Genomic DNA, 1,153,433 nt, shown 5'->3' with positions numbered 1-1,153,433 from the left:
AAGACCTAGTCCTCCGCCTCATTGCGACCGGAGACATCACATCCTTTGAAAAATCGAGAGGTCTGCGCAGATCAATGCTTACAAAGGAGACGATGCCTGACTTCTCTTGAAAATGGATAGGAGTCCCAGGATCTCTGTGGCACGTGGAAAGGGAAACTGGGTCTCCCTCCTCACGTGGAGACGCATCCCAATTGCCATGCCAAGACTCGAGGAGAATCCCGAGGTGTCCCTCGCACCTAGGCAGGAGTCCTGACGTCGCTGAACAAACACGTGTCTGGAAGGGCCCTCCCCATTGTAACTCGAGAATATACCCCAGGTTCCGGCCGCAACTTGAGAAAAACCATGAGACTTCCCCCTCGCCGCGACATGAGGCCCGATTCCCCTGCACTGCGTGCAGAGCAATTCCGTGTTCCACATCAAACGTGAAAGGAGACTTGATTTCCTTGATGGCACTCCAGAGAAAACGCAAAATCACTGTCTCAAGTCTAGAGGAATCCTGAGGTCACTGTAGCAACACGAAAGGGCTCCATGGACCCCAAATCAACTCGAGATGAGAGCTTAGTCCCTGGCTTCGACTCAAGAGGAATAGCAACTTTCCACAAGCACCTCAAGAGGAGGCTTCTCTCAGCTACAGGTATGTGAGAGGGACCCTGAGTTTGTGGCCTCAAGTGGAATGGACACCGAGATGCTCTGACTCGAAGTAAGGCCGGATATCCCTGCAGTGAATTGAATGCAGGCTCGTCTTGCATCTCCCAAGACGAAGGGTTGTCTGAATCCCCTGTGGAGCCCACAGAGAAAGACCTAGTCCTCCGCCTCAACGCGACCGGAGGCCTCACATCCTTTGAAAACTCGAGAGGTCCGCGGAGATCAATACTTCCGAAGGAGACGATGCCTGACTCCTCTTGAAAATGGATAGGAGTCCCAGGATCCCTGTGGCACGTGGAAAGGGACACTGGGTCTCCCGCCTCACATGGAGACGCGTCCCAATTGCCATGCCAAGACTTGAGGAGAATCCCGAGGTTTCCCTCGCACCTAGGCAGGAGTCCTGACGTCGCTGAACAAACACGTGTCTGGAAGGGCCCTCCCCGTCGTAACTCGAGAATATACCCCAGGTTCCGGCCGCAACTCGAGAAAAACCATGAGACTTCCCCCTCGCCGCGAGATGAGGCCCGATTCCTCTGGGCTGCGTGCAGAAGAATTCCGTGTTCCACATCAAACGTGATAGGAGCCTTGATTTCCTTGATGGCACTCCAGAGAAAACCCAAGATCACTGTCTCAAGTCTAGAGGGATCCTGAGGTCACTGTAGCAACACGAAAGGGCTCCGTGGACCCCAAATCAACTCGAGATGAGAGCTTAGTACCTGGCTTCGACTCAAGAGGAATACCAACTTTCCACAAGCACCTCAAGAGGAGGCTTCTCTCAGCTACAGGTATGTGAGAGGGACCCTGAGTTTGTGGCCTCAAGTGGAATGGACACCGAGATGCTCTGACTCGAAGTAAGGCCGGATATCCCTGCAGTGAATTGAATGCAGGTTCGTCTTGCATCTCCCAAGTCGAAGGGATGTCTGAATCCCCTGTGGAGACCACAGAGAAAGACCGAGTTCTCGGCCTCATCGCGACCAGAGGCCTCACATCCTTTGAAACTCGAGAGGTCCGCGGAGGTCAATGCTTCCAAAGGAGACGATGCCTGACTCCTCTTGAAAACGGATAGGAGTCCCAGGATCCCTTTGGCACGGTGAAAGGGACCCTGGGTCTCCCGCCTCACGTGGAGACGCGTCCCAATTGCCATGCCAAGACTCGAGGAGAATCCCGAGGTGTCCCTCGCACCTAGGCAGGAGTCCTGACGTCGCTGAACAAACACGTGTCTGGAAGGGCCCTCCCCGTGGAAACTCGAGAATATACCCCAGGTTCCAGCCGCAACTCGAGAAAAACCATGAGACTTCCCCCTCGCCGCGAGATGAGGCCCGATTCCCCTTGCACTGCGTGCAGGGCAATTCCGTGTTCCACATCAAACATGAAAGGAGACTTGATTTCCTTGATGGCACTCCAGAGAAAACCCAATATCACTGTCTCAAGTCTAGAGGGATGCTGAGGTCACTGTAACGACATAAAAGGGCTCCGTGGACCCCAAATCAACTCGAGATGAGAGCTTAGTTCCTGGCTTCGAATCAAGAGGAATACCAAATTTCCACAAGCACCTCAAGAGGAGGCTTCTCTCAGCTATATGTATGTGAGAGGGACCCTGAATTTGTGGCCTCACGTGGAATGGACACCGAGATGTTCTGACTCGAAGTAAGGCCAGATATCCCTTCAGTGAATTGAATGCATGCTCGTCCTAAATCTCCTAAGATGAAGGGATGTCTGAATCCCCTGTGGAGACCACAGAGAAAGAATTAGTTCTCCGCCTCTTCGCGACCGGAGGCCTCAATCCTTTGAAAACTCGAGAGGTCCGCGGAGATCAATACTTCCGAAGGAGACGATGCCTGACTCATCTTGAAAATGGATAGGAGTCCCAGGATCCCTGTGGCACGTGGAAAGGGACCCTGGGTCTCCCGCCTCACGTGGAGACGCGTCCCGATTGCCATGCCAAGACTCGAGGAGAATCCCGAGGTGTCCCTCGCACCTAGGCAGGAGTCCTGACGTCGTGGAACAAACACGTGTCTGGAAGGGCCCTCCCCGTCGTTACTCGAGAATATAACCCAGTTTGGGTCGCAACTCGAGAAAAACAATGAGACTTCCCCCTCGCCGCGAGATGAGGCCCGTGTCCCCTGCAATGCGTGCAGAGCAATTCCGTGTTCCACATCAAACGTGAAGGGAGCCTTGATTTCCTTGATGGAACTCCAGAGGAAACCCAGGATCACTGTCTCAAGTCTAGAGGGATCCTTAGGTCACTGGAGCAACACGAAAGGGCTCCGTGGAGCCCAAATCAACTCGAGATGAGAGCTTAGTCCCTGGATTCTAATCGAGAGGAATACCAACTTTCCACAAGCACCTCAAGAGGAGGCTTCTCTCAGCTAATGGTATGTGAGAGGGACCCTGAGTTTGTCACCTCAAGTGGAATGGACACCGAGATTCTCTGACTCAAAGTAAGGCCAGATATCCCTGCAGTGAATTGAATGCAGGCTCGTCTTGCATCTCCCAAGACGAAGGGATGTCTGAATCCCCTGTGGAGACCACAGAGAAAGACCTAGTCCTCCGCCTCATCGCGACCGAAGGCCTCACATCCTTTGAAAACTCGGGAGGTCCGCGGAGATCAATGCTTCCGAAGGAGACGATGAGTGACGCCTCTTGAAAATGGATAGGAGTCCCAGGATCCCTGTGGCACGTGGAAAGGGACCCTGGGTCTCTCGCCTCACGTGGAGACGCCTCCCAATTGCCATGCCAAGACTCGAGGAGAATCCCGAGGTGTCCCTCGCACCTAGGCAGGAGTCCTGACGTCGCTGAACAAACACGTGTCTGGAAGGGCCCTCCCCGTCGTAACTCGAGAATATACCCCAGGTTCCGGCCGCAACTCGAGAAAAACCATGAGACTTCCCCCTCGCAGCGAAATGAGGCCCGATTCCCCTGCAATGCGTGCAGAGCAATTCCGTGTTCCACATCAAACGAGAAAGGAGCCTTGATTTCCTTGATGGCACTCCAGAGAAAACCCAAGATCACTGTCTCAAGTCGAGAGGGATCCTGAGGTCACTGGAGCAACACGAAAAGGCTCCGTGGACCCCAAATCAACTCGAGATGAGAGATTAGTCCCTGGCTTCAACTCAAGAGGAATACGAACTTTCCACAAGCCCCTCAAGAGAAGGCTTGTCTCAGCTACAGGTATGTGAGAGGGACCCTGAGATTGTGGTCTCAAGTGGAATGGACACCGAGATGCTCTGACTCGAAGTAAGGCCGGATATTCCTGCAGTGAATTGAATGCAGGCTCATCTTGCATCTCCCAAGACGACGGGATGTCTGAATCCCCTGTGCAGAACACAGAGAAAGACCTAGTCCTCCGCCTCAACGCGACCGGAGGCCTCACATCCTTTGAAAACTCGAGAGGTCCGCGGAGATCAATGCTTCCAAAGGAGACGATGCCTGACTCCTCTTGAAAATGGATAGGAGTCCCAGGATCCCTGTGGCACGTGGAAAGGGACCCTGGGTCTCCCGCCTCACGTGGAGACGCCTCCCAATTGCCATGGCATGACTCGAGGAGAATCCCGAGGTGTCCCTCGCACCTAGGCAGGAGTCCTGACGTCGCTGAACAAACACGTGTCTGGAAGGGCCCTCCCCGTCGTAACTCGAGAATATACCCCAGGTTCCGGCCGCAACTCGAGAAAAACCATGAGACTTCCCCCTCGCCGCGAGATGAGGCCCGATTACCCTGGGCTGAGTGCAGAGGAATTCCGTGTTCCTCATCAAACGTGATAGGAGCCTTGATTTCCTTGATGGCACTCCAGAGAAAACCCAAGATCACTGTCTCAAGTCTAGAGGGATCCTGAGGTCACTGGAGCAACACGAAAGGGCTCCGTGGACCCCAAATCAATTCGAGATGAGAGCTTAGTACCTGGCTTCGACTCAAGAGGAAACCAACTTTCCACAAGCACCTCAAGAGGAGGCTTCTCTCAGCTACAGGTATGTGAGAGGGACCCTGAGTTTGTGGCCTCAAGTGAAATGGACACCGAGATGCTCTGACTCGAAGTAAGGCCGGATATCCCTGCAGTGAATTGAATGCAGGCTCCTCTTGCATCTCCCAAGACGAAGGGATGTCTGAATCCCCTGTGGAGACCACAGAGAAAGACCTAATTTTCCGCCTCATCGCGACCGGTGGCCTCACATCCTTTGAAAATTCGAGAGGTCCGCGGAGTTCAATGCTTCCAAAGGAGACGATGCCTGACTCCTCTTGAAAATGGATAGGAGTCCCAGGATCCCTGTGGCACGTGGAAAGGGACCCTGGTTCTCCCGCCTCACGTGGAGATGCGTCCAAATTGCCATGCCAAAACTCGAGGAGAATCCCGAGGTGTCCCTCGCACCTAGGCAGGAGTCCTCACGTCGCTGAACAAACACGTGTCTGGAAGGGCCCTCCCCGTCGTAACTCGAGAATATACCCCAGGTTCCGGCCGCAACTCGAGAAAAACCATGAGACTTCCCCCTCCCCGCGAGATGAGGCCCGATTCCCCTGCACTGAGTACAGACCAATTCCGTGTTCCACATCAAACGTGAAAGGAGCCTTGATTTCCTTAATGGCACTCCAGAGAAAACCCAAGATCACTGTGTCAAGTCTAGAGGGATCCTGAGGTCACTGGAACAAGACGAAAGGGCTCCGTGGACCCCAAATGAACTCGAGATAAGAGCTTAGTCCCTGGCTTCGACTCAAGAGGAATACAAACTTTCCACAAGCACCTCAAGAGGAGGCTTCTCTCAGCTACAGGTATGTGAGAGGGACCCTGAGTTTGTGGCCTCAAGTGGAATGGACACCGAGATGCTCTGACTCGAAGTCAGGCCGGATATCCCTGCAGTGAATTGAATGCAGGCTCGTCTTGCATCTCCCAAGACGAAGGGATGTCTGAATCCCCTGTGGAGACCACAGAGAAAAACCTAGTCCTCCGCCTCATCGCGACCGGAGGCCTCACATCCTCTGAAAACTCGAGAGGTCCGCGGAGATCAATGCTTCCAAAGGAGACGATGCCTGACTCCTCTTGAAAATGAATAGGAGTCCCAGGATAACTGTGGCACGTGGAAAGTGACCCTGGGTCACCCCCCTCACGTGGAGACGCGTCCCAATTGCCATGCCAAGACTCGAGGAGAATCCCGAGGTGTCCCTCGCACCTAGGCAGGAGTCCTGACGTCGCTGAACAAACACGTGTATGGAAGGGCCCTCCCCGTCGTAACTCGAGAATATACCCCAGGTTCCGGCCGCAACTCGAGAAAAACCATGAGACTTCCGCATCGCCGCGAGATGAGGCCCGATTCCCCTGCACTGCATGCAGAGCAATTCCGTTTCCACATCAAAAATGAAAGGAGCCTGATTTCCTTGATGACACTCCGGAGAAAACCCAAGATCACTGTCTCAAGTCTAGAGGGATCCTGAGGTCACTGGAACAACATGAAAGGGCTCCGTGGACCCCAAATCAACTCGAGATGAGAGCTTAGTCCCTGGCTTCAAATCGAGAGGAATACCAACTTTCGACAAGCACCTCAAGAGGAGGCTACTCTCAGCTAATGGTATGTGAGAGGGACCCTGAGTTAGTGGCCTCAAGTGGAATGGACACCGAGATGCTCTGACTCGAAGTAAGGCCAGATATCCCTGCAGTGAATTGAATGCAGGCTCGTCTTGCATCTCCCAAGACGAAGGGATGTCTGAATCCCCTGTGGAGACCACAGAGAAAGACCTAGTCCTCCGCCTCAACGCGACCGGAGGCCTCACATCCTTTGAAAACTCGAGAGGTCCGCGGAGATCAATGCTTCCAAAGGAGACGATGCCTGACGCCTCTTGAAAATGGATAGGAGTCCCAGGATCCCTGTGGCACGTGGAAAGGGACCCTGGGTCTCCCGCCTCACGTGGAGACGCGTCCCAATTGCCATGCCAAGACTCGAGGAGAATCCCGAGGTGTCCCTCGCACCTAGGCAGGAGTCCTGAGGTCGCTGAACAAACACGTGTCTGGAAGGGCCCTCCCCATCATAACTCGAGAATATACCCCAGGTTCCGGCCGCAACTCGAGAAAAACCATGAGACTTCCCCCTCGCCGCGAGATGAGGCCCGATTTCCCTGCACTGCGTGCAGAGCAATTCCGTGTTCCACATCAAACGTGAAAGGATCCTTGATTTCCTTGATGGCACTCCAGAGAAAACCCAAGATCACTGTCTCAAGTCTAGAGGGATCCTGAGGTCACTGGAGCAACACGAAAGGGCTCTGTGGACCCCAAATGAACTCGAGATAAGAGCTTAGTCCCTGGCTTCGACTCAAGAGGAATACAAACTTTCCACAAGCACCTCAAGAGGAGGCTTCTCTCAGCTACAGGTATGTGAGAGGAACCCTGAGTTTGTGGCCTCAAGTGGAATGGACACCGAGATGCTCTGACTCGAAGTCAGGCCGGATATCCCTGAAGTGAATTGAATGCAGGCTCGTCTTGCATCTCCCAAGACGAAGGGATGTCTGAATCCCCTGTGGAGACCACAGAGAAAAACCTAGTTCTCCGCCTCATCGCGACCGGAGGCCTCACATCCTCTGAAAACTCGAGAGGACCGCGGAGATCAATGCTTCCAAAGAGACGATGCCTGAATCCTCTTGAAAATGAATAGGGGTCCCAGGATCCCTGTGGCACGTGGAAAGGGACCCTGGGTCACCCCCCTCACGTGGAGACGCGTCGCAATTGCCATGCCAAGACTCGAGGAGAATCCCGAAGGGTCCCTCACACCTAGGCAGGAGTCCTGACGTCGCTGAACAAACACTTTTCTGGTAGGGCCCTACCCATCGTAACTCGAGAATATACCCCAGGTTCTGGCCGCAACCCGAGAAAAACCATGAGACTTCCCCCTCGCCGCGAGATGAGCCCCAATTCCCCTTCACTGCGTGCAGAGCAATTCCGTGTTTCACATCAAACGTGAAAGGAGCCTTGATTTCCTGATGGCACTGCAGAGAAAACCCTAGATCACTGTCTCAAGTCTAGAGGGATCCTGAGGTCACTGGAGCAACACGAAAGGGCTCCATGGACCCCAAATCAACTCGAGATGAGAGCTTAGTCCCTGGCTTCGACTCAAGAGGAACCCCAACTTTCCACAAGCACCTCAAGAGGAGGCTTCTCTCAGCTACAGGTATGTGAGAGGGACCGTGAGTTTGTGGCCTCAATTGGAATGGACACCGAGATGCTCTGACTCGAAGTCAGGCCGGATATCCCTGCAGTGAAGTGAATGCAGGCTCGTCTTGCATCTCCCAAGACGAAGGGATGTCTGAATCCCCTGTGGAGACCACGGAGAAAGACCTAGTCCTCCGCCTCATCGCGACCGGAGGCCTCACATGCTTTGAAAACTCGAGAGGTCCGCGGAGATCAATGCTTCCAAAGGAGACGATGCCTGACGCCTCTTGAAAATGGATAGGAGTCCCAGGATCCCTGTGGCACGTGGAAAGGGACCCTGGGTCTCCCGCCTCACGTGGAGACGCGTCCCAATTGCCATGCCAAGACTCGAGGAGAATCCCAAGGTGTCCGTCGCACCTAGGCAGGAGTCCTGACGTCGCTGAACAAACACGTGTATGGAAGGGCCCTCTCCGTCGTAACTCGAGAATATACCCCAGGTTCCGGCCGCAACTCGAGAAAAACTATGAGACTTCCCCCTCGCCGCGAGATGAGGCCCGATTCCCCTACACTGCGTGCAGAGCAATTCCGTGTTCCATATCAAACGTGAAAGGAGCCTTGATTTCCGTAATGGCACTCCAGAGAAAACCCAAGATCACTGTCTCAAGTCTAGAGGGATCCTGAGGTCACTGGAGCAACACGAAAGGGCTCCGTGGATCCCAAATCAACTCGAGATGAGAGCTTAGTCCCTGGCTTCGACTCAAGAGGAATACCAACTTTCCACAAGCACCTCAAGAGGAGGTTTCTCTCAGCTACAGGTATGTGAGAGGGACCCTGAGTTTGTGGCCTCAAGTGGAATGGACACCGATATGCTCTGGCTCGAAGTAAGGCCGGATATCCCTGAAGTGAATTGAATGCAGTCTCGACTTGCATCTCCCAAGAGGAAGGGTTGTCTGAATCCCCTGTGGAGACCACAGAGAAAGACCTAGTCCTCCGCCTCAGTGCGACCGGAGGCCTCACATCCTTTGAAAACTCGAGAGGTCCGCGGAGATCAATGCTTCCAAAGGAGACGATGCCTGACTCCTCTTGAAAATGGATAGGAGTCCCAGGATCCCTGTGGCACTTGGAAAGGGAACCTGGGTCTCCCGCCTCACGTGGAGACGCGTCCCAATTGCCATGCCAAGACTCGAGGAGAATCCCGAGGTGTCCCTCGCACCTAGGCAGGAGTCCAGATGTCGCTGAAAAAACACGTGTCTGGAAGGGCCCTCCCCGTCGGAACTCGAGAATATACCCCAGGTTCCGGGCGCAACTCGAGAAAAACCATGAGACTTCCCCCTCGCAGCTGGATGAGGCCCGATTCCCCTGCACTGCGTGCAGAGCAATTCCGTGATCCACATCAAACGTGAAAGGAGCCTTGAATTCCTTGATGGCACTCCAGAGAAAACCCAAGATCACTGTCTCAAGTCGAGAGGGATCCTGAGGTCACTGTAGCAACACGAAAGGGCTCCGTGGACCCCAAATCAACTCGAGATGGGAGCTTAGTCCCAGGCTTCGAGTCAAGAGGAATACCAAATTTCCACAAGCACCTCAAGAGGAAGCTTCTCTCAGCTACAGGTATGTGAGAGGGACCCTGAGTTTGTGGCCTCAAGTGGAATGGACACGGAGATACTCTGACTCGAAGTAAAGCCGGATATCCCTGCAGTGAAGTGAATGCAGGTTCGTCTTGCATCTCCCAAGACGAAGGGATGTCTGAATCCCCTGTTGAGACCACAGAGAAAGACCGAGTTTTCCGCCTCATCGCGACCGGAGGCCTCACATCCTTTGAAAACTCGAGAGGTCCGCGGAGATCAATGCTTCCAAAGGAGACGATGACTGACTCCTCTTGAAAATGGATAGGAGTCCCAGGATCCCTGTGGCCCGTGGAAAGGGACATTGGGTCTCCCGCCTCACGTGGAGACGCGTCCAAATTGCCATGCCAAGACTCGAGGAGAATCCCGAGGTGTCCCTCGCACCTAGGCAGGAGTCCTGACGTCGCTGAACAAACCTGTGTCTGGAAGGGCCCTCCCCGTCGTAACTCGAGAATATACCCTAGGTTCCGGCCGCAACTCGAGAAAAACCATGAGACTTCCCCCTCCCCGCGAGATGAGGCCCGATTCCCCTGCACTGCGTGCAGACCAATTCCGTGGTCCACATCAAAAGTGAAAGGAGCCTTGATTTCCTTAATGGCACTCCAGAGAAAACGCAAGATCACTGTTTCAAGTCTAGAGGAATCCTGAGGTCACTGTAGCAACACGAAAGGGCTCCATGGACCCCAAATCAACTCGAGATGAGAGCTTAGTCCCTGGCTTCGACTCAAGAGGAATACCAACTTTACACAAGCCCCTCAAGAGGAGGCTACTCTCAGCTAATGGTATGTGAGAGGGACCCTGAGTTTGTCGCCTCAAGTGGAATGGACACCGAGATGCTCTGACTCGAAGTAAGGCCAGATATCCCTGCAGTGATTTGAATGCAGGCTGGTCTTGCATCTCCCAAGACGAAGGGTTGTCTGAATCCCCTGTGGAGACCACAGAGAAAGACCTAGTCCTTCGCCTCATTGTGACCGGAGACATCACATCCTTTGAAAAATCGAGAGGTCTGCGCAGATCAATGCTTACAAAGGAGACGATGCCTGACTTCTCTTGAAAATGGATAGGAGTCCCAGGATCTCTGTGGCACGTGGAAAGGGAAACTGGGTCTCCCTCCTCACGTGGAGACGCATCCCAATTGCCATGCCAAGACTCGAGGAGAATCCCGAGGTGTACCTCGCACCTAGGCAGGAGTCCTGACGTCGCTGAACAAACACGTGTTTGGAAGGGCCCTCCCCATTGTAACTCGAGAATATACCCCAGGTTCCGGCCGCAACTCGAGAAAAACCATGAGACTTCCCCCTCGACGCGACATGAGGCCCGATTCCCCTGCACTGCGTGCAGAGCAATTCCGTGTTCCACATCAAACGTGAAAGGAGACTTGATTTCCTTGATGGCACTCCAGAGAAAACCCAAAATCACTGTCTCAAGTCCAGAGGAATCCTGAGGTCACTGGAGCAACACAAAATGGCTCCGTGGACCCCAAATCAACTCGAGATGAGATGTTAGTCCCTGGCTTCGACTCAAGAGGAATACCAACTTTCCACAAGCACCTCAAGAGGAGGCTTCTCTCAGCTACAGGTATGTGAGAGGGACCCTGAGTTTGTGGCCTCAAGTGGAATGGACACCGAGATGCTCTGACCCGAAGTAAGGCTGGATATCCCTGCAGTGAATTGAAAGCAGGCTCGTCTTGCATCTCCCAAGACGAAGGGATGTCTGAATCCCCTGTGGAGACCACAGAGAAAGACCTAGTCCTCCGCCTCATCGTGACCGGAGGCCTCACATCCGTTGAAAACTCGAGAGGTCTGCTGAGATCAATGCTTCCAAAGGAGACGATGTCTGACTCCTCTTGAAAATGGATAGGCGTCCCAGGATCACTGTGGCACGTGGAAAGGGACACTGGGTCTCACGCCTCACGTGGAGACTCGTCCCAATTGCCATGCCAAGACTCGAGGAGAATCCCTAGGTGTCCCTCACACCTAGGCAGGAGTCCTGACGTCCCTGAACAAACACGTGTCTGGAAGGGCCCTCCCCGTCGTAACTCGAGAATATACCCCAGGTTCCGGCCGCAACTCGAGAAAAACCATGAGACTTCCCCCTCGCCGCGAGATGAGGCCCGATTACCCTGGGCTGAGTGCAGAGGAATTCCGTGTTCCTCATCAAACGTGATAGGAGCCTTGATTTCCTTGATGGCACTCCAGAGAAAACCCAAGATCACTGTCTCAAGTCTAGAGGGATCCTGAGGTCACTGGAGCAACACGAAAGGGCTCCGTGGACCCCAAATCAATTCGAGATGAGAGCTTAGTACCTGGCTTCGACTCAAGAGGAAACCAACTTTCCACAAGCACCTCAAGAGGAGGCTTCTCTCAGCTACAGGTATGTGAGAGGGACCCTGAGTTTGTCACCTCAAGTGGAATGGACACCGAGATTCTCTGACTCAAAGTAAGGCCAGATATCCCTGCAGTGAATTGAATGCAGGCTCGTCTTGCATCTCCCAAGACGAAGGGATGTCTGAATCCCCTGTGGAGACCACAGAGAAAGACCTAGTCCTCCGCCTCATCGCGACCGAAGGCCTCACATCCTTTGAAAACTCGGGAGGTCCGCGGAGATCAATGCTTCCGAAGGAGACGATGAGTGACGCCTCTTGAAAATGGATAGGAGTCCCATGATCCCTGTGGCACGTGGAAAGGGACCCTGGGTCTCTCGCCTCACGTGGAGACGCCTCCCAATTGCCATGCCAAGACTTGAGGAGAATCCCGAGGTGTTCCTCGCACCTAGGCAGGAGTCCTGACGTCGCTGAACAAACACGTGTCTGGAAGGGCCCTCCCCGTCGTAACTCGAGAATATACCCCAGGTTCCGGCCGCAACTCGAGAAAAACCATGAGACTTCCCCCTCGCAGCGAAATGAGGCCCGATTCCCCTGCAATGCGTGCAGAGCAATTCCGTGTTCCACATCAAACGAGAAAGGAGCCTTGATTTCCTTGATGGCACTCCAGAGAAAACCCAAGATCACTGTCTCAAGTCGAGAGGGATCCTGAGGTCACTGGAGCAACACGAAAAGGCTCCGTGGACCCCAAATCAACTCGAGATGAGAGATTAGTCCCTGGCTTCAACTCAAGAGGAATACGAACTTTCCACAAGCCCCTCAAGAGAAGGCTTGTCTCAGCTACAGGTATGTGAGAGGGACCCTGAGATTGTGGTCTCAAGTGGAATGGACACCGTGATGCTCTGACTCGAAGTAAGGCCGGATATTCCTGCAGTGAATTGAATGCAGGCTCATCTTGCATCTCCCAAGACGACGGGATGTCTGAATCCCCTGTGCAGAACACAGAGAAAGACCTAGTCCTCCGCCTCAACGCGACCGGAGGCCTCACATCCTTTGAAAACTCGAGAGGTCCGCGGAGATCAATGCTTCCAAAGGAGACGATGCCTGACTCCTCTTGAAAATGGATAGGAGTCCCAGGATCCCTGTGGCACGTGGAAAGGGACCCTGGGTCTCCCGCCTCACGTGGAGACGCCTCCCAATTGCCATGGCATGACTCGAGGAGAATCCCGAGATGTCCCTCGCACCTAGGCAGGAGTCCTGACGTCGCTGAACAAACACGTGTCTGGAAGGGCCCTCCCCGTCGTAACTCGAGAATATACCCCAGGTTCCGGCCGCAACTCGAGAAAAACCATGAGACTTCCCCCTCGCCGCGAGATGAGGCCCGATTACCCTGGGCTGAGTGCAGAGGAATTCCGTGTTCCTCATCAAACGTGATAGGAGCCTTGATTTCCTTGATGGCACTCCAGAGAAAACCCAAGATCACTGTCTCAAGTCTAGAGGGATCCTGAGGTCACTGGAGCAACACGAAAGGGCTCCGTGGACCCCAAATCAATTCGAGATGAGAGCTTAGTACCTGGCTTCGACTCAAGAGGAAACCAACTTTCCACAAGCACCTCAAGAGGAGGCTTCTCTCAGCTACAGGTATGTGAGAGGGACCCTGAGTTTGTGGCCTCAAGTGAAATGGACACCGAGATGCTCTGACTCGAAGTAAGGCCGGATATCCCTGCAGTGAATTGAATGCAGGCTCCTCTTGCATCTCCCAAGACGAAGGGATGTCTGAATCCCCTGTGGAGACCACAGAGAAAGACCTAATTTTCCGCCTCATCGCGACCGGTGGCCTCACATCCTTTGAAAATTCGAGAGGTCCGCGGAGTTCAATGCTTCCAAAGGAGACGATGCCTGACTCCTCTTGCAAATGGATAGGAGTCCCAGGATCCCTGTGGCACGTGGAAAGGGACCCTGGTTCTCCCGCCTCACGTGGAGATGCGTCCAAATTGCCATGCCAAAACTCGAGGAGAATCCCGAGGTGTCCCTCGCACCTAGGCAGGAGTCCTCACGTCGCTGAACAAACACGTGTCTGGAAGGGCCCTCCCCGTCGTAACTCGAGAATATACCCCAGGTTCCGGCCGCAACTCGAGAAAAACCATGAGACTTCCCCCTCCCCGCGAGATGAGGCCCGATTCCCCTGCACTGAGTACAGACCAATTCCGTGTTCCACATCAAACGTGAAAGGAGCCTTGATTTCCTTAATGGCACTCCAGAGAAAACCCAAGATCACTGTCTCAAGTCTAGAGGGATCCTGAGGTCACTGGAACAAGACGAAAGGGCTCCGTGGACCCCAAATGAACTCGAGATAAGAGCTTAGTCCCTGGCTTCGACTCAAGAGGAATACAAACTTTCCACAAGCACCTCAAGAGGAGGCTTCTCTCAGCTACAGGTATGTGAGAGGGACCCTGAGTTTGTGGCCTCAAGTGGAATGGACACCGAGATGCTCTGACTCGAAGTCAGGCCGGATATCCCTGCAGTGAATTGAATGCAGGCTCGTCTTGCATCTCCCAAGACGAAGGGATGTCTGAATCCCCTGTGGAGACCACAGAGAAAAACCTAGTCCTCCGCCTCATCGCGACCGGAGGCCTCACATCCTCTGAAAACTCGAGAGGTCCGCGGAGATCAATGCTTCCAAAGGAGACGATGCCTGACTCCTCTTGAAAATGAATAGGAGTCCCAGGATAACTGTGGCACGTGGAAAGTGACCCTGGGTCACCACCCTCACGTGGAGACGCGTCCCAATTGCCATGCCAAGACTCGAGGAGAATCCCGAGGTGTCCCTCGCACCTAGGCAGGAGTCCTGACGTCGCTGAACAAACACGTGTATGGAAGGGCCCTCCCCGTCGTAACTCGAGAATATACCCCAGGTTCCGGCCGCAACTCGAGAAAAACCATGAGACTTCCCCATCGCCGCGAGATGAGGCCCGATTCCCCTGCCCTGCGTGCAGAGCAATTCCGTTTCCACATCAAAAATGAAAGGAGCCTGATTTCCTTGATGACACTCCAGAGAAAACCCAAGATCACTGTCTCAAGTCTAGAGGGATCCTGAGGTCACTGGAACAACATGAAAGGGCTCCGTGGACCCCAAATCAACTCGAGATGAGAGCTTAGTCCCTGGCTTCAAATCGAGAGGAATACCAACTTTCGACAAGCACCTCAAGAGGAGGCTACTCTCAGCTAATGGTATGTGAGAGGGACCCTGAGTTAGTGGCCTCAAGTGGAATGGACACCGAGATGCTCTGACTCGAAGTAAGGCCAGATATCCCTGCAGTGAATTGAATGCAGGCTCGTCTTGCATCTCCCAAGACGAAGGGATGTCTGAATCCCCTGTGGAGACCACAGAGAAAGACCTAGTCCTCCGCCTCAACGCGACCGGAGGCCTCACATCCTTTGAAAACTCGAGAGGTCCGCGGAGATCAATGCTTCCAAAGGAGACGATGCCTGACGCCTCTTGAAAATGGATAGGAGTCCCAGGATCCCTGTGGCACGTGGAAAGGGACCCTGGGTCTCCCGCCTCACGTGGAGACGCGTCCCAATTGCCATGCCAAGACTCGAGGAGAATCCCGAGGTGTCCCTCGCACCTAGGCAGGAGTCCTGAGGTCGCTGAACAAACACGTGTCTGGAAGGGCCCTCCCCATCATAACTCGAGAATATACCCCAGGTTCCGGCCGCAACTCGAGAAAAACCATGAGACTTCCCCCTCGCCGCGAGATGAGGCCCGATTTCCCTGCACTGCGTGCAGAGCAATTCCGTGTTCCACATCAAACGTGAAAGGATCCTTGATTTCCTTGATGGCACTCCAGAGAAAACCCAAGATCACTGTCTCAAGTCTAGAGGGATCCTGAGGTCACTGGAGCAACACGAAAGGGCTCTGTGGACCCCAAATGAACTCGAGATAAGAGCTTAGTCCCTGGCTTCGACTCAAGAGGAATACAAACTTTCCACAAGCACCTCAAGAGGAGGCTTCTCTCAGCTACATGTATGTGAGAGGAACCCTGAGTTTGTGGCCTCAAGTGGAATGGACACCGAGATGCTCTGACTCGAAGTCAGGCCGGATATCCCTGAAGTGAATTGAATGCAGGCTCGTCTTGCATCTCCCAAGACGAAGGGATGTCTGAATCCCCTGTGGAGACCACAGAGAAAAACCTAGTTCTCCGCCTCATCGCGACCGGAGGCCTCACATCCTCTGAAAACTCGAGAGGTCCGCGGAGATCAATGCTTCCAAAGGAGACGATGCCTGAATCCTCTTGAAAATGAATAGGGGTCCCAGGATCCCTGTGGCACGTGGAAAGGGACCCTGGGTCACCCCCCTCACGTGGAGACGCGTCCCAATTGCCATGCCAAGACTCGAGGAGAATCCCGAAGGGTCCCTCACACCTAGGCAGGAGTCCTGACGTCGCTGAACAAACACTTTTCTGGAAGGGCCCTACCCATCGTAACTCGAGAATATACCCCAGGTTCTGGCCGCAACCCGAGAAAAACCATGAGACTTCCCCCTCGCCGCGAGATGAGCCCCAATTCCCCTTCACTGCGTGCAGAGCAATTCCGTGTTCCACATCAAACGTGAAAGGAGCCTTGATTTCCTGATGGCACTGCAGAGAAAACCCTAGATCACTGTCTCAAGTCTAGAGGGATCCTGAGGTCACTGGAGCAACACGAAAGGGCTCCGTGGACCCCAAATCAACTCGAGATGAGAGCTTAGTCCCTGGCTTCGACTCAAGAGGAACCCCAACTTTCCACAAGCACCTCAAGAGGAGGCTTCTCTCAGCTACAGGTATGTGAGAGGGACCGTGAGTTTGTGGCCTCAAGTGGAATGGACACCGAGATGCTCTGACTCGAAGTCAGGCCGGATATCCCTGCAGTGAAGTGAATGCAGGCTCGTCTTGCATCTCCCAAGACGAAGGGATGTCTGAATCCCCTGTGGAGACCACGGAGAAAGACCTAGTCCTCCGCCTCATCGCGACCGGAGGCCTCACATGCTTTGAAAACTCGAGAGGTCCGCGGAGATCAATGCTTCCAAAGGAGACGATGCCTGACGCCTCTTGAAAATGGATAGGAGTCCCAGGATCCCTGTGGCACGTGGAAAGGGACCCTGGGTCTCCCGCCTCACGTGGAGACGCGTCCCAATTGCCATGCCAAGACTCGAGGAGAATCCCAAGGTGTCCGTCGCACCTAGGCAGGAGTCCTGACGTCGCTGAACAAACACGTGTATGGAAGGGCCCTCTCCGTCGTAACTCGAGAATATACCCCAGGTTCGGGCCGCAACTCGAGAAAAACTATGAGACTTCCCCCTCGCCGCGAGATGAGGCCCGATTCCCCTACACTGCGTGCAGAGCAATTCCGTGTTCCATATCAAACGTGAAAGGAGCCTTGATTTCCGTAATGGCACTCCAGAGAAAACCCAAGATCACTGTCTCAAGTCTAGAGGGATCCTGAGGTCACTGGAGCAACACGAAAGGGCTCCGTGGATCCCAAATCAACTCGAGATGAGAGCTTAGTCCCTGGCTTCGACTCAAGAGGAATACCAACTTTCCACAAGCACCTCAAGAGGAGGTTTCTCTCAGCTACAGGTATGTGAGAGGGACCCTGAGTTTGTGGCCTCAAGTGGAATGGACACCGATATGCTCTGGCTCGAAGTAAGGCCGGATATCCCTGAAGTGAATTGAATGCAGTCTCGACTTGCATCTCCCAAGAGGAAGGGTTGTCTGAATCCCCTGTGGAGACCACAGAGAAAGACCTAGTCCTCCGCCTCAGTGCGACCGGAGGCCTCACATCCTTTGAAAACTCGAGAGGTCCGCGGAGATCAATGCTTCCAAAGGAGACGATGCCTGACTCCTCTTGAAAATGGATAGGAGTCCCAGGATCCCTATGGCACTTGGAAAGGGAACCTGGGTCTCCCGCCTCACGTGGAGACGCGTCCCAATTGCCATGCCAAGACTCGAGGAGAATCCCGAGGTGTCCCTCGCACCTAGGCAGGAGTCCAGATGTCGCTGAAAAAACACGTGTCTGGAAGGGCCCTCCCCGTCGGAACTCGAGAATATACCCCAGGTTCCGGGCGCAACTCGAGAAAAACCATGAGACTTCCCCCTCGCAGCTGGATGAGGCCCGATTCCCCTGCACTGCGTGCAGAGCAATTCCGTGATCCACATCAAACGTGAAAGGAGCCTTGAATTCCTTGATGGCACTCCAGAGAAAACCCAAGATCACTGTCTCAAGTCGAGAGGGATCCTGAGGTCACTGTAGCAACACGAAAGGGCTCCGTGGACCCCAAATCAACTCGAGATGGGAGCTTAGTCCCAGGCTTCGAGTCAAGAGGAATACCAAATTTCCACAAGCACCTCAAGAGGAAGCTTCTCTCAGCTACAGGTATGTGAGAGGGACCCTGAGTTTGTGGCCTCAAGTGGAATGGACACGGAGATACTCTGACTCGAAGTAAAGCCGGATATCCCTGCAGTGAAGTGAATGCAGGCTCGTCTTGCATCTCCCAAGACGAAGGGATGTCTGAATCCCCTGTTGAGACCACAGAGAAAGACCGAGTTTTCCGCCTCATCGCGACCGGAGGCCTCACATCCTTTGAAAACTCGAGAGGTCCGCGGAGATCAATGCTTCCAAAGGAGACGATGACTGACTCCTCTTGAAAATGGATAGGAGTCCCAGGATCCCTGTGGCCCGTGGAAAGGGACATTGGGTCTCCCGCCTCACGTGGAGACGCGTCCAAATTGCCATGCCAAGACTCGAGGAGAATCCCGAGGTGTCCCTCGCACCTAGGCAGGAGTCCTGACGTCGCTGAACAAACCTGTGTCTGGAAGGGCCCTCCCCGTCGTAACTCGAGAATATACCCTAGGTTCCGGCCGCAACTCGAGAAAAACCATGAGACTTCCCCCTCCCCGCGAGATGAGGCCCGATTCCCCTGCACTGCGTGCAGACCAATTCCGTGGTCCACATCAAAAGTGAAAGGAGCCTTGATTTCCTTAATGGCACTCCAGAGAAAACGCAAGATCACTGTTTCAAGTCTAGAGGAATCCTGAGGTCACTGTAGCAACACGAAAGGGCTCCATGGACCCCAAATCAACTCGAGATGAGAGCTTAGTCCCTGGCTTCGACTCAAGAGGAATACCAACTTTACACAAGCCCCTCAAGAGGAGGCTACTCTCAGCTAATGGTATGTGAGAGGGACCCTGAGTTTGTCGCCTCAAGTGGAATGGACACCGAGATGCTCTGACTCGAAGTAAGGCCAGATATCCCTGCAGTGATTTGAATGCAGGCTGGTCTTGCATCTCCCAAGACGAAGGGTTGTCTGAATCCCCTGTGGAGACCACAGAGAAAGACCTAGTCCTTCGCCTCATTGTGACCGGAGACATCACATCCTTTGAAAAATCGAGAGGTCTGCGCAGATCAATGCTTACAAAGGAGACGATGCCTGACTTCTCTTGAAAATGGATAGGAGTCCCAGGATCTCTGTGGCACGTGGAAAGGGAAACTGGGTCTCCCTCCTCACGTGGAGACGCATCCCAATTGCCATGCCAAGACTCGAGGAGAATCCCGAGGTGTACCTCGCACCTAGGCAGGAGTCCTGACGTCGCTGAACAAACACGTGTCTGGAAGGGCCCTCCCCATTGTAACTCGAGAATATACCCCAGGTTCCGGCCGCAACTCGAGAAAAACCATGAGACTTCCCCCTCGACGCGACATGAGGCCCGATTCCCCTGCACTGCGTGCAGAGCAATTCCGTGTTCCACATCAAACGTGAAAGGAGACTTGATTTCCTTGATGGCACTCCAGAGAAAACCCAAAATCACTGTCTCAAGTCCAGAGGAATCCTGAGGTCACTGGAGCAACACAAAATGGCTCCGTGGACCCCAAATCAACTCGAGATGAGATGTTAGTCCCTGGCTTCGACTCAAGAGGAATACCAACTTTCCACAAGCACCTCAAGAGGAGGCTTCTCTCAGCTACAGGTATGTGAGAGGGACCCTGAGTTTGTGGCCTCAAGTGGAATGGACACCGAGATGCTCTGACCCGAAGTAAGGCTGGATATCCCTGCAGTGAATTGAAAGCAGGCTCGTCTTGCATCTCCCAAGACGAAGGGATGTCTGAATCCCCTGTGGAGACCACAGAGAAAGACCTAGTTTTCCGCTTCATTGAGACCGGAGACCTCACATCCTTTGAAAACTCGAGAGGATGAGGAGATCAAAGCTTCCAAAGGAGACGATGCCTGACTCCTCTTGAAAATGGATAGGATTCCCAGGATCCCTGTGGCACGTGGAAAGGGACCCTGGGTGTCCCGCCTCACGTGGAGACGCGTCCCAATTGCCATGCCAAGACTCGAGGAGAATCCCGAGGTGACCCTCGCACCTAGGCAGGAGTCCTGACATCGCTGAACAAACACGTGTCTGGAAGGGCCCTCCCCGTCGTAAGTCGAGAATATATCCCAGGTTCCGGCCGCAACTCGAGAAAAACCATGAAACTTCCCCCTCGCCGCGAGATGAGACCCGATTCCCCTGCACTGCGTGCAGAGCAATTCCGTGTTCCACATTAAACGTGAAAGGCGCCGTGATTTCCTTGATGGCACTCCAGAGAAAACCCAAGATCACTGTCTCAAGTCTAGCGGGATCATGAGGTCACTGGAGCAACACGAAAGTGCTCCGTGGACCCCAAATCAACTCGAGAAGAGAGCTTAGTCCCTGGCTTCGACTCAAGAGGAATACCAACTTTCCACAAGGACCTCAAGAGGAGGCTTCTCTCAGCTACAGGTATATTTGAGGGACCCTGAGTTTGTGGCCTCAAGTGGAATGGACACCGAGATGCTCTGACTCGAAGTAAGGCATGAGACGATGCCTGACTCCTCTTGAAAATGGATAGGAGTCCCAGGATCCCTGTGGCACGTGGAAAGGGACCCTGGGTCTCCCGCCTCACCTGGAGACGCCTCCCAATTGCCATGCCAAGACTCGAGGAGAATCCCGAGGTGTCCCTCGCACCTAGGCAGGAGTCCTGACGTCGCTGAACAAACATGTGTCTGGAAGGGCCCTCCCCGTCGTAACTCGAGAATATACCCCAGATTCCGGCCGCAGCTCGAGAAAAACTATGAGATTTCACCCTCGCCGCGAGATGAGGCTCGATTCCACTGCACTGCATGCAGAGCAATTCCGTGTTCCACATCAAACGTGAAAGGAGCCTTGATTTCCTTGATGGCACTCCAGAGAAAACCCAAGATCACTGTCTCAAGTCTAGAGGGATCCTGAGGTCACTGGAGCAACACGAAAGGGCTCCGTGGACCCCAAATCAACTCGAGATGAGAGCTTAGTCCCTGGCTTCGACTCAAGAGGAATACCAACTTTCCATAAGCACCTCAAGAGGAGGCTTCTCTCAGCTACAGGTATGTGAGAGGAACCCTGAGATTGTGGCCTCAAGTGGAATGGACTCCGAGATGCTCTGACTCGAAGTAAGGACGGATATCCCTGCAGTGAATTGAATGCAGGCTCGTCTTGCATCTCCCAAGACAAAGGGATGTCTGAATCCCCTGTGGAGACCACAGAGAAAGACCTCGTTCTCCGCCTCATCGAGACAGGAGGCCTCACATCCTTTGAAACCTCGAGAGGTCCGCGGAGATCAATGCTTCCAAAGGAGAAGATGCCTGACTCTTCTTGAAAATGGATAGGAGTCCCAGGATCCCTGTGGCACGTGGAAAGGGACCCTGGGTCTCCCGCGTCACGTGGAGACGCATCCCAATTGCCATGCCAAGACTCGAGGAGAATCCCGAGGTGTCCCTCGCACCTAGGCAGGAGTCCTGACGTCGCTGAACAAACACGTGTCTGGAAGGGCCCTCCCCGTCGTAACTCGAGAATATACCCCAGGTTCCGGCCACAACTTCAGAAAAACCATGAGATTTCCCCCTCGCCGCGAGTTGAGGCCCCATTCCCCTGCACTGCATGCAGAGCAATTCCGTGTTCCACATCAAACGTGAAAGGAGCCTTGATTTCCTTGATGGCACTCCAGAGAAAACCCAAGATCACTGTTTCAAGTCTAGAGGGATGCTGAGGTCACTGGAGCAACACCAAATTTCCCCTTGGACCCCAAATCAACTCGAGATGAGAGCTTAGTCCCTGGCTTTGACTCAAGAGGAATACCAACTTTCCATAAGCACCTCAAGACGAGGCTTCTCTCAGCTACAGGTATATTTGAGGGACCCTGAGTTTGTGGCCTCAAGTGGAATGGACACCGGGATGCTCTGACTCGAAGTAAGGCCGGATATCCCTGCAGTGAATTGAATGCAGGCTCGTCTTGCATCTCCCAAGACGAAGGGTTGTCTGAATCCCCTGTGTAGACCACAGAGAAAGACCTAGTCCTCCGCCTCAACGCGACCGGAGGCCTCACATCCTTTGAAAACTCGAGAGGTCCGCGGAGATCAATGCTTCCAAAGGAGACGAAGCCTGACTCCTCTTGAAAATGGATATGAGTCCCAGGATCCCTGTGGCACGTGGAAAGGGACCCTGGGTCTCCCGCCTCACGTGGAGACGCGTCCCAATTTCCATGCCAAAACTCGAGGAGAATCAAGAGGTGTCCCTCGCACCTAGGCAGGAGTCCAGACGTCGCTGAACAAACACGTGTCTGGAAGGGCCCTCCCCGTCGTAACTCGAGAATATACCCCAGGTTTTGGCCGCAACTCGAGAAAAACCATAAGATTTCCCCCTCGCCGCGAGATGAGGCCCGATTCCCTTGCACTGCGTGCAGAGCAATTCCTGAGCAGCGCAGACGGAGAGAGCAGCGCCAGCCCCTCCCCGCAGCGCCAGCCCGTCCCCGCAGCACAAGCCCCTCCCCCCGGAGCGACGTAACTAGCTACCTGAATAAGAGTCCACCTCCGCCCGCCTGTGTCAGGGCGGAAATGAGGCTCTGAAGAGACCGGCAAACAGAAGCCAAATAAACAAAGGGAACCGCTTCAGAAGGGACTGGTGCAACAGATTAAAATCCCTCTAGGAAACATTGACTACACCGGAGGAGCCTGTAGATATCGAGAAGCGTAAGCTGGAACGAGGAGCTATCTGAAACTGAGCCGAACCCACACTGACCGCAACAGCTCCAGAGAAACTCCTAGATATAATTTTACTTTTTTCTCTTTTTTTAATTTTTTTTTCTTTTTTTCTTTTTTCTTTTTTATTTTTTCTCTTTTATTTTCCTTTAAAATCCCCTATTACTCCCCCATTACTCCTTAACTTTCATTTCCATAGACTTTTACGATTTTTTAATTAGGGGGGAAAAAAAATTTTTTTTTTCCTTTTTTTTTTTCTTTTTTTTCTGTTTTTTTTCTTTTTCTTTCTTTTTTTTTCTTTTTTTCTTTCCTTTTTCTCTTCTATTTTCTATTTTTCTTTTTCTCTTATTTCTTTTAAATTCCTCTAGTACTCCTCTACTACTCCTTAATTTTCATTTTCAATGCACTATATCCTTACAAAAAAAAAAAAAAAAGAAGAGAAGCCCTATTTTTAAACTGAAGATTATTCTCTCCCAATCTTGACTCTCTGTTTTCTACCTCAGAACACCTCTATTTCCTCCTTTCCCCTTCTCTTCCCAATCCAATTCTGTGAATCTTTGTAGGTGACTGGGCTACGGAGAACACTCTGGGAACAGACAGCTGTGTAGATCTGTCTCTCTCCTCTTGAGTCCCCCTTTTTCTCCTCCTGTTCATCTCTATCTCCCTCCTCCCTCTCCTCTTCTTCATGTGACTCTGTGAACCTCTCTGGGTGTCCCTAACGGGGGAGAATCTTTTAGCCATTAACCTAGAAGTTTTCTTATCAGGGCTGCATAGTTGAAGAAGTCCTGAGACTACAGGAAGAATAAAACTGAAATCCAGAGGCAGGAGACTTAAGCCCAAAACCTGAGAACACCAGAAAACTCCTGACTACAAGGAACTTTAAGTGATAAGTGACTGTCCAAAAGCCTCCATACCTACACTGAAACCAACTACCACACAAGAGCCAATAAGTTTTAGAGCAAGACATACCACGCAAATTCTCCAGCAACGCAGGAACATAGCCCTGAACATCAACATACAGGCTGCCCAAGGTCACACCTAACACATAGACCCATCTCAAAACTCATTACTGGGCACTCCATTGCTTTCCAAAGAGAAGAAATCAAGTTCCACACACCAGAACACTGATGCAAGCTTCCCTAACCAGGAAACCTTGACAAGCCAATCGTCTAACCCCATCCACTGGGTTAATCCTCCACAACAAAAAGGAACCACAGACCTCCAGAATACAGAAAGCCCACTCCAGATACAGCAATCTAAACAAGATGAAAAGGCAAAGAAATACCCAACAGGTAAAGGAACATGAAAAATGCCCACCAAGTCAAACAAAAGAGGAGGAGATAGGGAATCTACCTGGAAAAGAATTTAGAATAATGATAATAAAAATGATCCAAAATCTTGAAAACAAAATGGAGTTACAGATAAATAGCCTGGAAACAAAGATTGAAAAGATTCAAGAACTGTTTAATAAAGACCTAGAAGAAATAAAAAAGAGTCAATTACAAATGAATAATGCAATGAATGAGATCAAAAACACTTTGGAGGGAACCAAGAGTAGAATAACGGAGGCAGAAGATAGGATAAGTGAGGTAGAAGATAAAATGGTGGAAATAAATGAAGCAGAGAGGAAAAAAGAAAAAAGGATCAAAAGAAATGAGGACAACCTCAGGGACCTCTGGGACACTGTGAAACGCCCCAACATTCGAATCATAGGAGTTCCAGAAGAAGAAGACAAAAAGAAGGGCCATGAGAAAATACTCGAGGAGATAATAGCTGAAAACTTCCCTAAAATGGGGAATGAAATAGCCACCCAAATCCAAGAAACCCAGAGAGTCCCAAACAGGATAAACCCAAGGCGAAACACCCCAAGACACATATTAATCAAATTAACAAAGATCAAACACAAAGAACAAATATTAAAAGCAGCAAGGGAAAAACAACAAATAACACACAAAGGGATTCCCATAAGGATAACAGCTGATCTATCAATAGAAACCCTCCAGGCCAGAAGGGAATGGCAGGACGTACTGAAAGTAATGAAAGAGAATAACCTACAACCTAGATTACTGTATCCAGCAAGGATCTCATTCAGATATGAAGGAGAATTCAAAAGCTTTACAGATAAGCAAAAGCTGAGAGAATTCAGCACCACCAAACCAGCTCTTCAACAAATGCTAAAGGATCTTCTCTAGACAGGAAATGCAGAAAGGTTTTATAAATGTGAACCCAAAACAACAAAGTAAATGGCAACGGGAACACACCTATCAATAATTACCCTAAATGTAAATGGGTTGAATGCCCCAACCAAAAGACAAAGATTGGCTGAATGGATACAAAAACAAGACCCCTATATATGCTGTCTACAAGAGACCCACCTCAAAACAAGAGACACATACAGACTAAAAGTGAAGGGCTGGAAAAAAATATTTCATGCAAACGGAGACCAAAAGAAAGCAGGAGTCGCAATACTCATATCAGATAAAATAGACTTTCAAATAAAGGAAGTGAAAAGAGACAAAGAAGGACACTACATAATGATCAAAGGATCAATCAAAAAAGAAGATATAACAATTATAAATATATATGCACCCAACATAGGAGCACCGCAATATGTACGGCAAACGCTAACAAGTATGAAAGAGGAAATTAATAGTAACACAATAATAGTGGGAGACTTTAATACCCCACTCACAACTATGGATAGATCAACTAAACAGAAAATTAACAAGGAAACACAAACCTTAAATGACACAATGGACCAGCTAGACCTAATTGATATCTATAGGACATTTCACCCCAAAACAATCAACTTCACCTTTTTCTCAAGTGCACACGGAACATTCTCCAGAATAGATCACATCCTGGGCCATAAATCTGGTCTTGGAAAATTCAAAAAAATTGAAATCATTCCAGTTATCTTTTCTGACCACAGTGCAGTAAGATTAGATCTCAATTACAGGGAAAAAATTGTTAAAACTTCAAACATATGGAGGCTAAATAACACGCTTCTGAATAACCAACAAATCATAGAAGAAATCAAAAAAGAAATAAAAATATGTATAGAAATGAATGAAAATGAAAACACAACCACCCAAAACCTATGGGACACTGTAAAAGCAGTGCTAAGGGGAAGGTTCATAGCATTACAGGCTTACATCAAGAAACAGGAAAAAAACCAATTAAATAACCTAACTCTACACCTAAAGCAATTAGAGAAGGAAGAAATGAAGAACCCCAGAGTTAGCAGAAGGAAAGGAATCTTAAAAATCAGGGCAGAAATAAATGCAAAAGAAACTAAAGAGACCATAGCAAAAATCAACAAAGCTAAAAGCTGGTTTTTTGAAAAAATAAACAAAATTGACAAACCATTAGCAAGACTCATTAAGAAACAAAGAGAGAAAAACCAAATTAACAAAATTAGAAATGAAAATGGAGAGATCACAACAGACAACACTGAAATACAAAGGATCATAAGAGACTACTACCAGCAGCTCTATGCCAATAAAATGGACAACTTGGATGAAATGGACAAATTCTTAGAAAAGTATAACTTTCCAAAACTGAACCAGGAAGAAATAGAAGATCTTAACAGACCCATCACAAGCAAGGAAATCGAAACTGTCATCAAAAATCTTCCAGCAAACAAAAGCCCAGGACCAGATGGCTTCACAGCTGAATTCTACCAAAAATTTAGAGAAGAGCTAACACCTATCTTACTCAAACTCTTCCAGAAAATTGCAGAAGAAGGTAAGCTTCCAAACTCATTCTATGAGGCCACCATCACCCTAATTCCAAAACCAGACAAAGATGCCACAAAAAAAGAAAACTACAGGCCAATATCACTGATGAACATAGATGCAAAAATCCTTAACAAAATTCTAGCAAACAGAATCCAACAACATATTAAAAAAATCATACACCATGACCAAGTGGGCTTTATCCCAGGAATGCAAGGATTCTTTAATATCCGCAAATCAATCAATGTAATACACCACATTAACAAATTGAAAGATAAAAACCATATGATTATCTCAATAGATGCAGAGAAAGCCTTTGACAAAATTCAACACTCATTTATGATTAAAACTCTCCAAAAAGCAGGAATAGAAGGAACATACCTCAACATAATAAAAGCTATATATGACAAACCCACAGCAAGCATCACCCTCAATGGTGAAATATTGAAGGCATTTCCCCTGAAATCAGGAACAAGACAAGGGTGCCCACTCTCACCACTACTATTCAACATAGTGTTGGAAGTGCTGGCCACAGCAATCAGAGCAGAAAAAGAAGTAAAAGGAATCCAGATAGGAAAAGAAGAAGTAAAACTCTCACTGTTTGCAGATGACATGATCCTCTACATAGAAAACCCTAAAGATTCTACCAGAAAATTACTAGAGCTAATCAATGAATATAGTAAAGTTGCAGGATATAAAATTAACACACAGAAATCCCTTGCATTCCTATATACTAACAATGAAAAAACAGACAGAGAAATTAAGGAAACAATACCATTCACCATTGCAACAAAAAGAATAAAATACTTAGGAGTATATCTACCTAAAGAAACAAAGGACCTATACATAGAAAACTATAAAACACTGATGAAAGAAATCAAAGAGGACACAAACAGATGGAGAAACATACCGTGTTCATGGATTGGAAGAATTAATATTGTCAAAATGGCTATTCTACCCAAAGCAGTCTATAGATTCAATGCAATCCCTATCAAGCTACCAACGGTATTTTTCACAGAACTAGACCAAAGAATTTCACAATTTGTATGGAAATACAAAAAACCTCGAATAGCCAAAGTAATCTTGAGAAAGAAGAATGGAACTGGAGGAATCAACCTGCCTGACTTCAGACTCTACTACAAAGCCACAGTCATCAAGACAGTATGGTACTGGCACAAAGACAGAAATATAGATCAATGGAACAGAATAGAAAGCCCAGAGATAAATCCACGAACCTATGGACACCTTATCTTTGACAAAGGAGGCAAGGATATACAATGGAAAAAAGACAACCTCTTTAACAAGTGGTGCTGGGAAAACTGGTCAACCACTTGTAAAAGAATGAAACTAGAACACTTTCTAACACCATACACAAAAATAAACTCAAAATGGATTAAAGATCTAAATGTAAGACCAGAAACTATAAAACTCCTAGAGGAGAACATAGGCAAAACACTCTCCGACATAAATCAAAGCAAGATCCTCTATGACCCACCTCCCAGAATATTGGAAATAAAAGCAAAACTAAACAAATGGGACCTAATGAAACTTAAAAGCTTTTGCACTACAAAGGAAACTATAAGTAAGATGAAAAGACAGCCCTCAGATTGGGAGAAAATAATAGCAAATGAAGAAACAGACAAAGGACTAATCTCAAAAATATACAAGCAACTCCTGCAGCTCAATTCCAGAAAAATAAATGACCCAATCAAAAAATGGGCCAAAGAACTAAACAGACATTTCTCCAAGGAAGACATACAGATGGCTAACAAACACATGAAAAGATGCTCAACATCACTCATTATTAGAGAAATGCAAATCAAAACCACAATGAGGTACCATTACACGCCAGTCAGGATGGCTGCTATCCAAAAGTCTACAAGCAATAAATGCTGGAGAGGGTGTGGAGAAAAGGGAACCCTCTTACACTGTTGGTGGGAATGCAAACTAGTACAGCCGCTATGGAAAACAGTGTGGAGATTTCTTAAAAAACTGGACATAGAACTGCCATATGACCCAGCAATCCCACTTCTGGGCATACACACTGAGGAAACCAGATCTGAAAGAGACACGTGCACCCCAATGTTCATTGCAGCACTGTTTATAATAGCCAGGACATGGAAGCAACCTAGATGCCCATTAGCAGAAGAATGGATAAGGAAGCTGTGGTACATATATACCATAGAATATTACTCAGCCATTAAAAAGAATTCATTTGAACCAGTCCTAATGAGATGGATGAAGCTGGAGCCCCTTATACAGAGTGAAGTAAGCCAGAAAGATAAAGAACATTACAGCATACTGACACATGTATATGGAATTTAGAAAGGTGATAACGATAACCCTATATGCAGAACAGAAAAAGAGACAAAGAAATACAGAACAGACTTTTGAACTTTGTGGGAGAATGTGAGGGTGGGATATTTCAAAAGAACAGCATGTATACTATCTATGGTGAAACAGATCACCAGCCCAGGTGGGATGCACGAGACAAGTGCTCCGGCCTGGTGCACTGGGAAGACCCAGAGGAATCGGATGGAGAGGGAGGTTGGAGGGGGGATTGGGATTGGGAATACATGTAAATCCATGGCTGATTCATATCAATGTATGACAAAACCCACTGGAAAAAAAAATAATAATAATAAAAATTAAAAAAAAAAAAAAACAAAAAAGAAAATGGATAGGAGTCCCAGGATCCCTGTGGCACGTGGAAAGGGACCCTGGGTCTCCTGCCTCACGTGGAGACGCGTCCCAATTGCCATGCCAAGACCCGAGGAGAATCCCGAGGTGTCCCTCGCACCTAGGCAGGAGTCCTGACGTCGCTGAACAAACACGTGTCAGGAAGGGCCCTCCCTGTCGTAACTCGAGAATATAAACCATGTTCCGGCCGCAGTTCGAGAAAAACCATGAGACTTCCCCTCGCCACGAGATGAGGCCCGATTCCCCTGCACTGCGTGCAGAGCAATTCCGTGTTCCACATCAAACGTGAAAGGAGCCTTGATTTCCTTGATGGCACTCCAGAGAAAACCCAAGATCACTGTCTCAAGTCTAGAGGGATCCTGAGGTCACTGGAGCAACACGAAAGGGCTCCGTGGACCCCAAATCAACTCGAGATGAGAGCTTAGTCCCTGGCTTCGACTCAAGAGGAATACCAACTTTCCACAAGCACCTCAAGAGGAGGCTTCTCTCAGATACAGGTATGTGAGAGGACCCTGAGTTTGTGGCCTGAAGTGGAATGGACACCGAGATGCTCTGACTCGAAGTAAGGCCGGATATCCCTGCAGTGAATTGAATGCAGGCTCCTCTTGCATCTCCCAAGACGAAGGGATGTCTGAATCCCCTGTGGAGACCACAGAGAAAGACCTAGTTCTCCGCCTCATCGAGACCGGAGGCCTCACATCCTTTGAAAACTCGAGAGGTCCGCGGAGATCAATGCTTCCAAAGGAGACGATGCCTGACTCCTCTTGAAAATGGATAGGAGTCCCAGGATCCCTGTGGCACATGGAAAGGGACCCTGGGTCTCCCGCCTCACGTGGAGATGCGTCCCAATTGCCATGCCAAGACTCGAGGAGAATCCCGAGGTGTCCCTCGCACCTAGGCAGGAGTCCTGACATCGCTGTACAAACACGTGTCTGGAAGGGCCCTCCCCGTCGTAACTCGAGAATATACCCCAGGTTCCGGCCGCAACTCGAGAAAAACCATGAGACTTCCCCCTCGCCGCGAGATGAAAACCGATTCCCCTGCACTGCGTGCAGAGCAATTCCGTGTTCCACATCAAACGGGAAAGGAGCCTTGATTTCCTTGATGGCACACCAGAGAAAACCCAAGATCACTGTCTCAAGTCTAGAGGGATCCTGAGGTCACTGGAGCAACACGAAAAGGCTCAGTGGACCCCAAATCAACTCGAGATGAGAGCTTAGTCCCTGGCTTCGACTCAAGAGGAATACCAACTTTCCACAAGCACCTCAAGAGGAGGCTTCTCTCAGCTACAGGTATGTGAGAGAGACCCTGAGTTTGTGGCCTCAAGTGGAATGGACACCGAGATACTCTGACTCGAAGTAAAGCCGGATATCCCTGCAGTGAATTGAATGCAGGCTCGTCTTGCATCTCCCAGGACGAAGGGTTGTCTGAATCCCCTGTGGAGACCACAGAGAAAGACCTAGTCCTCCACGTCAACGCGTCCGGAGGCCTCACATCCTTTGAAAATTCAAGAGGTCCGCGGAGATCAATGCTTTCAAAGGAGACGATGCCTGACTCCTCTTGAAAATGGATAGGAGTCCCAGGATCCCTGTGGCACGTGGAAAGGGACCCTGGGTCTCCCGCCTCACGTGGAGACTCGTCCCAATTGCCATGCCAAAACTTGAGAAGAATCCCGAGGTGTCCCTCGCACCTAGGCAGGAGTCCTGACGTCGCTGAACAAACACGTGTCTGGAAGGGCCCTCCCCGTCGTAACTCGAGAATATATCCCAGGTTCGGTACGCAACTAGAGAAAAACCATGAGACTTCGCCCTCGCCGCGAGATGAGACCCGATTCCCCTGCACTGCGTGCAGAGCATTTCCGTGTTCCACATCAAACGTGAAAGGAGCCTTGATTTCCTTGATGGCACTCCAGAGAAAACCCAAGATCACTGTCTCAATTCTAGAGGGATCCTAAGGTCACTGGAGCAACACGAAAGGGCTCCGTGGACCGCAAATCAACTCGAGATGAGAGCTTAGTGTCTGACTTCGACTCAAGAGGATTACCAACTTTCCACAAGCACCTCAAGAGGAGGCTTCTCTCAGCTACATGTATGTGAGAGGGACCCTGAGTTTGTGGCCTCAAGTGGACTGGACACCGAGATGCTCTGACTCCAAGTAAGGCCGGATATCCCTGCAGTGAATTGAATGCAGGCTCGTCTTGCGTCTCCCAAGATGAAGGGTTGTCTGAATCCCCTGTGGAGACCACAGAGAAAGACCTAGTTCTCCGCCTCTTCGCGACCGGAGGCCTCACATCCTTTGAAAACTCGAGAGGTCCGCGGAGATCAATGCTTCCAAAGGAGACGATGCCTGACTCCTCTTGAAAATGGATAGGAGTCCCAGGATCCCTGTGGCACGTGGAAAGGGACCCTGGGTCTCCCGCCTCACGTGGAGTCGCGTCTCAATTGCCATGCCAAGACTCGAGGAGAATCCCGAGGTGTCCCTCGCACCTAGGCCCGAGTCCTTGCGTCGCTGAACAAACACGTGTCTGGAAGGGCCCTCCCTGTCGTAACTCGAGAATATACCCCAGGGTCCGTCCGCAACTCGAGAAAAACCATGAGACATACCCCTCGCCCCGAGATGAGGCCCGATTCCGTGCACTGCGTGCAGAGCAATTCCGTGTTCCACATCAAATGTGAACGGAGCCTTGATTTCCTTGATGGCACTCCAGAGAAAACCCAAGATCACTGTCTCAAGTCTAGACGGATCCTGAGGTAACTGGAGCAATACGAAAATGCTCCGTGGACCCCAAATCAACTCGAGATGAGAGCTTAGTCCATGGCTTCGACTCAAGAGGAATACCAACTTTCCACAAGCACCTCAAGAGTAGGCTTCTCTCAGCTACAGTTATGTGAGAGGGACCCTGAGTTTGTGGCCTCAAGTGGAATGGACACCGAGATGCTCTGACTCGACGTAAGGCCGGATATCCCTGCAGTGAATTGAATGCAGGCTCGTCTTGCATCTCCCAAGACGAAGGGATGTCTGAATCCCCTGTGGAGACCAAAGAGAAAGACTAGTTCTCGGCCTCATCGCGGCTGGAGACCTCAAATCCTTTGAAAACTCGAGAGGTCCGCGGAGATCAATGCTTCCAAAGGAGACGATGCCTGACTCTTCTTGAAAAAGGATAGGAGTCCCAGGATCCCTTTGGCTCGTGGAAAGGGAAACTGGGTCTTCCACCACATGTGGAGACGCGTTCCAATTGCCATGCCAAGACTCGAGGAGAAACCCGAGGTGTCCCTCGCACCTAGGCTGGAGTCCTGACGTCGCTGAACAAACACGTGTCTGGAAGGACCCTCCCCGTCTTAACTCGAGAATATATCCAAGGTTCCGGCCGCAACTCGAGAAAAACCATGAGACTTCCCCCTCGACGCGAGATGAGGCCTGATTCCCCTGTACTGCATGCAGAGCAATTCCGTGTTCCACATCAAACGTGAAAGGAGCCTTGATTTCCTTGATGGCACTCCAGAGAAAACCCAAGATCACTGTCTCAAGTCTAGAGGGATCCTGAGGTCACTGGAGCAACACGAAAGGGCTCCGTGTAACCCAAATCAACTCGAGATGAGAGCTTAGTCCCTGGCTTCCACTCAAGCGGAATACCAACTTTCCACAAGCACCTCAAGAGGAGGCTTCTCTCAGCTACAGGTATGTGAGAGGGACCCTGAGTTTGTGGCCTCAAGTGGAATGGACACCGAGATGCTCTGACCCGAAGTAAGGCCGGATATCCCTGCAGCAAATTGAATGCAGGCTCGTCTTGCATCTCCCAAGACGAAGGGATGTCTGAATCCCCTGTGGAGACCACAAGAAAGACCTAGTTCTCGCCTCATCGCGTCCGGAGGCCTCACATCCTTTGAATACTCGAGAGGTCCGTGGAGATCAATGCTTCCAAAGGAGACGATGCCTGACTCCTCTTGCAAATGGATAGGAGTCCCAGGATCCCTGTGGCACGTGGAAAGGGACCCTGGGTCTCCCGCCTCACGTGGATACGCATCCCCATTGCCATGCCAAGACTCGAGGAGAATCCCGAGGTGTCCCTCGCACCTAGGCAGGAGTCCTGACGTCGCTGAACAAACACGTGTCTGGAAGGGCCCTCCCCGTCGTAACTCGAGAATATACCCCAGGATCCGGCCGCAACTCGAGAAAAACCATGAGACTTCCCCCTCGCGCGAGATGAGGCCCGATTCCCCTGCCCTGCGTGCAGAGCAATTCCGTATTCCACATCAAAAATGAAAGGAGCCTTGATTTCCTTGATGGCACTCCAGAGAAAACCCAAGATCACTGTTTCAAGTCTAGAGGGATCCTGAGGTCAATGGAGCAACACAAAAGGGCTCCGTGGACCCCAAATCAACTCGAGATGAGAGCTTAGTCCCTGGCTTCAAATCGAGAGGAATACCAACTTTCCACAAGCACCTAAAGAGGAGGCTTCTCTCAGCTAATGGTATGTGAGAGGGACCATGAGTTTGTCGCCTCAAGTGGAATGAACACCGAGATGCTCTGATTCAAAGTAAGGCCAGATATCACTACAGTGAATTGAATGCAGGCTCGTCTTGCATCTCCCAAGACGAAGGGATGTCTGAATCCCCTGTGGAGACCACAGAGAAAGACCTAGTCCTCCACCTCAACGTGAACGGAGGCCTCACATCCTTTGAAAACTCGAGAGGTCCGCAGAGATCAATGCTTCCAAAGGATACGAGGCCTGACGCCTCCTGAAAATGGATAGGAGTCCCAGGATCCCTGTGGCACGTGGAAAGGGACACTGGGTCTCCAGCCTCACGTGGAGACGCCTCCCAATTGCCATGCCAAGACGTGAGGAGAATCCCGAGGTGTCCCTCGCACCTAGGCAGGAGTCCTGACGTCGCTGAACAAACACGTGTCTTGAAGGGCCCTCCCCGTCGTAACTCGAGAATATACCCCAGGTTCGGGCCGCAACTCGAGAAAAACCATGAGACTTCCCCCTCGCCGCGAGATGAGGCCCGATTCCCCTGCAATGCGTGCAGAGCAATTCCGTGTTCCACATTAAACGTGATAGGAGCCTTGATTTCCTTGATGGCACTCCAGAGAAAACCCAAGATCACTGTCTCAAGTCTAGAGGGATCCTGAGGTCACTGGAGCAACACGAAAGGGCTCCGTGGACCCCAAATCAACTCGAGATGAGAGCTTAGTACCTGGCTTCGACTCAAGAGGAATACCAACTTTCCACAAGCACCTCAAGAGGAGGCTTCTCTCAGCTACAGGTATGTGAGAGGGACCCTGAGTTTGTGGCCTCAAGTGGAATGGACACCGAGATGCTCTGACTCGAAGTAAGGCCGGATATCCCTGCAGTGAATTGAATGCAGGCTCGTCTTGCATCTCCAAAAACGAAGGGATGTCTGAATCCCCTATGAGACCACAGAGAAAGACCTAATTTTCCGCCTCATCGCGACCGGTGGCCTCACATCCTTTGAAAATTCGAGAGGTCCGCAGAGATCAATGCTTCCAAAGGAGACGATGCCTGACGCCTCTTGAAAATGGATAGGAGTCCCAGGATCCCTGTGGCACGTGGAAAGGGACCCTGGGTCTCCCGCCTCACGTGGAGACGCGTCCCAATTGCCATGCCAAGACTCGAGGAGAATCCCGAGGTGTCCCTCGCACCTAGGCAGGAGTCCTGACGTCGCTGAACAAACACGTGTCTGGAAGGGACCTCCCCGTCGTAACTCGAGAATATACCCCAGGTTCCGGCCGCAACTCGAGAAAAACCATGAGACTTCCCCCTCGCCGCGAGATGAGGCCCGATTCCCCTGCACTGCGTGCAAGCAATTCCGTGTTCCACATCAAACGTGAAAGGAGCCTTGATTTCCTTGATGGCACTCCAGAGAAAACCCAAGATCACTGTCTCAAGTCTAGAGGGATCCTGAGGTCACTGGAGCAACACGAAAGGGCTCCGTGGACCCCAAATAAACTCGAGATGAGAGCTTAGTCCCTGGCTTCGACTCAAGAGGAATAGCAACTTTCCACAAGCACCTCAAGAGGAGGCTTCTCTTAGCTACAGGTATGTGAGAGGGACCCTGAGTTTGTGGCCTCAAGTGGAATGGACACCGAGATGCTCTGACTCGAAGTAAGGCCGGATATCCCTGCAGTGAATTGAATGCAGGCTCGCCTTTCATCTCCCAAGACCAAGGGTTGTCTGAATCCCCTGTGGAGACCACAGAGAAATACCTAGTCATCCACCTGAACGCTACCGGAGGCATCATATCCTTTGAAAACTCGAGAGGTCTGCAGACATCAATGCTTCCAAAGGAGACGATGCCTGACTCCTCTTGAAAATGGATAGGAGTCCCAGGATCCGTGTGGCACGTGGAAAGGGACACTGGGTCTCCCGCCTCACGTGGAGACGCGTCCCAATTGCCATGCCAAGACTCGAGGAGAATCCCGAGGTGTCCCTCGCACCTAGGCAGGTGTCCTGAGGTCGCTGAACAAACACGTGTCTGGAAGGACCCTCCCCGTCGTAACTCGAGAATATACCCCAGGTTCCGTCCGCAACTCAAGAAAAACCATGAGATTTCCCCCTCGCCATGAGTTGAGGCCCGATTCCCCTGCACTGCATGCAGAGCAATTCCGTGTTCCACATCAAACGTGAAAGGAGCCTTGATTTCCTTGATGGCACTCCAGAGAAAACCCAAGATCACTGTCTCAAGTCTAGAGGGATCCTGAGGTCACTGGAGCAACACGAAAGTGCTCCGTGAACCCCAAATCAATTCGAGATGAGAGCTTAGTCCCTGGCTTAGACTCAAGAGGAATACCAACTTTCCACAAGCACCTCAGGAGGAGGCTTCTCTCAACTACAGGTATGTGAGAGGGCCCCTGAGTTTGTGGCCTCAAGTGGAATGGACACCGAGATGCTCTGACTCAAAGTAAGGCCGGATATCCCAACAGTGAGTTGAATGCAGGCTCGTCTTGCATCTCCCAAGAAGAAGGGATGTCTGCATCCCCTGTGGAGATCACAGAGAAAGACCGAGTTCTCCGCCTCATCGCGACCGGAGGCCTCACATCCTTTGAAAACTCGAGAGGTCCGCGGAGATCAATGCTTCCAAAGGAGAAGATGCCTGACTCTTCTTGAAAATGGATAGGAGTCCCAGGATCCCTGTGGCACGTGGAAAGGGACCCTGGGTCTCCCGCCTCACGTGGAGACGCGTCCCAATTGCCATGCCAAGACTCGAGGAGAATCCCGAGGTGTCCCTCGCACCTAGGCAGGAGTCCTGACGTCGCTGAACAAACACGTGTCTGGAAGGGCCCTCCCCGTCTTAACTCGAGAATATACCCCAGGTTCCGGCCACAACTCGAGAAAAACCATGAGATATCCCCCTCGCCGCGAGTTCAGGCCCGATTCCCTGCACTGCATGCAGAGCAATTCCGTGTTCCACATCAAACGTGAAAGGAGCCTTGATTTCCTTGATGGCACTCCAGAGAAAACCCAAGATCACTGTCTCAAGTCTAGAGGGATCCTGAGGTCACTGGAGCAACACGAAAGGGCTCCGTGGACCCCAAATCAACTCGAGATGAGAGCTTAGTCCCTGGCTTCGACTCAAGAGGTATACCAACTTTCCACAAGCACCTCAAGAGGAGACTTCTCTCAGCTACAGGTATGTGAGAGGGACCCTGAGTTTGTGGCCTCAAGTGGAATGGACACCGAGATGCTCTGACTCGAAGTAAGGCCGGATATCCCTGCAGTTAAGTGAATGCAGGCTCGTCTTGCATCTCCCAAGATGAAGGGATGTCTGAATCCCCTGTGGAGGCCACAGAGAAAGACCTAGTCCTCCGCCTCATCGCGACCGGCGGCCTCACATCCTTTGAAAACTGAGAGGTCCGCGGAGATCAATGCTTCCAAAGGAGACGATGCCAGACTCCTCTTGAAAATGGATAGGAGTCCCAGGATCCCTGTGGCACGTGGAAAGGGACCCTGGGTCTCCCGGCTCACGTGGAGACGCGACCCAATTGCCATGCCAAGACTCGAGGAGAATCCCGAAGTGACCCTCGCACCTAGGCAGGAGTCCTGACGTCGTTGAACAAACACGGGTCTGGAAGGGCCCTCCCCATCGTAACTCGAGAATACACCCAAGGTTCCGGCAGCAACTCGAGAAAAACCATGAGACTTCCCCCTCCCCGCGAGATGAGGCCCGATTCCCCTGCACTGCGTGCAGACCTATTCCGTATTCCACATCAAAAGTGAAAGGAGCCTTGATTTCCTTCATGGCACTCCAGAGAAAACCCAAGATCACTGTTTCAAGTCTAGAGGGATCCTGAGGGCACTGTAGCAACACGAAAGGGCTCCGTGGACCCCAAATCAACTTGAGATGAGAGCTTAGTGTCTGACTTCGACTCAAGAGGAATACCAACTTTCCACAAGCACCTCAAGAGGAGGCTTCTCTCAGCTACAGGTATGTGAGACGGACCCTGAGTTTGTGGCCTCAAGTGGAATGGACACAGAGATGCTCTGACTCGAAGTAAGGCCGGATATCCCTGCAGTGAATTGAATGCAGGCTCGTCTTGCACCTCCCAAGACGAAGGGATGTCTGAATCCGCTGTGGAGACAACAGAGAAAGACCTAGTCCTCCGCCTCATCGCGACCGGAGGCCTCACATCCTTTGAAAACTCGAAAGGTCCGCGGAGATCAATGCTTCCAAAGGAGAGGATGCCTGACTCCTCTTGAAAATGGATAGGAGTCCCAGGATCCCTGTGGCACGTGGAAAGGGACCCTGGGTCTCCCGCCTCACGTGGATACGCGTCCCAATTGCCATGCCAAGACACGAGGAGAATCCCGAGGTGTCCCTCGCACCTAGGCAGGAGTCCTGACGTCGCTGAACAAACACGTGTCTGGAAGGGCCCTCCCCGTCGTAACTCGAGAATATACCCCAGGTTCCGGACGCAACTCGAGAAACCTCATGAGACTTCCCCCTCGCCGCTGGATGAGGCCCGATTCCCCTGCACTGCGTGCAGAGCAATTCCGTGTTCCACATCAAACGTGAAAGGAGCCTTGATTTCCTTGATGGCACTCCAGAGAAAACCCAAGATCACTGTCTCAAGTCTAGAGGGATCCTGAGGTCACTGGAGCAACACGAAAGGGCTCCGTGGACCCCAAATCAACTCGAGATGAGAGCTTAGTCCCTGGCTTTGACTCAAGAGGAATACCAACTTTCCACAAGCCCCTCAAGAGGAGGCTTCTCTCAGCTACAGGTATGTGAGAGGGACCCTGAGTTTGTGGCCTCAAGTGGAATGGACACCGAGATGCTCTGACTCGAAGTAAGGCCGGATATCCCTGCAGCGAATTGAATGCAGGCTCGTCTTGCATCTCCCAAGACGAAGGGATGTCTGAATCCCCTGCGGAGACCACAGAGAAAGACCTAGTCCTCTGCCTCATTGCGACCGGAGCCCTCACATCCTTTGAAAATTCGAGAGGTCCGCGGAGATCAATGCTTCCAAAGGAGACGATGCCTGACTCCTCTTGAAAATGGATAGGAGTCCCAGGATCCCTGTGGCACGTGGAAAGGGACCCTGGGTCTCCCGCCTCACGTGGAGACGCGTTCAAATTGCCATGCCAAGACTCGAGGAGAATCCCGAGGTGTCCCTCGCACCTAGGCAGGAGTCCTCACGTCGCTGAACAAACCTGTGTCTGGACAGGCCCTCCCCGTCGTAACTCGAGAATATACCCCAGGTTCCGGCCGCAACTCGAGAAAAACCATGAGACTTCCCCCTCGCCGCGAGATGAGGCCCGATTTCCCTGCAATGCGTGCAGAGCAATTCCGTGTTCCACATCAAACGTGAAAGGAGCCTTGATTTCCTTGATGGCACTCCAGAGAAAACCCAAGATCACTGTCTCAAGTCTAGAGGGATCCTGAGGTCACTGGAGCAACACGAAAGGGCTCCGTCGACCCCAAATCAAATGGAGATGAGAGATTAGTCCCTGGCTTCAACTCAAGAGGAATACGAACTTTCCACAAGCACCTCAAGAGGAGGCTTCTCTCAGCTACAAGTATGTGAGAGCGACCCTGAGTTTGTGGCCTCAAGTGGAATGGACACCGAGATGCTCTGACTCGAAGTAAGGCCGGATATCCCTGCAGTGAATTGAATGCAGGTTCGTCTTGCATCTCCCAAGACGAAGGGATGTCTGAATCACCTCTGGAGACCACAGAGAAAGACCTAGTCTTCCGCCTCATCGTGACCGGAGGCCTCACATCCTTTGAAAACTCGAGAGGTCTGCAGAGATCAATGCTTCCAAAGGAGACGATGCCTGACTCCTCTTGAAAATGGATAGGAGTCCCAGGATCTCTGTGGCACGTGGAAAGGGACACTGGGTCTCCCGCCTCACGTGGAGACGCGTCCCAATTGCCATGCCAAGACTTGAGGAGAATCCCGAGGTGTCCCTCGCACCTAGGCCGGAGTCCTGACGTCGCTGAACAAACAAGTGTCTGGAAGGGCCCTCCCCGTCGTAACTCGAGAATATACCGCAGGTTCCGGCCGCAACTCGAGAAAAACCATGAGACTTCCCCATCGCCTCGAGATGAGGCCCGATTCCCCTGCCCTACGTGCAGAGCAATTCCGTTTCCACATCAAAAATGAAAGGAGCCGTGATTTCCTTGATGACACTCCAGAGAAAACCCAAGAACACTGTCTCAAGTCTAGAGGGATCCTGAGGTCACTGGAGCAACACGAAAGGGCTCCGTGGACCCCAAATCAACTCGAGATGAGAGCTTATTCCCTGCCTTCAAATCGAGAGGAATACCAACTTTCCACAAGCACCTCAAGAGGAGGCTACTCTCAGCTAATGGTATGTGAGAGGGACCCTGAGTTTGTGGCCTCAAGTGGAATGGACAACGAGATGCTCTGACTCGAAGTAAGGCCAGATATCCCTGCAGTGAATTGAATGCAGGCTCGTCTTGCATCTCCCAAGACGAAGGGATGTCTGAATCCCCTGTGGAGACCACAGAGAAAGACCTAGTCCTCCGCCTCATCGCGACCGGAGGCCTCACATCGTTTGAAAACTCGAGAGGTCCGCGGAGATAAATGCTTCCAAAGGAGACGATGCCTGACGCCTCTTGAAAATGGATAGGAGTCCCAGGATCCCTGTGGCACGTGGAAAGGGACCCTGGGTCTCCCGCCGCACGTGGAGACGCGTCCCAATTGCCATGCCAAGACTCGAGGAGAATCCAGAGGTGTCCCTCGCACCTAGGCAGGAGTCCTGACGTCGCTGAACAAACACGTGTCTGGAAGGGCCCTCCCCGTCGTAACTCGAGAATATACCCCAGGTTCCGGCCGCAACTCGAGAAAAACCATGAGATTTCCCCCTCGCCGCGAGTTCAGGCCCGATTCCCTGCACTGCATGCAGAGCAATTCCGTGTTCCACATCAAACGTGAAAGGAGCCTTGATTTCCTTGATGGCACTCCAGAGAAAACCCAAGATCACTGTCTCAAGTCTAGAGGGATCCTGAGGTCACTGGAACAACAAGAAAGGGCTCCGTGGACCCCAAATCAACTCGAGATGAGAGCTTAGTCCCGGGCTTCGACTCAAGAGGTATACCAACTTTCCACAAGCACCTCAAGAGGAGGCTTCTCTCAGCTACAGGTATGTTAGAGGGACCCTGAGTTTGTGGCCTCAAGTGGAATGGACACCGAGATGCTCTGACTCGAAGTAAGGCCGGATATCCCTGCAGTGAATTGAATGCAGGCTCTTCTTCATCTCCCCAGACGAAGGGTTGTCTGAATCCCCTGTGGAGACCACAGAGAAAGACCTAATTCTCCGCCTCCTCGCGACCGCAGGCCTCACATCCTTTGAAAACTCGAGAGGTCCGCGGAGATCAATGCTTCCAAAGGAGACGATGCCTGACTCCTCTTGAAAATGGATAGGAGTCCCAGGATCCCTGTGGCATGTGGAAAGGGACCCTGGGTGTCCCGCCTCACGTGGAGACACGTCCCAATTGCCATGCCAAGACTCGAGGAGAATCCCGAGGTGTCCCTTGCACCTAGGCAGGAGTCCTGACGTCGCTGAACAAACACGTGTCTGGAAGGGCCCTCCCCGTCTTAACTCGAGAATATACCCCAGGTTCGGGCCGCAACTCGAGAAAAACCATGAGACTTCCCCCTCGCCCCGACATGAGGCCCGATTCCCCTGCACTGCGTGCAGAGCAATTCCGTGTTCCACATCAAACGTGAAAGGAGCCTTGATTTCCTTAATGGCACTCCAGAGAAAACCCAAGATCACTGTCTCAAGTCTAGAGGGATCCTGAGGTCACTGGAGAAACAGAAAGGGCTCCGTGGACCCCAAATCAACTCGAAATGAGAGCTTAGTCCCTGGCTTCGACTCAAGAGGAATACCAAGTTTCCAAAAGCACCTCAAGACGAGGCTTCTCTCAGCTACATGTATGTGAGAGGTACCCTGAGTTTGTGGCCTCAAGTGGAATGGACACCGAGATGCTCTGACTCGAAGTAAGGCCGGATATCCCTGCAGTGAATTGAATGCAAGCTTGTCTTGCATCTCCCAGAAGAAGGGATGTCTGAATCCCCTGTGGAGACCACAGAGAAAGACCTAGTCCTCCGCCTCATCGTGACCGGAGGCCTCACATCCTTTGAAAACTCGAGAGGTCTGCAGAGATCAATGCTTCCAAAGGAGACGATGCCTGACTCCTCTTGAAAATGGATAGGAGTCCCAGGATCACTGTGGCACGTGGAAAGGAACACTGGGTCTCCCGCCTCACGTGGAGACGCGTCCCAATTGCCATGCCAAGACTCGAGGAGAATCCCGAGGTGTCCCTCGCACCTAGGCCGGAGTCCTGACATCGCTGAACAAACACGTGTATGGAAGGGCCCTCCCCGTCGTAACTCGAGAATATACCCCAGGTTCGGGCCGCAACTCGAGAAAAACCATGAGACTTCCCCATCGCCGCGAGATGAGGCCCGATTCCCCTGCCCTGCGTGCAGAGCAATTCCGTTTCCACATCAAAAATGAAAGGAGCCTTGATTTCCTTGATGACACTCCAGAGAAAACCCAAGATCACTGTCTCAAGTCTAGAGGGATCCTGAGGTCACTGGAACAACACGAAATGGCTCCGTGGACCCCAAATCAACTCGAGATGAGAGCTTAGTCCCTGGCTTCAAATCGAGAGGAATACCAACTATCCACAAGCACCTCAAGAGGATGCTTCTCTCAGCTACAGGTATGTGAGAGGGCCCCTGAGTTTGTGACCTCAAGTGGAATGGACACCGAGATGCTCTGACTCAAAGTAAGGCCGGATATCCCTGCAGTGAATTGAATGCAGGCTCGTCTTACATCTCCCAAGACGAAGGGATGTCTGAATCCACTGTGGAGACCACAGAGAAAGACCTAATTCTCCGCCTCCTCGCGAGCGGAGGCCTCACATCCTTAGAAAACTCGAGAGGTCCGCGGAGATCAATGCTTCCAAAGGAGACGATGCCTGACTCCTCTTGAAAATGGATAGGAGTCCCAGGATCCCTGTGGCACGTGGAAAGGGACCCTGGGTCTCCCGCCTCACGTGGAGACGCGTCCCAATTGCCATGCCAAGACTCGAGGAGAATCCCGAGGTGTCTCTCGCACCTAGGCAGGAGTCCTCACGTCGCTGAACAAACACGTGTCTGGAAGGGCCCTCCCCGTCGTAACTCGAGAATATACCCCAGGTTCCGGCCGCAACTCGAGAAAAACCATGAGACTTCCCCCTCGCCGCGAGATGAGGCCTGATTCCCCTGCAATGCGTGCAGAGCAATTCCGTGTTCCACATCAAACGTGAAAGGAGCCTTGATTTCCTTGATGGCACTCCAGAGAAAACCCAAGTTCACTGTGTCAAGTCTAGAGGGATCCTGAGGTCACTGGAGCAACACGAAAAGGCTCCGTGGACCCCAAATAAACTCGAGATGAGAGCTTAGTCCCTGGCTTCGACTCAAGAGGAATACCAACTTTCCACAAGCACCTCAAGAGGAGGCTTCTCTCAGCTACAGGTATGTGAGAGGGACCCTGAGTTTGTGGCCTCAAGTGGAATGGACACCGAGATGCTCTGACTCGAAGTAAGGCCAGATATCCCTGCAGTGATTTGAATGCAGGCTGGTCTTGCATCTCCCAAGACGAAGGGTTGTCGGAATCCCCTGTGGAGACCACAGAGAAAGACCTAGTCCTCCACCTCAACGCAACCGGAGGCCTCATATCCTTTGAAAACTCGAGAGGACCTCGGAGATCAATACTTCCGAAGGAGATGATGCCTGACGCCTCTTGAAAATGGATAGGAATCCCAGGATCCCTGTGGCACGTGGAAAGGGACCCTGGGTCTCCCGCCTCACGTGGAGACGCATCCCCATTGCCATGCCAAGACTCGAAGAGAATCCCGAGGTGTCCTTCGCACCTAGGTAGGAGTCCTGACGTCGCTGAACAAACACGTGTCGGGAAGGGCCCTCCCCGTCGTAACTCGAGAATATACCCCAGGTTCTGGCCGCAACTCGAGAAAAACCATGAGACTTTCCCCTCGCCGCGAGATGAGGCCCGATTCCCCTGCACTGCGTGCAGAGCAATTCCGAGTTCCACATCAAACGTGAAAGGAGCCTTGATTTCCTTGATGGCATTCCAGAGAAAACCCAAGATCACTGTCTCAAGTCTAGAGGGATCCTGAGGTCACTGGAGCAACACGAAAGTTCTCCGTGGAGCCCAAATAAACTCGAGAAAAGAGCTTAGTCCCTGGCTTAGACTCAAGAGGAATACCAACTTTCCACAAGCACCTCAAGAGGAGGCTTCTCTCAGCTACAGGTATGTGAGAGGGACCCTGAGTTTGTGGCCTCAAGGGGAATGGACACCGAGATGCTCTGACTCGAAGTAAGGCATGAGACGATGACTGACTCCTCTTGAAAATGATAGGAGTCCCAGGATCCCTGTGGCACGTGGAAAGGGACCCTGGGTCTCCCGCCTCACGTGGAGACGCGTCCCAATTGCCATGCCAAGACTCGAGGAGAATCCCGAGTTGTCCCTCGCACCTAGGCAGGTGTCCTGACGTCGCTGAACAAACACGTGTCTGGAAGGGCCCTCCCCGTCGTAACTCGAGAATATACCCCAGGTTCCGGCCGCAACTCGAGAAAAACAATGAGACTTCCCCCTCGCCGCGAGATGAGGCCCGATTCCCCTGCACTGCGTGCAGAGCTATTCCTTGTTCCAAATTAAACGTGAAAGGAGCCGTGATTTCCTTGATGGCACTCCAGAGAAAACCCAAGATCACTGTCTCAAGTCTAGAGGGATCCTGAGGTCACTGGAGCAACACGAAAGGGCTCCGTGGACCCCAAATAAACTCGAGATGAGAGCTTAGTCCCTGGCTTCGACTCAAGAGGAATACCAACTTTTTACAAGCACCTCAAGAGGAGTCTTCTCTCAGCTACCGGTATGTGAGAGGGACCCTGAGTATCTGGCCTCAAGTGGAATGGACACCGAGATGCTCTGACTCGAAGTAAGGCCGTATACCCCTGCAGTGAATTGAATGCAGGCTCGTCTTGCATCTCCCAAGACAAAGGGCTGTCTGAATCCCCTGTGGAGACGACAGAGAAAGAATTAGGCCTCCGCCTTATCGGGACCGGCGGCCTCACATCCTTTGAAAACACGAGAGGTCTGCGGAGATCAATGCTTCCAAAGGAGACGATGCTTGGCTCTTCTTGCAAATGGATAGGAGTCCCAGGATCCCTGTGGCACGTGGAAAGGGACCCTGGGTCTGCCGCCTCACGTGGAGACGCGTCCCAATTGCCATGCCAAGACTCGAGGAGAATCCCGAGGTGTCCCTCGCACCTAGGCAGGAGTCCTGACGTAGCTGAACAAACACGTGTCTGGAAGGGCCCTCCCCGTCGTAACTCGAGAATATACCCCAGGTTCCGGCCGCAACTCAAGAAAAACCATGAGACTTCCCCCTCGCCGCGAGATGAGGCCCGATTCCGCCGCACTGCGTGCAGAGCAATTCCGTGTTCCACATCAAACGTGAAAGGAGCCTTGATTTCCTTGATGGCACTCCAGAGAAAACCCAAGATCACTGTCTCAAGTCTAGAGGGATCCTGAGGTCACTGGAGCAACACGAAAGGGCTCCGTGGACCACAAATCTACTCGAGATGAGAGCTTAGTCCCTGGCTTCGACTCAAGAGGAATAGCAACTTTCCACAAGCACCTCAAGAGGAGGCTTCTCTCAGCTACAGGTATGTGAGAGTTACCCTGAGTTTGTGGCCTCAAGTCGAATGGACACCGAGATGCTCTGACTCGAGGCAAGGCCGGATATCCCTGCAGTGAATTGAATGCAGGCTCGTCTTGCATCTCCCAAGACGAAGGGATGTCTGAATCCCCTGTGGAGACGACAGAGAAAGACCTAGTCCTCCGCCTCATTGCGACCGGAGACATCACATCCTTTGACAAATCGAGAGGTCTGCGCAGATCAATGCTTACAAAGGAGACGATGCCTGACTTCTCTTGAAAATGGATAGGAGTCCCAGGATCTCTGTGGCACGTGAAAGGGACCCTGGGTCTCCCTCCTCACGTGGAGACGCATCCCAATTGCAATGCCAAGACTCGAGGAGAATCTCGAGGTGTCCCTCGCACCTAGGCAGGAGTCCTGACGTCGCTGAACAAACACGTGTCTGGAAGGGCCCTCCCCATTGTAACTCGAGAATATACCCCAGGTTCCGGCCGCAACTCGAGAAAAACCATGAGACTTCCCCCTCGCCCCGACATGAGGCCCGATTCCCCTGCACTGCGTGCAGAGCAATTCCATGTTCCACATCAAACGTGAAAGGAGACTTGATTTCCTTGATGGCACTCCAGAGAAAACCCAAAATCACTGTCTCAAGTCTAGAGGAATCCTGAGGTCACTGGAGCAACACAAAATGGTTCCGTGGACCACAAATCAACTCGAGATGAGATGTTAGTCCCTGGCTTCGACTCAAGAGGAATACCAACTTTCCACAAGCACCTCAAGAGGAGGCTTCTCTCAGCTACAGGTATGTGAGAGGGACCCTGAGTTTGTGGCCTCAAGTGGAATGGACACCGAGATGCTCTGACCCGAAGTAAGGCCGGATATCCCTGCAGTGAATTGAAAGCAGGCTCGTCTTGCATCTCCCAAGACGAAGGGATGTCTGAATCCCCTGTGGAGACGACAGAGAAAGACCTAGTTTTCCGCTTCATTGAGACCGGAGACCTCACATCCTTTGAAAACTCGAGAGGTCTGAGGAGATCAATGCTTCCAAAGGAGACGATGCCTGACTCCTCCTGAAAATGGATAGGATTCCCAGGATCCCTGTGGCACGTGGAAAGGGACTCTGGGTCTCCCGCCTCACGTGGAGACGCGTCCCAATTGCCATGCAAAGACTCGAGGAGAATCCCGAGGTGTCCCTCGCACCTAGGCAGGAGTCCTGACATCGCTGAACAAACACGTGTCTGGAAGGGCCCTCCCCGTCGTAAGTCGAGAATATACCCCAGGTTCCGGCCGCAACTCGTGAAAAATCATGAAACTTCCCCCTCGCCGCGAGATGAGACCCGATTCCCCTGCACTGCGTGCAGAGCAATTCCGTGTTCCACATCAAACGTGAAAGGAGCCTTGATTTCCTTGATTGCACTCCAGAGAAAACCCAAGATCACTGTCTCAAGTCTAGAGGGATCCTGAGGTCACTGGAGCAACACGAAGTGCTCCGTGGACCCCAAATCAACTCGAGAAGAGAGCTTAGTCCCTGGCTTCGACTCAGGAGGAATACCAACTTTCCACAAGGACCTCAAGAGGAGGCTTCTCTCAGCTACAGGTATATTTGAGGGACCCTGAGTTTGTGGCCTCAAGTGGAATGGACACCGAGATGCTCTGACTCGAAGTAAGGCATGAGATGATGCCTGACTCCTCTTGAAAATGGATAGGAGTCCCAGGATCCCTGTGGCACGTGGAAAGGAACCCTGGGTCTCCCGCCTAACGTGGAGACGCCTCCCAATTGCCATGCCAAGACTCGAGGAGAATCCCGAGGTGTCCCTCGCACCTAGGCAGGAGTCCTGACGTCGCTGAACAAACATGTGTCTGGAAGGGCCCTCCCCGTCGTAACTCGAGAATATACCCCAGATTCTGGCCGCAGCTCGAGAAAAACTATGAGATTTCCCCCTCGCCGCGAGATGAGGCTCGATTCCACTGCACTGCATGCAGAGCAATTCCGTGTTGCACATCAAACGTGAAAGGAGCCTTGATTTCCTTGATGGCACTCCAGAGAAAACCCAAGATCACTGTCTCAAGTCTAGAGGGATCCTGAGGTCACTGGAGCAACACAAAAGTGCTCCGTGGACCCCAAATCAACTCGAGATGAGATGTTAGTCCCTGGCTTCGACTCAAGAGGAATACCAACTTTCCACAAGCACCTCAAGAGGAGGCTTCTCTCAGCTACAGGTATGTGAGAGGGACCCTGAGTTTGTGGCCTCAAGTGGAATGGACACCGAGATGCTCTGACCCGAAGTAAGGCCGGATATCCCTGCAGTGAATTGAAAGCAGGCTCGTCTTGCATCTCCCAAGACGAAGGGATGTCTGAATCCCCTGTGGAGACCACAGAGAAAGACCTAGTTTTCTGCTTCATTGAGACCGGAGACCTCACATCCTTTGAAAACTCGAGAGGTCTGAGGAGATCAATGCTTCCAAAGGAGACGATGCCTGACTCCTCCTGAAAATGGATAGGATTCCCAGGATCCCTGTGGCACGTGGAAAGGGACTCTGGGTCTCCCGCCTCACGTGGAGACGCGTCCCAATTGCCATGCCAAGACTCGAGGAGAATCCCGAGGTGTCCCTCGCACCTAGGCAGGAGTCCTGACATCGCTGAACAAACACGTGTCTGGAAGGGCCCTCCCCGTCGTAAGTCGAGAATATATCCCAGGTTCCGGCCGCAACTCGAGAAAAACCATGAAACTTCCCCCTCGCCGCGAGATGAGACCCGATTCCCCTGCACTGCGTGCAGAGCAATTCCGTGTTCCACATCAAACGTAAAAGGAGCCGTGATTTCCTTGATGGCACTCCAGAGAAAACCCAAGATCACTGTCTCAAGTCTAGAGGGATCCTGAGGTCACTGGAGCAACACAAAAGTGCTCCGTGGACCCCAAATCAACTCGAGAAGAGAGCTTAGTCCCTGGCTTCGACTCAAGAGGAATACCAACTTTCCACAAGGACCTCAAGAGGAGGCTTCTCTCAGCTACAGGTATATTTGAGGGACCCTGAGTTTGTGGCCTCAAGTGGAATGGACACCGAGATGCTCTGACTCGAAGTAAGGCATGAGACGATGCCTGACTCCTCTTGAAAATGGATAGGAGTCCCAGGATCCCTGTGGCACGTGGAAAGGGACCCTGGGTCTCCCGCCTCACGTGGAGACGCATACCAATTGCCATGCCAAGACTCGAGGAGAATCCCGAGGTGTCCCTCGCACCTAGGCAGGAGTCCTGACGTCGCTGAACAAACACGTGTCTGGAAGGGCCCTCCCCGTCGTAACTCGAGAATATACCCCAGGTTCCGGCCACAACTTGAGAAAAACCATGAGATTTCCCCCTCGCCGCGAGTTGAGGCCCGATTCCCCTGCACTGCATGCAGAGAAATTCCGTGTTCCACATCAAACGTGAAAGGAGCCTTCATTTCCTTGATGGCACTCCAGAGAAAACCCAAGATCACTGTCTCAAGTCTAGAGGGATCCTGAGGTCACTGGAGCAACATCAAATTTCCCCTTGGACCCCAAATCAACTCGAGATGAGAGCTTAGTCCCTGGCTTTGACTCAAGAGGAATACCAACTTTCCATAAGCACCTCAAGAGGAGGCTTCTCTCAGCTACAGGTATGTGAGATGGACCCTGAGTTTGTGGCCTCAAGTGGAATGGACACCGAGATGCTCTGACTCGAAATAATGCCGGATATCCCTGCAGTGAATTGAATGCAGGCTCGTCTTGTGTCTCCCAAGACGAAGGGATGTCTGAATCCCCTGTGGAGACCTCAGAAAAAGACCGACTTCTCCGCCTCATCGCGACCGGAGGCCTCACATCCTTTGAAAACTCGAGAGGTGCGCGGAGATCAGTGCTTCCAAAGGAGACGAGGCCTGACTCCTCTTGAAAATGGATAGGAGTCCCAGGATCCCTGTGGCACGTGGAAAGGGACCCTGGGTCTCCCGCCTCACATGGAGACGCGTCCAAATTACCATGCCAAGACTCGAGGAGAATCCCGAGGTGTCCCTCGCACCTAGGCAGGATTCCCGATGTTGCTGAACAAACACGTGTCTGGAAGGGCCCTCCCCGTCGTAACTCGAGAATATACCCCAGGTTCCGGCCGCAACTCGAGAAAAACCATGAGATTTCCCCCTCGCCGCGAGTTGAGGCCCGATTCCACTGCACTGAATGCAGAGCAATTCCGTGTTCCACATCAAACGTGAAAGGAGCCTTGATTTCCTTGATGGCACTCCAGAGAAAACCCAAGATCACTGTCTCAAGTCTAGAGGGATCCTGAAGTCACTGGACCAACAGGAAAGGGCTTCGTGGACCCAAAATCAACTCTAGATGAGAGCTTAGATCCTGGCTTAGACTCAAGAGGAATACCAACTTTCCACAAGGACCTCAAGAGGAGGCTTCTCTCAGCTACAGGTATATTTGAGGGACCCTGAGTTTGTGGCCTCAAGTGGAATGGACACCGAGATGCTCTGACTCGAAGTAAGGCCGGATATCCCTGCAGTGAATTGAATGCAGGCTCGTCTTGCATCTCCCAAGACGAAGGGTTGTCTGAATCCCCTGTGGAGACCACAGAGAAAGACCTAGTCCTCCGCCTCAACGCGACCGGAGGCCTCACATCCTTTGAAAACTCGAGAGGTCCGCGGAGATCAATGCTTCCAAAGGAGACGATGCCAGACTCCTCTTGAAAATGGATATGAGTCCCAGGATCCCTGTGGCACGTGGAAAGGGACCCTGGGTCTCCCGCCTCACGTGGAGACGCGTCCCAATTTCCATGCCAAAACTCGAGGAGAATCAAGAGGTGTCCCTCGCACCTAGGCAGGAGTCCAGACGTCGCTGAACAAACACGTGTCTGGAAGGGCCCTCCCCGTCGTAACTCGAGAATATACCCCAGGTTCCGGCCGCAACTCGAGAAAAACCATGAGATTTCCCCCTCGCCGCGAGATGAGGCCCGATTCCCTTGCACTGCATGCAGAGCAATTCCGTGTTCCACATCAAACGTGAAAGGAGCCTTGATTTCCTTGATGGCACTCCAGATAAAACCCAAGATCACTGTCTCAAGTCTAGGGGGATCCTGAGGTCACTGGAGCAACACGAAAGGGCTCCGTGGACCCCAAATCAACTCGACATGAGAGCTTAGACTCTGGCTTCGACTCAAGAGGAATACCAAATTTTCACAAGCACCTCAAGAGGAGTCTTCTCTCAGCTACAGGTAAGTGAGAGGAACCCTGAGTTTGTGGCCTCAAGTGGAATGGACACCGAGATGCTCTAACTTGAAGTAAGGCCGGATATCCCTGCAGTGAATTGAATGCAGGCTCGTCTTGCATCTCCCAAGACGAAGGGATGTCTGAATCCCCTGTGGAGACCACCGAGAAAGACCTAGTTCTCCGCCTCATCGCGACCGGAGGCCTCACATCCTTTGAAAACTCGAGAGGTCCGCGGAGATCAATGCTTCCAAAGGAGACGATGCCTGACTCCTCTTGAAAATGGATAGGAATCCCAGGATCCCTGTCGCATGTGGAAAGGGACCCTGGGTCTCCCGCCTCACGTGGAGACGCCTCCCAATTGCCATGCCAAGACTCGTTTAGAATCCCGAAGTGTCCCTCGCACCTAGGCAGGAGTCCTGACGTCGCTGTACAAACACGTGTCTGGAAGGGCCCTCCCCGTCGTAACTCGAGAATATACCCCAGGTTCCGGCCGCAACTCGAGAAAAACCATGAGAATTCCCCCTCACCGCGAGATGAGGCCCGATTCCCCTGCACTGCGTGCAGAGCAATTCCTGAGCAGCGCAGACGGAGAGAGCAGCGCCAGCCCCTCCCCGCAGCGCCAGCCCGTCCCCGCAGCACAAGCCCCTCCCCCCGGAGCGACGTAACTAGCTACCTGAATAAGAGTCCACCTCCGCCCGCCTGTGTCAGGGCGGAAATGAGGCTCTGAAGAGACCGGCAAACAGAAGCCAAATAAACAAAGGGAACCGCTTCAGAAGGGACTGGTGCAACAGATTAAAATCCCTCTAGGAAACATTGACTACACCGGAGGAGCCTGTAGATATCGAGAAGCGTAAGCTGGAACGAGGAGCTATCTGAAACTGAGCCGAACCCACACTGACCGCAACAACTCCAGAGAAACTCCTAGATATAATTTTACTTTTTTCTCTTTTTTTAATTTTTTTTTCTTTTTTTCTTTTTTCTTTTTTATTTTTTCTCTTTTATTTTCCTTTAAAATCCCCTATTACTCCCCCATTACTCCTTAACTTTCATTTCCATAGACTTTTACGATTTTTTAATTAGGGGGAAAAAAAAATTTTTTTTTTCCTTTTTTTTTTCTTTTTTTTCTTTTTTTTCTGTTTTTTTTCTTTTTCTTTCTTTTTTTTTCTTTTTTTCTTTCCTTTTTCTCTTCTATTTTCTATTTTTCTTTTTCTCTTATTTCTTTTAAATTCCTCTAGTACTCCTCTACTACTCCTTAATTTTCATTTTCAATGCACTATAACCTTACAAAAAAAAAAAAAGAAGAGAAGCCCTATTTTTAAACTGAAGATTATTCTCTCCCAATCTTGACTCTCTGTTTTCTACCTCAGAACACCTCTATTTCCTCCTTTCCCCTTCTCTTCCCAATCCAATTCTGTGAATCTTTGTAGGTGACTGGGCTACGGAGAACACTCTGGGAACAGACAGCTGTGTAGATCTGTCTCTCTCCTCTTGAGTCCCCCTTTTTCTCCTCCTGTTCATCTCTATCTCCCTCCTCCCTCTCCTCTTCTTCATGTGACTCTGTGAACCTCTCTGGGTGTCCCTAACGGGGGAGAATCTTTTAGCCATTAACCTAGAAGTTTTCTTATCAGGGCTGCATAGTTGGAGAAGTCCTGAGACTACAGAAAGAATAAAACTGAAATCCAGAGGCAGGAGACTTAAGCCCAAAACCTGAGAACACCAGAAAACTCCTGACTACAAGGAACTTTAAGTGATAAGTGACTGTCCAAAAGCCTCCATACCTACACTGAAACCAACTACCACACAAGAGCCAATAAGTTTTAGAGCAAGACATACCACGCAAATTCTCCAGCAACGCAGGAACATAGCCCTGAACATCAACATACAGGCTGCCCAAGGTCACACCTAACACATAGACCCATCTCAAAACTCATTACTGGGCACTCCATTGCTTTCCAAAGAGAAGAAATCAAGTTCCACACACCAGAACACTGATGCAAGCTTCCCTAACCAGGAAACCTTGACAAGCCAATCGTCTAACCCCATCCACTGGGTTAATCCTCCACAACAAAAAGGAACCACAGACCTCCAGAATACAGAAAGCCCACTCCAGATACAGCAATCTAAACAAGATGAAAAGGCAAAGAAATACCCAACAGGTAAAGGAACATGAAAAATGCCCACCAAGTCAAACAAAAGAGGAGGAGATAGGGAATCTACCTGAAAAAGAATTTAGAATAATGATAATAAAAATGATCCAAAATCTTGAAAACAAAATGGAGTTACAGATAAATAGCCTGGAAACAAAGATTGAAAAGATTCAAGAACTGTTTAATAAAGACCTAGAAGAAATAAAAAAGAGTCAATTACAAATGAATAATGCAATGAATGAGATCAAAAACACTTTGGAGGGAACCAAGAGTAGAATAACGGAGGCAGAAGATAGGATAAGTGAGGTAGAAGATAAAATGGTGGAAATAAATGAAGCAGAGAGGAAAAAAGAAAAAAGGATCAAAAGAAATGAGGACAACCTCAGGGACCTCTGGGACACTGTGAAACGCCCCAACATTCGAATCATAGGAGTTCCAGAAGAAGAAGACAAAAAGAAGGGCCATGAGAAAATACTCGAGGAGATAATAGCTGAAAACTTCCCTAAAATGGGGAATGAAATAGCCACCCAAATCCAAGAAACCCAGAGAGTCCCAAACAGGATAAACCCAAGGCGAAACACCCCAAGACACATATTAATCAAATTAACAAAGATCAAACACAAAGAACAAATATTAAAAGCAGCAAGGGAAAAACAACAAATAACACACAAAGGGATTCCCATAAGGATAACAGCTGATCTATCAATAGAAACCCTCCAGGCCAGAAGGGAATGGCAGGACGTACTGAAAGTAATGAAAGAGAATAACCTACAACCTAGATTACTGTATCCAGCAAGGATCTCATTCAGATATGAAGGAGAATTCAAAAGCTTTACAGATAAGCAAAAGCTGAGAGAATTCAGCACCACCAAACCAGCTCTTCAACAAATGCTAAAGGATCTTCTCTAGACAGGAAATGCAGAAAGGTTTTATAAATGTGAACCCAAAACAACAAAGTAAATGGCAACGGGAACACACCTATCAATAATTACCCTAAATGTAAATGGGTTGAATGCCCCAACCAAAAGACAAAGATTGGCTGAATGGATACAAAAACAAGACCCCTATATATGCTGTCTACAAGAGACCCACCTCAAAACAAGAGACACATACAGACTAAAAGTGAAGGGCTGGAAAAAAATATTTCATGCAAACGGAGACCAAAAGAAAGCAGGAGTCGCAATACTCATATCAGATAAAATAGACTTTCAAATAAAGGAAGTGAAAAGAGACAAAGAAGGACACTACATAATGATCAAAGGATCAATCAAAAAAGAAGATATAACAATTATAAATATATATGCACCCAACATAGGAGCACCGCAATATGTACGGCAAACGCTAACAAGTATGAAAGAGGAAATTAATAGTAACACAATAATAGTGGGAGACTTTAATACCCCACTCACAACTATGGATAGATCAACTAAACAGAAAATTAACAAGGAAACACAAACCTTAAATGACACAATGGACCAGCTAGACCTAATTGATATCTATAGGACATTTCACCCCAAAACAATCAACTTCACCTTTTTCTCAAGTGCACACGGAACATTCTCCAGAATAGATCACATCCTGGGCCATAAATCTGGTCTTGGAAAATTCAAAAAAATTGAAATCATTCCAGTTATCTTTTCTGACCACAGTGCAGTAAGATTAGATCTCAATTACAGGGAAAAAATTGTTAAAACTTCAAACATATGGAGGCTAAATAACATGCTTCTGAATAACCAACAAATCATAGAAGAAATCAAAAAAGAAATCAAAATATGTATAGAAATGAATGAAAATGAAAACACAACAACCCAAAACCTATGGGACACTGTAAAAGCAGTGCTAAGGGGAAGGTTCATAGCATTACAGGCTTACATCAAGAAACAGGAAAAAAACCAATTAAATAACCTAACTCTACACCTAAAGCAATTAGAGAAGGAAGAAATGAAGAACCCCAGAGTTAGCAGAAGGAAAGAAATCTTAAAAATCAGGGCAGAAATAAATGCAAAAGAAACTAAAGAGACCATAGCAAAAATCAACAAAGCTAAAAGCTGGTTTTTTGAAAAAATAAACAAAATTGACAAACCATTAGCAAGACTCATTAAGAAACAAAGAGAGAAAAACCAAATTAACAAAATTAGAAATGAAAATGGAGAGATCACAACAGACAACACTGAAATACAAAGGATCATAAGAGACTACTACCAGCAGCTCTATGCCAATAAAATGGACAACTTGGATGAAATGGACAAATTCTTAGAAAAGTATAACTTTCCAAAACTGAACCAGGAAGAAATAGAAGATCTTAACAGACCCATCACAAGCAAGGAAATCGAAACTGTCATCAAAAATCTTCCAGCAAACAAAAGCCCAGGACCAGATGGCTTCACAGCTGAATTCTACCAAAAATTTAGAGAAGAGCTAACACCTATCTTACTCAAACTCTTCCAGAAAATTGCAGAAGAAGGTAAGCTTCCAAACTCATTCTATGAGGCCACCATCACCCTAATTCCAAAACCAGACAAAGATGCCACAAAAAAAGAAAACTACAGGCCAATATCACTGATGAACATAGATGCAAAAATCCTTAACAAAATTCTAGCAAACAGAATCCAACAACATATTAAAAAAAATCATACACCATGACCAAGTGGGCTTTATCCCAGGAATGCAAGGATTCTTTAATATCCGCAAATCAATCAATGTAATACACCACATTAACAAATTGAAAGATAAAAACCATATGATTATCTCAATAGATGCAGAGAAAGCCTTTGACAAAATTCAACACTCATTTATGATTAAAACTCTCCAAAAAGCAGGAATAGAAGGAACATACCTCAACATAATAAAAGCTATATATGACAAACCCACAGCAAGCATCACCCTCAATGGTGAAATATTGAAGGCATTTCCCCTGAAATCAGGAACAAGACAAGGGTGCCCACTCTCACCACTACTATTCAACATAGTGTTGGAAGTGCTGGCCACAGCAATCAGAGCAGAAAAAGAAGTAAAAGGAATCCAGATAGGAAAAGAAGAAGTAAAACTCTCACTGTTTGCAGATGACATGATCCTCTACATAGAAAACCCTAAAGATTCTACCAGAAAATTACTAGAGCTAATCAATGAATATAGTAAAGTTGCAGGATATAAAATTAACACACAGAAATCCCTTGCATTCCTATATACTAACAATGAAAAAACAGACAGAGAAATTAAGGAAACAATACCATTCACCATTGCAACAAAAAGAATAAAATACTTAGGAGTATATCTACCTAAAGAAACAAAGGACCTATACATAGAAAACTATAAAACACTGATGAAAGAAATCAAAGAGGACACAAACAGATGGAGAAACATACCGTGTTCATGGATTGGAAGAATTAATATTGTCAAAATGGCTATTCTACCCAAAGCAGTCTATAGATTCAATGCAATCCCTATCAAGCTACCAACGGTATTTTTCACAGAACTAGACCAAAGAATTTCACAATTTGTATGGAAATACAAAAAACCTCGAATAGCCAAAGTAATCTTGAGAAAGAAGAATGGAACTGGAGGAATCAACCTGCCTGACTTCAGACTCTACTACAAAGCCACAGTCATCAAGACAGTATGGTACTGGCACAAAGACAGAAATATAGATCAATGGAACAGAATAGAAAGCCCAGAGATAAATCCACGAACCTATGGACACCTTATCTTTGACAAAGGAGGCAAGGATATACAATGGAAAAAAGACAACCTCTTTAACAAGTGGTGCTGGGAAAACTGGTCAACCACTTGTAAAAGAATGAAACTAGAACACTTTCTAACACCATACACAAAAATAAACTCAAAATGGATTAAAGATCTAAATGTAAGACCAAAAACTATAAAACTCCTAGAGGAGAACATAGGCAAAACACTCTCCGACATAAATCAAAGCAAGATCCTCTATGACCCACCTCCCAGAATATTGGAAATAAAAGCAAAACTAAACAAATGGGACCTAATGAAACTTAAAAGCTTTTGCACTACAAAGGAAACTATAAGTAAGATGAAAAGACAGCCCTCAGATTGGGAGAAAATAATAGCAAATGAAGAAACAGACAAAGGACTAATCTCAAAAATATACAAGCAACTCCTGCAGCTCAATTCCAGAAAAATAAATGACCCAATCAAAAAATGGGACAAAGAACTAAACAGACATTTCTCCAAGGAAGACATACAGATGGCTAACAAACACATGAAAAGATGCTCAACATCACTCATTATTAGAGAAATGCAAATCAAAACCACAATGAGGTACCATTACACGCCAGTCAGGATGGCTGCTATCCAAAAGTCTACAAGCAATAAATGCTGGAGAGGGTGTGGAGAAAAGGGAACCCTCTTACACTGTTGGTGGGAATGCAAACTAGTACAGCCGCTATGGAAAACAGTGTGGAGATTTCTTAAAAAACTGGACATAGAACTGCCATATGACCCAGCAATCCCACTTCTGGGCATACACACTGAGGAAACCAGATCTGAAAGAGACACGTGCACCCCAATGTTCATTGCAGCACTGTTTATAATAGCCAGGACATGGAAGCAACCTAGATGCCCATCAGCAGAAGAATGGATAAGGAAGCTGTGGTACATATATACCATGGAATATTACTCAGCCATTAAAAAGAATTCATTTGAACCAGTCCTAATGAGATGGATGAAGCTGGAGCCCCTTATACAGAGTGAAGTAAGCCAGAAAGATAAAGAACATTACAGCATACTGACACATGTATATGGAATTTAGAAAGGTGATAACGATAACCCTATATGCAGAACAGAAAAAGAGACAAAGAAATACAGAACAGACTTTTGAACTTTGTGGGAGAATGTGAGGGTGGGATATTTCAAAAGAACAGCATGTATACTATCTATGGTGAAACAGATCACCAGCCCAGGTGGGATGCACGAGACAAGTGCTCCGGCCTGGTGCACTGGGAAGACCCAGAGGAATCGGGTGGAGAGGGAGGTTGGAGGGGGGATCGGGATTGGGAATACATGTAAATCCATGGCTGATTCATATCAATGTATGACAAAACCCACTGGAAAAAAAAATAATAATAATAAAAATTAAAAAAAAAATAAAAAAATAAAAAAAGAAAATGGATAGGAGTCCCAGGATCCCAGTGGCACGTGGAAAGGGACCCTGGGTCTCCTGCCTCACGTGGAGACGCGTCCCAATTGCCATGCCAAGACCCGAGGAGAATCCCGAGGTGTCCCTCGCACCTAGGCAGGAGTCCTGACGTCGCTGAACAAACACGTGTCTGGAAGGGCCCTCCCCGTCGTAACTCGAGAATATAGCCCAGGTTCCGGCCGCAAATCGAGAAAAACCATGAGACTTCCCCCTCCCCGCGAGATGAGGCCCGATTCCCCTGCACTGCGTGCAGAGCAATTCCGTGTTCCACATCAAACGTGAAAGGAGCCTTGATTTCCTTGATGGCACTCCAGAGAAAACCCAAGATCACTGTCTCAAGTCTAGAGGGATCCTGAGGTCACTGGAGCAAAAGAAAAGGGCTCCGTGGACCCCAAATCAACTCGAGATGAGAGCTTAGTCCCTGGCTTCGACTCAAGAGGAATACCAACTTTCCACAAGCACCTCAAGAGGAGGCTTCTCTCAGCTACAGGTATGTGACAGGGACCCTGAGTTTGTGGCCTCAAGTGGAATGGACACCGAGATGCTCTGACTCGAAGTAAGGCCGGATATCCCTGCAGTGAATTGAATGCAGTCTCGACTTGCATCTCCCAAGACGAAGGGTTGTCTGAATTCCGTGTGGAGACCAGAGAGAAAGACATAGTCCTCCGCCTCAACGCGACACGAGGCCTCACATCCTTTGAAAACTCAAGAGGTCCGCGGAGATCAATGCTTCCAAAGGAGACGACGCCTGAATCCTCTTGAAAATGGATAGGAGTCCCAGGATCCCTGTCCCACGTGGAAAGGGACCCTAGGTCTCCCGCCTCACGTGGAGATGCGTCCCAATTGCCATGCCAAGACTCGAGGAGAATCCCGAGGTGTGCCTCGCACCTAGGCAGGAGTCCTGACGTCGCTGAACAAACACGTGTCTGGAAGGACCCTCCCCGTCGTAACTCGAGAATATAAATCATGTTCCAGCCGCAGCTCGAGAAAAACCATGAGACTTCCCCTCGCCGCGAGATGAGGCCCGATTCCCCTGCACTGCGTGCAGAGCAATTCCGTGTTCCACATCAAACGTGAAAGGAGCCTTGATTTCCTTGATTGCACTCCAGAGAAAACCCAAGATCACTGTCTCAAGTCTAGAGGGATCCTGAGGTCACTGGAGCAACACGAAAGGGCTCCGTGGACCCCAAATCAACTCGAGATGAGAGCTTAGTCCCTGGCTTCGACTCAAGAGGAATACCAACTTTCCACAAGCACCTCAAGGGGAGGCTTCTCTCAGATACAGGTATGTGAGAGGACCCTGAGTTTGTGGCCTGAAGTGGAATGGACACCGAGATGCTCTGACTCGAAGTAAGGCCGGATATCCCTGCAGTGAATTGAATGCAGGCTCCTCTTGCATCTCCCAAGACGAAGGGATGTCTGAATCCCCTGTGGAGACCACAGAGAAAGACCTAGTTCTCCGCCTCATCGAGACCGGAGGCCTCACATCCTTTGAAAACTCGAGAGGTCCGCGGAGATCAATGCTTCCAAAGGAGACGATGCCTGACTCCTCTTGAAAATGGATAGGAGTCCCAGGATCCCTGTGGCACATGGAAAGGGACCCTGGGTCTCCCGCCTCACGTGGAGACGCGTCCCAATTGCCATGCCAAGACTCGAGGAGAATACCGAGGTGTCCCTCGCACCTAGGCAGGAGTCCTGACGTCGCTGTACAAACACGTGTCTGGAAGGGCCCTCCCCGTCGTAACTCGAGAATATACCCCAGGTTCCGGCCGCAACTCGAGAAAAACCATGAGACTTCCCCCTCGCCGCGAGATGAAAACCGATTCCCCTGCACTGAGGGCAGACCAATTCCGTGTTCCACATCAAACGTGAAAGGAGCCTTGATTTCCTTGATGGCACTCCAGAGAAAACCCAAGATCACTGTCTCAAGTCTAGAGGGATCCTGAGGTCACTGGAGCAACAAGAAAAGGCTCAGTGGACCCCAAATCAACTCGAGATGAGAGCTTAGTCCCTGGCTTCGACTCAAGAGGAATACCAACTTTCCACAAGCCCCTCAAGAGGAGGCTTCTCTCAGCTACAGGTATGTGAGAGGGACCCTGAGATTGTGGCCTCAAGTGGAATGGACACCGAGATGCTCTGACTCGAAGTAAGGCCGGATATCCCTGCAGTGAATTGAATGCAGGCTCGTCTTGCATCTCCAAAAACGAAGGGATGTCTGAATACCCTGTGGAGACCACAGAGAAAGACCTAGTCCTCCGCCTCAACGCGACCGGAGGCCTCACATCCTTTGAAAACTCGAGAGGTCCGCGGAGATCAATACTTCCCAAGGAGACGATGCCTGACTCCTCTTGAAAATGGATAGGAGTCCCAGGATCCCTGTGGCACGTGGAAAGGGACCCTGGGTCTCCCGCCTCACGTGGAGACGCCTCCCAATTGCCATGCCAAGACTCGAGGAGAATACCGAGGTGTCCCTCGCACCTAGGCAGGAGTCCTGACGTCGCTGAACAAACACGTGTCTGGAAGGGCCCTCCCCATCGTAACTCGAGAATATACCCCAGGTTCGGGCCGCAACTCGAGAAAAACCATGAGATTTCCCCCTCGCTTCGAGTTGAGGCCCGATTCCCCTGCACTGCGTGCAGAGCAATTCCGTGTTCCACATCAAACGTGAAAGAAGCCTTGATTTCCTTGATGGCACTCCAGAGAAAACCCAAGATCACTGTCTCAAGTCTAGAGGGATCCTGAGGTCACTGGAGCAACACGAAAGGGTTCCGTGGACCCCAAATCATCTCGAGATGAGAGCTTAGTCCCTGGCTTCGACTCAAGATGAATACCAACTTTCCACAAGCACCTCAAGAGGAGGCTTCTCTCAGCTACAGGTATGTGAGGGGGACCCTGAGTTTCTGGCCTCAAGTGCAATGGACACCGAGATGCTCTGACTCGAAGTGAGGCCGGATATCCCTGCAGTGAATTGAATGCAGGCTCGTCTTGCATCTCCCAAGACCAAGGGATGTCTGAATCCCCTGTGGAGACCACAGAGAAAGACCTAGTCCTCCGCCTCATCGAGACCGGAGGCATCACATCCTTTGAAAATTCGAGAGGTCCGCGGAGATCAATGCTTCCAAAGGAGACGATGCATGACTCTTCTTGAAAATGGATAGGAGTCCCAGGATCCCTGCGGCACGTGGAAAGGGACCCTGGGTCTCCCACCTCACGTTTAGACACATCCCAATTGCCATTCCAAGACTCGAGGAGAATCCCGAGGTGTCCCTCGCACCTAGGCAGGAGTCCTGACGTCGCTGAACAAACACGTGTCTGGAAGGGCCCTCCCCGTCGTAACTCGAGAATATCCCCCAGGTTCCGGCCGCAACTCGAGAATAACCATGAGACTTCCCCCTCCCCGCGAGATGAGGCCCGATTCCCCTGCACTGTGTGCAGACCAATTCCGTGTTCCACATCAAACGTGAAAGGAGCCTTGATTTCCTTAATGGCACTCCATAGAAAACCCAAGATCACTGTCTCAAGTCTAGAGGGATCCTGAGGTCACTGTAGCAGCACGAAAGGGCTCTGTGGACCCCAAATCAACTCGAGATGAGAGCTTAGTCCCTGGCTTCGACTCAAGAGGAATACCAACTTTCCACAAGCACCTCAAGAGGAGGCTTCTCTCAGCTACAGGTATGTCAGAGGGACCCTGAGTTTGTGGCCTCAAGTGGAATGGACACCGAGATGCTCTGACTCGAAATAAGGCCGGATATCCCTGCAGTGAATTGAATGCAGGCTCGTCTTGCATCTCCCAAGACGAAGGGTTGTCTGAATCCCCTGTGGAGACCACAGAGAAAGACCTAGTCCTCCGCCTCAACGCGACCGGAGGCCTCGCATCCTTTGAAAACTCGAGAGGTCCGCGGAGATCAATACTTCCCAAGGAGACGATGCCTGACTCCTCTTGAAAATGGATAGGTGTCCCAGGATCCCTGTGGCACGTGGAAAGGGACCCTGGGTCTCCCGCCTCACGTGGAGACGCCTCCCAATTGCCATGCCAAGACTCGAGGAGAATCCCGAGGTGTCCCTCGCACCTAGGCAGGAGTCCTGACGTCGCTGAACAAACACGTGTCTGGAAGGGCCCTCCCCGTCGTAACTCGAGAATATACCCCAGGTTCGGGCCGCAACTCGAGAAAAACCATGAGATTTCCCCCTCGCCGCGAGATGAGGCCCGATTCCCCTGCACTTCATGCAGAGCAATTCGGTGTTCCTCATCAAACGTGAAAGGAGCCTTGATTTCCTTGATGGCACTCCAGAGAAAACCCAAGATCACTGTCTCAAGTCTAGAGGGATCCTGAGGTCACTGGAGCAACAAGAAAGTTCTCCGTGGACCCAAAATCAACTCAAGATGAGAGCTTAGTCCCTGGCTTTGACTCAAGAGGAATACCAACTTTCCACAAGCAGCTCAAGAGGAGGCTTCTCTCAGCTAGTGGTATGTGAGAGGGACCCTGAGTTTGTGGCCTCAAGTGGAATGGACACCGAGATGCTCTGACTCGAAGTAAGGCTGGATATCCCTGCAGTGAATTGAATGCAGGCTCGTCTTGCATCTCCCAAGACGAAGGGATGTCTGAATCCGCTGTGGAGATCACAGAGAAAGACCTAGTCCTCCGCCTCATCGCGACCGGAGGCCTCACGTCCTTTGAAAACACGAGACGTCCGCAGAGATCAATGCTTCCAAAGGAGACGATGCCTGACTCTTCTTGAAAAGGATAGGAGTCCCAGGATCCCTGTGGCACGTGGAAAGGGACCCTGGGTCTCCGGCCTCACGTGGATACGCATCCCCATTGCCATGCCAAGACTCGAGGAGAATCCCGAGGTGTCCCTCGCACCTAGGCAGGAGTCCTGACGTCGCTGAACAAACACGTGTCTGGAAGGGCCCTCCCCATCGTAACTCGAGAATATACCCCAGGTTCCGGCCGCAACTCGAGAAAAACCATGAGACTTCCTCATCGCCGCGAGATGAGGCCCGATTCCCCTTCCCTGCGTGCAGAGCAATTCCGTATTCCACATCAAAAATGAAAGGAGCCTTGATTTCCTTGATGGCACTCCAGAGAAAACCCAAGATCACTGTTTCAAGTCTAGAGGGATCCTGAGGTCAATGGAGCAACACAAAAGGGCTCCGTGGACCCCAAATCAACTCGAGATGAGAGCTTAGTCCCTGGCTTCAAATCGAGAAGAATACCAACTTTCCACAAGCACCTCAAGAGGAGGCTTCTCTCAGCTAATGGTATGTGAGAGGGACCCTGAGTTTGTCGCCTCAAGTGGAATGGACACCGAGATGCTCTGATTCAAAGTAAGGCAAGATATCCCTGCAGTGAATTGAATGCAGGCTCGTCTTGCATCTCCCAAGACGAAGGGATGTCTGAATCCCCTGTGGAGACCACAGAGAAAGACCTAGTCCTCCACCTCAACGTGAACGGAGGCCTCACATCCTTTGAAAACTCGAGAGGTCCGCAGAGATCAATGCTTCCAAAGGAGACGACGCCTGACGCCTCCTGAAAATGGATAGGAGTCCCAGGATCCCTGTGGAACGTGGAAAGGGACACTGGGTCTCCCGCCTCACGTGGAGACGCCTCCCAATTGCCATGCCAAGACTTGAGGAGAATCCCGAGGTGTCCCTCGCACCTAGGCAGGAGTCCTGACGTCGCTGAACAAACACGTGTCTTGAAGGGCCCTCCCCGTCGTAACTCGAGAATATACCCCAGGTTCGGGCCGCAACTCGAGAAAAACCATGAGACTTCCCCCTCGCCGCGAGATGAGGCCCGATTCCCCTGCAATGCGTGCAGAGCAATTCCGTGTTCCACATTAAACGTGATAGGAGCCTTGATTTCCTTGATGGCACTCCAGAGAAAACCCAAGATCACTGTCTCAAGTCTAGAGGGATCCTGAGGTCACTGGAGCAACACGAAAGGGCTCCGTGGACCGCAAATCAACTCGAGATGAGAGCTTAGTACCTGGCTTCGACTCAAGAGGAATACCAACTTTCCACAAGCACCTCAAGAGGAGGCTTCTCTCAGCTACAGGTATGTGAGAGGGACCCTGAGATTGTGGCCTCAAGTGGAATGGACACCGAGATGCTCTGACTCGAAGTAAGGCCGGATATCCCTGCAGTGAATTGAATGCAGGCTCGTCTTGCATCTCCAAAAACGAAGGGATGTCTGAATCCCCTGTGAGACCACAGAGAAAGACCTAATTTTCCGCCTCATCGCGACCGGTGGCCTCACATCCTTTGAAAATTCGAGAGGTCCGCGGAGATCAATGCTTCCAAAGGAGACGATGCCTGACTCCTCTTGAAAATGGATAGAAGTCCCAGGATCCCTGTGGCACGTGGAAACGGAACCTGGGTCTCCCGCCTCACGTGGAGACGCGTCCCCATTGCCATGCCAAGACTCGAGGAGAATCCCGAGGTGTCCCTCGCACCTAGGCAGGAGTCCTGACGTCGCTGAACAAACACGTGTCTGGAAGGGCCCTCCCCGTCGTAACTCGAGAATATACCCCAGATTCTGGCCGCAACTCGAGAAAAACCATGAGACTTCCCCTCGCCGCGAGATGAGGCCCGATTCCCCTGGGCTGCGTGCAGAGGAATTCCGTGTTCCACATCAAACGTGATAGGAGCCTTGATTTCCTTGATGGCACTCCAGAGAAAACCCAAGATCACTGTCTCAAGTCTAGAGGGATCCTGAGGTCACTGGAGCAACATGAAAGGGCTCCGTGGACCCCAAATCAACTCGAGATGAGAGCTTAGTACCTGGCTTCGACTCAAGAGGAATACCAACTTTCCACAAGCACCTCAAGAGGAGGCTTCTCTCAGCTACTGGTATGTGAGAGGGACCCTGAGTTTGTGGCCTCAAGTGGAATGGACACCGAGATGCTCTGACTCGAAGTAAGGCCGGATATCCCAGCAGTGAATTGAATGCAGGCTCGTCTTGCATCTCCAAAAACGAAGGGATGTCTGAATCCCCTGTGGAGACCACAGAGAAAGACCTAATTTTCCGCCTCATCGCCACCGGTGGCCTCACATCCTTTGAAAATTCGAGAGGTCCAAGGAGATCAATGCTTCCAAAGGAGACGATGCCGGACTCCTCTTGAAAATGGATAGAAGTCCCAGGATCCCTGTGGCACGTGGAAAGGGACACTGGTTCTCCCGCCTCACGTGGAGACGCGTCCAAATTGCCATGCCAAGACTCGAGGAGAATCCCGAGGTGTGCCTCGCACCTAGGCAGGAGTCCTCACGTCGCTGAACAAACCCGTGTCTGGAAGGGCCCTCCCCGTCGTAACTCGAGAATATACCCCAGGTTCCGGCCGCAACTCGAGAAAAACCATGAGACTTCCCCCTCCCCGCGAGATGAGGCCCGATTCCCCTGCACTGAGTGCAGACCAATTCCGCGTTCCACATCAAACGTGAAAGGAGCCTTGATTTCCTTAATGGCACTCCAGAGAAAACCCAAGATCACTATATCAAGTCTAGAGGGATCCTGAGGTCACTTTAGCAACACGAAAGGGCTCCGTGGACTCCAAATCAACTCGAGATGAGAGCTTAGTCCCTGGCTTAGACCCAAGAGGAATACCGCTTTCCACAAGCACCTCAAGAGGAGGCTTCTCTCAGCTACAGGTATGTGAGAGGGACCCTGAGTTTGTGGCCTCAAGTGGAATGGACACCGAGATGCTCTGACTCGAAGTAAGGCCGGATATCCCTGCAGTGAATTGAATGCAGGCTCGTCTTGCATCTCCCAAGACGAAGGGATGTCTGAATCCCCTGTGGAGACCACAGAGAAAGACCTAATTTTCCGCCTCATCGCGACCGGTGGCCTCACATCCTTTGAAAATTCGAGAGGTCCGCGGAGATCAATGCTTCCAAAGGAGACGATGCCTGACTCCTCTTGAAAATGGATAGGAGTCCCAGGATCCCTGTGGCACGTGGAAAGGGACCCTGGTTCTCCCGCCTCACGTGGAGATGCGTCCCAATTGCCATGCCAAGACTCGAGGAGAATCCCGAGGTGTCCCTCGCACCTAGGCAGGAGTCCTCACGTCGCTGAACAAACCCGTGTCTGGAAGGGCCCTCCCCGTCGTAACTCGAGAATATACCCCAGGTTCCGGCCGCAACTCGAGAAAAACCATGAGATTTCCCCCTCGCCACGAGTTCAGGCCCGATTCCCCTGCACTGCGTGCAGACCAATTCCGTGTTCCACATCAAACTTGAAAGGAGCCTTGGTTTCCTTGATGGCACTCCAGAGAAAACCCAAGATCACTGTCTCAAGTCTAGAGGGATCCTGAGGTCACTGGAGCAACACGAAAGGGCTCGGTATAACCCAAATCAACTCGAGATGAGAGCTTAGTCCCTGGCTTCAAATCAAGAGGAATACCAACTTTCCACAAGCACCTCAAGAGGAGGCTTCTCTCAGATACAGGTATGTGAGAGGGAACCTGAGTTTGTGGCCTCAAGTGCAATGGACACCGAGATGCTCTGACTCGAAGTAAGGCCGGATATCCCTGCAGTGAATTGAATGCAGGCTCGTCTTGCATCTCCCAAGACGAACGGTTGTCTGAATCCCCTGTGGAGACCACAGAGAAAGACCTAGTCCTCCGCCTCATCGTGACCGGAGGCCTCACATCCTTTGAAAACTCGAGAGGTCTGCAGAGATCAATGCTTCCAAATGAGACGATGCCTGACTCCTCTTGAAAATGGATAGGAGTCCCAGGATCCCTGTGGCACGTGGAAAGGGACCCTGGGTCTCACGCCTCACGTGGAGACGCGTCCCAATTGCCATGCCAAGACTCGAGGAGAATCCCGAGGTGTCCCTCGCACCTAGGCAGGAGTCCTGACATCGCTGAACAAACACGTGTCTGGAAGGGCCCTCCCCGTCGTAACTCGAGAATATACCCCAGGTTCCGGCCGCAACTAGAGAAAAACCATGAGACTTCCCCATCGCCGCGAGATGAGGCCCGATTCCCCTGCCCTGCGTGCAGAGCAATTCCGTATTCCACATCAAAAATGAAAGGAGCCTTGATTTCCTTGATGGCACTCCAGAGAAAACCCAAGATCACTGTCTCAAGTCTAGAGGGATCCTGAGGTCACTGGAGCAACACGAAAGGGCTCCGTGGAGCCCAAATCAACTCGAGATGAGAGCTTAGTCCCTGGCTTCAAATCGAGAGGAATACCAACTTTCCACAAGCACCTCAAGAGGAGGCTTCTCTCAGCTAATGGTATGTGAGAGGGACCCTGAGTTTGTCGCCTCAAGTGGAATGGACACGGAGATGCTCTGACTCAAAGTAAGGCCAGATATCCCTGCAGTGAATTGAATGCAGGCTCGTCTTGCATCTCCCAAGACGAACGGATGTCTGAATCCCCTGTGGAGACCACAGAGAAAGACCTAGTCCTCCGCTTCATCGCGACCGGAGGCCTCACATCCTTTGAAAACTCGAGAGGTCCGCAGAGATCAATGCTTACAAAGGAGACGACGCCTGACGCCTCTTGAAAATGGATAGGAGTCCCAGGATCCCTGTGGCACGTGGAAAGGGACCCTGGGTCTCCCGCCTCACGTGGAGACGCCTCCCAATTGCCATGCCAAGACTCGAGGAGAATCCCGAGGTGTCCCTCGCACCTAGGCAGGAGTCCTGACGTCGCTGAACAAACACGTGTCTGGAAGGGCCCTCCCCGTCGTAACTCGAGAATATACCCCAGGTTCCGGCCGCAACTCGAAGAAAACCATGAGACTTCCCCCTCGCCGCGAGATGAGGCCCGATTCCCCTGCAATGCGTGCAGAGCAATTCCGTGTTCCACATCAAACGTGAAAAGAGCCTTGATTTCCTTGATGGCACTCCAGAGAAAATCCAAGATCACTGTCTCAAGTCTAGAGGGATCCTGAGGTCACTGGAGCAACTCGAAAGGGCTCCGTGGACCCCAAATCAACTCTAGATGAGAGATTAGTCCCTGGCTTCAACTCAAGAGGAATACGAACTTTCCACAAGCACCTCAAGAGGAGGCTTCTCTCAGCTACAGGTATGTGAGAGGGACCCTGAGTTTGTGGCCTCAAGTGGAATGGACACCGAGATGCTCTGACTCGAAGTAAGGCCGGATATACCTGCAGTGAATTGAATGCAGGCTCGTCTTGCATCTCCAAAAACGAAGGGATGTCTGAATCCCCTGTGGAGACCACAGAGAAAGACCTAATTTTCCGCCTCATCGCGACCGGTGGCCTCACATCCTTTGAAAATTCGAGAGGTCCGCGGAGATCAATGCTTCCAAAGGAGACGATGCCTGACTCCTCTTGAAAATGGATAGAAGTCCCAGGATCCCTGTGGCACGTGGAAAGGGACACTGGTTCTCCCGGCTCACATGGAGACGCGTCTAAATTGCCATGCCAAGACTCGAGGAGAATCCCGAGGTGTCCCTCGCACCTAGGCAGGAGTCCTCACGTCGCTGAACAAACCCGTGTCTGGAAGGGCCCTCCCCGTCGTAACTCGAAAATATACCCCAGGTTCCGGCCGCAACTCGAGAAAAACCATGAGACTTCCCCCTCCCCGCGAGATGAGGCCCGATTCCCCTGCAATGAGTGCAGAGCAATTCCGTGTTCCACATCAAACGTGAAAGGAGCCTTGATTTCCTTAATGGCACTCCAGAGAAAACCCAAGATCACTATATCAATTCTAGAGGGATCCTGAGGTCACTGTAGCAAGACGAAAGGGCTCCGGGGACTCCAAATCAACTCGAGATGAGAGCTTAGTCCCTGGCTTAGACTCAAGAGGAATACCGCTTTCCACAAGCACCTCAAGAGGAGGCTTCTCTCAGCTACAGGTATGTCAGAGGGACCCTGAGTTTGTGGCCTCAAGTGGAATGGACACCGAGATGCTCTGACTCGAAGTAAGGCCGGATATCCCTGCAGTGAATTGAATGCAGGCTCGTCTTGCATCTCCCAAGACGAAGGGATGTCTGAATCCCCTGTGGAGACCACAGAGAAAGACCTAATTTTCCGCCTCATCGCGACCGGTGGCCTCACATCCTTTGAAAATTCGAGAGGTCCGCGGAGATCAATGCTTCCAAAGGAGACGATGCCTGACTCCTCTTGAAAATGGATAGGAGTCCCAGGATCCTTGTGGCACGTGGAAAGGGACACTGGTTCTCCCGCCTCACGTGGAGATGCTTCCCAATTGCCATGCCAAGACTCGAGGAGAATCCCGAGGTGTCCCTCGCACCTAGGCAGGAGTCCTCACGTCGCTGAACAAACCCGTGTCTGTAAGGGCCCTCCCCGTCGTAACTCGAGAATATACCCCAGGTTCCGGCCGCAACTCGAGAAAAACCATGAGATTTCCCCCTCGCCACGAGTTCAGGCCCGATTCCCCTGCACTGCGTGCAGACCAATTCCGTGTTCCACATCAAACTTGAAAGGAGCCTTGGTTTCCTTGATGGCACTCCAGAGAAAACCCAAGATCACTGTCTCAAGTCTAGAGGGATCCTGAGGTCACTGGAGCAACACGAAAGGGCTCCGTGGACCCCAAATCAACTCGAGATGAGAGCTTAGTCCCTGGCTTCAAATCGAGAGGAATACCAACTTTCCACAAGCACCTCAAGAGGAGGCTTCTCTCAGGTACAGGTAAGTGAGAGGAACCCTGAGTTTGTGGCCTCAAGTGGAATGGACACCGAGATGCTCTGACTCGAAGTAAGGCCGGATATCCCTGCAGTGAATTGAATGCAGGCTCATCTTGCATCTCCCAAGACGAAGGGATGTCTGAATCCCCTGTGCAGAACACAGAGAAAGACCTAGTCCTCCGCCTCAACGCGACCGGAGGCCTCACATCCTTTGAAAACTCGAGAGGGCCGCGGAGATCAATGCTTCCAAAGGAGACGATGGCTGACTCCTCTTGAAAATGGATTGGAGTCCCAGGATCCCTGTGGCACGTGGAAAGGGACCCTGGGTCTCCCGCCTCACGTGGAGACGTGTCCCAATTGCCATGGCAAGACTCGAGGAGAATCCCGAGGTGTCTCTCGCACCTAGGCAGGAGTCCTGACGTCGCTGAACAAACACGTGTCTGGAAGGGCCCTCCCCGTCGTAACTCGAGAATATACCCCAGGTTCCAGCCGCAACTCGAGAAAAACCATGAGACTTCCCCCTCGCCGCGAGATGAGGCCCGATTCCCCTGCACAGCGTGCAGAGCAATTCCATGTTCCACATCAAACGTGAAAGGAGCCTTGATTTCCTTGATGGCACTCCAGAGAAAACCCAAGATCACTGTCTCAAGTCTAGAGGGATCCTGAGGTCACTGGAGCAACACGAAAGGGCTCCGTGGACCCCAAATCAACTCGAGATGAGAGCTTAGTCCCTGGCTTAGACTCAAGAGGAATACCAACTTTCCACAAGCACCTCAAGAGGAGGCTTCTCTCAGCTAATGGTATGTGAGAGGGACCCTGAGTTTGTCGCCTCAATTGGAATGGACACGGAGATGCTCTGACTCAAAGTAAGGCCAGATATCCCTGCAGTGAATTGAATGCAGGCTCGTCTTGCATCTCCCAAGACGAACGGATGTCTGAATCCCCTGAGGAGACCACAGAGAAAGACCTAGTCCTCCGCCTCATCGCGACCGGAGGCCTCACATCCTTTGAAAACTCGAGAGGTCCGCAGAGATCAATGCTTACAAAGGAGACGACGCCTGACGCCTCTTGAAAATGGATAGGAGTCCCAGGATCCCTGTGGCACGTGGAAAGGGACCCTGGGTCTCCCGCCTCACGTGGAGACGCCTCCCAATTGCCATGCCAAGACTCGAGGAGAATCCCGAGGTGTCCCTCGCACCTAGGCAGGAGTCCTGACGTCGCTGAACAAACACGTGTCTGGAAGGGCCCTCCCCGTCGTAACTCGAGAATATACCCCAGGTTCCGGCCGCAACTCGAAGAAAACCATGAGACTTCCCCCTCGCCGCGAGATGAGGCCCGATTCCCCTGCAATGCGTGCAGAGCAATTCCGTGTTCAACATCAAACGTGAAAAGAGCCTTGATTTCCTTGATGGCCCTCCAGAGAAACCCAAGATCACTGTCTCAAGTCTAGAGGGATCCTGAGGTCACTGGAGCAACACGAAAGGGCTCCGTGGACCCCAAATCAACTCTAGATGAGAGATTAGTCCCTGGCTTCAACTCAAGAGGAATACGAACTTTCCACAAGCCCCTCAAGAGGAGGCTTCTCTCAGCTACAGGTATGTGAGAGGGACCCTGAGTTTGTGGCCTCAAGTGGAATGGACACCGAGATGCTCTGACTCGAAGTAAGGCCGGATATCCCTGCAGTGAATTGAATGCAGGCTCATCTTGCATCTCCAAAGACGAAGGGATGTCTGAATCCCCTGTGCAGAACACAGAGAAAGACCTAGTCCTCCGCCTCAACGCGACCGGAGGCCTCACATCCTTTGAAAACTCGAGAGGTCCGAGGAGATCAATGCTTCCAAAGGAGACGATGCCTGACTACTCTTGAAAATGGATAGGAGTCCCAGGATCCCTGTGGCACGTGGAAAGGGACTCTGGGTCTCCCGCCTCACGTGGAGTCGCGTCCCAATTGCCATTGCAAGACTCGAGCAGAATCCCGAGGTGTCTCTCGCACTTAGGCAGGAGTCCTGACGTTGCTGAACAAACACGTGTCTGGAAGGGCCCTCCCCGTCGTAACTCGAGAATATACCCCAGGTTCCAGCCGCAACTCGAGAAAAACCATGAGACTTCCCCCTCGCCGTGAGATGAGGCCCGATTCCCCTGCACTGCGTGCAGAGCAATTCCATGTTCCACATCAAACGTGAAAGGAGCCTGGATTTCCTTAATGGCACTCCAGAGAAAACCCAAGATCACTGTCTCAAGTCTAGAGGGATCCTTAGGTCACTGGAGCAACACGAAAGGGCTCCGTGGACCCCAAATCAACTCGAGATGAGAGCTTAGTCCCTGGCTTCAAATCGAGAGGAATACCAACTTTCCACAAGCACCTCAAGAGGAGGCTTATCTCAGCTAATGGTATGTGAGAGGGACCCTGAGTTTGTCGACTCAAGTGGAATGGACACCGAGATTCTCTGACTCAAAGTACGGCCAGATATCCCTGCAGTGAATTGAATGCAGGCTCGTCTTGCATCTCCCAAGACGAAGGGATGTCTGAATCCCCTGTGGAGACGACAGAGAAAGACCTAGTCCTCCGCCTCATCGCGACCGGAGGCCTCACATCCTTTGAAAACTCGAGAGGTCCGCGGATATCAATGCTTCCAAAGGAGACGACGCCTGACTCCTCTTGAAAATGGATAGGAGTCCCAGGATCCCTGTGGCACGTGGAAAGGGAGCCTGGGTCTCCCGCCTCACGTGGAGACGCCTCCCAATTGCCATGCCAAGACTCGAGGAGAATCCCGAGGTGTCCCTCGCACCTAGGCAGGAGTCCTGACGTCGCTGAACAAACACGTGTCTGGAAGGGCCCTCCCCGTCGTAACTCGAGAATATACCCCAGGTTCGGGCCGCAACTCGAGAAAAACCATGAGATTTCCCCCTTGCCGCGAGATGAGGCCCGATTCCCCTGCACTGCATGCAGAGCAATTCGGTGTTCCTCATCAAACGTGAAAGGAGCCTTGATTTCCTTGATGGCACTCCAGAGAAAACCCAAGATCACTGTCTCAAGTCTAGAGGGATCCTGAGGTCACTGGAGCAACAAGAAAGTTCTCCCTGGACCCAAAATCAACTCAAGATGAGAGCTGAGTCACTGGCTTCGACTCAAGAGGAATACCAACTTTCCACAAGCAGCTCAAGAGGAGGCTTCTCTCAGCTAGTGGTATGTGAGAGGGACCCTGTGTTTGTGGCCTCAAGTGGAATGGACACCGAGATGCTCTGACTCGAAGTAAGGCCGGATATCCCTGCAGTGAATTGAATGCAGGCTCATCTTGCATCTCCCATGACGAAGGGATGTCTGAATCCCCTGTGCAGAACACAGAGAAAGACCTAGTCCTCCGCCTCAATGCGACCGGAGGCCTCACATCCTTTGAAAACTCGAGAGGTCCGCGGAGATCAATGCTTCCAAAGGAGACGATGCCTGACTCCTCTTGAAAATGGATAGGAGTCCCAGGATCCCTGTGGCACGTGGAAAGGGACCCTGGGTCTCCCGCCTCACGTGGAGACGCGTCCCCATTGCCATGCCAAGACTCGAGGAGAATCCCGAGGTGTCCCTCGCACCTAGGCAGGAGTCCTGACGTCGCTGAACAAACACGTGTCTGGAAGGGCCCTCCCCATCGTAACTCGAGAATATACCCCAGGTTCCGGCCGCAACTCGAGAAAAACCATGAGACTTCCCCCTCGCCGCGAGATGAGGCCCGATTCCCCTGCACAGCGTGCAGAGCAATTCCATGTTCCACATCAAACGTGAAAGGAGCCTTGATTTCCTTGATGGCACTCCAGAGAAAACCCAAGATCACTGTCTCAAGTCTAGAGGGATCCTGAGGTCACTGGAGCAACACGAAAGGTCTCCGTGGACCCCAAATCAACTCGAGATGAGAGCTTAGTCCCTGGCTTAGACTCAAGAGGAATACCAACTTTCCACAAGCACCTCAAGAGGAGGCTTCTCTCAGCTACAGGTAAGTGAGAGGAACCCTGAGTTTGTGGCCTCAAGTGCAATGGACACCGAGATGCTCTGACTCGAAGTAAGGAAGGATATCCCTGCAGTGAATTGAATGCAGGCTCGTCTTGCATCTCCCAAGACGAAGGGATGTCTGAATCCCCTGTGGAGACCACAGAGAAAGACCTAGTCCTCCGCCTCATCGTGAACAGAGTCCTCACATCCTTTGAAAACTCGAGAGGTCTACAGAGATCAATGCTTCCAAATGAGACGATGCCTGACTCCTCTGGAAAATGGATAGGAGTCCCAGGATCACTGTGGCACGTGGAAAGGGACCGTGGGTCTCCCGCCTCACGTGGAGACGCGTCCCAATTGCCATGCCAAGACTTGAGGAGAATCCCGAGGTTTCCCTCGCACCTAGGTAGGAGTCCTGACGTCGCTGAACAAACACGTGTCTGGAAGGGCCCTCCCCGTCGTAACTCGAGAATATACCCCAGGTTCCGGCCGCAACTCGAGAAAAACCATGAGACTTCCCCCTCGCCGCGAGATGAGGCCCGATTCCCCTGCACTGCGTGCAGAGCAATTCCGTGTTCCACTTCAAACGTGAAAGGAACCTTGATTTCCTTGATGGCACTCCAGAGAAAACCCAAGATCACTGTCTCAAGTCTAGAGGGATCCTGAGGTCACTGTAGCAACACGAAAGGGCTCCGTGGACCCCAAATCAACTCGAGATGAGAGCTTAGTCCCTGGCTTCCACTCAAGAGGAATACCAACTTTCCACAAGCACCTCAAGAGGAGGCTTCTCTCAGCTACAGGTATGTCAGAGGGACCCTGAGTTTGTGGCCTCAAGTGGAATGGCCACCGAGATGCTCTAACTCGAAGTAAGGCCGGATATCCCTGCAGTGAATTGAATGCAGGCTCGTCTTGCATCTCCCAAGACGAAGGGTTGTCTGAATCCCCTGTGGAGCCCACAGAGAAAGACCTAGTCATCCGCCTCAACGCGACCGGAGGCCTCACATCCTTTGAAAACTCGAAAGGTCCGCGGAGATCAATACTTCCGAAGGAGACGATGCCTGACTCCTCTTGAAATTGATAGGAGTCCCAGGATCCCTGTGGCACGTGGAAAGGGACACTGGGTCTCCCGCCTCACGTGGAGACGCGTCCCAATTGCCATGCCAAGACTTGAGGAGAATCCCGAGGTGTCCCTCGCACCTAGGCAGGAGTCCTGACGTCGCTGAACAAACACGTGTCTGGAAGGGCCCTCCCCGTCGTAACTCGAGAATGTACCCCAGGTTCCGACCGCAACTCGAGAAAAACCATGAGACTTCCCCATCGCCGCGAGATGAGGCCCGATTCCCCTGCCCTGCGTGCAGAGCAATTCCGTATTCCACATCAAAAATAAAAGGAGCCTTGATTTCCTTGATGGCACTCCAGAGAAAACCCAAGATCACTGTCTCAAGTCTAGAGGGATCCTGAGGTCACTGGAGCAAAACGAAAGGGCTCCGTGGACCCCAAATCAACTCGAGATGAGAGCTTAATCCATGGCTTCAAATCGAGAGGAATACCAACTTTCCACAAGCACCTCAAGAGAAGGCTTCTCTCAGCTAATGGTATGTGAGAGGGACCCTGAGTTTGTCGCCTCAAGTGGAATGGACACCGAGATGCTTTGACTCAAAGTAAGGCCAGATATCCCTGCAGTGAATTGAATGCAGGCTCGTCTTGCATCTCCCAAGACGAAGGGATGTCTGAATCCCCTGTGGAGACCACAGAGAAAGACCTAATTTTCCGCCTCATCGCGACCGGTGGCTTCACATCCTTTGAAAATTCGCGAGGTCCGCGGAGATCAATGCTTCCAAAGGAGACGATGCCTGACTCCTCTTGAAAATGGATAGGAGTCCCAGGATCCCTGTGGCACGTGGAAAGGGACCCTGGTTCTCCCGCCTCACGTGGAGATGCGTCCAAATTGCCATGCCAAGACTCGTGGAGAATCCCGAGGTGATCCTCGCACCTAGGCAAGAGTCCTCACGTCGCTGAACAAACCCGTGTCTGGAAGGGCCCTCCCCGTCGTAACTCGAGAATATACCCCAGGTTCCGGCCGCAACTCGAGAAAAACCATGAGACTTCCCCCTCCCCGCGAGATGAGGCCCGATTCCCCTGCACTGAGTGCAGACCAATTCCGTGTTCCACATCAAACGTGAAAGGAGCCTTGATTTCCTTAATGGCACTCCAGAGAAAACCCAAGATCACTGTCTCAAGTCTAGAGGGATCCTGAGGTCACTGTAGCAACACGAAAGGGCTCCGTGGACCCCGAATCAATTCGAGATGAGAGCTTAGTCCCTGGCTTCGACTCAAGAGGAATACCAACTTTCCACAAGCACCTCAAGAGGAGGCTTCTCTCAGCTAATGGTATGTGAGAGGGACCCTGAGTTTGTGGCCTCAAGTGCAATGGACACCGAGATGCTCTGACTCGAAGTAAGGCTGGATATCCCTGCAGTGAATTGAATGCAGGCTCGTCTTGCATCTCCCAAGACGAAGGGATGTCTGAATCCCCTGTGGATACCACAGAGAAAGACCTAGTCCTCCGCCTCATCGTGACCGGAGGCCTCACATCCTTTGAAAACTCGAAAGGTCCTCGGAGATCAATACTTCCGAAGGAGACGATGCCTGACTCCTCTTGAAAATGGATAGGAGTCCCAGGATCCCTGTGGCACGTGGAAAGGGAACCTGGGTCTCCCGCCTCACGTGGAGACGCGTCCCAATTGCCATGCCAAGACTCGAGGAGAATCCCGAGGTGTCTCTCGCACCTAGGAGGAGTCCTCACGTCGCTGAACAAACACGTGTCTGGAAGGGCCCTCCCCGTCGTAACTCGAGAATATACCCCAGGTTCTGGCCGCAACCCGAGAAAAACCATGGACTTCCCCCTCGCCGCGAGATGAGCCCCAATTCCCCTTCACTGCGTGCAGAGTAATTCCGTGTTCCACATCAAACGTGAAAGGAGCCTTGATTTCCTGATGGCACTGCAGAGAAAACCCTAGATCACTGTCTCAAGTCTAGAGGGATCCTGAGGTCACTGGAGCAACACGAAAGGGCTCCGTGGAGCCCAAATCAACTCGAGATGAGAGCTTAGTCCCTGGCTTCAAATCGAGAGGAATACCAACTTTCCACAAGCACCTCAAGAGGAGGCTTCTCTCAGCTAATGGTATGTGAGAGGGACCCTGAGTTTGTCGCCTCAAGTGGAATGGACACGGAGATGCTCTGACTCAAAGTAAGGCCAGATATCCCTGCAGTGAATTGAATGCAGGTTCGTCTTGCATCTCCCAAGACGAACGGATGTCTGAATCCCCTGTGGAGACCACAGAGAAAGACCTAGTCCTCCGCCTCATCGCGACCGGAGGCCTCACATCCTTTGAAAACTCGAGAGGTCCGCAGAGATCAATGCTTACAAAGGAGACGACGCCTGACGCCTCTTGAAAATGGATAGGAGTCCCAGGATCCCTGTGGCACGTGGAAAGGGACCCTGGGTCTCCCGGCTCACGTGGAGACGCCTCCCAATTGCCATGCCAAGACTCGAGGAGAATCCCGAGTGTCCCTCGCACCTAGGCAGGAGTCCTGACGTCGCTGAACAAACAAGTGTCTGGAAGGGCCCTCCCCGTCGTAACTCGAGAATATACCCCAGGTTCCGGCCGCAACTCGAAGAAAACCATGAGACTTCCCCCTCGCCGCGAGATGAGGCCCGATTCCCCTGCAATGCGTGCAGAGCAATTCCGTGTTCCACATCAACCGTGAAAAGAGCCTTGATTTCCTTGATGGCACTCCAGAGAAAACCCAAGATCACTGTTTCAAGTCTAGAGGGATCCTGAGGTCACTGGAGCAACACGAAAGGGCTCCGTGGACCCCAAATCAACTCTAGATGAGAGATTAGTCCCTGGCTTCAACTCAAGAGGAATACGAACTTTCCACAAGCCCCTCCAGAGGAGGCTTCTCTCAGCTACAGGTATGTGAGAGGGACCCTGAGTTTGTGGCCTCAAGTGGAATGGACACCGAGATGCTCTGACTCGAAGTAAGGCCGGATATCCCTGCAGTGAATTGAATGCAGGCTCATCTTGCATCTCCCAAGACGAAGGGATGTCTGAATCCCCTGTGCAGAACACAGAGAAAGACCTAGTCCTCCGCCTCAACGCGACCGGAGCCCTCACATCCTTTGAAAACTCGAGAGGTCCGAGGAGATCAATGCTTCCAAAGGAGACGATGCCTGACTCCTCTTGAAAATGGATAGGAGTCCCAGGATCCCTGTGGCACGTGGAAAGGGACTCTGGGTCTCCCGGCTCACGTGGAGTCGCGTCCCAATTGCCATGGCAAGACTCGAGCAGAATCCCGAGGTGTCTCTCGCACCTAGGCAGGAGTCCTGAGGTCGCTGAACAAACACGTGTCTGGAAGGGTCCTCCCCGTCGTAACTCGAGAATATACCCCAGGTTCCAGCCGCAACTCGAGAAAAACCATGAGACTTCCCCCTCGCCGCGAGATGAGGCCCGATTCCCCTGCACTGCGTGCAGAGCAATTCCATGTTCCACATCAAACTTGAAAGGAGCCTGGATTTCCTTAATGGCACTCCAGAGAAAACCCAAGATCACTGTCTCAAGTCTAGAGGGATCCTTAGGTCACTGGAGCAACACGAAAGGGCTCCGTGGACCCCAAATCAACTCGAGATGAGAGCTTATACCCTGGCTTAGGCTCAAGAGGAATACCAACTATCCACAAGCACCTCAAGAGGAGGCTTATCTCAGCTAATGGTATGTGAGAGGGACCCTGAGTTTGTCGACTCAAGTGGAATGGACACCGAGATTCTCTGACTCAAAGTAAGGCCAGATATCCCTGTAGTGAATTGAATGCAGGCTCGTCTTGCATCTCCCAAGACGAAGGGATGTCTGAATCCCCTGTGGAGCCCACAGAGAAAGACCTAGTCCTCCGCCTCATATCGACCGGAGGCCTCACATCCTTTGAAAACTCGAGAGGTCCGCGGATATCAATGCTTCCAAAGGAGACGACGCCTGACGCCTCTTGAAAATGGATAGGAGTCCCAGGATCCCTGTGGCACGTGGAAAGGGACCCTGGGTCTCCCGCCTCACGTGGAGACGCCTCCCAATTGCCATGCCAAGACTTGAGGAGAATCCCGAGGTGTCCCTCGCACCTAGGCAGGAGTCCTGACGTCGCTGAACAAATACGTGTCTGGAAGGGCCCTCCCCGTCGTAACTCGAGAATATACCCCAGGTTCCGGCCGCAACTCGAGAAAAACCATGAGACTTCCCCCTCGCCGCGAGATGAGGCCCGATTCCCCTGGGATGCGTGCAGAGGAATTCCGTGTTGCACATCAAACGTGAAAGGAGCCTTGATTTCCTTGATGCCACTCCAGAGAAAACCCAAGATCACTGTCTCAAGTCTAGAGGGATCCTGAGGTCACTGGAGCAACACGAAAGGGCTCCGTGGACCCCAAATCAACTCGAGATGAGAGATTAGTCCCTGGCTTCAAATCGAGAGGAATACGAACTTTCCACAAGCCCCTCAAGAGGAGGCTTGTCTCAGCTTCAGGTATGTGAAAGGGACCCTGAGTTTGTGGCCTCAAGTGGAATGGACACCGAGATGCTCTGACTCGAAGTAAGGCCGGATATACCTGCAGTGAATTGAATGCAGGCTCATCTTCCATCTCCCAAGACGAAGGGATGTCTGAATCCCCTGTGGAGACCACAGAGAAAGACCTAATCCTCCGCCTCAATGCGACCGGAGGCCTCACATCCTTTGAAAACTCGAGAGGTCCGCGGAGATCAATGCTTCCAAAGGAGACGATGCCTGACTCCTCTTGAAAATGGATAGGAGTCCCAGGATCCCTGTGGCACGTGGAAAGGGACCCTGGGTCTCCCGCCTCACGTGGAGACGCGTCCCCATTGCCATGCCAAGACTCGAGGAGAATCCCGAGGTGTCCCTCGCACCTAGGCAGGAGTCCTGACGTCGTTGAACAAACACGTGTCTGGAAGGCCCTCCCCGTCGTAACTCGAGAATATACCCCAGGTTCCGGCCGCAACTTGAGAAAAACCATGAGACTTCCCCCTCGCCGCGAGATGAGGCCCGATTCCCCTGGGCTGCGTGCCGAGGAATTCCGTGTTCCACATCAAACGTGATAGGAGCCTTGATTTCCTTGATGGCACTCCAGAGAAAACCCAAGATCACTGTCTCAAGTCTAGAGGGATCCTGAGGTCACTGGAGCAATACGAAAGGGCTCCGTGGACCCCAAATCAACTCGAGATGAGAGCTTAGTCCCTGGCTTCGACTCAAGAGGAATACCAACTTTCCACAAGCACCTCAAGAGGAGGCTTCTCTCAGCTACAGGTATGTGAGAGGGACCCTGAGTTTGTGGCCTCAAGTGGAATGGACACCGAGATGCTCTGACTCGAAGTAAGGCCGGATATCCCTGCAGTGAATTGAATGCAGGCTCGTCTTGCATCTCCCAAGACGAAGGGATGTCTGAATCCCCTGTGGAGACCACAGAGAAAGACCTAATTTTCCGCCTCATCGCGACCAGTGGCCTCACATCCTTTGAAAATTCGAGAGGTCCGCGGAGATCAATGCTTCCAAAGGAGACGATGCCTGACTCCTCTTGAAAATGGATAGGAGTCCCAGGATCCCTGTGGCACGTGGAAAGGGACCCTGTTTCTCCCGCCTCACGTGGAGACGCGTCCAAATTGCCATGCCAAGACTCGAGGAGAATCCCGAGGTGTCCCTCGCACCTAGGCAGGAGTCCTGACGTCGCTGAACAAACACGTGTCTGGAAGGGCCCTCGCCGTCGTAACTCGAGAATATACCCCAGGTTCCGGCCGCAACTCGAGAAAAACCATTAGACTTCCCCCTCCCCGCGAGTTGAGGCCCGATTCCCCTGCACTGCATGCAGAGCAATTCCGTGTTCCACATCAAACGTGAAAGGAGTCTTGATTTCCTTGATGGCACTCCAGAGAAAACCCAAGATCACTGTCTCAAGTCTAGAGGGATCCTGAGGTCACTGGAGCAAAACGAAAGGGCTCCGTGGACCACAAATCAACTCTAGATGAGAGATTAGTCCCTGGCTTCAACTCAAGAGAAATACGAACTTTCCACAAGCCCCTCCAGAGGAGGCTTCTCTCAACTACAGGTATGTGAGAGGGACCCTGAGTTTGTGGCCTCAAGTGGAATGGACACCGAGATGCTCTGACTCGAAGTAAGGCCGGATATCCCTGCAGTGAATTGAATGCAGGCTCATCTTGCATCTCCCAAGACGAAGGGATGTCTGAATCCCCTGAGCAGAACACAGAGAAAGACCTAGTCCTCCGCCTCAACGCGACCGGAGGCCTCACATCCTTTGAAAACTCGAGAGGGCCGCGGAGATCAATGCTTCCAAAGGAGACGATGCCTGACTCCTCTTGAAAATGGATAGGAGTCCCAGGATCCCTGTGGCACGTGGAAAGGGACCCTGAGTCTCCCGCCTCACGTGGAGACGTGTCCCAATTGCCATGGCAAGACTCGAGGAGAATCCCGAGGTGTCTCTCGCACCTAGGCAGGAGTCCTGACGTCGCTGAACAAACACGTGTCTGGAAGGGCCCTCCCCGTCGTAACTCGAGAATATACCCCAGATTCAAGCCGCAACTCGAGAAAAACCATGAGACTTCCCCCTCGCCGCGAGATGAGGCCCGATTCCCCTGCACAGCGTGCAGAGCAATTCCATGTTCCACATCAAACGTGAAAGGAGCTTTGATTTCCTTGATGGCACTCCAGAGATAAACCAAGATCACTGTCTCAAGTCTAGAGGGATCCTGAGGTCACTGGAGCAACACAAAAGGGCTCCGTGGACCCCAAATCAACTCGAGATGAGAGCTTAGTCCCTGGCTTAGACTCAAGAGGAATACCAACTTTCCACAAGCACCTCAAGAGGAGGCTTCTCTCAGCTACAGGTAAGTGAGAGGAACCCTGAGTTTGTGGCCTCAAGTGCAATGGACACCGAGATGCTCTGACTCGAAGTAAGGAAGGATATCCCTGCAGTGAATTGAATGCAGGCTCGTCTTGCATCTCCCAAGACGAAGGGATGTCTGAATCCCCTGTGGAGACCACAGAGAAAGACCTAGTCCTCCGCCTCATCGTGAACAGAGTCCTCACATCCTTTGAAAACTCGAGAGGTCTACAGAGATCAATGCTTCCAAATGAGACGATGCCTGACTCCTCTGGAAAATGGATAGGAGTCCCAGGATCACTGTGGCACGTGGAAAGGGACCGTGGGTCTCCCGCCTCACGTGGAGACGCGTCCCAATTGCCATGCCAAGACTTGAGGAGAATCCCGAGGTTTCCCTCGCACCTAGGTAGGAGTCCTGACGTCGCTGAACAAACACGTGTCTGGAAGGGCCCTCCCCGTCGTAACTCGAGAATATACCCCAGGTTCCGGCCGCAACTCGAGAAAAACCATGGGACTTCCCCCTCGCCGCGAGATGAGGCCCGATTCCCCTGCACTGCGTGCAGAGCAATTCCGTGTTCCACATCAAACGTGAAAGGAACCTTGATTTCCTTGATGGCACTCCAGAGAAAACCCAAGATCACTGTCTCAAGTCTAGAGGGATCCTGAGGTCACTGTAGCAACACGAAAGGGCTCCGTGGACCCCGAATCAATTCGAGATGAGAGCTTAGTCCCTGGCTTCGACTCAAGAGGAATACCAACTTTCCACAAGCACCTCAAGAGGAGGCTTCTCTCAGCTAATGGTATGTGAGAGGGACCCTGAGTTTGTGGCCTCAAGTGCAATGGACACCGAGATGCTCTGACTCGAAGTAAGGCTGGATATCCCTGCAGTGAATTGAATGCAGGCTCGTCTTGCATCTCCCAAGACGAAGGGATGTCTGAATCCCCTGTGGATACCACAGAGAAAGACCTAGTCCTCCGCCTCATCGTGACCGGAGGCCTCACATCCTTTGAAAACTCGAAAGGTCCTCGGAGATCAATACTTCCGAAGGAGACGATGCCTGACTCCTCTTGAAAATGGATAGGAGTCCCAGGATCCCTGTGGCACGTGGAAAGGGAACCTGGGTCTCCCGCCTCACGTGGAGACGCGTCCCAATTGCCATGCCAAGACTCGAGGAGAATCCCGAGGTGTCTCTCGCACCTAGGAGGAGTCCTCACGTCGCTGAACAAACACGTGTCTGGAAGGGCCCTCCCCATCGTAACTCGAGAATATACCCCAGGTTCTGGCCGCAACCCGAGAAAAACCATGGACTTCCCCCTCGCCGCGAGATGAGTCCCAATTCCCCTTCACTGCGTGCAGAGCAATTCCGTGTTCCACATCAAACGTGAAAGGAGCCTTGATTTCCTGATGGCACTGCAGAGAAAACCCTAGATCACTGTCTCAAGTCTAGAGGGATCCTGAGGTCACTGGAGCAACACGAAAGGGCTCCGTGGACCCCAAATCAACTCGAGATGAGAGCTTAGTCCCAGGCTTCGACTCAAGAGGAACCCCAACTTTCCACAAGCACCTCAAGAGGAGGCTTCTCTCAGCTACCGGTATGTGAGAGGGACCGTGAGTATGTGGCCTCAAGTGGAATGGACACCGAGATGCTCTGACTCGAAGTCAGGCCGGATATCCCTGCAGTGAAGTGAATGCAGGCTCCTCTTGCATCTCCCAAGTTGAAGGGATGTCTGAATGCCCTGTGGAGACCATGGAGAAAGACCTATTCCTCCGCCTCATCGCGACCGGAGGCCTCACATGCTTTGAAAACTCGAGAGGTCCGCGGAGATCAATGCTTCCAAAGGAGACGATGCCTGACTCCTCTTGAAAATGGATAGGAGTCCCAGGATCCCTGTGGCACGTGGAAAGGGACCCTGGGTCTCCCGCCTCACGTGGAGACGCGTCCCCATTGCCATGTCAAGAATCGAGGAGAATCCCGAGGTTTCCGTCGCACCTAGGCAGGAGTCCTGACGTCGCTGAACAAACACGTGTATGGAAGGGCCCTCTCCGTCGTAACTCGAGAATATACCCCAGGTTCCGGCCGCAACTCGAGAAAAACCATGAGACTTCCCCCTCGCCGCGAGATGAGGCCTGATTCCCCTGCACTGCGTGCAGAGCAATTCCGTGTTCCATATCAAACGTGAAAGGAGCCTTGATTTCCGTGATGGCACTCCAGAGAAAACCCAAGATCACTGTCTCAAGTCTAGAGGGATCCTGAGGTCACTGGAGCAACACGAAAGTGCTCCGTGGACCCCAAATCAACTCGAGATGAGAGCTTAGACCCTGGCTTAGACTCAAGAGGAATACCAACTTTCCACAAGGACCTCAAGAGGAGGCTTCTCTCAGCTACAGGTATATTTGAGGGACCCTGAGTTTGTGGCCTCAAGTGGAATGGACACCGAGATGCTCTGACTCGAAGTAAGGCCTGATATCCCTGCAGAGAATTGAATGCAGGCTCGTCTTGCATCTCCCAAGACGAAGGGTTGCCTGAATCCCCTGTGGAGACCACAGAGAAAGACCTAGTCCTCCGCCTCAACGCGACCGGAGGCCTCACATCCTTTGAAAACTCGAGAGGTCCGCGGAGATCAATGCTTCCAAAGGAGACGATGCCTGACTCCTCTTGAAAATGAATAGGAGTCCCAGGATCCCTGTGGCACGTGGAAAGGGACCCTGGGCCTCCCGCCTCACGTGGAGATGCGTCCCAATTGCCATGCCAAGACTCGAGGAGAATCCCGAGGTGTCCCTCCCCCCTAGGCAGGAGTCCTGACGTCGCTGAACAAACACGTGTCTGGAAGGGCCCTCCCCGTCGTAACTCGAGAATATACCCCAGGTTCCGGCCGCAACTCGAGAAAAACCATGAGACTTCCCCCTCGCCGAGAGATGAGGCCAGATTCCCCTGCACTTCGTGCAGAGCAATTCCGTGTTCCACATCAAACGTGAAAGGAGCCTTGATTTCCTTGATGGCACTCCAGAGAAAACCCAAGATCACTGTCTCAAGTCTAGAGGGATCCTGAGGTCACTGGAGCAACACAAAATTTCCGCTTGGACCCCAAATGAACTCGAGATGAGAGCTTAGTCCCTGGCTTCGACTCAAGAGGAATACCAACTTTCCACAAGCACCTCAAGAGGAGGCTTCTCTCAGCTACAGGTATGTGAGAGGGACCCTGAGTTTGTGGCCTCAAGTGGAATGGACACCGAGATGCTCTGACTCGAAGTAAGGCCGGATATCCCTGCAGTGAATTGAATGCAGGCTCGTCTTGCATCTCCCAAGACGAAGGGATGTCTGAATCCCCTGTGGAGACCACAGAGAAAGACCTAATTTTCCGCCTCATCGCGACCGGGGGCCTCACATCCTTTGAAAATTCGAGAGGTCCGCGGAGATCAATGCTTCCAAAGGAGACGATGCCTGACTCCTCTTGAAAATGTATAGGAGTCCCAGGATCCCTGTGGCACGTGGAAAGGGACCCTGGTTCTCCCGCCTCACGTGGAGACGCGTCCAAATTGCCATGCCAAGACTCGAGGAGAATCTCGAGGTGTCCCTCGCACCTAGGCAGGAGTCCTCACGTCGCTGAACAAACACGTGTCTGGAAGGGCCCTCCCCGTCGTAACTCGAGAATATACCCCAGGTTCCGGCCGCAACTCGAGAAAAACCATGAGACTTCCCCCTCCCCGCGAGTTGAGGCCCGATTCCCCTGCACTGCATGCAGAGCAATTCCGTGTTCCACATCAAACGTGAAAGGAGCCTTGATTTCCTTGATGGCACTCCAGAGAAAACCCAAGATCACTGTCTCAAGTCTAGAGGGATCCTGAGGTCACTGGAGCAACACGAAAGGGCTCCGTGGACCCCAAATCAACTCTAGATGAGAGATTAGTCCCTGGCTTCAACTCAAGAGGAATACGAACTTTCCACAAGCCCCTCCAGAGGAGGCTTCTCTCAGCTACAGGTATGTGAGAGGGACCCTGAGTTTGTGGCCTCAAGTGGAATGGACACTGAGATGCTCTGACTCGAAGTAAGGCCGGATATCCCTGCAGTGAATTGAATGCAGGCTCATCTTGCATCTCCCAAGACGAAGGGATGTCTGAATCCCCTGTGCAGAACACAGAGAAAGACCTAGTCCTCCGCCTCAACGCGACCGGAGGCCTCACATCCTTTGAAAACTCGAGAGGGCCGCGGAGATCAATGCTTCCAAAGGAGACGATGCCTGACTCCTCTTGAAAATGGATAGGAGTCCCAGGATCCCTGTGGCACGTGGAAAGGGACCCTGGGTCTCCCGCCTCACGTGGAGACGTGTACCAATTGCCATGGCAAGACTCGAGGAGAATCCCGAGGTGTCTCTCGCACCTAAGCAGGAGTCCTGACGTTGCTGAACAAACACGTGTCTGGAAGGGCCCTCCCCGTCGTAACTCGAGAATATACCCCAGGTTCCAGCGGCAACTCGAGAAAAACCATGAGACTTCCCCCTCGCCGCGAGATGAGGCCCGATTCCCCTGCACAGCGTGCAGAGCAATTCCATGTTCCACATCAAACGTGAAAGGAGCCTTGATTTCCTTGATGGCACTCCAGAGAAAACCCAAGATCACTGTCTCAAGTCTAGAGGGATCCTGAGGTCACTGGAGCAACACGAAAGGGCTCCGTGGACCCCAAATCAACTCGAGATGAGAGCTTAGTCCCTGGCTTAGACTCAAGAGGAATACCAACTTTCCACAAGCACCTCAAGAGGAGGCTTCTCACAGCTACAGGTAAGTGAGAGGAACCCTGAGTTTGTGGCCTCAAGTGGAATGGACACCGAGATGCTCTGACTCGAAGTAAGGCCGGATATCCCTGCAGTGAATTGAATGCAGGCTCGTCTTGCATCTCCCAAGACGAAGGGATGTCTGAATCCCCTGTGGAGACCACAGAGAAAGACCTAGTCCTCCGCCTCATCGTGAACAGAGTCCTCACATCCTTTGAAAACTCGAGAGGTCTACAGAGATCAATGCTTCCAAATGAGACGATGCCTGACTCCTCTTGAAATTGATAGGAGTCCCAGGATCCCTGTGGCACGTGGAAAGGGACACTGGGTCTCCCGCCTCACGTGGAGACGCGTCCCAATTGCCATGCCAAGACTTGAGGAGAATCCCGAGGTGTCCCTCGCACCTAGGCAGGAGTCCTGACGTCGCTGAACAAACACGTGTCTGGAAGGGCCCTCCCCGTCGTAACTCGAGAATATACCCCAGGTTCCGGCCGCAACTCGAGAAAAACCATGAGACTTCCCCATCGCCGCGAGATGAGGCCCGATTCCCGAGCTCTACGTGCAGAGCAATTCCGTATTCCACATCAAAAATAAAAGGAGCCTTGATTTCCTTGATGGCACTCCAGAGAAAACCCAAGATCACTGTCTCTAGTCTAGAGGGATCCTGAGGTCACTGGAGCAACACGAAAGGGCTCCGTGGACCCCAAATCAACTCGAGATGAGAGCTTAATCCATGACTTCAAATCGAGAGGAATACCAACTTTCCACAAGCACCTCAAGAGAAGGCTTCTCTCAGCTAATGGTATGTGAGAGGGACCCTGAGTTTGTCGCCTCAAGTGGAATGGACACCGAGATGCTCTGACTCAAAGTAAGGCCAGATATCCCTGCAGTGAATTGAATGCAGGCTCGTCTTGCATCTCCCAAGACGAAGGGATGTCTGAATCCCCTGTGGAGACCACAGAGAAAGACCTAATTTTCTGCCTCATCGCGACCGGTGGGCTCACATCCTTTGAAAATTCGAGAGGTCCGCGGAGATCAATGCTTCCAAAGGAGACGATGCCTGACTCCTCTTGAAAATGGATAGGAGTCCCAGGATCCCTGTGGCATGTGGAAAGGGACCCTGGTTCTCCCGCCTCACGTGGAGATGCGTCCAAATTGCCATGCCAAGACTCGAGGAGAATCCCGAGGTGTTCCTCGCACCTAGGCAGGAGTCCTGACGTCGCTGAACAAACACGTGTCTGGAAGGGCCCTCCCCATCGTAACTCGAGAATATACCCCAGGTTCCGGCCGCAACTCGAGAAAAACCATGAGACTTCCCCATCGCCGCAAGATGAGGCCCGATTCCCCTGCACTGTGTGCAGAGCAATTCTGTATTCCACATCAAAAATGAAAGGAGCCTTGATTTCCTTGATGGCACTCCAGAGAAAACCCAAGATCACTGTTTCAAGTCTAGAGGGATCCTGAGGTCACTGGAGCAACACGAAAGGGCTCCGTGGACCCCAAATCAACTCGAGATGAGAGCTTAGTCCCTGGCTTCCACTCAAGAGGAATACCAACTTTCCACAAGCACCTCAAGAGGAGGCTTCTCTCAGCTACAGGTATGTGAGTGGGCCCCTGAGTTTGTGGCCTCAAGTGGAATAAACACCGAGATGCTCTGACTCGAAGTAAGGCCGGATATCCCTGCAGTGAATAGAATGCAGGCTCGTCTTGCATCTCCCAAGACGAACGGATGTCTGAATCCCCTGTGGAGACCACAGAGAAAGCCCGAGTTCTCCGCCTCATCGCGACCGGAGGCCTCACATCCTTTGAAAACTCGAGAGGTCCGCGGAGATCAATGCTTCCAAAGGAGACGATGCCTGACTCCTCTTGAAAATGGATAGGAGTCCCAGGATCCCTGTGGCACGTGGAAAGGGACCCTGGGTCTCCCGCCTAACGTGGAGACGCGTCCAAATTGCCATGCCAAGACTCGAGGAGAATCCCGAGGTGTCCCTCGCACCTAGGCAGGGGTCCTCATGTCGCTGAACAAACCTGTGTCTGGAAGGGCCCTCCCCGTCGTAACTCGAGAATATACCCCAGGTTCCGGCCGCAACTCGAGAAAAACCATGAGACTTCCCCCTCGCCACTGGATGAGGCCCGATTCCCCTGCACTGCGTGCAGACCAATTCCGTGTTCCACATCAAACGTGAAAGCAGACTTGATTTCCTTTATGGCACTCCAGAGAAAACCCAAGATCACTGTTTCATGTCTAGAGGGATCCTGAGGTCACTCTAGCAACAGGAAAGGGCTCCGTGGACCCCAAATCAACTCGAGATGAGAGCTTAGTCCCTGGCTTCGACTCAAGAGGAATACCAACTTTACACAAGCCCCTCAAGAGGAGGCTACTCTCAGCTAATGGTATGTGAGAGGGACCCTGAGTTTGTCGCCTCAAGTGGAATGGACACCGAGATGCTCTGACTCGAAGTAAGGCCAGATATCCCTGCAGTGATTTGAATGCAGGCTCGTCTTGCATCTCCCAAGACGAAGGGTTGTCTGAATCCCCTGTGGAGAACACAGAGAACGAACTAGTCCTCCACCTCAATGCAACCGGAGGCCTCATATCCTTTGAAAACTCGAGAGGACCGCGGAGATCAATACTTCCGAAGGAGACGATGCCTGACGCCTCTTGAAAATGGATAGGAGTCCCAGGATCCCTGTGGCACGTGGAAAGGGACCCTGGGTCTCCCGCCTCACGTGGAGACGCGTCCCAATTGCCATGCCAAGACTCGAGGAGAATCCCGAGGTGTCCCTCGAACCTAGGCAGGAGTCCTGACGTCGCTGAACAAACACGTGTCTGGAAGGGCCCTCCCCGTCGTAACTCGAGAATATACCCCAGGTTCCGGCCGCAACTCGAGAAAAACCATGAGACTTCCCCATCGCCGCGAGATGAGGCCCGATTCCCCTGCCCTGCGTGCAGAGCAATTCCGTATTCCACATCAAAAATGAAAGGAGCCTTGATTTCCTTGATGGCACTCCAGAGAAAACCCAAGATCACTGTCTCAAGTCTAGAGGGATCCTGAGGTCACTGGAGCAACACGAAAGGGCTCCGTGGACCCCAAATCAACTCGAGATGATATCTTAGTCCCTGGTTTCAAATCGAGAGGAATACCAACTTTCCACAAGCACCTCAAGAGGAGGCTACTCTCAGCTAATGGTATGTGAGAGGGACCCTGAGTTTGTCGCCTCTAGTGGAATGGACACCGAGATGCTCTAACTCGAAGTAAGGCCAGATATCCCTGCAGTGAATTGAATGCAGGCTCGTCTTGCATCTCGCAAGAAGAAGGGTTGTCTGAATCCCCTGTGGAGACCACAGAGAAAGACCTAGTCCTCCACCTCATCGAGACGGGAGGCATCACATCCTTGGAAAACTCGAGAGGTCTGCGGAGATCAATGCTTCCGAAGGAGACTATGCCTGACGCCTCTTGAAAATGGATAGGAGTCCCAGGATCCCTGTGGCACGTGGAAAGGGACACTGGGTCTCCCGCCTCACGTGGAGACGCCTCCCAATTGCCATGCCAAGACTTGAGGAGAATCCCGAGGTGTCCCTCGCACCTAGGCAGGAGTCCTGACGTCGCTGAACAAACACGTGTCTTGAAGGGCCCTCCCCGTCGTAACTCGAGAATATACCCCAGGTTCCGGCCGCAACTCGAGGAAAACCATGAGACTTCCCCCTCGCCGCGAGATGAGGCCCGATTCCCCTGAAATGCGTGCAGAGCAATTCCGTATTCCACATCAAAAATGAAAGGAGGCTTGATTTCCTTGATGGCACTCCAGAGAAAACCCAAGATCACTGTCTCAAGTCTAGAGGGATCCTGAGGTCACTGGAGCAACACGAAAGGGCTCCGTGGACCCCAAATCAACTCGAGATGAGAGCTTAGTACCTGGCTTCGACTCAAGAGGAATACCAACTTTCCACAAGCACCTCAAGAGGAGGCTTCTCTCAGCTACAGGTATGTGAGAGGGACCCTGAGTTTGTGGCCTCAAGTGGAATGGACACCGAGATGCTCTGACTCGAAGTAAGGCCGGATATCCCTGCAGCGAATTGAATGCAGGCTCGTCTTGCATCTCCCAAGATGAAGGGATGTCTGAATCCCCTGTGGAGACGACAGAGAAAGACCTAGTCCTCTGCCTCATCGCGACCGGAGGCCTCACATCCTTTGAAATCTCGAGAGGTATGCGGAGATCAATGCTTCCAAAGGAGACGATGCCTGACTCCTCTTGAAAATGGATAGGAGTCCCAGGATCCCTGTGGCACGTGGAAAGGGACCCTGGGTCTCCCGCCTCATGTGGAGACGCGTCCCAATTGCCATGCCAAGACTCGAGGAGAATCCTGAGGTGTCCCTCGCACCTAGGCAGGAGTCCTGACGTCGCTGAACAAACACGTGTCTGGAAGGGCCCTCCCCGTCGTAACTCGAGAATATACCCCAGGTTCCGGCCACAACTCGAGAAAAACCATGAGACTTCCCCATCGCCGCGAGATGAGGCCCGATTCCCCTGCCCTGCGTGCAGAGCAATTCCGTATTCCACATCAAAAATGAAAGGAGCCTTGATTTCCTTAATGGCACTCCAGAGAAAACCCAAGATCACTGTCTCAAGTCTAGAGGGATCCTGAGGTCACTGGAGCAACACGAAAGGGCTCCGTGGACCCCAAATCAACTCGAGATGAGAGCTTAGTCCCTGGCTTCAAATCGAGAGGAATACCAAATTTCCACAAGCACCTCAAGAGGAGGCTACTCTCACCTAATGGTATGTGAGAGGGACCCTGAGTTTGTCGCCTCAAGTGGAATGGACACCGAGAAGCCCTAACTCGAAGTAAGGCCAGATATCCCTGCAGTGATTTAAATGCAGGCTCGTCTTGCATCTCCCAAGACGAAGGGTTGTCTGAATCCCCTGTGGAGACCACAGAGAAAGACCTAGTCCTCCACCTCATCGAGACGGGAGGCATCACATCCTTTGAAAACTCGAGAGGTCTGCGGAGATCAATACTTCCGAAGGAGACGATGCCTGACGCCTCTTGAAAATGGATAGGAGTCCCAGAATCCCTGTGGCACGTGGAAAGGGACCCTGGTTCTCCCACCTCACGTGGAGAAGCGTCCTAATTGCCATGCCAAGACTCGAGGAGAATCCCGAGGTGTCCCTCACACCTAGGCAGGAGTCCTCACGTCGCTGAACAAACCCGTGTCTGGACAGGCCCTCCCCGTCGTAACTCGAGAATATACCCCAGGTTCCGGCCGCAACTCGAGAAAAACCATGAGACTTCCCACTCCCCGCGAGATGAGGCCCGATTCCCCTGCACTGAGTGCAGACCAATTCCGTGTTCCACATCAAACGTGAAAGGAGCCTTGATTTCCTTAATGGCACTCCAGAGAAAACCCAAGATCACTGTCTCAAGTCTAGAGGGATCCTGAGGTCACTCTAGCAACAGGAAAGGGCTCCGTGGACCCCAAATCAACTCGAGATGAGAGCTTAGTCCCTGGCTTCGACTCAAGAGGAATACCAACTTTACACAAGCCCCTCAAGAGGAGGCTACTCTCAGCTAATGGTATGTGAGAGGGACCCTGAGTTTGTCGCCTCAAGTGGAATGGACACCGAGATGCTCTGACTCGAAGTAAGGCTAGATATCCCTGCAGTGATTTGAATGCAGGCTCGTCTTGCATCTCCCAAGACGAAGGGTTGTCTGAATCCCCTGTGGAGAACACAGAGAACGAACTAGTCCTCCACCTCAATGCAACCGGAGGCCTCATATCCTTTGAAAACTCGAGAGGACCGCGGAGATCAATACTTCCGAAGGAGACGATGCCTGACGCCTCTTGAAAATGGATAGGAGTCCCAGGATCCCTGTGGCACGTGGAAAGGGACCCTGGGTCTCCCGCCTCACGTGGAGACGCGTCCCAATTGCCATGCCAAGACTCTAGGAGAATCCCGAGGTGTCCCTCGAACCTAGGCAGGAGTCCTGACGTCGCTGAACAAACACGTGTCTGGAAGGGCCCTCCCCGTCGTAACTCGAGAATATACCCCAGGTTCCGGCCGCAACTCGAGAAAAACCATGAGACTTCCCCATCGCCGCGAGATGAGGCCCGATTCCCCTGCCCTGCGTGCAGAGCAATTCCGTATTCCACATCAAAAATGAAAGGAGCCTTGATTTCCTTGATGGCACTCCAGAGAAAACCCAAGATCACTGTCTCAAGTCTAGAGGGATCCTGAGGTCACTGGAGCAACACGAAAGGGCTCCGTGGACCCCAAATCAACTCGAGATGATATCTTAGTCCCTGGCTTCAAATCGAGAGGAATACCAACTTTCCACAAGCACCTCAAGAGGAGGCTACTCTCAGCTAATGGTATGTGAGAGGGACCCTGAGTTTGTCGCCTCTAGTGGAATGGACACCGAGATGCTCTAACTCGAAGTAAGGCCAGATATCCCTGCAGTGAATTGAATGCAGGCTCGTCTTGCATCTCGCAAGAAGAAGGGTTGTCTGAATCCCCTGTGGAGACCACAGAGAAAGACCTAGTCCTCCACCTCATCGAGACGGGAGGCATCACATCCTTGGAAAACTCGAGAGGTCTGCGGAGATCAATACTTCCGAAGGAGACGATGCCTGACGCCTCTTGAAAATGGATAGGAGTCCCAGGATCCCTGTGGCACGTGGAAAGGGACACTGGGTCTCCCGCCTCACGTGGAGACGCCTCCCAATTGCCATGCCAAGACTTGAGGAGAATCCCGAGGTGTCCCTCGCACCTAGGCAGGAGTCCTGACGTCGCTGAACAAACACGTGTCTTGAAGGGCCCTCCCCGTCGTAACTCGAGAATATACCCCAGGTTCCGGCCGCAACTCGAGAAAAACCATGAGACTTCCCCCTCGCCGCGAGATGAGGCCCGATTCCCCTGAAATGCGTGCAGAGCAATTCCGTATTCCACATCAAAAATGAAAGGAGGCTTGATTTCCTTGATGGCACTCCAGAGAAAACCCAAGATCACTGTCTCAAGTCTAGAGGGATCCTGAGGTCACTGGAGCAACACGAAAGGGCTCCGTGGACCCCAAATCAACTCGAGATGAGAGCTTAGTACCTGGCTTCGACTCAAGAGGAATACCAACTTTCCACAAGCACCTCAAGAGGAGGCTTCTCTCAGCTACAGGTATGTGAGAGGGACCCTGAGTTTGTGGCCTCAAGTGGAATGGACACCGAGATGCTCTGACTCGAAGTAAGGCCGGATATCCCTGCAGCGAATTGAATGCAGGCTCGTCTTGCATCTCCCAAGATGAAGGGATGTCTGAATCCCCTGTGGAGACGACAGAGAAAGACCTAGTCCTCTGCCTCATCGCGACCGGAGGCCTCACATCCTTTGAAATCTCGAGAGGTATGCGGAGATCAATGCTTCCAAAGTAGACGATGCCTGACTCCTCTTGAAAATGGATAGGAGTCCCAGGATCCCTGTGGCACGTGGAAAGGGACCCTGGGTCTCCCGCCTCATGTGGAGACGCGTCCCAATTGCCATGCCAAGACTCGAGGAGAATCCTGAGGTGTCCCTCGCACCTAGGCAGGAGTCCTGACGTCGCTGAACAAACACGTGTCTGGAAGGGCCCTCCCCGTCGTAACTCGAGAATATACCCCAGGTTCCGGCCACAACTCGAGAAAAACCATGAGACTTCCCCATCGCCGCGAGATGAGGCCCGATTCCCCTGCCCTGCGTGCAGAGCAATTCCGTATTCCACATCAAAAATGAAAGGAGCCTTGATTTCCTTAATGGCACTCCAGAGAAAACCCAAGATCACTGTCTCAAGTCTAGAGGGATCCTGAGGTCACTGGAGCAACACGAAAGGGCTCCGTGGACCCCAAATCAACTCGAGATGAGAGCTTAGTCCCTGGCTTCAAATCGAGAGGAATACCAAATTTCCACAAGCACCTCAAGAGGAGGCTACTCTCACCTAATGGTATGTGAGAGGGACCCTGAGTTTTTCGCCTCAAGTGGAATGGACACCGAGATGCCCTAACTCGAAGTAAGGCCAGATATCCCTGCAGTGATTTGAATGCAGGCTCGTCTTGCATCTCCCAAGACGAAGGGTTGTCTGAATCCCCTGTGGAGACCACAGAGAAAGACCTAGTCCTCCACCTCATCGAGACGGGAGGCATCACATCCTTTGAAAACTCGAGAGGTCTGCGGAGATCAATACTTCCGAAGGAGACGATGCCTGACGCCTCTTGAAAATGGATAGGAGTCCCAGAATCCCTGTGGCACGTGGAAAGGGACCCTGGTTCTCCCACCTCACGTGGAGAAGCGTCCTAATTGCCATGCCAAGACTCGAGGAGAATCCCGAGGTGTCCCTCACACCTAGGCAGGAGTCCTCACGTCGCTGAACAAACCCGTGTCTGGACAGGCCCTCCCCGTCGTAACTCGAGAATATACCCCAGGTTCCGGCCGCAACTCGAGAAAAACCATGAGACTTCCCACTCCCCGCGAGATGAGGCCCGATTCCCCTGCACTGAGTGCAGACCAATTCCGTGTTCCACATCAAACGTGAAAGGAGCCTTGATTTCCTTAATGGCACTCCAGAGAAAACCCAAGATCACTGTCTCAAGTCTAGAGGGATCCTGAGGTCACTCTAGCAACAGGAAAGGGCTCCGTGGACCCCAAATCAACTCGAGATGAGAGCTTAGTCCCTGGCTTCGACTCAAGAGGAATACCAACTTTACACAAGCCCCTCAAGAGGAGGCTACTCTCAGCTAATGGTATGTGAGAGGGACCCTGAGTTTGTCGCCTCAAGTGGAATGAACACCGAGATGCTCTGACTCGAAGTAAGGCCAGATATCCCTGCAGTGATTTGAATGCAGGCTCGTCTTGCATCTCCCAAGACGAAGGGTTGTCTGAATCCCCTGTGGAGACCACAGAGAAAGACCTATTCCTCCACCTCAATGCAACCGGAGGCCTCATATCCTTTGAAAACTCGAGAGGACCGCGGAGATCAATACTTCCGAAGGAGACGATGCCTGACGCCTCTTGAAAATGGATAGGAGTCCCAGGATCCCTGTGGCACGTGGAAAGGGACCCTGGGTCTCCCGCCTCACGTGGAGACGCGTCCCAATTGCCATGCCAAGACTCGAGGAGAATCCCGAGGTGTCCCTCGAACCTAGGCAGGAGTCCTGACGTCGCTGAACAAACACGTGTCTGGAAGGGCCCTCCCCGTCGTAACTCGAGAATATACCCCAGGTTCGGGCCGTAACTCGAGAAAAACCATGAGACTTCCCCATCGCCGCGAGATGAGGCCCGATTCCCCTGCACTGAGTGCAGACCAATTCCGTGTTCCACATCAAACGTGAAAGGAGCCTTGATTTCCTTAATGGCACTCCAGAGAAAACCCAAGATCACTGTCTCAAGTCTAGAGGGATCCTGAGGTCACTGGAGCAACACGAAAGGGCTCCGTGGACCCCAAATCAACTCGAGATGAGAGCTTAGTCCCTGGCTTCGACTCAAGAGGAATACCAACTTTCCACAAGCACCTCAAGAGGAGGCTTCTCTCAGCTACAGGTATGTGAGAAGGACCCTGAGTTTGTGGCCTCAAGTTGAATGGACACCGAGATGCTCTGACTCGAAGTAAGGCCGGATATCCCTGCAGTGAATTGAATGCAGGCTCGTCTTGCATCTCCCAAGACGAAGGGATGTCTGAATCCCCTGTGGAGACCACAGAGAAAGACCTAGTCCTCCGCCTCATCGTGACCGGAGGCCTCACATCCTTTGAAAACTCGAGAGCTCTGCGGAGATCAATGCTTCCAAAGGAGACGATGCCTGACTCCTCTTGAAAATGGATAGGAGTCCCAGGATCCCTGTGGCACGTGGAAAGGGACACTGGGTCTCCCGCCTCACGTGGAGACGTGTCCTAATTGCCATGCCAAGACTCGAGGAGAATCCCGAGGTGTCCCTCGCACCTAGGCAGGAGTCCTGACGTCGCTGAACAAACACGTGTCTGGAAGGGCCCTCCCCGTCGTAACTCGAGAATATACCCCAGGTTCCGGCCGCAACTCGAGAAAAAGCATGAGATTTCCCACTCGCCGCCAGTTGAGGCCCGATTCCCCTGGACTGCGTGCAGAGCAATTCCGTGTTCCACATCAAACGTGAAAGGAGTCTTGATTTCCTTGATGGCACTCCAGAGAAAACCCAAGATCACTGTCTCAAGTTTGGAGGGATCCTGAGGTCACTGGAGCAACACGAAATTTCCCCTTGGACCCCAAATCAACTCGAGATGAGAGCTTAGTCCCTGGCTTCGACTCAAGAGGAATACCAACTTTCCATAAGCACCTCAAGAGGAGGCTACTCTCACCTAATGGTATGTGAGAGGGACCCTGAGTTTGTCGCCTCAAGTGGAATGGACACCGAGATGCCCTAACTCGACGTAAGGCCAGATATCCCTGCAGTGATTTGAATGCAGGCTCGTCTTGCATCTCCCAAGACGAAGGGTTGTCTGAATCCCCTGTGGAGACCACAGAGAAAGACCTAGTCCTCCACCTCATCGAGACGGGAGGCATCACATCCTTTGAAAACTCGAGAGGTCTGCGGAGATCAATACTTCCGAAGGAGACGATGCCTGACGCCTCTTGAAAATGGATAGGAGTCCCAGAATCCCTGTGGCACGTGGAAAGGGACCCTGGTTCTCCCACCTCACGTGGAGAAGCGTCCTAATTGCCATGCCAAGACTCGAGGAGAATCCCGAGGTGTCCCTCGCACCTAGGCAGGAGTCCTCACGTCGCTGAACAAACCCGTGTCTGGACAAGCCCTCCCCGTCGTAACTCGAGAATATACCCCAGGTTCCGGCCGCAACTCGAGAAAAACCATGAGACTTCCCACTCCCCGCGAGATGAGGCCCGATTCCCCTGCACTGAGTGCAGACCAATTCCGTGTTCCACATCAAACGTGAAAGGAGCCTTGATTTCCTTAATGGCACTCCAGAGAAAACCCAAGATCACTGTCTCAAGTCTAGAGGGATCCTGAGGTCACTGGAGCAACACGAAAGGGCTCCGTGGACCCCAAATCAACTCGAGATGAGAGCTTAGTCCCTGGCTTCGACTCAAGAGGAATACCAACTTTCCACAAGCACCTCAAGAGGAGGCTTCTCTCAGCTACAGGTATGTGAGAAGGACCCTGAGTTTGTGGCCTCAAGTTGAATGGACACCGAGATGCTCTGACTCGAAGTAAGGCCGGATATCCCTGCAGTGAATTGAATGCAGGCTCGTCTTGCATCTCCCAAGACGAAGGGATGTCTGAATCCCCTGTGGAGACCACAGAGAAAGACCTAGTCCTCCGCCTCATCGTGACCGGAGGCCTCACATCCTTTGAAAACTCGAGAGGTCTGCGGAGATCAATGCTTCCAAAGGAGACGATGCCTGACTCCTCTTGAAAATGGATAGGAGTCCCAGGATCCCTGTGGCACGTGGAAAGGGACACTGGGTCTCCCGCCTCACGTGGAGACGCGTCCTAATTGCCATGCCAAGACTCGAGGAGAATCCCGAGGTGTCCCTCGCACCTAGGCAGGAGTCCTGACGTCGCTGAACAAACACGTGTCTGGAAGGGCCCTCCCCGTCGTAACTCGAGAATATACCCCAGGTTCCGGCCGCAACTCGAGAAAAACCATGAGACTTCCCCATCGCCGCGAGATGAGGCCCGATTCCCTTGCCCTGCGTGCAGAGCAATTCCGTATTCCACATCAAAAATGAAAGGAGCCTTGATTTCCTTGATGGCACTCCAGAGAAAACCCAAGATCACTGTCTCAAGTCTAGAGGGATCCTGAGGTCACTGGAGCAACACGAAAGGGCTCCGTGGACCCCAAATCAACTCGAGATGAGAGCTTAGTCCCTGGATTCGACTCAAGAGGAATACCAACTTTCCACAAGCACCTCAAGAGGAGGCTTCTCTCAGCTACAGGTATGTCAGAGGGACCCTGAGTTTGTGGCCTCAAGTGGAATGGACACCGAGATGCTCTGACTCGAAGTAAGGCCGGATATCCCTGCAGTGAATTGAATGCAGGCTCGTCTTGCATCTCCCAAGACGAAGGGATGTCTGAATCCCCTGTGGAGACCACAGAGAAAGACCTAGTCCTCCGCCTCATCAAGACCGGAGGCCTCACATCCTTTGAAAACTCGAGAGGTCTGCGGAGATCAATGCTTTCAAAGGAGACGATGCCTGACTCTTCTTGAAAATGGATAGGAGTCCCAGGATCCCTGTGGTACGTGCAAAGGGAACCTGGTTCTCCCGCCTCAGGTGGAGACGCGTCTCAATTGCCATGCCAAGACTCGAGGAGAATCCCGAGGTGTCCCTCGCACCTAGGCAGGAGTCCTGACGTCGCTGAACAAACACGTGTCTGGAAGGGCCCTCCCCGTCGTAACTCGAGAATATACCCCAGGTTCCGGCCGCAACTCGAGAAAAACCATGAGATTTCCCACTCGCCGCCAGTTGAGGCCCGATTCCCCTGGACTGCGTGCAGAGCAATTCCGTGTTCCACATCAATCGTGAAAGGAGTCTTGATTTCCTTGATGGCACTCCAGAGAAAACCCAAGATCACTGTCTCAAGTTTGGAGGGATCCTGAGGTCACTGGAGCAACACGAAATTTCCCCTTGGACCCCAAATCAACTCGAGATGAGAGCTTAGTCCCTGGCTTCGACTCAAGAGGAATACCAACTTTCCATAAGCACCTCAAGAGGAGGCTTCTCTCAGCTACAGGTATGTGAGAGGGACCCTGAGTTTGTGGCCTCAAGTGGAATGGACACCGAGATGCTCTGACTCGAAGTAAGGCCGGATATCCCTGCAGTGAATTGAATGCAGGCTCGTCTTGCATCTCGCAAGACGAAGGGTTGTCTGAATCCCCTGTGGAGACCACAGAGAAAGACCTAGTCCTCCGCCTCATCGCGACCGGCGGCCTCACATCCTTTGAAAACTCGAGAGGTCTGCGGAGATCAATTCTTCCAAAGGAGAGGATGCCTGACTCCTCTTGAAAATGGATAGGAGTCCCAGGATCCCTGTGGCACGTGGAAAGGGACCCTGGGTCTCGCGCCTCACGTGGAGACGCGTCCCAATTGCCATGCCAAGACTCGAGAAGAATCCCGAGGTGTCCTTCGCACCTAGGCAGGAGTCCTGACGTCGCTGAACAAACACGTGTCTGAAAGGGCCCTCCCCGTCGTAACTCGAGAATATACCCCAGGTTCCGGCCGCAACTCGAGAAAAACCATGAGAATTCCCCCTCGCCGCGAGAATAGCCCCGATTCCTCTGCACTGCGTGCAGAGCAATTCCGTGTTTCACATCAAACGTGAAAGGAGCCTTGATTTCCTTAATGGAACTCCAGAGAAAACCCAAGATCACTTTCTCAAGTCTAGAGGGATCCTGAGGTCACTGGAGCAACACGAAAGGGCTCCGTGGACCCCAAATCAACTCGAGATGAGAGCTTAGTCCCTGGCTTCAAATCGAGAGGAATACCAACTTTCCACAAGCACCTCAAGAGGAGGCTACTCTCAGCTACATGTACGTGAGAGGGACCCTGAGTTTGTGGCCTCAAGTGGAATGGACACCAAGATTCTCTGACTCGAAGTAAGGCCAGATATCCCTGCAGCGAATTGAATGCAGGCTAGTCTTGCATCTCCTAAGACGAAGGGATGTCTGAATCCCCTGTGGAGACCACAGAGAAAGACCTAATTTTCCGCCTCATCGCGACCGGTGGCCTCACATCCTTTGAAAATTCGAGAGATCTGCGGAGATCAATGCTTCCAAAGGAAACGATGCCTGACTCCTCTTGAAAACGGATAGGAATCCCAGGATCCCTATGGCACGTGGAAAGGGACCCTGGGTCTCCCGCCTCACGTGGAGACACCTCCCAATTGCCATGCCAAGACTCGAGGAGAATCCCGAGGTGTCCCTCGCTCCTAGGCAGGAGTCCTGACGTCGCTGGACAAACACGTGTCTGGAAGGGCCCTCCCCGTCGTAACTCGGAAATAAACCCCAGGTTCCGGTCGCAACTCGAGAAAAACCATGAGACTTCCCCCTCGCCGCGACATGAGATCCGATTACCCTGCACTGCATGAAGAGCAATTCCGTGTTCCACATCAAACGTGAAAGGAGCCTTGATTTCCTTGATGGCACTCCAGAGAAAACCCAAGATCACTGTCTCAAGTCTAGAGGGATCCTGAGGTCACTGGACCAACAGGAAAGGGCTCCGTGGACCCCAAATCAACTCGAGATGAGCGCTTAGTCCCTGGCTTAGACTCAAGAGGAATACCAACTTTCCACAAGCACCTCAAGAGGAGGCTTCTCTCAGCTACAGGTATATTTGAGGGACCCCGAGTTTGTGGCCTCAAGTGGAATGGACACCGAGATGCTCTGACTCGAAGTAAGGCCGGATATCCCTGCAGTGAAATGAATGCAGGCTCGTCTTGCATCTCCCAAGACGAAGGGATGTCTGAATCCCCTGTGGAGACCACAGAGAAAGACCTAGTCCTCCGCCTCATCGCGACCGGAGGCCTCACATCCTTTGAAAACTCGAGAGGTCTGCAGAGATCAATGCTTCCAAAGGACGATGCCCGACTTCTCTTGAAAATGGATAGGAGTCCCAGGATCCCTGTGGCACGAGGAAAAGTACACTGGGTCTCCCGCCTCACGTGGAGACGCATCCCAATTGCCATGCCAAGACTCGAGGAGAATCCCGAGGTGTCCCTCGCACCTAGGCAGGAGTCTTGACGTCGCTGAACAAAGACGTGTCTGGAAGGGCCCTCCCCGTCATAACTCGAGAATATACCCCAGGTTCCGGCCGCAACTCGAGAAAAACCATGAGACTTCTCCCTCGCCGCGAGATGAGGCCCGATTCCCCTGCCCTGCGTGCAGAGCAATTCCGTATTCCACATCAAAAGTGAAAGGAGCCTTGATTTCCTTGATGGCACTCCAGAGAAAACCCAAGATCACTGTCTCTAGTCTAGAGGGATCCTGAGGTCACTGGAGCAACACGAAAGGGCTCCGTGGACCCCAAATCAACTCGAGATGAGAGCTTAGTCCCTGGCTTCGACTCAAGAGGAATACCAACTTTCCACAAGCACCTCAAGAGGAGGCTTCTCTCATTTACAGGTATGTGAGAGAGCCCCTGAGTTTGTGGCCTCAAGTGGAATGGACACCGAGATGCTCTGACTCGAAGTAAGGCCGGATATCCCTGCAGAGAATTGAATGCACGCTTGTCTTGCATCTCCCAAGAAGAAGGGATGCCTGAATCCCCTGTGGAGACCACAGAGAAAGACCTAATTCTCCGCCTCATCGCGAGCGGAGGCCTCACATCCTTTGAAAACTCGAGAGGTCCGCAGAGATCAATGCTTCCAAAGGAGACGATGCATGACTCCTCTTGAAAGTGGATAGGAGTCCCAGGATCCCTGAGGCACGTGGAAAGGGACCCTGGGTCTCCCGCCTCATGTGGAGACGCGTCCCAATTGCCATGCCAAGACTCGAGGAGAATCCCGAGGTGTCCCTCGCACCAAGGAAGGAGTCCTGACGTTGCTGAACAAACACGTGTCTGGAAGGGCCCTCCCCGTCGTAACTTGATAATATACCCCAGGTTACGGCCGCAACTCGAGAAAAACCATGCGAATTCCCCCTCGAAGCGAGATTAGGCCCGATTCCCCTGCACTGCGTGCAGAGCAATTCTGTGTTCCACATCAAACGTGAAAGGAGCCTTGATTTCCTTGATGGCACTCCAGAGAAAACCCAAAATCACTGTCGCAAGTCTAGAGGGATCCTGAGGTCACTGTAGCAACACAAAAGTGCTCCGAGGACCCCAAATCATCTCGAGATGAGAGCTTAGTCCCTGGCTTCGACTCAAGAGGAATACCAACTTTCCACAAGCACCTCAAGAGGAGGCTTCTCTCAGCTATAGATATGTGAGAGGGACCCTGAGTTTGTGGCCTCAAGTGAAATGGACACCGAGATGTTCTGACTCGTAATAAGGCCGGATATCCCTGCAGTGAATTGAATGCAGGCTCGTCGTTCATCTCCCAAGACGAAGGTATATCTGAATCCCCTGTGGAGACCACAGAGAAAGACCTAGTTCTCGCCACACAGCGACCGGAGGCCTCACATCCTTTGAAAATTCTAGAGTTCCGCGGAGATCAATGCTTCCAAAGGAGACGATGCCTGACTCCTCTTGAAAATGGATAGGAGTCCCAGGATCCCTGTGGCACGTGGAAAGGGACACTAGGTCTCCCGCCTCACGTGGAGACGCGTACCAATTGCCATGCGAAGACTCGGGGAGAATACCGAGGTGTCCATCGAACCTAGGCAGGAGTTCTGATGTCGCTGAACAGACATGTGTCTGGAGGGGCCCTCCTCATCGTAACTCGAGAATATACCCCAGGTTCCGGCCGCAACTCGAGAAAAAGCATGAGACTTCCCCCTCGCCGTGAGATGACGCCCGATTCCCCTGCACTGCGTGCAAAGCAATTCCGTGTTCCACATCAAACGTGAAAGGAGCCTTGATTTCCTTGATGGCACTCCAGCGAAAACCCAAGATCACTGTCTCAAGTCTAGAGGCATCCTGAGGTGACTGGAGCAACATGAAAGGGCTCTGTGGACCCAAAATCAACTCGAGATGAGAGCTTAGTCCCTGGCATCGACTCAAGAGGAATACCAACTTTCCACAAGCACCTCAAGAGGAGGCTTCTCTCAGCTATAGATATGTGAGAGGGACCCTGAGTTTGTGGCCTCAAGTGAAATGGACACCGAGATGTTCTGACTCGAAATAAGGCCGGATATCCCTGCAGTGAATTGAATGCAGGCTCGTCGTTCATCTCCCAAGAAGAAGGGATATCTGAATCCCCTGTGGAGACCGCAGAGAAAGACCTAGTTCTCGCCACACAGCGACCGGAGGCCTCACATCCTTTGAAAATTCTAGAGTACCGCGGAGATCAATGATTCCAAAGGAGACGATGCCTGACTCCTCTGGAAAATGGATAGGAGTCCCAGGATCCCTGTGGCACGTGGAAAGGGACCCTAGGTCTCCCGCCTCACGTGGAGACGCGTCCCAATTGCCATGCGAAGACTCGGGGAGAATACCGAGGTGTCCATCGAACGTAGGCAGTAGTTCTGATGTCGCTGAAGAGACATGTGTCTGGAGGGGCCCTCCCCATCGTAACTCGAGAATATACCCCAGGTTCCGGCCGCAACTCGAGAAAAAGCATGAGACTTCCCCCTCGCTGCGAGATGACGCCCGATTCCCCTGCACTGCGTGCAAAGCAATTCCGTGTTCCACATCAAACGTGAAAGGAGCCTTGATTTCCTTGATGGCACTCCAGCGAAAACCCAAGATCACTGTCTCAAGTCTAGAGGGATCCTGAGGTCACTGGAGCAACAAGAAAAGGCTCCGTGGACCCCAAATCAAGTCTAGATGATAGCTTAGTCCCTGGCTTCGACTCAAGAGGAATACCAACTTTCCACAAGCACCTCAAGAGGAGGCTTCTCTCAGCTACAGGTATGTGAGAGGGACCCTGAGTTTGTGGCCTCAATTGGAATGGACACCGAGATGCTCTGACTCGAAGTAAGGCTGGATATCCCTGCGGTGAATTGAATGCAGGCTCGTCTTGCATCTCCCAAGACGAAGGGATGTCTGAATCCCCTGTGGAGACCACAGAGAAAGACCTAGTCCTCCGCCTCAACGCGACCGGAGGCCTCACATCCTTTGAAAACTCGAGAGGTCCGCGGAGATCAATGCTTCCAAAGGAGACGATGCCTGACTACTCTTGAAAATGGATAGGCCTCCCAGGATCCCTGTGGCACGTGGAAAGGGACCCTGGGTCTCCCGCCTCACGTGGAGACGCGTCCCAATTGCCATGCCAAGACTCGAGGAGAATCCCGAGGTATCCCTCGCACCTAGGCAGAAGTCCTGAGGTCGCTGAACAAACACGTGTCTAGAAGGGCCCTCCCCGCCGTAACCTGAGAATATACCCCAGGTTCCGGCCGCCACTCGAGAAAAACCATGAGACTTCCCCCTCGACGCGAGATGAGGCCCAATTCCCATGCACTGCTTGCAGAGCAATTCCGTGTTCCACATCAAACGTGAAAGGAGCCTTGATTTCCTTGATGGCACTCCAGAGAAAACCCAAGATCACTGTCTCAAGTCTAGAGGGATCCTGAGGTCACTGGAGCAACATGAAAGGGCTCCGTGGACCCCAAATCAACTCGAGATGAGAGCTTCGTCCCTGGCTTAGACTCAAGAGGAATACCAACTTTCCACAAGCACCTCAAGAGGAGGCTTCTCTCAGCTACAGGTATGTGAGAGGGACCCTGAGTTTGTGGCCTCAAGTGCAATGGACTCCGAGATGCTCTGACTCGAAGTAAGGCCGGATATCCCTGCAGTGAATTGAATGCAGGCTCATCTTGCATCTCCCAAGACGAAGGGATGTCTGAATCCCCTGTGGAGACCACAGAGAAAGACGTAGTTCTCCGCCTCATTGCGACCGGAGGCCTCACATCCTTTGAAAACTCGAGAGGTCCGCGGAGATCAATGCTTCCAAAGGAGACGATGCCTGACTCCTCTTGAAAATGGATAGGAGTCCCAGGATCCCTGTGGCACGTGGAAAGGGTCCCTGGGTCTCCCGCCTCACGTGGAGAGGAGTCCCAATTGCCATGCCAAGACTCGAGGAGAATCCCGAGGTGTCCCTCGCACCTAGGCAGGAGTCCTGAGGTCGCTGAACAAACACGTATCTGGAAGGGCCCTCCCCGTCATAACTCGAGAATATACCGCAGGTTCCGGCCGCCACTCGAGAAAAACCATGAGACTTCTCCCTCGACGCGAGATGAGGCCCAATTCGCCTGCAATGCGTGCAGAGCAATTCCGTGTTCCACATCAAACGTGAAAGGAGCCTTGATTTCCTTGATGGCACTCCAGAGAAAACCCAAGATCACTGTCTCAACTCTGGAGGGATCCTGAGGTCACTGGAGCAACACGAAAGGGCTCCGTGGACCCCAAATCAATTCGAGATGAGAGCTTAGTCCCTGGCTTAGACTCAAGAGGAATACCAACTTTCCACAAGCACCTCAAGAGGAGGCTTCTCTCAGCTACAGGTATGTGAGAGGGACCCTGAGTTTGTGGCCTCAAGTGCAATGGACACCGAGATGCTCTGACTCGAAGTAAGGCCGGATATCCCTGCAGTGAATTGAATGCAGGCTCGTCTTGCATCTCCCAAGCTGAAGGGATGTCTGAATCCCCTGTGGAGACCACAGAGAAAGACCTAGTCCTCCGCCTCATCGCGACCGGAGACCTCCCATCCTTTGAAAACTCGAGAGGTCTGCATAGATCAATGCTTCCAAAGGAGACGATGCCTGACTCCTCTTGAAAATGGATAGGAGTCCCAGGATCACTGTGGCACGTGGAAAGGGACCCTGGGTCTCCCGCCTCACGTGGAGACGCATCCCAATTGCCATGCCAAGACTCGAGGAGAATCCCGGGTGTCCATCCCACCTAGGCAGGAGCCCTGACGTCGCTGAACAAACATGTGTCTGGAAGAGCCCTCCCCGTCGTAACTCGAGAATATACCCCAGGTTCCGGCCGCAACTCGAGATAAACCATGAGACTTACCCCTCGCCGCGAGATGAGGCCCAACTCCCCTGCACTGCGTGCAGAGCAATTCCGTGTTCCACATCAAACGTGAAAGGAGCCTTGATTTCCTTGATGGCACTCCAGAGAAAACCCAAGATCACTGTCTCAAGTCTAGAGGGATCCTGAGGTCACTGTAGCAACACAAAAGGGATCCGTGGACACCAAATCAACTCGAGATGAGAGCTTAGTTCCTGGCTTCGACTCAAGAGGAATACCAACTTTCCACAAGCACCTCAAGAGGAGGCTTCTCTCAGCTACAGGTATGTGAGAGGAACCCTGATTTTGTGGCCTCAAGTGGAATGGACACCAAGAATCTCTGAGTCGAAGTAAGGCCAGATATCCCTGCAGTGAATTGAATGGAGGCTTGTCTTGCATCTCCCAAAACCAAGGGATGTCTGATTCCCCTGTGGAGACCACAGAGAAAGACCTAGTTCTCTGCCTCATTGCGACCGGAGGCCTCACATCCTTTGAAAACTCGAGAGGTCCGCGGAGATCAATGCTTCCAAAGGAGACGATGCCTGACTCCTCTTGAAAATGGATAGGAGTTCCAGGATCCCTGTGGCACGTGGAAAGGGACCCTGGGTCTCCCGCCTCACGTGGAGACGCATCTCAATTGCCATGCCAAGACTCGAGGAGAATCCCGGGTGTCCATCCCACCTAGGCAGGAGCCCTGACGTCGCTGAACAAACACATGTCTGGAAGGGACCTCCCCGTCGTAACTCGAGAATATAACCCAGCTTCCGGCCGCAACTCGAGAAAAACCAGGAGACTTCCCCCTCGCTGCAACATGAGGCCCGATTCCCCTGCACTGCGTGCAGAGCAGTTCCGTGTTCCACATCAAACTTGAAAGGAGCCTTGATTTCCTTGATGGCACTCCAGAGAAAAGTCAAGATGACTGTCTCAAGTCTAGAGGGATCCTGAGATCACTGGAACAACACGAAAGGGCTCCGTAGACCCCAAATCAACTCGAGATGAGAGCTTAGTCCCTGGCTTCAACTCAAGAGGAATACCAACTTTCCACAAGCACCTCAAGAGGAGGCTTCTCTAACCTACAGGTATGTGAGAGGGACCCTGAGTTTGTGGCCTCAAGTGGAATGGACACCGAAATGCTCTGACTCGAAGTAAGGCCGGATATCCCTGCAGTGAATTGAATGCAGGCTCGTCTTGCATCTCCCAAGACGAAGGGATGTCTGAATCCCCTGTGGAGACCACAGAGAAAGTCCTAGTCCTCCGCCTCATCGCGAGAGAAGGCCTCACATCGTTTGAAAACTCGAGAGGTCTGCGGAGATCAATGCTTCCAAAGGAGACGATGCCTGACTCCTCTTGAAAATGGATAGGAGTCCCAGGATCCCTGTGGCACGTGGAAAGGGACCCTGCGTCTCATGCCTCACGTGGAGACGCGTCCCAATTGCCATGCCAAGACTCGAGGAGAATCCCGAGGTGTCCCTCGCACCTAGGCAGGAGTCCTGAGGTCGCTGAACAAACACGAGTCTGGAAGGGCCCTCCCCGTCGTAACTCGAGTATATACCCCAGGTTCCGGCCGCCACTCGAGAAAAACCATGAGACTTCCCCCTCGACGCGAGATGAGGCCCAATTCCCCTGCACTGCGTGCAGAGCAATTCCGTGTTCGACATCAAACGTGAAAGGAGCGTTGATTTCCTTGATGGCACTCCAGAGAAAACCCAAGATCACTGTCTCAACTCTAGAGGGATCCTGAGGTCACTGGAGCAACACGAAAGGGCTCCGTGGACCCCAAATCAATTCGAGATGAGAGCTTAGTCCCTGGCTTAGACTCAAGAGGAATACCAACTTTCCAAAAGCACCTCAAGAGTAGGCTTCTCTCAGCTACAGGTATGTGAGAGGGACCCTGAGTTTCTGGCCTCAAGTGCAATGGACACCGAGATGCTCTGACTCGAAGTAAGGCCGGATATCCCTGCAGTGAATTGAATGCAGGCTCGTCTTGCATCTCCCAAGATGAAGGGATGTCTGAATCCCCTGTGGAGACCACAGAGAAAGACCTAGTCCTCCGCCTCATCGCGACCGGAGACCTCCCATCCTTTGAAAACTCGAGAGGTCTGCAGAGATCAATGCTTCCAAAGGAGACGATGCCTGACTCCTCTTGAAAATGGATAGGAGTCCCAGGATCCCTGTGGCACGTGGAAAGGGACCCTGGGTCTCCTGCCTCACGTGGAGACGCATCCCAATTGCCATGCCAAGACTCGAGGAGAATCCCGAGGTGTCCGTCGCACCTCGCCAGGAGTCCTGACGTCACTGAACAAACACGTGTCTGGAAGGGCCCTCCCCGTTATAACTCGAGAATATACCCCAGGTTCCGGCCGCAACTCGAGAAAAATCATGAGACTTCCCCCACGCCGCGAGATGAGGCCCGATTCCCCTGCACTGCGTGCAGAGCAATTCCATGTTCCACATCAAACGTGAAAGGAGCCTTGATTTCCTTGATGGCACTGCAGAGAAAACCCAAAGTCACTGTCTCAAGTCTAGAGGGATCATGAGGTCACTGTAGCAGCACAAAAGGGCTCCTTGGACCCCAATTCAACTCGAGATGAGAGCTTAGTCCCTGGCTTCGACTCAAGTGTAACACCAACTTTCCACAAGCACCTCAAGAGGAGGCTTCTCTCAGCTACAGGTATGTGAGAGGGACCCTGAGTTTGTGGCCTCAAGTGGAATGGACACCGAGATGCTCTGACTCGAATTCAGGCCGGATATCCCTGCAGTGAAGTGAATGCAGGCTCGTCTTGCATCTCCCAAGACGAAGGGATGTCTGAATCCCCTGTGGAGACCACAGAGAAAGACCTAGTCCTCCGCCTCATCGCGACAGGAGGCCTCTCATCCTTTGAAAACTCGAGAGGTCCGCGGAGATCAATGCTTCCAAAGGAGACGATGCCTGACTCCTCTTGAAAATGGATAGGAGTCCCAGGATCCCTGTCCACGGGGAAGGGGACCCTGGGTCTCCCGCTTCACGTGGAGACGCGTCCCAATTGCCATGCCAAGACTCGAGGAGAATCCCGAGGTGTCCCTCGCACCTAGGCAGGAGTCCTGACGGCGCTGAACAAACACGTGTCTGGAAGGGCCCTCCCAGTCGTAACTCGAGAATATACCCCAGGTTCCGGCCGCAACTCGAGAAAAACCATGAGAATTCCCACTATCCACGAGATGAGGCCCGATTCCCCTGCACTGCGTGCAGAGCAACTCCGTGTTCCACATCAAACGTGAAAGGAGCCTTGATTTCCTTGATTTCACTCCAGACAAAACCCAAGATCACTGTCTCAAGTCTAGAGGGATCCTGAGGTCAGTGGAACAACACGAAAGGGCTCTGTGGACCCCAAATGAACTCGAGATGAGAGCTTAGTCCCTGGCTTCGACTCAAGAGGAATACCAACTTTCCACAAGCACCTCAAGAGGAGGCTTCTCTCAGCTACAGGTATGTGAGAGGGACCCTGAGTTTGTGGCCTCAAGTGGAATGGACACCGACATGCTCTGACTCGAAGTAAGGCCTGATATCCCTGCAGTGAATTGAATGCAGGCTCGTCTTGCATCTCCCAAGACGAAGGGATGTCTGAATCCCCTGTGGAGACCACAGAGAAAGAACTAGTTCTCCGCCTCATCGCGACCGGAGTCCTCACATCCTTTGAAAACTCGAGAGGTCCGCGGAGATCAATGCTTCCAAAGGAGACAATGCCTGACTACTCTTTAAAATGGATAGGAGTCCCAGGATCCCTGTGGCACGTGGAAAGGGACCCTGGGTCTCCCGCCTCACGTGGAGACGCGTCCCAATTGCCATGCCAAGACTCGAGGAGAATCCCGAAGTGTCCCTCGCACCTAGGCAGGAGTCCTGTCGTCGCTGAACAAACACGTGTCTGGAAGGGCCCTCCCCGTCGTAACTCGAGAATATACCCCAGGTTCCGGCCGCAACTCGAGAAAAACCATGAGAATTCTCCCTCGCCACGAGATGAGGCCCAATTCCCCTGCACTGCGTGCAGAGCAATTCCGTGTTCCACATCAAACGTGAAAGGAGCCTTGATTTCCTTGATGGCACTCCAGAGAAAACCCAAGATCACTGTCTCAAGTCTAGAGGGATCTGAGGTCACTGGAGCAACACGAAAGGGCTCCGTGGACCACAAATCAACTCGAGATGAGAGCTTAGTCCTTGGCTTCGACTCAAGAGGAATACCAACTTTCCACAAGCACCTCAAGAGGAGGCTTCTCTCAGTTACATGTATGTGAGAGGGACCCTGAGTTTGTCCCCTCAAGTGGAATGGACACCGAGATGCTCTGACTCGAAGTAAGGCCGGATATCCCAGCAGTGAATTGAATGCAGGCTCGTGTTTCATCTCTCAAGACGCAGGGATGTCTGAATCCCCTGTGGAGGCCACAGAGAAAGACCTAGTCCTCCGCCTCATCGCGACCAGAGGCCTCACATCCTTTGAAAACTCGAGAGGTCCGCGGAGATCAATGCTTCCAAAGGAGACGATGCCTGACTCCTCTTGAAAATGGATGGGAGTCCCAGGATCCCTGTGGCACGTGGAAAGGGACCCTGGGTCTTCCACTTCACGTGGAGACTCGTCCCAATTGCCATGCTAAGACTCGAGGAGAATCCCGAGGCGTCCCTCGCACCTAGTCAGGAGTCCTGACGTCGCTGAACAAACACGTGTCTGGAAGGTCCCTCCCCGTCTTAACTCGAGAATATACCCCAGGTTCCGGCCGCAACTCGAGAAAAACCATGAGACTTCCCCCTCGCCGCAAGATGAGGCCCGATTCCCCTGCACTGCGTGCAGAGCAATTCCATGTTCCACATCAAACGTGTAAGGAGCCTTGATTTCCTTGATGGCACTCCAGAGAAAACCCAAGATCACTGTCTCAAGTCTAGAGGGATCCTGAAGTCACTGGAGCAACACGAAAGGGCTCCGTGGACCCCAAATCAACTCTAGATGAGAGCTAAGTACCTGGCTTCGACTCAGGAGGAATACCAACTTTCCACAAGCATCTCAAGAGGAGGCTTCTCTCAGCTACAGGTTGTGAGAGGGACCCTGAGTTTGTGGCCTCAAGTGGAATGGACACCGAGATGCTCTGACTCGAAGTAAGGCCGGATATCCCTGCAGTGAATTGAATGCAGGCTCGTCTTGCATCTCCCAAGACGAAGGGATGTCTGAATCCCCTGTGGAGACCACAGAGAAAGAACTAGTTCTCCGCCTCATCGCGACCGGAGGCCTCACATCCTTTGAAAACTCGAAAGGTCCGCGGAGATCAATGCTTCCAAAGGAGACGATGCCTGACTCCTCTTGAAAATGGATAGGAGTCCCAGGATGCCTGTGGCACTTTGAAAGGGACCCTGGGTCTCCCACCTGACGTGGAGACGCGTCCCAATTGCAATGCCAAGACTCGAGGAGAATCCCGAGGTGTCCCTCGCACCTAGGCAAGAGTCCTGACGTCGCTGAACAAACACGTGTCTGGAAGGGCCCTCCCCGTCGTAACTCGAGAATATACCCCAGGTTCCGGCCGCAACTCGAGAAAAACCATGAGACTTCCCCCTCGCCGCGAGATGAGGCCCGATTCCCCTGCACTGCGTGCAGAGCAATTCCGTGTTCCACATCAAACGTGAAAGGAGCCTTGATTTCCTTGATGGCACTCCAGAGAAAATCCAAGTTCACTGTCTCAAGTCTAGAGGGATCCTGAGGTCACTGGAGCAACACGAAAGGGCTCCGTGGACGCCAAATCAACTCGAGATGAGAGCTTAGTCCCTGGCTTCGACTCAAGAGGAATACCAACTTTCCACAAGCACCTCAAGAGGAGGCTTCTCTCAGCTACAGGTATGTGAGAGGGCCCCTGAGTTTGTTGCCTCAAGTGGAATGGAGACCGAGATTCTGTGACTCGAAGTAAGGCCGGATATCCCTGCAGTGAATTGAATGCAGGCTCGTCTTGCATCTCCCAAGACGAAGGGATGTCTGAATCCCCTGTGGAGACCACAGAGAAAGACCGAGTTCTCCGCCTCGTCGCGAGCGGAGGCCTCACATCCTTTGAAAACTCGAGAGGTCCACGGAGATCAATGCTTCCAAAGGAGACGATGCCTGACTCCTCTTGTAAACGGATAGGAATCCCAGGATCCCTATGGCACGTGGAAAGGGACCCTGGGTCTCCCGCCTCACGTGGAGACACCTCCCAATTGCCATGCCAAGACTCGAGGAGAATCCCGAGGTGTCCCTCGCTCCTAGGCAGGAGTCCTGACGTCGCTGAACAAACACGTGTCTGGAAGGGCCCTCCCCGTCGTAACTCGGGAATATACCCCAGGTTCCGGTCGCAACTCGAGAAAAACCATGAGACTTCCCCCTTGCCGCGACATGAGGCCCGATTACCCTGCACTGCATGAAGAGCAATTCCGTGTTCCACATTAAACGTGAAAGGAGCCTTGATTTCCTTGATGACACTCCAGAGAAAACCCAAGATCACTGTCTCAAGTCTAGAGGGATCCTGAGGTCACTGGACCAACAGGAAAGGGCTCCGTGGACCCTAAATCAACTCGAGATGAGAGCTTAGTCCCTGGCTTAGACTCAAGAGGAATACCAACTTTCCACAAGCACCTCAAGAGGAGGCTTCTCTCAGCTACAGGTATATTTGAGGGACCCCGAGTTTGTGGCCTCAAGTGGAATGGACACCGAGATGCTCTGACTCGAAGTAAGGCCGGATATCCCTGCAGTGAAATGAATGCAGGCTCGTCTTGCATCTCCCAAGACGAAGGGATGTCTGAATCCCCTGTGGAGACCACAGAGAAAGACCTAGTCCTCCGCCTCATCGCGACCGGAGGCCTCACATCCTTTGAAAACTCGAGAGGTCTGCAGAGATCAATGCTTCCAAAGGACGATGCCCGACTCCTATTGAAAATGGATAGGAGTCCCAGGATCCCTGTGGCACGAGGAAAAGTACACTAGGTCTCCCGCCTCACGTGGAGACGCATCCCAATTGCCATGCCAAGACTCGAGGAGAATCCCGAGGTGTCCCTCGCACCTAGGCAGGAGTCTTGACGTCGCTGAACAAAGACGTGTCTGGAAGGGCCCTCCCCGTCATAACTCGAGAATATACCCCAGGTTCCGGCCGCAACTCGAGAAAAACCATGAGACTATTCCCTCGCCGCGAGATGAGGCCCGATTCCCCTGCCCTGCGTGCAGAGCAATTCCGTATTCCACATCAAAAGTGAAAGGAGCCTTGATTTCCTTGATGGCACTCCAGAGAAAACCCAAGATCACTGTCACTAGTCTAGAGGGATCCTGAGGTCACTGGAGCAACACGAAAGGGCTCCGTGGACCCCAAATCAACTCGAGATGAGAGCTTAGTCCCTGGCTTCGACTCAAGAGGAATACCAACTTTCCACAAGCACCTCAAGAGGAGGCTTCTCTCATTTACAAGTATGTGAGAGAGCCCCTGAGTTTGTGGCCTCAAGTGGAATGGACACCGAGATGCTCTGACTCGAATTCAGGCCGGATATCCCTGCAGTGAAGTGAATGCAGGCTCGTCTTGCATCTCCCAAGACGAAGGGATGTCTGAATCCCCTGTGGAGACCACAGAGAAAGACCTAGTCCTCCGCCTCATCGCGACAGGAGGCCTCTCATCCTTTGAAAACTCGAGAGGTCCGCGGAGATCAATGCTTCCAAAGGAGACGATGCCTGACTCCTCTTGAAAATGGATAGGAGTCCCAGGATCCCTGTCCACGGGGAAGGGGACCCTGGGTCTCCCGCTTCACGTGGAGACGCGTCCCAATTGCCATGCCAAGACTCGAGGAGAATCCCGAGGTGTCCCTCGCACCTAGGCAGGAGTCCTGACGGCGCTGAACAAACACGTGTCTGGAAGGGCCCTCCCAGTCGTAACTCGAGAATATACCCCAGGTTCCGGCCGCAACTCGAGAAAAACCATGAGAATTCCCACTATCCACGAGATGAGGCCCGATTCCCCTGCACTGCGTGCAGAGCAACTCCGTGTTCCACATCAAACGTGAAAGGAGCCTTGATTTCCTTGATTTCACTCCAGACAAAACCCAAGATCACTGTCTCAAGTCTAGAGGGATCCTGAGGTCAGTGGAACAACACGAAAGGGCTCTGTGGACCCCAAATGAACTCGAGATGAGAGCTTAGTCCCTGGCTTCGACTCAAGAGGAATACCAACTTTCCACAAGCACCTCAAGAGGAGGCTTCTCTCAGCTACAGGTATGTGAGAGGGACCCTGAGTTTGTGGCCTCAAGTGGAATGGACACCGACATGCTCTGACTCGAAGTAAGGCCTGATATCCCTGCAGTGAATTGAATGCAGGCTCGTCTTGCATCTCCCAAGACGAAGGGATGTCTGAATCCCCTGTGGAGACCACAGAGAAAGAACTAGTTCTCCGCCTCATCGCGACCGGAGTCCTCACATCCTTTGAAAACTCGAGAGGTCCGCGGAGATCAATGCTTCCAAAGGAGACAATGCCTGACTACTCTTTAAAATGGATAGGAGTCCCAGGATCCCTGTGGCACGTGGAAAGGGACCCTGGGTCTCCCGCCTCACGTGGAGACGCGTCCCAATTGCCATGCCAAGACTCGAGGAGAATCCCGAAGTGTCCCTCGCACCTAGGCAGGAGTCCTGTCGTCGCTGAACAAACACGTGTCTGGAAGGGCCCTCCCCGTCGTAACTCGAGAATATACCCCAGGTTCCGGCCGCAACTCGAGAAAAACCATGAGAATTCTCCCTCGCCACGAGATGAGGCCCAATTCCCCTGCACTGCGTGCAGAGCAATTCCGTGTTCCACATCAAACGTGAAAGGAGCCTTGATTTCCTTGATGGCACTCCAGAGAAAACCCAAGATCACTGTCTCAAGTCTAGAGGGATCTGAGGTCACTGGAGCAACACGAAAGGGCTCCGTGGACCACAAATCAACTCGAGATGAGAGCTTAGTCCTTGGCTTCGACTCAAGAGGAATACCAACTTTCCACAAGCACCTCAAGAGGAGGCTTCTCTCAGTTACATGTATGTGAGAGGGACCCTGAGTTTGTCCCCTCAAGTGGAATGGACACCGAGATGCTCTGACTCGAAGTAAGGCCGGATATCCCAGCAGTGAATTGAATGCAGGCTCGTGTTTCATCTCTCAAGACGCAGGGATGTCTGAATCCCCTGTGGAGGCCACAGAGAAAGACCTAGTCCTCCGCCTCATCGCGACCAGAGGCCTCACATCCTTTGAAAACTCGAGAGGTCCGCGGAGATCAATGCTTCCAAAGGAGACGATGCCTGACTCCTCTTGAAAATGGATGGGAGTCCCAGGATCCCTGTGGCACGTGGAAAGGGACCCTGGGTCTTCCACTTCACGTGGAGACTCGTCCCAATTGCCATGCTAAGACTCGAGGAGAATCCCGAGGCGTCCCTCGCACCTAGTCAGGAGTCCTGACGTCGCTGAACAAACACGTGTCTGGAAGGTCCCTCCCCGTCTTAACTCGAGAATATACCCCAGGTTCCGGCCGCAACTCGAGAAAAACCATGAGACTTCCCCCTCGCCGCAAGATGAGGCCCGATTCCCCTGCACTGCGTGCAGAGCAATTCCATGTTCCACATCAAACGTGTAAGGAGCCTTGATTTCCTTGATGGCACTCCAGAGAAAACCCAAGATCACTGTCTCAAGTCTAGAGGGATCCTGAAGTCACTGGAGCAACACGAAAGGGCTCCGTGGACCCCAAATCAACTCTAGATGAGAGCTAAGTACCTGGCTTCGACTCAGGAGGAATACCAACTTTCCACAAGCATCTCAAGAGGAGGCTTCTCTCAGCTACAGGTTGTGAGAGGGACCCTGAGTTTGTGGCCTCAAGTGGAATGGACACCGAGATGCTCTGACTCGAAGTAAGGCCGGATATCCCTGCAGTGAATTGAATGCAGGCTCGTCTTGCATCTCCCAAGACGAAGGGATGTCTGAATCCCCTGTGGAGACCACAGAGAAAGAACTAGTTCTCCGCCTCATCGCGACCGGAGGCCTCACATCCTTTGAAAACTCGAGAGGTCCGCGGAGATCAATGCTTCCAAAGGAGACGATGCCTGACTCCTCTTGAAAATGGATAGGAGTCCCAGGATGCCTGTGGCACTTTGAAAGGGACCCTGGGTCTCCCGCCTGACGTGGAGACGCGTCCCAATTGCAATGCCAAGACTCGAGGAGAATCCCGAGGTGTCCCTCGCACCTAGGCAAGAGTCCTGACGTCGCTGAACAAACACGTGTCTGGAAGGGCCCTCCCCGTCGTAACTCGAGAATATACCCCAGGTTCCGGCCGCAACTCGAGAAAAACCATGAGACTTCCCCCTCGCCGCGAGATGAGGCCCGATTCCCCTGCACTGCGTGCAGAGCAATTCCGTGTTCCACATCAAACGTGAAAGGAGCCTTGATTTCCTTGATGGCACTCCAGAGAAAATCCAAGTTCACTGTCTCAAGTCTAGAGGGATCCTGAGGTCACTGGAGCAACACGAAAGGGCTCCGTGGACGCCAAATCAACTCGAGATGAGAGCTTAGTCCCTGGCTTCGACTCAAGAGGAATACCAACTTTCCACAAGCACCTCAAGAGGAGGCTTCTCTCAGCTACAGGTATGTGAGAGGGCCCCTGAGTTTGTTGCCTCAAGTGGAATGGAGACCGAGATTCTGTGACTCGAAGTAAGGCCGGATATCCCTGCAGTGAATTGAATGCAGGCTCGTCTTGCATCTCCCAAGACGAAGGGATGTCTGAATCCCCTGTGGAGACCACAGAGAAAGACCGAGTTCTCCGCCTCGTCGCGAGCGGAGGCCTCACATCCTTTGAAAACTCGAGAGGTCCACGGAGATCAATGCTTCCAAAGGAGACGATGCCTGACTCCTCTTGTAAACGGATAGGAATCCCAGGATCCCTATGGCACGTGGAAAGGGACCCTGGGTCTCCCGCCTCACGTGGAGACACCTCCCAATTGCCATGCCAAGACTCGAGGAGAATCCCGAGGTGTCCCTCGCTCCTAGGCAGGAGTCCTGACGTCGCTGAACAAACACGTGTCTGGAAGGGCCCTCCCCGTCGTAACTCGGGAATATACCCCAGGTTCCGGTCGCAACTCGAGAAAAACCATGAGACTTCCCCCTTGCCGCGACATGAGGCCCGATTACCCTGCACTGCATGAAGAGCAATTCCGTGTTCCACATTAAACGTGAAAGGAGCCTTGATTTCCTTGATGACACTCCAGAGAAAACCCAAGATCACTGTCTCAAGTCTAGAGGGATCCTGAGGTCACTGGACCAACAGGAAAGGGCTCCGTGGACCCTAAATCAACTCGAGATGAGAGCTTAGTCCCTGGCTTAGACTCAAGAGGAATACCAACTTTCCACAAGCACCTCAAGAGGAGGCTTCTCTCAGCTACAGGTATATTTGAGGGACCCCGAGTTTGTGGCCTCAAGTGGAATGGACACCGAGATGCTCTGACTCGAAGTAAGGCCGGATATCCCTGCAGTGAAATGAATGCAGGCTCGTCTTGCATCTCCCAAGACGAAGGGATGTCTGAATCCCCTGTGGAGACCACAGAGAAAGACCTAGTCCTCCGCCTCATCGCGACCGGAGGCCTCACATCCTTTGAAAACTCGAGAGGTCTGCAGAGATCAATGCTTCCAAAGGACGATGCCCGACTCCTATTGAAAATGGATAGGAGTCCCAGGATCCCTGTGGCACGAGGAAAAGTACACTAGGTCTCCCGCCTCACGTGGAGACGCATCCCAATTGCCATGCCAAGACTCGAGGAGAATCCCGAGGTGTCCCTCGCACCTAGGCAGGAGTCTTGACGTCGCTGAACAAAGACGTGTCTGGAAGGGCCCTCCCCGTCATAACTCGAGAATATACCCCAGGTTCCGGCCGCAACTCGAGAAAAACCATGAGACTATTCCCTCGCCGCGAGATGAGGCCCGATTCCCCTGCCCTGCGTGCAGAGCAATTCCGTATTCCACATCAAAAGTGAAAGGAGCCTTGATTTCCTTGATGGCACTCCAGAGAAAACCCAAGATCACTGTCACTAGTCTAGAGGGATCCTGAGGTCACTGGAGCAACACGAAAGGGCTCCGTGGACCCCAAATCAACTCGAGATGAGAGCTTAGTCCCTGGCTTCGACTCAAGAGGAATACCAACTTTCCACAAGCACCTCAAGAGGAGGCTTCTCTCATTTACAAGTATGTGAGAGAGCCCCTGAGTTTGTGGCCTCAAGTGGAATGGACACCGAGATGCTCTGACTCGAAGTAAGGCCGGATATCCCTGCAGAGAATTGAATGCACGCTTGTCTTGCATCTCCCAAGAAGAATGGAAGCCTGAATCCCCTGTGGAGACCACAGAGAAAGACCTAATTCTCCGCCTCATCGCGAGCGGAGGCCTCACATCCTTTGAAAACTCGAGAGGTCCGCAGAGATCAATGCTTCCAAAGGAGACGATGCATGACTCCTCTTGAAAGTGGATAGGAGTCCCAGGATCCCTGAGGCACGTGGAAAGGGATCCTGGGTCTCCCGCCTCTCGTGGAAACGCGTCCCAATTGCCATGCCAAGACTCGAGGAGAATCCCCAGGTGTCCCTCGCACCTAGGCAGGAGTCCTGACGTCGCTGAACGAACACGTGTCTGGAAGGGACCTCCCCGTCGTAACTCGAGAATATACGCCAGGTTCCGGCCGCAACTCGAGAAAAACCATGAGACTTCCCCCTCGCCGAGAGATGAGGCCCGATTCCCCTGCCCTGCGTGCAGAGCAATTCCGTATTCCACATCAAAAGTGAAAGGAGCCTTGATTTCCTTGATGGCACTCCAGAGAAAACCCAAGATCACTGTCTCAAGTCTACAGGGATCCTAGGGTCACTGTAGCAACACGAACGGGCTCCGTGGACCCCAAATCAACTCGAGATGAGAGCTTAGTCCCTGGCTTCGACTCAAGAGGAATACCAACTTTCCACAAGCACCTCAAGGGGAGGCTTCTCTCAGCTACAGGTAAGTGAGAGGACCCTGAGTTTTTGGCCTCAAGTGGAATGGACACCGAGATGCTCTGACTCGAAGTAAGGCTGGATATCCCTGCAGTGAATTGAATGCAGGCTTGTCTTGCATCTCCCAAGAAGAAGGGATGTCTGAATCCCCTGTGGAGATGACAGAGAAAGACCGAGTTCTCCGCCTCATCACGACCGGAGGCCTCACATCCTTTGAAAACTCGAGAGGTCCGCGGAGATCAATGCTTCCAAAGGAGAAGATGCCTGACTCATCTTGAATATGGATAGGAGTCCCAGGATCCCTGTGGCACGTGGAAAGGGACCCCGGGTCTCCCGCCTCACGTGGAGACGCGTCCCAATTGCCATGCCAAGACTCGAGGAGAATCCCGAGGTGTCCCTCGCACCTAGGCAGGAGTCCTGACGTCGCTGAACAAACACGTGTCTGGAAGGGCCCTCCCCGTCGTAACTCGAGAATATACCCCAGGTTCGGGCCGCAACTCGAGAAAAACCATGAGATTTCCCCCTCGCCGCGAGATGAGGCCCGATTCCCCTGCACTGCATGCAGAGCAATTCCGTGTTCCACATCAAACGTGAAAGGAGCATTGATTTCCTTGATGGCACTCCAGAGAAAACCCAAGATCACTGTCTCAAGTCTAGAGGGATCCTGAGGTCACTGGACCAACAGGAAAGGGCTCCGTGGACCCCAAATCAACTCGAGATGAGCGCTTAGTCCCTGGCTTAGACTCAAGAGGAATACCAACTTTCCACAAGCACCTCAAGAGGAGGCTTCTCTCAGCTACAGGTATATTTGAGGGACCCCGAGTTTGTGGCCTCAAGTGGAATGGACACCGAGATGCTCTGACTCGAAGTAAGGCCGGATATCCCTGCAGTGAAATGAATGCAGGCTCGTCTTGCATCTCCCAAGACGAAGGGATGTCTGAATCCCCTGTGGAGACCACAGAGAAAGACCTAGTCCTCCGCCTCATCGCGACCGGAGGCCTCACATCCTTTGAAAATTCGAGAGGTATGCAGAGATCAATGTTTACAAAGGAGACGATGCCTGACTCCTCTTGAAAATGGAAAGGAGTCCCAGGATCCCTGTGGCACGTGGAAAGGGACCCTGGGTCTCCCGCCTCACGTGGAGACGCGTCCCAATTGCCATGCCAAGACTCGAGGAGAATCCCGAGGTGTCCCTCACACCTAGGCAAGAGTCCTGACGTCGCTGAACAAACACGTGTCTGGAAGGGCCCTCCCCGTCGTAACTCGAGAATATACCCCAGGTTCCGGCCGCAACTCGAGAAAAACCATGAGACTTCCCCCTCGCCGCGAGATGAGGCCCGATTCCCCTGCACTGCGTGCAGAGCAATTCCGTTTTCCACATCAAACGGGAAAGGAGCCTTGAGTTCCTTAATGGCACTCCAGAGAAACCCAAGTTCACTGTCTCAAGTCTAGAGGGATCCTGAGGTCACTGGAGCAACACGAAAGGGCTCCCTGGACGCCAAATCAACTCGAGATGAGAGCTTAGTCCCTGGCTTCGACTCAAGAGGAATACCAACTTTCCACAAGCACCTCAAGAGGAGGCTTCTCTCAATAACAGGTATGTGAGAGGGACCCTGAGTTTGTGGCCTCAAGTGGAATGGACACCGAGATGCTCTGACTCGAAGTAAGGCCCGATATCCCTGCAGTGAATTGAATGCAGGCTCGTCTTGCATCTCCCAAGACGAAGGAATGTCTGAATCCGCTGTGGAGACGACAGAGAAAGACCTAGTCCTCCGCCTCATCGCGACCGGAGGCCACACATCGTTTGAAAATTCGAGAGGTCTGCGGAGATCAATGCTTCCAAAGGAGACGATGCCTGACTCCACTTGAAAATGGATAGGAGTCCCAGGATCCCTGTGGCACGAGGAAAGGGACCCTGGGTCTCAAGCCTCACGTGGAGACGCGTCCCCAATGCCATGACAAGACTCGAGGAGAATCCCGAGGTGTCCCTCGCACCTATGCAGGAGTCCTGACATCGCTGAACAAACACGTGTCTGGAAGGGCCCTCCCCGTCGTAACTCGAGAATATACCCCTGGTTCCGGCCGCAACTCGAGAAAAACCATGAGACTTCCCCCTGGCCGCTGGATGAGGCCCGATTCCCCTGCACTGCGTGCAGAACTATTCCGTGTTCCACATCAAACGTGAAAGGAGCCTTGATTTCCTTGATTGCACTCCACAGAAAACCCAAGATCACTGTCTCAAGTCGAGAGGGATCCTGAGGTCACTGGAGCAACTCGAAAGGGCTCCGTGGACCCCAAATCAAGTCCAGATGAGAGCATAGTCCCTGGCTTCGATTCAAGAGGAATACCAACTTTCCACAAGCACCTCAAGAGGAGGCTTCTCTCAGCTACAGGTATGTGAGAGGGCCCCTGAGTTTGTGGCCTCAAGTGGAATGGACACCGAGATGCTCTGACTCGAAATAAGGCCGGATATCCCTGCAGTGAATTGAATGCAGGCTCGTCTTGCATCTCCCAAGACGAAGGCATGTCTGAATCCCCTGTGGAGATGACAGAGAAAGACCGAGTTCTCCACCTCATCGCAAGCGGAGGCCTCACATCCTTTGAAAACTCGAGAGGTCCGCGGAGATCAATGCTTCCAAAGGAGACGATGCCTGACTCCTCTTGAAAATGGATAGGAGTCCCAGGATCCCTGTGGCACGTGGAAAGGGACCCTGGGTCTCCCGCCTCTCGTGGATACGCGTCCCACTTGCCATGCCAAGACTCGAGGAGAATCCCGAGGTGTCCCTCGCACCTAGGCAGGAGTCCTGACGTCGCTGAAAAAACACGTGTCTGGAAGGGCCTTCCCAGTCGTAACTCGAGAATATACCCCAGGTTCGGGCCGCAACTCGAGAAAAACCATGAGACTTCCCCCTCGCCGCGAGATGAGGCCCGATTCCCCTGCACTGCGTGCAGACCAATTCCGTGTTCCACATCAAACCTGAAAGGAGCCTTGATTTCCTTGATGGCACTCCAGAGAAAACCCAAGATCACTGTCTCAAGTCTAGAGGGATCCTGAGGTCACTTGAACAACATGAAAGGGCTCCGTGGACCCCAAGTCACCTCGAGATGAGAGCTTAGTCCCTGGCTTCGACTCAAGAGGATTACCGACTTTCCACAAGCACCTCAAGAGGAGGCTTCTCTCAGCTACAGGTATGTGAGAGGGACCCTGAGTTTGTGGCCTCAAGTGCAATGGACACCTAGATGCTCTGACTGGAAGTAAGGCCGGATTTCCCAATAGTGAATTGAATGCAGGCTCGTCTTGCATCTCCCAAGATGAAGGGATGTCTGAATCCCCTGTGGAGACCACAGAGAAAGACCTAGTCCTCCGCCTCATCGCGACCGGAGGCCTCACATCCTTTGAAAACTCGAGAGGTCCACGGAGATCAATGCTTCCAAAGGAGACGATGCCTGACTCCTCTTGAAAATGGTTAGGAGTCGCAGGATCCCTGTCCACATGGACGGGGACTCTGGGTCTCCCGCTTCACGTGGAGACGCGTCCCAATTGCCATGCCAAGACTCGAGGAGAATCCCGAGGTGTCCCTCGCACCTAGGCAGGAGTCCTGACGTCGCTGAACAAACAAGTGTCTGGAAGGGCCCTCCCCGTCGTAACTCGAGAATATACCCCAGGTTCCGGCCGCAACTCGAGAAAAACCATGAGACTTCCCCCTCGCCGCGAGATGAGGCCCGATTCCAATGCACTGCGTGCAGAGCAATTCCGTGTTCCACATCAAACGTGAAAGGAGCCTTGATTTCCTTGATGCCACTCCAGAGAAAACCCAAAGTCACTGTCTCAAGTCTAGAGGGATCCTGAGGTCACTGGAGCAACAGGAAAGGGCTCCGTGGACCCCAAATCAACTCGAGATGAGAGTTTAGTCCCTGGCTTCAACTCAAGAGGAATACCAAGTTTCCACAAGCCCCTCAAGAGGAGGCTTCTCTCAGCTACAGGTATGGGAGAGGGACCCTGAGTTTGTGGCCTCAAGTGGAATGGACACCGAGATGCTCTGACTCGAAGTAAGGCCGGATATCCCTGCAGTGAATTGAATGCAGGCTCGTCTTGCATCTCCCAAGACGACGGGATGTCTGAATCCCCTGTGGAGACCACAGAGAAAGACCTAGTTCTCCGCCTCATCGCGACCGGAGGCCTCACATCCTTTGAAAACTCGAGAGGTCCGCGGAGATCAATGCTTCCAAAGGAGACGATGCCTGACTCCTCTTGAAAATGGATAGGAGTCCCAGGATCCCTGTGGCACGTTGAAAGGGACCCTGGGTCTCCCGCCTCACGTGGAGACGCGTCCCAATTGCCATGCCAAGACTCGTGGAGAATCCCGAGTTGTCCCTCTCACCTAGGCAGGAGTCCTGACGTTGCTGAACAAACACGTGTCTGGAAGGGCCCTCCCCGTCATAACACGAGAATATGCCCCAGGTTCCGGCCGCAACTCGAGAAAAACCATGAGACTTCCCCCTCGCCGCGAGATGAGGCCCGATTTCACTGCACTGCGTGCAGAGCAATTCCGTGTTCCACATCAAACGTGAAAGGAGCCTTGATTTCCTTGATGGCACTCCAGAGAAACCCAAGATGACTGTCTCAAGTCTAGAGGGATCCTGAGGTCACTGGAGCAACACGAAAGGGCTCCGTGTACCCCAAATCAACTCGAGATGAGAGCTTAGTCCCTGGCTTCGACTCAAGGGGAATAACAACTTTCCACAAACACCTCAAGGGGAGGCTTCTCTCAGCTACAGGTATGTGAGAGGGACCCTGAGTTTGTGGCCTCAAGTGGAATGGACACCGAGATGCTCTGACTCGAAGTAAGGCCGGATATCCCTGCAGTGAATTGAATGCAGGCTCGTCTTGCATCTCCCAAGACGAAGGGTTGTCTGAATCCCTTGTGGAGACCACAGAGAAAGACCTAGTCCTCCGCCTCAACGCGAACGGAGGCCTCACATCCTTTGAAAACTCGAGAGGTCCGCGGAGATCAATGCTTCCAAAGGAGACACTGCCTGACTCCTCTTGAAAATGGATAGGAGTCCCAGGATCCCTGTGGCACGTGGAAAGGGACGCTGGGTCTCCCGCCTCACGTGGAGACGCGTCCCAATTGCCATGCCAAGACTCGAGGAGAATCCCGAGGTGTCCCTCGCACCTAGGCATGAGTCCTGACGTCGCTGAACAAACACGTGTCTGGAAGGGCCCTCCCCGTCGTAACTCGAGAATATACCCCAGGATCCGGCTACAACTCGAGAAAAACCATGAGACTTCCCCCTCGCCGCTGGATGAGGCCCGATTCCCCTGCACTGCGTGCAGAACAATTCCATGTTCCACATCAAACGTGAAAGGAGCCTTGATTTCCTTGATGGCACTCCAGAGAAAACCCAAGATCACTGTCTCAAGTCTAGAGGGATCCTGAGGTCACTGGAGCAACACGAAAGGGCTCCGTGGACCCCAAATCAACTCGAGATGAGAGCTTAGTCCCTGGCTCCGACTCAAGAGGAATATCAACTTTCCACAAGCACCTCAAGAGGAGGCTTCTCTCAGCTACAGGTATGTGAGAGGGACCCTGAGTTTGTGGCCTCAAGTGGAATGGACACCGAGATGCTCTGACTCGAAGTAAGGCCGGATATCCCTGCAGTGAATTGAATGCAGGCTCGTCTTGCATCTCCCAAGACGAAGGGATGTCTGAATCCCCTGTGGAGACCACAGAGAAAGACCTAGTTCTCCGCCTCACCGCGACCGGAGGCCTCACATCCTTTGAAAACTCGAGAGGTCCGCGGAGATCAATGCTTCCAAAGGAGACGATGCCTGACTCCTCTTGAAAATGGTTAGGAGTCCCAGGATCCCTGTCCACATGGACGGGGACTCTGGGTCTCCCGCTTCACGTGGAGACGCGTCCCAATTGCCATGCAAAGACTCGAGGAAAATCCCGAGGTGTCCCTCGCACCTAGGCAGGAGTCCTGACGTCGCTGAACAAACACGTGTCTGGAAAGGCCCTCCCCGTCGTAACTCGAGAATATACCCCAGGTTCCGGCCGCAACTCGAGATAAACCATGAGACTTCCCCCTCGCCGCGAGATGAGGCCCGATTCCAATGCACTGCGTGCAGAGCAATTCCGTGTTCCACATCAAACGTGAAAGGAGCCTTGATTTCCTTGATGCCACTCCAGAGAAAACCCAAAGTCACTGTCTCAAGTCTAGAGGGATCCTGAGGTCACTGGAGCAACACGAAAGGGCTCCGTGGACCCCAAATCATCTCGAGATGAGAGCTTAGTCCCTCGCTTCGACTCAAGAGGAATACCAAGTTTCCACAAGCACCTCAAGAGGAGGCTTCTCTCAGCTACAGGTATGTGAGAGGGACCCTGAGTTTGTGGCCTCAAGTGGAAAGGACACCGAGATGCTCTGACTCGAAGTATGGCCGGATATCCCTGCAGTGAATTGAATGCAGGCTCGTCTTGCATCTCCCAAGACGAAGGGATGTCTGAATCCCCTGTGGAGACCACAGAGAAAGACCTAGTTCTCCGCCGCACCGCGACCGGAGGCCTCACATCATTTGAAAACTCGAGAGGTCCGCGGAAATCAATGCTTCCAAAGGAGACGATGCCTGACTCCTCTAGAAAATGGATAGGAGTCCCAGGATCCCTGTGGCACTTTGAAAGGGACCCTGGGTCTCCCGCCTCACGTGGAGACGCGTCCCAATTGCCATGCCAAGACTCGTGGAGAATCCCGAGGTGTCCCTCTCACCTAGGCAGGAGTCCTGACGTTGCTGAACAAACACGTGTCTGGAAGGGCCCTCCCCGTCGTAACACGAGAATATACCCCAGGTTCCGGCCGCAACTCGAGAAAAACCATGAGACTTCCCCCTCGCCGCGAGATGAGGCCCGATTTCCCTGCACTGCGTGCAGAGCAATTCCGTGTTCCACATCAAACGTGAAAGGAGCCTTGATTTCCTTGATGGCACTCCAGAGAAAACCCAAGATCACTGTCTCAAGTCTAGAGGGATCCTGAGGTCATTGGAGCAACTCGAAAGGGCTCCGTGGACCCCATATCAACTCGAGATGAGAGCTTAGTTCCTGGCTTCGACTCAAGAGGAATACCAACTTTCCACAAGCACCACAAGAAGAGGCTTCTCTCAGCTACAGGTATGTGAGAGGGACCCTGAGTTTGTGGCCTCAAATGGAATGGACACCGAGATGCTCTGACTCGAAGTAAGGCCGGATATCCCTGCAGTGAATTGAATGCAGGCTCGTCTTGCATCTCCCAAGACGAAGGATGTCTGAATCCCTGTGGAGACCTCAGAGAAAGACCTAGTTCTCCCCCTAATTGCGATCGGAGGCCTCACATCCTTTGAAAACTCGAGAGGTCCGCGGAGTTCAATGCTTCCAAAGGAGACGATGACTGACTCCTCTTGAAAATGGATAGGAGTCCCAGGATCCCTGTGGCACGAGGAAAGGGACGCTGGGTCTCCCGCCTCACGTGGAGAGGAGTCCCAATTGCCATGCCAAGACTCGAGGAGAATCCCGAGGTGTCCCTCACACCTAGGCAGGAGTCCTGACGTCGCTCAACAAACACGTGTCTGGAAGGGCCCTCCCCGTCGTAACTCGGGAATATAACCCAGTTTCCGGCCGCAATTCGAGAAAAACCATGAGACTTCCCCCTCGCCTCGAGATTTGGCCCGATTCCCCTGCACTGCGTGCAGAGCAATTCCGTGTTCCACATCAAACGTGAAAGGAGCCTTGATTTCCTTGATGACACTCCAGAGAAAACCCAAGATCACTGTCTCAAGACTAGAGGGATCCTGAGGTCACTGGAGCACACGAAAGGGCTCCGTGGACCCCAAATCAACTCGAGATGAGAGCTTAGTCCCTGGCTTAGACTCAAGAGTAATACCAACTTTCCACAAGAACCTCAAGAGGAGGCTTCTCTCAGCTACAGGTATGTGAGAGGGACCCTGAATTTGTGGCCTCAAGTGGAATGGACACCGAGATGCTCTGACTCGAAATAAGGCCGGATATTCCTGCAGTGAATTGAATGCAGGCTCGTCTTGCATCTCCCAAGATGAAGGGATGTCTGAATCCCCGGTGGAGACCACAGAGAAAGACCTAGTCCTCCGCCTCATCGCGACCGGAGGCCTCACATCCTTTTAAAACTCGAGAGGTCCGCGGAGATCAATGCTTCCAAAGGAGACGATGCCTGACTCCTCTTGAAAATGGATAGGAGTCCCAGGATCCCTGTGGCACGTGGAAAGGGACCCTGGGTCTCCTGCCTCACGTGGAGACGCGTCCCAATTGCCATGCCAAGACTCGAGGAGAATCCCGAGGTGTCCCTCGCACCTAGGCAGGAGTCCTGACGTCGCTGAACAAACACGTGTCTGGAAGGGCCCTCCCCGTCGTAACTCGAGAATATACCCCAGGTTCCGGCCGCAACTCGAGAAAAACCATGAGACTTCCCCCTCGTCGCGAGATGAGGCCCGATTCCCCTGCATTGCGTGCAGAGCAATTCCGTGTTCCACATCAAACGTGAAAGGAGCCTTGATTTCCTTGATGGCACTCCAGAGAAAACCCAAGATCACTGTCTCAAGTTTAGAGGGATCCTAAAGTCACTGGAGCAACACGAAAGGGCTCCGTGGACCCCAAATCAACTCGAGATGAGAGCTTATTCCCTGGCTTCGACTCAAAAGGAATGCCAACTTTCCACAAGCACCTCAAGAGGAGGCTTCTCTCAGCTTCAGGTATGTGAGAGGGACCCTGAGTTTGTGGCCTGAAGTGGAATGGACACCGAGATGCTCTGACTCGAAATAAGGCCGGGTATCCCTGCAGTGAATTGAATGCAGGCTCGTCTTGCATCTCCCAAGACGAAGGGATGTCTGAATCCCCTGTGGAGACGACAGAGAAAGACCTAGTCCTCCGTCTCACCGCTACCGGAGGCCTCACATCCTATGAAAACTCTAGAGGTCCGCGTGGATCAATGCTTCCAAATGAGACGATGCCTGAGTCCTCTTGAAAATGGATAGGAGTCCCAGGATCCCTGTGGCACGTGGAAAGGGACACTGGGTCTCCCGCCTTATGTGGAGACGCGTCCCAATTGCCATGCCAAGACTCGAGGAGAATCCCGAGGTGTTCCTCGCACCTAGGCAGGAGTCCTGACGTCGCTGAACAAACACGTGTCTGGAAGGGCCCTCCCCGTCGTAACTCGGGAATATAACCCAGTTTCCGGCCGCAATTCGAGAAAAACCATGAGACTTCCCCCTCGCCTCGAGATTTGGCCCGATTCCCCTGCACTGCGTGCAGAGCAATTCCGTGTTCCACATCAAACGTGAAAGGAGCCTTGATTTCCTTGATGACACTCCAGAGAAAACCCAAGATCACTGTCTCAAGACTAGAGGGATCCTGAGGTCACTGGAGCACACGAAAGGGCTCCGTGGACCCCAAATCAACTCGAGATGAGAGCTTAGTCCCTGGCTTAGACTCAAGAGTAATACCAACTTTCCACAAGAACCTCAAGAGGAGGCTTCTCTCAGCTACAGGTATGTGAGAGGGACTCTGAATTTGTGGCCTCAAGTGGAATGGACACCGAGATGCTCTGACTCGAAATAAGGCCGGATATTCCTGCAGTGAATTGAATGCAGGCTCGTCTTGCATCTCCCAAGATGAAGGGATGTCTGAATCCCCGGTGGAGACCACAGAGAAAGACCTAGTCCTCCGCCTCATCGCGACCGGAGGCCTCACATCCTTTTAAAACTCGAGAGGTCCGCGGAGATCAATGCTTCCAAAGGAGACGATGCCTGACTCCTCTTGAAAATGGATAGGAGTCCCAGGATCCCTGTGGCACGTGGAAAGGGACCCTGGGTCTCCTGCCTCACGTGGAGACGCGTCCCAATTGCCATGCCAAGACTCGAGGAGAATCCCGAGGTGTCCCTCGCACCTAGGCAGGAGTCCTGACGTCGCTCAACAAACACGTGTCTGGAAGGGCCCTCCCCGTCGTAACTCGAGAATATACCCCAGGTTCCGGCCGCAACTCGAGAAAAACCATGAGACTTCCCCCTCGTCGCGAGATGAGGCCCGATTCCCCTGCATTGCGTGCAGAGCAATTCCGTGTTCCACATCAAACGTGAAAGGAGCCTTGATTTCCTTTTTGGCACTCCAGAGAAAACCCAAGATCACTGTCTCAAGTTTAGAGGGATCCTAAAGTCACTGGAGCAACACGAAAGGGCTCCGTGGACCCCAAATCAACTCGAGATGAGAGCTTATTCCCTGGCTTCGACTCAAAAGGAATGCCAACTTTCCACAAGCACCTCAAGAGGAGGCTTCTCTCAGCTTCAGGTATGTGAGAGGGACCCTGAGTTTGTGGCCTGAAGTGGAATGGACACCGAGATGCTCTGACTCGAAATAAGGCCGGGTATCCCTGCAGTGAATTGAATGCAGGCTCGTCTTGCATCTCCCAAGACGAAGGGATGTCTGAATCCCCTGTGGAGACGACAGAGAAAGACCTAGTCCTCCGTCTCACCGCTACCGGAGGCCTCACATCCTATGAAAACTCTAGAGGTCCGCGTGGATCAATGCTTCCAAATGAGACGATGCCTGAGTCCTCTTGAAAATGGATAGGAGTCCCAGGATCCCTGTGGCACGTGGAAAGGGACACTGGGTCTCCCGCCTTATGTGGAGACGCGTCCCAATTGCCATGCCAAGACTCGAGGAGAATCCCGAGGTGTTCCTCGCACCTAGGCAGGAGTCCTGACGTCGCTGAACAAACACGTGTCTGGAAGGGCCCTCCCCGTCGTAACTCGAGAATATACCCCAGGTTCCGGCCGCAACTCGAGAGAAACCATGAGACTTCCCCTCGCCGCGAGATGAGGCCCGATTCCCCTGCCCTTCGTGCAGAGCAATTCCGTGTTCCACATCAAACGTGAAAGGAGCCTTGATTTCCTTGATGGCACTCCAGAGAAAACCCAAGATCACTCTCTCAAGTCTAGAGGGATCCTGAGGTCACTGGAGCAACACAAAAGGGCTCCGTGGACCCCAAATCAACTCGAGATGAGAGATTTGTCCCTGGCTTCGACTAAAGAGGAATACCAACTTTCCACAAGCACCCCAAGAGGAGGCTTCTCTCAGCTACAGGTATATGAGAGGGACCCTGAGTTTGTGGCCTCAAGTGGAATGGACACCGAGATGCTCTGACTCGAAGTAAGGCCGGATATCCCTGCAGTGAAATGAATGCAGGCTCGTCTTGCATCTCCCAAGACGAAGGGATGTCTGAATCCCCTGTGGAGACGACAGAGAAAGACCTAGTCCTCCGTCTCACCGCGAGCGGAGGCCTCACATCCTTTGAAAACTCGAGAGGTCCGCAGAGATCAATGCTTCCAAAGGAGACGATGCCTGACTCCTCTTGAAAATGGTTAGGAGTCCCAGGATCCCTGTCCACATGGACGGGGACTCTCGGTCTCCCGCTTCACTTGGAGACGCGTCCCAATTGCCATGCCAAGACTCGAGGAGAATCCCGAGGTGTCCCTCGCACCTAGGCAGGAGTCCTGACGTCGCTGAACAAACACGTGTCTGGAAGGGCCCTCCCCGTCGTAACTCGAGAATATACCCCAGGTTCCGGCCGCAACTCGAGAAAAACCATGAGATTTCCCCCTCGCCGCGAGATGAGGCCCGATTCCAATGCACTGCGTGCAGAGCAATTCCGTGTTCCACATCAAACGTGAAAGGAGCCTTGATTTCCTTGATGCCACTCCAGAGAAAACCCAAAGTCACTGTCTCAAGTCTAGAGGGATCCTGAGGTCACTGGAGCAACAGGAAAGGGCTCCGTGGACCCCAAATCAACTCGAGATGAGATCTTAGTACCTGGCTTCAACTCAAGAGGAATACCAAGTTTCCACAAGCACCTCAAGAGGAGGCTTCTCTCAGCTACAGGTATGGGAGAGGGACCCTGAGTTTGTGGCCTCAAGTGGAATGGACACCGAGATGCTCTGACTCGAAGTAAGGCCGGATATCCCTGCAGTGAATTGAATGCAGGCTCGTCTTGCATCTCCCAAGACGAAGGGATGTCTGAATCCCCTGTGGAGACCACAGAGAAAGACCTAGTTCTCCGCCTCACCACGACCGGAGGCCTCACATCCTTTGAAAACTCGAGAGGTCCGCGGATATCAATGCTTCCAAAGGAGACGATGCCTGACTCCTCTTGAAAATGGATAGGAGTCCCAGGATCCCTGTGGCACGTTGAAAGGGACCCTGGGTCTCCCGCCTCATGTGGAGACGCGTCCCAATTGCCATGCCAAGACTCGTGGAGAATCCCGAGGTGTCCCTCTCACCTAGGCAGGAGTCCTGACGTTGTTGAACAAACACGTGTGTGGAAGGACCCTCCCCGTTGTAACTCAAGAATATACCCCAGGTTCCGGCCGCAACTCGAGAAAAACCATGAGACTTCCCCCTCACCGCGAGATGAGGCCCGATTTCCCTGCACTGCGTGCAGAGCAATTCCGTGTTCCACATCAAACGTGAAAGGAGCCTTGATTTCCTTGATGGCACTCCAGAGAAAACCCAAGATCACTGTCTCAAGTCTAGAGGGATCCTGAGGTCACTGGACCAACAGGAAAGGGCTCCGTGGACCCCAAATCAACTCGAGATGAGAGCTTAGTCCATGGCTTAGACTCAAGAGGAATACCAACTTTCCACAAGCACCACAAGAAGAGGCTTCTCTCAGCTACAGGTATGTGAGAGGGACCCTGAGTTTGTGGCCTCAAATGGAATGGACACAGAGATGCTCTGACTCGAAGTAAGGCCGGATATCCCTGCAGTGAATTGAATGCAGGCTCCTCTTGCATCTCCCAAGACGAAGGATGTCTGAATCCCTGTGGAGACCTCAGAGAAAGACCTAGTTCTCCCCCTAATTGCGATCGGAGGCCTCACATCCTTTGAAAACTCGAGAGGTCCGCGGAGTTCAATGCTTCCAAAGGAGACGATGACTGACTCCTCTTGAAAATGGATAGGAGTCCCAGGATCCCTGTGGCACGAGGAAAGGGACCCTGGGTCTCCCGCCTCACGTGGAGAGGAGTCCCAATTGCCATGCCAAGACTCGAGGAGAATCCCGAGGTGTCCCTCGCACCTAGGCAGGAGTCCTGACGTTGCTGAACAAACACGTGTCTGGAAGGGCCCTCCCCGTCGTAACTCGGGAATATAACCCAGTTTCCGGCCGCAACTCGAGAAAAACCATGATACTTCCCCCTCGCCGCTGGATGAGGCCCGATTCCCGTGCACTGCGTGCAGCGCAATTCCGTGTTCCACATCAAACGTGAAAGGAGCCTTGATTTCCTTGATGGCACTCCAGAGAAAACCCAAGATCAGTGTCTCAAGTCTAGAGGGATCCTGAGGTCACTGGAGTAACACGAAAGGGCTCTGTGGACCCCAAATCAACTCGAGATGAGAGCTTAGTCCCTGGCTTCGACTCAAGAGGAATACCAAGTTTCCACAAGCACCTCAAGAGGAGGCTTCTCTCAGCTCCATTTATGTGAGAGGGACCCTGAGTTTGTGGCCTCAAGTGGAATGGACACCGAGATGCTCTGACTCGAAGTAAGGCCGGATATCCCTGCAGTGAATTGAATGCAGGCTCGTCTTCCATCTCCCAAGACGAAGGGATGTCTGAATCCCATGTGGAGACAACAGAGAAAGACCTAGTCTTCCGCCTCAACGCGACCGGAGGCCTCATATCCTTTGAAAACTCGAGAGGTCCGCGGAGATCAATGCTTCCAAAGGAGACGATGCCTGACTCCTCTTGAAAATGGATAGGAGTCCAAGGATCCCTGTGTCACGTGGAAAGTTACCCTGGGTCTCGCGCCTCACGTGGAGCCGAGTCCCAATTGCCATGCCAAGACTCGAGGAGAATCCCGAGGTGTCCCTCGCACCTAGGCAGGAGTCCTGACGTCGCTGAACAAACACGTGTCTGGAAGGGCCCTCCCAGTCGTAACTCGAGAATATACCCCAGGTTCCGGCCGGAACTCAAGAAAAACCATGAGACTTCCCCCTCGCCGCGAAATGATGGCCGATTCCCCTGCACTGCGTGCAGAGCAATTCCGTGTTCCACATCAAACGTGAAAGGAACCTTGATTTCCTTGATAGCACTCCATAGAAAAGCCAAGATCACTGTCTCAAGTCTAGAGGGATCCTGAGGTCACTGGAGCAACACGAAAGGGCTCCGTGGACCCCAAATCAACTCGAGGTGATAGCTTAGTCCCTGGCTTCGACTCAAGAGGAATACCAACTTTCCAAGAGCACCTCAAGAGGAGGCTTCTCTCAGCTACAGGTATGTGAGAGGGACCCTGAGTTTGTGGCCTCAAGTGGAATGGACACCGAGATGCTCTGACTGGAAGTAAGGCCGGATATCCCTGCAGTGCATTTAATGCAGGCTCGTCTTGCATCTCCCAAGACGAAGGGATGTCTGAATCACCAGTGGAGACCACAGAGAAAGACCTAGTTCTCCGCCTCATCTCGACCGGAGACCTCCCATACTTTGAAAACTCGAGAGGTCCGCGGAGATCAATGCTTCCAAAGGAGACGATGCCTGACTCCTCTTGAAAATGGATAGGAGTCCCAGGATCCCTGTGGCACGTGGAAAGGGACCCAGGGTCTCCCGCCTCACGTGGAGACGCGTCCAATGCCAGGCCAAGACTCGAGGAGAATCCCGAGGTGTCCCTCGCACCTAGGCAGGAGTCCTGACGTCGCTGAAAAAACACGTGTCTGGAAGGGCCCTCCCAGTCGTAACTCGAGAATATACCCCAGGTTCCGGCCGCAACTCTAGAAAAACCATGAGACTTCCCGCTCGCCGCGAGATGAGGCCCGTTTCCCCTGCACTGCGTGCAGAGCAATTCCGTGTTCCACATCAAACGTGAAAGGAGCCTTGATTTCCTTGATGGCACTCCAGAGAAAACCCAAGATCACTGTCTCAAGTCTAGAGGGATCCTGAGGTCACTGGAGCAACACGAAAGGGCTCCGTGGACCCCAAATCAACTCGAGATGAGAGCTTAGTCCCTGGCTTCGACTCAAGAGGAATACCAACTTTCCACAAGCACCTCAAGCGGAGGCTTCTCACAGCTACAGGTATGTGAGAGGGACCCTGAGTTTGTGGCCTCAAGTGGAATGGACACCGAGAGGCTCTGAATCGAAGTAAGGCCGGATATGCCTGCAGTGAATTGATTGCAGCCTCGTCTTGCATCTCCCAAGATGAAGGGATGTCTGAATACCCTGTGGAGACCACAGAGAAAGACCTAGTCCTCCGCCTCAACGCGACCGGAAACCTCACATCCTTTGAAAACTCGAGAGGTCCACGCAGATCAAAGCTTCCAAAAGAGACGATGCCTGACTCCTCTTAAAAATGGATAGTAGTCCCTGGATCCCTGTGGCACGTGGAAAGGGACACTGGGTCTCCCGCCTCACGTGGAGACGTGTCCCAATTGCCATGCCAATGCTCGAGGAGAATCCCGAGGTGTCAATCGCACCTAGGCAGGAGTCCTGACGTCGCTGAACAAACACGTGTCTGGAAGGGCCCTCCCCGTCGTAACTCGAGAATATACCCCAGGTTCCGGCCGCAACTCGAGAAAAACCATGAGACTTCCCCCTCGCCGCGAGATGAGGCCCGATTCCCCTGCACTGCGTGCAGAGCAATTCCATGTTCCACATCAAACGTGAAAGGAGCCTTGATTTCCTTGATGGCCCTCCAGAGAAAACCCAAGATCACTGTCTCAAGTCTAGAGGGATCCTGAGGTCACTGGAGCAACACGAAAGGGCTCTGGGGACCCCAAATCAACTCGAGATGAGAGCTTAGTCCCTGGCTTCGACTCAAGAGGAATACCAACTTTCCACAAACACCTCAAGAGGAGGTTTCTCTCAGCAACAGGTATGTGAGAGGGACCCTGAGTTTGTGGCCTCAAGTGGAATGGACACCGAGATGCTCTGACTCGAAGTAAGGCCGGATATCCCTGCAGTGAATTGAATGCAGGCTCGTCTTGCATCTCCCAAGACGAAGGGATGTCTGAATCCCCTGTGGAGACCACAGAGAAAGACCTAGTACTCCGCCTCAACGCGAACGGAGGCCTCACATCCTTTGAAAACTCGAGAGGTCCACGGAGATCAATGCTTCCAAAGGAGACGATGCCTGACTCCTCTTGAAAATGGATAGGAGTCCCAGGATCCCTGTGGCACGTGTAAAGGGACACTGGGTCTCCCGCCTCACGTGGAGACGCTTCCCAATTGCCATGCCAAGACTCGAGGAGAATCCCGAGGTGTCCCTCGCACCTAGGCAGGAGTCCTGACGTCGCTGAACAAACACGTGTCTGGAAGGGCCCTGCCCGTCGTAACTTGAGAATATACCACAGGTTCCGGCCGCAACTCGAGAAAAATCATGAGACTTCCCCCTCATCGCGAGATGAGGCCCGATTCCCCTGCACTGCGTGCAGAGCAATTCCGTGTTCCACATCAAACGTGAAAGAAGACTTGATTTCCTTGATGGCACCCAGAGAAAACCCAGGTTCACTGTCTCAAGTCTAGAGGGATCCTGAGGTCACTGGAGCAACACGAAAGGGCTCCGTGGAACCCAAATCAACTCGAGATGAGAGCTTAGTTCCTGGCTTTGACTCAAGAGGAATACCAACTTTTCACAAGCACCTCAAGAGGAGGCTGCTCTCAGCTACAGGTATGTGAGAGGGACCCTGAGTTTTTGGCCTCAAGTGGAATGGACACCGAGATGCTCTGACTTGAAGTAAGGCCGGATATCCCTGCAGTGAATTGAATGCAGGCTCGTCTTGCATCTCCCAAGACGAAGGGATGTCTGAATCCCCTGTGGAGACCACAGAGAAAGACCTAGTCGTCCGCCTCAACGCGACCGGAGGCTTCACATCCTTTGAAAACTCGAGAGGTCCGCTGAGATCAATGCTTCCAAAGGAGACGATGCCTGACTCCTCTTGAAAATGGATAGGAGTCCCAGGATCCCTGTGGCACGTGGAAAGGGACCCTGGGTCTCCCGCCTCACGGGGAGACGCGTCCCAATTGCCATGCCAAGACTCGAGGAGAATCCCGAGGTGTCCCTCGCACCTAGGCAGGAGTCCTGACGTCGCTGAACAAACACGTGTCTGGAAGGGCCCTCCCCGTCGTAACTCGAGAATATATCCCAGGTTCTGGCCGCAACTCGAGAAAAACCATGAGACTTCCCCCTCGCCGCGAGATGAGGCCCGATTCCCATGCACTGTCTGCAGAGCAATTCCGTGTTCCACATCAAACGTGAAAGGAGCCTTGATTTCCTTGATGGCCCTCCAGAGAAAACCCAAGATCACTGTCTCAAGTCTAGACGGATCCTGAGGTCACTGGAGCAAAACGAAAGGGCTCTGTGGACCAAAAATCAACTCGAGATGAGAGCTTAGTCCCTGGCTTCGTCTCAAGAGGAATACCAACTTTCCACAAGCACCTAAAGAGGAGGCTTCTCTCAGCTACAGGTATGTGAGAGGGACCCTGAGTTTGTGGCCTCAAGTGGAATGGACACAGAGATGCTCTGACTCGAAGTAAGGCTGGATATCCCTGCAGTGAATTGAATGCAGGCTCGTCTTTCATCTCCCAAGACGAAGGGATGTCTGAATACCCTGTGGAGACCACAGAGAAAGACCTAGTCCTCCGCCTCAATGCGACCGGAGGCGTCACATCCTTTGAAAATTCGAGAGGTCCGCGGAGATCAATGGTTCCAAAAGAGTCGATGCCTGACTCCTCTTGAAAATGGATAGGAGTCCCAGGATCACTGTGGCACGTGGAAAGGGACCCTGGGTCTCCCGCCTCACGTGGAGACACGTCCCAATTGCCATGCCAAGACTCGAGGAGAATCCCGAGGTGTCCCTCCCACCTAGGCAGGAGTCCTGATGTCGCTGAACAAACATGTGTCTGGAAGGTCCCTGCTCGTCATAACTCAAGAGTATAACACAGGTTCCAGGCGCGACTCGAGAAAAACCATGAGACTTCCCCCTCACCGCGAGATGAGGCCCGATTCCCCTGCACTGCGTGCAGAGCAATTCCGTGTTCCACATCAAACGTGAAAGGAGCCTTGATTTCCTTGATGGCACTCCAGAGAAAACCCAACATCACTGTCTCAAGTCTAGAGGGATCCTGAGGTAACTGGAGCAGCACGAAAGGGCTCCGTGGACCCCAAGGCAACTCGAGATGAGAGCTTAGCCCTTGGCTTCAACTCAAGAGGAACACCAACTTTCCACAAGCACCTCAAGAGGAGGCTTCTCTCAGCTACAGGTATGTGAGAGGGAACCTGAGTTTGTGGCCTCAAGTGGAATGGATACCGAGATGCTCTGACTTGAAGTAAGGCCGGATATCCCTGCAGTGAATTGAATGCAGGCTCGTCTTGCATCTCCCAAGAAGAAGGGATGTCTGAATCTCCTGTGGAGGCCACAGAGAAAGACCTAGTCCTCCGCCTCATTGCGACCGGGGGCCTCACATCCTTTGAAAACTCGAGAGGTCCGCGGAGATCAATACTTCCAAAGAAGACGATGCCTATCTCCTCTTGAATATGGATAGGAGTCCCAGGATCCCTGTGGCACGTCGAAAGGGACCCTGGGTCTCCCGCCTCACGTGGAGACACGTCTCAATTGCCATGCCAAGACTCGAGGAGATTCCCGAGGTGTCTCTCGCACCTAGGCTGGAGTCCTGACGTCGCTGAACAAACACGTGTCTTGAAGGGCCCTCCCCGTCGTAACACGAGAATATACCCCAGGTTCCGGCCGCAACTCGAGAAAAACCATGAGACTTCCTCCTCGCCGAGAGATGAGGCCCAATTCCCCTGCACTGCGTGCAGAGCAATTCCGTGTTCCACATCAAAAATGAAAGGAGCCTTGATTTCCTTGATGGCACTCCAGAGAAAACCCAAGATCACTGTTTCAAGTCTAGAGGCATCCTGAGGTCACTGTAGCAACACGAAAGGGCTCCGTGGACCCCAAATCAACTCGAGATGAGAGCTTAGTCCCTGGCTTCGACTCAAGAGGAATACCAACTTTCCACAAGCACCTCAAGAGTAGGCTTCTCTCAGCTACAGGTATGTGAGAGGGCCCCTGAGTTTGTGGCCTCAAGTGGAATGGACACCGAGATGCTCTGACTCGAAGTAAGGCCGGATATCCCTGCAGTGAATTGAATGCAGGCTCGTCTTGCATCTCCCAAGACGAATGGATGTCTGAATCCCCTGTGGAGACGACAGAGAATGACCGAGTTCTCCGCCTCATCGCGAGCGGAGGCCTCACATCCTTTGAAAACTCGAGAGGTCCGCGGAGAACAATGCTTCCAAAGGAGATGATGCCTGACTCCTCTTGAAAATGGATAGGAGTCCCAGGATCCCTGTGGCACGTGGAAAGGGACCCTGGGTCTCCCGCCTCACGTGGAGACGCGTCCCAATTGCCATGCCAAGACTCGAGGAGAATCCCGAGGTGTCCCTCGCACCTAGGCAGGAGTCCTGACGTCGCTGAACAAACACGTGTCTGGAAGGGCCCTCCCCGTCGTAACTCGAGAATATACCCCAGGTTCCGGCCGCAACTCGAGAAAAATAATGAGATTTCCCCCTCGCCGCGAGTTGAGGCCCGATTCCCCTGCACTGCATGCAGAGCAATTCCGTGTTCCACATCAAACGTGAAAGGAGCCTTGATTTCCTTGATGGCACTCCAGAGAAAACCCAAGATCACTGTCTCAAGTCTAGAGGGATCCTGAGGTCACTGGAGCAACACGAAAGGGCTCCGTGGACGACAAATCAACTCGAGATGAGAGCTTAGTCCCTGGCTTCGACTCAAGAGGAATACCAACTTTCCACAAGCACCTCAAGAGGAGGCTTCTCTCAGCTACAGGTTTGTGAGAGGGACCCTGAGTTTGTGGCCTCAAGTGCAATGGACACCGAGATGCTCTCACTCGATGTAAGGCCGGATATCCCTGCAGTGAATTGAATGCAGGCTCGTCTTGCATCTCCCAAGATGAAGGAATGTCTGAATCCCCTCTGGAGACCACAAAGAAAGACCTAATCCTCCGCCTCATTGTGACCGGAGGCCTCACATCCTTTGAAAACTCGAGAGCTCTGCAGAGATCAATGCTTCCAAAGGAGACCATGCCTGACTCATGTTGAAAATGGATAGGAGTCCCAGGATCACTGTGGCACGTGGAAAGGGACACTGGGTTTTCCGCCTCACGTGGAGACGCGTTCCAATTGCCATGGCAAGACTCGAGGAGAATCCCGAGGTGTCCCTCGCACCTAGGCAGGAGTCTTGACGTCGCTGAACAAACACGTGTCTGGGAGGGCCCTCCCCGTCGTAACTTGAGAATATACCCCAGGTTCCGGCCGCAACTCGAGAAAAACCATGAGACGTCCCCCTCGCCGCGAGATGAGGCCCGATTCACCTGCCCTGCGTGCAGAGTAATTCCGTATTCCACATCAAAAATGAAAGGAGCCTTGATTACCTTGATGGCACTCCAGAGAAAACCCAAGATCACTGTTTCAAGTCTAGAGGGATCCTGAGGTCACTGGAGCAACCCGAAAGGGCTCCGTGGACCCCAAATCAACTCGAGATGAGAGCTTAGTCCCTGGCTTCGACTCAAGAGGAATACCAACTTTCCACAAGTACCTCAAGAGGAGGCTTCTCTCAGCTACAGGTTTGTGAGAGGGACCTGAGTTTGTGGCCTCAAGTGCAATGGACACTGAGATGCTCTGACTCGAAGTAAGGCCGGATATCCCTGAAGCGAATTGAATGCAGGCTCGTCTTGCATCTCGCAAGACGATGGAATGTCTGAATCCCCTCTGGAGACCACAAAGAAAGACCTAATCCTCCGCCTCATCGTGACCAGAGGCCTCACATCCTTTGAAAACTCGAGAGGTCTGCAGAGATCAATGCTTCCAAAGGAGACCATGCCTGACTCATCTTGAAAATGGATAGGAGTCCCAGGATCACTGTGGCACGTGGAAAGGGACCCTGGGTCTCCCGCCTCACGTGGAGACGTGTCCCAATTGCCATGCCAAGACTCGAGGAGAATCCCGAGGTGTCCCTCACACCTAGGCAGGAGTCCTGACGTCGCTGAACAAACACGTGTCTGGAAGGGCCATCCCCGTCGTAACTTGAGAATATACCCCACGTTCCGGCCGCAACTCGAGAAAAACCATGAGACTTCCCACTCGCCGCGAGATGAGGCCCGATTCCCCTGCCCTGCGTGCAGAGCAATTCCGTATTCCACATCAAAAATGAAAGGAGCCTTGATTTCCTTGATGGCACTCCAGAGAAAACCCAAGATCACTATTTCAAGTCTAGAGGGATCCTGAGGTCACTGGAGCAACAAGAAAGGGCTGGGTAGACCCCAAATCAACTCGAGATGAGAGCTTAGTCACTGGCTTCGACTCAAGCGGAACACCAACTTTCAACAAGCACCTCAAGAGGAGTCTTCTCTCAGCTACATGTAGGTGAGAGGGACCCTGAGTTTGTGGCCTCAAATGGAATGGATACCGAGAAGCTCTGACGGGAAGTAAGGCCGGATATCCCTGCAGTGAATTGAATGCACGCTCGTCTTGCATCTCCCAAGACGAAGGGATGTCTGAATCCCCTGTGGAGACCACAGAGAAAGACCTAGTCCTCCGCCTCATCACGACCGGAGGCCGCACATCCTTTGAAAATTCGAGAGGTCCGCGGAGATCAATGCTTCCAAAGGAGACGATGCCTGACTCCTCTTGAAAATGGATAGGAGTCCCAAGATCACTGTGGCAGGTGGAAAGGGACCCTGGGTCTCCCGCCTCACGTGGAGACGCGTCCCCATTGCCATGCCAAGACTCGAGGAGAATCCCGAGGTGTCCCTCGCACCTAGGCAGGAGTCCTGACGTCGCTGAACAAACACGTGTCTGGAAGGGCCCTCCCCGTCCTAACTCGAGAATATACCCCAGGTTCCGGCCGCAACTCGAGAAAAACCATGAGACTTCCCCCTCGCCGCGAGATGAGGCCCGATTCCCCTGCACTGCGTGCAGAGCAATTCCGTGTTCCACATCAAACGTGAAAGGAGTCTTGATTTCCTTGATGGCACTCCAGAGAAAACCCAAGATCACTGTCTCAAGTCTGGAGCGATCCTGAGGTCACTGGAGCAACACGATAGGGCTCTTTGGACCCCAAATCAACTCGAGATGAGAGCTTAGTCCCTGGCTTCGAATCAAGAGGAATACCAACTTTCCACAAGCACCTCAAGAGGAGGCTTCTCTCAGCTACAGGAATGTGAGAGGGACCCTGAGTTTTTGGCCTCAAGTGGAATGGACACCGAGATGCTCTGACTCGAAGTAAGGCCGGATATCCCTGCAGTGAATTGAATGCAGGCTCGTCTTGCATCTCCATAGACGAAGGGATGTCTGAATCCTCTGTGGAGACCACAGAGAAAGACCTAGTTCTCCGCCTCATCGCGACCGGAGGCCTCACATCCTTTGAAAACTCGAGAGGTCCTCGGAGATCAATGCTTCCAAAGGAGACGATGCCTGACTCCTCTTGAAAATGGATAGGAGTCCCAGGATCCCTGTGGCACGTGGAAAGGGACCCTGGGTCTCCCGCCTCACGTGGAGACGCGTCCCAATTGCCATGCCAAGACTCGAGGAGAATCCCGAGGTGTCCCTCGCACCTAGGCAGGAGGGCTGACGTCGCTGAACAAACATGTGTCTGGAAGGGCCCTCCCCGTCGTAACTCGAGAATATAGCCCAGGTTCCAGCCGCAACTCGAGAAAAACCATGCGACTTCCTCCTCGCCGCGAAATGAGGCCCGATTCCCCTGCACTGCGTGAAGAGCTATTCCGTGTTCCACATCAAACATGAAAGGAGCCTTGATTTCCTTGATGGCACTCCAGAGAAAACCCAAGATCACTGTCTCAAGTCTAGAGGGATCCTGAGGTCACTGGAGCAACATGAAAGGGCTCCATGGACCCCAAATCAACCCGAGATGAGAGCTTAGTCCCTGGCTTCGACTCAATAGGAGTACCAACTTTCCACAAGCACCTCAAGAGGAGGCTTCTCTCAGCTACAGGTATGTGAGAGGGACCCTGAGTTTGTGGTCTCAAGTGGAATGGACACCGAGATGCTCTGACTCGAAGTAAGGCCGGATATCCCTGCAGTGAATTGAATGCAGGCTCGGCTTGCATCTCCTAAGACGAAGGGATGTCTGAATCCCTTGTGGAGACCACAGAGAAAGACATAGTCCTCCGCCTCATCGCGACCGGAGGCCTCAAATCCTTTGAAAACTCGAGAGGTCCGCAGAGATCAATGCTTCCAAAGGAGACGCTGCCTGACTCCTCTTGAAAATGGATAGGTGTCCCAGGATCCCTGTGGCACGTGGAAAGGGACCCTGGGTCTCCCGCCACACGTGGAGATGCGTCCCTATTGACATGCCAAGACTCGAGGAGAATCCCGAGGTGTCCCTCGCACCTAGGCAGGAGTCCTGACGTCGCTGAACAAACACGTGTCTGGAAGGGCCCTCCCCGTCGTAACTCGAGAATATACCCCAGGTTCCGGCCGCAACTCGAGAAAACCATAGACTTCCCCCTCGCCGCGAGATGAGGCCCGATTCCCCTGCACTGCGTGCAGAGCAATTCCGTGTTCCACATCAAACACGAAAGGAGCCTTGATTTCCTTGATGGCACTACAGAGAAAACCCAAGATGACAGTCTCAAGTCTAGAGGGATCCTGAGGTCAATGGAGCAACACGAAAGGGCTCCGTGGACCCCAAATCAACTCGAGATGAGAACTTAGTCCCTGGCTTCGACTCAAGAGGAATACCAACTTTCCACAAGTACCTCAAGAGGAGGCTTCTCTCAGCTACAGGAATGTGAGAGGGACCCTGAGTTTGTGGCCTCAAGTGGAATGGACACCGAGATGCTCTGACTCGAAGTAAGGCCGGATATCCCTGCAGTGAATTGAATGCAGGCTCGTTTTGCATCTCCCAAGACGAAGGGATGTCTGAATCCCCTGTGGAGACCACAGAGAAAGACCTAGTTCTCGGCCTCATCGCGACCGGAGGCCTCACATCCTTTGAAAACTCGAGAGGTCCTCGGAGATCAATGCTTCCAAAGGAGACGATGCCTGACTCCTCTTGAAAATGGATAGGAGTCCCAGGATCCCTGTGGCACGTGGAAAGGGACCCTGGGTCTCCCGCCTCACGTGGAGACGCTTCCCAATTGCCATGCCAAGACTCATGGAGAATCCCGAGGTGTCCCTCGCACCTAGGCAGGAGGGCTGACGTCGCTGAACAAACACGAGTCTGGAAGGGCCCTTCCCGTCATAACTCGAGAATATACCCCAGGTTCCGGCCGCAACTCGAGAAAAACCATGAGACTTCCGCCTCGCCTCGAGATGAGGCCCGATTCCCCTGCACTGCGTGCAGAGCAATTCCGTGTTCCACATCAAACATGAAAGGAGCCTTGATTTCCTTGATGGCACTCCAGAGAAAACCCAAGATCACTGTCTCAAGTCTAGAGGGATCCTCAGGTCACTGGAGCAACACGAAAGGGCTCCTTGGACCCCAAATCAACTCGAGATGAGAGCTTAGGCCCTGGCTTCGACTCAAGAGGAACACCAACTATCAACAAGCACCTCAAGAGGAGGCTTCTCTCAGCTACATGTAGGTGAGAGGGTCCCTGAGTTTGTGGCCTCAAGTGGAATGGATACCGAGAAGCTCTGACGGGAAGTAAGGCCGGATATCCCTGCAGTGAATTGAATGCATGCTCGTCTTGCATCTCCCAAGACGAAGGGATGTCTGAATCCCCTGTGGAGACCACAGAGAAAGACCTAGTCCTCCGCCTCATCACGACCGGAGGCCTCACATCCTTTGAAAATTCGAGAGGTCCACGGAGATCAATGCTTCCAAAGGAGACGATGCCTGACTCCTCTTGAAAATGGATAGGAGTCCCAAGATCACTGTGGCACGTGGAAAGGGACCCTGGGTCTCCCGCCTCACGTGGAGACGCGTCCCAATTGCCATGCCAAGACTCGAGGAGAATCCCGAGGTGTCCCTCGCACCTAGGCTGGAGTCCTGACGTTGCTGAACAAACACCTTTCTGGAATTTCCCTCCCCGTCGTAACTCGAGAATATACCCCAGGTTCCGGCGCAACTCTAGAAAAACCATGAGACTTCCCTCTCGCCGCGAGATGAGGCCCAATTCCCGTGCACTGCGTGCAGAGCAATTCCGTGTTCCACATCAAACGTGAAAGGAGCCTTGATTTCCTTGATGGCACTCCAGAGAAAACCCAAGATCACTGTCTCAAGTCTAGAGGGATCCTGAGGTAACTGGAGCAACACGAAAGGGCTCTGTGGACCCCAAATCAACTCGAGATGAGAGCTTAGTCCCTGGCTTCGAATCAAGAGGAATACCAACTTTCCACAAGCACCTGAAGAGGAGGCTTCTCTCAGCTACAGGAATGTGAGAGGGACCCTGAGTTTGTGGCCTCAAGTGGAATGGACACCGAGATGCTCTGACTCGAAGTAAGACCAGATATCCCTGCAGTGAATTGAATGTAGGCTCATCTTGCCTCTCCTAAGACGAAGGGATGTCTGAATCCCTTGTGGAGACCACAGAGAAAGACCTAGTCCTCCGCCTCATCGCGACCGGAGGCCTCACATCCTTTGAAAACTCGAGAGGACCGCTGAGATCAATGCTTCCAAAGGAGACGATGCCTGACTCCTCTTGAAAATGGATAGGAATCCCAGGATCCCTGTGGCACGTGGAAAGGGACCCTGGGTCTCCCGCCTCACGTGGAGACGCGTCCCAATTGCCATGCCAAGACTCGAGGAGAATCCCAAGGTGTCCCTCGCACCTAGGCAGGAGTCCTGACGTCGCTGAAAAAACACGTGTCTGGAAGGGCCCTCTTCGTCGTAACTCGAGAATATACCCCAGGTTCCGGCCGCAACTCGAGAAAAACCATGAGACTTCCTCCTCGCCGCGAAATGAGGCCCGATTCCCCTGCACTGCGTGAAGAGCTATTCCGTGTTCCACATCAAACATGAAAGGAGCCTTGATTTCCTTGATGGCACTCCAGAGAAAACCCAAGATCACTGTCTCAAGTCGAGAGGGATCCTGAGGTCACTGGAGCAACACGAAAGGGCTCCGTGGACCCCAAATCAACTCGAGATGAGAACTTAGTCCCTGGCTTCGACTCAAGAGGAATACCAACTTTCCACAAGCACCTAAAGAGAGGGCTTCTCTCTGGTACAGGAATGTGAGAGGGACCCTGAGTTTGTGGCCTCAAGTGGAATGGACACCGAGATGCTCTGACTCGAAGTACGGCCAGATATCCCTGCAGTGAATTGAATGCAGGCACGTCTTGAATCTCCCAAGATGAAGGGATGTCTGAATCCCCTGTGGACACGACAGAGAAAGACCTAGTCCTCCTCCTCATCGCGACCGGAGGCCTCACATCCTTGGAAAACTCGAGAGGTCCGTGGAGATCAATGCTTCCAAAGGAGACGATGCCTGACTCCTCTTGAAAATGGATAGGAGTCCCAGGATCCCTGAGGCAACTTCAAAGGGACACTGGGTCTCCCGTCTCAAGTGGAGATGAGTCCCAATTACCATGCCACGGCTCGAGGAGAATCCCGAGGTGTCCCTCGCACCTAGGCAGGAGTCCTGACATCGCTGAACAAACACGTGTCTGGAAGGGCCCTCCCCGTCGTAACTCGAGAATATACCCCAGGTTCCGGCCGCAACTCGAGAAAAAGCATGAGACTTCCCCCTCGCCGCGAGATGAGGCCCGATTCCCCTGTACTGCGTGCAGAGCAATTCCGTGTTCCACATCAAACGTGAAAGGAGCCTTGATTTCCTTGATGGCACTCCAGAGAAAACCCAAGATCACTGTCTCAAGTCTAGAGGGATCCTGAGGTCACTGGAGCAACACGAAAGGGCTCCGTGGACCCCAAATCAACTCGAGATGAGAACTTAGTCCCTGGCTGCGACTCAAGAGTAATACCAACTTTCCACAAGCACCTCAAGAGGAGGCTTCTCTCAGCTACAGGAATGTGAGAGGGACCCTGAGTTTGTGGCCTCAAGTGGAATGGACACCGAGATGCTCTGACTCGAAGTACGGCCAGATATCCCTGCAGTGAATTGAATGCAGGCTCATCTTGCCTCTCCTAAGACGAAGGGATGTCTGAATCCCTTGTTGAGACCACAGAGAAAGACCTAGTCCTCCGCCTCATCATAACCGGAGGCCTCACATCCTTTGAAAACTCGAGAGGTCCGCGGAGATCAATGCTTCCAAAGGAGACGATGCCTGACTCCTCTTGAAAATGGATAGGAGTCCCAGGATCCATGTGGCACGCGGAAAGGGACCCTGGGTCTCCCGCCTCACGTGGAGACGCATCTCAATTGCCATGCAAAGACTCGAGGAGAATCCCGAGGTGTCCCTCGCACCTAGGCAGGAGGGATGATTTCGCTGAACGAACACGTGTCTGGAAGGGCCGTCCCCGTCGTAACTCGAGAATATACCCCAAGTTCCGGCCGCAACTCGAGAAAAACCATGAGACTTCCCTCTCGCCGCGAGATGAGGCCCGATTCCCGTGCACTGCATGCAGAGCAATTCCGTGTTCCACATCAAACGTGAAAAGAGCCTTGATTTCCTTGATGGCACTCCAGAGAAAACCCAAGATCACTGTCTCAAGTCGAGAGGGATCCTGAGGTCACTGTAGCAACAGGAAAGGGCTCCGTGGACCCCAAATCAACTCGAGATGAGAGCTTAGTACCTGGCTTCGACTCAAGAGGAATACCAAGTTTCCACAAGCACCTCAAGAGGAGGCTTCTCTCAGCTACAGGTATGTGAGAGGGACCCTGAGTTTGTGGCCTCAAGTGGAATGGACACCGAGATGCTCTGACTCGATGTAAGGCCGGATATCCCTGCAGTGAATTGAATGCAGGCTCGTCTTGCATCTCCCAAGACGAAGGGATGTCTGAATACCCTGTGGAGAACACAGAGAAAGACCTAGTTCTCCGCTTCATCGCGACCGGAGGCCTCACATCCTTTGAAAACTCGAGAGGTCCGTGGAGATCAATGCTTCCAAAAGAGACGATGCCTGACTCCTCTTGAAAATGGATAGGAGTCCCAGGATCCCTGTGGCACGTGGAAAGGGACACTGGGTCTCCCGCCTCACGTGGAGACGCGTCCCAATTGCCATGCCAAACCTCGAGGAGAATCCCGAGGTGTCCCTCGCACCTAGGCAGGAGTCCTGACGTCGCTGAACAAACACGAGTATGGAAGGGCCCTCCCCGTCGTAACTCGAGAATATACCCCAGGTTCCGGCCGCAAGTCGAGAAAAACCATGAGACTTACCCCTTGCCGCGAGATGAGGCCCGATTCCCCTTCACTGCGTGTAGAGCAATTCCGTGTTCCACATCAAACGTGAAAGGAGCCTTGATTTCCTTGATGGCACTCCAGAGAATACCCAAGATCACTGTCCCAATTCTAAAGGGATCCTGAGGTCACTGGAGCAACACGAAAGGGCTCCGTGGACCCCAAATCAACTCGAGATGAGAACTTAGTCCCTGGCTTCGACTCAAGAGGAATACCAACTTTCCACAAGCACCTCAAGAGGAGGCTTCTCTCAGCTACAGTTATGAGATATGGACCCTGAGATTGTGGCCTCATGTGGAATGGACACCGAGATGCTCTGACTTGAAGTAAGGCTGGATATCCCTGCAGTGAATTGAATGCAGGCTCGTCTTGCATCTCCCCAGACGAAGGGATGTCTGAATCCCCTGTGGAGACCACAGAGAAAGACCTAGTTCTCTGCCTCATCGCGACAGGAGGCCTCATATCCTTTGAAAACTCCAGAGGTCTGCGGAGATCAATGCTTCCAAAGGAGACGATGCCTGACTCCTCTTGAAAATGGATAGGAGTCCCAGGATCCCTGTGGCACGTGAAAAGGGACCCTGGGTCTCCTGCCTCACGTGGAGACGCGTCCCAATTGCCATGCCAAGACTCGAGGAGAATCCCGAGGTGTCCCTCGCACTTAGGCAGGAGTCCTGATTTCGCTGAACAAACACGTGTCTGGAAGGGCGCCCCTCCACCCCCGTCGTAACTCGAGAATATACCTCAGGTTCCAGCCACAAGTGGAGAAAAACCATGAGACTTCCCCCTCGCCGCGAGATGAGGCCCGATTCCCCTGCACTGCATGCAGAGCAATTCCGTGTTCCACATCAAACGTGAAAGGAGCCTTTATTTCCTTGATGGGACTCCAGTGAAAACCCAAAGTCACTGTCTCAAGTCTAGAGGGATCCTGAGGTCAGTGGAACAACACGAAAGGGCTCCGTGGACCCCAAATCAACTCGAGATGAGAGCTTAGTCCCTGGCTTCGACTCAAGAGGAATACCAACTTTCCACAAGCACCTCAAGAGGAGGCTTCTCTCAGCTACAGGTATGTGAGAGGGACCCTGAGTTTGTGGCCTTAAGTGGAATGGAAAACGAGATGCTCTGACTCGAAGTAAGGCGGGATATCTTTGCAGTGAATTGAATGCAGGCTTGTATTGCATCTCCCAAGACGAAGGGATGTCTGAATCCCCAGTGGAGACCACAGAGAAAGACCTAGTCCTCCGCCTCAACGCGACAGGAGGCCTCACATCCTTTGAAAACTCGAGAGGTCCGCGGAGATCAATGCTTCCAAAGGAGACGATGCCTGACTCCTCTTGAAAATGGATAGGTGTCCCAGGATCCCTGTGGCACGTGGAAAGGGATGCTGGGTCTCCCGCCTCACGTGGAGACGCGTCCCAATTGCCATGCCAAGACTCGAGGAGAATCCCAAGGTGTCCTTCGCACCTAGGCAGGAGTCCTGACGTCGCTGAACAAACACGTGTCTGGAAGGGCCCTCCCCGTCGTAACTCGAGAATATACCCCAGGTTCCGGCCGCAACTCGAGAAAAACCATGAGACTTCCCCCTCGCCGCGAGATGAGGCCCGATTCCCCTGCACTGCGTGTAGAGCAATTCCGTGTTCCACATCAAACGTGAAAGGAGCCTTGATTTCCTTGATGGCACTCCAGAGAAAACCCAAGATCACTGTCTCAAGTCTAGAGGGATCCTGAGGTCACTGGAGCAACACGAAAGGGCTCCGTGGACCCCAAATCTACTCGAGATGAGAGCTCAGTCCCTGGCTTCGACTCAAGAGGAATACCAACTTTCCAAGAGCACCTCAAGAGGAGGCTTCTCTCAGCTACAGGTATGTGAGAGGGACCCTGAGATTGTGGCCTCAAGTGGAATGGACACTGAGATGCTCTGACTCGAAGTAAGGCCGGATATCCCTGCAGTGAATTGAATGAAGGCTCGTCTTGCATCTCCCAAGACGAAGGGATGTCTGAATCCCCGGTGGAGACCACAGAGAAAGACTTAGTCGTCCGCCTCGTCGCGAACGGAGGCCTCACATCCTTTGAAAACTCGACAGGTGTGCGGAGATCAATGCTTCCAAAGGAGACGATGCCTGACTCCTCTTGAAAATGGATAGGAGTCCCAGGATCCGTGTGGCACTTGGAAAGGGACCCTGGGTCTCCCGCCTCACGTGGAGACGCGTCACAATTGCCATGCCAAGACTCGAGGAGAATCCCGAGGTGTCCCTCGCACCTAGGCAGGAGTCCTGACGTCGCTGAACAAACACGTGTCTGGAAGGGCCCTCCCCGTCGTAACTCGAGAATATATCCCAGGTTCCGGCCGCAACTCGAGAAAAACCATGAGACTTCCCCCTCGCCGCGAGATGAGGCCCGATTCCAATGCACTGCGTGCAGATCAATTCCGTATTCCACATCAAACTTGAAAGGAGCCTTGATTTCCTTGATGGCACTCCAGAGAAAACCCAAGATCACTGTCTCAAGTCTAGAGGGATCCTGAGGTCACTGTAGCAACACGAAAGGGCTCTGTGGACCCCAAATCAACTCGAGATGAGAGCATAGTCCCTGGCTTCGACTCAAGAGGAATACCAACTTTCCACAAGCACCTCAAGAGGCGGCTTCTCTCAGCTACAGGTATGTGAGAAGAACCCTGAGTTTGTGGCCTCAAGTGTAATGGACATCGAGATGCTCTGACTCGAAGTAAGGCCGGATATCCCTGCAGCGAATTGAATGCAGGCTCGTCTTGCATCTCCCAAGACGAAGGGATGTCTGAATCCCCTGTGGAGACCACAGAGAAAGACCTAGTCCTCCGCCTCATCGTGATCGGAGGCCTCACATCCTTTGAAAACTCGAGAGGTCTGCAGAGATCAATGCTTCCAAAGGAGACGATGCCTGACTCCTCTTGAAAATGGATAGGAGTCCCAGGATCACTGTGGCACGTGGAAAGGGACCCTGGGTCTCCCGCCTCACGTGAAGACGCGTCCCAATTGCCATGCCAAGACTCGAGGAGAATCCCGAGGTGTCCCTCGCACCTAGGCAAAAGTCCTGACGTCGCTGAACAAACACGTGTCTCGAAGGGCCCTCCCCGTCGTAACTCGAGAATATACCCCAGGTTCCGGCCGCAACTTGAGAAAAACCGTGAGACATCCCTCTTGCCGCGAGATGAGGCCCGATTCCCCTGCCCTGCGTGCAGAGCAATTCCGTATTCCACATCAAAAATGAAAGGATACTTGATTTCCTTGATGGCACTCCAGAGAAAACCCAAGATCACTGTCTCAAGTCCAGAGGGATCCTGAGGTCAGTGGAGCTACACGAAAGGGCTCCGTGGACCCCAATCAACTCGAGATGAGAGCTTAGTCCCTGGCTTCGATTCAAGAGGAATACCAACTTTCCACAAGCACCTCAAGAGGAGGCTTCTCTCAGCTACAGGTATGTGAGAGGGACCCTGAGTTTGTGGCCGCAAGTGGAATGGACACCGAGATGCTCTGACTCGAAGTAAGGCCGGATATCCCTGCAGTGAATTGAATGCAAGCTCGTCTTGCATCTCCCAAGACGAAGGGATGTCTGAATCCCCTGTGGAGACCACAGAGAAAGAACTAGTTCTCCGCCTCAACTCGACCGGAGGCCTCACATCCTTTGAAAACTCGAGAGGTCCGCGGAGATCAATGCTTCCAAAGGAGACGATGCCTGACTCCTCTTGAAAATGGATAGGAGTCCCAGGATCCCTGTGGCACGTGGAAAGGAACCCTGGGTCTCCCGCCTCACGAGGAGACGCGTCCCAATTGCCATGCCAAGACTCGAGGAGAATCCCGAAGTGTCCCTCGCACGTAGGCAGGAGTCCTGACGTCGCTGAACAAACACGTGTCTGGAAGGTCCCTCCCGTCGTAACTCGAGAATATACCCCAGGTTCCGGCCGCATCTCGAGAAAAACCATGAGACTTCCCCTCGCCGCAACAGGAGGCCCGATTCCCCTGCACTGTGTGCAGAGCAATTCCATGTTCCCCATCAAACGTGAAAGGAGCCTTGATTTGCTGGATGGCACTCCAGAGAAAACCCAAGACCACTGTCTCAAGTCTAGAGGGATCCTGAGGTCACTTGACCAACAGGAAAGGGATTCGTGGACCCCAAATCAACTCGAGAAGAGAGCTTAGTCCCTGGCTTAAACTCAAGAGGAATACCAACTTTCCACAAGCACCTCAAGAGGAGGCTTCTCTCAGCTACAGGTATGTGAGACGGACCCTGACATTGTGGCCTCAAGTGGAATGGACACCGAGATGCTCTGACTCGAAGTAAGGCCGGATATCCCTGCAGTGAATTGAATGCAGGCTCGTCTTGCATCTCCCACGCGAAGGAATGTCTGAATCCAATGTGGAGACCACAGAGAAAGACCTAGTTCTCCACCTCATCGCGACCGGAGGCCTGACATCCTTTGAAAACTCGAGAGGTCCGCGGAGCTCAGTGCTTCCAAAGGAGACGATGCCTGACTCCTCTTGAAAATGGATAGGAGTCCCAGGATCCCTGTGGCACGTGTAAAGGGACACTGGGTCTCACGCGTCACATGGAGACGCATCCCAATTGCCATGCCAAGAATCGAGGAGAATCCCGAGGTGTGTCTCGCACCTAGGCAGGAGTCCTGACGTCGCAGAACAAACACGGGTGTGGAAGGGCCCTTCCCTTGGTAACTCGAGAATATACCCCAGGTTTCGGCCACAACTCGAGAAAAACCATGAGACTTCCCCCTCGCCCACGAGATGAGGGCCGATTCCCCTGCACTGCGTGCAGAGCAATTCCGTGTTCCACATCAAACGTGAAAGGAGCCTTGATTTCCTTGATGGCACTGCAGAGAAAACCCAAGATCACTGTCTCACGTCTAGAGGGATCCTGAGGTCACTGGAGCAACATGAAAGTGCTCTGTGGACCCCAAATCAAGTCGAGATGAGAGCTTAGTCCCTGGCTTCGACTCAATAGGAATACCAACTTTCCACAAGCACCTCAAGAGGAGGCTTCTCTCAGCTACAGGTATGTGAGAGGGACCCTGAGTTTGTGGCCTCAAGTGGAATGGATACCGAGATGCTCTGACTCGAAGTAAGACCGGATATCCCTGCAGTGAATTGAATGCAGTCTCGTCTTGCATCTCCCAAAACGAAGGGATGTCTGAATCCCCTGTGCAGACCACAGAGAAAGACCTAGTTCTCCGCCTCATCCCGACTGGAGGCCTCACAGCCTTTGAAAACTGGAGAGGTCCGCGGATATCAATGCTTCCAAAGGAGACGAAGCCTGACTCCTCTTGAAAATGGAAAGGAGTCCCAGGATCCCTGTGGCACGTGGAAAGGGGTCCTGGGTCTCCCGCCTCACGTGGAGACGCGGCCCAAATGCCATGCCAAGACTCGAGGAGAATCCCGATGTTTCCCTCGCACCTAGGCAGGAGTGCTGACGTCGCTGAAGAAACACGTGCCTGGAAGGGCCCTCCCCGTCGTAACTCGAGAATATACCCCAGGTTCCCTCCGCAACTCGAGAAAAACCATGAGACTTCCCCCTCGCCGCGAGATGAGGCCCGATTCCCCTGCACTGCGTGCAGAGCAATTCCGTATTCCACATCAAACGTGAAAGGAGCCTTGATTTCCTTAATGGAACTCCAGAGAAAACCCAAGATCACTGTCTCAAGTCTAGTGGGATCCTGAGGTCACCGTAGCAACACGAAAGGCCTCCGTGGAACCCAAATCAACTCGAGATGAGAGCTTAGTCCCTGGCTTCGACTCAAGAGGAATACCAACTTTCCACAAGCACCTCAAGAGGAGGCATCTCTCAGCTACCGGTATGTGAGAGGGCCCCTGAGTTTGTGGCCTCAAGTGGAATGGACACCGAGATGCTCTGACTCGAAGTAAGGCCAGATATCCCTGCAGTGAATTGAATGCAGGCTCGTCTTGCATCTCCCAAGAAGAAGGGATGTCTGAATCCCCTGTGGAGAACACAGAGAAAGACCTAGTTCTCCGCCTCATCGCGACCGGAGGCCTCACATACTTTGAAAATTCGACAGGTCCGCGGAGATCAATGCTTCCAAAGGAGACGATGCCTGACTCCTCGTGAAAATGGATACGAGTCCCAGGATCCCTTTGGCATGTGGAAAGGGACACTGGATCTCCCGTCTCACGTGGAGACGCGTCCCAATTGCCATGCCAAGACTCGAGGAGAATCCCGAGGTGTCCCTCGCACCTAGGCCCGAGTCCTGGCGTCGCTGAACAAACCCGTGTCTGGAAGGGCCCTCCCCTTCGTAATTCAAGAATATACCCCAGGTTCCGGCCACAACTCGAGAAAAACCATGAGACTTCCCCCTCGCCGCGAGATGAGGCCCGATTCCCCTGCACTGCGTGCAGAGCAATTCCGTGTTCCACATCAAACGTGAAAGGAGCCTTGTTTTCCTTGATGACACTCCAGAGAAAACCCAAGATCACTGTCTCTAGTCTAGAGGGATCCTGAGGTCACTGGAGCAACACGATAGGGTTCCGTGTACCCCAAATCAACTCGAGATGAGAACTTATTCCCTGGCTTCGACTCAAGAGGAATACCAAATTTCCACAAACACCTCAAGAGGAGGCTTCTCTCAGTTACAGGTATGTGAGAGGGACCCTGAGTTTGTGGCCTCAAGTGCAATGGACACCGAGATGCTGTGACTCGAAGTAAGGCCGGATATCCCTGCAGTGAATTGAATGCAGGCTCGTCTTGCATCTCCCAAGACGAAGGGATGTCTGAATGCCCTGTGGAGACCACAAGAAGACCTAGTTCTCGCCACATCGCGACCGGAGGCCTCACATCCTTTGAAAACTCGAGAGGTCCGCGGAGATCAATGCTTCCAAAGGAGACGATGCCTGACTCCTCTTGAAAACGGATAGGAGTCCCAGGATCCCTGGGGCACGTGGAAAGGGACCCTGGGTCTCCGGCCTCAGGTGGAGACGCGTCCCAATTGCCATGCCAATACTCGAGGAGAATCCTGAGGTGTCCCTCGCACGTAAGCAGGAGTGCTGACGTCGCTGAATAAACACGTGTCTAGAAGGGCCCTCCCCGTCGTAACTCGAGAATATATCCCAGGTTCCGGCCGTAACTCGAGAAAAACCATGAGACTTCCCCCTCGCCATGAGATGAAGCCCGATTCCCCTGCACTGCGTGCCGAGCAATTCCGGGTTCCACATCAAACGTGAAAGGAGCCTTGATTTCCTTGATGACACTCCAGAGAAAACCCAAGATCACTGTCTCAAGTCTAGAGGGATCCTGAGGTCACTGTAACAACACGAAAGGGCTCTGTGGACCCCAAATCAACTGGAGATGAGAGCTTAGTCCCTGGCTTCGACTCAAGACGAATAACAACTTTCCACAAGCACCTCAAGAGGAGGCTTCTCTCAGCTATAGGTATGTGAGAGGGACCCTGAGTTTGTGACCTCATGTGGAATGGACACCGAGATGCTCTGACTCGAATTAAGGCCGGATATCCCTGCAGTGAATTGAATGCAGGCTCGTCTTGCATCTCCCAAGACGAAGGGATGTCTGAATCCCCTGTAGAGATCACAGAGAAAGACCTAGTTCTCCGCTTCATCGCGACGGGAGTCCTCACATCCTTTGAAAATTCGAGAGGTCCGCGGAGATCAATGCTTCCAAAGGAGACGATGCCTGACTCCTCTTGAAAATGGATAGTAGTCCCAGGATCCCTGTAGCACGTGGAAAGGGACCCTGGGTCTCCTGCCTCACGTGGAGACGCGTCCCAATTGCCATGCCAACACTCGAGGATAATCCCGAGGTGTCCCTCGCACCTAGGCAGGAGTCTTGATGTCGCTGAACAAACACATGTCTGGAAGGGCCCTCCCCGTTGAAACTCGAGAATATACCCCAGGTTCCCGCCGCAACTCGAGAAAAACCATGAGACTTCCCCCTCGCCGCGAGATGAGGCCCGATTCCCCTGTACTGCGTGCAGAGCAATTCCGAGTTCCACATCAAAAGTGAAAGGAGCCTTGATTTCCTTGATGGCACTCCAGAGAAAACCCAAATTACTGTCTCAAGTCTAGAGGGATCCTGAGGTCACTGGAGGAACACGAAAGGGCTCCGTGGACCACAAATCAACCCGAGCTGAGAGCTTAGTCCCTGGCTTCGACTCAAGAGGAATACCAACTTTCCACAAGCACCTCAAGAGGAGGCTTCTCTCAGCTACAGGTATGTGAGAGGGACCCTGAGTTTGTGGCCTCAAGTGGAATGGACACCGAGATGCTCTGACTCGAAGTAAGGCCGGATATCCCTGCAGTGAATTGAATGTAGGCTTGTCTTGCATCTCCCAATACGGAGGGATGTCTGAATCCCCTGTGGAGACGACGGAGAAAGATCTAGTCCTCAGCCTCATCGCGACCGGAGGCCTCACATCCTTTGAAAACTCGAGAGGTCTGCGGAGATCAATGCTTCGAAAGGAGACGATGCCTGACTCCTCTTGAAAATGGATAGGAGTCCCAGGATCCTTGTGGCACATGGAAAGGGACACTGGGTCTCCCGCCTCACGTGGAGACACATCCCCATTGCCATGCCAAGACTCGAGGAGAATCCCGAGGTGTCCCTCGCACCTAGGCAGGAGTCCTGACGTCGCTGAACAAACACGTGTCTGGAAGTGCCCTGCCCGTCGTAACTCGAGAATATACCCCAGGTTCCGGGCGCAACTCGAGAAAAACCATGAGACTTCCCCCTCGCCGCGAGATGAGGCCCAATTCCCCTGCAATGCATGCAGAGCAATTCCGTGTTCCACATCAAACGTGACCGGAGCCTAGATTTCCTTGATGGCACTCCAGAGAAAACCCAAGATCACTGTCTCAAGTCTAGATGGATCCTGAGGTCACTGGAGCGACACGAAAGGGCTCCGTGGACCCCAAATCAAATCGTGATGAGAGCTTACTCCCTGGCTTCGACTCAAGAGGAATACCAACTTTCCACAAGCACCTCAAGAGGAGGATTCTCTCAGCTACAGGTATGTGAGAGGGACCCTGAGTTTATGGCCTCAAGTGGAATGGACACCGAGATGCTCTGACTCGAAGTTAGCCCGGATATCCCTGCAGTGAATTGAATGCAGGCTCGTCTTGCATCTCCCAAGATGAAGGGATGTCTGAATCCCCTGTGGAGACCACAGAGAAAGACTTAATTTTCCGCCTCATCGCGACCGGAGGCCTCACATCCTTTGAAAATTCAAGAGGTCCGTGGAGATCAGTGCTTCCAAAGGAGACGATGCCTGACTCCTATTGAAAATGGATAGGAGTCATAGGACCCTGTGGCACGTGGAAAGGGACCCTGGGTCTCCCGCCTCACGTGGAGACGCGTCTCCAATGCCATGCCAAGACTCCAGGAGAATCCCAAGGTGTCCCTCGCACCTAGGCAGGAGTCCTGACGTCGCTGAACAAACACGTGTCTGGAAGGGCCACCCCTCGGCTTAACTCGAGAATATACCCCAGGTTCCAGCCGCAACACGAGAAAAACCATGAGACTTCCCCTCGCCGCAACAGGAGGCCCGATTCCCCTGCACTGCGTGCAGAGCCATTCCGTGTTCCACATCAAACGTGAAAGGAGCCTTGATTTCCTTGATGGCACTGCAGAGAAAACCCAAGATCACTGTCTCAAGTCTAGAGGGATCCTGAGGTCACTGGAGCAACACGAAAGGGCTCCGTGGACCTCAAATCAACTCGAGATGAGAGCTAAATCCCTGGCTTCGCCTCAAGAGGAATACCAACTTTCCACAAGCACCTCAAGAGGAGGCTTCTCTCAGCTACAGGTATGTGAGAGGGACCCTGAGTTTGTGGCCTCAAGTGGAATGGACACCGAGATGCTCTGACTGGAAGTAAGGCCGGATATCCCTGCAGTGAATTGAATGCAGGCTCCTCTTGCATCTCGCAAGACGAAGGGATGTCTGAATCCCCTGTGGAGACCACAGAGAAAGACCGAGTTCTCGGCCTCATCGTGACCGGAAGCCTCACATCCTTTGAAAACTGGAGAGGTCTGCGGAGATCAATGCTTCCGAAGGAGACGATGCCTGCCTTCTCTTGAAAATGGATAGGAGTCCCAGGATGCCTGTGGTACTTGGAAAGGGACGCTGGGTCTCCCGCCTCACGTGGAGATGCGTCCCAATTGCCATGCCAAGATTCGATGAGAATCCCGAGGTGTCCCTCGCACCTAGGCAGAAGTCCTGACATCGCTGAAAAAACACGTGTCTGGAAGGGCCCTCTCTGTCGTAACTCGAGAATATACCCCAGGTTCCGGCCGCAACTCGAGAAAAACCATGAGACTTCCCCCTCGCCGCGAGATGAGGCCCGATTCCCCTGCACTGCGTGCAGAGCAATTCCGTGTTCCACATCAAACGTGAAAGGAGCCTTGATTTCCTTGATGGCACTCCAGAGAAAACCCAAGATCACTGCCTCAAGTCTAGAGGGATCCTGAGGACACTGGGGCAAAACAAGGGGGCTCAGTGAACCCCAAATCAACTCGAGATGAGAGCTTAGTCCCAGGCTTCGACTCAAGAGGAATACCAACTTTCCACAAGCACCTCAAGAGGAGGCTTCTCTCAGCTACAGGTATGTGAGAGGGACCCTGAGTTGTGGCCGCAAGTGGAATGGAAACCGAGATGCTCTGACTCGAAGTAAGGCCAGATATCCCTGCAGTGAATTGAATGCAGGCTCGACTTGCATCTCCCAAGACGAAGGGAGGTCTGAATCCCATGTGGAGACCACAGAGAAAGACCTAGTCCACAGCCTCATCGCGACCGGAGGCCTCACATCCTTTGAAAACTCGAGAGGTCTGCGGAGATCAATGCTTCCAAAGGAGACGAGGCCTGACTCTTCTTGAAAATGGATAGGAGTCCCAGGATCCCTGTGGCACGTGGAAAGGGACCCTGGGTCTCCCGCCTCACGTGGAGACGCGTCCCAATTGCCATGCCAAGACTCGAGGAGAATCCCGAGTTGTCCCTCGCACCTAGGCAGGAGTCCTGACTTCGCTGAACAAACACGTGTCTGGAAGGGCCCTCCCCGTCGTAACTCGAGAATATACCCCAGGTTCCGGCCGCAACTCGAGAAAAACCATGAGACTTCCCCCTCCCCGCGAGATGAGGCCCGATTCCCCTGCACTGCATGCAGAGCAATTCTGTGTTCCACGTCAAACGTGAAAGGAGCCTTGATTTCCTTGATGGCACTCCAGAGAAAACCCAAGATCACTGTCTCAAGTCTAGAGGGATCCTGACGTGACTGGAGCAACACGAAAGTGCTCCGAGTACCCCAAATCAACTCGAGATGAGAGCTTAGTCCCTGGCTTCAACTCAAGGGTAATACCAACTTTCCACAAGCCCCTCAAGAGGAGGCTTCTCTCAGCTACAGGTATGTGAGAGGGCCCCTGAGTTTGTGGCCTCAAGTGGAATGGACACCGAGATGCTCTGACTCGAAGTAAGGACAGACATCCCTGCAGTGAATTGAATGCAGGCTCGTCTTGCATCTCCCAAGATGAAGGGATGTCTGAATCCCCTGTGGAGACCACAGAGAAAGACCTAGTTCTCGCCACATCACGAACAGAGGCCTCACATCCTTTGAAAACTCGAGAGGTCCGCGGAGATCAATGCTTCCAAAGGAGACGTTGCTGACTCTCTTGAAATTGGATAGGAGTTCCAGGATCCCTTTGGCAATTGGAAAGGGATCCGTGGTCTCCTGCCTCACGTGGAGACGGGGCGCAATTGCCATGCCAGGAGTGAAGGAGAATCCCGAGGTGTACCTCGCACCTAGGCAAGAGTGCTGACGTGGCTGAACAAACACGTGTCTCGAAGGGCCCTCCCCGTCGTAACTCGAGAATATACCCCAGGTTCCGGCCGCAACTCGAAAAAAACCATGAGACTTCCCCCTCACCGTGAGATGAGGCCCGATTCCCCTGCACTGCGTGCAGAGCAATTCCGCATTCCACATCAAAGGTGAAAGGAGCCTTGATTTCCTTGATGGCTCTCCAGAGAAAACCCAAGATCACTGTCTCTAGTCTAGAGGGATCCTGAGGTCACTGGAGCAACACGAAAGAGTTCCTTGTACCCCAAATCAACTCGAGATGAGAACTTATTCCCTGGCTTCGACTCAAGAGGAATACCAAATTTCCACAAGCACCTCAAGAGGAGGCTACTCTCAGCTAAAGGTATGTGAGAGGGACCCTGAGTTTGTGGCCTCAAGTGGAATGGACACCGAGATGCTCTGACTCTAAGTAAGGACAGATATCCCTGCAGTGAATTGAATGCAGGCTCGTCTTGCATCTCCCAAGACGAAGGTATGTCTGAATCCCCTGTGGAGACCACAGAGAAAGACCTAGTTCTCCGCCTCATCGCGACCGGAGGCCTCACATCCTTTGAAAACTCGAGATGTCCGCGGAGATCAATGCTTCCAAAGGAGACGATGCCTGACTCCTCTTGAAAATGACGAGGAGTTCCAGGATCCCTGTGGAACTTGGAAAGGGACCCTGGGTCTCCCGCCTCACGTGGAGACGCGTCCCAATTGCCATGCCAAGACTCGAGGAGAATCCCGAGGTGTCCCTCTCACCTAGGCTGGAGTCCTGACTTCGCTGAACAAACATGTGTCTGGAAGGGCCCTCGCCGTCGTAACTCGAGAATATACCCCAGGTTCCGGCCGCAACTCGAGAAAAACCATGAGACTTCCCCCTCGCCGCAAGATGAGGCCCGATTCCCCTGCACTGCGTGCAGAGCAATTCCATGTTCCACATCAAACGTGTAAGGAGCCTTGATTTACTTGATGGCACTCCAGAGAAAACCCAAAGTCACTGTCTCAAGTCTAGAGGGATCCTGAGGTCATTGTAGCAACAAGAAAGGGCTACGTGGAACGCAAATCAACTCGAGATGAGAGCTTAGTCCCTGGCTTCGACTCAAGAGGAATACCAACTTTCCACAAGCACCTCAAGAGGAGGCATCTCTCAGCTACAGGTATGTGAGAGGGCCCCTGAGTCTGTGGCCTCAAGTGGAATGGACACCGAGATGCTCTGACTCGAACTAAGGCCGGATATCCCTGCAGTGAATTGAATGCAGGCTCGTCTTGCATCTCCCAACACGAAGGGTTGTCTGATTCCCCTGTGGAGACCACAGAGAAAGACCTAGTCCTCCACCTCAAAGCAACCGGAGGCCTCATATCCTTTGAAAACTCGAGAGGTCCGCGGATATCAATACTTCAAAAGGAGATGATGCCTGACTCCTCTTGAAAATGGATAGGAGTCCCAGGATCCCTGTGGCACGTGGAAAGGGACCCTGGGTCTCCTGCCTCACGTGGAGACGCGTCCCAATTGCCATGCCAAGACTCGAGGAGAATCCCGAGGTGTCCGTCGCACCTCGGCAGGAGTCCTGACGTCACTGAACAAACACGTGTCTGGAAGGGCCCTCCCCGTTATAACTCGAGAATATACCCCAGGTTCCGGCCTCAACTCGAGAAAAACAATGAGACTTCCCCCACGCCGCGAGATGAGGCCCGATTCCCCTGCACTGCGTGCAGAGCAATTCCATGTTCCACATCAAACGTGAAAGGAGCCTTGATTTCCTTGATGGCACTGCAGAGAAAACCCAAAGTCACTGTCTCAAGTCTAGAGGGATCCTGAGGTCACTGTAGCAGCACGAAAGGGCTCCGTGGACCCAAAATCAACTCGAGATGAGAGCTTAGTCCCTGGCTTCGACTCAAGTGGAACACCAACTTTCCAGAAGCACCTCAAGAGGAGGCTTCTCTCAGCTACAGGTATGTGAGAGGGACCCTGAGTTTGTGGCCTCAAGTGGAATGGACACCGAGATGCTCTGACTCGAAGTCAGGCCGGATATCCCTGCAGTGAAGTGAATGCAGGCTCGTCTTGCATCTCCCAAGACGAAGGGATGTCTGAATCCCCTGTGGAGACCACAGAGAAAGACCTAGTCCTCCGCCTCATCGCGACCGGAGGCCTCACATCCTTTGAAAACTCAAGAGGTCCGCGGAGATCAATGCTTCCAAAGGAGACGATGCCTGACTCCTCTTGAAAATGGATAGGAGTCCCAGCATCCCTGAGGCACGTGGAAAGGGACCCTGGGTCTCCTGCCTAACGTGGAGACGCGTCCCAATTGCCATGCCAAGACTCGAGGAGAATCCTGAGGTGTCCGTCGCACCTCGACAGGAGTCCTGACGTCGCTGAACCAACACGTGTCTGGAAGGGCCCTCCCTGTCATAACTCGAGAATATATCCCAAGTTCCGGCCGCAACTCGAGGAAAACCATGAGACTTCGCCCTCGCCGCCAGATGAGGACCGATTCCCTGCACTGCGTGCAGAGCAATTCCGTGTTCCACATCAAACGTGAAAGGAGCCTTGATTTCCTTGATGGCACTCCAGAGAAAACCCAAGATCACTGTCTCAAGTCTAGAGGGATCCTGAAGTCACTGGAGCAACACGAAAGGGCTCCGTGGACCCCAAATCAACTCTAGATGAGAGCTAAGTACCTGGCTTCGACTCAGGAGGAATACCAACTTTCCACAAGCACCTCAAGAGGAGGCTTCTCTCAGCTACAGGTTGTGAGAGGGACCCTGAGTTTGTGGCCTCAAGTTGAATGGACACCGAGATGCTCTGACTCGAAGTAAGGCCGGATATCCCTGCAGTGAATTGAATGCAGGCTCGTCTTGCATCTCCCAAGACGAAGGGATGTCTGAATCCCCTGTGGAGACCACAGAGAAAGAACTAGTTCTCCGCCTCATCGCGACCAGAGGCCTCACATCCGTTGAAAACTCGAGAGGTCCGCGGAGATCAATGCTTCCAAAGGAGACGATGCCTGACTCCTCTTGAAAATGGATAGGAGTCCCAGGATGCCTGTGGCACTTTGAAAGGGACCCTGGGTCTCCCGCCTGACGTGGAGACGCGTCCCAATTGCCATGCCAAGACTCGAGGAGAATCCCGAGGTGTCCCTCGCACCTAGGCAGGAGTCCTGACGTCGCTGAACAAACACGTGTCTGTAAGGGCCCTCCCCGTCGTAACTCGAGAATATACCCCAGGTTCCGGCCGCAACACGAGAAAAACCATGAGACTTCCCCCTCGCCGCGAGATGAGGCCCGATTCCCCTGCACTGCGTGCAGAGCAACTCCGTGTTCCACATCAAACGTGAAAGGAGCCTTGATTTCCTTAATGGCACTCCAGAGAAAACCCAAGTTCACTGTCTCAAGTCTAGAGGGATCCTGAGGTCACTGGAGCAACACGAAAGGGCTCCGTGGACGCCAAATCAACTCGAGATGAGAGCTTAGTCCCTGGCTTCGACTCAAGAGGAATACCAACTTTCCACAAGCACCTCAAGAGGAGGCTTCTCTCAGCTACAGGTATGTGAGAGGGCCCCTGAGTTTGTTGCCTCAAGTGGAATGGAGACCGAGATTCTGTGACTCGAAGTAAGGCCGGATATCCCTGCAGTGAATTGAATGCAGGCTCGTCTTGCATCTCCCAAGACGAAGGGATGTCTGAATCCCCTGTGGAGACCACAGAGAAAGACCGAGTTCTCCGCCTCGTCGCGAGCGGAGGCCTCACATCCTTTGAAAACTCGAGAGGTCCACGGAGATCAATGCTTCCAAAGGAGACGATGCCTGACTCCTCTTGAAAACGGATAGGAATCCCAGGATCCCTATGGCACGTGGAAAGGGACCCTGGGTCTCCCGCCTCACGTGGAGACACCTCCCAATTGCCATGCCAAGACTCGAGGAGAATCCCGAGGTGTCCCTCGCTCCTAGGCAGGAGTCCTGACGTCGCTGAACAAACACGTGTCTGGAAGGGCCCTCCCCGTCGTAACTCGGGAATATACCCCAGGTTCCGGTCGCAACTCGAGAAAAACCATGAGACTTCCCCCTCGCCGCGACATGAGATCCGATTACCCTGCACTGCATGAAGAGCAATTCCGTGTTCCACATCAAACGTGAAAGGAGCCTTGATTTCCTTGATGGCACTCCAGAGAAAACCCAAGATCACTGTCTCAAGTCTAGAGGGATCCTGAGGTCACTGGACCAACAGGAAAGGGCTCCGTGGACCCCAAATCAACTCGAGATGAGAGCTTAGTCCCTGGCTTCGACTCAAGAGGAATACCAACTTTCCACAAGCACCTCAAGAGGAGGCTTCTCTCAGCTACAGGTATTTGAGAGGGACCCTGAGTTTGTGGCCTCAAGTGGAATGGACACCGAGATGCTCTGACTCGAAGTAAGGCCGGATATCCCTGCAGTGAATTGAATGCAGGCTCTTCTTGCATCTCCCAAGACGAAGGGTTGTTTGAATCCCCTGTGGAGACCACAGAGAAAGACCTAGTCCTCCGCCTCATCGCGACCGGAGGCCTCACATCCTTTGAAAACTCGAGACGTCCGCGGAGATCAATGCTTCCAAAGGAGACGATACCTGACTCCTCTTGAAAATGGATAGGAGTCCCAGGATCCCTGTGGCACGTCGAAAGGGACCCTGGGTCTCCCGCCTCACGTGGAGACGCGTCCCAATTGCCATGCCAAGACTCGAGGAGAATCCGAGGTGTCCCTCGCACCTAGGCAGGAGTCCTGACGTCGCTGAACAAACACGTGTGTGGTAGGGCCCTCCCCGTCGTAACTCCACAATATACCACAGGTTCCGGCCGCAACTCGAGAAAAACCATGAGACTTCCCCCTCGCCACGAGATGAGGCCCGATTCCCCTTCACTGCCTGCAGAGCAATTCCGTGTTCCACATCAAACGTGAAAGGAGCCTTGATTTCCTAGATGGCACTCCAGAGAAAACCCAAGATCACTGTCTCAAGTCTAGAGGGATCCTGAGGTCACTGGAGCAACAGGAAAGGGCTCCGTGGACCCCAAATCAACTCGAGATGAGAGCTTAGTCCCTGGCTTCGACTCAAGAGGAATACCAACTTTCCACAAGCACATCAAGAGGAGGCTTCTCTCAGCTACAGGTATGTGAGAGGAACCCTGAGTGTGTGGCCTCAAGTGGAATGGACACCGAGATGCTCTGACTCGAAGTAAGGCCGGATATCCCTGCAGTGAATTGAATGCAGGCTCGTCTTGCATCTCCCAAGACGAAGGGATGTCTGAATCCCCTGTAGAGACCACAAGAAAGACCTAGTTCTCCGCCTCATCGCGTCCGGAGGCCACACATCCTTTGAAAACTCGAGAGGTCCGCGCAGATCAATGCTTCCAAAGGAGACGATGCCTGACTCCTCTTGAAAATGGATAGGAGTCCCAGGATCCCTGTGGCACGTGGAAAGGGACCTTGGGTCTCCCGCCTCACGTGGAGACGCATCCCAATTGCCATGCCAAGACTCGAGGAGAATCCCGAGGTGTCCGTCGCACCTAGGGAGGAGTGCTGTCGTCTCTGAACAAACACGTGTCTGGAAGGGCCCTCCCCATCGTAACTCGAGAATATAACCCAGGTTCCGGCCGCAATTCGAGAAAAACCATAAGACTTCCCCGTCGCCAGGAGATGAAGCCCGATTCACCGGCACTGCGTGCAGAGCAATTCCGTGTTCCACATCAAACGTGAAAGGAGCCTTGATTTCCTTGATGGCACTCCAGAGAAAACCCAAGATCACTGTCTCAAGTCTAGAGGGATCCTGAGGTCATTGGAGCATCACGAAAGGGATCCGTGGACCCCAAATCAACTCGAGATGAGAGCTTAGTCCCTGGCTTCGACTCAAGAGGAATACCAACTTTCCACAAGCACCTCAAGAGGAGGCTTCTCTCAGCTACAGGTATGTGAGAGGGACCCTGAGTATGTGGCCTCAAGTGGAATGGACACCGAGATGCTCTGACTCGAAGTAAGGCCGGATATCCCTGCAGTGAATTGAATGCAGGCTCGTCTTGCATCTCCCAAGACGAAGGGATGTCTGAATCCCCTGTGGAGACCACAGAGAAAGACCTAGTCCTCCGCCTCATCGCGACCGGAGGCCTCACATCCATTGAAAACTCGAGAGGTCCGCGGAGATCAAAGCTTCCAAAGGAGACGATGCCTGACTCCTCTTGAAAATGGATAGGAGTCCCAGGATCCCTGTGGCACGTCGAAAGCGACTCTGGGTCTCCCGCCTCAACTGGAGACGCGGCCCAATTGCCATGACAAGACTCGAGGAGAATCCGGAGGTGTCCCTCGCACCTAGGCCGGAGTCCTGGCGTCGCTGAACAAACACGTGTCTGGAAGGGCCCTCCCCGTCGTAACTCGACAATATACCACAGGTTCCGGCCGCAACTCGAGAAAAACCATGAGACTTCCCCCTCGCCGCGAGATGAGGCCCGATTCACCTGCACTGCGTGCAGAGCAATTCCGTGTTCCACATCAAACGTGACAGGAGCCTTGATTTCCCTGATGGCACTCCAGAGAAAACCCAAGATCACTGTCTCAAGTCTAGAGGGATCCTGAGATTACTGGAGCAACACGAAAGGGCTCCGTGGACCCCAAATCAACTCGAGATGAGAGCTTAGTCCCTGGCTTCGACTCAAGAGGAATACCAACTTTCCACAAGCACCTCAAGAGGAGGCTTCTCTCAGCTACAGGTATGTGAGAGGGACCCTGAGATTGTGGCCTCAAGTGGAATGGACACCGAGATGCTCTGACTCGAAGTAAGGCCGGATATCCCTGCAGCGAATTGAATGCAGGCTCATCTTGCATCTCCAAAGACGAAGGGTTGGCTGAATCCCCAATGGAGACCACAGAGAAAGACCTAGTCCTCTGCCTCAATGCGAACGGAGGACTCACATATTTTGAAAACTCGAGAGGTCCGCGGAGATCAATGCTTCCAAAGGAGACGATGCCTGACTCCTCTTGAAAATGGATAGGAGTCCCAGGATCCCTGTGGCACGTCGAAAGCGACCCTGGGTCTCCCGCCTCACGTGGAGACGCGTCCCAATTGCCATGCCAAGACTCGAGGAGAATCCCGAGGTGTCCCTCGCACCTAGGCAGGAGTCCTGACGTCGCTGAACAAACACTTGTATGGAAGGGCCCTCCCCGTCGTAACTCGTGAATATACCCCAGGTTCCGGCCGCAACTCGAGAAAAACCATGAGACTTCCCCCTCGCCGCGAGATGAGGCCCGATTCCCCTGCACTGCGTGCAGAGCAATTCCGTGTTCCACATTAAACGTGAAAGGAGCCTTGATTTCCTTGATGGCACTCTAGAGAAAAGCCAAGATCACTGTCTCATGTCTACAGGGATCCTGAGGTCACTGGAGCAACACAAAAGGGCTCTGTGGACCCCAAATCAACTCGAGATGAGAGCTTAGTCCCTGGCTTCGACTCAAGAGGAATACCAACTTTCCACAAGCACTTCAAGAGGAGGCTTCTCTCAGCTACAGGTATGTGAGAGGGACCCTGAGTGTGTGGCCTCAAGTGGAATGGACACCGAGATGCTCTGACTAGAAGTAAGGCCGGATATTCCTGCAGTGTATTGAATGCAGGCTCGTCTTGAATCTCCCAGGACGAAGGGATGTCTGAATCCCCTGTGGAGACCACAGAGAAAGACCTAGTCCTTCGCCTCATCGCGAAGGGAGGCCTCACATCCTTTGAAAACTCGAGAGGTCCGCGGAGATCAATGCTTCCAAAGGAGACGATGCCTGACTCCTCTTGAAAATGGATAGGAGTCCCCGCATCCCTGTGGCACGTGGAAAGGGACCCTGGGTCTCCCGCCTCACGGGGAGACACGTCCAATTGCCATGCCAAGACTCGAGGAGAATCCCGAGGTGTCCCTCGCACCTAGGCAGGAGTCCTGACGTCGCTGAACAAACACGTGTCTGTAAGGGCCCTCCCCGTCGTAACTCGAGAATCTATCACAGGTTCCGGCCGCAACTCGAGAAAAACAATGAGACTTCGCCCTCGCCGCGAGATGGGGCCAGATTCCCCTGCACTGCGTGCAGAGCAATTCCGTGTTCCACATCAAACGTGAAAGGAGCCTTGATTTCCTAGATGGCACTCCAGAGAAAACCCAAGATCACTGTCTCAAGTCTACAGGGATCCTGAGGTCACTGGAGCAACAGGAAAGGGCTCCGTGGACCCCAAATCAACTCGAGATGAGAGCTTAGTCCCTGGCTTCGACTCAAGAGGAATACCAACTTTCCACAAGCACATCAAGAGGAGGCTTCTCTCAGCTGCAGGTATGTGAGAGGAACCCTGAGTGTGTGGCCTCAAGTGGAATGGACACCGAGATGCTCTGACTCGAAGTAAGGCCGGATATCCCTGCAGTGAATTGAATGCAGGCTCGTCTTGCATCTCCCAAGACGAAGGGATGTCTGAATCCCCTGTAGAGACCACAAGAAAGACCTACTTCTCCGCCTCATCGCGTCCGGAGGCCACACATCCTTTGAAAACTCGAGAGGTCCGCGCAGATCAATGCTTCCAAAGGAGACGATGCCTGACTCCTCTTGAAAATGGATAGGAGTCCCAGGATCCCTGTGGCACGTGGAAAGGGACCTTGGGTCTCCCGCCTCACATGGAGACGCATCCCAATTGCCATGCCAAGACTCGAGGAGAATCCCGAGGTGTCCGTCGCACCTAGGGAGGAGTGCTGTCGTCGCTGAACAAACACGTGTCTGGAAGGGCCCTCCCCATCGTAACTCGAGAATATAACCCAGGTTCCGGCCGCAACTCGAGAAAAACCATAAGACTTCCCCGTCGCCAGGAGATGAAGCCCGATTCACCGGCACTGCGTGCAGAGCAATTCCGTGTTCCACATCAAACGTGAAAGGAGCCTTGATTTCCTTGATGGCACTCCAGAGAAAACCCAAGATCACTGTCTCAAGTCTAGAGGGATTCTGAGGTCATTGGAGCAACACGAAAGGGATCCGTGGACCCCAAATCAACTCGAGATGAGAGCTTAGTCCCTGGCTTCGACTCAAGAGGAATACCAACTTTCCACAAGCACCTCAAGAGGAGGCTTCTCTCAGCTACAGGTATGTGAGAGGGACCCTGAGTTTGTGGCCTCAAGTGGAATGGACACCGAGATGCTCTGACTCGAAGTAAGGCCGGATATCCCTGCAGTGAATTGAATGCAGGCTCGTCTTGCATCTCCCAAGACGAAGGGATGTCTGAATCCCCTGTGGAGACCACAGAGAAAGACCTAGTCCTCCGCCTCATCGCGACCGGAGGCCTCACATCCATTGAAAACTCGAGAGGTCCGCGGAGATCAAAGCTTCCAAAGGAGACGATGCCTGACTCCTCTTGAAAATGGATAGGAGTCCCAGGATCCCTGTGGCACGTCGAAAGCGACCCTGGGTCTCCCGCCTCAACTGGAGACGCGGCCCAATTGCCATGACAAGACTCGAGGAGAATCCGGAGGTGTCCCTCGCACCTAGGCAGGAGTCCTGGTGTCGCTGAACAAACACGTGTCTGGAAGGGCCCTCCCCGTCGTAACTCGACAATATACCACAGGTTCCGGCCGCAACTCGAGAAAAACCATGAGACTTCCCCCTCGCCACGAGATGAGGCCCGATTCACCTGCACTGCGTGCAGAGCAATTCCGTGTTCCACATCAAACGTGACAGGAGCCTTGATTTCCCTGATGGCACTCCAGAGAAAACCCAAGATCACTGTCTCAAGTCTAGAGGGATCCTGAGATTACTGGAGCAACACGAAAGGGCTCCGTGGACCCCAAATCAACTCGAGATTAGAGCTTAGTCCCTGGCTTCGACTCAAGAGGAATACCAACTTTCCACAAGCACCTCAAGAGGAGGCTTCTCTCAGCTACAGGTATGTGAGAGGGACCCTGAGATTGTGGCCTCAAGTGGAATGGACACCGAGATGCTCTGACTCGAAGTAAGGCCGGATATCCCTGCAGTGAATTGAATGCAGGCTCATCTTGCATCTCCAAAGACGAAGGGTTGTCTGAATCCCCAATGGAGACCACAGAGAAAGACCTAGTCCTCTGCCTCAATGCGAACGGAGGACTCACATATTTTGAAAACTCGAGAGGTCCGCGGAGATCAATGCTTCCAAAGGAGACGATGCCTGACTCCTCTTGAAAATGGATACGAGTCCCAGGATCCCTTTGGCATGTGGAAAGGGACACTGGATCTCCCGTCTCACGTGGAGACGCGTCCCAATTGCCATGCCAAGACTCGAGGAGAATCCCGAGGTGTCCCTCGCACCTAGGCCCGAGTCCTGGCGTCGCTGAACAAACCCGTGTCTGGAAGGGCCCTCCCCTTCGTAATTCAAGAATATACCCCAGGTTCCGGCCACAACTCGAGAAAAACCATGAGACTTCCCCCTCGCCGCGAGATGAGGCCCGATTCCCCTGCACTGCGTGCAGAGCAATTCCGTGTTCCACATCAAACGTGAAAGGAGCCTTGTTTTCCTTGATGACACTCCAGAGAAAACCCAAGATCACTGTCTCTAGTCTAGAGGGATCCTGAGGTCACTGGAGCAACACGATAGGGTTCCGTGTACCCCAAATCAACTCGAGATGAGAACTTATTCCCTGGCTTCGACTCAAGAGGAATACCAAATTTCCACAAACACCTCAAGAGGAGGCTTCTCTCAGTTACAGGTATGTGAGAGGGACCCTGAGTTTGTGGCCTCAAGTGGAATGGACACCGAGATGCTGTGACTCGAAGTAAGGCCGGATATCCCTGCAGTGAATTGAATGCAGGCTCGTCTTGCATCTCCCAAGACGAAGGGATGTCTGAATGCCCTGTGGAGACCACAAGAAGACCTAGTTCTCGCCACATCGCGACCGGAGGCCTCACATCCTTTGAAAACTCGAGAGGTCCGCGGAGATCAATGCTTCCAAAGGAGACGATGCCTGACTCCTCTTGAAAACGGATAGGAGTCCCAGGATCCCTGGGGCACGTGGAAAGGGACCCTGGGTCTCCGGCCTCAGGTGGAGACGCGTCCCAATTGCCATGCCAATACTCGAGGAGAATCCTGAGGTGTCCCTCGCACCTAAGCAGGAGTGCTGACGTCGCTGAATAAACACGTGTCTAGAAGGGCCCTCCCCGTCGTAACTCGAGAATATATCCCAGGTTCCGGCCGTAACTCGAGAAAAACCATGAGACTTCCCCCTCGCCATGAGATGAAGCCCGATTCCCCTGCACTGCGTGCCGAGCAATTCCGGGTTCCACATCAAACGTGAAAGGAGCCTTGATTTCCTTGATGACACTCCAGAGAAAACCCAAGATCACTGTCTCAAGTCTAGAGGGATCCTGAGGTCACTGTAACAACACGAAAGGGCTCTGTGGACCCCAAATCAACTGGAGATGAGAGCTTAGTCCCTGGCTTCGACTCAAGACGAATAACAACTTTCCACAAGCACCTCAAGAGGAGGCTTCTCTCAGCTACAGGTATGTGAGAGGGACCCTGAGTTTGTGACCTCATGTGGAATGGACACCGAGATGCTCTGACTCGAATTAAGGCCGGATATCCCTGCAGTGAATTGAATGCAGGCTCGTCTTGCATCTCCCAAGACGAAGGGATGTCTGAATCCCCTGTAGAGATCACAGAGAAAGACCTAGTTCTCCGCCTCATCGCGACGGGAGTCCTCACATCCTTTGAAAATTCGAGAGGTCCGCGGAGATCAATGCTTCCAAAGGAGACGATGCCTGACTCCTCTTGAAAATGGATAGTAGTCCCAGGATCCCTGTAGCACGTGGAAAGGGACCCTGGGTCTCCTGCCTCACGTGGAGACGCGTCCCAATTGCCATGCCAACACTCGAGGAGAATCCCGAGGTGTCCCTCGCACCTAGGCAGGAGTCTTGATGTCGCTGAACAAACACATGTCTGGAAGGGCCCTCCCCGTTGAAACTCGAGAATATACCCCAGGTTCCCGCCGCAACTCGAGAAAAACCATGAGACTTCCCCCTCGCCGCGAGATGAGGCCCGATTCCCCTGTACTGCGTGCAGAGCAATTCCGAGTTCCACATCAAAAGTGAAAGGAGCCTTGATTTCCTTGATGGCACTCCAGAGAAAACCCAAATTACTGTCTCAAGTCTAGAGGGATTCTGAGGTCACTGGAGGAACACGAAAGGGCTCCGTGGACCACAAATCAACCCGAGCTGAGAGCTTAGTCCCTGGCTTCGACTCAAGAGGTATACCAACTTTCCACAAGCACCTCAAGAGGAGACTTCTCTCAGCTACAGGTATGTGAGAGGGACCCTGAGTTTGTGGCCTCAAGTGGAATGGACACCGAGATGCTCTGACTCGAAGTAAGGCCGGATATCCCTGCAGTGAATTGAATGCAGGCTCGTCTTGCATCTCCCAAGACGAAGGGATGTCTGAATCCCCTGTAGAGACCACAAGAAAGACCTACTTCTCCGCCTCATCGCGTCCGGAGGCCACACATCCTTTGAAAACTCGAGAGGTCCGCGCAGATCAATGCTTCCAAAGGAGACGATGCCTGACTCCTCTTGAAAATGGATAGGAGTCCCAGGATCCCTGTGGCACGTGGAAAGGGACCTTGGGTCTCCCGCCTCACATGGAGACGCATCCCAATTGCCATGCCAAGACTCGAGGAGAATCCCGAGGTGTCCGTCGCACCTAGGGAGGAGTGCTGTCGTCGCTGAACAAACACGTGTCTGGAAGGGCCCTCCCCATCGTAACTCGAGAATATAACCCAGGTTCCGGCCGCAACTCGAGAAAAACCATAAGACTTCCCCGTCGCCAGGAGATGAAGCCCGATTCACCGGCACTGCGTGCAGAGCAATTCCGTGTTCCACATCAAACGTGAAAGGAGCCTTGATTTCCTTGATGGCACTCCAGAGAAAACCCAAGATCACTGTCTCAAGTCTAGAGGGATTCTGAGGTCATTGGAGCAACACGAAAGGGATCCGTGGACCCCAAATCAACTCGAGATGAGAGCTTAGTCCCTGGCTTCGACTCAAGAGGAATACCAACTTTCCACAAGCACCTCAAGAGGAGGCTTCTCTCAGCTACAGGTATGTGAGAGGGACCCTGAGTTTGTGGCCTCAAGTGGAATGGACACCGAGATGCTCTGACTCGAAGTAAGGCCGGATATCCCTGCAGTGAATTGAATGCAGGCTCGTCTTGCATCTCCCAAGACGAAGGGATGTCTGAATCCCCTGTGGAGACCACAGAGAAAGACCTAGTCCTCCGCCTCATCGCGACCGGAGGCCTCACATCCATTGAAAACTCGAGAGGTCCGCGGAGATCAAAGCTTCCAAAGGAGACGATGCCTGACTCCTCTTGAAAATGGATAGGAGTCCCAGGATCCCTGTGGCACGTCGAAAGCGACCCTGGGTCTCCCGCCTCAACTGGAGACGCGGCCCAATTGCCATGACAAGACTCGAGGAGAATCCGGAGGTGTCCCTCGCACCTAGGCAGGAGTCCTGGTGTCGCTGAACAAACACGTGTCTGGAAGGGCCCTCCCCGTCGTAACTCGACAATATACCACAGGTTCCGGCCGCAACTCGAGAAAAACCATGAGACTTCCCCCTCGCCACGAGATGAGGCCCGATTCACCTGCACTGCGTGCAGAGCAATTCCGTGTTCCACATCAAACGTGACAGGAGCCTTGATTTCCCTGATGGCACTCCAGAGAAAACCCAAGATCACTGTCTCAAGTCTAGAGGGATCCTGAGATTACTGGAGCAACACGAAAGGGCTCCGTGGACCCCAAATCAACTCGAGATTAGAGCTTAGTCCCTGGCTTCGACTCAAGAGGAATACCAACTTTCCACAAGCACCTCAAGAGGAGGCTTCTCTCAGCTACAGGTATGTGAGAGGGACCCTGAGATTGTGGCCTCAAGTGGAATGGACACCGAGATGCTCTGACTCGAAGTAAGGCCGGATATCCCTGCAGTGAATTGAATGCAGGCTCATCTTGCATCTCCAAAGACGAAGGGTTGTCTGAATCCCCAATGGAGACCACAGAGAAAGACCTAGTCCTCTGCCTCAATGCGAACGGAGGACTCACATATTTTGAAAACTCGAGAGGTCCGCGGAGATCAATGCTTCCAAAGGAGACGATGCCTGACTCCTCTTGAAAATGGATACGAGTCCCAGGATCCCTTTGGCATGTGGAAAGGGACACTGGATCTCCCGTCTCACGTGGAGACGCGTCCCAATTGCCATGCCAAGACTCGAGGAGAATCCCGAGGTGTCCCTCGCACCTAGGCCCGAGTCCTGGCGTCGCTGAACAAACCCGTGTCTGGAAGGGCCCTCCCCTTCGTAATTCAAGAATATACCCCAGGTTCCGGCCACAACTCGAGAAAAACCATGAGACTTCCCCCTCGCCGCGAGATGAGGCCCGATTCCCCTGCACTGCGTGCAGAGCAATTCCGTGTTCCACATCAAACGTGAAAGGAGCCTTGTTTTCCTTGATGACACTCCAGAGAAAACCCAAGATCACTGTCTCTAGTCTAGAGGGATCCTGAGGTCACTGGAGCAACACGATAGGGTTCCGTGTACCCCAAATCAACTCGAGATGAGAACTTATTCCCTGGCTTCGACTCAAGAGGAATACCAAATTTCCACAAACACCTCAAGAGGAGGCTTCTCTCAGTTACAGGTATGTGAGAGGGACCCTGAGTTTGTGGCCTCAAGTGGAATGGACACCGAGATGCTGTGACTCGAAGTAAGGCCGGATATCCCTGCAGTGAATTGAATGCAGGCTCGTCTTGCATCTCCCAAGACGAAGGGATGTCTGAATGCCCTGTGGAGACCACAAGAAGACCTAGTTCTCGCCACATCGCGACCGGAGGCCTCACATCCTTTGAAAACTCGAGAGGTCCGCGGAGATCAATGCTTCCAAAGGAGACGATGCCTGACTCCTCTTGAAAACGGATAGGAGTCCCAGGATCCCTGGGGCACGTGGAAAGGGACCCTGGGTCTCCGGCCTCAGGTGGAGACGCGTCCCAATTGCCATGCCAATACTCGAGGAGAATCCTGAGGTGTCCCTCGCACCTAAGCAGGAGTGCTGACGTCGCTGAATAAACACGTGTCTAGAAGGGCCCTCCCCGTCGTAACTCGAGAATATATCCCAGGTTCCGGCCGTAACTCGAGAAAAACCATGAGACTTCCCCCTCGCCATGAGATGAAGCCCGATTCCCCTGCACTGCGTGCCGAGCAATTCCGGGTTCCACATCAAACGTGAAAGGAGCCTTGATTTCCTTGATGACACTCCAGAGAAAACCCAAGATCACTGTCTCAAGTCTAGAGGGATCCTGAGGTCACTGTAACAACACGAAAGGGCTCTGTGGACCCCAAATCAACTGGAGATGAGAGCTTAGTCCCTGGCTTCGACTCAAGACGAATAACAACTTTCCACAAGCACCTCAAGAGGAGGCTTCTCTCAGCTACAGGTATGTGAGAGGGACCCTGAGTTTGTGACCTCATGTGGAATGGACACCGAGATGCTCTGACTCGAATTAAGGCCGGATATCCCTGCAGTGAATTGAATGCAGGCTCGTCTTGCATCTCCCAAGACGAAGGGATGTCTGAATCCCCTGTAGAGATCACAGAGAAAGACCTAGTTCTCCGCCTCATCGCGACGGGAGTCCTCACATCCTTTGAAAATTCGAGAGGTCCGCGGAGATCAATGCTTCCAAAGGAGACGATGCCTGACTCCTCTTGAAAATGGATAGTAGTCCCAGGATCCCTGTAGCACGTGGAAAGGGACCCTGGGTCTCCTGCCTCACGTGGAGACGCGTCCCAATTGCCATGCCAACACTCGAGGAGAATCCCGAGGTGTCCCTCGCACCTAGGCAGGAGTCTTGATGTCGCTGAACAAACACATGTCTGGAAGGGCCCTCCCCGTTGAAACTCGAGAATATACCCCAGGTTCCCGCCGCAACTCGAGAAAAACCATGAGACTTCCCCCTCGCCGCGAGATGAGGCCCGATTCCCCTGTACTGCGTGCAGAGCAATTCCGAGTTCCACATCAAAAGTGAAAGGAGCCTTGATTTCCTTGATGGCACTCCAGAGAAAACCCAAATTACTGTCTCAAGTCTAGAGGGATCCTGAGGTCACTGGAGGAACACGAAAGGGCTCCGTGGACCACAAATCAACCCGAGCTGAGAGCTTAGTCCCTGGCTTCGACTCAAGAGGAATACCAACTTTCCACAAGCACCTCAAGAGGAGGCTTCTCTCAGCTACAGGTATGTGACAGGGACCCTGAGTTTGTGGCCTCAAGTGGAATGGACACCGAGATGCTCTGACTCGAAGTAAGGCCGGATATCCCTGCAGTGAATTGAATGTAGGCTCGTCTTGCATCTCCCAATACGGAGGGATGTCTGAATCCCCTGTGGAGACGACGGAGAAAGATCTAGTCCTCAGCCTCATCGCGACCGGAGGCCTCACATCCTTTGAAAACTCGAGAGGTCTGCGGAGATCAATGCTTCCAAAGGAGACGATGCCTGACTCCTCTTGAAAATGGATAGGAGTCCCAGGATCCTTGTGGCACATGGAAAGGGACACTGGGTCTCCCGCCTCACGTGGAGACACATCCCCATTGCCATGCCAAGACTCGAGGAGAATCCCGAGGTGTCCCTCGCACCTAGGCAGGAGTCCTGACGTCGCTGAACAAACACGTGTCTGGAAGTGCCCTGCCCGTCGTAACTCGAGAATATACCCCAGGTTCCGGGCGCAACTCGAGAAAAACCATGAGACTTCCCCCTCGCCGCGAGATGAGGCCCAATTCCCCTGCAATGCATGCAGAGCAATTCCGTGTTCCACATCAAACGTGACCGGAGCCTAGATTTCCTTGATGGCACTCCAGAGAAAACCCAAGATCACTGTCTCAAGTCTAGATGGATCCTGAGGTCACTGGAGCGACACGAAAGGGCTCCGTGGACCCCAAATCAAATCGTGATGAGAGCTTAGTCCCTGGCTTCGACTCAAGAGGAATACCAACTTTCCACAAGCACCTCAAGAGGAGGATTCTCTCAGCTACAGGTATGTGAGAGGGACCCTGAGTTTATGGCCTCAAGTGGAATGGACACCGAGATGCTCTGACTCGAAGTTAGCCCAGATATCCCTGCAGTGAATTGAATGCAGGCTCGTCTTGCATCTCCCAAGATGAAGGGATGTCTGAATCCCCTGTGGAGACCACAGAGAAAGACTTAATTTTCCGCCTCATCGCGACCGGAGGCCTCACATCCTTTGAAAATTCAAGAGGTCCGTGGAGATCAGTGCTTCCAAAGGAGACGATGCCTGACTCCTATTGAAAATGGATAGGAGTCATAGGACCCTGTGGCACGTGGAAAGGGACCCTGGGTCTCCCGCCTCACGTGGAGACGCGTCTCCAATGCCATGCCAAGACTCCAGGAGAATCCCAAGGTGTCCCTCGCACCTAGGCAGGAGTCCTGACGTCGCTGAACAAACACGTGTCTGGAAGGGCCACCCCTCGGCTTAACTCGAGAATATACCCCAGGTTCCAGCCGCAACACGAGAAAAACCATGAGACTTCCCCTCGCCGCAACAGGAGGCCCGATTCCCCTGCACTGCGTGCAGAGCCATTCCGTGTTCCACATCAAACGTGAAAGGAGCCTTGATTTCCTTGATGGCACTGCAGAGAAAACCCAAGATCACTGTCTCAAGTCTAGAGGGATCCTGAGGTCACTGGAGCAACACGAAAGGGCTCCGTGGACCTCAAATCAACTCGAGATGAGAGCTAAATCCCTGGCTTCGCCTCAAGAGGAATACCAACTTTCCACAAGCACCTCAAGAGGAGGCTTCTCTCAGCTACAGGTATGTGAGAGGGACCCTGAGTTTGTGGCCTCAAGTGGAATGGACACCGAGATGCTCTGACTGGAAGTAAGGCCGGATATCCCTGCAGTGAATTGAATGCAGGCTCCTCTTGCATCTCGCAAGACGAAGGGATGTCTGAATCCCCTGTGGAGACCACAGAGAAAGACCGAGTTCTCGGCCTCATCGTGACCGGAAGCCTCACATCCTTTGAAAACTGGAGAGGTCTGCGGAGATCAATGCTTCCGAAGGAGACGATGCCTGCCTTCTCTTGAAAATGGATAGGAGTCCCAGGATGCCTGTGGTACTTGGAAAGGGACGGTGGGTCTCCCGCCTCACGTGGAGATGCGTCCCAATTGCCATGCCAAGATTCGATGAGAATCCCGAGGTGTCCCTCGCACCTAGGCAGAAGTCCTGACATCGCTGAAAAAACACGTGTCTGGAAGGGCCCTCTCTGTCGTAACTCGAGAATATACCCCAGGTTCCGGCCGCAACTCGAGAAAAACCATGAGACTTCCCCCTCGCCGCGAGATGAGGCCCGATTCCCCTGCACTGCGTGCAGAGCAATTCCGTGTTCCACATCAAACGTGAAAGGAGCCTTGATTTCCTTGATGGCACTCCAGAGAAAACCCAAGATCACTGCCTCAAGTCTAGAGGGATCCTGAGGACACTGGGGCAAAACAAGGGGGCTCAGTGAACCCCAAATCAACTCGAGATGAGAGCTTAGTCCCAGGCTTCGACTCAAGAGGAATACCAACTTTCCACAAGCACCTCAAGAGGAGGCTTCTCTCAGCTACAGGTATGTGAGAGGGACCCTGAGTTGTGGCCGCAAGTGGAATGGAAACCGAGATGCTCTGACTCGAAGTAAGGCCAGATATCCCTGCAGTGAATTGAATGCAGGCTCGTCTTGCATCTCCCAAGACGAAGGGAGGTCTGAATCCCATGTGGAGACCACAGAGAAAGACCTAGTCCACAGCCTCATCGCGACCGGAGGCCTCACATCCTTTGAAAACTCGAGAGGTCTGCGGAGATCAATGCTTCCAAAGGAGACGAGGCCTGACTCTTCTTGAAAATGGATAGGAGTCCCAGGATCCCTGTGGCACGTGGAAAGGGACCCTGGGTCTCCCGCCTCACGTGGAGACGCGTCCCAATTGCCATGCCAAGACTCGAGGAGAATCCCGAGTTGTCCCTCGCACCTAGGCAGGAGTCCTGACTTCGCTGAACAAACACGTGTCTGGAAGGGCCCTCCCCGTCGTAACTCGAGAATATACCCCAGGTTCCGGCCGCAACTCGAGAAAAACCATGAGACTTCCCCCTCCCCGCGAGATGAGGCCCGATTCCCCTGCACTGCATGCAGAGCAATTCTGTGTTCCACGTCAAACGTGAAAGGAGCCTTGATTTCCTTGATGGCACTCCAGAGAAAACCCAAGATCACTGTCTCAAGTCTAGAGGGATCCTGACGTGACTGGAGCAACACGAAAGTGCTCCGAGTACCCCAAATCAACTCGAGATGAGAGCTTAGTCCCTGGCTTCAACTCAAGGGGAATACCAACTTTCCACAAGCCCCTCAAGAGGAGGATTCTCTCAGCTACAGGTATGTGAGAGGGCCCCTGAGTTTGTGGCCTCAAGTGGAATGGACACCGAGATGCTCTGACTCGAAGTAAGGACAGACATCCCTGCAGTGAATTGAATGCAGGCTCGTCTTGCATCTCCCAAGATGAAGGGATGTCTGAATCCCCTGTGGAGACCACAGAGAAAGACCTAGTTCTCGCCACATCACGAACAGAGGCCTCACATCCTTTGAAAACTCGAGAGGTCCGCGGAGATCAATGCTTCCAAAGGAGACGTTGCTGACTCTCTTGAAATTGGATAGGAGTTCCAGGATCCCTTTGGCAATTGGAAAGGGATCCGTGGTCTCCTGCCTCACGTGGAGACGGGGCCCAATTGCCATGCCAGGAGTGAAGGAGAATCCCGAGGTGTACCTCGCACCTAGGCAAGAGTGCTGACGTGGCTGAACAAACACGTGTCTCGAAGGGCCCTCCCCGTCGTAACTCGAGAATATACCCCAGGTTCCGGCCGCAACTCGAAAAAAACCATGAGACTTCCCCCTCACCGTGAGATGAGGCCCGATTCCCCTGCACTGCGTGCAGAGCAATTCCGCATTCCACATCAAAGGTGAAAGGAGCCTTGATTTCCTTGATGGCTCTCCAGAGAAAACCCAAGATCACTGTCTCTAGTCTAGAGGGATCCTGAGGTCACTGGAGCAACACGAAAGAGTTCCGTGTACCCCAAATCAACTCGAGATGAGAACTTATTCCCTGGCTTCGACTCAAGAGGAATACCAAATTTCCACAAGCACCTCAAGAGGAGGCTACTCTCAGCTAAAGGTATGTGAGAGGGACCCTGAGTTTGTGGCCTCAAGTGGAATGGACACCGAGATGCTCTGACTCTAAGTAAGGACAGATATCCCTGCAGTGAATTGAATGCAGGCTCGTCTTGCATCTCCCAAGACGAAGGTATGTCTGAAGCCCCTGTGGAGACCACAGAGAAAGACCTAGTTCTCCGCCTCATCGCGACCGGAGGCCTCACATCCTTTGAAAACTCGAGATGTCCGCGGAGATCAATGCTTCCAAAGGAGACGATGCCTGACTCCTCTTGAAAATGACGAGGAGTTCCAGGATCCCTGTGGAACTTGGAAAGGGACCCTGGGTCTCCCGCCTCACGTGGAGACGCGTCCCAATTGCCATGCCAAGACTCGAGGAGAATCCCGAGGTGTCCCTCTCACCTAGGCTGGAGTCCTGACTTCGCTGAACAAACATGTGTCTGGAAGGGCCCTCGCCGTCGTAACTCGAGAATATACCCCAGGTTCCGGCCGCAACTCGAGAAAAACCATGAGACTTCCCCCTCGCCGCAAGATGAGGCCCGATTCCCCTGCACTGCGTGCAGAGCAATTCCATGTTCCACATCAAACGTGTAAGGAGCCTTGATTTACTTGATGGCACTCCAGAGAAAACCCAAAGTCACTGTCTCAAGTCTAGAGGGATCCTGAGGTCATTGTAGCAACAAGAAAGGGCTACGTGGAACGCAAATCAACTCGAGATGAGAGCTTAGTCCCTGGCTTCGACTCAAGAGGAATACCAACTTTCCACAAGCACCTCAAGAGGAGGCATCTCTCAGCTACAGGTATGTGAGAGGGCCCCTGAGTCTGTGGCCTCAAGTGGAATGGACACCGAGATGCTCTGACTCGAACTAAGGCCGGATATCCCTGCAGTGAATTGAATGCAGGCTCGTCTTGCATCTCCCAACACGAAGGGTTGTCTGATTCCCCTGTGGAGACCACAGAGAAAGACCTAGTCCTCCACCTCAAAGCAACCGGAGGCCTCATATCCTTTGAAAACTCGAGAGGTCCGCGGATATCAATACTTCAAAAGGAGATGATGCCTGACTCCTCTTGAAAATGGATAGGAGTCCCAGGATCCCTGTGGCACGTGGAAAGGGACCCTGGGTCTCCTGCCTCACGTGGAGACGCGTCCCAATTGCCATGCCAAGACTCGAGGAGAATCCCGAGGTGTCCGTCGCACCTCGGCAGGAGTCCTGACGTCACTGAACAAACACGTGTCTGGAAGGGCCCTCCCCGTTATAACTCGAGAATATACCCCAGGTTCCGGCCTCAACTCGAGAAAAACAATGAGACTTCCCCCACGCCGCGAGATGAGGCCCGATTCCCCTGCACTGCGTGCAGAGCAATTCCATGTTCCACATCAAACGTGAAAGGAGCCTTGATTTCCTTGATGGCACTGCAGAGAAAACCCAAAGTCACTGTCTCAAGTCTAGAGGGATCCTGAGGTCACTGTAGCAGCACGAAAGGGCTCCGTGGACCCAAAATCAACTCGAGATGAGAGCTTAGTCCCTGGCTTCGACTCAAGTGGAACACCAACTTTCCAGAAGCACCTCAAGAGGAGGCTTCTCTCAGCTACAGGTATGTGAGAGGGACCCTGAGTTTGTGGCCTCAAGTGGAATGGACACCGAGATGCTCTGACTCGAAGTCAGGCCGGATATCCCTGCAGTGAAGTGAATGCAGGCTCGTCTTGCATCTCCCAAGACGAAGGGATGTCTGAATCCCCTGTGGAGACCACAGAGAAAGACCTAGTCCTCCGCCTCATCGCGACCGGAGGCCTCACATCCTTTGAAAACTCAAGAGGTCCGCGGAGATCAATGCTTCCAAAGGAGACGATGCCTGACTCCTCTTGAAAATGGATAGGAGTCCCAGCATCCCTGAGGCACGAGGAAAGGGACCCTGGGTCTCCTGCCTAACGTGGAGACGCGTCCCAATTGCCATGCCAAGACTCGAGGAGAATCCTGAGGTGTCCGTCGCACCTCGGCAGGAGTCCTGACGTCGCTGAACCAACACGTGTCTGGAAGGGCCCTCCCTGTCATAACTCGAGAATATATCCCAAGTTCCGGCCGCAACTGGAGGAAAACCATGAGACTTCGCCCTCGCCGCCAGATGAGGACCGATTCCCTGCACTGCGTGCAGAGCAATTCCGTGTTCCACATCAAACGTGAAAGGAGCCTTGATTTCCTTGATGGCACTCCAGAGAAAACCCAAGATCACTGTCTCAAGTCTAGAGGGATCCTGAAGTCACTGGAGCAACACGAAAGGGCTCCGTGGATCCCAAATCAACTCTAGATGAGAGCTAAGTACCTGGCTTCGATTCAGGAGGAATACCAACTTTCCACAAGCACCTCAAGAGGAGGCTTCTCTCAGCTACAGGTTGTGAGAGGGACCCTGAGTTTGTGGCCTCAAGTGGAATGGACACCGAGATGCTCTGACTCGAAGTAAGGCCGGATATCCCTGCAGTGAATTGAATGCAGGCTCGTCTTGCATCTCCCAAGACGAAGGGATGTCTGAATCCCCTGTGGAGACCACAGAGAAAGAACTAGTTCTCCGCCTCATCGCGACCAGAGGCCTCACATCCGTTGAAAACTCGAGAGGTCCGCGGAGATCAATGCTTCCAAAGGAGACGATGCCTGACTCCTCTTGAAAATGGATAGGAGTCCCAGGATGCCTGTGGCACTTTGAAAGGGACCCTGGGTCTCCCGCCTGACGTGGAGACGCGTCCCAATTGCCATGCCAAGACTCGAGGAGAATCCCGAGGTGTCCCTCGCACCTAGGCAGGAGTCCTGACGTCGCTGAACAAACACGTGTCTGTAAGGGCCCTCCCCGTCGTAACTCGAGAATATACCCCAGGTTCCGGCCGCAACACGAGAAAAACCATGAGACTTCCCCCTCGGCGCGAGATGAGGCCCGATTCCCCTGCACTGCGTGCAGAGCAATTCCGTGTTCCACATCAAACGTGAAAGGAGCCTTGATTTCCTTAATGGCACTCCAGAGAAAACCCAAGTTCACTGTCTCAAGTCTAGAGGGATCCTGAGGTCACTGGAGCAACACGAAAGGGCTCCGTGGACGCCAAATCAACTCGAGATGAGAGCTTATTCCCTGGCTTCGACTCAAGAGGAATACCAACTTTCCACAAGCACCTCAAGAGGAGGCTTCTCTCAGCTACAGGTATGTGAGAGGGCCCCTGAGTTTGTTGCCTCAAGTGGAATGGAGACCGAGATTCTGTGACTCGAAGTAAGGCCGGATATCCCTGCAGTGAATTGAATGCAGGCTCGTCTTGCATCTCCCAAGACGAAGGGATGTCTGAATCCCCTGTGGAGACCACAGAGAAAGACCGAGTTCTCCGCCTCGTCGCGAGCGGAGGCCTCACATCCTTTGAAAACTCGAGAGGTCCACGGAGATCAATGCTTCCAAAGGAGACTATGCCTGACTCCTCTTGAAAACGGATAGGAATCCCAGGATCCCTATGGCACGTGGAAAGGGACCCTGGGTCTCCCGCCTCACGTGGAGACACCTCCCAATTGCCATGCCAAGACTCGAGGAGAATCCCGAGGTGTCCCTCGCTCCTAGGCAGGAGTCCTGACGTCGCTGAACAAACACGTGTCTGGAAGGGCCCTCCCCGTCGTAACTCGGGAATATACCCCAGGTTCCGGTCGCAACTCGAGAAAAACCATGAGACTTCCCCCTCGCCGCGACATGAGATCCGATTACCCTGCACTGCATGAAGAGCAATTCCGTGTTCCACATCAAACGTGAAAGGAGCCTTGATTTCCTTGATGGCACTCCAGAGAAAACCCAAGATCACTGTCTCAAGTCTAGAGGGATCCTGAGGTCACTGGACCAACAGGAAAGGGCTCCGTGGACCCCAAATCAACTCGAGATGAGAGCTTAGTCCCTGGCTTAGACTCAAGAGGAATACCAACTTTCCACAAGCACCTCAAGAGGAGGCTTCTCTCAGCTACAGGTATTTGAGAGGGACCCTGAGTTTGTGGCCTCAAGTGGAATGGACACCGAGATGCTCTGACTCGAAGTAAGGCCGGATATCCCTGCAGTGAATTGAATGCAGGCTCTTCTTGCATCTCCCAAGACGAAGGGTTGTTTGAATCCCCTGTGGAGACCACAGAGAAAGACCTAGTCCTCCGCCTCATCGCGACCGGAGGCCTCACATCCTTTGAAAACTCGAGACGTCCGCGGAGATCAATGCTTCCAAAGGAGACGATACCTGACTCCTCTTGAAAATGGATAGGAGTCCCAGGATCCCTGTGGCACGTCGAAAGGGACCCTTGGTCTCCCGCCTCACGTGGAGACGCGTCCCAATTGCCATGCCAAGACTCGAGGAGAATCCGAGGTGTCCCTCGCACCTAGGCAGGAGTCCTGACGTCGCTGAACAAACACGTGTCTGGTAGGGCCCTCCCCGTCGTAACTCCACAATATACCACAGGTTCCGGCCGCAACTCGAGAAAAACCATGAGACTTCCCCCTCGCCACGAGATGAGGCCCGATTCCCCTTCACTGCCTGCAGAGCAATTCCGTGTTCCACATCAAACGTGAAAGGAGCCTTGATTTCCTTGATGGCACTCCAGAGAAAACCCAAGATCACTGTCTCAAGTCTAGAGGGATCCTGAGGTCACTGGAGCAACAGGAAAGGGCTCCGTGGACCCCAAATCAACTCGAGATGAGAGCTTAGTCCCTGGCTTCGACTCAAGAGGAATACCAACTTTCCACAAGCACATCAAGAGGAGGCTTCTCTCAGCTACAGGTATGTGAGAGGAACCCTGAGTGTGTGGCCTCAAGTGGAATGGACACCGAGATGCTCTGACTCGAAGTAAGGCCGGATATCCCTGCAGTGAATTGAATGCAGGCTCGTCTTGCATCTCCCAAGACGAAGGGATGTCTGAATCCCCTGTAGAGACCACAAGAAAGACCTAGTTCTCCGCCTCATCGCGTCCGGAGGCCACACATCCTTTGAAAACTCGAGAGGTCCGCGCAGATCAATGCTTCCAAAGGAGACGATGCCTGACTCCTCTTGAAAATGGATAGGAGTCCCAGGATCCCTGTGGCACGTGGAAAGGGACCTTGGGTCTCCCGCCTCACGTGGAGACGCATCCCAATTGCCATGCCAAGACTCGAGGAGAATCCCGAGGTGTCCGTCGCACCTAGGGAGGAGTGCTGTCGTCTCTGAACAAACACGTGTCTGGAAGGGCCCTCCCCATCGTAACTCGAGAATATAACCCAGGTTCCGGCCGCAATTCGAGAAAAACCATAAGACTTCCCCGTCGCCAGGAGATGAAGCCCGATTCACCGGCACTGCGTGCAGAGCAATTCCGTGTTCCACATCAAACGTGAAAGGAGCCTTGATTTCCTTGATGGCACTCCAGAGAAAACCCAAGATCACTGTCTCAAGTCTAGAGGGATCCTGAGGTCATTGGAGCATCACGAAAGGGATCCGTGGACCCCAAATCAACTCGAGATGAGAGCTTAGTCCCTGGCTTCGACTCAAGAGGAATACCAACTTTCCACAAGCACCTCAAGAGGAGGCTTCTCTCAGCTACAGGTATGTGAGAGGGACCCTGAGTATGTGGCCTCAAGTGGAATGGACACCGAGATGCTCTGACTCGAAGTAAGGCCGGATATCCCTGCAGTGAATTGAATGCAGGCTCGTCTTGCATCTCCCAAGACGAAGGGATGTCTGAATCCCCTGTGGAGACCACAGAGAAAGACCTAGTCCTCCGCCTCATCGCGACCGGAGGCCTCACATCCATTGAAAACTCGAGAGGTCCGCGGAGATCAAAGCTTCCAAAGGAGACGATGCCTGACTCCTCTTGAAAATGGATAGGAGTCCCAGGATCCCTGTGGCACGTCGAAAGCGACACTGGGTCTCCCGCCTCAACTGGAGACGCGGCCCAATTGCCATGACAAGACTCGAGGAGAATCCGGAGGTGTCCCTCGCACCTAGGCAGGAGTCCTGGCGTCGCTGAACAAACACGTGTCTGGAAGGGCCCTCCCCGTCGTAACTCGACAATATACCACAGGTTCCGGCCGCAACTCGAGAAAAACCATGAGACTTCCCCCTCGCCGCGAGATGAGGCCCGATTCACCTGCACTGCGTGCAGAGCAATTCCGTGTTCCACATCAAACGTGACAGGAGCCTTGATTTCCCTGATGGCACTCCAGAGAAAACCCAAGATCACTGTCTCAAGTCTAGAGGGATCCTGAGATTACTGGAGCAACACGAAAGGGCTCCGTGGACCCCAAATCAACTCGAGATGAGAGCTTAGTCCCTGGCTTCGACTCAAGAGGAATACCAACTTTCCACAAGCACCTCAAGAGGAGGCTTCTCTCAGCTACAGGTATGTGAGAGGGACCCTGAGATTGTGGCCTCAAGTGGAATGGACACCGAGATGCTCTGACTCGAAGTAAGGCCGGATATCCCTGCAGCGAATTGAATGCAGGCTCATCTTGCATCTCCAAAGACGAAGGGTTGGCTGAATCCCCAATGGAGACCACAGAGAAAGACCTAGTCCTCTGCCTCAATGCGAACGGAGGACTCACATATTTTGAAAACTCGAGAGGTCCGCGGAGATCAATGCTTCCAAAGGAGACGATGCCTGACTCCTCTTGAAAATGGATAGGAGTCCCAGGATCCCTGTGGCACGTCGAAAGCGACCCTGGGTCTCCCGCCTCACGTGGAGACGCGTCCCAATTGCCATGCCAAGACTCGAGGAGAATCCCGAGGTGTCCCTCGCACCTAGGCAGGAGTCCTGACGTCGCTGAACACACACATGTATGGAAGGGCCCTCCCCGTCGTAACTCGTGAATATACCCCAGGTTCCGGCCGCAACTCGAGAAAAACCATGAGACTTCCCCCTCGCCGCGAGATGAGGCCCGATTCCCCTGCACTGCGTGCAGAGCAATTCCGTGTTCCACATTAAACGTGAAAGGAGCCTTGATTTCCTTGATGGCACTCTAGAGAAAAGCCAAGATCACTGTCTCATGTCTAGAGGGATCCTGAGGTCACTGGAGCAACACAAAAGGGCTCTGTGGACCCCAAATCAACTCGAGATGAGAGCTTAGTCCCTGGCTTCGACTCAAGAGGAATACCAACTTTCCACAAGCACTTCAAGAGGAGGCTTCTCTCAGCTACAGGTATGTGAGAGGGACCCTGAGTGTGTGGCCTCAAGTGGAATGGACACCGAGATGCTCTGACTAGAAGTAAGGCCGGATATTCCTGCAGTGTATTGAATGCAGGCTCGTCTTGAATCTCCCAGGACGAAGGGATGTCTGAATCCCCTGTGGAGACCACAGAGAAAGACCTAGTCCTTCGCCTCATCGCGAAGGGAGGCCTCACATCCTTTGAAAACTCGAGAGGTCCGCGGAGATCAATGCTTCCAAAGGAGACGATGCCTGACTCCTCTTGAAAATGGATAGGAGTCCCCGCATCCCTGTGGCACGTGGAAAGGAACCCTGGGTCTCCCGCCTCACGGGGAGACACGTCCAATTGCCATGCCAAGACTCGAGGAGAATCCCGAGGTGTCCCTCGCACCTAGGCAGGAGTCCTGACGTCGCTGAACAAACACGTGTCTGTAAGGGCCCTCCCCGTCGTAACTCGAGAATCTATCACAGGTTCCGGCCGCAACTCGAGAAAAACAATGAGACTTCGCCCTCGCCGCGAGATGGGGCCAGATTCCCCTGCACTGGGTGCAGAGCAATTCCGTGTTCCACATCAAACGTGAAAGGAGCCTTGATTTCCTAGATGGCACTCCAGAGAAAACCCAAGATCACTGTCTCAAGTCTAGAGGGATCCTGAGGTCACTGGAGCAACAGGAAAGGGCTCCGTGGACCCCAAATCAACTCGAGATGAGAGCTTAGTCCCTGGCTTCGACTCAAGAGGAATACCAACTTTCCACAAGCACATCAAGAGGAGGCTTCTCTCAGCTGCAGGTATGTGAGAGGAACCCTGAGTGTGTGGCCTCAAGTGGAATGGACACCGAGATGCTCTGACTCGAAGTAAGGCCGGATATCCCTGCAGTGAATTGAATGCAGGCTCGTCTTGCATCTCCCAAGACGAAGGGATGTCTGAATCCCCTGTAGAGACCACAAGAAAGACCTACTTCTCCGCCTCATCGCGTCCGGAGGCCACACATCCTTTGAAAACTCGAGAGGTCCGCGCAGATCAATGCTTCCAAAGGAGACGATGCCTGACTCCTCTTGAAAATGGATAGGAGTCCCAGGATCCCTGTGGCACGTGGAAAGGGACCTTGGGTCTCCCGCCTCACATGGAGACGCATCCCAATTGCCATGCCAAGACTCGAGGAGAATCCCGAGGTGTCCGTCGCACCTAGGGAGGAGTGCTGTCGTCGCTGAACAAACACGTGTCTGGAAGGGCCCTCCCCATCGTAACTCGAGAATATAACCCAGGTTCCGGCCGCAACTCGAGAAAAACCATAAGACTTCCCCGTCGCCAGGAGATGAAGCCCGATTCACCGGCACTGCGTGCAGAGCAATTCCGTGTTCCACATCAAACGTGAAAGGAGCCTTGATTTCCTTGATGGCACTCCAGAGAAAACCCAAGATCACTGTCTCAAGTCTAGAGGGATTCTGAGGTCATTGGAGCAACACGAAAGGGATCCGTGGACCCCAAATCAACTCGAGATGAGAGCTTAGTCCCTGGCTTCGACTCAAGAGGAATACCAACTTTCCACAAGCACCTCAAGAGGAGGCTTCTCTCAGCTACAGGTATGTGAGAGGGACCCTGAGTTTGTGGCCTCAAGTGGAATGGACACCGAGATGCTCTGACTCGAAGTAAGGCCGGATATCCCTGCAGTGAATTGAATGCAGGCTCGTCTTGCATCTCCCAAGACGAAGGGATGTCTGAATCCCCTGTGGAGACCACAGAGAAAGACCTAGTCCTCCGCCTCATCGCGACCGGAGGCCTCACATCCATTGAAAACTCGAGAGGTCCGCGGAGATCAAAGCTTCCAAAGGAGACGATGCCTGACTCCTCTTGAAAATGGATAGGAGTCCCAGGATCCCTGTGGCACGTCGAAAGCGACCCTGGGTCTCCCGCCTCAACTGGAGACGCGGCCCAATTGCCATGACAAGACTCGAGGAGAATCCGGAGGTGTCCCTCGCACCTAGGCAGGAGTCCTGACGTCGCTGAACAAACACGTGTCTGGAAAGGCCCTCCCCGTCGTAACTCGACAATATATCCCAGGTTCCGTCCGCAACTAGAGAAAAACCATGAGACTTCCCCTCGCCGCGAGATGAGGCCCGATTCCCCTGCACTGCGTGCAGAGCAATTCCGTGTTCCACATCAAACGTGAAAGGAGCCTTGATTTCCTTGATGGCACTCCAGAGAAAACCCAAGATCACTGTCTCAAGTCTAGAGGGATCCTGAGGTCACTGGAGCAACAGGAAAGGGCTCCGTGGACCGCAAATCAACTCGAGATGAGAGCTTAGTCCCTGGCTTCGACTCAAGAGCAATACCAACTTTCCACAAGCACCTCAAGAGGAGGCTTCTCTCAGCTACAGCTATGTGAGAGGGACCCTGAGTGTGTGGCCTCAAGTGGAATGGACACCGAGATGCTCTGACTCGAAGTAAGGCCGGATATCCCTGCAGTGAATTGAATGCAGGCTCGCCTTGCATCTCCCAAGACGACGGGTTGTCTGAATCCGCTGTGGAGACCACAAAGAGAGACCTAGTCCTGGGCCTCATCACGACCGGAGGCCTCACATCCTTTGAAAACTCGAGAGGTCCGCGGAGATCAATGCTTCCAAAGGAGACGATGCCTGACTCCTCTTGAAAATGGATAGGAGTCCCAGTATCCCTGTGGCACGTGGAAAGGGACTCTGGGTCTCCCGCCTCACGTGGATACGCATCCCAATTGCCACGCCAAGACTCGAGGAGAATCCCGAGGTGTCCCTCGCACCTAGGCAGGAGTCCTGACGTCGCTGAACAAACACGTGTCTGGAAGGGCCCTCCCCGTCGTAACTCGAGAATATACCCCAGGTTCCGGCCGCAACTCGAGAAAAACCATGAGACTTCCCCCTCGCCGCGAGATGAGGCCCGATTCCCCTGCACTGCGTTCAGAGCAATTCCGTGTTCCACATCAAACGTGAAAGGAGCCTTGATTTCCTTGATGGCACTCCAGAGAAAACCCAAGATCACTGTCTCAAGTCTAGAGGGATCCTGAGGTCACTGTAACAACACGAAAGGACTCCGTGGACCACAAATCAACTCGAGATGAGAGCTTAGTCCCTGGCTTCGACTCAGGAGGAATACCAACTTTCCACAAGCACCTGAAGAGGAGGCTTCTCACAGCTACAGGTATGTGAGAGGGACCTGAGTTTGTGGCCTCAACTGGAATGGACACCGAGATGCTCTGACTCGAAGTAAGGCCGGATATCCCTGCAGTGAATTGAATGCAGGCTTGTCTTGCATCTCCCAAGACGAAGGGTTGTTTGAATCCCCTGTGGGGACCACAGAGAAAGACCTAGTCCTCCGCCTCCTCGCGACAGGAGGCCTCATATCCTTTGAAAACTCGCGAGGTCCGCGGAGATCAATGCTTCCAAAGGAGACGATGCCTGACTCCTCTTGAAAATGGATAGGAGTCCCAGGATCCCTGTGGCACGTGGAAAGGGATCCTGGGTCTCCCGCCTCACGTGGATACGCGTCCCAATTGCCATGCCAAGACTCGAGGAGAATCCCGAGGTGTCCCTCGCACCTAGGCAGGAGTCCTGACGTCGCTGAACAAACACGTGTCTGGAAGGGCCCTCCCCGTCGTAACTCGACAATATATCCCAGGTTCCGGCCGCAACTAGAGAAAAACCATGAGACTTCCCCCTCGCCGCGAGATGAGGCCCGATTCCCCTGCACTGCGTGCAGAGCAATTCCGTGTTCCACATTAAACTTGAAAGGAGCCTTGATTTCCTTGATGGCACTCCAGAGAAAACCCAAGATCACTGTCTCAAGTCTAGAGGGATCCTGAGGTCACTGGAGCAACAGGAAAGGGCTCCGTGGACCGCAAATCAACTCGAGATGAGAGCTTAGTCCCTGGCTTCGACTCAAGAGCAATACCAACTTTCCACAAGCACCTCAAGAGGAGGCTTCTCTCAGCTACAGCTATGTGAGAGGGACCCTGAGTGTGTGGCCTCAAGTGGAATGGACACCGAGATGCTCTGACTCGAAGTAAGGCCGGATATCCCTGCAGTGAATTGAATGCAGGCTCGCCTTGCATCTCCCAAGACGAAGGGATGTCTGAATCAGCTGTGGAGACCACAAAGAGAGACCTAGTCCTGGGCCTCATCACGACCGGAGGCCTCACATCATTTGAAAACTCGATAGGTCCGCGGAGATCAATGCTTCCAAAGGAGACGATGCCTGACTCCTCTTGAAAATGGATAGGAGTCCCAGGATCCCTGTGGCACGTGGAAAGGGATCCTGGGTCTCCCGCCTCACTTGGATACGCGTCCCAATTGCCATGCCAAGACTCGAGGAGAATCCCGAGGTGTCCCTCGCACCTAATCAGGAGTCCTGACGTCGCTGAACAAACACGTGTCTGGAAGGGCCCTCCCCGTCGTAACTCGACAATATATCCCAGGTTCCGGCAGCAACTAGAGAAAAACCATGAGACTTCCCCCTCGCCGCGAGATGAGGCCCGATTCCCCTGCACTGCGTGCAGAGCAATTCCGTGTTCCACATCAAACGTGAAAGGAGCCTTGATTTCCTTGATGGCACTCCAGAGAAAACCCAAGATCACTGTCTCAAGTCTAGAGGGATCCTGAGGTCACTGGAGCAACAGGAAAGGGCTCCGTGGACCGCAAATCAACTCGAGATGAGAGCTTAGTCCCTGGCTTCGACTCAAGAGCAATACCAACTTTCCACAAGCACCTCAAGAGGAGGCTTCTCTCAGCTACAGCTATGTGAGAGGGACCCTGAGTGTGTGGCCTCAAGTGGAATGGACACCGAGATGCGCTGACTCGAAGTAAGGCAGGATATCCCTGCAGTGAATTGAATGCAGGCTCGCCTTGCATCTCCCAAGACGAAGGGATGTCTGAATCCGCTGTGGAGACCACAAAGAGAGACCTAGTCCTGGGCCTCATCACGACCGGAGGCCTCACATCCTTTGAAAACTCGAGAGGTCCGCGGAGATCAATGCTTCCAAAGGAGACGATGCCTGACTCCTCTTGAAAATGGATAGGAGTCCCAGTATCCCTGTGGCACGTGGAAAGGGACTCTGGGTCTCCCGCCTCACGTGGATACGCATCCCAATTGCCACGCCAAGACTCGAGGAGAATCCCGAGGTGTCCCTCGCACCTAGGCAGGAGTCCTGACGTCGCTGAACAAACACGTGTCTGGAAGGGCCCTCCCCGTCGTAACTCGAGAATATACCCCAGGTTCCGGACGCAACTCGAGAAAAACCATGAGACTTCCCCCTCGCCGCGAGATGAGGCCCGATTCCCCTGCACTGCGTGCAGAGCAATTCCGTGTTCCACTTCAAACGTGAAAGGAGCCTTGATTTCCTTGATGGCACTCCAGAGAAAACCCAAGATCACTGTCTCAAGTCTAGAGGGATCCTGAGGTCACTGGAGCAACACGAAGGTTCTCCGTGGACCCCAAATCAACTCGAGATGAGAGCTTAGTCCCTGGCTTCGACTCAAGAGGAATACCAACTTTCCACAAGCACCTCAAGAGGAGGCTTCTCTCAGCTACAGGTATGTGAGAGGGACCCTGAGTTTGGGGCCTCAAGTGGAATGGACACTGAGATGCTCTGACTCGAAGTAAGGCCGGATATCCCTGCAGTGAATTGAATGCAGGCTCATCTTGCATCTCCCAAGACGAAGGGATGTCTGAATCCGCTGTGGAGACCACAGAGAAAGACGTAGTCCTCCGCCTCATCACGACCGGAGGCCTCACATCCTTTGAAAACTCGCGAGGTCCGCGGAGATCAATGCTTCCAAAGGAGACGATGCCTGACTCCTCTTGAAAATGGATAGGAGTCCCAGGATCCCTGTGGCACGTGGAAAGGGATCCTGGGTCTCCCGCCTCACTTGGATACGCGTCCCAATTGCCATGCCAAGACTCGAGGAGAATCCCGAGGTGTCCCTCGCACCTAGGCAGGAGTCCTGACATCGCTGAAAAATCAGTATCTTTAAGTGCCCTCCCCGTCATAAATCGACAATATACCCGAGGTTCCGGCCGCAACTCGAGAAAATCCATAAGACTTCCCCCTCGCCAAGAGATGAGGCCCGATTCCCCTGCAATGTGTGCAGAGCAATTCCGTGTTCCACATCAAATGTGAAAGGAGCCTTGATTTCCTTGATGACACTCCAGAGGAAATCCAAAATCACTGCCTCAAGTCTAGAGGGATCCTGAGGTCACTGTAGCAACAAGAAAGGTCTACGTGGACCCCAAATCAACTCGAGATGAGAGCTTAGTCCCTGGCTTTGACTCAAGAGGAATACCAACATTCCACAAGCACCTCAAGAGGACGCTTCTCTCAGCTACAGGTATGTCAGAGGGACCCTTAGTTTGTGGCCTCAAGTAGAATGGACACCGAGATGCTCTGACTCGAAGTAAGGCTGGATAACCCTGCAGTGAATTGAATTCAGGTTCGTCTTGCATCTCCCAAGACGAAGGGATGTCTGAATCGCCTGTGGAGACCACAGTGAAAGACCTAGTTCTCCGCCTCATCGCGACCCGAGGCCTCACATGCTTTGAAAATTCGAGAGGTTCGTGGAGATCAATGTTTCCAAAGGAGACGATGCCTGACTCCTCTTGAAAATGGATAGGAGTCCCAGGATAGCTGTGGCACGTGGAAGGGGACTCTGGGTCTCCCGCCTCATGTGGAGACGCGTTCCAGTTGCCATGCCGAGACTCGAGGAGAATCCCGAGGTGTCCCTCGCACCTAGGCAGGAATCCTGACGTCGCTGAAGAAACACGTGTCTGGAAGGGCCCTCCCCGTCGTAATTCGAGAATACACCCCAGGTTCCGGCCGCAACTCGTGAAAAACCATGAGACTTCCCCCTCGCCGCGAGATGAGGCCCGATTCCCCTGCACTGCGTGCAGAGCAATTCTGTGTTCCACATCAAACGTGAAAGGAGCCTTGATTTCCTTGATGGCACTCCAGAGAAAACCCAAGATCACTGTCTCACGTCTAGAGGGATCCTGAGGTCACTGTAGCAACACGAAAGGGCTCCGTGTACCCCAAATCAACTCTAGATGAGAGCTTAGTCCCTGGCTTCGACTCAAGAGGAATACCAACTTTCCACAAGCACCTCAAGAGGAGACTTCTCTCAGCTACAGGTATGTGAGAGGGACCCTGAGTTTGTGGCCTCAAGTGGAATGGACACCGAGATGTTCTGACTCGAAGTAAGACCGGATTTCCCTGCAGTGAATTGAATGCAGGCTCGTCTTGCATCTCCCAAGACGAAGGGATGTCTGAATCCCCTGTGGAGACCACAGAGAAAGACCTAGTTCTCCGCCTCATCGCGAATGGAACATGACATCCTTTGAAAACTCGAGAGGTCCGCGGAGATCAATGCTTCCAAAGGAGACGATGCCTGAATCCTCTTGAAAATGGATAGGATTCCCAGGATCCCTGTGGCACGAGGAAAGGGACATTGGGTCTACCGACTCACGTGGAGACGTGTCCCAATTGCCATGCCAAGGCTCGAGGAGAATCCCGAGTTGTCCCTCGCACCTAGGCAGGTGTCCTGACATCGCTTAACAAACACGTGTCTGGAAGGGCCCTACCCGTCGATCTCGAGAATACACCCCAGGTTCCGGCCGCAACTCGAGAAAAAACATGAGACTTCCCCCTCACCGCGAGATGAGGCCCGATTCCCCTGCACTGCGTGCAGAGCAATTCCATGTTCCACATCAAACTTGAAAGGAGCCTTGATTTCCTTGATGGCACTCCAGAGAATACCCAAGATCACTGTCTCAAGTGTAGAGGGATCCTGAGGTCACTGTAGCAACACGAAAGGGCTGTGTGGACCCCAAATCAACTCGAGATGAGAGCTTATTTCCTGGATTATACTCAAGAGGAATACTAACTTTCCACAAGAACCTCAACAGGAGGCTTCTCTCAGCAGCAGGTATGTGAGAGGGACCCTGAGTTTGTGGCCTCAAGTGGAATGGACACCGAGATGCTCTGACTCGAAGTAAGGCCGGATATCCCTGCAGTGAATTGAATGCAGGCTCGTCTTGCATCGCCCCAGATGAAGGGATGTCTGAATCCCCTGTAGAGACCACAGAGAAAGACCTAGATCTCCGCCTCATCGCGACCGGAGGCCTCACATCCTTTGAAAACTCTAGAGGTCCGCGGAGATCAATGCTTCCCAAGGAGACGATGCCTGACTCCTCTTGAAAATGGATAGGAGTCCCTGGATCCCTGAGGCATGTGGAAAGGGACACTGGGTCTCCCGCCTCACGTGGAGACGCGTCCCAATTGCCATGCCATGACTCGAGGAGAATCCCGAGGTGTCCCTCGCACCTAGGCAGGAGTTCTGACGTCGCTGAACAAATACGTGTCTGGAAGTGCCCTCCCCATCTTAACTCGAGAATATACCCCTGGTTTCGGCAGCAACTCGAGAAAAACCATGAAACTTCCCTCTCGCCAGGAGATGAGGCCCGATTCCCCTGCACTGTGTGCAGAGCAATTCCGTGTTCCACATCAAACATGAAAGGAGCATTGATTTCCTTCATGCCTTGAAGAGAAAACCCAAGATCACTGTCTCAAGTCTAGAGGGATCCTGAGGTCACCGGAGCAACACGAAAGGGCTGCGTGGACCCCAAATCAACTCGAGATGAGAGCTTAGTCCCTGGCTTCGACTCAAGAGGAATACCAACTTTCCACAAGCACCTCAAGAGGAGGCTTCTCTCAGCAACAGGTATGTGAGAGGGACCCTGAGTTTGTGCCCTCAAGTGGAATGGACACCAAGATGTTCTGACTCGAAGTAAGGCCGGATATCCCTGCAGTGAAGTGAATGCAGGCTCGTCCTGCATCTCCCAAGAGGAAGGGATGTCTGAATCCCCTGTGGAGACCACAGAGAATGACCTAGTTCTCCGCCTCATCGCGACCGGAGGCCTCACATCCTTTGAAAACTCGAGAGGTCTGCGGAGATCAATGCTTCCAAAGGAGACGATGCCTGACTCCTCTTTAAAATGGATAGGAGTCCCAGGATCCCTGTGGCATGTGGAAAGGGACACTGGGTCTCCCGCCTCACGTGGAGACGCGTCCCAATTGCCATGCCCAGACTCGAGGAGCATCCAGAGGTGTCCCTCGCACCTAAGAAGGAGTCCTGACGTCGCTGGAAAATCAGTATCTTTAAGGGACCTCCCCGTCATAACTCGACAATATACCCGAGGTTCCGGCCGCAACTCGAGAAAATCCATGAGACTTCCCCGTAGCCGAAAGATGAGGCCCGATTCGCCTGCACTGCGCGCAGAGCAATTCCGTGTTCCACATGAAACGTGAAAGGAGCCTTGATTTCCTTGATGGCACTCCAGAGAACACCCAAGATCACTGTCTCAAGTCTAGACGGATCCTGAGGTCACTGTAGCAACAAGAAAGGGCTCCGTGGACCACAAATCAACTCGAGATGAGAGCTTAGTCCCTGGCTTCGACTCAAGAGGAATACCAACTTTCCACAAGCACCTCAAGAGGAGGCTTCTCTCAGCTACAGTATGTGATAGGGACCCTGAGTTTGTGGCCTCATGTGGAATGGACACAGAGATGCTCTGACTCGAAGTAAGGCCGGATATCCCTGCAGTGAATTGAATGCAGGCTCGTCTTGCATATCCCAAGCCGAAGGGATGTCTGAATCCCCTGTGGACACCACAGAGAAAGACCTAGCTCTCAATCTCATCGCGACCGGAGGCCTCACATCCTTTGAAAACTCGAGAGGTATGCGGAGATCAATGCTTCCAAAGGAGACGATGCCTGACTCCTCTTGAAAATGGATAGGAGTCCCAGGATCCCTGTGGCACGTGGAAAGGGACCCTGGGTCTCCCGTCTCACGTGGAGACGAGTCCCAATTGCCATGCCAAGACTCGAGGAGAATCCCGAGGTGTCCCTTGCACCTAGGCAGGAGTCCTGACGTCGCTGAACAAACACGTGTCTGGAAGGGCCCTCCGCGTCGTAACTCGAGAATATACCCCAGGTTCGGTCCGCAACCTTAGAAAAACCATGAGACTTCCCCCTCGCAGCGAGACGAGGCCCGATTCCCCTGCACTGCCTGCAGAGCAATTCCGTGTTCCACATCAAACGTGAAAGGAGCCTTGATTTCCTTCATGGCACTCCAGAGGAAACTCAACATCACTGTCTCAAGTCTAGAGGGATCCTCAGGTCACTGGAGCAACACGAAAGGGCTCCGTGGACCACAAATCAACTCGAGATGAGAGCTTAGTGTCTGGCTTCGACTCAAGAGGAATACCAATATTCCACAAGCACCTCAAGAGGAGGCTTCTCTCAGCTACAGGTATGTGAGAGGGACCCTGAGTTTGTGGCCTCAAGTGGAATGGACACCGAGATGCTCTGACTCAAAGTAAGGCCTGATATCCCTGCAGTGAATTGAATGCAGGCTCATCTTGCATCTCCCAAGACGAAGGGATGTCTGAATGCCCTGTGGTGACGACAGAGAAAGACCTAGTGCTCCGCCTCATCGCGACCGGAGGCCTCACATCCTTTGAAAACTCGAGAGTTCCGTGGAGATCAATGCTTCCAAAGGAGACGATGCCTGACTCCTCTTGAAAATGGATAGGAGTCCCAGGATCCCTGTGGCACGTGGAAAGGGACCCTGGGTCTCCCGTTTCACGTGGAGCCGCGTCCGAATTGCCATGCCAAGACTCGAGGAGAATCCCGAGGTGTCCCTCGCACCTAGGCAGGAGTCCTGACGTCGCTGAACAAACACGTGTCTGGAAGGGCCCTCCCCGTCGTAACTCGAGAATATACCCCAGGTTCCGGCCGCAACCCGAGAAAAACCATGAGACCTCGCCCTCGCCGGGAGATGAGGCCCGATTCCCCTTGCACTGCATGCAGAGAAATTTCGTGTTCCACATCAAGCGTGAATTGAGCCTTGATTTCCTTGATGGCACTCCAGAGAAAACCCAAGATCACTGTCTCAAGGCTAGAAGGATCCTGAGGTCACTGGAGCAACTCGAAAGGCCTCCGTGGACCCCAAATCAACTCGAGATGAGAGCTTAGTCCCTGCCTTTGACTCAAGAGGAATACCAACTTTCCACAACGACCTCAAGAGGAGGCTTCTCTCAGCTACAGGTATGTGAGAGGGACCCTGAGTTTGTGGCCTCAAGTGGAATGGACACCGAGATGCTCTGACTTGAAGTAAGGCCGGATATCCCTGCAGTGAATTGAATGCAGGCTCGTCTTGCATCTCGCAAGACGAATGGCTGTCTGAATCCCCTGTGGAGACCACAGAGAAAGACCTAGTTCTCCGACTATCGCGACGGGAGCCCTCACATCCCTTGAAAACTCGAGATGTCCGCGGAGATCAATGCTTCCAAAGGAGACGATGCCTGACTCCTAGTGAAAATGGATAGGAGTCCCAGGATCCCTGTGGCACGTGGAAAGGGACCCTGGGTCTCCCGCCTCACGTGGAGACGCGTCCCAATTGCCATGCCAAGACTCGAGGAGAATCCCGAGTTGTCCCTCGCATATGGGCAGAAGTCCTAACGTCGCTGAACAAACACGTGTCTGGAAGGGCCCTCCGCGTCGTAACTCGAGAATATACCCCAAGGTCCGGCCGCATCTCGAGACAAACCATGAGACTTCCCCCTCGCTGCGAGATGAGGCCCGATTCCCCTGCACTGCGTGCAGAGCAATTCCGTGTTCCACATCAAACGTGAAAGGAGCCTTGATTTTCTTGATGGCACTCCAGAGAAAACCCAAGATCCCTGTCTCAAGTCTAGAGGGGTCCCGAGGTCACTGGAGCAACACGAAAGGGCTCCGTGGACCGCAAATCAACTCGAGCTGTGAGCTTAGTCCCTGGCTTCGACTCAAGAGGTATACCAACTTTCCACAAGCACCTCAAGATGAGGCTTCTCTCAGCTACAGGTATGTGAGAGGGACCCTGAGTTTGTGGCCTCAAGTGGAATGGACACCGAGATGCTCTGACTCGAAGTAAGGCCGGATATCCCTGCAGTGAATTGAATGCAGGCTCGTCTTGCATCTCCCAAGACGAAGGGATGTCTGAATCCCCTGTGGAGACCACAGAGAAAGACCGAGTTCTCAGCCTCATCGGGACCCGAGGCCTCACATCCTTTCAAAACTCGAGAGGTCTGTGGAGATCAATGCTTCCAAAGTAGACGAAGCCTGACTCCTCTTGAAAATGGATAGGAGTCCCAGGATAGCTGTGGCACGTGGAAGGGGACTCTGGGTCTCCCGCCTCATGTGGAGACGCGTTCCAGTTTCCATGCCGAGACTCGAGGAGAATCCCGACGTGTCCCTCGCACCTAGGCAGGAATCCTGACGTCGCTGTAGAAACACGTGTCTGGAAGGGCCCTCCCCGTCGTAACTCGAGAATATACCCCAGGTTCTGGCCGCAACTCGAGAAAAACCATGAGACTTCCCCCTCGCCGCGAGATGAGGCCCGATTCCCCTGCACTGCGTGCAGAGCAATTCCGTGTTCCACATCAAAAGTGAAAGGAGCCTTGATTTCCTTGATGGCACTCCAGAGAAAACCCAAGATCACTGTCTCACGTCTAGAGGGATCCTGATGTCACTGTAGCAACACGAAAGGGCTCCATGGACCCCAAATCAACTCGAGATGAGAGCTTAGTCCCTGGCTTCGACTCAAGAGGAATACCAACTTTCCACAAGCACCTCAAGAGGAGGCTTCTCTCAGCTACAGGTATGTGAGAGGGACCCTGAGTTTGTGGCCTCAAGTGGAATGGACACCGAGATGTTCTGACTCGAAGTAAGACCGGATATCCCTGCAGTGAATTGAATGCAGGCTCGTCTTGCATCTCCCAAGACGAAGGGATGTCTGAATCCCCTGTGGAGACCACAGAGAAACACCTAGTTCTCCGCCTCATCGCGAATGGAACATGACATCCTTTGAAAACTCGAGAGGTCCGCGGAGATCAATGCTTCCAAAGGAGACGATGCCTCACTCCTCTTGAAAATGGATAGGATTCCCAGTATCCCTGTGGCACGTGGAAAGGGACATTGGGTCTACCGACTCACGTGGAGACGTGTCCCAATTGCCATGCCAAGGCTCGAGGAGAATCCCGAGTTGTCCCTCGCACCTAGGCAGGTGTCCTGACATCGCTGAACAAACACGTGTCTGGAAGGGCCCTACCCGTCGATCTCGAGAATACACCCCAGGTTCCGGCCGCAACTCGAGAAAAAACATGAGACTTCCCCCTCACCGCGAGATGAGGCCCGATTCCCCTGCACTGCATGCAGAGCAATTCGGTGTTCCACATCAAACGTGAAAGGAGCCTTGATTTCCTTGATGGCACTCCAGAGAAAACCCAAGATCACTGTGTCAAGTCTAGAGGGATCCTGAGGTCACTGGAGCAACACGAAGGTTCTCGTGGACCCCAAATCAACTCGAGATGAGAGCTTAGTCCCTGGCTTCGACTCAAGAGGAATACCAACTTTCCACAAGCACCTCAAGAGGAGGCTTCTCTCAGCTACAGGTATGTGAGAGGGACCCTGAGTGTGTGGCTTCAAGTGGAATGGACACCGAGATGCTCTGACTCGATATAAGGCCGGATATCCCTGCAGTGAATTGAATGCCGGCTCGTCTTGCATCTCCCAAGACGAAGGGATTACTGAATCCCGTGTGGAGACCACAGAGAAAGACCTAATTTTCCTCCTCATCGCGTCCGGAGGCCTCACATCCTTTGAAAATTCGAGAGGTCCGCGGAGATCAATGCTTCCAAAGGAGATGATGCCTGACTCCTCTTGAAAATGGATAGGAGTCCCAGGATATCGGTAGCACGTGGAAAAGGACCCTGGGTCTCCCGCCTCACGTGGAGACGCGTCCCAATTGCAAGGCAAAGACTCGGGGAGAATGCCGAGTTGTTCCTCACACCTAGGCAGGGGTCCTGACGTCGCTGAACAAACACGTGTCTGGAAGGGCCCTCCCCGTCGTAACTCGAGAATATACCCCAGGTTCCGGCCGCAACTCGAGAAAAAGCATGAGACTTCCACCTCGCCGCGACATGAGGCCCGATTCCCCTGCAATGCGTGCAGAGCAATTCCGTGTTCAACATCAAACGTGAAAGGAGCCTTGATTTCCTTGATGGCACTCCAGAGAAAACCCAAGATCACTGTCTCAAGTCTAGAGGGATCCTGAGGTCACTGCAGCAACAACAAAGGGCTCCGTGGACCCCAAATCAACTCGAGATGAGAGCTTAGTCCCTGGCTTCGACTCAAGAGGAATACCAACTTTCCACAAGCACCTCAAGAGGAGGCTTCTCTCAGCTACAGGTATGTGAGAGGGACCCTGAGTTTGTGGCCTCAAGTGGAATGGACACCGAGATGCTCTGACTTGAAGTAAGGCTGGATATCCCTGCAGTGAAATGAATGCAGGCTCGTCTTGCATCTCCCAAGACGAAGGGATGTCTGAATCCGCTGTGGAGACCACAGAGAAAGAACTAGTCCTCCGCCTCATCGCGACCGGAGGCCTCACATCCTTTGAAAACTCGAGAGGTCCGCGGAGATCAATGTTTCCAAAGGAGACGATGCCTGACTCCTCTTGAAAATGGATAGGAGTCCCAGGATCCCTGTGGCACGTGGAAAGGGACCCTGGGTCTCCCGCCTCACGTGGATACGCGTCCCAATTGCCATGCCAAGACTCGAGGAGAATCCCGAGGTGTCCCTCGCACCTAGGCAGGAGTCCTGACGTCGCTGAACAAACACGTGTCTGGAAGGGTCTTCCCCGTCGTAACTCGAGAATATACCCCAGGTACCGGACGCAACTCGAGAAAAACCATGAGACTTCCCCCTCGCCGCGAGATGAGGCCCGATTCCCCTGCACTGCGTGCAGAGCAATTCCGTGTTCCACATCAAACGTGAAAGGAGCCTTGATTTCCTTGATGGCACTCCAGAGAAAACCCAAGATCACTGTGTCAAGTCTAGAGGGATCCTGAGGTCACTTGAGCAACACCAAAGGGCTCCGTGGACCCCAAATCAACTCGTGATGAGAGCTTAGTCCCTGGCTTCGACTCAAGAGGAATACCAACTTTCCACAAGCACCTGAAAAGGAGGCTTCTCTCAGCTATAGGTATATGAGAGGAACCCTGAGTTTGTGGCCTCAAGTGGAATGGACACCGAGATGCTCTGACTCGAAGTAAGGCCGGATATCCCTGCAGTGAATTGAACGCAGGCTCGTCTTGCATGTCCCAAGACGAAGGGTTGTCTGAATCCCCTGTGGAGACCACAGAGAAAGACCTAGTCGTCCGCCTCGTCGCGAACGGAGGCCTCACATCCTTTGAAAATTCGAGAGGTCCGCGGAGATCAATGCTTCCAAAGGAGATGATGCCTGACTCCTCTTGAAAATGGATAGGAGTCCCAGGATCCCTGTGGCACGTGGAAAGGGACCCTGGGGCTCCCGCCTAACGTGGAGACGCGTCCCAATTGCCATGCCAAAACTCGAGGAGAATCCCGAGGTGTCCCTCGCACCTAGGCAGGAGTCCTGACGTCGCTGAACAAACACGTGTCTGGAAGGGCCCTCCCCGTCGTAACTCGAGAATATACCCCAGGTTCCGGCCGCAACTCGAGAAAAACCATGAGACTTCCCCCTCGCCGCGAGATGAGGCCCAATTCCCCTGCACTGCGTGCAGAGCAATTCCGTGTTCCACATCAAACATGATAGGAGCCTTGATTTCCTTGATGGCACTCCAGAGAAAACCCAAGATCACTGTGTCAAGTCTAGAGGGATCCTGAGGCCACTGGAGCAACACGAAAGGGCTCCGTGGACCCCAAATCAACTAGAGATGAGAGCTTAGTCCCTGGCTTCGACTCAAGAGGAATACCAGCTTTCCATTAGCACCTCAAGTGGAGGCTTCTCTCAGCTACAGGTATGTGAGAGGGACCCTGAGTTTCTGGCCTCAAATGGAATGGACACTGAGATGCTCTGACTCGAAGTAAGGCCGGATATCCCTGCAGTGAATTGAATGCAGGCTCGTCTTGCATCTCTCAAGACGAAGGGATGTCTGAATCCCCTGTGGAGACCACAGAGAAAGACCTAGTCCTCCGCCTCAACGCGACCGGAAGCCTCACATCCTTTGAAAACTCGAGAAGTCCACGGAGATCAATGCTTCCAAATGAGACGATGCCTGACTCCTCTTGAAAATGGATAGGAGTCCCAGGATCCCTGTGGCTCGTGGAAAGGGACCCTGGGTCTCCCGCCTCAGGTGGAGACGCGTCCCAATTGCCATGCCAAGACTCGAGGAGAATCCCGAGGTGTCCCTCGCACCTAGAGAGGAGTCCTGACGTCCCTGATCAAACACGTATCTGGAAGGGCCCTCCCCGTTGTAACTCGAGAATATACCCCAGGTTCCGGCCGCAACTCGAGAAAAACCATGAGACTTCCCCCTCGCCGCGAGTTGGGGCCCGATTCCCCTGCACTGCGTGCAGAGCAATTCCGTGTTCCACATCAAACGTGAAAGGAGCCTTGATTTCCTTGATGGCACTCCAGAAAAAACCCAAGATCACTGTCTCAAGTCTAGAGGGATCCTGAGGTACCTGGAGCAAAATGAAAATCCTCCGTTGACCCCAAATCACCTCGAGATGAGAGCTTATTCCCTGGCTTCGACTCAAGAGGAATACCAACTTTCCACAAGAACCTCAAGAGGAGGCTACTCTCAGCTACAGTATGTGATAGGGACCCTGAGTTTGTGGCCTCATGTGGAATGGACACCGAGATGCTCTGACTCGAAGTAAGGCCGGATATCCCTGCAGTGAATTGAATCCAGGCTCGTCTTGCATCTCCCAAGACGAAGGGATGTCTGAATCCGCTGTGGAGACCACAGAGAAAGAACTAGTCCTCCGCCTCATCGCGACCGGAGGCCTCACATCCTTTGAAAACTCGAGAGGTCCGCGGAGATCAATGTTTCCAAAGGAGACGATGCCTGACTCCTCTTGAAAATGGATAGGAGTCCCAGGATCCCTGTGGCACGTGGAAAGGGACCCTGGGTCTCCCGCCTCACGTGGATACGCGTCCCAATTGCCATGCCAAGACTCGAGGAGAATCCCGAGGTGTCCCTCGCACCTAGGCAGGAGTCCTGACGTCGCTGAACAAACACGTGTCTGGAAGGGTCTTCCCCGTCGTAACTCGAGAATATACCCCAGGTACCGGACGCAACTCGAGAAAAACCATGAGACTTCCCCCTCGCCGCGAGATGAGGCCCGATTCCCCTGCACTGCGTGCAGAGCAATTCCGTGTTCCACATCAAACGTGAAAGGAGCCTTGATTTCCTTGATGGCACTCCAGAGAAAACCCAAGATCACTGTGTCAAGTCTAGAGGGATCCTGAGGTCACTTGAGCAACACCAAAGGGCTCCGTGGACCCCAAATCAACTCGTGATGAGAGCTTAGTCCCTGGCTTCGACTCAAGAGGAATACCAACTTTCCACAAGCACCTGAAAAGGAGGCTTCTCTCAGCTATAGGTATATGAGAGGAACCCTGAGTTTGTGGCCTCAAGTGGAATGGACACCGAGATGCTCTGACTCGAAGTAAGGCCGGATATCCTGCAGTGAATTGAACGCAGGCTCGTCTTGCATGTCCCAAGACGAAGGGTTGTCTGAATCCCCTGTGGAGACCACAGAGAAAGACCTAGTCGTCCGCCTCGTCGCGAACGGAGGCCTCACATCCTTTGAAAATTCGAGAGGTCCGCGGAGATCAATGCTTCCAAAGGAGATGATGCCTGACTCCTCTTGAAAATGGATAGGAGTCCCAGGATCCCTGTGGCACGTGGAAAGGGACCCTGGGGCTCCCGCCTAACGTGGAGACGCGTCCCAATTGCCATGCCAAAACTCGAGGAGAATCCCGAGGTGTCCCTCGCACCTAGGCAGGAGTCCTGACGTCGCTGAACAAACACGTGTCTGGAAGGGCCCTCCCCGTCGTAACTCGAGAATATACCCCAGGTTCCGGCCGCAACTCGAGAAAAACCATGAGACTTCCCCCTCGCCGCGAGATGAGGCCCAATTCCCCTGCACTGCGTGCAGAGCAATTCCGTGTTCCACATCAAACATGATAGGAGCCTTGATTTCCTTGATGGCACTCCAGAGAAAACCCAAGATCACTGTGTCAAGTCTAGAGGGATCCTGAGGCCACTGGAGCAACACGAAAGGGCTCCGTGGACCCCAAATCAACTAGAGATGAGAGCTTAGTCCCTGGCTTCGACTCAAGAGGAATACCAGCTTTCCATAAGCACCTCAAGTGGAGGCTTCTCTCAGCTACAGGTATGTGAGAGGGACCCTGAGTTTCTGGCCTCAAATGGAATGGACACTGAGATGCTCTGACTCGAAGTAAGGCCGGATATCCCTGCAGTGAATTGAATGCAGGCTCGTCTTGCATCTCCCAAGACGAAGGGATGTCTGAATCCCCTGTGGAGACCACAGAGAAAGACCTAGTCCTCCGCCTCAACGCGACCGGAAGCCTCACATCCTTTGAAAACTCGAGAAGTCCACGGAGATCAATGCTTCCAAATGAGACGATGCCTGACTCCTCTTGAAAATGGATAGGAGTCCCAGGATCCCTGTGGCACGTGGAAAGGGACCCTGGGTCTCCCGCCTCAGGTGGAGACGCGTCCCAATTGCCATGCCAAGACTCGAGGAGAATCCCGAGGTGTCCCTCGCACCTAGAGAGGAGTCCTGACGTCCCTGATCAAACACGTATCTGGAAGGGCCCTCCCCGTTGTAACTCGAGAATATACCCCAGGTTCCGGCCGCAACTCGAGAAAAACCATGAGACTTCCCCCTCGCCGCGAGTTGGGGCCCGATTCCCCTGCACTGCGTGTAGAGCAATTCCGTGTTCCACATCAAACGTGAAAGGAGCCTTGATTTCCTTGATGGCACTCCAGAAAAAACCCAAGATCACTGTCTCAAGTCTAGAGGGATCCTGAGGTACCTGGAGCAAAATGAAAATCCTCCGTTGACCCCAAATCAACTCGAGATGAGAGCTTATTCCCTGGCTTCGACTCAAGAGGAATACCAACTTTCCACAAGAACCTCAAGAGGAGGCTACTCTCAGCTACAGTATGTGATAGGGACCCTGAGTTTGTGGCCTCATGTGGAATGGACACCGAGATGCTCTGACTCGAAGTAAGGCCGGATATCCCTGCAGTGAATTGAATCCAGGCTCGTCTTGCATCTCCCAAGCCGAAGGGATGTCTGAATCCCCTGTGGACACCACAGAGAAAGACCTTGCTCTCCACCTCATCGCGACCGGAGGCCTCACATCCTTTGAAAACTCGAGAGGTCCGCGGAGATCAATGCTTCCAAAGGAGACGATGCATGACTCCTCTTGAAAATGGATAGGAGTCCCAGGATCACTGTGGCACGTGGAAAGGGGCCCTGGGTCTCCCGCTTCACGTGGAGACGCGTCCCAATTGCCATGCCAAGACTCGAGGAGAATCCCGAGGTGTCCCTCGCACCTAGGCCCGAGTCCTGACTTCGCTGAACAAACTCGTGTCTGGAAGGGCCTTCGCCGTCGTAACTCGAGAATATACCCCAGGTTCCGGCCGCAACTCGAGAAAAACCATGACACTTCCCCCTCGCCGAGAGATGAGGCCCGATTCCCCTGCACTGCATGCAGAGCAATTCCGTGTTCCACATCAAACGGGAAAGGAGCCTTGATTTCCTTGATGGCACTCCAGAGAAAACCCAAGATCACTGTCTCAAGTCTAGAGGGATCCTGAGGTCACTATAGCAACACGAAACGGCTCCTGGACCCCAAATCAACTCGAGATGAGAGCTTAGTCCCTGGCTTCGACTCAAGAGGAATACCAACTTTCCACAACCACCTCAAGAGGAGGCTTCTCTCAGCTACAGGTATGTGAGAGGGACCCTGAGTTTGTGGCCTCAAGTGGAATGGACACCGAGATGCTCTGACTCGAAGTAAGGCTGGGTATTCCTGCAGTGAATTGAATTCAGGCTCGTCTTGCATCTTCCAAGACGAAGGCATGTCTGAATCCCCTGTGGAGACCGCAGAGAAAGACCTAGTTCACCACCTCATCGCGACGGCAGGCCACACATGCTTTGAAAACTCGAGAGGTCTGCGGAGATCAATGTTTCCAAAGGAGACGATGCCTGACTCCTCTTGAAAATGGATAGGAGTCCCAGGATCCCTGTGTCACGTGAAAAGGGACTCTTGGTCTTCCGCCTCACGTGGAGACGCGTCCCAATTGCCATGCCCAGACTCGAGGAGAATCCCGAGGTGTCCCTCGCACCTAAGCAGAAGTCCTGACGTCGCTGAACAAACACGTGTCTGGAAGGGCCCTCCCAGTCGTTACTCGAGAATATACCCCAAGTTGCGGCTGCAACTCAAGAAAAACCATGAGATTTCCCCCTCTCCGCGAGATGAGGCCCGATTCCCCTGCACTGCGTGCAGAGCAATTCCGTGTTCCACATCAAACGTGAAAGGAGCCTTGATTTCCTTGATGGCACTCCAGAGAAAACCCAAGATCACTGTCTCAAGTCTAGAGGGATGCTGAGGTCACTGGAGCAACTCGAAAGGGATCCGTGGACCCCAAATCAACTCGAGATGAGAGCTCAGTCCCTGGCTTCGACTCAAGAGGAATACCAACTTTCCAAGAGCAACTCAAGAGGAGGCTTCTCTCAGCTACAGGTATGTGAGAGGCACCCTGAGATTGTGGCCTCAAGTGGAATGGACACTGAGATGCTCTGACTCGAAGTAAGGCCGGATATCCCTGCAGTGAATTGAATGCAGGCTCGTCTTGCATCTCCCAAGACGAAAGGATGTCTGAATCCCCGGTGGAGACCACAGAGAAAGACCTAATTTTCCTCCTCATCGCGTCCGGAGGCCTCACATCCTTTGAAAACTCGAGAGGTCCGCGGAGATCAATGCTTCCAAAGGAGACGATGCCTGACTCCTCTTGAAAATGGATAGGAGTCCCAGGATCCCTGTGGCACGTGGAAAGGGACACTGGGTCTCCCGCCTCATGTGGAGACGCGTCCCCATTGCCATGCCAAGACTCGAGGAGAATCCCGAGGTATCCCTCCCACCTAGGCAGGAGTCCTGACGTCGCTAAACAAACACGTGTCTCGAAGGGCCCTCCCCGTCGTAACTCGAGAATATACCCCAGGTTCCGGCCGCAACTCGAGAAAAACCATGAGACTTCCCCCTCGCCGCGAGATGTGGCCCAATTCCCCTGCACTGCGTGCAGAGCAATTCCGTGTTCCACATCAAACCTGAAAGGAGCCTAGATTTCCTTGATGGCACTCCAGAGAAAACCCAAGATCACTGTCTCAAGTCTAGAGGGATCCTGAGGTCACTGGAGCAAAAGGAAAGGGCTCCGTGGACCCCAAATCAACTCGAGATGAGAGCTTAGTCCCTGGCTTCGACTCAAGAGGAATACCAACTTTCCACAAGCACCTCAAGAGGAGGCTTCTCTCAGCAACTGGTATGTGAGAGGGACCCTGAGTTTGGGGCCTCAAGTGGAATGGACACCGAGATGCTCTGACTCGAAGTAAGGCCGGACATACCTGTAGTGAATTGAATGCAGGCTCGTCTTGTATCTCCCAAGACGAAGGGATGTCTGAATCCGCTGTGGAGACCACAGAGAAAGACTTAGTCCTCCGCCTCATCGCGACCGGAGGCCTCACATCCTTTGAAAACTCGAGAGGTCCGCGGAGATCAATGCTTCCAAAGGAGACTATGCCTGACTCCTCTTGAAAATGGATAGGAGTCCCAGGATCCCTGTGGCACGTGGAAAGGGACCCGGGCTCTCCCGCCTCACCTGGAGACGCGTCCCAATTGCCATGCCAAGACTCGAGGAGCATCCCGAGGTGTCCCTCGCACCTAGGCAGGAGTCCTGACGTCGCTGAACAAACAGGTGTCTGGAAGGGCCCTCCCCGTCGTAACTCGAGAATATACCCCAGGTTCCGGCCGCAACTCGAGAAAAACCATGAGACTTCCCACTCCCCGCGAGATGAGGCCCGATTCCCCTGCACTGCGTGCAGAGCAATTCCGTGTTCCACATCAAACGTGAAAGGAGCCTTGATTTCCTTGATGGCACTCCAGAGAAAACCCAAAGTCACTGTCTCTAGTCTAGAGGGATCCTGAGGTCACTGGAGCAACACGAAAGGGCTCCGTGGACCCCAAATCAACTCAAGATGAGAGCTTAGTCCCTGGCTTCGACTCAAGAGGAATACCAACTTTCAACAAGCACCTCAAGAGGAGGCTTCTCTCAGCTACAGGTATATGAGAGGGACCCTGAGTTTGTGAATTCAAGTGGAATGGACACCGAGATGCTCTGACTCGAAATAAGGCCGGATATCCCTGCAGTGAATTGAATGCAGGCTCGTCTTGCATCTCCCAAGACGAAGGGATGTCTGAATCCCCTGTGGAGACCACAGAGAAAGACCTGGTCCTCCGCCCCATCGTGACCAGAGGCCTCACATCCTTTGAAAACTCGAGAGGTCCGCGGAGATCAATGCTTCCAAAGGAGACGATGCCTGACTCCTCTTGAAAATGGTTAGGAGTTCCAGGGTCCCTGTCCACATGGACGGGGACCCTGGGTCTCCCGCTTCACGTGGAGACGCGTCCCAATTGCCATGCCAAGACTCGAGGAGAATCCCGAGGTGTCCCTCGCACCTAGACAGGAGTCCTGACGTCGCTGAACAAAAACGTGTCTGGAAGGGCCCTCCCCCTCGTAACTCGAGAATATACCCCAGGTTCCGGACGCAACTCGAGAAAAACCATGAGACTTCCCCCTCGCCGCGAGATGAGACCCGATTCCCCTGCACTGCGTGCAGAGCAATTCCGTGTTCCACATCAAACGTGAAAGGAGCCTTGATTTCCTTGATGGCACTCCAGAGAAAACCCAAGATCACTGTCTCAAGTCTAGAGGGATCCTGAGGTCACTGTAGCAACACGAAAGCGCTCCGTGGAACCCAAATCAACTCGAGATTAGAGCTTAGTCCCTGGCTTCGACTCAAGAGGAATACCAACTTTCCACAAGCACCTCAAGAGTAGGCTTCTCTCAGCTACAGGTAGGTGAGAGGGACCCTTAGTTTGTGGCCTCAAGTGGAATGGACACCGAGATGCTCTGACTCGAAGTAAGGCCGGATATCCCTGCAGTGAATTGAATGCAGGCTCGTCTTGCATCTCCCAAGACGAAGGGATGTCTGAATCCCCTGTGGAGACCACAGAGAAAGACCTAGTCCTCCGCCTCATCGCGACCGGAGGCCTCACATCCTTTGAAAACTCGAGAGGTCCGCGGAGATCAATGCTTGCAAAGGAGACGATGCCTGACTCCTCTTGAAAATGGATAGGAGTCCCAGGATCCCTGTGGCACGTGGAAAGGGACCCTGGGTCTCCCGCCTCACGTGGAGACGCGTCCCAATTGCCATGCCAAGACTCGAGGAGAATCCCGAGGTGTCCCACGCACCTAGGCAGGAGTCCTGACGTCGCTGAAAAAACACGTGTCTGGAAGGGCCCTCCCCGTCGTAACTCGAGAATATACCCCAGGTTCCGGCCGCAACTCGAGAAAAACCATGAGACTTCCCCCTCGCCGCGACATAAGGCCCGATTCCCCTGCAATGCATGCAGAGCAATTCCGTGTTCCACATCAAACGTGAAAGGAGCCTTGATTTCCTTGATGGCACTCCAGGGAAAACCCAAGATCACTGTCTCAAGTCTAGAGGGATCCTGAGGTCACTGGAGCAAAACCAAAGGGCTCCGTGGACCCCAAATGAACTCGAGATTATAGCTCAGTCCCTGGCTTCGACTCAAGAGGAATACCAACTTTCCAAGAGCACCTCAAGAAGAGGCTTCTCTCAGCTACAGGTATGTGAGAGGGACCCTGAGATTGTGGCCTCAAGTGGAATGGACACTGAGATGCTCTAACTCGAAGTAAGGCCGGATATCCCTGCAGTGAATTGAATGCAGGCTCGTCTTGCATCTCCCAAGACGAAGGGATGTCTGAATCCCCGGTGGAGACCACAGAGAAAGACCTACTTGTCCGCCTCGTCGCGAACGGAGGCCTCACATCCTTTGAAAACTCGACAGGTCTGCGGAGATCAATGCTTCCAAAGGAGACGATGCCTGACTCCTCTTGAAAATGGATAGGAGTCCCAGGATCCCTGTGGCACGTGGAAAGGGACCCTGGGGCTCCCGCATAACGTGGAGACGCGTCCCAATTGCCATGCCAAAACTCGAGGAGAATCCCGAGGTTTCCCTCCCACCTAGGCACGAGTCCTGACGTCGCTGAACAAACACGTGTCTGGAAGGGCCCTCCCCGTCGTAACTCGAGAATATACCCCAGGTTCCGGCCGCAACTCGAGAAAAACCATGAGACATCCCCCTCGCAACGAGATGAGGCCCAATTCCCCTGCACTGCGTGCAGAGCAATTCCGTGTTCCACATCAAAATTGATAGGAGCCTTGATTTCCTTGATGGCACTCCAGAGAAAACCCAAGATCACTGTGTCAAGTCTAGCGGGATCCTGAGGCCACTGGAGCAACATGAAAGGGCTCCGTGGACCCCTAATCAACTCGAGATGAGAGCTTAGTCCCTGGTCGACTCAAGAGGAATACCAGCTTTCCATAAGCACCTCAAGAGGAGGCTTCTCTCAGCTACAGGTATGTGAGAGGGACCCTGAGTTTGTGGCCTCAAATGGAATGGACACCGAGATGCTCTGACTCGAAGTAAGGCCGGATATCCCTGCAGTGAATTGAATGCAGGCTCGTCTTGCATCTCCCAAGACGAAGGGATGTCTGAATCCCCTGTGGAGACCACAGAGAAAGACCTAGTCCTCCGCCTCAACGCGACGGGAAGCCTTACATCCTTTGAAAACTCGAGAAGTGCACGGAGATCAATGCTTCCAAAGGAGACGATGCCTGACTCCTCTTGAAAATGGATAGGAGTCCCAGGATCCCTGAGGCACGTGGAAAGGGACCCTGGGTATCCCGCCTCACGTGGAGACGCGTCCCAATTGCCATGCCAAGACTCGAGGAGAATCCCGAGGTGTCCCTCGCACCTAGGCAGGAATCCTGACGTCGCGGAAAAAACACGTGTCTGGAAGGGCCCTCCCCGTCGTAACTCGAGAATATACCCCAGGTTCCGGCCGCAACTCGAGAAAAACCATGAGACTTCCCCTCGCCGCGACATGAGGCCCGATTCCCCTGCAATGCGTGCAGAGTAATTCCGTGTTCCACATCAAACGTGAAAGGAGCCTTGATTTCCTTGATGGCACTCCAGAGAAAACCCAAGATCACTGTCTCAAGTCTAGAGGGATCCTGAGGTAACTGGAGCAACTCGAAAGGGCTCCGTGGACCCCAAATCAACTCGAGATGAGAGGTCAGTCCCTGGCTTCGACTCAAGAGGAATACCAACTTTCCAAGAGCACGTCAAGAGGAGGCTTCTCTCAGCTACAGGTATGTGAGAGGGACCCTGAGATTGTGGCCTCAAGTGGAATGGACACTGAGATGCTCTGACTCGAAGTAAGGCCGGATATCCCTGCAGTGAATTGAATGCAGGCTTGTCTTGCATCTCCCAAGACGAAGGGATGCCTGAATCCCCGGTGGAGACCACAGAGAAAGACCTAGTCCTCCGCCTCGTCGCGACCGGAGGCCTCACATCCTTTGAGAACTCGAGAGGTCCGCGGAGATCAATGCTTCCAAAGGAGACGATGCCTGACTCCTCTTGAAAATGGATAGGAGTCCCAGGATCCCTGTGACACGTGGAAAGGGACCCTGGGGCTCCCGCCTAACGTGGAGACGCGTCCCAATTGCCATGCCAAAACTCGAGGAGAATCCCGAGGTTTCCCTCCCACCTAGGCAGGAGTCCTGACTTTGCTGAACAAACATGTGTCTGGAAGGGCCCCCCCTCCGTCGTAACTCGAGAATATACCCCAGGTTCCGGCCGCAACTCGAGAAAAACCATGAGACTTCCCCCTCGCCGCGAGATGAGGCCCGATTCCGCTGCACTGCGTGCAGAGCTATTCCATGTTCCACATCAACCGTGAAAGGAGCCTTGATTTCCTTGATGGCACTCCAGAGAAAACCCAAGATCACTGTCTCAAGTCTAGAAAGATCCTGAGGTCACTGGAGCAACACGAAAGGGCTCCGTGGACCCGAAATCAACTCGAGATGAGAGCTTAGTCCCTGGCTTCGACTCAAGAGGAATACGAACTTTCCACAAGCACCTCAAGAGGAGGCTTCTCTCAGCTACAGCTATGTGAGTGGGACCCTGAGTTTGTGGCCTCAAGTGGACTGGACACCGAGATGCTCTGACTCGAAGTAAGCCCGGATATCCCTGCAGTGAATTGAATGCAGGCTCGTCTTGCATCTCCCAAGACGAAGGGATGTCTGAATCCCCTGTGGAGACCACAGAGAAAGACCTGGTTCTCCGCCTCATCGCGACCGGAGGCCTCATATTTTTTAAAACTCGATAGGTCCGCGGAGATCAATGCTTCCAAAGGAGACGATGCCTGACTTCTCTTGAAAATGGATAGGAGTCCCAGGATCCCTGTGGCACGTGGAAAGGTACCCTGGGTCTCCCGCCTCATGTGGAGACGCGTTCCAATTGCCATGCCGAGACTCGAGGAGAATCCCGAGGTGTCCCTCGCACCTAGGCAGGAGTCCTGACGTCGCTGAAGAAACACGTGTCTGGAAGGGCCCTCCCCGTCGTAACTCGAGAATATACCCCAGGTTCCGGCCGCAACTCGAGAAAAACCATGAGACTTCCCCCTCGCCGCGAGATGAGGCCCGATTTCCCAGCACTGCGTGCAGAGCAATTCCATGTTCCATATCAAACGTGAAAGGAGCCTTGATTTCCTTGATGGCACTCCAGAGAATACCCAAGATCACTGTCTCAAGTCTAGAGGGATCCTGAGGTCACTGTAGCAACACGAAAGGGCTGTGTGGAACCCAAATCAACTCGAGATGAGAGCTTATTTCCTGGATTATACTCAAGAGGAATACTAACTTTCCACAAGAACCTCAACAGGAGTCTTCTCTCAGCTACAGGTATGTGAGAGGGACCCTGAGTTTGTGGCCTCAAGTGGAATGGACACCGAGATGCTCTGACTCGAAGTAAGGCCGGATATCCCTGCAGTGAATTGAATGCAGGCTCGTTTTGCATCTCCCAGGACGAAGGGATGTCTCATCCCCTGTGGAGACCACAGAGAAAGACCTAGTTCTCTGCCTCATTGCGACTGGAGGCCTCACATCCTTTGAAAACTCTAGAGGTCCGCGGAGATCAATGTTTCCAAAGGAGACGATGACTGACTCCTCTTGAAAATGGATAGGAGTACCAGGATCCCTGTGGCACGTTGAAAGGGACACTGGGTTTCCCGCCTCACGTGGAGACGCGTCCCAATTGCCATGCCAAGACTCGAGGAGAATTCCGAGGTGTCCCTCGCACCTAGGTAGGAGTCCTGACGTCGCTGAACAAACACGTGTCTGGAAGGGCCCTCCCCTGGGTAACTCGAGAATATACCCCAGGTTCCGGCCGCAACTCGAGAAAAACCATGAGACTTCCCCCTCGCCGCGAAATGAGGCCCGATTCCCCTGCACTGCATGCAGAGCAATTCCGTGTTCCACATCAAACGTGAAAGCAGCCTTGTTTTCCTAGATGGCACTCCAGAGAAAACCTAAGATCACTATCTCAAGTCTAGAGGGATCCTGAGGTCACTGTAGCAAAACGAAAGGGCTGCGTGGACCACAAATCAACTCGAGATGAGAGCTTAGTCCCTGGCTTCGACTCAGGAGGAATACCAACTTTTCACAAGTTCCTCAAGAGGAGGCTTCTCTCAGCTACAGGTATGTGAGAGGGACCCTGAGTTTGTGGCCTCAAGTGGAATGGACACCGAGATGCACTGACTCGAAGTAAGGCCGGATATCCCTTCAGTGAATTGAATGCAGGCTCGTCTTGCATCTCCCAAGATGAAGGGATGTCTGAATCCCCTGTGGAGACCACAGAGAAAGACCTAGTTCTCCGCCTCATCGCGACCGGAGGCCTCACATCCATTAAAAACTTGAGAGGTCTGCGGGGATCAATGCTTCCATAGGAAACGATGCCTGACTCCTCTTGAAAATGGATAGGAGTCCCAGGATCCCTGTGGCACGTGGAAAGGGACCCTGGGCCTCCCGCCTCACGTGGAGACGCGTTCCACTTGCCATGCCAAGACTCGAGGAGAATCCCGAGGTGTCCCTCGCACCTAGGCAGTAGTCCTGACGTCGCTGAACAAACACGTGTCTGGAAGGGCCCTCGCCGTCGTTACTCGAGAATATACCCCAGGTTCCGGCCGCAAGTCGAGAAAAACCATGAGACATCCCCCTCGCCGCGAGATGAGGCCCGATTCCCCTGCACTGCGTGCAGAGCAATTCTGTCTTCCACATCAAACGTGAATGGAGCCTTGATTGCCTTGATGGCACTCCAGAGAAAACCCAAGATCACTGTCTCAAGTCTAGAGGGATCCTGAGGTCAATCGAGCAACACAATAGGGCTCCGTGGACCCAAAATCGACTCGAGTTGAGAGCTTAGTGTCTGGCTTCGACTCAAGAGGAATACCAACTTTCCACAAGCACCTCAAGAGGCGGTTTCTCTCAGCAACAGGTATGTGAGAGGGACCCTGAGTTTGTGGCCTCAAGTGGAATGGACACCGAGATGCTCTGACTCGAATTAAGGCCGGATATCCCTGCAGTGAATTGAATGCAGGCTCATCTTGCATCTCCCAAGAGGAAGGGATGTCTGAATCCCCTGTGGAGACCACAGAGAAAGACCTAGTTTCCGACTCATCGCTACCTGAGGCCTCACATCCTTTGAAAACTCGAGAGGTCCGCGGAGATCAACGCTTCCAAAGGAGACGATGCCTGACGCTTCTTGAAAATGGATAGGAGTCCCAGGATTCCTGTGGCACGTGGAAAGGGACCTTGGGTCTCCCGCCTCACGTGGAGACGTGTCCCAATTGCCATGCCAAGACTCGAGGAGAATCCCGAGGTGTCCCTCGCACCTAGAGAGGAGTCCTGACGTCCCTGAACAAACACGTATCTGGAAGGGCCCTCCCCGTTGTAACTCGAGAATATACCCCAGGTTCCGACCGCAACTCGAGAAAAACCATGAGACTTCCCCCTCGCCGCGAGTTGGGGCCCGATTCCCCTACACTGCGTGTAGAGCAATTCCGTGTTCCACATCAAACGTGAAAGGAGCCTTGATTTCCTTGATGGCACTCCAGAAAAAACCCAAGATCACTGTCTCAAGTCTAGAGGGATCCTGAGGTACCTGGAGCAAAATAAAAATCCTCCGTTGACCCCAAATCAACTCGAGATGAGAGCTTATTCCCTGGCTTCGACTCAAGAGGAATACCAACTTTCCACAAGAACCTCAAGAGGAGGCTACTCTCAGCTACAGTATGTGATAGGGACCCTGAGTTTGTGGCCTCATGTGGAATGGACACCGAGATGCTCTGACTCGAAGTAAGGCCGGATATCCCTGCAGTGAATTGAATGCAGGCTCGTCTTGCATCTCCCAAGCCGAAGGGATGTCTGAATCCCCTGTGGACACCACAGAGAAAGACCTAGCTCTCCACCTCATCGCGACCGGAGGCCTCACATCCTTTGAAAACTCGAGAGGTCTGCGGAGATCAATGCTTCCAAAGGAGACGATGCCTGACTCCTCTTGAAAATGGATAGGAGTCCCAGGATCCCTGTGGCACGTGGAAAGGGACCCTGGGTCTCCCGCCTCACGTGGAGACACGTCCCAATTGCCATGCCAAGACTCGAGGAGAATCCCGAGGTGTCCCTCGCACCTAGGCAGGAGTCCTGACGTCGCTGAACAAACACGTGTCTGGAAGGGCCCTCCCCTTAGTAACTCGAGAATATACCCCAGGTTCCGGCCGCAACTCGAGAAAAACCATGAGACTTCCCCCTCGCCGCGAGATGAGGCCCGATTCCCCTGCCCTGCGTGCAGAGCAATTCCGTGTTCTACATCAAACGTGAAAGGAGCCTTGATTTCCTTGATGGCACTCCAGAGAAAACCCAAGATCACTGTCTCAAGTCTAGAGGGATCCTGAGGTCACTGGAGCAACACGAAAGGGCTCTGTGGACCGCAAATCAACTCGAGATGAGAGCTTAGTCCCTGGCTCCGGCTCAAGAGGAATACCAACTTTCCACAAGCACCTCAAGAGGAGGCTTCTCTCAGCTACAGGTATGTGAGTGGGACCCTGAGTTTGTGGCCTCAAGTGGAATGGACACCGAGATGCTCTGACTTGAAGTAAGGCCGGATATCCCTGCAGTGAATTGAATGCAGGCTCGTCTTGCATCTCCCAAGGCGAAAGGATGTCTGAATACCCTGTGCAGACCACAGAGAAAGACCTAGTTCTCCGCCTCATCGCGACCGGAGGCCTCACATCCTTTGACAATTCGAGAGGTCTGCGGAGATCAATGCTTCCAAAGGAGACGATGCCTGACTCTTCTTGAAAATGGATAGGAGTCCCAGGATCCCTGTGGCACGTGGAAAGGGACCCTGGGTCTCCCGCCTCACGTGGAGACGCGTCCCAAATGCCATGCCAAGACTCGAGGAGAATCCCGAGGTGTCCCTCGCACCTAGGCAGGAGTCCTGACTTCGCTGAACAAACACGTGTCTGGAAGGGCCCTCTCCTTTGTAACTCGAGAATATACCCCAGGTTCCGGCCACAACTCGAGAAAAACCATGATACTTCCCCCTCGCCGCGAGATGAGGCCCGATTCCCCTGCACTGCGTGCAGAACAATTCCGAGTTCCACATCAAACGTGAAAGGAGCCTTGATTTCCTTGATGGCACTCCAGAGAAAACCCAAGATCACTGTTTCAAGTCTAGACGGATCCTGAGGTCACTGGAGCAACACGAAAGTGCTCCGTGGACCGCAAATCAACTCGAGATGAGAGCTTAGTCCCTGGCTTCGACTCAAGAGGAATACCAACTTTCCACAAGCACCTCAAGAGGAGGCTTCTCTCAGCTACAGGTATGTGAGAGGGACCCTGAGTTTGTGGCCTGAAGTGGAATGGACACCGAGATGCTCTGACTTGAAGTAAGGCCGGATATCCCTGCAGTGAATTGAATGCAGGCTCGTCTTGCATCTCCCAAGGCGAAAGGATGTCTGAATACCCGGTGCAGACCACAGAGAAAGACCTAGTTCTCCACCTAATCGCGACCGGAGGCCTCACATCCTTTGACAATTCGAGAGGTCCGCGGAGATCAATGCTTCCAAAGGAGACGATGACTGACTCCTCTTGAAAATGGATAGGAGTCTGAGGATCCCTGTGGCATGTGGAAAGGGACCCTGGGTCTCCCGCCTCACGTGGAGACGCGTCCCAATTGTCATGCCAAGACTCGAGGAGAATCACGAAGTGTCCCTCGCACCTAGGCACGAGTCCTGACGTCGCTGAACAAACACGTGTCTGGAAGGGCCCTCCCCGTCGTAAATCGAGATTATACCCCAGGTTCCTGCCGCAACTCGAGAAAAACCATGAGACTTCCCCCTCGCCGCGAGATGAGGCCCGATTCCCCTTGCACTGCATGCAGAGAAATTCCGTGTTCCACATCAAGAGTCAAAGGAGCCTTGATTTCCTTGATGGCACTCCAGAGAAAACCCAAGATCACTGTCTCAAGTCTAGAAGGATCCTGAGGTCACTGGAGCAACTCGAAAAGGCTCCGAGGACCCCAAATCAACTCGAGATGAGAGCTTAGTCCCTGGCTTCGACTCAAGAGGAATACCAACTTTCCCCAAGCACCTCAAGAGGAGGCTTCTCTCATCTACAGCTATGTGAGTGGGACCCTGAGTTTGTGGCCTCAAGTGGAATGGACACCGAGATGCTCTGACTGGAAGTAAGGCCGGATATCCCTGCAGTGAATTGAATGCAGGCTCGTCTTGCATCTCCCAAATCGAAGGGATGTCTGAATCCCCTGTGGAGACCACAGAGAAAGACCTGGTTCTCCGCCTCATCGCGACCGGAGGCCTCACATCCTTTGAAAACTCGAGACGTCCGCGGAGATCAATGCTTCCAAAGGAGACGATGCCTGACTTCTCTTGAAAATGGATAGGAGTCCCAGGATCCCTGTGGCACGTGGAAAGGGACCCTGGGTCTCCCGCCTCACGTGGAGAGGCATCCCAATTGCCATGCCAAGACTCGAGGAGAATCCCGAGGTGTCCCTTGCACCTAGGCAGGAGTCCTGACGTCGCTGAACAAACACGTGTCTGGAAGGGCCCTCTTCTTAGTAACTCGAGAATATACCCCAGGTTCCGGCCGCAACTCGAGAAAAACCATGAGACTTCCCCATCGCCGCGAGATGAGGCCCGATTCCCCTGCCCTGCATGCAGAGCAATTCCGTGTTCTACATCAAACGTGAAAGGAGCCTTGATTTCCTTGATGGCACTCCAGAGAAACCCCAAGATCACTGTCTCAAGTCTAGAGGGATCCTGAGGTCACTGGAGCAACAAGAAAGGGCTCCGTGGACCGCAAATCAACTCGAGATGAGAGCTTAGTCCCTGGTTTCAACTCAAGCGGAATACCAACTTTCCACAAGCACCTCAAGAGGAGGCTTCTCTCAGCTACAGGTATGTGAGAGGGACCCTTAGTTTGTGGCCTCAAGTGGAATGGACACCGAGATGCTCTGACTCGAAGTAAGGCTGGATATTCCTGCAGTGATCGAATGCAGGATCGTCTTGCATCTCCCAAGGAAAGGGATGTCTGAATCCCCTGTGGAGACCACAGAGAAAGACCTAGTTCTCCACCTCATCGCGACCGTAGGCCTCACATCCTATAAAAACTCGAGAGGTCTGCGGAGATCAATGCTTCCAAAGGAGACGATGCCTGACTCCTCTTGAAAATGGATAGGAGTCCCAGGATCCCTGGGGCACGTGGAAAGGGACCCTGGGGCTCCCGCATAACGTGGAGACGCGTCCCAATTGCCATGCCAAGACTCGAGGAGAATCCCGAGGTGTCCCTCGCACCTAGGCAGGAGTCCTGACGTGGCTGAACAAACACGTGTCTGGAAGGGCCCTCCCCGTCCTAACTCGAGAATATACCCCAGGTTCCGGCCGCCACTGGAGAAAAACCATGAGACTTCCCCCTCGACGCGAGATGAGGCCCAATTCCCCTGCACTGCGTGCAGAGCAATTCCGTGTTCCACATCAAACGTGAAAGGAGCCTTGATTTTCTTGATGGCACTCCAGAGAAAACCCAAGATCACTGTCTCAAGTCTAGAGGGATCCTGAGGTCACTGGAGCAACACGAAAGGGTTCCGTGGACCCCAAATCAACTCGAGATGAGAGCTTAGTCCCTGGCTTCGACTCAAGAGGAATACCAAGTTTCCACAAGCACCTCAAGAGGAGGTTTCTCTCAGCTACAGGTATGTGAGAGGGACCCTGAGTTTGTGGCCTCAAGTGGAATGGACACCAAGATGCTCTGACTCGAAGTACGGCCGGATATCCCTGCAGTGAATTGAATGCAGGCTCGTCTTGCATCTCCCAAGATGAAGGGATGTCTGAATCCCCTGTGGAGACCACAGAGAAAGACCTAATTCTCCGCCTCATCGTGAGCGGAGGCCTCACATCCTATGAAAACTCGAGAGGTCCGCGGAGATCAATGCTTCCAAAGGAGACGATGCCTGACTCCTCTTGAAAATGGATAGGAGTCCCAGGATCCCTGTGGCACGTGGAAAGGGACCCTGGGTCTCCCGCCTCACGTGGAGACGCGTCCCAATTGCAAGGCAAAGACTCGAGGAGAATGCCGAGGTGTCCCTCACACCTAGGCAGGGGTCCTGACGTCGCTGAACAAACACGTGTCTGGAAGGGCCCTCCCCGTCGTAACTCGAGAATATACCCCAGGTTCCGGCCGCAACTCGAGAAAAAGCATGAGACTTCCCCCTCGCCGCGAGATGAGGGCCGATTCCCCTGCACTGCGTGCAGAGCAATTCCGTGTTCCACATCAAACGTGAAAGGAGCCTTGATTTCCTGGATGGCACTTCAGAGAAAACCCAAGATCACTGTCTCAAGTCTAGAGGGATCCTGAGGTCACTGCAGCAACATGAAGGTTCTCCGTGGACCCCAAATCAACTCGAGATGAGAGCTTAGTCCCTGGCTTCGACTCAAGAGGAATACCAACTTTCCACAAGCACCTCAAGAGGAGGCTTCTCTCAGCTACAGGTTTGTGAGAGGGACCCTGAGTTTGGGGCCTCAAGTGGAATGGACACCGAGATGCTCTGACTCGAAGTAAGGCCGGATATCCCTGCAGTGAATTGAATGCAGGCTCGTCTTGCATCTCCCAAGACGAAGGGATGTCTGAATCCGCTGTGGAGACCACAGAGAAAGACCTAGACCTCGCCACATCGCGACCGGAGGCCTCACATCCTTTGAAAAATCGAGAGGTCCGCGGAGATCAATGCTTCCAAAGGAGACGATGCCTGACTCCTCTTGAAAATGGATAGGAGTCCCACTCCTGTGGCACGTGGAAAGGGACCCTGGGTCTCCCGCCTCACGTGGATACGCGTCCCAATTGCCATGCCAAGACTCGAGGAGAATCCCGAGGTGTCCCTCGCACCTAGGCAGGAGTCCTGACATCGCTGAACAAACACGTGTCTGGAAGGGCCTTCCCCGTCGTAACTCGAGAATATACTCCAGGTTCCGGCCGCAACTGGAGAAAAACCATGAGACCTCCCCCTCGCCGCGAGATGAGGCCCGATTCCATTGCACTGCGTGCAGAGCAATTCCGTGTTCCACATCAAACGTGAAAGGAGCCTTGGTTTCCTTGATGCCACTCCAGAGAAAACCCAAGATCACTGTCTCAAGTCTAGAGGGATCCTGAGGTCACTGGAGCAAAAGGAAAGGGCTCCGTGGACCCCAAATCAACTCGAGATGAGAGCTTAGTCCCTGGCTTCGACTCAAGAGGAATACCAACTTTCCACAAGCACCTCAAGAGGAGGCTTCTCTCAGCTACAGGTATGTGAGAGGGACCCTGAGTTTGTGGCCTCAAGTCGAATGGACACCGAGATGCTCTGACTCGACATAAGGCCGGATATCCTTGCAGTGAATTGAATGCAGGCTCGTCTTGCATCTCCCAAGACGAAGGGATGTCTGAATCCCCTGTGGAGACCACAGAGAAAGAACTAATCCTCCGCCTCATCGCGACCGGAGGCCTCACATCCTTTGAGAACTCGAGATTTCCGCGGAGATCAATGCTTCCAAAGGAGACGATGCCTGACTCCTCTTGAAAATGGATAGGAGTCCCAGGATCCCTGTGGCACGTGGAAAGGGACCCTGGGTCTCCCGCCTCACGTGGAGACGCGTCCCAATTGCCATGCCAAGACTCGAGGAGAATCCCGAGGTGTCCCTCGCACCTAGGCAGGAGTCCTGACGTCGCTGAAAAAACACGTGTCTGGAAGGGCCCTCCCCATCGTAACTCGAGAATATACCCCAGGTTCCGGCCGCAACTCGAGAAAAACCATGAGACTTCCCCCTCGCCGCGAGATGAGGCCCGATTCCCCTGCACTGCGTGCAGAGCAATTCCGAGTTCCACATTAAACGTGAAAGGAGCCTTGATTTCCTTGATGGCACTCCAGAGAAAACCCAAGATCACTGTCTCAAGTCTAGAGGGATCCTGAGGTCACTGGAGCAACACCAAAGGGCTCCGTGGACCCCAAATCAACTCGTGATGAGAGCTTAGTCCCTGGCTTCGACTCAAGGGGAATACCAACTTTCCACAAGCACCTCAAAAGGAGCCTTCTCTCAGCTACAGGTATGTGAGAGGGACCCTGAGTTTGTGGCCTCAAGTGGAATGGACACCGAGATGCTCTGACTCGAAGTAAGGCCGGATATCCCTGCAGTGAATTGAATGCAGGCTCGTCTTGCATCTCCCAAGACGAAGGGATGTCTGAATCCCCTGTGGAGACCACAGAGAAAGACCTAGTTCTCCGCCTCATCGCGACCGGAGGCCTCACATCCTTTGAAAACTCGAGAGGTCCGCGGAGATCAATGCTTCCAAAGGAGACGATGCCTGACTCCTCTTGAAAATGGATAGGAGTCCCAGGATCATTGTGGCATGTGGAAAGGGACACTGGGTCTCCCGCCTCACGTGGAGACGCGTGCCAATTGCCATGCCAAGACTCGAGGAGAATCCCGAGGTGTCCCTCGCACCTAGGCAGGAGTCCTGACATCGCTGAACAAACACGGGTCTGGAAGGGCCCTCCCCGTCGTAACTCGAGAATATACCCCAGGTTCCGGCCGCAACTCGAGAAAAACCATGAGACTTCCCCTCACCGCGAGATGAGGCCCGATTCCCCTGCACTGCGTGCAGAGCAATTCCGTGTTCCACATCAAACGTGAAAGGAGCCTTGATTTCCTTGATGGCACTCCAGAGAAAACCCAAGATCACTGTCTCAAGTCTAGAGGGATCCTGAGGTCACTGGAGCAACACGAAAGGGCTCCGTGGACCCCAAATCAACTCGAGATGAGAGCTTAGTCCCTGGCTTCGACTCAAGAGGAATACCAACTTTCCACAAGCACCTCAAGAGGAGGCTTCTCTCAGCTACAGGTATGTGAGAGGGACCCTGAGTTTCTGGCCTAAAGTGGAATGGACACCGAGATGCTCTGACTCGAAGGAAGGCCAGATATCCCTACAGTGAATTGAATGCAGGCTCGTCTTGCATCTCCCAAGACGAAGGGATGTCTGAATCCCCTGTGGAGACCACAGAGAAAGACCTAGTCCTCCGCCTCATCGCGACCGGAAGCCTCACAACCTTTGAAAATTCGAGAGGTCCACGGAGATCAATGCTTCCAAAGGAGACGATGCCTGACTCCTCTTGAAAATAGATAGGAGTCCCAGGATCCCTGTGGCACGTGGAAAGGGACCCTGGGTCTCCCGCCTCACGTGGAAACGCGTCCCAATTGCCATGCCAAGACTCGAGGAGAATCCCGAGTTGTCCCTCGCACCTAGGCAGGAGTCCTGACGTCGCTGAAAAAACACGTGTCTGGAAGGGCCCTCCCGGTCGTAACTCGAAAATATACCCCAGGTTCCGGCCGCAACTCGAGAAAAACCATGAGACTTCCCCCTCGCCGCGAGATGAGGCCTGATTCCCCTGCAATGCGAGCAGAGCAATTCCGTGTTCCACATCAAACGTGAAAGGAGCCTTGATTTCCTTTGTGGCACTCCAGAGAAAACCCAAGATCACTGTCTCAAGTCTAGAGGGATCCTGAGGTCACTGGAACAACTCGAAAGGGATCCGTGGACCACAAATCAACTGGAGATGAGAGCTCAGTCCCTGGCTTCGACTCAAGAGGAATACCAACTTTCCAAAGGCACCTCAAGAGGAGGCTTCTCTCAGCTACAGGTATGTGAGAGGCACCCTGAGATTGTGGCCTCAAGTGGAATCGACACTGAGATGCTCTGACTCGAAGTAAGGCCGGATATCCCTGCAGTGAATTGAATGCAGGCTCGTCTTGCATCTCCCAAGACGAAAGGATGTCTGAATCCCCGGTGGAGACCACAGAGAAAGACCTAATTTTCCTCCTCATCGCGACCGGAGGCCTCACATCCTTTGAAAACTCGAGAGGTCCGCGGAGATCAATGCTTCCAAAGGAGACGATGCCTGACTCCTCTTGAAAATGGATAGGAGTCCCAGGATCCCTGTGGCACGTGGAAAGGGACCCTGGGTCTCCCGCCTCACGTGGATACGCGTCCCAATTGCCATGCCAAGACTCGAGGAGAATCCCGCGGTGTCCCTCGCACCTAGGCAGGAGTCCTGACGTCGCTGAACAAACACGTGTCTCGAAGGGCCCTCCCCGTCGTAACTCGAGAATATACCCCAGGTTCCGGCCGCAACTCGAGAAAAACCATGAGACTTCCCCCTCGCCGCGAGATGAGGCCCGATTCCCCTGCACTGCGTGCAGAGCAATTCCGTGTTCCACATCAAACGTGAAAGGAGCCTTGATTTCCTTGATGGCACTCCAGAGAAAACCCAAGATCACTGTCTCAAGTCTAGAGGGATCCTGAGGTCACTGTAGCAACACGAAAGGGCTCCATGGACCCCAAATCAACTCGAGATGAGAGCTTAGTCCCTGGCTTCGACTCAAGAGGAATACCAACTTTCCACAAGCACCTCAAGAGGAGGCTTCTCTCAGCTACAGGTATGTGAGAGGGACCCTGAGTTTGTGGCCTCAAGTGGAATGGACACCGAGATGCTCTGACTCGAAATAAGGCCGGATATCCCTGCAGTGAATTGAATGCAGGCTCGTCTTGCATCTCCCAAGACGAAGGGATGTCTGAAACCCCTGTGGAGACCACTGAAAAAGACCTAGTCCTCCGCCTCATCGCGACCGGAGGCCTCACATTCTTTGAAAACTCGAGAGGTCCGCGGAGATCAATGCTTCCAAAGGAGACGATGCCTGACTCCTCTTGAAAATGGATAGGAGTACCAGGATCCCTGTGGCACGTGGAAAGGGACCCTGGGGCTCCCGCATAACGTGGAGACGCGTCCCAATTTCCATGCCAAAACTCGAGGAGAATCCCGAGGTTTCCCTCACACCTAGGCACGAGTCCTGACGTCGCTGAACAAACACGTGTCTGGAAGGGCCCTCCCCGTCGTAACTCGAGAATATACCCCAGGTTCCGGCCGCAACTCGATAAAAACCATGAGACTTCCCCCTCGCAACGAGATGAGGCCCAATTCCCCTGCACTGCGTGCAGAGCAATTCCGTGTTCCACATCAAACTTGATAGGAGCCTTGATTTCCTTGATGGCATTCCAGAGAAAACCCAAGATCACTGTGTCAAGTCTAGCGGGATCCTGAAGCCACTGGAGCAACATGAAAGGGCTCCGTGGACCCCAAATCAACTCGAGATGACAGCTTAGTCCCTGGTCGACACAAGAGGAATACCAGCTTTCCATAAGCACCTCAAGAGGAGGCTTCTCTCAGCTACAGGTATGTGAGAGGGACCCTGAGTTTGTGGCCTCAAATGGAATGGACACCGAGATGCTCTGACTCGAAGTAAGGCCGGATATCCCTGCAGTGAATTGAATGCAGGCTCGTCTTGCATCTCCCAAGACGAAGGGATGTCTGAATCCCCTGTGGGGACCACAGAGAAAGACCTAGTCCTCCGCCTCAACGCGACCGGAGGCCTCACATCCTTTGAAAACATGAGAGGTCCGCGAGATCAATGCTTCCAAAGGAGACGATGCCCGACTCCTCTTGAAAATAGATAGGAGTCCCAGGATACCTGTGGCACGTTGAAAGGGACACTGGGTCTCCCGCCTCACGTGGAGACGCGTCCCAATTGCCATGCCAAGACTCGAGGAGAATCCCGAGGTGTCCCTCGCACCTAGGCAGGAGTCCTGATGTCGCTGAACAAACACGTGTCTGGAAGGGCCCTCCCCGTCGTAACTCGAGAATATACCCCAGGTTCCGGCCAGAACTCGAGAAAAACCATGAGACTTCCCCCTCGCCGCGAGATGAGGTCCGATTCCCCTGCACTGCGTGCAGAGCAATTCCGTGTTCCACATTAAACGTGAAAGGAGCCTTGATTTCCTTGATGGCACTCCAGAGAAAACCCAAGATCACTGTCTCAAGTCTAGAGGGATCCTGAGGTCACTGGAGCAACACCAAAGGGCTCCGTGGACCCCAAGTCAACCCGTGATGAGAGCTTATTCCCTGGCTTCGACTCAAGAGGAATACCAACTTTCCACAAGCACCTCAATTGGAGCTTTCTCTCAGCTACAGGTATGTGAGAGGGACCCTGAGTTTGTGGCCTCAAGTGGAATGGACACCGAGATCCTCTGACTCGAAGTAAGGCCGGATATCCCTGTAGTGTATTGAATGCAGGCTCGTCTTGCATCTCCCAAGACGAAGGGATGTCTGAATCCAATGTGGAGACGACAGAGAAAGACCTAATTCTCCGCCTCATCACGACCAGAGGCCTCACATCCTTTGAAAACTCGAGAGGTCCGCGGAGATCAATGCTTCCAAAAGAGACGATGCCTGACTCCTCTTGAAAATGGATAGGATTCCCAGGATCCCTGTGGCACGTGGTAAGGGACCCTGGGTCTCCCGCCTCACGTGGAGACACGTCCCAATTGCAATGCCAAGATTCGAGGAGAATCCCGAGTTGTCCCTCGCACCTAGGCAGGAGTCCTGAGGTCGCTGAACAAACACGTGTCTCGAAGGGCCCTCCCCGTTGTAACTCGAGAATATACCCCAGGTTCCGGCCGCAACTCGAGAAAAACCATGAGACTTCCCCCTCGCCGCGAGATGAGGCCCGATTCCCCTGCACTGCGTGCAGAGCAATTCCGTGTTCCACATCAAACGTGAAAGGAGCCTTGATTTCCTTAATGGCACTCCAGAGAAAACCCAAGATCACTGTCTCAAGTCTAGAGGGATCCTGAGGTCACAGGAGCAACATGAAAGGGCTCCGTGGACCCCAAATCAACTCGAGATGAGAGCTTAGTCCCTGGTCGACACAAGAGGAATACCAGCTTTCCATAAGCACCTCAAGAGGAGGCTTCTCTCAGCTACAGGTATGTGAGAGGGACCCTGAGTTTGTGGCCTCAAATGGAATGGACACCGAGATGCTCTGACTCGAAGTAAGGCCGGATATCCCTGCAGTGAATTGAATGCAGGCTCGTCTTGCATCTCCCAAGACGAAGGGATGTCTGAATCCCCTGTGGAGACCACAGAGAAAGACCTAGTCCTCCGCCTCAACGCGACCGGAGGCCTCACATCCTTTGAAAACATGAGAGGTCCGCGAGATCAATGCTTCCAAAGGAGACGATGCCCGACTCCTCTTGAAAATAGATAGGAGTCCCAGGATACCTGTGGCACGTTGAAAGGGACACTGGGTCTCCCGCCTCACGTGGAGACGCGTCCCAATTGCCATGCCAAGACTCGAGGAGAATCCAGAGGTGTCCCTCGCACCTAGGCAGGAGTCCTGATGTCGCTGAACAAACACGTGTCTGGAAGGGCCCTCCCCGTCGTAACTCGAGAATATACCCCAGGTTCCGGCCAGAACTCGAGAAAAACCATGAGACTTCCCCCTCGCCGCGAGATGAGGTCCGATTCCCCTGCACTGCGTGCAGAGCAATTCCGTGTTCCACATTAAACGTGAAAGGAGCCTTGATTTCCTTGATGGCACTCCAGAGAAAACCCAAGATCACTGTCTCAAGTCTAGAGCGATCCTGAGGTCACTGGAGCAACACCAAAGGGCTCCGTGGACCCCAAGTCAACCCGTGATGAGAGCTTATTCCCTGGCTTCGACTCAAGAGGAATACCAACTTTCCACAAGCACCTCAATTGGAGCTTTCTCTCAGCTACAGGTATGTGAGAGGGACCCTGAGTTTGTGGCCTCAAGTGGAATGGACACCGAGATGCTCTGACTCGAAGTAAGGCCGGATATCCCTGTAGTGTATTGAATGCAGGCTCGTCTTGCATCTCCCAAGACGAAGGGATGTCTGAATCCAATGTGGAGACGACAGAGAAAGACCTAATTCTCCGCCTCATCACGACCAGAGGCCTCACATCCTTTGAAAACTCGAGAGGTCCGCGGAGATCAATGCTTCCAAAAGAGACGATGCCTGACTCCTCTTGAAAATGGATAGGATTCCCAGGATCCCTGTGGCACGTGGTAAGGGACCCTGGGTCTCCCGCCTCACGTGGAGACACGTCCCAATTGCAATGCCAAGATTCGAGGAGAATCCCGAGTTGTCCCTCGCACCTAGGCAGGAGTCCTGAGGTCGCTGAACAAACACGTGTCTCGAAGGGCCCTCCCCGTTGTAACTCGAGAATATACCCCAGGTTCCGGCCGCAACTCGAGAAAAACCATGAGACTTCCCCCTCGCCGCGAGATGAGGCCCGATTCCCCTGCACTGCGTGCAGAGCAATTCCGTGTTCCACATCAAACGTGAAAGGAGCCTTGATTTCCTTAATGGCACTCCAGAGAAAACCCAAGATCACTGTCTCAAGTCTAGAGGGATCCTGAGGTCACAGGAGCAACACGAAAGGGCTCCGTGGACCCCAAATCAACTCGAGATGAGAGCTTAGTCCCTGGCTTCAACTCAAGAGGAATACCAACTTTCCACAAGCACCTCAAGAGGAGGCTTCTCTCAGCTATAGGTATGTGAGAGGAACCCTGAGTTTGTGGCCTCAAGTGGAATGGACACCGAGATGCTCTGACTCGAAGTAAGGCCGGATATCCCTGCAGTGAATTGAATGCAGGCTCGTCTTGCATCTCCCAAGACGAAGGGATGTCTTAATCCCCTGTGGAGACCACAGAGAAAGTCCTAGTTCTCCGCCTCATCGCGACCGGAGGCCTCACATCCTTTGAAAACTCGAGAGGTCCGCGGAGATCAATGCTTCCAAAGGAGACGATGCCTGACTCCTCTTGAAAATGGATAGGAGTCCCAGGATCACTGTGGCACGTGGAAAGGGACCCTGGGTCTCCCGCCTCACGTGGAGACGCGTCCCAATTGCCAGGCCAAGACTCGAGGAGAATCCCGAGATGTCCCTAGCACCTAGGCAGGAGTCCTGACGTCGCTGGACAAACACGTGTATGTAAGGGCCCTCCCCGTCGTAACTCGAGAATATACCCCAGGTTCCGGCCGCAACTCGAGAAAAACCATGAGACTATCCCCTCGCCGCGATATGAGGCCCGATTCCCCTGCACTGCATGCAGAGCAATCCCGTGTTCCACATCAAACGTGAAAGGAGCCTTGATTTCCTTGATGGCACTCCAGAGAAAACCCAAGATCACTGTCTCAAGTCTAGAGGGATCCTGAGGTCACTGGAGCAACACGAAAGGGCTCCGTGACCCCAAATCAACTCGAGATGAGAGCTTAGTCCCTGGCTTCGACTCAAGAGGAATACCAACTTTCCACAAGCACCTCAAGAGGAGGCTTCTCTCAGCTACAGGTATGTGAGAGGGACCCTGAGTTTCTGGCCTCAAGTGGAATGGACACCGAGATGCTCTGACTCGAAGTAAGGCCGGATATCCCTGCAGTGAATTGAATGCAGGCTCGTCTTGCATCTCCCAGGACGAAGGGATGTCTGAAGCCCCTGTGGAGACCACAGAGAAAGACCTAGTCCTCCGCCTCATCACGACCGGAGGCCTCACATCCTTTGAAAACTCGAGAGGTCCGCGGAGATCAATGCTTCCAAAGGAGTCGATGCCTGACTCCTCTTGAAAATGGATAGGAGTCCCAGGATCCCTGTGGCACGTGGAAAGGGACCCGGGGTCTCCCGCCTCACCTGGAGACGCGTCCCAATTTCCATGCCAAGACTCGAGGAGCATCCCGAGGTGTCCCTCGCACCTAGGCAGGAGTCCTGACGTCGCTGAACAAACAGGTGTCTGGAAGGCCCCTCCCCGTCGTAACTCGAGAATATACCCCAGGTTCCGGCCGCAACTCGAGAAAAACCATGAGACTTCCCACTCCCCGCGAGATGAGGACCGATTCCCCTGCACTGCGTGCAGAGCAATTCCGTGTTCCACATCAAACGTGAAAGGAGCCTTGATTTCCTTGATGGCACTCCAGAGAAAACCCAAAGTCACTGTCTCAAGAATAGAGGGATCCTGAGGTCACTGGAGCAACACGAAAGGGCTCCGTGGACCCCAAATCAACTCGAGATGAGAGCTTAGTCCCTGGCTTCGACTCAAGAGGAATACCAACTTTCAACAAGCACCTCAAGAGGAGGCTTCTCTCAGCTACAGGTATATGAGAGGGACCCTGAGTTTGTGAATTCAAGTGGAATGGACACCGAGATGCTCTGACTCGAAATAAGGCCGGATATCCCTGCAGTGAATTGAATGCAGGCTCGTCTTGCATCTCCCAAGACGAAGGGATGTCTGAATCCCCTGTGGAGACCACAGAGAAAGACCTGGTCTTCCGCCTCATCGTGACCAGAGGCCTCACATCCTTTGAAAACTCGAGAGGTCCGCGGAGATCAATGCTTCCAAAGGAGACGATGCCTGACTCCTCTTGAAAATGGTTAGGAGTTCTAGGGTCCCTGTCCACATGGACGGGGACCCTGGGTCTCCCGCTTCACGTGGAGACGCGTCCCAATTGCCATGCCAAGACTCGAGGAGAATCCCGAGGTGTCCCTCGCACCTAGGCAGGAGTCCTGATGTCGCTGAACAAAAACGTGTCTGGAAGGGCCCTCCCCGTCGTAACTCGAGAATATACCCCAGGTTCCGGCCGCAACTCGAGAAAAAACATGAGACTTCCCCTCGCCGCGAGATGAGGCCCGATTCCCCTGCACTGCGTGCAGAGCATTTCCGTGTTGCACATCAAACGTGAAAGGAGCCTTGATTTCCTTGAAGCCACTCCAGAGAAAACCCAAAGTCACTGTCTCAAGTCTAGAGCGATCCTGAGGTCACTGGACCAACAAGAAAGGGCTCCGTGGACACCAAATCAACTCGAGATGAGAGCTTAGTCCCTGGCTTCGACTCAAGAGGAATACCAACTTTCCACAAGCACCTCAAGAGGAGGCTTCTCTCAGCTACAGGTATGTGAGAGGGACCCTGAGTTTCTGGCCTCAAGTGGAATGGACACCGAAATGCTCTGACTCGAAGTAAGGCCGGATATCCCTGCAGTGAATTGAATGCACGCTCGCCTTGCATCTCCCAAGACGAAGGGATGTCTGAATGCCTTGAGGAGATCACAGAGAAAGACCTAGTTCTCCACCTCATCGCGACCGGAAGCCTCACATCCTTTGAAAACTCGAGAGGTCCGCGGAGATCAATGCTTCCAAAGGAGACGATGCCTGACTCCGCTTGAAAATGGATAGGAGTCCCAGGATCCCTGTGGCACGTGGAAAGGGACCCTGGGTCTCCCGCCTCACGTGGAGACGCGTCCCAATTGCCATGCCAAGACTCGAGGAGAATCCCGAGTTGTCCCACGCACCTAGGCAGGTGTCCTGACGTCGCTGAACAAACACGTGTCTGGAAGGGCCCTCCCCGTCGTAACTCGAGAATATACCCCAGGTTCCGGCCGCAACTCGAGAAAAACCATGAGATTTCCCCTTCACCGCGAGATGAGGACCGATTACCCTGCACTGCGTGCAGAGCAATTCCGTGTTCCACATCAAACGTGAAAGGAGCCTTGATTTCCTTGATGGCACTCCAGAGAAAACCCAAGATCACTGTCTCAAGTCTAGAGGGATCCTGAGGTCACTGGAGCAACAGGAAAGGGCTCCGTGGACCCCAAATCAACTCGAGATGAGAGCTTAGTCCCTGGCTTCGACTCAAGAGGAATACCAACTTTCCACAAGCACCTCCAGAGGAGGCTTCTCTCAGCTACAGGTATGTGAGAGGGACCCTGAGTTTCTGGCCTCAAGTGGAATGGACACCGAGATGCTCTGACTCAAAGTAAGGCCGGATATCCCTGCAGTGAATTGAATGCAGGCTCGTCTTGCATCTCCCAGGACGAAGGGTTGTCTGAATCCCCTGTGGAGACCACAGAGAAAGACCTAGTCCTCCCCCTCAACGCGACCGGAAGCCTCACATCTTTTGAAAACTCGAGATGTCCACGGAGATCAATGCTTCCAAAGGAGACGATGCCTGACTCCTCTTGAAAATGGATAGGAGTCCCAGGATCCCTGTGGCACGTTGAAAGGGACCCTGGGTCTCCCGCCTCACGTGGAGACGCGTCCCAATTGCCATGCCAAGACTCGAGGAGAATCCCGAGTTGTCCCACGCACCTAGGCAGGAGTCCTGACGTCGCTGAAAAAACACGTGTCTGGAAGGGCCCTCCCCGTCGTAACTCGAGAATATACCCCAGGTTCCGGCCGCAACTCGAGAAAAACCATGAGACTTCCCCCTCGCCGCGACATGAGGCCCGATTCCCCTGCAATGCATGCAGAGCAATTCCGTGTTCCACATCAAACGTGAAAGGAGCCTTGATTTCCTTGATGGCACTCCAGAGAAAACCCAAGATCACTGTCTCAAGTCTAGAGGGATCCTGAGGTCACTGGAGCAACACCAAAGGGCTCCGTGGACCCCAAATCAACTCGAGATGAGAGCTCAGTCCCTGGGTTCGACTCAAGAGGAATACCAACTTTCCAAGAGCACCTCAAGAAGAGGCTTCTCTCAGCTACAGGTATGTGAGAGGGACCCTGAGATTGTGGCCTCAAGTGGAATGGACACTGAGATGCTCTAACTCGAAGTAAGGCCGGATATCCCTGCAGTGAATTGAATGCAGGCTCGTCTTGCATCTCCCAAGACGAAGGGATGTCTGATTCCCCGGTGGAGACCACAGAGAAAGACCTACTCGTCCGCCTCGTCGCGAACGGAGGCCTCACATCCTTTGAAAACTCGACAGGTCTGCGGAGATCAATGCTTCCAAAGGAGACGATGCCTGACTCCTCTTGAAAATGGATAGGAGTCCCAGGATCCCTGTGGCACGTGGAAAGGGACCCGGGGTCTCCCGCCTCACCTGGAGACGCGTCCCAATTGCCATGCCAAGACTCGAGGAGCATCCCGAGGTGTCCCTCGCACCTAGGCAGGAGTCCTGACGTCGCTGAACATACAGGTGTCTGGAAGGGCCCTCCCCGTCGTAACTCGAGAATATACCCCAGGTTCCGGCCGCAACTCGAGAAAAACCATGAGACTTCCCCCTCGCTGCGAGATGAGGCCCGATTCCCCTGCACTGCGTGCAGAGCAATTCCGTGTTCCACATCAAACGTGAAAGGAGCCTTGATTTCCTTGATGGCACTCCAGAGAAAACCCAAAGTCACTGTCTCAAGTCTAGAGGGATCCTGAGGTCACTGGAGCAACACGAAAGGGCTCCGTGGACCACAAATCAACTCGAGATGAGAGCTTAGTCCCTGGCTTCGACTCAAGAGGAATACCAACTTTCAACAAGCACCTCAAGAGGAGGCTTCTCTCAGCTACAGGTATATGAGAGGGACCCTGAGTTTGTGAATTCAAGTGGAATGGACACCGAGATGCTCTGACTCGAAGTAAGGCCGGATATCCCTGCAGTGAATTGAATGCAGGCTCGTCTTGCATCTCCCAAGACGAAGGGATGTCTGAATCCCCTGTGGAGACCACAGAGAAAGACCTGGTCCTCCGCCTCATCGTGACCAGAGGCCTCACATCCTTTGAAAACTCGAGAGGTCCGCGGAGATCAATGCTTCCAAAGGAGACGATGCCTGACTCCTCTTGAAAATGGTTAGGAGTTCTAGGGTCCCTGTCCACATGGACGGGGACCCTGGGGCTCCCGCCTAACGTGGAGACGCGTCCCAATTGCCATGCCAAAACTCGAGGAGAATCCCGAGGTTTCCCTCCCACCTAGGCAGGAGTCCTGACTTTGCTGAACAAACACGTGTCTGGAAGGGCCCTCCCCGTCGTAACTCGAAAATATACCCCAGGTTCCGGCCGCAACTCGAGAAAAACCATGAGATTTCCCCCTCGCCGCGAGTTGAGGCCCGATTACCCTGCAATGCATGCAGAGCAATTCCGTGTTCCACATCAAACGTGAAAGGAGCCTTGATTTCCTTGATGGCACTCCAGAGAAACCCCAAGATCACTGTCTCTAGTCTAGAGGGATCCTGAGGTCACTGGAGCAACACGAAAGTCCTCCGTGGACCCGAAATCAACTCGAGATGAGAGCTTAGTCCCTGGCTTAGACTCAAGAGGAATAGCAACTTTCCACAAGCACCTCAAGAGGAGGCTTCTCTCAGCTACAGGTATGTGAGAGGGACCCTGAGTTTGTGGCCTCAAGTGCAATGGACTCCGAAATGCTCTGACTCGATGTAAGGCCGGATATCCCTGCAGTGAATTGAATGCAGGCTCGTCTTGCATCTCCCAAGATGAAGGGATGTGGGAATCCCCTGTGGAGACCACAGAGAAAGACCTAGTCCTCCGCCTCATCGCGACAGGAGGCCTCACATCCTTTGAAAACTCGAGAGGTCTGCAGAGATCAATGCTTCCAAAGGAGACGATGCCTGACTCCTCTTGAAAATGGATAGGAGTCCCAGGATCCCTGTGGCACGTGGAACGGGAACCTGGGTCTCCCGCCTCACGTGGAGACGCGTCCCAATTGCCATGCCAAGACTCGAGGAGAATCCCGAGGTGTCCCTCGCACCTAGGCAGGAGTACTGACGTCGCTGAACAAACACGTGTCTGGAAGGGCCCTCCCCGTCGTAACTCGAGAATATACCCCAGGTTCCGGCCAGAACTCGAGAAAAACCATGAGACTTCCCCCTCGCCGCGAGATGAGGTCCGATTCCCCTGCACTGCGTGCAGAGCAATTCCGTGTTCCACATTAAACGTGAAAGGAGCCTTGATTTCCTTGATGGCACTCCAGAGAAAACCCAAGATCACTGTCTCAAGTCTAGAGGGATCCTGAGGTCACTGGAGCAACACCAAAGGGCTCCGTGGACCCCAAATCAACCCGTGATGAGAGCTTATTCCCTGGCTTCGACTCAAGAGGAATACCAACTTTCCACAAGCACCTCAATTGGAGCTTTCTCTCAGCTACAGGTATGTGAGAGGGACCCTGAGTTTGTGGCCTCAAGTGGAATGGACACCGAGATGCTCTGACTCGAAGTAAGGCCGGATATCCCTGTAGTGTATTGAATGCAGGCTCGTCTTGCATCTCCCAAGACGAAGGGATATCTGAATCCAATGTGGAGACGACAGAGAAAGACCTAATTCTCCGCCTCATAACGACCAGAGGCCTCACATCCTTTGAAAACTCGAGAGGTCCGCGGAGATCAATGCTTCCAAAGGAGACGATGCCTGACTCCTCTTGAAAATGGATAGGATTCCCAGGATCCCTGTGGCACGTGGAAAGGGACCCTGGGTCTCCCGCCTCACGTGGAGACACGTCCCAATTGCAATGCCAAGATTCGAGGAGAATCCCGAGTTGTCCCTCGCACCTAGGCAGGAGTCCTGAGGTCGCTGAACAAACACGTGTCTCGAAGGACCCTCCCCGTTGTAACTCTAGAATATACCCCAGGTTCCGCCCGCAACTCGAGAAAAACCATGAGACTTCCCCCTCGCCGCGAGATGAGGCCCGATTCCCCTGCACTGCGTGCAGAGCAATTCCGTGTTCCACATCAAACCTGAAAGGAGCCTTGATTTCCTTAATGGCACTCCAGAGAAAACCCAAGATCAGTGTCTCAAGTCTAGAGGGATCCTGAGGTCACAGGAGCAACACGAAAGGGCTCCGTGGACCCCAAATCAACTCGAGATGAGAGCTTAGTCCCTGGCTTCAACTCAAGAGGAATACCAACTTTCCACAAGCACCTCAAGAGGAGGCTTCTCTCAGCTATAGGTATGTGAGAGGAACCCTGAGTTTGTGGCCTCAAGTGGAATGGACACCGAGATGCTCTGACTCGAAGTAAGGCCGGATATCCCTGCAGTGAATTGAATGCAGGCTCGTCTTGCATCTCCCAAGACGAAGGGATGTCTTAATCCCCTGTGGAGACCAGAGAGAAAGTCCTAGTTCTCCGCCTCATCGCGACCGGAGGCCTCACATCCTTTGAATACTCGAGAGGTCCGCAGAGATCAATGCTTCCAAAGGAGACGAAGCCTGACTCCTCTTGAAAATGGATAGGAGTCCCAGGATCACTGTGGCACGTGGAAAGGGACCCTGGGTCTCCCGCCTCACGTGGAGACGCGTCCCAATTGCCATGCCAAGACTCGAGGAAAATCCCGAGGTGTCCCTCGCACCTAGGCAGGAGTCCTGACGTCGCTGAACAAACACGTGTATGTAAGGGCCCTCCCCGTCGTAACTCGAGAATATACCCCAGGTTCCGGCCGCACCTCGAGAAAAACCATGAGACTATCCCCTCGCCGCGATATGAGGCCCGATTCCCCTGCACTGCATGCAGAGCAATCCCGTGTTCCACATCAAACGTGAAAGGAGCCTTGATTTCCTTGATGGCACTCCAGAGAAAACCCAAGATCACTGTCTCAAGTCTAGAGGGATCCTGAAGTCACTGGAGCAACACGAAAGGGCTCCGTGACCCCAAATCAACTCGAGATGAAAGCTTAGTCCCTGGCTTCGACTCAAGAGGAATACCAACTTTCCACAAGCACCTCAAGAGGAGGCTTCTCTCAGCTACAGGTAGGTGAGAGGGACCCTTAGTTTGTGGCCTCAAATGGAATGGACACCGAGATGCTCTGACTCGAAGTAAGGCCGGATATCCCTGCAGTGAATTGAATGCAGGCTCGTCTTGCATCTCCCAAGACGAAGGGATGTCTGAATCCCCTGTGGAGACCATAGAGAAAGAACTAGTTCTCCGCCTCATGGCGACCGGAGGCCTCACATCCTTTGAAAACTCGAGAGGTCCGCGGATATGAATGCTTCCAAAGGAGACGATTCCTGACTCCTCTTGAAAATGGATAGGAGTCCCAGGATCCCTGTGGCACGTGGAAAGGGACCCTGGGTCTCCCGCCTCACGTGGAGATGCGTCCCAATTGCCATGCCAAGATTCGAGGAGAATCTCGAGGTGTCCCTCGCACCTAGGCAGGAGTCCTGACGTCGCTGAACAAACACGTGTCTGGAAGGGCCCCCCTCCGTCGTAACTCGAGAATATACCCCAGGTTCCGGCCGCCACTCGAGAAAAACCATGAGACTTCCCCCTCTCCGCGAGATGAGGCCCGATTCCCCTGCACTGCGTGCAGAGCAATTCCGTGTTCCCCATCAAACGTGAAAGGAGCCTTGATTTCCTTGATGGCACTCCAGAGAAAACCGAAGATCGCTGTCTCAAGTCTAGAGGGATCCTGAGGTCACTGTAGCAAAAAGAAAGTGCTCCGTGGACCCCAAATCAACTCGAGATGAGAGCTTAGCCCCTGGCTTCGAGTCAAGAGGAATACCAACTTTCCACAAGCACCTCAAGAGGAGGCTTCTCTCAGCTACAGGTATGTGAGAGGGACCCTGAGTTTGTGGCCTCAAGTGGAATGGACACCGAGAGGCTCTGACTCGAAGTAAGGCCGGATATCCCTGCAGTGAATGGAAAGAAGGCTCGTCTTGCATCTCCCAAGACGAAGGGATGTCTGAATCCCCTGTGGAGACCACAGAGAAAGACCTAGTCCTCCGCCTCATCGCGACCGGAGGCCTCACATCCTTTGAAAACTCGAGAGGTCCGCGGAGATCAATGCTTGCAAAGGAGACGATGCCTGACTCCTCTTGAAAATGGATAGGAGTCCCAGGATCCCTGTGGCACGTCGAAAGGGACCCTGGGTCTCCCGGCTCACGTGGAGACGCGTCCCAATTGCCATGCCAAGACTCGAGGAGAATCCCGAGGTGTCCCTCGCACCTAGGACGGAGTCCTGACGTCGATGAACAAACACGTGTCTGGAAGGGACCTCCCCGTCGTAACTCAAGAATATACCCCAGGTTCCGGTCGCAACTCGAGAAAAACCATGAGACTTCCCCTCGCCGCGAGATGAGGCCCGATTCCCCTGCACTGCATGCAGAGCATTTCCGTGTTGCACATCAAACGTGAAAGGAGCCTTGATTTCCTTGATGCCACTCCAGAGAAAACCCAAAGTCACTGTCTCAAGTCTAGAGCGATCCTGAGGTCACTGGAGCAACAAGAAAGGGCTCCGTGGACCCCAAATCAACTCGAGATGAGAGCTTAGTCCCTGGCTTCGACTCAAGAGGAATACCAACTTTCCACAAGCACCTCAAGAGGAGGCTTCTCTCAGCTACAGGTATGTGAGAGGGACCCTGAGTTTGTGGCCTCAAGTGGAATGGACACCGAAATGCTCTGACTCGAAGTAAGGCCGGATATCCCTGCAGTGAATTGAATGCAGGCTCGCCTTGCATCTCCCAAGACGAAGGGATGTCTGAATGCCTTGAGGAGATCACAGAGAAAGACCTAGTTCTCCACCTCAATGCAACCGGAAGCCTCACAATCTTTGAAAACTCGAGAGGTCCGCGGAGATCAATGCTTCCAAAGGAGACGATGCCTGACTCCTCTTGAAAATGGATAGGAGTCCCAGGATCCCTGTGGCACGTGGAAAGGGACCCTGGGTCTCCCGCCTCACGTGGAGACGTGTCCCAATTGCCATGCCAAGACCCGAGGAGAATCCCGAGGTGTCCCTCGCACCTAGACAGGTGTCCTGACGTCGCTGAAAAAACACGTGTCTGGAAGGGCCCTCCCTTTCGTAACTCGAGAATATACCCCAGGTTCCGGCCGCAACTCGAGAGAAACCATGAGACTTCCCCCTCGCCGCGAGATGAGGCCCGATTCCCCTGCACTGCGTGCAGAGCAATTCCGTGTTGCACATCAAACGTGAAAGGAGCCTTGATTTCCTTGATGCCACTCCAGAGAAAACCCAAGATCACTGTCTCAAGTCTAGAGGGATCCTGAGGTCACTGGAGCAACACGAAAGGGCTCCGTGGACCACAAATCAACTCGAGATGAGAGCTTAGTCCCTGGCTTTGACTCAAGAGGAATACCAACTTTCCACAAGCACCTCAAGAGGAGGCTTCTCTCAGCTACAGGTATGTGAGAGGGACCCTGAGGTTGTGGCCTCAAGTGGAATGCACACCGAGAGTCTCTGACTCGAAGTAAGGCCGGATATCCCTGCAGTGAATTGAAAGCAAACTCGTCTTGCATCTCCCAAGACGAAGGGATGTCTGAATCCCCTGTGCAGACCATAGAGAAAGAACTAGTTCTCCGCCTCATGGCGACCGGTGGCCTCACATCCTTTGAAAACTCGAGAGTTCCGCGGATATGAATGCTTCCAAAGGAGACGATTCCTGACTCCTCTTGAAAATGGATAGGAGTCCCAGGATCCCTGTGGCACGTGGAAAGGGACCCTCGGTCTCCCGCCTCACGTGGAGATGCGTCCCAATTGCCATGCCAAGATTCGTGGAGAATCTCGAGGTGTCCCTCGCACCTAGGCAGGAGTCCTGACGTCGCTGAACAAACACGTGTCTGGAAGGGCCCCCCTTCCGTCGTAACTCGAGAATATACCCCAGGTTCCGGCCGCCACTCGAGAAAAACCATGAGACTTCCCCCTCTCCGCGAGATGAGGCCCGATTCCCCTGCACTGCGTGCAGAGCAATTCCGTGTTCCCCATCAAACGTGAAAGGAGCCTTGATTTCCTTGATGGCACTCCAGAGAAAACCGAAGATCACTGTCTCAAGTCTAGAGGGATCCTGAGGTCACTGTAGCAAAAAGAAAGTGCTCCGTGGACCCCAAATCAACTCGAGATGAGAGCTTAGCCCCTGGCTTCGAGTCAAGAGGAATACCAACTTTCCACAAGCACCTCAAGAGGAGGCTTCTCTCAGCTACAGGTATGTGAGAGGGACCCTGAGTTTGTGGCCTCAAGTGGAATGGACACCGAGAGGCTCTGACTCGAAGTAAGGCCGGATATCCCTGCAGTGAATGGAAAGAAGGCTCGTCTTGCATCTCCCAAGACGAAGGGATGTCTGAATCCCCTGTGGAGACCACAGAGAAAGACCTAGTCCTCCGCCTCATCGCGACCGGAGGCCTCACATCCTTTGAAAATTCGAGAGGTCCGCGGAGATCAATGCTTGCAAAGGAGACGATGCCTGACTCCTCTTGAAAATGGATAGGAGTCCCAGGATCCCTGTGGCACGTGGAAAGGGACCCTAGGTCTCCTGCCTCACGTGGAGACGCGTCCCAATTGCCATGCCAAGACTCGAGGAGAATCCCGAGTTGTCCCTCGCACCTAGGCAGGAGTCCTGACGTCGCTGAACAAACACGTGTCTGTAAGGGCCCTCCCCGTCGTAACTCGAGAATATACCCCAGGTTCCGGGCGCAACTCGAGAAAAACCATGAGACTTCCCCCTCGCTGCGAGATGAGGCCCGATTTCCCTGCACTGCGTGGAGAGCAATTCCGTGTTCCACATCAAACGTGAAAGGAGCCTTGATTTCCTTGATGCCACTCCAGAGAAAACCCAAAGTCACTGTCTCAAGTCTAGAGGGATCCTGAGGTCACTGGAGCAACACGAAAGGGCTCCGTGGACCCCAAATCAACTCGAGATGAGAGCTTAGTCCCTGGCTTCGACTCAAGAGGAATACCAACTTTCCACAAGCACCTCAAGAGGAGGCTTCTCTCAGCAACAGATATGTGAGAGGGACCGTTAGTTTGTGGCCTCAAGTGGAATGGACACCGAGATGCTCTGACTCGAAATAAGGCCGGATATCCCTGCAGTGAATTAAATGCAGGCTCGTCTTGCATCTCCCAAGACAAAGGGATGTCTGAATCCCCTGTGGAGACCACAGAGAAAGACCTGGTCCTCCGCCTCATCGTGACCGGAGGCCTCACATCCTTTGAAAACTCGAGAGGTCCGCGGAGATCAATGCTTCCAAAGGAGACGATGCCTGACTCCTCTTGAAAATGGATAGGAGTCCCAGGATCCCTGTGGCACGTGGAAAGGGACCCTGGGTCTCCCGCCACACGTGCAGACGTGTCCCAATTGCCATGGCAAGACTCGAGAAGAATCCCGAGGTGTCCCTCGCACCTAGGCCGGAGTCCTGACGTCGCTGAACAAACACGTGTCTGGAAGGGCCCTCACCGTCGTAATTCAAGAATATACCCCAGGTTCCGGCCGCAACTCGAGAGAAACCATGAGACTTCCCCCTCGCCGCGAGATGAGGCCCGATTCCCCTGCACTGCGTGCAGAGCAATTCCGTGTTGCACATCAAACGTGAAAGGAGCCTTGATTTCCTTGATGCCACTCCAGAGAAAACCCAAGATCACTGTCTCAAGTCCAGAGGGATCCTGAGGTCACTGGAGCAACACGAAAGGGCTCCGTGGACCACAAATCAACTCGAGATGAGAGCTTAGTCCCTGGCTTCGACTCAAGAGGAATACCAACTTTCCACAAGCACCTCAAGAGGAGGCTTCTCTCAGCTACAGGTATGTGAGAGGGACCCTGATTTTGTGGCCTCAAGTGAAATGGACACCGAGATGCTCTGTCTCGAAGTAAGGCCGGATATCCCTGCAGTGAATTGAATGCAGGCACGTCTTACATCTCCCAAGACGAAGGGATGTCTGAATCCCCTGTGGAGACCACAGAGAAAGACCTAGTCCTCCGCCTCATCGCGACCGGTGGCCTCACATTCTTTGAAAACTCGAAAGGTCCGCGGAGATCAATGCTTCCAAAGGAGAAGATGCCTGACGCCTCTTGAAAATGGATAGGAGTCCCAGGATCCCTGTCCACGTGGAAAGGGACCCTGGGTCTCCCGCCTCACGTGGAGACGCGTCCCAATTTCCATGCCAAGACTCGAGGAGAATCCCGAGGTGACCCTCGCACCTAGGCAGGAGTCATGACGTCGCTGAACAAACACGTGTCTGGAAGGGCCCTCCCCGTCGTAACTCGAGAATATACCTCAGGTTCCCGCGGCAACTCGAGAAAAACCATGAGATTTCCCCTCGCCGCGAGATGGGGCCCGATTCACCTGCACTGCGTGCAGAGCAATTCCGTGTTCCACATCAAACGTGAAAGGAGCCTTGATTTCCTTGATGGCACTCCAGAGAAAACCCAAAGTCACTGTCTCAAGTCTAGAGGGATCCTGAGGCCACTGTAGCAGCATGAAAGGGCTCCGTGGACCCCAAATCAACTCGAGATGAGAGCTTAGTCCCTGGCTTCGACTCAAGAGGAATACCAACTTTCCACAAGCACCTCAAGAGGAGGCTTCTCTCAGCTACAGGTATGTGAGAGGGACCCTGAGTTTGTGGCCTCAAGTGGAATGGACACCAGGATGCTCTGACTCGAAGTAAGGCCGGATATCCCTGCAGTGAATTGAATGCAGGCTCGTCTTCCATCTCCCAAGACGAAGGGATGTCTGAATCCCCTGTGGAGACCACAGAGAAAGACCTAGTCCTCCGCCTCATCGCGACCGGTGGCCTCACATCCTTGGAAAACTCGAGAGGTCCGCGGAGATCAATGCTTCCAAAGGAGACGATGCCTGACTCCTCTTGAAAATGGATAGGAGTCCCAGGATCCCTGTGGCACGTGGAAAGGGACCCTGGGTCTCCCGCCTCACGTGGAGAGGCGTCCCAATTGCCATGCCAAGACTCGAGGAGAATCCCGAGGTGTCCCTCGCACCTAGGCAGGAGTCCTGACTTCGCTGAACAAACAAGTGTCTGGAAGGGACCTCCCCGTCGTAACTCGAGAATATACCCCAGGTTCCGGCCGCAACTCGAGAAAAACCATGAGACTTCCCCCTCGCCACGAGATGAGGCCCGATTCCCCTGCACTGCGTGCAGAGCAATTCCGTGTTCCACATCAAACGTGAAAGGAGCCTTGATTTCCTTGATGGCACTCCAGAGAAAACCCAAGATCACTGTCTCAAGTCTAGAGGGATCCTGAGGTCAGTGTAGCAAAACGAAAGGGCTCTGTGGAACCCAAATCAACTCGAGATGAGAGCTTAGTCCCTGGCTTCGAATCAAGAGGAATACCAACTTTCCACAAGCACCTCAAGAGGAGGCTTCTCTCAGCTACAGGTAGGTGAGAGGGACCCTGAGTTTGTGGCCTCAAGTGGAATGGACATCGAGATGCTCTGACTCGAAGTAAGGCCGGATATCCCTGCAGTGAAGTGAATGCAGGCTCGTCTTGCATCTCCCAAGACGAAGGGATGTCTGAATCCCCTGTGGAGACAACAGAGAAAGACCTAGTCCTCCGCCTCATCGCGACTGGAGGCCTCACATCCTTTGAAAACTCGAAAGGTCCGCGGAGATCAATGCTTCCAAAGGAGAAAATGCCTGATTCCTCTTGAAAATGAATAGGAGTCCCAGGATCCCTGTCTACGTGGAAAGGGACCCTGGGTCTCCCGCCTCACGTGCAGACGTGTCCCAATTTCCATGCCAAGACTCGAGGAGAATCCCGAGGTGTCCCTCGCACCTAGGCCGGAGTCCTGACGTCGCTGAACAAACACGTGTCTGGAAGGGCCCTCCCCGTTGTAATTCAAGAATATACCCCAGGTTCCGGCCGCAACTAGAGAAAAACGATGAGACTTCCCCCTCGCCGCGAGATGAGGCCCGATTCCCCTGCACTGCGTGCAGAGCAATTCCGTGTTGCACATCAAACGTGAAAGGAGCCTTGATTTCCTTGATGGCACTCCAGAGAAAACCCAAGATCACTGTCACAAAATTAGAGGGATCCTGAGGTCACTGGAACAACACGAAAGGGCTCCGTGGACCCCAAATCAACTCGAGATGAGAGCTTAGTCCCTGGCTTCAACTCAAGAGGAATACCAACTTTCCACAAGCACCTCAAGCGGAGGCTTCTCTCAGCTACAGGTATGTGAGAGGGACCCTGAGTTTGTGGCCTCAAGTGAAATGGACACCGAGATGCTCTGACTCGAAGTAAGGCCGGATATCCCTGCAGTGAACTGAATGCAGGCTCGTCTTGCATCTCCCAAGACGAAGTGATGTCTGAATCCCCTGTGGAGACCACAGAGAAAGACCTAGTCCTCCGCCTCAACGTGAACGGAGGCCTCACATCCTTTGAAAACTCGAGAGGTCCACTGAGATCAATGCTTCCAAAGGAGACGATGCCTGACTCCTCTTGAAAATGGATAGGAGTCCCAGGATCCCTGTGACACGTGGAAAGGGACCCTGGGTCTCCCGCCTCACGTGGATTCGCGTCCCAATTGCCATGCCAAGACTCGAGGAGAATCCCGAGGTGTCCCTCGCACCTAGGCAGGAGTCCTGACGTCGCTGAACAAACACGTGTATGGAAGGGCCCTCCCCGTCATAACTCGAGAATATACCCCAGGTTCCGGCCGCAACTCGAGAAAAACCATGAGACTTCCCCCTCGCTGCGAGATGAGGCCCGATTCCCCTGCACTGCGTGCAGAGCAGTTCTGTGTTCCACTTCAAACGTGAAAGGAGCCTTGATTTCCTTGATGGCACTCCAGAGAAAACCCAAGATCACTGTCTCAAGTCTAGAGGGATCCTGAGGTCACTGGAGCAACACGAAAGGGCTCCGTGGACCCCAAATCAACTCGAGATGAGAGCTTAGTCCCTGGCTTCGACTCAAGAGGAATACCAACTTTCCACAAGCACCTCAAGAGGAGGCTTCTCTCAGCTACAGGTATGTGAGAGGGACCCTGAGTTTGTGGCCTCAAGTGGAATGGACACCGAGATGCTCTGACTCGAAGTAATGCCGGATATCCCTGCAGTGAATTGAATGCAGGCTCGTCTTCCATCTCCCAAGACGAAGGGATATCTGAATCCCCTGTGGACACCACAGAGAAAGACCTAGTCCTCCGCCTCATCGCGACCGGAGGCCTCACATCCTTTGAAAACTGGAGAGGTCCGCGGAGATCAATGCTTCCAAAGGAGACGATGCCTGACTCCTCTTGAAAATGGATAGAGGTCCCAGGATCCCTGTGGCACGTGGAAAGGGACCCTGGGTCTCCCGCCTCACGTGGAGACGCCTCCCAATTGCCATGCCAAGACTCGAGGAGAATCCCGAGGTGTCCCTCGCACCTAGGCCGGAGTCCTGACGTCGCTGAACAAACACATGTCTGGAAGGGCCCTCCCCGTCGTAACTCGAGAATATACCCCAGGTTCCGGCCGCAACTCGAGAAAAACCATGAGACTATCCCCTCGCCGCGACATGAGGCCCGATTCCCCTGCACTGCATGCAGAGCAATTCCGTATTCCACATCAAACGTGAAAGGAGCCTTGATATCCTTGATGGCACTCCAGAGAAAACCCAAGATCACTGTCTCAAGTCTAGAGGCATCCTGAGGTCACTGGAGCAACACAAAAGGGCTCCATGGACCCGAAATCAACTCGAGAAGAGAGCTTAGTCCCTGGCTTCGACTCAAGAGGAATACCAACTTTCCACAAGCACCTCAAGAGGAGGCTTCTCTCAGCTACAGGTATGTGAGAGGGCCCCTGAGTTTGTGGCCTCAAGTGGAATGGACACCGAGAGGCTCTGACTCGACGGAAGGCCGGATATCCCTGCAGTGAATTGAATGCAGGCTCGTCTTGCATCTCCCAAGACGAAGGGATGTCTGAATCCCCTGTGGAGACCACAGAGAAAGACCTAGTCCTCCGCCTCATCGCGACCGGAGGCCTCACATGCTTTGAAAACTCGAGAGGTCTGCGGAGATCAATGCTTCCAAAGGAGACGATGCCTGACTCCTCTTGAAAATGGATAGGAGTCCCAGGATCCCTGTGGCACGTTGAAAGGGACCCTGGGTCTCCCGCCTCACGTGGAGACGCGTCCCAATTGCCATGCCAAGACTCGAGGAGAATCCCGAGGTGTCCCTCACACCTAGGCAGGAGTCCTGACGTCGATGAACAAACACGTGTCTGGAAGGGCCCTCCCCGTTGTAACTCGAGAATATATCCCAGGTTCCGGCCGCAACTCGAGAAAAACCATGAGACTTCCCCCTCGCCGCGAGATGAGGCCCGATTCCCCTGCACTGCGTGCAGAGCAATTCCGTGTTCCACATCAAGCCTGAAAGGAGCCTTGATTTCCTAGATGGCACCCCAGAGAAAACCCAAGATCACTGTCTCAAGTCTAGAGGGATCCTGAGGTCACCGTAACAACATAAAAGGGCTCCGTGGACCCCAAATCAACTGGAGATGAGAGTTTAGTCCCTGGATTCGACTCAAGAGGAATACCAGCTTTCAACAAGCACCTCAAGAGGAGGCTTCTATCAGTTATATGTATGTGAGAGGGACCCTGAGCTTGTGGCCTCAAGTGGAATGGACACCGAAATGCTGTCACTCGAAGTAAGGCCAGATATCCCTGCAGTGAAGTGAATGCAGGCTCGTCTTGCATCTCCCAAGGTGAAGGGATGTCTGAATCCCATGTGGAGACCACATGGAAAGACCTACTTCTCTGCCTCATCGCGACCGGAGGCCTCACATCCTTTGAAAACTCGAGAGGTCCGCGGAGATCAATGCTTGCAAAGGAGACGATGCCTGACTCCTCTTGAAAATGGATAGGAGTGCCAGGATCCCTGTGGCACGTGGAAAGGGACCCTGGGTCTCCCGCCACACGTGGAGACGCGTCCCAATTGCCATGTCAAGACTCGAGGAGAATCCCGAGGTGTCCCTCGCACCTAGGCAGGAGTCCTGACATCGCTGAACAAACACGTGTAAGGAAGGGCCCTCCCCGTCGTAACTTGAGAATATACCCCAGGTTCCGGCCGCAACTCGAGAAAAACCATGAGACTTCCCCCTCGCCGCGAGATGAGGCCCGATTCCCCTGCAGTGCGTGCAGAGCAATTCCGTGTTCCACATCAAACGTGAAAGGAGCCGTGATTTCCTTGATGGCACTCCAGAGAAAACCCAAGATCACTGTCTCAAGTCTAGAGGGATCCTGAGGTCACTGGAGCAACACGAAAGGGCTCCGTGGACCCCAAATCAACTCGAGATGAGAGCTTAGTCCCTGGCTTCGACTCAAGAGGAATACCAACTTTCCACAAGCACCTCAAGAGGAGGCTTCTCTCAGCTACAGGTATGTGAGAGGGACTCTGAGTTTGTGGCCTCAAGTGAAATGGACACTGAGATGCTCTGATTCGAAGTAAGGCCGGATATCCCTGCAGTGAACTGAATGCAGGCTCGTCTTGCATCTCCCAAGACGAAGGGATGTCTGAATCCTCTGTGGAGACCACAGAGAAAGACCTAGTCCTCCGCCTCAACGCGAACGGAGGCCTCACATCCTTTGAAAACTCGAGAGGTCCGCTGAGATCAATGCTTCCAAAGGAGACGATGCCTGACTCCTCTTGAAAATGGATAGGAGTCCCAGGATCCCTGTGGCACGTTGAAAGGGACCCTGGGTCTCCCGCCTCACGTGGAGACGCGTCCCAATTGCCATGCCAAGACTGGAGGAGAATCCCGAGGTGTCCCTCGCACCTAGGCAGGAGTCCTGACGTCGCTGAACAAACACGTGTAAGGAAGGGCCCTCCCCTTAGTAACTCGAGAATATACCCCAGGTTCCGGCCGCAACTCGAGAAAAACCATGAGACTTCCCCCTCGCCGCGAGATGAGGCCCGATTCCCCTGCAGTGCGTGCAGAGCAATTCCGTGTTCCACATCAAACGTGAAAGGAGCCGTGATTTCCTTGATGGCACTCCAGAGAAAACCCAAGATCACTGTCTCAAGTCTAGAGGGATCCTGAGGTCACTGGAGCAACACGAAAGGGCTCCGTGGACCCCAAATCAACTCGAGATGAGAGCTTAGTCCCTGGCTTCGACTCAAGAGGAATACCAACTTTCCACAAGCACCTCAAGAGGAGGCTTCTCTCAGCTACAGGTATGTGAGAGGGACCCTGACTTTGTGGCCTCAAGTGAAATGGACACCGAGATGCTCTGACTCGAAGTAAGGCCGGATATCCCTGCAGTGAATTGAATGCAGGCTCGTCTTGCATCTCCCAAGACGAAGGGATGACTGAATACCCTGTGGAGACTACAGAGAAACACCTAGTCCTCCGCCTCAACGCGAACGGAGTCCTCACATCCTTTGAAAACTCGAGAGGTCCGCTGAGATCAATGCTTCCAAAGGAGACGATGCCTGACTCCACTTGAAAATGGATACGAGTCCCAGAATCCCTGTGGCACGTGGAAAGGGACCCTGGGTCTCCCGCCTCACGTGGAGACGCGTCCCAATTGCCATGCCAAGACTCGAGGAGAATCCCGAGGTGTCCCTCGCACCTAGGCAGGAGTCTTGACGTCGCTGAACAAACACGTGTAAGGAAGGGCCCTCCCCGTCTTATCTCGAGAATATACCACAGGTTCCGGCCGCAACTCGAGAAAAACCATGAGACTATCCCCTCGCCGAGACATGAGGCCCGATTCCCCTGCACTGCATGCAGAGCAATTCCGTGTTCCACATCAAACGTGAAAGGAGCCTTGATTTCCTTGATGGCACTCCAGAGAAAACCCAAGATCACTGTCTCAAAATTACAGGGATCCTGAGGTCACTGGAGCTACAGGAAAGGGCTCCGTGGACCCCAAATCAACTCGAGATGAGAGCTTAGTCCCTGGCTTCGACTCAAGAGGAATACCAACTTTCCACAAGCACCTCAAGAGGAGGCTTCTCTCAGCTACAGGTATGTGAGAGGGACCCTGAGTTTGTGGCCTCAAGTGAAATGGACACTGAGATGCTCTGACTCGAAGTAAGGCCGGATATCCCTGCAGTGAACTGAATGCAGGCTCGTCTTGCATCTCCCAAGACGAAGGGATGTCTGAATCCCCTGTGGAGGACACAGAGAAAGATCTAGTCCTCCGCCTCATCGCGACCGGAGGCCTCACATCCTTTGAAAACTCGAGAGGTCCGCGGAGATCAATGCTTCCAAAGGAGACGATGCCTGACTGCTCTTTAAAATGGATAGGAGTCCCAGGATCCCTGTGGCACGTGGAAAGTGACCCTGGGTCTCCCGCCTCACGTGGAGACGCGTCCCAATTGCCATGCCAAGACTCGAGGAGAATCCCGAGGTGTCCCTCGCACCTAGGCAGGAGTCCTGACGTCGCTGAACAAACACGTGTCTGGAAGGGCCCTCCCCGTCGTAACTCGAGAATATACCCCAGGTTCCGGCCGCAACTCGAGAAAAACCATGAGACTTCCCCCTCGCCGCGACATGAGGCCCGATTCCCCTGCACTGCGTGCAGAGCAATTCCGTGTTCCACATCAAGCCTGAAAGGAGCCTTGATTTCCTGATGGCACTCCAGAGAAAACCCAAGATCACTGTCTCAAGTCTAGAGGGATCCTGAGGTCACCGTAACAACATAAAAGGGCTCCGTGGACCCCAAATCAACTGGAGATGAGAGTTTAGTCCCTGGATTCGACTCAAGAGGAATACCAGCTTTCAACAAGCACCTCAAGAGGAGGCTTCTATCAGTTATATGTATGTGAGAGGAACCCTGAGTTTGTGGCCTCAAGTGGAATGGACACCGAAATGCTGTCACTCGAAGTAAGGCCAGATATCCCTGCAGTGAAGTGAGTGCAGGCTCGTCTTGCATCTCCCAAGGTGAAGGGATGTCTGAATCCCATGTGGAGACCACATGGAAAGACCTACTTCTCCGCCTCATCGCGACCGGAGGCCTCACATCCTTTGAAAACTCGAGAGGTCCGCGGAGATCAATGCTTGCAAAGGAGACGATGCCTGACTCCTCTTGAAAATGGATAGGAGTGCCAGGATCCCTGTGGCACGTGGAAAGGGACCCTTGGTCTCCCGCCACACGTGGAGACGCGTCCCAATTGCCATGCCAAGACTCGAGGAGAATCCCGAGGTGTCCCTCGCACCTAGGCAGGAGTCCTGACATCGCTGAACAAACACGTGTAAGGAAGGGCCCTCCCCGTCGTAACTTGAGAATATACCCCAGGTTCCGGCCGCAACTCGAGAAAAACCATGAGACTTCGCCCTCGCCGCGAGATGAGGCCCGATTCCCCTGCAGTGCGTGCAGAGCAATTCCGTGTTCCACATCAAACGTGAAAGGAGCCGTGATTTCCTTGATGGCACTCCAGAGAAAACCCAAGATCACTGTCTCAAGTCTAGAGGGATCCTGAGGTCACTGGAGCAACACGAAAGGGCTCCGTGGACCCCAAATCATCTCGAGATGAGAGCTTAGTCCCTGGCTTCGACTCAAGAGGAATACCAACTTTCCACAAGCACCACAAGAGGAGGCTTCTCTCAGCTACAGGTATGTGAGAGGGACCCTGAGTTTGTGGCCTCAAGTGAAATGGACACTGAGATGCTCTGACTCGAAGTAAGGCCGGATATCCCTGCAGTGAACTGAATGCAGGCTCGTCTTGCATCTCCCAAGACGAAGGGATGTCTGAATCCTCTGTGGAGACCACAGAGAAAGACCTAGTCCTCCGCCTCAACGCGAACGGAGGCCTCACATCCTTTGAAAACTCGAGAGGTCCGCTGAGATCAATGCTTCCAAAGGAGACGATGCCTGACTCCTCTTGAAAATGGATAGGAGTCCCAGGATCCCTGAGGCACGTTGAAAGGGACCCTGGGTCTCCCGCCTCACGTGGAGACGCGTCCCAATTGACATGCCAAGACTGGAGGAGAATCCCGAGGTGTCCCTCGCACCTAGGCAGGAGTCCTGACGTCGCTGAACAAACACGTGTAAGGAAGGGCCCTCCCCTTAGTAACTCGAGAATATACCCCAGGTTCCGGCCGCAACTCGAGAAAAACCATGAGACTTCCCCCTCGCCGCGAGATGAGGCCCGATTCCCCTGCAGTGCGTGCAGAGCAATTCCGTGTTCCACATCAAACGTGAAAGGAGCCGTGATTTCCTTGATGGCACTCCAGAGAAAACCCAAGATCACTGTCTCAAGTCTAGAGGGATCCTGAGGTCACTGGAGCAACACGAAAGGGCTCCGTGGACCCCAAATCAACTCGAGATGAGAGCTTAGTCCCTGGCTTCGACTCAAGAGGAATACCAACTTTCCACAAGCACCTCAAGAGGAGGCTTCTCTCAGCTACAGGTATGTGAGAGGGACCCTGACTTTGTGGCCTCAAGTGAAATGGACACCGAGATGCTCTGACTCGAAGTAAGGCCGGATATCCCTGCAGTGAATTGAATGCAGGCTCGTCTTGCATCTCCCAAGACGAAGGGATGACTGAATACCCTGTGGAGACTACAGAGAAACACCTAGTCCTCCGCCTGAACGCGAACGGAGTCCTCACATCCTTTGAAAACTCGAGAGGTCCGCTGAGATCAATGCTTCCAAAGGAGACGATGCCTGACTCCACTTGAAAATGGATACGAGTCCCAGAATCCCTGTGGCACGTGGAAAGGGACCCTGGGTCTCCCGCCTCACGTGGAGACGCGTCCCAATTGCCATGCCAAGACTCGAGGAGAATCCCGAGGTGTCCCTCGCACCTAGGCAGGAGTCCTGACGTCGCTGAACAAACACGTGTAAGGAAGGGCCCTCCCCGTCTTATCTCGAGAATATACCACAGGTTCCGGCCGCAACTCGAGAAAAACCATGAGACTATCCCCTCGCCGAGACATGAGGCCCGATTCCCCTGCACTGCATGCAGAGCAATTCCGTGTTCCACATCAAACGTGAAAGGAGCCTTGATTTCCTTGATGGCACTCCAGAGAAAACCCAAGATCACTGTCTCAAAATTACAGGGATCCTGAGGTCACTGGAGCTACAGGAAAGGGCTCCGTGGACCCCAAATCAACTCGAGATGAGAGCTTAGTCCCTGGCTTCGACTCAAGAGGAATACCAGCTTTCCACAAGCACCTCAAGAGGAGGCTTCTCTCAGCTATATGTATGTGAGAGGGACCCTGAGTTTGTGGCCTCAAGTGCAATGGACACCGAAATGCTGTCACTCGAAGTAAGGCCAGATATCCCTGCAGTGAAGTGAATGCAGGCTCGTCTTGCATCTCCCAAGACGAAGGGATGTCTGAATCCGCTGAGGAGACGACAGAGAAAGACCTAGTCCTCCGCCTCATCACGACCGGAGGCCTCACATCCTTTGAAAATTCGAGAGGTCCGCGGAGATCAATGCTTCCAAAGGAGACGATGCCTGACTCCTCTTGAAAATGGATAGGAGTCCCAGGATCCCTGTGGCACGTGGAAAGGGACCCTGGGTCTCCCGCCTCACGTGGATACGCGTCCCAATTGCCATGCCAAGACTCGAGGAGAATCCCGAGGTGTCCCTCGCACCTAGGCAGGAGTCCTGACGTCGCTGAACAAACACGTGTCTGGAAGGGCCCTCCCTGTCGTAACTCGAGTATATACCCCAGGTTCGGGCCGCAACTCGAGAAAAACCATGAGATTTCCCCCTTGCCACGAGTTGAGGTCCGATTCCCCTGCACTGCATACAGAGCAATTCCGTGTTCCACATCAAACGTGAAAGGAGTCTTGATTTCCTTGATGGCACTCCAGAGAAAACCCAAGATCACTGTCTCAAGTCTAGAGGGATCCTGAGGTCACCGTAACAACATAAAAGGGCTCCGTGGACCCCAAATCAACTGGAGATGAGAGTTTAGTCCCTGGATTCGACTCAAGAGGAATACCAGCTTTCAACAAGCACCTCAAGAGGAGGCTTCTATCAGTTATATGTATGTGAGAGGAACCCTGAGTTTGTGGCCTCAAGTGGAATGGACACCGAAATGCTGTCACTCGAAGTAAGGCCAGATATCCCTGCAGTGAAGTGAGTGCAGGCTCGTCTTGCATCTCCCAAGGTGAAGGGATGTCTGAATCCCATGTGGAGACCACATGGAAAGACCTACTTCTCCGCCTCATCGCGACCGGAGGCCTCACATCCTTTGAAAACTCGAGAGGTCCGCGGAGATCAATGCTTGCAAAGGAGACGATGCCTGACTCCTCTTGAAAATGGATAGGAGTGCCAGGATCCCTGTGGCACGTGGAAAGGGACCCTGGGTCTCCCGCCACACGTGGAGACGCGTCCCAATTGCCATGCCAAGACTCGAGGAGAATCCCGAGGTGTCCCTCGCACCTAGGCAGGAGTCCTGACATCGCTGAACAAACACGTGTAAGGAAGGGCCCTCCCCGTCGTAACTTGAGAATATACCCCAGGTTCCGGCCGCAACTCGAGAAAAACCATGAGACTTCGCCCTCGCCGCGAGATGAGGCCCGATTCCCCTGCAGTGCGTGCAGAGCAATTCCGTGTTCCACATCAAACGTGAAAGGAGCCGTGATTTCCTTGATGGCACTCCAGAGAAAACCCAAGATCACTGTCTCAAGTCTAGAGGGATCCTGAGGTCACTGGAGCAACACGAAAGGGCTCCGTGGACCCCAAATCAACTCGAGATGAGAGCTTAGTCCCTGGCTTCGACTCAAGAGGAATACCAACTTTCCACAAGCACCACAAGAGGAGGCTTCTCTCAGCTACAGGTATGTGAGAGGGACCCTGAGTTTGTGGCCTCAAGTGAAATGGACACTGAGATGCTCTGACTCGAAGTAAGGCCGGATATCCCTGCAGTGAACTGAATGCAGGCTCGTCTTGCATCTCCCAAGACGAAGGGATGTCTGAATCCTCTGTGGAGACCACAGAGAAAGACCTAGTCCTCCGCCTCAACGCGAACGGAGGCCTCACATCCTTTGAAAACTCGAGAGGTCCGCTGAGATCAATGCTTCCAAAGGAGACGATGCCTGACTCCTCTTGAAAATGGATAGGAGTCCCAGGATCCCTGAGGCACGTTGAAAGGGACCCTGGGTCTCCCGCCTCACGTGGAGACGCGTCCCAATTGACATGCCAAGACTGGAGGAGAATCCCGAGGTGTCCCTCGCACCTAGGCAGGAGTCCTGACGTCTCTGAACAAACACGTGTAAGGAAGGGCCCTCCCCTTAGTAACTCGAGAATATACCCCAGGTTCCGGCCGCAACTCGAGAAAAACCATGAGACTTCCCCCTCGCCGCGAGATGAGGCCCGATTCCCCTACAGTGCGTGCAGAGCAATTCCGTGTTCCACATCAAACGTGAAAGGAGCCGTGATTTCCTTGATGGCACTCCAGAGAAAACCCAAGATCACTGTCTCAAGTCTAGAGGGATCCTGAGGTCACTGGAGCAACACGAAAGGGCTCCGTGGACCCCAAATCAACTCGAGATGAGAGCTTAGTCCCTGGCTTCGACTCAAGAGGAATACCAACTTTCCACAAGCACCTCAAGAGGAGGCTTCTCTCAGCTACAGGTATGTGAGAGGGACCCTGACTTTGTGGCCTCAAGTGAAATGGACACCGAGATGCTCTGACTCGAAGTAAGGCCGGATATCCCTGCAGTGAATTGAATGCAGGCTCGTCTTGCATCTCCCAAGACGAAGGGATGACTGAATACCCTGTGGAGACTACAGAGAAACACCTAGTCCTCCGCCTGAACGCGAACGGAGTCCTCACATCCTTTGAAAACTCGAGAGGTCCGCTGAGATCAATGCTTCCAAAGGAGACGATGCCTGACTCCACTTGAAAATGGATACGAGTCCCAGAATCCCTGTGGTACGTGGAAAGGGACCCTGGGTCTCCCGCCTCACGTGGAGACGCGTCCCAATTGCCATGCCAAGACTCGAGGAGAATCCCGAGGTGTCCCTCGCACCTAGGCAGGAGTCCTGACGTCGCTGAACAAACACGTGTAAGGAAGGGCCCTCCCCGTCTTATCTCGAGAATATACCACAGGTTCCGGCCGCAACTCGAGAAAAACCATGAGACTATCCCCTCGCCGAGACATGAAGCCCGATTCCCCTGCACTGCATGCAGAGCAATTCCGTGTTCCACATCAAACGTGAAAGGAGCCTTGATTTCCTTGATGGCACTCCAGAGAAAACCCAAGATCACTGTCTCAAAATTACAGGGATCCTGAGGTCACTGGAGCTACAGGAAAGGGCTCCGTGGACCCCAAATCAACTCGAGATGAGAGCTTAGTCCCTGGCTTCGACTCAAGAGGAATACCAGCTTTCCACAAGCACCTCAAGAGGAGGCTTCTCTCAGCTATATGTATGTGAGAGGGACCCTGAGTTTGTGGCCTCAAGTGCAATGGACACCGAAATGCTGTCACTCGAAGTAAGGCCAGATATCCCTGCAGTGAAGTGAATGCAGGCTCGTCTTGCATCTCCCAAGACGAAGGGATGTCTGAATCCGCTGAGGAGACGACAGAGAAAGACCTAGTCCTCCGCCTCATCACGACCGGAGGCCTCACATCCTTTGAAAATTCGAGAGGTCCGCGGAGATCAATGCTTCCAAAGGAGACGATGCCTGACTCCTCTTGAAAATGGATAGGAGTCCCAGGATCCCTGTGGCACGTGGAAAGGGACCCTGGGTCTCCCGCCTCACGTGGAGACGCGTCCCAATTGCCATGCCAAGACTCGAGGAGAATCCCGAGGTGTCCCTCGCACCTAGGCAGGAGTCCTGACGTCGCTGAACAAACACGTGTCTGGAAGGGCCCTCCCTGTCGTAACTCGAGTATATACCCCAGGTTCGGGCCGCAACTCGAGAAAAACCATGAGATTTCCCCCTTGCCACGAGTTGAGGTCCGATTCCCCTGCACTGCATACAGAGCAATTCCGTGTTCCACATCAAACGTGAAAGGAGTCTTGATTTCCTTGATGGCACTCCAGAGAAAACCCAAGATCACTGTCTCAAGTCTAGAGGGATCCTGAGGTCACCGTAACAACATAAAAGGGCTCCGTGGACCCCAAATCAACTGGAGATGAGAGTTTAGTCCCTGGATTCGACTCAAGAGGAATACCAGCTTTCAACAAGCACCTCAAGAGGAGGCTTCTATCAGTTATATGTATGTGAGAGGAACCCTGAGTTTGTGGCCTCAAGTGGAATGGACACCGAAATGCTGTCACTCGAAGTAAGGCCAGATATCCCTGCAGTGAAGTGAGTGCAGGCTCGTCTTGCATCTCCCAAGGTGAAGGGATGTCTGAATCCCATGTGGAGACCACATGGAAAGACCTACTTCTCCGCCTCATCGCGACCGGAGGCCTCACATCCTTTGAAAACTCGAGAGGTCCGCGGAGATCAATGCTTGCAAAGGAGACGATGCCTGACTCCTCTTGAAAATGGATAGGAGTGCCAGGATCCCTGTGGCACGTGGAAAGGGACCCTGGGTCTCCCGCCACACGTGGAGACGCGTCCCAATTGCCATGCCAAGACTCGAGGAGAATCCCGAGGTGTCCCTCGCACCTAGGCAGGAGTCCTGACATCGCTGAACAAACACGTGTAAGGAAGGGCCCTCCCCGTCGTAACTTGAGAATATACCCCAGGTTCCGGCCGCAACTCGAGAAAAACCATGAGACTTCGCCCTCGCCGCGAGATGAGGCCCGATTCCCCTGCACTGCGTGCAGAGCAATTCCGTGTTCCACATCAAACGTGAAAGGAGCCGTGATTTCCTTGATGGCACTCCAGAGAAAACCCAAGATCACTGTCTCAAGTCTAGAGGGATCCTGAGGTCACTGGAGCAACACGAAAGGGCTCCGTGGACCCCAAATCAACTCGAGATGAGAGCTTAGTCCCTGGCTTCGACTCAAGAGGAATACCAACTTTCCACAAGCACCACAAGAGGAGGCTTCTCTCAGCTACAGGTATGTGAGAGGGACCCTGAGTTTGTGGCCTCAAGTGAAATGGACACTGAGATGCTCTGACTCGAAGTAAGGCCGGATATCCCTGCAGTGAACTGAATGCAGGCTCGTCTTGCATCTCCCAAGACGAAGGGATGTCTGAATCCTCTGTGGAGACCACAGAGAAAGACCTAGTCCTCCGCCTCAACGCGAACGGAGGCCTCACATCCTTTGAAAACTCGAGAGGTCCGCTGAGATCAATGCTTCCAAAGGAGACGATGCCTGACTCCTCTTGAAAATGGATAGGAGTCCCAGGATCCCTGAGGCACGTTGAAAGGGACCCTGGGTCTCCCGCCTCACGTGGAGACGCGTCCCAATTGACATGCCAAGACTGGAGGAGAATCCCGAGGTGTCCCTCGCACCTAGGCAGGAGTCCTGACGTCGCTGAACAAACACGTGTAAGGAAGGGCCCTCCCCTTAGTAACTCGAGAATATACCCCAGGTTCCGGCCGCAACTCGAGAAAAACCATGAGACTTCCCCCTCGCCGCGAGATGAGGCCCGATTCCCCTACAGTGCGTGCAGAGCAATTCCGTGTTCCACATCAAACGTGAAAGGAGCCGTGATTTCCTTGATGGCACTCCAGAGAAAACCCAAGATCACTGTCTCAAGTCTAGAGGGATCCTGAGGTCACTGGAGCAACACGAAAGGGCTCCGTGGACCCCAAATCAACTCGAGATGAGAGCTTAGTCCCTGGCTTCGACTCAAGAGGAATACCAACTTTCCACAAGCACCTCAAGAGGAGGCTTCTCTCAGCTACAGGTATGTGAGAGGGACCCTGACTTTGTGGCCTCAAGTGAAATGGACACCGAGATGCTCTGACTCGAAGTAAGGCCGGATATCCCTGCAGTGAATTGAATGCAGGCTCGTCTTGCATCTCCCAAGACGAAGGGATGACTGAATACCCTGTGGAGACTACAGAGAAACACCTAGTCCTCCGCCTGAACGCGAACGGAGTCCTCACATCCTTTGAAAACTCGAGAGGTCCGCTGAGATCAATGCTTCCAAAGGAGACGATGCCTGACTCCACTTGAAAATGGATACGAGTCCCAGAATCCCTGTGGTACGTGGAAAGGGACCCTGGGTCTCCCGCCTCACGTGGAGACGCGTCCCAATTGCCATGCCAAGACTCGAGGAGAATCCCGAGGTGTCCCTCGCACCTAGGCAGGAGTCCTGACGTCGCTGAACAAACACGTGTAAGGAAGGGCCCTCCCCGTCTTATCTCGAGAATATACCACAGGTTCCGGCCGCAACTCGAGAAAAACCATGAGACTATCCCCTCGCCGAGACATGAGGCCCGATTCCCCTGCACTGCATGCAGAGCAATTCCGTGTTCCACATCAAACGTGAAAGGAGCCTTGATTTCCTTGATGGCACTCCAGAGAAAACCCAAGATCACTGTCTCAAAATTACAGGGATCCTGAGGTCACTGGAGCTACAGGAAAGGGCTCCGTGGACCCCAAATCAACTCGAGATGAGAGCTTAGTCCCTGGCTTCGACTCAAGAGGAATACCAGCTTTCCACAAGCACCTCAAGAGGAGGCTTCTCTCAGCTATATGTATGTGAGAGGGACCCTGAGTTTGTGGCCTCAAGTGCAATGGACACCGAAATGCTGTCACTCGAAGAAAGGCCAGATATCCCTGCAGTGAAGTGAATGCAGGCTCGTCTTGCATCTCCCAAGACGAAGGGATGTCTGAATCCGCTGAGGAGACGACAGAGAAAGACCTAGTCCTCCGCCTCATCACGACCGGAGGCCTCACATCCTTTGAAAATTCGAGAGGTCCGCGGAGATCAATGCTTCCAAAGGAGACGATGCCTGACTCCTCTTGAAAATGGATAGGAGTCCCAGGATCCCTGTGGCACGTGGAAAGGGACCCTGGGTCTCCCGCCTCACGTGGAGACGCGTCCCAATTGCCATGCCAAGACTCGAGGAGAATCCCGAGGTGTCCCTCGCACCTAGGCAGGAGTCCTGACGTCGCTGAACAAACACGTGTCTGGAAGGGCCCTCCCTGTCGTAACTCGAGTATATACCCCAGGTTCGGGCCGCAACTCGAGAAAAACCATGAGATTTCCCCCTTGCCACGAGTTGAGGTCCGATTCCCCTGCACTGCATACAGAGCAATTCCGTGTTCCACATCAAACGTGAAAGGAGTCTTGATTTCCTTGATGGCACTCCAGAGAAAACCCAAGATCACTGTCTCAAGTCTAGAGGGATCCTGAGGTCACTGGACCAACAGGAAAGGGCTCCGTGGACCCCAAATCAACTCGAGATGAGAGCTTAGTCCCTGGCTTCGACTCAAGGAGAATAACAACTTTCCACAAGCACGTCAAGAGGAGGCTTCTCTCAGCTACAGGTATGGGAGAGGGACCCTGAGATTGTGGCCTCAAGTGGAATGGACATCGAGATGCTCTGACTCGAAGTCAGGCTGGATATCCCTGCAGTGAATTGAATGCAGGCTCGTCTTGCATGTCCCAAGACGAAGGGATGTCTGAATCCGCTGTGGAGACCACAGAGAAAGACGTAGTCCTCCGCCTCATCACGACCGGAGGCCTCACATCCTTTGAAAACTCGAGAGGTCCGCGGAGATCAATGCTTCCCAAGGAGACGATGCCTGACTCCTCTTGAAAATGGATAGGAGTCCCAGGATCCCTGTGGCACGTGGAAAGGGATCCTGGGTCTCCCGCCTCACGTGGATACGCGTCCCAATTGCCATGCCAAGACTCGAGGAGAATCCCGAGGTGTCCCTCGCACCTAGGCAGGAGTCCTGACGTCGCTGAACAAACACGTGTCTGGAAGGGCCCTCCCCGTCGTAACTCGACAATATATCCCAGGTTCCGGCCGCAACTAGAGAAAAACCTTGAGACTTCCCCCTCGCCGCGAGATGAGGCCCGATTCCCCTGCACTGCGTGCAGCGCAATTCCGTGTTCCACATCAAACGACAAAAAAGCCTTGATTTCCTTGATGGCACTCCAGAGAAAACCCAAGATCACTGTCTCAAGTCTAGAGGGATCCTGAGGTTACTCTAGCAACACGAAAGGGCTCCGTGGACCCCAAATCAACTCGAGATGAGAGCTTAGTCCCCGGCTTCGACTCAAGAGGAATACCAACGTTCCACAAGCACCTCAAGAGGAGGCTTCTCTCAGCTACAGGGATGTGAGAGGGAACCTGAGTTTGTGGCCTCAAGTGAAATGGACACCGAGATGCTCTGACTCGAAGTAAGGCCGGATATCCCTGCAGTGAATTGAATGCCGGCTCGTCTTGCATCTCCCAAGACGAAGGGATGTCTGAATCCCCTGTGGAGACCACAGAGAAAGACCGAATTCTCCGCCTCCTCGCGACCGGAGGCCTAACATCCTTTGAAAACTCGAGAGGTCCGCGGAGATCAGTGCTTTCAAAGGAGACGATGCCTGACTCCTCTTGCAAATGGATAGGAGTCCCAGGATCCCTGTGGCACGTGGAAAGGGACCCTGGGTCTCCCGCCTCACGTGGAGACGCGTCCCAATGGCAATGCCAAGACTCGAGGAGAATCCCGAGGTGTCCCGGGCACCTACACAGGAGTCCTGACGTCGCTGAACAAACACGTGTCTGGAAGGGCCCTCCCCGTCGTAACTCGAGAATATACCCCAGGTTCCGGCCGCAACTTGAGAAAAACCATGAGACATCCCACTTGCTGTGAGGTGAGGCCCAATTCCCCTGCACTGCGTGCAGAGCAATTCCGTGTTCCACATCAAACGTGAAAGGAGCCTTGATTTCCTTGATGGCACTCCAGAGAAAACCCAAGATCACTGTCTCAAGTCTAGAGGGATCCTGAGGTCACTGAAGCAACAAGAAAGGGCTCCGTGGACCCCAAAACAACTCGAGATGAGAGCTTAGTCCCTGGCTTCGACTCAAGAGGAATACCAACTTTCCACAAGCACCTCAAGAGGAGGCTTCTCTCAGCTACAGGTATGTGAGAGGGACCCTGAGTTTGTGGCCTCATGTGGAATGGACACCGAGATGCTCTGACTCGAAGTAAGCCGGATATCCCTGCAGTGAATTGAATGCAGGCTCTTCTTGCATCTCCCAAGACGAACCGTTGTCTGAATCCCCTGTGGAGAGCACAGAGAAAGACCTAGTCCTCCGCCTCAACGCAACCGGAGGCCTCATATTCTTTGAAAAATCGAAAGGTCCGCGTAGATCAATACTTCCGAAGGAGACGATGCCTGACTCCTCTTGAAAATGGATAGGAGTCCCAGGATCCCTGTGGCACGTGGAAAGGGACACTGGGTCTCCCGCCTCACGTGGAGACGCGTCCCAATTGCCATGCCAAGCCTCGAGGAGAATCCCGAGTTGTCCCTCGCACCTAGGCAGGAGTCCTGACGTCCCTGAACAAATACGTGTCAGGAAGGGCCCTCCCCGTCGTAACTCGAGAATATACCCCAGGTTCCGGCCCAACTCGAGAAAAACCATGAGACTTCCCCCTCGCCGCGAGATGAGGCCTGATTCCCCTGCATTGCGTGCAGAGCAATTTAGTGTTCCACATCAAACGTGAAAGGAGCCTTGATTTCCTTGATGGCACTCCAGAGAAAACCCAAGTTCACTGTCTCAAGTCTAGAGGGATCCTGAGGTCACTGGAGCAACATGAAAGGGCTCTGTGGACCCCAAATCAACTCGAGATGAGATCTTAGTCCCTGGCTACGACTCAAGAGGAATACCAACTTTCCACAAGCACCTCAAGAGGAGGCTTCTCTCAGCTACAGGTATGTGAGAGGGACCCTGAGTTTGTGGCCTCAAGTGGAATGGACACCGAGATGCTCTGACTCGAAATAAGGCCAGATATCCCTGCAGTGAATTGAATGCAGGCTCGTCTTGCATCTCCCAAGACGAAGGGATGTCTGAATCCCCTGTGGAGACCACAGAGAAAGACCTAGTCCTCCGCCTCATCGCGACCGGAGGCCTCACATCCTTTGAAAACTCGAGAGGTCCGCGGAGATCAATGCTTCCAAAGGAGACGATGCCTGACTCCTCTTGAAAATGGATAGGAGTCCCAGGATCCCTGTGGCACGTGGAAAGGGACACTGGGTCTCCCGCCTCACGTGGATACGCGTCCCAATTGCCATGCCAAGACTCGAGGAGAATCCCGAGGTGTCCCTCGCACCTAGGCAGGAGTCTTGACGTCGCTGAACAAACACGTGTCTGGAAGGGATCTCCCCGTCGTAACTCGAGAATATACCACAGGTTCTGGCCGCAACTCGAGAAAAACCATGAGACTTCCCCCTCGCCGCGACATGAGACCCGATTCCCCTGCGCTGCGTGCAGAGCAATTCCGTGTTCCATTTCAAACGTGAATCGAGCCTTGATTTCCTTGATTGCACTCCAGAGAAAACCCAAGATCACTGTCTCAAGTCTAGAGGGATCCTGAGGTCACTGGAGCTACACGAAAGGGCTCCGTGGACCCCAAATCAACTCAGGATGAGAGCTTAGTCCCTGGCTTCGAATCAAGAGGAATACCAACTTTCCACAAGCACCTCAAGAGGAGGCTTCTCTCAGCTACAGGAATGTGAGAGGGACCCTGAGTTTGTGACCTCAATTGGAATGGACACCGAGATGCTCTGACTCGAAGTACGGCCAGATATCCCTGCAGTGAATGGAATGCAGGCTCGTCTTGCATCTCCTAAGACGAAGGGATGTCTGAATCCCTTGTGGAGACCACAGAGAAAGACCTAGTCCTCCGCCTCATCGCGACCGGAGGCCTCACATCCTTTGAAAACTCGAGAGGTCCGCAGAGATCAATGCTTCCAAAGGAGACGATGCCTGACTCCTCTTGAAAATGGATAGGTGTCCCAGGATCCCTGTGGCACGTGGAAAGGGATCCTGGGTCTCCCGCCTCACGTGGAGACGCGTCCCAATTGCCATGCCAAGACTCGAGGAGAATCCCGAGGTGTCCCTCGCACCTAGGCAGGAGTCCTGACGTCGCTGAACAAACACGTGTCTGGAAGGGCCCTCCCCGTCTTATCTCGAGAATATACCACAGGTTCCGGCCGCAACTCGAGAAAAACCATGAGACTTCCCCCTCGCCGCGAGATGAGGCCCGATTCCTCTGCACTGCGTGCAGAGCAATTCGGTGTTCCACATCAAACGTGAAAGGAGACTTGATTTCCTTGATGGCACTCCAGAGAAAACCCAAGATCACTGTCTCAAGTCTAGAGGGATCCTGAGGTCACTGGAGCAACACGAAAGGGCTCCGTGGACCACAAATCAACTCGAGATGAGAGCTTAGTCCCTAGCTTCGACTCAAGAGGAATACCAACTTTCCACAAGCACCTCAAGAGGAGGCTTCTCTCAGCTACAGGTATATGAGAGGGACCTGAGTTTGTGGCCTCAAGTGGAATGGACACCGAGATGCTCTGACTCGAAGTAAGGCCGGATATCCCTGCAGTGAATTGAATGCAGGCTCGTCTTGCATCTCCCAAGACGAAGGGATGACTGAATCCCCTGTGGAGACCACAGAGAAAGACCTAGTCCTCCGCCTTATCGCGACCGGAGGCCTAACATCCTTTGAAAACTCGAGAGGTCCATGGAGATCAATGCTTCCAAAGGAGACGATACCTGACTCCTCTTGAAAATGGATAGGAGTCCCAGGATCCCTGTGGCACGTGGAAAGGGACACTGGGTCTCCCGCCTCACGGGGAGACGCGTCCCAATTGCCATGCCAAGACTCGAGGAGAATCCCGAGGTGTCCCTCGCACCTAGGCAGCAGTCATGACTTCGCTGAACAAACACGTGTCTGGAAGGGCCCTCCCCGTCGTAACTCGAGAATATACCCCAGGTTCCGGCCGCAACTCGAGAAAAACCATGAGACTTCCCCCTCCCCGCGAGATGAGTCCCGATTCCCCTGCACTGCGTGCAGAGCAATTCCATGTTCCACATCAAACGTGAAAGGAGACTTGATTTCCTTGATGGCACTCCAGAGAAAACCCAAGATCACTGTCTCAAGTCTAGAGGGATCCTGAGGTCACTGGAGCAACACGAAAGGGCTCCGTGGACCCCAAATCAACTCGAGATGAGAGCTTAGTCCCTGGCTTCGACTCAAGAGGAATACCAACTTTCCACAAGCACCTCAAGAGGAGGCTTCTCTCAGCTGCAGGTATGTGAGAGGGACCCTGAGTTTGTGGCCTCAAGTGGAATGGACACCGAGATGCTCTGACTCGAAGTAAGGCCGGATATCCCTGCAGTGAATTGATTGCAGGCTCGTCTTGCATCTCCCAAGACGAAGGGATGTCTGAATCCCCTGTGGAGACCACAGAGAAATTCCTAGTTCTCCGACTCATCGCGACCGGAGGCCTCACATCCTTTGAAAACTCGAGAGCTCCGCGGATATCAATGCTTCCAAAGGAGACGATGCCTGACTCCTCTTGAAAATGGATAGGAGTCCCAGGATCACTGTGGCACGTGGAAAGGGACCCTGGGTCTCCCGCCTCACGTGGAGACGCGTCCCAATTGCCATGACAAGACTCGAGGAGAATCCCGAGGTGTCCCTCGCACCTAGGCAGGAGTCCTGACGTCGCTGAACAAACACGTGTCTGGAAGGGCCCTCCCCGTCGTAACTCGAGAATATACCCCAGGTTCCGGCCGCAACTCGAGAAAAACCATGAGACTTCCCCCTCGCCGCGAGATGAGGCCTGATTCTCCTGCACTGCGTGCAGAGCAATTTAGTGTTCCACATCAAACGTGAAAGGAGCCTTGATTTCCTTGATGGCACTCCAGAGAAAACCCAAGTTCACTGTCTCAAGTCTAGAGGGATCCTGAGGTCACTGGAGCAACATGAAAGGGCTCCGTGGACCCCAAATCAACTCGAGATGAGATCTTAGTCCCTGGCTACGACTCAAGAGGAATACCAACTTTCCACAAGCACCTCAAGAGGAGGCTTCTCTCAGCTACAGGTATGTGAGAGGGACCCTGAGTTTGTGGCCTCAAGTGGAATGGACACCGAGATGCTCTGACTCGAAGTAAGGCCGGATATCCCTGCAGTGAATTGAACACAGGCTCGTCTTGCATCTCCCAAGATGAAGGGATGTCTGAATCCCCTGTGGAGACCACAGAGAAAGACCTAGTCCTCCGCCTCATCGCGATCGGAGGCCTCACATCCTTTGAAAACTCGAGAGGTCCGCGGAGATCAATGCTTCCAAAGGAGACGATGCCTGACTCCTCTTGAAAATGGATAGGAGTCCCAGGATCCCTGTGGCACGTGGAAAGGGACCCTGGGTCTCCCACCTCACGTGGAGACGCGTCCCAATTGCCATGCCAAGACTCGAGGAGAATCCCGAGGTGTCCCTCGCACCTAGGCAGGAGTCCTGACGTCGCTGAACAAACACGTGTCTGGAAGGGCCTTCCCCGTCGTAACTCGAGAATATACCCCAGGTTCCGGCCGCAACTCGAGAAAACGCATGAGACTTCCCCCTCGCCGTGAGATGAGGCCCGATTCCCCTGCACTGCGTGCAGAGCAATTCCGTGTTCCACATCAAACGTGAAAGGAGCCTTGATTTCCTTGATGGCACTCCAGAGAAAACCCAAGATCACTGTGTCAAGTCTAGAGGGATCCTGAGGTCACTGGAGCAACACGAAAGGGCTCCGTGGACCCCAAATCAACTCGAGATGAGAGCTTAGTCCCTGGCTTCGTCTCAAGAGGAATACCAACTTTCCACAAGCACCTCAAGAGGAGGCTTCTCTCAGCTACAGGTTTGTGAGAGGGACCCTGAGTTTGTGGCCTCAAGTGGAATGGACACCGAGATGCTCTGACTCGAAGTAAGGCCGGATATCCCTGCAGTGAATTGAATGCAGGCTCGTCTTGCATCTCCCAAGACGAAGGGATGGCTGAATCCCCTGTGGAGACCACAGAGAAAGACCTAATTTTCCTCCTCATCTCGTCCGGAGCCTCACATCCTTTGAAAATTCGAGAGGTCCGCGGAGATCAATGCTTCCAAAGGAGGCGATGCCTGACTCCTCTTGAAAATGGATAGGAGTCCCAGGATATCGGTAGCACGTGGAAAGGGACCCTGGGTCTCCCGCCTCACGTGGAGACGCGTCCCAATTGCAAGGCAAAGACTCGAGGAGAATGCCGAGGTGTCACTCACACCTAGGCAGGTGTCCTGACGTCGCTGAACAAACACGTGTCTGGAAGGGCCCTCCCCATCGTAACTGGAGAATATACCCCAGGTTCCGGCAGCAACTCGAGAAAAACCATGAGTCTTCCACTCGCCGCGAGATGAGGCCCGATTCCCCTGCACTGCGTGCAGAGCAATTCCGTGTTCCACATCAAATGTGAAAGGAGCCTTGATTTCCTTGATGGCACTCCAGAGAAAACCCACGATCACTGTGTCAAGTCTAGAGGGATCCTGAGGTCACTGGAGCAACACGAAGGTTCTCGTGGACCCCAAATCAACTCGAGATGAGAGCTTAGTCCCTGGCTTCGACTCAAGAGGAATACCAACTTTCCACAAGGACCTAAAGAGGATGCTTCTCCCAGCTACAGGTATGTGAGAAGGACCCTGAGTTTGTGGCCTCAAGTGGAATGGACACCGAGATGCTCTGACTCGAAGTAAGGCCGGATATCCCTGTAGTGAATTGAATGCAGGCTCGTCTTGCATCTCCCAAGACGAAGGGATGTCTGAATCCACTGTGGAGACCACAGAGAAAGACCTAGTCCTCCGCCTCATCGCGACCGGAGGCCTCACATCCTTTCAAAATTCGAGAGGTCCGCGGAGATCAATGCTTGCAAAGGAGACGATGCCTGACTCCTCTTGAAAATGGATAGGAGTCCCAGGATCCCTGTGGCACGTGGAAAGGGACCCTGGGTCTCCCGCCTCACGTGGAGACGCGTCCCAATTGCCATGCCAAGACTCGAGGAGAATCCCGAAGTGTCCCTCGCACCTAGGCAGGAGTCCTGACGTCGCTGAACAAACACGTGTCTGGAAGGGCCTTCCCCGTCGTAACTCGAGAATATACCCCAGGTTCCGGCCGCAACTCGAGAAAAACCATGAGACTTCCCCCTCGCCGCGAGATGAGGCCCGATTCCCTTGCACTGCGTGCAGAGCAATTCCGTGTTCCACATCAAACGTGAAAGGAGCCTTGATTTCCTTGATGGCACTCCAGAGAAAACCCAAGATCACTGTGTCAAGTCTAGAGGGATCCTGAGGTCACTGGAGCAACACGAAAGGGCTCCGTGGACCCCAAATCAACTCGAGATGAGAGCTTAGTCCCTGGCTTCGACTCAAGAGGAATAACAACTTTCCACAAGCACCTCAAGAGGAGGCTTCTCTCAGCTACAGGTTTGTGAGAGGGACCCGGAGTTTGTGGCCTCAAGTCGAATGGACACCGAGATGCTCTGTCTCGAAATAAGGCCGGATATACCTGCAGTGAATTGAATGCAGGCTCGTCTTGCATCTCCCAAGACGAAGGGATGTCTGAATCCCCTGTGGAGACCACAGAGAAAGACCTAGTCCTCCGCCTCATCGCGACCGGAGGCCTCACATCCTTTGAAAACTCGAGAGGTCCGTGGAGATCAATGCTTCCAAAGGAGACGATGCCGGACTCCTCTTGAAAATGGATAGGAGTCCCAGGATCCCTGTGGCACGTGGAAAGGGACACTGGGTCTCCCGCCTCACGTGGAGACGCGTCCCAATTGCCATGCCAAGACTCGAGGAGAATCCCGAAGTGTCCCTCGCACCTAGGCAGGAGTCTTGACGTCGCTGAACAAACACGTGTCTGGAAGGGATCTCCCCGTCGTAACTCGAGAATATACCACAGGTTCTGGCCGCAACTCGAGAAAAACCATGAGACTTCCCCCTCGCCGCGACATGAGACCCGATTCCCCTGCACTGCGTGCAGAGCAATTCCGTGTTCCACATCAAAAGTGAAAGGAGCCTTGATTTCCTTGATGGCACTCCAGAGAAAACCCAAGAACACTGTCTCAAGTCTAGAGGGATCCTGAGGTCACTGGAGCACCACGAAAAGGCTCCGTGGACCCCAAATCAACTCGAGATGAGAGCTTAGTCCCTGGCTTCGACTCAAGAGGAATACCAACTTTCCACAAGCACCTCAAGACGAGGCTTCTCTCAGCTACAGGTATGTGAGAGGGACCCTGAGTGAGTGGGCGCAAGTGGAATGGACACCGAGATGCTCTGACTCTAAGTAAGGCCGGATATCCCTGCAGTGAATTGAATGCAGGCTCGTCTTGCATCTCCCAAGACGAAGGGATGTCTGAATCCCCTGTGGAGACCACAGAGAAAGACCTAATTTTCCTCCTCATCGCGTCCGGAGGCCTCACATCCTTTGAAAATTCGAGAGGTCCGCAGAGATCAATGCTTCCAAATGAGATGATGCCTGACTCCTCTTGAAAATGGATAGGAGTCCCAGGATATCGGTAGCACGTGGAAAGGGACCCTGGGTCTCCCGCCTCACGTGGAGACGCGTCCCAATTGCAAGGCAAAGACTCGAGGAGAATGCCGAGTTGTTCCTCACACCTAGGCATGGGTCCTGACGTCGCTGAACAAACACGTGTCTGGAAGGGCCCTCCCCGTCGTAACTCGAGAATATACCCCAGGTTCCGGCCGCAACTCGAGAAAAAGCATGAGACTTCCCCCTCGCCGCGAGATGAGGCCCGATTCCCCTGCACTGCATGCAGAGCATTTCCGTGTTCAACATCAAACGTGAAAGGAGCCTTGATTTCCTTGATGGCACTCCAGAGAAAACCCAAGATCACTGTCTCAAGTCTAGAGGGATCCTGAGGTCACTGCAGCAACAACAAAGGGCTCCGTGGACCCCAAATCAACTAGAGATGAGAGCTTAGTCCCTGGCTTCGACTCAAGAGGAATACCAACTTTCCACAAGCACCTCAAGAGGAGGCTTCTCTCAGCTACAGGTATGTGAGAGGGACCCTGAGTTTGGGGCCTCAAGTGGAATGGACACCGAGATGCTCTGACTCTAAGTAAGGCCGGATATCCCTGCAGTGAATTGAATGCAGGCTCGTCTTGCATCTCCCAAGACGAAGGGATGTCTGAATCCGCTGTGGAGACCACAGAGAAAGACCTAGTCCTCCGCCTCATCGCGACCGGAGGCCTCACATCCTTTGAAAACTCGAGAGGTCCGCGGAGATCAATGTTTCCAAAGGAGACGATGCCTGACTCCTCTTGAAAATGGATAGGAGTCCCAGGATCCCTGTGGCACGTGGAAAGGGACCCTGGGTCTCCCGCCTCACGTGGATACGCGTCCCAATTGCCATGCCAAGACTCGAGGAGAATCCCGAGGTGTCCCTCGCACCTAGGCAGGAGTCCTGACGTCGCTGAACAAACACGTGTCTGGAAGGGCCCTCCCCGTCGTAACTCGAGAATATACCCCAGGTTCCGGCCGCAACTCGAGAAAAACCATGAGACTTCCCCCTCGCCGCGAGATGAGGCCCGATTCCCCTGCACTGCGTGCAGAGCAATTCCGTGTTCCACATCAAACGTGAAAGGAGCCTTGATTTCCTTGATGGCACTCCAGAGAATACCCAAGATCACTGTGTCAAGACTAGAGGGATCCTGAGGTCACTTGAGCAACACCAAAGGGCTCCGTGGACCGCAAATCAACTCGTGATGAGAGCTTAGTCCCTGGCTTCGACTCAAGAGGAATACCAACTTTCGACAAGCACCTCAAGGGGAGCCTTCTCTCAGCTACAGGTATGTGAGAGGGACCTTGAGTTTGTGGCCTCAAGTGGAATGGACACCGAGATGCTCTGACTCGAAGTAAGGCCGGATATCCCTGCAGTGAATTGAATGCAGGCTCGTCTTGCATCTCCCAAGACGAAGGGATGTCTGAATCCGCTGTGGAGACGACAGAGAAAGACCTAATTCTCCGCCTCTTCGCGACCAGAGGCCTCACATCCTTTGAAAACTCGAGAGGTCCGCGGAGATCAATGCTTCCAAAGGAGACGATGCCTGACTCCTCTTGAAAATGGATAGGATTCCCAGGATCCCTGTGGCACGTGGAAAGGGACCCTGGGTCTCCCGCCTCACGTGGAGACGCGTCCCAATTGCAATGCCAATCTCGAGGAGAATCCCGAGGTGTCCCTCACACCTAGGCAGGAGTCCTGAGGTCGCTGAACAAACACGTGTCTCGAAGGGCCCTCCCCGTTTTAACTCGAGAATATACCCCAGGTTCCGGCCGCAACTCGAGAAAAACCATGAGACTTCCCCCTCGCCGCGAGATGAGGCCCGATTCCCCTGCACTGCGTGCAGAGCAATTCCGTGTTCCACATCAAACGTGAAAGGAGCCTTGATTTCCTTAATGGCACTCCAGAGAAAACCCAAGATCACTGTCTCAAGTCTAGAGGGATCCTGAGGTCAGAGGAGCAAAACGAAAGGGCTCCGTGGACCCCAAATCAACTCGAGATGAGAGCTTAGTCCCTGGCTTCGACTCAAGAGGAATACCAACTTTCCACAAGCACCTCAAGAGGAGGCTTCTGTCAGCTACAGGTATGTGAGAGGGACCCTGAGTTTGGGGCCTCAAGTGGAATGGACACCGAGATGCTCTGACTCGAAGTAAGGCCGGATATCCCTGCAGTGAATTGAATGCAGGCTCGTCTTGCATCTCCCAAGACGAAGGGATGACTGAATCCCCTGTGGAGACGACAGAGAAAGACCTAGTCCTTCGCCTCATCGAGACCGGAGGCATCACATCCTTTGAAAACTCGAGAGGTCTGCGGAGATCAATGCTTCCAAAGGAGACGATGCCTGACTCCTCTTGAAAATGGATAGGAGTCCCAGGATCCCTGTGGCACGTGGAAAGGGACCCTGGGAATCACGCCTCACGTGGAGACGCGTCCCAATTGCCATGCCAAAACTCGAGGAGAATGCCGAGGTGTCCCTCGCACCTAGGCAGGAGTCCTGACGTCGCTGAAAAAACACGTGTCTGGAAGGGCCCTCCCCGTCGTAACTCGAGAATATACCCCAGGTTCCGGCCGCAACTCGAGAAAAACCATGAGACTTCCCCTCGCCGCGAAATGAGGCCCGATTCCCCTGCAATGCGTGCTTAGTAATTCCGTGTTCCACATCAAACGTGAAAGGAGCCTTGATTTCCTTGATGGCACTCCAGAGAAACCCCAAGATCACTGTCTCAAGTCTAGAGGGATCCTGAGGTCACTGGAGCAACACGAAAGTGCTCCGTGGACCCGAAATCAACTCTAGATGAGAGCTTAGTCCCTGGCTTAGACTCAAGAGGAATAGCAACTTTCCACAAGCACCTCAAGAGGAGGATTCTCTCAGCTACAGGTATGTGAGATGGACCCTGAGTTTGTGGTCTCAAGTGCAATGGACTCCGAAATGCTCTGACTCGATGTAAGGCCGGATATCCCTGCAGTGAATTGAATGCAGGCTCGTCTTGCATCTCCCAAGATGAAGGGATGTCTGAATCCCCTGTGGAGACCACAGAGAAAGACCTAGTCCTCCGCCTCATCGCGACCGGAGGCCTCACATCCTTTGAAAACTCGAGAGGTGTGCAGAGATCAATGCTTCCAAAGGAGACGATGCCTGACTCCTCTTGAAAATGGATAGGAGTCCCAGGATCCCTGTGGCACGTGGAAAGGGAACCTGGGTCTCCCGCCTCACGTGGAGACGCGTCCCAATTGCCATGCCAAGACTCGAGGAGAATCCCGAGGTGTCCCTCGCACCTAGGCAGGAGTCCTGACGTCGCTGAACAAACAGGTGTCTGGAAGGGCCCTCCCCGTCGTAACTCGAGAATATACCCCAGGTTCCGGCCGCAACTCGAGAAAAACCATGAGACTTACCCATCGCCGCGAGATGTGGCCCGATTCTCCTGCCCTGCGTGCAGAGCAATTCCGTATTCCACATCAAAAATGAAAGGAGCCTTGATTTCCTTGATGGCACTCCAGAGAAAACCCAAGATCACTGTCTCAAGTCTAGAGGGATCCTGAGGTCACTGGAGCAACACGAAATGGCTCCGTGGACCCCAAATCAACTCGAGATGAGAGCTTAGCCCTTGGCTTCGACTCAAGAGGAATACCAACTTTCCACAAGCACCTCAAGAGGAGGTTTCTCTCAGCTACAGGTATGTGAGAGGGACCCTGAGTTTCTGGCCTCAAGTGGAATGGACACCGAGATGCTCTGACTCGAAGTAAGGCCGGATATCCCTGCAGTGAATTGAGTGCAGGCTCGTCTTGCATCTCCCAAGACGAAGGGATGTCTGAATCCCCTGTAGAGACCACAGAGAAAGACCTAGTCCTCCGCCTCAACGCGACCGGAGGCCTCACATCCTTTGAAAACATGAGAGGTCCGCGAGATCAATGCTTCCAAAGGAGACGATGCCTGTCTCCTCTTGAAAATAGATAGGAGTCCCAGGATCCCTGTGGCACGTTGAAAGGGACACTGGGTCTCCCGCCTCACGTGGAGACGCGTCCCAATTGCCATGCCAAGAGTCGAGGAGAATCCCGAGGTGTCCCTCGCACCTAGGCAGGAGTCCTGATGTCGCTGAACAAACACGTGTCTGGAAGGGCCCTCCCCGTCGTAACTCGAGAATATACCCCAGGTTCCAGGCCAGAATTCGAGAAAAACCATGAGACTTCCCCCTCGCCGCGAGATGAGGTCCGATTCCCCTGCACTGCGTGCAGAGGAATTCCGTGTTCGACATCAAACGGGAAAGGAGCCTTGATTTCCTTGATGGCACTCCAGAGAATACCCAAAGTCACTGTCACAAGTCTAGAGGGATCCTGAGGTCACTGGAGCAACACGAAGGGGCTCCGTGGACCCCAAATCAACTCGAGATGAGAGCTAAGTCCCTGGCTTCGACTCAAGAGGAATACCAACTTTCCACAAGCACATCAAGAGGAGGCTTCTCTCAGCTACAGGTAGGTGAGAGGGACCCTGAGTTTGTGGCCTCAAGTGGAATGGACACCGAGATGCTCTGACTCGAAGTAAGGTCGGATATCCCTGCAGTGATTGAATGAAGGCTCGTCTTGCATCTCCCAAGACGAAGGGATGTCTGAATCCCTGTGGAGACCACAGAGAAAATCCTAGTTCTCCGCCTCATCGCGACCGGAGGCCTCACATCCTTTGAAAACTCGAGAGGTCCGCGGAGATCAATGCTTGCAAAGGAGACGATGCCTGACTCCTCTTGAAAATGGATAGGAGCCCCAGAATCCCTGTGGCACGTGGAAAGGGACACTGGGTCTCCCGCCTCACGTGGAGACACGTCTCAATTGCCATGCCAAGACTCGAGGAGAATCCCGAGGTGTCCCTCGCACCTAGGCAGGAGTCCTGACGTCGATGAACAAACACGTGTCAGGAAGGGCCCTCCCTGTCATAACTCCAGAATATACCCCAGGTTCCGGCCGCAACTCGGGAAAAACCATGAGACTTCCCCCTCGCCGCGAGATGAGGCCCGATTCCCCTGCACTGCGTGCATAGCAATTCCGTGTTCCACATCAAACGTGAAAGGAGCCTTGATTTCCTTGATGGCACTCCAGAGAAAACCCAAGATCACTGTCTCAAGTCTAGAGGCATCCTGAGGTCACTGGAACAACACGAAAGGGCTCCGTGGACCCCAAATCAACTCGAGATGAGAGCTTAGTCCCTGGCTTCGACTCAAGAGGAATACCAACTTTCCACAATCACCTCAAGAGGAGGCTTCTCTCAGCTACAGGTATGTGAAAGGGCCCCTGAGTTTGTGGCCTCAAGTGGAATGGACACCGAGATGCTCTGACTCGAAGGAAGGCCGAATATCCCTGCAGTGAATTGAATGCAGGCTCGTCTTGCATCTCCCAAGACGAAGGGATGTCTGCATACCATGTGGAGACCACAGAGAAAGACCTAGTCCTCCGCCTCAACGCGAACGGAGGCCTCACATCCTTTAAAAACTCGAGAGGTCCGCTGAGATCAATGCTACCAAAGGAGACGATGCCTGACTCCACTTGAAAATGGATACGAGTCCCAGGGTCCCTGTGGCAAGTGGAAAGGGACCCTGGGTCTCCCGCCTCACGTGGAGACGCGTCCCAATTGCCATGCCAAGACTCGAGGAGAATCCCGAGGTGTCCCTCGCACCTAGGCAGGAGTCCTGACGTCGCTGAACAAACACGTGTCTGGAAGGGCCCTCCCCGTCGTAACTCGAGAATATACCCCCGGTTCCGGACGCAACTCGAGAAAAACCATGAGACTTCCCCCTCGCCGCGAGATGAGGCCCGATTCCCCTGCACTGCGTGCAGAGCAATTCCGTGTTCCACATCAAACGTGAAAGGAGCCTTGATTTCCTTGATGGCACTCCAGAGAAACCCCAAGATCACTGTCTCAAGTCTAGAGGGATCCTGAGGTCACTGGAGCAACACGAAAGTGCTCCGTGGACCCGAAATCAACTCTAGATGAGAGCTTAGTCCCTGGCTTAGACTCAAGAGGAATAGCAACTTTCCACAAGCACCTCAAGAGGAGGATTCTCTCAGCTACAGGTATGTGAGATGGACCCTGAGTTTGTGGTCTCAAGTGCAATGGACTCCGAAATGCTCTGACTCGATGTAAGGCCGGATATCCCTGCAGTGAATTGAATGCAGGCTCGTCTTGCATCTCCCAAGATGAAGGGATGTCTGAATCCCCTGTGGAGACCACAGAGAAAGACCTAGTCCTCCGCCTCATCGCGACCGGAGGCCTCACATCCTTTGAAAACTCGAGAGGTGTGCAGAGATCAATGCTTCCAAAGGAGACGATGCCTGACTCCTCTTGAAAATGGATAGGAGTCCCAGGATCCCTGTGGCACGTGGAAAGGGAACCTGGGTCTCCCGCCTCACGTGGAGACGCGTCCCAATTGCCATGCCAAGACTCGAGGAGAATCCCGAGGTGTCCCTCGCACCTAGGCAGGAGTCCTGACGTCGCTGAACAAACAGGTGTCTGGAAGGGCCCTCCCCGTCGTAACTCGAGAATATACCCCAGGTTCCGGCCGCAACTCGAGAAAAACCATGAGACTTACCCATCGCCGCGAGATGTGGCCCGATTCTCCTGCCCTGCGTGCAGAGCAATTCCGTATTCCACATCAAAAATGAAAGGAGCCTTGATTTCCTTGATGGCACTCCAGAGAAAACCCAAGATCACTGTCTCAAGTCTAGAGGGATCCTGAGGTCACTGGAGCAACACGAAATGGCTCCGTGGACCCCAAATCAACTCGAGATGAGAGCTTAGCCCTTGGCTTCGACTCAAGAGGAATACCAACTTTCCACAAGCACCTCAAGAGGAGGCTTCTCTCAGCTACAGGTATGTGAGAGGGACCCTGAGTTTCTGGCCTCAAGTGGAATGGACACCGAGATGCTCTGACTCGAAGTAAGGCCGGATATCCCTGCAGTGAATTGAGTGCAGGCTCGTCTTGCATCTCCCAAGACGAAGGGATGTCTGAATCCCCTGTGGAGACCACAGAGAAAGACCTAGTCCTCCGCCTCAACGCGACCGGAGGCCTCACATCCTTTGAAAACATGAGAGGTCCGCGAGATCAATGCTTCCAAAGGAGACGATGCCTGTCTCCTCTTGAAAATAGATAGGAGTCCCAGGATCCCTGTGGCACGTTGAAAGGGACACTGGGTCTCCCGCCTCACGTGGAGACGCGTCCCAATTGCCATGCCAAGAGTCGAGGAGAATCCCGAGGTGTCCCTCGCACCTAGGCAGGAGTCCTGATGTCGCTGAACAAACACGTGTCTGGAAGGGCCCTCCCCGTCGTAACTCGAGAATATACCCCAGGTTCCAGGCCAGAATTCGAGAAAAACCATGAGACTTCCCCCTCGCCGCGAGATGAGGTCCGATTCCCCTGCACTGCGTGCAGAGCAATTCCGTGTTCGACATCAAACAGGAAAGGAGCCTTGATTTCCTTGATGGCACTCCAGAGAATACCCAAAGTCACTGTCACAAGTCTAGAGGGATCCTGAGGTCACTGGAGCAACACGAAAGGGCTCCGTGGACCCCAAATCAACTCGAGATGAGAGCTTAGTCCCTGGCTTCGACTCAAGAGGAATACCAACTTTCCACAAGCACCTCAAGAGGAGGCTTCTCTCAGCTACAGGTAGGTGAGAGGGACCCTGAGTTTGTGGCCTCAAGTGGAATGGACACCGAGATGCTCTGACTCGAAGTAAGGTCGGATATCCCTGCAGTGATTGAATGAAGGCTCGTCTTGCATCTCCCAAGACGAAGGGATGTCTGAATCCCTGTGGAGACCACAGAGAAAATCCTAGTTCTCCGCCTCATCGCGACCGGAGGCCTCACATCCTTTGAAAACTCGAGAGGTCCGCGGAGATCAATGCTTGCAAAGGAGACGATGCCTGACTCCTCTTGAAAATGGATAGGAGCCCCAGAATCCCTGTGGCACGTGGAAAGGGACATTGGGTCTCCCGCCTCACGTGGAGACACGTCTCAATTGCCATGCCAAGACTCGAGGAGAATCCCGAGGTGTCCCTCGCACCTAGGCAGGAGTCCTGACATCGATGAACAAACACGTGTCAGGAAGGGCCCTCCCTGTCATAACTCCAGAATATACCCCAGGTTCCGGCCGCAACTCGGGAAAAACCATGAGACTTCCCCCTCGCCGCGAGATGAGGCCCGATTCCCCTGCACTGCGTGCATAGCAATTCCGTGTTCCACATCAAACATGAAAGGAGCCTTGATTTCCTTGATGGCACTCCAGAGAAAACCCAAGATCACTGTCTCAAGTCTAGAGGCATCCTGAGGTCACTGGAACAACACGAAAGGGCTCCGTGGACGCCAAATCAACTCGAGATGAGAGCTTAGTCCCTGGCTTCGACTCAAGAGGAATACCAACTTTACACAAGCACCTCAAGAGGAGGCTTCTCTCAGCTACAGGTATGTGAGAGGGCCCCTGAGTTTGTGGCCTCAAGTGGAATGGACACCGAGATGCTCTGACTCGAAGCAAGGCCGTATATCCCTGCAATGAATTGAATGCAGGCTCGTCTTGCATCTCCCAAGACGAAGGGATGTCTGAAGCCCCTGTGGAGACCACAGAGAAAGACCTAGTCCTCCGCCTCATCGCGACCGGGGGCCTCACATCCTTTGAAAACTCGAGAGGTCCGCTGAGATCAATGCTTCCAAAGGAGACGATGCCTGACTCCTCTTGAAAATGGATAGGAGTCCCAGGATCCCTGTGGCACGTGGAAAGGGACCCTGGGTCTCCCGCCTCACGTGGAGACGCGTCCCAATTGCCATGCCAAGACACGAGGAGCATCCCGAGGTGTCCCTCGCACCTAGGCAGGAGTCCTGACGTCGCTGAACAAACAGGTGTCTGTAAGGGCCCTCCCCGTCGTAACTCGAGAATATACCCCAGGTTCCGGCCGCATCTCGAGAAAAACCATGAGACTTCCCACTCCCCGCGAGATGAGGACCGATTCCCCTGCACTGCGTGCAGAGCAATTCCGTGTTCCACATCAAACGTGAAAGGAGCCTTGATTTCATTGATGGCACTCCAGAGAAAACCCAAAGTCACTGTCTCAAGTCTAGAGGGATCCTGAGGTCACTGGAGCAACACGAAAGGGCTCCGTGGACCCCAAATCAACTCGAGATGAGAGCTTAGTCCCTGGCTTCGAATCAAGAGGAATACCAACTTTCCAAGAGCACCTCAAGAGGAGGCTTCTCTCAGCTACAGGTATGTGAGAGGCACCCTGAGATTGTGGCCTCAAGTGGAATGGACACCGAGATGCTCTGACTCGAAATAAGGCCGGATATCCCTGCAGTGAATTGAATGCAGGCTCGTCTTGCATCTCCCAAGACGAAGGGATGTCTGAATCCCCTGTGGAGACCACAGAGAAAGACCTGGTCCTCCGCCTCATCGTGACCGGAGGCCTCACATCCTTTGAAAACTCGAGAGGTCCGCGGAGATCAATGCTTCCAAAGGAGACGATGCCTGACTCCTCTTGAAAATAGTTAGGAGTTCCAGGGTCCCTGTCCACATGGACGGGGACCCTGGGTCTCCCGCTTCACGTGGAGACGCGTCCCAATTGCCATGCCAAGACTCGAGGAGAATCCCGAGGTGTCCCTCGCACCTAGGCAGGAGTCCTGACGTCGCTGAACAAACACGTGTCTGGAAGGGCCCTCCCCGTCGTAACTCGAGAATATACCCCAGGTTCCGGACGCAACTCGAGAAAAACCATGAGACTTCCCCCTCGCCGCGAGATGAGGCCCGATTCCCCTGCACTGCGTGCAGAGCAATTCCGTGTTCCACATCAAACGTGAAAGGAGCCTTGATTTCCTTGATGGCACTCCAGAGAAAACCCAAGATCACTGTCTCAAGTCTAGAGGGATCCTGAGGTCACTGTAGCAACACGAAAGCGCTCCGTGGAACCCAAATCAACTCGAGATGAGAGCTTAGTCCCTGGCTTCGACTCAAGAGGAATACCAACTTTCCACAAGCACCTCAAGAGGAGGCTTCTCTCAGCTACAGGTAGGTGAGAGGGACCCTGAGTTTGTGGCCTCAAGTGGAATGGACACCGAGATGCTCTGACTCGAAGTAAGGCCGGATATCCCTGCAGTGAATTGAATGCAGGCTCGTCTTGCATCTCCCAAGACGAAGGGATGTCTGAATCCCCTGTGGAGACCACAGAGAAAGACCTAGTTATCTGCCTCATCGCGACCGGAGGCCTCACATTTTTTGAAAACTCGAGAGGTCCGCGGAGATCAATGCTTCCAAAGGAAACGATGCCTGACTCCTCTTGAAAATGGATAGGAGTCCCAGGATCCCTGTGGCACGTGGAAAGGGACCCTGGGTCTCCCGCCTCACGTGGAGACGCGTCCCAATTGCCATGCCAAGACTCGAGGAGAATCCCGAGGTGTCCCTCGCACCTAGGCAGGTGTCCTGACGTCGCTGAACAAACACGTGTCTGGAAGGGCCCTCCCCGTCGTAACTCGAGAATATACCCCAGGTTCCGGCCTCAACTCGAGAAAAACCATGAGACTTCCCCCTCGCCGTGAGATGAGGCCCGATTCCCCTGCACTGCGTGCAGAGCAATTCCGTGTTCCACATCAAACGTGAAAGGAGCCTTGATTTCCTTGATGGCACTCCAGAGAAAACCCAAGATCACTGTCTCAAGTCTAGAGGGATCCTGAGGTCACTGGAGCAACACGAAAGGGCTCACTGGACCCCATATCAACTCGAGATGAGAGCTTAGTCCCTGGCTTCGACTCAAGAGGAATACCAACTTTCCAAAAGCACCTCAAGAGGAGGCTTCTCTCAGCTACAGGTAGGTGAGAGGGACCCTGAGTTTGTGGCCTCAAATCGAATGGACACCGAGATGCTCTGACTCGAAGTAAGGCCGGATATCCCTGCAGTGAAGTGAATGCAGGCTCGTCTTGCATCTCCCAAGACGAAGGGATGTCTGAATCCCCTGTGGAGACCACAGAGAAAGACCTAGTCCTCCGCCTCATCGCGACCGGAGGCCTCACATCCTTTGAAAACTCGAGAGGTCCGCGGAGATCAATGCTTCCAAAGGAGACGATGCCTGACTCCTCTTGAAAATGGATAGGAGTCCCAGGATCCCTGTGGCACGTGGAAAGGGACCCTAGGTCTCCTGCCTCACGTGGAGACGCGTCCCAATTGCCATGCCAAGACTCGAGGAGAATCCCGAGGTGACCCTCGCACCTAGGAAGGAGTCCTGACGTCGCTGAACAAACACGTGTCTGGAAGGGCCCTCCCCATCGTAACTCGAGAATATACCCCAGGTTCCGGCCGCAACTCGAGAAAAACCATGAGACTTCCCCCTCGCTGCGAGATGAGGCCCGATTCCCCTGCACTGCGTGCAGAGCAATTCCGTGTTCCACATCAAACGTGAAAGGAGCCTTGATTTCCTTGATGCCACTCCAGAGAAAACCCAAAGTTACTGTCTCAAGTCTAGAGGGATCCTGAGGTCACTGTAGCAACATGAAAGGGCTCCGTGGACCCCAAATCAACTCGAGATGAGAGCTTAGTCCCTGGCTTCGACTCAAGAGGAATACCAACTTTCCACAAGCACCTCAAGAGGAGGCTTCTCTCAGCTACAGGTATATGAGAGGGACCCTGAGTTTGTGGCCTCAAGTGGAATGGACACCGAGATGCTCTGACTCGAAATAAGGCCGGATATCCCTGCAGTGAATTAAATGCAGGCTCGTCTTGCATCTCCCAAGACAAAGGGATGTCTGAATCCCCTGTGGAGACCACAGAGAAAGACCTGGTCCGCCGCCTCATCGTGACCGGAGGCCTCACATCCTTGGAAAACTCGAGAGGTCCGCGGAGATCAATGCTTCCAAAGGAGACGATGCCTGACTCCTCTTGAAAATGGATAGGAGTCCCAGGATCCCTGTGGCACGGGGAAAGGGAACCTGGGTCTCCTGCCTCACGTGGAGACGCGTCGCAATTGCCATACCAAGACTCGAGGAGAATCACGAGGTGTCCCTCGCACCTAGGCAGGAGTCCTGACTTCGCTGAACAAACACGTGTCTGGAAGGGCCCTCCCCGTCGTAACTCGAGAATATACCCCAAGTTCCGGCCGCAACTCGAGAAAAACCATGAGAATTCCCCCTCGCCGCGAGATGAGGCCCGATTCCCCTGCACTGCGTGCAGAGCAATTTCGTGTTCCACATCAAAGGTGAAAGGATCCTTGATTTCCTTGATGGCACTCCAGAGAAAACCCAAGATCACTGTCTCACGTCTAAAGGGATCCTGAGGTAACTGGAGCAACACGAAAGGGCTCCGTGGACCCCAAATCACCTCGAGATGAGAGCTTATTCCCTGGCTTCGACTCAAGAGGAATACCAACTTTCCACAAGCCCCTCAAGAGGAGGCTTCTCTCAGCTACAGGTATGTGAGAGGGACCCTGAGTTTGTGGCCTCAAGTGGAATGGACACCGAGATGCTCTGACTCGAAGTAAGGCCGGATAACCCTGCAGTGAATTGAATGCAGGCTCGTCTTGCATCTCCCAAGACAAAGGGATGTCTGAATCCCCTGTGGAGACCACAGAGAAAGACCTGGTCCTCCGCCTCATCGTGACCGGAGGCCTCACATCCTTTGAAAACTCGAGAGGTCCGCGGAGATCAATGCTTCCAAAGGAGACGATGCCTGACTCCTCTTGAAAATAGTTAGGAGTTCCAGGGTCCCTGTCCACATGGACGGGGACCCTGGGTCTCCCGCTTCACGTGGAGACGCGTCCCAATTGCCATGCCAAGACTCGAGGAGAATCCCGAGGTGTCCCTCGCACCTAGGCAGGAGTCCTGACGTCGCTGAACAAACACGTGTCTGGAAGGGCCCTCCCCGTCGTAACTCGAGAATATACCCCAGGTTCCGGACGCAACTCGAGAAAAACCATGAGACTTCCCCCTCGCCGCGAGATGAGGCCCGATTCCCCTGCACTGCGTGCAGAGCAATTCCGTGTTCCACATCAAACGTGAAAGGAGCCTTGATTTCCTTGATGGCACTCCAGAGAAAACCCAAGATCACTGTCTCAAGTCTAGAGGGATCCTGAGGTCACTGTAGCAACACGAAAGCGCTCCGTGGAACCCAAATCAACTCGAGATGAGAGCTTAGTCCCTGGCTTCGACTCAAGAGGAATACCAACTTTCCACAAGCACCTCAAGAGGAGGCTTCTCTCAGCTACAGGTAGGTGAGAGGGACCCTGAGTTTGTGGCCTCAAGTGGAATGGACACCGAGATGCTCTGACTCGAAGTAAGGCCGGATATCCCTGCAGTGAATTGAATGCAGGCTCGTCTTGCATCTCCCAAGACGAAGGGATGTCTGAATCCCCTGTGGAGACCACAGAGAAAGACCTAGTTATCTGCCTCAACGCGACCGGAGGCCTCACATTTTTTGAAAACTCGAGAGGTCCGCGGAGATCAATGCTTCCAAAGGAAACGATGCCTGACTCCTCTTGAAAATGGATAGGAGTCCCAGGATCCCTGTGGCACGTGGAAAGGGACCCTGGGTCTCCCGCCTCACGTGGAGACGCGTCCCAATGGCGATGCCAAGACTCGAGGAGAATCCCGAGGTGTCCCTCGCACCTAGGCAGGAGTCCTGACGTCGCTGAACAAACACGTGTCTGGAAGGGCCCTCCCCGTCGTAACTCGGGAATATACCCCAGGTTCCGGCCGCAACTCGAGAAAAACCATGAGACTTCCCCCTCGCCGCGAGATGAGCCCCGATTCCCCTGCACTGCGTGCAGAGCAATTCCATGTTCCACATCAAACGTGAAAGGAGCCTTGATTCCTTGATGGAACTCCAGAGAAAGGCCAAGATCACTGTCTCAAGTCTAGCGGGATCCTGAGGTCACTGGAGCAACACGAAAGGGCTCCGTGGACCCCAAATCAACTCGAGATTAGAGCTTAGTCCCTGGCTTGGACTCAAGAGGAATACGAACTTTCCACAAGCCCCTCAAGAGGAGGCTTCTCTCAGCTACAGGTATGTGAGAGGGATCCTGATTTTGTGGCCTCAAGTGGAATGGACACCGAGATGCTCTGACTCGAAGTAAGGCTGGATATCCCTGCAGTGAATTGAATGCAGGCTCGTCTTGCATCTCCCAAGACCAAGGGATGTCTGAATACCCTGTGGAGACGACAGAGAAAGACCTAGTCCTCCGCCTCATCGAGACCGGAGGCATCACATCCTTTGAAAACTCGAGAGGTCTGCGGAGATCAATGCTTCCAAAGGAGACGAGGCCTGACTCTTCTTGAAAATGGATAGGAGTCCCAGGATCCCTGTGGCACGTGGAAAGGGACCCTAGGTCTCCCACCTCACGTTTAGACGCATCCCAATTGCCATGCCAAGACTCGAGGAGAATCCCGAGGTGTCCCTCGCACGTAGGCAGGAGTCCAGACGTCGCTGAACAAACACGTGTCTGGAAGGGCCCTCCCGGTCGTAACTCGAGAATATCCCCCAGGTTCCGGCCACAACTCGAGAATAACCATGAGACTTCCCCCTCCCCACGAGATGAGGCCCGATTCCCCTGCACTGCGTGCAGACCAATTCCGTGTTCCACATCAAACGTGAAAGGAGCCTTGATTTCCTCAATGACACTCCACAGAAAACCCAAGATCACTGTCTCAAGCCTAGAGGGATCCTGAGGTCACTGTAGCAGCACGAAAGGGCTCCGTGGACCCCAAATCAACTCGAGATGAGAGCTTAGTCCCTGGCTTCGACTCAAGAGGAATACCAACTTTCCACAAGCACCTCAAGAGGAGGCTTCTCTCAGCTACTGGTATGTCAGAGGGACCCTGAGTTTGTGGCCTCAAGTGGAATGGACACCGAGATGCTCTGACTCGAAGTAAGGCCGGATATCCCTGCAGTGAATTGAATGCAGGCTCGTCTTGCATCTCCCAAGACGAAGGGTTGTCTGAATTCCCTGTGGAGACCACAGAGAAAGACCTAGTCCTCCGCCTCAACGCGACCGGAGGCCTCACATCCTTTGAAAACTCGAGAGGTCCGCGGAGATCAATACTTCCCAAGGAGATGATGCCTGACTCCTCTTGAAAATGGATAGGAGTCCCAGGATCCCTGTGGCACGTGGAAAGGGACCCTGGGTCTCCCGCCTCACGTGGAGACGCGTCCCAATTGCCATGCCAAGACTCGAGGAGAATCCCGAGGTGTCCCTCGCACCTAGGCAGGAGTCCTGACGTTGCTGAACAAACACGTGTCGGGAAGGGCCCTCCCCGTCGTAACTCGAGAATATACCCCAGGTTCCGGACGCAACTCGAGAAAAACCATGAGACTTCCCCCTCGCCGCGAGATGAGGCCCGATTCCCCTGCACTGCGTGCACAGCAATTCCGTGTTCCACATCAAACGTGAAAGGAGCTTGATTTCCTTGATGGCACTCCAGAGAAAACCCAAGATCACTGTCTCAAGTCTAGAGGGATCCTGAGGTCACTGGAGCAACACGAAAGGGCTCTGTGGACCCCAAATCAACTCGAGATGAGAGCTTAGTCCCTGGCTTCGACTCAAGAGGAATACCAACTTTCCAAAAGCACTTCAAGAGGAGGCTTCTCTCAGCTACAGGTATGTGAGAGGGCCCCTGAGTTTGTGGTCTCAAGTGGAATGGACACCGAGATGCTCTTACTCGAAGTAAGGCCGGATATCCCTGCAGTGAATTGAATGCAGGCTCGTCTTGCATCTCCCAAGACGAAGCGATGTCTGAATCCCCTTTTGAGACCACAGAGAAAGACCGAGTTGTCCGCCTCATCGCGACCGGAGGCCTCACATCCTTTGAAAACTCGAGAGGTCCACGGAGATCAATGCTTCCAAAGGAGACGATGCCTGACTCCTCTTGAAAATGGATAGGAGTCCCAGGATCCCTGTGGCACGTGGAAAGGGACCTTGGGTCTCCCGCCTCATGTGGAGACGCGTCCAAATTGCCATGCCAAGACTCGAGGAGAATCCCGAGGTGTCCCTCGCACCTAGGCAGGAGTCCTGACGTCGCTGAACAAACACGTGTCTGGAAGGGCCCTCCCCGTCGTTACTCGAGAATATACCCCAGATTCCGGCCGCAACTCGAGAAAAACCATGAGACTTCCCCCTCCCCGCGAGATGAGGCCCGATTCCCCTGCACTGCTTGCAGACCAATTCCGTGTTCCACATCAAACGTGAAAGGAGCCTTGATTTCCTTAATGGCACTCCAGAGAAAACCCAAGATCACTGTCTCAAGTCTAGAGGGATCCTGAGGTCACTGGAGCAGCACGAAAGGGTTCCGTGGACCCCAAATCAACTCGAGATGAGAGCTTAGTTCCTGGCTTCGACTCAAGAGGAATACCAACTTTCCACAAGCACCTCAAGAGGAGGCTTCTCTCAGCTACTGGTATGTGAGAGGGACCCTGAGTTTGTGGCCTCAAGTGGAATGGACACCGAGATGCTCTGACTCGAAGTAAGGCCGGATATCCTTGCAGTGAATTGAATGCAGGCTCGGCTTGCATCTCCCAAGACGAAGGGTTGTCTGAATCCCCTGTGGAGACCACAGAGAAAGACCTAGTTGTTCGCCTCATCGCGACCGGAGGCCTCACATCCTTTGAAAATTCGAGAGGTCCGCGGAGATCAATGCTTCCAAAGGAGAAGATGCCTGACTCCTCTTGAAAATGGATAGGAGTCCCAGGATCCCTGTGGCACGTGGAAAGGGACCCTGGGTCTCCCGCCTCACGTGGAGACGCGTCCCAATTGCCATGCCAAGACTCGAGGAGAATCCCGAGGTGTCCCTCGCACCTAGGAAGGAGTCCAGACGTCGCTGAACAAACACGTGTCTGGAAGGGCCCTCCCCGTCGTAACTCGAGAATATACCCCAGGTTCCGGCCGCAACTCGAGAAAAACCATGAGATTTCCCCCTCGCTGCGAGTTGAGGCCCGATTCCCCTGCACTGCGTGCAGAGCAATTCCGTGTTCCACATCAAACGTGAAAGGAGCCTTGATTTCCTTGATGGCACTCCAGAGAAAACCCAGGTTCACTGTCTGAAGTCTAGAGGGATCCTGAGGTCACTGGAGCAACACGAAAGGGCTCCGTGGAACCCAAATCAACTCGAGATGAGAGCTTAGTCCCTGGCTTCGACTCAAGAGGAATACCAACTTTCCACAAGCACCTCAAGAGGAGGCTTCTCTCAGCTACAGGTATGTGAGAGGGACCCTGAGTTTGTGGCCTCAAGTGGAATGGACATCGAGATGCTCTGACTCGAAGTAAGGCCGGATATCCCTGCAGTGAATTAAATGCAGGCTCGCCTTTCATCTCCCAAGACGAAGGGTTGTCTGAATCCCCTGTGGAGACCACAGAGAAAGACCTAGTACTCCGCCTCAACGCGAATGGAGGCCTCACATCCTTTGAAAACTCGCGAGGTCCACGGAGATCAATGCTTCCAAAGGAGACGATGCCTGACTCCTCTTGAAAATGGATAGGAGTCCCAGGATCCCTGTGGCACGTGGAAAGGGACCCTGGGTCTCCCGCCTCACGTGGAGCCGCGTCCCAATTGCCATGCCAAGACTCGAGGAGAATCCCGAGGTGTCCCTCGCACCTAGGCAGGAGTCCTGACGTCGCTGAATATACACGTGTCTGGAAGGGCCCTCCCCGTCGTAACTCGAGAATATACGCCAGGTTCCGGCCGCAACTCGAGAAAAACCATGAGACTTCCCCCTCGCCGCGAGATGAGGCCCGATTCCCCTGCACTGCGTGCAGAGCAATTCCGTGTTCCACATCAAACGTGAAAGGAGCCTTGATTTCCTTGATGGCACTCCAGAGAAAACGAAAGATCACTGTCTCAAGTCTAGAGGGATCCTGAGGTCATTGAAGCAACACGAAAGGGCTCCGTGGACCCCAAATCAACTCGAGATGAGAGCTTAGTCCCTGGCTTCGACTCAAGAGGAATACCAACTTTCCACAAGCACTTCAAGAGGAGGCTTCTCTCAGCTACAGGTATGTGAGAGGGACCCTGAGTTTGTGGCCTCAAGTGGAATGGACACCGAGATGCTCTGACTCGAAGTAAGGAAGGATATCCCTGCAGTGAATTGAATGCAGGCTCGTCTTGCATCTCCCAAGACGAACGGATGCCTGAATCCCCTGTGGGGACCACAGAGAAAAACCTAGTCTCTGCCTCATCACGACTGGAGGCCTCACATCCTTTGAAAACTCTAGAGGTCCGCGGAGATCAATACTTCCAAAGGAGACGATGCCTGACTCCGCTTGAAAATGGATAGGAGTCCCAGGATCCATGTGGCACGTGGAAAGGGACCCTGGGTCTCCCGCCTCACGTGGAGACGCGTCCCAATTGCCATGCCAAGACTCGAGGAGAATCCCGAGGTGTCCCTCACACCTAGGCAGGAGTCCTGACGTCGCTGAACAAACACGTGTCTGGAAGGGCCCTCCCCGTCGTAACTCGACAATATACCCCAGGTTCCGGCCGCAACTCGAGAAAAACTATGAGACTTCCCCCTCGCCGCGAGATGAGGCTCGATTTCCCTGCACTGCGTGCAGAGCAATTCCTTGTTCCTCATCAAGCCTGAAAGGAGCCTTGATTTCCTTGATGGCACTCCAGAGAAAACCCAAATTCACTGTCTCAAGTCTAGAGGGATCCTGAGGCCACTGTAGCAGCATGAAAGGGCTCCGTGGACCCCAAATCAACTAGAGATGAGAGCTTAGTCCCTGGCTTCGACTTAAGAGGAATACCAACTTTCCACAAGCACCGCAAGAGGAGGCTTCTCTCAGCTACAGGTATGTGACAGGGACCCTGATTTTGTGGCCTCAAGTGGAATGGACACCGAGATGCTCTGACTCGAAGTAACCCCGGATATCCCTGCCGTGAATTGAAGGCAGGCTCATCTTCCATCTCCCAAGACGAAGGGATGTCTGAATCCCCTGTCGAGGCCACAGAGAAAGACCTAGTCCTCCGCCTCATCGTGACCGGAGGCCTCACATCCTTTGAAAACTCGAGAGGTCCACGGAGATCAATACTTCCCAAGGAGACGATGCCTGACTCCTCTTGAAAATGGATAGGAGTCCCAGGATCACTGTGGCACGTGGAAAGGGACACTGGGTTTCCCGCCTCACGTGGAGACGCGTCCCAATTGCCATGCCAAGACTCGAGGACAATCACAAGGTGTTCCTCGCCCCTAGGCCGGAGTCCTGACGTCGCTGAACAAACACGTGTCTGGAAGGGCCCTCCCCGTCGGATCTCAGGAATATACCCCAGGTTCCGGGCGCTACTCGAGAAAAACCATGAGACGTCCGCCTCGCATCGAGATGAGGCCCGATTCCCCTGCACTGCGTGCAGAGCAATTCCGTGTTCCACATCAAACGTGAAAGGAGCCTTGATTTCCTTGATGGCACTCCAGATAAAACCCAAGATCACGGTCTCAAGTCTAGAGGGATGCTGAGGTCACTGTAGCAACAGGAAAGGGCTCAGTGGACCCCAAATCAACTCGAGATGAGAGCTTAGTCCCTGGCTTCGACTCAAGAGGAATACCAACTTTCCACCAGCACCTCAAGAGGAGGCTTCTCTCAGCTACTGGTATGTGAGAGGGACCCTGAATTTGTGGCCTCAAGTGAAATGGACACCGAGATGCTCTGACTCGAAATAAGGCCCGATATCCCTGCAGTGAATTGAATGCAGGCTCCTCTTGCATCTCCCAAGACGAAGGGATGTCTCAATCCCCTGTGGAGACCACAGAGAAAGACCTAATTTTCCGCCTCAACGCGACCGGAGGCCTCACATTCTATGAAAATTCGAGAGGTCCGCGGAGATCAATGCTTCCAAAGGAGACGATGCCTGACTCCTCTTGAAAATGGATAGGAGTCCCAGGATCCCTGTGGCACGTGGAACGGGACCCTGTGTCTCCCGCCTCACGTGGAGACGCGTCCCCATTGCCATGCCAAGACTCGAGGAGCATCCCGAGGTGTCCCTCGCACCTAGGCAGGTTTCCTGACGTCGCTGAACAAACACGTGTCTGGAAGGGCCCTCCCCGTCGTAACTCGAGAATATACCCCAGGTTCCGGCCGCACTCGAGAAAAACCATGAGACTTCCCCCTCGCCGCTGGATGAGGCAAGATTCCCCTGCACTGCGTGCAGAGCAATTCCGTGTTCCACATCAAACGTGAAAGGAGCCTTGATTTCCTTGATGGCACTCCAGAGAAAACCCAAGATCACTGTCTCAAGTCTAGAGGGATCCTGAGGTCACTGGAGCAACACGAAAGGGCTCTGTGGACCCCAAATCAACTCGAGATGAGAGCTTAGTCCCTGGCTTCGACTCAAGAGGAATACCAACTTTCCACAAGCACCTCAAGAGGAAGCTACTCGCAGCTAATGGTATGTGAGAGGGACCCTGAGTTTGTCGCCTCAAGTGGAATGGACACCGAGATGCTCTGACTCGAAGTAAGGCCAGATATCCCTGCAGTGATTTAAATGCAGGCTCGTCTTGCATCTAGCAAGACGAAGGGTTGTCTGAATCTCCTGTGGTAACCACAGAGAAAGACCTAGTCCTCCACCTCAACGCAACCGGAGGCCTCATATCCTTTGAAAACTCGAGTGGACCGCGGAGATCAATACTTCCGAAGGAGACGATGCCTGACGCCTCTTGAAAATGGATAGGAGTCCCAGGATCCCTGTGGTACGTGGAAAGGGACCCTGGGTCTCCCGCCTCCCGTGGAGACGCGTCCCCATTGCCATGCCAAGACTCGAGGAGAATCCCGAGGTGTCCCTCGCACCTAGGCAGGATTCCTGACATCGCTGAACAAACACGTGTCTGGAAGGGCCCTCCCCGTCGTAACTCGAGAATATACCCCAGGTTCCGGCCGCAACGCGAGAAAAACCATGAGACTTCCCCCTCGCCGCGAGATGAGGCCCGATTCCCCTGCACTGCGTGCAGAGCAATTCCGTGTTCCACATCAAACGTGAAAGGAGCCTTGATTTCCTTGATGGCACTCCAGAGAAAACCCAAGATCACTGTCTCAAGCCTAGAGGGATCCTGAGGTCACTGTAGCAACACGAAAAGTCTCCGTGGACCCCAAATCAACTCGAGATGAGAGCTTAGTCCCTGGCTTCGAATCAAGAGGTATACCAACTTTCCACAAGCACCTCAAGAGGAGGCTTCTCTCAGCTGCTGGTATGTCAGAGGGACCCTGAGTTTGTGGCCTCAAGTGGAATGGACACCGAGATGCTCTGACTCGAAGTAAGGCCGGATATCCCTGCAGTGAATTGAATGCAGGCTCGTCTTGCATCTCCCAAGACGAAGGGTTGTCTGAATCCCCTGTGGAGACCACAGAGAAAGACCTAGTCCTCCGCCTCATCTCGACCGGAGGCCTCACATCCTTTGAAAATTTGAGAAGTATGCGGAGATCAATGTTTCCAAAGGAGACGATGCCTGACTCCTCTTGAAAATGGATAGGAGTCCCAGGATCTCTGTGGCACGTGGAAAGGGACACTGGGTTTCCCGCCTCACGTGGAGACGCGTCCCAATTGCCATGCCAAGACTCGAGGACAATCACGAGGTGTCCCTCGCACCTAGGCAGGAGTCCTGACGTCGCTGAACAAACACGTGTCTCGAAGGGACCTCCCCGTCGTAACTCGAGAATATACCCCAGGTTCCGGCCGCAACTCGAGAAAAACCATGAGATTTCCCCCTCGCCGCAAGATGAGGCCCGATTCCCCCGCACTGCATGCAGAGCAATTCCGTGTTCCACATCAAACGTGAAAGGAGCCTTGATTTCCTTGATGGCACTGCAGAGAAAACCCAAGATCACTGTCTCAAGTCTAGAGGGATGCTGAGGTCACTGGACCAACAGGAAAGGGCTCCGTGGACCCCAAATCAACTCGAGATGAGAGCTTAGTCCCTGGCTTAGACTCAAGAGGAATACCAACTTTTCACAAGCAACTCAAGAGGAGGCTTCTCTCAGCTACAGGTATATTTGAGGGACCCCGAGTTTGTGGCCTCAAGTGGAATGGACACCGAGATACTCTGACTCGAAGTAAGGCCGGATATCCCTGCAGTGAATTGAATGCAGGCTCGTCTTGCATCTCCCAAGACGAAGGGATGTCTGAATCCGCTGTGGAGACCACAGAGAAAGACCTATCCTCCGCCTCATCGCGACCGTCGGACTCATATATTTTGAAAACTCGAGAGGTCTGCAGACATCAATGCTTCCAAAATAGACGATGCCCGACTCCTCTTGAAAATGGATAGGAGTCCCAGGATCCCTGTGGCACGTGGAAAAGGACACTGGGTCTCCCGCCTCACGTGGAGACGCATCCCAATTGCCATGCCAAGACTCGAGGAGTATCCCGAGTTGTCCCTCGCACCTAGGCAGGAGTCCTGACGTCGCTGAACAAACCCGTGTCTGGAAGGCCCCTCCCCGTCGTAACTCGAGAATATCCACTAGGTTCCGGCCACAACTCGAGAATAACCATGAGACTTCCCCCTCCCCGCGAGATGAGGCCCGATTCCCCTGCACTGCGTGCAGACCAATTCCGTGTTCCACATCAAACGTGAAAGGAGCCTTGATTTCCTTAATGGCACTCCAAAGAAAACCCAAGATCACTGTCTCAAGTCTAGAGGGATCCTGAGGTAACTGGAGCAAAACGAAAGGGCTCCGTGGACCCCAAATCAACTCGAGATGAGAGCTTAGTCCCTGGCTTAGACTCAAGAGGAATACCAACTTTCCACAAGCACCTCAAGAGGAGGCTTCTCTCAGCTACAGGTATGTGAGAGGGACCTTGAGTTTGTGGCCTCAAGTGCAATGGACACCGAGATGCTCTGACTCGAAGTAAGGCCGGATATCCCTGCAGTGAATTGAATGCAGGCTCGTCTTGCATCTCCCAAGACGAAGGGTTGTCTGAATCCCCTGTGGAGACCACAGAGAAAGACCTAGTCCTCCGCCTCATCTCGACCGGAGGCCTCACATCCTTTGAAAATTCGAGAAGTATGCGGAGATCAATGTTTCCAAAGGAGACGATGCCTGACTCTTCTTGAAAATGGATAGGAGTCCCAGGATCCCTGTGGCACGTGGAAAGGTACCTTGGGTCTCCCGCCTCACGTGGAGACGCCTCCCATTTGCCATGCCAAGACGCGAGGAGAATCCCGAGGTGTCCCTCGCACCTAGGCAGGAGTCCTGACGTCGCTGAACAAACACGTGTCTGGAAGGGCCCTCCCCGTCGTAACTCGAGAATATACCCCAGTTTCCGGCCGCAACTCGAGAAAGACCATGAGACTTCCCCCTCGCCGCGAGATGAGGCCCGATTCCCCTGCACTGCGTGCAGAGCAATTCCGAGTTCCACATCAGACGTGAAAGGAGCCTTGATTTCCTTGATGGCACTCCAGAGAAAACCCAAGATCACTGTCTCCATTCTAGAGGGATCCTGAGGTCACTGGAGCAACACGAAAGTTCTCCGTGGACCCAAAATCAACTCGAGATGAGAGCTTAGTCCCTGGCTTCGACTCAAGAGGAATACCAACTTTCCAGAAGCAGCTCAAGAGGAGGCTTCTCTCAGCTAGAGGTATGTGAGAGGGACCCTGAGTTTGTGGCCTCAAGTGGAATGGACACCGAGATGCTCTGACTCGAAGTAAGGCCGGGTATCCCTGCAGTGAATTGAATGCAGGCTCGTCTTGCATCTCACAAGACGAAGGGATGTCTGAATCCGCTGTGGAGACCACAGAGAAAGACCTAGTCCTACGCCTCATCGCGACCGGAGGCCTCACATCTTTGAAAACACGAGACGTCCGCGGAGATCAATGCTTCCAAAGGAGACGATGCCTGACTCCTCTTGAAAATGGATAGGAGTCCCAGGATCCCTGTGGCACGTGGAAAGGGACCCTGGGTCTCCCGCCTCACGTGGAGACGCGTCCAAATTGCCATGCCAAGACTCGGGGAGAATCCCGAGGTGTCCCTCGCACCTAGGCAGGAGTCCTCACGTCGCTGAACAAACCTGTATCTGGAAGTGCCCTCCCCGTCGTCACTCGAGAATATACCCCAGGTTCCGGCCGCAACTCGAGAAAAACCATGAGACTTCCCCCTCCCCGCAGGATGAGGCCGGATTCCCCTGCACTGCGTGCAGACCAATTCCGTCTTCAACATCAAATGTGAAAGGAGCCTTGATTTCCTTAATGGCACTCCAGAGAAAACCCAAGATCACTGTCTCAAGTCTAGAGGGATCCTGAGGTCACTGTAGCAACACGAAAAGTCTCCGTGGACCCCAAATCAACTCGAGATGAGAGCTTAGTCCCTGGCTTCGACTCAAGAGGAATACCAACTTTCCACAAGCACCTCAAGAGGAGGCTTCTCTCAGCTGCTGGTATGTCAGAGGGACCCTGAGTTTGTGGCCTCAAGTGGAATGGACACCGAGATGCTCTGACTCGAAGTAAGGCCGGATATCCCTGCAGTGAATTGAATGCAGGCTCGTCTTGCATCTCCCAAGACGAAGGGTTGTCTGAATCCCCTGTGGAGACCACAGAGAAAGACCTAGTCCTCCGCCTCAACGCGACCGGAGGCCTCACATCCTTTGAAAACTCGAGAGGTCCACGGAGATCAATACTTCCCAAGGAGACGATGCCTGACTCCTCTTGAAAATGGATAGGAGTCCCAGGATCACTGTGGCACGTGGAAAGGGACACTGGGTTTCCCGCCTCACGTGGAGACGCATCCCAATTGCCATGCCAAGACTCGAGGACAATCACGAGGTGTTCCTCGCCCCTAGGCCGGAGTCCTGACGTCGCTGAACAAACACGTGTCTGGAAGGGCCCTCCCCGTCGGATCTCAGGAATATACCCCAGGTTCCGGGCGCTACTCGAGAAAAACCATGAGACGTCCGCCTCGCATCGAGATGAGGCCCGATTCCCCTGCACTGCGTGCAGAGCAATTCCGTGTTCCACATCAAACGTGAAAGGAGCCTTGATTTCCTTGATGGCACTCCAGATAAAACCCAAGATCACGGTCTCAAGTCTAGAGGGATGCTGAGGTCACTGTAGCAACAGGAAAGGGCTCCGTGGACCCCAAATCAACTCGAGATGAGAGCTTAGTCCCTGGCTTCGACTCAAGAGGAATACTAACTTTCCACCAGCACCTCAAGAGGAGGCTTCTCTCAGCTACTGGTATGTGAGAGGGACCCTGAATTTGTGGCCTCAAGTGAAATGGACACCGAGATGCTCTGACTCGAAATAAGGCCGGATATCCCTGCAGTGAATTGAATGCAGGCTCCTCTTGCATCTCGCAAGACGAAGGGATGTCTCAATCCCCTGTGGAGACCACAGAGAAAGACCTAATTTTCCGCCTCAACGCGACCGGAGGCCTCACATTCTATGAAAATTCGAGAGGTCCGCGGAGATCAATGCTTCCAAAGGAGACGATGCCTGACTCCTCTTGAAAATGGATAGGAGTCCCAGGATCCCTGTGGCACGTGGAAAGGGACCCTGGGTCTCCCGCCTCACGTGGAGACGCGTCCCCATTGCCATGCCAAGACTCGAGGAGAATCCCGAGGTGTCCCTCGCACCTAGGCAGGATTCCTAACGTCGCTGAACAAACACGTGTCTGGAAGGGCCCTCCCCGTCGTAACTCGAGAATATACCCCAGGTTCCGGCCGCAACTCGAGAAAAACCATGAGACTTCCCCCTCGCCGCTGGATAAGGCCCGATTCCCCTGCACTGCGTGCAGAGCAATTCCGTGTTCCACATCAAACGTGAAATTAGCCTTGATTTCCTTGATGGCACTCCAGAGAAAACCCAAGATCACTGTCTCAAGTCTAGAGGGATCCTGAGATCACTGGAGCAACACGAAAGGGCTCCATGGACCCCAAATCAACTCGAGTTGAGAGCTTAGTCCCTGGCTTCGACTCAAGAGGAATACCAACTTTCCACAAGCACCTCAACAGGAGGCTACTCTCAGCTAATGGTATGTGAGAGGGAGCCTGAGTTTGTCGCCTCAAGTGGAATGGACACCGAGATGCTCTGACTCGACGTAAGGCCAGATATCCCTGCAGTGATTTGAATGCAGGCTCGTCTTGCATCTCCCAAGCGAAGGGTTGTCTGAATCCCCTGTGGAGACCACAGAGAAAGACCTAGTCCTCCAGCTCAACGCAACCGGAGGCCTCACATCCTTTGAAAACTCGAGAGGACCGCGGAGATCTATACTTCGGAAGGAGACGATGCCTGACGCCTCTTAAAAATGGATAGGAGTCCCAGGATCCCTGTGGCACGTGGAAAGGGACCCTGGGTCTCCCGCCTCATGTGTAGACGCGTCCCCATTGCCATGCCAAGACTCGAGGAGCATCCCGAGGTGTCCCTCGCACCTAGGCAGGTTTCCTGACGTCGCTGAACAAACACGTGTCTGGAAGGGCCCTCCCCGTCGTAACTCGAGAATATACCCCAGGTTCCGGCCGCACTCGAGAAAAACCATGAGACTTCCCCCTCGCCGCTGGATGAGGCCCGATTCCCCTGCACTGCGTGCAGAGCAATTCCGTGTTCCACATCAAACGTGAAAGGAGCCTTGATTTCCTTGATGGCACTCCAGAGAAAACCCAAGATCACTGTCTCAAGTCTAGAGGGATCCTGAGGTCACTGGAGCAAGACGAAAGGGCTCCGTGGACCCCAAATCAACTCGAGATGAGAGCTTAGTCCCTGGCTTCGACTCAAGAGGAATACCAACTTTCCACAAGCACCTCAAGAGGAGGCTTCTCGCAGCCACAGGTATGTGAGAGGGACCCTGAGTTTGTGGCCTCAAGTGGAATGGACACCGAGATGCTCTGACTCGAAGTAAGGCCGGATATCCCTGCAGTGAATTGAATGCAGGCTCGTCTTGCATCTCCCAAGACGAAGGGATGCCTGAATCCCCTGTGGAGACCACAGAGAAAAACCTAGTCCTCCACCTCAACGCGACCGGAGGCCTCACATCCTTTGAAAAATCGAGAGGTCCGCGGAGATCAATGCTTCGAAAGGAGACAATACCTGACTCCTCTTGAAAATGGATAGGAGTCCCAGGATCACTGTGGCACGTGGAAAGGGACCCTGGGTCTCCCGCCTCACGTGGAGACGCGTCCCAATTGCCATGCCAAGACTCGAGGAGAATCCCGAAGTGTCCCTCGCACCTAGGCAGGAGTCCTGACATCGCTGAACAAACACGTGTCTGGAAGGGCCCTCCCCGTCGTAACTCAAGAATATACCCCAGGTTCCGGCCGAAACTCGATAAAAACCATGAGACTTCACCCTCGCAGCGAGATGAGGCCCGATTCCCCTGCACTGCATGCAGAGCAATTCCGTGTTCCACGTCAAACGTGAAAGGAGCTTCGATTTCCGTGATGGCACTCCAGAGAAAACCCAAGATCACTGGCTCAAGTCTAGAGGGATCCTGAGGTCACTGGAGCAACACGAAAGGGCTCCGAGGACCCCAAATCAACTCGAGATGAGAGCTTAGTCCCTGGCTTCGACTCAAGAGGAATACCAACTTTCCACAAGCACCTCAAGAGGAGGCTTCTCTCAGCTACAGGTATGTTAGAGGGACCCTGAGTTTGTGGCCTCAAGTGGAATGGACACCGAGATTCTCTGACTTGAATAAGGCCGGATATCCCTGCAGTGAATTGAATGCAGGCTCGTCGTGCATCTCCCAAGACTAAGTAATCTCTGAATCCCCTGTAGAGGTGATAGAGAAAGACCTAGTCCTCCACCTCATCGCGACCGCAGGCCTCACATCCTTTGAAAACTCGAGCGGTCCGCGGAGATCAATGCTTTCACAGGAGACGATGCCTGACTCCTCTTGAAAATGGATAGGAGTCACAGCATCCCTGTGGCACGTGGAAAGGGACCCTGGGTCTCCCGCATCACGTGGAGACGCGTCCCAATTGCCATGCCAAGACTCGAGGAGAATCCCGAGGTGTCCCTAGCACCTAGGCAGGAGTCCTGACTTCGCTGAACAAACACGTGTCTGGAAGGGCCCTCCCCGTCGTAACTCGAGAATATAACCCAGGTTCCGGCCGCAACTCGAGAAAAACCATGAAAATTACCCCTCGACGCGAGATGAGGCCCGATTCCCATGCACTGCGTGCAGAGCAATTCCGTGTTCCACATCAAACGTGAAAGGAGCCTTGATTTCCTTGATGGCACGCCAGAGAAAACCCAAAATCACTGTCTAGAGTATAGAGGGATCCTGAGGTCACTGGAGCAACACGAAAGGGTTCCGTGGACCCCAAATCACCTCGAGATGAGAGCTTAGTCCCTGGCTTCGACTCAAGAGGAATACCAACTTTCCACAAGCAACTCAAGAGGAGGCTTCTCTCAGCTACAGGTATCTGAGAGGGACCCTGAGTTTGTGGCCTCAAGTGGAATTGACAGCGAGATGCTCTGACTCGAAGTAAGGCCGGATATCCCTGCAGTGAATTGAATGCAGGCTCATCTTGCATCTCCCAAGACGAAGGGATGTCTGAATCCCCTGTGGAGACCACAGAGAAAGACCTAGTCCTCCGCCTCAACGCGAACGGAGGCCTCACATCCTTTGAAAACTCGAGAGGTCCGCGGAGTTCAATGCTTCCAAAGGAGACGATGCCTGACTCCTCTTGAAAATGAATAGGAGTCCCAGAATCCCTGTGGCACGTGGAAAGCGACCCTGGATCTCCCGCCTCACATGGAGACGCGACCCAATTGCCATGCCAAGACTCGAGGAGAAGCCCGATGTGTCCCTCGCACCTAGGCAGGAGTCCTGACGTCGCTGAAAAAACACGTGTCTGGAAGGGCCCTCCGCGTCGTAACTCGAAAATATACCCCAGGTTCCGGCCGCAACTCGAGAAGAAACATGAGACTTCCCTCTTGCCACGAGGTGAGGCCCGATTCCCCTGCACTGCATGCAGAGCAATTCCGTGTTCCACATCACACGTGGAAGGAGCCTTGATTTCCTTGATGGCACTCCAGAGAAAACCCAAGATCACTGTCTCAAGTCTAGAGGGATCCTGAGGTCACTGGAGCAACACGAAAGGGCTCCGTGGACCCCAAATCAACTCGAGATGAGAGCTTAGTCCCTGGCTTCGACTCAAGAGGAATACCAACTTTCCACAAGCACCTGAAGAGGAGGCTTCTCGCAGCCACAGGTATGTGAGAGGGACCCTGAGTTTGTGGCCTCAAGTGGAATGGACACCGAGATGCTCTGACTCGAAGTAAGTCCGGATATCCCTGCATTGAATTGAATGCAGGCTAGTCTTGCATCTCCCAAGAGGAAGGGATGTCTGAATCCCCTGTGGAGACTAAAGAGAAAGACCTGGTCCTCCGCCTCAACGCGAACGGAGGCCTCACATCCTTTGAAAACTCGAGAGGTCCATGGAGATCAATGCTTCCAAAGGAGACGATGGCTGACTCCTCTTGAAAATGGATCGGAGTCCCAGAATCCCTATGGCACGTGGAAAGGGACCCTGGATCTCCCGCCTCAGGTGGAGACGAGTCCCAATTGCCATGCCAAGACTCGAGGAGAATCCCGAGGTGTCCCTCGCACCTAGGCAGGAGTCCTGACGTCGATGAACAAACATGTGTCTGGAAGGGCCCTCCCCGTCGTAACTCGAGAATATACCCCAGGTTCCGGCCGCAACTCGAGAAAATCCATGAGACTTCCCCCTTGCCACGAGGTGAGGCCCGATTCCCCTGCACTGCATGCAGAGCAATTCCGTGTTCCACATCAAACGTGAAAGGAGCTTCGATTTCCGTGATGGCACTCTAGAGAAAACCCAAGATCACTGTCTCAAGTCTAGAGGGATCCTGAGGTCTCTGGAGCAACACGAAAGGGCTCCGTGGACCCAAAATCAACTCGAGATGAGAGCTTAGTCCCTGGCTTCGACTCAAGAGGAATACCAACTTTCCACAAGCACCTCAAGAGGAGCTTCTCTCAGCTACAGGTATGTTAGAGGGACCCTGAGTTTGTGGCCTCAAGTGGAATGGACACCGAGATTCTCTGACTTGAAGTAAGGCCGGATATCCCTGCAGTGAATTGAATGCAGGCTCGTCGTGCATCTCCCAAGACTAAGGGATCTCTGAATCCCCTGTAGAGATGATAGAGAAAGACCTAGTCCTCCACCTCATCGCGACCGCCGGCCTCACATCCTTTGAAAACTCGAGAGGTCCGCGGAGACCAATGCTTTCACAGGAGACGATGCCTGACTCCTCTTGAAAATGGATAGGAGTCCCAGCATCCCTGTGGCACGTGGAAAGGGACCCTGGGTCTCCCGCATCACGTGGAGACGCGTCCCAATTGCCATGCCAAGACTCGAGGAGAATCCCGAGGTGTCCCTAGCACCTAGGCAGGAGTCCTGACGTCGCTGAACAAACACGTGTCTGGAAGGGCCCTCCCCGTCGTAACTCGAGAATATAACACAGGTTCCGGCCGCAACTCGAGAAAAACCATGAAAATTACCCCTCGACGCGAGATGAGGCCCGATTCCCATGCAGTGCGTGCAGAGCAATTCCGTGTTCCACATCAAACGTGAAAGGAGCCTTGATTTCCTTGATGGCACTCCAGAGAAAACCCAAAATCACTGTCTAGAGTATAGAGGGATCCTGAGGTCACTGGAGCAACACGAAAGGGCTCCGTGGACCCCAAATCACCTCGAGATGAGAGCTTAGTCCCTGGCTTCGACTCAAGAGGAATACCAACTTTCCACAAGCAACTCAAGAGGAGGCTTCTCTCAGCTACAGGTATATGAGAGGGACCCTGAGTTTGTGGCCTCAAGTTGAATGGACACCGAGATGCTCTGACTCGAAGTAAGGCCGGATATCCCTGCAGTGAATTGAATGCAGGCTCGTCTTGCATCTCCCAAGATGAAGGGATGTCTGAATCCCCTGCGGAGGCCACAGAGTAAGACCTAGTCCTCCGCCTCATCGCGACCGGAGGCCTCACATCCTTTGAAAACTGAGAGGTCCGCGGAGATCAATGCTTCCAAAGGAGACGATGCCTGACTCCTCTTGAAAATGGATAGGAGTCCCAGGATCCCTGTGTCACGTGGAAAGGGACCCTGGGTCTCCCGCCTCACGTGGAGACGCGTCCCAATTGCCATACGAAGACTCGAGGAGAATCCCGAGGTGACCCTCGCACCTAGGCAGGAGTCCTGACGTCGCTGAACAAACACGGGTCTGGAAGGGCCCTCCCCGTCGTAACTCGAGAATATACCCCAGGTTCGGGCCGCAACTCGAGAAAAACCATGAGATTTCCCCCTCGCTGCGAGTTGAGGCCCGATTCCCCTGCACTGCGTGCAGAGCAATTCCGTGTTCCACATCAAACGTGAAAGGAGCCTTGATTTCCTTGATGGCACTCCAGAGAAAACCCAAGATCACTGTCTCAAGTCTAGAGGGATCCTGAGGTCACTGGAGCAAAACGAAAGGGCTCCGTGGACCCCAAATCAACTCGAGATGAGAGCTTAGTCCCTGGCTTAGACTCAAGAGGAATACCAACTTTCCACAAGCACCTCAAGAGGAGGCTTCTCTCAGCTACAGGTATGTGAGAGGGACCTTGAGTTTGTGGCCTCAAGTGCAATGGACACCGAGATGCTCTGACTCGAAGTAAGGCCGGATATCCCTGCAGTGAATTGAATGCAGGCTCGTCTTGCATCTCCCAAGACGAAGGGATGTCTGAATCCGCTGTGGAGACCACAGAGAAAGACCTAGTCCTCCGCCTCATCTCGACCGGAGGCCTCACATCCTTTGAAAATTCGAGAGGTATGCGGAGATCAATGTTTCCAAACGAGACGATGCCTGACTCTTCTTGAAAATGGATAGGAGTCCCAGGATCCCTGTGGCACGTGGAAAGGGACCCTGGGTCTCCCGCCTCACGTGGAGACGCGTCCCAATTGCCATGCCAAGACTCGAGGAGAATCCCGAGGTGTCCCTCGCACCTAGGCAGGAGTCCTCACGTCGCTGAACAAACCTGTGTCTGGAAGTGCCCTCCCCGTCGTTACTCGAGAATATACCCCAGGTTCCGGCCGCAACTCGAGAAAAACCATGAGACTTCCCCCTCCCCGCAGGATGAGGCCGGATTCCCCTGCACTGCGTGCAGAGCAATTCCGTGTTCCACATCAAACGAGAAAGGAGCCTTGATTTCCTTGATGGCACTCCAGAGAAAACCCAAGATGACTGTCTCAAGTCTAGAGGGATCCTGAGGTCACTGGAGTAACACGAAAAGCCTCTGTGGAACCCAAATCAACTCGAGTTGAGAGCTTAGTCCCTGGCTTCGACTCAAGAGGAATACCAACTTTCCATAAGCACCTCAAGAGGAGGCTTCTCTCAGCAACAGGTATGTGAGAGGTACCCTGAGTTTGTGGCCTCAAGTGGAATGGACACCGAGATGCTCTGACTCGAAGTAAGGCTGGATATCCCTGCAGTGAATTGAATGCAGGCTCGTCTTGCATCTCCCAAGACGAAGGGATGTCTGAATCCCCTGTGGAGACCACAGAGAAAGACCTAGTCCTCCGCCTCAACTCGAACGGAGGCTTCACATCCTTTGAAAACTCGAGAGGTCCGCGGAGATCAATGCTTCCAAAGGAGACGATGCCTGACTCCTCTTGAAAATGGATAGGAGTCCCAGAATCCCTGAGGCACGTGGAAAGGGACCCTGGGTCTCGCGCCTCACGTGGAGACGCGTCCCAATTGCCATGCCAAGATTCGAGGAGATTCCCGAGGTGTCCCTCGCACCTAGGCAGGAGTCCTGACGTCGCTGAACAAACACGTGTATGGAAGCGCCCTCCCCGTCGTAACTCGAGAATATACCCCAGGTTCCGGCCCAACTCGAGAAAAATCATGAGACTTCCCCTCGCCGCGAGATGAGGCCGGATTCCCCTGCACTGCGTGCAGAGCAATTCCGTGTTCCACATCAAACGTGAAAGGAGCCTTGATTTCCTTGATGGCATTCCAGAGAAACCCAAGATCACTGTCATAAGTCTAGAGGGATCCTGAGGTCACTGGAGCAACACGAAAGGGCTCCGTGGACCCAAAATCAACTCGAGATCAGAGCTTAGTCCCTGGCTTCGACTCAAGAGGAATACCAACTTTCCACAAGCACCTCAAGAGGAGGCTTCTCTCAGCTACAGGTAAGTGAGAGGGACCCTGAGTTTGTGGCCTCAAGTGGAATGGACACCGAGATGCTCTGACTCGAAGTAAGTCCGGATATCCCTGCAGTGAATTGAATGCAGGCTCGTCTTGCATCTCCCATGACGAAGGGATGTCTGAATCCCCTGTGGAGACCAGAGAGAAAGACCTAGTCCTCCCCCTCAATGCGACCAGAGGCCTCACATCCTTTCAAAACTCCAGAGGTCCGCGGAGATCAATGCTTCCAAAGGAGTCGATGCCTGACTCCTCTTGAAAATGGATAGGAGTCCCAGGATCCCTGTGGCACGTGGAAAGGGACCCTGGGTCTCGCGTCTCACGTGGAGAGGCGTCCCAATTGCCATGCCAAGACTCCAGGAGAATCCCGAGGTTTCCCTCGCACCTAGGCAGGAGTCCTGACGTCGCTGAACAAACACGTGTCTGGAAGGGGCCTGCCCGTCATAACTCGAGAATATAACACAGGTTCCAGGCGCGACTCGAGAAAAACCATGAGAATTCCCCCGCGCCGTGAGATGAGGCCCGATTCCCCTGCACTGCGTGCAGAGCAATTCCGTGTTCCACATCAAACGTGAAAGGAGCCTTGATTTCCTTGATGGCACTCCAGAGAAAACCCAAGATCACTGTCTAGAGTCTAGAGGGATCCTGAGGTCACTGGAGCAACACGAAAGGGCTCCGTGGACCGCAAATCAACTCGAGATGAGAGCTTAGTCCCTGGCTTAGACTCAAGAGGAATACCAACTTTCCACAAGCACCTCAAGAGGAGGCTTCTCTCAGCTACAGGTATGTGAGAGGGACCCTGAGTTTGTGGCCTCAAGTGGAATGGACACCGAGATGCTCTGACTCGAAGTAAGGCCGGATATCCCTGCAGTGAATTGAATGCAGCCTCGTCTTGCATCTCGCAAGACGAAGGGATGTCTGAATCCCCTGTGGAGACCACAGAGAAAGACCTAGTCCTCCTCCTCATCGCGACAGGAGGCCTCACATCCTTTGAAAACTCGAGAGGTCCGCGGAGATCAATGCTTCCAAAGGAGATGATGCCTGACGCCTCTTGAAAATGAAAAGGAGTCCCAGGATCCCTGTGGCACGTGGAAAGGGACCCTGGGTCTCCCGCCTCACGTGGAGACGCATCCCCATTGCCATGCCAAGACTCGAGGAGAATCCCGAGGTGTGCCTCGCACCTAGGCAGGAGTCCTGACTTCGCTGAACAAACACGTGTCTGTAAGGGCCCTCCCCGTCGTAACTCGAGAATATACCCCAGGTTCCGGCCGCAACCTGAGAAAAACCATGAGACTTCCCCCTCGCCGCGAGATGAGGCCCGATTCCCGTGCAATGCGTGCAGTGCAATTCCGTGTTCCACATCAAACATGAAAGGAGCCTTGATTAAATTGATGGCACTCCAGAGAAAACCCAAGATCACTGTCTCAAGTCTAGAGGGATCCTGAGGTCACTGGAGCAACACAAAAGGGCTCCGTGGACCCCAAATCAACTCGAGATGAGAGATTCGTCCCTGGCTTCAACTCAAGAGGAATACGAACTTTCCACAAGCCCCTCAAGAGGAGGCTTCTCTCAGCTACAGGTATGTGAGAGGGACCCTGAGATTGTGGCCTCAAGTGGAATGGACACCGAGATGCTCTGACTCGAAGTAGGGCCGGACATCCCTGCAGTGAATTGAATGAAGGCTCATCTTGCATCTCCCAAGACGAAGGGATGTCTGAATCCACTGTGGAGACCACAGAGAAAGACCTAGTCCTCCGCCTCAATGCGACCGGAGGCCTCACATCCTTTGAAAACTCGAGAGGTCCGCGGAGATCAATGCTTCCAAAGGAGACGATGCCAGACTCCTCTTGAAAATGGATAGGAGTCCCAGGATCCCTGTGGCACGTGGAAAGGGACCCTGGGTCTCCCGCCTCACGTGGAGATGCGTCCAAATTGCCATGCCAAGACTCGAGGAGAATCCCGAGGTGTCCCTCGCACCTAGGCAGGAGTCCTCACGTCGCTGAACAAACACGTGTCTGGAAGGGACCTCCCCGTCGTAACTCGAGAATATACCCCAAGTTCCGGCCGCAACTCGAGAAAAACCATGAGACTTCCCCCTCCCCGCGAAATGAGGCCCGATTCCCCTGCACTGAGTGCAGACCAATTCCGTGTTTCACATCAAACGTGAAAGTAGCCTTGATTTCCTTAATGGCACTCCAGAGAAAACCCAAGATCACTGTCTCAAGTTTAGAGGGATCCTGAGGTCACTGGAGCAACACGAAAGGGCTCCGTGGACCCCAAATCAACTCGAGATGAGAGCTTAGTCCCTGGCTTCGACTCAAGAGGAATACCAACTTTCCACAAGCACCTCAAGAGGAGGCTTCTCTCAGCTACAGGTATGTCAGAGGGACCCTGAGTTTGTGGCCTCAAGTGGAATGGACACCGAGATGCTCTGACTCGAATTAAGGCCGGATATCCCTGCAGTGAATTGAATGCAGGCTCGTCTTGCATCTCCCAAGACAAAGGGTTGTGTGAATCCCCTGTGGAGCCCACAGAGAAAGACCTAGTCCTCCGCCTCAACGCGACCGGAGGCCTCACATCCTTTGAAAACTCGAGAGGTCCGCGGAGATCAATACTTCCGAAGGAGACGATGCCTGACTCCTCTTGAAAATGGATAGGAGTCCCAGGATCCCTGTGGCACGTGGAAAGGGACCCTGGGTCTCCCGCCTCACGTGGAGACGCGTCCCAATTGCCATGCCAAGACTCGAGGAGAATCCCGAGGTGTCCCTCGCACCTAGGCAGGAGTCCTGACGTCGCTGAACAAACACGTGTCTGGAAGGGCTCTCCCCGTCGTAACTCGAGAATATACCCCAGGTTCCGGCCGCAACTCGAGAAAAACCATGAGATTTCCCCCTCGCCGCGAGTTGAGGCCCGATTCCCCTGCACTGCGTGCAGAGCAATTCCGTGTTCCACTTCAAACGTGAAAGGAGCCTTGATTTCCTTGATGGCACTCCAGAGAAAACCCAAGATCACTGTCTCAAGTCTAGAGGGATGCTGAGGTCACTGGAGCAACACGAAAGGGCTCCGTGGACCCCAAATCAACTCGAGATGAGAGCTTAGTCCCTGGCTTAGACTCAAGAGGAATACCAACTTTCCACAAGCACCTCAAGACGAGGCTTCTCTCAGCTACAGGTAAGTGATAGGGACCCTGAGTTTGTGGCCTCAAGTGCAATGGACACCGAGATGCTCTGACTCGAAGTAAGGCCGGATATCCCTGCAGTGAATTGAATGCAGGCTCGTCTTGCATCTCCCCAGACGAAGGGATGTCTGAATCCCCTGTGGAGACCACAGAGAAAGACCTAGTCCTCCGCCTCATCGTGAACGGAGGCCTCACATCCTTTGAAAACTCGAGAGGTCTCAGAGATCAATGCTTCCAAAGGAGACGATGCCTGACTCCTCTGTAAAATGGATAGGAGTCCCAGGATCCCTGTGGCACGTGGAAAGGGACCGTGGGTCTCCCGCCTCACGTGGAGACGCGTCCCAATTGCCATGCCAAGACTTGAGGAGAATCCCGAGGTGTCCCTCGCACCTAGGCAGGAGTCCTGACGTCGCTGAACAAACACGTGCCTGGAAGGGCCCTCCCCGTCGTAACTCGAGAATATAAATCAGGTTCCGGCCGCAACTCGAGAAAAAATATGAGACTTCCCCCTCGCCGCGAGATGAGGCCCGATGCCCCTGAACTGCGTGCAGAGCAATTCCGTGTTCCACATCAAACGTGAAAGGAGCCTTGATTTCCTTGATGGCACTCCAGAGAAAACCCAAGATCACTGTCTCAAGTCTAGAGGGATCCTTAGGTCACTGGAGCAACACAAAAGTGCTCCGTGCACCCCAAATCAACTCGAGATGAGAGCTTAGTCCCTGGCTTCAAATCGAGAGGAATACCAACTTTCCACAAGCACCTCAAGAGGAGGCTTCTCTCAGCTAATGGTATGTGAGAGGGACCCTGAGTTTGTCACCTCAAGTGGAATGGACACCGAGATTCTCTGACTCAAAGTAAGGTCAGATATCCCTGCAGTGAATTGAATGCAGGCTCGTCTTGCATCTCCCAAGACGAAGGGATGTCTGAATCCCCTGTGGAGACCACAGAGAAAGACCTAGTCCTCCGCCTCATCGCGACCGAAGGCCTCACATCCTTTGAAAACTCGAGAGGTCCGCGGAGATCAATGCTTCCAAAGGAGACGACGCCTGACGCCTCTTGAAAATGGATAGGAGTCCCAGGATCACTGTGGCACTTGGAAAGGGACCCTGGGTCTCTCGCCTCACGTGGAGACGCCTCCCAATTGCCATGCCAAGACTTGAGGAGAATCCCGAGGTGTCCCTCGCACCTAGGCAGGAGTCCTGACGTCGCTGAACAAACACGTGTCTGGAAGGGCCCTCCCCGTCGTAACTCGAGAATATACCCCAGGTTCCGGCCGCAACTCGAGAAAAACCATGAGACTTCCCCCTCGCCGCGAGATGAGGCCCGATTCCCCTGCAATGCGTGCAGAGCAATTCCGTGTTCCACATCAAACGAGAAAGGAGCCTTGATTTCCTTGATGGCACTCCAGAGAAAACCCAAGATCACTGTCTCAAGTCTAGAGGGATCCTGAGGTCACTGGAGCAACACGAAAGGGCTCCGTGGACCCCAAATCAACTCGAGATGAGAGATTAGTCCCTGGCTTCAACTCAAGAAGAATACGAACTTTCCACAAGCACCTCAAGAGAAGGCTTCTCTCAGCTACAGGTATGTGAGAGGGACCCTGAGTTTGTGGCCTCAAGTGGAATGGACACCGAGATGCTCTGACTCGAAGTAAGGCCGGATATCCCTGCAGTGAATTGAATGCAGGCTCGTCTTGCATCTCCCAAGAAGAAGGGTTGTCTGAATCCCCTGTGGAGCCCACAGAGAAAGACCTAGTCCTCCGCCTCAACGCGACCGGAGGCCTCACATCCTTTGAAAACTCGAGAGGTCCGCGGAGATCAATGCTTCCGAAGGAGACGATGCCTGACTCCTCTTGAAAATGGATAGGAGTCCCAGGATCCCTGTGGCACGTGGAAAGGGACACTGGGTCTCCCGCCTCACGTGGAGACGCGTCCCAATTGCCATGCCAAGACTCGAGGAGAATCCCGAGGTGTCCCTCGCACCTAGGCAGGAGTCCTGACGTCGCTGAACAAACACGTGTCTGGAAGGGCCCTCCCCGTCGTAACTCGAGAATATACCCCAGGTTCCGGCCGCAACTCGAGAAAAACCATGAGACTACACTATCGCCGCGAGATGAGGCCCGATTCCCCTGCCCTGCGTGCAGAGCAATTCCGTATTCTACATCAAAAATAAAAGGAGCCTTGATTTCCTTGATGGCACTCCAGAGAAAACCCAAGATCACTGTCTCAAGTCTAGAGGGATCCTGAGGTCACTGGAGCAACACAAAAGGGCTCCGTGGACCCCAAATCAACTCGAGATGAGAGCTTAGTCCATGGCTTCAAATCGAGAGGAATACCAACTTTCCACAAGCACCTCAAGAGAAGGCTTCTCTCAGCTAATGGTATGTGAGAGGGACCCTGAGTTTGTGGCCTCAAGTGGAATGGACACCGAGATGCTCTGACTCAACGTAAGGCCAGATATCCCTGCAGTGAATTGAATGCAGGCTCGTCTTGCATCTCCCAAGACGAAGGGATGTCTGAATCCCCTGTGGAGACCACAGAGAAAGATATAATTTTCCGCCTCATCGCGACCGGTGGCCTCACATCCTTTGAAAATTCGAGAGGTCCGCGGAGATCAATGCTTCCAAAGGAGACGATGCCTGACTCCTCTTGAAAATGGATAGGAGTCCCAGGATCCCTGTGGCACGTGGAAAGGGACACTGGTTCTCCCGCCTCACGTGGAGATGCGTCCAAATTGCCATGCCAAGACTCGAGGAGAATCCCGAGGTGTCCCTCGCACCTAGGAAAGAGTCCTCACGTCGCTGAACAAACCCGTGTCTGGAAGGGCCCTCCCCGTCGTAACTCGAGAATATACCCCAGGTTCCGGCCGCAACTCGAGAAAAACCATGAGACTTCCCCCTCCCCGCGAGATGAGGCCCGATTCCCCTGCACTGCGTGCAGAGCAATTCCGTGTTCCACATCAAACGTGAAAGGAGCCTTGATTTCCTTAATGGCACTCCAGAGAAAACCCAAGATCACTGTCTCAAGTCTAGAGGGATCCTGAGGTCACTGTAGCAACACAAAAGGGCTCCGTGGACCCCAAATCAACTCGAGATGAGAGCTTAGTCCCTGGCTTCGACTCAAGAGGAATACCAACTTTCCACAAGCACCTCAAGAGGAGGCTTCTCTCAGCTACAGGTAAGTGAGAGGGACCCTGAGTTTGTGGCCTCAAGTGGAATGGACACCGAGATGCTCTGACTCGAAGTAAGGCAGGATATCACTGCAGTGGATTGAATGCAGGCTCGTCTTGCATCTCCCAAGACGAAGGGATGTCTGAATCCTCTGTGGAGACCACAGAGAAAGACGGAGTTCTCCGCCTCATCGCGACCGGAGGCCTCACATCCTTGGAAAACTTGAGCGGTCCGCGGAGATCAATGCTTCCAAAGGAGACGATGCCTGACTCCTCTTGAAAATGGATAGGAATCCCAGGATCACTGTGGCACGTGGAAAGGGACCCTGGGTCTCCCGCCTCACGTGGAGACGGGTCCAAATTGCCATGCCAAGACTCGAGGAGAATTCCGAGGTGTCCCTCGCACCTAGGCAGGAGTCCTGACGTCGCTGAACAAACACGTGTCTGGAAGGGCCCTCCCCGTCGTAACTCGAGAATATACCCCAGGTTCCGGCCGCAACTCGAGAAAAACCATGAGACTTCCCCCTCGCCGCAAGATGAGGCCCGATTCCCCTGCACTGCATGCAGAGCAATTCCGTGTTCCACATCAAACGTTAAAGGAGCCTTGATATCCTTGATGGCACTCCAGAGAAAACCCAAGATCACTGTCTCAAGTCTAGAGCGATCCTGAGGTCACTGGAGCAACACGAAAGGGCTCCGTGGACCCCAAATCAACTCGAGATGAGAGCTTAGTCCCTGGCTTCGACTCAAGAGGAATACCAACTTTCCACAAGCACCTCAAGAGGAGGCTTCTCTCAGCTACAGGTATGTGAGAGGGACCCTGAGTTTGTGGCCTCAAGTGGAATGGACACCGAGATGCTCTGACTCGAAGAAAGGCCGGATATCCCTGCAGTGAAGTGAATGCAGGCTCGTCTTGCATCTCCCAAGACGAAGGGATGTCTGAATCCCCTGTGGAGACCACAGAGAAAGACCTAATTATCCGCCTCATCGCGAGCGGAGGCTTCACATCCTTTGAAAACTCGAGAGGTCCGCGGAGATCAATGCTTCCAAAGGAGACGATGCATGACTCCTCTTGAAAATGGATAGGAGTCCCAGGATCCCTGTGGCACGTGGAAAGGGACCCTGGGTCTCCCGCCTCACGTGGAGACGCGTCCCAATTGCCATGCCAAGACTCGAGGAGAATCCCGATGTGTCCCTCGCACCTAGGCAGGAGTCCTGACGTCGCTGAACATACACGTGTCTGGAAGGGCCCTCCCCGTCGTAACTCGAGAATATACCCCAGGTTTCGGCCGCAACTTGAGAAAAACCATGAGACATCCCCCTTGCCGCGAGATGAGACCCGATTCCCCTCGACTGCGTGCAGAGCAATTCCGTGTTCCACATCAAACGTGAAAGGAGCCTTGATTTCCTTGATGACACTCCAGAGAAAACCCAAGATCACTGTCTCAAGTCTAGAGGGATCCTGAGGTCACTGGAGCAACACAAAAGGGCTCCGTGGACCCCAAATCAACTCGAGATGAGAGCTTAGTCCCTGGCTTCGACTCAAGAGGAATACCAACTGTCCACAAGCACCTCAAGAGGAGGCTTCTCTCAGCTACAGGTATGTGAGAGGGACCCTGAGTTTGTGGCCTCAAGTGGAATGGACACCGAGATGCTCTGACTCGAAGAAAGGCCGGATATCCCTGCAGTGAAGTGAATGCAGGCTCGTCTTGCATCTCCCAAGACGAAGGGATGTCTGAATCCCCTGTGGAGACCACAGAGAAAGACCTAATTATCCGCCTCATCGCGAGCGGAGGCTTCACATCCTTTGAAAACTCGAGAGGTCCGCGGAGATCAATGCTTCCAAAGGAGACGATGCATGACTCCTCTTGAAAATGGATAGGAGTCCCAGGATCCCTGTGGCACGTGGAAAGGGACCCTGGGTGTCCCGCCTCACGTGGAGACGCGTCCCAATTGCCATGGCAAGACTCGAGGAGAATCCCGAGGTGTCCCGCGCACCTAGGCAGGAGTCCTGACGTCGCTGAACAAACACGTGTCTGGAAGGGCCCTCCCCGTCGTAACTCGAGAATATACCCCAGGATCCGGCTGCAACTCGTGAAAAACCATGAGATTTCCCCCTCGCCGCGAGTTGAGGCCAGATTCCCCTGCACTGCATGCAGAGCAATTCCGTGTTCCACATCAAACGTGAAAGTAGCCTTGATTTCCTTGATGGCACTCCAGAAAAAACCCAAGATCACTGTCTCAAGTCTAGAGGGATCCTGAGGTCACTGGAGCAACACGAAAGGGCTCCGTGGACGCCAAATCAACTCGAGATGAGAGCTTAGTCCCTAGCTTCGACTCAAGAGGAATACCAACTTTCCACAAGCACCTCAAGAGGAGGCTTCTCTCAGCTACAGGTATGTGAGAGGGACCCTGAGTTTGTGGCCTCAAGTGGAATGGACACCGAGATGCTCTGACTCGAAGTAAGGCCGGATATCCCTGCAGTGAATTGAATGCAGGCTCGTCTTGCATCTCCCAAGACGAAGGGTTGTCTGAATCCGCTGTGGAGACCACAGAGAAAGACCTAGTTCTCCGCCACATCGAGACCGGAGGCCTCACATTCTTTGAAAACTCGAGAGGTCCGCGGAGATCAATGCTTCCAAAGGAGAAGATGCCTGACTCTTCTTGAAAATGGATAGGAGTCCCAGGATCCCTGTGGCACGTGGAAAGGGACCCTGGGTCTCCCGCCTCACGTGGAGACGCGTCCCAATTGCCATGCCAAGACTCGAGGAGAATCCCGAGGTGTCCCTCGCACCTAGGCAGGTGTCCTGAGGTCGCTGAACAAACACGTGTCTGGAAGGGCCCTCCCCGTCATAACTCGAGAATATACCCCAGGTTCCGGCCGCAACTCGAGAAAAACCATGAAACTTCCCCCTCGCCGCGAGATGAGGCCCGATTCCCCTGCACTGCGTGCAGAGCAATTCTGTTTTCCACATCAAACGTGAAAGGAGCCTTGATTTCCTTGATGGCACTCCAGAGAAAACCCAAGTTCACTGTCTCAAGTCTAGAGGGATCCTGAGGTCAGTGGAGCAACACGAAAGGGCTCCGTGGACCCCAAATCAACTCGAGACGAGAGCTTAGTCCCTGTTTCGACTCAAGAGGAATACCAACTTTCCACAAGCACCTCAAGAGGAGGCTTCTCTCAGCTACAGGTATGTGAGAGGGCCCCTGAGTTTGTGACCTCAAGTGGAATGGACACCGAGATGCTCTGACTCAAAGTAAGGCCGGATATCCCTGCAGTGAATTGAATGCAGGCTCGTCTTGCATCTCCCAAGACGAAGGGATGTCTGAATCCCCTGTGGAGACCACAGAGAAAGACCTAGTCCTCCGCCTCAACGCGACCGGAGTCCTCACATACTTTGAAAACTCGAGAGGTCCGCGGAGATCAATGCTTCCAAAGGAGACGATGCCTGACTCCTCTTGAAAATGGATAGGAGTCCCAGGATCACCGTGGCACGTGGAAAGGGACCCTGGGTCTCCCGCCTCACGTGGAGACGCGTCCCAAATGCCATGCCAAGACTCGAGGAGAATCCCGAGTTGTCCCTCGCACCTAGGCAGGAGTCCTGACGTCGCGGAACAAACACGTGTCTGGAAGGGCCCTCCCCGTGGTAACTCGAGAATATACCCCAGGTTCCGGCCGCAACTCGAGAAAAACCATGAGACTTCCCCCTCGCCGCGAGATGAGGCCCGATTCCCCTGCACTGCGTGCAGAGCAATTCCGTGTTCCACATCAAACGTGAAAGGAGCCTTGATTTCCTTGATGGCACTCCAGAGAAAACCCAAGATCACTGTCTCAAGTCTAGAGGGATCCTGAGGTCACTGGAGCAACACGAAAGGGCTCTGTGGACCCCAAATGAACTCGAGATAAGAGCTTAGTCCCTGGCTTCGACTTAAGAGGAATACAAACTTTCCACATGCACCTCAAGAGGAGGCTTCTCTCAGCTACAGGTATGTGAGAGGGACCCTGAGATTGTGGCCTCAAGTGGAATGGACACCGAGATGCTCTGACTCGAAGTCAGGCCGGATATCCCTGCAGTGAATTGAATGCAGGCTCGTCTTGCATCTCCCACGACGAAGGGATGTCTGAATCCCCTGTGGAGACCACAGAGAAAAACCTAGTTCTCCGCCTCATCGCGACCGGAGGCCTCACATCCTCTGAAAACTCGAGAGGTCCGCGGAGATCAATGCTTCCAAAGGAGACGATGCCTGACTCCTCTTGAAAATGGATAGGAGTCCCAGGATCCCTGTGGCACGTGGAAAGGCAACCTGGGTCACCCCCCTCATGTGGAGACGCGTCCCAATTGCCATGCCAAGACTCGAGGAGAATCCCGAAGGGTCCCTCACACCTAGGCAGGAGTCCTGACGTCTCTGAGCAAACACTTTTCTGGAAGGGCCCTCCCAATCGTAACTCGAGAATATACCCCAGGTTCTGGCCGCAACCCGAGAAAAACCATGAGAATTCCCCCTCGCCGCGAGATGAGCCCCAATTCCCCTTCACTGCGTGCAGAGCAATTCCGTGTTCCACATCAAACGTGAAAGGAGCCTTGATTTCCTGATGGCACTGCAGAGAAAACCCTAGATCACTGTCTCATGTCTAGAGGGATCCTGAGGTCACTGGAGCAACACGAAAGGGCTCCGTGGACCCGAAATCAACTCGAGATGAGAGCTTAGTCCCTGGCTTCGACTCAAGAGGAACCCCAACTTTCCACAAGCACCTCAAGAGGAGGCTTCTCTCAGCTACAGGTATGTGAGAGGGACCCTGAATTTGTGGCCTCAAGTGGAATGGACACCGAGATGCTCTGACTCGAAGTCAGGCCGGATATCCCTGCAGTGAAGTGAATGCAGGCTCGTCTTGCATCTCCGAAGACGAAGGGTTGTCTGAATGCCCTGTGGAGACCACGGAGAAAGACCTAGTCCTCCGCCTCATCGCGACCGGAGGCCTCACATGCTTTGAAAACTCGAGAGGTCCGCGGAGATCAATGCTTCCAAAGGAGAGGTTGCCTGAATCCTCTTGAAAATGGATAGGAGTCCCAGGATCACTGTGGCACGTGGAAAGGGACCTTGGGTCTCCCGCCTCACGTGTAGACGCGTCCCAATTGCCATGCCAAGACTCGAGGAGAATCCCGAGGTGTCCCTCGCACCTAGGCAGGAGTCCTGATGTCGCTGAAAAAACACGTGTCTGGAAGGGCCCTCCCCGTCGTAACTCGAGAATATACCCCAGGTTCCGGCCGCAATTCGAGAAAAACCATGAGACTTCCCCCTCGCCGCGAGATGAGGCCCGATTCCCCTGCACTGTGTGCAGAGCAATTCCGTGTTCCACATCAAACGTGAAAGGAGCCTTGAATTCCTTGATGGCACTCCAGAGAAAACCCAAGATCACTGTCTCAAGTCGAGAGGGATCCTGAGGTCACTGGAGCAACACGAAAGTGCTCCGTGGACCCCAAATCAACTCGAGATGAGAGCTTAGTCCCTGGCTTCGACTCAAGAGGAATACCAACTTTCCACAAGCACCTGAAGAGGAGGCTTCTCGCAGCCACAGGTATGTGAGAGGGACCCTGAGTTTGTGGCCTCAAGTTGAATCACACCGAGATGCTCTGACTCGAAGTAAGGCCGGATATCTCTGCAGTGAATTGAATGCAGGCTCGTCTTGCATCTCCCAAGACGAAGGGATGTCTGAATCCCCTGTGGAGACGACAGAGAAAGACCTAGTCCTCCGCCTCATCGAGACGGGAGGCATCACATCCTTTGAAAACTCGACAGGTCTGCGGAGATCAATGCTTCCAAAGGAGATGATGCCTGACTCTTCTTGAAAAGGATAGGAGTCCCAGGATCCCTGTGGCACGTGGAAAGGGACCCTGGGTCTCCCGCCTCACGTGGAGACGCGTCCAAATTGCCATGCCAAGGCTCGAGGAGAATCCCGAGGTGTCCCTCGCACCTAGGCAGGAGTCCTGACGTCGGTGAACAAACCTCTGTCTGGAAGGGCCCTCCCCGTCGTAACTCGAGAATATACCCTAGGTTCCGGCCGCAACTCGAGAAAAACCATGAGACTTCCCCCTCCCCGCGAGATGAGGCCCGATTCCCCTGCACTGCGTGCAGACCAATTCCGTGGTCCACATCAAAAGTGAAAGGAGCCTTGATTTCCTTAATGGCACTCCAGAGAAAACGCAAGATCACTGTTTCAAGTCTAGAGGAATCCTGAGGTCACTGTAGCAATACGAAAGGGCTCCATGGACCCCAAATCAACTCGAGATGATAGCTTAGTCCCTGGCTTCGACTCAAGAGGAATACCAACTTTACACAAGCCCCTCAAGAGGAGGCTACTCTCAGCTAATGGTATGTGAGAGGGACCCTGAGTTTGTCGCCTCAAGTGGAATGGACACCGAGATGCTCTGACTCAAAGTAAGGCCAGATATCCCTGCAGTGATTTGAATGCAGGCTGGTCTTGCATCTCCCAAGACGAAGGGTTGTCTGAATCCCCTGTGGAGACCACAGAGAAAGAACTAGTCCTCCACCTCAACGCAACCGGAGGCCTCATATCCTTTGAAAACTCGAGAGGACCTCGGAGATCAATACTTCCGAAGGAGACGATGCCTGACGCCTCTTGAAATTGGATAGGAGACCCAGGATCCCTGTGGCACGTGGAAAGGGACCCTGGGTCTCCCGCCTCACGTGGAGACGCGTCCCAATTGCCATGCCAAGACTCGAGGAGAATCCCGAGGTGTCCCTCGCACCTAGGCAGGATTCCTGACGTCGCTGAACAAACACGTGTCTGGAAGGGCCCTCCCCGTCGAAACTCGAGAATATACCCCAGGTTCCGGCCGCAACTCGAGAAAAACCATGAGACTTCCCCCTCGCCGCTGGATGAGGCCCGATTCCCCTGCACTGCGTGCAGAGCAATTCCGTGTTCCACATCAAACGTGAAAGGAGCCTTGAATTCCTTGATGGCACTCCAGAGAAAACCCAAGATCACTGTCTCAAGTCTGGAGGGATCCTGAGGTCACTGGAGCAACACGAAAGGGCTCCGTGGACCCCAAATCAACTCGAGATGAGAGCTTAGTCCCTGGCTTCGACTCAAGAGGAATACCAACTTTCCACAAGCACCTGAAGACGAGGCTTCTCGCAGCCACAGGTATGTGAGATGGACCCTGAGTTTGTGGCCTCAAGTGGAATGGACACCGAGATGCTCTGACTCGAAGTAAGGCCGGATATCTCTGCAGTGAATTGAATGCAGGCTCGTCTTGCATCTCCCAAGACGAAGGGATGTCTGAATCCCCTGTGGAGACGACAGAGAAAGACCTAGTCCTCCGCCTCATCGAGACGGGAGGCATCACATCCTTTGAAAACTCGACAGGTCTGCGGAGATCAATGCTTCCAAAGAAGATGATGCCTGACTCTTCTTGAAAAGGATAGGAGTCCCAGGATCCCTGTGGCACGTGGAAAGGGACCCTGGGTCTCCCGCCTCACGTGGAGACGCATCCCCATTGCCATGCCAAGACTCGAGGAGAATCCCGAGGTGTCCCTCGCACCTAGGCAGGAGTCCTGACGTCGCTGAACAAACCTGTGTCTGGAAGGGCCCTCCCCGTCGTAACTCGAGAATATACCCTAGGTTCCGGCCGCAACTCGAGAAAAACCATGAGACTTCCCCCTCCCCGCGAGATGAGGCCCGATTCCCCTGCACTGCGTGCAGACCAATTCCGTGGTCCACATCAAAAGTGAAAGGAGCCTTGATTTCCTTAATGGCATTCCAGAGAAAACGCAAGATCACTGTTTCAAGTCTACAGGAATCCTGAGGTCACTGTAGCAACACGAAAGGGCTCCATGGACCCCATATCAACTCGAGATGATAGCTTAGTCCCTGGCTTCGACTCAAGAGGAATACCAACTTTACACAAGCCCCTCAAGAGGAGGCTATTCTCAGCTAATGGTATGTGAGAGGGACCCTGAGTTTGTCGCCTCAAGTGGAATGGACACCGAGATGCTCTGACTCGAAGTAAGGCCAGATATCCCTGCAGTGATTTGAATGCAGGCTGGTCTTGCATCTCCCAAGACGAAGGGTTGTCTGAATCCCCTGTGGAGACCACAGAGAAAGACCTAGTCCTCCACCTCAACGCAACCGGAGGCCTCATATCCTTTGAAAACTCGAGAGGACCTCGGAGATCAATACTTCCGAAGGAGATGATGCCTGACGCCTCTTGAAAATGGATAGGAGGCCCAGGATCCCTGTGGCACGTGGAAAGGGACACTGGGTCTCCCGCCTCACGTGGAGACGCGTCCCAATTGCCATGCCAAGACTCGAGGAGAATCCCGAGGTGTCCCTCGCACCTAGGCCGGAGTCCTGACGTCGCTGAACAAACACGTGTCTGGAAAGGCCCTCCCCGACGTAACTCGAGAATATAACCCAGGTTCCGGCTACAACTCGAGAAAAACCATGAGACTTCCCTTCGCCGCTGGATGAGGCCCGATTCCAATGCACTGCGTGCAGAGCAATTCCGTGTTCCACATCAAACGTGAAAGGAGCCTTGATTTCCTTGATGGCACTGCAGAGAAAACCCAAGATCACTGTCTCAAGTCTAGAGGGATCCTGAGGTCACTGGAGCAACACGAAAGGGCTCCGTGGACCCCAAATCAACTCGAGATGAGAGCTTAGTCCCGGGCTTCGACTCAAGAGGAATAGCAACTTTCCACAAGCACCTCAAGAGGAGGCTTCTCTCAGCTACAGGTATGTGAGAGGGACCCTGAGTTTGTGGCCTCAAGTGGAATGAACACCGAGATGCTCTGACTCGAAGTAAGGCCGGATATCCCTGCAGTGAATTGAATGCAGGCTCGCCTTTCATCTCCCAAGACGAAGGGTTGTCTGAATCCCCTGTGGAGACCACAGAGAAAGACCTAGTCATCCACCTCAACGCAACCGGAGGCATCATATCCTTTGAAAACTCGAGAGGTCTGCAGACATCAATGCTTCCAAAGGAGACGATGCCTGACTCCTCTTGAAAATGGATAGGAGTCCCAGGATCCGTGTGGCACGTGGAAAGGGACACTTGTTCTCCCGCCTCACGTGGAGACGCGTCCCAATTGCCATGCCAAGACTCGAGGAGAATCCCGAGGTGTCCCTCGCACCTAGGCAGGTGTCCTGAGGTCGCTGAACAAACACGTGTCTGGAAGGGCCCTCCCCGTCGTAACTCGAGTATATACCCCAGGTTCCGGCCGCAACTCGAGAAAAACCATGAGACTTTCCCCTCGCCGCGAGATGAGGCCCGATTCCCCTGCACTGCGTGCAGAGCAATTCCGTATTCCACCTCAAAAATGAAAGGAGCCTTGATTTCCTTGATGGCACTCCAGAGAAAACCCAAGATCACTGTCTCAAGTCTAGAGGGATCCTGAGGTCACTGGAGCAACAGGAAAGGGCTCCGTGGACCCCAAATCAACTCGAGATGAGAGCTTAGTCCCTGGCTTCGACTCAAGAGGAATACCAACTTTCCACAAGCACCTCAAGAGGAGGCTTCTCTCAGCTACAGGTAGGTGAGAGGGACCCTGAGTTTGTGGCCTCAAGTGGAATGGACACCGAGATGCTCTGACTCGAAGTAAGGCCGGATATCCCTGCAGTGAAGTGAATGCAGGCTCGTCTGGCATCTCCCAAGACGAAGGGATGTCTGAATCCCCTGTGGAGGCCACAGAGAAAGACCTAATTATCCGCCTCAACGCGAGCGGAGGCTTCACATCCTTTGAAAACTCGAGAGGTCCGCGGAGATCAATGCTTCCAAAGGAGACGAGGCCTGACTCCTCTTGAAAATGGATAGGAGTCCCAGGATCCCTGTGGCACGTGGAAAGGGACCCTGGGTCTCCCGCCTCACATGGAGACGCGTCCAAATTACCATGCCAAGACTCGAGGAGAATCCCGAGGTGTCCCTCGCACCTAGGCAGGAGTCCCGATGTTGCTGAACAAACACGTGTCTGGAAGGGCCCTCCCCGTCGTAACTCGAGAATATACCCCAGGTTCCGGCCGCAACTCGAGAAAAACCATGAGATTTCCCCCTCGCCGCGAGTTGAGGCCCGATTCCCCTGCACTGAATGCAGAGCAATTCCGTGTTCCACATCAAACGTGAAAGGAGCCTTGATTTCCTTGATGGCACTCCAGAGAAAACCCAAGATCACTGTCTCAAGTCTAGAGGTATCCTGACGTCACTGGACCAACAGGAAAGGGCTTCGTGGACCCCAAATCAACTCTAGATGAGAGCTTAGATCCTGGCTTAGACTCAAGAGGAATACCAACTTTCCACAAGGACCTCAAGAGGAGGCTTCTCTCAGCTACAGGTATATTTGAGGGACCCTGAGTTTGTGGCCTCAAGTGGAATGGACACCGAGATGCTCTGACTCGAAGTAAGGCCGGATATCCCTGCAGTGAATTGAATGCAGGCTCGTCTTGCATCTCCCAAGACGAAGGGATGTCTGAATCCCCTGTGGAGACATCAGAGAAAGACCGACTTCTCCGCCTCATAGCGACCGGGGGCCTCACATCCTTTGAAAACTCGAGAGGTCCGAGGAGATCAATGCTTCCAAAGGAGACGATGCCTGACTCCTCTTGAAAATGGATAGGAGTCCCAGGATTCCTGTGGCACGTGGAAAGGGACCCTGGGTCTCCCGCCTCACGTGGAGACGCCTCCCAATTGCCATGCCAAGACTCGAGGAGAATCCCGAGGTGTCCATCGCACCTAGGCAGGAGTCCTGACGTTGCTGAACAAACACGTGTCTGGAAGGTCCCTCCCCGTCGTAACTCGAGAATATACCCCAGGTTCCGGCCGCAACTCGAGAAAAACCATGAGACTTCCCCCTCGCCGCGAGATGAGGCCCGATTCCACTGCACTGCGTGCAGAGCAATACCGTGTTCCACATCAAACGTGAAAGGAGCCTTGATTTCCTTGATGGCACTCCAGAGAAAACCCAAGATCACTGTCTCAAGTCTAGAGGGATCCTGAGGTCACTGGAGCAACACGAAAGGGCTCCGTGGACCCCAAATCTACTCGAGATGAGAGCTTAGTCCCTGGCTTCGACTCAAGAGGAATACCAACTTTTCACAAGCAGCTCAAGGGGAGGCTTCTCTCAGCTACAGGTAAGTGAGAGGGACCCTGAGTTTTTGGCCTCAAGTGGAATGGACACCGAGATGCTCTAACTCGAAGTAAGGCCGGATATCCCTGCAGTGAATTGAATGCAGGCTCGTCTTGCATCTCCCAAGACGAAGGGATGTCTGAATCCCCTGTGGAGACCACCGAGAAAGACCTAGTTCTCCGCCTCATCGCGACCGGAGGCCTCACATCCTTTGAAAACTCGAGAGGTCCTCGGAGATCAATGCTTCCAAAGGAGACGATGCCTGACTCCTCTTGAAAATGGATAGGATTCCCAGGATCCCTGTGGCACGTGGAAAGGGACCCTGGGTCTCCCGCCTCACGTGGAGATGCGTCCCAATTGCCATGCCAAGACTCGAGGAGAATCCCGAGGTGTCCCTCGCACCTAGGCAGGAGTCCTGCCGTCGCTGAACAAACACGTGTCTGGAAGGGCCCTCCCCGTCATAACACGTGAATATACCCCAGGTTCCGGCCGCAACTCGAGAAAAACCATGAGATTTCCCCCTCGCCGCGAGTTGAGGCCCGATTCCCCTGCACTGCATGCAGAACAATTCCGTGTTCCACATCAAACGTGAAAGGAGCCTTGATTTCCTTGATGGCACTCCAGAGAAAACCCAAGATCACTGTCTCAAGTCTAGAGGGATCCTGAGGTCACTGGAGCAACACAAAAGGGCTCCGTGGACCCCAAATCAACTCGAGATGAGAGCTTAGTCCCTGGCTTCGACTCAAGAGGAATACCAACTGTCCACAAGCACCTCAAGAGGAGGCTTCTCTCAGCTACAGGTATGTGAGAGGGACCCTGAGTTTGTGGCCTCAAGTGGAATGGACACCGAGATGCTCTGACTCGAAGAAAGGCCGGATATCCCTGCAGTGAAGTGAATGCAGGCTCGTCTTGCATCTCCCAAGACGAAGGGATGTCTGAATCCCCTGTGGAGACCACAGAGAAAGACCTAATTATCCGCCTCATCGCGAGCGGAGGCTTCACATCCTTTGAAAACTCGAGAGGTCCGCGGAGATCAATGCTTCCAAAGGAGACGATGCATGACTCCTCTTGAAAATGGATAGGAGTCCCAGGATCCCTGTGGCACGTGGAAAGGGACCCTGGGTGTCCCGCCTCACGTGGAGACGCGTCCCAATTGCCATGGCAAGACTCGAGGAGAATCCCGAGGTGTCCCGCGCACCTAGGCAGGAGTCCTGACGTCGCTGAACAAACACGTGTCTGGAAGGGCCCTCCCCGTCGTAACTCGAGAATATACCCCAGGATCCGGCTGCAAATCGTGAAAAACCATGAGATTTCCCCCTCGCCGCGAGTTGAGGCCAAATTCCCCTGCACTGCATGCAGAGCAATTCCGTGTTCCACATCAAACGTGAAAGTAGCCTTGATTTCCTTGATGGCACTCCAGAAAAAACCCAAGATCACTGTCTCAAGTCTAGAGGGATCCTGAGGTCACTGGAGCAACACGAAAGGGCTCCGTGGACGCCAAATCAACTCGAGATGAGAGCTTAGTCCCTAGCTTCGACTCAAGAGGAATACCAACTTTCCACAAGCACCTCAAGAGGAGGCTTCTCTCAGCTACAGGTATGTGAGAGGGACCCTGAGTTTGTGGCCTCAAGTGGAATGGACACCGAGATGCTCTGACTCGAAGTAAGGCCGGATATCCCTGCAGTGAATTGAATGCAGGCTCGTCTTGCATCTCCCAAGACGAAGGGTTGTCTGAATCCGCTGTGGAGACCACAGAGAAAGACCTAGTTCTCCGCCACATCGAGACCGGAGGCCTCACATTCTTTGAAAACTCGAGAGGTCCGCGGAGATCAATGCTTCCAAAGGAGAAGATGCCTGACTCTTCTTGAAAATGGATAGGAGTCCCAGGATCCCTGTGGCACGTGGAAAGGGACCCTGGGTCTCCCGCCTCACGTGGAGACGCGTCCCAATTGCCATGCCAAGACTCGAGGAGAATCCCGAGGTGTCCCTCGCACCTAGGCAGGTGTCCTGAGGTCGCTGAACAAACACGTGTCTGGAAGGGCCCTCCCCGTCATAACTCGAGAATATACCCCAGGTTCCGGCCGCAACTCGAGAAAAACCATGAAACTTCCCCCTCGCCGCGAGATGAGGCCCGATTCCCCTGCACTGCGTGCAGAGCAATTCTGTTTTCCACATCAAACGTGAAAGGAGCCTTGATTTCCTTGATGGCACTCCAGAGAAAACCCAAGTTCACTGTCTCAAGTCTAGAGGGATCCTGAGGTCAGTGGAGCAACACGAAAGGGCTCCGTGGACCCCAAATCAACTCGAGACGAGAGCTTAGTCCCTGTTTCGACTCAAGAGGAATACCAACTTTCCACAAGCACCTCAAGAGGAGGCTTCTCTCAGCTACAGGTATGTGAGAGGGCCCCTGAGTTTGTGACCTCAAGTGGAATGGACACCGAGATGCTCTGACTCAAAGTAAGGCCGGATATCCCTGCAGTGAATTGAATGCAGGCTCGTCTTGCATCTCCCAAGACGAAGGGATGTCTGAATCCCCTGTGGAGACCACAGAGAAAGACCTAGTCCTCCGCCTCAACGCGACCGGAGTCCTCACATCCTTTGAAAACTCGAGAGGTCCGCGGAGATCAATGCTTCCAAAGGAGACGATGCCTGACTCCTCTTGAAAATGGATAGGAGTCCCAGGATCACCGTGGCACGTGGAAAGGGACCCTGGGTCTCCCGCCTCACGTGGAGACGCGTCCCAAATGCCATGCCAAGACTCGAGGAGAATCCCGAGTTGTCCCTCGCACCTAGGCAGGAGTCCTGACGTCGCGGAACAAACACGTGTCTGGAAGGGCCCTCCCCGTGGTAACTCGAGAATATACCCCAGGTTCCGGCCGCAACTCGAGAAAAACCATGAGACTTCCCCCTCGCCGCGAGATGAGGCCCGATTCCCCTGCACTGCGTGCAGAGCAATTCCGTGTTCCACATCAAACGTGAAAGGAGCCTTGATTTCCTTGATGGCACTCCAGAGAAAACCCAAGATCACTGTCTCAAGTCTAGAGGGATCCTGAGGTCACTGGAGCAACACGAAAGGGCTCTGTGGACCCCAAATGAACTCGAGATAAGAGCTTAGTCCCTGGCTTCGACTTAAGAGGAATACAAACTTTCCACATGCACCTCAAGAGGAGGCTTCTCTCAGCTACAGGTATGTGAGAGGGACCCTGAGATTGTGGCCTCAAGTGGAATGGACACCGAGATGCTCTGACTCGAAGTCAGGCCGGATATCCCTGCAGTGAATTGAATGCAGGCTCGTCTTGCATCTCCCACGACGAAGGGATGTCTGAATCCCCTGTGGAGACCACAGAGAAAAACCTAGTTCTCCGCCTCATCGCGACCGGAGGCCTCACATCCTCTGAAAACTCGAGAGGTCCGCGGAGATCAATGCTTCCAAAGGAGACGATGCCTGACTCCTCTTGAAAATGGATAGGAGTCCCAGGATCCCTGTGGCACGTGGAAAGGCAACCTGGGTCACCCCCCTCACGTGGAGACGCGTCCCAATTGCCATGCCAAGACTCGAGGAGAATCCCGAAGGGTCCCTCACACCTAGGCAGGAGTCCTGACGTCTCTGAGCAAACACTTTTCTGGAAGGGCCCTCCCAATCGTAACTCGAGAATATACCCCAGGTTCTGGCCGCAACCCGAGAAAAACCATGAGAATTCCCCCTCGCCGCGAGATGAGCCCCAATTCCCCTTCACTGCGTGCAGAGCAATTCCGTGTTCCACATCAAACGTGAAAGGAGCCTTGATTTCCTGATGGCACTGCAGAGAAAACCCTAGATCACTGTCTCATGTCTAGAGGGATCCTGAGGTCACTGGAGCAACACGAAAGGGCTCCGTGGACCCGAAATCAACTCGAGATGAGAGCTTAGTCCCTGGCTTCGACTCAAGAGGAACCCCAACTTTCCACAAGCACCTCAAGAGGAGGCTTCTCTCAGCTACAGGTATGTGAGAGGGACCCTGAATTTGTGGCCTCAAGTGGAATGGACACCGAGATGCTCTGACTCGAAGTCAGGCCGGATATCCCTGCAGTGAAGTGAATGCAGGCTCGTCTTGCATCTCCGAAGACGAAGGGTTGTCTGAATGCCCTGTGGAGACCACGGAGAAAGACCTAGTCCTCCGCCTCATCGCGACCGGAGGCCTCACATGCTTTGAAAACTCGAGAGGTCCGCGGAGATCAATGCTTCCAAAGGAGAGGTGGCCTGAATCCTCTTGAAAATGGATAGGAGTCCCAGGATCACTGTGGCACGTGGAAAGGGACCTTGGGTCTCCCGCCTCACGTGTAGACGCGTCCCAATTGCCATGCCAAGACTCGAGGAGAATCCCGAGGTGTCCCTCGCACCTAGGCAGGAGTCCTGATGTCGCTGAAAAAACACGTGTCTGGAAGGGCCCTCCCCGTCGTAACTCGAGAATATACCCCAGGTTCCGGCCGCAATTCGAGAAAAACCATGAGACTTCCCCCTCGCCGCGAGATGAGGCCCGATTCCCCTGCACTGTGTGCAGAGCAATTCCGTGTTCCACATCAAACGTGAAAGGAGCCTTGAATTCCTTGATGGCACTCCAGAGAAAACCCAAGATCACTGTCTCAAGTCGAGAGGGATCCTGAGGTCACTGGAGCAACACGAAAGTGCTCCGTGGACCCCAAATCAACTCGAGATGAGAGCTTAGTCCCTGGCTTCGACTCAAGAGGAATACCAAATTTCCACAAGCACCTCAAGAGGAAGCTTCTCTCAGCTACAGGTATGTGAGAGGGAGCCTGAGATTGTGGCCTCAAGTGAAATGGACACGGAGATACTCTGACACGAAGTAAGGCCGGATACCCCTGCAGTGAAGTGAATGCAGGCTCGTCTTGCATCTCGCAAGACGAAGGGCTGTCTGAATCCCCTGTGGAGACCACAGAGAAAGACCGAGTTTTCCGCCTCATCGCGACCGGAGGCCTCACATCCTTTGAAAACTCGAGAGGTCCGCGGAGATCAATGCTTCCAAAGGAGACGATGCCTGACTCCTCTTGAAAATGGATAGGAGTCCCAGGATCCCTGTGGCACGTGGAAAGGGACATTGGGTCTCCCGCCTCACGTGGAGACGCGTCCAAATTGCCATGCCAAGGCTCGAGGAGAATCCCGAGGTGTCCCTCGCACCTAGGCAGGAGTCCTGACGTCGGTGAACAAACCTCTGTCTGGAAGGGCCCTCCCCGTCGTAACTCGAGAATATACCCTAGGTTCCGGCCGCAACTCGAGAAAAACCATGAGACTTCCCCCTCCCCGCGAGATGAGGCCCGATTCCCCTGCACTGCGTGCAGACCAATTCCGTGGTCCACATCAAAAGTGAAAGGAGCCTTGATTTCCTTAATGGCACTCCAGAGAAAACGCAAGATCACTGTTTCAAGTCTAGAGGAATCCTGAGGTCACTGTAGCAATACGAAAGGGCTCCATGGACCCCAAATCAACTCGAGATGATAGCTTAGTCCCTGGCTTCGACTCAAGAGGAATACCAACTTTACACAAGCCCCTCAAGAGGAGGCTACTCTCAGCTAATGGTATGTGAGAGGGACCCTGAGTTTGTCGCCTCAAGTGGAATGGACACCGAGATGCTCTGACTCGAAGTAAGGCCAGATATCCCTGCAGTGATTTGAATGCAGGCTGGTCTTGCATCTCCCAAGACGAAGGGTTGTCTGAATCCCCTGTGGAGACCACAGAGAAAGACCTAGTCCTCCACCTCAACGCAACCGGAGGCCTCACATCCTTTGAAAACTCGAAAGGTCCTCGGAGATCAATACTTCCGAAGGAGACGATGCCTGACTCCTCTTGAAAATGGATAGGAGTCCCAGGATCCCTGTGGCACGTGGAAAGGGAACCTGGGTCTCCCGCCTCACGTGGAGACGCGTCCCAATTGCCATGCCAAGACTCGAGGAGAATCCCGAGGTGTCTCTCGCACCTAGGAGGAGTCCTCACGTCGCTGAACAAACACGTGTCTGGAAGGGCCTTCCCCGTCGTAACTCGAGAATATACCCCAGGTTCTGGCCGCAACCCGAGAAAAACCATGGACTTCCCCCTCGCCGCGAGATGAGCCCCAATTCCCCTTCACTGCGTGCAGAGCAATTCCGTGTTCCACATCAAACGTGAAAGGAGCCTTGATTTCCTGATGGCACTGCAGAGAAAACCCTAGATCACTGTCTCAAGTCTAGAGGGATCCTGAGGTCACTGGAGCAACACGAAAGGGCTCCGTGGACCCCAAATCAACTCGAGATGAGAGCTTAGTCCCTGGCTTAGACTCAAGAGGAATACCAACTTTCCACAAGCACCTCAAGAGGAGGCTTCTCACAGCTACAGGTAAGTGAGAGGAACCCTGAGTTTGTGGCCTCAAGTGCAATGGACACCGAGATGCTCTGACTCGAAGTAAGGCCGGATATCCCTGCAGTGAATTGAATGCAGGCTCGTCTTGCATCTCCCAAGACGAAGGGATGTCTGAATCCCCTGTGGAGACCACAGAGAAAGACCTAGTCCTCCGCCTCATCGTGAACAGAGTCCTCACATCCTTTGAAAACTCGAGAGGTCTACAGAGATCAATGCTTCCAAATGAGACGATGCCTGACTCTTCTGGAAAATGGATAGGAGTCCCAGGATCACTGTGGCACGTGGAAAGGGACCGTGGGTCTCCCGCCTCACGTGCAGACGCGTCCCAATTGCCATGCCAAGACTTGAGGAGAATCCCGAGGTTTCCCTCGCACCTAGGTAGGAGTCCTGACGTCGCTGAACAAACACGTGTCTGGAAGGGCCCTCCCCGTCGTAACTCGAGAATATACCCCAGGTTCCGGCCGCAACTCGAGAAAAACCATGAGACTTCCCCCTCGCCGCGAGATGAGGCCCGATTCCCCTGCACTGCGTGCAGAGCAATTCCGTGTTCCACATCAAACGTGAAAGGAACCTTGATTTCCTTGATGGCACTCCAGAGAAAACCCAAGATCACTGTCTCAAGTCTAGAGGGATCCTGAGGTCACTGTAGCAACACGAAAGGGCTCCGTGGACCCCAAATCAACTCGAGATGAGAGCTTAGTCCCTGGCTTCCACTCAAGAGGAATACCAACTTTCCACAAGCACCTCAAGAGGAGGCTTCTCTCAGCTACAGGTATGTCAGAGGGACCCTGAGTTTGTGGCCTCAAGTGGAATGGCCACCGAGATGCTCTAACTCGAAGTAAGGCCGGATATCCCTGCAGTGAATTGAATGCAGGCTGGTCTTGCATCTCCCAAGACGAAGGGTTGTCTGAATCCCCTGTGGAGCCCACAGAGAAAGACCTAGTCATCCGCCTCAAAGCGACCGGAGGCCTCACATCCTTTGAAAACTCGAAAGGTCCACGGAGATCAATACTTCCGAAGGAGACGATGCCTGACTCCTCTTGAAATTGATAGGAGTCCCAGGATCCCTGTGGCACGTGGAAAGGGACACTGGGTCTCCCGCCTCACGTGGAGACGCGTCCCAATTGCCATGCCAAGACTTGAGGAGAATCCCGAGGTGTCCCTCGCACCTAGGCAGGAGTCCTGACGTCGCTGAACAAACACGTGTCTGGAAGGGCCCTCCCCGTCGTAACTCGAGAATATACCCCAGGTTCCGGCCGCAACTCGAGAAAAACGATGAGACTTCCCCATCGCCGCGAGATGAGGCCCGATTCCCGTGCTCTGCGTGCAGAGCAATTCCGTATTCCACATCAAAAATCAAAGGAGCCTTGATTTCCTTGATGGCACTCCAGAGAAAACCCAAGATCACTGTCTCAAGTCTAGAGGGATCCTGAGGTCACTGGAGCAACACGAAAGGGCTCCGTGGACCCCAAATCAACTCGAGATGAGAGCTTAATCCATGGCTTCAAATCGAGAGGAATACCAACTTTCCACAAGCACCTCAAGAGAAGGCTTCTCTCAGCTAATGGTATGTGAGAGGGACCCTGAGTTTGTCGCCTCAAGTGGAATGGACACCGAGATGCTCTGACTCAAAGTAAGGCCAGATATCCCTGCAGTGAATTGAATGCAGGCTCGTCTTGCATCTCCCAAGACGAAGGGATGTCTGAATCCCCTGTGGAGACCACAGAGAAAGACCTAATTTTCCGCCTCATCGCGACCGGTGGCCTCACATCCTTTGAAAATTCGAGAGGTCCGCGGAGATCAATGCTTCCAAAGGAGACGATGCCTGACTCCTCTTGAAAATGGATAGGAGTCCCAGGATCCCTGTGGCACGTGGAAAGGGACCCTGGTTCTCCCGCCTCACGTGGAGATGCGTCCAAATTGCCATGCCAAGACTCGAGTAGAATCCCGAGGTGTTCCTCGCACCTAGGCAAGAGTCCTCACGTCGCTGAACAAACCCGTGTCTGGAAGGGCCCTCCCCGTCGTAACTCGAGAATATACCCCAGGTTCCGGCCGCAACTCGAGCAAAACCATGAGAATTCCCCCTCCCCGCGAGATGAGGCCCGATTCCCCTGCACTGAGTGCAGACCAATTCCGTGTTCCACATCAAACGTGAAAGGAGCCTTGATTTCCGTAATGGCACTCCAGAGAAAACCCAAGATCACTGTCTCATGTCTAGAGGGATCCTGAGGTCACTGTAGCAACACGAAAGGGCTCCGTGGACCCCGAATCAATTCGAGATGAGAGCTTAGTCCCTGGCTTCGACTCAAAAGGAATACCAACTTTCCACAAGCACCTCAAGAGGAGGCTTCTCTCAGCTAATGGTATGTGAGAGGGACCCTGAGTTTGTGGCCTCAAGTGCAATGGACACCGAGATGCTCTGACTCGAAGTAAGGCTGGATATCCCTGCAGTGAATTGAATGCAGGCTCGTCTTGCATCTCCCAAGACGAAGGGATGTCTGAATCCCCTGTGGATACCACAGAGAAAGACCTAGTCCTCCGCCTCATCGTGACCGGAGGCCTCACATCCTTTGAAAACTCGAAAGGTCCTCGGAGATCAATACTTCCGAAGGAGACGATGCCTGACTCCTCTTGAAAATGGATAGGAGTCCCAGGATCCCTGTGGCACGTGGAAAGGGAACCTGGGTCTCCCGCCTCACGTGGAGACGCGTCCCAATTGCCATGCCAAGACTCGAGGAGAATCCCGAGGTGTCTCTCGCACCTAGGAGGAGTCCTCACGTCGCTGAACAAACACGTGTCTGGAAGGGCCCTCCCCGTCGTAACTCGAGAATATACCCCAGGTTCTGGCCGCAACCCGAGAAAAACCATGGACTTCCCCCTCGCCGCGAGATGAGCCCCAATTCCCCTTCACTGCGTGCAGAGCAATTCCGTGTTCCACATCAAACGTGAAAGGAGCCTTGATTTCCTGATGGCACTGCAGAGAAAACCCTAGATCACTGTCTCAAGTCTAGAGGGATCCTGAGGTCACTGGAGCAACACGAAAGGGCTCCGTGGACCCCAAATCAACTCGAGATGAGAGCTTAATCCATGGCTTCAAATCGAGAGGAATACCAACTTTCCACAAGCACCTCAAGAGAAGGCTTCTCTCAGCTAATGGTATGTGAGAGGGACCCTGAGTTTGTGGCCTCAAGTGGAATGGACACTGAGATGCTCTGACTCAAAGTAAGGCCAGATATCCCTGCAGTGAATTGAATGCAGGCTCGTCTTGCATCTCCCAAGACGAAGGGATGTCTGAATCCCCTGTGGAGACCACAGAGAAAGACCTAATTTTCCGCCTGATCGCGACCGGTGGCCTCACATCCTTTGAAAATTCGAGAGGTCCGCGGAGATCAATGCTTCCAAAGGAGACGATGCCTGACTCCTCTTGAAAATGGATAGGAGTCCCAGGATCCCTGTGGCACGTGGAAAGGGACCCTGGTTCTCCCGCCTCACGTGGAGATGAGTCCAAATTGCCATGCCAAGACTCGAGGAGAATCCCGAGGTGTTCCTCGCACCTAGGCAAGAGTCCTCACGTCGCTGAACAAACCCGTGTCTGGAAGGGCCCTCCCCGTCGTAACTCGAGAATATACCCCAGGTTCCGGCCGCAACTCGAGAAAAACCATGAGAATTCCCCCTCCCCGCGAGATGAGGCCCGATTCCCCTGCACTGAGTGCAGACCAATTCCGTGTTCCACATCAAACGTGAAAGGAGCCTTGATTTCCTTAATGGCACTCCAGAGAAAACCCAAGATCACTGTCTCAAGTCTAGAGGGATCGTGAGGTCACTGTAGCAACACGAAAGGGCTCCGTGGACCCCGAATCAATTCGAGATGAGAGCTTAGTCCCTGGCTTCGACTCAAAAGGAATACCAACTTTCCACAAGCACCTCAAGAGGAGGCTTCTCTCAGCTAATGGTATGTGAGAGGGACCCTGAGTTTGTGGCCTCAAGTGCAATGGACACCGAGATGCTCTGACTCGAAGTAAGGCTGGATATCCCTGCAGTGAATTGAATGCAGGCTCGTCTTGCATCTCCCAAGACGAAGGGATGTCTGAATCCCCTGTGGATACCACAGAGAAAGACCTAGTCCTCCGCCTCATCGTGACCGGAGGCCTCACATCCTTTGAAAACTCGAAAGGTCCTCGGAGATCAATACTTCCAAAGGAGACGATGCCTGACTCCTCTTGAAAATGGATAGGAGTCCCAGGATCCCTGTGGCACGTGGAAAGGGAACCTGGGTCTCCCGCCTCACGTGGAGACGCGTCCCAATTGCCATGCCAAGACTCGAGGAGAATCCCGAGGTGTCTCTCGCACCTAGGAGGAGTCCTCACGTCCCTGAACAAACACGTGTCTGGAAGGGCCCTCCCCGTCGTAACTCGAGAATATACCCCAGGTTCTGGCCGCAACCCGAGAAAAACCATGGACTTCCCCCTCGCCGCGAGATGAGCCCCAATTCCCCTTCACTGCGTGCAGAGCAATTCCGTGTTCCACATCAAACGTGAAAGGAGCCTTGATTTCCTGATGGCACTGCAGAGAAAACCCTAGATCACTGTCTCAAGTCTAGAGGGATCCTGAGGTCACTGGAGCAACACGAAAGGGCTCCGTGGACCCCAAATCAACTCGAGATGAGAGCTTAGTCCCAGGCTTCGACTCAAGAGGAACCCCAACTTTCCACAAGCACCTCAAGAGGAGGCTTCTCTCAGCTACAGGTATGTGAGAGGGACCGTGAGTTTGTGGCCTCAAGTGGAATGGACACCGAGATGCTCTGACTCGAAGTCAGGCCGGATATCCCTGCAGTGAATTGAATGCAGGCTCGTCTTGCATCTCCCAAGACGAAGGGATGTCTGAATGCCCTGTGGAGACCACGGAGAAAGACCTAGTCCTCCGCCTCATCGCGACGGGAGGCCTCACATGCTTTGAAAACTCGAGAGGTCCGCGGAGATCAATGCTTCCAAAGGAGACGATGCCTGACTCCTCTTGAAAATGGATAGGAGTCCCAGGATCCCTGTGGCACGTGGAAAGGGACCCTGGGTCTCCCGCCTCATGTGGAGACGCGTCCCCATTGCCATGCCAAGACTCGAGGAGAATCCCGAGGTGTCCGTCGCACCTAGGCAGGAGTCCTGACGTCGCTGAACAAACACGTGTATGGAAGGGCCCTCTCCGTCGTAACTCGAGAATATACCCCAGGTTCCGGCCGCAACTCGAGAAAAACCATGAGACTTCCCCCTCGCCGCTGGATGAGGCCCGATTCCCCTGCACTGTGTGCAGAGCAATTCCGTGTTCCACATCAAACGTGAAAGGAGCCTTGATTTCCTTGATGGCACTCCAGAGAAAACCCAAGATCACTGTCTCAAGTCTAGAGGGATCCTGAGGTCACTGGAGCAACACGAAAGGGCTCTGTGGACCCCAAATCAACTCGAGATGAGAGCTTAGTCCCTGGCTTCGACTCAAGAGGAATACCAACTTTCCACAAGCACCTCAAGAGGAGGCTTCTCTCAGCTACAGGTATGTGAGAGGGACCCTGAATTTGTGGCCTCAAGTGTAATGGACACCGATTTGCTCTGACTCAAAGTAAGGCCGGATATCCCTGCAGTGAATTGAATGCAGGCTCGTCTTGCATCTCCCAAGACGAAGGGATGTCTGAATCCCCTGTGGAGACGACAGAGAAAGACCTAGTCCTTCGCCTCATCGCGACCGGAGGCCTCACATCCTTTGAAAACACGAGAGGCCTGCGGAGATCAATGCTTCCAAAGGAGACAATGCCTGACTCCTCTTGAAAATGGATAGGAGTCCCAGGATCCCTGTGGCACGTGGAAAGGGACCCTGGGTCTCCCGCCTCACGTGGAGATGCGTCCCAATTGCCATGCCAAGACTCGAGGAGAATCCCGAGGTGTCCCTCGCCCCTAGGCAGGAGTCCTGACGTCGCTGAACAAACACGTGTCTGGAAGGGCCCTCCCCGTCGTAACTCGAGAATATACCCCAGGTTCCGGCCGCAACTCGAGAAAAACCATGAGACTTCCCCCTCGCCGCTGGATGAGGCCCGATTCCCCTGCACTGCGTGCAGAGCAATTCCGTGTTCCACATCAAACGTGAAAGGAGCCTTGATTTCCTTGATGGCACTCCAGAGAAAACCCAAGATCACTGTCTCAAGTCTAGAGGGATCCTGAGGTCACTGGAGCAACACAAAATTTCCGCTTGGACCCCAAATGAACTCGAGATGAGAGCTTAGTCCCTGGCTTCGACTCAAGAGGAATACCAACTTTCCATAAGCACCTCAAGAGGAGGCTTCTCTCATCTACAGGTATGTGAGAGGGACCCTGAGTTTGTGGCCTCAAGTCGAATGGACACCGAGATGCTCTGACTCGAAGTAAGGCCGGATATCCCTGCAGTGAATTGAATGCAGGCTCGTCTTGCATCTCCCAAGACGAAGGGATGTCTGAATCCCCTGTGGAGACCTCAGAGAAAGACCGACTTCTCCGCCTCATCGCGACCGGAGGCCTCACATCCTTTGAAAACTCGAGAGGTCCGCGGAGATCAATGCATCCAAAGGAGCCGATGCCTGAATCCTCTTGAAAATGGATAGGAGTCCCAGGATCCCTGTGGCACGTGGAAAGGGACCCTGGGTCTCCCGCCTCACGTGGAGACGCGTCCAAATTGCCATGCCAAGACTCGAGGAGAATCCCGAGGTTTCCCTCGCACCTAGGCAGGAGTTTTGACATCGCTGAACAAACACGTGTCTGGAAGGGCCCTCCCCGTCGTAACTCGAGAATATTCCCCAGGTTCCGGCCGCAACTCGAGAAAAACCATGAGATTTCCCCCTCGCCGCGAGTTGAGGCCCGATTCCCCTGCACTGAAAGCAGAGCAATTCCGTGTTCCACATTAAACGTGAAAGGAGCCTTGATTTCCTTGATGGCACTCCAGAGAAAACCCAAGATCACTGTCTCAAGTCTAGAGGGATCCTGAAGTCACTGGACCAACAGGAAAGGGCTTCGTGGACCACAAATCAACTCGAGATGGGAGCTTAGACCCTGGCTTAGACTCAAGAGGAATACCAACTTTCCACAAGGACCTCAAGAGGAGGTTTCTCTCAGCTACAGGTATATTTGAGGGACCCTGAGTTTGTGGCCTCAAGTGGAATGGACACCGAGATGCTCTGACTCGAAGTAAGGCCGGATATCCCTGCAGTGAATTGAATGCAGGCTCGTCTTGCATCTCCCAAGACGAAGGGATGTCTGAATCCCCTGTGGAGACCACAGAGAAAGACCTAGTCCTCCACCTCATCAAGACCGGAGGCCTCACATCCTTTGAAAACTCGAGAGGTCTGCGGAGATCAATGCTTCCAAAGGAGACGATGCCTGACTCTTCTTGAAAATGGATAGGAGTCCCACGATCACTGTGGCACGTTGAAAGGGAGCCTGGGTCTCCCGGCTCCCGTGGAGACGCGTCCCAATTGCCATGCCAAGACTCGAGGAGAATCCCGAGGTGTCCCTCGAACCTAGGCAGGAGTCCTGACGTCGCTGAACAAACACGTGTCTGGAAGGGCCCTCCCCGTCGTAACTCGAGTATATACCCCAGGTTCCTCTCGCAATTTGAAAAAACAATGAGACATACCCCTTGCCGCCAGATGAGGCCCGATTCCGCTGACTGCTGCAGAGCAATTCCGTGTTCCACATCAAACTTGAAAGGAGCCTTGATTTCCTTGATGGCACTCCAGAGAAAACCCAAGATCACTGTCTCAAGTCTAGAGGGATCCTGAGGTCACTGGAGCAACACGAAAGTGCTCCGTGGACCCCAAATCAACTCGAGATGAGAGCTTAGTCCCTGGCTTCGACTCAAGAGGAATACCAACTTTCCACAAGCACCTCAAGAGGAGGCTTCTCTCAGCTACAGGTATGTGAGAGGGACCCTGAATTTGTGGCCTCAAGTGTAATGGACACCGATTTGCTCTGACTCAAAGTAAGGCCGGATATCCCTGCAGTGAATTGAATGCAGGCTCGTCTTGCATCTCCCAAGACGAAGGGATGTCTGAATCCCCTGTGGAGACGACAGAGAAAGACCTAGTCCTTCGCCTCATCGCGACCGGAGGCCTCACATCCTTTGAAAACACGAGAGGCCTGCGGAGATCAATGCTTCCAAAGGAGACAATGCCTGACTCCTCTTGAAAATGGATAGGAGTCCCAGGATCCCTGTGGCACGTGGAAAGGGACCCTGGGTCTCCCGCCTCACGTGGAGACGCGTCCCAATTGCCATGCCAAGACTCGAGAAGAATCCCGAGGTGTCCCTCGCACCTAGGCAGGAGTCCTGACGTCGCTGAACAAACACGTGTCTGGAAGGGCCCTCCCCGTCGTAACACGAGAATATACCCCAGGTTCCGGCCGCAACTCGAGAAAAACCATGAGACTTCCCCCTCGCTGCAAGATGAGGCCCGATTCCCCTCGACTGCGTGCAGAGCAATTCTGTGTTCCACATCAAACGTGAAAGGAGCCTTGATTTCCTTGATGGCACTCCAGAGAAAACCCAAGATCACTGTCTCAAGTCTAGAGGGATCCTGAGGTCACTGGAGCAACACGAAAGGGCTCCATGGACCCCAAATCAACTCGAGATGAGAGCTTAGTCCCTGGCTTCGACTCAAGAGGAATATCAACTTTCCACAAGCACCTCAAGAGGAGGCTTCTCTCAGCTACAGGTATGTCAGAGGGACCCTGAGTTTGTGGCCTCAAGTGGAATGGACACCGAGATGCTCTTACTCGAAGTAAGGCCGGATATCCCTGCAGTGAAATGAATGCAGGCTCGTCTTGCATCTCCCAAGACGAAGGGTTGTCTGAATCCCCTGTGGAGCCCACAGAGAAAGACCTAGTCCTCCGCCTCAACGCGACCGGAGGCCTCACATCCTTTGAAAACTCGAGAGGTCCACGGAGATCAATGCTTCCAAAGAAGACGATGCCTGACTCCTCTTGAAAATGGATAGGAGTCCCAGGATCCCTGTGGCACGTGGAAAGGGACCCTGGGTCTCCCGCCTCACGTGGAGACGCGTCCCAATTGCCATGCCAAGACTCGAGAAGAATCCCGAGGTGTCCCTCGCACCTAGGCAGGAGTCCTGACGTCGCTGAACAAACACGTGTCTGGAAGGGCCCTCCCCGTCGTAACACGAGAATATACCCCAGGTTCCGGCCGCAACTCGAGAAAAACCATGAGATTTCCCCCTCGCCCCGAGTTGAGGCCCGATTCCCCTGCACTGCGTGCAGAGCAATTCCGTGTTCCACTTCAAACGTGAAAGGAGCCTTGATTTCCTTGATGGCACTCCAGAGAAAACCCAAGATCACTGTCTCAAGTCTAGAGGGATCCTGAGGTCACTGGAGCAACACGAAAGGGCTCCGTGGACCCCAAATCAACTCGAGATGAGAGATTAGTCCCTGGGTTCGACTCAAGAGGAATACGAACTTTCCACAAGCCCCTCAAGAGGAGGCTTCTGTCAGCTATAGGTATGTGAGAGGGACCCTGAGTTTGTGGCCTCAAGTGGAATGGACACCGAGATGCTCTGACTCGAAGTAAGGCCGGATATCCCTGCAGTGAATTGAATGCAGGCTCGTCTTGCATCTCCCAAGACGAAGGGATGTCTGAATCCCCTGTGGAGACCACAGAGAAAGACCTAATTTTCCGCCTCATCGCGACCGGAGGCCTCACATCCTTTGAAAATTCGAGAGGTCCACGGAGATCAATGCTTCCGAAGGAGACGATGCCTGACTCCTCTTGAAAATGGATAGGAGTCCCAGGATCCCTGTGGCACGTGGAAAGGGACCCTGGTTCTCCTGCCTCTCGTGGAGACGCGTCCAAATTGCCATGCCAAGACTCGAGGACAATCCCGAGGTGTCCCTCGCACCTAGGCAGGAGTCCTCACGTCGCTGAACAAACCCGTGTCTGGAAGGGCCCTCCCCGTCGTAACTCGAGAATATACCCCAGGTTCCGGCCGCAACTCGAGAAAAACCATGAGACTTCCCCCTCCCCGCGAGATGAGGCCTGATTCCCCTGCACTTCGTGCAGACCAATTTCGTGTTCCACATCAAACGTGAAAGGAGCCTTGATTTCCTTAATGGCACTCCAGAGAAAACCCAAGATCACTGTCTCAAGTCTAGAGGGATCCTGAGGTCACTGTAGCAACACGAAAGGGCTCCGTGGACCCCAAATCTACTCGAGATGAGAGCTTAGTCCCTGGCTTCGACTCAAGAGGAATACCAACTTTCCACATGCACCTCAAGAGGAGGCTTCTCTCAGCTACAGGTATGTCAGAGGGACCCTGAGTTTGTGGCCTCAAGTGGAATGGACACCAAGATGCTCTGACTCGAAGTAAGGCCGGATATCCCTGCAGTGAATTGAATGCAGGATCGTCTTGCATCTCCCAAGACGAAGGGTTGTCTGAATCCCCTGTGGAGCCCACAGAGAAAGACCTAGTCCTCCGCCTCAATGCGACCAGATGCCTCACATCCTTTGAAAACTCGAGAGGTCTGCGGAGATCAATACTTCCGAAGGAGACGATGCCTGACTTCTCTTGAAAATGGATAGGAGTCCCAGGATCCCTGTGGCACGTGGAAAGGGACCCTGGGTCTCCCGCCTCAGGTGGAGACGCGTCCAATTGCTATGCCAAGACTCGAGGAGAATCCCGAGGTGTCCCTCGCACCTAGGCAGGAGTCCTGACGTCGCTGAACAAACACGTGTCTGGAAGGGCCCTCCCCGTCGTAACTCGAGAATATACCCCAGGTTCCGGCCGCAACTCGAGAAAAACCATGAGACTTCCCCCTCGCCGCGAGATGAGGCCCGTTTCCACTGCACTGCGTGAAGAGCAATTCCGTGTTCCACATCAAACGTGAAAGGAGCCTTGATTTCCTTGATGGCACCTCAGAGAAAACCCAAGATCACTGTTTCAAGTCTAGAGGGATCCTGAGGTCACTGGAGCAACACGAAAGGGCTCCGTGGACCCCAAATCAACTCGAGATGAGAGCTTAGTCCCTGGCTTCCACTCAAGAGGAATACGAACTTTCCACAAGCACCTCAAGAGGAGGCTTCTCTCAGCTACAGGTATGTGAGTGGGACCCTAAGTTTGTGGCCTCAAGGGGAATGGATACCGAGATGCTCTGACTCGAAGTAAGGCCGGATATCCCTGCAGTGAATTGAATGCAGGCTCGTCTTGCATCTCCCAAGACGAAGGGATGTCTGAATCCCCTGTGGAGACCACAGAGAAAGACCGAGTTCTCCGCCTCATCGCGACCGGAGGCCTCACATCCTTTGAAAACTCGAGAGGTCCGCGGAGATCAATGCTTCCAAAGGAGACGATGCCTGACGCCTCTTGAAAATGGATAGGAGTCCCAGGATCCCTGTGGCACGTGGAAAGGGACACTGGGTCTCCCGCCTCACGTGGAGACGCGTCCAAATTGCCATGCCAAGACTCGAGGAGAATCCCGAGGTGTCCCTCGCACCTAGGCAGGAGTCCTCACGTCGCTGAACAAACTTGTGTCTGGAAGGGCCCTCCCCGTCGTAACTCGAGAATATACCCCAGGTTCCGGCCGCAACTCGAGAAAAACCATGAGACTTCCCCCTCGCCACTGGATGAGGCCCGATTCCCCTGCACTGCGTGCAGACCAATTCCTTGTTCCACATCAAACGTGAAAGCAGACTTGATTTCCTTAATGGCACTCCAGAGAAAACCCAAGATCACTGTTTCAAGTCTAGAGGGATCCTGAGGTCACTGTAGCAACAGGAAAGGGCTCCGTGGACCCCAAATCAACTCGAGATGAGAGCTTAGTCCCTGGCTTCGAATCAAGAGGAATACCAACTTTACACAAGCCCTTCAAGAGGAGGCTACTCTCAGCTAATGGTATGTGAGAGGGACCCTGAGTTTGTCGCCTCAAGTGGAATGGACACCGAGATGCTCTGACTCGAAGTAAGGCCAGATATCCCTGCAGTGATTTGAATGCAGGCTCGTCTTGCATCTCCCAAGACGAAGGGTTGTCTGAATCCCCTGTGGAGACCACAGAGAAAGACCTAGTCCTCCACCTCAATGCAACCGGAGGCCTCATATCCTTTGAAAACTCGAGAGGTCCGCGGAGATCAATGCTGCCAAAGGAGACGATGCCTGACTCCTCTTGAAAATGGAGAGGAGTCCCAGGATCCCTGTGGCACGTGGAAAGGGACCCTGGGTCTCCCGCCTCACGTGGAGACCCGTCCCAATTGCCATGCCAAGACTCGAGGAGAATCCCGAGTTGTCCCTCGCACCTAGGCAGGAGTCCTGACGTCGCTGAACAAACACGTGTCTGAAAGGGCCCTCCCCATCGTAACTCGAGAATATACCCCAGGTTCCGGCCGCAGCTCGAGAAAAACCATGAGACTTCCCCATCGCCGCGAGATGAGGCCTGATTCCCCTACCCTGCGTGCAGAGCAATTCCGTATTCCACATCAAAAATGAAAGGAGCCTTGATTTCCTTGATGTCACTCCAGAGAAAACCCAAGATCACTGTCTCAAGTCTAGAGGGATCCTGAGGTCACTGGAGCAACACGAAAGGGCTCCGTGGACCCCAAATCAACTCGAGATGATATCTTAGTCCCTGGCTTCAAATCGAGAGGAATACCAACTTTCCACAAGCACCTCAAGAGGAGGCTACTCTCAGCTAATGGTATGTGAGAGGGACCCTGAGTTTGTCGCCTCTAGTTGAATGGACACCGAGATGCTCTAACTTGAAGTAAGGCCAGATATCCCTGCAGTGAATTGAATGCAGGCTCGTCTTGCATCTCCCAAGACGAAGGGTTGTCTGAATCCCCTGTGGAGACCACAGAGAAAGACCTAGTCCTCCACCTCATCGAGACGGGAGGCATCACATCCTTTGAAAACTCGAGAGGTCTGCGGAGATCAATACTTCCGAAGGAAACTATGCCTGACGCCTCTTGAAAATGGATAGGAGTCCCAGGATCCCTGTGGCACGTGGAAAGGGACACTGGGTCTCCCGCCTCACGTGGAGATGCCTCCCAATTGCCATGCCAAGACTTGAGGAGAATCCCGAGGTGTCCCTCGCACCTAGGCAGGAGTCCTGACGTCGCTGAACAAACACGTGTCTTGAAGGGCCCTCCCCGTCGTAACTCGAGAATATACCCCAGGTTCCGGCCGCAACTCGAGAAAAACCATGAGACTTCCCCCTCGCCGCGAGATGAGGCCCGATTCCCCTGCAATGCGTGCAGAGCAATTCCGTGTTCCACATCAAACGTGATAGGAGCATTGATTTCCTTGATGGCACTCCAGAGAAAACCCAAGATCACTGTCTCAAGTCTATAGGGATCCTGAGGTCACTGGAGCAACATGAAAGGGCTCCGTGGACCCCAAATCAACTCGAGATGAGAGCTTAGTCCCTGGCTTCGACTCAAGAGGAATACCAACTTTCCACAAGCACCTCAAGAGGAGGCTTCTCTCAGCTACAGGTATGTGAGAGGGACCCTGAGTTTGTGGCCTCAAGTGGAATGGACACCGAGATGCTCTGACTCGAAGTAAGGCCGGATATCCCTGCAGCGAATTGAATGCAGACTCGTCTTACATCTCCCAAGATGAAGGGATGTCTGAATCCCCTGTGGAGACGACAGAGAAAGACCTAGTCCTCTGCCTCATGGCGACCGGAGGCCTCACATCCTTTGAAAATTCGAGAGGTATGCGGAGATCAATGCTTCCAAAGGAGACGATGCCTGACGCCTCTTGAAAATGGATAGGAGTCCCAGGATCCCTGTGGCACGTGGAAAGGGACCCTGGGTCTCCCGCCTCACGTGGAGACGCGTCCCAATTGCCATGCCAAGACTCGAGGAGAATCCTGAGGTGTCCCTCGCACCTAGGCAAGAGTCCTGACGTCGCTGAACAAACACGTGTCTGGAAGGGCCCTCCCCATCGTAACTCGAGAATATACCCCAGGTTCCGGCCGCAACTCGAGAAAAACCATGAGACTTCCCCCTCGCCGCAAGATGAGGCCCGATTCCCCTGCACTGTGTGCAGAGCAATTCTGTATTCCACATCAAAAATGAAAGGAGCCTTGATTTCCTTGATGGCACTCCAGAGAAAACCCAAGATCACTGTTTCAAGTCTAGAGGGATCCTGAGGTCACTGGAGCAACACGAAAGGGCTCCGTGGACCCCAAATCAACTCGAGATGAGAGCTTAGTCCCTGGCTTCCACTCAAGAGGAATCCCAACTTTCCACAAGCACCTCAAGAGGAGGCTTCTCTCAGCTACAGGTATGTGAGTGGGCCCCTGAGTTTGTGGCCTCAAGTGGAATAAACACCGAGATGCTCTGACTCGAAGTAAGGCCGGATATCCCTGCAGTGAATAGAATGCAGGCTCGTCTTGCATCTCCCAAGCGAAGGGATGTCTGAATCCCCTGTGGAGACCACAGAGAAAGCCCGAGTTCTCCGCCTCATCGCGACCGGAGGCCTCACATCCTTTGAAAATTCGAGAGGTCCGCGGAGATCAATGCTTCCAAAGGAGACGATGCCTGACTCCTCTTGAAAATGGATAGGAGTCCCAGGATCCCTGTGGCACGTGGAAAGGGACCCTGGGTCTCCCGCCTAACGTGGAGACGCGTCCCAATTGCCATGCCAAGACTCGAGGAGAATCCCGAGGTGTCCCTGGCACCTAGGCAGGGGTCCTCATGTCGCTGAACAAACCTGTGTCTGGAAGGGCCCTCCCCGTCGTAATTCGAGAATATATCCCAGGTTCAGGCCGCAACTCGAGAAAAACCATGAGACTTCCCCCTCGCCACTGGATGAGGCCCGATTCCCCTGCACTGCGTGCAGACAAATTCCGTGTTCCACATCAAACGTGAAAGCAGACTTGATTTCCTTTATGGCACTCCAGAGAAAACCCAAGATTACTGTTTCAAGTCTAGAGGGATCCTGAGGTCACTCTAGCAACAGGAAAGGGCTCCGTGGACCCCAAATCAACTCGAGATGAGAGCTTAGTCCCTGGCTTCGACTCAAGAGGAATACCAACTTTACACAAGCCCCTCAAGAGGAGGCTACTCTCAGCTAATGGTATGTGAGAGGGACCCTGAGTTTGTCGCCTCAAGTGGAATGGACACCGAGATGCTCTGACTCGAAGTAAGGCCAGATATCCCTGCAGTGATTTGAATGCAGGCTCCTCTTGCATCTCCCAAGACGAAGGGTTGTCTGAATCCCCTGTGGAGAACACAGAGAACGAACTAGTCCTCCACCTCAATGCAACCGGAGGCCTCATATCCTTTGAAAACTCGAGAGGACCGCGGAGATCAATACTTCCGAAGGAGACGATGCCTGACGCCTCTTGAAAATGGATAGGAGTCCCAGGATCCCTGTGGCACGTGGAAAGGGACCCTGGGTCACCCGCCTCACGTGGAGACGCGTCCCAAATGCCATGCCAAGACTCTAGGAGAATCCCGAGGTGTCCCTCGAACCTAGGCAGGAGTCCTGACGTCGCTGAACAAATACGTGTCTGGAAGGGCCCTCCCCGTCGTAACTCGAGAATATACCCCAGGTTCCGGCCGCAACTCGAGAAAAACCATGAGACTTCCCCATCGCCGCGAGATGAGGCCCGATTCCCCTGCCCTGCATGCAGAGCAATTCCGTATTCCACATCAAAAATGAAAGGAGCCTTGATTTCCTTGATGGCACTCCAGAGAAAACCCAAGATCACTGTCTCAAGTCTAGAGGGATCCTGAGGTCACTGGAGCAACACGAAAGGGCTCCGTGGACCCCAAATCAACTCGAGATGAGAGCTTAGTCCCTGGCTTCACATCGAGAGGAATACCAACTTTCCACAAGCACCTCAAGAGGAGGCTACTCTCACCTAATGGTATGTGAGAGGGACCCTGAGTTTGTCGCCTCTAGTGGAATGGACACCGAGATGCTCTAACTCGAAGTAAGGCCAGATATCCCTGCAGTGAATTGAATGCAGGCTCGTCTTGCATCTCCCAAGACGAAGGGTTGTCTGAATCCCCTGTGGAGACCACAGAGAAAGACCTAGTCCTCCACCTCATCGAGACGGGAGGCATCACATCCTTGGAAAACTCGAGAGGTCTGCGGAGATCAATACTTCCGAAGGAGACTATGCCTGACGCCTCTTGAAAATGGATAGGAGTCCCAGGATCCCTGTGGCACGTGGAAAGGGACACTGGGTCTCCCGCCTCACGTGGAGACGCCTCCCAATTGCCATGCCAAGACTTGAGGAGAATCCCGAGGTGTCCCTCGCACCTAGGCAGGAGTCCTGACGTCGCTGAACAAACACGTGTCTTGAAGGGCCCTCCCCGTCGTAACTCGAGAATATACCCCAGGTTCCGGCCGCAACTCGAGAAAAACCATGAGACTTCCCCCTCGCCGCGAGATGAGGCCCGAATCCCCTGAAATGCGTGCAGAGCAATTCCGTATTCCACATCAAAAATGAAAGGAGGCTTGATTTCCTTGATGGCACTCCAGAGAAAACCCAAGATCACTGTCTCAAGTCTAGAGGGATCCTGAGGTCACTGGAGCAACACGAAAGGGCTCCGTGGACCCCAAATCAACTCGAGATGAGAGCTTAGTACCTGGCTTCGACTCAAGAGGAATACCAACTTTCCACAAGCACCTCAAGAGGAGGCTTCTCTCAGCTACAGGTATGTGAGAGGGACCCTGAGTTTGTGGCCTCAAGTGGAATGGACACCGAGATGCTCTGACTCGAAGTAAGGCCGGATATCCCTGCAGCGAATTGAATGCAGGCTCGTCTTGCATCTCCCAAGATGAAGGGATGTCTGAATCCCCTGTGGAGACGACAGAGAAAGACCTAGTCCTCTGCCTCATCGCGACCGGAGGCCTCACATCCTTTGAAATCTCGAGAGGTATGCGGAGATCAATGCTTCCAAAGGAGACGATGCCTGACTCCTCTTGAAAATGGATAGGAGTCCCAGGATCCCTGTGGCACGTGGAAAGGGACCCTGGGTCTCCCGCCTCACGTGGAGACGCGTCCTAATTGCCATGCCAAGACTCGAGGAGAATCCTGAGGTGTCCCTCGCACCTAGGCAGGAGTCCTGACGTCGCTGAACAAACACGTGTCTGGAAGGGCCCTCCCCGTCGTAACTCGAGGATATACCCCAGGTTCCGGCCGCAACTCGAGAAAAACCATGAGACTTCCCCATCGCCGCGAGATGAGGCCCGATTCCCCTGCCCTGCGTGCAGAGCAATTCCGTATTCCACATCAAAAATGAAAGGAGCCTTGATTTCCTTAATGGCACTCCAGAGAAAACCCAAGATCACTGTCTCAAGTCTAGAGGGATCCTGAGGTCACTGGAGCAACACGAAAGGGCTCCGTGGACCCCAAATCAACTCGAGATGAGAGCTTAGTCCCTGGCTTCAAATCGAGAGGAATACCAACTTTCCACAAGCACCTCAAGAGGAGGCTACTCTCACCTAATGGTATGTGAGAGGGACCCTGAGTTTGTCGCCTCAAGTGGAATGGACACCGAGATGCCCTAACTCGAAGTAAGGCCAGATATCCCTGCAGTGATTTGAATGCAGGCTCGTCTTGCATCTCCCAAGACGAAGGGTTGTCTGAATCCCCTGTGGAGACCACAGAGAAAGACCTAGTCCTCCACCTCATCGAGACGGGAGGCATCACATCCTTTGAAAACTCGAGAGGTCTGCGGAGATCAATACTTCCGAAGGAGACGATGCCTGACGCCTCTTGAAAATGGATAGGAGTCCCAGAATCCCTGTGGCACGTGGAAAGGGACCCTGGTTCTCCCACCTCACGTGGAGAAGCGTCCTAATTGCCATGCCAAGACTCGAGGAGAATCCCGAGGTGTCCCTCGCACCTAGGCAGGAGTCCTCACGTCGCTGAACAAACCCGTGTCTGGACAGGCCCTCCCCGTCGTAACTCGAGAATATACCCCAGGTTCCGGCCGCAACTCGAGAAAAACCATGAGACTTCCCACTCCCCGCGAGATGAGGCCCGATTCCCCTGCACTGAGTGCAGACCAATTCCGTTTTCCACATCAAACGTCAAAGGAGCCTTGATTTCCTTAATGGCACTCCAGAGAAAACCCAAGATCACTGTCTCAAGTCTATAGGGATCCTGAGGTCACTGGAGCAACACGAAAGGGCTCCGTGGACCCCAAATCAACTCGAGATGAGAGCTGAGTCCCTGGCTTCGACTCAAGAGGAATACCAACTTTCCACAAGCACCTCAAGAGGAGGCTTCTCTCAGCTACAGGTATGTGAGAGGGACCCTGAGATTGTGGCCTCAAGTGGAATGGACACGGAGATGCTCTGACTCGAAGTAAGGCCGGATATCACTGCAGTGAATTGAATGCAGGCTCGTCTTGCATTTCCCAAGAGGAAGAGATGTCTGAATCCCCTGTGGAGACCACAGAGAAAGACCTAGTCCTCCGCCTCAACGCGACCGGAGGCCTCACATCCTTGGAAAACTCGAGAGGTCTGCGGAGATCAATGCTTCCAAAGGAGACGATGCCTGACTCCTCTTGAAAATGGATAGGAGTCCAGGATCCCTGTGGCACGTGGAAAGGGACCCTGGGTCTCCCGCCTCACGTGGAGACGCGTCCCAATTGCCATGCGAAGACTCGAGGAGAATCCCGATTTGTCCCTCGCACCTAGGCTGGAGTCCTTACGTCGCTGAACAAACACGTGTCTGGAAGGGCCCTCCCCGTCGTAACTCGAGAATATACCCCAGGTTCCGGCCGCAACTCGAGGAAAACCATGAGACTTCTCCCTCGCTGCGAGATGAGACCCCATTCACCTGCACTGCGTGTAGAGCAATTCCGTGTTCCACATCAAACGTGAAAGGAGCCTTGATTTCCTTGATGGCACTCCAGAGAAAACCCAAGATCACTGTCTCAAGTCTAGAGGGATCCTGAGGTCACTGGAGCAACACGAAAGGGCTCCGTGGACCCCAAATCAACTCGAGATGAGAGCTTAGTCCCTGGCTTCGACTCAAGAGGAATACCAACTATTCACAAGCACCTCAAGAGGAGGCTTCTCTCAGCTACATGTATGTGAGAGGGACCCTGAATTTGTGGCCTCAAGTGGAATGGACCCCGAGATGCTCTGACTTGAAGTAAGGCTGGATATCCCTGCAGTGAATTGAATGCAGGCTCGTCTTGCATCTCCCAAGACGAAGGGTTGTCTGAATCCCCTGTGGAGACCGCAGAGAAAGACCTAGTCCTCCGCCTCAACGCGACCGGAGGCCTCACATCCTTTGAAAACTGAAGAGGTCTGCGGGGATCAATGCTTCCAAAGGAGACGATGCCTGACTCCTCTTGAAAATGGATAGGAGTCCCAGGATCCCTGTGGCACGTGGAAAGGAAACCTGGGTCTCCCGCCTCACGTGGAGACGTGTCCCAAGTGCCATGCCAAGACTCGAGGAGAATCCCGAGGTGTCCCTCGCACCTAAGCAGGAGTCCTGACGTCGCTGAACAAACACGTGTCTGGAAGGGCCCTCCCCGTCGTAACTCGAGAATATACCCCAGGTTCCGCCCGCAACTCGAGAAAAACCATGAGACTTCCCCCTCGCCGCGAGATGAGTACCGATTCCCCTGCACTGCGTGCAGAGCAATTCCGTGTTCCACATCAAACGAGAAAGCAGCCTTGATTTCCTTGATTGCACTCCAGAGAAAACCCAAGATCACTGTCTCAAGTCTAGAGGGATCCTGAGGTCACTGGAGCAACACGAAAGGGCTCCGTGGACCCCAAATCAACTCGAGATGAGAGCTTAGTCCCTGGCTTCGACTCAAGAGGAATACCAACTTTCCACAAGCACCTCAAGAGGAGGCTTCTCTCAGCTACCGGTATGAGAGAGGGACCCTGAGTTTGTGGCCTCAAGTGGAATGGACACCGAGATGCTCTGACTCGAAGTAAGGCCGGATATCCCTGCAGTGAATTGAATGCAGGCTCGTCTTGCATCTCCCAAAACGAAGGGATGTCTGAATCCCCTGTGGAGACCACAGAGAAAGACCTAGTTTTCCGCCTCATCGCGACCGGAGGCCTCACATCCTTTGAAAACTCGAGAGGTGCGCGCAGAAAAATGCTTCCAAAGGAGACGATGCCTGACTCCTCTTGAAAATGGATAGGAGTCCCAGGATCCCTGTGGCACGTGTAAACGGACCCTGGGTCTTCCGCCTCACGTGGAGACGCGTCCCAATTGCCATGCCAAGACTCGAGAAGAATCCCGAGGTGTCCCTCGCACCTAGGCAGGAGTCCTGACGTCGCTGGAAAAACACGTGTCTGGAAGGGCCCTCCCCGTCGTAACTGGAGAATATAAACCAGGTTCCGGCCGCAACTCGAGAAAAACCATGAGACTTCCCCCTCTCCGCGAGATGAGGCCCGATTCCCCTGCACTGCGTGCAGAGCAATTCCGTGTTCCACATCAAACGTGAAAGGAGCCTTGATTTCCTTGATTGCACTCCAGAGAAAACCCAAGATCACTGTCTCAAGTCTAGAGGGATCCTGAGGTCACTGGAGCAACACGAAAGGGCTCCGTGGACCCCAAATCAACTCGAGATGAGAGCTTAGTCCCTGGCTTCGACTCAAGAGGAATACCAACTTTCCACAAGCACCTCAAGAGGAGGCTTCTCTCAGCTACATGTATGTGAAAGGGACCCTGAATTTGTGGCCTCAAGTGGAATGGACACCGAGATGCTCTGACTCGAAGTAAGGCCGGATATCCCTGCAGTGAATTGAATGCAGGCTCGTCTTGCATCACCCAAGACGAAGGGTTGTCTGAATCCCCTGTGGAGACGGCAGAGAAAGACCTAGTCCTCCAACTCAACGCGATCGGAGTCCTCACATCCTTTGAAAACTCGAGAGGTGCGCGCAGAAAAATGCTTCCAAAGGAGACGATGCCTGACTCCTCTTGAAAATGGATAGGAGTCCCAGGATCCCTGTGGCACGTGGAAACGGACCCTGGGTCTCCCGCCTCACGTGGAGACGCGTCCCAATTGCCATGCCAAGATTCGAGGAGAATCCCGAGGTGTCCCTCGCACCTAGGCAGGAGTCCTGACGTCGCTGAACAAACACGTGTCTGGAAGGGCCCTCCCCGTCGTAACTCGAGAATATACACCAGGTTCCGCTCGCAACTCGAGAAAAACCATGAGACTTCCCCCTCGCCGCGAGATGAGGACCGATTCCACTGCACTGCGTGCAGAGCAATTCCGTGTTCCACATCAAACGTGAAAGGAGCCTTGATTTCCTTGATTGCACTCCAGAGAAAACCCAAGATCACTGTCTCAAGTCTAGAGGGATCCTGAGGTCACTGGAGCAACACGAAAGGGCTCCGTGGACCCCAAATCAACTCGAGATGAGAGCTTAGTCCCTGGCTTCGACTCAAGAGGAATACCAACTTTCCACAAGCACCTCAAGAGGAGGCTTCTCTCAGCTACATGTATGTGAGAGGGACCCTGAATTTGTGGCCTCAAGTGGAATGGACATCGAGATGCTCTGACTCGAAGTAAGGCCGGATATCCCTGCAGTGAATTGAATGCAGGCTCGTCTTGCATCTCCCAAGACGAAGGGTTGTCTGAATCCCCTGTGGAGACCGCAGAGAAAGACCTAGTCCTCCAACTCAACGCGATCGGAGTCCTCACATCCTTTGAAAACTCAAGAGGTGCGCGGAGATCAATGCTTCCAAAGGAGACGATGCCTGACTCCTCTTGAAAATGGATAGGAGTCCCAGGATCCCTGTCGCACGTGGAAAGGGACCCTGGGTCTCCCGCCTCACGTGGAGACGCGTCCCAATTGCCATGCCAAGACTCGAGGAGAATCCCGAGGTGTCCCTCGCACCTAGGCAGGAGTCCTGACGTCGCTGAACAAACACGTGTCTGGAAGGGCCCTCCCCGTCGTAACTCGAGAATATACCCCAGGTTCCGGCCGCAACTCGAGGAAAACCATGAGACTTCCCCCTCGCAGCGAGATGAGGCCCGATTCCACTGCACTGCGTGCAGAGCAATTCCGTGTTCCACATCAAACGTGAAAGGAGCCTTGATTTCCTTGTAGGCACTCCAGAGAAAACCCAAGATCACTGTCTCAAGTCTAGAGGGATCCTGAGGTCACTGGAGCAACAGGAAAGGGCTCCATGGACCCCAAATCAACTCGAGATGAGAGCTTAGTCCCTGGCTTCGACTCAAGAGGAATACCAACTTTCCAAAAGCACCTCAAGAGGAGGCTTCTCTCAGCTACAGGTATGAGAGAGGGACCCTGAGTTTGTGGCCTCAAGTGGAATGGACACCGAGATGCTCTGACTCGAAGTAAGGCCGGATATCCCTGCAGTGAATTGAATGCAGGCTCGTCTTGCATCTCCCAAGAAGAAGGGATGTCTGAATCCCCTGTGGAGACCACAGAGAAAGACCTAGTCCTCTGCCTCAACGCGACCTGAGGCCTCCCATCCTTTGAAAACTCAAGAGGTCCACGGAGATCAATGCTTCCAAAGGAGACGATGCCTGACTCCTCTTGAAAATGGTTAGAAGTCCCAGGATCCCAGTCCACATGGACGGGGACCGTGGGTCTCCGGCCTCACGTGGAGACGCGTCCCAATTTCCATGCCAAGTCTCGTGGAGAATCCCGAAGTGTCCCTCACACCTAGGCAGGAGTCCTGAGGTCGCTGAACAAACACGTGTCTGGAAGGGCCCTCCCCGTCGTAACTCCAGAATATACCCCAGGTTCCGGCCGCAACTCGAGAAAAACCATGAGACTTCCCCCACGCCGTGAGATGAGGCCCAATTCCCCTGCACTGCGTGCAGAGCAATTCCGTGTTCCACATGAAAAGTGAAAGGAGCCTTGATTTCCTTGACGGCACTCCAGAGAAAAACCAAGATCACTGTCTCAAGTCTAGAGGGATCCTGAGGTCACTGGAGCAACACGAAAGGGCTCCGTGGACCCCAAATCAACACGAGATGAGAGCTTAGTCCGTGGCTTCGACTCAAGAGGAATACCAACTTTCCACAAGCACCTCAAGAGGAGGCTTCTCTCAGCTACAGGTATGTGAGAGGGACCCTGAGTTTGTGGCCTCAAATTGAATGGACACCGAGATGCTCTGACTAGAAGTAAGGCCGGATATCCCTGCAGTGAAGTGAATGCAGGCTCGTCTTGCATCTCCCAAGCTGAAGGGATGTCTGAATCCCCTGTGGAGACCACAGAGAAAGACCTAGTCCTCCGCCTCATCGCGACCGGAGGCCTCACATCCTTTGAAAACTCGAGAGTTCCACGGAGATCATGCTTCCAAAGGAGACGATGCCTGACTCCTCTTGAAAATGGATCGGAGTCCCAGGATCACTGTGGCACGTGGAAAGGGACCCTGGGTCTCCCACCTCATGTGGAGACGCGTCCCAATTGCCATGCCAAGACTCGTGGAGAATCCCGAGGTGTCCCTCGCACCTAGGCAGGAGTCCTGACGTCGCTGAACAAACACGTGTCTGGAAGGGCCCTCCCCGTCGTAACTCCAGAATATACCCCAGGTTCCGGCCGCAACTCGAGAAAAACCATGAGACTTCCCCCTCGCCACGAGATGAGGCCCGATTCCCCTGCACTGAGTGCAGAGCAATTCCGTGTTCCATATCAAACGTAAAAGGAGCCTTGATTTCCTTGATGCCACTCCAGGGAAAACCCAAAGTCACTGTCTCAAGTCTAGAGGGATCCTGAGGTCACTGGAGCAACACGAAAGGGCTCCGAGGACCCCAAATCAACTCGAGATGAGAGCTTAGTCTCTGGCTTCGACTCAAGAGGAATACCAAGTTTCCACAAGCACCTCAAGAGGCGGCTTCTCTCAGCTACATGTATGTGAGAGGTACCCTGAGTTTGTGGCCTCAAGTGGAATGGACACCGAGATGCTCTGACTCGAAGTAAGGCCGGATATCGCTGCAGTGAATTGAATGCAAGCTCGCCTTGCATCTCCCAAGACGAAGGGATGTCTGAATCCCCTGTGGAGATCACAGAGAAAGACCTAGTTCTCCGCCTCATCGCGACCGGAGGCCTCACATCCTTTGAAAACTCGAGAGGTCCGCGGAGATCAATGCTTCCAAAGGAGACGATGCCTGACTCCTCTTGAAAATGGTTAGGAGTCCCAGTATCCCTGTCCACATGGACAGGGACACTGGGTCTCCCGCCTCACGTGGAGATGCGTCCCAATTTCCATGCCAAGACTCGAGGAGAATCCCGAGGTTTCCCTCGAACCTAGGCAGGAGTCCTGATGTCGCTGAACAAACACGTGTCTGGAAGGGCCCTCCCCGTCGTAACTCGAGAATGTACCCCAGGTTCCGGCCGCAACTCGAGAAAAACCATGAGACTTCCCCCTCGCCGCGAGATGAGGCCCGATTCCCCTGCACTGAGTGAGGAGCAATTCCGTGTTCCATATCAAACGTGAAAGGAGCCTTGATTTCCTTGATGGCACTCCAGAGAAAACCCAAGATCACTGTCTCAAGTCTAGAGGGATCCTGAGGTCACTGGAGCAACACGAAAGGGCTCCGTGGACCCCAAATCAACTCGAGATGAGAGCTTAGTCCCTGGCTTCGACTCAAGAGGAATAGCAACTTTCCACAAGCACCTCAAGAGGAGGCTTCTCTCAGCTACAGGTATGTGAGAGGGACCCTGAGTTTGTGGCCTCAAGTGGAATGGACACCGAGATGCTCTGACTCGAAGTAAGGCCGGATATCCCTGCAGTGAATTGAATGCAAGCTCGTCTTGCATCTCCCAAGACGAAGGGATGTCTGAATCCCCTGTGGAGATCACAGAGAAAGACCTAGTTCTCCGCCTCATCGCGAGCGGAGGCCTCACATCCTTTGAAAACTCGAGAAGTCCGCGGAGATCAATGCTTCCAAAGGAGACGATGCCTGACTCCTCTGGAAAATGGTTAGGAGTCCCAGGATCCCTGTCCACATGGACGGGGACACTGGGTCTTCCGCTTCATGTGGAGACGCGTCAGAATTGCCATTCCAAGACTCGAGGAGAATCCCGAGGTGTCCCTCGCACCTAGGCAGTAGTCCTGACGTCGCTGAACAAACACGTGTCTGGAAGGGCCCTCCCCGTCGTAACTCGAGAATATACCCCAGGTTCCGGCCGCAACTCGAGAGAAACCATGAGACTTCCCCCTCGCCGAGAGATGAGGCCCAATACCCTAGCACTGCCTGCAGAGCAATTCCGTGTTCCACATCAAACTTAAAAGGAGCCTTGATTTCCTTGATGGCACTCCAGAGAAAACCCAAGATCACTGTCTCAAGTCTAGAGGGATCCTGAGGTCACTGGAGCAACACGAAAGGGCTCCGTGGACCCCAAATCAACTCGAGATGAGAGCTTAGTCCCTGGCTTCGACTCAAGAGGAATACCAACTTTCCACAAGCACCTCAAGTGGAGGCTACTCTCAGCTAATGGTATGTGAGAGGGACCCTGAGTTTGTGGCCTCAAGTGGAATGGACACCGAGATGCTCTGACTCGAAGTAAGGCCGGATATCCCTGGAGTGAATTGGATGCAGGCTCGTCTTGCACCTCCCAAGACGAAGGGTTGTCTGAATCCCCTGTGGAGACCACAGAGAAAGACCTAGTCCTCCGCCTCATCGCGACGTGGGGCCTCACAATCTTTGAAAATTCGAGAGGTATGCGGAGATCAATGTTTCCAAAGGAGACGATGCCTGACTCCTCTTGAAAATGGATAGGAATCCCAGGATCCCAGTGGCACGTGGAAAGGGAACCTGGGTCGCCCGCCTCACGTGGAGAAGCGTCCCAATTGCCATGCCAAGACTCGAGGAGAATCCCGAGGTGTCCCTCGCACCTAGGCAGGAGTCCTGACGTCGCTGAACAAACACGTGTCTGGAAGGGCACTCCCCGTCGTAACTCGAGAATATACCCCAGGTTCAGGCCGCAACTGGAGAAAAACCATGAGACTTCCCCCTCGCCGCGAGATGAGGCCCGATTCCCCTGCACTGCGTGCAGACCAATTCCGAGTTCCACATCAAACGTGAAAGGAGCCTTGATTCCTTGATGGAACTCCAGAGAAAACCCAAGATCACTGTCTCAAGTCTAGAGGGATCCTGAGGTCACTGTAGCAACACGAAAGGGCTCCGTGGACCCCAAATCAACTCGAGATGAGAGCTTAGTCCCTGTCTTCGACTCAAGAGGAATACCAACTTTCCACAAGCACCTCAAGAGGAGGCTTCTCTCAGCTACAGGTATGTGAGAGGGACCCTGATTTTGTGGCCTCAAGTGGAATGGACACCGAGATGCTCTGACTCGAAGTAAGGCCGGATATCCCTGCAGTGAATTGAATGCAGGCTCGTCTTGCATCTCCCAAGACCAAGGGATGTCTGAATACCCTGTGGAGACGACAGAGAAAGACCTAGTCCTCCGCCTCATCGAAACCGGAGGCATCACATCCTTTGAAAACTCGAGAGGTCTGCGGAGATCAATGCTTCCAAAGGAGACGATGCCTGACTCCTCTTGAAAATGGATAGGAGTCCCAGGATCCCTGTGGCACGGGGAAAGGGACCCTGGGTTTCCCACCTCACGTTTAGACGCATCCCAATTGCCATGCCAAGACTCGAGGAGAATCCCGAGGTGTCCCTCGCACCTAGGCAGGAGTCCTTACGTCGCTGAACAAACACGTGTCTGGAAGGGCCCTCCCCGTCGTAACTCGAGAATATCCCCCAGGTTCCGGCCACAACTCGAGAATAACCATGAGACTTCCCCCTCCCCGCGAGATGAGGCCCGATTCCCCTGCAAAGCGTGCAGATCAATTCCGTGTTCCACATCAAACGTGAAAGGAGCCTTGATTTCCTTGCTGGCACTCCAGAGAAAACCCAAGATCACTGTCTCAAGTCTAGAGGGATCCTGAGGTCACTGTAGCTGCACGAAAGGGCTCCGTGGACCCCAAATCAACTCGAGATGAGAGCTTAGTCCCTGGCTTCGACTCAAGAGGAATACCAACTTTCCACAAGCACCTCAAGAGGAGGCTTCTCTCAGCTACTGGTATGTCAGAGGGACACTGAGTTTGTGGCCTCAATTGGAATGGACACCGAGATGCTCTGACTCGAAGTAAGGCCGGATATCCCTGCAGTGAATTGAATGCAGGCTCGTCTTGCATCTCCCAAGACGAAGGGTTGTCTGAATCCCCTGTGGAGACCACAGAGAAAGACCTAGTCCTCCGCCTCAACGCGACCGGAGGCCTCACATCCTTTGAAAACTCGAGAGGTCCGCGGAGATCAATACTTCCCAAGGAGACGATGCCTGACTCCTCTTGAAAATGGATAGGAGTCCCAGGATCCCTGTGGCACGTGGAAAGGGACACTGGGTCTCCCGCCTCACGTGGAGACGCGTCCCAATTGCCATGCCAAGACTCGAGGACAATCACGAGGTGTCCCTCGCACCTAGGCAGGAGTCCTGACGTCGCTGAACAAACACGTGTCTGGAAGGGCCCTCCCCGTCGTAACTCGAGAATATACCCCAGGTTCCGGCCGCAACTCGAGAAAAACCATGAGACGTCCCCCTCGCCGCTGGATGAGGCCGATTCCCCTGCACTGCGTGCAGAGCAATTCCGTGTTCCACATCAAACGTGAAAGGAGCCTTGATTTCCTTGATGGCACTCCAGAGAAAACCCAAGATCACTGTCTCAAGTCTAGAGGGATCCTGAGGTCACTGGAGCAACACGAAAGGGTCCTTGGCCCCAAATCAACTCGAGATGAGAGCTTAGTCCCTGGCTTCGACTCAAGAGGAATACCAACTTTCCACAAGCACCTCAAGAGGAGGCTTCTCTCAGCTACAGGTATGTGAGAGGGACCCTGAGTTTGTGGCCTCAAGTGGAATGGACACGGAGATGCTCTGACTCGAATTAAGGCCGGATATCCCTGCAGTGAATTGAATGCAGGCTCGTCTTGCATCTCGCAAGACGAAGGGATGTCTGAATCCCCTGTGGAGACCACAGAGAAAGACCTAGTCCTCCGCCTCAACATGACCGGAGGCCTCACATCCTTTGAAAACTCGAGAGGTCCGCGGAGATCAGTGCTTCCAAAGGAGACGATGCCTGACTCCTCTTGAAAATGGATAGGAGTCCCAGGATCACTGTGGCACGTGGAAAGGGACCCTGGGGCTCCCGCCTCACGTGGAGACACGTCCCAATTGCCATGGCGAGACTCGAGGAGAATCCCGAGGTGTCCCTCGCACCTAGGCAGGAGTCCTGACATCGCTGAACAAACACGTGTCTGGAAGGGCCCTCCCCGTCATAAATGGAGAATATACCCCAGGTTCCGGCCGCAACTCGAGAAAAACTATGAGACTTCCCCCTCGCCGCTGGATGAGGCCCGATTCCCCTGCACTGCGTGCAGAGCAATTCCGTGTTCCACATCAAACGTGAAAGGAGCCTTGATTTCCTTGATGGCACTCCAGAGAAAACCCAAGATCACTGTCTCAAGTCTAGAGGGATCCTGAGGTCACTGGAGCAACACGAAAGGGCTCCGTGGACCCCAAATCAACTCGAGATGAGAGCTTAGTCCCTGCCTTCGACTCAAGGGGAATACCAACTTTCCACAAGCACCTCAAGAGGAGGCTTCTCTCAGCTACAGGTATGTGAGAGGGACCCTGAGTTTGTGGCCTCAAGTGGAATGGACACCGAGATGCTCTGACTCGAAGTAAGGCCGGATATCCCTGCAGTGAATTGAATGCAGGCTCGTCTTGCATCTCGCAAGACTATGGGATGTCTGAATCCCCTGGTGGAGACCACAGAGAAAGACCTAATTTTCCGCCTCATCGCGGCCAGAGGCCTCACATCCTTTGAAAATTCGAGAAGTCCGCGGAGATCAATGCTTCCAAAGGAGACGATGCCTGACTCCTCTTGAAAATGGATAGGAGTCCCAGCATCCCTGTGGCACGTGTAAAGGGACCCTGTGTCTCCCGCCTCAGGTGGAGACGCGTCCCCATTGCCATGCCAAGACTCGAGGAGAATCCCGAGGTGTCCCTCGCACGTAGGCAGGAGTCCTGACGTCGCTGAACAAACATGTGTCTGGAAGGGCCCTCCCCGTCGTAACTCGAGAATATACCCCAGGTTCCGGCCGCAACTCGAGAAAAAACATGAGACTTCCCCCTCGCCGCTGGATGAGGCCCGATTCCCCTGCACTGCGTGCAGAGCAATTCCATGTTCCACATCAAACGTGAAAGGAGCCTTGATTTCCTTGATGGCACTCCGGAGAAAACCCAAGATCACTGTCTCAAGTCTAGAGGGATCCTGAGGTCACTGGAGCAACACGAAAGGGCTCCATGGACCCCAAATCAACTCGAGATGAGAGCTTAGTCCCTGGCTTCGACTCAAGAGGAATACCAAATTTCCACAAGCACCTCAAGAGGAGGCTTCTCTCAGCTACAGGTATGTGAGAGGGACCCTGAGTTTGTGGCCTCAAGTGGAATGGACAAGGAGATGCTCTGACTCGAAGTAAGTCCGGATATCCCTGCAGTGAATTGAATGCAGGCTCGTCTTGCATCTCCCAAGACGAAAGGATGTCTGAATCCCCTGTGGAGACCACAGAGAAAGACCGAGTTCTCCGCCTCATCACGACCGGAGGCCTCACATCCTTTGAAAACTCGAGAGGTCCGCGGAGATCAATGCTTGCAAAGGAGACGATGCCTGACTCCTCTTGAAAATGGATAGGAGTCCCAGGATCCCTGTGGCACGTGGAAAGGGACCCTGGGTCTCCCGCCTCACGTGGAGAAGCGTCCCAATTGCCATGCCAAGACTCGAGGAGAATCCCGAGGTGTCCCTCGCACCTAGGCAGGAGTCCTCACGTCGCTGAACAAACACGTGTCTGGAAGGGCCCTCCCCGTCGTAACTCGAGAATATACCCCAGGTTCCGGCCGCATCTCGAGAAAAACCATGAGACTTCCCCATCCCCGCGAGATGAGGCCCGATTCCCCTGCACTGCGTGCAGACCAATTCCGTGTTCCACATCAAACGTGAAAGGAGCCTTGATTTCCTTAATGGCACTCCAGAGAAAACGCAATATCCCTTTTTCAAGTCTAGAGGGATCCTGAGGTCACTGTAGCAACACGAAAGGGCTCCGTGGACCCCAAATCAACTCGAGATGAGAGCTTAGTCCCTGGCTTCGACTCAAGAGGAATACCAACTTTCCACAAGCACCTCAAGAGGAGGCTTCTCTCAGCTACAGGTATGTGAGAGGGACCCTGAGTTTGTGGCCTCAAGTGGAATGGACACCGAGATGCTCTGACTCGAAGTAAGGCCGGATATCCCTCCAGTGAATTGAATGCAGGCTCGTCTTGCATCTCGCAAGACTATGGGATGTCTGAATCCCCTGTGGAGACCACAGAGAAAGACCTAATTTTCCGCCTCATCGCGGCCAGAGGCCTCACATCCTTTGAAAATTCGAGAAGTCCGCGGAGATCAATGCTTCCAAAGGAGACGATGCCTGACTCCTCTTGAAAATGGATAGGAGTCCCAGCATCCCTGTGGCACGTGTAAAGGGACCCTGTGTCTCCCGCCTCAGGTGGAGACGCGTCCCCATTGCCATGCCAAGACTCGAGGAGAATCCCGAGGTGTCACTCGCACCTAGGCAGGAGTCCTGACGTCGCTGAACAAACATGTGTCTGGAAGGGCCCTCCCCGTCGTAACTCGAGAATATACCCCAGGTTCCGGCCGCAACTCGAGAAAAACCATGAGACTTCCCCCTCGCCGCTGGATGAGGCCCGATTCCCCTGCACTGCGTGCAGAGCAATTCCATGTTCCACATCAAACGTGAAAGGAGCCTTGATTTCCTTGATGGCACTCCGGAGAAAACCCAAGATCACTGTCTCAAGTCTAGAGGGATCCTGAGGTCACTGGAGCAACACGAAAGGGCTCCATGGACCCCAAATCAACTCGAGATGAGAGCTTAGTCCCTGGCTTCGACTCAAGAGGAATACCAAATTTCCACAAGCACCTCAAGAGGAGGCTTCTCTCAGCTACAGGTATGTGAGAGGGACCCTGAGTTTGTGGCCTCAAGTGGAATGGACAAGGAGATGCTCTGACTCGAAGTAAGTCCGGATATCCCTGCAGTGAATTGAATGCAGGCTCGTCTTGCATCTCCCAAGACGAAAGGATGTCTGAATCCCCTGTGGAGACCACAGAGAAAGACCGAGTTCTCCGCCTCATCACGACCGGAGGCCTCACATCCTTTGAAAACTCGAGAGGTCCGCGGAGATCAATGCTTGCAAAGGAGATGATGCCTGACTCCTCTTGAAAATGGATAGGAGTCCCAGGATCCCTGTGGCACGTGGAAAGGGACCCTGGGTCTCCCGCCTCACGTGGAGAAGCGTCCCAATTGCCATGCCAAGACTCGAGGAGAATCCCGAGGTGTCCCTCGCACCTAGGCAGGAGTCCTCACGTCGCTGAACAAACACGTGTCTGGAAGGGCCCTCCCCGTCGTAACTCGAGAATATACCCCAGGTTCCGGCCGCAACTCGAGAAAAACCATGAGACTTCCCCCTCGCCACGAGATGAGGCCCGATTCCCCTGCACTGAGTGCAGAGCAATTCCGTGTTCCATATCAAACGTAAAAGGAGCCTTGATTTCCTTGATGCCACTCCAGAGAAAACCCACAGTCACTGTCTCAAGTCTAGAGGGATCCTGAGGTCACTGGAGCAACACGAAAGGGCTCCGAGGACCCCAAATCAACTCGAGATGAGAGCTTAGTCTCTGGCTTCGACTCAAGAGGAATACCAAGTTTCCACAAGCACCTCAAGAGGCGGCTTCTCTCAGCTACATGTATGTGAGAGGTACCCTGAGTTTGTGGCCTCAAGTGGAATGGACACCGAGATGCTCTGACTCGAAGTAAGGCCGGATATCGCTGCAGTGAATTGAATGCAAGCTCGCCTTGCATCTCCCAAGACGAAGGGATGTCTGAATCCCCTGTGGAGACCACAGAGAAAGACCTAGTTCTCCGCCTCATCGCGACCGGAGGCCTCACATCCTTTGAAAACTCGAGAGGTCCGCGGAGATCAATGCTTCCAAAGGAGACGATGCCTGACTCCTCTTGAAAATGGATAGGAGTCCCAGGATCCCTGTGCCTCGTGGAAAGGGACACTGGGTCTCCCGCCTCACGTGGAGACGCGTCCCAATTGCCATGCCAAGACTCGAGGAGAATCCCGAGGTGTCCCTCGCACCTAGGCAGGAGTCCTGACGTCGCTGAACAAACACGTGTCTGGAAGGGCCCTCCCCGTCGTAACTCGAGAATATACCCCAGGTTCCGGCCACAACTCGAGAAAAACCATGAGACTTCCCCCTCGCCGCGAGATGAGGCCCGATTCCCCTGCCCTGCGTGCAGAGCAATTCGGTATTCCACATCAAAAATGAAAGGAGACTTGATTTCCTTGATGGCACTCCAGAGAAAACCCAAGATCACTGTCTCAAGTCTAGAGGGATCCTGAGGTCACTGGAGCAACACGAAAGGGCTCCGTGGACCCCAAATCAACTCGAGATGAGAGCTTAGTCCCTGGCTTGGACTCAAGAGGAATACGAACTTTCCACAAGCCCCTCAAGAGGAGGCTTCTCTCAGCTACAGGTATGTGAGAGGGACCCTGATTTTGTGGCATCAAGTGGAATGGACACCGAGATGCTCTAACTCGAAGTAAGGCCGGATATGCCTGCAGTGAATTGAATGCAGGCTCGTCTTGCATCTCCCAAGACGAAGGGTTGTCTGAATCCCCTGTGGAGACCACAGAGAAAGACCTAATTCTCCTCCTCATCGCGACCGGAGGCCTCACATCCTTTGAAAATTCAAGAGGTCCGCGGAGATCAATGCTTCCAAAGGAGAAGATGCCTGACTCTTCTTGAAAATGGATAGGAGTCCCAGGATCCCTGTAGCACGTGGAAAGGACCCTGGGTCTCCCGCCTCACGTGGAGACGCGTGCCAATTGCCATGCCAAGACTCGAGGAGATTCCCGAGGTGTCCCTCGCACCTAGGCAGGAGTCCTGACGTCGCTGAACAAACACGTATCTGGAAGGGCCCTCCCCGTCGTAACTCGAGAATATACCCCAGGTTCCGGCCGCAACTCGAGAAAAACCATGAGACTTCCCCCTCGCTGCGAGAGAGGCCCGATTCCCCTGCACTGCGTGCAGAGCAATTCCGTGTTCCACATCAAACGTGAAAGGAGCCTTGATTTCCTTGATGGCACTCCAGAGAAAACCCAAGATCACTGTCTCAAGTCTAGAAGGATCCTGAGGTCACTGGAGGAACACGAAAGGGCTCCGTGGACCCCAAATCAACTCGAGATGAGAGCTTAGTCCCTGGTTTCGACTCAAGAGGAATATCAACTTTCCACAAGCACCTCAAGAGGAGGCTTCTCTCAGCTACAGGTATGTGAGAGGGACCCTGATTTTGTGGCCTCAAGTGGAATGGACACCGAGATGCTCTGACTCGAAGTAAGGCCGGATATGCCTGCAGTGAATTGAATGCAGGCTCGTCTTGCATCTCCCAAGACGAAGGGTTGTGTGAATCCCCTGTGGAGACCACAGAGAAAGACCTAGTCCTCCGCCTCAACGCGACCGGAGGCCTCACATCCTTTGAAAACTCGAGAGGTCCGCGGAGATCAATACTTCGCAAGGAGACGATGCCTGACACCTCTTGAAAATGGATAGGATTCCCAGGATCCCTGTGGCACGTGGAAAGGGACCCTGGGTCTCCCGCCTCACGTGCAGACGCCTCCCAATTGCCATGCCAAGACTCGAGGAGAATCCCGAGGTGTCCCTCGCACCTAGGCAGGAGTCGTGACGTCGCTGAACAAACACGTGTCTGGAAGGGCCCTCCCCATCGTAACTCGAGAATATACCCCAGGATCCGGCCACAACTCGAGAAAAACCATGAGATTTCCCCCTCGCTGTGAGTTGAGGCCCGATTCCCCTGCACTGCGTGCAGAGCAATTCTATGTTCCACATCAAACGTGAAAGGAGCCTTGATTTTCTTGATGGCACTCCAGAGAAATCCCAAGATCACTGTCTCAAGTCTAGAGGGATCCTGAGGTCACTGGCGCAACACGAAAGGGCTCCGTGGACCCCAAATCAACTCGAGATGAGAGCTTAGTCCCTGGCTTAGACTCAAGAGGAATACCAACTTTCCACAAGCACCTCAAGGGGAGGCTTCTCTCAGCTACAGGTATGTGAGAGGGACCCTGAGTTTGTGGCCTCAAGTGCAATGGACACCGAGATGCTCTGACTCGAAGTAAGGCCGGATATCCCTGCAGTGAATTGAATGCAGGCTCGTCTTGCATCTCCCAAGACGAAGGGATGTCTGAATCCGCTGTGGAGACGACAGAGAAAGACCTAGTCCTCCGCCTCATCGCGACGTGGGGCCTCACAATTTTTGAAAATTCGAGAGGTATGCGGAGATCAATGTTTCCAAAGGAGACGATGCCTGACTCCTCTTGAAAATGGATAGGAATCCCAGGATCCCACTGGCACGTGGAAAGGGAACCTGGGTCTCCCGCCTCACGTGGAGAAGCGTCCCAATTGCCATGCCAAGACTCGAGGAGAATCCCGAGGTGTCCCTCGCACCTAGGCAGGAGTCCTGACGTCGCTGAACAAACACGTGTCTGGAAGGGCCCTCCCCGTCGTAACTCGAGAATATACCCCAGGTTCAGGCCGCAACTGGAGAAAAACCATGAGACTTCCCCCTAGCCGCGAGATGAGGCCCGATTCCCCTGCACTGCGTGCAGACCAATTCCGAGTTCCACATCAAACGTGAAAGGAGCCTTGATTCCTTGATGGAACTCCAGAGAAAACCCAAGATCACTGTCTCAAGTCTAGAGGGATCCTGAGGTCACTGTAGTAACACGAAAGGGCTCCGTGGACCCCAAATCAACTCGAGATGAGAGCTTAGTCCCTGGCTTCGACTCAAGAGGAATACCAACTTTCCACAAGCACCTCAAGAGGAGGCTTCTCTCAGCTACAGGTATGTGAGAGGGACCCTGATTTTGTGGCCTCAAGTGGAATGGACACCGAGATGCTCTGACTCGAAGTAAGGCCGGATATCCCTGCAGTGAATTGAATGCAGGCTCGTCTTGCATCTCCCAAGACCAAGGGATGTCTGAATACCCTGTGGAGACCACAGAGAAAGACCTAGTCCTCCGCCTCATCGAAACCGGAGGCATCACATCCTTTGAAAACTCGAGAGGTCTGCGGAGATCAATGCTTCCAAAGGAGACGATGCCTGACTCCTCTTGAAAATGGATAGGAGTCCCAGGATCCCTGTGGCACGGGGAAAGGGACCCTGGGTTTCCCACCTCACGTTTAGACGCATCCCAATTGCCATGCCAAGACTCGAGGAGAATCCCGAGGTGTCCCTCGCACCTAGGCAGGAGTCCTGACGTCGCTGAACAAACACGTGTCTGGAAGGGCCCTCCCCGTCGTAACTCGAGAATATCCCCCAGGTTCCGGCCACAACTCGAGAATAACCATGAGACTTCCCCCTCCCCGTGAGATGAGGCCCGATTCCCCTGCAAAGCGTGCAGATCAATTCCGTGTTCCACATCAAACGTGAAAGGAGCCTTGATTTCCTTGCTGGCACTCCAGAGAAAACCCAAGATCACTGTCTCAAGTCTAGAGGGATCCTGAGGTCACTGTAGCTGCACGAAAGGGCTCCGTGGACCCCAAATCAACTCGAGATGAGAGCTTAGTCACGGGCTTCGACTCAAGAGGAATACCAACTTTCCACAAGCACCTCAAGAGGAGGCTTCTCTCAGCTACTGGTATGTCAGAGGGACACTGAGTTTGTGGCCTCAATTGGAATGGACACCGAGATGCTCTGACTCGAAGTAAGGCCGGATATCCCTGCAGTGAATTGAATGCAGGCTCGTCTTGCATCTCCCAAGACGAAGGGTTGTCTGAATCCCCTGTGGAGACCACAGAGAAAGACCTAGTCCTCCGCCTCAACGCGACCGGAGGCCTCACATCCTTTGAAAACTCGAGAGGTCCGCGGAGATCAATACTTCCCAAGGAGACGATGCCTGACTCATCTTGAAAATGGATAGGAGTCCCAGGATCCCTGTGGCACGTGGAAAAGGAACCTTGGGTCTCCCGCCTCACGTGGAGACGCGTCCCAATTGCCATGCCAAGACTCGAGGAGAATCCCGAGGTGTCCCTCGCACCTAGGCAGGAGTCCTGACGTCGCTGAACAAACACGTGTCTGGAAGGGCCCTCCCCGTCGTAACTCGAGAATATACCCCAGGATCCGGCCACAACTCGAGAAAAACCATGAGATTTCCCCCTCGCTGCGAGTTGAGGCCCGATTCCCCTGCACTGCGTGCAGAGCAATTCCGTGTTCCACATCAAACGTGAAAGGAGCCTTGATTTCCTTGATGGTACTCCAGAGAAAACCCAAGATCACTGTCTCAAGTCTAGAGGGATCCTGAGGTCACTGGAGCAACACGAAAGGGCTCCGTGGACCCCAAATCAACTCGAGATGAGAGCTTAGTCCCTGGCTTCGACTCAAGAGGAATACCAACTTTCCACAAGCACCTCAAGAGGAGGCTTCTCTCAGCTACAGGTATGTGAGAGGAACCCTGAGTTTGTGGCCTCAAATGCAATGGACACCGAGATGCTCTGACTCGAAATAAGGCCGGATACGCCTGCAGTGAATTGTAAGCAGGCTCGTCTTGCATCTCCCAAGATGAAGGGATGTCTGAATCCCCTGTGGAGACCACAGAGAAAGACCTAGTCCTCCGCCTCATCGTGACCGGAGGCCTCACATCCTTTGAAAACTCGAGAGGTCTGCAGAGATCAATGCTTCCAAAGGAGACGATGCCTGACTCCTCTTGAAAATGGATAGGAGTCCCAGGATCCCTGTGGCACGTGGAAAGGGACACTGGGTCTCCCGCCTCACGTGGAGACGCGTCCCAATTGCCATGCCAAGACTCGAGGACAATCACGAGGTGTCCCTCGCACCTAGGCAGGAGTCCTGACGTCGCTGAACAAACACGTGTCTGGAAGGGCCCTCCCCGTCGTAACTCGAGAATATACCCCAGGTTCCGGCCACAACTCGAGAAAAACCATGAGACTTCCCTCTCGCCGCGAGATGAGGCCCGATTCCCCTGCCCTGCGTGCAGAGCAATTCGGTATTCCACATCAAAAATGAAAGGAGCCTTGATTTCCTTGATGGCACTCCAGAGAAAACCCAAGATCACTGTCTCAAGTCTAGAGGGATCCTGAGGTCACTGGAGCAACACGAAAGGGCTCCGTGGACCACAAATCAACTCGAGATGAGAGCTTAGTCCCTGGCTTGGACTCAAGAGGAATACGAACTTTCCACAAGCCCCTCAAGAGGAGGCTTCTCTCAGCTACAGGTATGTGAGAGGGACCCTGATTTTGTGGCATCAAGTGGAATGGACACCGAGATGCTCTAACTCGAAGTAAGGCCGGATATGGCTGCAGTGAATTGAATGCAGGCTCGTCTTGCATCTCCCAAGACGAAGGGATGTCTGAATCCCCTGTGGAGACCACAGAGAAAGAACTAGTTCTCTGCCTCATCGCGACCGGAGGCCTCACATCCTTTGAAAATTCAAGAGGTCCGCGGAGATCAATGCTTCCAAAGGAGAAGATGCCTGACTCTTCTTGAAAATGGATAGGAGTCCCAGGATCCCTGTAGTACGTGGAAAGGACCCTGGTTCTCCCGCCTCACGTGGAGACGCGTGTCAATTGCCATGCCAAGACTCGAGGAGATTCCCGAGGTGTCCCTCGCACCTAGGCAGGAGTCCTGACGTCGCTGAACAAACACGTGTCTGGAAGGGCCCTCCCCGTCGTAACTCGAGAATATACCCCAGGTTCCGGCCGCAACTCGAGAAAAACCATGAGACTTCCCCCTCGCTGCGAGAGAGGCCCGATTCCCCTGCACTGCGTGCAGAGCAATTCCGTGTTCCACATCAAACGTGAAAGGAGCCTTGATTTCCTTGATGGCACTCCAGAGAAAACCCAAGATCACTGTCTCAAGTCTAGAGGGATCCTGAGGTCACTGGAGGAACACGAAAGGGCTCCGTGGACCCCAAATCAACTCGAGATGAGAGCTTAGTCCCTGGCTTCGACTCAAGAGGAATATCAACTTTCCACAAGCACCTCAAGAGGAGGCTTCTCTCAGCTACAGGTATGTGAGAGGGACCCTGATTTTGTGGCCTCAAGTGGAATGGACACCGAGATGCTCTGACTCGAAGTAAGGCCGGATATGCCTGCAGTGAATTGAATGCAGGCTCGTCTTGCATCTCCCAAGACGAAGGGTTGTCTGAATCCCCTGTGGAGACCACAGAGAAAGACCTAGTTCTCCGCCTCATCGCACCCGGAGGCCTCACATCCTTTGAAAATTCGAGAGGTCCGCGGAGATCAATGCTTCCAAAGGAGAAGATGCCTGACTCTTCTTGAAAATGGATAGGAGTCCCAGGATCCCTGTGGCACGTGGAAAGGGATCCTGGTTCTCCCGCCTCACGTGGAGACGCGTACCAATTTCCATGCCAAGACTCGAGGAGAATCCCGAGGTGTCCCTCGCACCTAGGCAGGAGTCCTGACGTCGCTGAACAAACACGTGTCTGGAAGGGCCCTCCCCGTCTTAACTCGAGAATATACCCCAGGTTCCGGCCGCAACTCGAGAAAAAACATGAGATTTCCCCCTCGCCGCGAGATGAGGCCCGATTCCCCTGCACTGCATGCAGAGCAATTCCGTGTTCCACATCAAACGTGAAAAGAGCCTTGATTTCCTTGATGGCACTCCAGAGAAAACCCAAGATCACTGTCTCAAGTCCAGAGGGATCCTGAGGTCACTGGACCAACAGGAAAGGGCTCCGTGGACCCCAAATCAACTAGAGATGAGAGCTTAGTCCCTGGCTTAGACTCAAGAGGAATACCAAATTTCCACAAGCACCTCAAGAGGAGGCTTCTCTCAGCTACAGGTATATTTGAGGGACCCCGAGTTTGTGGCCTCAAGTGGAATGGACACCGAGATGCTCTGACTCGAAGTAAGGCTGGATATCCCTGCAGTGAATTGAATGCAGGCTCGTCTTGCATCTCCCAAGACGAAGGGTTGTGTGAATCCCCTGTGGAGACCACAGAGAAAGACCTAGTCCTCCGCCTCAACGCGACCGGAGGCCTCACATCCTTTGAAAACTCGAGAGGTCCGCGGAGATCAATACTTCCCAAGGAGACGATGCCTGACACCTCTTGAAAATGGATAGGAGTCCCAGGATCCCTGTGGCACGTGGAAAGGGACCCTGGGTCTCCCGCCTCACGTGCAGACGCCTCCCAATTGCCATGCCAAGACTCGAGGAGAATCCCGAGGTGTCCCTCGCACCTAGGCAGGAGTCCTGACGTCGCTGAACAAACACGTGTCTGGAAGGGCCCTCCCCGTCGTAACTCGAGAATATACCCCAGGATCCGGCCACAACTCGAGAAAAACCATGAGATTTCCCCCTCGCTGTGAGTTGAGGCCCGATTCCCCTGCACTGCGTGCAGAGCAATTCTATGTTCTACATCAAACGTGAAAGGAGCCTTGATTTTCTTGATGGCACTCCAGAGAAATCCCAAGATCACTGTCTCAAGTCTAGAGGGATCCTGAGGTCACTGGCGCAACACGAAAGGGCTCCGTGGACCCCAAATCAACTAGAGATGAGAGCTTAGTCCCTGGCTTAGACTCAAGAGGAATACCAACTTTCCACAAGCACCTCAAGGGGAGGCTTCTCTCAGCTACAGGTATGTGAGAGGGACCCTGAGTTTGTGGCCTCAAGTGCAATGGACACCGAGATGCTCTGACTCGAAGTAAGGCCGGATATCCCTGCAGTGAATTGAATGCAGGCTCGTCTTGCATCTCCCAAGACGAAGGGATGTCTGAATCCGCTGTGGAGACGACAGAGAAAGACCTAGTCCTCCGCCTCATCGCGACGTGGGGCCTCACAATCTTTGAAAATTCGAGAGGTATGCGGAGATCAATGTTCCCAAGGAGACGATGCCTGACTCCTCTTGAAAATGGATAGGAATCCCAGGATCCCTGTGGCACGTGGAAAGGGAACCTGGGTCTCCCGCCTCACGTGGAGACGCGTCCCAATTGCCATGCCAAGACTCGAGGAGAATCCCGAGGTGTCCCTCGCACCTAGGCAGGAGTCCTGACGTCGCTGAACAAACACGTGTCTGGAAGGGCCCTCCCCGTCGTAACTCGAGAATATACCCCAGGTTCAGGCCGCAACTGGAGAAAAACCATGAGACTTCCCCCTCGCCGCGAGATGAGGCCCGATTCCCCTGCACTGCGTGCAGACCAATTCCGTGTTCCACATCAAACGTGAAAGGAGCCTTGATTCCTTGATGGAACTCCAGAGAAAACCCAAGATCACTGTCTCAAGTCTAGAGGGATGCTGAGGTCACTGGAGCAACACGAAATTTCCCCTTGGACCCAAAATCAACTCGAGATGAGAGCTTAGTCCCGGGCTTCGACTCAAGAGGAATACCAACTTTCCACAAGCACCTCAAGAGGAGGCTTCTCTCAGCTACAGGTTTGTGAGAGGGTCCCTGAGTTTGTGGCCTCAAGTGGAATGGACACCGAGATGCTCTGACTCGAAGTAAGGCCGGATATCCCTGCAGTGAATTGAATGCAGGCTCGTCTTGCATCTCCCAAGACGAAGGGATGTCTGAATCCCCTGTGGAGACCTCAGAGAAAGACCGACTTCTCCGCCTCATCGCGACCGGAGGCCTCACATCCTTTGAAAATTCGAGAGGTCCACGGAGATCAATGCTTCCAAAGGAGAAGATGCCTGACTCTTCTTGAAAATGGATAGGAGTCCCAGGATCCCTGTGGCACGTAGAAAGGGACACTGGGTCCCCCGCCTCACGTGGAGACGCGTCCCAATTGCCATGCCAAGACTCGAGGACAATCACGAGGTGTCCCTCGCACCTAGGCAGGAGTCCTGACGTCGCTGAACAAACACGTGTCTGGAAGGGCCCTCCCCGTCGTAACTCGAGAATATACCCCAGGTTCCGGCCGCAACTCGAGAAAAACCATGAGACTTCCCCCTCGCCGCGAGATGAGGCGCGATTCCCCTGCCATGCGTGCAGAGCAATTTGGTATTCCACATCAAAAATGAAAGGAGCCTTGATTTCCTTGATGGCACTCCAGAGAAAACCCCAGATCACTGTCTCAAGTCTAGAGGGATCCTGAGGTCACTGGAGCAACACGAAAGGGCTCCGTGGACCCCAAATCAACTGGAGATGAGAGCTTAGTCCCTGGCTTGGACTCAAGAGGAATACGAACGTTCCACAAGCCCCTCAAGAGGAGGCTTCTCTCAGCTACAGTTATGTGAGAGGGACCCTGATTTTGTGGCATCAAGTGGAATGCACACCGAGATGCTCCCACTCGAAGTAAGGCCGGATATGCCTGCAGTGAATTGAATGCAGGCTCGTCTTGCATCTCCCAAGACGAAGGGTTGTCTGAATCCCCTGTGGAGACCACAGAGAAAGACCTAGTTCTCCGCCTCATCGCGACCGGAGGCCTCACATCCTTTGAAAATTCGAGAGGTCCGCGGAGATCAATGCTTCCAAAGGAGAAGATGCCTGACTCCTCTTGAAAATGGATAGGAGTCCCAGGATCCCTGTGGCACGTGGAAAGGGATCCTGGGTCTCCCGCCTCACGTGGAGACGCGTCCCAATTGCCATGCCAAGACTCGAGGAGAATCCCGAGGTGTCCCTCGCACTTAGGCAGGAGTCCTGACGTCGCTGAACAAACACGTGTCTGGAAGGGCCCTCCCCGTCGTTACTCGAGAATATACCCCAGGATCCGGCCACAACTCGAGAAAAACCATGAGATTTCCCCCTCGCCGCGAGATGAGGCCCGATTCCCCTGCACTGCATGCAGAGCAATTCCGTGTTCCACATCAAACGTGAAAGGAGCCTTGATTTCCTTGATGGCACTCCAGAGAAAACCCAAGATCACTGTCTCAAGTCCTGAGGGATCCTGAGGTCACTGGACCAACAGGAAAGGGCTCCGTGGACCCCAAATCAACTAGCGATGAGAGCTTAGTCCCTGGCTTAGACTCAAGAGGAATACCAACTTTCCACAAGCACCTCAAGAGGAGGCTTCTCTCAGATACAGGTATATTTGAGGGACCCCGAGTTTGTGGCCTCATGTGGAATGGACACCGAGATGCTCTGACTCGAAGTAAGGCCGGATATCCCTGCAGTGAATTGAATGCAGGCGTGTCTTGCATCTCCCAAGACGAAGGGATGTCTGAATCCCCTGTGGAGACCAAAGAGAAAGACCTATCCTCCGCCTCATCGCGACCGGAGGCCTCATATTCTTTGAAAACTCGAGAGGGTTTGCAGAGATCAATGCTTCCAAAGGAGACGATGCCCGACTCCTCTTGAAAATGGATAGGAGTCCCAGGATCCCTGTGGCACGTGGAAAGGAACCCTGGGTCTCCCACCTCACGTTTAGACGCATCCCAATTGCCATGCCAAGACTCGAGGAGAATCCCGAGGTGTCCCTCGCACCTAGGCAGGAGTCCTGACGTCGCAGAACAAACACGTGTCTGGAAGGGCCCTCCCCGTCGTAACTCGAGAATATCCCCCAGGTTCCGGCCACAACTCGAGAATAACCATGAGACTTCCCCCTCCCCGCGAGATGAGGCCCGATTCCCCTGCACTGCGTGCAGACCAATTCCGTGTTCCACATCAAACGTGAAAGGAGCCTTGATTTCCTTAATGGCACTCCATAGAAAACCCAAGATCACTGTCTCAAATCTAGAGGGATCCGGAGGTCACTGTAGCAGCACGAAAGGGCTCCGTGGACCCCAAATCAACTCGAGATGAGAGCTTAGTCCCTGGCTTCGACTCAAGAGGAATACCAACTTTCGACAAGCACCTCAAGAGGAGGCTTCTCTCAGCTACTGGTATGTCAGAGGGACCCTGAGTTTGTGGCCTCAAGTGGAATGGACACCGAGATGCTCTGACTCGAAGTAAGGCCGGATATCCCTGCAGTGAATTGAATGCAGGCTCGTCTTGCATCTCCCAAGACGAAGGGTTGTCTGAATCCCCTGTGGAGACCACAGAGAAAGACCTAGTCCTCCGCCTCAACGCGACCGGAGGCCTCACATCCTTTGAAAACTCGAGAGGTCCGCGGAGATCAATACTTCCCAAGGAGACGATGCCTGACACCTCTTGAAAATGGATAGGAGTCCCAGGATCCCTGTGGCACATGGAAAGGGACCCTGGGTCTCCCGCCTCACGTGCAGACGCCTCCCAATTGCCATGCCAAGACTCGAGGAGAATCCCGAGGTGTCCCTCGCACCTAGGCAGGAGTCCTGACGTCGCTGAACAAACACGTGTCTGGAAGGGCCCTCCCCGTCGTAACTCGAGAATATACCCCAGGATCCGGCCACAACTCGAGAAAAACCATGAGATTTCCCCCTCGCTGTGAGTTGAGGCCCGATTCCCCTGCACTGCGTGCAGAGCAATTCCGTGTTCCACATCAAATGTGAAAGGAGCCTTGATTTCCTTGATGGCACTCCAGAGAAAACCCAAGATCACTGTCTCAAGTCTAGAGGGATCCTGAGGTCACTGGAGCAACACGAAACGGCTCCATGGACCCCAAATCAACTCGAGATGAGAGCTTAGTCCCTGGCTTCGACTCAAGAGGAATACCAACTTTCCACAAGCACCTCAAGAGGAGGCTTCTCTCAGCTACAGGTATGTGAGAGGGACCCTGAGTTTGTGGCCTCAAGTGGAATGGACACCGAGATGCTCTGACTCGAAGTAAGGCCGGATATCCCTGCAGTGAATTGAATGCAGGCTCGTCTTGCATCTCCCAAGACCAAGGGATGTCTGAATACCCTGTGGAGACGACAGAGAAAGACCTAGTCCTCCGCCTCATCGAAACCGGAGCCATCACATCCTTTGAAAACTCGAGAAGTCTGCGGAGGTCAATGCTTCCAAAGGAGACGATGCCTGACTCCTCTTGAAAATGGATAGGAGTCCCAGGATCCCTGTGGCACGGGGAAAGGGACCCTGGGTTTCCCACCTCACGTTTAGACGCATCCCAATTGCCATGCCAAGACTCGAGGAGAATCCCGAGGTGTCCCTCGCACCTAGGCAGGAGTCCTGACGTTGCTGAACAAACACGTGTCTGGAAGGGCCCTCCCCGTCGTAACTCGAGAATATCCCCCAGGTTCCGGCCACAACTCGAGAATAACCATGAGACTTCCCCCTCCCCGCGAGATGAGGCCCGATTCCCCTGGACTGCGTGCAGAGCAATTCCGTGTTCCACATCAAACGTGAAAGGAGCCTTGATTTCCTTAATGGCACTCCATAGAAAACCCAAGATCACTGTCTCAAGTCTAGAGGAATCCTGAGGTCACTGTAGCTGCACGAAAGGGCTCCGTGGACCCCAAATCAACTCGAGATGAGAGCTTAGTCCCTGGCTTCGACTCAAAAGGAATACCAACTTTCCACAAGCACCTCAAGAGGAGGCTTCTCTCAGCTACTGGTATGTCAGAGGGACACTGAGTTTGTGGCCTCAAGTGGAATGGACACCGAGATGCTCTGACTCGAAGTAAGGCCGGATATCCCTGCAGTGAATTGAATGCAGGCTCGTCTTGCATCTCCCAAGACGAAGGGTTGTCTGAATCCCCTGTGGAGACCACAGAGAAAGACCTAGTCCTCCGTCTCAACGCGACCGGAGGCCTCACATCCTTTGAAAACTCGAGAGGTCCGCGGAGATCAATACTTCCCAAGGAGACGATGCCTGACTCCTCTTGAAAATGGATAGGAGTCCCAGGATCACTGTGGCACGTGGAAAGGGACCCTGGGTCTCCCGCCTCACGTGCAGACGCCTCTCAATTGCCATGCCAAGACTCGAGGAGAATCCCGAGGTGTCCCTCGCACCTAGGCAGGAGTCCTGACGTCGCTGAACAAACACGTGTCTGGAAGGGCCCTCCCCGTCGTAACTCGAGAATATACCCCAGGATCCGGCCACAACACGAGAAAAACCATGAGATTTCCCCCTCGCCGCGAAATGAGGCCCGATTCCCCTGTACTGCGTGCAGAGCAATTCCGTGTTCCACATCAAACGTGAAAGGAGCCTTGATTTCCTTGATGGCACTCCAGAGAAAACCCAAGATCACTGTCTCAAGTCTAGAGGGATTCTGAGGTCACTGGAGCAACACGAAAGGGCTCCATGCACCCCAAATCAACTCGAGATGAGAGCTTAGTCCCTGGCTTAAACTCAAGAGGAATACCAACTTTCCACAAGCACTTCAAGAGGAGGCTTCTCTCAGCTACAGGTATGTGAGAGGAACCCTGAGTTTGTGGCCTCAAGTGCAATGGACACCGAGATGCTCTGACTCGAAATAAGGCCGGATATCCCTGCAGTGAATTGAAAGCAGGCTCGTCTTGCATCTCCCAAGATGAAGGGATATCTGAATCCCCTGTGGAGACCACAGAGAAAGACCTAGTACTCCGCCTCATCGTGACCGGAGGCCTCACATCCTTTGAAAACTCGAGACGTCTGTAGAGATCAATGCTTCCAAAGGAGACGATGCCTGACTCCTCTTGAAAATGGATAGGAGTCCCAGGATCCCTGTGGCACGTGGAAAGGGACACTGGGTCCCCCGCCTCACGTGGAGACGCGTCCCAATTGCCATGCCAAGACTCGAGGACAATCACGAGGTGTCCCTCGCACCTAGGCAGGAGTCCTGACGTCGCTGAACAAACACGTGTCTGGAAGGGCCCTCCCCGTCGTAACTCGAGAATATCCCCCAGGTTCCGGCCACAACTCGAGAATAACCATGAGACTTCCCCCTCACCGCGAGATGAGGCCCGATTCCCCTGCACTGCGTGCAGACCAATTCCGTGTTCCACATCAAACGTGAAAGGAGCCTTGATTTCCTTAATGGCACTCCATAGAAAACCCAAGATCACTGTCTCAAGTCTAGAGGGATCCTGAGGTCACTGTAGCAGCACGAAAGGGCTCCGTGGACCCAAAATCAACTCGAGATGAGAGCTTAGTCCCTGGCTTCGACTCAAGAGGAATACCAACTTTCCACAAGCACCTCAAGAGGAGGCTTCTCTCAGCTACTGGTATGTCAGAGGGACCCTGAGTTTGTGGCCTGAAGTGGAATGGACACCGAGATGCTCTGACTCGAAGTAAGGCCGGATATCCCTGCAGTGAATTGAATGCAGGCTCGTCTTGCATCTCCCAAGACGAAGGGTTGTCTGAATCCCCTGTGGAGACCACAGAGAAAGACCTAGTCCTCCGCCTCAACGCGACCGGAGGCCTCACATCCTTTGAAAACTCGAGAGGTCCGCGGAGATCAATACTTCCCAAGGAGACGATGCCTGACTCCTCTTGAAAATGGATAGGAGTCCCAGGATCCCTGTGGCACGTGGAAAGGGACACTGGGTCTCCCGTCTCACGTGCAGACGCCTCTCAATTGCCATGCCAAGACTCGAGGAGAATCCCGAGGTGTCCCTCGCACCTAGGCAGGAGTCCTGACGTCGCTGAACAAACACGTGTCTGGAAGGGCCCTCCCCGTCGTAACTCGAGAATATACCCCAGGATCCGGCCACAACTCGAGAAAAACCATGAGATTTCCTCCTCGCTGCGAGTTGAGGCCCGATTCCCCTGCACTGCGTGCAGAGCAATTCCGTGTTCCACATCAAACGTGAAAGGAGCCTTGATTTCCTTGATGGCACTCCAGAGATAACCCAAGATCACTGTCTCAAGTCTAGAGGGATCCTGAGGTCACTGGAGCAACACGAAAGGGCTCCGTGGACCCCAAATCAACTCGAGATGAGTGCTTAGTCCCTGGCTTAGACTCAAGAGGAATACCAACTTTCCACAAACACCTCAAGAGGAGGCTTCTCTCAGCTACAGGTATGTGAGAGCAACCCTGAGTTTGTGGCCTCAAATGCAATGGACACCGAGATGCTCTGACTCGAAATAAGGCCGGATATGCCTGCAGTGAATTGTAAGCAGGCTCGTCTTGCATCTCCCAAGATGAAGGGATGTCTGAATCCCCTGTGGAGACCACAGAGAAAGACCTAGTCCTCCGACTCATTGTGACCGGAGGCCTCACATCCTTTGAAAACTCGAGAGGTCTGCAGAGATCAATGCTTCCAAAGGAGACGATGCCTGACACCTCTTGAAAATGGATAGGAGTCCCAGGATCCCTGTGGCACGTGCAAAGGGACACTGGGTCTCCCGCCTCACGTGGAGACGCGTCCCAATTGCCATGCCAAGACTCGAGGACAATCACGAGGTGTCCCTCGCACCTAGGCAGGAGTCCTGACGTCGCTGAACAAACACGTGTCTGGAAGGGCCCTCCCCGTCGTAACTCGAGAATATACATCAGATCCGGCCACAACTCGAGAAAAACCATGAGATTTCCTCCTCGCTGCGAGTTGAGGCCCGATTCCCCTGCACTGCGTGCAGAGCAATTCCGTGTTCCACATCAAACGTGAAAGGAGCCTTGATTTCCTTGATGGCACTCCAGAGAAAACCCAAGATCACTGTCTCAAGTCTAGAGGGATGCTGAGGTCACTGGAGCAACACGAAATTTCCCCTTGGACCCAAAATCAACTCAAGATGAGAGCTTAGTCCCGGGCTTCGACTCAAGAGGAATACCGATTTTCCATAAGCCTCTCAAGAGGAGGCTTCTCTCAGCTACAGGTTTGTGATAGGGTCCCTGAGTTTGTGGCCTCAAGTGGAATGGACACCGAGATGCTCTGACTCGAAGTAAGGCCGGATATCCCCGCAGTGAATTGAATGCAGGCTCGTCTTGCATCTCCCAAGACGAAGGGATGTCTGAATCCCCTGTGGAGACCTCAGAGAAAGACCGACTTCTCCGCCTCATCGCGACCGGAGGCCTCACATCCTTTGAAAATTCGAGAGGTCCACGGAGATCAATGCTTCCAAAGGAGAAGATGCCTGACTCTTCTTGAAAATGGATAGGAGTCCCAGGATCCCTGTGGCACGTAGAAAGGGACACTGGGTCCCCCGCCTCACGTGGAGACGCGTCCCAATTGCCATGCCAAGACTCGAGGACAATCACAAGGTGTCCCTCGCACCTAGGCAGGAGTCCTGACGTCGCTGAACAAACACGTGTCTGGAAGGGCCCTCCCCGTCGTAACTCGAGAATATACCCCAGGTTCCGGCCGCAACTCGAGAAAAACCATGAGACTTCCCCCTCGCCGCGAGATGAGGCCCGATTCCCCTGCCATGCGTGCAGAGCAATTCGGTATTCCACATCAAAAATGAAAGGAGCCTTGATTTCCTTGATGGCACTCCAGAGAAAACCCAAGATCACTGTCTCAAGTCTAGAGGGATCCTGAGGTCACTGGAGCAACACGAAAGGGCTCCGTGGACCCCAAATCAACTGGAGATGAGAGCTTAGTCCCTGGCTTGGACTCAAGAGGAATACGAACTTTCCACAAGCCCCTCAAGAGGAGGCTTCTCTCAGCTACAGGTATGTGAGAGGGACCCTGATTTTGTGGCATCAAGTGGAATGGACACCGAGATGCTCTGACTCGAAGTAAGGCCGGATATCCCTGCAGTGAATTGAATGCAGGCTCGTCTTGCATCTCCCAAGATGAAGGGTTGTCTGAATCCCCTGGGGAGACCACAGAGAAAGACCTAGTTCTCCGCCTCATCGCGACCGGAGGCCTCACATCCTTTGAAAATTCGAGAGGTCCGCGGAGATCAATGCTTCCAAAGGAGAAGATGCCTGACTCTTCTTGAAAATGGATAGGAGTCCCAGGATCCCTGTGGCACGTGGAAAGGGATCCTGGGTCTCCCGCCTCACGTGGAGACGCGTCCCACTTGCCATGCCAAGACTCGAGGAGAATCCCGAGGTGTCCCTCGCACCTAGGCAGGAGTCCTGACGTCGCTGAACAAACACGTGTCTGGAAGGGCCCTCCCCGTCGTTACTCGAGAATATACCCCAGGTTCGGGCCGCAACTCGAGAAAAAACATGAGATTTCCCCCTCGCCGCGAGATGAGGCCCGATTCCCCTGCACTGCATGCAGAGCAATTCCGTGTTCCACATCAAACGTGAAAGGAGCCTTGATTTCCTTGATGGCACTCCAGAGAAAACCCAAGATCACTGTCTCAAGTCTAGAGGGATCCTGAAGTCACTGGACCAACAGGAAAGGGCTTCGTGGACCCCAAATCAACTCGAGGTGAGAGCTTAGACCCTGGCTTAGACTCAAGTGGAATACCAACTTTCCACAAGGACCTCAAGAGGAGGTTTCTCTCAGCTACACGTATATTTGAGGGACCCTGATTTTGTGGCCTCAAGTGGAATGGACACCGAGATGCTCTGACTCGAAGTAAGGCCGGATATCCCTGCAGTGAATTGAATGCAGGCTCGTCTTGCATCTCCCAAGACGAAGGGATGTCTGAATCCCCTTTGGAGACCACAGAGAAAGACCTAATTCTCCGCCTCATAGCGACCGGGGGCCTCACATCCTTTGAAAATTCGAGAGGACCGCGGAGATCAATGCTTCCAAAGGAGACGATGCCTGACTCCTCTTGAAAATGGATAGGAGTCCCAGGATCCCTGTGGCACGTGGAAAGGGACACTGGGTCTCCCGCCTCACGTGGAGACGCTTCCCCATTGCCATGCCAAGACTCGAGGAGAATCCCGAGGTGTCCCTCGCACCTAGGCAGGAGTCCTGACGTCGCTGAACAAACACGTGTCTGGAAGGGCCCTCCCCCTCGTAACTCGAGAATATACCCCAGGTTCCGGCCGCAACTCGAGAAAAACCATGAGACTTCCCCCTCGCCGCGAGATGAGGCCCGATTCCCCTGCACTGCGTGCAGAGCAATTCCGTGTTCCACATCAAACGTGAAAGGAGCCTTGATTTCCTTGATGGCACTCCAGAGAATTCCCAAGATCACTGTCTCAAGTCTAGAGGGATCCTGAGGTCACTGGAGCAACACGAAAGGTCTCCGTGGACCCCAAATCAACTCGAGATGAGAGCTTAGTCCCTGGCTTCGACTCAAGAGGAATAACAACTTTTCACAAGCACCTCAAGAGGAGGCTTCTCTCAGCTACAGGTATATTAGAGGGACCCTGAGTTTGTGGCCTCAAGTGGAATGGACACCGAGATGCTCTGACTCGAAGTAAGGCCGGATATCCCAACAGTGAATTGAATGCAGGCTCGTCTTGCATCTCCCAAGACGAAGAGATGTCTGAATCCCCTGTGGAGACCACAGAGAAAGACCTAGTCCACCGCCTCATCGCGACCGGAGGCCTCACATCCTTTGAAAACTCGAGAGGTCTGCGGAGATCAATGCTTCCAGGGGAGACGATGCCTGACTCCTCTTGAAAGTGGATAGGAGTCCCAGGATCCCTGTGGCACGTGGAAAGGGGCCCTGGGTTTCCCGCCTCACGTGGAGAAGCGTCCCAATTGCCATGCCAAGACTCGAGGAGAATTCCGAGGTGTTCCTCACACCTAGGCAAGAGTCCTGACGTTGCTGAACAAACACGTGTCTGGAAGGGCCCTCCCCGGCGTAACTCGAGAATATACCCCAGGTTCCGGCCGCAACTCGAGAAAAACCATGAGACTTCCCCATCGCCGCGAGATGAGGCCCGATTCCCCTGCCCTGCGTGCAGAGCAATTCCGTATTCCACATCAAAAATGAAAGGAGCCTTGATTTCCTTAATGGCACTCCAGAGAAAACCCAAGATCACTGTCTCAAGTCTAGAGGGATCCTGAGGTCACTGGAGCAACACGAAAGGGCTCCGTGGACCCCAAATCAACTCGAGATGAGAGCTTAGTCCCTGGCTTCAAATCGAGAGGAATACCAACTTTCCACAAGCACCTCAAGAGGAGGCTACTCTCAGCTACATGTATGTGAGAGGGACCCTCAGTTTTTCGCCTCAAGTGGAATGGACACCGAGATGCCCTAACTCGAAGTAAGGCCAGATATCCCTGCAGTGATTTGAATGCAGGCTCGTCTTGCATCTCCCAAGACGAAGGGTTGTCTGAATCCCCTGTGGAGACCACAGAGAAAGACCTAGTCCTCCACCTCATCGAGACGGGAGGCATCACATCCTTTGAAAACTCGAGAGGTCTGCGGAGATCAATACTTCCGAAGGAGACGATGCCTGACGCCTCTTGAAAATGGATAGGATTCCCAGAATCCCTGTGGCACGTGGAAAGGGACCCTGGTTCTCCCACCTCACGTGGAGAAGCGTCCTAATTGCCATGCCAAGACTCGAGGAGAATCCCGAGGTGTCCCTCGCACCTAGGCAGGAGTCCTCACGTCGCTGAACAAACCCGTGTCTGGACAGGCCCTCCCCGTCGTAACTCGAGAATATACCCCAGGTTCCGGCCGCAACTCGAGAAAAACCATGAGACTTCCCACTCCCCGCGAGATGAGGCCCGATTCCCCTGCACTGAGTGCAGACCAATTCCGTGTTCCACATCAAACGTGAAAGGAGCCTTGATTTCCTTGATGGCACTCCAGAGAAAATCCAAGATCACTGTCTCAAGTCTAGAGGGATCCTCAGGTCACTGTAGCAACACGAAAGGGCTCCGTGGACCCCAAATCAACTCGAGATGAGAGCTTAGTCCCTGGCTTCGACTCAAGAGGAATACCAACTTTCCACAAGCACCTCAAGAGGAGGCTTCTCTCAGCTACAGGTATGTGAGAAGGACCCTGAGTTTGTGGCCTCAAGTTGAATGGACACCGAGATGCTCTGACTCGAAGTAAGGCCGGATATCCCTGCAGTGAATTGAATGCAGGCTCGTCTTGCATCTCCCAAAACGAAGGGATGTCTGAATCCCCTGTGGAGACCACAGAGAAAGACCTAGTCCTCCGCCTCATCGTGACCGGAGGCCTCACATCCTTTGAAAACTCGAGAGGTCTGCGGAGATCAATGCTTCCAAAGGAGACGATGCCTGACTCCTCTTGAAAATGGATAGGAGTCCCATGATCCCTGTGGCACGTGGAAAGGGACACTGGGTCTCCCGTCTCACGTGGAGACGCGTCCCAATTGCCATGCCAAGACTCGAGGAGAATCCCGAGGTGTCCCTCGCACCTAGGCAGGAGTCCTGACGTCGCTGAACAAACACGTGTCTGGAAGGGCCCTCCCCGTCGTAACTCGAGAATATACCCCAGGTTCCGGCCGCAACTCGAGAAAAACCATGAGATTTCCCACTCGCCGCGAGTTGAGGCCCGATTCCCCTGGACTGCGTGCAGAGCAATTCCGTGTTCCACATCAAACGTGAAAGGAGTCTTGATTTCCTTGATGGCACTCCAGAGAAAACCCAAGATCACTGTCTCAAGTCTAGAGGGATCCTGAGGTCACTGGAGCAACACGAAATTTCCCCTTGGACCCCAAATCAACTCGAGATGAGAGCTTAGTCCCTGGCTTCGACTCAAGAGGAATACCAACTTTCCATAAGCACCTCAAGAGGAGGCTTCTCTCAGCTACAGGTATGTGAGAGGGACCCTGAGTTTGTGGCCTCAAGTGGAATGGACACCGAGATGCTCTCACTCGAAGTAAGGCCGGATATCCCTGCAGTGAATTGAATGCAGGCTCGTCTTGCATCTCCCAAAACGAAGGGATGTCTGAATCCCCTGTGGAGACGACAGAGAAAGACCTAGTCCTCCGCCTCATCGCGACCGGCGGCCTCACATCCTTTGAAAACTCGAAAGGTCTGCGGAGATCAATGCTTCCAAAGGAGACGATGCCTGACTCCTCTTGAAAATGGATAGGAGTCCCAGGATCCCTGTGGCACGTGGAAAGGGACCCTGGGTCTCGCGCCTCACGTGGAGACACGTCCCAATTGCCATGCCAAGACTCGAGAAGAATCCCGAGGTGTCCTTCGCACCTAGGCAGGAGTCCTGAGGTCGCTGAACAAACACGTGTCTGGAAGGGCCCTCCCCGTCGTAACTCGAGAATATACCCCAGGTTCCGTCCGCAACTCGAGAAAAACCATGAGATTTGCCCCTCGCCGCGAGTTGAGGCCCGATTCCCCAGGACTGCGTGCAGAGCAACTCCGTGTTCCACATCAAACGTGAAAGGAGCCTTGATTTCCTTGATGGCACTCCAGAGAAAACCCAAGATCACTGTCTCAAGTCTACAGGGATCCTGAGGTCACTGGAGCAACACGAAATTTCCCCTTGGACCCCAAATCAACTCGAGATGAGAGCTTAGTCCCTGGCTTCGACTCAAGAGGAATACCAACTTTCCATAAGCCCCTCAAGAGGAGGCTTCTCTCAGCTACAGGTATGTGAGAGGGACCCTGAGGTTGTGGCCTCAAGTGGAATGGACACCGAGATGCTCGACTCGAAGTAAGGCTGGATATCCCTGCAGTGAATTGAATGCAGGCTCGTCTTTCATCTCCCAAGACGAAGGGATGTCTGAATCCCCTGTGGAGACCACAGAGAAAGACCTAGTTCTCCGCCTCCTCGCGACCGGAGGCCTCACATCCTTTGAAAACTCGAGAGTTCCGCGGAGATCAATGCTTCCAAAGGAGACGATCCCTGACTCCTCTTGAAAATGGATAGGAGTCCCAGGAACCCTGTGGCACGTGGAAAGCGACCCTGGGTCTCCCGCCTCACATGGAGACGCGTCCCAATTGCCATGCCAAGACTCGAGGAGAATCCCGAGGTGTCCCTCCCACCTAGGCAGGAGTCCTGACGTCGCTGAACAAACACGTGTCTGGAAGGGCCCTCCCCGTCGTAACTCGAGAATATACCCGAGGTTCCGGCCGCAACTCGAGAAAAACCATGAGACTTCCCCCTCGCCGCGAGATGAGGCCCGATTCCCCTGCACTGCGTGTAGAGCAATTCCGTGTTCCACATCAAACGTGAAAGGAGCCTTGATTTCCTTGATGACACTCCAGAGAAAACCCAAGATCACTGTCTCAAGTCTAGAGGGATCCTGAGGTCACTGGAGCAACACGAAAGGGCTCCGTGGACCCCAAATCAACTCGAGATGAGAGCTTAGTCCCTGGCTTCGACTCAAGAGGAATACCAACTTTCCACAAGCTCCTCAATAGGAGGCTTCTCTCAGCTACATGTATGTGAGAGGTACCCTGAGTTTGTGGCCTCAAGTGGAATGGACACCGAGATGCTCTGACTCGAAGTAAGGCCGGATATCCCTGCAGTGAATTGAATGCAAGCTCGTCTTGCATCTCCCAAAACGAAGTGATGTCTGAATCCCCTGTGGAGACCACAGAGAAAGACCTAGTTCTCCGCCTCATCGCGAGCGGAGGCCTCACATCCTTTGAAAACTCGAGAAGTCCACGGAGATCAATGCTTCCAAAGGAGACGATGCCTGACTCCTCTTGAAAATGGATAGGAGTCCCAGGATCCCTGTGGCACGTGGAAAGGGACCCTGGGTCTCCCGCCTCACGTGGAGACGCGTCCCAATTGCCATGCCAAGACTCGAGGAGAATCTCGAGGTGTCCCACGCACCTAGGCAGGAGTCCCGACGTCGCTGAACAAACACGTGTCTGGAAGGGCCCTCCCCATCGTAACTCGAGAATATACCCCAGGTTCCGGCCGCAACTCGAGAAAAACCATGAGACTTCCCCCTCCCCGCGAGATGAGGCCCGATTCCCCTGCACTGCGTGTAGAGCAATTCCGTGTTCCACATCAAACGTGAAAGGAGCCTTGATTTCCTTAATGACACTCCAGAGAAAACCCAAAATCACTGTTTCAAGTCTAGAGCGATCCTGAGGTCACTGTAGCAACACGAAAGGGCTCCGTGGACCCCAAATCAACTCGAAATGAGAGCTTAGTCCCTGGCTTCGACTCAAGAGGAATACCAATTTCCACAAGCACCTCAAGTGGAGGCTACTCTCGGCTAATGGTATGTGAGAGGGACCCTGAGTTTGTTGCCTCAAGTGGAATAGAAACCGAGATGCTCTGACTCGAAGTAAGGCCAGATATCCCTGCAGTGATTTGAGTGCAGGCTCCTCTTGCATCTCCCAAGAAGAAGGGTTGTCTGAATCCCCTGTGGAGACCACAGAGAAAGACCTAGTCCTCCGCCTCAACGCAACCGGAGGCCTCATATCCTTTGAAAACTCGAGAGGACCGCGGAGATCAATACTTCCTAAGGAGACGATGCCTGACTCCTCTTGAAAATGGTTAGAGGTCCCAGTATCCCTGTCCACATGGACAGGGACACTGGGTCTCCCGCCTCACGTGGAGATGCGTCCCAATTTCCATGCCAAGACTCGAGGAGAATCCCGAGGTGTCCCTCGAACCAAGGCAGGAGTCCTGATGTCGCTGAACAAACACGTGTCTGGAAGGGCCCTCCCCGTCGTAACTCGAGAATGTACCCCAGGTTCCGGCCGCAACTCGAGAAAAACCATGAGACTTCCCCCTCGCCGCGAGATGAGGCCCGATTCCCCTGCACTGAGTGAGGAGCAATTCCGTGTTCCATATCAAACGTGAAAGGAGCCTTGATTTCCTTGATGGCACTCCAGAGAAAACCCAAGATCACTGTCTCAAGTCTAGAGGGATCCTGAGGTCACTGGAGCAACACGAAAGGGCTCCGAGGAACCCAAATCAACTCGAGATGAGAGCTTAGTCCCTGGCTTCGACTCAAGAGGAATACCAACTTTCCACAAGCACCTCAAGAGGAGGCTTCTCTCAGCTACAGGTATGTGAGAGGGACCCTGAGTTTGTGGCCTCAAGTGGAATGGACACCGAGATGCTCTGACTCGAAGTAAGGCTGGATGTCCCTGCAGTGAATTGAATGCAGGCTCGTCTTGCATCTCCGAAGACGAAGGGATGTCTGAATCCCCTGTGGAGACCACAGAGAGACCTAGTCATCCACCTCAATGCGACCGGAGGCCTCACATCCTTTGAAAACTCGAGAGGTCCGCGGAGATCAATGCTTCCAAAGGAGATGATGCCTGACTCCTCTTGAAAATGGATAGGAGTCCCAGGATCCCTGTGCCTCGTGGAAAGGGACACTGGGTCTCCCGCCTCACGTGGAGACGCGTCCCAATTGCCATGCCAAGACTTGAGGAAAATCCCGAGGTGTCCCTCGCACCTAGGCAGGAGTCCTGACGTCGCTGAACAAACACGTGTCTGGAAGGGCCCTCCTCGTCGTAACTCGAGAATACACCCCAGGTTCCGGCCGCAAATCGAGAAAAACCATGAGACTTCGCCCTCGCCGCGAGATGAGGCCTGATTCCCCTGCACTGCGTGCAGAGAAATTCCGTATTCCACATCAAACGTGAAAGGAGCGTTGATTTCCTTGATGCCACTCCAGAGAAAACCCAAAGTCACTGTCTCAAGTCTAGAGGGATCCTGAGGTCACTGGAGCAACACGAAAGGGCTCCGTGGACCCCAAATCAACTCGAGATGAGAGCTTAGTCCCTGGCTTCGACTCAAGAGGAATAGCAACTTTCCACAAGCACCTCAAGAGGAGGCTTCTCTCAGCTACAGGTATGTGAGAGGGACCCTGAGTTTGTGGCCTCAAGTGGAATGGACACCGAGATGCTCTGACTCGAAGTAAGGCCGGATATCCCTGCAGTGAATTGAATGCAAGCTCGTCTTGCATCTCCCAAGACGAAGGGATGTCTGAATCCCCTGTGGAGATCACAGAGAAAGACCTAGTTCTCCGCCTCATCGCGAGCGGAGGCCTCACATCCTTTGAAAACTCGAGAAGTCCGCGGAGATCAATGCTTCCAAAGGAGACGATGCCTGACTCCTCTGGAAAATGGTTAGGAGTCCCAGGATCCCTGTCCACATGGACGGGGACACTGGGTCTTCCGCTTCATGTGGAGACGCGTCCCAATTGCCATTCCAAGACTCGAGGATAATCCCGAGGTGTCCCTCGCACCTAGGCAGTAGTCCTGACGTCACTGAACAAACACGTGTCTGGAAGGGCCCTCCCCGTCGTAACTCGAGAATATACCCCAGGTTCCGGCCGCAACTCGAGAGAAACCATGAGACTTCCCCCTCGCCGAGAGATGAGGCCCAATACCCTAGCACTGCCTGCAGAGCAATTCCGTGTTCCACATCAAACTTAAAAGGAGCCTTGATTTCCTTGATGGCACTCCAGAGAAAACCCAAGATCACTGTCTCAAGTCTCGAGGGATCCTGAGGTCACTGGAGCAACACGAAAGGGATCCGTGGACCCCAAATCAACTCGAGATGAGAGCTTAGTCCCTGGCTTCGACTCAAGAGGAATACCAACTTTCCACAAGCACCTCAACAGGAGGCTTCTCTCAGCAACAGGTATGCGAGACGGACCCAGAGTTTGTGGCCTCAAGTGGAATGGACACCGAGATGCTCTGACTCGAAGTAAGGCCGGATATCCCTGCAGTGAATTGAATGCAGGCTTGTCTTGCATCTCCCAAGACGAAGGGATGTCTGAATCCCCTGTGGAGACCACAGAGAAAGACCTAGTCCTCCGCCTCAACGCGAACGGAGGCCTCACATCCTTTGAAAACTCGAGAGTTCCGCGGAGATCAATGCTTCCAAAGGAGACAATGCCTGACGCCTCTTGAAAATAGATAGGAGTCCCAGGATCCCTGTGGCACGTGGAAAGGTACACTGGTTCTCCCGCCTTATGTGGAGACGCGTCCCAATTGCCATGTCAAGACTCGAGGAGAATCCCGAGGTGTCCTTCGCACCTAGGCAGGAGTCCTGACGTCGCTGAACAAACAGGTGTCTGGAACGGCCCTCCCCGTCGTAACTCGAAAATATACCGCATGTTCCGGCCGCAACTCGAGAAAAACCATGAGAATTCCCCCTCGCCGAGAGATGAGGCCCGATTCCCCTGTACTGCGTGCAGAGCAATTCCGTGTTCCACATCAAACGTGAAAGGAGCCTTGATTTCCTTGATGGCACTCCAGAGAAAACCCAAGATCACTGTCTCAAGTCTAGAGGGATCCTGAGGTGACTGGAGCAAAAGAAAAGGGCTCCGTGGACCCCAAATCAACTCGAGATGAGGGCTTAGTCCCTGGCTTCAACTCAAGTGGAATACCAACTTTCGACAAGCACCTCAAGAGGAGGCTTGTCTCAGCTACAGGTATGTGAGAGGGACCCTGAGTTTGTGGCCTCAAGTGGAATGGACACCGAGATGCTCTGACTCGAAGTAAAGCCGGATATCCCTGTAGTGAATTGAATGCAGGCTCGTCTTGCATCTCCGAAGACGAAGGGATGCCTGAATCCCCTGTGGAGACCACAGAGAAAGACCGAGTTCTCTGCCTCATCGCGACCGGAGGCCTCACATCCTTTGAAAACTCGAGAGGTCCACGGAGATCAATGCTTCCAAAGGAGACGATGCCTGACTCTTCTTGAAAATGGATAGGAGTCCCAGCATCCCTGTGGCACGTGGAAAGGGACCCTGGTTCTCCCGCCTCACGTGGAGACGCGTCCAAATTGCCATGCCACGACTCGAGGAGAATCCCGAGGTGTCCCTCGCACCTAGGCAGGAGTCCTGACGTCGCTGAACAAACACGTGTCTGGAAGGGCCCTCCCCGTCGTAACTCGAGAATATACCCCAGGTTCCGGCCGCAACTCGAGAAAAACCATGAGACTTCCCCCTCGCTGCGAGAGAGGCCCGATTCCCCTGCACTGCGTGCAGAGCAATTCCGTGTTCCACATCAAACGTGAAAGGAGCCTTGATTTCCTTGATGGCACTCCAGAGAAAACCCAAGATCACTGTCTCAAGTCTAGAGGGATCCTGAGGTCACTGGAGGAACACGAAAGGGCTCCGTGGACCCCAAATCAACTCGAGATGAGAGCTTAGTCCCTGGCTTCGACTCAAGGGGAATATCAACTTTCCACAAGCACCTCAAGAGGAGGCTTCTCTCAGCTACAGGTATGTGAGAGGGACCCTGATTTTGTGGCCTCAAGTGGAATGGACACCGAGATGCTCTGACTCGAAGTAAGGCCGGATATGCCTGCAGTGAATTGAATGCAGGCTCGTCTTGCATCTCCCAAGACGAAGGGTTGTCTGAATCCCCTGTGGAGACCACAGAGAAAGACCTAGTTCTCCGCCTCATCGCACCCGGAGGCCTCACATCCTTTGAAAATTCGAGAGGTCCGCGGAGATCAATGCTTCCAAAGGAGAAGATGCCTGACTCTTCTTGAAAATGGATAGAAGTCCCAGGATCCCTGTGGCACGTGGAAAGGGATCCGGGTTCTCCCGCCTCACGTGGAGACGCGTACCAATTTCCATGCCAAGACTCGAGGAGAATCCCGAGGTGTCCCTCGCACCTAGGCAGGAGTCCTGACGTCGCTGAACAAACACGTGTCTGGAAGGGCCCTCCCCGTCTTAACTCGAGAATATACCCCAGGTTCCGTCCGCAACTCGAGAAAAAACATGAGATTTCCCCCTCGCCGCGAGATGAGGCCCGATTCCCCTGCACTGCATGCAGAGCAATTCCGTGTTCCACATCAAACGTGAAAAGAGCCTTGATTTCCTTGATGGCACTCCAGAGAAAACCCAAGATCACTGTCTCAAGTCCAGAGGGATCCTGAGGTTACTGGACCAACAGGAAAGGGCTGCGTGGACCCCAAATCAACTCGAGATGAGAGCTTAGTCCCTGGCTTAGACTCAAGAGGAAAACGAAATTTCCACAAGCACCTCAAGAGGAGGCTTCTCTCAGCTACAGGTATATTTGAGGGACCCCGAGTTTGTGGCTTCAAGTGGAATGGACACCGAGATGCTCTGACTCGAAGTAAGGCTGGATATCCCTGCAGTGAATTGAATGCAGGCTCGTCTTGCATCTCCCAAGACGAAGGGTTGTGTGAATCCCCTGTGGAGACCACAGAGAAAGACCTAGTCCTCCGCCTCAACGCGACCGGAGGCCTCACATCCTTTGAAAACTCGAGAGGTCCGCGGAGATCAATACTTCCCAAGGAGACGATGCCTGACACCTCTTGAAAATGGATAGGAGTCCCAGGATCCCTGTGGCACGTGGAAAGGGACCCTGGGTCTCCCGCCTCACGTGCAGACGCCTCCCAATTGCCATGCCAAGACTCGAGGAGAATCCCGAGGTGTCCCTCGCACCTAGGCAGGAGTCCTGACGTCGCTGAACAAACACGTGTCTGGAAGGGCCCTCCCCGTCGTAACTCGAGAATATACCCCAGGATCCGGCCACAACTCGAGAAAAACCATGAGATTTCCCCCTCGCTGTGAGTTGAGGCCCGATTCCCCTGCACTGCGTGCAGAGCAATTCTATGTTCCACATCAAACGTGAAAGGAGCCTTGATTTCCTTGATGGCACTCCAGAGAAATCCCAAGATCACTGTCTCAAGTCTAGAGGGATCCTGAGGTCACTGGCGCAACACGAAAGGGCTCCGTGGACCCCAAATCAACTCGAGATGAGAGCTTAGTCCCTGGCTTAGACTCAAGAGGAATACCAACTTTCCACAAGCACCTCAAGGGGAGGCTTCTCTCAGCTACAGGTATGTGAGAGGGACCCTGAGTTTGTGGCCTCAAGTGCAATGGACACCGAGATGCTCTGACTCGAAGTAAGGCCGGATATCCCTGCAGTGAATTGAATGCAGGCTCGTCTTGCATCTCCCAAGACGAAGGGATGTATGAATCCGCTGTGGAGACGACAGAGAAAGACCTAGTCCTCCGCCTCATCGCGACGTGGGGCCTCACAATCTTTGAAAATTCGAGAGGTATGCGGAGATCAATGTTCCCAAGGAGACGATGCCTGACTCCTCTTGAAAATGGATAGGAATCCCAGGATCCCTGTGGCACGTGGAAAGGGAACCTGGGTCTCCCGCCTCACGTGGAGACGCGTCCCAATTGCCATGCCAAGACTCGAGGAGAATCCCGAGGTGTCCCTCGCACCTAGGCAGGAGTCCTGACGTCGCTGAACAAACACGTGTCTGGAAGGGCCCTCCCCGTCGTAACTCGAGAATATACCCCAGGTTCAGGCCGCAACTGGAGAAAAACCATGAGACTTCCCCCTCGCCGCGAGATGAGGACCGATTCCCCTGCACTGCGTGCAGACCAATTCCGTGTTCCACATCAAACGTGAAAGGAGCCTTGATTCCTTGATGGAACTCCAGAGAAAACCCAAGATCACTGTCTCAAGTCTAGAGGGATGCTGAGGTCACTGGAGCAACACGAAATTTCCCCTTGGACCCAAAATCAACTCGAGATGAGAGCTTAGTCCCGGGCTTCGACTCAAGAGGAATACCAACTTTCCACAAGCAGCTCAAGAGGAGGCTTCTCTCAGCTACAGGTTTGTGAGAGGGTCCCTGAGTTTGTGGCCTCAAGTGGAATGGACACCGAGATGCTCTGACTCGAAGTAAGGCCGGATATCCCTGCAGTGAATTGAATGCAGGCTCGTCTTGCATCTCCCAAGACGAAGGGATGTCTGAATCCCCTGTGGAGACCTCAGAGAAAGACCGACTTCTCCGCCTCATCGCGACCGGAGGCCTCACATCCTTTGAAAATTCGAGAGGTCCACGGAGATCAATGCTTCCAAAGGAGAAGATGCCTGACTCTTCTTGAAAATGGATAGGAGTCCCAGGATCCCTGTGGCACGTAGAAAGGGACACTGGGTCCCCCGCCTCACGTGGAGACGCGTCCCAATTGCCATGCCAAGACTCGAGGACAATCACGAGGTGTCCCTCGCACCTAGGCAGGAGTCCTGACGTCGCTGAACAAACACGTGTCTGGAAGGGCCCTCCCCGTCGTAACTCGAGAATATCCCCCAGGTTCCGGCCGCAACTCGAGAAAAACCATGAGACTTCCCCCTCGCCGCGAGATGAGGCGCGATTCCCCTGCCATGCGTGCAGAGCAATGTGGTATTCCACATCAAAAATGAAAGGAGCCTTGATTTCCTTGATAGCACTCCAGAGAAAACCCCAGATCACTGTCTCAAGTCTAGAGGGATCCTGAGGTCACTGGAGCAACACGAAAGGGCTCCGTGGAACCCAAATCAACTGGAGATGAGAGCTTAGTCCCTGGCTTGGACTCAAGAGGAATACGAACTTTCCACAATCCCCTCAAGAGGAGGCTTCTCTCAGCTACAGTTATGTGAGAGGGACCCTGATTTTGTGGCATCAAGTGGAATGCACACCGAGATGCTCCCACTCGAAGTAAGGTCGGATATGCCTGCAGTGAATTGAATGCAGGCTCGTCTTGCATCTCCCAAGACGAAGGGTTGTCTGAATCCCCTGTGGAGACCACAGAGAAAGACCTAGTCCTCCGCCTCAACGCGACCGGAGGCCTCACATCCTTTGAAAACTCGAGAGGTCCGCGGAGATCAATACTTCCCAAGGAGACGATGCCTGACTCCTCTTGAAAATGGATAGGAGTCCCAGGATCCCTGTGGCACGTGGAAAGGGACACTGGGTCTCCCGTCTCACGTGCAGACACCTCCCAATTGCCATGCCAAGACTCGAGGAGAATCCCGAGGTGTCCCTCGCACCTAGGCAGGAGTCCTGACGTCGCTGAACAAACACGTGTCTGGAAGGGCCCTCCCCGTCGTAACTCGAGAATATACCCCAGGATCCGGCCACAACTCGAGAAAAACCATGAGACTTCCCCCTCGCTGCGAGTGAGGCCCGATTCCCCTGCACTGCGTGCAGAGCAATTCCGTGTTCCACATCAAACGTGAAAGGAGCCTTGATTTCCTTGATGGCACTCCAGAGAAAACCCAAGATCACTGTCTCAAGTCTAGAGGGATCCTGAGGTCACTGGAGGAACACGAAAGGGCTCCGTGGACCCCAAATCAACTCGAGATGAGAGCTTAGTCCCTGGCTTCGACTCAAGGGGAATATCAACTTTCCACAAGCACCTCAAGAGGAGGCTTCTCTCAGCTACAGGTATGTGAGAGGGACCCTGATTTTGTGGCCTCAAGTGGAATGGACACCGAGATGCTCTGACTCGAAGTAAGGCCGGATATGCCTGCAGTGAATTGAATGCAGGCTCGTCTTGCATCTCCCAAGACGAAGGGTTGTCTGAATCCCCTGTGGAGACCACAGAGAAAGACCTAGTTCTCCGCCTCATCGCACCCGGAGGCCTCACATCCTTTGAAAATTCGAGAGGTCCGCGGAGATCAATGCTTCCAAAGGAGAAGATGCCTGACTCTTCTTGAAAATGGATAGAAGTCCCAGGATCCCTGTGGCACGTGGAAAGGGATCCGGGTTCTCCCGCCTCACGTGGAGACGCGTACCAATTTCCATGCCAAGACTCGAGGAGAATCCCGAGGTGTCCCTCGCACCTAGGCAGGAGTCCTGACGTCGCTGAACAAACACGTGTCTGGAAGGGCCCTCCCCGTCTTAACTCGAGAATATACCCCAGGTTCCGTCCGCAACTCGAGAAAAAACATGAGATTTCCCCCTCGCCGCGAGATGAGGCCCGATTCCCCTGCACTGCATGCAGAGCAATTCCGTGTTCCACATCAAACGTGAAAAGAGCCTTGATTTCCTTGATGGCACTCCAGAGAAAACCCAAGATCACTGTCTCAAGTCCAGAGGGATCCTGAGGTTACTGGACCAACAGGAAAGGGCTGCGTGGACCCCAAATCAACTCGAGATGAGAGCTTAGTCCCTGGCTTAGACTCAAGAGGAAAACGAAATTTCCACAAGCACCTCAAGAGGAGGCTTCTCTCAGCTACAGGTATATTTGAGGGACCCCGAGTTTGTGGCTTCAAGTGGAATGGACACCGAGATGCTCTGACTCGAAGTAAGGCTGGATATCCCTGCAGTGAATTGAATGCAGGCTCGTCTTGCATCTCCCAAGACGAAGGGTTGTGTGAATCCCCTGTGGAGACCACAGAGAAAGACCTAGTCCTCCGCCTCAACGCGACCGGAGGCCTCACATCCTTTGAAAACTCGAGAGGTCCGCGGAGATCAATACTTCCCAAGGAGACGATGCCTGACACCTCTTGAAAATGGATAGGAGTCCCAGGATCCCTGTGGCACGTGGAAAGGGACCCTGGGTCTCCCGCCTCACGTGCAGACGCCTCCCAATTGCCATGCCAAGACTCGAGGAGAATCCCGAGGTGTCCCTCGCACCTAGGCAGGAGTCCTGACGTCGCTGAACAAACACGTGTCTGGAAGGGCCCTCCCCGTCGTAACTCGAGAATATACCCCAGGATCCGGCCACAACTCGAGAAAAACCATGAGATTTCCCCCTCGCTGTGAGTTGAGGCCCGATTCCCCTGCACTGCGTGCAGAGCAATTCTATGTTCCACATCAAACGTGAAAGGAGCCTTGATTTCCTTGATGGCACTCCAGAGAAATCCCAAGATCACTGTCTCAAGTCTAGAGGGATCCTGAGGTCACTGGCGCAACACGAAAGGGCTCCGTGGACCCCAAATCAACTCGAGATGAGAGCTTAGTCCCTGGCTTAGACTCAAGAGGAATACCAACTTTCCACAAGCACCTCAAGGGGAGGCTTCTCTCAGCTACAGGTATGTGAGAGGGACCCTGAGTTTGTGGCCTCAAGTGCAATGGACACCGAGATGCTCTGACTCGAAGTAAGGCCGGATATCCCTGCAGTGAATTGAATGCAGGCTCGTCTTGCATCTCCCAAGACGAAGGGATGTATGAATCCGCTGTGGAGACGACAGAGAAAGACCTAGTCCTCCGCCTCATCGCGACGTGGGGCCTCACAATCTTTGAAAATTCGAGAGGTATGCGGAGATCAATGTTCCCAAGGAGACGATGCCTGACTCCTCTTGAAAATGGATAGGAATCCCAGGATCCCTGTGGCACGTGGAAAGGGAACCTGGGTCTCCCGCCTCACGTGGAGACGCGTCCCAATTGCCATGCCAAGACTCGAGGAGAATCCCGAGGTGTCCCTCGCACCTAGGCAGGAGTCCTGACGTCGCTGAACAAACACGTGTCTGGAAGGGCCCTCCCCGTCGTAACTCGAGAATATACCCCAGGTTCAGGCCGCAACTGGAGAAAAACCATGAGACTTCCCCCTCGCCGCGAGATGAGGACCGATTCCCCTGCACTGCGTGCAGACCAATTCCGTGTTCCACATCAAACGTGAAAGGAGCCTTGATTCCTTGATGGAACTCCAGAGAAAACCCAAGATCACTGTCTCAAGTCTAGAGGGATGCTGAGGTCACTGGAGCAACACGAAATTTCCCCTTGGACCCAAAATCAACTCGAGATGAGAGCTTAGTCCCGGGCTTCGACTCAAGAGGAATACCAACTTTCCACAAGCAGCTCAAGAGGAGGCTTCTCTCAGCTACAGGTTTGTGAGAGGGTCCCTGAGTTTGTGGCCTCAAGTGGAATGGACACCGAGATGCTCTGACTCGAAGTAAGGCCGGATATCCCTGCAGTGAATTGAATGCAGGCTCGTCTTGCATCTCCCAAGACGAAGGGATGTCTGAATCCCCTGTGGAGACCTCAGAGAAAGACCGACTTCTCCGCCTCATCGCGACCGGAGGCCTCACATCCTTTGAAAATTCGAGAGGTCCACGGAGATCAATGCTTCCAAAGGAGAAGATGCCTGACTCTTCTTGAAAATGGATAGGAGTCCCAGGATCCCTGTGGCACGTAGAAAGGGACACTGGGTCCCCCGCCTCACGTGGAGACGCGTCCCAATTGCCATGCCAAGACTCGAGGACAATCACGAGGTGTCCCTCGCACCTAGGCAGGAGTCCTGACGTCGCTGAACAAACACGTGTCTGGAAGGGCCCTCCCCGTCGTAACTCGAGAATATCCCCCAGGTTCCGGCCGCAACTCGAGAAAAACCATGAGACTTCCCCCTCGCCGCGAGATGAGGCGCGATTCCCCTGCCATGCGTGCAGAGCAATGTGGTATTCCACATCAAAAATGAAAGGAGCCTTGATTTCCTTGATAGCACTCCAGAGAAAACCCCAGATCACTGTCTCAAGTCTAGAGGGATCCTGAGGTCACTGGAGCAACACGAAAGGGCTCCGTGGAACCCAAATCAACTGGAGATGAGAGCTTAGTCCCTGGCTTGGACTCAAGAGGAATACGAACTTTCCACAATCCCCTCAAGAGGAGGCTTCTCTCAGCTACAGTTATGTGAGAGGGACCCTGATTTTGTGGCATCAAGTGGAATGCACACCGAGATGCTCCCACTCGAAGTAAGGTCGGATATGCCTGCAGTGAATTGAATGCAGGCTCGTCTTGCATCTCCCAAGACGAAGGGTTGTCTGAATCCCCTGTGGAGACCACAGAGAAAGACCTAGTCCTCCGCCTCAACGCGACCGGAGGCCTCACATCCTTTGAAAACTCGAGAGGTCCGCGGAGATCAATACTTCCCAAGGAGACGATGCCTGACTCCTCTTGAAAATGGATAGGAGTCCCAGGATCCCTGTGGCACGTGGAAAGGGACACTGGGTCTCCCGTCTCACGTGCAGACACCTCCCAATTGCCATGCCAAGACTCGAGGAGAATCCCGAGGTGTCCCTCGCACCTAGGCAGGAGTCCTGACGTCGCTGAACAAACACGTGTCTGGAAGGGCCCTCCCCGTCGTAACTCGAGAATATACCCCAGGATCCGGCCACAACTCGAGAAAAACCATGAGATTTCCTCCTCGCTGCGAGTTGAGGCCCGATTCCCCTGCACTGCGTGCAGAGCAATTCCGTGTTCCACATCAAACGTGAAAGGAGCCTTGATTTCCTTGATGGCACTCCAGAGATAACCCAAGATCACTGTCTCAAGTCTAGAGGGATCCTGAGGTCACTGGAGCAACACGAAAGGGCTCCGTGGACCCCAAATCAACTCGAGATGAGTGCTTAGTCCCTGGCTTAGACTCAAGAGGAATACCAACTTTCCACAAACACCTCAAGAGGAGGCTTCTCTCAGCTACAGGTATGTGAGAGCAACCCTGAGTTTGTGGCCTCAAATGCAATGGACACCGAGATGCTCTGACTCGAAATAAGGCCGGATATGCCTGCAGTGAATTGTAAGCAGGCTCGTCTTGCATCTCCCAAGATGAAGGGATGTCTGAATCCCCTGTGGAGACCACATAGAAAGACCTAGTGCTCCGACTCATTGTGACCGGAGGCCTCACATCCTTTGAAAACTCGAGAGGTCTGCAGAGATCAATGCTTCCAAAGGAGACGATGCCTGACACCTCTTGAAAATGGATAGGAGTCCCAGGATCCCTGTGGCACTTGCAAAGGGACACTGGGTCTCCCGCCTCACGTGGAGACGCGTCCCAATTGCCATGCCAAGACTCGAGGACAATCACGAGGTGTCCCTCGCACCTAGGCAGGAGTCCTGACGTCGCTGAACAAACACGTGTCTGGAAGGGCCCTCCCCGTCGTAACTCGAGAATATACATCAGATCCGGCCACAACTCGAGAAAAACCATGAGATTTCCTCCTCGCTGCGAGTTGAGGCCCGATTCCCCTGCACTGCGTGCAGAGCAATTCCGTGTTCCACATCAAACGTGAAAGGAGCCTTGATTTCCTTGATGGCACTCCAGAGAAAACCCAAGATCACTGTCTCAAGTCTAGAGGGATGCTGAGGTCACTGGAGCAACACGAAATTTCCCCTTTGACCCAAAATCAACTCGAGATGAGAGCTTAGTCCCGGGCTTCGACTCAAGAGGAATACCGACTTTCCATAAGCCTCTCAAGAGGAGGCTTCTCTCAGCTACAGGTTTGTGAGAGGGTCCCTGAGTTTGTGGCCTCAAGTGGAATGGACACCGAGATGCTCTGACTCGAAGTAAGGCCGGATATCCCCGCAGTGAATTGAATGCAGGCTCGTCTTGCATCTCCCAAGACGAAGGGATGTCTGAATCCCCTGTGGAGACCTCAGAGAAAGACCGACTTCTCCGCCTCATCGCGACCGGAGGCCTCACATCCTTTGAAAATTCGAGAGGTCCACGGAGATCAATGCTTCCAAAGGAGAAGATGCCTGACTCTTCTTGAAAATGGATAGGAGTCCCAGGATCCCTGTGGCACGTAGAAAGGGACACTGGGTCCCCCGCCTCACGTGGAGACGCGTCCCAATTGCCATGCCAAGACTCGAGGACAATCACGAGGTGTCCCTCGCACCTAGGCAGGAGTCCTGACGTCGCTGAACAAACACGTGTCTGGAAGGGCCCTCCCCGTCGTAACTCGAGAATATACCCCAGGTTCTGGCCGCAACTCGAGAAAAACCATGAGACTTCCCCCTCGCCGCGAGATGAGGCCCGATTCCCCTGCCATGCGTGCAGAGCAATTCGGTATTCCACATCAAAAATGAAAGGAGCCTTGATTTCCTTGATGGCACTCGAGAGAAAACCCAAGATCACTGTCTCAAGTCTAGAGGGATCCTGAGGTCACTGGAGCAACACGAAAGGGCTCCGTGGACCCCAAATCAACTGGAGATGAGAGCTTAGTAGCTGGCTTGGACTCAAGAGGAATACGAACTTTCCACAAGCCCCTCAAGTGGAGGCTTCTCTCAGCTACAGGTATGTGAGAGGGACCCTGATTTTGTGGCATCAAGTGGAATGGACACCGAGATGCTCCCACTCGAAGTAAGGCCGGATATCCCTGCAGTGAATTGAATGCAGGCTCGTCTTGCATCTCCCAAGACGAAGGGATGTCTGAATCCCCTTTGGAGACCACAGAGAAAGACCTAATTCTCCGCCTCATAGCGACCGGGGGCCTCACATCCTTTGAAAATTCGAGAGGACCGCGGAGATCAATGCTTCCAAAGGAGACGATGCCTGACTCCTCTTGAAAATGGATAGGAGTCCCAGGATCCCTGTGGCACGTGGAAAGGGGCCCTGGGTTTCCCGCCTCACGTGGAGACGCGTCCCAATTGCCATGCCAAGACTCGAGGAGAATCCCGAGGTGTCCCTCACACCTAGGCAGGAGTCCTGACGCTGCTGAACAAACACGTGTCTGGAAGGGCCCTCCCCGTCGTAACTCGAGAATATACCCCAGGTTCCGGCCGCAACTCGAGGAAAACCATGAGACTTCCCCCTCGCCGCGAGATGAGGCCAGATTCCCCTGCACTGCGTGCAGAACAATTCCGTGTTCCACATCAAACCTGAAAGGAGCCTTGATTTCCTTGATGGCACTCCAGAGAAAACCCAAGATCACTGTCTCAAGTCTAGAGGGATCCTGAGGTCACTGGAGCAACACGAAAGGGCTCCGTGGACCCCAAATCAACTCGAGATGAGAGCTTAGTCCCTGGCTTCGTCTCAAGAGGAATACCAACTTTCCACAAGCACCTCAAGAGGAGGCTTCTCTCAGCTACAGGTATGTGAGAGAGACCCTGAGTTTGTGGCCTCAAGTGGAATGGATAGCGAGATGCTCTGACTCGAACTAAGGCCGGATATCCCTGCAGTGAATTGAATGCAGGCTTGTCTTGCATCTCCCAAGACGAAGGGATGTCTGAATCCACAGTGGAGGCCACAGAGAAAGACCTAGGCCTCCGCCTCATCAAGATCGGAGGCCTCACATCCTTTGAAAACTCGAGAGGTCCGTGGAGATCAATGCTTCCAAAGGAGACGATGCCTGACTCCTCTTGAAAATGGATAGGAGTCCCAGGATCCCTGTGGCACGTGGAAAGGGAACCTGGGTTTCCCGCCTCACGTGGAGACGCGTCCAAATTGCCATGCCAAGACTCGAGGAGAAACCCGAGGTGTCCCTCGCACCTAGGCAGGAGTCCTCACGTCGCTGAACAAACACGTGTCTGGAAGGGCCCTCCCCGTCGTAACTCGAGAATATACCCCAAGTTCCGGCCTCAAGTCGAGAAAAACCATGAGACTTCCCCCACCCCGCGAGATGAGGCCCGATTCCCCTGCACTGAGTGCAGACCAATTCCGTGTTCCACATCAAAGGTGAAAGGAGCCTTTATTTCCTTAATGGCACTCCAGAGAAAACCCAAGATCACTGTCTCAAGTCTAGAGGGATCCTGAGGTCACTGTAGCAACACGAAAGTGCTCCGTGGACCCCAAATCAACTCGAGATGAGAGCTTAGTCCCTGGATTCGACTCAAGAGGAATACCAACTTTCCACAAGCACCTCAAGAGGAGGCTTCTCTCAGCTACAGGTATGTCAGAGGGACCCTGAGTTTGTGGCCTCAAGTGGAATGGACACCAAGATGCTCTGACTCGAAGTAAGGCCGGATATCCCTGCAGTGAATTGAATGCAGGCTCGTCTTGCATCTCCCAAGATGAAGGGTTGTCTGAATCCCCTGTGGAGCCCACAGAAAAGACCTAGTCCTCCGCCTCAACGCGACCGGAGGCCTCACATCCTTTGAAAACTCGAGAGGTCCGCGGAGATCAATACTTCCGAAGGAGACGATGTCTGACTCCTCTTGAAAATGGATAGGAGTCCCAGCATCCCTGTGGCACGTGGAAAGGGACCCTGGGTCTCCCGCCTCACGTGGAGACGCGTTCCAATTGCCATGCCAAGACTCGAGGAGCATCCCGAGGTGTCCCTCGCACCTAGGCAGGAGTCCTGAAGTCGCTGAACAAACACGTGTCTGGAAGGGCCCTCCCCGTCGTAACTCGAGAATATACCCCAGGTTCCGGCCGCAACTCGAGAAAAACCATGAGATTTCCCCCTCGCCGCGAGTTGAGGCCCGATTCCCCTGCACTGCATGCAGAGCAATTCCGTGTTCCACATCAAACGTGAAAGGAGCCTTGATTTCCTTGATGGCACTCCAGAGAAATCCCAAGATCACTGTCTCAAGTCTAGAGGGATCCCGACGTCACTGGAGCAACACGAAATTTCCCCTTGGACCCCAAATCAACTCGAGATGAGAGCTTAGTCCCTGGCTTCGACTCAAGAGGAATACCAACTTTCCATAGCACCTCAAGAGGAGGCTTCTCTCAGCTACAGGTATGTGAGAGGGACCCTGAGTTTGTGGCCTCAAGTGGAATGGACACCGAGATGCTCTGACTCGAAGTAAGGCCGGATATTCCTGCAGTGAATTGAATGCAGGCTCGTCTTGCATCTCCCATGACGAAGGGATGTCTGAATCCCCTGTGGAGGCCACAGAGAAAGACCTAGGCCTCCGCCTCATCGCGATCGGAGGCCTCACATCCTTTGAAAACTCGAGAGGTCCGCGGAGATCAATGCTTCCAAAGGAGACGATGCCTGACTCCTCTTGAAAATGGATAGGAGTCCCAGGATCCCTGTGGCACGTGCAAAGGGACCCTGGGTCTCCCGCCTCACGTGGAGACGCGTCCAAATTACCATGCCAAGACTCGAGGAGAATCCCGAGGTGTCCCTCGCACCTAGGCAGGAGTCCTGATGTCGCTAAACAAACACGTGTCTGGAAGGGCCCTCCCCGTCGTAACTCGAGAATATACCCCAGGTTCCGGCCACAACTCGAGAAAAACCATGAGATTTCCCCCTCGCCGCGAGTTGAGGCCCGATTCCCCTGGACTGCATGCAGAGCAATTCCGTGTTCCACATCAAACGTGAAAGGAGCCTTGATTTACTTGATGGCACTCCAGAGAAAACCCAAGATCACTGTCTCAAGTGTAGAGGGATCCTGAAGTCACTGGACCAACAGGAAAGGGCTTCGTGGACCCAAATCAACTCGAGATGAGAGCTTAGACCCTGGCTTACACTCAAGAGGAATACCAACTTTCCACAAGGACCTCAAGAGGAGGTTTCTCTCAGCTACAGGTATATTTGAGGGACCCTGATTTTGTGGCCGCAAGTGGAATGGACACCAAGATGCTCTGACTCGAAGTAAGGCCGGATATCCCTGCAGTGAATTGAATGCAGGCTCGTCTTGCATCTCCCAAGACGAAGGGATGTTTGAATCCCCTGTGGAGACCACAGAGAAAGACCTAATTCTCCGCCTCATAGCGACCGGGGGCCTCACATCCTTTGAAAATTCGAGAGGTCCGCGAAGATCAATGCTTCCAAAGGAGACGATGCCTGACTCCTCTTGAAAATGGATAGGAGTCCCAGGATCCCTGTGGCACGTGGAAAGGGACCCTGGGTCTCCCGCCTCACGTGGAGACGCGTCCAAATTGCCATGCCAAGACTCGTGGAGAATCCCGAGGTGTCCCTCGCACCTAGGCAGGAGTCCTGACGGCGCTGAACAAACACGTGTCTGGAAGGGCCCTCCCCGTCGTAACTCGAGAATATACCCCAGGTTCCGGCCGCAACTCGAGAAAAACCATGAGATTTCCCCCTTGCCGCGAGTTGAGGCCCGATTCCCCTGCACTGAATGCAGAGCAATTCCGTGTCCACATCAAACGTGAAAGGAGCATTGATTTCCTTGATGGCACTCCAGAGAATTCCCAAGATCACTGTCTCAAGTCTAGAGGGATCCTGAGGTCACTGGAGCAACACGAAAGGGCTCCGTGGACCCCAAATCAACTCGAGATGAGAGCTTAGTCCCTGGCTTCGACTCAAGAGGAATACCAACTTTTCACAAGCACCTCAAGAAGAGGCTTCTCTCAGCTACAGGTATGTGAGAGGGACCCTGAGTTTGTGGCCTCAAGTGGAATGGACACCGAGATGCTCTGACTCGAAGTAAGGCCGGACATCCCAACAGTGAATTGAATGCAGGCTCGTCTTGCATCTCCCAAGAGGAAGAGATGTCTGAATCCCCTGTGGAGACCACAGAGAAAGACCTAGTCCTCCGCCTCATCGCGACCGGAGGCCTCACATCCTTTGAAAACTCGAGAGGTCTGCGGAGATCAATGCTTCCAAAGGAGACGATGCCAGAATCTTCTTGAAAATGGATAGGAGTCCCAGGATCCCTGTGGCACGTGGAAAGGGACCCTGGGTCTCCCGCCTCACGTGGAGACGCGTCCCAATTGCCATGCCAAGACTCGAGGAGAATTCCGAGGTGTCCCTCGCCCCTAGGTAGGAGTCCTGACGTCGCTGAACAAACACGTGTCTGGAAGGGCCCTCCCCATCGTAACTCGAGAATATACCCCAGGTTCCGGCCGCAACTCGAGAAAAACAATGAGATTTCCCCCTCGCCGCGAGTTGAGGCCCGATTCCCCTGCACTGCGTGCAGAGCAATTCCGTGTTCCACATCAAACGTGAAAGGAGCCTTGATTTCCTTGCTGGCACTCCAGAGAAAACCCAAGATCACTGTCTCAAGTCTAGAGGGATCCTGAAGTCACTGGACCAACAGGAAAGGGCTTCGTGGATCCCAAATCAACTCGAGATGAGAGCTTAGACCCTGGCTTAGACTCAAGAGGAATACCAACTTTCCACAAGGACCTCAAGAGGAGGTTTCTCTCAGCTACAGGTATATTTGTGGGACCCTGAGTTTGTGGCCTGAAGTGGAATGGACACCGAGATGCTCTGACTCGAAGTAAGGCCGGATATCCCTGCAGTGAAGTGAATGCAGGCACGTCTTGCATCTCCCAAGACGAAGGGATGTCTGAATCCCCTGTGGAGACCACAGAGAAAGACCTAGTCCTCCGCCTCAACATGACCGGAGGCCTCACATCCTATGAAAACTCCAGAGGTCCGCGGAGATCAATGCTTCCAAAGGAGAAGATGCCTCACTCCTCTTGAAAATGGATAGGAGTCCCAGGATCACTGTGGCACGTGGAAAGGGACCCTGGGGCTCCCGCCTCACGTGGAGACACGTCCCAATTGCCATGGCAAGACTCGAGGAGAATCCCGAGGTGTGCCTCGCACCTGGGCAGGAGTCCTGACATCGCTGAACAAACACGTGTCTGGAAGGGCCCTCCCCGTCGTAACTGGAGAATATACCCCAGGTTCCGGCCGCAACTCGAGAAAAACCATGAGACTTCCCCATCCCCGCGAGATGAGGCCCGATTCCCCTGCACTGCGTGCAGACCAATTCCGTGTTCCACATCAAACGTGAAAGGAGCCTTGATTTCCTTAATGGCACTCCAGAGAAAACCCAAGATCCCTGTTTCAAGTCTAGAGGGATCCTGAGGTCACTGTAGCAACACGAAAGGGCTCCGTGGACCCCAAATCAACTCGAGATGAGAGCTTAGTCCCTGGCTTCGACTCAAGAGGAATACCAACTTTCCACAAGCACCTCAAGAGGAGGCTTCTCTCAGCTACAGGTATGTGAGAGGGACCCTGAGTTTGTGGCCTCAAGTGGAATGGACACCGAGAGGCTCTGACTCGAAGTAAGGCCGGATATCCCTGCAGTGAATTGAATGCAGGCTCGTCTTGCATCTCGCAAGACTATGGGATGTCTGAATCCCCTGTGGAGACCACAGAGAAAGACCTAATTTTCCGCCTCATCGCGGCCAGAGGCCTCACATCCTTTGAAAATTCGAGAAGTCCGCGGAGATCAATGCTTCCAAAGGAGACGATGCCTGACTCCTCTTGAAAATGGATAGGAGTCCCAGCATCCCTGTGGCACGTGTAAAGGGACCCTGTGTCTCCCGCCTCAGGTGGAGACGCGTCCCCATTGCCATGCCAAGACTCGAGGAGAATCCAGAGGTGTCACTCGCACCTAGTCAGGAGTCCTGACGTCGCTGAACAAACATGTGTCTGGAAGGGCCCTCCCCGTCGTAACTCGAGAATATACCCCAGGTTCCGGCCGCAACTCGAGAAAAACCATGAGACTTCCCCCTCGCCGCTGGATGAGGCCCGATTCCCCTGCACTGCGTGCAGAGCAATTCCATGTTCCACATCAAACGTGAAAGGAGCCTTGATTTCCTTGATGGCACTCCGGAGAAAACCCAAGATCACTGTCTCAAGTCTAGAGGGATCCTGAGGTCACTGGAGCAACACGAAAGGGCTCCATGGACCCCAAATCAACTCGAGATGAGAGCTTAGTACCTGGCTTCGACTCAAGAGGAATACCAAATTTCCACAAGCACCTCAAGAGGAGGCTTCTCTCAGCTACAGGTATGTGAGAGGGACCCTGAGTTTGTGGCCTCAAGTGGAATGGACAAGGAGATGCTCTGACTCGAAGTAAGTCCGGATATCCCTGCAGTGAATTGAATGCAGGCTCGTCTTGCATCTCCCAAGACGAAAGGATGTCTGAATCCCCTGTGGAGACCACAGAGAAAGACCGAGTTCTCCGCCTCATCACGACCGGAGGCCTCACATCCTTTGAAAACTCGAGATGTCCGCGGAGATCAATGCTTGCAAAGGAGATGATGCCTGACTCCTCTTGAAAATGGATAGGAGTCCCAGGATCCCTGTGGCACGTGGAAAGGGACCCTGGGTCTCCCGCCTCACGTGGAGAAGCGTCCCAATTGCCATGCCAAGACTCGAGGAGAATCCCGAGCTGTCCCTCGCACCTAGGCAGGAGTCCTCACGTCGCTGAACAAACACGTGTCTGGAAGGGCCCTCCCCGTCGTAACTCGAGAATATACCCCAGGTTCCGGCCGCAACTCGAGAAAAACCATGAGACTTCCCCATCCCCGCGAGATGAGGCCCGATTCCCCTGCACTGCGTGCAGACCAATTCCGTGTTCCACATCAAACGTGAAAGGAGCCTTGATTTCCTTAATGGCACTCCAGAGAAAACGCAAGATCCCTGTTTCAAGTCTAGAGGGATCCTGAGGTCACTGTAGCAACACGAAAGGGCTCCGTGCACCCCAAATCAACTCGAGATGAGAGCTTAGTCCCTGGCTTCGACTCAAGAGGAATACCAACTTTCCACAAGCACCTCAAGAGGAGGCTACTCTCAACTAATGGTATGTGAGAGGGACCCTGAGTTTGTCACCTCAAGTGGAATGGACACCGACATGCTCTGACTCGAAGTAAGGCCAGATATCCCTGCAGTGATTTGAATGCAGGCTCATCTTGCATCTCCCAAGCCGTAGGGTTGTCTGAATCCCCTGTGGAGACAACAGAGAAAGACTTAGTCCTCCACCTCAACGAGACGGGAGGCATCACATCCTTTGAAAACTCGAGAGGTCTGCGGAGATCAATACTTCCGAAGGAGACGATGCCTGACGCCTCTTGAAAATGGATAGGAGTCCCAGGATCACTGTGGCACGTGGAAAGGGACCCTGGGTCTCCCGCCTCAACTGGAGACATATCCCAATTGCCATGGCAAGACTCGAGGAGAATCCCGAGGTGTCCCTCGCACCTAGGCAGGAGTCCTGACTTCGCTGAACAAACACGTGTCTGGAAGGGCCCTCCCCGTCGTAACTCGAGAATATACCCCAGGTTCCGGCCGCAACTCGAGAAAAACCATGAGACTTCCCCCTCGCCGCTGGATGAGGCCCGATTCCCCTGCACTGCGTGCAGAGCAATTCCGTGTTCCACATCAAACGTGAAAGGAGCCTTGATTTCCTTGATGGCACTCCAGAGAAAACCCAAGATCACTGTCTCAAGTCTAGAGGGATCCTGAGGTCACTGGAGCAACACGAAAGGGCTCCGTGGACCCCAAATCAACTCGAGATGAGAGCTTAGTCCCTGGCTTCGACTCAAGAGGAATACCAACTTTCCACAAGCACCTCAAGAGGAGGCTTCTCTCAGCTACAGGTATGTGAGAAGGACCCTGAGTTTGTGGCCTCAAGTGGAATGGACAGCGAGATGCTCTGACTCGAAGTAAGGCCGGATATCCCTGCAGTGAATTGAATGCAGGCTCGTCTTGCATCTCCCAAGACGAAGGGATGTCTGAATCCCCTGTGGAGACCACAGAGAAAGACCTAGTCCTCCGCCTCAACATGAACGGAGGCCTCACATCCTTTGAAAACTCGAGAGGTCCGCGGAGATCAATGCTTCCAAAGGAGACGATGCCTGACTCCTCTTGAAAATGGATAGGTGTCCCAGGATCCCTGTGGCACGTGGAAAGGGACCCTGGGTCTCCCGTCTCACGTGGAGAAGCGTCCCAATTGCCATGCCAAGACTCGAGGAGAATCCCGAGGTGTCCCTCGCACCTAGGCAGGAGTCCTCACGTCGCTGAACAAACACGTGTCTGGAAGGGCCCTCCCCGTCGTAACTCGAGAATATACCCCAGGTTCCGGCCGCAACTCGAGAAAAACCATGAGACTTCCCCATCCCCGCGAGGTGAGGCCCGATTCCCCTGCACTGCGTGCAGATCAATTCCGTGTTCCACATCAAACGTGAAAGGAGCCTTGATTTCCTTAATGGCACTCCAGAGAAAACCCAAGATCACTGTTTCAAGTCTAGAGGGATCCTGAGGTCACTGTAGCAACACGAAAGGGCTCCGTGGACCCCAAATCAACTCGAGATGAGAGCTTAGTCCCTGGCTTCGACTCAAGAGGAACACCAACTTTCCACAAGCACCTCAAGAGGAGGCTACTCTCAACTAATGGTATGTGAGAGGGACCCTGAGTTTGTCGCCTCAAGTGGAATGGACACCGACATTCTCTCACTCGAAGTAAGGCCAGATATCCCTGCAGTGATTTGAATGCAGGCTCGTCTTGCATCTCCCAAGACGAAGGGTTGTCTGAATCCCCTGTGGAGACAACAGAGAAAGACTTAGTCCTCCACCTCAACGAGACGGGAGGCATCACATCCTTTGAAAACTCGAGAGGTCTGCGGAGATCAATACTTCCGAAGGAGACGATGCCTGACGCCTCTTGAAAATGGATAGGAGTCCCAGGATCACTGTGGCACGTGGAAAGGGACCCTGCGTCTCCCGCCTCAACTGGAGACATATCCCAATTGCCATGGCAAGACTCGAGGAGAATCCCGAGGTGTCCCTCGCACCTAGGCAGGAGTCCTGACTTCGCTGAACAAACACGTGTCTGGAAGGGCCCTCCCCGTCGTAATTGGAGAATATACCCCAGGTTCCGTCCGCAACTCGAGAAAAACTATGAGACTTCCCCCTCGCCGCTGGATGAGGCCCGATTCCCCTGCACTGCGTGCAGAGCAATTCCGTGTTCCACATCAAACGTGAAAGGAGCCTTGATTTCCTTGATGGCACTCCAGAGAAAACCCAAGATCACTGTCTCAAGTCTAGAGGGATCCTGAGGTCACTGGAGCAACACGAAAGGGCTCCGTGGACCCCAAATCAACTCGAGATGAGAGCTTAGTCCCTGGCTTCGACTCAAGGGGAATACCAACTTTCCACAAGCACCTCAAGAGGAGGCTTCTCTCAGCTACAGGTATGTGAGAGGGACCCTGAGTTTGTGGCCTCAAGTGGAATGGACACCGAGATGCTATGACTCGAAGTAAGGCCGGATATCCCTGCAGTGAATTGAATGCAGGCTCGTCTTGCATCTCCCAAGACGAAGGGATGTCTGAATCCCCTGTGGAGACCACAGAGAAAGACCGAGTTCTCCGCCTCATCGCGACCGGAGGCCTCACATCCTTTGAAAACTCGAGAGGTCCGCGGAGATCAATGCTTCCAAAGGAGACGATGCCTGACTCCTCTTGAAAATGGATAGGAGTCCCAGGATACCTGTGGCACGTGGAAAGGGACCCTGGGTCTCCCGCCTCACGTGGAGAAGCGTCCCAATTGCCATGCCAAGACTCGAGGAGAATCCCGAGGTGTCCCTCGCACCTAGGCAGGAGTCCTCACGTCGCTGAACAAACACGTGTCTGGAAGGGCCCTCCCCGTCGTAACTCGAGAATATACCCCAGGTTCCGACCGCAACTCGAGAAAAACCATGAGACTTCCCCATCCCCGCGAGGTGAGGCCCGATTCCCCTGCACTGCGTGCAGACCAATTCCGTGTTCCACATCAAACCTGAAAGGAGCTGTGATTTCCCTAATGGCACTCCAGAGAAAACCCAAGATCACTGTTTCAAGTCTAGAGGGATCCTGAGGTCACTGTAGCAACACGAAAGGGCTCCGTGGACCCCAAATCAACTCGAGATGAGAGCTTAGTCCCTGGCTTCGACTCAAGAGGAATACCAACTTTCCACAAGCACCTCAAGAGGAGGCTACTCTCAACTAATGGTATGTGAGAGGGACCCTGAGTTTGTCGCCTCAAGTGGAATGGACACCGAGATGCTCTGACTCGAAGTAAGGCCAGATATCCCTGCAGTGATTTGAATGCAGGCTCGTCTTGCATCTCCCAAGACGAAGGGTTGTCTGAATCCCCTGTGGAGACAACAGAGAAAGACCTAGTCCTCCACCTCAACGAGACGGGAGGCATCACATCCTTTGAAAACTCGAGAGGTCTGCGGAGATCAATACTTCCGAAGGAGACGATGCCTGACGCCTCTTGAAAATGGATAGGAGTCCCAGGATCACTGTGGCACGTGGAAAGGGACCCTGGGTCTCCCGCCTCAACTGGAGACATATCCCAATTGCCATGGCAAGACTCGAGGAGAATCCCGAGGTGTCCCTCGCACCTAGGCAGGAGTCCTGACTTCGCTGAACAAACACGTGTCTGGAAGGGCCCTCCCCGTCGTAACTCGAGAATATACCCCAGGTTCCGGCCGCAACTCGAGAAAAACCATGAGACTTCCCCCTCGCCGCTGGATGAGGCCCGATTCCCCTGCACTGCGTGCAGAGCAATTCCGTGTTCCACATCAAACGTGAAAGGAGCCTTGATTTCCTTGATGGCACTCCAGAGAAAACCCAAGATCACTGTCTCAAGTCTAGAGGGATCCTGAGGTCACTGGAGCAACACGAAAGGGCTCCGTGGACCCCAAATCAACTCGAGATGAGAGCTTAGTCCCTGGCTTCGACTCAAGAGGAATACCAACTTTCCACAAGCACCTCAAGAGGAGGCTTCTCTCAGCTACAGGTATGTGAGAGGGACCCTGAGTTTGTGGCCTCAAGTGGAATGGACAGCGAGATGCTCTGACTCGAAGTAAGGCCGGATATCCTTGCAGTGAATTGAATGCAGGCTCATCTTGCATCTCGCAAGACGAAGGGATGTCTGAATCCCCTGTGGAGACCACAGAGAAAGACCTAATTTTCCGCCTCATCGCGACCGGAGGCCTCACATCCTTTGAAAATTCGAGAGATCCGGGGAGATCAATGCTTCCAAAGGAGACGATGCCTGACTCCTCTTGAAAATGGATAGGAGTCCCAGGATCCCTGTGGCACGTGGAAAGGGACCCTGGGTCTCCCGCCTCACGTGGAGACGCGTCCCCATTGCCATGCCAAGACTCGAGGAGAATCCCGAGGTGTCCCTCGCACCGAGGCAGGAGTCCTCACGTCGCTGAACAAACACGTGTCTGGAAGGGCCCTCCCTGTCGTAACTCGAGAATATACCCCAGGTTCCAGCCGCAACTCGAGAAAAACCATGAGACTTCCCCCTCGCCGCTGGATGAGGCCCGATTCCCCTGCAATGCGTGCAGAGCAATTCCGTGTTCCACATCAAACGTGAAAGGAGACTTGATTTCCTTGATGGCACTCCAGAGAAAACCCAAGATCACTGTCTCAAGTCTAGAGGGATCCTGAGGTCACTGGAGCAACACGAAAGGGCTCCGTGGACCTCAAATCAACTCGAGATGAGAGCTTAGTCCCTGGCTTCGACTCAAGAGGAATACCAACTTTCCACAAGCACCTCAAGTGGAGGCTTCTCTCAGCTACAGGTATGTGAGAGAGACCCTGAGTTTGTGGCCTCAAATGGAATGGACACGGAGATGCTCTGACTCGAAGTAAGGCCGGATATCCCTGCAGTGAATTGAATGCAGGCTCGTCTTGCATCTCCCAAGACGAAGGGATGTCTGAATCCCCTGTGGAGACCACAGAGAAAGACCTAGTCTTCCGCCTCAACATGACCCCAGGCCTCACATCCTATGAAAACTCGAGAGGTCCGCGGAGATCAATGCTTCCAAAGGACACGATGCCTGACTCCTCTTGAAAATGGATAGGAGTCCCAGGATCACTGTGGCACGTGGAAAGGGACCCTGGGTTTCCCGCCTCACGTGGAGACGCGTCCCCATTGCCATGCCAAGACTCGAGGAGAATCCCGAGGTGTCCCTCACACCTAGGCAGGAGTCCTGACGTCGCTGAACAAACACGTGTCTGGAAGGGCCCTCCCCGTCGTAACTCGAGAATATACCCCAGGTTCCGGCCGCAACTCGAGAAAAACCATGAGACTTCCCACTCGCCGCTGGATGAGGCCCGATTCCTCTGCACTGCGTGCAGAGCAATACCATGTTCCACATCAAACGTGAAAGGAGCCTTGATTTCCTTGATGGCACTCCAGAGAAAACCCAAGATCACTGTCTCAAGTCTAGAAGGATCCTGAGGTCACTGGAGCAACACGAAAGGGCTCCGTGGACCCCAAATCAACTCGAGATGAGAGCTTAGTCCCTGGCTTCGACTCAAGAGGAATACCAACTTTCCACAAGCACCTCAAGAGGAGGCTTCTCTCAGCTACAGGTATGTGAGAGGGACCCTGAGTTTGTGGCCTCAAGTGGAATGGACACGGAGATGCTCTGACTCGAAGTAAGGCCGGATATCCCTGCAGTGAATTGAATGCAGGCTCGTCTTGCATCTCCCAAGACGAAGGGATGTCTGAATCCCCTGTGGAGACCACAGAGAAAGACCGAGTTCTCCGCCTCATCACGACCGGAGGCCTCACATCCTTTGAAAATTCGAGAGGTCCGCGGAGATCAATGCTTGCAAAGGAGACGATGCCTGAATCCTCTTGAAAATGGATAGGAGTCCCAGGATCCCTGTGGCACGTGGAAAGGGACCCTGGGTCTCCCGCCACACGTGGAGAAGCGTCCCAATTGCCATGCCAAGACTCGAGGAGAATCCCGAGGTGTCCCTCGCACCTAGGCAGGAGTCCTCACGTCGCTGAACAAACACGTGTCTGGAAGGGCCCTCCCCGTCGTAACTCGAGAATATACCCCAGGTTCCGGCCGCAACTCGAGAAAAACCATGAGACTTCCCCATCCCCGCGAGATGAGGCCCGATTCCCCTGCACTGCGTGCAGACCAATTCCGTGTTCCACATCAAACGTGAAAGGAGACTTGATTTCCTTAATGGCATTCCAGAGAAAACGCAAGATCACTGTTTCAAGTCTAGAGGGATCCTGAGGTCACTGTAGCAACACGAAAGGGCTCCGTGGACCCCAAATCAACTCGAGATGAGAGCTTAGTCCCTGGCTTCGACTCAAGAGGAATACCAACTTTCCACAAGCACCTCAAGAGGAGGCTACTCTCAACAAATGGTATGTGAGAGGGACCCTGAGTTTGTCACCTCAAGTGGAATGGACACCGACATGCTCTGACTCGAAGTAAGGCCAGATATCCCTGCAGTGATTTGAATGCAGGCTCGTCTTGCATCTCCCAAGACGAAGGGTTGTCTGAATCCCCTGTTGAGACAACAGAGAAAGACCTAGTCCTCCACCTCAACGAGACGGGAGGCATCACATCCTTTGAAAACTCGAGAGGTCTGCGGAGATCAATACTTCCGAAGGAGACGATGCCTGACGCCTCTTGAAAATGGATAGGAGTCCCAGGATCACTGTGGCACGTGGAAAGGGACACTGGGTCTCCCGCCTCAACTGGAGACATATCCCAATTGCCATGGCAAGACTCGAGGAGAATCCCGAGGTGTCCCTCGCACCTAGGCGGGAGTCCTGACTTCGCTGAACAAACACGTGTCTGGAAGGGCCCTCCCCGTCGTAACTCGAGAATATACCCCAGGTTCCGGCCGCAACTCGAGAAAAACCATGAGACTTCCCCCTCGCCGCTGGATGAGGCCCGATTCCCCTGCACTGCGTGCAGAGCAATTCCGTGTTCCACATCAAACGTGAAAGGAGCCTTGATTTCCTTGATGGCACTCCAGAGAAAACCCAAGATCACTGTCTCAAGTCTAGAGGGATCCTGAGGTCACTGGAGCAACACGAAAGGGCTCCGTGGACCCCAAATCAACTCGAGATGAGAGCTTAGTCCCTGGCTTCGACTCAAGAGGAATACCAACTTTCCACAACCACCTCAAGAGGAGGCTTCTCTCAGCTAAAGGTATGTGAGAGGGACCCGGAGTTTGTGGCCTCAAGTGGAATGGACAGCGAGATGCTATGACTCGAAGTAAGGCCGGATATCCCTGCAGTGAATTGAATGCAGGCTCGTCTTGCATCTCCCAAGACGAAGGGATGTCTGAATCCCCTGTGGAGGCCACAGAGAAAGACCTAGTCCTCCGCCTCAACATGACCGGAGGCCTCACATCCTTTGAAAACTCGAGAGGTCCGCGGAGATCAATGCTTCCAAAGGAGACGATGCCTGACTCCTCTTGAAAATGGATAGGAGTCCCAGGATCACTGTGCCACGTGGAAAGGGACCCTGGGGCCCCCGCCTCACGTGGAGACACGTCCCAATTGCCATGGCAAGACTCGAGGAGAATCACGAGGTGTCCCTCGCACCTAGGCAGGAGTCCTGACATAGCTGAACAAACACGTGTCTGGAAGGGCCCTCCCCGTCGTAATTGGAGAATATACCCCAGGTTCCGGCCGCAACTCGAGAAAAACTATGAGACTTCCCCCTCGCCGCTGGATGAGGCCCGATTTCCCTGCACTGCGTGCAGAGCCACTCCGTGTTCCACATCAAACGTGAAAGGAGCCTTGATTTCCTTGATGGCACTCCAGAGAAAACCCAAGATCACTGTCTCAAGTCTAGAGGGATCCTGAGGTCACTGGAGCAACACGAAAGGGCTCCGTGGACCCCAAATCAACTCGAGATGAGAGCTTAGTCCCTGGCTTCGACTCAAGGGGAATACCAACTTTCCACAAGCACCTCAAGAGGAGGCTTCTCTCAGCTACAGGTATGTGAGAGGGACCCTGAGTTTGTGGCCTCAAGTGGAATGGACAGCGAGATGCTCTGACTCGAAGTAAGGCCGGATGTCCCTGCAGTGAATTGAATGCAGGCTCGTCTTGCATCTCCCAAGACGAAGGGATGTCTGAATCCCCTGTGGAGACCACAGAGAAAGACCGAGTTCTCCGCCTCATCGCGACCGGAGGCCTCACATCCTTTGAAAACTCGAGAGGTCCGCGGAGATCAATGCTTCCAAAGGAGACGATGCCTGACTCCTCTTGAAAATGGATAGGAGTCCCAGGATCCCTGTGGCACGTGGAAAGGGACACTGGGTCTCCCGCCTCACGTGGAGAAGCGTCCCAATTGCCATGCCAAGACTCGAGGAGAATCCTGAGGTGTCCCCCGCACCTAGGCAGGAGTCCTCACGTCGCTGAACAAACACGTGTCTGGAAGGGCCCTCCCCGTCGTAACTCGAGAATATACCCCAGGTTCCGACCGCAACTCGAGAAAAACCATGAGACTTCCCCATCCCCGCGAGGTGAGGCCCGATTCCCCTGCACTGCGTGCAGACCAATTCCGTGTTCCACATCAAACGTGAAAGGAGCCTTGATTTCCTTAATGGCACTCCAGAGAAAACCCAAGATCACTGTTTCAAGTCTAGAGGGATCCTGAGTTCACTGTAGCAACACGAAAGGGCTCCGTGGACCCCAAATCAACTCGAGATGAGAGCTTAGTCCCTGGCTTCGACTCAAGAGGAATACCAACTTTCCACAAGCACCTCAAGAGGAGGCTACTCTCAACTAATGGTATGTGAGAGGGACCCTGAGTTTGTCGCCTCAAGTGGAATGGACACCGAGATGCTCTGACTCGAAGTAAGGCCAGATATCCCTGCAGTGATTTGAATGCAGGCTCGTCTTGCATCTCCCAAGACGAAGGGTTGTCTGAATCCCCTGTGGAGACAACAGAGAAAGACCTAGTCCTCCACGTCAACGAGACGGGAGGCATCACATCCTTTGAAAACTCGAGAGGTCTGCGGAGATCAATACTTCCGAAGGAGACGATGCCTGACGCCTCTTGAAAATGGATAGGAGTCCCAGGATCACTGTGGCACGTGGAAAGGGACCCTGGGTCTCCCGCCTCAACTGGAGACATATCCCAATTGCCATGGCAAGACTCGAGGAGAATCCCGAGGTGTCCCTCGCACCTAGGCAGGAGTCCTGACTTCGATGAACAAATACGTGTCTGGAAGGGCCCTCCCCGTCGTAACTCGAGAATATACCCCAGGTTCCGGCCGCAACTCGAGAAAAACCATGAGACTTCCCCCTCGCCGCTGGATGAGGCCCGATTCCCCTGCACTGCGTGCAGAGCAATTCCGTGTTCCACATCAAACGTGAAAGGAGCCTTGATTTCCTTGATGGCACTCCAGAGAAAACCCAAGATCACTGTCTCAAGTCTAGAGGGATCCTGAGGTCACTGGAGCAACACGAAAGGGCTCCGTGGACCCCAAATCAACTCGAGATGAGAGCTTAGTCCCTGGCTTCGACTCAAGAGGAATACCAACTTTCCACAAGCACCTCAAGAGGAGGCTTCTCTCAGCTACAGGTATGTGAGAGGGACCCTGAGTTTGTGGCCTCAAGTGGAATGGACAGCGAGATGCTCTGACTCGAAGTAAGGCCGGATATCCCTGCAGTGAATTGAATGCAGGCTCATCTTGCATCTCGCAAGACGAAGGGATGTCTGAATCCCCTGTGGAGACCACAGAGAAAGACCTAATTTTCCGCCTCATCGCGACCGGAGGCCTCACATCCTTTGAAAATTCGAGAGGTCCGGGGAGATCAATGCTTCCAAAGGAGACGATGCCTGACTCCTCTTGAAAATGGATAGGAGTCCCAGGATCCCTGTGGCACGTGGAAAGGGACCCTGGGTCTCCCGCCTCACATGGAGACGCGTCCCCATTGCCATGCCAAGACTCGAGGAGAATCCCGAGGTGTCCCTCGCACCGAGGCAGGAGTCCTCACGTCGCTGAACAAACACGTGTCTGGAAGGGCCCAACCTGTCGTAACTCGAGAATATACCCCAGGTTCCAGCCGCAACTCGAGAAAAACCATGAGACTTCCCCCTCGCCGCTGGATGAGGCCCGATTCCCCTGCAATGCGTGCAGAGCAATTCCGTGTTCCACATCAAACGTGAAAGGAGACTTGATTTCCTTGATGGCACTCCAGAGAAAACCCAAGATCACTGTCTCAAGTCTAGAGGGATCCTGAGGTCACTGGAGCAACACGAAAGGGCTCCGTGGACCTCAAATCAACTCGAGATGAGAGCTTAGTCCCTGGCTTCGACTCAAGGGGAATACCAACTTTCCACAAGCACCTCAAGTGGAGGCTTCTCTCAGCTACAGGTATGTGAGAGAGACCCTGAGTTTGTGGCCTCAAGTGGAATGGACAGCGAGATGCTCTGACTCGAAGTAAGGCCGGATATCCCTGCAGTGAATTGAATGCAGGCTCGTCTTGCATCTCGCAAGACTAAGGGATGTCTGAATCCCCTGTGTAGACCAGAGAGAAAGACCTAGTCTTCCGCCTCATCGCGACCAGAGGCCTCACATCCTTTGAAAATTCGAGAGGTCCGCGGAGATCAATGCTTCCAAAGGAGACGATGCCTAACTCCTCTTGAAAATGGATAGGAGTCCCAGGATCCCTGTGGCACGTGGAAAGGGACCCTGGGTCTCCCGCCTCACGTGGAGACGCGTCCCAATTGCCATGCCAAGACTCGAGGAGAATCCCGAGGTGTCCCTCGCACCAAAGCAGGAGTCCTCACGTCGCTGAACAAACACGTGTCTGGAAGGGCCCTCCCCGTCGTAACTCGAGAATATACCCCAGGTTCCGGCCGCAACTCGAGAAAAACCATGAGACTTCCCCATCCCCGCGAGATGAGGCCCGATTCCCCTGCACTGCGTGCAGACCAATTCCGTGTTCCACATCAAACCTGAAAGGAGCTGTGATTTCCCTAATGGCACTCCAGAGAAAACCCAAGATCACTGTTTCAAGTCTAGAGGGATCCTGAGGTCACTGTAGCAACAGGAAAGGGCTCCATGGACCCCAAATCAACTCGAGATGAGAGCTTAGTCCCTGGCTTCGACTCAAGAGGAATACCAACTTTCCACAAGCACCTCAAGAGGAGGCTACTCTCAACTAATGGTATGTGAGAGGGACCCTGAGTTTGTCGCCTCAAGTGGAATGGACACCGAGATGCTCTGACTCGAAGTAAGGCCGGATATCCCTGCAGTGATTTGAATGCAGGCTCGTCTTGCATCTCCCAAGACGAAGGGTTGTCTGAATCCCCTGTGGAGACAACAGAGAAAGACCTAGTCCTCCACCTCATCGAGACGGGAGGCATCACATTCTTTGAAAACTCGAGAGGTCTGCGGAGATCAATACTTCCGAGGGAGACGATGCCTGACGCCTCTTGAAAATGGATAGGAGTCCCAGGATCACTGTGGCACGTGGACAGGGACCCTGGGTCTCCCGCCTCAACTGGAGACATATCCCAATTGCCATGGCAACACTCGAGGAGAATCCCGAGGTTTCCCTCGCACCTAGGCAGGAGTCCTGACGTCGCTGAACAAACACGTGTCTGGAAGGGCCCTTCCCATCGTAACTCGAGAATATACCCCAGGTTCCGGCCGCAACTCGAGAAAAACCATGAGACTTCCCCCTCGCCGCTGGATGAGGCTCGATTCCCCTGCACTGCGTGCAGAGCAATTCCGTGTTCCACATCAAACGTGAAAGGAGCCTTGATTTCCTTGATGGCACTCCAGAGAAAACCCAAGATCACTGTCTCAAGTCTAGAGGGATCCTGAGGTCACTGGAGCAACACGAAAGGGCTCCGTGGACCCCATATCAACTCGAGATGAGAGCTTAGTCCCTGGCTTCGACTCAAGAGGAATACCAACTTTCCACAAGCACCTCAAGAGGAGGCTTCTCTCAGCTACAGGTATGTGAGAGGGACCCTGATTTTGTGGCCTCAAGTGGAATGGACACCGAGATGCTCTGACTCGAAGTAAGGCCGGATATCCCTGCAGTGAATTGAATGCAGGCTCGTCTTGCATCTCCCAAGACGAAGGGTTGTCTGAATCCCCTGTGGAGCCCACAGAGAAAAACCTCGTTCTCCGCCTCATCGAGACGGGAGGCCTCACATCCTTTGAAAACTCGAGAGGTCCGCGGAGATCAATGCTTCCAAAGGAGAAGATGCCTGACTCTTCTTGAAAATGGATAGGAGTCCCAGGATCCCTGTGGCACGTGGAAAGGGACCCTGGGTCTCCCGCCTCACGTTGAGACGGGTCCCAATTGCCATGCCAAGACTCGAGGAGAATCCCGAGGTGTCCCTCGCACCTAGGCAGGAGTCCTGAGGTCGCTGAACAAACACATGTCTGGAAGGGCCCTCCCCGTCGTAACTCGAGAATATACCCCAGGTTCCGGCCGCAACTCGAGAAAAACCATGAGACTTCCCCCTCGCTGCGAGATGACGCCCGATTGCCCTGCACTGCATGCAGAGCAATTCCGTTTACCACATCAAACGTGAAAGGAGCCTTGATTTCCTTGATGGCACTCCAGAGAAAACCCAAGATCACTGTCTCAAGTCTAGAGGGATCCTGAGGTCACTGGAGCTACACGAAAGGGCTCCGTGGACCCCAAATCAACTCGAGATGAGAGCTTAGTCCCTGGCTTCGACTCAAGAGGAATACCAACTTTCCACAAGCACCTCAAGAGGAGGCTTCTCTCAGCTACATGTAAGTGAGAGGGACCCTGAACTTGTGGCCTCAAGTGGAATGGACACCGAGATGCTCTGACTCGAAATAAGGCCGGATATCCCTGCAGTGGATTGAATGCAGGCTCGTCTTGCATCTCCCAAGACGAAGGGATGTCTGAATCCCCTGTGGAGACCACAGAGAAAGACCTAGTTCTTCACCTCATCGAGACCGGAGGCCTCACATTCTTTGAAAACTCAAGAGGGCCGTGGAGATCAATGCTTCCAAAGGAGACGATGCCTGACTCCTCTTGAAAATTGATAGGAGTCCCAGGATCACTGTCCCACTTGGAAAGGGGCCCTGGGGCTCCCGCCTCACGTGGAGACAAGTCCCAATTGCCATGCCAAGACTCGAGGAGAATCCCGAGGTTTCCCTCTCACCTAGGCAGGAGTCCTGATGTCGCTGAACAAACACGTGTCTGGAAGGGCCCTCCCAGTCGTATCTCGAGAATATACCCGAGGTTCCGGCCGCAACTCGAGAAAAACCATGAGACATCCCCCTCGCCGCGAGATGAGGCCCGATTCCCCTGCATGCGTGCAGGGCAATTCCGTGTTCTGCATCAAACGGGAAAGGAGCCTTGATTTCCTTGATGGCACTCCAGAGAAAAACCAAGATCACTGTCTCAAGTCTAGAGGGATTCTGAGGTCACTGTTGGAACACCAAAGGCCTCCGTGGACCCCAAATCAACTCGAGATGAGAGCTTAGTTCCTGGCTTGACTCAAGAGGAATACCAACTTTCCACAAGCACCTCAAGAGGAGGCTTCTCTCAGCTACAGGTATGTGAGAGGGACCCTCAGTTTGTGGCCTCAAGTGGAATGGACACCGAGATGCTCTGACTCGAAGTAAGGCCGTATATCCCTGCAGTGAATTGAATGCAGGCTCGTCTTGCATCTCCCAAGACGAAGGGATGTCTGAATCCGTTGTGGAGACCACAGAGAAAGACCTAGTTCTCCGTCTCCTCGCGACCAGAGGCCTCACATCTTTTGAAAACTCGAGAGGTCCGCGGAGATCAATGCTTCCAAAGGAGACAATGCCTGACTCCTCTTGAAAATGCATAGGAGTCCCAGGATCCCTGTGGCACGTGGAAAGGGACCCTGGGTCTCCCGCCTCACGTGGAGACGCGTCCCAATTGCCATGCCAAGACTCGAGGAGAATCCCGAGGTGTACCTCGCACTTAGGCAGGAGTCATGACGTCGCTGAACAAACACATGTCTGGAAGGGCCCTCCCCGTCGTAACTCGAGAATATACCCCAGTTTCCGGCCGCAACTCGAGAAAAACCATGAGACTTCCCCCTCGCCGCGACATGAGGCGCGATTCCCCTGCACTGCGTGCAGAGCCACTCCGTGTTCCACATCAAACGTGAAAGGAGACTTGATTTCCTTGATGGCACTCCAGAGAAAACCCAAGATCACTGTTTCAAGTCTAGAGGGATCCTGAGGTCACTGGAGCAACATGAAAGGGCTCCGTGGACCCCAAATGAACTCGAGATGAGAACTTAGTCCCTGGCTTCGACTCAAGAGGAATACCAACTTTCCACAAGCACCTCAAGAGGAGGCTTCTCTCAGCTACAGGTATGTGAGAGGGACCCTGAGTTTGTGGCCTCAAGTGGAATGGACATCGAGATGCTCTTACTCGAAGTAAGGCCGGATATCACTGCAGTGAATTAAATGCAGGCTCGTCTTGCATCTCACAAGATGAAGGGATTTGTGAATCCCCTGTGGAGACCACAGAGAAAGACTGAGTTCTCCGCCTCATCGCGACCGGAGGCCTCACATCCTTTGCAAACTCGAGAGGTCCCCGGAGATCAATGCTTCCAAAGGAGACGATGCCTGACTCTTGAAAATGAATAGGAGTCCCAGGATCCCTGTGGCACGTGGAAACGGACCCTGGGTCTCACGCCTCACGTTTAGACGCGTCCCAATTGCCATGCCAAGACTCGAGGAGAATCCCGAGGTGTCCCTCGCACCTAGGCAGGAGTCCTGACGTCGCTGAACAAACACGTGTCTGGAAGGGCCCTCCCCGTCGTAACTCGAGAATATAACCCAGGTTCCGGCCGCAACTCGAGAAAAACCATGAGACTTCCCCCTCACCACGAGATGAGGCCCGATTCCCCTGCCCTGCGTGCAGAGTAATTCCGTGTTCGACATCAAAAGTGAAAGGAGCCTTGATTTCCTTGATGGCACTCCAGAGAAAACCCAAGATCACTGTCTCAAGTCTAGAGGGGTCCTGAGGTCACTATAGCAACACGAAACGGCTCCTGGACCCCAAATCAACTCGAGATGAGAGCTTAGTCCCTGGCTTCGACTCAAGAGGCATACCAACTTTCCACAAGCACCTCAAGAGGAGGATTCTCTCAGCTACAGGTATGTGAGAGGGACTCTGAGTTTGTGGCCTCAAGTGGAATGGACACCGAGATGCTGTGACTCGAAGTAAGGCCGGATATCCCTGCATTGAATTGAATGCAGGCTCGTCTTGCATCTCCCAAGACGAAGGGAGGTCTGAATCCCCTGTGGAGACCACAGAGAAAGACCTAGTTCTCCGCCTCATCGCGACAGGAGGCCTCAAATCCTTTGAAAACTCGAGAGGTCCGCGGGGATCAATGCTTCCAAAGGAGACGATGCCTGACTCCACTTGAAAATGGATAGGAGTCCCAGGATCCCTGTGGCACGTCGAAAGGGACCCTAGGTATCCCGCCTCACGTGGAGACAAGTCCCAATTGAAATGCCAAGACTCGAGGAGAATACAGAGGTGTCCCTCGCACCTAGGCAGGAGTCCTGACGTCGCTGAAAAACACGTGTCTGGAAGGGACCTCCCCGAGGTAACTCGAGAATATACCCCAGGTTCCGGCCGCAACTCTAGAAAAACCATAAGACTTCCCCGTCGCCGCGAGATGAGGCCCGATTCCCCTGCACTGCGTGCAAAGCAATTCCGTGTTCCATATCAAACGTGAAAGGAGCCTAGATTTCCTTGATGGCTCTCCGGAGAAAACCCAAGATCACTGTCTCAAGTCTAGAGGGATCCTGAGGTCACTGTAGCAACACAAAAGGGGTCCGTGGACCCCAAATCAACTCGAGATGAGAGCTTAGTCCCTGGCTTCGACTCTAGAGGAATACCAACTTTCCACAAGCACCTCAAGAGGAGGCTTCTCTCAGCTACAGGTATGTGAAAGGGACCCTGAGTTTGTGGCCTCAAGTGGAATGGACACCGTGATGCTGTAACTCGAAGTAAGGCCGGATATCCCTCCAGTGAATTGAATGCAGGCTCGTCTTGCATCTCCCAAGACGAAGGGATGTCTGAAAGCCCTGTGGAGACCACAGAGAAAGACCTAGTTATCCGCCTCACCGCGACCGGAGGCCTCACATCTTTGAAAACTCGAGAGGTCCGCGGAGATCAATGCTTCCAAAGGAGACGATGCCTGACTCCTTTGAAAATGGATAGGAGTCCCAGGATCCCTGTGGCACGTGGAAAGGGACACTGGGTCTCCCGCCTCACGTGGAGACGCGTCCCAATTGTTATGCCAAGACTCGAGGAGAATCCCGAGTTGTCCCTCGCACCTAGGCAGGAGTCCTGACGTCGCTGAACAAATACGTGTCTGGAAGGGCCCTCCCCGTCCTAACTCGAGAATATAGCCCAGGTTCCGGCCGCAACTCGAGAAAAACCATGAGACTTCCCCCTAGCTGCGAAATGAGGCTCGATTCCCCTGGACTGCATGCCGAGCAATTCCGTGTTCCACATCAAACGTGAATGGAGCCTTGATTTCCTTGATGGCACTCCAGAGAAAACCCAAGATCACTGGCTCAAGTCTAGAGGGATCCTGAGGTTACTGTAGCAACATGAAAGTGCTCCGTGGACCCCAAATCAACTCGAGATGAGAGCTTAGTTCCTGGCTTGACTCAAGAGGAATACCAACTTTCCACAAGCACCTCAAGAGGAGGCTTCTCTCAGCTACAGGTATGTGAGAGGGACCCTCAGTTTGTGGCCTCAAGTGGAATGGACACCGAGATGCTCTGACTCGAAGTAAGGCCGGATATCCCTGCAGTGAATTGAATGCAGGCTCGTCTTGCATCTCCCAAGACGAAGGGATGTCTGAATCCCCTGTGGATACCACAGAGAAAGACCTAGTTCTTCACCTCATCGAGACCGGAGGCCTCACATTCTTTGAAAACTCAAGAGGGCCGTGGAGATCAATGCTTCCAACGGAGACGATGCCTGACTCCTCTTGAAAATTGATAGGAGTCCCAGGATCACTGTCGCACTTGGAAAGTGGCCCTGGGGCTCCCGCCTCACGTGGAGACGTGTCCCAATTGCCATGCCAAGACTCGAGGAGAATCCCGAGGTGTCCCTCACACCTAGGCAGGAGTCCTGACATCGCTGAACAAACACGTGTCTGGAAGGGCCCTTCCCGTCGAAACTTGAGAATATACCCCAGATTCTGGCCGCAACTCGAGAAAAACCATGAGACTTCCCCCGCGCCGCGAGAGGAGGCCCGATTCCCCTGCACTGTGTGTAGAGCAATTCCGTGTTCCACATCAAAAGTGAAAGGAGCATAGATTTCCTTCATGCCTTGCAGAGAAAACCCAAGATCACTGTCTCAAGTCTAGAGCGATCCTGAGGTCACTGGAGCAACAGGAAAGGGCTCCGTGGAAACCAAATCAACTCGAGATGAGAGCTTAGACCCTGGCTTCGACTCAAGAGGAATACCAACTTTCCATAAGCACCTCAAGAGGAGTCTTCTTTCAGCTACAGGTATGTGCTAGGGACCCTGAGTTTGTGGCCTCAAGTGGAATGGAAACCGAGATGCTCTGACTCGAATTAAGGCCGGATATCCCTGCAGTGAATTGAATGCAGGCTCGTCTTGCATCTCCCAAGGCGAAGGGATGCCTGAATCCCCTGTGGAGACCACAGAGAAAGACCTAGTTTCCGCCTCATCGCGACCTGAGTCCTCACATCCTTTGAAAATTCCAGAGGTCTGTGGAGATCAATGCTTCCAAAGGACATGATGCCTGACTCCTCTTGAAAATGGATAGGAGTCCCAGGATCCCTGTGGCACGTGGAAAGGGAACCTGGGTCTCCCACCTCAGGTGGAGACGCGTCCCAGTTGCCATGCCAAGACTCGAGGAGAATCCCGAGGTGTCCCTCGCACCTAGGTCCGAGTCCAGACTTTGCTGAAAAACCACGTATCTGGAAGCGCCCTCCCCGTCGTAACTCGAGAATATACCCCAGGTTCCGTCCGTAACTCAAGAAAAACCATGATACTTCCCCCTCGCAGCGAGATGAGGCCCGATTCCCCTGCACTGTGTGCAGAGCTATTCCATGTTCCACATCAAACATGAAAGCAGCCTTGATTTCCTTGATGGCACTCCAGAGAAAACCCAAGAATACTGTCTCAAGTCTAGAGGGATCCTGAGGTAACTGGAGCAAAATGAAAATGCTCCGTGGAGCCAATTCAACTCTAGATGAGGGCTTAGTCTCTGGCTTCGGCTCAAGAGGAATACCAACTTTCCACAAGCACCTCAAGAGGAGGCTTCTCTCAGCTACAGGTATGTGATAGGGACCCTGAGTTTGTGGCCTGATGTGGAATGGACACCGAGATGCTCTGACTCGAAGTAAGGCCGGATATCCCTGCAGTGAATTGAATGCAGGCTCGTCTTGCATCTCCCCAGATGAAATGATGTCTGAATCCCCTGTTGACACCATGGAGAAAGAACTAGTTCTCCCCCTCATCGCGACCGGTGGCCTCACATCATTGGAAAAATCGAGAGGTCTGCGGAGATCAATGCTTCCAAAGGAGACGATCCCTGACACCTCTTGAAAATGGATAGGAGTCCCAGGATCCCTGTGGCATGTGGAAAGGGACACTGGGTCTCCCGCCTCACGTGGAGACGCGTCCCAATTGCCATGCCAAGATTCGAGGAGAATCCTGAGGTGTCCCTAGCACCTAGGCAGGAGTCCTGACGACGCTGAACAAACACGTGTATGGAAGGGCCTTTACCATTGTAACTCTAGACTATACCCAAGGTTCCGGCCGCAACTCGAGGAAAACCATGAGACTTCCCCCTCGCCGCGAGATGAGGCCCGATTCCCCTGCACTGCGTGCAGAGCAATTACGTTTCCCACATCAAACGTGAAAGGAGCCTTGATTTACTTGATGGCACTCCAGAGGAACCTCAAGATCACTGTCTCAAGTCTAGAGGGATCCTGAGGTCACTGGAGCAACACGAAAGGACTTCGTGGACCACAAATCAAATCGAGATGAGAGCTTAGTGTCTGGCTTCGACTCAAGAGGAATACCAACTTTCCACAAGCACCTCAAGAGGAAGCTTCTCTCAGCTACATGTATGTGAGAGGGACCCTGAGTTTGTGGCCTCAAGTGGAATGGACACCGAGATGCTCTGACTCGAAGTAAGGCCGGATATCCCTGCAGTGAATTGAATGCAGGCTCGTCTTGCATCTCCAAAGATGAAGGGGTGTCTGAATCCCCTGTGATGATCACAGAGAAAGACCTAGTTGTCCGCCTCATCGCGAACGGAGGCCTCACATCCTTTGAAAACTCGAGAGGTCCGCGGAGATCCATGCTTCCAAAGGAGACGATGCCTGACTCCTCTTGAAAATGGATAGGAGTCCCAGGATCCCTGTGGCACGTGGAAAGGGACCCTGGGTCTACCGCCTCACGTGGAGACACGTCCCAATTGCCATGCCAACACTCGAGGAGAATCCCGAGGTGTCCCTCGCACCTAGGCAGGAGTCCTGACGTCGCTGAACAAACACGTGTCTGGAAGGGCCCTCCCCATCCTAACTCGAAAATATACCCAGGGTTCCGGCCGCAACTCGAGGAAAACCATGAAACTTCCCCCTCGCCGCGAGATGAGGCCCGATTCCCTTGCACTGCGTGCAGAGCAATTCCGTGTTCCACATCAAACGTGAAAGCAGCCTTGATTTCCTTGATGGCATTCCAGAGAAAACCCAAGATCACTGTCTAAAGTCTAGAGGGATCCTGAGGTCACTGGAGCAACACGAAAGGGCTCCGTGGACACCAAATCAACTCGAGATGAGAGCTTAGTCCTTGGCTTCGACTCAAGAGGAATACCAACTTTCCACAAGCACCTCAAAGGAAGGCTTCTCTCAGTTACAGGTATGTGAGAGGGTCCATGAGTTTGTGGCCTCAAGTGGAATGGACACCGAGATGCTCTGACTCGAAGTAAGGCCGGATATCCCTGCAGTGAATTGAATGGAGGCTCGTCTTGCATCTCCCAAGACGAAGGGATGTCTGAATCCCCTGTGGAGACCACAGAGAAAGACCAAGTCCTCCGCCTCAATGCGACCGGATGCCTCACATCCTTTGAAAACTCGAGAGGTCCGCGGAGATCAATGGTTCCAAGGAGACGATGCCTGACTCCTCTTGAAAATGGATAGGAGTCCCAGGATCCCTGTGGCACGTGGAAAGGGACCCTGGGTCTCCCGCCTCTCGTGGAGACGCGTCCCAATTGCCTTGCCAAGACTCGAGGAGAATCCCTAGGTGTCCCTCGCACCTAGGCAGGAGTCCTGACGTCGCTGAACAAACACGTGTCTGGAAGGGCCCTCCCCGTCGTAACTCGAGAATATACCCCAGGTTCCGGAAGCAACTCGAGAAAAACCATGAGACATCCCCCTCGCCGCGAGATGAGGCCCGATTCCCCTGCACTGCGTGCAGAGCAATTCCGTGTTCCACATCAAACGAGAATGGAGGCTTGATTTCCTTGATGGCACTCCAGAGAAAACCCAAGATCACTGTCTCAAGTCTAGAGGGATCCTGACGTGACTGGAGCAACACGAAAGGGGTCCGTCGACCCGAAATCAACTCGAGATGAGAGCTTAGTCCCTAGCTTCGACTCAAGAGGAATACCAATTTTCCACAAGCACCTCAAGAGGAGGCTTCACTCAGCTACAAGTATGTGAGCGGTACACTGAGTTCGTGGCCTCAAATGGAATTTACACCGAGGTGCTCTGACTCGAAGTAAGGCCGGATATCCCTGCAGTGAATTGAATGCAGGCTCGTCTTCATCTCCAAAGACGAAGGGATGTCTGAATCCCTTGTGGAGACCACAGAGAAAGACCTAGTTCTCTGCCTCATCGCGACCGGAATCCTCACATCCTTTGAAAACTCGAGAGGTCCGCGGAGATCAATGATTCCAAAGGAGACGAAGCCTGACTCCTCTTGAAAATGGATAGGAGTCCCAGGATCCCTGTGGCACGTGGACAGGGACACTGGGTCTCCTGCCTCACTTGGAGCCGTGTCCCATTTGCCATGCCAAGACTCGAGGAGAATCCTGAGGTGTCCCTTGCACCTAGGCAGGAGTCCTGACATCGCTGAACAAACACGTGTCTGAAAGGGCCCTTCCATTCGTAACTCGAGATTATATCCCAGGTTCCGGCCGCAACTCGAGAAAAACCATGAGACTTCCCCCTCGCCGCGAGATGAGGCCCGATTCCCTTGCACTGCGTGCAGAGCAATTCCGTGTTCCACATCAACCGTGAAAGGAGCCTTGATTTCCTTGATGCCACTCAAGAGAAAACCCAAGATCACTATTTCAAGTCTAGAGGAATCCTGAGGTCACTGGAGCAACACGAAAGGGATCCGTCGACCCGAAATCAACTCGAGATGAGAGCTTAGTCCCTAGCTTCGACTCAAGAGGAATATCAATTTTCCACAAGCACCTCTAGAGGAGGCTTCTCTCAGCTACAGGTAGGTGAGAAGGGACCCTAAGTTTGTGGCCTCAAGTGGAATGGATACCGAGAACCTCTGACTGGAAGTAAGGCCAGATATCCCTGCAGTGAATTGAATGCAGGCTCGTCTTGCATCTCCCAAGACGAAGGGATGTCTGAATCCCCTGTGGAGACCACAGAGAAAGACCTAGTCCTCCCCCGCAATGCGACCTGAGGCCTCACATCCTTTGAAAACTCGAGAGGTCCAGGGAGATCAATGCTTCCAAAGGAGACGATGCCTGACTCCTCTTGAAAATGGATAGGAGTCCCAGGATCCCTGTGGCACGTCGAAAGGGACCCTGGGTCCCCCGCCTCACGTGGAGACGCGTCACAATTGCCATGCCAAGACTCGAGGACAATCCCGAGGTGTCCCTCGCACCTAGCCAGGAGTCCTGACGTCGCTGAACAAAGACGTGTCTGGAAGGGCCCTCCCCGTCGTAACTCGAGAATATACCCCAGGTTCCGGCCGCAACTCGAGAAAAACCATGAGACTTCCCCCTCGCCGCGAGATGAGGCTCGATTCCCCTGCATTGCGTGCAGAGCAATTCCGTGTTCCACATCAAACGTGAAAAGAGCCTTGATTTCCTTGATGGCACTCCAGAGAAAACCCAAGATCACTGTCTCAAGTCTAGAGGGATCCTGAGGTCACTGGAGCAACACGAAAGGGCTCCGTGGACCCCAAATCAACTCGAGATGAGAGCTTAGTCCCTGGCTTCGACTCAAGAGGAATACAAACTTTTCACAAGCATCTCAAGAGGAGGCTTCTCTCAGCTACAGGTATGTGAGAGGGACCCTGAGTTTGTGGCCTCAAGTGGAATGAACACCGAGATGCTCTGACTCGAAGTAAGGCCGGATATCCCTGCAGTGAATTGAATGCAGGCTCGTCTTGCATCTCCCAAGACGAAGGGATGTCTGAATCCCCTGTGGAGACCACAGAGAAAGACCTAGTCCTCCGCTTCAACGCGACCGGAGGCGTCACATCCTTTGAAAACTCGAGAGGCCAGCGGAGATCAATGCTTCCAAAGGAGACGATGCCTGACTCCTCTTGAAAATGGATAGTAGTCCCAGGATCCCTGTGGCACGTGGAAAGGGACCCTGGGTCTCCCGCCTCTCGTGGAGACGCGTCCCAATTGCCATGCCAAGACTCGAGTAGAATCCCGAGGTGTCCCTCGCACCTAGGCAGGAGTCCTGACATCGCTGAACAAACACGTGTCTGGAAGGGCCCTCCCCGTCGTAACTCGAGAATATAAATCAGGTTCCGGCCGCAACTGGAGAAAAAATATGAGACTTCCCACTCGCCGGGAGATGAGGCCCGATTCCCCTGCACTGCATGCAGAGCAATTCCGTGTTCCACATCAAACGTGAAAGGAGCCTTGATTTCCTTGATGGCACTCCACAGAAAACCCAAGACCACTGTCTCAAGTCTAGAGGGATCCTGAGGTCACTGTAGCAACACGAAATGGCTCTGTGGACCCTAAATCAACTTGAGATGAGAGCTTAGTCCCTGGCTTCGACTCAAGAGGAATATCAACTTTCCACAAGCACCTCAAGAGGAGGCTTTTCTCAGCTACAGGTATGTGAGAGGGACCCTGAGTTTGTGGCCACAAGTGGAATGGACACCGAGATGCTCTGACCTGAAGTAAGGCCGGATATCCCTGTAGTGAATTGAATGCAGGCTCGTCTTGCATCTCCCAAGACGAAGGGATGTCTGAATCCCCTGTGGAGACCACAGAGAAAGACCTAGACCTCAACCTCAACGCGACCGGAGGCCTCACATCCTTTGAAAACTCGAGAGGTCTGCGGAGATCAATGCTTCCAAAGGAGATGATGCCTGACTCCTCTTGAAAATGGATAGGAGTCCCAGGATCCCTGTGGCACGTGGAAAGGGACCCTGGGTCTCCCGCCTCACGTGGAGACGCGTCCCAATTGCCATGCCTAGACTCGAGGAGAATCCCGAAGTGTCCCTCGCACCTAGGCAGGAGTCCTGACGTCGCTGAACAAACACGTGTCTGCAAGGGCCCTCCCCGTCGTAACTCGAGAATATACCCCAGGTTCCAGCTGCAACTCGAGAAAAACCAAAAGACTTCCCCCTCGCCGCGAGATGAGGCCCGATTCCCCTGCACTGCGTGCAGAGCAATTCCGTGTTCCACATCAAATGTGAAAGGAGCCTTGATTTCCTTGATGGCACTCCAGAGAAAACCCAAGATCACTGTCTCAAGTCTAGAGGGATCCTGAGGTCACTAGAGCAACACGAAAGGGCTCTGTGGACCCCAAATCAACTCGAGATGATAGCTTAGTCCCTGGCTTCGACTCAAGAGGAATACCAACTTTCCACAAGCACCTCAAGAGGAGGCTTCTCTCAGCTACAGGTATGTGAGAGGGACCCTGAGTTTGTGGCCTCAAGTGGAATGGACACCGAGATGCTCTGACTCGAAGTAAGGCCGGATATCCCTGCAGTGAATTGAATGCAGGCTCCTCTTGCATCTCCCAAGACAAAGGGATATCTGAATCCCCTGAGGAGACCACAGAGAAAGACCTAGTTCTCCGCATCATCGAGACCGGAGTCCTCACATCCTTTGAAAACTTGAGAGGTCCGCGGAGATCAATGCTTCCAAAGGAGACGATGCCTGACTCCTCTTGAAAATGGATAGGAGTCCCAGGATCCCTGTGCCACGTGGAAAGGGACCCTGGGTCTCCCGCCTCACGTGGAGACGCGTACCAATTGCCATGCCAAGACTCGAGGAGAATCCCGAGGTGTCCCTCGCACCTAGGCAGGTGTCCTGACGTCGCTGAACAAACACGTGTCTGGAAGGGCCCTCCCCGTAGTAACTCGAGAATATACCCCAGTATCCGGCCGCAACTCGAGAAAAACCATGAGACTTCCCCCTCGCCGCGAGATGAGGACCGATTCCCCTGCACTGCGTGCAGAGCAATTCCGTGTTCCACATCAAACGAGAAAGGAGCCTTGATTTCCTTGATGGCACTCCAGAGAAAACCGAAGATCACTGTCTCAAATCTAGAGGGATCCTGAGGTTACTGGAGCAACAGGAAAGGGCTCCGTGGACCCCAAATCAACTCGATATGAGAGCTTAGTCCCTGGCTTCGACTCAAGAGGAATACCAACTTTCCACAAGCACCTCAAGAGGAGGCTTCTCTCAGTTACAGGTATGTGAGAGAGACGCTGAGTTTGTGGCCTCAAGTGGAATGGACACCGAGATGCTCTGACTCGAAGTAAGGCCGGATATCCCTGCAGTGAATTGAATGCAGGCTCGTCTTGCATCTCCCAAGATGAAGGGTCGTCTGAATCCCCTGTGGAGACCACAGAGAAAGACCTAGTCCTCCGCCTCAACGCGACCAGAGGCCTCACATCCTTTGAAAACTCGAGAGGTCCGCGGAGATCAATGCTTCCAAAGGAGACGATGCCTGACTACTCTTGAAAATTGATAGGAGTCCCAGGATCCCTGTGGCACGTGGAAAGGGAACCTGGGTCTCCCGCCTCACGTGGAGACGCGTCCCAAATGCCATGCCAAGACTCGAGGAGAATCCCGAGGTGTCCCTCGCACCTAGGCAGAAGTCCTGACGTCGCTGAACAAACACGTGTCTGGAAGGGCCCTCCCCGTCGTAACTCGAGAATATACCCCAGGTTCCGGCCGCAACTCGAGAAAAACCATGAGACTTCCCCCTCGCCGCGAGATGAGGCCCGATTCCCCTGCACTGCGTGCAGAGCAATTCCGTGTTCCACATCAAACGTGAAAGGAGCCTTGATTTCCTTGATGGCACTCCAGAGAAAACCCAAGATCACTGTCTCAAGTCTAGAGGGATCCTGCGGTCACTGGAGCAACACGAAAGGGCTCCGTGGACCCCAAAACAACTTGAAATGAGAGCTTAGTCCCTGGCTTCGACTCAAGAGGAATACCAACTTTCCACAAGCACCTCAAGAGGAGGCTTGTTTCAGCAACAGGTATGTGAGAGTGACCCTGAGTTTGTGGCCTCAAGTGGAATGGACAACGAGATGCTCTGACTCGAAGTAAGGCCGGATATCCCTGCAGTGAATTGAATGCAGGCTCGTCTTGCATCTCCCAAGACAAAGGGATGTCTTATTCCCCTGTGGAGACTACAGAGAAAGACCTAGTTCTCCACCTCATCGCGACCGGAGGCCTCACATCCTTTGAAAACTCGAGAGGTCTGTGGAGATCAATGCTTCCAAAGGAGACGATGCCTGACTCCTCTTGAAAATGGATAGGAGTCCCAGGATCCCTGTGGCACGTCGAAAGGGACACTGGGTCTCCCGCCTGACGTGGAGACGCGTCCCAATTGCCATGCCAAGACTCGAGGAGAATCCCGAGGTGTCCCTCTCACCTAGGCAGGTGTCCGGACGTCGCTGAACAAACACGTGTCTGGAAGGGCCCTCCCCGTCGTAACTCGAGAATATACCCCAGGTTCCGGCCGCAACTCGAGAAAAACCATGAGACTTCCCCCTCGCCACGAGATTAGGCCCGAATCCCCTGCACTGCGTGCAGAGCAATTCCATGTTCCACATCAAACGTGAAAGGAGCCTTGATTTTCTTGATGGCACCCCAGAGAAAACCCAGGATCACTGGCTCAAGTCTAGAGGGATCCTGAGGTCACTGGAGCAACACGAAAGGGCTCCGTGGACCCCAAGTCAACTCGAGATGAGAGCTTAGTCCTTGGTTTCGACACAAGAGGAACACCAACTTTCCACAAGCACCTCAAGAGGAGGCTTCTCTCAGCTACCGGTATGTGAGAGGGACCCTGAGTTTGTGGCCTCAAGTGGAATGGAGAACGAGATGCTCTGACTCGAAGTAAGGCCGGATATCCCTGCAGTGAATTGAATGCAGGCTCCTCTTGCATCTCCCAAGACGAAGAGTTGTCTGAATCCCCTGTGGAGACCACAGAGAAAGACCTAGTCCTCCGCCTCAACGCGAACCGAGGCCTCACATCCTTTGAAAACTCGAGAGGTCCGCGGAGATCAATGCTTCCAAAGGAGACGATGCCTGACTCCTCTTGAAAATGGATAGGAGTCCCAGGAACCCTGTGGCACGTGGAAAGGGACTCTGGGTCTGACGCCTCACGTGGAGACGCGTCCCAATTGCCATGCCAAGACTCGAGGAGAATCCCGAGGTGTCCTTCGCACCTAGGCAGGAGTCCTGACGTCGCTGAACAAACACGTGTCTGGAAGGGTCCTCCTTGTCGTTAATCCAGAATATACCACAGGTTCCGGCCGCAACTTGAAAAAAACCATGAGACTTCCCCCTCGCCGCGAGATGAGGCCCGATTCCCCTGCACTGCCTGCAGACCAATTCCGTGTTCCACATCAAACGTGAAAGGAGCCTTGATTTCCTTGATGGCACTCCAGAGAAAACCCAAGATCACTGTCTCAAGTCTTCAGGGATCCTGAGGTCACTGGAGCAACAGGAAAGGGCTCCGTGGACCCCAAATCAACTCGAGATGAGAGCTTAGTCCCTGGCTTCGACTCAAGAGGAATACCAACTTTCCACAAGCACCTCAAGAGGAGGCTTCTCTCAGCTACAGGTATGTGAGAGGGACCCTTAGTTTGTGGCCTCAAGTGGAATGGACACCGAGATGCTCTGACTCGAAGTAAGCCCGGATATCCCTGCAGTGAATTGAATGCAGTCTCGGCTTGCAACTCCCAAGACGAAGGGATGACTGAATCCCCTGTGGAGACCACAGAGAAAGACCTAGTCCTCGGCCTCATCGCGACCGGAGGCCTCACATCCTTTGAAAACTCGAGAGGTCCGCGGAGATCAATGCTTCCAAAGGAGACGATGCCTGACTCCTCTTGAAAATGGATAGGATTCCCAGGATCCCTGTGCCACGTGGATAGGGACCCTGGGTCTCCCGCCTCACGTGGAGACGCGTCCCAATTGCCATGCCAAGACTCGAGGAGAATCCCGAGGTGTCCCTCGCACCTAGGCAGGAGTCCTGACATCGATGAACAAACACGTGTAAGGAAGGGCCCTCCCCGTCGTAACTCGAGAATATACCACAGGTTCCGGCCGCAACTCGAGAAAAACCATGAGACTTCCCCCTCGCCGCGAGATGAGGCCCGATTCCCCTGCACTGCGTGCAGAGCAATTCCGTGTTCCACATCAAACGTGAAAGGAGCCTTGATTTCCTTGATGGCACTCCAGAGAAAACCCAAGATCACTGTCTCAAGTCTAGAGGGATCCTGATGTAACTGGAGCAACACGAAAGGGCTCCGTGGACCCCAAATCAACTCGAGATGAGAGCTTAGTCCCTGGCTTCGACTCAAGAGGAACACCAACTTTCCACAAGCACCTCAAGAGCAGGCTTCTCTCAGCTACATGTATGTGAGAAGGACCCTGAGTTTGTGGCCTCAAGTGAAATGGACACCGAGATGCTCTGATTCGAAGTAAGGCCGGATATCCCTACAGTGAATTGAATACAGGCTCGTCTTGCATCTCCCAAGACGAAGGGTTGTCTGAATCCCCTGTGGAGACCACAGAGAAAGACCTAGTCCTACGCCTCAAATCGAACGGAGGCCTCACATCCTTTGAAAACTCGAGAGGTCCATGGAGATCAATGCTTCCAAAGGAGACGATGCCTGACTCCTCTTCAAAATGGATAGGAGTCCCAGGATCCCTGTGGCACGTGGAAAGGGACCCATGGTCTCCCGACTCACGTGGAGACGCGTCCCAATTGCCATGCCAAGACTCGAGGAGAATCCCGAGGTATCCCTCGCACCTAGGCAGGATTCCTGACTTCGCTGAACAAACACGTGTCTGGAAGGGCCCTCCCCGTTGTAACTCGAGAATATACCACAGGTTCCGGCCGCAAACCGAGGAATACCATGAGACTTCCCACTAGCCGCGAGATGAGGCCCGATTCACTTTCACTGCATGCAGAGCAATTCGGTGTTCCACATCAAACGTGAAAGGAGCCTTGATTTCCTTGATGGCACTCCACAGAAAACCCAAGATCACTGTCTCAAGTCTAGAGGGATCCTGCGGTCACTGGAGCAACACGAAAGGGCTCCGTGGACCCCAAAACAACTTGAAATGAGAGCTTAGTCCCTGGCTTCGACTCAAGAGGAATACCAACTTTCCACAAGCACTTCAAGAGGAGGCTTGTTTCAGCAACAGGTATGTGAGAGTGACCCTGAGTTTGTGGCCTCAAGTGGAATGGACAACGAGATGCTCTGACTCGAAGTAAGGCCGGATATCCCTGCAGTGAATTGAATGCAGGCTCGTCTTGCATCTCCCAAGACAAAGGGATGTCTTATTCCCCTGTGGAGACTACAGAGAAAGACCTAGTTCTCCACCTCATCGCGACCGGAGGCCTCACATCCTTTGAAAACTCGAGAGGTCTGTGGAGATCAATGCTTCCAAAGGAGACGATGCCTGACTCCTCTTGAAAATGGATAGGAGTCCCAGGATCCCTGTGGCACGTCGAAAGGGACCCTGGGTCTCCCGCCTGACGTGGAGACGCGTCCCAATTGCCATGCCAAGACTCGAGGAGAATCCCGAGGTGTCCCTCGCACCTAGGCAGGAGTCCTGACGTCGCTGAACAAACACGTGTCTGGAAGGGCCCTCCCCGTCGTAACTCGAGAATATACCCTAGGTTCGGGCCGCACTCGAGAAAAACCATGAGATTTCCCCCTCGACGCGAGTTGAGGCCCGATTCCACTGCACTGCGTGCACAGCAATTGCGTGTTCCACATCAAACGTGAAAGGAGACTTGATTTCCTTGATGGCCCTCCAGAGAAAACCCAAGAACACTGTCTCAAGTCTAGAGGGATCCTGAGGTCACTGGACCAACAGGAAAGGGCTCCGTGGACCCCAAATCAACTCGAGATGAGAGCTTAGTCCCTGGCTTAAACTCAAGAGGAATACCACTTTCCACAAGCACCTCAAGAGGAGGCTTCTCTCAGCTACAGGTTTGTGAGAGGGCCCCTGAGTTTGTGGCCTCAAGTGGAATGGACACAGAGATGCTCTGACTCGAAGTAAGGCCGGAAATCCCTGCAGTGAATTGAATGCAGGCTCGTCTTGCATCTCCCGAGACGAAGTGTTGTCTGAATCCCCTGTGGAGACCAGAGAGAAAGACCTAGTCCTCCGCCTCCTCGCGACCGGAGGCCTCATATCCTTTGAAAACTCGAGAGGTCCGCGGAGATCAATACTTCCGAAGGAGACGATGCCTGACTCCTCTAGAAAATGGATAGGAGTCCCAGAATATCTGTGGCACGTGGAAAGGGACCCCGGGTCTCACGCCTCACGTAGAGACGCGTCCAAAATGCCATGCCAAGACTTGAGGAGAATCCCGAGGTGTCCCTCGCACCTAGGCAGGAGTCCTGACGTCGGTGAACAAACACGTGTCTGGAAGGGCCCTCCCGGTCGTAACTCGAGAATATAGCCCAGGTTCCGGCCGCAACTCGATAAAAACCATGAGACTTCCCCCTCCCCGCGAGATTAGAGGTCCGATTCCACTGCCCTGCCTGCAGAGCAATTCTGTGTTCCACATCAAAAGTGAAAGGAGCCTTGATTTCCTTGATGGCACTCCAGAGAAAACCCAAGATCACTGTCTCAAGTCTAGAGGGATCCTGAGGTCACTGGAGCAACACGAAAGGGCTCCGTGGACCCCAAATCAACTCGAGATGAGAGCTTAGTCCCTGGCTTCGACTCAAGAGGAATACCAAGTTTACACAAGCACCTCAAGAGGAGGCTTCTCTCAGTTACATGTATGTGAGAGGGACCCTGAGTTTGTGGCCTCAAGTGGAATGGACACCGAGATGCTCTGACTCGAAGTAAGGCCGGATATCCCTGCAGTGAACTGAATGCAGGCTCGTCTTGCATCTCCCAAGACGACGGGATGTCTGAATCCCCTGTGGGACCACAGAGAAAGACCTAGTTCTCCACCGCATGGCGACACGAGGCCTCATATTCTTTGACAACTCGAGAGGTCCGCGGAGATCAGTGCTTCCAAAGGAGACGATGCCTGACTCCTCTTGAAAATGGATAGGGGTCCCAGCATCCCTGTGGCACGTGGAAAGCGACCCTGGGTCTCCCGCCTCACGTGGAGCCGCGTCCCAATTGCCATATCAAGACTCGAGGAGAATACCGAGGTGTCCCTCGCACCTAGGCAGGAGTCCTGACGTCGCTGAACAAACACGTGTCTGGAAGGGCCCTCGCCGTCGTAACTGGAGAATATACCCCAGGTTCTGGCCGCAACTCGAGAAAAACCATGAGACTTCACCCTCGCCACGAGATGAGGCCCGATTCCCCTGCACTGCGTGCAGACTAATTCCGTGTTCCACATCAAACGTGAAAGGAGCCTTGATTTCCTTGATGGCACTCCAGAGAAAACCCAAGATCACTGTCTTAAGTCTAGAGGCATCCTGAGGTCATTGGAGCAACACGAAAAGGATCCGTGGACCCCAAATCAACTCGAGATGAGAGCTTAGTCCCTGGCTTCGACTCAAGAGGAATACCAACTTTCCACAAGCACCTCAAGAGGAGGCTTCTCTCAGCTACAGGTATGTGAGAGGGACCCTGAGTTTGTGGCTTCAAGTGGAATGGACACCGAAATGCTCTGACTCGAAGTAAGGCCGGATATCCCTGCAGTGAATTGAATGCAGGCTCGTCTTGCATCTCCCAAGACGAAGGGATGTCTGAATCCCCTGTGGAGTCCACAGAGAAAGACCTAATTTTGCGCCTCATCGCGACCGGAGGCCTCACATCCTTTGAAAATTCGAGAGGTCCGCGGAGATCAATGTTTCCAAAGGAGACGATGCCTGACTCCTCTTGAAAATGGATAGGAGTCCCAGGATCCCTGTGGCACGTGGAAAGGGACACTGGGTCTCCCGCCTCACGTGGAGACGCGTCCCCATTGCCATGCCAAGACTCGAGGAGAATCCCGAGGTGTCCCTCGCACCTAGGCAGGAGTCCTGACGTCGCTGAGCAAACACGTGTCTGGAAGGGCCCTCCCCGTCGTAACTCGAGAATATACCCCAGGTTCGGGCCGCAACTCGAGAAAAACCATGAGACTTCCCCCTCGCCGCGAGATGAGGCCCGATTCCCCTGCAATGCATGCAGAGCAATTCCGTGTTCCACATCAAACGTGAAAGGAGCCTTGATTTACTTGATGGCACTAGAGAAAACCCAAGATCACTGTCTCTAGTCTAGAGGGATCCTGAGGTCACTGTAGCAACACGAAAGGGCTCCGTGGACCCCAAATCAACTCGAGATGAGAGCTTAGTCCCTGGCTTCGAGTCAAGAGGAATACCAACTTTCCACAAGCACCTCAAGAGGAGGCTTCTCTCAGCTACAGGTATGTGAGAGGGTCCCTGAGTTTGTGGCCTCAAGTGCAATGGACACCGAGATGCTCTGACTCGAAGTAAGGCCGGATATCCCTGCAGTGAATTGAATGCAGGCTCGTCTTGCATCTCCCAAGACGAAGGGATGTCTGAATCCCCTGTGGAGACCACAGAGAAAGCCCTAGTTCTCCGCCTCATCGAGACCGGAGGCCTCACATCCTTTGAAAACTCGAGAGGTCCGCGGAGATCAATGCTTCCAAAGGAGAAGATGCCTGACTCTGCTTGAAAATGGATAGGAGTCCCAGGATCCCTGTGGCACGTGGAAAGGGACCCTGGGTCTCCTGCCTCACGTGGAGACGCGTCCAAATTGCCATGCCAAGACTCGAGGAGAATCCCGAGGTGTCCCTCGCAGCTAGTCAGGAGTCCTGACGTCGCTGAACAAACACGTGTCTGGAAGGTCACTCCCCATCGTAACTCGAGAATATACACCAGGTTCTGGCCGCAACTTGAGAAAAACCATGAGATTTCCCCCTCGCCGCGAGTTGAGGCCCGATTACCCTGCACTGCATGCCGAGCAATTTCGTGTTCCACATCAAACGTGAAAGGAGCCTTGATTTCCTTGATGGCACTCCAGAGAAAACCCAAGATCACTTTCTCAAGTCTAGAGGGATCCTGAGGTCACTGGACCAACAGGAAAGTGCTCTGTGGACCCCAAATCAACTCGAGATGAGAGCTTAGTTCCTGGCTTAGACTCAAGAGGAATACCAACTTTCCACAAGCACCACAAGAGGAGCCTTCTCTCAGATACAGGTATATTTGAGGGACCCCGAGTTTGTGGACTCAAGTGGAATGGACACCGAGATGCTCTGACTCGAAGTAAGGCCGGATATCCCTGCAGTGAATTGAATGCAGGCTCGTCTTGCATCTCCCAAGACGAAGGGTTATCTGAATCCCCTGTGGAGACCACAGAGAAAGACCTAGTTATCTGCCTCATCGAGACCAGACGCCTCACATCCATTGAAAACTCGAGAGGTCTGCGGAGATCAATGCTTCCAAAGGAGAAGATGCCTGACTCTTCTTGAAAATGGATAGGAGTCCCAGGATCCCTGTGGCACGTGGAAAGGGACCCTGGGTCTCCCGCCTCACGTGGAGATGCGTCCCAATTGCCATGCCAAGACTCGAGGAGAATCCCGAGGTGTCCCTCGCACCTAGGCAGGAGTCCTGACGTCGCTGAACAAACACGTGTCTGGAAGGGCCCTCCCCTTTGTAACTCGAGAATATACCCCAGGTTCCGGCCACAACTTGACAAAAACCATTAGACATCCCCCTTGCCGCGAGATGAGGCCCGATTCCCCTGCCCTGCGTGCAGAGCAATTCTGTATTCCACATCAAAAGTGAAAGGAGCCTTGATTTCCTTGATGGCACTCCAGAGAAACCCAAGATCACTGTCTCATGTCTAGAGGGATCCTGAGGTCACTGTAGCAACACGAAAGGGTTCCGTGAACCCCAAATCAACTCGAGATGAGAGCTTAGTCCCTGGCTTCGATTCAAGAGGAATACCAACTTTCCACAAGCACCTCAAGAGGAGGCTTCTCTCAGCTACAGGTATGTGAGAGGGCCCCTGAGTTTGTGGCCTCAAGTGGAATGGACACCGAGATGCTCTGACTCGAAGTAAGGCCGGATATCCCTGCAGTAAATTGAATGCAGGCTCGTCTTGCATCTCCCAAGACGAAGGGATGTCTGAATCCCCTGTGGAAACCACAGAGAAAGACCTAATTCTCCGCCTCATCGCGAGCGGAGGCCTCACATCCTTTGAAAACTCGAGAGGTCCGCGGAGATCAATGCTTCCAAAGGAGACGATGCCTGACTCCTCTTGAAAATGGATAGGAGTCCCAGGATCCCTGTAGCACGTGGAAAGGGACTCTGGGTCTCTCGCCTCACGTGGAGACGCGTCCCAACTGCCATGCCAAAACTCGAGGAGAATCCCGAGGTGTCCCTCGCACCTAGGCAGGAGTCCTGACGTCGCTGAACAAACACGTGTCTGGAAGGGCCCTCCCCGTCGTAACTCGAGAATATACACCAGGTTCCGGCCGCAACTCGTGAAAAACCGTGAGATTTCCCCTTCGCCGCGAGTTGAGGCCCGATTCCCCTGCACTGCGTGCAGAGCAATTCCGTGTTCCACATCAAACGTGAAAGGAGCATTGATTTCCTTGATGGCACTCCAGAGAAAACCCAGGAACACTGTCTCAAGTCTAGAGGGATCCTGAGGTCACTGGAGCAACAGGAAAGGTCTCCTTGGACCCCAAATCAACTCGAGATGAGAGCTTAGTCCCTGGCTTCGACTCAAGAGGAATACCAACTTTCCACAAGCACCTCAAGATGAGGCTTCTCTCAGCTACAGGTATGTGAGAGGGACCCTGAGTTTGTGGCCTCAAGTGGAATGGACACCGAGATGCTCTGACTCGAAGTAAGGCCGGATATCCCTGCAGTGAATTGAATGCAGGCTCGTCTTGCATCTCCCAAGACGAAGGGTTATCTGAATCCCCTGTGGAGACCACAGAGAAAGACCTAGTTCTCCGCCCCATCGAGACCGGAGGCCTCACATCCTTTGAAAACTCGAGAGGTCTGCGGAGATCAATGCTTCCAAAGGAGACGATGCCTGACTCCTCTTGAAAATGGATAGGAGTCCCAGGATCCCTGTGGCACGTGGAAAGGGACCCTGGGTCTCCCGCCTCACGTGGAGATGCGTCCCAATTGCAATGCCAAGATTCGAGGAGAACCCGAGGTGTCCCTCGCACCTAGGCAGGAGTCCTGACCTCGCTGAATAAACACGTGTCTGGAGGGGCCCTCCCGGTCGTAACTAGAGAAAATACCCCAGGATCCGGCTGCAACTCGAGAAAAACCATGAGACTTCCCCCTCGCCGCGAGATGAGGCCCGATTCCCCTCCACTGCGTGCAGAGCAATTCCGTGTTTCACATCAAACGTGAAAGGAGCCTTGATTTCCTTTATGGTACTCCAGAGAAAACCCAAGATCACTGTCTCAAGTCTAGAGGGATTCTGAGGTCACTGGAGCAACACGAAAGGGCTCTGTGGACCCCAAATCAACTCGAGATGATAGCTTAGTCCCTGGCTTAGACTCAAGAGGAATACCAACTTTCCACAAGCACCTCAAGAGGAGGCTTCTCTCAGCTACAGGTATGTGAGAGGGACCCTGAGTTTGTTGCCTCAAGTGGAATGGACCCCGAGATGCTCTGACTCGAAGTAAGGCTGGATATCCCTGCAGTGAATTGAATGCAGGCTCGTCTTGAATCTCCCAAGACGAAGGGATGTCTGAATCCCCTGTGGAGACCACAGAGAAAGACCTAGTTCTCCGCCTCATCGAGACCGGAGGCCTCACATGCTTTGAAAACTCGAGAGGTCCGCGGATATCAATGCTTCCAAAGGAGACGATGCCTGACTCCTCTTCAAAATGGATAGGAGTCCCAGGATCCCTGTGGCACGTGGAAAGGGACACTGGGTCTCCTGCCTCACGTGGAGACGCGTCCCAATTGCCATGCCAAGACTCGAGGAGAATCCCGAGGTGTCCCTCGCACCTAGGCAGCAGTCCTGACGTCGCTGAACAAACACGTGTCTGGAAGGGCCCTCCCCGTCGTAACTCGAGAATATACCCCAGGTTCCGGCCGCAACTCGAGAAAAACCAAGAGACTTCCCCCTCGCCGCGAGGTGAGGCCCGATTCCCCTGCACTGCGTGCAGAGCAATTCCGTGTTCCACATCAAACGTGAAAGGAGCCTTGATTTCCTTGATGGCACTCCAGAGAAACCCCAATAACACTGTCTCAAGCCTAGAGGGATCCTGAGGTCACTGGAGCAACACGAAAGGGCTCCATGGACCCCAAATCAACTCGAGATGAGAGCTTAGTCCCTGGCTTCGACTCAAGAGGAATACCAACTTTCCACAAGCACCTCAAGAGGAGGCTTCTCTCAGCTACAGGTATGTGAGAGGGACCCTGAATTTGTGGCCTCAAGTGGAATGGACACCGAGATGCTCTGACTCGAAGTAAGGCCGGATATCCCTGCAGTGAATTGAATGCAGGCTCGTCTTGCATCTCCCAAGACGAAGGGATGTCTGAATCCCCTGTGGAGACCACAGAGAAAGACCTAGTTCTCCGCATCATGGCGACCGAGGGCTCATATCCTTTGAAAACTAGAGAGGTAAGGGGAGATCAATGCTTCCAAAGGAGACGATGCCTGACTCCTCTTGAAAATGGATAGGAGTCCCAGGATCCCTGTGGCACGTGGAAAGGGACCCTGGGTCTCCCGCCTCACGTGGAGACGCGTCCCAATTGCCATGCCAAGACTCGTGGAGAATCCCGAAGTGTCCCTCGCACCTAGGCAGGAGTCCTGACGTCGCTGAACAAACAGGTGTCTGGAAGGGACCTCCCCGTCGTAACTCGAGAATACATCCCAGGTTCCGGCCGCAACTCGAGAAAAACCAAGAGACTTCCCCCTCGCCGCGAGATGAGGCCCGATTCCCCTCCACTGCGTGCAGAGCAATTCCGTGTTCCACATCAAACGTGAAAGGAGCCTTGATTTCCTTGATGGCACTCCAGAGAAAACCCAAGATCACTGTCTCAAGTGTAGAGGGATCCTGAGGTCACTGGAGCAACACGAAAGGGCTCTGTGGACCCCAAATCAACTCGAGATGATAGCTTAGTCCCTGGCTTCGACTCAAGAGGAATACCAACTTTCCACAAGGACCTCAAGATGAGGCTTCTCTCAGCTATGGTATGTCAGAGGGACCCTGAGTTTGTGGCCTCAATTGGAATGGACACTGAGATGCTCTGACTCGATGTAAGGCCGGATATCCCTGCAGTGAATTGAATGCAGGCTCCTCTTGCTTCTCCCAAGACGAAGGGATATCTGAATCCCCTGTGGAGACCACAGAGAAAGACCTAGTTCTCCGCCTCATCGAGACCGGAGTCCTCACATCCTTTGAAAACTAGAGAGGTCCGCGGAGATCAATGCTTCCAAAGGAGACGATGCCTGACTCCTTTTGAAAATGGATAGGAGTCCCAGGATACCTGTGGCACGTGGAAAGGGACCCTGGGTCTCCCGCCTCACGTGGAGACGCGTCCCAATTGCCATGCCAAGACTCGAGGAGAATCCCGAGGTGTCCCTCGCACCTAGGCAGGAGTCCAGACGTCGCTGAACAAACACGTGTCTGGAAGGGCCCTCACCGTCGTAACTCGAGAATATACCCCAGGTTCCGGCCGCAACTCGAGACAAACCATGAGACTTCCCCCTCGCCGCGAGATGAGGACCGATTCCCCTGCACTGCGTGCAGAGCAATTCCGTGTTCCACATCAAACGTGAAAGGAGCCTTGATTTCCTTGATGGCACTCCAGAGAAAACCCAAGAACACTGTCTCAAGTCTAGAGGGATCCTGAGGTCACTGGAGCAACACGAAAGGGCTCCATGGACCCCAAATCAACTCGAGATGAGAGCTTAGTCCCTGGCTTCGACTCAAGAGGAATACCAACTTTCCACAAGCACCTCAAGAGGAGGCTTCTCTCAGCTACAGGTATGTGAGAGGGACCCTGAGTTTGTGGCCTCAAGTGGAATGGACACCGAGATGCTCTGACTCGAAGTAAGGCCGGATATCCCTGCAGTGAATTGAATGCAGGCTCCTCTTGCATCTCCCAAGACGAAGGGATGTCTGAATCACCTGTGAAGACCACAGAGAAAGACCTAGTTCTCCGCCCCATCGAGACCGGAGGCCTCACATCCTTTGAAAACTCGAGAGGTCCGCGGAGATCAATGCTTCCAAAGGAGACGATGCCTGACTCCTCTTGAAAATGGATAGGAGTCCCAGGATCCCTGTGGCACGTGGAAAGGGACCCTGGGTCTCCCGCCTCACGTGGAGATGCGTCCCAATTGCAATGCCAAGATTCGAGGAGAATCCCGAGGTGTCCCTCGCACCTAGGCAGGAGTCCTGACCTCGCTGAACAAACATGTGTCTGGAGGGGCCCTCCCGGTCGTAACTAGAGAATATACCCCAGGATCCGGCTGCAACTCGAGAAAAACCATGAGACTTCCCCCTCGCCGCGAGATGAGGCCCGATTCCCCTCCACTGCGTGCAGAGCAATTCCGTGTTTCACATCAAACGTGAAAGGAGCCTTGATTTCCTTTATGGTACTCCAGAGAAAACCCAAGATCACTGTCTCAAGTCTAGAGGGATTCTGAGGTCACTGGAGCAACACGAAAGGGCTCTGTGGACCCCAAATCAACTCGAGATGATAGCTTAGTCCCTGGCTTCGACTCAAGAGGAATACCAACTTTCCACAAGCACCTCAAGAGGAGGCTTCTCTCAGCTACAGGTATGTGAGAGGGACCCTGAGTTTGTTGCCTCAAGTGGAATGGACCCCGAGATGCTCTGACTCGAAGTAAGGCTGGATATCCCTGCAGTGAATTGAATGCAGGCTCGTCTTGCATCTCCCAAGACGAAGGGATGTCTGAATCCCCTGTGGAGACCACAGAGAAAGACCTAGTTCTCCGCCTCATCGAGACCGGAGGCCTCACATGCTTTGAAAACTCGAGAGGTCCACGGCTATCAATGCTTCCAAAGGAGACGATGCCTGACTCCTCTTCAAAATGGATAGGAGTCCCAGGATCCCTGTGGCACGTGGAAAGGGACACTGGGTCTCCTGCCTCACGTGGAGACGCGTCCCAATTGCCATGCCAAGACTCGAGGAGAATCCCGAGGTGTCCCTCGCACCTAGGCAGGAGTCCTGACGTCGCTGAACAAACACGTGTCTGGAAGGGCCCTCCCCGTCGTAACTCGAGAATATACCCCAGGTTCCGGCCGCAACTCGAGAAAAACCAAGAGACTTCCCCCTCGCCGCGAGGTGAGGCCCGATTCCCCTGCACTGCGTGCAGAGCAATTCCGTGTTCCACATCAAACGTGAAAGGAGCCTTGATTTCCTTGATGGCACTCCAGAGAAAACCCAAGAACACTGTCTCAAGCCTAGAGGGATCCTGAGGTCACTGGAGCAACACGAAAGGGCTCCATGGACCCCAAATCAACTCGAGATGAGAGCTTAGTCCCTGGCTTCGACTCAAGAGGAATACCAACTTTCCACAAGCACCTCAAGAGGAGGCTTCTCTCAGCTACAGGTATGTGAGAGGGACCCTGAGTTTGTGGCCTCAAGTGGAATGGACACCGAGATGCTCTGACTCGAAGTAAGGCCGGATATCCCTGCAGTGAATTGAATGCAGGCTCCTCTTACATCTCCCAAGACGAAGGGATGTCTGAATCACCTGTGGAGACCACAGAGAAAGACCTAGTTCTCCGCCCCATCGAGACCGGAGGCCTCACATCCTTTGAAAACTCGAGAGATCCGCGGAGATCAATGCTTCCAAAGGAGACGATGCCTGACTCCTCTTGAAAATGGATAGGAGTCCCAGGATCCCTGTGGCACGTGGAAAGGGACCCTTGGTCTCCCGCCTCACGTGGAGATGCGTCCCAATTGCCATGCCAAGATTCGAGGAGAATCCCGAGGTGTCCATCGCACCTAGGCAGGAGTCCTGACCTCGCTGAACAAACATGTGTCTGGAGGGGCCCTCCCCGTCGTAACTAGAGAATATACCCCAGGATCCGGCTGTAACTCGAGAAAAACCATGAGACTTCCCCCTCGCCGCGAGATGAGGCCCGATTCCCCTCCACTGCGTGCAGAGCAATTCCGTGTTTCACATCAAACGTGAAAGGAGCCTTGATTTCCTTGATGGTACTCCAGAGAAAACCCAAGATCACTGTCTCAAGTCTAGAGGGATTCTGAGGTCACTGGAGCAACACGACAGGGCTCTGTGGACCCCAAATCAACTCGAGATGATAGCTTAGTCCCTGGCTTCGACTCAAGAGGAATACCAACTTTCCACAAGCACCTCAAGAGGAGGCTTCTCTCAGCTACAGGTATGTGAGAGGGACCCTTAGTTTGTGGCCTCAAGTGGAATGGACCCCGAGATGCTCTGACTCGAAGTAAGGCCGGATATCCCTGCAGTGAATTGAATGCAGGCTCGTCTTGCATCTCCCAAGACGAAGGGATGTCTGAATCCCCTGTGGAGACCACAGAGAAAGACCTAATTCTCCGCCTCATCGCGAGCGGAGGCTTCACATGCTTTGAAAACTCGAGAGGTGCGCGAAGATCAATGCTTCCAAAGGAGGCGATGCCTGACTCCTCTTGAAAATGGATAGGAATCCCAGGATCCCTGTAGCACGTGGAAAGGGACACTGGGTCTCCCGCCTCACGTGGAGACGCGTTCCAATTGCCATGCCAAGACTCGAGGAGAATCCCGAGTTGTCCCTCGCACCTAGGCCCGAGTCCTGGCTTCGCTGAACAAACACGTGTCTGGAAGTGCCCTCCCCGTCGTAACTCGAGAATATACCCCAGAGTCCGTCCGCAACTCGAGAAAAACCATGAAACTTCCCCCTCGCCCCGAGATGAGACCCGATTCCGTGCACTGCGTGCAGAGCAATTCTGTATTCCACATCAAAAATGAAAGGAGCCTTGATTTCCTTGATGGCACTCCAGAGAAAACCCAAGATCACTGTCTCAAGTCTAGAGGGATCCTGAGGTCACTGGAGCAACACGAAAGCGCTCCGTGGACCACAAATCAACTCGAGATGAGAGCTTAGTAACTGGCTTCGACTCAAGTGGAATACCAACTTTCCACAAGCACCTCAAGAGGAGGCTTCTCTCAGCTACAGGTATGTCAGAGGGACCCTGAGTTTGTGGCCTCAAGTGGAATGGACACCGAGATGCTCTGACTCGAAGTAAGGCCTGATATCCCTGCAGTGAATTGAATGCAGGCTCGTCTTGCATCTCCCAAGAAGAAGAGATGTCTGAATCCCCTGTGGAGACCACAGAGAAGGACCTAATTCTCCACCTCATCGCGAGCGGAGGCCTCACATCCTTTGAAAACTCGAGAGGTCCGCGGAGATCAATGCTTCCAAAGGAGACAATGCCTGACTCCTCTTGAAAATGGATAGAAGTTCCAGGATCCCTGTGGAACTTGGAAAGGGACCCTGGGTCTCCCGCCTCACGTGGAGACGCGTCCCAATTGCCATGCCAAGACTCGAGGAGAATCCCGAGGTTTCCCTCGTACCTAGGCAGGAGTCCTGACGTCGCTGAACAAACACGTGTCTGGAAGGACCCTCCACATCGTAACTCGAGAATATACCCCAGGTCCCGGCCGCAACTCGAGAAAAACCATGAGACTTCCCCCTCGCTGCGAGATGAGGCCCGATTCCCCTGCACTGCGTGCAGAGCAATTCCGTGTTCCACATCAAATGTGAAAGGAGACTTGATTTCCTCGATGGCACTCCAGAGAAAACCCAAGATCACTGTTTCAAGTCTAGAGGGATCCTGAGGTCACTGTAGCAACACGAAAGGGCTCCTTGGACCCCAAATCAACTCGAGATGAGAGCTTAGTCCCCGGCTTCGACTCAAGAGGAATACCAACTTTCCACAAGCACCTCAAGTGGAGGCTTCTCTCAGATACAGGTATCTGAGAGGGACCCTGAATTTGTGGCCTCAGGTGGAATGGACACCGAGATGCTCTGACTCGAAGTAAGGCCGGATATCCCTGCAGTGAATTGAATGCAGGCTCGTCTTGCATCTCCCAAGACGAAGGGATGTCTGAATCCCCTGTGGAGACCACAGAGAAAGACCTAGTTCTCTACTTCATCGCGAGCAGAGGCCTCACATCCTTTGAAAACTCGAGAGGTCCGCGGAGATCAATGCTTCCACAGATGACGATGCCTGACTCCTCTTGAAAATGGATAGGAGTCCCAGGATCCCTGTGGCACGTGGAAAGGGACCCTAGGTCTCCCGCCTCACGTGGAGACGCGTCCCAATTGCCAAGTCAAGACTCGAGGAGAATCCCGAGGTGTCCCTCGCACCTAGGCAGGAGTCCTGACGTCGCTGAACAAACACGTGTCTGGAAGGGCCCTCCCCGTCGTAAGTCGAGAATATACCCCAGGTTCCGTCCGCAACTGGAGAAAAACCATGAGACTTCCCCCTCGCCACGAGATGCGGCCCGATTCCCCTGCACTGCGTGCAGAGCAATTCCGTGTTCCACATCAATCGTGAAAGGAGCCTTGATTTCCTTGATGGCACTTAAGAGAAAACCCAAGATCACTGTCTCAAGTCTAGAGGGATCCTGAGGTCACTGTAGCAACACTAAAGCGCTCCGTGGACCCCAAATCAACTCGAGATGAGAGCTTAGTCCCTGGCTTCGACTCAAGAGGAATACCAACTTTCCACAAGCACCTCAAGAGGAGGTTCTCTCAGCTACAGGTAAGTGAGAGGGCCCCTGAGTTTGTGGCCTCAAATGGAATGGACACCGAGATGCTCTGACTCGAAGTAAGGCTGGATATCCCTGCAGTGAATTGAATGCAGGCTCATCTTGCATCTCCCAAGACGAAGGGATGTCTGAATCCCCTGTGGATACCACAGAGAAAGACCTAGTTTCCGCCTCATCGCGACCTGAGGCCTCACATCCTTTGAAAACTCGAGAGGTCCGCGGAGATCAATGCTTACAAAGGAGACGATGCCTGACGCCTCTTGAAAATGGATAGGAGTCACAGGATTCCTGTGGCACGTGGAAAGGGACCCTGTGTCTCCCTCGTCACGTGGAGACGGGTCCCAATTGCCATGCCAAGACTCGAGGAGAATCCCGAGGTGTCCCTCGCACCTAGGGAGCGGTCCTGACGTCGTTGAACAAACTCGTGTCTGGAAGGGACCTCCCCGGCGTAACTCGAGAATATACCCCAGGTTCCGGCCGCAACTCGAGATAAACCTTGAGACTTCCCCCTCGCCGCAATGAGGCCCGATTCCCCTCCAATGCGGGCAGAGCAATTCCATGTTCCACATCAAACGTGAAAGCAGCCTTGATTTCCTTGATGGCACTCCACAGTAAACCCAAGATCACTGTCTCAAGTCTAGAGGAATCCTGAGGTCACTGTAGCAACACGAAAGGGCTGCGTGGACCACAAATCAACTCGAGATGAGAGCTTAGTCCCTGGCTTCGACTCAAGAGGAATACCAACTTTCCACAAGCACCTCAAGAGGAGGCTTCTCTCAGCTACAGGTATGTGAGAGGGACCCTGAGTTTGTGGCCTCAAGTGGAATGGACACCGAGATGCTCTGACTCGAAGTAAGGCCGGATATCCCTGCAGTGAATTGAATGCAGGCTCGTCTTGCATCTGCCAAGACGAAGGGATGACTGAATCCCCTGTGGAGACCACAGAGAAAGACGTAGTTCTCCGCCTCATCGCGTCCGGAGGCCTCACATCCTTTGAAAACTCTACAGGTCCGCAGAGTTCAATGCTTCCCAAGGAGACGATACCTGACTCCTCTTGAAAATGGATAGGAGTCCCAGGATCCCTGTGGCATGTGGAAAGGGACCCTGGGTCTCCCGCCTCACGTGGAGACGCGTCCCAATTGCCATGCCAAGACTCGAGGAGAATCCCGAGTTGTCCCTCGCACCTAGGCCGGAGTTCTTACGTCGCTGAACAGACACGTGTCTGGAAGGGCCCTCCCCATCGTAACTCGAGAATATACCCCTGGTTTTGGCAACAACTCGAGAAAAACCATGAGACTTCCCCCTCGCCAGGAGATGAGGCCCGATTCCCCTGCACTGCGTGCAGAGCTATTCCGTGTTCCACATCAAACGTGAAAGGAGCCTTGATTTCCTTCATGCCTTGCAGAGAAAACCCAAGATCACTGTCTCAAGTCTAGAGGGATCCTGAGGTCACTGGAGCAACACGAAAGGGCTCCGTGGAAACCAAATCAACTCGAGATGAGAGCTTAGTCCCTGGCTTCGACTCAAGTGGAATACCAACTTTCCACAAGCACCTCAAGAGGAGGCTTCTCTCAGCTACAGGTATGTGAGAGGGACCATGAGTTTGTGGCCGCAAGTGGAATGGACACCGAGATGCTCTGATTCGAAGTAAGGCCGTATATCCCTGCAGTGAATTGTATGCAGGCTCGTCTTGCATCTCCAAAGACGAAGGGATGTCTGAATCCCCTGTGGAGACCACAGAGAAAGACCTAGTTCTCCGCCTCATCCCGGCCGGAGGCCTCACATCCTTTGAAAACTCGAGAGGTCCGCGGAGATCAATGCTTCCAAAGTAGACGATGCCTGACTCCTCTTGAAAATGGATAGGAGTCCCAGGATCCCTGTGGAACTTGGAAAGGGACCCTGGGTCTCCCGCCTCACGTGGAGACGCGTTCCAATTTCCATGCCAAGACTCGAGGAGAATCCCGAGGTTTCCCTCGTACCTAGGCAGGAGTCCTGATGTCGCTGAACAAACACGTGTCTGGAAGGACCCTCCCCGTCGTAACTTGAGAATATACCCCAGGTTCCGGCCGCAACTCGAGATAAACCATGAGACTTCCCCCTCGCTGCGAGATGAGGCCCGATTCCCCGCACTGCTTGCAGAGCAATTCCGTGTTCCACATCAAATGTGAAAGGAGACTTGATTTCCTCGATGGCACTCCAGAGAAAACCCAAGATCACTGTCTCAAGTCTAGAGGGATCCTGAGGTCACTGTAGCAACACAAAAGGGCTCCGTGGACCCCAAATCAACTCGAGATGAGAGCTTAGTCCCTGGCTTCGACTCAAGAGGAATACCAACTTTCCACAAGCACCTCAAGAGGAGGCTTCTCTCATATACAGGTATCTGAGAGGGACCCTGAATTTGTGGCCTCAGGTGGAATGGACACCGAGATGCTCTGACTCGAAGTAAGGCCGGATATCCCTGCAGTGAATTGAATGCAGGCTCGTCTTGCATCTCCCAAGACGAAGGGATGTCTGAATCCCCTGTGGAGACCATAGAGAAAGACCTAGTTCTCTACTTCATCGCGAGAAGAGGCCTCACATCCTTTGAAAACTCGCGAGGTCCGCGGAGATCAATGCTTCCACATGACGATGCCTGACTCCTCTTGAAAATGGATAGGAGTCCCAGGATCCCTGTGGCACTTGGAAAGGGACCCTGGGTCTCCCGCCACACGTGGAGAGGTCCCAATTGCCATGCCAAGACTCGAGGAGAATCCTGAGGTGTCCCTCGCACCTAGGCAGGAGTCCTGACGTCGCTGAACAAACACGTGTCTGGAAGGGCCCTCCCCGTCGTAACTCGAGAATATATACCAGGTTCCGGCCGCAACTAGAAAAAAAGATGAGACTTCCCCCTCGCTGCGAGATGAGGCCCGATTCCCCTGCACTGCGTGCAGAGCAATTCCGTGGTCCACATCAAACGTGAAAGGAGCCTTGATTTCCTTGATGGCACTCCAGAGAAAACCCAAGATCACTGTCTCAAGTCTAGAGGGATCCTGAGGTCACCGGAGCAACACGAAAGGGCTGCGTGGACCCCAAATCAACTCGAGATGAGAGCTTAGTCCCTGGCTTTGAATTAAGAGGAATACCAACTTTCCACAAGCACCTCAAGAGGAGGCTTCTCTCAGCTACAGGTATGTGAAAGGGACCCTGAGTTTGTGGCCTCAAGTGGAATGGACACCGAGAAGCTCGGACTCGAAGTAAGGCCGGATATCACTGCAGTGTCTTGAATGCAGGCTCGTCTTGCATCTCCCAAGACGAAGGGATGTCTGAATCCCCTGTGGAGACCACAGAGAAAGACCTAGTTCTCCGCCTCATCGCGACCGGAGTCCTCACATCCTTTGAAAACTCGAGACGTCCGCGGAGATCAATGCTTCCAAAGTAGACGATTCCTGACTCCTCTTGAAAATGGATAGGAGTCCCAGGATACCTGTGGCACGTGGAAAGGGACCCTGGGTCTCCCGCCTCACGTGGAGACGCGTCCCAATTGCCATGCCAAGACTCGAGGAGAATCCAAGTTGTCCCTCGCACCTAGGCCCGAGTCCTGGCTTCGCTGAACAAACACGTGTCTGGAAGGGCCCTCCCCGTCGTAACTCGAGAATATACCCCAGGGTCCGTCCGCAACTCGAGAAAAACCATGAAACTTCCCCCTCGCCCCGAGACGAGACCCGATTCCGTGCACTGCGTGCAGAGCAATTCCGTGTTCCACATCAAACGTGAAAGGAGCCTTGATTTCCTTAATGGAACTCCAGAGAAAACCCAAGATCACTGTCTCAAGTCTAGAGGGATCCTGAGGTCACTGTAGCAACACGAAAGGGCTCCGTGGACCCGAAATCAACTCGAGATGAGAGCTTAGTCCCTGGCTTCGACTCAAGAGGAATACCAACTTCCACAAGCACCTCAAGAGGAGGCTTCTCTCAGCTACTGGTATGTCAGAGGGACCCTGAGTTTATGGCCTCAAGTGGAATGGACACCGAGATGCTCTGACTCGAAGTAAGGCCGGATATCCCTGCAGTGAATTGAATGCAGGCTCGTCTTGCATCTCCCAAGACGAAGGGTTGTCTGAATCCCCTGTGGAGACCACAGAGAAACACCTAGTCCTCCGCCTCATCGTGACCGGAGGCCTCACATCCTTTGAAAACTCGAGAGGTCTGCAGAGATCAATGCTTCCAAAGGAGACGATGCCTGACTCCTCTTGAAAATGGATAGGAGTCCCAGCATCCCTGTGGCACGTGGAAAAGGACACTGGGTCTCCCGCCTCTCGTGGAGACGCGTCCCAATTGCCATGCCAAGACTCGAGGACAATCACGAGGTGTCCCTCGCACCTAGGCAGGAGTCCTGACTTTGCTGAACAAACACGTGTCTGGAAGGGCCCTCCCCGTCGTAACTCGAGAATATACCCCAGGTTCCGGCCGCAACTCGAGAAAAACCTTGAGACTTCCCCCTCGCCGCGAGATGAGGCCCGATTCCCCTGCCCTGCGTGCAGAGCAATTCGGTATTCCACATCAAAAATGAAAGGAGCCTTGATTTCCTTGATGGCACTCCAGAGAAAACCCAAGATCACTGTCTCAAGTCTAGAGGGATCCTGAGGTCACTGGAGCAACACGAAAGGGCTCTGTGGAGCCCAAATCAACTCGAGATGAGAGCTTAGTCCCTGGCTTGGACTCAAGAGGAATACGAACTTTCCACAAGCACCTCAAGAGGAGGCTTCTCTCAGCTACAGGTATGTGAGAGGGACCCTGATTTTGTGGCATCAAGTGGAATGGACACCGAGATGCTCTAACTCGAAGTAAGGCCGGATATGCCTGCAGTGAATTGAATGCAGGCTCGTCTTGCATCTCCCAAGACGAAGGGTTGTCTGAATCCCCTGTGGAGACCACAGAGAAAGACCTAGTTCTCCGCCTCATCGCGACCGGAGGCCTCACATCCTTTGAAAATTCGAGAGGTCCGCGGAGATCAATGCTTCCAAAGGAGAAGATGCCTGACTCTTCTTGAAAATGGATAGGAGTCCCAGGATCCCTGTGGCACGTGGAAAGGACCCTGGGTCTCCCGCCTCACGTGGAGACGCGTGCCAATTGCCAAGCCAAGACTCGAGGAGATTCCCGAGGTGTCCCTCGCACCTAGGCAGGAGTCCTGACGTCGCTGAACAAACACGTGTCTGGAAGGGCCCTCCCCGTCGTAACTCGAGAATATACCCCAGGTTCCGGCCGCAACTCGACAAAAACCATGAGACTTCCCCCTCGCTGCGAGAGAGGGCCGATTCCCCTGCACTGCGTGCAGAGCAATTCCGTGTTCCACATCAAACATGAAAGGAGCCTTGATTTCCTTGATGGCACTCCAGAGAAAACCCAAGATCACTGTCTCAAGTCTAGAGGGATCCTGAGGTCACTGGAGCAACACGAAAGGGCTCCGTGGACCCCAAATCAACTCGAGATGAGAGCTTAGTCCCTGGCTTCGACTCAAGAGGAATACCAACTTTCCTCAAGCACCTCAAGAGGAGGCTTCTCTCAGCTACAGGTATGTGAGAGGGACCCTGAGTTTGTGGCCTCAAATGGAATGGACACCGAGATGCTCTGACTCGAAGTAAGGCCGGATATCCCTGCAGTGAATTGAATGCAGGCTCGTCTTCCATCTCCCAAGACCAAGGGATGTCTGAATCCCCTGTGGAGACGACAGAGAAAGACCTAGTCCTCCGCCTCATCGAGACCGGAGGCATCACATCCTTTGAAAACTCGAGAGGTCTGCGGAGATCAATGCTTCCAAAGGAGACGATGCCTGACTCCTCTTGAAAATGGATAGGAGTCCCAGGATCGCTGTGGCACGTGGAAAGGGACCCTGGGTCTCCCACCTCACGTTTAGACGCATCCCAATTGCCATGCCAAGACTCGAGGAGAATCCCGAGGTGTCCCTCGCACCTAGGCAGGAGTCCTGACGTCGCTGAACAAACACGTGTCTGGAAGGGCCCTCCCCGTCGTAAGTCGAGAATATCCCCCAGGTTCCGTCCACAACTCGAGAATAACCATGAGACTTCCCCCTCCCCGCGAGATGAGGCCCGATTCCCCTGCACTGCGTGCAGACCAATTCCGTGCTCCACATCAAACGTGAAAGGAGCCTTGATTTCCTTAATGGCACTCCATAGAAAACCCAAGATCACTGTCTCAAGTCTAGAGGGATCCTGAGGTCACTGTAGCAGCATGAAAGGGCTCAGTGGACCCAAATCAACTCGAGATGAGAGCTTAGTCCCTGGCTTCGACTCAAGAGGAATACCAACTTTCCACAAGCACCTCAAGAGGAGGCTTCTCTCAGCTACTGGTATGTCAGAGGGACCCTGAGTTTGTGGCCTCAAGTGGAATGGACACCGAGATGCTCTGACTCGAAATAAGCCCGGATATACCTGCAGTGAATTGAAAGCAGGCTCGTCTTGCATCTCCCAAGATGAAGGGATGTCTGAATCCCCTGTGGAGACCACAGAGAAAGACCTAGTCCTCCGCCTCATCGTGACCGGAGGCCTCACATCCTTTGAAAACTCGAGAGGTCTGCAGAGATCAATGCTTCCAAAGGAGACGATGCCTGACTCCTCTTGAAAATGGATAGGAGTCCCAGGATCGCTGTGGCACGTAGAAAGGGACACTGGGTCTCCCTCCTCACGTGGAGACGCGTCCCAATTGCCATGCCAAGACTCGAGGACAATCACGAGGTGTCCCTCGCACCTAGGCAGGAGTCCTGACTTCGCTGAACAAACACGTGTCTGGAAGGGCCCTCCCCGTCCTAACTCGAGAATATACCCCAGGTTCCGGCCGCAACTCGAGAAAAACCATGAGACTTCCCCCTCGCCGCGAGATGAGGCCCGATTCCCCTGCCATGCGTGCAGAGCAATTCGGTATTCCACATCAAAAATGAAAGGAGCCTTGATTTCCTTGATGGCACTCCAGAGAAAACCCAAGATCACTGTCTCAAGTCTAGAGGGATTCTGAGGACACTGGAGCAACACGAAAGGGCTCCATGGACCCCAAATCAACTCGAGATGAGAGCTTAGTCCCTGGCTTAGACTCAAGAGGAATACCAACTTTCCACAAGCACCTCAAGAGGAGGCTTCTCTCAGCTACAGGTATGTGAGAGGAACCCTGAGTTTGTGGGCTCAAGTGCAATGGACACCGAGATGCTCTGACTCGAAATAAGGCCGGATATGCCTGCAGTGAATTGTAAGCAGGCTCGTCTTGCATCTCCAAGATGAAGGGATGTCTGAATCCCCTGTGGAGACCACAGAGAAAGACCTAGTCCTCCGCCTCATCGTGACCGGAGGCCTCACATCCTTTGAAAACTCGAGAGGTCTGCAGAGATCAATGCTTCCAAAGGAGACGATGCCTGACTCCTCTTGAAAATGGATAGGAGTCCCAGGATCCCTGTGGCACGTGGAAAGGGACACTGGGTCTCCCGCCTCACGTGGAGACGCGTCCCAATTGCCATGCCAAGACTCGAGGACAATCACGAGGTGTCCCTCGCACCTAGGCAGGAGTCCTGACGTCGCTGAACAAACACGTGTCTGGAAGGGCCCTCCCCGTCGTAACTCGAGAATATACCCCAGGTTCCGGCCACAACTCGAGAAAAACCATGAGACTTCCCCCTCGCCGCGAGATGAGGCCCGATTCCCCTGCCCTGCGTGCAGAGCAATTCGGTATTCCACATCAAAAATGAAAGGAGCCTTGATTTCCTTGATGGCACTCCAGAGAAAACCCAAGATCACTGTCTCAAGTCTAGAGGGATCCTGAGGTCACTGGAGCAACACGAAAGGGCTCTGTGGAGCCCAAATCAACTCGAGATGAGAGCTTAGTCCCTGGCTTGGACTCAAGAGGAATACGAACTTTCCACAAGCCCCTCAAGAGGAGGCTTCTCTCAGCTACAGGTATGTGAGAGGGACCCTGATTTTGTGGCATCAAGTGGAATGGACACCGAGATGCTCTAACTCGAAGTAAGGCCGGATATGCCTGCAGTGAATTGAATGCAGGCTCGTCTTGCATCTCCCAAGACGAAGGGTTGTCTGAATCCCCTGTGGAGACCACAGAGAAAGACCTAGTTCTCCGCCTCATCGCGACCGGAGGCCTCACATCCTTTGAAAATTCGAGAGGTCCGCGGAGATCAATGCTTCCAAAGGAGAAGATGCCTGACTCTTCTTGAAAATGGATAGGAGTCCCAGGATCCCTGTGGCACGTGGAAAGGACCCTGGGTCTCCCGCCTCACGTGGAGACGCGTGCCAATTGCCATGCCAAGACTCGAGGAGATTCCCGAGGTGTCCCTCGCACCTAGGCAGGAGTCCTGACGTCGCTGAACAAACACGTGTCTGGAAGGGCCCTCCCCGTCGTAACTCGAGAATATACCCCAGGTTCCGGCCGCAACTCGACAAAAACCATGAGACTTCCCCCTCGCTGCGAGAGAGGGCCGATTCCCCTGCACTGCGTGCAGAGCAATTCCGTGTTCCACATCAAACATGAAAGGAGCCTTGATTTCCTTGATGGCACTCCAGAGAAAACCCAAGATCACTGTCTCAAGTCTAGAGGGATCCTGAGGTCACTGGAGCAACACGAAAGGGCTCCGTGGACCCCAAATCAACTCGAGATGAGAGCTTAGTCCCTGGCTTCGACTCAAGAGGAATACCAACTTTCCTCAAGCACCTCAAGAGGAGGCTTCTCTCAGCTACAGGTATGTGAGAGGGACCCTGAGTTTGTGGCCTCAAATGGAATGGACACCGAGATGCTCTGACTCGAAGTAAGGCCGGATATCCCTGCAGTGAATTGAATGCAGGCTCGTCTTCCATCTCCCAAGACCAAGGGATGTCTGAATCCCCTGTGGAGACGACAGAGAAAGACCTAGTCCTCCGCCTCATCGAGACCGGAGGCATCACATCCTTTGAAAACTCGAGAGGTCTGCGGAGATCAATGCTTCCAAAGGAGACGATGCCTGACTCCTCTTGAAAATGGATAGGAGTCCCAGGATCGCTGTGGCACGTGGAAAGGGACCCTGGGTCTCCCACCTCACGTTTAGACGCATCCCAATTGCCATGCCAAGACTCGAGGAGAATCCCGAGGTGTCCCTCGCACCTAGGCAGGAGTCCTGACGTCGCTGAACAAACACGTGTCTGGAAGGGCCCTCCCCGTCGTAAGTCGAGAATATCCCCCAGGTTCCGTCCACAACTCGAGAATAACCATGAGACTTCCCCCTCCCCGCGAGATGAGGCCCGATTCCCCTGCACTGCGTGCAGACCAATTCCGTGCTCCACATCAAACGTGAAAGGAGCCTTGATTTCCTTAATGGCACTCCATAGAAAACCCAAGATCACTGTCTCAAGTCTAGAGGGATCCTGAGGTCACTGTAGCAGCATGAAAGGGCTCAGTGGACCCAAATCAACTCGAGATGAGAGCTTAGTCCCTGGCTTCGACTCAAGAGGAATACCAACTTTCCACAAGCACCTCAAGAGGAGGCTTCTCTCAGCTACTGGTATGTCAGAGGGACCCTGAGTTTGTGGCCTCAAGTGGAATGGACACCGAGATGCTCTGACTCGAAATAAGCCCGGATATACCTGCAGTGAATTGAAAGCAGGCTCGTCTTGCATCTCCCAAGATGAAGGGATGTCTGAATCCCCTGTGGAGACCACAGAGAAAGACCTAGTCCTCCGCCTCATCGTGACCGGAGGCCTCACATCCTTTGAAAACTCGAGAGGTCTGCAGAGATCAATGCTTCCAAAGGAGACGATGCCTGACTCCTCTTGAAAATGGATAGGAGTCCCAGGATCGCTGTGGCACGTAGAAAGGGACACTGGGTCTCCCTCCTCACGTGGAGACGCGTCCCAATTGCCATGCCAAGACTCGAGGACAATCACGAGGTGTCCCTCGCACCTAGGCAGGAGTCCTGACTTCGCTGAACAAACACGTGTCTGGAAGGGCCCTCCCCGTCCTAACTCGAGAATATACCCCAGGTTCCGGCCGCAACTCGAGAAAAACCATGAGACTTCCCCCTCGCCGCGAGATGAGGCCCGATTCCCCTGCCATGCGTGCAGAGCAATTCGGTATTCCACATCAAAAATGAAAGGAGCCTTGATTTCCTTGATGGCACTCCAGAGAAAACCCAAGATCACTGTCTCAAGTCTAGAGGGATTCTGAGGACACTGGAGCAACACGAAAGGGCTCCATGGACCCCAAATCAACTCGAGATGAGAGCTTAGTCCCTGGCTTAGACTCAAGAGGAATACCAACTTTCCACAAGCACCTCAAGAGGAGGCTTCTCTCAGCTACAGGTATGTGAGAGGAACCCTGAGTTTGTGGGCTCAAGTGCAATGGACACCGAGATGCTCTGACTCGAAATAAGGCCGGATATGCCTGCAGTGAATTGTAAGCAGGCTCGTCTTGCATCTCCAAGATGAAGGGATGTCTGAATCCCCTGTGGAGACCACAGAGAAAGACCTAGTCCTCCGCCTCATCGTGACCGGAGGCCTCACATCCTTTGAAAACTCGAGAGGTCTGCAGAGATCAATGCTTCCAAAGGAGACGATGCCTGACTCCTCTTGAAAATGGATAGGAGTCCCAGGATCCCTGTGGCACGTGGAAAGGGACACTGGGTCTCCCGCCTCACGTGGAGACGCGTCCCAATTGCCATGCCAAGACTCGAGGACAATCACGAGGTGTCCCTCGCACCTAGGCAGGAGTCCTGACGTCGCTGAACAAACACGTGTCTGGAAGGGCCCTCCCCGTCGTAACTCGAGAATATACCCCAGGTTCCGGCCACAACTCGAGAAAAACCATGAGACTTCCCCCTCGCCGCGAGATGAGGCCCGATTCCCCTGCCCTGCGTGCAGAGCAATTCGGTATTCCACATCAAAAATGAAAGGAGCCTTGATTTCCTTGATGGCACTCCAGAGAAAACCCAAGATCACTGTCTCAAGTCTAGAGGGATCCTGAGGTCACTGGAGCAACACGAAAGGGCTCTGTGGACCCCAAATCAACTCGAGATGAGAGCTTAGTCCCTGGCTTGGACTCAAGAGGAATACGAACTTTCCACAAGCCCCTCAAGAGGAGGCTTCTCTCAGCTACAGGTATGTGAGCGGGACCCTGATTTTGTGGCATCAAGTGGAATGGACACCGAGATGCTCTAACTCGAAGTAAGGCCGGATATGCCTGCAGTGAATTGAATGCAGGCTCGTCTTGCATCTCCCTAGACGAAGGGTTGTCTGAATCCCCTGTGGAGACCACAGAGAAAGACCTAGTCCTCCGCCTCAACGCGACCGGAGGCCTCACATCCTTTGAAAACTCGAGAGGTCTGCGGAGATCAATACTTCCCAAGGAGACGATGCCTGACTCCTCTTGAAAATGGATAGGAGTCCCAGGATCCCTGTGGCACGTGGAAAGGGACCCTGGGTCTCCCGTCTCACGTGCAGATACCTCCCAATTGCCATGCCAAGACTCGAGGAGAATCCCGAGGTGTCCCTCGCACCTAGGCAGGAGTCCTGACGTCGCTGAACAAACACGTGTCTGGAAGGGCCCTCCCCGTCGTAACTCGAGAATATACCCCAGGATCCGGCCACAACTCGAGAAAAACCATGAAATTTCCCCCTCGCTGCGAGTTGAGGCCCGATTCCCCTGCACTGCGTGCAGAGCAATTCCGTGTTCCACATCAAACGTGAAAGGAGCCTTGATTTCCTTGATGGCACTCCAGAGAAAACCCAAGATCACTGTCTCAAGTCTAGAGGGATCCTGAGGTCACTGGAGCAACACGAAAGGGCTCCGTGGACCCCAAATCAACTCGAGATGAGAGCTTAGTCCCTGGCTTAGACTCAAGAGGAATACCAACTTTCCACAAGCACCTCAAGAGGAGGCTTCTCTCAGCTAAAGGTATGTGAGAGGGACCCTGAGTTTGTGGCCTCAAGTGCAATGGACACCGAGATGCTCTGACTCGAAATAAGGCCGGATATGCCTGCAGTGAATTGTAAGCAGGCTCGTCTTGCATCTCCCAAGATGAAGGGATGTCTGAATCCCCTGTGGAGACCACAGAGAAAGACCTAGTCCTCCGCCTCATCGTGACCGGAGGCCTCACATCATTTGAAAACTCGAGAGGTCTGCAGAGATCAATGCTTCCAAAGGAGACGATGCCTGACTCCTCTTGAAAATGGATAGGAGTCCCAGGATCCCTGTGGCACGTGGAAAGGGACACTGGGTCTCCCGCCTCACGTGGAGACGCGTCCCAATTGCCATGCCAAGACTCGAGGACAATCACGAGGTGTCCCTCGCACCTAGGCAGGAGTCCTGACGTCGCTGAACAAACACGTGTCTGGAAGGGCCCTCCCCGTCGTAACTCTAGAATATACCCCAGGTTCCGGCCACAACTCGAGAAAAACCTTGAGACTTCCCCCTCGCCGCGAGATGAGGCCCGATTCCCCTGCCCTGCGTGCAGAGCAATTCGGTATTCCACATCAAAAATGAAAGGAGCCTTGATTTCCTTGATGGCACTCCAGAGAAAACCCAAGATCACTGTCTCAAGTCTAGAGGGATCCTGAGGTCACTGGAGCAACACGAAAGGGCTCTGTGGAGCCCAAATCAACTCGAGATGAGAGCTTAGTCCCTGGCTTGGACTCAAGAGGAATACGAACTTTCCACAAGCCCCTCAAGAGGAGGCTTCTCTCAGCTACAGGTATGTGAGAGGGACCCTGATTTTGTGGCATCAAGTGGAATGGACACCGAGATGCTCTAACTCGAAGTAAGGCCGGATATGCCTGCAGTGAATTGAATGCAGGCTCGTCTTGCATCTCCCAAGACGAAGGGTTGTCTGAATCCCCTGTGGAGACCACAGAGAAAGACCTAGTTCTCCGCCTCATCGCGACCGGAGGCCTCACATCCTTTGAAAATTCGAGAGGTCCGCGGAGATCAATGCTTCCAAAGGAGAAGATGCCTGACTCTTCTTGAAAATGGATAGGAGTCCCAGGATCCCTGTGGCACGTGGAAAGGACCCTGGGTCTCCCGCCTCACGTGGAGACGCGTGCCAATTGCCATGCCAAGACTCGAGGAGATTCCCGAGGTGTCCCTCGCACCTAGGCAGGAGTCCTGACGTCGCTGAACAAACACGTGTCTGGAAGGGCCCTCCCCGTCGTAACTCGAGAATATACCCCAGGTTCCGGCCGCAACTCGACAAAAACCATGAGACTTCCCCCTCGCTGCGAGAGAGGGCCGATTCCCCTGCACTGCGTGCAGAGCAATTCCGTGTTCCACATCAAACGTGAAAGGAGCCTTGATTTCCTTGATGGCACTCCAGAGAAAATCCAAGATCACTGTCTCAAGTATAGAGGGATCCTGAGGTCACTGGAGCAACACGAAAGGGCTCCGTGGACCCCCAATCAACTCGAGATGAGAGCTTAGTTCCTGGCTTCGACTCAAGAGGAATACCAACTTTCCTCAAGCACCTCAAGAGGAGGCTTCTCTCAACTACAGGTATGTGAGAGGGACCCTGAGTTTGTGGCCTCAAATGGAATGGACACCGAGATGCTCTGACTCGAAGTAAGGCCGGATATCCCTGCAGTGAATTGAATGCAGGCTCGTCTTCCATCTCCCAAGACCAAGGGATGTCTGAATCCCCTGTGGAGACGACAGAGAAAGACCTAGTCCTCCGCCTCATCGAGACCGGAGGCATCACATCCTTTGAAAACTCGAGAGGTCTGCGGAGATCAATGCTTCCAAAGGAGACGATGCCTGACTCCTCTTGAAAATGGATAGGAGTCCCAGGATCGCTGTGGCACGTGGAAAGGGACCCTGGGTCTCCCACCTCACGTTTAGACGCATCCCAATTGCCATGCCAAGACTCGAGGAGAATCCCGAGGTGTCCCTCGCACCTAGGCAGGAGTCCTGACGTCGCTGAACAAACACGTGTCTGGAAGGGCCCTCCCCGTCGTAAGTCGAGAATATCCCCCAGGTTCCGTCCGCAACTCGAGAATAACCATGAGACTTCCCCCTCCCCGCGAGATGAGGCCCGATTCCCCTGCACTGCGTGCAGACCAATTCCGTGTTCCACATCAAACGTGAAAGGAGCCTTGATTTCCTTAATGGCACTCCATAGAAAACCCAAGATCACTGTCTCAAGTCTAGAGGGATCCTGAGGTCACTGTAGCAGCATGAAAGGGCTCAGTGGACCCAAATCAACTCGAGATGAGAGCTTAGTCCCTGGCTTCGACTCAAGAGGAATACCAACTTTCCACAAGCACCTCAAGAGGAGGCTTCTCTCAGCTACTGGTATGTCAGAGGGACCCTGAGTTTGTGGCCTCAAGTGGAATGGACACCGAGATGCTCTGACTCGAAATAAGCCCGGATATCCCTGCAGTGAATTGAAAGCAGGCTCGTCTTGCATCTCCCAAGATGAAGGGATGTCTGAATCCCCTGTGGAGACCACAGAGAAAGACCTAGTCCTCCGCCTCATCGTGACCGGAGGCCTCACATCCTTTGAAAACTCGAGAGGTCTGCAGAGATCAATGCTTCCAAAGGAGACGATGCCTGACTCCTCTTGAAAATGGATAGGAGTCCCAGGATCGCTGTGGCACGTAGAAAGGGACACTGGGTCTCCCTCCTCACGTGGAGACGCGTCCCAATTGCCATGCCAAGACTCGAGGACAATCACGAGGTGTCCCTCGCACCTAGGCAGGAGTCCTGACGTCGCTGAACAAACACGTGTCTGGAAGGGCCCTCCCCGTCGTAACTCGAGAATATACCCCAGGTTCCGTCCGCAACTCGAGAAAAACCATGAGACTTCCCCCTCGCTGCGAGATGAGGCCCGATTCCCCTGCCATGCGTGCAGAGCAATTCCGTATTCCACATCAAAAATGAAAGGAGCCTTGATTTCCTTGATGGCACTCCAGAGAAAACCCAAGATCACTGTCTCAAGTCTAGAGGGATCCTGAGGTCACTGGAGCAACACGAAAGGGCTCCGTGGACCCCAAATCAACTGGAGATGAGAGCTTAGTCCCTGGCTTCGACTCAAGAGGAATACGACCTTTCCACAAGCCCCTCAAGAGGAGGCTTCTCTCAGCTACAGGTATGTGAGAGGGACCCTGATTTTGTGGCATCAAGTGGAATGGACACCGAGATGCTCTGACTCGAAGTAAGGCCGGATATGCCTGCAGTGAATTGAATGCAGGCTCGTCTTGCATCTCCCAAGACGAAGGGTTGTCTGAATCCCCTGTGGAGACCACAGAGAAAGACCTAGTTCTCCGCCTCATCGCGACCGGAGGCCTCACATCCTTTGAAAATTCGAGAGGTCCGCGGAGATCAATGCTTCCAAAGGAGAAGATGCCTGACTCTTCTTGAAAATGGATAGGAGTCCCAGGATCCCTGTGGCACGTGGAAAGGGATCCTGGGTCTCCCGCCTCACGTGGAGACGCGTCCCAATTGCCATGCCAAGACTCGAGGAAAACCCCGAGGTGTCCCTCGCACCTAGGCAGGAGTCCTGTCGTCGCTGAATAAACACGTGTCTAGAAGGGCCCTCCCCGTCGTTACTCGAGAATATACCCCAGGTTCGGGCCGCAACTCGAGAAAAAACATGAGATTTCCCCCTCGCCGCGAGATGAGGCCCGATTCCCCTGCACTGCATGCAGAGCAATTCCGTGTTCCACATCAAACGTGAAAGGAGCCTTGATTTCCTTGATGGCACTCCAGAGAAAACCCAAGATCACTGTCTCAAGTCCAGAGGGATCCTGAGGTCACTGGACCAACAGGAAAGGGCTCCGTGGACCCCAAATCAACTCGAGATGAGAGCTTAGTCCCTGGCTTAGACTCAAGAGGAATACCAACTTTCCACAAGCACCTCAAGAGGAGGCTTCTCTCAGCTACAGGTATATTTGAGGGACCCCGAGTTTGTGGCCTCAAGTGGAATGGACACCGAGATGCTTTGACTCGAAGTAAGGCCGGATATCCCTGCAGTGAATTGAATGCAGGTTCGTCTTGCATCTTCCAAGACGAAGGGATGTCTGATTCCCCTGTGGAGACCACAGGGAAAGACCTATCCTCCGCCTCATCGCGACCGGAGGCCTCATATTCTTTGAAAACTCGAGAGGTTTGCAGAGATCAATGCTTCCAATGGAGACGAGGCCCGACTCCTCTTGAAAATGGATAGGAGTCCCAGGATCCCTGTGGCACGTGGAAAGGGACCCTGGGTCTCCCACCTCACGTTTAGACGCATCCCAATTGCCATGCCAAGACTCGAGGAGAATCCCGAGGTGTCCCTCGCACCTAGGCAGGAGTACTGACGTCGCTGAACAAACACGTGTCTGGAAGGGCCCTCCCCGTCGTAACTCGAGAATATCCCCCAGGTTCCGGCCACAACTCGAGAATAACCATGAGACTTCCCCCTCCCCGCGAGATGAGGCCCGATTCCCCTGCACTGCGTGCAGACCAATTCCGTGTTCCACATCAAACGTGAAAGGAGCCTTGATTTCCTTAATGGCACTCCATAGAAAACCCAAGATCACTGTCTCAAGTCTAGAGGGATCCTGAGGTCACTGTAGCAGCACGAAAGGGCTCCGTGGACCCCAAATCAACTCGAGATGAGAGCTTAGTCCCTGGCTTCGACTCAAGAGGAATACCAACTTTCGACAAGCACCTCAAGAGGAGGCTTCTCTCAGCTACTGGTATGTCAGAGGGACCCTGAGTTTGTGGCCTCAAGTGGAATGGACACCGAGATGCTCTGAGTCGAAGTAAGGCCGGATATCCCTGCAGTGAATTGAATGCAGGCTCGTCTTGCATCTCCCAAGACGAAGGATTGTCTGAATCCCCTGTGGAGACCACAGATAAAGACCTAGTCCTCCGCCTCAACGCGACCGGAGGCCTCACATCCTTTGAAAACTCGAGAGGTCCACGGAGATCAATACTTACCAAAGAGACGATGCCTGACACCTCTTGAAAATGGATAGGAGTCCCAGGATCCCTGTGGCACATGGAAAGGGACCCTGGGTCTCCCGCCTCACGTGCAGACGCCTCCCAATTGCCATGCCAAGACTCGAGGAGAATCCCGAGGTGTCCCTCGCACCTAGGCAGGAGTCCTGACGTCGCTGAACAAACACGTGTCTGGAAGGGCCCTCCCCGTCGTAACTCGAGAATATACCCCAGGATCCGGCCACAACTCGAGAAAAACCATGAGATTTCCCCCTCGCTGTGAGTTGAGGCCCGATTCCCCTGCACTGCGTGCAGAGCAATTCCGTGTTCCACATCAAACGTGAAAGGAGCCTTGATTTCCTTGATGGCACTCCAGAGAAAACCCAACATCACTGTCTCAAGTCTAGAGGGATCCTGAGGTCACTGGAGCAACACGAAACGGCTCCGTGGACCCCAAATCAACTCGAGATGAGAGCTTAGTCCCTGGCTTCGACTCAAGAGGAATACCAACTTTCCACAAGCACCTCAAGAGGAGGCTTCTCTCAGCTACAGGTATGTGAGAGGGACCCTGATTTTGTGGCCTCAAGTGGAATGGACACCGAGATGCTCTGACTCGAAATAAGGCCGGATATGCCTGCAGTGAATTGAATGCAGGCTCGTCTTGCATCTCCCAAGACCAAGGGATGTCTGAATCCCCTGTGGAGACGACAGAGAAAGACCTAGTCCTCCGCCTCATCGAAACCGGAGGCATCACATCCTTTGAAAACTCGAGAGGTCTGCGGAGATCAATGCTTCCAAAGGAGACGATGCCTGACTCCTCTTGAAAATGGATAGGAGTCCCAGGATCCGTGTGGCACGGGGAAAGGGACCCTGGGTTTCCCACCTCACGTTTAGACGCATCCCAATTGCCATGCCAAGACTCGAGGAGAATCCCGAAGTGTCCCTCGCACCTAGGCAGGAGTCCTGACGTCGCTGAACAAACACGTGTCTGGAAGGGCCCTCCCCGTCGTAACTCGAGAATATACCCCAGGTTCCGGCCACAACTCGAGAATAACCATGAGACTTCCCCCTCCCCGCGAGATGAGGCCCGATTCCCCTGCACTGCGTGCAGACCAATTCCGTGTTCCACATCAAACGTGAAAGGAGCCTTGATTTCCTTAATGGCACTCCATAGAAAACCCAAGATCACTGTCTCAAGTCTAGAGGGATCCTGAGGTCACTGTAGCTGCACGAAAGGGCTCCGTGGACCCCAAATCAACTCGAGATGAGAGCTTAGTCCCTGGCTTCGACTCAAGAGGAATACCAACTTTCCACAAGCACCTCAAGAGGAGGCTTCTCTCAGCTACTGGTATGTCAGAGGGACACTGAGTTTGTGGCCTCAAGTGGAATGGACACCGAGATGCTCTGACTCGAATTAAGGCCGGATATCCCTGCAGTGAATTGAATGCAGGCTCGTCTTGCATCTCCCAAGACGAAGGATTGTCTGAATCCCCTGTGGAGACCACAGAGAAAGACCTAGTCCTCCGCCTCAACGCGACCGGAGGCCTCACATCCTTTGAAAACTCGAGAGGTCCGCGGAGATCAATACTTACCAAAGAGACGATGCCTGACACCTCTTGAAAATGGATAGGAGTCCCAGGATCCCTGTGGCACATGGAAAGGGACCCTGGGTCTCCCGCCTCACGTGCAGACGCCTCCCAATTGCCATGCCAAGACTCGAGGAGAATCCCGAGGTGTCCCTCGCACCTAGGCAGGAGTCCTGACGTCGCTGAACAAACACGTGTCTGGAAGGGCCCTCCCCGTCGTAACTCGAGAATATACCCCAGGATCCGGCCACAACTCGAGAAAAACCATGAGATTTCCCCCTCGCTGTGAGTTGAGGCCCGATTCCCCTGCACTGCGTGCAGAGCAATTCCGTGTTCCACATCAAACGTGAAAGGAGCCTTGATTTCCTTAATGGCACTCCATAGAAAACCCAAGATCACTGTCTCAAGTCTAGAGGGATCCTGAGGTCACTGTAGCAGCATGAAAGGGCTCAGTGGACCCAAATCAACTCGAGATGAGAGCTTAGTCCCTGGCTTCGACTCAAGAGGAATACCAACTTTCCACAAGCACCTCAAGAGGAGGCTTCTCTCAGCTACTGGTATGTCAGAGGGACCCTGAGTTTGTGGCCTCAAGTGGAATGGACACCGAGATGCTCTGACTCGAAATAAGCCCGGATATACCTGCAGTGAATTGAAAGCAGGCTCGTCTTGCATCTCCCAAGATGAAGGGATGTCTGAATCCCCTGTGGAGACCACAGAGAAAGACCTAGTCCTCCGCCTCATCGTGACCGGAGGCCTCACATCCTTTGAAAACTCGAGAGGTCTGCAGAGATCAATGCTTCCAAAGGAGACGATGCCTGACTCCTCTTGAAAATGGATAGGAGTCCCAGGATCGCTGTGGCACGTAGAAAGGGACACTGGGTCTCCCTCCTCACGTGGAGACGCGTCCCAATTGCCATGCCAAGACTCGAGGACAATCACGAGGTGTCCCTCGCACCTAGGCAGGAGTCCTGACTTCGCTGAACAAACACGTGTCTGGAAGGGCCCTCCCCGTCCTAACTCGAGAATATACCCCAGGTTCCGGCCGCAACTCGAGAAAAACCATGAGACTTCCCCCTCGCCGCGAGATGAGGCCCGATTCCCCTGCCATGCGTGCAGAGCAATTCGGTATTCCACATCAAAAATGAAAGGAGCCTTGATTTCCTTGATGGCACTCCAGAGAAAACCCAAGATCACTGTCTCAAGTCTAGAGGGATTCTGAGGACACTGGAGCAACACGAAAGGGCTCCATGGACCCCAAATCAACTCGAGATGAGAGCTTAGTCCCTGGCTTAGACTCAAGAGGAATACCAACTTTCCACAAGCACCTCAAGAGGAGGCTTCTCTCAGCTACAGGTATGTGAGAGGAACCCTGAGTTTGTGGGCTCAAGTGCAATGGACACCGAGATGCTCTGACTCGAAATAAGGCCGGATATGCCTGCAGTGAATTGTAAGCAGGCTCGTCTTGCATCTCCAAGATGAAGGGATGTCTGAATCCCCTGTGGAGACCACAGAGAAAGACCTAGTCCTCCGCCTCATCGTGACCGGAGGCCTCACATCCTTTGAAAACTCGAGAGGTCTGCAGAGATCAATGCTTCCAAAGGAGACGATGCCTGACTCCTCTTGAAAATGGATAGGAGTCCCAGGATCCCTGTGGCACGTGGAAAGGGACACTGGGTCTCCCGCCTCACGTGGAGACGCGTCCCAATTGCCATGCCAAGACTCGAGGACAATCACGAGGTGTCCCTCGCACCTAGGCAGGAGTCCTGACGTCGCTGAACAAACACGTGTCTGGAAGGGCCCTCCCCGTCGTAACTCGAGAATATACCCCAGGTTCCGGCCACAACTCGAGAAAAACCATGAGACTTCCCCCTCGCCGCGAGATGAGGCCCGATTCCCCTGCCCTGCGTGCAGAGCAATTCGGTATTCCACATCAAAAATGAAAGGAGCCTTGATTTCCTTGATGGCACTCCAGAGAAAACCCAAGATCACTGTCTCAAGTCTAGAGGGATCCTGAGGTCACTGGAGCAACACGAAAGGGCTCTGTGGAGCCCAAATCAACTCGAGATGAGAGCTTAGTCCCTGGCTTGGACTCAAGAGGAATACGAACTTTCCACAAGCCCCTCAAGAGGAGGCTTCTCTCAGCTACAGGTATGTGAGAGGGACCCTGATTTTGTGGCATCAAGTGGAATGGACACCGAGATGCTCTAACTCGAAGTAAGGCCGGATATGCCTGCAGTGAATTGAATGCAGGCTCGTCTTGCATCTCCCAAGACGAAGGGTTGTCTGAATCCCCTGTGGAGACCACAGAGAAAGACCTAGTTCTCCGCCTCATCGCGACCGGAGGCCTCACATCCTTTGAAAATTCGAGAGGTCCGCGGAGATCAATGCTTCCAAAGGAGAAGATGCCTGACTCTTCTTGAAAATGGATAGGAGTCCCAGGATCCCTGTGGCACGTGGAAAGGACCCTGGGTCTCCCGCCTCACGTGGAGACGCGTGCCAATTGCCATGCCAAGACTCGAGGAGATTCCCGAGGTGTCCCTCGCACCTAGGCAGGAGTCCTGACGTCGCTGAACAAACACGTGTCTGGAAGGGCCCTCCCCGTCGTAACTCGAGAATATACCCCAGGTTCCGGCCGCAACTCGACAAAAACCATGAGACTTCCCCCTCGCTGCGAGAGAGGGCCGATTCCCCTGCACTGCGTGCAGAGCAATTCCGTGTTCCACATCAAACATGAAAGGAGCCTTGATTTCCTTGATGGCACTCCAGAGAAAACCCAAGATCACTGTCTCAAGTCTAGAGGGATCCTGAGGTCACTGGAGCAACACGAAAGGGCTCCGTGGACCCCAAATCAACTCGAGATGAGAGCTTAGTCCCTGGCTTCGACTCAAGAGGAATACCAACTTTCCTCAAGCACCTCAAGAGGAGGCTTCTCTCAGCTACAGGTATGTGAGAGGGACCCTGAGTTTGTGGCCTCAAATGGAATGGACACCGAGATGCTCTGACTCGAAGTAAGGCCGGATATCCCTGCAGTGAATTGAATGCAGGCTCGTCTTCCATCTCCCAAGACCAAGGGATGTCTGAATCCCCTGTGGAGACGACAGAGAAAGACCTAGTCCTCCGCCTCATCGAGACCGGAGGCATCACATCCTTTGAAAACTCGAGAGGTCTGCGGAGATCAATGCTTCCAAAGGAGACGATGCCTGACTCCTCTTGAAAATGGATAGAAGTCCCAGGATCGCTGTGGCACGTGGAAAGGGACCCTGGGTCTCCCACCTCACGTTTAGACGCATCCCAATTGCCATGCCAAGACTCGAGGAGAATCCCGAGGTGTCCCTCGCACCTAGGCAGGAGTCCTGACGTCGCTGAACAAACACGTGTCTGGAAGGGCCCTCCCCGTCGTAAGTCGAGAATATCCCCCAGGTTCCGTCCACAACTCGAGAATAACCATGAGACTTCCCCCTCCCCGCGAGATGAGGCCCGATTCCCCTGCACTGCGTGCAGACCAATTCCGTGCTCCACATCAAACGTGAAAGGAGCCTTGATTTCCTTAATGGCACTCCATAGAAAACCCAAGATCACTGTCTCAAGTCTAGAGGGATCCTGAGGTCACTGTAGCAGCATGAAAGGGCTCAGTGGACCCAAATCAACTCGAGATGAGAGCTTAGTCCCTGGCTTCGACTCAAGAGGAATACCAACTTTCCACAAGCACCTCAAGAGGAGGCTTCTCTCAGCTACTGGTATGTCAGAGGGACCCTGAGTTTGTGGCCTCAAGTGGAATGGACACCGAGATGCTCTGACTCGAAATAAGCCCGGATATACCTGCAGTGAATTGAAAGCAGGCTCGTCTTGCATCTCCCAAGATGAAGGGATGTCTGAATCCCCTGTGGAGACCACAGAGAAAGACCTAGTCCTCCGCCTCATCGTGACCGGAGGCCTCACATCCTTTGAAAACTCGAGAGGTCTGCAGAGATCAATGCTTCCAAAGGAGACGATGCCTGACTCCTCTTGAAAATGGATAGGAGTCCCAGGATCGCTGTGGCACGTAGAAAGGGACACTGGGTCTCCCTCCTCACGTGGAGACGCGTCCCAATTGCCATGCCAAGACTCGAGGACAATCACGAGGTGTCCCTCGCACCTAGGCAGGAGTCCTGACTTCGCTGAACAAACACGTGTCTGGAAGGGCCCTCCCCGTCCTAACTCGAGAATATACCCCAGGTTCCGGCCGCAACTCGAGAAAAACCATGAGACTTCCCCCTCGCCGCGAGATGAGGCCCGATTCCCCTGCCATGCGTGCAGAGCAATTCGGTATTCCACATCAAAAATGAAAGGAGCCTTGATTTCCTTGATGGCACTCCAGAGAAAACCCAAGATCACTGTCTCAAGTCTAGAGGGATTCTGAGGACACTGGAGCAACACGAAAGGGCTCCATGGACCCCAAATCAACTCGAGATGAGAGCTTAGTCCCTGGCTTAGACTCAAGAGGAATACCAACTTTCCACAAGCACCTCAAGAGGAGGCTTCTCTCAGCTACAGGTATGTGAGAGGAACCCTGAGTTTGTGGGCTCAAGTGCAATGGACACCGAGATGCTCTGACTCGAAATAAGGCCGGATATGCCTGCAGTGAATTGTAAGCAGGCTCGTCTTGCATCTCCAAGATGAAGGGATGTCTGAATCCCCTGTGGAGACCACAGAGAAAGACCTAGTCCTCCGCCTCATCGTGACCGGAGGCCTCACATCCTTTGAAAACTCGAGAGGTCTGCAGAGATCAATGCTTCCAAAGGAGACGATGCCTGACTCCTCTTGAAAATGGATAGGAGTCCCAGGATCCCTGTGGCACGTGGAAAGGGACACTGGGTCTCCCGCCTCACGTGGAGACGCGTCCCAATTGCCATGCCAAGACTCGAGGACAATCACGAGGTGTCCCTCGCACCTAGGCAGGAGTCCTGACGTCGCTGAACAAACACGTGTCTGGAAGGGCCCTCCCCGTCGTAACTCGAGAATATACCCCAGGTTCCGGCCACAACTCGAGAAAAACCATGAGACTTCCCCCTCGCCGCGAGATGAGGCCCGATTCCCCTGCCCTGCGTGCAGAGCAATTCGGTATTCCACATCAAAAATGAAAGGAGCCTTGATTTCCTTGATGGCACTCCAGAGAAAACCCAAGATCACTGTCTCAAGTCTAGAGGGATCCTGAGGTCACTGGAGCAACACGAAAGGGCTCTGTGGACCCCAAATCAACTCGAGATGAGAGCTTAGTCCCTGGCTTGGACTCAAGAGGAATACGAACTTTCCACAAGCCCCTCAAGAGGAGGCTTCTCTCAGCTACAGGTATGTGAGCGGGACCCTGATTTTGTGGCATCAAGTGGAATGGACACCGAGATGCTCTAACTCGAAGTAAGGCCGGATATGCCTGCAGTGAATTGAATGCAGGCTCGTCTTGCATCTCCCTAGACGAAGGGTTGTCTGAATCCCCTGTGGAGACCACAGAGAAAGACCTAGTCCTCCGCCTCAACGCGACCGGAGGCCTCACATCCTTTGAAAACTCGAGAGGTCTGCGGAGATCAATACTTCCCAAGGAGACGATGCCTGACTCCTCTTGAAAATGGATAGGAGTCCCAGGATCCCTGTGGCACGTGGAAAGGGACCCTGGGTCTCCCGTCTCACGTGCAGATACCTCCCAATTGCCATGCCAAGACTCGAGGAGAATCCCGAGGTGTCCCTCGCACCTAGGCAGGAGTCCTGACGTCGCTGAACAAACACGTGTCTGGAAGGGCCCTCCCCGTCGTAACTCGAGAATATACCCCAGGATCCGGCCACAACTCGAGAAAAACCATGAAATTTCCCCCTCGCTGCGAGTTGAGGCCCGATTCCCCTGCACTGCGTGCAGAGCAATTCCGTGTTCCACATCAAACGTGAAAGGAGCCTTGATTTCCTTGATGGCACTCCAGAGAAAACCCAAGATCACTGTCTCAAGTCTAGAGGGATCCTGAGGTCACTGGAGCAACACGAAAGGGCTCCGTGGACCCCAAATCAACTCGAGATGAGAGCTTAGTCCCTGGCTTAGACTCAAGAGGAATACCAACTTTCCACAAGCACCTCAAGAGGAGGCTTCTCTCAGCTAAAGGTATGTGAGAGGGACCCTGAGTTTGTGGCCTCAAGTGCAATGGACACCGAGATGCTCTGACTCGAAATAAGGCCGGATATGCCTGCAGTGAATTGTAAGCAGGCTCGTCTTGCATCTCCCAAGATGAAGGGATGTCTGAATCCCCTGTGGAGACCACAGAGAAAGACCTAGTCCTCCGCCTCATCGTGACCGGAGGCCTCACATCATTTGAAAACTCGAGAGGTCTGCAGAGATCAATGCTTCCAAAGGAGACGATGCCTGACTCCTCTTGAAAATGGATAGGAGTCCCAGGATCCCTGTGGCACGTGGAAAGGGACACTGGGTCTCCCGCCTCACGTGGAGACGCGTCCCAATTGCCATGCCAAGACTCGAGGACAATCACGAGGTGTCCCTCGCACCTAGGCAGGAGTCCTGACGTCGCTGAACAAACACGTGTCTGGAAGGGCCCTCCCCGTCGTAACTCTAGAATATACCCCAGGTTCCGGCCACAACTCGAGAAAAACCTTGAGACTTCCCCCTCGCCGCGAGATGAGGCCCGATTCCCCTGCCCTGCGTGCAGAGCAATTCGGTATTCCACATCAAAAATGAAAGGAGCCTTGATTTCCTTGATGGCACTCCAGAGAAAACCCAAGATCACTGTCTCAAGTCTAGAGGGATCCTGAGGTCACTGGAGCAACACGAAAGGGCTCTGTGGAGCCCAAATCAACTCGAGATGAGAGCTTAGTCCCTGGCTTGGACTCAAGAGGAATACGAACTTTCCACAAGCCCCTCAAGAGGAGGCTTCTCTCAGCTACAGGTATGTGAGAGGGACCCTGATTTTGTGGCATCAAGTGGAATGGACACCGAGATGCTCTAACTCGAAGTAAGGCCGGATATGCCTGCAGTGAATTGAATGCAGGCTCGTCTTGCATCTCCCAAGACGAAGGGTTGTCTGAATCCCCTGTGGAGACCACAGAGAAAGACCTAGTTCTCCGCCTCATCGCGACCGGAGGCCTCACATCCTTTGAAAATTCGAGAGGTCCGCGGAGATCAATGCTTCCAAAGGAGAAGATGCCTGACTCTTCTTGAAAATGGATAGGAGTCCCAGGATCCCTGTGGCACGTGGAAAGGACCCTGGGTCTCCCGCCTCACGTGGAGACGCGTGCCAATTGCCATGCCAAGACTCGAGGAGATTCCCGAGGTGTCCCTCGCACCTAGGCAGGAGTCCTGACGTCGCTGAACAAACACGTGTCTGGAAGGAAATAAGCAGAAAGCCACGAGGACAGATGGCTGTAAAAAAAGGTAATAAATATAATATGATCCAATGAGGTAGAAGGATAGAACGAAATAAAAATGGATGAGGTTTGCGTGCAGAGCAATTCCGTGTTCCACATCAAACGTGAAAGGAGCCTTGATTTCCTTGATGGCACTCCAGAGAAAATCCAAGATCACTGTCTCAAGTATAGAGGGATCCTGAGGTCACTGGAGCAACACGAAAGGGCTCCGTGGACCCCCAATCAACTCGAGATGAGAGCTTAGTTCCTGGCTTCGACTCAAGAGGAATACCAACTTTCCTCAAGCACCTCAAGAGGAGGCTTCTCTCAACTACAGGTATGTGAGAGGGACCCTGAGTTTGTGGCCTCAAATGGAATGGACACCGAGATGCTCTGACTCGAAGTAAGGCCGGATATCCCTGCAGTGAATTGAATGCAGGCTCGTCTTCCATCTCCCAAGACCAAGGGATGTCTGAATCCCCTGTGGAGACGACAGAGAAAGACCTAGTCCTCCGCCTCATCGAGACCGGAGGCATCACATCCTTTGAAAACTCGAGAGGTCTGCGGAGATCAATGCTTCCAAAGGAGACGATGCCTGACTCCTCTTGAAAATGGATAGGACTCCCAGGATCGCTGTGGCACGTGGAAAGGGACCCTGGGTCTCCCACCTCACGTTTAGACGCATCCCAATTGCCATGCCAAGACTCGAGGAGAATCCCGAGGTGTCCCTCGCACCTAGGCAGGAGTCCTGACGTCGCTGAACAAACACGTGTCTGGAAGGGCCCTCCCCGTCGTAAGTCGAGAATATCCCCCAGGTTCCGTCCGCAACTCGAGAATAACCATGAGACTTCCCCCTCCCCGCGAGATGAGGCCCGATTCCCCTGCACTGCGTGCAGACCAATTCCGTGTTCCACATCAAACGTGAAAGGAGCCTTGATTTCCTTAATGGCACTCCATAGAAAACCCAAGATCACTGTCTCAAGTCTAGAGGGATCCTGAGGTCACTGTAGCAGCATGAAAGGGCTCAGTGGACCCAAATCAACTCGAGATGAGAGCTTAGTCCCTGGCTTCGACTCAAGAGGAATACCAACTTTCCACAAGCACCTCAAGAGGAGGCTTCTCTCAGCTACTGGTATGTCAGAGGGACCCTGAGTTTGTGGCCTCAAGTGGAATGGACACCGAGATGCTCTGACTCGAAATAAGCCCGGATATCCCTGCAGTGAATTGAAAGCAGGCTCGTCTTGCATCTCCCAAGATGAAGGGATGTCTGAATCCCCTGTGGAGACCACAGAGAAAGACCTAGTCCTCCGCCTCATCGTGACCGGAGGCCTCACATCCTTTGAAAACTCGAGAGGTCTGCAGAGATCAATGCTTCCAAAGGAGACGATGCCTGACTCCTCTTGAAAATGGATAGGAGTCCCAGGATCGCTGTGGCACGTAGAAAGGGACACTGGGTCTCCCTCCTCACGTGGAGACGCGTCCCAATTGCCATGCCAAGACTCGAGGACAATCACGAGGTGTCCCTCGCACCTAGGCAGGAGTCCTGACGTCGCTGAACAAACACGTGTCTGGAAGGGCCCTCCCCGTCGTAACTCGAGAATATACCCCAGGTTCCGTCCGCAACTCGAGAAAAACCATGAGACTTCCCCCTCGCTGCGAGATGAGGCCCGTTTCCCCTGCCATGCGTGCAGAGCAATTCCGTATTCCACATCAAAAATGAAAGGAGCCTTGATTTCCTTGATGGCACTCCAGAGAAAACCCAAGATCACTGTCTCAAGTCTAGAGGGATCCTGAGGTCACTGGAGCAACACGAAAGGGCTCCGTGGACCCCAAATCAACTGGAGATGAGAGCTTAGTCCCTGGCTTCGACTCAAGAGGAATACGACCTTTCCACAAGCCCCTCAAGAGGAGGCTTCTCTCAGCTACAGGTATGTGAGAGGGACCCTGATTTTGTGGCATCAAGTGGAATGGACACCGAGATGCTCTGACTCGAAGTAAGGCCGGATATGCCTGCAGTGAATTGAATGCAGGCTCGTCTTGCATCTCCCAAGACGAAGGGTTGTCTGAATCCCCTGTGGAGACCACAGAGAAAGACCTAGTTCTCCGCCTCATCGCGACCGGAGGCCTCACATCCTTTGAAAATTCGAGAGGTCCGCGGAGATCAATGCTTCCAAAGGAGAAGATGCCTGACTCTTCTTGAAAATGGATAGGAGTCCCAGGATCCCTGTGGCACGTGGAAAGGGATCCTGGGTCTCCCGCCTCACGTGGAGACGCGTCCCAATTGCCATGCCAAGACTCGAGGAAAACCCCGAGGTGTCCCTCGCACCTAGGCAGGAGTCCTGTCGTCGCTGAATAAACACGTGTCTAGAAGGGCCCTCCCCGTCGTTACTCGAGAATATACCCCAGGTTCGGGCCGCAACTCGAGAAAAAACATGAGATTTCCCCCTCGCCGCGAGATGAGGCCCGATTCCCCTGCACTGCATGCAGAGCAATTCCGTGTTCCACATCAAACGTGAAAGGAGCCTTGATTTCCTTGATGGCACTCCAGAGAAAACCCAAGATCACTGTCTCAAGTCCAGAGGGATCCTGAGGTCACTGGACCAACAGGAAAGGGCTCCGTGGACCCCAAATCAACTCGAGATGAGAGCTTAGTCCCTGGCTTAGACTCAAGAGGAATACCAACTTTCCACAAGCACCTCAAGAGGAGGCTTCTCTCAGCTACAGGTATATTTGAGGGACCCCGAGTTTGTGGCCTCAAGTGGAATGGACACCGAGATGCTTTGACTCGAAGTAAGGCCGGATATCCCTGCAGTGAATTGAATGCAGGTTCGTCTTGCATCTTCCAAGACGAAGGGATGTCTGATTCCCCTGTGGAGACCACAGGGAAAGACCTATCCTCCGCCTCATCGCGACCGGAGGCCTCATATTCTTTGAAAACTCGAGAGGTTTGCAGAGATCAATGCTTCCAATGGAGACGAGGCCCGACTCCTCTTGAAAATGGATAGGAGTCCCAGGATCCCTGTGGCACGTGGAAAGGGACCCTGGGTCTCCCACCTCACGTTTAGACGCATCCCAATTGCCATGCCAAGACTCGAGGAGAATCCCGAGGTGTCCCTCGCACCTAGGCAGGAGTACTGACGTCGCTGAACAAACACGTGTCTGGAAGGGCCCTCCCCGTCGTAACTCGAGAATATCCCCCAGGTTCCGGCCACAACTCGAGAATAACCATGAGACTTCCCCCTCCCCGCGAGATGAGGCCCGATTCCCCTGCACTGCGTGCAGACCAATTCCGTGTTCCACATCAAACGTGAAAGGAGCCTTGATTTCCTTAATGGCACTCCATAGAAAACCCAAGATCACTGTCTCAAGTCTAGAGGGATCCTGAGGTCACTGTAGCAGCACGAAAGGGCTCCGTGGACCCCAAATCAACTCGAGATGAGAGCTTAGTCCCTGGCTTCGACTCAAGAGGAATACCAACTTTCGACAAGCACCTCAAGAGGAGGCTTCTCTCAGCTACTGGTATGTCAGAGGGACCCTGAGTTTGTGGCCTCAAGTGGAATGGACACCGAGATGCTCTGAGTCGAAGTAAGGCCGGATATCCCTGCAGTGAATTGAATGCAGGCTCGTCTTGCATCTCCCAAGACGAAGGATTGTCTGAATCCCCTGTGGAGACCACAGATAAAGACCTAGTCCTCCGCCTCAACGCGACCGGAGGCCTCACATCCTTTGAAAACTCGAGAGGTCCACGGAGATCAATACTTACCAAAGAGACGATGCCTGACACCTCTTGAAAATGGATAGGAGTCCCAGGATCCCTGTGGCACATGGAAAGGGACCCTGGGTCTCCCGCCTCACGTGCAGACGCCTCCCAATTGCCATGCCAAGACTCGAGGAGAATCCCGAGGTGTCCCTCGCACCTAGGCAGGAGTCCTGACGTCGCTGAACAAACACGTGTCTGGAAGGGCCCTCCCCGTCGTAACTCGAGAATATACCCCAGGATCCGGCCACAACTCGAGAAAAACCATGAGATTTCCCCCTCGCTGTGAGTTGAGGCCCGATTCCCCTGCACTGCGTGCAGAGCAATTCCGTGTTCCACATCAAACGTGAAAGGAGCCTTGATTTCCTTGATGGCACTCCAGAGAAAACCCAACATCACTGTCTCAAGTCTAGAGGGATCCTGAGGTCACTGGAGCAACACGAAACGGCTCCGTGGACCCCAAATCAACTCGAGATGAGAGCTTAGTCCCTGGCTTCGACTCAAGAGGAATACCAACTTTCCACAAGCACCTCAAGAGGAGGCTTCTCTCAGCTACAGGTATGTGAGAGGGACCCTGATTTTGTGGCCTCAAGTGGAATGGACACCGAGATGCTCTGACTCGAAATAAGGCCGGATATGCCTGCAGTGAATTGAATGCAGGCTCGTCTTGCATCTCCCAAGACCAAGGGATGTCTGAATCCCCTGTGGAGACGACAGAGAAAGACCTAGTCCTCCGCCTCATCGAAACCGGAGGCATCACATCCTTTGAAAACTCGAGAGGTCTGCGGAGATCAATGCTTCCAAAGGAGACGATGCCTGACTCCTCTTGAAAATGGATAGGAGTCCCAGGATCCGTGTGGCACGGGGAAAGGGACCCTGGGTTTCCCACCTCACGTTTAGACGCATCCCAATTGCCATGCCAAGACTCGAGGAGAATCCCGAAGTGTCCCTCGCACCTAGGCAGGAGTCCTGACGTCGCTGAACAAACACGTGTCTGGAAGGGCCCTCCCCGTCGTAACTCGAGAATATACCCCAGGTTCCGGCCACAACTCGAGAATAACCATGAGACTTCCCCCTCCCCGCGAGATGAGGCCCGATTCCCCTGCACTGCGTGCAGACCAATTCCGTGTTCCACATCAAACGTGAAAGGAGCCTTGATTTCCTTAATGGCACTCCATAGAAAACCCAAGATCACTGTCTCAAGTCTAGAGGGATCCTGAGGTCACTGTAGCTGCACGAAAGGGCTCCGTGGACCCCAAATCAACTCGAGATGAGAGCTTAGTCCCTGGCTTCGACTCAAGAGGAATACCAACTTTCCACAAGCACCTCAAGAGGAGGCTTCTCTCAGCTACTGGTATGTCAGAGGGACACTGAGTTTGTGGCCTCAAGTGGAATGGACACCGAGATGCTCTGACTCGAATTAAGGCCGGATATCCCTGCAGTGAATTGAATGCAGGCTCGTCTTGCATCTCCCAAGACGAAGGATTGTCTGAATCCCCTGTGGAGACCACAGAGAAAGACCTAGTCCTCCGCCTCAACGCGACCGGAGGCCTCACATCCTTTGAAAACTCGAGAGGTCCGCGGAGATCAATACTTACCAAAGAGACGATGCCTGACACCTCTTGAAAATGGATAGGAGTCCCAGGATCCCTGTGGCACATGGAAAGGGACCCTGGGTCTCCCGCCTCACGTGCAGACGCCTCCCAATTGCCATGCCAAGACTCGAGGAGAATCCCGAGGTGTCCCTCGCACCTAGGCAGGAGTCCTGACGTCGCTGAACAAACACGTGTCTGGAAGGGCCCTCCCCGTCGTAACTCGAGAATATACCCCAGGATCCGGCCACAACTCGAGAAAAACCATGAGATTTCCCCCTCGCTGTGAGTTGAGGCCCGATTCCCCTGCACTGCGTGCAGAGCAATTCCGTGTTCCACATCAAACGTGAAAGGAGCCTTAATTTCCTTCATGGCACTCCAGAGAAAACCCAACATCACTGTCTCAAGTCTAGAGGGATCCTGAGGTCACTGGAGCAACACGAAACGGCTCCGTGGACCCCAAATCAACTCGAGATGAGAGCTTAGTCCCTGGCTTCGACTCAAGAGGAATACCAACTTTCCACAAGCACCTCAAGAGGAGGCTTCTCTCAGCTACAGGTATGTGAGAGGGACCCTGATGTTGTGGCCTCAAGTGGAATGGACACCGAGATGCTCTGACTCGAAATAAGGCCGGATATGCCTGCAGTGAATTGAATGCAGGCTCGTCTTGCATCTCCCAAGACCAAGGGATGTCTGAATCCCCTGTGGAGACGACAGAGAAAGACCTAGTCCTCCGCCTCATCGAAACCGGAGGCATCACATCCTTTGAAAACTCGAGAGGTCTGCGGAGATCAATGCTTCCAAAGGAGACGATGCCTGACTCCTCTTGAAAATGGATAGGAGTCCCAGGATCCCTGTGGCACGGGGAAAGGGACCCTGGGTTTCCCACCTCACGTTTAGACGCATCCCAATTGCCATGCCAAGACTCGAGGAGAATCCCGAGGTGTCCCTCGCACCTAGGCAGGAGTCCTGACGTCGCTGAACAAACACGTGTCTGGAAGGGCCCTCCCCGTCGTAACTCGAGAATATACCCCAGGTTCCGGCCACAACTCGAGAATAACCATGAGACTTCCCCCTCCCCGCGAGATGAGGCCCGATTCCCCTGCACTGCGTGCAGAGCAATTCCGTGTTCCACATCAAACGTGAAAGGAGCCTTGATTTCCTTAATGGCACTCCATAGAAAACCCAAGATCACTGTCTCAAGTCTAGCGGGATCCTGAGGTCACTGTAGCTGCACGAAAGGGCTCCGTGGACCCCAAATCAACTCGAGATGAGAGCTTAGTCCCTGGCTTCGACTCAAGAGGAATACCAACTTTCCACAAGCACCTCAAGAGGAGGCTTCTCTCAGCTACTGGTATGTCAGAGGGACACTGAGTTTGTGGCCTCAAGTGGAATGGACACCGAGATGCTCTGACTCGAAGTAAGGCCGGATATCCCTGCAGTGAATTGAATGCAGGCTCGTCTTGCATCTCCCAAGACGAAGGGATGTCTGAATCCCCTGTGGAGACCACAGAGAAAGACCTAGTCCTCCGCCTCAACGCGACCGGAGGCCTCACATCCTTTGAAAACTCGAGAGGTCCGCGGAGATCAATACTTCCCAAGGAGACGATGCCTGACTCCTCTTGAAAATGGATAGGAGTCCCAGGATCCCTGTGGCACGTGGAAAGGGACCCTGGGTCTCCCGCCTCACGTGCAGACGCCTCTCAATTGCCATGCCAAGACTCGAGGAGAATCCCGAGGTGTCCCTCGCACCTAGGCAGGAGTCCTGACGTCGCTGAACAAACACGTGTCTGGAAGGGCCCTCCCGTCGTAACTCTAGAATATACCCCAGGATCCGGCCACAACTCGAGAAAAACCATGAGATTTCCCCCTCGCCGCGAAATGAGGCCCGATTCCCCTGCAGTGCGCGCAGAGCAATTCCGTGTTCCACATCAAACGTGAAAGGAGCCTTGATTTCCTTGATGGCACTCCAGAGAAAACCCAAGATCACTGTCTCAAGTCTAGAGGGATTCTGAGGTCACTGGAGCAACACGAAAGGGCTCCATGGACCCCAAATCAACTCGAGATGAGATCTTAGTCCCTGGCTTAGACTCAAGAGGAATAGCAACTTTCCACAAGCACTTCAAGAGGAGGCTTCTCTCAGCTACAGGTATGTGAGAGGAACCCTGAGTTTGTGGCCTCAAGTGCAATGGACACCGAGATGCTCTGACTCGAAATAAGGCCGGATATCCCTGCAGTGAATTGAAAGCAGGCTCGTCTTGCATCTCCCAAGATGAAGGGATATCTGAATCCCCTGTGGAGACCACAGAGAAAGACCTAGTACTCCGCCTCATCGTGACCGGAGGCCTCACATCCTTTGAAAACTCGAGACGTCTGTAGAGAACAATGCTTCCAAAGGAGACGATGCCTGCCTCCTCTTGAAAATGGATAGGAGTCCCAGGATCCCTGTGGCACGTGGAAAGGGACACTGGGTCCCCCGCCTCACGTGGAGACGCGTCCCAATTGCCATGCCAAGACTCGAGGAGAATCCCGAGGTGTCCCTCGCACCTAGGCAGGAGTCCTGACGTCGCTGACCAAACACGTGTCTGGAAGGGCCCTCCCCGTCGTAACTCGAGAATATCCCCCAGGTTCCGGCCACAACTCGAGAATAACCATGAGACTTCCCCCTCGCCGCGAGATGAGGCCCGATTCCCCTGCACTGCATGCAGACCAATTAGGTGTTCCACATCAAACGTGAAAGGAGCCTTTATTTCCTTAATGGCACTCCATAGAAAACCCAAGATCACTGTCTCAAGTCTAGAGGGATCCTGAGGTCACTGTAGCAGCACGAAAGGTCTCCGTGGACCCCAAATCAACTCGAGATGAGAGCTTAGTCCCTGGCTTCGACTCAAGAGGAATACCAACTTTCCACAAGCACCTCAAGAGGAGGCTTCTCTCAGCTACTGGTATGTCAGAGGGACCCTGAGTTTGTGGCCTCAAGTGGAATGGACACCGAGATGCTCTGACTCGAAGTAAGGCCGGATATCCCTGCAGTGAATTGAATGCAGGCTCGTCTTGCATCTCCCAAGACGAAGGGTTGTCTGAATACCCTGTGGAGACCACAGAGAAAGACCTAGTCCTCCGCCTCAACGCGACCGGAGGCGTCACATCCTTTGAAAACTCGAGAGGTCCGCGGAGATCAATACTTCCCAAGGAGACGATGCCTGACTCCTCTTGAAAATGGATAGGAGTCCCAGGATCCCTGTGGCACGTGGAAAGGGACACTGGGTCTCCCGTCTCACGTGCAGACACCTCCCAATTGCCATGCCAAGCCTCGAGGAGAATCCCGAGGTGTCCCTCGCACCTAGGCAGGAGTCCTGACGTCCCTGAACAAACACGTGTCTGGAAGGGCCCTCCCCGTCGTAACTCGAGAATATACCCCAGGATCCGGCCACAACTCGAGAAAAACCATGAGATTTCCCCCTCGCTGCGAGTTGAGGCCCGATTCCCCTGCACTGCGTGCAGAGCAATTCCGTGTTCCACATCAAACTTGAAAGGAGCCTTGATTTCCTTAATGGCACTCCAGAGAAAACCCAAGATCACTGTCTCAAGTCTAGAGGGATCCTGAGGTCACTGGAGCAACACAAAAGGGCTCCGTGGACCCCAAATCAACTCGAGATGAGAGCTTAGTCCCTGGCTTCGACTCAAGAGGAATACCAACTTTCCACAAGCACCTCAAGAGGAGGCTTCTCTCAGCTACAGGTATGTGAGAGGAACCCTGATTTTGTGGCCTCAAGTGGAATGGACACCGAGATGCTCTGACTCGAAGTAAGGCCGGATATTCCTGCAGTGAATTGAATGCAGGCTCGTCTTGCATCTCCCAAGACCAAGGGATGTCTGAATACCCTGTGGAGATGACAGAGAAAGACCTAGTCCTCCGCCTCATCCAAACCGGAGGCATCACATCCTTTGAAAACTCGAGAGGTCTGCGGAGATCAATGCTTCCAAAGGAGACGATGCCTGACTCCTCTTGAAAATGGATAGGAGTCCCAGGATCCCTGTGGCACGGGGAAAGGGACCCTGGGTTTCCCACCTCACGTTTAGACGCATCCCAATTGCCATGCCAAGACTCGAGGAGAATCCCGAGGTGTCCCTCGCACCTAGGCAGGAGTCCTGACGTCGCTGAACAAACACGTGTCTGGAAGGGCCCTCCCCGTCGTAACTCGAGAATATCCCCCAGGTTCCGGCCAGAACTCGAGAATAACCATGAGACTTCCCCCTCCCCGCGAGATGAGGCCCGATTCCCCTGCACTGCGTGCAGACTAATTCCGTGTTCCATATCAAACGTGAAAGGAGCCTTGATTTCCTTGATGGCACTCCAGAGAAAACCCAAGATCACTGTCTCAAGTCTAGAGGGATCCTGAGGTCACTGTAGCTGCACGAAAGGGCTCCGTGGACCCCAAATCAACTCGAGATGAGAGCTTAGTTCCTGGCTTCGACTCAAGAGGAATACCATCTATCCACAAGCACCTCAAGAGGAGGCTTCTCTCAGCTACAGGTATGTGAGAGGGACCCTGATTTTGTGGCCTCAAGTGAAATGGACACCGAGATGCTCTGACTCGAAGTAAGGCCGGATATCCCTGCAGTGAATTGAATGCAGGCTCGTCTTGCATCTCCCAAGACCGAGGGATGTCTGAATACCCTGTGGAGACGACAGAGAAAGACCTAGTCCTCCACCTCATCGAGACCGAAGGCATCACATCCTTTGAAAACTCGAGAGGTCTTGGGAGATCAATGCTTCCAAAGGAGACGAGGCCTGACTCTTCTTGAAAATGGATAGGAGTCCCAGGATCCCTGTGGCACGTGGGAAGGGACCCTGGGTTTCCCACCTCACGTTTAGACGCATCCCAATTGCCATGCCAAGACTCGAGGAGCATCCCGAGGTGTCCCTCGCACCTAGGCAGGAGTCCTGATGTCGCTGAACAAACACGTGTCTGGAAGGGCCCTCCCCATCGTAACTCGAGAATATCCCCCAGGTTCCGTCCGCAACTCGAGATTAACCATGAGACTTCCCCCTCCCCACGAGATGAGGCCCGATTCCCCTGCACTGCGTGCAGAGCAATTCCGTGTTCCACATCAAACGTGAAAGGAGCCTTGATTTCCTTAATGACACTCCATAGAAAACCCAAGATCACTGTCTCAAGTCTAGAGGGATCCTGAGGTCACTGGAGCAACACGAAAGGGCTCCGTGGACCCCAAATCAACTCGAGATGAGAGCTTAGTCCCTGGCTTCGACTCAAGAGGAATACCAACTTTCCCAAGCACCTCAAGAGGAGGCTTCTCTCAGCTACAGGTATGTGAGAGGGACCCTGAGTTTGTGGCCTCAAGTGGAATGGACACCGAGATGCTCTGACTCGAAGTAAGGCCACATATCCCTGCAGTGAATTGAATGCAGGCTCGTCTTGCATCTCCCAAGATGAAGGGATGTCTGAAGCCCCTGTGGAGACCACAGAGAAAGACCTAGTCCTCCCCCTCAACGCGACCGGAGGCCTCACATCCTTTGAAAACTCGACAGGTCCGCGGAGATCAATACTTCCCAAGGAGACGATGCCTGACTCCTCTTGAAAATGGATAGGAGTCCCAGGATCCCTGTGGCACGTGGAAAGGGACCCTGGGTCTCCCGCCTCACGTGGAGACGCGTCCCAATTGCCAGGCCAAGACTCGAGGAGAATCCCGAGGTGTCCCTCGCACCTAGGCAGGAGTCCTGACGTCGCTGAAGAAACACGTGTCTGGAAGGGCCCTCCCCGTCGTAACTCGAGAATATACCCCAGGTTCCGGCCGCAACTCGAGAAAAACCATGAGATTTCCCCCTCGCTGCGAGTTGAGGCCCGATTCCCCTGCACTGCTTGCAGAGCAATTCGGTGTTCCACATCAAACCTGAAAGGAGCCTTGATTTCCTTAATGGCACTCCAGAGAAAACCCAAGATCACTGTCTCAAATCTAGAGGGATCCTGAGGTCACTGGAGCAACACGAAAGGGCTCCGTGGACCCCAAATCAACTCGAGATGAGAGCTTTTCCCTGGCTTCGACTCAAGAGGAATACCAACTTTCCACAAGCACCTCAAGAGGAGGCTTCTCTCAGCTACAGGTATGTGAGAGGGACCCTGATTTTGTGGCCTCAAGTGGAATGGACACCGAGATGCTCTGACTCGAAGTAAGGCCGGATATCCCTGCAGTGAATTGAATGCAGGCTCGTCTTGCATCTCCCAAGACCAAGGGATGTCTGAATACCCTGTGGAGACGACAGAGAAAGACCTAGTCCTCCGCCTCATCGAAACCGGAGGCATCACATCCTTTGAAAACTCGAGAGGTCTGCGGAGATCAATGCTTCCAAAGGAGACGATGCCTGACTCCTCTTGAAAATGGATAGGAGTCCCAGGATCCCTGTGGCACGGGGAAAGGGACCCTGGGTTTCCCACCTCACGTTTAGACGCATCCCAAATGCCATGCCAAGACTCGAGGAGAATCCCGAGGTGTCCCTCGCACCTAGGCAGGAGTCCTGACGTCGCTGAACAAACACGTGTCTGGAAGGGCCCTCCCCGTCGTAACTCGAGAATATCCCCCAGGTTCCGGCCACAACTCGAGAATAACCATGAGACTTCCCCCTCCCCGCGAGATGAGGCCCGATTCCCCTGCACTGCGTGCAGACTAATTCCGTGTTCCACATCAAACGTGAAAGGAGCCTTGATTTCCTTAATGGCACTCCATAGAAAACCCAAGATCACTGTCTCAAGTCTAGAGGGATCCTGAGGTCACTGTAGCTGCACGAAAGGGCTCCGTGGACCCGAAATCAACTCGAGATGAGAGCTTAGTCCCTGGCTTCGACTCAAGAGGAATACCAACTTTCCACAAGCACCTCAAGAGGAGGCTTCTCTCAGCTACTGGTATGTCAGAGGAACACTGAGTTTGTGGCCTCAAGTGGAATGGACACCGAGATGCTCTGACTCGAAGTAAGGCCGGATATCCCTGCAGTGAATTGAATGCAGGCTCGTCTTGCATCTCCCAAGACGAAGGGTTGTCTGAATCCCCTGTGGAGACCACAGAGAAAGACCTAGTCCTCAGCCTCAACGCGACCGGAGGCCTCACATCCTTTGAAAACTCGAGAGGTCCGCGGAGATCAATACTTCCCAAGGAGACGATGCCTGACTCCTCTTGAAAATGGATAGGAGTCCCAGGATCCCTGTGGCACGTGGAAAGGGACCCTGGGTCTCCCGCCTCACGTGCAGACGCCTCTCAATTGCCATGCCAAGACTCGAGGAGAATCCCGAGGTGTCCCTCGCACCTAGGCAGGAGTCCTGACGTCCCTGAACAAACACGTGTCTGGAAGGGCCCTCCCGTCGTAACTCGAGAATATACCCCAGGATCCGGCCACAACTCGAGAAAAACCATGAGATTTCCCCCTCGCCACGAAATGAGGCCCGATTCCCCTGCAGTGCGTGCAGAGCAATTCCGTGTTCCACATCAAACGTGAAAGGAGCCTTGATTTCCTTGATGGCACTCCAGAGAAAACCCAAGATCACTGTCTCAAGTCTAGAGGGATTCTGAGGTCACTGGAGCAACACGAAAGGGCTCCATGGACCCCAAATCAACTCGAGATGAGAGCTTCGTCCCTGGCTTCGACTTAAGAGGAATACCAACTTTCCACAAGCACTTCAAGAGGAGGCTTCTCTCAGCTACAGGTATGTGAGAGGAACCCTGAGTTTGTGGCCTCAAGTGCAATGGACACCGAGATGCTCTGACTCGAAATAAGGCCGGATATCCCTGCAGTGAATTGAATGCAGGCTCGTCTTGCATCTCCCAAGATGAAGGGATATCTGAATCCCCTGTGGAGACCACAGAGAAAGTCCTAATACTCCGCCTCATCGTGACCGGAGGCCTCACATCCTTTGAAAACTCGAGACGTCTGTAGAGATCAATGCTTCCAAAGGAGACGATGCCTGACTCCTCTTGAAAATGGATAGGAGTCCCAGGATCCCTGTGGCACGTGGAAAGGGACACTGGGTCCCCCGCCTCACGTGGAGACGCGTCCCAATTGCCATGCCAAGACTCGAGGACAATCACGAGGTGTCCCTCGCACCTAGGCAGGAGTCCTGACGTCGCTGAACAAACACGTGTCTGGAAGGGCCCTCCCCGTCGTAACTCGAGAATATCCCCCAGGTTCCGGCCACAACTCGAGAATAACCATGAGACTTCCCCCTCGCCGCGAGATGAGGCCAGATTCCCCTGCACTGCGTGCAGACCAATTCCGTGTTCCACATCAAACGTGAAAGGAGCCTTGATTTCCTTAATGGCACTCCAGAGAAAACCCAAGATCACTGTCTCAAGTCTAGAGGGATCCTGAGGTCACTGGAGCAACACGAAAGGGCTCCGTGGACCCCAAATCAACTCGAGATGAGAGCTTAGTCCCTGGCTTAGACTCAAGAGGAATACCAACTTTCCGCAAGCACCTCAAGAGGAGGCTTCTCTCAGCTACAGGTATGTGAGAGGAACCCTGAGTTTGTGGCCTCAAGTGCAATGGACACCGAGATGCTCTGACTCGAAATAAGGCCGGATATGACTGCAGTGAATTGTAAGCAGGCTCGTCTTGCATCTCCAAGATGAAGGGATGTCTGAATCCCCTGTGGAGACCACAGAGAAATACCTAGTCCTCCGCCTCATCGTGACCGGAGGCCTCACATCCTTTGAAAACTCGAGAGGTCTGCAGAGATCAATGCTTCCAAAGGAGACGATGCCTGACTCCTCTTGAAAATGGATAGGAGTCCCAGGATCCCTGTGGCACGTGGAAAGGGACACTGGGTCTCCCGCCTCACGTGGAGACGCGTCCCAATTGCCATGCCAAGACTCGAGGACAATCACGAGGTGTCCCTCGCACCTAGGCAGGAGTCCTGACGTCGCTGAACAAACACGTGTCTGGAAGGGCCCTCCCCGTCGTAACTCGAGAATATACCCCAGGTTCCGGCCACAACTCGAGAAAAACCATGAGACTTCCCCCTCGCCGCGAGATGAGGCCCGATTCCCCTGCCCTGCGTGCAGAGCAATTCGGTATTCCACATCAAAAATGAAAGGAGCCTTGATTTCCTTGATGGCACTCCAGAGAAAACCCAAGATCACTGTCTCAAGTCTAGAGGGATCCTGAGGTCACTGGAGCAACACGAAAGGGCTCTGTGGACCCCAAATCAACTCGAGATGAGAGCTTAGTCCCTGGCTTGGACTCAAGAGGAATACGAACTTTCCACAAGCCCCTCAAGAGGAGGCTTCTCTCAGCTACAGGTATGTGAGAGGGACCCTGATTTTGTGGCATCAAGTGGAATGGACACCTAGATGCTCTAACTCGAAGTAAGGCCGGATATGCCTGCAGTGAATTGAATGCAGGCTCGTCTTGCATCTCCCAAGACGAAGGGTTGTCTGAATCCCCTGTGGAGACCACAGAGAAAGACCTAGTCCTCCGCCTCAAAGCGACCGGAGGCCTCACATCCTTTGAAAACTCGAGAGGTCCGCGGAGATCAATACTTCCCAAGGAGACGATGCCTGACTCCTCTTGAAAATGGATAGGAGTCCCAGGATCCCTGTGGCACGTGGAAAGGGAGCCTGGGTCTCCCGTCTCACGTGCAGATACCTCCCAATTGCCATGCCAAGACTCGAGGAGAATCCCGAGGTGTCCCTCGCACCTAGGCAGGAGTCCTGACGTCGCTGAACAAACACGTGTCTAGAAGGGCCCTCCCCGTCGTAACTCGAGAATATACCCCAGGATCCGGCCACAACTCGAGAAAAACCATGAAATTTCCCCCTCGCTGCGAGTTGAGGCCCGATTCCCCTGCACTGCGTGCAGAGCAATTCCGTGTTCCACATCAAACGTGAAAGGAGCCTTGATTTCCTTGATGGCACTCCAGAGAAAACCCAAGATCACTGTCTCAAGTCTAGAGGGATCCTGAGGTCACTGGAGCAACACGAAAGGGCTCCGTGGACCCCAAATCAACTCGAGATGAGAGCTTAGTCCCTGGCTTAGACTCAAGAGGAATACCAACTTTCCACAAGCACCTCAAGAGGAGGCTTCTCTCAGCTACAGGTAAGTGAGAGGAACCCTGAGTTTGTGGCCTCAAGTGCAATGGACACCGAGATGCTCTGACTCGAAATAAGGCCGGATATGCCTGCAGTGAATTGTAAGCAGGCTCGTCTTGCATCTCCCAAGATGAAGGGATGTCTGAATCCCCTGTGGAGACCACAGAGAAAGACCTAGTCCTCCGCCTCATCGTGACCGGAGGCCTCACATCATTTGAAAACTCGAGAGGTCTGCAGAGATCAATGCTTCCAAAGGAGACGATGCCTGACTCCTCTTGAAAATGGATAGGAGTCCCAGGATCCCTGTGGCACGTGGAAAGGGACACTGGGTCTCCCGCCTCACGTGGAGACGCGTCCCAATTGCCATGCCAAGACTCGAGGACAATCACGAGGTGTCCCTCGCACCTAGGCAGGAGTCCTGACGTCGATGAACAAACACGTGTCTGGAAGGGCCCTCCCCGTCGTAACTCTAGAATATACCCCAGGTTCCGGCCACAACTCGAGAAAAACCTTGAGACTTCCCCCTCGCCGCGAGATGAGGCCCGATTCCCCTGCCCTGCGTGCAGAGCAATTCGGTATTCCACATCAAAAATGAAAGGAGCCTTGATTTCCTTGATGGCACTCCAGAGAAAACCCAAGATCACTGTCTCAAGTCTAGAGGGATCCTGAGGTCACTGGAGCAACACAAAAGGGCTCTGTGGAGCCCAAATCAACTCGAGATGAGAGCTTAGTCCCTGGCTTGGACTCAAGAGGAATACGAACTTTCCACAAGCCCCTCAAGAGGAGGCTTCTCTCAGCTACAGGTATGTGAGAGGGACCCTGATTTTGTGGCATCAAGTGGAATGGACACCGAGATGCTCTAACTCGAAGTAAGGCCGGATATGCCTGCAGTGAATTGAATGCAGGCTCGTCTTGCATCTCCCAAGACGAAGGGTTGTCTGAATCCCCTGTGGAGACCACAGAGAAAGACCTAGTTCTCCGCCTCATCGCGACCGGAGGCCTCACATCCTTTGAAAATTCGAGAGGTCCGCGGAGATCAATGCTTCCAAAGGAGAAGATGCCTGACTCTTCTTGAAAATGGATAGGAGTCCCAGGATCCCTGTGGCACGTGGAAAGGACCCTGGGTCTCCCGCCTCACGTGGAGACGCGTGCCAATTGCCATGCCAAGACTCGAGGAGATTCCCGAGGTGTCCCTCGCACCTAGGCAGGAGTCCTGACGTCGCTGAACAAACACGTGTCTGGAAGGGCCCTCCCCGTCGTAACTCGAGAATATACCCCAGGTTCCGGCCGCAACTCGAGAAAAACCATGAGACTTCCCCCTCGCTGCGAGAGAGGGCCGATTCCCCTGCACTGCGTGCAGAGCAATTCCGTGTTCCATATCAAACGTGAAAGGAGCCTTGATTTCCTTAATGGCACTCCATAGAAAACCCAAGATCACTGTCTCAAGTCTAGAGGGATCCTGAGGTCACTGTAGCAGCATGAAAGGGCTCAGTGGACCCAAATCAACTCGAAATGAGAGCTTAGTCCCTGGCTTCGACTCAAGAGGAATACCAACTTTCCACAAGCACCTCAAGAGGAGGCTTCTCTCAGCTACTGGTATGTCAGAGGGACCCTGAGTTTGTGGCCTCAAGTGGAATGGACACCGAGATGCTCTGACTCGAAATAAGCCCGGATATCCCTGCAGTGAATTGAAAGCAGGCTCGTCTTGCATCTCCCAAGATGAAGGGATGTCTGAATCCCCTGTGGAGACCACAGAGAAAGACCTAGTCCTCCGCCTCATCGTGACCGGAGGCCTCACATCCTTTGAAAACTCGAGAGGTCTGCAGAGATCAATGCTTCCAAAGGAGACGATGCCTGACTCCTCTTGAAAATGGATAGGAGTCCCAGGATCGCTGTGGCACGTAGAAAGGGACACTGGGTCTCCCGCCTCACGTGGAGACGCGTCCCAATTGCCATGCCAAGACTCGAGGACAATCACGAGGTGTCCCTCGCACCTAGGCAGGAGTCCTGACGTCGCTGAACAAACACGTGTCTGGAAGGACCCTCCCCGTCGTAACTCGAGAATATACCCCAGGTTCCGGCCGCAACTCGAGAAAAACCATGAGACTTCCCCCTCGCCGCGAGATGAGGCCCGATTCCCCTGCCATGCGTGCAGAGCAATTCGGTATTCCACATCAAAAATGAAAGGAGCCTTGATTTCCTTGATGGCACTCCAGAGAAAACCCAAGATCACTGTCTCAAGTCTAGAGGGATCCTGAGGTCACTGGAGCAACACGAAAGGGCTCCGTGGACCCCAAATCAACTGGAGATGAGAGCTTAGTCCCTGGCTTGGACTCAAGAGGAATACGACCTTTCCACAAGCCCCTCAAGAGGAGGCTTCTCTCAGATACAGGTATGTGAGAGGGACCCTGATTTTGTGGCATCAAGTGGAATGGACACCGAGATGCTCTGACTCGAAGTAAGGCCGGATATGCCTGCAGTGAATTGAATGCAGGCTCGTCTTGCATCTCCCAAGACGAAGGGTTGTCTGAATCCCCTGTGGAGACCACAGAGAAAGACCTAGTTCTCCGCCTCATCGCGACCGGAGGCCTCACATCCTTTGAAAATTCGAGAGGTCCGCGGAGATCAATGCTTCCAAAGGAGAAGATGCCTGACTCTTCTTGAAAATGGATAGGAGTCCCAGGATCCCTGTGGCACGTGGAAAGGGATCCTGGGTCTCCCGCCTCACGTGGAGACGCGTCCCAATTGCCATGCCAAGACTCGAGGAAAATCCCGAGGTGTCCCTCGCACCTAGGCAGGAGTCCTGACGTCGCTGAACAAACACGTGTCTGGAAGGGCCCTCCCCGTCGTTACTCGAGAATATACCCCAGGTTCGGGCCGCAACTCGAGAAAAAACATGAGATTTCCCCCTCGCCGCGAGATGAGGCCCGATTCCCCTGCACTGCATGCAGAGCAATTCCGTGTTCCACATCAAACGTGAAAGGAGCCTTGATTTCCTTGATGGCACTCCAGAGAAAACCCAAGATCACTGTCTCAAGTCCAGAGGGATCCTGAGGTCACTGGACCAACAGGAAAGGGCTCCGTGGACCCCAAATCAACTCGAGATGAGAGCTTAGTCCCTGGCTTCGACTCAAGAGGAATACCAACTTTCCACAAGCACCTCAAGAGGAGGCTTCTCTCAGCTACAGGTATATTTGAGGGACCCCGAGTTTGTGGCCTCAAGTGGAATGGACACCGAGATGCTCTGACTCGAAGTAAGGCCGGATATCCCTGCAGTGAATTGAATGCAGGTTAGTCTTGCATCTCCCAAGACGAAGGGATGTCTGAATCCCCTGTGGAGACCACAGGGAAAGACCTATCCTCCGCCTCATCGCGACCGGAGGCCTCATATTCTTTGAAAACTCGAGAGGTTTGCAGAGATCAATGCTTCCAATGGAGACGAGGCCCGACTCCTCTTGAAAATGGATAGGAGTCCCAGGATCCCTGTGGCACGTGGAAAGGGACCCTGGGTCTCCCACCTCACGTTTAGACGCATCCCAATTGCCATGCCAAGACTCGAGGAGAATCCCGAGGTGTCCCTCGCACCTAGGCAGGAGTCCTGACGTCGCTGAACAAACACGTGTCTGGAAGGGCCCTCCCCGTCGTAACTCGAGAATATACCCCAGGATCCGGCCACAACTCGAGAAAAACCATGAGATTTCCCCCTCGCTGCGAGTTGAGGCCCGATTCCCCTGCACTGCGTGCAGAGCAATTCCGTGTTCCACATCAAACGTGAAAGGAGCCTTGATTTCCTTGATGGCACTCCAGAGAAAACCCAAGATCACTGTCTCAAGTCTAGAGGGATCCTGAGGTCACTGGAGCAACACAAAAGGGCTCCGTGGACCCCAAATCAACTCGAGATGAGAGCTTAGTCCCTGGCTTAGACTCAAGAGGAATACCAACTTTCCACAAGCACCTCAAGAGGAGGCTTCTCTCAGCTACAGGTATGTGAGAGGAACCCTGAGTTTGTGGCCTCAAGTGCAATGGACACCGAGATGCTCTGACTCGAAATAAGGCTGGATATGCCTGCAGTGAATTGTAAGCAGGCTCGTCTTGCATCTCCCAAGATGAAGGGATGTCTGAATCCCCTGTGGAGACCACAGAGAAAGACCTAGTCCTCCGCCTCATCGTGACCGGAGGCCTCACATCCTTTGAAAACTCGAGAGGTCTGCAGAGATCAATGCTTCCAAAGGAGACGATGCCTGACTCCTCTTGAAAATGGATAGGAGTCCCAGGATCCCTGTGGCACGTGGAAAGGGACACTGGGTCTCCCGCCTCACGTGGAGACGCGTCCCAATTGCCATGCCAAGACTCGAGGACAATCACGAGGTGTCCCTCGCACCTAGGCAGGAGTCCTGACGTCGCTGAACAAACACGTGTCTGGAAGGGCCCTCCCCGTCGTAACTCGAGAATATACCCCAGGTTCCGGCCGCAACTCGAGAAAAACCATGAGACTTCCCCCTCGCTGCGAGATGAGGCCTGATTCCCCTGCAATGCGTGCAGAGCAATTCCGTGTTCCACATCAAACGTAAAAGGAGCCTTGATTTCCTTGATGGCACTCCAGAGAAAACCCAAGATCACTGTCTCAAGTCTAGAGGGATCCCGAGGTCACTGTACCAACACGAAAGGGCTCCGTGGACCCCAAATCAACTCGAGATGAGAGCTTAGTCCCTGGCTTCGACTCAATAGGAATACCAACTTTCCACAAGCACCTCAAGAGGAGGCTTCTCTCAGCTACAGGTATGTGAGAGGGACTCTGAGTTTTTGGCCTCAAGTGGAATGGACACCGAGATGCTCTGACTCGAAGTAAGGCCGGATGCCCTGCAGTGAAGTGAATGCAGACTCGTCTTGCATCTCCCAAGATGAACGGTTGTCTGAATCCCCTGTGGAGAGCACAGAGAAAGACCTAGTCCTACGCCTCAACGCAACCGGAGGCCTCATATTTTTGAAAAATCGAAAGGTCCGTGTAGATCAATACCTCCGAAGGAGACGATGCCCGACTCCTCTTGAAATGGATAGGAGTCCCAGGATCCCTGTGGCACGAGGAAATGGACCCTGGGTCTCCCGCCTCACGTGGAGACGCATCCCAATTGCCATGCCAAGACTCGAGGAGAATCCCGAGGTGTCCCTCGCACCGAGGCAGGAGTCCTGACGTCGCTGAACAAACACGTGTCTGGAAGGGCCCTCCCCGTCGTAACTCGAGAATATACCCCAGGTTCCGGCCGCAACTTGAGAAAAACCATGAGACATCCCCCTTGCCACGAGATGAGGCCCGATTCGCCTGCACTGCGTGCAGAGCAATTCTGTGTTCCACATCAAACGTGAAAGGAGCCTTGATTTCCTTGATGGCACTCCAGAGAAAACCCAAGATCACTGGCTCAAGTCTAGAGGGATCCTGAGGTCACTGGAACAACAAGAAAGGGATCCGTGGACCCCAAATCAACTCGAGATGAGAGCTTAGTCCCTGGCTTCGACTCAAGAGGAATACCAACTTTCCACAAGCACCTCAAGAGGAGGCTTCTCTAAGCTACAGGTATGTGACAGGGACCCTGAATTTGTGGCCTCAAGTGTAATGGACACCGAGATGTTCTGACTCGAAGTAAGGCCGGATATCCCTGCAGTGAATTGAATGCAGGCTCGTCTTGCATCTCCCAAGAGGAAGGGATGTCTTAATCCCATGTGGAGACGACAGAGAAATACCTAGTCCTCCGCCTCATCGCTACCGGAGGCCTCACATCCTTTGAAAACTCGAGAGGTCTTCGGAGATCAATGCTTCCAAAGGAGACGATGCCTGACTCCTCTTGAACATGGATAGAGGTCCCAGGATCACTGTGGCACGTGGAAAGGGACCCTAGGTCTCCCGCCTCACGTGGAGACGCGTCCCAATTGCCATGCCAAGACTCGAGGAGAATCCCGAGGTGTCCCTCGCACCTAGGCAGGAGTCCTGACGTCGCTGAACAAACACGTGTCTGGAAGGGCCCTCCCCGTCGTAACTCGAGAATTTACCCCAGGTTCCGCCGCAACTCGAGAAAAACCATGAGACTTCCCCCTCGTCGCGAAATGAGGCCCGATTCCCCTGCAGTGCGTGCAGAGCAATTCCGTGTTCCACATCAAACGTGAAAGGAGCCTTGATTTCCTTGATGTCATTCCAGAGAAAACCCAAGATCACTGTCTCAAGTTTAGAGGGATCCTGAGGTCACTGGAGCAACACGAAAGGGCTCCGTGGACCCCAAATCAACTCGAGATGAGAGCTTAGTCCCTGGCTTCGACTCAAGAGGAATACCAACTTTCCACATGCACCTCAACAGGAGGCTTCTCTCAGCTACAGGTATGTGAGAGGGACCCTGAGTTTGTGGCCTCAAGTGGAATGGACACCGAGATGCTCTGACTCGAAGTAAGGCCGGATATCCCTGGAGTGAATTGGATGCAGGCTCGTCTTGCATCTCCCAAGACGAAGGGTTGTCTGAATCCCCTGTGGAGACCACAGAGAAAGACCTAGTCCTCCACCTCAACGCGACCGGAGGCCTCACATCCTTTGAAAACTCGAGAGTTCCGCGGAGATCAATGCTTCCAAAGGAGACGATGCCTGACTCTTCTTGAAAATGGATAGGAGTCCCAGGATCCCTGTGGCACGTGGAAAGGGACCCTGGGTCTCCCGCCTCACGTGGAGACGCGTCCCAATTGCCATGCCAAGACTCGAGGAGAATCCCGAGGTGTCCCTCGCACCTAGGCAGGAGTCCTGACGTCGATGAACAAACACGTGTCTGGAAGGGCCCTCCCCGTCGTAACTCGAGAATATACCCCAGGTTCCGGCCGGAACTCGAGAGAAACCATGAGACTTCCCCCTCGCCCCGAGATGAGGCCCGATTCCCCTGCCCTGCGTGCAGAGCAATACCGTATTCCACATCAAAAGTGAAAGGAGCCTTGATTTCCTTTATGGCACTCCAGAGAAAACCCAAGATCACTGTCTCAAGTCTAGAGGGATCCTGAGGTCACTGTACCAACACGAAAGGGCTCCGAGGACCCCAAATCAACTTGAGATGAGAGCTTAGTCCCTGGCTTCAACTCAAGAGTAATACCAACTTTCCACAAGCACCTCAAGAGGAGGTTTCTCTCAGCTACAGGTAAGTGAGAGGGCCCCTGATTTTGTGGCCTCAAGTGGAATGGACACCGAGATGCTCTGACTCGAAGTAAGGCCGGATATCCCTGCAGTGAATTGAATGCAGGCTCGTCTTGCATCTCCCAAGACGAAGGGATGTCTGAAACCCCTGTGGAGTCCACAGAGAAAGACCTAATTCTCCGCTTCATCGCGAGTGGAGGCCTCACATCCTTTGAAAACTCGAGAGGTCCGCGGAGATCAATGCTTCCAAAGGAGACGATGCCTGACTCCTCTTGAAAATGGATAGGAGTCCCAGGATCCCTGTGGCACGTGGAAAGGGACCCTGGGTCTCCCGCCTCACGTGGAGACGCGTCCCAATTGCCATGCCAAGACTCGAGGAGAATCACGAGGTGTCCCTCGCACTTAGGCAGGAGTCCTGACGTCCCTGAACAAACACGTGTCTGGAAGGGCCCTCCCCGTCGTAACTCGAGAATATACCCCAGGTTGAGACCGGAACTCGAGAAAAACCATGAGACCTCCCCCTCGCCGCGACATGAGGCCCGATTCCCCTGCACTGCGTGCAGAGCAATTCCTTGTTCCACATCAAATGTGAAAGGAGCCTTGATTTCCTTGATGGCACTCCAGAAAAAACCCAAGATCACTGTCTCAAGTCTACAGGGATCCTGAGGTCACTGGAGCAACACGAAAGGGCTCCGTGGACCCCAAATCATCTCGAGATGAGAGCTGAGTCCCTGGCTTCGACTCAAGAGGAATACTAACTTTCCACAAGCACCTCAAGAGGAGGCTTCTCTCAGCTACAGGTATGTGAGAGGGACCCTGAGTTTGTGGCCTCAAGTGGAATGGACACCGAGATGCTCTGACTCGAAGTAAGGCCGGATATCCCTGCAGTGAATTAAATGCAGGCTCGTCTTGCATCTCCCAAGATGAAGGGTTGTCTGAATCCCCAGTGGAGACCACAGAAAAAGACCTAGTCCACCGCCTCAATGCAACCGGAAGCCTCACAACCTTTGAAAACTCGAGAGGTCCGCGGAGATCAATACTTCCGAAGGAGACGATGCCTGACTCCTCTTCAAAATGGATAGGAGTCCCAGGATCCCTGTGGCACGTGGAAAGGGACCCTGGGTCTCCCGCCTCACGTGGAGACGCGTCCCAATTGCCATGCCAAGACTCGAGGAGAATCACGAGGTGTTCCTCGCACCTAGGCAGGAGTCCTGACGTCGCTGAACAAACACGTGTCTGGAAGGGCCCTCCGCGTCGCAACTCGAGAATATACCCCAGGTTCCGGCCGCAACTCGAGAGAAACCATGAGATTTCCCCCTCGCCCCGAGATGAAGCCCGATTCCCCTGCACTGCGTGCAGAGCAATTCCGTGTTCCACATCAAACGTGAAAGGAGCCTTGATTTCCTTGATGGCAATCTAGAGAAAACCTAAGATCACTGTCTCAAGTCTAGAGGGATCCTGAGGTCACTGGAGCAACACGAAAGGGCTCCGTGGACCCCAAATCAACTCGAGATGAGAGCTTAGTCCCTGGCTTCGACGCAAGAGGACTACCAACTTTAAACAAGCACCTCAAGAGGAGGCTTCTCTCAGCCACAGGTATGTGAGAAGGACCCTGAGTTTGTGACCTCAAGTGGAATGGACACCGAGATGCTCTGACTCGAATAAGGCCGGATATCCCTGCAGTGAATTGAATGCAGGCTCGTCTTGAATCTCCCAAGACGAAGGGATGTCTGAATCCCCTGTGGAGACCACAGAGAAATACATAGTCCTCCGCCTCAACGCGACCGGAGGCCTCACATCCTTTGAAAACTCGAGAGGTCCGCGGAGATCAATGCTTCCAAAGGAGACGATGCCTGACTCCTCTTGAAAATGGATAGGAGTCCCAGGATCCCTGTGGCACGTGGAAAGGGACCCTGTGTCTCCCGCCTCACGTGGAGACGCGTCCCAATTGCCATGCCAAGGCTCGTGGAGAATCCCGAGGTGTCCCTCGCACCTAGGCAGGAGTCCTGACGTCGCTGAACAGACACGTGTCTGGAAGGGCCCTCCCCGTCGTAACTCGAGAATATATCCCAGGTTCCGGCCGCAACTCGAGAAAAACCATGAGATTCCCCCTCGCCGCGAGATGAGGCCCGATTCCCCTGCACTGCATGCAGAGCAATTCCATGTTCCACATCAAACTTGAAAGGAGCCTTGATTTCCTTGATGGCACTCCATAGAAAACCGAACATGACTGTCTCAAGTCTAGAGGGATCCTTAGGTCACTGTATCAACAAGAAAGGGCTCCTTGGACCACAAATCAACTCGAGATGAGAGCTTAGTCCCTGGCTTCGAGTCAAGAGGAATACCAACTTTCCACAATCACCTCAAGAGGAGGCTTCTCTCAGCTACAGGTATGTGAGAGGACCCTGAGTTTGTGGCCTCAAGTGGAATGGACACCGAGATGCTCTGACTCGAAGTAAGGCCGGATATCCCTGCAGTGAATTGAATTCAGGCTCGTCTTGCATCTCCCAAGACGAAGGGATGTCTGAATCCCCTGTGGAGACCACAGAGAAAGACCTACTTCTCCGCCTCATCGCGACCGGAGGCCTCACATCCTTTGAAAACTCGAGAGGTCCGCGCAGAACAATGCTTCCAAAGGAGACGATGCCTGACTCCTCTTGAAAATGGATAGGAGTCCCAGGATCCATGTGGCACGTCGAAAGGGACCCTGGGTCTCCTGCCTCACATGGAGACGCGTCCCAATTGCCATGCCAAGACTAGGGGAGAATCCCGAGGTGTCCCTCGCACCTAGGCAGGAGTCCTTACGTTGCTGAACAAACACGTGTCTGGAAGGGCCCTCCCCGTCCTAATTCGAGAATATACCCCAGGTTCGGTACGCAACTCGAGAAAAACCATGAGACTTCCCCCTCGCCGCGAGATGAGGTACGATTCCCCTGCACTGCGTGCACAGCAATTCCGTGTTCCACATCAAACGTGAAAGGAGCCTTCATTTCCTTGATAGCACTCCAGAGAAAAGCCAAGATCACTGTCTCAAGTCTAGAGGGATCCTGAGGTCACTGGAGCAACACGAAAGGGCTCCGTTGACCCCAAATCAACTGGAGATGAGAGCTTAGTCCCTGGCTTCGACTCAAGAGGAATACCAACTTTCCACAAGCACCTCAAGAGGAGGCTTCTCTCAGCTACAGGTATGTGAGAGGGACCCTGAGTTTGTGGCCTCAAGTGGAATGGACACCGAGATGCTCTGACTCGAAGTAAGGCCGGATATCCCTGCAATGAATTGAATGCAGGCTCGTCTTGCATCTCCCAAGACGAAGGGTTGTCTGAATCCCCTGTGGAGACCACAGAGAAAGACCTAGTCCTCCGCCTCAACGCGAACGGAGGCCTCACATCCTTTGAAAACTCGAGAGGTCCGCGGAGATCAATGCTTCCAAAGGAGACGATGCCTGATTCCTCTTGAAAATGGATAGGAGTCCCAGGATCCCTGTGGCACGTGGAAAGGGACACTGGATCTCCCGCCTCACGTGGAGACGTGTCCCAGTTGCCATGCCAAGACTCGAGGAGAATCCCGAGGTGTCCCTCGCACCTAGGCAGGAGTCCTGACGTCGCTGAACCAACACGTGTCTGGAAGGGCCCTCCCCGTCGTAACTCGAGAATATACCCCAGGTTCCGGCCGGAACTCAAGAAAAACCACGAGACTTCCCCTTTGCCGCGAGATGAGGCCCGATCCCCCTGCACTGCGAGCAGAGCAATTCCTTGTTCCACATCAAACGTGAAAGGAGCCTTGATTTCCTTGATGGCACTCCAGAGAAAAGCCAAGATCACTGTGTCAAGTCTAGAGGGATCCTGAAGTCACTGGAACAACACAACAGGGCTGCGTGGACCCCAAATCAACTCGAGATGAGAGCTTAGTCCCTGGCTTCGACTCAAGAGGAATAGCAACTTTCCACAAGCACCTCAAGAGGAGGCTTCTCTCAGCTACAGGTATGTGAGAGGGACCCTGAGTTTGTGGCCTCAAGTCGAATAGACACCGAGATGCTCTGACTCGAGGTAAGGCCGGATATCCCTGCAGTGAATTGAATGCAGGCTCGTCTTGCATCTCCCAAGACGAAGGGATGTCTGAATCCCCTGTGGAGACCTCAGAGAAAGACCGACTTCTCCGCCTCATCGCGACCGGAGGCCTCACATCCTTTGAAAACTCGAGAGGTCCGCGGAGATCAATTCTTCCAAAGGAGACGATGCCTGACTCTTGAAAATGGATAGGAGTCCCAGGATCCCTGTGGCACGTGGAAAGGGACCCTGGGTCTCCCGCCTCACATGGAGACGCGTCCAAATTACCATGCCAAGACTCGAGGAGAATCCCGAGGTGTCCCTCGCACCTAGGCAGGAGTCCCGATGTTGCGGAACAAACACGTGTCTGGAAGGGCCCTCCCCGTCGTAACTCGAGAATATACCCCAGGTTCCGGCCGCAACTCGAGAAAAACCATGAGATTTCCCCCTCGCCGCGAGTTGAGGCCCGATTCCCCTGCACTGAATGCAGAGCAATTCCGTGTTCCACATCAAACGTGAAAGGAGCCTTGATTTCCTTGATGGCACTCCAGAGAAAACCCAAGATCACTGTCTCAAGTCTAGAGGGATCCTGAAGTCACTAGACCAACAGGAAAGGGCTTCGTGGACCTCAAATCAACTCTAGATGAGAGCTTAGATCCTGGCTTAGACTCAAGAGGAATACCAACTTTCCACAAGGACCTCAAGAGGAGGCTTCTCTCAGCTACAGGTATATTTGAGGGACCCTGAGTTTGTGGCCTCAAGTGGAATGGACACCGAGATGCTCTGACTCGAAGTAAGGCCGGATATCCCTGCAGTGAATTGAATGCAGGCTCGTCTTGCATCTCCCAAGACGAAGGGATGTCTGAATCCCCTGTGGAGACATCAGAGAAAGACCGACTTCTCCGCCTCATAGCGACCGGGGGCCTCACATCCTTTGAAAACTCGAGAGGTCCGAGGAGATCAATGCTTCCAAAGGAGACGATGCCTGACTCCTCTTGAAAATGGATAGGAGTCCCAGGATCCCTGTGGCACGTGGAAAGGGACCCTGGGTCTCCCGCCTCACGTGGAGACGCCTCCCAATTGCCATGCCAAGACTCGAGGAGAATCCCGAGGTGTCCCTCGCATCTAGGCAGGAGTCCTGACGTCGCTGAACAAACCCGTGTCTGGAAGGGCCCTCCCCGTCGTAACTCGAGAATATACCCCAGGTTCCGGCCGCAACTCGAGAAAAACCATTAGACTTCCCCCTCGCCGCGAGATGAGGCCAGATTCCACTGCACTGCGTGCAGAGCAATACCGTGTTCCACATCAAACGTGAAAGGAGCCTTGATTTCCTTGATGGCACTCCAGAGAAAACCCAAGATCACTGTCTCAAGTCTAGAGGGATCCTGAGGTCACTGGAGCAACACAAAAGGGTCCCGTGGACCCCAAATCAACTCGAGATGAGAGCTTAGACCCTGGCTTTGACTCAAGAGGAATACCCACTTTTCACAAGCACCTCAAGACGAGGCTTCTCTCAGCTACAGGTATGTGAGAGGGACCCTGAGTTTCTGGCCTCAAGTGGAATGGACACTGAGATGCTCTGACTCGAAGTAAGGCCGGATATCCCTGCAGTGAATTGAATGCAGGCTCGTCTTGCATCTCCCAAGACGAAGCGTTGTCTGAATCCCCTGTGGAGACCACACAGAAAGACCTAGTCCTCCGCCTCAACGCGACCGGAGGCCTCACATCCTTTGAAAACTAGAGAGGTCCGCGGAGATCAATGCTTCCAAAGGAGACGATGCCTGACTCCTCTTGAAAATGGATAGGAGTGCCAGGATCCCTGTGGCACGTGGAAAGGGACCCTGGGTCTCCCGCCTCACGTCGAGACGCGTCCCAATTGCCATGCCAAGACTCAAGGAGAATCCCGAGGTGTCCCTCGCACCTAGGCAGGAGTCCTGACGTCGCTGAACAAACTGGTGTCTGGAAGGGCCCTCCCCGTCGTAACTCGAGAATATACCCCAGGTTCCGGCCGCAACTCGAGAAAAACCATGAGACTTCCCCCTCGCCGCGAGATGAGGCCCGATTCCCCTGCACTGCGTGCAGAGCAATTCCGTGTTCCACATCAAACGTGAAAGGAGCCTTGATTTCCTTGATGGCACTCCAGAGAAAACCCAAGATCACTGTCTCAAGTCTAGAGGGATCCTGAGGTCACTGGAGCAACACGAAAGGGCTCCGTGGACCCCAAATCAACTCGAGATGAGAGCTTAGTCCCTGGCTTCGACTCAAGAGGAATACCAACTTTTCACAAGCAGCTCAAGTGGAGGCTTCTCTCAGCTAAAGGTAAGTGAGAGGGACCCTGAGTTTTTGGTCTCAAGTGGAATGGACACCGAGATGCTCTGACTCGAAGTAAGGCCGGATATCCCTGCAGTGAATTGAATGCAGGCTCGTCTTGCATCTCCCAAGACGAAGGGATGTCTGAATCCCCTGTGGAGACCACAGAGAAAGACCTAGTCCTCCGCCTCATCGCGACCGGAGGCCTCACATCCTTTGAAAACTCAAGAGGTCCGCGGAGATCAATGCTTCCAAAGGAGACGATGCCTGACTCCTCTTGAAAATGGATAGGAGTCCCAGGATCCCTGTGGCACGTGGAAAGGGACCCTGGGTCTCCCGCCTCACGTGGAGAAGCGTCCCAATTGCCATGCCAAGACTCGAGGAGAATCCCGAGGTATCCCTCGCCCCTAGGCAGGAGTCCTGACGTCGCTGAACAAACACGTGTCTGGAAGGGCCCTCCCCGTCATAACACGTGAATATACCCCAGGTTCCGGCCACAACTCGAGAAAAACCATGAGATTTCCCCCTCGCCGCGAGTTGAGGCCCGATTCCCCTGCACTGCATGCAGAGCAATTCCGTGTTCCACATCAAACGTGAAAGGAGCCTTGATTTCCTTGATGGCACTCCAGAGAAAACCCAAGATCACTGTCTCAAGTCTAGAGGGATCCTGAGGTCACTGGAGCAACACGAAATTTCCCCTTGGACCCCAAATCAACTCGAGATGAGAGCTTAGTCCCTGGCTTCGACTCAAGAGGAATACCAACTTTCCATAAGCACCTCAAGAGGTGGCTTCTCTCAGCTACATGTATGTGAGAGGGACCCTGAGTTTGTGGCCTCAAGTTGAATGGACACCGAGATGCTCTGACTCGAAGTAAGGCCGGATATCCCTGCAGTGAATTGAATGCAGGCTCTTCTTGCATCTCCCAAGACAAAGGGATGTCTGAATCCCCTGTGGAGACCTCAGAGAAAGACCGACTTCTCCGCCTCATCGCGATCAGAGGCCTCACATCCTTTGAAAACTCGAGAGGTCCGAGGAGATCAATGCTTCCAAAGGAGACGATGCCTGACTCCTCTTGAAAATGGATAGGAGTCCCAGGATCCCTGTGGCACGTGGAAAGGGACCCTGGGTCTCCCGCCTCACATGGAGACGCGTCCAAATTACCATGCCAAGACTCGAGGAGAATCCCGAGGTGTCCCTCGCACCTAGGCAGGAGTCCCGATGTTGCGGAACAAACACGTGTCTGGAAGGGCCCTCCCCGTCGTAACTCGAGAATATACCCCAGGTTCCGGCCGCAACTCGAGAAAAACCATTAGACTTCCCCCTCGCCGCGAGATGAGGCCAGATTCCACTGCACTGCGTGCAGAGCAATACCGTGTTCCACATCAAACGTGAAAGGAGCCTTGATTTCCTTGATTTCACTCCAGAGAAAACCCAAGATCACTGTCTCAAGTCTAGAGGGATCCTGAGGTCACTGGAGCAACACAAAAGGGTCCCGTGGACCCCAAATCAACTCGAGATGAGAGCTTAGACCCTGGCTTTGACTCAAGAGGAATACCCACTTTTCACAAGCACCTCAAGACGAGGCTTCTCTCAGCTACAGGTATGTGAGAGGGACCCTGAGTTTCTGGCCTCAAGTGGAATGGACACTGAGATGCTCTGACTCGAAGTAAGGCCGGATATCCCTGCAGTGAATTGAATGCAGGCTCGTCTTGCATCTCCCAAGACGAAGGGTTGTCTGAATCCCCTGTGGAGACCATACAGAAAGACCTAGTCCTCCGCCTCAACGCGACCGGAGGCCTCACATCCTTTGAAAACTAGAGAGGTCCGCGGAGATCAATGCTTCCAAAGGAGACGATGCCTGACTCCTCTTGAAAATGGATAGGAGTGCCAGGATCCCTGTGGCACGTGGAAAGGGACCCTGGGTCTCCCGCCTCACGTCGAGACGCGTCCCAATTGCCATGCCAAGACTCAAGGAGAATCCCGAGGTGTCCCTCGCACCTAGGCAGGAGTCCTGACGTCGCTGAACAAACACGTGTCTGGAAGGGCCCTCCCCGTCGTAACTCGAGAATATACCCCAGGTTCCGGCCGCAACTCGAGAAAAACCATGAGACTTCCCCCTTGCCGCGAGATGAGGCCCGATTCCCCTGCACTGCGTGCAGAGCAATTCCGTGTTCCACATCAAACGTGAAAGGAGCCTTGATTTCCTTGATGGCACTGCAGAGAAAACCCAAGATCACTGTCTCAAGTCTAGAGGGATCCTGAGGTCACTGGAGCAACACGAAAGGGCTCCGTGGACCCCAAATCAACTCGAGATGAGAGCTTAGTCCCTGGCTTCGACTCAAGAGGAATACCAACTTTTCACAAGCAGCTCAAGTGGAGGCTTCTCTCAGCTACAGGTAAGTGAGAGGGACCCTGAGTTTTTGGTCTCAAGTGGAATGGACACCGAGATGCTCTGACTCGAAGTAAGGCCGGATATCCCTGCAGTGAATTGAATGCAGGCTCGTCTTGCATCTCCCAAGACGAAGGGATGTCTGAATCCCCTGTGGAGACCACAGAGAAAGACCTAGTCCTCCGCCTCATCGCGACCGGAGGCCTCACATCCTTTGAAAACTCAAGAGGTCCGCGGAGATCAATGCTTCCAAAGGAGACGATGCCTGACTCCTCTTGAAAATGGATAGGAGTCCCAGGATCCCTGTGGCACGTGGAAAGGGACCCTGGGTCTCCCGCCTCACGTGGAGAAGCGTCCCAATTGCCATGCCAAGACTCGAGGAGAATCCCGAGGTATCCCTCGCCCCTAGGCAGGAGTCCTGACGTCGCTGAACAAACACGTGTCTGGAAGGGCCCTCCCCGTCATAACACGTGAATATACCCCAGGTTCCGGCCACAACTCGAGAAAAACCATGAGATTTCCCCCTCGCCGCGAGTTGAGGCCCGATTCCCCTGCACTGCATGCAGAGCAATTCCGTGTTCCACATCAAACGTGAAAGGAGCCTTGATTTCCTTGATGGCACTCCAGAGAAAACCCAAGATCACTGTCTCAAGTCTAGAGGGATCCTGAGGTCACTGGAGCAACACGAAATTTCCCCTTGGACCCCAAATCAACTCAAGATGAGAGCTTAGTCCCTGGCTTCGAATCAAGAGGAATACCAACTTTCCATAAGCACCTCAAGAGGTGGCTTCTCTCAGCTACATGTATGTGAGAGGGACCCTGAGTTTGTGGCCTCAAGTTGAATGGACACCGAGATGCTCTGACTCGAAGTAAGGCCGGATATCCCTGCAGTGAATTGAATGCAGGCTCTTCTTGCATCTCCCAAGACAAAGGGATGTCTGAATCCCCTGTGGAGACCTCAGAGAAAGACCGACTTCTCCGCCTCATCGCGACCAGAGGCCTCACATCCTTTGAAAACTCGAGAGGTCCGCGGAGATCAATGCTTCCAAAGGAGACGATGCCTGACTCCTCTTGAAAATGGATAGGAGTCCCAGGATCCCTGTGGCACGTGGAAAGGGACCCTGGGTCTCCCGCCTCACGTGGAGACGCGTCCCAATTGCCATGCCAAGACTCGAGGAGAATCCCGAGTTGTCCCTCGCACCTAGGCAGGTGTCCTGACGTCGCTGAACAAACACGTGTCTGGAAGGGCCCTCCCCGTCGTAACTCGAGAATATACCCCAGGTTCCGGCCGCAACTCGAGAAAAACCATGAGACTTCCCCCTCGCCGCGAGATGAGGCCCGATTCCCCTGCACTGCGTGCAGAGCTATTCCGTGTTCCACATTAAACGTGAAAGGAGCCGTGATTACCTTGATGGCACTCCAGAGAAAACCCAAGATCACTGTCTCAAGTCTAGAGGGATCCTGAGGTCACTGAAGCAACACGAAAGGGCTCCGTGGACCCCAAATAAACTCGAGATGAGAGCTTAGTCCCTGGCTTCGACTCAAGAGGAATACCAACTTTTTACAAGCACCTCAAGAGGAGTCCTCTCTCAGCTACAGGTATGTGAGAGGGACCCTGAGTATCTGGCCTCAAGTGGAATGGACACCGAGACGCTCTGACTCGAAGTAAGGCCGTATATACCTGCAGTGAACTGAATGCAGGCTCGTCTTGCATCTCCCAAGACGAATGGTTGTCTGAATCCCCTGTGGAGACCTCAGAGAAAGACCGACTTCTCCGCCTCATCGCGACCAGAGGCCTCACATCCTTTGAAAACTCGAGAGGTCTGCGGAGATAAATGCTTCCAAAGGAGACGATGCCTGGCTCTTCTTGAAAATGGATAGGAGTCCCAGGATCCCTGTGGGACATGGAAAGGGACCCTGGGTCTTCCGCCTCATGTGGAGACGCGTCCCAATTGCCATGACAAGACTCGAGGAGAATCCCGAGGTGTCCCTCGCACCTAGGCAGGAGTCCCGATGTTGCGGAACAAACACGTGTCTGGAAGGGCCCTCCCCGTCGTAACTCGAGAATATACCCCAGGTTCCGGCCGCAACTCGAGAAAAACCATGAGATTTCCCCCTCGCCGCGAGTTGAGGCCCGATTCCCCTGCACTGAATGCAGAGCAATTCCGTGTTCCACATCAAACGTGAAAGGAGCCTTGATTTCCTTGATGGCACTCCAGAGAAAACCCAAGATCACTGTCTCAAGTCTAGAGGGATCCTGAAGTCACTAGACCAACAGGAAAGGGCTTCGTGGACCTCAAATCAACTCTAGATGAGAGCTTAGATCCTGGCTTAGACTCAAGAGGAATACCAACTTTCCACAAGGACTTCAAGAGGAGGCTTCTCTCAGCTACAGGTATATTTGAGGGAACCTGAGTTTGTGGCCTCAAGTGGAATGGACACCGAGATGCTCTGACTCGAAGTAAGGCCGGATATCCCTGCAGTGAATTGAATGCAGGCTCGTCTTGCATCTCCCAAGACGAAGGGATGTCTGAATCCCCTGTGGAGACATCAGAGAAAGACCGACTTCTCCGCCTCATAGCGACCGGGGGCCTCACATCCTTTGAAAACTCGAGAGGTCCGAGGAGATCAATGCTTCCAAAGGAGACGATGCCTGACTCCTCTTGAAAATGGATAGGAGTCCCAGGATCCCTGTGGCACGTGGAAAGGGACCCTGGGTCTCCCGCCTCACGTGGAGACGCCTCCCAATTGCCATGCCAAGACTCGCGGAGAATCCCGAGGTGTCCCTCGCATCTAGGCAGGAGTCCTGACGTCGCTGAACAAACCCGTGTCTGGAAGGGCCCTCCCCGTCGTAACTCGAGAATATACCCCAGGTTCCGGCCGCAACTCGAGAAAAACCATTAGACTTCCCCCTCGCCGCGAGATGAGGCCAGATTCCACTGCACTGCGTGCAGAGCAATACCGTGTTCCACATCAAACGTGAAAGGAGCCTTGATTTCCTTGATGGCACTCCAGAGAAAACCCAAGATCACTGTCTCAAGTCTAGAGGGATCCTGAGGTCACTGGAGCAACACAAAAGGGTCCCGTGGACCCCAAATCAACTCGAGATGAGAGCTTAGACCCTGGCTTTGACTCAAGAGGAATACCCACTTTTCACAAGCACCTCAAGACGAGGCTTCTCTCAGCTACAGGTAAGTGAGAGGGACCCTGAGTTTTTGGTCTCAAGTGGAATGGACACCGAGATGCTCTGACTCGAAGTAAGGCCGGGTATCCCTGCAGTGAATTGAATGCAGGCTCGTCTTGCATCTCCCAAGACGAAGGGTTGTCTGAATCCCCTGTGGAGACCACAGAGAAAGACCTAGTTCTCCGCCTCATCGCGACCGGAGGCCTCACATCCTTTGAAAACTCGAGAGGTCCGCGGAGATCAATGCTTCCAAAGGAGACGATGCCTGACTCCTCTTGAAAATGGATAGGAGTCCCAGGATCCCTGTGGCACGTGGAAAGGGACCCTGGGTCTCCCGCCTCACGAGGAGACGCGACCCAATTGCCATGCCAAGACTCGAGGAGAATCCCGAGGTGTCCCTCGCACCTAGGCAGGAGTCCTGACGTCGCTGAACAAACACGTGTCTGGAAGGGCCCTCCCCGTCGGATCTCAGGAATATACCCCAGGTTCCGGGCGCTACTCGAGAAAAACCATGAGACGTCCGCCTCGCATCGAGATGAGGCCCGATTCCCCTGCACTGCGTGCAGAGCAATTCCGTGTTCCACATCAAACGTGAAAGGAGCCTTGATTTCCTTGATGGCACTCCAGATAAAACCCAAGATCACGGTCTCAAGTCTAGAGGGATGCTGAGGTCACTGTAGCCACAGGAAAGGGCTCAGTGGACCCCAAATCAACTCGAGATGAGAGCTTAGTCCCTGGCTTCGACTCAAGAGGAATACCAACTTTCCACCAGCACCTCAAGAGGAGGCTTCTCTCAGCTACTGGTATGTGAGAGGGACCCTGAATTTGTGGCCTCAAGTGAAATGGACACCGAGATGCTCTGACTCGAAATAAGGCCCGATATCCCTGCAGTGAATTGAATGCAGGCTCCTCTTGCATCTCCCAAGACGAAGGGATGTCTCAATCCCCTGTGGAGACCACAGAGAAAGACCTAATTTTCCGCCTCAACGCGACCGGAGGCCTCACATTCTATGAAAATTCGAGAGGTCCGCGGAGATCAATGCTTCCAAAGGAGACGATGCCTGACTCCTCTTGAAAATGGATAGGAGTCCCAGGATCCCTGTGGCACGTGGAACGGGACCCTGTGTCTCCCGCCTCACGTGGAGACGCGTCCCCATTGCCATGCCAAGACTCGAGGAGCATCCCGAGGTGTCCCTCGCACCTAGGCAGGTTTCCTGACGTCGCTGAACAAACACGTGTCTGGAAGGGCCCTCCCCGTCGTAACTCGAGAATATATCCCAGGTTCCGGCCGCACTCGAGAAAAACCATGAGACTTCCCCCTCGCCGCTGGATGAGGCCCGATTCCCCTGCACTGCGTGCAGAGCAATTCCGTGTTCCACATCAAACGTGAAAGGAGCCTTGATTTCCTTGATGGCACTCCAGAGAAAACCCAAGATCACTGTCTCAAGTCTAGAGGGATCCTGAGGTCACTGGAGCAACACGAAAGGGCTCTGTGGACCCCAAATCAACTCGAGATGAGAGCTTAGTCCCTGGCTTCGACTCAAGAGGAATACCAACTTTCCACAAGCACCTCAAGAGGAAGCTACTCGCAGCTAATGGTATGTGAGAGGGACCCTGAGTTTGTCGCCTCAAGTGGAATGGACACCGAGATGCTCTGACTCGAAGTAAGGCCAGATATCCCTGCAGTGATTTAAATGCAGGCTCGTCTTGCATCTAGCAAGACGAAGGGTTGTCTGAATCCCCTGTGGTAACCACAGAGAAAGACCTAGTCCTCCACCTCAACGCAACCGGAGGCCTCATATCCTTTGAAAACTCGAGTGGACCGCGGAGATCAATACTTCCGAAGGAGACGATGCCTGACGCCTCTTGAAAATGGATAGGAGTCCCAGGATCCCTGTGGTACGTGGAAAGGGACCCTGGGTCTCCCGCCTCCCGTGGAGACGCGTCCCCATTGCCATGCCAAGACTCGAGGAGAATCCCGAGGTGTCCCTCGCACCTAGGCAGGATTCCTGACATCGCTGAACAAACACGTGTCTGGAAGGGCCCTCCCCGTCGTAACTCGAGAATATACCCCAGGTTCCGGCCGCAACGCGAGAAAAACCATGAGACTTCCCCCTCGCCGCGAGATGAGGCCCGATTCCCCTGCACTGCGTGCAGAGCAATTCCGTGTTCCACATCAAACGTGAAAGGAGCCTTGATTTCCTTGATGGCACTCCAGAGAAAACCCAAGATCACTGTCTCAAGTCTAGAGGGATCCTGAGGTCACTGTAGCAACACGAAAAGTCTCCGTGGACCCCAAATCAACTCGAGATGAGAGCTTAGTCCCTGGCTTCGACTCAAGAGGTATACCAACTTTCCACAAGCACCTCAAGAGGAGGCTTCTCTCAGCTGCTGGTATGTCAGAGGGACCCTGAGTTTGTGGCCTCAAGTGGAATGGACACCGAGATGCTCTGACTCGAAGTAAGGCCGGATATCCCTGCAGTGAATTGAATGCAGGCTCGTCTTGCATCTCCCAAGACGAAGGGTTGTCTGAATCCCCTGTGGAGACCACAGAGAAAGACCTAGTCCTCCGCCTCATCTCGACCGGAGGCCTCACATCCTTTGAAAATTTGAGAAGTATGCGGAGATCAATGTTTCCAAAGGAGACGATGCCTGACTCCTCTTGAAAATGGATAGGAGTCCCAGGATCCCTGTGGCACGTGGAAAGGGACACTGGGTTTCCCGCCTCACGTGGAGACGCGTCCCAATTGCCATGCCAAGACTCGAGGACAATCACGAGGTGTCCCTCGCACCTAGGCAGGAGTCCTGACGTCGCTGAACAAACACGTGTCTCGAAGGGACCTCCCCGTCGTAACTCGAGAATATACCCCAGGTTCCGGCCGCAACTCGAGAAAAACCATGAGATTTCCCCCTCGCCGCAAGATGAGGCCCGATTCCCCTGCACTGCATGCAGAGCAATTCCGTGTTCCACATCAAACGTGAAAGGAGCCTTGATTTCCTTGATGGCACTGCAGAGAAAACCCAAGATCACTGTCTCAAGTCTAGAGGGATGCTGAGGTCACTGGACCAACAGGAAAGGGCTCCGTGGACCCCAAATCAACTCGAGATGAGAGCTTAGTCCCTGGCTTAGACTCAAGAGGAATACCAACTTTTCACAAGCAACTCAAGAGGAGGCTTCTCTCAGCTACAGGTATATTTGAGGGACCCCGAGTTTGTGGCCTCAAGTGGAATGGACACCGAGATACTCTGACTCGAAGTAAGGCCGGATATCCCTGCAGTGAATTGAATGCAGGCTCGTCTTGCATCTCCCAAGACGAAGGGATGTCTGAATCCGCTGTGGAGACCACAGAGAAAGACCTATCCTCCGCCTCATCGCGACCGTAGGACTCATATATTTTGAAAACTCGAGAGGTCTGCAGACATCAATGCTTCCAAAATAGACGATGCCCGACTCCTCTTGAAAATGGATAGGAGTCCCAGGATCCCTGTGGCACGTGGAAAAGGACACTGGGTCTCCCGCCTCACGTGGAGACGCATCCCAATTGCCATGCCAAGACTCGAGGAGTATCCCGAGTTGTCCCTCGCACCTAGGCAGGAGTCCTGACGTCGCTGAACAAACCCGTGTCTGGAAGGGCCCTCCCCGTCGTAACTCGAGAATATCCACTAGGTTCCGGCCACAACTCGAGAATAACCATGAGACTTCCCCCTCCCCGCGAGATGAGGCCCGATTCCCCTGCACTGCGTGCAGACCAATTCCGTGTTCCACATCAAACGTGAAAGGAGCCTTGATTTCCTTAATGGCACTCCAAAGAAAACCCAAGATCACTGTCTCAAGTCTAGAGGGATCCTGAGGTCACTGGAGCAAAACGAAAGGGCTCCGTGGACCCCAAATCAACTCGAGATGAGAGCTTAGTCCCTGGCTTAGACTCAAGAGGAATACCAACTTTCCACAAGCACCTCAAGAGGAGGCTTCTCTCAGCTACAGGTATGTGAGAGGGACCTTGAGTTTGTGGCCTCAAGTGCAATGGACACCGAGATGCTCTGACTCGAAGTAAGGCCGGATATCCCTGCAGTGAATTGAATGCAGGCTCGTCTTGCATCTCCCAAGACGAAGGGTTGTCTGAATCCCCTGTGGAGACCACAGAGAAAGACCTAGTCCTCCGCCTCATGTCGACCGGAGGCCTCACATCCTTTGAAAATTCGAGAAGTATGCGGAGATCAATGTTTCCAAAGGAGACGATGCCTGACTCTTCTTGAAAATGGATAGGAGTCCCAGGATCCCTGTGGCACGTGGAAAGGTACCTTGGGTCTCCCGCCTCACGTGGAGACGCCTCCCATTTGCCATGCCAAGACGCGAGGAGAATCCCGAGGTGTCCCTCGCACCTAGGCAGGAGTCCTGACGTCGCTGAACAAACACGTGTCTGGAAGGGCCCTCCCCGTCGTAACTCGAGAATATACCCCAGTTTCCGGCCGCAACTCGAGAAAGACCATGAGACTTCCCCCTCGCCGCGAGATGAGGCCCGATTCCCCTGCACTGCGTGCAGAGCAATTCCGAGTTCCACATCAAACGTGAAAGGAGCCTTGATTTCCTTGATGGCACTCCAGAGAAAACCCAAGATCACTGTCTCCATTCTAGAGGGATCCTGAGGTCACTGGAGCAACACGAAAGTTCTCCGTGGACCCAAAATCAACTCGAGATGAGAGCTTAGTCCCTGGCTTCGACTCAAGAGGAATACCAACTTTCCAGAAGCAGCTCAAGAGGAGGCTTCTCTCAGCTAGAGGTATGTGAGAGGGACCCTGAGTTTGTGGCCTCAAGTGGAATGGACACCGAGATGCTCTGACTCGAAGTAAGGCCGGGTATCCCTGCAGTGAATTGAATGCAGGCTCGTCTTGCATCTCACAAGACGAAGGGATGTCTGAATCCGCTGTGGAGACCACAGAGAAAGACCTAGTCCTACGCCTCATCGCGACCGGAGGCCTCACATCTTTGAAAACACGAGACGTCCGCGGAGATCAATGCTTCCAAAGGAGACGATGCCTGACTCCTCTTGAAAATGGATAGGAGTCCCAGGATCCCTGTGGCACGTGGAAAGGGACCCTGGGTCTCCCGCCTCACGTGGAGACGCGTCCAAATTGCCATGCCAAGACTCGAGGAGAATCCCGAGGTGTCCCTCGCACCTAGGCAGGAGTCCTCACGTCGCTGAACAAACCTGTATCTGGAAGTGCCCTCCCCGTCGTCACTCGAGAATATACCCCAGGTTCCGGCCGCAACTCGAGAAAAACCATGAGACTTCCCCCTCGCCGCGAGATGAGGCCCGATTCCCCTGCACTGCGTGCAGACCAATTCCGTCTTCAACATCAAATGTGAAAGGAGCCTTGATTTCCTTAATGGCACTCCAGAGAAAACCCAAGATCACTGTCTCAAGTCTAGAGGGATCCTGAGGTCACTGTAGCAACACGAAAAGTCTCCGTGGACCCCAAATCAACTCGAGATGAGAGCTTAGTCCCTGGCTTCGACTCAAGAGGAATACCAACTTTCCACAAGCACCTCAAGAGGAGGCTTCTCTCAGCTGCTGGTATGTCAGAGGGACCCTGAGTTTGTGGCCTCAAGTGGAATGGACACCGAGATGCTCTGACTCGAAGTAAGGCCGGATATCCCTGCAGTGAATTGAATGCAGGCTCGTCTTGCATCTCCCAAGACGAAGGGTTGTCTGAATCCCCTGTGGAGACCACAGAGAAAGACCTAGTCCTCCGCCTCAACGCGACCGGAGGCCTCACATCCTTTGAAAACTCGAGAGGTCCACGGAGATCAATACTTCCCAAGGAGACGATGCCTGACTCCTCTTGAAAATGGATAGGAGTCCCAGGATCACTGTGGCACGTGGAAAGGGACACTGGGTTTCCCGCCTCACGTGGAGACGCATCCCAATTGCCATGCCAAGACTCGAGGACAATCACAAGGTGTTCCTCGCCCCTAGGCCGGAGTCCTGACGTCGCTGAACAAACACGTGTCTGGAAGGGCCCTCCCCGTCGGATCTCAGGAATATACCCCAGGTTCCGGGCGCTACTCGAGAAAAACCATGAGACGTCCGCCTCGCATCGAGATGAGGCCCGATTCCCCTGCACTGCGTGCAGAGCAATTCCGTGTTCCACATCAAACGTGAAAGGAGCCTTGATTTCCTTGATGGCACTCCAGATAAAACCCAAGATCACGGTCTCAAGTCTAGAGGGATGCTGAGGTCACTGTAGCAACAGGAAAGGGCTCAGTGGACCCCAAATCAACTCGAGATGAGAGCTTAGTCCCTGGCTTCGACTCAAGAGGAATACCAACTTTCCACCAGCACCTCAAGAGGAGGCTTCTCTCAGCTACTGGTATGTGAGAGGGACCCTGAATTTGTGGCCTCAAGTGAAATGGACACCGAGATGCTCTGACTCGAAATAAGGCCCGATATCCCTGCAGTGAATTGAATGCAGGCTCCTCTTGCATCTCGCAAGACGAAGGGATGTCTCAATCCCCTGTGGAGACCACAGAGAAAGACCTAATTTTCCGCCTCAACGCGACCGGAGGCCTCACATTCTATGAAAATTCGAGAGGTCCGCGGAGATCAATGCTTCCAAAGGAGACGATGCCTGACTCCTCTTGAAAATGGATAGGAGTCCCAGGATCCCTGTGGCACGTGGAACGGGACCCTGTGTCTCCCGCCTCACGTGGAGACGCGTCCCCATTGCCATGCCAAGACTCGAGGAGCATCCCGAGGTGTCCCTCGCACCTAGGCAGGTTTCCTGACGTCGCTGAACAAACACGTGTCTGGAAGGGCCCTCCCCGTTGTAACTCGAGAATATACCCCAGGTTCCGGCCGCACTCGAGAAAAACCATGAGACTTCCCCCTCGCCGCTGGATGAGGCCCGATTCCCCTGCACTGCGTGCAGAGCAATTCCGTGTTCCACATCAAACGTGAAAGGAGCCTTGATTTCCTTGATGGCACTCCAGAGAAAACCCAAGATCACTGTCTCAAGTCTAGAGGGATCCTGAGGTCACTGGAGCAACACGAAAGGGCTCTGTGGACCCCAAATCAACTCGAGATGAGAGCTTAGTCCCTGGCTTCGACTCAAGAGGAATACCAACTTTCCACAAGCACCTCAAGAGGAAGCTACTCGCAGCTAATGGTATGTGAGAGGGACCCTGAGTTTGTCGCCTCAAGTGGAATGGACACCGAGATGCTCTGACTCGAAGTAAGGCCAGATATCCCTGCAGTGATTTAAATGCAGGCTCGTCTTGCATCTCCCAAGACGAAGGGTTGTCTGAATCCCCTGTGGTAACCACAGAGAAAGACCTAGTCCTCCACCTCAACGCAACCGGAGGCCTCATATCCTTTGAAAACTCGAGTGGACCACGGAGATCAATACTTCCGAAGGAGACGATGCCTGACGCCTCTTGAAAATGGATAGGAGTCCCAGGATCCCTGTGGTACGTGGAAAGGGACCCTGGGTCTCCCGCCTCCCGTGGAGACGCGTCCCCATTGCCATGCCAAGACTCGAGGAGAATCCCGAGGTGTCCCTCGCACCTAGGCAGGATTCCTGACATCGCTGAACAAACACGTGTCTGGAAGTGCCCTCCCCGTCGTCACTCGAGAATATACCCCAGGTTCCGTCCGCAACTCGAGAAAAACCATGAGACTTCCCACTCCCCGCAGGATGAGGCCGGATTCCCCTGCACTGCGTGCAGACCAATTCCGTCTTCAACATCAAATGTGAAAGGAGCCTTGATTTCCTTAATGGCACTCCAGAGAAAACCCAAGATCACTGTCTCAAGTCTAGAGGGATCCTGAGGTCACTGTAGCAACACGAAAAGTCTCCGTGGACCCCAAATCAACTCGAGATGAGAGCTTAGTCCCTGGCTTCGACTCAAGAGGAATACCAACTTTCCACAAGCACCTCAAGAGGAGGCTTCTCTCAGCTGCTGGTATGTCAGAGGGACCCTGAGTTTGTGGCCTCAAGTGGAATGGACACCGAGATGCTCTGACTCGAAGTAAGGCCGGATATCCCTGCAGTGAATTGAATGCAGGCTCGTCTTGCATCTCCCAAGACGAAGGGTTGTCTGAATCCCCTGTGGAGACCACAGAGAAAGACCTAGTCCTCCGCCTCAACGCGACCGGAGGCCTCACATCCTTTGAAAACTCGAGAGGTCCACGGAGATCAATACTTCCCAAGGAGACGATGCCTGACTCCTCTTGAAAATGGATAGGAGTCCCAGGATCACTGTGGCACGTGGAAAGGGACACTGGGTTTCCCGCCTCACGTGGAGATGCGTCCCAATTGCCATGCCAAGACTCGAGGACAATCACGAGGTGTTCCTCGCCCCTAGGCCGGAGTCCTGACGTCGCTGAACAAACACGTGTCTGGAAGGGCCCTCCCCGTCGGATCTCAGGAATATACCCCAGGTTCCGGGCGCTACTCGAGAAAAACCATGAGACGTCCGCCTCGCATCGAGATGAGGCCCGATTCCCCTGCACTGCGTGCAGAGCAATTCCGTGTTCCACATCAAACGTGAAAGGAGCCTTGATTTCCTTGATGGCACTCCAGATAAAACCCAAGATCACGGTCTCAAGTCTAGAGGGATGCTGAGGTCACTGTAGCAACAGGAAAGGGCTCCGTGGACCCCAAATCAACTCGAGATGAGAGCTTAGTCCCTGGCTTCGACTCAAGAGGAATACCAACTTTCCACCAGCACCTCAAGAGGAGGCTTCTCTCAGCTACTGGTATGTGAGAGGGACCCTGAATTTGTGGCCTCAAGTGAAATGGACACCGAGATGCTCTGACTCGAAATAAGGCCGGATATCCCTGCAGTGAATTGAATGCAGGCTCCTCTTGCATCTCGCAAGACGAAGGAATGTCTCAATCCCCTGTGGAGACCACAGAGAAAGACCTAATTTTCCGCCTCAACGCGACCGGAGGCCTCACATTCTATGAAAATTCGAGAGGTCCGCGGAGATCAATGCTTCCAAAGGAGACGATGCCTGACTCCTCTTGAAAATGGATAGGAGTCCCAGGATCCCTGTGGCACGTGGAAAGGGACCCTGGGTCTCCCGCCTCACGTGGAGACGCGTCCCCATTGCCATGCCAAGACTCGAGGAGAATCCCGAGGTGTCCCTCGCACCTAGGCAGGATTCCTAACGTCGCTGAACAAACACGTGTCTGGAAGGGCCCTCCCCGTCGTAACTCGAGAATATACCCCAGGTTCCGGCCGCAACTCGAGAAAAACCATGAGACTTCCCCCTCGCCGCTGGATAAGGCCCGATTCCCCTGCACTGCGTGCAGAGCAATTCCGTGTTCCACATCAAACGTGAAATTAGCCTTGATTTCCTTGATGGCACTCCAGAGAAAACCCAAGATCACTGTCTCAAGTCTAGAGGGATCCTGAGATCACTGGAGCAACACGAAAGGGCTCCATGGACCCCAAATCAACTCGAGTTGAGAGCTTAGTCCCTGGCTTCGACTCAAGAGGAATACCAACTTTCCACAAGCACCTCAACAGGAGGCTACTCTCAGCTAATGGTATGTGAGAGGGAGCCTGAGTTTGTCGCCTCAAGTGGAATGGACACCGAGATGCTCTGACTCGACGTAAGGCCAGATATCCCTGCAGTGATTTGAATGCAGGCTCGTCTTGCATCTCCCAAGCGAAGGGTTGTCTGAATCCCCTGTGGAGACCACAGAGAAAGACCTAGTCCTCCAGCTCAACGCAACCGGAGGCCTCACATCCTTTGAAAACTCGAGAGGACCGCGGAGATCTATACTTCGGAAGGAGACGATGCCTGACGCCTCTTAAAAATGGATAGGAGTCCCAGGATCCCTGTGGCACGTGGAAAGGGACCCTGGGTCTCCCGCCTCATGTGTAGACGCGTCCCCATTGCCATGCCAAGACTCGAGGAGCATCCCGAGGTGTCCCTCGCACCTAGGCAGGTTTCCTGACGTCGCTGAACAAACACGTGTCTGGAAGGGCCCTCCCCGTCGTAACTCGAGAATATACCCCAGGTTCCGGCCGCACTCGAGAAAAACCATGAGACTTCCCCCTCGCCGCTGGATGAGGCCCGATTCCCCTGCACTGCGTGCAGAGCAATTCCGTGTTCCACATCAAACGTGAAAGGAGCCTTGATTTCCTTGATGGCACTCCAGAGAAAACCCAAGATCACTGTCTCAAGTCTAGAGGGATCCTGAGGTCACTGGAGCAACACAAAAGGGCTCCGTGGACCCCAAATCAACTCGAGATGAGAGCTTAGTCCCTGGCTTCGACTCAAGAGGAATACCAACTTTCCACAAGCACCTGAAGAGGAGGCTTCTCGCAGCCACAGGTATGTGAGAGGGACCCTGAGTTTGTGGCCTCAAGTGGAATGGACACCGAGATGCTCTGACTCGAAGTAAGGCCGGATATCCCTGCAGTGAATTGAATGCAGGCTCGTCTTGCATCTCCCAAGACGAAGGGATGCCTGAATCCCCTGTGGAGACCACAGAGAAAAACCTAGTCCTCCACCTCAACGCGACCGGAGGCCTCACATCCTTTGAAAAATCGAGAGGTCCGCGGAGATCAATGCTTCGAAAGGAGACAATACCTGACTCCTCTTGAAAATGGATAGGAGTCCCAGGATCACTGTGGCACGTGGAAAGGGACCCTGGGTCTCCCGCCTCACGTGGAGACGCGTCCCAATTGCCATGCCAAGACTCGAGGAGAATCCCGAAGTGTCCCTCGCACCTAGGCAGGAGTCCTGACATCGCTGAACAAACACGTGTCTGGAAGGGCCCTCCCCGTCGTAACTCAAGAATATACCCCAGGTTCCGGCCGAAACTCGATAAAAACCATGAGACTTCACCCTCGCAGCGAGATGAGGCCCGATTCCCCTGCACTGCATGCAGAGCAATTCCGTGTTCCACGTCAAACGTGAAAGGAGCTTCGATTTCCGTGATGGCACTCCAGAGAAAACCCAAGATCACTGGCTCAAGTCTAGAGGGATCCTGAGGTCACTGGAGCAACACGAAAGGGCTCCGAGGACCCCAAATCAACTCGAGATGAGAGCTTAGTCCCTGGCTTCGACTCAAGAGGAATACCAACTTTCCACAAGCACCTCAAGAGGAGGCTTCTCTCAGCTACAGGTATGTGAGAGAGACCATGAGTTTGTGGCCTCAAGTGGAATTTACACCGAGATGCTTGAACTTGAAGTAAGGCCGGATATCCCTGCAGTGAATTGAATGCAGGCTCGTCTTGCATCTCCCAAGAGGAAGGGATGTCTGAATCCCCTGTGGAGACCACAGAGAAAGACCTAGTCCTCCGCCTCATTGCGACCGGAGGCCTCACATCCTTTGAAAACTCGAGAGGTCTGCGGAGATCAATGCTTCCAAAGGAGACGATGCCTGACTCCTCTTGAAAATGGATAGGAGTCCAAGGATCCGTGTGGCACGTCGAAAGGGACACTGGGTCTCCCGCCTCACGTGGAGACGCGTCCCAATTGCCATGCCAAGGCTCGAGGAGAATCCCGAGGTGTCCCTCGCACCTAAGCAGGAGTCCTGACGTCGGTGAACAAACACGGGTCTGGAAGGGCCCTCCCCGTCGTAAATCGAGAATATACCCCAGGTTCCGGCCGCAACTCGAGAAAAACCATGAGACTTCCCCCTCGCCGCGAGATGAGGCCCGATTCCCCTGCACTGCGTGCAGAGCAATTCCGTGTTCCACATCAAACGTGAAAGGAGCCTTGATTTCCTTGATGGCACTCCAGAGAAAACCCAAGATCACTGGCTCAAGTCTAGAGGGATTTTGAGGTCACTGGAGCAACACGAAATGTCTCCGTGGGCCCCAAATCAACTCGAGATGAGAGCTTAGTCCCTGGCTTCGACTCAAGAGGAATACCAACTTTCCAGAAGCACCTCAAGAGGAGGCTTCTCTCAGCTACAGGTATGTGAGAGGGACCCTGAGTTTGTGGCCTCAAGTGGTATGGACACCGAGATGCTCTGACTCGAAGTAAGGCCGGATATCCCTGCAGTGAATTGAATGCAGGCTCGTCTTGCATCTCCCAAGACGAAGGGATGTCTGAATCCCCTGTGGAGACCACAGAGAAAGACCTAGTCCTCCGCCTCATCGCGACCGGAGGCCTCACATCCTTTGAAAACTCGAGAGGTCCGCGGAGATCAATCCTTCCAAAGGAGACGATGCCTGACTCCTCTTGAAAATGGATAGGAGTCCCAGCATCCCTGTGTCACGTGGAAAGGGACCCTGGGTCTCCCGCATCACGTGGAGACGCGTCCCAATTGCCATGCCAAGACTCGAGGAGAATCCCGAGGTGTCCCTCGCACCTAGGCAGGAGTCCTGACTTCGCTGAACAAACACGTGTCTGGAAGGGCCCTCCCCGTCCTAACTCGAGAATATAACCCAGATTCCGGCCGCAACTCGAGAAAAACCATGAAAATTACCCCTCGACGCGAGATGAGGCCCGATTCCCATGCACTGCGTGCAGAGCAATTCCGTGTTCCACATCAAACGTGAAAGGAGCCTTGATTTCCTTGATGGCACTCCAGAGAAAACCCAAGATCACTGTCTAGAGTATAGAGGGATCCTGAGGTCACTGGAGCAACACGAAAGGGCTCCGTGGACCCCAAATCACCTCGAGATGAGAGCTTAGTCCCTGGCTTCGACTCAAGAGGAATACCAACTTTCCACAAGCAACTCAAGAGGAGGCTTCTCTCAGCTACAGGTATGTGAGAGGGACCCTGAGTTTGTGGCCTCAAGTGGAATGGACACCGAGATGCTCTGACTCGAAGTAAGGCCGGATATCCCTGCAGTGAATTGAATGCAGGCTCGTCTTGCATCTCCCAAGACGAAGGGATGTCTGAATCCCCTGTGGAGACCACAGAGAAAGACCTAGTCCTCCGCCTCAACACGAACGGAGGCCTCACATCCTTTGAAAACTCGAGAGGTCCGCGGAGTTCAATGCTTCCAAAGGAGACGATGGCTGACTCCTCTTGAAAATGGATCGGAGTCCCAGAATCCCTATGGCACGTGGAAAGGGACCCTGGATCTCCCGCCTCAGGTGGAGACGAGTCCCAATTGCCATGCCAAGACTCGAGGAGAATCCCAAGGTGTCCCTCGCACCTAGGCAGGAGTCCTGACGTCGATGAACAAACATGTGTCTGGAAGGGCCCTCCCCGTCGTAACTCGAGAATATACCCCAGGTTCCGGCCGCAACTCGAGAAAAACCATGAGACTTCCCCCTTGCCACGAGGTGAGGCCCGATTCCCCTGCACTGCATGCAGAGCAATTCCCTGTTCCACATGAAACGTGAAAGGAACTTCGATTTCCGTGATGGCACTCCAGAGAAAACCCAAGATCACTGTCTCAAGTCTAGAGGGATCCTGAGGTCACTGGAGCAACACGAAAGGGCTCCGTGGACCCCAAATCAACTCGAGATGAGAGCTTAGTCCCTGGCTTCGACTCAAGAGGAATACCAACTTTCCACAAGCACCTCAAGAGGAGGCTTCTCTCAGCTACAGGTATGTTAGAGGGACCCTGAGTTTGTGGCCTCAAGTGGAATGGACACCGAGATGCTCTGACTCGAAGTAAGGCCGGATATCCCTGCAGTGAATTGAATGCAGGCTCGTCTTGCATCTCCCAAGATGAAGGGATGTCTGAATCCCCTGCGGAGGCCACAGAGAAAGACCTAGTCCTCCGCCTCAACGCGACCGGAGGCCTCACATCCTTTGAAAACTGAGAGGTCCGCGGAGATCAATGCTTCCAAACGAGACGATGCCTGACTCCTCTTGAAAATGGATAGGAGTCCCAGGATCCCTGTGTCACGTGGAAAGGGACCCTGGGTCTCCCGCCTCACGTGGAGACGCGTCCCAATTGCCATACCAAGACTCGAGGAGAACCCCGAGGTGACCCTCGCACCTAGGCAGGAGTCCTGACGTCGTTGAACAAACACGGGTCTGGAAGGGCCCTCCCCGTCGTAACTCGAGAATACACCCCAGGTTCCGGCAGCAACTCGAGAAAAACCATGAGACTTCGCCCTCGCCGCGAGATGAGGCCGGATTCCCCTGCACTGCGTGCAGAGCAATTCCGTGTTCCACATCAAACGTGAAAGGAGCCTTTATTTCCTTGATGGCACTCCAGAGAAAACCCAAGATCACTGTCTCAAGTCTAGAGGGATCCTGAGGTCACTGGAACAACACGAAAGGGCTCCGTGGACCCCAAATCAACTCGAGATGAGAGCTTAGTCCCTGGCTTCGACTCAAGAGGAATACCAACTTTCCAAAAACACCTCAAGAGGAGGCTTCTCTCAGCTACAGGTATGTGAGAGGGACCCTGAGTTTGTGGCGTCAAGTGGAATGGACACCGAGATGCTCTGACTCGAAGTAAGGCGGGATATACCTGCAGTGAATTGAATGCAGGCTCGTCTTGCATCTCCCAAGACGAAGGGATGTCTGAATCCCCTGTGGAGACCACAGAGAAAGACCGAGTTCTCCGCCTCATCGCGACCGGAGGCCTCACATCCTTTGAAAACTCGAGAGGTCCGCGGAGATAAATGCTTCCAAAGGAGACGATGCCTGATTCCTCTTGAAAATGGATAGGAGTCCCAGGATCCCTGTGGCGCGTGGAAAGGGACATTGGGTCTCCCGCCTCACGTGGAGACGCGTCCAAATTGCCATGCCAAGACTGGAGGAGAATCCCGAGGTGTCCCTCGCACCTAGGCAGGAGTCCTGACGTCGCTGAACAAACACGTGTCTGGAAGGGCCCTCCCCGTCGTAACTCGAGAATATACCCCAGTTTCCGGCCGCAACTCGAGAAAGACCATGAGACTTCCCCCTCGCCGCGAGATGAGGCCCGATTCCCCTGCACTGTGTGCAGAGCAATTCCGAGTTCCACATCAAACGTGAAAGGAGCCTTGATTTCCTTGATGGCACTCCAGAGAAAACCCAAGATCACTGTCTCAAGTCTAGAGGGATCCTGAGGTCACTGAAGCAACACGAAAGTTCTCCGTGGACCCAAAATCAACTCGAGATGAGAGCTTAGTCCCTGGCTTCGACTCAAGAGGAATACCAACGTTCCAGAAGCAGCTCAAGAGGAGGCTTCTCTCAGCTAGAGGTATGTGAGAGGGACCCTGAGTTTGTGGCCTCAAGTGGAATGGACACCGAGATGCTCTGACTGGAAGTAAGGCCGGATATCCCTGCAGTGAATTGAATGCAGGCTCGTCTTGCATCTCCCAAGACGAAGGGTTGTCTGAATCCACTGTGGAGGCCAGAGAGAAAGACCTAGTCCTCCGCCTCATCAAGACCGGAGGCCTCACATCCTTTGAAAACTGGAGAGGTCCGCGGAGATCAATGCTTCCAAAGGAGACGATGCCTGACTCCTCTTGAAAATGGATAGGAGTCCCAGGATCCCTGTGTCACGTGGAAAGGGACCCTGGGTCTCCCGCCTCACGTGGAGACGCGTCCAAATTGCCATGCCAAGACTCGAGGAGAATCCCGAGGTGTCCCTCGCACCTAGGCAGGAGTCCTCACGTCGCTGAACAAACCTGTGTCTGGAAGTGCCCTCCCCGTCGTTACTCGAGAATATACCCCAGGTTCCGGCCGCAACTCGAGAAAAACCATGAGACTTCCCCCTCCCCGCAGGATGAGGCCCGATTCCCCTGCACTGCGTGCAGAGCAATTCCGTGTTCCACATCAAATGTGAAAGGAGCCTTGATTTCCTTAATGGCACTCCAGAGAAAACCCAAGATCACTGTTTCAAGACTAGAGGGATCCTGAGGTCACTGTAGCAACACGAAAGGGCTCCGTGGACCCCAAATCAACTTGAGATGAGAGCTTAGTCCCTGGCTTCGACTCAAGAGGAATACCAACTTTCCACAAGCACCTCAAGAGGAGGCTACTCTCAGCTAATGGTATGTGAGAGGGACCCTGATTTTGTCGCCTCAAGGGGAATGGACACCGAGATGCTGTGACTCGAAGTAAGGCCAGATATCCCTGCAGTGATTTGAATACAGGCTCGTCTTGCATCTCCCAAGACGAAGGGATGTCTGAATCCCCCCTGCAGAACACAGAGAAAGACCTAGTCCTCCGCCTCATCGCGACCGGAGGCCTCACATCCTTTGAAAACTCGAGAGGTCTGCGGAGATCAATGCTTCCAAAGGAGACGATGCCTGACTCCTCTTGAAAATGGATAGGAGTCCCAGGATCCCTGTGGCACGTGGAAAGGGAACCTGGGTCTCCCGCCTCACGTGGAGACACGTCCCAATTTCCATGCCAAGACTTGAGGAGAATCCCGAGGTGTCCCTCGCACCTAGGCAGGAGTCCTGACGTCGCTGAAGAAACACGTGTCTGGAAGGGCCCTCCCCGTCGTAACTCTTGAATATACCCAAGGTTCCGGCCCCACTTCGAGAAAAACCATGAGACTTCCCCCTCGCCGCGAGATGAGGCCCGATTCCCCTGCAATGCGTGCAGAGCAATTTCGTGTTCCACATCAAACGTGAAAGGAGCCTTGATTTCCTTGATGGCACTCCAGAGAAAACCCAAGATCACTGTCTCAAGTCTAGAGGGATCCTGAGGTCACTGGAGCAACACGAAAGGGCTCCGTGGACCCCAAATCAACTCGAGATGAGAGCTTACTCCCTGGCTTCAACTCAAGAGGAATACGAACTTTCCACAAGCACCTTAAGAGGAGGCTTCTCTCAGCTACAGGTATGTGAGAGGGACCCTGAGTTTGTGGCCTCAAGTGGAATGGACAGCGAGATGCTGTGACTCGAAGTAAGGCCAGATATCCCTGCAGTGATTTGAATACAGGCTCGTCTTGCATCTCCCAAGACGAAGGGATGTCTGAATCCCCTGTGGAGGCCACAGAGAAAGACCTAGTTCTCCGCCTCATCGCGACCGGAGGCCTCACATCCTTTGAAAACTCGAGAGGTCTGCGGAGATCAATGCTTCCAAAGGAGACGATGCCTGACGCCTCTTGAAAATGGATAGGAGTCCCAGGATCCCTGTGGCACGTGGAAAGGGACACTGGGTCTCCCGCCTCACATGGAGACGCGTCCCAATTGCCATGCCAAGACTCGAGGAGAATCCCGAGGTGTCCCTTGCACCTAGGCCGGAGTCCTGACGTCGCTGAACAAACAAGTGTCTGGAAGGGCCCTCCCAGTCGTAACTCGAGAATGTACCCCAGGTTCCGGCCGCAACTCGAGAAAAACCATGAGACTTCCCCATCGCCGCGAGATGAGGCCCGATTCCCCTGCCCTGCGTGCAGAGCAATTCCGTTTCCACATCAAAAAATGAAAGGAGCCTTGATTTCCTTGATGACACTCCAGAGAAAACGCAAGATCACTGTCTCAAGTCTAGAGGGATCCTGAGGTCACTGGAGCAACACGAAAGGGCTCCGTGGACCCCAAATCAACTCGAGATGAGAGCTTAGTCCCTGGCTTCAAATCGAGAGGAATACCAACTTTCCACAAGCACCTCAAGAGGAGGCTACTCTCACCTAATGGTATGTGAGAGGGACCCTGAGTTTGTGGCCTCAAGTGGAATGGACACCGAGATGCTCTGACTCGAAGTAAGGCCAGATATCCCTGCAGTGAATTGAATGCAGGCTCGTCTTGCATCTCCCAAGACGAAGGGATGTCTGAATCCCCTGTGGAGACCACAGAGAAAGACCTAGTCCTCCGCCTCATCGCGACCGGAGGTCTCACATCCTTTGAAAACTCCAGAGGTCCGCGGAGATCAATGCTTCCAAAGGAGAGGATGCCTGACGCCTCTTGAAAATGGATAGGAGTCCCAGGATTCCTGTGGCACGTGGAAAGGGACCCTGGGTCTCCCACCTCACGTGGAGACGCGTCCAAATTGCCATGCCAAGACTCGAGGAGAATCCCGAGGTGTCCCTCGCACCTAGGCAGGAGACCTGACGTCGCTGAACAAACACGTGTCTGAAAGGGCCCTCCCCGTCGTAACTCGAGAATATACCCCAGGTTCCGGCCGCAACTCGAGAAAAACCATGAGACTTCCCCCTCGCCGCGAGATGAGGCCCGATTCCCCTGCAATGCGTGCAGAGCAATTCCGTGTTCCACATCAAACGTGAAAGGAGCCTTGATTTCCTTGATGGCACTCCAGAGAAAACCCAAGATCACTGTCTCAAGTCTAGAGGGATCCTGAGGTCACTGGAGCAACACGAAAGGGCTGCGTGGACCCCAAATCAACTCGAGATGAGAGCTTAGTCCCTGGCTTCGACTCAAGAGGAATACCAACTTTCCAAAAACACCTCAAGAGGAGGCTTCTCTCAGCTACAGGTATGTGAGAGGGACCCTGAGTTTGTGGCGTCAAGTGGAATGGACACGGAGATGCTCTGACTCGAAGTAAGGCCGGATATACCTGCAGTGAATTGAATGCAGGCTCGTCTTGCATCTCCCAAGACGAAGGGATGTCTGAATCCCCTGTTGAGACCACAGAGAAAGACCGAGTCCTCCGCCTCATCGCGACCGAAGGCCTCACATCCTTTGAAAACTCGAGAGGTCCGCGTAGATCAATGCTTCCAAAGGAGACGATGCCTGACTCCTCTTGCAAATGGATAGGAGTCCCAGGATCCCTGAGGCACGTGGAAAGAGACACTGGGTCTCCCGCGTCACGTGGAGACGCGTCCCAATTGCCATGTCAAGACTCGAGGAGAATCCCGAGGTGTCCCTCGCACCTAGGCAGGAGTCCTGACGTCGCTGAACAAACACGTGTCTGGAAGCGCCCTCCCCGTCGTAACGCGAGAATATACCCCAGGTTCCGGCCGCAGCTCGAGAAAAACCATGAGACTTCCCCCTCACCGCGAGATAAGGCCCGATTCCCCTGCACTGCGTGCAGAGCAATTCCGTGTTCCACATCAAATGAGAAAGGAGCCTTGATTTCCTTGATGGCACTCCAGAGAAAACCCAAGATGACTGTCTCAAGTCTAGAGGGATCCTGAGGTCACTGGAGTAACACGAAAAGCCTCTGTGGAACCCAAATCAACTCGAGTTGAGAGCTTAGTCCCTGGCTTCGACTCAAGAGGAATACCAACTTTCCATAAGCACCTCAAGAGGAGGCTTCTCTCAGCAACAGGTATGTGAGAGGTACCCTGAGTTTGTGGCCTCAAGTGGAATGGACACCGAGATGCTCTGACTCGAAGTAAGGCTGGATATTCCTGCAGTGAATTGAATGCAGGCTCGTCTTGCATCTCCCAAGACGAAGGGATGTCTGAATCCCCTGTGGAGACCACAGAGAAAGACCTAGTCCTCCGCCTCAACTCGAACGGAGGCTTCACATCCTTTGAAAACTCGAGAGGTCCGCGGAGATCAATGCTTCCAAAGGAGACGATGCCTGACTCCTCTTGAAAATGGATAGGAGTCCCAGAATCCCTGAGGCACGTGGAAAGGGACCCTGGGTCTCGCGCCTCACGTGGAGACGCGTCCCAATTGCCATGCCAAGATTCGAGGAGATTCCCGAGGTGTCCCTCGCACCTAGGCAGGAGTCCTGACGTCGCTGAACAAACACGTGTATGGAAGCGCCCTCCCCGTCGTAACTCGAGAATATACCCCAGGTTCCGGCCCAACTCGAGAAAAATCATGAGACTTCCCCTCGCCGCGAGATGAGGCCGGATTCCCCTGCACTGCGTGCAGAGCAATTCCGTGTTCCACATCAAACGTGAAAGGAGCCTTGATTTCCTTGATGGCATTCCAGAGAAACCCAAGATCACTGTCATAAGTCTAGAGGGATCCTGAGGTCACTGGAGCAACACGAAAGGGCTCCGTGGACCCAAAATCAACTCGAGATCAGAGCTTAGTCCCTGGCTTCGACTCAAGAGGAATACCAACTTTCCACAAGCACCTCAAGAGGAGGCTTCTCTCAGCTACAGGTAAGTGAGAGGGACCCTGAGTTTGTGGCCTCAAGTGGAATGGACACCGAGATGCTCTGACTCGAAGTAAGTCCGGATATCCCTGCAGTGAATTGAATGCAGGCTCGTCTTGCATCTCCCATGACGAAGGGATGTCTGAATCCCCTGTGGAGACCAGAGAGAAAGACCTAGTCCTCCCCCTCAATGCGACCAGAGGCCTCACATCCTTTCAAAACTCCAGAGGTCCGCGGAGATCAATGCTTCCAAAGGAGTCGATGCCTGACTCCTCTTGAAAATGGATAGGAGTCCCAGGATCCCTGTGGCACGTGGAAAGGGACCCTGGGTCTCGCGTCTCACGTGGAGAGGCGTCCCAATTGCCATGCCAAGACTCCAGGAGAATCCCGAGGTTTCCCTCGCACCTAGGCAGGAGTCCTGACGTCGCTGAACAAACACGTGTCTGGAAGGGGCCTGCCCGTCATAACTCGAGAATATAACACAGGTTCCAGGCGCGACTCGAGAAAAACCATGAGAATTCCCCCGCGCCGTGAGATGAGGCCCGATTCCCCTGCACTGCGTGCAGAGCAATTCCGTGTTCCACATCAAACGTGAAAGGAGCCTTGATTTCCTTGATGGCACTCCAGAGAAAACCCAAGATCACTGTCTAGAGTCTAGAGGGATCCTGAGGTCACTGGAGCAACACGAAAGGGCTCCGTGGACCGCAAATCAACTCGAGATGAGAGCTTAGTCCCTGGCTTAGACTCAAGAGGAATACCAACTTTCCACAAGCACCTCAAGAGGAGGCTTCTCTCAGCTACAGGTATGTGAGAGGGACCCTGAGTTTGTGGCCTCAAGTGGAATGGACACCGAGATGCTCTGACTCGAAGTAAGGCCGGATATCCCTGCAGTGAATTGAATGCAGGCTCGTCTTGCATCTCGCAAGACGAAGGGATGTCTGAATCCCCTGTGGAGACCACAGAGAAAGACCTAGTCCTCCTCCTCATCGCGACAGGAGGCCTCACATCCTTTGAAAACTCGAGAGGTCCGCGGAGATCAATGCTTCCAAAGGAGATGATGCCTGACGCCTCTTGAAAATGAAAAGGAGTCCCAGGATCCCTGTGGCACGTGGAAAGGGACCCTGGGTCTCCCGCCTCACGTGGAGACGCATCCCCATTGCCATGCCAAGACTCGAGGAGAATCCCGAGGTGTGCCTCGCACCTAGGCAGGAGTCCTGACTTCGCTGAACAAACACGTGTCTGTAAGGGCCCTCCCCGTCGTAACTCGAGAATATACCCCAGGTTCCGGCCGCAACTCGAGAAAAACCATGAGACTTCCCCCTCGCCGCGAGATGAGGCCCGATTCCCGTGCAATGCGTGCAGAGCAATTCCGTGTTCCACATCAAACATGAAAGGAGCCTTGATTAAATTGATGGCACTCCAGAGAAAACCCAAGATCACTGTCTCAAGTCTAGAGGGATCCTGAGGTCACTGGAGCAACACAAAAGGGCTCCGTGGACCCCAAATCAACTCGAGATGAGAGATTCGTCCCTGGCTTCAACTCAAGAGGAATACGAACTTTCCACAAGCCCCTCAAGAGGAGGCTTCTCTCAGCTACAGGTATGTGAGAGGGACCCTGAGATTGTGGCCTCAAGTGGAATGGACACCGAGATGCTCTGACTCGAAGTAGGGCCGGACATCCCTGCAGTGAATTGAATGAAGGCTCATCTTGCATCTCCCAAGACGAAGGGATGTCTGAATCCCCTGTGGAGACCACAGAGAAAGACCTAGTCCTCCGCCTCAATGCGACCGGAGGCCTCACATCCTTTGAAAACTCGAGAGGTCCGCGGAGATCAATGCTTCCAAAGGAGACGATGCCTGACTCCTCTTGAAAATGGATAGGAGTCCCAGAATCCCTGAGGCACGTGGAAAGGGACCCTGGGTCTCGCGCCTCACGTGGAGACGCGTCCCAATTGCCATGCCAAGATTCGAGGAGATTCCCGAGGTGTCCCTCGCACCTAGGCAGGAGTCCTGACGTCGCTGAACAAACACGTGTATGGAAGCGCCCTCCCCGTCGTAACTCGAGAATATACCCCAGGTTCCGGCCCAACTCGAGAAAAATCATGAGACTTCCCCTCGCCGCGAGATGAGGCCGGATTCCCCTGCACTGCGTGCAGAGCAATTCCGTGTTCCACATCAAACGTGAAAGGAGCCTTGATTTCCTTGATGGCATTCCAGAGAAACCCAAGATCACTGTCATAAGTCTAGAGGGATCCTGAGGTCACTGGAGCAACACGAAAGGGCTCCGTGGACCCAAAATCAACTCGAGATCAGAGCTTAGTCCCTGGCTTCGACTCAAGAGGAATACCAACTTTCCACAAGCACCTCAAGAGGAGGCTTCTCTCAGCTACAGGTAAGTGAGAGGGACCCTGAGTTTGTGGCCTCAAGTGGAATGGACACCGAGATGCTCTGACTCGAAGTAAGTCCGGATATCCCTGCAGTGAATTGAATGCAGGCTCGTCTTGCATCTCCCATGACGAAGGGATGTCTGAATCCCCTGTGGAGACCAGAGAGAAAGACCTAGTCCTCCCCCTCAATGCGACCAGAGGCCTCACATCCTTTCAAAACTCCAGAGGTCCGCGGAGATCAATGCTTCCAAAGGAGTCGATGCCTGACTCCTCTTGAAAATGGATAGGAGTCCCAGGATCCCTGTGGCACGTGGAAAGGGACCCTGGGTCTCGCGTCTCACGTGGAGAGGCGTCCCAATTGCCATGCCAAGACTCCAGGAGAATCCCGAGGTTTCCCTCGCACCTAGGCAGGAGTCCTGACGTCGCTGAACAAACACGTGTCTGGAAGGGGCCTGCCCGTCATAACTCGAGAATATAACACAGGTTCCAGGCGCGACTCGAGAAAAACCATGAGAATTCCCCCGCGCCGTGAGATGAGGCCCGATTCCCCTGCACTGCGTGCAGAGCAATTCCGTGTTCCACATCAAACGTGAAAGGAGCCTTGATTTCCTTGATGGCACTCCAGAGAAAACCCAAGATCACTGTCTAGAGTCTAGAGGGATCCTGAGGTCACTGGAGCAACACGAAAGGGCTCCGTGGACCGCAAATCAACTCGAGATGAGAGCTTAGTCCCTGGCTTAGACTCAAGAGGAATACCAACTTTCCACAAGCACCTCAAGAGGAGGCTTCTCTCAGCTACAGGTATGTGAGAGGGACCCTGAGTTTGTGGCCTCAAGTGGAATGGACACCGAGATGCTCTGACTCGAAGTAAGGCCGGATATCCCTGCAGTGAATTGAATGCAGGCTCGTCTTGCATCTCGCAAGACGAAGGGATGTCTGAATCCCCTGTGGAGACCACAGAGAAAGACCTAGTCCTCCTCCTCATCGCGACAGGAGGCCTCACATCCTTTGAAAACTCGAGAGGTCCGCGGAGATCAATGCTTCCAAAGGAGATGATGCCTGACGCCTCTTGAAAATGAAAAGGAGTCCCAGGATCCCTGTGGCACGTGGAAAGGGACCCTGGGTCTCCCGCCTCACGTGGAGACGCATCCCCATTGCCATGCCAAGACTCGAGGAGAATCCCGAGGTGTGCCTCGCACCTAGGCAGGAGTCCTGACTTCGCTGAACAAACACGTGTCTGTAAGGGCCCTCCCCGTCGTAACTCGAGAATATACCCCAGGTTCCGGCCGCAACTCGAGAAAAACCATGAGACTTCCCCCTCGCCGCGAGATGAGGCCCGATTCCCGTGCAATGCGTGCAGAGCAATTCCGTGTTCCACATCAAACATGAAAGGAGCCTTGATTAAATTGATGGCACTCCAGAGAAAACCCAAGATCACTGTCTCAAGTCTAGAGGGATCCTGAGGTCACTGGAGCAACACAAAAGGGCTCCGTGGACCCCAAATCAACTCGAGATGAGAGATTCGTCCCTGGCTTCAACTCAAGAGGAATACGAACTTTCCACAAGCCCCTCAAGAGGAGGCTTCTCTCAGCTACAGGTATGTGAGAGGGACCCTGAGATTGTGGCCTCAAGTGGAATGGACACCGAGATGCTCTGACTCGAAGTAGGGCCGGACATCCCTGCAGTGAATTGAATGAAGGCTCATCTTGCATCTCCCAAGACGAAGGGATGTCTGAATCCCCTGTGGAGACCACAGAGAAAGACCTAGTCCTCCGCCTCAATGCGACCGGAGGCCTCACATCCTTTGAAAACTCGAGAGGTCCGCGGAGATCAATGCTTCCAAAGGAGACGATGCCAGACTCCTCTTGAAAATGGATAGGAGTCCCAGGATCCCTGTGGCACGTGGAAAGGGACCCTGGGTCTCCCGCCTCACGTGGAGATGCGTCCAAATTGCCATGCCAAGACTCGAGGAGAATCCCGAGGTGTCCCTCGCACCTAGGCAGGAGTCCTCACGTCGCTGAACAAACACGTGTCTGGAAGGGACCTCCCCGTCGTAACTCGAGAATATACCCCAAGTTCCGGCCGCAACTCGAGAAAAACCATGAGACTTCCCCCTCCCCGCGAAATGAGGCCCGATTCCCCTGCACTGAGTGCAGACCAATTCCGTGTTTCACATCAAACGTGAAAGTAGCCTTGATTTCCTTAATGGCACTCCAGAGAAAACCCAAGATCACTGTCTCAAGTCTAGAGGGATTCTGAGGTCACTGGAGCAACACGAAAGGGCTCCGTGGACCCCAAATCAACTCGAGATGAGAGCTTAGTCCCTGGCTTCGACTCAAGAGGAATACCAACTTTCCACAAGCACCTCAAGAGGAGGCTTCTCTCAGCTACAGGTATGTCAGAGGGACCCTGAGTTTGTGGCCTCAAGTGGAATGGACACCGAGATGCTCTGACTCGAATTAAGGCCGGATATCCCTGCAGTGAATTGAATGCAGGCTCGTCTTGCATCTCCCAAGACAAAGGGTTGTGTGAATCCCCTGTGGAGCCCACAGAGAAAGACCTAGTCCTCCGCCTCAACGCGACCGGAGGCCTCACATCCTTTGAAAACTCGAGAGGTCCGCGGAGATCAATACTTCCGAAGGAGACGATGCCTGACTCCTCTTGAAAATGGATAGGAGTCCCAGGATCCCTGTGGCACGTGGAAAGGGACCCTGGGTCTCCCGCCTCACGTGGAGACGCGTCCCAATTGCCATGCCAAAACTCGAGGAGAATCCCGAGGTGTCCCTCGCACCTAGGCAGGAGTCCTGACGTCGCTGAACAAACACGTGTCTGGAAGGGCCCTCCCCGTCGTAACTCGAGAATATACCCCAGGTTCCGGCCGCAACTCGAGAAAAACCATGAGATTTCCCCCTCGCCGCGAGTTGAGGCCCGATTCCCCTGCACTGCGTGCAGAGCAATTCCGTGTTCCACTTCAAACGTGAAAGGAGCCTTGATTTCCTTGATGGCACTCCAGAGAAAACCCAAGATCACTGTCTCAAGTCTAGAGGGATGCTGAGGTCACTGGAGCAACACGAAAGGGCTCCGTGGACCCCAAATCAACTCGAGATGAGAGCTTAGTCCCTGGCTTAGACTCAAGAGGAATACCAACTTTCCACAAGCACCTCAAGACGAGGCTTCTCTCAGCTACAGGTAAGTGATAGGGACCCTGAGTTTGTGGCCTCAAGTGCAATGGACACCGAGATGCTCTGACTCGAAGTAAGGCCGGATATCCCTGCAGTGAATTGAATGCAGGCTCGTCTTGCATCTCCCAAGACGAAGGGATGTCTGAATCCCCTGTGGAGACCACAGAGAAAGACCTAGTCCTCCGCCTCATCGTGAACGGAGGCCTCACATCCTTTGAAAACTCGAGAGGTCTCAGAGATCAATGCTTCCAAAGGAGACGATGCCTGACTCCTCTGGAAAATGGATAGGAGTCCCAGGATCACGGTGGCACGTGGAAAGGGACCGTGGGTCTCCCGCCTCACGTGGAGACGCGTCCCAATTGCCATGCCAAGACTTGAGGAGAATCCCGAGGTGTCCCTCGCACCTAGGCAGGAGTCCTGACGTCGCTGAACAAACACGTGCCTGGAAGGGCCCTCCCCGTCGTAACTCGAGAATATAAATCAGGTTCCGGCCGCAACTCGAGAAAAAATATGAGACTTCCCCCTCGCCGCGAGATGAGGCCCGATGCCCCTGAACTGCGTGCAGAGCAATTCCGTGTTCCACATCAAACGTGAAAGGAGCCTTGATTTCCTTGATGGCACTCCAGAGAAAACCCAAGATCACTGTCTCAAGTCTAGAGGGATCCTTAGGTCACTGGAGCAACACAAAAGTGCTCCGTGCACCCCAAATCAACTCGAGATGAGAGCTTAGTCCCTGGCTTCAAATCGAGAGGAATACCAACTTTCCACAAGCACCTCAAGAGGAGGCTTCTCTCAGCTAATGGTATGTGAGAGGGACCCTGAGTTTGTCACCTCAAGTGGAATGGACACCGAGATTCTCTGACTCAAAGTAAGGTCAGATATCCCTGCAGTGAATTGAATGCAGGCTCGTCTTGCATCTCCCAAGACGAAGGGATGTCTGAATCCCCTGTGGAGACCACAGAGAAAGACCTAGTCCTCCGCCTCATCGCGACCGAAGGCCTCACATCCTTTGAAAACTCGAGAGGTCCGCGGAGATCAATGCTTCCAAAGGAGACGACGCCTGACGCCTCTTGAAAATGGATAGGAGTCCCAGGATCACTGTGGCACGTGGAAAGGGACCCTGGGTCTCTCGCCTCACGTGGAGACGCCTCCCAATTGCCATGCCAAGACTTGAGGAGAATCCCGAGGTGTCCCTCGCACCTAGGCAGGAGTCCTGACGTCGCTGAACAAACACGTGTCTGGAAGGGCCCTCCCCGTCGTAACTCGAGAATATACCCCAGGTTCCGGCCGCAACTCGAGAAAAACCATGAGACTTCCCCCTCGCCGCGAGATGAGGCCCGATTCCCCTGCAATGCGTGCAGAGCAATTCCGTGTTCCACATCAAACGAGAAAGGAGCCTTGATTTCCTTGATGGCACTCCAGAGAAAACCCAAGATCACTGTCTCAAGTCTAGAGGGATCCTGAGGTCACTGGAGCAACACGAAAGGGCTCCGTGGACCCCAAATCAACTCGAGATGAGAGATTAGTCCCTGGCTTCAACTCAAGAGGAATACGAACTTTCCACAAGCACCTCAAGAGAAGGCTTCTCTCAGCTACAGGTATGTGAGAGGGACCCTGAGTTTGTGGCCTCAAGTGGAATGGACACCGAGATGCTCTGACTCGAAGTAAGGCCGGATATCCCTGCAGTGAATTGAATGCAGGCTCGTCTTGCATCTCCCAAGAAGAAGGGTTGTCTGAATCCCCTGTGGAGCCCACAGAGAAAGACCTAGTCCTCCGCCTCAACGCGACCGGAGGCCTCACATCCTTTGAAAACTCGAGAGGTCCGCGGAGATCAATGCTTCCAAAGGAGACGATGCCTGACTCCTCTTGAAAATGGATAGGAGTCCCAGGATCCCTGTGGCACGTGGAAAGGGACACTGGTTCTCCCGCCTCACGTGGAGATGCGTCCAAATTGCCATGCCAAGACTCGAGGAGAATCCCGAGGTGTCCCTCGCACCTAGGAAAGAGTCCTCACGTCGCTGAACAAACCCGTGTCTGGAAGGGCCCTCCCCGTCGTAACTCGAGAATATACCCCAGGTTCCGGCCGCAACTCGAGAAAAACCATGAGACTTCCCCCTCCCCGCGAGATGAGGCCCGATTCCCCTGCACTGCGTGCAGAGCAATTCCGTGTTCCACATCAAACGTGAAAGGAGCCTTGATTTCCTTAATGGCACTCCAGAGAAAACCCAAGATCACTGTCTCAAGTCTAGAGGGATCCTGAGGTCACTGTAGCAACACAAAAGGGCTCCGTGGACCCCAAATCAACTCGAGATGAGAGCTTAGTCCCTGGCTTCGACTCAAGAGGAATACCAACTTTCCACAAGCACCTCAAGAGGAGGCTTCTCTCAGCTACAGGTAAGTGAGAGGGACCCTGAGTTTGTGGCCTCAAGTGGAATGGACACCGAGATGCTCTGACTCGAAGTAAGGCAGGATATCACTGCAGTGGATTGAATGCAGGCTCGTCTTGCATCTCCCAAGACGAAGGGATGTCTGAATCCTCTGTGGAGACCACAGAGAAAGACGGAGTTCTCCGCCTCATCGCGACCGGAGGCCTCACATCCTTTGAAAACTTGAGCGGTCCGCGGAGATCAATGCTTCCAAAGGAGACGATGCCTGACTCCTCTTGAAAATGGATAGGAATCCCAGGATCCCTGTGGCACGTGGAAAGGGACCCTGGGTCTCCCGCCTCACGTGGAGACGGGTCCAAATTGCCATGCCAAGACTCGAGGAGAATTCCGAGGTGTCCCTCGCACCTAGGCAGGAGTCCTGACGTCGCTGAACAAACACGTGTCTGGAAGGGCCCTCCCCGTCGTAACTCGAGAATATACCCCAGGTTCCGGCCGCAACTCGAGAAAAACCATGAGACTTCCCCCTCGCCGCAAGATGAGGCCCGATTCCCCTGCACTGCATGCAGAGCAATTCCGTGTTCCACATCAAACGTGAAAGGAGCCTTGAATTCCTTGATGGCACTCCAGAGAAAACCCAAGATCACTGTCTCAAGTCGAGAGGGATCCTGAGGTCACTGGAGCAACACGAAAGTGCTCCGTGGACCCCAAATCAACTCGAGATGAGAGCTTAGTCCCTGGCTTCGACTCAAGAGGAATACCAAATTTCCACAAGCACCTCAAGAGGAAGCTTCTCTCAGCTACAGGTATGTGAGAGGGAGCCTGAGATTGTGGCCTCAAGTGAAATGGACACGGAGATACTCTGACACGAAGTAAGGCCGGATACCCCTGCAGTGAAGTGAATGCAGGCTCGTCTTGCATCTCGCAAGACGAAGGGCTGTCTGAATCCCCTGTGGAGACCACAGAGAAAGACCGAGTTTTCCGCCTCATCGCGACCGGAGGCCTCACATCCTTTGAAAACTCGAGAGGTCCGCGGAGATCAATGCTTCCAAAGGAGACGATGCCTGACTCCTCTTGAAAATGGATAGGAGTCCCAGGATCCCTGTGGCACGTGGAAAGGGACATTGGGTCTCCCGCCTCACGTGGAGACGCGTCCAAATTGCCATGCCAAGGCTCGAGGAGAATCCCGAGGTGTCCCTCGCACCTAGGCAGGAGTCCTGACGTCGGTGAACAAACCTCTGTCTGGAAGGGCCCTCCCCGTCGTAACTCGAGAATATACCCTAGGTTCCGGCCGCAACTCGAGAAAAACCATGAGACTTCCCCCTCCCCGCGAGATGAGGCCCGATTCCCCTGCACTGCGTGCAGACCAATTCCGTGGTCCACATCAAAAGTGAAAGGAGCCTTGATTTCCTTAATGGCACTCCAGAGAAAACGCAAGATCACTGTTTCAAGTCTAGAGGAATCCTGAGGTCACTGTAGCAATACGAAAGGGCTCCATGGACCCCAAATCAACTCGAGATGATAGCTTAGTCCCTGGCTTCGACTCAAGAGGAATACCAACTTTACACAAGCCCCTCAAGAGGAGGCTACTCTCAGCTAATGGTATGTGAGAGGGACCCTGAGTTTGTCGCCTCAAGTGGAATGGACACCGAGATGCTCTGACTCGAAGTAAGGCCAGATATCCCTGCAGTGATTTGAATGCAGGCTGGTCTTGCATCTCCCAAGACGAAGGGTTGTCTGAATCCCCTGTGGAGACCACAGAGAAAGACCTAGTCCTCCACCTCAACGCAACCGGAGGCCTCATATCCTTTGAAAACTCGAGAGGACCTCGGAGATCAATACTTCCGAAGGAGACGATGCCTGACGACTCTTGAAATTGGATAGGAGGCCCAGGATCCCTGTGGCACGTGGAAAGGGACCCTGGGTCTCCCGCCTCACGTGGAGACGCGTCCCAATTGCCATGCCAAGACTCGAGGAGAATCCCGAGGTGTCCCTCGCACCTAGGCAGGATTCCTGACGTCGCTGAACAAACACGTGTCTGGAAGGGCCCTCCCCGTCGAAACTCGAGAATATACCCCAGGTTCCGGCCGCAACTCGAGAAAAACCATGAGACTTCCCCCTCGCCGCTGGATGAGGCCCGATTCCCCTGCACTGCGTGCAGAGCAATTCCGTGTTCCACATCAAACGTGAAAGGAGCCTTGAATTCCTTGATGGCACTCCAGAGAAAACCCAAGATCACTGTCTCAAGTCTGGAGGGATCCTGAGGTCACTGGAGCAACACGAAAGGGCTCCGTGGACCCCAAATCAACTCGAGATGAGAGCTTAGTCCCTGGCTTCGACTCAAGAGGAATACCAACTTTCCACAAGCACCTGAAGAGGAGGCTTCTCGCAGCCACAGGTATGTGAGAGGGACCCTGAGTTTGTGGCCTCAAGTTGAATCACACCGAGATGCTCTGACTCGAAGTAAGGCCGGATATCTCTGCAGTGAATTGAATGCAGGCTCGTCTTGCATCTCCCAAGACGAAGGGATGTCTGAATCCCCTGTGGAGACGACAGAGAAAGACCTAGTCCTCCGCCTCATCGAGACGGGAGGCATCACATCCTTTGAAAACTCGACAGGTCTGCGGAGATCAATGCTTCCAAAGGAGATGATGCCTGACTCTTCTTGAAAAGGATAGGAGTCCCAGGATCCCTGTGGCACGTGGAAAGGGACCCTGGGTCTCCCGCCTCACGTGGAGACGCATCCCCATTGCCATGTCAAGACTCGAGGAGAATCCCGAGGTGTCCCTCGCACCTAGGCAGGAGTCCTGACGTCGCTGAGCAAACCTGTGTCTGGAAGGGCCCTCCCCGTCGTAACTCGAGAATATACCCTAGGTTCCGGCCGCAACTCGAGAAAAACCATGAGACTTCCCCCTCCCCGCGAGATGAGGCCCGATTCCCCTGCACTGCGTGCAGACCAATTCCGTGGTCCACATCAAAAGTGAAAGGAGCCTTGATTTCCTTAATGGCATTCCAGAGAAAACGCAAGATCACTGTTTCAAGTCTACAGGAATCCTGAGGTCACTGTAGCAACACGAAAGGGCTCCATGGACCCCATATCAACTCGAGATGATAGCTTAGTCCCTGGCTTCGACTCAAGAGGAATACCAACTTTACACAAGCCCTTCAAGAGGAGGCTACTCTCAGCTAATGGTATGTGAGAGGGACCCTGAGTTTGTCGCCTCAAGTGGAATGGACACCAAGATGCTCTGACTCGAAGTAAGGCCAGATATCCCTGCAGTGATTTGAATGCAGGCTGGTCTTGCATCTCCCAAGACGAAGGGTTGTCTGAATCCCCTGTGGAGACCACAGAGAAAGACCTAGTCCTCCACCTCAACGCAACCGGAGGCCTCATATCCTTTGAAAACTCGAGAGGACCTCGGAGATCAATACTTCCGAAGGAGATGATGCCTGACGCCTCTTGAAAATGGATAGGAGGCCCAGGATCCCTGTGGCACGTGGAAAGGGACACTGGGTCTCCCGCCTCACGTGGAGACGCGTCCCAATTGCCATGCCTAGACTCGAGGAGAATCCCGAGGTGTCCCTCGCACCTAGGCAGGATTCCTGACGTCGCTGAACAAACACGTGTCTGGAAGGGCCCTCCCCGTCGAAACTCGAGAATATACCCCAGGTTCCGGCCGCAACTCGAGAAAAACCATGAGACTTCCCCCTCGCTGCTGGATGAGGCCCGATTCCCCTGCACTGCGTGCAGAGCAATTCCGTGTTCCACATCAAACGTGAAAGGAGCCTTGAATTCCTTGATGGCACTCCAGAGAAAACCCAAGATCACTGTCTCAAGTCTGGAGGGATCCTGAGGTCACTGGAGCAACACGAAAGGGCTCCGTGTACCCCAAATCAACTCGAGATGAGAGCTTAGTCCCTGGCTTCGACTCAAGAGGAATACCAACTTTCCACAAGCACCTGAAGAGGAGGCTTCTCGCAGCCACAGGTATGTGAGAGGGACCCTGAGTTGTGGCCTCAAGTGGAATGGACACCGAGATGCTCTGACTCGAAGTAAGGCTGGATATCTCTGCAGTGAATTGAATGCAGGCTGGTCTTGCATCTCCCAAGACGAAGGGATGTCTGAATCCCCTTTGGAGACGACAGAGAAAGACCTAGTCCTCCGCCTCATCGAGACGGGAGGCATCACATCCTTTGAAAACTCGAGATGTCTGCGGAGATCAATGCTTCCAAAGGAGATGATGCCTGACTCTTCTTGAAAAGGATAGGTGTCCCAGGATCCCTGTGGCACGTGGAAAGGGACCCTGGGTCTCCCGCCTCACGTGGAGACGCATCCCCATTGCCATGCCAAGACTCGAGGAGAATCCCGAGGTGTCCCTCGCACCTAGGCAGGAGTCCTGACGTCGCTGAACAAACACGTGTTTGGAAGGGCCCTCCCCGTCCTAACTCGAGAATATACCCCAGGTCCCGGCCGCAACTCGAGAAAAACCATGAGATTTCCCCCTCGCTGCGAGTTGAGGCCCGATTCCCCTGCACTGCATGCAGACCAATTCTGTGTTCCACATCAAACTTGAAAGGAGCCTTGATTTCCTTGATGGCACTCCAGAGAAAACCCAAGATCACTGTCTCAAGTCTAGAGGGATCCTGAGGTCACTGGAGCAACACGAAAGGGCTCCGTATAACCCAAATCAACTCGAGATGAGAGCTTAGTCCCTGGCTTCAACTCAAGAGGAATACCAACTTTAAACAAGCACCTCAAGAGGAGGCTTCTCTCAGCTACAGGTATGTGAGAGGGACCCTGAGTTTGTGGCCTCAAGTGCAATGGACACAGAGATGCTCTGACTCGAAATAAGGCCGGATATCCCTGCAGTGAATTGAATGCAGGCTCGTCTTGCATCTCCCAAGACGAACGGTTGTCTGAATCCCCTGTGGAGACCACAGAGAAAGACCTAGTCCTCCGCCTCATCGTGACCGGAGGCCTCACATCCTTTGAAAACTCGAGAGGTCTGCAGAGATCAATGCTTCCAAAGGAGACGATGCCTGACTCCTCTTGAAAATGGATCGGAGTCCCAGGATCCCTGTGGCACGTGGAAAGGGACCCTGGGTCTCACGCCTCACGTGGAGATGCGTCCCAATTGCCATGCCAAGACTCGAGGAGAATCCCGAGGTGTCCCTCGCACCTAGGCAGGAGTCCTGACGTCGCTGAACAAACACGTGTCTGGAAGGGCCCTCCCCGTCGTAACTCGAGAATATACCCCAGGTTCCAGCCCCAACTCGAGAAAAACCATGAAACTTCCCCCTCGCCGCGAGATGAGGCCCGATTCCCCTGCCCTGCGTGCAGAGCAATTCCGTATTCCACATCAAACGTGAAAGGAGCCTTGATTTCCTTGATGGCACTCCAGAGAAAACCCAAGTTCACTGTCTCAAGTCTAGAGGGATCCTGAGGTCACTGGAGCAACACGAAAGGGCTCTGTGAACCCCAAATCAACTCGAGATGAGAGCTTAGTCCCTGGCTTCCACTCAAGAGGAATACCAACTTTCCACAAGCACCTCAAGAGGAGGCTTCTCTCAGCTACAGGTATGTGAGAGGGACCCTGAGTTTGTGGCCTCAAGTGGAATGGACACCGAGATGCTCTGACTCGAAGTAAGGCCGGATATCCCTGCAGTGGATTGAATGCAGGCTCTTCTTGCATCTCGCAAGACGAAGGGCTGTCTGAATCCCCTGTGGAGACCACAGAGAAAGACCGAGTTTTCCGCCTCATCGCGACCGGAGGCCTCACATCCTTTGAAAACTCGAGAGGTCCGCGGAGATCAATGCTTCCAAAGGAGACGATGCCTGACTCCTCTTGAAAATGGATAGGAGTCCCAGGATCCCTGTGGCACGTGGAAAGGGACATTGGGTCTCCCGCCTCACGTGGAGACGCGTCCAAATTGCCATGCCAAGGCTCGAGGAGAATCCCGAGGTGTCCCTCGCACCTAGGCAGGAGTCCTGACGTCGGTGAACAAACCTCTGTCTGGAAGGGCCCTCCCCGTCGTAACTCGAGAATATACCCTAGGTTCCGGCCGCAACTCGAGAAAAACCATGAGACTTCCCCCTCCCCGCGAGATGAGGCCCGATTCCCCTGCACTGCGTGCAGACCAATTCCGTGGTCCACATCAAAAGTGAAAGGAGCCTTGATTTCCTTAATGGCACTCCAGAGAAAACGCAAGATCACTGTTTCAAGTCTAGAGGAATCCTGAGGTCACTGTAGCAATACGAAAGGGCTCCATGGACCCCAAATCAACTCGAGATGATAGCTTAGTCCCTGGCTTCGACTCAAGAGGAATACCAACTTTACACAAGCCCCTCAAGAGGAGGCTACTCTCAGCTAATGGTATGTGAGAGGGACCCTGAGTTTGTCGCCTCAAGTGGAATGGACACCGAGATGCTCTGACTCGAAGTAAGGCCAGATATCCCTGCAGTGATTTGAATGCAGGCTGGTCTTGCATCTCCCAAGACGAAGGGTTGTCTGAATCCCCTGTGGAGACCACAGAGAAAGACCTAGTCCTCCACCTCAACGCAACCGGAGGCCTCATATCCTTTGAAAACTCGAGAGGACCTCGGAGATCAATACTTCCGAAGGAGACGATGCCTGACGCCTCTTGAAATTGGATAGGAGACCCAGGATCCCTGTGGCACGTGGAAAGGGACCCTGGGTCTCCCGCCTCACGTGGAGACGCGTCCCAATTGCCATGCCAAGACTCGAGGAGAATCCCGAGGTGTCCCTCGCACCTAGGCAGGATTCCTGACGTCGCTGAACAAACACGTGTCTGGAAGGGCCCTCCCCGTCGAAACTCGAGAATATACCCCAGGTTCCGGCCGCAACTCGAGAAAAACCATGAGACTTCCCCCTCGCTGCTGGATGAGGCCCGATTCCCCTGCACTGCGTGCAGAGCAATTCCGTGTTCCACATCAAACGTGAAAGGAGCCTTGAATTCCTTGATGGCACTCCAGAGAAAACCCAAGATCACTGTCTCAAGTCTGGAGGGATCCTGAGGTCACTGGAGCAACACGAAAGGGCTCCGTGGACCCCAAATCAACTCGAGATGAGAGCTTAGTCCCTGGCTTCGATTAAGAGGAATACCAACTTTCCACAAGCACCTGAAGAGGAGGCTTCTCGCAGCCACAGGTATGTGAGAGGGACCCTGAGTTTGTGGCCTCAAGTGGAATCACACCGAGATGCTCTGACTCGAAGTAAGGCCGGATATCTCTGCAGTGAATTGAATGCAGGCTCGTCTTGCATCTCCCAAGACGAAGGGATGTCTGAATCCCCTGTGGAGACGACAGAGAAAGACCTAGTCCTCCGCCTCATCGAGACGGGAGGCATCACATCCTTTGAAAACTCGACAGGTCTGCGGAGATCAATGCTTCCAAAGGAGATGATGCCTGACTCTTCTTGAAAAGGATAGGAGTCCCAGGATCCCTGTGGCACGTGGAAAGGGACCCTGCGTCTCCCGCCTCACGTGGAGACGCATCCCCATTGCCATGTCAAGACTCGAGGAGAATCCCGAGGTGTCCCTCGCACCTAGGCAGGAGTCCTGACGTCGCTGAGCAAACCTGTGTCTGGAAGGGCCCTCCCCGTCGTAACTCGAGAATATACCCTAGGTTCCGGCCGCAACTCGAGAAAAACCATGAGACTTCCCCCTCCCCGCGAGATGAGGCCCGATTCCCCTGCACTGCGTGCAGACCAATTCCGTGGTCCACATCAAAAGTGAAAGGAGCCTTGATTTCCTTAATGGCATTCCAGAGAAAACGCAAGATCACTGTTTCAAGTCTACAGGAATCCTGAGGTCACTGTAGCAACACGAAAGGGCTCCATGGACCCCATATCAACTCGAGATGATAGCTTAGTCCCTGGCTTCGACTCAAGAGGAATACCAACTTTACACAAGCCCCTCAAGAGGAGGCTACTCTCAGCTAATGGTATGTGAGAGGGACCCTGAGTTTGTCGCCTCAAGTGGAATGGACACCAAGATGCTCTGACTCGAAGTAAGGCCAGATATCCCTGCAGTGATTTGAATGCAGGCTGGTCTTGCATCTCCCAAGACGAAGGGTTGTCTGAATCCCCTGTGGAGACCACAGAGAAAGACCTAGTCCTCCACCTCAACGCAACCGGAGGCCTCATATCCTTTGAAAACTCGAGAGGACCTCGGAGATCAATACTTCCGAAGGAGATGATGCCTGACGCCTCTTGAAAATGGATAGGAGGCCCAGGATCCCTGTGGCACGTGGAAAGGGACACTGGGTCTCCCGCCTCACGTGGAGACGCGTCCCAATTGCCATGCCAAGACTCGAGGAGAATCCCGAGGTGTCCCTCGCACCTAGGCAGGATTCCTGACGTCGCTGAACAAACACGTGTCTGGAAGGGCCCTCCCCGTCGAAACTCGAGAATATACCCCAGGTTCCGGCCGCAACTCGAGAAAAACCATGAGACTTCCCCCTCGCTGCTGGATGAGGCCCGATTCCCCTGCACTGCGTGCAGAGCAATTCCGTGTTCCACATCAAACGTGAAAGGAGCCTTGAATTCCTTGATGGCACTCCAGAGAAAACCCAAGATCACTGTCTCAAGTCTGGAGGGATCCTGAGGTCACTGGAGCAACACGAAAGGGCTCCGTGGACCCCAAATCAACTCGAGATGAGAGCTTAGTCCCTGGCTTCGACTCAAGAGGAATACCAACTTTCCACAAGCACCTGAAGAGGAGGCTTCTCGCAGCCACAGGTATGTGAGAGGGACCCTGAGTTGTGGCCTCAAGTGGAATGGACACCGAGATGCTCTGACTCGAAGTAAGGCTGGATATCTCTGCAGTGAATTGAATGCAGGCTCGTCTTGCATCTCCCAAGACGAAGGGATGTCTGAATCCCCTTTGGAGACGACAGAGAAAGACCTAGTCCTCCGCCTCATCGAGACGGGAGGCATCACATCCTTTGAAAACTCGAGATGTCTGCGGAGATCAATGCTTCCAAAGGAGATGATGCCTGACTCTTCTTGAAAAGGATAGGAGTCCCAGGATCCCTGTGGCACGTGGAAAGGGACCCTGGGTCTCCCGCCTCACGTGGAGACGCATACCCATTGCCATGCCAAGACTCGAGGAGAATCCCGAGGTGTCCCTCGCACCTAGGCAGGAGTCCTGACGTCGCTGAACAAACACGTGTTTGGAAGGGCCCTCCCCGTCGTAACTCGAGAATATACCCCAGGTCCGGGCCGCAACTCGAGAAAAACCATGAGATTTCCCCCTCGCCGAGAGATGAGGCCCGATTCCCCTGCACTGCGTGCAGAGCAATTCCTGAGCAGCGCAGTCGGAGAGAGCAGCGCCAGCCCCTCCCCGCAGCGCCAGCCCGTCCCCGCAGCACAAGCCCCTCCCCCCGGAGCGACGGAACTAGCTACCTGAATAAGAGTCCACCTCCGCCCGCCTGTGTCAGGGCGGAAATGAGGCTCTGAAGAGACCGGCAAACAGAAGCCAAATAAACAAAGGGAACCGCTTCAGAAGGGACTGGTGCAACAGATTAAAATCCCTCTAGGAAACATTGACTACACCGGAGGAGCCTGTAGATATCGAGAAGCGTAAGCTGGAACGAGGAGCTATCTGAAACTGAGCCGAACCCACACTGACCGCAACAGCTCCAGAGAAACTCCTAGATATAATTTTACTTTTTTCTCTTTTTTTAATTTTTTTTTCTTTTTTTCTTTTTTCTTTTTTATTTTTTCTCTTTTATTTTCCTTTAAAATCCCCTATTACTCCCCCATTACTCCTTAACTTTCATTTCCATAGACTTTTACGATTTTTTAATTAGGGGGAAAAAAAATTTTTTTTTCCTTTTTTTTTTTTTCTTTTTTTTCTGTTTTTTTTTCTTTTTCTTTCTTTTTTTTCTTTTTTTCTTTCCTTTTTCTCTTCTATTTTCTATTTTTCTTTTTCTCTTATTTCTTTTAAATTCCTCTAGTACTCCTCTACTACTCCTTAATTTTCATTTTCAATGCACTATAACCTTACAAAAAAAAAAAAAGAAGAGAAGCCCTATTTTTAAACTGAAGATTATTCTCTCCCAATCTTGACTCTCTGTTTTCTACCTCAGAACACCTCTATTTCCTCCTTTCCCCTTCTCTTCCCAATCCAATTCTGTGAATCTTTGTAGGTGACTGGGCTACGGAGAACACTCTGGGAACAGACAGCTGTGTAGATCTGTCTCTCTCCTCTTGAGTCCCCCTTTTTCTCCTCCTGTTCATCTCTATCTCCCTCCTCCCTCTCCTCTTCTTCATGTGACTCTGTGAACCTCTCTGGGTGTCCCTAACGGGGGAGAATCTTTTAGCCATTAACCTAGAAGTTTTCTTATCAGGGCTGCATAGTTGGAGAAGTCCTGAGACTACAGGAAGAATAAAACTGAAATCCAGAGGCAGGAGACTTAAGCCCAAAACCTGAGAACACCAGAAAACTCCTGACTACAAGGAACTTTAAGTGATAAGTGACTGTCCAAAAGCCTCCATACCTACACTGAAACCAACTACCACACAAGAGCCAATAAGTTTTAGAGCAAGACATACCACGCAAATTCTCCAGCAACGCAGGAACATAGCCCTGAACATCAACATACAGGCTGCCCAAGGTCACACCTAACACATAGACCCATCTCAAAACTCATTACTGGGCACTCCATTGCTTTCCAAAGAGAAGAAATCAAGTTCCACACACCAGAACACTGATGCAAGCTTCCCTAACCAGGAAACCTTGACAAGCCAATCGTCTAACCCCATCCACTGGGTTAATCCTCCACAACAAAAAGGAACCACAGACCTCCAGAATACAGAAAGCCCACTCCAGATACAGCAATCTAAACAAGATGAAAAGGCAAAGAAATACCCAACAGGTAAAGGAACATGAAAAATGCCCACCAAGTCAAACAAAAGAGGAGGAGATAGGGAATCTACCTGAAAAAGAATTTAGAATAATGATAATAAAAATGATCCAAAATCTTGAAAACAAAATGGAGTTACAGATAAATAGCCTGGAAACAAAGATTGAAAAGATTCAAGAACTGTTTAATAAAGACCTAGAAGAAATAAAAAAGAGTCAATTACAAATGAATAATGCAATGAATGAGATCAAAAACACTTTGGAGGGAACCAAGAGTAGAATAACGGAGGCAGAAGATAGGATAAGTGAGGTAGAAGATAAAATGGTGGAAATAAATGAAGCAGAGAGGAAAAAAGAAAAAAGGATCAAAAGAAATGAGGACAACCTCAGGGACCTCTGGGACACTGTGAAACGCCCCAACATTCGAATCATAGGAGTTCCAGAAGAAGAAGACAAAAAGAAGGGCCATGAGAAAATACTCGAGGAGATAATAGCTGAAAACTTCCCTAAAATGGGGAAGGAAATAGCCACCCAAATCCAAGAAACCCAGAGAGTCCCAAACAGGATAAACCCAAGGCGAAACACCCCAAGACACATATTAATCAAATTAACAAAGATCAAACACAAAGAACAAATATTAAAAGCAGCAAGGGAAAAACAACAAATAACACACAAAGGGATTCCCATAAGGATAACAGCTGATCTATCAATAGAAACCCTCCAGGCCAGAAGGGAATGGCAGGACGTACTGAAAGTAATGAAAGAGAATAACCTACAACCTAGATTACTGTATCCAGCAAGGATCTCATTCAGATATGAAGGAGAATTCAAAAGCTTTACAGATAAGCAAAAGCTGAGAGAATTCAGCACCACCAAACCAGCTCTTCAACAAATGCTAAAGGATCTTCTCTAGACAGGAAATGCAGAAAGGTTTTATAAATGTGAACCCAAAACAACAAAGTAAATGGCAACGGGAACACACCTATCAATAATTACCCTAAATGTAAATGGGTTGAATGCCCCAACCAAAAGACAAAGATTGGCTGAATGGATACAAAAACAAGACCCCTATATATGCTGTCTACAAGAGACCCACCTCAAAACAAGAGACACATACAGACTAAAAGTGAAGGGCTGGAAAAAAATATTTCATGCAAACGGAGACCAAAAGAAAGCAGGAGTCGCAATACTCATATCAGATAAAATAGACTTTCAAATAAAGGAAGTGAAAAGAGACAAAGAAGGACACTACATAATGATCAAAGGATCAATCAAAAAAGAAGATATAACAATTATAAATATATATGCACCCAACATAGGAGCACCGCAATATGTACGGCAAACGCTAACAAGTATGAAAGAGGAAATTAATAGTAACACAATAATAGTGGGAGACTTTAATACCCCACTCACAACTATGGATAGATCAACTAAACAGAAAATTAACAAGGAAACACAAACCTTAAATGACACAATGGACCAGCTAGACCTAATTGATATCTATAGGACATTTCACCCCAAAACAATCAACTTCACCTTTTTCTCAAGTGCACACGGAACATTCTCCAGAATAGATCACATCCTGGGCCATAAATCTGGTCTTGGAAAATTCAAAAAAATTGAAATCATTCCAGTTATCTTTTCTGACCACAGTGCAGTAAGATTAGATCTCAATTACAGGGAAAAAATTGTTAAAACTTCAAACATATGGAGGCTAAATAACACGCTTCTGAATAACCAACAAATCATAGAAGAAATCAAAAAAGAAATCAAAATATGTATAGAAATGAATGAAAATGAAAACACAACAACCCAAAACCTATGGGACACTGTAAAAGCAGTGCTAAGGGGAAGGTTCATAGCATTACAGGCTTACATCAAGAAACAGGAAAAAAACCAATTAAATAACCTAACTCTACACCTAAAGCAATTAGAGAAGGAAGAAATGAAGAACCCCAGAGTTAGCAGAAGGAAAGGAATCTTAAAAATCAGGGCAGAAATAAATGCAAAAGAAACTAAAGAGACCATAGCAAAAATCAACAAAGCTAAAAGCTGGTTTTTTGAAAAAATAAACAAAATTGACAAACCATTAGCAAGACTCATTAAGAAACAAAGAGAGAAAAACCAAATTAACAAAATTAGAAATGAAAATGGAGAGATCACAACAGACAACACTGAAATACAAAGGATCATAAGAGACTACTACCAGCAGCTCTATGCCAATAAAATGGACAACTTGGATGAAATGGACAAATTCTTAGAAAAGTATAACTTTCCAAAACTGAACCAGGAAGAAATAGAAGATCTTAACAGACCCATCACAAGCAAGGAAATCGAAACTGTCATCAAAAATCTTCCAGCAAACAAAAGCCCAGGACCAGATGGCTTCACAGCTGAATTCTACCAAAAATTTAGAGAAGAGCTAACACCTATCTTACTCAAACTCTTCCAGAAAATTGCAGAAGAAGGTAAGCTTCCAAACTCATTCTATGAGGCCACCATCACCCTAATTCCAAAACCAGACAAAGATGCCACAAAAAAAGAAAACTACAGGCCAATATCACTGATGAACATAGATGCAAAAATCCTTAACAAAATTCTAGCAAACAGAATCCAACAACATATTAAAAAAATCATACACCATGACCAAGTGGGCTTTATCCCAGGAATGCAAGGATTCTTTAATATCCGCAAATCAATCAATGTAATACACCACATTAACAAATTGAAAGATAAAAACCATATGATTATCTCAATAGATGCAGAGAAAGCCTTTGACAAAATTCAACACTCATTTATGATTAAAACTCTCCAAAAAGCAGGAATAGAAGGAACATACCTCAACATAATAAAAGCTATATATGACAAACCCACAGCAAGCATCACCCTCAATGGTGAAATATTGAAGGCATTTCCCCTGAAATCAGGAACAAGACAAGGGTGCCCACTCTCACCACTACTATTCAACATAGTGTTGGAAGTGCTGGCCACAGCAATCAGAGCAGAAAAAGAAGTAAAAGGAATCCAGATAGGAAAAGAAGAAGTAAAACTCTCACTGTTTGCAGATGACATGATCCTCTACATAGAAAACCCTAAAGATTCTACCAGAAAATTACTAGAGCTAATCAATGAATATAGTAAAGTTGCAGGATATAAAATTAACACACAGAAATCCCTTGCATTCCTATATACTAACAATGAAAAAACAGACAGAGAAATTAAGGAAACAATACCATTCACCATTGCAACAAAAAGAATAAAATACTTAGGAGTATATCTACCTAAAGAAACAAAGGACCTATACATAGAAAACTATAAAACACTGATGAAAGAAATCAAAGAGGACACAAACAGATGGAGAAACATACCGTGTTCATGGATTGGAAGAATTAATATTGTCAAAATGGCTATTCTACCCAAAGCAGTCTATAGATTCAATGCAATCCCTATCAAGCTACCAACGGTATTTTTCACAGAACTAGACCAAAGAATTTCACAATTTGTATGGAAATACAAAAAACCTCGAATAGCCAAAGTAATCTTGAGAAAGAAGAATGGAACTGGAGGAATCAACCTGCCTGACTTCAGACTCTACTACAAAGCCACAGTCATCAAGACAGTATGGTACTGGCACAAAGACAGAAATATAGATCAATGGAACAGAATAGAAAGCCCAGAGATAAATCCACGAACCTATGGACACCTTATCTTTGACAAAGGAGGCAAGGATATACAATGGAAAAAAGACAACCTCTTTAACAAGTGGTGCTGGGAAAACTGGTCAACCACTTGTAAAAGAATGAAACTAGAACACTTTCTAACACCATACACAAAAATAAACTCAAAATGGATTAAAGATCTAAATGTAAGACCAGAAACTATAAAACTCCTAGAGGAGAACATAGGCAAAACACTCTCCGACATAAATCAAAGCAAGATCCTCTATGACCCACCTCCCAGAATATTGGAAATAAAAGCAAAACTAAACAAATGGGACCTAATGAAACTTAAAAGCTTTTGCACTACAAAGGAAACTATAAGTAAGATGAAAAGACAGCCCTCAGATTGGGAGAAAATAATAGCAAATGAAGAAACAGACAAAGGACTAATCTCAAAAATATACAAGCAACTCCTGCAGCTCAATTCCAGAAAAATAAATGACCCAATCAAAAAATGGGCCAAAGAACTAAACAGACATTTCTCCAAGGAAGACATACAGATGGCTAACAAACACATGAAAAGATGCTCAACATCACTCATTATTAGAGAAATGCAAATCAAAACCACAATGAGGTACCATTACACGCCAGTCAGGATGGCTGCTATCCAAAAGTCTACAAGCAATAAATGCTGGAGAGGGTGTGGAGAAAAGGGAACCCTCTTACACTGTTGGTGGGAATGCAAACTAGTTCAGCCGCTATGGAAAACAGTGTGGAGATTTCTTAAAAAACTGGACATAGAACTGCCATATGACCCAGCAATCCCACTTCTGGGCATACACACTGAGGAAACCAGATCTGAAAGAGACACGTGCACCCCAATGTTCATTGCAGCACTGTTTATAATAGCCAGGACATGGAAGCAACCTAGATGCCCATCAGCAGAAGAATGGATAAGGAAGCTGTGGTACACATATACCATGGAATATTACTCAGCCATTAAAAAGAATTCATTTGAACCAGTCCTAATGAGATGGATGAAGCTGGAGCCCCTTATACAGAGTGAAGTAAGCCAGAAAGATAAAGAACATTACAGCATACTGACACATGTATATGGAATTTAGAAAGGGGATAACGATAACCCTATATGCAGAACAGAAAAAGAGACAAAGAAATACAGAACAGACTTTTGAACTTTGTGGGAGAATGTGAGGGTGGGATATTTCAAAAGAACAGCATGTATACTATCTATGGTGAAACAGATCACCAGCCCAGGTGGGATGCATGAGACAAGTGCTCCGGCCTGGTGCACTGGGAAGACCCAGAGGAATCGGGTGGAGAGGCAGGTTGGAGGGGGGATCGGGATTGGGAATACATGTAAATCCATGGCTGATTCATATCAATGTATGACAAAACCCACTGGAAAAAAAAATAATAATAATAAAAATTAAAAAAAAAAAAATAAAAAATAAAAAAAAAAAAAAAGAAAATGGATAGGAGTCCCAGGATCCCTGTGGCACGTGGAAAGGGACCCTGGGTCTCCTGCCTCACGTGGAGACGCGTCCCAATTGCCATGCCAAGACCCGAGGAGAATCCTGAGGTGTCCCTCGCACCTAGGCAGGAGTCCTGACGTCGCTGAACAAACACGTGTCGGGAAGGGCCCTCCCCGTCGTAACTCGAGAATATACCCCAGGTTCCGGACGCAACTCGAGAAAAACCATGAGACTTCCCCCTCGCCGCGAGATGAGGCCCGATTCCCCTGCACTGCGTGCAGAGCAATTCCGTGTTCCACATCAAACGTGAAAGGAGCCTTGATTTCCTTGATGGCACTCCAGAGAAAACCCAAGATCACTGTCTCAAGTCCAGAGGGATCCTGAGGTCACTCTAGGAACAAGAAATGGCTCCGTGGACCCCAAATCAACACGAGATGAGAGCTTAGTCCCTGGCTTCGAGTCAAGAGGTATACCAACTTTCCACAATCACCTCAAGAGGAGGCTTCCCTCAGCTACAGGTATGTGAGAGGGACCCTCAGTTTGTGGTGTCAAGTGGAATGGACACCGAGAGGCTCTGACTCGAAGTAAGGCCGGATATCCCTGCAGTGAATTGAATGCAGGCTCGTCTTGCATCTCCCAAGATAAAGGGATGTCTGAATCCCCTGTGGAGACCATAGAGAAAGACCTAGTTCTCCGTCTCATGGCGACCGGAGGCCTCACATGCTTTGAAAACTCTAGAGGTCCACAGAGATCAATGCTTCCAAAGGAGACGATTCCTGTCTCCTCTTGAAAATGGATAGGAGTCCCAGGATCCCTGTGGCACGTGGAAAGGGACCCTGGGTCTCCCGCCTCACGTGGAGACGCGTCCCAATTGCCATGCCAAGACTCGTGGAGAATCCCGAGGTGTCCCTCTCACGTAGGCAGGAGTCCTGACGTCGCTGAACAGACACGTGTCTGGAAGGGCCCTCCCCGTCGTAACTCGAGAATATATCCCAGGTTCCAGCCGCAACTCGAGAAAAACCATGAGACTTCCCCCTCGCCGCGAGATGAGGCCCGATTCCCCTGCACTGCGTGCAGAGCAATTCCATGTTCCACATCAAACGTGAAAGGAGCCTTGATTTCCTTGATGGCACTCCAGAGAAAACCCAAAATCACTGTCTCAAGTCTAGAGGGATCCTGAGGTCACTGTAGCAACAAGAAAGGGCTCCGTGGACCCCAAATCAACTCGAGATGAGAGCTTAGTCCCTGGCTTCGAGTCAAGAGGAATACCAACTTTCCACAAGCACCTCAAGAGGAGACTTCTCTCAGCTACAGGTATGTGAGAGGGACCCTGAGATTGTGGCCTCCAGTGGAATGGACACCGAGAGGCTCTGAATCGAAGTAAGGCCGGATATTCCTGCAGTGAATGGAAAGCAGGCTCGTCTTGTATCTCCCAAGACGAAGGGATGTCTGAATCCCCTGTGGAGACCACAGAGAAAGAACTAGTTTTCCGCCTCATCGCAACCGGAGGCCTCACATACTTTGAAAATTCTAGAGTTCCGCGGAGATCAATGCTTCCAAAGGAGACGATGCCTGACTCCTCTTGAAAATGGATAGGAGGCCCAGGAAGCCTGTGGCACGTGGAAAGGGACCCTGGGTCTCCTGCCTCACGAGGAGACGCGTCCCAATTGCCATGCCAAGACTCGAGGAGAATCCCGAGGTGTCCGTTGCACCTAGGCAGGAGTCCTGACGTCGCTGAACAAACACGTGTCTGGAAGGGCCCTCCCCGTGGTAACTCGAGAATATACCGCAGGTTCGGTCCGCAACTCGAGAAAAACCATGAGACTTCCCCCTCGCAGCGAGATGAGGCCCGATTACCCTGCACTGCGTGCAGAGCAATTCCATGTTCCACATCAAACGTGAAAGGAGCCTTGATTTCCTTGATGGTAGTCCAGAGAAAACCCAAGATCACTGTCTCAATTCTAGAGGGATCCTGAGGTCACTGGAGCAACATGAAAGGGCTCCATGGACCACAAATCAACTCGAGATGAGAGCTTAGTGTCTGGCTTCGACTCAAGGGGATTACCAACTTTCCACATGCACCTCAAGAGGAGGCTTCTCTCAGCTACAGGTATGTGAGAGGGATCCTGAGTTGGTGGACTCAAGTGGAATGGACACCGAGATGCTCTGACTCGAAGTAAGGCCGGATAACCCTGCAGTGAATTGAATGCAGGCTCGTCTTGCATCTCCCAATCCGAAGGGATGTCTGAATCCCCTGTGGAGACCACAGAGAAAGACCTAGTCCTCCCCCTCAATGCGACCGAAGGCCTCACATCCTTTGAAAACTCGAGAGGTCCGCGAAGATCAATGCTTCCAAAGGAGACGTTGCCTGACTCCTCTTGAAAATGGATAGGAGTCCCAGGATCCCTGTGGCACGTGGAAAGGGACACTGGGTCTCCCGCCTCACGTGGAGACGCATCCCAATTGCCATGCCAAGACTCGAGGACAATCACGAGGTGTCCCTCGCACCTAGGCAGGAATCCTGACGTCGCTGAACAAACACGTGTCTGGAAGGGCCCTCCCCGTCGTAACTCGAGAATATACCCCAGGTTCCGGCCGCAACTCGAGAAAAACCATGAGACTTCCCCCTCGCCGCGAGATGAAAACCGATTCCCCTGCCCTGCGTGCAGAGCAATTCGGTATTCCACATCAAAAATGAAAGGAGCCTTGATTTCCCTGATGGCACTCCAGAGAAAACCCAAGATCACTCTCTCAAGTCTAGAGGGATCCTGAGGTCACTGGAGCAACACGAAAGTTCTCCGTGGACCCAAAATCAACTCGAGATGAGACTTAGTCCCTGGCTTCGACTCAAGAGGAATACCAACTTTCCACAAGCAGCTCAAGAGGAGGCTTCTCTCAGCTAGTGGTATGTGAGAGGGACCCTGAGTTTGTGGCCTCAAGTGGAATGGACAACGAGATGCTCTGACTCGAAGTAAGGCCGGATATCCCTGCAGTGAATTGAATGCAGGCTCGTCTTGCATCTCCCAAGACGAAGGGATGTCTGAATCCGCTGTGGAGACCACAGAGAAAGACCTAGTCCTCCTCCTCATCGCGACCGGATGCCTCACATCCTTTGAAAACACGAGACGTCCGCGGAGATCAATGTTTCCAAAGGAGACGATGCCTGACTCCTCTTGAAAATGGATAGGAGTCCCAGGATCCCTGTGACACGTGGAAAGGGAACCTGGGTCTCCCGCCTCACGTGGAGACGCGTCCAAATTGCCATGCCAAGACTCGAGGAGAATCCCGAGCTGTCCCTCGCACCTAGGCAGGAGTCCTCACGTCGCTGAACAAACCCGTGTCTGGAAGGGCCCTCCCCGTCGTTACTCGAGAATATACCCCAGGTTCCGGCCGCAACTCGAGAAAAACCATGAGACTTCCCCCTCGCCGCTGGATGAGGCCCGATTCCCCTGCACTGCGTGCAGAGCAATACCGTGTTCCACATCAAACGTGAAAGGAGCCTTGATTTCCTTGATGGCACTCCAGAGAAAACCCAAGATCACTGTCTCAAGTCTAGAGGGATCCTGAGGTCACTGGAGCAACACGAAAGGGCTCCGTGGACCCCAAATCAACTCGAGATGAGAGCTTAGTCCCTGGCTTCGACTCAAGAGGAATACCAACTTTCCACAAGCACCTCAAGAGGAGGCTTCTCTCAGCTACAGATATGTGAGAGGAACCCTGAGTTTTTGGCCTCAAGTGCAATGGACACCGAGATGCTCTGACTCGAAGTAAGCCCGGATATGCCTGCAGTGAATTGAATGCAGGCTCGTCTTGCATCTCCCAAGACGAAGGGATGTCTGAATCCCCTGTGGAGACCACAGAGAAAGACCTAGTTCTCCGCCTCATCGCGACCGGAGGCCTCACATCCTTTGAAAATTCGAGAGGTCCACGGAGATCAATGCTTCCAAAGGAGAAGATGCCTGACTCTTCTTGAAAATGGATAGGAGTCCCAGGATCCCTGTGGCACGTGGAAAGGGTCCCTGGGTCTCCCGCTTCACGTGGAGACACGTCCCAATTGCCATGCCAAGACTCGAGGAGGATCCCGAGGTGTCCCTCGCACCTAGGCAGGAGTCCTGACGTCGCTGGACAAACACGTGTCTGGAAGGGCCCTCCCTGTCGTAACTCGAGAATATCCCCCAGGTTCTGGCCGCAACTCGAGAAAAACCATGAGACTTCCCCCTCGCCGCTGGATGAGGCCCGATTCCCCTGCACTGCGTGCAGAGCAATTCCGTGATCCACATCAAACGTGAAAGGAGCCTTGATTTCCTTGATGGCACTCCAGAGAAAACCCAAGATAACTGTCTCAAGTCTAGAGGGATCCTGAGGTCACTGGAGCAACACGAAAGGGCTCCGTGGACCCCAAATCAACTCGAGATGAGAGCTTAGTCCCTGGCTTCGACTCAAGAGGAATACCAACTTTCCACAAGCACCTCAAGAGGAGGCTTCTCTCAGCTACTGGTATGTCAGAGGGACCCTGAGTTTGTGGCCTCAAGTGGAATGGACACCGAGATGCTCTGACTCGAAGTAAGGCTGAATATCCCTGCAGTGAATTGAATGCAGGCTCGTCTTGCATCTCCCCAGACGAAGGGCTGTCTGAATCCCCTGTGGAGACCACAGAGAAAGACCTAGTCCTCCGCCTCAACTCGACCGGAGACCTCACATCCTTTGAAAACTCGAGAGGTCCGCGGAGATCAATACTTCCCAAGGAGACGATGCCTGACTCCTCTTGAAAATGGATAGGAGTCCCAGGATCCCTGTGGCACGTGGAAAGGAAACCTGGGTCTCCCACCTCACGTTTAGACGCATCCCAATTGCCATGCCAAGACTCGAGGAGGATCCCGAGGTGTCCCTCGCACCTAGGCAGGAGTCCTGACGTCGCTGAACAAACACGTGTCTGGAAGGGCCCTCCCCGTCGTAACTCGAGAATATCCCCCAGGTTCCGGCCGCAACTCGAGAAAAACCATGAGACTTCCCCCTCGCCGCGAGATGAGGTCCGATTCCCCTGCACTGCGTGAAGAGCAATTCCGTGTTCCACATCAGACGTGAAAGGAGCCTTGATTTCCTTGATGCCACTCCAGAGAAAACCCAAGATCACTGTCTCAAGTCTATAGGGATCCTGACGTCACTGGAGCAACACGAAATTTCCCCTTGGACCCCAAATCAACTCGAGATGAGAGCTTAGTCCCTGGCTTCGACTCAAGAGGAATACCAACTTTCCATAGCACCTCAAGAGGAGGCTTCTCTCAGCTACAGGTATGTGAGAGGGACCCTGAGTTTGTGGCCTCAAGTGGAATGGACACCGAGATGCTCTGACTCGAAGTAAGGCCGGATATCCCTGCAGTTAATTGAATGCAGGCTCGTCTTGCATCTCCCAAGACGAAGGGATGTCTGAATCCCCTGTGGAGACTTCAGAGAAAGACCGACTTCTCCGCCTCATCGCGACCGGAGGCCTCACATCCTTTGAAAACTCGAGAGGTCCGCGGAGATCAATGCTTCCAAAGGAGCCGATGCCTGACTCCTCTGGAAAATGGATAGGAGTCCCAGGATCCCTGTGGCACGTGCAAAGGGACCCTGGGTCTCCCGCCTCACGTGGAGACGCGTCCAAATTACCATGCCAAGACTCGAGGAGAATCCCGAGGTGTCCCTCGCACCTAGGCAGGAGTCCTGATGTTGCTAAACAAACACGTGTCTGGAAGGGCCCTCCCCGTCGTAACTCGAGAATATACCCCAGGTTCCGGCCACAACTCGAGAAAAACCATGAGATTTCCCCCTCGCCGCGAGTTGAGGCCCGATTCCCCTGGACTGCATGCAGAGCAATTCCGTGTTCCACATCAAACGTGAAAGGAGCCTTGATTTACTTGATGGCACTCCAGAGAAAACCCAAGATCACTGTCTCAAGTGTAGAGGGATCCTGAAGTCACTGGACCAACAGGAAAGGGCTTCGTGGACCCAAATCAACTCGAGATGAGAGCTTAGTCCCTGGCTTAGACTCAAGAGGAATACCAACTTTCCACAAGGACCTCAAGAGGAGGTTTCTCTCAGCTACAGGTATATTTGAGGGACCCTGATTTTGTGGCCGCAAGTGGAATGGACACCGAGATGCTCTGACTCGAAGTAAGGCCGGATATCCCTGCAGTGAATTGAATGCAGGCTCGTCTTGCATCTCCCAAGACGAAGGGATGTCTGAATCCCCTGTGGAGACCACAGAGAAAGACCTAATTCTCCGCCTCATAGCGACCGGGGGCCTCACATCCTTTGAAAATTCGAGAGGTCCGCGGAGATCAATGCTTCCAAAGGAGACGATGCCTGACTCCTCTTGAAAATGGATAGGAGTCCCAGGATCCCTGTGGCACGTGGAAAGGGACCCTCGGTCTCCCGCCTCACGTGGAGACGCGTCCAAATTGCCATGCCAAGACTCGTGGAGAATCCCGAGGTGTCCCTCGCACCTAGGCAGGAGTCCTGACGGCGCGGAACAAACACGTGTCTGGAAGGGCCCTCCCCGTCGTAACTCGAGAATATACCCCAGGTTCCGGCCGCAACTCGAGAAAAACCATGAGATTTCCCCCTTGCCGCGAGTTGAGGCCCGATTCCCCTGCACAGAATGCAGAGCAATTCCGTGTTCCACATCAAACGTGAAAGGAGCCTTGATTTCCTTGATGGCACTGCAGAGAATTCCCAAGATCACTGTCTAAAGTCTAGAGGGATCCTGAGGTCACTGGAGCAACACGAAAGGGCTCCGTGGACCCCAAATCAACTCGAGATGAGAGCTTAGTCCCTGGCTTCGACTCAAGAGGAATACCAACTTTTCACAAGCACCTCAAGAGGAGGCTTCTCTCAGCTACAGGTATGTGAGAGGGACCCTGAGTTTGTGGCCTCAAGTGGAATGGACACCGAGATGCTCTGACTCGAAGTAAGGCCGGATATCCCAACAGTGAATTGAATGCAGGCTCGTCTTGCATCTCCCAAGACGAAGAGATGTCTGAATCCCCTGTGGAGACCACAGAGAAAGACCTAGTCCTCCCCCTCATCGCGACCGGAGGCCTCACATCCTTTGAAAACTCAAGAGGTCCGCGGAGATCAATGCTTCCAAATGAGACGATGCCTGACTCCTCTTGAAAATGGATAGGAGTCCCAGGATCCCTGTGGCACGTGCAAAGGGACCCTGGGTCTCCCACCTCACGTGGAGACGCGTCCAAATTGCCATGCCAAGACTCGAGGAGAATCCCGAGGTGTCCCCCGCCCCTAGGCAGGAGTCCTGACGTCGCTGAACAAACACGTGTCTGGAAGGGACCTCCCCGTCGTAACTCGAGAATATACCCCAGGTTCCGGCCGCAACTCGAGAAAAACCATGAGATTTCCCCCTCGCCGCGAGTTGAGGCCCGATTCCCCTGCACTGCATGCAGAGCAATTCCGTGTTCCACATCAAACGTGAAAGGAGCCTTGATTTCCTTGATGGCACTCCAGAGAAAACCCAAGATCACTGTCTCAAGTCTAGAGGGATCCTGACGTCACTGGAGCAACACGAAATTTCCCCTTGGACCCCAAATCAACTCGAGATGAGAGCTTAGTCCCTGGCTTCGACTCAAGAGGAATACCAACTTTCCATAGCACCTCAAGAGGAGGCTTCTCTCAGCTACAGGTATGTGAGAGGGACCCTGAGTTTGTGGCCTCAAGTGGAATGGACACCGAGATGCTCTGACTCGAAGTAAGGCCGGATATCCCTGCAGTTAATTGAATGCTGGCTCGTCTTGCATCTCCCAAGACGAAGGGATGTCTGAATCCCCTGTGGAGACCTCAGAGAAAGACCGACTTCTCCGCCTCATCGCGACCGGAGGCCTCACATCCTTTGAAAACTCGAGAGGTCCGCGGAGATCAATGCTTCCAAAGGAGGCGATGCCTGAATCCTCTTGAAAATGGATAGGAGTCCCAGGATCCCTGTGGCACGTGGAAAGGGACCCTGGGTCTCCCGCCTCACGTGGAGACGCGTCCAAATTACCATGCCAAGACTCGAGGAGAATCCCGAGGTGTCCCTCGCACCTAGGAAGGAGTCCTGATGTCGCTGAACAAACACGTGTCTGGAAGGGCCCTCCCCGTCGTAACTCGAGAATATACCCCAGGTTCGGGCCGCAACTCGAGAAAAACCATGAGATTTCCCCCTCGCCGCGAGTTGAGGCCCGATTCCCCTGGATTGCATGCAGAGCAATTCCGTGTTCCACATCAAACTTGAAAGGAGCCTTAATTTCCTTGATGGCACTCCAGAGAAAACCCAAGAACACTGTCTCAAGTCTAGAGGGATCCTGAGGTCACTGTAGCAACACGAAAGGTCTCTGTGGACCACAAATCAACTCGAGATGAGAGCTTAGTCCCTGGCTTCGACTCAAGAGGAATACCAACTTTCCACAAGCACCTCAAGAGGAGGCTTCTCTCAGCTACTGGTATGTCAGAGGGACCCTGAGTTTGTGGCCTCAAGTGGAATGGACACCGAGATGCTCTGACTCGAAGTAAGGCTGAATATCCCTGCAGTGAATTGAATGCAGGCTCGTCTTGCATCTCCCAAGACGAAGGGTTGTCTGAATCCCCTGTGGAGACCACAGAGAAAGACCTAGTCCTCCGCCTCAACTCGACCGGAGACCTCACATCCTTTGAAAACTCGAGAGGTCCGCGGAGATCAATACTTCCCAAGGAGACGATGCCTGACTCCTCTTGAAAATGGATAGGAGTCCCAGGATCCCTGTGGCACGTGGAAAGGGACCCTGGGTCTCCCACCTCACGTTTAGACGCATCCCAATTGCCATGCCAAGACTCGAGGAGAATCCCGAGGTGTCCCTCGCACCTAGGCAGGAGTCCTGACGTCGCTGAACAAACACGTGTCTGGAAGGGCCCTCCCCGTCGTAACTCGAGAATATCCCCCAGGTTCCGGCCGCAACTCGAGAAAAACCATGAGACTTCCCCCTCCCCGGGAGATGAGGCCCGATTCCCCTGCACTGCATGCAGAGCAATTCCGTGTTCCACATCAAACGTGAAAGGAGCCTTGATTTCCTGGATGGAACTCCAGAGAAAACCCAAGATCACTGTCTCAAGTCTAGAGGGATCCTGAGGTCACTGGAGCAACAAAAAAGGGCTCCGTGGACCCCAAATCAACTCGAGATGAGAGCTTAGTCCCTGGCTTCGACTCAAGAGGAATACCAACATTCCACAAGCACCTCAAGAGGAGGCTTCTCTCAGCTACAGGTAAGTGAGAGGGACCCTGAGTTTGTGGCCTCAATGGGAATGGACACCGAGATGCTCTGACTCGAAGTAAGGCCGGATATCCCTGCAGTGAATTGAATGCAGGATCGTCTTGCATTTCCCAAGACGAAGGGATGTCTGAATCCCCTGTGTAGACCACAGAGAAAGACCGAGTTCTCCGCCTCATCGCGACCGGAGGCCTCACATCCTTTGAAAACTCGAGAGGTCGGCGGAGATCAATGCTTCCAAAGGAGACGATGTCTGACTCCTCTTGAAAATGGATAGGAGTCCCAGGATCCCTGTGGAACGTGGAAAGGGACCCTGGGTCTCGCGCCTCACGTGGAGACGCATCCCAATTGCCATGCCAAGACTCGAGGAGAATCCCGAGGTGTCCCTCGCACCTAGGCAGGAGTCCTGACGTCGCTGAACAAACACGTGTCTGGAAGGGTCCTCCCCGTCGTAACTCGAGAATATACACCAGGTTCCGGCCGGAATTCAAGAAAAACCATGAGATATCCCCCTCGCCGCGAGTTGAGGCCCGATTCCCCTGCACTGCGTGCAGAGCAATTCCGTGTTCCACATCAAGCGTGAAAGGAGCCTTGATTTCCTTGCTGGTACTCCAGAGAAAACCCAAGATAACTGTCTCAAGTCTAGAGGGATCCTGAGGTCACTGGAGCAACATGAAAGGGCTCCGTGGACCCCAAATCAACTCGAGATGAGAGCTTAGTCCCTGGCTTCGACTCAAGAGGAATACCAACTTTCCACAAGCACCTCAAGAGGAGGCTTTTCTCAGCTACAGGTATGTGAGAGGGACCCTGAGTTTGTGGCCTCAAGTGGAATGGACACCGAGATGCTGTGACTCGAAGTAAGGCCGGATATCCCTACAGTGAATTGAATGCAGGCTCGTCTTGCATCTCCCAAGACGAAGGGATCTCTGAATCCCCTGTGGGGACCACAGAGAAAGACCTAGTCCTCCGCCTCAACGCGAACGGAGGCCTCACATCCTTTTAAAACTCAAGAGGTCCGCGCAGATCAATGCTTCCAAAGGAGACGATGCCTGACTCCTCTTGAAAATGGATAGGAGTCCCAGGATCCCTGTGGCACGTGGAAAGGGACCCTGGGTCTCCCGCCTCACGTGGAGACACGTCCCAATTGCCATGCCAAGACTCGAGGAGAATCCCGAGGTGTCCCTCGCACCTAGGCAGGAGTCCTGACGTCGCTGAACAAACACGTGTCTGGAAGGGTCCTCCCCGTCGTAACTCGAGAATATACACCAGGTTCCGGCCGGAATTCAAGAAAAACCATGAGATATCCCCCTCGCCGCGAGTTGAGGCCCGATTCCCCTGCACTGCGTGCAGAGCAATTCCGTGTTCCACATCAAGCGTGAAAGGAGCCTTGATTTCCTTGCTGGTACTCCAGAGAAAACCCAAGATCACTGTCTCAAGTCTAGAGGGATCCTGAGGTCACTGGAGCAACACGAAAGGGCTCCATGGACCCCAAATCAACTCGAGATGAGAGCTTAGTCCCTGGCTTCGACTCAAGAGGTATACCAACTTTGCACAAGCACCTCAAGAGGAGGCTTCTCTCAGATACAGGTATGTGAGAGGGACCCTGAGTTTGTGGCCTCAAGTGTAATGGACACCGAGATGCTCTGACTCGAAGTAAGGCTGGATATCCCTGCAGTGAATTGAATGCAGTCTCAACTTGCATCTCCCAAGAGGAAGGGTTGTCTGAATCCCCTGTGGAGACCACAGAGAAAGACCTAGTCCTCTGCCTCAAAGCGACCGGAGGCCTCACATCCTTTGAAAACTCGAGAGGTCCGCGGAGATCAATGCTTCCAAAGGAGACGATGCCTGACTCCTCTTGAAAATGGATAGGAGTCCCAGGATCCCTGTGGCACGTGGACAGGGAACCTGGGTCTCCCGCCTCACGTGGAGACGCGTCCCAATTGCCATGCCAAGGCTCGAGGAGAATCCCGAGGGGTCCCTCGCACCTAGGCAGGAGTCCTGACGTCGGTGAACAAACACGTGTCTGGAAGGGCCCTCCCCGTCGTAACTCGAGAATATAAATCAGGTTCCGGCCGCAACTCGAGAAAAAATATGAGACTTCCCCCTCGCCGCGGGATGAGGCCCGAAGCCCCTGCACTGCGTGCAGAGCAATTCCGTGTTCCACATCAAACGTGAAAGGAGCCTTGATTTCCTTGATGGCACTCCAGAGAAAACCCAATATCACTGTCTCAAGTCTAGAGGGATCCTGAGGTCACTGGAAAAACACGAAAGGGCTCCGTGGACCCCAAATCAACTCGAGATGAGAGCTTAGACCCTGGCTTCGACTCAAGAGGAACACCAACTTTCCACAAGCACATCAAGAGGAGGCTTCTCTCAGCTACATGTATGTGAGAGGTACCCTGAGTTTGTAGCCTCAAGTGGAATGGACCCCGAGATGCTCTGACTCGAAATAACGCCGGATATCCCTGCAGTGAATTGAATGCAAGCTCGTCTTGAATCTCCCAAGACGAAGGGATGTCTGAATCCCCTGTGGAGACCACAGAGAAAGACCTAGTTCTCCGCCTCATCGCGACCGGAGTCCTCACATCCTTTGAAAACTTGAGAGGTCCGCGGAGATCAATGCTTCCAAAGGAGACGATGCCTGACTCCTCTTGAAAATGGATAGGAGTCCCAGGATCCCTGTCCACGTGGAAGGGGACCCTGGGTCTCCCGCTTCACGTGGAGACGCGTCCCAATTACCATGCCAAGACTCGAGGAGAATCCCGAGGTGTCCCTCGCACCTAGGCAGGAGTCCTGACGTCGCTGAACAAACACGTGTCTGGAAGGGCCCTCCCCGTCGTAACTCGAGAATATACCCCAGGTTCTGGCCGCACCTCGAGAAAAACCATGAGACTTCCCCCTCGCCGCGAGATGAGCCCCAATTCCCCTTCACTGCGTGCAGAGCAATTCCGTGTTCCACATCAAACGTGAAAGGAGCCTTGATTTCCTTGATGGCACTGCAGAGAAAACCCAAGATCACTGTCTCAAGTCGAGAGGGATCCTGAGGTCACTGGAGCAACACGAAAGGGCTCCGTGGACCCCAAATCAACTCGAGATGAGAGCTTAGACCCTGGCTTCGACTCAAGAGGAACACCAACTTTCCACAAGCACCTCAAGAGGAGGCTTCTCTCAGCTACAGGTATGTGAGAGGGACCCTGAGTTTGTGGCCTCAAGTGGAATGGACACCGAGATGCTCTGACTCGAAGTAAGGCAGGATATCCCTGCAGTGAAGTGAATGCAGGCTCGTCTTGCATCTCCCAAGACGAAGGGATGTCTGAATCCCCTGTGGAGACCACAGAGAAAGACCTAGTTCTCCGCCTCATCGAGACCAGAGGCCTGACATCCTTTGAAAACTCGAGAGGTCCGCGGAGATCAATGCTTCCAAAGGAGACGATGCCTGACTCCTCTTGAAAATGAATAGGAGTCCCAGGATCCCTGTGGCACGTGGAAAGGGACCCTGGGTCTCCCGCCTCACGTGGAGACGCGTCCCAATTGCCATGCCAAGATTCGAGGAGAATACCGAGGTGTCCCTCGCACCTAGGCAGGAGTCCTGACGTCGATGAACAAACACGTGTCTGGAAGGGCGCTCCCCGTCGCAACTCGAGAATATACCCCAGGTTCCGGCCGCAACTCGAGAAAAACTATGAGACTTCCCCCTCGCAGCGAGATGAGGACCGATTCCCCTGCACTGCGTGCAGAGCAATTCCGTGTTCCACATCAAACGTGAAAGGAGCCTTGATTTCCTTGATGGCACTCCAGAGAAAACCCAAGATCACTGTCTCAAGTCTAGAGGGATCCTGAGGTCACTGGAGCAACACGAAAAGGCTCCATGGACCCCAAATCAACTCGAGATGAGAGCTTAGTCCCTGGCTTCGACTCAAGAGGAATACCAACTTTCCACAAGCACCTCAAGAGGAGGCTTCTCTCAGCTACAGGTATGTGAGAGGGACCCTGAGTTTGTGGCCTCAAGTGGAATGGACACCGAGATGCTCTGACTCGAAGTAAGGCCGGATATCCCTGCAGTGAATTGAATGCAGGCTCGTCTTGCATCTCCCAAGACGAAGGGATGTCTGAATCCCCTGTGGAGACCACAGAGAAAGACCTAGTTCTCCGCATCATCGCGACCGGAGGCCTCACATCCTTTGAAAACTCGAGAGGTCCACGGAGATCAATGCTTCCAAAGGAGACGATGCCTGACTCCTCTTGAAAATGGATAGGAGTCCCAGGATCCCTGTGGCACGTGGAAAGGGACCCTGGGTCTCCCGCCTCACGTGGAGACGCGTCCCAATTGCCATGCCAAGACTCGAGGAGAATCCCGAGGTGTCCCTCGCACCTAGGCAGGAGTCCTGACGTCGCTGAACAAACACTTGTCTGGAAGGGCCCTCCCCGTCGTAACTCGAGAATATACCCCAGGTTCCGGCCTCAACTCGAGAAAAACCATGAGACTTCCCACTCGCCGCGAGATGAGGCCCTATTCCCCTGCACTGCGTGCAGAGCAATTCCGTGTTCCACATCAAGCGTGAAAGGAGCCTTGATTTCCTTGCTGGCACTCCAGAGAAAACCCAAGATAACTGTCTCAAGTCTAGAGGGATCCTGAGGTCACTGGAGCAACACGAAAGGGCTCCGTGGAACCCAAATCAACTCGAGATGAGAGCTCAGTCCCTGGCTTCGACTCAAGAGGAATACCAACTTTCCACAAGCACCTCAAGAGGAGGCTTCTCTCAGCTACAGGTATGGGAGAGGCACCCTGAATTTGTGGCCTCAAGTGGAATGGACACTGAGATGCTCTGACTCGAAGTAAGGCCGGATATCCCTACAGTGAATTGAATGCAGGCTCGTCTTGCATCTCCCAAGACGAAGGGATGTCTGAATCCCCTGTTGAGACCACAGAGAAAGAACTAGTTCTCCGCCTCATCGCGACCGGAGGCCTCACATGCTTTGAAAACTCGAGAGGTCCACGGAGATCAATGCTTCCAAAGGAGACGATGCCTGACTCCTCTGGAAAATGGATAGGAGTCCCAGGATTCCTGTGGCACGTTGAAAGGGACCCTTTGGTCTGCCGCCACACGTGGAGACGCCTCCCAATTGCCATGCCAAGACTTGAGGAAAATCCCGAGGTGTCCCTCGCACCTAGACAGGAGTCCTGACATCCCTGAACAAACAGGTGTCTAGAAGGGCCCTCCCCGTCGCAACTCGAAAATATACCCCAGGTTCCGGCCGCAACTCGAGAAAAACCATGAGACTTCCCCCTCGCCGCGAGATGAGGCCCGATTCCCGTGCACTGCGTGCAGAGCAATTTCGTGTTCCACATCAAACATGAAAGAAGCCTTGATTTCCTTGATGGCACTCCAGAGAAAACCCAAGATCACTGTCTCAAGTCTAGAGGGATCCTGAGGATAATGTAGCAACACGAAAGGGCTCCGCGGACCCGAAATCAACTCGAGATGAGAGCTTAGTCCCTGGCTTCGACTCAAGAGGAATACCAACTTTCCACAAGCACCTCAAGAGGAGGCTTCTCTCAGCTACAGGTATGTGAGAGGGTCCCTGAGATTGTGGCCTCAAGTGGAATGGACACCGAGATGCTCTGACTCGAAGTAAGGCCGGATATCCCTGCAGTGAATTGAATGGAGGCTCGTCTTGCATCTCCCAAGACGAAGGGATGTCTGAATGCCCTGTGGAGACCACAGAGAAAGACCTAGTTCTCCTCCTCATCGCGACCGGAGACCTCACATCCTTTGAAAACTCGAGAGGTCCGCGGAGATCAATGCTTCCAAAGGAGACGATGCCTGACTCCTCTTGAAAATGGATAGGAGTCCCAGGATCCCTGTGGCACGTGGAAAGGGACCCTGGGTCTCCTTCCTCACGTGGAGACGCGTCCCAATTGCCATGCCAAGACTCGAGGAGAATCCCGAGTTGTCCCTCGTACCTAGGCAGGAGTCCTGACGTCGCTCAGCAAACACATGTCTGGAAGGGCCCTCCCGGTCGTAACTCGAGAATATACCCCAGGTTCCGGCCGCAAGTCGAGAAAAACCATGAGACTTCCCCCTCGCCGCGAGATGAGGCCCGATTTCCCTGCACTGCGTGCAGAGCAATTCCGTGTTCCACATTAAACGTGAAAGGAGACATGATTTCCTTGATGGCACTCCAGAGAAAACCCAAGATCACTGTCTCAAGTCTAGAGGGATCCTGAGGTCACTGTAGCAACATGAAAGGGCTCCGTGGACCCCAAATCAACTCGAGATGAGAGCTTAGTCCCTGGCTTCAACTCAAGAGGAATACGAACTTTCCACAAGCGCCTCAAGAGGAGGCTTCTCTCAGCTACATGTATGTGAGAGGGACCCTGAGTTTGTGGCCTCAAGTGGAATGGACACCGAGATGCTCTGACTCGAAGTAAGGCCGGATATCCCTGCAGTGAATTGAATGCAGGCTCGTCTTGCATCTCCCATGACGAAGGGATGTCTGAATCCCCTGAGACCCCTGAATCTCTGAGACCACAGAGAAAGACCTAGTTCCCCGCCTCATCGCGACCGGAGGCCTCACATCCTTTGAAAACTCCAGAGGTACGCGGACGTCAGTGCTTCAAAAGGAGACGATGCCTGACACCTCTTTAATATGGATAGTAGTCCCAGGATTCCTGTGGCAAGTGGAACGGGACCCCTGGTCTCCCCCCTCAGCTGGAGAGACATCCCACTTGCCCTGCCAAGCCTCGAGGAGAGTCCCGATGTGTCGCTCGCATCTAGGCACAAGTCCTGACGTCGCTCTTCACGCTCTTCATATTTTTCAGACCTTTCCATGCTCTTCATATGTTTCACACCTTCTCATGCTCTTCATATTTTTCACACCTTTTCATGCTGTTAATATTTTTCACACCTTTTTATGCTCCTCATATTTAACACACCTTTCCATGCTCTTCTTATTTTTCAGACCTTTTCATGCTCCTTATATTTTTCAGACCTTTTCATGCTCTTCGTATTGTTCACAACTTTTCCTGCTCCTCGTATTGTTCACACCATTTCATGCTCCTCGTATTGTTCACACCGTTTCATGCTCCTCATAATTTTCACACCTTTTCATGCTCTTCATATTTTTCACAGCATTTCATGCTCTTCATATTTTTCACACTTTTTCAATCACTTCATATTTTTCAGATCTTTTCATGCTCTTAAAATTTTTCAGACCTTTTCATGCTCTTCATAGTTTTCAGACTGTTTCATGCTCCTCGTATTTTTCTGACCTTTTCATGCTCTTCTTATTTTTCAGATCTTTTCATGCTCCTCGTATTTTTTAGACCTCCTCATGCTCTTAGTATTTTTCAGACCTCTTCATGCTCCTCTGATATTTCAGACCTATTCATGCTCTTCGTATTTTTCAGAACTCTTCATGCTACTCGTATTTTTCAGAAATTTTCATGCTCTTCATACTGTTCACACATTTTCATGCTCTTCGTATATTTCAGACCTTTTCAAGTTCTTGATATTTTTCAGACCTTTTCATGCTCTTCGTATTTTTCAGACCATTTCATGCTCCTCATATTTTTCACACCTTTTCATGCTCTTTGTAATATTTCACACCTGTTCATGCTCTTCGTGTTTTTGACACCTTTTCATACTCCTCGCATTTTTCACACCTTTTTATGCTCCTTCTATTTTTCAGACCTTTTCATGCTCCTCGTATTTTTCACACCGTTTAATGCTGTTCATATTTTTCACACCTTTTCATGCTCTTCGTATTTTTCACACCTTTTCATGCTCTTTTTATTTTTCACATCTTTTCATGGTCTTCGTAATTTTTTACAACTTTTCCTGCACTTCGTAATTTTTCACACCTTTTCATGCTCTTCGTATATTTCACACCTTGTCATGCTACTCGTATTTTTCAGACTTTTGCAAGCTCCTCGTATTTTTCAGACCTTTGCATGCTCCTCGTATTTTTCAGAACTTTTCACGCTCCTCGTGTTTTTCACAGCTTCTCATGCTCCTCACATTGTTCACACCTTTTCATACTCCTCATATTATTCACACCTTTTTATGCTCCTGGTATTTTTCAGACCTTTTCATGCTCCTCCTATTTTTCAGAACTTTTCATTCTGCTCGTAAATCACAGCTTTTTATGCTCCTGGTATTTTTCACACCTTTTCATGCTCTTCATATTTACACACCGTTTCATGCTCTTCATATTTTTCACACCATTTCATGAACCTCATATTGTTCACAACTTTTCATGCTCTTCATAGTTTTCAAACCTTTGCATGCTCTTCGTATGTTTCAGAATTTTTCATGCTCTTCGTATTGTTCACAGCTTTTCATGCTCCTGGTATTTTTCACACCTTTTCATGCTCTTCATATTTTTCAGAACTTTTCAAGCTCTTCCTATTTTTCACAGCGTTTCATGCACTTTGTATTTTTCACACCGTTTAATGCTCTTCATATTTTTCACACCTTTTCATGCTCTTCGTATTTTTCACAGCTTTTCATGCTCTTTGTATTTTTCACATCTTTTCATGGTCTTCGTAATTTTTCACAACTTTTCATGCACTTCATAATTTTTCACACCTTTTCATGCTCTTTGTATATTTCACACCTTTTCATGCTTTTTGTATTATTCACACCTTTTCATGCTCCTTGTATGTTTTAGACCCTTTCATGCTCCTCGTATTATTCACACCTTTTCATGCTCCTCGTATATTTTAGACCTTTTCATGCTACTCGTATTTTTCAGACCTTTGCAAGCTCCTCGTATTTTTCAGACCTTTGCATGCTCCTCGTATTTTTCAGAACTTTTCACGCTCCTTGTGTTTTTCACAACTTCCCATGCTCCTCATATTGTTCACACCTTTTCATACTCCTCATATTATTCACAACTTTTTATGCTCCTGGTATTTTTCAGACCTTTTCATGCTCCTCGCATTTTTCACACCTTTTCATGCTCCTCCTATTTTTCAGAACTTTTCATTCTCCTCGTAAATCACAGCTTTTCATGCTCCTGGTATTTTTCACACCTTTTCATGCTTTTCATACTTTACACACCGTTTCATGCTCTTCATATTTTTCACAACATTTCATGAACCTCATATTGTTCACAACTTTTCATGCTCTTCATAGTTTTCAGACCTTTACATGCTCTTCGTATTTTTCACAGCTTTTCATGCTTCTGGTATTTTTCACACCTTTTCATGTTCTTCATATACTTCAGAACTTTTCAAGCTCTTGATATTTTTCAGACTTTTTCAAGCTCTTCGTAGTTTTCATAACCTTTCATGCTCTGCACATTTTTCACACCGTTTCAGGCTCTTCGTATGTTTCACACCTTTTCAAGCACTTCGTATTTTTCACAACTTTTCATGCTCTTCGTATTTTTCACACCTCTTCAGGCTCTTCGAAATTTTTCACACTTTTTCATGCTCTTCATATTTTTCACACATTTTCATCCTCTTCTCATTTTTCACACCGTTTCATGCTCAATGTATTTTTCAGACCTTTTCATGCTCTTTGTATTTTTCAGACCTTTTCATGCTCCTCGTATTTTTCAGACCTTTGCATGTTCCTCATATTTTTCTGAACTTTTCACGCTCCTCGTATTTTTCACAACTTCTCATTCTCCTCATATTGTTCACACCTTTCATACTCCTCATATTATTCACAACTTTTCATGCTCATTATATTTTTCACACCTTTTCAGCTCTTCATATTTTTCAGAAATTTTCATGCTCTTCATGCTCTTCGTATTTTTCAGACCTTTTCATGCTCTTCGTATTTTTCAGAACTTTTCATGCTCTTCGTATTTTTCACACCTTTTCATGCTCTTGATATTTTTCAGAAGTTTTCATGTTCTTGATATTTTTCAGACCTTTTCATGCTCTTCAATTTTTCACAACTTTTCATGCCTTTCATATTTTTCAGACCTTTTCAATCTCTTGATATTTTTCAGACCTTTTCATGCTCTTCGTATTTTTCAGACCTTTTCATGCTCTTCATATTTTTTACAGCTTTTCATGCTCTTCTTATTTTTCACACCATTTCATGCTCCTCATATATTTCACATCTTTTCATGAGCTTCATGTTGTCACACCGTTTCATGCTCCTCAGATTTTTCACACCTTTTCATGCTCTTCATATTTTTCAGACCTTTTCATGCTCCACATATTATTCACACGTTTACATGCTCTTCATATTTTACACAACTTCTCATGCTCTTCTTATTTTTTAAACCTTTTCTTGCTCTTCTTATTTTTCACACCGTTTCATGCTCTTCATATTTTTCACACCTTGTCATGCTTTTCAAATTTTTCACACCTTTTCATGCTCTTCGTATTTTTTAAACCTTTTCTTGCTCCTCATATTTTACACAACTTTTCATGCTCTTCATATTTTTTAAACCTTTTCTTGCTCTTCATATTTTACACACCGTTTCATGCTCTTCATATTTTTCACACCTTGTCATGCTTTTCAAATTTTTTACACCTTTTCATGCTCTTCGTATTTTTCAGGTTTTATCATTCTCTTCGTATTTTTCAGATCTTTTCATGCTCTTTGTATTTTTCACACCGTTTCATGCTCTTCGTATTTATCAGATGTTTTTATGATCTTCTTATTTTTCACACCGTTTCATGCTTTTCGTATTTATCAGAACTTTTCGTGATCTCCATATTTTTCAGAACTTTTCATGCTCTTCGCATTTTTCACACCGTTTCATGCACTTCATATTTTTCACACCTTTTCATGCTATTCATATTTTTCACACTGTTTCATAATCTTCATATTTTTCACTTCTTTTCATGCTCTTCATATATTTCACACTGTTTCATGCTCTTCATATGTTCACACCATTACATGCTCCTCATATTTATCATAGTTTCATGCTCTTCAAATTTTTCACACCTTTACATGCTCCTCATATTTTTGACACCATTTCTTGCTCCTCGTATTTTTCAGAACTTTTCATGCTCTTCATATTTTTCACACCTTTACATGCTCCTCATATTTTTGACACCTTTTCTTGCTCCTCATATTTTTCACACCGTTTCATGCTCTTCATATTTTTCACACCTTTTCCTGCTCTTCATATTTTTCATACCGTTTCATGCTCTTCATATTCTCACACTGTTTCATGCTCCTCATATTTTTCAGACCTTTTCATGGTCCTCGTATTTTTCAGACCTTTTCATGCTCCTCATAATTTTCAGACCTTGGCATGCTCCTCGTATTTTCCAGACCTTTTCATCCTCCTCATATTTTTCACACCTTTTCACGCTCTTCGTATTTTTCAGGCCTTTGCATGCTCCCTGTATTTTTCACACATTTTCATGCTCCTCGTATTTTTCAGACCTTTTCATGCTCCTCGTATTTTTCACACATTTCCATGCTCCTCGTATTTTTCACACCTTTTCACGACCCTTGTATTTTTCAGACCTTTCCATGCTCCTCGTATTTTTCACACCGTTTCATGCTCTTCATATTTTCAGATAGTTTCATGCTCCTCATATTTTTCACACGTTTCATGCTCTTCATATTTTTCAGAAAGCTCTTTGTATTTTTCAGACTTTTTCATGTTCTTGGTAATTTTTCACATCTTTTAATGCTCTCTGAATTTTTCACAACTTTTCATGCTTTTCGTGATTTTTCACAACGTTTCATGCTCTTCATATTTTTCACACCGTTTGATGCGTTTGTACTTTTCACACTTTTTCATGCTCTTTGTATTTTTCACACATTTTAATGCTCTTCGTATATTTCACACCTTTTCATGCACTTCGTATGATTCACACCTTTTCATGCTCTTCATATTTTTCACACCGTTTCATGCTCTTCATATTTTTCACACCTTTTCATGCTCTTCATATTTTTCACACCATTTCATGCTCTTCATATTTTTCACACTGTTTCATGCTCTTCGTATTTTTGACACTTTTTCATGCTCTTCGTATATTTCACACCTTTTCATGCTCTTCATATTTTTCACACCGTTTCATGCTGTTCATATTGTTCACAACTTTTCAGGCTCCCCGTATTTTTCAGACCTTTTCATGCTCCTTGTGTTTTTCAGACCTTTTCATGCTCCTCATATTTGTCAGACCTTTTCATCCTCCTCGTATTTATCAGACCTTTTCATGCTTCTCGTATTTTTCACACCTTTTCATGCTCCTCGTATTTTTCACACTTTTTCATTCTCCTCGTATTTTTCACACCTTTATATGCTCTTTGTATTTTTCACACCTTTTCATGCTCTTCCTGTTTTTCACACCTTTTCATGCTCTTCGTGTTTTTCACTCCTTTTAATGCTCTTCATATTTTTCAGGCCTTTTCATGCTCTTGATATTTTCCACACCTTTTCATGCTCTCCATGTTTTTCACACCGTTTCTTGCTCTTCGTGTTTTTCACACATTTCATGCTCCTATTTTTCACACTTTTCATGTTCTTCATATTTTTCACACCTTTTCATGCTCCTCGTATTTTTCACACTTTTTCATGCTCCTCATATTTTTCAAACCTTTTCATGCTCTTCGAATTTTTCATTCATTTTCATGCTCTTCGTGTTTTTCACACCTTTTCATGCTCCTCGTATTTTTCACACTGTTTCATGCTCCTCATATTTTTCACACCTTTTCATGCTCCTCGTATTTTTCACACCGTTTCATGCTCCTCGTATTTTTCAGACCTTGCCTGGTCCTCGTATTTCATAGACCTTTCCATGCTCTTACTATTTTTCAGACATCTTCATGCTCCTCTTATTTTTCAGACCTATTCATGCTCTTCGTATTTTTCAGAACTCTTCATGCTACTCGTATTTTTCAGAACTCTTCATGCTCTTCATACTGTTCACAAGTTTTCATGCTCTTCGTATATTTCAGACCTTTTCAAATTCTTGATATTTTTCAGACCATTTCATGCTCCTCATATTTTTCACACCTTTTCATGCTCTTTGTAATATTTCACACCTGTTCATGCTCTTCGTATTTTTGACACCTTTTCATACTCCTCGTATTTTTCACACCTTTTCATGCTCCTCGTATTTTTCAGACCTTTTCATGCTCCCCGTATTTTTCAGACCTTTTTATGCTACTTCTATTTTTCAGACCTTTACATGCTCCTCGTATTTTTCACACCTTTTCATGCTCTTCGTGATTTTCACGCATTTTCATGGTTCTCGTATTTTTTACACCATTTCATGTTCCTCGTTTTTTTTCAGACCTTTTCATGCTCCTCGTATTTTTCACACATTTTCATGCTCCTCGTATTTTTCACACCTTTGCATGCTCTTCGTGATTTTCACGCCTTTTCATGCTCTTTGTATTTTTCAGACCTTTTCATGCTCCGGGTATTTTTCAGAACTTTTCATGCTCTTCATATTTTTCAGAATTTTTCAACCTCCTCGTATTTTTCAGATCTTTTCATGCTCCTCAAATTTTTCAGACCTTTCAAGCTCCTCTTATTTTTCAGACCTTTTCATGCTCCTCATATTTTTCACACCTTTTCATGCTCTTCATATAGTTCACACCTTTTCATGCTCTTCATATTGTTCAGAACTTTTCATGCTCCTCGTATTTTTCACAACTTCTCATGCTCCTCATATTGTTCACACCTTTTCATGCTCGTCATAATATTCACACATTTTCATGCTCTTCATATTTTTCACAACTTTTCATGCTCTTCATATTTTTCAGAACTTTTCATTCTCTTCATGCTCTTCGTATTTTCAGACCTATTCATGCTCCTCCTATTTTTCAGACCTTTTCATATTCTGCGTATTTTTCACACCTTTTCTTGCTCTTCATATTTTACACACCGTTTCATGCTCTTCATATTTTTCACACCATTTCATTAACCTTATATTATTCACACCTTTTCATGCTCTTCATATTTTACACACCGTTTCAGGCTCTTCGTATGTTTCACACCTTTTCATGCACTTCGTATTTTTCACAAATTTTCATGGTCTTCGTATTTTTCACACCTTTTCAGGCTCTTCGAAATTTTTCACCCCTTTTCATGCTCTTCGTATTTTTCACACCCTGTCGTGCTCTTCATATTTTTTACATCTTTTCATCCTCTTCGTATTTGTCCCATCTTTTCATGTTCTTCGTATTTTTCAGAACTTTTCATGCTCTTCGTATTTTTCACACTATTTCATGCTCTTCGTATTTTTCAGACATTCTGATGCTTCGTATTTTTCACAGCGTTTCATGCACTTCGTATTTTTCACACCTTTTCATGCTCTTCATATTTTTCACACCTTTTCATGCTCTTCCTATTTTTCACACCTTTTCATGCTCTTTTTATTTTTCACATCTGTTCATGGTCTTCGTAATTTTTCACAAATTTTCATGCACTTTGTAATTTTTCACACCTTTTCATGCTCTTCATATTTTTCACACCTTTTCATGCTTTTCGTATTATTCACACCTTTTCATGCTCCTTGTATATTTTAGACCTTTTCATGCTCCTCGTATTATTCACACCTTTTCATGCTCCTCGTATATTTTAGACCTTTTCATGCTACTCGTATTTTTCAGACGTTTGCAAGCTCCTCGTATTTTTCAGACCTTTGCATGCTCCTCGTATTTTTCAGAACTTTTCACGCTCCTCGTGTTTTTCACAACTTCTCATGCTCCTCATATTGTTCACACCTTTTCATACTCCTCATATTATTCACAACTTTTTATGCTTCTGGTATTTTTCAGACCTTTTCATGCTCCTCCTATTTTTCAGAACTTTTCATTGTCCTTGTAAATCACAGCTTTTCATGCTCCTGGTATTTTTCACACCGTTTCATGCTCTTCATATTTTACACACCGTTTCATGCTCTTCATATTTTTCACACCATTTCATGAACCTCATATTGTTCACAACTTTTCATGCTCTTCATAGTTTTCAAACCTTTACATGCTCTTCGTATGTTTCAGAATTTTTCATGCTCTTCGTATTGTTCACAGCTTTTCATGCTCCTGGGATTTTTCACACCTTTTCATGCTCTTCATATTTTTCAGAACTTTTCAAGCTCTTCCTATTTTTCACAGCGTTTCATGCACTTCGTATTTTTCACACCGTTTAATGCTCTTCATATTTATCACACCTTTTCATGCTCTTTGTATTTTTCACCTTTTCATGCTCTTTGTATTTTTCACATCTTTTCATGTTCCTTGTAATTTTTCACAACTTTTCTTGCACTTCGTAATTTTTCACACCTTTTCATGCTCTTCGTATTTTTCACAACTTTTCGTGCTTTTTGTATTATTCACACCTTTTCATGCTCCTTGTATATTTTAGACCTTTTCATGCTCCTCGTATTATTCACACCTTTTCATGCTCCTCGTATATTTTAGACCTTTTCATGCTACTCGTATTTTTCAGACCTTGGCAAGCTCCTCGTATTTTTCAGACCTTTGCATGTTCCTCGTATTTTTCAGACCTTTTCACGCTCCTTGTGTTTTTCACAACTTCCCATGCTCCTCATATTGTTCACACCTTTTCATACTCCTCATATTATTCACAACTTTTTATGCTCCTGGTATTTTTCAGACCTTTTCATGCTCCTCGCTTTTTTCACACCTTTTCATGCTCCTCCTATTTTTCAGAACTTTTCATTCTCCTCGTAAATCACAGCTTTTCATGCTCCTGGTATTTTTCAAACCTTTTCATGCTCTTCATATTTTACACACCGTTTCATGCTCTTCATATTTTTCACACCATTTCATGAACCTCATATTGTTCACAACTTTTCATGCTCTTCATAGTTTTCAGACCTTTACATGCTCTTCGTATTTTTCAGAATTTTTCTTGCTCTTCGTATTTTTCACAGCTTTTCATGCTCCTGGTATTTTTCACACCTTTTCATGCTCTTCATATACTTCAGAACTTTTCAAGCTCTTGATATTTTTCAGACCTTTTCAAGCTCTTCGTAGTTTTCACAACCTTTCATGCTCTGCACATTTTTCACACCATTTCAGGCTCTTCGTATGTTTCACACCTTTTCAAGCACTTCGTATTTTTCACAACTTTTCATGCTCTTCGTATTTTTCACACCTCTTCAGGCTCTTCGAAATTTTTCACACCTTTTCATATTTTTCACACCTTTTCATCCTCTTCTCATTTTTCCGTTTCATGCTTTTTGTATTTTTCAGACCTTTTCATGCTCTTTGTATTTTTCAGACCTTTTCATGCTCCTCGTATTTTTCAGACCTTTGCATGCTCCTCGTATTTTTCTGAACTTTTCACGCTCCTCGTATTTTTCACATCTTCTCATCCTCCTCATATTGTTCACAACTTTCATACTCCTCATATTATTCACAACTTTTCATGCTCATTATATTTTTCACACCTTTTCAGCTCTTCATATTTTTCAGAAATTTTCATGCTCTTCATGCTCTTCGTATTTTCAGAACTTTTCATGCTCTTCATATTTTTCATACCTTTTCATGCTCTTGATATTTTTCAGAAGTTTTCATGTTCTTGATATTTTTCAGACCTTTTCATGCTCTTCAATTTTTCACAACTTTTCATGCCTTTCATATTTTTCAGACCTTTTCAATCTCTTGATATTTTTCAGACCTTTTCATGCTCTTCGTATTTTTCAGACCTTTTCATGCTCTTCATATTTTTTACAGCTTTTCATGCTCTTCTTATTTTTCACACCATTTCATGCTCCTCATATATTTCACATCTTTTCATGAGCTTCATGTTGTCACACCGTTTCATGCTCCTCAGATTTTTCACACCTTTTCATGCTCTTCATATTTTTCAGACCTTTTCATGCTCCACATATTATTCACACGTTTACATGCTCTTCATATTTTACACAACTTCTCATGCTCTTCTTATTTTTTAAACCTTTTCTTGCTCTTCTTATTTTTCACACCGTTTCATGCTCTTCATATTTTTCACACCTTGTCATGCTTTTCAAATTTTTCACACCTTTTCATGCTCTTCGTATTTTTTAAACCTTTTCTTGCTCCTCATATTTTACACAACTTTTCATGCTCTTCATATTTTTTAAACCTTTTCTTGCTCTTCATATTTTACACACCGTTTCATGCTCTTCATATTTTTCACACCTTGTCATGCTTTTCAAATTTTTTACACCTTTTCATGCTCTTCGTATTTTTCAGGTTTTATCATTCTCTTCGTATTTTTCAGATCTTTTCATGCTCTTTGTATTTTTCACACCGTTTCATGCTCTTCGTATTTATCAGATGTTTTCATGATCTTCTTATTTTTCACACCGTTTCATGCTTTTCGTATTTATCAGAACTTTTCGTGATCTCCATATTTTTCAGAACTTTTCATGCTCTTCGCATTTTTCACACCGTTTCATGCACTTCATATTTTTCACACCTTTTCATGCTATTCATATTTTTCACACTGTTTCATAATCTTCATATTTTTCACTTCTTTTCATGCTCTTCATATATTTCACACTGTTTCATGCTCTTCATATGTTCACACCATTACATGCTCCTCATATTTATCATAGTTTCATGCTCTTCAAATTTTTCACACCTTTACATGCTCCTCATATTTTTGACACCATTTCTTGCTCCTCGTATTTTTCAGAACTTTTCATGCTCTTCATATTTTTCACACCTTTACATGCTCCTCATATTTTTGACACCTTTTCTTGCTCCTCATATTTTTCACACCGTTTCATGCTCTTCATATTTTTCACACCTTTTCCTGCTCTTCATATTTTTCATACCGTTTCATGCTCTTCATATTCTCACACTGTTTCATGCTCCTCATATTTTTCAGACCTTTTCATGGTCCTCGTATTTTTCAGACCTTTTCATGCTCCTCATAATTTTCAGACCTTGGCATGCTCCTCGTATTTTCCAGACCTTTTCATCCTCCTCATATTTTTCACACCTTTTCACGCTCTTCGTATTTTTCAGGCCTTTGCATGCTCCCTGTATTTTTCACACATTTTCATGCTCCTCGTATTTTTCAGAACTTTTCATGCTCCTCATATTTTGCACACCTTTTCATGCTCTTCGTATTTTTCAGACGTTTGCATGCTCTTCGTATTTTTCAGACCTTTTCATGCTCTTGATAGTTTTGAAACCTTTTCAGGCTCCTCGTATTTTTCAGACCTTTTCATGCTCCTCGTATTTTTCACACATTTCCATGCTCCTCGTATTTTTCACACCTTTTCACGACCCTTGTATTTTTCAGACCTTTCCATGCTCCTCGTATTTTTCACACCGTTTCATGCTCTTCATATTTTCAGATAGTTTCATGCTCCTCATATTTTTCAGACATTAAGGCCCCTCGTATTTTTCAGACCTTTTCATGCTCCTCGTATTTTTCACACCTTTTCATGCTCCTCATATTGTTCACAACTTTTCATGCTCTTCATATTTTTCACATCGTTTCATGCTCCTCATATTTTTCATACCGTTTCATGCTCCTCATATTTTTCACATCTTTTTATGTTCGTCATATATTTGATACGATTTAAAGCTCTTCGTATTTTTCATACCATTTCATGCTCTTCATATTTTCACAACGTTTCATGCTCCTCATATTTTTCAGACCGTTTCATGTTCCTCATATATTTCACACATTTTCATGCTCCTCATATTTTTGACACCTTTTCATGATCCTCGTATTTTTCACACCTTTTCATGCTCCTCGTATTTTTCACAACTTTTCATGCTCCTCATATTTTTCAAACCTTTTCATGCTCCTCTTATTTTTCACACATTTTCATGCTCTTGTGTTTTTCACTCCTTTTCATGCTCTTCGTATTTTTCAGACCTTTTCATGCTCCTTGTACTTTTCAGACCTTTTCATGCTCCTCGTATTATATAGACCTTTTCATGCTCCTAGTATTTTTCAGACATTTTCATGCTCCTCGTATTTTTCAGACATTTTTTTGCTCCTCGTATTTTTACACCTTTTCATGCTCCTCGTATTTTTCAGACCTTTTCATGCTCCTCGTATTTTACAGAGCTTTTCATGCTCCTCGTATTTTTCAGAACTTTTCGTGCTCCTCGTATTTTCAGACCTTTTCGTGTTCCTCGAATTTTTCACACCTTTTCATGCTCCTCATGTTTTCCACACCTTTCATGCTCTTCATATTTTTCACACAGTTTCATGCTCATGATATTTTCACACCGTTTCATGCTCCTCATATTTTTGATAACTTTTCATGCTCCTCTTATTTTTCACACCTTTTCATGCTCCTCATATTTTTCAGACCTTTTCATGCTCCCTGTATCTTTCATACCTTTCTTGGTCCTCATATTTTTCAGACCGTTTCATGCTTCTCATATTATTCACACCTTTTCATGCTATTCCTGTTTTTCACACCTTTTCATGCTCTTCGTGTTTTTCACTCCTTTTAATGCTCTTCATATCTTTCAGGCCTTTTCACGCTCTTGATATTTTTCTCACCTTTTCATGCTCTCCGTGTTTTTCACACCTTTTCTTGCTCTTCGTGTTTTCCACACCTTTTCATGCTCCTCATATTTCTTCACACCATTTCATGCTCTTCATATTTTCACAGCATTTCATGCTAGTCATATTTTTGACACCTTTTCATGCTCCTCATATTTTTCAGACCTTTTCATGCTCCTCGTGTTTTTCAGACTTTTTCACGCTCCTCATATTTTTCAGACATTCAGGCCCCTCATATTTTTCAGACATTTTCATGGTCCTCGTATTTTTCAGACCATTTCATGCTCCCTGTATTTTTCATACCTTTCATGCTCCTCGTATTTTTCAGACCTTTTCATGCTCCCTGTATTTTTCATACCTTTCATGGTCTTCGTATTTTTCAGACCTTTTCATGCTCCTCGTGTTTTTCAGACCTTTTCACGCTCCTCGTATTTTTCAGACATTTAGGCACCTCGTATTTTTCAGACATTTTCATGCTCCTCGTGTTTTTCAGAACTTTTCATGCTCCTCGTATTTTTCACACATTTTCATATTCCTCCTATTTTTCACACCTTTTCACGCTCCTCGTATTTTTCAGACATTAAGGCCCTCGTATTTTTCAGACATTTTCATGCTCCTCGTATTTTTCACACCTTTTCATGCTCCTCATATTGTTCACAACTTTTCATGCTCTTCATATTTTTCACATCGTTTCATGCTCCTCATATTTTTCATACCGTTTCATGCTCCTCATATTTTTCACATCTTTTTATGTTCGTCATATATTTGATACGATTTAAAGCTCTTCATATTTTTCATACCATTTCATGCTCTTCATATTTTCACAACGTTTCATGCTCCTCATATTTTTCAGACAGTTTCATGTTCCTCATATATTTCACACCTTTTCATGCTTCTCGTATTTTTCACACCTTTTCATGCTCCTCGTATTTTTCACAACTTTTCATGCTCCTCGTATTTTTCAAACCTTTTCATGCTCCTCGTATTTTTCACACATTTTCATGCTCTTGTGTTTTTCACACCTTTTCATGCTCCTCGCATTTTTCAGACCTTTTCATGCTCCTTGTAATTTTCAGACCTTTTCATGCTCCTCGTATTATATAGACCTTTTCATGCTCCAAGTATTTTTCAGACCTTTTCATGCTCCTCGTATTTTTCAGACCTTTTTTTGCTCCTCGTATTTTTACACCTTTTCATGCTCCTTGTATTTTTCAGACCGTTTCATGCTCCTCGTATTTTTCAGACCTTTTCATGCTCCTCGTATTTTACAGAGCTTTTCATGCTCCTCGTATTTTTCAGAACTTTTCGTGCTCCTCGTATTTTCAGACCTTTTCATGCTCCTCGAATTTTTCACACCTTTTCTTGCTCCTCGTATTTTTCACACCTTTTCATGCTCCTCATGTTTTCCACACCTTTCATGCTCTTCATATTTTTCACAGCGTTTCATGCTCTTCATATTTTCACACCGTTTCATCCTCCTCATATTTTTGAGACGTTTTCATGCTCCTCATATTTTTCACACATTGTCATGCTCCTCGTATTTTCCAGACCTTTTCATGCTCCTCGTATTTTCCAGACCTATTCATGCTCCCCGTATTTTTCAGACCTTTTCATTTTCCTCGTATTTTTGACATCTTTTCATGCTCCTCGTAATTTTCAGACCATTTCATGCTCCTCATATTTTTCAGACCTTTTCATTCTCCTAGTATTTTTCCGATCTTTTCCTGCTCCTTGTACTTTTCAGACCTTTTCATGCTCCTCATATTTCTCACACCTTTCATGCTCTTCATATTTTTCACACGGTTTCATGCTCATGATATTTTCACACCGTTTCATGCTCCTCATATTTTTGATAACATTTCATGCTCCTCTTATTTTTCACACCTTTTCATGCTTCCCGTATTTTCCAGACCTTTTCATGCTCCTCGTATTTTTCAGACATTTACATGCTCCTCGTGTTTTTCAGACCTTTTCATGCTCCTCGTATTTTTCACACATTTTCATATTCCTCCTATTTTTCACACCTTTTCACGCTCCTTGTATTTTTCAGACATTAAGGCCCCTCGTACTTTTCACACCTTTTCATGCTCCTCGTATTTTTCACACCTTTTCATGCTCCTCATATTGTTCACACCTTTTCTTGCTCTACATATTTTTCACATCTTTTAATGCTCCTCATATTTTTCATACCTTTTCATGCTCCTCGTTTTTTTCAGACCTTTTCATGCTCCCTGTATTTTTCATACCTTTCATGGTCCTCGTATTTTTCAGACCGTTTCATGCTTCTCATATTTTTCACACCTTTTCATGCTCTTCCTGTTTTTCACACCTTTTCATGCTCTTCGTGTTTTTCACTCCTTTTAATGCTCTTCATATTTTTCAGGACTTTTCACGCTCTTGATATTTTTCTCACCTTTTCATGCTCTCCGTGTTTTTCACACCTTTTCTTGCTCTTCGTGTTTTCCACACCTTTTCCTGCTCCTCATATTTCTTCACACCATTTCATGCTCTTCATATTTTCACAGCATTTCATTCTAGTCATATTTTTGACACCTTTTCATGCTCCTCATATTTTTCAGACCTTTTCACGCTCCTCATATTTTTCAGACATTCAGGCCCCTCATATTTTTCAGACATTTTCATGCTCCTCGAGTTTTTCAGACCTTTTCACGCTCCTCGTATTTTTCAGACATTCAGGCCCCTCGTATTTTTCAGAACTTTTCATGGTCCTCGTATTTTTCAGACCTTTTCATGCTCCTCGTATTTTTCACACATTTTCATATTCCTCGTATTTTTCACACCTTTTCACGCTCCTCGTATTTTTCAGACAATAAGGCCCCTCGTATTTTTCAAACCTTTTCATGCTCCTCGTATTTTTCACACCTTTTCATGCTCCTCATATTGTTCACAACTTTTCATGCTCTTCATGTTTTTCACATCTTTTCATGCTCCTCATATTTTTCATACCGTTTCATGATCCTCATATATTTCACACCTTTTCATGCTTCTCATATTTTTGACACCTTTTCATGATCCTTGTATTTTTCAGACTGTTTCATGCTTCTCATATTTTTCACACCTTTTCACGCTCCTCGTATTTTTCACAACTTTTCATGCTCATCGTATTTTTCATACCTTTTCATGATCCTCATATTTTTCACACCTTTTAATGCTCTTCATATTTTTCAGGCCGTTTCATGCTCCTCATATTTTTCACACCTTTTCATGCTCTTCATATTTTTCACACCGTTTCATGCTCTTCATGTTTCCATACTGTTTCATGCTCCTCATATTTTTCAGATATTTTCATGCTCCTCGTATTTTCCAGACGTTTTCATGCTCCTCGTACTTTTCACAACTTTTCATGCTCCTTGTACTTTTCAGACCTTTTCATGCTCCTCATATTTCTCACACCTTTCATGCTCTTCATATTTTTCACACCGTTTCATGCTCTTTATATTTTCACACCGTTTCATGCTCCTCATATTTTTGATACCGTTTCATACTCCTCTTATTTTTCAGACCTTTTCATGCTCCTCGTATTTTTCAGACCTTTTCATGCTCCCCATATTTTTCATACCTTTCATGGTCCTCGTATTTTACAGAATGATTCATGCTCCCCGTATTTTTCATACCTTTCATGGTCCTCGTATTTTTCAGACCTTTTCATGCTCCTTGTATTTTTCACACCTTTTCATGCTCCTCGTATTTTTCACACCTTTTCATGCTCCTCATATTTCACAACTTTTCATGCTCTTCATATATTTACATATTTTCATGCTCCTCATTTTTCTCATAGCATTTCATGCTCCTCATATTTTTCACATCTTTTCATGGTCTTCATGTTTTTGACACGTTTTCAACGTCTTCATATTTTCACACCGTTTCATGCTCCTCACGTTTTTTAGACCTTTTCATGCTCCTCATATTTTTCAGACCTTTATATGCTCCTCGTATTTTTCACACCTTTTCATGCTTCTAGTATTTTACAGAGCTTTTCATGATCCTTGTATTTTTCACACCTTTTCATGCTCCTTGTATTTTTCACACCTTTTCATGCTACTCGTATTTTTCAGACCTTTTCATGCTCCCCATATTTTCAGACCTTTTCATGCTCCTACTATTTTTCACACCTTTTTATGCTACTCGTATTTTTCACACCTTTTCATGCTCCTCGTATTTTTCAGACATTTTCATGCTCCTCGTATTTTTCAGACCTTTTCATGCTCCTCGTATTTATCACACCTTTTCATGCTCCTCGTATTTTTCAGACCTTTTCATGCTCCTACTATTTTTCACACCTTTTCATGCTCCTCACATTTTCACACATTTTCATGCTCTTCGTATTTTTCACACATTTTCATGCTCTTTGTATTTTTCAGACATTTTCATGCTCTTGGTAATTTTTCACACCTTTTCATGCTGTTCATATATTTCACACCTTTTCATGCTCTTCATATTTTTCACACCGTTTCATGCTCTTCATATTTTTCACACCTTTTCATGCTCTTCGTATTTTTCACACATTTTCATGCTCTTTGTATTTTTCAGACATTTTCATGCTCTTGGTAATTTTTCACACCTTTTCATGCTGTTCATATATTTCACACCTTTTCCTGCTCTTCATATTTTTCACACCGTTTCATGCTCTTCATATTTTTCACACCTTTTCATGCTCTTCATGTTTTTCACACGTTTTCATGCTTTTCATATTTTTCACACAGTTTCATGCTTTTCATATTTTTCACACAGTTTCATGCTCTTCATATTTTTCACACCTTTTCATGCTCTTCATATTTTTCACTCCGTTCTATGCTCCTCATATTTTCACATCGTTTCATGCTCCTCATATTTTTACACCGTTTCATGCTCTTCATCTTTTTCACACCATATCATGCTCTTCGTATTTTTCACACCTTTTCATGCTCTTTATATATTTTACAACTTTTCATGCACTTCGTATGTTTCACACCTTATCATGCTTCTCATATTATTCACACCTTTTCATGCTCATCATATTTTTCACATCTTTTATTGCTCTTCATATTTTTCAGACCTTTTCATGCTCCTCATATTTTTCACACCGTTTCATGCTCCTCATATTTTCACACCGTTTCATGTCTTCATATTTTTCACACCATTTCATGCTTTTCATATTTTTCACACCTTTTCATGCTCTTTGTATATTTCACACCTTTTCATGCACTTCGTATGTTTCACACCTTATCATGCTCCTCATATTATTCACACCTGTTCATGCTCCTCGTGTTTTTCAGAACTTTTCATGCTCCTCATATTTTTCAGACCTTTTCATGCTCCTCATATTTTTCACACCTTTTCATGCTCCTTGTATTTTTCACACCTTTTCATGCTCCTTGTATTTTTCAGACCTTTTCATGCTCTTCATATTTTTCAAAACATTTCATGCTTTCGCATTTTTCACACCGTTTCATGCTCTGCATATTTTTCACACCTTTTCATGCACTTCGTATTTTTCAAACCTTTTCATGCTCTTTGTATTTTTCACAACTTTTCATTCTTTTCATAATTTTGCACACCTTTTCATGGTCTTCATATATTTCACACCAGTCATGCTCTTCGTATTTTTCACACTTTTTCAAGCTCTTCATACTTTTCAAACCGTTTCATGCTCTTCATATTTTTCACATCTTTTCATGCTCTTCATATTTTTCACACCGTTTCATGCTCTTCATATTTTTCACACCTTTTCATGGTCTTCATTTTTACACCGTCTCATGCTCCTCATATTTTTCACACGTTTCATGCTCTTCATATTTTTACACCGTTTCATGCTCCTCCTATTTTTCACACATTTTCATGTTCTTTGTATTTTTCAGACATTTTCAAGCTCTTGGTAATTTTTCACACCTTTTCATGCTTTTTGTAATTTTTCACACCTGTAAATGCTCTTCGTATATTTCACACCTTTTCATGTTCCTCATATTTCTCACACAGTTTCATGCTCTTCATATTATTCACACCTTTTCATGCTATTCATATTTTTCACACTTTTTCATGCTTTTCATATTTTTCACACAGTTTCATGCTCTTCATAATTTTCACACCTTTTCATGCTCTTCATATTTTTCACTCCGTTCTATGCTCCTCATATTTTCAGACCATTTTATGATCCTCATATTTTCACCCCGTTTCATGCTCTTCCTATTTTTCAAACCATTTCATGCTCTTCGTATTTTTCACACCTTTTCATGATCTTTGTATATTTCACACCTTTTCATGCTCTTCGTTTTTTTCACACTGTTTCATGTTCTTCATATTTTTCACACAGTTTCATGCTCTTCATATTTTCACACCTTTTCATGGTCTTCATTTTTACACCATTTCATGCTCCTCATATTTTTCACACGTTTCATGCTCTTCATATTTTTACACCGTTTCATGCTCCTCCTATTTTTCACACCTTTTCATGCTCTTCATATTTTTCACACGTTTTCATGCTTTTCATATTTTTCACACAGTTTCATGCTCTTCATAATTTTCACACCTTTTCATGCTCTTCATATTTTTCACTCCGTTCTATGCTCCTCATATTTTCAGACCATTTTATGATCCTCATATTTTCACCCCGTTTCATGCTCTTCATATTTTTCAAACCATTTCATGCTCTTCGTATTTTTCACACCTTTTCATGATCTTTGTATATTTCACACCTTTTCATGCTCTTCGTTTTTTTTCACACCGTTTCATGTTCTTCATATTTTTCACACAGTTTCATGCTCTTCATATTTTCACACCTTTTCATGCTCTTCATATTTTTCACACTTTTTCATGCTTTTCATATTTTTCATACAGTTTCATGCTCTTCATAATTTTCACACCTTTTCTTGCTCTTCATATTTTTCACTCCGTTCTATGCTCCTCATATTTTCAGACCTTTTCATGCTCCTCATATTTTCACACCTTTTCATGCTCTTTGTATTTTTCACACATTTTCATGCTCTTTGTATTTTTCAGACATTTTCATGCTCTTGGTAATTTTTCACACCTTTTCATGCTTTTCGTAATTTTTCACACCTTTTCATGCTCTTCATATATTTCACACCTTTTCTTGCTCTTCGTATTTTTCACACCGTTTCATGCTCTTCAGATTTTTCACACCTTTTCATGCTCTTCATATTTTTCACACGTTTTCATGCTTTTCATATTTTTCCCACCGTTTCATGCTCTTCATATTTTTCACACAGTTTCATGCTCTTCATATTTTTCACACCTTTTCATGCTCTTCATATTTTTCACACGTTTTCATGCTTTTCATATTTTTCACACAGTTTCATGCTTTTCATATTTTTCACACCTTTTCATGCTCTTCGTATTTTTCCCACCTTTTCATGCTCTTCATATTTTTCAAACCTTTTCATGCTTTTTGAATTTTTCATACATTTTCATGGTCTTCGTGTTTTTCACACATTTTCATGCTCTTCGTATTTTTTACACTTTTTCATGGTCCTCATATTTTTCAAACCTTTTCATGCTCATCATAGTTTTCACAGCTTTTCATGGTCCTCGTATTTTTCAGACCTTTTCATGCTCCTCGTATTTATCACACCGTTTCATGCTTCTCATATTTTTCACACCTTTTCATGCTCTTCCTGTTTTTCACACCTTTTCATGCTCTTCGTGTTTTTCACTCCTTTTAATGCTCTTCATATTTTTCAGGACTTTTCACGCTCTTGATATTTTTCTCACCTTTTCATGCTCTCCGTGTTTTTCACACCTTTTCTTGCTCTTCGTGTTTTCCACACCTTTTCCTGCTCCTCATATTTCTTCACACCATTTCATGCTCTTCATATTTTCACAGCATTTCATTCTAGTCATATTTTTGACACCTTTTCATGCTCCTCATATTTTTCAGACCTTTTCATGCTCCTCGTGTTTTTCAGACCTTTTCACGCTCCTCATATTTTTCAGACATTCAGGCCCCTCATATTTTTCAGACATTTTCATGCTCCTCGAGTTTTTCAGACCTTTTCACGCTCCTCGTATTTTTCAGACATTCAGGCCCCTCGTATTTTTCAGAACTTTTCATGGTCCTCGTATTTTTCAGACCTTTTCATGCTCCTCGTATTTTTCACACATTTTCATATTCCTCGTATTTTTCACACCTTTTCACGCTCCTCGTATTTTTCAGACATTAAGGCCCCTCGTATTTTTCAAACCTTTTCATGCTCCTCGTATTTTTCACACCTTTTCATGCTCCTCATATTGTTCACAACTTTTCATGCTCTTCATATTTTTCACATCTTTTCATGCTCCTCATATTTTTCATACCGTTTCATGATCCTCATATATTTCACACCTTTTCATGCTTCTCATATTTTTGACACCTTTTCATGATCCTTGTATTTTTCAGACTGTTTCATGCTTCTCATATTTTTCACACCTTTTCATGCTCCTCGTATTTTTCACAACTTTTCATGCTCATCGTATTTTTCATACCTTTTCATGATCCTCATATTTTTCACACCTTTTAATGCTCTTCATATTTTTCAGGCCGTTTCATGCTCCTCATATTTTTCACACCTTTTCATGCTCTTCATATTTTTCACACCGTTTCATGCTCTTCATGTTTCCATACTGTTTCATGCTCCTCATATTTTTCAGATATTTTCATGCTCCTCGTATTTTCCAGACGTTTTCATGCTCCTCGTACTTTTCACAACTTTTCATGCTCCTTGTACTTTTCAGACCTTTTCATGCTCCTCATATTTCTCACACCTTTCATGCTCTTCATATTTTTCACACCGTTTCATGCTCTTTATATTTTCACACCGTTTCATGCTCCTCATATTTTTGATACCGTTTCATACTCCTCTTATTTTTCAGACCTTTTCATGCTCCTCGTATTTTTCAGACCTTTTCATGCTCCCCATATTTTTCATACCTTTCATGGTCCTCGTATTTTACAGAATGATTCATGCTCCCCGTATTTTTCATACCTTTCATGGTCCTCGTATTTTTCAGACCTTTTCATGCTCCTCGTATTTTTCACACCTTTTCATGCTCCTCGTATTTTTCACACCTTTTCATGCTCCTCATATTTCACAACTTTTCATGCTCTTCATATTTTTTACATATTTTCATGCTCCTCATTTTTCTCATAGCATTTCATGCTCCTCATATTTTTCACATCTTTTCATGGTCCTCATGTTTTTGACACGTTTTCAACGTCTTCATATTTTCACACCGTTTCATGCTCCTCACGTTTTTTAGACCTTTTCATGCTCCTCATATTTTTCAGACCTTTATATGCTCCTCGTATTTTTCACACCTTTTCATGCTTCTAGTATTTTACAGAGCTTTTCATGCTCCTTGTATTTTTCACACCTTTTCATGCTACTCGTATTTTTCAGACCTTTTCATGCTCCCCATATTTTCAGACCTTTTCATGCTCCTACTATTTTTCACACCTTTTTATGCTACTCGTATTTTTCACACCTTTTCATGCTCCTCGTATTTTTCAGACATTTTCATGCTCCTCGTATTTTTCAGACCTTTTCATGCTCCTCGTATTTATCACACCTTTTCATGCTCCTCGTATTTTTCAGACCTTTTCATGCTCCTACTATTTTTCACACCTTTTCATGCTCCTCACATTTTCACACATTTTCATGCTCTTCGTATTTTTCACACATTTTCATGCTCTTTGTATTTTTCAGACATTTTCATGCTCTTGGTAATTTTTCACACCTTTTCATGCTGTTCATATATTTCACACCTTTTCATGCTCTTCATATTTTTCACACCGTTTCATGCTCTTCATATTTTTCACACCTTTTCATGCTCTTCGTATTTTTCACACATTTTCATGCTCTTTGTATTTTTCAGACATTTTCATGCTCTTGGTAATTTTTCACACCTTTTCATGCTGTTCATATATTTCACACCTTTTCCTGCTCTTCATATTTTTCACACCGTTTCATGCTCTTCATATTTTTCACACCTTTTCATGCTCTTCATGTTTTTCACACGTTTTCATGCTTTTCATATTTTTCACACAGTTTCATGCTTTTCATATTTTTCACACAGTTTCATGCTCTTCATATTTTTCACACCTTTTCATGCTCTTCATATTTTTCACTCCGTTCTATGCTCCTCATATTTTCACATCGTTTCATGCTCCTCATATTTTTACACTGTTTCATGCTCTTCATCTTTTTCACACCATATCATGCTCTTCGTATTTTTCACACCTTTTCATGCTCTTTATATATTTTACAACTTTTCATGCACTTCGTATGTTTCACACCTTATCATGCTTCTCATATTATTCACACCTTTTCATGCTCATCATATTTTTCACATCTTTTATTGCTCTTCATATTTTTCAGACCTTTTCATGCTCCTCATATTTTTCACACCGTTTCATGCTCCTCATATTTTCACACCGTTTCATGTCTTCATATTTTTCACACCATTTCATGCTTTTCATATTTTTCACACCTTTTCATGCTCTTTGTATATTTCACACCTTTTCATGCACTTCGTATGTTTCACACCTTATCATGCTCCTCATATTATTCACACCTGTTCATGCTCCTCGTGTTTTTCAGAACTTTTCATGCTCCTCATATTTTTCAGACCTTTTCATGCTCCTCATATTTTTCACACCTTTTCATGCTCCTTGTATTTTTCACACCTTTTCATGCTCCTTGTATTTTTCAGACCTTTTCATGCTCTTCATATTTTTCAAAACATTTCATGCTTTCGCATTTTTCACACCGTTTCATGCTCTGCATATTTTTCACACCTTTTCATGCACTTCGTATTTTTCAAACCTTTTCATGCTCTTTGTATTTTTCACAACTTTTCATTCTTTTCATAATTTTGCACACCTTTTCATGGTCTTCATATATTTCACACCAGTCATGCTCTTCGTATTTTTCACACTTTTTCAAGCTCTTCATACTTTTCAAACCGTTTCATGCTCTTCATATTTTTCACATCTTTTCATGCTCTTCATATTTTTCACACCGTTTCATGCTCTTCATATTTTTCACACCTTTTCATGGTCTTCATTTTTACACCATCTCATGCTCCTCATATTTTTCACACGTTTCATGCTCTTCATATTTTTACACCGTTTCATGCTCCTCCTATTTTTCACACATTTTCATGTTCTTTGTATTTTTCAGACATTTTCAAGCTCTTGGTAATTTTTCACACCTTTTCATGCTTTTTGTAATTTTTCACACCTGTAAATGCTCTTCGTATATTTCACACCTTTTCATGTTCCTCATATTTCTCACACAGTTTCATGCTCTTCATATTATTCACACCTTTTCATGCTATTCATATTTTTCACACCTTTTCATGGTCCTCGTATATTTCAGACCTTTTTGTGCTCCTCGCATTTTTCACACCTTTTCATGCTCTTCGAATTTTTCACACATTCATGCACTTCGTTTTATCCACAACTTTTCATGCTGCTCGTGTTTTTCACACCATTTCATGCTCTTCCTATTTTTCAGACCGTTTCATGCTCCTCCTATTTATCACACCTTTCCATGCTCTTCATAATTTTCACACCGTTTCATGCTCTTCATATTTTCACACCGTTTCATGCTCTTCATATTTTTCAGACCTTTTCATGCTCCTCGTATTTTGCCCACCGTTTCACGTTCTTCGTGTTTTCACACCATTTCAAGCCCTTTGTATTTTTCACACCTTTTCGTGCTCTTCATATTGTTCACACCTTTTCATGCTCCAAGTAATTTTTAGACCTTTTCATGCTCCTCGTGTTTTTCAGAACTTTTCATGCTCCTCGTATTTTTCAGACCTTTTCATGCTCCTCGTATTTTTCAGACCTTTTCATGCTCCTCGTATTTTTCAGACCTTTTCATGCTCCTCGTATTTTTCACACATTTTCATGCTCTTCGTGTTTTTCACACCTATTCATGCTCCTTGTGTTTTTAACATCTTTTCATGCTCCTCGTGTTTTGCAGAGCTTTTCATGCTCCTCGTATTTTTCAGACCTTTTCATGTTCCTCGTATTTTTGACACCTTTTCATGCTCCTCATATTTTTCAGAACTTTTCATGCTCCTGGTATTTTTCAGACCTTTTCACGCTCCTTGTATTTTTCAGACCTTTTCGGGCTCCTCCTATTTTCAGGCCTTTTCATGCTCCTCGTATGTTTCACACCTTTTCATGCTCCTCATATATTTCACAACTTTTTATGCTCTTCATATTTTTTACATATTTCATGCTCCTCATATTTTTCATACCATTTCATGCTACTCATATTTTTCACATCTTTTCATGCTCCTCATATTTTTGACATCTTTTAAAGGTCATCATATTTTTCTACCGTTTCATGCTCTTGATATTTTCACACGGTTTCATGCTCCTCGTATTTTTCAGACCTTTTCATGCTCCTACTAGTTTTCCCACCTTTTCATGCTCCTCATATTTTTCGCATATTTTCTTTCTCATCGTATTTTTCACACCTTTTCATGCTCCTCGTATTTGTGACACCTTTAATGCTCCTCGTATTTTTCACACCTTTATATGCTCTTCGTATTTTCAATCCTTTTCATGCTCTTCGAATTTTTCACACATTTTCATGCACTTCGTGTTTTCCACATTTTTTCATGCTGCTCGTGTTTTTCACACCATTTCATGCTCTTCATATTTTTAACACCATTTCATGCTCTTCATATTTTCACACCGTTTCATGCTCCTCATATTTTTCACACCTTTTCATGCTCCTCGTATTTTTCACACCCATTCATGCTCCTTGTATTTTTCAGACCTTTTCATGCTCTTCGTATTTTTCACACCTTTTCATGCTCCTCATATTTTTGAAACCTTTTCATGTTCCTCATATTAATCACACCGTTTCATACTCCTCATATTTTTCACACCTTTTCATGTTCCTCGTATTTTTCAAACCTTTTCATGCTCTTCATATTTTTCACACCGTTTCATGCTCTTCATATTTTTCACACCTTTTCATGCTCTTCGTATTTTTCACACATTTTCATGCTCTTTGTATTTTTCAGACATTTTCATGCTCTTGGTAATTTTTCACACCTTTTCATGCTGTTCATATATTTCACACCTTTTCCTGCTCTTCATATTTTTCACACCGTTTCATGCTCTTCATATTTTTCACACCTTTTCATGCTCTTCATGTTTTTCACACGTTTTCATGCTTTTCATATTTTTCACACAGTTTCATGCTTTTCATATTTTTCACACAGTTTCATGCTCTTCATATTTTTCACACCTTTTCATGCTCTTCATATTTTTCACTCCGTTCTATGCTCCTCATATTTTCACATCGTTTCATGCTCCTCATATTTTTACACTGTTTCATGCTCTTCATCTTTTTCACACCATATCATGCTCTTCGTATTTTTCACACCTTTTCATGCTCTTTATATATTTTACAACTTTTCATGCACTTCGTATGTTTCACACCTTATCATGCTTCTCATATTATTCACACCTTTTCATGCTCATCATATTTTTCACATCTTTTATTGCTCTTCATATTTTTCAGACCTTTTCATGCTCCTCATATTTTTCACACCGTTTCATGCTCCTCATATTTTCACACCGTTTCATGTCTTCATATTTTTCACACCATTTCATGCTTTTCATATTTTTCACACCTTTTCATGCTCTTTGTATATTTCACACCTTTTCATGCACTTCGTATGTTTCACACCTTATCATGCTCCTCATATTATTCACACCTGTTCATGCTCCTCGTGTTTTTCAGAACTTTTCATGCTCCTCATATTTTTCAGACCTTTTCATGCTCCTCATATTTTTCACACCTTTTCATGCTCCTTGTATTTTTCACACCTTTTCATGCTCCTTGTATTTTTCAGACCTTTTCATGCTCTTCATATTTTTCAAAACATTTCATGCTTTCGCATTTTTCACACCGTTTCATGCTCTGCATATTTTTCACACCTTTTCATGCACTTCGTATTTTTCAAACCTTTTCATGCTCTTTGTATTTTTCACAACTTTTCATTCTTTTCATAATTTTGCACACCTTTTCATGGTCTTCATATATTTCACACCAGTCATGCTCTTCGTATTTTTCACACTTTTTCAAGCTCTTCATACTTTTCAAACCGTTTCATGCTCTTCATATTTTTCACATCTTTTCATGCTCTTCATATTTTTCACACCGTTTCATGCTCTTCATATTTTTCACACCTTTTCATGGTCTTCATTTTTACACCATCTCATGCTCCTCATATTTTTCACACGTTTCATGCTCTTCATATTTTTACACCGTTTCATGCTCCTCCTATTTTTCACACATTTTCATGTTCTTTGTATTTTTCAGACATTTTCAAGCTCTTGGTAATTTTTCACACCTTTTCATGCTTTTTGTAATTTTTCACACCTGTAAATGCTCTTCGTATATTTCACACCTTTTCATGTTCCTCATATTTCTCACACAGTTTCATGCTCTTCATATTATTCACACCTTTTCATGCTATTCATATTTTTCACACCTTTTCATGGTCCTCGTATATTTCAGACCTTTTTGTGCTCCTCGCATTTTTCACACCTTTTCATGCTCTTCGAATTTTTCACACATTCATGCACTTCGTTTTATCCACAACTTTTCATGCTGCTCGTGTTTTTCACACCATTTCATGCTCTTCCTATTTTTCAGACCGTTTCATGCTCCTCCTATTTATCACACCTTTCCATGCTCTTCATAATTTTCACACCGTTTCATGCTCTTCATATTTTCACACCGTTTCATGCTCTTCATATTTTTCAGACCTTTTCATGCTCCTCGTATTTTGCCCACCGTTTCACGTTCTTCGTGTTTTCACACCATTTCAAGCCCTTTGTATTTTTCACACCTTTTCGTGCTCTTCATATTGTTCACACCTTTTCATGCTCCAAGTAATTTTTAGACCTTTTCATGCTCCTCGTGTTTTTCAGAACTTTTCATGCTCCTCGTATTTTTCAGACCTTTTCATGCTCCTCGTATTTTTCAGACCTTTTCATGCTCCTCGTATTTTTCAGACCTTTTCATGCTCCTCGTATTTTTCACACATTTTCATGCTCTTCGTGTTTTTCACACCTATTCATGCTCCTTGTGTTTTTAACATCTTTTCATGCTCCTCGTGTTTTGCAGAGCTTTTCATGCTCCTCGTATTTTTCAGACCTTTTCATGTTCCTCGTATTTTTGACACCTTTTCATGCTCCTCATATTTTTCAGAACTTTTCATGCTCCTGGTATTTTTCAGACCTTTTCACGCTCCTTGTATTTTTCAGACCTTTTCGGGCTCCTCCTATTTTCAGGCCTTTTCATGCTCCTCGTATGTTTCACACCTTTTCATGCTCCTCATATATTTCACAACTTTTTATGCTCTTCATATTTTTTACATATTTCATGCTCCTCATATTTTTCATACCATTTCATGCTACTCATATTTTTCACATCTTTTCATGCTCCTCATATTTTTGACATCTTTTAAAGGTCATCATATTTTTCTACCGTTTCATGCTCTTGATATTTTCACACGGTTTCATGCTCCTCGTATTTTTCAGACCTTTTCATGCTCCTACTAGTTTTCCCACCTTTTCATGCTCCTCATATTTTTCGCATATTTTCTTTCTCATCGTATTTTTCACACCTTTTCATGCTCCTCGTATTTGTGACACCTTTAATGCTCCTCGTATTTTTCACACCTTTATATGCTCTTCGTATTTTCAATCCTTTTCATGCTCTTCGAATTTTTCACACATTTTCATGCACTTCGTGTTTTCCACATTTTTTCATGCTGCTCGTGTTTTTCACACCATTTCATGCTCTTCATATTTTTAACACCATTTCATGCTCTTCATATTTTCACACCGTTTCATGCTCCTCATATTTTTCACACCTTTTCATGCTCCTCGTATTTTTCACACCCATTCATGCTCCTTGTATTTTTCAGACCTTTTCATGCTCTTCGTATTTTTCACACCTTTTCATGCTCCTCATATTTTTGAAACCTTTTCATGTTCCTCATATTAATCACACCGTTTCATACTCCTCATATTTTTCACACCTTTTCATGTTCCTCGTATTTTTCAAACCTTTTCATGCTCCTCATATTTTTCAGACATTTTCATGCTCCTAGTATTGTTCACACCTTTTCATGCTCCTCGTTTTTTTCACACCTTTTCATATTCCTCGTATTTTTCACACCTATTCATGCTCCTTGTATTTTTCAGACCTTTTCGTGCTCTTCATATTTTTCACAGCATTTCATGCTTTCGCATTTTAACACCGCTTCATGCTCCTCGTATTTTTCACACCTTGTCATGCACTTTGTATTTTTCAAACCTTTTCATGCTCTTTGTATTTTTCACAACTTTTCATAATTTTTCACACCTTTTCATTGTCTTCGTATATTTCACACCAGTCATGCTCTTTGTATTTTTCACACCTTTTCAAGCTCTTCATACTTTTAAAACCATTTCATGCTCTTCATATTTTTCACAACTTTTCATGCTCTTCATATTTTTTACATATTTCATGCTTCTCATATTTTTCATACCATTTCATGCTCCTCATATTTTTCACATCTTTTCATGCTCCTCATATTTTTGACACCTTTTGAAGTCTTCATATTTTTCACACCGTTTCATGCTCTTTATATTTTCACACCGTTTCATGTTCCTCGTATTTTTCAGACCTTTTCATGCTCCTACTATTTTTCCCACCTGTTCATGCTCCTTGTATTTTTAGCACATTTTCTTTCTCATCGTATTTTTCACACCTTTTCATGCTCCTCGTATTTTTCACACCTTTAATGCTCCTCGTATTTTTCACACCTTTACATGCTGTTCGTATTTTTCAAACCTTTTCATGCTCTTCGAATTTTTCACACATTTTCATGCACTTCGTGTTTTCCACATTTTTTCTTGCTGCTCGTGTTTTTCACACCGTTTCATGCTCTTCATATTTTTAACACCGTTTCATGCTCTTCATATTTTCACACCGTTTCATGCTCCTCATATTTTTCACACCTTTTCATGCTTCTCATATTTTTAAGATCTTTTCATGCTTCTCGTATTTTTCACACGTTTTCATGCACCTCGTATTTTTCACACCTTTTCATGCTCTTCGTAGTTTTCACACCTTTTCATGCTCCTCATATTTTTCAGACCTTTTCGTGCTCCTCATATTTGCAGACCTTTTCGTACTCCTCATATTTTTCACACCTTTTCATGCTCATCATATATTTCACAACTTTTCATGCTCTTCATATTATTGACATATTTTAATGCTTCTCATATTTTTCACATCTTTTCATGCTCCTCATATTTTTGACACGTTTAAAAGGTCTTCATATTTTTCACACCGTTTCATGATCTTCATATTTTCACACCATTTCATGCTCATCAAATTTTTTAGACTTTTTCATGCTCCTCATATTTTTCAGACCTTTATATGCTCCTCATATTTTTCACACCTTTTCATGCTCCTCGTGTTTTTCACACCTTTTCATGCTCCTCGTATTTTTTTCAGACCTTTTCATGTTCCTGTTTTTTTCACACATTTTCATGCTCCTCGTATTTTGCACACCTTTTCATGCTCTTCGTATTTTTCGCACATTTTCTTTCTCATCGTATTTTTTACACCTTTTCATGCTCCTCGTATTTTTTTCAGACCTTTTCATGCTCCTGTTTTTTTCACACCTTTTCATGCTCCTCGTATTTTTCATACCTTTTCATGCTCCTCGTTTTTTTCAGAGATTTTCATGCTCCTAGTATTGTTCACACCTTTTCATGCTCCTCATATTTTTCACACCTATTAATGCTCCTTGTATTTTTCAGACCTTTTCATGCTCTTCATATTTTTCACAGCATTTCATGCTTTCACATATTTCACACCGTTTCATGCTCCTCGTATTTTTCACATGTTTTCATGCACTTTGTATTTTTCAAACCTTTTCATGCTCTTTGTATTTTTCACAACTTTTCATGCTCTTCATAATTTTTCACACCTTTTCATTGTCTTCGTATATTTCACACCAGTCATGCTCTTTGTATTTTTCACACCTTTTCAAGCTCTTCATACTTTTAAAACCATTTCATGCTCTTCATATTTTTCACAACTTTTCATGCTCTTCATATTTTTTACATATTTCATGCTCCTCATATTTTTCATACCATTTCATGCTCCTCTTATTTTTCACATCTTTTCATGCTCCTCATATTTTTGACACCTTTTAAAGGTCTTCATATTTTTCACACCGTTTCATGCTCTTTATATTTTCACACCGTTTCATGTTCCTCATATTTTTCAGACCTTTTCATGCTCCTACTATTTTTCCCACCTTTTCATGCTCCTTGTATTTTTAGCAGATTTTCTTTCTCATCGTATTTTTCACACCTTTTCATGCTCCTCATATTTTTCACACCTTTTCATATTCTCATATTTTTCAGATCATTTCATGCTTCTCGTATTTTTCAGACATTTTCATGCTCCTAGTATTTTTCACACGTTTTCATGCACCTCGTATTTTTCACACCTTTTCATGCTCTTCGTAGTTTTCACACCTTTTCATGCTCCTCATATTTTTCAGACCTCTTCGTGCTTCTCGTATTTGCAGACCTTTTCGTACTCGTATTTTTCACACCTTTTCATGCTCCTCATATATTTCACAACTTTTCATGGTCTTCATATTATTGACATATTTTAATGCTCCTCATATTTTTCACATCTTTTCATGCTCCTCATATTTTTGACACGTTTAAAAGGTCTTCATATTTTTCACACCGTTTCATGATCTTCATATTTTCACACCGTTTCATGCTCCTCAAATTTTTTAGACCTTTTCTTGCTCCTCATATTTTTCAGACCTTTATATGCTCCTCGTATTTTTCACACCTTTTCATGCTCCTCGTGTTTTTCACACCTTTTCATGCTCCTATTATTTTTCACACCTTTTCTTGCTCCTCGTATTTTTTGCACATTTTCTTTCTCATCGTATTTTTCACACCTTTTCATGCTCGTCGTATTTTACAGACCTTTTCATGCTCCTGTTTTTTTCACACCTTTTCATGCTCCTCGTATTTTCACAACTTTTCATGCTCCTCGTATTTTTCAGACCTTTTCATGCTCCTACTATTGTTCCCACCTTTTCATGCTCTTCGTATTTTTCGCACATTTTCTTTCTCCTCGTATTTTTCACACCTTTTCATGCTCCTTGTATTTTTCACACCTCTTCATGGTCTTCGTATTTTTCACACCTTTTCATGCTCCTCATATTTTTCAGACCTTTTCATGCTTCTCATATTTTTCACACCTTGTCATGCTACTCGTATTTTTTAGAACTTTTCATGGTCCTCGTATATTTCAGACCTTTTCGTGCTCCTTGGATTTTTCACATCTTTTCATGCTCCTCGTATTTTACAGACCTTTTCATGCTCCTCGTATTGTTCCCACCTTTTCATGCTCTTTGTGTTTTTCAAACCTTTTCATGCTCTTCGAATTTTTATACATTTTCATGCTCTTCGTGTTTTTCACACATTTTCATGCTATTCGTGTTTTTCACACTTTTTCATGCTCCTCATATATTTCACACCTTTTCATGCTCCTCGTATTTTTCACACCTTTTCATGCTCCTCGTATTTTTCTGACCTTTATATGCTCCTCATATTTTATAGACCTTTTCATGATCAACTCATTTTTCAGACCTTTTCATAGTCCTCATACTTTCAAACCTTTTCGTGCTCCTCGTATTTTTCACACCTTTTCATGCTCCATGTATTTTTCACACCTTTTCATGCTCCTCATATATTTCACAACTTTTCATGCTCTTCATATTTTTGATACATTTTCATGCTCCTCCTATTTTTCATACCTTTTCATGCTCCTCATATTTTTCACATCTTTTCATGGTCCTCATATTTCTGACATGTTTTAAAGGTCTTCATGTTTTTCACACCATTTCATGCTCTTTATATTTTCACACCGTTTCATGCTCCTCACATTATTTAGACCGTTTCATGCTCCTCATATTTTTCAGACATTTATATGCTCCTCGTATTTTTCACACCTTTTCATGCTCCTCGTATTTTACAGAGCTTTTCATGCTCCTTGTTTTTCTCACACCTTTTAATGCTCTACGTATTTTTCACAACTTTTCATGGTCCTCGTATTTTTCAGACCTTTTCATGCTCCTACTATTTTTCACACCTTTTGATGCTCCTCGTATTTTACAGAGCTTTTCATGCTCCTTGTTTTTCTCACACCTTTTAATGCTCTACGTATTTTTCACAACTTTTCATGGTCCTCGTATTTTTCAGACCTTTTCATGCTCCTACTATTTTTCAGACCTTTTCATGCTCCTCATATTTTTCACACCTTTAATGCTCCTCGTATATTTCACACCTTTACATGCTCTTCGTATTTTGCAAACCTTTTCATGCTCTTCAAATTTTTCACACATTTACATGCACTTCGTGTTTTCAACAACTTTTCATGCTGCTCGTGTTTTTCACACCATTTCATGCTCTTCATATTTTTCAGACCGTTTCATGCTCCTCAAATTTTTCACACCTTTCCATGCTCCTCGTATTTTTCAAACTTTTTCATGCTCCTGTATTTTTCACACTGTTTCCTGCTCTTCATGTTTTTCACACCTATTCATGCTCCTCGTGTTTTTCACAGCTTTTCATGCTCCTCTTTTTTTCACATCTTTTCATGCTCCTCGTATTTTTCACACCTTTTCATGCTCCTTATATTTTTCACACCTTTTCATGCTCCTTATATTTTTCACACCTTTTCAGGCTCCTTATATTTTTGAGACCTTTTCATGCTCTTCGTATTTTTCACATCTTTTTATGCTCCTCCTGTTTTCCAGACCTTTTCATGCTCCTTGTATTTTTCAGACCTTTTCCTGCTCCTCGTATTTTTGACACCTTTTCATGCTCCTCGTTTTTTTCAGACCTTTTCATGCTCTTTGTATTTTTCACAGCATTTCATGCTTTCACATTTTTCACACCGTTTCATGCTCCTCATATTTTTCACACCTTTTCATGCACTTTGTATTTTTCAAACCTTTTCATGCTCTTTGTATTTTTCACAACTTCATGCTCCTCGTGTTTTCCAGACCTTTTTATGCTCCTTATATTTTTCACACCTTTTCATGCTCCTCCTATTTTTCACACCTCTTCATGCTCCTTATATTTTTCACACCTTTTCATACTCCTCGTATTTTTCACACCTTTTCATGCTTCTTATATTTTTCACACCTTTTCAGGCTCCTCGTATTTTTCACACCTTTTCAGGCTCCTCATATTTTTGAGAACTTTTCATGCTCTTCATATTTTTCACACCTTTTTATACTCCTCCTGTTTTCCAGACCTTTTCATGCTCCTCGTATTTTTCAGACCTTTTCATGCTCCTCGTTTTTTTTAGACCTTGTCATGCTCCTCGTATTTTTCAGACCTTTTCATACTCCTAGTATTTTTCAAATCTTTTCATGCCTCTCGTATTTTTCAGACCTTTACATGGTCCTCGTATATTTCAGACCTTTTCGTTCTTCTCGGATTATTCACACCTTTTCAGGCTCCTCATATTTTTGAGACCTTTTCATCCTGTTCGTGTTTTCACACCTTTTCAAGCTCTTTGTATTTTTCACACTTTTTCGTGCTCTTCATATTGTTCACATCTTTTCATGCTCCAAGTATTTTTTAGACCTTTTCATGCTCCTCGTGTTTTTCAGAACTTTTCATGCTTCTCGTATTTTTCAGACCTTTTCATGCTCCTCGTATTTTTCACAGCTTTTCATTCTCCTCGTATTTTTCAGACCTTTTCATGCTCCTCGTATTTTTCACACATTTTCATGCTCTTCGTGTTTTTCACACCTATTCATGCTCCTTATGTTTTTAACACCTTTTCATGCTCCCTATATTTTTCACACCTTTTCAGGCTCCTCATATTTTTGAGACCTTTTCATGTTCTTCGTGTTTTCACACCTTTTCAAGCTCTTTGTATTTTTCACACTTTTTCGTGCTCTTCATATTGTTCACCCCTTTTCATGCTCCACGTATTTTTTAGACCTTCTCATGCTCCTTGCGTTTTTCAGAACTTTTCATGCTTCTCGTATTTTTCAGACCTTTTCATGCTCCTCATATTTTTCAGAACTTTTCATGCTCCTCGTGTTTTGCAGACCTTTTCATGCTCCTCGTATTTTTCAGACCTTTTCATGATCCTCATATTTTTCACACCTTTTAATGCTCTTCATATTTTTCAGGCCGTTTCATGCTCCTCATATTTTTCACACCTTTTCATGCTCTTCATATTTTTCACACCGTTTCATGCTCTTCATGTTTCCATACTGTTTCATGCTCCTCATATTTTTCAGATATTTTCATGCTCCTCGTATTTTCCAGACGTTTTCATGCTCCTCGTACTTTTCACAACTTTTCATGCTCCTTGTACTTTTCAGACCTTTTCATGCTCCTCATATTTCTCACACCTTTCATGCTCTTCATATTTTTCACACCGTTTCATGCTCTTTATATTTTCACACCGTTTCATGCTCCTCATATTTTTGATACCGTTTCATACTCCTCTTATTTTTCAGACCTTTTCATGCTCCTCGTATTTTTCAGACCTTTTCATGCTCCCCATATTTTTCATACCTTTCATGGTCCTCGTATTTTACAGAATGATTCATGCTCCCCGTATTTTTCATACCTTTCATGGTCCTCGTATTTTTCAGACCTTTTCATGCTCCTCGTATTTTTCACACCTTTTCATGCTCCTCGTATTTTTCACACCTTTTCATGCTCCTCATATTTCACAACTTTTCATGCTCTTCATATTTTTTACATATTTTCATGCTCCTCATTTTTCTCATAGCATTTCATGCTCCTCATATTTTTCACATCTTTTCATGGTCCTCATGTTTTTGACACGTTTTCAACGTCTTCATATTTTCACACCGTTTCATGCTCCTCACGTTTTTTAGACCTTTTCATGCTCCTCATATTTTTCAGACCTTTATATGCTCCTCGTATTTTTCACACCTTTTCATGCTTCTAGTATTTTACAGAGCTTTTCATGATCCTTGTATTTTTCACACCTTTTCATGCTCCTTGTATTTTTCACACCTTTTCATGCTACTCGTATTTTTCAGACCTTTTCATGCTCCCCATATTTTCAGACCTTTTCATGCTCCTACTATTTTTCACACCTTTTTATGCTACTCGTATTTTTCACACCTTTTCATGCTCCTCGTATTTTTCAGACATTTTCATGCTCCTCGTATTTTTCAGACCTTTTCATGCTCCTCGTATTTATCACACCTTTTCATGCTCCTCGTATTTTTCAGACCTTTTCATGCTCCTACTATTTTTCACACCTTTTCATGCTCCTCACATTTTCACACATTTTCATGCTCTTCGTATTTTTCACACATTTTCATGCTCTTTGTATTTTTCAGACATTTTCATGCTCTTGGTAATTTTTCACACCTTTTCATGCTGTTCATATATTTCACACCTTTTCATGCTCTTCATATTTTTCACACCGTTTCATGCTCTTCATATTTTTCACACCTTTTCATGCTCTTCGTATTTTTCACACATTTTCATGCTCTTTGTATTTTTCAGACATTTTCATGCTCTTGGTAATTTTTCACACCTTTTCATGCTGTTCATATATTTCACACCTTTTCCTGCTCTTCATATTTTTCACACCGTTTCATGCTCTTCATATTTTTCACACCTTTTCATGCTCTTCATGTTTTTCACACGTTTTCATGCTTTTCATATTTTTCACACAGTTTCATGCTTTTCATATTTTTCACACAGTTTCATGCTCTTCATATTTTTCACACCTTTTCATGCTCTTCATATTTTTCACTCCGTTCTATGCTCCTCATATTTTCACATCGTTTCATGCTCCTCATATTTTTACACCATTTCATGCTCTTCATCTTTTTCACACCATATCATGCTCTTCGTATTTTTCACACCTTTTCATGCTCTTTATATATTTTACAACTTTTCATGCACTTCGTATGTTTCACACCTTATCATGCTTCTCATATTATTCACACCTTTTCATGCTCATCATATTTTTCACATCTTTTATTGCTCTTCATATTTTTCAGACCTTTTATGCTCCTCATATTTTTCACACCGTTTCATGCTCCTCATATTTTCACACCGTTTCATGTCTTCATATTTTTCACACCATTTCATGCTTTTCATATTTTTCACACCTTTTCATGCTCTTTGTATATTTCACACCTTTTCATGCACTTCGTATGTTTCACACCTTATCATGCTCCTCATATTATTCACACCTGTTCATGCTCCTCGTGTTTTTCAGAACTTTTCATGCTCCTCATATTTTTCAGACCTTTTCATGCTCCTCATATTTTTCACACCTTTTCATGCTCCTTGTATTTTTCACACCTTTTCATGCTCCTTGTATTTTTCAGACCTTTTCATGCTCTTCATATTTTTCAAAACATTTCATGCTTTCGCATTTTTCACACCGTTTCATGCTCTGCATATTTTTCACACCTTTTCATGCACTTCGTATTTTTCAAACCTTTTCATGCTCTTTGTATTTTTCACAACTTTTCATTCTTTTCATAATTTTGCACACCTTTTCATGGTCTTCATATATTTCACACCAGTCATGCTCTTCGTATTTTTCACACTTTTTCAAGCTCTTCATACTTTTCAAACCGTTTCATGCTCTTCATATTTTTCACATCTTTTCATGCTCTTCATATTTTTCACACCGTTTCATGCTCTTCATATTTTTCACACCTTTTCATGGTCTTCATTTTTACACCGTCTCATGCTCCTCATATTTTTCACACGTTTCATGCTCTTCATATTTTTACACCGTTTCATGCTCCTCCTATTTTTCACACATTTTCATGTTCTTTGTATTTTTCAGACATTTTCAAGCTCTTGGTAATTTTTCACACCTTTTCATGCTTTTTGTAATTTTTCACACCTGTAAATGCTCTTCGTATATTTCACACCTTTTCATGTTCCTCATATTTCTCACACAGTTTCATGCTCTTCATATTATTCACACCTTTTCATGCTATTCATATTTTTCACACCTTTTCATGGTCCTCGTATATTTCAGACCTTTTTGTGCTCCTCGCATTTTTCACACCTTTTCATGCTCTTCGAATTTTTCACACATTCATGCACTTCGTTTTATCCACAACTTTTCATGCTGCTCGTGTTTTTCACACCATTTCATGCTCTTCCTATTTTTCAGACCGTTTCATGCTCCTCCTATTTATCACACCTTTCCATGCTCTTCATAATTTTCACACCGTTTCATGCTCTTCATATTTTCACACCGTTTCATGCTCTTCATATTTTTCAGACCTTTTCATGCTCCTCGTATTTTGCCCACCGTTTCACGTTCTTCGTGTTTTCACACCATTTCAAGCCCTTTGTATTTTTCACACCTTTTCGTGCTCTTCATATTGTTCACACCTTTTCATGCTCCAAGTAATTTTTAGACCTTTTCATGCTCCTCGTGTTTTTCAGAACTTTTCATGCTCCTCGTATTTTTCAGACCTTTTCATGCTCCTCGTATTTTTCAGACCTTTTCATGCTCCTCGTATTTTTCAGACCTTTTCATGCTCCTCGTATTTTTCACACATTTTCATGCTCTTCGTGTTTTTCACACCTATTCATGCTCCTTGTGTTTTTAACATCTTTTCATGCTCCTCGTGTTTTGCAGAGCTTTTCATGCTCCTCGTATTTTTCAGACCTTTTCATGTTCCTCGTATTTTTGACACCTTTTCATGCTCCTCATATTTTTCAGAACTTTTCATGCTCCTGGTATTTTTCAGACCTTTTCACGCTCCTTGTATTTTTCAGACCTTTTCGGGCTCCTCCTATTTTCAGGCCTTTTCATGCTCCTCGTATGTTTCACACCTTTTCATGCTCCTCATATATTTCACAACTTTTTATGCTCTTCATATTTTTTACATATTTCATGCTCCTCATATTTTTCATACCATTTCATGCTACTCATATTTTTCACATCTTTTCATGCTCCTCATATTTTTGACATCTTTTAAAGGTCATCATATTTTTCTACCGTTTCATGCTCTTGATATTTTCACACGGTTTCATGCTCCTCGTATTTTTCAGACCTTTTCATGCTCCTACTAGTTTTCCCACCTTTTCATGCTCCTCATATTTTTCGCATATTTTCTTTCTCATCGTATTTTTCACACCTTTTCATGCTCCTCGTATTTGTGACACCTTTAATGCTCCTCGTATTTTTCACACCTTTATATGCTCTTCGTATTTTCAATCCTTTTCATGCTCTTCGAATTTTTCACACATTTTCATGCACTTCGTGTTTTCCACATTTTTTCATGCTGCTCGTGTTTTTCACACCATTTCATGCTCTTCATATTTTTAACACCATTTCATGCTCTTCATATTTTCACACCGTTTCATGCTCCTCATATTTTTCACACCTTTTCATGCTCCTCGTATTTTTCACACCCATTCATGCTCCTTGTATTTTTCAGACCTTTTCATGCTCTTCGTATTTTTCACACCTTTTCATGCTCCTCATATTTTTGAAACCTTTTCATGTTCCTCATATTAATCACACCGTTTCATACTCCTCATATTTTTCACACCTTTTCATGTTCCTCGTATTTTTCAAACCTTTTCATGCTCCTCATATTTTTCAGACATTTTCATGCTCCTAGTATTGTTCACACCTTTTCATGCTCCTCGTTTTTTTCACACCTTTTCATATTCCTCGTATTTTTCACACCTATTCATGCTCCTTGTATTTTTCAGACCTTTTCGTGCTCTTCATATTTTTCACAGCATTTCATGCTTTCGCATTTTAACACCGCTTCATGCTCCTCGTATTTTTCACACCTTGTCATGCACTTTGTATTTTTCAAACCTTTTCATGCTCTTTGTATTTTTCACAACTTTTCATAATTTTTCACACCTTTTCATTGTCTTCGTATATTTCACACCAGTCATGCTCTTTGTATTTTTCACACCTTTTCAAGCTCTTCATACTTTTAAAACCATTTCATGCTCTTCATATTTTTCACAACTTTTCATGCTCTTCATATTTTTTACATATTTCATGCTTCTCATATTTTTCATACCATTTCATGCTACTCATATTTTTCACATCTTTTCATGCTCCTCATATTTTTGACACCTTTTGAAGTCTTCATATTTTTCACACCGTTTCATGCTCTTTATATTTTCACACCGTTTCATGTTCCTCGTATTTTTCAGACCTTTTCATGCTCCTACTATTTTTCCCACCTGTTCATGCTCCTTGTATTTTTAGCACATTTTCTTTCTCATCGTATTTTTCACACCTTTTCATGCTCCTCGTATTTTTCACACCTTTAATGCTCCTCGTATTTTTCACACCTTTACATGCTGTTCGTATTTTTCAAACCTTTTCATGCTCTTCGAATTTTTCACACATTTTCATGCACTTCGTGTTTTCCACATTTTTTCTTGCTGCTCGTGTTTTTCACACGGTTTCATGCTCTTCATATTTTTAACACCGTTTCATGCTCTTCATATTTTCACACCGTTTCATGCTCCTCATATTTTTCACACCTTTTCATGCTTCTCATATTTTTAAGATCTTTTCATGCTTCTCGTATTTTTCACACGTTTTCATGCACCTCGTATTTTTCACACCTTTTCATGCTCTTCGTAGTTTTCACACCTTTTCATGCTCCTCATATTTTTCAGACCTTTTCGTGCTCCTCATATTTGCAGACCTTTTCGTACTCCTCATATTTTTCACACCTTTTCATGCTCATCATATATTTCACAACTTTTCATGCTCTTCATATTATTGACATATTTTAATGCTTCTCATATTTTTCACATCTTTTCATGCTCCTCATATTTTTGACACGTTTAAAAGGTCTTCATATTTTTCACACCGTTTCATGATCTTCATATTTTCACACCATTTCATGCTCATCAAATTTTTTAGACTTTTTCATGCTCCTCATATTTTTCAGACCTTTATATGCTCCTCGTATTTTTCACACCTTTTCATGCTCCTCGTGTTTTTCACACCTTTTCATGCTCCTCGTATTTTTTTCAGACCTTTTCATGTTCCTGTTTTTTTCACACATTTTCATGCTCCTCGTATTTTGCACACCTTTTCATGCTCTTCGTATTTTTCGCACATTTTCTTTCTCATCGTATTTTTTACACCTTTTCATGCTCCTCGTATTTTTTTCAGACCTTTTCATGCTCCTGTTTTTTTCACACCTTTTCATGCTCCTCGTATTTTTCATACCTTTTCATGCTCCTCGTTTTTTTCAGAGATTTTCATGCTCCTAGTATTGTTCACACCTTTTCATGCTCCTCATATTTTTCACACCTATTAATGCTCCTTGTATTTTTCAGACCTTTTCATGCTCTTCATATTTTTCACAGCATTTCATGCTTTCACATATTTCACACCGTTTCATGCTCCTCGTATTTTTCACATGTTTTCATGCACTTTGTATTTTTCAAACCTTTTCATGCTCTTTGTATTTTTCACAACTTTTCATGCTCTTCATAATTTTTCACACCTTTTCATTGTCTTCGTATATTTCACACCAGTCATGCTCTTTGTATTTTTCACACCTTTTCAAGCTCTTCATACTTTTAAAACCATTTCATGCTCTTCATATTTTTCACAACTTTTCATGCTCTTCATATTTTTTACATATTTCATGCTCCTCATATTTTTCATACCATTTCATGCTCCTCTTATTTTTCACATCTTTTCATGCTCCTCATATTTTTGACACCTTTTAAAGGTCTTCATATTTTTCACACCGTTTCATGCTCTTTATATTTTCACACCGTTTCATGTTCCTCATATTTTTCAGACCTTTTCATGCTCCTACTATTTTTCCCACCTTTTCATGCTCCTTGTATTTTTAGCAGATTTTCTTTCTCATCGTATTTTTCACACCTTTTCATGCTCCTCATATTTTTCACACCTTTTCATATTCTCATATTTTTCAGATCATTTCATGCTTCTCGTATTTTTCAGACATTTTCATGCTCCTAGTATTTTTCACACGTTTTCATGCACCTCGTATTTTTCACACCTTTTCATGCTCTTCGTAGTTTTCACACCTTTTCATGCTCCTCATATTTTTCAGACCTCTTCGTGCTTCTCGTATTTGCAGACCTTTTCGTACTCGTATTTTTCACACCTTTTCATGCTCCTCATATATTTCACAACTTTTCATGGTCTTCATATTATTGACATATTTTAATGCTCCTCATATTTTTCACATCTTTTCATGCTCCTCATATTTTTGACACGTTTAAAAGGTCTTCATATTTTTCACACCGTTTCATGATCTTCATATTTTCACACCGTTTCATGCTCCTCAAATTTTTTAGACCTTTTCTTGCTCCTCATATTTTTCAGACCTTTATATGCTCCTCGTATTTTTCACACCTTTTCATGCTCCTCGTGTTTTTCACACCTTTTCATGCTCCTATTATTTTTCACACCTTTTCTTGCTCCTCGTATTTTTTGCACATTTTCTTTCTCATCGTATTTTTCACACCTTTTCATGCTCGTCGTATTTTACAGACCTTTTCATGCTCCTGTTTTTTTCACACCTTTTCATGCTCCTCGTATTTTCACAACTTTTCATGCTCCTCGTATTTTTCAGACCTTTTCATGCTCCTACTATTGTTCCCACCTTTTCATGCTCTTCGTATTTTTCGCACATTTTCTTTCTCCTCGTATTTTTCACACCTTTTCTTGCTCCTCGTATTTTTTGCACATTTTCTTTCTCATCGTATTTTTCACACCTTTTCATGCTCCTCATATTTTTCAGACCTTTTCATGCTTCTCATATTTTTCACACCTTGTCATGCTACTCGTATTTTTTAGAACTTTTCATGGTCCTCGTATATTTCAGACCTTTTCGTGCTCCTTGGATTTTTCACATCTTTTCATGCTCCTCGTATTTTACAGACCTTTTCATGCTCCTCGTATTGTTCCCACCTTTTCATGCTCTTTGTGTTTTTCAAACCTTTTCATGCTCTTCGAATTTTTATACATTTTCATGCTCTTCGTGTTTTTCACACATTTTCATGCTATTCGTGTTTTTCACACTTTTTCATGCTCCTCATATATTTCACACCTTTTCATGCTCCTCGTATTTTTCACACCTTTTCATGCTCCTCGTATTTTTCTGACCTTTATATGCTCCTCATATTTTATAGACCTTTTCATGATCAACTCATTTTTCAGACATTTTCATAGTCCTCATACTTTCAAACCTTTTCGTGCTCCTCGTATTTTTCACACCTTTTCATGCTCCATGTATTTTTCACACCTTTTCATGCTCCTCATATATTTCACAACTTTTCATGCTCTTCATATTTTTGATACATTTTCATGCTCCTCCTATTTTTCATACCTTTTCATGCTCCTCATATTTTTCACATCTTTTCATGGTCCTCATATTTCTGACATGTTTTAAAGGTCTTCATGTTTTTCACACCATTTCATGCTCTTTATATTTTCACACCGTTTCATGCTCCTCACATTATTTAGACCGTTTCATGCTCCTCATATTTTTCAGACATTTATATGCTCCTCGTATTTTTCACACCTTTTCATGCTCCTCGTATTTTACAGAGCTTTTCATGCTCCTTGTTTTTCTCACACCTTTTAATGCTCTACGTATTTTTCACAACTTTTCATGGTCCTCGTATTTTTCAGACCTTTTCATGCTCCTACTATTTTTCACACCTTTTCATGCTCCTCGTATTTTACAGAGCTTTTCATGCTCCTCTTTTTTTCACATCTTTTCATGCTCCTCGTATTTTTCACACCTTTTCATGCTCCTTATATTTTTCACACCTTTTCATGCTCCTTATATTTTTCACACCTTTTCAGGCTCCTTATATTTTTGAGACCTTTTCATGCTCTTCGTATTTTTCACATCTTTTTATGCTCCTCCTGTTTTCCAGACCTTTTCATGCTCCTTGTATTTTTCAGACCTTTTCCTGCTCCTCGTATTTTTGACACCTTTTCATGCTCCTCGTTTTTTTCAGACCTTTTCATGCTCTTTGTATTTTTCACAGCATTTCATGCTTTCACATTTTTCACACCGTTTCATGCTCCTCATATTTTTCACACCTTTTCATGCACTTTGTATTTTTCAAACCTTTTCATGCTCTTTGTATTTTTCACAACTTCATGCTCCTCGTGTTTTCCAGACCTTTTTATGCTCCTTATATTTTTCACACCTTTTCATGCTCCTCCTATTTTTCACACCTCTTCATGCTCCTTATATTTTTCACACCTTTTCATACTCCTCGTATTTTTCACACCTTTTCATGCTTCTTATATTTTTCACACCTTTTCAGGCTCCTCGTATTTTTCACACCTTTTCAGGCTCCTCATATTTTTGAGAACTTTTCATGCTCTTCATATTTTTCACACCTTTTTATACTCCTCCTGTTTTCCAGACCTTTTCATGCTCCTCGTATTTTTCAGACCTTTTCATGCTCCTCGTTTTTTTTAGACCTTGTCATGCTCCTCGTATTTTTCAGACCTTTTCATACTCCTAGTGTTTTTCAGATCTTTTCATGCCTCTCGTATTTTTCAGACCTTTACATGGTCCTCGTATATTTCAGACCTTTTCGTTCTTCTCGGATTATTCACACCTTTTCAGGCTCCTCATATTTTTGAGACCTTTTCATCCTGTTCGTGTTTTCACACCTTTTCAAGCTCTTTGTATTTTTCACACTTTTTCGTGCTCTTCATATTGTTCACATCTTTTCATGCTCCAAGTATTTTTTAGACCTTTTCATGCTCCTCGTGTTTTTCAGAACTTTTCATGCTTCTCGTATTTTTCAGACCTTTTCATGCTCCTCGTATTTTTCACAGCTTTTCATTCTCCTCGTATTTTTCAGACCTTTTCATGCTCCTCGTATTTTTCACACATTTTCATGCTCTTCGTGTTTTTCACACCTATTCATGCTCCTTATGTTTTTAACACCTTTTCATGCTCCCTATATTTTTCACACCTTTTCAGGCTCCTCATATTTTTGAGACCTTTTCATGTTCTTCGTGTTTTCACACCTTTTCAAGCTCTTTGTATTTTTCACACTTTTTCGTGCTCTTCATATTGCTCACCCCTTTTCATGCTCCACGTATTTTTTAGACCTTCTCATGCTCCTTGCGTTTTTCAGAACTTTTCATGCTTCTCGTATTTTTCAGACCTTTTCATGCTCCTCATATTTTTCAGAACTTTTCATGCTCCTCGTGTTTTGCAGACCTTTTCATGCTCCTCGTATTTTTCAGACCTTTTCATGCTCCTCGTATTTTTGACACCTATTCATGCTCCTCATATTTTTCAGAACTTTTCATGCTCCTGGTATTTTTCAGACCTTTTCATGCTCCTCGTATTTTTCAGACCTTTTCATTCCCCTCCTATTTTCAGACCTTTTTTGCTCCTCATATTTTTCATACCATTTCATGCTACTCATATTTTTCACATCTTTTCATGCTCCTCATATTTTTGACACCTTTTAAAGGTCTTCATATTTTTCACACCGTTTCATGCTCTTTATATTTTCACACCGTTTCATGTTGCTTGTATTTTTCAGACCTTTTCATGCTCCTACTCTTTTTCCTACCTTTTCATGCTCCTCGTATTTTTCTCACATTTCCTTTCACATCGTATTTTTCACAGCTTTTCATGCTCCTCATATTTTTCACACCTTTTCATGCTCCTCGTATTTTTCACACCCATTCATGCTCCTTGTATTTTTCAGACCTTTTCATGCTCTTCGTATTTTTCACACCTTTTCATGTTCCTCATATTTATCACACCGTTTCATACTCCTCATATTTTTCACACCTTTTCATGTTCCTCGTAGTTTTCAAACCTTTTCATGCTCCTCATATTTTTCAGACATTTTCATGCTCCTAGTATTGTTCACACCTTTTCATGCTCCTCGTTTTTTTCACACCTTTTCATATTCCTCGTATTTTTCACACCTATTCATGCTCCTTGTATTTTTCAGACCTTTTCATGCTCTTCATATTTTTCACAGCATTTCATGCTTTCGCATTTTTAACACCGTTTCAAGCTCCTCGTATTTTTCACACCTTGTCATGCACTTTGTATTTTTCAAACCTTTTCATGCTCTTTGTATTTTTCACAACTTTTCATGCTTTTCATAATTTTTCACACCTTTTCATTGTCTTCGTATATTTCACACCAGTCATGCTCTTTGTATTTTTCACACCTTTTCAAGCTCTTCATACTTTTAAAACCATTTCATGCTCTTCATATTTTTCACAACTTTTCATGCTCTTCATATTTTTTACATATTTCATGCTTCTCATATTTTTCATACCATTTCATGCTCCTCATATTTTTCACATCTTTTCATGCTCCTCATATTTTTGACACCTTTTGAAGTCTTCATATTTTTCACACTGTTTCATGCTCTTTATATTTTCACACCGTTTCATGTTCCTCGTATTTTTCAGACCTTTTCATGCTCCTACTATTTTTCCCACCTGTTCATGCTCCTTGTATTTTTAGCACATTTTCTTTCTCATCGTATTTTTCACACCTTTTCAGGCTCCTCGTATTTTTCACACCTTTAATGCTCCTCGTATTTTTCACACCTTTACATGCTGTTCGTATTTTTCAAACCTTTTCATGCTCTTCGAATTTTTCACACATTTTCATGCACTTCGTGTTTTCCACATTTTTTCTTGCTGCTCGTGTTTTTCACACGGTTTCATGCTCTTCATATTTTTAACACCGTTTCATGCTCTTCATATTTTCACACCGTTTCATGCTCCTCATATTTTTCACACCTTTTCATGCTCCTCATATTGTTCACAACTTTTCATGCTCTTCATATTTTTCACATCTTTTCATGCTCCTCATATTTTTCATACCGTTTCATGATCCTCATATATTTCACACCTTTTCATGCTTCTCATAATTTTGACACCTTTTCATGATCCTTGTATTTTTCAGACTGTTTCATGCTTCTCATATTTTTCACACCTTTTCATGCTCCTCGTATTTTTCACAACTTTTCATGCTCATCGTATTTTTCATACCTTTTCATGATCCTCATATTTTTCACACCTTTTAATGCTCTTCATATTTTTCAGGCCGTTTCATGCTCCTCATATTTTTCACACCTTTTCATGCTCTTCATATTTTTCACACCGTTTCATGCTCTTCATGTTTCCATACTGTTTCATGCTCCTCATATTTTTCAGATATTTTCATGCTCCTCGTATTTTCCAGACGTTTTCATGCTCCTCGTACTTTTCACAACTTTTCATGCTCCTTGTACTTTTCAGACCTTTTCATGCTCCTCATATTTCTCACACCTTTCATGCTCTTCATATTTTTCACACCGTTTCATGCTCTTTATATTTTCACACCGTTTCATGCTCCTCATATTTTTGATACCGTTTCATACTCCTCTTATTTTTCAGACCTTTTCATGCTCCTCGTATTTTTCAGACCTTTTCATGCTCCCCATATTTTTCATACCTTTCATGGTCCTCGTATTTTACAGAATGATTCATGCTCCCCGTATTTTTCATACCTTTCATGGTCCTCGTATTTTTCAGACCTTTTCATGCTCCTCGTATTTTTCACACCTTTTCATACTCCTCGTATTTTTCACACCTTTTCATGCTCCTCATATTTCACAACTTTTCATGCTCTTCATATTTTTTACATATTTTCATGCTCCTCATTTTTCTCATAGCATTTCATGCTCCTCATATTTTTCACATCTTTTCATGGTCCTCATGTTTTTGACACGTTTTAAACGTCTTCATATTTTCACACCGTTTCATGCTCCTCACGTTTTTTAGACCTTTTCATGCTCCTCATATTTTTCAGACCTTTATATGCTCCTCGTATTTTTCACACCTTTTCATGCTTCTAGTATTTTACAGAGCTTTTCATGATCCTTGTATTTTTCACACCTTTTCATGCTCCTTGTATTTTTCACACCTTTTCATGCTACTCGTATTTTTCAGACCTTTTCATGCTCCCCATATTTTCAGACCTTTTCATGCTCCTACTATTTTTCACACCTTTTTATGCTACTCGTATTTTTCACACCTTTTCATGCTCCTCGTATTTTTCAGACATTTTCATGCTCCTCGTATTTTTCAGACCTTTTCATGCTCCTCGTATTTATCACACCTTTTCATGCTCCTCGTATTTTTCAGACCTTTTCATGCTCCTACTATTTTTCACACCTTTTCATGCTCCTCACATTTTCACACATTTTCATGCTCTTCGTATTTTTCACACATTTTCATGCTCTTTGTATTTTTCAGACATTTTCATGCTCTTGGTAATTTTTCACACCTTTTCATGCTGTTCATATATTTCACACCTTTTCATGCTCTTCGTATTTTTCACACCTTTTCCTGCTCTTCATATTTTTCACACCGTTTCATGCTCTTCATATTTTTCACACCTTTTCATGCTCTTCATGTTTTTCACACGTTTTCATGCTTTTCATATTTTTCACACAGTTTCATGCTTTTCATATTTTTCACACAGTTTCATGCTCTTCATATTTTTCACACCTTTTCATGCTCTTCATATTTTTCACTCCGTTCTATGCTCCTCATATTTTCACATCGTTTCATGCTCCTCATATTTTTACACCGTTTCATGCTCTTCATCTTTTTCACACCATATCATGCTCTTCGTATTTTTCACACCTTTTCATGCTCTTTATATATTTTACAACTTTTCATGCACTTCGTATGTTTCACACCTTATCATGCTTCTCATATTATATCCACCTTTTCATGCTCATCATATTTTTCACATCTTTTATTGCTCTTCATATTTTTCAGACCTTTTCATGCTCCTCATATTTTTCACACCGTTTCATGCTCCTCATATTTTCACACCGTTTCATGTCTTCATATTTTTCACACCATTTCATGCTTTTCATATTTTTCACACCTTTTCATGCTCTTTGTATATTTCACACCTTTTCATGCACTTCGTATGTTTCACACCTTATCATGCTCCTCATATTATTCACACCTGTTCATGCTCCTCGTGTTTTTCAGAACTTTTCATGCTCCTCATATTTTTCAGACCTTTTCATGCTCCTCATATTTTTCACACCTTTTCATGCTCCTTGTATTTTTCACACCTTTTCATGCTCCTTGTATTTTTCAGACCTTTTCATGCTCTTCATATTTTTCAAAACATTTCATGCTTTCGCATTTTTCACACCGTTTCATGCTCTGCATATTTTTCACACCTTTTCATGCACTTCGTATTTTTCAAACCTTTTCATGCTCTTTGTATTTTTCACAACTTTTCATTCTTTTCATAATTTTGCACACCTTTTCATGGTCTTCATATATTTCACACCAGTCATGCTCTTCGTATTTTTCACACTTTTTCAAGCTCTTCATACTTTTCAAACCGTTTCATGCTCTTCATATTTTTCACATCTTTTCATGCTCTTCATATTTTTCACACCGTTTCATGCTCTTCATATTTTTCACACCTTTTCATGGTCTTCATTTTTACACCGTCTCATGCTCCTCATATTTTTCACACGTTTCGTGCTCTTCATATTTTTACACCGTTTCATGCTCCTCCTATTTTTCACACATTTTCATGTTCTTTGTATTTTTCAGACATTTTCAAGCTCTTGGTAATTTTTCACACCTTTTCATGCTTTTTGTAATTTTTCACACCTGTAAATGCTCTTCGTATATTTCACACCTTTTCATGTTCCTCATATTTCTCACACAGTTTCATGCTCTTCATATTATTCACACCTTTTCATGCTCTTCATATTTTTCACACTTTTTCATGCTTTTCATATTTTTCACACAGTTTCATGCTCTTCATAATTTTCACACCTTTTCATGCTCTTCATATTTTTCACTCCGTTCTATGCTCCTCATATTTTCAGACCATTTTATGATCCTCATATTTTCACCCCGTTTCATGCTCTTCATATTTTTCAAACCATTTCATGCTCTTCGTATTTTTCACACCTTTTCATGATCTTTGTATATTTCACACCTTTTCATGCTCTTCGTTTTTTTTCACACTGTTTCATGTTCTTCATATTTTTCACACAGTTTCATGCTCTTCATATTTTCACACCTTTTCATGGTCTTCATTTTTACACCATTTCATGCTCCTCATATTTTTCACACGTTTCATGCTCTTCATATTTTTACACCGTTTCATGCTCCTCCTATTTTTCACACCTTTTCATGCTCTTCATATTTTCACACCTTTTCATGCTCTTCATATTTTTCACACTTTTTCATGCTTTTCATATTTTTCATACCGTTTCATGCTCTTCATAATTTTCACACCTTTTCTTGCTCTTCATATTTTTCACTCCGTTCTATGCTCCTCATATTTTCAGACCTTTTCATGCTCCTCATATTTTCACACCTTTTCATGCTCTTTGTATTTTTCACACATTTTCATGCTCTTTGTATTTTTCAGACATTTTCATGCTCTTGGTAATTTTTCACACCTTTTCATGCTTTTCGTAATTTTTCACACCTTTTCATGCTCTTCATATATTTCACACCTTTTCTTGCTCTTCGTATTTTTCACACCGTTTCATGCTCTTCAGATTTTTCACACCTTTTCATGCTCTTCATATTTTTCACACGTTTTCATGCTTTTCATATTTTTCCCACCGTTTCATGCTCTTCATATTTTTCACACAGTTTCATGCTCTTCATATTTTTCACACCTTTTCATGCTCTTCATATTTTTCACACGTTTTCATGCTTTTCATATTTTTCACACAGTTTCATGCTTTTCATATTTTTCACACCTTTTCATGCTCTTCGGATTTTTCCCACCTTTTCATGCTCTTCATATTTTTCAAACCTTTTCATGCTTTTTGAATTTTTCATACATTTTCATGGTCTTCGTGTTTTTCACACATTTTCATGCTCTTCGTATTTTTTACACTTTTTCATGGTCCTCATATTTTTCAAACCTTTTCATGCTCATCATAGTTTTCACAGCTTTTCATGGTCCTCGTATATTTCAGACCTTTTCGTGCTCCTCGGATTTTTCACACCTTTTCATCCTCTTCGAATTTTTCACACATTTTCATGCACTTCGTTTTATCCACAACTTTTCATGCTGCTAGTGTTTTTCACACCATTTCATGCTCTTCATATTTTTCAGACCGTTTCTTGCTCCTCATATTTATCACACCTTTCTATGCTCTTCATAATTTTCACACCGTTTCATGCTCTTCATTTTTTCACACCTTTTCAGGCTCCTCATATTTTTGAGACCTTTTCATGCTCTTAGTATTTTTCACACTTTTTAATGCTCCTCCTGTTTTCCAGACCTTTTCATGCTCCTCGTATTTTTCAGACCTTTTCATGCTCCTCGTATTTTTGACACCTTTTCATGGTCCTCATATTTTTCAGACCTTTTCATGCTCCTCATATTTTTCACACCTGTTCATTCTCCTAGAATTTTTCAGATCTTTTCATGCTCCTAGTATTTTTCAGACCTTTTCATGGTCCTCGTATATTTCAGACTCTTCGTACTCCTCGGATTTTTCACACCTTTTCATGCTCCTTGTATTTTTCCACACATTTTCATGCTCTTTGTGTTTTTCACACCTATTCATGCTCCTCGTGTTTTTCACACCTTTTCATGCTCCTCATATTTTTCAAACCTTTCCATGCTCCTCATGTTTTCCAGACCTTTTCATGCTCCTCGGATTTTTCACACCTTTTCATGCTCCTCGTTTTTTTCACACATGTTCATGCTCTTCGTGTTTTTCACACCTATTCATGCTCCTCGTGTTTTTCACACCTTTTCATGCTCCTCGTATTTTTCACACCTTTTCATGCTCTTCGTATTTTTCAACCCTTTTCATGCTCTTTGAATTTTTCATACAATTTCATGCTCTTCGTGTTTTTCACACATTTTCTTGCTCTTCGTGTTTTTCACACAGTTTCATGCTCTTCGTGTTTTTTACACTCTTTCATGGTCCTCATATTTTTCAAACCTTTTCGTGCTCTTAGTATTTTTCACACCTTTTCATGGTCCTCGTATATTTCAGACCTTTTTGTGCTCCTCGCATTTTTCACACCTTTTCATGCTCTTCGAATTTTTCACACATTCATGCACTTCGTTTTATCCACAACTTTTCATGCTGCTCATGTTTTTCACACCATTTCATGCTCTTCCTATTTTTCAGACCGTTTCATGCTCCTCCTATTTATCACACCTTTCCATGCTCTTCATAATTTTCACACCGTTTCATGCTCTTCATATTTTCACACCGTTTCATGCTCTTCATATTTTTCAGACCTTTTCATGCTCCTCGTATTTTGCCCACCGTTTCACGTTCTTCGTGTTTTCACACCATTTCAAGCCCTTTGTATTTTTCACACCTTTTCGTGCTCTTCATATTGTTCACACCTTTTCATGCTCCAAGTAATTTTTAGACCTTTTCATGCTCCTCGTGTTTTTCAGAACTTTTCATGCTCCTCGTATTTTTCAGACCTTTTCATGCTCCTCGTATTTTTCAGACCTTTTCATGCTCCTCGTATTTTTCAGACCTTTTCATGCTCCTCGTATTTTTCACACATTTTCATGCTCTTCGTGTTTTTCACACCTATTCATGCTCCTTGTGTTTTTAACATCTTTTCATGCTCCTCGTGTTTTGCAGAGCTTTTCATGCTCCTCGTATTTTTCAGACCTTTTCATGTTCCTCGTATTTTTGACACCTTTTCATGCTCCTCATATTTTTCAGAACTTTTCATGCTCCTGGTATTTTTCAGACCTTTTCACGCTCCTTGTATTTTTCAGACCTTTTCGGGCTCCTCCTATTTTCAGGCCTTTTCATGCTCCTCGTATGTTTCACACCTTTTCATGCTCCTCATATATTTCACAACTTTTTATGCTCTTCATATTTTTTACATATTTCATGCTCCTCATATTTTTCATACCATTTCATGCTACTCATATTTTTCACATCTTTTCATGCTCCTCATATTTTTGACATCTTTTAAAGGTCATCATATTTTTCTACCGTTTCATGCTCTTGATATTTTCACACGGTTTCATGCTCCTCGTATTTTTCAGACCTTTTCATGCTCCTACTAGTTTTCCCACCTTTTCATGCTCCTCATATTTTTCGCATATTTTCTTTCTCATCGTATTTTTCACACCTTTTCATGCTCCTCGTATTTGTGACACCTTTAATGCTCCTCGTATTTTTCACACCTTTATATGCTCTTCGTATTTTCAATCCTTTTCATGCTCTTCGAATTTTTCACACATTTTCATGCACTTCGTGTTTTCCACATTTTTTCATGCTGCTCGTGTTTTTCACACCATTTCATGCTCTTCATATTTTTAACACCATTTCATGCTCTTCATATTTTCACACCGTTTCATGCTCCTCATATTTTTCACACCTTTTCATGCTCCTCGTATTTTTCACACCCATTCATGCTCCTTGTATTTTTCAGACCTTTTCATGCTCTTCGTATTTTTCACACCTTTTCATGCTCCTCATATTTTTGAAACCTTTTCATGTTCCTCATATTAATCACACCGTTTCATACTCCTCATATTTTTCACACCTTTTCATGTTCCTCGTATTTTTCAAACCTTTTCATGCTCCTCATATTTTTCAGACATTTTCATGCTCCTAGTATTGTTCACACCCATTCATGCTCCTTGTATTTTTCAGACCTTTTCGTGCTCTTCATATTTTTCACAGCATTTCATGCTTTCGCATTTTAACACCGCTTCATGCTCCTCGTATTTTTCACACCTTGTCATGCACTTTGTATTTTTCAAACCTTTTCATGCTCTTTGTATTTTTCACAACTTTTCATAATTTTTCACACCTTTTCATTGTCTTCGTATATTTCACACCAGTCATGCTCTTTGTATTTTTCACACCTTTTCAAGCTCTTCATACTTTTAAAACCATTTCATGCTCTTCATATTTTTCACAACTTTTCATGCTCTTCATATTTTTTACATATTTCATGCTTCTCATATTTTTCATACCATTTCATGCTCCTCATATTTTTCACATCTTTTCATGCTCCTCATATTTTTGACACCTTTTGAAGTCTTCATATTTTTCACACCGTTTCATGCTCTTTATATTTTCACACCGTTTCATGTTCCTCGTATTTTTCAGACCTTTTCATGCTCCTACTATTTTTCCCACCTGTTCATGCTCCTTGTATTTTTAGCACATTTTCTTTCTCATCGTATTTTTCACACCTTTTCAGGCTCCTCGTATTTTTCACACCTTTAATGCTCCTCGTATTTTTCACACCTTTACATGCTGTTCGTATTTTTCAAACCTTTTCATGCTCTTCGAATTTTTCACACATTTTCATGCACTTCGTGTTTTCCACATTTTTTCTTGCTGCTCGTGTTTTTCAAACCGTTTCATGCTCTTCATATTTTTAACACCGTTTCATGCTCTTCATATTTTCACACCGTTTCATGCTCCTCATATTTTTCACACCTTTTCATGCTTCTCATATTTTTAAGATCTTTTCATGCTTCTCGTATTTTTCAGACATTTTCATGCTCCTAGTATTTTTCACACGTTTTCATGCACCTCGTATTTTTCACACCTTTTCATGCTCTTCGTAGTTTTCACACCTTTTCATGCTCCTCATATTTTTCAGACCTTTTCGTGCTCCTCATATTTGCAGACCTTTTGGTACTCCTCATATTTTTCACACCTTTTCATGCTCATCATATATTTCACAACTTTTCATGCTCTTCATATTATTGACATATTTTAATGCTCCTCATATTTTTCACATCTTTTCATGCTCCTCATATTTTTGACACGTTTAAAAGGTCTTCATATTTTTCACACCGTTTCATGATCTTCATATTTTCACACCATTTCATGCTCATCAAATTTTTTAGACTTTTTCATGCTCCTCATATTTTTCAGACCTTTATATGCTCCTCGTATTTTTCACACCTTTTCATGCTCCTCGTGTTTTTCACACCTTTTCATGCTCCTCGTATATTTTCCAGACCTTTTCATGCTCCTGTTTTTTTCACACATTTTCATGCTCCTCGTATTTTTCACACCTTTTCATGCTCTTCGTATTTTTCGCACATTTTCTTTCTCATCGTATTTTTCACACCTTTTCATGCTCCTCGTATTTTTCATACCTTTTCATGCTCCTCGTTTTTTTCAGAGATTTTCATGCTCCTAGTATTGTTCACACCTTTTCATGCTCCTCATATTTTTCACACCTATTAATTCTCCTTGTATTTTTCAGACCTTTTCATGCTCTTCGTATTTTTCACAGCATTTCATGCTTTCACATATTTCACACCGTTTCATGCTCCTCGTATTTTTCACATGTTTTCATGCACTTTGTATTTTTCAAACCTTTTCATGCTCTTTGTATTTTTCACAACTTTTCATGCTTTTCATAATTTTTCACACCTTTTCGTTGTCTTCGTATATTTCACACCAGTCATGCTCTTTGTATTTTTCACACCTTTTCAAGCTCTTCATACTTTTAAAACCATTTCATGCTCTTCATATTTTTCACAACTTTTCATGCTCTTCATATTTTTTACATATTTCATGCTTCTCATATTTTTCATACCATTTCATGCTCCTCATATTTTTCACATCTTTTCATGCTCCTCATATTTTTGACACCTTTTGAAGTCTTCATATTTTTCACACCGTTTCATGCTCTTTATATTTTCACACCGTTTCATGTTCCTCGTATTTTTCAGACCTTTTCATGCTCCTACTATTTTTCCCACCTGTTCATGCTCCTTGTATTTTTAGCACATTTTCTTTCTCATCGTATTTTTCACACCTTTTCATGCTCCTCGTATTTTTCACACCTTTAATGCTCCTCGTATTTTTCACACCTTTACATGCTGTTCGTATTTTTCAAACCTTTTCATGCTCTTCGAATTTTTCACACATTTTCATGCACTTCGTGTTTTCCACATTTTTTCTTGCTGCTCGTGTTTTTCACACCGTTTCATGCTCTTCATATTTTTAACACCGTTTCATGCTCTTCATATTTTCACACCGTTTCATGCTCCTCATATTTTTCACACCTTTTCATGCTTCTCATATTTTTAAGATCTTTTCATGCTTCTCGTATTTTTCACACGTTTTCATGCACCTCGTATTTTTCACACCTTTTCATGCTCTTCGTAGTTTTCACACCTTTTCATGCTCCTCATATTTTTCAGACCTTTTCGTGCTCCTCATATTTGCAGACCTTTTCGTACTCCTCATATTTTTCACACCTTTTCATGCTCATCATATATTTCACAACTTTTCATGCTCTTCATATTATTGACATATTTTAATGCTTCTCATATTTTTCACATCTTTTCATGCTCCTCATATTTTTGACACGTTTAAAAGGTCTTCATATTTTTCACACCGTTTCATGATCTTCATATTTTCACACCATTTCATGCTCATCAAATTTTTTAGACTTTTTCATGCTCCTCATATTTTTCAGACCTTTATATGCTCCTCGTATTTTTCACACCTTTTCATGCTCCTCGTATTTTTTTCAGACCTTTTCATGTTCCTGTTTTTTTCACACATTTTCATGCTCCTCGTATTTTGCACACCTTTTCATGCTCTTCGTATTTTTCGCACATTTTCTTTCTCATCGTATTTTTTACACCTTTTCATGCTCCTCGTATTTTTTTCAGACCTTTTCATGCTCCTGTTTTTTTCACACCTTTTCATGCTCCTCGTATTTTTCATACCTTTTCATGCTCCTCGTTTTTTTCAGAGATTTTCATGCTCCTAGTATTGTTCACACCTTTTCATGCTCCTCATATTTTTCACACCTATTAATGCTCCTTGTATTTTTCAGACCTTTTCATGCTCTTCATATTTTTCACAGCATTTCATGCTTTCACATATTTCACACCGTTTCATGCTCCTCGTATTTTTCACATGTTTTCATGCACTTTGTATTTTTCAAACCTTTTCATGCTCTTTGTATTTTTCACAACTTTTCATGCTCTTCATAATTTTTCACACCTTTTCATTGTCTTCGTATATTTCACACCAGTCATGCTCTTTGTATTTTTCACACCTTTTCAAGCTCTTCATACTTTTAAAACCATTTCATGCTCTTCATATTTTTCACAACTTTTCATGCTCTTCATATTTTTTACATATTTCATGCTCCTCATATTTTTCATACCATTTCATGCTCCTCTTATTTTTCACATCTTTTCATGCTCCTCATATTTTTGACACCTTTTAAAGGTCTTCATATTTTTCACACCGTTTCATGCTCTTTATATTTTCACACCGTTTCATGTTCCTCATATTTTTCAGACCTTTTCATGCTCCTACTATTTTTCCCACCTTTTCATGCTCCTTGTATTTTTAGCAGATTTTCTTTCTCATCGTATTTTTCACACCTTTTCATGCTCCTCATATTTTTCACACCTTTTCATATTCTCATATTTTTCAGATCATTTCATGCTTCTCGTATTTTTCAGACATTTTCATGCTCCTAGTATTTTTCACACGTTTTCATGCACCTCGTATTTTTCACACCTTTTCATGCTCTTCGTAGTTTTCACACCTTTTCATGCTCCTCATATTTTTCAGACCTCTTCGTGCTTCTCGTATTTGCAGACCTTTTCGTACTCGTATTTTTCACACCTTTTCATGCTCCTCATATATTTCACAACTTTTCATGGTCTTCATATTATTGACATATTTTAATACTCCTCATATTTTTCACATCTTTTCATGCTCCTCATATTTTTGACACCTTTAAAAGGTCTTCATATTTTTCACACCGTTTCATGATCTTCATATTTTCACACCGTTTCATGCTCCTCAAATTTTTTAGACCTTTTCTTGCTCCTCATATTTTTCAGACCTTTATATGCTCCTCGTATTTTTCACACCTTTTCATGCTCCTCGTGTTTTTCACACCTTTTCATGCTCCTATTATTTTTCACACCTTTTCTTGCTCCTCGTATTTTTCGCACATTTTCTTTCTCATCGTATTTTTCACACCTTTTCATGCTCGTCGTATTTTACAGACCTTTTCATGCTCCTGTTTTTTTCACACCTTTTCATGCTCCTCGTATTTTCACAACTTTTCATGCTCCTCGTATTTTTCAGACCTTTTCATGCTCCTACTATTGTTCCCACCTTTTCATGCTCTTCGTATTTTTCGCACATTTTCTTTCTCCTCGTATTTTTCACACCTTTTCATGCTCCTTGTATTTTTCACACCTCTTCATGTTCTTCGTATTTTTCACACCTTTTCATGCTCCTCATATTTTTCAGACCTTTTCATGCTTCTCATATTTTTCACACCTTGTCATGCTACTCGTATTTTTTAGAACTTTTCATGGTCCTCGTATATTTCAGACCTTTTCGTGCTCCTTGGATTTTTCACATCTTTTCATGCTCCTCGTATTTTACAGACCTTTTCATGCTCCTCGTATTGTTCCCACCTTTTCATGCTCTTTGTGTTTTTCAAACCTTTTCATGCTCTTCGAATTTTTATACATTTTCATGCTCTTCGTGTTTTTCACACATTTTCATGCTATTCGTGTTTTTTACACTTTTTCATGCTCCTCATATATTTCACACCTTTTCATGCTCCTCGTATTTTTCACACCTTTTCATGCTCCTCGTATTTTTCTGACCTTTACATGCTCCTCATATTTTATAGACCTTTTCATGATCAACTCATTTTTCAGACCTTTTCATAGTCCTCATACTTTCAAACCTTTTCGTGCTCCTCGTATTTTTCACACCTTTTCATGCTCCATGTATTTTTCACACCTTTTCATGCTCCTCATATATTTCACAACTTTTCATGCTCTTCATATTTTTGATACATTTTCATGCTCCTCCTATTTTTCATACCTTTTCATGCTCCTCATATTTTTCACATCTTTTCATGGTCCTCATATTTCTGACATGTTTTAAAGGTCTTCATGTTTTTCACACCATTTCATGCTCTTTATATTTTCACACCGTTTCATGCTCCTCACATTATTTAGACCGTTTCATGCTCCTCATATTTTTCAGACATTTATATGCTCCTCGTATTTTTCACACCTTTTCATGCTCCTCGTATTTTACAGAGCTTTTCATGCTCCTTGTTTTTCTCACACCTTTTAATGCTCTACGTATTTTTCACAACTTTTCATGGTCCTCGTATTTTTCAGACCTTTTCATGCTCCTACTATTTTTCACACCTTTTCATGCTCCTCGTATTTTACAGAGCTTTTCATGCTCCTTGTTTTTCTCACACCTTTTAATGCTCTACGTATTTTTCACAACTTTTCATGGTCCTCGTATTTTTCAGACCTTTTCATGCTCTACTATTTTTCACACCTTTTCATGCTCCTCGTATTTTTCACACCTTTAATGCTCCTCGTATATTTCACACCTTTACATGCTCTTCGTATTTTGCAAACCTTTTCATGCTCTTCAAATTTTTCACACATTTACATGCACTTCGTGTTTTCCACAACTTTTCATGCTGCTCGTGTTTTTCACACCATTTCATGCTCTTCATATTTTTCAGACCGTTTCATGCTCCTCAAATTTTTCACACCTTTCCATGCTCCTCGTATTTTTCAAACTTTTTCATGCTCCTGTATTTTTCACACTGTTTCCTGCTCTTCATGTTTTTCACACCTATTCATGCTCCTCGTGTTTTTCACAGCTTTTCATGCTCCTCTTTTTTTCACATCTTTTCATGCTCCTCGTATTTTTCACACCTTTTCATGCTCCTTATATTTTTCACACCTTTTCATGCTCCTTATATTTTTCACACCTTTTCAGGCTCCTTATATTTTTGAGACCTTTTCATGCTCTTCGTATTTTTCACATCTTTTTATGCTCCTCCTGTTTTCCAGACCTTTTCATGCTCCTTGTATTTTTCAGACCTTTTCCTGCTCCTCGTATTTTTGACACCTTTTCATGCTCCTCGTATTTTACAGAGCTTTTCATGCTCCTTGTTTTTCTCACACCTTTTAATGCTCTACGTATTTTTCACAACTTTTCATGGTCCTCGTATTTTTCAGACCTTTTCATGCTCTACTATTTTTCACACCTTTTCATGCTCCTCGTATTTTTCACACCTTTAATGCTCCTCGTATATTTCACACCTTTACATGCTCTTCGTATTTTGCAAACCTTTTCATGCTCTTCAAATTTTTCACACATTTACATGCACTTCGTGTTTTCCACAACTTTTCATGCTGCTCGTGTTTTTCACACCATTTCATGCTCTTCATATTTTTCAGACCGTTTCATGCTCCTCAAATTTTTCACACCTTTCCATGCTCCTCGTATTTTTCAAACTTTTTCATGCTCCTGTATTTTTCACACTGTTTCCTGCTCTTCATGTTTTTCACACCTATTCATGCTCCTCGTGTTTTTCACAGCTTTTCATGCTCCTCTTTTTTTCACATCTTTTCATGCTCCTCGTATTTTTCACACCTTTTCATGCTCCTTATATTTTTCACACCTTTTCATGCTCCTTATATTTTTCACACCTTTTCAGGCTCCTTATATTTTTGAGACCTTTTCATGCTCTTCGTATTTTTCACATCTTTTTATGCTCCTCCTGTTTTCCAGACCTTTTCATGCTCCTCGTATTTTTCAGACCTTTTCCTGCTCCTCGTATTTTTGACACCTTTTCATGCTCCTCGTATTTTTCAGACCTTTTCATGCTCTTTGTATTTTTCACAGCATTTCATGCTTTCACATTTTTCACACCGTTTCATGCTCCTCATATTTTTCACACCTTTTCATGCACTTTGTATTTTTCAAACCTTTTCATGCTCTTTGTATTTTTCACAACTTCATGCTCCTCGTGTTTTCCAGACCTTTTTATGCTCCTTATATTTTTCACACCTTTTCATGCTCCTCCTATTTTTCACACCTCTTCATGCTCCTTATATTTTTCACACCTTTTCATACTCCTCGTATTTTTCACACCTTTTCATGCTTCTTATATTTTTCACACCTTTTCAGGCTCCTCGTATTTTTCACACCTTTTCAGGCTCCTCATATTTTTGAGAACTTTTCATGCTCTTCATATTTTTCACACCTTTTTATACTCCTCCTGTTTTCCAGACCTTTTCATGCTCCTCGTATTTTTCAGACCTTTTCATGCTCCTCGTTTTTTTTAGACCTTGTCATGCTCCTCGTATTTTTCAGACCTTTTCATACTCCTAGTATTTTTCAGATCTTTTCATGCCTCTCGTATTTTTCAGACCTTTACATGGTCCTCGTATATTTCAGACCTTTTCGTTCTTCTCGGATTATTCACACCTTTTCAGGCTCCTCATATTTTTGAGACCTTTTCATCCTGTTCGTGTTTTCACACCTTTTCAAGCTCTTTGTATTTTTCACACTTTTTCGTGCTCTTCATATTGTTCACATCTTTTCATGCTCCAAGTATTTTTTAGACCTTTTCATGCTCCTCGTGTTTTTCAGAACTTTTCATGCTTCTCGTATTTTTCAGACCTTTTCATGCTCCTCGTATTTTTCACAGCTTTTCATTCTCCTCGTATTTTTCAGACCTTTTCATGCTCCTCGTATTTTTCACACATTTTCATGCTCTTCGTGTTTTTCACACCTATTCATGCTCCTTATGTTTTTAACACCTTTTCATGCTCCCTATATTTTTCACACCTTTTCAGGCTCCTCATATTTTTGAGACCTTTTCATGTTCTTCGTGTTTTCACACCTTTTCAAGCTCTTTGTATTTTTCACACTTTTTCGTGCTCTTCATATTGTTCACCCCTTTTCATGCTCCACGTATTTTTTAGACCTTCTCATGCTCCTTGCGTTTTTCAGAACTTTTCATGCTTCTCGTATTTTTCAGACCTTTTCATGCTCCTCATATTTTTCAGAACTTTTCATGCTCCTCGTGTTTTGCAGACCTTTTCATGCTCCTCGTATTTTTCAGACCTTTTCATGCTCCTCGTATTTTTGACACCTATTCATGCTCCTCATATTTTTCAGAACTTTTCATGCTCCTGGTATTTTTCAGACCTTTTCATGCTCCTCGTATTTTTCAGACCTTTTCATTCCCCTCCTATTTTCAGACCTTTTTTGCTCCTCATATTTCTCATACCATTTCATGCTACTCATATTTTTCACATCTTTTCATGCTCCTCATATTTTTGACACCTTTTAAAGGTCTTCATATTTTTCACACCGTTTCATGCTCTTTATATTTTCACACCGTTTCATGTTGCTTGTATTTTTCAGACCTTTTCATGCTCCTACTCTTTTTCCTACCTTTTCATGCTCCTCGTATTTTTCTCACATTTCCTTTCACATCGTATTTTTCACAGCTTTTCATGCTCCTCATATTTTTCACACCTTTTCATGCTCCTCGTATTTTTCACACCCATTCATGCTCCTTGTATTTTTCAGACCTTTTCATGCTCTTCGTATTTTTCACACCTTATCATGTTCCTCATATTTATCACACCGTTTCATACTCCTCATATTTTTCACACCTTTTCATGTTCCTCGTATTTTTCAAACCTTTTCATGCTCCTCATATTTTTCAGACATTTTCATGCTCCTAGTATTGTTCACACCTTTTCATGCTCCTCGTTTTTTTCACACCTTTTCATATTCCTCGTATTTTTCACACCTATTCATGCTCCTTGTATTTTTCAGACCTTTTCATGCTCTTCATATTTTTCACAGCATTTCATGCTTTCGCATTTTTAACACCGTTTCAAGCTCCTCGTATTTTTCACACCTTGTCATGCACTTTGTATTTTTCAAACCTTTTCATGCTCTTTGTATTTTTCACAACTTTTCATGCTTTTCATAATTTTTCACACCTTTTCATTGTCTTCGTATATTTCACACCAGTCATGCTCTTTGTATTTTTCACACCTTTTCAAGCTCTTCATACTTTTAAAACCATTTCATGCTCTTCATATTTTTCACAACTTTTCATGCTCTTCATATTTTTTACATATTTCATGCTTCTCATATTTTTCATACCATTTCATGCTCCTCATATTTTTCACATCTTTTCATGCTCCTCATATTTTTGACACCTTTTGAAGTCTTCATATTTTTCACACCGTTTCATGCTCTTTATATTTTCACACCGTTTCATGTTCCTCGTATTTTTCAGACCTTTTCATGCTCCTACTATTTTTCCCACCTGTTCATGCTCCTTGTATTTTTAGCACATTTTCTTTCTCATCGTATTTTTCACACCTTTTCAGGCTCCTCGTATTTTTCACACCTTTAATGCTCCTCGTATTTTTCACACCTTTACATGCTGTTCGTATTTTTCAAACCTTTTCATGCTCTTCGAATTTTTCACACATTTTCATGCACTTCGTGTTTTCCACATTTTTTCTTGCTGCTCGTGTTTTACACACGGTTTCATGCTCTTCATATTTTTAACACCGTTTCATGCTCTTCATATTTTCACACCGTTTCATGCTCCTCATATTTTTCACACCTTTTCATGCTCCTCATATTGTTCACAACTTTTCATGCTCTTCATATTTTTCACATCTTTTCATGCTCCTCATATTTTTCATACCGTTTCATGATCCTCATATATTTCACACCTTTTCATGCTTCTCATAATTTTGACACCTTTTCATGATCCTTGTATTTTTCAGACTGTTTCATGCTTCTCATATTTTTCACACCTTTTCATGCTCCTCGTATTTTTCACAACTTTTCATGCTCATCGTATTTTTCATACCTTTTCATGATCCTCATATTTTTCACACCTTTTAATGCTCTTCATATTTTTCAGGCCGTTTCATGCTCCTCATATTTTTCACACCTTTTCATGCTCTTCATATTTTTCACACCGTTTCATGCTCTTCATGTTTCCATACTGTTTCATGCTCCTCATATTTTTCAGATATTTTCATGCTCCTCGTATTTTCCAGACGTTTTCATGCTCCTCGTACTTTTCACAACTTTTCATGCTCCTTGTACTTTTCAGACCTTTTCATGCTCCTCATATTTCTCACACCTTTCATGCTCTTCATATTTTTCACACCGTTTCATGCTCTTTATATTTTCACACCGTTTCATGCTCCTCATATTTTTGATACCGTTTCATACTCCTCTTATTTTTCAGACCTTTTCATGCTCCTCGTATTTTTCAGACCTTTTCATGCTCCCCATATTTTTCATACCTTTCATGGTCCTCGTATTTTACAGAATGATTCATGCTCCCCGTATTTTTCATACCTTTCATGGTCCTCGTATTTTTCAGACCTTTTCATGCTCCTCGTATTTTTCACACCTTTTCATACTCCTCGTATTTTTCACACCTTTTCATGCTCCTCATATTTCACAACTTTTCATGCTCTTCATATTTTTTACATATTTTCATGCTCCTCATTTTTCTCATAGCATTTCATGCTCCTCATATTTTTCACATCTTTTCATGGTCCTCATGTTTTTGACACGTTTTAAACGTCCATATTTTCACACCGTTTCATGCTCCTCACGTTTTTTAGACCTTTTCATGCTCCTCATATTTTTCAGACCTTTATATGCTCCTCGTATTTTTCACACCTTTTCATGCTTCTAGTATTTTACAGAGCTTTTCATGATCCTTGTATTTTTCACACCTTTTCATGCTCCTTGTATTTTTCACACCTTTTCATGCTACTCGTATTTTTCAGACCTTTTCATGCTCCCCATATTTTCAGACCTTTTCATGCTCCTACTATTTTTCACACCTTTTTATGCTACTCGTATTTTTCACACCTTTTCATGCTCCTCGTATTTTTCAGACATTTTCATGCTCCTCGTATTTTTCAGACCTTTTCATGCTCCTCGTATTTATCACACCTTTTCATGCTCCTCGTATTTTTCAGACCTTTTCATGCTCCTACTATTTTTCACACCTTTTCATGCTCCTCACATTTTCACACATTTTCATGCTCTTCGTATTTTTCACACATTTTCATGCTCTTTGTATTTTTCAGACATTTTCATGCTCTTGGTAATTTTTCACACCTTTTCATGCTGTTCATATATTTCACACCTTTTCATGCTCTTCGTATTTTTCACACCTTTTCCTGCTCTTCATATTTTTCACACCGTTTCATGCTCTTCATATTTTTCACACCTTTTCATGCTCTTCATGTTTTTCACACGTTTTCATGCTTTTCATATTTTTCACACAGTTTCATGCTTTTCATATTTTTCACACAGTTTCATGCTCTTCATATTTTTCACACCTTTTCATGCTCTTCATATTTTTCACTCCGTTCTATGCTCCTCATATTTTCACATCGTTTCATGCTCCTCATATTTTTACACCGTTTCATGCTCTTCATCTTTTTCACACCATATCATGCTCTTCGTATTTTTCACACCTTTTCATGCTCTTTATATATTTTACAACTTTTCATGCACTTCGTATGTTTCACACCTTTTCATGCTTCTCATATTATATCCACCTTTTCATGCTCATCATATTTTTCACATCTTTTATTGCTCTTCATATTTTTCAGACCTTTTCATGCTCCTCATATTTTTCACACCGTTTCATGCTCCTCATATTTTCACACCGTTTCATGTCTTCATATTTTTCACACCATTTCATGCTTTTCATATTTTTCACACCTTTTCATGCTCTTTGTATATTTCACACCTTTTCATGCACTTCGTATGTTTCACACCTTATCATGCTCCTCATATTATTCACACCTGTTCATGCTCCTCGTGTTTTTCAGAACTTTTCATGCTCCTCATATTTTTCAGACCTTTTCATGCTCCTCATATTTTTCACACCTTTTCATGCTCCTTGTATTTTTCACACCTTTTCATGCTCCTTGTATTTTTCAGACCTTTTCATGCTCTTCATATTTTTCAAAACATTTCATGCTTTCGCATTTTTCACACCGTTTCATGCTCTGCATATTTTTCACACCTTTTCATGCACTTCGTATTTTTCAAACCTTTTCATGCTCTTTGTATTTTTCACAACTTTTCATTCTTTTCATAATTTTGCACACCTTTTCATGGTCTTCATATATTTCACACCAGTCATGCTCTTCGTATTTTTCACACTTTTTCAAGCTCTTCATACTTTTCAAACCGTTTCATGCTCTTCATATTTTTCACATCTTTTCATGCTCTTCATATTTTTCACACCGTTTCATGCTCTTCATATTTTTCACACCTTTTCATGGTCTTCATTTTTACACCGTCTCATGCTCCTCATATTTTTCACACGTTTCATGCTCTTCATATTTTTACACCGTTTCATGCTCCTCCTATTTTTCACACATTTTCATGTTCTTTGTATTTTTCAGACATTTTCAAGCTCTTGGTAATTTTTCACACCTTTTCATGCTTTTTGTAATTTTTCACACCTGTAAATGCTCTTCGTATATTTCACACCTTTTCATGTTCCTCATATTTCTCACACAGTTTCATGCTCTTCATATTATTCACACCTTTTCATGCTCTTCATATTTTTCACACTTTTTCATGCTTTTCATATTTTTCACACAGTTTCATGCTCTTCATAATTTTCACACCTTTTCATGCTCTTCATATTTTTCACTCCGTTCTATGCTCCTCATATTTTCAGACCATTTTATGATCCTCATATTTTCACCCCGTTTCATGCTCTTCATATTTTTCAAACCATTTCATGCTCTTCGTATTTTTCACACCTTTTCATGATCTTTGTATATTTCACACCTTTTCATGCTCTTCGTTTTTTTTCACACTGTTTCATGTTCTTCATATTTTTCACACAGTTTCATGCTCTTCATATTTTCACACCTTTTCATGGTCTTCATTTTTACACCATTTCATGCTCCTCATATTTTTCACACGTTTCATGCTCTTCATATTTTTACACCGTTTCATGCTCCTCCTATTTTTCACACCTTTTCATGCTCTTCATATTTTCACACCTTTTCATGCTCTTCATATTTTTCACACTTTTTCATGCTTTTCATATTTTTCATACCGTTTCATGCTCTTCATAATTTTCACACCTTTTCTTGCTCTTCATATTTTTCACTCCGTTCTATGCTCCTCATATTTTCAGACCTTTTCATGCTCCTCATATTTTCACACCTTTTCATGCTCTTTGTATTTTTCACACATTTTCATGCTCTTTGTATTTTTCAGACATTTTCATGCTCTTGGTAATTTTTCACACCTTTTCATGCTTTTCGTAATTTTTCACACCTTTTCATGCTCTTCATATATTTCACACCTTTTCTTGCTCTTCGTATTTTTCACACCGTTTCATGCTCTTCAGATTTTTCACACCTTTTCATGCTCTTCATATTTTTCACACGTTTTCATGCTTTTCATATTTTTCCCACCGTTTCATGCTCTTCATATTTTTCACACAGTTTCATGCTCTTCATATTTTTCACACCTTTTCATGCTCTTCATATTTTTCACACGTTTTCATGCTTTTCATATTTTTCACACAGTTTCATGCTTTTCATATTTTTCACACCTTTTCATGCTCTTCGGATTTTTCCCACCTTTTCATGCTCTTCATATTTTTCAAACCTTTTCATGCTTTTTGAATTTTTCATACATTTTCATGGTCTTCGTGTTTTTCACACATTTTCATGCTCTTCGTATTTTTTACACTTTTTCATGGTCCTCATATTTTTCAAACCTTTTCATGCTCATCATAGTTTTCACAGCTTTTCATGGTCCTCGTATATTTCAGACCTTTTCGTGCTCCTCGGATTTTTCACACCTTTTCATCCTCTTCGAATTTTTCACACATTTTCATGCACTTCGTTTTATCCACAACTTTTCATGCTGCTAGTGTTTTTCACACCATTTCATGCTCTTCATATTTTTCAGACCGTTTCTTGCTCCTCATATTTATCACACCTTTCTATGCTCTTCATAATTTTCACACCGTTTCATGCTCTTCATTTTTTCACACCTTTTCAGGCTCCTCATATTTTTGAGACCTTTTCATGCTCTTCGTATTTTTCACACTTTTTAATGCTCCTCCTGTTTTCCAGACCTTTTCATGCTCCTCGTATTTTTCAGACCTTTTCATGCTCCTCGTATTTTTGACACCTTTTCATGGTCCTCATATTTTTCAGACCTTTTCATGCTCCTCATATTTTTCACACCTGTTCATTCTCCTAGAATTTTTCAGATCTTTTCATGCTCCTAGTATTTTTCAGACCTTTTCATGGTCCTCGTATATTTCAGACTCTTCGTACTCCTCGGATTTTTCACACCTTTTCATGCTCCTTGTATTTTTCCACACATTTTCATGCTCTTTGTGTTTTTCACACCTATTCATGCTCCTCGTGTTTTTCACACCTTTTCATGCTCCTCATATTTTTCAAACCTTTCCATGCTCCTCATGTTTTCCAGACCTTTTCATGCTCCTCGGATTTTTCACACCTTTTCATGCTCCTCGTTTTTTTCACACATGTTCATGCTCTTCGTGTTTTTCACACCTATTCATGCTCCTCGTGTTTTTCACACCTTTTCATGCTCCTCGTATTTTTCACACCTTTTCATGCTCTTCGTATTTTTCAACCCTTTTCATGCTCTTTGAATTTTTCATACAATTTCATGCTCTTCGTGTTTTTCACACATTTTCTTGCTCTTCGTGTTTTTCACACAGTTTCATGCTCTTCGTGTTTTTTACACTCTTTCATGGTCCTCATATTTTTCAAACCTTTTCGTGCTCTTAGTATTTTTCACACCTTTTCATGGTCCTCGTATATTTCAGACCTTTTTGTGCTCCTCGCATTTTTCACACCTTTTCATGCTCTTCGAATTTTTCACACATTCATGCACTTCGTTTTATCCACAACTTTTCATGCTGCTCATGTTTTTCACACCATTTCATGCTCTTCCTATTTTTCAGACCGTTTCATGCTCCTCCTATTTATCACACCTTTCCATGCTCTTCATAATTTTCACACCGTTTCATGCTCTTCATATTTTCACACCGTTTCATGCTCTTCATATTTTTCAGACCTTTTCATGCTCCTCGTATTTTGCCCACCGTTTCACGTTCTTCGTGTTTTCACACCATTTCAAGCCCTTTGTATTTTTCACACCTTTTCGTGCTCTTCATATTGTTCACACCTTTTCATGCTCCAAGTAATTTTTAGACCTTTTCATGCTCCTCGTGTTTTTCAGAACTTTTCATGCTCCTCGTATTTTTCAGACCTTTTCATGCTCCTCGTATTTTTCAGACCTTTTCATGCTCCTCGTATTTTTCAGACCTTTTCATGCTCCTCGTATTTTTCACACATTTTCATGCTCTTCGTGTTTTTCACACCTATTCATGCTCCTTGTGTTTTTAACATCTTTTCATGCTCCTCGTGTTTTGCAGAGCTTTTCATGCTCCTCGTATTTTTCAGACCTTTTCATGTTCCTCGTATTTTTGACACCTTTTCATGCTCCTCATATTTTTCAGAACTTTTCATGCTCCTGGTATTTTTCAGACCTTTTCACGCTCCTTGTATTTTTCAGACCTTTTCGGGCTCCTCCTATTTTCAGGCCTTTTCATGCTCCTCGTATGTTTCACACCTTTTCATGCTCCTCATATATTTCACAACTTTTTATGCTCTTCATATTTTTTACATATTTCATGCTCCTCATATTTTTCATACCATTTCATGCTACTCATATTTTTCACATCTTTTCATGCTCCTCATATTTTTGACATCTTTTAAAGGTCATCATATTTTTCTACCGTTTCATGCTCTTGATATTTTCACACGGTTTCATGCTCCTCGTATTTTTCAGACCTTTTCATGCTCCTACTAGTTTTCCCACCTTTTCATGCTCCTCATATTTTTCGCATATTTTCTTTCTCATCGTATTTTTCACACCTTTTCATGCTCCTCGTATTTGTGACACCTTTAATGCTCCTCGTATTTTTCACACCTTTATATGCTCTTCGTATTTTCAATCCTTTTCATGCTCTTCGAATTTTTCACACATTTTCATGCACTTCGTGTTTTCCACATTTTTTCATGCTGCTCGTGTTTTTCACACCATTTCATGCTCTTCATATTTTTAACACCATTTCATGCTCTTCATATTTTCACACCGTTTCATGCTCCTCATATTTTTCACACCTTTTCATGCTCCTCGTATTTTTCACACCCATTCATGCTCCTTGTATTTTTCAGACCTTTTCATGCTCTTCGTATTTTTCACACCTTTTCATGCTCCTCATATTTTTGAAACCTTTTCATGTTCCTCATATTAATCACACCGTTTCATACTCCTCATATTTTTCACACCTTTTCATGTTCCTCGTATTTTTCAAACCTTTTCATGCTCCTCATATTTTTCAGACATTTTCATGCTCCTAGTATTGTTCACACCTTTTCATGCTCCTCGTTTTTTTCACACCTTTTCATATTCCTCGTATTTTTCACACCTATTCATGCTCCTTGTATTTTTCAGACCTTTTCGTGCTCTTCATATTTTTCACAGCATTTCATGCTTTCGCATTTTTAACACCGTTTCAAGCTCCTCGTATTTTTCACACCTTGTCATGCACTTTGTATTTTTCAAACCTTTTCATGCTCTTTGTATTTTTCACAACTTTTCATAATTTTTCACACCTTTTCATTGTCTTCGTATATTTCACACCAGTCATGCTCTTTGTATTTTTCACACCTTTTCAAGCTCTTCATACTTTTAAAACCATTTCATGCTCTTCATATTTTTCACAACTTTTCATGCTCTTCATATTTTTTACATATTTCATGCTTCTCATATTTTTCATACCATTTCATGCTCCTCATATTTTTCACATCTTTTCATGCTCCTCATATTTTTGACACCTTTTGAAGTCTTCATATTTTTCACACCGTTTCATGCTCTTTATATTTTCACACCGTTTCATGTTCCTCATATTTTTCAGACCTTTTCATGCTCCTACTATTTTTCCCACCTGTTCATGCTCCTTGTATTTTTAGCACATTTTCTTTCTCATCGTATTTTTCACACCTTTTCAGGCTCCTCGTATTTTTCACACCTTTAATGCTCCTCGTATTTTTCACACCTTTACATGCTGTTCGTATTTTTCAAACCTTTTCATGCTCTTCGAATTTTTCACACATTTTCATGCACTTCGTGTTTTCCACATATTTTCTTGCTGCTCGTGTTTTTCACACCGTTTAATGCTCTTCATATTTTTAACACCGTTTCATGCTCTTCATATTTTCACACCGTTTCATGCTCCTCATATTTTTCACACCTTTTCATGCTTCTCATATTTTTAAGATCTTTTCATGCTTCTCGTATTTTTCACACGTTTTCATGCACCTCGTATTTTTCACACCTTTTCATGCTCTTCGTAGTTTTCACACCTTTTCATGCTCCTCATATTTTTCAGACCTTTTCGTGCTCCTCATATTTGCAGACCTTTTCGTACTCCTCATATTTTTCACACCTTTTCATGCTCATCATATATTTCACAACTTTTCATGCTCTTCATATTATTGACATATTTTAATGCTTCTCATATTTTTCACATCTTTTCATGCTCCTCATATTTTTGACACGTTTAAAAGGTCTTCATATTTTTCACACCGTTTCATGATCTTCATATTTTCACACCATTTCATGCTCATCAAATTTTTTAGACTTTTTCATGCTCCTCATATTTTTCAGACCTTTATATGCTCCTCGTATTTTTCACACCTTTTCATTCTCCTCGTGTTTTTCACACCTTTTCATGCTCCTCGTATTTTTTTCAGACCTTTTCATGTTCCTGTTTTTTTCACACATTTTCATGCTCCTCGTATTTTTCACACCTTTTCATGCTCTTCGTATTTTTCGCACATTTTCTTTCTCATCGTATTTTTCACACCTTTTCATGCTCCTCGTATTTTTTTCAGACCTTTTCATGCTCCTGTTTTTTTCACACCTTTTCATGCTCCTCGTATTTTTCATACCTTTTCATGCTCCTCGTTTTTTTCAGAGATTTTCATGCTCCTAGTATTGTTCACACCTTTTCATGCTCCTCATATTTTTCACACCTATTAATGCTCCTTGTATTTTTCAGACCTTTTCATGCTCTTCATATTTTTCACAGCATTTCATGCTTTCACATATTTCACACCGTTTCATGCTCCTCGTATTTTTCACATGTTTTCATGCACTTTGTATTTTTCAAACCTTTTCATGCTCTTTGTATTTTTCACAACTTTTCATGCTCTTCATAATTTTTCACACCTTTTCATTGTCTTCGTATATTTCACACCAGTCATGCTCTTTGTATTTTTCACACCTTTTCAAGCTCTTCATACTTTTAAAACCATTTCATGCTCTTCATATTTTTCACAACTTTTCATGCTCTTCATATTTTTTACATGTTTCATGCTCCTCATATTTTTCATACCATTTCATGCTCCTCTTATTTTTCACATCTTTTCATGCTCCTCATATTTTTGACACCTTTTAAAGGTCTTCATATTTTTCACATCTTTTCATGCTCATCATATTTTTGACACGTTTAAAAGGTCTTCATATTTTTCACACCGTTTCATGATCTTCATATTTTCACACCGTTTCATGCTCCTCAAATTTTTTAGACCTTTTCTTGTTCCTCATATTTTTCAGACCTTTATATGCTCCTCGTATTTTTCACACCTTTTCATGCTCCTCGTGTTTTTCACACCTTTTCATGCTCCTATTATTTTTCACACCTTTTCTTGCTCCTCGTATTTTTCGCACATTTTCTTTCTCATCGTATTTTTCACACCTTTTCATGCTCGTCGTATTTTACAGACCTTTTCATGCTCCTGTTTTTTTCACACCTTTTCATGCTCCTCGTATTTTCACCACTTTTCATGCTCCTCGTATTTTTCAGACCTTTTCATGCTCCTACTATTGTTCCCACCTTTTCATGCTCTTCGTATTTTTCTCACATTTTCTTTCTCCTCGTATTTTTCACACCTTTTCATGCTCCTTGTATTTTTCACACCTCTTCATGGTGTTCGTATTTTTCACACCTTTTCATGCTCCTCATATTTTTCAGACCTTTTCATGCTTCTCATATTTTTCACACCTTGTCATGCTACTCGTATTTTTTAGAACTTTTCATGGTCCTCGTATATTTCAGACCTTTTCGTGCTCCTTGGATTTTTCACATCTTTTCATGCTCCTCGTATTTTACAGACCTTTTCATGCTCCTCGTATTGTTCCCACCTTTTCATGCTCTTTGTGTTTTTCAAAACTTTTCATGCTCTTCGAATTTTTATACATTTTCATGCTCTTCGTGTTTTTCACACATTTTCATGCTATTCGTGTTTTTCACACTTTTTCATGCTCCTCATATATTTCACACCTTTTCATGCTCCTCGTATTTTTCACACCTTTTCATGCTCCTCGTATTTTTCTGACCTTTATATGCTCCTCATATTTTATAGACCTTTTCATGATCAACTCATTTTTCAGACCTTTTCATAGTCCTCATACTTTCAAACCTTTTCGTGCTCCTCGTATTTTTCACACCTTTTCATGCTCCATGTATTTTTCACACCTTTTCATGCTCCTCATATATTTCACAACTTTTCATGCTCTTCATATTTTTGATACATTTTCATGCTCCTCCTATTTTTCATACCTTTTCATGCTCCTCATATTTTTCACATCTTTTCATGGTCCTCATATTTCTGACATGTTTTAAAGGTCTTCATGTTTTTCACACCATTTCATGCTCTTTATATTTTCACACCGTTTCATGCTCCTCACATTATTTAGACCGTTTCATGCTCCTCATATTTTTCAGACCTTTATATGCTCCTCGTATTTTTCACACCTTTTCATGCTCCTCGTATTTTACAGAGCTTTTCATGCTCCTTGTTTTTCTCACACCTTTTAATGCTCTACGTATTTTTCACAACTTTTCATGGTCCTCGTATTTTTCAGACCTTTTCATGCTCCTACTATTTTTCACACCTTTCATGCTCCTCGTATTTTACAGAGCTTTTCGTGCTCCTTGTTTTTCTCACACCTTTTAATGCTCTACATATTTTTCACAACTTTTCATGGTCCTCGTATTTTTCACACCTTTTCATGCTCCTCGTATTTTTCACACCTTTAATGCTCCTCGTATATTTCACACCTTTACATGCTCTTCGTATTTTGCAAACCTTTTCATGCTCTTCAAATTTTTCACACATTTACATGCACTTCGTGTTTTCCACAACTTTTCATGCTGCTCGTGTTTTTCACACCATTTCATGCTCTTCATATTTTTCAGACCGTTTCATGCTCCTCAAATTTTTCACACCTTTCCATGCTCCTCGTATTTTTCAAACTTTTTCATGCTCCTGTATTTTTCACACTGTTTCCTGCTCTTCATGTTTTTCACACCTATTCATGCTCCTCGTGTTTTTCACAGCTTTTCATGCTCCTCTTTTTTTTCACATCTTTTCATGCTCCTCGTATTTTTCACACCTTTTCATGCTCCTTATATTTTTCACACCTTTTCATGCTCCTTATATTTTTCACACCTTTTCAGGCTCCTTATATTTTTGAGACCTTTTCATGCTCTTCGTATTTTTCACATCTTTTTATGCTCCTCCTGTTTTCCAGACCTTTTCATGCTCCTCGTATTTTTCAGACCTTTTCCTGCTCCTCGTATTTTTGACACCTTTTCATGCTCCTCGTATTTTTCAGACCTTTTCATGCTCTTTGTATTTTTCACAGCATTTCATGCTTTCACATTTTTCACACCGTTTCATGCTCCTCATATTTTTCACACCTTTTCATGCACTTTGTATTTTTCAAACCTTTTCATGCTCTTTGTATTTTTCACAACTTCATGCTCCTCGTGTTTTCCAGACCTTTTTATGCTCCTTATATTTTTCACACCTTTTCATGCTCCTCCTATTTTTCACACCTCTTCATGCTCCTTATATTTTTCACACCTTTTCATACTCCTCGTATTTTTCACACCTTTTCATGCTTCTTATATTTTTCACACCTTTTCAGGCTCCTCGTATTTTTCACACCTTTTCAGGCTCCTCATATTTTTGAGAACTTTTCATGCTCTTCATATTTTTCACACCTTTTTATACTCCTCCTGTTTTCCAGACCTTTTCATGCTCCTCGTATTTTTCAGACCTTTTCATGCTCCTTGTTTTTTTTAGACCTTGTCATGCTCCTCGTATTTTTCAGACCTTTTCATACTCCTAGTATTTTTCAGATCTTTTCATGCCTCTCATATTTTTCAGACCTTTACATGGTCCTCGTATATTTCAGACCTTTTCGTTCTTCTCGGATTATTCACACCTTTTCAGGCTCCTCATATTTTTGAGACCTTTTCATCCTGTTCGTGTTTTCACACCTTTTCAAGCTCTTTGTATTTTTCACACTTTTTCGTGCTCTTCATATTGTTCACATCTTTTCATGCTCCAAGTATTTTTTAGACCTTTTCATGCTCCTCGTGTTTTTCAGAACTTTTCATGCTTCTCGTATTTTTCAGACCTTTTCATGCTCCTCGTATTTTTCACAGCTTTTCATTCTCCTCGTATTTTTCAGACCTTTTCATGCTCCTCGTATTTTTCACAAATTTTCATGCTCTTCGTGTTTTTCACACCTATTCATGCTCCTTATGTTTTTAACACCTTTTCATGCTCCCTATATTTTTCACACCTTTTCAGGCTCCTCATATTTTTGAGACCTTTTCATGTTCTTCGTGTTTTCACACCTTTTCAAGCTCTTTGTATTTTTCACACTTTTTCGTGCTCTTCATATTGTTCACCCCTTTTCATGCTCCACGTATTTTTTAGACCTTCTCATGCTCCTTGCGTTTTTCAGAACTTTTCATGCTTCTCGTATTTTTCAGACCTTTTCATGCTCCTCATATTTTTCAGACCTTTTCATGCTCCTGTTTTTTTCACACATTTTCATGCTCCTCGTATTTTTCACACCTTTTCATGCTCCTCGTATTTTTCAGCCCTTTTCATGCTCCTACTATTGTTCACACCTTTTCATGCTCTTCGTATTTTTCGCACATTTTCTTTCTCATCGTATTTTTCACACCTTTTCATGCTCCTTGTATTTTTCACACCTTTTCATGCTCTTCGTATTTTTCACACCTTTTCATGCTCCTCGTATTTTTCAGACCTTTTCATGCTTCTCGTATTTTTCACACCTTGTCACGCTACTCGTATTTTTTAGAACTTTTCATGGTCGTCGTATATTTCAGACCTTTTCGTGCTTCTCGGATATTTCACATCTTTTCATGCTACTCGTATTTTTCAGACCTTTTCATGCTCCTACTATTGTTCACACCTTTTCGTGCTCCTCGTATTTTTCTCACCTTTTCGTGCTCCTCGTATTTTTCACACCTTTTCATGCTCCTCGTATTTATCACACCGTTTCATACTCCTCATATTTTTCACACCTTTTCATGCTCCTCGTATTTTTCAAACCTTTTCATGCTCCTCGTTTTTTTCAGACATTTTCATGCTCCTAGTATTGTTCACACCTTTTCATGCTCCTCGTATTTTTCACACCTATTAATGCTCCTTGTATTTTTCAGACCTTTTCATGCTCTTCGTATTTTTCACAGCATTTCATGCTTTCACATATTTCACACCGTTTCATGCTCCTCGTATTTTTCACATGTTTTCATGCACTTTGTATATTTCAAAACTTTTCATGCTCTTTGTATTTTTCACAACTTTTCATGCTTTTCATAATTTTTCACACCTTTTCATTGTCTTCGTATATTTCACACCAGTCATGCTCTTTGTATTTTTCACACCTTTTCAAGCTCTTCATACTTTTCAAACCATTTCATGCTCTTCATATTTTTCACAACTTTTCATGCTCTTCATATTTTTTACATGTTTCATTCTCCTCATATTTTTCATACCATTTCATGCTCCTCTTATTTTTCACATCTTTTCATGCTCCTCATATTTTTGACACCTTTTAAAGGTCTTCATATTTTTCACACCCTTTCATGCTCTTTATATTTTCACACCGTTTCATGTTCCTCGTATTTTTCACACCTTTTCATGCTCCTCGTATTTTTCACACCTTTAATGCTCCTCGTATTTTTCACACCTTTACATGCTCTTCGTAATTTTCAAACCTTTTCATGCTCTTCGAGTTTTTCACACATTTTCATGCACTTCATGTTTTCCACATTTTTTCATGCTGCTCATGTTTTTCACACCGTTTCTTGCTCTTCATATTTTTAACACTGTTTCATGCTCTTCATATTTTCACACCTTTTCATGCTCCTCATATTTTTCACACCTTTTCATATTCTCATATTTTTCACATCTTTTCATGCTCCTCATATTTTTGACACGTTTAAAAGGTCTTCATATTTTTCACACCATTTCATGATCTTCATATTTTCACACCGTTTCATGCTCCTCAAATTTTTTAGACCTTTTCATGCTCCTCATATTTTTCAGACCTTTATATGCTCCTCGTATTTTTCACACCTTTTCATGCTCCTCGTATTTTTCGCACATTTTCTTTCTCATCGTATTTTTCACACCTTTTCATGCTCGTTGTATTTTACAGACCTTTTCATGCTCCTGTTTTTTTCACACCTTTTCATGCTCCTCGTATTTTCACAACTTTTCATGCTCCTCGTATTTTTCAGACCTGTTCATGCTCCTACTATTGTTCCCACCTTTTCATGCTCTTCGTATTTTTCGCACATTTTCTTTCTCATCGTATTTTTCACACCTTTTCATGCTCCTTGTATTTTTCACACCTCTTCATGCTCTTCGTATTTTTCACACCTTTTCATGCTCCTCATATTTTTCCGACGTTTTCATGCTTCTCGTATTTTTCACACCTTGTCATGCTACTCGTATTTTTTAGAACTTTTCATGGTCCTCGTATATTTCAGACCTTTTCGTGCTCCTCGGATTTTTCACATCTTTTCATGCTCCTCGTATTTTTCAGACCTTTTCATGCTCCTACTATTGTTCACACCTGTTCGTGCTCCTCGTATTTTTTGCACATTTTCTTTCTCATCGTATTTTTCACACCTTTTCATGCCAGTCGTATTTTTTAGAACTTTTCATTGTCCTCGTATATTTCAGACCTTTTCGTGCTCCTCGGATTTTTCACATCTTTTCATGCTCCTCGTATTTTACAGACGTTTTCATGCTCCTCGTATTGTTCCCACCTTTTCATGCTCTTTGTGTTTTTCAAACCTTTTCATGCTCTTCGAATTTTTATACATTTTCATGCTCTTCGTGTTTTTCACACATTTTCATGCTATTCGTGTTTTTTACACTTTTTCATGCTCCTCATATATTTCACACCTTTTCATGCTCCTCGTATTTTTCACACCTTTTCATGCTCCTCGTATTTTTCTGACCTTTACATGCTCCTCATATTTTATAGACCTTTTCATGCTCTACGCATTTTTCAGACCTTTTCATGGTCCTCGTACTTTCAAACCTTTTCGTGCTCCTCGTATTTTTCACACCTTTTCATGCTCCATGTATTTTTCACACCTTTTCATGCTCCTCATATATTTCACAACTTTTCATGCTCTTCATATTTTTGACACATTTTCATGCTCCTCCTATTTTTCATACCGTTTCATGCTCCTCATATTTTTCATATCTTTTCATGGTCCTCATATTTCTGACATGTTTTAAAGGTCTTCATGTTTTTCACCCCATTTCATGCTCTTTATATTTTCACACCGTTTCATGCTCCTCACATTATTTAGACCGTTTCATGCTCCTCATATTTTTCAGACCTTTATATGCTCCTCGTATTTTTCACACCTTTTCATGCTCTCGTGTTTTTCACACCTTTTCATGCTCCTATTATCTTTCACACCTTTTCATGCTCCTCGTATTTTTCGCACATTTTCTTTCTCATCGTATTTTTCACACCTTTTCATGCTCCTCGTATTTTACAGAGCTTTTCATGCTCCTTGTTTTTCTCACACCTTTTAATGCTCTACGTATTTTTCACAACTTTTCATGGTCCTCGTATTTTTCAGACCTTTTCATGCTCCTACTATTTTTCACACCTTTTCATGCTCCTCGTATTTTTCACACCTTTAATGCTCCTCGTATATTTCACACCTTTACATGCTCTTCGTATTTTGCAAACCTTTTCATGCTCTTCAAATTTTTCACACATTTACATGCACTTCGTGTTTTCCACAACTTTTCATGCTGCTCGTGTTTTTCACACCATTTCATGCTCTTCATATTTTTCAGACCGTTTCATGCTCCTCAAATTTTTCACACCTTTCCATGCTTCTCGTATTTTTCAGACTTTTTCATGCTCCTGTATTTTTCACACTGTTTCCTGCTCTTCATGTTTTTCACACCTATTCATGCTCCTCGTGTTTTTCACAGCTTTTCATGCTCCTCTTTTTTTTCACATCTTTTCATGCTCCTCGTATTTTTCACACCTTTTCATGCTCCTTATATTTTTCACACCTTTTCATGCTCCTTATATTTTTCACACCTTTTCAGGCTCCTTATATTTTTGAGACCTTTTCATGCTCTTCGTATTTTTCACATCTTTTTATGCTCCTCCTGTTTTCCAGACCTTTTCATGCTCCTCGTATTTTTCAGACCTTTTCCTGCTCCTCGTATTTTTGACACCTTTTCATGCTCCTCGTATTTTTCAGACCTTTTCATGCTCTTTGTATTTTTCACAGCATTTCATGCTTTCACATTTTTCACACCGTTTCATGCTCCTCATATTTTTCACACCTTTTCATGCACTTTGTATTTTTCAAACCTTTTCATGCTCTTTGTATTTTTCACAACTTTTCATGCTCCTCGTGTTTTCCAGACCTTTTTATGCTCCTTATATTTTTCACACCTTTTCATGCTCCTCCTATTTTTCACACCTTTTCATGCTCCTTATATTTTTCACACCTTTTCATACTCCTCGTATTTTTCACACCTTTTCAGGATCCTCGTATTTTTCACACCTTTTCAGGCTCCTCATATTTTTGAGAACTTTTCATGCTCTTCGTATTTTTCACACCTTTTTATACTCCTCCTGTTTTCCAGACCTTTTCATGCTCCTCGTATTTTTCAGACCTTTTCATGCTCCTCGTTTTTTTCAGATCTTTTCATGCCTCTCGTATTTTTCAGACCTTTACATGGTCCTCGTATATTTCAGACCTTTTCGTTCTTCTCGGATTATTCACACCTTTTCAGGCTCCTCATATTTTTGAGACCTTTTCAAGCTGTTCGTGTTTTCACACCTTTTCAAGCTCTTTGTATTTTTCACACTTTTTCGTGCTCTTCATATTGTTCATACTTTTTCGTGCTCTTCATATTGTTCACATCTTTTCATGCTCCAAGTATTTTTTAGACCTTTTCATGCTCCTCGTGTTTTTCAGAACTTTTATGCTTCTCGTATTTTTCAGACCTTTTCATGCTCCTCGTATTTTTCACAGCTTTTCATTCTCCTCGTATTTTTCAGACCTTTTCATGCTCCTTGTATTTTTCACACATTTTCATGCTCTTCGTGTTTTTCACACCTATTCATGCTCCTTATGTTTTTAACACCTTTTCATGCTCCCTATATTTTTCACACCTTTTCAGGCTCCTCATATTTTTGAGACCTTTTCATTTTCTTCGTGTTTTCACGCCTTTTCAAGCTCTTTGTATTTTTCACACTTTTTCATGCTCTTCATATTGTTCACACCTTTTCATGCTCCACGTATTTTTTAGACCTTCTCATGCTCCTCGCGTTTTTCAGAACTTTTCATGCTTCTCGTATTTTTCAGACCTTTTCATTCTCCTCGTATTTTTCAGACCTTTTCATGCTCCTCATATTTTTCAGACCTTTTCATGCTCCTCGTGTTTTGCAGACCTTTTCATGCTCCTCGTATTTTTCAGACCTTTTCATGCTCCTCGTATTTTTGACACCTATTCATGCTCCTCATATTTTTCAGAACTTTTCATGGTCCTGGTATTTTTCAGACCTTTTCATGCTCCTCGTATTTTTCAGACCTTTTCATTCCCCTCCTATTTTCAGACCTTTTTTGCTCCTCATATTTTTCATACCATTTCATGCTACTCATATTTTTCACATCTTTTCATGCTCCTCATATTTTTGACACCTTTTAAAGGTCTTCATATTTTTCACACCGTTTCATGCTCTTTATATTTTCACACCGTTTCATGTTGCTCGTATTTTTCAGACCTTTTCATGCTCCTACTATTTTTCCCACCTTTTCATGCTCCTCGTATTTTTCTCACATTTCCTTTCTCATCGTATTTTTCACACCTTTTCATGCTCCTCGTATTTTTCACACCTTTAATGCTCCTCGTATTTTTCACACCTTTACATGCTCTTTGTGTTTTTCAAACCTTTTAATGCTCTTCGAATTTTTCACACATTTTCATTCACTTCGTGTTTTCCACATTTTTTCATGCTGCTCGTGTTTTTCACACCGTTTCATGCTCCTCATATTTTTAACACCGTTTCATGCTCTTCATATTTTCACACCGTTTCATGCTCCTCGTATTTTTCACACCTTTTCATGCTCCTCGTATTTTTCACACCCTTTCATGCTCCTTGTGTTTTTCAGACCTTTTCATGCTCTTCGTATTTTTCACAGCATTTCATGCTTTCGCATTTTTCACACCATTGCATGCTCCTCGTATTTTTCACACCTTTTCATGCACTTCGTATTTTTCAAACCTTTTCATTCTCTTTGTATTTTTCACAACTTTTCATGCATTTCATAATTTTTCAGACCTTTTCATGGTCTTCGTAGATTTCACACCAGTCATGCTCTTCGTATTTTTCACACCTTTTCAAGCTCTTCGTACTTTTCAAACCGTTTCTTGCTCTTCATATTTTTCACATATTTTCATGCTCTAAATATTTTTCACATCTCTTCATGCGCTTCATATTTTTCACATCTTTTCATCCTCTTCATATTTTTCACAACTTTTCATGCTCTTCATATTTTTTACATATTTCATGCTCCTCATATTTTTCATACCATTTCATGCTCCTCATATTTTTCATATCTTTTCATGCTCCTCATATTTTTGACACCTTTTAAAGGTCTTCATATTTTCACACCGTTTCATGCTCTTTATATTTTCACACCGTTTCATGTTCCTCGTATTTTTCAGACCTTTTCATGCTCCTACTAGTTTTCCCACCTTTTCATGCTCCTTGTGTTTTTAGCAGATTTTCTTTCTCATCGTATTTTTCACACCTTTTCATGCTCCTCGTATTTTTCACACCTTTAATGCTCCTCGTATTTTTCACACCTTTACATGCTCTTCGTATTTTTCAAACCTTTTCATGCTCTTCGAATTTTTCACACATTTTCATGCACTTCGTGTTTTCCACATTTTTTCATGCTGCTCGTGTTTTTAACACCGTTTCATGCTCTTCATATTGCTCACACCTTTTCATGCTCCACATATTTTTCAGACCTTTCATGCTCCTCGTGTTTTTCAGAACTTTTCATGCTCCTCATATTTTTCAGACCTTTTCATGCTCCTCGTATTTTTTAGACCTTTTCATGCTCCTCGTGTTTTTCAGAACTTTTCATGCTCCTCGTATTTTTCACACCGTTTCATGCTCCTCGTATTTTTCACACCTTTTCATGCACTTTGTATTTTTCCAACCTTTTCATGCTCTTTGTATTTTTCACAACTTTTCACGCTCTTCATACTTTTCAAACCATTTCATGCTCTTCATATTTTCACATCTTTTCATGCTCTTCATATTTTACACACCGTTTCATGCTCTTCATATTTTTCACAACTTTTCATGCTCTTCATATTTTTTACATATTTCATGCTTCTCATATTTTTCATACCATTTCATGCTCCTCATATTTTTCACATCTTTTCATGCTCCTCATATTTTTGACACCTTTTAAAGGTCTTCATATTTTTCACACCGTTTCATGTTCCTCGTATTTTTCAGACCTTTTCATGCTCCTACTATTTTTCCCACCTTTTCATGCGCCTCGTATTTTTAGCACATTTTCTTTCTCATCGTATTTTTCACACCTTTTCATGCTCCTCGTATTTTTCACACCTTTAATTCTCCTCGTATTTTTCACACCTTTAAATGCTCTTCGTATTTTTCAAACCTTTTCATGCTCTTCATATTTTTCACACATTTTCATGCACTTCGTTGTTTTCACACCTTTTCATTCTCCTCATATTTTCAGACCTTTTCATACTCCTCATATTTGCAGACATTTTCGTACTCCTCGTGTTTTTCACACCATTTCATGCTCCTCATATATTTCACAACTTTTCATGCTCTTCATATTATTGACATATTTTAATGCTCCTCATATTTTTCCCATCTTTTCATGCTCCTCATATTTTTGACACGTTTAAAAGGTCTTCATATTTTTCACACTGTTTCATGATCTTCATATTTTCACACCGTTTCATGCTCTTCAAATTTTTTAGACCTTTTCATGCTCCTTTTTTTTTCACACCTTTTCATGCTCCTCGCATTTTTCACACCTTTTCATGCTCCTCGTATTTTTCAGACCTTTTCATGCTCCTAATATTGTTCACACCTTTTCATGCTTCTCGTATTTTTCGCACATTTTCTTTCTCATCGTATTTTTCACACCTTTTCATGCTCCTTGTATTTTTCACACCTTTTCATGCTCTTCGTACTTTTTACACCTTTTCATGCTCTTCGTATTTTTCCCACCTTGTCATGCCAGTCGTATTTTTTAGAACTTTTCATGGTCCTCGTATATTTCAGACCTTTACATGCTCCTCGGATTTTTCACATCTTTTCATGCTCCTCGTATTTTACAGACCTTTTCATGCTCCTTGTATTGTTCCCACCTTTTCATGCTCTTCGTGTTTTTCAAACCTTTTCATGCTCTTCAAATTTTTATACATTTTCATGCTCTTCGTGTTTTTCACACATTTTCATGCTCTTCGTGTTTTTTACAATTTTTCATGCTCCTCATATATTTCACACCTTTTCATGCTCCTCGTATTTTTCACACCTTTTCATGCTCCTCCTATTTTTCATACCGTTTCATGCTCCTTATATTTTTCACATCTTTTCATGGTCCTCATATTTCTGACACGTTTTTAAGGTCTTCATGTTTTTCACACCATTTCATGCTCTTTATATTTTCACACCGTTTCACGCTCCTCACATTTTTTAGACCGTTTCATGCTCCTCATATTTTTCAGACCTTTAGATGCTCCTCGTATTTTTCACACCTTTTCATGCTCCTCGTATTTTACAGAGCTTTTCATGCTCCTTGTTTTTCTCACACCTTTTAATGCTCTACGTATTTTTCACAACTTTTCATGGTCCTCATATTTTTCAGACCTTTTCATGCTCCTACTATTTTTCACACCTTTTCATGCTCCTCGTATTTTTCACACCTTTAATGCTCCTCGTATATTTCACACCTTTACATGCTCTTCGTATTTTGCAAACCTTTTCATGCTCTTCAAATTTTTCACACATTTACATGCACTTCTTGTTTTCCACAACTTTTCATGCTGCTCATGTTTTTCACACCATTTCATGCTCTTCATATTTTTCAGACCGTTTCATGCTCCTCAAATTTTTCACACCTTTCCATGCTCCTCGTATTTTTCGTACCTTTTCATGCTCCTGTATTTTCCACACTGTTTCATGCTTTTCATGTTTTTCACACCTATTCATGCTCCTCGTGTTTTTCACAGCTTTTCATGCTCCTTTTATTTTTCACATCTTTTCATGCTCCTCGCATTTTTCACACCTTTTCATGCTCCTTATATTTTTCACACCTTTTCATGCTCCTCGTATTTTTCACACCTTTTCATGCACTTTATGTTTTTCCACACCGTTTCCTGCTCCTCCTATTTTTCAGACCGTTTCATGCTCCTCATATTTTTGATACCTTTTGAAGCTCTTCATATTTTTCACACCTTTTCATATTCCTCCTATTTTGCAGACCGTTTCATGCTCCTCCTATTTTTCAGACCTTTTCATGCTCCTCATATTTTTGACACCTTTTGAAGCTCTTAATGTTTTTCAACATCATTTCATGCTCCTCCTATTTTTCAGACCGTTTCATGCTTCTCATTTTTTGACACCTTTTGAAGCTCTTCATGTTTTTCAACACCGTTACATGCTCCTTCATATTTTTCAGACCGTTTCATGCTCCTCCTATTTTTGACAGCTTTTGAAGCTCTTCATGTATTTCACACCTTTTCAGGCTCTTCATGTTTTTAAACACCACTTCATGCTCCTCCTATTTTTCAGACCGTTTCATGCCCCTTATATTTTTGACACGTTTTGAAGCTCTTGATATTTTTCACACCTTTTCAGGCTCTTCATGTTTTTCATCACCATTTCATGCTACTCCTATATTTCAGACCATTTCATGCTTCTCATATTTTTGACATCTTTTGAAGCTCTACATATATTTCACACCTTTTCATGCTCTTCATGTTTTTCAACACCGTTTCATGCTCCTCCTATCTTTCAGACCGTTTCTTGCTCCTCATATTTTTGACACCTTTTGAAGCTCTTCATGTTTTTCAACACCGTTTCATGCTTCTCATATTTTTCAGAACGTTTCATGCTCCTCATATTTTTTACACCTTTTGAACCTCTTCATATTTTTCACACCTTTTCATGCTCTAAATATTTTTCACATCTCTTCATGTGCTCCATATTTTTCACACCGTTTCATGGGCTTCATTTTTACACCGTTTCATGCTCCTCATATTTTTCACACCGTTTCATGCTCTTGGTATTTTTCACACATTTTCATGCTCTTTGTATTTTTCAGACATTTTCATTCTCTTGGTAATTTTTCACACCTTTTTATGCTCTTCGTATATTTCACACCTTTTCATCCTCTTCGTATTTTTCAAACCTTTTCATGTTCCTCATATTTTTGAAACCGTTTCATGCTCCTCATATTTATCACACCGTTTCATACTCCGCATATTTTTCACACCTTTTCATGCTCATCGTATTTTTCAGACATTTTCATGCTCCTAGTATTGTTCACACCTTTTCATGCTCCTCGTATCTTTCACACCTTTTCATGCTCCTCGTATTTTTCACACCTTTTCATGCTCCTCGTATTTTTCAGACCTTTTCCTGCTCCTCGTATTTTTCACATCTTTTCATGCTCCTCATATTTTTGACACCTTTTAAAGGTCTTCATATTTTTCACACCGTTTCATGCTCCTCGTATTTTTCACACCTTTTCATGCACTTTGTATTTTTCAAACCTTTTCATGCTCTTTGTATTTTTCACAACTTTTCATGCTTTTCATAATTTTTCACACCTTTTCATTGTCTTCGTATATTTCACACCCATCATGCTCTTTGTATTTTTCACACCTTTTCAAGCTTTTCATACTTTTCAAACCATTTCATGCTCTTCATATTTTTCACATCTTTTCATCCTCTTCATATTTTTCACAACTTTTCATGCTCTTCATATTTTTTACATATTTCATGCTCCTCATATTTTTCATACCATTTCATGCTCCTCATATTTTTCACATCTTTTCATGCTCCTCATATTTTTGACACCTTTTAAAGGTCTTCATATTTTTCACACCATTTCATGCTCTTTATATTTTCACACCGTTTCATTTTCCTCGTATTTTTCACACCTTTAAATGCTCCTACTCTTTTTCCCACCTTTTCATGCTCCTTGTATGTTTAGCACATTTTCTTTCTCATCGTATTTTTCACACCTTTTCATGCTCCTCGTATTTTTCACACCTTTAATGCTCCTCGTATTTTTCACACCTTTACATGCTCTTCGTGTTTTTCAAACCTTTTAATGCTCTTCGAATTTTTCACACATTTGCATGCACTTCGTGTTTTCCACATTGTTTCATGCTGCTCATGTTTTTCATACCGTTTCATGCTCTTCATATTTTTAACATCGTTTCATGCTCTTCATATTGTTCACACCTTTTCATGCTCCACGTACTTTTCAGAGCTTTTCATGCTCCTCGTGTTTTTCAGAACTTTTCATGCTCCTCGTATTTTTCAGACCTTTTCATGCTCCTCGTGTTTTTCAGAACTTTTCATGCTCCTCGTATTTTTCAGACCTTTTCATGCTCCTCGTGTTTTTCAGAACTTTTCATGCTCCTCGTATTTTTCACACCGTTTCATGCTCCTCGTATTTTTCACACCTTTTCATGCACTTTGTATTTTTCAAACCTTTTCATGCTCTTTGTATTTTTCACAACCTTTCATGCTTTTCATAATTTTTCACATCTTTTCATTGTCTTCGTATATTTCACACCACTCATGCTCTTTGTATTTTGCACAACTTTTCATGCTCTTTATACTTTTCAAACCATTTCATGCTCTTCATATTATTCACAACTTTTCATGCTCTTCATATTTTTTACATATTTCATGCTTCTCATATTTTTCATACCATTTCATGATCCTCATGTTTTTCACATCTTTTCATACTCCTCATATTTTTGACACCTTTTAAAGGTCTTCATATTTTTCACACCGTTTCATGCTCTTTATATTTTCACACCGTTTCATGTTCCTCGTATTTTTCAGACCTTTTCATGCTCCTACTATTTTTCCCACCTTTTCATGCTCCTCGTATTTTTAGCACATTTTCTTTCTCATCGTATTTTTCACACCTTTTCATGCTCCTCGTATTTTTCACACCTTTAATGCTCCTCGTATATTTCACACCTTTACATGCTCTTCGTATTTTTCAAACCTTTTCATGCTCTTCGAATTTTTCACACATTTACATGCACTTCGTGTTTTCCACAACTTTTCATGCTGCTCGTGTTTTTCACACCATTTCATGCTTTTCATATTTTTCAGACCGTTTCATGCTCCTCAAATTTTTCACACCTTTCCATGCTCCTTGTATTTTTCATACCTTTTCATGCTCCTGTATTTTTCACACTGTTTCATGCTTTTCATGTTTTTCACACCTATTCATGCTCCTCGTGTTTTTCACAACTTTTCATGCTCCTCTTATTTTTCACACCTTTTCATGCTCCTCGTATATTTCACACCTTTACATGCTCTTCGTATTTTGCAAACCTTTTCATGCTCTTCAAATTTTTCACACATTTACATGCACTTCTTGTTTTCCACAACTTTTCATGCTGCTCATGTTTTTCACACCATTTCATGCTCTTCATATTTTTCAGACCGTTTCATGCTCCTCAAATTTTTCACACCTTTCCATGCTCCTCGTATTTTTCGTACCTTTTCATGCTCCTGTATTTTCCACACTGTTTCATGCTTTTCATGTTTTTCACACCTATTCATGCTCCTCGTGTTTTTCACAGCTTTTCATGCTCCTTTTATTTTTCACATCTTTTCATGCTCCTCGCATTTTTCACACCTTTTCATGCTCCTTATATTTTTCACACCTTTTCATGCTCCTCGTATTTTTCACACCTTTTCATGCACTTTATGTTTTTCCACACCGTTTCCTGCTCCTCCTATTTTTCAGACCGTTTCATGCTCCTCATATTTTTGATACCTTTTGAAGCTCTTCATATTTTTCACACCTTTTCATATTCCTCCTATTTTGCAGACCGTTTCATGCTCCTCCTATTTTTCAGACCTTTTCATGCTCCTCATATTTTTGACACCTTTTGAAGCTCTTAATGTTTTTCAACATCATTTCATGCTCCTCCTATTTTTCAGACCGTTTCATGCTTCTCATTTTTTGACACCTTTTGAAGCTCTTCATGTTTTTCAACACCGTTACATGCTCCTTCATATTTTTCAGACCGTTTCATGCTCCTCCTATTTTTGACAGCTTTTGAAGCTCTTCATGTATTTCACACCTTTTCAGGCTCTTCATGTTTTTAAACACCACTTCATGCTCCTCCTATTTTTCAGACCGTTTCATGCCCCTTATATTTTTGACACGTTTTGAAGCTCTTGATATTTTTCACACCTTTTCAGGCTCTTCATGTTTTTCATCACCATTTCATGCTACTCCTATATTTCAGACCGTTTCATGCTCCTCATATTTTTGACATCTTTTGAAGCTCTACATATATTTCACACCTTTTCATGCTCTTCATGTTTTTCAACACCGTTTCATGCTCCTCCTATCTTTCAGACCGTTTCTTGCTCCTCATATTTTTGACACCTTTTGAAGCTCTTCATGTTTTTCAACACCGTTTCATGCTTCTCATATTTTTCAGAACGTTTCATGCTCCTCATATTTTTTACACCTTTTGAACCTCTTCATATTTTTCACACCTTTTCATGCTCTAAATATTTTTCACATCTCTTCATGTGCTCCATATTTTTCACACCGTTTCATGGGCTTCATTTTTACACCGTTTCATGCTCCTCATATTTTTCACACCGTTTCATGCTCTTGGTATTTTTCACACATTTTCATGCTCTTTGTATTTTTCAGACATTTTCATTCTCTTGGTAATTTTTCACACCTTTTTATGCTCTTCGTATATTTCACACCTTTTCATCCTCTTCGTATTTTTCACACCTTTTCATGTTCCTCATATTTTTGAAACCGTTTCATGCTCCTCATATTTATCACACCGTTTCATACTCCGCATATTTTTCACACCTTTTCATGCTCATCGTATTTTTCAGACATTTTCATGCTCCTAGTATTGTTCACACCTTTTCATGCTCCTCGTATTTTTCACACCTTTTCATGCTCCTCGTATTTTTCAGACCTTTTCCTGCTCCTCGTATTTTTCACATCTTTTCATGCTCCTCATATTTTTGACACCTTTTAAAGGTCTTCATATTTTTCACACCGTTTCATGCTCCTCGTATTTTTCACACCTTTTCATGCACTTTGTATTTTTCAAACCTTTTCATGCTCTTTGTATTTTTCACAACTTTTCATGCTTTTCATAATTTTTCACACCTTTTCATTGTCTTCGTATATTTCACACCCATCATGCTCTTTGTATTTTTCACACCTTTTCAAGCTTTTCATACTTTTCAAACCATTTCATGCTCTTCATATTTTTCACATCTTTTCATCCTCTTCATATTTTTCACAACTTTTCATGCTCTTCATATTTTTTACATATTTCATGCTCCTCATATTTTTCATACCATTTCATGCTCCTCATATTTTTCACATCTTTTCATGCTCCTCATATTTTTGACACCTTTTAAAGGTCTTCATATTTTTCACACCATTTCATGCTCTTTATATTTTCACACCGTTTCATTTTCCTCGTATTTTTCACACCTTTAAATGCTCCTACTCTTTTTCCCACCTTTTCATGCTCCTTGTATGTTTAGCACATTTTCTTTCTCATCGTATTTTTCACACCTTTTCATGCTCCTCGTATTTTTCACACCTTTAATGCTCCTCGTATTTTTCACACCTTTACATGCTCTTCGTGTTTTTCAAACCTTTTAATGCTCTTCGAATTTTTCACACATTTGCATGCACTTCGTGTTTTCCACATTGTTTCATGCTGCTCATGTTTTTCATACCGTTTCATGCTCTTCATATTTTTAACATCGTTTCATGCTCTTCATATTGTTCACACCTTTTCATGCTCCACGTACTTTTCAGAGCTTTTCATGCTCCTCGTGTTTTTCAGAACTTTTCATGCTCCTCGTATTTTTCAGACCTTTTCATGCTCCTCGTGTTTTTCAGAACTTTTCATGCTCCTCGTATTTTTCAGACCTTTTCATGCTCCTCGTGTTTTTCAGAACTTTTCATGCTCCTCGTATTTTTCACACCGTTTCATGCTCCTCGTATTTTTCACACCTTTTCATGCACTTTGTATTTTTCAAACCTTTTCATGCTCTTTGTATTTTTCACAACCTTTCATGCTTTTCATAATTTTTCACATCTTTTCATTGTCTTCGTATATTTCACACCACTCATGCTCTTTGTATTTTGCACAACTTTTCATGCTCTTTATACTTTTCAAACCATTTCATGCTCTTCATATTATTCACAACTTTTCATGCTCTTCATATTTTTTACATATTTCATGCTTCTCATATTTTTCATACCATTTCATGATCCTCATGTTTTTCACATCTTTTCATACTCCTCATATTTTTGACACCTTTTAAAGGTCTTCATATTTTTCACACCGTTTCATGCTCTTTATATTTTCACACCGTTTCATGTTCCTCGTATTTTTCAGACCTTTTCATGCTCCTACTATTTTTCCCACCTTTTCATGCTCCTCGTATTTTTAGCACATTTTCTTTCTCATCGTATTTTTCACACCTTTTCATGCTCCTCGTATTTTTCACACCTTTAATGCTCCTCGTATATTTCACACCTTTACATGCTCTTCGTATTTTTCAAACCTTTTCATGCTCTTCGAATTTTTCACACATTTACATGCACTTCGTGTTTTCCACAACTTTTCATGCTGCTCGTGTTTTTCACACCATTTCATGCTTTTCATATTTTTCAGACCGTTTCATGCTCCTCAAATTTTTCACACCTTTCCATGCTCCTCGTATTTTTCATACCTTTTCATGCTCCTGTATTTTTCACACTGTTTCATGCTTTTCATGTTTTTCACACCTATTCATGCTCCTCGTGTTTTTCACAACTTTTCATGCTCCTCTTATTTTTCACACCTTTTCATGCTCCTCGTATTTTTCACACCTTTTCATGCTCCTTATATTTTTCACACCTTTTCATGCTCCTCGTATTTTTCACAACTTTTCATGCTCTTAATGTTTTTCCACACCGTTTCATGCTCCTCTATATTTCAGACCGTTTCATGCTCCTCATATTCTTTACACCTTTTGAAGCTCTTCATTTTTTTTACACATTTTCAGGCTCTTCATGTTTTTCAACACCGTTTCCTGCTCCTCCCATTTTTCAGACCTTTTCATGCTCCTCATATTTTTGACACCTTTTGAAGCTCTTCATATTTTTCACACCTTTTCATGCTACTCCTATTTTGCAGACCGTTTCATGCTCCTCCTATTTTTCAGACCGTTTCATGCTCCTCATATTTTTGACACCTTTTGAAGCTCTTAATGTTTTTCAACATCGTTTCATGCTCCTCCTATTTTTCAGACCGTTTCATGCTTCTCATTTTTTGACACCTTTTGAAGCTCTTCATATTTTTCAACACCATTTCATGCTCCTCCTATTTTGCAGACTGTTTCATTCTCCTCATATTTTTCAGACCGTTTCATGCTCCTCATATTTTTGAAATCTTTTGAAGCTCTTCACGTTTTTCAACACCGTTTCATGCTCCTCCTATTTTTCAGAGCGTTTCATGCTCCTCCTATTTTTCAGAGTGTTTCATGCTCCTCCTATTTTTCAGACCATTTCATGCTCCTCTATTTATCAGACCGTTTCATGTTCCTCATTTTTGACATTCTTTGAAGCTCTTCATATTTTTCACACCTTTTCATGCTCTTCATGTTTTTCAACACCCTTTCATGCTCCTCATATTTTTCAGATCGTATCGTTGTCCTCATGTTCTTAACACCTTTTGAAGCTCTTCATATTTGTCACACCTTTTCATGCTCTTCAAGTTTTTCAGCACCGTTTCATGCTCATGATATTTTTCAGACAGTTTCATGCTCCTCATGTTTTTGACACCTTTTGATGCTCTTCATATTTTTCACACCTTTTCATGCTCTTCAGGTTTTTCAACACTGTTTCAAGCTCCTCCTATTTTACAGACCGTTTCATGCTCCTCATATTTTTGACAACTTTTGAAGCTCTTCATGTTTTTGAACACCGTTTCATGCTACTACTATTTTGCAGACTGTTTCAAGCTCCTAATATTTTTCAGACCGTTTCATCTTCCTCAAATTTTTGACACCTTTTGAAGCTCTTCATGTTTTTCAAAACCGTTTAATGCTCCGCCTATTTACCAGACCGTTTCATGCTCCTCATATTTTTGACACGTTTTGAAGCCTTTCTTGATTTTCACACCTTTCAGCTCTTCATGTTTTTGAACACCTTTTCATGCTCCTCCTATTTTTCAGACCATTTCATGCTCCTCATATTTTTGACACCTTTTGAAGCTCTTCATATATTTCACTCCTTTTCAGGCTCTTCATGATTTTGAACAGCGCTTCGTGCTCCTCCTATTTTTCAGACCGTTTCATGCTCCTCATATTTTTGCTACGTTTTGAAGGCTTCATATTATTCACACCTTTCAGGCTCTTCATGTTTTTGAACACCCTTCCATGCTCAACCTATTTTTCAGACCATTTCATGTTCCTCATATTTTTGAAACCCTTTAAGCTCTTCATATTTTTAACACATTTTCAGGCTCTTCAAGTTTTTGAACACCGCTTCAGGCTACTCCTATTTTTCACACCTTTTGAAGCTCTTCATATTTTTCAATCCTTTTCATGCTCTTCATGTTTTTCAACACCGTTTCATGCTCCTCCTATTTTTCAGCCCGGTTCATGCTCCTCATATTTTTGACACCTTTTGAAGCTCTTGATATTTTTCACACATTTTCAGGCTCTTCATGTTTTTCAACACGGTTTCATGCTCCTCCTATTTTACAGACTGTTTCATGCTCCTCCTATTTTTGACACATTTTTGAAGCTCGTGATATTTTTCACACGTTTTCAGGCTCTTCATGTTTTTCAACACCGTTTCATGCTCCTCCTATTTTCAGACCGTTTCATGCTCCTCATATTTTTCACACCTTTTGAAGCTCTTCATATTTTTGACACCTTTTAAGCTCTTCATATTTTTCACAGATTTTCAGGCTCTTCAAGTTTTTGAACACCGCTTCATGCTACTCCTATTTTTCAGACCGTTATTGCCTCCTCATATATTTGACACCATTTGAAGCTCTTCATATTTTTCACACCTTTTCAGGGTCTTCATGTTTTTGAACACCGCTTCATGCTACTCCTATTTTTCAGACCATTTCATGTTCCTCATATTTTTGACACCTTTTAAGCTCTTCATATTTTTAACACATTTTCAGGCTCTTCATGTTTTTCAACACCGCTTCATGCTACTGGTATTTTTCAGACCGTTTCATGCTCGTCATAATTTTGACACGTTTTAAAGCCCTTCATATATTTCACACCTTTCAGACTCTTCATGTTTTTGAACACCGTTTCATGCTCCTCCTATTTTTCAGACCATTTCATGCTCCTCATAATTTTGACATCTTTTAAGCTCTTCATATTTTTAACACATTTTCAGGCTCTTCAAGATTTGGAACACCGCTTCATGCTACTCCTATTTTAGACACCATTTGAAGCTCTTCATATTTTTCACATCATTTCAGGCTCTTCATGTTTCTGAACACCGTTTCATGCTCCTCATATTTTTACATGTTTTGAAACTCTTCATATATTTCACACCTTTTCAGGCTCTTAATGATTTTGAACACCGTTTCATTTTCCTCCTATTTTTCAGACCGTTTCATGCTCCTCATATTTTTGACACCTTTTGAAGCGCTTCATATTTTTCACATGTTTTCAGGATCTTCATGTTTTTGAACACCATTTCATGCTCCTCCTATTTTTCAGACCGTTTCATGCTCTTCATGTTTTTCAAGACCGTTTCATGCTCCTCCTATTTTTCAGACCGTTTCATGCACCTCATATTTTCACACGTGTTGAAGCTCTTCAAATTTTGCACAGCTTTTCAGGCTCTTCATGTTTTTGAACACCGTTTCACGCTACTCCTATTTGACACCTTTTGAAGCTCTTCATATTTTTCACACCTTTTCATGCTCTTCATGTTTTTCAACACCATTTCATGCTCCTCCTATTTTCAGACTGTTTCATGCTCCTCATATTTTTGACACCTTTTCAGGCTCTTAATGATTTTGAACACCGTTTCATACTCCTCTTATTTTTCAGACAGTTTCATGCTCCTCATATATTTGACACCTTTTGAAGCTCTTCATATTTTTCACACCTTTTCGGGCTCTTCATGTTTTTGAACACCATCTCATGCGCCTCCTATTTTTCAGACCGTTTCATGCTCCTCATATTTTGACACCTTTTTAATCTCTTCATATTTTTCACACCTTTTCATGCTCTTCATGTTGTTCAACACCGTTTCATACTCCTCTTATTTTTCAGAATGTTTCGTGCTCCTCATATTTTGACACCTTTTGAAGCTCTTCATATTTTTCACATCTTTTCAGTATCTTCAAGTTTTTGAACACCGTTTCATGCTCCTCCTATTTTTCAGACCGTTTCCTGCTCCTCATATTTTTGACAACTTTTGGAGCTCTTCATATTTTTCACACCTTTTCAGGCTCTGCATGTTTTGAACACTCCTTCATGCTCCTCCTATGTTTCAGACCGTTTCATGCTCCTCATATTTTTTCACCTTTTGAAGCTCTTCATATGTTTCACACATTTTCAGACCCTTCATGTTTTTCAACACCGCTTTATGCTGCACCTATTTTTCAGAACAGTTTCATGCTCCTCATATTTTTGACACTTTTTGAACCTCTTCATAATTTTCACACCTTGTCAGGCTCTTCATGTTTTTGAACACCGCTTCATGCTCCACATATTTTTAAGACCGTTTCATGCTCCTCATATTTTTCACACATTTTCAGGCTCTTCATGTTTTTGAACACCATTTCATGCTTCTCATATTTATGACACCTTTTGAAGCTCTTCATGTATTTCACTCCTCTTCAGGCTCTTCGTGGTTTTCAACACCATTACATGCTCCTCCTATTTTTCAGACCATTTCATGCTCCTCATATTTTTGACACCTTTTGAAGCTCTTCATATATTTCAAACCTTTTCAGGCTCTCCATGTTTTTCAGCACCATTTGATGCTCCTCCTATTTTCAGACTGTTTCATGCTCCTAATATTTTTCACACCTTTTCAGGCTATTCATTTTTTTCAACTTCACTTCATGCTCCTCCTATTTTTCAGACCGTTTCATGTTCCTCCTATTTGTGACACTTTTGAATCTCTTCATATATTTCACACCTTTCCAGGCTCTTCATGTTTTTCAACACTGCTTCATGCTCCTCCTATTTTTGAGACCGTATCATGCTCCTCATATTTGTGACACATTTTGAAGCTCTTCATGTTTTTCAACTCCGCTTCATGCTCCTTCTATTTTTGACACCTTTTGAAGCTCTTCATATTTTTCACACATTTTCAGGCTCTTCATGTTTTTCAACACCGTTTCATGCTCCTCCTATTTTTCAGACCGTTTCATGCTCCTCAAATTTTTCACACCTTTCCATGCTCCTCGTATTTTTCATACCTTTTCATGCTCCTGTATTTTTCACACTGTTTCATGCTTTTCATGTTTTTCACACCTATTCATGCTCCTCGTGTTTTTCACAACTTTTCATGCTCCTCTTATTTTTCACACCTTTTCATGCTCCTCGTATTTTTCACACCTTTTCATGCTCCTTATATTTTTCACACCTTTTCATGCTCCTCGTATTTTTCACAACTTGTCATGCTCTTAATGTTTTTCCACACCGTTTCATGCTCCTCTATATTTCAGACCGTTTCATGCTCCTCATATTCTTTACACCTTTTGAAGCTCTTCATTTTTTTTACACCTTTTCAGGCTCTTCATGTTTTTCAACACCGTTTCCTGCTCCTCCCATTTTTCAGACCTTTTCATGCTCCTCATATTTTTGACACCTTTTGAAGCTCTTCATATTTTTCACACCTTTTCATGCTACTCCTATTTTGCAGACCGTTTCATGCTCCTCCTATTTTTCAGACCGTTTCATGCTCCTCATATTTTTGACACCTTTTGAAGCTCTTAATGTTTTTCAACATCGTTTCATGCTCCTCCTATTTTTCAGACCGTTTCATGCTTCTCATTTTTTGACACCTTTTGAAGCTCTTCATATTTTTCAACACCATTTCATGCTCCTCCTATTTTGCAGACTGTTTCATTCTCCTCATATTTTTCAGACCGTTTCATGCTCCTCATATTTTTGAAACCTTTTGAAGCTCTTCACGTTTTTCAACACCGTTTCATGCTCCTCCTATTTTTCAGAGCGTTTCATGCTCCTCCTATTTTTCAGAGTGTTTCATGCTCCTCCTATTTTTCAGACCATTTCATGCTCCTCTATTTATCAGACCGTTTCATGTTCCTCATTTTTGACATTCTTTGAAGCTCTTCATATTTTTCACACCTTTTCATGCTCTTCATGTTTTTCAACACCCTTTCATGCTCCTCATATTTTTCAGATCGTATCGTTGTCCTCATGTTCTTAACACCTTTTGAAGCTCTTCATATTTGTCACACCTTTTCATGCTCTTCAAGTTTTTCAGCACCGTTTCATGCTCATGATATTTTTCAGACAGTTTCATGCTCCTCATGTTTTTGACACCTTTTGATGCTCTTCATATTTTTCACACCTTTTCATGCTCTTCAGGTTTTTCAACACCGTTTCAAGCTCCTCCTATTTTACAGACCGTTTCATGCTCCTCATATTTTTGACAACTTTTGAAGCTCTTCATGTTTTTGAACACCGTTTCATGCTACTACTATTTTGCAGACTGTTTCAAGCTCCTAATATTTTTCAGACCGTTTCATCCTCCTCAAATTTTTGACACCTTTTGAAGCTCTTCATGTTTTTCAAAACCATTTAATGCTCCGCCTATTTACCAGACCGTTTCATGCTCCTCATATTTTTGACACGTTTTGAAGCCTTTCTTGATTTTCACACCTTTCAGCTCTTCATGTTTTTGAACACCTTTTCATGCTCCTCCTATTTTTCAGACCATTTCATGCTCCTCATATTTTTGACACCTTTTGAAGCTCTTCATATATTTCACTCCTTTTCAGGCTCTTCATGATTTTGAACAGCGCTTCGTGCTCCTCCTATTTTTCAGACCGTTTCATGCTCCTCATATTTTTGCTACGTTTTGAAGGCTTCATATTATTCACACCTTTCAGGCTCTTCATGTTTTTGAACACCCTTCCATGCTCAACCTATTTTTCAGACCGTTTCATGCTCCTCATATTTTTAAAATCTTTTAAAGCTCTTCATGTTTTTCACACCTTTGCAGGCTCTTCATGTTTTGACCACCACTTCATGCTCCTCCTATTTTTCAGACCGTTTCATGCTTCTTATATTTTTGACACCTTTTGAAGCTCTTCATATATTTCACACCTTTTCAGGCTCTTCATGTTTTTCAACACCGCTTCATGCTCCTCCTAGTTTTCAGACCATGTCATGCTCCTCATATTTTTCACACCTTTTGAAGCTCTTCATATATTTCACACCTTTTCAGGCTCTTCATGTTTTTGAACAACGCTTCATGCTCCTACTACGTTTCAGATCGTTTCATGCTCCTCATATTTTTGACACTTTTTGAAGCTCTTCATATTTTTACACCTTTTCAGGCTCTTCATGTTTTTCACACCTTTTCAGGCTCTTCATGTTTTGCAACACCCCTTCATGCTCTTCCTATTTTTCGGACCGTTTGAAACTCCTCCTATTTTTGACACGTTTTTAAGTTCTTCATATTTTTCACACCATTTCAGGTTCTTCATGTTTTTGAATGCCGTTTCATGCTCCTCATATTTTTCAGACTGTTTCATGATCCTCATATTTTTGACACCATTTGAAGCTCTTCATATATTTCACACATTTTCAGGCTCTTCATGTTTTTCACACCTTTTCAGGCTCTTCATGTTTTGCAACACCGCTTAATGCTCCTCCTATTTTTCAGACCTTTTCATGCTCCTCATATTTTTGACAATTTTGAAGCTCTTCATATATTTCACACCTTTTCAGGCTCTTCATGTTTTTCAACACCGCTTCTTACTCCTCCTATTCTTCAGACCTTTTCATGCTCCTCATATTTTTGACACCATTTGAAGCTCTTCATATATTTCACACATTTTCAGGCTCTTCATGTTTTTCACACCTTTTCAGGCTCTTCATGTTTTTCAACACCTTTCATACTCCTCCTATTTTTCAGACCGTTTCATTCTCCTCACATTTTTTACACCTATTGAAACTCTTCATATTTTTCACACCTTTTGAAGCTCTTCATGTTTTCACACGTTTTCAGGCTCTTCATGTTTTTCAACACCGCTTCATGCTCCTCCTATTTTTCAGACCATTTCATGCTCGTCATAATTTTGACACGTTTTGAAGCCCTTCATATTTTTCACACCATTCAGACTCTTCATGTTTTTGAACACCGTTTCATGCTCCTCCTATTTTTCAGACCGTTATAGCCTCCTCATATTTTTGACACCATTTGAAGCTCTTCATATTTTTCACACCTTTTCAGGGTCTTCATGTTTTTGAACACCGCTTCATGCTCCTCCTAATTTTCAGACCATTTCATGTTCCTCATATTTTTGACACCTTTTAAGCTCTTCATATTTTTAACACATTTTCAGGCTCTTCAAGTTTTTGAACACCGCTTCATGCTACTCCTATTTTTCAGACCGTTATAGCCTCCTCATATTTTTGACACCATTTGAAGCTCTTCATATTTTTCACACCTTTTCAGGGTCTTCATGTTTTTGAACACCGTTTCATGCTCCTCCTAATTTTCAGACCATTTCATGTTCCTCATATTTTTGACACCTTTTAAGCTCTTCATATTTTTAACACATTTTCAGGCTCTTCATGTTTTTCAACACTGCTTCATGCTACTCGTATTTTTCAGACCATTTCATGCTCGTCATAATTTTGACACGTTTTGAAGCCCTTCATATTTTTCACACCATTCAGACTCTTCATGTTTTTGAACACCGTTTCATGCTCCTCCTATTTTTCAGACCATTTCATGCTCCTCATAATTTTGACACCTTTTAAGCTCTTCCTATTTTTAACACATTTTCAGGCTCTTCAAGATTTGGAACACCGTTTCATGCTACTCCTATTTTAGACACCATTTGAAGCTGTTCTTATTTTTCACACCTTTTCAGGTTCTTCATGTTTTTCAACATCGATTCATGCTCGTCCTATTTTTCAGACCGTTTCATGCTCCTCATATTTTTAAAACCTTTTGAAGCTCTTCATGTTTTTCACACCTTTGCAGGCTCTTCATGTTTTGACCACCACTTCATGCTCCTCCTATTTTTCAGACCGCTTCATGCTCCTCATATTTTTGACACCTTTTGAAGCTCTTCATATATTTCACCCCTTTTCAGGCTCTTCATGATTTTGAACAGCGCTTCGTGCTCCTCCTATTTTTCAGACCGTTTCATGCTCCTCATATTTTTGCTACGTTTTGAAGGCTTCATATTATTCACACCTTTCAGGCTCTTCATGTTTTTGAACACCCTTCCATGCTCAACCTATTTTTCAGACCATTTCATGTTCCTCATATTTTTGAAACCTTTTAAGCTCTTCATATTTTTAACACATTTTCAGGCTCTTCAAGTTTTTGAACACCGCTTCATGCTACTCCTATTTTTCACACCTTTTGAAGCTCTTCATATTTTTCAATCCTTTTCATGCTCTTCATGTTTTTCTACACCGTTTCATGCTCCTCCTATTTTTCAGCCCGGTTCATGCTCCTCATATTTTTGACACCCTTTGAAGCTCTTGATATTTTTCACACATTTTCAGGCTCTTCATGTTTTTCAACACGGTTTCATGCTCCTCCTATTTTTCAGACTGTTTCATGCTCCTCCTATTTTTGACACATTTTTGAAGCTCTTGATATTTTTCACACGTTTTCAGGCTCTTCATGTTTTTCAACACCGTTTCATGCTCCTCCTATTTTCAGACCGTTTCATGCTCCTCATAATTTTCACACCTTTTGAAGCTCTTCATATTTTTCACACCTTTTGAAGCTCTTCATATTTTTCAAACCTTTTCAGTCTCTTCATGGTTTTCAACACCACTTCATGCTACTCCTATATTTCAGATCGTTTCATGCTCCTCATTTTTTTGACACCTTTTGAAGCTCTTCATATTTTTCACACCTTTTCATGCTCTTCATGTTTTCAACACCGTTTCATGCTCCTCCTATTTTTCAGACCGTTTCATGCTCCTCATATTTTTCACACCTTGTGAAGCTCTTCATATTTTTCACACCTTTTCAGGCTCTTCATGTTTCTGAACACCGTTTCATGCTCCTCCTATTTTTCACACCGTTTCATGCTCCTCATATATTTCACACCTTTTGAAGCTCTTCATATATTTCACACCTTTTCAGGCTCTTCATGTTTCTGAACACCATTTCATGCTCCTCCTATTTTTCACGCCGTTTCATGCTCCTCATATATTTCACACCTTTTGGAGCTCTTCATATTTTTCACATCTTTTCAGTATCTTCATGTTTTTCAACACCGCTTCATGCTCCTCCTATTTTTCAGACCGTTTCGTGCTCCTCATATTTTGACACCTTTTGAAGCTCTTCATATTTTTCACATCTTTTCAGTATCTTCAAGTTTTTGAACACCGTTTCATTCTCCTCCTATTTTTCAGACCGTTTCCTGCTCTTCATATTTTTGACAACTTTTGGAGCTCTTCATATTTTTCACACCTTTTCAGGCTCTGCATGTTTTGAACACTCCTTCATGCTCCTCCTATGTTTCAGACCGTTTCATGCTCCTCATATTTTTTCACCTTTTGAAGCTCTTCATATGTTTCACACATTTTCAGACCCTTCATGTTTTTCAACACCGCTTTATGCTGCACCTATTTTTCAGAACAGTTTCATGCTCCTCATATTTTTGACACTTTTTGAACCTCTTAATATTTTTCACACCTTGTCAGGCTCTTCATGTTTTTGAACACCGCTTCATGCTCCACATATTTTTAAGACCGTTTCATGCTCCTCATATTTTTCACACATTTTCAGGCTCTTCATGTTTTTGAACACCATTTCATGCTTCTCATATTTATCACACCTTTTGAAGCTCTTCATGTATTTCACTCCTCTTCAGGCTCTTCGTGTTTTTCAACACCATTACATGCTCCTCCTATTTTTCAGACCGTATCATGCTCCTCATATTTTTGACAATTTTGAATCTCTTCATATATTTCACACCTTTCCAGGCTCTTCATGTTTTTCAACACCGCTTCATGCTCCTCCTATTTTTGAGACCGTATCATGCTCCTCATATTTTTGACACATTTTGAAGCTCTTCATGTTTTTCAACTCCGCTTCATGCTCCTTCTATTTTTGACACCTTTTGAAGCTCTTCATATTTTTCACACATTTTCAGGGTCTTCATGTTTTTCAACACCGTTTCATGCTCCTCCTATTTTTAAGACCGTTTCATGCTTCTTATATTTTTGACACCTTTTGAAGCTCTTCATATATTTCACACCTTTTCAGGCTCTTCATGTTTTTCAACACCGCTTCATGCTCCTCCTAGTTTTCAGACCATGTCATGCTCCTCATATTTTTCACACCTTTTGAAGCTCTTCATATATTTCACACCTTTTCAGGCTCTTCATGTTTTTGAACAACGCTTCATGCTCCTACTACGTTTCAGATCGTTTCATGCTCCTCATATTTTTGACACTTTTTGAAGCTCTTCATATTTTTTACACCTTTTCAGGCTCTTCATGTTTTTCACACCTTTTCAGGCTCTTCATGTTTTGCAACACCCCTTCATGCTCTTCCTATTTTTCGGACCGTTTGAAACTCCTCCTATTTTTGACACGTTTTTAAGTTCTTCATATTTTTCACACCATTTCAGGTTCTTCATGTTTTTGAACGCCGTTTCATGCTCCTCATATTTTTCAGACTGTTTCATGATCCTATATTTTTGACACCATTTGAAGCTCTTCATATATTTCACACATTTTCAGGCTCTTCATGTTTTTCACACCTTTTCAGGCTCTTCATGTTTTGCAACACCGCTTCATGCTCCTCCTATTTTTCAGACCTTTTCATGCTCCTCATATTTTTGACAATTTTGAAGCTCTTCATATATTTCACACCTTTTCAGGCTCTTCATGTTTTTCAACACCGCTTCTTACTCCTCCTATTCTTCAGACCTTTTCATGCTCCTCATATTTTTGACACCATTTGAAGCTCTTCATATATTTCACACATTTTCAGGCTCTTCATGTTTTTCACACCTTTTCAGGCTCTTCATGTTTTTCAACACCTTTCATACTCCTCCTATTTTTCAGACCGTTTCATTCTCCTCACATTTTTTACACCTATTGAAACTCTTCATATTTTTCACACCTTTTGAAGCTCTTCATGTTTTCACACGTTTTCAGGCTCTTCATGTTTTTCAACACCGCTTCATGCTCCTCCTATTTTTCACACCATTTCATGCTCCTCATATTTTTGAAACCTTTTAAGCTTTCATATTTTTAACACATTTTCAGGCTCTTCAAGTTTTTGAACACCGCTTCATGCTACTCCTATTTTTCAGACCGTTATAGCCTCCTCATATTTTTGACACCATTTGAAGCTCTTCATATTTTTCACACCTTTTCAGGGTCTTCATGTTTTTGAACACCGCTTCATGCTCCTCCTAATTTTCAGACCATTTCATGTTCCTCATATTTTTGACACCTTTTAAGCTCTTCATATTTTTAACAAATTTTCAGGCTCTTCATGTTTTTCAACACTGCTTCATGCTACTCGTATTTTTCAGACCATTTCATGCTCGTCATAATTTTGACACGTTTTGAAGCCCTTCATATTTTTCACACCATTCAGACTCTTCATGTTTTTGAACACCGTTTCATGCTCCTCCTATTTTTCAGACCATTTCATGCTCCTCATAATTTTGACACCTTTTAAGCTCTTCATATTTTTAACACAGTTTCAGGCTCTTCAAGATTTGGAACACCGTTTCATGCTACTCCTATTTTAGACACCATTTGAAGCTGTTCATATTTTTCACACCTTTTCAGGTTCTTCATGTTTTTCAACATCGATTCATGCTCGTCCTATTTTTCAGACCGTTTCATGCTCCTCATATTTTTAAAACCTTTTGAAGCTCTTCATGTTTTTCACACCTTTGCAGGCTCTTCATGTTTTTGAACACCGCTTGATGCTCCTCCTATTTTTCAGATCGTTTCATGCTCCTCATATTTTTGACACCTTTTGAAGCTCTTCATATTTTTCACACTTTTTCAGGCTCTTCATGTTTTGAACACCACTTCATGCTCCTCCTATTTTTCAGACCGCTTCATGCTCCTCATATTTTTGACACCTTTTGAAGCTCTTCATATATTTCACCCGTTTTCAGGCTCTTCATGATTTTGAACAGCGCTTCATGCTCCTCCTATTTTTCAGACCGTTTCATGCTCCTCATATTTTTGCTACGTTTTGAAGGCTTCATATTATTCACACCTTTCAGGCTCTTCATGTTTTTGAACACCTTTCCATGCTCAACCTATTTTTCAGACCATTTCATGTTCCTCATATTTTTGAAACCTTTTAAGCTCTTCATATTTTTAACACATTTTCAGGCTCTTCAAGTTTTTGAACACCGCTTCATGCTATTCCTATTTTTCACACCTTTTGAAGCTCTTCATATTTTTCAATCCTTTTCATGCTATTCATGTTTTTCAACACCGTTTCATGCTCCTCCTATTTTTCAGACCGGTTCATGCTCCTCATATTTTTGACACATTTTTGAAGCTCTTGATATTTTTCACACCTTTTCAGGCTCTTCATGTTTTTCAACACCGTTTCATGCTCCTCCTATTTTTCAGACTGTTTCATTCTCCTCCTATTTTTGACACATTTTTGTAGCTCTTGATATTTTTCACACCTTTTCAGGCTCTTCACGTTATTCAACACCGTTTCATGCCTCTACTATTTTTCAGGCCGTTTCATGCTCCTCATATTTTTGACACCTTTTGAAGTTCTTAATATTTTTTACACCTTTTCAGGCTCTTCATGATTTTCACACCTTTAAGTGCTCTTCATGTTTTTGAACACCGTTTCATGCTCCTCCTATTTTTCAGAACATTTCATGCTCCTCATATTTTTGAAACCTTTTAAGCTCTTCATATTTTCACAGATTTTCAGGCTCTACAAGTTTTTGAACACCGTTTCATGCTCCTCGTATTTTTCAGACCATTTCATGCTCCTCATATTTTTGACACCTTTTGAAGCTCTTAATATTTTTTACACCTTTTCAAGCTCTTCATGATTTTCACACCTTTTCGGGCTCTTCATGTTTTTCAACACTGTTTCATGCTCCTCCTATTTTTCAGACTGTTTCATGCTCCTCATAATTTTCACACTTTTGAAGCTCTTTATATTTTTCACACCTTTTCAGGCTCTTCATGTTTTTCAACACCGCTTCATGCTCCTCCTATTTTTCAGACCGTTTCAAGCTTCTCATATTTTTGACACCTTTTGAAGCTCTTCATATTCTTCACACCTTTTCATGCTCTTCATGTTTTTCAACACAGTTTCATGCTCCTCCTATTTCAGACTGTTTCATGCTCCTCCTATTTTTCACACCTATTGAAGCTCTTCATATATTTCACACTTTTTCAAGCTCTTCATGTGTTTGAACACCGCTTCATGCTTCTCCTATTTATCACATCTTTTGAAGCTCTTCATATATTTCACACCTTTTCAAGCTCTTCATGTTTTTGAACACCGCTTCATTCTACTCCTATTTTTCAGAACTTTTCATGCTCCTCCTATTTTTCAGACAGTTTCATGCTCCTCATATATTTGACTCCTTTTGAAGCTCTTCATATATTTCACACCTTTTCAGGCTCTTCATGTTTTTCAACACCGCTTCATGCTCCTCCTATTTTTCAGACCGTTTCATGCTCCTCCTATTTTTCAGACCATTTCATGCTCCTCATATTTTTGACACCTTTTGAAGCTCTTCATATATTTCCCACTTTTTCAGGCTCTTCATGTTTCTGAACACCACTTCATGCTCCTCCTGTTTTTCAGACCGTTTCATGCTCCTTATATATTTGACACCTTTTGAAGCTCTTCATATTTTTCACACCTTTTCGGGCTCTTCATGTTTTTGAACACCACTTCATGCTCCTCCTGTTTTTCAGACCGTTTCATGCTCCTCATATTTTTGACACCTTTTGAAGCTCTTCTTATTTTTCACACCTGTTCTGGCTTTTCATGTTTTTCAATACCGCTTCATGCTCCTCCTACTTTTCAGACCATTTCATTCTCATTATATTATTGACAAGTTTTGAAGCTCTTCATATTTTTAACACCTTTTCAGGCTCTTCATGTTTTTGAAGACCGTTTCAGGCTCCCCCTAATATTCAGAGCGTTTTATGCTCCTCATATTTTTGACACCTTATGAAGCTTTTCATATATTTCACACCTTTTCAGGCTGTTTATGTTTTTTAACACCGCTTCATGCTGCTCCTATTTTTCAGACCGTTTCATGCTCCTCATATATTTGACACTTTTTGAAGTTCTTCATATATTTCACAACTTTTCAGGCTCTTCTTTTTTTCAACACCGATTCTTGCTCCTCCTATTTTTCAGACCGTTTCATGTTCCTCATATTTTTGACAACTTTTGAAGCGCTTCATGTTTTTCACACCTTTTCAGGCTCTTCACTTTTCAACACCGCTTCATGCTCCTCCTATTTTCCAGACCGTATCATGCTCCTCATACTTTTGAAAACTTTTGAAGCTCTTCATATATTTCACACCTTTTCAGGCTCTTCATGTTTTGCAACACCGTTTCATGCTCCTCCTATTTTTCAGACCGTTTCATGCTCCTCCTATTTTTCAGACAGTTTCATGCTCCTCATATATTTGACTCCTTTTGAAGCTCTTCATATATTTCACAACTTTTCAGGCTCTTCATGTTTTTCAACACCGCTTCATGCTCCTCCTATTTTTCAGACCGTTTCATGCTCCTCCTATTTTTCAGACAGTTTCATGCTCCTCATATATTTGACTCCTTTTGAAGCTCTTCATATATTTCAAACCTTTTCAGGCTCTTCATGTTTTTCAACACCGCTTCATGCTCCTCCTATTTTTCAGACCGTTTCATGCTCCTCCTATTTTTCAGACAGTTTCATGCTCCTCATATATTTGACTCCTTTTGAAGCTCTTCATATATTTCACACCTTTTCAGGCTCTTCATGTTTTTCAACACCGCTTCATGCTCCTCCTATTTTTCAGACCGTTTCATGCTCCTCCTATTTTTCAGACAGTTTCATGCTCCTCATATATTTGACTCCTTTTGAAGCTCTTCATATATTTCACACCTTTTCAGGCTCTTCATGTTTTTCAACACCGCTTCATGCTCCTCCTATTTTTCAGACCGTTTCATGCTCCTCCTATTTTTCAGACAGTTTCATGCTCCTCATATATTTGACTCCTTTTGAAGCTCTTCATATATTTCACACCTTTTCAGGCTCTTCATGTTTTTCAACACCGCTTCATGCTCCTCCTATTTTTCAGACCGTTTCATGCTCCTTATATTTTTGACTTCTTTTGAAGCTCTTCATATATTTCACTCCTTTTTAGGCTCTTCGTGTTTTTCAACACCGTTTCATGCTCCTCCTATTTTTCAGAACGCTTCATGCTCCTCATATTTTTGACACCTTTTGAAGCTCTTCATATTTTTCACACCATTTCAGGCTCTTCATGTTTCTGAACACCGTTTCATGCTCCTCATATTTTTACATGTTTTGAAACTCTTCATATTTTTCACACCTTTTCAGGCTCTTCATATTTTTCAACACCGCTTCATGCTCCTCCTATTTTTCAGACCGTTTCATGCTTCTTATATTTTTGACTTCTTTTGAAGCTCTTCCTATATTTCACTCCTTTTTAGGCTCTTCATGTTTTTCAACACCGCTTCATGCTCTTCCTATTTTTAAGACAGTTTCATGCGCATCATAATTTTGAAACCTTTTGAAGCTCTTCATATTTTTCACACCTTTTCAGGCTCTTCATGTTTTTGAACACCGCTCATGCTCCTCCTATTTTTAGACCGTTTCTTGCTCCTCATATATTTCACACTCTTTGAAGCTCTTCATATTTTTCATACCTTTTCAGGCTCTAAATATTTTTGAACACCGCTTCATGCTCCTTCTATTTTTCAGAACGATTCATGCTCCTCATATTTTTGAAACCTTTTGAAGCTCTTCATATTTTTCATACCTTTTGAAGCTCTTCATATTTTTCACACGTTTTCAGGCTCTTCATGTTTTTCAACACCTCTTCATGCTCCTCCTATTTTTCAGACCGATTCATGCTCCTCATATTTTTCACACCTTTTGAAGCTCTTCATATTTTTCAAACATTTCATGCTCTTCATTTTTTTCAACACTGTTTCATGCTCTTCCGATTTTTCAGACTGTTTCATGCTCCTCATATTTTTGACACCTTTTGAAGCTCTTCATATTTTTCACACCTTTTGAAGCTCTTCATATTTTTCACACCTTTTCAGGCTCTTCATGTTTCTAAACACGACTTCATGCCCCTCATATTTTTCAGACCATTTCATGCTTCTCATATTGCAGACACCTTTTAAGCTCTTCATATTTTTCACACCTTTTCAGACTCTTCATGATTTTGAACAGTGTTTCATGCTCCTCTTATTTTTCAGAACGTTTCATGCTACTCCTGTTTTTGATACGTTTTGAAGCTCTTCATGTTTTTCAAACCGTTTCATGCTCTTCATGTTTTTCAACACCTCCTCATGCTCCTCCTATTTTTCAGACTGTTTCATGCTCCTCATATTTTTGACACCTTTTGAAGCTCTTCATATTTTTAACGCCTTTTAAGGCTCTTCTTGTTTTTCAACACCACTTCATGCTCCTCCTATTTTTCAGACCATTTCATGCTCCTCATATTTTTGACACCTTTTGAATCTCTTCATATTTTTCACAGCTTTTCAGGCTCTTCATGTTTTTCAACACCGCTTCATTCTCCTCCTATTTTTCAGACCGTTTCATGCTCCTCATATTTTTGACACCTTTTGAAGCTCATCATATTTTTAACACCTTTTCAGGCTCTTCATGTTTTTCAACACCGCTTCATGCTCCTCCTATTTTTCAGACTGTTTCATGCTCCTCATATTTTTTACACGTTTTGAAGCCTTTCATGATTTTCACACCTTTCAGCTCTTCATGTTTTTGAACACCTTTTCATGCTCCTCCTATTTTTCAGACCATTTCATGCTCCTCATATTTTTGACACCTTTTAAGCTCTTCATATTTTTCACACCTTTTCAGGCTCTTCAGGTTTTTGAACACCGCTTCATGCTCCTTCTATTTTTCAGACCGTTTCATACTCGTCATATTTTTGATACGTTTTGAAGCCCTTCATATTTTTCACACCTTTCAGACTCTTCATGTTTTTGAACAGCGTTTCATGCTCCTCCTATTTTTCACACCATTTCTTGCTCTTCATATTTTTGACACCTTTTAAGCTCTTCATATTTTTAACACATTTTCAGGCTCTTCAAGTTTTGGAACACCGCTTCATGCTACACCTATTTTTGACACCTTTTGAAGCTCTTCATATTTTTCACTCCTTTTCAGACTCTTCATGTTTTTCAACACCGTTTCATGCTCCTCCTATTTTTCAGACTGTTGCATGCTCCTCATATTTTTGACACCTTTTAAGCTCTTGCTATTTTTCACACCTTTTCAGGCTCTTGACATCTTTCAACACCGTTTCATGCTACTCCTGTTTTTCAGACCGTTTCATGTTCCTCATATTTTTGACACCTTTTGAAGCTCTTCATATTTTTCAAAACTTTTGAAGCTCTTCATATTTTTCATACCTTTTCAGGCTCTTCATTGTTTTCAACACCACTTCATGCTCCTCCTATCTTTCAGTTCATTTCATGCTCCTCATATTTTTGACACCTTTTGAAGCTGTTCATATTTTTCACACGTTTTCAGGCTCTCCATGTGTTTCAACACTGTTTCATGCTCCTCCTATTTTTCAGATCATTTCATGATCCTCATATTTTTGACACCTTTTGAAGCTCTTCTTGTTTTTCAACACCGTTTCATGCTTCTCCTATTTTGCAGACCGTTTCATGCTCCTCATTGTTTTCAGACCGTTTCATGCTCCTCATATTTTTGTCACCTTTTGAAGCTCTTCATGATTTTAAACACCGTTTCATGTTCTATCTATTTTTCAGACCGTTTCTGCTCCTCCTACTTTTGAGACCGTTTCATGCTCCTCATATTTTTGACACCTTTTGAAGCTCTTCATATTTTTCAAAACTTTCACAGCTCTTCATGTTTTTCAACTCCGTTTCATGCTTCTCTGATTGTTCAGACCGTTTCATGCACCCCATATTTTTCAGTCCATTTCACTCTTCTCATATTTTTAACACCTTTTGACTTTCTTCATATTCTTCACACCTTTTAAGGCACTTCAGGTTTTTCAACACCGTTTCATGCTCCTCCTAATTTTCAGACCGCTTGATGCTCCTCGTATTTTTGACACATTTTGAAGCTCTTAATATTTTTCACACCTTTTCAGGCTCTTCATGTTTTTCAACACCGTTTCTTGCTCCTCCTAGTTTTCAGACCGTTTCATGCTCCTCATATTTTTAACACCTTTTGACGCTCTTCATATATTTCACCCTTATTCCTGCTTTTCATGTTTTTCAACACCGTTTCATGCTCCTCCTATTTTTCAGACAGTTTCGTGTTCCGCATATTTTTCAGAAAGTTTCATGCTCCTCATATTATTGAAACCTTTTGAAGTCCTTCATATTTTTCACACCTTTTCAGGCTCTTCATGTTTTTCAACACCACTTCATGCTGCTCCTATTTTTCAGACCGTTTCCTGCTCCTCATATTTTTGACACCTTTTGAAGCTCTTCATATATTTCAAACCTTTTCAGGCTCTTCTTGTTTTTGAACGCAGCTTCATGTTCCTCATATTTTTCAAATTCTTTCATGCTCCTCATTTTTTTGACACCTTTTGAAGCTGTTCCTATTTTTCACAAGTTTTCATGCTCATCATGTTTTTGAACACCGTTTCTTGCTCCTCCTAAATTTCAGACCTTTTCATGCTCCTCATATTTTTGACACCTTTTGAAGCTCTTCATATTTTTCACACCTTTTGAAGCTCTTCATATTTTTTACACCTTTTCAGGTTCTTCATGTTTTTCACACCTTTTCAGGCTCTTCATGTTTTGCAACACCCCTTCATGCTCTTCTTATTTTTCGGACCCTTTGAAACTCCTCCTATTTTTGACAAGTTTTTAAGTTCTTCATACTTTTCACACCTTTTCAGGCTCTTCATGTTTTTGAACACCGTTTCATGCTCCTCCTATTTTTCAGACTGTTTCATGCTCCTCATATTTTTGACACCTTTTGAAGCTCTTCATCTTTTTCACACTTTTTCAGGCTCTTCATGTTTTTGGACACCACTTCTTCCCCCTGATTTTTTCACAAGGTTTCTTCCTTCTCATATTTTTGACACCTTTTGAAGCTCTTCATATTTTTCACACCTTTTCATGCTCTTCATTTTCTTCAACACCGATTCATGCTCCTCCTGTTTTGCAGATCGTTTCAGGCTCCTCATATATTTCACACCTTTTCATGCTTTTCATATGTTTCACAACTTTTCAGGCTCTTCATGTTTTTGAACAGCGTTTCATGCTCCTCCTATTTTTGAGACCGTTTCATGCTCCTCATATTTTTGACACCTTTTGAAGCTCTTCATATTTTTCACACCTTTTCAGGCTCTTCATGTTTTTGAAGACTTTTTCATGCTCCTCCTAATCTTCAGAACGTTTCATGCTCCTCATATTTTTGACACATTTTGAAGCTCTTCATATATTTCACAACTTTTCAGGCTGTTTATGTTTTTCAACACCGATTCTTGCTCCTCCTATTTTTCAGACCGTTTCATGTTCCTCATATTTTTGACACCTTTTGAACCTCTTCATATATTTCACACTTTTTCAGGCTCTTCATGTTTTTGAACACCGTTTCATGCTCCTGCTATTTTTCAGACCGATTCATGCTCCTTATATATTTGACACCTTTTGAAGCTCTTCATATATTTCCCACTTTTTCAGGCTCTTCATGTTTCTGAACACCGTTTCATGCTCCTCATATTTTTACATGTTTTGAAACTCTTCATATTTTTCACACCTTTTCAGCCGCTTCAGGTTTTCAACACCGTTTCATGCTCCTAATATTTTTCAGACCGTTTCATGCTCCTCATATTTTTGACACCTTTTGAAGCTCTTCATATTTTTCACACCTTTTCAGTATCTTCAAGTTTTTGAACACCGCTTCATGCACCTCATATTTTCACACGTTTTGAAGCTCTTCATATTTTTCACACCTTTTCATGCTCTTCATGTTTTTCAACACCGTTTCCTGCTCCTCCTATTTTCAGACTGTTTCATGCTCCTCATATTTTTGACACCTTTTCAGGCTCTTAATGATTTTGAACACCGTTTCATACTCCTCTTATTTTTCAGACAGTTTCATGCTCCTCATATATTTGACACCTTTTGAAGCTCTTCATATTTTTCACACCTTTTCGGGCTCTTCATGTTTTTGAACACCACTTCATGCTCCTCCTGTTTTTCAGACCGTTTCATGCTCCTCATATTTTTGACACCTTTTGAAGCTCTTCTTATTTTTCACACCTTTTCTAGCTTTTCATGTTTTTCAACACCGCTTCATGCTCCTCCTATTTTTCAGACCGTTTCATTCTCATTATATTATTGACAAGTTTTGAAGCTCTTCATATTTTTAACACCTTTTCAGGCTCTTCATGTTTTTGAAGCCCGTTTCATGCTCCCCCTAATATTCAGAGCGTTTTATGCTCCTCATATTTTTGACACCTTATGAAGCTCTTCATATATTTCACACCTTTTCAGGCTGTTTATGTTTTTTAACACCGCTTCATGCTGCTCCTATTTTTCAGACCGTTTCATGCTCCTCATATATTTGACACTTTTTGAAGTTCTTCATATATTTCACAACTTTTCAGGCTCTTCTTTTTTTCAACACCGATTCTTGCTCCTCCTATTTTTCAGACCGTTTCATGTTCCTCATATTTTGACAACTTTTGAAGCGCTTCATGTTTTTCACACCTTTTCAGGCTCTTCACTTTTCAACACCGCTTCATGCTCCTCCTATTTTCCAGACCGTATCATGCTCCTCATACTTTTGAAAACTTTTGAAGCTCTTCATATATTTCACACCTTTTCAGGCTCTTCATGTTTTGCAACACCGTTTCATGCTCCTCCTGTTTTTCAGACCGTTTCATGCTCCTCATATTTTTGACACCTTTTGGAGCTCTTCATATTTTTCACACCTTTTCAGGCTCTGCATGTTTTGAACACTCCTTCATTCTCCTCCTATGTTTCAGACCGTTTCATGCTACTCATATTTTTTCACCTTATGAAGCTCTTCATATGTTTCACACATTTTCAGACCCTTCATGTTTTTCAACACCGCTTTATGCTGCACCTATTTTTCAGAACAGTTTCATGCTCCTCATATTTTTGACACTTTTTGAACCTCTTCATATTTTTCACACCTTGTCAGGCTCTTCATGTTTTTGAACACCGCTTCATGCTGCACCTATTTTTCAGACCGTTTCATGCTCCTCATATTTTTGACACCTTTTGAAGCTCTTCATATTTTTCAAACCTTTTCATGTTCTCCATGTTTTTCAGCACCATTTGATGCTCCTCCTATTTTTCAGACCGTTTCATGCTCCTCATATTTTTGACACCTATTGAAACTCTTCATATATTTTACACCTTTTGAGGCTCTTCATCTTTTTCACACCTTTTCAGGCTCTTCGTGTTTTTCACAACTTTTCAGGCTCTTCATGATTTTCAACACCGCTTCATGCTCCTCCTATTTTTCAGACCGTTTCATGCTCCTTCTATTTTTCAGACTGTATCATGCTCCTCATATTTTTGACACCCTTGAAGCTCTTCATATATTTCACACCTTTTCAGGCTCTTCATGGTTTTGAACACCGCTTCATGCTCCTCCTATTTTTCAGACTGTTTCATACTCCTCATATTTATGACACGTTTTGAAGCTTTTCAAATATTTCACACCTTTTCAGCCTCTTCATGTATTTCAACACCACTCATGCTCTTCCTATTTTTCAGACCGTTTCATGCTCCTCATATTTTTGACACCTTTTGAAGCTCTTAATATTTTTCACACCTTTTCAGGATCTTCATGTTTTTCAACACCGTTTCATGCTCCTCCTATTTTTCAGACCGTTTCATGCTCCTCATATTTTTTACACATTTTGAAGCTCTTCATATTTTTCACTCCTATTCAGGATCTTCATGTTTTTGAACATGGTTTCATGCTACTCCTATTTTTGACACCTTTTGATGGTCTTCATATTTTCACACCTTTTCAGTCTCTTCATGTTTTTCAACACCACTTCCTTCTCCACCTATTTTTCAGATCGTTTCTTGCTCCTCATATTTTTGACAACTTTTGAAGCTCTTCAAATTTTTCACACCTTTGGAAGCTCTTCATATATTTCACACCTTTTCAGGCTCTTCATGTATTTCAACACCACTCATGCTCCTCCTATTTTTCAGACCGTTTCATGCTCCTCATGTTTTGGACAGCTTTTGAAGCTCTTTATATTTTTCAAAACTTTTCACGCTCTTCATGTTTTTCAACACCGTTTCATGCTCCTCCTATTTTTCAGACCGTTTCATGCTCCTCATATTTTTGACACCTTTTGAAGCTCTTCGTATATTTCACACCTTTTCAGGCTCTTCATGGTTTTGAACACGCCTTCATGTTCCTCCTATATTTCAGACTGTTTCATGCTCCTAATATTTTCACACCTTTTGAAGTTCTTCATATGGTCACACCTTTTGAAGCTCTTGATATTTTTCTCACCTGTTCAGTCTCTTCTTGGTTCTGAACATCGCTTCATTCTCCTCCTATTTCTCAGAACGTTTCATGCTCCTCATATTTTTGACACCCTTTGAAGCTCTTCATATTTTTCACACCTTTTCAGGCTCTTCATGTTTTTGAACACCGCTTCATGCTCCTCCTATTTTTCAGACCGTTTCGTGCTCCTCATATATTTGACACATTTGAAGCTCTTCATATTTTTCACACTTTTTTAAGGCTCTTCATGTTTTTCAACACCGCTTCATGCTCCTCCTATTTTTCAGACCGTTTCATGCTCCTCATATTTTTGACACCTTTTGAGGCTCTTCATATTTTTGACACCTTTTGAAGCTCTTCATATTTTTCACACCTTTTCAGGCTCTCCATATTATTCAACACTGTTTAATGCTCCTCGTATTTTTCAGACCGTTTCATGCTCCTCATATTTTTCACACCTTTTGAAGCTCTTCATATTTTTCACGCGTTTTGAATCTCTTCATATTTTTCACACCTTTTCAGGCTCTGCATATTTTTCAACACTGTTTAATGCTCCTCCTATTTTTCAGACCGTTTCATGCTTCTCATATTTTTCACACCTTTTGAAGCTCTTCATATTTTTCACACCATTTCCGGCTTCATGTTTTTGAACACCAATTCATGCTCCTCCTGTTTTTCAGACCGTTTCATGCTCCTCATATTTTTGACACCTTTTGAAGCTCTTCATATTTTTCACACCTTTTCAGGCTCTTCATGTTTTTGAGCACCGTTTCATGTTCCTCCAATATTTCTGACCGTTTCATGCTCCTCATATATTTGGCACTTTTTGAACCTCTTCATATTTTCCAATCCTTTTCAGGCTCTTCAAGTTTTTCAACACTGTTTCATGCTCCTCCTGTTTTTCAGAACGTTTCGTGATCCTCTTATTTTTCAGACCGTTTCATGCTCCTCATATTTTTACACCTTTTGAAGCTCTTCACATTTTTCGCACTTTTTAATGCTCTTCATATTCTTGAAAACCGCTTCATTCTCCTCATATTGTTGACACGTTTTGAAGCTCTTCATATATTTCATACCTTTTCAGGCTCTTCATGTTTTTGAACACCACTTCATGCTCGTCCTATTTTTCAGCCCGTTTCATGCTCATCATTTTTTGACACCTTTTGAAGCTCTTCATATTTTTCACACATTTTCAGGCTCTTCATGTTTTTCCACAGCGCTTCATGCTCCTCCTATTTTTCAGATCTTTTCATGGTCCTCATATTTTGACACCTATTGAAGCTCTTCATATTTTTCACACGTTTTCAGGCTCTTCATGTTTTTGAACACCGGTTCATGCTCCTCCTATTTTTCAGACCGTTTCATGCTCCTCATATTTTTCACACTTTTGAAGTTCTTCATATTTTTCACACCTTTTCAGGCTCTTCATGTTTTTCAAAATGGCTTCATGGTCCTCCTATTTTTCAGACCGTTTCATGCTCCTCATGTATTTCACACATTTTGAAGCTCTTCATATTTTTCACACCTTTTCAGGCTCCTCATGTTTTTCAATATCACTTCATGCTCCTCTTTTTTTTTCAGACCTTTTCATGCTCCTCATATTTTTCACACCTTTTGAAGCTCTTCATATTTTTCACCCCTTTTCAGGCTCTTCATGGTTTTGAACACCGCTTCCTGCTCCTCCTATTTTTCAGACTGTTTCATGCTCCTCATATTTTGACACCTTCTGAAGCTCTTCTTATTTTTCACACCTTTTCATGCTCTTCATGTTTTTCAACACCGCTTCATGCTCCTCCTATTTTTCAGACCGTATCATGCTCCTAATATTTTCACACCTTTTGAAGCTCTTCATATTTTCACACCTTTTGAAGCTCTTCATATTTTTCACACCTTTTCAGGCTCTTCATGTTTTTCAACACAGCTTCACGCTCATTCAATTTTTCAGATCGTTTCATGCTCCTTATGTATTTCACATCTTTTGAAGCTCTTCATATTGTTCACACCTTTTCAGGTTCTTCATGTTTTTCCACACCACTTCATGCTTCTCCTATTTTTCAGACCCTTTCATTCGCCTCTTATTTTTCACACCTTTTGAAGCTCCTCATATTTTTCACACCTTTTAAAGCTGTTCATATTTTTCAGACCTGTTCAGGCTCCTCATGTTTTTCAACACCGTTTCAGGCTCCTCCTCTATTTCAGACCGTTTCATGCTCCTCATATTTTTGACACCTTTTGAAGCTCTTCATATATTTTACACATTTTCAGGCTCTTCATGTTGTTCAAAACCACTTCATCCTCCTCCAATTTTTCAGACCGTTTCATGCTCATCTCATTTTTGACACCTTTTGAAGCTCTTCATATTTTTCACATGTTTTGAAGCTCTTCATGTTTTTGAAACGTTTTCAGTCTGTTTATGTTTTTCAACACCGCTTCTTGTTCCTCCTATTGTTCAGACCGTTTCATGCTCTTCATATTTTTGACACCTTTTGAAACTCTTCATATTTTTCACACCTTTTCAGGCTTCATGTTTTTGAACACCGCATCATGCTCCTTCTATTTTTCAGACCGTTTCATGCTCCTCATATTTTTGACACCTTTTGAAGCTCTTCATATTTCACACTTTTTCAGGCTCTTCATGTTTTTGAACACCGATTCATGCTGCTCATATTTTTGACACCTTTTGAAACTCTTCATATTTTTCACCCCTTTTCAGGCTCTTCATGTTTTTGAACACCGTTTCATGCTCCTCCTATTTTTCAGAACGTTTCATGCTCCTCCTATTTTTGACACCTTTTGAAGCTCTTCATATTTTTCACACCTTTTCAGGTTCTTCGTGTTTTTCAACACCGCTTCATGATCCTCCTATTTGTCAGACCGTTTCATGCTCCTCATGTATTTCACACCTTTTGAAGCTCTTCATATTTTTCACACCTTTTCAGGCTCTTCATGTTTTTGAACACTGCTTCATGCTCCTCCTATTTGTCAGACCGTTTCATGCTCCTCATGTATTTCACACCTTTTGAAGCTCTTCATATTTTTCACACCTTTTCAGTCTCTCATATTTTTTAACACAGCTTCATGCTCCTCCTACTTTTCAGACCTTTTCTTGTTCCTCATATTTTTGACACCTTTTGAAGCTCTTCATATTTTCCACATCTTTATAGGCTCTTCATGATTTTCAACACGACTTCATGCTCCTCTATTTTTCAGACCTTTTCATGTTCCTCATATTTTTGACACCTTTTGAAGCTCTTCATATTTTTCACACCTTTTCAGGCTCTCCATATTATTCAACACTGTTTAATGCTCCTCGTATTTTTCAGACCGTTTCATGCTCCTCATATTTTTCACACCTTTTGAAGCTCTTCATATTTTTCACGCGTTTTGAATCTCTTCATATTTTTCACACCTTTTCAGGCTCTGCATATTTTTCAACACTGTTTAATGCTCCTCCTATTTTTCAGACCGTTTCATGCTTCTCATATTTTTCACACCTTTTGAAGCTCTTCATATTTTTCACACCATTTCCGGCTTCATGTTTTTGAACACCAATTCATGCTCCTCCTGTTTTTCAGACCGTTTCATGCTCCTCATATTTTTGACACCTTTTGAAGCTCTTCATATTTTTCACACCTTTTCAGGCTCTTCATGTTTTTGAGCACCGTTTCATGTTCCTCCAATATTTCAGACCGTTTCATGCTCCTCATATATTTGGCACTTTTTGAACCTCTTCATATTTTCCAATCCTTTTCAGGCTCTTCAAGTTTTTCAACACTGTTTCATGCTCCTCCTGTTTTTCAGAACGTTTCGTGATCCTCTTATTTTTCAGACCGTTTCATGCTCCTCATATTTTTACACCTTTTGAAGCTCTTCACATTTTTCGCACTTTTTAATGCTCTTCATATTCTTGAAAACCGCTTCATTCTCCTCATATTGTTGACACGTTTTGAAGCTCTTCATATATTTCATACCTTTTCAGGCTCTTCATGTTTTTGAACACCACTTCATGCTCGTCCTATTTTTCAGCCCGTTTCATGCTCATCATTTTTTGACACCTTTTGAAGCTCTTCATATTTTTCACACATTTTCAGGCTCTTCATGTTTTTCCACAGCGCTTCATGCTCCTCCTATTTTTCAGATCTTTTCATGGTCCTCATATTTTGACACCTATTGAAGCTCTTCATATTTTTCACACGTTTTCAGGCTCTTCATGTTTTTGAACACCGGTTCATGCTCCTCCTATTTTTCAGACCGTTTCATGCTCCTCATATTTTTCACACTTTTGAAGTTCTTCATATTTTTCACACCTTTTCAGGCTCTTCATGTTTTTCAACATGGCTTCATGGTCCTCCTATTTTTCAGACCGTTTCATGCTCCTCATGTATTTCACACATTTTGAAGCTCTTCATATTTTTCACACCTTTTCAGGCTCCTCATGTTTTTCAATATCACTTCATGCTCCTCTTTTTTTTTCAGACCTTTTCATGCTCCTCATATTTTTCACACCTTTTGAAGCTCTTCATATTTTTCACCCCTTTTCAGGCTCTTCATGGTTTTGAACACCGCTTCCTGCTCCTCCTATTTTTCAGACTGTTTCATGCTCCTCATATTTTGACACCTTCTGAAGCTCTTCATATTTTTCACACCTTTTCATGCTCTTCATGTTTTTCAACACCGCTTCCTGCTCCTCCTACTTTAAAGACCTTTTCATGTTCCTCATATTTTTGACACCTTTTGAAGCTCTTCATATTTTTCACATCTTTATAGGCTCTTCATGATTTTCAACACCACTTCATGCTTCTCTATTTTTCAGACGGTATCAGGCTCTTCTTATTTTTGACACCTTTTGAAGCTCCTCATATATTTCACACCTTTTGAAGCTCTTCATATTTTTCACACCTTTTCAGGCTCTTCATGTTTTTCAACACCGCTTCATGCTCCTCCTATTTTTCAGACCGTTACATGCTCCTCATATTTTTGACACCTTTTGAAGCTCTTCATATTTTTCACACGTTTTCAGGCTCTTCATGTTTTTCAACACCGCTTCATGCTGCTTCTGTTTTTCAGACCGTTTCATGCTCCTCATATTTTTGACACCTTTTGAAGCTCTTCGTATTTTTCACACCTTTTCGGGCTCTTCAAGTTTTTCAACAACACTTCATGCTCCTGCTATTTTTCAGACTGTTTCATCCTCATCCTATTTTTGACACCTTTTGAAGCTCTTCATATATTTCTTACCATTTCAATCTCTTCCTGTTTTTCAACACCACTTCATGCTCCATCTATTTTTCAGTCGTTTCATGCTTTTCATATTTTGACACATTTTGAAGCTCTTCATATTTTTCACACCTTTTCATGCTCTTCATCTTTTTCAGAACAGTTTCATGCTCATCCTATTTTTCAGACCGTTTCGTGCTCCTCATATTTTTCACACCTTTTGAAGCTCTTAATAATTTTCACACCTTTTCAGGCTCTTCATGTTTTTCAACACCACTTCATGATCTTCCTATTTTTCAGACGGTTTCATGCTCTTCATATTTTTGACACTTTTTGAAGCTCTTCATATTTTTCACACCTTTTCAGGCTCTTCATGTTTTTCAACACCACTTCATGCTCCTCCTATTGTTCAGACCGTTTCATACTCCTCATATTTTTAACAATTTTTGAAGCTCCTCATATTTTTCACACTTTTTGAAGCTCTTCATATATTTCACACCTTTTCAGACTCTTCAAGTTTTTCAATACCACTTCATGCTCCTCCTATTTTTCAGACCGTTTCATGCTAATCTCATTTTTAACACCTTTACAAGCTCTACATATTTTTCACACCTTGTGAAGCTCTTCATATTTACACACCTTTTCAGGCTCTTCATGTTTTTCAACACGACTTCATGCTCCACCTATCTTTCAGACCGTTTCATGCTCCTCATATTTTTCACATCTTTTGAAGTTCTTCGTATTTTTCACATTTTTGAAGCTCTTCATATTTTTCTCACGTTTTCAGGCTCTTCATGTTTTTCAACACCGCTTCATGCTCCTGCTATTTTTCAGACCGTTTCATACTCCTCATATTTTTGACATTTTTTGAGGCTCTTCATATTTTTCACACCTTTTCAGGCTCTTCATGTTTTTGAACACGGTTTCTTAATCCTCCTAATTTTCAGAACGTTTCATGCTCCTCATATTTTTGAAACCTTTTAAAGCTCTTCATATTTTTCACACATTTTCAGGCTCTTCATGTTTTGAACACCGCTTCACCCTCCTCCTTTTTTTCAGACCGTATCGTGCTCCTCATATTTTTGACAAATTTTGAAACTCTTCATATTTTTCACACATTTTCAGGCTTTTCATGTTTTTCAACACCGCTTCATGCTCCTCCTATTTGTCAGACCGTTTCCTGCTCCTAATATTTTTGACACCTTTTGAAGCTCTTCATATTTTGCACATCATTTCAGGCTCTTCATGGTTTTAAACACCGCTTCATGATCCTCCTATTTTTCAGACCGTTTCATGCTCCTCATATTTTTGACACCTTTTGAAGCTCTTCATATATTTCACACCTTTTCAGGCTCTTCATGTTTTTCAACACCACTTCGTGCTCCTCCTATTTTTCAGACCGATTCATGCTCTTCATATTTTTCACACCTTTTGAAGCTCTTCGTATTTTTCACACCTTTTCAGGCTCTTCATGTTTTTGAACAACGTTTCATGCTCCTCCTATTTTTCAGACCGTTTCATGCTCCTCATATTTTTGACACTTTTTGAAGATCTTCCTATTTTTCACACCTTTTAGGCTCTTCATATTTTTCAACACCGTTTCATGCTCCTCCTATTTTTCAGCCCGTTTCATGCTAATCAACTATTTCACACCTTTTGAAGCTCTTCATATTCTTCACACCTTTTCAGGCTCTTCATGTTTTTGAACACCGTTTAATGCTCCTCATATTTTTCACACCGTTTCATGTGTATCTCATTTTTGACACCTTTTGAAGCTCTTCATATTTTTCACACCTTTTCAGGCTCTTCATGTTTTTCAACACCGCTTCATGCTCATCCTATTTTTCAGACCGTTTCATGCTCCTCATGTATTTCACACCTTTTGAAGCTCTTCATATTTTTCACACCTTTTCAGACTCTTCATGATTTTGAACACCGCTTCATGCTCCTCCTATTTTCACACCGTTTCATGCTCCTCATATTTTTGATACCTTTTGAAGCTCTTCATATTTTTCACACCTTTTCAGGCTCTTCATATTTTTGAAAACCGCTCCATCCTCCTCCTATTTTTCAGACCAAATCATGCTCCTCATATTTTTGACACCTTTTGAACCTCTTCAAATTTTCCCACCTTTTCAGGCTCTTCATTTTTTGAACACCGTTTAATGATCCTCCTATTTTTCAGACCGTTCATGCTCCTCATATTTTTACCACGTTTTGAAGCTCTTCATATTTTTCACACCTTTTCATGCTCTTCATGTTTTTCAACAATGCTTCATGCTCCCCCTATTTTTCAGACCATTTCATGCGCCTCCTATTTTTGAAACTTTTTAAGCTCTTCATATTTTTCACACGTTTTCAGGCTCTTCATGTTTTGGGGCACCGCTTCATGCTCCTCCTGTTTTTCAGACCGTTTCATGCTCCTCATATTTTTGACATGTTTTGAAGCTCTTCATATATTTCACAACTTTTCAGGCTCTTCATGTTTTTGAACACCGTTTCATGCTTCTCCTATTTTTTAGACTGTTTCATTCTCCTCATATTTTTGACACCTTTTGAACCTCTTCATATGTTTCACACCTTTTGAAGCTTTTCATATTTTCACAATTTTCATGCTCTTCATATTTTTCAACACCACTTCATGCTCCTCCTATTTTTCAGACCGTTTCATGCTCCTCATATTTCTGACAACATTTGAAGCTCTTCATATTTTTCACCCCTTTTCAGGCTCTTCATGTTTGTCAACACCGCTTCATGCTCCTCCTATTTTTCAGACCGTTTCATGCTCCTCATATTTTTGACACCTTTTGAAGCTCTTCATATTTTTCACACGTTTTCCGGCTCTTCATGTTTTTGGGCACCGCTTCATGCTCCTCCTATTTTTCAGACCGTGTGATGCTACTCATATATTTGAAACCTTTTGAAGCTCTTCATATTTTTCACACCTTTTCAGGCTCTTCATGTTTTTCAACACCGCTTCATGCTCCTCCTATTTTTCAGACCGTTTCATGCTCCTCCTATTTTCAGGCCGTTTCATGCTCCTCATATTTTTGACACCTTTTGAAGCTCTTCATATTTTTCACACCTTTTCAGGCTCTACATGTTTTTCAACACCGCTATATGCTCCTACTAATTTTCAGACTGTTTCATGCTCCTCGTATTTTTCACACCTTTTGAAGCTCTTCATATTTTTCACACCTTTTCAGGCTCTTCATGTTTTGGAGCACACCTTCATGCTCCTCCCATTTTTCAGACCGTTTCATGCTCCTCATGTATTTCACACCATTTGAAGCACTTCATATTTTTCACACCTTTTCAGTCTCTTCATGTTTTTCAACACCACTTCATGTTCCTCCTATTATTCAGACCGTTTCATGCTCATCTCATTTTTGACACCTTTTGAAGCTCTTGATATTTTTCACACCATTTGAAGCTCTTCATATTTTTCACACCTTTTCAGTATCTTCATGTTTTTAAACACCGCTTCATGCTCCTCCTATTTTTCAGACCTTTTCATGCTCCTCATATTTTTCAATTCTTTTGAAGCTCTTCATATTTTTCGCACCTTTCCAGGCTCTTCATGTTTTTGAACACCGCTTCATGCTTCTGCTATTTTACAGACCGTTTCATTCTCCTCATATATTTCACACCTTTTGAAGCTCTTCCTATTTATCAAAACTTTTCAGGCTCTTCATGTTTTTCAACACCGTTTCATGCTCCTGCTATTTTTCAGACTGTTTCATGCTCCTCATATTTTGACAACTTTTGAAGCTCTTCATATTTCTCACAGCTCTTCAGGCTCTTCATGTTTTCAACACCACTTCATCCTCCTCCTATTTATCAGACCGTTTCATGCTCATCTCATTTTTGACACCTTTTGAAGCTCTTCATATATTTCACACCTTTTCAGGCTCTTCATGTTTTCAACATCGCTTCATGCTCCTCCTTTTTTTCAGACTGTTTCATGCTCCTCATATTTTTCACACGTTTTGAATCTCTTCATATTTTTCACACCTTTTCAGTCTCTTCATGTTTTTGAACCCAGCTTCATGCTCCTCCTATTTTTTAGACCGTTCATGCCCCTCATATTTTTGAAATATTTTGAAGCTCTTCATATTTTTCACACCTTTTCAGGCTCTTCATGTTTTTCAATGCCGCTTCATGCTCCTAGTGGTTTTCAGACCGTTCATGCTATCATATTTTTGACACCTTTTGAAGCTCTTCATATTTTTCACACCTTTTCAGGCTCTTCATGTTTTTCAACACCGCTTCATGCTCCTCCTATTTTTCAGACCGTTTCATGCTCCTCCTATTTATCAGACCGTTTTATGCTCCTCATATTTTTGACACCTTTTGAAGCTCTTCATATTTTTCACACCTTTTCAGGCTATTCATGTTTTCCAACACCACTTCATGCTCCTCCTATTTTTCAGACGGTTTCATGCTCATCTCATATTTACACCTTTTGAACCTGTTCATATTTTTCACACATTTTGAAGCTCTTCATATTTTTCACACCTTTTCACGTTCTTCATATTTTTGAACACTGCTACATGCTCCTCCTATTTTTCCGACCGTTTCATACTCCTCATACATTTCACACGTTTTGAAGCTCTTCATGTTTTTCACACCTTTTCAGGCTCTTCATGTTTTTTAGCACACATTCATGCTCCTCCTATTTTTCAGACCGTTTCATGCTCCTCATGTATTTCACACCATTCGAAGCTCTTCATGTTTTTCACACCTTTTCACTCTCTTCATGTATTTAAACACCATTTCATGCTCCTCCTGTTTTTCAGACCGTTTTATGCTCCTCATATTTTTGACACCTTCTGAAGCTGTCCATATTTTTCACACCTTTTCAGGCTCTTTATATTTTTGAACACCGTTTCTTGCTCCTCCTATTTTTCAGACTTTTTCATGCTCCTCAAATTTTTGACAATTTTGGAAGCTCTTCATATTTTTCACACCTTTTCAGGCTCTTCATGTTTTTCAACACCGCTATATGCTCCTACTAATTTTCAGACTGTTTCATGCTCCTCATATATTTCACACCTTTTGAAGCTCTTCATATTTTTCACACCTTTTCAGGCTCTTCATGTTTTGGAGCACACCTTCATGCTCCTCCCATTTTTCAGACCGTTTCATGCTCCTCATGTATTTCACACCATTTGAAGCACTTCATATTTTTCACACCTTTTCAGTCTCTTCATGTTTTTCAACACCACTTCATGTTCCTCCTATTATTCAGACCGTTTCATGCTCATCTCATTTTTGACACCTTTTGAAGTTCTTGATATTTTTCACATCTTTTGAAACTCTTCATATTTTTCGCACCTTTCCAGGCTCTTCATTTTTTTGAACACCGCTTCATGCTTCTGCTATTTTACAGACCGTTTCATTCTCCTCATGTATTTCAAACCTTTTGAAGCTCTTCCTATTTTCCAAAACTTTTCAGGCTCTTCATGTTTTTCAACACCGTTTCATGCTCCTCCTATTTTTCAGACCTTTTCATGCTCATCTCATTTTTGACACCTTTTGAAGCTCTGCATATATTTCACACCTTTTCAGGCTCTTCATGTTTTCAACACCCCTTCATCCTCCTCCTATTTTTCAGACCTTTTCATGCTCATCTAATTTTTGACACCTTTTGAAGCTCTGCATATATTTCACACCTTTTCAGGCTCTTCATGTTTTCAACACCGCTTCATGCTCCTCCTATTTTTCATACCGTTTCATGCTCCTCATATTTTTGATACCTTTTGAAGCTCTTCATATATTTCACATCTTTTCATGCTCTTCATGTTTTCAACACCACTTCATGCTCCTCCTAATTTGCAGACCATTTCATGCTCCTCCTAATTTTGACACCTGTTGATGCTGTTCATAGTTTTCACACCTTTTGAAGGTCTTCTAATTTTTCACACCTTTTCAGGCTCTTCATGTTTTTCAACACCGCTTCATGCTCCTCCTAATTTGCATACCGTTTCATGCTCCTCATATTTTTCACACCTTTTGAAGCTCTTCATATTTTTCACACCTTTTCAGTCTCTTCATGTTTTTCAACACCGCCTCATGATCCTCCTATTTTTCAGACCGTTTCATGCTCTCCATGTATTTCACACATTTTGAAGCTCTTCATATACTTCACACATTTTCAGGCTCTGCATGTTTTTGAACACCGTTTCATGCTCCTCCTATTTTTCAGACCGTTTCATGCTCATCTCATTTTTGACACCTTTTGAAGCTCTTCATATTTTTAACACCTTTTGAAGCTCTTCATAGATTTGACACGTGTTCAGGCTCTTCATGTTTTTCAACACCGTTTCATTCTCCTCCTATTTTTCAGACCGTTTCATGCTCCTCATATTTTTGACACGTTTTGAAGCTTTTCATATTTTTCACAGCTTTTCAGGCTCTTCATATTTTTGAACACCGTATCATGCTCCTCCTATTTTTCAGACCGTTTCATGCTTCTCATTTTTTTGACACCTTTTGAAGCTCTTCATATTTTTCACAACTTTTGAAGGTCTTCATATTTTTCACACTTTTTGAAGCTCTTCATATTTTTCACACCTTTTGAAGCTCTTCATATTTTTCACACCTTTTCAGGCTCTTCATGTTTTACAACAATGCATCATGCTCATCCTATTTTTCAGACCATTTAATGCACCTCATATATTTCACGTCTTTTGAAGCTCTTCATATTTTTCACACCTTTTCAGGCTCTTCATGTTTTTCAACAACGCTTCATGCTCCTCCTATTTTTCAGACCATTTAATGCACCTCATGTATTTCACGTCTTTTGAAGCTCTTCATATTTTTCACACATTTTCAGGCTCTTCATGTTTTTGTACAACGTTTCATGCTCCTCCTATTTTTCAGACTGTTTCATGCTCCTCATATTTTTGACACCTTTTGAAGCTCTTCATATTTTTCACACCTTTTCAGGCTCTTCATGTTTTTGAACACAGGTTCATGCTCCTCCTATTTTTCAGACCGTTTCATGCTCCTCATATTTAACACGTTTTGAAGCTCTTCATTATTTCACACCTTTTCAGGCTCTTCATGTTTTTAAAAGCGCTTCATACTCCTCCTATTTTTCAGTCGTTTCATGCTTCTCATATTTTTGACACCTTTTGAAGCTCTTCATATGTTTCATACCTTTTCAGGCGCTTCACCTTTTCAAAACCGTTTCTTGCTCATCCTATTTTTCAAGCTGTTTCGTGCACCTCATGTATTTGACACCTTTTGAAGCTCTTCATATTTTTCATACCTTTTCACGCTCCTAATGTTTTTCAACACCGCTTCATGATCTTCCTATTTTTCAGACAGTTTCATGCTCCTCATATTTTTGACACTTTTTGAAGCTCTTTATATATTTCACACCTTTTCAGGCTCTTCATGTTTTTGATCACCGTTACATTCTCCTCCTATTATTCAGACCGTTTCATGCTCCTCATATTTTTGACACTTTTTGAAGCTCTTTATATATTTCACACATTTTCAGGCTCTTCATGTTTTGAACACAGCTTCATGCTCCTCCTATTTTTCAGACCGTTTCATGCTCCTCTTGTATTTCACACCTTTTGAAGCTCTTCATATTTATCACAACTTTTCAGGCTCTTCATGTTTTTGAACACCGCTTCATGCTCCTCCTATTTTTCAGACCGTTTCATGCTCCTCATATTTTTCACACCTTTTGAAGCTCTTCACATTTTTCACAACTTTTCAGGATCTTCATGTTTTTGAACACCGCTTCATGCTCCTCCTATTTTTCAGACCATTTCATGCTCCTCCTATTTTTCACACCATTTGAAGCTCTTTATATTTTTCACACCTTTGAAGCTCTTCATATTTTTCACACGTTTTCAAACTCTTCATGTTTTTCAACACCGCTTCTTGCTCCTCCTGTTTTTCATTCGGTTTCAGCTCCTCATGTTTTTGACACCTTTTGAGGCTCTTCATATTTTTCACACCTTTTCAGGCTGTTCATGTTTTTCAACACAACTTCATACTCCTCCTATTTTTCAGACCATTTCATTCTCCTCATATTTTTGACACGTTTTGAGTCTCTTCATATTTTTCACTCCTTTTCAGGCTCTTCATATTTTTGAACACCGTTTCATGCTCTTCCTATTTTTCAGACCGTTTCATGCTCCACATTTTTTTGACACCTTTTGAAGCTCTTCATATTTCACACTTTTTAAGGCTCTTCATGTTTTTGACACCGCTTCATGCTCCTCATATTTTTGACACCTTTTGCAGTCTTCATATTTTTCACACCTATTCTGGCTGTTCATGTTTTTTAACAACTCTTCATGCTCCTCCTATTTTTCTGACCGTTTCATGCTCCTCATGTATTTCACACCTTTTGAAGCTCTTCATATTTTTCACACCTTTTCAGGCTCTTCATGTTTTTCAACTTCGCTTCATGTTTCTCCTATTTTTCAAAGCATTTCATGCTCCTCATATTTTTGACACCTTTTGAAGTTCTTCATATTTTTCACACCTTTTCAGGCTCTTCATGTTTTTGAACACCTCTTCATGCTCCTCCTATATTTCACAGCTGTTGAAGCTCTTCATATTTTTCAAACCTTTTCAGGCTCTTCATGTTTTTGAACACCGCTTCATGCTCCTCCTATTTTTCAGACCGTTTAATGCTCCTCCTGTATTTCATACCTTTTGAAACTCTTCATATTTTTAACACCTTTTCAGGCTCTTCATGTTTTTCAACACTGCTTCATGCTCCTCCTATTTTTCAGACCGTTTAATGCTCCTCATGTATTTCACACCTTTCGAAGCTCTTCATATTTTCACACCTTTTCAGGCTCTTCATGTTATTCAACAACACTTTATGCTCCTCTTATATTTCAGACCGCTTCATCCTGATCTCATTTTTGACACTTTTTGAAGCTGTTCATATTTTTCACACCTTTTGAAGCTCTTCATAATTTTCACAAGTTTTCATGCTCTTTATGTTTTTCAACACCGCTTCATGCTCCTCCTATTTTTCACACCTTTTGAAGCTCTTCTTATTTTTCACACCTTTTCAGGCTCTTCATGTTTTTGAACACTGCTTCTTGATCCTCCTATTTTTCAGATCGTTTCTTGCTCCTCATGTATTTCACACCTTTTGAAGCTCTTCATATTTTTCACACATTTTCAGGCTCTTGATGTTTTTCCACACCACTTCATGCTTCTCCTATTTTTCAACCCGTTTCATGCTCCTCATGTATTTCACACCTTTTGAAGCTCTTCATATTTTTCACACCTTTTCAGGCTCTTCATGTTTTTCAACACCGCTTCATGCTCCTCCTATTTTTCAGACCGTTACATGCACTTCATATTTTTCTCACCTTTTGAAGCTCTTCATATTTTTCACACCTTTTCAGGCTCCTCATGTTTTGCAACACCGCTTCATGCTCCTCCTATTTTTCAGACCGTTTCATACTCCTCATATTTTTGACACCTTTTGTTGCTCTTCATATTTTTCACACCTTTTCAGGCTCTTCATTTTTTCAACACCGCTTCATGCTCCTCCTATTTTTCAGACCGTTTCATGCTCATCTCATTTTTTACACCTTTGGAAGCTTTTCATATTTTTCACAACTTTTCAGGATCTTCATGTTTTGAACACCGCTTCATGCTCCTCCTATTTTTCAGACCGTATCATGCCCTTCATATTTTTCACACCTTTTGAAGCTCTTCATATTTTTCACACCTTTTCAGGCTCTTCATATTTTTGAACACCTCTTCATCCCCTCCTATTTTTCAACCCGTTTCATGCTCCTCATGTATTTCACACCTTTTGAAGCTCTTCACATTTTTCCCACCTTTTCAGTCTCTTGATGTTTTTCCACACCACTTCATGCTTCTCCTATTTTTCAACCCGTTTCATGCTCCTCATGTATTTCACACCTTTTGAAGCTCTTCATATTTTTCACACCTTTTCAGGCTCTTCATGTTTTTCAACACCGCTTCATGCTCCTCCTATTTTTCAGACCGTTACATGCACTTCATATTTTTCTCACCTTTTGAAGCTCTTCATATTTTTCACACCTTTTCAGGCTCCTCATGTTTTGCAACACCGCTTCATGCTCCTCTTATTTTTCAGACCGTTTCATACTCCTCATATTTTTGACACCTTTTGTTGCTCTTCATATTTTTCACACCTTTTCAGGCTCTTCATTTTTTCAACACCGCTTCATGCTCCTCCTATTTTTCAGACCGTTTCATGCTCATCTCATTTTTTACACCTTTGGAAGCTTTTCATATTTTTCACAACTTTTCAGGCTCTTCATGTTTTGAACACCGCTTCATGCTCCTCCTATTTTTCAGACCGTATCATGCCCTTCATATTTTTCACACCTTTTGAAGCTCTTCATATTTTTCACACCTTTTCAGGCTCTTCATATTTTTGAACACCTCTTCATCCCCTCCTATTTTTCAACCCGTTTCATGCTCCTCATGTATTTCACACCTTTTGAAGCTCTTCACATTTTTCCCACCTTTTCAGTCTCTTGATGTTTTTCCACACCACTTCATGCTTCTCCTATTTTTCAACCCGTTTCATGCTCCTCATGTATTTCACACCTTTTGAAGCTCTTCACATTTTTCACACCTTTTCAGGCTCTTCATGTTTTTGATCACCGTTTCATGCTCCTCCTATTTTTCAGACCGTTTCATGCTCCTCATATATTTGACACTCTTTGAAGCTCTTCAAATTTTTCACACCTTTTCAGGCTCTTCATGTTTTTGAACACCGCTTCATGATCCTCCTATTTTTCAGACCGTTTCATGCTCCTGATATTTTGACACCTTTTGAAGCTCTTCATATATTTCACACCTTTTCAGTCTCTTCTTTTTTTTCAACACCACCTCATGCACCTCCTATTTTTCAGACCGTTTCATGATCATCTCATTTTTGACACCTTTTGAAGCTCTTCATATTTTTCACACCTTTTCAGGCTCGTCATTTTTTTCAACACCACTTCATTCTCCTCCTATTTTTCAGACGGTTTCATGCTCATCTCTTTTTTGACACCTTTTGAAGCTCTTCATATTTTTCACACATTTTGAAGCTCTTAATATTTTTCACACATTTTCAGGCTCTTCATGTTTTTCAACACCGGTTCATGGTACTCCTATTTTTTAGACCGTTTCATGCTCCTCATATTTTTGACACCTCTTGAAGCTCTTCATATTTTTCACATCTTTTCAGGCTCTTCGTGTTTTTCAACACCGCTTCATGCTCCTCCTATTTTTCAGACCGTTTCATGCTCCTCATATTTTTGACACCTTTTGAAGCTCTTCATATTTTTCACACCTCTTCAGGCTCTTCATGTTTTTGAACACCATTTCATGCTCCTCCTATTTTACAGACCGTTTCATTCTCCTCATATTTTTGACACCTTTTGAAGCTCTTCATATATTTCACACCTTTTCAGGCTTCTCATTATTTTCAACACCACTTCATGCTCCTCTTATTTTTCAGACCGTTTCATGCTCATCTCATTTTGACACCTTTTGAAGCTCTTCATATTTTTCACACCTTTTGAAGCTCTTCATATTTTTTACACCATTTGAAGCTCTTCATGTATTTCACACTTTTTCAGGCTCTTCATGTTTTTCAACACGGCTTCATGCTCCTCCTATTTTTCAGACCGTGTCATGCTCCTCATATTTTTCACACCTTTTGAAGCTCTTCATATTTTTCACACCTTTTAAGCGTCTTCATGTTTTTTAACACCGCTTCATGCTCCCCCTATTTTCAAGACAGTTTCATACTCCTCATGTATTTCATACCTTTTGAAGCTCTTCATATTTTTCACACCTTTTCAGGCTCTTCATATTTTTGAACACCGCTTCATGCTCCTCCTATTTTTAAGACCGTTTCATGCTCCTCATATTTTTGACACATTTTGAAGCTCTTCATATTTCTCACAGCTTTTCAGGCTCTTCATGTTGTTCAACACCCTTCCTTGCTCCTCCTATTTTTCCGACCGTTTCATGCTCCTCATATTTTTGACACCTTTTGAAGCTCTTCATATTTTTCACTACTTTTCAGGGTCTTCCGTTTTTGAACACCGCTTCATGCTCCTCCTATTTTTCAGAACTTTTCATGCTCCTCATATTTTTGACACCTTTTGAAGCTCTTCATATTTTTCACACCTCTTCAGGCTCTTCATGTTTTTGAACACCATTTCATGCTCCTCCTATTTTACAGACCATTTCATTCTCCTCATATTTTTGACACCTTTTGAAGCTGTTCATATATTTCACACCTTTTCAGGCTTTTCATTAGTTTCAACACCACTTCATGCTCCTCTTATTTTTCAGACCGTTTCATGCTCATCTCATTTTGACACCTTTTGAAGCTCTTCATGTTTTTCACATCTTCTGAAGCTCTTAATATTTTTCACAAATTTTCAGGCTCTTTATGATTTTCAACACCGTTTCATGCTCCTCCTATTTGTCAGACCGTTTCATGTTCATCACATTTTGACACCTTTTGAAGCTCTTCATAGTTTTCACACCTTTTGAAGCTCTTCATATTTTTCATATTTTTGAAGTTCTTCATAATTTCACACGTTTTCAAACTCTTCATGTTTTTCAACACCGCTTCATGCTCCTCCTATTTTTCAAACCGTATCATGATCCTCATATTTTTGACACGTTTTGAAGCTCTTCGTATTTTTCACACGTTTTCAGGCTCTTCATGTTTTTGAACACCACATCATGCTCCTTCTATTTTTCAGAGAGTTTCATGCTCCTCATGTATTTCACACCTTTTGAAGCTCTTAATATTTTTCACACCTTCTCAGGCTCTTCATGTTTTTGAACACTTCTTCATGGTCCTCCTATTTTTCAGACCGTTTCATGCTCCTCATATTTTTGACAACTTTTGAAGCTCTTCATATTTTTCACAACTTTTCAGGCTCTTCCTGTTTTTGAACCCCTCTTCATGCTTCTCCTATTTTTCAGACCGTTTAATGCTCCTCATGTATTTCACACCTTTTGAAGCTCTTCATATTTTTCACACGTTTTCAGGCTCTTCATGTTTTTGAACACCGCTTCATGCTTCTCCTATTTTTCAGACCGTTTAATGCTCCTCATGTATTTCACACTTTTTGAAGCTCTTCATATATTTCACACCTTTTCAGTCTCTTCCTTTTTTTCAACACCAGATCATACTCCTTCTATTTTTCAGACCGTTTCATGTTCATTTCATTTTTGAAACCTTTTGAAATCTTCATATTTTTCACACCTTTTTTTTGCTCTTCATGTTTTTGAACACCACTTCATGCTCCTCCTATTTTTCAGACCATTTAATGCTCCTCATGTATTTCACACCTATTGAAGCTCTTCATATTTTTCACACGTTTTCAGGCACTTCATGTTTTTCAACACCGCTTCATGCTCCTCCTATTTTTCAGACCGTTTCATGCTCCTCATATTTTTGACACCTTTTGAAGCTCTTCATATTTTTCACACCTTTTCAGGCTCTTCATGTTTTCAACACCGCTTCATGATCCTCCTATTTTTCAGACCGTTTCATGCTCCTCATATTTTTGACACCTTTTGAAGCTCTTCATATTTTTCACACCTTTTCAGGCTCTTCATGTTTTTGAACACCGCTTCATGCTCCTCCTATTTTTCAGACCTTTTCATGCTCCTCATATTTTTGACAACTTTTGAAGCTTTTCATATTTTTCACACCTTGTCAGGATCTTCAAGTTTTTCAACACCACTTCATGCTCCTCCTTTTTTGCAGACCGTTTCATGCTCCTCATATTTTTGACACATTTTGAAGCTCTTCATATTTTTCACACCTTTTCAGGCTCTTCATGTTTTTGAACACCGCTTCATGATCCTCCTATTTTTCAGACCTTTTGATGATCCTCGTATTTTTGACACCTTTTGAAGTTCTTCATATTTTGCACACATTTTCAGGCTCTTCATGTTTTTGAACACCGCTTCATGATCCTCCTATTTTTCTGACCTTTTCATGCTCCTCATATTTTTGACAACTTTTGAAGCTCTTCATAATTTTCACAACTTTTCAGTCTTTTCCTGTTTTTTAACACCGCTTCATGCTCCTCCTATTTTTCAAACCGTTTAATGCACCTCATGTATTTCACACCTTTTGAAGCTCCTCAAATTTTTCACACGTTTTCAGGCTCTTCATGTTTTTGAACACCGCTTCATGCTCCTCCTATTTTTCAGACCGTTTCATGCTCCTCATATTATTGACACCTTTTGAAGCTCTTCATATTTTTCATACCTTTTCAGGCTCTTCATGTTTTTGAACACCGCTTCATGCTCCTCCTATTTTTCAGACCGCATCATTCTCCTCATATTTTTGACACCTTTTGAAGCCCTTCATATATTTCACACCTTTTCCGTCTCTTCTTTTTTTTCAACACCACTTCATGCTCCTCCTATTTTTCAGACCGTTTCATGCTCATCTCATTTTTGACACCTTTTGAAGCTCTTCATATTTTTCACACCTTTTCAGGCTCTTCATGTTTTTGAACCCCGCTTCATGCTCCTCCTATTTTTCAGACCGCTTCATACTCCTCTCATTTTTGACACCTTTTGAAGCTCTTCATATTTTTGACACCTTTTGAAGCTCTTCATATTTCTCACACGTTTTCAGGCTCTTCATGATTTTCAACACAGATTCATGCTCCCCTTTTTTCAGACCGTTTCATGCTCCTCATATTTTTGACACCTTTTGAATCTCCTCATATTTTTTACACCTTTTGAAGCTCTTCATGTAATTCACAATTTTTCAGGCTCTTCATGTTTTTCAACACGGCTTCATGCTCCTCCTATTTTTCAGACCGTTTCATGCTCCTCATATTTTTCACACCTTTTGAAGCTCTTCATATTTTTCACACCTTTTAAGCCTCTTCATGTTTTTTAACACCGCTTCATGCTCCTCCTATTTTTCAGACCTTTTCATGCTCCTCATATTTTTGACAACTTTTGTAGCTTTTCATATTTTTCACACCTTGTCAGGATCTTCAAGTTTTTCAACACCACTTCATGCTCCTCCTTTTTTGCAGACCGTTTCATGCTCCTCATATTTTTGACACATTTTGAAGCTCTTCATATTTTTCACACCTTTTCAGGCTCTTCATGTTTTTGAACACCGCTTCATGATCCTCCTATTTTTCAGACCTTTTGATGATCCTCGTATTTTTGACACCTTTTGAAGTTCTTCATATTTTGCACACATTTTCAGGCTCTTCATGTTTTTGAACACCGCTTCATGATCCTCCTATTTTTCTGACCTTTTCATGCTCCTCATATTTTTGACAACTTTTGAAGCTCTTCATAATTTTCACAACTTTTCAGTCTTTTCCTGTTTTTTAACACTGCTTCATGCTCCTCCTATTTTTCAAACCGTTTAATGCACCTCATGTATTTCACACCTTTTGAAGCTCCTCAAATTTTTCACACGTTTTCAGGCTCTTCATGTTTTTTAACACCGCTTCATGCTCCTCCTATTTTTCAGACCGTTTCATGCTCCTCATATTATTGACACCTTTTGAAGCTCTTCATATTTTTCATACCTTTTCAGGCTCTTCATGTTTTTGAACCCCGCTTCATGCTCCTCCTATTTTTCAGACCGCATCATTCTCCTCATATTTTTGACACCTTTTGAAGCCCTTCATATATTTCACACCTTTTCCGTCTCTTCTTTTTTTTCAACACCACTTCATGCTCCTCCTATTTTTCAGACCGTTTCATGCTCATCTCATTTTTGACACCTTTTGAAGCTCTTCATATTTTTCACACCTTTTCAGGCTCTTCATGTTTTTGAACCCCGCTTCATGCTCCTCCTATTTTTCAGACCGCTTCATACTCCTCTCATTTTTGACACCTTTTGAAGCTCTTCATATTTTTGACACCTTTTGAAGCTCTTCATATTTCTCACACGTTTTCAGGCTCTTCATGATTTTCAACACAGATTCATGCTCCCCTTTTTTCAGACCGTTTCATGCTCCTCATATTTTTGACACCTTTTGAATCTCCTCATATTTTTTACACCTTTTGAAGCTCTTCATGTAATTCACAATTTTTCAGGCTCTTCATGTTTTTCAACACGGCTTCATGCTCCTCCTATTTTTCAGACCGTTTCATGCTCCTCATATTTTTCACACCTTTTGAAGCTCTTCATATTTTTCACACCTTTTAAGCCTCTTCATGTTTTTTAACACCGCTTCATGCTCCTCCTATTTTCAAGACAGTTTCATACTCCTCATGTATTTCATACCTTTTGAAGCTCTTCATATTTTTCACACCTTTTCAGGATCTTCATATTTTTGAACACCGCTACATGCTCCTCCTATTTTTAAGACCGTTTCATGCTCCTCATATATTTCACACCTTTTGAATTTCTTCATATTTTTCACACCTTTTCAGGCTCTGCATGTTTTTCAACACCGTTTCATGCTCCTCCTATTTTTCAGACCGTTTCATGCTCCTCATATTTTTGACACCTTTTGAAGCTCTTCATATATTTGACACCATTTGAAGCTCTTCATATTTTTCACAACTTTTCAGGCTCTGCATATTTTTGAACACCGTTTCATGCTACTCCTATATTTCAGACCGATACTTGCTGCTCATATATTTGACACCTTTTGAAACTCTTCATATTTTTAACACCTTTTCAGTATCTTCATGTTTTTCAACACCGCTTCATGCTTCTCCTATTTTTCAGACCGTTTCATGCTCCTCATATTTTTGACACCTTTTGATGCTCTTCATATTTTTCACACCTTTTCAGGCTTTTCATGTTTTTGAACACCGCTTCATGCTCCTCCTATTTTTCACACCTTTTAAAGCTCTTCATATTTTTCAAACCTTTTCAGGCTCTTTATGTTTTTGAACACTGCTTCATGCTCCTCGTATTTTTCAGACGGTTTCATGCTCCTCATGATTTTGACACCTTTTGAAGCTCTTCATATTTTTCAAACCTTTTCAGGCTCTTCATGTTTTTGAACACCGCTTCATGCTCCTCCTATTTTTCAAACCATTTCATGATCCTCATGTATTTCACACCTTTGAACCTCTTCATATTTTTCACACCTTTTCAGGCTCTTCATGTGTTTCAACACCACTTCATGCTTCTCATCTTTTTCAGACCGTTTCATGCTCATCTCATTTTTGAAACATTTTGAAGCTCTTCAAATTTTTCACACCTTTTGAATCTCTTCATATATTTGACACCTTTTCAGGCTCTTCATGTTTTTGAACACCGCTGCATGCTCTTCCTATTTTTCAGAGCGTTTAATGCTCCTCATGTATTTCACACCTTTTGAAGTTCTTCATATTTTTCTCACATTTTCAGGCTCTTCGTGTTTTTGAACACCGCTTCATGCTCCTCATATTTTTCAGACCGTTTCATGCTCCTCGTATTTTTGACACCTTTTGAAGCTCTTCATATATTTCAAAACTTTTGAAGCTCTTCATATTTTTCACACCTTTTAAAGCTCTTCATATTTTTCACACGTTTTCAGGCTCTTCATGTTTTTCAACACCACCTCATGCTCCTCCTATTTTTCAGACGGTTTCATGTTCTTCCTATTTTAGACAAATTTTGAAGCTCTTCATATTTCTCACACCTTTTCAGGCTCTTGATGATTTTCAACATCACTTCATTCTCCTCCTGTTTTTAAGACCGTTTCATGCTTCTCATATTTTTGACACCTTTTGAAGCTCTTCACATTTTTCACACCTTTTCAGGCTCTTTATGTTTTTGAACACCGCTTCATGCTCCTCCTGTTTTTCAGACCATTTCATGCTCCTCATATTTTTGACAACTTTTGAAGCTGTTCATATTTTTCACACGTTTTCAGTCTCTTCATGTTTTTAAACACCGCTTCATGCTCCTTCTATTTTTCATACCGTTTCATGCTCCTCATATATTTGACACCTTTTGAAGCTCTTCATATTTCTCACAGCTTTTCAGGCTCTTCATGTTTTTAAACACCGCTTCATGCTCCTCCTATTTTTCAGACCGTTTCATGCTCATCTCATTTTGACACCTTTGAAGCTCTTCATATTTTTCACACATTTTGAAGCTCTTCATATTTTTCACACGTTTTCAGGCTCTTCATATTTTTCAACACCACTTCATGCTACTCCTATTTTTCAGACCGTTTCATGCTCATCTAATTTTTGACACTTTTTGAAGCTCTTCATATTTTTCACACATTTTGAAGCTCTTCATATTTTTCACACGTTTTCAGGCTCTTCATGTTTTTCAAAACCGCTTCATGCTCCTCCTATGTTTCAGACCGTTTAATCCTCCTCATGTATTTCACACCTTTTGAATCACTTCATATTTTTTACACCTTTTCAGGCTCTTCATGTTTTTGAACACCATTTCATGCTCCTCCTATGTTGCAGACCGTTTCATTTCCCTCATATTTTTGACACCTTTTGAAGCTCTTCATATTTTTCACACCTTTTGAAGCTCTTCATATTTCTCACAGCTTTTCAGGCTCTTCATATTTTTCAACACCACTCCATGCTCCTCCTATTTTTCACACCGTTTCGTTCTGCTCATATTTTTCACACCTTTTGAAGCTCTTCATATTTTTCACACATTTTGAAGCTCTTCATATTTTTCACACGTTTTCAGGCTCTTCATGTTTTTGAACACCATTTCATGCTCCTCCTATGTTGCAGACCGTTTCATTTCCCTCATATTTTTGACACCTTTTGAAGCTCTTCATATTTTTCACACTTTTTCAGGCTCTTCATATTTTTGAACACCGCTTCATTCTCCTCCTATTTTTTAGACCATTTAATGCTCCTCATCTATTTCACACCTTTTGAAGCTCTTCATATTTTTCACACCTTTTCAGGCTCTTGATGTTTTTCAACACCGCTTCTTTCTCCTCCTCTTTTTCAGACCGTTTCATGCTCCTCATATTTTTGACACCTTTTGAAGCTCTTCATATATTTCACACCTTTTCAAGCTCTTCATATTTTTGAACACCGCATCATGCTCCTCCTATTTTTCAGATTGTTTCATGCTCCTCATATTTTAGACACATTTTGAAGCTCTTCATATTTTTCACACCTTTTCAGGCTCTTGATGATTTTCAACACCGCTTAATTCTCCTCCTATTTTTCAGAACGTTTCATGCTCCTCATATTTTTGACACCTTTTGAAGCTCTTCATATTTCTCACAGCTTTTCAGGCTCTTCATGTTTTTAAACACCGCTTCATGCTCCTCCTGTTTTTCAGACCGTTTCATGCTCCTCATATTTTGGACACCTTTTGAAGCTCTTCATATTTTTCACACCTTTTCAGGCTCTTCATGTTTTTCAACACCGCTTCATGCTCCTCCTATTTTTCAGACCGTTTCCTGCTCCTCATATTTTGGACACCTTTTGAAGCTCTTCATATTTTCACACCTTTTCAGGCTCTTCATGTTTTACAACAACACTTCATGCTCCTTCTATTTTTCAGAGAGTTTCATGCTCCTCATGTATTTCACACCTTTTGAAGCTCTTCATATATTTCACACCTTTTCAGGCTTCTCATTTTTTTCAACACCACTTCTTGCTCCTCCTATTTTTCAGACCTTTTCATGCTCATCCCTTTTTGACACCTTTTGAAGCTCTTCATATTTTTACACCTTTTCATGCTCTTGATGATTTTCAACACCGCTTCATTGTCCTCCTGTTTTTCAGACCGTTTCATGCTCATCTCATTTTGACACCTTTTGAAGCTCTTCATATTTTTCACACCTTTTCAGGCTGTTCATGATTTTCAACACCGCTTCATGCTCCTCCTATTTTTCAGAACTTTTCATGCTCATCTCTTTTTTCACACCTTTTGAAACTCTTCATATTTTTCACACTTTTTGAAGGTCTTCATATTTTTCACACGTTTTCAGGCTCTTCATGTTTTTCAACACCACTTCATGCTCCTCCTATTTTTCAGACCGTTTCATTCTCCTCATATTTTTGACACCTTTGAAGCACTTCATATATTTCACACCTTTTCAGGCTTTTCATTTTTTCAACCCCACTTCATGCTCCTCCTATTTTTCAGACCGGTTCATGCTCATCTCATTTTGATACCTTTTGAAGCTCTTCATATTTCTCATATTTTTGAAGCTCTTCTTATTTTCACACGTTTTCAGACTCTTCATGTTTTTCAACACCACTTCATGCTCCTGCAATTTTTCAGACCGTTTCATGCTCCTCATATTTTTGACACTTTTTGAGGCTTTTACTATTTTTCACACCTTTTCAGGCTCTTCTTGTTTTTGAACACCGTTTCATAATCCTCCTATTTTTCAGACCATTTCTTGCTCCTCATATTTTTCACACCTTTTGAAGCTCTTCATATTTTTCACAACTTTTTAGGCTCTTCATGTTTTTCCACACCACTTCATGCTTCTCCTATTTTTCAGCCCTTTTCATGCTCCTCATGTATTTCACAGCTTTTGAATCTCTTCATGTTTTTCACACCTTTTCAGGCTCTTCATGTTTTTGATCACCGTTTCATGATCCTCCTATTTTTCAGACCGTTTCATGCTCCTCATATTTTTGACACCTTTTGAAGCTCTTCATATATTTCACACCTTTTCAGGCTCTTCATATTTTTGAACACCGCTTCATACTCCTCCTATTTTTTAGACCATTTAATGCTCCTCATCTATTTCACACCTTTTGAAGCTCTTCATATTTTTCACACCTTTTCAGGCTCTTGATGTTTTTCAACACCGCTTCATTCTCCTCCTCTTTTTCAGACCGTTTCATGCTCCTCATATTTTTGACAACTTTTGAAGCTCTTCATATATTTCACACCTTTTCAAGCTCTTCATATTTTTGAACACTGCATCATGCTCCTCCTATTTTTCAGATTGTTTCATGCTCCTCATATTTTAGACACATTTTGAAGCTCTTCATATTTTTCACACCTTTTCAGGCTCTTGATGATTTTCAACACCGCTTCATTCTCCTCCTATTTTTCAGACCGTTTCATGCTCCTCATATTTTTGACACCTTTTGAAGCTCTTCATATTTCTCACAGCTTTTCAGGCTCTTCATGTTTTTAAACACTGCTTCATGCTCCTCCTGTTTTTCAGACCGTTTCATGCTCCTCATATTTTGGACACCTTTTGAAGGTCTTCATATTTTTCACACCTTTTCAGGCTCTTCATGTTTTTCAACACCGCTTCATGCTCCTCCTATTTTTCAGACCGTTTCATGCTCCTCATATTTTGGACACCTTTTGAAGCTCTTCATATTTTCACACCTTTTCAGGCTCTTCATGTTTTACAACAACACTTCATGCTCCTTCTATTTTTCAGAGAGTTTCATGCTCCTCATGTATTTCACACCTTTTGAAGCTCTTCATATATTTCACACCTTTTCAGGCTTCTCATTTTTTTCAACACCACTTCTTGCTCCTCCTATTTTTCAGACCTTTTCATGCTCATCCCTTTTTGACACCTTTTGAAGCTCTTCATATTTTTACACCTTTTCATGCTCTTGATGATTTTCAACACCGCTTCATTGTCCTCCTGTTTTTCAGACCGTTTCATGCTCATCTCATTTTGACACCTTTTGAAGCTCTTCATATTTTTCACACCTTTTCAGGCTGTTCATGATTTTCAACACCGCTTCATGCTCCTCCTATTTTTCAGAACTTTTCATGCTCATCTCTTTTTTCACACCTTTTGAAACTCTTCATATTTTTCACACTTTTTGAAGGTCTTCATATTTTTCACACGTTTTCAGGCTCTTCATGTTTTTCAACACCACTTCATGCTCCTCCTATTTTTCAGACCGTTTCATTCTCCTCATATTTTTGACACCTTTGAAGCACTTCATATATTTCACACCTTTTCAGGCTTTTCATTTTTTCAACCCCACTTCATGCTCCTCCTATTTTTCAGACCGGTTCATGCTCATCTCATTTTGATACCTTTTGAAGCTCTTCATATTTCTCATATTTTTGAAGCTCTTCTTATTTTCACACGTTTTCAGACTCTTCATGTTTTTCAACACCACTTCATGCTCCTGCAATTTTTCAGACCGTTTCATGCTCCTCATATTTTTGACACTTTTTGAGGCTTTTACTATTTTTCACACCTTTTCAGGCTCTTCTTGTTTTTGAACACCGTTTCATAATCCTCCTATTTTTCAGACCATTTCTTGCTCCTCATATTTTTCACACCTTTTGAAGCTCTTCATATTTTTCACAACTTTTTAGGCTCTTCATGTTTTTCCACACCACTTCATGCTTCTCCTATTTTTCAGCCCTTTTCATGCTCCTCATGTATTTCACAGCTTTTGAATCTCTTCATGTTTTTCACACCTTTTCAGGCTCTTCATGTTTTTGATCACCGTTTCATGATCCTCCTATTTTTCAGACCGTTTCATGCTCCTCATATTTTTGACACCTTTTGAAGCTCTTCATATATTTCACACCTTTTCAGGCTCTTCATATTTTTGAACACCGCTTCATACTCCTCCTATTTTTTAGACCATTTAATGCTCCTCATCTATTTCACACCTTTTGAAGCTCTTCATATTTTTCACACCTTTTCAGGCTCTTGATGTTTTTCAACACCGCTTCATTCTCCTCCTCTTTTTCAGACCGTTTCATGCTCCTCATATTTTTGACAACTTTTGAAGCTCTTCATATATTTCACACCTTTTCAAGCTCTTCATATTTTTGAACACTGCATCATGCTCCTCCTATTTTTCAGATTGTTTCATGCTCCTCATATTTTAGACACATTTTGAAGCTCTTCATATTTTTCACACCTTTTCAGGCTCTTGATGATTTTCAACACCGCTTCATTCTCCTCCTATTTTTCAGACCGTTTCATGCTCCTCATATTTTTGACACCTTTTGAAGCTCTTCATATTTCTCACAGCTTTTCAGGCTCTTCATGTTTTTAAACACTGCTTCATGCTCCTCCTGTTTTTCAGACCGTTTCATGCTCCTCATATTTTGGACACCTTTTGAAGGTCTTCATATTTTTCACACCTTTTCAGGCTCTTCATGTTTTTCAACACCGCTTCATGCTCCTCCTATTTTTCAGACCGTTTCATGCTCCTCATATTTTGGACACCTTTTGAAGCTCTTCATATTTTCACACCTTTTCAGGCTCTTCATGTTTTACAACAACACTTCATGCTCCTTCTATTTTTCAGAGAGTTTCATGCTCCTCATGTATTTCACACCTTTTGAAGCTCTTCATATATTTCACACCTTTTCAGGCTTCTCATTTTTTTCAACACCACTTCTTGCTCCTCCTATTTTTCAGACCTTTTCATGCTCATCCCTTTTTGACACCTTTTGAAGCTCTTCATATTTTTACACCTTTTCATGCTCTTGATGATTTTCAACACCGCTTCATTGTCCTCCTGTTTTTCAGACCGTTTCATGCTCATCTCATTTTGACACCTTTTGAAGCTCTTCATATTTTTCACACCTTTTCAGGCTGTTCATGATTTTCAACACCGCTTCATGCTCCTCCTATTTTTCAGAACTTTTCATGCTCATCTCTTTTTTCACACCTTTTGAAACTCTTCATATTTTTCACACTTTTTGAAGGTCTTCATATTTTTCACACGTTTTCAGGCTCTTCATGTTTTTCAACACCACTTCATGCTCCTCCTATTTTTCAGACCGTTTCATTCTCCTCATATTTTTGACACCTTTGAAGCACTTCATATATTTCACACCTTTTCAGGCTTTTCATTTTTTCAACCCCACTTCATGCTCCTCCTATTTTTCAGACCGGTTCATGCTCATCTCATTTTGATACCTTTTGAAGCTCTTCATATTTCTCATATTTTTGAAGCTCTTCTTATTTTCACACGTTTTCAGACTCTTCATGTTTTTCAACACCACTTCATGCTCCTGCAATTTTTCAGACCGTTTCATGCTCCTCATATTTTTGACACTTTTTGAGGCTTTTACTATTTTTCACACCTTTTCAGGCTCTTCTTGTTTTTGAACACCGTTTCATAATCCTCCTATTTTTCAGACCATTTCTTGCTCCTCATATTTTTCACACCTTTTGAAGCTCTTCATATTTTTCACAACTTTTTAGGCTCTTCATGTTTTTCCACACCACTTCATGCTTCTCCTATTTTTCAGCCCTTTTCATGCTCCTCATGTATTTCACAGCTTTTGAATCTCTTCATGTTTTTCACACCTTTTCAGGCTCTTCATGTTTTTGATCACCGTTTCATGATCCTCCTATTTTTCAGACCGTTTCATGCTCCTCATATTTTTGACACCTTTTGAAGCTCTTCATATATTTCACACCTTTTCAGGCTCTTCATATTTTTGAACACCGCTTCATACTCCTCCTATTTTTTAGACCATTTAATGCTCCTCATCTATTTCACACCTTTTGAAGCTCTTCATATTTTTCACACCTTTTCAGGCTCTTGATGTTTTTCAACACCGCTTCATTCTCCTCCTCTTTTTCAGACCGTTTCATGCTCCTCATATTTTTGACAACTTTTGAAGCTCTTCATATATTTCACACCTTTTCAAGCTCTTCATATTTTGAACACCGCATCATGCTCCTCCTATTTTTCAGATTGTTTCATGCTCCTCATATTTTAGACACATTTTGAAGCTCTTCATATTTTTCACACCTTTTCAGGCTCTTGATGATTTTCAACACCGCTTCATTCTCCTCCTATTTTTCAGACCGTTTCATGCTCCTCATATTTTTGACACCTTTTGAAGCTCTTCATATTTCTCACAGCTTTTCAGGCTCTTCATGTTTTTAAACACCGCTTCATGCTCCTCATATTTTCAGACCGTTTCATGCTCCTCATATATTTGACACCTTTCTAGCTCTTCATATTTTTCACACCTTTTCATGCTCTTCATGTTTTTCAGCACCGCTTCTTGCTCTTCCTATTTTTCACACCGTTTCATGCTCCTCATATATTTGACACCTTTGGAAGCTCTTCATATTTTTACCTCTTTTCAGGCTCTTCATATTTTTGAACACGGCTTCATGCTCCTCATATTTTTCACACCTATTGAAGCTCTTCATATTTTTCACACCTTTTAAGGCTCTTCATGTTTTTGAACACCGTTTCATGCTCCTCCTATTTTTCAGACCATTTCATGCTCCTCATATTTTTGACACCTTTTGAAGGTCTTCATATTTTTCACACCTTTTCAGGGTCTTCATGTTTTTCAACACTGCTTCATGCTCCTCCAATTTTCAGACCGTTTCATGCTCCTCATATTTTTGACACGATTTGAAGGTCTTCATATTTTTCACACCTTTTTAGGGACTTCATGTTTTTCTACACCTCTTCATGCTCCTCCTATTTTTCAGACCTTTTAATTCTCCTCATATTCTCCACACATTTTGAAGCTCTTCATATATTTCACATCTTTTCAGGCTCCTCATGTTATAGAGCACCGCTTCATGCTCCTCATATTTTCAGACCGTTTCATGCTCCTCATATATTTGACACCTTTCTAGCTCTTCATATTTTTCACACCTTTTCATGCTCTTCATGTTTTTCAGCACCGCTTCTTGCTCTTCCTATTTTTCACACCGTTTCATGCTCCTCATATATTTGACACCTTTGGAAGCTCTTCATATTTTTACCTCTTTTCAGGCTCTTCATATTTTTGAACACGGCTTCATGCTCCTCATATTTTTCACACCTTGAAGCTCTTCATATTTTTCACACCTTTTCAGGCTCTTCATATTTTTGAACACCGTTTCATGCTCCTCATATTTTTCACACCTATTGAAGCTCTTCATATTTTTCACACCTTTTCAGGCTTTTCATGTTTTTGAACACCGCTTCATGCTCCTCCTATTTTTCACACCTTTTGAACCTCTTCATATTTTTTACACCTTTTTAGGCTCCTCAGGTTTTTGAACACCACATCATGCTCCTCCTATTTTTCAGACCGTTTCATGCTCCTCATGTATTTCACACCTTTTGAAACTCTTCATTTTTTGACACAATTTCAGCCTCTTCATGTTTCTGACCACCGTTTCATGCTCCTCCTATTTTTCAGACCGTTTCATGCTCATCTCTTTTTTGACACCTTTTGAAGCTCTTCGTATTTTTCACACCTTGTGAAGCTCTTCATATTTTTCACACCTTTTCAGGCTCTTCATGTTTTTGAACACCCTTTAATGCTCCTCCTGTTTTTCAGATCGTTTCATGCTCCTCATATTTTTGACACCTTTGAATCTCTTCATATTTTTCACACCTTTTGAAACTCTTCTTATTTTTCACACGTTTTCAGTCTCTAAATGTTTTTCAACACCGCTTCATGCTCCTCCTATTTTTCAGACCGTTTCATGCTCCTCATATTTTTGACACGTTTTGAGGATCTTCATATATTTCACTCCTTTTCAGGCCCTTCATGTTTTTGAACACCGTTTTATGTTCCTCCTATTTTTCAGACCGTTTCATGCTTCTCATGTATTTCACACCTTTTGAAGCTGTCATATTTTTCACACCTTTTCAGGCTCTTCATGTTTTTGAACCCCGTCATGTTCCTCCTATTTTTCAGACCGTCTCATGCTCCTCATATTTTTGACACCTTTTGAAGCTCTTCATATTTTTCACACCTTTTAAGGCTTTCATGTTTTTCAACACCGCTTCATGCTCCTCCTATTTTTCAGACCGTTTCATGCGCCTCATATTTTTGACACCTTTTGAAGCTCTTCGTATTTTTCACACCTTTTCATGCTCTTTATGTTTTCAACACTGTTTCATGCTCCTCCTATTTTTCAGATCGTTTCATGCTCCTCCTATTTTTCAAACCGTTTCATGCTCATCTCATTTTTGACACCTTCTGAAGCTCTTCATATTTTTCACACCTTTTGAATCTCTTCATAGTTTTCAAACCTTTTGAAGCTCTTCATATTATTCACACGTTTTCAGTCTCTTCATGTTTTTCAACACCGCTTCGTGCCCCTCCTATTTTTCAGACAGTTTCATGCTCCTCATATTTTTGAAACGTTTTGAGGCTCTTCATCTAATTCACACCTTTTCAGGCCCTTCATATTTGAACACCGTTTCATGCTCCTCGTATTTTTCAGACAGTTTCATGCTCCTCATATTTTTCACACCTTTTGAAGCTCTTCATATTTTTCACACCTTTTCAGGCTCTTCATGTTTTTGAACACCGCTTCATGTTATTCCTATTTTTCAGACCGTTTCATGCTCGTCATATTTTTGTCACCTTTTCAGGCTCTTCAGGTTTTTGAACACCGCTTCATGCTCCTCCTATTTTTCAGACCGTTTAATCCTCCTCATCTTTTTGACAACTTTTGAAGCTCTTCATATTTTTCACACCTTTTCCTTCTCTTCAGGTTTTTGAACACCGCTTCATGCTCCTCCTATTTTTCAGACCGTTTCATGCTCCCCATATTTTTTACACCTTTTGAAGCTCTTCATATTTTTCACACCTTTTCAGGCTGTTCATGTTTTTCAACACCGCTTCATGCTCCTCCTATTTTTCAGACCGTTTTATGCACCTCATATTTTTCACACCTTTTGAAGCTCTTCATATTTTTCAACCTTTTCAGGCTGTTCATGTTTTTCAACACCGCTTCATGCTTCTCCTATTTTTCAGACCGTTTCATGCTCCTCATATTTTTCACCCCTTGAAGCTCTTCATAATTTTCACACCTTTTGAAGCTCTTCATATTTTTCCCACCTTTTCAGGCTTTTCATGTTTTTCAACACCGCTTCATGCTCCTCCTATTTTTCTTACCTTTTCATACTCCTCATATTTTTGACACCTTTTGAAGCTCTTCATATTTTTCACACCTTTTCATTCTCTTCATATTTTTCAACACCGTTTGAGGCTCCTCCTATTTTTGACATCTTTTGAATCTCTTCGTATTTTTCACATCTTTTCAGGCTCTTCACGTTTTTGAACACCGTGTCTCTCTCATCTGATATTTTTGACACATTTTGAAGCTCTTCATATATTTCACAACTTTTCAGGCTCTTCATGTTTTTCAACACTGCTTCATGCTCCTCCTACTTTTCAGACCATTTCATGCTCCTCATACTTTTGACAGGTTTTGAAGCTCTTCATATTTTTCACACCTTTTCAAGCTCTTCATGTTTTGAATTATGTTTCATGCTCCTCCTTTTTTTCAGAACGTTTCATGCTCCTCATATTTTTGACACCTGTTGAAGCTCTTCATATTTTTCACACCTTTTGAAGCTCTTCATATTTTTCACAGCTTTTCAGGCAGTTCATGTTTTTCAACACCGCTTCATGCTCCTCCTATTTTTCAGACCGTTTCATTCTCCTCATGTATTTCACACCTTTTGAGCTCTTCATATTTTTCACACCTTTTCAGGCTCTTCATGTTTTTGAACACCGTTTCATGCTCCTCCTATTTTTCAGTCCAGTTCATGCTCCTCATATTTTTGACACCATTTTGAAGCTCTTCATATTTTTCACACCTTTTCAGGCTCTTCATATTTTTCAAAAAAGCTTCATGCTCCTCCTATTTTTCATACATTTTTATGCTCCTCATATTTTTGACAACTTTTGAAGCTCTTCATGTACTTCACAGCTTTTCAGGCTCTTCATGTTTTTCAACACTGCTTCATGCTCCTCCTATTTTTCAGACCGTTTAATCCTCCTCATCTTTTTGACAACTTTTGAAGCTCTTCATGTACTTCACAGCTTTTCATTCTCTTCAGGTTTTTGAACACCGTTTCATGCTCCTCCTATTTTTCAGACCGTTTCATGCTCCTCATGTATTTCACACCTTTTGAAGCTCTTCATATTTTTCACACCTTTTCAGGCTCTCAATGTTTCTCAACACTGCTTCATGCTCCTGCTATTTTTCAGACCGTTTCACGCTCCTCATGTATTTCACACCTTTTGAAGCTCTTCATATTTTTCACACCTTTTCAGGCTCTCCATGTTTCTCAACACCGCTTCTTGCTCCTCCTATTGTACAGACCGCTTCATGCTCCTCATATTTTTCACACGTTTTGAAGCTCTTCATATTTTTCACACCTTTTCAGGCTCTTCATGTTTTTCAACACCACTTCATGCTCCTCCTATTTTTCAGACCGTTTCATGCTCCTCATGTATTTCACACCTTTTGAAGCTCTTCATATTTTTCACACCTTTTCAAGCTCTTCATGATTTTGAACACGGTTTCATGCTCTTCCTGTTTTTCAGAGAGTTTCATGCTCCTCATATTTTTGACACCTTTTGAAACGCTTCATATTTTTCACACCTTTTCAGGCTTTTCATGTTTTTCAACACCGCTTCATGATCCTCCTATTTTTCAGAGTGTTTCATGCTCCTCATATTTTTGACAACTTTTGAATCTCTTCATATATTTCACACCTTTTCAGGCTCTTCATGTTTTGGAACACCGCTTCATGCTCCTACTATTTTTCAGACCGTTTCATGCTCCTCATCTATTTCACAGCTTTTGAAGCTCTTCATATTTTTTAAACCTTTTGAAGCTCTTCATATTTTTCACACCTTTTCAGGCTCTTCATGTTTTTGAACACTGTTTCATGCTGCTCCTATTTTTCAGACCGTTTCATGCTCCTCATATTTTTGACAACTTTTGAAGCTCTTCATATTTTTCACACCTTTTGAAGCTCTTCATATTTTTCACACCTTTTGAAGCTCTTCATATTTTTCACAGCTTTTCAGGCTCTTCATGTTTTTGAACACTGTTTCATGCTCCTCCTATTTTTCAGACCTTTTGATGCTCATCTCATTTTTGACACCTTTTGAAGCTCTTCATATTTTTCACACCTTTTGAAGCTCTTCATATTTTTCACACCTTTTGAAGCTCTTCATATATTTCACAGCTTTTCAGGCTCTTCATGTTTTTGAACACCGCTTCATGCTCCTCCTATTTTTCAGACCGTTTCATGCTCCTCATGTATTTCACACCTTTTGAAGCTCTTTATATTTTTCACACCTTTTCAGGCTCTTCATGTTTTTCAACACCTCTTCATGCTCCTCCTGTTTTTCAGACCATTTCATGCTCCTTTTATTTTTGACACCTTTTGAAGCTCTTCATATTTTTCACACCTTTTCAGGTTCTTCATGTTTTTCAACAACGCTTCATGCTCCTCCTATTTTTCAGACATTTTCATCCTCCTCATCTGTTTGACACCTTTTGAAGCTCTTCATATATTTCACACTTTTTCAGGCTCTTCATGTTTTTCAACACCAGTTCATGCTCCTCCTATTTTTCAGACCGTTTCATGGTCCCCATATTTTTGACACCTTTTGAAGCTCTTCATATTTTTCACATCATTTCTGTCTCTTCATGCTTTTCAACACCGCTTCATGCTCCTCCAATTTTTCCGAACGTTTCATGCTCCTCATATTTTTCACACTTTTTGAAACTCTTCATATATTTCACACCTTTTCAGTCTCTTCATGTTTTTCACACCTTTTCAGGCATTTCATGTTTTTCAACAATGATTCATGCTCCTCCTATTTTTCACACCGTTTCATGCTCCTCATATTTTTGACACCTTTTAAAACTCTTCATATTTTTCACACCTTTTCATGCTCTTCATATTATTCAACACCTCTTCATGCTCCTCCTATTTTTCAGACCTTTTAATTCTCCTCATATTCTCCACACATTTTGAAGCTCTTCATATATTTCACATTTTTTCAGGCTCCTCATGTTTTAGAGCACCGCTTCATGCTCCTCATATTTTCAGACCGTTTCATGCTCCTCATATATTTGACACCTTTCTAGCTCTTCATATTTTTCACACCTTTTCATGCTCTTCATGTTTTTTAGCACCGCTTCTTGCTCTTCCTATTTTTCACACCGTTTCATGCTCCTCATATATTTGACACCTTTGGAAGCTCTTCATATTTTTACCTCTTTTCAGGCTCTTCATATTTTTGAACACGGCTTCATGCTCCTCCTATTTTTCAGACCGTTTCATGCTCCTCATATATTTGACACCTTTGGAAGCTCTTCATATTTTTACCTCTTTTCAGGCTCTTCATATTTTTGAACACGGCTTCATGCTCCTCCTATTTTTCAGACCGTTTCATGCTCCTCATATATTTGACACCTTTGGAAGCTCTTCATATTTTTACCTCTTTTCAGGCTCTTCATATTTTTGAACACGGCTTCATTCTCCTCCTATTTTTCAGACCGTTTCATGCTCCTCATATATTTGACACCTTTGGAAGCTCTTCATATTTTTACCTCTTTTCAGGCTCTTCATATTTTTGAACACGGCTTCATGCTCCTCCTATTTTTCAGACCGTTTCATGCTCCTCATATATTTGACACCTTTGGAAGCTCTTCATATTTTTACCTCTTTTCAGGCTCTTCATATTTTTGAACACGGCTTCATGCTCCTCATATTTTTGACACCTTTTGAAGCTCTTCATATTTTTCACATCTTTTCAGGCTTTTCTTGTATTGCAACACTGCTTCATGCTCCTCCTATTTTTCAGACCGTTTCATGCTCCTCATATTTTTGACACCTTTTGAAGCTCTTCATATATTTCACACCTTTTCAGGCTCTTCATGTTTTTCAACACCACTTCCTGCTCCTCCTATTTTTCAGACCGTTTCATGGTCCCCATATTTTTGACACCTTTTGAAGCTCTTCATATTTTTCACATCATTTCTGTCTCTTCATGTTTTTCAACACCGCTTCTTGCTCCTCCTATTTCTCAGACCGTTTCATCCTCGTCATATTTTTGACACCTTTTGATGCTCTTCATATTTTTCACACCTTTTGAAGCTCTTCATATTTTTCACACCGTTTCAGGCTCTTCATGATTTTCAACACCGCTTCATGCTCCTCCAATTTTCAGACCGTTTCATGCTCCTCATATTTTTGACACGATTTGAAGCTCTTCATATTTTTCACACCTTTTCAGGGTCTTCATGTTTTTCAACACTGCTTCATGCTCCTCCAATTTTCAGACCGTTTCATGCTCCTCATATTTTTGACACGATTTGAAGGTCTTCATATTTTTACCTCTTTTCAGGCTCTTCATATTTTTGAACACGGCTTCATGCTCCTCATATTTTTGACACCTTTTGAAGCTCTTCATATTTTTACCTCTTTTCAGGCTCTTCATATTTTTGAACACGGCTTCATGCTCCTCATATTTTTCACACCTATTGAAGCTCTTCATATTTTTCACACCTTTTAAGGCTCTTCATGTTTTTGAACACCGTTTCATGCTCCTCCTATTTTTCAGACCATTTCATGCTCCTCATATTTTTGACACCTTTTGAAGGTCTTCATATTTTTCACACCTTTTCAGGGTCTTCATGTTTTTCAACACTGCTTCATGCTCCTCCAGTTTTCAGACCGTTTCATGCTCCTCATATTTTTGACACGATTTGAAGGTCTTCATATTTTTCACACCTTTTTAGGGACTTCATGTTTTTCTACACCTCTTCATGCTCCTCCTATTTTTCAGACCTTTTAATTCTCCTCATATTCTCCACACATTTTGAAGCTCTTCATATATTTCACATCTTTTCAGGCTCCTCATGTTATAGAGCACCGCTTCATGCTCCTCATATTTTCAGACCGTTTCATGCTCCTCATATATTTGACACCTTTCTAGCTCTTCATATTTTTCACACCTTTTCATGCTCTTCATGTTTTTCAGCACCGCTTCTTGCTCTTCCTATTTTTCACACCGTTTCATGCTCCTCATATATTTGACACCTTTGGAAGCTCTTCATATTTTTACCTCTTTTCAGGCTCTTCATATTTTTGAACACGGCTTCATGCTCCTCATATTTTTCACACCTTTTAAGGCTCTTCATGTTTTTGAACACCGTTTCATGCTCCTCATATTTTTCACAACTATTGAAGCTCTTCATATTTTTCACACCTTTTCAGGCTTTTCATGTTTTTGAACACCGCTTCATGCTCCTCCTATTTTTCACACCTTTTGAACCTCTTCATATTTTTTACACCTTTTTAGGCTCCTCAGGTTTTTGAACACCGCTTCATGCTCCTCCTATTTTTCAGACCGTTTCATGCTCCTCATGTATTTCACACCTTTTGAAACTCTTCATTTTTTGACACAATTTCAGCCTCTTCATGTTTCTGACCACCGTTTCATGCTCCTCCTATTTTTCAGACCGTTTCATGCTCATCTCTTTTTTGACACCTTTTGAAGCTCTTCATATTTTTCAAACCTTTTCAGGCTCTTCATGTTTTTGAACACAGCTTCTTGCTCCTCCTATTTTTCAGATCGTTTCATGCTCCTCCTATTTTCCGACCGTTTCTTGCTCCTCTTACTTTTGACACTTTTTGAAGCTCTTCATATTTTTCACACCTTTTCTGGCTCTTCTTGTTTTTGAACACAGCTTCATGCTCCTCCTATTTTTCAGACTGTTTCATGCTCGTCATATTTTTCACACCTTTTAAAGCTCTTCATATTTTTCACACCTTTTCAGGCTCTTCATGTTTTTCAGCACCAGTTCATGCTCCTCCTATTTTTCAGACCGTTTCATGCTCATCTCATTTTTTACACCTTTTGAAGCTCTTCATATTTTGCACACCTTTTCAGGCACTTCATGTTTTTCAGCTCCACTTCATGCTCCTCCTATTTTTCAGACCGTTTCATGCTCATCTCATTTTTTACACCTTTTGAAGCTCTTCATATTTTTCACACCTTTTCAGGCTCTTCATGTTTTTCAACACAGCTTCATGCTCCTCCTATTTTTCAGATCGTTTCATGCTACTCCTATTTTTCAGACCGTTTCTTGCTCCTCATATTTTTGACACTTTTTGAAGCTCTTCATATTTTTCACACCTTGTCTGGCTCTTCATGTTTTTCAACACAGCTTCATGCTCCTGCTATTTTTCAGACCGTTTCATGCCCCTCATATTTTTGACACCTTTTGAAGCTCTTCATATTTTTCACACCTTTTCAGGCTCTTCATGTTTTTGAACACTGTTTCATGCTGCTCCTATTTTTCAGACCGTTTCCTGCTCCTCATATTTTTGACACCTTTTGAAGCTCTTTATATGTTTCACACCTTTTGTAGCTCTTCATGTTTTTTAACACCGTTTCATGCTCCTCCTATTTTTCAGACCGTTTCATGCCCCTCATATTTTTGACACCTTTTGAAGCTCTTCATATTTTTCACACCTTTTCAGGCTCTTCATGTTCTTTAACACCGCTTCATGCTGCTCCTATTTTTCAGACCGTTTCCTGCTCCTCATATTTTTGACACCTTTTGAAGCTCTTTATATGTTTCACACCTTTTGTAGCTCTTCATGTTTTTTAACACCGTTTCATGCTCCTCCTATTTTTCAGACCGTTTCATGCCCCTCATATTTTTGACACCTTTTGAAGCTCTTCATATACTTCACACCTTTTCAGGCTCTTCATGTTCTTTAACACCGCTTCATGCTACTACAATTTTTCAGACCGTTTCCTGCTCCTCATATTTTTCACACCTTTTGAAGCTTGACATAATTTCACAGCTTTTCAGGCTCTTCATGTTTTTGAATACCGCTTCATGCTCCTCCTATTTTTCAGACCGTTTCATGCTCCTCATATATATGACACATTTTGAGGCTCTACATATTTTTCACACCTTTTCAGGCTCTTCATGTTTTTGAACTCCTTTTCTTGCTCCTCCGATATTTCAGACCGTTTCATTCTCCTCATATTTTTGACACCTTTTGAAGCTCTTCATATTTTTCACACATTTTCAGGCTCTTCATGTTTTTCTACACCGCTTCATGCTCCTCCTATTTTTCAGACCGTTTCATGCTCCTCATATTTTTGACACCTTTTGAAGCTCTTCCTATTTTTCACACCTTTTCAGGTTCTTCATGTTTTTCAACACAACTTCATGCTCCTCGTAATTTTCAGACCGTTACATGCTCCTCATATTTTTGAAACCTTTTGAAGCTCTTCATATATTTCACACCTGTTCAGGCTCTTCATGTATTTCAACACCGTTTCATGCTACTCCTATTTTTCAGACCGTTTCATGCTCCTCATATTTTTGACACCTTTTGAAGCTCTTCATATTTTTCACACCTTTTCAGGCTCTTCATGTTTTTCAACACCATTTCATGCTCCTCCTCTTTTTCAGACCGTTTCATGCTCCTCATATTTTTGCCACCTTTTGAAGCTCTTCATATTTTTCACACCTTTTCAGGCTCTTCTTGTTTTTCAACACCGCTTCATGCTCCTCCTATTTTTCATACCGTTTCATGCTCCTCATATTTTTGACACCTTTTGAAGCTCTTCATATTTTACACACCTTTTCAGGCTCTTCATGTTTTTCAACACTGCTTCATTATCCTCCTATTTTTAAGACAGTTTCATGCTCCTCTTGTATTTCACACCTTTGGAAGCTCTTCATATTTTTCACACCATTTCAGGCTCTTCATATTTTTCAACACCGCTTCATGCTCCTCCGTTTTTTAAGACCGTTTCATGCTCCTCATATTTTTGACACATTTTGAAGCTCCTCATATTTTTCACACTTTTTGAAGCTCTTCATATATTTCACACTTTTTCAGTATCTTCATGTTTTCAACACCACTTCATGCTCCTCCTATTTTTCAGACCGTTTCATGCTCCTCATATTTTTGACACCTTTTAAAGCTCTTCATATTTTACACACCTTTTCAGGCTCTTCATATTTTTGAACATCGTTTCATGCACCTCCTATTTTTCAGACCATTTCATGCTCCTCATATTTTTGACACCTTTTGAAGCTCTTCATATTTTACACACCTTTTCAGGCTCTTCATGTTTTTCAACACTGCTTCATTATCCTCCTATTTTTAAGACAGTTTCATGCTCCTCTCACTTCTGAAACCTTTTGAAGCGCTTCATATATTTCAAACATTTTCAGGCTCTTCATGTTTTTCAACACTACTTCATGCTCCTCATATTTTTCAGACCGTTTCATGCTCCTCATATTTTTGACACCTTTTGAAGCTCTTCATATTATTCACACCTTTTCCTGCTCTTCATGTTTTTGAACAACGCTACAATCCTCCTCCTATTCTTCAGACCGTTTCATGCTCCACATATTTTTCACACCTTTTGAGCTCTTCATATTTTTCACACCTTTTCAGGCTCTTCATGTTTTTGAACATCGTTTCATGCTCCTCCTATTTTTCAGACCGTTTCATGCTCCTCATATTTTGGACCCCTTTGAATCTCTTCATATTTTGCACACCTTTTGAAGCACTTCATATTTTTCACACCTTTTCTGTTTCGTCATGTTTTTCAACACCGCTTCATGCTCCTCCTATTTTTCAGGCTGTTTCATGCTCCTCATATTTTTGACACCGTTTGAAGCTCTTCATATTTTTCACACATTTTCAGGCTCTTCATGTTTTTGAACACGGTTTCCTGCTCCTCCTATTTTTCAGACCGTTTCATGCTCCTAATATTTTTGACACTTTTTGAATCTCTTCATATATTTCACACCTTTTCAGGCTCTTCATATATTTGAACAACGCTTCATGCTCCTCCTATTTTTCAGACGGTTTCATCCTCCTCATGTATTTCACTCCTTTTGAAGCTCTTCCTATTTTTCACACCTTTTCAGGCTCTTCATGTTTTTAAACACTGCTTCATGCTCCACCTATTTTTCAGACCGTTTCATTCTCCTCATATTTTTTATACCTTTTGAAGCTCTTCATATTTTTCACATCTTTTCAGGCTGTTCATGTTTTTCAACACAGCTTCATGTTTCTTCTATTTTTCAGACCGTTTCTTACCCCTATGTATTTCACACCTTTTGAAGCTCTTCATATTTTTCAAACCTTTTCAGGCCCTTCGTGTTTTTCAAAACCGTTTCATGCTCCTCCTATTTTTCAGACAGTTTCATGCTCCTCATATTTTTGACCTCTTTTGAAGCTCCTAATATTTTTCACAACTTTTGAAGCTCTTCATATATTTTACACATTTTCAGGCTCTTCATGTTTTTCAACACCACTTCATGCTCCTCCTATTTTTCAGACCGTTTCATGCTAATCTAATTTTTGACACCTTTTGAAGCTCTTCATGTTTTTCACACCTTTTCAGGCTCTTCATGTTTTTAAACACCGCTTCATGCTCCTCCTATTTTTCAGACCGTTTCATGCTTCTCATGTATTTCACACCTTTTGAAGCTCTTCATATTTTTCACATCTTTTCAGGCTCTTCATATTTTTAAACACCGCTTCATGCTCCTCCTATTTTTCAGACCGTTTCATGCTTCTCATGTATTTCACACCTTTTGAAGCTCTTCATATTTTTCACATCTTTTCAGGCTCTTCACGTTTTTCAACACCACTTCATGCTGTTCCTATTTTCCAAACCGTTACGTGCTCCTCAAGTATTTCACAACTTTTGAGGCTCTTCATGTTTTTCAACACCACTTCATGCTCCACCTATTTTTCAGACCGTTTCATGCTCATCTCATTTTTGACACCTTTTGAAGCTCTTCATGTTTTTCACACCTTTTCAGGTTCTTCATATTTTTGAACACCGCTTCATGCTCCTCCTATTTTTCAGACCGTTTCATGCTTCTCATGTATTTCACACCTTTTGAAGCTCTTCATATTTTTCACATCTTTTCAGGCTCTTCACGTTTTTCAACACCACTTCATGCTGTTCCTATTTTCCAAACCATTACGTGCTCCTCAAGTATTTCACAACTTTTGAGGCTCTTCATGTTTTTCAACACCACTTCATGCTCCACCTATTTTTCAGACCGTTTCATGCTCATCTCATTTTTGACACCTTTTGAAGCTCTTCATATTTTTCACACCTTTTGAAGCTCTTCATATTTTTCACAAGTTTTGAGATCTTCATGTTGTTCAACACCGCTTCTTGATCCTCCTATTTTTCAGATTGTTTCATGCTCCTCATATTTTTGACACGTTTTGAAGCTCTTCATATTTTACAAACATTTTCAGGCTTTTCATGTTTTTGAACACCGCTTCATGCTCCTCCTAATTTTCACACCTTTTGAAGCACCTCAAATTTTTCACACCTTTTCAGGTTTTCATGTTTTTCAACACCGCTTCATGCTCCTCCTATTTTTCAGACCGTTTCATGCTCCTCATGTATTTCACATTTTTTGAAGCTCTTCATATTTTTCACACCTTTTGAAGCTCTTCATATTTTTCACACCTTTTGAAGCTCTTCATATTTCTCACACCTTTTCAGGCTCTTCATGTTTATGAACACCGTTTCATGCTCCTCTTATATTTCAGACCGTTTCATGCTCCACATATTTTTGACACCTTTTGAAGCTCTTCATATTTTTCACCCCTTTTCAGGCTCTTCATGTTTTTCAACACCGCTTCATGCTCCTCCTATTTTTCAGACCGTTTCATGCTCATCTCATTTTTGACAACTTTTGAAGCTCTTCATATTTTTTTCACCTTTTCAGGCTCTTCATGTTTATGAACACCGTTTCATGCTCCTCCTATATTTCAGTCCGTTTCATGCTCCTCATGTTTTTGACACCTTTTGAAGTTCTTCATATTTTTCACACCTTTTCAGGCTCTTCATGTTTTTCAACACAACTTCATGCCCCTCCTATTTTTCAGACCGTTTCATGCTCATCTCATTTTTGACAGCTTTTGAAGCTCTTCATATTTTTCACACATTTTGAGGCTCTTCATATTTTTCACAGCTTTTCATGCTCTTCATGTTTTTCAACACCGCTTCATGATCCTCCTAATTTTCAGACAGTTTCATGCTCCTCATGTGTTTCACACGTTTTGAATCCCTTCATATTTTTCACACCTTTTCATGCTCTTCATGTTTTTGAACACCGCTACAATCCTCCTCCTATTCATCAGACCATTTCATGCTCCTCATATTTTTCACACCTTTTGAAGCTCTTCATATATTTAACACCTTTTCAGGCTCTTCATGTTTTCAACACCGCTAAATGCTCCTCCTATTTTTCAGACCGTTTCATGCACCTATTGTATTTCACACCTTTTGAAGCTCTTCATATTTTTCACACCTTTTCAGGCCCTTCATGTTTTTCATCACCATTTCAATCTCCTCCTATTTTTCAGACTGTTTCAGGCTCCTAATATTTTTGACACATTTTCAAGCTCTTCATATTTTTCACACCTTTACAGGCTCTTCATGTTTTTAAACAACGCTTCATGATCCTCCTATTTTTCAGGCCGTTTCATTCTCCTCATATTGTTGTCACCTTTTGAAGCTCTTCATATTTTTCACAACTTTTGAATCTCTTCATATATTTCACACTTATTCAGGCTCTTCATGTTTTTCAACACCACTTCATGCTCCTCCTATTTTTCAGACCGTTTCATGCTCATCTCATTTTTGACAGCTTTTGAAGCTCTTCATATTTTTCACACCTTTTGAAGCTCTTCATATTTTTCTCACGTTTTCAGGCTCTTCATGTTTATGAACACCGTTTCATGCTCCTCCTATATTTCAGACCGTTTCATGCTCCACATATTTTTGACACCTTTTGAAGCTCTTCATATTTTTCACCCCTTTTCAGGCTCTTCATGTTTTCAACACCGCTTCATGCTCCGCCTATTTTTCAGACCGATTCATGCTCATCTCATTTTTGACCCCTTTTGAAGCTCTTCATATTTTTCACACCTTTTGATGCTCTTCATATTTTTCACTCCTTTTCAGGCTCTTCATGTTTTTGAACACGGTTTCCTGCTCCTCCTTTTTTTCAGACCGTTTCATGCTCCTAATATTTTTGACACCTTTTGAATCTCTTCATATATTTCACACCTTTTCAGGCTCTTCATATATTTGAACAACGCTTCATGCTCCGCCTATTTTTCAGACGGTTTCATCCTCCTCATGTATTTCACACCTTTTGAATCTCTTCATATTTTTCACACCTTCTCAGGCTCTTCATCTTTTTCAACACCACTTCATGCTCCTCCTATTTTTCAGACTGTTTCAGGCTCCTCATATTTTTGACAGCTTTAGAATCTCTTCATAATTTTCACACCATTTCAGGCTCTTCATGTTTTTCAACACCGCTTCATGCTCCTCCTTTATTTCAGACAGTTTCATTCTCCTCCCATTTTTCACACCTTTTGAAGCTCTTATTATATTTCACACCTTTTCAAGCTCGTCATGTTTTTGAACACTGCTTCATTCTCCTCCTCTTTTTCTGACCGTTTCATGGTCCTCGTATTTTTGACACCTTTTGAAGCTCTTCATATTTTTCACACCTTTTCAGGCTCTTCATGTTTTTGAACATCGTTTCCTACTCCTCTTATTTTTCAGACATTTTCATGCTCCTCATATTTTTGACTCCTTTTGAAGCTCTTCATATTTTTCACAGCTTTTCAGGCTCTTCATGTTTTTCAACACCGCTTCATGCTCCACCTATTTTTCAGACCTTTTCATGCTCCTCATATTTTTGACTCCTTTGAAGCTCTTCATATTATTCACACCTTTTCATGCTCTTCATGTTTTTCAACACTGCTTCAAGATCCTCCTATTTTTCATACCGTTCATGCTCCTCATATTTTTGACACCTTTTGAAGATCTTCATATTTTTCACACCTTTTCAGGGTCTTCATGTTTTTCAACACCACTTCATGCTCCTCCTATTTTTCAGACTGTTTCATTCTCATCTCATTTTTGACAGCTTTTGAAGCTCTTCATATTTTTCACAACTTTTGAAGCTCTTCATATTTTTCTCACATTTTCAGGCTCTTCATGTTTTTGAACACCGTTTCATGCTCCTCTTATTTTTCAGACCGTTTCATGCTCCTCATATTTTTGACACCTTTTGAAGCTCTTCATATTTTTCACACCTTTTGAGGCTCTTCATGTTTTTGAACACCGTTTCATGTTCCTCCTATTTTTCAGACCGTTTCATGCTCCTCATATTTTTGACACCTTTTGAAGCTCTTCATATTTTTCACACCTTTTCAGGCTCTTCATGTTTTTCAACACCGCTTCCTGGTCCTCCTATTTTTCAGACCGTTTCATGCTCACATATTTTGACACCTTTGAAGCTCTTCATATTTTTCACACCTTTTCTGTTTCGTCATGTTTTTCAACACTGCTTCATGCTCCTCATATTTTTCAGGCTGTTTCATGCTCCTCTTGTATTTCACACCTTTGGAAGCTCTTCATATTTTTCACACCATTTCAGGCTCTTCATATTTTTCAACACCGCTTCATGCTCCTCCGTTTTTTAAGACCGTTTCATGCTCCTCATATTTTTGACACATTTTGAAGCTCCTCATATTTTTCACACTTTTTGAAGCTCTTCATATATTTCACACTTTTTCAGTATCTTCATGTTTTCAACACCACTTCATGCTCCTCCTATTTTTCAGACCGTTTCATGCTCCTCATATTTTTGACACCTTTTAAAGCTCTTCATATTTTACACACCTTTTCAGGCTCTTCATATTTTTGAACATCGTTTCATGCACCTCCTATTTTTCAGACCATTTCATGCTCCTCATATTTTTGACACCTTTTGAAGCTCTTCATATTTTACACACCTTTTCAGGCTCTTCATGTTTTTCAACACTACTTCATTATCCTCCTATTTTTAAGACAGTTTCATGCTCCTCTCACTTCTGAAACCTTTTGAAGCGCTTCATATATTTCAAACATTTTCAGGCTCTTCATGTTTTTCAACACTACTTCATGCTCCTCATATTTTTCAGACCGTTTCATGCTCCTCATATTTTTGACACCTTTTGAAGCTCTTCATATTATTCACACCTTTTCCTGCTCTTCATGTTTTTGAACAACGCTACAATCCTCCTCCTATTCTTCAGACCGTTTCATGCTCCACATATTTTTCACACCTTTTGAGCTCTTCATATTTTTCACACCTTTTCAGGCTCTTCATGTTTTTGAACATCGTTTCATGCTCCTCCTATTTTTCAGACCGTTTCATGCTCCTCATATTTTGGACCCCTTTGAATCTCTTCATATTTTGCACACCTTTTGAAGCACTTCATATTTTTCACACCTTTTCTGTTTCGTCATGTTTTTCAACACCGCTTCATGCTCCTCCTATTTTTCAGGCTGTTTCATGCTCCTCATATTTTTGACACCGTTTGAAGCTCTTCATATTTTTCACACCTTTTCAGGCTCTTCATGGTTTTGAACACCGCTTCATGCTCCTTATTTTTTTCAGAGAGTTTCATGCTCCTCATGTATTTCACACCTTTTGAAGCTCTTCATATTTTCCACACCTTTTCAGGCTCTTCATATTTTTCCACACCACTTCATGCTTCTCCTATTTTTCTGCCCTTTTCAAACTCCTCATGTATTTCACACCTTTTGAAGCTCTTCATATTTTTCACACCTTTTCCGGCTCTTCATGTTTTTCACACCTTTTCAGGCTCTTCATGTTTTTGAACACCATTTCATGCTCCTCCTATTTTTCAGACCGTTTCATGCTACTCATATTTTTGACACCTTTTGAAGCTCTTCATATTTTTCACACCTTTTCAGGCTCTTCATATTTTTGAACACCGCTTCATGCTCCTCCTATTTTTCAGACCGTTTCATGCTTCTCATGTATTTCACACCTTTTGAAGCTCTTCATATTTTTCACATCTTTTCAGGCTCTTCATATTTTTAAACACCCTTTCATGCTCCTGCTATTTTTCAGACCGTTTCATGCTTCTCATGTATTTCACACCTTTTGAAGCTCTTCATATTTTTCACATCTTTTCAGGCTCTTCACGTTTTTCAACACCACTTCATGCTGTTCCTATTTTCCAAACCGTTACGTGCTCCTCAAGTATTTCACAACTTTTGAGGCTCTTCATGTTTTTCAACACCACTTCATGCTCCACCTATTTTTCAGACCGTTTCATGCTCATCTCATTTTTGACACCTTTTGAAGCTCTTCATGTTTTTCACACCTTTTCAGGCTCTTCATATTTTTAAACACCGCTTCATGCTCCTCCTATTTTTCAGACCGTTTCATGCTCCTCATATTTTTGACACCTTTTGAAGCTCTTCATATTTTTCACACTTTTCAGGCTCTTCATGTTTTTCAACACCACTTCATGCTCTTCCTATTTTTCAGACCTTCATGCTCCTCATATTTTTGACACCTTTTGAAGCTCTTCATATTTTTCACACTTTTCAGGCTCTTCATGTTTTTGAACACCGCTTCATGTTCCTCCTATTTTTAACACCTTTTGAAGCTCTTCATATTTTTCACACCTTTTCTGGCTCTTCATGTTTTTGAACACGGTTTCCTGCTCCTCCTATTTCTCAGACCGTTTCATGCTCATCTCATTTTTGACAGCTTTTGAAGTTCTTCATATTTTTCACATCTTTTGAAACTATTCATATTTTTCACACCTTTTCAGGCTCTTCATGTTTTTCAACACCGCTTTATGCTCCTCCTATTTTTCAGACCGTTTCATGCTCCTCTCATTTCTGAAATCTTTTGAAGCTCTTCAGATATTTCACACATTTTCAGGCTCTTAATGTTTTTCAACACCACTTCATGCTCCTCCTATTTTTCAGACCGTTTCATGCTCATCTCATTTTTGACACCTTCTGAAGCGCTTCATAGTTTTCACAAATTTTCAGGCTCTTCATATTTTTGAACACCGCTTCATGCTCCTCCTATTTTTCAGACCGTTTCATGCTCCTCATATTTTTGACACCTTTTGAAGCTCTTCATATTTTTCACACCTTTTGAAGCTCTTCATATATTTCACACTTTTTCAAGCTCTTCATGTTTTTCAACACCACTTCATGCTTCTCCTATTTTTCAGACCGTTTCACGCTCCTCATATTTTTGACACCTTTTGTAGCACTTCATATTTTACACGTATTCAGGCTCTTCATGTTTTTCCACACCGTTTCTTGATCCTCCTATTTTTCAGACCATTTGAAGCTCTTCATATTTTTCACAACTTTTGAAGCTCTTCATATTTTTCACACCTTTTCAGGCTCTTCATGATTTTCAACACCGTATCATGCTCTTCCTATTTTCAGACCGTTTCTTGCTCCTCATAATTTTGACACCTTTGAATGTCTTCATATTTTTCACACCTTTTGAAGCTCTTCATATTTTACACGTATTCAGGCTCTTCATGTTTTTGAACACCGTTTCATGCTCTTCCTATTTTTCAAACCGTTTTATGGTCCTCATATTTGTTACACCTTTTGAAGCAATTCATATATTTCACAGCTTTTCAGGCTCTTCATGTTTTTCAACACAACTTCATGCCTCTCCTATTTTTCAGACCGTTTCATGCTCCTCATATTTTTGACACCTTTTGAAGCTCTTTATATTTTTCAAAACTTTTCAGTCCCTTCATGTGTTTGATCAGCATTTCATGCTCCTCCTATTTTCCAGACCGTTTCATGCTCCTCATATTTTTGACACCTTTTGCAGCTCTTCATATTTTACACGTATTCAGGCTCTTCATGTTTTTCAAGACCGTTTCTTGATCCTCCTATTTTTCAGACCGTTTCAAGATCTTTATATTTTTCACAACTTTTGAAGCTCTTCATATTTTTCACAACTTTTCAGGCTTTTCATGTTTTTGAGCACATCTTCATGCTCCTCCTATTTTTCAGAGAGTTTCATGCTCCTCATGTATTTTACACCTTTTGAAGCTCTTCCTATTTTTCACACCTTTTCAGGCTCTTCAAGTTTTTGATCACAGTTTCAGGCTCCTCCTATTTTTCAGACCGTTTCATGCTCCTCATATTTTTGACACCTTTTGAAGCTCTTCATATTTTTCACACCTTTTCAAGCTCTTCATGTTTTTGAACACCGCTTCATGATCCTCCTATTTTTCAGACCGTTTCATGCTCTTCATATTTTTGACACCTTTTGAAGCTCTTCATATTTTTCACACCTTTTCAGGCTCTTCATGTTTTTGAACACCGTTTCATGCTCTTCCTATTTTTCAAACCGTTTCATGGTCGTCATATTTGTTACACCTTTTGAAGCTATTCATATATTTCACACCTTTTCAGGCTCTTCATGTTTTTCAAAACAAATTCATGCCTCTCCTATTTTTCAGACCGTTTAATGCTCCTCATATTTTTGACACCTTTTGAAGCTCTTCATATTTTTCACAACTTTTGAAGCTCTTCATATTTTTCACACCTGTTCAGGCTCTTCATGTTTTTCTACACCGCTTCATGCTCGTCCTATTTTTCAGACCGTTTCATGCTCCTCATATTTTTGACACCTTTTGAAGCTCTACATATTTTTCACACTTTTCAGGCTCTTCATGTATTTGAAAACCGCCTCATGCTCCTCCTATTTTTCAGACGGTTTCATGCTCCTCATATTTTTGATACCTTTAGAAGCTCTTCATATTTTTCACACCTTTTCACACTCTTCATGTTGTTCAACATCGCTTCATGCTCCTCCTATTTTTCAGACCGTTTCGTGCACCTCATATTTTTGATACCTTTTGAAGCTCTTCATATATTTCACACCTTTTCAGGCTCTTCTTTTTTTTCAACAAGTCTTCATGCTCCTCCTATTTTTCAGACCGTTTCATGCGCATCGCATTTTTGACACCTTTTGAATCTCTTCATATTTTTCACACCTTTTGAAGCTCTTCATATTTTTCACACCTTTTCAGGCTCTTCATGTTTTTGAACACCGTTTCATGCTCTTCCTATTTTTCAAACCGTTTCATGGTCGTCATATTTGTTACACCTTTTGAAGCTATTCATATATTTCACACCTTTTCAGGCTCTTCATGTTTTTCAAAACAAATTCATGCCTCTCCTATTTTTCAGACCGTTTAATGCTCCTCATATTTTTGACACCTTTTGAAGCTCTTCATATTTTTCACAACTTTTGAAGCTCTTCATATTTTTCACACCTGTTCAGGCTCTTCATGTTTTTCTACACCGCTTCATGCTCGTCCTATTTTTCAGACCGTTTCATGCTCCTCATATTTTTGACACCTTTTGAAGCTCTACATATTTTTCACACTTTTCAGGCTCTTCATGTATTTGAAAACCGCCTCATGCTCCTCCTATTTTTCAGACGGTTTCATGCTCCTCATATTTTTGATACCTTTAGAAGCTCTTCATATTTTTCACACCTTTTCACACTCTTCATGTTGTTCAACATCGCTTCATGCTCCTCCTATTTTTCAGACCGTTTCGTGCACCTCATATTTTTGATACCTTTTGAAGCTCTTCATATATTTCACACCTTTTCAGGCTCTTCTTTTTTTTCAACAAGTCTTCATGCTCCTCCTATTTTTCAGACCGTTTCATGCGCATCGCATTTTTGACACCTTTTGAATCTCTTCATTTTTTTCACACCTTTTGAAGCTCTTCATATTTTTTCACACGTTTTCTGGCTCTTCATGTTTTTCAACACCGCTTCATGCTCCTCCTATTATTCAGACCGTTTCATGCTCCTCATATTTTTGAAACCTTTAGAAGCTCTTCATATTTTTCACACCTTTTCACGCTCTTCAGGTTTTTGAACACCGCTTCATGCTCCTCCTATTTTTCAGACCGTTTCATGCTCCTCATATTTTTGAAACCTTTAGAAGCTCTTCATATTTTTCACACCTTTTCACGCTCTTCATGTTTTTCAACACCGCTTCATGCTCCTCCTATATTTCAGACCGTTTCATGCTCCTCATATTTTTGACAACTTTTGAAGCTCTTCATATATTTCACAGCTTTTCCGGCTCTTCTTTCTTTTTCAACACCACTTCATGCTCCTCCTATTTTTCAGACCGTTTCATGCTCATCTCATTTTTGACACCTTTTGAAGCTCTTCATATTCTTCACACCTTTTGAAGCTCTTCATATTTTTTCACACGTGTTCAGGCTCTTCATGTTTTTCAACACCGCTTCATGCTCCTCCTATTTTCAGACCGTTTCATTCTCCTCATATATTTGACACCTTTTGAAGCTCTTCATATTTTTCACACTTTTCAGGCTCTTCATGTATTTGAAAACCGCCTCATGCTCCTCCTATTTTTCAGACCGTTTCATGTCCAAATGTATTTCCAACCTTTTGAAGCTCTTTATATTTTTCAAAACTTTTCAGGTCTTCATGTGTTTGATCAGCATTTCATGCTCCTCCTATTTTTCAGACCATTTCATGCTCCTCATATTTTTGACACCTTTTGAAGCTCTTCATATTTTTCACACCTTTTCAGGCTCTTCATATTTTTGAACACCCCTTCATGCTTCTCCTATTTTTCAGCCCGTTTCATGCTCATCATGTATTTCACACCTTTTGCAGCTCTTCATATTTTTCACACCTTTTCAGGCTCTTCATGTTTTTGATCAATGTTTCATGCACCTCCTATTATTCAGACCGTTTCATGCTCCTCATAATTTTCACATCTTTTGAAGCTCTTCATATTTTTCACACCTTTTCAGGCTCTTCAGGTTTTTGAACACCGCTTCATGCTCCTCCTATTTTTCAGACCGTTTCGTGCTCCTCATATTTTGACACCTTTTGAAGCTCTTCATATATTTCACACCTTTTCAGGCTCTTCTTTTTTTTCAACAAGACTTCATGCTCCTCCTATTTTTCAGACCGTTTCATGCGCATCGCATTTTTGACACCTTTTGAATCTCTTCATATTTTTCACACATTTTGAAGCTCTTCCTATTTTTTCACACGTTTTCAGGCTCTTCATGTTTTTCAACACCGCTTCATGCTCCTCCTATTATTCAGACCGTTTCATGCTCCTCATATTTTTGACACCTTTTGAAGCTCTTCATATTTTTCACACCTTTTCACGCTCTTCATGTTTTTCAACACCGCTTCATGCTCCTCCTATTATTCAGAACGTTTCATGCTCCTCATATTTTTGACACCTTTTGAAGCTCTTCATATTTTTTCACATGTTTTCAGGCTCTTCATGTTTTTCAACACCGCTTCATGCTCCTCCTATTATTCAGACCGTTTCATGCTCATCTCATTTTTGACAGCTTTTGAAGCTCTTCATATTTTTCACACCTTTTGAAGCTCTTCATATTTTTCTCACGTTTTTAGGCTCTTCATGTTTATGAACACCGTTTCATGCTCCTCCTATATTTCAGACCGTTTCATGCTCCACATATTTTTGACACCTTTTGAAGCTCTTCATATTTTTCACCCCTTTTCAGGCTCTTCATGTTTTCAACACCGCTTCATGCTCCGCCTATTTTTCAGACCGATTCATGCTCATCTCATTTTTGACCCCTTTTGAAGCTCTTCATATTTTTCACACCTTTTGATGCTCTTCATATTTTTCACTCCTTTTCAGGCTCTTCATGTTTTTGAACACGGTTTCCTGCTCCTCCTTTTTTTCAGACCGTTTCATGCTCCTAATATTTTTGACACCTTTTGAATCTCTTCATATATTTCACACCTTTTCAGGCTCTTCATATATTTGAACAACGCTTCATGCTCCGCCTATTTTTCAGACGGTTTCATCCTCCTCATGTATTTCACACCTTTTGAAGCTCTTCATATTTTTCACACCTTCTCAGGCTCTTCATCTTTTTCAACACCACTTCATGCTCCTCCTATTTTTCAGACTGTTTCAGGCTCCTCATATTTTTGACAGCTTTAGAATCTCTTCATAATTTTCACACCATTTCAGGCTCTTCATGTTTTTCAACACCGCTTCATGCTCCTCCTTTATTTCAGACAGTTTCATTCTCCTCCCATTTTTCACACCTTTTGAAGCTCTTATTATATTTCACACCTTTTCAAGCTCGTCATGTTTTTGAACACTGCTTCATTCTCCTCCTCTTTTTCTGACCGTTTCATGGTCCTCGTATTTTTGACACCTTTTGAAGCTCTTCATATTTTTCACACCTTTTCAGGCTCTTCATGTTTTTGAACATCGTTTCCTACTCCTCTTATTTTTCAGACATTTTCATGCTCCTCATATTTTTGACTCCTTTTGAAGCTCTTCATATTTTTCACAGCTTTTCAGGCTCTTCATGTTTTTCAACACCGCTTCATGCTCCACCTATTTTTCAGACCTTTTCATGCTCCTCATATTTTTGACTCCTTTGAAGCTCTTCATATTATTCACACCTTTTCATGCTCTTCATGTTTTTCAACACTGTTTCAAGATCCTCCTATTTTTCATACCGTTCATGCTCCTCATATTTTTGACACCTTTTGAAGATCTTCATATTTTTCACACCTTTTCAGGGTCTTCATGTTTTTCAACACCACTTCATGCTCCTCCTATTTTTCAGACTGTTTCATTCTCATCTCATTTTTGACAGCTTTTGAAGCTCTTCATATTTTTCACAACTTTTGAAGCTCTTCATATTTTTCTCACATTTTCAGGCTCTTCATGTTTTTGAACACCGTTTCATGCTCCTCTTATTTTTCAGACTGTTTCATGCTCCTCATATTTTTGACACCTTTTGAAGCTCTTCATATTTTTCACACCTTTTGAGGCTCTTCATGTTTTTGAACACCGTTTCATGTTCCTCCTATTTTTCAGACCGTTTCATGCTCCTCATATTTTTGACACCTTTTGAAGCTCTTCATATTTTTCACACCTTTTCAGGCTCTTCATGTTTTTCAACACCGCTTCCTGGTCCTCCTATTTTTCAGACCGTTTCATGCTCACATATTTTGACACCTTTGAAGCTCTTCATATTTTTCACACCTTTTCTGTTTCGTCATGTTTTTCAACACCGCTTCATGCTCCTCATATTTTTCAGGCTGTTTCATGCTCCTCTTGTATTTCACACCTTTGGAAGCTCTTCATATTTTTCACACCATTTCAGGCTCTTCATATTTTTCAACACCGCTTCATGCTCCTCCGTTTTTTAAGACCGTTTCATGCTCCTCATATTTTTGACACATTTTGAAGCTCCTCATATTTTTCACACTTTTTGAAGCTCTTCATATATTTCACACTTTTTCAGTATCTTCATGTTTTCAACACCACTTCATGCTCCTCCTATTTTTCAGACCGTTTCATGCTCCTCATATTTTTGACACCTTTTAAAGCTCTTCATATTTTACACACCTTTTCAGGCTCTTCATATTTTTGAACATCGTTTCATGCACCTCCTATTTTTCAGACCATTTCATGCTCCTCATATTTTTGACACCTTTTGAAGCTCTTCATATTTTACACACCTTTTCAGGCTCTTCATGTTTTTCAACACTGCTTCATTATCCTCCTATTTTTAAGACAGTTTCATGCTCCTCTCACTTCTGAAACCTTTTGAAGCGCTTCATATATTTCAAACATTTTCAGGCTCTTCATGTTTTTCAACACTACTTCATGCTCCTCATATTTTTCAGACCGTTTCATGCTCCTCATATTTTTGACACCTTTTGAAGCTCTTCATATTATTCACACCTTTTCCTGCTCTTCATGTTTTTGAACAACGCTACAATCCTCCTCCTATTCTTCAGACCGTTTCATGCTCCACATATTTTTCACACCTTTTGAGCTCTTCATATTTTTCACACATTTTCAGGCTCTTCATGTTTTCGAACATCGTTTCATGCTCCTCCTATTTTTCAGACCGTTTCATGCTCCTCATATTTTGGACCCCTTTGAATCTCTTCATATTTTGCACACCTTTTGAAGCACTTCATATTTTTCACACCTTTTCTGTTTCGTCATGTTTTTCAACACCGCTTCATGCTCCTCCTATTTTTCAGGCTGTTTCATGCTCCTCATATTTTTGACACCGTTTGAAGCTCTTCATATTTTTCACACCTTTTCAGGCTCTTCATGGTTTTGAACACCGCTTCATGCTCCTTCTTTTTTTCAGAGAGTTTCATGCTCCTCATGTATTTCACACCTTTTGAAGCTCTTCATATTTTCCACACCTTTTCAGGCTCTTCATATTTTTCCACACCACTTCATGCTTCTCCTATTTTTCTGCCCTTTTCAAACTCCTCATGTATTTCACACCTTTTGAAGCTCTTCATATTTTTCACACCTTTTCCGGCTCTTCATGTTTTTCACACCTTTTCAGGCTCTACATGTTTTTGAACACCATTTCATGCTCCTCCTATTTTTCAGACCGTTTCATGCTACTCATATTTTTGACACCTTTTGAAGCTCTTCATATTTTTCACACCTTTTCAGGCTCTTCATATTTTTGAACACCGCTTCATGCTCCTCCTATTTTTCAGACCGTTTCATGCTTCTCATGTATTTCACACCTTTTGAAGCTCTTCATATTTTTCACATCTTTTCAGGCTCTTCATATTTTTAAACACCCTTTCATGCTCCTCCTATTTTTCAGACCGTTTCATGCTTCTCATGTATTTCACACCTTTTGAAGCTCTTCATATTTTTCACATCTTTTCAGGCTCTTCACGTTTTTCAACACCACTTCATGCTGTTCCTATTTTCCAAACCGTTACGTGCTCCTCAAGTATTTCACAACTTTTGAGGCTCTTCATGTTTTTCAACACCACTTCATGCTCCACCTATTTTTCAGACCGTTTCATGCTCATCTCATTTTTGACACCTTTTGAAGCTCTTCATGTTTTTCACACCTTTTCAGGCTCTTCATATTTTTAAACACCGCTTCATGCTCCTCCTATTTTTCAGACCGTTTCATGCTCCTCATATTTTTGACACCTTTTGAAGCTCTTCATATTTTTCACACTTTTCAGGCTCTTCATGTTTTTCAACACCACTTCATGCTCTTCCTATTTTTCAGACCTTCATGCTCCTCATATTTTTGACACCTTTAGAAGCTCTTCATATTTTTCACACCTTTGCAGGCTCTTCATTTTCTTCAACACCTCTTCATGCTCCTCGTATTTTTCAGACCGTTTCTTACTCCTCATATTTTTGACACTTTTTGAAGCTCCTCATATTTTTCACACATTTTGAAGCTCTTCATATATTTCACACCATTTCAGGCTCTTCATGTTTTTCAACACCACTTCATGCTCCTCCTATTTTTCAGACCGTTTCATGCTCCTCATATTTTTGACACCTTTTGAAGCTATTCATATATTTCACACCTTTTCAGTCTCTTCTTGTTTTTCAACACAGCTTCATTCTCCTCCTATTTTACAGACCGTTTCATGCTCCTCATATTTTTGACACCTTTTGAAGCTCTTCATATTTTTCACACTTTTCAGGCTCTTCATGTTTTTGAACACCGCTTCATGTTCCTCCTATTTTTAACACCTTTTGAAGCTCTTCATATTTTTCACACCTTTTCTGGCTCTTCATGTTTTTGAACACGGTTTCCTGCTCCTCCTATTTCTCAGACCGTTTCATGCTCATCTCATTTTTGACAGCTTTTGAAGTTCTTCATATTTTTCACATCTTTTGAAACTATTCATATTTTTCACACCTTTTCAGGCTCTTCATGTTTTTCAACACCGCTTTATGCTCCTCCTATTTTTCAGACCGTTTCATGCTCCTCTCATTTCTGAAATCTTTTGAAGCTCTTCAGATATTTCACACATTTTCAGGCTCTTAATGTTTTTCAACACCACTTCATGCTCCTCCTATTTTTCAGACCGTTTCATGCTCATCTCATTTTTGACACCTTCTGAAGCGCTTCATAGTTTTCACAAATTTTCAGGCTCTTCATATTTTTGAACACCGCTTCATGCTCCTCCTATTTTTCAGACCGTTTCATGCTCCTCATATTTTTGACACCTTTTGAAGCTCTTCATATTTTTCACACCTTTTGAAGCTCTTCATATATTTCACACTTTTTCAAGCTCTTCATGTTTTTCAACACCACTTCATGCTTCTCCTATTTTTCAGACCGTTTCACGCTCCTCATATTTTTGACACCTTTTGTAGCACTTCATATTTTACACGTATTCAGGCTCTTCATGTTTTTCCACACCGTTTCTTGATCCTCCTATTTTTCAGACCATTTGAAGCTCTTCATATTTTTCACAACTTTTGAAGCTCTTCATATTTTTCACACCTTTTCAGGCTCTTCATGATTTTCAACACCGTATCATGCTCTTCCTATTTTCAGACCGTTTCTTGCTCCTCATAATTTTGACACCTTTGAATGTCTTCATATTTTTCACACCTTTTGAAGCTCTTCATATTTTACACGTATTCAGGCTCTTCATGTTTTTGAACACCGTTTCATGCTCTTCCTATTTTTCAAACCGTTTTATGGTCCTCATATTTGTTACACCTTTTGAAGCAATTCATATATTTCACAGCTTTTCAGGCTCTTCATGTTTTTCAACACAACTTCATGCCTCTCCTATTTTTCAGACCGTTTCATGCTCCTCATATTTTTGACACCTTTTGAAGCTCTTTATATTTTTCAAAACTTTTCAGTCCCTTCATGTGTTTGATCAGCATTTCATGCTCCTCCTATTTTCCAGACCGTTTCATGCTCCTCATATTTTTGACACCTTTTGCAGCTCTTCATATTTTACACGTATTCAGGCTCTTCATGTTTTTCAAGACCGTTTCTTGATCCTCCTATTTTTCAGACCGTTTCAAGATCTTTATATTTTTCACAACTTTTGAAGCTCTTCATATTTTTCACAACTTTTCAGGCTTTTCATGTTTTTGAGCACATCTTCATGCTCCTCCTATTTTTCAGAGAGTTTCATGCTCCTCATGTATTTTACACCTTTTGAAGCTCTTCCTATTTTTCACACCTTTTCAGGCTCTTCAAGTTTTTGATCACAGTTTCAGGCTCCTCCTATTTTTCAGACCGTTTCATGCTCCTCATATTTTTGACACCTTTTGAAGCTCTTCATATTTTTCACACCTTTTCAAGCTCTTCATGTTTTTGAACACCGCTTCATGATCCTCCTATTTTTCAGACCGTTTCATGCTCTTCATATTTTTGACACCTTTTGAAGCTCTTCATATTTTTCACACCTTTTCAGGCTCTTCATGTTTTTGAACACCGTTTCATGCTCTTCCTATTTTTCAAACCGTTTCATGGTCGTCATATTTGTTACACCTTTTGAAGCTATTCATATATTTCACACCTTTTCAGGCTCTTCATGTTTTTCAAAACAAATTCATGCCTCTCCTATTTTTCAGACCGTTTAATGCTCCTCATATTTTTGACACCTTTTGAAGCTCTTCATATTTTTCACAACTTTTGAAGCTCTTCATATTTTTCACACCTGTTCAGGCTGTTCATGTTTTTCTACACCGCTTCATGCTCGTCCTATTTTTCAGACCGTTTCATGCTCCTCATATTTTTGACACCTTTTGAAGCTCTACATATTTTTCACACTTTTCAGGCTCTTCATGTATTTGAAAACCGCCTCATGCTCCTCCTATTTTTCAGACGGTTTCATGCTCCTCATATTTTTGATACCTTTAGAAGCTCTTCATATTTTTCACACCTTTTCACGCTCTTCAGGTTTTTGAACACCGCTTCATGCTCCTCCTATTTTTCAGACCGTTTCATGCTCCTCATATTTTTGAAACCTTTAGAAGCTCTTCATATTTTTCACACCTTTTCACGCTCTTCATGTTTTTCAACACCGCTTCATGCTCCTCCTATATTTCAGACCGTTTCATGCTCCTCATATTTTTGACAACTTTTGAAGCTCTTCATATATTTCACAGCTTTTCAGGCTCTTCTTTCTTTTTCAACACCACTTCATGCTCCTCCTATTTTTCAGACCGTTTCATGCTCATCTCATTTTTGACACATTTTGAAGCTCTTCATATTCTTCACACCTTTTGAAGCTCTTCATATTTTTTCACACGTGTTCAGGCTCTTCATGTTTTTCAACACCGCTTCATGCTCCTCCTATTTTTCAGACCTTTTCATGCTCTTCATATTTTTGACACCTTTTGAAGCTCTTCATATATTTCACACCATTTTAGGCTCTTCATGTTTTTCAACACCACTTCATGCTTCTCCTATTTTCAGACCGTTTCATTCTCCTCATATATTTGACACCTTTTGAAGCTCTTCATATTTTTCACACTTTTCAGGCTCTTCATGTATTTGAAAACCGCCTCATGCTCCTCCTATTTTTCAGACCGTTTCATGTCCAAATGTATTTCCCACCTTTTGAAGCTCTTTATATTTTTCAAAACTTTTCAGGTCTTCATGTGTTTGATCAGCATTTCATGCTCCTCCTATTTTTCAGACCATTTCATGCTCCTCATATTTTTGACACCTTTTGAAGCTCTTCATATTTTTCACACCTTTTCAGGCTCTTCATATTTTTGAACACCCCTTCATGCTTCTCCTATTTTTCAGCCCGTTTCATGCTCATCATGTATTTCACACCTTTTGCAGCTCTTCATATTTTTCACACCTTTTCAGGCTCTTCATGTTTTTGATCAATGTTTCATGCACCTCCTATTATTCAGACCGTTTCATGCTCCTCATAATTTTCACATCTTTTGAAGCTCTTCATATTTTTCACACCTTTTCAGGCTCTTCAGGTTTTTGAACACCGCTTCATGCTCCTCCTATTTTTCAGACCGTTTCATGCTCCTCATATTTTTGATACCTTTAGAAGCTCTTCATATTTTTCACACCTTTTTACGCTCTTCATGTTTTTCAACACCGCTTCATGCTCCTCCTATTTTTCAGACCGTTTCGTGCTCCTCATATTTTGACACCTTTTGAAGCTCTTCATATATTTCACACCTTTTCAGACTCTTCTTTTTTTTCAACAAGACTTCATGCTCCTCCTATTTTTCAGACCGTTTCATGCGCATCACATTTTTGACACCTTTTGAATCTCTTCATATTTTTCACACATTTTGAAGCTCTTCCTATTTTTTCACACGTTTTCAGGCTCTTCATGTTTTTCAACACCGCTTCATGCTCCTCCTATTATTCAGACCGTTTCATGCTCCTCATATTTCTGACACCTTTTGAAGCTCTTCATATTTTTCACACCTTTTCACGCTCTTCATGTTTTTCAACACTGCTTCATGCTCCTCCTATTATTCAGAACGTTTCATGCTCCTCATATTTTTGACACCTTTTGAAGCTCTTCATATTTTTCACACCTTTTCACGCTCTTCAGGTTTTTGAACACCGCTTAATGCTCCTCCTATTTTTCAGACCGTTTCATGCTCCTCATATTTTTGACACCTTTTGAAGCTCTTCATATATTTCACAGCTTTTCAGGCTCTTCTTTTTTTTTCAACACCACTTCATGCTCCTCCTATTTTTCAGACCGTTTAATGCTCATCTCATTTTTGACACCTTTTGAAGCTCTTCATATTCTTCACAACTTTTGAAGCTCTTCATATTTTTTCACACGTGTTCAGGCTCTTCATGTTTTTCAACACCGCTTCATGCTACTCCTATTTTTCAGACCGTTTCTTGCTCCTCATATTTTTGACACTTTTTGAAGTTCCTCATATTTTTCACACATTTTGAAGCTCTTCATGTATATCACACCATTTCAGGCTCTTCATGTTTTTCAACACCACTTCATGCTCCTCCTATTTTTCAGACCGTTTCATGCTCCTCATATATTTGACACGTTTTGAAGCTCTTCATATTTTTCACACCTTTTCAGGCTCTTCATGTTTTTGAACACCGTTTCATGCTATTCCTATTTTTCAAACTGTTTCATGGTCCTCATATTTGTTACACCTTTTGAAGCTATTCATATATTTCACACCTTTTCAGGCTCTTCTTGTTTTTCAACACAGCTTCATGCTCCTCCTATTTTTCAGACCGTTTCATGCTCCTCATATTTTTGACACCTTTTGAAGCTCTTCATATTTTTCACACTTTTCAGGCTCTTCATGTATTTGAAAACCGCCTCATGCTCCTCCTATTTTTCAGACCGTTTCATGTCCAAATGTATTTCACACCTTTTGAAGCTCTTTATATTTTTCAAAACTTTTCTGGCCCTTCATGTGTTTGATCAGCATTTCATGCACCTCCTATTTTTCAGACCGTTTCATGCTCTTCATATTTTTGACACCTCTTGAAGCTCTTCATATATTTCACACCTTTTCAGCCTCTTCATTTTTTTCAAAACCGCTTCATGCTCCTCCTATTTTTCACACCGTTTCATGCTCATCTCATTTTTGACACCTTTTGAAGCTCTTCATAATTTTCACACCTTTTCAGGCACTTCATGTTTTTGAACACCGCTTCAGGCTCCTTCTATTTTTCAGAGAGTTTCATGCTCCTCATGTATTTCACACCTTTTGAAGCTCTTCATATTTTCCACACCTTTTCAGGCTCTTCATATTTTTCCACACCACTTCATGCTTCACCTATTTTTCAGCCCGTTTCAAACTCCTCATGTATTTCACACCTTTTGAAGCTCTTCATATTTTTCACACCTTTTCCGGCTCTTCATGTTTTTGATCACCGTTTCATGCTCCTCCTATTTTTCAGACCGTTTCATGCTACTCATATTTTTGACACCTTTTGAAGCTCTCCATATTTTTCACACCTTTTCAGGCTCTTCATATTTTTGAACACCGCTTCATGCTCCTCCAATTTTTCAGGCCATTTAATGCTCCTCATAATTTTGACACCTTTTGAAGCTCTTCATATGTTTCACACATTTTCAGGCTCTTGATTTTTTTCAACACCACTTCATGCTCCTCCTATTTTTCAGACCGTTTATTGCTCATCTCAATTTTTACACCTTTTGAAGCTCTTCATATTTTTCACACCTTTTGATGCTCTTCATATTTTTCACATGTTTTCAGGCTCTTCAAGTTTTTCAACACCGCTTCATGCTCCTCCTATTTTTCAGACCGTTTCATGCTCCTCATATTTTTGACACCTTTTGAAGCTCTTCATATTTATCACACCTTTTCAGGCTCTTCTTGTTTTTCACACCTTTTCAGGCTCCTCATGTTTTTGAACACCATTTCATGCTTCTCCTATTTTGCAGACCGTTTCATTCTCCTCATATTTTTGACACCTTTTGAAGCTCTTCATATATTTCACACCTTTTCAGGCTTTTCATTTTTTTCAACACCACTTCATGCTCCTCCTATTTTTCAGACCGTTTCATGCTCCTCATATTTTTGACACATTTTTAAGCTCTTCATATTTTTCACACCTTTTCAGGCTCTTCATCTTTTTGAACACCGCTTCATGCTCCTCTTATTTTTCAGACCGTTTCATGCTCATCTCATATTTGACACCTTTTGAAGCTCTTCATATTTTTCACACATTTTCAGGCTCTTCATGTTTTTCAGCACCATTTTATGATCCTCCTATTTTTAAGAACTTCTCATGCTCATCTCATTTTGACAGCTTTTGAAGCGTTTCATATTTTTCACAAATTTTCAGGCTCCTCATGTTTTTGAACCCCGCTTCATGATCCTCTTATTTTTCAGAGAGTTTCATGCTCCTCATGTATTTCACACCTTTTGAAGCTCTTCGTATTTTGCACACCTTTTCAGGCTCTTCATGTTTTTCCACACCACTTCATGCTTCTCCTATTTTTCAGCCCGTTTCATGCTCCTCATGTATTTCACACCTTTTGAAGCTCTTCATATTTTTCACACCTTTTCAGGCTCTTCATGTTTTTGAACACCGCTTCATGCTCCTCCTATATTGCAGACCGTTTCTTGCTCCTCATATTTTTGACACTTTTTGAAACTCTTCATATTTTTCACACCTTTTCAGGTTTTCCATATTTTTGAACCCCGCTTCATGATCCTCCTATTTTTCAGACCGTTTCATGCTCCTCGTATTTTTGACACCTTTTGAAGCTCTTCATATTTTTCACACCTTCAGGGTCTTCATGTTTTTCAACACCACTTCATGCTCCTCCCATTTTTCAGACCGTTTCATGCTCCTCATATTTTTCATACCTTTAGAAGCTCTTCATATTTTTCAAACCTTTTCAGGCTCTTCATGTTTTTAAACACAGCTTCATGCTCCTCCTATTTTTGAGACGCTTTCATTCGCCTCATATTTTTGACACCTTTTGAAGCTGTGATATTTTTCACAAATTTTCAGGTTCTTCCTCTTTTTGAACACCGTTTCATGCTCCTCCTATTTTTCAGACCGTTTCATGATCCTCATGTATTTCACACCTTTTGAAGCTCTTCATATTTTTCACACCTTTTCAGGCTCTTCATGTTTTTCCACACCACTTCATGCTTCTCCTATTATTCAGACCGTTTCATGCTCCCCGTGTATTTCACACCTTTTGAAGGTCTTCATATTTTTCACACATTTTCAGGCTCCTCATATTTTTGATCATCGCTTCATACTCCTCCTATTTTTCAGACCGTTTCATGCTCCTCATATTTTTGACACCTTTTGAAGCTCTTCATATTTTTCACACCTTTTCAGGCTCTTCATGTTTTTGAACACCGCTTCATGCTCCTCCTATTTTTTCAGACCGTTTCATGATCCTCATATTTTTGACTCCTTTTGAAGCTCTTCATATTTTTCACACTTTTTCAGACTCTTCATGTTTCTCAACACCACTTCATGCTCCTCCTATTTTTCAGACCGCTTCATTCTCCTCATATTTTTGACACCTTTTGAAGCTCTTCATATATTTCACACCTTTTCAGGCTCTTCATGTTTTTAACACCACTTCATGCTCCTCCTGTTTTTCAGACCATTTCCTACTCTTCGATTTTTGACACCTTTTGAAGTTCTTCATATATTTCACACCTTTTGAAGCTCTTAATATTTTTCACACATTTTCAGGCTCTTCATGTTTTTCAACACCGCTTCATGCTCCTCCTATTTTTCAGACCGTTTCATGCTCCTCATATATTTGACACGTATTGAAGCTCTTCATATTTTTCACACCTTTTCAGGCTCTTCATGTTTTTTAACACCGTTTCATGCTATTCCTATTTTTCAAACTGTTTCATGGTCCTCATATTTGTTACACCTTTTGAAGCTATTCATATATTTCACACCTTTTCAGTCTCTTCTTGTTTTTCAACACAGCTTCATTCTCCTCCTATTTTTCAGACCGTTTCATGCTCCTCATATTTTTGACACCTTTTGTATCTCTTCATATTTTACACGTATTCAGGCTCTTCATGTTTTTCAACACCGTTTCTTGATCCTCCTATTTTTCAGACCGTTTCATGCTCGTTTCATTTTTAACACCTTTTGAAGCTTTTCATATTTTTCACAACTTTTCAGGCTCTTCATATTTTTGAACATCGCTTCATGATGCTCCTATTTTTCAGACCGTTTCATGCTCATCTCATTTTTGACACCTTTGAAGCTCTTCATATTTTTCACACCTTTTGAAAGTCTTCATATATTTCACACCTTTTCAGGCTCTTCATGTTTTTCAACACCGCTTCATGCTCCGCCTATTTTTCAGACCGTTCATTCTCCTCATAATTTTGAAACATTTTGAAGCTCTTCTTATTTTTCACACCTTTTCAGGCTCTTTATGGTTTTCAAGGCCGCTTCATGCTCCTGCTATTTTCCAGACTGTTCATGCTCCTCATATTTTTGACACCTTTTGAAGCTCTTCATATTTTTCACACCTTTTCAGGCTCTTCATGTTTTTCAACACCGCTTCATGCTCCTCCTAATTTTCAGACCGTTTCATGCTCCTCATATTTTTGACACCTTTTGAAGCTCTTCATATATTTCACACTTTTTCAGGCTCATCATGTTTTTCAACACCACTTCATGCTCCTCCTATTTTTCGGGCCGTTTCATGCTCATCTCATTTTTGACACCTTTTGAAGCTCTTCATATTTTTCACACCTTTAGAAGCTCTTCATATCTTTCACACATTTTTAGGCTCTTCACGTTTTTCAACACCACTTCATGCTTCTCATGTTATTGAGACAGTTTCATGCTCCTAATATTTTTGACACCTTATGAAGCTCTTCATATTTTTCACACCTTTTCAGACTCTTCATGCTTTTCAAAACCGCTTCATGCTCCTCCTATTTTTCAGACCGGTTCATGCTCCTCATATTTTTCACATCTTTTGATGATCTTCATATTTTTCACACCTTTTCAGGCTCTTCATGTTTTTAAACATCACTTCTTGCTCCTCCTATTTTTCAGACCGTTTCATGCTCCTCATATTTTTGACACATTTTGAAGATCTTCATATTTCTCACACCTTTTCAGGGTCTTCATGTTTTTCAATACCGCTTCATGCCCCTCCTATCTTTCAGAACATTTCATGCTCATCTCATTTTTGACACATTTTGAAGCTCTTCATATATTTCACACCTTTTGAAGCTCTTCATAATTTTCACACGTTTTCAGGCTCTTCATGTTTTTCAACACGGCTTCATGATCCTCCTATTTTCATACCGTTCATGCTCCTCATATTTTTGACACCTTTTGAAGTTCTTCCTATTTTTCACAACTCTTCATGCTCTTCATGTTTTTCGACACCGCTTCATGCTCCTCCTATTTTTCAGCCTGTTTCATGCTCCTCATATTTTTGACACCTTTTGAAGCTCTTCATATTTTTCACACCTTTTCATGCTCTTCATGATTATCAACAACGTCTCATGCTCCTCCTATTTTTTTGACCGTTTCATGCTCCTCATATTTTTGACACCTTTTTAAGCTCTTCATGTTTTTCACACCCTTTCATGGTCTTCATATTTTTCAACACCGTTTCATGCTTCTTCTAATTTTCATACCGTTTCATGCTCCTCATAATTTTGACGCCTTTTACAGCTCTTCTTATACTTCACAACTTTTCAGGCTCTTCATGATTTTCAACACCTTTTCAGGCTCCTTCTATTTTTCAGACCGTTTCGTGCTCCTCATATTTTTTACACCTTTTGACGCTCTTTATATTATTCAGACCTTTCCATGCTCTTCATGTTTTAGAACACCGCTTCATGCTCCTCCTATTTTTCAGACCGTTTCATGCTCCTCATATTTTTGATACCTTTTGAAGCTCTTCATATTTTTCACACCTTTTCAGACTCTTCATGTTTTTCAACAACACTTCATGCTTCTCCTACTTTTTAAGACCATTTCATGCTCCTCATATATTTGACACCTTTTGAAGCTCTTCATATTTTTCACACCTTTTCAGGCTCTTCATTTTTTTCAACACCGCTTAATGCTCCTCCTGTTTTTCAGACCGTTTCATGCTCCTCATTTTTTGACACCTTTTGAAGCTCTTCATATATTTCACACCTTCAGGCTCTTCATGTTTTTCAACACCGCTTCATGATCCTCCTATTTTTCAAACCTTTTCATGCTCCTCATATGTTTCACACCTTTTCAAGTTCTTCATGTTTTTTTAACACCTTTTCTTGCTCCTGCTATATTTCAGACCGTTTCATGTTCCTCATACTTTGACACCTTTTGAAGCTCTTCAAGTTTTTCACACCTTTCCATGCTCTTCATGTTTTTCAACACCGTTTCATGCTCCTCCTATTTTTCAGACCGTTTCAGGCTCCTCATATTTTGACACCTTTTGAAGCTCTTCATATTTTTCACACCTTTCCATGCTCTTCATGTTTTTCAAATCCGTTTCATGCTCCTCCTATTTTTCAGACCGTTTCAGGCTCCTCATATTTTTCAGATCGTTTTATGGTCCTCATATTTTTGACACCTTTTGAAGCTCTTCATATTTTTCACACCTTTTCAGGCTCTTCATGTGTTTCAACACCGTTTCTTGCTCCTCATATTTTTTACACCTTTTTAAGCTCTTCATATTTTTAACACCTTTTCATGCTCTTCATGTTTATCATCAACGTCTCATGCTCCTCCTATTTTTTGACCGTTTCATGCTCCTCATACTTTTGACACCTTTTTAAGCTCTTCATGTTTTTCACACCCTTTCATGGTCTTCATATTTTTCAACAACGTTTCATGCTTCTTCTAATTTTCAGACCGTTTCATGCTCCTCATAATTTTGACGCCTTTTGGAGCTCTTCTTATTCTTCACACGTTTTCAGGCTCTTCATGATTTTCAACACCTTTTCAGGATCCTCCTATTTTTCAGACCGTTTCTTGCTCCTCATAATTTTTACACCTTTGAAGCTCTTCATATTTTTCACACGTTTTTAGGCTCTTCATGTTTTTGAACACCGTTTCATGCTCCTCCTAATTTTCAGACCTTTTCATGCACTTCATATTTTTGACACCTTTTGAAGCTCTTCATAATTTTCACAGCTTTCAAGGACTTTATGTTTTTCAACACCATTTCATGCTCCTCCTATTTTTCAGACCGTTTCATGCACTTCATATTTTTGACACCTTTTGAAGCTTCATATATTTCACACCTTTTCTGGCTCTTCATGTTTTTCTACACCGCTTCATTTTCCTCCTAATTTTAATACTGTTTCATGCTCTTCATAATTTTGGCAACTTTTGAACCTCTTCATATTATTCACACCTTTTCAGGCTCTTCATGTTTTTCAACACCGCTTCATGCTCCTCCTATTTTTCACACAGTTTCATGCTCCTCATATTTTTGACACCTTTTAAAGCTCTTCATATTTTTCACACCTTTTCAGGATCTTCACGTTTTTCAACACCGCTTCATGTTCCTTCTATTTTTCAGACCGTTTCATGCATCTTATATTTTTGACTCCTTTTAAGTTCTTCATATATTTCACACCTTTTCAGGCTCTTCATGTTTTTCAACACCGCTTCATGCTCCTCCTATTTATCAGACGATTTCATGCTCCTCCTATTTTTCAGACAGTTTCATGCTCTTCATATTTTTGACACCTTTTGAAGCTCTTCATATATTTCACACCTTTTCAGGCTCTTCATGTTTTTGAACACAGTTACATGCTCCTCATATTTTTCAGACCATATCATGCTCTTCATATTTTTGACACCTTTTGAAGCTCTTCATATTTTTCACACCTTTTCAGGCTTTTCATGTTTTTCAACGCCGCTTCATGCTCCTCGTATTTTTCAGACCGTTTCATGCTCTTCATATTTTTGACACCTTTTGAAACTCTTCATATATTTCACACCTTTTCAGACTCTTCATGTTTTTGAACACAGTTTCATGCTGCTCCTATTTTTCAGACCCTTTCATGCTCCTCATATTTTTGACACCTTTTGAAGTTCCTCATATTTTTTCACACCATTTCAGGCTCTTCATGTTTTTGAACACCGTTTCATGCTCCTCCTACTTTTCAGAGCATTTCATGCTCCTCATATTTTTGACACCTTTTGAAGTTCCTCATATTTTTCACACCTTTTCAGGGTCTTCATGTTTTTCTACACCACTTCATGCTCCTCCTATTTTTCAGACCGTTTCATGCCCCTCATATTTTTGACACCTTTTGAAGCTCTTTATATGTTTCACACCTTTTGAAGCTCTTCATGTTTTTTAACAACGTTTCATGCTCCTCCTATGTTTCAGACCGTTTCATGCCCCTCATATTTTCGACACCTTTTGAAGCTCTTCATATATTTCACACCTTTTGAAGCTCTTCATGTTTTTTAACACCGTTTCATGCTCCTACTATTTTTCAGACCGTTTCCTGCTCCTCATATTTTCCACACCTTTTGAAGCTTGACATAATTTCACTGCTTTTCAGGATCTTCATGTTTTTGAATACCGCTTCATGCTCCTCCTATTTTTCAGACCGTTTCATGCTCCTTATATTTTTGACACCTTTTGAAGCTATTCGTATTTTTCACACCTTTTCTGGCTCTTCATGTTTTTGAATACCGCTTCATGCTCCTCCTATTTTTCGGACCGTTTCATGCTCCTCATATATATGACACCTTTTGAAGCTCTTCATATTTTTCACACCTTTTCAGGCTCTTCATGTTTTTGAACTCCGTTTCTTGCTCCTCCGATTTTTCAGACCATTTCATTCTCCTCATATTTTTGACAACTTTTAAAGCTCCTCATATTTTTCACATATTTTCAGGCTCTTCATGTTTTTCAACACCGCTTCATGCTCCTCCTATTTTTCAGACCGTTTCATGCTCCTCATATTTCTGACACCTTTTGAAGCTCTTCATATTTTTCACACCTTTTCAGGTTCTTCATGTTTTTCACCACAACTTCATGCTCATCCTATTTTTCACACCGTTTCATGCTCCTCATATTTTTGACACCATTTGAAGCTCTTCATAGGTTTCACACCTCTTCAGGCTCTTCATGTATTTCAACACCGTTTCATGCTACTCCTATTTTTCAGACCGTTTCATGCTCCTCATATTTTTGACACCTTTTGAAGCTCTTCATATATTTCACACCTTTTCAGGCTCTTCATGTTCTTTAACACCGCTTCATGCTCCAACTATTTTTCAGACCGTTTCCTGCTCCTCATATTTTTCACACCTTTTGAAGCTTCACATAATTTCACAGCTTTTCAGGCTCTTCATGTATTGAATACCGCTTCATGCTCCTCCTATTTTTCAGATAGTTTCATGCTCCTCATATATATGACACCTTTTGAAGCTCTTCATATTTTTCACACCTTTTCAGGGTTTTCATGTTTTTGAACACCACTTCATGCTCTTCCTATTTTTCAGACCGTTTCATGCTCTTCATAATTTTGGCACCTTTTGAAGCTCTTCATATTATTCACACCTTTTCAGGCTCTTCATGTTTTTCAACACCGCCTCATGCTCCTCCTATTTTTCAAACCGTTTCATGCTCCTCATATTTTTTACACCTTTTAAAGCTCTTCATATTTTTCACACCTTTTCAGGCTCTTCATGTTTTTCAAACCTCTTCATGCTTCTCCAATTTTCGATCGTTTCATGCTTCTCATATTTTTGACACCTTTTGAAGCTCTTCATATTTTTCACACCTTCTGAAGCTCTTCATATTTTTCACACCTTTTGAAGCTCTTCATATTTTTCACACCTTTTCAGGCTATTCATGTTATTGAACACCGTTTCATGCTCCTCATAATTTTGACACCTTTTGAAGCTCTTCATATTTTTCACACCTTTTCAGGTTTTTCATGTTTTTCAACACCACTTCATGTTCCTCCTATTATTCAGACCATTTCATTCTCATCGCATTTTTGACACCTTTTGAAGCTCTTCATATTTTTCACACCTTTTGAAGCTCTTCATATTTTTCACACGTTTTCAGGCTCTTCATGTTTTTCAACACTGCTTCATGCTCCTCTTGTTTTTCAGACCGTTTCACGCTCCTCATACATTTCACACCTTTTGAAGCTCTTCATATTTTTCACACCTTTTCAGGCTCTTCATGTTTTTCCACACCGCTTCATGATCCTCCTATCTTGCAGACCGTTTCCTGCTCCTCATAATTTTCACACCTTTTGAAGCTCTTCATATTTTTCACACCTTTTCAGGCTCTTCATGTTTTTCAACACTGCTTCATGCTCCTCCTATTTTTCAGACCGTTTCATCCTCCTCATGTATTTCACACCTTTTGAAGCTCTTCATATTTTTCACACCTTTTCATGCTCTTCATGTTTTTCTACACCGCTTCATGCTCCTACTATTTTTCACACTGTTTCATGCTCCTCATATTTTTGACACCTTTTAAACCTCTTCGTATATTTCACACCATTTCAGGCTCTTCATGGTTTTCAACACCACTACATGCTTCTCGTATATTTCAGACTGTTTCATACTCATCTCTTTTTTTACACCTTTTGAAGCTCTTCATATGTTTCACACCTTTTGAAGCTCTTCATGTTTTTCAACACCGCTTCATGCTCCTCCTATTTTTCAGACCGTTTCATGCTCCTCATATATTTGACACCTTTTGAAGCTCTTCATATTTTTCACAACTTTTCAGGCTCTTCATGTTTTGAACACCGCTTCATGCTCCTCCTATTTTTCAGACCTTTTCATCCTCCTCATATTTTTGACACATTTTGAAGCTCTTCATATTTTTCACAACTTTTCAGGCTCTTCATGGTTTTGAACACTGCTTCATGCTCCTCCTATTTTTCAGACCGTTTCATGCTCCTCATATTTTTGACACCTTTTGAAGCTCCTCATATTTTTCACACATTTTGAAGCTCTTCATATTTTTCACACCTTTTGAAGCTCTTCATATTTTTCACAACATTTCAGGCTCTTCATGTTTTTGAACACCGTTTCATGCTCCTCCTATATTTCAGACTATTTCATGCTCCTCATATTTTTGACACATTTTGAAGCTCTTCATATTTTTCACATCTTTTCAGGCTCTTCATGTTTTTCAACACCGCTTCATCCTCCTCCTATTTTTAAGACCGTTTCATGCTCCTCATATTTTTGACACCTTTTGAAGCTCTTCATAATTTTCACACCTTTTCAGGCTCTTCATGTTTTTCAAAACCACTTCATGCTCCTCCTTTTTTTCAGACCGTTTCATGCTCCTCATGTATTTCACACCTTTTGAAGCTCTTCATATTTTTCACACCTTTTCAGGCTCTTCATGATTTTCAACATCGCTTCATGCTCCTCCTATTTTTCAGACCGTTTCATGCTCCTCATATTTTTCACACCTTTTGAAGCTCTTCATATATTTCACACTTTTCAGGCTCTTGATGTTTTTGAACACCACTTCATGCTCCGCCTATTTTTCAGGCGGTTTCATGCTCCTCGTATTTTTGACACCTTTAGAAGGTCTTCATATTATTCACACCTTTTCAGGCTCTTCATGTTTTTCATCACCGCTTCATGCTCCGCCTATTTTTCAGACCGTTTCATTCTCCTCACATCTTTGACACCTTTTGAAGCTCTTCAGATATTTCACACCTTTTCAGGCTCTTCATTTTTTTCAACACCAATTCATGATCATCCTATTTTTCAAATCGTTTCACGCTCTTCATGTGTTTCACACATTTTGAAGCTCTTCATATGTTTCACACCTTTTCAGACTCTTCATGTTCTTCAACATCGCTTCATGCTCCTCCTATTTTTCAGACCGTTTCTTACTCCTCATATTTTTGACATCTTTTGAAGCTCTTCATATTTTTCACACCTTTTCAGGGTCTTCATGTTTTTCAACACCGCTTCATGCACCTCCTATTTTTCAGAACGTTTCATGCTCATCTCATTTTTGACACCTTTTGAAGCTTTTCATATTTTTCACAACTTTTCAGGCTCTTCATGTTTTGAACACCGCTTCATGCTAATCCTATTTTTCACCGTTTCATGCTCCTCATATTTTTCACACATTTTGAAGCTGTTCATATTTTTCACACCTTTTCAGGCTCTTCATATTTTTCAACACCGCTTCATGCTCCTCCTATTTTTCAGACCGTTTCATGCTCCTCATGTATTTCACACCTTTTGAAGCTCTTCATATTTTTCACACCTTTTCATGCTCTTCATGTTTTTCAACACCACTTCATGCTCCTCCTATTTTTCAGACCATTCCGTGCTCCTCATATTTTTGACACCTTTTGAAGCTTTTCATATTTTTCACACCTCTTCAGGCTCTTCATTTTATTCAACACCACTTCATGCTCCTCCTATTTTTCAGACCGTTTCAGGCTCATCTAATATTTGACACCATTTGAAGCTCTTCATATTTTTCACACCTTTTGAAGCTCTTCATATTTTTCACATGTTTTCAGGCTCTTCATGTTTTTCAACATCGCTTCATTCTCCTCCTATTTTTCAGACCGTTTCATGCTCATCTCATTTTGACACCTTTTGAAGCTCTTCATATTTTTCACACATTTTGAAGCTCTTCATATTTTTCACACGTTTTCAGGCTCTTCATGTTTTTCAACACCGCTTCATGCTCCTCCTATGTTTCAGACCGTTTAATCCTCCTCATGTATTTCACACCTTTTGAATCACTTCATATTTTTCACACCTTTTCAGGCTCTTCATGTTTTTGAACACCATTTCAGGCTCCTCCTATGTTGCAGACCGTTTCATTTTCCTCATATTTTTGACACCTTTTGAAGCTCTTCATATTTTTCACACCTTTTGAAGCTCTTCATATTTCTCACAGCTTTTCAGGCTCTTCATTTTTTCAACACCACTTCATGCTCCTCCTGTTTTTCAGACCGTTTCTTTCTCATGTCATTTTGACACGTTTTGAAGCTCTTCATATTTTTCACACATTTTGAAGCTTTTCATATTTTTCACACCTCTTCAGGCTCTTCATTTTATTCAACACCACTTCATGCTCCTCCTATTTTTCAGACCGTTTCAGGCTCATCTAATATTTGACACCATTTGAAGCTCTTCATATTTTTCACACCTTTTGAAGCTCTTCATATTTTTCACATGGTTTCAGGCTCTTCATGTTTTTCAACACCGCTTCATTCTCCTCCTTTTTTTCAGACCGTTTCATGCTCATCTCATTTTGACACCTTTTGAAGCTCTTCATATTTTTCACACCTTTTGAAGCTCTTCATATTTTTCACACCTTTTCACGCTCTTCATATTTTTGAACATGATTTCATGCCCTTCTTATTTTTCAGACTGTTTCATGCTCATCTCATTTTTGACATCTTTTGAAGCTTTGCATATTATTCACATCTTTTGAAGCTCTTCATATTTTTCACACGATTTCAGACTCTTCATGTTTTTCAACACCGGTTCATGCTCCTGCTATTTATCATACCGTTTCATACTCCTCATAATTTTGATACGTTTTGAGGCTCTTCATATTTTTCACACCTTTTAAGGCTCTTCATGTTTTGGAACACCGTTTCATAATCCTGCTATTTTTCAGACCGTTTCATGTTCCTCATATTTTTGACACCTTTTAAAGCTCTTCATATTTTTCACACCTTTTCATCCTCTTCAAGTTTTTGAACACCGCTTCATCCTCCTCCTATCTTTAAGACCGTTTCATGCTCCTCATATTTTTGACACCTTTTGAAGCTCTTCATATTTTTCACACCTTTTCATCCTTTTCAAGTTTTTGAACACCGCTTCATCCTCCTCCTATTTTTAAGACCGATTCATGCTCCTCATATTTTTGACACCTTTTGAAGCTCTTCATAATTTTCACACCTTTTCAAGCTCTTCATATTTTTCAACACCGCTTCATGCTCCTCCTATTTTTCAGACCGTTTCATGCTCCTCATGTATTTCACACCTTTTGAAGCTCTTCATATTTTTCACACCTTTTAAGGTTCTTCATGTTTTTCAACACCGCTTCATGCTCCTCGTATTTTTCAGACCGTTTCATACTCCTCATATTTTTGACACCTTTTGAGTTCTTCATATTTTTCACTACTTTTCAGGCTCTTCATGTTTTTAAACACCGCTTCATGCTCCTCCTATTTTTCAGATCGTTTCATGCTCCTCATATTTTTCACACCTTTTGAAGCTCTTCATATATTTCACACTTTTCAGTCTCCTGATGTTTTTCAACACCGCTTCATGCTCCGCCTATTTTTCAGGCCGTTTCATGCTCCTCATATTTTTGACACCTTTAGAAGCTCTTCATATATTTCACACCTTTTCAGGCTCTTCATGTTTTTGATCACCGCTTCATGCTCCGCCTATTTTTCAGACCGTTTCATTCTCCTCATATATTTGACACATTTTGTACCTCTTCAGATATTTCACACCTTTTCAGGCTCTTCATTTTTTTCAACACCAATTCATGATCCTCCTCTTTTTCAAATCGTTTCATGCTCATCTCATTTTGACACCTTTTGAAGCTCTTCATATTTTTCACACCTTTTCATCCTCTTCAAGTTTTTGAACACCACTTCATCCTCCTCCTATTTTTAAGACCGTTTCATGCTCCTCATATTTTTGACACCTTTTGAAGCTCTTCATAATTTTCACACCTTTTCAGGCTCTTCATATTTTTCAACACCGCTTCATGCTCCTCCTATTTTTCAGACCGTTTCATGCTCCTCATGTATTTCACACCTTTTGAAGCTCTTCATATTTTTCACACCTTTTCAGGCTCTTCATGTTTTTCAACACCGCTTCATGCTCCTCCTATTTTTCAGACGATTCCATGCTCCTCATATTTTAGACACCTTTTGAAACTCTTCATATTTTTCACACCTTTTCAGACTCTTCATGTTTTTGAACACCGGTTCATGCTCCTCCTATATTTCAGACCGTTTCATGCTCCTCATATTTTTCACACCATTTGAAGCTCTTCATATTTTCCACACCTTTTCAGGCTCTTCATGTTATTGAACACCGCTTCATGCTCCTCCTATTTTTCAGACGGTATCATACTCCTCATATATTTCACACCTTTTGAATCGCTTCATATTTTCCACACCTTTTCAGGCTGTTCATGTTATTGAACACCGCTTCATGCTCCGCCTATTTTTCAGACCGTATCATGCTCCTCATATTTTTCACAACTTTTGAAGCTCTTCATATTTTTCACACCTTTTCAGGCTCTTCATATTTTTGAACACGATTTCATGCCCTTCTTATTTTTCAGACTGTTTCATGCTCATCTCATTTTTGACATCTTTTGAAGCTTTGCATATTATTCACATCTTTTGAAGCTCTTCATATTTTTCACACGATTTCAGACTCTTCATGTTTTTCAACACCGGTTCATGCTCCTGCTATTTATCATACCGCTTCATACTCCTCATATTTTTGACACGTTTTGAGGCTCTTCATATTTTTCACACCTTTTAAGGCTCTTCATGTTTTGGAACACCGTTTCATAATCCTGCTATTTTTCAGACCGTTTCATGTTCCTCATATTTTTGACACCTTTTAAAGCTCTTCATATTTTTCACACCTTTTCATCCTCTTCATGTTTTTGAACACCGCTTCATCCTCCTCCTATTTTTAAGACCGTTTCATGCTCCTCATATTTTTGACACCTTTTGAAGCTCTTCATATTTTTCACACCTTTTCATCCTCTTCAAGTTTTTGAACACCGCTTCATCCTCCTCCTATTTTTAAGACCGTTTCATGCTCCTCATATTTTTGACACCTTTTGAAGCTCTTCATAATTTTCACACCTTTTCAGGCTCTTCATATTTTTCAACACCGCTTCATGCTCCTCCTATTTTTCAGACCGTTTCATGCTCCTCATGTATTTCACACCTTTTGAAGCTCTTCATATTTTTCACACCTTTTCAGGTTCTTCATGTTTTTCAACACTCCTTCATGCTCCTCGTATTTTTCAGACCGTTTCATACTCCTCATATTTTTGACACCTTTTGAGTTCTTCATATTTTTCACTACTTTTCAGGCTCTTCATGTTTTTAAACACCGCTTCATGCTCCTCCTATTTTTCAGATCGTTTCATGCTCCTCATATTTTTCACACCTTTTGAAGCTCTTCATATATTTCACACTTTTCAGTCTCCTGATGTTTTTCAACACCGCTTCATGCTCCGCCTATTTTTCAGGCCGTTTCATGCTCCTCATATTTTTGACACCTTTAGAAGCTCTTCATATATTTCACACCTTTTCAGGCTCTTCATGTTTTTGATCACCGCTTCATGCTCCGCCTATTTTTCAGACCGTTTCATTCTCCTCATATATTTGACACATTTTGTACCTCTTCAGATATTTCACACCTTTTCAGGCTCTTCATTTTTTTCAACACCATTTCATGATCCTCCTCTTTTTCAAATCGTTTCATGCTCATCTCATTTTGACACCTTTTGAAGCTCTTCATATTTTTCACACCTTTTCATCCTCTTCAAGTTTTTGAACACCACTTCATCCTCCTCCTATTTTTAAGACCGTTTCATGCTCCTCATATTTTTGACACCTTTTGAAGCTCTTCATAATTTTCACACCTTTTCAGGCTCTTCATATTTTTCAACACCGCTTCATGCTCCTCCTATTTTTCAGACCGTTTCATGCTCCTCATGTATTTCACACCTTTTGAAGCTCTTCATATTTTTCACACCTTTTCAGGCTCTTCATGTTTTTCAACACCGCTTCATGCTCCTCGTATTTTTCAGACCGTTTCATACTCCTCATATTTTTGACACCTTTTGAGTTCTTCATATTTTTCACTACTTTTCAGGCTCTTCACGTTTTTAAACACCGCTTCATGCTCCTCCTATTTTTCAGATCGTTTCATGCTCCTCATATTTTTCACACCTTTTGAAGCTCTTCATATATTTCACACTTTTCAGTCTCCTGATGTTTTTCAACACCGCTTCATGCTCCGCCTATTTTTCAGGCCGTTTCATGCTCCTCATATTTTTGACACCTTTAGAAGCTCTTCATATATTTCACACCTTTTCAGGCTCTTCATGTTTTTGATCACCGCTTCATGCTCCACCTATTTTTCAGACCGTTTCATTCTCCTCATATATTTGACACATTTTGTACCTCTTCAGATATTTCACACCTTTTCAGGCTCTTCATTTTTTTCAACACCAATTCATGATCCTCCTATTTTTCAAATCGTTTCATGCTCATCCCATTTTGACACCTTTTGAAGCTCTTCATATTTTTCACACCTTTTCATCCTCTTCCAGTTTTTGAACACCACTTCATCCTCCTCCTATTTTTAAGACCGTTTCATGCTCCTCATATTTTTGACACCTTTTGAAGCTCTTCATAATTTTCACACCTTTTCAGGCTCTTCATATTTTTCAACACCGCTTCATGCTCCTCCTATTTTTCAGACCGTTTCATGCTCCTCATGTATTTCACACCTTTTGAAGCTCTTCATATTTTTCAACCTTTTCAGGCTCTTCATGTTTTTCAACACCGCTTCATGCTCCTCGTATTTTTCAGACCGTTTCATACTCCTCATATTTTTGACACCTTTTGAATTCTTCATATTTTTCACTACTTTTCCGGCTCTTCATGTTTTTAAACACCGCTTCATGCTCCTCCTCTTTTACAGATCGTTTCATGCTCCTCATATTTTTCACATCTTTTGAAGCTCTTCATATATTTCACACTTTTCAGTCTCCTGATGTTTTTCAACACCGCTTCATGCTCCGCCTATTTTTCAGGCCGTTTCATGCTCCTCATATTTTTGACACCTTTAGAAGCTCTTCATATATTTCACACCTTTTCAGGCTCTTCATGTTTTTGATCACCGCTTCATGCTCCGCCTATTTTTCAGACCGTTTCATTCTCCTCATATATTTGACACATTTTGTACCTCTTCAGATATTTCACACCTTTTCAGGCTCTTCATTTTTTTCAACACCAATTCATGATCCTCCTATTTTTCAAATCGTTTCATGCTCATCTCATTTTGACACCTTTTGAAGCTCTTCATATATTTCACACCTTATGAAGCTCTTCATATTTTTCATACCTTTTCAGGTTCTTCATGATTTTCAACACCGCTTCATGCTCCTTGTATTTGTCAGACCTTTTCATGGTCATCTCTTTTTTGACACCTTTTGAAGCTCTTCATATTTTTCACAACTTTTGAAGCTCTTCATATTTTTCACATTTTTGAAGCTCTTCATACTTTTCACACGTTTTCAGACTCTTCATGTTTTTCAACACCGCTTCATGCTCCTGCTATTTTTCTGACCGTTTCATACTCATCATGTATTTCACACATTTTGAAGCTCTTCATATTTTTCACACCTTTTCAGGCTCTTCATGTTTTTCAACACCGCTTCATGCTCCTCCTATGTTTCAGACCGTTTAATCCTCCTCATGTATTCCACACCTTTTGAATCTCTTCGTATTTTCAACACCTTTTCAGGCTCTTCATGTTTTTGAACATCATTTCATGCTCCTCCTATTTTTCAGAGAGTTTCATGCTCCTAATATATTTCACTCCTTTTGAAGCTCTTCATATTTTTCACACCTTTTCAGGCTCTTCATGTTTTTGAACACCGCTCATGATCCTCCAAATTTTCAGACCGTTTCATGCTCTTCATATTTTTAACACCTTTTGAAGCTCTTCATATTTTTCACACCTTTTCAGGCTCTTCATGTTTTTCCACACCACTTCATGCTTCTCCTATTTTTCAGAAAGGTTTCCTGCTCCTCATGAATTTCACACCTTTTGAAGCTATTCATATTTTTCACAACTTTTCAGGCTCTTCATGTTTCTGATCACCGTTTCATGCTTCTCCTATCTTTCAGACCGTTTCATGCTTCTCATATTTTTGACACCATTTGAAGCTCTTCATATTTTTCACACCTTTTCAGGCTCTTCATGTTTTTGAACACGATTTCAGGCTCCTCCTATTTTTCGGAATGTTTCATGCTCATCTCATTTTTGACACCTTTTGAAGCTCTTCATAATTTTCACACCTTTTGAATCTCTTCATATTTCTCAAACGTTTTCACACTCTTCATGTTTTTCAACACCCCTTCTTGCTCATCCTATTTTTCAGACCGTTTCATGTTTCTATCATTTCTGACACCTTTTGAAGCTCTTCATATTTTTCACACCTTTTCATGTTTTTCATGTTTTTCAACACCGCTTCATGCTTCTCCTATTTTTCAGACCGTTTCATGCTCCTCATATTTTTGACACCTTTTGAAGCTCTTCATATTTTTCACACCTTTTCATGTTTTTCATGTTTTTCAACTCCACTTCATGCTTCTCCTATTTTTCAGACCGTTTCCTGCTCCTCGTATATTTCACACCTTTTGAAGCTCTTCATATTTTTCAACCTTTTTAGGCTCTTCATGTTTTTGAACACGGTTTCATGCTCCTCCTATTTTTCAAACTGTGTCATGCTCATCTCATTTTTAACAACTTTTGAAGCTCTTCATATTTTTCACACCTGTTCATGCTCTTCATGTTTTTGAACACCGCTTCATGCTCCTCCTATTTTTCAGACCGGTTCATGCTCCTCATATTTTTGACACCTTTTGAAGCTCTTCATATTTTTCACACCTTTTCATGTTTTTCATGTTTTTCAACACCGCTTCATGCTTCTCCTATTTTTCAGACCGTTTCATGCTCCTCATATTTTTGCACTTTTTGAAGCTCTTCATATTTTTCACACATTTTCAGGCTCTTCATGTTTTTCAACACCGATTCATGCTCCTCATATTTTTGACACCTTTTGAAGCTCTTCATATTTTTCACACCTTTTCATGTTTTTCATGTTTTTCAACACCACTTCATGCTTCTCCTATTTTTCAGACCGTTTCATGCTCCTCGTATTTTTCACACCTTTTGAAGGTCTTCATATTTTTCAACCTTTTTAGGCTCTTCATGTTTTTGAACACGGTTTCATGCTCCTCCTATTTTTCAAACTGTGTCATGCTCATCTCATTTTTAACAACTTTTGAAGCTCTTCATATTTTTCACACCTTTTGAAGCTCTTCATATTTCTCAAACGTTTTCAGGCTCTTCATGTTTTTCAACACCCTTTCTTGCTCATCCTATTTTTCAGACCGTTTCATGCTTCTCTCATTTCTGACACATTTTGAAGCTCTTCATATATTTCACACATTTTCAGGCTCTTCATGTTTTTCAACACCATTTCATGTTCCTCCTATTTTTCAGACCGTTTCATACTCATCTCGCTTTTGACATATTTTGAAGGTCTTCATATTTTCCACACCTTTTGAAGCTCTTCATATTTTTCAAACGGTTTCAGGCTCTTAATGTTTTTCAACACTGCTTCTTGCTCCTCCTATTTATCAGACCGTTTCATGCTCCTCATATTTTTGACACGTTTTGAAGCTCTTCATTTTTTTCACACCTTTTGAAGCTCTTCATATTTTTCACACGTTTTCAGGCTCTTCATGTTTATTACACCGCTTCATGCTGCTCCTATTTTTCAGACCGTTTCATGCTCCTCATATTTTTGACACCTTTTGAAAGTCTTCATATCTTTCACACGTTTTCAGGCTCTTCAGGTTTTTTACACCGCTTCATGATGCTCCTATTTTTCAGACCGTTTCATGCTCCTCCTATTTTTGACACCTTTTGAAGCTCTTCATATTTTTCACACCTTTTCAGGCTCTTCATGTTTTTGAACACCGTTTCATTCTCCTCCTATTTTTCAGACCGTTTCATGCTCCTCATATTTTTGACACCTTTTGAAGCTCTTCATATTTTTCACACCTTTTCAGGCTCTTCATGTTTTTCAACACCGCTTCATGCTCCTCCAATTTTCAGACCGTTTCATGCTCCTCATATTTTTGACACGATTTGAAGCTCTTCATATTTTTCACACCTTTTCAGGCTCTTCATGTTTTTCAACACTGCTTCATGCTCCTCCAATTTTCAGACCGTTTCATGCTCCTCATATTTTTGACACGATTTGAAGGTCTTCATATTTTTCACACCTTTTTAGGGTCTTCATGTTTTTCTACACCTCTTCATGCTCCTCCTATTTTTCAGACCTTTTAATTCTCCTCATATTCTCCACACATTTTGAAGCTCTTCATATATTTCACATCTTTTCAGGCTCCTCATGTTTTAGAGCACCGCTTCATGCTCCTCATATTTTCAGACCGTTTCATGCTCCTCATATATTTGACACCTTTCTAGCTCTTCATATTTTTCACACCTTTTCATGCTCTTCATGTTTTTCAGCACCGCTTCTTGCTCTTCCTATTTTTCACACCGTTTCATGCTCCTCATATATTTGACACCTTTGGAAGCTCTTCATATTTTTACCTCTTTTCAGGCTCTTCATATTTTTGAACACGACTTCATGCTCCTCATATTTTTCACACCTATTGAAGCTCTTCATATTTTTCACACCTTTTAAGGCTCTTCATGTTTTTGAACACCGTTTCATGCTCCTCCTATTTTTCAGACCGTTTCATGCTCCTCATATTTTTGACACCTTTGAAGCTCTTCATATTTTTCACACCTTTTCAGGCTTTTCATGTTTTTGAACACCGCTTCATGCTCCTCCTATTTTTCACACCTTTTGAACCTCTTCATATTTTTTACACCTTTTCAGGCTCCTCAGGTTTTTGAACACCGCTTCATGCTCCTCTTATTTTTCAGACCGTTTCATGCTCCTCATGTATTTCACACCTTTTGAAACTCTTCACTTTTTGACACAATTTCAGCCTCTTCATGTTTCTGACCACCGTTTCATGCTCCTCCTATTTTTCAGACCGTTTCATGCTCATCTCTTTTTTGACACCTTTTGAAGCTCTTCGTATTTTTCACACCTGGTGAAGCTCTTCATATTTTTCACACCTTTTCAGGCTCTTCATGTTTTTGAACACCCTTTAATGCTCCTCCTGTTTTTCAGATCGTTTCATGCTCCTCATATTTTTGACACCTTTGAATCTCTTCATATTTTTCACACCTTTTGAAACTCTTCTTATTTTTCACATGTTTTCAGTCTCTAAATGTTTTTCAACACCGCTTCATGCTCCTCCTATTTTTCAGACCGTTTAATCCTCCTCATCTTTTTGACAACTTTTGAAGCTCTTCATATTTTTCACACCTTTTCATTCTCTTCAGGTTTTTGAACACCGCTTCATGCTCCTGCTATTTTTCAGACCGTTTCACGCTCCTCATGTATTTCACACCTTTTGAAGCTCTTCATATTTTTCACACCTTTTGAAGCTCTTCATATTTTTCACACGATTTCAGACTCTTCATGTTTTTCAACACCGGTTCATGCTCCTGCTATTTATCATACCGTTTCATACTCCTCATATTTTTGACACGTTTTGAGGCTCTTCATATTTTTCACACCTTTTAAGGCTCTTCATGTTTTGGAACACCGTTTCATAATCCTGCTATTTTTCAGACCGTTTCATGTTCCTCATATTTTTGACACCTTTTAAAGCTCTTCATATTTTTCACACCTTTTCATCCTCTTCATGTTTTTGAACACCGCTTCATCCTCCTCCTATTTTTAAGACCGTTTCATGCTCCTCATATTTTTGACACCTTTTGAAGCTCTTCATATTTTTCACACCTTTTCATCCTCTTCAAGTTTTTGAACACCGCTTCATCCTCCTCCTATTTTTAAGACCGATTCATGCTCCTCATATTTTTGACACCTTTTGAAGCTCTTCATAATTTTCACACCTTTTCAGGCTCTTCATATTTTTCAACACCGCTTCATGCTCCTCCTATTTTTCAGACCGTTTCATGCTCCTCATGTATTTCACACCTTTTGAAGCTCTTCATATTTTTCACACCTTTTCAGGTTCTTCATGTTTTTCAACACCGCTTCATGCTCCTCGTATTTTTCAGACCGTTTCATTCTCCTCATATTTTTGACACCTTTTGAGTTCTTCATATTTTTCACTACTTTTCAGGCTCTTCATGTTTTTAAACACCGCTTCATGCTCCTCCTATTTTTCAGATCGTTTCATGCTCCTCATATTTTTCACACCTTTTGAAGCTCTTCATATATTTCACACTTTTCAGTCTCCTGATGTTTTTCAACACCGCTTCATGCTCCGCCTATTTTTCAGGCCGTTTCATGCTCCTCATATTTTTGACACCTTTAGAAGCTCTTCATATATTTCACACCTTTTCAGGCTCTTCATGTTTTTGATCACCGCTTCATGCTCCGCCTATTTTTCAGACCGTTTCATTCTCCTCATATATTTGACACATTTTGTACCTCTTCAGATATTTCACACCTTTTCAGGCTCTTCATTTTTTTCAACACCAATTCATGATCCTCCTCTTTTTCAAATCGTTTCATGCTCATCTCATTTTGACACCTTTTGAAGCTCTTCATATTTTTCACACCTTATGAAGCTCTTCATATTTTTCATACCTTTTCAGGTTCTTCATGATTTTCAACACCGCTTCATGCTCCTTGTATTTGTCAGACCTTTTCATGGTCATCTCTTTTTTGACACCTTTTGAAGCTCTTCATATTTTTCACAACTTTTGAAGCTCTTCATATTTTTCACATTTTTGAAGCTCTTCATACTTTTCACACGTTTTCAGACTCTTCATGTTTTTCAACACCGCTTCATGCTCCTGCTATTTTTCTGACCGTTTCATACTCATCATGTATTTCACACATTTTGAAGCTCTTCATATTTTTCACACCTTTTCAGGCTCTTCATGTTTTTCAACACCGCTTCATGCTCCTCCTATGTTTCAGACCGTTTAATCCTCCTCATGTATTCCACACCTTTTGAATCTCTTCGTATTTTCAACACCTTTTCAGGCTCTTCATGTTTTTGAACATCATTTCATGCTCCTCCTATTTTTCAGAGAGTTTCATGCTCCTAATATATTTCACTCCTTTTGAAGCTCTTCATATTTTTCACACCTTTTCAGGCTCTTCATGTTTTTGAACACCGCTCATGATCCTCCAAATTTTCAGACCGTTTCATGCTCTTCATATTTTTAACACCTTTTGAAGCTCTTCATATTTTTCACACCTTTTCAGGCTCTTCATGTTTTTCCACACCACTTCATGCTTCTCCTATTTTTCAGAAAGGTTTCCTGCTCCTCATGAATTTCACACCTTTTGAAGCTATTCATATTTTTCACAACTTTTCAGGCTCTTCATGTTTCTGATCACCGTTTCATGCTTCTCCTATCTTTCAGACCGTTTCATGCTTCTCATATTTTTGACACCATTTGAAGCTCTTCATATTTTTCACACCTTTTCAGGCTCTTCATGTTTTTGAACACGATTTCAGGCTCCTCCTATTTTTCGGAATGTTTCATGCTCATCTCATTTTTGACACCTTTTGAAGCTCTTCATAATTTTCACACCTTTTGAATCTCTTCATATTTCTCAAACGTTTTCACACTCTTCATGTTTTTCAACACCCCTTCTTGCTCATCCTATTTTTCAGACCGTTTCATGTTTCTATCATTTCTGACACCTTTTGAAGCTCTTCATATTTTTCACACCTTTTCATGTTTTTCATGTTTTTCAACACCGCTTCATGCTTCTCCTATTTTTCAGACCGTTTCATGCTCCTCATATTTTTGACACCTTTTGAAGCTCTTCATATTTTTCACACCTTTTCATGTTTTTCATGTTTTTCAACTCCACTTCATGCTTCTCCTATTTTTCAGACCGTTTCCTGCTCCTCGTATATTTCACACCTTTTGAAGCTCTTCATATTTTTCAACCTTTTTAGGCTCTTCATGTTTTTGAACACGGTTTCATGCTCCTCCTATTTTTCAAACTGTGTCATGCTCATCTCATTTTTAACAACTTTTGAAGCTCTTCATATTTTTCACACCTGTTCATGCTCTTCATGTTTTTGAACACCGCTTCATGCTCCTCCTATTTTTCAGACCGGTTCATGCTCCTCATATTTTTGACACCTTTTGAAGCTCTTCATATTTTTCACACCTTTTCATGTTTTTCATGTTTTTCAACACCGCTTCATGCTTCTCCTATTTTTCAGACCGTTTCATGCTCCTCATATTTTTGCACCTTTTGAAGCTCTTCATATTTTTCACACATTTTCAGGCTCTTCATGTTTTTCAACACCGATTCATGCTCCTCATATTTTTGACACCTTTTGAAGCTCTTCATATTTTTCACACCTTTTCATGTTTTTCATGTTTTTCAACACCACTTCATGCTTCTCCTATTTTTCAGACCGTTTCATGCTCCTCGTATTTTTCACACCTTTTGAAGGTCTTCATATTTTTCAACCTTTTTAGGCTCTTCATGTTTTTGAACACGGTTTCATGCTCCTCCTATTTTTCAAACTGTGTCATGCTCATCTCATTTTTAACAACTTTTGAAGCTCTTCATATTTTTCACACCTTTTGAAGCTCTTCATATTTCTCAAACGTTTTCAGGCTCTTCATGTTTTTCAACACCCTTTCTTGCTCATCCTATTTTTCAGACCGTTTCATGCTTCTCTCATTTCTGACACATTTTGAAGCTCTTCATATATTTCACACATTTTCAGGCTCTTCATGTTTTTCAACACCATTTCATGTTCCTCCTATTTTTCAGACCGTTTCATACTCATCTCGCTTTTGACACATTTTGAAGGTCTTCATATTTTCCACACCTTTTGAAGCTCTTCATATTTTTCAAACGGTTTCAGGCTCTTAATGTTTTTCAACACTGCTTCTTGCTCCTCCTATTTATCAGACTTTTTCATGCTCCTCATATTTTTGACACGTTTTGAAGCTCTTCATTTTTTTCACACCTTTTGAAGCTCTTCATATTTTTCACACGTTTTCAGGCTCTTCATGTTTATTACACCGCTTCATGCTGCTCCTATTTTTCAGACCGTTTCATGCTCCTCATATTTTTGACACCTTTTGAAAGTCTTCATATCTTTCACACGTTTTCAGGCTCTTCAGGTTTTTTACACCGCTTCATGATGCTCCTATTTTTCAGACCGTTTCATGCTCCTCCTATTTTTGACACCTTTTGAAGCTCTTCATATTTTTCACACCTTTTCAGGCTCTTCATGTTTTTGAACACCGTTTCATTCTCCTCCTATTTTTCAGACCGTTACATGCTCCTCATATTTTTGACACCTTTTGAAGCTCTTCATATTTTTCACACCTTTTCAGGCTCTTCATGTTTTTCAACACCGCTTCATGCTCCTCCAATTTTCAGACCGTTTCATGCTCCTCATATTTTTGACACGATTTGAAGCTCTTCATATTTTTCACACCTTTTCAGGCTCTTCATGTTTTTCAACACTGCTTCATGCTCCTCCAATTTTCAGACCGTTTCATGCTCCTCATATTTTTGACACGATTTGAAGGTCTTCATATTTTTCACACCTTTTTAGGGTCTTCATGTTTTTCTACACCTCTTCATGCTCCTCCTATTTTTCAGACCTTTTAATTCTCCTCATATTCTCCACACATTTTGAAGCTCTTCATATATTTCACATCTTTTCAGGCTCCTCATGTTTTAGAGCACCGCTTCATGCTCCTCATATTTTCAGACCGTTTCATGCTCCTCATATATTTGACACCTTTCTAGCTCTTCATATTTTTCACACCTTTTCATGCTCTTCATGTTTTTCAGCACCGCTTCTTGCTCTTCCTATTTTTCACACCGTTTCATGCTCCTCATATATTTGACACCTTTGGAAGCTCTTCATATTTTTACCTCTTTTCAGGCTCTTCATATTTTTGAACACGACTTCATGCTCCTCATATTTTTCACACCTATTGAAGCTCTTCATATTTTTCACACCTTTTAAGGCTCTTCATGTTTTTGAACACCGTTTCATGCTCCTCCTATTTTTCAGACCGTTTCATGCTCCTCATATTTTTGACACCTTTGAAGCTCTTCATATTTTTCACACCTTTTCAGGCTTTTCATGTTTTTGAACACCGCTTCATGCTCCTCCTATTTTTCACACCTTTTGAACCTCTTCATATTTTTTACACCTTTTCAGGCTCCTCAGGTTTTTGAACACCGCTTCATGCTCCTCCTATTTTTCAGACCGTTTCATGCTCCTCATGTATTTCACACCTTTTGAAACTCTTCACTTTTTGACACAATTTCAGCCTCTTCATGTTTCTGACCACCGTTTCATGCTCCTCCTATTTTTCAGACCGTTTCATGCTCATCTCTTTTTTGACACCTTTTGAAGCTCTTCGTATTTTTCACACCTGGTGAAGCTCTTCATATTTTTCACACCTTTTCAGGCTCTTCATGTTTTTGAACACCCTTTAATGCTCCTCCTGTTTTTCAGATCGTTTCATGCTCCTCATATTTTTGACACCTTTGAATCTCTTCATATTTTTCACACCTTTTGAAACTCTTCTTATTTTTCACACGTTTTCAGTCTCTAAATGTTTTTCAACACCGCTTCATGCTCCTCCTATTTTTCAGACCGTTTCATTCTCCTCATGTATTTCACACCTTTTGAGCTCTTCATATTTTTCACACCTTTTCAGGCTCTTCATGTTTTTGAACACCGTTTCATGCTCCTCCTATTTTTCAGTCCAGTTCATGCTCCTCATATTTTTGACACCATTTTGAAGCTCTTCATATTTTTCACACCTTTTCAGGCTCTTCATATTTTTCAAAAAAGCTTCATGCTCCTCCTATTTTTCATACATTTTTATGCTCCTCATATTTTTGACAACTTTTGAAGCTCTTCATGTACTTCACAGCTTTTCAGGATCTTCATGTTTTTCAACACTGCTTCATGCTCCTCCTATTTTTCAGACCGTTTAATCCTCCTCATCTTTTTGACAACTTTTGAAGCTCTTCATATTTTTCACACCTTTTCATTATCTTCAGGTTTTTGAACACCGTTTCATGCTCCTCCTATTTTTCAGACCGTTTCATGCTCCTCATGTATTTCACACCTTTTGAAGCTCTTCATATTTTTCACACCTTTTCAGGCTCTCAGTGTTTCTCAACACTGCTTCATGCTCCTGCTATTTTTCAGACCGTTTCACGCTCCTCATGTATTTCACACCTTTTGAAGCTCTTCATATTTTTCACACCTTTTCAGGCTCTCCATCTTTCTCAACACCGCTTCTTGCTCCTCCTATTTTACAGACCGCTTCATGCTCCTCATATTTTTCACACGTTTTGAAGCTCTTCATATTTTTCACACCTTTTCAGGCTCTTCATGTATTTCAACACCACTTCATGCTCCTCCTATTTTTCAGACCGTTTCATGCTCCTCATGTATTTCACACCTTTTGAAGCTCTTCATATTTTTCACAACTTTTCAAGCTCTTCATGATTTTGAACACGGTTTCATGCTCTTCCTGTTTTTCAGAGAGTTTCATGCTCCTCATATTTTTGACACCTTTTGAAACGCTTCATATTTTTCACACCTTTTCAGGCTTTTCATGTTTTTCAACACCGCTTCATGATCCTCCTATTTTTCAGAGCGTTTCATGCGCCTCATATTTTTGACAACTTTTGAATCTCTTCATATATTTCACACCTTTTAAGGCTCCTCATGTTTTGGAACACCGCTTCATGCTCCTCCTATTTTTCAGACCGTTTCATGCTCCTCATCTATTTCACAGCTTTTGAAGCTCTTCATATTTTTTAAACCTTTTGAAGCTCTTCATATTTTTCACACCTTTTCAGGCTCTTCATGTTTTTGAACACTGTTTCATGCTCCTCCTATTTTTCAGACCGTTTCATGCTCCTCATATTTTTGACAACTTTTAAAGCTCTTCATATTTTTCACACCTTTTGAAGCTCTTCATATTTTTCACACCTTTTGAAGCTCTTCATATTTTTCACAGCTTTTCAGGCTCTTCATGTTTTTGAACACTGTTTCATGCTCCTCCTATTTTTCAGACCTTTTGATGCTCATCTCATTTTTGACACCTTTTGAAGCTCTTCATATTTTTCACACCTTTTGAAGCTCTTCATATTTTTCACACCTTTTGAACCTCTTCATATTTTTCACAGCTTTTCAGGCTCTTCATGTTTTTGAACACCGCTTCATGCTCCTCCTATTTTTCAGACCGTTTCATGCTCCTCATGTATTTCACACCTTTTGAAGCTCTTTATATTTTTCACACCTTTTCAGGCTCTTCATGTTTTTCAACACCTCTTCATGCTCCTCCGGTTTTTCAGACCATTTCATGCTCCTTTTATTTTTGACACCTTTTGAAGCTCTTCATATTTTTCACACCTTTTCAGGTTCTTCATGTTTTTCAACAACGCTTCATGCTCCTCCTATTTTTCAGAACTTTTCATCCTCCTCATCTGTTTGACACCTTTTGAAGCTCTTCATATATTTCACACTTTTTCAGGCTCTTCATGTTTTTCAACACCAGTTCATGCTCCTCCTATTTTTCAGACCGTTTCATGGTCCCCATATTTTTGACACCTTTTGAAGCTCTTCATATTTTTCACATCATTTCTGTCTCTTCATGCTTTTCAACACCGCTTCATGCTCCTCCAATTTTTCAGAACGTTTCATGCTCCTCATATTTTTCACACTTTTTGAAGCTCTTCATATATTTCACACCTTTTCAGTCTCTTCATGTTTTTCACACCTTTTCAGGCATTTCATGTTTTTCAACAATGATTCATGCTCCTCCTATTTTTCACACCGTTTCATGCTCCTCATATTTTTGACACCTTTTAAAACTCTTCATATTTTTCACACCTTTTCATGCTCTTCATATTATTCAACACCTCTTCATGCTCCTCCTATTTTTCAGACCTTTTAATTCTCCTCATATTCTCCACACATTTTGAAGCTCTTCATATATTTCACATCTTTTCAGGCTCCTCATGTTTTAGAGCACCGCTTCATACTCCTCATATTTTCAGACCGTTTCATGCTCCTCATATATTTGACACCTTTCTAGCTCTTCATATTTTTCACACCTTTTCATGCTCTTCATGTTTTTCAGCACCGCTTCTTGCTCTTCCTATTTTTCACACCGTTTCATGCTCCTCATATATTTGACACCTTTGGAAGCTCTTCATATTTTTACCTCTTTTCAGGCTCTTCATATTTTTGAACACGGCTTCATGCTCCTCCTATTTTTCAGACCGTTTCATGCTCCTCATATATTTGACACCTTTGGAAGCTCTTCATATTTTTACCTCTTTTCAGGCTCTTCATATTTTTGAACACGGCTTCATGCTCCTCATATTTTTCACACCTATTGAAGCTCTTCATATTTTTCACACCTTTTAAGGCTCTTCATGTTTTTGAACACCGTTTCATGCTCCTCCTATTTTTCAGACCGTTTCATGCTCCTCATATTTTTGACACCTTTGAAGCTCTTCATATTTTTCACACCTTTTCAGGCTTTTCATGTTTTTGAACACCGCTTCATGCTCCTCCTATTTTTCACACCTTTTGAACCTCTTCATATTTTTTACACATTTTCAGGCTCCTCAGGTTTTTGAACACCGCTTCATGCTCCTCCTATTTTTCAGACCGTTTCATGCTCCTCATGTATTTCACACCTTTTGAAACTCTTCACTTTTTGACACAATTTCAGCCTCTTCATGTTTCTGAACACCGTTTCATGCTCCTCCTATTTTTCAGACCGTTTCATGCTCATCTCTTTTTTGACACCTTTTGAAGCTCTTCGTATGTTTCACACCTTGTGAAGCTCTTCATATTTTTCACACCTTTTCAGGCTCTTCATGTTTTTGAACACCCTTTAATGCTCCTCCTGTTTTTCAGATCGTTTCATGCTCCGCATATTTTTGACACCTTTGAATCTCTTCATATTTTTCACACCTTTTGAAACTCTTCTTATTTTTCACACGTTTTCAGTCTCTAAATGTTTTTCAACACCGCTTCATGCTCCTCCTATTTTTCAGACCGTTTCATGCTCCTCATATTTTTGACACGTTTTGAGGATCTTCATATATTTCACACCTTTTCAGGCCCTTCATGTTTTTGAACACCGTTTTATGTTCCTCCTATTTTTCAGACCGTTTCATGCTTCTCATGTATTTCACACCTTTTGAAGCTGTCATATTTTTCACACCTTTTCAGGCTCTTCATGTTTTTGAACCCCGTCATGCTCCTCCTATTTTTCAGACCCTTTCATGCTCCTCATATTTTTGACACCTTTTGAAGCTCTTCATATTTTTCACACCGTTTAAGGCTTTCATGTTTTTCAACACCGCTTCATGCTCCTCCTATTTTTCAGACCGTTTCATGCTCCTCATATTTTTGACACCTTTTGAAGCTCTTCATATTTTTCACACCGTTTAAGGCTCTTCATGTTTTTGAACATCGCTTCATGCTCCTCCTATTTTTCAGACCGTTTCATGCTCCTCATATATTTGACACGTTTTGAAGCTCTTCATATTTTTCACCACTTTTCAGTCTCTTCATGTTTTTGAACACCGTTTCATGCTCTTCAAATTTGTCAAATCGTTTCATGCTCCTCATATTTTTGACACCTTTTGAAGCTCTTCATATTTTTGACATCTTTTCAGGCTCTTCATGTTTTTGAACACCACTTCTTGCTCCTTATTTTTTGCAGATCGTTTCATACTCCTCATATTTTTGACACCTTTTGAAGCTCTTCATATTTCTCACACCTTTTCAGGCTCTTCATGTTTTTCAGCACCGATTCATGCTGCTCCTATTTTTCAGACCGTTTCATGCTCATCTCTTTTTTGACACCTTTTGAAGCTTTGCATATTTTTCACAACTTTTCTGGCTCTTCATGTACTTGAACACCGCTTCAGGCTAATCCTATTTTTCCAAACATATCATGTTCATCATATTTTTCACACTTTTGAGGCTCTTCATATTTTTCACACCTTTTCATGGTCTTCATGTTTTTGAACACCACTTCATGCTCCTCCTATTTTTCAGACCGTTTAATCCTCCTCATGTATTTCACACCTTTTGAAGCTCTTCATAATTTTCACATCTTTTCATGCTCTTCATGTTTTTGAACACCATTTCATGCTCCTCCTATTTTGCAGACGGTTTCATGCTCCTCATATTTTTACACCTTTTCAAGCTCTTCATATATTTCACACCTTTTCAGGCTCTTCATGTTTTTGAACACCGCTTCATGCTCCTCCTATTTTTCAGACCGTTTCATGCTCATCTCATTTTTTACACCTTTTGAAGCTCTTCATATTTTGCACACCTTTCCAGGCTCTTCATGTTTTTCAGCTCCACTTCATGCTCCTCCTATTTATCAGACCGTTTCATGCTCCTCATATTTTTCACACCGTGTGAAGCTCTTCATATTTTTCAAACCTTTTCAGGCTCTTCATGTTTTTCAGCACCGCTTCATGCTCCTCCTATTTTTCAGACCGTTTCATGCTCATCTCATTTTTTACACTTTTTGAAGCTCTTCATATTTTTCACACCTTTTCTGGCTCTTCATGTTTTTGAACACAGCTTCATACTCCTCCTATTTTTCAGACCGTTTCATGCTTCTCATGTTTTTGACACCTGTTGAAGCTCTTCACATTTTTCACACCTTTTCAGGCTCTTCACGATTTTCAACACCGCTTCATGATCCTCCTATTTTTCAGACCGTTTCATGCTCTTCCTATTTTTGAGACTGTTTCAGGCTCCTCATATTTTTGACAGGTTTTGAAGCTCTTCATATTTTTCACACCTTTTCAGGCTCTTCATGTTTTTCAACACCGCTTCATGCTCCTCCTATTTTACAGACCGTTTCATGCTCCTCTCATTATTCATACCTTTTGAAGCTCTTCATATTTTTCACACCTTTTCAGGCTCTTCATGTTTTTGAACACCGCTTCATGCTCCTCCTATTTATCAGACCGTTTCATGTTACTCTTATTTTTCAGACCGTTTCAAGCTCCTCATATATTTGACACCTTTTGAAGCTCTTCATATTTTTCACAGCTTTTCAGGATCTTCATGTTTTTCAACACTGTTTCATGCTCCTCCTATTTTTCAGACCGTTTCATGCTCCTCCTATTTTTCAGACCGTTTCATGCTCCTCATGTATTTCACACCTTTTGAAGCTCTTCATGTTTTTGACACGTTTTCAGACTCTTCATGTTTTTCAACACCGTTACATGCTGCTCCTATTTTTCAGACCGTTTCCTGCTCCTCATAATTTTGACACCTTTTGAAGCTCTTCATATTTTTCACACCTTTTCAGGCTCTTCATGTTTTTGAGCCCAGCTTCATGCTCTTCCTATTTTTCAGGCCGTTTCATGCTCCTCATGTATTTCACACCTTTTTAAGCTCTTCATATTTTTCACAGCTTTTCACGCTCTTCATGTTTTTGATCACCGTTTTATGCTGCATTTATTTTTCACACCGTTTCCTGCTCCTAATATTTTTGACACCTTTTTAAGCTGTTCATATTTTTCACACCTTTTCAGGCTCTTCATGTTTTTCAACACCGCTTCATGTTCCTCGTATTTTTCAGATCATTTCATGCTCCTCATATTTTTGACACTTTTTGAAGCTCTTCATATATTTCACACCTTTTCAGGCTCTTTATGTTTTTCAACACCACTTCGTGCTCCTCCTATTTTTCAGACCGTTTCTTGCTCATCTCATTTTTGACAACTTTTGAAGATCTTCATATTTTCACAGCTTTTGAAGCTCTTTATATTTTTCACACTTTTTCAGGCTCTTCATGTTTTTAACACCGTTTCATGCTTCTCCTTTTTTTCAGACCGTTTCATGCTCCTCATATTTTTGACACCTTTTGAAGCTTCATATTTTTCACACTTTTCAGGCTCTTCATATTTTTGAACACCGCTTGATGCTCCTCCTATTTCAGACCGTTTCATGCTCATCTAATTTTTGACACCTTTTGAAGCTCTTCATATTTTTCACATTTTTGAAGCTCTTCATATTTTTCACACCTTTTCAGGCTCGTTATGATTTTCAACACAGCTTAATGCTCCTCCTATTTTTCAGACCGTTTCATGCTCATCTCATTTTTGACACCTTTTGAAGCTCTTCATATTTTTCACATCTTTTGAAGCTCTTCATATTTTTCACACCTTTTCAGGCTGTTCATGTTTTTCAACACCGCTTCATGCTCCTGCTATTTTTCAGAATGTTTCATACTCCTCATATTTTTGACATTTTTTAAGGCTCTTCATATTTTTCACACCTTTTCAGGCTCTTCATGTTTTTGAACACGGTTTCATGATCCTCCTATTTTTCAGAAAGTTTCATGCTCCTCATAATTTTGACACCTTTTAAACTCTTCATATTTTTCACACCTTTTCAGGCTCTTCCTGTTTTTCAACACCATTTCATGCTCCTCTTATTTTTCAGACCGTTTCATGCTGCTCCTATTTTTCAGACCGTTTCATGATCCTCATATTTTTGAAACCTTTTGAAGCTCTTCATATTTTTCACACCTTTTCAAGCTCTTCAAGATTTTCAACAACGCTTCATGCTCCTCCTTTTTTTCAGACCGTTTCGTGCTCCTCATATATTTGACAGCTTTTGAAGCTCTTCATATTTTTCACACCTTTTCAGGCTCTTCATGTTTTTCAAAACAGCTTCATGCTCCTCCTATTTTTCAGACCGTTTCATTCTCCTCAAGTTTTTGACACCTGTTGAAGCTCTTCACATTTTTCACACCTTTTCAGGCTCTTCACGATTTTCAACACCGCTTCATGATCCTCCTATTTTTCAGACCGTTTCATGCTCTTCCTATTTTTCAGACCATTTCTTGCTCCTCCTATTTTTCAGACCGTTTCATTCTCCTCATATATTTGACACATTTTGAAGCTCTTCCTATTTTTCCACACCTTTTCAGGCTCTTCATGTTTTTGCACACCGTTTAATGCTCCTCCTATTTTTCAGACCGTTTCATTCTCCTCATATATTTGACACATTTTAAAGCTCTTCCTATTTTTCCACAACTTTTCAGGCTCTTCATGATTTTCAACACCGCTTAATGCTCCTCCTATTTTTCAGACCGTTTCATGCTCATTTCATTTTTGACACCTTTTGAAGCTCTTCATATTTTTCATACCTTTTCAGGCTCTTCATATTTTTCGCACCTTTTCAGGCTCTTCATGTTGTTGAACACAGCTTCATGCTCCTCCCATTTTTCAGACCTTTTAATGCTCCTCATAATTTTGACACCTTTTGAAGCTCTTCATATTTTTCACCCCTTTTCAGGATCTTCATGTTTTTGAACACCTCTTCATGCTCCTGCTATTTTTCAGACCGTTTCATGCTCATCTCATTTGACAGCTTTTGAAGCTCTTCATATTTTTCACATCTTTTGAAGCTCTTCATATTTTTCACACATTTTCAGACTCTTCATGTTTTTCAACACCGCTTCTTGCTCCTCCTATTTTTCAGACCGTTTCATGCTCCTCATATTTTGACACGTTTTGAAGCTCTTCATATTTTTCACACCTTTTCAGGCTCTTCATGTTTTTGAATACCGTTTCATGCTCTGCCTATTTTTCAGACCATTTCATTCTCCACATATTTTTGACACCTTTTGAAGCTCTTCATATTTTTCACACCTTTTGAAGCTCTTCATATTTTTCACACATTTTCAGGCTCTTCATGTTTTTCAACACCGCTTCATGCTCCTGCTATTTTTCAGACCGTTTCATACTCCTCATAATTTTGACATTTTTTAAGGCTCTTCATATTTTTCACACCTTTTCATGCTCTTCATGTTTTTGAACACGGTTTCATGATCCTCCTATTTTTCAGAAAGTTTCATGCTCCTCATATTTTTGACACCTTTTAAACCTCTTCATATTTTTCACACCTTTTCAAGCTCTTCAAGATTTTCAACAACGCTTCATGCTCCTCCTATTTTTCAGACCGTTTCATGCTCGTCATATTTTTCACACCTTTTAAAGCTCTTCATATTTTTCACACCTTTTCAGGCTCTTCATGTTTTTCAGCACCAGTTCATGCTCCTCATATTTTTCAGACCGTTTCATGCTCATCTCATTTTTTACACCTTTTGAAGCTCTTCATATTTTGCACACCTTTTCAGGCACTTCATGTTTTTCAGCTCCACTTCATGCTCCTGCTATTTTTCAGACCGTTTTATGCTGCTCTCATTTTTTACACCTTTTGAAGCTCTTCATATTTTTCACACATTTTCAGGCTCTTCATGTTTTTGAAAACGGTTTCATGATCCTCCTCTTTTTCAGAAAGTTTCATGCTCCTCATATTTTTGAAACCTTTTGAAGCTCTTCATATTTTTCTCACATTTTCAGGCTCTTCCTGTTTTTCAACACCATTTCATGCTCCTCTTATTTTTCAGACCGTTTCATGTTGCTCCTATTTTTCAGACCGTTTCATGATCCTCATATTTTTGAAAACTTTTGAAGCTCTTCATATTTTTCACACCTTTTCAAGCTCTTCAAGATTTTCAACAACGCTTCATGCTCCTCCAATTTTTCAGACCGTTTCATGCTCGTCATATTTTTCACACCTTTTAAAGATCTTCATATTTTTCTCACCTTTTCAGGCTCTTCATATTGTTCAGCACCAGTTCATGCTCCTCCTATTTTTCAGACCGTTTCATGCTCATCTCATTTTTTACACATTTTGAAGCTCTTCATATTTTGCACACCTTTTCAGGCACTTCATGTTTTTCAGCTCCACTTCATGCTCCTCCTATTTTTCAGACCGTTTCATGCTGCTCTCATTTTTTACACCTTTTGAAGCTCTTCATATTTTTCACACCTTTTCAGGCTCTTCATGTTTTTCAACACAGCTTCATGCTCCTCGTATTTTTCAGATCGTTTCATGCTACTCCTGTTTTTCAGACCGTTTCTTGCTCCTCATATTTTTGACACTTTTTGAAGCTCTTCATATTTTTCACACCTTGTCTGGCTCTTCATGTTTTTCAACACAGCTTCATGCTCCTCCTATTTTTCAGACCGTTTCATTCTCCTCAAGTTTTTGACACCTGTTAAAGCTCTTCACATTTTTCACACCATTTCAGGCTCTTCACGATTTTCAACACCGCTTCATGATCCTCCTATTTTTCAGTCCGTTTCATGCTCTTCCTATTTTTCAGACCGTTTCATGCTCCTCCTCTTTTTCAGACCGTTTCCTTCTCCTCATATATTTGACACATTTTGAAGCTCTTCCTATTTTTCCACACCTTTTCAGTCTCTTCATGTTTTTCCACACCGTTTAATGCTCCTCCTATTTTTCAGACCGTTTAATGCTCCTCATAATTTTGACACCTTTTTAAGCTCTTCATATTTTTCACCCCTTTTCAGGCTCTTCATGTTTTTGAACACCGCTTCATGCTCCTGCTATTTTTCAGACCGTTTCATGCTCATCTCATTTGACAGCTTTTGAAGCTCTTCATATTTTTCACACCTTTTTAAGCTATTCATGTTTTTCACACATTTTCAGGCTCTTCATGTTTTTCAACACCGCTTCTTGCTCCTCCTATTTTTCAGACCGTTTCATGCTCCTCATATTTTGACACGTTTTGAAGCTCTTCATATTTTTCACACCTTTTCAGGCTCTTCATGTTTTTGAACACCGTTTCATGCTCCGCCTATTTTTCAGACCGTTTCATGCTCCTCATATTTTTGACACGTATAGGGGCTCTTCATATTTTTCACACCATTCCAGGCTCTTCATATTTTTGAACACCGTTTCATTCTCCTCCAATTTTTCAGACCATTTCGTGCTCCTCATATTTTTGACAGCTTTTGAAGCTCTTCATCTTTTTCACACGTTTTCAGGCTCTTCATGTTTTTGAACACCGCTTCATGCCCCTCCTATTTTTCCGACCGTTTCATTCTCCTCATATTTTTGATACCTTTTGAAGCTCTTCATATATTTCACACCTTTCCAGGCTCTTCATGTTTTTAACACCATTTCATGCTCTCCTATTTTTTAGACCATTTCCTGCTCATCGATTTTTGACACTTTGAAGGTCTTCATATTTTTCACACCTTTTGAAGCTCTTCATATTTCTCACACCTTTTCAGGCTCTTCATGTTTTTCAGCACCGATTCATGCTGCTCCTATTTTTCAGACCGTTTCATGCTCATCTCTTTTTTGACACCTTTTGAAGCTTTGCATATTTTTCACAACTTTTCAGGCTCTTAATGTATTTGAACACCACTTCAGGCTAATCCTATTTTTCAAAACATATCATGTTCATCATATTTTTCACACTTTTGAGGCTCTTCATATTTTTCACACCTTTTCATGGTCTTCATGTTTTTGAACACCACTTCATGCTCCTCCTATTTTTCAGACCGTTTAATCCTCCTCATGTATTTCACACCTTTTGAAGCTCTTCATAATTTTCACATCTTTTCATGCTCTTCATGTTTTTGAACACCATTTCATGCTCCTCCTATTTTGCAGACGGTTTCATGCTCCTCATATTTTTACACCTTTTCAAGCTCTTCATATATTTCACACCTTTTCAGGCTCTTCATGTTTTTGAACACCGCTTCATGCTCCTCCTATTTTTCAAACCGTTTCATGCTCATCTCATTTTTTACACCTTTTGAAGCTCTTCATATTTTGCACACCTTTCCAGGCTCTTCACGATTTTCAACACCGCTTCATGATCCTCCTATTTTTCAGACCGTTTCATGCTCTTCCTATTTTTGAGACTGTTTCAGGCTCCTCATATTTTTGACAGGTTTTGAAGCTCTTCATATTTTTCACACCTTTTCAGGCTCTTCATGTTTTTCAACACCGCTTCATGCTCCTCCTATTTCACAGACCGTTTCATGCTCCTCTCATTATTCATACCTTTTGAAGCTCTTCATATTTTTCACACCTTTCAGGCTCTTCATGTTTTTGAACACCGCTTCATGCTCCTCCTATTTATCAGACCGTTTCATGTTACTCTTATTTTTCAGACCGTTTCAAGCTCCTCATATATTTGACACCTTTTGAAGCTCTTCATATATTTCACAGCTTTTCAGGATCTTCATGTTTTTCAACACTGTTTCATGCTCCTCCTATTTTTCAGACCGTTTCATGCTCCTCCTATTTTTCAGACCGTTTCATGCTCCTCATGTATTTCACACCTTTTGAAACTCTTCATGTTTTTGACACGTTTTCAGACTCTTCATGTTTTTCAACACCGTTACATGCTGCTCCTATTTTTCAGACCGTTTCCTGCTCCTCATAATTTTGACACCTTTTGAAGCTCTTCATATTTTTCACACCTTTTCAGGCTCTTCATGTTTTTGAGCCCAGCTTCATGCTCTTCCTATTTTTCAGGCCGTTTCATGCTCCTCATGTATTTCACACCTTTTTAAGCTCTTCAAATTTTCCCAGCTTTTCACGCTCTTCATGTTTTTGATCACCGTTTTATGCTGCATTTATTTTTCACACCGTTTCCTGCTCCTAATATTTTTGACACCTTTTTAAGCTGTTCATATTTTTCACACCTTTTCAGGCTCTTCATGTTTTTCAACACCGCTTCATGTTCCTCGTATTTTTCAGATCATTTCATGCTCCTCATATTTTTGACACTTTTTGAAGCTCTTCATATATTTCACACCTTTTCAGGCTCTTCATGTTTTTCAACACCACTTCGTGCTCCTCCTATTTTTCAGACCGTTTCTTGCTCATCTCATTTTTGACAACTTTTGAAGACCTTCATATTTTTCACAGCTTTTGAAGCTCTTTATATTTTTCACACTTTTTCAGGCTCTTCATGTTTTTAACACCGTTTCATGCTTCTCCTTTTTTTCAGACCGTTTCATGCTCCTCATATTTTTGACACCTTTTGAAGCTTCATATTTTTCACACTTTTCAGGCTCTTCATATTTTTGAACACGGCTTGATGCTCCTCCTATTTCAGACCGTTTCATGCTCATCTAATTTTTGACACCTTTTGAAGCTCTTCATATTTTTCACATTTTTGAAGCTCTTCATATTTTTCACACCTTTTCAGGCTCGTTATGATTTTCAACACAGCTTAATGCTCCTCCTATTTTTCAGACCGTTTCATGCTCATTTCATTTTTGACACCTTTTGAAGCTCTTCATATTTTTCATACCTTTTCAGGCTCTTCATATTTTTCGCACCTTTTCAGGCTCTTCATGTTGTTGAACACAGCTTCATGCTCCTCCCATTTTTCAGACCTTTTAATGCTCCTCATAATTTTGACACCTTTTGAAGCTCTTCATATTTTTCACCCCTTTTCAGGATCTTCATGTTTTTGAACACCTCTTCATGCTCCTGCTATTTTTCAGACTGTTTCATGCTCATCTCATTTGACAGCTTTTGAAACTCTTCATATTTTTCACATCTTTTGAAGCTCTTCATATTTTTCACACATTTTCAGACTCTTCATGTTTTTCAACACCGCTTCTTGCTCCTCCTATTTTTCAGACCGTTTCATGCTCCTCATATTTTGACACGTTTTGAAGCTCTTCATATTTTTCACACCTTTTCAGGCTCTTCATGTTTTTGAACACCGTTTCATGCTCCGCCTATTTTTCAGACCATTTCATTCTCCTCATATTTTTGACACCTTTTGAAGCTCTTCATATTTTTCAAACCTTTTGAAGCTCTTCATATTTTTCACACATTTTCAGGCTCTTCATGTTTTTCAACACCGCTTCATGCTCCTGCTATTTTTCAGACCGTTTCATACTCCTCATAATTTTGACATTTTTTAAGGCTCTTCATATTTTTCACACCTTTTCAGGCTCTTCATGTCTTTGAACACGGTTTCATGATCCTCCTATTTTTCAGAAAGTTTCATGCTCCTCATATTTTTGACACCTTTTAAACCTCTTCATATTTTTCACACCTTTTCAAGCTCTTCAAGATTTTCAACAACGCTTCGTGCTCCTCCTTTTTTTCAGACCATTTCATGCTCATCTCATTTTTGACAGCTTTTGAAGCTCTTCATATTTTTCACACCTTTTCAGGCTCTTCATGTTTTTGAACACCGCTTCATTCTCCTCCTTTTTTTCAGACCGTTTCTTTTTCCTCATATATTTGACACTTTTTGAAGCTCTTCATATTTTTCACACCTTTTCAGGCTCTTCATGTTTTTGAACACCAATCCATGCTCCTCCTATTTTTCAGACCGTTTCATGCTCCTCATATTTTTCACACCTTTTGAAGCTCTTCATATTTTTCACACCTTTTCAGGCTCTTCATGTTTTTGAACAGAGCTTCATGCTCCTCCTATTTTTCAGATCGTTTCATGCTCCTCCTATTTTCCGACCGTTTCTTGCTCCTCATATTTTTGACACTTTTTGAAGCTCTTCATATTTTTCACACCTTTTCTGGATCTTCATGTTTTTGAACACAGCTTCATGCTCCTCCTATTTTTCAGACCGTTTCATGCTCCTCCTATTTTTCAGACCGTTTCATGCTCCTCATGTATTTCACACCTTTTGAAGCTCTTCATGTTTTTGACACGTTTTCAGACTCTTCATGTTTTTCAACACCGTTACATGCTGCTCCTATTTTTCAGACCGTTTCCTGCTCCTCATAATTTTGACACCTTTTGAAGCTCTTCATATTTTTCACACCTTTTCAGGCTCTTCATGTTTTTGAGCCCAGCTTCATGCTCTTCCTATTTTTCAGGCCGTTTCATGCTCCTCATGTATTTCACACCTTTTTAAGCTCTTCAAATTTTCCCAGCTTTTCACGCTCTTCATGTTTTTGATCACCGTTTTATGCTGCATTTATTTTTCACACCGTTTCCTGCTCCTAATATTTTTGACACCTTTTTAAGCTGTTCATATTTTTCACACCTTTTCAGGCTCTTCATGTTTTTCAGCACCGCTTCATGTTTCTCGTATTTTTCAGATCATTTCATGCTCCTCATATTTTTGACACTTTTTGAAGCTCTTCATATATTTCACACCTTTTCAGGCTCTTCATGTTTTTCAACACCACTTCGTGCTCCTCCTATTTTTCAGACCGTTTCTTGCTCATCTCATTTTTGACAACTTTTGAAGACCTTCATATTTTTCACAGCTTTTGAAGCTCTTTATATTTTTCACACTTTTTCAGGCTCTTCATGTTTTTAACACCGTTTCATGCTTCTCCTTTTTTTCAGACCGTTTCATGCTCCTCATATTTTTGACACCTTTTGAAGCTTCATATTTTTCACACTTTTCAGGCTCTTCATATTTTTGAACACGGCTTGATGCTCCTCCTATTTCAGACCGTTTCATGCTCATCTAATTTTTGACACCTTTTGAAGCTCTTCATATTTTTCACATTTTTGAAGCTCTTCATATTTTTCACACCTTTTCAGGCTCGTTATGATTTTCAACACAGCTTAATGCTCCTCCTATTTTTCAGACCGTTTCATGCTCATTTCATTTTTGACACCTTTTGAAGCTCTTCATATTTTTCATACCTTTTCAGGCTCTTCATATTTTTCGCACCTTTTCAGGCTCTTCATGTTGTTGAACACAGCTTCATGCTCCTCCCATTTTTCAGACCTTTTAATGCTCCTCATAATTTTGACACCTTTTGAAGCTCTTCATATTTTTCACCCCTTTTCAGGATCTTCATGTTTTTGAACACCTCTTCATGCTCCTGCTATTTTTCAGACTGTTTCATGCTCATCTCATTTGACAGCTTTTGAAACTCTTCATATTTTTCACATCTTTTGAAGCTCTTCATATTTTTCACACATTTTCAGACTCTTCATGTTTTTCAACACCGCTTCTTGCTCCTCCTATTTTTCAGACCGTTTCATGCTCCTCATATTTTGACACGTTTTGAAGCTCTTCATATTTTTCACACCTTTTCAGGCTCTTCATGTTTTTGAACACCGTTTCATGCTCCGCCTATTTTTCAGACCATTTCATTCTCCTCATATTTTTGACACCTTTTGAAGCTCTTCATATTTTTCAAACCTTTTGAAGCTCTTCATATTTTTCACACATTTTCAGGCTCTTCATGTTTTTCAACACCGCTTCATGCTCCTGCTATTTTTCAGACCGTTTCATACTCCTCATAATTTTGACATTTTTTAAGGCTCTTCATATTTTTCACACCTTTTCAGGCTCTTCATGTCTTTGAACACGGTTTCATGATCCTCCTATTTTTCAGAAAGTTTCATGCTCCTCATATTTTTGACACCTTTTAAACCTCTTCATATTTTTCACACCTTTTCAAGCTCTTCAAGATTTTCAACAACGCTTCGTGCTCCTCCTTTTTTTCAGACCATTTCATGCTCATCTCATTTTTGACAGCTTTTGAAGCTCTTCATATTTTTCACACCTTTTCAGGCTCTTCATGTTTTTGAACACCGCTTCATTCTCCTCCTTTTTTTCAGACCGTTTCTTTTTCCTCATATATTTGACACTTTTTGAAGCTCTTCATATTTTTCACACCTTTTCAGGCTCTTCATGTTTTTGAACACCAATCCATGCTCCTCCTATTTTTCAGACCGTTTCATGCTCCTCATATTTTTCACACCTTTTGAAGCTCTTCATATTTTTCACACCTTTTCAGGCTCTTCATGTTTTTGAACAGAGCTTCATGCTCCTCCTATTTTTCAGATCGTTTCATGCTCCTCCTATTTTCCGACCGTTTCTTGCTCCTCATATTTTTGACACTTTTTGAAGCTCTTCATATTTTTCACACCTTTTCTGGCTCTTCATGTTTTTGAACACAGCTTCATGCTCCTCCTATTTTTCAGACCGTTTCATGCTCCTCCTATTTTTCAGACCGTTTCATGCTCCTCATGTATTTCACACCTTTTGAAGCTCTTCATGTTTTTGACACGTTTTCAGACTCTTCATGTTTTTCAACACCGTTACATGCTGCTCCTATTTTTCAGACCGTTTCCTGCTCCTCATAATTTTGACACCTTTTGAAGCTCTTCATATTTTTCACACCTTTTCAGGCTCTTCATGTTTTTGAGCCCAGCTTCATGCTCTTCCTATTTTTCAGGCCGTTTCATGCTCCTCATGTATTTCACACCTTTTTAAGCTCTTCAAATTTTCCCAGCTTTTCACGCTCTTCATGTTTTTGATCACCGTTTTATGCTGCATTTATTTTTCACACCGTTTCCTGCTCCTAATATTTTTGACACCTTTTTAAGCTGTTCATATTTTTCACACCTTTTCAGGCTCTTCATGTTTTTCAGCACCGCTTCATGTTTCTCGTATTTTTCAGATCATTTCATGCTCCTCATATTTTTGACACTTTTTGAAGCTCTTCATATATTTCACACCTTTTCAGGCTCTTCATGTTTTTCAACACCACTTCGTGCTCCTCCTATTTTTCAGACCGTTTCTTGCTCATCTCATTTTTGACAACTTTTGAAGACCTTCATATTTTTCACAGCTTTTGAAGCTCTTTATATTTTTCACACTTTTTCAGGCTCTTCATGTTTTTAACACCGTTTCATGCTTCTCCTTTTTTTCAGACCATTTCATGCTCCTCATATTTTTGACACCTTTTGAAGCTTCATATTTTTCACACTTTTCAGGCTCTTCATATTTTTGAACACGGCTTGATGCTCCTCCTATTTCAGACCGTTTCATGCTCATCTAATTTTTGACACCTTTTGAAGCTCTTCATATTTTTCACATTTTTGAAGCTCTTCATATTTTTCACACCTTTTCAGGCTCGTTATGATTTTCAACACAGCTTAATGCTCCTCCTATTTTTCAGACCGTTTCATGCTCATTTCATTTTTGACACCTTTTGAAGCTCTTCATATTTTTCATACCTTTTCAGGCTCTTCATATTTTTCGCACCTTTTCAGGCTCTTCATGTTGTTGAACACAGCTTCATGCTCCTCCCATTTTTCAGACCTTTTAATGCTCCTCATAATTTTGACACCTTTTGAAGCTCTTCATATTTTTCACCCCTTTTCAGGATCTTCATGTTTTTGAACACCTCTTCATGCTCCTGCTATTTTTCAGACTGTTTCATGCTCATCTCATTTGACAGCTTTTGAAACTCTTCATATTTTTCACATCTTTTGAAGCTCTTCATATTTTTCACACATTTTCAGACTCTTCATGTTTTTCAACACCGCTTCTTGCTCCTCCTATTTTTCAGACCGTTTCATGCTCCTCATATTTTGACACGTTTTGAAGCTCTTCATATTTTTCACACCTTTTCAGGCTCTTCATGTTTTTGAACACCGTTTCATGCTCCGCCTATTTTTCAGACCATTTCATTCTCCTCATATTTTTGACACCTTTTGAAGCTCTTCATATTTTTCAAACCTTTTGAAGCTCTTCATATTTTTCACACATTTTCAGGCTCTTCATGTTTTTCAACACCGCTTCATGCTCCTGCTATTTTTCAGACCGTTTCATGCTGCTCTCATTTTTTACACCTTTTGAAGCTCTTCATATTTTTCACACCTTTTCAGGCTCTTCATGTTTTTGAAAACGGTTTCATGATCCTCCTCTTTTTCAGAAAGTTTCATGCTCCTCATATTTTTGACACCTTTTAAACCTCTTCATATTTTTCACACCTTTTCAAGCTCTTCAAGATTTTCAACAACGCTTCGTGCTCCTCCTTTTTTTCAGACCATTTCATGCTCATCTCATTTTTGACAGCTTTTGAAGCTCTTCATATTTTTCACACCTTTTCAGGCTCTTCATGTTTTTGAACACCGCTTCATTCTCCTCCTTTTTTTCAGACCGTTTCTTTTTCCTCATATATTTGACACTTTTTGAAGCTCTTCATATTTTTCACACCTTTTCAGGCTCTTCATGTTTTTGAACACCAATCCATGCTCCTCCTATTTTTCAGACCGTTTCATGCTCCTCATATTTTTCACACCTTTTGAAGCTCTTCATATTTTTCACACCTTTTCAGGCTCTTCATGTTTTTGAACAGAGCTTCATGCTCCTCCTATTTTTCAGATCGTTTCATGCTCCTCCTATTTTCCGACCGTTTCTTGCTCCTCATATTTTTGACACTTTTTGAAGCTCTTCATATTTTTCACACCTTTTCTGGCTCTTCATGTTTTTGAAAACGGTTTCATGATCCTCCTCTTTTTCAGAAAGTTTCATGCTCCTCATATTTTTGAAACCTTTTGAAGCTCTTCATATTTTTCTCACATTTTCAGGCTCTTCCTGTTTTTCAACACCATTTCATGCTCCTCTTATTTTTCAGACCGTTTCATGTTGCTCCTATTTTTCAGACCGTTTCATGATCCTCATATTTTTGAAACCTTTTGAAGCTCTTCATATTTTTCACACCTTTTCAAGCTCTTCAAGATTTTCAACAACGCTTCATGCTCCTCCAATTTTTCAGACCGTTTCATGCTCGTCATATTTATCACACCTTTTAAAGATCTTCATATTTTTCTCACCTTTTCAGGCTCTTCATATTGTTCAGCACCAGTTCATGCTCCTCCTATTTTTCAGACCGTTTCATGCTCATCTCATTTTTTACACCTTTTGAAGCTCTTCATATTTTGCACACCTTTTCAGGCACTTCATGTTTTTCAGCTCCACTTCATGCTCCTCCTATTTTTCAGACCGTTTCATGCTGCTCTCATTTTTTACACCTTTTGAAGCTCTTCATATTTTTCACACCTTTTCAGGCTCTTCATGTTTTTCAACACAGCTTCATGCTCCTCCTATTTTTCAGACCGTTTCATGCTACTCCTGTTTTTCAGACCGTTTCTTGCTCCTCATATTTTTGACACTTTTTGAAGCTCTTCATATTTTTCACACCTTGTCTGGCTCTTCATGTTTTTCAACACAGCTTCATGCTCCTCCTATTTTTCAGACCGTTTCATTCTCCTCAAGTTTTTGACACCTGTTAAAGCTCTTCAAATTTTTCACACCATTTCAGGCTCTTCACGATTTTCAACACCGCTTCATGATCCTCCTATTTTTCAGTCCGTTTCATGCTCTTCCTATTTTTCAGACCGTTTCATGCTCCTCCTCTTTTTCAGACCGTTTCCTTCTCCTCATATATTTGACACATTTTGAAGCTCTTCCTATTTTTCCACACCTTTTCAGTCTCTTCATGTTTTTCCACACCGTTTAATGCTCCTCCTATTTTTCAGACCGTTTAATGCTCCTCATAATTTTGACACCTTTTTAAGCTCTTCATATTTTTCACCCCTTTTCAGGCTCTTCATGTTTTTGAACACCGCTTCATGCTCCTGCTATTTTTCAGACCGTTTCATGCTCCTCATATTTTGACACGTTTTGAAGCTCTTCATATTTTTCACACCTTTTCAGGCTCTTCATGTTTTTGAACACCGTTTCATGCTCCGCCTATTTTTCAGACCGTTTCATGCTCCTCATATTTTTGACACGTATAGGGGCTCTTCATATTTTTCACACCATTCCAGGCTCTTCATATTTTTGAACACCGTTTCATTCTCCTCCAATTTTTCAGACCATTTCGTGCTCCTCATATTTTTGACAGCTTTTGAAGCTCTTCATCTTTTTCACACCTTTTCAGGCTCTTCATGTTTTTGAACATCGCTTCATCCTCCTCCTATTTTTCAGATGGTTTCATGCTCCTCATGTATTTCACACCTTTTGAAGCTCTTCGTATTTTTCACACCTTTTCAGGATCTTCATGTTTTTGAACACCGCTTCATGCCCCTCCTATTTTTCCGACCGTTTCACTCTCCTCATATTTTTGATACCTTTTGAAGCTCTTCATATATTACACACCTTTTCAGGCTCTTCATGTTTTTAACACCATTTCATGCTCTCCTATTTTTTAGACCATTTCCTGCTCATCGATTTTTGACACTTTGAAGGTCTTCATATTTTTCACACCTTTTGAAGCTCTTAATATTTTTCACACGTTTTCAGGCTCTTCACGTTTTTCAACACCGCTTCATGCTCCTCCTATTTTTCAGACCGTTTCATGCTCCTCATATATTTGACACGTTTTGAAGCTCTTCATATTTTTCACCACTTTTCAGTCTCTTCATGTTTTTGAACACCGTTTCATGCTCTTTCAATTTGTCAAACCGTTTCATGCTCCTCATATTTTTGACACCTTTTGAAGCTCTTCATATTTTTGACATCTTTTCAGGCTCTTCATGTTTTTGAACACCACTTCTTGCTCCTTATTTTTTGCACATCGTTTCATACTCCTCATATTTTTGACACCTTTTGAAGCTCTTCATATTTCTCACACCTTTTCAGGCTCTTCATGTTTTTGAACACCGCTTCATGCCCCTCCTATTTTTCCGACCGTTTCATTCTCCTCATATTTTTGATACCTTTTGAAGCTCTTCATATATTTCACACCTTTCCAGGCTCTTCATGTTTTTAACACCATTTCATGCTCTCCTATTTTTTAGACCATTTCCTGCTCATCGATTTTTGACACTTTGAAGGTCTTCATATTTTTCACACCTTTTGAAGCTCTTCAAATTTCTCACACCTTTTCAGGCTCTTCATGTTTTTCAGCACCGATTCATGCTGCTCCTATTTTTCAGACCGTTTCATGCTCATCTCTTTTTTGACACCTTTTGAAGCTTTGCATATTTTTCACAACTTTTCAGGCTCTTAATGTATTTGAACACCACTTCAGGCTAATCCTATTTTTCAAAACATATCATGTTCATCATATTTTTCACACTTTTGAGGCTCTTCATATTTTTCACACCTTTTCATGGTCTTCATGTTTTTGAACACCACTTCATGCTCCTCCTATTTTTCAGACCGTTTAATCCTCCTCATGTATTTCACACCTTTTGAAGCTCTTCATAATTTTCACATCTTTTCATGCTCTTCATGTTTTTGAACACCATTTCATGCTCCTCCTATTTTGCAGACGGTTTCATGCTCCTCATATTTTTACACCTTTTCAAGCTCTTCATATATTTCACACCTTTTCAGGCTCTTCATGTTTTTGAACACCGCTTCATGCTCCTCCTATTTTTCAAACCGTTTCATGCTCATCTAATTTTTTACACCTTTTGAAGCTCTTCATATTTTGCACACCTTTCCAGGCTCTTCATGTTTTTCAGCTCCACTTCATTCTCCTCCTATTTTTCAAACCGTTTCATGCTTCTCATATTTTTCACACCGTGTGAAGCTCTTCATATTTTTCAAACCTTTTCAGGCTCTTCATGTTTTTCAGCACCGCTTCATGCTCCTCCTATTTTTCAGACCGTTTCATTCTCCTCAAGTTTTTGACACCTGTTAAAGCTCTTCACATTTTTCACACCATTTCAGGCTCTTCACGATTTTCAACACCGCTTCATGATCCTCCTATTTTTCAGTCCGTTTCATGCTCTTCCTATTTTTCAGACCGTTTCATGCTCCTCCTCTTTTTCAGACCGTTTCCTTCTCCTCATATATTTGACACATTTTGAAGCTCTTCCTATTTTTCCACACCTTTTCAGTCTCTTCATGTTTTTCCACACCGTTTAATGCTCCTCCTATTTTTCAGACCGTTTAATGCTCCTCATAATTTTGACACCTTTTTAAGCTCTTCATATTTTTCACCCCTTTTCAGGCTCTTCATGTTTTTGAACACCGCTTCATGCTCCTGCTATTTTTCAGACCGTTTCATGCTCATCTCATTTGACAGCTTTTGAAGCTCTTCATATTTTTCACACCTTTTTAAGCTATTCATGTTTTTCACACATTTTCAGGCTCTTCATGTTTTTCAACACCGCTTCTTGCTCCTCCTATTTTTCAGACCGTTTCATGCTCCTCATATTTTGACACGTTTTGAAGCTCTTCATATTTTTCACACCTTTTCAGGCTCTTCATGTTTTTGAACACCGTTTCATGCTCCGCCTATTTTTCAGACCGTTTCATGCTCCTCATATTTTTGACACGTATAGGGGCTCTTCATATTTTTCACACCATTCCAGGCTCTTCATATTTTTGAACACCGTTTCATTCTCCTCCAATTTTTCAGACCATTTCGTGCTCCTCATATTTTTGACAGCTTTTGAAGCTCTTCATCTTTTTCACACCTTTTCAGGCTCTTCATGTTTTTGAACATCGCTTCATGATCCTCCTATTTTTTCAGTCCGTTTCATGCTCTTCCTATTTTTCAGACCGTTTCATGCTCCTCATATTTTTCAGACCGTTTCCTTCTCCTCATATATTTGACACATTTTGAAGCTCTTCCTATTTTTCCACTCCTTTTCAGGCTCTTCATGTTTTTCCACACCGTTTAATGCTCCTCCTATTTTTCAGACCGTTTCATGCTCATCTAATTTTTGAGACCTTTTGAAGCTCTTCATATTTTTCACATTTTTGAAGCTCTTCATATTTTTCACACCTTTTCAGCCTCTTCATGATTTTCAACACCGCTTAATGCTCCTCCTATTTTTCAGACCGTTTCATGCTCATCTCATTTTTTTCACCTTTTGAAGCTCTTCATTATTTTCACACCTTTTCAGGCTCTTCATATTTTTCGCACCTTTTCAGGCTCTTCATGTTGTTGAACACAGCTTCATGCTCCTCCTATTTTTCAGACCGTTTAATGCTCCTCATAATTTTGACACCTTTTTAAGCTCTTCATATTTTTCACCCCTTTTCAGGCTCTTCATGTTTTTGAACACCGCTTCATACTCCTGCTATTTTTCAGCCCGTTTCATGCTCATCTCATTTGACAGCTTTTGAGCTCTTCATATTTTTCACACCTTTTGAAGCTCTTCATATTTTTCACACCTTTTCAGGCTCTTCATGTTTTTGAACACGGTTTCATGATCCTCCTATTTTTCAGAAAGTTTCATGCTCCTCATATTTTTGACACCTTTTAAACCTCTTCATATTTTTCACACCTTTTCAAGCTCTTCAAGATTTTCAACTACGCTTCATGCTCCTCCTTTTTTTCAGACCGTTTCATGCTCATCTCATTTTTGACAGCTTTTGAAGCTCTTCATATTTTTCACACCTTTTCAGGCTCTTCATGTTTTTGAACACCGCTTCATGCTCCTCCTTTTTTTCAGACCGTTTCTTTCTCCTCTTATATTTGACACTTTTTGAAGCTCTTCATATTTTTCACACCTTTTCAGGCTCTTCATGTTTTTGAACACCGATCCATGCTCCTCCTATTTTTCAGACCGTTTCATGCTCCTCATATTTTTCACACCTTTTGAAGCTCTTCATATTTTTCACACCTTTTCAGGCTCTTCAGGTTTTTCAGCTCCACTTCATGCTCCTCCTATATTTCAGACCATTTCATGCTGCTCAAATTTTCTACACCTTTTCAAGCTCTTCATATTTTTCACACCTTTTCAGGCTCTTCATGTTTTTGAACACAGCTTCATGCTCCTCCTATTTTTCAGATCGTTTCATGCTCCTTCTATTTTCCGACCGTTTCTTGCTCCTCATACTTTTGACACTTTTTGAAGCTCTTCATATTTTTCACACCTTTTCTGGCTCTTCATGTTTTTGAACACAGCTTCATGCTCCTCCAATTTTTCAGAAAGTTTCATGCTCGTCATATTTTTCACACCTTTTAAAGCTCTTCATATTTTTCTCACCTTTTCAGGCTCTTCATGTTTTTCAGCACCAGTTCATGCTCCTCCTATTTTTCAGACCGTTTCATGCTCATCTCATTTTTTACACCTTTTGAAGCTCTTCATATTTTGCACACCTTTTCAGGCACTTCATGTTTTTCAGCTCCACTTCATGCTCCTCCTATTTTTCAGACCGTTTCATGCTGCTCTCATTTTTTACACCTTTTGAAGCTCTTCATATTTTTCACACCTTTTCAGGCTCTTCATGTTTTTCAACACAGCTTCATGCTCCTCCTATTTTTCAGATCGTTTCATGCTACTCCTATTTTTCAGACCGTTTCTTGCTCCTCATATTTTTGACACTTTTTGAAGCTCTTCATATTTTTCACACCTTGTCTGGCTCTTCATGTTTTTCAACACAGCTTCATGCTCCTCCTATTTTTCAGACCGTTTCATTCTCCTCAAGTTTTTGACACCTGTTGAAGCTCTTCACATTTTTCACACCATTTCAGGCTCTTCACGATTTTCAACACCGCTTCATGATCCTCCTATTTTTTCAGTCCGTTTCATGCTCTTCCTATTTTTCAGACCGTTTCATGCTCCTCATATTTTTCAGACCGTTTCCTTCTCCTCATATATTTGACACATTTTGAAGCTCTTCCTATTTTTCCACTCCTTTTCAGGCTCTTCATGTTTTTCCACACCGTTTAATGCTCCTCCTATTTTTCAGACCGTTTCATGCTCATCTAATTTTTGAGACCTTTTGAAGCTCTTCATATTTTTCACATTTTTGAAGCTCTTCATATTTTTCACACCTTTTCAGGCTCTTCATGTTTTTGAACACCGCTTCATGCTCCTCCTTTTTTTTAGACCGTTTCTTTCTCCTCATATATTTGACACTTTTTGAAGCTCTTCATATTTTTCACACCTTTTGAAGCTCTTCATATTGTTCACACATTTTCAGGCTCTTCATGTTTTTCAACACCGCTTCTTGATCCTCCTATTTTTCAGACCGTTTCATGCTCCTCATAATTTGACACGTTTTGAAGCTCTTCATATTTTTCACACCTTTTCAGGCTCTTCATGTTTTTGAACACCGTTTCATGCTCCGCCTATTTTTCAGACCGTTTCATTCTCCTCATATTTTTGACACCTTTTGAAGCTCTTCATATTTTTCACACCTTTTGAAGCTCTTCATATTTTTCACACCTTTTGAAGCTCTTCATATTTTTCACACCTTTTCAGGCTCTTCATGTTTTTCAACACCGCTTCTTGATCCTCCTATTTTTCAGACCGTTTCATGCTCCTCATATTTTTGAAACCTTTTGAAGCTGTTCATATTTTTCTCACATTTTCAGGCTCTTCCTTTTTTTCAACACCATTTCATGCTCCTCTTATTTTTCAGACCGTTTCATGTTGCTCCTATTTTTCAGACCGTTTCATGATCCTCTTATATTTGACACTTTTTGAAGCTCTTCATATTTTTCACACCTTTTCAGGCTCTTCATATTTTTCGCACCTTTTCAGTCTCTTCATGTTTTTGAACACAGCTTCATGCTCCTCCTATTTTTCAGACCGTTTCATGCTCCTCATGTATTTCACACCTTTTGAAGCTCTTCATATTTCCCATACCTTTTCAGGCTCTTCATGTTTTTCAAAACCGCTTCATGCTCCTCCTATTTTTCAGATCGTTTCATGCTCCTCATATTTTTGAAACCTTTTGAAGCTCTTCATATATTTCACACCATTTCAGGCTGTTCATGTTTTTCAACACAGTTTCATGCCCTCATATTTTTCAGACCGTTTCATGCTCCTCCTATTCTTGAGACCGTTTCATGCTCCTCATATTTTTGACACGTTTTGAAGCTCTTCATATTTTTCACACCTTTTCAGGCTCTCCATGTTTTTCATCAGCGATTCATACTCCTCCTATTTTTGAGGCCGTTTCATGCTCCTCATATTTTTGACACCTTTTGAAGCTCTTCATATTTTTCACACCTTTTCAGGCTCTTCATGTTTTTCAACACCGTTTCATGCTCGTCCTATTTTTCAGATCGTTTCATGCTCCTAATATATTTCACAACTTTTGAAGCTCTTCATATTTTTCACACCTTTTCAGGCTCTTCATGTTTTTCAACACCGCTTCATGATCCTCATATTTTTCAGAAAGTTTCATGCTCCTCATATTTTTGACACCTTTTAAACGTCTTCATATTTTTCACACCTTTTCAGGCTCTTCATGTTTTTCAAAACCATTTCATGCTCCTCTTATTTTTAAGACCATTTCATGTTGCTCCTATTTTTCAGACCGTTTCATGATCCTCATATTTTTGAAACCTTTTGAAGCTCTTCATATTTTTCATAACTTTTCAAGCTCTTCCAGATTTTCAACAACGCTTCATGCTCCTGCTTTTTTTCAGACCGTTTCATGCTCATCTCATTTTTGACAGCTTTTGAAGCTCTTCATATTTTTCACACCTTTTCAGGCTCTTCATGTTTTTGAACACCACTTCATGCTCCTCCTTTTTTTCAGACCGTTTCTTTCTCCTCATATATTTGACACTTTTTGAAGCTCTTCATATTTTTCACACCTTTTCAGGCTCTTCATGTTTTTCAGCACCAGTTCATGCTCCTCCTATTTTTCAGACCGTTTCATGCTCATCTCGTTTTTGACACCTTTTGAAGCTCTTCATATTTTTCACACCTTTTCAGGCTCTTCATGTTTTTCAGCACCAGTTCATGCTCCTCCTATTTTTCAGACCGTTTCATGCTCATCTCATTTTTGACAGCTTTTGAAGCTCTTCATATATTTCACACCTTTTCAGGCTCTTTATGTTTTTGAACGCCACTTCATGCTCCTCGTATGTTTCAGACCGTTTCATGCTCCTCATATTTTTCACACTTTTTGAAGCTCTTCATATTTTTCGCACCTTCTCAGGCGCTTCATGTATTTGAGCACAGATTCATGCTCCTTCTATATTTCAGACCGTTTCATGCTCCTCCTATTTTTCAGACTGTTTCATGCACTTCTTATTATTGACACCTTTTGAAGCTCTTCATATTTTTCACCCCTTTTCAGGCTCTTCATGTTTTTGAACACCGTTTCATGCTCCTCCTATTTTTCAGAACGTTTCATGCTCCTCATATTTTTGACACGTTTTGGGCTCTTCATATTTTTCACACCATTCCAGGCTCTTCATATTTTTGAACACCTTTTCATACTCCTCCTATTTTTCAGACCGTTTCATGCTCCTCATATTTTTGACACCTTTTGAAGCTCTTCATATTTTTCATACCTTTTCAGGCTCTCCATATTTTTGAACACCGCTTCATGCTCCTCCTATTTTTGAGACCGTTTCATGCTCCTCATATTTTTGACACCTTTTGAAGCTCTTAATATTTGTCACATCTTTTCAGGCTCTTCATGTTTTTGAACATCGCTTTATCCTCCTCCTATTTTTCAGACCGTTCCCTGCTCTTCATATTTTTCAAACCTTTTGAAGCTCTTCATATTTTTCACACCTTTTCAGGCTCTTCATATTTTTAAACACCGCTTCATGCTCCTTCTTTTTTTCAGACCGTTTCATGTTCCTCATATTTTTGACACCTTTTGAAGCTCTTCATATTTTTCATACCTTTTCAGGCTCTCCATATTTTTGAACACCGCTTCATGCTCCTCCTATTTTTGAGACCGTTTCATGCTCCTCATATTTTTGACACCTTTTGAAGCTCTTCATATTTGTCACACCTTTTCAGGCTCTTCATGTTTTTGAACTCGGCCTTATCTTCCTCCTATTTTTCAGACCGTTCCATGCTCTTCATATTTTTCAAACCTTTTGAAGCTCTTCATATTTTTCACACCTTTTCAGGCTCTTCATGTTTTTAAACACCGCTTCATGCTCTTCCTATTTTTCAAACCGTTTCATGCTCCTCATATTTTTCACACCTTTTGAAGCTCTTCATATTTTTCACACCTTTTCATGCTCTTCATTTTTTTCACACCGTTTCATGCTCCTCCTATTTTTCAGACCGTTTCATGCTCCTCATATTTTTCACACATCTTGAAGCTCTTTATATTTGTCACACCTTTTCAGGCTCTTCATGTTTTTTAACACCGCTTCATGCTCCTCCTATTTTTGAGATCGTTTTATGCTCCTCATATTTTTCACACCTTTTGAAGCTCTTCATATTTTTCGCACCTTCTCAGGCGCTTCATGTATTTGAGCACAGATTCATGCTCCTCCTATATTTCAGACCGTTTCATGCTCCTCCTATTTTTCAGACTGTTTCATGCACTTCTTATTATTGACACCTTTTGAAGCTCTTCATATTTTTCACCCCTTTTCAGGCTCTTCATGTTTTTGAACACCGCTTCATGCTCCTGCTATTTTTCAGACCGTTTCATGCTCATCTCATTTGACAGCTTTTGAAGCTCTTCATATTTTTCACACATTTTGAAGCTCTTCATATTCTTCACACATTTTCAGGCTCTTCATGTTTTTCAACACCGCTTCTTGCTCCTCTTATTTTTCAGACCGTTTCATGTTCCTCATATTTTGACACGTTTTGAAGCTCTTCATGTTTTTCACACCTTTTCAGGCTCTTCATGTTTTTGAACACCGTTTCATGCTCCGCCTATTTTTCAGACCGTTTCAGTCTCCTCATATTTTTGACACCTTTTGAAACTCTTCATATTTTTCACACCTTTTGAAGCTCTTCATATTTTTCACACCTTTTCAGGCTCTTCATGTTTTTCAACACTGCTTCATAATCCTCCTATTTTTAAGACCGTTTCATGTTGCTCCTATTTTTCAGACCGTTTCATGATCCTCATATTTTTGAAAACTTTTGAAGCTCTTCATATTTTTCACACCTTTTCAAGCTCTTCAAGATTTTCAACAACGCTTCATGCTCCTGCTTTTTTTCAGACCGTTTCATGCTCATCTCATTTTTGACAGCTTTTGTAGCTCTTCATATTTTTCACACCTTTTGAAGCTCTTCACATTTTTCACACCTTTTCAGGCTATTCAAGTTTGTGAACATCACTTCATGCTTCTCCTATTTTTCAGACCGTTTCTTTCTCCTCATATATTTGACACTTTTTGAAGCTCTTCATATTTTTCACACCTTTTCAGGCTCTTCATGTTTTTGAACACCACTTCATGCTCCTCCTATTTTTCAGACCGTTTCATGCTCCTCATATTTTTCACACCTTTTGAAGCTCTTCATATTTTTCACACCTTTTCAGGCTCTTCATGTTTTTCAGCACCAGTTCGTGCTCCTCCTATTTTTCAGACCGTTTCATGCTCATCTCATTTTTACACCTTTTGAAACTCTTCATATTTTGCACACCTCTTCAGGCACTTCATGTTTTTCAGTTCCACTTCATGCTCCTACTATTTTTCAGACCGTTTCATGCTGCTCAAGTTTTTTACAGCTTTTGAAGCTCTTCATATTTTTCACACCTTTTCAGGCTCTTCATGTTTTTGAACACAGCTTCCTGCTCCTCCTATTTTTCAGATCATTTCATGCTCCTCCTATTTTCCGACCGTTTCTTGCTCCTCATATTTTTGACACTTTTTGAAGCTCTTCATATTTTTCACACCTTTTCTGGCTCTTCATGTTTTTGAACACAGCTTCATGCTCCTCCTATTTTTCAGACCGTTTCATGCTCGTCATATTTTTCACACCTTTTAAAGCTCTTCATATTTTTCACACCTTTTCAGGCTCTTCGTGTTTTCAGCACCAGTTCATGCTCCTCCTATTTTTCAGACCGTTTCATGCTCATCTCATTTTTTACACCTTTTGAAGCTCTTCATATTTTACACACCTTTTCAGGCTCTTCATGTTTTTCAACACAGCTTCATGCTCCTCCTATTTTTCAGACCGTTTCATTCTCCTCAAGTTTTTGACACCTGTTGAAGCTCTTCACATTTTTCACACCATTTCAGGCTCTTCACGATTTTCAACACCGCTTCATGATACTCCTATTTTTCAGACCGTTTCATGCTCTTCTTATTTTTCAGACCGTTTCATGCTCCTCCTATTTTTCAGACCGTTTCATTCTCCTCATATATTTGACACATTTTGAAGCTCCTCCTATTTTTCCACACCTTTTCCGGCTCTTCATGTTTCTCCACGCCGTTTAATGCTCCTCCTATTTTTCAGACCGTTTCATGCTCATCTAATTTTTGACACCTTTTGAAGCTCTTCATATTTTTCACACCTTTTCAGGCTCTTCATATTTTTCGCACCTTTTCAGTCTCTTCATGTTGTTGAACACAGCTTCATGCTCTTCCTATTTTTCAGACCGTTTAATGCTCCTCATAATTTTGACACCTTTTGAAGCTCTTCATATTTTTCACACCTTTTCAGGCTCTTCATATTTTTCACACATTTTCAGGCTCTTCATGTTTTTCAACACCGCTTCTTGCTCCTCCTATTTTTCAGACCGTTTCATGCTCCTCATATTTTGACACGTTTTGACGCTCTTCATATTTTTCACACCTTTTCAGGCTCTTCATGTTTTTGAACACCGTTTCATGCTCCGCCTATTTTTCAGACCGTTTCATTCTCCTCATATTTTTGACACCTTTTGAAGCTCTTCATATTTTTCACACCTTTTGACGTTCTTCATATTTTTCACACCTTTTCAGGCTCTTCATGTTTTTCAACACCGCTTCATGCTCCTGCTATTTTTCAGACCGTTTCATACTCCTCATATTTTTGACATTTTTTAAGGCTCTTCATATTTTTCACACCTTCTCAGGCGCTTCATGTATTTGAGCACAGATTCATGTTCCTCCTATTTTTCAGACCGTTTCATGCTCCTCATATTTTTCACACATCTTGAAGCTCTTTATATTTGTCACACCTTTTCAGGCTCTTCATGTTTTTTAACACCGCTTCATGCTCCTCCTATTTTTGAGATCGTTTCATGGTCCTCATATTTTTCACACCTTTTGAAGCTCTGCATATTTTTCGCTCCTTCTCAGGCGCTTCATGTATTTGAGCACAGATTCATGTTCCTCCTATTTTTCAGACCGTTTCATGCTCCTCATATTTTTCACACATCTTGAAGCTCTTTATATTTGTCACACCTTTTCAGGCTCTTCATGTATTTTAACACCGCTTCATGCTCCTCCTATTTTTGAGATCGTTTCATGGTCCTCATATTTTTCTCACCTTTTGAAGCTCTTCATATTTTTCGCACCTTCTCAGGCGCTTCATGTATTTGAGCACAGATTCATGTTCCTCCTATTTTTCAGACCGTTTCATGCTCCTCATATTTTTGACACCTTTTGAAGCTCTTCATTTTTTTCACACCTTTTCAGGCTCTTCATGTTTTTGAACACCGCTTCATGCTCCTCCTATTTTTGAGACCGTTTCATGCTCCTCATATTTTTGACACCTTTTGAAACTCTTCATATTTTTCACACCTTTTCATGCTCTTCATGTTTTTCACACCGTTTCATGCTCCTCCTATTTTTCAGACCGTTACATGCTCCTCATATTTTTCACACGTTTTGAAGATCTTCATTTTTTTCACACCTTTTCAGGCTCTTCATGTTTTTGAACACCGCTTCATGCTCCTCCTATTTTTGAGACCGTTTCATGCTCCTCATATTTTTGACACCTTTTGAAGCTCTTCATGTGTTTCACACCTTTTGAAGCTCTTCATGTTTTTTAACACCGTTTCATGCTCCTCCTATTTTTCTGATCGTTTCCCGCTCCTCATATGTTTCACACGTTTTGAAGCTCTTCATGTTTTTTAACACCTTTTCATGCTCCTCCTATATTTCAGACAGTTTCATGCTCCTCATATTTTGACACCTTTTGAAGATCTTCATTTTTTTCACACCTTTTCAGGCTCTTCATGTTTTTGAACACAGCTTCATGCTCCTCCTATTTTTGAGACCGTTTCATGCTCCTCATATTTTTGACACCTTTTGAAGCTCTTCATATTTTTCACACCTTTTCATGCTCTTCATGTTTTTCACACCGTTTCATGCTCCTCCTATATTTCAGACCGTTTCATGCTCCTCCTATTTTTCAGACTGTTTCATGCACATCTTATTATTGACACCTTTTGAAGCTTTTCATTTTTTTCACACCTTTTCAGGCTCTTCATGTTCTTCAACACCGCTTCATGCTCCTCCTATTTTTCAGACCATTTCATGCTCCTCATGTATTTCACACCTTTTGAAGCTTGACATAATTGCACAGCTTTTCAGGCTCTTCATGTTTTTGAACACCGCTTCATCCTCCTCCTATTTTTCACACCGTTTCATGCTCCTCATATTTTTGACACCTTTTGAAGCTCTTCATGTGTTTCACACCTTTTGAAGCTCTTCATGTTTTTTAACACCGTTTCATGCTCCTCCTATTTTTCTGATCGTTTCCCGCTCCTCATATGTTTCACACATTTTGAAGCTCTTCATGTTTTTTAACACCTTTTCATGCTCCTCCTATATTTCAGACAGTTTCATGCTCCTCATATTTTGACACCTTTTGAAGATCTTCATATTTTTCACACCTTTTCAGGGTCTTCATGTTTTTCTACACCACTTCATGCTCCTCCTATTTTTCAGACAGTTTCCTGCTCCTCATATTTTTGACACCATTTAAAGCTCTTTATATGTTTCACACCTTTTGAAGATCTTCATGTTTTTTAACACCATTTCATGCTCCTCCTATTTTTCAGACCGTTTCATGCCCCTCATATTGTTGACACCTTTTGAAGCTCTTCATATACTTCACACCTTTTCAGGCTCTTCATGTTCTTTATCACCGCTTCATGCTCCTACTATTTTTCAGACCGTTTCCTACTCCTCATATATTGCACATCTTTTGAAGCTTGACATAATTTCACAGCTTTTCAGGCTCTTCATATTTTTGAATACCACTTCATGCTCCTCCTATTTTTCAGACCGTTTCATGCTCCTTATATTTTTGACACCTTTTGAAGCTCTTCATATTTTTCACACCTTTTCTGGCTCTTCATGTTTTTGAATACCGCGTCATGCTCCTCCTATTTTTCAGACCGTTTCATGCTCTTCATATATATGACACCTTTTGAAGCTCTTCATATTTTTCACACCTTTTCAGGCTCTTCATGTTTTTGAACACCGCTTCATGCTCCTCCTATTTTTCAGACCATTCATGCTCCTCATATTTTTGACAACCTTTGAAGCTCTTCATATTTTTCACACCTTTTCTGGCTCTTCATGTTTTTGAACTCCGTTTCTTGCTCCTCCAATATTTCAGACCGTTTCATTCTCCTCATGTTTTTGACACCTTTTGAAGCTCTTCATATTTTTCACACATTTTCAGGCTCTTCATGTTTTTCAACACCGCTTCATGCTCCTCCTATTTTTCAGACAGTTTCATGCTCCTCATATTTTTCACACCTTTTGAAGCTTGACATAATTGCACAGCTTTTCAGGCTCTTCATGTTTTTGAATACCGCTTCATGCTCCTCCTATTTTTCAGACCGTTTCATGCTCCTTATATTTTTGACACCTTTTGAAGCTCTTCATATTTTTCACACCTTTTCAGGCTCTTCATGGTTTTCAACACCGCTTCATGCTCCTCCTATTTTTCAGACCGTTTCATGCTCCTCATATTTTTGACACCTTTTGAAGCTCTTCATATATTTCCCACTTTTTCAGGCTCATCATATTTTTCAACACCACTTCATGCTCCTCCTATTTTTCAGGCCGTTTCATGCTCATCTCATTTTTGACACCTTTTGAAGCTCTTCATATTTTTCACACCTTTAGAAGCTCTTCATATTTTTCACACATTCTCAGGCTCTTCATGTTTTTCAACACCACTTCATGCACCTCCTTTTTTTCAGACCGTTTCATGCTCATCTCATTTTTGACACGTTTTGAAGGTCTTCATATTTTTCACAAATTTTCATGCTCTTCATGTTTTCGAACACCGTTTCATGCTCCTCCTATTTTTCAGACCGTTTCATGCTCCTCATATTTTTCACATTTTGAAGCTCTTCATATTTTTCACACATTTTGAGGCTCTTCACGTTTTTCAACACCACTTCATGCTCCTCCTATTTTTCAGACAGTTTCATGCTCCTAATATTTTTGACACCTTATGAAGCTCTTAATATTTTCCACACCTTTTCAGACACTTCATGCTTTTCAAAACCGCTTCATGCTCCTCCTATTTTTCAGACCGGTTCATGCTCCTCATATTTTTCACATCTTTTGATGCTCTTCATATTTTTCACACTTTTCAGGCTCTTCATGTTTTTAAACATCACTTCTTGCTCCTCCTATTTTTCAGACCATTTCATGCTCCTCATATTTTTGACACATTTTGAAGATCTTCATATTTCTCACACCTTTTCAGGCTCTTCATGTTTTTCAACACCGCTTCATGCCCCTCCTATCTTTCAGACCATTTCATGCTCATCTCATTTTTGATACCTTTTGAAGCTCTTCATATATTTCACACCTTTTGAAACTCTTCATAATTTTCACACGTTTTCAGGCTCTTCATGTTTTTCAACAAGATTTCATGCTCCTCCTATTTTTCAGACCGTTTCAAGCTCCTCATATATTTCACACCATTTGAAGCTCTTCATATTTTTCACACCTTTTCAGGGTCTTCATGTTTTTCTACACCACTTCAAGCTCCTCCTATTTTTCAGACCATTTCCTGCTCCTCATATTTTTGACACCTTTTGAAGCTCTTCATATTTTTCACACCTTTTCAGGGTCTTCATGTTTTTCTACACCACTTCATGCTCCTCCTATTTTTCAGACCGTTTCATGCTCCTCATATTTTTGACACTTTTTGAAGCTCTTCATATATTACACACCTTTTCAGGCACTTCATGTTCTTTAACACCGTTTCATGCTTCTCCTATTTTTCAGACCGTTTCCTGCTCCTCATATTTTTCACACCTTTTGAAGCTTGACATAATTTCACAGCTTTTCAGGCTCTTCATGTTTTTGAATACCGCTTCATGCTCCTCCTATTTTTCAGACCGTTTCATGCTCCTCATATATATGGCACATTTTGAAGCTCTTCATATTTTTCACACCTTTTCAGGCTCTTCATGTTTTTGAACTCCGTTTCTTGCTCCTCCGATATTTCAGACCGTTTCATTCTCCTCATATTTTTGACACCTTTTGAAGCTCTTCATATTTTTCACACATTTTCAGGCTCTTCATGTTTTTCTACACCGCTTCATTCTCCTCCTATTTTTCAGACCGTTTCATTCTCCTCATATTTTTGACACCTTTTGAAGCTCTTCATATTTTTCACACATTTTCAGGCTCTTCATGTTTTTCTACACCGCTTCATTCTCCTCCTATTTTTCAGACCGTTTCATGCTCCTCATATTTTTGACACCTTTTGAACCTCTTCATATTTTTCACACCTTTTCAGGTTCTTCATGTTTTTCAACACCGCTTCATGCTCCTCCTATTTTTCAGACCGTTTCATGCTCCTCATATTTTTGACACGTTTTGAGGCTACTCATATTTTTCACACCTTTTTAGGCTCTTCATGTTTTTGAACACCGTTTCATGATCCTCCTATTTTTCAGAACGTTTCATGCTCCTCATATTCTTGACACCTTTTAAATTTCTTCATATTTTTCACACCTTTAAAGGCTCTTCATGTTTTGAACACCGTTTCATGCTCCTCCTATTTTCAGACCGTTTCATGCTCTTCATTTTTTTGACACCTTTTGAAGCTCTTCATATTTTTCACACCTTTTGAAGCTCTTCATATATTTCACACCTTTTCAAGCTCTTCATGTTTTTGAACACCGCTTCATGCTCCTCCTATTTTTCAGACCGTTTCATGCTCTTCATTTTTTTGTCACCTTTTGAATCTCCTCATATTTTTCACACCTTTGAAGCTCTTCGTATATTTCACACCTTTTCAGGCTCTTCATGTTTTTCAACACCACTTCATGCTCCTCCTATTTTTCAGACCGTTTCATGCTCATCTCATTTTTGACACCATTTTAAGCTCTTCATATTTTTCTCACCTTTTCAGGCTTTCATGTTTTTGAACACCTTTTCATGCTCCTCCTATTTTTCAGACCGTTTGATGCTCCGCATGTATTTCACAGCTTTTGAAGCTCTTCATATTTTTCAAACATTTTCAGGCTCTTCATATTTTTCACAATTTTTCTTGCTCTTCAGGTTTTTGAACACCGTTTCATGAAGCTCCTATTTTTCAGACCGTTTCATGCTTCTCATATTTTTGACACGTTTTGAAGCTCTTCATATTTTTCTCACCTTTTCAGGCTCTTCATGGTTTTCAACACCGCTTCATTTTCCTCCTATTTTTCAGACCGTTTCATGCTCCCATATTTTTGACACCTTTTGAAGCTCTTCATATTTTTCACAGCTTTTCATGCTCTTCATGTTTTTCAACACCGCTTCATGATCCTCCAATTTTTCAGACCGTTTCATGCTCCTCATATTTGAGACATCTTTTGAAGCTTTTCATATTTTTCACACCTTTGAGGCTCTTCATGTTTTTCACACCATTTCAGGCTCTTCATGTTTTTGAACACGGCTTCATGCTCTTCCTATTTTTCAGACCGTTTCATGCTCCTCATATTTTTGACACCTTTTGAAGCTCTTCATATTTTTCACACCTTTTCTGGCTCGTCATGTTTGTGAACACCGCTTCATGCTCCTCCTATTTTTCAGATCGTTTCATGCTCCTCATATTTTTGACAACTTTTGAAGCTCTTCATATTTTTAACACCTTTTCACGCTCTTCATGTTTTTGAACACCGTTTCATGCTGCTCGTATTTTTCAGACCGTTTCATACTCCTCATAGTTTTGACACCTTTTGAAGCTCTACATATTTTTCACACCTTTTCAGGCTCTACATGTTTTTCAACACCGCTTCATGCTCCTCCTATTTTTCAACGGTTTCATGCTCCTCAAGTATTTCACACATTGAGTCTCTTCACATTTTTCACAGCTTTTCATTCTCTTCATGTTTTTGAACACCGTTTCATGCTCCTCCTATTTTTCAGACCGTTTAATGCTCCTCATATTTTTGACACATTTTGAAGGTCTTCATATTTTTCACAACTTTTCAGGCTCTTCATGTTTTTCAACACCACATCATGCTCCACCTATTTTTCAGACCTTTTCATGCTCATCTCATTTTTGACACCATTTTAAGCTCTTCATATTTTTCACACCTTTTGAAGCTCTTCATATTTTTCACACGTTTTCACGCTCTTCATGTTTTTCAACACCGCTTCTTGATCCACCTATTTTTCAGACCGTTTCATTCTCCTCATATTTTTGACACGTTTTGAAGCTCTTCATATTTTTCACACATTTTCAGGCTCTTCATGTTTTTGAACACGGTTTCCTGCTCCTCCTATTTTTCAGACCGTTTCATGCTCCTAATATTTTTGACACTTTTTGAATCTCTTCATATATTTCACACCTTTTCAGGCTCTTCATATATTTGAACAACGCTTCATGCTCCTCCTATTTTTCAGACGGTTTCATCCTCCTCATGTATTTCACTCCTTTTGAAGCTCTTCCTATTTTTCACACCTTTTCAGGCTCTTCATGTTTTTAAACACTGCTTCATGCTCCACCTATTTTTCAGACCGTTTCATTCTCCTCATATTTTTTATACCTTTTGAAGCTCTTCATATTTTTCACATCTTTTCAGGCTGTTCATGTTTTTCAACACAGCTTCATGTTTCTTCTATTTTTCAGACCGTTTCTTACCCCTATGTATTTCACACCTCTTGAAGCTCTTCATATTTTTCACACCTTTTCAGGCCCTTCGTGTTTTTCAAAACCGTTTCATGCTCCTCCTATTTTTCAGAACGTTTCATGCTCCTCATATTTTTGACCTCTTTTGAAGCTCCTAATATTTTTCACAACTTTTGAAGCTCTTCATATATTTTACACATTTTCAGGCTCTTCATGTTTTTCAACATCACTTCATGCTTCTCCTATTTTTCAGACCGTTTCATGCTAATCTAATTTTTGACACCTTTTGAAGCTCTTCATGTTTTTCACACCTTTTCAGGCTCTTCATGTTTTTAAACACCGCTTCATGCTCCTCCTATTTTTCAGACCGTTTCATGCTTCTCATGTATTTCACACCTTTTGAAGCTCTTCATATTTTTCACATCTTTTCAGGCTCTTCATATTTTTAAACACCGCTTCATGCTCCTCCTATTTTTCAGACCGTTTCATGCTCATCTCATTTTTTACACCTTTTGAAGCTCTTCATATTTTTCACACCTTTTGATGCTCTTCATATTTTTCACACGTTTTCAGGCTCTTCAAGTTTTTCAACACCGCTTCATGCTCCTCCTATTTTTCAGACCGTTTCATGCTCCTCGTATTTTTGACACCTTTTGAAGCTCTTCATATTTTTCACACCTTCAGGCTCTTCATGTTTTTCAACACCGCTTCATGCTCCTCCTATTTTTCAGACCGTTTCATGCTCCTCATGTATTTCACACCTTTTGAAGCTCTTCATATTTTTCACACCTTTTGAGCCTCTTCATGTTTTTGAACACCGTTTCATGTTCCGCCTATTTTTCAGACCGTTTCATGCTCCTCATATTTGTGACACCATTTTAAGATTTTCATATTTTTCACACCTTTTGAAGCTCTTCATATTTTTCACACGTTTTCACGCTCTTCATGTTTTTCAAGACCGATTCTTGATCCACCTATTTTTCAGACCGTTTCATGCTCCTCATATTTTTGACACGTTTTGAAGCTCTTCATATTTTACACACATTTTCAGGCTCTTCATGTTTTTGAACACCGCTACATGCTCCTCCTATTTTTAACACCTTTTGAAGCTCTTCATATTTTTCACACCTTTTCAGGCTCTTCATGTTTTTGAAATCGGTTTCCTGCTCCTCCTTTTTTTCAGACCGTTTCATGCTCCTAATATTTTTGACACCTTTTGAATCTCTTCATATATTTCACACCTTTTCAGGCTCTTCATATATTTGAACAACGCTTCATGCTCCGCCTATTTTTCAGACGGTTTCATCCTCCTCATGTATTTCACACCTTTTGAAGCTCTTCATATTTTTCACACCTTCTCAGGCTCTTCATCTTTTTCAACACCACTTCATGCTCCTCCTATTTTTCAGACCGTTTCAGGCTCCTCATATTTTTGACAGCTTTAGAATCTCTTCATAATTTTCACACCATTTCAGGCTCTTCATGTTTTTCAACACCGCTTCATGCTCCTCCTTTATTTCAGACAGTTTCATTCTCCTCCCATTTTTCACACCTTTTGAAGCTCTTATTATATTTCACACCTTTCAAGCTCGTCATGTTTTTGAACACTGCTTCATTCTCCTCCTCTTTTTCTGACCGTTTCATGGTCCTCGTATTTTTGACACCTTTTGAAGCTCTTCATATTTTTCACACCTTTTCAGGCTCTTCATGTTTTTGAACATCGTTTCCTACTCCTCTTATTTTTCAGACCGTTTCATGCTCCTCATATTTCTGTCACATTTTGAAGCTCTTTATATTTTTCACACCTTTTCAGGCTCTTCATGTTTTTGAACATCGTTTCCTACTCCTCTTATTTTTCAGACATTTTCATGCTCCTCATATTTTTGACTCCTTTTGAAGCTCTTCATATTTTTCACAGCTTTTCAGGCTCTTCATGTTTTTCAACACCGCTTCATGCTCCACCTATTTTTCAGACCTTTTCATGCTCCTCATATTTTTGACTCCTTTGAAGCTCTTCATATTATTCACACCTTTTCATGCTCTTCATGTTTTTCAACACTGCTTCAAGATCCTCCTATTTTTCATACCGTTTCATGCTCCTCATATTTTTGACACCTTTTGAAGATCTTCATATTTTTCACACCTTTTCAGGGTCTTCATGTTTTTCAACACCACTTCATGCTCCTCCTATTTTTCAGACTGTTTCATTCTCATCTCATTTTTGACAGCTTTTGAAGCTCTTCATATTTTTCACAACTTTTGAAGCTCTTCATATTTTTCACACATTTTCAGGCTCTTCATGTTTTTGAACACCGTTTCATGCTCCTCTTATTTTTCAGACCGTTTCATGCTCCTCATATTTTTGACACCTTTTGAAGCTCTTCATATTTTTCACACCTTTTGAGGCTCTTCATGTTTTTGAACACCGTTTCATGTTCCTCCTATTTTTCAGACCGTTTCATGCTCCTCATATTTTTGACACCTTTTGAAGCTCTTCATATTTTTCACACCTTTTCAGGCTCTTCATGTTTTTCAACACCGCTTCCTGGTCCTCCTATTTTTCAGACCGTTTCATGCTCACATATTTTGACACCTTTGAAGTTCTTCATATTTTTCACACCTTTTCTGTTTCGTCATGTTTTTCAACACCGCTTCATGCTCCTCATATTTTTCAGGCTGTTTCATGCTCCTCTTGTATTTCACACCTTTGGAAGCTCTTCATATTTTTCACACCATTTCAGGCTCTTCTTATTTTTCAACACCGCTTCATGCTCCTCCGTTTTTTAAGACCTTTTCATGCTCCTCATATTTTTGACACATTTTGAAGCTCCTCATATTTTTCACACTTTTTGAAGCTCTTCATATATTTCACACTTTTTCAGTATCTTCATGTTTTCAACACCACTTCATGCTCCTCCTATTTTTCAGACCGTTTCATGCTCCTCATATTTTTGACAACTTTTAAAGCTCTTCATATTTTACACACCTTTTCAGGCTCTTCATATTTTTAAACATCGTTTCATGCACCTCCTATTTTTCAGACCATTTCATGCTCCTCATATTTTTGACACATTTTGAAGCTCTTCATATTTTACACACCTTTTCAGGCTCTTCATGTTTTTCAACACTGCTTCATTATCCTCCTATGTTTAAGATAGTTTCATGCTCCTCTCACTTCTGAAACCTTTTGAAGCGCTTCATATATTTCAAACATTTTCAGGCTCTTCATGTTTTTCAACACTACTTCATATGAGCTCCTCATATTTTTCAGACCGTTTCATGCTCCTCATATTTTTGACACCTTTTGAAGCTCTTCATATTATTCACACCTTTTCCTGCTCTTCATGTTTTTGAACAACGCTACAATCCTCCTCCTATTCTTCAGACCGTTTCATGCTCCACATATTTTTCACACCTTTTGAGCTCTTCATATTTTTCACACATTTTCAGTCTCTTCATGTTTTTGAACATCGTTTCATGCTCCTCCTATTTTTCAGACCGTTTCATGCTCCTCATATTTTGGACCCCTTTGAATCTCTTCATATTTTGCACACCTTTTGAAGCACTTCATATTTTTCACACCTTTTCTGTTTCGTCATGTTTTTCAACACCACTTCATGCTCCTCCTATTTTTCAGGCTGTTTCATGCTCCTCATATTTTTGACACCGTTTGAAGCTCTTCATATTTTTCACACCTTTTCAGGCTCTTCATGGTTTTGAACACCGCTTCATGCTCCTTCTTTTTTTCAGAGAGTTTCATGCTCCTCATGTATTTCACACCTTTTGAAGCTCTTCATATTTTCCACAGCTTTTCAGGCTCTTCATATTTTTCCACACCACTTCATGCTTCTCCTATTTTTCTGCCCTTTTCAAACTCCTCATGTATTTCACACCTTTTGAAGCTCTTCATATTTTTCACACCTTTTCCGGCTCTTCATGTTTTTCACACCTTTTCAGGCTCTTCATGTTTTTGAACACCATTTCATGCTCCTCCTATTTTTCAGACCATTTCATGCTACTCATATTTTTGACACGTTTTGAAGCTCTTCATATTTTTCACACCTTTTCAGGCTCTTCATATTTTTGAACACCGCTTCATGCTCCTCCAATTTTTCAGGCCGTTTCATGCTCCTCATAATTTTGACACCTTTTGAAGCTCTTCATATGTTTCACACATTTTCAGGCTCTTCATTTTTTTCAACACCACTTCATGCTCCTCCTATTTTTCAGACCGTTTCATGCTCATCTCATTTTTTACACCTTTTGAAGCTCTTCATATTTTTCACACCTTTTGATGCTCTTCATATTTTTCACACGTTTTCAGGCTCTTCAAGTTTTTCAACACCGCTTCATGCTCCTCCTATTTTTCAGACCGTTTCATGCTCCTCGTATTTTTGACACCTTTTGAAGCTCTTCATATTTTTCACACCTTCAGGCTCTTCATGTTTTTCAACACCGCTTCATGCTCCTCCTATTTTTCAGACCGTTTCATGCTCCTCATGTATTTCACACCTTTTGAAGCTCTTCATATTTTTCACACCTTCAGGCTCTTGATGTTTTTGAACACCGTTTCATGTTCCTCCTATTTTTCAGACCGTTTCATGCTCCTCATATTTGTGACACCATTTTAAGATTTTCATATTTTTCACACCTTTTGAAGCTCTTCATATTTTTCACACGTTTTCACGCTCTTCATGTTTTTCAAGACCGATTCTTGATCCACCTATTTTTCAGACCGTTTCATGCTCCTCATATTTTTGACACGTTTTGAAGCTCTTCATATTTTACACACATTTTCAGGCTCTTCATGTTTTTGAACACCGCTACATGCTCCTCCTATTTTTAACACCTTTTGAAGCTTTTCATATTTTTCACACCTTTTCAGGCTCTTCATGTTTTTGAACACGGTTTCCTGCTCCTCCTTTTTTTCAGACCGTTTCATGCTCCTAATATTTTTGACACCTTTTGAATCTCTTCATATATTTCACACCTTTTCAGGCTCTTCATATATTTGAACAACGCTTCATGCTCCGCCTATTTTTCAGACGGTTTCATCCTCCTCATGTATTTCACACCTTTTGAAGCTCTTCATATTTTTCACACCTTCTCAGGCTCTTCATCTTTTTCAACACCACTTCATGCTCCTGCTATTTTTCAGACCGTTTCAGGCTCCTCATATTTTTGACAGCTTTAGAATCTCTTCATAATTTTCACACCATTTCAGGCTCTTCATGTTTTTCAACACCGCTTCATGCTCCTCCTTTATTTCAGACAGTTTCATTCTCCTCCCATTTTTCACACCTTTTGAAGCTCTTATTATATTTCACACCTTTCAAGCTTGTCATGTTTTTGAACACTGCTTCATTCTCCTCCTCTTTTTCTGACCGTTTCATGGTCCTCGTATTTTTGACACCTTTTGAAGCTCTTCATATTTTTCACACCTTTTCAGGCTCTTCATGTTTTTGAACATCGTTTCCTACTCCTCTTATTTTTCAGACCGTTTCATGCTCCTCATATTTCTGTCACATTTTGAAGCTCTTTATATTTTTCACACCTTTTCAGGCTCTTCATGTTTTTGAACATCGTTTCCTACTCCTCTTATTTTTCAGACATTTTCATGCTCCTCATATTTTTGACTCCTTTTGAAGCTCTTCATATTTTTCACAGCTTTTCAGGCTCTTCATGTTTTTCAACACCGCTTCATGCTCCACCTATTTTTCAGACCTTTTCATGCTCCTCATATTTTTGACTCCTTTGAAGCTCTTCATATTATTCACACCTTTTCATGCTCTTCATGTTTTTCAACACTGCTTCAAGATCCTCCTATTTTTCATACCGTTTCATGCTCCTCATATTTTTGACACCTTTTGAAGATCTTCATATTTTTCACACCTTTTCAGGGTCTTCATGTTTTTCAACACCACTTCATGCTCCTCCTATTTTTCAGACTGTTTCATTCTCATCTCATTTTTGACAGCTTTTGAAGCTCTTCATATTTTTCACAACTTTTGAAGCTCTTCATATTTTTCACACATTTTCAGGCTCTTCATGTTTTTGAACACCGTTTCATGCTCCTCTTATTTTTCAGACCGTTTCATGCTCCTCATATTTTTGACACCTTTTGAAGCTCTTCATATTTTTCACACCTTTTGAGGCTCTTCATGTTTTTGAACACCGTTTCATGTTCCTCCTATTTTTCAGACCGTTTCATGCTCCTCATATTTTTGACACCTTTTGAAGCTCTTCATATTTTTCACACCTTTTCAGGCTCTTCATGTTTTTCAACACCGCTTCCTGGTCCTCCTATTTTTCAGACCGTTTCATGCTCACATATTTTGACACCTTTGAAGCTCTTCATATTTTTCACACCTTTTCTGTTTCGTCATGTTTTTCAACACCGCTTCATGCTCCTCATATTTTTCAGGCTGTTTCATGCTCCTCTTGTATTTCACACCTTTGGAAGCTCTTCATATTTTTCACACCATTTCAGGCTCTTCATATTTTTCAACACCGCTTCATGCTCCTCCGTTTTTTAAGACCGTTTCATGCTCCTCATATTTTTGACACATTTTGAAGCTCCTCATATTTTTCACACTTTTTGAAGCTCTTCATATATTTCACACTTTTTCAGTATCTTCATGTTTTCAACACCACTTCATGCTCCTCCTATTTTTCAGACCGTTTCATGCTCCTCATATTTTTGACACCTTTTAAAGCTCTTCATATTTTACACACCTTTTCAGGCTCTTCATATTTTTGAACATCGTTTCATGCACCTCCTATTTTTCAGACCATTTCATGCTCCTCATATTTTTGACACCTTTTGAAGCTCTTCATATTTTACACACCTTTTCAGGCTCTTCATGTTTTTCAACACTGCTTCATTATCCTCCTATTTTTAAGACAGTTTCATGCTCCTCTCACTTCTGAAACCTTTTGAAGCGCTTCATATATTTCAAACATTTTCAGGCTCTTCATGTTTTTCAACACTACTTCATATGAGCGCCTCATATTTTTCAGACCGTTTCATGCTCCTCATATTTTTGACACCTTTTGAAGCTCTTCATATTATTCACACCTTTTCCTGCTCTTCATGTTTTTGAACAATGCTACAATCCTCCTCCTATTCTTCAGACCGTTTCATGCTCCACATATTTTTCACACCTTTTGAGCTCTTCATATTTTTCACACATTTTCAGTCTCTTCATGTTTTTGAACATCGTTTCATGCTCCTCCTATTTTTCAGACCGTTTCATGCTCCTCATATTTTGGACCCCTTTGAATCTCTTCATATTTTGCACACCTTTTGAAGCACTTCATATTTTTCACACCTTTTCTGTTTCGTCATGTTTTTCAACACCGCTTCATGCTCCTCCTATTTTTCAGGCTGTTTCATGCTCCTCATATTTTTGACACCGTTTGAAGCTCTTCATATTTTTCACACCTTTTCAGGCTCTTCATGGTTTTGAACACCGCTTCATGCTCCTTCTTTTTTTCAGAGAGTTTCATGCTCCTCATGTACTTCACACCTTTTGAAGCTCTTCATATTTTCCACAGCTTTTCAGGCTCTTCATATTTTTCCACACCACTTCATGCTTCTCCTATTTTTCTGCCCTTTTCAAACTCCTCATGTATTTCACACCTTTTGAAGCTCTTCATATTTTTCACACCTTTTCCGGCTCTTCATGTTTTTCACACCTTTTCAGGCTCTTCATGTTTTTGAACACCATTTCATGCTCCTCCTATTTTTCAGACCGTTTCATGCTACTCATATTTTTGACACGTTTTGAAGCTCTTCATATTTTTCACACCTTTTCAGGCTCTTCATATTTTTGAACACCGCTTCATGCTCCTCCAATTTTTCAGGCCGTTTCATGCTCCTCATAATTTTGACACCTTTTGAAGCTCTTCATATGTTTCACACATTTTCAGGCTCTTCATTTTTTTCAACACCACTTCATGCTCCTCCTATTTTTCAGACCGTTTCATGCTCACCTCATTTTTTACACCTTTTGAAGCTCTTCATATTTTTCACACCTTTTGATGCTCTTCATATTTTTCACACGTTTTTAGGCTCTTCAAGTTTTTCAACACCGCTTCATGCTCCTCCTATTTTTCAGACCGTTTCATGCTACTCATTTTTTTGACACGTTTTGAAGCTCTTCATATTTTTCACACCTTTTCAGGCTCTTCATATTTTTGAACACCGCTTCATGCTCCTCCAATTTTTCAGGCCGTTTCATGCTCCTCATAATTTTGACACCTTTTGAAGCTCTTCATATGTTTCACACATTTTCAGGCTCTTCATGTTTTTGAACACTGCTTCATGCTCCTCCTATTTTTCGGACCGTTTCATGCTCCTCATATTTTTGACACCTTTTGAAGCTCTTCATATTTTTCACACATTTTCAGGCTCTTCATGTTTTTGAACACTGCTTCATGCTCCTCCTATTTTTCAGACCGTTTCATGATCCTCATGAATTTCACACCTTTTGAAGCTCTTCATATTTTTCACACCTTTTCACGCTCCTCATGTTTGTGATCACCGCTTCATGATCCTCCTATTTTTCAGACCGTTTCATGCTCTTCATATTTTTGACACCTCTTGAAGCTCTTCATATTTTTCACACCTTTTCAGGCTCTTCATGTTTTTCCACACCACTTCATTCTTGTCCTATTTTTCCGACCATTTCATGCTCCTCATGAATTTCACACCTTTTGAAGCTCTTCATATTTTTCACACTTTTTCAGGCTCTTCATGTTTTTTATCACTGTTTCATGCTCCTATTTTTCAGACCGTTTCATGCACATCTCATTTTTGACCCCTTGTGAATCTCTTCATATTTCTCACAACTTTTTAGGCTCTTCATGTTTCTCAACACCGCTTCATGTTCCTCCTATTTTTCAGACCGTTTCATGCTCATCTCATTTTTGACACCTTTTAAAGCTCTTCATATTTCTCACAACTTTTTAGGCTCTTCATGTTTTTCCACACCACTACATGCTTCTCCTATTTTCGGCCTGTTTCATGCTCCTCATGTATTTCACACCTTTTGAATCTCTTCATATTTTTCACACCTTTTCAGGCTCTTCATGTTTTTAATCACCATTTCATGCTCCTCCTATTTTTCAGACCGTTTCATGCTCCTCATATATTTGACACATTTTGAAGCTCTGAATATTTTTCACACATTTTCAGGCTCTTCCTGTTTTTGAACACTGCTTCATGATCCTCCTATTTTTCAGACCGTTTCATGTTCTTCATATGTTTGACACCTTTTGAAGCTCTTCATATTTTTCACTCCTTTTCAGGCTCTTCATGTTTTTCAACACCACTTCATGCTTCTCCTATTTTTCAGACCGTTTCATGCTCCTCATGTATTTCACACCTTTTGAAGCTCTTCATAATTTTCACACCTTTTCAGGCTCTTCATGTTTTGAACACCATTTCATGCCGCTTCTATTTTTCAGACCGTTTCATGCTCCTCATATTTTCACACATTTTCAGGCTATTCATGTTTTTCAACATCACTTCATGCTCCTCATATTTTTGACACCTTTTGAAGCTCTTCATATTTTTCACACATTTTCAGGCTCTTCATATTTTTGAACACCGCTTCATGCTCCTCGTATTTTTCAGACCGTTTCATGCTCCTCATATATTTCACACATTTTCAGGCTATTCATGTTTTTCAACATCACTTCATGCTCCTCATATTTTTGACACCTTTTGAAGCTCTTCATATTTTTCAAACATTTTCAGGCTCTTCATGTTTTTGAACACAGCTTCATGCTCTTCCTATTTTTCAGACCGTTACATGCTACTCATATTTTTGACACCTTTAGAAGCTCTTCATATTTTTCACTACTTTTCAGTTTCTTCATGTTTTTCAACACCGCTTCATGCTCCTCCTCTTTTTCAGAGCGTTTCATGCTCCTCATACTTTTGACACCTATTGAAGCTCTTCATATTTCTCACAACTTTTCAGGTTCTTCACCTTTTTCAACACCGCTTCATGCTGCTCCTATTTTTCAAACCGTTTCTTGCTCATCTCATTTTTGACACCTTTTGAAGCTCTTCATATTTTTCACATCTTTTGAAGCTCTTTATATTTTTCACACATTTTCAGGCTCTTCGTGTTTTTCAACACTCCTTCTTGCTCCACCTATTTTTCACACCATTTCATGCTCCTCATATTTTTGACACCTTTTGAAGCTCTTCATATTTTTCACACCTTTTCAGGCTCTTCATGTTTTTCAACACCACTTCATTCTCCTCCTATTTTTCAGACCGTTTCATGCTCCTCATATTTTTGATACCTTTTTAAGCTCTTCATATTTTTCACACATTTTCAGGCTCTTCATATTTTTGAACACTGCTTCATGCTCCTCCTATTTTTCAGACTGTTTCATGCTCCTCGTATTTTTGACACATTTTGAAGCTCTTCATATTTTTCACACATTTTCTGGCTCTTCAGGTTTTTGAACACCACTTCATGCTCCTTCTATTTTTCAGAGAATTTCATTCTCCTCATGTATTTCACACCTTTTGAAGCTCTTCATATTTTTCACACATTTTCAGGCTTTTCATGTTTTTCCACACCACTTCATGCTTCTCCTATTTTTCACCCCGTTTCATGCTCCCCATGTATTTCACACCTTTTGAAGCTCTTCATATTTTTCAGAACTTTTCAGGCTCTTCATATTTTTGATCACCGCTTCATACTCCTCCTACTTTTCAGACCGTATCATGCTCCTCATATTTTTGACACCCTTTGAAGCTCTTCATATTTTTCACCCTTTTCAGACTCTTCATGTTTTTGAACACCGCTTCATGCTCCTCCTATTTTTTCAGACCGTTACATGCTCCTCATATTTTTGACTCCTTTTGAAGCTCTTCATATTTTTCACACCTTTTCAGACTCTTCATGATTCTCAACACCACTTCATGCTCCTCCTATTTTTCAGACCGTTTCATGTTCCTCATGTATTTCACACATTTTGAAGCTCTTCATATTTTACAAACCTTTTCAGGCTCTTCATGAATTTCAACACCATTTCTTGCTCCTCCTATTTTTCAGACCATTTCATGCTCCTCATATTTTTCACACATTTTGAAGCTCTTCATATTTTTCACACCTGTTCAGGCTCTTCATGTTTTTCTACACCGCTTCATGATCCTCCTATTTTTCAGACCGTTTCATGCTCCTGCTATTTTTGACAATTTTAGAAGCTCTTTATATTTTTCAACACCACTTCAAGCTCCTCCTATTTTTCAGACCGTTTCATTCTCCTCATAATTTTCACACCTTTTTCAGGCTCTTCATTTTTTTCAACACCACTTCATGCTCCTCTTATTTTTCAGACCGTTTCTTGCTCCTCATATTTTTGACACCTTTTGAAGCTCTTCATATTTTTCACACCTTTCCAGGCTCTTCATGTTTTTGAACACCGTTTAATGCTCCTCTTATTTTTCAGACCGTTTCTTGCTCCTCATATTTTTGAACACCGTTTAATGCTCCTCCTATTTTTCAGGCCGTTTCTTGCTCCTCATATTTTTGACACCTTCTGAAGCTATTCATATATTTCACACATTTTCAGGCTCTTCATATTATTGAACACCGCTTCATGCTCCTATTTTTCAGACCTTTTCATGCTCCTCATTTTTTGACAACTTTGGAAGCTCGTCATATTTTTCACACCTTTCCAGGCTCTTCATATTATTGAACACCGCTTCATGCTCCTCCTATTTTTCAGAGAGTTTCATCCTCGTCATGTATTTCACACCTTTTGAAGCTCTTCATATTTTTCACAGCTTTTGAAGCTCTTCATATTTTTCACACCTTTTCTGGCTCTTCATGTTTTTGAACATCGTTTCCTACTCCTCTTATTTTTCAGACCGTTTCATGCTCCTCATATTTCTGTCACATTTTGAAGCTCTTTATATTTTTCACACCTTTTCAGGCTCTTCATGTTTTTGAACATCGTTTCCTACTCCTCTTATTTTTCAGACATTTTCATGCTCCTCATATTTTTGACTCCTTTTGAAGCTCTTCATATTTTTCACAGCTTTTCAGGCTCTTCATGTTTTTGAACACGGTTTCCTGCTCCTCCTTTTTTTCAGACCGTTTCATGCTCCTAATATTTTTGACACCTTTTGAATCTCTTCATATATTTCACACCTTTTCAGGCTCTTCATATATTTGAACAACGCTTCATGCTCCACCTATTTTTTAGACGGTTTCATCCTCCTCATGTATTTCACACCTTTTGAAGCTCTTCATATTTTTCACACCTTCTCAGGCTCTTCATCTTTTTCAACACCACTTCATGCTCCTCCTATTTTTCAGACCGTTTCAGGCTCCTCATATTTTTGACAGCTTTAGAATCTCTTCATAATTTTCACACCATTTCAGGCTCTTCATGTTTTTCAACACCACTTCATGCTCCTCCTATTTTTCAGACTGTTTCATTCTCATCTCATTTTTGACAGCTTTTGAAGCTCTTCATATTTTTCACAACTTTTGAAGCTCTTCATATTTTTCACACATTTTCAGGCTCTTCATGTTTTTGAACACCGTTTCATGCTCCTCTTATTTTTCAGACCGTTTCATGCTCCTCATATTTTTGACACCTTTTGAAGCTCTTCATATTTTTCACACCTTTTGAGGCTCTTCATGTTTTTGAACACCGTTTCATGTTCCTCCTATTTTTCAGACAGTTTCATGCTCCTCTCACTTCTGAAACCTTTTGAAGCGCTTCATATTTTACACACCTTTTCAGGCTCTTCATGTTTTTCAACACTGCTTCATTATCCTCCTATTTTTAAGACAGTTTCATGCTCCTCTCACTTCTGAAACCTTTTGAAGCGCTTCATATATTTCAAACATTTTCAGGCTCTTCATGTTTTTCAACACTACTTCATATGAGCTCCTCATATTTTTCAGACCGTTTCATGCTCCTCATATTTTTGACACCTTTTGAAGCTCTTCATATTATTCACACCTTTTCCTGCTCTTCATGTTTTTGAACAATGCTACAATCCTCCTCCTATTCTTCAGACCGTTTCATGCTCCACATATTTTTCACACCTTTTGAGCTCTTCATATTTTTCACACATTTTCAGTCTCTTCATGTTTTTGAACATCGTTTCATGCTCCTCCTATTTTTCAGACCGTTTCATGCTCCTCATATTTTGGACCCCTTTGAATCTCTTCATATTTTGCACACCTTTTGAAGCACTTCATATTTTTCACACCTTTTCTGTTTCGTCATGTTTTTCAACACCGCTTCATGCTCCTCCTATTTTTCAGGCTGTTTCATGCTCCTCATATTTTTGACACCGTTTGAAGCTCTTCATATTTTTCACACCTTTTCAGGCTCTTCATGGTTTTGAACACCGCTTCATGCTCCTTCTTTTTTTCAGAGAGTTTCATGCTCCTCATGTACTTCACACCTTTTGAAGTTCTTCATATTTTCCACACCTTTTCAGGCTCTTCATATTTTTCCACACCACTTCATGCTTCTCCTATTTTTCTGCCCTTTTCAAACTCCTCATGTATTTCACACCTTTTGAAGCTCTTCATATTTTTCACACCTTTTCCGGCTCTTCATGTTTTTCACACCTTTTCAGGCTCTTCATGTTTTTGAACACCATTTCATGCTCCTCCTATTTTTCAGACCGTTTCATGCTACTCATATTTTTGACACGTTTTGAAGCTCTTCATATTTTTCACACCTTTTCAGGCTCTTCATATTTTTGAACACCGCTTCATGCTCCTCCAATTTTTCAGGCCGTTTCATGCTCCTCATAATTTTGACACCTTTTGAAGCTCTTCATATGTTTCACACATTTTCAGGCTCTTCATTTTTTTCAACACCACTTCATGCTCCTCCTATTTTTCAGACCGTTTCATGCTCACCTCATTTTTTACACCTTTTGAAGCTCTTCATATTTTTCACACCTTTTGATGCTCTTCATATTTTTCACACGTTTTTAGGCTCTTCAAGTTTTTCAACACCGCTTCATGCTCCTCCTATTTTTCAGACCGTTTCATGCTACTCATTTTTTTGACACGTTTTGAAGCTCTTCATATTTTTCACACCTTTTCAGGCTCTTCATATTTTTGAACACCGCTTCATGCTCCTCCAATTTTTCAGGCCGTTTCATGCTCCTCATAATTTTGACACCTTTTGAAGCTCTTCATATGTTTCACACATTTTCAGGCTCTTCATGTTTTTGAACACTGCTTCATGCTCCTCCTATTTTTCAGACCGTTTCATGCTCCTCATATTTTTGACACCTTTTGAAGCTCTTCATATTTTTCACACATTTTCAGGCTCTTCATATTTTTGAACACTGCTTCATGCTCCTCCTATTTTTCAGACCGTTTCATGATCCTCATGAATTTCACACCTTTTGAAGCTCTTCATATTTTTCACACCTTTTCACGCTCCTCATGTTTGTGATCACCGCTTCATGATCCTCCTATTTTTCAGACCGTTTCATGCTCTTCATATTTTTGACACCTCTTGAAGCTCTTCATATTTTTCACACCTTTTCAGGCTCTTCATGTTTTTCCACACCACTTCATTCTTGTCCTATTTTTCCGACCATTTCATGCTCCTCATGAATTTCACACCTTTTGAAGCTCTTCATATTTTTCACACTTTTTCAGGCTCTTCATGTTTTTTATCACTGTTTCATGCTCCTATTTTTCAGACCGTTTCATGCTCATCTCATTTTTGACCCCTTGTGAATCTCTTCATATTTCTCACAACTTTTTAGGCTCTTCATGTTTCTCAACACCGCTTCATGTTCCTCCTATTTTTCAGACCGTTTCATGCTCATCTCATTTTTGACACCTTTTAAAGCTCTTCATATTTCTCACAACTTTTTAGGCTCTTCATGTTTTTCCACACCACTACATGCTTCTCCTATTTTCGGCCTGTTTCATGCTCCTCATGTATTTCACACCTTTTGAATCTCTTCATATTTTTCACACCTTTTCAGGCTCTTCATGTTTTTAATCACCATTTCATGCTCCTCCTATTTTTCAGACCGTTTCATGCTCCTCATATATTTGACACATTTTGAAGCTCTGAATATTTTTCACACATTTTCAGGCTCTTCCTGTTTTTGAACACTGCTTCATGATCCTCCTATTTTTCAGACCGTTTCATGTTCTTCATATGTTTGACACCTTTTGAAGCTCTTCATATTTTTCACTCCTTTTCAGGCTCTTCATGTTTTTCAACACCACTTCATGCTTCTCCTATTTTTCAGACCGTTTCATGCTCCTCATGTATTTCACACCTTTTGAAGCTCTTCATAATTTTCACACCTTTTCAGGCTCTTCATGTTTTGAACACCATTTCATGCCGCTTCTATTTTTCAGACCGTTTCATGCTCCTCATATTTTTCACACATTTTCAGGCTATTCATGTTTTTCAACATCACTTCATGCTCCTCATATTTTTGACACCTTTTGAAGCTCTTCATATTTTTCACACATTTTCAGGCTCTTCATATTTTTGAACACCGCTTCATGCTCCTCGTATTTTTCAGACCGTTTCATGCTCCTCATATATTTCACACATTTTCAGGCTATTCATGTTTTTCAACATCACTTCATGCTCCTCATATTTTTGACACCTTTTGAAGCTCTTCATATTTTTCAAACATTTTCAGGCTCTTCATGTTTTTGAACACAGCTTCATGCTCTTCCTATTTTTCAGACCGTTACATGCTACTCATATTTTTGACACCTTTAGAAGCTCTTCATATTTTTCACTACTTTTCAGTTTCTTCATGTTTTTCAACACCGCTTCATGCTCCTCCTCTTTTTCAGAGCGTTTCATGCTCCTCATACTTTTGACACCTATTGAAGCTCTTCATATTTCTCACAACTTTTCAGGTTCTTCACCTTTTTCAACACCGCTTCATGCTGCTCCTATTTTTCAAACCGTTTCTTGCTCATCTCATTTTTGACACCTTTTGAAGCTCTTCATATTTTTCACATCTTTTGAAGCTCTTTATATTTTTCACACATTTTCAGGCTCTTCGTGTTTTTCAACACTCCTTCTTGCTCCACCTATTTTTCACACCATTTCATTTCATGCTCCTCATATTTTTGACACCTTTTGAAGCTCTTCATATTTTTCACACCTTTTCAGGCTCTTCATGTTTTTCAACACCACTTCATTCTCCTCCTATTTTTCAGACCGTTTCATGCTCCTCATATTTTTGATACCTTTTTAAGCTCTTCATATTTTTCACACATTTTCAGGCTCTTCATATTTTTGAACACTGCTTCATGCTCCTCCTATTTTTCAGACTGTTTCATGCTCCTCGTATTTTTGACACATTTTGAAGCTCTTCATATTTTTCACACATTTTCTGGCTCTTCAGGTTTTTGAACACCACTTCATGCTCCTTCTATTTTTCAGAGAATTTCATTCTCCTCATGTATTTCACACCTTTTGAAGCTCTTCATATTTTTCACACATTTTCAGGCTTTTCATGTTTTTCCACACCACTTCATGCTTCTCCTATTTTTCACCCCGTTTCATGCTCCCCATGTATTTCACACCTTTTGAAGCTCTTCATATTTTTCAGAACTTTTCAGGCTCTTCATATTTTTGATCACCGCTTCATACTCCTCCTACTTTTCAGACCGTATCATGCTCCTCATATTTTTGACACCCTTTGAAGCTCTTCATATTTTTCACCCTTTTCAGACTCTTCATGTTTTTGAACACCGCTTCATGCTCCTCCTATTTTTTCAGACCGTTACATGCTCCTCATATTTTTGACTCCTTTTGAAGCTCTTCATATTTTTCACACCTTTTCAGACTCTTCATGATTCTCAACACCACTTCATGCTCCTCCTATTTTTCAGACCGTTTCATGTTCCTCATGTATTTCACACATTTTGAAGCTCTTCATATTTTACAAACCTTTTCAGGCTCTTCATGAATTTCAACACCATTTCTTGCTCCTCCTATTTTTCAGACCATTTCATGCTCCTCATATTTTTCACACATTTTGAAGCTCTTCATATTTTTCACACCTGTTCAGGCTCTTCATGTTTTTCTACACCGCTTCATGATCCTCCTATTTTTCAGACCGTTTCATGCTCCTGCTATTTTTGACAATTTTAGAAGCTCTTTATATTTTTCAACACCACTTCAAGCTCCTCCTATTTTTCAGACCGTTTCATTCTCCTCATAATTTTCACACCTTTTTCAGGCTCTTCATTTTTTTCAACACCACTTCATGCTCCTCTTATTTTTCAGACCGTTTCTTGCTCCTCATATTTTTGACACCTTTTGAAGCTCTTCATATTTTTCACACCTTTCCAGGCTCTTCATGTTTTTGAACACCGTTTAATGCTCCTCTTATTTTTCAGACCGTTTCTTGCTCCTCATATTTTTGAACACCGTTTAATGCTCCTCCTATTTTTCAGGCCGTTTCTTGCTCCTCATATTTTTGACACCTTCTGAAGCTATTCATATATTTCACACATTTTCAGGCTCTTCATATTATTGAACACCGCTTCATGCTCCTATTTTTCAGACCTTTTCATGCTCCTCATTTTTTGACAACTTTGGAAGCTCGTCATATTTTTCACACCTTTCCAGGCTCTTCATATTATTGAACACCGCTTCATGCTCCTCCTATTTTTCAGAGAGTTTCATCCTCGTCATGTATTTCACACCTTTTGAAGCTCTTCATATTTTTCACAGCTTTTGAAGCTCTTCATATTCTTCACACCTTTTCTGGCTCTTCATGTTTTTGAACATCGTTTCCTACTCCTCTTATTTTTCAGACCGTTTCATGCTCCTCATATTTCTGTCACATTTTGAAGCTCTTTATATTTTTCACACCTTTTCAGGCTCTTCATGTTTTTGAACATCGTTTCCTACTCCTCTTATTTTTCAGACATTTTCATGCTCCTCATATTTTTGACTCCTTTTGAAGCTCTTCATATTTTTCACAGCTTTTCAGGCTCTTCATGTTTTTGAACACGGTTTCCTGCTCCTCCTTTTTTTCAGACCGTTTCATGCTCCTAATATTTTTGACACCTTTTGAATCTCTTCATATATTTCACACCTTTTCAGGCTCTTCATATATTTGAACAACGCTTCATGCTCCACCTATTTTTTAGACGGTTTCATCCTCCTCATGTATTTCACACCTTTTGAAGCTCTTCATATTTTTCACACCTTCTCAGGCTCTTCATCTTTTTCAACACCACTTCATGCTCCTCCTATTTTTCAGACCGTTTCAGGCTCCTCATATTTTTGACAGCTTTAGAATCTCTTCATAATTTTCACACCATTTCAGGCTCTTCATGTTTTTCAACACCGCTTCATGCTCCTCCTTTATTTCAGACAGTTTCATTCTCCTCCCATTTTTCACACCTTTTGAAGCTCTTATTATATTTCACACCTTTCAAGCTTGTCATGTTTTTGAACACTGCTTCATTCTCCTCCTCTTTTTCTGACCGTTTCATGGTCCTCGTATTTTTGACACCTTTTGAAGCTCTTCATATTTTTCACACCTTTTCAGGCTCTTCATGTTTTTCAATATCGTTTCCTACTCCTCTTATTTTTCAGACCGTTTCATGCTCCTCATATTTCTGTCACATTTTGAAGCTCTTTATATTTTTCACACCTTTTCAGGCTCTTCATGTTTTTGAACATCGTTTCCTACTCCTCTTATTTTTCAGACATTTTCATGCTCCTCATATTTTTGACTCCTTTTGAAGCTCTTCATATTTTTCACAGCTTTTCAGGCTCTTCATGTTTTTCAACACCGCTTCATGCTCCACCTATTTTTCAGACCTTTTCATGCTCCTCATATTTTTGACTCCTTTGAAGCTCTTCATATTATTCACACCTTTTCATGCTCTTCATGTTTTTCAACACTGCTTCAAGATCCTCCTATTTTTCATACCGTTTCATGCTCCTCATATTTTTGACACCTTTTGAAGATCTTCATATTTTTCACACCTTTTCAGGGTCTTCATGTTTTTCAACACCACTTCATGCTCCTCCTATTTTTCAGACTGTTTCATTCTCATCTCATTTTTGACAGCTTTTGAAGCTCTTCATATTTTTCACAACTTTTGAAGCTCTTCATATTTTTCACACATTTTCAGGCTCTTCATGTTTTTGAACACCGTTTCATGCTCCTCTTATTTTTCAGACCGTTTCATGCTCCTCATATTTTTGACACCTTTTGAAGCTCTTCATATTTTTCACACCTTTTGAGGCTCTTCATGTTTTTGAACACCGTTTCATGTTCCTCCTATTTTTCAGACAGTTTCATGCTCCTCTCACTTCTGAAACCTTTTGAAGCACTTCATATTTTACACACCTTTTCAGGCTCTTCATGTTTTTCAACACTGCTTCATTATCCTCCTATTTTTAAGACAGTTTCATGCTCCTCTCACTTCTGAAACCTTTTGAAGCGCTTCATATATTTCAAACATTTTCAGGCTCTTCATGTTTTTCAACACTACTTCATATGAGCTCCTCATATTTTTCAGACCGTTTCATGCTCCTCATATTTTTGACACCTTTTGAAGCTCTTCATATTATTCACACCTTTTCCTGCTCTTCATGTTTTTGAACAATGCTACAATCCTCCTCCTATTCTTCAGACCGTTTCATGCTCCACATATTTTTCACACCTTTTGAGCTCTTCATATTTTTCACACATTTTCAGTCTCTTCATGTTTTTGAACATCGTTTCATGCTCCTCCTATTTTTCAGATCGTTTCATGCTCCTCATATTTTGGACCCCTTTGAATCTCTTCATATTTTGCACACCTTTTGAAGCACTTCATATTTTTCACACCTTTTCTGTTTCGTCATGTTTTTCAACACCGCTTCATGCTCCTCCTATTTTTCAGGCTGTTTCATGCTCCTCATATTTTTGACACCGTTTGAAGCTCTTCATATTTTTCACACCTTTTCAGGCTCTTCATGGTTTTGAACACCGCTTCATGCTCCTTCTTTTTTTCAGAGAGTTTCATGCTCCTCATGTACTTCACACCTTTTGAAGTTCTTCATATTTTCCACACCTTTTCAGGCTCTTCATATTTTTCCACACCACTTCATGCTTCTCCTATTTTTCTGCCCTTTTCAAACTCCTCATGTATTTCACACCTTTTGAAGCTCTTCATATTTTTCACACCTTTTCCGGCTCTTCATGTTTTTCACACCTTTTCAGGCTCTTCATGTTTTTGAACACCATTTCATGCTCCTCCTATTTTTCAGACCGTTTCATGCTACTCATATTTTTGACACGTTTTGAAGCTCTTCATATTTTTCACACCTTTTCAGGCTCTTCATATTTTTGAACACCGCTTCATGCTCCTCCAATTTTTCAGGCCGTTTCATGCTCCTCATAATTTTGACACCTTTTGAAGCTCTTCATATGTTTCACACATTTTCAGGCTCTTCATTTTTTTCAACACCACTTCATGCTCCTCCTATTTTTCAGACCGTTTCATGCTCACCTCATTTTTTACACCTTTTGAAGCTCTTCATATTTTTCACACCTTTTGATGCTCTTCATATTTTTCACACGTTTTTAGGCTCTTCAAGTTTTTCAACACCGCTTCATGCTCCTCCTATTTTTCAGACCGTTTCATGCTACTCATTTTTTTGACACGTTTTGAAGCTCTTCATATTTTTCACACCTTTTCAGGCTCTTCATATTTTTGAACACCGCTTCATGCTCCTCCAATTTTTCAGGCCGTTTCATGCTCCTCATAATTTTGACACCTTTTGAAGCTCTTCATATGTTTCACACATTTTCAGGCTCTTCATGTTTTTGAACACTGCTTCATGCTCCTCCTATTTTTCGGACCGTTTCATGCTCCTCATATTTTTGACACCTTTTGAAGCTCTTCATATTTTTCACACATTTTCAGGCTCTTAATGTTTTTGAACACTGCTACATGCTCCTCCTATTTTTCAGACCGTTTCATGATCCTCATGAATTTCACACCTTTTGAAGCTCTTCATATTTTTCACACCTTTTCACGCTCCTCATGTTTGTGATCACCGCTTCATGATCCTCCTATTTTTCAGACCGTTTCATGCTCTTCATATTTTTGACACCTCTTGAAGCTCTTCATATTTTTCACACCTTTTCAGGCTCTTCATGTTTTTCCACACCACTTCATTCTTGTCCTATTTTTCCGACCATTTCATGCTCCTCATGAATTTCACACCTTTTGAAGCTCTTCATATTTTTCACACTTTTTCAGGCTCTTCATGTTTTTTATCACTGTTTCATGCTCCTATTTTTCAGACCGTTTCATGCTCATCTCATTTTTGACCCCTTGTGAATCTCTTCATATTTCTCACAACTTTTTAGGCTCTTCATGTTTCTCAACACCGCTTCATGTTCCTCCTATTTTTCAGACCGTTTCATGCTCATCTCATTTTTGACACCTTTTAAAGCTCTTCATATTTCTCACAACTTTTTAGGCTCTTCATGTTTTTCCACACCACTACATGCTTCTCCTATTTTCGGCCTGTTTCATGCTCCTCATGTATTTCACACCTTTTGAATCTCTTCATATTTTTCACACCTTTTCAGGCTCTTCATGTTTTTAATCACCATTTCATGCTCCTCCTATTTTTCAGACCGTTTCATGCTCCTCATATATTTGACACATTTTGAAGCTCTGAATATTTTTCACACATTTTCAGGCTCTTCCTGTTTTTGAACACTGCTTCATGATCCTCCTATTTTTCAGACCGTTTCATGTTCTTCATATGTTTGACACCTTTTGAAGCTCTTCATATTTTTCACTCCTTTTCAGGCTCTTCATGTTTTTCAACACCACTTCATGCTTCTCCTATTTTTCAGACCGTTTCATGCTCCTCATGTATTTCACACCTTTTGAAGCTCTTCATAATTTTCACACCTTTTCAGGCTCTTCATGTTTTGAACACCATTTCATGCCGCTTCTATTTTTCAGACCGTTTCATGCTCCTCATATTTTTCACACATTTTCAGGCTATTCATGTTTTTCAACATCACTTCATGCTCCTCATATTTTTGACACCTTTTGAAGCTCTTCATATTTTTCACACATTTTCAGGCTCTTCATATTTTTGAACACCGCTTCATGCTCCTCGTATTTTTCAGACCGTTTCATGCTCCTCATATATTTCACACATTTTCAGGCTATTCATGTTTTTCAACATCACTTCATGCTCCTCATATTTTTGACACCTTTTGAAGCTCTTCATATTTTTCAAACATTTTCAGGCTCTTCATGTTTTTGCACACAGCTTCATGCTCTTCCTATTTTTCAGACCGTTACATGCTACTCATATTTTTGACACCTTTAGAAGCTCTTCATATTTTTCACTACTTTTCAGTTTCTTCATGTTTTTCAACACCGCTTCATGCTCCTCCTCTTTTTCAGAGCGTTTCATGCTCCTCATACTTTTGACACCTATTGAAGCTCTTCATATTTCTCACAACTTTTCAGGTTCTTCACCTTTTTCAACACCGCTTCATGCTGCTCCTATTTTTCAAACCGTTTCTTGCTCATCTCATTTTTCACATCTTTTGAAGCTCTTTATATTTTTCACACATTTTCAGGCTCTTCGTGTTTTTCAACACTCCTTCTTGCTCCACCTATTTTTCACACCATTTCATGCTCCTCATATTTTTGACACCTTTTGAAGCTCTTCATATTTTTCACACCTTTTCAGGCTCTTCATGTTTTTAATCACCATTTCATGCTCCTCCTATTTTTCAGACCGTTTCATGCTCCTCATATATTTGACACATTTTGAAGCTCTGAATATTTTTCACACATTTTCAGGCTCTTCCTGTTTTTGAACACTGCTTCATGATCCTCCTATTTTTCAGACCGTTTCATGTTCTTCATATGTTTGACACCTTTTGAAGCTCTTCATATTTTTCACTCCTTTTCAGGCTCTTCATGTTTTTCAACACCACTTCATGCTTCTCCTATTTTTCAGACCGTTTCATGCTCCTCATGTATTTCACACCTTTTGAAGCTCTTCATAATTTTCACACCTTTTCAGGCTCTTCATGTTTTGAACACCATTTCATGCCGCTTCTATTTCAGACCGTTTCATGCTCCTCATATTTTTCACACATTTTCAGGCTATTCATGTTTTTCAACATCACTTCATGCTCCTCATATTTTTGACACCTTTTGAAGCTCTTCATATTTTTCACACATTTTCAGGCTCTTCATATTTTTGAACACCGCTTCATGCTCCTCGTATTTTTCAGACCGTTTCATGCTCCTCATATATTTCACACATTTTCAGGCTATTCATGTTTTTCAACATCACTTCATGCTCCTCATATTTTTGACACCTTTTGAAGCTCTTCATATTTTTCAAACATTTTCAGGCTCTTCATGTTTTTGCACACAGCTTCATGCTCTTCCTATTTTTCAGACCGTTACATGCTACTCATATTTTTGACACCTTTAGAAGCTCTTCATATTTTTCACTACTTTTCAGTTTCTTCATGTTTTTCAACACCGCTTCATGCTCCTCCTCTTTTTCAGAGCGTTTCATGCTCCTCATACTTTTGACACCTATTGAAGCTCTTCATATTTCTCACAACTTTTCAGGTTCTTCACCTTTTTCAACACCGCTTCATGCTGCTCCTATTTTTCAAACCGTTTCTTGCTCATCTCATTTTTGACACCTTTTGAAGCTCTTCATATTTTTCACATCTTTTGAAGCTCTTTATATTTTTCACACATTTTCAGGCTCTTCGTGTTTTTCAACACTCCTTCTTGCTCCACCTATTTTTCACACCATTTCATGCTCCTCATATTTTTGACACCTTTTGAAGCTCTTCATATTTTTCACACCTTTTCAGGCTCTTCATGTTTTTCAACACCACTTCATTCTCCTCCTATTTTTCAGACCGTTTCATGCTCCTCATATTTTTGATACCTTTTTAAGCTCTTCATATTTTTCACACATTTTCAGGCTCTTCATATTTTTGAACACTGCTTCATGCTCCTCCTATTTTTCAGACTGTTTCATGCTCCTCGTATTTTTGACACATTTTGAAGCTCTTCATATTTTTCACACATTTTCTGGCTCTTCAGGTTTTTGAACACCACTTCATGCTCCTTCTATTTTTCAGAGAATTTCATTCTCCTCATGTATTTCACACCTTTTGAAGCTCTTCATATTTTTCACACATTTTCAGGCTTTTCATGTTTTTCCACACCACTTCATGCTTCTCCTATTTTTCACCCCGTTTCATGCTCCCCATGTATTTCACACCTTTTGAAGCTCTTCATATTTTTCAGAACTTTTCAGGCTCTTCATATTTTTGATCACCGCTTCATACTCCTCCTACTTTTCAGACCGTATCATGCTCCTCATATTTTTGACACCCTTTGAAGCTCTTCATATTTTTCACCCTTTTCAGACTCTTCATGTTTTTGAACACCGCTTCATGCTCCTCCTATTTTTTCAGACCGTTACATGCTCCTCATATTTTTGACTCCTTTTGAAGCTCTTCATATTTTTCACACCTTTTCAGACTCTTCATGATTCTCAACACCACTTCATGCTCCTCCTATTTTTCAGACCGTTTCATGTTCCTCATGTATTTCACACATTTTGAAGCTCTTCATATTTTACAAACCTTTTCAGGCTCTTCATGAATTTCAACACCATTTCTTGCTCCTCCTATTTTTCAGACCATTTCATGCTCCTCATATTTTTCACACATTTTGAAGCTCTTCATATTTTTCACACCTGTTCAGGCTCTTCATGTTTTTCTACACCGCTTCATGATCCTCCTATTTTTCAGACCGTTTCATGCTCCTGCTATTTTTGACAATTTTAGAAGCTCTTTATATTTTTCAACACCACTTCAAGCTCCTCCTATTTTTCAGACCGTTTCATTCTCCTCATAATTTTCACACCTTTTTCAGGCTCTTCATTTTTTTCAACACCACTTCATGCTCCTCTTATTTTTCAGACCGTTTCTTGCTCCTCATATTTTTGACACCTTTTGAAGCTCTTCATATTTTTCACACCTTTCCAGGCTCTTCATGTTTTTGAACACCGTTTAATGCTCCTCTTATTTTTCAGACCGTTTCTTGCTCCTCATATTTTTGAACACCGTTTAATGCTCCTCCTATTTTTCAGGCCGTTTCTTGCTCCTCATATTTTTGACACCTTCTGAAGCTATTCATATATTTCACACATTTTCAGGCTCTTCATATTATTGAACACCGCTTCATGCTCCTATTTTTCAGACCTTTTCATGCTCCTCATTTTTTGACAACTTTGGAAGCTCGTCATATTTTTCACACCTTTCCAGGCTCTTCATATTATTGAACACCGCTTCATGCTCCTCCTATTTTTCAGAGAGTTTCATCCTCGTCATGTATTTCACACCTTTTGAAGCTCTTCATATTTTTCACAGCTTTTGAAGCTCTTCATATTTTTCACACCTTTTCTGGCTCTTCATGTTTTTGAACACCGCTTCTTGCGACTCCTATTTTTCAGACCGTTTCATGCTCCTCATATATTTCACACCTTTTGAAGCTCTTCATATTTTTCACCCCTTTTCAGGCTTTTCATGTTTTTCAACACCGCTTCATGCTCCTCCTATTTTTCAGACTGTTTCATGCTCCTCATATTTTTCACACCTTTTGAAGCTCTTGATATTTTTCACACCTTTTCAGGCTCTTCATTTTTTGAACAACACTTCATGCTCCTCCTATTTTTCAGACCGTGTCATGCTCCTCATATTTCCACACCTTTTAAAGCTCTTCATATTTTTCACATTTTTGAAGCTCTTCATATTTTTCACACATTTTCAGACTCTTCATGTTTTTCAACACCGCTTCATGCTCCTTCTATTTTTCAGAACGTTTCATACTCCTCATATTTTTCACACTTTTTGAAGCTCTTCATATTTTTCACATTTTTGAAGCTTTTCATATTTTTCACACCTTTTCAGGCTCTTCATGTTTTTGATCACCGTTTAATGCTCCTCCTATTTTTCAGACCTTTTCTTGCTCATCTAATTTTTGACACCTAATGAAGCTCTTCATATTTTTCACAACTTTTAAAGCTCTTCATATTTTTCACATTTTTGAAGCTCTTCATATTTTTCACACATTTTCAGACTCTTCATGTTTTTCACCATCGCTTCATGCTCCTTCTATTTTTCAGAACGTTTCATACTCCTCATATTTTTCACACTCTTTGAAGCTCTTCATATTTTTCACATTTTTGAAGCTTTTCATATTTTTCACACCTTTTCACGCTCTTCATATTTTGAACACCACTTCATGCTCCTCCTATTATTCAGAGAGTTTCATGCTCCTCATGTATTTCACACCTTTTGAAGCTCTTCATATTTTTCACACCTTTTGAAGCTCTTCATATATTTTACACCTTTTCAGGCTCTTCATGTTTTTTTAACAACGTTTCATCCTCCTCCTATTTTTGACACATTTTGAAGCTCTTCATATTTTTCACATCTTTTAAGACTCTTCATGTTTTTCAACACCGTTTCATGCTCCGCCTATTTTTCAGAAAGTTACATGCTTCTCATATATTTGAGACCTTTTAAAGCTCTTCATATTTTTCACACTTTTTCAGGCTCTTCATGTTTTTCAACACTACTTCATGCTCCTCCTATTTTTCAAACCGTTTCATGCTCCTCATATTTTTGACACCTTTTGAAGCTCTTCATATTTTTCACACCTTTTCAGGCTCTTCATGTTTTTCAACACCGCTTCATGCTCCTCCTATTTTTCAGACTGTTTCATGATCCTCATATTTTTGACACCTTTTGAAGCTGTTCATATTTTTCACACCTTTTCAGGCTCTTCATGTTTTTCAACACCACTTCATGCTCCTCCTATATTTCAGACCGGTTCATGCTCCTCATATTTTTGACACCTTTTGTAGCTCTTCATATATTTCACACCTTTTGAAGCTCTTCATATTTTTCACACGTTTTCAGGCTCTTCATGTTTTTCAACGCCGCTTCATGCTCCTGCTATTTTCAGACCGTTTCGACCTCCTCATGTATTTCACACCTTTTGAAGCTCTTCATATATGTCACACTTTTTAGGCTCTTCGTCTTTTTAAAACCGTTTCATGCTCATCCAATTTTTCACACTGTTTCATGCTCCTCATATATTTGACACCTTTTGAAGCTCTTCATATTTTACACACCTTTTCAGGCTCTTCATGTTTATCAACACAGTTTCATGCTCTTCCTAATTTTCAGACCGTTTCATGCTCCTCATATTGTTGACACTTTTTGAAGCTCTTCATATTTTTCCACCTTTTCAGGCTTTTCATGTTTTTCAACACCGCTTCATGCTTCTCCTATTTTTCAGACCGTTTCATGCTCCTCATATTTTTGAGAACTTTTGAAGCTCTTCATACATTTCACACCTTTTCAGGCTCTTCATGTTTTTCAACACCGTTTCATGCTCCTCCAATTTTTCAGAAAGTTTCATGCTCTTCATATTTTTAACATGTTTTGAAGCTCTTCATATTTTTCACACCTTTTCATGCTCTTCATCTTTTTCCAAAAAGTTTCATGCTCATCCTATGTTTCATACTGTTTCATGCTCCTAATATTTTTGACACCTTTTGAAGGTCTTTATATTTTTCACACCTTTTCAGGCTCTTCATGTTTTTGACCACCGCATCATGCTCCTCCTATTTTTCAGTCGTTTCATGCCTCTCATATTTTTTACACCTTTTGAAGCTCTTCATGTTTTTCACACCTTTTCATGCTCTTCATCTTTTTCAAAACCGTCTCATTCTCATCCTATTTTAAAGACTGTTTCATGCTCCTCATATTTTTGACACCTTTAGAACCTCTTCATATTTTTCACACCTTTTCATCTCTTCATGTTTTCAACACCGTTTCCTGCTCCTCCTATTTTTCAGACCGTTTCATTCTCCTATATTTTTGACACCTTTTGAAGCTCTTCATATTTTTCACACTTTTTCAGGCTCTTCATTTTTTTCAACACCGCTTCATGGTCCTCCTATTTTTCAGACCGTTTCATGCTCCTCATATTTTGACACCTTTTGAAGCTCTTCATATATTCTCACCTTTTCAGGCTATTCACGTTTTTCAACAACACGTCGTGCTCCTCCTATTTTTCAGACAGTTTCAAGCTCCTCATATTTTTGACACGTTTTGAAGCTCTTCATATTTTTCACACCTTTTCAGGCTCTTCATGTTTTGAACACCACTTCATGCTCCTCCTATTATTCAGAGAGTTTCATGCTCCTCATGTATTTCACACCTTTTGAAGCTCTTCATATTTTTCACACCTTTTGAAGCTCTTCATATATTTCACACCTTTTCAGGCTCTTCATGTTTTTTATAACAATGTTTCATCCTCCTCCTATTTTTGACACATTTTGAAGCTCTTCATATATTTCAAATCTTTTAAGACTCTTCATGTTTTTCAACACCGCTTCATGCTCCTCGTATTTTTCAGACCGTTTCCTGCTCCTCATATTTTGACACCTTTTGAAGCTCTTCGTATATTTCACATCTTTTAAGACTCTTCATGTTTTTCAACACCGCTTCATGCTCCTCGTATTTTTCAGACCGTTTCCTGCTCCTCATATTTTTCACACATTTTCAGGCTATTCATGTTTTTCAACATCACTTCATGCTCCTCATATTTTTGACACCTTTTGAAGCTCTTCATATTTTTCACACATTTTCAGGCTCTTCATATTTTTGAACACCGCTTCATGCTCCTCGTATTTTTCAGACCGTTTCATGCTCCTCATATATTTCACACATTTTCAGGCTATTCATGTTTTTCAACATCACTTCATGCTCCTCATATTTTTGACACCTTTTGAAGCTCTTCATATTTTTCAAACATTTTCAGGCTCTTCATGTTTTTGCACACAGCTTCATGCTCTTCCTATTTTTCAGACCGTTACATGCTACTCATATTTTTGACACCTTTAGAAGCTCTTCATATTTTTCACTACTTTTCAGTTTCTTCATGTTTTTCAACACCGCTTCATGCTCCTCCTCTTTTTCAGAGCGTTTCATGCTCCTCATACTTTTGACACCTATTGAAGCTCTTCATATTTCTCACAACTTTTCAGGTTCTTCACCTTTTTCAACACCGCTTCATGCTGCTCCTATTTTTCAAACCGTTTCTTGCTCATCTCATTTTTGACACCTTTTGAAGCTCTTCATATTTTTCACATCTTTTGAAGCTCTTTATATTTTTCACACATTTTCAGGCTCTTCGTGTTTTTCAACACTCCTTCTTGCTCCACCTATTTTTCACACCATTTCATGCTCCTCATATTTTTGACACCTTTTGAAGCTCTTCATATTTTTCACACCTTTTCAGGCTCTTCATGTTTTTCAACACCACTTCATTCTCCTCCTATTTTTCAGACCGTTTCATGCTCCTCATATTTTTGATACCTTTTTAAGCTCTTCATATTTTTCACACATTTTCAGGCTCTTCATATTTTTGAACACTGCTTCATGCTCCTCCTATTTTTCAGACTGTTTCATGCTCCTCGTATTTTTGACACATTTTGAAGCTCTTCATATTTTTCACACATTTTCTGGCTCTTCAGGTTTTTGAACACCACTTCATGCTCCTTCTATTTTTCAGAGAATTTCATTCTCCTCATGTATTTCACACCTTTTGAAGCTCTTCATATTTTTCACACATTTTCAGGCTTTTCATGTTTTTCCACACCACTTCATGCTTCTCCTATTTTTCACCCCGTTTCATGCTCCCCATGTATTTCACACCTTTTGAAGCTCTTCATATTTTTCAGAACTTTTCAGGCTCTTCATATTTTTGATCACCGCTTCATACTCCTCCTACTTTTCAGACCGTATCATGCTCCTCATATTTTTGACACCCTTTGAAGCTCTTCATATTTTTCACCCTTTTAAGACTCTTCATGTTTTTGAACACCGCTTCATGCTCCTCCTATTTTTTCAGACCGTTACATGCTCCTCATATTTTTGACTCCTTTTGAAGCTCTTCATATTTTTCACACCTTTTCAGACTCTTCATGATTCTCAACACCACTTCATGCTCCTCCTATTTTTCAGACCGTTTCATGTTCCTCATGTATTTCACACATTTTGAAACTCTGCATATTTTACAAACCTTTTCAGGCTCTTCATGAATTTCAACACCATTTCTTGCTCCTCCTATTTTTCAGACCATTTCATGCTCCTCATATTTTTCACACATTTTGAAGCTCTTCATATTTTTCACACCTGTTCAGGCTCTTCATGTTTTTCTACACCGCTTCATGATCCTCCTATTTTTCAGACCGTTTCATGCTCCTGCTATTTTTGACAATTTTAGAAGCTCTTTATATTTTTCAACACCACTTCAAGCTCCTCCTATTTTTCAGACCGTTTCATTCTCCTCATAATTTTCACACCTTTTTCAGGCTCTTCATTTTTTTCAACACCACTTCATGCTCCTCTTATTTTTCAGACCGTTTCTTGCTCCTCATATTTTTGACACCTTTTGAAGCTCTTCATATTTTTCACACCTTTCCAGGCTCTTCATGTTTTTGAACACCGTTTAATGCTTCTCTTATTTTTCAGACCGTTTCTTGCTCCTCATATTTTTGAACACCGTTTAATGCTCCTCCTATTTTTCAGGCCGTTTCTTGCTCCTCATATTTTTGACACCTTCTGAAGCTATTCATATATTTCACACATTTTCAGGCTCTTCATATTATTGAACACCGCTTCATGCTCCTATTTTTCAGACCTTTTCATGCTCCTCATTTTTTGACAACTTTGGAAGCTCGTCATATTTTTCACACCTTTCCAGGCTCTTCATATTATTGAACACCGCTTCATGCTCCTCCTATTTTTCAGAGAGTTTCATCCTCGTCATGTATTTCACACCTTTTGAAGCTCTTCATATTTTTCACAGCTTTTGAAGCTCTTCATATTTTTCACACCTTTTCTGGCTCTTCATGTTTTTGAACACCGCTTCTTGCGACTCCTATTTTTCAGACCGTTTCATGCTCCTCATATATTTCACACCTTTTGAAGCTCTTCATATTTTTCACCCCTTTTCAGGCTTTTCATGTTTTTCAACACCGCTTCATGCTCCTCCTATTTTTCAGACTGTTTCATGCTCCTCATATTTTTCACACCTTTTGAAGCTCTTGATATTTTTCACACCTTTTCAGGCTCTTCATTTTTTGAACAACACTTCATGCTCCTCCTATTTTTCAGACCGTGTCATGCTCCTCATATTTCCACACCTTTTAAAGCTCTTCATATTTTTCACATTTTTGAAGCTCTTCATATTTTTCACACATTTTCAGACTCTTCATGTTTTTCAACACCGCTTCATGCTCCTTCTATTTTTCAGAACGTTTCATACTCCTCATATTTTTCACACTTTTTGAAGCTCTTCATATTTTTCACATTTTTGAAGCTTTTCATATTTTTCACACCTTTTCAGGCTCTTCATGTTTTTGATCACCGTTTAATGCTCCTCCTATTTTTCAGACCTTTTCTTGCTCATCTAATTTTTGACACCTAATGAAGCTCTTCATATTTTTCACAACTTTTAAAGCTCTTCATATTTTTCACATTTTTGAAGCTCTTCATATTTTTCACACATTTTCAGACTCTTCATGTTTTTCACCATCGCTTCATGCTCCTTCTATTTTTCAGAACGTTTCATACTCCTCATATTTTTCACACTCTTTGAAGCTCTTCATATTTTTCACATTTTTGAAGCTTTTCATATTTTTCACACCTTTTCACGCTCTTCATATTTTGAACACCACTTCATGCTCCTCCTATTATTCAGAGAGTTTCATGCTCCTCATGTATTTCACACCTTTTGAAGCTCTTCATATTTTTCACACCTTTTGAAGCTCTTCATATATTTTACACCTTTTCAGGCTCTTCATGTTTTTTTAACAACGTTTCATCCTCCTCCTATTTTTGACACATTTTGAAGCTCTTCATATTTTTCACATCTTTTAAGACTCTTCATGTTTTTCAACACCGTTTCATGCTCCGCCTATTTTTCAGAAAGTTACATGCTTCTCATATATTTGAGACCTTTTAAAGCTCTTCATATTTTTCACACTTTTTCAGGCTCTTCATGTTTTTCAACACTACTTCATGCTCCTCCTATTTTTCAAACCGTTTCATGCTCCTCATATTTTTGACACCTTTTGAAGCTCTTCATATTTTTCACACCTTTTCAGGCTCTTCATGTTTTTCAACACCGCTTCATGCTCCTCCTATTTTTCAGACTGTTTCATGATCCTCATATTTTTGACACCTTTTGAAGCTGTTCATATTTTTCACACCTTTTCAGGCTCTTCATGTTTTTCAACACCACTTCATGCTCCTCCTATATTTCAGACCGGTTCATGCTCCTCATATTTTTGACACCTTTTGTAGCTCTTCATATATTTCACACCTTTTGAAGCTCTTCATATTTTTCACACGTTTTCAGGCTCTTCATGTTTTTCAACGCCGCTTCATGCTCCTGCTATTTTCAGACCGTTTCGACCTCCTCATGTATTTCACACCTTTTGAAGCTCTTCATATATGTCACACTTTTTAGGCTCTTCGTCTTTTTAAAACCGTTTCATGCTCATCCAATTTTTCACACTGTTTCATGCTCCTCATATATTTGACACCTTTTGAAGCTCTTCATATTTTACACACCTTTTCAGGCTCTTCATGTTTATCAACACAGTTTCATGCTCTTCCTAATTTTCAGACCGTTTCATGCTCCTCATATTGTTGACACTTTTTGAAGCTCTTCATATTTTTCCACCTTTTCAGGCTTTTCATGTTTTTCAACACCGCTTCATGCTTCTCCTATTTTTCAGACCGTTTCATGCTCCTCATATTTTTGAGAACTTTTGAAGCTCTTCATACATTTCACACCTTTTCAGGCTCTTCATGTTTTTCAACACCGTTTCATGCTCCTCCAATTTTTCAGAAAGTTTCATGCTCTTCATATTTTTAACATGTTTTGAAGCTCTTCATATTTTTCACACCTTTTCATGCTCTTAATCTTTTTCCAAAAAGTTTCATGCTCATCCTATGTTTCATACTGTTTCATGCTCCTAATATTTTTGACACCTTTTGAAGGTCTTTATATTTTTCACACCTTTTCAGGCTCTTCATGTTTTTGACCACCGCATCATGCTCCTCCTATTTTTCAGTCGTTTCATGCCTCTCATATTTTTTACACCTTTTGAAGCTCTTCATGTTTTTCACACCTTTTCATGCTCTTCATCTTTTTCAAAACCGTCTCATTCTCATCCTATTTTAAAGACTGTTTCATGCTCCTCATATTTTTGACACCTTTAGAACCTCTTCATATTTTTCACACCTTTTCATCTCTTCATGTTTTCAACACCGTTTCCTGCTCCTCCTATTTTTCAGACCGTTTCATTCTCCTATATTTTTGACACCTTTTGAAGCTCTTCATATTTTTCACACTTTTTCAGGCTCTTCATTTTTTTCAACACCGCTTCATGGTCCTCCTATTTTTCAGACCGTTTCATGCTCCTCATATTTTGACACCTTTTGAAGCTCTTCATATATTCTCACCTTTTCAGGCTATTCACGTTTTTCAACAACACGTCGTGCTCCTCCTATTTTTCAGACAGTTTCAAGCTCCTCATATTTTTGACACGTTTTGAAGCTCTTCATATTTTTCACACCTTTTCAGGCTCTTCATGTTTTGAACACCACTTCATGCTCCTCCTATTATTCAGAGAGTTTCATGCTCCTCATGTATTTCACACCTTTTGAAGCTCTTCATATTTTTCACACCTTTTGAAGCTCTTCATATATTTCACACCTTTTCAGGCTCTTCATGTTTTTTATAACAATGTTTCATCCTCCTCCTATTTTTGACACATTTTGAAGCTCTTCATATATTTCAAATCTTTTAAGACTCTTCATGTTTTTCAACACCGCTTCATGCTCCTCGTATTTTTCAGACCGTTTCCTGCTCCTCATATTTTGACACCTTTTGAAGCTCTTCGTATATTTCACATCTTTTAAGACTCTTCATGTTTTTCAACACCGCTTCATGCTCCTCGTATGTTTCAGACCGTTTCCTGCTCCTCATATTTTTGACACCTTTTGAAGCTCTTCATATTTTCACAAATTTTCAGGCTCTTCATGTTTTTGAACACCGCTTTATGCTTCTCCTATTTTTCAAAGTGTTTCATGCTCCTCTTATTTTTCACACGTTTTGAAGCTCTTCATAGTTTTCAACCTTTTCAGGCTCTTCATGTTTTTGAAAATCTTTTCACACTCTTAATGTTTTTCAACACCGCTTCATGCTCCTCCTATTTTTCGGACTGCTTCATTCTCCTCATAATTTTGACATCTTTGGAGCACTTCATATTTTTCACACTTTTTCAGCCTCTTCATGTTTTTCAACACTGCATCATGCTCTTCCTATTTTTCAGATCGTTTCATGCTCCTCAATGTTTGACATGTTTTGAAGCTCTTTATATTTTTCACACCTTTTCAGGCTCTTCATGTTTTGAACAACGTTTCATGCTCCTCCTATTTTTCAGAAAATTTCATGCTCCTCATATATTTGAGACCTTTTAAAGCTCTTCATATTTTTCACAGCTTTTCAGCTCTTCATGTTTGTCAACACCACTTCATGCTCCTCCTATTTTTCAGACCGTTTCTTTCTCCTCATATTTTTCACACCTTTTGAAGCTCTTCATATATTTCACACATTTTCAGGCTCTTCATCTTTTTGCACACCGCTTCATGCTCCTCCTATTTTTCACACCGTTTCATGCTGCTCTCATTATTGACACATTTCGAAGCTATTCATAATTTTCAGACCTTTTGAAGCTCTTCATATTTTTCACACCTTTTCAGGCTCTTCATGTTTTCAACACCGTTTCATGCTCCTCCTATTTTTCAGACCGTTTCATGCTCCTCATATTTTTAACACCTTTTGAAGCTCTTCATATTTTTCACACCTTTTCAGGCTCTTCATGTTTTTGCACACCGCTTCATGCTCCTCCTTTTTTTCAGACCGTTTCATGCTGCTCTCATTATTGACACATTTCGAAGCTATTCATAATTTTCAGACCTTTTGAAGCTCTTCATATTTTTCACACTTGTCATGCTCTTCATGTTTTCAACTCTGTTTCATGCTTCTCCTATTTTTCAAACTGTTTCATGCTCCTCATATTTTTCACAGCTTTTGAAGCTGTTCATATTTTTCACATCTTTTCAGGCTCTTCATGTTTTGGAACACCGTTTCAAGCCCCTCCTATTTTTCAGACCGTTTCATGCTCCTCATATTTTTGACACCTTTTGAACCTCCTCATTTTTTCACCACTTTTGAAGCTCTTCATATTTTTCCACACCATTCCATGCTGCCTCTATTTTTCAGACCGTTTCCTGCTTCTCCTATTTTTCAGACCGTTTCATGCTCCTCATATTTTTGACACTTTTGAAGCTCTTCATGTCTTTCAACACTGTTTCATTCTGCTCCTATTTTTCAGACCGTTTCATGTTCCTCATATTTTTCACGCCTTTGGAAGCTCTTCATATTTTACAAAACTTTTCAGGTTCTTCATGTTATTGACGACTGCTTCATGCTCCTCCTATTTTTCAGACCGTTTCATGCTCCTCATATATTTGACACCTTGTGAAGCTCTTCCTATTTTTCACACCTTTTCAGGCTCTTCATGTTTTTCAACACCGTTTCATACTCCTCCTATTTTTCAGACCGCTTCAGGCTCCTCATGTATTTCACACCTTTTCAAGCTCTTCATATTTTTCACACCTTTTCAGGCTCTTCATGTTTTTGAACACCGTTTCATGCTCCTCCTATTTTTCAGACCGTTTCATGCTCCTCATATTTTTGACACCTTTTGAACCTCCTCAATTTTTAACAACTTTTGAAGCTCTTCATATATTTCACACCTTTTCAGGCACTTCATGATTTTCACGACCACTTCATGCTCCTCCTATTTTTCAGACCTTTTCATGCTCATCTCATTTTTGACACCTTTGGAAGCTCTTCATATATTTCACACCTTTTGAAGCTCTTCATATTTTTCACAAGTTTTCAGGCTCTTCATGTTTTTCAACACCGCTTCATGCTCCTCCTATTTTTCAGAACGTTTCATGCTCTTCATATTTTTGACACGTTTTGAGGCTCTTCATGTTTTTCACACCTTTTCAAGCTCTTCATGTTTTTGAACACCACTTCATGCTCCTCCTATTTTTCAGATCGTTTCATGCTCCTCATATTTTTGACCCCTTTTGAAGATATTCATGTTTTTCACACCTTTTCAGGCTCTTCATATTTTTGAACACCGTATCATGCTCCTCCTATTTTTCAGACCGTTTCAGGCTCCTCATATTTTTGACACCTTTTGAAGCTCCTCATATTTTTCACACCTTTTGAAACTCTTCATATATTTCACAACTTTTCAGGCACTTCATGTTTTTCAACACCACTTCATGCTCCTCCTATTTTTCATACCGGTTCATTCTCCTCATATTTTTGACACCTTTTGAAGCTCTTCATATTTTTCACACCTTTTCAGGCTCTTCATGTTTTTCAACACCTCTTCATGCTCCTCCTATATTTCAGACCGGTTCATGCTCCTCATATTTTTGACACCTTTTGTAGCTCTTCATATATTTCACACCTTTTGAAGCTCTTCATATTTTTCACACGTTTTCAGGCTCTTCATGTTTTTCAGCGCCGCTTCATGCTCCTACTATTTTCAGACCGTTTCGACCTCCTCATGTATTTCACACCTTTTGAAGCTCTTCATATATGTCACACCTTTTAGGCTCTTCGTCTTTTTAAAACCGTTTCATGCTCATCCTATTTTTCACACTGTTTCTGCTCCTCATATATTTGAGACCTTTTGAAGCTCTTCATATTTTTCACACCTTTTCAGGCTCTTCATGTTTATCAACACAGTTTCATGCTCTTCCTAATTTTCAGACCGTTTCATGCTCCTCATATTGTTGACACTTTTTGAAGCTCTTCATATTTTTCCACCTTTTCAGGCTTTTCATGTTTTTCAACACCGCTTCATGCTTCTCCTATTTTTCAGACCGTTTCATGCTCCTCATATTTTTGACAAATTTTGAAGCTCTTCATACATTTCACACATTTTCAGGCTCTTCATGTTTTTCAACACCGCTTCATGCTCCTCCAATTTTTCAGAAAGTTTCATGCTCCTCATATTTTTAACATCTTTTGAAACTCTTCATATTTTTCACACCTTTTCAGGCTCTTCATGTTTTTGACCACCGCATCATGTTCCTCCTATTTTTCAGTCGTTTCATGCCTCTCATAATTTTTACACCTTTTGAAGCTCTTCATGTTTTTTACACCTTTTCATGCTCTTCATCTTTTTCAAAACCGTCTCATTCTCATCCTATTTTAAAGACTGTTTCATGCTCCTCATATTTTTGACACCTTTAGAACCTCTTCATATTTTTCACAACTTTTCAGGGTCTTCATGTTTTTCAACACTGCTTCATGCTCCTCCTATATCTCAGACAGTTTCATGCTCCTCATATATTTGACACCTTTTGAAGCTCTTCAGATTTTTCACAACTTTTCAGGCTCTTCATGTTTTTGAACACAGTTTCATGCTCCTCCTATTTTTCAGACCGTTTCATGCTCCTCATATTTTTCACACCTTTTGAAGCTCTTCATATTTTTCACACCTTTTCAGGCTCTTCATGTTTTTCAACACCACTTCATGCTCCTCCTATTTTTCAGACCACTTCATGCTCATCTCATTTTTGACACCTTTTGAAGCTGTTCATATTTTTCACACCTTTTGAAGCTCTTCATATTTTTCACACCTTTTCAGGCTCTTCATGTTTTTGAACACCGTTTCATGCTCCTCCTATTTTTCAGACCGTTTCATGTTCCTCCTATTTTTTAGATCATTTCATGCTCCTCATATTTTTGACACCTTTTGAAGCTCTTCATATATTTCACACCTTTTCAGGCTCTTCATTTTTTTCAACACCACTTCATGCTCCTCCTAATTTTCAGACTGTTTCATGCTCACATCATTTTTGACACCTTTTGAAGCTCTTCTTATTTTTTACATCTTTTGAAACTCTTCGTATTTTTCACACGTTTTCAGGCTCTTCATGTTTTTCAACACCATTTCATGCTCCTCCTATTTTTCAGACCGTTTCATGCTCCTCATATTTTTGACACCTTTTGAAGCTCTTCATATTTTTCACATCTTTTGAAGCTTTTCATAATTTTCACACCTTTTCAGGCTCTTCATGATTTTCAACACCGCTTCATGCTCCTGTATTTTTCAGGCAGTTTCATGCTCATCCCATTTTTGACACCTTTTGAAGCTCTTCATATTTTTCAGACCTTTTGAAGCTCTTCATATTTTTCATATTTTTGAAGCTCTTCATATTATCACACTTTTCAGACACTTCGTGATTTTCAACACCGCTTCATGCTCCTGCTATTTTTCAGATCGTTTCATGCTCCTAATGTATTTCACACCTTTAGAAGCTCTTCATATATTTCACACCTTTTCAGGGTTTTCATTTTTTTCAACACAACTTCATGCTCCTCCTATTTTTCAGACCTTTTCATGCTCATTTCTTTTTGACACCTTTTGAAGCTCTTCATATTTTTCACACCTTTTCAGGCTCTTGATGATTTTCAACACCTCTTCATTCTCCTTCTATTTTTCAGACCGTTTCATGCTCATCTCATTTTGACACCTTTAGAAACTCTTCATATTTTTCACACCTTTTCAGGCGCTTCATGTTTTTTAACACCACTTCATGCTCTTCCTATTTTTCAGACCGTTTCATTCTCCTCATATTTTTGACACCTTTTCAAGCTCTTCATATATTTCACACCTTTTCAGGCTCTTCATGTTTTTCAACACCGCTTCATCCTCCTCCTCTTTTTCAGACCGTTTCATGCTCCTCCTATTTTTCAGACCGTTTCATGCTCCTCATATTTTTGACACCTTTTGAAGCTCTTCATATTTTTCATACCTTTTCATGCTCATCAGGTTTTTGAACACCACTACATGATCATCCTATTTTGCAGACCGATTCATACTCCTCATATTTTTAACACCTTTTGAAGCTCTTCACATTTTTCACACCTTTTCAGGCTCTTCATGTATTTCAACACCACTTTATGCTCCTCCTATTTTTCAGACCGTTAAATGCTCCTCATATTTTTGACACTTTTAGAAGCTCTTCATATTTTTCACACCTTCTCAGGCACTTCATGTTTTTCAACACCGCTTCTTGCTCCTCCTATTTTTCAGACCGCTTCATTTTCCTCATATTTTGACACCATTTGAAGCTCTTCATATATTTCACACCTTTACAGGCTCTTCTTTTTTTTCAACACCACTTCATGCTCCTCCTGTTTTTCAGACCGTTTCATGCTCATCTCATTTTTGACACCTTTTGAAGCTCTTCATATTTTTCAAAACTTTGAAGCTCTTCATATTTTTCACACGTTTTCAGGCTCTTCATGTTTTTCAACACCGCTTCATGCTGCTTCTATTTTTCAGACCGTTTCATGCTCCTCATATTTTTGACACGTTTTGAAGCTCTTCATATTTTTCACACCTTTTCAGGCTTTTCATATATTTGAACACGCTTCATGCTTCTCCTTGGTTTCAGACCGTTTTTTGCTCCTCATATTTTTGACACCTTTTGAACCTCTTCATATAATTCACACGTTTTCAGCTCTTCATGTTTTTCAACACCGCTTCATGCTCTTCCTATTTTTCAGACCGTTTCAAGCTCATCTCATTTTTGACAACTTTTGAAGCTTTTCATATTTTTCACAACATTTCAGGCTATTCATGTTTTTGAACACCTCTTCATGCTCCTCCTATTTTTCAGAGAGTTTCATGCTCCTCATGTATTACACACCTTTTGAAGCTCTTCATATTTTTCACATCTTTTGAAGCTCTTCATATTTTTTACATGTTTTCAGGCTCTTCATGTTTTTCAACACCGCTTCATGCCCCTCCTATTTTTCAGACCGTTTCATGCTCCTCATATTTTTGACACCTTTTGAAGCTCTTCATATTCTTCACACTTTTCAGTCTCTTCATGTTTTTGAACACCGCTTCATGCTCTTCCTATTTTTCAGACCATTTCATGCTCCGCATATTTTTCACACCGATTGAAGCTCTTCATATTTTTCACAACTTTTCAGGCTCTTCATGTTTTTGAACACCTCTTCATGCTCCTCCTATTTTTCAGACAGTTTAATGCTCCTCATGTATTTCAAACCTTTTGAAGCTTTTCATATTTTTCACACATTTTCTGGCTGTTCAAGTTTTTCAACACCACTTCATGCTCCTCCTTTTTTGCAGACCCTTTCATGCTCCCCATATTTTTTACACCTTTTGAAGCTCTTCATATTTTTCACACGTTTTCAGGCTCTTCATGTTTTTCAAGACTGCTTCATGCTCCTCCTTTTTTTCAGACCGTTTCATGCTCCACATGTATTTCACACCTTTTGAAGCTCTTCATATTTTTCACACCTTTTCAGTCTCTTGATAATTTTCAACACCGCTTCATTCTCCTCCTGTTTTTCAGACCGTTTCATGCTCATCTCATTTTGACACCATTTTAAGCTCTTCATATTTTTCACACCTTTTGAAGCTCTTCATATTTTTCACACCTTTTGAAGCTCTTCATATTTTTCATATTTTTGAAGCTCTTCATATTTTTCACACCTTTTCAGGCTCTTCATGTTTTTGAACACCACTTCATGCTCCTCCTCTTTTTCAGACCGTTTCATGCTCCTCCTATTTTTCAGACCGTTTCATGCTCCTCATAATTTTGACACCTTTTGAAGCTTTTCATATTTTTCACACCTTTTCAGGCTCTTCATGTTTTTCCACACCACTTCATGCTTCTCCTACTTTTCAGCCCGTTTCATGTTCCTAATGTATTTCACACCTTTTGAAGCTCTTCATATTTTTCACACCTTTTCAGGCTCTGCAAGATTTTGATCACCGTTTCATGTTCCTCCTATTTTTCAGACCGTTTCATGCTCCTCATATTTTTGACACCTTTTGAAGCTCTTCATATTTTTCACACCTTTTCAGTCTCGTCATGTTTTTGAACACCGCTTCATGCGCCTCCTATTTTTCAGACCGTTTCATGCTCCTCATATTTTTGACAGATTTTGAAGCTTTTCATATTTTTCACACCTTTTCAGGCTCTTCAAGTTTTTCACCACCACTGCATGCTCCTCCTTTTTGCAGACCTTTTCATGCTCCTCATATTTTTCACACCTTTTGATGATCCTCATATTTTTCACACCTTTTCAGTCTCTTCTTTTTTTTCAACACCACTTCATGCTCCTCCTATGTCTCTAACCGTTTCATGCTCATCACATTTTTGACACCTTTTGAAGTTTTTCATATTTTTCACAACTTTTCGGGCTCTTCATGTTTTTCAACACCGTTTCATGCTCCTCCTATTTTTGAGACCGTTTCATTCTGCTCATATTTTTGACACCTTTTGATGCTCTTCATATTTTTCAAACCATTTCAGTCTCTTCTTTTTTTTCAACACCACTTCATGCTCCTCCTATTTTTCAGACCGTTTCATGCTCATCTCATTTTTGACACATTTGAAGCTCTTCATATTTTTTACACCTTTTGAAGCTCTTCATATTTTTCACACGTTTTCAGGCTCTTCATGTTTTTCAACACCGCTTCATGCGCCTCCTATTTTTCAGACCGTTTCATGCTCCTCATATTTTTGACAGATTTTGAAGCTTTTCATATTTTTCACACCTTTTCAGGCTCTTCTTTTTTTTAAACTCCACTTCATGCTCCTCTTATTTTTCAGACCGTTTCATGCTCATCTCATTTTTGACACATTTGAAGCTCTTCATATTTTTCACAACTTTTGAAGCTCTTCATATTTTTCACACGTTTTCAGGCTCTTCATGTTTTTCAACAGCACTTCATGCTCCTCCTATTATTCAGAACGTTTCATTCTCCTCATATTTTTGACACCTTTTGAAGGTCTTCATATATTTCACACCTTTTCAGCCTCTTCTTTTTTTTCAACATCACTTCATGCTCCTCTTATTTTTCAGACCGTTTCATGCTCATCTCATTTTTGACACATTTGAAGCTCTTCATATTTTTCACACCTTTTGAAGCTCTTCATATTTTTCACAACTTTTCAGGCTCTTCATGTTTTTCAACAACACTTCATGCTCCTCCTATTTTTCAGACCGTTTCATGCTCCTCATATTTTGACACATTTTTAAGCTCTTCATATTTTTCACACTTTTTCAGGCTCTTCATGTTTTTGAACACAGCTTCATGCTCCTCCTATTTTTCAGACCGTTTCATGCTCCGCATATTTTTACCACCTTTTGAAGCTTTTCATATTTTTCACGCATTTTCTGGCTGTTCAAGTTTTTCAACACCACTTCATGCTCCTCCTTTTGTGCAGACCGTTTCATGCTGCCCATATTTTTTACACCTTTTGAAGTTTTTCATATTTTTCACAACTTTTCGGGCTCTTCATGTTTTTCAACACCGTTTCATGCTCCTCCTATTTTTGAGACCGTTTCATTCTGCTCATATTTTTGACACCTTTTGATGCTCTTCATATTTTTCAAACCTTTTCAGTCTCTTCTTTTTTTTCAACACCACTTCATGCTCCTCCTATTTTTCAGACCGTTTCATGCTCATCTCATTTTTGACACATTTGAAGCTCTTCATATTTTTTACACCTTTTGAAGCTCTTCATATTTTTCACACGTTTTCAGGCTCTTCATGTTTTTCAACACCGCTTCATGCGCCTCCTATTTTTCAGACCGTTTCATGCTCCTCATATTTTTGACAGATTTTGAAGCTTTTCATATTTTTCACACCTTTTCAGGCTCTTCTTTTTTTTAAACTCCACTTCATGCTCCTCTTATTTTTCAGACCGTTTCATGCTCATCTCATTTTTGACACATTTGAAGCTCTTCATATTTTTCACACCTTTTGAAGCTCTTCATATTTTTCACACGTTTTCAGGCTCTTCATGTTTTTCAACAGTGCTTCATGCTCCTCCTATTATTCAGAACGTTTCATTCTCCTCATATTTTGACACCTTTTGAAGGTCTTCATATATTTCACACCTTTTCAGCCTCTTCTTTTTTTTCAACACCACTTCATGCTCCTCTTATTTTTCAGACCGTTTCATGCTCATCTCCTTTTTGACACATTTGAAGCTCTTCATATTTTTCACACCTTTTGAAGCTCTTCATATTTTTCACAACTTTTCAGGCTCTTCATGTTTTTCAACAACGCTTCATTCTCCTCCTATTTTTCAGACCGTTTCATGCTCCTCATATTTTGACACATTTTTAAGCTCTTCATATTTTTCACACTTTTTCAGGCTCTTCATGTTTTTGAACACCGCTTCATGCTCCTCCTATTTTTCAGACCGTTTCATGCTCCGCATATTTTTACCACCTTTTGAAGCTTTTCATATTTCACGCATTTTCTGGCTGTTCAAGTTTTTCAACACCACTTCATGCTCCTCCTTTTTTGCAGACCGTTTCATGCTCCCCATATTTTTTACACCTTTTGGAGCTCTTCATATTTTTCACACGTTTTCAGGCTCTTCATGTTTTTCAAGACCGCTTCATGCTCCTCCTATTTTTCAGACCGTTTCATGCTCCTCATATTTTTGACACTTTTTGAAGCTCTTCATATTTTTCACACCTTTTCAGACTCTTCATGTTTTTGAACACCACTATATGCTCCTCCTATTTGTCAGAGAGTTTCATGCTCTTCATGTATTTCACACCTTTTGAAGCTCTTCATATTTTTCACAACTTTTCAGGCTCTTCATGTTTTCCACACCACTTCATGCTTCTCCTATTTTTCAGACCGTTTCATGATCCTCATGAATTTCATGCCTTTGAAGCTCTTCATATTTTTCACACCTTTTCAAGCTCTTCATGATTCTGATCACCGTTTCATGCTCCTCCTATTTTTCAGACCGTTTCATGCTCATCTCATTTTTGACACCTTTTGAAGCTCTTCATATATTTCACACCTTTTGAAGCTCTTCATATTTTTCACACTTTTGCAGGCTCTTCATGTTTTTCAACACCGTTTCATGCTGCTTCTGTTTTTCAGACGGTTTCATGCTCCTCATATTTTTCACAGCTTTTAAAGCTCTTCATATTTTTCACACCTTTTCAGGCTCTTCATGTTTTTAACACAGCTTCATGCTCCTCCTATTTTTCAGAGAGTTTCATGCTCCTCATGTATTTCACACCTTTTGAAGCTCTTCATATTTTTCACACCTTTTCAGTCTCTTCATGTTTTTCCACACCACTTCATGCTCCTCCTTTTTTTCAGACCGTTTCATGCTCCTCATATTTTTGACACTTTTTGAAGCTCTTCATATTTTCACACCTTTTCAGGCTTTTCATGTTTTTGAACACCGCTTCATGATCCTCCTATTTTTCAGACCGTTTCATGCTCCTCTTATTTTTGACAGATTTTGAAGCTTTTCATATTTTCACACCTTTTCAGGCTTTTCATGTTTTTCAACACCGCTTCATGCTCCTCCTATTATTCAGACCGTTTCATTCTCCTCATATTTTTGACTCCTTTTGAAGGTCTTCATATATTCACATCTTTTCAGGCTCTTCTTTTTTTTTCAACTCCACTTCATGCTCCTCTTATTTTTCAGACCGTTTCATGCTCATCTCATTTTTGACACATTTGAAGCTCTTCATATTTTTCACACCTTTTGAAGCTCTTCATATTTTTCACGACTTTTCAGGCTCTTCATGTTTTTCAACACCACTTCATGCTCCTCCAATTTTTCAGACCGTTTCATGCTCCTCATATTTTTGACACTTTTTGTAGCTGTTCATATTTATCAAACCTTTTCAGGCTCTTCATGTTTTTCAACACCGTTTCATGCTCCTCATATTTTGACACATTTTTAAGCTCTTCATATTTTTCACACCTTTTCAGGCTCTTCATGTTTTTGAACACCGCTTCATGCTCCTCCTATTTTTCTGACCGTTTCATGCTCCGCATATTTTTACCACCTTTTGAAGCTTTTCATATTTTTCACACTTTTTCTGGCGGTTGAAGTTTTTCAACACCACTTCATGCTCCTCCTTTTTTGCAGACCGTTTCATGCTCCCCATATTTTTTACACCTTTTGAAGCTCTTCATATTTTTCACACGTTTTCAGGCTCTTCATGTTTTTCAAGACCGCTTCATGCTCCTCCTATTTTTCAGAGCCTTTCATGCTCCTCATATTTTTGTCACTTTTTGAAGCTCTTCATATTTTTCACACCTTTTCAGACTCTTCATGTTTTTGAACACCACTACATGCTCCTCCTATTTGTCAGAGTGTTTCATGCTCTTCATGTATTTCACACCTTTTGAAAGTCTTCATATTTTTCACACCTTTTCAGGCACTTCATGTTTTTCCACACCACTTCATGCTCCTCCTATTTTTCAGAGCCTTTAATGCTCCTCATATTTTTGACACTTTTTGAAGCTCTTCATATTTTCACACCTTTTCAGGCTTTTCATGTTTTTGAACACGCTTCATGATCCTCCTATTTTTCAGACCGTTTCATGCTCCTCATATTTTTGACACCTTTAGAAGCTCTTCATATTTTTCACACATTTTCAGGCTCTTCATGATTTTCACCACCACTTCATGCTCCTCTTATTTTTCAGACCGTTTCATGCTCATCTCATTTTTGACACATTTGAAGCTCTTCATATTTTTCACACCTTTTGAAGCTCTTCATATTTTTCACACGTTTTCAGGCTCTTCATGTTTTTCAACACCGCTTCATGCTCCTCCTATTATTCAGAACGTTTCATTCTCCTCATATTTTTGACACCTTTTGAAGATCTTTATATATTTCACACCTTTTCAGCCTCTTCTTTTTTATCAACACCACTTCATGCTTCTCTTATTTTTCAGACCTTTTCATGTTCATCTCATTTTTGACACATTTGAAGCTCTTCATATTTTTCACACCTTTTGAAGCTCTTCATATTTTTCACAACTTTTCAGGCTCTTCATGTTTTTCAACAACGCTTCATGCTCCTCCTATTTTTCAGACCGTTTCATGCTCCTCATATTTTTGACAATTTTTGAAGCTCTTCATATTTTTCACAACTTTTTAGGCTCTTCATGTTTTTCAACACCGATTCATGCTCCTCCTCTTTTTCAGACCGTTTCATGCTCCTCATATTTTGACACATTTTGAAGCTCTTCATATTTCTCACAGCTTTTCAGGCTCTTCATGTTTTTGAACACCGGTTCATGCTCCTCCGATTTATCAACCGTTTCATGCTCCGCATATATTTACCACCTTTTGAAGCTTTTCATATTTTTCACACATTTTCTGGCTGTTCAAGTTTTTCAACACCACTTCATGCTCCTCCTTTTTTGCAGACCGTTTCATGCTCACCATATTTTTTACACCTTTTGAAGCTCTTCATATTTTTCACACCTTTTCAGGCTCTTCATGTTTTTCAAGACCGCTTCATGCTCCTCCTATTTTTCAGACCGTTTCATGCTCCTCATATTTTTGACACTTTTTGAAGCTCTTCATATTTTTCACACCTTTTCAGACTCTTCATGTTTTTGAAAACCGCTTCATGCTCCTCCTTTTTTTCAGACCGTTTAATGCTCCTCATGTATTTCACACCTTTTGAAGCTCTTCATATTGTTCACACCTTTTCAGGCTCTTGATGATTTTCAACACCGCTTCATTCTCTTCCTGTTTTTCAGACCGTTTCATGCTCATCTCATTTTGACACCATTTTAAGCTCTTCAAATTTTTCACACCTTTTGAAGCTCTTCATATTTTTCACACCTTTTAAAGCTCTTCATATTTTTCATATTTTTGAAGCTCTTCATATTTTTCACGCCTTTTCAGGCTCTTCATGTTTTTGAACACCCCTTCATGCTCCTCCTCTTTTTCAGACCGTTTCATACTCCTCCTATTTTTCAGACCGTTTCATGCTCCTCATATTTTTGACAACTTTGAAGCTCTTCATATTTAACACTTTTTCAGGCTCTTCATGTTTTTCAACACCACTTCATGCTCCTCCTATTTTTCAGACCGTTTCATGCTCCTCATAATTTTGACACCTTTTGAAGCTTTTCATATTTTTCACACCTTTTCAGGCTCTTCATGTTTTTCCACAGCACTTCATGCTTCTCCTATTTTTCAGCCCGTTTCATGCACCTCATGTATTTCACACCTTTTGTAGCTCTTCATATTTTTCACACGTTTTCAGGCTCTTCATGTTTTTGATCACCTTTTCATGTTCCTCCTATTTTTCAGACCGTTTCATGCTCCTCATAATTTTGACACCTTTTGAAGCTTTTTATATTTTTCACACCTTTTCAGGCTCTTCATGTTTTTGAACACCGCTTCATGCTCCTCCTATTTTTCAGACCGTTTCATGCTCCTCATATTTTTCACACATTTTGAAGCTCTTCATATTTTTCACACCTTTTCAGGCTCTTCATGTTTTTCAACACCAGTTCATGCTCCTCACATTTTTCAGACCGTTTCATGCTCCTCATATATTTGACACCTTTAGAAACTCTTCATATTTTTCACACCTTTTGAAGCTCTTCATATTTGTCACACCTTTTGATGCTCTTCATATTTTTCATATTTTTGAATCTCTTCATATTTTCACACATTTTCAGGCTCTTCATGTTTTTCAACACCGCTTCATGCTCCTCCTATTTTTCAGACCGTATCATGCTCCTCATAGTTTTCACACCTTTTGAAGCTCTTCATACTTTTCATATTTTTGAAGATCTTCATATTTTTCACACGTTTTCAGACTCTTCCTGTTTTTCAACACCGCTTCATGCTCCTGCTATTTATCATACCGTTTCATACTTCTCATATTTTTGACACGTTTTGAGGCTCTTCATATTTTTCACACCTTTTCAGTCTCTGCATGTTTTGAACACCGTTTCATGTTCCTCATGTATTTCACACCTTTTGAAGCTCTTCATATTTTGCACACCTTTTCAGGCTCTTCATGTTGTTGAACACCGCTTCATCCTCCTCCTATTTTTAAGAGGGTTTCATGCTCCTCATATTTTTGACACATTTTGAAGCTCCTCATATTTTTCACACCTTTTGAAGCTCTTCATACTTTTCAAACCTTTTCAGGCTCTTCATGTTTTTCAACACCACTTCATGCTCCTCCTATTTTCCAGACCGTTTCATACACCTCATATATTTGTCACCTTTTGAAGCTCTTCACATTTTCCCAATTTTTCAGGCTCTTAATGTTTTTGAACATCACTTCATGCTCCTCCTATTTTTCAGACCGTTTCATGCTTCTCATGAATTTCACACCTTTTGAAGCTCTTCATATTTTTCACACCTTTTCATGCTCTTCATGTTTTTCCACACCACTTCATGCTTCTCCTATTTTTCAGACCGTTTCATGCTCCTCATGAATTTCACACCTTTTGAAGCTCTTCATATTTTTCACAACTTTTCAGGCTCTTCATGTTTCTGATCACCGTTTCATGCTCCTCCTATCTTTCAGACCGTTTCATGCTTCTCATATTTTTGACACCTTTTGAAGCTCTTCATATTTTTCACAACTTTTCAGGCTCTTCATGTTTCTGATCACCGTTTCATGCTCTTCCTATCTTTCAGACCGTTTCATGCTTCTCATATTTTTGACACCATTTGAAGTTCTTCATATTTATCACACATTTTCAGGCTCTTCATGTTTTTGAACACCATTTCATGCTCCTCTTATTTTTTTTTATTGTTATTTTTTTAATTTTTTTTTTATTTTTATTTTTCTTTCCCAGTCGGTTTTGTCATACATTGATATGAATCAGCCATGGATTTACATGTATTCCCAATCCCAATCCCCCCTCCCACCTCCCTCTCCACCCGATTCCTCTCGGTCTTCCCAGTGCACCAAGCTGGAGCACTTGTCTCGTGCATCCTACCTGGGCTGGTGATCTGTTTCACCATAGATAGCATGCATGCTGTTCTTTTGAAATATCCCAACCTCGCATTCTCCCACAAAGTTCAAAAGTCTGTTCTGTATTTCTGTGTCTCTTTTTCTGTTCTGCATATAGGGTTATCGTTATCACCTTTCTAAATTCCATATACATGTGTCAGCATGCTCTAATGTTCTTTATCTTTCTGGCTTACTTCACTCTGTATAATGGGCTCCAGCTTCATCCATCTCATTAGGACTGATTCAAATGAATTCTTTTTAATGGCTGAGTAATATTCCATGGTGTATATGTACCACAGCTTTCTTATCCATTCATCTGCTGACGGGCATCTAGGTTGCTTCCATGTCCTGGCTATTATAAACAGTGCTGCGATGAACATTGGGGTGCACGTGTCTCTTTCAGACGAACCTATGGACACCTTAACTTTGACAAAGGAGGCAAGGATATACAATGGAAAAAAGACAACCTCTTTAACAAGTGGTGCTGGGAAAACTGGTCAACCACTTGTAAAAGAATGAAAATAAAACACTTTCTAACACCATACACAAAAATAAACTCAAAATGGATTAAAGATCTAAATGTAAGACCAGAAACTATAAAACTCCTAGAGGAGAACATAGGCAAAACACTCTCCGACATAAATCAAAGCAAGATCCTCTATGACCCACCTCCCAGAATATTGGAAATAAAAGCAAAACTAAACAAATGGGACCTAATGAAACTTAAAAGCTTTTGCACTACAAAGGAAACTATAAGTAAGGTGAAAAGACAGCCCTCAAATTGGGAGAAAATAATAGCAAATGAAGAAACAGACAAAGGATTAATCTCAAAAATATACAAGTAAATCCTGCAGCTCAATTCCAGAAAAATAAATGACCCAATAAAAAATGAGCCAAAGAACTAAACAGACATTTCTCCAAAGAAGACATACAGATGGATAACAAACACATGAAAAGATGCTCAACATCACTCATTATTAGAGAAATGCAAATCAAAACCACAATGAGGTACCATTACATGCCAGTCAGGATGGCTGCTATCCAAAAGTCTACAAGCAATAAATGCTGGAGATGGTGTGGAGAAAAGGGAACCCTCTTACACTGTTGGTGGGAATGCACACTAGTAGAGCCCCTATGGAAAACAGTGTGGAGATTTCTTAAAAAACTGGAAATAGAACTGCCATATGACCCAGCAATCCCACTTCTGGGCATACACACTGAGGAAACCAGATCCTCTTATTTTTCAGACCGTTTCAAGCTCCTCATTTTTTTTTACACCTTTTGAAGCTCTTCATATATTTCACACCTTTTCAGGCTCTTCATGCTTTTCAAATCCGCTTCATGCTCCTCCTATTTTTCAGACTGTTTCATGCTCCTCATATTTTTGACACCTTTTGAAGCTCTTCATATTTTTCACACGTATTCAAGCTCTTCATCTTTTTCAACACCGCTTCATGCTCCTCCTATTTTTCAGACCGTTTCATGCTTCTCATATTTTTGACACCTTTTGAATCTCTTCATATTTTTCACACCTTTTCAGGTTCTTCATGTTTTTGAACACCGCTTCATGCTCCTCCCATTTTTCAGACCGTTTCATACTCCTCATATATTTGACACCTTTTGAAGCTCTTCATATTTTTCACAACTTTTCAGGTTCTTCATGTTTTCAACACCACTTCATGCTCCTCCTATATTTCTGACCGTGTCATGCTCCTCATATTTTTGACATCTTTTGAAGCTCTTCATATTTTTCATGCCTTTTCAGACTCTTCATGTTTTTCTACACCGCTTCATGCTCCTCCTATTTTTGACATCTTTTGAAGCTCTTCATATATTTCACACCTTTTCAGGGTTTTCATGTTTTTGAACACCGCTTCATGCTCCTCTTATCTTTCAGACCGTTTCATGCTTCTCATATTTTTGACACCATTTGAAGCTCTTCATATTTTTCACACCTTTTCAGACTCTTCATGTTTTTGAACACCGCTCATGATCCTCCAAATTTTCAGACCGTTTCATGCTCGTCATATTTTTAACACCTTTTGAAGCTCATCATATTTTTCACACCTTTTCAGGCTCTTCATGTTTTTCCACACCACTTCATGCTTCTCATATTTTTCAGACCGTTTCATGCTCCTCATGAATTTCACACCTTTTGAAGCTCTTCATATTTTTCACACCTTTTCAGGCTTCTCATGTTTTTGATCCCCGTTTCATGCTCCTCCTATTTTTCAGACCGTTTCATGCTCTTCATATATTTGACGCCTTTTGAAGCTCTTCATATTTTTCACACCTTTTCAGGCTCTTCATGTTTTCCACACCGTTTCATGCTGCTTCTATTTTTCAGGCCGTTTCATGCTCCTCATAATTTTCACACCTTTTGAAGCTCTTTATATTTTTCAAACCTTTTTAGGCTCTTCATGTTTTTGAACACCGTTTCATGCTCCCCCTATTTTTCAGACCGTTTCATCCTCATCTCATTTTTGATACCTTTTGAAGCTCTTCATATTTTTCACACCTTTTCAGGCTCTTCATGTTTTTGAACACCGCTTCATGGTCCTCCTATTTTTCAGAACGTTTCATGCTCCTCCTGTATTTCACACCTTTTGAAGCTCTTTATATTTTTCAAACCTTTTCAGGCTCTTCATGTTTTTGAACACCGTTTCATGCTCCCCCTATTTTTCAGACCGTTTCATGCTCTTCATATTTTTGACACTTTTTGAAGCTCTTCATATTTTTGACACCTTTTGAAGCTCTTCATATATTTCACACCTTTTCAGGCTCTTCATGTTTTTCAACACCACTTCATGCTCCTCCTATTTTTCAGACCGTTTCATGCTCATCTAATTTTTGACACCTTTTGAAGCTCTTCATATATTTCACAACTTTTGAAGCTCTACATATTTTTCACATTTTTGAACCTTTTCATATTTTTCACACTTTTTCAGGCTCTTCATGTTTTTGAACACCGCTTCATGCTCCTGCTATTTTTCACACCGTTTCATACTCCTCATATTTTTGACACGTTTTGAGGCTCTTCATATATTTCACACCTTTTGAAGCTTTTCATATTTTTCACATTTTTGCAGCTCTTCATATTTTTCACACCTTTTCAGGCTCTTCATGTTTTCAACACCGCTCATTCTCCTCCTATTTTTCAGACCGTTTCATTCTCCTCATATTTTTGACACCTTTTGAAGCTCTTCATGTTTTTCACACCTTTTCAGGCTCTTCTTTTTTTTCAACACCACTTCATGCTCGTCCTATTTTTCAGACCGTTTCATGCTCATCTCATTTTTGACACCTTTTGAAGCTCTTCATATTTTTCACACCTTTTCAGGCTCTTCATGTTCTCTAACACCGCTTCATGCTCCTCCTGTTTTTCAGACCGTTTCGTGCTCCTCCTATTCTTGACAGCTTTTGAAGCTCTTCATATTTTCACACCTTTTCAGGCTCTTCATGTTTTTCAACACCGCTTCATGCTCCTCCTATTTTTCAGACCGTTTCATGCTCCTCATATTTTTGACACCTTTTGAAGCTTTTCATATTTTTCACACTTTTCAGGCTCCTCATGTTTTTCAACACCATTTCATGCTCCTCCTATTTTTCAGACCGTTTCATGCTCCTCATATTTCTGACACTTTTTGAAGCTCCTCATATTTTTCACACATTGTGAAGATCTTCATATATTTCACACCATTTCATGCTCTTCTCATTTTTGACACCCTTTGAAGCTCCTCTACTTTTGACCCCTTTAGAAGCTCTTCATATTTTTGACAACTTTTCAGGCTCTTCATGTTTTTCAACACCGCTTCATGCTCCCCCTAATTTTCAGACCGTTTCATGACACTCATATTTTTGACACCTTTTGAAGCTCCTCATATATTTCATACCTTTTCAGACTCTTCATGATTTCCAACACCGCTTCATGCTCCTCATTTTTTTCACACCGTTTAATGTTCATCTCATTTTTGACACCTTTTGAAGCTCTTCATATTTTTGACACCTTTAGAAGCTCTTTATATGTTTTACACATTTTCAGGCTCTTCATATTTTTCAACACCGCTTATTGCTCCTCCTATTTTTCAGACCGTTTCATGCTTATCTCTTTTTTGACATCTTTTGAAGCTCTTCATATTTTTCACATATTTTGAAGCTCTTCATATTTTACACACCTTTTCAGGCTCTTCATGTTTTTCAACACCGCTTCATGCTCCTCCTATTTTTCAAACCGTTTCATGCTCCTCATATTTTTGACACCTTTGAAGCTCTTCATATTTTTACACCTTTTCAGACTCTTCATGTTTTTCAACACTGCTTCATGCTCCTCCTATTTTTCAAACCGTTTCATGCTCCTCATATTTTTGACACCTTTGAAGCTCTTCATATTTTACACACCTTTTCAGGCTCTTCATGTTTTTCAACACCGCTTCATGCTCCTCCTATGTTTCAGACCGTTTTATGCTCCTCATATTTGACAACTTTTGAAGCTCTTCATAATTTCCACACCTTTTCAGGCTCTTCATGTTTTCGAACACCATTTCATGCTCCTCTTATTTTTTTTTATTGTTATTTTTTTTTTAATTTTTTTTATTATTTTTATTTTTTTTTCCCTGTCGGTTTTGTCATACATTGATATGAATCAGCCATGGATTTACATGTATTCCCAATCCCAATCCCCCCTCCCACCTCCCTCTCCACCCGATTCCTCTCGGTCTTCCCAGTGCACCAAGCCGGAGCACTTGTCTCTTGCTTCCTACCTGGGCTGGTGATCTGTTTCACCATAGATAGCATACATGCTGTTCTTTTGAAATATCCCAACCTCGCATTCTCCCACAAAGTTCAAAAGTCTGTTCTGTATTTCTGTGTCTCTTTTTCTGTTCTGCATATAGGGTTATCGTTATCACTTTTCTAAATTCCATATACATGTGTCAGCATGCTCTAATGTTCTTTATCTTTCTGGCTTACTTCACTCTGTATAAGGGGCTCCAGCTTCATCCATCGCATTAGGACTGATTCAAATGAATTCTTTTTAATTGCTGAGTAATATTCCATGGTGTATATGTACCACAGCTTTCTTATCCATTCATCTGCTGACGGGCATCTAGGTTGCTTCCATGTCCTGGCTATTATAAACAGTGCTGCGATGAACATTGGGGTGCACGTGTCTCTTTCAGACGAACCTATGGACACCTTATCTTTGACAAAGGAGGCAAGGATATACAATGGAAAAAAGACAACCTCTTTAACAAGTGGTGCTGGGAAAACTGGTCAACCACTTGTAAAAGAATGAAAATAGAACACTTTCTAACACCATACACAAAAATAAACTCAAAATGGATTAAAGATCTAAATGTAAGACCAGAAACTATAAAACTCCTAGAGGAGAACATAGGCAAAACACTCTCCGACATAAATCAAAGCAAGGTCCTCTATGACCCACCTCCCAGAATATTGGAAATAAAAGCAAAACTAAACAAATGGGACCTAATGAAACTTAAAAGCTTTTGCACTACAAAGGAAACTATAAGTAAGGTGAAAAGACAGCCCTCAGATTGGGAGAAAATAATAGCAAATGAAGAAACAGACAAAGGATTAATCTCAAAAATATACAAGCAACTCCTGCAGCTCAATTCCAGAAAAATAAATGACCCAATAAAAAATGAGCCAAAGAACTAAACAGACATTTCTCCAAAGAAGACATACAGATGGATAACAAACACATGAAAAGATGCTCAACATCACTCATTATTAGAGAAATGCAAATCAAAACCACAATGAGGTACCATTACATGCCAGTCAGGATGGCTGCTATCCAAAAGTCTACAAGCAATAAATGCCGGAGATGGTGTGGAGAAAAGGGAACCCTCTTACACTGTTGGTGGGAATGCACACTAGTACAGCCCCTAAGGAAAACAGTGTGGATATTTCTTAAAAAACTGGAAATAGAACTGCCATATGACCCAGCAATCCCACTTCTGGGCATACACACTGAGGAAACCAGATCCTCTTATTTTTCAGACCGTTTCAAGCTCCTCATATATTTTACACCTTTTGAAGCTCTTCATATATTTCACACCTTTTCAGGCTCTTCATGCTTTTCAAATCCGCTTCATGCTCCTCCTATTTTTCAGACTGTTTCATGCTCCTCATATTTTTGACACCTTTTGAAGCTCTTCATATTTTTCACACGTATTCAAGCTCTTCATCTTTTTCAACACCGCTTCATGCTCCTCCTATTTTTCAGACCGTTTCATGCTTCTCATATTTTTGACACCTTTTGAATCTCTTCATATTTTTCACACCTTTTCAGGTTCTTCATGTTTTTGAACACCGCTTCATGCTCCTCCCATTTTTCAGACCGTTTCATACTCCTCATATATTTGACACCTTTTGAAGCTCTTCATATTTTTCACAACTTTTCAGGTTCTTCATGTTTTCAACACCACTTCATGCTCCTCCTATATTTCTGACCGTGTCATGCTCCTCATATTTTTGACATCTTTTGAAGCTCTTCATATTTTTCACGCCTTTTCAGACTCTTCATGTTTTTCTACACCGCTTCATGCTCCTCCTATTTTTGACATCTTTTGAAGCTCTTCATATATTTCACACCTTTTCAGGGTTTTCAAGTTTTTGAACACCGTTTCATGCTCCTCATATTTTTCAGACCGTTTCATGCTCCTCATATTTTTGACACCTTTTGAAGCTCTTCATATTTTTGACACCTTTTCAGGCTCTTCATGCTTTCAACACCGTTTCATGCTCCTCCTATTTTTCAGACCGTTTCTTGCTCCTCATATTTTGACACCTTTTGAAGCTCTTCATATTTTTCACACCTTTTCAGGCTCTTCATATTTTTCAACAAGGTTTCATGCTCCTCCTATTTTTCAGACAGTTTCATGCCCCTCACATTTTTGACACCTTTTCAAGCTCTTCACATTTTTCAAACCTTTTCAGGCTGTTCATGTTTTTGAACACCGTTTCTTGCACCTCCTATGTTTCAGACCGTTTCATGCTCCTCATATTTTGACTCCTTTTGAAGCTCTTCATATTTTTCACACCTTTTCAGGCTCTTCATGTTTTCAACACCACTTCATGCTCCTCCTATATTTCTGACCGTGTCATGCTCCTCATATTTTTGACAAGTTTTGAAGCTCTTCATATTTTTCACACCTTTTCATGCTCTTCATGTTTTTCTACACCGCTTCATGCTCCTCCTATTTTTGACATCTTTTGAACCTCTTCATATATTTCACACCTTTTCAGGGTTTTCATGTTTTTGAACACCGTTTCATGCTCCTCATATTTTTCAGACCGTTTCATGCTCCTCATACTTTTGACACCTTTTGAAGCTCTTCATATATTTCACACCATTTCAGGGTTTTCATGTTTTTGAACACCGTTTCATTCTCCTCATATTTTTCAGACTGTTTCATGCTCCTCATATTTTTGACACCTTTTGAAACTCTTCATATTTTTCACAATTTTTCAGGGTCCTCATGTTTTTGAACACCGTTTCATGCTCCTCCTATTTTTCAGACCGTTTCATGCTCCTCATATTTTGACACCTTTTGAAGCTCTTCATATTTTTCACACCTTTTCAGGCTCTTCATGTTTTTCAAATCTGCTTCTGCTCCTCCTATTTTTCAGACTGTTTCATGCTCCTCATATTTTTGACACCTTTTGAAGCTCTTCATATTTTTCACACCTTTTCAGACTCTTCATGTTTTTCAACACCGCTTTATTCTCCTCCTATTTTTCAAACCGTTTCATGCTCCTCATATTTTTGACACCTTTTGAAGCTCTTCATATTTTTCACACTTTTTCAGCCTCTTCATGTTTTTCAACACCGTTTCATGCTCCTCCTATTTTTTAGACCATTTCATGCTCCACATATATTGACACCTCTTGATGCTCTTCATATTTTTCACAGCTTTTCAGGCTCTTCATGTATTTGAACACTGATTCATGCTCCTCATATTTTTCAGACCGTTTCATGCTCCTCCTATTTGTGACATCTTTTGAAGCTCTTCATATTTTTCACACCTTTTCAGGCTCTTCATGTTTTTGAACACCACCTCATGCTCCTCATAATATTCAGACCGTTACATGCTCCTCATATATTTGATATCTTTTGAAGCTCTTCATATTTTTCACACATTTTTATGCACTTCATGTTTTCAACACCACATCATGCTCCTTCTATTTTTCAAACCGATTCATGCTCCTCATATTTTGGATATCTTTTGAAGCTCGTCATATTTTTCACACCTTTTCAGGCTCTTCATGTTTTCAACACAGTTTCATGCTCCTCCTATTTTTCAGACCGTTTCATGCTCCTCCTATTTTTGACACCTTTTGAAGCTCTTCATATTTTTCACACCTTTTCAGGCTCTTCATGTTTTTGAACATCGCTTCATGTTCCTCCTGTTTTTCAGACCGTTTCATGCTCCTCATATTTTTGACACCTTTTGAAGCTCTTCATATTTTTCACACCTTTTCAGGGTCTTCATGTTTTTTACACCGCTTCATGCTCCTCCTATTTTTCAGACTGTTTCATGCTCCTCCTCTTTTTGACACCTTTTGAAGCTCTCCATATTTCACACCATTTCAGGCTCTTCATGTTTTTGAACACCGTTTAATGCTCCTCCTATTTTTCAGACCGTTTCTTGCTCCTCATATTTTTGACACCTTTTGAAGCTCTTCATATTTTACCCACCTTTTCAGGCTCTTCATGTTTTTCAACACCGTTTCATGCTCCTCATGTATTTCCAACCGTTTGAAGCTCTACATATTTTTCACAACTTTTCAGGCTCTTCATGTTTTTGAACACGGTTTCATGCTCCTCCTATTTTTCAGACCGTTTCATGCTCCTCATGTATTTCACACCTTTTAAAGCTCTTCATATATTTCACACCTTTTCAGGCTCTTCATGTTTTTCAAAGCCACTTCATGCTTCTCCTATTTTTCAGACCGTTTCATGCTCCTCTCCTTTCTGACACCTTTTGAAGCTCTTCATATATTTCACACATTTTCAGGCTCTTCATGTTTTTCAACACCACTTCATGCTCCTCATAATTTTCAGACCGTTTAATGCTCCTCCTGCATTTCACACCTTTTGAAGCTCTTTATATTTTTCACAACTTTTTAGGCTCTTCATGTTTTTGAACACGATTTCAGGCTCCTCCTATTTTCGGACTGTTTCATGCTCATCTCATTTTTAACACCTTTTGAAGCTCTTCATAATTTTCACACCTTTTGAATCTCTTCATATTTCTCAAACGTTTTCACGCTCTTCATGTTTTTCAACACCCCTTCTTGCTCATCGTATTTTTCAGACGTTTCATGTTTCTATCATTTCTGACAACTTTTGAAGCTCTTCATATATTTCACACATTTTCAGGCTCTTCACGTTTTTCAACACCACTTCATGCTCCTCCTATTTTTCAGACCTTTTCATGCTCATCTCACTTTTGATACATTTTGAAGCTCTTCATATTTTCCACACCTTTTGAAGCTCTTCATATTTTTCAAACGTTTTCAGGCTCTTCATTTTTTTCAACACCGCTTCTTGCTCCTCCTATTTTTCAGATCGTTTCATGCTCCTCATATTTTTGACACGTTTTGAAGCTCTTCATTTTTTTCACACGTTTTGAAGCTCTTCATATTTTTCACACATTTTCAGGCTCTTCATGTTTATTACACCGCTTCATGCTGCTCCTATTTTTCAGACCGTTTCATGCTCCTTATATTTTTGACACCTTTTGAAGGTCTTCATATCTTTCACACCTTTTCAGGCTATTCATGTTTTTTACACTGCTTCATGCTGCTCATATTTTTCACACCGTTTCATGCTCCTCCTATTTTTGACACCTTTTGAAGCTCTTCATATTTTTCACACCTTTTCAGGCTCTTCATGTTTTTGAACACCGTTTCATGCTCCTCCTATTTTTCAGACCGTTTCATGCTCCTCATATTTTTGACACCTTTTAAAGCTCTTCATATTTTTCACACCTTTTCAGGGACTTCATGTTTTTGAACACGCTTTCATTCTCCTCCTATTTTTCAGACTGTTTCATGCTCCTCCTATTTTTGACACCTTTTGAACCTCTTCATATTTCACACCATTTCAGGCTCTTCATGTTTTTGAACACCGTTTAATGCTCCTCCTATTTTTCAGACCGTTTCATGCTCCTCATATTTTTGACACCTTTTGAAGCTCTTCATATTTTACCCACCTTTTCAGGCTCTTCATGTTTTTCAACACCGTTTCATGCTCCTCATGTATTTCCAACCGTTTGAAGCTCTTCATATTTTTCACAACTTTTCAGGCTCTTCATGTTTTTGAACACGGTTTCATGCTCCTCCTATTTTTCAGACCGTTTCATGCTCCTCGTGTATTTCACTCCTTTTAAAACTCTTCATATTTTTCACACCTTTTCAGGCTCCCCATGTTTTTCAACACCGCTTCATGCTCGTCCTATTTTCCAGACCATTTCATGCTCGTCTCATTTTTGACACCTTTTGAAGCTCTTCATATTTCTCACAACTTTTAAGCTCTTCATGTTTTTCACACGTTTTCAGGCTCTTCATGTTTTTCAACACCGCATCATGCGCCTCCAATTTTTCAGACCGTTTCATGCTCCTCATATTTTTGACACCTTTTGAAGCTCTTCATGTTTTTCACACCTTTTCAGGCTCTTCATGTTTTTCAACACCGCATCATGCTCCTCCCATTTTTCAGACCGTTTCATGCTCCTCATATTTTTGACACCTTTTGAAGCTCTTCATAATTTTCACACCTTTTCAGGCTCTTCATGTTTTTCAACACCGCTTCATGCTCTTCCTATTTTTCAGACCTTTTCATGCTTCTCTCATTTCTGACACATTTTGAAGCTCTTCATATATTTCACACATTTTCAGGCTCTTCATGTTTTTCAACACCACTTCATGCTCCTCCTATTTTTCAGACCGTTTCATACTCATCTCAATTTTGACACATTTTGAAGCTCTTCATATTTTCCACACCTTTTAAAGCTCTTCATATTTTTCAAACATTTTCAGGCTCTTAATCTTTTTCAACACCGCTTCTTGCTCCTCCTATTTTTCAGACCGTTTCATGCTCCCCATATTTTTGACACCTTTTGAAGCTCTTCATATTTTTCACACCTTTTCAGGCTCTTCATGTTTTTCAAAGCCACTTCATGCTTTTCCTATTTTTCAGACCGTTTCAGGCTCCTCTCATTTCTGACACCTTTTGAAGCTCTTCATATATTTCACGCATTTTCAGGCTCTTCATGTTTTTCAACACCACTTCATGCTCCTCCTAATTTTCAGACCGTTTAATGCTCCTCCTGCATTTCACACCTTTTGAAGCTCTTTATATTTTTCACACCTTTTTAGGCTCTTCATGTTTTTGAACACGATTTCAGGCTCCTCCTTTTTTCGGACTGTTTCATGCTCATCTCATTGTTGACACGTTTTGAAGCTCTTCATAATTTTCACACCTTTTGAATCTCTTCATATTTCTCAAACCTTTTCACGTTCTTCATGTTTTTCAACACCCCTTCTTGCTCATCCTATTTTTCAGATGTTTCATGTTTCTATCATTTCTGACATCTTTTGAAGCTCTTCATATATTTCACACATTTTCAGGCTCTTCATGTTTTTCAACACCACTTCATGCTCCTCCTATTTTTCAGACCTTTTCATGCTCATCTCACTTTTGATACATTTTGAAGCTCTTCATATTTTCCACACCTTTTGAAGCTCTTCATAGTTTTCAAACGTTTTCAGGCTCTTCATTATTTTCAACACCGCTTCTTGCTCCTCCTATTTTTCAGATCGTTTCATGCTCCTCATATTTTTGACACGTTTTGATGCTCTCCATATTTTTCACACCTTTTCAGGCTCTTCATGTCTTTGAACACCGTTTCATGCTGCTCCTATTTTTCAGATCTTTTCATGCTCCTCATATTTTTGACACATTTTGAAGCTCTTCATTTTTTTCACACCTTTTGAAGCTCTTCATATTTTTCACACCTTTTCAGGCTCTTCATGTTTATTACACCGCTTCATGCTGCTCCTATTTTTCAGACCGTTTCATGCTCCTCATATTTTTGACACCTTTTGAAGGTCTTCATATCTTTCACACCTTTTCAGGCTCTTCATGTTTTTTACACCGCTTCATGCTGCTCCTATTTTTCACACCGTTTCATGCTCCTCCTATTTTTGACACCTTTTGAAGCTCTTCATATTTTTCACACCTTTTCAGGCTCTTCATGTTTTTGAACACCGTTTCATGCTCCTCCTATTTTTCAGACCGTTTCATGCTCCTCATATTTTTGACACCTTTTGAAGCTCTTCATATTTTTCACACCTTTTGAGGCTCTTCATGTTTTTGAACACCGCTTCATGTTCCTCCTATTTTTCAGACCGTTTCAGCTCCTCATATTTTTGACACCTTTTAAAGCTCTTCATATTTTTCACACCTTTTCAGGGACTTCATGTTTTTGAACACGCTTTCATGCTCCTCCTAATTTTCAGACTGTTTCATGCTCCTCCTATTTTTGACACCTTTTGAACCTCTTCATATTTCACACCATTTCAGGCTCTTCATGTTTTTGAACACCATTTAATGCTCCTCCTATTTTTCAGACCGTTTCATGCTCCTCATATTTTTGACACCTTTTGAAGCTCTTCATATTTTACCCACCTTTTCAGGCTCTTCATGTTTTTCAACACCGTTTCATGCTCCTCATGTATTTCCAACCGTTTGAAGCTCTTCATATTTTTCACAACTTTTCAGGCTCTTCATGTTTTTGAACACTGTTTCATGCTCCTCCTATTTTTCAGACCGTTTCATGCTCCTCGTGTATTTCACACCTTTTAAAGCTCTTCATATTTTTCACACCTTTTCAGGCTCCCCATGTTTTTCAACACCGCTTCATGCTCGTCCTATTTTCCAGACCATTTCATGCTCGTCGCATTTTTGACACCTTTTGAAGCACTTCATATTTCTCACAACTTTTAAGCTCTTCATGTTTTACACGTTTTCAGGCTCTTCATGTTTTTCAACACCAGTTCATGCTCCTCCTATTTTTCAGACCGTTTCATGCTCCTCAAATTTTAACACCTTTTGAAGCTCTTCATATATTTCACACCTTTTCAGGCTCTTCATGTTTTTCACAACCGCTTCATCCTCCACCTATTTTTAAGACCGTTTCATGCTCCTAATATTTTTGACACCTTTTGAAGCTCTTCATATATTTCACTCTTTTCAGGCTCTTCATATTTTTCACACCTTTTCAGGCTCTTCAAGTATTTCAAAACCGCTTCATGTTCCCTCTATTTTTCAGACCGTTTCATGCTCCTCATATTTTTGACAAATTTTGAAACTCTTCATATGTTTCACACCTTTTCATGCTCTTCATGTTTTTGAACACCTCTTCATGCTCCTCCTATTTTTCAGACCGTTTCATGCTCCTCATATTTTTGACACCTTTTGAAGCTCTTCATATATTTCACTCTTTTCAGGCTCTTCATATTTTTCACACCTTTTCAGGCTCTTCAAGTATTTCAAAACCGCTTCATGTTCCCTCTATTTTTCAGACCGTTTCATGCTCCTCATATTTTTGACAAATTTTGAAACTCTTCATATGTTTCACACCTTTTCATGCTCTTCATGTTTTTGAACACCTCTTCATGCTCCTCCTATTTTTCAGACCGTTTCATGCTCCTCATATTTTTGACACCTTTTGAAGCTCTTCATATATTTCACTCTTTTCAGGCTCTTCATGTTTTTCACACCTTTTCAGGCTTTTCAAGTTTTTCAACACCGCTTCATGCTCCACCTATTTTTCAGACCGTATCATGCACCTCATAATTTCCCCACCTTTTCAGACTCTTCATATTTTTGAACACCGCTTCATGCTCCTCCTATTTTTCAGGCCGTTTCATGCTCCTCATATTTTTGACACTTCTTGAAGCTCTTCATGTTTTTCACACCTTTTCAGGCTTTTCAAGTTTTTCAACACCGCTTCATGCGCCTCCTATTTTTCAGACTGTTTCAGGCTCCTAATATTTTTAACACCTTTTCAGGCTCTTCATATTTTTCAACACCGCTTCATTCTCCTCCTGTTTCTCAGAGCGTTTCAGGTTCCTCATATATTTCACGCCTTTTTAAGCTAGTCATATTTTTGAACACCGCTTCATGCTCCTCCAATTTTTCAGACCGTTTCATGCTCCTAAAATTTTTGACACCTTTTGAAGCTCTTCATATATTTTACAACTTTTCAGGCTCTTCATATTTTTCAACACCTATTCATTCTCCTCCTGTTTTTCAGAGCGTTTCTGGTTCCTCATATATTTCACGCCTTTTTAAGCTCTTCATATATTTCACACCTTTTCAGGCTCTTCTTGTTTTTCAACACCGCTTCATGCTCCTCCTATTTTTGAGACCTTTTTGCTCCTCATATATTTGATACATTTTGAAGCTCTTAATATATTTAACACCTTTTTAGGCTCTTCATGTTTTTGAACACCGCTTCATGCACCTCCTATTTTTCAGACTGTTTCATGCTCCTCATATTTTTGAAACATTTTGAAACTCTTTATATTTTTCACACCTTTTCAGACTCTTCATGTTTTTCAACACCGCTTCTTGCTCCTCCTATTTTTCAGACTGTTTCATGCTCCTCATATTTTTGACACCTTTTGCAGCTCTTCATATATTTCACTCTTTTCAGGCTCTTCATGTTTTTCAACACCACTTCATGTTCCCTCTATTTTTCAGACCGTTTCATGATCCTCATATTTTTGACACCTTTTGAAGCTCTTCATATATTTCACACCTTTTCAGGCTATTCATGTTTTTCAACACCGTTTCATGCTCCTTCTATTGTTCAGAGTGTTTCATGCTCTTCATATTCTGACACCTTTTGAAGCTCTTCATATTTTTGACACCTTTTGAAGTTCTTCATATTTTTCACACCTTTTCAGGCTCTTCATATTTTTGAACACTGCTTCATGCTCCTCCTATTTTCCAGACCGTTTCATGCTCCTCATATTTTTGACACCTTTTGAAGCTCTTCATATTTTTCACACCTTTTCAGGCTCTTCATGTTTTTGAACACCGTTTCATGCTCCTCCTATTTTTTACACATTTTTAAAGCTCTTCATATTTTTCACACATTTTCACGCTTTCCATGTTTTTCAACACCGTTTCCTGCTGCTCCTATTTTTCAGAACCTTTCATGCTACTGATATTTTTGAGACGATTTGAAGCTCTTCATATTTTTCACACCTTTTCAGGCTCTTCATGTTTTTGAACACCACTTCTTGCTCCTTAATTTTTGGAGATAGTTTCATGCTTCTCATATTTTTGACACCTTTTGAAGCTCTTCATATTTTTCACACCTTTTAAGGCTCTGCATCCTTTTCAATACTGCTTCATGCTACTCCTATTTTTCAGACCGTTTCATGCTCCTCATATTTTTGACACCGTTTGAAGCTCTTCATATTTTTCACACCTTTTCAGGCTCCTCATGTTTTTCAAAACCGCTTCATTCTCCTCCTATTTTTCAGACCGTTTCATGCTCCTCATATTTTTGAAACCTTTTGAAGCTCTTCATATTTTTCACAACTTTTCAGTTTCTTCATGTTTTTCAATACCGCTTCATGCTCTTCCTATTTTTCAGACCGTTTCATGCTCCTCTTATTTTTCACACTTTCTGAAGCTCTTCAGATTTTTCACACCTTTACAGGCTCTTCATGTTTTCAACACCATTTCATGCTCCTCCTATTTTTCAGACCGTTTCATGCTCCTCTCAATTTTGACACCTTTTGAAGCTCTTCATATTTTTCACACCTTTTCAGGCTCTTCATGTTTCTGAACACCGTTTCATGCTCCTCATATTTTTGACGCCTTTTGAAGCTCTTTATTTTTTTCACACCTTTTCTGGCTCTTCATGTTTTTTAACAGCGCTTCATGCTCCTCCTATTTTTCAGACCATTTCATGCTCCTCATATTTTTCACACCTTTTGAAGCTCTTCACATTTTTCACACCTTTTTAGGCTCTTCATGTTTTTTCAACAACGCTTCAAGCTCCTCCTATTTGTCTGACTGTTTCATGCTCCTCATATTTTTGACACATTTTGAAGCTCTTCATATTTTTCACACCTTTTCAGGCTCGTCATGTTTTTGAACACCTTTACATGCTCCTCATCTTTTTGAAACCTTTAGAAGCTCTTCATATTTTTCACACCTTTTCAGGCTCTTCATGTTTTCAACACCGCTTCATGCTCCTCCTATTTTCAGACCGTTTCATGCTCCTCTCATTTTTGACACCTTTTGAAGCTCTTCATATTTTTCACACATTTTGAAGCTCTTTATATTTTTTACACTTTTTTAAGCTCTTCATATTTTTCAAAACTTTTCAGCCTCTTCATATTTTAGAACATCTTTTCAGGCTCTTCATTTTTTTCAACACCGCTTGATGCTCCTCCTATTTTTCAGACCATTTCATGCTCCTCATAATTTTGACACCTTTTGAAGCTTTTGATATTTTTCACACATTTTCAGGCTCTTCATGTTGTTCAACACCGCTTCATGCTCCTCCTATTTTTCAGACTGTTTCATGCTCCTCTTATTTTTCAGACCGTTTCATGTTCTTCATATATGTGACACCTTTTGAAGCTCTTCATATTTTTCCCACCTTTTCATGATCTTCATTTTTTTCAACACCGTTTCATGCTCCTCATATTTTTGACACCTTTTAAAACACCTCATATTTTTCACACCTTTTCATGCTCTTCCTGATTTTCAACGCCGTCTCATGTTCCTCCTATTTTTTGACCGTTTCATGCTCCTCATATTTTTGACACCTTTTGCAGCTCTTCATGTTTTTCACACCCTTTCATGCTCTTCATGTTTTTCAACACGGTTTCATGCTCCTCCTATATTTCAGACCGTTTCGTGCTCCGCATGTTTTTGACACCTTTTGAAGTTCTTCATGTTTTTCAACACCGTCTCATGCTCCTCCTATTTTTTTTACCCGTTTCATGCGACTAATAATTTTGAAACCTTTTGAAGCTCTTCATATTTTTCACACCTTTTCATGCTCTTTATGTTTTTCAACACCGTTTCATACTCCTCCTATATTTCAGACCGTTTCATGATCCTCATATTTTTGACACCTTTTGAAGCTCTTCATATTTTTCACACCTTTTCAGGCTGTTCATGTTTTTCAATACCATTTCATGCTCCTCCTATCTTTCAGACCCATTCATGCTACTGATATTTTTGACACCTTTTGAAGCTCTTCATATTTTTCACACCTTTTCAGGCTCTTCATTTTTTTCAACATCGATTCATGCTCCTCCTATTTTTCAGACCGTTTCATGCTCCTCATATTTTTGACACCTTTTGGAGATTTTCATATATTTCACACTTTTTCAGGCTCTTCATGTTTTTCAACACCACTTCATGATCCTCCTTTTTTTCAGACCGTTTCTTGCTCCTCTAATTTTTGACACCTTTTGAAGCTCTTCATATTTTTCACACCTTTTCAGGCTCTTCATGTTTTTGAACACCGTTTCATGCTCCTCCTATTTGTGACAACTTTTGAAGCTCTTGATATTTTTCACACCTTTTCAGGCTCTTCATGTTTTTGAACACCACTTCTTGCTCCTTAATTTTTGGAGATAGTTTCATGCTTCTCATATTTTTGACACCTTTTGAAGCTCTTCATATTTTTCACACCTTTTAAGGCTCTGCATGCTTTTCAATACTGCTTCATGCTACTCCTATTTTTCAGACCGTTTCATGCTCCTCATATTTTTGACACCGTTTGAAGCTCTTCATATTTTTCACACCTTTTCAGGCTCCTCATGTTTTTCAAAACCGCTTCATTCTCCTCCTATTTTTCAGACCGTTTCATGCTCCTCATATTTTTGACACCTTTTGAAGCTCTTCATATTTTTCACAACTTTTCAGTTTCTTCATGTTTTTCAATACCGCTTCATGCTCTTCCTATTTTTCAGACCGTTTCATGCTCCTCTTATTTTTCACACTTTCTGAAGCTCTTCAGATTTTTCACACCTTTACAAGCTCTTCATGTTTTCAACACCATTTCATGCTCCTCCTATTTTTCAGACCGTTTCATGCTCCTCTCAATTTTGACACATTTTGAAGCTCTTCATATTTTTCACACCTTTTCAGGCTCTTCATGTTTCTGAACACCGTTTCATGCTCCTCATATTTTTGACGCCTTTTGAAGCTCTTTATTTTTTTCACACCTTTTCTGGCTCTTCATGTTTTTTAACAGCGCTTCATGCTCCTCCTATTTTTCAGACCATTTCATGCTCCTCATATTTTTCACACCTTTTGAAGCTCTTCACATTTTTCACACCTTTTTAGGCTCTTCATGTTTTTTCAACAACGCTTCAAGCTCCTCCTATTTGTCTGACTGTTTCATGCTCCTCATATTTTTGACACATTTTGAAGCTCTTCATATTTTTCACACCTTTTCAGGCTCGTCATGTTTTTGAACACCTTTACATGCTCCTCATCTTTTTGAAACCTTTAGAAGCTCTTCATATTTTTCACACCTTTTCAGGCTCTTCATGTTTTCAACACCGCTTCATGCTCCTCCTATTTTCAGACCGTTTCATGCTCCTCTCATTTTTGACACCTTTTGAAGCTCTTCATATTTTTCACACATTTTGAAGCTCTTTATATTTTTTACACTTTTTTAAGCTCTTCATATTTTTCAAAACTTTTCAGCCTCTTCATATTTTTGAACATCTTTTCAGGCTCTTCATTTTTTTCAACACCGCTTGATGCTCCTCCTATTTTTCAGACCATTTCATGCTCCTCATAATTTTGACACCTTTTGAAGCTTTTGATATTTTTCACACATTTTCAGGCTCTTCATGTTGTTCAACACCGCTTCATGCTCCTCCTATTTTTCAGACTGTTTCATGCTCCTCATATTTTTGACACCTTTTGAAGCTCTTCATATTTTTCACACCTTTTAAGGCTCTTCATGTTTTTGAACACCACTTCTTGCTCCTTAATTTTTGGAGATAGTTTCATGCTTCTCATATTTTTGACACCTTTTGAAGCTCTTCATGTTTTTCACACCTTTTAAGGCTCTGCATCCTTTTCAATACTGCTTCATGCTACTCCTATTTTTCAGACCGTTTCATGCTCCTCATATTTTTGACACCGTTTGAAGCTCTTCATATTTTTCACACCTTTTCAGGCTCCTCATGTTTTTCAAAACCGCGTCATGCTCCTCCTATTTTTCAGACCGTTTCATGCTCCTCATATTTTTCACACCTTTTATGGCTCTTCGTATTTTTCACAGCTTTTCAGGCTCTTCGTGTTTTTCAACACTGCTTCATGCTCCTCCTATTTTTCAGACCGTTTCATGCTACTCATAATTTTCACACCTTTTGAAGCTCTTCATATTTTTCACACCTTCTCAGGCTTTTCATGTTTCTGAACACCGTTTCATGCTAATCCTATTTTTCAGACCGTTTCACACTCCTCATATTTTTGAAACCTTTTGAAGTTCTTCATATTTTTAACACCTTTTCAGGCTCTTCAAGTAATTCAACAACGTTTCATGCTCCTCCTATTTTTCAGACCCATTCATGCTCCTGATATTTTTGACACCTTTTGAAGCTCTTCATATTTTTCACACCCTTTCAGGTTCTTCATGTTTGTCAACACCGTTTCATGCCAATCCTATTTTTCAGACGGTTTCACGCTCCTCATATTTTTGACACCGTTTGAAGCTCTTCATATTTTTATCACCATTTCAGGCTCTTAAAGTTTTTCAACAACGTTTCATGCTCCTCCTGTTTTTCAGACGTTTACATCCTCCTCATTTTCTTGAAACTTTTTGAAGCTTTTCATATTTTTCACATCTTTTCATGCTCTTCATGTTTTTCAACACGGTTTCATGCTCCTCCTGTTTTTCAGACCGTTTCATGCTCCTCGTATTTTTGACACTTTTTGAAGCTCTTCATATTTTTCAACACCGTTTCATGCTTGTCCTATTTTTCAGACCGTTTCATGGTCCTCATTATTTCAGACCGTTTCATGCTTCCCATATTTTTGACACCTTTTGCATCTCTTCATATTTTTCACACCTTTTCAGGTTCTTCATGTTTTTCAACATCGTTTCATGCTCCTCCTATTTTTCAGACCTTTTCATGCTCCTCATATTTTTGACACCTTTGAAGCTCTTCATGATTTTCCAACCTTTTCAGGTTCTTCATGTTTTTCAACACCGTCTCATGCTCCTCCTATTTTTCAGACCGTTTCATGCTCCTCATATTTTTGACACCTCTTGAATCTCTTCATATTTTTCACACCTTTTCATGCTCTTCATGTTTTCATACAACGTTTCATGCTCCTCCCATTTTTCAGACCATTTCGTGCTCCTCATATTTTTCAGACCGTCTCATGCTCCTCATATTTTTGACACCCTTTGAAGCTCTTCATATATTTCACACCTTTTCAGGCTCTTCATGTTTTTCAAAACCGCTTCATGCTCCTCCAATGTTTATGACCCTTTCATGCTCCTCATATTTTTAACATCTTTTGAAGCTCTTCATATTTTTCAGACCTCTTCAAGCAATTCATGTGTTCAACACCATTTTATGCTCCTCCTATTTTTCAGACCCTTTCATGCTCCTCATATTATTGACACCTTCTGAAGCTCTTCTTATTGTTCACAGCTTTTCAGGCTCTTCATGATTTTCAACACCGTTTCATGCTCCTCCTATTTTTCAGATGGTTTCAGGCTCCTCATATTTTTGACACCTTTTGAAGCTCTTCATGTTTTTCAACACTGTTTCATGTTCGTCCTATTTTTTAGACCGTTTCATGGTCCTCATATTTTTCTGACAGTTTCATGTTCCTCATATTTTTGACACCCTTTGAAGCTCTTCATATATTTCACACCTTTTCATGCTCTTCATGTTTTTGAACACCGCTTCATACTGCTCGTATTTTTCAGACCGTTTCATGCTCCTCATATTTTTGACACGTTTTGAGGCTGTTCATATTTTTCACACTTTTTCATGCTCTTCATATTTTTGAACACCGCTTTATGCTCCTCCTATTTTTCAGATCGTTTCATGATACTCATATTTTTGACACCTTTTGAAGCTCTTCATATTTTTCACACTTTTTCAGGCTGTTTATAGTTTTCAACACCGCTGCATGATTCTCCTATTTTTCAGATCGTTTCTTGCTCCTCATATTTTTGACACCTTTTGAAGCTCTTCATATTTTTCACACCTTTTCAATCTCTTCATGTTTTTCAACACCACTTCATGCTCCTCCTATTTTCCAGACCGTTTCATGCTCTTCTAATTTTTGACACCTTTTGAAGTGCTTCATATTTTTCACACCTTTGAAGCTCTTCGTATTTTTCACACCTTTTCAGGCTCTTCATGTTTTTCAACATTACTTCATGCTCCTCCTATTTTTCAGACCTTTTCATGCTCCTCATATTTTGACACCTTCTGTAATCTTCATATACTACACACCTTTTCAGGCTCTTCATTTTTTTGAACACAATTTCATGCTCCTCCTATTTTTCAGACCGTTTCATGCTCATCTCTTTTTTGACAACTTTTGAAGCTCTTCATAGATTTCATACCTTTTGAAGATCTTCATATTTTTCACACGTTTTCGGGCTCTTCATATTTTTCAACACTGCATCAAGCTCCTCCTATTTTTCAGACCGTTTCATGCTCCTCATATTTTTCACACCTTTTGAAGCTATTCATATTTTTCACACGTTCTCAGGCTCTTCATGTTTTTCAACCCCGCTTCATGCTCCTCCTATTTTTCAGACCGTTTCATGCTCCTCATAATTTGGACACCGTTTGAAGCTCTTCATATATTTGACACCTTTGAAGCTCTTCATATTTTTCACATTTTTGAACCTCTTCATATTTTTCACACCTTTTCAGGCTCTTCATGGTTTTGAACACCGCTTCATGCTCCTCCTATTTTTGAGACCGTTTCTTGCTCCTCATATATTTAACACCTTTTGAAGCTCTTCATATTTTTCACACTTTTTCAGGCTCTTCATGTTTTTCAACATCGCTTCATGCTTCTCCAATTTTTCAGACCGTTTCAAGCTCATGTCATTTTTGACACCTTTTGAAGCTCTTCATATTTTTCACACCTTTTCAGGCTCTTCATGTTTTTCAACACCACTTCATGCTCTTCCTATTTTCCAGACCGTTTCATGCTCTTCTAATTTTTGACACCTTTTGAAGTGCTTCATATTTTTCACACCTTTGAAGCTCTTCATATTTTTGACACTTTTTCAGGCTCTTCATGTTTTTCAACACCGCTTCATGCTCCTCCTATTTTTCAGACCGTTTCATGCTCCTCATATTTTTGACACCTTTTGAAGCTCTTCATATTTTTCACACCTTTTCAGGCTCTTCATGTTTTTCAACACGGCTTCATGCTCCTCCTATTTTTCAGATAGTTTCATTTCTCTCATGTATTTCACACCTTTTGAAGCTCGTCATATTTTCACACCTTTTCAGGCTCTTCATGTTTTTGAACACCACTTCATGCTCCTCCTATTTTTCAGACCTTTTCATGCTCCTCATATTTTGACACCTTTTGAAGCTCTTCATATTTTTCACACCTTTTCAGGCTGTTCATGTTTTGGAACACCGTTTCATGCTCCTCCTATTTTTCAGACCGTTTCATGCTCCTCATATCTTTGACACCTTTTGAAGCTCTATATTTTTCACACCTTTTCAGGATCTTCATATTTTTGAACACCGGTTGATGCTCCTCCTATTTTTCAGACCGTTTCATGCTTCTCATATTTTTGAAAGGTTTTGAAGCTCTTCATATTTTGCACAGCTTTTCAGGCTCTTCATATTTTTCAACACTGTTTCATGCTTCTCGTATTTTTCAGACCGTTTCATCCTCCTCATAATTTTGACACCTTTTGAAGCTCTTCATATATTTCTCAGTTTTTCATGCTCTTCATGATTTTGAACACCGCTTCATGTCCCTCCTATTTTTCCTACCGTTTCTTGCTCCTTATATTTTTGACACCTTTTGAAGCTCCTCATATTTTTCACACCTTTTGAAGCTCTTCATATTTTTCACACCTTTTCAGGCTCTTCATGTTTTTGAACACCGCTTCATGCTCCTCCTATTTTTCAGACCGTTTCATACTCCTCATGAATTTCACACCTTTTGAACCTCTTCATATTTGTCACACCTATTCAGGCTCTTCATGTTTTTGAACACCGTTTCATACTGCTCATATTTTTCAGACCGTTTCATGCTCCTCATATTTTTGACACGTTTTGAGGCTGTTCATATTTTTCACACCTTTTCAGGCTCTTCATATTTTTGAACACCGCTTTATGCTCCTCCTATTTTTCAGATCGTTTCATGATACTCATATTTTTGACACCTTTTGAAGCTCTTCATATTTTTCACAGTTTTTCAGGCTGTTTATAATTTTCAACACCGCTGCATGATTCTCCTATTTTTCAGACCGTTTCTTGCTCCTCATATTTTTGACACTTTTTGAAGCTCTTCATATTTTTCACACCTTTTCAGTCTCTTCATGTTTTTCAACACCACTTCATGCTCCTCCTATTTTTCAGACCGTTTCATGCTCCTCATATTTTTGACACTTTTTGAAGCTCTTGATATTTTTCACACCTTTTCAGTCTCTTCATGTTTTTGAACACCGCTTCATGCTCCTCCTATTTTTCAGACCGTTTCATACTCCTCATATTTTTGACACCTTTTGAAGCTCTTCATATTTTTCACACCTTTTCAGTCTCTTCATGTTTTTGAACACCGCTTCATGCTCCTCCTATTTTTCAGATCGTTTCATGCTCCTCATGTTTTTGACACCTTTTGAAGCTCTTCATATTTTTCATACCTTTTCATGTTTTTCAACACCACTTCATGCACCTCCTATTTTTCAGATCGTTTCATGCTCCTCATATTCTTGACACCTTTTCAAGCTCCTCATATATTTCACACCTTTTCAGGCTCTTCATGTTTTTCAACACAACTTCATACTCCTCCTATTTATCAGACCTTTTCATGCTCATCTCATTTTTGACACCTTTTGAAGTTCTTCATATTTTTCACACCTTTTGAAGCTCCTCATATTTTTCACACCTTTTCAGGCCTTCATGTTTTTGAACACCGGTTCATGCTTCTCATACATTTCAGACCGTTTCATGCTCCTCATATTTTTGACACATTTTGAAGCTCTTCGTATTTTTCACACCTTTTCAGGCTCTTCATGTTTTTCAACATCACTTCATGCTCCTCCTATTTTTCAGACCTTTTCATGCTTCTCATATTTTGACACCTTCTGAAATCTTCATATACTACACACCTGTTCAGGCTCTTCATTTTTTTGAACACAATTTCATGCTCCTCCTATTTTTCAGACCGTTTCATGCTCATCGCTTTTTTGACAACTTTTGAAGCTCTTCATAGTTTTCATACTTTTTGAAGATCTTCATATTTTTCACACGTTTTCGGGCTCTTCATATTTTTCAACACTGCATCATGCTCCTCCTATTTTACAGACCGTTTCATTCTGCTCATATTTTTGACACCTTTTGAAGCTCCTCATATTTTTCACACCTTTTGAAGCTCTTCATATTTTTCACACGTTCTCAGGCTCTTCATGTTTTTCAATCCCGATTCATGCTCCTCCTATTTTTCACACCGTTTCATGCTCCTCATAATTTGGACACCTTTTGAAGCTCTTCATATATTTGACACCTTTGAAGCTCTTCATATTTTTCACATGTTCTCAGGCTCTTCATGTTTTTCAACCCCGCTTCATGCTCCTCCTATTTTTCAGACCGTTTCATGCTCCTCATAATTTGGACACCATTTGAAGCTCTTCATATATTTGACACCTTTGAAGCTCTTCATATTTTTCACATTTTTGAACCTCTTCATATTTTTCACAACTTTTCAGGCTGTTCATGTTTTCGAACACCGTTTCATGCTCCTCCTATTTTTGAGACCGTTTCATGCTCCTCATATCTTTGACACCTTTTGAAGCTCTATATTTTTCACACCTTTTCAGGATCTTCATGTTTTTGAACACCGCTTCATGCTACTCCTATTTTTCAGACCGATTCATGCTCCTCATAATTTTGACACCTTTTGAAGGTCTTCATATTTTCAACAGCTTTTCAGGCTCTTCTTATTTTTGAACACCGTTTGATTCTCCTCCTATTTTTCAGACCGTTTCATGCTCCTCATGTATTTCAGACCGTTTGAAGCTCTTCATATTTTTCAAACCTTTTCAGGCTCTTCATGTTTTTGAACATCGCTTCATGCTCCTCCTATTTTTCACACTTTTTGAAGCTCTTCATATTTTTCACACCTTTTCAGGCTCTTCAAGTTTTTGAACAATGTTACAATGCTCCTCCTATTTTTCAGACCGTTTCATGCTCCTCATATTTTTGACATGTTTTGAGGCTGTTCATATTTTTCACACCTTTTCAGGCTCTTCATATTTTTGAACACCGCTTTATGCTCCTCCTATTTTTCAGATCGTTTCATGATACTCATATTTTTGACACCTTTTGAAGCTCTTCATATTTTTCACACTTTTTCAGGCTGTTTATAGTTTTCAACACCGCTGCATGATTCTCCTATTTTTCAGACCGTTTCTTGCTCCTCATATTTTTGACACTTTTTGAAGCTCTTCATATTTTTCACACCTTTTCAGTCTCTTCATATTTTTCAACACCACTTCATGCTCCTCCTATTTTCTAGACCGTTTCATGCTCTTCTAATTTTTGACACCTTGTGAAGTGATTCATATTTTTCACACCTTTGAAGCTCTTCATATTTTTGACACGTTTTCAGGCTCTTCACGTTTTACAACATCACTTCATGCTCCTCCTATTTTTCAGACTTTTTCATGCTCCTCATATTTTGACACCTTCTGAAATCTTCATATACTAGACACCTTTTCAGGCTCTTCATTTTTTTGAACACAATTTCATGCTCCTCCTATTTTTCAGACCGGTTCATGCTCATCTCTTTTTTGACAACTTTTGAAGCTCTTCATATTTTTCATACCTTTTTAAGATCTTCATATTTTTCACACGTTTTCGGGCTCTTCGTATTTTTCAACACTGCATCATGCTCCTCCTATTTTTCAGACCGTTTCATGCTCCCCTTATTTTTGACACTTTTTGAAGCTCCTCATATTTTTCACACATTTTGAAGCTCTTCATATTTTTCACACTTTCTCAGGCTCTTCATGTTTTTCAACCCCGCTTCATGCTCCTCCTATTTTTTAGACCGTTTCATGCTCCTCATAATTTGGACACCGTTTGAAGCTCTTCATATATTTGACACCTTTGAAGCTCTCCATATTTTTCACATTTTTGAACCTCTTCATATTTTTCACACCTTTTCAGGCTCTTCATGGTTTTGAACACCGCTTCATGCTACTCCTATTTTTCAGACCGATTCATGCTCCTCATAATTTTGACACCTTTTTAAAGTCTTCATATTTTTCACACTTTTTCAGGCTCTTCATGTTTTTCAACATCGCTTCATGCTTCTCCAATTTTTCAGACCGTTTCAAGCTCATGTCATTTTTGACACCTTTTGAAGCTCTTCATATTTTTCACACCTTTTCAGGCTCTTCATGTTTTTCAACACCTCTTCATGCACCTCCTATTTTTCAGATCGTTTCATGCTCCTCATATTTTTGACACATTTTCAAGCTCCTCATATATTTCACACCTTTTCAGGCTCTTCATCATATTCAACACCACTTCATGCTCCTCCTATTTTCCAGACCGTTTCATTTTCCTCTTATTTTTGACACCTTTAGAAGCTCTTCATATTTTTCACACCTTTTCAGGCACTTCATGTTTTTCAACACCACTTCATGCTCCTATTTTTCAGACCGTTTCATGCTCATCTCATTTTTGACTCCTTTGGAACCTCTTCATATTTTTCACACCTTTTGAATTTTTCATATTATTCACACCTTTTCAGGCTCTTTATGTTTTTGAACACCGTTTCATGCTCCTCCTATTTTTCAGACCTTTTCTTGCTCCTCATATTTTTGACACCTTTGAAGCTCTTCCTAATTTTGACGCCATTTCAGGCTCTTCATGTTTTTCACACCTTTTCAGGCTCTTCATGTTTCTCAACAGCGCTTCATGCTCCTCCTACTTTTCAGACCGTTTCATGCTCCTCATATTTTTGACACCTTTTGAAGCTCTTCATATTTTTGACACCTTTTGAAGCTCTTCATATTTTTCACACCGTTTCAGGCTCTTCATGATTTTCAACATCGCTTCATGCTCCTCCGATTTTTCAGACCGTTTCATGCTCATCTCATTTTTGACACCTTTTGAAGCTCTTCATATTTTTGACACCTTTTGAAGCTCTTCATATTTTTGACACCTTTTGAAATTCTTCATATTTTTCACAACTTCTCATGCTCTTCATGTTTTTGAACACCGTTTCATGATCCTCCTCTTTTTCAGAACGTTTCATGCTCTTCATATTTTTGACACCTTTTAAAATTCTTCATATTTTTCACACCTTTTCAGGCTCTTCTTGTTTTTCAACACCGCTTCATGCTCCTCCTATTTTTCATACCGTTTCATGCTCCTCATATTTTTGCCACCTTTTGAAGCTCTTCATATTTTTCACACCTTTTCAAGCTCTTCATGTTTTTGAACACCATATCATGCTCCTCCTCTTTTTCAGACCGTTTCATGCTCCTCATATTTTTGACACCATTTGAAGCTCTTCATATGTTTCACACCTTTTGAAGCTCTTGATGTTTTTTAACACCATTTCATGCTCCTCCTATTTTTCAGACCGTTTCATGCCCCTCATATTTTTGACACCTTTTGAAGCTCTTCATATATTTCACACCTTTTCAGGCTCTTCATGTTCTTTAACACCGCTTCATGCTCCTACTATTTTTCAGACCGTTTCCTGCTCCTCATATTTTTCACATCTTTTGAAGCTTGACCTAATTTCACAGCTTTTCAGGCTCTTCATGTTTTTGAATACCGCTTCATGCTCCTCCTATATTTCAGACCGTTCCATGCTCCTCATATATATGTCACCTTTTGAAGCTCTTCATATTTTTCTCACCTTTTCAGGCTCTTCATGTTTTTGAACACCGCTTCATGCTCCTCCTATTTTTCAGACCATTCATGCTCCTCATATTTTTGACAACCTTTGAAGCTCTTCATATTTTTCACACCTTTCTGGCTCTTCATGTTCTTGAACTCCGTTTCTTGCTCCTCCAATATTTCAGACCGTTTCATTCTCCTCATATTTTTGACACCTTTTGAAGCTCTTCATATTTTTCACACCTTTTCAGGCTCTTCATGTTTTTCAACACCGCTTCATGCTCCTCCTAATTTTCAGACCGTTTCATGCTCCTCATATAATGGACACCTTTTGAAGCTCTTCATATTTTTCACACATTTTCTGGCTCTTTATGTTTTTGAACACCATTTCTTGCTCCTCCTATTTTCAGACCGTTTCATGCTCCTCATATTTTTGACACCTTTTGAAGATCTTCATATTTTTCACACCTTTTCAGGCTCTTCATGTTTTTCAACACCGCTTCATGCTCCTCCTATTTTTCAGACAGTTCATGCTCCTCATATTTTTGACACCTTTAGAAGCTCTTCATATTTTTCACACCTTTTCAGGCACTTCATGTTTTTCAACACCACTTCATGCTCCTATTTTTCAGACCGTTTCATGCTCATCTCATTTTTGACTCCTTTGGAACCTCTTCATATTTTTCACACCTTTTGAATTTTTCATATTATTCACACCTTTTCAGGCTCTTTATGTTTTTGAACACCGTTTCATGCTCCTCCTATTTTTCAGACCTTTTCTTGCTCCTCATATTTTTGACACCTTTGAAGCTCTTCCTAATTTTGACGCCATTTCAGGCTCTTCATGTTTTTCACACCTTTTCAGGCTCTTCATGTTTCTCAACAGCGCTTCATGCTCCTCCTACTTTTCAGACCGTTTCATGCTCCTCATATTTTTGACACCTTTTGAAGCTCTTCATATTTTTGACACCTTTTGAAGCTCTTCATATTTTTCACACCGTTTCAGGCTCTTCATGATTTTCAACATCGCTTCATGCTCCTCCGATTTTTCAGACCGTTTCATGCTCATCTCATTTTTGACACCTTTTGAAGCTCTTCATATTTTTGACACCTTTTGAAGCTCTTCATATTTTTGACACCTTTTGAAATTCTTCATATTTTTCACAACTTCTCATGCTCTTCATGTTTTTGAACACCGTTTCATGATCCTCCTCTTTTTCAGAACGTTTCATGCTCTTCATATTTTTGACACCTTTTAAAATTCTTCATATTTTTCACACCTTTTCAGGCTCTTCTTGTTTTTCAACACCGCTTCATGCTCCTCCTATTTTTCATACCGTTTCATGCTCCTCATATTTTTGCCACCTTTTGAAGCTCTTCATATTTTTCACACCTTTTCAAGCTCTTCATGTTTTTGAACACCATATCATGCTCCTCCTCTTTTTCAGACCGTTTCATGCTCCTCATATTTTTGACACCATTTGAAGCTCTTCATATGTTTCACACCTTTTGAAGCTCTTGATGTTTTTTAACACCATTTCATGCTCCTCCTATTTTTCAGACCGTTTCATGCCCCTCATATTTTTGACACCTTTTGAAGCTCTTCATATATTTCACACCTTTTCAGGCTCTTCATGTTCTTTAACACCGCTTCATGCTCCTACTATTTTTCAGACCGTTTCCTGCTCCTCATATTTTTCACATCTTTTGAAGCTTGACCTAATTTCACAGCTTTTCAGGCTCTTCATGTTTTTGAATACCGCTTCATGCTCCTCCTATATTTCAGACCGTTCCATGCTCCTCATATATATGTCACCTTTTGAAGCTCTTCATATTTTTCTCACCTTTTCAGGCTCTTCATGTTTTTGAACACCGCTTCATGCTCCTCCTATTTTTCAGACCATTCATGCTCCTCATATTTTTGACAACCTTTGAAGCTCTTCATATTTTTCACACCTTTCTGGCTCTTCATGTTCTTGAACTCCGTTTCTTGCTCCTCCAATATTTCAGACCGTTTCATTCTCCTCATATTTTTGACACCTTTTGAAGCTCTTCATATTTTTCACACCTTTTCAGGCTCTTCATGTTTTTCAACACCGCTTCATGCTCCTCCTAATTTTCAGACCGTTTCATGCTCCTCATATAATGGACACCTTTTGAAGCTCTTCATATTTTTCACACATTTTCTGGCTCTTTATGTTTTTGAACACCATTTCTTGCTCCTCCTATTTTCAGACCGTTTCATGCTCCTCATATTTTTGACACCTTTTGAAGATCTTCATATTTTTCACACCTTTTCAGGCTCTTCATGTTTTTCAACACCGCTTCATGCTCCTCCTATTTTTCAGACAGTTCATGCTCCTCATATTTTTGACAACTTTTGTAGCTCTTCATATTTTTCACACCTTTTCTGGCTCTTCATGTTTTTGAACTCCGTTTCTTGCTCCTCCAATTTTTCAGACCGTTTCATGCCCCTCATATTTTTGACACCTTTTGAAGCTCTTCATATTTGTCACACATTTTCAGTCTCTTCATGTTTTTCAACACCGCTTCATGCTCCTCCTATTTTTCACACCGTACATGCTCCTCATATTTTTCACACCTTTTGAAGCTCTTCATATTTTTCACACCTTTTCATGTTCCTCATGTTTTTCAACATCGCTACATGCTTCTCCTATTTTTCAGAGCGTGTCATGCTCCTCATATTTTTGACAGCTTTTGAAGCTCTTCATATGTTTCACACCTTTTGAAGCTCTTCATGTTTTTTAGCACCGTTTCATGCTCCCCGTGTTTTTCTGAACGTTTCCCGCTCCTCATATATTTCACACCTTTTGAAGCTCTTCATGTTTTTTAACACCTTTTCATGCTCATCCTATATTTCAGACAGTTTCATGCTCCTCATATTTTGACACCTTTTGAAGCTCTTCATATTTTTCACACCTTTTCAGGGTCTTCATGTTTTTCTACACCACTTCATGCTCCTCCTATTTTTCAGACCGTTTCCTGCTCCTCATGTTTTTGACACCTTTTGAAGCTCTTTATATGTTTCACAACTTTTGAAGCTCTTCATGTTTTTTAACACCGTTTCATGCTCCTCCTATTTTTCAGACCGTTTCATGCCCCTCATATTTTTGACACCTTTTGAAGCTCTTCATATATTTCACACCTTTTCAGGCTCTTCATGTTCTTTAACACCGCTTCATGCTCCTACTATTTTTCAGACCGTTTCCTGCTCCTCATATTTTTCACACCTTTTGAAGCTTGACATAATTTCACAGCTTTTCAGGCTCTTCATGTTTTTGAATACCGCTTCATGCTCCTCCTATTTTTCAGACCGTTTCATGCTCCTCATATATATGACACCTTTTGAAGCTCTTCATATTTTACCCACCTTTTCAGGCTCTTCATGTTTTTCAACACCGCTTCATGCTCCTCTTATTTTTAAGACCGTTTCATGCTCTCCATGTATTTCCAACCTTTTGAAGCTCTTCATATTTTTCACACCTTTTCAGGCTCTTCATGTTTTTGAACACCGTTTCATGCTGCTCCTATTTGTCAGACCGTTTCATGCTCCTCATTATTTTCACACCTTTTGAAGCTCTTCATATTTTTCACACCTTTTCCGGTTCTTCATGTTTTTAAACACTGCTTCATGCTCCTCCTATTTTTCAGACCGTTTCTTGCTCCTCTTGTATTTCACACCTTTTGAAGCTCTTCATAATTTTCACACCTTTTCAGGCTCTTCATGTTTTTGAACACCGTTTCTTGCTCCTCCTATTTTTCAGACCGTTTCATGCTCCTCATATTTTTGACACCTTTTGAAGCTGTTCATATTTTTCACACGTTTTCCGACTCCCGATGTTTTTCAACACGGCTTCATGATCCTCCTGTTTTTCAGACCGTTTCATGCTCCTCATATTTTTGACACGTTTTGAAGCTCTTCACATTTTTCACACCTTTTTAGGCTCTTCATGTTTTTCACTCCACTTCATGCTCCTCCTATTTTTCAGACCGTTTCATGCTCTTCATATTTTTGACACTTTTTGAAGCTCTTCATATTTTTCACACATTTTCTGGCTCTTCATGTTTTTCAACACCACTTCATGCTCGTCCTACTTTCCAGACCGTTTCATGCTCGTCTCATTTTTGACACCTTTTGAAGCTCTTCATATTTCTCACAACATTTAAGCTCTTCATGTTTTTCACACCTTTTCAGGCTCTTCATGTTTTTCAATACCACTTCATGCTCCTCTATTTTTCAGACCGTTTCATGCTCCTCATATATTTCACATATTTTCAGGCTCTTCAAGTTTTTGAACACCGCTTCATGATCCTCCTATTTTTCAGACCGTTTCATACTCCTCATATTTTTCACACCTTTTGAAGCTCTTCATATATTTCACACCTTTTCAGGCTCTTCATGATTTTCAACACCGCTTCATGCTCCTCCTATTTTTCAGACCGTTTCATGCTCCTTATATTTTTCACACCTTTTGAAGCTCTTCATATTTTTCAGAACTTTTCAGGCTCTTCATGTTTTAGAACACCGTTTCATGCTCCTCCTATTTTTGACACCTTTTGAACCTCTTCATATTTTTCACCTCTTTTCAGGCTCTTCCTGTTTTCAACACCACTTCATGCTCCTCCTATTTTTCAGACCCTTTCATGCTAAACTAATTTTGACACCTTATGAAGCTCTTCATGTTTTTCACACCTTTTCAGGCTGTTCATGTTTTTGAACACCACTTCATGCTCGTCCTATTTGCAGACCGTTTCATGCTCCTCATATTTTTGACTCCTTTTGAACCTCTTCATATTTTTCACCTCTTTTCAGGCTCTTCCTGTTTTTGAACACCACTTCATGCTCTTCCAAATTTTCAGAGTGTTTCATGCTCGTCATATTTTTGACACCTTTGGAGCTCTTCATATTTTTCACTCCTTTTCAGGCTCTTCATGTTTTTGAACACCACTTCATGCTCTTCCTAATTTTCAGACTGTTTCATGCTACTCATATTTTTCAAACCTTTTGAAACGCTTCATATTTGTCACACCTTTTCAGGCTCTTCATGTTTTTCAACAGCGCTTCATGCTCCTCCTATTTTTCAGACCGTTTCATGCTCCTTATATTTTTCACACCTTTTGAAGCTCTTCATATTTTTCAGAACTTTTCAGGCTCTTCATGTTTTAGAACACCGTTTCATGCTCCTCCTATTTTTCAGACCGTTTCATGCTCCCCATATATTTGACACCTTTTGATGCTCTTCCTATTTTTCACACCTTTTAAGGCTCTTCATGATTTTGAACACCGCTTCATGCTCCTCCTATTTTTCAGACCGTTTCATCCTCCTCATATTTTTGACACCTTTTGAAGCTCTTCATATTTTTCACACCTCTTCAGGCTCTTCATTTTTTTGAACACCGGTACATGCTCCTCCTATTTTTCAGACCGTTTCATGCTCCTCAAATTTCTGACACCTTTTGAAGCTCTTCATATTTTTCACACCTTTTCAGGCTCTTCATGTTTTTCAACATCACTTCATGCTCCTCCTATTTTTCAGAACGTTTCATGCTCCTCAAATTTCTGACACCTTTTGAAGCTCTTCATATTTTTCACACCTTTTCAGGTTCTTCATGTTTTTCAACATCACTTCATGCTCCTCCTATTTTTCAGCCCGTTTCATGCTCCTCATATTTTTGAAACATTTTTAAGCTCTTCACATTTTTCACACCTTTTCAGGCTCTTCATGTTTTTCAACACCACTTCATCCTCCTCCTGTTTTTAAGACCGTTCATGTCAATCAGATTTTTGACACCTTTTGACGCTCTTCATATTTTTCACACCTTTTCAGGCTCTTCATGTTTTTCAACACCGCTTCATGCTCCTATTTTTCAGACCGTTCATGCTCCTACAATTTTTGACAACTTTTGAAGCTCTTCATATTTTGCACACGTTTTCTGGCTCTTCATGTTTTTGAACTCCGTTTCTTGCTCCTCCAATATTTCAGACCGTTTCATTTTCCTCATACTTTTCACACCTTTTGAAGTTCTTCATATTTTTCACACATTTTCAGGATCTTCATGTTTTTCAACACCGATTCATGCTCCTCCTATTTTTCAGACCGTTCATGCTCCTCATATATTTGACACCTTTTCAAGCTGTTCATATTTTTCACACCTTTTCAGGTTCTACATGTTCTTCAACACAACTTCATGCTCCTCCTATTGTTCAGACCGTTTCATGATCCTCATATTTTTGACACCTTTTGAAGCTCTTCATATGTTTCACACCTTTTGAAGCTCTTCATGTTTTTTAACACCGTTTCATGCTCTTCCTATTTTTCAAACCGTTTCATGATCCTCATATTTTTGAAACCTATTGAAGCTCTTCATATTTTTCACTCATTTTCTGGGTCTACATGTTTTTCTACACCACTTCATTCTGCTCCTATTTTTCAGACCGTTTCATGCTCGTCATATTTTTGACACCTTTTGAAGCTCTTCATATTTTTCAAATCTTTTCAGGCTCTTCATGTTTTTGAATACCGCTTCATGCTCCTCCTATTTTTCAGACCGTTTCTTGCTCCTCATATTTTTGACACGTTTTGAAGCTCTTCATATTTTTCACACCTTTTGTGGCTCTTTATGTTTTTGAACACCATTTCTTGCTCCTACTATTTTTCAGACCGTTTCATGCTCCTCATATTTTTGACACATTTTGAAGCTCTTCATATTTTTCACATCTTTTCAGGCTCTTCATGTTTTTCAACACTGCTTCATGCTCCTCCAATTTTTCAGACCGTTCGTGCTCCTCATATTTTTGACACCTTTTGAAGGTCTTCATATTTTTCACACCTTTTCAGGTTCTTCATGTTTTTCAACACTGCTTCATGCTCCTCCAATTTTTCAGGCCCTTTCATGCCACTCATATTTTTGACACATTTTGAAGCTCTTCATATTTGTCACACATTTTCAGGCTCTTCATGTTTTTGAACACCGCTTCATGCTCCTCCTATTTTTAACACCTTTTGAAGCTCTTCATATATTTTACACTTTTTCAGGCTCTTCATGTTTTTCAACACCACTTCATGCTCCTCCTATTTTTCAGACCGTTTCATGCTAATCTAATTTTTGACACCTTTTGAAGCTCTTCATATTTTACACACATTTTCAGGCTCTTCATGTTTTTAAACACCGCTTCATGCTCCCCCTATTTTTCAGACCGTTTCATGCTCCTCATGTATTTCACACCTTTTGAAGCTCTTCATTTTTCACACCTTTCCAGGCTCTTCATGTTTTTGACACGGTTTCATGCTCCTCCTAATTTTCAGACCGTTTCATGCTCCTCACATTTTTGACACCTTTTGAAGCTCTTCATATTTTTCACAACTTTTCAGACTCTTCATGTTTTTCAACAACGCTTCATGATCCTCCAATTTTTCAGAACGTTTCATGCTCCTCATATTTGTGACATCTTTTGAAGCTTTTCTTATTTTTCACAGCTTTTAGGCTCTTCATGTTTTTAAGCACCACTTCATGCTCCTCCTATTTCTCAGACAGTTTCATGCTCCTCATATTGTGGACACCTTTTGAAGCTCTTCATATTTTTCACATGTTTTCAGGCTCTTCATGTTTTTCAACACCACTTCATGCTCGTCCTATTTTCCAAACCGTTACATGCTCCTCATATTTTTGACACCTTTTGAATCTCTTCATATATTTCACACCTTTTCAGGCTCTTCATGTTTTTGACACGGTTTCATGCTCCTCCTATTTTTCAGACAGTTTCATGCTCCTCACATTTTTGACACCTTTTGAAGCTCTTCATATTTTTAACACCTTTTCATGTTCTTCATGTTTTTCAACACCGCTTCATGCTCCTCCTATTTTTCTGACAGTTTCATGCTCCTCATGTATTTCACACCTTTTGAAGCTCTTCATATTTTTCACACCTTTTGAAGCTCTTCATATTTTTCACACCTTTTGTAGCTCTTCATAATTTTCACACCTTTTCAGGCTCTTCATGTTTTTCAACACAAATTCATGCCTCTCCTATTTTTCAGACCGTTTCATGCTCCTCATATTTTTGACACCTTTTGAACCTCTTCATATTTTTCACACCTTTTGAAGCTCTTCATATTTTTCACACGTTTTCAGGCTCCTCATGTTTTTGAACACGATTTCATGCTCCTCCTATTTTCAGACCGTTTCATGCTCCTCCCATTTTTGACACCTTTGAAGCTCTTCATATTTTTCACAACTTTTCAGGCTCTTCATGTTTTTCAACACCGATTCATGATCCTCCAATTTTTCAGACCGTTTCAAGCTCCTCATATTTTTGACACCTTTTGAATCTCTTCATATATTTTACACCTTTTCAGGCTCTTCATGTTTTTCAACACCACTTCATGCTCCTCCTTTTTCACACCATTTCATGCTCATCTCATTTGTCACACTTTTTGAAGCTCTTCATATTTTTGACACCTTTTGAGCTCTTCATATGTTTCACACCTTTTGAGGCTCTTCATGTTTTTCAACACCGCTTCATGCTCCTCCTATAATTCAGACGGTTTCATGCTCCTCAAGTCTTTCACTCCTTTTGAAGCTCTTCATATTTTACACACCTTTTCAGGCTCTTCATGATTTTCAACCCCACTTCATGCTCCTCCGATTTTTCAGACCGTTTTTTCCTCATCTCATTTTTGACACCTTTTGAAGCTGTTCATATTTTTCACACCTTTTGAAGCTGTTCATATTTTTCACACCTTTTCAGGCTCTTCATGTTTTTGAACACGGTTTCATGCTCCTCCTCTTTTTCAGACCGTTTCATGCTCCTCATATTTTTGACACCTTTAAAAGCTCTTCATATTTTTCACACCTTTTCAGGTTCTTTATGTTTTGAAGACCGTTTCATGGTCCTCCTATTTTTCAGACCGTTTCATGCTCCTCATATTTTTGACACATTTTGAACCTTTTCATATTTTTCACACGTTTTCAGGCTCTTCATGTTTTTGAACACCGCTTCATGCTCCTCCTAATTTTCAGACCGTTTCATGCTCCTCATGTATTTAACACCTTTTGAAGCTCTTCATATTTTTCTCACCTTTTCAGGCTTTCATGTTTTTGAACACCTTTTCATGCTCCTCCTATTTTTCAGACCGTTTCATGCTCCACATGTATTTCACAGCTTTTCAAGGTCTTTATATTTTTCACACCTTTTCAGGCTCTTCATGTTTTTCAACACCGCTTCTTTTTTTTTTTTTTTTTTTTTATTATTATTTTTTTTCCCAGTGGGTTTTGTCATACATTGATATGAATCAGCCATGGATTTACATGTATTCCCAATCCTGATCCCCCCTCCCACCTCCCTCTCCACCCGATTCCTCTGGGTCTTCCCAGTGCACCAGGCCCGAGCACTTGTCTCGTGCATCCCACCTGGGCTGGTGATCTGTTTCACCATAGATAGTATACATGCTGTTCTTTTGAAATATCCCACCCTCACATTCTCCCACAAAGTTCAAAAGTCTGTTCTGTGTTTCTGTGTCTCTTTTTCTGTTCTGCATATAGGGTTATCGTTATCACCTTTCTAAATTCCATATACATGTGTCAGTATGCTGTAATGTTCTTTATCTTTCTGGCTTACTTCACTCTGTATAATGGGCTCCAGCTTCATCCATCTCATTAGGACTGGTTCAAATGAATTCTTTTTAATGGCTTAGTAATATTCCATGGTGTATATGTACCACAGCTTCCTTATCCATTCATCTGCTGATGGGCATCTAGGTTGCTTCCATGCCCTGGCTATTATAAACAGTGCTGCGATGAACATTGGGGTGCACGTGTCTCTTTCAGATCTGGTTTCCTCAGTGTGTATGCCCAGAAGTGGGATTGCTGGGTCATATGGCAGTTCTATTTCCAGTTTTTTAAGAAATCTCCACACTGTTTTCCATAGCGGCTGTACTAGTTTGCATTCCCACCAACAGTGTAAGAGGGTTCCCTTTTCTCCACACCCTCTCCAGCATTTATTGCTTGTAGACTTTTGGATAGCAGCCATCCTGACTGGCGTGTAATGGTACCTCATTGTGGTTTTGATTTGCATTTCTCTAATAATGAGTGATGTTGAGCCTCTTTTCATGTGTTTGTTAGCCATCTGTATGTCTTCTTTGGAGAAATGTCTGTTTAGTTCTTTGGCCCATTTTTTGATTGGGTCATTTATTTTTCTGGAATTGAGCTGCAGGAGTTGCTTGTATATTTTTGAGATTAATCCTTTGTCTGTTTCTTCATTTGCTATTATTTTCTCCCAATCTGAGGGCTGTCTTTTCACCTTACTTATAGTTTCCTTTGTAGTGCAAAAGCTTTTAAGTTTCATTAGGTCCCATTTGTTTAGTTTTGCTTTTATTTCCAATATTCTGGGAGGTGGGTCATAGAGGATCTTGCTTTGATTTATGTCGGAGAGTGTTTTGCGTATGTTCTCCTCTAGGAGTTTTATAGTTTCTGGTCTTACATTTAGATCTTTAATCCATTTTGAGTTTATTTTTGTGTATGGTGTTAGAAAGTGTTCTAGTTTCATTCTTTTACAAGTGGTTGACCAGTTTTCCCAGCACCACTTGTTAAAGAGGTTGTCTTTTTTCCATTGTATATCCTTGCCTCCTTTGTCAAAAATAAGGTGTCCATAGGTTCGTGGATTTATCTCTGGGATTTCTATTCTGTTCCATTGATCTATATTTCTGTCTTTGTGCCAGTACCATACTGTCTTGATGACTGCGGCTTTGTAGTAGAGTCTGAAGTCAGGCAGGTTGATTCCTCCAGTTCCATTCTTCTTTCTCAAGATTACTTTGGCTATTTGAGGTTTTTTGTATTTCCATACAAATTGTGAAATTCTTTGGTCTAGTTCTGTGAAAAATACCGTTGGTAGCTTGATAGGGATTGCATTGAATCTATAGACTGCTTTGGGTAGAATAGCCATTTTGACAATATTAATTCTTCCAATCCATGAACACGGTATGTTTCTCCATCTGTTTGTCAACACCGCTTCTTGATCCACCTATTTTTCAGACCGTTTCATGCTCCTCATATTTTTGACACGTTTTGAAGCTCTTCATATTTTACACACATTTTCAGGCTCTTCATGTTTTTGAACACCGCTTCATGCTCCTCCTATATTTAACACCCTTTGAAGCTCTTCATATATTTTACACTTTTTCAGGCTCTTCATGTTTTTCAACACCACTTCATGCTCGTCCTATTTTCCAAACCGTTACATGCTCCTCATATTTTTGACACCTTTTGAATCTCTTCATATATTTCACACCTTTTCAGGCTCTTCATGTTTTTGACACGGTTTCATGCTCCTCCTATTTTTCAGACCGTTTAATGCTCCTCACATTTTTGACACCTTTGGAAGCTCTTCATATTTTTAACACCTTTTCAGGTTCTTCATGTTTTTCAACACCGCTTCATGCTCCTCCTATTTTTCTGACCGTTTCATGCTCCTCATGTATCTCACACCTTTTGAAGCTCTTCATATCTTTCACACCTTTTGAGCTCTTCATATTTTTCACACCTTTTGTAGCTCTTCATATTTTTCACACCTTTTCAGGCTATTCATGTTTTTGAACACCGTTTCATGCTCCTCCTATAATTCAGACGGTTTCATGCTCCTCATGTATTTCACTCCTTTTGAAGCTCTTCATATTTTACACACCTTTTCAGGCTCTTCATGATTTTCAACCCCACTTCATGCTCCTCCGATTTTTCAGACCGTTTCATGCTCATCTCATTTTTGACACCTTTTGAAGCTCTTCATATTTTTCACACCTTTTGAAGCTGTTCATATTTTTAACACCTTTTCAGGCTCTTCATGTTTTTGAACACGATTTCATGCTCCTCCTATTTTTCACACCGTTTCATGCTCCTCCCATTTTTGACACCTTTGAAGCTCTTCATATTTTTCACAACTTTTCAGGCTCTTCATGTTTTTCAACACAAATTCATGCCTCTCCTATTTTTCAGACCGTTTCATGCTCCTCATATTTTTGACACCTTTTGAACCTCTTCATATTTTTCACACCTTTTGAAGCTCTTCATATTTTTCACACTTTTTTAGGCTCTTCATGATTTTGAACACGGCTTCATGCTCCTCCTCCTATTCAGATCGTTTCATGCTCCTCATCTATTTCACACATTTTGAAGCTCGTCATATTTTTCACACCTTTTCAGGCTCTTCATGTTTTTGAACACGATTTCATGCTCCTCCTATTTTTCAGACCGTTTCATGCTCCTCCCATTTTTGACACCATTGAAGCTCTTCATATTTTTCACAACTTTTCAGGCTCTTCATGTTTTTCAACACCGCTTCATGATCCTCCAATTTTTCAGACCGTTTCAAGCTCCTCATATTTTTGACACCTTTTGAATCTCTTCATATATTTTACACCTTTTCAGGCTCTTCATGTTTTTCAACACCGCTTCATGATCCTCCTATTTTTCAGACCGTTTCATGCTCCTCATGTATTTCACACCTTTTGAAGCTCTTCATATTTTTCACACGTTTTCAGCCTCCTCATGTTTTTCATCAATGCTTCATGCTCCTTCTCTTTTTCAGACCGTTTCATGCTCCTCATAGTTTTGACACGTTTTGAAGCTCTTCATATTTTTCACAGCTTTTCAGGCTCTTCATGTTTTTAAACACCACTTCATGCTCCTTCTATTTTTCAGACCGTTTCATGCTCCTCATGTATTTCACACCTTTTGAAGCTCTTCATTTTTCACATCTTTCCAGGCTCTTCATGTTTTTGACACGGTTTCATGCTCCTCCTATTTTTCAGACCGTTTCATGCTCCTCACATTTTTGACACCTTTTGAAGCTCTTCATATTTTTCACATGATTTCAGGCTCTTCATGTTTTTCAACAACACTTCATGCTCCACCATTTTTCAGACCGCTTCATGCTCATCTCATTTTTGACACTTTTTGAAAGTGTTCATATTTTTCACACCTTTTGAAGCTCTTCATATTTTTCACACCTTTTCAGGCTCTTCATGTTTTTGAACAGCGCTTCATGCTGCTCCTATTTTTCAGACCGTTTCATCCTTCTCATATTTTTGACACGTTTTGAAGCTCTTCATATTTTTCACACATTTTCAGGCTCTTCTTGTATTTCAATACCACTTCATGCTCCTCCTATTTTTCAGACCGTTTCATGCTCCTCATATTTTTGACACCTTTTGAAGCTCTTCATATTTTTCACACCTTGTCAGGCTGTACATGTTTTTGAAAACCTCTTCATGCTCTTCCTATTTTTCAGACCGTTTCATGCTCCTCATATTTTTGACACATTTTGAACCTTTTCATATTTTTCACACGTTTTCAGGCTTTTCATGTTTTTGAACACCGCTTCATGCTCCTCCTAATTTTCAGACCGTTTCATGCTCCTCATGTATTTAACATCCTTTGAAGCTCTTCATATTTTTCTCACCTTTTCAGGCTTTCATGTTTTTGAACACCGTTTCATGCTGCTCCTATTTTTCAGACCGTTTCATGCTCATCTCATTTTTGACACCATTTTAAGCTCTTCATATTTTTCACACCTTTTGAACCTCTTCATATTTTTCACACGTTTTCATGCTCTTCATGTTTTTCAACACCGCTTCTTGATCCACCTATATTTCAGACCGTTTCATGCTCCTCATATTTTTGACACGTTTTGAAGCTCTTCATAGTTTACACACATTTTCAGGCTCTTCATGTTTTTGAACACCGCTTCATGCTCCTCCTATTTTTAACACCTTTTGAAGCTCTTCATATATTTTACACTTTTTCAGGCTCTTCATGTTTTTCAACACCACTTCATGCTCCTCCTATTTTTCAGACCGTTTCATGCTAATCTAATTTTTGACACCTTTTGAAGCTCTTCATATTTTACACACATTTTCAGGCTCTTCATGTTTTTAAACACCGCTTCATGCTCCCCCTATTTTTCAGACCGTTTCATGCTCCTCATGTATTTCACACCTTTTGAAGCTCTTCATTTTTCACACCTTTCCAGGCTCTTCATGTTTTTGACACGGTTTCATGCTCCTCCTAATTTTCAGACCGTTTCATGCTCCTCACATTTTTGACACCTTTTGAGGCTCTTCATATTTTTCACAACTTTTCAGACTCTTCATGTTTTTCAACAACGCTTCATGATCCTCCAATTTTTCAGAACGTTTCATGCTCCTCATATTTGTGACATCTTTTGAAGCTTTTCTTATTTTTCACAGCTTTTAGGCTCTTCATGTTTTTAAGCACCACTTCATGCTCCTCCTATTTCTCAGACAGTTTCATGCTCCTCATATTGTGGACACCTTTTGAAGCTCTTCATATTTTTCACATGTTTTCAGGCTCTTCATGTTTTTCAACACCACTTCATGCTCGTCCTATTTTCCAAACCGTTACATGCTCCTCATATTTTTGACACCTTTTGAATCTCTTCATATATTTCACACCTTTTCAGGCTCTTCATGTTTTTGACACGGTTTCATGCTCCTCCTATTTTTCAGACAGTTTCATGCTCCTCACATTTTTGACACCTTTTGAAGCTCTTCATATTTTTAACACCTTTTCATGTTCTTCATGTTTTTCAACACCGCTTCATGCTCCTCCTATTTTTCTGACAGTTTCATGCTCCTCATGTATTTCACACCTTTTGAAGCTCTTCATATTTTTCACACCTTTTGAAGCTCTTCATATTTTTCACACCTTTTGTAGCTCTTCATATTTTTCACACCTTTTCAGGCTCTTCATGATTTTCAACCCCACTTCATGCTCCTCCGATTTTTCAGACCGTTTCATGCTCCTCCCATTTTTGACACCTTTGAAGCTCTTCATAATTTTCACAACTTTTCAGGCTCTTCATGTTTTTCAACACAAATTCATGCCTCTCCTATTTTTCAGACCGTTTCATGCTCCTCATATTTTTGACACCTTTTGAACCTCTTCATATTTTTCACACCTTTTGAAGCTCTTCATATTTTTCACACGTTTTCAGGCTCCTCATGTTTTTGAACACGATTTCATGCTCCTCCTATTTTTCAGACCGTTTCATGCTCCTCCCATTTTTGACACCTTTGAAGCTCTTCATATTTTTCACAACTTTTCAGGCTCTTCATGTTTTTCAACACCGCTTCATGATCCTCCAATTTTTCAGACCGTTTCAAGCTCCTCATATTTTTGACACCTTTTGAATCTCTTCATATATTTTACACCTTTTCAGGCTCTTCATGTTTTTCAACACCACTTCATGCTCCTCCTTTTTCACACCATTTCATGCTCATCTCATTTGTCACACTTTTTGAAGCTCTTCATATTTTTGACACCTTTTGAGCTCTTCATATGTTTCACACCTTTTGAGGCTCTTCATGTTTTTCAACACCGTTTCATGCTCCTCCTATAATTCAGACGGTTTCATGCTCCTCAAGTCTTTCACTCCTTTTGAAGCTCTTCATATTTTACACACCTTTTCAGGCTCTTCATGATTTTCAACCCCACTTCATGCTCCTCCGATTTTTCAGACCGTTTTTTGCTCATCTCATTTTTGACACCTTTTGAAGCTGTTCATATTTTTCACACCTTTTGAAGCTGTTCATATTTTTCACACCTTTTCAGGCTCTTCATGTTTTTGAACACGGTTTCATGCTCCTCCTCTTTTTCAGACCGTTTCATGCTCCTCATATTTTTGACACCTTTAAAAGCTCTTCATATTTTTCACACCTTTTCAGGTTCTTTATGTTTTGAAGACCGTTTCATGGTCCTCCTATTTTTCAGACCGTTTCATGCTCCTCATATTTTTGACACATTTTGAACCTTTTCATATTTTTCACACGTTTTCAGGCTCTTCATGTTTTTGAACACCGCTTCATGCTCCTCCTAATTTTCAGACCGTTTCATGCTCCTCATGTATTTAACACCTTTTGAAGCTCTTCATATTTTTCTCACCTTTTCAGGCTTTCATGTTTTTGAACACCTTTTCATGCTCCTCCTATTTTTCAGACCGTTTCATGCTCCACATGTATTTCACAGCTTTTCAAGCTCTTTATATTTTTCACACCTTTTCAGGCTCTTCATGTTTTTCAACACCGCTTCTTTTTTTTTTTTTTATTTTTTTTTATTATTATTTTTTTTCCCAGTGGGTTTTGTCATACATTGATATGAATCAGCCATGGATTTACATGTATTCCCAATCCTGATCCCCCCTCCCACCTCCCTCTCCACCCGATTCCTCTGGGTCTTCCCAGTGCACCAGGCCCGAGCACTTGTCTCGTGCATCCCACCTGGGCTGGTGATCTGTTTCACCATAGATAGTATACATGCTGTTCTTTTGAAATATCCCACCCTCACATTCTCCCACAAAGTTCAAAAGTCTGTTCTGTGTTTCTGTGTCTCTTTTTCTGTTCTGCATATAGGGTTATCGTTATCACTTTTCTAAATTCCATATACATGTGTCAGCATGCTCTAATGTTCTTTATCTTTCTGGCTTACTTCACTCTGTATAATGGGCTCCAGCTTCATCCATCTCATTAGGACTGGTTCAAATGAATTCTTTTTAATGGCTTAGTAATATTCCATGGTGTATATGTACCACAGCTTCCTTATCCATTCATCTGCTGATGGGCATCTAGGTTGCTTCCATGTCCTGGCTATTATAAACAGTGCTGCGATGAACATTGGGGTGCACGTGTCTCTTTCAGATCTGGTTTCCTCAGTGTGTATGCCCAGAAGTGGGATTGCTGGGTCATATGGCAGTTCTATTTCCAGTTTTTTAAGAAATCTCCACACTGTTTTCCATAGCGGCTGTACTAGTTTGCATTCCCACCAACAGTGTAAGAGGGTTCCCTTTTCTCCACACCCTCTCCAGCATTTATTGCTTGTAGACTTTTGGATAGCAGCCATCCTGACTGGCGTGTAATGGTACCTCATTGTGGTTTTGATTTGCATTTCTCTAATAATGAATGATGTTGAGCCTCTTTTCATGTGTTTGTTAGCCATCTGTATGTCTTCTTTGGAGAAATGTCTGTTTAGTTCTTTGGCCCATTTTTTGATTGGGTCATTTATTTTTCTGGAATTGAGCTGCAGGAGTTGCTTGTATATTTTTTGAGATTAATCCTTTGTCTGTTTCTTCATTTGCTATTATTTTCTCCCAATCTGAGGGCTGTCTTTTCACCTTACTTATAGTTTCCTTTGTAGTGCAAAAGCTTTTAAGTTTCATTAGGTCCCATTTGTTTAGTTTTGCTTTTATTTCCAATATTCTGGGAGGTGGGTCATAGAGGATCTTGCTTTGATTTATGTCGGAGAGTGTTTTGCGTATGTTCTCCTCTAGGAGTTTTATAGTTTCTGGTCTTACATTTAGATCTTTAATCCATTTTGAGTTTATTTTTGTGTATGGTGTTAGAAAGTGTTCTAGTTTCATTCTTTTACAAGTGGTTGACCAGTTTTCCCAGCACCACTTGTTAAAGAGGTTGTCTTTTTTCCATTGTATATCCTTGCCTCCTTTGTCAAAAATAAGGTGTCCATAGGTTCGTGGATTTATCTCTGGGATTTCTATTCTGTTCCATTGATCTATATTTCTGTCTTTGTGCCAGTACCATACTGTCTTGATGACTGCGGCTTTGTAGTAGAGTCTGAAGTCAGGCAGGTTGATTCCTCCAGTTCCATTCTTCTTTCTCAAGATTACTTTGGCTATTCGAGGTTTTTTGTATTTCCATACAAATTGTGAAATTCTTTGGTCTAGTTCTGTGAAAAATACCGTTGGTAGCTTGATAGGGATTGCATTGAATCTATAGACTGCTTTGGGTAGAATAGCCATTTTGACAATATTAATTCTTCCAATCCATGAACACGGTATGTTTCTCCATCTGTTTGTCAACACCGCTTCTTGATCCACCTATTTTTCAGACCGTTTCATGCTCCTCATATTTTTGACACGTTTTGAAGCTCTTCATATTTTACACACATTTTCAGGCTCTTCATGTTTTTGAACACCGCTTCATGCTCCTCCTATATTTAACACCCTTTGAAGCTCTTCATATATTTTACACTTTTTCAGGCTCTTCATGTTTTTCAACACCACTTCATGCTCGTCCTATTTTCCAAACCGTTACATGCTCCTCATATTTTTGACACCTTTTGAATCTCTTCATATATTTCACACCTTTTCAGGCTCTTCATGTTTTTGACACGGTTTCATGCTCCTCCTATTTTTCAGACCGTTTAATGCTCCTCACATTTTTGACACCTTTGGAAGCTCTTCATATTTTTAACACCTTTTCAGGTTCTTCATGTTTTTCAACACCGCTTCATGCTCCTCCTATTTTTCTGACCGTTTCATGCTCCTCATGTATCTCACACCTTTTGAAGCTCTTCATATCTTTCACACCTTTTGAGCTCTTCATATTTTTCACACCTTTTGTAGCTCTTCATATTTTTCACACCTTTTCAGGCTATTCATGTTTTTGAACACCGTTTCATGCTCCTCCTATAATTCAGACGGTTTCATGCTCCTCATGTATTTCACTCCTTTTGAAGCTCTTCATATTTTACACACCTTTTCAGGCTCTTCATGATTTTCAACCCCACTTCATGCTCCTCCGATTTTTCAGACCGTTTCATGCTCATCTCATTTTTGACACCTTTTGAAGCTCTTCATATTTTTCACACCTTTTGAAGCTGTTCATATTTTTAACACCTTTTCAGGCTCTTCATGTTTTTGAACACGATTTCATGCTCCTCCTATTTTTCACACCGTTTCATGCTCCTCCCATTTTTGACACCTTTGAAGCTCTTCATATTTTTCACAACTTTTCAGGCTCTTCATGTTTTTCAACACAAATTCATGCCTCTCCTATTTTTCAGACCGTTTCATGCTCCTCATATTTTTGACACCTTTTGAACCTCTTCATATTTTTCACACCTTTTGAAGCTCTTCATATTTTTCACACTTTTTTAGGCTCTTCATGATTTTGAACACGGCTTCATGCTCCTCCTCCTATTCAGATCGTTTCATGCTCCTCATCTATTTCACACATTTTGAAGCTCGTCATATTTTTCACACCTTTTCAGGCTCTTCATGTTTTTGAACACGATTTCATGCTCCTCCTATTTTTCAGACCGTTTCATGCTCCTCCCATTTTTGATACCATTGAAGCTCTTCATATTTTTCACAACTTTTCAGGCTCTTCATGTTTTTCAACACCGCTTCATGATCCTCCAATTTTTCAGACCGTTTCAAGCTCCTCATATTTTTGACACCTTTTGAATCTCTTCATATATTTTACACCTTTTCAGGCTCTTCATGTTTTTCAACACCACTTCATGCTCCTCCTTTTTCACACCATTTCATGCTCATCTCATTTGTCACACTTTTTGAAGCTCTTCATTTTTTGACACCTTTTGAGCTCTTCACATTTTTCACACCTTTTGAGGCTCTTCATGTTTTTCAACACCGTTTCATGCTCCTCCTATAATTCAGACGGTTTCATGCTCCTCAAGTCTTTCACTCCTTTTGAAGCTCTTCATATTTTACACACCTTTTCAGGCTCTTCATGATTTTCAACCCCACTTCATGCTCCTCCGATTTTTCAGACCGTTTCATGCTCATCTCACTTTTGACAGCTTTTGAAGCTCTTCATATTTTTCACACCTTTTGAAGCTGTTCATATGTTTCACACCATTTCAGGCTCTTCATGTTTTTGAACACGGTTTCATGCTCCTCCTCTTTTTCAGACCGTTTCATGCTCCTCATATTTTTGACACCTTTAAAAGCTCTTCATATTTTTCACACCTTTTCAGGTTCTTTATGTTTTGAAGACCGTTTCATGATCCTCCTATTTTTCAGACCGTTTCATGCTCCTCATATTTTTGACACATTTTGAACCTTTTCATATTTTTCACACTTTTTCAGTCTCTTCATGTTTTTGAACACCGCTTCATGCTCCTCCTATTTTTCAGACCGTTTCATGCTCATCTCATTTTTGACACCTTTTGAAGCTCTTCATATTTTTCACACCTTTTGAAGCTCTTCATATTTTTCACACGTTTTCAGATCTTCATGTTTTTCAACACCGCTTCTTGATCCTCCTATTTTTTCAGACCGTTTCATGCTCCTCATATTTTTGACACGTTTTGAAGCTCTTCATATTTTACACACATTTTCAGGCTCTTCATGTTTTGGAACACCGCTTCATGACCCTCCTAATTTTCACACCTTTTGAAGCACTTCAAATTTTTCACACCTTTTCAGGCTCTTCATACTTTTGAACACGGTTTCCTGCTCCTCATTTTTTTCAGACCGTTTCATGCTCCTCATATTTTTGACACCTTTTGAATCTCTTCATATATTTCACACGTTTTCAGGATCTTCATGTATTGGAACACCGCTTCATGCGCCTCCTATTTTTCAGACGGTTTCATTCACCTCATGTACCTCACACCTTTTGAAGCTCTTCATATATTTCACACTTTTTCAGGCTCTTCATGTTTTTGAACACCGCTTCATGCTCCTCCTAATTTTCAGACCGTTTCATGCTCCTCATATATTTCACACCTTTTGAAGCTCTTCATATTTTTCTCACCTTTTAGGCTTTCATGTTTTTGAACACCTTTTCATGCTCCTCCTATTTTTCAGACCGTTTCATGCTCCGCATGTTTTTCACAGCTTTTGAAGCTCTTTATATTTTTCACACCTTTTCAGGCTCTTCATGTTTTTGAACACCGTTTCATGCTGCTCTTATTTTTCAGACCGTTTCATGCTCATCTCATTTTTGACACCATTTTAAGCTCTTCATATTTTTCACACCTTTTGAGCCTCTTCATATTTTTCACACGTTTTCACACTCTTCATGTTTTTCAACACCGCTTCTTGATCCACCTATATTTCAGACCGTTTCATGCTCCTCATATTTTTGACACGTTTTGAAGCTCTTCATAGTTTACACACATTTTCAGGCTCTTCATGTTTTGAACACCGCTTCATGCTCCTCCTATTTTTCAGACCGTTTCATACTCCTCATGAATTTCACACCTTTTGAACCTCTTCATATTTGTCACACCTATTCAGGCTCTTCATGTTTTTGAACACCGTTTCATACTGCTCATATTTTTCAGACCGTTTCATGCTCCTCATATTTTTGACACGTTTTGAGGCTGTTCATATTTTTCACACCTTTTCAGGCTGTTCATATTTTTGAACACCGCTTTATGCTCCTCCTATTTTTCAGATCGTTTCATGATACTCATATTTTTGACACCTTTTGAAGCTCTTCATATTTTTCACAGTTTTTCAGGCTGTTTATAATTTTCAACACCGCTGCATGATTCTCCTATTTTTCAGACCGTTTCTTGCTCCTCATATTTTTGACACTTTTTGAAGCTCTTCATATTTTTCACACCTTTTCAGTCTCTTCATGTTTTTCAACACCACTTCATGCTCCTCCTATTTTTCAGACCGTTTCATGCTCCTCATATTTTTGACACTTTTTGAAGCTCTTGATATTTTTCACACCTTTTCAGTCTCTTCATGTTTTTGAACACCGCTTCATGCTCCTCCTATTTTTCAGACCGTTTCATACTCCTCATATTTTTGACACCTTTTGAAGCTCTTCATATTTTTCACACCTTTTCAGTCTCTTCATGTTTTTGAACACCGCTTCATGCTCCTCCTATTTTTCAGATCGTTTCATGCTCCTCATGTTTTTGACACCTTTTGAAGCTCTTCATATTTTTCACACCTTTTCATGTTTTTCAACACCACTTCATGCACCTCCTATTTTTCAGATCGTTTCATGCTCCTCATATTCTTGACACCTTTTCAAGCTCCTCATATATTTCACACCTTTTCAGGCTCTTCATGTTTTTCAACACAACTTCATACTCCTCCTATTTATCAGACCTTTTCATGCTCATCTCATTTTTGACACCTTTTGAAGCTCTTCATATTTTTCACACCTTTTGAAGCTCCTCATATTTTTCACACCTTTTCAGGCCTTCATGTTTTTGAACACCGGTTCATGCTTCTCATACATTTCAGACCGTTTCATGCTCCTCATATTTTTGACACATTTTGAAGCTCTTCGTATTTTTCACACCTTTTCAGGCTCTTCATGTTTTTCAACATCACTTCATGCTCCTCCTATTTTTCAGACCTTTTCATGCTTCTCATATTTTGACACCTTCTGAAATCTTCATATACTACACACCTGTTCAGGCTCTTCATTTTTTTGAACACAATTTCATGCTCCTCCTATTTTTCAGACCGTTTCATGCTCATCGCTTTTTTGACAACTTTTGAAGCTCTTCATAGTTTTCATACTTTTTGAAGATCTTCATATTTTTCACACGTTTTCGGGCTCTTCATATTTTTCAACACTGCATCATGCTCCTCCTATTTTACAGACCGTTTCATTCTGCTCATATTTTTGACACCTTTTGAAGCTCCTCATATTTTTCACACCTTTTGAAGCTCTTCATATTTTTCACACGTTCTCAGGCTCTTCATGTTTTTCAATCCCGATTCATGCTCCTCCTATTTTTCACACCGTTTCATGCTCCTCATAATTTGGACACCTTTTGAAGCTCTTCATATATTTGACACCTTTGAAGCTCTTCATATTTTTCACATGTTCTCAGGCTCTTCATGTTTTTCAACCCCGCTTCATGCTCCTCCTATTTTTCAGACCGTTTCATGCTCCTCATAATTTGGACACCATTTGAAGCTCTTCATATATTTGACACCTTTGAAGCTCTTCATATTTTTCACATTTTTGAACCTCTTCATATTTTTCACAACTTTTCAGGCTGTTCATGTTTTCGAACACCGTTTCATGCTCCTCCTATTTTTGAGACCGTTTCATGCTCCTCATATCTTTGACACCTTTTGAAGCTCTATATTTTTCACACCTTTTCAGGATCTTCATGTTTTTGAACACCGCTTCATGCTACTCCTATTTTTCAGACCGATTCATGCTCCTCATAATTTTGACACCTTTTGAAGGTCTTCATATTTTCAACAGCTTTTCAGGCTCTTCTTATTTTTGAACACCGTTTGATTCTCCTCCAATTTTTCAGACCGTTTCATGCTCCTCATGTATTTCAGACCGTTTGAAGCTCTTCATATTTTTCAAACCTTTTCAGGCTCTTCATGTTTTTGAACATCGCTTCATGCTCCTCCTATTTTTCACACTTTTTGAAGCTCTTCATATTTTTCACACCTTTTCAGGCTCTTCAAGTTTTTGAACAATGTTACAATGCTCCTCCTATTTTTCAGACCGTTTCATGCTCCTCATATTTTTGACATGTTTTGAGGCTGTTCATATTTTTCACACCTTTTCAGGCTCTTCATATTTTTGAACACCGCTTTATGCTCCTCCTATTTTTCAGATCGTTTCATGATACTCATATTTTTGACACCTTTTGAAGCTCTTCATATTTTTCACACTTTTTCAGGCTGTTTATAGTTTTCAACACCGCTGCATGATTCTCCTATTTTTCAGACCGTTTCTTGCTCCTCATATTTTTGAAACTTTTTGAAGCTCTTCATATTTTTCACACCTTTTCAGTCTCTTCATATTTTTCAACACCACTTCATGCTCCTCCTATTTTCTAGACCGTTTCATGCTCTTCTAATTTTTGACACCTTGTGAAGTGATTCATATTTTTCACACCTTTGAAGCTCTTCATATTTTTGACACGTTTTCAGGCTCTTCATGTTTTTCAACCCCGCTTCATGCTCCTCCTATTTTTTAGACCGTTTCATGCTCCTCATAATTTGGACACCGTTTGAAGCTCTTCATATATTTGACACCTTTGAAGCTCTCCATATTTTTCACATTTTTGAACCTCTTCATATTTTTCACACCTTTTCAGGCTCTTCATGGTTTTGAACACCGCTTCATGCTACTCCTATTTTTCAGACCGATTCATGCTCCTCATAATTTTGACACCTTTTGAAAGTCTTCATATTTTTCACACTTTTTCAGGCTCTTCATGTTTTTCAACATCGCTTCATGCTTCTCCAATTTTTCAGACCGTTTCAAGCTCATGTCATTTTTGACACCTTTTGAAGCTCTTCATATTTTTCACACCTTTTCAGGCTCTTCATGTTTTTCAACACCTCTTCATGCACCTCCTATTTTTCAGATCGTTTCATGCTCCTCATATTTTTGACACATTTTCAAGCTCCTCATATATTTCACACCTTTTCAGGCTCTTCATCATATTCAACACCACTTCATGCTCCTCCTATTTTCCAGACCGTTTCATTTTCCTCTTATTTTTGACACCTTTAGAAGCTCTTCATATTTTTCACACCTTTTCAGGCACTTCATGTTTTTCAACACCACTTCATGCTCCTATTTTTCAGACCGTTTCATGCTCATCTCATTTTTGACTCCTTTGGAACCTCTTCATATTTTTCACACCTTTTGAATTTTTCATATTATTCACACCTTTTCAGGCTCTTTATGTTTTTGAACACCGTTTCATGCTCCTCCTATTTTTCAGACCTTTTCTTGCTCCTCATATTTTTGACACCTTTGAAGCTCTTCCTAATTTTGACGCCATTTCAGGCTCTTCATGTTTTTCAAAACCGCTTCATGCTCCTCCTATTTTTCAGACCGTTTCAATATCCTCCTATTTTTCAGACCGTTTCATGCTCCTCATATACTTGACACAATTTGAAGCTCTTCATGTTTTTCACACCTTTTCAGGCTCTTCATGTTTTTGAACACCGCTTCATGCTCCTCCTATTTTTCAGACCGTTTCATGCTCCTCATGTATTTCACACCTTTTGAAGCTCTTCATATTTTTCACAACTTTCCAGGATCTTCATGATTTTGAACAGCACTTCATGCTCCTCCTATTTTTCAGACCGTTTCCTGCACCTCATATTTTGACACCTTTTGAAGCTCCTCATATTTTTCACACCTTTTCAGGCTCTTCATGTTTCTGAACACCGCTTCATGCTCCTTCTTATTTTCAGACTGTTTCATGCTCATCTTATTTTTGACACCTTTTGAAGCACTTCATATTATTCACATTTTTTGAAACTCTTCATATTTTTCACACCTTCTCAGGCTCTTCATTTTTTTCAACACCACTTCATGCTCCTCCTATTTTTCAGACCATTTCATGCTCATCTCATTTTTGACACCTTTTGAAGCTCTTCACATTTTTCACACCTTTTGAAGTTCTTCGTATTTTTCACACGTTTTCAGGCTCTTCATGTTTTTCAACACCGCTTCATGATCCTCCTATTTTTCAGACCGATTCATGCACCTCATATTTTTGACACTTTTTGAAGATCTTTGTATTTTTTACACTTTTCAGGCTCTTCATGTTTTTCAATACCACTTCATGCTCCTCCTATTTTTCAGACTGTTTCATACTCCTCATATTTTTGATATTTTTTGAGAGTCTTCATATTTTTCACACCTTTCCAGTCTCTTCATGTTTTTGAACACCGCTTCATGGTCCTCCTATTTTTCAGAACGTTTCATGCTCCTCATATTTTTCACACATTTTAAATCTCTTCATATATTTCACATCTTTTCAGGCTCTTCATGTTTTTGAACATCGCTTCATCCTCCTCCTATTTTTCAGACCATTTCATGCTCCTCATATTATTGACACCTTTGGATGCTCTTCATATTTCTCACACCTATTCAAGCTCTTCATGTTTTTGAACACCGCTTCATGCTCCTCCTATTTTTCAGACCGTTTCATGCTCCTCATATTTTTGACAGCTTTTGAAGCTCTTCATATTTTTCACACCTTTTCACGCTCTTCATTTGTTTGAACACCGTTTATTGCTCCTCCTATTTTTCAGACCGTTTCATGGTAATCTCATTTTTGACACCTTTTGAAGCTCTTCCTATTTTTCACACCTTTTGAAGCTCTTCATATTTTTCACATTTTTGAAGCTCTTCATATTTTTCACACATTTTCAGGCTCTTCATGTTTTTGAACACAGTTTCATGGTCTTCCTATTTTTCAGACCGTTCAGGCTCATCTCTTTTTGATACCTTTTGAAGCTGTTCATGTTTTTCACACCTTTTGAAACTCTTCATATTTTTCACAACTTTTCAGGCTCTTCATGATTTTCAACGCCGTTTCATGCTCCTCCTATTTTTCAGACCGTTTAATGGTAATCTCATTTTTGACACCTTTTGAAGCTCTTCCTATTTTTCACACCTTTTGAAGCTCTTCATATTTTTCACATTTTTGAAGCTCTACATATTTTTCACACATTTTCAGGCTCTTCATGTTTTTGAACACAGTTTCATGCTCCTCCTATTTTTCAGACCGTTTCATGCTCCTCATATTTTTGACACCTTTTCAAACTCTTCATATTTTTCACAACTTTTGAAGCTCTTCATATTTTTCACACCCTTTCAGGCTCTTCATGTTTTTCAACACTGCTTCATGCTCCTCCTATTTTTCAGTCGTTTCTTGGTTCTCATATTTTGACACCTTTTGAAGCTCTTCATATATTTCACACCTTTTCAGGCTCTTCATGTTTTTCAACACCGCTTCATGCTCCTCCTATTTTTCAGACCATTTCATGCTCCTCATATTTTTGACACCTTTTGAAGCTCCACATATTTTTCACACCTTTTCAGGCTCTTCATGTTTTTGAACACCGCTTCATGCTCCTCCTATTTTTCAGACCGTTTCATGCTTCTGATGTATTTCACACCCTTTGAAGCTCTTCATATTTTTCACACCTTTGGAAACTCTTCATATTTTTCACACATTTTCAGGCTCCTCATGTTTTTCAACACTACTTCATGCTCCTCCTTTTTTTCAGTCCGTTTCATGCTCCTCATATTTTTGACACGTTTTGAAGCTCTTCATATTTTTCACACGTTTTCAGTCTCTTCATGTTTTTGAACACCGTTTCATGCTCCTCCTATTTTTCAGACCGTTTCATGCTCCTCATGTATTTCACATCTTTTGAAGCTCTTCGTATTTTTCACACCTTTTGAAGCTCTTCATATTTTTCACATTTTTGAAGCTCTTCATATTTTTCACACGTTTTCAGTCTCTTCATGTTTTTCAACACCGCTTCATGCTCCTCCTATTTTTCAGACCGTTTCATGCTCCTCTTGTATTTCACACCTTTTGAAGCTCTTCATATTTTTCACATCTTCTCAGGCTCTTCATGTTTTTCAACACTGCTTCATGCTCCTCCTATTTTTCAGACCGTTTCATGCTCCTCATATTTTTGACACCTTTTGAAGCTCTTCATATTTTTCACACCTTTTCAGGCTCTTCATATTTTTGAACACCGGTTCATGCTCCTTCTATTTTTCAGACCGTTGCATGCTCCTCATATTTTTCACACCTTTTGAAGCTCTTCATATTTTTCACACCTTTTCAGTCTCTGCATGTTTTTGAACACCGCTTCATGCCCCTCCTCTTTTTCAGACCGTTTCATCTCCTCATGAATTTCACACCTTTTGAAGCTCTTCATATTTTGCACACCTTTTCAGGCTCTTGAACTTTTTCACAACCACTTCATGCTCCTCCTACTTTTCAGACCATTTCATGCTCCTAATATTTTTGACACCTTTTGAAGCTCTTCATATTTTTCACACCTTTTCAGGCTCTTCATGTTTCTCAACAGCGCTTCATGCTCCTCCTACTTTTCAGACCGTTTCATGCTCCTCATATTTTTGACACCTTTTGAAGCTCTTCATATTTTTGACACCTTTTGAAGCTCTTCATATTTTTCACACCGTTTCAGGCTCTTCATGATTTTCAACATCGCTTCATGCTCCTCCGATTTTTCAGACCGTTTCATGCTCATCTCATTTTTGACACCTTTTGAAGCTCTTCATATTTTTGACACCTTTTGAAGCTCTTCATATTTTTGACACCTTTTGAAATTCTTCATATTTTTCACAACTTCTCATGCTCTTCATGTTTTTGAACACCGTTTCATGATCCTCCTCTTTTTCAGAACGTTTCATGCTCTTCATATTTTTGACACCTTTTAAAATTCTTCATATTTTTCACACCTTTTCAGGCTCTTCTTGTTTTTCAACACCGCTTCATGCTCCTCCTATTTTTCATACCGTTTCATGCTCCTCATATTTTTGCCACCTTTTGAAGCTCTTCATATGTTTCACACCTTTTCAGGCTCTTCTTGTTTTTCAACACCGCTTCATGCTCCTCCCATTTTTCAGACCGTTTCATGCTCCTCATATTTTTGACACCTTTTGAAGCTCTTCATATTTTTCACAGCTTTTCAGATTCTTCATGTTTTTCAACACAACTTCATGCTCCTCTTATTTTTCAGACCGTTTCATGCTCCTCATATTTTTGCCACCTTTTGAAGCTCTTCATATTTTCCACACCTTTTCAAGCTCTTCATGTTTTTGAACACCATATCATGCTCCTCCTCTTTTTCAGACCGTTTCATGCTCCTCATATTTTTGACACCATTTGAAGCTCTTCATATGTTTCACACCTTTTGAAGCTCTTGATGTTTTTTAACACCATTTCATGCTCCTCCTATTTTTCAGACCGTTTCATGCCCCTCATATTTTTGACACCTTTTGAAGCTCTTCATATATTTCACACCTTTTCAGGCTCTTCATGTTCTTTAACACCGCTTCATGCTCCTACTATTTTTCAGACCGTTTCCTGCTCCTCATATTTTTCACATCTTTTGAAGCTTGACCTAATTTCACAGCTTTTCAGGCTCTTCATGTTTTTGAATACCGCTTCATGCTCCTCCTATATTTCAGACCGTTCCATGCTCCTCATATATATGTCACCTTTTGAAGCTCTTCATATTTTTCTCACCTTTTCAGGCTCTTCATGTTTTTGAACACCGCTTCATGCTCCTCCTATTTTTCAGACCATTCATGCTCCTCATATTTTTGACAACCTTTGAAGCTCTTCATATTTTTCACACCTTTCTGGCTCTTCATGTTCTTGAACTCCGTTTCTTGCTCCTCCAATATTTCAGACCGTTTCATTCTCCTCATATTTTTGACACCTTTTGAAGCTCTTCATATTTTTCACACCTTTTCAGGCTCTTCATGTTTTTCAACACCGCTTCATGCTCCTCCTAATTTTCAGACCGTTTCATGCTCCTCATATAATGGACACCTTTTGAAGCTCTTCATATTTTTCACACATTTTCTGGCTCTTTATGTTTTTGAACACCATTTCTTGCTCCTCCTATTTTCAGACCGTTTCATGCTCCTCATATTTTTGACACCTTTTGAAGATCTTCATATTTTTCACACCTTTTCAGGCTCTTCATGTTTTTCAACACCGCTTCATGCTCCTCCTATTTTTCAGACAGTTCATGCTCCTCATATTTTTGACAACTTTTGTAGCTCTTCATATTTTTCACACCTTTTCTGGCTCTTCATGTTTTTGAACTCCGTTTCTTGCTCCTCCAATTTTTCAGACCGTTTCATGCCCCTCATATTTTTGACACCTTTTGAAGCTCTTCATATTTGTCACACATTTTCAGTCTCTTCATGTTTTTCAACACCGCTTCATGCTCCTCCTATTTTTCACACCGTACATGCTCCTCATATTTTTCACACCTTTTGAAGCTCTTCATATTTTTCACACCTTTTCATGTTCCTCATGTTTTTCAACATCGCTACATGCTTCTCCTATTTTTCAGAGCGTGTCATGCTCCTCATATTTTTGACAGCTTTTGAAGCTCTTCATATGTTTCACACCTTTTGAAGCTCTTCATGTTTTTTAGCACCGTTTCATGCTCCCCGTGTTTTTCTGAACGTTTCCCGCTCCTCATATATTTCACACCTTTTGAAGCTCTTCATGTTTTTTAACACCTTTTCATGCTCATCCTATATTTCAGACAGTTTCATGCTCCTCATATTTTGACACCTTTTGAAGCTCTTCATATTTTTCACACCTTTTCAGGGTCTTCATGTTTTTCTACACCACTTCATGCTCCTCCTATTTTTCAGACCGTTTCCTGCTCCTCATGTTTTTGACACCTTTTGAAGCTCTTTATATGTTTCACACCTTTTGAAGCTCTTCATGTTTTTTAACACCGTTTCATGCTCCTCCTATTTTTCAGACCGTTTCATGCCCCTCATATTTTTGACACCTTTTGAAGCTCTTCATATATTTCACACCTTTTCAGGCTCTTCATGTTCTTTAACACCGCTTCATGCTCCTACTATTTTTCAGACCGTTTCCTGCTCCTCATATTTTTCACACCTTTTGAAGCTTGACATAATTTCACAGCTTTTCAGGCTCTTCATGTTTTTGAATACCGCTTCATGCTCCTCCTATTTTTCAGACCGTTTCATGCTCCTCATATATATGACACCTTTTGAAGCTCTTCATATTTTACCCACCTTTTCAGGCTCTTCATGTTTTTCAACACCGCTTCATGCTCCTCTTATTTTTAAGACCGTTTCATGCTCTCCATGTATTTCCAACCTTTTGAAGCTCTTCATATTTTTCACACCTTTTCAGGCTCTTCATGTTTTTGAACACCGTTTCATGCTGCTCCTATTTGTCAGACCGTTTCATGCTCCTCATTATTTTCACACCTTTTGAAGCTCTTCATATTTTTCACACCTTTTCCGGTTCTTCATGTTTTTAAACACTGCTTCATGCTCCTCCTATTTTTCAGACCGTTTCTTGCTCCTCTTGTATTTCACACCTTTTGAAGCTCTTCATAATTTTCACACCTTTTCAGGCTCTTCATGTTTTTGAACACCGTTTCTTGCTCCTCCTATTTTTCAGACCGTTTCATGCTCCTCATATTTTTGACACCTTTTGAAGCTGTTCATATTTTTCACACGTTTTCCGACTCCCGATGTTTTTCAACACGGCTTCATGATCCTCCTGTTTTTCAGACCGTTTCATGCTCCTCATATTTTTGACACGTTTTGAAGCTCTTCACATTTTTCACACCTTTTTAGGCTCTTCATGTTTTTCACACCACTTCATGCTCCTCCTATTTTTCAGACCGTTTCATGCTCTTCATATTTTTGACACTTTTTGAAGCTCTTCATATTTTTCACACATTTTCTGGCTCTTCATGTTTTTCAACACCACTTCATGCTCGTCCTACTTTCCAGACCGTTTCATGCTCGTCTCATTTTTGACACCTTTTGAAGCTCTTCATATTTCTCACAACATTTAAGCTCTTCATGTTTTTCACACCTTTTCAGGCTCTTCATGTTTTTCAATACCACTTCATGCTCCTCTATTTTTCAGACCGTTTCATGCTCCTCATATATTTCACATATTTTCAGGCTCTTCAAGTTTTTGAACACCGCTTCATGATCCTCCTATTTTTCAGACCGTTTCATACTCCTCATATTTTTCACACCTTTTGAAGCTCTTCATATATTTCACACCTTTTCAGGCTCTTCATGATTTTCAACACCGCTTCATGCTCCTCCTATTTTTCAGACCGTTTCATGCTCCTTATATTTTTCACACCTTTTGAAGCTCTTCATATTTTTCAGAACTTTTCAGGCTCTTCATGTTTTAGAACACCGTTTCATGCTCCTCCTATTTTTGACACCTTTTGAACCTCTTCATATTTTTCACCTCTTTTCAGGCTCTTCCTGTTTTCAACACCACTTCATGCTCCTCCTATTTTTCAGACCCTTTCATGCTAAACTAATTTTGACACCTTATGAAGCTCTTCATGTTTTTCACACCTTTTCAGGCTGTTCATGTTTTTGAACACCACTTCATGCTCGTCCTATTTGCAGACCGTTTCATGCTCCTCATATTTTTGACTCCTTTTGAACCTCTTCATATTTTTCACCTCTTTTCAGGCTCTTCCTGTTTTTGAACACCACTTCATGCTCTTCCAAATTTTCAGAGTGTTTCATGCTCGTCATATTTTTGACACCTTTGGAGCTCTTCATATTTTTCACTCCTTTTCAGGCTCTTCATGTTTTTGAACACCACTTCATGCTCTTCCTAATTTTCAGACTGTTTCATGCTACTCATATTTTTCAAACCTTTTGAAACGCTTCATATTTGTCACACCTTTTCAGGCTCTTCATGTTTTTCAACAGCGCTTCATGCTCCTCCTATTTTTCAGACCGTTTCATGCTCCTTATATTTTTCACACCTTTTGAAGCTCTTCATATTTTTCAGAACTTTTCAGGCTCTTCATGTTTTAGAACACCGTTTCATGCTCCTCCTATTTTTCAGACCGTTTCATGCTCCCCATATATTTGACACCTTTTGATGCTCTTCCTATTTTTCACACCTTTTAAGGCTCTTCATGATTTTGAACACCGCTTCATGCTCCTCCTATTTTTCAGACCGTTTCATCCTCCTCATATTTTTGACACCTTTTGAAGCTCTTCATATTTTTCACACCTCTTCAGGCTCTTCATTTTTTTGAACACCGGTACATGCTCCTCCTATTTTTCAGACCGTTTCATGCTCCTCAAATTTCTGACACCTTTTGAAGCTCTTCATATTTTTCACACCTTTTCAGGCTCTTCATGTTTTTCAACATCACTTCATGCTCCTCCTATTTTTCAGAACGTTTCATGCTCCTCAAATTTCTGACACCTTTTGAAGCTCTTCATATTTTTCACACCTTTTCAGGTTCTTCATGTTTTTCAACATCACTTCATGCTCCTCCTATTTTTCAGCCCGTTTCATGCTCCTCATATTTTTGAAACATTTTTAAGCTCTTCACATTTTTCACACCTTTTCAGGCTCTTCATGTTTTTCAACACCACTTCATCCTCCTCCTGTTTTTAAGACCGTTCATGTCAATCAGATTTTTGACACCTTTTGACGCTCTCCATATTTTTCACACCTTTTCAGGCTCTTCATGTTTTTCAACACCGCTTCATGCTCCTATTTTTCAGACCGTTCATGCTCCTACAATTTTTGACAACTTTTGAAGCTCTTCATATTTTGCACACGTTTTCTGGCTCTTCATGTTTTTGAACTCCGTTTCTTGCTCCTCCAATATTTCAGACCGTTTCATTTTCCTCATACTTTTCACACCTTTTGAAGTTCTTCATATTTTTCACACATTTTCAGGATCTTCATGTTTTTCAACACCGATTCATGCTCCTCCTATTTTTCAGACCGTTCATGCTCCTCATATATTTGACACCTTTTCAAGCTGTTCATATTTTTCACACCTTTTCAGGTTCTACATGTTCTTCAACACAACTTCATGCTCCTCCTATTGTTCAGACCGTTTCATGATCCTCATATTTTTGACACCTTTTGAAGCTCTTCATATGTTTCACACCTTTTGAAGCTCTTCATGTTTTTTAACACCGTTTCATGCTCTTCCTATTTTTCAAACCGTTTCATGATCCTCATATTTTTGAAACCTATTGAAGCTCTTCATATTTTTCACTCATTTTCTGGGTCTACATGTTTTTCTACACCACTTCATTCTGCTCCTATTTTTCAGACCGTTTCATGCTCGTCATATTTTTGACACCTTTTGAAGCTCTTCATATTTTTCAAATCTTTTCAGGCTCTTCATGTTTTTGAATACCGCTTCATGCTCCTCCTATTTTTCAGACCGTTTCTTGCTCCTCATATTTTTGACACGTTTTGAAGCTCTTCATATTTTTCACACCTTTTGTGGCTCTTTATGTTTTTGAACACCATTTCTTGCTCCTACTATTTTTCAGACCGTTTCATGCTCCTCATATTTTTGACACATTTTGAAGCTCTTCATATTTTTCACATCTTTTCAGGCTCTTCATGTTTTTCAACACTGCTTCATGCTCCTCCAATTTTTCAGACCGTTCGTGCTCCTCATATTTTTGACACCTTTTGAAGGTCTTCATATTTTTCACACCTTTTCAGGTTCTTCATGTTTTTCAACACTGCTTCATGCTCCTCCAATTTTTCAGGCCCTTTCATGCCACTCATATTTTTGACACATTTTGAAGCTCTTCATATTTGTCACACATTTTCAGGCTCTTCATGTTTTTGAACACCGCTTCATGCTCCTCCTATTTTTAACACCTTTTGAAGCTCTTCATATATTTTACACTTTTTCAGGCTCTTCATGTTTTTCAACACCACTTCATGCTCCTCCTATTTTTCAGACCGTTTCATGCTAATCTAATTTTTGACACCTTTTGAAGCTCTTCATATTTTACACACATTTTCAGGCTCTTCATGTTTTTAAACACCGCTTCATGCTCCCCCTATTTTTCAGACCGTTTCATGCTCCTCATGTATTTCACACCTTTTGAAGCTCTTCATTTTTCACACCTTTCCAGGCTCTTCATGTTTTTGACACGGTTTCATGCTCCTCCTAATTTTCAGACCGTTTCATGCTCCTCACATTTTTGACACCTTTTGAAGCTCTTCATATTTTTCACAACTTTTCAGACTCTTCATGTTTTTCAACAACGCTTCATGATCCTCCAATTTTTCAGAACGTTTCATGCTCCTCATATTTGTGACATCTTTTGAAGCTTTTCTTATTTTTCACAGCTTTTAGGCTCTTCATGTTTTTAAGCACCACTTCATGCTCCTCCTATTTCTCAGACAGTTTCATGCTCCTCATATTGTGGACACCTTTTGAAGCTCTTCATATTTTTCACATGTTTTCAGGCTCTTCATGTTTTTCAACACCACTTCATGCTCGTCCTATTTTCCAAACCGTTACATGCTCCTCATATTTTTGACACCTTTTGAATCTCTTCATATATTTCACACCTTTTCAGGCTCTTCATGTTTTTGACACGGTTTCATGCTCCTCCTATTTTTCAGACAGTTTCATGCTCCTCACATTTTTGACACCTTTTGAAGCTCTTCATATTTTTAACACCTTTTCATGTTCTTCATGTTTTTCAACACCGCTTCATGCTCCTCCTATTTTTCTGACAGTTTCATGCTCCTCATGTATTTCACACCTTTTGAAGCTCTTCATATTTTTCACACCTTTTGAAGCTCTTCATATTTTTCACACCTTTTGTAGCTCTTCATAATTTTCACACCTTTTCAGGCTCTTCATGTTTTTCAACACAAATTCATGCCTCTCCTATTTTTCAGACCGTTTCATGCTCCTCATATTTTTGACACCTTTTGAACCTCTTCATATTTTTCACACCTTTTGAAGCTCTTCATATTTTTCACACGTTTTCAGGCTCCTCATGTTTTTGAACACGATTTCATGCTCCTCCTATTTTCAGACCGTTTCATGCTCCTCCCATTTTTGACACCTTTGAAGCTCTTCATATTTTTCACAACTTTTCAGGCTCTTCATGTTTTTCAACACCGATTCATGATCCTCCAATTTTTCAGACCGTTTCAAGCTCCTCATATTTTTGACACCTTTTGAATCTCTTCATATATTTTACACCTTTTCAGGCTCTTCATGTTTTTCAACACCACTTCATGCTCCTCCTTTTTCACACCATTTCATGCTCATCTCATTTGTCACACTTTTTGAAGCTCTTCATATTTTTGACACCTTTTGAGCTCTTCATATGTTTCACACCTTTTGAGGCTCTTCATGTTTTTCAACACCGCTTCATGCTCCTCCTATAATTCAGACGGTTTCATGCTCCTCAAGTCTTTCACTCCTTTTGAAGCTCTTCATATTTTACACACCTTTTCAGGCTCTTCATGATTTTCAACCCCACTTCATGCTCCTCCGATTTTTCAGACCGTTTTTTCCTCATCTCATTTTTGACACCTTTTGAAGCTGTTCATATTTTTCACACCTTTTGAAGCTGTTCATATTTTTCACACCTTTTCAGGCTCTTCATGTTTTTGAACACGGTTTCATGCTCCTCCTCTTTTTCAGACCGTTTCATGCTCCTCATATTTTTGACACCTTTAAAAGCTCTTCATATTTTTCACACCTTTTCAGGTTCTTTATGTTTTGAAGACCGTTTCATGGTCCTCCTATTTTTCAGACCGTTTCATGCTCCTCATATTTTTGACACATTTTGAACCTTTTCATATTTTTCACACGTTTTCAGGCTCTTCATGTTTTTGAACACCGCTTCATGCTCCTCCTAATTTTCAGACCGTTTCATGCTCCTCATGTATTTAACACCTTTTGAAGCTCTTCATATTTTTCTCACCTTTTCAGGCTTTCATGTTTTTGAACACCTTTTCATGCTCCTCCTATTTTTCAGACCGTTTCATGCTCCACATGTATTTCACAGCTTTTCAAGGTCTTTATATTTTTCACACCTTTTCAGGCTCTTCATGTTTTTCAACACCGCTTCTTTTTTTTTTTTTTTTTTTTTATTATTATTTTTTTTCCCAGTGGGTTTTGTCATACATTGATATGAATCAGCCATGGATTTACATGTATTCCCAATCCTGATCCCCCCTCCCACCTCCCTCTCCACCCGATTCCTCTGGGTCTTCCCAGTGCACCAGGCCCGAGCACTTGTCTCGTGCATCCCACCTGGGCTGGTGATCTGTTTCACCATAGATAGTATACATGCTGTTCTTTTGAAATATCCCACCCTCACATTCTCCCACAAAGTTCAAAAGTCTGTTCTGTGTTTCTGTGTCTCTTTTTCTGTTCTGCATATAGGGTTATCGTTATCACCTTTCTAAATTCCATATACATGTGTCAGTATGCTGTAATGTTCTTTATCTTTCTGGCTTACTTCACTCTGTATAATGGGCTCCAGCTTCATCCATCTCATTAGGACTGGTTCAAATGAATTCTTTTTAATGGCTTAGTAATATTCCATGGTGTATATGTACCACAGCTTCCTTATCCATTCATCTGCTGATGGGCATCTAGGTTGCTTCCATGCCCTGGCTATTATAAACAGTGCTGCGATGAACATTGGGGTGCACGTGTCTCTTTCAGATCTGGTTTCCTCAGTGTGTATGCCCAGAAGTGGGATTGCTGGGTCATATGGCAGTTCTATTTCCAGTTTTTTAAGAAATCTCCACACTGTTTTCCATAGCGGCTGTACTAGTTTGCATTCCCACCAACAGTGTAAGAGGGTTCCCTTTTCTCCACACCCTCTCCAGCATTTATTGCTTGTAGACTTTTGGATAGCAGCCATCCTGACTGGCGTGTAATGGTACCTCATTGTGGTTTTGATTTGCATTTCTCTAATAATGAGTGATGTTGAGCCTCTTTTCATGTGTTTGTTAGCCATCTGTATGTCTTCTTTGGAGAAATGTCTGTTTAGTTCTTTGGCCCATTTTTTGATTGGGTCATTTATTTTTCTGGAATTGAGCTGCAGGAGTTGCTTGTATATTTTTGAGATTAATCCTTTGTCTGTTTCTTCATTTGCTATTATTTTCTCCCAATCTGAGGGCTGTCTTTTCACCTTACTTATAGTTTCCTTTGTAGTGCAAAAGCTTTTAAGTTTCATTAGGTCCCATTTGTTTAGTTTTGCTTTTATTTCCAATATTCTGGGAGGTGGGTCATAGAGGATCTTGCTTTGATTTATGTCGGAGAGTGTTTTGCGTATGTTCTCCTCTAGGAGTTTTATAGTTTCTGGTCTTACATTTAGATCTTTAATCCATTTTGAGTTTATTTTTGTGTATGGTGTTAGAAAGTGTTCTAGTTTCATTCTTTTACAAGTGGTTGACCAGTTTTCCCAGCACCACTTGTTAAAGAGGTTGTCTTTTTTCCATTGTATATCCTTGCCTCCTTTGTCAAAAATAAGGTGTCCATAGGTTCGTGGATTTATCTCTGGGATTTCTATTCTGTTCCATTGATCTATATTTCTGTCTTTGTGCCAGTACCATACTGTCTTGATGACTGCGGCTTTGTAGTAGAGTCTGAAGTCAGGCAGGTTGATTCCTCCAGTTACATTCTTCTTTCTCAAGATTACTTTGGCTATTCGAGGTTTTTTGTATTTCCATACAAATTGTGAAATTCTTTGGTCTAGTTCTGTGAAAAATACCGTTGGTAGCTTGATAGGGATTGCATTGAATCTATAGACTGCTTTGGGTAGAATAGCCATTTTGACAATATTAATTCTTCCAATCCATGAACACGGTATGTTTCTCCATCTGTTTGTCAACACCGCTTCTTGATCCACCTATTTTTCAGACCGTTTCATGCTCCTCATATTTTTGACACGTTTTGAAGCTCTTCATATTTTACACACATTTTCAGGCTCTTCATGTTTTTGAACACCGCTTCATGCTCCTCCTATATTTAACACCCTTTGAAGCTCTTCATATATTTTACACTTTTTCAGGCTCTTCATGTTTTTCAACACCACTTCATGCTCGTCCTATTTTCCAAACCGTTACATGCTCCTCATATTTTTGACACCTTTTGAATCTCTTCATATATTTCACACCTTTTCAGGCTCTTCATGTTTTTGACACGGTTTCATGCTCCTCCTATTTTTCAGACCGTTTAATGCTCCTCACATTTTTGACACCTTTGGAAGCTCTTCATATTTTTAACACCTTTTCAGGTTCTTCATGTTTTTCAACACCGCTTCATGCTCCTCCTATTTTTCTGACCGTTTCATGCTCCTCATGTATCTCACACCTTTTGAAGCTCTTCATATCTTTCACACCTTTTGAGCTCTTCATATTTTTCACACCTTTTGTAGCTCTTCATATTTTTCACACCTTTTCAGGCTATTCATGTTTTTGAACACCGTTTCATGCTCCTCCTATAATTCAGACGGTTTCATGCTCCTCATGTATTTCACTCCTTTTGAAGCTCTTCATATTTTACACACCTTTTCAGGCTCTTCATGATTTTCAACCCCACTTCATGCTCCTCCGATTTTTCAGACCGTTTCATGCTCATCTCATTTTTGACACCTTTTGAAGCTCTTCATATTTTTCACACCTTTTGAAGCTGTTCATATTTTTAACACCTTTTCAGGCTCTTCATGTTTTTGAACACGATTTCATGCTCCTCCTATTTTTCACACCGTTTCATGCTCCTCCCATTTTTGACACCTTTGAAGCTCTTCATATTTTTCACAACTTTTCAGGCTCTTCATGTTTTTCAACACAAATTCATGCCTCTCCTATTTTTCAGACCGTTTCATGCTCCTCATATTTTTGACACCTTTTGAACCTCTTCATATTTTTCACACCTTTTGAAGCTCTTCATATTTTTCACACTTTTTTAGGCTCTTCATGATTTTGAACACGGCTTCATGCTCCTCCTCCTATTCAGATCGTTTCATGCTCCTCATCTATTTCACACATTTTGAAGCTCGTCATATTTTTCACACCTTTTCAGGCTCTTCATGTTTTTGAACACGATTTCATGCTCCTCCTATTTTTCAGACCGTTTCATGCTCCTCCCATTTTTGACACCATTGAAGCTCTTCATATTTTTCACAACTTTTCAGGCTCTTCATGTTTTTCAACACCGCTTCATGATCCTCCAATTTTTCAGACCGTTTCAAGCTCCTCATATTTTTGACACCTTTTGAATCTCTTCATATATTTTACACCTTTTCAGGCTCTTCATGTTTTTCAACACCGCTTCATGATCCTCCTATTTTTCAGACCGTTTCATGCTCCTCATGTATTTCACACCTTTTGAAGCTCTTCATATTTTTCACACGTTTTCAGCCTCCTCATGTTTTTCATCAATGCTTCATGCTCCTTCTCTTTTTCAGACCGTTTCATGCTCCTCATAGTTTTGACACGTTTTGAAGCTCTTCATATTTTTCACAGCTTTTCAGGCTCTTCATGTTTTTAAACACCACTTCATGCTCCTTCTATTTTTCAGACCGTTTCATGCTCCTCATGTATTTCACACCTTTTGAAGCTCTTCATTTTTCACATCTTTCCAGGCTCTTCATGTTTTTGACACGGTTTCATGCTCCTCCTATTTTTCAGACCGTTTCATGCTCCTCACATTTTTGACACCTTTTGAAGCTCTTCATATTTTTCACATGATTTCAGGCTCTTCATGTTTTTCAACAACACTTCATGCTCCACCATTTTTCAGACCGCTTCATGCTCATCTCATTTTTGACACTTTTTGAAAGTGTTCATATTTTTCACACCTTTTGAAGCTCTTCATATTTTTCACACCTTTTCAGGCTCTTCATGTTTTTGAACAGCGCTTCATGCTGCTCCTATTTTTCAGACCGTTTCATCCTTCTCATATTTTTGACACGTTTTGAAGCTCTTCATATTTTTCACACATTTTCAGGCTCTTCTTGTATTTCAACACCACTTCATGCTCCTCCTATTTTTCAGACCGTTTCATGCTCCTCATATTTTTGACACCTTTTGAAGCTCTTCATATTTTTCACACCTTGTCAGGCTGTACATGTTTTTGAAAACCTCTTCATGCTCTTCCTATTTTTCAGACCGTTTCATGCTCCTCATATTTTTGACACATTTTGAACCTTTTCATATTTTTCACACGTTTTCAGGCTTTTCATGTTTTTGAACACCGCTTCATGCTCCTCCTAATTTTCAGACCGTTTCATGCTCCTCATGTATTTAACATCCTTTGAAGCTCTTCATATTTTTCTCACCTTTTCAGGCTTTCATGTTTTTGAACACCGTTTCATGCTGCTCCTATTTTTCAGACCGTTTCATGCTCATCTCATTTTTGACACCATTTTAAGCTCTTCATATTTTTCACACCTTTTGAACCTCTTCATATTTTTCACACGTTTTCATGCTCTTCATGTTTTTCAACACCGCTTCTTGATCCACCTATATTTCAGACCGTTTCATGCTCCTCATATTTTTGACACGTTTTGAAGCTCTTCATAGTTTACACACATTTTCAGGCTCTTCATGTTTTTGAACACCGCTTCATGCTCCTCCTATTTTTAACACCTTTTGAAGCTCTTCATATATTTTACACTTTTTCAGGCTCTTCATGTTTTTCAACACCACTTCATGCTCCTCCTATTTTTCAGACCGTTTCATGCTAATCTAATTTTTGACACCTTTTGAAGCTCTTCATATTTTACACACATTTTCAGGCTCTTCATGTTTTTAAACACCGCTTCATGCTCCCCCTATTTTTCAGACCGTTTCATGCTCCTCATGTATTTCACACCTTTTGAAGCTCTTCATTTTTCACACCTTTCCAGGCTCTTCATGTTTTTGACACGGTTTCATGCTCCTCCTAATTTTCAGACCGTTTCATGCTCCTCACATTTTTGACACCTTTTGAGGCTCTTCATATTTTTCACAACTTTTCAGACTCTTCATGTTTTTCAACAACGCTTCATGATCCTCCAATTTTTCAGAACGTTTCATGCTCCTCATATTTGTGACATCTTTTGAAGCTTTTCTTATTTTTCACAGCTTTTAGGCTCTTCATGTTTTTAAGCACCACTTCATGCTCCTCCTATTTCTCAGACAGTTTCATGCTCCTCATATTGTGGACACCTTTTGAAGCTCTTCATATTTTTCACATGTTTTCAGGCTCTTCATGTTTTTCAACACCACTTCATGCTCGTCCTATTTTCCAAACCGTTACATGCTCCTCATATTTTTGACACCTTTTGAATCTCTTCATATATTTCACACCTTTTCAGGCTCTTCATGTTTTTGACACGGTTTCATGCTCCTCCTATTTTTCAGACAGTTTCATGCTCCTCACATTTTTGACACCTTTTGAAGCTCTTCATATTTTTAACACCTTTTCATGTTCTTCATGTTTTTCAACACCGCTTCATGCTCCTCCTATTTTTCTGACAGTTTCATGCTCCTCATGTATTTCACACCTTTTGAAGCTCTTCATATTTTTCACACCTTTTGAAGCTCTTCATATTTTTCACACCTTTTGTAGCTCTTCATATTTTTCACACCTTTTCAGGCTCTTCATGATTTTCAACCCCACTTCATGCTCCTCCGATTTTTCAGACCGTTTCATGCTCCTCCCATTTTTGACACCTTTGAAGCTCTTCATAATTTTCACAACTTTTCAGGCTCTTCATGTTTTTCAACACAAATTCATGCCTCTCCTATTTTTCAGACCGTTTCATGCTCCTCATATTTTTGACACCTTTTGAACCTCTTCATATTTTTCACACCTTTTGAAGCTCTTCATATTTTTCACACGTTTTCAGGCTCCTCATGTTTTTGAACACGATTTCATGCTCCTCCTATTTTTCAGACCGTTTCATGCTCCTCCCATTTTTGACACCTTTGAAGCTCTTCATATTTTTCACAACTTTTCAGGCTCTTCATGTTTTTCAACACCGCTTCATGATCCTCCAATTTTTCAGACCGTTTCAAGCTCCTCATATTTTTGACACCTTTTGAATCTCTTCATATATTTTACACCTTTTCAGGCTCTTCATGTTTTTCAACACCACTTCATGCTCCTCCTTTTTCACACCATTTCATGCTCATCTCATTTGTCACACTTTTTGAAGCTCTTCATATTTTTGACACCTTTTGAGCTCTTCATATGTTTCACACCTTTTGAGGCTCTTCATGTTTTTCAACACCGTTTCATGCTCCTCCTATAATTCAGACGGTTTCATGCTCCTCAAGTCTTTCACTCCTTTTGAAGCTCTTCATATTTTACACACCTTTTCAGGCTCTTCATGATTTTCAACCCCACTTCATGCTCCTCCGATTTTTCAGACCGTTTTTTGCTCATCTCATTTTTGACACCTTTTGAAGCTGTTCATATTTTTCACACCTTTTGAAGCTGTTCATATTTTTCACACCTTTTCAGGCTCTTCATGTTTTTGAACACGGTTTCATGCTCCTCCTCTTTTTCAGACCGTTTCATGCTCCTCATATTTTTGACACCTTTAAAAGCTCTTCATATTTTTCACACCTTTTCAGGTTCTTTATGTTTTGAAGACCGTTTCATGGTCCTCCTATTTTTCAGACCGTTTCATGCTCCTCATATTTTTGACACATTTTGAACCTTTTCATATTTTTCACACGTTTTCAGGCTCTTCATGTTTTTGAACACCGCTTCATGCTCCTCCTAATTTTCAGACCGTTTCATGCTCCTCATGTATTTAACACCTTTTGAAGCTCTTCATATTTTTCTCACCTTTTCAGGCTTTCATGTTTTTGAACACCTTTTCATGCTCCTCCTATTTTTCAGACCGTTTCATGCTCCACATGTATTTCACAGCTTTTCAAGCTCTTTATATTTTTCACACCTTTTCAGGCTCTTCATGTTTTTCAACACCGCTTCTTTTTTTTTTTTTTATTTTTTTTTATTATTATTTTTTTTCCCAGTGGGTTTTGTCATACATTGATATGAATCAGCCATGGATTTACATGTATTCCCAATCCTGATCCCCCCTCCCACCTCCCTCTCCACCCGATTCCTCTGGGTCTTCCCAGTGCACCAGGCCCGAGCACTTGTCTCGTGCATCCCACCTGGGCTGGTGATCTGTTTCACCATAGATAGTATACATGCTGTTCTTTTGAAATATCCCACCCTCACATTCTCCCACAAAGTTCAAAAGTCTGTTCTGTGTTTCTGTGTCTCTTTTTCTGTTCTGCATATAGGGTTATCGTTATCACTTTTCTAAATTCCATATACATGTGTCAGCATGCTCTAATGTTCTTTATCTTTCTGGCTTACTTCACTCTGTATAATGGGCTCCAGCTTCATCCATCTCATTAGGACTGGTTCAAATGAATTCTTTTTAATGGCTTAGTAATATTCCATGGTGTATATGTACCACAGCTTCCTTATCCATTCATCTGCTGATGGGCATCTAGGTTGCTTCCATGTCCTGGCTATTATAAACAGTGCTGCGATGAACATTGGGGTGCACGTGTCTCTTTCAGATCTGGTTTCCTCAGTGTGTATGCCCAGAAGTGGGATTGCTGGGTCATATGGCAGTTCTATTTCCAGTTTTTTAAGAAATCTCCACACTGTTTTCCATAGCGGCTGTACTAGTTTGCATTCCCACCAACAGTGTAAGAGGGTTCCCTTTTCTCCACACCCTCTCCAGCATTTATTGCTTGTAGACTTTTGGATAGCAGCCATCCTGACTGGCGTGTAATGGTACCTCATTGTGGTTTTGATTTGCATTTCTCTAATAATGAATGATGTTGAGCCTCTTTTCATGTGTTTGTTAGCCATCTGTATGTCTTCTTTGGAGAAATGTCTGTTTAGTTCTTTGGCCCATTTTTTGATTGGGTCATTTATTTTTCTGGAATTGAGCTGCAGGAGTTGCTTGTATATTTTTTGAGATTAATCCTTTGTCTGTTTCTTCATTTGCTATTATTTTCTCCCAATCTGAGGGCTGTCTTTTCACCTTACTTATAGTTTCCTTTGTAGTGCAAAAGCTTTTAAGTTTCATTAGGTCCCATTTGTTTAGTTTTGCTTTTATTTCCAATATTCTGGGAGGTGGGTCATAGAGGATCTTGCTTTGATTTATGTCGGAGAGTGTTTTGCGTATGTTCTCCTCTAGGAGTTTTATAGTTTCTGGTCTTACATTTAGATCTTTAATCCATTTTGAGTTTATTTTTGTGTATGGTGTTAGAAAGTGTTCTAGTTTCATTCTTTTACAAGTGGTTGACCAGTTTTCCCAGCACCACTTGTTAAAGAGGTTGTCTTTTTTCCATTGTATATCCTTGCCTCCTTTGTCAAAAATAAGGTGTCCATAGGTTCGTGGATTTATCTCTGGGATTTCTATTCTGTTCCATTGATCTATATTTCTGTCTTTGTGCCAGTACCATACTGTCTTGATGACTGCGGCTTTGTAGTAGAGTCTGAAGTCAGGCAGGTTGATTCCTCCAGTTCCATTCTTCTTTCTCAAGATTACTTTGGCTATTCGAGGTTTTTTGTATTTCCATACAAATTGTGAAATTCTTTGGTCTAGTTCTGTGAAAAATACCGTTGGTAGCTTGATAGGGATTGCATTGAATCTATAGACTGCTTTGGGTAGAATAGCCATTTTGACAATATTAATTCTTCCAATCCATGAACACGGTATGTTTCTCCATCTGTTTGTCAACACCGCTTCTTGATCCACCTATTTTTCAGACCGTTTCATGCTCCTCATATTTTTGACACGTTTTGAAGCTCTTCATATTTTACACACATTTTCAGGCTCTTCATGTTTTTGAACACCGCTTCATGCTCCTCCTATATTTAACACCCTTTGAAGCTCTTCATATATTTTACACTTTTTCAGGCTCTTCATGTTTTTCAACACCACTTCATGCTCGTCCTATTTTCCAAACCGTTACATGCTCCTCATATTTTTGACACCTTTTGAATCTCTTCATATATTTCACACCTTTTCAGGCTCTTCATGTTTTTGACACGGTTTCATGCTCCTCCTATTTTTCAGACCGTTTAATGCTCCTCACATTTTTGACACCTTTGGAAGCTCTTCATATTTTTAACACCTTTTCAGGTTCTTCATGTTTTTCAACACCGCTTCATGCTCCTCCTATTTTTCTGACCGTTTCATGCTCCTCATGTATCTCACACCTTTTGAAGCTCTTCATATCTTTCACACCTTTTGAGCTCTTCATATTTTTCACACCTTTTGTAGCTCTTCATATTTTTCACACCTTTTCAGGCTATTCATGTTTTTGAACACCGTTTCATGCTCCTCCTATAATTCAGACGGTTTCATGCTCCTCATGTATTTCACTCCTTTTGAAGCTCTTCATATTTTACACACCTTTTCAGGCTCTTCATGATTTTCAACCCCACTTCATGCTCCTCCGATTTTTCAGACCGTTTCATGCTCATCTCATTTTTGACACCTTTTGAAGCTCTTCATATTTTTCACACCTTTTGAAGCTGTTCATATTTTTAACACCTTTTCAGGCTCTTCATGTTTTTGAACACGATTTCATGCTCCTCCTATTTTTCACACCGTTTCATGCTCCTCCCATTTTTGACACCTTTGAAGCTCTTCATATTTTTCACAACTTTTCAGGCTCTTCATGTTTTTCAACACAAATTCATGCCTCTCCTATTTTTCAGACCGTTTCATGCTCCTCATATTTTTGACACCTTTTGAACCTCTTCATATTTTTCACACCTTTTGAAGCTCTTCATATTTTTCACACTTTTTTAGGCTCTTCATGATTTTGAACACGGCTTCATGCTCCTCCTCCTATTCAGATCGTTTCATGCTCCTCATCTATTTCACACATTTTGAAGCTCGTCATATTTTTCACACCTTTTCAGGCTCTTCATGTTTTTGAACACGATTTCATGCTCCTCCTATTTTTCAGACCGTTTCATGCTCCTCCCATTTTTGATACCATTGAAGCTCTTCATATTTTTCACAACTTTTCAGGCTCTTCATGTTTTTCAACACCGCTTCATGATCCTCCAATTTTTCAGACCGTTTCAAGCTCCTCATATTTTTGACACCTTTTGAATCTCTTCATATATTTTACACCTTTTCAGGCTCTTCATGTTTTTCAACACCACTTCATGCTCCTCCTTTTTCACACCATTTCATGCTCATCTCATTTGTCACACTTTTTGAAGCTCTTCATTTTTTGACACCTTTTGAGCTCTTCACATTTTTCACACCTTTTGAGGCTCTTCATGTTTTTCAACACCGTTTCATGCTCCTCCTATAATTCAGACGGTTTCATGCTCCTCAAGTCTTTCACTCCTTTTGAAGCTCTTCATATTTTACACACCTTTTCAGGCTCTTCATGATTTTCAACCCCACTTCATGCTCCTCCGATTTTTCAGACCGTTTCATGCTCATCTCACTTTTGACAGCTTTTGAAGCTCTTCATATTTTTCACACCTTTTGAAGCTGTTCATATGTTTCACACCATTTCAGGCTCTTCATGTTTTTGAACACGGTTTCATGCTCCTCCTCTTTTTCAGACCGTTTCATGCTCCTCATATTTTTGACACCTTTAAAAGCTCTTCATATTTTTCACACCTTTTCAGGTTCTTTATGTTTTGAAGACCGTTTCATGATCCTCCTATTTTTCAGACCGTTTCATGCTCCTCATATTTTTGACACATTTTGAACCTTTTCATATTTTTCACACTTTTTCAGTCTCTTCATGTTTTTGAACACCGCTTCATGCTCCTCCTATTTTTCAGACCGTTTCATGCTCATCTCATTTTTGACACCTTTTGAAGCTCTTCATATTTTTCACACCTTTTGAAGCTCTTCATATTTTTCACACGTTTTCAGATCTTCATGTTTTTCAACACCGCTTCTTGATCCTCCTATTTTTTCAGACCGTTTCATGCTCCTCATATTTTTGACACGTTTTGAAGCTCTTCATATTTTACACACATTTTCAGGCTCTTCATGTTTTGGAACACCGCTTCATGACCCTCCTAATTTTCACACCTTTTGAAGCACTTCAAATTTTTCACACCTTTTCAGGCTCTTCATACTTTTGAACACGGTTTCCTGCTCCTCATTTTTTTCAGACCGTTTCATGCTCCTCATATTTTTGACACCTTTTGAATCTCTTCATATATTTCACACGTTTTCAGGATCTTCATGTATTGGAACACCGCTTCATGCGCCTCCTATTTTTCAGACGGTTTCATTCACCTCATGTACCTCACACCTTTTGAAGCTCTTCATATATTTCACACTTTTTCAGGCTCTTCATGTTTTTGAACACCGCTTCATGCTCCTCCTAATTTTCAGACCGTTTCATGCTCCTCATATATTTCACACCTTTTGAAGCTCTTCATATTTTTCTCACCTTTTAGGCTTTCATGTTTTTGAACACCTTTTCATGCTCCTCCTATTTTTCAGACCGTTTCATGCTCCGCATGTTTTTCACAGCTTTTGAAGCTCTTTATATTTTTCACACCTTTTCAGGCTCTTCATGTTTTTGAACACCGTTTCATGCTGCTCTTATTTTTCAGACCGTTTCATGCTCATCTCATTTTTGACACCATTTTAAGCTCTTCATATTTTTCACACCTTTTGAGCCTCTTCATATTTTTCACACGTTTTCACACTCTTCATGTTTTTCAACACCGCTTCTTGATCCACCTATATTTCAGACCGTTTCATGCTCCTCATATTTTTGACACGTTTTGAAGCTCTTCATAGTTTACACACATTTTCAGGCTCTTCATGTTTTGAACACCGCTTCATGCTCCTCCTATTTTTCAGACCGTTTCATACTCCTCATGAATTTCACACCTTTTGAACCTCTTCATATTTGTCACACCTATTCAGGCTCTTCATGTTTTTGAACACCGTTTCATACTGCTCATATTTTTCAGACCGTTTCATGCTCCTCATATTTTTGACACGTTTTGAGGCTGTTCATATTTTTCACACCTTTTCAGGCTCTTCATATTTTTGAACACCGCTTTATGCTCCTCCTATTTTTCAGATCGTTTCATGATACTCATATTTTTGACACCTTTTGAAGCTCTTCATATTTTTCACAGTTTTTCAGGCTGTTTATAATTTTCAACACCGCTGCATGATTCTCCTATTTTTCAGACCGTTTCTTGCTCCTCATATTTTTGACACTTTTTGAAGCTCTTCATATTTTTCACACCTTTTCAGTCTCTTCATGTTTTTCAACACCACTTCATGCTCCTCCTATTTTTCAGACCGTTTCATGCTCCTCATATTTTTGACACTTTTTGAAGCTCTTGATATTTTTCACACCTTTTCAGTCTCTTCATGTTTTTGAACACCGCTTCATGCTCCTCCTATTTTTCAGACCGTTTCATACTCCTCATATTTTTGACACCTTTTGAAGCTCTTCATATTTTTCACACCTTTTCAGTCTCTTCATGTTTTTGAACACCGCTTCATGCTCCTCCTATTTTTCAGATCGTTTCATGCTCCTCATGTTTTTGACACCTTTTGAAGCTCTTCATATTTTTCACACCTTTTCATGTTTTTCAACACCACTTCATGCACCTCCTATTTTTCAGATCGTTTCATGCTCCTCATATTCTTGACACCTTTTCAAGCTCCTCATATATTTCACACCTTTTCAGGCTCTTCATGTTTTTCAACACAACTTCATACTCCTCCTATTTATCAGACCTTTTCATGCTCATCTCATTTTTGACACCTTTTGAAGCTCTTCATATTTTTCACACCTTTTGAAGCTCCTCATATTTTTCACACCTTTTCAGGCCTTCATGTTTTTGAACACCGGTTCATGCTTCTCATACATTTCAGACCGTTTCATGCTCCTCATATTTTTGACACATTTTGAAGCTCTTCGTATTTTTCACACCTTTTCAGGCTCTTCATGTTTTTCAACATCACTTCATGCTCCTCCTATTTTTCAGACCTTTTCATGCTTCTCATATTTTGACACCTTCTGAAATCTTCATATACTACACACCTGTTCAGGCTCTTCATTTTTTTGAACACAATTTCATGCTCCTCCTATTTTTCAGACCGTTTCATGCTCATCGCTTTTTTGACAACTTTTGAAGCTCTTCATAGTTTTCATACTTTTTGAAGATCTTCATATTTTTCACACGTTTTCGGGCTCTTCATATTTTTCAACACTGCATCATGCTCCTCCTATTTTACAGACCGTTTCATTCTGCTCATATTTTTGACACCTTTTGAAGCTCCTCATATTTTTCACACCTTTTGAAGCTCTTCATATTTTTCACACGTTCTCAGGCTCTTCATGTTTTTCAATCCCGATTCATGCTCCTCCTATTTTTCACACCGTTTCATGCTCCTCATAATTTGGACACCTTTTGAAGCTCTTCATATATTTGACACCTTTGAAGCTCTTCATATTTTTCACATGTTCTCAGGCTCTTCATGTTTTTCAACCCCGCTTCATGCTCCTCCTATTTTTCAGACCGTTTCATGCTCCTCATAATTTGGACACCATTTGAAGCTCTTCATATATTTGACACCTTTGAAGCTCTTCATATTTTTCACATTTTTGAACCTCTTCATATTTTTCACAACTTTTCAGGCTGTTCATGTTTTCGAACACCGTTTCATGCTCCTCCTATTTTTGAGACCGTTTCATGCTCCTCATATCTTTGACACCTTTTGAAGCTCTATATTTTTCACACCTTTTCAGGATCTTCATGTTTTTGAACACCGCTTCATGCTACTCCTATTTTTCAGACCGATTCATGCTCCTCATAATTTTGACACCTTTTGAAGGTCTTCATATTTTCAACAGCTTTTCAGGCTCTTCTTATTTTTGAACACCGTTTGATTCTCCTCCAATTTTTCAGACCGTTTCATGCTCCTCATGTATTTCAGACCGTTTGAAGCTCTTCATATTTTTCAAACCTTTTCAGGCTCTTCATGTTTTTGAACATCGCTTCATGCTCCTCCTATTTTTCACACTTTTTGAAGCTCTTCATATTTTTCACACCTTTTCAGGCTCTTCAAGTTTTTGAACAATGTTACAATGCTCCTCCTATTTTTCAGACCGTTTCATGCTCCTCATATTTTTGACATGTTTTGAGGCTGTTCATATTTTTCACACCTTTTCAGGCTCTTCATATTTTTGAACACCGCTTTATGCTCCTCCTATTTTTCAGATCGTTTCATGATACTCATATTTTTGACACCTTTTGAAGCTCTTCATATTTTTCACACTTTTTCAGGCTGTTTATAGTTTTCAACACCGCTGCATGATTCTCCTATTTTTCAGACCGTTTCTTGCTCCTCATATTTTTGAAACTTTTTGAAGCTCTTCATATTTTTCACACCTTTTCAGTCTCTTCATATTTTTCAACACCACTTCATGCTCCTCCTATTTTCTAGACCGTTTCATGCTCTTCTAATTTTTGACACCTTGTGAAGTGATTCATATTTTTCACACCTTTGAAGCTCTTCATATTTTTGACACGTTTTCAGGCTCTTCATGTTTTTCAACCCCGCTTCATGCTCCTCCTATTTTTTAGACCGTTTCATGCTCCTCATAATTTGGACACCGTTTGAAGCTCTTCATATATTTGACACCTTTGAAGCTCTCCATATTTTTCACATTTTTGAACCTCTTCATATTTTTCACACCTTTTCAGGCTCTTCATGGTTTTGAACACCGCTTCATGCTACTCCTATTTTTCAGACCGATTCATGCTCCTCATAATTTTGACACCTTTTGAAAGTCTTCATATTTTTCACACTTTTTCAGGCTCTTCATGTTTTTCAACATCGCTTCATGCTTCTCCAATTTTTCAGACCGTTTCAAGCTCATGTCATTTTTGACACCTTTTGAAGCTCTTCATATTTTTCACACCTTTTCAGGCTCTTCATGTTTTTCAACACCTCTTCATGCACCTCCTATTTTTCAGATCGTTTCATGCTCCTCATATTTTTGACACATTTTCAAGCTCCTCATATATTTCACACCTTTTCAGGCTCTTCATCATATTCAACACCACTTCATGCTCCTCCTATTTTCCAGACCGTTTCATTTTCCTCTTATTTTTGACACCTTTAGAAGCTCTTCATATTTTTCACACCTTTTCAGGCACTTCATGTTTTTCAACACCACTTCATGCTCCTATTTTTCAGACCGTTTCATGCTCATCTCATTTTTGACTCCTTTGGAACCTCTTCATATTTTTCACACCTTTTGAATTTTTCATATTATTCACACCTTTTCAGGCTCTTTATGTTTTTGAACACCGTTTCATGCTCCTCCTATTTTTCAGACCTTTTCTTGCTCCTCATATTTTTGACACCTTTGAAGCTCTTCCTAATTTTGACGCCATTTCAGGCTCTTCATGTTTTTCAAAACCGCTTCATGCTCCTCCTATTTTTCAGACCGTTTCAATATCCTCCTATTTTTCAGACCGTTTCATGCTCCTCATATACTTGACACAATTTGAAGCTCTTCATGTTTTTCACACCTTTTCAGGCTCTTCATGTTTTTGAACACCGCTTCATGCTCCTCCTATTTTTCAGACCGTTTCATGCTCCTCATGTATTTCACACCTTTTGAAGCTCTTCATATTTTTCACAACTTTCCAGGATCTTCATGATTTTGAACAGCACTTCATGCTCCTCCTATTTTTCAGACCGTTTCCTGCACCTCATATTTTGACACCTTTTGAAGCTCCTCATATTTTTCACACCTTTTCAGGCTCTTCATGTTTCTGAACACCGCTTCATGCTCCTTCTTATTTTCAGACTGTTTCATGCTCATCTTATTTTTGACACCTTTTGAAGCACTTCATATTATTCACATTTTTTGAAACTCTTCATATTTTTCACACCTTCTCAGGCTCTTCATTTTTTTCAACACCACTTCATGCTCCTCCTATTTTTCAGACCATTTCATGCTCATCTCATTTTTGACACCTTTTGAAGCTCTTCACATTTTTCACACCTTTTGAAGTTCTTCGTATTTTTCACACGTTTTCAGGCTCTTCATGTTTTTCAACACCGCTTCATGATCCTCCTATTTTTCAGACCGATTCATGCACCTCATATTTTTGACACTTTTTGAAGATCTTTGTATTTTTTACACTTTTCAGGCTCTTCATGTTTTTCAATACCACTTCATGCTCCTCCTATTTTTCAGACTGTTTCATACTCCTCATATTTTTGATATTTTTTGAGAGTCTTCATATTTTTCACACCTTTCCAGTCTCTTCATGTTTTTGAACACCGCTTCATGGTCCTCCTATTTTTCAGAACGTTTCATGCTCCTCATATTTTTCACACATTTTAAATCTCTTCATATATTTCACATCTTTTCAGGCTCTTCATGTTTTTGAACATCGCTTCATCCTCCTCCTATTTTTCAGACCATTTCATGCTCCTCATATTATTGACACCTTTGGATGCTCTTCATATTTCTCACACCTATTCAAGCTCTTCATGTTTTTGAACACCGCTTCATGCTCCTCCTATTTTTCAGACCGTTTCATGCTCCTCATATTTTTGACAGCTTTTGAAGCTCTTCATATTTTTCACACCTTTTCACGCTCTTCATTTGTTTGAACACCGTTTATTGCTCCTCCTATTTTTCAGACCGTTTCATGGTAATCTCATTTTTGACACCTTTTGAAGCTCTTCCTATTTTTCACACCTTTTGAAGCTCTTCATATTTTTCACATTTTTGAAGCTCTTCATATTTTTCACACATTTTCAGGCTCTTCATGTTTTTGAACACAGTTTCATGGTCTTCCTATTTTTCAGACCGTTCAGGCTCATCTCTTTTTGATACCTTTTGAAGCTGTTCATGTTTTTCACACCTTTTGAAACTCTTCATATTTTTCACAACTTTTCAGGCTCTTCATGATTTTCAACGCCGTTTCATGCTCCTCCTATTTTTCAGACCGTTTAATGGTAATCTCATTTTTGACACCTTTTGAAGCTCTTCCTATTTTTCACACCTTTTGAAGCTCTTCATATTTTTCACATTTTTGAAGCTCTACATATTTTTCACACATTTTCAGGCTCTTCATGTTTTTGAACACAGTTTCATGCTCCTCCTATTTTTCAGACCGTTTCATGCTCCTCATATTTTTGACACCTTTTCAAACTCTTCATATTTTTCACAACTTTTGAAGCTCTTCATATTTTTCACACCCTTTCAGGCTCTTCATGTTTTTCAACACTGCTTCATGCTCCTCCTATTTTTCAGTCGTTTCTTGGTTCTCATATTTTGACACCTTTTGAAGCTCTTCATATATTTCACACCTTTTCAGGCTCTTCATGTTTTTCAACACCGCTTCATGCTCCTCCTATTTTTCAGACCATTTCATGCTCCTCATATTTTTGACACCTTTTGAAGCTCCACATATTTTTCACACCTTTTCAGGCTCTTCATGTTTTTGAACACCGCTTCATGCTCCTCCTATTTTTCAGACCGTTTCATGCTTCTGATGTATTTCACACCCTTTGAAGCTCTTCATATTTTTCACACCTTTGGAAACTCTTCATATTTTTCACACATTTTCAGGCTCCTCATGTTTTTCAACACTACTTCATGCTCCTCCTTTTTTTCAGTCCGTTTCATGCTCCTCATATTTTTGACACGTTTTGAAGCTCTTCATATTTTTCACACGTTTTCAGTCTCTTCATGTTTTTGAACACCGTTTCATGCTCCTCCTATTTTTCAGACCGTTTCATGCTCCTCATGTATTTCACATCTTTTGAAGCTCTTCGTATTTTTCACACCTTTTGAAGCTCTTCATATTTTTCACATTTTTGAAGCTCTTCATATTTTTCACACGTTTTCAGTCTCTTCATGTTTTTCAACACCGCTTCATGCTCCTCCTATTTTTCAGACCGTTTCATGCTCCTCTTGTATTTCACACCTTTTGAAGCTCTTCATATTTTTCACATCTTCTCAGGCTCTTCATGTTTTTCAACACTGCTTCATGCTCCTCCTATTTTTCAGACCGTTTCATGCTCCTCATATTTTTGACACCTTTTGAAGCTCTTCATATTTTTCACACCTTTTCAGGCTCTTCATATTTTTGAACACCGGTTCATGCTCCTTCTATTTTTCAGACCGTTGCATGCTCCTCATATTTTTCACACCTTTTGAAGCTCTTCATATTTTTCACACCTTTTCAGTCTCTGCATGTTTTTGAACACCGCTTCATGCCCCTCCTCTTTTTCAGACCGTTTCATCTCCTCATGAATTTCACACCTTTTGAAGCTCTTCATATTTTGCACACCTTTTCAGGCTCTTGAACTTTTTCACAACCACTTCATGCTCCTCCTACTTTTCAGACCATTTCATGCTCCTAATATTTTTGACACCTTTTGAAGCTCTTCATATTTTTCACACCTTTTCAGGCTCTTCATGTTTCTCAACAGCGCTTCATGCTCCTCCTACTTTTCAGACCGTTTCATGCTCCTCATATTTTTGACACCTTTTGAAGCTCTTCATATTTTTGACACCTTTTGAAGCTCTTCATATTTTTCACACCGTTTCAGGCTCTTCATGATTTTCAACATCGCTTCATGCTCCTCCGATTTTTCAGACCGTTTCATGCTCATCTCATTTTTGACACCTTTTGAAGCTCTTCATATTTTTGACACCTTTTGAAGCTCTTCATATTTTTGACACCTTTTGAAATTCTTCATATTTTTCACAACTTCTCATGCTCTTCATGTTTTTGAACACCGTTTCATGATCCTCCTCTTTTTCAGAACGTTTCATGCTCTTCATATTTTTGACACCTTTTAAAATTCTTCATATTTTTCACACCTTTTCAGGCTCTTCTTGTTTTTCAACACCGCTTCATGCTCCTCCTATTTTTCATACCGTTTCATGCTCCTCATATTTTTGCCACCTTTTGAAGCTCTTCATATGTTTCACACCTTTTCAGGCTCTTCTTGTTTTTCAACACCGCTTCATGCTCCTCCCATTTTTCAGACCGTTTCATGCTCCTCATATTTTTGACACCTTTTGAAGCTCTTCATATTTTTCACAGCTTTTCAGATTCTTCATGTTTTTCAACACAACTTCATGCTCCTCTTATTTTTCAGACCGTTTCATGCTCCTCATATTTTTGCCACCTTTTGAAGCTCTTCATATTTTCCACACCTTTTCAAGCTCTTCATGTTTTTGAACACCATATCATGCTCCTCCTCTTTTTCAGACCGTTTCATGCTCCTCATATTTTTGACACCATTTGAAGCTCTTCATATGTTTCACACCTTTTGAAGCTCTTGATGTTTTTTAACACCATTTCATGCTCCTCCTATTTTTCAGACCGTTTCATGCCCCTCATATTTTTGACACCTTTTGAAGCTCTTCATATATTTCACACCTTTTCAGGCTCTTCATGTTCTTTAACACCGCTTCATGCTCCTACTATTTTTCAGACCGTTTCCTGCTCCTCATATTTTTCACATCTTTTGAAGCTTGACCTAATTTCACAGCTTTTCAGGCTCTTCATGTTTTTGAATACCGCTTCATGCTCCTCCTATATTTCAGACCGTTCCATGCTCCTCATATATATGTCACCTTTTGAAGCTCTTCATATTTTTCACACCTTTTCAGGCTCTTCATATTTTTGAACACCGCTTCATGCTCCTCCTATTTTTCAGACCATTCATGCTCCTCATATTTTTGACAACCTTTGAAGCTCTTCATATTTTTCACACCTTTCTGGCTCTTCATGTTCTTGAACTCCGTTTCTTGCTCCTCCAATATTTCAGACCGTTTCATTCTCCTCATATTTTTGACACCTTTTGAAGCTCTTCATATTTTTCACACCTTTTCAGGCTCTTCATGTTTTTCAACACCGCTTCATGCTCCTCCTAATTTTCAGACCGTTTCATGCTCCTCATATAATGGACACCTTTTGAAGCTCTTCATATTTTTCACACATTTTCTGGCTCTTTATGTTTTTGAACACCATTTCTTGCTCCTCCTATTTTCAGACCGTTTCATGCTCCTCATATTTTTGACACCTTTTGAAGATCTTCATATTTTTCACACCTTTTCAGGCTCTTCATGTTTTTCAACACCGCTTCATGCTCCTCCTATTTTTCAGACAGTTCATGCTCCTCATATTTTTGACAACTTTGGAGCTCTTCATATTTTTCACACCTTTTCTGGCTCTTCATGTTTTTGAACTCCGTTTCTTGCTCCTCCAATTTTTCAGACCGTTTCATGCCCCTCATATTTTTGACACCTTTTGAAGCTCTTCATATTTGTCACACATTTTCAGTCTCTTCATGTTTTTCAACACCGCTTCATGCTCCTCCTATTTTTCACACCGTACATGCTCCTCATATTTTTCACACCTTTTGAAGCTCTTCATATTTTTCACACCTTTTAATGTTCCTCATGTTTTTCAACATCGCTACATGCTTCTCCTATTTTTCAGAGCGTGTCATGCTCCTCATATTTTTGACAGCTTTTGAAGCTCTTCATATGTTTCACACCTTTTGAAGCTCTTCATGTTTTTTAGCACCGTTTCATGCTCCCCGTGTTTTTCTGAACGTTTCCCGCTCCTCATATATTTCACACCTTTTGAAGCTCTTCATGTTTTTTAACACCTTTTCATGCTCATCCTATATTTCAGACAGTTTCATGCTCCTCATATTTTGACACCTTTTGAAGCTCTTCATATTTTTCACACCTTTTCAGGGTCTTCATGTTTTTCTACACCACTTCATGCTCCTCCTATTTTTCAGACCGTTTCCTGCTCCTCATGTTTTTGACACCTTTTGAAGCTCTTTATATGTTTCACACCTTTTGAAGCTCTTCATGTTTTTTAACACCGTTTCATGCTCCTCCTATTTTTCAGACCGTTTCATGCCCCTCATATTTTTGACACCTTTTGAAGCTCTTCATATATTTCACACCTTTTCAGGCTCTTCATGTTCTTTAACACCGCTTCATGCTCCTACTATTTTTCAGACCGTTTCCTGCTCCTCATATTTTTCACACCTTTTGAAGCTTGACATAATTTCACAGCTTTTCAGGCTCTTCATGTTTTTGAATACCGCTTCATGCTCCTCCTATTTTTCAGACCGTTTCATGCTCCTCATATATATGACACCTTTTGAAGCTCTTCATATTTTACCCACCTTTTCAGGCTCTTCATGTTTTTCAACACCGCTTCATGCTCCTCTTATTTTTAAGACCGTTTCATGCTCTCCATGTATTTCCAACCTTTTGAAGCTCTTCATATTTTTCACACCTTTTCAGGCTCTTCATGTTTTTGAACACCGTTTCATGCTGCTCCTATTTGTCAGACCGTTTCATGCTCCTCATTATTTTCACACCTTTTGAAGCTCTTCATATTTTTCACACCTTTTCCGGTTCTTCATGTTTTTAAACACTGCTTCATGCTCCTCCTATTTTTCAGACCGTTTCATGCTCCTCTTGTATTTCACACCTTTTGAAGCTCTTCATAATTTTCACACCTTTTCAGGCTCTTCATGTTTTTGAACACCGTTTCTTGCTCCTCCTATTTTTCAGACCGTTTCATGCTCCTCATATTTTTGACACCTTTTGAAGCTGTTCATATTTTTCACACGTTTTCCGACTCCCGATGTTTTTCAACACGGCTTCATGATCCTCCTGTTTTTCAGACCGTTTCATGCTCCTCATATTTTTGACACGTTTTGAAGCTCTTCACATTTTTCACACCTTTTTAGGCTCTTCATGTTTTTCACACCACTTCATGCTCCTCCTATTTTTCAGACCGTTTCATGCTCTTCATATTTTTGACACTTTTTGAAGCTCTTCATATTTTTCACACATTTTCTGGCTCTTCATGTTTTTCAACACCACTTCATGCTCGTCCTACTTTCCAGACCGTTTCATGCTCGTCTCATTTTTGACACCTTTTGAAGCTCTTCATATTTCTCACAACATTTAAGCTCTTCATGTTTTTCACACCTTTTCAGGCTCTTCATGTTTTTCAATACCACTTCATGCTCCTCTATTTTTCAGACCGTTTCATGCTCCTCATATATTTCACATATTTTCAGGCTCTTCAAGTTTTTGAACACCGCTTCATGATCCTCCTATTTTTCAGACCGTTTCATACTCCTCATATTTTTCACACCTTTTGAAGCTCTTCATATATTTCACACCTTTTCAGGCTCTTCATGATTTTCAACACCGCTTCATGCTCCTCCTATTTTTCAGACCGTTTCATGCTCCTTATATTTTTCACACCTTTTGAAGCTCTTCATATTTTTCAGAACTTTTCAGGCTCTTCATGTTTTAGAACACCGTTTCATGCTCCTCCTATTTTTGACACCTTTTGAACCTCTTCATATTTTTCACCTCTTTTCAGGCTCTTCCTGTTTTCAACACCACTTCATGCTCCTCCTATTTTTCAGACCCTTTCATGCTAAACTAATTTTGACACCTTATGAAGCTCTTCATGTTTTTCACACCTTTTCAGGCTGTTCATGTTTTTGAACACCACTTCATGCTCGTCCTATTTGCAGACCGTTTCATGCTCCTCATATTTTTGACTCCTTTTGAACCTCTTCATATTTTTCACCTCTTTTCAGGCTCTTCCTGTTTTTGAACACCACTTCATGCTCTTCCAAATTTTCAGAGTGTTTCATGCTCGTCATATTTTTGACACCTTTGGAGCTCTTCATATTTTTCACTCCTTTTCAGGCTCTTCATGTTTTTGAACACCACTTCATGCTCTTCCTAATTTTCAGACTGTTTCATGCTACTCATATTTTTCAAACCTTTTGAAACGCTTCATATTTGTCACACCTTTTCAGGCTCTTCATGTTTTTCAACAGCGCTTCATGCTCCTCCTATTTTTCAGACCGTTTCATGCTCCTTATATTTTTCACACCTTTTGAAGCTCTTCATATTTTTCAGAACTTTTCAGGCTCTTCATGTTTTAGAACACCGTTTCATGCTCCTCCTATTTTTCAGACCGTTTCATGCTCCCCATATATTTGACACCTTTTGATGCTCTTCCTATTTTTCACACCTTTTAAGGCTCTTCATGATTTTGAACACCGCTTCATGCTCCTCCTATTTTTCAGACCGTTTCATCCTCCTCATATTTTTGACACCTTTTGAAGCTCTTCATATTTTTCACACCTCTTCAGGCTCTTCATTTTTTTGAACACCGGTACATGCTCCTCCTATTTTTCAGACCGTTTCATGCTCCTCAAATTTCTGACACCTTTTGAAGCTCTTCATATTTTTCACACCTTTTCAGGCTCTTCATGTTTTTCAACATCACTTCATGCTCCTCCTATTTTTCAGAACGTTTCATGCTCCTCAAATTTCTGACACCTTTTGAAGCTCTTCATATTTTTCACACCTTTTCAGGTTCTTCATGTTTTTCAACATCACTTCATGCTCCTCCTATTTTTCAGCCCGTTTCATGCTCCTCATATTTTTGAAACATTTTTAAGCTCTTCACATTTTTCACACCTTTTCAGGCTCTTCATGTTTTTCAACACCACTTCATCCTCCTCCTGTTTTTAAGACCGTTCATGTCAATCAGATTTTTGACACCTTTTGACGCTCTCCATATTTTTCACACCTTTTCAGGCTCTTCATGTTTTTCAACACCGCTTCATGCTCCTATTTTTCAGACCGTTCATGCTCCTACAATTTTTGACAACTTTTGAAGCTCTTCATATTTTGCACACGTTTTCTGGCTCTTCATGTTTTTGAACTCCGTTTCTTGCTCCTCCAATATTTCAGACCGTTTCATTTTCCTCATACTTTTCACACCTTTTGAAGTTCTTCATATTTTTCACACATTTTCAGGATCTTCATGTTTTTCAACACCGATTCATGCTCCTCCTATTTTTCAGACCGTTCATGCTCCTCATATATTTGACACCTTTTCAAGCTGTTCATATTTTTCACACCTTTTCAGGTTCTACATGTTCTTCAACACAACTTCATGCTCCTCCTATTGTTCAGACCGTTTCATGATCCTCATATTTTTGACACCTTTTGAAGCTCTTCATATGTTTCACACCTTTTGAAGCTCTTCATGTTTTTTAACACCGTTTCATGCTCTTCCTATTTTTCAAACCGTTTCATGATCCTCATATTTTTGAAACCTATTGAAGCTCTTCATATTTTTCACTCATTTTCTGGGTCTACATGTTTTTCTACACCACTTCATTCTGCTCCTATTTTTCAGACCGTTTCATGCTCGTCATATTTTTGACACCTTTTGAAGCTCTTCATATTTTTCAAATCTTTTCAGGCTCTTCATGTTTTTGAATACCGCTTCATGCTCCTCCTATTTTTCAGACCGTTTCTTGCTCCTCATATTTTTGACACGTTTTGAAGCTCTTCATATTTTTCACACCTTTTGTGGCTCTTTATGTTTTTGAACACCATTTCTTGCTCCTACTATTTTTCAGACCGTTTCATGCTCCTCATATTTTTGACACATTTTGAAGCTCTTCATATTTTTCACATCTTTTCAGGCTCTTCATGTTTTTCAACACTGCTTCATGCTCCTCCAATTTTTCAGACCGTTCGTGCTCCTCATATTTTTGACACCTTTTGAAGGTCTTCATATTTTTCACACCTTTTCAGGTTCTTCATGTTTTTCAACACTGCTTCATGCTCCTCCAATTTTTCAGGCCCTTTCATGCCACTCATATTTTTGACACATTTTGAAGCTCTTCATATTTGTCACACATTTTCAGGCTCTTCATGTTTTTGAACACCGCTTCATGCTCCTCCTATTTTTAACACCTTTTGAAGCTCTTCATATATTTTACACTTTTTCAGGCTCTTCATGTTTTTCAACACCACTTCATGCTCCTCCTATTTTTCAGACCGTTTCATGCTAATCTAATTTTTGACACCTTTTGAAGCTCTTCATATTTTACACACATTTTCAGGCTCTTCATGTTTTTAAACACCGCTTCATGCTCCCCCTATTTTTCAGACCGTTTCATGCTCCTCATGTATTTCACACCTTTTGAAGCTCTTCATTTTTCACACCTTTCCAGGCTCTTCATGTTTTTGACACGGTTTCATGCTCCTCCTAATTTTCAGACCGTTTCATGCTCCTCACATTTTTGACACCTTTTGAAGCTCTTCATATTTTTCACAACTTTTCAGACTCTTCATGTTTTTCAACAACGCTTCATGATCCTCCAATTTTTCAGAACGTTTCATGCTCCTCATATTTGTGACATCTTTTGAAGCTTTTCTTATTTTTCACAGCTTTTAGGCTCTTCATGTTTTTAAGCACCACTTCATGCTCCTCCTATTTCTCAGACAGTTTCATGCTCCTCATATTGTGGACACCTTTTGAAGCTCTTCATATTTTTCACATGTTTTCAGGCTCTTCATGTTTTTCAACACCACTTCATGCTCGTCCTATTTTCCAAACCGTTACATGCTCCTCATATTTTTGACACCTTTTGAATCTCTTCATATATTTCACACCTTTTCAGGCTCTTCATGTTTTTGACACGGTTTCATGCTCCTCCTATTTTTCAGACAGTTTCATGCTCCTCACATTTTTGACACCTTTTGAAGCTCTTCATATTTTTAACACCTTTTCATGTTCTTCATGTTTTTCAACACCGCTTCATGCTCCTCCTATTTTTCTGACAGTTTCATGCTCCTCATGTATTTCACATCTTTTGAAGCTCTTCATATTTTTCACACCTTTTGAAGGTCTTCATATTTTTCACACCTTTTGTAGCTCTTCATAATTTTCACACCTTTTCAGGCTCTTCATGTTTTTCAACACAAATTCATGCCTCTCCTATTTTTCAGACCGTTTCATGCTCCTCATATTTTTGACACCTTTTGAACCTCTTCATATTTTTCACACCTTTTGAAGCTCTTCATATTTTTCACACGTTTTCAGGCTCCTCATGTTTTTGAACACGATTTCATGCTCCTCCTATTTTTCAGACCGTTTCATGCTCCTCCCATTTTTGACACCTTTGAAGCTCTTCATATTTTTCACAACTTTTCAGGCTCTTCATGTTTTTCAACACCGCTTCATGATCCTCCAATTTTTCAGACCGTTTCAAGCTCCTCATATTTTTGACACCTTTTGAATCTCTTCATATATTTTACACCTTTTCAGGCTCTTCATGTTTTTCAACACCACTTCATGCTCCTCCTTTTTCACACCATTTCATGCTCATCTCATTTGTCACACTTTTTGAAGCTCTTCATATTTTTGACACCTTTTGAGCTCTTCATATGTTTCACACCTTTTGAGGCTCTTCATGTTTTTCAACACCGCTTCATGCTCCTCCTATAATTCAGACGGTTTCATGCTCCTCAAGTCTTTCACTCCTTTTGAAGCTCTTCATATTTTACACACCTTTTCAGGCTCTTCATGATTTTCAACCCCACTTCATGCTCCTCCGATTTTTCAGACCGTTTTTTGCTCATCTCATTTTTGACACCTTTTGAAGCTGTTCATATTTTTCACACCTTTTGAAGCTGTTCATATTTTTCACACCTTTTCAGGCTCTTCATGTTTTTGAACACGGTTTCATGCTCCTCCTCTTTTTCAGACCGTTTCATGCTCCTCATATTTTTGACACCTTTAAAAGCTCTTCATATTTTTCACACCTTTTCAGGTTCTTTATGTTTTGAAGACCGTTTCATGGTCCTCCTATTTTTCAGACCGTTTCATGCTCCTCATATTTTTGACACATTTTGAACCTTTTCATATTTTTCACACGTTTTCAGGCTCTTCATGTTTTTGAACACCGCTTCATGCTCCTCCTAATTTTCAGACCGTTTCATGCTCCTCATGTATTTAACACCTTTTGAAGCTCTTCATATTTTTCTCACCTTTTCAGGCTTTCATGTTTTTGAACACCTTTTCATGCTCCTCCTATTTTTCAGACCGTTTCATGCTCCACATGTATTTCACAGCTTTTCAAGGTCTTTATATTTTTCACACCTTTTCAGGCTCTTCATGTTTTTCAACACCGCTTCTTTTTTTTTTTTTTTTTTTTATTATTATTTTTTTTCCCAGTGGGTTTTGTCATACATTGATATGAATCAGCCATGGATTTACATGTATTCCCAATCCTGATCCCCCCTCCCACCTCCCTCTCCACCCGATTCCTCTGGGTCTTCCCAGTGCACCAGGCCCGAGCACTTGTCTCGTGCATCCCACCTGGGCTGGTGATCTGTTTCACCATAGATAGTATACATGCTGTTCTTTTGAAATATCCCACCCTCACATTCTCCCACAAAGTTCAAAAGTCTGTTCTGTGTTTCTGTGTCTCTTTTTCTGTTCTGCATATAGGGTTATCGTTATCACCTTTCTAAATTCCATATACATGTGTCAGTATGCTGTAATGTTCTTTATCTTTCTGGCTTACTTCACTCTGTATAATGGGCTCCAGCTTCATCCATCTCATTAGGACTGGTTCAAATGAATTCTTTTTAATGGCTTAGTAATATTCCATGGTGTATATGTACCACAGCTTCCTTATCCATTCATCTGCTGATGGGCATCTAGGTTGCTTCCATGTCCTGGCTATTATAAACAGTGCTGCGATGAACATTGGGGTGCACGTGTCTCTTTCAGATCTGGTTTCCTCAGTGTGTATGCCCAGAAGTGGGATTGCTGGGTCATATGGCAGTTCTATTTCCAGTTTTTTAAGAAATCTCCACACTGTTTTCCATAGCGGCTGTACTAGTTTGCATTCCCACCAACAGTGTAAGAGGGTTCCCTTTTCTCCACACCCTCTCCAGCATTTATTGCTTGTAGACTTTTGGATAGCAGCCATCCTGACTGGCGTGTAATGGTACCTCATTGTGGTTTTGATTTGCATTTCTCTAATAATGAGTGATGTTGAGCCTCTTTTCATGTGTTTGTTAGCCATCTGTATGTCTTCTTTGGAGAAATGTCTGTTTAGTTCTTTGGCCCATTTTTTGATTGGGTCATTTATTTTTCTGGAATTGAGCTGCAGGAGTTGCTTGTATATTTTTGAGATTAATCCTTTGTCTGTTTCTTCATTTGCTATTATTTTCTCCCAATCTGAGGGCTGTCTTTTCACCTTACTTATAGTTTCCTTTGTAGTGCAAAAGCTTTTAAGTTTCATTAGGTCCCATTTGTTTAGTTTTGCTTTTATTTCCAATATTCTGGGAGGTGGGTCATAGAGGATCTTGCTTTGATTTATGTCGGAGAGTGTTTTGCGTATGTTCTCCTCTAGGAGTTTTATAGTTTCTGGTCTTACATTTAGATCTTTAATCCATTTTGAGTTTATTTTTGTGTATGGTGTTAGAAAGTGTTCTAGTTTCATTCTTTTACAAGTGGTTGACCAGTTTTCCCAGCACCACTTGTTAAAGAGGTTGTCTTTTTTCCATTGTATATCCTTGCCTCCTTTGTCAAAAATAAGGTGTCCATAGGTTCGTGGATTTATCTCTGGGATTTCTATTCTGTTCCATTGATCTATATTTCTGTCTTTGTGCCAGTACCATACTGTCTTGATGACTGCGGCTTTGTAGTAGAGTCTGAAGTCAGGCAGGTTGATTCCTCCAGTTCCATTCTTCTTTCTCAAGATTACTTTGGCTATTCGAGGTTTTTTGTATTTCCATACAAATTGTGAAATTCTTTGGTCTAGTTCTGTGAAAAATACCGTTGGTAGCTTGATAGGGATTGCATTGAATCTATAGACTGCTTTGGGTAGAATAGCCATTTTGACAATATTAATTCTTCCAATCCATGAACACGGTATGTTTCTCCATCTGTTTGTCAACACCGCTTCTTGATCCACCTATTTTTCAGACCGTTTCATGCTCCTCATATTTTTGACACGTTTTGAAGCTCTTCATATTTTACACACATTTTCAGGCTCTTCATGTTTTTGAACACCGCTTCATGCTCCTCCTATATTTAACACCCTTTGAAGCTCTTCATATATTTTACACTTTTTCAGGCTCTTCATGTTTTTCAACACCACTTCATGCTCGTCCTATTTTCCAAACCGTTACATGCTCCTCATATTTTTGACACCTTTTGAATCTCTTCATATATTTCACACCTTTTCAGGCTCTTCATGTTTTTGACACGGTTTCATGCTCCTCCTATTTTTCAGACCGTTTAATGCTCCTCACATTTTTGACACCTTTGGAAGCTCTTCATATTTTTAACACCTTTTCAGGTTCTTCATGTTTTTCAACACCGCTTCATGCTCCTCCTATTTTTCTGACCGTTTCATGCTCCTCATGTATCTCACACCTTTTGAAGCTCTTCATATCTTTCACACCTTTTGAGCTCTTCATATTTTTCACACCTTTTGTAGCTCTTCATATTTTTCACACCTTTTCAGGCTATTCATGTTTTTGAACACCGTTTCATGCTCCTCCTATAATTCAGACGGTTTCATGCTCCTCATGTATTTCACTCCTTTTGAAGCTCTTCATATTTTACACACCTTTTCAGGCTCTTCATGATTTTCAACCCCACTTCATGCTCCTCCGATTTTTCAGACCGTTTCATGCTCCTCATGTATTTCACACCTTTTGAAGCTCTTCATATTTTTCACACCTTTTGAAGCTGTTCATATTTTTAACACCTTTTCAGGCTCTTCATGTTTTTGAACACGATTTCATGCTCCTCCTATTTTTCACACCGTTTCATGCTCCTCCCATTTTTGACACCTTTGAAGCTCTTCATATTTTTCACAACTTTTCAGGCTCTTCATGTTTTTCAACACAAATTCATGCCTCTCCTATTTTTCAGACCGTTTCATGCTCCTCATATTTTTGACACCTTTTGAACCTCTTCATATTTTTCACACCTTTTGAAGCTCTTCATATTTTTCACACTTTTTTAGGCTCTTCATGATTTTGAACACGGCTTCATGCTCCTCCTCCTATTCAGATCGTTTCATGCTCCTCATCTATTTCACACATTTTGAAGCTCGTCATATTTTTCACACCTTTTCAGGCTCTTCATGTTTTTGAACACGATTTCATGCTCCTCCTATTTTTCAGACCGTTTCATGCTCCTCCCATTTTTGACACCATTGAAGCTCTTCATATTTTTCACAACTTTTCAGGCTCTTCATGTTTTTCAACACCGCTTCATGATCCTCCAATTTTTCAGACCGTTTCAAGCTCCTCATATTTTTGACACCTTTTGAATCTCTTCATATATTTTACACCTTTTCAGGCTCTTCATGTTTTTCAACACCGCTTCATGATCCTCCTATTTTTCAGACCGTTTCATGCTCCTCATGTATTTCACACCTTTTGAAGCTCTTCATATTTTTCACACGTTTTCAGCCTCCTCATGTTTTTCATCAATGCTTCATGCTCCTTCTCTTTTTCAGACCGTTTCATGCTCCTCATAGTTTTGACACGTTTTGAAGCTCTTCATATTTTTCACAGCTTTTCAGGCTCTTCATGTTTTTAAACACCACTTCATGCTCCTCCTATTTTTCAGACCGTTTCATGCTCCTCATGTATTTCACACCTTTTGAAGCTCTTCATTTTTCACATCTTTCCAGGCTCTTCATGTTTTTGACACGGTTTCATGCTCCTCCTATTTTTCAGACCGTTTCATGCTCCTCACATTTTTGACACCTTTTGAAGCTCTTCATATTTTTCACATGATTTCAGGCTCTTCATGTTTTTCAACAACACTTCATACTCCACCATTTTTCAGACCGCTTCATGCTCATCTCATTTTTGACACTTTTTGAAAGTGTTCATATTTTTCACACCTTTTGAAGCTCTTCATATTTTTCACACCTTTTCAGGCTCTTCATGTTTTTGAACAGCGCTTCATGCTGCTCCTATTTTTCAGACCGTTTCATCCTTCTCATATTTTTGACACGTTTTGAAGCTCTTCATATTTTTCACACATTTTCAGGCTCTTCTTGTATTTCAACACCACTTCATGCTCCTCCTATTTTTCAGACCGTTTCATGCTCCTCATATTTTTGACACCTTTTGAAGCTCTTCATATTTTTCACACCTTGTCAGGCTGTACATGTTTTTGAAAACCTCTTCATGCTCTTCCTATTTTTCAGACCGTTTCATGCTCCTCATATTTTTGACACATTTTGAACCTTTTCATATTTTTCACACGTTTTCAGGCTTTTCATGTTTTTGAACACCGCTTCATGCTCCTCCTAATTTTCAGACCGTTTCATGCTCCTCATGTATTTAACATCCTTTGAAGCTCTTCATATTTTTCTCACCTTTTCAGGCTTTCATGTTTTTGAACACCGTTTCATGCTGCTCCTATTTTTCAGACCGTTTCATGCTCATCTCATTTTTGACACCATTTTAAGCTCTTCATATTTTTCACACCTTTTGAACCTCTTCATATTTTTCACACGTTTTCATGCTCTTCATGTTTTTCAACACCGCTTCTTGATCCACCTATATTTCAGACCGTTTCATGCTCCTCATATTTTTGACACGTTTTGAAGCTCTTCATATTTTACACACATTTTCAGGCTCTTCATGTTTTTGAACACCGCTTCATGCTCCTCCTATTTTTAACACCTTTTGAAGCTCTTCATATATTTTACACTTTTTCAGACTCTTCATGTTTTTCAACACCACTTCATGCTCCTCCTATTTTTCAGACCGTTTCATGCTAATCTAATTTTTGACACCTTTTGAAGCTCTTCATATTTTACACACATTTTCAGGCTCTTCATGTTTTTAAACACCGCTTCATGCTCCCCCTATTTTTCAGACCGTTTCATGCTCCTCATGTATTTCACACCTTTTGAAGCTCTTCATTTTTCACACCTTTCCAGGCTCTTCATGTTTTTGACACGGTTTCATGCTCCTCCTAATTTTCAGACCGTTTCATGCTCCTCACATTTTTGACACCTTTTGAGGCTCTTCATATTTTTCACAACTTTTCAGACTCTTCATGTTTTTCAACAACGCTTCATGATCCTCCAATTTTTCAGAACGTTTCATGCTCCTCATATTTGTGACATCTTTTGAAGCTTTTCTTATTTTTCACAGCTTTTAGGCTCTTCATGTTTTTAAGCACCACTTCATGCTCCTCCTATTTCTCAGACAGTTTCATGCTCCTCATATTGTGGACACCTTTTGAAGCTCTTCATATTTTTCACATGTTTTCAGGCTCTTCATGTTTTTCAACACCACTTCATGCTCGTCCTATTTTCCAAACCGTTACATGCTCCTCATATTTTTGACACCTTTTGAATCTCTTCATATATTTCACACCTTTTCAGGCTCTTCATGTTTTTGACACGGTTTCATGCTCCTCCTATTTTTCAGACAGTTTCATGCTCCTCACATTTTTGACACCTTTTGAAGCTCTTCATATTTTTAACACCTTTTCATGTTCTTCATGTTTTTCAACACCGCTTCATGCTCCTCCTATTTTTCTGACAGTTTCATGCTCCTCATGTATTTCACACCTTTTGAAGCTCTTCATATTTTTCACACCTTTTGAAGCTCTTCATATTTTTCACACCTTTTGTAGCTCTTCATATTTTTCACACCTTTTCAGGCTCTTCATGATTTTCAACCCCACTTCATGCTCCTCCGATTTTTCAGACCGTTTCATGCTCCTCCCATTTTTGACACCTTTGAAGCTCTTCATAATTTTCACAACTTTTCAGGCTCTTCATGTTTTTCAACACAAATTCATGCCTCTCCTATTTTTCAGACCGTTTCATGCTCCTCATATTTTTGACACCTTTTGAACCTCTTCATATTTTTCACACCTTTTGAAGCTCTTCATATTTTTCACACGTTTTCAGGCTCCTCATGTTTTTGAACACGATTTCATGCTCCTCCTATTTTTCAGACCGTTTCATGCTCCTCCCATTTTTGACACCTTTGAAGCTCTTCATATTTTTCACAACTTTTCAGGCTCTTCATGTTTTTCAACACCGCTTCATGATCCTCCAATTTTTCAGACCGTTTCAAGCTCCTCATATTTTTGACACCTTTTGAATCTCTTCATATATTTTACACCTTTTCAGGCTCTTCATGTTTTTCAACACCACTTCATGCTCCTCCTTTTTCACACCATTTCATGCTCATCTCATTTGTCACACTTTTTGAAGCTCTTCATATTTTTGACACCTTTTGAGCTCTTCATATGTTTCACACCTTTTGAGGCTCTTCATGTTTTTCAACACCGTTTCATGCTCCTCCTATAATTCAGACGGTTTCATGCTCCTCAAGTCTTTCACTCCTTTTGAAGCTCTTCATATTTTACACACCTTTTCAGGCTCTTCATGATTTTCAACCCCACTTCATGCTCCTCCTATTTTTCAGACCGTTTTTTGCTCATCTCATTTTTGACACCTTTTGAAGCTGTTCATATTTTTCACACCTTTTGAAGCTGTTCATATTTTTCACACCTTTTCAGGCTCTTCATGTTTTTGAACACGGTTTCATGCTCCTCCTCTTTTTCAGACCGTTTCATGCTCCTCATATTTTTGACACCTTTAAAAGCTCTTCATAATTTTCACACCTTTTCAGGTTCTTTATGTTTTGAAGACCGTTTCATGGTCCTCCTATTTTTCAGACCGTTTCATGCTCCTCATATTTTTCACACATTTTGAACCTTTTCATATTTTTCACACGTTTTCAGGCTCTTCATGTTTTTGAACACCGCTTCATGCTCCTCCTAATTTTCAGACCGTTTCATGCTCCTCATGTATTTAACACCTTTTGAAGCTCTTCATATTTTTCTCACCTTTTCAGGCTTTCATGTTTTTGAACACCTTTTCATGCTCCTCCTATTTTTCAGACCGTTTCATGCTCCACATGTATTTCACAGCTTTTCAAGCTCTTTATATTTTTCACACCTTTTCAGGCTCTTCATGTTTTTCAACACCGCTTCTTTTTTTTTTTTTTATTTTTTTTTATTATTATTTTTTTTCCCAGTGGGTTTTGTCATACATTGATATGAATCAGCCATGGATTTACATGTATTCCCAATCCTGATCCCCCCTCCCACCTCCCTCTCCACCCGATTCCTCTGGGTCTTCCCAGTGCACCAGGCCCGAGCACTTGTCTCGTGCATCCCACCTGGGCTGGTGATCTGTTTCACCATAGATAGTATACATGCTGTTCTTTTGAAATATCCCACCCTCACATTCTCCCACAAAGTTCAAAAGTCTGTTCTGTGTTTCTGTGTCTCTTTTTCTGTTCTGCATATAGGGTTATCGTTATCACTTTTCTAAATTCCATATACATGTGTCAGCATGCTCTAATGTTCTTTATCTTTCTGGCTTACTTCACTCTGTATAATGGGCTCCAGCTTCATCCATCTCATTAGGACTGGTTCAAATGAATTCTTTTTAATGGCTTAGTAATATTCCATGGTGTATATGTACCACAGCTTCCTTATCCATTCATCTGCTGATGGGCATCTAGGTTGCTTCCATGTCCTGGCTATTATAAACAGTGCTGCGATGAACATTGGGGTGCACGTGTCTCTTTCAGATCTGGTTTCCTCAGTGTGTATGCCCAGAAGTGGGATTGCTGGGTCATATGGCAGTTCTATTTCCAGTTTTTTAAGAAATCTCCACACTGTTTTCCATAGCGGCTGTACTAGTTTGCATTCCCACCAACAGTGTAAGAGGGTTCCCTTTTCTCCACACCCTCTCCAGCATTTATTGCTTGTAGACTTTTGGATAGCAGCCATCCTGACTGGCGTGTAATGGTACCTCATTGTGGTTTTGATTTGCATTTCTCTAATAATGAATGATGTTGAGCCTCTTTTCATGTGTTTGTTAGCCATCTGTATGTCTTCTTTGGAGAAATGTCTGTTTAGTTCTTTGGCCCATTTTTTGATTGGGTCATTTATTTTTCTGGAATTGAGCTGCAGGAGTTGCTTGTATATTTTTTGAGATTAATCCTTTGTCTGTTTCTTCATTTGCTATTATTTTCTCCCAATCTGAGGGCTGTCTTTTCACCTTACTTATAGTTTCCTTTGTAGTGCAAAAGCTTTTAAGTTTCATTAGGTCCCATTTGTTTAGTTTTGCTTTTATTTCCAATATTCTGGGAGGTGGGTCATAGAGGATCTTGCTTTGATTTATGTCGGAGAGTGTTTTGCGTATGTTCTCCTCTAGGAGTTTTATAGTTTCTGGTCTTACATTTAGATCTTTAATCCATTTTGAGTTTATTTTTGTGTATGGTGTTAGAAAGTGTTCTAGTTTCATTCTTTTACAAGTGGTTGACCAGTTTTCCCAGCACCACTTGTTAAAGAGGTTGTCTTTTTTCCATTGTATATCCTTGCCTCCTTTGTCAAAAATAAGGTGTCCATAGGTTCGTGGATTTATCTCTGGGATTTCTATTCTGTTCCATTGATCTATATTTCTGTCTTTGTGCCAGTACCATACTGTCTTGATGACTGCGGCTTTGTAGTAGAGTCTGAAGTCAGGCAGGTTGATTCCTCCAGTTCCATTCTTCTTTCTCAAGATTACTTTGGCTATTCGAGGTTTTTTGTATTTCCATACAAATTGTGAAATTCTTTGGTCTAGTTCTGTGAAAAATACCGTTGGTAGCTTGATAGGGATTGCATTGAATCTATAGACTGCTTTGGGTAGAATAGCCATTTTGACAATATTAATTCTTCCAATCCATGAACACGGTATGTTTCTCCATCTGTTTGTCAACACCGCTTCTTGATCCACCTATTTTTCAGACCGTTTCATGCTCCTCATATTTTTGACACGTTTTGAAGCTCTTCATATTTTACACACATTTTCAGGCTCTTCATGTTTTTGAACACCGCTTCATGCTCCTCCTATATTTAACACCCTTTGAAGCTCTTCATATATTTTACACTTTTTCAGGCTCTTCATGTTTTTCAACACCACTTCATGCTCGTCCTATTTTCCAAACCGTTACATGCTCCTCATATTTTTGACACCTTTTGAATCTCTTCATATATTTCACACCTTTTCAGGCTCTTCATGTTTTTGACACGGTTTCATGCTCCTCCTATTTTTCAGACCGTTTAATGCTCCTCACATTTTTGACACCTTTGGAAGCTCTTCATATTTTTAACACCTTTTCAGGTTCTTCATGTTTTTCAACACCGCTTCATGCTCCTCCTATTTTTCTGACCGTTTCATGCTCCTCATGTATCTCACACCTTTTGAAGCTCTTCATATCTTTCACACCTTTTGAGCTCTTCATATTTTTCACACCTTTTGTAGCTCTTCATATTTTTCACACCTTTTCAGGCTATTCATGTTTTTGAACACCGTTTCATGCTCCTCCTATAATTCAGACGGTTTCATGCTCCTCATGTATTTCACTCCTTTTGAAGCTCTTCATATTTTACACACCTTTTCAGGCTCTTCATGATTTTCAACCCCACTTCATGCTCCTCCGATTTTTCAGACCGTTTCATGCTCATCTCATTTTTGACACCTTTTGAAGCTCTTCATATTTTTCACACCTTTTGAAGCTGTTCATATTTTTAACACCTTTTCAGGCTCTTCATGTTTTTGAACACGATTTCATGCTCCTCCTATTTTTCACACCGTTTCATGCTCCTCCCATTTTTGACACCTTTGAAGCTCTTCATATTTTTCACAACTTTTCAGGCTCTTCATGTTTTTCAACACAAATTCATGCCTCTCCTATTTTTCAGACCGTTTCATGCTCCTCATATTTTTGACACCTTTTGAACCTCTTCATATTTTTCACACCTTTTGAAGCTCTTCATATTTTTCACACTTTTTTAGGCTCTTCATGATTTTGAACACGGCTTCATGCTCCTCCTCCTATTCAGATCGTTTCATGCTCCTCATCTATTTCACACATTTTGAAGCTCGTCATATTTTTCACACCTTTTCAGGCTCTTCATGTTTTTGAACACGATTTCATGCTCCTCCTATTTTTCAGACCGTTTCATGCTCCTCCCATTTTTGATACCATTGAAGCTCTTCATATTTTTCACAACTTTTCAGGCTCTTCATGTTTTTCAACACCGCTTCATGATCCTCCAATTTTTCAGACCGTTTCAAGCTCCTCATATTTTTGACACCTTTTGAATCTCTTCATATATTTTACACCTTTTCAGGCTCTTCATGTTTTTCAACACCACTTCATGCTCCTCCTTTTTCACACCATTTCATGCTCATCTCATTTGTCACACTTTTTGAAGCTCTTCATTTTTTGACACCTTTTGAGCTCTTCACATTTTTCACACCTTTTGAGGCTCTTCATGTTTTTCAACACCGTTTCATGCTCCTCCTATAATTCAGACGGTTTCATGCTCCTCAAGTCTTTCACTCCTTTTGAAGCTCTTCATATTTTACACACCTTTTCAGGCTCTTCATGATTTTCAACCCCACTTCATGCTCCTCCGATTTTTCAGACCGTTTCATGCTCATCTCACTTTTGACAGCTTTTGAAGCTCTTCATATTTTTCACACCTTTTGAAGCTCTTCATATTTTTCACACGTTTTCAGATCTTCATGTTTTTCAACACCGCTTCTTGATCCTCCTATTTTTCAGACCGTTTCATGCTCCTCATATTTTTGACACATTTTGAACCTTTTCATATTTTTCACACTTTTTCAGTCTCTTCATGTTTTTGAACACCGCTTCATGCTCCTCCTATTTTTCAGACCGTTTCATGCTCATCTCATTTTTGACACCTTTTGAAGCTCTTCATATTTTTCACACCTTTTGAAGCTCTTCATATTTTTCACACGTTTTCAGATCTTCATGTTTTTCAACACCGCTTCTTGATCCTCCTATTTTTTCAGACCGTTTCATGCTCCTCATATTTTTGACACGTTTTGAAGCTCTTCATATTTTACACACATTTTCAGGCTCTTCATGTTTTGGAACACCGCTTCATGACCCTCCTAATTTTCACACCTTTTGAAGCACTTCAAATTTTTCACACCTTTTCAGGCTCTTCATACTTTTGAACACGGTTTCCTGCTCCTCATTTTTTTCAGACCGTTTCATGCTCCTCATATTTTTGACACCTTTTGAATCTCTTCATATATTTCACACGTTTTCAGGATCTTCATGTATTGGAACACCGCTTCATGCGCCTCCTATTTTTCAGACGGTTTCATTCACCTCATGTACCTCACACCTTTTGAAGCTCTTCATATATTTCACACTTTTTCAGGCTCTTCATGTTTTTGAACACCGCTTCATGCTCCTCCTAATTTTCAGACCGTTTCATGCTCCTCATATATTTCACACCTTTTGAAGCTCTTCATATTTTTCTCACCTTTTAGGCTTTCATGTTTTTGAACACCTTTTCATGCTCCTCCTATTTTTCAGACCGTTTCATGCTCCGCATGTTTTTCACAGCTTTTGAAGCTCTTTATATTTTTCACACCTTTTCAGGCTCTTCATGTTTTTGAACACCGTTTCATGCTGCTCTTATTTTTCAGACCGTTTCATGCTCATCTCATTTTTGACACCATTTTAAGCTCTTCATATTTTTCACACCTTTTGAGCCTCTTCATATTTTTCACACGTTTTCACGCTCTTCATGTTTTTCAACACCGCTTCTTGATCCACCTATATTTCAGACCGTTTCATGCTCCTCATATTTTTGACACGTTTTGAAGCTCTTCATAGTTTACACACATTTTCAGGCTCTTCATGTTTTGAACACCGCTTCATGCTCCTCTATTTTTAACACCTTTTGAAGCTCTTCATATATTTTACACTTTTTCAGGCTCTTCATGTTTTTCAACACCACTTCATGCTCCTCCTATTTTTCAGACCGTTTCATGCTAATCTAATTTTTGACACCTTTTGAAGCTCTTCATATTTTACACACATTTTCAGGCTCTTCATGTTTTTAAACACCGCTTCATGCTCCTCCTATTTTTCAGACCGTTTCATGCTCCTCATGTATTTCACACCTTTTGAAGCTCTTCATATTTTCCACACCTCTTCATGCTCTTCATGTTTCTCAACACCGTTTCATGCTCCTCTTATTTTTCAGACCGTTTCATGCTCCTCATATTTCTGACACATTTTGAATCTCTTCATGTTTTTCAACACCGTTTCATGCTCTTCCTATTTTTCAGACCGTTTCATGCTCCTCATATTTCTGACACATTTTGAATCTCTTCATGTTTTTCAACACCGCTTCATGCTCCTCCTATTTTTCAGACCGTTTCATGCTCCTCATATTTTTGACACCTTTGGAAGCTCTTCATATTTTTCACACCTTATCATGTCTTCATGTTTTTCAACATCGTTTCATGCTCCTCCTATTTTTCAGACCGTTTCATGCTCCTCATTTTTTTGACACCTTTTGAAGCTCTTCATATTTTTCACACCTTTTGAGGCTCTTCATGTTTTTCAACACCATTTCATGCTCGTCATATTTTTAGACGGTTTCGTGCTCCTCATATTTTTGAAACCTTTTGAAGCTCTTCATATTTTTCACACCATGTCAGGCTCTTCATGTTTTTCAACACCGTTTCATCGTCCTCCTATTTTTCAGAACGTTTCGTGCTCCTCACATTTTCAGACCATTTCATGCTCATCATATTTTTAACACTTTTTGAAGCTCTTCATATTTTTCACATCTTTTAATGCTCTTCATCTTTTTCAACAACGTTTCATGCTCCTCCTATTTTTCAGACAGTTTCGTGCTCCTCATATTTTTCTGACCATTTCATGCTCCTCATATTTTTGACACCTTTTGAAGCTCTTCAAGATTTTCAACACCGTACATGCTCCTCCTATTTTGCAGACCATTTCATGCTCTTCATATTTTTCAGACCGTTTCATACTCCTCATATTTTTAACACCTTTTGAAGCTCTTCATATTTTTCACTCCTTTTCATGCTCTTCATATTTTTCAACACCGTTTCATGCTCCCCTTATTTTTCACACCGTTTCAGGCTCCTCCTATTTTTCAGACCGATTCATGCTCCTCCTATTTTTCAGACTGTTTCATGCTCCTAATTTTTTTACTCCTTTTGAAGCTATTCATATTTTTCACACATATTCAGCCTCTTCATGTTTTTCAATACCGTTTCATGCTCCTCCTGTTTTCCAAACTGTTTCATGCTCCTCCTATTTTACAGACTGTTTCATGCTCCTCATATTTTTGAAAACCTTTTGAAGCTCTTCATATTTTTCACACCTTTTCAGGCTCTTCATGTTTTTCAACACCGCTTCATGCTCCTCCAATTTATCAGACCTTTTCATCCTCCTAATTTTTTTGACACGCTTTGTAGCTTTTCAAATTTTTCAAACCTTTTCATGCTCTTCATGTTTTTGAACACTGTTCATGCTCCTCCTATTTTTCAGAAGGTTTAATGCTCCTCATATTTTTGACACCTTTTGAAGCTCTTCATATTTTTCACACCTTTTCATGCTCTTCATGTTTTTCAACACCGTTTCATGCTCCTCCTATATTACAGACCGTTTCATGCTCCTCATATTTTTGACAACTTTTGAAGCTCTTCATGTTTTTGAACACCGTTTCATGCTACTACTATTTTGCAGACCGTTTCAAGCTCCTCATATTTTTCAGACCGTTTCATCCTCCTCAAATTTTTGACACCTTTTGAAGCTCTTCATGTTTTTCAAAACCGTTTAATGCTCCGCCTATTTACCAGACCGTTTCATGCTCCTCCTATTATCAGACAGTTTCATGCACCTCATATTTTGGACACTTTTTGAAGCTCTTCAAATTTTTCACAGCTTTTCAGTCTCTTCATGTTTTTCAACATAGTTTCATGCTCCTCCGATTTTTCAGACCGTTTCATGCTCCACATATTTTTGACACATTTTGAAGCTCTTCATATATTTCTCCACTGTTTCATGCTCCTCCTATTTTTCAGACCGTTTCATGCTGCTCCTATTTTTCAGACTGTTTCATGCTTCTCATATTTTTGACACCTTTTGAAGCTCTTCATATTTTTCACACCTTTTCAGGCTCTTCAGGTTTTTGAACACCGTTTCATGCTCCTCCTATTTTTCATTCGTTTCATGCTTCTCATATTTTTGACACCTTTTGAAGCTCTTCGTATTTTTCACTTCTTTTTAGGCTATTCATGTTTTTCAACACCGCTTCATGCTTCTCCTATTTTTCAGACTGTTTCATGCTCCTCCTAGTTTTGACACCTTTGAAGCTCTTCATATATTTCAAACCTTTTCAGGCTCTTCATGTTTTTCAACACCGCTTCATGCTCCTCCTATTTTTCAGTCGTTTCATGCTTCTCACATTTTTAACTCATTAGAAGCTCTTCATGTTTTTCACCCCTTTTCAGGCTCTTCATGTTTTTAACCACCGCTTCATGCTCCTCGTATTTTTCAGACCGTTTCATGCTCCTCATATTTTTGACACATTTTGAAGCTCTTCATATTTTTCACCCCTTTTCATGCTCTTCATGTTTTTCAACACGGCTTCATGCTCCTCCTCTGTTTCAGCCTGTTTCATACTCCTCATATTTTGACACCTTTTGAAGCTCCTCATATTTTTCACACCTTTTCAGGCTCTTCATGTTTTTGACCACCGCTTCATGCTTCTCCTATTTTTCAGAGCGTTTCCTGCTCCTCATATTTTTGACACCTTTTGAAGCTCTTCATATTTTTCACACATTTTCCTGCTTTTCATTATTTTCAAAATCGTTGCATGGTCATCCTATTTTTCAGGCTGTTTCATGCTCCTCATATTTTTGACACCTTTTGAAGCTCTTCATTTTTTTCACACCTTTTCAGGCTCTTCATGTTTTTCAACAACACTTCATGCTCCTCATGTTTTTCAGACCGTTTCATGCTCCTCATATATTTGACACCTTTTGAAGCTCTTCATATTTTTCACACCTTTACAGGCTCTTCATGTTTTTCAACACCTCTTTATGCTCCTCCTATATTTCAGACCGTTTCAACCTCCTCATATTTTTGACAGCATTTGAAGCTCTTCATATTTTTCACACCTTATCAGGCTCTTCATGTTTTTGAACACCGTTTCATGCTCCTCATATTTTTGTGACCTTTTGAAGCGATCATACTTTTCACACCTTTTCATGCTCTTCATGTTTTTCAACACCACTTGGTGCTCCTCCTATTTTTCAGACCGTTTCATGCTCCTCATATATTTGACACCTTTTGAAGTTCTTCATATTTTTCACACCTTTTCATGCTCTTCATGTTTTTGAACACCGTTTCATGCTGCTCCTATTTTTCATACCATTTCATACTCCTCATATTTTTGACACCTTTTGAAGCTCTTCATATTTCTTACACCTTTTCAGGCTCTTCATGATTTTGAACACCGCTTCATGCTCCTTCTATTTTTCAGACCGTTTCATGCTCCTCATATATTTGATACCTTTTGAAGCTCTTCATATTTTTCACACTTTTTCAGGCTCTTCATGGTTTTGAAGAACACTTCATGCTTCTCCTATATTTCAGACCGTTTCATACTCCTCATATTTTTGACACGTTTTGAGGCTTTTCATATTTTTCACAAATTTTCAGGCTCTTCATGTATTTGAATACCGTTTCTTGCTCCTCCTATTTTTCAGACCGTTTCATGCTCCTCATATTTTTGACACCTTTTGAGGCTTTTCATATTTTTCACAAATTTTCAGGCTCTTCATGTTTTTGCACACCGCTTCATGCTCCTCCTATTTTTCAGATCGTTTTATGCTCCTCATATTTTTGACACCTTTTGAAGATCTTCTTATTATTCACACCTTTTCAGGCTCTTCATGTTTTTGCACACCGCTTCATGCTCCTCGTATTTTTCAGACCGTTTCATGCTCCTCATGTATTTCACACCTTTTGAAGCTCTTCATATTTTTCACAACTTTTCAGACTCTTCATGTTTTTGAACACCACTTCATGCTCCTACTATTTTCAGACCGTTTCATGCTCCTCGTGTATTTCACACCTTTTGAAGCTCTTCATATTTTTCACACCTTTTTAGGCTCTTCATGTTTTTCAACACCACTTCATGCTCCTCCTGTTTTTCAGACCGTTTCATGCTCCTCATATTTTTGACACCTTTTGAAGCTCTTCATATTTTTCACAGCTTTTCAGGCTCTTCATGTTTTTCAACACCACTTCATGCTCCTCCTATTTTTCAGACCGTTCCATGGTCCTCATATTTTTGACACCTTTTGAAGCTCTTCATGTTTTTCAACACCGTTTCATACTCTTCATTTTTTTCAGACCGTTTCATTCTCCTCCTATTTTTCAGACCGTTTCATGCTCGTCTTAGTTTTGACACCTTTTGAAGCTCCTCATATTTTCAAACCTTTTAAGGCTCTTCAGGTTTGTCAACACCGTTTCAAGCTAATCCTATTTTTCAGACCTTTTCACGCTCCTCATATTTTTGACACCTTTGAAGCTCTTCATATTTTTCACACCTTTTCAGGTTCTTCATGTTTTTCAAAACCACATCATGCTCCTCGTATTTTTCAGACCGTTTCATGCTCCTCATTTTTTTGAAACCTTTTGAAGCTTTTCATAAATTTCACAGCTTTTCATGCTGTTCATATTTTTCAACACGGTTTCTTGCTCCTCAAGGTTTTCAGACCATTTCATGCTCCTCCTATTTTTCAGACCGTTTCCTGCTTCTCATAATTTTGACACCTTTTGTAGCTCTTCATATTTTTCAAACCTTTCCAGGCTCTTCATGTTTTTCAACACCTCTTCTTGCTCCTCCTATGTCTCAGACAGTTTCATGCTCCTCATATTTTGGACACCTTTTGAAGCTCTTCATGTATTTCACAGCTTTTCAGGCTCTTCATGTTTGTAAATACCGCTTCATGCTCCTCCTACTTTTCAGACCGTTTCATGCTCCTCATATTTTTCACAGCTTTTGAAGCTCTTCATATTTTTCACACCTTTTGATGCTCTTCATGTTTTTCAACACCATTTCATGCTCCTCCTATTTTTCGACCGTTTTAAGGTCGTCATATTTTTGACACCTTTTGAAGCTCTTCATGTTTTTCAACACCGTTTCATACACTTCCTTTTTTTTAGACCGTTTCATGCTCCACCTATTTTTCAGACAGTTTCATGCTCCTCATATTTGACACCTTTTGAAGCTCTTCATGTTTTTCAACATCGTTTCTTGCTCCTCCTATTTTTCAGACCGTTTCATGGTCCTCATATATTTCAGACCGTTTCATGCGTCTCATATTTTTGACACCTTTGGTAGCTCTTCATATATTCCACACCTTTTCAGGCTCTTCATGTTTTTCAACACCGTTTCATGATCCCCCTATTTTTCAGACCGTTTCATGCTCCTCATATTTTTGACACCTGTGAAGCTCTTCATATTTTTCACACCTTTTCAGGCTCTTCATGTTTTTCAACACCGCTTCATGCTCCTCCTATTTTTCAGACCGTTTCATGCTCCTCCTATTTTTCAGACCGTTTCATGCTCCTCATAATTTTGACACCTTTTGAATCTCTTCATATTTTTCAAACCTTTTCAAGCTCTTCATGTTTTTGAACACTGCTTCATGCTCTTCTTATTTTTCAGACCGTTTCATGCTCCTCATATTTTTCATAACGTTTCTTGCTCCTCATATTTTGGACAGCTTTTGAAGCTCTTTTTATTTTTCACACTTTTAATGCTGTTCATGTTTTTCAACACCGTTTCATGCTCGTCCTATTTTTCAGACCGTTTCATGTTCCTCATTTTTTTGACACCTTTTGAAACTCTTTATGTTATTCACAATTTTCATGCTCTTCATGTTTTTCAACAACGTTTCATGCTCCTCCTATTTTTCATACCGTTTCTTGCTCCTCATATTTTTGACACCTTTTGAAGATCTTTATATTTTTCACACTTTTAATGCTCTGCATATTTTTCAACACCGTTTCATGCTTCTCCTTTTTTTCAGACCTTTTTATGCTCCTCATATTTTTGACACCTTTTGGAGCTCTTCATATTTTTCACATTTTTTCTGGCTCTTCATGTTTTTCAACTCCGCTTCTTGCTCCTCCTATTTTTCAGACCGTTTCATGCTCCTCATATTTTTGACACCTTTTCAAGCTCTTCCTATTTTTTACTCTTTTTCTGGGTTCATGTTTTTAAACACCGCTTCATGCTCCTCCTATTTTTCAGACCGTTTCATGCTCCTCATATTATTGACACCTTTTGGAGCTCTTCATATTTTTCACACCTCTTTATGGTCTTCATTTTTTCAACACCGTCTCATGCTCCTCCTATTTTTTGACTGTTTCATGCTCCTCATATTTTTGACACCTTTTGAAGTTCTTCATATATTTCACACCTTTTCAGGCTCTTCATGTTTTTGAACACCATTTCATGCTCCTCCTATATTTCAGACCGTTTCATTCTCCTACAATTTTTCGGACAGTGTCGTGCTCCTCATATTTTTGACACCTTTTGAATCTCTTCCTATATTCACACCTTTTCATGCTCTTCATGTTTTTCATCACCGTTTCATGCTCCTCATCTGTTTCATACCTTTTGAAGCTCTTTATATTCTTCACAGTTTTTCAGGCTTTTCATGTTTTTGAACACTGTTTTATGCTCCTCATATTTTTGACACCGTTTGAAGCCCTTCATATATTTCACACCTTTTCAGGCTGTTCATGTTTTTCAACACCGCTTCGTGCTCCTCCTATTTTTCAGACCATTTCATGCTCCTCATCTGTTTCACACCTTTTGAAGCTCTTTATATTCTTCACAGTTTTTCAGGCTTTTCATCTTTTTGAACACTGTTTCATGCTCGTCATATTTTTGACACCTTTTGAAGCTCTTCATGTATTTCACACCTTTTCAGGCTCTTCATGTATTTCAACACCACTTCCAGCTCCTTCTAATTTACATACAGTTTCATGCTGCTCATATTTTTGACACCTTTTGAAGCTCTTCATATTTTTCACACCATTTCAGGCTCTTCATGTTTTTCAACACCACTTCATTCTCCTCCTATTTTCCAGACCGTTTATTGCTCCTCATATTTTTCACACCTTTTGAAGCTCTATACATTTATCGCAACTTTTCAGGCTTTTCATGATTTTAACACCGTTTCATGCTCCTCATATTTTTGACACCTTTTGAAGGTCTTCATATATTTCACACCTTTTCAGGCTCTTCATGTTTTTCAACACCGCTTCATGCTCCTCCTATTTTTCAGACCGTTTCATGCTCCTCACATTTTTGACACCTTTTGAAGCTCTTCATGTTATTCACAACTTTTCAGGCTCTTCATGTTTTTCAACACTGCTTCAGGCTCCTCCAATTTTTCAGACCGTTCCATGTTCCACATGTTTTTCACACCGTTTGAAGCTCCTCATATATTTCACACCTTTTGAAGCTCTTCATGATTTTCACACCTTTTGAAGCTCTTCATATGTTTCACACCTTTTCTGGCTCTTCATGTTTTTCAACACCACTTCATACTCCTCCTATTTTTCTGACCGTTTCTTTCTCCTCTCATTTTTGACACCTTTTGAAGCTCTTCATATGTTTCACACCTTTTCAGGCTCTTCATGTTTTTCAACACCATTTCATGCTCCTCCTATTTTTCAGACCGTTCATGCGACTAATTTTTTTCACACCTTTTGAAGCGCTTCTTATATATCACACCTTTTCAGGCTCTTCATGTTTTTGAACACCGCTTCATGCTCCTCCTATATTTCCGACCATTTCATGCTCCTCATCTGTTTCACACCTTTTGAAGCTCTTTAAATTCTTCACAGTTTTTCAGGCTTTTCATGTTTTTGAACACTGTTTTATGCTCTTCATATTTTTGACACCTTTTGAAGCTCTTCATATATTTCACACCTTTTCAGGCTGTTCATGTTTTTCAACAACGCTTCATGCTCCTCCTATTTTTCAGACCGTTTCATGCTCCTAATATTTTTGACACCTTTTGTTGCTTTTCGTATTTTTCACACCTTTTCGTACTCTTCATGTTTTTCAACACTGTTTCATGCTCCTCCTATTTTTCAGACCGTTTCATGCTGCTCATATTTTTGACACCTTTTGAAGCTCTTCATATTTTTCACACCATTTCAGGCTCTTCATGTTTTTCAACACCACGTCATTCTCCTCCTATTTTTCAGACCGTTTATTGCTCCTCATATTTTTCACACCTTTTGAAGCTCTATACATTTATCGCAACTTTTCAGGCTTTTCATGATTTTAACACCGTTTCATGCTCCTCATATTTTTGACACCTTTTGAAGGTCTTCATATATTTCACACCTTTTCAGGCTCTTCATGTTTTTCAACACCGCTTCATGCTCCTCCTATTTTTCAGACCGTTTCATGCTCCTCATATTTTTGACACCTTTTGAAGCTCTTCATATTTTTCACACCTCTTCATGCTCTTCAAGTTTTTCAACACCATGTCATGCTCCTCCTATTTTTCAGACTGTTTCATGGTCCTCATATTTTTGACACCTTTTGAAGCTCTCCATATATATCACACCTTTTCAGACTCTTCATCTTTTTCAACACCGGTTCATGCTCCTCCTATTTTTCAGACTGTTTCATGCTCCTCATATTTTTGACACCTTTTGAAGCTCTTCATATTTTTGGCACCTTTTCAGGCTCTTCATGATGTTCAAAACCGCTTCATGCTCCTCCTATTATTCAGACTGTTTCATGCTCCTCATAATTTTGACACCTTTTGAATCTCTTCATATTTTTCACACCTTTTTAGGCTCTTCATGTTTTTGAACACCGCTTCATCCTCTTCTTATTTTTCAGACCGTTTCTTGCTCCTCATATTTTTCACAGCTTTTGAAGCTCTTTTTATTTTTCACACTTTTAATGCTCTTCATGTTTTTCAACACCGTTTTATGCTCGTCCTATTTTTCAGACCGTTTCAAGTTCCTCATATTTTTGACACCTTTTGAAGCTCTTTATGTTATTCACAATTTTCATGCTCTTCATGTTTTTCAACAACGTTTCATGCTCCTCCTATTTTTCGTACCGTTTCTTGCTCCTCATATTTTTGACACCTTTTGAAGCTCTTTATATTTCTCACACTTTTAATGCTCTTCATGTTTTTCAACACCGTTTCATGCTTCTCCTTTTTTTCAGACCGTTTCATGCTCCTCATATTTTTGACACGTTTTGAAGCTCTTCTTAGTTTTCACACGTTTTCGGTCTCTTCAGGTTTTTGAAGACCGTTTCAGGCTAATCCTATTTTTCAGAGAGTTTCATGCTCCTCATATTTTTGACACCTTTTGAAGCTCTTCATGTTTTTCAACATCGTTTCATGCTCCTCCTATTTTTCAGATTGTTTCATACTCTTCATATTTTTGACACCTTTTGAAGCTCTTCATATTTTTCACAACTTTTCAGGCTGTTCATGTTTTCAACACGGCTTCATGCTCCTCCTATTTTTCAGACCGTTTCATGCTCCTCATATTTTTGACACCTTTTGAAGCTCTCAATATTTTTCACACCTTTTCAGCCTCTTCATGTTTTTCAACCCTGCTTCATGCTCCTCCTATTTTTCAGACCTTTCATGCTCCTAATATTTTTCACACTTATTGAAGCTCTTCATATATATCACACCTTTTCAGGCTCTTCATGTTTTTGAACACCGCTTCATGCTTCTCCTATATTTCAGACCGATTCATGCTCCTCATATTTTTGACACATTTTGAAGCTCTTCAAATATTTCACACATTTTCAGGCTGTTCATGTTTTTCAATACCGCTTCATGCTCCTCCTCTTTTTCAGACCGTTTCTTGCTCCTCATATTATTGACACCTTTTGGAGCTCTTCATATTTTTCACACCTTTTCAAGCTCTTCATGTTTTTGAACACCGCTTCCTGCTCCTCCTATATTTCAGACCGATTCATGCTCCTCATATTTTTGACACATTTTGAAGCTCTTCAAATATTTCACACCTTTTCAAGCTCCTCAGGTTTTTCAGCACCAATTCATGCTCCTCCTATTTTTCAGACCATTTCATGTTCCTCATCTGTTTCACACCTTTTGAAGCTCTTTATATTCTTTAGGTTATCAGGCCTTTCATGCTTTTGAACACTGTTTCATGCTCCTTATATTTTTGACACCTTTTGAAGCTCTTCATGTATTTCACACCTTTTCAGGCTCTTCATGTATTTCAACACCGCTTCAGGCTCCTCCTATTTTTCAGACCGTTTCATGCTCCTAATATTTTTGACACCTTTTGAAGCACTTCATATTTTTCACACCATTTCAGGCTCTTCATGTTTTTCAACACCACTTCATTCTCCTCCTATTTTCCAGACCGTTTATTGCTCCTCATATTTTTCACACCTTTTGAAGCTCTATACATTTATCACAACTTTTCAGGCTTTTCATGATTTTAACACCGTTTCATGCTCCTCATATTTTTGACACCTTTTGAAGGTCTTCATATATTTCACACCTTTTCAGGCTCTTCATGTTTTTCAACACCGCTTCATGCTCCTCCTATTTTTCAGACCGTTTCATGCTCCTCACATTTTTGACACCTTTTGAAGCTCTTCATGTTATTCACAACTTTTCAGGCTCTTCATGTTTTTCAACACTGCTTCAGGCTCCTCCAATTTTTCAGACCGTTCCATGTTCCTCATGTTTTTCACACCTTTTGAAGCTCCTCATATATTTCACACCTTTTGAAGCTCTTCATGTTTTTCAACACCACTTCATACTCCTCCTATTTTTCTGACCGTTTCTTTCTCCTCTCATTTTTGACACCTTTTGAAGCTCTTCATATGTTTCACACCTTTTCAGGGTCTTCATGTTTTTCAACACCATTTCATGCTCCTCCTATTTTTCAGACCGTTCATGCGACTAATTTTTTTCACACCTTTTGAAGCGCTTCTTATATATCACACCTTTTCAGGCTCTTCATGTTTTTGAACACCGCTTCATGCTCCTCCTATATTTCCGACCATTTCATGCTCCTCATCTGTTTCACACCTTTTGAAGCTCTTTAAATTCTTCACAGTTTTTCAGGCTTTTCATGTTTTTGAACACTGTTTTATGCTCTTCATATTTTTGACACCTTTTGAAGCTCTTCATATATTTCACACCTTTTCAGGCTGTTCATGTTTTTCAACACCGCTTCATTCTCCTCCTATTTTTCAGACCGTTTATTGCTCCTCATATTTTTCACACCTTTTGAAGCTCTATACATTTATCGCAACTTTTCAGGCTTTTCATGATTTTAACACCGTTTCATGCTCCTCATATTTTTGACACCTTTTGAAGGTCTTCATATATTTCACACCTTTTCAGGCTCTTCATGTTTTTTAACACCGCTTCATGCTCCTCCTATTTTTCAGACCGTTTCATGCTCCTCATATTTTTGACACCTTTTGAAGCTCTTCATATTTTTCACACCTCTTCATGCTCTTCAAGTTTTTCAACACCATGTCATGCTCCTCCTATTTTTCAGACTGTTTCATGGTCCTCATATTTTTGACACCTTTTGAAGCTCTCCATATATATCACAGCTTTTCAGACTCTTCATCTTTTTCAACACCGGTTCATGCTCCTCCTATTTTTCAGACTGTTTCATGCTCCTCATATTTTTGACACCTTTTGAAGCTCTTCTTAGTTTTCACACGTTTTCGGTCTCTTCAGGTTTTTGAAGACCGTTTCAGGCTAATCCTATTTTTCAGAGAGTTTCATGCTCCTCATATTTTGACACCTTTTGAAGCTCTTCATATTTTTCACACCTCTTCATGCTCTTCAAGTTTTTCAACACCATGTCATGCTCCTCCTATTTTTCACACTGTTTCATGGTCCTCATATTTTTGACACCTTTTGAAGCTCTCCATATATATCACACCTTTTCAGACTCTTCATCTTTTTCAACACCAGTTCATGCTCCTCCTATTTTTCAGACTGTTTCATGCTCCTCATTTTTTTGACACCTTTTGAAGCTCTTCATATTTTTCGCACCTTTTCAGGCTCTTCATGATGTTCAAAACCGCTTCATGCTCCTCCTATTATTCAGACTGTTTCATGCTCCTCATAATTTTGACACCTTTTGAATCTCTTCATATTTTTCACACCTTTTTAGGCTCTTCATGTTTTTGAACACCGCTTCATCCTCCTCTTATTTTTCAGACCGTTTCTTGCTCCTCATATTTTTCACAGCTTTTGAAGCTCTTTTTATTTTTCACACTTTTAATTCTCTTCATGTTTTTCAACACCGTTTCATGCTCGTCCTATTTTTCAGACCGTTTCAAGTTCCTCATATTTTTGACACCTTTTGAAGCTCTTTATGTTATTCACAATTTTCATGCTCTTCATGTTTTTCAACAACGTTTCATGCTCCTCCTATTTTTCGTACCGTTTCTTGCTCCTCATATTTTTGACACCTTTTGAAGCTCTTTATCTTTCTCACACTTTTAATGCTCTTCATGTTTTTCAACACCGCTTCATGCTCCTCCTATTTTTCAGTCCATTTCATGTTCCTCATATTTTTGACACCTTTTGAAGTTCTTCATGTTTTTCACATCTTTTCAGGCTCTTCATGATTTGTACACCGCTTAATGCTCCTCCTATTTTTCAGACCATTTCATGCTCCTCATATTTTTGACACCTTTGAAGCTCTTCATATTATTCACAGCTTTTCAGGCTCTTCAACTTTTTGAACACCGTTTCATGCTCCTCCCATTATTCAGACAGTTTCATGCTCCTCATATATTATACACATTTTGAAGCTCTTCATATTTTTCACACATTTTCAGGCTCTTCATGTTTTTAAACACCGCTTCATGCTCCTCCTATTTTTCAAAATGTTTCATGCTCCTCATATTTTTGACACCTTTTGAAGCTCTTCATATTTTTCACACCTTTTCAGTCTCTTCATGTTTTTCAACACCACTTCATGCTCCTCCTAATTTTCAGACCGTTTCATGTTCCTCATAGGTTTGACATCTTTTGAAGCTCTTCATATTTTTCACACTTTTTCAGGCTCTTCATGTTTTTCAACACCACTTCATGCTACTCCTATTTTTCAGACCATTTCATGCTCCTCATCTGTTTCACACCTTTTGAAGCTCTTTATATTTTTCACAGTTTTTCAGGCTTTTCATCTTTTTGAACACTGTTTCATGCTCCTCATATTTTTGACACCTTTTGAAGCTCTTCATGTATTTCACACCTTTTCAGGCTCTTCATGTTTTTCAACACCGCTTCATGCTCCTCCTATTTTTCAGACTGTTTCATGCTCCTGATATTTTTTACACCTTTTAACTTCTTCATATTTTTCACACCTTTAAGGCTCTTCATGTATTTCAACACCACTTCCAGCTCCTTCTATTTTTCAGACCGTTTCATGCTGCTCATATTTTTGACTCCTTTTGAAGCTCTTCATATTTTTCACACCTTTTCAGGCTGTTCATGTTTTTCAATACTGCTTCATGCTCCTCCTCTTTTTCAGACCGTTTCTTGCTCCTCATATTATTGACACCTTTTGGAGCTCTTCATATTTTTCACACCTCTTTATGGTCTTCATTTTTTCAACACCGTCTCATGCTCCTCCTATTTTTTGACTGTTTCATGCTCCTCATATTTTTGACACCTTTTGAAGTTCTTCATATATTTCACACCTTTTCAGGCTCTTCATGTTTTTGAACACCATTTCATGCTCCTCCTATTTTTCAGACCGTTTCATTCTCCTACAATTTTTCGGACAGTGTCGTGCTCCTCATATTTTTGACACCTTTTGAATCTCTTCCTATATTCACACCTTTTCATGCTCTTCATGTTTTTCATCACCGTTTCATGCTCCTCATCTGTTTCATACCTTTTGAAGCTCTTTATATTCTTCACAGTTTTTCAGGCTTTTCATGTTTTTGAACACTGTTTTATGCTCCTCATATTTTTGACACCGTTTGAAGCCCTTCATATATTTCACACCTTTTCAGGCTGTTCATGTTTTTCAACACCGCTTCGTGCTCCTCCTATTTTTCAGACCATTTCATGCTCCTCATCTGTTTCACACCTTTTGAAGCTCTTTATATTCTTCACAGTTTTTCAGGCTTTTCATCTTTTTGAACACTGTTTCATGCTCCTAATATTTTTGACACCTTTTGAAGCTCTTCATGTATTTCACACCTTTTCAGGCTCTTCATGTATTTCAACACCACTTCCAGCTCCTTCTAATTTACATACAGTTTCATGCTGCTCATATTTTTGACACCTTTTGAAGCTCTTCATATTTTTCACACCATTTCAGGCTCTTCATGTTTTTCAACACCACTTCATTCTCCTCCTATTTTCCAGACCGTTTATTGCTCCTCATATTTTTCACACCTTTTGAAGCTCTATACATTTATCGCAACTTTTCAGGCTTTTCATGATTTTAACACCGTTTCATGCTCCTCATATTTTTGACACCTTTTGAAGGTCTTCATATATTTCACACCTTTTCAGGCTCTTCATGTTTTTCAACACCGCTTCATGCTCCTCCTATTTTTCAGACCGTTTCATGCTCCTCACATTTTTGACACCTTTTGAAGCTCTTCATGTTATTCACAACTTTTCAGGCTCTTCATGTTTTTCAACACTGCTTCAGGCTCCTCCAATTTTTCAGACCGTTCCATGTTCCTCATGTTTTTCACACCTTTTGAAGCTCCTCATATATTTCACACCTTTTGAAGCTCTTCATGTTTTTCACACCTTTTGAAGCTCTGCATATGTTTCACACCTTTTCTGGCTCTTCATGTTTTTCAACACCACTTCATACTCCTCCTATTTTTCTGACCGTTTCTTTCTCCTCTCATTTTTGACACCTTTTGAAGCTCTTCATATGTTTCACACCTTTTCAGGCTCTTCATGTTTTTCAACACCATTTCATGCTCCTCCTATTTTTCAGACCGTTCATGCGACTAATTTTTTTCACACCTTTTGAAGCGCTTCTTATATATCACACCTTTTCAGGCTCTTCATGTTTTTGAACACCGCTTCATGCTCCTCCTATATTTCCGACCATTTCATGCTCCTCATCTGTTTCACACCTTTTGAAGCTCTTTAAATTCTTCACAGTTTTTCAGGCTTTTCATGTTTTTGAACACTGTTTTATGCTCTTCATATTTTTGACACCTTTTGAAGCTCTTCATATATTTCACACCTTTTCAGGCTGTTCATGTTTTTCAACACCGCTTCATGCTCCTCCTATTTTTCAGACCGTTTCATGCTCCTAATATTTTTGACACCTTTTGTTGCTTTTCGTATTTTTCACACCTTTTCGTACTCTTCATGTTTTTCAACACTGTTTCATGCTCCTCCTATTTTTCAGACCGTTTCATGCTGCTCATATTTTTGACACCTTTTGAAGCTCTTCATATTTTTCACACCATTTCAGGCTCTTCATGTTTTTCAACACCACGTCATTCTCCTCCTATTTTTCAGACCGTTTATTGCTCCTCATATTTTTCACACCTTTTGAAGCTCTATACATTTATCGCAATTTTTCAGGCTTTTCATGATTTTAACACCGTTTCATGCTCCTCATATTTTTGACACCTTTTGAAGGTCTTCATATATTTCACACCTTTTCAGGCTCTTCATGTTTTTCAACACCGCTTCATGCTCCTCCTATTTTTCAGACCGTTTCATGCTCCTAATATTTTTGACACCTTTTGTTGCTTTTCGTATTTTTCACACCTTTTCGTACTCTTCATGTTTTTCAACACTGTTTCATGCTCCTCCTATTTTTCAGACCGTTTCATGCTCCTCTCATTTTTGACACGATTTGAAGCTCTTCATATTTTTCACACTTTTTGAAGCTCTTCATATTTTGCACATGTTTTCAGGCTTTTCATGTTTTTCAACACCGCTTCATGATCCTCCTATTTTACAGACCGTTTCATGCTCCTCATATTTTTGACACCTTTTGAAGCTCTTCATAATTTTAACACATATTCAGGCTCTTCATGTTTTTCAACATCGCTCTATGCTCCTCCTGTTTTTCATACCGTTTCATGCTCCTCATATTTTGGGCACCGTTTGAAGCTCTTCATATATTTCACACATTTTCAGGCTCTTCATGATTCTGAACACCGCATCATGCTCCTTGTATTTTTCATACCGTTTCATGCTCCTCATATTTTTGACACCTTTTGAACCTCTTCATATTTTTCACACCTTTTCAGGCTCTTCATGTTTTTCAACACCGTTTCATGCTCCTCCTATTGTTCAGACCGTTTCATACTCCTCATATTTCTGACACCGTTTGAAGCTCTTCATATTTTTACACCTTTTGAGCTCTTCCTATTTTTCACACTTTTTCGGGCTCTTCATGTTTTTCAACACTGCTTCATGCTCCTCATATTTTCACACCGTTTCATGCTACTCTTAATTTTCACACCTTTAGAAGCTCCTCATATTTTTCACACCTTTTCAGGCTTTTCATGTTTTTCAACACCGCTTCATGTTCCTCCTATTCTTCAGACCGTTTCATGCTCCTCATATTTTTGACACGTTTTGAAGCTCTTCATATTTTTCACATCTTTCCAGGCACTTCATGTTTTTGAACACCTTTTCAGGCTTCTCATGTTTTTCGACACCGCTGCATGCTCCTCCTATTTTTCAGACCGTTTCATGCTCTTCATATTTTTGACACCTTTTGAAACTCTTCATACATTTCACACCTTTTCATGCTCTTCATGTTTTTGAACACCGTGTCATGCTCCTCATATTTTTCTGACCGTTTCATGCTCCTCATATTTTTGACACCTTTTGAAGCTCTTCATATTTTTCACACCTTTTCAGGCTCTTCAAATTTTTCAACACCGCTTCATGCTCCTCCTATTTTTCAGACCGTTTCATGCTACTCATAATTTTGACACCTTTTGAAGCTCTTCATATATTTCACACATTTTCAGGCTCTTCATGATTCTGAACACTGCATCATGCTCCTTGTATTTTTCAGACCGTTTCATGCTCCTCATATTTTGGACACCGTTTCAAGCTCTTCATATATTTCACACATTTTCAGGCTCTTCATGATTCTGAACACCGCATCATGCTCCTGGTATTTTTCATACCGTTTAATGCTCCTCATATTTTTGACACGTTTTGAACCTCTTCATATTTTTCACACCTTTTCAGGCTCTTGATGTTTTTCAACACCGTTTCATGCTCCTCCTATTGTTCAGACCGTTTCATACTCCTCATATTTCTGACACCGTATGAAGCTCTTCATATTTTTACACCTTTTGACCTCTTCCTATTTTTCACACGTTTTCGGGCTCTTCATGTTTTTCAACATCGCTCTATGCTCCTCCTGTTTTTCAAACCGTTTCATGCTCCTCATATTTTGGACACCGTTTGAAGCTCTTCATATATTTCACACATTTTCAGGCTCTTCATGATTCTGAACACCGCATCATGCTCCTTGTATTTTTCAGACCGTTTCATGCTCCTCATATTTTTGACACCTTTTGAAGCTCTTCAAATTTTCACACCTTTTCAGGCTCTTCATGTTTTTGAACACTCTTTCATGCTCCTTGTATTTTTCAGACCGTTTCTAGCTCCTCATATTTTTGACACATTTTAAAGCTCTTCATATATTTCACACTTTTTCAGGCTCTTCATTTTTTTGAACACCGCTTCATGCTCCTCCCATTTTTCAGAGTGTTTCATGCTCCTCATATTTTTGACACTTTTGAAGCTCTTGATATTTTTCACACCTTTTCAGGCTCTTCACGTCTTTCAACAACGTTTCATGCTCCTCCTATTTTTCAGACCGTTTCATGCTCCTCATATTTTTGACATCTTTTGAAGCTCTTCATATTTTTCACACCTTTTCAGGCTCTTCATGTTTTTGAACACCGCTTCATGCTACTCCTATTTTTGACACATTTTCAAGCTCTTCATATTTTTCAATCCTTTCATGCTCTTCATGTTTTTCATAACCATTCCATTCTCCTCCTATTTTTCAGACTGTTTCATGCTTCTCATATTTTTGACATCTTTTGAAGCTCTTCATATTTTTCAAACCTTTTATAGCTCTTCATATTTTTCACACCGTTTCAGGCTCTTCATGATTTTCAACACCACTTCATGCTCCTCCTATTTTTCAGATCGTTTCATGCTTCTCATATTTTTCACACTTTTCAAGGTCTTCATGTTTTCAACACCGTTTCATGCTCCTCCTATTTTTCAGACCGTTTCATGCTCCTCATGTTTTTCACACCTTTTGAAGCTCTTCATATTTTTCACACCTTTTCAGGCTCTTCATGTTTCTGAACACCGTTTCAGTCTCCTCCTATTTTTCAGACCGTTTCATGCTCCTCATATTTTGGACACCGTTTGAAGCTCTTCATATATTTCACACATTTTCAGGCTCTTCATGATTCTGAACACCGCATCATGCTCCTTGTATTTTTCAGACCGTTTCATGCTCCTCATATTTTTGACACCTTTTGAAGCTCTTCAAATTTTCACACCTTTTCAGGCTCTTCATGTTTTTGAACACTCTTTCATGCTCCTTCTATTTTTCAGACCGTTTCTAGCTCCTCATATTTTTGACACATTTTAAAGCTCTTCATATATTTCACACCTTTTCAGGCTCTTCATTTTTTTGAACACCGCTTCATGCTCCTCCCATTTTTCAGAGTGTTTCATGCTCCTCATATTTTTGACATCTTTTGAAGCTCTTCATATTTTTCACACCTTTTCAGGCTCTTCATGTTTTTGAACACCGCTTCATGCTACTCCTATTTTTGACAAATTTTCAAGCTCTTCATATTTTTCAATCCTTTAATGCTCTTCATGTTTTTCATAACCGTTCCATTCTCCTCCTATTTTTCAGACTGTTTCATGCTCCTCATATTTTTTGACATCTTTTGAAGCTCTTCATATTTTTCAAACCTTTTGTAGCTCTTCATGTTTTTCAACACCGCTTCATGCTCCTCCTATTTTTCAGACCGTTTTATGCTCCTCATATTTTTGACACCTTTTGAAGCTCTTCATATTTTTCACACCTCTTCAGGCTCTTCACGTCTTTCAACACCGTTTCATGCTCCTCCTATTTTTCAGACCGTTTCATGCTCCTCATATTTTTGACATCTTTTGAAGCTCTTCATATTTTTCACACCTTTTCAGGCTCTTCATGTTTTTGAACACCGCTTCATGCTACTCCTATTTTTGACACATTTTCAAGCTCTTCATATTTTTCAATCCTTTCATGCTCTTCATGTTTTTCATAACCGTTCCATTCTCCTCCTATTTGTCAGACTGTTTCATGCTCCTCATATTTTTGACATCTTTTGAAGCTCTTCATATTTTTCAAACCTTTTGTAGCTCTTCATATTTTTACACCGTTTCAGGCTCTTCATGATTTTCAACACCACTTCATGCTCCTCCTATTTTTCAGATCGTTTCATGCTTCTCATATTTTTCACACCTTTTCAAGGTCTTCATGTGTTCAACACCGTTTCATGCTCCTCCTATTTTTCAGACCGTTTCATGCTCCTCATGTTTTTCACACCTTTTGAAGCTCTTCATATTTTTCACACCTTTTCAGGCTCTTCATGTTTCTGAACACCGTTTCAGTCTCCTCCTATTTTTCAGACCGTTTCATGCTCCTCATATTTTCGACACCGTTTGAAGCTCTTCATATATTTCACACATTTTCAGGCTCTTCATGATTCTGAACACCGCATCATGCTCCTTGTATTTTTCAGACCGTTTCATGCTCCTCATATTTTTGACACCTTTTGAAGCTCTTCAAATTTTCACACCTTTTCAGGCTCTTCATGTTTTTGAACACTCTTTCATGCTCCTTGTATTTTTCAGACCGTTTCTAGCTCCTCATATTTTTGACACATTTTAAAGCTCTTCATATATTTCACACCTTTTCAGGCTCTTCATTTTTTTGAACACCGCTTCATGCTCCTCCCATTTTTCAGAGTGTTTCATGCTCCTCATATTTTTGACACTTTTGAAGCTCTTGATATTTTTCACACCTTTTCAGGCTCTTCACGTCTTTCAACACCATTTCATGCTCCTCCTATTATTCAGACCGTTTCATGCTCCTCATATTTTTGACATCTTTTGAAGCTCTTCATATTTTTCACACCTTTTCAGGCTCTTCATGTTTTTGAACACCGCTTCATGCTACTCCTATTTTTGACAAATTTTCAAGCTCTTCATATTTTTCAATCCTTTCATGCTCTTCATGTTTTTCATAACCGTTCCATTCTCCTCCTATTTTTCAGACTGTTTCATGCTCCTCATATTTTTGACATCTTTTGAAGCTCTTCATATTTTTCAAACCTTTTGTAGCTCTTCATATTTTTCACACCGTTTCAGGCTCTTCATGATTTTCAACACCACTTCATGCTCCTCCTATTTTTCAGATCCTTTCATGCTTCTCATATTTTTCACACCTTTTCAAGGTCTTCATGTTTTCAACACCGTTTCATGCTCCTCCTATTTTTCAGAAAGTTTCATGCTCCTCATGTTTTTCACACCTTTTGAAGCTCTTCATATTTTTCACACCTTTTCAGGCTCTTCATGTTTTTCAACACCGTTTCATGCTCCTCCTATTTTTCAGATTGTTTCATTCTCCTCCTATTTTTGACACATTTTTGTAGCTCTTGATATTTTTCACACCTTTTCAGGCTCTTCATATTTTTGAACACCGCTTCATGCTCCACATATTTTTAAGACCATTTCATGCTCCTCATATTTTTCACACATTTTCAGGCTCTTCATGTTTTTGAACACCATTTCATGCTTCTCATATTTATGACACCTTTTGAAGCTCTTCATGTATTTCACTCCTCTTCAGGCTCTTCGTGGTTTTCAACACCATTACATGCTCCTCCTATTTTTCAGACCATTTCATGCTCCTCATATTTTTGACACCTTTTGAAGCTCTTCATATTTTTCAAACCTTTTCAGGCTCTCCATGTTTTTCAGCACCATTTGATGCTCCTCCTATTTTCAGACTGTTTCATGCTCCTAATATTTTTCACACCTTTTCAGGCTATTCATTTTTTTCAACTCCACTTCATGCTCCTCCTATTTTTCAGACCGTTTCATGTTCCTCCTATTTGTGACACTTTTGAATCTCTTCATATATTTCACACCTTTCCAGGCTCTTCATGTTTTTCAACACCGCTTCATGCTCCTCCCATTTTTGAGACCGTATCATGCTCCTCATATTTTTGACACATTTTGAAGCTCTTCATGTTTTTCAACTCCGCTTCATGCTCCTTCTATTTTTGACACCTTTTGAAGCTCTTCATATTTTTTACTCCTTTTTAGGCTCTTCGTCTTATTCAAAACCGTTTCATGCTCCTCCTATTTTTCAGAACGCTTCATGCTCCTCATATTTTTGACACCTTTTGAAGCTCTTCATATTTTTCACACCATTTCAGGCTCTTCATGTTTCTGAACACCGTTTCATGCTCCTCATATTTTTACATGTTTTGAAACTCTTCATATTTTTCACACCTTTTCAGGCTCTTCATATTTTTCAACACCGCTTCATGCTCCTCCTATTTTTCAGACCGTTTCATGCTTCTTATATTTTTGACTTCTTTTGAAGCTCTTCATATATTTCACTCCTTTTTAGGCTCTTCATGTTTTTCAACACCGCTTCATGCTCTTCCTATTTTTAAGACAGTTTCATGCGCATCATAATTTTGAAACCTTTTGAAGCTCTTCATATTTTTCACACATTTTCAGTCTCTTCATGTTTTTCCACACCGTTTCAGGCTGCTCCTATTTTTCAGACCGTTTCATGCTCCTTATATATTTGACACCTTTTGAAGCTCCTCATATTTTTCACTCCTTTTTAGGCTCTTCGTGTTTTTCAACACCGTTTCATGCTCCTAATATTTTTCAGACCGTTTCATGCTCCTCATATTTTTGACACCTTTTGAAGCTCTTCATATTTTTCACACCTTTTCAGGCTCTTAATGATTTTGAACACCGTTTCATTTTCCTCCTATTTTTCAGACCGTTTCATGCTCCTCATATTTTTGACACCTTTTGAAGCTCTTCATATTTTTCACACCTTTTCAGTATCTTCAAGTTTTTGAACACCGCTTCATGCTCCTCATATTATTCACACCTTCTGAAGCTCTTCATACTTTTCACAACTTTTCAGGCTCTTCATGTTTTTCAACACCACTTCATGCTCCTCCTATTTTTCAGACCGTTTCATGCTCCTCATATTTTTCACTGCTTTTCAGCCTCTTAATGATTTTGAACACCGTTTCATTTTCCTCCTATTTTTCAGACCGTTTCATGCTCCTGATATTTTTCACAGCTTTTCAGGCTCTTCATGTTTTTGAACACCGTTTCATGCTCCTCCTATTTTTCATACCGTTTCATGCTCCTCATATTTTTGCCACTTTTTGAAGCTCTTCATATTTTTCACACCTTTTCATGCTCTTCATGTTTTTCAACACCGTTTCATGCTCCTCCTATTTTCAGACTGTTTCCTGCTCCTCATATTTTTGACACCTTTTCAGGCTCTTAATGACTTTGAACACCGTTTCATACTCCTCTTATTTTTCAGACAGTTTCATGCTCCTCATATATTTGACACCTTTTGAAGCTCTTCATATTTTTAACACCTTTTCGGGCACTTCATGTTTTTGAACACTACTTCATGCGCCTCCTATTTTTCAGACCGTTTCATGCTCCTCATATTTTTTCACCTTTTGAAGCTCTTCATATGTTTCACACATTTTCAGACTCTTCATGTTTTTCAACACCGCTTTATGCTGCACCTATTTTTCAGAACAGTTTCATGCTCCTCATATTTTTGACACTTTTTGAACCTCTTCATATTTTTCACACCTTGTCAGGCTCTTCATGTTTTTGAACACCGCTTCATGCTCCACATATTTTTAAGACCATTTCATGCTCCTCATATTTTTCACACCTTTTCAGGCTCTTTCAAGTTTTTCACACCGCTTCATGCTCCTCCTATTTTTCAGACGTTTTCATGCTCCTCATATTTTTGACACCTTTCGAAGCTCTTCATATTTTTCACACATTTTCATGCGCTTCATGTTTTTCAACACCACTTCTTGCTCCACCTATTTTTCAGATCGTTTCATGCTCCTCATGTTTTTATACCTTTTGAAGCTCTTCATATATTTCACACCTTTTGAGTCTCTTCATGTTTTTCACACCTTTTCAGGCTCTTCGTGTTTTTCACACCTTTTCAGACTCTTCATGATTTTCAACACCGCTTCATGCTCCTCCTTTTTTTCACTCATTTCATGCTTCTCATATTTTTGACACCTTTTGAAGCTCTTCATATTTTTCACACCTTTTCATGCTCTACATATTCTTCAAAACCATTTCATGCTCATCCTATTTTTCAGACTGATTCATGCTCCTCATATTTTTGACACCTTGAAGCTCTTCCTAATTTTCACACCTTTTCAGACTCTTCATGCTTTTCAAAACCGTTTCATGCTGCTCCTATTTTTCAGACCTTTTCATGCTACTCATATATTTGACACCTTTTGTAGCACTTCATATTTTTCACACCTTTTTAGGCTGTTCATGTTTTCAACACCGCTGCATGATTCTCCTATTTTTTAGACCGTTTCATGCTCCTCATATTTTTGACACATTTTGAAGCTCCTCATATATTTCACACCTGTTCATGCTCTTCATGGTTTTCAACTCCACTTCTTGCTCCTCCTATTCTTCAGACCGTTTTATGCTTCTCATAACTTTGACAAATTTTGAAGCTCTACATATTTTTCACATCTTTTCATGCTCTTCGTCTTTAAAAACCGTTTCATGCTCATCCTATTTTTCAGACAGTTTCACGCTCCTCATATTTTTGACACCTTTTGAAGCTCTTCATATTTTTCACACCTTTTCAGGCTCTTCATGTTTTTCAACACCGCTTCATGCTCCTCCTATTTTTCAGACCGTTACATGCTCCTCATATTTTTGACACCTTTTGAAGCTCTTCATATTTTTCACACGTTTTCAGGCTCTTCATGTTTTTCAACACTGCTTCATGCTGCTTCTGTTTTTCAGACCGTTTCATGCTCCTCATATTTTTGACACCTTTTGAAGCTCTTCGTATTTTTCACACCTTTTCGGGCTCTTCAAGTTTTTCAACAACACTTCATGCTCCTCCTATTTTTCAGACTGTTTCATCCTCATCCTATTTTTGACACCTTTTGAAGCTCTTCATATATTTCTTACCATTTCAATCTCTTCCTGTTTTTCAACACCACTTCATGCTCCATCTATTTTTCAGTCGTTTCATGCTTTTCATATTTTGACACATTTTGAAGCTCTTCATATTTTTCACACCTTTTCATGCTCTTCATCTTTTTCAGAACAGTTTCATGCTCATCCTATTTTTCAGACCGTTTCGTGCTCCTCATATTTTTCACACCTTTTGAAGCTCTTAATAATTTTCACACCTTTTCAGGCTCTTCATGTTTTTCAACACCACTTCATGATCTTCCTATTTTTCAGACGGTTTCATGCTCTTCATATTTTTGACACTTTTTGAAGCTCTTCATATTTTTCACACCTTTTCAGGTTCTTCTTGTTTTTCAACACCACTTCATGCTCCTCCTATTGTTCAGACCGTTTCATACTCCTCATATTTTTAACAATTTTTGAAGCTCCTCATATTTTTCACACTTTTTGAAGCTCTTCATATATTTCACACCGTTTCAGGCTCTTCAAGTTTTTCAATACGACTTCATGCTCCTCCTATTTTTCAGACGGTTTCATGCTCTTCATATTTTTGACACTTTTTGAAGCTCTTCATATTTTTCACAACTTTTCAGGCTCTTCATGTTTTTCAACACCACTTCATGCTCCTCCTATTGTTCAGACCGTTTCATACTCCTCATATTTTTAACAATTTTTGAAGCTACTCATATTTTTCACACTTTTTGAAACTCTTCATATATTTCACACCTTTTCAGACTCTTTAAGTTTTTCAATACCACTTCATGCTCCTCCTATTTTTCAGACCGTTTCATGCTAATCTCATTTTTAACACCTTTACAAGCTCTACATATTTTTCACATTTTTGAAGCTCTTCATATTTTTCTCACGTTTTCAGGCTCTTCATGTTTTTCAACACCGCTTCATGCTCCTGCTATTTTTCAGACCGTTTCATACTCCTCATATTTTTGACATTTTTTGAGGCTCTTCATATTTTTCACACCTTTTCAGGCTCTTCATGTTTTTGAACACGGTTTCTTGATCCTCCTAATTTTCAGAACGTTTCATGCTCCTCATATTTTTGAAACCTTTTAAATCTCTGCATATTTTTCACTCCTTTTCAGGCTCTTCATGTTTTTAAACAGAGCTTCATGCTCCTCCTATTTTTCAGACCGTTTCATGCTCCTCATGTATTTCACACCATTTGAAGTTCCTCCTATTTTTCACACATTTTCAGGCTCTTCATGTTTTTCAACACCATTCCATGCTCCTCCTATATTTCAGACCGTTTCATGCTATTCATATTTTTCAGACCGTTTCATGCTCCTCATATTTTTGACACTTTTGGAAGCTCTTCATATTTTTCACAACTTTTCAGGCTCTTCATGTTTTTAAACAGAGCTTCATGCTCCTCCTGTTTTTCAAACCGTTTCATGCTCCTCATATTTTTCACACCTTTTCATGCTCCTCATGTTTTTCAACACCATTTCATGCTCCTCCGATTTTTCAGACCGTTTCATGTTCCTCCTTTTTTTGAGACCATTTCATTCTCCTCATGTTTTTGACACCTTTTGTAGCTCTTCATATTTTTCACACCTTTTCAGGCTCTTCATGTTTTTGGGCACTGCTTCATGCTCCTCCTATTTTCAGGCCGTTTCATGCTCCTCATATTTTTGACACCTTTTGAGGCTCTTCATATTTTTCACACCTTTTCAGGCTCTTCATGTTTTTCAACACCGCTATATGCTCCTACCAATTTTCAGACTGTTTCATGCTCCTCGTATTTTTCACACCTTTTGAAGCTCTTCATATTTTTCACACCTTTTCAGGCTCTTCATGTTTTGGAGCACACCTTCATGCTCCTCCCATTTTTCAGACCGTTTCATGCTCCTCATGTATTTCACACCATTTGAAGCACTTCATATTTTTCACACCTTTTCAGTCTCTTCATGTTTTTCAACACCACTTCATGTTCCTCCTATTATTCAGACCGTTTCGTGCTCATCTCATTTTTGACACCTTTTGAAGCTCTTGATATTTTTCACACCATTTGAAGCTCTTCATATTTTTCACACCTTTTCAGTATCTTCATGTTTTTAAACACCGCTTGATGCTCCTCCTATTTTTCAGACCTTTTCATGCTCCTCATATTTTTCAAAACTTTTGAAGCTCTTCATATTTTTCGCACCTTTCCAGGCTCTTCATGTTTTTGAACACCGCTTCATGCTTCTGCTATTTTACAGACCGTTTCATTCTCCTCATATATTTCACACCTTTTGAAGCTCTTCCTATTTTTCAAAACTTTTCAGGCTCTTCATGTTTTTCAACACCGTTTCATGCTCCTGCTATTTTTCAGACCGTTTCATGCTCATCTCATTTTTGACACCTTTTGAAGCTCTTCATATATTTCACACCTTTTCAGTCTCTTCATGTTTTTGAACACAGCTTCATGCTCCTCCTATTTTTTAGACCGTTCATGCCCCTCATATTTTTGAAATATTTTGAAGCTCTTTATATTTTTCACACCTTTTCAGGCTCTTCATGTTTTTCAATGCCGCTTCATGCTCCTCCTATTTTTCAAACCGTTTCAAGCTTCTCATATTTTTGACACCTTTTGAAGCTCTTCATATTCTTCACACCTTTTCATGCTCTTCATGTTTTTCAACACAGTTTCATGCTCCTCCTATTTCAGACTGTTTCATGCTCCTCATATTTTTGACACCTTTTGAAGCTCTTCATATATTTCACACCTTTTCAGGTTCTTCTTGTTTTTGAACAAAGCTTCATGCTCCTCCTATTTTTCACACCTATTGAAGCTCTTCATATATTTCACACTTTTTCAAGCTCTTCATGTGTTTGAACACCGCTTCATGCTTCTCCTATTTATCACATCTTTTGAAGCTCTTCATATATTTCACACCTTTTCAAGCTCTTCATGTTTTTGAACACCACTTCATTCTACTCCTATTTTTCAGAACTTTTCATGCTCCTCATATTTTTGACACCTTTTGAAGCTCTTCATATATTTCACACCTTTTCAGGCTCTTCATATTTTTCAACACCACATCATGCTCCTCCTATTTTTCAGACCCTTTCATGCTCCTCATATTTTTGACACCTTTTGAAGCTCTTCATATTTTTCACAACTTTTCAGGCTCTTCATGTTTTTGAACACCGCTCATGCTCCTCCTATTTTTAGACCGTTTCTTGCTCCTCATATATTTCACACTCTTTGAAGCTCTTCATATTTTTCATACCTTTTCAGGCTCTAAATATTTTTGAACACCGCTTCATGCTCCTTCTATTTTTCAGAACGATTCATGCTCCTCATATTTTTGAAACCTTTTGAAGCTCTTCATATTTTTCATACCTTTTGAAGCTCTTCATATTTTTCACACGTTTTCAGGCTCTTCATGTTTTTCAACACCTCTTCATGCTCCTCCTATTTTTCAGACCGATTCATGCTCCTCATATTTTTCACACCTTTTGAAGCTCTTCATATTTTTCAAACATTTCATGCTCTTCATGTTTTTCAACACTGTTTCATGCTCTTCCGATTTTTCAGACTGTTTCATGCTCCTCATATTTTTGACACCTTTTGAAGCTCTTCATATTTTTCACACCTTTTGAAGCTCTTCATATTTTTCACACCTTTTCAGGCTCTTCATGTTTCTAAACACGACTTCATGCCCCTCATATTTTTCAGACCATTTCATGCTTCTCATATTGCAGACACCTTTTAAGCTCTTCATATTTTTCACACCTTTTCAGGCTCTTCATGATTTTGAACAGCGTTTCATGCTCCTCTTATTTTTCAGAACGTTTCATGCTACTCCTGTTTTTGATACGTTTTGAAGCTCTTCATGTTTTTCAAACCGTTTCATGCTCTTCATGTTTTTCAACACCTCCTCATGCTCCTCCTATTTTTCCGACTTTTTCATGCTCCTCATATTTTTGACACCTTTTGAAGCTCTTCATATTTTTAACGCCTTTTAAGGCTCTTCTTGTTTTTCAACACCGCTTCATGCTCCTCCTATTTTTCAGACCATTTCATGCTCCTCATATTTTTGACACCTTTTGAATCTCTTCATATTTTTCACAGCTTTTCAGGCTCTTCATGTTTTTCAACACCGCTTCATTCTCCTCCTATTTTTCAGACCGTTTCATGCTCCTCATATTTTTGACACCTTTTGAAGCTCATCATATTTTTAACACCTTTTCTGGCTCTTCATGTTTTTCAACACCGCTTCATGCTCCTCCTATTTTTCAGACTGTTTCATGCTCCTCATATTTTTTACACGTTTTGAAGCCTTTCATGATTTTCACACCTTTCAGCTCTTCATGTTTTTGAACACCTTTTCATGCTCCTCCTATTTTTCAGACCATTTCATGCTCCTCATATTTTTGACACCTTTTAAGCTCTTCATATTTTTCACACGTTTTCAGGCTCTTCAGGTTTTTGAACACCGCTTCATGCTCCTTCTATTTTTCAGACCGTTTCATACTCGTCATATTTTTGATACGTTTTGAAGCCCTTCATATTTTTCACACCTTTCAGACTCTTCATGTTTTTGAACAGCGTTTCATGCTCCTCCTATTTTTCACACCATTTCTTGCTCTTCATATTTTTGACACCTTTTAAGCTCTTCATATTTTTAACACATTTTCAGGCTCTTCAAGTTTTGGAACACCGCTTCATGCTACACCTATTTTTGACACCTTTTGAAGCTCTTCATATTTTTCACTCCTTTTCAGACTCTTCATGTTTTTCAACACCGTTTCATGCTCCTCCTATTTTTCAGACTGTTGCATGCTCCTCATATTTTTGACACCTTTTAAGCTCTTGCTATTTTTCACACCTTTTCTGGCTCTTCACATCTTTCAACACCGTTTCATGCTACTCCTATTTTTCAGACCGTTTCATGTTCCTCATATTTTTGACACCTTTTGAAGCTCTTCATATTTTTCAAAATTTTGAAGCTCTTCATATTTTTCATACCTTTTCAGGCTCTTCATTGTTTTCAACACCACTTCATGCTCCTCCTATCTTTCAGTTCATTTCATGCTCCTCATATTTTTGACACCTTTTGAATCTGTTCATATTTTTCACACGTTTTCAGGCTCTCCATGTGTTTCAACACTGTTTCATGCTCCTCCTATTTTTCAGATCATTTCATGATCCTCATATTTTTGACACCTTTTGAAGCTCTTCTTGTTTTTCAACACCATTTCATGCTTCTCCTATTTTGCAGACCGTTTCATGCTCCTCATTGTTTTCAGACCGTTTCATGCTCCTCATATTTTTGTCACCTTTTGAAGCTCTTCATGATTTTAATCACCGTTTCATGTTCTATCTATTTTTCAGACCGTTTCTGCTCCTCCTACTTTTGAGACCGTTTCATGCTCCTCATATTTTTGACACCTTTTGAAGCTCTTCATATTTTTCAAAACTTTCACAGCTCTTCATGTTTTTCAACTCCGTTTCATGCTTCTCTGATTGCTAAGACCGTTTCATGCACCCCATATTTTTCAGTCCATTTCACTCTTCTCATATTTTTAACACCTTTTGACTTTCTTCATATTCTTCACACCTTTTAAGGCACTTCAGGTTTTTCAACACCGTTTCATGCTCCTCCTAATTTTCAGACCGCTTGATGCTCCTCGTATTTTTGACACATTTTGAAGCTCTTAATATTTTTCACACCTTTTCAGGCTCTTAATGTTTTTCAACACCGTTTCTTGCTCCTCCTAGTTTTCAGACCGTTTCATGCTCCTCATATTTTTAACACCTTTTGACGCTCTTCATATATTTCACCCTTATTCCTGCTTTTCATGTTTTTCAACACCGTTTCATGCTCCTCCTATTTTTCAGACAGTTTCGTGTTCCGCATATTTTTCAGAAAGTTTCATGCTCCTCATATTATTGAAACCTTTTGAAGTCCTTCATATTTTTCACACCTTTTCAGGCTCTTCATGTTTTTCAACACCACTTCATGCTGCTCCTATTTTTCAGACCGTTTCCTGCTCCTCATATTTTTGACACCTTTTGAAGCTCTTCATATATTTCAAACCTTTTCAGGCTCTTCTTGTTTTTGAACGCAGCTTCATGTTCCTCATATTTTTCAAATTCTTTCATGCTCCTCATTTTTTTGACACCTTTTGAAGCTTTTCCTATTTTTCACAAGTTTTCATGCTCATCATGTTTTTGAACACCGTTTCTTGCTCCTCCTAAATTTCAGACTGTTTCATGCTCCTCATATTTTTGACACCTTTTGAAGCTCTTCATATTTTTCACACCTTTTGAAGCTCTTCATATTTTTTACACCTTTTCAGGCTCTTCATGTTTTTCACACCTTTTCAGGCTCTTCATGTTTTGCAACACCCCTTCATGCTCTTCCTATTTTTCGGACCCTTTGAAACTCCTCCTATTTTTGACACGTTTTTAAGTTCTTCATATTTTTCACACCTTTTCAGGCTCTTCATGTTTTTGAACACCGTTTCATGCTCCTCCTATTTTTCAGACTGTTTCATGCTCCTCATATTTTTGACAACTTTTGAAGCTCTTCATCTTTTTCACACTTTTTCAGGCTCTTCATGTTTTTGGACACCACTTCTTCCCCCTGATTTTTTCACAAGGTTTCTTCCTTCTCATATTTTTGACACCTTTTGAAGCTCTTCATATTTTTCACACCTTTTCATGCTCTTCATTTTTTTCAACACCGATTCATGCTCCTCCTGTTTTGCAGATCGTTTCAGGCTCCTCATATATTTCACACCTTTTCATGCTTTTCATATGTTTCACAACTTTTCAGGCTCTTCATGTTTTTGAACACCTTTTGACTTTCTTCATATTCTTCACACCTTTTAAGGCACTTCAGGTTTTTCAACACCGTTTCATGCTCCTCCTATTTTTGCGACCGTTTCATGCTCCTCATATTTTTGACACCTTTTGAAGCTCTTCATATTTTTCACACCTTTTCAGGCTCTTCATGTTTTTGAAGACTTTTTCATGCTCCTCCTAAACTTCAGAACGTTTCATGCTCCTCATATTTTTGACACATTTTGAAGCTCTTCATATATTTCACAACTTTTCAGGCTGTTTATGTTTTTCAACACCGCTTCATGCTGCTCCTATTTTTCAGACCGTTTCATGCTCCTCATATATTTGACACATTTTGAAGCTCTTCATATATTTCACAACTTTTCAAGCTCTTCTTTTTTTCAACACCGATTCTTGCTCCTCCTATTTTTCAGACCATTTCATGTTCCTCATATTTTTGACACCTTTTGAACCTCTTCATATATTTCACACTTTTTCAGGCTCTTCATGTTTTTGAACACCGTTTCACGCTCCTGCTATTTTTCAGACCGTTTCATGCTCCTTATATATTTGACACCTCTTGAAGCTCTTCATATATTTCACACTTTTTCAGGCTCTTCATGTTTCTGAACACCGTTTCATGCTCCTCATATTTTTACATGTTTTGAAACTCTTCATATTTTTCACACCTTTTCAGCCGCTTCAGGTTTTCAACACCGTTTCATGCTCCTAATATTTTTCAGACCGTTTCATGCTCCTCATATTTTTGACACCTTTTGAAGCTCTTCATATTTTTCACACCTTTTCAGTATCTTCAAGTTTTTGAACACGGCTTCATGCACCTCATATTTTCACACGTTTTGAAGCTCTTCAAATTTTGCACACCTTTTCAGGCTCTTCATGGTTTTGAACACCGTTTCATGCTACTCCTATTTGACACCTTTTGAAGCTCTTCATATTTTTCACACCTTTTCATGCTCTTCATGTTTTTCAACACCGTTTCCTGCTCCTCCTATTTTCAGACTGTTTCATGCTCCTCATATTTTTGACACCTTTTCAGGCTCTTAATGATTTTGAACACCGTTTCATATTCCTCTTATTTTTCAGACAGTTTCATGCTCCTCATATATTTGACACCTTTTGAAGCTCTTCATATTTTTCACACCTTTTCGGGCTCTTCATGTTTTTGAACACCACTTCATGCTCCTCCTGTTTTTCAGACCGTTTCATGCTCCTCATATTTTTGACACCTTTTGAAGCTCTTCTTATTTTTCACAACTTTTCTGGCTTTTCATGTTTTTCAACACCGCTTCATGCTCCTCCTATTTTTCAGACCGTTTCATTCTCATTATATTATTGACAAGTTTTGAAGCTCTTCATATTTTTAACACCTTTTCAGGCTCTTCATGTTTTTGAAGACCGTTTCATGCTCCCCCTAATATTCAGAGCGTTTTATGCTCCTCATATTTTTGACACCTTATGAAGCTCTTCATATATTTCACACCTTTTCAGGCTGTTTATGTTTTTTAACACCGCTTCATGCTGCTCCTATTTTTCAGACCGTTTCATGCTCCTCATATATTTGACACTTTTTGAAGTTCTTCATATATTTCACAACTTTTCAGGCTCTTCTTTTTTTCAACACCGATTCTTGCTCCTCCTATTTTTCAGACCGTTTCATGTTCCTCATATTTTTGACAACTTTTGAAGCGCTTCATGTTTTTCACACCTTTTCAGGCTCTTCACTTTTCAACACCGCTTCATGCTCCTCCTATTTTCCAGACCGTATCATGCTCCTCATACTTTTGAAAACTTTTGAAATTCTTCATATATTTCACACCTTTTCAGGCTCTTCATGTTTTGCAACACCGTTTCATGCTCCTCCTATTTTTCAGACCGTTTCATGCTCCTCCTATTTTTCAGACAGTTTCATGCTCCTCATACATTTGACTCCTTTTGAAGCTCTTCATATTATTCACACCTTTTCAGGCTCTTCATATTTTTCAACATCACTTCATGCTCTTCCTATTTTTCAAACTGTTTCATGCTCCTCCTATTTTTGACACATTTTGAACCTCTTCATATATTTCACACCTTTTCAGGCTCTTCATGTTTTTCAACACCGCTTCATGCTCCTCCTATTTTTCAGACCGTTTCATGCTCCTTATATTTTTGACTTCTTTTGAAGCTCTTCATATATTTCACTCCTTTTTAGGCTCTTCGTGTTTTTCAACACCGTTTCATGCTCCTCCTATTTTTCAGAACGCTTCATGCTCCTCATATTTTTGACACCTTTTGAAGCTCTTCATATTTTTCACTCCTTTTTAGGCTCTTCGTCTTATTCAACACCGTTTCATGCTCCTCCTATTTTTCAGAACGCTTCATGCTCCTCATATTTTTGACACCTTTTGAAGCTCTTCATATTTTTCACACCTTGTCAGGCTCTTCATGTTTTTGAACACCGCTTCATGCTCCACATATTTTTAAGACCGTTTCATGCTCCTCATATTTTTCACACATTTTCAGGCTCTTCATGTTTTTGAACACCATTTCATGCTTCTCATATTTATGACACCTTTTGAAGCTCTTCATGTATTTCACTCCTCTTCAGGCTCTTCGTGGTTTTCAACACCATTACATGCTCCTCCTATTTTTCAGACCATTTCATGCTCCTCATATTTTTGACACCTTTTGAAGCTCTTCATATTTTTCAAACCTTTTCAGGCTCTCCATGTTTTTCAGCACCATTTAATGCTCCTCCTATTTTCAGACTGTTTCATGCTCCTAATATTTTTCACACCTTTTCAGGCTATTCATTTTTTTCAACTCCACTTCATGCTCCTCCTATTTTTCAGACCGTTTCATGTTCCTCCTATTTGTGACACTTTTGAATCTCTTCATATATTTCACACCTTTCCAGGCTCTTCATGTTTTTCAACACCGCTTCATGCTCCTCCTATTTTTGAGACCGTATCATGCTCCTCATATTTTTGACACATTTTGAAGCTCTTCATGTTTTTCAACTCCGCTTCATGCTCCTTCTATTTTTGACACCTTTTGAAGCTCTTCATATTTTTCACTCCTTTTTAGGCTCTTCGTCTTATTCAACACCGTTTCATGCTCCTCCTATTTTTCAGAACGCTACATGCTCCTCATATTTTTGACACCTTTTGAAGCTCTTCATATTTTTCAAACCTTTTCAGGCTCTCCATGTTTTTCAGCACCATTTGATGCTCCTCCTATTTTCAGACTGTTTCATGCTCCTAAAATTTTTCACACCTTTTCAGGCTATTCATTTTTTTCAACTCCACTTCATGCTCCTCCTATTTTTCAGACCGTTTCATGTTCCTCCTATTTGTGACACTTTTGAATCTCTTCATATATTTCACACCTTTCCAGGCTCTTCATGTTTTTCAACACCGATTCATGCTCCTCCTATTTTTGAGACCGTATCATGCTCCTCATATTTTTGACACATTTTGAAACTCTTCATGTTTTTCAACTCCGCTTCATGCTCCTTCTATTTTTGACACCTTTTGAAGCTCTTCATATTTTTCACACATTTTCAGGTTCTTCATGTTTTTCAACACCGTTTCATGCTCCTCCTATTTTTAAGTCCGTTTGTTTCATGCTTCTTATATTTTTGACACCTTTTGAAGCTCTTCATATATTTCACACCTTTTCAGGCTCTTCATGTTTTTCAACACCGCTTCATGCTCCTCCTATTTTTCAGACTATGTCATGCTCCTCATATTTTTGACACCTTTTGAAGCTCTTCATATATTTCACACCTTTTCAGGCTCTTCATGTTTTTGAACAATGCTGCATGCTCCTACTATGTTTCAGATCGTTTCATGCTCCTCATATTTTTGACACTTTTTGAAGCTCTTCATATTTTTTACCCCTTTTCAGGCTCTTCATGTTTTTCACACCTTTTCAGGCTCTTCATGTTTTGCAACACCCCTTCATGCTCTTCCTATTTTTCGGACCCTTTGAAACTCCTCCTGTTTTTGACACGTTTTTAAGTTCTTCATATTTTTCACACCATTTCAGGTTCTTCATGTTTTTGAACGCCGTTTCATGTTCCTCATATTTTTCAGACTGTTTCATGATCCTCATATTTTTGACACCATTTGAAGCTCTTCATATATTTCACACATTTTCAGGCTCTTCATGTTTTTCACACCTTTTCAGGCTCTTCATGTTTTGCAACACCGCTTCATGCTCCTCCTATTTTTCAGACCGTTTCATCCTCTTCATATTTTTGACAATTTTGAAGCTCTTCATGTATTTCACACCTTTTCAGGCTCTTCATGTTTTTCAACACCGCTTCTTACTCCTCCTATTCTTCAGACCTTTTCATGCTCCTCATATTTTTGAAACCTTTTGAAGCTCTTCATATATTTCACACCTTTTCAGGCTCCTCATATTTTTCAACACCACGTCATGCTCCTCCTGTTTTTCAGACCGTTTCATGCTCCTCATATTTTTGACACCTTTTGAAGCTCTTCTTATTTTTCACACCTTTTCAGGCTTTTCATGATTTTCAACACCGCTTCATGCTCCTCCTATTTTTCAGACCGTTTCATTCTCATTATATTATTGACAAGTTTTGAAGCTCTTCATATTTTTAACACCTTTTCAGGCTCTTCATGTTTTTGAAGACCGTTTCATGCTCCCCCCTAATATTCAGAGCGTTTTATGCTCCTCATATTTTTGACACCTTTTGAAGCTCTTCATATATTTCACACCTTTTCAGGCTGTTTATGTGTTTTAACACCGCTTCATGCTGCTCCTATTTTTCAGACCGTTTCATGCTCCTCATATATTTGACACGTTTTGAAGTTCTTCATATATTTCACAACTTTTCAGGCTCTTCTTTTTTTCAACACCGATTCTTGATCCTCCTATTTTTCAGACCGTTTCATGTTCCTCATATTTTTGACAACTTTTGAAGCGCTTCATGTTTTTCACACCTTTTCAGGCTCTTCACTTTTCAACACTGCTTCATGCTCCTCCTATTTTTCAGACCGTATCATGCTCCTCATACTTTCGAAAACTTTTGAAGCTCTACATATATTTCACACCTTTTCAGGCTCTTCATGTTTTGCAACACCGTTTCATGCTCCTCCTATTTTTCAGACCGTTTCATGCTCCTCCTATTTTTCAGACAGTTTCATGCTCCTCATATATTTGACTCCTTTTGAAGCTCTTCATATATTTCACACCTTTTCAGGCTCTTCATGTTTTTCCACACCGCTTCATGCTCTTCCTATTTTTAAGACAGTTTCATGCGCATCATAATTTTGAAACCTTATGAAGCTCTTCATATTTTTCACACATTTTCTGTCTCTTCATGTTTTTCCACACCGTTTCAGGCTGCTCCTATTTTTCAGACCGTTTCATGCTCCTTATATATTTGACACCTTTTGAAGCTCTTCATATTTTTCACTCCTTTTTAGGCTCTTCGTCTTATTCAACACCGTTTCATGCTCCTCCTATTTTTCAGAATGCTTCATGCTCCTCATATTTTTACATGTTTTGAAACTCTTCATATTTTTCACACCTTTTCAGGCTCTTCATATTTTTCAACACCACTCATGCTCCTCCTATTTTTCAGACCGTTTCATGCTTCTTATATTTTTGACTTCTTTTGAAGCTCTTCATATATTTCACTCCTTTTTAGGCTCTTCGTGTTTTTCAACACCGTTTCATGCTCCTCCTATTTTTCAGAACGCTTCATGCTCCTCATATTTTTGACACATTTTGTAGCTCTTCATATATTTCACACCTTTTCAGCCTCTTCATGTTTTTCAACACCGCTTCATGCTCTTCCTATTTTTAAGACAGTTTCATGCGCATCATAATTTTGAAACCTTATGAAGCTCTTCATATTTTTCACACATTTTCTGTCTCTTCATGTTTTTCCACAACATTTCAGGCTGTTCCTATTTTTCAGACCGTATCATGCTCCTTATATTTTTGACTTCTTTTGAAGCTCTTCATATATTTCACTCCTTTTTAGGCTCTTCGTGTTTTTCAACACCGTTTCATGCTCCTCCTATTTTTCAGAACGCTTCATGCTCCTCATATTTTTGACACATTTTGTAGCTCTTCATATTTTTCACACCATTTCCGGCTTCATGTTTTTGAACACCAATTCATGCTCCTCCTGTTTTTCAGACCGTTTCATGCTCCTCATATTTTTGAAACCTTTTGAAGCTCTTCATATTTTTCACACCTTTTCAGGCTCTTCATGTTTTTGAGCACCGTTTCATGTTCCTCCAATATTTCAGACCGTTTCATGCTCCTCATATATTTGGCACTTTTTGAACCTCTTCATATTTTCCAATCCTTTTCAGGCTCTTCAAGTTTTTCAACACTGTTTCATGCTCCTCCTGTTTTTCAGAACGTTTCGTGATCCTCTTATTTTTCAGACCGTTTCATGCTCCTCATATTTTTACACCTTTTGAAGCTCTTCACATTTTTCGCACTTTTTAATGCTCTTCATATTCTTGAAAACCGCTTCATGCTCCTCATATTGTTGACACGTTTTGAAGCTCTTCATATATTTCACACCTTTTCAGGCTCTTCATGTTTTTGAACACCACTTCATGCTCGTCCTATTTTTCAGCCCGTTTCATGCTCATCACTTTTTTGACACCTTTTGAAGCTCTTCATATTTTTCACACATTTTCAGGCTCTTCATGTTTTTCCACAGCGCTTCATGCTCCTCCTATTTTTCAGATCTTTTCATGGTCCTCATATTTTGACACCTATTGAAGCTCTTCATATTTTTCACACGTTTTCAGGCTCTTCATGGTTTTGAACACCGCTTCCTGCTCCTCCTATTTTTCAGACCGTTTCATGCTCCACATATTTTTCACACTTTTGAAGTTCTTCATATTTTTCACACGTTTTCAGGCTCTTCATGTTTTTCAACATGGCTTCATGGTCCTCCTATTTTTCAGACCGTTTCATGCTCCTCATGTATTTCACACATTTTGAAGCTCTTCATATTTTTCACACCTTTTCAGGCTCCTCATGTTTTTCAATATCACTTCATGCTCCTCTTTTTTTTTCAGACCTTTTCATGCTCCTCATATTTTTCACACCTTTTGAAGCTCTTCATATTTTTCACACCTTTTCAGGCTCTTCATGTTTTTCAACACCGCTTCATGCTCCTCCTATTTTTCAGACCGTATCATGCTCCTAATATTTTCACACCTTTTGAAGCTCTTCATATTTTCACACCTTTTGAAGCTCTTCATATTTTTCACACCTTTTCAGGCTCTTCATGTTTTTCAACACAGCTTCACGCTCATTCAATTTTTCAGATCATTTCATGCTCCTTATGTATTTCACATCTTTTGAAGCTCTTCATATTGTTCACAACTTTTCAGGTTCTTCATGTTTTTCCACACCACTTCATGCTTCTCCTATTTTTCAGACCCTTTCATTCTCCTCTTATTTTTCACACCTTTTGAAGCTCCTCATATATTTCACACCTTTTAAAGCTGTTCATATTTTTCAGACCTGTTCAGGCTCCTCATGTTTTTCAACACCGTTTCAGGCTCCTCCTCTATTTCAGACCGTTTCATGCTCCTCATATTTTTGACACCTTTTGAAGCTCTTCATATTTTACACACCTTTTCAGGATCTTCATGTTTTTAGACACCGCTTCATGCTCCTCCTATTTTTCAGACCGTTACATGCTCCTCATTTATGTGACACCTTTTGAAGCTCTTCATATTTTTCACACCTTTTCATGCTCTTCATGTTTTTCAACACCGCTTCATGCTCCTCCTTTTTTTCAGTCATTTCATGCTTCTCATATTTTTGACACCTTTTGAAGCTCTTCATATTTTTCACACCTTTTCATGCTCTTCATCTTCTTCAAAACCATTTCATGCTCATCCTATTTTTCAGACCGTTTCATGCTCCTCATATTTTTGACACCTTTTGAAGCTCTTCATATTTTTCACACCTTTTCATGCTCTTCATCTTTTTCAAAACCGTTTCATGCTCATCTTATTTTTCAGACTGTATCATGCTTCTAATATCTTTGACACCTTTTGAAGCTCTACATATTTTTCACACCTTTTCAGGCTCTTCATGTTTTTGAACACCTCTTCATGCTCCTCCTTTTTTTCTGACCGTTTCATGCTCATATATTTGACACCTTTTGAAGCTCTTCATAGATTTGACACGTGTTCAGGCTCTTCATGTTTTTCAACACCGTTTCATTCTCCTCCTATTTTTCAGACCGTTTCATGCTCCTCATATTTTTGACACGTTTTGAAGCTTTTCATATTTTTCACAGCTTTTCAGGCTCTTCATATTTTTGAACACCGTATCATGCTCCTCCTATTTTTCAGACCGTTTCATGCTTCTCATATTTTTGACACCTTTTGAAGCTCTTCATATTTTTCACAACTTTTGAAGGTCTTCATATTTTTCACACTTTTTGAAGCTCTTCATATTTTTCACACCTTTTGAAGCTCTTCATATTTTTCACACCTTTTCAGGCTCTTCATGTTTTACAACAATGCATCATGCTCCTCCTATTTTTCAGACTGTTTCATGCTCCTCATATTTTTGACATCTTTTGATGCTCTTCATATTTTTCACACCTTTTCAAGCTTTTCATGTTTTTCAACAACGCTTCATGCTCCTCCTATTTTTCAGACCATTTAATGCACCTCATGTATTTCACGTCTTTTGAAACTCTTCATATTTCTCACACATTTTCAGGCTCTTCATGTTTTTGTACAACGTTTCATGCTCCTCCTATTTTTCAGACTTTTTCATGCTCCTCATATTTTTGACAATTTTGGAAGCTCTTCATATTTTTCACACCTTTTCAGGCTCTTCATGTTTTTGTACAACGTTTCTTGCTCCTCCTATTTTTCAGACTTTTTCATGCTCCTCATATTTTTGACAATTTTGGAAGCTCTTCATATTTTTCACACCTTTTCAGGCTCTTCATGTTTTTCAACACCGCTATATGCTCCTACTAATTTTCAGACTGTTTCATGCTCCTCATATATTTCACACCTTTTGAAGCTCTTCATATTATTCACACCTTTTCAGGCTCTTCATGTTTTGGAGCACACCTTCATGCTCCTCCCATTTTTCAGACCGTTTCATGCTCCTCATGTATTTCACACCATTTGAAGCACTTCATATTTTTCACACCTTTTCAGTCTTTTCATGTTTTTCAACACCACTTCATGTTCCTCCTATTATTCAGACCGTTTCATGCTCATCTCATTTTTGACACCTTTTGAAGTTCTTGATATTTTTCACATCTTTTGAAACTCTTCATATTTTTCGCACCTTTCCAGGCTCTTCATGTTTTTGAACACCGCTTCATGCTTCTGCTCTTTTACAGACCGTTTCATTCTCCTCATGTATTTCAAACCTTTTGAAGCTCTTCCTATTTTTCAAAACTTTTCAGGCTCTTCATGTTTTTCAACACCGTTTCATGCTCCTCCTATTTTTCAGACCTTTTCATGCTCATCTCATTTTTGACACCTTTTGAAGCTCTGCATATATTTCACACCTTTTCAGGCTCTTCATGTTTTCAACACGCCTTCATCCTCCTCCTATTTTTCAGACATTTTCATGCTCATCTAATTTTTGACACCTTTTGAAGCTCTGCATATATTTCACACCTTTTCAGGCTCTTCATGTTTTCAACACCGCTTCATGCTCCTCCTATTTTTCATACCGTTTCATGCTCCTCATATTTTTGATACCTTTTGAAGCTCTTCATATATTTCACATCTTTTCATGCTCTTCATGTTTTCAACACCACTTCATGCTCCTCCTAATTTGCAGACCATTTCATGCTCCTCCTAATTTTGACACCTGTTGATGCTGTTCATAGTTTTCACACCTTTTGAAGCTCTTCTAATTTTTCACACCTTTTCAGGCTCTTCATGTTTTTCAACACCGCTTCATGCTCCTCCTATTTTTCAGACCGTTTCCTGCTCCTCATATTTTTCACACGTTTTGAAGCTCTTCAGATTTTTCACACCTTTTCAGGCTCTTCATGTTTTTCAACACCACTTCTTGCTTCTCCTATTTTTCAGACCGTTTCCTGCTCATCTCGTTTTTGACAACTTTTGAAGCTCTTCATATTTTTCACACCTTTTGAAGCTCTTCATATTTTTCACACGTTTTCAGGCTCTTCATGTTTTTCACCACCGCTTCATGCTCATCCTATTTTCCAGACCGCTTTATGCTCCTGATATTTTTGACACGTTTTGAAGCTATTCATATTTTTCACACATTTTGAAGCTCTTCATATTTTACACAATTTCAGGCTCTTCATGTTTTTCAAAACCGCCTCATGCTCCTCCTATTTTTCAGACCGATTCATGCTCCTCATATTTTTCACACCTTTTGAAGCTCTTCATATTTTTCACAAGATTTCAGTCTCTGCATGTTTTTGAACACCGCTTCATGCTCCTCCTATTTTATAGACCGTTTCATGCTCCTCATGAATTTCACACCTTTTGAAGCTCTTCATATTTTTCACACCTTTTCAGGCTCTTCATGTTTTTGAACACCATTTCATGCTGCTTCTATTTTTCAGACCATTTCATGCTCCTCATATTTTTCACACCATTTGAAGCTCTTCATATTTTTCACACCTTTTAAAGCTCTTCATATTTTTCTCACCTTTTCAGGCTCTTCATGTTTTTGAACACCACTTCATGCTCCTCCTATTTTTCAGACAGTTTCATACTCCTCATATTTTTGACACCTTTTGAAGCTTGTCATATTTTTCACACCTTTTCAGGCTCTTCATGTTTTTGAACACCGCTTGATGCTCCTCCTATTTTTCACACCTTTTGAATCTCTTCATATTTTTTCACACCCTTTCGGACTCTTCATGTTTTTGAACACTGCTTCATGGTCCTCCTATTTTTCAGACCGTATAATGCTCCTCATGTATTTGACACCTTTTGAAGCTCTTCATATTTTTCACACCTTTTCATGCTCTTCATCTTTTTCAAAACCGTTTCATGCTCATCTTATTTTTCAGACTGTATCATGCTTCTAATATCTTTGACACCTTTTGAAGCTCTACATATTTTTCACACCTTTTCAGGCTCTTCATGTTTTTGAACACCTCTTCATGCTCCTCCTTTTTTTCTGACCGTTTCATGCTCATATATTTGACACCTTTTGAAGCTCTTCATAGATTTGACACGTGTTCAGGCTCTTCATGTTTTTCAACACCGTTTCATTCTCCTCCTATTTTTCAGACCGTTTCATGCTCCTCATATTTTTGACACGTTTTGAAGCTTTTCATATTTTTCACAGCTTTTCAGGCTCTTCATATTTTTGAACACCGTATCATGCTCCTCCTATTTTTCAGACCGTTTCATGCTTCTCATATTTTTGACACCTTTTGAAGCTCTTCATATTTTTCACAACTTTTGAAGGTCTTCATATTTTTCACACTTTTTGAAGCTCTTCATATTTTTCACACCTTTTGAAGCTCTTCATATTTTTCACACCTTTTCAGGCTCTTCATGTTTTACAACAATGCATCATGCTCCTCCTATTTTTCAGACTGTTTCATGCTCCTCATATTTTTGACATCTTTTGATGCTCTTCATATTTTTCACACCTTTTCAAGCTTTTCATGTTTTTCAACAACGCTTCATGCTCCTCCTATTTTTCAGACCATTTAATGCACCTCATGTATTTCACGTCTTTTGAAACTCTTCATATTTCTCACACATTTTCAGGCTCTTCATGTTTTTGTACAACGTTTCATGCTCCTCCTATTTTTCAGACTTTTTCATGCTCCTCATATTTTTGACAATTTTGGAAGCTCTTCATATTTTTCACACCTTTTCAGGCTCTTCATGTTTTTGTACAACGTTTCTTGCTCCTCCTATTTTTCAGACTTTTTCATGCTCCTCATATTTTTGACAATTTTGGAAGCTCTTCATATTTTTCACACCTTTTCAGGCTCTTCATGTTTTTCAACACCGCTATATGCTCCTACTAATTTTCAGACTGTTTCATGCTCCTCATATATTTCACACCTTTTGAAGCTCTTCATATTTTTCACACCTTTTCAGGCTCTTCATGTTTTGGAGCACACCTTCATGCTCCTCCCATTTTTCAGACCGTTTCATGCTCCTCATGTATTTCACACCATTTGAAGCACTTCATATTTTTCACACCTTTTCAGTCTTTTCATGTTTTTCAACACCACTTCATGTTCCTCCTATTATTCAGACCGTTTCATGCTCATCTCATTTTTGACACCTTTTGAAGTTCTTGATATTTTTCACATCTTTTGAAACTCTTCATATTTTTCGCACCTTTCCAGGCTCTTCATGTTTTTGAACACCGCTTCATGCTTCTGCTATTTTACAGACCGTTTCATTCTCCTCATGTATTTCAAACCTTTTGAAGCTCTTCCTATTTTTCAAAACTTTTCAGGCTCTTCATGTTTTTCAACACCGTTTCATGCTCCTCCTATTTTTCAGACCTTTTCATGCTCATCTCATTTTTGACACCTTTTGAAGCTCTGCATATATTTCACACCTTTTCAGGCTCTTCATGTTTTCAACACGCCTTCATCCTCCTCCTATTTTTCAGACATTTTCATGCTCATCTAATTTTTGACACCTTTTGAAGCTCTGCATATATTTCACACCTTTTCAGGCTCTTCATGTTTTCAACACCGCTTCATGCTCCTCCTATTTTTCATACCGTTTCATGCTCCTCATATTTTTGATACCTTTTGAAGCTCTTCATATATTTCACATCTTTTCATGCTCTTCATGTTTTCAACACCACTTCATGCTCCTCCTAATTTGCAGACCATTTCATGCTCCTCCTAATTTTGACACCTGTTGATGCTGTTCATAGTTTTCACACCTTTTGAAGCTCTTCTAATTTTTCACACCTTTTCAGGCTCTTCATGTTTTTCAACACCGCTTCATGCTCCTCCTATTTTTCAGACCGTTTCCTGCTCCTCATATTTTTCACACGTTTTGAAGCTCTTCAGATTTTTCACACCTTTTCAGGCTCTTCATGTTTTTCAACACCACTTCTTGCTTCTCCTATTTTTCAGACCGTTTCCTGCTCATCTCGTTTTTGACAACTTTTGAAGCTCTTCATATTTTTCACACCTTTTGAAGCTCTTCATATTTTTCACACGTTTTCAGGCTCTTCATGTTTTTCACCACCGCTTCATGCTCATCCTATTTTCCAGACCGCTTTATGCTCCTGATATTTTTGACACGTTTTGAAGCTATTCATATTTTTCACACATTTTGAAGCTCTTCATATTTTACACAATTTCAGGCTCTTCATGTTTTTCAAAACCGCCTCATGCTCCTCCTATTTTTCAGACCGATTCATGCTCCTCATATTTTTCACACCTTTTGAAGCTCTTCATATTTTTCACAAGATTTCAGTCTCTGCATGTTTTTGAACACCGCTTCATGCTCCTCCTATTTTATAGACCGTTTCATGCTCCTCATGAATTTCACACCTTTTGAAGCTCTTCATATTTTTCACACCTTTTCAGGCTCTTCATGTTTTTGAACACCATTTCATGCTGCTTCTATTTTTCAGACCATTTCATGCTCCTCATATTTTTCACACCATTTGAAGCTCTTCATATTTTTCACACCTTTTAAAGCTCTTCATATTTTTCTCACCTTTTCAGGCTCTTCATGTTTTTGAACACCACTTCATGCTCCTCCTATTTTTCAGACAGTTTCATACTCCTCATATTTTTGACACCTTTTGAAGCTTGTCATATTTTTCACACCTTTTCAGGCTCTTCATGTTTTTGAACACCGCTTGATGCTCCTCCTATTTTTCACACCTTTTGAATCTCTTCATATTTTTTCACACCCTTTCGGACTCTTCATGTTTTTGAACACTGCTTCATGGTCCTCCTATTTTTCAGACCGTATAATGCTCCTCATGTATTTGACAACTTTTGAAGCTCTTCATATTTTTCACACTTTGTCAGGCTCTTCATTATTCTGAACACCGCTTCTTGCTCCTCCTATTTTTTAGACCGTTTCATGCTCCTCATATTTCTGACACCTTTTGAAGCTCTTCATATTTTTCACACCTTTTCAGCTCTTCATATTTTTGAACACCGTTTCATGCTCCTCCTATTTTTCAGACCGTTTCATGCTCCACTTATATTTCACCCCTTTTGAAGCTCTTCATATATATCACTCCTTTTCAGGCTCCTCATGTTTTTGAACAGTGTTTCATGCTCCTTCTATTCTTCATACCGTTTCATGCTCTTCATATTTTTGACACCTTTTGAAGCTCTTCAATTTTTTCACACCTTTTCAGGTTCTTCATGTTTTTCAACACCACTTCATGCTCCTCCTATTTTTCATACTGTTTCTTGCTTCTCTTGTCTTTCACAACTTTTGAAGCTCTTCATATTTTTCACACCTTTTCAGGCTCTTCATGTGTTTGAACACCGCTTCATGCTCCTCCTCTTTTTCAGACAGTTTCATGCTCCTCATATTTTTCACACGTTTTGAAGCTCTTCAGATTTTTCACACCTTTTCAGGCTCTTCATGTTTTTCAACACCACTTCTTGCTTCTCCTATTTTTCAGACCGTTTCATGCTCATCTCGTTTTTGACAACTTTTGAAGCTCTTCCTATTTTTCACACCTTTTGAAGCTCTTCATATTTTTCACACGTTTTCAGGCTCTTCATGTTTTTCACCACCGCTTCATGCTCATCCTATTTTCCAGACCGCTTTATGCTCCTGATATTTTTGACACGTTTTGAAGCTATTCATATTTTTCACACATTTTGAAGCTCTTCATATTTTTCACCCGTTTTCAGGCTCCTCAAGTTTTTGAACAGCGTTTCATGCTCCTCCTATTTTTCAGACCGTTTCATGCTCCTCATATTTTTGACACCTTTTGAACCTCTTCATATTTTTCTCACCTTTTCAGGCTATTCATGTTTTTGAACAAGGTTTCATGCTCCTCCTATTTTTCAGACCGTTTCATGCTTCTCATATTTCACACCTTTTGAAGCTCTTCATATTTTTCACACCTTTTCAGTCTCTTCATGTCTTTCAACACCGTTTCATGCTCTTCCTATTTTTCAGACTATTTCATGCTCCTCATATATTTGACACCTTTTGAAGCTCTTCATATTTTTCACACCGTTTCAGGCTCTTCATGTTTTTGTACACCGTTTCATGCTCCTCCTATTTTTCAGAAGTTTCATTCTCCTCATATTTTTCACACATTTTGAAGCTCTTCATATTTTTGACACCTTTTGAAGCTCTTCATATATTTCACACCTTTTCAGGCTCTTCATGTTTTTGAACACCGCTTCATGCTCCTCCTATTTTTCACAACATTTCATGCTCCTCATATTTTTGACACCTTTTGAAGCTCTTCATATTTTTCACACCTTTTCAGGCTCTTCATGTTTTTGAACACGGTTTCATGCTTCTCCTATTTTTCACAGTTTCATCCTCCTCATATTTTTGACATGTTTTGAAACTCTTCATATTTTTCACACCTTTTCAGGCGCTTCAGGGTTTCAACACCGTTTCATGCTCCTCCTATTTTTCAGACCGTTTCGTGCTCCTCATATTTTTGACACTTTTTGAAGCTCTTCATATTTTCCACAACTTTTAATGCTCTTCATCTTTTTCAACACCACTTCATGCTCCTCATATTTTTGACACCTTTTGAAGCTCTTCATGTATGTCACACCTTTTCAGGCTCTTCATGTTTTTGAACACCACTTCATGCTTCTCCAATTTTTCACACCGTTTCATGCTCCTCATATTTTTGACACCTTTTGAAGCTCTTCATGTATTTCACACCTATTCAGGCTCTTCATGTTTTTGAATACCGTTACATGATTCTCCTATTTTTCAGACTGTTTCATGCTCCTCATATTTTTGACACCTTTTGAAGCTTTTCATATTTTTCACAACTTTTCAGACTCTTCCTGTTTTTGAACAACACTTCATGCTCCTCCTATTTTTCAGACCGTTTCATGCTTCTCATATTTCACACCTTTTGAAGCTCTTCATATTTTTCACACCTTTTCAGGCTCTTCATGTTTTTGAACACCGCTTCATGCTCCTCCTATTTTTCAGACCGTTTCATACTCCTCATATTTTTGACATCTTTTGAAGCTCTTCATATTTTTCACACCTTTTCAGGGTCTTCATGTTTTTCAACACCGCTTCATGCACCTCCTATTTTTCAGAATGTTTCATGCTCATCTCATTTTTGACACCTTTTGAAGCTTTTCATATTTTTCACAACTTTTCAGGCTCTTCATGTTTTGAACACCGCTTCATGCTAATCCTATTTTTCAAACCATATCATGCTCCTCATATTTTTTACACCTTTTGAAGCTCTTCATATTTTTCACACCTTTTCAGGCTCTTCATGTTTTTGAACACCGCTTCATCCTCCTCTTATTTTTCAGACCGTTTCATGCTCCTCATGTATTTAACACCTTTTGAACCTATACATATTTTCCACACCTTTTCAGACTGTTCATGATTTTCAACACCGCTTCATGCTCCTCCTATTTTTCACCGTTTCATGCTCCTCATATTTTTCACACATTTTGAAGCTGTTCATATTTTTCACACCTTTTCAGGCTCTTCATGTTTTTCAACACCGCTTCATGCTCCTCCTATTTTTCAGACCGTTTCATGCTCCTCATGTATTTCACACCTTTTGAAGCTCTTCATATTTTTCACACCTTTTCATGCTCTTCATGTTTTTCAACACCACTTCATGCTCCTCCTATTTTTCAGACCATTCCGTGCTCCTCATATTTTTGACACATTTTGAAGCTTTTCATATTTTTCACACCTCTTCAGGCTCTTCATTTTATTCAACACCACTTCATGCTCCTCCTATTTTTCAGACCGTTTCAGGCTCATCTAATATTTGACACCATTTGAAGCTCTTCATATTTTTCACACCTTTTGAAGCTCTTCATATTTTTCACACGTTTTCAGGCTCTTCATGTTTTTCAACATCGCTTCATTCTCCTCCTATTTTTCAGACCGTTTCATGCTCATCTCATTTTGACACCTTTTGAAGCTCTTCATATTTTTCACACATTTTGAAGCTCTTCATATTTTTCACACGTTTTCAGGCTCTTCATGTTTTTCAACACCGCTTCATGCTCCTCCTATGTTTCAGACCGTTTAATCCTCCTCATGTATTTCACACCTTTTGAATCACTTCATATTTTTCACACCTTTTCAGGCTCTACATATTTTTGAACACCATTTCATGCTCCTCCTATGTTGCAGACCGTTTCATTTTCCTCATATTTTTGACACCTTTTGAAGCTCTTCATATTTTTCACACCTTTTGAAGTTCTTCATATTTTTCAAACGTTTTCAAGCTCTTCATGTTTTTCAACACCGCTTCATTCTCCTCCTATTTTTCAGACCGTTTCATGCTCATCTCATTTTGACACCTTTTGAAGCTCTTCATATGTTTCACACCTTTTCAGACTCTTCATGTTCTTCAACATCGCTTCATGCTCCTCCTATTTTTCAGACCGTTTCATACTCCTCATATTTTTGACATCTTTTGAAGCTCTTCATATTTTTCACACCTTTTCAGGGTCTTCATGTTTTACAACACCGCTTCATGCACCTCCTATTTTTCAGAATGTTTCATGCTCATCTCATTTTTGACACCTTTTGAAGCTTTTCATATTTTTCACAACTTTTCAGGCTCTTCATGTTTTGAACACCGCTTCATGCTAATCCTATTTTTCAAACCATATCATGCTCCTCATATTTTTTACACCTTTTGAAGCTCTTCATATTTTTCACACCTTTTCAGGCTCTTCATGTTTTTGAACACCGCTTCATCCTCCTCTTATTTTTCAGACCGTTTCATGCTCCTCATGTATTTAACACCTTTTGAACCTATACATATTTTCCACACCTTTTCAGACTGTTCATGTTTTTCAACACCGCTTCATGCTCCTCCTATTTTTCACCGTTTCATGCTCCTCATATTTTTCACACATTTTGAAGCTGTTCATATTTTTCACAACTTTTCAGGCTCTTCATGTTTTTCAACACCGCTTCATGCTCCTCCTATTTTTCAGACCGTTTCATGCTCCTCATGTATTTCACACCTTTTGAAGCTCTTCATATTTTTCACACCTTTTCATGCTCTTCATGTTTTTCAACACCACTTCATGCTCCTCCTATTTTTCAGACCATTCCATGCTCCTCATATTTTTGACACCTTTTGAAGCTTTTCATATTTTTCACACCTCTTCAGGCTCTTCATTTTATTCAACACCACTTCATGCTCCTCCTATTTTTCAGACCGTTTCAGGCTCATCTAATATTTGACACCATTTGAAGCTCTTCATATTTTTCACACCTTTTGAAGCTCTTCATATTTTTCACACGTTTTCAGGCTCTTCATGTTTTTCAACATCACTTCATTCTCCTCCTATTTTTCAGACCGTTTCATGCTCATCTCATTTTGACACCTTTTGAAGCTCTTCATATTTTTCACACATTTTGAAGCTCTTCATATTTTTCACACGTTTTCAGGCTCTTCATGTTTTTCAACACCGCTTCATGCTCCTCCTATGTTTCAGACCGTTTAATCCTCCTCATGTATTTCACACCTTTTGAATCACTTCATATTTTTCACACCTTTTCAGGCTCTTCATGTTTTTGAACACCATTTCATGCTCCTCCTATGTTGCAGACCGTTTCATTTTCCTCATATTTTTGACACCTTTTGAAGCTCTTCATATTTTTCACACCTTTTGAAGTTCTTCATATTTTTCAAACGTTTTCAGGCTCTTCATGTTTTTCAACACCGCTTCATTCTCCTCCTATTTTTCAGACCGTTTCATGCTCATCTCATTTTGACACCTTTTGAAGCTCTTCATATTTTCACACCTTTTGAAGCTCTTCATATTTTTCACAAGTTTTCAGGCTCTTCATGTTTTTCAACACCGCTTCATGCTCCTCCTATTTTTCAGACCGTTTCATGCTCCTCATATTTTTGACACCTTTTGAAGCTCTTCATATTTCTCACAGCTTTTCAGGCTCTTCATGTTTTTCAACACCGCTTCATGCTCCTCCTATTTTTCACACCGTTTCCTGCTCCTCATATTTTTCACACATTTTGAAGCTGTTCATATTTTTCACACCTTTTCAGGCTCTTCATTTTTTCAACACCGCTTCATGCTCCTCCTATTTTTCAGACCATTCCATGCTCCTCATATTTTTGACACCTTTTGAAGCTCTTCATATTTTTCACACCTTTTGAAGCTCTTCATATTTTTCACACGTTTTCAGGCTCTTCATGTTTTTCAACACCGCTTCATGCTCCTCCTATTTTTCAGAACATTACATGCACCTCATATTTTTCACACCTTTTGAAGCTCTTCATATTTTTAACAACTTTTCTGGCTCTTCATGTTTTTAAACACCGCTTCATGCTCCTCCAATTTTTCAGGCCGTTTCATGCTCCTCATATTTTCACACCTTTAGAAGCTCTTCATATATTTCACACCTTTTCAGGCTCTTCATGTTTTTATCACCGCTTCATGCTCCGCCTATTTTTCAGACCGTTTCATTCTCCTCATATATTTGACACATTTTGTACCTCTTCAGATATTTCACACCTTTTCAGGCTCTTCATTTTTTTCAACACCAATTCATGATCCTCCTATTTTTCAAATCATTTCATGCTCATCTCATTTTGACACCTTTTGAAGCTCTTCATATATTTCACACCTTATGAAGCTCTTCATATTTTTCATACCTTTTCAGGTTCTTCATGATTTTCAACACCGCTTCATGCTCCTTGTATTTTTCAGAGCTTTTCATGCTCATCTCTTTTTTGATACCTTTTGAAGCTCTTCATATTTTTCACACCTTTTGAAGCTCTTCATATTTTTCACATTTTTGAAGCTCTTCATACTTTTCACACGTTTTCAGACTCTTCATCTTTTTCAACACCGCTTCATGCTCCTGCTATTTTTCTGACCGTTTCATACTCCTCATGTATTTCACACATTTTGAAGCTCTTCATATTTTTCACACCTTTTCAGGCTCTTCATGTTTTTCAACACCGCTTCATGCTCCTCCTATGTTTCAGACCGTTTAATCCTCCTCATGTATTCCACACCTTTTGAATCTCTTCGTATTTTCAACACCTTTTCAGGCTCTTCATGTTTTTGAACATCATTTCATGCTCCTCCTAATTTGCAGACCGTTTCATTCTCCTCATATTTTTGACACCTTTTCAAGCTCTTCATATATTTCACACCTTTTCAGGCTCTTCATGTTTTTCAACACCGCTTCATCCTCCTCCTATTTTTCAGAACGTTTCATGCTCCTCATATTTTTGACACCTTTTGAGATCTTCATATTTTTCACACCTTTTCAAGTTTTTCATGTTTTCGAACACCGCTTCATGTTCCTCTTATTTTTCAGACCGTTTCATGCTCCTCATATTTTTGACACCTTTTGAATCTCTTCATATATTTCACACCTTTTCAGGTTCCTCATATTTTTGAACACCGCATCATGCTCCTCCTATTTTTGAGATTGTTTCATGCTCCTCATATTTTTGACACCTTTTGAAGCTCTTCATATTTTTCACACCTTTTCAGGCTCTTCACGTTTTTGAACACCGCTTCATGCTCCTCGTATTTTTCAGACCGTTTCATACTCCTCATATATTTCACTCCTTTTCAGGCTCTTCATGTTTTTGAACACAGCTTCATGCTCCTCCCATTTTTCAGACCGTTTCATGCTCCTCATATTATGGACACCTTTTGAATCTCTTCATATTTTTCACACCTTTTCAGGCTCTTCATGTTTTTCAACACCGCCTTATGCTCCTCCTTTTTTTCAGACCGTTTCATGCTTCACATGTAATTCACACCTTTTGAAAGTCTTTATATTTTTCACACCTTTTCAGGCTCTTAATGTTTTTCAACGCCACTTCATGCTCCTCCTATTTTTCAGACCGTTTCATGCTCATCTAATTTTTAACACCTTTTGAAACTCTTCATATATTTCACACCTTTTGAAGCTCTCCATATTTTTCACATTTTTGAAGCTCTTCATATTTTTCACATTTTTTCAGGCTCTTCATGTTTTTCAACACCATTTCATGCTGCTTCTATTTTTCAGACCGTTTCATGCTCCTCATATTTTTCACACCTTTTGAAGCTCTTCATATTTTTCACACCTTTTCAGGCTCTTCATGTTTTTGAACACAGCTTCACACTTCTCCTATTTTCAGACCGTTTCATGCTCCTCATATTTTTCACACCTTTTGAAGCTCTTCATATTTTTCACACCTTTTCAGGCTCTTCATGTTTTTGAACACAGCTTCACACTTCTCCTATTTTCAGACCGCTTCATGCTCCTCCTATTTTTCAGATCGTTTCATGCTCCTCGTATTTTTGACACCTTTTGAAGCTCTTCATATTTTTCACAACTTTTCAGGCTCTTCATGTTTTTGAACACCACTTCATGCTCCTCCTATTTTTCAGACAATTTCATGCTCCTCCTATTTTTCACACCTTTTCAGGCTCTTCATGTTTTTGAACACAGCTTCATGCTCCTCCCATTTTTCAGACCGTTTCATGGTCCCCATATTTTTGACACCTTTTGAAGCTCTTCATATTTTTCACATCATTTCTGTCTCTTCATGCTTTTCAACACCGCTTCATGCTCCTCCAATTTTTCAGAACGTTTCATGCTCCTCATATTTTTCACACTTTTTGAAGCTCTTCATATATTTCACACCTTTTCAGTCTCTTCATGTTTTTCACACCTTTTCAGGCATTTCATGTTTTTCAACAATGATTCATGCTCCTCCTATTTTTCACACCGTTTCATGCTCCTCATATTTTTGACACCTTTTAAAACTCTTCATATTTTTCACACCTTTTCATGCTCTTCATATTATTCAACACCTCTTCATGCTCCTCCTATTTTTCAGACCTTTTAATTCTCCTCATATTCTCCACACATTTTGAAGCTCTTCATATATTTCACATCTTTTCAGGCTCCTCATGTTTTAGAGCACCGCTTCATGCTCCTCATATTTTCAGACCGTTTCATGCTCCTCATATATTTGACACCTTTCTAGCTCTTCATATTTTTCACACCGTTTCATGCTCTTCATGTTTTTCAGCACCGCTTCTTGCTCTTCCTATTTTTCAGACCGTTTCATGCTCCTCATATATTTGACACCTTTGGAAGCTCTTCATATTTTTACCTCTTTTCAGGCTCTTCATATTTTTGAACACGGCTTCATGCTCCTCCTATTTTTCAGACCGTTTCATGCTCCTCATATATTTGACACCTTTGGAAGCTCTTCATATTTTTACCTCTTTTCAGGCTCTTCATATTTTTGAACACGGCTTCATGCTCCTCATATTTTTCACACCTATTGAAGCTCTTCATATTTTTCACACCTTTTAAGGCTCTTCATGTTTTTGAGCACCGTTTCATGCTCCTCCTATTTTTCAGACCGTTTCATGCTCCTCATATTTTTGACACCTTTGAAGCTCTTCATATTTTTCACACCTTTTCAGGCTTTTCATGTTTTTGAACACCGCTTCATGCTCCTCCTATTTTTCACACCTTTTGAACCTCTTCATATTTTTTACACCTTTTCAGGCTCCTCAGGTTTTTGAACACCGCTTCATGCTCCTCCTATTTTTCAGACCGTTTCATGCTCCTCATGTATTTCACACCTTTTGAAACTCTTCACTTTTTGACACAATTTCAGCCTCTTCATGTTTCTGAACACCGTTTCATGCTCCTCCTATTTTTCAGACCGTTTCATGCTCATCTCTTTTTTGACACCTTTTGAAGCTCTTCGTATTTTTCACACCTTGTGAAGCTCTTCATATTTTTCACACCTTTTCAGGCTCTTCATGTTTTTGAACACCCTTTAATGCTCCTCCTGTTTTTCAGATCGTTTCATGCTCCTCATATTTTTGACACCTTTGGATCTCTTCATATTTTTCACACCTTTTGAAACTCTTCTTATTTTTCACACGTTTTCGGTCTCTAAATGTTTTTCAACACCGCTTCATGCTCCTCCTATTTTTCAGACCGTTTCATGCTCCTCATATTTTTGACACGTTTTGAGGATCTTCATATATTTCACACCTTTTCAGGCCCTTCATGTTTTTGAACACCGTTTTATGTTCCTCCTATTTTTCAGACCGTTTCATGCTTCTCATGTATTTCACACCTTTTGAATCTGTCATATTTTTCACACCTTTTCAGGCTCTTCATGATTTTGAACCCCGTCATGCTCCTCCTATTTTTCAGACCGTCTCATGCTCCTCATATTTTTGACACCTTTTGAAGCTCTTCATATTTTTCACACCGTTTAAGGCTTTCATGTTTTTCAACACCGCTTCATGCTCCTCCTATTTTTCAGACCGTTTCATGCGCCTCATATTTTTGACACCTTTTGAAGCTTTTCGTATTTTTCACACCTTTTCATGCTCTTTATGTTTTCAACACTGTTTCATGCTCCTCCTATTTTTCAGATCGTTTCATGCTCCTCCTATTTTTCAAACCGTTTCATGCTCATCTCATTTTTGACACCTTCTGAAGCTCTTCATATTTTTCACACCTTTTGAATCTCTTCATATTTTTCAAACCTTTTGAAGCTCTTCCTATTATTCACACGTTTTCAGTCTCTTCATGTTTTTCAACACCGCTTCATGCTCCTCCTATTTTTCAGACAGTTTCATGCTCCTCATATTTTTGACACGTTTTGAGGCTCTTCATCTAATTCACAACTTTTCAGGCCCTTCATATTTTGAACACCGTTTCATGCTCCTCGTATTTTTCAGACAGTTTCATGCTCCTCATATTTTTGACACCTTTTGAAGGTCTTCATATTTTTCACACCTTTTCAGGCTCTTCATGTTTTTGAACACCGCTTCATGTTATTCCTATTTTTCAGACCGTTTCATGCTCGTCATATTTTTGTCACCTTTTCAGGCTCTTCAGGTTTTTGAACACCGCTTCAAGCTCCTCCTATTTTTCAGACCGTTTCATGCTCTTCATATTTTTGACACATTTTGAAGCTCTTCATATTTTTCACACCTTTTCTGGCTCTTCATGTTTTTCAACACCGTTTCATGCTCCTCCTATTTTTCAGACCGTTTCATGCTCCTCATATTTTTGGCCCCTTTTGAAGCTCTTCATAATCTTCACACCTTTTCAGGCTCTTCATGTTTTTCAACACCACTTTATGCTCCTCCTCTTTCTCAGACCGTTTCATGCTCCTCATATTTTTGACACCTTTTGAAGCTCTTCATATATTTCACACCTTTTCAGGCTCTTCATGTTTTTCAAACCACTTCCTGCTCCTCCTATTTTTCAGACCGTTTCATAGTCATCTCATTTTGGACACCTTTTGAAGCTCTTTATATTTTTCACACCTTTTGAAGCTCTTCATATTCTTCATACGTTTTCATGCTCTTATTGTTTTTCAACACCAGTTCATGCTCCTCCTATTTTTCGGACCGTTTCATGGTCCCCATATTTTTGACACCTTTTGAAGCTCTTCATATTTTTCACATCATTTCTGTCTCTTCATGTTTTTCAACACCGCTTCATGCTCCTCCAATTTTTCAGAACGTTTCATGCTCCTCATATTTTTCACACTTTTTGAAGCTCTTCATATATTTCACACCTTTTCAGTCTCTTCATGTTTTTCACACCTTTTCAGGCATTTCATGTTTTTCAACAATGATTCATGCTCCTCCTATTTTTCACACCGTTTCATGCTCCTCATATTTTTGACACCTTTTGAAACTCTTCATATTTTTCACACCTTTTCAGGCTCTTCATATTATTCAACACCTCTTCATGCTCCTCCTATTTTTCAGAACTTTTAATTCTCCTCATATTTTTCACACATTTTGAAGCTCTTCATATATTTCACATCTTTTCAGGCTCCTCATGTTTTAGAGCACCGCTTCATGCTCCTCATATTTTCAGACCGTTTCATGCTCCTCATACATTTGACACCTTTGTAGCTCTTCATATTTTTCACACCTTTTCATGCTCTTCATGTTTTTCAACACCGCTTCATGCTCCTCCTATTTTTCAGACCGTTTCATGCTCCTCATATTTTTGACACGTTTTGAGGATCTTCATATATTTCACACCTTTTCAGGCCCTTCATGTTTTTGAACACCGTTTTATGTTCCTCCTATTTTTCAGACCGTTTCATGCTTCTCATGTATTTCACACCTTTTGAAGCTCTCATATTTTTCACACCTTTTCAGGCTCTTAATGTTTTTGAACCCTGTCATCCTCCTCCTATTTTTCAGACCGTCTCATGCTCCTCATATTTTTGACACCTTTTGAAGCTCTTCATATTTTTCACACCTTTTAAGGCTTTCATGTTTTTCAACAACGCTTCATGCTCCTCCTATTTTTCAGACCGTTTCATGCGCCTCATATTTTTGACACCTTTTGAAGCTCTTCGTATTTTTCACACCTTTTCATGCTCTTTATGTTTTCAACACCGTTTCATGCTCCTCCTATTTTTCAGATCGTTTCATGCTCCTCCTATTTTTCAAACCGTTTCATGCTCATCTCATTTTTGACACCTTCTGAAGCTCTTCATATTTTTCACACCTTTTGAATCTCTTCATATTTTTCAAACCTTTTGAAGCTCTTCATATTATTCACACGTTTTCAGTCTCTTCATGTTTTTCAAAACCGCTTCATGCTCCTCCTATTTTTCAGACAGTTTCATGCTCCTCATATTTTTGACACATTTTGAGGCTCTTCATATAATTCACACCTTTTCAGGCCCTTCATATTTTGAACACCGTTTCATGCTCCTCGTATTCTTCAGACCGTTTCATGCTCCTCATATTTTTATCACCTTTTGAAGGTCTTCATATTTTTCACACCTTTTCAGGCTCTTCATGTTTTTGAACACCGCTTCATGTTCTTCCTATTTTTCAGACCGTTTCATGCTCGTCATATTTTTGACACCTTTTCAGGCTCTTCAGGTTTTTGAACACCGCTTCAAGCTCCTCCTATTTTTCAGACCGTTTCATGCTCTTCATATTTTTGACACATTTTGAAGCTCTTCATATTTTTCACACCTTTTCAGGCTCTTCATGTTTTTCAACACCGTTTCATGCTCCTCCTATTTTTCAGACCGTTTCATGCTCCTCATATTTTTGGCACCTTTTGAAGCTCTTCATATTTTTCACACCTTTTCAGGCTCTTCATGTTTTAGAACACCGCATCATGCTCCTCCTATTTTTCAGACCGTTTCATGCTCCTCATGTATTTCACACATTTTGAAGCTCTTCATATTTTTCTCACCTTTTCAGGCTCTTCATGTTTTTGAACACCGCTTCATGCTCCTCCTATTTTTCAGACCTTTTCATCCTCCTCATCTGTTTGACACCTTTTGAAGCTCTTCATATATTTCACACTTTTTCATGCTCTTCATGTTTTTCAACACCAGTTCATGCTCCTCCTATTTTTTGGACCGTTTCATGGTCCCCATATTTTTGACACCTTTTGAAGCTCTTCATATTTTTCACATCATTTCTGTCTCTTCATGTTTTTCAACACCGCTTCATGCTCCTCCAATTTTTCAGAACGTTTCATGCTCCTCATATTTTTCACACTTTTTGAAGGTCTTCATATATTTCACACCTTTTCAGTCTCTTCATGTTTTTCACACCTTTTCAGGCATTTCATGTTTTTCAACAATGATTCATGCTCCTCCTATTTTTCACACCGTTTCATGCTCCTCATATTTTTGACACCTTTTGAAACTCTTCATATTTTTCACACCTTTTCAGGCTCTTCATATTATTCAACACCTCTTCATGCTCCTCCTATTTTTCAGACCTTTTAATTCTCCTCATATTTTTCACACATTTTGAAGCTCTTCATATATTTCACATCTTTTCAGGCTCCTCATGTTTTAGAGCACCGCTTCATGCTCCTCATATTTTCAGACCGTTTCATGCTCCTCATACATTTGACACCTTTGTAGCTCTTCATATTTTTCACACGTTTTCATGCTCTTCATGTTTTTCAACACCGCTTCATGCTCCTCCTATTTTTCAGACCGTTTCATGCTCCTCATATTTTTGACACGTTTTGAGGATCTTCATATATTTCACACCTTTTCAGGCCCTTCATGTTTTTGAACACCGTTTTATGTTCCTCCTATTTTTCAGACCGTTTCATGCTTCTCATGTATTTCACACCTTTTGAAGCTCTCATATTTTTCACACCTTTTCAGGCTCTTAATGTTTTTGAACCCTGTCATGCTCCTCCTATTTTTCAGACCGTCTCATGCTCCTCATATTTTTGACACCTTTTGAAGCTCTTCGTATTTTTCACACCTTTTAAGGCTTTCATGTTTTTCAACAACGCTTCATGCTCCTCCTATTTTTCAGACCGTTTCATGCGCCTCATATTTTTGACACCTTTTGAAGCTCTTCGTATTTTTCACACCTTTTCATGCTCTTTATGTTTTCAACACCGTTTCATGCTCCTCCTATTTTTCAGATCGTTTCATGCTCCTCCTATTTTTCAAACCGTTTCATGCTCATCTCATTTTTGACACCTTCTGAAGCTCTTCATATTTTTCACACCTTTTGAATCTCTTCATATTTTTCAAACCTTTTAAAGCTCTTCATATTATTCACACGTTTTCAGTCTCTTCATGTTTTTCAACACCGCTTCATGCTCCTCCTATTTTTCAGACAGTTTCATGCTCCTCATATTTTTGACACATTTTGAGGCTCTTCATATAATTCACACCTTTTCAGGCCCTTCATATTTTGAACACCGTTTCATGCTCCTCGTATTTTTCAGACCGTTTCATGCTCCTCATATTTTTGACACCTTTTGAAGGTCTTCATATTTTTCACACCTTTTCAGGCTCTTCATGTTTTTGAACACCGCTTCATGTTCTTCCTATTTTTCAGACCGTTTCATGCTCGTCATATTTTTGACACCTTTTCAGGCTCTTCAGGTTTTTGAACACCGCTTCAAGCTCCTCCTATTTTTCAGACCGTTTCATGCTCTTCATATTTTTGACACATTTTGAAGCTCTTCATATTTTTCACACCTTTTCAGGCTCTTCATGTTTTTCAACACCGTTTCATGCTCCTCCTATTTTTCAGACCGTTTCATGCTCCTCATATTTTTGGCACCTTTTGAAGCTCTTCATATTCTTCACACCTTTTCAGGCTCTTCAGGTTTTTGAACACCGCTTCAAGCTCCTACTATTTTTCAGATCGTTTCATGCTCCTCATATTTTTGACACCTTTTGAAGCTCTTCATATTTTTCACATCTTTTCAGGCTTTTCTTGTATTGCAACACTGCTTCATGCTCCTCCTATTTTTCAGACCGTTTCATGCTCCTCATATTTTTGACACCTTTTGAAGCTCTTCATATATTTCACACCTTTTCAGGCTCTTCATGTTTTTCAACACCACTTCCTGCTCCTCCTATTTTTCAGACCGTTTCATGGTTCCCATATTTTTGACACCTTTTGAAGCTCTTCATATTTTTCACATCATTTCTGTCTCTTCATGTTTTTCAACACCGCTTCTTGCTCCTCCTATTTCTCAGACCGTTTCATCCTCGTCATATTTTTGACACCTTTTGATGCTCTTCATATTTTTCACACCTTTTGAAGCTCTTCATATTTTTCACACCGTTTCAGGCTCTTCATGATTTTCAACACCGCTTCATGCTCCTCCGATTTTTCAGACCGTTTCATGCTCATCTCATTTTTGACACCTTTTGAAGCTCTTCATATTTTTCACCACTTTTCAGTCTCTTCATGTTTTTGAACACCGTTTCATGCTCTTCCAATTTGTCAAACCGTTTCATGCTCCTCATATTTTTGACACCTTTTGAAGCTCTTCATATTTTTGACATCTTTTCAGGCTCTTCATGTTTTTGAACACCACTTCTTGCTCCTTATTTTTTGCAGATCGTTTCATACTCCTCATATTTTTGACACCTTTTGAAGCTCTTCATATTTCTCACACCTTTTCAGGCTCTTCATGTTTTTCAGCACCGATTCATGCTGCTCCTATTTTTCAGACCGTTTCATGCTCATCTCTTTTTTGACACCTTTTGAAGCTTTGCATATTTTTCACAACTTTTCAGGCTCTTCATGTATTTGAACACCGATTCAGGCTAATCCTATTTTTCAAAACATATCATGTTCATCATATTTTTCACACTTTTGAGGCTCTTCATATTTTTCACACCTTTTCATGGTCTTCATGTTTTTGAACCCCACTTCATGCTCCTCCTATTTTTCAGACCGTTTAATCCTCCTCATGTATTTCACACCTTTTGAAGCTCTTCATAATTTTCACATCTTTTCATGCTCTTCATGTTTTTGAACACCATTTCATGCTCCTCCTATTTTGCAGACGGTTTCATGCTCCTCATATTTTTACACCTTTTCAAGCTCTTCATATATTTCACACCTTTTCAGGCTCTTCATGTTTTTGAACACCGCTTCATGCTCCTCCTATTTTTCAGACCGTTTCATGCTCATCTCATTTTTTACACCTTTTGAAGCTCTTCATATTTTGCACACCTTTCCAGGCTCTTCATGTTTTTCAGCTCCACTTCATGCTCCTCCTATTTTTCAGACCGTTTCATGCTCCTCATATTTTTCACACCGTGTGAAGCTCTTCATATTTTTCAAACCTTTTCAGGCTCTTCATGTTTTTCAGCACCGCTTCATGCTCCTCCTATTTTTCAGACCGTTTCATGCTCATCTCATTTTTTACACCTTTTGAAGCTCTTCATATTTTGCACACCTTTCCAGGCTCTTCATGTTTTTCAGCTCCACTTCATGCTCCTCCTATTTTTCAGACCGTTTCATGCTCCTCATATTTTTCACACCGTGTGAAGCTCTTCATATTTTTCAAACCTTTTCAGGCTCTTCATGTTTTTCAGCACCGCTTCATGCTTCTCCTATTTTTCAGACCGTTTCATGCTCATCTCATTTTTTACACCTTTTGAAGCTCTTCATATTTTGCACACCTTTCCAGGCTCTTCATGTTTTTCAGCTCCACTTCATGCTCCTCCTATTTTTCAGACCGTTTCATGCTCCTCATATTTTTCACACCGTGTGAAGCTCTTCATATTTTTCAAACCTTTTCAGTCTCTTCATGTTTTTCAGCACCGCTTCATGCTCCTCCTATTTTTCAGACCGTTTCATGCTCATCTCATTTTTGACACTTTTTGAAGCTCTTCATATTTTTCACACCTTTTCTGGCTCTTCATGTTTTTGAACACAGCTTCATACTCCTCCTATTTTTCAGACCGTTTCATGCTTCTCATGTTTTTGACACCTGTTGAAGCTCTTCACATTTTTCACACCTTTTCAGGCTCTTCACGATTTTCAACACCGCTTCATGATCCTCCTATTTTTCAGACCGTTTCATGCTCTTCCTATTTTTGAGACTGTTTCAGGCTCCTCATATTTTTGACAGGTTTTGAAGCTCTTCATATTTTTCACACCTTTTCAGGCTCTTCATATTGTTCACACCTTTTCAGGCTGTTCATGTTGTTCAACACCGCTTCATGCTCCTGCTATTTTTCAGACCGTTTCATACTCCTCATATTTTTGACATTTTTTAAGGCTCTTCATATTTTTCACACCTTTTCAGTCTCTTCATGTTTTTGAACACGGTTTCATGATCCTCCTATTTTTCAGAAAGTTTCATGCTCCTCATAATTTTGACACCTTTTAAAACTCTTCATATTTTTCACACCTTTTCAGGCTCTTCCTGTTTTTCAATACCATTTCATGCTCCTCTTATTTTTCAGACCGTTTCATGCTGCTCCTATTTTTCAGACCGTTTCATGATCCTCATATTTTTGAAACGTTTTGAAGCTCTTCATATTTTTCACACCTTTTCAAGCTCTTCAAGATTTTCAACAACGCTTCATGCTCCTCCTTTTTTCAGACCGTTTCGTGCTCCTCATATATTTGACAGCTTTTGAAGCTCTTCATATTTTTCACACCTTTTCAGGCTCTTCATGTTTTTGAACACAGCTTCATGCTCCTCCTATTTTTCAGATCGTTTCATGCTCCTCCTATTTTCCGACCGTTTCTTGCTCCTCATATTTTTGACACTTTTTGAAGCTCTTCATATTTTTCACACCTTTTCTGGCTCTTCATGTTTTTGAACACAGCTTCATGCTCCTCCTATTTTTCAGACCGTTTCATGCTCGTCATATTTTTCACACCTTTTAAAGCTCTTCATATTTTTCACACCTTTTCAGGCTCTTCATGTTTTTCAGCACCAGTTCATGCTCCTCATATTTTTCAGACCGTTTCATGCTCATCTCATTTTTTACACCTTTTGAAGCTCTTCATATTTTGCACACCTTTTCAGGCACTTCATGTTTTTCAGCTCCACTTCATGCTCCTGCTATTTTTCAGACCGTTTCATGCTGCTCTCATTTTTTACACCTTTTGAAGCTCTTCATATTTTTCACACCTTTTCAGGCTCTTCATGTTTTTGAACACGGTTTCATGATCCTCCTCTTTTTCAGAAAGTTTCATGCTCCTCATATTTTTGAAACCTTTTGAAGCTCTTCATATTTTTCTCACATTTTCAGGCTCTTCCTGTTTTTCAACACCATTTCATGCTCCTCTTATTATTCAGACCGTTTCATGTTGCTCCTATTTTTCAGACCGTTTCATGATCCTCATATTTTTGAAACCTTTTGAAGCTCTTCATATTTTTCACACCTTTTCAAGCTCTTCAAGATTTTCAACAACGCTTCATGCTCCTCCAATTTTTCAGACCGTTTCATGCTCGTCATATTTTTCACACCTTTTAAAGCTCTTCATATTTTTCTCACCTTTTCAGGCTCTTCATATTGTTCAGCACCAGTTCATGCTCCTCCTATTTTTCAGACCGTTTCATGCTCATCTCATTTTTTACACCTTTTGAAGCTCTTCATATTTTGCACACCTTTTCAGGCACTTCATGTTTTTCAGCTCCACTTCATGCTCCTCCTATTTTTCAGACCGTTTCATGCTGCTCTCATTTTTTACACCTTTTGAAGCTCTTCATATTTTTCACACCTTTTCAGGCTCTTCATGTTTTTCAACACAGCTTCATGCTCCTCCTATTTTTCAGACCGTTTCATGCTACTCCTGTTTTTCAGACAGTTTCTTGCTCCTCATATTTTTGACACATTTTGAAGCTCTTCATATTTTTCACACCTTGTCTGGCTCTTCATGTTTTTCAACACAGCTTCATGCTCCTCCTATTTTTCAGACCGTTTCATTCTCCTCAAGTTTTTGACACCTGTTGAAGCTCTTCACATTTTTCACACCATTTCAGGCTCTTCACGATTTTCAACACCGCTTCATGATCCTCCTATTTTTCAGTCCATTTCATGCTCTTCCTATTTTTCAGACCGTTTCATGCTCCTCCTATTTTTCAGACCGTTTCCTTCTCCTCATATATTTGACACATTTTGAAGCTCTTCCTATTTTTCCACACCTTTTCAGTCTCTTCATGTTTTTCCACACCGTTTAATGCTCCTCCTATTTTTCAGACCGTTTAATGCTCCTCATAATTTTGACACCTTTTTAAGCTCTTCATATGTTTCACCCCTTTTCAGGCTCTTCATGTTTTTGAACACCGCTTCATGCTCCTGCTATTTTTCAGACCGTTTCATGCTCATCTCATTTAACAGCTTTGAAGCTCTTCATATTTTTCACACCTTTTTAAGCTATTCATATTTTTCACACATTTTCAGGCTCTTCATGTTTTTCAACACCGCTTCTTGCTCCTCCTATTTTTTAGACCGTTTCATGCTCCTCATATTTTGACACGTTTTGAAGCTCTTCATATTTTTCACACCTTTTCAGGCTCTTCATGTTTTTGAACACCGTTTCATGCTCCGCCTATTTTTCAGACCGATTCATTCTCCTCATATTTTTGACACCTTTTGAAGCTCTTCATATTTTTCACACCTTTTGAAGCTCTTCATATTTTTCACACCTTTTCAGGCTCTTCATGTTTTTCAACACCGCTTCATGCTCCTGCTATTTTACAGACCATTTCATACTCCTCATATTTTTGACATTTTTTAAGGCTCTTCATATTTTTCACACCTTTTCAGGCTCTTCATGTTTTTGAACACGGTTTCATGATCCTCCTATTTTTCAGAAAGTTTCATGCTCCTCATATTTTTCACACCTTTTAAACCTCTTCATATTTTTCACACCTTTTCAGGCTCTTCATGTTTTTCAACACCGGTTCATGCTCCTCCTCTTTTTCAGAAAGTTTCATGCTCCTCATATTTTTGAAACCTTTTGACGCTGTTCATATTTTTCTCACATTTTCTGGCTCTTCCTGTTTTTCAACACCATTTCATGCTCCTCTTATTTTTCAGACCGTTTCATGTTGCTCCTATTTTTCAGACCGTTTCATGATCCTAATATTTTTGAAACCTTTTGAAGCTCTTCATATTTTTCACACCTTTTCAAGCTCTTCAAGATTTTCAACATCGCTTCATGCTCCTCCTTTTTTTCAGACCGTTTCATGCTCATCTCATTTTTGACAGCTTTTGAAGCTCTTCATATTTTTCACACCTTTTCAGGCTCTTCATGTTTTTGAACACCGATCCATGCTCCTCCTATTTTTCAGACCGTTTCATGCTCCTCATATTTTTCACACCTTTTGAAGCTCTTCATATTTTTCACACCTTTTCAGGCTCTTCAGGTTTTTCAGCTCCACTTCATGCTCCTCCTATATTTCAGACCGTTTCATGCTGTTCAAATTTTCTACACCTTTTCAAGCTCTTCATATTTTTCACACCTTTTCAGGCTCTTCATGTTTTTGAACACAGCTTCATGCTCCTCCTATTTTTCAGATCGTTTCATGCTCCTCCTATTTTCCGACCGTTTCTTCCTCCTCATACTTTTGACACTTTTTGAAGCTCTTCATATTTTTCACACCTTTTCTGGCTCTTCATGTTTTTGAACACAGCTTCATGCTCCTCCAATTTTTCAGACCGTTTCATGCTCGTCATATTTTTCACACCTTTTAAAGCTCTTCATATTTTTCTCACCTTTTCAGGCTCCTCATGTTTTTCAGCACCAGTTCATGTTCCTCCTATTTTTCAGACCGTTTCATGCTCATCTCATTTTTTACACCTTTTGAAGCTCATCATATTTTGCACACCTTTTCAGGCACTTCATGTTTTTCAGCTCCACTTCATGCTCCTCCTATTTTTCAGACCGTTTCATGCTGCTCTCATTTTTTACACCTTTTCAAGCTCTTCATATTTTTCACACCTTTTCAGGCTCTTCATGTTTTTCAACACAGCTTCATGCTCCTCCTATTTTTCAGATCGTTTCATGCTACTCCTATTTTTCAGACCGTTTCTTGCTCCTCATATTTTTGACACTTTTTGAAGCTCTTCATATTTTTCACACCTTGTCTGGCTCTTCATGTTTTTCAACACATCTTCATGCTCCTCCTATTTTTCAGACCGTTTCATTCTCCTCAAGTTTTTGACACCTGTTGAAGCTCTTCACATTTTTCACACCATTTCAGGCTCTTCACGATTTTCAACACCGCTTCATGATCCTCCTATTTTTTCAGTCCGTTTCATGCTCTTCCTATTTTTCAGACCGTTTCATGCTCCTCATATTTTTCAGACCGTTTCCTTCTCCTCATATATTTGACACATTTTGAAGCTCTTCCTATTTTTCCACTCCTTTTCAGGCTCTTCATGTTTTTCCACACCGTTTAATGCTCCTCCTATTTTTCAGACCGTTTCATGCTCATCTAATTTTTGAGACCTTTTGAAGCTCTTCATATTTTTCACATTTTTGAAGCTCTTCATATTTTTCACACCTTTTCAGCCTCTTCATGATTTTCAACACCGCTTAATGCTCCTCCTATTTTTCAGACCGTTTCATGCTCATCTCATTTTTTACACCTTTTGAAGCTCTTCATAATTTTCACACCTTTTCAGGCTCTTCATATTTTTCGCACCTTTTCAGGCTCTTCATGTTGTTGAACACAGCTTCATGCTCCTCCTATTTTTCAGACCGTTTAATGCTCCTCATAATTTTGACACCTTTTTAAGCTCTTCATATTTTTCACCCCTTTTCAGGCTCTTCATGTTTTTGAACACCGCTTCATACTCCTGCTATTTTTCAGCCCGTTTCATGCGCATCTCATTTGACAGCTTTTGAGCTCTTCATATTTTTCACACCTTTTGAAGCTCTTCATATTTTTCACACCTTTTCAGGCTCTTCATGTTTTTGAACACGGTTTCATGATCCTCCTATTTTTCAGAAAGTTTCATGCTCCTCATATTTTTGACACCTTTTAAACCTCTTCATATTTTTCACACCTTTTCAAGCTCTTCAAGATTTTCAACTACGCTTCATGCTCCTCCTTTTTTTCAGACCGTTTCATGCTCATCTCATTTTTGACAGCTTTTGAAGCTCTTCATATTTTTCACACCTTTTCAGGCTCTTCATGTTTTTGAACACCGCTTCATTCTCCTCCTTTTTTTCAGACCGTTTCTTTCTCCTCATATATTTGACACTTTTTGAAGCTCTTCATATTTTTCACACCTTTTCAGGCTCTTCATGTTTTTGAACACCGATCCATGCTCCTCCTATTTTTCAGACCATTTCATGCTCCTCATATTATTCACACCTTTTCAGGCTCTTCATGATTTTCAACACCGCTTCATGCTCTTCCTAATTTTCAGACCGTTTCATGCTCATCTCATTTTTGACACCTTTGGAAGCTCTTCATATTTTTTCACAAGTTTTCAGGCTCTTCAAGTTTTTCAACAACATTTCATGCTCCTCCTATTTTTCAGACCGTTTCATGCTCCTCATATTTTTGACACGTTTTGAGGCTCTTCATATTTTTCACACCTTTTCAGGCTCTTCATGTTTTTGATCAGCGTTTCATGCTCCTCCTATTTTTCAGACCGTTTCATGCTCCTCATATTTTTGACACCTTTTGAAGCTCTTCATATTTTTCACACCTTTTGAAGCTCTTCATATTGTTCACACCTTTTCAGGCTGTTCATGTTTTTCAACACCGCTTCATGCTCCTGCTATTTTTCAGACCGTTTCATACTCCTCATATTTTTGACATTTTTTAAGGCTCTTCATATTTTTCACACCTTTTCAGTCTCTTCATGTTTTTGAACGCGGTTTCATGATCCTCCTATTTTTCAGAAAGTTTCATGCTCCTCATAATTTTGACACCTTTTAAAACTCTTCATATTTTTCACACCTTTTCAGGCTCTTCCTGTTTTTTAACACCATTTCATGCTCCTCTTATTTTTCAGACCGTTTCATGCTGCTCCTATTTTTCAGACCGTTTCATAATCCTCATATTTTTGAAACCTTTTGAAGCTCTTCATATTTTTCACACCTTTTCAAGCTCTTCAAGATTTTCAACAACGCTTCATGCTCCTCCTTTTTTCAGACCGTTTCGTGCTCCTCATATATTTGACAGCTTTTGAAGCTCTTCATATTTTTCACACCTTTTCAGGCTCTTCATGTTTTTCAACACAGCTTCATGCTCCTCCTATTTTTCAGACCGTTTCATTCTCCTCAAGTTTTTGACACCTGTTGAAGCTCTTCACATTTTTCACACCTTTTCAGGCTCTTCACGATTTTCAACACCGCTTCATGATCCTCCTATTTTTCAGACCGTTTCATGCTCTTCCTATTTTTCAGACCATTTCTTGCTCCTCCTATTTTTCAGACCGTTTCATTCTCCTCATATATTTGACACATTTTGAAGCTCTTCCTATTTTTCCACACCTTTTCAGGCTCTTCATGTTTTTCCACACCGTTTAATGCTCCTCCTATTTTTCAGACCGTTTCTTTCTCCTCATATATTTGACACATTTTAAAGCTCTTCCTATTTTTCCACAACTTTTCAGGCTCTTCATGATTTTCAACACCGCTTAGTGCTCCTCCTATTTTTCAGACCGTTTCATGCTCATTTCATTTTTGACACCTTTTGAAGCTCTTCATATTTTTCATACCTTTTCAGGCTCTTCATATTTTTCGCACCTTTTCAGGCTCTTCATGTTGTTGAACACAGCTTCATGCTCCTCCATTTTTCAGACCTTTTAATGCTCCTCATAATTTTGACACCTTTTGAAGCTCTTCATATTTTTCACCCCTTTTCAGGATCTTCATGTTTTTGAACACCTCTTCATGCTCCTGCTATTTTTCAGACCGTTTCATGCTCATCTCATTTGACAGCTTTTGAAGCTCTTCATATTTTTCACATCTTTTGAAGCTCTTCATATTTTTCACACATTTTCAGACTCTTCATGTTTTTCAACACCGCTTCTTGCTCCTGCTATTTTTCAGACCGTTTCATACTCCTCATAATTTTGACATTTTTTAAGGCTCTTCATATTTTTCACACCTTTTCAGGCTCTTCATGTTTTTGAACACGGTTTCATGATCCTCCTATTTTTCAGAAAGTTTCATGCTCCTCATATTTTTGACACCTTTTAAACCTCTTCATATTTTTCACACCTTTTCAAGCTCTTCAAGATTTTCAACACCGCTTCTTGCTCCTCCTATTTTTCAGACCGTTTCATGCTCCTCATATTTTGACACGTTTTGAAGCTCTTCATATTTTTCACACCTTTTCAGGCTCTTCATGTTTTGAACACCGTTTCATGCTCCGCCTATTTTTCAGACCATTTCATTCTCCTCATATTTTTGACACCTTTTGAAGCTCTTCATATTTTTCACACCTTTTGAAGCTCTTCATATTTTTCACACCTTTTCAGGCTCTTCATGTTTTTCAACACCGCTTCATGCTCCGCCTATTTTTCAGACCGTTTCATTCTCCTCATATTTTTGACACCTTTTGAAGCTCTTCATATTTTTCACACCTTTTGAAGCTCTTCATATTTTTCACACATTTTCAGGCTCTTCATGTTTTTCAACACCGCTTCATGCTCCTGCTATTTTACAGACCATTTCATACTCCTCATATTTTTGACATTTTTTAAGGCTCTTCATATTTTTCACACCTTTTCAGGCTCTTCATGTTTTTGAACACGGTTTCATGATCCTCCTATTTTTCAGAAAGTTTCATGCTCCTCATATTTTTGACACCTTTTAAACCTCTTCATATTTTTCACACCTTTTCAGGCTCTTCATGTTTTTCAACACCGGTTCATGCTCCTCCTCTTTTTCAGAAAGTTTCATGCTCCTCATATTTTTGAAACCTTTTGACGCTGTTCATATTTTTCTCACATTTTCTGGCTCTTCCTGTTTTTCAACACCATTTCATGCTCCTCTTATTTTTCAGACCGTTTCATGTTGCTCCTATTTTTCAGACCGTTTCATGATCCTAATATTTTTGAAACCTTTTGAAGGTCTTCATATTTTTCACACCTTTTCAGGCTCTTCATGTTTTTGAACACCGCTTCATGCTCCTCCTTTTTTTCAGACCGTTTCATGCTCATCTCATTTTTGACAGCTTTTGAAGCTCTTCATATTTTTCACACCTTTTCAGGCTCTTCATGTTTTTGAACACCGCTTCATTATCCTCCTTTTTTTCAGACCGTTTCTTTCTCCTCATATATTTGACACTTTTTGAAGCTCTTCATATTTTTCACACCTTTTCAGGCTCTTCATGTTTTTGAACACCGATCCATGCTCCTCCTATTTTTCAGACCGTTTCATGGTCCTCATATTTTTCACACCTTTTGAAGCTCTTCATATTTTTCACACCTTTTCAGGCTCTTCAGGTTTTTCAGCTCCACTTCATGCTCCTCCTATTTTTCAGACCGTTTCATGCTGCTCAAATTTTTTACAAATTTTGAAGCTCTTCATATTTTTCACACCTTTTCAGGCTCTTCATGTTTTTGAACACAGCTTCATGCTCCTCCTATTTTTCAGATCGTTTCATGCTCCTCCTATTTTCCGACCGTTTCTTGCTCCTCATATTTTTGACACTTTTTGAAGGTCTTCATATTTTTCACACCTTTTCTGGCTCTTCATGTTTTTGAACACAGCTTCATGCTCCTCCAATTTTTCAGAACGTTTCATGCTCGTCATATTTTTCACACCTTTTAAAGCTCTTCATATTTTTCTCACCTTTTCAGGCTCTTCATGTTTTTCAGCACCTGTTCATGCTCCTCCTATTTTTCAGACCGTTTCATGCTCATCTCATTTTTTACACCTTTTGAAGCTCTTCATATTTTGCACACCTTTTCAGGCACTTCATGTTTTTCAGCTCCACTTCATGCTCCTCCTATTTTTCAGACCGTTTCATGCTGCTCTCATTTTTTACACCTTTTGAAGCTCTTCATATTTTTCACACCTTTTCAGGCTCTTCATGTTTTTCAACACAGCTTCATGCTCCTCCTATTTTTCAAATCGTTTCATGCTACTCCTATTTTTCAGACCGTTTCTTGCTCCTCATATTTTTGACACTTTTTGAAGCTCTTCATATTTTTCACACCTTGTCTGGCTCTTCATGTTTTTCAACACAGCTTCATGCTCCTCCTATTTTTCAGACCGTTTCATTCTCCTCAAGTTTTTGACACCTGTTGAAGCTCTTCACATTTTTCACACCATTTCAGGCTCTTCACGATTTTCAACACCGCTTCATGATCCTCCTATTTTTTCAGTCCGTTTCATGCTCTTCCTATTTTTCAGACCGTTTCATGCTCCTCATATTTTTCAGACCTTTTCCTTCTCCTCATATATTTGACACATTTTGAAGCTCTTCCTATTTTTCCACTCCTTTTCAGGCTCTTCATGTTTTTCCACACCGTTTAATGCTCCTCCTATTTTTCAGACCGTTTCATGCTCATCTAATTTTTGAGACCTTTTGAAGCTCTTCATATTTTTCACATTTTTGAAGCTCTTCATATTTTTCACACCTTTTCAGCCTCTTCATGATTTTCAACACCGCTTAATGCTCCTCCTATTTTTCAGACCGTTTCATGCTCATCTCATTTTTTACACCTTTTGAAGCTCTTCATAATTTTCACTCCTTTTCAGGCTCTTCATATTTTTCGCACCTTTTCAGGCTCTTCATGTTGTTGAACACAGCTTCATGCTCCTCCTATTTTTCAGACCGTTTAATGCTCCTCATAATTTTGACACCTTTTTAAGCTCTTCATATTTTTCACCCCTTTTCAGGCTCTTCATGTTTTTGAACACCGCTTCATACTCCTGCTATTTTTCAGCCCGTTTCATGCTCATCTCATTTGACAGCTTTTGAGCTCTTCATATTTTTCACACCTTTTGAAGCTCTTCATATTTTTCACACCTTTTCAGGCTCTTCATGTTTTTGAACACGATTTCATGATCCTCCTATTTTTCAGAAAGTTTCATGCTCCTCATATTTTTGACACCTTTTAAACCTCTTCATATTTTTCACACCTTTTCAAGCTCTTCAAGATTTTCAACTACGCTTCATGCTCCTCCTTTTTTTCAGACCGTTTCATGCTCATCTCATTTTTGACAGCTTTTGAAGCTCTTCATATTTTTCACACCTTTTGAAGCTCTTCATATTTTTCACACCTTTTCAGGCTCTTCATGTTTTTGAACACCGCTTCATTCTCCTCCTTTTTTTCAGACCGTTTCTTTCTCCTCATATATTTGACACTTTTTGAAGCTCTTCGTATTTTTCACACCTTTTCAGGCTCTTCATGTTTTTGAACACCGATCCATGCTCCTCCTATTTTTCAGACCGTTTCATGCTCCTCATATTTTTCACACCTTTTGAAGCTCTTCATATTTTTCACACCTTTTCAGGCTCTTCAGGTTTTTCAGCTCCACTTCATGCTCCTCCTATTTTTCAGACCGTTTCATGCTGCTCAAATTTTTTACAAATTTTGAAGCTCTTCATATTTTTCACACCTTTTCAGGCTCTTCATGATTTTGAACACAGCTTCATGCTCCTCCTATTTTTCAGATCGTTTCATGCTCCTCCTATTTTCCAACCGTTTCTTGCTCCTCATATTTTTGACACTTTTTGAAGGTCTTCATATTTTTCACACCTTTTCTGGCTCTTCATGTTTTTGAACACAGCTTCATGCTCCTCCTATTTTTCAGACCGTTTCATGTTCGTCATATTTTTCACACCTTTTAAAGCTTTTCATATTTTTCACACCTTTTCAGGCTCTTCATGTTTTTCAGCACCAGTTCATGCTCCTCCTATTTTTCAGACCGTTTCATGCTGCTCTCATTTTTTACACCTTTTGAAGCTCTTCATATTTTTCACACCTTTTCAGGCTCTTCATGTTTTTCAACACAGCTTCATGCTCCTCCTATTTTTCAGATCGTTTCATGCTACTCCTATTTTTCAGACCGTTTCTTGCTCCTCATATTTTTGACACTTTTTGAAGCTCTTCATATTTTTCACACCTTGTCTGGCTCTTCATGTTTTTCAACACAGCTTCATGCTCCTCCTATTTTTCAGACCGTTTCATTCTCCTCAAGTTTTTGACACCTGTTGAGCTCTTCACATTTTTCACACCATTTCAGGCTCTTCACGATTTTCAACACCGCTTCATGATCCTCCTATTTTTTCAGTCCGTTTCATGCTCTTCCTATTTTTCAGACCGTTTCATGCTCCTCATATTTTTCAGACCGTTTCCTTCTCCTCATATATTTGACACATTTTGAAGCTCTTCCTATTTTTCCACTCCTTTTCAGGCTCTTCATGTTTTTCCACATCGTTTAATGCTCCTCCTATTTTTCAGACCGTTTCATGCTCATCTAATTTTTGAGACCTTTTGAAGCTCTTCATATTTTTCACATTTTTGAAGCTCTTCATATTTTTCACACCTTTTCAGCCTCTTCATGATTTTCAACACCGCTTAATGCTCCTCCTATTTTTCAGACCGTTTCATGCTCATCTCATTTTTTACACCTTTTGAAGCTCTTCATAATTTTCACACCTTTTCAGGCTCTTCATATTTTTCGCACCTTTTCAGGCTCTTCATGTTGTTGAACACAGCTTCATGCTCCTCCTATTTTTCAGACCGTTTAATGCTCCTCATAATTTTGACACCTTTTTAAGCTCTTCATATTTTTCACCCCTTTTCAGGCTCTTCATGTTTTTGAACACCGCTTCATACTCCTGCTATTTTTCAGCCCGTTTCATGCTCATCTCATTTGACAGCTTTTGAGCTCTTCATATTTTTCACACCTTTTGAAGCTCTTCATATTTTTCACACCTTTTCAGGCTCTTCATGTTTTTGAACACGGTTTCATGATCCTCCTATTTTTCAGAAAGTTTCATGCTCCTCATATTTTTGACACCTTTTAAACCTCTTCATATTTTTCACACCTTTTCAAGCTCTTCAAGATTTTCAACTACGCTTCATGCTCCTCCTTTTTTTCAGACCGTTTCATGCTCATCTCATTTTTGACAGCTTTTGAAGCTCTTCATATTTTTCACACCTTTTCAGGCTCTTCATGTTTTTGAACACCGCTTCATTCTCCTCCTTTTTTTCAGACCGTTTCTTTCTCCTCATATATTTGACACTTTTTGAAGCTCTTCATATTTTTCACACCTTTTCAGGCTCTTCATGTTTTTGAACACCGATCCATGCTCCTCCTATTTTTCAGACCGTTTCATGGTCCTCATATTTTTCACACCTTTTGAAGCTCTTCATATTTTTCACACCTTTTCAGGCTCTTCAGGTTTTTCAGCTCCACTTCATGCTCCTCCTATTTTTCAGACCGTTTCATGCTGCTCAAATTTTTTACAAATTTTGAAGCTCTTCATATTTTTCACACCTTTTCAGGCTCTTCATGTTTTTGAACACAGCTTCATGCTCCTCCTATTTTTCAGATCGTTTCATGCTCCTCCTATTTTCCGACCGTTTCTTGCTCCTCATATTTTTGACACTTTTTGAAGGTCTTCATATTTTTCACACCTTTTCTGGCTCTTCATGTTTTTGAACACAGCTTCATGCTCCTCCAATTTTTCAGAACGTTTCATGCTCGTCATATTTTTCACACCTTTTAAAGCTCTTCATATTTTTCTCACCTTTTCAGGCTCTTCATGTTTTTCAGCACCAGTTCATGCTCCTCCTATTTTTCAGACCGTTTCATGTTCATCTCATTTTTTACACCTTTTGAAGCTCTTCATATTTTGCACACCTTTTCAGGCACTTCATGTTTTTCAGCTCCACTTCATGCTCCTCCTATTTTTCAGACCGTTTCATGCTGCTCTCATTTTTTACACCTTTTGAAGCTCTTCATATTTTTCACACCTTTTCAGGCTCTTCATGTTTTTCAACACAGCTTCATGCTCCTCCTATTTTTCAAATCGTTTCATGCTACTCCTATTTTTCAGACCGTTTCTTGCTCCTCATATTTTTGACACTTTTTGAAGCTCTTCATATTTTTCACACCTTGTCTGGCTCTTCATGTTTTTCAACACAGCTTCATGCTCCTCCTATTTTTCAGACCGTTTCATTCTCCTCAAGTTTTTGACACCTGTTGAAGCTCTTCACATTTTTCACACCATTTCAGGCTCTTCACGATTTTCAACACCGCTTCATGATCCTCCTATTTTTTCAGTCCGTTTCATGCTCTTCCTATTTTTCAGACCGTTTCATGCTCCTCATATTTTTCAGACCTTTTCCTTCTCCTCATATATTTGACACATTTTGAAGCTCTTCCTATTTTTCCACTCCTTTTCAGGCTCTTCATGTTTTTCCACACCGTTTAATGCTCCTCCTATTTTTCAGACCGTTTCATGCTCATCTAATTTTTGAGACCTTTTGAAGCTCTTCATATTTTTCACATTTTTGAAGCTCTTCATATTTTTCACACCTTTTCAGCCTCTTCATGATTTTCAACACCGCTTAATGCTCCTCCTATTTTTCAGACCGTTTCATGCTCATCTCATTTTTTACACCTTTTGAAGCTCTTCATAATTTTCACACCTTTTCAGGCTCTTCATATTTTTCGCACCTTTTCAGGCTCTTCATGTTGTTGAACACAGCTTCATGCTCCTCCTATTTTTCAGACCGTTTAATGCTCCTCATAATTTTGACACCTTTTTAAGCTCTTCATATTTTTCACCCCTTTTCAGGCTCTTCATGTTTTTGAACACCGCTTCATACTCCTGCTATTTTTCAGCCCGTTTCATGCTCATCTCATTTGACAGCTTTTGAGCTCTTCATATTTTTCACACCTTTTGAAGCTCTTCATATTTTTCACACCTTTTCAGGCTCTTCATGTTTTTGAACACGATTTCATGATCCTCCTATTTTTCAGAAAGTTTCATGCTCCTCATATTTTTGACACCTTTTAAACCTCTTCATATTTTTCACACCTTTTCAAGCTCTTCAAGATTTTCAACTACGCTTCATGCTCCTCCTTTTTTTCAGACCGTTTCATGCTCATTTCATTTTTGACAGCTTTTGAAGCTCTTCATATTTTTCACACCTTTTGAAGCTCTTCATATTTTTCACACCTTTTCAGGCTCTTCATGTTTTTGAACACCGCTTCATTCTCCTCCTTTTTTTCAGACCGTTTCTTTCTCCTCATATATTTGACACTTTTTGAAGCTCTTCGTATTTTTCACACCTTTTCAGGCTCTTCATGTTTTTGAACACCGATCCATGCTCCTCCTATTTTTCAGACCGTTTCATGCTCCTCATATTTTTCACACCTTTTGAAGCTCTTCATATTTTTCACACCTTTTCAGGCTCTTCAGGTTTTTCAGCTCCACTTCATGCTCCTCCTATTTTTCAGACCGTTTCATGCTGCTCAAATTTTTTACAAATTTTGAAGCTCTTCATATTTTTCACACCTTTTCAGGCTCTTCATGATTTTGAACACAGCTTCATGCTCCTCCTATTTTTCAGATCGTTTCATGCTCCTCCTATTTTCCAACCGTTTCTTGCTCCTCATATTTTTGACACTTTTTGAAGGTCTTCATATTTTTCACACCTTTTCTGGCTCTTCATGTTTTTGAACACAGCTTCATGCTCCTCCTATTTTTCAGACCGTTTCATGTTCGTCATATTTTTCACACCTTTTAAAGCTTTTCATATTTTTCACACCTTTTCAGGCTCTTCATGTTTTTCAGCACCAGTTCATGCTCCTCCTATTTTTCAGACCGTTTCATGCTGCTCTCATTTTTTACACCTTTTGAAGCTCTTCATATTTTTCACACCTTTTCAGGCTCTTCATGTTTTTCAACACAGCTTCATGCTCCTCCTATTTTTCAGATCGTTTCATGCTACTCCTATTTTTCAGACCGTTTCTTGCTCCTCATATTTTTGACACTTTTTGAAGCTCTTCATATTTTTCACACCTTGTCTGGCTCTTCATGTTTTTCAACACAGCTTCATGCTCCTCCTATTTTTCAGACCGTTTCATTCTCCTCAAGTTTTTGACACCTGTTGAAGCTCTTCACATTTTTCACACCATTTCAGGCTCTTCACGATTTTCAACACCGCTTCATGATCCTCCTATTTTTTCAGTCCGTTTCATGCTCTTCCTATTTTTCAGACCGTTTCATGCTCCTCATATTTTTCAGACCGTTTCCTTCTCCTCATATATTTGACACATTTTGAAGCTCTTCCTATTTTTCCACTCCTTTTCAGGCTCTTCATGTTTTTCCACATCGTTTAATGCTCCTCCTATTTTTCAGACCGTTTCATGCTCATCTAATTTTTGAGACCTTTTGAAGCTCTTCATATTTTTCACATTTTTGAAGCTCTTCATATTTTTCACACCTTTTCAGCCTCTTCATGATTTTCAACACCGCTTAATGCTCCTCCTATTTTTCAGACCGTTTCATGCTCATCTCATTTTTTACACCTTTTGAAGCTCTTCATAATTTTCACACCTTTTCAGGCTCTTCATATTTTTCGCACCTTTTCAGGCTCTTCATGTTGTTGAACACAGCTTCATGCTCCTCCTATTTTTCAGACCGTTTAATGCTCCTCATAATTTTGACACCTTTTTAAGCTCTTCATATTTTTCACCCCTTTTCAGGCTCTTCATGTTTTTGAACACCGCTTCATACTCCTGCTATTTTTCAGCCCGTTTCATGCTCATCTCATTTGACAGCTTTTGAGCTCTTCATATTTTTCACACCTTTTGAAGCTCTTCATATTTTTCACACCTTTTCAGGCTCTTCATGTTTTTCAACACGATTTCATGATCCTCCTATTTTTCAGAAAGTTTCATGCTCCTCATATTTTTGACACCTTTTAAACCTCTTCATATTTTTCACACCTTTTCAAGCTCTTCAAGATTTTCAACTACGCTTCATGCTCCTCCTTTTTTTCAGACCGTTTCATGCTCATCTCATTTTTGACAGCTTTTGAAGCTCTTCATATTTTTCACACCTTTTGAAGCTCTTCATATTTTTCACACCTTTTCAGGCTCTTCATGTTTTTGAACACCGCTTCATTCTCCTCCTTTTTTTCAGACCGTTTCTTTCTCCTCATATATTTGACACTTTTTGAAGCTCTTCATATTTTTCACACCTTTTCAGGCTCTTCATGTTTTTGAACACCGTTCCATGCTCCTCCTATTTTTCAGACCGTTTCATGCTCCTCATATTTTTCACACCTTTTGAAGCTCTTCATATTTTTCACACCTTTTCAGGCTCTTCAGGTTTTTCAGCTCCACTTCATGCTCCTCCTATTTTTCAGACCGTTTCATGCTCCTCATAATTTTGACACCTTTTTAAGCTCTTCATATTTTTCACCCCTTTTCAGGCTCTTCATGTTTTTGAACACCGCTTCATACTCCTGCTATTTTTCAGCCCGTTTCATGCTCATCTCATTTGACAGCTTTTGAGCTCTTCATATTTTTCACACCTTTTGAAGCTCTTCATATTTTTCACACCTTTTCAGGCTCTTCATGTTTTTGAACACGATTTCATGATCCTCCTATTTTTCAGAAAGTTTCATGCTCCTCATATTTTTGACACCTTTTAAACCTCTTCATATTTTTCACACCTTTTCAAGCTCTTCAAGATTTTCAACTACGCTTCATGCTCCTCCTTTTTTTCAGACCGTTTCATGCTCATCTCATTTTTGACAGCTTTTGAAGCTCTTCATATTTTTCACACCTTTTGAAGCTCTTCATATTTTTCAAACCTTTTCAGGCTCTTCATGTTTTTGAACACCGCTTCATTCTCCTCCTTTTTTTCAGACCGTTTCTTTCTCCTCATATATTTGACACTTTTTGAAGCTCTTCATATTTTTCACACCTTTTCAGGCTCTTCATGTTTTTGAACACCGTTCCATGCTCCTCCTATTTTTCAGACCGTTTCATGCTCCTCATATTTTTCACACCTTTTGAAGCTCTTCATATTTTTCACACCTTTTCAGGCTCTTCAGGTTTTTCAGCTCCACTTCATGCTCCTCCTATTTTTCAGACCGTTTCATGCTGCTCAATTTTTTTACAAATTTTGAAGCTCTTCATATTTTTCACACCTTTTCAGGCTCTTCATGATTTTGAACACAGCTTCATGCTCCTCCTATTTTTCAGATCGTTTCATGCTCCTCCTATTTTCCAACCGTTTCTTGCTCCTCATATTTTTGACACTTTTTTGAAGGTCTTCATATTTTTCACACCTTTTCTGGCTCTTCATGTTTTTGAATACAGCTTCATGCTCCTCCTATTTTTCAGACCGTTTCATGTTCGTCATATTTTTCACACCTTTTAAAGCTTTTCATATTTTTCACACCTTTTCAGGCTCTTCATGTTTTTCAGCACCAGTTCATGCTCCTCCTATTTTTCAGACCGTTTCATGCTGCTCTCATTTTTTACACCTTTTGAAGCTCTTCATATTTTTCACACCTTTTCAGGCTCTTCATGTTTTTCAACACAGCTTCATGCTCCTCCTATTTTTCAGATCGTTTCATGCTACTCCTATTTTTCAGACCGTTTCTTGCTCCTCATATTTTTGACACTTTTTGAAGCTCTTCATATTTTTCACACCTTGTCTGGCTCTTCATGTTTTTCAACACAGCTTCATGCTCCTCCTATTTTTCAGACCGTTTCATTCTCCTCAAGTTTTTGACACCTGTTGAAGCTCTTCACATTTTTCACACCTTTTCAGGCTCTTCACGATTTTCAACACCGCTTCATGATCCTCCTATTTTTCAGACCGTTTCATGCTCTTCCTATTTTTCAGACCATTTCTTGCTCCTCCAATTTTTCAGAACGTTTCATGCTCGTCATATTTTTCACACCTTTTGAAGCTCTTCAAGATTTTCAACTACGGTTCATGCTCCTCCTATTTTTCAGACCGTTTCATGCTCCTCATATTTTTCACACCTTTTGAAGCTCTTCATATTTTTCACACCTTTTCAGGCTCTTCAGGTTTTTCAGCTCCACTTCATGCTCCTCCTATTTTTCAGACCGTTTCATGCTGCTCAAATTTTTTACAAATTTTGAAGCTCTTCATAATTTTCACACCTTTTCAGGCTCTTCATGTTTTTGAACTCCTTTTCTTGCTCCTCCGATATTTCAGACCGTTTCATTCTCCTCGTATTTTTGACACCTTTTGAAGCTCTTCATATTTTTCACACATTTTCAGGCTCTTCATGTTTTTCTACACCGCTTCATGCTCCTCCTATTTTTCAGACCGTTTCATGCTCCTCATATTTTTGACACCTTTTGAAGCTCTTCCTATTTTTCACACCTTTTCAGGTTCTTCATGTTTTTCAACACAAGTTCATGCTCCTCGTATTTTTCAGACCGTTACATGCTCCTCATATTTTTGAAACCTTTTGAAGCTCTTCATATATTTCACACCTGTTCAGGCTCTTCATGTATTTCAACACCGTTTCATGCTACTCCTATTTTTCAGACCGTTTCATGCTCCTCATATTTTTGACACCTTTTGAAGCTCTTCATATTTTTCACACCTTTTCAGGCTCTTCATGTTTTTCAACACCATTTCATGCTCCTCCTCTTTTTCAGACCGTTTCATGCTCCTCATATTTTTGCCATCTTTTGAAGCTCTTCATATTTTTCACACCTTTTCAGGCTCTTCTTGTTTTTCAACACCGCTTCATGCTCCTCCTATTTTTCATTCCGTTTCATGCTCCTCATATTTTTGACACCTTTTGAAGCTCTTCATGTGTTTCACACCTTTTGAAGCTCTTCATGTTTTTTAACACCGTTTCATGCTCCTCCTATTTTTCTGACCGTTTCCCGCTCCTCATATGTTTCACACGTTTTGAAGCTCTTCATGTTTTTTAACACCTTTTCATGCTCCTCCTATATTTCAGACAGTTTCATGCTCCTCATATTTTGACACCTTTTGAATATCTTCATATTTTTCACACCTTTTCAGGGTCTTCATGTTTTTCTACACCACTTCATGCTCCTCCTATTTTTCAGACAGTTTCCTGCTCCTCATATTTTTGACACCATTTAAAGCTCTTTATATGTTTCACACCTTTTGAAGCTCTTCATGTTTTTTAACACCATTTCATGCTCCTCCTATTTTTCAGACCGTTTCATGCCCCTCATATAGTTGACACCTTTTGAAGCTCTTCATATTTTTCACACCTTTTCAGGGTCTTCATGTTTTTCTACACCACTTCAAGCTCCTCCTATTTTTCAGACCATTTCCTGCTCCTCATATTTTTGACACCTTTTGAAGCTCTTCATATTTTTCACACCTTTTCAGGGTCTTCATGTTTTTCTACACCACTTCATGCTCCTCCTATTTTTCAGACCGTTTCCTGCTCCTCATATTTTTGACACTTTTGGAAGCTCTTCATATATTACACACCTTTTCAGGCTCTTCATGTTCTTTAACACCGTTTCATGCTTCTACTATTTTTCAGACCGCTTCATGCTCCTCCTATTTTTCAGACCGTTTCATGCTCCTCATATATATGGCACATTTTGAAGCTCTTCATATTTTTCACACCTTTTCAGGCTCTTCATGTTTTTGAACTCCGTTTCTTGCTCCTCCGATATTTCAGACCGTTTCATTCTCCTCATATTTTTGACACCTTTTGAAGCTCTTCATATTTTTCACACATTTTCAGGCTCTTCATGTTTTTCTACACCGCTTCATGCTCCTCCTATTTTTCAGACCGTTTCATGCTCCTCATATTTTTGACACCTTTTGAACCTCTTCATATTTTTCACACCTTTTCAGGTTCTTCATGTTTTTCAACACAACTTCATGCTCCTCCTATTTTTCAGACCGTTTCATGCTCCTCATATTTTTGACAACCTTTGAAGCACTTCATATTTTTCACATCTTTTCTGGCTCTTCATGTTTTTGAACTCCGTTTCTTGCTCCTCCAATATTTCAGACCGTTTCATTCTCCTCATGTTTTTGACACCTTTTGAAGCTCTTCATATTTTTCACACATTTTCAGGCTCTTCATATTTTTCAACACCGCTTCATGCTCCTCCTATTTTTCAGACAGTTTCATGCTCCTCATATTTTTCACACCTTTTGAAGCTTGACATAATTGCACACCTTTTCAGGCTCTTCATGTTCTTTATCACCGCTTCATGCTCCTACTATTTTTCAGACCGTTTCCTGCTCCTCATATTTTTCGCACCTTTTGAAGCTTGACATAATTTCTCAGCTTTTCAGGCTCTTCATGTTTTTGAATACCGCTTCATGCTCCTCCTATTTTTCAGACCGTTTCATGCTCCTTATATTTTTGAGACCTTTTGAAACTCTTCGTATTTTTCACACCTTTTCTGGCTCTTCATGTTTTTGAATACCACTTCATGCTCCTCCTATTTTTCAGACCGTTTCATGCTCCTCATATATACGACACCTTTTGAAGCTCTTCATATTATTCACACCTTTTCAGGCTCTTCATCTTTTTGAACTCCGTTTCTTGCTCCTCCGATATTTCAGACCGTTTCATGCTCCTGATATTTTTGACACCTTTTGAAGCTCTTCATATATTTCACACCATTTCAGGCTCTTCATGTTTTTTAACACTGTTTCATGCTCCGCCTATTTTTCAGACCGTTTCAGTCTCCTCATATTTTTGACACCTTTTGAAGCTCTTCATATTTTTCACACCTTTTGAAGCTCTTCATATTTTTCACACCTTTTCAGGCTCTTCATGTTTTTCAACACTGCTTCATAATCCTCCTATTTTTACGACCGTTTCATGTTGCTCCTATTTTTCAGACCGTTTCATGCTGCTCAAGTTTTTTACACCTTTTGAAGCTCTTCATATTTTTCACACCTTTTCAGGCTCTTCATGTTTTTGAACACAGCTTCCTGCTCCTCCTATTTTTCAGATCATTTCATGCTCCTCCTATTTTCCGACCGTTTCTTGCTCCTCATATTTTTGACACTTTTTGAAGCTCTTCATATTTTTCACACCTTTTCTGGCTCTTCATGTTTTGAACACAGCTTCATGCTCCTCCTATTTTTCAGACCGTTTCATGCTCGTCATATTTTTCACACCTTTTAAAGCTCTTCATATTTTTCACACCTTTTCAGGCTCTTCATGTTTTTCAACACTGCTTCATAATCCTCCTATTTTTACGACCGTTTCATGTTGCTCCTATTTTTCAGATCGTTTCAGTCTCCTCATATTTTTGACACCTTTTGAAGCTCTTCATATTTTTCACACCTTTCCAGGCTCTTCATGTTTTTCAACACTGCTTCATAATCCTCCTATTTTTACGACCGTTTCATGTTGCTGCTATTTTTCAGACCGTTTCATGATCCTCATATTTTTGAAAACTTTTGAAGCTCTTCATATTTTTCACACCTTTTCAAGCTCTTCAAGAATTTCAACAACGCTTCATGCTCCTGCTTTTTTTCAGACCGTTTCATGCTCATCTCATTTTTCACACCTTTTAAAGCTCTTCATATTTTACACACCTTTTCAGGCTCTTCATGTTTTTCAACACAGCTTCATGCTCCTCCTATTTTTCAGACCGTTTCATTCTCCTCAAGTTTTTGACACCTGTTGAAACTCTTCACATTTTTCACACCATTTCAGGCTCTTCACGATTTTCAACACCGCTTCATGATCCTCCTATTTTTCAGACCGTTTCATGCTCTTCTTATTTTTCAGACCGTTTCATGCTCCTCCTATTTTTCAGACCGTTTCATTCTCCTCATATATTTGACACATTTTGAAGCTCCTCCTATTTTTCCACACCTTTTCTGGCTCTTCATGTTTCTCCATGCCGTTTAATGCTCCTCCTATTTTTCAGACCGTTTCATGCTCATCTAATTTGTGACACCTTTTGAAGCTCTTCATATTTTTCACACCTTTTCAGGCTCTTCATATTTTTCGCACCTTTTCACTCTCTTCATGTTGTTGAACACAGCTTCATGCTCTTCCTATTTTTCAGACCGTTTAATGCTCCTCATAATTTTGACACCTTTTGAAGCTCTTCATATTTTTCACACCTTTTCAGGCTCTTCATATTTTTCACACATTTTCAGGCTCTTCATGTTTTTCAAAACCGCTTCTTGCTCCTCCTATTTTTCAGACCGTTTCATGCTCCTCATATTTTGAAACGTTTTGACGCTCTTCATATTTTTCACACCTTTTTAGGCTCTTCATGTTTTTGAACACCGTTTCATGCTCCACCTATTTTTCAGACCGTTTCATTCTCCTCATATTTTTGACACCTTTTGAAGCTCTTCATATTTTTCACACCTTTTGATGCTCTTCATATTTTTCACACCTTTTCAGGCTCTTCATGTTTTTCAACACCGCTTCATGCTCCTGCTATTTTTCAGACCGTTTCATACTCCTCATATTTTTGACATTTTTTAAGGCTCTTCATATTTTTCACACCTTTTCAGGCTCTTCATGTTTTTGAACACGGTTTCATGATCCTCCTATTTTTCAGAATGTTTCATGCTGCTCATATTTTTGACACCTTTTAAACCTCTTCATATTTTTCACACCTTTTCAGGCTCTTCATGTTTTTCAACACCGGTTCATGCTCCTCCTCTTTTTCAGAAAGTTTCATGCTCCTCATATTTTTGAAACCTTTTGAAGCTCTTCATATTTTTCTTGCATTTTCAGGCTCTTCTTGTTTTTCAACACCATTTCATGCTCCTCTTATTTTTCAGACCGTTTCATGTTGCTCCTATTTTTCACACATCTTGAAGCTCTTTATATTTGTCACACCTTTTCAGGCTCTTCATGTTTTTTAACACCGCTTCATGCTCCTCCTATTTTTGAGATCGTTTTATGCTCCTCATATTTTTCACACCTTTTGAAGCTCTTCATATTTTTCGCACCTTCTCAGGCGCTTCATGTATTTGAGCACAGATTCATGCTCCTCCTATATTTCAGACCGTTTCATCCTCCTCCTATTTTTCAGACTGTTTCATGCACGTCTTATTATTGACACCTTTTGAAGCTCTTCATATTTTTCACCCCTTTTCAGGCTCTTCATGTTTTTGAACACCGCTTCATGCTCCTGCTATTTTTCAGACCGTTTCATGCTCATCTCATTTGACAGCTTTTGAAGCTCTTCATATTTTTCACACCTTTTGAAGCTCTTCATATTCTTCACACATTTTCCGGCTCTTCATTTTTTTCAACACCGCTTCTTGCTCCTCCTATTTTTCAGACCGTTTCATGTTCCTCATATTTTGACACGTTTTGAAGCTCTTCATGTTTTTCACACCTTTTCAGGCTCTTCATGTTTTTGAACACTGTTTCATGCTCTGCCTATTTTTCAGACCGTTTCAGTCTCCTCATATTTTTGACACCTTTTGAAGCTCTTCATATTTTTCACACCTTTTGAAGCTCTTCATATTTTTCACACCTTTTCAGGCTCTTCATGTTTTTCAACACTGCTTCATAATCCTCCTATTTTTACGACCGTTTCATGTTGCTCCTGTTTTTCAGACCGTTTCATGATCCTCATATTTTTGAAAACTTTTGAAGCTCTTCATATTTTTCACACCATTTCAAGCTCTTCAAGATTTTCAACAACGCTTCATGCTCCTGCTTTTTTTCAGACCGTTTCATGCTCATCTCATTTTTGACAGCTTTTGAAGCTCTTCATATTTTTCACACCTTTTGAAGCTCTTCATATTTTTCACACCTCTTCAGGCTCTTCAAGTTTTTGAACACCACTTCATGCTCCTCCTTTTTTTCAGACCGTTTCTTTCTCCTCATATATTTGACACTTTTTGAAGCTCTTCATATTTTTCACACCTTTTCAGGCTCTTCATGTTTTTGAACACCACTTCATGCTCCTCCTATTTTTCAGAGTGTTTCATGCTCCTCATATTTTTCACACCTTTTGAAGCTCTTCATATTTTTCACACCTTTTCAGGCTCTTCATGTTTTTCAGCACCAGTTCGTGCTCCTCCTATTTTTCAGACCGTTTCATGCTCATCTCATTTTTACACCTTTTGAACTCTTCATATTTTGCACACCTTTTCAGGCACTTCATGTTTTTCAGTTCCACTTCATGCTCCTCCTATTTTTCAGACCGTTTCATGCTGCTCAAGTTTTTTACACCTTTTGAAGTTCTTCATATTTTTCACACCTTTTCAGGCTCTTCATGTTTTTGAACACAGCTTCCTGCTCCTCTTATTTTTCAGATCATTTCATGCTCCTCCTATTTTCCGACCGTTTCTTGCTCCTCATATTTTTGACACTTTTTGAAGCTCTTCATATTTTTCACACCTTTTCTGGCTCTTCATGTTTTTGAACACAGCTTCATGCTCCTCCTATTTTTCAGACCGTTTCATTCTCCTCAAGTTTTTGACACCTGTTGAAGCTCTTCACATTTTTCACACCATTTCAGGCTCTTCACGATTTTCAACACCGCTTCATGATCCTCCTATTTTTCAGACCGTTTCATGCTCTTCTTATTTTTCAGACCGTTTCATGCTCCTCCTATTTTTCAGACCGTTTCATTCTCCTCATATATTTGACACATTTTGAAGCTCCTCCTATTTTTCCACACCTTTTCTGGCTCTTCATGTTTCTCCACGCCGTTTAATGCTCCTCCTATTTTTCAGACCGTTTCATGCTCATCTAATTTTTGACACCTTTTGAAGCTCTTCATATTTTTCACACCTTTTCAGGCTCTTCATATTTTTCGCACCTTTTCAGTCTCTTCATGTTGTTGAACACAGCTTCATGCTCTTCCTATTTTTCAGACCATTTAATGCTCCTCATAATTTTGACACCTTTTGAAGCTCTTCATATTTTTCACACCTTTTCAGGCTCTTCATATTTTTCACACATTTTCAGGCTCTTCATGTTTTTCAAAACCGCTTCTTGCTCCTCCTATTTTTCAGACCGTTTCATGCTCCTCATATTTTGAACCGTTTTGACGCTCCTCATATTTTTCACACCTTTTTAGGCTCTTCATGTTTTTGAACACCGTTTCATGCTCCACCTATTTTTCAGACCGTTTCATTCTCCTCATATTTTTGACACCTTTTGAAGCTCTTCATATTTTTCACACCTTTTGAAGCTCTTCATATTTTTCACACCTTTTCAGGCTCTTCATGTTTTTCAACACTGCTTCATAATCCTCCTATTTTTACGACCGTTTCATGTTGCTCCTGTTTTTCAGACCGTTTCATGATCCTCATATTTTTGAAAACTTTTGAAGCTCTTCATATTTTTCACACCATTTCAAGCTCTTCAAGATTTTCAACAACGCTTCATGCTCCTGCTTTTTTTCAGACCGTTTCATGCTCATCTCATTTTTGACAGCTTTTGAAGCTCTTCATATTTTTCACACCTTTTGAAGCTATTCATATTTTTCACACCTCTTCAGGCTCTTCAAGTTTTTGAACACCACTTCATGCTCCTCCTTTTTTTCAGACCGTTTCTTTCTCCTCATATATTTGACACTTTTTGAAGCTCTTCATATTTTTCACACCTTTTCAGGCTCTTCATGTTTTTGAACACCACTTCATGCTCCTCCTATTTTTCAGAGTGTTTCATGCTCCTCATATTTTTCACACCTTTTGAAGCTCTTCATATTTTTCACACCTTTTCAGGCTCTTCATGTTTTTCAGCACCAGTTCGTGCTCCTCCTATTTTTCAGACCGTTTCATGCTCATCTCATTTTTACACCTTTTGAACTCTTCATATTTTGCACACCTTTTCAGCCACTTCATGTTTTTCAGTTCCACTTCATGCTCCTCCTATTTTTCAGACCGTTTCATGCTGCTCAAGTTTTTTACACCTTTTGAAGTTCTTCATATTTTTCACACCTTTTCAGGCTCTTCATGTTTTTGAACACAGCTTCCTGCTCCTCTTATTTTTCAGATCATTTCATGCTCCTCCTATTTTCCGACCGTTTCTTGCTCCTCATATTTTTGACACTTTTTGAAGCTCTTCATATTTTTCACACCTTTTCTGGCTCTTCATGTTTTTGAACACAGCTTCATGCTCCTCCTATTTTTCAGACCGTTTCATTCTCCTCAAGTTTTTGACACCTGTTGAAGCTCTTCACATTTTTCACACCATTTCAGGCTCTTCACGATTTTCAACACCGCTTCATGATCCTCCTATTTTTCAGACCGTTTCATGCTCTTCTTATTTTTCAGACCGTTTCATGCTCCTCCTATTTTTCAGACCGTTTCATTCTCCTCATATATTTGACACATTTTGAAGCTCCTCCTATTTTTCCACACCTTTTCTGGCTCTTCATGTTTCTCCACGCCGTTTAATGCTCCTCCTATTTTTCAGACCGTTTCATGCTCATCTAATTTTTGACACCTTTTGAAGCTCTTCATATTTTTCACACCTTTTCAGGCTCTTCATATTTTTCGCACCTTTTCAGTCTCTTCATGTTGTTGAACACAGCTTCATGCTCTTCCTATTTTTCAGACCATTTAATGCTCCTCATAATTTTGACACCTTTTGAAGCTCTTCATATTTTTCATACCTTTTCAGGCTCTTCATATTTTTCACACATTTTCAGGCTCTTCATGTTTTTCAAAACCGCTTCTTGCTCCTCCTATTTTTCAGACCGTTTCATGCTCCTCATATTTTGAACCGTTTTGACGCTCCTCATATTTTTCACACCTTTTTAGGCTCTTCATGTTTTTGAACACCGTTTCATGCTCCACCTATTTTTCAGACCGTTTCATTCTCCTCATATTTTTGACACCTTTTGAAGCTCTTCATATTTTTCACACCTTTTGACGCTCTTCATATTTTTCACACCTTTTCAGGCTCTTCATATTTTTCAACACCGCTTCATGCTACTGCTATTTTTCAGACCGTTTCATACTCCTCATATTTTTGACATTTTTTAAGGCTCTTCATATTTTTCACACCTTTTCAGGCTCTTCATGTTTTTGAACACGGTTTCATGATCCTCCTATTTTTCAGAATGTTTCATGCTCCTCATATTTTTGACACCTTTTAAACCTCTTCATATTTTTCACACCTTTTCAGGCTCTTCATGTTTTTCAACACCGGTTCATGCTCCTCCTCTTTTTCAGAAAGTTTCATGCTCCTCATATTTTTGAAACCTTTTGAAGCTTTTCATATTTTTCTCGCATTTTCAGGCTCTTCCTGTTTTTCAACACCATTTCATGCTCCTCTTATTTTTCAGACCGTTTCATGTTGCTCCTATTTTTGACACATCTTGAAGCTCTTTATATTTGTCACACCTTTTCAGGCTCTTCATGTTTTTTAACACCGCTTCATGCTCCTCTTATTTTTGAGATCGTTTCATGGTCCTCATATTTTTCACACCTTTTGAAGCTCTGCATATTTTTCGCACCTTCTCAGGCGCTTCATGTATTTGAGCACAGATTCATGTTCCTCCTATTTTTCAGACCGTTTCATGCTCCTCATATTTTTCACACATCTTGAAGCTCTTTATATTTGTCACACCTTTTCAGGCTCTTCATGTTTTTTAACACCGCTTCATGCTCCTCCTATTTTTGAGATCGTTTCATGGTCCTCATATTTTTCACACCTTTTGAAGCTCTGCATATTTTTCGCACCTTCTCAGGCGCTTCATGTATTTGAGCACAGATTCATGTTCCTCCTATTTTTCAGACCGTTTCATGCTCCTCATATTTTTGACACCTTTTGAAGCTCTTCATTTTTTTCACATCTTTTCAGGCTCTTCATGTTTTTCAACACCGCTTCATGCTCCTCCTATTTTTGAGACCGTTTCATGTTCCTCATATTTTTGACACCTTTTGAAGCTCTTCATATTTTTCACACCTTTTCATGCTCTTCATGTTTTTCACACCGTTTCATGCTCCTCCTATTTTTCAGACCGTTACATGCTCCTCATATTTTTCACACGTTTTGAAGCTCTTTATATTTGTCACACCTTTTCAGGCTCTTCTTGTTTTGAACACTGCTTCATGCTCCTCCTATATTTCAGACCGTTTCATGCTCCTCCTATTTTTCAGACTGTTTCATGCACATCTTATTATTGACACCTTTTGAAGCTTTTCATTTTTTTCACACCTTTTCAGGCTCTTCATGTTTTTCAACACCGCTTCATGCTCCTCCTATTTTTCAGACCATTTCATGCTCCTCATGTATTTCACACCTTTTGAAGCTCTTCATATTTTCCATATCTTTCAGGCTGTTCATGTTTTTAAAAACCGCTTCATGCTCCTCCTATTTTTCAGACTGTTTCATGCTCCTCAAATTTTTGACACCTTTTGAAGCTCTTCATATATTTTCCACCTTTTCAGGGTCTTCATTTTTGTGAACTCCGCTTCATGCTCCTCCTTTTCTTCAGACCGTTTCATGCTCATCTCATTTTTGACATTTTTTGAAGCTCTTCATATTTTTCACACCTTTTGAATCTCTTCATATTTTTCATATTTTTGAAGCTCTTCATATTTTTCACACGTTTTCAGGCTCCTCATGTTTTTCAACACCGCTTCATGCTTCTCCTGTTTTTCAGACCGTTTCATGCTACTCATATTTTTGACACATTTTGAAGCTCTTCATATTTTTCACATCTTTTCAGGCTCTTCATGTTTTTAAACACCACCTCATGCTCCTCGTATTTTTCAGACCTTTTCATGCTCCTCATATTTTTGACACCTTTTGAAGCTCTTCATATATTTCACACCTTTTGAAGCTCTTCGTATTTTTCACACCTTTTCAGGCTCTTCATGTTTTTCAACACCGCTTCATGCTCCTCCTATTTTTCACAACTTTTGAAGCTCTTCATATTTTTCACACCTTTTCAGGCTCTTCATGTTTTTCAACACCACTTCATGCTGCTCCTATTTTTCAGACCGTTTCATGCTCCTCATATTTTGAAACGTTTTGACGCTCTTCATATTTTTCACACCTTTTTAGGCTCTTCATGTTTTTGAACACCGTTTCATGCTCCACCTATTTTTCAGACCGTTTCAGTCTCCTCATATTTTTGACACCTTTTGAAGCTCTTCATATTTTTCACACCTTTTGACGCTCTTCATATTTTTCACACCTTTTCAGGCTCTTCATGTTTTTCAACACCGCTTCATGCTCCTGCTATTTTTCAGACCGTTTCATACTCCTCATATTTTTGACATTTTTTAAGGCTCTTCATATTTTTCACACCTTTTCAGGCTCTTCATGTTTTTGAACACGGTTTCATGATCCTCCTATTTTTCAGAATGTTTCATGCTGCTCATATTTTTGACACCTTTTAAACCTCTTCATATTTTTCACACCTTTTCAGGCTCTTCATGTTTTTCAACACCGGTTCATGCTCCTCCTCTTTTTCAGAAAGTTTCATGCTCCTCATATTTTTGAAACCTTTTGAAGCTCTTCATATTTTTCTTGCATTTTCAGGCTCTTCTTGTTTTTCAACACCATTTCATGCTCCTCTTATTTTTCAGACCGTTTCATGTTGCTCCTATTTTTCACACATCTTGAAGCTCTTTATATTTGTCACACCTTTTCAGGCTCTTCATGTTTTTTAACACCGCTTCATGCTCCTCCTATTTTTGAGATCGTTTTATGCTCCTCATATTTTTCACACCTTTTGAAGCTCTTCATATTTTTCGCACCTTCTCAGGCGCTTCATGTATTTGAGCACAGATTCATGCTCCTCCTATATTTCAGACCGTTTCATCCTCCTCCTATTTTTCAGACTGTTTCATGCACGTCTTATTATTGACACCTTTTGAAGCTCTTCATATTTTTCACCCCTTTTCAGGCTCTTCATGTTTTTGAACACCGCTTCATGCTCCTGCTATTTTTCAGACCGTTTCATGCTCATCTCATTTGACAGCTTTTGAAGCTCTTCATATTTTTCACACCTTTTGAAGCTCTTCATATTCTTCACACATTTTCCGGCTCTTCATTTTTTTCAACACCGCTTCTTGCTCCTCCTATTTTTCAGACCGTTTCATGTTCCTCATATTTTGACACGTTTTGAAGCTCTTCATGTTTTTCACACCTTTTCAGGCTCTTCATGTTTTTGAACACTGTTTCATGCTCTGCCTATTTTTCAGACCGTTTCAGTCTCCTCATATTTTTTACACCTTTTGAAGCTCTTCATATTTTTCACACCTTTTGAAGCTCTTCATATTTTTCACACCTTTTCAGGCTCTTCATGTTTTTCAACACTGCTTCATAATCCTCCTATTTTTACGACCGTTTCATGTTGCTCCTGTTTTTCAGACCGTTTCATGATCCTCATATTTTTGAAAACTTTTGAAGCTCTTCATATTTTTCACACCTTTTCAAGCTCTTCAAGATTTTCAACAACGCTTCATGCTCCTGCTTTTTTTCAGACCGTTTCATGCTCATCTCATTTTTGACAGCTTTTGAAGCTCTTCATATTTTTCACACCTTTTGAAGCTCTTCATATTTTTCACACCTTTTCAGGCTCTTCAAGTTTTTGAACACCACTTCATGCTCCTCCTTTTTTTCAGACCGTTTCTTTCTCCTCATATATTTGACACTTTTTGAAGCTCTTCATATTTTTCACACCTTTTCAGGCTCTTCATGTTTTTGAACACCACTTCATGCTCCTCCTATTTTTCAGAGTGTTTCATGCTCCTCATATTTTTCACACCTTTTGAAGCTCTTCATATTTTTCACACCTTTTCAGGCTCTTCATGTTTTTCAGCACCAGTTCGTGCTCCTCCTATTTTTCAGACCGTTTCATGCTGCTCAAGTTTTTTACACCTTTTGAAGTTCTTCATATTTTTCACACCTTTTCAGGCTCTTCATGTTTTTGAACACAGCTTCCTGCTCCTCCTATTTTTCAGATCATTTCATGCTCCTCCTATTTTCCGACCGTTTCTTGCTCCTCATATTTTTGACACTTTTTGAAGCTCTTCATATTTTTCACACCTTTTCTGGCTCTTCATGTTTTTGAACACAGCTTCATGCTCCTCCTATTTTTCAGACCGTTTCATTCTCCTCAAGTTTTTGACACCTGTTGAAGCTCTTCACATTTTTCACACCATTTCAGGCTCTTCACGATTTTCAACACCGCTTCATGATCCTCCTTTTTTTCAGACCGTTTCATGCTCTTCTTATTTTTCAGACCGTTTCATGCTCCTCCTATTTTTCAGACCGTTTCATTCTCCTCATATATTTGACACATTTTGAAGCTCCTCCTATTTTTCCACACCTTTTCTGGCTCTTCATGTTTCTCCACGCCGTTTAATGCTCCTCCTATTTTTCAGACCGTTTCATGCTCATCTAATTTTTGACACCTTTTGAAGCTCTTCATATTTTTCACACCTTTTCAGGCTCTTCATATTTTTCGCACCTTTTCAGTCTCTTCATGTTGTTGAACACAGCTTCATGCTCTTCCTATTTTTCAGACCATTTAATGCTCCTCATAATTTTGACACCTTTTGAAGCTCTTCATATTTTTCACACCTTTTCAGGCTCTTCATATTTTTCACACATTTTCAGGCTCTTCATGTTTTTCAAAACCGCTTCTTGCTCCTCCTATTTTTAAGACCGTTTCATGCTCCTCATATTTTGAACCGTTTTGACGCTCTTCATATTTTTCACACTTTTTTAGGCTCTTCATGTTTTTGAACACCGTTTCATGCTCCACCTATTTTTCAGACCGTTTCATTCTCCTCATATTTTTGACACCTTTTGAAGCTCTTCATATATTTCACACCTTTTGACGCTCTTCATATTTTTCACACCTTTTCAGGCTCTTCATGTTTTTCAACACCGCTTCATGCTCCTGCTATTTTTCAGACCGTTTCATACTCCTCATATTTTTGACATTTTTTAAGGCTCTTCATATTTTTCACACCTTTTCAGGCTCTTCATGTTTTTGAACACGGTTTCATGATCCTCCTATTTTTCAGAATGTTTCATGCTCCTCATATTTTTGACACCTTTTAAACCTCTTCATATTTTTCACACCTTTTCAGGCTCTTCATGTTTTTCAACACCGGTTCATGCTCCTCCTCTTTTTCAGAAAGTTTCATGCTCCTCATATTTTTGAAACCTTTTGAAGCTTTTCATATTTTTCTCGCATTTTCAGGCTCTTCCTGTTTTTCAACACCATTTCATGCTCCTCTTATTTTTCAGACCGTTTCATGTTGCTCCTATTTTTGACACATCTTGAAGCTCTTTATATTTGTCACACCTTTTCAGGCTCTTCATGTTTTTTAACACCGCTTCATGCTCCTCTTATTTTTGAGATCGTTTCATGGTCCTCATATTTTTCACACCTTTTGAAGCTCTGCATATTTTTCGCACCTTCTCAGGCGCTTCATGTATTTGAGCACAGATTCATGTTCCTCCTATTTTTCAGACCGTTTCATGCTCCTCATATTTTTCACACATCTTGAAGCTCTTTATATTTGTCACACCTTTTCAGGCTCTTCATGTTTTTTAACACCGCTTCATGCTCCTCCTATTTTTGAGATCGTTTCATGGTCCTCATATTTTTCACACCTTTTGAAGCTCTGCATATTTTTCGCACCTTCTCAGGCGCTTCATGTATTTGAGCACAGATTCATGTTCCTCCTATTTTTCAGACCGTTTCATGCTCCTCATATTTTTCACACATCTTGAAGTTCTTTATATTTGTCACACCTTTTCAGGCTCTTCATGTTTTTTAACACCGCTTCATGCTCCTCCTATTTTTGAGATCGTTTCATGGTCCTCATATTTTTCACACCTTTTGAAGCTCTTCATATTTTTCACACCTTCTCAGGCGCTTCATGTATTTGAGCACAGATTCATGTTCCTCCTATTTTTCAGACCGTTTCATGCTCCTCATATTTTTGACACCTTTTGAAGCTCTTCATTTTTTTCACATCTTTTCAGGCTCTTCATGTTTTTCAACACCGCTTCATGCTCCTCCTATTTTTGAGACCGTTTCATGCTCCTCATATTTTTGACACCTTTTGAAGCTCTTCATATTTTTCACACCTTTTCATGCTCTTCATGTTTTTCACACCGTTTCATGCTCCTCCTATTTTTCAGACCGTTACATGCTCCTCATATTTTTCACACGTTTTGAAGCTCTTTATATTTGTCACACCTTTTCAGGCTCTTCTTGTTTTGAACACTGCTTCATGCTCCTCCTATATTTCAGACCGTTTCATGCTCCTCCTATTTTTCAGACTGTTTCATGCACATCTTATTATTGACACCTTTTGAAGCTTTTCATTTTTTTCACACCTTTTCAGGCTCTTCATGTTTTTCAACACCGCTTCATGCTCCTCCTATTTTTCAGACCATTTCATGCTCCTCATGTATTTCACACCTTTTGAAGCTCTTCATATTTTCCATATCTTTCAGGCTGTTCATGTTTTTAAAAACCGCTTCATGCTCCTCCTATTTTTCAGACTGTTTCATGCTCCTCAAATTTTTGACACCTTTTGAAGCTCTTCATATATTTTCCACCTTTTCAGGGTCTTCATTTTTGTGAACTCCGCTTCATGCTCCTCCTTTTCTTCAGACCGTTTCATGCTCATCTCATTTTTGACATTTTTTGAAGCTCTTCATATTTTTCACACCTTTTGAATCTCTTCATATTTTTCATATTTTTGAAGCTCTTCATATTTTTCACACGTTTTCAGGCTCCTCATGTTTTTCAACACCGCTTCATGCTTCTCCTGTTTTTCAGACCGTTTCATGCTACTCATATTTTTGACACATTTTGAAGCTCTTCATATTTTTCACATCTTTTCAGGCTCTTCATGTTTTTCAACACCACCTCATGCTCCTCGTATTTTTCAGACCTTTTCATGCTCCTCATATTTTTGACACCTTTTGAAGCTCTTCATATATTTCACACCTTTTGAAGCTCTTCGTATTTTTCACACCTTTTCAGGCTCTTCATGTTTTTCAACACCGCTTCATGCTCCTCCTATTTTTCACAACTTTTGAAGCTCTTCATATTTTTCACACCTTTTCAGGCTCTTCATGTTTTTCAACACCACTTCATGCTGCTCCTATTTTTCAGACCGTTTCATGCTCCTCATATTTTTGAAAGCTTTTGAAGCTCTTCATATTTTTCACACCTTTTCAGGCTCTTCATATTTTTCAACACCGCTTCATGATCCTCCTATTTTTCAGACCGTTTCATGCTCCTCATGTATTTCGCACCTTTTGAAGCTCTTCATATTTTTCACACCTTTTCAGGCTCCTCATGTTTTTCATCAATGCTTCATGCTCCTTCTCTTTTTCAGACCGTTTCATGCTCCTCATATTTTTCACACCTTTTGAAGCTCTTCATATTTTTCACACCTTTTCAGGCTCTTCACTTTTTTCAACAGCGTCTCATGCTCCTCCTATTTTTCAGACAGTTTCATGCTCCTAATGTATTTCACATCTTTTGAAGCTCTTCATATTTTTCACACCGTTTCAGGCTCTTCATGTTTTTGAACACCGCTTCATGCTCCTCCTATTTTATACACCGTTTCATGCTCCTCATGTATTTCACACCTTTTGTAGCTCTTCTTATATTTTACACCTTTTCAAGCTCTTCATGTTTTTGAACAGCGCTTCATGCTCCTCCTATTTTTCAGACACTTTCATGCTCCTCATGTATTTCACATCTTTTGAAGCTCTTCGTATTTTTCACAACTTTTCAGGATCTTCATGTTTTTGAACACCGCTTCATGCTCCTCCTATTTTTCAAAAGGTTACATGCTCCACATATTTTTGACACCTTTTGAAGCTCTTTATTTTTCACACCTTTTCAGGCTCTTCATGTTTTTGAACACAGTTTTATGCTCCTCATATTTTTCAGGCCGTTTCATGCTCCTCATATTTTTGACATCTTTTGAAGCTCTTCATATATTTCACTCCTTTTCATACTCTTCATGTTTTTCAACACCACTTCATGTCCTCCTATTTTTCAGACCGTTTCATGCTCCTCATTTTTTTGACTCGTTTTGAAGGTCTTCATATTTTCACACGTTTTTAAACTCTTCATATTTTTCGCACCATTTCAGGCTCTTCAGGTTTTTGAACACCGTTTCATGCTCCTCCTATTTTTCAGACCGTTTCATGCTCCTCATTTTTTTGACTCGTTTTGAAGCTCTTCACTTTTTTCACACCTTTTCAGGCTCTTCATGTTTTTGAACACCACTTCATGCTTCTCCTACCTTTCAGACCGTTTCATGCTCTTCATATTTTTGACACCTTTTGAAGCTCTTCATATTTTTCACACCCTTTGAAGCTCTTCTTATATTTCACACCTTTTCAGACTCTTCATGTTTTCGAACACCACTTCAAGTTCCTCCTATTTTTGCGAAAGTTTCATGCTCTTCATTTTTTTGACACCTTTAGAAGCTCTTCATATTTTTCACACCTTTTGAAGCTCTTCATATATTTCACACATTTTCAGGCTCTTCATGTTTTTCAACACCACTTCATGCTCCTCCTATTTTTCAGACCGTTTCATGCTCATCTAATTTTTGACACCTTTTGAAGCTCTTCATATATTTCACACCTTTTGAAGCTCTTCATATTTTTCACATTTTTGAAGCTATTCAAATTTTTCACACGTTTTCAGGCTCTTCATGCTTTTGAACACCGCTTCATGCTCCTGCTATTTTTCACAAAGTTTCACACTCCTCATATATTTGACACGTTTTGAGGCTACTCATATTTTTCACACCTTTTCAGGCTCTTCATGTTTTTGAACACCGTTTCATGATTCTCCTATTTTTCAGAACGTTTCATGCTCCTCATATTCTTGACACCTTTTAAATTTCTTCATATTTTTCACACCTTTAAAGGCTCTTCATGTTTTGAACACCGTTTCATGCTCCTCCTATTTTCAGACCGTTTCATGCTCTTCATTTTTTTGACACCTTTTGAAGCTCTTCATATTTTTCACACCTTTTGAAGCTCTTCATATATTTCACACCTTTTCAAGCTCTTCATGTTTTTGAACACCGCTTCATGCTCCTCCTATTTTTCAGACCGTTTCATGCTCTTCATTTTTTTGTCACCTTTTGAATCTCCTCATATTTTTCACACCTTTGAAGCTCTTCGTATATTTCACACCTTTTCAGGCTCTTCATGTTTTTCAACACCACTTCATGCTCCTCCTATTTTTCAGACCGTTTCATGCTCATCTAATTTTTGACACCTTTTGAAGCTCCTCATATATTTCACACCTTTTGAAGCTCTTCATATTTTTCACATTTTTGAAGCTCTTCATATTTTTCACACGTTTTCAGGCTCTTCATGATTTTGAACATCACTTCATGCACCTCCTATTTTTCAGACAGTTTCATGATCCTCATGTATTTCACACCTTTTGAAGCTCTTCTTATTTTTCACACCTTTTCAGGCTCTTCGTGATTTTCAAACCCGTTTCATGCTCGTCCTATTTTTCAGACCGTACCATGCTCCTCATATTTTTGACCTCTTTTGAAGCTCCTAATATTTTTCACACCTTTTGAAGCTCTTCATATATTTCACACTTTTTCAGGCTCTTCATGTTTTTCAAGACCACTTCATGTTAGTCCTATTTTTTAGACCGTTTCATGCTCATCTCATTTTTGACAGCTTTTGAAGCTCTTCATATTTTTCACACCTTTTGAAGCTCTTCATATATTTCACACCTTTTCAGGCTCTTCATGTTTATGAACATCGCTTCATGCTCCTCCTATAATTCAGACGGTTTCATGCTCCTCATGTATTTCACTCCTTTTGAAGCTCTTCATATTTTACACACCTTTTCAGGCTCTTCATGATTTTCAACCCCACTTCATGCTGCTCCTATTTTTCAGACCGTTTCATGTTCCTCATATTTTTGACACCTTTTGAAGCTCTTCATATTTTCTACACCTTTTCATGCTCTTCATGTTTTTCAACACGGCTTCATGCTCCTCTTATTTTTCAGAGCATTTCTTGCTCCTCATATTTTTCACAGCTTTTGAAGCTCTTCATATTTTTCACACCTTTTCAGGCTCGTCATGTTTTTCAACACCACGTCATGCTCCTCCTATATTTCAGACCCTTTCATGCTCCTCATATTTTTGACACCTTTTGAAGCTCTTCATATTTTTCACACCGTTTCAGGCTCCTCCTGTTTTTGAACACCGCTTCATGCTCCTCCTATTTTTCAGACCGTTTCATGCTCCTCATATTTTTGACACCTATTGAAGCTCTTCATATTTTTCACACCTTTTCAGGCTCTTCAAGTTTTTGAACAATGCTACCATGCTCCTCCTATTTTTCAGACCGTTTCATGCTCCTCCCATTTTTGACACCTTTGAAGCTCTTCATATTTTTCACAACTTTTCAGGCTCTTCATGTTTTTAAACACCGCTTCATGATCCTCCATTTTTTCAGACCGTTTCAAGCTCCTCATATTTTTGACACCTTTTGAATCTCTTCATATATTTTACACCTTTTCAGGCTCTTCATGTTTTTCAACACCACTTCATGCTCCTCCTTTTTCAGACCATTTCATGCTCATCTCATTTGTCACACTTTTTGAAGCTCTTCATATTTTTGACACCTTTTGAATCTCTTCATATATTTTACACCTTTTCAGGCTCTTCATGTTTTTCAACACCGTTTCATGCTCCTCCTATAATTCAGACGGTTTCATGCTCCTCAAGTCTTTCACTCCTTTTGAAGCTCTTCATATTTTACACACCTTTTCAGGCTCTTCATGATTTTCAACCCCACTTCATGCTCCTCCGATTTTTCAGACCTTTTCATGCTCATCTCATTTTTGACACCATTTTATGCTCTTCATATTTTTCACACCTTTTGAAGCTCTTCATATTTTTCACACGTTTTCACGCTCTTCATGTTTTTCAACACCGCTTCTTGATCCACCTATTTTTCAGACCGTTTCATTCTCCTCATATTTTTGACACGTTTTGAAGCTCTTCATATTTTTCACACATTTTCAGGCTCTTCATGTTTTTGAACACGGTTTCCTGCTCCTCCTATTTTTCAGACCGTTTCATGCTCCTAATATTTTTGACACTTTTTGAATCTCTTCATATATTTCACACCTTTTCAGGCTCTTCATATATTTGAACAACGCTTCATGCTCCTCCTATTTTTCAGACGGTTTCATCCTCCTCATGTATTTCACTCCTTTTGAAGCTCTTCCTATTTTTCACACCTTTTCAGGCTCTTCATGTTTTTAAACACTGCTTCATGCTCCACCTATTTTTCAGACCGTTTCATTCTCCTCATATTTTTTATACCTTTTGAAGCTCTTCATATTTTTCACATCTTTTCAGGCTGTTCATGTTTTTCAACACAGCTTCATGTTTCTTCTATTTTTCAGACCGTTTCTTACCCCTATGTATTTCACACCTTTTGAAGCTCTTCATATTTTTCAAACCTTTTCAGGCCCTTCGTGTTTTTCAAAACCGTTTCATGCTCCTCCTATTTTTCAGACCGTTTCATGCTCCTCATATTTTTGACCTCTTTTGAAGCTCCTAATATTTTTCACAACTTTTGAAGCTCTTCATATATTTTACACATTTTCAGGCTCTTCATGTTTTTCAACACCACTTCATGCTCCTCCTATTTTTCAGACCGTTTCATGCTAATCTAATTTTTGACACCTTTTGAAGCTCTTCATGTTTTTCACACCTTTTCAGGCTCTTCATGTTTTTAAACACCGCTTCATGCTCCTCCTATTTTTCAGACCGTTTCATGCTTCTCATGTATTTCACACCTTTTGAAGCTCTTCATTTTTCACACCTTTTCAGGCTCTTCATGTTTTTGACACTGTTTCATGCTCCTCCTATTTTTCAGACCGTTTCATGCTAATCTAAATTTTGACACCTTTTGAAGCTCTTCATGTTTTTCACACCTTTTCAGGCTCTTCATAATTTTAAACACCGCTTCATGCTCCTCCTATTTTTCAGACCGTTTCATGCTTCTCATGTATTTCACACCTTTTGAAGCTCTTCATATTTTTCACATCTTTTCAGGCTCTTCACGTTTTTCAACACCACTTCATGCTGTTCCTATTTTCCAAGCCGTTACGTGCTCCTCAAGTATTTCACAACTTTTGAGGCTCTTCATGTTTTTCAACACCACTTCATGCTCCACCTATTTTTCAGACCGTTTCATGCTCATCTCATTTTTGACACCTTTTGAAGCTCTTCATATTTTTCACACCTTTTGAAGCTCTTCATATTTTTCACAAGTTTTGAGATCTTCATGTTGTTCAACACCGCTTCTTGATCCTCCTATTTTTCAGATTGTTTCATGCTCCTCATATTTTTGACACGTTTTGAAGCTCTTCATATTTTACAAACATTTTCAGGCTTTTCATGTTTTTGAACACCGCTTCATGCTCCTCCTAATTTTCACACCTTTTGAAGCACCTCAAATTTTTCACACCTTTTCAGGTTTTCATGTTTTTCAACACCGCTTCATGCTCCTCCTATTTTTCAGACCGTTTCATGCTCCTCATGTATTTCACATTTTTTGAAGCTCTTCATATTTTTCACACCTTTTGAAGCTCTTCATATTTTTCACACCTTTTGAAGCTCTTCATATTTCTCACACCTTTTCAGGCTCTTCATGTTTATGAACACCGTTTCATGCTCCTCCTATATTTCAGACCGTTTCATGCTCCACATATTTTTGACACCTTTTGAAGCTCTTCATATTTTTCACCCCTTTTCAGGCTCTTCATGTTTTTCAACACCGCTTCATGCTCCTCCTATTTTTCAGACCGTTTCATGCTCATCTCATTTTTGACACATTTTGAAGCTCTTCATATTTTTTTCACCTTTTCAGGCTCTTCATGTTTATGAACACCGATTCATGCTCCTCCTATATTTCAGTCCGTTTCATGCTCCTCATGTTTTTGACACCTTTTGAAGTTCTTCATATTTTTCACACCTTTTCAGGCTCTTCATGTTTTTCAACACAACTTCATGCCCCTCCTATTTTTCAGACCGTTTCATGCTCATCTCATTTTTGACAGCTTTTGAAGCTCTTCATATTTTTCACACGTTTTGAGGCTCTTCATATTTTTCACAGCTTTTCATGCTCTTCATGTTTTTCAACACCGCTTCATGATCCTCCTAATTTTCAGACAGTTTCATGCTCCTCATGTGTTTCACACGTTTTGAAGCCCTTCATATTTTTCACACCTTTTCATGCTCTTCATGTTTTTGAACACCGCTACAATCCTCCTCCTATTCATCAGACCATTTCATGCTCCTCATATTTTTCACACCTTTTGAAGCTCTTCATATATTTAACACCTTTTCAGGCTCTTCATGTTTTCAACACCGCTAAATGCTCCTCCTATTTTTCAGACCGTTTCATGCACCTATTGTATTTCACACCTTTTGAAGCTCTTCATATTTTTCACACCTTTTCAGGCGCTTCATGTTTTTCATCACCATTTCAATCTCCTCCTATTTTTCAGACTGTTTCAGGCTCCTAATATTTTTGACACATTTTCAAGCTCTTCATATTTTTCACACCTTTACAGGCTCTTCATGTTTTTAAACAACGCTTCATGATCCTCCTATTTTTCAGGCCGTTTCATTCTCCTCATATTGTTGTCACCTTTTGAAGCTCTTCATATTTTTCACAACTTTTGAATCTCTTCATATATTTCACACTTATTCAGGCTCTTCATGTTTTTCAACACCACTTCATGCTCCTCCTATTTTTCAGACCGTTTCATGCTCATCTCATTTTTGACAGCTTTTGAAGCTCTTCATATTTTTCACACCTTTTGAAGCTCTTCATATTTTTCTCACCTTTTCAGGCTCTTCATGTTTATGAACACCGTTTCATGCTCCTCCTATATTTCAGACCATTTCATGCTCCACATATTTTTGACACTTTTTGAAGCTCTTCATATTTTTCACCCCTTTTCAGGCTCTTCATGTTTTCAACACCGCTTCATGCTCCTCCTATTTTTCAGACCGATTCATGCTCATCTCATTTTTGACACCTTTTGAAGCTCTTCATATTTTTCACACCTTTTGATGCTCTTCATATTTTTCACTCCTTTTCAGGCTCTTCATGTTTTTGAACACGGTTTCCTGCTCCTCCTTTTTTTCAGACCGTTTCATGCTCCTAATATTTTTGACACCTTTTGAATCTCTTCATATATTTCACACCTTTTCAGGCTCTTCATATATTTGAACAACGTTTCATGCTCCGCCTATTTTTCAGACGGTTTCATCCTCCTCATGTATTTCACACCTTTTGAAGCTCTTCATAATTTTCACACCATTTCAGGCTCTTCATGTTTTTCAACACCGCTTCATGCTCCTCCTTTATTTCAGACAGTTTCATTCTCCTCCCATTTTTCACACCTTTTGAAGCTCTTATTATATTTCACACCTTTTCAAGCTCGTCATGTTTTTGAACACTGCTTCATTCTCCTCCTTTTTTTCTGACCGTTTCATGGTCCTCGTATTTTTGACAACTTTTGAAGCTCTTCATATTTTTCACACCTTTTCAGGCTCTTCATGTTTTTGAACATCGTTTCCTACGCCTCTTATTTTTCAGACCGTTTCATGCTCCTCATATTTCTGTCACATTTTGAAGCTTTTTATATTTTTCACACCTTTTCAGGCTCTTCATGTTTTTGAACATCGTTTCCTACTCCTCTTATTTTTCAGACATTTTCATGCTCCTCATATTTTTGACTCCTTTTGAAGCTCTTCATATTTTTCACAGCTTTTCAGGCTCTTCATGTTTTTCAACACCGCTTCATGCTCCACCTATTTTTCAGACCTTTTCATGCTCCTCATATTTTTGACTCCTTTGAAGCTCTTCATATTATTTACACCTTTTCATGCTCTTCATGTTTTTCAACACTGCTTCAAGATCCTCCTATTTTTCATACCGTTTCATGCTCCTCATATTTTTGACACCTTTTGAAGCTCTTCATATTTTTCACATCTTTTCAGGGTCTTCATGTTTTTCAACACCACTTCATGCTCCTCCTATTTTTCAGACTGTTTCATTCTCATCTCATTTTTGACAGCTTTTGAAGCTCTTCATATTTTTCACAACTTTTGAAGCTCTTCATATTTTTCACACATTTTCAGGCTCTTCATGTTTTTGAACACCGTTTCATGCTCCTCTTATTTTTCAGACCGTTTCATGCTCCTCATATTTTTGACACCTTTTGAAGCTCTTCATATTTTTCACACCTTTTGAGGCTCTTCATGTTTTTGAACACCGTTTCATGTTCCTCCTATTTTTCAGACCGTTTCATGCTCCTCATATTTTTGACACCTTTTGAAGCTCTTCATATTTTTCACACCTTTTCAGCCTCTTCATGTTTTTCAACACCGCTTCCTGGTCCTTCTATTTTTCAGACCATTTCATGCTCACATATTTTGACACCTTTGAAGCTCTTCATATTTTTCACACCTTTTCTGTTTCGTCATGTTTTTCAACACCGCTTCATGCTCCTCCTATTTTTCAGGCTGTTTCATGCTCCTCTTGTATTTCACACCTTTGGAAGCTCTTCATATTTTTCACACCATTTCAGGCTCTTCATATTTTTCAACACCGCTTCATGCTCCTCCGTTTTTTAAGACCGTTTCATGCTCCTCATATTTTTGACACCTTTTGAAGCTCTTCATATTTTACACACCTTTTCAGGCTCTTCATGTTTTTCAACACTGCTTCATTATCCTCCTATTTTTAAGACAGTTTCATGCTCCTCTCACTTCTGAAACCTTTTGAAGCGCTTCATATATTTCAAACATTTTCAGGCTCTTCATGTTTTTCAACACCACTTCATGCTCCTCGTATTTTTCAGACCGTTTCATGCTCATCTCATTTTTTACACCTTTTGAAGCTCTTCATATTTTTCACACCTTTTGATGCTCTTCAAATTTTTCACACGTTTTCAGGCTCTTCAAGTTTTTCAACACCGCTTCATGCTCCTCCTATTTTTCAGACAGTTTCATGCTCCTCATATTTTTGACACCTTTTGAAGCTCTTCATATATTTCACACCTTTTCAGGCTTTTCATTTTTTTCAACACCACTTCATGCTCCTCCTATTTCAGACCGTTTCATGCTCATCTCATTTTGACACCTTTTGAAGCTCTTCAAATTTTTCACACCTTTTGAAGCTCTTCATATTTTTCATATTTTTGAAGCTCTTCATATTTTCACACGTTTTCAGGCTCTTCATGTTTTTCAACACCGCTTCATGCTATTTCTCTTTTTCAGAGTGTTTCATGCTCCTCATGTATTTCACACCTTTTGAAGCTCTTCATATTTTTCAAACCTTTTCAGGCTCTTCATGTTTTTCAACACCCCTTCATGCCTCTCCTATTTTTCAGCACGTTTCATGCTCCTCATGTATTTCACACCTTTTGAAGCTCTTCATATTTTTCACACCTTTTCAGGCTCTTCATGTTTTTGATCGCCGTTTCATGCTCCTCCTATATTTCAGACCGTTTCACGCTCATCTCATTTTTGACACATTTTGAAGCTCTTCATATATTTCACACCTTTTGAAGCTCTTCATATTTTGCACACCATTCCAGGCTCTTCATATTTTTCAACACCGCTTCATGCTCCACCTATTTTTCAGACCGTTTCATGCTCCTCATATTTTTGACACCTTTTGAAGCTCTTCATATATTTCACACCTTTTCAGGCTTTTCATTTTTTTCAACACCACTTCATGCTCCTCCTATTTCAGACCGTTTCATGCTCATCTCATTTTGACACCTTTTGAAGCTCTTCAAATTTTTCACACCTTTTGAAGCTCTTCATATTTTTCATATTTTTGAAGCTCTTCATATTTTCACACGTTTTCAGGCTCTTCATGTTTTTCAACACCGCTTCATGCTATTTCTCTTTTTCAGAGTGTTTCATGCTCCTCATGTATTTCACACCTTTTGAAGCTCTTCATATTTTTCAAACCTTTTCAGGCTCTTCATGTTTTTCAACACCCCTTCATGCCTCTCCTATTTTTCAGCACGTTTCATGCTCCTCATGTATTTCACACCTTTTGAAGCTCTTCATATTTTTCACACCTTTTCAGGCTCTTCATGTTTTTGATCGCCGTTTCATGCTCCTCCTATATTTCAGACCGTTTCATGCTCATCTCATTTTTGACACATTTTGAAGCTCTTCATATATTTCACACCTTTTGAAGCTCTTCATATTTTGCACACCATTCCAGGCTCTTCATATTTTTCAACACCGCTTCATGCTCCACCTATTTTTCAGACCGTTTCATGCTCCTCATATTTTTGACACCTTTTGAAGCTTTTCATATTTTTCACACCTTTTCAGGCTCTTCATTTTTTTCAACATTACTTCTTGCTCCTCCAATTATTCAGACCGTTTCATGCTCATCTTATTTTTGACACCTGTTGAAGCTCTTCATATTTTTCACACCTTCTGAAGCTCTTCATATTTTTCACTCCTTTTCAGGCTCTTCATGTTTTTGAACACGGTTTCCTGCTCCTCCTTTTTTTCAGACCGTTTCATGCTCCTAATATTTTTGACACCTTTTGAATCTCTTCATATATTTCACACCTTTTCAGGCTCTTCATATATTTGAACAACGTTTCATGCTCCGCCTATTTTTCAGACCGTTTCATGCTCCTCATATTTTTGACACCTTTTGAAGCTCTTCATATTTTTCATACCTTTTCATGCTCATCAGGTTTTTGAACACCACTACATGATCCTCCTATTTTGCAGACCGTTTCATACTCCTCATATTTTTAACACCTTTTGAACCTCTTCATATAATTCACACGTTTTCAGCTCTTCATGTTTTTCAACACCGCTTCATGCTCTTCCTATTTTTCAGACCGTTTCAAGCTCATCTCATTTTTGACAACTTTTGAAGCTTTTCATATTTTTCACAACATTTCAGGCTCTTCATGTTTTTGAACACCGCTTCATGCTCCTCCTATTTTTCAGAGAGTTTCATGCTCCTCATGTTTTACACACCTTTTGAAGCTCTTCATATTTTTCACATCTTTTGAAGCTCTTCATATTTTTTACATGTTTTCAGGCTCTTCATGTTTTTCAATACCGCTTCATGCCCCTCATATTTTTCAGACCGTTTCATTCTCCTCATATTTTTGACACCTTTTGAAGCTCTTCATATTCTTCACACTTTTCAGGCTCTTCATGTTTTTGAACACCGCTTCATGCTCTTCCTATTTTTCAGACCATTTCATGCTCCTCATATTTTTCACACCTATTGAAGCTCTTCATATTTTTCACAACTTTTCAGGCTCTTCATGTTTTTGAACACCTCTTCATGCTCCTCCTATTTTTCAGACCGTGTAATGCTCCTCATGTATTTCAAACCTTTTGAAGCTCTTCATATTTTTCACAACTTTTCAGGCTCTTCATGTTTTTGAACACCGCTTGATGCTCCTCCTATTTTTCAGATCGTTTCATGCTCCTCATATTTTTAACACCTTTTGAAGCTCTTCATATTTTTCACACGTTTTCAGCTCTTCATGTTTTTCAACACCGCTTCATGCTCTTCCAATTTTTCAGACTGTTTCAAGCTCATCTCATTTTTGACGACTTTTGAAGCTTTTCATATTTTTCACAACATTTCAGGCTCTTCATGTTTTTGAACAATGCTTCATGCTCCTCCTAATTTTCAAAGAGTTTCATGCTCCTCAAGTATTTCACACCTTTTGAAGCTCTTCATATTTTTCACACCTTTTCAGGCTCTTCATGTTTTTCCACACCACTTCATGCTTCTCCTATTTTCAGCCCGTTTCATGCTCCTCATGTATTTCACACCTTTTGAAGCTCTTCATATTTTTCACACCTTTTCAGGCTCTTCATGTTTTTCACCACTGTTCCATGCTCCTCCTATTTTTCAGACCGTTTCATGCTCATCATATTTGACACATTTTGAAGCTCTTCATATTTTTCATACCTTTTCATGCTCATCAGGTTTTTGAACACCACTACATGATCCTCCTATTTTGCAGACCGTTTCATACTCCTCATATTTTTGACACCTTTTGAAGCTCTTCATATTTTTCACACCTTTTCAGGCTCTTCATGTTTTTCAACACCACTTCATGCTCCTCCTATTCTTCAGACCGTTTAATGCTCCTCATATTTTTGACACCTTTAGAAGCTCTTCATATTTTTCACACCTTCTCAGGCACTTCATGTTTTTCAACACCGCTTCATGCTCTTCCTATTTTTCAGACCGCTTCATTCTCCTCATATTTTGACACCATTTGAAGCTCTTCATACTTTTCAAAACTTTGAAGCTCTTCATATTTTTCACACTTTTTGAGGCTCTTCATGTTTTTCAACACCACTTCATGCTGCTTCTATTTTTCAGACCGTTTCATCCTCCTCATATTTTTGACACGTTTTGAAGCTCTTCATATTTTTCACAACTTTTCAGGCTTTTCATGTATTTGAACACACTTCATGCTTCTCCGTTTTTTCAGACCGTTTTTTGCTCCTCATATTTTTGACACCTTTTGAAGCTCTTTTTTTTTCACACGTTTTCAGCTCTTCATGTTTTTGAACACCGCTTCATGCTCCTCCTATTTTTCAGAGAGTTTCATGTTCCTCTTATTTTTGACAGATTTTGAAGCTTTTCATATTTTTCACACCTTTTCAGGCTCTTCTTTTTTTTAAACTCCACTTCATGCTCCTCTTATTTTTCAGACCGTTTCATGCTCATCTCATTTTTGACACATTTGAAGCTCTTCATATTTTTCACACCTTTTGAAGCTCTTCATATTTTTCACACTTTTTCAGGCTCTTCATGTTTTTCAACACCGCTTCATGCTCCTCCTATTATTCAGACCGTTTCATTCTCCTCATATTTTTGACACCTTTTGAAGGTCTTCATATATTCACATCTTTTCAGGCTCTTCTTTTTTTTTCAACTCCACTTCATGCTCCTCTTATTTTTCAGACCGTTTCATGCTCATCTCATTTTTGACACATTTGAAGCTCTTCATATTTTTCACACCTTTTGCAGCTCTTCATATTTTTCACGACTTTTCAGGCTCTTCATGTTTTTCAACACCACTTCATGCTCCTCCAATTTTTCAGACCGTTTCATGCTCCTCATATTTTTGACACTTTTTGTAGCTGTTCATATTTTTCAAACCTTTTCAGGCTCTTCATGTTTTTCCACACCACTTCATGCTTCTTTTTTTCAGCTCGTTTCATGCTCCTCATGTATTTCACACGTTTTGAAGCTCTACATATTTTTCACACGTTGTCACTCTCTTCATGTTTTTCAACACCATTTCATGCCGCATCTATTTTTCACACCGTTTCATGCTCTTCATATTTTTGACACCTTTTGAAGCTTTTCATATTTTTCACACCTTTTCAGGCTCTTCATGTTTTTCCACACCACTTCATGCTTCTCCTATTTTTCAGACCGTTTCATGCTCCTCATGAATTTCACACCTTTTGAAGCTCTTCATATTTTTCACAACTTTTCAGGTTCTTCATGTTTCTGATCACCGTTTCATGCTCCTCCTATCTTTCAGACCGTTTCATGCTTCTCATATTTTTGACACCATTTGAAGCTCTTCATATTTTTCACACCTTTTCAGGCTCGTCATGTTTTTGATCACCGTTTCATGCTCCTTCTATTTTTCAGAACGTTACATGGTCCTCATATTTTTGACACCATTTGAAGCTCTTCATATTTTTCACACCTTTTCAGGCTCTTCATGTTTTTCCACACCACTTCATGCTTCTCATATTTTTCAGACCGTTTCATGCTCCTCATGTATTTCACAACTTTTGAAGCTCTTCATATTTTTCACATCTTTTCAGGCTCCTTATGTTTTGATCACCGCTCATGATCCTCCAAATTTTCAGACCGTTTCATGCTCTTCATATTTTTGACCCCTTTTGAAGCTCTTCATATTTTTCACACCTTTTCAGGCTCTTCATGTTTTTGAACACCGCTCATGATCCTCCAAATTTTCAGACCGTTTCATGCTCTTCATATTTTTGACACCTTTTGAAGCTCATCATATTTTTCACACCTTTTCAGGCTATTCATGTTTTTGAACACCGCTTCATGGTCCTCCTATTTTTCAGAACGTTTCATGCTCCTCCTGTATTTCACACCTTTTGAAGCTCTTTATATTTTTCAAACCTTTTCAGGCTCTTCATGTTTTTGAACACCATTTCATGCTCCCCCTATTTTTCAGACCGTTTCATGCTCTTCATATTTTTGACACTTTTTGAAGCTCTTCATGTTTTTGACACCTTTTGAAGCTCTTCATATATTTCACACCTTTTCAGGCTCTTCATGTTTTTCAACACCACTTCATGCTCCTCCTATTTTTCAGACCGTTTCATGCTCATCTAATTTTTGACACCTTTTGAAGCTCTTCATATATTTCACACCTTTTGAAGCTCTTCATATTTTTCACATTTTTGAACCTCTTCATATTTTTCACACTTTTTCAGGCTCTTCATGTTTTTCAACACCGCTTCATGCTCCTGCTATTTTTCACACCGTTTCATAATCCTCATATTTTTGACACGTTTTGAGGCTCTTCATATATTTCACACCTTTTGAAGCTCTTCATATTTTTCACATTTTTGCAGCTCTTCATATTTTTCACACCTTTTCAGGCTCTTCATGTTTTTCAACACCGCTCATGCTCCTCCTATTTTTCAGACCGTTTCATTCTCCTCATATTTTTGACACCTTTTGAAGCTCTTCATGTTTTTCACACCTTTTCAGGCTCTTCTTTTTTTTCAACACCACTTCATGCTCGTTCTATTTTTCAGACCGTTTCATGTTCTTCTCATTTTTGACACATTTTGAAGCTCTTCATATTTTTCACACCTTTTCAGGCTGTTCATGTTTTTGAACACCTCATCATGCTCTTCCTATTTTTCAGAATGTTTCATGCTCCTCATGTATTTCACACCTTTTGAAGCTCTTCATATTTTTCACACCTTTTCAGGCTCTTCATGTTTTTGAACACCGCATCATGCTCCTACTATTTTTCAGAATGTTTCATGCTCCTCATGTATTTCACACATTTTGAAGCTCTTTATATTTTTCACACCTTTTCAGGGTCTTCATGTTTTTGAACACCATTTCATGCTCCTCCTATTTTTCATACCGTTTCATGCTCATCTATTTTTTGACACCTTTTGAAGCTCTTCATATTTTTCACACCTTTTGAACCTCTTCACATTTTTCACACCTTTTCAGGCTCTTCATGTTTTTGAACACCGTTTCATTCTCCTCCTATTTTTCAGACCCTTTCATGCTCCTCATATTTTTGACACCTTTTGAAGCTCTTCATATTTTTCACAATTTTGAACCTCTTCATATATTTCACACCTTTTCAGGCTCCTCATGTTTTTCATCACCACTTCATGCTTCTTCTATTTTTCAGACCGTTTCATGCTCATCTAATATTTGACACTTTTGAATCTCTTCATAATTTTGACACCTTTTGAAGCTCTTCACATTTTTCACACCTTTTCAGGCTCTTCATGATTTTGAATACCGTTTCATTCTCCTCCTATTTTTCAGAACGTTTCATGTTCCTCATAATTTTGACACCTTTTAAAGCTTTTCATATTTTTCACACCTTTTCAGGCTCTTCATGTTTTTGAACAGCGCTTCATGCTCCTCCTATTTTTCAGACCGTTTCATGCTCCTCATATTTTTGACACCTTTTGATGCTCTTCATATTTTTCACACCTTTTGAAGCTCTTTATATATTTCACACCATTACAGGCTCTTCATGTTTTCAACATCACTTCATGCGCCTCCTATTGTTCAGACCCTTTCATGCTAAACTAATTTTGACACCTTATGAAGCTCTTTATATTTTTCACACCTTTTCAGGCTCTTCATGTTTTTGAACACCGCTTCATGCTCCTCCTATTTTTCAGACCGTTTCATGCTCCTCATGAATTTCACACCTTTTGAAGCTCTTCATATTTTTCACAACTTTTCAGGTTCTTCATGTTTCTGATCACCGTTTCATGCTCCTCCTATCTTTCAGACCGTTTCATGCTTCTCATATTTTTGACACCATTTGAAGCTCTTCATATTTTTCACACCTTTTCAGGCTCGTCATGTTTTTGATCACCGTTTCATGCTCCTTCTATTTTTCAGAACGTTACATGGTCCTCATATTTTTGACACCATTTGAAGCTCTTCATATTTTTCACACCTTTTCAGGCTCTTCATGTTTTTCCACACCACTTCATGCTTCTCATATTTTTCAGACCGTTTCATGCTCCTCATGTATTTCACAACTTTTGAAGCTCTTCATATTTTTCACATCTTTTCAGGCTCCTTATGTTTTGATCACCGCTCATGATCCTCCAAATTTTCAGACCGTTTCATGCTCTTCATATTTTTGACCCCTTTTGAAGCTCTTCATATTTTTCACACCTTTTCAGGCTCTTCATGTTTTTGAACACCGCTCATGATCCTCCAAATTTTCAGACCGTTTCATGCTCTTCATATTTTTGACACCTTTTGAAGCTCATCATATTTTTCACACCTTTTCAGGCTATTCATGTTTTTGAACACCGCTTCATGGTCCTCCTATTTTTCAGAACGTTTCATGCTCCTCCTGTATTTCACACCTTTTGAAGCTCTTTATATTTTTCAAACCTTTTCAGGCTCTTCATGTTTTTGAACACCATTTCATGCTCCCCCTATTTTTCAGACCGTTTCATGCTCTTCATATTTTTGACACTTTTTGAAGCTCTTCATGTTTTTGACACCTTTTGAAGCTCTTCATATATTTCACACCTTTTCAGGCTCTTCATGTTTTTCAACACCACTTCATGCTCCTCCTATTTTTCAGACCGTTTCATGCTCATCTAATTTTTGACACCTTTTGAAGCTCTTCATATATTTCACACCTTTTGAAGCTCTTCATATTTTTCACATTTTTGAACCTCTTCATATTTTTCACACTTTTTCAGGCTCTTCATGTTTTTCAACACCGCTTCATGCTCCTGCTATTTTTCACACCGTTTCATAATCCTCATATTTTTGACACGTTTTGAGGCTCTTCATATATTTCACACCTTTTGAAGCTCTTCATATTTTTCACATTTTTGCAGCTCTTCATATTTTTCACACCTTTTCAGGCTCTTCATGTTTTTCAACACCGCTCATGCTCCTCCTATTTTTCAGACCGTTTCATTCTCCTCATATTTTTGACACCTTTTGAAGCTCTTCATGTTTTTCACACCTTTTCAGGCTCTTCTTTTTTTTCAACACCACTTCATGCTCGTTCTATTTTTCAGACCGTTTCATGTTCTTCTCATTTTTGACACATTTTGAAGCTCTTCATATTTTTCACACCTTTTCAGGCTGTTCATGTTTTTGAACACCTCATCATGCTCTTCCTATTTTTCAGAATGTTTCATGCTCCTCATGTATTTCACACCTTTTGAAGCTCTTCATATTTTTCACACCTTTTCAGGCTCTTCATGTTTTTGAACACCGCATCATGCTCCTACTATTTTTCAGAATGTTTCATGCTCCTCATGTATTTCACACATTTTGAAGCTCTTTATATTTTTCACACCTTTTCAGGGTCTTCATGTTTTTGAACACCATTTCATGCTCCTCCTATTTTTCATACCGTTTCATGCTCATCTATTTTTTGACACCTTTTGAAGCTCTTCATATTTTTCACACCTTTTGAACCTCTTCACATTTTTCACACCTTTTCAGGCTCTTCATGTTTTTGAACACCGTTTCATTCTCCTCCTATTTTTCAGACCCTTTCATGCTCCTCATATTTTTGACACCTTTTGAAGCTCTTCATATTTTTCACAATTTTGAACCTCTTCATATATTTCACACCTTTTCAGGCTCCTCATGTTTTTCATCACCACTTCATGCTTCTTCTATTTTTCAGACCGTTTCATGCTCATCTAATATTTGACACTTTTGAATCTCTTCATAATTTTGACACCTTTTGAAGCTCTTCACATTTTTCACACCTTTTCAGGCTCTTCATGATTTTGAATACCGTTTCATTCTCCTCCTATTTTTCAGAACGTTTCATGTTCCTCATAATTTTGACACCTTTTAAAGCTTTTCATATTTTTCACACCTTTTCAGGCTCTTCATGTTTTTGAACAGCGCTTCATGCTCCTCCTATTTTTCAGACCGTTTCATGCTCCTCATATTTTTGACACCTTTTGATGCTCTTCATATTTTTCACACCTTTTGAAGCTCTTTATATATTTCACACCATTACAGGCTCTTCATGTTTTCAACATCACTTCATGCGCCTCCTATTGTTCAGACCCTTTCATGCTAAACTAATTTTGACACCTTATGAAGCTCTTTATATTTTTCACACCTTTTCAGGCTCTTCATGTTTTTGAACACCGCTTCATGCTCCTCCTATTTTTCAGACCGTTTCATGCTCCTCATAATTTTCACACCTTTTGAAGCTCTTCATATTTTTCACACCTTTTCAGGCTCTTCATGTTTCTGAACAACGCTTCATGCTCCTCCTAATTTTCAGACCGTTTAATGCTCCTCATGTGTTTCACACCTTTTGAAGCTCTTCTTATATTTCACACCTTTTCAGGCTCTTCTTTTTTTTCAACACCACTTCATGCTCCTCCTTTTTTTCAGACCGTTTCATGCTCATCTCATTTTTGACACCTTTTGAAGCTCTTCATATTTTTCTCTCCTTTTGAAGCTCTTCAAAATTTTCACACGTTTTCAGGCTCTTCATGTTATCCAACACCGCATCATGCTCCTCATATATTTCAGACCGTTTCTTGCTCCTCATGTTTTTGACACATTTTGAAGCTCTTCATATTTTTGACAACTTTTCAGGCTCTTCATGTTTATCAAAACCGCTTGATGCTCCTCCTATTTTTCAGACCGTTTCATGCTCATCTCATTTTTGAAACCTTTAGAATCTCTTCATATTTTTCACACCTTTTCAGGCTCTTCCTGTTTTTGAACACCGCTTCATGCTCCTCCTATTTTCCAGACCGTTTCATGCTCCTCATATTTTTGACACATTTTGAAGCTCTTCATACTTTTCACACCTTTTCAGGCTCTTCAGGTTTTTCAACACCATTTCATGCTCCTCCTATTTTCCAGACCGTTTCATCCTCCTCATATTTTTGACACCTTTAGAAGCTCTTCATTATTTCACAACTTTTCAGGCTCTTCTTGTGTTTCAGCACCACTTCATGCTCGTCGTATTTTTCAGACCTTTCATGCTCCTCATATTTTTGACACCTTTTGAAGCTCTTCATATTTTTCACACCTTTTCAGACTCTTCATGTTTTTGATCACCGTTTCATGCTCCTCCTATTTTTCAGACCGTTTCATGCTCCTCATATTTTTGACACTTATTGAAACTCTTCATATTTTTCACTCCTTTTCAGACTCTTCATGTTTTTCAACACCACTTCATGGTCCTCCTATTTTTCAGACAGTTTCATGCTCATTCGTTTTTGACACCTTTTGAACCTTTTCAAATTTTTCACAACATTTCAGGCTCTTCATGTTTTTGAACACCGCTTCATGCTCCTCCTATTTTTCAGAGAGTTTCATGCACCTCATGTATTTCACACCTTTTGAACCTCTTCATATTTTTCATGCATTTTCAGGCTCTTCATGTTTTGCAACACCACTTCATGCTCCTCCTATTTTTCAGACCGTTTCACGCTCATCTCATTTTTGAAACCTTTACAATCTCTTCATATTTTTCACACGTTTTCAGGCTCTTCATGTTTTTCAACACCACTTCATGCTCCTCCTATTTTTCAGACCGTTTCATGCTCATCTCATTTTTGACACCTTTTCAAACTTTTCATATTTTTCACACCTTATCAGGCTCTTCATGTTTTTGAACACCGCTTCATGCTCCTCCTATTTTTCAGAACGTTTCATGCTCTCATGAATTTCACACCTTTTGAAGTTCTTCATATTTCTCACACCTTTTCCGGCTCCTCTTGTTTTTGATCACCGTTTCATGCTCCTCCTATTTTTCAGAACGTTTCATGCTCTCATGAATTTCACACCTTTTGAAGTTCTTCATATTTCTCACACCTTTTCAGGCTCCTCTTGTTTTTGATCACCGTTTCATGCTCCTCCTATTTTTCAGACCGTTTCATGCTCATCTCATATTTGACACCTTTTGAAGCTCTTCATATTTTCACATCTTTGGAAGCTCTTCATATTTTTCACACTTTTTCAGTCTCTTCATGTTTTTCAACACCCTTTCTTGCTCTTCCTTTTTTCAGACAGTTTCATGCTCCTCATATTTTTGACACCTTTTGAAGCTCTTCATATTTTTCACACCTTTTCAGGCTCTTCATGTTTGTCAACACCATTTCATGCCGCATCTATTTTTCAGACCATTTCATGCTACTCATATTTTTCACACCTTTTGAAGCTCTTCATATTTGTCACAACTTTTCAGGCTCTTCATGTTTTTGAACACCACTTCATGCTCCTCCTATATTTCAGAGAGTTTCATGCTCCTCATGTATTTCACACCTTTTGAAGCTCTTCATATTTTTCACACCTTTTCAGGCTCTTCATGTTTTTCAACACCGCTTCATGCTTCCCCTATTTTTCAGACCATTTCATGCTCCTCATATTTTTGACACCTTTTGAAGCTCTTCATATTTTTCACAACTTTTCAGGCTCTTCAGTTTCTGATCACCGTTTCATGCTCCTAATATCTTTCAGACCGTTTCATGCTTCTCATATTTTTGACACCATTTGAAGCTCTTCATATTTTTCACACCTTTTCAGGCTCTTCATATTTTTGAACACTGCTCATGATCTTCCAAAATTTCAGACCGTTTCATGCTCTTCATATTTTTGACACCTTTTGAAGCTCTTCATATTTTTCACACCTTTTCAGGCTCTTCATGTTTTTCCACTTCACTTCATGCTTCTCCTATTTTTCAGACCGTTTCATGCTCCTCATGAATTTCAAACCTTTTGAAGCTCTTCATATTTTTCACAAATTTTCAGGCTCTTCATGTTTCTGATCACCGTTTCATGCTCCTCCTATCTTTCACACCGTTTCATGCTTCTTCTATTTTTGACTCGATTTGAAGCTCTTCATATTTATCACACCTTTTCAGGCTCCTCATGTTTTTGATCACAGTTTCATGCTCCTCCTATTTTTCAGAACGTTACATGGTCCTCATATTTTTGACACCATTTGAAGCTCTTCATATTTTTCACACCTTTTCAGGCTCTTCATGTTTTCCCACACCGTTTCATGCAGCTTCTATTTTTCAGGCCGTTTCATTCTCCTCATGTTTTTCACACCTTTTGAAGCTCTTCATATTTTTCACACCTTTTCAGGCTCTTCATGTTTTTCCACACCAGTTCATGCTTCTCCTATTTTTCAGCCCGTTTCATGCTCCTCATTTATTTCACCCCTTTTGAAGCTCTTCATATTTTTCACAAATTTTCAGGCTCTTCATGTTTCTGATCACCGTTTCATGCTACTCCTATCTTTCAGACCGTTTCATGCTTCTTCTAATTTTGACTCGATTTGAAGGTCTTCATATTTATCACACCTTTTCAGGCTCCTCATGTTTTTGATCACCGTTTCATGCTCCTCCTATTTTTCAGAACGTTACATGCTCCTCATATTTTTGACACTTTTTGAAGCTCTTCATATTTTTCACACCTTTTCTGGCTCTTCATGTTTTCAACACCGCTTCATGCTCGTCCTATTTTCCAGACCGTTTCATGCTCGTCTCATTTTGACACCTTTTGAAGCTCTTCATATTTCTCACAACTTTTAAGCTCTTCATGTTTTTCACACGTTTTCAGGCTCTTCATGTTTTTCAACACCGCTTCATGCTCCTCCCATTTTTCAGACCGTTTCATGCTCCTCCTATTTTTCAGACCGTTTCATGCTCCTCATATTTTTGACACCTTTTGAAGCTCTTCATATTTTTCACACCTTTTCAGGCTTTTCATGTTTTTCAACACCGCTTCATTCTCTTCCTATTTTTCAGACCGTTTCATGCTCCTCATATTTTTGACACCTTTTGAATCTCTTCATATTTTTCACACCTTTTCATGCTCTTCATGTTTTTGAACACCGCTTCATGCTCCTCCTATTTTTCAGACCGGTTCATGCTCCTCATATTTTTGACAACTTTTGAAGCTTTTCATATTTTTCACAACTTTTCAGGATCTTCATGTTTTTGAACAGAGCTTCATGGTCCTCCTTTTTTTCAGACCGTATCATACTCGTCATATGTTTCACACCTTTTGAACCTCTTCATATTTTTCACACCTTTTCAGTCTCTTCATGTTTTTCAACACAACTTCATGCTCATCCTATTTTCCAGACAGTTTCATGTTCCTCATGTATTTTACACCTTTTGAAGCTCTTCATATTTTTCACACCTTTTCAGGCTCTTCATGCATTTGAACACCCTTTCATGCTCTTCCTATTTTTCAGACCGTTTCATGCTCCTCATAGTTTTGACACCTTTTGAAGCTCTTGATATTTTTCACACCTTTTCAGGTTTTTCATGTTTTTCAACACCGCTTCATGCTCCTCCTATTTTTCAGACCGTTTCATGCTCCTCATATTTTTGACACCTTTTGAAGCTCTTAATATATTTCACACCTTTTCATACTCTTCATGATTTCCAACACCGCTTCATGCTCCTCATATTTTTCAGACCGTTTCATGATCATCTCATTTTTATCACCTTTTGAAGCTCTTCATATTTTTCACAACTTTTGAAGCTCTTCATATTTTTCACAGGTTTTCAGGCTCTTCATGTTTTTCAACACTACTTCATGCTTCTCCTATTTTTCAGACCGTTTCATGCTCCTCATATTTTTGACACCTTTTGAAGCTCTTCATATTTTATCCACCTTTTCAGGCTCTTCATGTTTTTCAACACCGCTTCATGCTCTTCCTATTTTCCAGACCGTTTCATGCTCCTCATGTATTTCCAACCTTTTGAAGCTCTTCATATTTTTCACACCTTTGCAGGCTCCCCATGTTTTTCAACACTGCTTCATGATCCTCCTGTTTTTCAGACCGTTTCATGCTCCTCAGATTTTGACACGTTTTGAAGATCTTCATATTTTTCACACATTTTCAGGCTCTTCATGTTTTTCAAAACCGATTCATGCTCCTCCTATGTTTCAGGCCGTTTCATGCTCCTCATATTTTGACACCTTTTGAAGCTCTTCATATTTTTCACACCTATTCAGTACTTCATGTTTTTAAACACCACTTCATGTTGCTCCTATTTTTCAGACCGATTCATGCTCTTCATGTATTTCACACCTTTTGAAGCTCTTCATATTTTACCCACCTTTTCAGGGTCTTCATGTTTTTCAACACCGTTTCATGCTACTCATGTATTTCCAACCGTTTGAAGCTCTTCATATTTTTCACAACTTTTCAGGCTCTTCATGTTTTTGAACACGGTTTCATGCTCCTCCTATTTTTCTAACTGTGTCGTGCTCATCTCATTTTTAACAACTTTTGAAGCTCTTCATATTTTTGACACCTTTTGAAGCTCTTCATATTTTTCACACCTTTTCAGGCTTCCCATGTTTTTCAACACGGCTTCATGATCCTACTCTTTTTCAGACCGTTTCATGCTCCTCGTATTTTTGACACCTTTTGAAGCTCTTCATATTTTATCCACCTTTTCAGGCTCTTCATGTTTTTGAACACCACTTGTGTTCCTCCTATTTTTCAGACCGTTTCATGCTCCTCATATTTTTGACACCTTTTGAAGCTCTTCATATTTTATCCACCTTTTCAGGCTCTTCATGTTTTTGAACACCACTTGTGTTCCTCCTATTTTTCAGACCGTTTCATGCTCCTCATATTTTTGACACCTTTTGAAGCTCTTCATATATTTCACACGTTTTCAGGCTCTTCATGTTTTTCAACACCCCTTCTTGCTTCTCCTATTTTTCAGAGCGTTTTATGCTCCTCGTATTTTTCACACCTTTTGAAGCTCTTCATGTTTTTCAAACTTTTTAGGCTCTTCATGTTTTTGAACACGTTTTCATTCTCCTCCTATTTTTCGAACTGTGTCATGCTCATCTCATTTTTAACAACTTTTGAAGCTCTTCATATTTTTCACACCTTTTGAAGCTCTTCATATTTCTCAAACGTTTTCTGGCTCTTCATGTTTTTCAACACCCCTTGTTGCTCATCCTATTTTTCAGACCGTTTCATGCTTCTCTCATTTCTGACACATTTTGAAGCTCTTCATATATTTCACACATTTTCAGGCTCTTCATGTTTTTCAACACCACTTCATGCTCCTCCTATTTTTCAGACAGTTTCATACTCATCTCGCTTTTGACACATTTTGAAGCTCTTCATATTTTCCACACCTTTTAAAGCTCTTCATATTTTTCAAACATTTTCAGGCTCTTAATCTTTTTCAACACCGCTTCTTGCTCCTCCTATTTTTCAGACCGTTTCATGCTCCTCATAGTTTTGACATGTTTTGAAGCTCTTCATATTTTTCACACCTTTTCAGGCTCTTCATGTTTTTGAACACCGTTTCATGCTCCTCCTATTTTTCAGACCGTTTCATGCTCCTCATATTTTTGACACCTTTTGAAGCTCTTCATATTTTACCCACCTTTTCAGGCTCTTCATGTTTTTCAACACGGTTTCATGCTCCTCATGTATTTCCAACCGTTTGAAGCTCTTCATATTTTACACACGTTTTCAGGCTCTTCATGTTTTTCAACACCGCTTCATGCTCCTCTTATTTTTAAGACCGTTTCATGCTCCTCATATTTTTCACACCTTTTGAAGATCTTCCTATTTTTCACACCGTTTCAGGCTCTTTATGTTTGTCCACACCGTTTCATGCTCCTCCTTTTTTCCAGTCCGTTTCATGTTTCTCATATTTTTGACACCTTTTGAAGCTCTTCATATTATTCACACCTTTTCAGGCTCTTCATGTTTTTGAACACCGTTTCATGTCGCTCCTATTTTTTAGACCGTTTCATGCTCCTCATATTTTTGACACCTTTTGAAGCTCTTCATATTTTTCACACCTTTTCAGGCTCTTCAAGTTTTTCAACACCACTTCATGCTCCTCCTATTTTTCAGACTGTTTCATGCTCCTCATATTTTTGACACCTTTTGAAGCTCTTCAAATTTTTCACATGTTTTCACGCTCTTCATGTCTTTCAACACAACTTCTAGCTCCTCCTATTTTTCAGACCGATTCATGTTCCTCATATTTTTGACACCTTTTGAACCTCTTCCTATATTTCACACATTTTCAGGCTCTTCATATTTTTCAACACTGTTTCTTGCTCCTCCTATTTTTCAGACCGTTTCATGCTCCTCATATTTTGACACCTTTTGAAGCTCTTCATATTTTTCACACCTTTTCAGGCTCTTCATGTTTTTAAACACCGATTCCTGCTCCTCCTATTTTTCAGACCGTTTCATGCTCCTCATATTTTTGACACCTTTTGAAGCTCTTCATATTTTTCACACCTTTTCTTGCTATTCATGTTTTTCAACACCCTTTCATCCTCCTCCTATTTTCAGACCGTTTCATGCTCCTCATACTTTTGACACCTTTTGAAGCTCTTCATATATTTCACACCTTATCAGGCTTTTCATGTTTTTGAACACCCCTTTTTGCGCCTCCTATTTTTCACACCTTTTGAAGCTCTTAGTATATTTCATACCTTTTCAAGCTCTTCATGTTTTTGAACACCACTTCATTCTCCTCATATTTTTCACACCTTTTGAAGCTCTTCATATTTTTCACACATTTTCAGGCGCTTCATGTTTTTGAACACCTTTTCATGCTCCTCCTATTTTTCAGACCGTTTCATGCTCCTCCTATTTTTGGCAACTTTTGACTCTCTTCATATTTTTCACACCTTTTCAGGCTCTTCATGTTTTTCAACACCGCTTCAATCTTCTCCTATTTTTCAGATCGTTTCATGCTCCTCATATTTTTGACACGTTCTGAACCTATACATACATTTCACACCTTTTCAGGCTCTTCATGTTTTTCAACACAGTTTCATTCTCCTCCTATTTTTCAGACCGTTTCATGCTCCTCATATTTTTCACAACTTTTGAAGCTCTTCATATTTTTCACACCTTTTGAAGCTCTTAATAATTTTCACATTTTTTCAGTCTCTTCATGTTTTTGAACACCATTTCATGCTCCTCCTATTTTTCAGACAGTTTCATGCTCCTCATATTTTTGACACCATTTGAAACTCTTCTTATTTTTCACACATTTTCATGCTCTTCATGATTTTGAACACCTTTTCAAGCTCCTCATATTTTTGACACCTTTTGAAGCTCTTCATATTTTTCACACCTTTTCAGGCTCTTCATGTTTTTGAACACCGATTCGTGCTCCTCCTATTTTTCAGACCGTTTCATGCTCCTCATATTTTCCACACCTTTTGAAGCTTTTCATATTTTTCACAGGTTTTCAGTCTCTTCATTTTTTTGAACACCATTTCATGCTCCTCCTATTTTTCAGACCGTTTCATGCTCTCATATTTTTGACACCATTTGAAACTCTTCATATATTTCATACATTTTCATGCTCTTCATGTTTTTGAACCCTTTTCAAGCTCCTCATATTTTTGACACCTTTTTAAGCTGTTCATATTTTTCACACCTTTTCAGGCTCTTCATGTTTTTGAACACCATTTCATCCTCCTCATATTTTTGACACCTTTGAAGCTCTTCATATTGTTCACAACTTTTCAGACTCTTCATGTTTTTCAACACCGCTTCATGCTCCTCCTATTTTTCAGACCGTTTAATGCTCTTCATATTTTTGACACCTTTTGACGCTCTTCATATTTTTCACACCTTTTCAGGCTCTTCATGTTTTTCAACACCGCTTCATGCTCCTCCTATTTTTCAGACCGTTTCATGCTCCTCGTGTATTTCACACCTTTTGAAGCTCTTCATATTTTTCACACCTTTTCAGGCTCTTCAGGTTTTTGAACACAATTTCATGCTCCTCATATTTTTCAGACCGTTTCTTGCTCCTCATATATTTGACACCTTTTGAAGCTCTTCATATTTTTCACACCTTTTCAGGCTCTTCAAGTTTTTGAACACCATTTCATGCTGCTCCTATTTTTCAGACCGTTTCATGCTCCGCATATTTTTGACACGTTTTGAGGCTCTTCATATTCTTCACACCTTTCCAGGCTCTTTATGTTTTGGAACACCGTTTCATGCTCCTCCTATTTTTCAGACCGTTACATGCTCCTCATATTTTTGAAACCTTTTGAAGCTCTTGATATTTTTCATACCTTTTCAGGCTCTCCATGTTTTTGAACACCGCTTCATGCTCCTCCTATTTCTGAGACCGTTTCATGCTTCTCATATTTATGACACCTATTGAAGCTCTTCATATTTGTCAAAGCTTCTCAGGCTCTTCATGTTTTTCAACACCGCTTCATGCTCCTTCTATTTTTCAGACCGTTTCATGCTCGTCCTATTTTTCACTGTTTCATGCACCTCCTATTATTGACACCTTTTGAAGCTCTTCATATATTTCACTCTTTTCAGGCCCTTCATGTTTTTCAACACCGTTTCATGCTCCTCCTATTTTTCAGACCGTTTCATGCTCTGCATATTTTTCACACCTTTTGAAGCTCTTCATATTTTTCACACCTTTTCAGGCTCTTCATGTTTTTCAACACAGCTTCATGCTCCTCCAATTTTTCAGAAGGTTTCATGCTCTTCATATATTTGACACCTTTTGAAGCTTTTCATATTTTTCACACATTTTCAGGCGCTTCATGTTTTTCAACACCGCTTTATGCTCCTCCTATTTTTCAGACCGTTTCCTGCTCCACATATTTTTAACACATTTTGAAGCTCTCCATATTTTGCACACCTTTTCATGCTCTTCATGTTTTTCAACACCGCTTCATGCTCCTCCTATTTTTGAGACCTTTTCATTCTCCTCATATTTTTGACACCTTTTGAAACTCTTCATGATTTTCACACCTTTTCAGGCTCTTCATCTTTGCAACACCGCTTCATGCTCCTCCTATTTTTCAGACCGTTTCATGTTCCTCATATTTTTGAAACCTTTTGAAGCTCTTCATATATTTCACACATTTTCCAGTGCTTCATGTTTTTCAACACCACTTCATGCTCCACCTATTTTTCAGCCCGTTTCCTGCTCCACATAATTTTCACACCTTTTGAAGCTCTTCATTTTTTTCACAACTTGTCAGGCTCTTCATGTTTTTCAACACCACTTCACGCTCCTACAATTTTTTCAGATCGTTTATTGCTCCTCATAATTTTGACACGTTTTGAAGCTCTTCATATTTTTCACACCTTTTCAGGCTCTTCTTGTTTTTGAACACCGTTTCATGCTCCTCCTATTTTTCAGACCGTTTCATGCTCCTCATATTTTTCACACCTTTTCAGGCTCTTCATGTTTTTCAACACCGCCTCATGCTCCACCTATTTTTCAGACCGTTTCTTGCTCCTAATATTTTTCACACCTTTTCAGGCTTCATGTTTTTCAACACCGTTTCATTCTCCTCCTATTTTTCAGACCGTTTCATGCACCTCATATTTTTGACACCTTTTGAAGCTCTTCATGTATTTCACACTTTTTCAGGCTCTTCATGTTTTTCATCACCGCTTCATGCTCCATCTATTTTTCAGACCGTTTCATGCTCCTCGTATTTTTGACACCTTTTGAAGCTCTTCATTTATTTCACTCTTTTCAGGCTCTTCATGTTTTTCAACACCGTTTCATGCTCCTCATATTTTTGACACTTTTTGAGTCTCTTCAAATTTTTCACACCTTTTCAGGCTCTTCAAGTTTTTCAACACCGCTTCGTGCTCCTCCTACTTTTCAGACCGTTATATACTCCTCATATTTTTGACAACTTTTGAAGCTCTTCATATTTTTCACACCTTTTCAGGCTCTTCTTGTTTTTCAACACCGCTTCATGCTCCTCCTATTTTTGAGACCGTTTCATGCTCTTCATATTTTTGACAACTTTTGAAGCTCTTCATATATTTCACACCTTTTCAGGCTCTTCATATTTTTAAACAACATTTCATGCTTTTCCTATTTTTCAGACCGTTACATGCTTCTCATATTTTTGACAACTTTTGAAGCTCTTCATATTTTCCACAGCTTTTCATGCGCTTCATCTTTTTCAAAACAGTTTCTTTCTCATTCTATTTTTCAGACTGTTTCATTCTCCTCATATTTTTGACACCTTTTGAAGCTCTTCATATTTTTCACACATTTTCTGGCCCCTCATGTTTTTCAACTCAGCTTCATGCTCCTGCTATTTTTCATGCCGTTTCATGCTCCTCATATTTTTCACACCTTTTGAAACTCTTCATGTTTTTCACACCTTTTCAGGCTGTTCATGTTTTTCAACACCGCTTCATGCTCCTCCTATTTTTCAGACCGTTTCATATTCCTCATATTTTTGACACCTTTTGAAGCTCTTCATATATTTCACTCTTTTCAGGCTCTTAATGTTTTTCAACACTGTTTCATGCTCCTCCTATTTTTCAGACCGTTTCATGCTCCTCATATTTTTGACACTTTTTGAAGCTCTTCATGTTTTTCACACCTTTTCAGGCTTTTCAAGTTTTTCAACACCGCTTCATGAGCCTCCTATTTTTCAGACTGTTTCAGGCTCCTATTATTGTCAACACCTTTTCAGGCTCTTCATATTTTTCAACACCGCTTCATTCTCCTCCTGTTTCTCAGAGCGTTTCAGGTTCCTCATATATTTCACGCCTTTTTAAGCTCGTCATATATTTCACACCTTTTCAGGCTCTTCATATTTTTCAACACCGCTTCATGCTCCTCCAATTTTTCAGACCGTTTCATGCTCCTGAAATTTTTGACACCTTTTGAAGCTCTTCATATATTTCACAACTTTTCAGGCTCTTCATGTTTTTCAACACCGCTTCATGCTCCTCCTATTTTTCAGACCGTTTCATGCTCCACAAATATTAGACAACTTTTGAATCTCTTCATATTTTTCACACCTTTTCAGGCAATTCTTGTTTTTGAACACCGCTTCATGCACCTCCTATTTGTCAGACTGTTTCATGCTCCTCATATTTTTGACACCTTTTGAAGCTCTTCATATTTTTCACACCTTTTCAGGCTCTTCATGTTTTCCAACACCACTTCATGCTCCTCCTATTTTTCAGACCGTTTCATGCTCCTCATATTTTTCACAACTTTTGAAGCTCTTCACATTTTTCACACCTTTTCAGGCTCTTCATGTTTTTGAACACCATTTCATGCTCCTCCTATTTTTCAGACCATTTCATGCTCCTCATATTTTTGAAACCTTTTGAAGCTCTTCATATATTTCACACATTTTCAGGTGCTTCATGTTTTTCAACACCACTTCATGCTCCACCTATTTTTCAGCCCGTTTCCTGCTCCACATAATTTTCACACCTTTTGAAGCTCTTCATTTTTTTCACAACTTGTCAGGCTCTTCATGTTTTTCAACACCACTTCAAGCTCCTACAATTTTTCAGATCATTTAATGCTCCTCATAATTTTGACACGTTTTGAAGCTCTACATATATTTCACAGATTTTCAGGCTCTTCATGTATTTCAACACCGCTTCATTCTCCTCGTATTTTTCAGAACGTTTCATGCTCCTCATATTTTTGACACAGTTTGAAGCTCTTTATATATTTCACAACTTTTCAGGCTTTTCATATTTTTCAACACCGCTTCATATTCCTCCTATTTTTCAGACCGTTTCATGCTCCTCATATTTTTCACACCTTTTGAAGCTCTTCATATATTTCACACTTTTTCAGGGTCTTCATATTTTCCAACACCGCTTCATGCTCCATCTATATTTCAGACCGTTTCATGCTCTGCATATTTTTCACACCTTTTGAAGCTCTTCATATTTTTCACACCTTTTCAGGCTCTTCATGTTTTTCAACACAGCTTCATGCTCCTCCAATTTTTCAGAAGGTTTCATGCTCTTCATATATTTGACACCTTTTGAAGCTTTTCATATTTTTCACACATTTTCAGGCGCTTCATGTTTTTCAACACCGCTTTATGCTCCTCCTATTTTTCAGACCGTTTCCTGCTCCACATATTTTTAACACATTTTGAAGCTCTCCATATTTTGCACACCTTTTCATGCTCTTCATGTTTTTCAACACCGCTTCATGCTCCTCCTATTTTTGAGACCTTTTCATTCTCCTCATATTTTTGACACCTTTTGAAACTCTTCATGATTTTCACACCTTTTCAGGCTCTTCATCTTTGCAACACCGCTTCATGCTCCTCCTATTTTTCAGACCGTTTCATGTTCCTCATATTTTTGAAACCTTTTGAAGCTCTTCATATATTTCACACATTTTCCAGTGCTTCATGTTTTTCAACACCACTTCATGCTCCACCTATTTTTCAGCCCGTTTCCTGCTCCACATAATTTTCACACCTTTTGAAGCTCTTCATTTTTTTCACAACTTGTCAGGCTCTTCATGTTTTTCAACACCACTTCACGCTCCTACAATTTTTTCAGATCGTTTATTGCTCCTCATAATTTTGACACGTTTTGAAGCTCTTCATATTTTTCACACCTTTTCAGGCTCTTCTTGTTTTTGAACACCGTTTCATGCTCCTCCTATTTTTCAGACCGTTTCATGCTCCTCATATTTTTCACACCTTTTCAGGCTCTTCATGTTTTTCAACACCGCCTCATGCTCCACCTATTTTTCAGACCGTTTCTTGCTCCTAATATTTTTCACACCTTTTCAGGCTTCATGTTTTTCAACACCGTTTCATTCTCCTCCTATTTTTCAGACCGTTTCATGCACCTCATATTTTTGACACCTTTTGAAGCTCTTCATGTATTTCACACTTTTTCAGGCTCTTCATGTTTTTCATCACCGCTTCATGCTCCATCTATTTTTCAGACCGTTTCATGCTCCTCGTATTTTTGACACCTTTTGAAGCTCTTCATGTATTTCACACTTTTTCAGGCTCTTCATGTTTTTCATCACCGCTTCATGCTCCATCTATTTTTCAGACCGTTTCATGCTCCTCATATTTTTGACACTTTTTGAAGCTCTTCATGTTTTTCACACCTTTTCAGGCTTTTCAAGTTTTTCAACACCGCTTCATGCTCCTCCTATTTTTCAGACCGTTTCATGCTCCACAAATATTAGACAACTTTTGAATCTCTTCATATTTTTCACACCTTTTCAGGCAATTCTTGTTTTTGAACACCGCTTCATGCACCTCCTATTTGTCAGACTGTTTCATGCTCTTCATATTTTTGAAACATTTTGAAACTCTTTATATTTTTCACACCTTTTCAGACTCTTCATGTTTTTCAACACCGCTTCTTGCTCCTCCTATTTTTCAGACCGTTTCATGCTCCTCATATTTTTGACACCTTTTGAAGCTCTTCATACTTTTCACACCTTTTCAGGCTCTACATATTTTTGAACACCGTTTCATGCTCCTTCTTTTTTTAAGACCGTTTCATACACCTCATATTTTTGACACTTTTTGAAGCTCTTCGTGTTTTTCACACTTTTTCAGGCTCTTCATGTTTTTGAACACCGCTTCATGCTCCTCCTATTTTTCAGGCCGTTTCATGCTCCTCATATTTTTGACACCTTTTGAAGCTCTTCATGTTTTCACACCTTTTCAGGCTGTTCATGTTTTTCAACACCGCTTCATGCTCCTCCTTTTTTTCAGCCCGTATCATTCTCCTCATATTTTTCACATCTTTTGAAGCTCTTCATATATTACACAACTTTTCAGGCTCTTCATGTTTTTCAACCCCGCTTCATTCTCCTCCTATTTTTCAGAACGTTTCATGTTCCTCATATTTTTGGTACCTTTTGAAGCTCTTCATATATTTCACTCTATTCAGGCTCTTCATGTTTTTCAACACCGTTTCATGTTCCTCCTATTTTTCAGACCGTTTCATGCTCCTCATATTTTTGACACTTTTTGAAGCTCTTCATGTTTTTCACACCTTTTCAGGCTTTTCAAGTTTTTCAACACCGCTTCATGCGCCTCCTATTTTTCAGACCGTTTCAGGCTCCTAATATTGTTAACACGTTTTCAGGATCTTCATATTCTGCAACACCGCTTCATTTTCCTCCTGTTTCTCAGAGAGTTTCAGGTTCCTCATATATTTAACGCCTTTTTAAGCTTGTCATATATTTCACACCTTTTCAGTCTCTTCATATGTTTCAACACCGATTCATTCTCCTCCTGTTTCTCAGAGCGTTTCAGGTTCCTCATATATTTCCCACCTTTTTAAGCTCTTCATATATTTCACACTTTTCAGGCTCTTCATATTTTTCAACACCGCTTCATGCTCCTCCAATTTTTCAGAACGTTTCATGCTCCTAAAATTTTTGACACCTTTTGAAGCTCTTCATATATTTCACACCGTTTCAGTCTCTTCAGGTGTTTCAACACCGCTTCTTGCTCCTCCTATTTTTCAGACCGTTTCATGCTCCTCATAATTTTGACACCTTTTTAAGCTCTTCATATTTTTCACAACTTTTCAGGATCTTCATGTTCTTCAACACCAATTGATGTTCCTTCTATTTTTCAGACCGTTTCCTGCTCCACATATTTTTAACACATTTTGAAGCTCTCCATATTTTGCACACCTTTTCATGCTCTTCATGTTTTTCAACACCGCTTCATGCTCCTCCTATTTTTGAGACCTTTTCATTCTCCTCATATTTTTGACACCTTTTGAAACTCTTCATGATTTTCACACCTTTTCAGGCTCTTCATCTTTGCAACACCGCTTCATGCTCCTCCTATTTTTCAGACCGTTTCATGTTCCTCATATTTTTGAAACCTTTTGAAGCTCTTCATATATTTCACACATTTTCCAGTGCTTCATGTTTTTCAACACCACTTCATGCTCCACCTATTTTTCAGCCCGTTTCCTGCTCCACATAATTTTCACACCTTTTGAAGCTCTTCATTTTTTTCACAACTTGTCAGGCTCTTCATGTTTTTCAACACCACTTCACGCTCCTACAATTTTTTCAGATCGTTTATTGCTCCTCATAATTTTGACACGTTTTGAAGCTCTTCATATTTTTCACACGTTTTCAGGCTCTTCTTGTTTTTGAACACCGTTTCATGCTCCTCCTATTTTTCAGACCGTTTCATGCTCCTCATATTTTTCACACCTTTTCAGGCTCTTCATGTTTTTCAACACCGCCTCATGCTCCACCTATTTTTCAGACCGTTTCTTGCTCCTAATATTTTTCACACCTTTTCAGGCTTCATGTTTTTCAACACCGTTTCATTCTCCTCCTATTTTTCAGACCGTTTCATGCACCTCATATTTTTGACACCTTTTGAAGCTCTTCATGTATTTCACACTTTTTCAGGCTCTTCATGTTTTTCATCACCGCTTCATGCTCCATCTATTTTTCAGACCGTTTCATGCTCCTCGTATTTTTGACACCTTTTGAAGCTCTTCATTTATTTCACTCTTTTCAGGCTCTTCATGTTTTTCAACACCGTTTCATGCTCCTCATATTTTTGACACTTTTTGAGTCTCTTCAAATTTTTCACACCTTTTCAGGCTCTTCAAGTTTTTCAACACCGCTTCGTGCTCCTCCTACTTTTCAGACCGTTATATACTCCTCATATTTTTGACAACTTTTGAAGCTCTTCATATTTTTCACACCTTTTCAGGCTCTTCTTGTTTTTCAACACCGCTTCATGCTCCTCCTATTTTTGAGACCGTTTCATGCTCTTCATATTTTTGACAACTTTTGAAGCTCTTCATATATTTCACACCTTTTCAGGCTCTTCATATTTTTAAACAACATTTCATGCTTTTCCTATTTTTCAGACCGTTACATGCTTCTCATATTTTTGACAACTTTTGAAGCTCTTCATATTTTCCACAGCTTTTCATGCGCTTCATCTTTTTCAAAACAGTTTCTTTCTCATTCTATTTTTCAGACTGTTTCATTCTCCTCATATTTTTGACACCTTTTGAAGCTCTTCATATTTTTCACACATTTTCTGGCCCCTCATGTTTTTCAACTCAGCTTCATGCTCCTGCTATTTTTCATGCCGTTTCATGCTCCTCATATTTTTCACACCTTTTGAAACTCTTCATGTTTTTCACACCTTTTCAGGCTGTTCATGTTTTTCAACACCGCTTCATGCTCCTCCTATTTTTCAGACCGTTTCATATTCCTCATATTTTTGACACCTTTTGAAGCTCTTCATATATTTCACTCTTTTCAGGCTCTTAATGTTTTTCAACACTGTTTCATGCTCCTCCTATTTTTCAGACCGTTTCATGCTCCTCATATTTTTGACACTTTTTGAAGCTCTTCATGTTTTTCACACCTTTTCAGGCTTTTCAAGTTTTTCAACACCGCTTCATGAGCCTCCTATTTTTCAGACTGTTTCAGGCTCCTATTATTGTCAACACCTTTTCAGGCTCTTCATATTTTTCAACACCGCTTCATTCTCCTCCTGTTTCTCAGAGCGTTTCAGGTTCCTCATATATTTCACGCCTTTTTAAGCTCGTCATATATTTCACACCTTTTCAGGCTCTTCATATTTTTCAACACCGCTTCATGCTCCTCCAATTTTTCAGACCGTTTCATGCTCCTGAAATTTTTGACACCTTTTGAAGCTCTTCATATATTTCACAACTTTTCAGGCTCTTCATGTTTTTCAACACCGCTTCATGCTCCTCCTATTTTTCAGACCGTTTCATGCTCCACAAATATTAGACAACTTTTGAATCTCTTCATATTTTTCACACCTTTTCAGGCAATTCTTGTTTTTGAACACCGCTTCATGCACCTCCTATTTGTCAGACTGTTTCATGCTCCTCATATTTTTGACACCTTTTGAAGCTCTTCATATTTTTCACACCTTTTCAGGCTCTTCATGTTTTCCAACACCACTTCATGCTCCTCCTATTTTTCAGACCGTTTCATGCTCCTCATATTTTTCACAACTTTTGAAGCTCTTCACATTTTTCACACCTTTTCAGGCTCTTCATGTTTTTGAACACCATTTCATGCTCCTCCTATTTTTCAGACCATTTCATGCTCCTCATATTTTTGAAACCTTTTGAAGCTCTTCATATATTTCACACATTTTCAGGTGCTTCATGTTTTTCAACACCACTTCATGCTCCACCTATTTTTCAGCCCGTTTCCTGCTCCACATAATTTTCACACCTTTTGAAGCTCTTCATTTTTTTCACAACTTGTCAGGCTCTTCATGTTTTTCAACACCACTTCAAGCTCCTACAATTTTTCAGATCATTTAATGCTCCTCATAATTTTGACACGTTTTGAAGCTCTACATATATTTCACAGATTTTCAGGCTCTTCATGTATTTCAACACCGCTTCATTCTCCTCGTATTTTTCAGAACGTTTCATGCTCCTCATATTTTTGACACAGTTTGAAGCTCTTTATATATTTCACAACTTTTCAGGCTTTTCATATTTTTCAACACCGCTTCATATTCCTCCTATTTTTCAGACCGTTTCATGCTCCTCATATTTTTCACACCTTTTGAAGCTCTTCATATATTTCACACTTTTTCAGGGTCTTCATATTTTCCAACACCGCTTCATGCTCCATCTATATTTCAGACCGTTTCATGCTCTGCATATTTTTCACACCTTTTGAAGCTCTTCATATTTTTCACACCTTTTCAGGCTCTTCATGTTTTTCAACACAGCTTCATGCTCCTCCAATTTTTCAGAAGGTTTCATGCTCTTCATATATTTGACACCTTTTGAAGCTTTTCATATTTTTCACACATTTTCAGGCGCTTCATGTTTTTCAACACCGCTTTATGCTCCTCCTATTTTTCAGACCGTTTCCTGCTCCACATATTTTTAACACATTTTGAAGCTCTCCATATTTTGCACACCTTTTCATGCTCTTCATGTTTTTCAACACCGCTTCATGCTCCTCCTATTTTTGAGACCTTTTCATTCTCCTCATATTTTTGACACCTTTTGAAACTCTTCATGATTTTCACACCTTTTCAGGCTCTTCATCTTTGCAACACCGCTTCATGCTCCTCCTATTTTTCAGACCGTTTCATGTTCCTCATATTTTTGAAACCTTTTGAAGCTCTTCATATATTTCACACATTTTCCAGTGCTTCATGTTTTTCAACACCACTTCATGCTCCACCTATTTTTCAGCCCGTTTCCTGCTCCACATAATTTTCACACCTTTTGAAGCTCTTCATTTTTTTCACAACTTGTCAGGCTCTTCATGTTTTTCAACACCACTTCACGCTCCTACAATTTTTTCAGATCGTTTATTGCTCCTCATAATTTTGACACGTTTTGAAGCTCTTCATATTTTTCACACCTTTTCAGGCTCTTCTTGTTTTTGAACACCGTTTCATGCTCCTCCTATTTTTCAGACCGTTTCATGCTCTTCATATTTTTCACACCTTTTCAGGCTCTTCATGTTTTTCAACACCGCCTCATGCTCCACCTATTTTTCAGACCGTTTCTTGCTCCTAATATTTTTCACACCTTTTCAGGCTTCATGTTTTTCAACACCGTTTCATTCTCCTCCTATTTTTCAGACCGTTTCATGCACCTCATATTTTTGACACCTTTTGAAGCTCTTCATGTATTTCACACTTTTTCAGGCTCTTCATGTTTTTCATCACCGCTTCATGCTCCATCTATTTTTCAGACCGTTTCATGCTCCTCGTATTTTTGACACCTTTTGAAGCTCTTCATGTATTTCACACTTTTTCAGGCTCTTCATGTTTTTCATCACCGCTTCATGCTCCATCTATTTTTCAGACCGTTTCATGCTCCTCATATTTTTGACACTTTTTGAAGCTCTTCATGTTTTTCACACCTTTTCAGGCTTTTCAAGTTTTTCAACACCGCTTCATGCTCCTCCTATTTTTCAGACCGTTTCATGCTCCACAAATATTAGACAACTTTTGAATCTCTTCATATTTTTCACACCTTTTCAGGCAATTCTTGTTTTTGAACACCGCTTCATGCACCTCCTATTTGTCAGACTGTTTCATGCTCTTCATATTTTTGAAACATTTTGAAACTCTTTATATTTTTCACACCTTTTCAGACTCTTCATGTTTTTCAACACCGCTTCTTGCTCCTCCTATTTTTCAGACCGTTTCATGCTCCTCATATTTTTGACACCTTTTGAAGCTCTTCATACTTTTCACACCTTTTCAGGCTCTACATATTTTTGAACACCGTTTCATGCTCCTTCTTTTTTTAAGACCGTTTCATACACCTCATATTTTTGACACTTTTTGAAGCTCTTCGTGTTTTTCACACTTTTTCAGGCTCTTCATGTTTTTGAACACCGCTTCATGCTCCTCCTATTTTTCAGGCCGTTTCATGCTCCTCATATTTTTGACACCTTTTGAAGCTCTTCATGTTTTCACACCTTTTCAGGCTGTTCATGTTTTTCAACACCGCTTCATGCTCCTCCTTTTTTTCAGCCCGTATCATTCTCCTCATATTTTTCACATCTTTTGAAGCTCTTCATATATTACACAACTTTTCAGGCTCTTCATGTTTTTCAACCCCGCTTCATTCTCCTCCTATTTTTCAGAACGTTTCATGTTCCTCATATTTTTGGTACCTTTTGAAGCTCTTCATATATTTCACTCTTTTCAGGCTCTTCATGTTTTTCAACACCGTTTCATGTTCCTCCTATTTTTCAGACCGTTTCATGCTCCTCATATTTTTGACACTTTTTGAAGCTCTTCATGTTTTTCACACCTTTTCAGGCTTTTCAAGTTTTTCAACACCGCTTCATGCGCCTCCTATTTTTCAGACCGTTTCAGGCTCCTAATATTGTTAACACGTTTTCAGGATCTTCATATTCTGCAACACCGCTTCATTTTCCTCCTGTTTCTCAGAGAGTTTCAGGTTCCTCATATATTTAACGCCTTTTTAAGCTTGTCATATATTTCACACCTTTTCAGTCTCTTCATATGTTTCAACACCGATTCATTCTCCTCCTGTTTCTCAGAGCGTTTCAGGTTCCTCATATATTTCCCACCTTTTTAAGCTCTTCATATATTTCACACTTTTCAGGCTCTTCATATTTTTCAACACCGCTTCATGCTCCTCCAATTTTTCAGAACGTTTCATGCTCCTAAAATTTTTGACACCTTTTGAAGCTCTTCATATATTTCACACCGTTTCAGTCTCTTCAGGTGTTTCAACACCGCTTCTTGCTCCTCCTATTTTTCAGACCGTTTCATGCTCCTCATAATTTTGACACCTTTTTAAGCTCTTCATATTTTTCACAACTTTTCAGGATCTTCATGTTCTTCAACACCAATTGATGTTCCTTCTATTTTTCAGACCGTTTCATGCTCGTCATATTTTTCACACCTTTTGAAGCTCTTCATATTTTTCACGTCTTTTCAGGCTCTTCATGTTTTTGAACACCACTTCATGCTTCTCCTTTTTTTCAGACCGTTTCATGCTCCTCATATTTTTCCCACTCTTTCAGGCTCTTCATATTTTCGAACACCGCTTCATGCTCCTCCTATTTTTCAGGCCGTTTCATGCTCCTCATATTTTTGACACCTTTTGAAGCTCTTCATGTTTTTCACAACTTTTCAGGCTGTTCATGTTTTTCAACACCGCTTCATGCTCCTCCTTTTTTTCAGCCCGTATCATTCTCCTCATATTTTTCACATCTTTTGAAGCTCTTCATATATTACACAACTTTTCAGGCTCTTCATGTTTTTCACAACCGCTTCATGCTCCACCTATTTTTAAGTCCGTTTCATGCTCCTAATATTTTTAACACCTTTTCAGGCTCTTCATGTTTTTCAACACCGCTTCATGCTGCTCCTATTTATCAGACTGTTTCATTCTCTTCAAATTTTTGACACCTTTTGAAGCTCTTCATAATTTTCACACCTTTTCAGGCTCTTCATGTTTTTCAACACCGCTTCATGCTCCTCCTATTTTTCAGACTGTCATGCTCCTAATATTTTTGACAACTTTTGAAGCTCTTCATATTTTTCACGCCTTTTTAGGCTCTTCATGTTTTTGAACAACGCTTCATGCTCCTCCTACTTTTCAGACCGTTTCATGCTCCTCATGTATTTCACACCTTTTGAAGCTCTTCATGTTTTTCAACACAGTTTCATACTCTTACTTTTTTTCAGACTGTTTCATGCTCCTCTTATTTTTCAGACCGTTTCATGTTCTTCATATATGTGACACCTTTTGAAGCTCTTCATATTTTTCACACCTTTTCATGATCTTCATTTTTTTCAACACCGTTTCATGCTCCTCATATTTTTGACACCTTTTAAAACACCTCATATTTTTCACACCTTTTCATGCTCTTCCTGATTTTCAACGCCGTCTCATGTTCCTCCTATTTTTTGACCGTTTCATGCTCCTCATATTTTTGACACCTTTTGCAGCTCTTCATGTTTTTCACACCCTTTCATGCTCTTCATGTTTTTCAACACGGTTTCATGCTCCTCCTATATTTCAGACCGTTTCGTGCTCCTCATGTTTTTGACACCTTTTGAAGTTCTTCATGTTTTTCAACACCGTCTCATGCTCCTCCTATTTTTTTTACCCGTTTCATGCGACTAATAATTTTGAAACCTTTTGAAGCTCTTCATATTTTTCACACCTTTTCATGCTCTTTATGTTTTTCAACACCGTTTCATACTCCTCCTATATTTCAGACCGTTTCATGATCCTCATATTTTTGACACCTTTTGAAGCTCTTCATATTTTTCACACCTTTTCAGGCTGTTCATGTTTTTCAATACCATTTCATGCTCCTCCTATCTTTCAGACCCATTCATGCTACTGATATTTTTGGCACCTTTTGAAGCTCTTCATATTTTTCACACCTTTTCAGGCTCTTCATTTTTTTCAACATCGATTCATGCTCTTCCTATTTTTCAGACCGTTTCATGCTCCTCATATTTTTGACACCTTTTGGAGATTTTCATATATTTCACACTTTTTCAGGCTCTTCATGTTTTTCAACACCACTTCATGATCCTCCTATTTTTCAGACCGTTTCTTGCTCCTCTAATTTTTGACACCTTTTGAAGCTCTTCATATTTTTCACACCTTTTCAGGCTCTTCATGTTTTTGAACACCGTTTCATGCTCCTCCTATTTGTGACAACTTTTGAAGCTCTTGATATTTTTCACACCTTTTCAGGCTCTTCATGTTTTTGAACACCACTTCTTGCTCCTTAATTTTTGGAGATAGTTTCATGCTCCTCATATTTTTGACACCTTTTGAAGCTCTTCATATTTTTCACACCTTTTCTTGCTCTTCATGTTTTCAACACCCTTTCATCCTCCTCCTATTTTCAGACCGTTTCATGCTCCTCATACTTTTGACACCTTTTGAAGCTCTTCATATATTTCACACCTTATCAGGCTTTTCATGTTTTTGAACACCGCTTTTTGCGCCTCCTATTTTTCACAGCTTTTGAAGCTCTTAGTATATTTCATACCTTTTCAAGCTCTTCATGTTTTTGAACACCACTTCATTCTCCTCATATTTTTCACACCTTTTGAAGCTCTTCATATTTTTCACACATTTTCAGGCGCTTCATGTTTTTGAACACCTTTTCATGCTCCTCGTATTTTTCAAACCGTTTCATGCTCCTCCTATTTTTGGCACCTTTTGACTCTCTTCATATTTTTCACACCTTTTCAGGCTCTTCATGTTTTTCAACACCGCTTCAATCTTCTCCTATTTTTCAGATCGTTTCATGCTCCTCATATTTTTGACACGTTCTGAACCTATACATACATTTCACACCTTTTCAGGCTCGTCATGTTTTTCAACACAGTTTCATTCTCCTCCTATTTTTCAGACCGTTTCATGCTCCTCATATTTTTCACAACTTTTGAAGCTCTTCATATTTTTCACACCTTTTGAAGCTCTTAATAATTTTCACATTTTTTCAGTCTCTTCATGTTTTTGAACACCATTTCATGCTCCTCCTATTTTACAGACAGTTTCATGCTCCTCATATTTTTGACACCATTTGAAACTCTTCTTATTTTTCACACATTTTCATGCTCTTCATGATTTTGAACACCTTTTCAAGCTCCTCATATTTTTGACACCTTTTGAAGCTCTTCATATTTTTCACACCTTTTCAGGCTCTTCATGTTTTTGAACACCGATTCGTGCTCCTCCTATTTTTCAGACCGTTTCATGCTCCTCAGATTTTTGACACCTTTTGAAGCTCTTCATATTTTTCACACCTTTTCATGCTCTTCATGTTTTTCAACACGGTTTCATCCTCCTCCTATTTTCAGAGCGTTTCATGCTCCTCATACTTTTGACATCTTTTGAAGCTTTTCATATATTTCACACCTTTTCAGGCTTTTCATGTTTTTGAACACCGCTTCATGCTCCTCCTATTTTTCACACCTTTTGAAGCTCTTCATATATTTCACACCTTTTCAGGCTCTTCATGTTTTTGAACACCGATTCGTGCTCCTCCTATTTTTCAGACCGTTTCATGCTCCTCATATTTTCCACACCTTTTGAAGCTTTTCATATTTTTCACAGGTTTTCAGTCTCTTCATGTTTTTGAACACCATTTCATGCTCCTCCTATTTTTCAGACCGTTTCATGCTCTCATATTTTTGACACCATTTGAAACTCTTCATATATTTCATACATTTTCATGCTCTTCATGTTTTTGAACCCTTTTCAAGCTCCTCATATTTTTGACACCTTTTTAAGCTGTTCATATTTTTCACACCTTTTCAGGCTCTTCATGTTTTTGAACACCATTTCATCCTCCTCATATTTTTGACACCTTTGAAGCTCTTCATATTGTTCACAACTTTTCAGACTCTTCATGTTTTTTAACACCGCTTCATGCTCCTCCTATTTTTCAGACCGTTTAATGCTCTTCATATTTTTGACACCTTTTGACGCTCTTCATATTTTTCACACCTTTTCAGGCTCTTCATGTTTTTCAACACCGCTTCATGCTCCTCCTATTTTTCAGACCGTTTCATGCTCCTCGTGTATTTCACACCTTTTGAAGCTCTTCATATTTTTCACACCTTTTCAGGCTCTTCAGGTTTTTGAACACAATTTCATGCTCCTCATATTTTTCAGACCGTTTCTTGCTCCTCATATTTTTGACACCTTTTGAAGCTCTTCATATTTTTCACACCTTTTCAGGCTCTTCAAGTTTTTGAACACCATTTCATGCTGCTCCTATTTTTCAGACCGTTTCATGCTCCGCATATTTTTGACACGTTTTGAGGCTCTTCATATTCTTCACACCTTTCCAGGCTCTTTATGTTTTGGAACACCGTTTCATGCTCCTCCTATTTTTCAGACCGTTACATGCTCCTCATATTTTTGAAACCTTTTGAAGCTCTTGATATTTTTCATACCTTTTCAGGCTCTCCATGTTTTTGAACACCGCTTCATGCTCCTCCTATTTCTGAGACCGTTTCATGCTTCTCATATTTATGACACCTATTGAAGCTCTTCATATTTGTCAAAGCTTCTCAGGCTCTTCATGTTTTTCAACACCGCTTCATGCTCCTTCTATTTTTCAGACCGTTTCATGCTCGTCCTATTTTTCACTGTTTCATGCACCTCCTATTATTGACACCTTTTGAAGCTCTTCATATTTTTCACACGTTTTCAGGCTCTCCAAGTTTTTGAACACCGCTTCATGCTCCTCCTATTTTTGAGAGTGTTTCATGCTCCTCATATTTTTGACACCTTTTGAAGCTCTTCATATTTTTCACACCTTTTCAGGCTCTTCATGTTTTCCAACACCACTTCATGCTCCTCCTATTTTTCAGACCGTTTCATGCTCCTCATATTTTTCACAACTTTTGAAGCTCTTCACATTTTTCACACCTTTTCAGGCTCTTCATGTTTTTGAACACCATTTCATGCTCCTCCTATTTTTCAGACCGTTTCATGCTCCTCATATTTTTGAAACCTTTTGAAGCTCTTCATATATTTCACACATTTTCAGGTGCTTCATATTTTTCAACACCACTTCATGCTCCACCTATTTTTCAGCCCGTTTCCTGCTCCACATAATTTTCACACCTTTTGAAGCTCTTCATTTTTTCACAACTTGTCAGGCTCTTCATGTTTTTCAACACCACTTCAAGCTCTTACAATTTTTCAGATCATTTAATGCTCCTCATAATTTTGACACGTTTTGAAGCTCTACATATATTTCACAGATTTTCAGGCTCTTCATGTATTTCAACACTGCTTCATTCTCCTCGTATTTTTCAGAACGTTTCATGCTCCTCATATTTTTGACACCTTTTGAAGCTCTTTATATATTTCACAACTTTTCAGGCTTTTCATATTTTTCAACACCGCTTCATATTCCTCCTATTTTTCAGACCGTTTCATGCTCCTCATATTTTTCACACCTTTTGAAGCTCTTCATATTTTTCACACCTTTTCAGGCTCTTCATGTTTTTCAACACAGCTTCATGCTCCTCCAATTTTTCAGAAGGTTTCATGCTCTTCATATATTTGACACCTTTTGAAGCTTTTCATATTTTTCACACATTTTCAGGCGCTTCATGTTTTTCAACACCGCTTTATGCTCCTCCTATTTTTCAGACCGTTTCCTGCTCCACATATTTTTAACACATTTTGAAGCTCTCCATATTTTGCACACCTTTTCATGCTCTTCATGTTTTTCAACACCGCTTCATGCTCCTCCTATTTTTGAGACCTTTTCATTCTCCTCATATTTTTGACACCTTTTGAAACTCTTCATGATTTTCACACCTTTTCAGGCTCTTCATCTTTGCAACACCGCTTCATGCTCCTCCTATTTTTCAGACCGTTTCATGTTCCTCATATTTTTGAAACCTTTTGAAGCTCTTCATATATTTCACACATTTTCCAGTGCTTCATGTTTTTCAACACCACTTCATGCTCCACCTATTTTTCAGCCCGTTTCCTGCTCCACATAATTTTCACACCTTTTGAAGCTCTTCATTTTTTTCACAACTTGTCAGGCTCTTCATGTTTTTCAACACCACTTCACGCTCCTACAATTTTTTCAGATCGTTTATTGCTCCTCATAATTTTGACACGTTTTGAAGCTCTTCATATTTTTCACACCTTTTCAGGCTCTTCTTGTTTTTGAACACCGTTTCATGCTCCTCCTATTTTTCAGACCGTTTCATGCTCCTCATATTTTTCACACCTTTTCAGGCTCCTCATGTTTTTCAACACCGCCTCATGCTCCACCTATTTTTCAGACCGTTTCTTGCTCCTAATATTTTTCACACCTTTTCAGGCTTCATGTTTTTCAACACCGTTTCATTCTCCTCCTATTTTTCAGACCGTTTCATGCACCTCATATTTTTGACACCTTTTGAAGCTCTTCATGTATTTCACACTTTTTCAGGCTCTTCATGTTTTTCATCACCGCTTCATGCTCCATCTATTTTTCAGACCGTTTCATGCTCCTCGTATTTTTGACACCTTTTGAAGCTCTTCATTTATTTCACTCTTTTCAGGCTCTTCATGTTTTTCAACACCGTTTCATGCTCCTCATATTTTTGACACTTTTTGAGTCTCTTCAAATTTTTCACACCTTTTCAGGCTCTTCAAGTTTTTCAACACCGCTTCGTGCTCCTCCTACTTTTCAGACCGTTATATACTCCTCATATTTTTGACAACTTTTGAAGATCTTCAAATTTTTCACACCTTTTCAGGCTCTTCAAGTTTTTCAACTCAGCTTCATGCTCCTGCTATTTTTCATGCCGTTTCATGCTCCTCATATTTTTCACACCTTTTGAAACTCTTCATGTTTTTCACACCTTTTCAGGCTGTTCATGTTTTTCAACACCGCTTCATGCTCCTCCTATTTTTCAGACCGTTTCATATTCCTCATATTTTTGACACCTTTTGAAGCTCTTCATATATTTCACTCTTTTCAGGCTCTTAATGTTTTTCAACACTGTTTCATGCTCCTCCTATTTTTCAGACCGTTTCATGCTCCTCATATTTTTGACACTTTTTGAAGCTCTTCATGTTTTTCACACCTTTTCAGGCTTTTCAAGTTTTTCAACACCGCTTCATGCGCCTCCTATTTTTCAGACTGTTTCAGGCTCCTATTATTGTCAACACCTTTTCAGGCTCTTCATATTTTTCAACACCGCTTCATTCTCCTCCTGTTTCTCAGAGCGTTTCAGGTTCCTCATATATTTCACGCCTTTTTAAGCTCGTCATATATTTCACACCTTTTCAGGCTCTTCATATTTTTCAACACCGCTTCATGCTCCTCCAATTTTTCAGACCGTTTCATGCTCCTGAAATTTTTGACACCTTTTGAAGCTCTTCATATATTTCACAACTTTTCAGGCTCTTCATGTTTTTCAACACCGCTTCATGCTCCTCCTATTTTTCAGACCGTTTCATGCTCCACAAATATTAGACAACTTTTGAATCTCTTCATATTTTTCACACCTTTTCAGGCAATTCTTGTTTTTGAACACCGCTTCATGCACCTCCTATTTGTCAGACTGTTTCATGCTCTTCATATTTTTGAAACATTTTGAAACTCTTTATATTTTTCACACCTTTTCAGACTCTTCATGTTTTTCAACACCGCTTCTTGCTCCTCCTATTTTTCAGACCGTTTCATGCTCCTCATATTTTTGACACCTTTTGAAGCTCTTCATACTTTTCACACCTTTTCAGGCTCTACATATTTTTGAACACCGTTTCATGCTCCTTCTTTTTTTAAGACCGTTTCATACACCTCATATTTTTGACACTTTTTGAAGCTCTTCATGTTTTTCACACTTTTTCAGGCTCTTCATGTTTTTGAACACCGCTTCATGCTCCTCCTATTTTTCAGGCCGTTTCATGCTCCTCATATTTTTGACACCTTTTGAAGCTCTTCATGTTTTCACACCTTTTCAGGCTGTTCATGTTTTTCAACACCGCTTCATGCTCCTCCTTTTTTTCAGCCCGTATCATTCTCCTCATATTTTTCACATCTTTTGAAGCTCTTCATATATTACACAACTTTTCAGGCTCTTCATGTTTTTCAACCCCGCTTCATTCTCCTCCTATTTTTCAGAACGTTTCATGTTCCTCATATTTTTGGTACCTTTTGAAGCTCTTCATATATTTCACTCTTTTCAGGCTCTTCATGTTTTTCAACACCGTTTCATGTTCCTCCTATTTTTCAGACCGTTTCATGCTCCTCATATTTTTGACACTTTTTGAAGCTCTTCATGTTTTTCACACCTTTTCAGGCTTTTCAAGTTTTTCAACACCGCTTCATGCGCCTCCTATTTTTCAGACCGTTTCAGGCTCCTAATATTGTTAACACGTTTTCAGGATCTTCATATTCTGCAACACCGCTTCATTTTCCTCCTGTTTCTCAGAGAGTTTCAGGTTCCTCATATATTTAACGCCTTTTTAAGCTTGTCATATATTTCACACCTTTTCAGTCTCTTCATATGTTTCAACACCGATTCATTCTCCTCCTGTTTCTCAGAGCGTTTCAGGTTCCTCATATATTTCCCACCTTTTTAAGCTCTTCATATATTTCACACTTTTCAGGCTCTTCATATTTTTCAACACCGCTTCATGCTCCTCCAATTTTTCAGAACGTTTCATGCTCCTAAAATTTTTGACACCTTTTGAAGCTCTTCATATATTTCACACCGTTTCAGTCTCTTCAGGTGTTTCAACACCGCTTCTTGCTCCTCCTATTTTTCAGACCGTTTCATGCTCCTCATAATTTTGACACCTTTTTAAGCTCTTCATATTTTTCACAACTTTTCAGGATCTTCATGTTCTTCAACACCAATTGATGTTCCTTCTATTTTTCAGACCGTTTCATGCTCCTCATATTTTTCACACCTTTTGAAGCTCTTCATATTTTTCACGTCTTTTCAGGCTCTTCATGTTTTTGAACACCGCTTCATGCTTCTCCTTTTTTTCAGACCGTTTCATGCTCCGCATATTTTTGACACGTTTTGAGGCTCTTCATATTCTTCACACCTTTCCAGGCTCTTTATGTTTTGGAACACCGTTTCATGCTCCTCCTATTTTTCAGACCGTTACATGCTCCTCATATTTTTGAAACCTTTTGAAGCTCTTGATATTTTTCATACCTTTTCAGGCTCTCCATGTTTTTGAACACCGCTTCATGCTCCTCCTATTTCTGAGACCGTTTCATGCTTCTCATATTTATGACACCTATTGAAGCTCTTCATATTTGTCAAAGCTTCTCAGGCTCTTCATGTTTTTCAACACCGCTTCATGCTCCTTCTATTTTTCAGACCGTTTCATGCTCGTCCTATTTTTCACTGTTTCATGCACCTCCTATTATTGACACCTTTTGAAGCTCTTCATATTTTTCACACGTTTTCAGGCTCTCCAAGTTTTTGAACACCGCTTCATGCTCCTCCTATTTTTGAGAGTGTTTCATGCTCCTCATATTTTTGACACCTTTTGAAGCTCTTCATATTTTTCACACCTTTTCAGGCTCTTCATGTTTTCCAACACCACTTCATGCTCCTCCTATTTTTCAGACCGTTTCATGCTCCTCATATTTTTCACAACTTTTGAAGCTCTTCACATTTTTCACACCTTTTCAGGCTCTTCATGTTTTTGAACACCATTTCATGCTCCTCCTATTTTTCAGACCGTTTCATGCTCCTCATATTTTTGAAACCTTTTGAAGCTCTTCATATATTTCACACATTTTCAGGTGCTTCATATTTTTCAACACCACTTCATGCTCCACCTATTTTTCAGCCCGTTTCCTGCTCCACATAATTTTCACACCTTTTGAAGCTCTTCATTTTTTCACAACTTGTCAGGCTCTTCATGTTTTTCAACACCACTTCAAGCTCTTACAATTTTTCAGATCATTTAATGCTCCTCATAATTTTGACACGTTTTGAAGCTCTACATATATTTCACAGATTTTCAGGCTCTTCATGTATTTCAACACTGCTTCATTCTCCTCGTATTTTTCAGAACGTTTCATGCTCCTCATATTTTTGACACCTTTTGAAGCTCTTTATATATTTCACAACTTTTCAGGCTTTTCATATTTTTCAACACCGCTTCATATTCCTCCTATTTTTCAGACCGTTTCATGCTCCTCATATTTTTCACACCTTTTGAAGCTCTTCATATTTTTCACACCTTTTCAGGCTCTTCATGTTTTTCAACACAGCTTCATGCTCCTCCAATTTTTCAGAAGGTTTCATGCTCTTCATATATTTGACACCTTTTGAAGCTTTTCATATTTTTCACACATTTTCAGGCGCTTCATGTTTTTCAACACCGCTTTATGCTCCTCCTATTTTTCAGACCGTTTCCTGCTCCACATATTTTTAACACATTTTGAAGCTCTCCATATTTTGCACACCTTTTCATGCTCTTCATGTTTTTCAACACCGCTTCATGCTCCTCCTATTTTTGAGACCTTTTCATTCTCCTCATATTTTTGACACCTTTTGAAACTCTTCATGATTTTCACACCTTTTCAGGCTCTTCATCTTTGCAACACCGCTTCATGCTCCTCCTATTTTTCAGACCGTTTCATGTTCCTCATATTTTTGAAACCTTTTGAAGCTCTTCATATATTTCACACATTTTCCAGTGCTTCATGTTTTTCAACACCACTTCATGCTCCACCTATTTTTCAGCCCGTTTCCTGCTCCACATAATTTTCACACCTTTTGAAGCTCTTCATTTTTTTCACAACTTGTCAGGCTCTTCATGTTTTTCAACACCACTTCACGCTCCTACAATTTTTTCAGATCGTTTATTGCTCCTCATAATTTTGACACGTTTTGAAGCTCTTCATATTTTTCACACCTTTTCAGGCTCTTCTTGTTTTTGAACACCGTTTCATGCTCCTCCTATTTTTCAGACCGTTTCATGCTCCTCATATTTTTCACACCTTTTCAGGCTCCTCATGTTTTTCAACACCGCCTCATGCTCCACCTATTTTTCAGACCGTTTCTTGCTCCTAATATTTTTCACACCTTTTCAGGCTTCATGTTTTTCAACACCGTTTCATTCTCCTCCTATTTTTCAGACCGTTTCATGCACCTCATATTTTTGACACCTTTTGAAGCTCTTCATGTATTTCACACTTTTTCAGGCTCTTCATGTTTTTCATCACCGCTTCATGCTCCATCTATTTTTCAGACCGTTTCATGCTCCTCGTATTTTTGACACCTTTTGAAGCTCTTCATTTATTTCACTCTTTTCAGGCTCTTCATGTTTTTCAACACCGTTTCATGCTCCTCATATTTTTGACACTTTTTGAGTCTCTTCAAATTTTTCACACCTTTTCAGGCTCTTCAAGTTTTTCAACACCGCTTCGTGCTCCTCCTACTTTTCAGACCGTTATATACTCCTCATATTTTTGACAACTTTTGAAGATCTTCAAATTTTTCACACCTTTTCAGGCTCTTCAAGTTTTTCAACTCAGCTTCATGCTCCTGCTATTTTTCATGCCGTTTCATGCTCCTCATATTTTTCACACCTTTTGAAACTCTTCATGTTTTTCACACCTTTTCAGGCTGTTCATGTTTTTCAACACCGCTTCATGCTCCTCCTATTTTTCAGACCGTTTCATATTCCTCATATTTTTGACACCTTTTGAAGCTCTTCATATATTTCACTCTTTTCAGGCTCTTAATGTTTTTCAACACTGTTTCATGCTCCTCCTATTTTTCAGACCGTTTCATGCTCCTCATATTTTTGACACTTTTTGAAGCTCTTCATGTTTTTCACACCTTTTCAGGCTTTTCAAGTTTTTCAACACCGCTTCATGCGCCTCCTATTTTTCAGACTGTTTCAGGCTCCTATTATTGTCAACACCTTTTCAGGCTCTTCATATTTTTCAACACCGCTTCATTCTCCTCCTGTTTCTCAGAGCGTTTCAGGTTCCTCATATATTTCACGCCTTTTTAAGCTCGTCATATATTTCACACCTTTTCAGGCTCTTCATATTTTTCAACACCGCTTCATGCTCCTCCAATTTTTCAGACCGTTTCATGCTCCTGAAATTTTTGACACCTTTTGAAGCTCTTCATATATTTCACAACTTTTCAGGCTCTTCATGTTTTTCAACACCGCTTCATGCTCCTCCTATTTTTCAGACCGTTTCATGCTCCACAAATATTAGACAACTTTTGAATCTCTTCATATTTTTCACACCTTTTCAGGCAATTCTTGTTTTTGAACACCGCTTCATGCACCTCCTATTTGTCAGACTGTTTCATGCTCTTCATATTTTTGAAACATTTTGAAACTCTTTATATTTTTCACACCTTTTCAGACTCTTCATGTTTTTCAACACCGCTTCTTGCTCCTCCTATTTTTCAGACCGTTTCATGCTCCTCATATTTTTGACACCTTTTGAAGCTCTTCATACTTTTCACACCTTTTCAGGCTCTACATATTTTTGAACACCGTTTCATGCTCCTTCTTTTTTTAAGACCGTTTCATACACCTCATATGTTTGACACTTTTTGAAGCTCTTCATGTTTTTCACAATTTTTCAGGCTCTTCATGTTTTTGAACACCGCTTCATGCTCCTCCTATTTTTCAGGCCGTTTCATGCTCCTCATATTTTTGACACCTTTTGAAGCTCTTCATGTTTTCACACCTTTTCAGGCTGTTCATGTTTTTCAACACCGCTTCATGCTCCTCCTTTTTTTCAGCCCGTATCATTCTCCTCATATTTTTCACATCTTTTGAAGCTCTTCATATATTACACAACTTTTCAGGCTCTTCATGTTTTTCAACCCCGCTTCATTCTCCTCCTATTTTTCAGAACGTTTCATGTTCCTCATATTTTTGGTACCTTTTGAAGCTCTTCATATATTTCACTCTTTTCAGGCTCTTCATGTTTTTCAACACCGTTTCATGTTCCTCCTATTTTTCAGACCGTTTCATGCTCCTCATATTTTTGACACTTTTTGAAGCTCTTCATGTTTTTCACACCTTTTCAGGCTTTTCAAGTTTTTCAACACCGCTTCATGCGCCTCCTATTTTTCAGACCGTTTCAGGCTCCTAATATTGTTAACACGTTTTCAGGATCTTCATATTCTGCAACACCGCTTCATTTTCCTCCTGTTTCTCAGAGAGTTTCAGGTTCCTCATATATTTAACGCCTTTTTAAGCTTGTCATATATTTCACACCTTTTCAGTCTCTTCATATGTTTCAACACCGATTCATTCTCCTCCTGTTTCTCAGAGCGTTTCAGGTTCCTCATATATTTCCCACCTTTTTAAGCTCTTCATATATTTCACACTTTTCAGGCTCTTCATATTTTTCAACACCGCTTCATGCTCCTCCAATTTTTCAGAACGTTTCATGCTCCTAAAATTTTTGACACCTTTTGAAGCTCTTCATATATTTCACACCGTTTCAGTCTCTTCAGGTGTTTCAACACCGCTTCTTGCTCCTCCTATTTTTCAGACCGTTTCATGCTCCTCATAATTTTGACACCTTTTTAAGCTCTTCATATTTTTCACAACTTTTCAGGATCTTCATGTTCTTCAACACCAATTGATGTTCCTTCTATTTTTCAGACCGTTTCATGCTCCTCATATTTTTCACACCTTTTGAAGCTCTTCATATTTTTCACGTCTTTTCAGGCTCTTCATGTTTTTGAACACCGCTTCATGCTTCTCCTTTTTTTCAGACCGTTTCATGCTCCTCATATTTTTCACACTCTTTGAAACTCTTCATATTTTTCACACCTGTCAGGCTCTTCCTTTTTTTTGAACACCGCTTCATGCTCCACCTATTTTTCAGACCGTTTCATGCTCCTCATATTTTTCCCACTCTTTCAGGCTCTTCATATTTTCGAACACCACTTCATGCTCCTCCTATTTTTCAGGCCGTTTCATGCTCCTCATATTTTTGACACCTTTTGAAGCTCTTCATGTTTTTCACAACTTTTCAGGCTGTTCATGTTTTTCAACACCGCTTCATGCTCCTCCTTTTTTTCAGCCCGTATCATTCTCCTCATATTTTTCACATCTTTTGAAGCTCTTCATATATTACACAACTTTTCAGGCTCTTCATGTTTTTCAACCCCGGCTCATGCTCCTCCTATTTTTCAGACCGTTTCATGTTCCTCATATTTTTGACACCTTTTGAAGCTCTTCATATATTTCACTCTTTTCAGGCTCTTCATGTTTTTCAACACCGTTTCATGCTCCTCCTATTTTTCAGACCGTTTCATGCTCCTCATATTTTTGACACTTTTTGAAGCTCTTCATGTTTTTCACACCTTTTCAGGCTTTTCAAGTTTTTCAACACTGCTTCATGCGCCTCCTATTTTTCAGACCGTTTCAGGCTCCTAATATTGTTAACAGCTTTTCAGGCTCTTCATATTCTGCAACACCGCTTCATTTTCCTCCTGTTTCTCAGAGCGTTTCAGGTTCCTCATATATTTCACACCTTTTTAAGCTCGTCATATATTTCACACCTTTTCAGGCTCTTCATATTTTTGAACACCGCTTCATGCTCCTCCAATTTTTCAGAACGTTTCATGCTCCTAAAATTTTTGACACCTTTTGAAGCTCTTCATATATTTCACAACTTTTCAGGCTCTTCATATTTTTCAACACCGCTTCATTCTCCTCCTGTTTTTCAGAGCGTTTCAGGTTCCTTATATATTTCACAACTTTTTAAGCTCTTCATATATTTCACTCTTTTCAGGCTGTTCATGTTTTTCAACACCGTTTCATGCTCCTCCTATTTTTCAGACCGTTTCATGCTCCTCATATTTTTGACACTTTTTGAAGCTCTTCATGTTTTTCACACCTTTTCAGGCTTTTCAAGTTTTTCAACACCGCTTTATGCACCTCCTATTTTTCAGACCGTTTCAGGCTCCTAATATTGCTAACACCTTTTCAGGTTCTTCAAGTTTTTCAACACCACTTCATGCTCCACCTATTTTTCAAAACGTTTCATGCTCCTAATATTGCTAACACCTTTTCAGGCTCTTCATGTTTTTCAACACCGCTTCATGATCCTCCTATATTTCAGACCGTATCATGCTCCTCAAATTTTAACACCTTTTGAACCTCTTCATATATTTCACACTTTTTCAGTCTCGTCATGTTTTTCAGCACCGCTTCATGCTCCACCTATTTTTCAGACCGTTTCATGCTCCTAATATTTTTAACACCTTTTCAGGCTCTTCAAGTTTTTCAACACCGCTTCATGACCCACCTATTTTTCAGATCGTTTCATGCTCCTCATATTTTTGACACCTTTTGAAGCTCTTCATATATTTCACTCTTTTCAGGCTCTTCATATTTTTCACACCTTTTCAGGCTCTTCAAGTATTTCAACACCACTTCATGTTCCCTCTATTTTTCAGACCGTTTCATGCTCCTCATATTTTTGACAAATTTTGAAACTCTTCATATGATTCAGACCTTTTCAGGCTCTTCATGTTTTTGAACACCTCTTCATGCTCCTCCTATTTTTCAGACCGTTTCATGCTCCTCATATTTTTGACACTTTTTGAAGCTCTTCATATTTTTCACACCTTTTCAGACTCTTCATGTTTTTCAACACCGCTTCATGCTCCTCCTATTTTTCAGACCGTATTATGCTCCTCAAATTTTTACACCTTTGAAGCTCTTCATGTATTTCACACTTTTTCAGGCTCTTCATGTTTTTCATCACCCTTCATGCTCCACCTATTTTTCAGACCGTTTCATGCTCCTCATATTTTTGACACCTTTTGAAGCTCTTCATTTATTTCACTCTCTTCAGGCTCTTCATGTTTTTCAACACCGTTTCATGCTCCTCATATTTTTGACACTTTTTTAAGCTCTTCATATTTTTCACACCTTTTCAGGCTCTTCCTGTGAACACCGCTTCATGCTCCACCTATTTTTCAGACCGTATCATGCTCCTCATATTTTTCCCACCTTTTCAGGCGCTTCATATTTCTGAACACCGCTTCATGCTCCTCCTATTTTTGACACCTTTTGAAGCTCTTCATGTTTTTCACACCGTTTCAGTCTGTTCATGTTTTTCAACACCGCTTCATGCTCCTCCTTCTTTTCAGCCCGTATCATTCTCCTCATATTTTTCACATCTTTTGAAGCTCTTCATATATTACACAGCTTTTAAGGCTCTTCATGTTTTTCAACCCCGCTTCATGCTCCTCCGCTTTTTCAGACCGTTTCATGTTCCTCATATTTTTGACACCTTTTGAAGCTCTTCATATATTTCACTCTTTTCAGGCTCTTCATGTTTTTCAACACCGTTTCATGCTCCTCCTATTTTTCAGACCGTTTCATGCTCCTCATATTTTTGACACTTCTTGAAGCTCTTCATGTTTTTCACACCTTTTCAGGCTTTGCAAGTTTTTCAACACTGCTTTATGCGCCTTCTATTTTTCAGACCGTTTCAGGCTCCTAATATTGTTAACACCTTTTCAGGCTCTTCATATTCTTCAACACCGCTTCATTCTCCTACTGTTTCTCAGAGCGTTTCAGGTTCCTCATATATTTCACGCCTTTTTAAGCTCTTCATATATTTCACACCTTTTCAGGCTCTTCATACTTTTCAACACGGCTTCATGCTCCTCCAATTTTTCAGACCGTTTCATGCTCCTAAAATTTTTGACACCTTTTGAAGCTCTTCATATATTTCACAACTTTTCAGGCTCTTCATATTTTTCAACCTCGCTTCATTCTCCTCCTGGTTTTCAGAGCGTTTCAGGTTCCTTATATATTTCACTCCTTTTTAAGCTCTTCATATATTTCATACCTTTTCAGGCTCTTCAGGTTTTTCAACACCGCTTCTTGCTCCTCCTATTTTTCAGACCGTTTCATGCTCCTCATAATTTTGACACCTTTTGACGCTCTTCATATTTTTCACAACTTTTCAGGATCTTCATGTTCTTCAATACCATTTGATGCTCCTCCTATTTTAAGACCGTTTCATGCTCCTCATCTTTTTGACACCTTTTGTAGCTGTTCATATTTTTCACATCTTTTCAGGCTCTTCATGTTTTTGAATACCGTTTCATGCTCCTCATATTTTTTACACGTTTTGAAGCTCTTCATATATTTCACACCTTTTCAGGCTCTTCATGTTTTTCACAACCGCTTCATGCTCCACCTATTTTTAAGACCGTTTCATGCTCCTAATATTTTTAACACCTTTTCAGGCTCTTCATGTTTTTCAACACCGCTTCATGCTGCTCCTATTTATCAGACTGTTTCATTCTCTTCAAATTTTTGACACCTTTTGAAGCTCTTCATAATTTTCACACCTTTTCAGGCTCTTCATGTTTTTCAACACCGCTTCATGCTCCTCCTATTTTTCAGACTGTCATGCTCCTAATATTTTTGACAACTTTTGAAGCTCTTCATATTTTTCACGCCTTTTTAGGCTCTTCATGTTTTTGAACAACGCTTCATGCTCCTCCTACTTTTCAGACCGTTTCATGCTCCTCATGTATTTCACACCTTTTGAAGCTCTTCATGTTTTTCAACACAGTTTCATACTCTTACTTTTTTTCAGACTGTTTCATGCTCCTCTTATTTTTCAGACCGTTTCATGTTCTTCATATATGTGACACCTTTTGAAGCTCTTCATATTTTTCACACCTTTTCATGATCTTCATTTTTTTCAACACCGTTTCATGCTCCTCATATTTTTGACACCTTTTAAAACACCTCATATTTTTCACACCTTTTCATGCTCTTCCTGATTTTCATCGCCGTCTCATGTTCCTCCTATTTTTTGACCGTTTCATGCTCCTCATATTTTTGACACCTTTTGCAGCTCTTCATGTTTTTCACACCCTTTCATGCTCTTCATGTTTTTCAACACGGTTTCATGCTCCTCCTATATTTCAGACCGTTTCGTGCTCCTCATGTTTTTGACACCTTTTGAAGTTCTTCATGTTTTTCAACACCGTCTCATGCTCCTCCTATTTTTTTTACCCGTTTCATGCGACTAATAATTTTGAAACCTTTTGAAGCTCTTCATATTTTTCACACCTTTTCATGCTGTTTATGTTTTTCAACACCGTTTCATACTCCTCCTATATTTCAGACCGTTTCATGATCCTCATATTTTTGACACCTTTTGAAGCTCTTCATATTTTTCACACCTTTTCAGGCTGTTCATGTTTTTCAATACCATTTCATGCTCCTCCTATCTTTCAGACCCATTCATGCTACTGATATTTTTGGCACCTTTTGAAGCTCTTCATATTTTTCACACCTTTTCAGGCTCTTCATTTTTTTCAACATCGATTCATGCTCCTCCTATTTTTCAGACCGTTTCATGCTCCTCATATTTTTGACACCTTTAGGAGATTTTCATATATTTCACACTTTTTCAGGCTCTTCATGTTTTTCAACACCACTTCATGATCCTCCTATTTTTCAGACCGTTTCTTGCTCCTCTAATTTTTGACACCTTTTGAAGCTCTTCATATTTTTCACACCTTTTCAGGCTCCTCATGTTTTTCAAAACCGCTTCATTCTCCTCCTATTTTTCAGACCGTTTCATGCTCCTCATATTTTTGACACCTTTTGAAGCTCTTCATATTTTTCACAACTTTTCATTTTCTTCATGTTTTTCAATACCGCTTCATGCTCTTCCTATTTTTCAGACCGTTTCATGCTCCTCTTATTTTTCACACTTTCTGAAGCTCTTCAGATTTTTCACACCTTTACAGGCTCTTCATGTTTTCAACACCATTTCATGCTCCTCCTATTTTTCAGACCGTTTCATGCTCCTCTCAATTTTGACACCTTTTGAAGCTCTTCATATTTTTCACACCTTTTCAGGCTCTTCATGTTTCTGAACACCGTTTCATGCTCCTCATATTTTTGACGCCTTTTGAAGCTCTTTATTTTTTTCACACCTTTTCTGGCTCTTCATGTTTTTTAACAGCGCTTCATGCTCCTCCTATTTTTCAGACCATTTCATGCTCCTCATATTTTTCACACCTTTTGAAGCTCTTCACATTTTTCACACCTTTTCTGGCTCTTCATGTTTTTTAACAGCGCTTCATGCTCCTCCTATTTTTCAGACCGTTTCATGCTCCTCTCAATTTTGACACCTTTTGAAGCTCTTCATATTTTTCACACCTTTTCAGGCTCGTCATGTTTTTGAACACCTTTTCATGCTCCTCATCTTTTTGAAACCTTTAGAAGCTCTTCATATTTTTCACACCTTTTCAGGCTCTTCATGTTTTCAACACCGCTTCATGCTCCTCCTATTTTCAGACCGTTTCATGCTCCTCTCATTTTTGACACCTTTTGAAGCTCTTCATATTTTTCACACATTTTGAAGCTCTTTATATTTTTTACACTTTTTTAAGCTCTTCATATTTTTCAAAACTTTTCAGCCTCTTCATATTTTTGAACATCTTTTCAGGCTCTTCATTTTTTTCAACACCGCTTGATGCTCCTCCTATTTTTCAGACCATTTCATGCTCCTCATAATTTTGACACCTTTTGAAGCTTTTGATATTTTTCACACATTTTCAGGCTCTTCATGTTGTTCAACACCGCTTCATGCTCCTCCTATTTTTCAGACTGTTTCATTCTCCTCATATTTTTGACACCTTTTGAAGCTCTTCATATTTTTCACACCTTTTAAGGCTCTTCATGTTTTTGAACACCACTTCTTGCTCCTTAATTTTTGGAGATAGTTTCATGCTTCTCATATTTTTGACACCTTTTGAAGCTCTTCATGTTTTTCACACCTTTTAAGGCTCTGCATGCTTTTCAATACTGCTTCATGCTACTCCTATTTTTCAGACCGTTTCATGCTCCTCATATTTTTGACACCGTTTGAAGCTCTTCATATTTTTCACACCTTTTCAGGCTCCTCATGTTTTTCAAAACCGCTTCATGCTCCTCCTATTTTTCAGACCGTTTCATGCTCCTCATATTTTTCACACCTTTTATGGCTCTTCGTATTTTTCACAGCTTTTCAGGCTCTTCGTGTTTTTCAACACTGATTCATGCTCCTCCTATTTTTCAGACCGTTTCATGCTACTCATAATTTTCACACCTTTTGAAGCTCTTCATATTTTTCACACATTTTCAGGCTCTTCTAGTTTTTCAACACCGCTTCATTCTCCTCCTATTTTTCAGACTGTTTCATGCTCCTCATATTTTTCACACCGTTTGAAGCTCTTCATATTTTTCACACGTTTTCAGGCTCTTCATGTTTTTCAACACCGTTTCATGCTCCTCCTCTTTTCCAGACCCTTTCATGCTCCTCATATTATTGACACCTTCTGAAGCTCTTCTTATTGCTCACAGCTTTTCAGGCTCTTCATGATTTTCAACACCGTTTCATGCTCCTCCTATTTTTCAGATGGTTTCAGGCTCCTCATATTTTTGACACCTTTTGAAGCTCTTCATGTTTTTCAACACCGTTTCATGCTCGTCCTATTTTTTAGACCGTTTCATGGTCCTCATATTTTTCTGACAGTTTCATGTTCCTCATATTTTTGACACCTTTGAAGCTCTTCATATTTTTCCAACGTTTTCAGGTTCTTCATGTTTTTACACCGTCTCATGCTTCTCCTATTTTTAAGACCGTTTCATGCTCCTCATATTTTTGGCACCTTTTGAAGCTCTTCATATTTTTCACACCTTTTCATTCTCTTCATGTTTTTCAACACCGTTTCATGCTCCTCCTCTTTTCCAGACCGTTTCTTGCTCCTCATATTTTTGACAGCTTTTGAAGCTGTTTATATTTTTCACACTTTTAATGCTCCTCATGTTTTTCAACACCGTTTCATGCTCGTCCTATTTTTTGGACCGTTTCATGGTCCTCCTATTTTTCAGACCGTTTCATGCTCCTCATATTTTTGACACCTTGAAAGCTCTTCATATATTTCCAACCTTTTCAGGTTCTTCATGTTTTTCAACACCATCTCATGCTCCTACTTTTTTTCAGACCGTTCCATGCTCCTCATATTTTTGACTCCTTTTGAAGATCTTCATATTTTTCACACTTTTAATGCTCTTCATGTTATTCAACACCGTTACATGCTCCTCATATTTTTGACACCTTTTGCAGCTCTTCAAATTTTTCACACCTTTTCAGGATCTTCATGTTTTTCAACACCGTCTCATGCTCCTCCTTTTTTTGAAACCTTTTGAAGCTCTTCATATTTTTCACACCTTTTCAGGCTGTTCATGTTTTTCAATACCATTTCATGCTCCGCCTATCTTTCAGACCCATTCATGCTACTGATATTTTTGACACCTTTTGAAGCTCTTCATATTTTTCACACCTTTTCAGGCTCTTCATTTTTTTCAACATCGTTTCATGCTCCTCCTATTTTTCAGACCGTTTCATGCTCCTCATATTTTTGACACCTTTTGGAGATTTTCATATATTTCACACTTTTTCAGGCTCTTCATGTTTTTCAACACCACTTCATGATCCTCCTATTTTTCAGACCGTTTCTTGCTCCTCTAATTTTTGACACATTTTGAAGCTCTTCATATTTTTCTCACATTTTGAAGCTCTTCATATTTTTCTCACCTTTTGAAGCTCTTCATATTTTTCACACCTTTTCAGGCTCTTCATGTTTTTGAACACCGTTTCATGCTCCTCCTATTTGTGACAACTTTTGAAGCTCTTCATATTTTTCACACCTTTTCAGGCTCTTCATGTTTTTGAACACCACTTCTTGCTCCTTACTTTTTGGAGATAGTTTCATGCTTCTCATATTTTTGACACCTTTTGAAGCTCTTCATATTTTTCACACCTTTTAAGGCTCTGCATGCTTTTCAATACTGCTTCATGCTACTCCTATTTTTCAGACCGTTTCATGCTCCTCATATTTTTGACACCGTTTGAAGCTCTTCATATTTTTCACACATTTTCAGGCTCCTCATGTTTTTCAAAACCGCTTCATTCTCCTCCTATTTTTCAGACCGTTTCATGCTCCTCATATTTTTGACACATTTTGAAGCTCTTCATATTTTTCACAACTTATCAGTTTCTTCATGTTTTTCAATACCGCTTCATGCTCTTCCTATTTTTCAGACCGTTTCATGCTCCTCTTATTATTCACACTTTCTGAAGCTCTTCAGATTTTTCACACCTTTACAGGCTCTTCATGTTTTCAAAACCATTTCATGCTCCTCCTATTTTTCAGACCGTTTCATGCTCCTCTCAATTTTGACACCATTTGAAGCTCTTCATATTTTTCACACCTTTTCAGGCTCTTCATGTTTCTGAACACCGTTTCATGCTCCTCATATTTTTGACACCTTTTGAAGCTCTTTATATTTTTCACACCTTTTCTGGCTCTTCATGTTTTTTAACAGCGCTTCATACTCCTCCTATTTTTCAGACCATTTCATGCTCCTCATATTTTTCACACCTTTTGAAGCTCTTCACATTTTTCACACCTTTTTAGGCTCTTCATGTTTTTCAACAACGCTTCAAGCTCCTCCTATTTGTCTGACTGTTTCATGCTCCTCATATTTTTGACACCTTTTGAAGCTCTTCATATTTTTCACACATTTTGAAGCTCTTTATATTTTTTACACTTTTTTAAGCTCTTCATATTTTTCAAAACTTTTCAGCCTCTTCATATTTTTGAACATCTTTTCAGGCTCTTCATTTTTTTCAACACCGCTTGATGCTCCTCCTATTTTTCAGACCATTTCATGCTCCTCATAATTTTGACACCTTTTGAAGCTTTTGATATTTTTCACACATTTTCAGGCTCTTCATGTTGTTCAACACCGCTTCATGCTCCTCCTATTTTTCAGACTGTTTCATGCTCCTCATATTTTTGACACCTTTTGAAGCTCTTCATATTTTTCACACCTTTTAAGGCTCTTCATGTTTTTGAACACCACTTCTTGCTCCTTAATTTTTGGAGATAGTTTCATGCTTCTCATATTTTTGACACCTTTTGAAGCTCTTCATGTTTTTCACACCTTTTAAGGCTCTGCATGCTTTTCAATACTGCTTCATGCTACTCCTATTTTTCAGACCGTTTCATGCTCCTCATATTTTTGACACCGTTTGAAGCTCTTCATATTTTTCACACCTTTTCAGGCTCCTCATGTTTTTCAAAACCGCTTCATGCTCCTCCTATTTTTCAGACCGTTTCATGCTCCTCATATTTTTCACACCTTTTATGGCTCTTCGTATTTTTCACAGCTTTTCAGGCTCTTCGTGTTTTTCAACACTGCTTCATGCTCCTCCTATTTTTCAGACCGTTTCATGCTACTCATAATTTTCACACCTTTTGAAGCTCTTCATATTTTTCACACATTTTCAGGCTCTTCTAGTTTTTCAACACCGCTTCATTCTCCTCCTATTTTTCAGACTGTTTCATGCTCCTCATATTTTTGACACCGTTTGAAGCTCTTCATATTTTTCACACGGTTTCAGGCTCTTCATGTTTTTCAACACCGTTTCATGCTCCTCCTCTTTTCCAGACCCTTTCATGCTCCTCATATTATTGACACCTTCTGAAGCTCTTCTTATTGCTCACAGCTTTTCAGGCTCTTCATGATTTTCAACACCGTTTCATGCTCCTCCTATTTTTCAGATGGTTTCAGGCTCCTCATATTTTTGACACCTTTTGAAGCTCTTCATGTTTTTCAACACCGTTTCATGCTCGTCCTATTTTTTAGACCGTTTCATGGTCCTCATATTTTTCTGACAGTTTCATGTTCCTCATATTTTTGACACCTTTGAAGCTCTTCATATTTTTCCAACGTTTTCAGGTTCTTCATGTTTTTACACCGTCTCATGCTTCTCCTATTTTTAAGACCGTTTCATGCTCCTCATATTTTTGGCACCTTTTGAAGCTCTTCATATTTTTCACACCTTTTCATTCTCTTCATGTTTTTCAACACCGTTTCATGCTCCTCCTCTTTTCCAGACCGTTTCTTGCTCCTCATATTTTTGACAGCTTTTGAAGCTGTTTATATTTTTCACACTTTTAATGCTCCTCATGTTTTTCAACACCGTTTCATGCTCGTCCTATTTTTTGGACCGTTTCATGGTCCTCCTATTTTTCAGACCGTTTCATGCTCCTCATATTTTTGACACCTTGAAAGCTCTTCATATATTTCCAACCTTTTCAGGTTCTTCATGTTTTTCAACACCATCTCATGCTCCTACTTTTTTTCAGACCGTTCCATGCTCCTCATATTTTTGACTCCTTTTGAAGATCTTCATATTTTTCACACTTTTAATGCTCTTCATGTTATTCAACACCGTTACATGCTCCTCATATTTTTGACACCTTTTGCAGCTCTTCAAATTTTTCACACCTTTTCAGGATCTTCATGTTTTTCAACACCGTCTCATGCTCCTCCTTTTTTTGAAACCTTTTGAAGCTCTTCATATTTTTCACACCTTTTCAGGCTGTTCATGTTTTTCAGTACCATTTCATGCTCTGCCTATCTTTCAGACCCATTCATGCTACTGATATTTTTGACACCTTTTGAAGCTCTTCATATTTTTCACACCTTTTCAGGCTCTTCATTTTTTTCAACATCGTTTCATGCTCCTCCTATTTTTCAGACCGTTTCATGCTCCTCATATTTTTGACACCTTTAGGAGATTTTCATATATTTCACACTTTTTCAGGCTCTTCATGTTTTTCAACACCACTTCATGATCCTCCTATTTTTCAGACCGTTTCTTGCTCCTCTAATTTTTGACACATTTTGAAGCTCTTCATATTTTTCTCACCTTTTGAAACTCTTCATATTTTTCACACCTTTTGAAGCTCTTCATATTTTTCACACCTTTTCAGGCTCTTCATGTTTTTGAACACCGTTTCATGCTCCTCCTATTTGTGACAACTTTTGAAGCTCTTCATATTTTTCACACCTTTTCAGGCTCTTCATGTTTTTGAACACCACTTCTTGCTCCTTACTTTTTGGAGATAGTTTCATGCTTCTCATATTTTTGACACCTTTTGAAGCTCTTCATATTTTTCACACCTTTTAAGGCTCTGCATGCTTTTCAATACTGCTTCATGCTACTCCTATTTTTCAGACCGTTTCATGCTCCTCATATTTTTGACACCGTTTGAAGCTCTTCATATTTTTCACACCTTTTCAGGCTCCTCATGTTTTTCAAAACCGCTTCATTCTCCTCCAATTTTTCAGACCGTTTCATGCTCCTCATATTTTTGACACCTTTTGAAGCTCTTCATATTTTTCACAACTTTTCAGTTTCTTCATGTTTTTCAATACCGCTTCATGCTCTTCCTATTTTTCAGACCGTTTCATGCTCCTCTTATTATTCACACTTTCTGTAGCTCTTCAGATTTTTCACACCTTTACAGGCTCTTCATGTTTTCAAAACCATTTCATGCTCCTCCTATTTTTCAGACCGTTTCATGCTCCTCTCAATTTTGACACCATTTGAAGCTCTTCATATTTTTCACACCTTTTCAGGCTCTTCATGTTTCTGAACACCGTTTCATGCTCCTCATATTTTTGACACCTTTTGAAGCTCTTTATATTTTTCACACCTTTTCTGGCTCTTCATGTTTTTTAACAGCGCTTCATACTCCTCCTATTTTTCAGACCATTTCATGCTCGTCATATTTTTCACACCTTTTGAAGCTCTTCACATTTTTCACACCTTTTTAGGCTCTTCATGTTTTTCAACAACGCTTCAAGCTCCTCCTATTTGTCTGACTGTTTCATGCTCCTCATATTTTTGACACCTTTGAAGCTCTTCATATTTTTCACACATTTTGAAGCTCTTTATATTTTTTACACTTTTTTAAGCTCTTCATATTTTTCAAAACTTTTCAGCCTCTTCATATTTTTGAACATCTTTTCAGGCTCTTCATTTTTTTCAACACCGCTTGATGCTCCTCCTATTTTTCAGACCATTTCATGCTCCTCATAATTTTGACACCTTTTGAAGCTTTTGATATTTTTCACACATTTTCAAGCTCTTCATGTTGTTCAACACCGCTTCATGCTCCTCCTATTTTTCAGACTGTTTCATGCTCCTCATATTTTTGACACCTTTTGAAGCTCTTCATATTTTTCACACCTTTTAAGGCTCTGCATGCTTTTCAATACTGCTTCATGCTACTCCTATTTTTCAGACCGTTTCATGCTCCTCATATTTTTGACACCGTTTGAAGCTCTTCATATTTTTCACACCTTTTCAGGCTCCTCATGTTTTTCAAAACCGCTTCATTCTCCTCTTATTTTTCAGACCGTTTCATGCTCCTCATATTTTTGACACCTTTTGAAGCTCTTCATATTTTTCACAACTTTTCAGTTTCTTCATGTTTTTCAATACCGCTTCATGCTCTTCCTATTTTTCAGACCGTTTCATGCTCCTCTTATTTTTCACACTTTCTGAAGCTCTTCAGATTTTTCACACCTTTACAGGCTCTTCATGTTTTCAACACCATTTCATGCTCCTCCTATTTTTCAGACCGTTTCATGCTCCTCTCAATTTTGACACCTTTTGAAGCTCTTCATATTTTTCACACCTTTTCAGGCTCTTCATGTTTCTGAACACCGTTTCATGCTCCTCATATTTTTGACGCCTTTTGAAGCTCTTTATTTTTTTCACACCTTTTCTGGCTCTTCATGTTTTTTAACAGCGCTTCATGCTCCTCCTATTTTTCAGACCATTTCATGCTCCTCATATTTTTCACACCTTTTGAAGCTCTTCACATTTTTCACACCTTTTTAGGCTCTTCATGTTTTTTCAACAACGCTTCAAGCTCCTCCTATTTGTCTGACTGTTTCATGCTCCTCATATTTTTGACACATTTTGAAGCTCTTCATATTTTTCACACCTTTTCAGGCTCGTCATGTTTTTGAACACCTTTTCATGCTCCTCATCTTTTTGAAACCTTTAGAAGCTCTTCATATTTTTCACACCTTTTCAGGCTCTTCATGTTTTCAACACCGCTTCATGCTCCTCCTATTTTCAGACCGTTTCATGCTCCTCTCATTTTTGACACCTTTTGAAGCTCTTCATATTTTTCACACATTTTGAAGCTCTTTATATTTTTTACACTTTTTTAAGCTCTTCATATTTTTCAAAACTTTTCAGCCTCTTCATATTTTTGAACATCTTTTCAGGCTCTTCATTTTTTTCAACACCGCTTGATGCTCCTCCTATTTTTCAGACCATTTCATGCTCCTCATAATTTTGACACCTTTTGAAGCTTTTGATATTTTTCACACATTTTCAGGCTCTTCATGTTGTTCAACACCGCTTCATGCTCCTCCTATTTTTCAGACTGTTTCATGCTCCTCATATTTTTGACACCTTTTGAAGCTCTTCATATTTTTCACACCTTTTAAGGGTCTTCATGTTTTTGAACACCACTTCTTGCTCCTTAATTTTTGGAGATAGTTTCATGCTTCTCATATTTTTGACACCTTTTGAAGCTCTTCATGTTTTTCACACCTTTTAAGGCTCTGCATGCTTTTCAATACTGCTTCATGCTACTCCTATTTTTCAGACCGTTTCATGCTCCTCATATTTTTGACACCGTTTGAAGCTCTTCATATTTTTCACACCTTTTCAGGCTCCTCATGTTTTTCAAAACCGCTTCATGCTCCTCCTATTTTTCAGACCGTTTCATGCTCCTCATATTTTTCACACCTTTTATGGCTCTTCGTATTTTTCACAGCTTTTCAGGCTCTTCGTGTTTTTCAACACTGATTCATGCTCCTCCTATTTTTCAGACCGTTTCATGCTACTCATAATTTTCACACCTTTTGAAGCTCTTCATATTTTTCACACATTTTCAGGCTCTTCTAGTTTTTCAACACCGCTTCATTCTCCTCCTATTTTTCAGACTGTTTCATGCTCCTCATATTTTTCACACCGTTTGAAGCTCTTCATATTTTTCACACGGTTTCAGGCTCTTCATGTTTTTCAACACCGTTTCATGCTCCTCCTCTTTTCCAGACCCTTTCATGCTCCTCATATTATTGACACCTTCTGAAGCTCTTCTTATTGCTCACAGCTTTTCAGGCTCTTCATGATTTTCAACACCGTTTCATGCTCCTCCTATTTTTCAGATGGTTTCAGGCTCCTCATATTTTTGACACCTTTTGAAGCTCTTCATGTTTTTCAACACCGTTTCATGCTCGTCCTATTTTTTAGACCGTTTCATGGTCCTCATATTTTTCTGACAGTTTCATGTTCCTCATATTTTTGACACCTTTGAAGCTCTTCATATTTTTCCAACGTTTTCAGGTTCTTCATGTTTTTACACCGTCTCATGCTTCTCCTATTTTTAAGACCGTTTCATGCTCCTCATATTTTTGGCACCTTTTGAAGCTCTTCATATTTTTCACACCTTTTCATTCTCTTCATGTTTTTCAACACCGTTTCATGCTCCTCCTCTTATCCAGACCGTTTCTTGCTCCTCATATTTTTGACAGCTTTTGAAGCTGTTTATATTTTTCACACTTTTAATGCTCCTCATGTTTTTCAACACCGTTTCATGCTCGTCCTATTTTTTGGACCGTTTCATGGTCCTCCTATTTTTCAGACCGTTTCATGCTCCTCATATTTTTGACACCTTGAAAGCTCTTCATATATTTCCAACCTTTTCAGGTTCTTCATGTTTTTCAACACCATCTCATGCTCCTACTTTTTTTCAGACCGTTCCATGCTCCTCATATTTTTGACTCCTTTTGAAGATCTTCATATTTTTCACACTTTTAATGCTCTTCATGTTATTCAACACCGTTACATGCTCCTCATATTTTTGACACCTTTTGCAGCTCTTCAAATTTTTCACACCTTTTCAGGATCTTCATGTTTTTCAACACCGTCTCATGCTCCTCCTTTTTTTGAAACCTTTTGAAGCTCTTCATATTTTTCACACCTTTTCAGGCTGTTCATGTTTTTCAATACCATTTCATGCTCCGCCTATCTTTCAGACCCATTCATGCTACTGATATTTTTGACACCTTTTGAAGCTCTTCATATTTTTCACACCTTTTCAGGCTCTTCATTTTTTTCAACATCGTTTCATGCTCCTCCTATTTTTCAGACCGTTTCATGCTCCTCATATTTTTGACACCTTTTGGAGATTTTCATATATTTCACACTTTTTCAGGCTCTTCATGTTTTTCAACACCACTTCATGATCCTCCTATTTATCAGACCGTTTCTTGCTCCTCTAATTTTTGACACATTTTGAAGCTCTTCATATTTTTCTCACCTTTTGAAACTCTTCATATTTTTCACACCTTTTGAAGCTCTTCATATTTTTCACACCTTTTCAGGCTCTTCATGTTTTTGAACACCGTTTCATGCTCCTCCTATTTGTGACAACTTTTGAAGCTCTTCATATTTTTCACACCTTTTCAGGCTCTTCATGTTTTTGAACACCACTTCTTGCTCCTTACTTTTTGGAGATAGTTTCATGCTTCTCATATTTTTGACACCTTTTGAAGCTCTTCATATTTTTCACACCTTTTAAGGCTCTGCATGCTTTTCAATACTGCTTCATGCTACTCCTATTTTTCAGACGTTTACATCCTCCTCATTTTCTTGAAACTTTTTGAAGCTTTTCATATTTTTCACATCTTTTCATGCTCTTCATGTTTTTCAACACGGTTTCATGCTCCTCCTGTTTTTCAGACCGTTTCATGCTCCTCGAATTTTTGACACTTTTTGAAGCTCTTCATATTTTTCAACACCGTTTCATGCTTGTCCTATTTTTCAGACCGTTTCATGGTCCTCATTATTTCAGACCGTTTCATGCTTCCCATATTTTTGACACCTTTTGCAGCTCTTCATATTTTTCACACCTTTTCAGGTTCTTCATGTTTTTCAACATCTTTTCATGCTCCTCCTATTTTTCAGACCTTTTCATGCTCCTCATATTTTTGACACCTTTGAAGCTCTTCATGATTTTCCAACCTTTTCAGGTTCTTCATGTTTTTCAACACCGTCTCATGCTCCTCCTATTTTTCAGACCGTTTCATGCTCCTCATATTTTTGACACCTCTTGAGTCTCTTCATATTTTTCACACCTTTTCATGCTCTTCAGGTTTTCATACAACGTTTCATGCTCCTCCCATTTTTCAGACCATTTCGTGCTCCTCATATTTTTCAGACCGTCTCATGCTCCTCATATTTTTGACACCCTTTGAAGCTCTTCATATATTTCACACCTTTTCAGGCTCTTCATGTTTTTCAAAACCGCTTCATGCTCCTCCAATGTTTATGACCCTTTCATGCTCCTCATATTTTTAACATCTTTTGAAGCTCTTCATATTTTTCAGACCTCTTCAAGCAATTCATGTGTTCAACACCATTTTATGCTCCTCCTATTTTTCAGACCCTTTCATGCTCCTCATATTATTGACACCTTCTGAAGCTCTTCTTATTGTTCACAGCTTTTCAGGCTCTTCATGATTTTCAACACCGTTTCATGCTCCTCCTATTTTTCAGATGGTTTCAGGCTCCTCATATTTTTGACACCTTTTGAAGCTCTTCATGTTTTTCAACACTGTTTCATGCTCGTCCTATTTTTTAGACCGTTTCATGGTCCTCATATTTTTCTGACAGTTTCATGTTCCTCATATTTTTGACACCTTTGAAGCTCTTCTTATTTTTCCAACGTTTTCAGGTTCTTCATGTTTTTACACCGTCTCATGCTTCTCCTATATTTAAGACCGTTTCATGCTCCTCATATTTTTGACACCTTTTGAAGCTCTTCATATTTTTCACACCTTTTCATTCTCTTCATGTTTTTCAACACCGTTTCATGCTCCTCCCCTTTTCAGGACCGTTTCTTGCTCCTCATATTTTTGACAGCTTTTGAAGCTGTTTATATTTTTCACACTTTTAATGCTCCTCATGTTTTTCAACACCGTTTCATGCTCCTCATATATTTGACACCTTTTGAAGCTCTTCATATTTTTCACCTTTTCAGGCTTTTCATGATTTTGAACACCGTTTCATGCTCCTCATATTTTTGACACCTTTTGAACTCTTGATATATTTCACACCTTTTCATGCTCTTCATGTTTAAACACTGTTTAATGCTCCTCCTATTTTTCAGACAGTTGCATGCTCCTCATATTTTTGACACCTTTTGAAGCTCTTCATATTTTTCACACCTTTTCATGCTCTTCATGTTTTTCACCACCGTTTCATGCTGTTCCTATTTTTCAGACAGTTTCATGCTCCTCTTTTTTTTGACACCTTTTGAAGCTTTTCATATTTTTCACACCTTTTCATGCTGTTCATATTTTTCAACACGTTTTCATGCTCCTCGTGTTTTTCAGACCGTTTCATGCTCCTCATATTTTTGACACCTTTTGAAGCTCTTCATATTTTTCACACCTTTTGAAGCTCCTCATATTTTTCACACCTTTTCAGTCTCTTCATGTTTTTGAACACCGGTTCATGCTCCTCCTATTTTTCAGGTCGTTTCATGTTTCTCCTATTTTTGACAGGTTTTGAATCTCTTCATATTTTGCACACCTTTTCAGGCTCTTCATATTTTTCAACACTGTTTCATGCTTCTCATATTTTTCAGACCGTTTCATGCTCCTCATAATTTTGACACCCTTTGAAGCTCTTCATATATTTCTCAGCTTTTCAGGCTCTTCATGATTTTGAACACCGCTTCATGTCCCTCCTATTTTTTCTACCGTTTCTTGCTCCTTATATTTTTGACACCTTTTGAAGCTCCTCATATTTTTCACACCTTTTGAAGCTCTTCATATTTTTCACACCTTTTCGTGCTCTTCATGTTTTTGAACACCGCTTCATGCTCCTCCTATTTTTCAGACCGTTTCATGCTCCTCATATTTTTGACATGTTTTGAGGCTGTTCATATTTTTCACACCTTTTCAGGCTCTTCATATTTTTGAACACCGCTTTATGCTCCTCCTATTTTTCAGATTGTTTCATGATACTCATATTTTTGACACCTTTTGAAGCTCCTCATATTTTTCACACCTTTTGAAGCTCTTCATATATTTCACATCTTTTCAGGCTCTTCATGTTTTTCAAAGCCACTTCATGCTCCTCCTATTTTTCAGACCGTTTCATGCTCATCTCATATTTGAACAACTTTGAAAGCTCTTCATTTTTTTCACACATTTTGAAGCTCTTCATATTTTTCACACCTTTTCATGCTCTTCATTTTTTTCAACACCGCTTCATGCTCCTCATATTTTTTACATCTTTTGAAGCTCTTCATATTTTTCACACCTTTTCAGGCTCTTCATGTTTTTGAACACCGCTTCATGCTCCTCCTATTGTTCAGACCGTTTCATGATCCTCATGTATTTCACACCTTTTGAAGCTCTTCATATATTTCACACATTTTCAGGCCTTCATGTTTTTGAACACAGCTTCTTGCTCCTCCTATTTTTCAGACCGTTTCATGCTCCTCATATTTTTCACACCTTTTGAAGCTCATCATATTTTTCACACCTTTCAGTCTCTTCATGTTTTTGAACACCATTTCATGCTCCTCCTATATTTCAGACCGTTTCATGCTCCTCATAATTTTGACACCTTTTGAAGCTCTTCATATATTTCACACCTTTTCAGGCTCTTCATGTTTTTCAACACCACCTCATGCCCCTCCTAATTTTCAGACCGTTTCCTACTCATCTCATTTTTTACACCTTTTGAAGCTCTTCATATTTTTCTCACCTTTTCAGGCTCTACATGTTATTGATCACCGCTTCATGTTCCTCCAATTTTTCAGACCGTTTCATGCTCCTCATATTTTTGACACCTTTTGAAGCTCTTCATATTTTTCACACATTTTCAGGCTCTACATGTTTTTGAACACCGCTTCTTGTTCCTCCTATATTTCAGACAGTTACATGCTCCTCATATTTTTGACACCTTTTGAAGCTCTTCATATTTTTCACACCTTTTCAGGCTCTTCATGTTTTTGAACACCGTTTCAAGCTCCTCCTATTTTTCAGACCTTTTCATGCTCCTCATATTTGTGACACCTTTTGAAGCTCTTCATATTCTTCACACCTTTCAGGCTCGTCATGTTTTTATACATCGCTTCATGCTACTCCTATTTTTCAGACCGTTTCATGCTCCTCATATTTTTGACACCTTTTGAAGCTCTTCATAATTTTCACACCTTTTCAGGATCTTCATGTTTTTGAGAACCGCTTCATGTTCCTCGTATTTTCAGACGTTCCATGCTCCTCATGTATTTCAGTATTTTTGAAGCTCTTCATATTTTTTACACATCTTCAGGCTCTATATGTTTTTGAACACCGTTTCATGCTCCTCCTATTTTTCAGACCGTTTCAGGCTCCTCATATTTTTGACACCTTTTGATGCTCCTCTTATTTTTCACACCTTTTGAAGCTCTTCATATATTTCACACCTTTTCAGGCACTTCATGTTTTTCAACACCACTTCATGCTCCTCCTATTTTTCAGACCGTTTCATGCTCATCTCATTTTTGATTCCTTTGGAACCTCTTCATATTTTTCACACCTTTTGAATTTCTTCATATTATTCACACCTTTTCAGGCTGTTTATGTTTTTGAACACCGTTTCATGCTCCTCCTATTTTTCAGATCTTTTCTTGCTCCTCATATTTTTGACACCTTTGAAGCTCTTCCTAATTTTGACGCCATTTCAGGCTCTTCATGTTTTTCAAAACCGCTTCATGCTCCTCCTATTTTTCAGACCGTTTCAATATCCTCCTATTTTTCAGACCGTTTCATGCTCCTCATATACTTGACACAATTTGAAGCTCTTCATGTTTTTCACACCTTTTCAGGCTCTTCATGTTTTTGAACACCGCTTCATGCTCCTCCTATTTTTCAGACCGTTTCATGCTCCTCATGTATTTCACACATTTTGAAGCTCTTCATATTTTTCACAACTTTCCAGGATGTTCATGATTTTGAACAGCACTTCATGCTCCTCCTATTTTTCAGACCGTTTCCTGCTCCTCATATTTTTCACACCTTTTCAGGCTCTTCATGTTTCTGAACACCGCTTCATGCTCCTTCTTATTTTCAGACTGTTTCATGCTCATCTTATTTTTGACACCTTTTGAAGCACTTCATATTATTCACATCTTTTGAAACTCTTCATATTTTTCACACCTTCTCAGGCTCTTCATTTTTTTCAACACCACTTCATGCTCCTCCTATTTTTCAGACCGTTTCTTGCTCATCTCATTTTTGACACCTTTTGAAGCTCTTCACATTTTTCACACCTTTTGAAGTTCTTCGTATTTTTCACACGTTTTCAGGCTCTTCATGTTTTTCAACACCGCTTCATGCTCCTCCTATTTTTCAGACCGATTCATGCACCTCATATTTTTGACACTTTTTGAAGATCTTTGTATTTTTTACACTTTTCAGGCTCTTCATGTTTTTCAATACCACTTCATGCTCCTCCTATTTTTCAGACTGTTTCATACTCCTCATATTTTTGATATTTTTTGAGAGTCTTCATATTTTTCACACCTTTCCAGTCTCTTCATGTTTTTGAACACCGCTTCATGGTCCTCCTATTTTTCAGAACGTTTCATGCTCCTCATATTTTTCACACATTTTAAATCTCTTCATATATTTCACATCTTTTCAGGCTCTTCATGTTTTTGAACATCGCTTCATCCTCCTCCTATTTTTCAGACCATTTCATGCTCCTCATATTATTGACACCTTTGGATGCTCTTCATATTTCTCACACCTATTCAAGCTCTTCATGTTTTTGAACACCGCTTCATGCTCCTCCTATTTTTCAGACCGTTTCATGCTCCTCATATTTTTGACAGCTTTTGAAGCTCTTCATATTTTTCACACCTTTTCACGCTCTTCATTTGTTTGAACACCGTTTATTGCTCCTCCTATTTTTCAGACCGTTTCATGGTAATCTCATTTTTGACACCTTTTGAAGCTCTTCCTATTTTTCACACCTTTTGAAGCTCTTCATATTTTTCACATTTTTGAAGCTCTTCATATTTTTCACACATTTTCAGGCTCTTCATGTTTTTGAACACAGTTTCATGGTCTTCCTATTTTTCAGACCGTTCAGGCTCATCTCTTTTTGATACCTTTTGAAGCTGTTCATGTTTTTCACACCTTTTGAAACTCTTCATATTTTTCACAACTTTTCAGGCTCTTCATGATTTTCAACACCGCTTCATGCTCCTCCTATTTTTCAGACCGTTTCATGGTAATCTCATTTTTGACACCTTTTGAAGCTCTTCCTATTTTTCACACCTTTTGAAGCTCTTCATATTTTTCACATTTTTGAAGCTCTACATATTTTTCACACATTTTCAGGCTCTTCATGTTTTTGAACACAGTTTCATGCTCCTCCTATTTTTCAGACCGTTTCATGCTCCTCATATTTTTGACACCTTTTCAAACTCTTCATATTTTTCACAACTTTTGAAGCTCTTCATATTTTTCACACCCTTTCAGGCTCTTCATGATTTTCAAAACCGCTTCATGCTCCTCCTATGTTTCAGACCGTTTCATGTTCGTCTCATTTTTGACACCTATTGAAGCTCGTCGTATTTTTCACACCTTTTGAAGCTCTTCATATTTTTCACATTTTTGAAGCTCTTCATATTTTTCACACGTTTTCAGGCTCTTCATGTTTTTCAACACCCGTTCATGCTCCTCCTCTTTTTCAGACCGTTTCATGCTCCTCATATTTTTGACACCTTTTGAAGCTCTTCGTATTTTTCACACCTTTTCAGCCTCTGCAGGTTTTTGAACACCGCTTCATGACCCTCCTCTTTGTCAGACCGTTTCATCTCCTCATGAATTTCACACCTTTTGAAGCTCTTCATATTTTGCACACCTTTTCAGGCTCTTGAAGTTTTTCACAACCACTTCATGCTCCTCCTACTTTTCAGACCATTTCATGCTCCCCATATTTTTGACACCTTTTGAAGCTTTTCATATTTTTCACACCTTTTCAGGCTCTTCATGTTTTTGAACACCGTTTCATGCTCTTCCTATTTTTCACACGGTTTAATGCTCCTCAAGTATTTCACATCTTTTGAAGCGCTTCATATTTTTCACAGCTTTTCAGGCTCTTCATGTTTTTGAACACCGTTTCATTCTGCTCTGATTTTTCAGACCGTTTAATGCTCCTCATGTATTTCACATCTTTTCAAGCTCTTCATATTTTTCACACTTTTTCAGACTCTTCATGTTTTTGAACACCGTTTCATGTTCCTCCTATTTTTCAGACCGTTTCATGCTCCTCATGTTTTTGACCCCTTTTGAAGCTCCTCATAATTTTCACAACTTTTCAGGCTCTTCATGTTTTTCATACTTTTTCAGGCTCTTCATGATTTTGAACACCGTTTCATGCTCCTCCTATTTTTCAGACCGTTTCATGCTCCTCATATTTTTGACACATTTTGAAGCTCTTCATATTTTTCACACCTTTTCAGGCTCTTCATGTTTTTAAGCCCAGCTTCATGCTCCTCCTATTTTCAGACCGTTTCATGCTCCTAATGTATTTCACACCCTTTGAAGCTCTTCATATTTTTCACACCTTTTCAGGCTCTTCATGTTTTTTAACACAAGTTTATGCTGCTCTTAATTTTCAGACCGTTTCCTGCTCCTCATATTTTTGACACCTTTTGAAGCTCTTCATATTTGTCACACATTTTCAGGCTCTTCATGTTTTTCAACACCGATTCATGCTCCTCCTATTTTTCAGTCGTTTCTTGGTTCTCATATTTTGACACCTTTTGAAGCTCTTCATATATTTCACACCTTTTCAGGCTCTTCATGTTTTTCAACACCGCTTCATGCTCCTCCTATTTTTCAGACCATTTCATGCTCCTCATATTTTTGACACCTTTTGAAGCTCCACATATTTTTCACACCTTTTCAGGCTCTTCATGTTTTTGAACACCGCTTCATGCTCCTCCTATTTTTCAGACCGTTTCATGCTTCTGATGTATTTCACACCTTTTGAAGCTCTTCATATTTTTCACACCTTTGGAAACTCTTCATATTTTTCACACATTTTCAGGCTCCTCATGGTTTTCAACACTACTTCATGCTCCTCCTTTTTTTCAGTCCGTTTCATGCTCCTCATATTTTTGACACGTTTTGAAGCTCTTCATATTTTTCACACGTTTTCAGTCTCTTCATGTTTTTGAACACCGTTTCATGCTCCTCCTATTTTTCAGACCGTTTCATGCTCCTCATGTATTTCACATCTTTTGAAGCTCTTCGTATTTTTCACACCTTTTGAAGCTCTTCATATTTTTCACATTTTTGAAGCTCTTCATATTTTTCACACGTTTTCAGTCTCTTCATGTTTTTCAACACCGCTTCATGCTCCTCCTATTTTTCAGACCGTTTCATGCTCCTCATGTATTTCACACCTTTTGAAGCTCTTCATATTTTTCACATCTTCTCAGGCTCTTCATGTTTTTCAACACTGCTTCATGCTCCTCCTATTTTTCAGACCGTTTCATGCTCCTCATATTTTTGACACCTTTTGAAGCTCTTCATATTTTACACACCTTTTCAGGCTCTTCATATTTTTGAACACCGGTTCATGCTCCTTCTATTTTTCAGACCGTTGCATGCTCCTCATATTTTTCACACCTTTTGAAGCTCTTCATATTTTTCACACCTTTTCAGTCTCTGCATGTTTTTGAACACCGCTTCATGCCCCTCCTCTTTTTCAGACCGTTTCATCTCCTCATGAATTTCACACCTTTTGAAGCTCTTCATATTTTGCACACCTTTTCAGGCTCTTGAACTTTTTCACAACCACTTCATGCTCCTCCTACTTTTCAGACCATTTCATGCTCCTCATATTTTTGACACCTTTTGAAGCTCTTCATATTTTTCACACCTTTTCAGGCTCTTCATGTTTCTCAACAGCGCTTCATGCTCCTCCTACTTTTCAGACCGTTTCATGCTCCTCATATTTTTGACACCTTTTGAAGCTCTTCATATTTTTGACACCTTTTGAAGCTCTTCATATTTTTCACACCTTTTCAGGCTCTTCATGTTTCTGAACACCGCTTCATGCTCCTTCTTATTTTCAGACTGTTTCATGCTCATCTTATTTTTGACACCTTTTGAAGCACTTCATATTATTCACATCTTTTGAAACTCTTCATATTTTTCACACCTTCTCAGGCTCTTCATTTTTTTCAACACCACTTCATGCTCCTCCTATTTTTCAGACCGTTTCTTGCTCATCTCATTTTTGACACCTTTTGAAGCTCTTCCTATTTTTCACACCTTTTGAAGCTCTTCATATTTTTCACATTTTTGAAGCTCTTCATATTTTTCACACATTTTCAGGCTCTTCATGTTTTTGAACACAGTTTTATGGTCTTCCTATTTTTCAGACCGTTCAGGCTCATCTCTTTTTGATACCTTTTGAAGCTGTTCATGTTTTTCACACCTTTTGAAACTCTTCATATTTTTCACAACTTTTCAGGCTCTTCATGATTTTCAACACCGCTTCATGCTCCTCCTATTTTTCAGACCGTTTCATGGTAATCTCATTTTTGACACCTTTTGAAGCTCTTCCTATTTTTCACACCTTTTGAAGCTCTTCATATTTTTCACATTTTTGAAGCTCTACATATTTTTCACACATTTTCAGGCTCTTCATGTTTTTGAACACAGTTTCATGCTCCTCCTATTTTTCAGACCGTTTCATGCTCCTCATATTTTTGACACCTTTTCAAACTCTTCATATTTTTCACAACTTTTGAAGCTCTTCATATTTTTCACACCCTTTCAGGCTCTTCATGATTTTCAAAACCGCTTCATGCTCCTCCTATGTTTCAGACCGTTTCATGTTCATCTCATTTTTGACACCTATTGAAGCTCGTCGTATTTTTCACACCTTTTGAAGCTCTTCATATTTTTCACATTTTTGAAGCTCTTCATATTTTTCACACGTTTTCAGGCTCTTCATGTTTTTCAACACCCGTTCATGCTCCTCCTCTTTTTCAGACCGTTTCATGCTCCTCATATTTTTGACACCTTTTGAAGCTCTTCGTATTTTTCACACCTTTTCAGCCTCTGCAGGTTTTTGAACACCGCTTCATGACCCTCCTCTTTGTCAGACCGTTTCATCTCCTCATGAATTTCACACCTTTTGAAGCTCTTCATATTTTGCACACCTTTTCAGGCTCTTGAAGTTTTTCACAACCACTTCATGCTCCTCCTACTTTTCAGACCATTTCATGCTCCCCATATTTTTGACACCTTTTGAAGCTTTTCATATTTTTCACACCTTTTCAGGCTCTTCATGTTTTTGAACACCGTTTCATGCTCTTCCTATTTTTCACACGGTTTAATGCTCCTCAAGTATTTCACATCTTTTGAAGCGCTTCATATTTTTCACAGCTTTTCAGGCTCTTCATGTTTTTGAACACCGTTTCATTCTGCTCTGATTTTTCAGACCGTTTAATGCTCCTCATGTATTTCACATCTTTTCAAGCTCTTCATATTTTTCACACTTTTTCAGACTCTTCATGTTTTTGAACACCGTTTCATGTTCCTCCTATTTTTCAGACCGTTTCATGCTCCTCATGTTTTTGACCCCTTTTGAAGCTCCTCATAATTTTCACAACTTTTCAGGCTCTTCATGTTTTTCATACTTTTTCAGGCTCTTCATGATTTTGAACACCGTTTCATGCTCCTCCTATTTTTCAGACCGTTTCATGCTCCTCATATTTTTGACACATTTTGAAGCTCTTCATATTTTTCACACCTTTTCAGGCTCTTCATGTTTTTAAGCCCAGCTTCATGCTCCTCCTATTTTCAGACCGTTTCATGCTCCTAATGTATTTCACACCCTTTGAAGCTCTTCATATTTTTCACACCTTTTCAGGCTCTTCATGTTTTTTAACACAAGTTTATGCTGCTCTTAATTTTCAGACCGTTTCCTGCTCCTCATATTTTTGACACCTTTTGAAGCTCTTCATATTTGTCACACATTTTCAGGCTCTTCATGTTTTTCAACACCGATTCATGCTCCTCCTATTTTTCAGTCGTTTCTTGGTTCTCATATTTTGACACCTTTTGAAGCTCTTCATATTTTTCACACATTTTCAGGCTCCTCATGGTTTTCAACACTACTTCATGCTCCTCCTTTTTTTCAGTCCGTTTCATGCTCCTCATATTTTTGACACGTTTTGAAGCTCTTCATATTTTTCACACGTTTTCAGTCTCTTCATGTTTTTGAACACCGTTTCATGCTCCTCCTATTTTTCAGACCGTTTCATGCTCCTCATGTATTTCACATCTTTTGAAGCTCTTCGTATTTTTCACACCTTTTGAAGCTCTTCATATTTTTCACATTTTTGAAGCTCTTCATATTTTTCACACGTTTTCAGTCTCTTCATGTTTTTCAACACCGCTTCATGCTCCTTCTATTTTTCAGACCGTTTCATGCTCCTCATGTATTTCACACCTTTTGAAGCTCTTCATATTTTTCACATCTTCTCAGGCTCTTCATGTTTTTCAACACTGCTTCATGCTCCTCCTATTTTTCAGACCGTTTCATGCTCCTCATATTTTTGACACCTTTTGAAGCTCTTCATATTTTACACACCTTTTCAGGCTCTTCATATTTTTGAACACCGGTTCATGCTCCTTCTATTTTTCAGACCGTTGCATGCTCCTCATATTTTTCACACCTTTTGAAGCTCTTCATATTTTTCACACCTTTTCAGTCTCTGCATGTTTTTGAACACCGCTTCATGCCCCTCCTCTTTTTCAGACCGTTTCATCTCCTCATGAATTTCACACCTTTTGAAGCTCTTCATATTTTGCACACCTTTTCAGGCTCTTGAACTTTTTCACAACCACTTCATGCTCCTCCTACTTTTCAGACCATTTCATGCTCCTCATATTTTTGACACCTTTTGAAGCTCTTCATATTTTTCACACCTTTTCAGGCTCTTCATGTTTCTCAACAGCGCTTCATGCTCCTCCTACTTTTCAGACCGTTTCATGCTCCTCATATTTTTGACACCTTTTGAAGCTCTTCATATTTTTGACACCTTTTGAAGCTCTTCATATTTTTCACACCTTTTCAGGCTCTTCATGTTTCTGAACACCGCTTCATGCTCCTTCTTATTTTCAGACTGTTTCATGCTCATCTTATTTTTGACACCTTTTGAAGCACTTCATATTATTCACATCTTTTGAAACTCTTCATATTTTTCACACCTTCTCAGGCTCTTCATTTTTTTCAACACCACTTCATGCTCCTCCTATTTTTCAGACCGTTTCTTGCTCATCTCATTTTTGACACCTTTTGAAGCTCTTCCTATTTTTCACACCTTTTGAAGCTCTTCATATTTTTCACATTTTTGAAGCTCTTCATATTTTTCACACATTTTCAGGCTCTTCATGTTTTTGAACACAGTTTTATGGTCTTCCTATTTTTCAGACCGTTCAGGCTCATCTCTTTTTGATACCTTTTGAAGCTGTTCATGTTTTTCACACCTTTTGAAACTCTTCATATTTTTCACAACTTTTCAGGCTCTTCATGATTTTCAACACCGCTTCATGCTCCTCCTATTTTTCAGACCGTTTCATGGTAATCTCATTTTTGACACCTTTTGAAGCTCTTCCTATTTTTCACACCTTTTGAAGCTCTTCATATTTTTCACATTTTTGAAGCTCTACATATTTTTCACACATTTTCAGGCTCTTCATGTTTTTGAACACAGTTTCATGCTCCTCCTATTTTTCAGACCGTTTCATGCTCCTCATATTTTTGACACCTTTTCAAACTCTTCATATTTTTCACAACTTTTGAAGCTCTTCATATTTTTCACACCCTTTCAGGCTCTTCATGATTTTCAAAACCGCTTCATGCTCCTCCTATGTTTCAGACCGTTTCATGTTCATCTCATTTTTGACACCTATTGAAGCTCGTCGTATTTTTCACACCTTTTGAAGCTCTTCATATTTTTCACATTTTTGAAGCTCTTCATATTTTTCACACGTTTTCAGGCTCTTCATGTTTTTCAACACCCGTTCATGCTCCTCCTCTTTTTCAGACCGTTTCATGCTCCTCATATTTTTGACACCTTTTGAAGCTCTTCGTATTTTTCACACCTTTTCAGCCTCTGCAGGTTTTTGAACACCGCTTCATGACCCTCCTCTTTGTCAGACCGTTTCATCTCCTCATGAATTTCACACCTTTTGAAGCTCTTCATATTTTGCACACCTTTTCAGGCTCTTGAAGTTTTTCACAACCACTTCATGCTCCTCCTACTTTTCAGACCATTTCATGCTCCCCATATTTTTGACACCTTTTGAAGCTTTTCATATTTTTCACACCTTTTCAGGCTCTTCATGTTTTTGAACACCGTTTCATGCTCTTCCTATTTTTCACACGGTTTAATGCTCCTCAAGTATTTCACATCTTTTGAAGCGCTTCATATTTTTCACAGCTTTTCAGGCTCTTCATGTTTTTGAACACCGTTTCATTCTGCTCTGATTTTTCAGACCGTTTAATGCTCCTCATGTATTTCACATCTTTTCAAGCTCTTCATATTTTTCACACTTTTTCAGACTCTTCATGTTTTTGAACACCGTTTCATGTTCCTCCTATTTTTCAGACCGTTTCATGCTCCTCATGTTTTTGACCCCTTTTGAAGCTCCTCATAATTTTCACAACTTTTCAGGCTCTTCATGTTTTTCATACTTTTTCAGGCTCTTCATGATTTTGAACACCGTTTCATGCTCCTCCTATTTTTCAGACCGTTTCATGCTCCTCATATTTTTGACACATTTTGAAGCTCTTCATATTTTTCACACCTTTTCAGGCTCTTCATGTTTTTAAGCCCAGCTTCATGCTCCTCCTATTTTCAGACCGTTTCATGCTCCTAATGTATTTCACACCCTTTGAAGCTCTTCATATTTTTCACACCTTTTCAGGCTCTTCATGTTTTTTAACACAAGTTTATGCTGCTCTTAATTTTCAGACCGTTTCCTGCTCCTCATATTTTTGACACCTTTTGAAGCTCTTCATATTTGTCACACCTTTTCAGGCTCTTCATGTTTTTCAACACCGCTTCATGCTCCTCCTATTTTTCAGTCGTTTCTTGGTTATCATATTTTGACACCTTTTGAAGCTCTTCATATATTTCACACCTTTTCAGGCTCTTCATGTTTTTCAACACCGCTTCATGCTCCTCCTATTTTTCAGACCATTTCATGCTCCTCATATTTTTGACACCTTTTGAAGCTCCACATATTTTTCACACCTTTTCAGGCTCTTCATGTTTTTGAACACCGCTTCATGCTCCTCCTATTTTTCAGACCGTTTCATGCTTCTGATGTATTTCACACCTTTTGAAGCTCTTCATATTTTTCACACCTTTGGAAACTCTTCATATTTTTCACACATTTTCAGGCTCCTCATGGTTTTCAACACTACTTCATGCTCCTCCTTTTTTTCAGTCCGTTTCATGCTCCTCATATTTTTGACACGTTTTGAAGCTCTTCATATTTTTCACACGTTTTCAGTCTCTTCATGTTTTTGAACACCGTTTCATGCTCCTCCTATTTTTCAGGCCGTTTCATGCTCCTCATGTATTTCACATCTTTTGAAGCTCTTCGTATTTTTCACACCTTTTGAAGCTCTTCATATTTTTCACATTTTTGAAGCTCTTCATATTTTTCACACGTTTTCAGTCTCTTCATGTTTTTCAACACCGCTTCATGCTCCTCCTATTTTTCAGACCGTTTCATGCTCCTCATGTATTTCACACCTTTTGAAGCTCTTCATATTTTTCACATCTTCTCAGGCTCTTCATGTTTTTCAACACTGCTTCATGCTCCTCCTATTTTTCAGACCGTTTCATGCTCCTCATATTTTTGACACCTTTTGAAGCTCTTCATATTTTACACACCTTTTCAGGCTCTTCATATTTTTGAACACCGGTTCATGCTCCTTCTATTTTTCAGACCGTTGCATGCTCCTCATATTTTTCACACCTTTTGAAGCTCTTCATATTTTTCACACCTTTTCAGTCTCTGCATGTTTTTGAACACCGCTTCATGCCCCTCCTCTTTTTCAGACCGTTTCATCTCCTCATGAATTTCACACCTTTTGAAGCTCTTCATATTTTGCACACCTTTTCAGGCTCTTGAACTTTTTCACAACCACTTCATGCTCCTCCTACTTTTCAGACCATTTCATGCTCCTCATATTTTTGACACCTTTTGAAGCTCTTCATATTTTTCACACCTTTTCAGGCTCTTCATGTTTCTCAACAGCGCTTCATGCTCCTCCTACTTTTCAGACCGTTTCATGCTCCTCATATTTTTGACACCTTTTGAAGCTCTTCATATTTTTGACACCTTTTGAAGCTCTTCATATTTTTCACACCTTTTCAGGCTCTTCATGTTTCTGAACACCGCTTCATGCTCCTTCTTATTTTCAGACTGTTTCATGCTCATCTTATTTTTGACACCTTTTGAAGCACTTCATATTATTCACATCTTTTGAAACTCTTCATATTTTTCACACCTTCTCAGGCTCTTCATTTTTTTCAACACCACTTCATGCTCCTCCTATTTTTCAGACCGTTTCTTGCTCATCTCATTTTTGACACCTTTTGAAGCTCTTCCTATTTTTCACACCTTTTGAAGTTCTTCGTATTTTTCACACGTTTTCAGGCTCTTCATGTTTTTCAACACCGCTTCATGCTCCTCCTATTTTTCAGACCGATTCATGCACCTCATATTTTTGACACTTTTTGAAGATCTTTGTATTTTTTACACTTTTCAGGCTCTTCATGTTTTTCAATACCACTTCATGCTCCTTCTATTTTTCAGACTGTTTCATACTCCTCATATTTTTGATATTTTTTGAGAGTCTTCATATTTTTCACACCTTTCCAGTCTCTTCATGTTTTTGAACACCGCTTCATGGTCCTCCTATTTTTCAGAACGTTTCATGCTCCTCATATTTTTCACACATTTTAAATCTCTTCATATATTTCACATCTTTTCAGGCTCTTCATGTTTTTGAACATCGCTTCATCCTCCTCCTATTTTTCAGACCATTTCATGCTCCTCATATTATTGACACCTTTGGATGCTCTTCATATTTCTCACACCTATTCAAGCTCTTCATGTTTTTGAACACCGCTTCATGGTCCTCCTATTTTTCAGACCGTTTCATGCTCCTCATATTTTTGACAGCTTTTGAAGCTCTTCATATTTTTCACACCTTTTCACGCTCTTCATTTGTTTGAACACCGTTTATTGCTCCTCCTATTTTTCAGACCGTTTCATGGTAATCTCATTTTTGACACCTTTTGAAGCTCTTCCTATTTTTCACACCTTTTGAAGCTCTTCATATTTTTCACATTTTTGAAGCTCTTCATATTTTTCACACATTTTCAGGCTCTTCATGTTTTTGAACACAGTTTCATGGTCTTCCTATTTTTCAGACCGTTCAGGCTCATCTCTTTTTGATACCTTTTGAAGCTGTTCATGTTTTTCACACCTTTTGAAACTCTTCATATTTTTCACAACTTTTCAGGCTCTTCATGATTTTCAACACCGCTTCATGCTCCTCCTATTTTTCAGACCGTTTCATGGTAATCTCATTTTTGACACCTTTTGAAGCTCTTCCTATTTTTCACACCTTTTGAAGCTCTTCATATTTTTCACATTTTTGAAGCTCTACATATTTTTCACACATTTTCAGGCTCTTCATGTTTTTGAACACAGTTTCATGCTCCTCCTATTTTTCAGACCGTTTCATGCTCCTCATATTTTTGACACCTTTTCAAACTCTTCATATTTTTCACAACTTTTGAAGCTCTTCATATTTTTCACACCCTTTCAGGCTCTTCATGATTTTCAAAACCGCTTCATGCTCCTCCTATGTTTCAGACCGTTTCATGTTCATCTCATTTTTGACACCTATTGAAGCTCGTCGTATTTTTCACACCTTTTGAAGCTCTTCATATTTTTCACACTTTTGAAGCTCTTCATATTTTTCACACGTTTTCAGGCTCTTCATGTTTTTCAACACCCGTTCATGCTCCTCCTCTTTTTCAGACCGTTTCATGCTCCTCATATTTTTGACACCTTTTGAAGCTCTTCGTATTTTTCACACCTTTTCAGCCTCTGCAGGTTTTTGAACACCGCTTCATGACCCTCCTCTTTGTCAGACCGTTTCATCTCCTCATGAATTTCACACCTTTTGAAGCTCTTCATATTTTGCACACCTTTTCAGGCTCTTGAAGTTTTTCACAACCACTTCATGCTCCTCCTACTTTTCAGACCATTTCATGCTCCCCATATTTTTGACACCTTTTGAAGCTTTTCATATTTTTCACACCTTTTCAGGCTCTTCATGTTTTTGAACACCGTTTCATGCTCTTCCTATTTTTCACACGGTTTAATGCTCCTCAAGTATTTCACATCTTTTGAAGCGCTTCATATTTTTCACAGCTTTTCAGGCTCTTCATGTTTTTGAACACCGTTTCATTCTGCTCTGATTTTTCAGACCGTTTAATGCTCCTCATGTATTTCACATCTTTTCAAGCTCTTCATATTTTTCACACTTTTTCAGACTCTTCATGTTTTTGAACACCGTTTCATGTTCCTCCTATTTTTCAGACCGTTTCATGCTCCTCATGTTTTTGACCCCTTTTGAAGCTCCTCATAATTTTCACAACTTTTCAGGCTCTTCATGTTTTTCATACTTTTTCAGGCTCTTCATGATTTTGAACACCGTTTCATGCTCCTCCTATTTTTCAGACCGTTTCATGCTCCTCATATTTTGACACATTTTGAAGCTCTTCATATTTTTCACACCTTTTCAGGCTCTTCATGTTTTTAAGCCCAGCTTCATGCTCCTCCTATTTTCAGACCGTTTCATGCTCCTAATGTATTTCACACCCTTTGAAGCTCTTCCTATTTTTCACACCTTTTCAGGCTCTTCATGTTTTTTAACACAAGTTTATGCTGCTCTTAATTTTCAGACTGTTTCCTGCTCCTCATATTTTTGACACCTTTTGAAGCTCTTCATATTTGTCACACATTTTCAGGCTCTTCATGTTTTTCAACACCGCTTCATGCTCCTCCTATTTTTCAGTCGTTTCTTGGTTCTCATATTTTGACACCTTTTGAAGCTCTTCATATATTTCACACCTTTTCAGGCTCTTCATGTTTTTCAACACCGCTTCATGCTCCTCCTATTTTTCAGACCATTTCATGCTCCTCATATTTTTGACACCTTTTGAAGCTCCACATATTTTTCACACCTTTTCAGGCTCTTCATGTTTTTGAACACCGCTTCATGCTCCTCCTATTTTTCAGACCGTTTCATGCTTCTGATGTATTTCACACCTTTTGAAGCTCTTCATATTTTTCACACCTTTGGAAACTCTTCATATTTTTCACACATTTTCAGGCTCCTCATGGTTTTCAACACTACTTCATGCTCCTCCTTTTTTTCAGTCCGTTTCATGCTCCTCATATTTTTGACACGTTTTGAAGCTCTTCATATTTTTCACACGTTTTCAGTCTCTTCATGTTTTTGAACACCGTTTCATGCTCCTCCTATTTTTCAGACCGTTTCATGCTCCTCATGTATTTCACATCTTTTGAAGCTCTTCGTATTTTTCACACCTTTTGAAGCTCTTCATATTTTTCACATTTTTGAAGCTCTTCATATTTTTCACACGTTTTCAGTCTCTTCATGTTTTTCAACACCGCTTCATGCTCCTCCTATTTTTCAGACCGTTTCATGCTCCTCATGTATTTCACACCTTTTGAAGCTCTTCATATTTTTCACATCTTCTCAGGCTCTTCATGTTTTTCAACACTGCTTCATGCTCCTCCTATTTTTCAGACCGTTTCATGCTCCTCATATTTTTGACACCTTTTGAAGCTCTTCATATTTTACACACCTTTTCAGGCTCTTCATATTTTTGAACACCGGTTCATGCTCCTTCTATTTTTCAGACCGTTGCATGCTCCTCATATTTTTCACACCTTTTGAAGCTCTTCATATTTTTCACAACTTTTCAGTCTCTGCATGTTTTTGAACACCGCTTCATGCCCCTCCTCTTTTTCAGACCGTTTCATCTCCTCATGAATTTCACACCTTTTGAAGCTCTTCATATTTTGCACACCTTTTCAGGCTCTTGAACTTTTTCACAACCACTTCATGCTCCTCCTACTTTTCAGACCATTTCATGCTCCTCATATTTTTGACACCTTTTGAAGCTCTTCATATTTTTCACACCTTTTCAGGCTCTTCATGTTTCTCAACAGCGCTTCATGCTCCTCCTACTTTTCAGACCGTTTCATGCTCCTCATATTTTTGACACCTTTTGAAGCTCTTCATATTTTTGACACCTTTTGAAGCTCTTCATATTTTTCACACCTTTTCAGGCTCTTCATGTTTCTGAACACCGCTTCATGCTCCTTCTTATTTTCAGACTGTTTCATGCTCATCTTATTTTTGACACCTTTTGAAGCACTTCATATTATTCACATCTTTTGAAACTCTTCATATTTTTCACACCTTCTCAGGCTCTTCATTTTTTTCAACACCACTTCATGCTCCTCCTATTTTTCAGACCGTTTCTTGCTCATCTCATTTTTGACACCTTTTGAAGCTCTTCACATTTTTCACACCTTTTGAAGTTCTTCGTATTTTTCACACGTTTTCAGGCTCTTCATGTTTTTCAACACCGCTTCATGCTCCTCCTATTTTTCAGACCGATTCATGCACCTCATATTTTTGACACTTTTTGAAGATCTTTGTATTTTTTACACTTTTCAGGCTCTTCATGTTTTTCAATACCACTTCATGCTCCTTCTATTTTTCAGACTGTTTCATACTCCTCATATTTTTGATATTTTTTGAGAGTCTTCATATTTTTCACACCTTTCCAGTCTCTTCATGTTTTTGAACACCGCTTCATGGTCCTCCTATTTTTCAGAACGTTTCATGCTCCTCATATTTTTCACACATTTTAAATCTCTTCATATATTTCACATCTTTTCAGGCTCTTCATGTTTTTGAACATCGCTTCATCCTCCTCCTATTTTTCAGACCATTTCATGCTCCTCATATTATTGACACCTTTGGATGCTCTTCATATTTCTCACACCTATTCAAGCTCTTCATGTTTTTGAACACCGCTTCATGGTCCTCCTATTTTTCAGACCGTTTCATGCTCCTCATATTTTTGACAGCTTTTGAAGCTCTTCATATTTTTCACACCTTTTCACGCTCTTCATTTGTTTGAACACCGTTTATTGCTCCTCCTATTTTTCAGACCGTTTCATGGTAATCTCATTTTTGACACCTTTTGAAGCTCTTCCTATTTTTCACACCTTTTGAAGCTCTTCATATTTTTCACATTTTTGAAGCTCTTCATATTTTTCACACATTTTCAGGCTCTTCATGTTTTTGAACACAGTTTCATGGTCTTCCTATTTTTCAGACCGTTCAGGCTCATCGCTTTTTGATACCTTTTGAAGCTGTTCATGTTTTTCACACCTTTTGAAACTCTTCATATTTTTCACAACTTTTCAGGCTCTTCATGATTTTCAACACCGCTTCATGCTCCTCCTATTTTTCAGACCGTTTCATGGTAATCTCATTTTTGACACCTTTTGAAGCTCTTCCTATTTTTCACACCTTTTGAAGCTCTTCATATTTTTCACATTTTTGAAGCTCTACATATTTTTCACACATTTTCAGGCTCTTCATGTTTTTGAACACAGTTTCATGCTCCTCCTATTTTTCAGACCGTTTCATGCTCCTCATATTTTTGACACCTTTTCAAACTCTTCATATTTTTCACAACTTTTGAAGCTCTTCATATTTTTCACACCCTTTCAGGCTCTTCATGATTTTCAAAACCGCTTCATGCTCCTCCTATGTTTCAGACCGTTTCATGTTCATCTCATTTTTGACACCTATTGAAGCTCGTCGTATTTTTCACACCTTTTGAAGCTCTTCATATTTTTCACACTTTTGAAGCTCTTCATATTTTTCACACGTTTTCAGGCTCTTCATGTTTTTCAACACCCGTTCATGCTCCTCCTCTTTTTCAGACCGTTTCATGCTCCTCATATTTTTGACACCTTTTGAAGCTCTTCGTATTTTTCACACCTTTTCAGCCTCTGCAGGTTTTTGAACACCGCTTCATGACCCTCCTCTTTGTCAGACCGTTTCATCTCCTCATGAATTTCACACCTTTTGAAGCTCTTCATATTTTGCACACCTTTTCAGGCTCTTGAAGTTTTTCACAACCACTTCATGCTCCTCCTACTTTTCAGACCATTTCATGCTCCCCATATTTTTGACACCTTTTGAAGCTTTTCATATTTTTCACACCTTTTCAGGCTCTTCATGTTTTTGAACACCGTTTCATGCTCTTCCTATTTTTCACACGGTTTAATGCTCCTCAAGTATTTCACATCTTTTGAAGCGCTTCATATTTTTCACAGCTTTTCAGGCTCTTCATGTTTTTGAACACCGTTTCATTCTGCTCTGATTTTTCAGACCGTTTAATGCTCCTCATGTATTTCACATCTTTTCAAGCTCTTCATATTTTTCACACTTTTTCAGACTCTTCATGTTTTTGAACACCGTTTCATGTTCCTCCTATTTTTCAGACCGTTTCATGCTCCTCATGTTTTTGACCCCTTTTGAAGCTCCTCATAATTTTCACAACTTTTCAGGCTCTTCATGTTTTTCATACTTTTTCAGGCTCTTCATGATTTTGAACACCGTTTCATGCTCCTCCTATTTTTCAGACCGTTTCATGCTCCTCATATTTTTGACACATTTTGAAGCTCTTCATATTTTTCACACCTTTTCAGGCTCTTCATGTTTTTAAGCCCAGCTTCATGCTCCTCCTATTTTCAGACCGTTTCATGCTCCTAATGTATTTCACACCCTTTGAAGCTCTTCCTATTTTTCACACCTTTCCAGGCTCTTCATGTTTTTTAACACAAGTTTATGCTGCTCTTAATTTTCAGACCGTTTCCTGCTCCTCATATTTTTGACACCTTTTGAAGCTCTTCATATTTGTCACACCTTTGGAAACTCTTCATATTTTTCACACATTTTCAGGCTCCTCATGGTTTTCAACACTACTTCATGCTCCTCCTTTTTTTCAGTCCGTTTCATGCTCCTCATATTTTTGACACGTTTTGAAGCTCTTCATATTTTTCACACGTTTTCAGTCTCTTCATGTTTTTGAACACCGTTTCATGCTCCTCCTATTTTTCAGACCGTTTCATGCTCCTCATGTATTTCACATCTTTTGAAGCTCTTCGTATTTTTCACACCTTTTGAAGCTCTTCATATTTTTCACATTTTTGAAGCTCTTCATATTTTTCACACGTTTTCAGTCTCTTCATGTTTTTCAACACCGCTTCATGCTCCTCCTATTTTTCAGACCGTTTCATGCTCCTCATGTATTTCACACCTTTTGAAGCTCTTCATATTTTTCACATCTTCTCAGGCTCTTCATGTTTTTCAACACTGCTTCATGCTCCTCCTATTTTTCAGACCGTTTCATGCTCCTCATATTTTTGACACCTTTTGAAGCTCTTCATATTTTACACACCTTTTCAGGCTCTTCATATTTTTGAACACCGGTTCATGCTCCTTCTATTTTTCAGACCGTTGCATGCTCCTCATATTTTTCACACCTTTTGAAGCTCTTCATATTTTTCACACCTTTTCAGTCTCTGCATGTTTTTGAACACCGCTTCATGCCCCTCCTCTTTTTCAGACCGTTTCATCTCCTCATGAATTTCACACCTTTTGAAGCTCTTCATATTTTGCACACCTTTTCAGGCTCTTGAACTTTTTCACAACCACTTCATGCTCCTCCTACTTTTCAGACCATTTCATGCTCCTCATATTTTTGACACCTTTTGAAGCTCTTCATATTTTTCACACCTTTTCAGGCTCTTCATGTTTCTCAACAGCGCTTCATGCTCCTCCTACTTTTCAGACCGTTTCATGCTCCTCATATTTTTGACACCTTTTGAAGCTCTTCATATTTTTGACACCTTTTGAAGCTCTTCATATTTTTCACACCTTTTCAGGCTCTTCATGTTTCTGAACACCGCTTCATGCTCCTTCTTATTTTCAGACTGTTTCATGCTCATCTTATTTTTGACACCTTTTGAAGCACTTCATATTATTCACATCTTTTGAAACTCTTCATATTTTTCACACCTTCTCAGGCTCTTCATTTTTTTCAACACCACTTCATGCTCCTCCTATTTTTCAGACCGTTTCTTGCTCATCTCATTTTTGACACCTTTTGAAGCTCTTCACATTTTTCACACCTTTTGAAGTTCTTCGTATTTTTCACACGTTTTCAGGCTCTTCATGTTTTTCAACACCGCTTCATGCTCCTCCTATTTTTCAGACCGATTCATGCACCTCATATTTTTGACACTTTTTGAAGATCTTTGTATTTTTTACACTTTTCAGGCTCTTCATGTTTTTCAATACCACTTCATGCTCCTTCGATTTTTCAGACTGTTTCATACTCCTCATATTTTTGATATTTTTTGAGAGTCTTCATATTTTTCACACCTTTCCAGTCTCTTCATGTTTTTGAACACCGCTTCATGGTCCTCCTATTTTTCAGAACGTTTCATGCTCCTCATATTTTTCACACATTTTAAATCTCTTCATATATTTCACATCTTTTCAGGCTCTTCATGTTTTTGAACATCGCTTCATCCTCCTCCTATTTTTCAGACCATTTCATGCTCCTCATATTATTGACACCTTTGGATGCTCTTCATATTTCTCACACCTATTCAAGCTCTTCATGTTTTTGAACACCGCTTCATGGTCCTCCTATTTTTCAGACCGTTTCATGCTCCTCATATTTTTGACAGCTTTTGAAGCTCTTCATATTTTTCACACCTTTTCACGCTCTTCATTTGTTTGAACACCGTTTATTGCTCCTCCTATTTTTCAGACCGTTTCATGGTAATCTCATTTTTGACACCTTTTGAAGCTCTTCCTATTTTTCACACCTTTTGAAGCTCTTCATATTTTTCACATTTTTGAAGCTCTTCATATTTTTCACACATTTTCAGGCTCTTCATGTTTTTGAACACAGTTTCATGGTCTTCCTATTTTTCAGACCGTTCAGGCTCATCGCTTTTTGATACCTTTTGAAGCTGTTCATGTTTTTCACACCTTTTGAAACTCTTCATATTTTTCACAACTTTTCAGGCTCTTCATGATTTTCAACACCGCTTCATGCTCCTCCTATTTTTCAGACCGTTTCATGGTAATCTCATTTTTGACACCTTTTGAAGCTCTTCCTATTTTTCACACCTTTTGAAGCTCTTCATATTTTTCACATTTTTGAAGCTCTACATATTTTTCACACATTTTCAGGCTCTTCATGTTTTTGAACACAGTTTCATGCTCCTCCTATTTTTCAGACCGTTTCATGCTCCTCATATTTTTGACACCTTTTCAAACTCTTCATATTTTTCACAACTTTTGAAGCTCTTCATATTTTTCACACCCTTTCAGGCTCTTCATGATTTTCAAAACCGCTTCATGCTCCTCCTATGTTTCAGACCGTTTCATGTTCATCTCATTTTTGACACCTATTGAAGCTCGTCGTATTTTTCACACCTTTTGAAGCTCTTCATATTTTTCACACTTTTGAAGCTCTTCATATTTTTCACACGTTTTCAGGCTCTTCATGTTTTTCAACACCCGTTCATGCTCCTCCTCTTTTTCAGACCGTTTCATGCTCCTCATATTTTTGACACCTTTTGAAGCTCTTCGTATTTTTCACACCTTTTCAGCCTCTGCAGGTTTTTGAACACCGCTTCATGACCCTCCTCTTTGTCAGACCGTTTCATCTCCTCATGAATTTCACACCTTTTGAAGCTCTTCATATTTTGCACACCTTTTCAGGCTCTTGAAGTTTTTCACAACCACTTCATGCTCCTCCTACTTTTCAGACCATTTCATGCTCCCCATATTTTTGACACCTTTTGAAGCTTTTCATATTTTTCACACCTTTTCAGGCTCTTCATGTTTTTGAACACCGTTTCATGCTCTTCCTATTTTTCACACGGTTTAATGCTCCTCAAGTATTTCACATCTTTTGAAGCGCTTCATATTTTTCACAGCTTTTCAGGCTCTTCATGTTTTTGAACACCGTTTCATTCTGCTCTGATTTTTCAGACCGTTTAATGCTCCTCATGTATTTCACATCTTTTCAAGCTCTTCATATTTTTCACACTTTTTCAGACTCTTCATGTTTTTGAACACCGTTTCATGTTCCTCCTATTTTTCAGACCGTTTCATGCTCCTCATGTTTTTGACCCCTTTTGAAGCTCCTCATAATTTTCACAACTTTTCAGGCTCTTCATGTTTTTCATACTTTTTCAGGCTCTTCATGATTTTGAACACCGTTTCATGCTCCTCCTATTTTTCAGACCGTTTCATGCTCCTCATATTTTTGACACATTTTGAAGCTCTTCATATTTTTCACACCTTTTCAGGCTCTTCATGTTTTTAAGCCCAGCTTCATGCTCCTCCTATTTTCAGACCGTTTCATGCTCCTAATGTATTTCACACCCTTTGAAGCTCTTCCTATTTTTCACACCTTTTCAGGCTCTTCATGTTTTTTAACACAAGTTTATGCTGCTCTTAATTTTCAGACCGTTTCCTGCTCCTCATATTTTTGACACCTTTTGAAGCTCTTCATATTTGTCACACCTTTTCAGGCTCTTCATGTTTTTCAACACCGCTTCATGCTCCTCCTGTTTTTCAGTCGTTTCTTGGTTCTCATATTTTGACACCTTTTGAAGCTCTTCATATATTTCACACATTTTCAGGCTCTTCATGTTTTTCAACACCGCTTCATGCTCCTCCTATTTTTCAGACCATTTCATGCTCCTCATATTTTTGACACCTTTTGAAGCTTTTCATATTTTTCACACCTTTTCAGGCTCTTCATGTTTTTGAACACCGCTTCATGCTCCTCCTATTTTTCAGACCGTTTCATGCTTCTGATGTATTTCACACCTTTTGAAGCTCTTCATATTTTTCACACCTTTGGAAACTCTTCATATTTTTCACACATTTTCAGGCTCCTCATGGTTTTCAACACTACTTCATGCTCCTCCTTTTTTTCAGTCCGTTTCATGCTCCTCATATTTTTGACACGTTTTGAAGCTCTTCATATTTTTCACACGTTTTCAGTCTCTTCATGTTTTTGAACACCGTTTCATGCTCCTCCTATTTTTCAGACCGTTTCATGCTCCTCATGTATTTCACATCTTTTGAAGCTCTTCGTATTTTTCACACCTTTTGAAGCTCTTCATATTTTTCACATTTTTGAAGCTCTTCATATTTTTCACACGTTTTCAGTCTCTTCATGTTTTTCAACACCGCTTCATGCTCCTCCTATTTTTCAGACCGTTTCATGCTACTCATGTATTTCACACCTTTTGAAGCTCTTCATATTTTTCACATCTTCTCAGGCTCTTCATGTTTTTCAACACTGCTTCATGCTCCTCCTATTTTTCAGACCGTTTCATGCTCCTCATATTTTTGACACCTTTTGAAGCTCTTCATATTTTACACACCTTTTCAGGCTCTTCATATTTTTGAACACCGGTTCATGCTCCTTCTATTTTTCAGACCGTTGCATGCTCCTCATATTTTTCACACCTTTTGAAGCTCTTCATATTTTTCACACCTTTTCAGTCTCTGCATGTTTTTGAACACCGCTTCATGCCCCTCCTCTTTTTCAGACCGTTTCATCTCCTCATGAATTTCACACCTTTTGAAGCTCTTCATATTTTGCACACCTTTTCAGGCTCTTGAACTTTTTCACAACCACTTCATGCTCCTCCTACTTTTCAGACCATTTCATGCTCCTCATATTTTTGACACCTTTTGAAGCTCTTCATATTTTTCACACCTTTTCAGGCTCTTCATGTTTCTCAACAGCGCTTCATGCTCCTCCTACTTTTCAGACCGTTTCATGCTCCTCATATTTTTGACACCTTTTGAAGCTCTTCATATTTTTGACACCTTTTGAAGCTCTTCATATTTTTCACACCGTTTCAGGCTCTTCATGATTTTCAACACCGCTTCATGCTCCTCCGATTTTTCAGACCGTTTCATGCTCATCTCATTTTTGACACCTTTTGAAGCTCTTCATATTTTTCACACCTTTTGAAGCTCTTCATATTTTTGACACCTTTTGAAATTCTTCATATTTTTCACAACTTCTCATGCTCTTCATGTTTTTGAACACCGTTTCATGATCCTCCTCTTTTTCAGAACGTTTCATGCTCTTCATATTTTTGACAACCTTTAAAAATTCTTCGTATTTTTCACACCTTTTAAGGCTCTTCATGTTTTTGAACACCGCTTCATGCTCCTCCTATTTTTCAGACCGTTTCATGCTACTCATATACTTGACAGCTTTTGAAGCTCTTTATATTTTACACACCTTTTCAGACTCTTCATGTATTTGATCAGCGTTTCATGCTCCTTTATATTTCAGACCATTTCATGCTCCTCATATTTTTGACACTTTTTGAAGCTCTTCATATTTTTCAAACCTTTTCAGGCTCTTCATGGTTTTCAACACAGCTTCATGCTCCTCCTATTTTTCAGACCGTTTCATGCTGCTCAAATTTTTTACACCTTTTGAAGCTCTTCATATTTTTCACACCTTTTCAGGCTCTTCATGTTTTTGAACACAGCTTCATGCTCCTCCTATTTTTCAGATCATTTCATCCTCCTCCTATTTTCCGACCATTTCTTGCTCCTCATATTTTTGACACTTTTTGAAGCTCTTCATATTTTTCACACCTTTTCTGGCTCTTCATATTTTTGAACACAGCTTCATGCTCCTCGTATTTTTCAGACCGTTTCATGCTCCTCCTATTTTTGAGACCTTTCAGGCTCCTCATATTTTTGACACGTTTTGAAGCTCTTCATATTTTTCACACCTTTTCAGGCTCTTCATGGTTTTCAACACAGCTTCATGTTCCTCCTATTTTTCAGAACGTTTCATGCTCATCTCATTTTGACACCTTTTGAAGCTCTTCATATTTTTCACACCTTTTCAGGCTCTTCATGTTTTTGAACTCCTTTTCTTGCTCCTCCGATATTTCAGACCGTTTCAATCTCCTCATATTTTTGACACCTTTTGAAGCTCTTCATATTTTTCACACATTTTCAGGCTCTTCATGTTTTTCTACACCGCTTCATGCTCCTCCCATTTTTCAGACCGTTTCATGCTCCTCATATTTTTGACACCTTTTGAAACTCTTCATATTTTTCACAGCTTTTCAGGTTCTTCATGTTTTTCAACACAACTTCATGCTCCTACTATTTTTCAGACCGTTTCCTGCTCCTCATATTTTTGCCACCTTTTGAAGCTCTTCATATTTTTCACACCTTTTCAAGCTCTTCATGTTTTTGAACACCATATCATGCTCCTCCTATTTTTCAGACCGTTTCATGCTCCTCATATTTTTGCCACCTTTTGAAGCTCTTCATATTTTTCACACCTTTTCAGGCTCTTCTTGTTTTTCAATACCGCTTCATGCTCCTCCTATTTTTCATACCGTTACATGCTCCTCATATTTTTGACACCTTTTGAAGCTCTTCATATGTTTCACACCTTTTGAAGCTCTTCATGTTTTTTAACACCGTTTCATGCTCCTCCTATTTTTCTGATCGTTTCCCGCTCCTCATATTTTTCACACGTTTTGAAGCTCTTCATGTTTTTTAACACCTTTTCATGCTCCTCCTATATTTCAGACAGTTTCATGCTCCTCATATTTTGACACCTTTTGAAGCTCTTCATATTTTTCACACCTTTTCAGGGTCTTCATGTTTTTCTACACCACTTCATGCTCCTCCTCTTTTTCAGACCGTTTCCTGCTCCTCATATTTTTGACACCATTTGAAGCTCTTTATATGTTTCACACCTTTTGAAGCTCTTGATGTTTTTTAACACCATTTCATGCTCCTCCTATTTTTCAGACCGTTTCATGCCCCTCATATTTTTGACACCTTTTGAAGCTCTTCATATATTTCACACCTTTTCAGGCTCTTCATGTTCTTTAACACCGCTTCATGCTCCTACTATTTTTCAGACCGTTTCCTGCTCCTCATATTTTTCACATCTTTTGAAGCTTGACCTAATTTCACAGCTTTTCAGGCTCTTCATGTTTTTGAATACCGCTTCATGCTCCTCCTATATTTCAGACCGTTCCATGCTCCTCATATATATGTCACCTTTTGAAGCTCTTCATATTTTACACACCTTTTCAGGCTCTTCATGTTTTTGAACACCGTTTCATGCTCCTCCTATTTTTCAGACCATTCATGCTCCTCATATTTTTGACAACCTTTGAAGCTCTTCATATTTTTCACACCTTTTCTGGCTCTTCATGTTCTTGAACTCCGTTTCTTGCTCCTCCAATATTTCAGACCGTTTCATTCTCCTCATATTTTTGACACCTTTTGAAGCTCTTCATATTTTTCACACCTTTTCAGGCTCTTCATGTTTTTCAACACCGCTTCATGCTCCTCCTATTTTTCAGACCGTTTCATGCTCCTCATATAATGGACACCTTTTGAAGCTCTTCATATTTTTCACAACTTTTCTGGCTCTTCATGTTTTTGAATACCGCTTCATGCTCCTCCTATTTTTCAGACCGTTGCATGCTCCTCATATATATGACACCTTTTGAAGCTCTTCATATTTTTCAAACCTTTTCAGGCTCTTCATATTTTTGAACACCGCTTCATGCTCCTCCTATTTTTCAGACCATTCATGCTCCTCATATTTTTGACAACCTTTGAAGCTCTTCATATTTTTCACACCTTTTCTGGCTCTTCATGTTTTTGAACTCCGTTTCTTGCTCCTCCAATATTTCAGACCGTTTCATTCTCTTCATGTTTTTGACACCTTTTGAAGCTCTTCATATTTTTCACACATTTTCAGGCTCTTCATGGTTTTCAACACCGCTTCATGCTCCTCCTATTTTTCAGACAGTTTCATGCTCCTCATATTTTTCACACCTTTTGAAGCTTGACATAATTGCACAGCTTTTCAGGCTCTTCATGTTTTTGAATACCACTTCATGCTCGTCCTATTTTTCAGACCGTTTCATGCTCCTTATATTTTTGACACCTTTTGAAGCTCTTCATATTTGTCACACATTTTCAGGCTCTTCATGGTTTTCAACACCGCTTCATGCTCCTCCTATTTTTCAGACCGTTTCATGCTCCTCATATTTTTGACACCTTTTGAACCTCTTCATATTTTTCACACCTTTTCAGGTTCTTCATGTTTTTCAACCCAACTTCATGCTCGTCCTATTTTTCAGACCGTTTCATGCTCCTCATATTTTTGACACCTTTTGAACCTCTTCATATTTTTCACACCTTTTCAGGTTCTTCATGTTTTTCAACACAACTTCATGCTCCTCCTATTTTTCAGACCGTTTCATGCTCCTCATATTTTTGACACCTTTTGAACCTCTTCATATTTTTCTCACCTTTTCAGGTTCTTCATGTTTTTCAACACAACTTCATGCTCGTCCTATTTTTCAGACCGTTTCATGCTCCTCATATTTTTGAAACCTTTTGAAGCTCTTCATATATTTCACACCTTTTCAGGCTCTTCTTGTTTTTCAACACCACTTCATGCTCTTCCTATTTTTCATACCGTCTCATGCTCCTCATATTTTTGACACCTTTTGAAGCTCTTCATATGTTTCACACCTTTTGAAGCTCTTCATGTTTTTTAACACCGTTTCATGCTCCTCCTATATTTCAGACAGTTTCATGCTCCTCATATTTTGACACCTTTTGAAGCTCTTCATATTTTTCACACCTTTTCAGGGTCTTCATGTTTTTCTACACCACTTCATGCTCCTCCTATTTTTCAGACCATTTCCTGCTCCTCATATTTTTGACACCATTTGAAGCTCTTTATATGTTTCACACCTTTTGAAGCTCTTCATGTTTTTTAACACCATTTCATGCTCCTCCTATTTTTCAGACCGTTTCATGCCCCTCATATTTTTGACACCTTTTGAAGCTCTTCATATATTTCACACCTTTTCAGGCTCTTCATGTTCTTTAACACCGCTTCATGCTCCGACTATTTTTCAGACCGTTTCCTGCTCCTCATATTTTTCACATCTTTTGAAGCTTGACATAATTTCACAGCTTTTCTGGCTCTTCATGTTTTTGAATACCACTTCATGCTCCTCCTATTTTTCAGACCGTTTCATGCTCCTCATATATATGACAACTTTTGAAGCTCTTCATATTTTTCACACCTTTTCAGGCTCTTCATGTTTTTGAACACCGCTTCATGCTCCTCCTATTTTTCAGACCATTCATGCTCCTCATATTTTTGACAACCTTTGAAGCACTTCATATTTTTCACATCTTTTCTGGCTCTTCATGTTTTTGAACTCCGTTTCTTGCTCCTCCAATATTTCAGACCGTTTCATTCTACTCATGTTTTTGACACCTTTTGAAGCTCTTCATATTTTTCACACATTTTCAGGCTCTTCACTTTTTTCAACACCGCTTCATGCTCCTCCTATTTTTCAGACCATTCATGCTCCTCATATTTTTGACAACCTTTGAAGCACTTCATATTTTTCACATCTTTTCAGGCTCTTCATGTTTTTGAATACCTCTTCATGCTCCTCCTATTTTTCAGACCGTTTCATGCTCCTTATATTTTTGACACCTTTTGAAACTCTTCGTATTTTTCACACCTTTTCAGGCTCTTCACTTTTTTCAACACCGTCTCATGCTCCTCCTATTTTTCAGACCGTTTCATGCTCCTTATATTTTTGACACCTTTTGAAGCTCTTCATATTTTTCACATCTTTTCAGGCAATTCATGTTTTTCAACACCACTTCATTCTTCTCCTATTTTTCAGACCGTTTCATGCTCATCTCATTTTTGACACCTTTTGAAGCTCTTCATATTTTTCACACCTTTAGAAGCTCTTCATATTTTTCACACGTTCTCAGGCTCTTCATGTTTTTCAACACCGCTTCATGCTCCTCCTATTTTTTAGACCGTTTCCTGCTCCTCATATATTTGACAGCTTTTGAAGCTCTTCATATGTTTCACACCTTTTGAAGCTCTTCATATTTTTTAACACCGTTTCATGCTCCTCGTATTTTTCTGAACGTATCCCGCTCCTCATATGTTTCACACCTTTTGAAGCTCTTCATGTTTTTTAACACCTTTTCACGTTCCTCCTATATTTCAGACAGTTTCATGCTCCTCATATTTTGACACCTTTTGAAGCTCTTCATATTTTTCACACCTTTTCAGGGTCTTCATGTTTTTCTACACCACTTCATGCTCCTCCTATTTTTCAGACCGTTTCCTGCTCCTCATATATTTGACACCTTTTGAAGCTCTTTATATGTTTCACACCTTTTGAAGCTCTTCATGTTTTTTAACACCGTTTCATGCTCCTCCTATTTTTCAGACAGTTTCATGCGCCTCATATTTTTGACACCTTTTGAAGCTCTTCATATATTTCACACCTTTTCAGGCTCTTCATGTTCTTTATCACTGCTTCATGCTCCTACTATTTTTCAGACCGTTTCCTGCTCCTCATATTTTTCACACCTTTTGAAGCTTGACATAATTTCTCAGCTTTTCAGGCTCTTCATGTTTTTGAATACCTCTTCATGCTCCTCCTATTTTTCAGACCGTTTCATGCTCCTTATATTTTTGACACGTTTTGAAACTCTTCGTATTTTTCACACCTTTTCAGGCTCTTCACTTTTTTCAACACCGTCTCATGCTCCTCCTATTTTTCAGACCGTTTCATGCTCATCTCATTTTTGACACCTTTTGATGCACTTCATATTTTTCACACCTTTTGAAGCTCTTCGTATATTTCACACCTTTTCAGGCTCTTCATGTTTTCAACACCACTTCATGCTCCTCCTATTTTTCAGACCCTTTAATTCTAAACTAATTTTGACACCTTATGAAGCTCTTCATGTTTTTCACACCTTTTCATGCTCTTTATGTTTTTGAACACCGGTTCATGCTCCTCCTATTTTTCAACCCGTTTCACGCTCCTCCTATTTTTTACACCTTTTGAAGCTCTTCATATTTTTCACACCGTTTCAGGCTCTTCATGTTTTTGAACACCGCTTCATGCTCCTCCTATTTTATACACCGTTTCATGCTCCTCATGTATTTCACACCTTTTGTAGCTCTTCATATATTTTACACGTTTTCAAACTCTTCATGTTTTTGAACAGCGCTTCATGCTCCTCCTATTTTTCAGACAGTTTCATGCTCCTCATGTATTTCACATCTTTTGAAGCTCTTCGTATTTTTCACACCTTTTCAGGATCTTCATGTTTTTGAACACCGCTTCATGCTCCTCCTATTTTTCAAACCGTTACCTGCTCCACATATTTTTGA

The sequence above is a fragment of the Dama dama genome, chromosome 24, assembly GCF_033118175.1.
Source record: "Dama dama isolate Ldn47 chromosome 24, ASM3311817v1, whole genome shotgun sequence".
In the NCBI taxonomy this organism is placed as follows: Eukaryota; Metazoa; Chordata; class Mammalia; order Artiodactyla; family Cervidae; genus Dama; species Dama dama.
The sequence above is the reverse complement of the archived record's forward strand: the minus strand, read 5'-3'. Positions refer to the sequence as shown.